At 43.8% G+C, this 925,508-nt stretch overlaps 1 protein-coding gene and 1 long non-coding RNA gene across 7 annotated transcripts; one reads left to right on the top strand and one right to left on the bottom strand.

The window, feature by feature from the left end:
• Positions 1 to 24,599: 24,599 nt before the first annotated feature.
• Positions 24,600 to 784,804, bottom strand: OPCML (opioid binding protein/cell adhesion molecule like). 5 transcript variants are annotated; one of them, XM_081843175.1, is made up of 10 exons: positions 784,789 to 784,804; positions 784,426 to 784,546; positions 380,672 to 380,756; positions 190,675 to 190,907; positions 120,140 to 120,268; positions 51,317 to 51,451; positions 39,943 to 40,063; positions 38,031 to 38,182; positions 37,024 to 37,050; positions 24,600 to 27,473 (listed from the first exon to the last, which is right to left on the bottom strand). In XM_081843175.1, the coding sequence occupies exons 2-10, from the start codon at positions 784,484 to 784,486 to the stop codon at positions 27,373 to 27,375; spliced, it is 1,044 nt and encodes a 347-aa protein (XP_081699301.1). In that variant the 5' UTR covers positions 784,487 to 784,546; positions 784,789 to 784,804; the 3' UTR covers positions 24,600 to 27,372. The 5 variants fall into 5 exon arrangements, with proteins under 5 accessions (XP_081699301.1, XP_081699300.1, XP_081699303.1 ...); XM_081843174.1 differs by having other exon boundaries at positions 784,782 to 784,797; XM_081843177.1 differs by lacking the exons at positions 37,024 to 37,050; positions 784,789 to 784,804 and having other exon boundaries at positions 784,426 to 784,712.
• On the top strand, positions 644,554 to 652,481 carry LOC309331920. Of its 2 annotated transcripts, none has more exons than XR_014152014.1 (3): positions 644,554 to 644,622; positions 649,082 to 649,203; positions 652,383 to 652,481. It is a non-coding gene; the product is annotated as an uncharacterized lncRNA (long non-coding RNA). The 2 variants fall into 2 exon arrangements; XR_014152015.1 differs by lacking the exon at positions 652,383 to 652,481 and adding an exon at positions 651,442 to 651,630.
• Positions 784,805 to 925,508: the final 140,704 nt, after the last annotated feature.

Raw genomic sequence — 925,508 nt, 5'->3', positions numbered from 1 at the left:
AACCCTGATCTCCCAGTTCCTAATCTGATGCTCTAACAACTACATTTGATAGCATGCATGTTGGGTCTGTCAGCAGTGTGTGGTCAGCAGGCCTCAATAATACATGCATGTTGCTGGACTTCATAGTACAGGCAAGGGATTACAGATTTGATTTGTCACTCCCCTGTTCAATAATTGTGTGCCTACACCTACAAAGTTAGCACAATGGCAGGGAGCAGACTGGCCTGGCTGATGCAGGTCAACCACCAAGCAGTGAGCTTTCAGGCCACATGGTACCACCCTCAAAGACAATCCTTTCCAAGACAGTATGCTTTTTCTTCCTGTTTTAGCATCATTGTGCCATTTACAGTTAGATGGCAGACAGATATTCACCAGGACTGCAGGTGGTTGTTGTTGTTTACATCATGTGGCAGCAGTTCTGGAAGGGAGGCATTTCAACCTGTCAAATTTCTGCCCATTGTGGGGCCTTTGAACATCGAGAGACTCCTACCAGAAAGACATTAGCAATCCTAATACAGCTAGTTTATACACACAGAGTGATATGACATGCTGGTGTGACTCAATTTTGAGTAGCCCCAATATGATGAAGGTTTGGCAACTCCACCCATTAAGCAGCATCAAACCTGGGCTTGCCTCTGCACTGACATTCAAGTGTGAACCGCAGACATCCCTCTTAGCTCTTTGGCATCTCCAAATGTGCACATGGTATATTTAGCTGTACGCTCAAGATTTTAAAATGTATACCTCCAGAAAATGTGATGTGTAGATTTGACCAAAGTGGTTTTCAGATAGCTGCAGGAAAGCACTCCTGGTGGTATACTTTTTAAGAGATGCCCAAACTTGACAAATGCAAAGAAATCAGTGAAGTGCCTGCTTGATCATTTTTGAGTAGCGTTTCTGGGCTTGTTGAGTCACATTGCTTCTGATGTAATAATCACCTTCTCCCCAGTAACCAGTACCTTGGAGAGGCAAAGTGGCAATTTCATGCTTTTTAAACAAAGTGGTCACCTATTAAAGAGAGAAAAGCAGCATGATTTTCTCCCTCTTTCAGAAAGAGAGAGAAACAGCCCCTACTTTCAGCTACTGTGATCTTTCTAGTTTATTGCCTGAGTAACTAATTTACCCAACCCCCCCCCCAACTTTCTGAGTTCAGGCCACACCTAGAGTCATTCCCCTCCCAGTAAGTCAACTTTGATAATACAGCTTTTCAGAGAGAATCTAAGCCATCCTCTTGCTTATTTTTTAAAAAGAGGGGATTCAGAAATGGTTGTAAACAGCCTTGGACACCCGATGACCTTTGCATGCACACCAATTCCTACAAGTCATGCAGGGTCACTGTACCAAACAGATAACATCTGCTCTTGATATCATTCTTGCCTTTTGGTCTACTTGTGACACTGTAAACAAGTGCAACCTGTAATACCAGGTGCTGGTGGTGGTACCACAAGTTAGGATAACATAGTGTTTGACTGTGCCAACCAAAGTCCACACTATTATTAATCCAGAGTTACTGGGCTAGTTCTTTGGTGTGGCAGAACCAGTTTTGTTAGGGGAAAATAAGACTGCAGGGTGCAAGTGGCAAGGGGTGTGTGTGTCTGTATAAGGATCAAATTTTCATTTGTTACTCCACCCACTTTTGCCCCTGGCCCACCCACTCATTGGCAGAGTAGCTAAATTGCAGCCAGGATGCCAAATTATGTGCAATACTATCTTAATTAAAGCAATGTCCAAACACTTGTTAAAATATTCAAAAAGCTTTTATTTGCAGAACATATAGCTAAAGAATAATATATGCAAAGTATTTACATTCACGTGCCTATCCAAGCATGGGCTTATTTTTTCTTAGTTGAAGATTACAGCTTCTTTCTTAAACGTTCAAATAAACTGTGTCTTTCTCTCTTTCCAATGCTGTACAGTGGTGCCTCGCAAGACGAAATTAATCCGTTCCGTGAGGCTCTTCGTATAGTGGTTTTTTCATCTTGCGAAGCAAGCCCATTGACAGTTTAGCGGATTAGCGCTATTAGCGGTTTAGCGGCTTTTAGCGGATCAACTGATAAGCGGCTTATCAGCGGATCAGCTGATAAGCGGCTTAGCGGCTTAGGAAAAGAGGGAAAGGGGGGGGGGAACCCGCAGGAACTCGCAAGACATTTCATCTTGCGAAGCAAGCCCATAGGGAAATTCGTTTTGCAAAGCGTCTCCAAAACGGAAAACCCTTTCGTCTAGCAGGTTTTCCGTCTTGCTAGGCGTTCGTCTTGCGGGGCACTACTGTACTTGCACTCAGCCTTCTTCGGTACCTTATCCAGCTAGGCTATGCAGTTTTTTCTGAGAGGTTTCCACATTCTCCTTCCAGCAGACTTCTCTTTACTACTTCTTTGGGAGAACATCAACTTCTGTACTTCTCTTTGTCACATACATTCGCACAAAAACATTAGCACTCGTGTCCTCTATTGCATCTAACACGGTCTCATCTTCAGTGTTTGTGGAGATGCAACCATTACAGTCAAGTCACTCACTCACACACAAAACTAAATGGAGAATGAAATGAGATACCTCCCACGTGCCCAGAGTTAACCAATCACACAAGAGTTACTGGGGAACATTCCAGAATTAAACATACAGTAATGCATTTAAGCATTCCCCATTTCAGTAAATTAAATCACTATACAATGGTACCTCGGGTTAAGTACTTAATTCGTTCTGGAGGACCATTCTTAACCTGAAACTGTTCTTAACCTGAAGCACCACTTTAGCTAATGGGGCCTCCCGCTGCCGGCGCGCCGCTGCAGCACGATTTCTGTTCTCATCCTGAAACAAAGTTCTTAACCTGAGGTACTATTTCTGGGTTAGTGGAGTCTGTAACCTGAAGCGTATGTAACCTGAAGCATATGTAACCCGAGATACCACTGTACTCAACAACCCATGGCATGTGGGCCTTGGGAGATAGCCCAGAACTGAATGCAAATGTGTCCTATGGTCAATTCCAAACATGAATTGGGGCAAAAGTTCAGTATCTGACACCCCCTTCTCTTCCCCGTCCCCCTATTTTGGGGTTCAAATTCTAACTTGCATTTGCCTTAATGTAAATGAAGCCATTGCAAGCACTATGTGCAAAAAGTCATGTGGTTTTTGAGTACCACAAGGCATTGCTGGCCCTGGTGTTTTGTGTGCTTATGTGCCTGTAATGGGGTTCCTGCAAAACTGAGGATCATAAATGTAACCATTTCCAGAGCTATATTTCATTGTGGGGTGGGGAGAGGACCTTTTCACATTTTTGTTGCATTGTGATTGCAATTCCCTTAAAGGAATGTAAGCGTCTGACTGCTTCCTTTTCTATAAAGAATGATATTTAAAAGTAGCTTAGGGACTCGCTTGGCTTCTCTTGAGGCAGGGACTACTGTACAGGATTTGCTTTGCAGGAAAATACTCCAGCGCTGAAGTCTAAACCGCTCCATGGTGTTAGCTCTTTAATAAAACCAAATCTTAAGTTAGCAGTGAAAGCCACAAGTTGCAGGCTCTTATGGACTGTGGGATCTACTTTGTGGATTTGCATAATATCAAAAAGAACTGGGATATAGGAATGTGTGTTAGTGCTTTTGTTTTCTGATGGAGGTAAGAGCTCTGCGGTACGATAGGGTCTTAGCTTCTGAAGCATGGAATATTACACAGAGATGTGCAAAGCCCGCAGGAGGAACCCTGAATACCAACTCAACTTTCTGCGTCAGAGCAGCAAGTGTACCACACACTGGGTCCCCACCCACACCTCCAAAATGTGCTTGCTCATGGTGTGACTCACACTTCATGCCACCACAGAGAACATATTCACATCCTTCCTTTAAAGTACTATGACGCCACTTTAAACAACAATGATTTCTAGCAAAATAATAATAATATTGGGAACTGTGGTTTGTTAAGTGTGCTGGGAAATGTTAGGAGACCCTCTCCCAGAGCTATAATTCACAGAGTTTCCTATGAAGAGGGATTGACTGTTAAGCCACTGAGGTTTGTAGTTCTGGCAGGGGAATCAGGAGATCCCAACACCTTTCAGCATTCTTAATGAAATACACTGCACATAATTTTTTTGGGGAAGCCATGGCTGTTTAAAGTGGCATGAGACCGCTTGAAGTTTATGGTGTGAATGTGGCCAGCAACAAATAGATATGTCTGGAGGAGTCACTGCATACTGAGCACCACACACAGAACTTGTATATTGCCACAGCTGGAATGTTTTTCAATCAGTCAATCAGTTTAGATGCCATTCACCTGGAAACCTGCTAGTTAAATGAGACCAAAACAAAAGCAACAAGCCCTTAATAGGTAGTCTGAGGATTACACAATGTTTTTAATCTCCACCCCACTACCAGTGGAATCCTCCAGCTTGCAGTTTCTGAAGTGGACCATGGATCACATCCAGGACATGATCTTTCAAGAAGGGATCAGGTGAGTCTTTTCGGAGTCTGTGTTTGGTGGATTCCTGCTCCATCCCTGCTACTGACCCAGAAGTTGATACTGGGAGCCTGGCTCTTAAGTGTCCTGTGGATGCATCCCTTTGCCCATTTTGACTCTGTGTATCAGAGAGATAGTGTGCAAGTGAGAGATTCTTGCCATTTTCTCTGGCTCCTCGATTATTATGGAGAGAAAATAAACTGGAGAAATTATGATCAATGGGGTTTACGGCATGGCTCTGTAGATAAGCCAGGATTGATGGCTGCAGACTCAAGCCTCTTGCTTCTGACTGTTCCCTTTGACAACACCAGAACGGAAAGCGATTTTGGAATTACATGTCAGCCACCTCCTCTTTAGTATAAATCTCCTTTGGCTGCAAAGAGATGCTCGCATTGCTGCAGCTAGGAATACATAAGAACCACCTTGCTGGATCAGGTAAAAGGCCCATTAAATCCTCTCTTCTCTTTCCAGCCATGATCAGTTGGTTGCTCCTCTGGTCACCCAGAAGGAAGAGGTTGTGGGTTTCAGCTTTTTACTCTCAGTTTCTGTCTTCAGAGGTTACTCTGGCTCCATATATAGAGGTTCTAATTAATTTAAAAAAGGCAACCACTTTCTCCTTTTCTCATCTTCTGCCATAGACTGTCTCCCCCTATCTTGGTGCTTGAATTAGGTGGGGTGCTCCCTGGTCCCCCTCTTCAAGTGAACCAAAAAGTTGGCTTGAAAATAGGAGTGGGCAAATTTGTGGAAAATGAGGCTATCAATGGGTACAAGCCAAAATGGCTATGCCCTATCTTCATAGTCAGAGGCAATAATACTTCTGAAAACCAGTTCTTGGGACCTTCAGGGAGTAGAGTGCTCTTGTGCTTGTGTCCTGCTTGCTGGTTTGCCACAGGTATCTGGGTGGTCAATATGAGAACAGGATACTGGACTAGATAGGCCACTAGCAGGCCATTGATTAAGTTCTTCTGTGTCCAGAATCGCTTGCAAATTTGTTTTGTTGGTTTCTCCTCCTCCCTAGCTCTTCTCATTTCAAAAGATCTGAGGTTAGCACAGACTCGAGCTTTGATGCTCCTGACCACACCGTTTAGTGGTGGTGATTGAATGCAGAGTTAATTAGACAGTGATTGTGTGCTAATGAAATCGCCATTGATTGGTGGAAGAGGAGCAATAGAACGGAACTGAAAGAAAGATAAACCCTTTGGCTAAAGTTGAGAAAGGAGATTACAGAGAGAGTGTGTTTGAAATCTCCCACCTTGTGCAATATTAAACAGGTAATGAAAATGCTCTGAACTGCCTCAAATAACCCCTCTCCAAAAGTTGGGGGGGGGGGATTAGAGGAGTGTGCCTGTCTGGGTGCAATCCTGGCAAATTGGGTGTGTGTGGCGGAGTCTCTTCTAATGCTTAGGATCATAGGATGCTGCCTTACACTGAATCAGTCCCTTGGTCCATCAAGCTTGGTATTCTGTACAGTGACTGGCAGCTGATTTCAGACAGGAGACACCTGGAGAATGTGAAAGATCAAACCTGGGACCTTCCGCATGCAAAGCAGATGCTCTACTCTTAACCTACAGCATTTAATTGTGTTAAATCCACTAAATAATTTTGGATTTAAGTAAGGGACATGTGCAGCTCTTGTGTAGCTTTGGCATAGCCACGACATAACATTTTGAAAAGTCACCCTTCAAATGTCATGGAATTGCCTTCCTTCTCTCTTCTTCAGTAACAAAGGCATGCAAGGTTTGGCAGGGGTATGGGGAAGTGGAGGTTGTTGGGTGTTTGCTGAGGAAAGGAAGTAATCTTTCCTTGCTCCATCTCCGTCCCCACACTCGTACTTAACTGTGTCATGGGAGTCTATTGGTTAGCACCCGTGGTATCACTGTCTTCTCCCCACTCTCAGTGACTGCACCATCTTGAATCTTTCCTTTGCTAGTTGGGTGGAGATGGATTTGGAGTGTGTATTTTGAAGTGAGTTGCTACAATTCTTCTCTTAGGAGCTCACTGTAGTTGACAGAGGCTCTGGTCTATCATCTGTTTCCAGTTACTTCTGAGTGCAGGTCATCTCTGGTGGGTTGAGGGAACTCAGATTCTGACTCCTGCAAGCCTCCAGGAGTGAGGGAGCAGCCTCGGAGGCTTGTAACTGTTCTGTTGCGTCTTCCCTGTAAGTAAGACTCAAGCTTTGGCAGATTAAAGCTGTCCCTCCGCTGAAGCTGGAGGGCAGGTGTGCTGGGCCAATGGACAGATATATTGACCTGTTATTATTTAAAGTTGTTTAACCAGGTTGAGATAAGCGAAAGCTTTCAGCCCCTGAACTATCACACAAATCACAATTAAGGTGGCACATGTGTTTGGAAGACGGGAAATCAATAGCACCAACTGGGTTTTTTTAGTCCCTATTTGGACTTCAGAAGAGAAGTAAATTTTCAAGACACTGTGCCTGGAGGAAGCTCTCCTAACTGCATTTCAGGAGGCCCCACATTGATGCCGCTGATTTCCCCCCACCTCTTTCTGCATTGGGTTTTATCAGATGTGTGGACTGGGTGGCCATGGTGCTGTTTGCAAGCAGAGTGTCTGAAATTTTCTTGCTTCTGGGCATAAATGCTGGGACTCACTTGACTCACAGATGAACTCTGGCATACTAGTAACACTCAAATGAGCATTGCCTATGTGCATCCCCCATATTGTAACCAAGCATGACTAAAGGAGGAACATGGAAAGCTGCCTGGTACTGAACCAGACCATTTATCCATCCAGTTGAGTATTGTCTGCATCAGTCTTTCTCAACCTTGGGTTACCAGATGTTCTTGAACTACCACTGGCCATGCTGGCTAGGAATGATGGGAGCTGTAGTCCAAATGCATCTAGGAACCCAAGGTTGAGAAATCTGGTCTACACTGACTGCCAGGATTTCAGGCAGGGGGTCTGTCCCACCCCTACCTGGTCATGTCAATGATTGAACCTGGGACCCTTTCCATGCAAAGAAGATGCACTACCACTGTGACTTTCCTCATATGTTGACTGATTTACTCACTTCCTGGTTTTGAAAACCAACAGGGGTTGGGCTCCTTCAATTTAAGGGAATACTTGGTGTCAGAGTTGCCTCCAGGTCCCAGCTCACAGAGGACCAACGCTAACCAGCAATAACGTATAAAAGTCTTTACTGAAGATTAGTTTCCATTTCCAAATCGCAGCGTGCAACTCTACGTCTTAGAGCTTAGACCGGCGAAGCTCCATCTGAGTCTCCGCCTCCTAGACACCAGTTTAAGACTCTAGCCTTACTCCACCTCTTCCGTTGTTCTTTCCTCCTCTGGGTCCTTCTGCCCCCTGGGGTTTCCTCCTTTCTGGACTCTTCTGACGCTGACCCCCCTGAGTCTTGCCCCTCCTTCCGGCGGGCTTTAGGACCTGGCTCCCTATCCGGGCTACCTGCTGTGCCGCTCGCCTGTACATTTGAACTTGGCGCGCGCGCCCAGCCGGTAACCTTCCTCTTGACCGTTTCCCCGCTCTCCGATGGAGGCGTGGTCAATCCTGACTCATCTCCTCTCGCTGGTGGTGAGAACACTGGTCCCGATTCCTGGGACTCCTCCCCCCCACTGCGCTCTGGTGGGGAAGCTGGTCCTGATTTCCAACTGCTGCTCTGGGAGTCCCCGCTGGCCCCTTCCTTCTGGGGTTTCCCCCTTGGCACCCCCCTTGGCACCCCCCTTGCCCTGGTCATCGGCGCTCCCTTCTGTGAATCTTCCGATTCGCTGGAGAGGCTCGTGGAATCCCTCTGACCACTGTCACCGCCTACGCTCCCCTCGGATTCCTCCCCCTCGCTCTCCATTTCCTCCCTCTCCTGTGCCTCTGCTCCTGAGCCCCTGACATCCATCCCCCCCTCGAAGCCCCCCTTCCCCCCTCCCCCTCTTCAGGTGCGGGTTCTGGGTGCTCCAGTGTTGTGGGGGTGAGCGCAGGATACAGTTCGTCCCCCGTGGCGTGCAGCCAGCTGGATAAGTCCGGGAAGTCCTCCATGGTCTCGTCGACGGCGATCTCCTCTGCGTCCATCTCCTGGGCGGTGTGGTCGAACCCGGGATCTTCCCCCAACTTGCCCATGACCCCCTCTTCCCCTGTCGCCTGGGGTGATGCTGCATGCAATGGCCCTCTCGGCAGTTCTCTGCGCCACCCCACTTCAGGTTGATCCTCCCACCAATAGGAGCCCCCTGTGCCAAACCCCGAGAGCGATCCCTCTGGAGAGCTAGTCTCTAGCGTCATGTCCTCAGCTGAAGAGAACCCCTGAAACGTGCTGGCTGAGAGTGTGGGTGTGAAAAGATATTCGTCGAAATAATCTGCCGGCATGGGCCTGTGTGGGAACAGTGCGTGGAACTCGTCTTTGAGGTAGTGCTCCTCCACCGCATAGTACGGTACCCAGCTGTTGGCGCTGGCCGGGGTACCTTCCCTGGCGAGGAGATATTCAACCCCCTCTTCCCCCCATCTCGAGTCCAAAATCTCCGTGACCTCGTTGAGCGGCTCCGCCCTCGGCGAGCCCCCCTTCGTGGGTGCGTCTCTGAGCGGGCTAGGAGCTGTCCCTGGCGCCTGGAACCTGTGAGGTGCCTTGTAGGGCGTGAGCACCAATCTATGAAAGACCGGGTGCATTCTGGATCCCTCCGGGAGTGTCAACCGGAAGGCCACTGGGTTGATCTGCGCCTCGACTTGGTACGGCCCTAGCTGCTTGTGTCCGAGCTTCTTCTTGGCCAACGATCTGGCCGGGACTGCCTGGGCTGCTAACCAGACCCAGTCTCCCACCCGGATGTCCTCCCCAACTCTCCTGTGTCTGTCCGCTTGCATTTTGTATGCGTGTTTAGCTAGCTCTAACTGCCTTCGGAGTTGCTCGTGGACCTCCTGTAACTCTGCTGCCAAGGCCTCTGCTCCCTGCGGCTCCCCCTCCCTCACTTTCTCTAAACCCGGGAAGGTTCTGGGATGCCGCCCATTGTTGGCGAAAAACGGTGTCACCCCCGTGGACACGTGTTTCGTGTTGTTGTAGGCAAACTCGGCCAGCGGTAGGTAGTCCACCCAGGTCGAGGGTTGCTGGTTCGCGTAGCATCTCAGGTACTGCTGTATGATGGCGTTGACCCTCTCCGCTTGTCCGTTGGTCTGTGGGTGTCTTGCCGACGCTAGGCTGACCTTGACGTTCAGGATGCCCATCAGCTTCTGCCAGAAGCTGGAGATGAACTGGCGCCCCCGGTCGGACAGGATAGACTGTGGTAGGCCGTGCACCTTGAATACGTGGTCTATGAACAGCTTGGCGGTCTGCTCCGCTGTGGCCACCTTCGCACAAGGAATGAAGTGGGCCATCTTGGTGAACAAGTCCACTACCACGAGTACTGCTGTTTTGCCCCTCGAGCTGGGCAGATCAGTGACAAAGTCCAGGGCCACCCTCTCCCACGGTTCGAGCGGTATCTGTAGCGGTTCCAACAGTCCCGCCGGCGGCCTGTGTACTGGCTTGGCCCTTTGGCAGGTGTCGCACCTATTGATGTAATCCGCGACTTCTCCCCGCATCTTGGGCCACCAAAAGTCTCTGGCTACTAATTCCACCGTCTTCTCTTTGCCGAAGTGCCCAGCGCTGGGCGCGTCGTGTAACTGTTGCAGTACTCTCGCGCGGAGGTCGTCTCCCGGCACGTAGAGGGCCCCTTTGCGGATGAGCAGTCCGTCACATATCTGGAACTCGTCGTCCTTCGCTGTGCCGCTGCGCACCTCCTCCATCTTGGCTCGTGCGAAGGAGTCCGTCTGCAGCGCGCGACGTACTGCGTCCAGGTCCACCGTAGCTGAGGCGCATGCCCACGCTTTCGGTGCGAAAATGTGCTTGGCCGCCGCCGGTGCCTCTTCCTCGAGATACTGCGGTTTCCTGGATAGCGCATCCGCCATGATGTTGTTGTCTCCCGGGATGTATTCTATCCTGAAGTCGAAATCTGCAAAGAACTCCGCCCAGCGGATGTGTCTCTGGTTTAGGAACCTCGCCGTGCGCCAGTACTCCAAGTTCTTATGGTCCGTGCGGACCTGCACTGTGTGTTTGGCTCCGATGAGGAAGTGCCGCCACGCCTTGAATGCTGCATGAATGGCCAGCAACTCTCTGTCCCAGATGGTGTAGTTCTGCTCCGACTTGCTGAGTTTCCTGGAGTAGAAAGCGCACGGCCTCCAGTCCCCTTGGTGGTCTCGCTGCAACAGGACCGCCCCACGGCTCTGTCTGAGGCGTCCGTCTCAACCCTCATGGGTTTGCTGGGGTTCACATGTAGTAGTTGTTCTTCGGACGCGAAGAGACGCTTGAGCTTCTGAAAGGACTGCTCCGCCTGCTCTGTCCAGATGAACTTCTTCTTCTTGGAGCTGAGGGTGTCGGTGATGGCCGCCGTCTTCATAGCGAAACCCTTGATAAACTTGCGGTAAAAGTTGGCAAAGCCGACAAACTTCTGGACCTCCTTCCGATTGCGCGGGCTCTTCCAGTCCAGCACCGAGCGGACCTTGGCGCTGTCCATGGCGAGTCCCTTGTCGGACAGCTTGTAGCCCAGGAAATCCACCTCCGTCACGTCGAACTGACACTTCTCCAGCTTGGCATAAAGCCTGTGCTCTCTCAGCCTCTGCAGGACTTCCTTGACATCTCTCTCGTGGGCCTCCTGCGACTCCGAGAAGATCAGGATGTCGTCCAGGAAGCAGACACACTTCTTGTAGAGGAGACCCGCTAAGACGTGGTGCATGAAGGCTTGAAAACAGTGGGAACCATTTTGTAATCCAAAAGGCATAACTCTATATTCATAGGTGCCTAGCGGCGTAAACATGGCTGTCTTCCACTCGTCGCCCTCCCGCACGCGTATGAGATTGTACGCTCCGCGTAGATCCAACTTGGTAAAGATGCGACCCTTCCTCACCGTCGCCAGCAGGTCATCGATCCTGGGCATGGGGAAGGCTGTGGGCTTGGTTTTCGAATTCAAATTTCTGTAATCAACTACAAGCCTCTTTTGGGGCATGTCCCGCTTCTTCACAAAAAACATGGGACTGCCCCCCACTGCTTTGGATTCTCAAATGAATCCCCGCTTCAAGTTGTGATCTATGAACTCCCTGAGTTCCTGCAATTCATCCTCAGACATGGAATACAGTTTCCCCGTCGGCAGCGTCGCCCCCGGCAGGAGGTCAATCTTGCAGTCGTATGGCCTGTGGGGAGGCAGCTTGTCCGCTTCCTTCTCGCAGAAGACCTCCAAAAACTCTTTGTACTTGTTGGGTACCGCTTGCAACATGCCTAAGTGTAGCTGTGGTCCATCCTCGTGCCCCTCATCTTCTTGGTTAGCGAGGATGCAGTGTTCTGCGCAGTAGGAGGAGCAGAAGGTCAGTTGACGCTGGTACCATGCTAATGCCGGGCTGTGCCTGTCCAGCCAACTCATGCCTAACACTATGGGCGTGTCCGACAGGTGGGTGACGTTGAAGCTGATGACTTTGCGGTGATTTCCAATTCGCATCACCATTGGCGGTGTTTGCTGCAGCACTTGTCCTCCCAGTAGCTCTCTGCCGTCTACCGTGACGACGTTCAGGGGCATCGTGGCCGGTAGGAGCGCTACGTTATGTTGCTTGAGAAAATCCACTCCTATAAAGTCTGCATTGCTGCCAGAGTCAATGGTAATAGGGACTTCCATGGTGAGCCCATTGGGAAGCTGGAGCGCTGCGGTGAGCTGCACCACTGGTTTGGGTGGGAGGGGGTCTGTGGGCTGTAAGATCCCTGGGGACTGCTTCACTGACTCATCTGGCTGGGCCCCAGTGGCTCCACTTCCAGCCAGACTTCGTCGTTTCCCTGCTGTGGTTCACTTTGCTGAACTACTTCTGTAACTGTTGCTGAGGCTGCAGTGTCCTTGTGAATCCTCTGGGGACACTCTTTTGCCATGTGCTGAGCACTGTCGCAGATGTAACACTTCCTGTTCCCTCTAGGAGGCTTCGGTTTGACTGCTCCCGGCGTTAGGGCTCTGGCTGCTGACTGAGCCTTGGCACCACCTATCTCCATCGGCTCCTCTCCCCCTCCCAGCGGAGGTGTGGATTGAGCGCGCGCTGTGTCCCTGGGAAAGAAAGGAGGTGCTCTTGCTGGTGTGCGTCCCCAACGCCCTTCGTCCTTGCTCCAGGAACGTTCCTCCAGCCTCACCCCAATCGTCAGCGCTCTCTGGATCACGTCTTTAGTGGTCTGGGGTCTCTCCCCCCTCGCAATTTCGTCTTTCACAGCCCCCTTCAACCCCTCCCAGAACAGGTCCCTCACGGCAGCTGAATCTTTCTCCCATCCCAGTGCATTGACCAATGCAAAAAAGCGGGAGTGATATTGCCTTACAGTGGCTCTGCTTTGTTTTAGTCCATGTACTTCTTTTCTGGCGATATCTACATCAATCTCTGATAAAAAGCACGCATCCATCGCCTTAAGGAAGGCTTTCACATTTTGGAGGGCTGGGTCTTTATCTCGGTACAGATTCCGCAGCCACACTTTAGCGTCTCCGTGGAGATGCGTTAGTATGAAGCCTACTTTCTCCTGCTCATCTCTAAAATCCTTCTCCAGCAATTCTAGGGCAAAAACCACGTCTGCTCTGAAGTTAGGATACTGCTGCAGATTCCCATCGAAATGCGACACAAAGCTGCCTCCTCTCTTTCCCAGCCCAATCCCCTCTGGTCTGGTTCCCGGCGCCCCCTGTTTAGCCAATATTTCCAACCTGATTTGCAGATCTTTGCAGGCAGCAGCGGATTCTTCTTCCCTCTTCCTGGATGCCCGTATTTCCGAATTAAGTCGTGCCACTGCGTTTTGCAGGTCTGTTATTTGCTGTTTGGTAGTCATCTTGTCCTGTCTTCGTGAGCTCGCGAAGCACCAACCTTTGCCCCCTCGCTGCGTCCACTCACGTTGCGAGGTTTTATTTTTTCAGAGATGGAGCTTACTGTCAGAGTTGCCTCCAGGTCCCACCTCACAGAGGACCAACGCTAACCAGCAATAACGTATAAAAGTCTTTATTGAAGATTAGTTTCCATTTCCAAATCGCAGCGTGCAACTCTACGTCTTAGAGCTCAGACCGGCGAAGCTCCATCTGAGTCTCCGCCTCCTAGACACCAGTTTAAGACTCTAGCCTTACTCCACCTCTTCCGTTGTTCTTTCCTCCTCTGGGTCCTTCTGCCCCCTGGGGTTTCCTCCTTTCTGGACTCTTCTGACGCTGACCCCCCTGAGTCTTGCCCCTCCTTCCGGCGGGCTTTAGGACCTGGCTCCCTATCCGGGCTACCTGCTGTGCCGCTCGCCTGTACATTTGAACTTGGCGCGCGCGCCCAGCCGGTAACCTTCCTCTTGACCGTTTCCCCGCTCTCCGATGGAGGCGTGGTCAATCCTGACTCAACTCCTCTCGCTGGTGGTGAGAACACTGGTCCTGATTCCTGGGACTCCTCCCCCCCACTGTGCTCTGGTGGGGAAGCTGGTCCTGATTTCCAACTGCTGCTCTGAGATTCCCCGCTGGCCCCTTCCTTCTGGGGTTTCCCCCTTGGCACCCCCCTTGCCCTGGTCATCGGCGCTCCCTTCTGTGAATCTTCCGATTCGCTGGAGAGGCTCGTGGAATCCCTATGACCACTGTCACCGCCTACGCTCCCCTCGGATTCCTCCCCCTCGCTCTCCATTTCCTCCCTCTCCTGTGCCTCTGCTCCTGAGCCCCTGACACTTGGCATCATAAAAATTTAGATGTTAAGGGGAAAAACCGGTTTCCTGTCCCCTTCACCTCCAACCTAGACTGGCCATGTATCCTGCTTAACAGAGGAGAGTCCTCTACTTTGAAGGGCTTTTGGAGTACAGTCATCTATTTGAAGGCATTCTCTATTGGTTGCCAAGCTTGCTTAGAGATAATGAGCCATAAACAGGGAAAATTTAAATGTTAGTTATTATTTCTAAATGTATGCCTATGCATACAAAGTACCACGTGCAAATGTTATGCAAATCCATGTCCTCTTTTTTAGTGATGCAAATCCTCTTTTTAAGCCATGCGTAACTGACCAGCCTACTCCACACACACCTTGTTCCACCTTGATCAGGATGCTACCTTTCACCCACAACAGAGAGTTTTTTTGGGGTGCATATGTGAAGGGGGGAAAGCAAACTTTGCTTTTGTTCATTTGTTTTAGGAGCCAAGCCACACTCTGGGTTTGTCCTTTCTTTTCTAGTTCAAAACAAGCTTTGCCATTCAAGATAGGCAAGGCACAGCCTCCAAACATTATAATATGTGCATTTAAGTTCATTCTTAGTAGGCATGAGATGTACTCCCCTCCCCAAGATCTAAGGAATGCCATCTTTGATTGGGAGCCAAAACTTGACAAATGGAAATGCCAGCAGCTTCACACTTCTTATTGAAGAGATGTTGCCAAAGTATCCCAAGTGGGATATTCCAAGGGAAGGTGAAACATCTTACTGGATTTGCAGTCACCGATCAGAGATCGGATGAGCAACATTTCTCAAACGTGTGCATTCCACATAGACCTGCTTTTTACATGCAACTGTATTTCTTAATTTAATGTTTTGGCTATCAGCAACAAGCTGGCCACAGTATCCTTTGCTTCACAGTTGTTGCATGTACACTTCTTCTTTTTTAAGTGAATTGTTTTCCATGTAAATGTTTCCTTAGAGCTCTACCACAGAAGTTACCGGTATGTTTGAGTTCTTAAGACTTTGGTCACAACCTAAGACCTGGGTAAGGGTGCCAATCTGAAAAAAAATATTGGAGGGGCCAAAGTAAGTCCCGCCCCACATAATTGATCACAGTGTGCACACCATTTGAATGGCAATGAGTATCAACTTTTTTTGAGGAGCAGTCCCTTCATTTTTTTTATTAAGGGGGGGTAAAGGAACCTCAGCCCTTAGAGTTGGCACCTATGGACCTGGCGGTCAAAGGTGGCCCTCCTGACCTTTAAGTCTGGCCCCTGGGACTCCCCATAGGCCACACCTCCTCAGCCACAATGCTTTCCTCCAATCCACATCCCTCATAAGCCCTAATGTATCACTGTGTGTAGTAAATGACCTTACTGTATATAGGTAGCATTTATGTATGTTACCCCACACACTTTTTCCTCTGGCCCTGCCCACCATTGCCATGTGGCCCTCAAAGTTGCCTGGAAGGGAATGCAGCCCCTAAGCTGAAAAAGATTCTCCACCAGTACCTCATATACAAACTTAGTCTGAGCATCACCTTGTAGCATTGCACAGTTGTGTCTCCTCCCCCCCCCCCCCCGCCACCGGGGTTGTGCTTCACAAGTATTCTTTTATTTGTTACAACATATTATTGCATTTTTAAAAGTGTTTTGCATTACACCAAACAAAACACATGTTTCCTTGAAGATGGGGCTCAAGGAAAATCTGGCCACCATTGCCAGGTTCAAGCAACATTCAGTGGTCAAGGGAGGGACTCTTGGCCCCGGTGGCTGATGGGTCATGTGTAGAAAGTTATTAGGCACAGCAACTGCTTATTGCCTGCAGCAAAGTAGGGGCTGTGCTAGGAACCTCACAGGTAAATGGCAGCGAATTACGCCTGGGCCCCCTCATTTCCCTTGTGATTCCCATGTCACCCTCTGATTAATGGCCTGAGCCCTTGCAATACAATAGTGAAAATGTCACAGTCCATCTGCTCGATTGCCATGACCAGGCTGCTCAGGAGGAGAACAGGTTCTTCCCTGCAGCTCAGAAAGTCACTACCATGAAATTGGGAAAGGGGAGGGGGAAGATGGGGACCAGAACTTGTGGTGGATGCCAAGCTGAGCTGAAATTTATCAGAAGGTGTGCTGCTGGGTTACTTTTCTCCTGGAGAAAGTTTCCGAATTACCCCCACCCTCTCAGCTCTTGAGAAAAAAGGCCACTTTGGATAATATCCTCCAAATATGAGCCACTGTATTCTTCACCAAATAATTACCTGGGACAACACTTCCTCCTCATCATTGTGATACTTGCAAGATGAGGGCTACGTTGCACACCAATTTACGGAAAAAAATGAATGAGGCTGTGCTAGTCCCACTTCTTGTCATGAGTCTAGCAGTGTATTCCTTTTTATTATTATTACTACTACTACTGTAAAGGCCATCCTATTCATCACATCGGCTCTCAGTCTAAAATTTGGCAGGATTTATTCAGAAGAGGTAGCTCTGCCAGTAAAACTCACCCAGTCCTGCCCCAACACTGAGGAGAGGGGAGTTATAGAAGTTTCCTTTTAAAAATCTAACTCTTAATGTTGACCAACACAAAAGCCTCTGGGCCTCTAATTTTGCAGGCGTTACCCGCTCTGGAGGGGCTGTTGTGCCTGCAAGTTTTATCTACTTCTATCAAAAATAAAGTGATTGCAATATGGTGCTATACCAGCTGCACTGGCTACCGGTGGGGTACAGGATCAGGTTTAAGGTGCTGGTTTTAACCTTTAAAGCCCTATACGGCCTAGGACCCTCGTACCTACGAGATCTCCTCTCCTGGTATGTCCCACAGAGGAACTTACGGTCTTCAAACAAAAACTTCCTGAAGGTCCCAGGCCACAGGGAGGTTAGGCTGGCCTCAACCAGAGCCAGGGCTTTTTCGGCTGTGGCTTCAATCTGGTGGAACGCTCTGTTACAAGAGACTAGGGACCTGCGGGACTTGACATCTTTCCACAGGGCCTGCAAGACAGAGCTGTTCCACCAGCCTGACTCCCTCCTTTGGCAATCTTCACAGAACTTTAGCCTAATGGTTGTCATCAATTTGATTTGAATTAATTTTATAATGAAATTATTTTAGAATGTTGTACTATTTTATTGTTGTTAGCCACCCTGAGCCCGGCTTCGGGTGGGGAGGGCGGGATATAAATAAAATTTATTATTATTATTATTATACTTAGATATATATTTCCCCAAGCTGAATCGGGTGACCTATGAATGTGTCTTAAACCATGGCAGGGTGTTTTCCAAAATGCGAAGTCATACTCCAAAGTAAATCATGTGGTCAGTGCATACTCCTAATGCATGCATACATGTGCACACACAAGCACACAGGCTATTGATATCCATTGCCCCATTTTCTTCTTATTTCTCATCGTGCCTGCATCCTTTCTCCATTTAGAATGGCTTTTTAAAAATACAGAGAAGCTGTAGATAGCAAAAGTCCTAATTATATATGTACACTAGGAAGCAATATTCAGTGAGTTACTGTGCCTCTGTGGCTCACTTCCAAAGGTCGGGACACACTCAGGTTACCAGCCTTTGTGCCATCTGTAGGAAGTACCCCGAGTCATAAGGGAAGGTTGTCTTACAGCCCTGGCTCCTGCTTAGAATCTCCTTTCCCTGCTGCACAATTCAAATCAAGGGTAAGGCAAATACCGTAATTGTAGCTGGTTTCGTAACAGCCCCAAAATATATCCTAATGGCCAAATTAGATAAGGCTAGTAGAAAGGAGTTGAGCACATGTTCCTCTTTGATCTCCTTTAATTTTCTCCCTGCCCCCAGCAGCTTGATTTTCCCCTCTGCCTTTGATACTTCTTATTAGAGACAGAAACATCTTTAATGGTTTTACATTTCTGGAAGCATTTCTGGTGTTTTTGTTTGGTTTTTTTACAGAGGTTCTTTTTTAAAAAAAAATGATAATAACATGTTGGACACAATACCTTTTCTTTATCAGCTCTGTTTAACTGGTGTATTTGTAGACTAGCTACATACAGCTTTCCCATGCCGGAGGAGAGATAAAAGGAAAGAGTTCATTACGCTGAAGCATTTTCATAAAAGTGGCATGAGCTGAGTCTAAATCACACTGGGTTTGGATTGTCAGAAGCGATGGAAGCCTATGATGGTGAGGATGGTTGTGTTTGGTAGAACGTATTGATGGATGTGTGAGTGGAGATGAATGGGAAAAGATGGAGAGCCTCTGTATGCGCACATGTGTGGCTTGTTGGTGTGCTGAGTGATAGGGAAATAGTGTTTTGTCAGTGATGAATGATGAGAAGAGTGAAATAAGGCTGTGGAAAATGGGATGATGAGCCATTCCTCTAGGGGTGAAGAGAGATGGGGGGGAAATTGTGTGTTTTCTGTGGTAAACAGGTCAATGGATATACCTACAAAGGCATTTAGAGGACAGTTGATCAGAGAGGAGGGTTCCCAGAATATGGGGATCCTAAATAAGTTTATTATACCACATATGCTCTTATTTTCTGGCTGATGTGCACTTCCCTTCCCTCCTTTTTCATGTGTGGAAATGTTCAGTTCTTGTTACTGTAGCAGAGACCACATGTGGTTTAAGGCTGCAGCTGCCACCTTGTGGTGTACTGGGACCTTGGAGACCAGGGTTCAAATCCCCATTCGGCTCACTGGGTGACCTCGGGCAAGTCACTGCCTGTCAGCATAAACCTACCTGGCAGGATTGTTTTGAGGATTAAACGAGGAGGGGGAAGAACCATGTATGCCACCTTGAGCTCTTTGGGGGGGGGGGTGGTCTATAAAGGCAATAAATAAATACTACAAATAATAATTAAGAAAAGAGCAGAAGTGGGGACATGTACCAAGAGCCCCTAAAGGGACAAATGGAGGCAGGAGGATTTCTGGGCAGGAATTGTCCATCACTTAAGAGGACTGCCTAGGTAAAGCACAACTGACAGATTTCTGGGCTTCATTCTCCCCACCCAGGACTTCAAAGGCAAGGGTTCTGTTCCCAAGGCTCTCCCCACCCTTTTCATTATGCCTTCCCCAACCTGGCCCTGTCCATATATTTATGTTAAATAAATGAAAATAAAATAATAATGGTGATACCCAACCAGGTCCTACTCAGAGTAGGACCCCTAAAAAAATTAAAAATCAATGGACTTCAGTTACTCAAGTCACGCTACTGGGTGTGATGAATGTTGAGTATCGCCTTATGTATTTTGGGGTGTGTGCAAGTATGGAATAAAATATAGCCTTGTATAAAATTTCCCCAAAGGTACAAATTTCGTCAAACTTTATTGATACACTGCACAATCACAACCATCTCTTATTCTTCCTGAATTAGAAAAGGTTACAACTACAATGTAACATGCACAAATTTCAGGTAGTATATTCACCCTTTTTAATACGATTATTGACAGGAAAAAGAGACTTGATCTTGTTTGCTTTAAGAGATCAAAAAAATAAATTTTAAAAGTTTTTTTCTAGAAGGCGGACAGAATAAAATAAAATAAAATTAATAAAAGCCTTTGAAAACTTCCATTTGATTTTTCTCTTTTTTTCTCATTAAAGCATTTTAACACTGATAATTGATTTACTACTTTGCTTATTTTTTTAGTTTTCTTTTTTTTTTAAAGGATAAAATTGTGTGAAAACATTGTTCACGCCCATAGCTTTGACACAGCTGGAAGAATTGCACCATTGATAAGTCACAGAAGAACGTGTAAGTCTAGCAAAGATAAGGACTCTGAAATCTGACAGGTTAACGGTTTCATACACCCAACATGTTTTCCTCACAATTGCACTTATACATTGCACAAGTAACTTGAATGATTCCCCCCCCCAAAAAAAATAAAAATCTCCCCAGTAGCTGCAAACAGAAGCAATTATTCAATTCTGGGTCTTATTTTTGTTTGCTTAATTTAGAAGAGTGAGTGGTGTGGCTTCATCGGGGCTAAGGGAGAGTCTCCATCATGAAACTGTGTGTGGTGGGGAGCCATAGTCAATGTCCTTGATGTAATGCAAAGGACCAGCCGTCAACATTGTTTGCTTTTGAGACAGGTCTGTTTAATTTTCCCTTTAGTTGTCTTGGCCTTAAATCTAGCAGGTTTTGTTTTGTTTTGTTTTGTTTTGTTTTGTTTTGTTTTGTTTTGTTTTGTTTTGTTTTGTTTTGTTTTGTTTTGTTTTGTTTTGTTTGTTTTGTTTTAAGCAGAACAAAATCTGACACACTTGTTTTGCTCAGTCATCTTTCCTAGGCATGGGAGCTCCTGAGCGCATGTAGGGCTTCCCCATTCATTTCACTGGAGGGAGCAGACCCAAAAGAATATTTCAGTGCACAGAATAAACCCTTATGAACTGAAAGGGGAACACCATATGTGCAGGAAAGCTCTGTGCATCTATGATTGCACAGGGATCTACAGTCAGGGTGAATGCAGATTTACGAAATATGCAAGTTTTAGGGAATATGACCAAGCCTTTATCCGGAAGCGTTGGCTACTTATATTCCAATCCGGTTTGCATGCAACAGCTCTGAGGATGTTCACAGAGCTCCACATGAGCTTTCATGGAGCCTCACATGCACACAGAAACCTCCATGAAGCTTTGGGTTGCAGCCTTAATGGATAATATACATAGATCAAATGTATTCTTCTATGCTTCTAAAACTGCAGAGAGCGTTTGTCCTCGAATGAATGTAGAGCGGACTTTGGCATTTATTTGTTTTTAAAAGGCTTGTTCTCAGATGCCATTAGGTATAATGCTTGCCATTTATAAAGGTTATTTGGAACTCCCCCTTTTGTTTGTGTGTGTGTGCATGGAGGGGAATTTGTACATAATTTTTCCTTTTAGTTCCCCAAATCTAGAAACACACAAATGGCTTAAACTTTTGCTGTTGGTGGTGGTAAAGCATATAGATCAGAAGCTGTCTCGGTGTGAAGTCTTTGGCTTTCCCTTTCTCCAAGCCTCTCCATGGTGAGAGGCAAAGACTGTTGTTTCGGCAGTAAGGAGCAGTTCTTCCACAAGGCTGTTGCACCACTTTCCTTGGCGCAGCAAGGAGCGTGTTCAATGTGCATCCACAGCTTTCTGAAATTGCTGCTCATGGATGCTCAAAAGATGCATTTGAGAAGATTCTTCTTCGGGAGGAGGATTGACCATTGCATCATCTTGATCAGGAACTCTAGCCATCAGGCATATATGTAGAATGCAGTCTTCTGCTCACATTGCCAGTTTTCATGAGGATTTTAAGAAAGACACCACAATTTTGCTGTACCAAACTTTGTTGCAAACTTCCTCTATTATTTTGTTGTTGTTGTTGTTGTTGTTGTTGTTGTTGTTGTTGCATTCCTTGTTAATAAGCACCAGGAAACCATTCCTTATTATTTTTATTGGCAGCAAAGAAAGGAAGTTGGCTGTTTTTGACCTACAATTTCTTGTCTCTCCATGTGTGTGTTTAAAAAATGTTGAGGTGTTAGTATTATTCGGTTGAAAATAATCTAAGTTGCATACATATTATTAAAATCATAGAACCATAGAACTGTAGAGTTGGAAAAGACCCCAAGGGCAATCTAGTCCAACCACCTGCAATGCAGGAATCACAGCTAAATAATCATTGACATAGCCAGCCAACCTCTGTTGAAAAACATCAAGTGAAGGAAAGTTCACCCCTTTCCAAGCTACTCTGTTCCACTGCCAAATAGGTTTTACCACAAGAAAGTTCCTCCTTGTTCCATGCAACAGCCCTTCAGATACTTGAAGATGGCTATTATTATCCCCCCCCACACACACATACAAAATGCCTTGTGGCACATTGACATTAAGCTTGATTCTAACACAGGTGTCTCTTGGAGATTTATATAGTATGGGTAGATCCACACCAGCCATTGAAAGAACATTCAATACACATGACTTCCTCCAAAGAATCACAGTAACTGAAGTTTCCCCTTGCAGAGCTATAATTTGCAGTTCCCACAGTCCCCAGGATTCTTTGGGGGAAAGGTGTATGCTTAAAATGTGTGTTAGATGTGCTTTCAATGAACAGTGTGGCTCTGCCCTATATTTCTGCTTTCTTGGGGAGGATAATTTTTGGAAGATGCCAAAGCATCTTCCTGAAGCAATTTGGCATGCTCTTCATACATAAGTGAGGTTCACACTGCCCTTCAACTTCTCACATGCTATCTGCATTATCAGTTTGGATAAGGATAAATGATTTGTATTGCAAACAAGCATTTTGGCCAATGCAGCCTTTGCATTCCCATTACAAATAGAGGCAATCAACTAACCTGTCCTGTCAGTGAAAGGATTTCCACTTGTGCAATGGGACTTTCGCCCCTCTCCTCCTCCCATGCACATCCCACAGGCTCCCCAAACCTGCTCTGGAAGTATGGGAGGACCCTTTGAACAGATTTTAAGAGTATGTGGGGGGAGGGGGAAGGGATCCTTGTGTTGATAGGATGTGCTGCACAGTTCAGTGGCAGATCCTATGCAAAGTAGTCCCAGGCTCTCTCTCAAACACATCTCTGGTTTGGGTCAGAAAAGGCTACATTTGCACCATGTATTTAAAGCACTATGATGCAACTTTAAACAGTCATGGCTTCCCACAAAAAATTCTGGGAGCTTTGATTTTTTGAGATTGCTGAGAGTTTTTAGGAGAGACCCCCTTAACACCCCCAAAAAAGAAAACTACAATTCCCCAAGTTCCTGTGATGTGGGATTGGTTGTTAAACCACTCTGGGAAGGGAACAAAGGGGGTCTCCTGTCACCTCACAGAACCCTTACAAACTAGCGCTCCCAGATATCACAACCATTTAAAGTGGTATCATAGTGCTTCAAGCAGTGAAGGCTGCCAAAGACTCCTGTCTGAAACTTTGGAGAACCACTCCTAATCACTGTGAAGGCAATACAAAACCTTTTTCTTGGTATAAGGCACCTTCCAATGTTTCACGGCAGAAGGGCCTCATTAAGCCTCAGACGTGAAGCCTCCTCCAACAAATGGAAGTTACTAGGATTCGTGCCGTTCACAGCTAACTTATCCTATTGATTTCAATGAGACTTAAGTGACTATGATTAGGATCAATGACTGCAATCCTGGGTCCAGCTACTCATACAAAGTCTCACTGAAGTGAATGGGCACAGGCAACTGCACTTGGGTTCATTCACAACCAACGGACGTGACTTTCCAAGTGCTGGTGCTGCACAATCTCCATTCATTTCAGTGAAGCCAGACTGGAAGCTTCCTGCGAGGCTTCGCTGGTATGAATGGAGGCCCATGTTTGCTGCCTCACTCCCAGTCACAGCTAAGCTTTGTATTATTATTTATTAAATTTGTATACCACCCTTAATCTGCAGATCTCAGGGTACCAGAGGGCCAGTGCATGGAGCTGTCCAGCCCTCAAAACACACCTCTTAAAGAACTTTGTTCTGAATGCATCTAGATAATATTTGCAAACACCATGCATCAGGCACTTAATTTTAACGGCTATCAGGCAAATTTAGTACATGGTGAATCACCAGTTCTTCAGTGCACATGGTTCTGGAAGAAATTATCCACTTTGCTTACAGAAAACTTCCAACAGAACTTCATCATTGTCATCATCATTTGAAGGTAGAGGTTCTCCTCAATCCTTCCACTTAGTTCCAGCCCTCCTCCATGGGGCTTGCAGGACATTCTAAGACAAGGTACCAGAGACTGGTGTGCAAAATCAACACAATGCTCGCAGAATAGAATTGCCTGGGATTAGCTTTCTAGAGCTGATTGCTCAGCGAAACTTCCCTATTTAAACCTTCAGGAGTTTCCCAGCAGGATTTTAAATATAATTTATTTCCCTAGCCTGTTTCTGAAAGTTACAATGTCTCTTCCACCCACAGCTCTGTTACAGTCAGTCATCTTTTTGGGACTAATGACACTCTGTGTCTCCAGGTTTACACCAATTCTGTCCAAGGAAGAAGAGGTCCTAGAATTCTAGTGACTTCCAGAGCCAGTTCAAGCACAAAAGTTCTTATGCTTAGGTCTACTTTGACATTGATCTAAGTCAACTAGGAACATAGCTGAAGAACCTGTGTGTGTGTGTTTGTGTGTGTGTGTGTACTTCATCCAGCAAAGCAATTCCTGCTGGAGCACAAAACTATTTTGCATTAAAAGACACTGCTGCAAATTTCTTGTAGAGATTCAATCAGCATCCCAATGGCTTGTGATTTTGCTCTCTTCATAGTAACATGCTTCTGCGCAGCCTTCCAGTTAAGGTGCTTTCCCTTCCTTAGAAGGTTTTGTGTGTGTGTTTGTGTGTTGAGCTACGCTGCCCCACCATTCCACTATTGGAAGGACAGCATATGCTAAAATTGATGGAACAACAAAAACATGTTCAGAAGCTGTATGCGCCAGTTCTCTCTCTTATCTCCCTCCTTTTCCCCCACCCCCCATAAGGGCCTGACTACTACATCTCCATTTCTTGATATGTGAAGGAAAGCTTGCTACTTTCAGCAGGAAAAAAATAAGCTATGGGAAGCAAAGGCTGTACATTCAATAATAATGCATTTATGGTGGATTTGTGTTCATCATTCATGTCAAAGCAAAGTCTGAGCCTTTCAACCTGTTTTGCTTAAAAAAATGAATATACCACCCAAATGTTTAGTCTTGTATAAGTAAATATCAGACTCTTTTAAATCATTCGTGTTTTACATGTATAGATATTCTAGACACCTTGAATCATCCAGGTAGACCCATTGGGAATCACCACCAGTCACTTGCCATCCACAAGGTCATTTTAGTGTTCCCAAGACATGGCTGTTAGCAGCTCAGTACAGCAGGCATCATACTTCCTTACTGCTTTTGGGACTTCCAGTCTTGACTTGACTTCCAGTCTTGACTTGTACAGGATGGTCTCGAGACCATCATTCTATGGGGAAAGTTGTCTAAGAGGAAAAAAAAAATGTAGCATGGGTAAACTGTTGTTACTAGTTTTTCCATCTCTTTCCCCACCTGTTTGCATAACAGAGGAAACAGCATAAATTCGACAGAGAGCTAATTGGTTCCCCCACACAGCTGGTCTTCATAAAATAGTGTGTAATTACTCTATTCATCCCCATTTGTCCTACTCAGTCCTGGGGCAAGATCTGAAATGGGCAATGTTTGATTTAAAGAGCGCTGACCTGTTGATAGTATATCTCTCCAAATCAACCTTGGTAGATGTCTGTCGTTGTCATGCTTTCAGTCCACAAAATAGATTCCAAAGACATCACGTCCCAGAAAATAGATTCCTGCACTCCTTGTTGGCACCAGAACTCCTTCTCTGCCACAACCTCTGTTGTTGTTGGGGCAGAAGTGGCTCTCTGTGGTAGGTCATGTCCTGCACCCGTCAGGCAAGGAGTGGGCAGTGCCAGAAATTTCAGAAACTGAGTCCTCAGAGTGAAATGAAACTTTTGACAATGTGATCCATTGCTTGGCTTTAGCAAACAGTGACCTGAATGATCTCCCGGCCTTTTTTTTAGGGCTCAGAGGAGAGCCTAAGAGATGCAGGAAATCATGATTTTCTTGATTTCTCCTTCACGTTTCCTTTCCCCTCCCCTTCAATGTTAATTAAATACTTGGAAAGAGTTGGTGCTCAATTCCCCCCTGCTCAAAAGGTTCTTAAACAAATGCCAGGCGAATGTCCCAATAAACTAGCAAAGGAATTGCTCCCCCACCCTCATTGGCAGCTAATGATGGGATGGACTTGTCAGTGGACAAAGGGGATGGCAGGGCAAATTTGGGCTGGAGAGATGATGTGCCAAATCTATTTCAAAGCCCATATGCTAAAGAATATTGGGAGCACTATATAATAATTGTAGAATACTCCCCCCCCCCCAAAAAAAATCACAATATCATCTTTAGTGAATTACTTTTAAGGCAATGCTTAGAACTGCAAAAATTTAGTTAGGGACAGGTTTATGCCATTTTAAGGCGAGGATATGAGGAGGCCTAAAAACCAATGATTTCCGCATAAGCGTATCTGGCAGAGTGCTACTGAATGCTATGCCTTTGTGGTCACAATTCTCTTTGATTTTATAATGTCCCCTATTTGCTTATCTGTGCCACTGGTTCTGGACCCTATGTGAATTGCCCCTCAATGTCCTCCTTTTACAGAAAAGGCACCCCCTCCCGAAAAGAGAGAGAGAGAGAGAGAGACGAGGCTCCCACAAAATTTCAAAATAATAATCGGTTAAATTATGAGGAATTTAAATGTTGACTAGATGAAGGTGCAACTCAATAAAGGTGATTATACTGATGGATGGGTGGAAGTGCAGATGGGGAACCGAGAAGGAGATATTCGGATTAAAAAGGGGGGGGGGCTCCAGATAATTACATTGATAGATTGATAAATATGGCAAATATATGGCTGGAAAGGCAGATGGATGGATAATTAGATGGATGGATAATTAGATGGATGGGTGAATGGGCAGGACAGTGGTATGATTATACTGATAAATGGGAGACGCATGACTTGCTGTTCTGTCAATTTATCGAGATTGAGGAGTCACTCTGAGTTTAAAAAGAGGGGAGAGGAAGCCGGGCACACCCCAGGCTTCCTTTTAATGTGCTCCCAACAGTGGAGGAAATCTCTGTCTGAATGTGTGAGTGGACCATCGTCCCTCCCAGCCCTCATGCTTCCATATACAATCCATATGCTAGGGTGGGAGGGAATGGGGCAAGAGGATGGCATTGGAGGCAGGTTTGAAACCCCATGAAAACATCCACCCAGACAGAAGCGAGTTGAAACCAGAGTGTAATCGGACACTTAGAAACATGAACAGGTATGTACAGTGTTACAAGTAGAAAGAACAATCCTTTTGCTCAAGAGACACAGAGATAATAGGACACTTTTTGACTTGCATCCCCCCCTCCCCAACTTCCTGTTGTGCATCACCTCTCAGGACCAAGAGGTCTCGTTCTCCTGGGGCAATTTTTGGGGTGGGCTCCACTGAGGATGGTAAAATGAGAGGTTGACATGTTTTCTTTTTCTTTTTAATATATAAATAGGGTATTTTAGAAGGGTGGTGGGGTCAAAGGGAAGGAAAATGAAAACTAATTCTGCTTTTGGGAAATGCCCATGATTGGCCGATCCTGAATGGGTGCTTGACCTGGAACCCAGCTGGTCCTCCCCCTCCCCATGCCCTTCCGGCAGTATGTTCAAGCTGTAGACGGCTGTTGCTGTTTCTTAACCCCCTCCCACCCCCCAGCAGTGTGGATGGTTAAAAGTCTGTGGTGTGGGAGAAGCCAGGCGTCATCTGCAAGGACCCTCGCTTTTCTTATCAAAACTTGAGGAGGAAATGAGCAAAGAGGGTGCCTGATAGCCAGAGGCAGGCCATCGCTCTGGAAGCTGCATTGTTGCCATCGTGGACTGCTCCTGGGCCTGGATCAAGTGAGACAAGAGAGAGAGAGAGAGGTAGAGAAGCTGGTTATTATTTCAAGGATAAGGGGGTGGAGGGTCATAGCTCAGTAGCAGAACATCTGCTCTGTAAGCAGAAGGTCCCAGATTCAATCCCCAGCATCTCCAGATTTTGGGAGACACTCTTGCCTTAACTCATTGAGAGCTACTGCCGGTTATGTGTAGACAGTTCTAGGCAACATGGACCATTGGTTTTGACTCAGTATAAGGCAGTGTTTCTATGTATTCAGGAGACAGAGAATTCAAGTATTTTTCAAAAGTGTTGGATGGAGTGTCTGGGATGGGCAGTGTTGGTTCCAGGTTTGGGGTGGGGGCCTTGGATAGAATGATTTCAGGGACACCTCCCTCCAATATCAAAGCAGTGCCTCCTCCTTTGTTGACACACTGAAATTCCTCGGCTGTATTGCTGTAATAGGAACTTGTGTGAGATTCATTTACAACTCATTCTCACATAGGACCTACTTCAGAAGTAACATTAGCCCATAGTTTAGCAGTATGAGAGCATGCTTCTGTGCTGCTGCTTCATCTCTCTTCCTCCAGCATGCCTGTGATAAGGAATTGTTTGATTCCTGGTTTAGCTAACCATGGTTTATGGTTACATGTGAAAGGGGTGAACTCTGGTTAGTTAATAAAGTTTAAACTCTACAAACTAAGGTATGTTGAAACATACCAGGATCAAACCATGATTTCTGATCCTGGCTTGTGCCAACAAACAGAGTTCCCCATTCAGACATAATGAAGAATGTCAGGAAGCAGATATTTTCATTCTCTTTCTTGGGGCCATACTAGAAGATAGGATATTCCATGAGTCCAAGGTTGCATTCAGACACTGGGAATACTGCATCAGTTGTCCTGATTATAATGCTGGCACTTCTGTCTCTTTTTCTAAGGTTCCATTTACACTGCAGTACCTGTTGTGCTATGGAACTGTGGCTATGCTAAATTCCATTCGCACCACTGGGTGTGGTATGAGCCAACTACAAATGTCACTGGATTGCATCATGACTCCCCCACCCTTTCTGCACATGCATTCTTCCATTGCCCCATGATTGCTCCATGAAAAGAGCAGAAAAGCACTTTATCCTGGTATACTGCTCCACATTTTGTCACTTTGCACTCACTATGTTGTGTATTAAGGGGGCTGCAAATGGATTTCCCCCACCTGGAATCAAATAACATGGAAATGAGCACTAAACATGCACTACATTCCACTACTTTTATGGAAGTGGCTTTTATGTTGTGCGAAAGCTCACATATAACATGAAAATTTGTAGTTAGGAAAACATTGGGGGAAACGGAATAAAATGCCACGTGAATGCAGCCAATGGCTCAGTGTTGCTAATTCATGTCAGATGAACCCAGCAGACAAAAAAAGTGGGATATAAAGCAAAATCTGCTAATATATCATACTTCTCAGAGTGGCCACACAGAATAAGATAGAAATAAAGATATGTACGGCAAAAGAACAAGCAATCCTACCATAAACAAATGAAACGGCAACAATTTAAAATATAATACAAAGAACTTGGCAGCAGCAAGACATTGAGGGCTTGTCAAAAGAGAGGTTTTAAGTTTAAAGGGGAAAGGGGGTGGGGGGAAAGAGAGGTTTTAAGAGGGAAGGTATTCCAGACCTATAGCACCACCACTAAAAAGGCCTTGCTTTTTGTGCTTGCTGACCAAACAGCCCAAGTTGATGGTATGGAAAGCATGACCTGCAGAGCTTATTTTAAGCACTGTGCCAGTCTCTATGTGGGAAGAGAACTGTCTCTTGATTTATTGCTCTCTCCAACCTCCTTCTTCCTTACTTTGACTGGGAAAGCAATAAATGGTAGTGCCTGTGCTGGGAAAGGAGGGGGCCACAAAGCATATTTCCCTTTTAAAGGTAAAGGGACCCCTGACCATTAGGTCCAGTCGTGGCTGACTCTGGGGTTGCGGTGCTCATCTTGTTTTATTGGCTGAGGGAGCCAGCGTACAGCTTCCGGATCATGTGGCCAGCATGACTAAGCCGCTTCTGGCGAACCAGAGCAGCGCACAGAAACACCATTTACCTTCCCGACAGAGCAGTATCTATTTATCTACTTGCACTTTGAGGTCCTTTTGAACTGCTAGGTTGGCAGGAGCAGGGACCGAACAATGGGAGCTCACCCAGTCGCAGGGATTCGAACCACCGACCTTCTGATCGGCAAGTCCTAGGCTCTGTGGTTTAACCCACAGCGCCATTGTAAATTGGGGATAGGGAACCTGTGGCCCTCAATATGTTGCTGCACTGCAAGTCCCACTGTCCCTCACCACTGAGCATGCTGGTTGGCACCAATGTGAGCTGAAATAAAATAAAAATCTGGAAGGGTACAGGAAGGCTGTTGAGAGATTTGCAAAGCTCACAAGAAACCCTCTCTTGCTAACTTAAGAGCTGCATTGCCCCCAAGCTACCCCCTCCCACTCCTCACCAATCCCCACTGCAACAATTAGCAACCAAAGAGGCTGGCAACCCTTTGTGCTGATTGATTCATTAATCTGTAATTTTATTGCAACACTGATTGACTCGGAGTCCTGGAATAGAACACATCTGTGCCGAGCTCCTCCCATCTGGAACTCTTTATGAAGTAACTGCTCTTAAATGTTTTACACTCTTGTAGTTTCATTCTCTAGTGAGTGCTTCCCCCTCCCCAGCCCCCATCCGTTCCTGTCCCTCCAGTCTCAGTACATGCAAAGCACTGCTTTCGGTTGTTGTTTAACTAGCTGAATGGCACTCGTCTAATTAAAAATTGATAATGACCACAGTGCACGGGTAGACTGCAAAAGGAGACCGCGGCAATACAGGCTTGGATAATGGGACTGCCATTCCTCTTTCCCCTCTTTTTTCTTTAATACCGGGGGATAGTTCCAGTAATGATGCATTGATTTTTATTGCTTCCCTTTTTAAAAAAATAAATGTATTTCTAGCACACACAGGTTACGAGCGGCTGACTCTTGCTTTTGGGTCTCTGGCTCTATAATGGGGCTATGATGGGGATTGCCAACCTGGTGCCCGTGGGCACACATCTACCTGCAGAGACCTTGTCAGTGTACCTACCTGACAGGTTCCCTCCCCCTGTAGACGTAGGTTTGTAAGAGACATTTTATTGTAGCCATTAAAATATGTTGTGGTGTATGTGGTGACTAGGCTCACATTCACACCATATGTTTAAAGGGCTATACCACTTTGAATAATCATGGCTTCCCCATGAGATTTCTGGAAGGTGCAGTTCATTAAGGGTGCTGAGAGTTATTCCCTACGCAGAATTACAATTCCCAGACTAACAACCAATCCTTCCTCACAGGGAACTCTGAGAATTGTAGTTCTGGGAGAGGGAATGAAGGTTCTCCTAACAACTCTCAGCACCATTAATGAACCACAGCTCCCAGGATTCTTTGGGAGAAGCCATGCCAGTTGAGAGTGTTATCATAGTGCTTTGAATTTATGATGAGAATGTGCCCCCCAAATGTTGGCAAGCCAAAGTTGTGACATTTGTGCATGGAAAGCAAACAAGTAGGAAATACACCGGTAGCCTGTATCTCTTTCTACATACATAGCATGTGCTTCTTGGAGGTGCCTCCCTGCGAAAAAATCCTGCATGGGAATTCAGTTATTCTGCACTCTCATATAAACTGTCTACGGGTTTCATCCACAATATTGCTAAGTAACGTGTTCTGCCAGCACAAGGATTTCTGCTTGTGCAACAGGATTTCCCTCTCCTTGCCCCATGTACCCCATATATCTGCTGTATGGGTTCCCACAACTCTCTGGAGCAGATTTGGGGAGGGGGGTTGCATGTGGGGGGAAAAGATGAGGGGGATCTCGATGCTCAAGCAAAAATCTTTTTGCTGATGATATGTGTTAGTTATGCACCTCTCAGACTAATGGACAGATCAAAGAGCTCTTGGTCACCAGATTTTGTGCTTTCCCAAAGCTCTGATGCAGTTCTTGCTTCCAAAATAATTACCAAAATGTATTTGAAAATAAGCAGTTTGGGAGATAATGCATTTAGAAATGCATATTTGGAGAGAGAATAGGTTTTAAAATGCATTGCTAAATGCCTACTTTGTGGGATTTTGTGCTGATATTGTTGTACCAGCTGAGCAAAGAGAATTTTCTTCCCCATTGAGGAACACGGCTCACTCCCTGGGAAATTTTCTCTTTCGGCTCCCCCCTTACACACACACTGCCACCCACAGAAAGGGCAAAGTTTCTGAGAGTCTGTTTCCCCCCTCAGCCCTCTTCTGTTCACATTTGTTTATATCTATATATCTATATATTCACATTCTTCTTCTGACTTTAGACATCAGTTTTCATGGTGGCTTACAAATGTAATGATGAGGCATAACAATACGAGACGACAATGTGATTCAAAGCAATGAGGAGCAACATTTAAAGGCAGCACACAGGCCATATAGCTTCATGCAAACCCAGGAAACCCAGGCGTGAGCCTCAAAGGGAAATTGAGTCAAGGAACAGCAAGGATGTCTACAGATCCAGTAAGTGGGGTGAGTGGATAACTGTGGGGCAGAGAAGAAACCAAAGCAAACAGGGGTTGCACAAAGTCTAATTAGCGAGGGGTGATTCTGCAATTTCAGTTTCTTATTTTTCCTGACGCGGGTGGCGCTATGGTCTAAACCACTGAGCCTATTGGGTTTGCTGATCAGATGGTCGGTGGTTCGAACCCACGCGACAGGGTGAGCTCCTGTTGCTCGGTCCTAGCTCCTGCCAACCTAGCAGTTTGAAAGCATGCCAAAAAGTGCAAGTAGATAAATAGGTACCACTCAGGCGAGAAAGTAAATGGCGTTTCCGTGCGCTACTCTGGTTTTGGTGTTCCATTGCGCCAGAAGCGGCTTAGTCATGCTGGCCACATGACCCGGAAAAACTGTCTGCGGACAAATGCTGGCTCCCTCGGCCTGTAAAGCGAGATGAGCACCACAAGCCCAGAATCGTCTGCAACTGGACTTAACTGTCAGGGGTTCTTTATCTTTACATTTAAGCTCAGTGATCCACATTTCCACATTGCTTTGCTTTGCTTTTTTTTTTTTTAGTTCTCATGAAAAATTATCAGCATTCTCATGCAAATTTTCTGTAGTTTTTACCTCATATGCACATTTGGCAGAGCATACTGGTATGCCAGATTCACTAATATATGCATTTTTGTGCATGTTATGAAATGAAGCAAGATAATTGGTTTGGAAGTGGGGGAGGAAATCACTAAGAGGTGACATTTCCCAGATATTTCCAACTGGTTTTCTTACTGAATGGTGCTAAATGTGGTAAAACCAATATTTATCTGCATTCAGATAAGCATTTATGTTGGGTGGGGGATTCACTAAAAGAAGCCCCCAAATTGTAGTAGCCATATGTAGAGGCAGAACTGAAGGGGGAATCCATAATTTTTGAGCTGCGCGATACAAATTTGACCCATGTTTTTTTAATGCTGGAGATCTAGCCTATTTATGATGCGCCTAACAATTCCCCTTCATCGCTCTTAAATAAATGCAATCAGCAAAAATCGCAGCAAAAATCAAGGGATTCTTTAAAGAAAAGAGATTCAGGGGAGAGAAAGGCAGGAAAAGAATCCTCGGTGCATAATTATACGCCAAGTTAAATTTCTAGATGCTCAGCCGCAACCTGAACTTTAAAAAGGAACAAGAAGTGAGCTTTCTAACCTCATTAATTTTAAGACAAGGGGATAACAACTATTGTAACGGCAAAAAATTAAAAATAATGGCAGGAGAGAATCTAATTAGCTCCTGTGTTCCTGAATAAGTGGAGAGTTACAAACCCATTTTCTGCAATGAAAAACCAGCTTAGCCAAATTGTTTCATCGCAAACAGAACTTTTATTTTGCTTAATTACAACAGAATGCAGCATTGTGTTCACGAGCATCTACCCAGACAATCTTTGTAGAGCAATTCAAATGAGTTTTGTTGTTAAGGGGAATTCAGCGTTCTCCTTTCCTTTTCCTTTTCCTTTTTTGTGTGTCTTTCTTTCCTTGGTACTTGGAAATCAAATATGGTTTGTGCTCATTCAACGCTGAGATTGGAAGTGTTTGTGAGTCTTTCTATAGAGGAGGGGGAGGCTAATTCAAGTCTGGAGCCAAAGGCAGCACCATTCTGCAAAAAAAGGGAAAGGTGGAGTGGGGGAACAGCAATGCTCTGTGTCTCTGCTGACATTAGCAAATGCTGAACTGACTGTGTCAGAACTAGGAATGCTACGACTAATAACCAGATGCCAATGATTCGGGAAGAAGGGGTTGGGGTAGAGAATACTCATCAGAAATAAAATGTGAAATGTCTGCATTTTTTTTCTAATGGGTTGACATTTTGCAGGTTGGGGAAAATGTAACAGAATCTATCAGTGCTGCTGTCAGCCAAAAGAAAGCCAGCCCTATGATTCAATCCCTCCTCCGTAACGAACTTTGAGATGGCAGTGGGGAAATCCTCATTTAAGGTGAAACGGAAAGGCCCTCTTTCTATCTGAAAACATGGAATAATGCCAGCTTCCCATAACTGAGCAGTTTTCATTACGTGGGCACTTCTGACTTGAATGGTTTCAGATCTCAGGGTTATTAGCAACCCGAGCCATTGTCAGATAGCATAATGCAAGCGTCAGGAAAAATTTTGCCCTCCAGATGTGGCTGAACTACACCTCCATCAGCCCTATCAAGCATGGTCAATGACTGGGGATGATGGGAGTTGTAGTTCAGCAACATTTGGAAGGCCAAAGGTTCCCCACACCTGATATGGAGGAAGACACAGTTGTGATTGTTTGGAAAAGAGTCGTAGTAACTTGCTCTTATCAATGTGGAAATGCATGATGGGAATTGTAGTCCAGCTACATCTGGGAGGCCACAGGCTTCCCACCTGTACTTTAAAAACTGGACTTGTTGAAAACATGTCCATTCAATTCCATTTTGAGGATTTGGGTGTGTTGAAAAATACAAAAAAATAATATTTTAATATGTTAAAATATACCCCCACCCCCCAAAAAAACCCCAAACCCCTCTGGCATTGCCATAGCTTATACAATTTGGCAGCTGTTCTAAAGTCAGCAAGGAATAACGCTGAGTCAGGTGGGTGATGCATCAAAACACTCAAGGTCTTTATTTCAGGCAGGCACTTGAGAAACAGATGTCACTGTGACCTTAGGCTTATGTATAGAAACAGAGAGAGACGTCAGTTCTATCAATACTCTCTATCTCTCTAGTCTGGCTCTGTGTTTTAATATTGAGTTCCCAGAAGGTTGGCTGAGATTTAGCAGAAGTTTAGCAGGAGTATCTCAAAGAGAAAGCACTGCTACAGACTCCTTACTCTCTGACTACTTTACATGCAAAGAACCATAACTGGGATTGCTTCTGTTATATTTTCATTTTTTGGAGGGATTGCTCTGTACCCCGACATGTTGTTGTTATTGTTTATATTATTGTTTTCCCCATTTTTATATATAATTCATTTGTAACTGAAAATCAAGAAAACACACACAAAGAGGCTATAATTTGGGTAGTAGGGATGGGTCGATCTGCCAATTTAGGGTCTCTCTGTTTCTCATTTTTCCAAAGATGTTCAAGGAAATTATATAGCATTTTGGTGTCGATTTCTCCAGATAAGCCCTTTTTTTCCTCATATGCACCTTTGACTAACATGCATAGTTTTCCAAGCAATTTCCCCTAATATGATGCATTTTGCATGTTATTTTCACCAATACATTTCCATGCACACTTTTAGATGCATTTTGTAAACATTGTTGGGGAACGTCACTGCAAAATCTGGTTAAATGCAAATTTCAAAGGATGGCTGTGTTTTGGTTCTGTTACTGTTTCAGAAAGCTGCTAAATTCGCTTTTAAATGTGAACTGAATCAGATGTCTCCCTTGTCCCTATCTCATAATCACGAGCATCAGCATTTGTGAAAGTGGGCTGCTATACGCAGAAAACATTCCTTGCATATATTAGTTCTCCCTTTGCCCTTCCAGTTCCTTCCCTCTCTTGCAGTGTCAATATTTAGCTTTTAAAAAGAGAGAAAATCTCAGTGCAGCACTTAGATTTAAGTGCTATACAAATAAACATCATTTGGAGCAGATGAAGTAGCAGGCAGGCAGCCTGTCCGCCGTTGTTGATCTTCTCTGTGCACTCTGAAGCCACAGGGGAGTGTTGAACTTCCTTGACAGTGGACAGCAGTAAGGCATTGTGCCCTAGAACGCATTCCAAAATTCTATGCAACAGGTAACATAAGAACAACCTGCTGGATCAGACCAATGGTCCATCCAGTACAGCATCTTGTTCTCAGTGGCCAAGCAGGTGCCATTCAAGCACAAGAGCCCTCTGCCCTCCTCTGGTTTCCAGTAACTGCTATTCAGAAGCATTGCTGCCTCCAACTGTGGAGGCAGAGGACAGCTATCCTGGCTAGTAGCCATCAATAGCCCTCTCTTCCATGAATTTGTCTAATCCTCTTTTAAAGCCACCATGGTTGAGGGCCATCACTGCATCATGTGGGAGTGATTTCCATAGTTAGGGTTTCCAATGGTAGCAAGCAAAACACTGTGGGAGGAGAGCAAAGGTTTATCTAGTCCAGAAATCTATACTGTTGGGATATTCCATTCCACATTAAGAACAGGCATGCTTGTTGTGTGTCACATGTCTGTTTACACTCCAGCACAGCTTGCTGTGAACTTCCGTTTGTGTATACCTTTTGCTTTAGCTGTCTTGCTTCGGACAAGAAGGAGATCAGACAGTTTCCTTTTGTCCTGATGTATGCTGAATAAACTGCTTGTAAATATGCTCCCACAACTTCTCCTGCTACTTCTATTGAATAGCGTTTACTCTGCTGTGTAGCATGCTCTAGCTACTGAAGCTTGGGTCGCAGATTCATGCCAAGGACTAATCGCCTGGCACACCGGCCAGTGGGCTGGAACCAGCTGGGGGACTGCCAATTGCCCCCATTTCCTTGGTTGCATGCCAACATATACTTTGTCCATAGGTAACCAGTTGCTTCTAGGAAGCCCACAAGGCAGTCCATGGAGGCAATAGCTGTTTTACTTGATTGCTCCCTTAAACCTAGTACTCACGAGGCATATTTCAAACTTAGAAGTGTGCATTTCAAAGATGGCTGCATTCCACACGGGCATATTATTTCAGAAATTGTCTTGACTTTAAAGGTGAATTGGTTCAAATTTCTCCCCCATCTTTAGCTGCAGTGATCTTTCTGGGAGGTAAGGACACAACCTGCAACATTTTGTTACAGCACTCAGTTATCATGACTGACAACCACTGATATAGGTGAGCTCTGTGAATAAGAGGATGCAGGAAGATGTTCCTGAAGCTAAAATGCCTCCCACAAACCCCACAGGCCTTAGTTCCTTCCTTCCAATGGCGCACCAGCCGGCTTCCCCACCCGTAACACCCATCTGAGAAGCAAGCCCTCTCTCCTTTACTGCAAAGCGGCGTTGGGTTTGCTGCAAGCAAATGAAGGAAGGAGCCATGCTTGTACCAACCTGCTAGTGGTGGAGATTCACTTATCTCTAAAACAGAAGACACAATGGACACACAGGAAGGGGGAAACAGGAAAAGGAAAGAAAAGGAAAGAAAATGTAGTTCATATTTTCAGACAGTTGAATGAATGAATGAATGAACAGATGGATTATTAGAAAGACGGCCCGTTTTATGTAAACAGAGATCACAGCAATGATAATAAGGATGTGACAGACATGACAACGTGTAACACTGCCACAGAGGGTGTATGGCAACCATCTAAGCACTGACAGCATCTACAAGAATCTCTGTGCATCTGTTTTGACAACCCAACATCAGAAAACGCCTTGGGTTTCCCAAGGTTTCCAGCTGGTGCATTCGCTCTGTGGTTTGGAAAGCCATGGGGAATGGGAAGTAAGCCTAGCCTGCTGGGGTTAAACCAAGTGTCTGCTCAGCCCCCAGATCCTTGCTTCAACTGCAGCCTAATAGGTGAGAGGATATAAGAACTGAAGGCGCTGCTGCTGGTCTGATGTGTTCCTTGAAGATCAACCCTTTTCCCTGCAGCTACTTTAATATACTTAAAGCTTCACGCATGAGAGGATGTTGCTGGGAGTATCCTGTTTAACTGCTGCTACCCTTAATGCCTTATGAAAACTCCCAGTTTCTCGTAAGATGAAAACACGAAACCGCAAACGTTCCAGTCCTTGTAAAGGAAAACCTTTAGGCTGTGATCCAGGGAGCAAATCTTGTTGAACTCAGTGAAACTTAACTTCTGAAGCAATAAGCTTAGGACTGCGCTGTTTCTTCCCCAACAAACTCTGCTAGGTAATATTTTTAAATCTGGCCTATCCTAGAGATTTCAGCCTAGGATAAACCCCGCTATGCAATGATGGGATGGCCACTGCAAAGGGGTTTCATGGTCAAGGGTCACCGGAGATGTGTTCCTGTCTTTGAAATCCCTTCTAGCAAGGCTCCACTGTTATCCCATCAGCACAGAATCTCCATGTATCCCAATGGAAGGGGTACCTACCATACAGGATTATACTGGCATTGGTGTTTCCCAGCTTGTTGATGGCCACACAGGTGTAGTTGCCATAATCCTTCTCTGATACATTGAAGAAGGTTAGTGTGGACATCCGGCCTTTGTTCTCAATTCTCACGCCATCCAGCCCATTGGCTAATCTGGAAGAAGACAACATCCTTACTTAATCAGTGTAAACTAGAAGTGGGATTTATTTCCCTCCCAGGATTATGAAAGGATGGGGTATAATGCAGAGATTGGTTTTATCCCAATGATGGGGTGCCTGTGACCCTCCAGTTTGTTCTGAACTACAATGCCCATCACCCCACTGGCTAGGACTGCTGGGAACTCTAGTCACCACAGGCTCTCAGGCTCTGCTTTTGCTCCACCATCTCAGATCAAAAGGTTCTCCAAAGGCCTGTGAAAGGGCACTTTCTAAGGGCCATAGCAGACGTTATATGATAAACTTTATTATTTTAAAGATATGGGTCATACAATTAACTCTAGTGGGTCTACTCTGAGTAGGATACAAGCCATAATTTGTAAAGCACCAATAATAAGCATCATTGTTAGCTGTTATATTTTTTACCATTCCTCTGAAGAGCTCAGAGTGTCACACCGGGTGTTCACTTCTTATCCTCACAACAACCCTAGGAGGTAGACCAGGGTGTGCAATGCTGTCTGGCCCATTGAGCATCATGGCTGTGTTTGGCTTTAGAGGCAGAGTCTCTCAAATCTGAGTTGGACACTCTAACCACTACACTAGACTGCCGAGTTCCATTTTGTGGCATGTTATAGAGTTTACATCATGGCAACACAGCATTCTACATTTCCTAGAATTCCTCTTTCCTTGCCAGTGGCACCAGTCAATGAAAAGAAGTGGGGTTTTGGGAAATACAGAAGGGCTATATCCAACAAAGTCCTACTCAGAGTAGGCACAATGAAACTGATGGGCCTAAGTTAGTCATGTTCATTAACCTCTAGGGTTCTACCAGCATTGGATGCAAACCAGAACGATCTGACATTGTAAGGCAACATCTACTAGACTTTGCCCAGGAGGGAAGTAGAAGTATGGTGCTTGTTTTTGGTGGTGGGCAATGAATTAAAGAAGCACTTTATTCCACTTTGGCTGGCTTTTCAAGGACTCAGGAGCAAACTTCAGGGCTGGAGAACCTGTGCCCCTCCAGATGTTGAACTACAGCCCCAGCCATTGTGTCCTGTTGGATGATGGAAGTTGTAGTCCAACAATGCCTGGAGGGCCACTCATTCACACACACCCTCCCCAACTGTCTACTGGGCAAAGTATACAAAGCAGGGTGAAAACCTGCAACAGCCAAGTGACAATACAGTCAAGCTGAAATTGCACAGAAAAGAATTGCTAAAATTATGTAGCATTTATTTTGCTTTTAGTTTCTATCATGCCCCATATCATATGCAACCTTCTGATGGGCCGCAAGAAACAAGGTAAGCAAATTAAACCAATGCAATCTCAATCCCTAAAACATTGCAATCCTTTAGTCTGTTGTTTTATTTTAATATGAAATATAGAGACTGAAGGATTGCTGTAAGGAAGATTGGGGAGAGGTATGGGACACGGGGAGGGATTGCTTTCTGATCACAAGTCCCCCTAGATGTGCAACATTTAATTTCAGAAGCAAGGCAAGCAAAGCCTGCCTGAAATCAGTGCCCTTTAATTTAGAACCCCTTCATGGCAGATATATTGGGGTGGGCTTGTATGCAACTACTCAGTTTCAAAGACCCTCTGCACATGCTCAAAGGCACTCTTGCAACTTCACACCCACTAGGATTGAGCCTGGGCATTCCATGAGGGCTGACACGTGTCTGATCTGACTGATGGAGCAATCTTGGCCTGGGGGAGTCACTCTTTGCCATGGATCCTTTGAACAGCTTGCTTGCGTACCTGGTTTCTTCTTTAAACCACTGAAATTCCGCTACAGGGACAGCTGAGGCTTCGCAGGACAGGGTCCCCCTCTGGCCAACTGAGACGCCTTTGTTCTTGGCACTGGAGATGGACGGAGGATCTGCAGAGGGAAAACAGGTCTGAGATTTTTTTTAAGCATCACTTCGGTCCTTTACCTCTGCCTAATTTCTACTACGCCTTGCTGGCTTTCATGGGATCAGCACACAAGGCTTTCACTCCCCTAGCAACTCTAGTGATGGAGTAGGCTGTGCAGTGTGGCTGCTTGTTTGCCTTCCCCAGTCTGGAGCAGCCAAACACCAGTGTCAATTCAGCCATACATTTCTGAATCTAGGGAGATGAAGAGTGTTATAGGAATTCTAATGTCTCATATATATAAATCATATGTTCATAAATGTACCAGACAAACACATACCTAAATATATAAAACACATGTCTGAAACAGTGTTTTAAAGCCATTTTGACGCTTTCAATGACCTCAAATATTCCTCTTCAGTTTGGATGGAAATGGGAAAAGCCTCCCCTTTGTCTCTGTGCTCACAAATCCTGCCTTAAGGGCACATTTGTGTATGAATAGGGTGAGCCTGTAGGAATTAAGTATTTATCATCACAAAAGAATGGCCAGGCTGTCCAGGTAACCCATTAACAGCCAGGTAAACCCATTAACTGGACGTGGGTGGCGCTGTGGTCTAAATCACAGAGCCTAGGGCTTGCCGATCAGAAGGTCGGCAGTTCAGATCCCCACGACGGGATGAGCTCCTGTTGTTCGGTCCCTGCTCCTGCCAACCTAGCAGTTCAAAAGCACATCAAAGTGCAAGTAGATAAATAGGTACCGCTTCGGCTGGAAGGAAAATGGCGTTTCTGTGTGCTGGCCACATGACCCAGAAGCTGTACGCCGGCTCCCTCGGCCCATAAAGCAAGATGAGCACTGCAACACCAGAGTCGTCCGTGGCTGGACCTAATGGTCAGGGGTCCCTTTACCTGTACCTTTACTGCCAGACAGAGTTCTGCTGTAGACTGCCCCTTCTGTGATAGACCGCCCCTTCTGATGATGTATTGGGGGGGGGTCTTGAGGTACAGGGTGGCAATTCCACGCCATTGTTGCTCTGTGTTCCTCCTCCCTCCTGTGTGTGTGTGTGGGGGTGAGCACCCTGTTGCAACAGTTTAATAAAGATCAGGCTTACTTACTGGTTTGCTTCTCAATATTCTCTGGTTGGCCTCTGTTATTTTCTCCTACCGATAGAGAGCCTACATAAAGACTCTATACGGGCTCTTGGGAACCCCATAAGGGAAAGGGAGCAGTTTTTCTTACAACAAAGAGCAATGCAAATAAAGCTATAGGTTATCCCTATTCCTCATTAGGCTTTTGATGGGCTTAGTCAGGGGCAGCAATGCTTCTCAATACCACTTGACAGAAACTGCAGGAGGAGAGCACTCTTGTGCTCATATACATGAAGGAGCATCTCCACCTCCTTTGTTCAGCTCCTGAGGTCCAGCTCTGAGGGCCTTCTCATGGTTCCCTCACTGCAAGAAGTGAGGTTACAGGGAACCAGGCAGAGGACCTTCTCGGTAGTAGCGCCCACCCTGTGGAATGCTCTCCCGTCAGATGTCAAGGAAATAAAGAACTATCTGACTTTCATTTTTTATATATATAAATATTTATTAAGGTTTTTTTTTTATAAAAGAAATGCACAAATAATAATATCATAACAAAATCTCATAACTTCTTTGGACTTCCTCACGTCTCCTGCTCCCACTTACATCGTTGAAAAATTTTTTCGAGCAAATTATCATCTTGTTTACAATCTTATTTCCACTCATTTAAATATAATCTAACAATTCTCCAAAAGGTTTATGTTTTCCTTAATCTCACTTATCATCAAATTCCAGTCTAATTTAGTGGTGGCCAATTATTTTATGATCAAGCATCCTTCTTAACATTCAACCAAATTACAATATTTTTGTAAATAAATCTTAAATTTCTTCCAATCTTCTTCAATCCTTTCTTCTCCCAGGTCTCGGATTCTGCCAGTCATCTCCGCCAATTGCATATAGTCCATCAGCTGCATCTGCCACTCTTCCAGTGTGGGTAGATCTTGAGTTTTCCAGTTCTTAGCGATGAGTATCCTTGCTGCCGTTGTTGCATACATAAAAAATGTTCGGTCCTTCTTTAACACCCTCTGGCCGACAATACCCAGGAGGAAGGCTTCTGGTTTCTTAGGGAAGGTATACTTAAATACCTTTTTCAACTCATTATATATCATTTCCCAGAAGGCCTTCACTTTAGGGCAGGTCCACCAGAGGTGAAAGAATGTTCCTTCATTTTCTTTACATTTCCAACATTTATTATCAGACAAATGGTATATTTTGGCAAGTTTAACTGGGGTCATGTACCATCTGTATATCATTTTCATTACATTTTCCTTCAAAGCATTACATGCAGTGAAGTTCAGCCCATTGGTCCACAACCTTTCCCAGTCCTCAAACATAATGTTATGCCCAATGTCCTGTGCCCACTTTATCATAGCCGATTTAACCATTTCGTCTTGTGTGTTCCATTTTAACAGCAAGTTATACATTCTTGATAATACCTTAGTCTTTGGTTCTAACAATTCTGTTTCCAACTTCGATTTCTCCACCTGGAACCCTAACTTTTTATCATTTTTAAAGACTTCTTTAATCTGAGCGTAATGTAACCAGTCTCGCACTTTATCCTTCATTTTCTCCAAACTCTGCAATTTCCAATTGTCTCCATCTTTTTCTAATATTTCCCAATATTTTGGCCATTTGGCCTCCATATTGGGTCTTTTTCGGGCCTTAGCTTCCAGAGGGGAAAGCCACCTCGGAGTTTTGTTTTCCAATAAGTCTTTGTATTTTGTCCAGACGTTGAATACTGCTTTCCTGACAATATGGTTTTTAAAGGCCTTATTGATCTTAACTTTGTCATACCATAGGTATGCGTGCCAACCAAAAGCATTGTTAAAACCTTCCAGATCCAATACATCAGTGTCTTCGAGAAGTAGCCAGTCTTTTAGCCAGCAGAAAGCTGCGGCTTCATAGTACAAATTTAAGTCTGGCAGGGCAAAGCCCCCTCTTTCTTTCGCATCAGTTAATATCTTAAACTTAATTCTGGGCTTTTTGCCCTGCCAGACAAATTTAGAAATATCTCTCTGCCACTTCCGGAAGCACTCCGTCTTGTCCACAATTTGCAATGTTTGAAACAAAAACAACATCTTTGGCAATACATTCATCTTAATAGCAGCAATTCGGCCTAACAAAGAAAGCTTCAATTTTGTCCAACTGTCCAAGTCTCTCTTAATTTCAGACCAACATTTTTCATAATTATCCTTAAATAGACTCAGATTTTTTGCTGTTATGTTTAGCCCTAGGTACTTTACTTTTTTTACCATAGTTAATTCTGTTTCTCTCTGAAACCGTTCTGACTCTATGTCTGTCAAATTTTTTCCCAGCACCTTAGTTTTCTGTTTATTTAGTTTAAATCCCGCCACCCGACCAAAGTCTTGAATCAATTGCAATACTCTTTTCGTACTAGGTTCTGGCTCCTGCAGAGTCAAAACTAGGTCATCTGCAAAAGCTTTAAGTTTATATTGTTTCGCTCCGACCTGAATCCCTTGCACCAACCAGTCCCCTCTAATCAAATTCAAGAGCACCTCCAGAACCGAAATAAATAACAGGGGGGAAATCGGGCAGCCTTGTCGTGTTCCTTTTTCAATTTTAAACTCTTCTGTAACCACATTGTTAACTATCAGTTTTGCCTTTTGTTCTGAATATATTGCATCAATTCCATTCTCAAAACCCCGTCCCACTCCCATTTCTTTTAGATTTCCCTTCATAAATTTCCACGAGATATTATCAAAGGCCTTCTCCGCGTCTATAAAAATTAACACTGCTTTTGTATTTATGTCTGTTTGCAAAAGTTCTAAAATGTCAATAATGTTCCTTGTGTTAGCAAACATGTGTCTACCTGGGAGAAAGCCTGCCTGATCTTTATGAATTACTTCATTTAAAACTCTTTTAAGTCTGCTTGCCAAAACGTCAGCAAATATTTTGTAATCCACATTTAAAAGGGAGATGGGACGATAGTTCTTGAGTTGTGTCTTTTCAGTTTCTGATTTTGGTATCAATGTGATAAAAGCTTCCTTCCACGATTCCGGCGCCTTCTTTCCCTCCATAATTTCATTACTGACCTCCATCAATGGTTGTATCAAATAGTCTCTTAATGTCTTATAATACTTGGAGGTCAGGCCATCTGGCCCTGGAGATTTGCCCAGTTTCATGTTCTGAATGGCTTGTTCGATCTCTTGTGTTATTTTACTGTTCAGGAGTGATCTATTTTCTTGTGACAGTTTTTTAAGTCCATTTTTTTCCAAAAATTGTTTAATCTCAACCTCATCCTGCGGCCCTTGGGTGTATAATTTTTTGAAATATTTCTGAAAACACTTTCCAATCTCCACGGGGTTCTGGATGTTTCTTCCTTCAATTTCCAGGTTTGTGACTATATTTAACTTTTGTCTCTTCTTCAACTGCCAAGCCAGCAGTTTCCCACATTTGTTTGCCGATTCAAAAGTTTTTTGTTTCATTAGTTTAATCTTCCACTCTATTTCCTGGTTTATCAGTTTAGAATATTGTGCCTGATGGAGTTTAATTTCTCTCAGAATCGGCTGTGACTTCGGATTTGATCTTAACTTCTTCTCTAACTCTTTAATTTTCTCCAAGATCTTATCTTTCCTCTCATTTTGTGTTCTTTTCTTTACAACATTCTGTTGTATCAAGAACCCCCTCATCACGGCTTTGCTTGCGTCCCAAATAATTCTTTTTTCCACCATGGTGTTCATGTTTATCTCAAAGTAGTCCTTCAAAACTTTTTGGGCCTTCTTAATGATCTCCTGATCTCTAAACAAATTGTCATTCATCTTCCATCTAAAGGAACCGGTTGGTAATAATGTCATGTCCATTTTCAGTGCATTATGGTCGGAGCAGGTCTTTGGGCAGATTTCCACTTTCCTGACCTTGGGTGCCAGACCTCTAGTTATCCATATTTGGTCGATTCTTGTCCAAGTCAGCTGGGCTTCAGAGAAAAATGTACCTTCTTTTCCCAAGGGGTTCTTCATTCTCCAGATGTCAATCCAGTCCATATTGTCTGTCATTTCAAAAAAGGTCTTTGGTAGTCTGCCATCTTTCGTGACATTTTGACTTTGTGACTTATCCATGTTAGTTGATACGACCCCATTCATATCTCCCATCACAATGATGTTGTCATAGTCCAGATACTCCAGCATAGTCTCATGCAACTTCTTATAAAATTCCGATTTCCCTTCATTTGGTGCATAAATTCCTAATAACAAAATCTTCTCTCCTTGGTGTTGTATTTCGATTGCCAAAGTTCTTCCATGTTCATCTTTGAATAAAAATTTAGGTGACAGGCTCTCTTTTGCATATATCACCACACCTCTCTTCTTTACTGTGTCTGAAGATATAAATTCCTGACCAAGTCTTTTGTTTATTAACACTTTTCTATGGAGCCTAGTCACATATGTTTCTTGTAAACAAATAATGTCCAATTGTTCCTTTTTTAATATATGAAAAAATTTCCTCCTTTTTTCCGGAATGTTACAGCCATTTATATTCCAGCTCAAAAGTTGCAGAGACATCCTGAATAAATCTGGTTATTTTTCTGGGGGTGGTACTTTATTCTCCGGGTCTTCAGGGTCCGAGGGTGCATGTACCCCTGGTGGTTCAGGCCCCGAGGGTAATTCAAGTCCTTTGTGAAGGTCCTCTCCGTATGCAGTCAGAAACTTATCTTTGTCTTCCGATGTTCTAATTTTAATCTTCTTCCCTCTAAAAGTGAAAGATAATCCTTGGGGAAAATACCACCTGAAGATGATTGAGTTGCTCCTCAACAATCTTGCTAGTTCCAAATACTCAGATCTAAGATCCAAAAGTTGTTTAGGAATGTCCTTGTAAATTTCAATTCTTTTGTCCAAGATGTCCAGTGACTTTCCGTAGTGCAGGCCCAAAATCTTGTCCCTTTCCTCCTTTGATCTCAATGTTATCAAACAGTCTCTGGGTTTGTCTTTCTTTATAAGTCTTCCAAGCCTGAAAGCTGATACGATTTTAAAGTCTTTTTTCTCTAGGTTCCAGGACTTGGAAAATATTTTGGTCAGAAACTCAGCTAAGTTGTCTTCTTCCACTTCTGGTACCGACCTTATCCTTAAGTTAGTCTCCCTGTTCCGCAATTCAATCATAGAAAGGTAGGTCTGGTGTTCACCTACTTGTTTACTGAGTGGTCTTACCTCTTTCTCTAACTTTCCAAGTCTTTGGCTGGTATCTTCAGCCAGTTTCCGATTTTCACCTGCAGCCTCCTTCAATTCTCCAATTGCTTGTGCATTCTGTGCCACTTGTCCAGTTAGTCTATTTAAGCATTCTGTGTTTTGGTCGATTTTAAATGTTTGCTCATCGGCTTTTTTATTCAAAGATTCCACTCTCTTGTCCAAAGATTCCAATTTTTCATAGATTTTCTCTAAAATAGAGGCAGTTGTTCCTGAGGCCATATCTTCCAATTGTAATTCCTCAGTTTCTCCTTCCCCTGCCCGTGGCAGCGAAGCAGCTTCTTCCTCAGAAAGCAAAATAGGCACAGACGATCTACGTGACTGTAAGGCTGAGGCTAGGGTTGTTTGTCTAGTTCTTACTCTAGGTTCCTTTTCTTTAGACTCCTTTTTTCTTGCACCACTCATTCCAAAGTTATCTAAAAGTCAAGGTCAAGCTGAGTTATTCCCATGAGAAAGAAACGGCCCAGATGGTGACAGTCAGGCAGGAGGCCGGGAAAGAGAAAGTAAAACAATGCCACTGCTGTAAATCCCAAAACCTCTAGGGGGAGCTTAAAATGTCTTTCGGGAAGAGATCAATTCCAGTAAAGTTCATAAAATCAAAATTAATGTCCAGAAACCTTCAAATAAAAAGTTTTAGCAGAGTTGGTATTCAAAGAACACAATGTCTCAAACAGTGCTTGCTGGTATTCCAAATGGTGCCTCACAGTAGCAAATCCAAACCCCCTCAGATTGTTTCCAAGTTTATATTCAAAATATCCAGATCTGCAGACTGACTGCTACAGTTACTCAGGCAGTTCCAGCACCTGGGTTTCTTACTTAAATTGTAATTCCAATAGAAGAGGATATCACAGTCCAAGTCAAAAACATAAAATCCAATGCTTACAGTCCTTATTCTACTTCAAAAGAAGTTCAGTGGGTGCTCAGATCCATTAGATTAAAAGTTCACTCTCTGCCTCCACTCCTCCTGCTCTTTGCTTTGAAGTTCAATAGCAGCGGAAGACGGACTTCCTTTTTTTTCGTCACTCCGCTTTCAGCCAAATTCAGTAACTTTTAAGTCTTTAGATTTTTTAAAAGTCCTTATTACTAACGGGTTGTTGCTTTCCGAAACAAAAATTTCAGGAAGAAAGGTCAGCGCTCACCGGCAACAGCTACGCGGCTTCGCTCCGTTGATTGCGGAACAACCCTCAGCGCCGCTACCCCCTCCGCGATCCGGGGCCCCTTACGGGGTTCCTTCAACGTTTTGGGGGCAGCTCCTGGCGCCCGCCGGGTCCCAAGACCGCAGGCTTCTGCCGCCTGCGGTTTTCCGATGTGGGTCTCCGCTTCGCCGTAGCGGACGACCCGTTTTCAGCGGAGCTTCCCTCTCCCGGTTAGAAGAGGGCAGCCATTACTGTTCGCGCCGCCTCCGGAAGTCGAACTATCTGACTTTCAGAAGACATTTGAAGACAGCCCTGTATTGGGAAATTTTTAATGTTTAATGTTTTACAATTTTTTAATGTGCTGTAAGCCACTCAGGGGACGCGGGTGGCACCGTGGGTTAAACCACAGAGCCTAGGACTTGCCGATCAGAAGGTCGGCGGTTCGAATCCCCATGACGGGGTGAGCTCCCGTTTCTCAGTCCCTGCTCCTGCCAACCTAGCAGTTCGAAAGCACATCAAAGTGCAAGTAGATAAATAGGTACCACTCCAGTGGGAAGGTAATCGGCGTTTCTGTGCGCTGCTCTGGTTCACCAGAAGTGGCTTAGTCATGCTGGCCACATGACCCGGAAGTTGTACGCCGGCTCCCTCGGCCAATAAAGCGAGATGAGCGCCGCAACCCCAGAGTCAGCCACGACTGGACCTATTGGTCAGGGGTCCCTTTACCTTTACCTTTTTAAGCCATCCAGAGTGTCTGGGGAAAACCAGCCAAATGGGCAGGGTATAAATAACAAATTAATAATAATAATAATAATAATAATAATAATAATAATAATAATAATAATTTCCCCCTTGCAGGCTTCCCACAGGCATCCAGGTGGCCGTTGTTGAGAACAGGATGCTGCAGCCAGTGGGCCATTGGCCTGATCCAGCGGGCAGCTTTCTATGTTCTTGTGGGCTTGAGTGTGCCTTTGTGGGAACTTCAAGATGTGGGGAAAGATTGCAAGCAACTGAGGGGTGGGCACCTATAGAGAAAGGGTCAGCATGATAGGAATGTGTAAAATTATGCATGGAATGGATTAAGTGGATAGAGAAAAGCTTTTCTCCACTCAGAACACTAGAACTTGTAGACATCCAGTGAAGCAGAATATTGGAAGACTCAGGACAGATACAAGAAAGGACTTCTTCACATAGCACACAGTTAAACTATGGAACTTGCTCCCACAGGAGGCAGTGATGGTCACCAAGATAGATGGTGTTAAAAGGAGATTGGACAAAATTCACGGAGGAGATGGCTGCCAATGGCTACTAGACATGATGACTATGCTTTGCCTTCACAGTTGGAGACAGCAATGCTTTTAAATACCAGCAACTGGAAACCACAGAAGAGGAAGGGTATGTTTATGCTCAAATTCTGCTTGCAGGTTTTCCTCAAGCATTTGGCATGCCACTGTGAGAATAGGATGCTGGATGAGCCCTCTTTGGCGTGACGCAGCACAGGCTCTGTTGCAATTGCTCTATAGGACTTCAGCTTCACAGGCCTGGTTTAAACAGAACATTCTGCCCAGCTGGCATTGTGAGGGTGAACACGGTCCTACATTTCCACATCCATCCCTAAGCCAACAACTTGCAGAGTCCTTTCTATGCAATTAATAGGACTGAATTCTCCTTTACAGATTTCTTTTAAACTGTTCAGAGACTCAGCAGAGCTGGAATCACCTCCGAAATGTCAAGAGGCTTCGGGGATGTGTCTGTTTTAAGAACTCAAAGCAGCCGGGCTCTGCATTGCTAGCCAAGCTCTTAAAAGAGCAAATTGTCCAGAGGGCCAAAAGGCTTGAAACATAATGAAATGTATATATATGATTTTCTTATATCAATTTAGCTGATATATATAAACTCCTGCGCTCTGCTTCTGAAAGGCGAGGATTTCTTAATGCATTGTGTGCAAGGTTAACCACCAAGATTCTCTCTTTCTCCTCCAACCCACCCCCTTTTAAAAAAAATAAAAATGAATTGCTCCTCAGGAAAGAAAGAAGAAAGCAATAGAGAGAGAGAAGGGGGTGGGGGAGCTATTACAATTATTTCCAGCTATAAATAGACTTTAAGAGGTTCTGGTGGAAATTGGCTGTTTTACTTTTGCGTGCATATATTTCCAGCTATTAAATCAGAATATGCGAATATACAACCTACTCATGTTTAGGATCCTTGGGGTGCAATTCTGGCCCAGCGTATCATGAAGATGAGCTGGTGGGATCTGCACATTCAGCTGAATGTGGAGGTGGGGTCATGAGTTGGTGCAGAAGTGAGTTCGATTAGAATCCCATTCTGCAATATGAGGATGAAAGCAATGGCAGGCCTCTCAGGATTGTTGTTAAGATCGGGGGACAATGTATGGAATAGGTTTTGAAAAGCACTCAGGGGCAAGGAATCCTTTTCAGACTGAGGGCAAAATTACTCTGTGGATTGGTCACATGCCAATGATATATAGGGCCAGGAGCAAAAATGGGTGTGGAAATGGATTTGCATATTGCCTATGGAAGTCTCTCCCACAGGAGACAGTGACTGCCACCAACTTGGGTGGCATTAAAAAGGATTAGACAAATTCATGGAGGAGGAGAGGGCTACCAGTGGCTACCAGCCATGATGGCTCTGCTATGTCTCTACAGTTGGAGGCAGTAATGCTTCTGAATACCAGCTGCTGGAAACTGCAAGAGAGGAGAGTGGTCTTGTGCTTGGGTCTTGCTTGTGAAGGTGAAGAAGAAGAAGAAGAAGAGGAGGAGGAGGAGGAGGAGGAGGAGGAGGAGGAGGAGGAGTTGTTGTTGTAGTTTGGATCTGATATCCCGCCTTTAAGGAGTCTCAAAGCGGCCAACATTCTCCTTTCCCTTCCTCCCCCACAACAAACACTCTGCAAGGTGAGTGGGGCTGAGAGACTTCAGAGAAGTGTGACTGGTCCAAGGTCACCCAGCAGCTGCATGTGGAGGAGCAGAGACGCGAACCTGGTTCCCCAGATTACGAGACTACTGCTCTTAACCACTACACCACACTGGCTCTGGTTGTCCCCTGTGAGAACAGGATGCTGGATTAGATGGGCCATTGGCCTGATCCAGCAGGCTCTTTGTTTGTTCTTAGTATGGCAAGCTCGCCACCCATAGGCTTCTGAAAATGTACATATAGACCCCTCTTCATCCAGTCCATTATGGTAATGGTTCAAGGGCAAATTCTAGACAAGCAGAAGCTTGCCTGGCTTGGTGAAGGGGCATAATAATAATAATAATAATAATAATAATAATAATAATAATAATTTATTATTTATACCCCGCCCATCTGGCTGGGCCTCCCCAGCCACTCTGGGCAGCTTCCATAAAAACCAAAAATACAGTAAGATATCACACGTTAAAAACTTCCCTGAACAGGGCTGCCTTAAGATGTCTTCTGAATGTCAGGTAGTTGTTTATCGCTTTGACATCTGCTGGAAGGGCGTTCCACAGGGCGGGCGCCACTACTGAGAAGGCCCTCTGCCTGGTTCCCTGTAGCTTTGCTTCTCGCAATGAGGGAACCGCCAGAAGGCCCTCGGCGCTGGACCTCAGCGTCCGGGCAGAATGATGGGGGTGGAGACGCTCCTTCAGGTATACTGGACCGAGGCCGTTTAGGGCTTTAAAGGTCAGCACCAACACTTTGAATTGTGCTCGGAAACGTACTGGGAGCCAATGTAGGTCTTTCAAGACCTAGGCATGACCTAGGCATGACCTAGGCAGAGTGCTGGTGGCCAAACAGAGAGGCTTGACAGGCCACATTTGTCCCCTGAGGCCTGTGGTTTCCAACCCCTGATGTAAGTGCAAGTCAATGTTATTCATAGGCATGTGGGATACTTACAGTTTACGGTGACTTTGACTCTTCGGATATCAGGTGCGGCGACATCATTAACAGCGCTGCATTCATACTCCCCAGATTGGTCCCTGGTGATCCCCGTGATCTCTAAGTACTCATCATCACTCATAAATCCCTGACCTGGAAGAGAAGAGAAGGAGCACAGAGGATAAAAGTTCTGGCAGCCTTCCAGACCACCTTTTTTGCTGCAGTTTAAATTGTGCACTTTGAAGCACTCCTCTCAACAGCACAGGTGGCCAGATCTGCAGGTGGGCCTCTCCACTGAACACCTGGAGCTTTCTAGTTGCTTTGACAAGCAATGCTGAGAATACTTTTTGTTGTTGTTGTTGTCCCCCAATGCAACTCCTAGGGCTGTCAACTGATTAAATCATTTTTGTTGATTAACCATCTGCCCTTGTAATTGGTTACTCAATTAAATTTGCGCAGATCTGCATTATTTCCAATGACTTGGTAGGTGCCTTTCTTTAAACATCAAAGGAAGCGTGAGATATACTTTACAACTTAATAAACAAATGCTCGTTGGTGGAAGGAAAAGTCAGTTTTCATATATATATATCCTCTGCTACAACAAAACACCAAACTCGGGAGCCTTAAAAATATAAATAGGCATGACCATAATTTTCTATGCAACCAATTAAAATTGCCCTGCCTGATTAAAATTGGTCTACTACTTAATCAGGTACATTTCTAGTTGATTGATCTGCTGATTGAATTGTTAAAACTCAAGAGTATCTCAGGGTGTTGCTAAAGATGTGACTATAGATGACATGATGTGTAACACTTGAAACAACTTTCCTTGGTTTGAATGACAATCGCTGGAAGCCTAGACATTTCACTGGAATAAACTGATGGACACATGTTTCATACTACCATAATGTCATGGACTGGTTTGACACGAAGGAGTGGTAGAAGGCACCATCTGGGGAACCCCCCAAAGGATGAAGGCTCAAATCCAGGGGATTGGTGGTGGGACAATGATTTGTGGCCAGAGGAGGGAGAAGACGGGGAGGAGGTGTCAGGAGCCAAAGAGGTAACAATGTTTAGCGAGCAGGGAGAGTCTGTGGCTGACAGAAGTCAAAAATCAGAACCCCCTTCTTAGACAAACTAATGATTTCAACTCTGCCTATGGAAATGGCTGAGGGATTGTTTTCAAGGTATTTTTATATTTATAGTTACTAAATTCTAAAAAGGACAACAGAATCAATTTAAGGGGCAGGTGTCCTCCCACAACTGGCAAGCCTTATGTCAGAGGAAGCCTCAGAAGGCAGACAATGGAAGCTCAAGCTTTCAGATCATGCCTTCCCTTCAGTTCCAAACACAGTATCACGTAAAACCCCCACAGGTTCTCACACTGGAGCAGCTTTGGTTAACAGCTGGTTTCCAGGTCTCAAACAGGAAGGAAAATAAAACACAGGCACAAGCATGAAAGCCTTGCCCATTCTTCTCCAGAAAAGACTCCCACGGTGAAACTGAAATGCCACCTGCTATTCCAGACATAATACAGGTGTTCCTGGTCCTGGCTACATAGCTGTATCTTGTGGCACAACTCCCCCTATCACCCATTGATTCACAAATCCACAAAGCTTTGTCAATAACACAAGGCTGCTGCTAACCACACTACTACCCCACCCCACCCCCGGCCATTGCCATAAATATGTTTTCACCCCAACCTAACAATCCTTCTATCTGAGTTGTGTTACCACTGATACTTCTGTTTGTCCGTCATTGATGAAAAATCAATGAACCGAGCACATATGGATATTTTAGTTGTTTGTTTGTAATTCAATCTATTTGAAATTTACAATTTTAATTCTGAATTGTTGTAGCCCACCCTGTGGCAACATTACCATAATCATCATATATGCAAATAAAATAAAATAAAATAAAAAGGAATTTAAAATTTCAAAGCCTGAGAAAATAAACAGTGAGGTGGCCAGACAGTGTGTATTTTCAGTGGTACACACAGACTAAATAATGCCTTCTCCAGAGAGGTATGCCTGGTGCCCACATTTTGACCTTTCTGGCACAAGGAGAATACTTCCTCCTCCTCCCATCTGCATTATGTGAGGTATCATAGGAGAACAAAGCTGCCTTGTCAGTGTGGGAATATTAAGGATAGTAGGAGAGGATATATTGATTAAATATTATCCTTCCTTCACTCACGCTAGTGAGTCATGTAGCAGAGCATATTCCACTCAATACATCAGGAAGCTAGTTTGCAGATTCGTTTGAATCTCTTTAGTTAAGCAATCCGGTCTGGTTTGCCCAGACTGGATTATTTCTGGTGTCCCCTTTGATCTCTCTTAAAAGAATAAAGACACTTTCCTTAAAAGTAACAAGATGTTTACTCACATTCAGTTCACAGTATGATCCCTGAAGGCAGGCTTTAGCTAGTAGTTACAGAACAAATTGTGAGTTCATCCCATTTGGGGATTGAGCCCATGTGCTGCTGGCTGAGAGCCAGCGGACAGCAAACTACATTAAGAGAAGAGCATCAAGGGAAGAAAATAGCATCAAGAGAGAAAATGGCATCAAGAGAAAGATGGCTGCGTGACTCAGCTCTCTTGTGGAGAGAGCCAGGATCACACCCATCTGCCTGGTCACAAGCAGGGGGAGGACACCTCAGACCAGTGGAATAGGAAGTTATATCAGCTGGAGTAACATCCATCTGCCTGCGTCCACTCTAGGGAAACAAGGAATGTTGTATGCTCCAATTGATTATATCCCACAGTCAGACGATTGGTCCATCTGCCTCAGTATTGTTGACACTGCCTGATAGTTCTCCAGAATTTAGGCAAGAATCTCTCCCAGCCCTCACTGGAGACACTTGGGACCTTCTATATGCAGGGCAGATGCCATTGCCTCGAGGCAAATTACACATACAATAATTAAAAATGCAAAAACAAAAAACCCCACACATTTAAAGCAAGACTAAAACCCTAATGAAGTAGACACTCGTGGTAAAAACCTATTGATCCAGCTGGAAAGTCTTTTAGAACAAAAATGTTTCCAGAAAGCGCAGGAAATGGGCGCCTGCCATATCTTGACAGGGATGCTGTTCCACAGAACAGGAGCAGTTACACTAAAAAAAACCCTGCTCTGAGTTACTGCAGGGCTTCTGAGATTTTGGGAACTTGCAGGAGAAACTCTCCCACAGACCACAGCAATCTACCAGATGTGCAAGGGTCAAAGCATCCTCTCAAGTCAGCTGGTCCTGAGTTGTATAGGGACTTATATGCAAGTACCAACCCCTTGAACTTGGTCTGGTAGCAATATATCACATCAGCTGTGGGCAAGTAAAGATACAGCTGGGCCAAATGCGGACCAGCTGATTGTCAGAACATTCAAATACTACCGTGCCCTTTGCAGTACAGTCATACCTTGGATCCCAAATGCCTCATGAGTTGAACGTTTTGGCTCCCAAACACTGCAAGCCCGGAAGTGAGTGTTCTGGTTTGAGAACATTGTTTGGAACCCGAAAGTCCGATGGGTTCTGTGGCTTCTCACTGGCTACAGGATTGTGTTCGACTTCCAAGGTATAACTGCATATTTTATGAGGAAATGTGTGCAAACTTGCATATTTTTGGGAAAGCTGCATCCAAAGAGGTGCACAATTAAGATGAGGAATTTTTTGCTTTTTTTGTTTTGTTTTTCACAGTCTGTAATAAATAAGACAGAACAGACTTATTCTTGAATGTGCACAAAACCGAAAAGGGACAGAAATAAGCTGATATGTCTATACCTCCTTGATATATGCAGCAGCAGAGAGATGATAAATACGGAGAATGTGAGGTGACAGGGAAAGGGAGCCTGCATATGAGACTGTAAAGATGGAGGGGGGGGAATAATAAGGAGAGGAGAAATATGAAGAGGAGAACGCCAGGCTCACTTTGCCAGAGACCCTTCCTTGTAATGATCCAATAATCCTGAGGTCATTACGGGCCTGCCCTATCCTCCAGTTGATCTCTATAAAAGATAATTGGAAGTGTAAGAAAATAGATTCGACGAGCTGGAGACAGAAATACATAAATAACGGAGGTGATTTCTTTTTGGTGCAGAAGGAGCCTCGGGAAGAGATAAGCCCGGCTTGCTACATTAGTGAGATAAGAATCTACAGGGATACAAATGGGGACTTTCAGAAGGAGGCGGCATGACAGACACAGCACCATCAATCATGGGAGGCTGGAATCACATCCAGAGCGTGGACCGCTCTGCGGAAGCAGGTCAAGCCAGCGTCACCCAAGTGGGCAGGCATGGCCCTGTGCCCCCATGCTATGCATCTCCTGCAGATAATCTTCCTTCCGGTAAACAGTATTTTCAAGGAAGACGCTTCTGCTCCTTCAGGCAGGGATGTGTGAAACTTTCAGAGATATCACCCGTCTTACTGGATCTCTTTTGGTCTCCCCTTAGAATTCTATGTGCCTTACCTTTCACGTTATTTGTTTTTAATTTTGATGGATTTACTTAGAGTGCTTGTACCCCACTCTACAGCCAAAATGATCCTGGAGTGACTTATATACAACAGGAGTCACATGCGGGGTAGGGGGGTGTCCCCATAGGAATTTGGGTGGCCACTGTGAGAATAGAATGCTGGACTAGATGGGCAATTCCCCTGATCCAGAAGGTTATTATGTTATTACTGTGCAGCACAGAGAACTCATTACCATCACGTGATGAAAGCCGGACCAGCTCAGAATCCAGTGGATTCTGCACCAGGCCTGCTCTGCCCACCTCCTCACTCCTGAAATGCCCCATTTTGGTGGGGTTTCTGTTGGCTACTGTCAAAGAACCAGCCTCTTGTGGAAGTTCATTGCAGAATTCCTTACAAAAGGAGCTTCTCTACTGGTGTGATTGGGCAAAGGGACACCTCTGCTTCACCCAGTTCCTCCCCCTGCCACACCCAGCAGATCCAAATGACACACTCTCTCGTGAACAGGCTTAGAGGTCCCTTTTATTGTGTGAAGAGAGGTGTAGACTGCCTCCTCCAACCCAGAAATATATATGTATTTATATGTTGAGAGAGAGAGAGAGAGAGAGAGAGAGAGAGAGAGAGAGATGAACACCAAATGAAATATTCCCCTTTGTCAAGAACTGCAGCTTGAGTTTCACAACACTGGAGTTAATGAAAAGTGTGATAACCCCAGCATCTCATTTTGCCATAATTAATGCAAGCAATTGGATTGTGCTGGAGTCATCCCGATTTGGAGAAAGCACCCCAGGGTCACTGTCTTACTGGCTCGCACTTCAATGAAACAGTTTGTTGTGTTTGATTTAGACTGTGGTTGAAAGCATGGTTGGCACAGCTCCCGCCTCCTCTTTACTGTCCAAGATGCAATCAAGGACATCAGTATATCTGCGCCTTTCCACATGTGGTGGTGTTCAAGGGTGTGCTCTACTTCTGCCCATTACAGCAGCTCAGGGCAGCCCCTCTCATGAGAAGAGTGGGTGGGAAACACTACTGGCAGCAAGGGATCCATCCCAGGAAGGAAATGCAGATTTCTATGAATTTTGCAATGCAGTTCTCCGGCCAATTAATGTGTACACAAAGGCTTACATTGGGGGCAAAGTGTGCATCTAAATCAATGAATTAGTGGAAATAACATCCAAAGGTGCACTATATATTAGGGGAAATGGCCTTGCAAAAGTATGTGTGTCAGGCAAAACTGCATACTAAACTGTTTAGTAAGAGAAACTGACACAAAAATGCTGGTGAATTTTCATGAGGATTTTTCTTAAAACAAAAGAAAAAACAACCACACACTGATGTGGAAACGTGAATAACTGGAAAACTGAGAAAAAATGAAATAGACAGATTCATCCATCCATAACTAGAAGCTAACCAAGGTCCTATTTCATGCTTAACCTATAACTATCTGCCTGTCTATCTTTCTATCCAGAGAGAAAGAGAGAGAAGAAAAATGCAAAGTAGGAAATTTATTTTAATAAAGAAACTGAACCCTATATAAATCCCATGAGTCCTTCACATGCCCCCACTTTGTCATTTCCCCATGTGTGGTATCTCAAGTTGCTGGCATTGTGGGTATATTTAAGACACAAGTGAGCTATATTTATAATGCAGGTGTTTTCACTAATATATGCATTTTCATGCACACTTTGCCCCAAGTCTATGCATTTTTGTGCACATAACTTGGCTGAATGTACTACAACATTCAAAGAAATGTGGATTTTGAACGACTGCTGTGTTTCATTTTTGCATATTGTTTTGGGAATTGCCAGTTAGGTTAGTTTGCCTTTAAATGCAAATCTAATCAAGCTTCTCCCCCACCCCAATGTGGAAGGAGCTGAACTGAGCTTGATAAGCTTTAAACCCCCCTTTTGCCTTTGTGGAGTACAAAGAACCTGCAGACTGGCTGTGTAATCCCCAGCAGTAGCTGCACTTCTGAAGAAGGAGCGCTACACTTAACTGCAACTTGCCCCTCTTTACAGATAGGTAGCCGTGTTGGTCTGCCATAGTCAAAACAAAACAAATTCCTTCCAGTAGCACCTTAAAGACCAACTAAGTCAGTTCTTGGTATGAGCTTTCGTGTGCATGCATGCACACGAAAGCTCATACCAAGAACTGACTTAGTTGGTCTTTAAGGTGCTACTGGAAGGAATTTGTTTTGTTTTGCCCCTCTTTGAATGGCTTTACTGGGAATTGCATGTGTGCAGGACGCAATCCACTGAATAGTTCTCCTGCACAAAGCTCACTGAATTTAAAGGCAGCTGTGTAAAACTACAGACACAGCTTCATTCATGTCAGTGAGGTTATGCACAGGCAGAGTAGGTTGCACAGGCAGAGTAGGTTGCATGCCTATGTGGCTACCCAGGTGAAATTGCACGGAGAGAGTGATGGAGAATAGAAACAGAGATTTCTAGATCATGAGTTGGGGAGGCCATAGGCCAATGCCCGTCTCCTGCTTTTATAACACATGAAGTCTTGTCCTCCAACCGGGGCAAAGATTGTGGCAAGGACAGTCCCTTTCCGGAAAGAACACTGCAACATGTCCGACAGTGCTGAGTGCACCAATCCCTTTCTGCCTAATCCTGCAGGTTCCACAGGAGAGCCTTTGACACAGCAGGATTATTTATCTGACTGCGCATTAGGCCTACCGACTCAGCAGTATAATAATGATGCTAATTAACAGTGTTCGTTAATATCTTTAAATTACCTGTGTTAGCTCCCAGGCAAAACAACCCAGTAGCGACAGTGGTGGCATGGGCCCATTTGCATCGGCGACTGACATTATGTTCATTTCACAGTTCATTAGAATGCTCTGGAGTGATACTGTCCCCAAATTGCAAGCTAATCTGAAAGAGTGAGGCCTGCTGTCTATTGGGTGCACGCAGAAGAGTTCATCCTCAACAAAGAGGTGAGCGTGGAGAAATTGGAAGGGCATCTTCCATTTGTTCTAGCTTTACGCTGTGGTCTCCAGGCAATTCTAAAGGGTGCCTTGTTCCCTCCTGGGTGAATCTGTCAGTATTGGTTTATCCCATCTTAAATTCAGTTCTCCACATTTCTGCATCACATCAATAAATGTGACATTAATAAATAATATGAGTAATCTAAGCTGGTGCCAAAGGTATTGCTCTGCTTTCCTTTGGAGCATATCAGTGTGGCCAAGAGGGAAGTCTTGTCATCTGGACAAGCCAGGACCTCCAAATACACTGTCCAGGCTTGTGCTCCAGGGAGGTCACTTTGGTGCTGTTAACGCAGTGTTTTGACTTCACCCCTGGAAGCGCAGTCCATTGTCTTTTGAGACAGACGGACGGATTGTTTGGTTGAAAAACTGCATTGCAAAATTCAGAGCCACTGGACATTACAAGGCCAGTCCTTTTACCCAGTTTGAGCCTCCACATATTTTCTTTTGTCCTTCTCGTAACACATAAAGAAAGCTAGAATGTACCTGTATGTATATGTACATACAGGTATTGCAGGCTGGTGGCTGGAATGGCTGCCATCAGGGCTCAGATGTAGATAGCAGACAGAGTGGGAATATGGAGTTCATTCAGAGCCAAGAGGCCAAGCCAGGAGCCAGAGTCAAAAGACCTGCTGGGATGCACCAGAAGGAGGAAGAGTGTTGTTGTTGTGCAAGCAATGTCCTGGCCCAACCAGAAGCCTCTCATAGCTCTTCTTATCTAGGAAAGGTCATTGGTGATGCCTGGATGGTCAGGGCCAGTCAAGTACTTGGTTCCAAACCACAGCTCTGGAAAATCAGCTTCACACAGAGCCAAGCACCCCCATCTCTAGCCCCAGCTGTCCCTCAAAGTGGTAGTGTCATTCTTATTGAACTGGAATGGCTCTAAAGATGGATTTGACAAATTCATGGAGGAGAGGGTTGTTGATGGGTGCTCCACAGTTGGAGGCAGCAGTTGCTGGAAACCACAGGAGAGGGAAAGGCTCATGTGCCTGAATCCTGCATGCTGATTTCCCACAACTGTTTGGCCACTGTGAGGACAGGATGCTGGACTAGATGGGCCATTTGCCTGATCCAGCAAGCTCTTCTTATATTCTTATGCTCTGATTGGAAGGTCAGAAATCATAGTTGCAATGTGATCTGAATGAGGAACTTGCTGGGTCATCGATACCATTCTACATATATATAGCTGAACTGTTCTCAAAGAATCTGAGTCTTTCACATAGGCACAAATTGCTAGCCCTCCTAGAAATCTTCCAGTTCCAAGACGAACTAGCAACATCATTAATCAACAAGGATTCATTGTGTGGCCCTCTCCTTCCAGAATCCCTTGTGGAAAGGCAAATAGTTCTCATGCCTCCCTCCCTCTGAGGATGAGATGAGACAGAAGGGCCCAGACCCCATGTGCTTAACAAATCAGAAGGCAATTCATCTCCCGGAGAAAACAAGTGATATTTACATTATTAAATCACAATTACAAAGCAAATCAGCTGCAGAAAGAAAGGAGCCCATTTTCATCAATTATTACTGAACTGAACGTAATTTTTCAATCACAGCCAGATTGTAAATGGATGCTTCTGTGCAGCCAGAACTCTTTCACCATCATATTTACTAATCAAGTATTAACTTCTTGGAATTACGAATGACATTGTGGAAAGAAAGTAGGCAAATGGGAGGGGGGAGCTGGGGGGCGCATAAGGAGAACGAGAAAAAGATGCACTTGTACTAATTACAAAAAAGTAAAATTAGGCATGACAAGCACTTCAGCGATAGGACAATGAGACATCTCTTGGGCCAGAATAAAAAGGGAGTGGGGCATTGAGCTTCTTGCTTCTGACTTGGGTGGAAAGTAGATGTTGCCAGCTCACTGAGACAGACAGAAAAAGCAGAGGCAAAGTGTTATTTTATTTATTCATTATTGTGTTCCTATCCCACCGTTTCTCCTGCGAAGAAGGTTAAGCTGAGAGGCAGTGATTGGTTCAAGGTCACCTGGTAAGCTTCATGGCCAAGTGGGAATTCGAAACCCGCCGTGGACTCCCAGGTCCTAGTCCGAAACACTAACCACTACACCATACTGGCTCAAATAATATATATTATATGTTTATTATTTTATTGCATTTAGATCCCACATTTTTCTTGAAGAAGCTCAATATAGCATACATGGTTTCCCCCCTCCTCATGCAATTCCCATGTCCTGGTCCAATACATTGGCACTCCAGTGTTGCAGAGTTCCAAGTTATCAGCCTGCTGATTATTACCTTGAATACACAGACTGCAGAACATCCCTGGAAAGAGTCACCAAAAGCCAAAGGCTTCTGGTTGTTAGCTGTGTGGTAAATCTACTGTACGGCTTGAAGAAAATACCTTAAGAGAAATAAGCCAATGTAGTTTTTTGCCACGAGGACTACAATTTGTGCTTCATAGCCAGCTACAGAGTTATATTTGACCCATCTCTTGCAAGGGCCCACTTTTCTGCAACATCACTCTTAGAATTATGGGTGAAATATTTCCTATATCAAACTTCCTAAGTTAGGGGTGGGGCACATGTGGCCCTTCAGATACATCTCCAACAGCACCTGGAAAGTCACAGGTTCCCCATTCCTGGGTTAAAAAGATGACAAATAATTTTCAAGTCAATCTAGGCAATGTTTCTCAGCAGGCATCCCTAGACATCTCTCAGTTATCAGCTGATTTTGTCTAAAGAAGCATTCTGATAACTTTCAAGGGAAACAAAAGCAAACAACCCCACCTAAAATGTTTCTATAAGATTAGTGACATTTATTGATGAAGCTTTACCCCTCAAATTTGACTTCTGCATTTCAGAATAGTGTTTTTGTGAAAGAGCTGCAGAAGTACTGCAAGTGAGCAGAAATCGACTCTGTTAAAATATACCGGATGAGCATTTTCAATATACATGGAAAGCTACCTGCTTTGCTCTGTAAGCATTATGTTACAAGCAACATGTTTTTCACTTAAATTGACATATAAAAATAAACAGTAGAAATACAACATGTGATGAGTCTTCTCAGAGCACATTATTATTCTTATTATTATTAGTCATTTTTGCCATGGCAACTCAAGGTGACTTACAATATTTTAAGCAAAAAACACATGCAAATATTAAAACCAGCATAAAAATCCAATATCTACAAGACAATTAAAGTATCCCACAACATAACCACAGCACACATACCGCAGTATTACTTCAATCATAATTACCTACCCAATATTGCAGAAAACAGCTCCCAAGTCAGCTAAAGAATGCCTTTCTTTTTATAGAAAGTGTTGACGTTCCTAACTTGGATGCATGCCATGTTTTACGGAGCCAATGGACATAACGTCTGTAAAATTTCCATTTAGCAGCAATCAGCATTTTTCTTTTCTTTCTCTGCCATGATCAACATTGTCTCTATAAATTGATAATTACACTTATTAACTGAATCTTTAATACAGCCAGTAGGAACATGTCTAATTTTAATGGAATTATATGCTTAAGAAAGCTGACAACGTCTGTATAGTAGCCCTCAGTTTTTGAACATCCCTACCAAAGATATGTAGCTGGGGAAACCTTGCCACAGCTCCAGAAATGTCAAAATACTTTTCAATGGTGTGAAGCTAATTTCAGCTTGAGTGCTAATATGAGCAATGGATTCCAGGAGTTCATTCTGCAGGCCGTTCCTGTCTCACTCTGAGAACATGAGCGTGAGTTTCAAGTCATTAGTCACTTAGTTTGGAAGTTCTTACAGGGAAGTTAAAACAGCCCATTGAAAGGCAAGCAGTGTCTCTCTCTGTTGAATGTCTCAGGGTGGCCTCATCTCTCATCACAATTCATCGAGCAAATCATTACCAGCAGCCAAGGCTGTCTGCCAAGCCAATGAGATGCACCAGTGATTCCTTGCTGAGCCACTAAGATTGATATCCCACCAGAAACACCTGAAGTGACTCTAAAGATGGATTAGTCATCAGCGACTTCAGCCCTATTGCCACGACAATGTGTATGGAGATGATAGAGAAGGGGCTTATATCATCATGATGATAGGTGATCGGAAGACCTCGGGGAGGAAAAAGGAATCTGAAGTGGGAAGCAGTGAAAATGCAAAAACAAACAAACGACCAGAAACCAACCTAGCAAGAGAAGTGAGGAACCATCCATCAGACTTCACCTAGATATCTCTCTATTCATTTTCTCTCTCCATTCCTCTTATCTCCCAATTCACTCTGCCTCACCTCCTTTGGCACTACTAGTTCCATTTCATTCATAAGGGAAACATTTAACCACACGAGCAGAATGAATTCATAGCCATACCCTGGGCCATTCCACACTGAATTTACCCACCCTCCCCCTCCATTCATGGACAACTACAAGCCATGATTCAATTCCCACCAGAATCCAAATATTACCATCTCCTTCACATCACACATAACTTTCCACACTTACTGATGCATCATTATTTTTTGCATAAATATACAAAGCAGCACAATAAACAAAGATGTATGGTTTGGTGAACTTCTTCCTGAAGCACAGATCATGATCTAGCTTGAGCATCCTCACTGCTGTGAGTATTAACATGAAACTGTTCAGCTCTTGGGAATCCAATATGGTGGATGATTGGCTTCAGGGTAGATGACAGCTCAGTGACAGAGCATGTGCTTTGCATGCAGAAGGTGCTGGTTTCAATACCAGGCATCTCTGGAAAAGACTCCTGCCTGAAATCCTGAACAGCTGCTGAGAATGTAGGCAATAATGGACTTGATAGATCGATGGTCTGACTAGATATAAGTGATTTCCCTATGTCCCTGTTCAAAATGGCAGTGAACTCTTTGTGCGTTGATGGTTTTAAAAATGCCAAAAAAATGAGATGTTTGTCATGGGTTTCTGTAGCAGCAAAATGGACTCACCTTTAAAAGATGACTTTCATAACTATGATAATTTTAAAATTTGCCACTACCATGCAAGCTCCATGCAATGCCAAAAGGTTTCAGGGGGAAAAGTTTGCCTCTGAATGGAAAATCTGTCATGTTTCAAAAGTCAATTGCAATCAGCCATGGCTTATATAAGATCACCCAATACTTGAAAAGTTATATTGAATAGCTATCAAAACTCAAACCTCCCCCACTGACTCTGAAGCACAAAAAACATGAGCGAGCACAATGGGAGCATGAGCTTACCACTCAGAAGCTGCTGCCTTCTGTAATTGCTCAAACAAACAAAGGTTGACTTGGGTACTTCTTCTCGTATAAGAGGGTCAGCGGTGCACATGAACTGTCATTTGCAAAGGGAAAGGATGGCCGAGCAGAGATGAACAACTGCAGAGAGCCCATTATAGAAACAAAAGCAACTCAGAACTAAGTGGCGCAGTGTCTCTCCTGGCACATAGTGATTATCAGTCATTATCATTTATTTGGGGCTGAATATGCTGCCTATTTTACTCTTTTATGAAGGATGCTGATAACTTCTATTGACAAACCAAATCAGCAAGTATTGTTATTGTTCTCTACAGGTATCCTAAACCCCAGCATCACTGAATACCCCAGAAAAGATGGGCCAGTCCATATGGAGCATCCTGCATTGTAGCTGCTAGCCCGAGGTTGGACTAGATGACCCCCAGTATCTCAGACAATTTATTATTCTATGAGAAGGGAAGAGAGGAGAGAGGCATGAAACATCTGTTTCAAGTGCACCCGTTATGTCTCTCTCACTATCTAGTTCTGGATTCAGAGATTAAAAAGCTGTATCCTTGGGAACTGGCAAAAAATAAAAAAAAATCACAGCAAGACTTCATTTACCATGCATCATAACCTCTCAGACAACCTCTCCACCCCTATGCTGCATGAGAACAATATATCTTAATTAGCTGGGCCCAACCCAGGCACCTAGGATGTAGTTAGTCAGCCACTGTGAAATGGCTCTTGCAACAGAAGGAACGGACTGCTCCGTTGTGGCTTGTTAATGAGGTGTTTACAGGAAGTGCCTTTGTAGGATCCCTGAGAACCAGATTTGGCCTTTGTAGGATCCCTGAGAACCAGAAGTTCCAAACAAAGGAGGAGTCGTGGATAGAGGAAAAAACAAGTACACCACCTTTGAGTTCCTTGGGGGAAAAGTTGGGATATAAATGCAGCGAACAAATTTGCTGTTGTTTAGTCGTTTAGTCATGTCCGACTCTTCGTGACCCCATGGACCAGAGCACGCCAGGCACTCCTGTCTTCCATTGCCTCCCGCAATTGGGTCAAACTCATGCTGGTAGCTTCGAGAACGCTGTCCAACCATCTCATCCTCTGTCATCCCCTTCTTCTTGTGCCCTCAATCTTTCCCAACATCAGGATCTTTTCCAGGGAGTCTTCTCTTCTCATGAGGTGGCCAAAGTATTGGAGCCTCAGCTTCAGGATCTGTCCTTCCAGTGAGCTCTCAGGGCTGATTTCCTTAAGAATGGATAGGTTTGATCTTCTTGCAGTCCATGGGACTCTCAAGAGTCTCCTCCAGCACCATAATTCAAAAGCATCAATTCTTCTGCAATCAGCCTTCTTTATGGTCCAGCTCTCACTTCCATACATCACTACTGGGAATACCATCACTTTTGGTATACTTTTGGTATTTCCGAAAGCTGTTACAGGAGTATCAAAACACACTCATAAATCAACCTGAAGCTCTGGGTGCACATTGGTGGCCTGAGAACGATGGTGATGGCCTGTCTTTGGAGGCTGCACAACATTTAGCACAGATGGGAAAGCATGAGAAACAGAGCACAAGCAAATCTGCCAAATACCAGTGAATATTCCCAATAATAACCATTTCCAGCTGAGTTGGAAAGTGGAGGGTTGGCATGTTGTACACCAGTGAATGAGTGCAGTGGAACGGGCCCCCAGTTAATACATCAAAGGCCAAAGCATTTTGTAAACCAGCCCAATGGTGCCATGGGGGGGGGGGGTGTGCTGAGTAACTCCCATTTCATGTCAAGATGCTCAGCCACTGTCCCACCAATACCTCCAGAGTATGGCAGCTGGTCAGTGGATGAGAGCTGTAGTCTAACAACATCTGGAAGACACCATGTTGGCACAAACTTTTCCTGTTGTGTGGCTCTTGCATATAGATACCAGTAGTTCCTATTCATACTCACTTAACCAGTTCCATCTCACTGGAGCACCCATCAAAGAGAGTCAGTGGTGGTGTAGTGGTTAAGGTGTTGGACTAGGACCTGGGAGACTAGGGTTCAAATCCACCACTCAGCTAAGCAGTTCACTGGGTGACATTGCACCAGTCACTGCCTCTCATCATAGCCAACCTCACAGCATTCTTGTGGGGCTTAAATGGAGATCAGAAGAACCAAGGAGCTCGAGCTTCTTGGGAAAAAGGGGTGGGATAGAAATGCAACAAATAGTAATAAATGTGTTCAGGTTACATTTTATGTAAGTTGAAGGGATATGAGCTGAGGTTTTGCTCGTGTGGGATGCTAGCCCATTGTTATCTCAAGGGGTTGCAACTGAAGGGATATTACAAAGGCTTATATATCTGCAAATGAAAAGCTCAGAACAAAAGGAATTGCCCGGGGTGGCTGCCTGCCTAAAGGAGATCTCAGAGCGCTGCAAATGCCGAAACAAAACTTCATCAAGCAAAGCTCCCCTGCAGCCCATGAAGAGAAATAACTTTTAAAATTAATGCTTGGAAAAAGCCACCCTAATGCATCTCAATTATCAGCAAAGAAACTGCTTGGGAAGTGAGTGTGGCGAGTTATTTATTTTCATAGCTCTTAACATAAATATTGTAAAAAAAGAAAAGAAAAGAACCCCAGAAATTCCAAGGTCTATAATTTGGAGAGCTGATGCTTTTTTTCTTCTCAAGAGCACAAACACACACGCCCCCTTTTTGATTCATCTAGATGAATCCCCAGGGATGTGTGAAAATCATCCTTCTATTTCTGCAAATACTATCCCAGCTTTCTGCATGCTGGCATGTTCATGAGACTTTATGGCAAAAGTGGGCCTTATGCAAAATGGGCCTCACCCTACATGCACCGCAAGAGGACAGACAGCAGTAGAGATCCAAATCATCACATGTGTGATTGTTTTAATCGCACACCATGTTCCCTGTTCAGAAGCACAGAAAGGCATAAAAATTAATGCAGATCTGAATTACCGTTGCAAGCTCAAAATGCCTTAATTGCACAGCCGCTTGCATAATTATAGCACCACTTTGTTTGCATATCCAACAAGAATATTCTGAAACCTCTCACCTGTTTGGGATGATCAACTGCAACAGAAAATACTAGCCAGGCCACTTTGCTCCTCTCTGCTTGCATGGTGAGGAAGCAAATCACAATCCCTGTTTTAGTCTTACATCCCAACCAGAGACTGTGGCTTGCTTTACTCCGAACAAACTATGATCTGTAGCTAAGGTTTCTTCTTGTATTCTTAACCATGGTTTGTTGGCATGAAACAAACCATGCTTCCTAGCATGGGTGTAACACTAAGCCAAGGATACCACACTAGCCAGAAGAAAAACAAACCAAAATGGTGTATTCATGGCAAAGAGATAGCTGTGGTCACAAGGCCACTGTTTCCTCTTCATAGGGGTGGACAAATCTATCAATTGTTTTTTCTCATTTCCCCAGTCTTAAATTCTGTTCCACACATTTATGCAGCAATTTCTGATTCTTTTTCTTAAAGAAAACATCCTCATGAAAAGTTAACAATTCAGTGTGAATTTCTCCCAATAAACACATTTTTGTTTGCAGTTTTGACTAACACACATTTTTTGCAAGGATTTCTCCATAATATAATGCATTTTTGTATATCATTTTCAGTAATATATGCAATTTCTGCAGTCACCCCTAATATATGCATCACTGTGCACATTGGTTTGTTGGAGAACTGCATTGCAAAATTTGGAGAAGTGCAAATTTTGAAGAATAGTTGTGTTTTGGTTTGCATGTTGGTTCAAGAAGTGTGAATTAGGGAGTTTCTCATTAAAATACAACAAACAAACAGAAGAAACAGGTTTCTCCTGTATTCCTACATCTTTAAGATTTGAAAATACTAATAGAGATCCCTAAATTTCCACTTCTCTGAATGTGTATGTGCAACTCTTATACCAAAACAGGGGCCCTGCACTCTTGACTAAATGTACCCAGAAAGTTCCACTACAGACAACACAGAGGATGCTTCCTGATGTGTTTATTGGCAGGCAAACACAAACTGATGAAGTACCGGTACTCTCAGGTCCTGAGTGAATTGGAACTGGTTAGTGGGAAAATATTGGTGTAAACTAAATATAAAAACTAAAATGGAACTAAATTTAAATTACAATTAAAAGAGGTTATTGAGCTTCTATTAGGGCTGAGTCAACAGCTCCTTGTGGTTTTAGGATTATACTTCTATTGATTTCAAAAACCACCTCTCCCTTCAATTGCTTTTCGGTAAATGCCTGTGGAAATGTTTGCCTGTTCACCTCTCTCTACTGTGCTCAACCAGATTTCCTTTTGTGCCACATTTCTATGCACAGATCTGGACTTTAAGGCTCCATGTCCAAGCACTTGTTGTTGTTGTTTGTCCTGGAGCTTTCCCTGCAGAAACTCATGTTTTACAACTGAATTGTGGCTCATAGTCATCGAATTTGTCAAATGCTTTTTCAAAGCCATCCAAGCGGGAGTGAGTACCATAGTTTAAGTATGCAGAAGTACTTTCTTTTATCTCTCCCATATCTTTCAGCATTCAGCTTGAACTGTTCTTATTTTATTTATTTTATTTTTTAAAAAAATCAAGAGAGTTCAACCAGTCAGGTGGTCTGCAGAGGAGATATATTCATTGAAAATGTCTAGTAAACCAGATTGGTAGATTGAAAATGTCTAGTAAACCAGATTGGTATTGAGGGTATTTGGTGAGCCAACATGACTCTGTTGAGGGATTGGTGACTGGAGTGATAGTTCTGTGGCATTATGGCAGTGGATAAAACCAAAGGGTAACTCTTGAATAAATGTGCTTCTTCTTCTTCTTCTTCTTCTTCTTCTTCTTCTTCTTCTTCTTCTTCTTCTTCTTCTTCTTCATTTGCAACACTTCCTAATTCTCCCCGATAGTATTTCACTTAAACACACATCAGGTTTGCAACAACAAGTAGTCATTTAATACTTGTGAAAGCACATCCAAAATGTCAAGTTTGCACCGTACATCCCTGACAAGGATTTGGGCACTCTAGTATAGGCTGTTTAAGGGTCACAGCCACCAATTCTTCTTCTATCTATGGTATGGCAGCATTGGGTTGGTGCAGCAACATTTCCAAACAAATACAGCCACAAACAAAAAAGCAAATGCTAATGGATGCTGCAGACTATAGTAGCACAAGTGTGTGCATGTGTACTTCATTTGTGTGTGTTTAGACACACACCCTCATTTGAATAAGCTGAATTTGGATTATAAATATAAAGAACAGACAAAAAGGATTTTTTAAAAAATAAATAAATAAATAAAAAGAGGGAGAGAAATGCCAATTAATGGCTTTTCTTTGCAGAAGAAGAAGGAGCAGAGGAGTCACAATAGGAGAAAGAGTGATAAGAATATTTCTCCCCTGCAATTGTAAAACTAAAGGATAATAAAAATTGAGCAGGCACACTTTAAAGGCTCTCCCATTAGCCAGCTTGAGATACCGTGCCTATTGTTGCTACAGGTGGGAGATTATTTCTCAGCCTGCCACAGGTTGATAACAATTCCATCCTCTGGCCGGAAGGCTTATTGATAAAGAGGCAGAAATAGCACTTGAGGAGCCAGTGTGCAAAAGCTTTCCTCTAGGAGAGGGCTTTAGCCACTTGGCTCCTGTAGAACACCAGTACACAGTTTTCGAGGCCACTTTGAGCCTCTTCGTGCAAGGCAAAGAATGGTCCTTTCCTGTTGGAGTGTTGTGATTCCTGCTCAGGATCTAGCTTCTGGCAGTCATGGGCATGAAGTTTCTGGGCAGCTATTTTAATGAGGCCAGGCCACAGTGAGGCAGGTCTTGCAGCAAACAACATGAGAGAAATGCCTTTGCTGCTCAGGGTGAGAAAACTTCTGTCCCTCCTGATGTTTCTGGACTACAACTGCCATCATCTCTTGCCATTGGGCATGCGGGATGGAGGTGATGTGTGTTTGGATTCCAACAGGGCCAAAAGAAAGTGCTTGTGCATGCAACACATAATTAAAGTATGGAACTCACTCCCAAAAGAAGCAGTGGTGGCCATCAGCTTGGATGGCTTTCAAGGAGGATGAGATAAATGCAAGGAGAATAAGGCTACCAACAGCCGGGATGGATGTGAACTGCTTCCACTGTCAGAAGTACCGTAATATGCTTCTGAATACTACTTGTTGTAAACTGCCCTCTGTCTGCTCCTCAGAGCTGGCACATCACATAGGGCTGGGCCTCAGTGGTGGCAGCCTCTCTTCCTTGCCCACTCCATAGCAGCCGCTACAAGCTGCCCAAGGGAGGAGGCCGGCAGCACTGGCCCTGGTGAGGCCACAGGATGCTCCCTCACAACCACCGCCACCATTGTTTGGTTCATCCTCCTTCCCATGCTTGGTGGTAGTGAATTAGTGGAGAAAATAGGGACATTTGGGGGGATATGTAGGCTGGCTAGATACTATGAGAACAGGATGCTGGACTAGATAGGCCCTTTGCCTGATCCAGTAGGGTTCTTTTTATAAGACGGATTCCACATTCCTGTATTACTCAGGATCTTTTCTAGGAAGAAAGGCCTACCCACCTGCCCTGCATTGGCCTATTCTGTGCAAGATGCTTCTTTGTTTTTTTCTGTATTTCCCTCTGTTTCAGGCCTGGGGAACCTAAGGTCCAGAGGCTAAATGTGTCTCTAGGCCTCCTTACCCAGCCCACGTGAATCTCCCCAGGTTACACCCTCCACATCCTCCATCCTTACAACACACACCCCCTCAGGTGCCTTAGTCTTTCTACAATGCTTGTCTGAACGGAGGACGGGCAGCATTGTGTGTTTGTAAAAATCATCAACTTTGTGCAGCTGGAGTGCAGCCTCCTGTACAAAGGAAAGAGCCAGGTCTGTTGCTTTTCCCTGCTCCTCTCCACCAGGAGTAGGAATCAAGGCTAATGAAAGAGGATTTCTGAATGAAGCACAATGTCTTCATATTGTGAAAATGGTCTCAGTTAGGGTGGGTGGAAGGAGGTGAGACACAATCACAGATTCAGAAGCTGTGCCAGCAAGCACTGTCCAGAGGGGTATTTGTGTTAGCCTGTTGCAGTCTTGTGAAAGTCTTGTGACGACTTAAAGACTGGCACCTTTTATTATGGCATAAGCTTTTGTGGGCTAGTCTTTGAGGTGCAATGGTGCAGATAAGTAAATACTGAGAATTCTTAATAGATCTAGTTTGAATGATACTTGGCTAAGCTGGGAAGCAGGAGAACTAATCATGCAGAAAAATTATAGAAGGACCAAAACCAATTTTTGGCTCTCATACACATAGATTTTGTTACTCCAGAAGCACTCCAGATTTGGAAGAGTTAAAAAGCTCACCGCTACTCAAGAGGCTTGTTCCCAGCATCTTCTATAAAGGACTTCCAAAGACTCGTTAAGAGGGACAACATTCGGTAATGCATCCCCCTTGGTAGTAATAATCACAACGTGTAGAAAATGAGCATCTCTTGGTGATATTTACGTATCCCAGCAACAAAAGACATCCTGTTCTGTAATTCAGCAAGAAAGAAAAAAGCAGCAAAAGGGGAAGCCAAACATATACAGGCTTTCCATGGAAACTAGGTCAAAGCATTCAGGATAACAACCCTGAATTCAGCAGACCCTGGCAACTTTGGACAATACCAGGCTTTCAGAACGCTGAAGGTTATTTGAGAAGGGAGAAGTGCTTGTTCGGAGCTCCAGGAAACCTGCTGACCTCATCATAAAGAAAGCAGAACATTTCCCAGAGACAGGATGCAGTAACTTTTCAACATGTCTGCAAAGGGACATGGAAATTTCCTTTGTACCAGGTGAGACCATTTGCTTACCTAGCTTGTTATCATGCACTCTGTCTGGCAGCAGCTCCCCTTTGCTTGGGATTGAGCCTGGGACCTTTTTGCATGCAAAGCCTGAGCTCTACCACTAACTTGTGATGTCCCCGTTTGGTTCTTGGGAAGCACACAGAGGCAGATTTCCTCATTCTTTAGGCTCCTCACCCATCAGCACTTGAGTTGGGAACAACTAACCCTGCACCATCTCTTCCAGGGGTGACAAACTTGTGGCCTTCAAGATGTTGCTGAAGCACAACTCCCATCATCTTAGATCATGGGCCATGCTGGCTGGGGCTGGTGGGAACTGGAGTCCAATAGCATCTGGAGGAGCTACACAGGTTACTGACTAACACTGTACATGCACAGACATCTAAACTGATTTGGGGTTCTACACAGAACTTTTGATCTGACCTAGGATGGTCCAGGGCTCATACCAATTTGAGGCCTTACACAGTCATGTGTTTGGGAGTGGACAAAATGAGATATGACTCTCCTTTCCCACACCTCCCAAATGTATGTTTCTTCAGGGTTTTAAACCCAGATAAACATATGGTTGTGGGAGAGAAAAGGACACATATAGGCCGCTGTCAGAGTCACCCGTGGTCCCAGCTCACAAGAGACCAAAGTCCACTCCAGCTTATGTACAAAAGCTTTTATTGAAGAACATTATTAGCTTTACATCCGAGCTCCGTGACTCTACGTCTGTTACGCTTAGACCGCTGAAGTACCCTCTGAGTCGGTCCCCCCTCTACACCAGTTTAAGAGGCTTGTACTGGTCCACCTCTTTCTCTCTTTCCTTTTCCGCAGGGTCTTTCTGCCCCCCTGTGTTCTCTCCCTTCGGGACTCTCCAGAGGCTGAGTCCTCTGCCGCCTCCTCCCCCCCTCCTTTGGGCTTTGGGACCAGGCTCCTCCCCAGGACTCTCTTCATTTCTGCGCGCCTCCCATTTTGAACTTGGCGCGCGTACGTTGCTCCTGACCTTGCCTTCGACAGTTACACTGCCCTCGATACTACTTTCCTCCCCTTCCGGCAGGACGTTTTGCCCTGATCTCCTTCCCCTCTCTGCTTCCTGTTCTGCTCCTTCTGACACACTGGTCACTCCTCCCCCCTCACTCCGTTCCAGCGGAGCAGCCGGTCTCGCTCTCCAACTCCCACTGGGGGTTCCCCCTTCGTTTCCCTGCTCCTGACTGCTTCCCCCTCTAGCTTCCCTTGGCTTGACCAGAGGGGCTCCCTTTTGGGAGTCCTCCGATTCACTGGACGGACTCATGGACAATCTTGGGTCATTGTCATCCTCTTCCTCGTCACTCTGGAATCCTTCCCCCTCACTCTCTGTCTCCTCCCTCATCTGCGCCTCTCTCCCTGAACCCCTGACAGCCGCTTTCATGTCATACCCACTCCAGCCAACCACCCCCTTTGACAGTCCTGAATCACTCCAAGTGGAACCAGCTAGCCCTAAGGTGATCTGGTGCTGCTTCAACATAATCTGGCTAAATCCTGAGTCAATGCAAATTGGCCTGTTTCTATGCAGAATCTGGCTGTATTTAGTGCACAGCCATATTCGCCACCCCTGATCTATTGCATCTTGCAAGTGGATCTCCCTCACAAGGCCTTAAATGTATTGTGGTAATGGCTGATCCAATTCAATGCTGCTGCCACTCTGTCCACACCAACCATCCTGCTGCCTTGTTCCTCCCCTCTTGGTAACCAGCAGCGACATGTTGTGTTTGGAATCTGGGTCACCAATGCAGCCCCGCCCACGTCATCATCCACTCCTAAATGCACTTGCTCATTTCTTCTTCTTTGCACTGTTGCTTCTTGACTTCGCATCATGTCTGTAAGAAATTTAACCTTTCTGGCAGAAACCTGCCTCTTTCACTCTCTGAATAGCACTTCGTTGAATTTTAAGCAATGATGATAATGATGGTAATGATGGAATCGCAATGGTGAGGCTGCTGGGAATGGTCCCAGCACCACTCTGCCTTATTATTTATTTCAAAATGCATCGATCCTACTCTCTCAACCATTCATCCGCTCATATGGGCTCCCAATAAAATATCAATAGAACAATCATCATAAACAAAAACTGATCTATAAAGCATACAATAGAACAGCAAAGAGGGTTGAAAAAGAGAGAGAAAATAAACAGAATGGGAATAATTGAATCAGAGGAGCTGAAGCATATGGTATCCCAAGCAACTGCTAAAATAACTCTGAAAGGCCTCCAAGTTGAAGCTTAGGCAGGCCACATGAGGCAGGAGATATTGGGTTGTCTCCAACTAAGTTCTTGTAAGAGTAGACTGAATGAAATAAATGAACCCAAGTCTTTTCTATTAATTTCAATAGCTCTACTCTAGTAGGACCAGCAGTGGATGCAACCCATGGAGCCAGGTGGAAAGAGCTAGCCCATGTCCTCATCAGGGTCACTGATGGCCATGGACAGACTCAAAAATTGCATGGTCCTTTCAGAAGCTGGAGTGAGGGTCTCATGTTTGAGCTACTGCAACCCAGTAGTTTTAATACATGCATTTTTGGAGCACTTTTCCTGGGGTGGCCAGCTCACCATGCCACACTCCCTGCCATCTCCACCATACCCCACTCTCTGCCTCTCATTAAACACAGCAATGTGGCTGACAAGAGGTCAAGTACACAACCTTCCTCATTGGCCAGCCCTGTCCTTTCCTCTAATACACACTTTTTTCTACACTTTTTTTGTTCTTGGTTGGAAAACTGCATTGCAAAATTGAGAAGAGTGGATTTTGAAAGATAGTCCTTCTCTGGTTCAGTAAAATACAAACCAAATGAATCCCTCTCCTCTCTTCCTAGGAATCCCTCCAGTATACAAGAGGTCTGCACCAACCTAACTTTGTGAACAGATGGAGCATGTTGCAAGTCCTTCCATGAAGACCTTGGCTGAGCATCGGAGGCAGGCACCTTCAGATCCAATCTCCAAAGGGAAGATGAAGGGGCTAGACTGTTGTGAAAAATATCCATCTCACCAAGGAATAGAAGAAACAGATGGGTCTTGAGTATGGAAGCCCTCCAGATTCCCTTTCCTGCAATGCCTCCTTGCCTTGGCACACTCCTTACTGCAATCATGTCTAGCACTTCTCTGCCTGTCGCAGAGTTTAAAAACAACCTGCTTTCATATTGTTACGCTCATTCGCAAGGATCCCACACAGGGGCCATGGCTGCCAAAGAAGAACAGCAACCAGCTCAGCATCTCTGCAGGGAGCAATATTTAGCAGTGCACAGCAATGCTGTGTTAACAGTTGGGGAAGGAAAATAATAGATTGCACTTCCCTAGGGGGGATTGGTGGGGTAGGAAGAACACATTTTCCCCATGTCCTGCTAGACCACTGAGACTGGCGATGAGAAATCACAATGAAATGTTTATCAGGATGTCACACAGTTGGCCTTTAGAGCAGCAGAAGTCTTTAACCTTCCAATGCAGTTTATGGGGAATGGATCCATGACTCAGTGTGGTTTATGGCTCATCCACACTTAAACTTGTCATGTGCCTAGAAAGCACAGGTCCTAGCAGTTTTGCATTTGTCCGCTACTTTCCCTTGGAAAACCTGCTCTTTAGTGTTAAATCAGTGCAAATGTCAATATGGGGGAAACTAAAGACTGCTGCAGTCTGAAACAGTGTGTTTATGAACTCCTTGATCCCACCTTCTGAGGTGAGGTGGGTGGTCACAGGAGAAAGAGCCTTCTCAGTGGTTGCACAAGTAGGACATGCAACAAAATGCTGCAGCGTGGAGTTCTCCTGTTCAGGGTTCCAGTCAGCCATGCCCTTTTCCCGGATGCTCTATTCCATTCTCCTCTCCTCCAGTTTTTCATGTTTGTGTATCCATTCCCCAACAGTCAGTTAGCATTCTGTGCTGACTCAGCATGCCGAATCCTCACTGAGCTTTTGAGGGGTGTGTGTGTTACTACTCTCTTAGGGCCCCCCCAACATGCCCCAAACTTGGATCTTGGCATTCATAGTCACCAAGCTACTCATGAACTCAAATGTACATATTTACTTTAGCTCTTGTGGGCTCTGTGAAATTAGCCAGTGATGCGGCTTAAGGATTTCTTTATTCAACGATGCATTCCTTTGAGTTGTCTGCCTTATTGTGTGATCACAGCAGGAGAATCTATTTACTAATAAGTGGGGTTTCCACTTCCCCCGTTAGTTTTCCAAGTCATCTGAATTCCTGTCATGTGTGCTTTGCTTTATTGATTGCTGGGTGAACTTTCAGTACTCCTTATCTCTGAACCAGTATCTAACAGGTGAAAGTATTTAAGCATGTTGATAGAAGACATGAAAGGACATAGGAGGGAGGGAGGGAGAGTTATACCATCCTGTGATCTGGCAGCCTGGTCTGCAATACAGTTTAGGAATATAGGAAGCTGCCTTGCACTGAGCCAGACCACTGGGTCCATTGGTCCATCTGGCCCAGGATGCTTTCCCAGAGCTAACTGGAGATGGCAGAGATTGAACCTGGGACCTTCTGCATGCAAAACAGATGAGTTACAGACCATTCCTAAATTACTGGGAGGTGGCAGGGAGACTGCCGCTGTGTGGACACACCATACAGTCCTTTAACATCTCATTATTTTTGTCCCACTGCTATGAGGAACAGGAAAGAAATGTGTTTCTCTAGCCTTAGTGGGAGGAATATATGGATGGGGAGTTCCTCTGAACTGCAGGAAATGTTATATTGATGGTGATCTTGAAAGAAGAGGAGTAAATGAGTATTGGAACGTTTGAAAATTTTAATAATGCTGTGTTATTTTGTTATTTTCATTGTACTATTCCCATTGTGTTCTCCTATACTAGCACTTCTATCAAACTCTTATATTGTGGATAATACAAATGTGTTTATTTGGTTTAATTGCCTCTGAGTCTGCTTCCACACCAGTCCTAGATTGAACCCTGAAAACCAATAATAAGAGATTACACATGTACAAGAATTTGTAGATCTAACATTGAACGATTGCTTGTCAAAACTAAAGTGGATAGAATCAGATGCAAGGGAAGTCTGGGATACTTGTCTGTACCAGTAAAGCTACAGTATTAGCATAAGAAATACAAACTGGTGTATGCAGCACTCTTAGGAACACTCTCTCCCCCTTCTCCCACTCCCTCTGTGTGTGTTTTCACTCAAAGGCTCTCCCCTTTCACAGGGCTGACCCATACTCCTTCAGGGAGCACCCTAATGGGGGATAGATGAAAGAATTAGCATTTGAGTGGCACAACAACACTCTTGGTCCTAGCATGGTAGGAGATTTGGGGGTTCAAATTCATAGAAAGTCTCAGATTCATTTTGCACATTAAATGTGACAATGGGAATCTCAACGGTCGTAACATCAGCCAAACAGGAAGGGAACAAAAAACTCTTATAGTCCATAACATTTTATTTTGTGGCTTGTTTGCTTGTTTGCTTGCTTGCTTGCTTGTTTGTTTGTGTGTTTGTTTGTTTAATATCCACCCTTCATCTGAAGACCTCAGGGCAGTTCACAAGATAAAAATACAGGATAAAAACACAAAATAAATAGTTTGAACAAAATAATAACCCCCCTTCCCACAAAAAAAAAACAACCACACATTTAAAAGGCCATAGAATATTAATACACCCATGGCTGAATAGAGGAAATCTGCTGTAAAGGATGTCAAGGGATGTTGGAAAGTAACCTCTTGCTGTTTTGTTTTTCGCTCGACTGAGGGAAAGCCAACAATTCCAAGGTCTTCACAACTGACCATGTTAGGACGTGACCCTGAGTAATCCCAATTAATTAGCACGAGTCTGCTTGCAACCTACCAGGTAGAGTTCAACTACAATTAGGCAGAATGTACTCCCGAACATGACACATTTTTCGACTTGCCAAAGTGCTCTGTCAAAGCCAAGATCTGAGGCTGAGCTCCAACCAAGTCAAGTCAAAGAGTCAGTAACACCTATGAAGATAGCCTACTGAGTGCTATCTGCTCACGGATATTTTAGTAGGGGGGATGTTCAGACACTGGCTGCTATTCAACTGAGTTTCTCTCAGAGTAGACATATTGAGATTCATGGCCCTAACTGAGTTATGTTCATTAATTTCAGATGATGAACATCCCCAAATGCCTCCCATAACAATATATACTACTATTGCATTCTTGGGTGAGGGTATTCGGGTGAGACAAATAAAGTACATTCGCTGGACTGTAGACCTTAATGCAGGCCCAATGTGTGCTGGGTCTCAAGTCATTAGAGATATGCATCCACCTCCTCCTCTTGTTGGGTCTCCTCTTGTCATTCTTGAGGGCCACATCTTTCAAAGATTGCATGCCAGACATGGGCACAGTAAGAGCTGATGATTGGCAAGGACAGAGGTGTGGGAAGAGCCGTGGCTGTTAAAGTGGCATAACAGTTTGGCATGGCTTTAAATGTTTGGTGTGGATGCGGTCATTGTTAATCCAACCCCTAACAACTCTCAGCCCCCCTAACAAGCTACAATTCCCAGGATTCTTCGGGGAACCTGTGACTGTTTAAAGTGGTATTTTACTGCTTAAATTGTTGTGTAAAAAGGTAAAGGTAAAGGGGCCCCTGAGCATTAGGTCCAGTCATGACCGACTCTGGGGTTGCAGCACTTATCTTGCTTTATTGGATGAGGGAGCCGGCGTACAGCTTCCGGGTCATGTGGGCAGCAGGACTAAGCCACTTCTGGCAAACCAGAGCAGCGCATGGAAATGCCATTTACCTTTCCGTAAGAGCGGTACCTATTTATCTACTTGCACTTTGACATGCTTTTGAACTGCTAGGTTGGCAGGAGCAGGGACCAAGCAACGGGAGCTCACCCCGTCATGGAGATTCGAACCACCAACCTTCTGATCAGCAAGTCCTAGGCTCTGTGGTTTAACCCACACCGCCACCCGCGTCCCTTAAATTGTTGTGTAGATACATCCTAATCCAGAATAAAGACCCTCATGCTTGATGGCTGTTTCAGACCCTAATGTGGAAATGTTTTTGATGAGATTACTTTCAAAGAAGTATAAAGAAGCACACACACACACACACATTACAAGAGACCAATGCAGCAACTGTTCTGGGAAGCAAGAGAAAGTTATTTCTTTCTGGCGTTCTCTCAGTCCCCTTCTCTCTCCCTCTCCCTCTCCCTCTCCACTTCTGTCACACACACTATAATATATTTGGCAGATTCCTGCCAATTTATTCTCAGACATCTGGGGAGGGGGGAGGCTACTCAGTTTCCCTAGCCATGCAACCCGAAACAAAGTTTTCCCCCCTCAAACATTTATTTTTAGTTTCCAAATGTTCTGAGAGCATATAGAAAGAGGGAGAAATACTTTTCAAAGGTCTCAGAAAAAAGTAATTAGGAAATGAACAGAAAGAAAGAAACACCGATGGAATGGAAGAATGGGGCAGCATCAAAGGCTGCATAAAATGGGGTTGGAAACCACATGCTGCCTACATGTGAAACAGAAACACACAGAGGCATGCACATAAACCTTCTTACAAAAAAAACATGCATGTCAGGAAAGGAGCCATTGCTTGGTGGTAGATGTTGTTCATGCAGAAGGTGTTAGTTTTTATCACTGGCACCTCCTATTACAGGTAGTAGGGAAGCTCTCAGGTAGCAGGTCCAAAGAAAGGCTTTGGAGAGTTGTTTTCACCAGAGATTCTTGAGCAAATTGATTTCTATAGACAACCCGGAAGTCCCACAGAAGCAATGTAGGGATTTGGGAAGGGCCATAGCTCAAGGGCAGAGCCTCTGCCTTGAATCCTGAAGGTCCTAAGTTCAAAGCAAGTAAATATACTAATTTAGCTTTCAGAGTACAGGAAGTAAATGCAAATATTTTCTTTCCTTATGCAGCTTTCATCAAGCACCTCCAAGTAAAAGGAAATGGCTCCCTCCTGCTCCTTGGACCCCATGGACAGCTGTGCAGGGAAACATTGCTAGCTGCTGCCTTAGCACACTCCCTTGTTTTCTTTGCAGCTGGGCTTTTGGAGTGGCAGAAGCCACTACATGAGCTTCCCAGCAAGTGTGCTGCTGTTGCTTACCCAGAGGAGGAAGGTGGCGGGAGGTCAGCATGGTGCACATGCACCAGTTAGACAGACTCTGCTGGTGTGTTTGCACCACACCGACCTCCCCACTCTCTTCCCCCTGTAAGTAAGCAACAGTGGCCCACCTGCTGGGAAGCTAGAATAGCAACTCTGCCCCACCCAGCTAGCTCCTGTGAAATGGAGATCCTTCTAGAAGAGAGAACTTGCAGTGACAGCCAGATGGGAGATCACTCTCCTTTCCCAGACTCTTATTACAACTATTGTGTGCAGAAGCTTTTTTCTTTTGCTTGTCCTGAACATGCTGCCTAATGCATAAACATCCTGTCTGAGGCTAGTGCTCCGAAAATTCTGCTATGACCTGACCTGACCACAATTCTTTCAGCTTCTTATGCCCCTCTGTATATGGGTTGTGTATTACTGAGAAGCGGCCTTTTGAGAACCTGAAGACTCCATCTGTAAGCTATGCAGCCTTCCTATTGCAGAATGGCTGCTATTAAACTAGATTCGTATTTATATACACACTCCCTCTATTGACCTCTGCACCGGGAGTTCATAAAAAAACACAGTAGCAGTCTTGTAAAAAAAGAAAATAAAAGAAAAGCACTTTCCTTCTCAATTGTGAAGGGAAACAGTCCCCTTTTTAAAAAAAGAAAAAGAAAAAAGGTTCAGTATTTGACCATGACTCTGCTCCTCCCAACCTCCAAATTGTTCAGGCCCATCTGCTTTTGACCCAGATTATATAAAATCTTCTTTATGAAGCAGACTGCATTGCTGTATTTTGGATTTCTCCTCTTGATACCAACTGATTCTCAGAACGCATCAGGGGGGGCTTTGTAGTCCTTATCCAGGAGGCAAGGGCAGGACAGGCACACACAGCAGGCTCTCAAAAAGCTGAAACACACAAAGTGATTCCAGCATATCTTCCTCCGTAGAAAGCGCACACTGCCTTGGTCTAGCACAGGCTGGCTAATGAGAGGGGGAAATGGAAAATAGGATTGAATAGATCAGGAATGAGTCTTAAGACTGAGCTGCAAAACAGTCATAGAGGCTTGGAGCTGAGCTACATGATCTCAAGGACTATGAAATGCAGTTCCTGATGGGGTGTACTGCTGAAAGTGAAAGACTGTATGTTAGAAAGGATCTCGCTGACAGCAATTCCCTGTATATTAGCTGCTCTTTTTCCTCAAGGTGTTGAATTTCCATATGCAAGGCACTGCTTTTTTTCGACACTGGTCATCAAACACCTGCTTGCTATCCAAATCCTCCAAGAGATTCATTGTGTGATTTTTGTTGATCATATGAGATATTTGCAAAACAGAATACAGAGTGATTTGCTTTTCAAAGTCCCTGCTTCTGCTGTAATGGGGCTTTCCCCTGGAACTTGTAGATGAGATAAGTGAAGAACTCCAGTGTTCCCAGGAGGCACCTTGCTTTGTACATGAAAGGAGAAAACAAGGGATATCTGAATCACTCCACAAAGGAGGTTTCAACTTTCCTGTATCCACAATTTGATGCAAAACAGGAGGTACAGAAAGCAAGGTCTGGGATATATATATATATATATATATATATGCTTTCGTAGATTTTCACGGGTACAGGAATGCAGGTTTTGGTGTCCTCGGGTGTCTTCCCGTGTAAAAGTTGGGGTGTCTAGGCGACGTTTCGACGAGGTCTCACTCGTCATCTTCAGGCTGGTGCTTTCGGCTTCTTGTTACTGGAACAGAGCAGGATCTCAGTGTTTGAGTTCCTATAAATACTGTAGAGGGGGTGTGGTGTATAGCCTCCAATGTTCTGGGCAGAGAGGAAGTTCCCAGGCTAGTGTGCCTTTTCTTCTTTTGTTCCTTAATTACTTGAGAGATATCTTGAGTGATTTCTTGAGTGATATCCTGAGTACCACTTAGGTGGGTCATTAGGTGTGGATTAGTTGTTAAAGTCTTTGTGTCTTGACCTCTTGAACTTTGTGAAGAGTTTTCCTGAGAAGATGGCTGTACTGTACTTAGTTGTGCTCTGGCTTGGCTTCGTGTATAGGGGCGAGCTGTGGTTTTGTGGCTTGTGTCAGCCAGATCTGTGTAGGGATTGCAGGGTGGTGCAGCATCCGGAGGTGCCACCATGGATTGGCTACTGGATGGTGTCTGTAATTCATCTGTGGAGAGGGTCTGGGTTTGGGTCTGGTGTGGTTGATTGGTGTTGGCGTTCTGTGTGCCTCTGGATCTGGTGTCAGTTTTTGTGGGGAGGGCTAATTTCCAGATGTCTGGCAAGCGGGATGTGTCGTCACGCTTGTTCATGTTGTGAGGGTGTTTCTCTATCTCGATGGCTTCCATGATTATTCTCTTGTGGTGATGTTCCGTGTTAAAGAGCAATTTGGAATCTGCAAAATTAATTTCGTGTCCTGTTTCTTTCATGTGTTGGAAAAGAGAGGAAGTTTTTTCTTCTTTTTTGACGGCATTCTTGTGTTCTGCGATACGTGCATTTATTCGTCTGTTTGTTTGTCCAATGTACGTGGCTGGGCAGACTTTGCAGGGTATTTCATAGATCCCTTGGTTTTCCAACTGGATTTTATCCTTGGGGTTTCTGAGGATATTGGCTATTTTTTGGTTGGTGCAAAAGGCTGTTTTGATATTGTGTTTATGGAGGATTTTGCTAATTTTATCTGTAGTGCCCTTGATATAAGGAAGGAGGGCCATGCCATTGTTTTCTTCTGTGTCTTGGTTTTTGGGGGGTGTTTCCTTTTGGATTAGCTTCGTTTCCAAAAAATAGCCAATATCCTCAGAAACCCCAAGGATAAAATCCAGTTGGAAAACCAAGGGATCTATGAAATACCCTGCAAAGTCTGCCCAGCCACGTACATTGGACAAACAAACAGACGAATAAATGCACGTATCGCAGAACACAAGAATGCCGTCAAAAAAGAAGAAAAAACTTCCTCTCTTTTCCAACACATGAAAGAAACAGGACACGAAATTAATTTTGCAGATTCCAAATTGCTCTTTAACACGGAACATCACCACAAGAGAATAATCATGGAAGCCATCGAGATAGAGAAACACCCTCACAACATGAACAAGCGTGACGACACATCCCGCTTGCCAGACATCTGGAAATTAGCCCTCCCCACAAAAACTGACACCAGATCCAGAGGCACACAGAACGCCAACACCAATCAACCACACCAGACCCAAACCCAGACCCTCTCCACAGATGAATTACAGACACCATCCAGTAGCCAATCCATGGTGGCACCTCCAGATGCTGCACCACCCTGCAATCCCTACACAGATCTGGCTGACACAAGCCACAAAACCACAGCTCGCCCCTATACACGAAGCCAAGCCAGAGCACAACTAAGTACAGTACAGCCATCTTCTCAGGAAAACTCTTCACAAAGTTCAAGAGGTCAAGACACAAAGACTTTAACAACTAATCCACACCTAATGACCCACCTAAGTGGTACTCAGGATATCACTCAAGAAATCACTCAAGATATCTCTCAAGTAATTAAGGAACAAAAGAAGAAAAGGCACACTAGCCTGGGAACTTCCTCTCTGCCCAGAACATTGGAGGCTATACACCACACCCCCTCTACAGTATTTATAGGAACTCAAACACTGAGATCCTGCTCTGTTCCAGTAACAAGAAGCCGAAAGCACCAGCCTGAAGATGACGAGTGAGACCTCGTCGAAACGTCGCCTAGACACCCCAACTTTTACACGGGAAGACACCCGAGGACACCAAAACCTGCATATATATATATATATATATATATATATATATATATATATATATATATATAAATATAAAAAGAACTGAATGATTAACAACACAGAATCTCATACACAGCACAACAGGAAAAAAGCTGACATTAAAATCTTCATCATAACAACTTATACAAGTTAACCTTACTAGTAATAAGGCTGAACACAGTCCAAAGGTCTGGTGGGGTGAATACTTTCACTTTGCTAAGGACGACATTTCAGGGGAATGGCAAACAATTTTCATTTTGGAATTCCATAATTATGTTCCATGTCCCACACAAACTGTGCTAGATACATGTGAATCCTACCGGCAGAACTCAATAATACCAATTGAAACATTCCTTTGCCACCTCTCTCTCTCTCTCTCTCTCTCTCTCTCTCTCTCTCTCTCACACACACACACACACACACACACACACCTCCCCATAATTTTGTATGTTCTGTCATCCCTTCAACATTGTCAATAGCTTGTGTCGTTTAAATACCCTAGGTGTTTATGAAAATGAATCATGTGTTCTGAATTCTTAAAAAAATGTTGTCATGATTCAGTTTACAAAGTCTAATATTTCACAAATGCATACCATCAAATGTGGGTCAGGGAATAGCTGTCAAGATTCTCAGATTAGAATTTAGAACTAATATAACAGTATTTGATGCAAATATTTTCTTTTAGAAAAGATGAAGCAAATATTGCAGTTTTAGGACTGGTAACGATACACAGTCTATGATTCCTCATCTGTTGTATGGAAATGGAAATCATAAATGATCATGGGGACAATGGCAGAACCAATGTGAAAATGTTGAGCTACTGCAACAATAGCAACATCACAATTGTACCAGTAACTGCAGCTTACTCTGCTACACACTGGACATGAGATGCACAACAAACTAAGAATGGGGGAGAAATTCAATTCAGTTCACATTTGAAGTTTGCATATTGCATATTTTATCATTGTAAACTGCTTTAGGTCCTAGATAGCAAAAACTGGTAGACAGATATACAGGCAGTGACCATTTTGTGTGTGTCCAATACACAACTTCCAACTCATGGGTCCTTTTGGACCAGGAAGAGGGCAGAATGGGGGCAGGGCATAACGGCTTATGCACACTCTGCCGACTTGTGCGAGGGCCAGGAATGGACCCCTATGCAAAATGGTTGCCACATCTATATGAATCTACCTAATCTGTCCATTGCAAAATCATACATGAACTGAAACACGGCCATCATGCAAAATTTATCCTTCTCTGAATTTTGCAATAGAGTCTTCTAGCCATGAGCAGAAACATGCTTACAGTAAGGTAAATTGCAGACAGAAATGCATATATTTGTAAAAGTAACATGCAAAAATGCATCGGAACTGATTTGCAAGAAATGTGTGTATTACACAAAACTGCATAGGAAAAATGAGTATTAGGTGAAATTCACACAAAGAGTGTGTCGGGGCAGTCCCTGGGGCAGTCCCCCGGGGCAGAGGAGGAATGGTGGAGACTGCCTCCCCAACCTGACCCTTCCAGGGATGAGGAAGAGGAAGACAGTATAGATTTACAACAGGGGTTTGGGCGAGGTCACAGCTCAGAGGCAGATGAGGGGAAATTTGGGGAATCATGGGAGAACCAGAACAGCTGGTTGACACGTTGTCATTAGAAAGCATTCCAGACCCACCATCTCCCAGAACCCTGTGGGCCTTAAAAGTAGGAGAGCAAAGAGCTCAAAGACAGAGGGCACATAGCAGCACCTGTAGATGAGGTGATGATGATGACGAATGAGGAAGTGGGAGAGACGGGGGGGGTGGAGATTCACTCAGGACAATGCCATTATCCAAAAGGCTGGGTTCTATAGCCTCTCTGTGTAAAGTTTGAAATAAAAAGGGACTGTAAGAAACTTTCCCTTGTCTTACACTTTCCTGGGCAACCAGCCGGGAGCTGCTGACAGCATCCTGACGGAAGGGAAAGCTAAAAAGCTGAGATAAACCAAAATTGACAGATTTGTCAATAGTTACAACCAACTAAGTTTGCACTGGTGCACACACCACTGGCAAACCATCTGAAAGGAAAGAGTTAAGGGCTACAGGAAACCATCAAGTTTGGGTAATGAATTTGAGGAAATGGGTGCATCACTGGTTCACCTCTCCCCTGCCCCTCCTCTTCCTTTTTTTCTGCCAAGAATTCCTTTCCTTTCCCTTCCCCTCCTTTCCTATCCTCTGGTCAAAGAAAGATGTGTATCACATCCCGCTGGGAGGAGACTGTAGACAAAGATCTGTCAATTTCTAAGGCTGTTTTCTAAAAGCTTTCTTCTCCCTTTTTTCCTTGCTTTGTTTTCCACCTGCCTGTACCAAATCTTTAAAAAAGAAAATGCTGCCATTAATAATACATGGCTTGGTTTGTTCGCTTTCAGTTTTCCCCGTGATCCAAATACAGGTTGGTATTCAAGTGAGTGAGGGGGAATTGTTTATCCCAAACTTTGCTTCTTACAGGTTGTTTGGTACTTTGCTCCCCTTTTGAACATCTTGCCCCCTCCTGTCGCTGATGATGCTTGCTTGGACTCATCCATGCCACTTGGCTTTTGATTGTAGCAACTCATCTTGGGTATTTTAGCCAGCAGCTGTTAACCTACTTTGTTGCCAGGCACAATTTATATACACACAAACCTTTGCAGATGCAACCCCAGAGCCTATTTATATTATTATTGTTGTTCAGCAAATGGTCTAGGTTACACATTATGCACTTAATCTGTATGACGTTTCTTTCTTTCTTTTTTCCCCAGAAATTGAAGTGTTTTCACAGCAAAATGGACCAACTTCTTGCAAATGGACAATTGTTGGTGTTCATTCACATTGAGGAAAGGCTGTATCCAAGCAATTAGGAAAGGTTTTTTGTTGTTGTTTTTTGTTTTTGAAAACTGGAATGAAGGCATGCCCTCTTTTAGTCAGTGAAGTGGGGCTTTTTTCTTTTTTTTTTTTAGGTATGCAAGCTTTGTTCTGTTTTTACCATAATATTGAAAGCAACTCACAACAATCAGAAAACACAACACTTTCAATAAAACCTTATACCTTAAAGTTCAAAACTAGGACAAAAATAGATGCAAAAGATGCACGGATGAATATCCACTCCCTTGCCTCAAAACCTGCCTGGCTTTTGCAAACATTATCATTGACTGTACACAAAACTTTGAGGACTTTCACCAGTATTCAGAGATAATGCTCCCTCTGAATCCAGAAATATAGTAACTATAGCATAGAGTTGGGGAGGGGTGTAAAACCCTTACCTTAACTTGCAAGAGTAGGATAACCAGCAAAAGAGGGGAACCTGTTTCACTAGAAGGGTTGGGAGAGAAATTCAATTCAGTTCACTTTTAAAGGTGAATCTATGGATTGCACACATTTTGAAATAACATGAGAACCAAAACACAGGTGTAATGGTTGTAAGGGGGTTACTTGTGCGTAAATTGCCTTCGGTTTAGTTGATTGCTTGCCCAACCATGCTTAGGCTCACAGCTCGCCCTCCGTGACCTGCTAGTCACTTGCAGAATCCGTCAGTGGGCGTTTCTTGAATCTTTTCCAGCATAAAAGCTGTTTGACACCAAGTCTCCGCCTATGTTCCCTGCGCGGAACTCGTCTGCGCAAGTAAGGGGAAGGCTGGGGCGTGCCAGCGCTCTTTCCACTAGCTTCTGGTGAAGGGTCTCGGAGCCCTGTGGCCAATTCCTCCATCTCCCTCTCTTCTCTACTGGTGTTACGCTGAATTCCTTCCCCCCTGCTGGTCCCCTCTTCGGCATCGCTCTGGAGCCCTGCCTCCGCCTCTCGCTCTGATGTCAGTTCCCTGACAACAGGCATCCTTCAAAATTCATACTTATCCAAATTTTTTACTACATTGCTCGAACCATCTATTTATTTTTTATTTGAAAAAAATGCATACACCGGTGGAAATTGTACATTAAAATGAATAGATCCATGACAATAAGATCCACAAATGGGTTATATTAGGAGAAATTGCTTGTAAAAATGTGTACATTAGTAGTAAACTTTTTTTAAGCATACAAAATGTGTTTATTAGAAATACTGACAAATTTTCATGACAATATTTTGTGAAACAAATTTGCAAATTGCTGCAGAAATGTGGAAAATTGATTTTAAGATTGGAAAAGTGAAAAACCGAGAGAATTGACATTGACAAACCTTTCCACCACTAGTTGCTAGGCTGTAAGATATCCACTCTGCCTTGCACAGCACTGGAACTAGAATTAACAATTCCAAGCAAGATCTGAAGAACTATCTCAGTTTGAAATAGTCACTAGCAAGAATTTGCATACACTGTTTTCCTGATTCCTGGCAATACTTTCTCCCTCTTTGCATTTGCAAGCTTTGCATTACTTTGCTTTGTTGCATGTGAAGAATCTCTGCATTTGTAACCCACTGTATGGAATGACTTAGATATGGTTTTGGACCAATGAGAAATGTCTTGTCATGCTTTTCTCTCTCTCTTCAGGGTGGGGCATCTCTCATGTTTTAGCTCCCCTTTTCAAAAACAGCTCCTTCCTCATTTATATTTGTGGACTAGCCAGACTAATTGATATATTAATTAATTTCATTTTATTTTTGCCTGTAACCTTTCATTGACTTATCTGCAAGCAGGACCAGTGCAGAGGATTTTTCTGGTGCAGCTGTTCAGAAAAAAATAATGTGTAAAGAGATGTGTTTCAAAAAGTGTACATAAAAATGCATTTATTAGCAAAAATGACATATAAAAATGCAGCATATTGGGGAAAATGCTTGCAACAATGTGTGTGTCAGGCACAATTGCAAAAGAAAAAAAGAAGTGTGGTGCAGGAGAACATTTCACTAAATGCTGGAACGAGGGCTTTAAAACACACACACAAATGGAAATGTGGAGAACTGAACACTGGGAAAAGGAGAAACTGAGAGAAACCAAAACTGACAGATCTGTCCATCTGGACTCTAAGACTAATTGTCTCAAATGATCATTATCTGCACAAACTGCAAATCTCCCAGGATTTATATAGTACCAATATAGAGCCCTTTAACTAGGCTTGCCACACTTTCAGAAAATTCTGTACATGCCTGGAAATTGGATGCCTAAATGGCATCTGGGTGGAATTTTTGAATTTTAAGAGATATCCAGAATTTCCAGAACATAGAAGAAGAAGAAAGAAGAAAGAAGAAAGAAGAAAGAAGAAAGAAGAAAGAAAGAAAGAAAGAAGGAGGAGGAGAAGAAGAAGAAGAAGAAGAAGAAGAAGAAGAAGAAGAAGAAGAAGAAGAAGAAGAAGAAGAAGAAGAGTAGTAGTAGTAGTAGTAGTAGTAGTAGTAGTTTGGATTTGATATCCCGCTTCATCACTATCCGAAGGAGTCTCAAGTGGCTAACATTCTCCTTTCCCTTCCTCCCCACAACAAACACTCTGTGAGGGCTGTGAGACTTGAAAGAAGTGTGACTAGCCCAAGGTCACCAAGCAGCTGCATGTGGAGGAGCGGAGATGCGAACCTGGTTCCCCAGATTACGAGTCTATCGCTCTTAACCACTACACCACACTGGCTCTCTTAGGGCAACTTAGGGCAACTTGTGTCTCTCTCCCCCCCCCTCCAGTTTTCTGCCCCCCCCATAACTTTTTCCAGAGGTGTTTTTTGATTTGTTTTGTTTTTTTTAAAGTGGGGGACTCCGTCACTTCCCTTAGCCGGAGAGGGGTGGAGAGGGAGCAAGGCGACACAGCAGTGGTGCAACTGGAGCTGCCGCTGCTGCGAACCTGGCCGTTTTCATTTTTTCCAGGGGGTTTTCACAGTTTTGTTTTTTCTTGTTTTTGCCTGGGCCTTCCCCTGCAACGATGGTGGCAGCTCTACTGCTGGGGTAGGCCCAGGCAGGATGGAGAGGTTGTGGAGCCGATGTAACAGCCACAGCCAGCAGCCGCTGCTCCATGGCCTTTCCGGTCCTGCCTGGGCCTTCCCCACCCAGCAGCTACGGCCCCAGCGACACCTCAAGCCATGTCAGAGGAGAAGTGGGATTTTCACTTTTGGGAATATGGCAACCCTACCTTGAACCTTTCTTGCTTGCTAACCAGGGTGAAAACTGTCACATAGAAGCCCCTGTGCCATGCCAACTCGGCAAGGCCTCCCAGCCAGCCGTCCCCTGTCACCTCCAGCCACGACAGCTTCCACCTTAGAGAGATGCCTCCCAACAGTGGCCTGTCAGCAACAACTACGACTCGGGCAGTGGAGGGAGCAACACCTTGCCACTGCCAATTAGGGCTTGAGCATCTCAGCTGCTATCTGGTTTTAGTCCTAATCAGCTGCCTGTCCTTATCAATAATTAGCCGGAGGCAGGGGAAGAAAAATGCCAGGTTACAAGCTAATATTTCCCACATACTGTACAGTCATGAATCATACTGCCTCCAAACCTGCCACTGCTAATAATAAATGTGGATGGAACAATTACCTCTGCTAAAATAGCTTGGTTCATGCTATTTAGGGAGAAGCTTGCATTTGTGGTGGTGTTATTTCACAGCCACTCTGTAGCTTGTTTTCAGCCTGGACAGAGGCCCAGGCCTCAGTTCCTCTGAATTACCTTGGTTGCTGTCAGTCAGGATTTAACTGTCAGTTGCTACCAATAACCCACCAGAGTCATCCAGGCTATGCCTTTCATCTGCCATCTTTTGCCCTAGCTCCAGCCAGCTTGCATGGTGGGGGGCAGTTTGTAAAATAATAGGGATTTATTAAAGGATGCCTCCTCCACTGCTTCTGTTGCTTTATTGTTCCTCAGTCCTGTGTTCCACTCCTTTAACTGACTTCCAATTAAACCAGAACTATCTCTGAAATTACTTCTGGAAATGGAGCATGCAGTTTGATGCTGCTTCTAGTTCTTTCATTTGTTCACACACACACACACACACACACACACACACACACACCGTACCCTGTTGCTGATGCGCATGTCTTCATAAAATGTCTGCAGACCCTCCAAGTGTCCCTATTTTCCAGGGACAGTCCCAAATTCATAGCAGCCATCCCAGTTTCTGATCTGAACCCTTAGGATGTCCCCATTTCCATTGGAGAAATGTTGGAGGGTATGGTAGGATGTCCCTATTTTCCTAAGAGACTCCTTGAAGGGTATGGAATAGGACCTCCTGGTTTTCATCAGAAAAATGTTGGAGGGTATCTGTCTGATGTCTTTATAAAGGACCTACAAAAAAAGTTGGGACTATATAATTGCATGAGAATTATTTTTGTGCAGTGTTTTACTGATGTAGCCAAATGCACATGCACATCAACAAAACACACTAATTAAAATTCAATAAAAAGTTGAGACACATACATACACATCACCCCAAGCAAATCTTGATGACTTATAGAGACCTATCAGGTACACACCATGACCACATATCAGGGATGCTGTAAACAGCAGATTGGCAGGAGATTGAATTAGATCTGGGGTAGTCATGTTGCCCTCCAGATGTTGTTGGACTACAGCGCTCATTAGCCCTTGCCCACCTAGCAAATGGCTGGACTTGACCGAGATCCTAGTCCAAGAACATCTGGACAGGACGTACCCTTTGAGGTTCCTCCCAGCTATTTGATTCTATAGTCAATATCACTTTCTTGCACGCTTTATTAATGTGAGCATGTATTTTAGCAGTGTGCGCAGGGAGGGTGGGCATGAAGGAACTGAAAGTTCCAGGAAACAAGCATGCATCCTGCTCTGTAAAAAGTTAATAATGAAAACAGGGCAATGGAAAATACTGAGAGTGTTGTCCTCCCCAGGAAACGACAACACAGAATCATAATTTGAGAGATTCTGGGAGCTGCTGGGATGAAGAGAATCTTGGAAATACTACCATTTAAAAAAAAAAAAAAAACAACCACCCAGAAAATATGAACCCTGTTAAGATCACATTCTCTTAGCCCTAGATGTGCTTTAGTCTGTGACAAAATTGTAAAGAGCTGCTACTGCTTGGTTTCAGTGGGAATTTGGAGTGTAAAAGAGTTTCAATAGCTAATTTAGGCAGGTGATTCCTGCTCAGAGTCAAGAAAGTTCGAGAACTGCACAACTCACTTCACTCAACCAAAATTGCCAAAAAATCAAAACAAATAAACTTACACTTTTACGACCTGTGATGGGAGCTGTTGACCCTGTACCTTGGTTTGGTTCCTCACTCCCATATGGTACAATATGTTAAGTGTGTGTGTGTGTGTGTGTGTGTGTGTGTGTGTGTGTAGAAAGATAGGCAAACAGACAGACAGAGAGACAGACAGACAGACAGACAGACAGACAGACAGATGTTACTCTATAGATTGTCACATGCACTCATGTTCCTATTAGAGGAAGAAGAAAGACAACTGAGCAACAGCTAATGGAGAGATGATGTGATGAGAACCCTCCATAGTCTGAGTGGTGGAAGTTTTCATATTTGTATTGGAGAGGGATTTCAGTTTCAAGCCGATCTTACACCTTAATAATTGTTGATATATACTATTGTTGTACTGTGTATTTTGGGTCTATGGACCACAATAAAGCTGTGTGTGTGTGTGTCTCCCTTGTTTCCTCATATTTCTAGCATTATGTTCAGTTTTCTTTACCAGTTTGCATTTTAAAAAATAAAAAAAAAAAATCTCATGGAAATTTCTCAGCATTTTGGTGGAAATTTATCCTACTATATCCTTTATGTGAAACCTTTCCATAATACACATTTTTGCAAAACAGTTTCCCCTAATTACTTTCACTAATATATGCATTTATAAGCACACTTTCATATATGCATTTTTGCACAGATCACTTGCCTGGAGAACTGCAATGTAAAATATGGACAGGTGTGGATGTCAAAAGATGGTTATGTTTTGGTTCGCATATTATTTTGGAAAGTGCAGATTAGATCAGTTTGCCCTTTTACATGTAGTTTCATCAGATTTGGCCCTCATACCTATCACTCATGGACCTTTGTCTCTGTAGGAGATCCATTTAAATCCTATCGATCTTGGTATACCCTCCCAGAGATCCTAAGATCCTACATCATATTTAGTTGTTATCATTGAGCACTACCAACAACAAGCAGCAGGGGAAACTGTGGTTGTTATCTCAGTCTGTGAAGTTACTGTGAAGTTACAAAAGGCTCTTGTGCCATTGTGAAGCCCTATAGTGGTTTTTGTGCCTGTGTAATGACAGACGCGGGTGGCGCTGTGGGTTAAACCCCAGAGCCTAGGACTTGCCGATCAGAACGTTGGCGGTTCAAATCCCCGCGACAGGGTGAGCTTCCATTGCTCGGTCCCTGCTCCTGCCAACCTAGCAGTTCGAAAGCATGTCAAAGTGCAAGTAGATAAATAGGTACCGCTCTGGTGGGAAGGTAAACGGCATTTCCGTGCGCTGCTCTGGTTCAACAGAAGTGGCTTAGTCATGCTGGCCACATGACCCGGAAGCTGTACGCCGGCTCCCTCAGCCAATAAAGCGAGATGAGCGCAGCAACCCCAGAGTCGGTCACGACTGGACCTAATGGTCAGGGGTCCCTTTACCTTTAATGACAGAAAGCCACACAATTCCTGCAAGGTTCATTTTCCCTAAAAGCGAAGGTCTAGGTATTGTGTTCTGCAGCTATCAAGAGGGTCAGCAGCTCTCTCAGCTACACGGCCTGAAGTTTTCCATTCTCCTCTCTGAAAAGCAGCTTCACAACACGTGGGATTGAAATTCACCGCTGGGGACTCTGCCATTCAGATAGGGAATCCTGCCCAGGAATGCCAAAAGCTGCTGTTTTTACGGATGCTGTTGTTTTGGAAAGCGCTTCCTATCCCGCTGAAGATGGAATATGCTGCATCTGTGGGGAGCTGAGGAAGGTTACCAAGACGCCAGAGTGAAGCTAAGTTGCTCCAAACTGTTCCTAGTATGGTGTCAAATCAGAGTTGTTAATTGGTGCGAGAGCAACTGTAGGCAACCCGTTGTTTGCAGACTAAACCACCACCGAGCTCATAGCAAGCTAATTCCCACCTCAGGAAAGGGTTCTTTGATTTTATTTCACTGTGTGCAGAGGAGATGTAAGCTGGAGCAAAGGGGTCAGATCTTATTGATGCATCTATTCACGTAACGTCCAGATTATGCTTGTATGAATCTCTGGATTGCAGACCCACAAAAATGTCAGAGTCAGCATACCATACCATGTCTGTAGTATCTACACCCATGGCTCCTTTGGAAAGTACCTGTGTTTTGCTGCTGATTTCGCCCAATCCAGGGACACCATATAGGGAGGGAAAATTGGTATTGCTCCTCTCCTACATTTCTGATTGTATAGTTGAGACTCATCTGTTAGGGTCAATGGGCCACTGCCACACTCACCTCAGCCAGACCCCCATGTGCCTGCCTTCTTCCTTTCACCCATTCCAGGGAGTGTCTCTGGCTATGAGGTACCTCCTCCTTAGACTATGTGCCAAACGACAGCTCTGCCTGCTCCTTGACTCTGGCTCCACCTAATGTCCACCACGCTGCGTTTTGCCCTGCCTGTCCCAATGGGTCCAACCATCACTCCTATCAGGAGCACCTGTATGTCTAACCAACTCACTGGTTTCCACTCATTAAGTGACAAATACACATACACACAGAGAGAAGAGAACAGGAATGCCAACTTGAATAAAATATTGGGGGGGGGGAGGTAAGCATAGTCAATCACATGGTGCAGCACATGCACACGATTTGAATGGCAATACCCACACACTTTTTTGGGGGGGCGGCCCCCTCAAATATTATTTTTTTGGGGGGGTGAAGGGACCTCATCCCCTAGGAGTTGGCTGCTATGCTCCCTATGCATGCTAATGGCACAAGTGATATTTACTTCTTATTTTCAGTATGGTTGGGTTGTGCTGATAGCACCACACAACACAATACCACATGGGGGTGGTGTCAACCTCCCACACCATTAGGTTACAAATTTGCAAATTTTGAGGATGGGTGACTCAGATCCTTGCCAGAGCAGAGTTAGTTATTTAAAACACACACAAAGAGAGAGAGAGCAAAATGGCAGCTAAACTGCTCTAAAGATACAGAAAATATGAGTTGTATGGGATCAAATGAGAGGTACTGTTGCTACAATGTGCAAAATTGTGTGAGAAATGCCTTTTGGCCTGATAAATGTGAGAAGTCTATATTATTGAGTGCTCAACACAGTGAGCTGGTTTCAACTAAGTTGTTGTGTGAGTAGCATAATCTGCTCACACAAGAGGACTCCCCTCCCTCTCCCAAAACAGGTTTAGGGTGTTTGTGTGGAAGGAGGAGCAGGGGAAGTCCCACTGAATAATAATAATAATAATAATAATAATAATAATAATAATAATAATAATAATTTATTTGTTCTCTGCCTATCTGACAGGGTTGTCCCAACCACTCTTGTCTGGCTTCCAACATATATAAAAACATAACCAAACCTTAAAACTTAAAAAGCTTCCCTATATACGGCTGCCTTCAGATGTTTTATAAAGATTATATGATTACCTTGTTCATCCCACTTGATAATACATTGAATTCTACCCAGTATTTCCACGATGACTATTATGCATAAGTGACATTAGACAGATTCTGGAGAGGCTAATCTCGTTATTATGAATGTGCAACAAAGCAACCATAACAAATTCTCTTCAAATGCACTTTTTTTTTTTTGTAATTTAAGGTTGAATTCACCCAAGAAAAGGATGTTTGAACCTTGCTCATAATCTCATGCTATTCCCCCCCACCAAAAAAAAAAAAAAAAAAATCTGAAATACTGAATAGTTTCAAACAGTCAAGGCCAAACTAAGATGTATAGAGGATAGAAAACAATTCAGCTTGGAGCTGTGGTCAAATTCAGATGAGATACTACATTGTCAGAGAAAGACCCCTTCGACATATGCCTTAATGGCAAATGCTCTGCATTCAGCACTGCTAAGTAAAAGCCTCTGACGACAATATGCATTTGATAAAGAAATGCTATCTATGCCCTTTATTGGCTTCAATACTTGCTGGGAATTTAATATTGATGGGATCTAGAGAAAAGCAGAGCATTTCAGGTTTATGGATGAAGTGGCAATACTAGACTAGAGTACTGAAAAAACACCTGCAAAGTGCCCATCACAATGACAGAGGGGGGACCTGCGTTTAGGCCAGCCTTTCCACAGCTGGCACTCTCTCCAGATGTTTTGAACTACAACTCCCATCATTTCTGACTATTGGACATGCTGTCTGGAGCTGATAGGGGTCATAGTCTGATGCTATCTGGAGACCACAGGTTACCCTACAAAGAGTTTCCTTCTGATGAAAGAAAAAGGAGAAGAAACACTAATTTTACGACAGTTCAGGTTATCAAGAGTTTAAGGGCTGCACCCAATGTTATTCCAGACCCACTGAAAACTTAGTTAGACTTGACTAACTTAGATAAATTAACTACCCTGGATCTACTCTGAGTATAATTAGTTAGCATGTGTGGTTTGGTTTTCTTCCCCAGTCCAAATCCACAAATGGATTTCAGGTGTTCCTTGCACTCCCAAACAATGCTTTTTTGCTGTGATGGTGGTGTAAAGAGAGAGAGAGAGAGAGAGAGAGAGAGAGAGAGAGAGAGAATTTCTCTCCTTGTAGCACATTGCAGTACTTCTATCCACTGTGCATTATCTCCACAAATGACTGGCTCTTTCCAGTCAGAGACAGGTGTCTTGAGCTGGAGGAACAGGGCGGAAAGAATAAAAAAAAATTAAATAAAACTTTAGGTGGACGGTTTTAATTAATTCCATATCCATTGTTCCAGGGAAGCTCTAACGAGGTGCAAAATACCTTGTTATTGTCAAGGCTCCTGAAGTTAACAAAACCGTTCCTGAGGATTCCCTTTGAAGTTGAAGCACTATAGCCTGCTACAGGGCACACCTGAGTACAAATAAACCCACCCAGGCAAGAGGAGCAGGTGCTTCAAACACAGAAGCATTAGGGGAGAGCATTTGACAAAAGAGTGGGGGAGGGCAGGCAAGGGAAGAAGTGCATGGTGGGTAATTGGGGTGCTTGTTGTGTGATGTACGCAGGCAGCTTATTTTTTTCTCTCTCTCTCCTTCCCTGTCGTTCTACTTCCCCTTCACTAGCAAAAGACGGTAATGAAGCTGTCTGTGAAATGGTACAGCCCTGGAAGGAATAACAGCACATTTCAGGTGCAGCAGCCCAGATGGCTAAAAGGAAGTTGGGCCTAAAAGAGTCCCTGTTTTAGGAGTAATTTATGTCCTAGCAAAACTGTGTCTTTATTTATGTATTAAAAAGCAAGCAAACAAACAAACCACATTTATGAACTGCTTAATATTTTACAAATCTCCAGTTGGTGCTCACTGTTAAACCAACTTTAAAGCAGAAAAGCAACACAAAACTGTGGTATGAAACAATACAGTGGTACCTTGGGTTAAGAACTTAATTCGTTCTGGAGGTCCGTTCTTAACCTGAAACTGTTCTTAACCTGAGGTACCACTTTAGCTAATGGGGCCTCCTGCTGCCGCCGCACCGCCACCACACGATTTCTGTTCTCATCCTGAAGCAAAGTTCTTAACCCGAGGTACTATTTCTGGGTTAGCGGTATCTGTAACCCGAGGTACCACTGTATTGAAACAGGAATTTCATAGAATTGTAGACTGGGAAGGGACCCCAAGGGTCATCTAGTCCAAACCCCTGAAATGCAGAAATCTGGGGGATTCAAACACATAAAACAGGGTCTAATTTTTTGGGATGAGGAAAACCTGGTGAAAAGTTTTTAAAAGACACCCAAATGAACTGGTGGTTTCTGCTCCATGTATGGCAGGAGGAAGGCCAATCTACAGCACAGGAGAAATGACAGAAGATGCCCTTACCCCATACATGCCGCCTCAACCACTTCAATCAGTGGACCTGGCACTGTTATAGGTGCCACATAACAGCCGTTTCATATTGGTAATAACTTGACCTTTTAGTGTGGCAGCCCCTATACTTTGGAACTCTTTGCCTGTTGATATCAGGCAGGCTCCTTCATTTTACTCTTTCTGATGCTTGCTAAAAACATTCCGGTTTAGACAAGCCTAGCTAGATGTTTAGAAAACATACTCAAGTTTTAATCTGTTTTTTTTTTTTTTTTTTTTTTTTTTTAGTTTATTGCTATTGAAAATGCTCAAGCGTCTTACATTATTTTTATTGTTAATTCTTCTTACTGATACGTTTATTGTTTTTATCATTTGTGTGAACCAACACTCTAACCACTACACCACAATGTGGGTACACCTCTTCACTGGAAGGAAGCACCCCAAAGAGGTGATAGTTAGAGGTACACAGTGGGGGACATTCATTCCGTTGTGCCTCTCTGAATGGGAAGCAAATGGATGATCCCAGAGAAGCAGCCAAGGTTACACATCCCATCCTCTTTTATGCAAGCTGGTTGGAGGGCGGGAAACCCAGAACAGTAACTCATGCAGAGATGTGATAGGTGACTCATGTAACTCATGCAGAGATGTGATAGATGCGATAGTCCCCTGAGGGGAAGATGGTGATTCTGCAAGGTTTCTAAACCAGAAGTGATGGAATACTCTAATTATATCTAACACAGGGACAAGCTGAATTGCCTGTCCACAGTGCCAGCTAATTGGAAGGAGCAAGGGGAAAGCAATCCATCATGCAGGGAGGCAGCAGGAACCTTCCCTCTGGGGGTGAGCACACAGGGCTCACGAGACCCTTTAATCTTCACTTCTCACAGCGCATTAGCAGGGGGCCCACAGTTTGGGATTGACACAGGTGCTTGCAGGATAAGGGGCTCTCTTCTTTATTCTAGAGCTGAGAAGGCACCGGGGAAATTCAGACTTGTCCACGTCCTCTCCCAATTCCACCTTTTCCTAGAGCACTGCTGCTCTACTGCCTGCCCGCTCTCCTGATCCCTGTGACAGAATGGGGACACCATCCCAGTAATGTCAGCCGTTTGTTTGGAGTGTGGGGTGTGGCAAGCAGGCATGAATGGGGGACAGAAGGAGGGGAGCAAAAAATAATAAAATATGCAGGCAGTTCTAATTACATCTAGGAGCTGGGTTAAGCAAGGCAAGAGCTTTCTTTAAATGGGGTGGGGGCCCTAGGAGAGGGTTCTTAAATGCATAACACAACCCCCTGCTCTATATGCAGGCAAGCAAGCTGTACTGGAGGGTCAATTACAGCATGCAAATGCAAGGGGGAAATTAGGGTGGTATGCTAACTGTCCCTCCCCTCCCCCCCCCCATAATGGGCAGCTAAGCAGGCGGCAGAATAGAAAGACAGAGAAACATCAGTAATGACATATGCAAGGGATCCATCTCATTTTTGTTCCTTGTCTTGTTGAATTCAGAGGAGATTTCTAGTTTATAAAGTAAAGGTAAAGGGACCCCTGACCATTAGGTCTAGTCGTGGCCGACTCTGGGGTTGCGGCGCTCATCTCGCTTTATTGGCCGAGGGAGCCGGCGTACAGCTTCCGGGTCATGTGGCCAGCATGACTAAGCCGCTTTTGGCGAACCAGAGCAGTGCACGGAGATGCCATTTACCTTCCCGCCGGAGCGGTACCTATTTATCTACTTGCACTTTGACATGCTTTCAAACTGCTAGGTTGGCAGGAGCAGGGACTGAGCAACGGGAGCTCACCCTGTCGCGGGGATTCAAACTGCCAACCTTCTGATCGGCAAGTCCTAGGCTCTGTGGTTTAACCCACAGCGCCACCCGTGTCCATTTCTAGTTTATACAGCAGGTGCAATTATCCATCCGCCACCCCCCTTTCAGGTGGGAAGCCACCCAACAGATAGCAAATATGCTTGCATGGTTAGATAACTGTTTGTCCCTTCAGAACAACACCCCCTTACATTTCTGACCATGCGGGTGGGAGGGTGGTTGGTAACACAGAATTCCCTGCAAGTAGTAAACTAGCAGAGCAGTCCACAGGCTGGCAGGGAGCTTTGCTTATTTATTTATTTTTCAAATTGGGGAGGATACAACAAAATGCACACACACCCCACTTGCAATCTGGTACAGTCCACTCAGGACTTCACCAGCTCATTCTGCTACATGAGTACACCAGGACAAAAAAAGCAATTTACCCTGTACAGAAGTGGATCAAAACAAACTGAAATAAGGTAAAAAAAATATGCATGTGTCCTTGTTTGGCTGGTGTTCTTGGTGTTCTCAGGGATGCTGGAAGATCATCCATCTCCTTCACTTGATGAAGTCACTATGCCGCTGGAGCTGCTGTTACTAACCAGGGCTTGAAAAATCCCATGCAGCAGGTTGCCTGGGAGCGTACAGGCACAATTCCCCCACTCCTGCGCTGCCATGGCAATCTGCTGCCTAAAAAAAACAAAGACCATTTCCCCCAGAGTTTACCAATATTGTTCAGGAAACATATCGGCAAATGGTACTTCCAGGCAGCTCAGTGGCAGTGTCCATTAACAAGCTGCTTTTATAACATGAATAGACAGCCGGCTTATTATATTTCTCCTTAACCTTTCCACCAAGCCATGCAGCGGTGGGGTAAGGGAAGGTCGATTTTACTGGTGGCTACAGACATCTGCCTGAGCCATGTTTTGCCCAGTGATAAACATGCACCCAGCTGTGTGTACAATGCCTGCTCAAGGGATGAAGAAAGGAGTCTTTGCTTTGTGGGAGCGGAAAAGGAGGGGGGGCGAGGCAGCAGAGAGGTGGAAGAGGGAGATGGATTAAGGAGATATTGGCTATTTCATTATCCAAACGCTTCACTTAAGAAGCAAAACAACCCAGAGATTCATTAAGAGAAACACTCAGCCGTCCAGGCCCTCCAGGAGGTCTGCTGCTCGCTAATAAGTCATGGCGGAGCTGGGCTGCTGCCACCTAAGAGCGCAAGAGGACCCTTAATAATCACTCTTCATTTGACTAATGACAACCCGTTGGCTAGCAAGGAGCAAATTGCAAGCACCAAGGAGGGACCTTGAGGCTGCTGCTGCCTGCACTGGATTCAGCAGAATAAATCTACCCATCCACCTGCCAACCTGCCTGCTCTTCCTTGTGTGAGGAAGATCCCATGGAGCCCCTTCGGCTGCAAAAGGCTGCAAGACACAAAACAACTCTCAAGGTTCTTCCGATTAATGGGGCTCTTCTTCCTCCACCTTTGTGTCCCACCCACACCCTAAGACAGCCTTGATCCCAGACTGGAGCATGCTCCTTAGAGTCTACAGTGCACAATTAGCCAATATGAATATTCTCTTCCAATTAAAATCCTTTCCACCAAGAGCTTTAAAAAAACAACAACCCACCCATCACTTCCTTTTCCTATATCCTTCTGGCTTCGCAGCTCAGCATGAGAAGGGAATTAGCTTGGTGTGACTGCATAGCTGCCATTGTGAAGTGGAAGAGCTTTGCAAAAGGAAGACCTCTTCCAAGTGGGTGAGGAATATCTGCCCGCCATGGGGAGATGGAAAAATCAAATGCCAGAAAAATCAATGCCAAATCAAAAATCTGCCTACCATTAGGCAGAGCGAGGAAGCTGCCTCAGGTGGCAGCTGCTGAAGGGAAGGGAATGGTGGCAATTGTCATGAGCCCATTGACTTCTGGCTTGGTTTGACAGCTTCATGTGGATGAGGATGCACAGGAAGGAGATGAAGCAGGGTTGAAGGCTGGCACCCCAGGATGGAGGATGGAGGTTCTCTCCTTTTCACCCCAAGCATCAGTGAGGGTGAAGCTGGTCTCTTGGCTCTCTCCACTGCTCCTCCTGCAAAGCGCAGAGCGTCATTGTGGAGGAGGGGTGACTTCGACCAGCTAAGGGAGGTGACAGCAATCTTGGAACCAAGAACCAGGCACCACCTTCATCGGTGAGATCAGATGCAACTGCTCACATGAAGTGTGCTTGCCTGTGTGGCATTCCTGTAAAGCAGGTGAGCTTGCCACACCTCATCTCCCAAAAGCTGGGCAGCAAGTGCATGGCAACTGTTGGGACATATTTGTTGCTTCTGTTTATTTCTGAATCTCTTCATTTGCTCTTATACTTTGGAATTTTTACTCTTAGAACCTGTGCTTGCTGCTGAACCTAGGCCACTACTACTCTGGATATAGATCTCTTTCTTACTCACAAGTAAGAGCCTCCATCGCCATGTTTTGGATGGGACAGGACAGCAAGGTATTGGAAGAGAATGCTGTGTTTGTCACATGTGGTCTGCCTTGCATACCCTAAGCTAGCCAGAAGTGTGGAAGAGGATGCTGTTCCATCACCAGAGTTGAAATAAGATTTATCCACCAGTCCAGCCAGATTATCGACATGGGACAGGGGGAAAGTCACCTCGTCCTTTGCCTCAGATGGCAACGTATCTCAGGCCAGCCCTACCAAAGGTCCACCTAGTCCAGCATCCTCTTCTCACAGCAACCAAACAATAGGAAGTGGTCTAGAAACAGGATGGCCAACTTGGCTGTGAAAAAGGGAAGATCTGAGGGTACGGAAGTGTTGCTGTTCATAGATTATCATCTCCAAAGACTATAACGGAAGGTAATTGCATCTGAGTTGTGCTGAAGGAGTATCTATTAGGGATGACAATATGTCCATTTGAGTTTTTCTCAGTTTATGTATTTTCCAGTCTTATTTCAATTTCCATATCAGTTTGTGATAAATAGTGTGTGAGAGAGAAGTCCTCATGAAATTCCATCAGCATTTTAGTGCAAATTTCTCCTAAACTGCACTTTTGCATGCACTTTTGCCGAATATACACATTTTTGCAAAGCGATTTTACTTAATATAATGTTCTTTTTGTATGTGGTAGTCATTAATATACACATTTGCATGCACACTTTACCCTAATATATGCATTTTTATGCACAGTACTTGGCTGAAGAATGGCAATGCAAAATTCAGAGATATGTGAAATTTGAACAACGGCTGGATTTCCAATCACACATTGTCTGGGAAAATGTTGATTAGGTAAGCTCACCTTTAAATGCAAACTGAATCAAATATCTGCCCCATCCCCAGTGTAAACTTAACCTGCTAACAAAATGTATTGTCATAGTATGTTTGTATTCATATCCCACTTTTTCTCCAAGGAGCTCAGTTCTCCCCCTTCCCAATGTTAACCTCAAAACAACTGTGGTGGATTCTACACACATATAAAAAAAGTTTGTTGTTTTTTTAAAGCGTCTTTTTAAAAAAATACATTGATTTTTCCATATGGCTCACCATCATCATCTAGTGTCACATTGGATATTTGCACTTAAAACACACTTAAAATGTTTTATTAGCAACTGTAAAGCTGAGTCCCCTGCGTGGTAGGTTAGGCTAAGGTTCAAGGTCAGCTAGAGAGCTTCATGGCAGGTGGATGAAACAGTCTCTTGAGATCAAATGGGCAGAACATTAATCTAACTGGTCTGATTTCTGCCTGATGTTGTGCTGGGACTCCTGAGATGGGAAAAGGACGAAATATTCAGAACTTAGACAGCAAAAGGCTATTACAGAGGTGCAAATGGGCTGTGCAACTCTGCAAGTGGCAGGAAATCTCCAAAGAAATGTGCTCTCAAGAGTTCAGAACTGAATCAAGCAGCCCCAAACGGAGCATAAATGAAATTAGTTTTAATATTGTTAAGCACGGCAAAATCCCCCCACGAAGACAGGCACGCATGCACACAAAAAGCCTGGCATATGCGCCTGCCAAAGCTGAAACGGATGCATGGAGAGAGGCAAAACATATGGGTGCCCATCTGGCAAAAAGCATACAGCTAGACCTTGCCTACATTTCACGTATCCAGGAAAGCAGCAGCGGTAGCAGCAGCCGTGTTGGTGAGCAGACATTTCTTTGCAAAAAAAAAAAAAAAACCCACACACAACAACCCTCCCACGAAACCTGCGAGGAACAGCTTGCTTGTCCACAACTGTTTTACAAAGCAAGAGATGAATAACCTTGATTTCTCATCTATGGCACTTCGCTCCTGCTCTCGGAGGATTTAATTAGCCCCTAAACAGGTTCTCAGACAAGAAACAGAGTCTGGTAGCTTTGGAGACAATATTTATATATATATATAAAGAAGAAGAGGCTGCGAGAAAAACCTAGCTGATGTGACAAGTGGCTGTACTGGGTGCCTCTTGTTAGTCACTTGGCTTGTTGCTGTTTCTTCTTGGCTTAGGTCATCCCTAAGACTGTGATTATGCATTAGAATGGGCAGGAAAAGAGCTTGTTGAATGGCACTGCAGCATCAACAAAAAGTCCCCGAATGAGGCAGGGAATGGTAGGAGTGGGGCAGACCTCTAAGCACACGGGCATTTTTCATTGTATACTTCCACACTCCAAAGGCTGGAGGGGAGGAGGGAGAAAGGAATGTAATATGGGGGGGGGGGAGAGGAGGAGGAGGACTATTGTGGAGCCTGATTCTGATTGGAAGGTACAGAGTTCCGGTTTAACCGTGCAGGGCTCTTGATGGCAGAAGTGCAGCCTGATATGGCACAGAGCTTTGGGGTCCTGCTCATCTAGATCCCCCATGCAAAGCACTGGCTGGTTTGCCATTTGCCAACAGACCATTGGTGCTGGATTGCAACCGTGATTGAGGGGGACTGATGTTGCGTGTCCTGCGTGATATTGAGGGGGCTCAGCCCCCTCCTTAAAAACTTTGGCCTCTGCCCCAGCAACAGACAATGGTGTTCACCATTTTCTGCCACACCTTCAGTTGTGACCTCCCACTATAAATTACTTGTTTAATTTCTTTAATTGATTTTTTTTTAATAGTTTGTTTGCAGGTCCACCATAATGGTCCACCACCTGTTGTCATATTTGGGAAACACTTATAAACAGCTCTGTGTGTTGCATCTCTAGAAGGAGCAGAGCAATCCAGAGCATAGGTTGGGAACCTGTGGCCCTTCAGTTATTGTTGGACTCCAGCTTCCATCAGCCATGGCGGCATGACCAGTAGCCAGGGATTATGGGAGTTGGAGTACAGCAATAGCTGGAAGATCCACCACTGATCCAGCGTGCTAATGATTAGGTACAGGGTGGAGAGGTGAGGAATGGGAATCAATGGAAGAGCTCAAACTTCATTTGTTTGGATAGATGTATTTAGCACAGAGTTTTCTTCCATTTTTTGCAGTGGTGGGTGTGAAGATTGGGCTACACAAAGATTGGTGGATGATCAAGGAAATTATAATTATTGTGTGCTTAAATGTGCTTCAGCATCCTGGTGATATTCTTGGGGCACAATGTCCATGGGAATTGTACTATTTCTTAATTTTTAAAAAAGTAGAAGGGTGGCTGAAGGACGGAAGGAGGGAAGGTGGGTCTACAGTCACCTCCAGCATCCAGACTGTCATTATGCTGTAGGAGGCGCTGCAAAATTAAAGTACAGTAGATTAAAGTGCTTCATAACCTCATATTGAAAGGTAGGATGATTTTTTTAAAAAAATAATTGTTCTCAATTTTTTAGGTGAGGGAGAGAAATGGGGGAGGTGTGTTTAGCCCAGTCTAAGACCTTGCCTGATTTTAATTAGTGTAGCCTAACTGCAAAAATAAATGAAACCCACCCTTAATTTTAAAAATCCCTGATCAGAAATAATGGAGGAGTGGTCCATTGGAAGAAACTGTTCCTAAACCTGAGTGATTCCACACACACACACACACACACACACACACACCCAAAGCACCACTGCTTTGAAGCAGGCACTCAGGGGCTGAAGAGCTTTCCTGGTGCATCTGCTACCTTTAGAAGCGGCTGCAAAAACTAATTGCTTCAATCCCGTCCCCCCTGCCTCCCCCTTAAGAATGAATGTGAGGAAAAAGAAGAAAAAATCTTTTTCAGAACATCTTAAATTCAGGGAGTGATGCAGCAGAGAATAAATCGGAGAAGGTGTGATGCAGCTGCACAACCCAAAATATCTGTTGGTAAAGGCTGATGAGTAAGATCTGGAAGAAGAAACAGGACACACACACACACACACACACACAGAGAGAGAGAGAGAGAGAGAGAGAGAGAGAGAGAGAGAGAGAGAGAGAACTTTCTATCCAATTAGGTTTAACTTGTGAAAGTTCTTCTTCAATTAAGCATAGCCAGTGGTTTACGTAAGGTTCATCAATTGGTGGACCCTGAGCCAAATTCAGTCCCTTGAGTAATGCACACCATACATTTAAAGCACTACGACACCACTTCAAAGAGTTTGCCTGAGAGTTGTCAAGGGATCCCCTATTCCTTTCACAGACTGGCAGAGTTCCCTAGCAAGAGGGAGTGATTGCTAAACCACTCTGGGAATTGTAGCTCTGGCTGGGGAATACAGTGGTACCTTGGTTCTCAAACTTAATCTGTTCCAGAAGTCTGTTCCAAAACCAAAGTGTTCCAGAACCAAGGCACGCTTTCCCATAGAAAGCAATGCAAAATGGATTAATCCATTCTAGACTTTTAAAACAACCCCTAAAACAGCAATTTAAAATGAATTTTACTATCTAACGAGACCATTGATCCATAAAATGAAAGCAATAATCAATGTACTGCACTATAAAATAAATAATACAGTATTGTAGATGATAAAAAATCAAAATTATTATTTTTTCTTACTAGCGTTAATGATAGCCATTGTTTGAATTGGGGGGGGGGCTTTTATCCATTTCCACAGTCACACAATCAATCAATCAATCAATCAGTAGCTGAACTGGGTTCCACACAGTCAAAAAAACAAATTAACCGGAAAAAGCCTCAAAAACAAAAATGCAAAATAAATAGCAAAAACAAAAGTGCCAAACTTAATCCATTCTGGAAGTCTCTTTGACTTTCGAAATGTTTGAAAATCGAGGTGCAGCTTCTGATTGGTGCAGGTGCCCCAGAAACAATAGCCAACAGCAGCATCGAACATTCGGTTTCTGAAAAAAACGTTCGAAAACCAGAACACTTATTTCCGGGTTTTCGGCATTTGAGAACCAAGGCGTTTGAGAACCAAGGTAGCACTGTATGGGTCCTCCAGCCTTCTGTATTGTATGAATGTAGACCTGGTCTTACAGCTACCTATGAAAGCAACATAGGGAGCTGTTTTCTACACTGTGTTGAAATCTACGCAGTGTTTAAGCTCCATTATAGCACTACAGTTTGCTCCGAGAGGAAAAAGAGAGTCCATGAATTAGAAGCATCTGTGGCCATGGCTAGTTGTGTTTTGTTAGAGATGAGGCACAGGACTTTGTCAGCCCTCCTGCTCCAACTCTTCCTTAAAGCACACACAAACATCAAATTCACTGCTAACTAGAGGCTTGATTCCAAAGTGCTAGGGCTCTTTTTAGCAATCTGTGTCAGGTTGTCAGCAGCCACAAGCCAGGGTAGTACAGTGGGGAAGGTGTTGGATCTAGACTGAAACCTGGGTTCAAATCCCAACTGGGCAGTGCTAATAGAGATGAGAGAGCAAACAAGTAAATTTGCATTCAAAGTCACATCTGACAAATCCATGCTTTCTGAAAGGATGTGAGAACAGCCATCCTCAAAACTCAACACTTCTCTAGTTTTCGAAACACACGTTGCTAACCAAGTAATGGGTACAAAAATGCATATATTGCAGTAAAGGATGCCTAGGGACGCACAAGTGAGTGAAGCAACATACAAAAATGTATTGTGATGGAGGAAGTAATTTTGCAGGAAAGAAAAAAAAAAGAGTATATTAGACAGCATTGTACACAAAAATGCACACATTAGGGAAATTTACATTAAATGTTGATGGATTTTCATGAGCACTTTTACAAAATACCCACAAACTGATGTGGAAATGTGGACTGGGCGGGAGGGGAGTTGAGAAACTGAGAGATTGACAAGCCATTGCCCGTCCATACATGAAACAATTTTCTCCCAGTCCATCCGACTGCAGAAGACTGTTGTTTGCATTAAGTGGGAGTGATCCTTGGAGCAAAAGATGTGGGGCTATCAAATGCCCCCCCCCCACACGAAGCCCTGCAACTTCATTTTAGATGTGTGTGTTAGAGAGAGAAGGCAGAGCGATTATATAAGGAGCTTTTGGATCCAGTCACCCTACCAGGAATTCCCATGCCTCAGCTCCCAAGCAGCTGCTTACTGTGCAGCTCTGAATTAGTCACTTCTCTCCACGGAGCCTTGTTTCTCCATCTGCTAAATGCAGACAATAATATTTTTCGATCTCCCTGGAGAGGCTGCAAACCTGAATTTGCTAATGTTTGTCAAGATGACTTGGGTTTATTAAGACTCAATAAAGTATCCTTTTAGAGAGGTTGTGCAATTTCCAGTCCCAGCAGGGAGCCTAAGTGGAAATGCAAAAAAATAAGAAAAGATAGAAAAGGGAGTGGGGTGAGGAAGGAAGGAAGGAAGGAAGGGAGACAGGAGGAAGAAGGGAGACAGGAGGAAGGAAGGAAGGAAGGAAGGAAGGAAGGAAGGAAGGAAGGAAGGAAGGAAGGAAGGAAGGAAAAGAAGCCAGAGCATAACTTTCTTCAAACCACATCAAAATGATTGTTACTGATCACAATTTATATCGCCCTTCCTCCAGAAAGCTTAGGATCGTGTACATAGTCCTGCTTCGGCATTTTATCCTCATAATGACCCTCAGAGTTAGGTTAGGCTAACACAGAGAAAGACAGACAGACAAATTGAGAGGGAGAGGGAGAGCGTGCATGTCATGTGTGTACCATGACCAGAATCAGCCTGCGAGACTAAGTGGGGATCTTGAACCCGGGTCTCTCTGCTTCTAACCCAGCACTCTAACTACTACAACCACACTGGCTTCAAAGATTCCTGCAGTGTGGTGGTAATTTCCCCCAAGGCGCATTTCAACCTCCTTTGTGGTACAATAGCTTTGGAATCAATTAAGATTAGATGGGGGGGGGGGGGTCAGTTTGATTACCAATCTCCCCCCCCCCAAAAAAATGAAAAAACCATGTATGAGAGATTAGCTGATTTCCCCATTTTCCCCATGGTTTCCCCATTTTCCTATGTTTTTCTGCCATGAAAATAACACAAGGTACGGAAGCAGTTGCTGTGGTTGGCCTGGGGTTATATTCATATATATATATTCCTTAAAACATTTACCAGAAGCCAAGATGCCTTTGAAAAAATCTTTAGGCTTATATAAATATGTATTTAGGATCAACTAAATACATACCAGGGATTTCTACTATCTGAAAGATGTATCGCTTCAGTGACTGCAGAGGTAAAAAAAGGAGACGGCTGTTATACATATTTCTGATGTATTATGCTTTCCGACTCATATTCTTCTAAGTGCTGAGCATGTGCTATGTGCTTTTACAGCGCAAGCGAAGGATGGCTTCAAGTGGCAGCCCGCATACAGATTCACTTTCTCAGATCAAATTTATTTGTCTTCTCAATGGCCCTACCAAATTTTAATCAGGGTGCGGGAAAATATTTGCCCAGAGAGGTGCACTAGCAAGGATTAAAAAAAAAAAAAATGTTTCAAGATGTTAGGAATGGGCATTATAATTTTATTTTTATAAATGTTTTGCGGCTGCTGAGTTCTGCTGATGATTTTGGCAAATGAATTGTAGCTTACAATTTTAATGCTGCTACAATAGTCAGCTTTTTTATCGGTAGTGTGTTGAATTACTAGGAGCTGTGTATTGCATTGATGTTTGCCATTGTTTGTTCTGTGAATGTCAGTTTTGACTATTTGTTCATTTCGGAAATGTACTTGATTGATATTGAATGCTGCTGCATTTATAGCAGTTGCGTTCAGTAGTTGCGAAACAAAACAAGTACAAAAACAAATCTGACTCCACTTGATATTCCACACTTCTCCCTTCCCTCACCCATTTTGGGTGTAATAAGTGTTTACATGTACAGATTTTTTAATGGAAACACTACTCATGTGCTTAGTCCTGTGAGATGGTGGCACCTTGACTTCAGAGTCCATCCACTCGTGAAGGAGTCCATTTGTAAGGCTGGATATACTGTTGGCTACAGGATTACTGCCAGCAGAACAGAGCAGCCCTCTAACATTCAGAAGTTGGCCATTCCCAGAGTACAATAATACAAATTGTATAATAAATTGTATAATAATATAAATTGTAGAACTAGAAAGGATCACAAGGGTCATCTAGTCCAACTTCCTGTAATGCAGAAATCTCAACTAAAGCATCCCTTACAGATAGCTATCCAACATCTTCTTACAAACCTCCACTGAAGGAGAGTCCACCACCTCCCAAGGGAGTCCATTTCATTACCAAACAGTTCTTACTGTCAAAAAGTTATTCCTGTTGTTTAGCTGAAATCCTCTTTCTTGTTATTTGAATCCATTGGCTTTGGTTCTAACCTCCAGAGAAGGAGTAACCAAGCTTGCTCCATCTTCCATGTAACAGTCCCTTTAAATACAGTGCTACCTGGGGTTACAGATGCTTCAGGTTACAGACGCTTCAGTTACAGATAGGTAGCCGTGTTGGTCTGCCATAGTCAAAACAAAATAAAAAAATTCCTACCAGTAGCACCTTAAAGACCAACTGAGTTAGTTCTTGGTATGAGCTTTCGTGTGCATGCACACTTCTTCAGATACACTGAAACAGAAGTCACCAGACCCTTCTATATAGTGAGAAGGTGGGGAGGGGTATTACTCAGAAGGGTGGTGGGATTGGGTGATTGGCAGATAGCTGTGATGAGCCTGTTGACGACTCCTAACGACTGCAATAGGTCTTACAGGAAAAAGCAAGGGGTGAGAAGGTGAAAAATGGCTTTGTCATGTATAATGAGATAAGAATCCAATGTCTTTGTTCAGACCAGGTCTCTCCATGGTTTTAAGTTTGGTAATAAGTTGCAATTCAGCAGCTTCTCTTTCCAGTCTATTTCTGAAATTCCTTTGTAATCGCTTCAGGTTACAGACTCCGCTAACCCAGAAATAGTACCTCGGGTTAAGAACTTTGCTTCAGAATGAGAACAGAAATTGTGTGGCGGGGGCACAGTGGCAGCAGGAGGCCCCATTAGCTAAAGTAGTACCTCAGGTTAAGAACAGTTTCAGGTTAAGAACGGACCTCCAGAATGAATTAAGTTCTTAACCCGAGGTACCACTATATTTGAAAATGACTATTATATTTAATCTCAGTCTCCTTTTCGCCATGCTAAACATTCCCAGTTCCCTCAACTGTTCCTCATAAGGCTTGGTTTCCAGATCCTTGAAAATCTTGGTTGCCCTTCTCTGCACATGTTCTAGCTTGTCAATAGCCTTCTTAAATGGTGGTGCCCATAAGTGGACACAGTATCCCAAGTGTGGCCTGACCAAGGCAAAATGAAGCAAAACTATTATGTCCCTTGAGCTGGACACTATACATCTGTTGATGCAGCCTAGAATAGCATTAACTTTTTTTTGCTGCTGCATCACACTGTTGACTCATGTTAAGCTTGTAATCTTTAAAAACCCCTAGAACCTTTCCACATGTACCAAGGGCAATCCAGGTACCCCCAATCTTGCATTGGTGCAGATGGTTATTCCTCCCTAAGTGCAGAACCTGAACATATGTCTCTATTGAAATTCATTTTGTTAGTTTGGGCCCAGTTCTCCAATCAGTTAAGGTCATCTTGATTCCTGATTCTGTCTTCTTTGGCATTAGTTACCCCTCCCAGTTTGGTGTCATTTGCATATCTGATGAGCTTCCTATCAATTCCTCTACCCAAGCCTTTTATGAAGGTGTTGAACAACGATGGTCCAAGAACAGGACCCTGGTGACTCCGGGTTAGAAGCTGAGCCACAATGTATCAGATTACTCTCCCTCCCCCAAATATTTATGCTATTTTTCTTTTCTTTTTCTCAAACCTCAAGAACAGGGTTGGGGAACCTCAGGTTGGGGGTCCAAATGTGGCTGTACAGTCCTGTCTCTCTGGCCCTCAGGACTCTCCCTAGGCCACCCCCTCTTATAAACCTTGCTTCACATCCTTCTTTGACTGGTTTTACCTGGCTAAAATGTGAGCTCTGAAGATTGCCCAGAAAGGAACAAGACCCTCAGGCTGAATGTGTAAGATGCAAGATGGTGACCAAACTGCCAACACAGTTTTTGCTGCTATCGCCACTTGCAGCAGCAGTGAAACAAGCACGTATCTGCAGAAGCAATATCTTTTTTTTTTTTAATAATAATTTTTATTAGGTTTTCACATTTTACACACAAAAATAATCAAAAACAAAACATGTATAATTTCATAACTTTCTTAACCCCCCTCCCTGACTCCCCCCCACCCTCCCTTCATACATCCCAATTCCAACAATTGACTCAGCAAATTCTTATCTCTCATCCTTAACATATTATTATTATTTTTACAGTTGGTTCTTATTACTTGGCCAAATTTTACTTATCCAATTTTCTTATGAATATTAAATTCTTTTCTAAGGTCGACCCAAATTCCCTTCCACGAATTCCCTTTCATATATTAAATGTAGGTCATAATAGACAAATATAGAAATCATAAAAATTTTAAAATTCTGTTTCCCCCCCCCCCTCCCTACCCCGGTTTCTGTCCCTTCCCAACTAAATGTCCACAAAAACAGTTCCTAGCCTGGATTCCTCACATCAGAGGCCTTCAAATCTCTGTCAGTCTCTCTCTGCCGGTTTTGTTGGTAGCAAATTTTGTTGATCCTCGGGTCTCGAAGGAGCTCAAACACAGTCTCATCAAATTTTCTCCCATCCAAGAAACTTGGTAACAACTGCTGCAAAAAGTCAACTGATCTCCCATGTACAAAGAGGAAGCCCCAATCATATTTCTTATTTCTTTTAAGTTCCAATATTCCAAGTGTTCCAGTGGCTTCCTCTTTCCTCTTTCGCATCTTTCGCAGGTTGGTAATCCCAAAGTCGTCTTCTTTATATTCTAACAATGTAGGCTTGAAGTTGGTACTCTCCTGTACTTTCTTAGCTCCTTCTTCCCTCTCCCCTAGTTCCAAAGATGTCTCTTCTTGTTCAGCTGCAGCTTCTGTTTCAGTCAAATCCTTTGTGCATTCAGCAGAGTTGCTTGTTTTAGAGTTCAAGGTCATAAGTTGTTTGTTCATAGCCGTGCTCTGCTCCTGCAGTATTCCCACGAAAAAGAACATTCTTTCTATCTCTGCCTGTAGTTTTCCATCTGTAGCCATTGCAATGTTTCAAAGTTTCCCCTAGGGGGATTCTGGTTACTTAATAGTCCAACAGTCAGATACTTTGTTGTTTATAACTTTTTTGTTCCCAAACACTTTAGTTCAAATGTAACAAATTTAGTTCAGAGAGATGTTAAACAATAAAAAATTTTAACTTTAACTGCCCGTTTGACAGCTCTTTTGACAGCTGTCAAACTCCTTGTTCCTTTTCCTCCAGCTCACACACAGGGCGCTCCCGGGTCTGGGGGGGGGGGGTTAAACAAAAGCTTCCAAAATTCGACTCTTACTCTCCAGCACAAATCTTCTTCTGTCAAATTCGTGGAATTAATGTCTTTTAACTCATACCAAAAAAGAGATCTCTCCACCTTAGTTCTCCTATCTTTGCTTTAAATCTTTTTGTAGATAGAGGGGGTGCGGACTTCCCTTTAGCACATCCCCCGGTCGTACCGAATTCAAAGGTGAAAATTTTTAAAGTCCAAATTCCCTTCTACTCACGGGTTGCTTCAAGTCCAAATTTCAGGGAAAAAAGTCAGCGCTCTCCGGCCATGGCTCGCGGCTTCGCTTCACTGCAGTAGCGGTCTACTCACAGCACCACGCCACTCTCCGTACCCTCTCCGTAGCCTTTAAAAAGGCTCTTCGTGGGTCGGGGGGGCGCTTGAGGTGCCCACCGAGTCACCAAGTCCGCAGGCTTCCGCGCCTGCGGTTTCTGAGGGTCCCCGCTTCGCCGTCGCGGTAAGACCCGTCTGCAGCAAAGCCGATTCCCTCCGGAGCTCGGGGGGAATCCGCTATTAGCCGATCGCGCTAACCCGGAAGTCTGCAGAAGCAATATCTTGTCTGCACTCGCTTAGCAGTTTTTTCTGTTTTCATGCCTTTTCCTAATAATTTTCATGTTATACTTGAGCTGTCACACAATACAAAATGTGGAACTATAGCAGAATACAGGGTAGTTTTATCAGGCATTTCCATATTATTTGCAATTTTTTTTCCCTGGAAGCAGAGAACCCACAGAAATGAGCACTAAATTTGCACTCTATTCTACTATAGTTCCAGAAGTGGCTTTTGTGTTGTGTGGAAGCTCAAATGTAAAGTTGAACTTAACAGGGGAAAGTCATGGAAACAGAATAAACTGCTCTGTGAGTTCAGCCTTTCTCTGCCCATCAATCAGGTGAATAACTCTGAGAGGCCACAGTGGGGTAAGTAGGCCAATGTCCTGACTTTGATCTCTGATTATTTTTTAAAACCCTTTAGTAAGTCTCAATATCCTGATTTGGGTAATTTAGATTCAAATCATTTTATCCCAATAACTTAAAATCCCAACAGTCATACTTTTGAAAAGGGTGTATTAAGAGATATCACTGAAGCAGAAAGGAATACAAAAGGGTTTATCACAATTGTACTTTGAAAGAAAGATTAGCATTGGAGCAGCAAGGTAATAATCCCAATATTTTGTTAAAGCCCGCTGACTGACGGGCAGCCATAGTGATTTTGAAAGCCTTTTCCACATTAGCCCTGCTCTCAGTGTTGAAACCATTTTCACCAAAGGGAGAGGTGAGATCATGTTCACACCATCAACAAAGTCTGAAAGTGCATATAAACATGTAAGTTTGGTCCAACATCACCAACAGAAATTCCACAGCCCTCATGTTCATGTTAAGTCAAGCATCTTCCCAATGTTATTGTTACAATGCCTATTAATTGCAGGTGGTAGTCTTGAATGATAACTATAAAATTGTATTAAGGCATTTGGACATGATGCAAAATTTGGTTTGGAAATCTTGTAATCAGTAAATATATTGATGTGTTAAGACTGAAAGCAAGGTTGGGTAATATGACGCTGTTGGACTACAGTCCCTACAGTCCTGACCACTGGCTGATGGGAGCTGGAATCCAACAACATTGAGAGGTCTGCAGGTTCTCCATCCTTGATTCAAAGGTGGATATATCTTTCTCTGGTTTTGGAAAAACCACAGCCTTGCCACAATTTTGTGTGTGGCTCTGGTTGGTGGACCTTGGGCTTTAAGTGAAGCAAACTTAGCTGTTGGTTTGCTACTGACCTAAGTTGAAGGGGCTAGTTTTCATGTAGAAAGCACTACACAGCTTGGGACAACATCTTTCATCGTCTGATATACCTAATTGGTACCTAATTATATACCTTATAGACACTGTGCTCTGCAGCTGTGGTCCTTCTGCAGATACCATCTTTGGCCAGGGTGCTGTCTGACCTATTTTCCTTTGTATAAGAACAAGCATGAAGGAGGCCTCCCAGCCTGTTCATAGGTCCTTATATGATCAGTGAAAACAGTTGGTCCTAGCAAGTATTAACCATTCTCAATCTTAACCTGATAACTGCCATTTGTGCAGATTTTAATTTGTCTGAATTAATTTTAAGATGTATTTTAATTAATTGAGGCCTGTTTTTATGTATACTGTGTTATTCATATGATGTTAGCTGCTCTGAGCCCAGCTCCAGCTGGGGAGGGCGGGGTTCAAATAAATTATTATTATTATTATTATTATTATTATTATTATTATTATTATTATTATTATTTCCATTCTGCCCTTTGAAGCTACTCTTCAGCAGGCACCATCTTTGTGGCACCTACTTAAGACCTTCCTTTTCCAACAAGCCTTTTTAGGAAAAAATCTTTACCAGTCTGCATCTGCAGTGGAATTGCTTTTAGATGTTTTATCAGTTGTGTGTAGATCCTGCAAGCCTGATGTCTGCCCAGGCCTGTTCTCTGGCTCCATATTGAATTCAAGAGGGTGCTGGGCAAGCCTGTTTGATCTCAGCACCATCCCATATGAAATAAGGGAGCATCCCACATCCTTTTCTGCAGCTGTGCATTGCAGAGAACGTGGTGGTGAGCAAAGAAACAGCCTTTTCAGGCAGCTTGTATGGCATTACTGATAGTTCCATGGGGGCAAGACATTGCTACTAGGGAAGGGAGAAATTCAATTTCAGTTTGTCTTTAAAAGCAAATATATCTCAGCCACAGTTTCTGATACAATACAAGAGTAGAAACGCATTTGCCATTCAAAAATTTGCTGTTCTCTGAATTTTGCAATACACTTCTCCAGCCAAGTAAAATGTGGGAAAGTGCGTGTACGGGGGGGGGGGGGGAAGTATGCATAAAAATGTATGAGTTGGTGCAAACAACACATCACATTAAGGAAAGTTCCTTTGCAAAAATGTGTATATTGGGCAGAATTGTATACAAACATGCGTATAGTTAAGAGAAGTGCGTGCCAGAATGCTGATGAATTTTCATGAGGACTTTTTAAAAAATATATCAAAAAATGATGTGGAAATGTGGAGAGGTTAGAAAAATTAGAAATGGCATGAAAACGAAATGGACAGATTTGCCTGCCTCCATTTGCTACCCAGAATGAGGATGGTGGCTAACCTCACAAGAAGGATCAGTCACGTGTCAGGAATGAAATATGCCTCTTCTGTTCCAATTACTGACAAAGGGTTAAATGTATCAAGTAGGATTATATACCAAGAAAAATTGAACCCAGTCAAAGATTTCGAAAACACTGCAGCACTGCACAGGGGTGGGTGGGGAGAGCAAGGGGGTGAGGCGGGGGTGCCTTTGACCCAATTTGCAGAAGGCTAAGAGTCTCTAATCTTCAGTGTCTCTCCACAGAGTGCCTTGGGACAGAAGGAGCCAGAGACACAGACATGATGCATTGTTGTTGTTATAAAAGCGAGCTCCTCGCTTTGAGCATGTTTCCAAAGATAATCCATTTCTTTCTCTGGCTATCGAAGAAACAAGGAGCTCTTTCCCGAAAGCAGGTTTTTTCCTCTTCAAGGTAGCTGTCGCTTTTGTTTACTTAAGCACTTTTTATGCAAAGACTTTGTAAAGCTCCTTTGCAATCGTGACACTGAACAATAACCCTCGGAAGCTGGGAAAGTGCTGGAGCGAACCGTGACTTTCCATGCCTAAACAACATGCACTTTTTTCTTTTTTTAAAAAAAGCAAGCTTCTGGCAAATAGCCAGAGCCATATCCACGGGTGTATGGATAGTGTAGTTATATAGTTTAGTCACTAGGTGGCACTGAACTTAACTGTATCGGGATGGAGCCAGGAGTTTTTTGTTTGTGTTCTAGACTTGTTTAAAAAAGACAATGGCTGCATCCACACCACAGTTTATTCCCCTTTTTTGCAGTGCTTCCCTAACTGTTAAACTCCACATTAAATTTGTGCTTTCAAATAACACAGTTTGCGAAATTCAGCAGAATATAGCAAAAGCTCAGTGCTAATTTCTGTGTTACTTGCTTCCAGAATACAGTGGTACCTTGGGATGCGAACAGGATCCATTCTGGAGCCCCGTTCGCATCCTGAGCAGAACGTAAGACGCGACAGCACGTCTGCGTGTGCACGGGTCGTGTTTCGCCACTTCCTCGCATGCGCGTGATGTCATTTTGACCGTCTGCGTATGCATGAGCGGCGAAACCCAGAAGTAACACGCTCCGTTACTTCCGGGTTGCCGTGGAGCGCAACCCGAAAATACTTATCCTGAAGCGTATTTATCTTGAGGTATGAGTGTAATAATAATAATAATAACAACAATATGTAAATAACATTGAAATTGAAACCAGAGACATGCTCATGTCACCAAAGGAAATTGCCAGTGGCTCTTGACTTTGAACATTCCACCTAATGCTTAACAGCTTAACCCTGGTTCCCTCTTTGTGACATACATGCCAAGGCACCCAAGGCACAAAGTTCCCAGGAGAAAAATAAACCACACAGAAACGGAATATTTGGTTTATGGGTTCAAATAAGCCACAACTTTATTGGTTACCAATGTGAGCGGTTCTGGCTTAGGCATTGGGGTGAATCCAGCCTATATCTTGACTCCTGCCTGTTTGCAGGGAGTCCCCGGAATGGTAAACTACCAATAGGGGGTTCCCTATAACTTACGTCAGATAGTGGCAGCCCAAGGGGTCCCCTTGGCCCTAGCCCACGTCCAGGCTTTAGACAGTATTCACACCATTTAACAGGATACCCTTACTGAGGAGGGGCAGGCAAGGCAACAACCTCCCCTCCAACCAGACAAAGGCTTACCCAATACCTAACCGTACAAAAGTTGTGACAATTTCTACTAGGTAGGCAAAAACCAAATGGCCGGTGCCAATTTGCCAAGTGGGAGAAAATCCTACCCAGCCCCAACAACATGGCAACCGACAACTGCCATAGCAAGGTCATATCAGAGAGAAGCATGAAAAGAGGGTGGGTGGGTAGGGTGATCTGACGAAGAAGCAAGGAAGAGGGAGCCGGCCGGCCAACCAGAAATTAAATGATCAGTGGCCACACCCACCCTGGTCACAGATTGGCTGGAGCTGTCCCTGGCACAGATGACATGACCGGCTGTGATGCGTGGGGAGGAGGGGTGATGCAGCGTACCTCTCCCTTACTAATCTGACACACAGCTGTGAGGCATTTGCGAGCTTTTTTGCGGAGAAGGTCCTGTTGCTCCGCCATGACCTCCCTGCCAATTTGGATACAATAAAGGAACTGGAGGCCCCTCGACTGTCCTCGGGTTCAGTATTGGACCATTTTGACCGGATATCTCCAGCCGATGTGGACAGACTCCTCCAAGCTGGAAAGCCCACCACCTGTCCTCTTGACCCGTGCCCGTCATGGCTGATTAGAGCGTGTCCGGACGAGGTGCGGGCCCCCCTGGGGGATATCATCAATTTGTCCCTTGGCACCGGGATATTCCCAGGGGAACTGAAGGAGGCAGTGGTGCGTCCGCTCTTAAAGAAAACATCATTAGATCCCTTAGATCTATCCAATTACCGCCCGGTTTCGAATCTTCCATTCCTGGGTAAGGTGATTGAGAGAGCGGTTGCTGAACAGCTTGGTAGGTTTCTGGATGAAACATCTGCTCTGGATCCATTCCAGTCCGGCTTCCGTGCTGGTCATGGGACCGAGACGGCTCTGGTCGCCCTAACAGATGATCTCCGTAGGCAGCTGGATTGAGGCGGGTCGGGGCTGCTGATTCTTCTAGATCTGTCAGCAGCCTTCGACATGGTCGATCACGAACTCCTGGACCACCGCCTTGCCGACGTGGGGATCCAGGGCACAGTCCTTCAATGGCTGCGCTCGTTTCTCTCTGGTCGGGGACAGAGGGTGGCGCTCGGGGGGGAATTGTCATCGCGCCACTCCTTGGTGTGTGGAGTGCCTCAGGGTGCGATTCTCTCCCCGATGCTTTTTAACATCTTTATGCGCCCCCTCGCCCAGCTTGTCCGGAGTTTTGGGCTGGGTTGCCATCAGTATGCCGATGACACCCAACTCTATCTGTTGATGGATGGCCATCCTGACTCGGCCCCCGATACACTGGCGAGATGTCTGGAAGCTGTGGCTGGATGGTTACGTGGGAGCCGGTTGAAGTTAAATCCTTCGAAGACAGAGGTCCTCTGGCTGGGGCGGGATGATATGGGATTGAGGGGGCAACTCCCATCTCTTGCGGGGGTGCAACTAGTGCCAGCACCGTCCGTTAAGAGTTTGGGTGTAATCTTCGATACCTCCCTCTCTATGGAGGCGCAGATTACAGCTATAACAAAGGCGGCATTTTTTCATCTCCGCCAAGCTAAGCAGTTGGCCCCTTATCTCTCTCGCCCTGACCTAGCCACTGTGATCCATGCGACGGTCACCTCCAGACTGGATTATTGTAACTCGCTCTACGTGGGGCTGCCCTTAAGACTGACCCAGAAACTCCAGCGGGTGCAGAATGCCGCGGCGAGACTCCTTATGGGGTCTTCGCTGCGAGATCACATTCAACCGGTACTATACCAGCTGCACTGGCTCCCGGTGGAGTACAGGATCAGGTTTAAGGTGCTGGTTTTAACCTTTAAAGCCCTATACGGCCTAGGACCCTCGTACCTACGGGACCGCCTCTCCTGGTATGCCCCACAGAGAAACCTACGGTCTGCAAATAATAACATCCTCAAGGTCCCAGGCCTCAGAGAGGTTAGGCTGGCCTCAACTAGAGCCAGGGCCTTCTCGGCTGCGGCTCCAATCTGGTGGAACGCTCTGTCACAAGAGACTAGGGCCCTGCGGGACCTGACATCCTTCCGCAGGGCCTGCAAGACAGAGTTGTTCCACCAGGCCTTTGGTCAGGGCGCAGCCTGACTCCCTCCTCTGGCAACCTGCTTAGAATCTTGCTTAATTAGTTGCCATTAATTTGATTTTAATTGATTTTATAATGTAATATTTTTAGAATGTGTGAATATTTGATTGTTTGATTGTTGATTGTTGTCAGCCGCCCTGAGCCCGGCTTCGGCTGGGGAGGGCGGGATATAAATAAAATTTATTATTATTATTATTATTATTACTCTGGAAAACTGTTGAGGCACGGCTGACTGGCTGCAACGCCGTACACCAGATAAAAGGAGGAAAGCACTCTATTCTAGAAAAAGGTCACCCACACACGGACCCAGGCTGTTCACACAAAAAAGCACTCATCAAGCCCTTTTGTTTTATTCTTGCCCACCAACCCCTCACAACTCAACAGTGGTCCCTTCCACCACGTTCTGTATTCAGCCCTGGTTTCTCAGCTTGGAATTCCCCATCTCCAAATTTGAGGAAGACCTTACCTTTGCTGCCAGACAGGTGCTTCCATGTGACTGTTGGTTCTGGTCTCCCAAAGGCCAAGCACAAAAGGGTGACACTGCTGCCTTCGTTGACGGTGATGTCTGAGGTGATGTTTATAATCTGTGGAGGAACTGCAAGAAGAAAGGTGGGAAGGAATGAATACCTGTTGTAAACGAATTCTGATGCTACTTATGGGCAAGCCCTTCCAATCCCAATTTGGGGAAATTAGACTATCTTGCCCAAATCGTGTTCTGCCAAGGGCAGCTGCTATTTTTTTTGGGGGGGGGGGGATTCAGGGGCAACAAGCACATTTATGGGTGAAGTCGACAGTCACAGCAAGAATTAGATGTAAAGCTACGAGATCATATTAATGCACAGCACGAATAAAGCATAACGCTACCAACGAATATCATTATTCGTTTGCAAATTTGATTTCTAAGAATTCATTCCTAGGCATGATAGCAGCAGGAACCTCTGGTAGCTGTAGTTGGTTGACACATTGCACCATCCTGGGACCTCTCTCTCCCCCCTGGGTCTCTTTATCTCCTCTGGGTTCCTCTCACAGTGCTTCCAGCTCTCATATTCATAGTCTGTATCCTGCTGAGGAAGATAATTGGTGCATTACTCGTTCCCTTGTGAACCACACTTCAGAGGTCCCCAAGGACCTCCCCTAAGGGTCAGAGGGATGAGTTATGAGACTGCAGGTGCAGCTGTAGTCTTGTGACCCTGCCTGTCAAAGTCAAAGCATTTGACTTAACCAACTGGGTTCAAGAAGACAACCACTTGTCAGTCATAGGTCAGGAGCTTTCTCTTTTGCATTCCTGCAATAGTGCTGACCCTAGCAGAATATGATTAAAGCTTTCAGGACTCCAGCTTACCACTTTACAATATTATGCCAGAATAGCAAATGCACAGTACAGGCCTGTGCCCGGGCACCTTTGAGGGCATCCCAAAGGGCAATAACACAAAACAATTAAAACTTCTGAGAACAGATTAAAAGCAATCATCTAAAAACTTCTTAAAAAGCCATCTCATAGCAAATAATTTCACAATTGCCAGGAACAATTCTTTGAGCTACCAGAAACCCAGTCAAACAGGAAGTCAAACAGGATTATGTTTGGATTCTCCCTAAAGATTAATAGCACGGGAGACAAACATGCTTCACTAGAAAGGGCATTCCACAGACGGGAGCCAATATGCAGGAGGCCCTGTCATAACACACCAGCAACCAAGTAACTCCACAGTGGAGAGTCTAACTGGACCTTTGGGTGGAAACAAACTCAAAGTGTCTTATATCCAACATTCCCTCTATATTTAAGATTCCAACCCTCCCTCTGTCTATTTGATGTTGGCAATGAACACCAGATGCCTGAAAATGTGCTGCAAAGAATCGGGAACACATGGATGTGTGATATTTTGGGGGCTTCTGCAATCCTCAGTCCATAGAACTGTGAACATTGCTTCTATCCACTCCAGGCTTACAGCTGGGGCTGAGCATCTGGGGGGAACAGATTATCCACCCCCAATCTAGACTCTATACAGATTCAGTGATACAGTTCTACAAAATAGCACAAAGCTGTCAATGTGAATGTCTTCTAAAAGTTGAGTTCCTTTTCACCCTTTCCTTCTTCTCTCCCACCCCAACCATACACCTTGCCTTTTGAGGGAAGGAATTAAGAGCATTTTAAAATATCTTGAAAGATTCGGGGGAGGGAAGGAAGGAAGGGGGAGAGAGACTTTAGCTTTCAATCTGTTAGTCTGCTCCTAGCAATATAGCGTGCAGCATATTTAAAGGACAGCTGATGTCTTGTGGAAAGCTGAAAAACAACCTATGGAGAGAAATGATTCAGCCCTTTTGAATCTACATTTTCCCTATATTTCTGTTCACTGGTTCTTTATTACAAAGGACACTGGCGCGAAAACATGTTCTTCAAGGATTCATCTGCGTCTCCGCTGTTTATTCCCCACCTGAATCATAATCTCTTGTTTGTGTCTTCACAGTTGGTTGCTATGGAAGTTATTATGTCCTTGGTATCTCACATTCACATCATGACGGCCGTAGAAAGGAATAAGAATCTTGTTGAAGGGGAAGGTGGGTTCCTCCTCCGGGCTGAAACCAAAGTCCATGGATAGAGCCGCATCGAGAACTCCGCACGACTGAACAAGTTTGAGGTGTATATTTAAATGAAGGAGATAATCCAGGATTACAAGTTCAGACATGGAAGATAAAGTCCAGCATCACCACAGGCAAGGTGAAGAGCAAGCCAGCTCTGATAGGGGACACAGACAAAAGCACTCGATAGCAGCCACCACCTGGCGCAGAAGATTAGGGAGGGGATCTCAGGTGTGACCCTTTTTTAAGAGATGCAAGTTATTGGATTTCACCTTCGTACAGGAGTATCACAACTCCGCAGAGCAAGGGTAGGCAACATGCTGCCCTCCAGATGCCACAGGACTGTAATTCCCATCATCTTGTGCTGGTTGAGGCCACAACATTTGGAGGGCACCACGTTAGGTACCCCGAGGGAAAGGGGAGAAATTCACTCAGTTCACAGTGAAACAACCTAATTCACATGTCCTGAGCCACGATGCAAACCAAAGGACAGCTCTCCTTCAAAATCCACAGCCTGACAAATTTTGTGATGCACTTCCCCTAGCAAATACGGCATGCCCCCCAATGCATACAGTGGTACCTCTGGTTATGAACGCTTCTGGTTACAAACGCTTTGGGTTACGAACTCTGCTAACCCAGACGTAGCTGCTCCTGGTTGCAAACTTTTGCCCCAGGAAATCACATGCCAGAGGTGCGCGAGCAGCGGGAGACCCCATTAGCGAAAGCGCGCCTCAGGATAAGAACGGTTCCAGCTTAAGAATGGACCTCCGGAACGAATTAAGTTTGTAACCAGAGGTACCACTGTACATTAGTGAAAATAGTATCTGTTTTCTAAAAAGAGAGAGAAAAGTAAACAACCTCTCAATCCTCATGCAGACCTAATGGTCTGATGCATGACTCAACAACTTTTTGCACTTAATTCTACTGCCTCTACTGAGAAGGGAGGAGAATAGACTCAGTGCACAATTCCAAATGAAGCCAGGATGCTAATTGGCTGTACACTGCATGCAAAGGTGGCTGTGTTGGTCCATAAAAACAAGAAAATATCAAAGTTCACAGTTAAGCAATGCATTTCTTGGAATCAGCCCAAATAGCACCAAAGTGTGGTCAGCTTTCAAATCCTCCAGACCTCTTTGCTAGGGGAGATATTACAGAAAACAGTTGGCAAGAGGGACAAGGAAATATATTAAACAAACACAGATGTGGGCACACAAACTAGGCTTGTGTTGTAGCCATGAGGTCTTTATGTAGAGTCAGGGCAACTGACTTTTGTGTTTGGTGGATGTGCGTCAGTAAACGAGGGGAATTAAGACTAAGAGAGCTGAGTGGGGGGTGCTTGTGTAATCTCACTGTATACAAGTTGTACAAGTGACAACAAAGTATTTCAATGTAGACAAAGTTCCAAGAAGGAGTTGTAGGCTGAGTTAGTCCCTCCCTGGTGCTATGTAAGCAGGGCTGGCCCAAGACATTTTGACACCTAAGATGGACCCCAAACTTGTGCTGCCCTCCCCACCAGGGAAGAAGGGGTGAGGGAAGATCTACATCGGGAACAAAGAGGGAAAGAAAGATTGGCATTGGGATCTACTACCCCAGTGAATCCTGCCAGCTGAGGCAGCAACCCCACCTTGCCTCATGGGTGGGCCGACCCTGTATGTAGGACTGTAGGGATCAGGACTATGGCACAGAGAGTAGAAACCATAGACACTACCTTATGCAGACTCAGAGCACTGATTCTGGAATAAAGACACAATTAATGCTCCCCATGTCTAAGGAATTCAAGTATGGACTTCAAGACAGATTTGTCCAAAACTTAAACAAAACACACAGGTTCCCGAGAGAACAGCAGAAGAGACACATGACAGCCTTTAGTTTAAAAGTCAGGGGTTGATTTTGGATGGTTTTCTAACTCAAAACAGTCAAGGGAAGCCAAATGTTTCCTGCTTGTTTCCTCCATTAATTAAATCATGTTTGTTGTCTGGGTCAGTAGTAGCAGACATGCTTCTCTCTTGATGTTGGGGATGATGGGTCTTGGTGCATAGCTGTCAAGTGTCCCTTATTTGAAGGGACAGTCCCTTATTCCAGTGCCATGTCCCGCTGCTGTCCCTTATTGATGGATGTCCCTTAAATGATGTCCCTTAAATTTCAAAGGAAGCAGCTCCTCTCCCTCCCTCCCTGCCGGCCAGGGAGGAGGGAGGCTCCAACTGTGTTGCTTGGCTGTGTTGCTCACTCAATAAGAAGTTTAAGAACGACTGGGGGGTGGAGCTTGCATGCCTTGTGTGTGGCTAGTTAATGCAAGCTGAGGGGTTTTTTGAATGCTGGATGCCATTTTGTTGCACGTGCTGCTGCAAACTTTGCAGTGCAAAGCCAGGCCGGGAAGCCATCTTAAGTTGAGGCTGCATAGGCCTTGTGGTGCATGTGATTCAGATTCTATTCAGTTGAACCTCTGGTTACAAAGTTGGTTGGACAGTGTTCTTGAAGCTACCAGCATGAGTTTGACCAGACTGCAGGAGGACAGGAAGACTGGAGTGCCTGGAACAGGTGAGGCTGGAGGTCCCTTATTTTAGCTGCTGGTCCCTTATTTTCAAGGCTGCTGGTCCCTTATTTTCAAATCTGTAAGTTGACAGCTATGTCTTGGAGTCAAAGCAAGAAGCTGGACAGATGTCTGCTGGGGGTGCTCTAAGTCTATGTTGCCTGCAGCAAAGAGGAAGCTAGACACGATGGTTCGCTAGGCCCCCAACAATTCTATGATGATGTATTGAATATTGCATCAGCCCCAGAATCAAAAGGGAAAGATAGTAGCTTAGATGTGTGCCCTTCTGTCACTATGATTTTTGTAGAAGATCTATGGATGGTATGCAGCTAAATAAACCTGCTAGTAGAAGGAATTTTGGCTGCAGATGAAACTCCTCTCCCACCCCCAAATCATTAGGTTACAGATAAAATTCAGCAATGGGAAACCTGACACTTGGGGCAGACTTCCTGGCTTCTACCTGGCTGTTGGGAGCCTCCCCAGACCACAACCCACACCAGCCTTGCTTTGCACCCGCCTTCTTCATACTGGCTAGAATGTGCTTTTGAACTCTGACAATGCTTCTCGCTTGCCTGGTGGACAAAGAGGGATGTGTAAGTGTTGAGTGCTTATCACAGGCACTCCCCAGCTTATCACAGGCACTCTGAAGATAACTTTAATATAGGCCTAAAGCAGATAGTGGGATGCGGGTGGCGCTGTGGGTTAAACCACAGAGCCTAGGACTTGCCGATCAGAAGGTCGGCAGTTTGAATCCCCACAACGTTGAGCTCCCATTGCTCGGTCCCTGCTCCTGCCAACCTAGCAGTTCAAAAGCACATCAAAGTGCAAGTAGATAAATAGGTACCACTCTGGCAGGAAGGTAAACGGCGTTTCCGTGCGCTGCTCTGGTTCACCAGAAGTGACTTAGTCATGCTGGCCACATGACCCGGAAGCTTTATGCCAGCTCCCTCGGCCAATAAAGCGAGATGAGCGCCGCAACCCCAGAGTCGGTCGCGACTCGACCTAATGGTCAGGGGTCCCTTTACCTTTACCTTTAAAGCACATAGTAAGATCCCCACCTACATTTGTTCTGGGTCCCCCCCCCCAAACCCTCCTGAGTGGATCTGGGGAAGGAGGGGGCAAGGGAGCACATGGAAAAAAGAGAGGCAGGGGAAGTTCTAATATGCAAGCAGAGAAACTTACCCTAGCATATCTGTTAAGCTGGGTAGCGCCCAAGATCTGGCTCTTTACAGTGAGCAAAATAATAACACGTAGAGACAAAGGCTCGGAAAAAATGCAAATCGCAGGCAACATCTTTGTATTGTGGCACATCAAGCTGTACCTGTGCTGATGGGCCGCAGCTCTTGAATTCCCCTTCTGAATGCCCCCACTTAGATAATACATTATATCATGTCATGTCAGATCAGATCCCATTCTATTTATGATTGCTTTTCTCCCCTATGTTGTATTTTGTGAAAGGAGATGATAGGGAATGAGAACAAATTATTGTGAATTGCAAGGATATAAATACACGCCATGATTCTAGTGACATCACAAACCACTCAAGCTGTGCTCCGGTGGTTTATAATGATTGTTTCCTGAGCATCTCTCAGCATGCGTATTCATAGCTTTGTTCGCAGCTTTCCCCATATTTAATGCACATGAGGTGCACGGGTTTCACACATGGTTGCTCACAAAACTCTCATCTGAATCTCTGGCCCAAATTTGGGGGTTCTTAATGGCCTGGATCTGTTTGCAGATCAGTTCCAAAGGGTTAACAAATAGCTCTTTTCTCTATTTTTATTTTATTTTATTTTAATTCCCTGTGTTCATACCACTACACATGTGCAATGTGGTACATCTTTTAAAAAAATAAATCATTGCTAGTTACAGATATGCATGAGTGCATATGCACATGGAATAAATCAAAGAACAAAATCATGGTGCAAACATGATCACATCAGTGCATGGTGTTTAAATCCATCTAATCATGATAACCTGCAGAGTGGAGTACAGGGAAGTGGGGTGGGGTGGGGAGACAAAACCACAATGTCTTCTCACATTAGTTCAAGGCCTGGGAGGCTTGGGTTCAAATCCCCACCCAGCCATGAAACTCACTGGGTGACCTTGGGCCGGTCTCTGCCTCTCAACCTAACCCACCTCACAGGGTTGTTGTGAGGATAAAACAGGGAGAACCATTCATGTCACCTTGAGCTCCTTGGAGGAAAAGCAGGACACAAATGTAATAAATAAAGAAAATAATTAAGTTGAGAAGGGAAGCAAAATATAGGCAGAGTTAACTTCACATTCCTACAGATACATTAAGATCTTAAATCAGTTTGTGTGGCTCCAGCAGGGGCCATCACCAAAGAGTCTTCCCTGCTGCTTACCCTATTTATTGCCTTTTGAGCACTAGGGGAAGAGAACTTTATACTTCATTAAGTTTTTTACATGCAGTTTTAATCTTCCTGACTGTTCTTTGCTGCTTTTATGTTAGCTTATCGTATTTACATGTTATTTTATTCATTGTGTGTGGGGGGGGGGTGGATTATAAACTGCCCTGGAAATCATAGAACTGTAGAGTTGAAAGGGACCACGAGGATCATCTAGTCCAACCCCCTGTGATGCAGGAATCTTTTGCCCAGCATGGGCCTCCAACCCACAACCAGGATTGAGCATCTCACGGTCCACCAACTGAGCTATCCCAGCTGTTGAACAAAACTGAAGGGTGAGCTAAAAATACTCTGAATAACAAACAGAGCCTTCAGCAGCGTGGAATAACAGGACGGAAGCTGAGATAATCACCACTGAAATAGTGCTGCTAGCAAGCATGGCCTCCTTACGTTTCTCTGTGCTATTCCTGTGCAACAAGTTGAACATGCCACTCTTCCCCTCCCTCTGCGAGAGTGTCAAAGCCCCCACCACGCCCCTCTGAATCTGGACATCCTGGTCCCATCCACGGTTCAGGCACAGTGATGATGACCTAGTGCTAGGGGAGGGAGGGAAGAAATTGATGAAAACATGTATGGGTTGTTGCCTGGCAACCACCCATGCACATCCTCTTCCTTCTCCCACATAGTCCTGCTCTTCCCTAGAACAGGCCTCCCGCTGATTAGGAGGTGAGGAGGGAGAGAGGCGAGGCAAAGCAAGGCAAGGTGCAGGCGAGCCCTGAGTACCATCTGAGCATCTCTGTGTGTCAGCAACCCTTGCTCAGTAGGAGTTTGGCCTGCTGGGTCAGGAGAGATGGGCTGGAGAAGGAGCATCTGTCACAATGACACCTCCACATTCCACTTTGCTTTTCTGACGTTGCATTTTTCGTTATATAATAATGGTTGATGGTTGGAACGGATCTTTGTTTAAAGGCCAGTTTCACTGAAAGCCCTATGATTCCACTTTAAACATGACTTCCTCCAAAGGATTCTGGGAGTTGTAGTTTGTTAAGTGTGCTGAGAGGGATTAGGATAAGGCAGGCATAGACAAAATCAGCCTTCCTGATGTTTTTGGGCTACAATTCCCATCATCTCTGACCACTGGTACTGTTAGCTAGGGATCATGAGAGTTGTAGTCCCAAAACTTCTGGAGGGCCAAGTTTGCCTATGCCTGGGATAAGGTTACCAGATGTTTTTCCAGTGAATCCGGGGACACTTTTCAACTTCAATGGATTTTGTATGGGGACTGATTTGTAAATCTGGGGGCTGTTCCCGGAAAACAGAGACATCTGGTAATCTTAGATTACGATACACACCCGCATAGCCCATTCCCTTTGCTGAACTACATTTCCCAAAGTTCCCTGTGAAGAGAGGTTGACAATTAAAGCACCCTGGGAACAACACTTCTGGAAGCGGATAAGTGTCTCCTAGCCCCTCTTAGCACCCTGAAGAAAACTACAGATCCCATAACTCTTTGGGGGAAAGCCATAACAATCTAAAGTGATAACACAGTGCTTTGAACATATGGTGCGAACATGATCAAAGTCTCAGATTCTTACTATGTGCTCTAGATCTGTACAAAAGGATGCCTGAGAAAAGCCAGACCACAAGTTGGGATGCTTGCTTTACACTGAGGGAGGTATTTTTCAGCTAGCGGGGCACATTCCATACTGAACAGTTTTATGAAGGCCACATACTACATTCACACTTCACTCTCTATCTAACACCCAGGCAATCAGAAAGCATTGCTAGAGTTCAAGAGTGCATTGTAGCCAAGCAAAAGCACTCAAGGAGGATGAAAAACAAAGCCTGAGTGGGGTGTTGCATGGGGGTGGGGGGCAGACCCAGGGGCCATACAGAGAGGCCTGGAAGCCCACATTCATCCCCAGTGTCTGAGGTCCCCTACCTCTGAATTATATATTTATCCCATCAAACAAACAACTCTTGGTTTTTAAATAAGTGGAGGATAGTCTATGAACACTGTGTAAAGCAAACAGACAAGAGTCTCCCACTATACACAGAGATGGAGTTGAGTGAGGCAAGGTCAATGGTAAGTAGCGGTGCTGCAGGAATATTATTTGCAAATTCCAGTTTGAACTGAGCTGGTTTGCACCTGCAGGACTAAAGCACAAAGCAGAAAGTAATTACCTTTTGTATTTTGTACTTCTCCAATTTCTGCAGTTCTTGGCTCAAAAGACACCCACACATTAAAAATGCATGTTTTGAGATTAAATGTGTTTTAAAGTGTGCATTTTGAGGGTGGGGGGACAAATTCACAAATGTGGATTTTTAGTGGGAAAACATGCCCACAACGTGTTTATATATGTATTTTGTTTTTGTAAAAATGCACACATAGAGTGTGTAAAAATGCACATTGAGAATAATGCAGTAACAGGATGGAAAGGACTTAGGAAGGATCATAGGCAACAGTGACACGGACTAGAGAAAAAGACTGCATTTTGTAAGTATGCCTCAGTTTTCTTCTGTGACATGCTGGAAGATATGCATTTGTTAATGCTACTGGTGTATGTGCGTGTATGCGCACGCAAGTATGTGTCAAAATCCTCCAATGCTCACAAGCCAGAACTTATGTCTTCCTTCGCTGATGAAGAATCAAGGTTATGGCTGGGTTGCTTTAGAAGGCCCTGCCCACATTCCCGTTGCTTTGTGCAAAATATAAAATAATATGGCCTAAAATCGCTGATAAAAACATGATAACTGAGTCTCATTACAGCCAAAGACAAGTCTCATATTTTAGCATTTTTATTAAAGCTTTTTAAATTACTGAGTGTCTGGTATATTCAATACAGGCCTAAGTGATTTATATTAGTCTATCTCCAGATCCTCCATCTAATAAATAACTTGGCAATCTCCGAACCCATAAATATCCCCGGCCCTGGCAAAAAGCAATTAAAGCAGGTTAAAAAAATATAAAAAAGCTGCTTCCCAACACTCATTGGTTGCTCCACTCAGATTATTTCACACTGCTTATTCTGGGATGGAATGAGGGAAAGGGAGGGAGGAGGGAAGCAGGTTCCAGCAACACCCCCTTATCTGAAAATTTATCTTCTGGTTCCAATTTAAAAAACAAGCCACATACAAAACAATTTTTTAAAAGTTAAACATGTCACAATGATGCAGAGATGTTACCAAGGAAAACGTTATTTCCAGCAACAAGTGTTCGTTGGCCGCCTGAGACAGCTTAGGCTGCTAAAATATTGTTAAAAAGCACTTCAGGAAGGAGCCTGAGCCAAAAAAACATGTTTAAAATGCTGTGGCGTTAAGCACTGAGACAGCAGACTAAAATGTTATTAAAGGCTCCCAGGTTGCCCGTCCAGAATATATTTCAGGTTAATAAGGTTCCCTTCCGTGCCGAGTAAAGGACAGTTTTATTTTATGGGTGGTGGGTGGGGGCAGGAGATGAAAATGGAGGGGTGGGTTGAAGTCCAGGGTCATAAAGCAGAAAAGCCTCCAGAAAATGATTTCCCTCTTAACTAGAAACATGATATATAATTTTTACCCATATAGCTGCAGTGGAGCTTCAAAGGAGAAGTGCACTGTTGAGTGCAGACCTTGGTCTTACATGCTTACGTTATACTGTATCTTGATTGGACTCCTATAGCATGATCTGAGTGGGGTTGCCCTTGAAGACCACTCAAAAACTTCCAGTTGGTGCAGAATGCTGGTGCTAAAGCTTCAGATGGTACATGGCTCCCTTGTTCTAGCTTTCGCCAACCTATCACTTTTCAGACATCCTGGGCTGCAACTACCATTAGCCCCACAGCCTGACTGTGCTGGCTGAGGCTCATGGGAGTTGTAGTCCAGAACACCTGGAGGATACCAGATTGGTGAAGGCTGCCTTATTGTATCATGTGCAGAGACTTCAAGTGCTTTTTTGAGTATGATTCATGGGCTGGCTATTGGAAGTCCTAAGCAGCCTGGGAAGAAGGCCATCTTATCAGCTCATCCTTTAAGGGGAGGCACTGGCTGTTGGCTTCCTCCTTCTTAACTTCATAAGAACATAAGGTGAGCCTGCTGGATCAAGCCCATCTAGTCCAGGATTCTGCCCTCACAGTAGCCAAGCATAGAGAACCTCAGGCCCCGCTGCCAGGCTTCTCTTTCTGGCCCTTGAAAGTTTCCTAAGGTCACACCCCTCACTAATCCCGCTTCTTGAAGGTAAAGGTAAAGGGACCCCTGACCATTAGGTCCAGTCATGGCCGACTCTGGGGTTGCAGCGCTCATCTCGCTTTATTGGCTGAGGGAGCCGGCATACAGATTCCAGGTCATGTGGCCAGCATGACTAAGCCTGGCAAACCAGAGCAGTGCACGGAAATGCCATTTACCTTCCCACTGGAGTGGTACCTGTTTATCTACTTGCATTTTGATGTGCTTTCAAAGTGCTAGGTTGGCAGGAGCAGGGACCGAGCAACGGGAGCTCACCCCGTCGGGGGATTCGAACCGCCGACCTTCTGATTGGCAAGCCCCAGGCTCCATGGGAAACCCACAAGCAGGATCCAAGCACAAGAGCTCTCTCCCCTCCTGTGGTTTCCAGCAACTGGTATTCAGAAACATCGTTGCCTCTGACTATGAAGGCAGACAGTAGCCATCATGGCTGCTAGCCACTGGTAGCTCTCTCCTCCTCCATGAATTTGTCTAATCCGTTTTAAAGCCACCCAAGTTGGTGGACCTCACTGCCTCCTGTGTGAAGAAGTAAATGATGTAATATAAATGATGTAATGAGGCATCTAATCATAAGCCTGCATTTTTATCAAAGCTTCTATATATTTCAATCAAGGCTTGTATTTAAAAATGAGCTTAAAAAAAAAAAGGATTTTCAAATGTTTCATGCCAGGCAAAAGACCAGCTGCCTAAAAGAACCTTGGCAAGATGTTTTTCCTCCTAAGACAAGAAGGGCCCCATTGATTTATAGTAGAAAAACAATTCTCAAAGTCATAAAAAGGGAGAATTACATATGCTGCCCCAAGGCTGAGAAAACACCATTAGGAATGGGGAAAGATAATACTAATGTGCCTCCCAGTAAAATGAGCCAGATCTTCTTTCTAAGGTTCAAAGGCCAGGAGCAAAAGGGAAAAACATTTAGCTGACAGAGAAAGAGAACATTTTTGGGGGAAGTCTTTTTCTAAAGCTGTTTCTTAAACTAAGAGAGTTAAAAAAGGTTAAAATGTGTTAAATGTTGGAAAGGCAACTGGCTTGGCAGAAGAAGCAGCTTCTTCCTATTTTATTTTGAGGCTGGAGAGGAGGGGGAAAGGGGAGGTGCAAACTGAAGAGGCTTCTTTTAAAAGCTGTGTTTTATTGAGTTCCTTCCTTTTCACTTTGAGAAGCTTTATTCTTTTAAGAGGCTACCTATGATAAATGTATGAAATATATTAGCTTAAATATATTGGCTTAAATGTAATTATGCAAAGGATTTAAGGAATGCTAGATTCTTATTTCATATGGTTGTAAGAGTTGTATTTATCCTGAAATTAAGTCAGCCACCAGCCCCCCACCCTGCCAGACAGAAGACGCCATCTAAGCAGTCTTGATATATAGTTGTCAGGCATTTTGTTTAGAAACATTAAATGAAGGAAATCTTTCAATGTTGATGTGAAACTCAAGATCCTTGACATCTGTTGAACATAAAAATGTAAGATTAAACATCTGTTTTAGAAGGCAATAGGGCAAGGAGGGCAAGAGGTGAGCTGGTAATTAAGATTCCATGTAAGATATATTATTACTTATATGTCATATATATAGCTCTTTGTCTCCCTTATAAGGGCAAGGAAGTGGGTGTATCTTTTGTGGGTGTATCTTTTGTGATTGGTTCTAGCAAACAGCCAATAGGAATTTCAACCAGGCTGATTGGACAGAGGCAGCCACAGGAGGAGCAAAGGGGGCTGGATTAAGGGAATATAAGTGCTGGCCAGAATGGCAGGAGGCCAGGCCAGAGCTTGGTAACCACGTACCACTGAGCCTCTTATTTATTTGTCTGACAAATAAATTACTATTTTAATTTCTCTATTGCTGCGTTGAATATTTCATTCCAGCTAAGCGTTAACCACAAGCAGGGTGCTACAGTAATGTAAAAATTAATTGGCTTTGCCTCTCATGGGCTCTGGCTCCACCTGTCAGTAGACTCCCTGCCTTCTGCCCACCATTCCCTAAAAGGAACAGCCACCACTGTCTCTAAATTATCCTAGGAGGGGAGGGGGGCAGGCCAAGATATCTAGCACTACAGCATCACTGACATACCCTTCCACATTTCTCTGATGAAAATAGGGACGTCCTATTTAATTACAACAACAACAACAACATTTATAGCCTGCCCATCTGAGTGGGTTGCCCCACTCACTTTGAGCAGTTTCCAACATATATAAAAACACAGTAAAACATTAAACATTTAAAAGCTTCCCTATACAGAGCTGCCTTCAGATGTATTCTAAAGATTGTATAGTTCAGGGGTAGGCAACCTAAGGCAACCTAAGGCCCATGTGGCCCACGGGGGTCATTTAACTGGCCCACAAATTGCCCCCCAAACTGAGCCGCCCGCTCGGCGAGTCCCCGCCTGCTCCTCTAAACCGGCACTTGCTTCCACGGTGTCGGAAACCGTGTCTGCACAGACTCAGATGCCAGAAATTGCGGGGGCGCGCAATCCGGCCCACGGAGGGATCTCTGCTGGAGTGAACTGGCCCAGGCGAGGTAAACCTTGACAACCCCTGGTATAGTTATTTATCTCCTTGGCTTGGGGGTAGCATAACTCCACACTCTCCAACATTTATGATTTGAAACCCCAGAGGGGGAAAAAGTCATAGATTACTGCTTCTCAGATGCCAAAGAGGGACCAATTTCCCATTCCCACTGTTCCAACTCAAACAGCTGTCTCCCACCCATCTAGCTCAGTTTATGGATTTCAGTCTCTTTCTCTCTCTTTTTAATTATAACAGTAGTTTCTCCTGGTGCCCAAGTCCTCTCAACAATCCAGACAATAATCCATAATTTTCTTCTGCTTAAAAAAAAAAGGGGGGGGGGAATCTTCTAAGGAAATTAATCCCTGTTGGCTTTATTCCAGACAATAGGTGAGAAATTTAGTCCATTGCCAGACAACAGCTTTTCAATACATCCCAGCAGACATTTAAAAATGTGCATTGGGGTGCATAAGACAGTCCTCGAGTCTCATGTAAAAAAGAGCCAGCAGCTCAGCGTGGAACTGCAGACAGCTTATTCACGATGAAAGCTAACCAAAACCTGCCAGGTCTGGAGGGACCAATCGACATTCTGAATGGAATGGAACTGGGTTCCAGCAGAACAAGAAAGGCCAGACTTTGCTGTGCTGCTGTGGTTGTCAAACTGTTGTTCAGAGGACCCAGAGGTACCTGTTAAAGGAAGCTATGGATGTGCTGGCTGGGGCTGATGGGAGTTGTTGTCCAGGACATCTAGAGGGCAACAGGTTGAAGAAGGCTGTATGTTATTAGTTCATGCTGTAATATATTGACTTGCCCAAGGTTTCAATTGACCCTTCCCATGCACACATCCAGGTACCTCATTTACTAGAGATGCCAAACTAGGCTCATAAAAGAACTTTGGAGACTTGCTAAAAGAGAGGCAAGAATTTCAACCCCTCTCTTCATCCCCCCCCCCTCCAGTTACATTGAAATCTGAGCTTGAGAAGAATCACTAATTTCACTCATGAAAGGTACCCTACTCCCACAGGTCCAAACTAATAAAAGAATTTTGCTTCATTAGCTTGCATGAGGGCAGAGCAAGGGTGAAATGGCAGGTTGAGAGAAGACATCCTGGTGCTGAACAGGGGTGGGCCATATCCTTCCTCCTTGCAGTTCTCCCCGTCTAAAGTAAAGGAACAACACTGTTCCATTAGCCTATATCATGCCATGCAGAAAGATATGGAGAGAAAGATATGGAGAAATAGGGAGGTGGATTTCCCAAAACCTCTATTGGGGGGGGAGGGGGGAAGATACCTGGAGGTACTTTTCAAGTGTGTGCAAGATGTGCTACTGAAAGCTCATTTATATTTTTTACTTAATTTATATCCCACCCTTTTCTCCAGTGCAGCACCCAATCAGGCTCACAGCATAAATTAAAACAGATAAAACTAAAAACACTATCCATCTACACATATACCCACAATTAAATCAGTAACCCTATTAAATATAGCACTGAAAATGTTTAAAAACCATTTCTCTCTCTCTCATTCTCTCTCTCTCTCTCTCTCTCTCTCACACACACACACACAGAGAGAGAGAGAGAGAGAGAGAGAGATAGAACACATCACTCACCCTGAGAAGACTATGACAGTCTTCCTGCCATGACAGTCAATTACTGTTGGAACAAACAGGTCTTCTTCACCTGCCAGCCACAGGAAAGCAGAGAAGGGGCCAGCTGAACATCCCATAGGAGGGAGTTCCACAATCTGGGAAAAGCCACCAATAAGGTCCTCTCATGACTCCTCACAAAACTTGCCTATAAAGGTGGTGAGGGCAAGAGAGAGGCTTCCCCAAAAGTTCTCAAAGTCTGAGCAGACTCATCTAGGGAGAGAATTGTCCTTCTGATAGCCTGAACCCAAGCTCTGTAGGTGTAAGGGACCGGGCTGAGGATGGCTGGACTGAGGAGGAATGGTGGGAGCCTCCCCCTCCCCCTGATCAGGATCCTGAATCTTCCCAGGAGCAGGAGGACAGTATAGATTTGGAACGGTGGCTTGCAGAGGGACATAGTTCAGAAGGCAGAAGCTGGGAAATACTGGGTGGGGAACAGTAGGAGAAGAAACACTGGGAGGGAAGGAGTTAACAGATTCATCTGCTCTCCCCAAGGTCAAGAAGGGCTGAGAAAGTGGCAGAACAGAAAGCACAGAGGTTATAAGCTCAGGTTACAAGATGTAGGAGTGACGTGGGTGACTATGGACAAAAGGGGGTGGAATTCTTCATTGGGAGCACTGCCATTCCTAGGAGATGGGTTCTTTGTTCTCTCGCTGTGAGTATTAAAGTTTCTAACTGGTAAGAAGACTCATTTTCCTTTGTTCTGCTAATCTATGACCAAGGCGGGGGGAAGTCAATTCCTTGAAGACTGACAGTAGGTCATAACCAACACTTTGAATTATGCCCAGAAACAAACCAGTAGCCAGTGCAACTGCTGTAAGGAGGAGTGCCCTACTTTAGATTTTATATACCTAAAACTCATCATACACATATCTACCATTCATAGAATCACAGAATTGTGGAGTTGGAATGGATACCAAGGGGCATGTAGTCCAAGCCCCTGCAAATCCCACTAGATCCTTGATCAAAGATCCTTGATCTTTGTTACTGATACATAAAGAGAGAGGTTCTGCAGATCAAACATATTCATCCACTTGGCAAGCAGAGAAGGGAAAATACCTGGTTGTGCTAATTCTGCTAGCTATGTGAATTATTCTGGTAATGGAAACAAATAACAGGCCTGGTGATTCCTGGTTCAAATTATAGCCCACTCTCCCCCATTTTGATTATGCAGTATATACCTAAAACCCAAGGCAGGAATATGTAAGGGTGAGAAACTGGAAGCCATACTTATCAACCGTCTCCATAGCAACAGTATGAAATCAACCCAACACCTCAAGGCTATTTTCACTACTTGAATATTTTATATTCAGTCAAGAAATTTCTGGGTTTTGAACAACATGTTGTGACATATGCAAATTTTACCAAGAAACAGGTGATACTGTTTTTAAATAAAAGAAACCATTATTGTTGTTGTTTAAGGAGTTGTGCATCTTTTAATGAAGGGCAGGGGGTATTATGGCAACCTTTGGGAAAACATTTAACCAGAGATGGCAAGAGTTTGGTCACTTTTGGCCTAGACAAAGAAAGATCAAGAGGTGCATGCGATACTGACTTCCAGATGCTTAGAAAGATGCTGTTAGGAAGATTGGGGGGAATTGTGCCATAAGGGACATTGACGAAAGAAAGAGAGAGAGAGAGAGAGAGAGAAGATTGTAGTAAGTGACATTTTCCACCAAATTATCAAAAATAATAATAAAAAGTCAAGTGGAACAGGAATGTAGGAAGTTGTCTTATATAGAGTCAGACAATTGGTCCACCTAGCTTAGTAATGTCAGCACTGACAGGCAGAAGCTCTCCAGGATTGGGGGCGGGGTTCTTTCTCAGTGCTACCCAGAAATGCTGCCAGGGAACAAACCAGGGACATTCTACAGGCAAAGCGGAACTAAGGTACAGGATATGGGTAGGATTCAACTAATGAAGTCTGCCAATGGAACCCTGTGCAAGGACTTCCACTAGTGTAACAGGGCTTTCCCTCTGTATCCTCACCCCTTGATGCACACACCCCCAAACTCGCTCTGAGGAGGTCAGGACATCCCATGCACAGTGCGAGGAAATGCTTGCGCTGGTGGAGCAAACTTCTTAATGCTATGTTGCATTCCTCCCTACGTTGGAATATATTGATCCAAGTGGAATATATTGGAGGGCAAGTGTGCTTGTGTGCTTGTTTGCATGCATTCGTGCAAAGCAGGGAAGGAGGAAGAGAGAAATGAGGCTTATCCCTTGGGTGGCAGTTTCTAAGCACATTCACATTGATGCATTTTGAAGCCACATTCAGAACTTCCTTCACTGACACAGTCACTGGGAGTGGCACATAGGCCCTGGCCTGCCCCACACACACACTACGCCCCATGAGCACACACACATCCCTTTAATGCTCAGATAGGTCTTTGGTGTCCAAGAAAGGAGGCTGTCAATCATAATTCTTGACTTCTCTGTAGTCCTCTTGTTCCCCTCTGCATGTGTCTTTTGTATATTTTGAGAACACAGATCCCTCCAGACAATGGCATTTGTTAAAAAAGAAAGTGAGAGAAGTCAGGAGGGTGGGCTAAAGTTTTCAGGGTCACAAGACACATTAGTGGGAAGCTTTTATAGTTGCATTTAAGAGCAAGTGAGTGGTCGCCATGGCGATAGGTAAAAAAAAAAAAAGCTAATCCATTATTTGTGACCTTTAGATTTCCAAAAGCACCCAGCTGGGTGGGCAACTGATGTTTCTTTTTTGTCTTACAGAGCTCACCTGAGAAATTAAAACAACAAATTAATAAATGGGGGGAGGGGGAATTTTTATTTATTTATTTTTTTTGCATCCGCCTGCCCATTTGTAAAATAGACTTATATAGAGGATAAGAAAGGTGGTTGAGAGAAGGAACTATTATCATTGCCATAATCATCCAAACAAATCCCTAGAGCCAGGATGCTCTAGGGACCTGGGAGCAAAGAAAGCTGCTTTAAGCTGGGTGATGTGTTGGGGTTGTATATTGTATTGTTTTATTTTTTCTTGTTCTTGTTCTTTTTTTCTTTTTTTTTCTTTTCTCTCTTTTTCCTTTTTAAAAAATAATAATATTTTTTTAAAAGAAAGCTGTTTTATACCAAGCCAGATAATTATTCTTTGTCTCAGTATTGTCTGAGTGGCAATGCCTCTCTAGGATTTCAGACTAGGGTCTCTCTGAGTCATACCTGGAGATGCCAGGGATAAAACCTGGGACCTTCTTCATACAAGGCAGATGCTCTGAGTTGAACAGTCAGATGGGTAGCTGGTATGATACTTCATGTATTCACAGCAGTAGTATGGAGGAGGGTGTCTGATCACATGTGATTTCTTTTGCCTCCTCCAAATGCAATTTTTTCAAAAAACATCAAAGCAAATATGAGCTTTGTAGGATGATTTTCAGCATAAACATTAGGAGTGTTATGTTCTGATTTATTAATATACCACTTTTCAGTCCAAAAAAAGCCCTAAGCAGTGAACTGCATATCACGTAATAATAATTAAAAATCAGTAAAGATACAATAAATACAATTAAGTCAAAACAATACAAAATCACCAAATACCCACCAAACACATTGGTGAGCTGCATTCATGTTCTCAGCACTTACATAGTTACCCGGTATTTCACCTCTCACATGGAAGCCACATTACAGTTTTACCTCAGGTTACATACGCTTCAGGTTACATATGCTTCGGGTTACAGACTCCGCTAACCCAGAAATAGTGCTTCAGGTTAAGAACTTTGCTTCAGGATGAGAACAGAAATCGTGCTCCAGAGGTGCGGCAGCAGCAGGAGGCCCCATTAGCTAAAGTGGTGCTTCAGGTTAAGAACAGTTTCAGGTTAAGAACAGACCTCCGGAATGAATTAAGAACTTAACCTGAGGTACCACTGTACCTCTATTTCTCTCTCTCTCTCTCTTACATACAAACCAGCTGCTTCAATCTCACCTAGGAGCATGGGGTGGGGCAGGGGAATGTCGACTCTTTTCATACATTGACAACCTGCTATCAATGGCAGCCTCCAAATAAATTGACTTCCCCTCTGTAAACCAGCCATAGAAAGTGTCAAAAGGTGGGGAAAGTGTTAGCCCTTCTTCCCCTTGCACCAACATCCTGATCTGTACAGTTGTGGCTGCTTCCCCCACCCCACCCCAAAGAGATGTGCCTGGTCCCAAGGACAGGACTGAAAGTCACCTCTAGGTTGACCCCAAGAATATTTTGCTGCAAATGCACTCCGTAGTCTACTTCTGTGCTTCTGATTAATCCAAGCCCTCTTCTACTGAAAACAGCAGCTACTTTATCTTAAACAGTATGCTTGGGAATTGACTGCCAGTCCTCTTCATCAGGCCCAGGTGTCCTCTAATGTATGTGACAGGCTCTCTTACACAGCACATTTCCCTAAGTGAACCACAGTGTAGGCATCATTTGGGCTCCTGGCCTTATTAGAGGAGCTTTCTTGCTACACCACTGTGCAGTGGAAACCCCAGAGCACCACACTTGTCTGTATTTTCTACTTGAATTTGCTGCTGTGCTGTCTTGTCATATTTTTTGGCTTTTCTGTGTTGCCTTAGATCTCAGTGCCTTTCAGATTTCATCTGCACACACTATTCTCATTCCAGTTACAGATAGGTAGCCGTGTTGGTCTGCCATGGTCAAAACAAAATAAAAAAATTCCTTCCAGTAGCACCTTAAAGACCAACTGAGTTAGTTCTAGGTATGAGCTTTCGTGTGCATGCATGTATCTGAAGAAGTGTGCATGCACACGAAAGCTCATACCTAGAACTAACTCAGTTGGTCTTTAAGGTGCTACTGGAAGGAATTTTTTTATTTTGTTTTATTCTCATTCCAGACACAGACAGTAGCATGGCCTCTGCTGCTGCAAGTAGCGCTCCTGGTTTTGCTCCTGATGCCATTAGACCATCACGGGTCAAACTGCAGGAATTCAAATAACACCAACATTTGGAGTCCAGCACCTTAGCTATCATTTACCCATGTGCAAGAAACACATGAGGGGTTGAGTGACAGAATGCACTACCAAAGATGACCACTAGCTTAGAAGTTTTAAAAGAAGGTGCTCTAGTAAAACTCATACAGTAGATGCAGGGAATCACTGGCCCTCCATATTGTTGCTGGAACACAATTCTCACCATCCTTAGTCCTTGATGGGAGCTGCATTTCAGCAGCATCTGGAGGGCCAAAAGCCCCACACACTTGTTACGGAGGATAGGTCTGCCACTTGCTGCTTTTCATGGTAACTAAAGAACATCCATGCAAAATGGTGATGCACTCCATAATATCAGATGCCAAGGACGAATGAGTGGCTGTTCACCTCTATCCTGTTGTGCTGAGACAGAGGGTTGTATCCAATGCTAGTCCGACTCATAGGCCCGCTGAAAGTAATAGCAATTGTGCAATTGTGCAATCTTTGTTGAGGTTCCTTTAATTCAGCCTTTCTCAACCTGTGGGTCCCCAGAAGTTGTTGAACTACAACTCCCATTACCCCTAGCTAGCAAGGCCAGAGCTAAGGGATGATGGGAGTTGTAGTCCAACAATACCTGGGGACCCACAGGTTGAGAACCACTGCTTTAATTGCTGTTAAGGAAAATCTGGTGCACCTTATCTTGCACCTGCAGGTCTTGTAATTTGAAGGTTACTGACCTGGCAACCCGCCAAGTAGGTCCCTGTGATCTGACAACCAGCCAAGGGTGTGGTTATTCTTGGGCAGGCATAGGCAAACTCGCCCTCCAGATGTTTTGGCACATCATCCCTGACCACTGGTCCTGTTAGCTAGGGATGATGGGAGTTGTACTCCCAAAACATCTGGAGGGCCGAGTTTGCCTATTCCTGTTCTTGGGTATATTAAGAGGGGGCTGTACATTGCCTCTTTGCTTCACTGCAAGGAAGCTCTGCCAGATTGTTACAGAACTCCGTACTGTATGTATTCTGTGAGTTGTACTTGTTTTGCATTTGAAGCCTGCACCTTCTACTAGGGATCTAGTGGAAGCCTGTATATGGTGCATATAGTGAAACTGCCTTAATGCTTTGAATCTGTCAGCAAAGGACTGAACTGACTTGAAGAGTTGGAGTCTGACTGAATTTCTCCCAGCACATAACTGCACTGCCACGAGCCTACACACTTGGTGAGCTGCACACATTTGGCACATGCCATATGCCAACTGTCTTAATGTCTCTTTTGAGTTGTATAGTGTTTGGAATTTTGCTTTATTAGAACAACAGCAAGAACAATAAAATCACTGACCACCTCAGAGCTATTAATGCTGATGCTTTCCACACTGTTTATTTTTTATATAAATAATCGTCATCTGCAACAAAAAATTGCCATCAGCCTCCTTGGAAATATGGAATTCTTTAAAACCTTATACCGGATAGTAATGATGCCATTAATCACTTTATTTGTAACCTAGATACACCTTGTCTAGATACAGCAAGCACTAATAATGGATTATGCCATCCACACATTTTGTGTTTCTTGTTAGAGGTCCATTAATTTCATTGGGTCTACTTGGAGCAGAAACTAGTTAGATATGACCTGGAATTTATCGGAACCTCACATCATTGAACTCTTGCATTAAAGCTGCACTTGGGGCTTCTGATAATGCATGACTTTGATCCTAAGCCCCAAAAGAAGGTAGGGACCAATGAGCTCAGTGGATGCATACCCGCATTTCAGTTTCAAAGCCACAACAGAGCCATTCCAGATTCTGATTATATCAACCTTGGCAGAAAAAGGTAACGCCAATGAATGAAGGGTGCTCTCCCCCAACAATCCCCATTATGAGTTCACAAAATAGAGCTGAACTGTAATCCCCCATCATTGTGAGAGCAGCTATTGAAGCCAGGCAGCACCAGCAGCACCCACTTGCAGGGTGAAGCAGCTCTTCTTCCTGCTCTCCAAGGAGAGAACAGAAGAGAAAAGGGAACGGAATAAAAAGAAAGACAGAAAAGCGAAGCTGGCAGAAGCAACAACCTTCCAGTCATCCCCAAGTTGTAATGGTAACTGATTCCACATTTACGGACCATTATAACAAAAACGGTATCCCCCCACCTTTTGTCCGTAACTTGTATTCATTTTAAGGTATGACAGTTTCAAAGGCTCCGCACTGAATAAGCCAGGCTTGCTGAATGTAATGTATTAAACAGTTCACTAGGTTTACAACAGTCCAAGAATGTTAAAAATAAAATTGAAGCAGCTGCATAGTGAGCGCACGAGGCAGGCATTTCTCGAACGAAGGGAACCATTTCCTCTGCTGGAACTCGCATTGCCACCAAACATTACCGGCAACAGCCTAATAGGCCAGCTGCCCCCAGGAGCCCTCATTAGGCCACATTATCATCACTCCACCGCCATTACCATGCACCAGACCTGGCACTGCACTCAACGCAGGGCCTTTACTCAGCCAAACGAGCCAACTCGAGCTTCAACTTAACCTGCCGAGTTTTAATGCAGTTCCTCAAGTGACCCACCAATCAGATGTCTCCACCAATCAGTGGCACAATCCTTGGCTTGAAAACAGAGGTGCTCATCTCCTCAGTGAGAAGATGCATTTCCATAAATACAAAGGGAGAAAACGTAGGCCCCCATCAGCATCAGCATCTAGCAGTCTTAAATGGCATTACTGCTTCTTAAAGTACAATTATAGCCTTGACAAAGCCTTGCTCAGTGCAGAGAATGCGGGCATTTAAACCAAGAGGAACACAAGATGCAGAATTAATGTCCCTTTCCAGCATAATTACTGTAGCTCAAGACTGGGCTGGTTGTTCCTAATCAATACATGGACATCAGCATTCTAGACCTTCTGACTCATGTGCATCCTGCCTCTCCATTAGTCTCTGCCAGAGCCAGAACAAGAGACATTCAGTTTTGTGTGAAGCTGTCCCATGTAGAGAGCTATCATTTCTGTACCACCTAGAACAGGGCAGCCCAACTTTTCATACCAAGAGTACTTGAACATAGAGTCTATAGGCTATGCACTGCCTTGTTGTCTGTGGGGACCAAGGCCAAAATGTGATGCCCCCAGCAGCCCTTGAGCTGCCTTCACAAAGCCAGCTAGGCAAAGAGTTGGACATTGGGAAAGAAGCACAGAGCTCTGGTAGGATCCTAGGGCCCTGCCACCTCCTTCCCAAAGCTGAAAAAGCATGAATTAGGCTTTAGGAAGGAGGTAGGAGGACTCTAGGACTCAGTCGGAGCCCTCATGCCTCCTTCCCAAAGCCCAGCGCCCCACTTACCTGGATTTGGGAAGGCAGCACAAAGGCTGAAGGTGGGCATCAAATGTTGCCAAGGTCCACCCACAAAGGCCTCAAGGACCACATGTGGCCCCTCAGGCCTTGCATTGGTAGAGCAGAAGGGACGGCCTGCTTGCATGCATGCAGAAGGTCCCATGTTTGATTCTTGATGTCTCTAGATAGGACTGGGAATGACCAGTCCTGTAGACTCCGGAGAGCCATTCAGTGTAGACAGCACTGAGCTAGATGGACCAAGGGTCTGACTCCATCTAAATCAGTTTTCTATGTCCCCATGTTCCCAGCAATTAAGTAGTTTTAAGCCCTGGATTGGCCCAGCCCACCTAACCCAGTCATGAAGCCCACCTAGACAGGAAGGGCTATTTAGAATTGGGACTGAGTCAACAATATGCACCCTTTTTTGTAAAATACACACTTTTCAATGCTTTTCAGCACATTCTACATTAAATACACATTTTTGTGCATACTCTATGCACACCAAAAATGCATCACATTTCAAAAACTGGAAAAAAGTGTGTAGTCCAACTGGGAGTTGTTTTCCAATCTGCAAGCAAGTTTGCAAGGGTCAGATCAGGTCAGCCTACTGTGAAAAGCAGACCCAACAAATTTCTCTCCCCTCATATGATCATAAGAAAAGCCTGCTGGATCAGGCCACTGGGTCATCTAGTCCAGCATTATGTTCCCACAGTAGCCAACAAGATGCCCATACGAAGTCCACAAGCAGGACCTGAGCGCAGCAGTACTTTGTCCAAGTGTAATTCCCTGAGACTAGTATTCAGAAGCATTACTGCCCCCAACAGTGGAAGAATGACATATCCATGAGGGTTAGGAGGCATGGTTCATGTTAACCTCCATGAATTTGTCTAATCTTCTTTTAAATCAGTTAAAGTTGGCGGGCATCTCTGCCTCTTGTGGGAACAAATTTATTCTCGTTCTACTTGAGTATTGCATGCAAGGGTCTTTCAGCTGTAATCTAAGGTGGTACATCCTTGCTAGTGAGTTAGAGGCTAAGGTGATAACTGAATTCAGGGCTTAGCTCACCCACCCTTAGTCTTCAAACTAAGTATGTCCCACTGAACTTGGTGGAACTTGCTTCTGAGCCAACATGTACAGGATGAAGCTGCAAGGCACTGTGGTGTACCAACTCTCTGCAAACCAGTTTATAGAACAACAGCATGATGACAGGTTTTCTTTTCAAAGTGGCTATAATTAAAGGAAAAACATGAGAGGGAGAGATGAACAACAAAAGAAAATTAGCAGAATACAGAGCAGGCAGCATGCGATGATAATGCAACCGAGCAAACACAAACCACATATTCTCTGTTGCAAAGAAGTAGCCCAAACAGGCAGCAGAGTTGAGAATCCTGGCACCAGTTCATTGACAACAAAACTGTGTGTAGATGGGCAAAACGATGTGTAATTAAGCCAACTTTGTATGCGGTGCACAACGACTCAGACCGGCATTACACCACTTTGATAAATGTCTGTGCTCTTGAATGAAGAACATGATATAAACGTAAGCCCATGGTAGGAAATAATATGCCTCAGATGTGCAAGAAGGATCCTCATTGCAAAAGCCATTGTGTCTGTTTTAATGAGTTAGCAGTGCAATGCCAGCATGCAAAGATGAAATAGCCATGGAGATACAAGGGTAATATGCATCCCTAATTAGGGTTTTGAAACAAGATGTGGCTTTGCTGGGATGAGGGGTGTCTGAAAGTTGTTCTATCCATGATACAGTGTGAGGCGTTAGAATTCTGGGCAGTACTAAATCAGGCTTCCAGTGGCATGGGTCTATTATGAATATTTCTCTATGTTTTGACAACAGAGTACTCCACATGTAGACAACTAACACATCACAGAGTGGATTAATCTAAGCCTTTCTTTCTGTCCTACTCATTTATAGCACGCCAGACTCCTGCGTGCATAATATAAGATGGGACATCCCTACCAATTCATTCTGCATAATAGATATAATGGCTGTAAGAGATGCTTTGCACTAAGGCTGGACTAATCGATTTCTGACCCATATCACTTCGTGCTCAATTGGTAAGTTGCATGGGTCTGCATGGAAATTCACATTTGAATTTGTATTTTAAATCATACTTTCTTTCAAAATGTGTTTCTTAAATGCATTTTTATTCCCTTTTTAAACAAGAACAACAATGAACTGCATTGGAGAATTTGGGAACTGCAAAAACAGAATATAACTAAATTCCTATTTGCACTCTATCTGGGATGTGCAAATCAGGCAGTAAAAATCAGGATTCCTAGAGACTGAAAAACATCCACTCTTCATATGTTATATGTCAAAGGCATTTCCCTCTAAGGATGAATTATAAACTGCCTGTGGATTTTAAAGAGTAACAGCAGTAAAAGACAGGCAGGCAGATTCTCTAAGGGCTCCTCTAGATAACCTGCCTATTGAGCATTCAAGCTTACATTGTGGTCAGGCTATGTTCAGTCTTTACTGTGTATTTGTACTGATTTGTATGGCAAATGAACATTCATCTTGATTTGCTTGTGGGGTGTTTATGGGTATTTCCATAATGTATCCATTCATCCCACACTTTTCACTACATTCTCCATCACTTTTCTAACTGCAAAAAGTCTGGTTGGTTGTTTTTAAGTGGATTTGTTATGCTATGGCAACACAGTACTTTTAATTGTGCAAACCTGAAGTTCCACTTGATTTTCACCCGCAAAACAGTGATACCCTGGATACACTTTTCAACTAGGTTTCAATGGGAGAACATCCTCCATTCAGGTACCTTTTTTTATTCCTAGGAACTCTTTGCATTCCTTTCATCAACTTTCTTCTTTGGTTGAGTAGCATATTTGGATACAGGCTGTTCCAGGAGAGATGATGAAGTTTCATTTGACTGAGATGCACTGGAAACTGAGCTGAATCTCAGCACTCTAATGGGCCCAGTGAGGCAGTAAATTTCACAGCAACTTGACACATTCATACAGAAGTACAGTCTGTTATATCGAAAGGAAATTGGTCCATAGTTATGGGCGAGGGGGAATCCCTAGCAATCCAAAAGCAAAGAGTATAGACTAGAAACTAATGGAAAATGCAGTTGATGGGAAATCTTGGAAGGACCATGTTTCACTGCCTAACTCCATTTCAAAACACCTTTGCCAGGGCTGGTGCATGCCTGCTAATGGCACTGGAACACACAGGCATTGCAGTTGAAAAGAATTCCCTTGTCCTGTTTCTTTGTCACCTCTCTAGAATACAGGATCATTGGAAACTGCCTTATACTGACTGGCAGTAGTGCGCCAAGGTTTCAGGCAGCAGTCACTCACTATCCTGCCCAGAGATGCTGGGGACTGAACACGAGACCTTCTGCATGCAAATCAGATGCTCCTTTGGATTCCTCTGCCCTGCTTCCCACTCATTCTAAATCCTAGGTTGTTGTTGTTGTTTAGTCGTTTAGTCGTGTCCGACTCTTCATGACCCCCTGGACCAGAGCACACCAGGCACTGCTGTCTTCCACTGCCTCCCGCAGTTTGGTCAGACTCATGCTGGTAGCTTCAAGAACACTGTCCAACCATCTCATCCTCTGTCATCCCCTTCTCCTTGTGCCCTCCATCTTTCCCAACATCAGGGTCTTTTCCAGGGAGTCTTCTCTTCTCATGAGGTGGCCAAAGTATTGGAGCCGCAGCTTCCGGATCTGTCCTTCCAGTGAGCACTCAGGGCTGATTTCCTTCAGAATGGAGAGGTTTGATCTTCTTGCAGTCCATAGAACTCTCAAGAGTCTCCTCCAGCACCATAATTCAAAAGCATCAATTATTTTGAATTATGATCAGCCTTCTTTATGGTCCAGCTCTCACTTCCACACATCACTACTGGGAAAACCATAGCTCTAACTATATGGACCTTTGCCGGAAAGGTGATGTCTCTGCTTTTTAAGATGCTGTCTAGGTTTGCCATCACTTTTATCCCAAGAAGGAAGGGTCTTTTAATTTCATGACTGCTGTCACTATCTGCATGGAGCCCAAGAAAATAAAATCTCTCGCTGCCTCCATTTCTTCCCCTTCTATTTGCCAGGAGGTGATGGGACCAGTGGTCATGATCTTAGTTTTTGTTTTTGTTTTTTGATGTTGAGCTCCAGACCATATTTTGTGCTCTCCTCTTTCACCCTCATTAAGAGGTTCTTTAATTCCTCCTCACTTTCTGCCATCAAGGTTGTGTCAATCCTAGGATAGGTAGGAACATTTCCAGTCCCCTCAGTTCATTAGCATCCTTCTCCTATGTTAATGATGCACAGAGGAGCAGTGACTGCAATACGTCTTGGATAGCCTCTCCCCATATGAACTGACCTGGATATCATCATCTGCAATCATCATCTGAGGCCCTTCTTTGTGTGCCCCCCCCTTTGTGGCAACACATGAAGAGGCCTTTTCTGCAGTGGCTCCTTATTTGGGGAATGCTCTCCCCAGGGAGGCTCATCTGGCACCTTCATTACATATCTTTATGTGCCAAGCAAAAATGTTTTTCTATAACTAGGCCTTTGGTTAATTAACATTCTATAGCCTTTTGAATGTGTTTGTGGGAGGGGAGTTATGTTTTGTTTTATTATGTGTTTTGTGTTCTCCTTTTGCATTTTTATGTTGTGAACTGCCTTTTCAGATGAAGAGCAGTATAAGTAAATAAATAATAATGATCATAATCATAATCATAAATTTCAAACTGCCAAAATAAGCAACATTAGTATTGCAGAGTTCATAAGATTCCTGTTTGTGTATTCTTTGTGTATTGTTCAGTGAAGTTAGATTCAGGCTAATTGAACTGAATTTCTCCCATGCTCCTAGATTCTCCACAATAAACATAAAATCAGACCTTCCTTTGGCTTTGTGGCAGAGGTTTTGTCTTTTATCTGTTGCTCCTCCTGCCTCATACTTGTTTGTTCTTACAAATGCTCAAAGACAGGTGTTCTTAAATACAAAGGGGGAGGTATCTTCTCTTCCCACCATCTCTTTCCCACCTGGGAAATCATACAATCTTTTATTTGCAATATCATAATCATTTCCACAGCAACCAATTGTGATACATCAAGGTGAACAATGAGACCATGGGGGACAGGCAGGGTCTGTGAGATGAGATGAAATTTCAGCTTCTCCAGCAAGTGTCCTTAATAATGAACAGAGAATGCGGGCTACGAGGAAAAGAGCAGATGGAATCAGTTGCAAAACTCATACAGATAGGATCCCTGCTTTTTCTTCTCCCCCCTCCCTCTCCGTCAGGTGTCCTTTCTACTGCTTCTTCTCTCTTTCAGACTAAGAGGCCATTGACAACACAAACAGCAGAGAGAAGGGCAGGACACCGCTCAGACATGACCTGCTTATTCAGAGCTTTAATAGATGCTCCCCGCCAAGTATAAATGAACATACTTGAGACGTTATGTAAGGGGAAAAAATTAAAGATGGTCATTGTTACAAAGGAAGACAAAGGCTATCTTTGAATGTCTCCTATTCTTTCTTCCAGTTCCCGTCCTCTTTCTTTCCTCTACTTCATCTTCCATGGCTTTCAGCATGCATTAAATAAATACCAACATGAGAGCAAACAGCCGTACACACCAAATGAGTTCTCAATAGCTTTGGAGTCTGAAAAAGGAATGCAATACTCTCAAAAGGCAGGACTAGGTGATAAACAGGGATATGAGGGAGGGGGGAGGCAGAACCCAGAAGGGTGGACCATGAGATGCCACCTTCTAATCAGAAGTAGCTGGCATGGTAGGGCAGTGCTGCAGAATTGCTCTCCTGCCAGTGGCATCACTGTTGTTTACCTGTAGAGGGCAGAGTGGCAGTGAGATAAGGACTGCACAAACACGCCAGCAGGAGCACCAGGTTCACTTCATTGGTACACCTGCACAGCTCTTTCCTCCCCTGTCCTCGTAACTTCCAGGTAAACATCATGATGCTGCTGTTGAGAGGGTAGTATCATCCTATCATGCTGGGCACTCCTGCCTACTGCCTGCTGTTGGGAGGGTAGCACCATCCTATCATGCTAGGCACTCCTGCCTACTATATCAACTCCAGGGATTTTGTACATCCTACCATGCATGCATGGCACCATTCAAGAGAAGTCCTACATACACATGGCAAATCCTGCAATCATTGTCACTAGTCAGGGCTAGTCTATACTTCTGTTTGTGCTGTGCCTAGGAAGCATAGGACGGAAAGGTTTTCTGCTTGTCCTGTGCTTTCTAATGGTTTTCCATTTGTCCCATGCTTTACCCAGGAAAACCCACTGTTTACCGCTGAAAAGGAACAAACATAAATCTGCTGAAAACATTATTGAGGATTCTTCCGATTCAGCAGTAGATGGCAGGTTTTCCCAGGGGAAAGTAGCAGGACAAGCAGGTGTGTGGACGAGTCTTCACAGCCTTACTTAGGTGTAAGCTCCATTGAAATAAGTGAGATCTACACATGCCCCGAGAATGATGGTGTACAAGATTGAAGCCAAAACAAAACAAATTCCTTCCAGTAGCACCTTAAAGACCAACTAAGTCAGTTCTTGGTATGAGCTTTCGTGTGCATGCACACTTCTTCAGATACCAAGTGTGCATGCACACGAAAGCTCATACCAAGAACTGACTTAGTTGGTCTTTAAGGTGCTACTGGAAGGAATTTGTTTTGTTTTGACTATGGCAGACCAACACGGCTACCTATCTGTAACAAGATTGAAGCCAGTGCCCTAAGTGCTCCAGGAGGTAAGAGACATGGTTGTTCCCTTCTGTAAAGTCACTCTCGGTTAGAGATGGGCAGAGCTTGCCAATTTCTGTTTCTCCCAGTTCCTCATTTTTCTTAAGTTTAGTTCTTCACATTTCTACATTTCTACATCCTCATGAAAATTCATCACCCATTTTCATGCTATTTTCTCTTAATACAGCCTTTTTGTATGCCATTTTGCCTTATATACAATTTCTTTTGCATAACATCTGCATAACATCTGCCCCAAATTTAATGCATAATAAATAAATAAATTCAATTCAAACATTTAATTCTAGGCATACTTTGCCCTTGTACATTTTCCCATGCATTGCTCAGTTGCAGAACTGCATTGCAAGATTCGGAGGAGAAAAAATTTCAAAGGCTGGCTGTGTTTTGCTTCCAGAAAGTGCCAATTTAAATGTGAACTGAATTTCTCTGCTGTCAGTGGGGATTGTGGGAACACAGCAGAGATAACAAAAGTGGGCAACCACAAGGTCTTGTTGGTTGTTAATGATTCCAAAAACACTTCAGAATATAAGAAACGTCTGCAGAGTTGGGTATCCGACTTCAGCATCCCTGTTCTCACAGTGACTGAGAAGATGCCTGTGGGAAGCCTGCAAGCCAAACATGGGTTGAACAGAGCTCTCCCCACCTAAAATTCCCAGCAACTGTCATTCAAAGGCATGATGCTAGGGGTGAAGCAGCAAATTAATTTGTTGTGAAGAAGCCAGGAACAAAACATACTAAAAACAACAGAACACAAGAAAAGCCTTCAGCTGAATCAGGCCAACGGTTCGTCTAGTCTAGCATCCTGATTTCACAGTGGCCAACCAGATGCTCGTGGGAAACCCACAAGCAGGACCTAAGCACAAGAGAACACACTCCTGCTGTGGTTTACAATAACTGGTATTCCGAAGCATTGCTGCCTCCAACTTTGGAGGCAGAGCAGAGTCATCATGGCTAATAGCCACCCAAATTCCTCTCTCCTCCATGAGATGCCCACCCCTCTGCAACTCTCGGGTTCTAGGATTCTGCCACTCCAAGTGCACTTATTGCCATTCATGCTCCATCTGAAAACTAAAAAGTGAAACAGAATAAAAGGTTTGGAGGGCTGGGAACAATAAAATCCATCAAATAAAATCAAGGAAATTGAAATCTCCTGGCACGTATTCCGTAAGCAGAAGAAAAGGCTAAATTAGCCTAGTAAATTATTCAGAGTGAATCATGCGTATAGCTCTAATATTTATATCACCTTTCATCTCAAAGTACTTTACAATGCTGGATATAAGTATGAAGTGCTTTGAGATCATTAACAACCAAGAAGGGGACCCACATTCTTTGTCGAGTTCTTATGATAGGGTAGTGCTCATATAAGGTATTCCATATCTTTAATAAATTCACAGTACAGTTTACCTACCCCCAACAAGAGGAGCCTTGACTCATGTACTCCTGATACCTAGATCTTCTGAAATGCTCTACCATCTCTCAGAAGTGTTAGCATGAGGTGCTGTTTTGAGTCAAAGTTCACTTTGATACATATATTTTAGGCTTGCAACATATAATCAGTTAAACTGGTTAGGTTACTCGATTAAAACAAACATACAAAAAACCCCCACCTTTTGAGTTTCCAAAAAGGTGTCTTGGTCAATCTCTTTCATATTTAAATCGATTGATTTAAAAATTGCAGGTGGAAAAATGCCATCTGAAAAGCAACAGCCTCCCCCCCCCCCTTTCAAACAGGAGGGAATGTTTCTTCTTCCATCATAATCACACCATACATGTGGCTTCCTTCTCTTCTCTTAAAAATGGTTTTTTGTTGGGGGGCGGGGATTGGATTTTCCTGGCACCTTCATTATACACTTTTAGGCACCAGACAAAAATGTTCCTTTTTAACCAGGCCTTTGGTTGATTTGATTGACATCCTATGCCCTTTTAAAATGTTTTTTTTTGGGGGGGGGTATTGGGTTGCTGTTTTTATTTTAATTATGTATTTTGTAATTTTATATTTTGATTTTATTCTGTGAACCGCCCTCAGACCTGGGGGTATAGGGTGATGTATAAATTCAACAAACAAACAAACCATCTCAAAGGGTTGTCATGAGGCTAAATTGGATGGGGGGAGACGAGGGTGTATGAAAGTGTGTGTTCTTATATACATATATACACACACACAAAAGGAGAGAGAGAGAGAAGTCCTTAAATTAAGTTATATAACTCCATATAATTCATAAATGGCTTGAGCTTGAGAATAACAGAAAATAAGAGACCAAAACAGTCTATGCAAAATGATACTAAATTGGGGCTGGAGGGGGCACACTCTACAGGAATAGATGCTGACCTGAAATGATATAAACAGATTGGAAAAATGGGCAGTAATAAATGACTTGAACTTTAATGAGCATGACTAGCATTTTGTACTTGGGTCAAAGCAGCCAAAACCACAATTACTTTTAGGGGGAATGTGTTTGTAGCATGCGGCAGTACACAGAAAAAGGTCTAGGAAATCATAGTTGATGGGAAGTGACACAACAGTTATGAATGCTGTGCTTCTGCAAAGAAAACAACACTGGTTTGGATTAATAGAGGGCTTAAAAGCAAAAGGCTGAATCACAGCATTTGTTTGCAACGGGGATGCCACTGAAAATAGCCTTCCTATGGCTAGTGAGCCCCACAACTGGCTGCATTGGAAAGGCCATAGCTCACTGGCAGAACAGTGCATGCAATGATCCCAGGTTCAGTTCTCACCATCTCCAGGCCAGGGAAGAGAGTGTGTGGCCTGGGGGGAATTCTGGGGGCCAGACAGAGAGGCCCAGAGGGCCACATTCTGCAGAGCTATTGGTTACTGTAGGGAAGGTTTATTGTTTTATTTATTTCATAAAATTTGTACACCATTGATGGTAAGAAAACTCAAAAGTGGTTTGCAAATGATAAAACAGCAGAACTATGGAAAATGATTCCTTGAAGAGCAGCAAATACCATGCATGCATTTGGCCCCTGGCCAAATTAATCTCCAGGGCTTTTCCTAAATAGGTGAGAAGGGCAATTGTGGATCAAGCATAGATTACTTAGTTTGCCTTGCAGGGACATCTTTGACATTTATTGCATCCTTTGCAAGGCACAGCAGCTTTAAATAAGAAACACTAGCACCTGTTGTTTGTACAGCTAGAGCTCTTCCAGAAAAGGGAGACCAGGATGGAGATGGATTGTTGACAGCTGCCTTCAAATACCTGAAGGGCCTGCTACACGGAAGATAAAGCCTTTGTTGCTCCAGAAGGCAGAACTAGTGCCATTAAGTGGAAATTGCATGGAAGAAAATTTCAGTTCAACATTATGAAAATCTTTGTAATGGTAAGTGCTAGTGGGATAGACTACCTTGGGAGAGGTGTGGCTTCTCCTTCACTGAAGCATTGAAGCAGAGGCCTGCATTGGATTCCTTTGTCATACAACATTTAAACCCACCCATCCGCTAATGCAAGTGCCCTCTGGATATAGCCCTCTGGTTCATAGGGTAGAGCAAGATGAGCTGCCTGACTTCAGCTTGTGGGTTACATGTTACGAACAATACCCAGCATATAAAAAGCTCCCCAAATGAAGAATTGCAGGGGGTGGGGAGGTTTTAAGAGGTTTTAAGGTTTGAGAGCCAGTGTGGTGTAGTGGTTAAGAGTGGTAGTCTTGTAATCTGGGGAACCAGGTTCGAGTCTCCGCTCCTCCACATGCAGCTACTGGGTGACCTTGGGCCAGTCACACTTCTTTGAAGTCTCTCAGCCCCACTCACCTCACAGAGTGTTTGTTGTGGGGGAGGAAGGGAAAGGAGATTGTTAGCTGCTTTGAGACTCCTGAAGGGGAGTGAAAGGCGGGATATCAAATCCAAACTCTTCTCCTTCTTCTACTCTTCTTTAAGCTGGTCATTTGCTTGGTGTGCTCGGGTTCTAAATGCACGAAATATTTTTCGACAGTGAAACTGGCCCCTCCCTCATTTGCAGCCTGAAACGATTCAGTCCAGAAATAAACGTACTGTGCAACTTTACGAAATGTGTGGACCAATTCTTGGCTCCCCATAACATCATTCTTGAAATAGTCATAATGTGTTAATTAGGTGGGAAAACTCTCTTGAATTAAAAGAGGAGCCATTATTTAGAACATCAGTTAACAGCAGCAATCTGGTATAAAATCTGATAGCCTGCTTTGTTTAACAAAAAGTAAGAGTGACAAGAAATTCCTGTATCTTTTGAACATTTCCTCCCCATGTGAATAGATTTTTTTAAAAAAGAACCCTTGATTGCTTTTATTCATGTCAAATCTGTGGGTGCCCCCCCCCCACTTTCCACAAGGACAAACAGCTTGGCAGTTTCCAAATTCCATCTATGAACTCTATTGGGAAGAGTGGATTCATGGAGACTTGTTAAAAAATGGATCAGAAAAGAAACAGATTTTGTGTATGTTTTTCACCCTAAAATGAGTGAGATGATTGCAGTGGTAAAAATAATCCTGAATTTATTATCTCCGAATGAGATGAAAGAGGTGCAACCACAACGCACATGGAACCCTAATCTTGGTGTGGAAGAATCTGGGGGCAAATTCTTTATAAACAGATGGTCCCACTAACACCTGCACTGCTACAGCCCTCCCTTCCCTATTTCTCTCTCTTTTCTTCTTGCTGAATCATATGGTTTCATTAATGAAACCATCTGACTACCTAAAGAAAAAAAAAAATGAACCTGAATTAGCAGCCTTCTCTCCCCCACCCTCCATTTTGGGAAGGCAAGGATGGAAACATATTGCCTGTTCAACAGCTGTGCCTCAGAGGCAATACCTGAAATGGTGTTCTTTCCTCCCCATTTTTGAGATGTGAGCCTTGCAAATGGAATGGAAATGATCTCCTGTGACATTTAGAGCCTCGGATGCAAGTGATTTCATAGGCTTATTAAGCAATATGAAGGTAGACTTGCCATATTGGTTGTAGGGCATGTGGGTGGGTAGGTGGGTGGGGGGTTAATGATCTAAAAGGGACCAGGATATGGAAAGAGCTTCAACAAAGATAGATGGCCTCACTTCTTCCACTAGGGAGCTTGGAGTGGGGAAATTCTTTAGGAAATCACACTCTTCCAATAAAATGTAAAGGTTTTAAAGACTAACAAAGTTGGAAGTGCAATGGCTTTGTTGCTGTGCAAACTGCATAAGAACATAAGAAAAAATCATGCTAGATCAGGTCAGAGACCAATCTAGTCATAGAATTGAAGTTGGAAGGAACCCAGGGGTCATCTTGTCTGACCCCCTGCAATGCAGGAATAGTCCAGCATTCTGTTCTCACAGTGACCAACCAGATGGGGAGCTTGCAAGCAAGATCAGAGCACAGCACAGCCCTCTGCTGCTACCTCAATGGAGTAAGTTGGTTCTTATGTGGTACTACCTTGGCAGTTGGAAGAAAGAGAGACCATATCACAAACAGTCCAGCTTACAGAACAAAAAGCTGTGTTTCTTATAGCCACCATTTTGCGTCTTTAAAAAAATGACAAAGCTTCAAAGGAGGGATTGAATTATCCTGGCAGGAGGGCTCATATAGGAGCATATGTTCTCCCACATTGTTCCACAGGGGTAGCCCATGTGATGTCTTCCAGATGTGGCAGGATTAGAACTCCTGCCAATCCTTACCATTGTCCACTCTGGCTGGGGCTGATGAGACTGGAGTCAGGCAACAATTGGAAGGAATCGTACTAGCTGTGTATGTCACAGCATCAGTCTCTTAAATCATGAGGACTGGAGCCGTGTGTGTGTGTGTGTCTGTGTGTGTCTGTGTGTGTAAAGAGAAAAAGATAGCCTGATGAAGACAGCTGAATATGCTACTCAATTATACCCATAAGTGTCAGCAATCAGGTTGGACTGCTTTAAAAAAAAAAAAAAATAGTTAAAGAAGGAGAAAGCAAAACAAAGGAAGAGTTCCAAAAACTCAGCAGGGGGAGATAAGATTCAATATTTATGGCATGCTATCTTCCATGCTAAATATAGAGCAGAAATAGTGATCACCGAGCACGTTTGTTAACGTTCAATAGCGAGGGGGAAGGGAGAGAACAGGAGTGTCACTTAAAGTGGGAAGGGGAACATATATAATACTACTACCTGCTTTTTTCACCCCATTGTGTTAACATCTCCTCCAAGGCATAATATGCTTTATAACAGCTTGCCACAGCCTCGTCAGTGCACGAGGTGCTTTTCCAAATGCACTTCACAACATGTCGAATAATACAATATTTAAGAAAACGGGGCCTGCGCCCCTTCATTGTTTCGCGGGAAATAAGGCATTAAGAGATGACAGTATCAAGGGATGCTCAGCTAAAAAAACACTGGAGTCAATCACAATGGAGGAATGAACGCAGGCTGTGGCAACAGAGGAACCGGAGCAGCTTTCCTCAACCTGTGCCCTCCATATGTGGCTGAACTGCAGCTCCCCTCATGGCCAGCCAGCATGGCCAATAATCATAAATGATTATTGCTACATTAGAGCCAGGAACAGTCACACATTCTCCCATATTTCCTCTCTTATTGGCCTCTTTATATTGACAATGTGGGGTTTGCCATAATGCAGGGCAATATCATACATTTGCCCCCATGCACTTGGTTGGGGATGTGCAAGACTGAACTAGAAATGGATGAATCTCTAAATGCTGGTTCCGCTCACTTTCTCATTTTTCCAATCTAAAGTTCAGTTCTTCACCATACCCATTTCGGATTGTGGATTGTTGTTGTTGTTGTTTTTTAAAAAACCAGCATCACAAAAGTGCTGCATTAGTGGTGGGGATGGGGAAAGAAGAGGGTCCCAACCCTGGCATCTCCAGTGAGCCCTATGAGGTACTGGGGTACCGGCTGCTGCCCAGGGATGCCAGGTGGTGATGCTTAAAAAGGTTGTTCACAATCATAGAATTGTTAGAGTTAGAAGGGACCATAAGAGTCATCCAGTCCAACCCTTGCAATGCATGAATATTGTTGCTCAGTGTGGGCTTGAATACACAACCCTGAGATTTAAGAGTGTTTTGCTTTTACCAGCTGAGCTATCCCAGGTGTGGAGTGCTCAGTGCTCAAATTACAGGAGGGGCGAAGGGGTCCTGGCTCCCTTCTCTTTTGTGGCAGCCCCTTTCCCTAGAACCTTCAGATGTTACTGAACTACAACACCTGGTCATTGACTACAGTTGCCGGGGATTATGTGAGTTGTAGTTCCACAACATCTGGAGAGCCAAAGATTCACCACACTTGCAGTAGTGCTTTTTAAAAACCACTGGGTGTATATCAGGCATCCCCAAACTCTACCCTCCAGCTGTTTTGGGACTATGATTCCCATCATCCATGACCACTGGTCCTGTTAGCTAGGGATGATGGGAGTTGTAGTCCCAAAACAGCTGGAGGGCCGAGTTTGGGGATGCCTGGTGTATATGATTCAATTAGAATCTGGAGGAGATAAGCTCGTGAGTTTCTTTAAGGGCTCCCCCACCCTCTTAATAATTTGATTAACAGTTATCTGGATTCACTTGCATTCAGGATCATTTGGGTTACTCATTCCCTCCCCCCACCCCAAATAAATTACAAGCTTCTTGGTTCCTCTTATACCCAAGTCCCCCCCTTTGTAAAATGGAACCCAATGCAAGCAAAACATCATCATAAGCAGCTTTTAGACTGATGGATGAAAAGCTTCCCCTATAAGAACTGAAGGATGATGACGACTATTTCAGCTTTATTTTTTCATGTTATTAATAGACTTGTTTCCATTTAAGGCACTTCTATTAAGACTAAATTGAATACAAATGGAAAAGGGGGGAGCAGCACAGGAAGCAAGTATCAACACATTCTGTTGGTTAACAATCTCATTTCAGCGCCAAGCAGCCCTCAGAGGATTCCATCAACCCAGTGCAATATTAATCAAGGGTAAGCTAATACAGGATGCTTGTTGGGACAAAAAAAATAACCTAAAATCACATTTGCACTGCAATTTCTTGCTTGCTCATAAAGCCACATGGAGAAATTGAATGTGAAAGTGATGCCACCAAATTCAATAACAATAAAGGGCAGATTTATCTTTTTCTTCTGCAGTTTTAAACTCAGTTCACCTTATGTTCTAATTAATACTTCTTCACACCTAAATTTTGGCAAGCACCAACCAAACTGCTTTCTCCAGTAATGAGGAAGGATGGGATTTTGCAATTTTTTATTTTTTAAAAAATGTCTGGTTGTGCTTGGAATAATGCGATGAACAAACTTCATAACAACAGCAACAATCATTATTTTCAAGTCACAAAATACTTGTGGGATGCCACAAGTTCAGAATTTCAAATGTTTGATGCTAAAGTTGCTTATACAAAGGTTTTAGCATTTAGGGTGTTGGACTAGGATCTGGAAGAGAGCAGGGTTCAAATCCCTGCTCAGCCATTAAGCTCACTGGGCGAGCTTGGGCTAGTCACGATCTTCCATCTTAATCTTCCTCACAACACTACTGTGAAACTATTATGGAGAGAAGGAGAGCCATGGACGTCATCTTGAACTAAAATAAGTAAATAAATAAAATCACCATCTTGTGCAGCCAGGTACCAGCCACAATGCAGTGTGGCAGGCGACCTGTTGTTTTTCTTGCTCGCACAGTGGTAACTTAATCCCAGCACTACTTTAGCAGACACCTATAATCTTGGTTCAGCAAAGTGTCCTTAGCACATAAGTCCAACACATGCTGTTCATGCACAAGGTCCCTGGCATTTTTAGGTGAGGACTGGGATTAACCTCTGGCCTGTGCTTGTTTGGAGGTTCTAGCAGGGGAGCGCAGCTATCGTATACCCTTGACCGAAGAACGGTACACTCCTTCTATCTGGGATGGTCGTCCTCTTCCACCGAGCATGCAGCTTCGGGAGGGACGCACATGAAGCGGTGAGGGAGGAAGGGGACACCCGCCTAGCCAGCCAGATCAGCCGAATCAACCCTGGCGATCAATGGGGTGACAGCTGTCGCAGCCAGATCGCCCTGGCTACATTATTTTCAAATAAGAGAGGCTTATAACCAGGATAAAAAAGTGGGTTTCCAGGTGGAAAAATCTAAGTTAGAGACAGAATTGTTAGAACCCAATGCTAAGATATTATCAAGAATGTATAATTTGCTGTTGAAATGGAACACTGAGGAAGAAACGGTAAAATCTGCTATGATAAAGTGGGCACAAGATATAGGATATAATATTATGTTTGCTGACTGGGAGAAGCTGTGGACCACCGGGATTAAATTTACGGCATGTAATGCCTTAAGAGAGAATATTATGAAAATGATGTATAGGTGGTACATGACCCCAGTTAAGCTTGCAAAAATATATCATTTGACCGATAACAAATGTTGGAAATGGAAGGAAACAGAAGGTACATTCTTTCACCTCTGGTGGACGTGCCCTAGGATTAAGGCCTTTTGGGAGACGATATATAATGAACTAAAAAAGGTACTCAAGTACACTTTCCCTAAGAAACCAGAGGCCTTTCTCCTGGGCATAGTCGGCCAATTGGTGTTAAAGAAGGATAGAACTTTTTAAATGTACGCAACAGCAGCAGCAAGAATACTTATCGCAAAGCATTGGAAGACACAAGACCTACCCACCCTGGAAGAATGGCAGATGCAAGTAATAGAATATATGGAGATGGCGGAAATGACTGGCAGAATCCGAGACCAGGGAGAAGAGTCGGTGGAAGAAGATTGGAAGAAATTTAAAATTTATTTACAGAAATATTGTAAAATTTTTGAAAGTTAATGGCATTGAAATGAACTGAAGGGGTACTAGCAACGAGGTTAAAAATAAGATTGGATGGATGATTAGACAAATAAATTGGATATGAATTTGCTGAATTAATTTTCAACAGGGATACAAAAAAGGGAGATGTGAGGAAGTCAAGGAAATAAGTGAATCAAAGATGAGAAGTAAAAGAGGGATTTTTGTGTTTCTTCTTTTTTCTTAAAATGTGTTTTTTCTTTTATTTTTTGAAACTATTTTTTCTTTTTACTTATGTATTTTGTATTTTTGTGTATCTGTTTTTTTCTTCTTCTTATGTTTGTTGTCTTTTCTGAAACTTAATAAATATTTATATATATATAAAAAATAACCTCTGGCCTGTAAGCCTGGGAAGCTGCTGCAAGTGAGTGTAGACCAGGGTTTCCCAAACTTGGGTTGCCAGCTGTTTTTGGATCACAGTTCTCATAATCCCTGGCCACTGGTCCTGCTAGCTAGGGATGATGGGAGTTGTAGTCCAAAAACAGCTGGGGACCAAAGTCTGGGAAACCACTGTAGAGAATACTGAGCTAGAGAGACCAATAGTCTGTCTCAGTGTAAAGCAGCTTAATGTCTTAATCATTGCTGACTCAAGCCCTGTCCTAACCTGTATGACAACAGGTGTAGGGGGTGTGGCTGTGGCTTTCCCATAGTGGCCTCATGGGCAAAGCTGGGAAATCTGGTGAGCCAAGATTGACCCATGTACCAGAGAACCTCTGTCCCTGATCTAGTGATACAAAAATTCACCCCAGGAGCTGTCTTGCCTCGGGGAACAACACAACCCTGCTGAAGGTTGAAGGCAGTCTTGAACAGAAAGTGTAAAGTGAGTGTTAAGATAATTTAAAATAAACACCACAGACATAGGGAATAATGTCCCTGGAATATTTGATTATGCTGAAATAAAGTGCAGAAGCAGCCACTGAAGGTGGCAGGTGTCAGCTGGCAATTTTGTTATTGTTGAGTTTGAGACTGGGAGATTGAAAAGAAAATCTGTTAGCCAGGTGATGATAAAATATGATATTAATCAGCATTAAAGAGAAAAAAAGGAGACATCTGTGACATTATAGATGCAATGACAAATATTGGGTTGAAAAGATACAAATTGTTCCCATAGCTAAATGTAAATTCCTGTGGGCATTGCAACTTCCCACATTGACTTGATGCTGACCAGCCACTTGTGAATGCATAGTGAACTGTCATGTGCACAGGGGCATGTTTGGGTGGTGTTTATTTATGGCTGTCCATCAGTGCATTTTCACATGTTAAATTGGTCACATTACATTGGCTCATTTGCCAGAAAATGTTTTCGACGCAGTTCCGAAAAACATTACCATAGGTTTGACCCTTGCCCATGAAACGTTAGCTTTATATATATATTGCCATAGACGGGGTGGGGGGGTGGGGCTGATTCATACTGTTAGAGAAAACATGTATCCAATTACAGATAAATTATTGAGGTTGCACAACTCTTTCACGGTTCACAGCTTTCAAAACCCAATAACAAAATAAAAAAGCATCTAAACTACCAGTGTCACACTTCTTGATAATTTTTGTAGGGAAGATCAAGGCAGTTAAGAAACAGATAGTTGAATGCTAATTAGCTTTAAATATTAGCTAAAACTCAAAATATGATATAAAGAACCTTACAAATGTTACATTGGTCATTACAGACTTTCTCTTATACATTCTCCTGCATAGCGACGTTCCACTGCTGCAAAATATTTCACCAGCAGATCAGATGCATTACTAAGTGACTTTAGCTTATTGCTATATTGGAAACATCCCAATGACGGTGTTTATGGTAATGTACATCGCACAGGACTGAAGTGAATCCATCCCCTGTATCAAAAGATATATATATATACACATAGCAGCAGGTGTAAGCACACTTTGCAAAGCGGTTGAGGATATCGGAAGCCCCAAGTCCCACTTGATGAAAATAAAACAGCCCCAGAACTATTACTATTGATGAGTTGTCTGTTGGAGGAATGTGCTGCACTTTGTGGAGTTCTGAGTCTGTCTTGCTCTGACAGACAGCTCTTTTCCTGGCTGTCACAAAAGCCTTTTGTGCGAGCGACAGCCCTTTAGTCATTACATCCCAATTATTTACCGAATGCAAAGCTGAAGCACATGAGCGACACGAAGGCTGACTCATCTCGCCATCATGGATTCATTGGGTTTGGGGTTTGTTTGCTTTTTGCAAAAAACCCCCCAAAAACTGGTGATGTGGTGGCAGTGGCGGCAGCATCTCACAGTGAACTAAATTTAGCAGAGCCCATTAACGCTGCATCCCAAAGAGCACAGAGGGGCTCGGTAAAGGCTGTAAAACACAGATCTATGCCTTTGCCTCCCTACAGGCAAGTTTCTGCTGTTGTCTTAAACTGCTTTCATATCATGCTTGTGTTTATGCCTCTCATAATGCAGGATGGTGGAGAGGTGCACAGGTATGGGTGATTAACCAAGCAGACGGTTGAACGAGGGGATGATAAATCGATGGATGGAGCTATCTGCTGCTTTCTTCTTAGCAAGCATTTTGATAACAACCCAGCACATTTACACCTGTTACTGACGATGCATTGTGGAACTTGACCAGCCAGCAGTGCCCATTCAATCTACCCAGGAAGGTAATTGCTTCTGTCATCAAAAAACCATAATCTATGTAAATGCATGGGCACATTAGGCATGCTTCTTGGATTCCTCCAGCTGAAAGCCTCCAGTGAGGAGTTTTGGTGCATCAGCTTTACAAGCTGACTAATATCAACGTTCCTTCCCTTCCCCCCCCCCCTCCACAGCTGTGGTAGGTCGGCCAAGGGGTTTGGGATTCATTATCTGATGAGGGCTATAGAAAAACCTTTTGCTTCGCTGACTGATGGCCACAGAATGTATAGCCCGAGGACAGAATGGATTTTATGGGCTTGGGGGACAAAAAATGTGCACTTTCTCCTGCCTTTCATTTCATTTTAATTTATTTAATTGTATGCATTGATTAATTTACATTTATATGCCACCTTTCCTCCAAGGAGCTCAATGTGGAGTACATGATTCCCCCACTCCTCATTTAATCCCCACAACTACCTTGTGAGGTGGGTTAGGCTGAAAGAGGCAGTGACTGGCCCAAGGTCGCCCAATAAGCTTCATGGCCAAGTGATCCGTGGTCTTCCAGGTCCTTGTGCAGCACTCTAACCCCTGCACAACACTGGCTGTTCTACTCATGACTGGGCCTGAGGGAGCTCAGTGCAATGGAAGATGGAATAGGTTTGCCCTGACCACATTGATGGCAACAGTTCCCCAGATACTGAATGGGGCTTCCATCTCTGAAGTTACCAAAATAATAATAATGCACCCTTCCAGAGCCAAAGATAGATAGATAGATGGCACATCCTTGGTGGGTGCCCAGAGAGTGTGTCCAAGGACACCCTAGTGCCCATGGGTGCCATATTGGGGACTTCAATTGGAGTCTCTATAAAGTTTATCTCAACAGATATTTGTTTTCCATTCACACTGTGTATATTTGAAAGCAAAGTCCCTGGAAGCTGGAGATACATATATGTCTACACATAGGGAAATCTCCGGGAGGCGAAAGGGGCTTACCTCCAGAAAAGTGCACATAGGACTGCAACCTAAGTATATTTTGATCCATGCACACTACTACACCTAAACTGCTCGCGGTCTGTACTGTGAACAGACACCAGGCATTGGGGGAATCATTATGGGCTGGGGTGCTGTCCTGTTCGGACTGTGCAAAAGATTCATGCTGTGAACTGAAGAGCTGTAATCTAGTTAACATATTTCAGTTAAATCACTCTCTTTGATGAAATGTAACTAAATGTGTGCAGTATCAGTACCTCTATATTAATGCCTCTTGAGATAGTGAAATAAACATAACACACCCACCCCCCCAGGCATAATTTTTTAAAATGAGGTATGCTGCACTGTCAGATGGGCAGGCTATTACTATCATATTCTCTTTTATTTAATATGGATACTCAGTAGAGTCCAAAGAAAAGGTTGTTTCTGCAACTACATAGGAAAGTGAAAATAACCACAAGAAGAAGGATGGAGTCTTAGTGCCAACCCATAATAACTGGAAACAGTGTTTATCACGAAAATTACTAATTATTGCATATTTAATTTCATTCCCTATTTTGATTTATCACATATGTGCCGCATTCCTCAGAGTGAAATACACAATGGGTCATCTTGCTTGATCTTCACATTGCTACAAGGTTGGTTAGGCTGTAGACAGGCAACTGGACCTCAGATTCAACCAATTAAGGATGTTCACAGAATCAGCCTCAACGGTATTCCACCCCAGATTTTGTGGTGTTATATTTTTGAAATGCTTTCCAGATCAGAACTTGGCAGGACAGAATAGGATTGGATTCTGGAACGGTATATTGGAATTATTTCAGGGAGAAACTGAAATGTTAGTTATTTTATTTCCATTTTTTTAAAAAAGAAATGGTACAGTTTTAACACTGTACAAGTCTGCAGAATAAGTCATCATGTAAAAAAGGGGTGGTAGAAATAAAAAAAGTCCTTTCAAAATTACTTGTATTTAGCACTTTATGAAAAAGTCAAAGACAACAAAGACTCCCCACTGCCCCTCCTCAAAATACAGCCCCACATGCCAGAGGGAAAGATATTTGCACAATTCCACCACTGTACAATTGCAAGACAGTCCCCCACACTTCCCCATCAATAACTAAATAAGAATACGAACCAATCTGGTCTGTGACCGTTTAATAAAATCTGATTCTGATTCTGAAGAATACATTATGGGATGACTGAGCAGAACTACTCAGATTTCAGAACCTAGACACCCCAACAACAAAAAAACCTGTATAGCTGACCAAGGACTCAAAGCCTGATTTTTCCTGTCCACAGTGAGCAATCTGCCCCCACAACCTCGTATAGGTTTTTGATTGCAGTAATACCTCAGACAGAAAACAGTTTTCAAATAGTTGCAGTTTCATAGCACAACTAATAAAAAACTGCTCCCTGATACAGACTATGTAGCTCAAGTTTTCATCGCTTATCATCAGAAGGTGGTGGATCTGGTGAACACATAGCAGTCCTCTTTTAAAGTGGGCTAGTATCTAGATCCAAGATGGGCTTGAAGATAAGGAAGGAAGCATCAGTTTCCATTCTGACCCATGGTTGTTGCATGCAGCACAGTTTCCATTCCGCTGCACTTCAGCTTCTAACAAAAACTACATCATTCATCTCGCTGTCCATTGTGACGTAATTAATTATGTTATTATTCTACTATTCCACACCATTCAATTCAATGCAAAAGAAACACACTGCATTTTATTGGGGGGGGGGAATCAATTTCATATCAATTGCAGACTAAAAGCAACCATAGTGAATTCCAATTGTATTCGCTGAATTGATTTCCATTCTGGACATGGGATGAATAAGCCAAAGTTGGTAATTTCTGTTCCTGTTACCATTAGAATTCTCCGACATCCTTATTTGCAGATTTCTTCAAAGTCTTACTGGAAACTCTCTGACTTTTCCTGCTCCCTCTCCCCCAGGCTGCCTCCTGCCCTTTCGCCACTCCTTCTTTTAGACTCCTCACATGTCTGATAAATAGATTGTCAGCGATTGTTCTTATAATTTGCTGCCTGAGATGTGCAGCCGTGCCCTTCATCTGGTCCCACTGCCACTGTCAGGAAACCTGACTGTAACCCCAACGAAGGTTGGGCACAGACCACCGCTATCGACTGCCCTTCTCCTACTTCCTTCACCTCTGCCTAAGAAAAGACAGACAGAGAGACGGGCAGAGGCAGACAGGCAGAGATAGAAAGGCAGATTTAGCCATTTATGTCGCTGTGCAGATCTCAAACCCCTTCTCCTTTTTGCTGGAGGTGGAACGATGGCGCTGTCAGAGATGTCACCATCCAGGAACTAATTAGAAGACTGCGCACAAAGTCAGCAAGACATACAGGAAATATATATATAAGCTGGAGTTAAACTCTGCAAGAAGAGGTGAAAGTTCCTAAATAAAGCACCAGCTGGGTGACAGAGCAGACTAGGGAGGGAACTAATCAGTCTTGATGTATTTATTTCCTTTGCAAATTTGGCAGTGGTGGAGGTGAGGGCAACGGAGACAGCAATCACAGACATAGACCTGCCATTTGATATCTCCCCCCTCCTTAAAATCCCTTTTAATTACTTGAATTCCACTCAAGCATCAAAGCCCTAGCTGAAGACAATAAGCCATAGTGCCAAGATCTGCTCATTGGCAGTATGATAGAGCTTACATCCTGAACATACACACACCAGCTTCATAAACAGGAAAGAGTAAAAGGAAGCATGGTAGATATATCATCCTAATCATCAGCACAACAAAACCATGCACAATGAAAGCCATTTCAGACAGTATTCAATAGCAAACCTGCATTAGACCCAGAAACCAACCAGCCAGGCTCTTCAATGACTTCCTGGTATTATGACACATCTGTTTGCAAATATGTATTTGCTACATCCACTATCAAGGGCTTTTAGATATACACTATACATCTAAATGTTAAATGTGAAGCAGACTGGGATAATTCTTGAGAAAGGGCTATAAAGGGGTCAGTGGGAATGGGCAGGCTTTGAATGCAGAAACTTCGTGGTCTCACCTGTGTAAGGATGACAATGACCTAGCAGTACCCTAGCATTAAACACCATGGCATTCCACTCATCCTTGGTACTCTAACACCTGATTATCTCACTCATTTCTTACACAGTTAAAATCAAGGCAATGTACAGGTGCTACTAAATCTAGTGTGTTTCATACCTGGACAAAACAGCTAATCTCACCCTACTCATGTGTTCTGGAGTAGTCAATATACTTAATTTATGTGCCAAACAGGCCAGGCCATTAGAGAAGATTTGGCTGGCAGGTACCATGGCCAGGAGACTTTTTTGGTGGTGGCCCCATATCTTCAGAACACCCTGCCCCATTTGTTGTTGTTGTTGTTGTTTAGTCATTTAGTCATGTCCGACTCTTCATGTCCCCATGGACCAGAGCACACCAGGCACTCTTGTCTTCCATTGCCTCCCACAGTTTGGTCAAACTTATGGTAGTAGCACCCTGCCCCATGAACTTCATCAAACTCACTCTTTGGTGATTATCATTATTTCATCAAATTTGTATCCTGCTCCCGTCTTCCAAAGAATCTGAGAACCTGAAGATGTTGTCATTCTATCAGGTTTTTCTTTAAACAAAACATGCTGGTTCACCTTGTTTTAACTGATATTTCTCCTCTATCTGCTTTATTTACTTTTACATATTAATGTTGATGCTTTAATTGCATGGTGGTTTTCATGTTGATTTGGTAAACCACCTTGGGAGGAAGTGTCGTAAAATGTGGGCTGTAATTACCTAAAATAAACAAAATGCATCATAGACCAAGATCACTTGTCGTGAACAAGCTGCTTTTTAGCAAAAACAACTCCCCCCTCCCCATTATTTAGCTTCCACACAGAAACCTCTGGTTAAACTTCCAGACCTCCCTTGAACATAGTTTGAAAACAAGTCTTCTGCACAGTTGCTACTTATGTCTTCACATGCATTATTTCATATGCGGCAACTTTAAAAGCAGAGGAGGCTGATCCACCTGAGCAAATAAAACAAATAAGGCTGATCCACCTGAGCAAATAAGAGTAAACCTGCTTCCTTGTGTTCTTGCTTACAACCACCCAGAGAGTGGCACTGCCTGACAGCTTTCTTCTCCCTAGTGTTAAGTGTCATCATTGCAGAGCTCAGCAGGAAGGAGGAGGATGGGAAGAAAACTAATATTATTTGACTCTGCTTGTCATTGACTCTGCTGCCACCTCCTGTTGTCCTCCCTGCCTTTCATCCCACCAGTCCCAATAAGCCCCTGACACCACTGTCTAGTAGCCTTCTCCAGGCGTTCCTCCTAGACATGAAAAGGCAAATATATGTACAGGGGCATAGGTTCATGCATCTGCCTTGCATCAATGTTCTTTGGTGCACCTCCTCAACTCCCATAGTTGATGTGCTTAGCGTGAAGGTATGAAGGGGGGCAGGATGTGCTTACAAGCCTTCTTGGTGCTGACCTTTAAAGCCCTAAATGGCCTTGGTCCTGTATACCTGAAGGAGCGTCTCCACCCCCATCCTTCAGCCCAGACACTGAGATCCAGCACTGAGGGCCTTCTGGCGGTTCCCTCATTGCGAGAAGTGAGGTTACAGGGAGCCAGACAGAGGGCCTTCTCGGTAGTGGCGCCCACCCTGTGGAACACCCTCCCTTCAGATGTGAAGGAAATAAGCAGCTATCCTATCTTTAAAAGACATCTGAAGGCAGCCCTGTTTAGGGAATTTTTTCATATTTAATGCTGTACTGTTTTTAACACTCGATTGGAAGCTGCCCAGAGTGGCTGGGGAAACTCAGCCAGATGGGCGGGGTATAAATAATAAATTATTATTATTATTATTATTATTATTATTATTATTATTATTATTTGGAACCTTGCCTCGTTAGTGTTCTTGATCATGAGAAGACTTGAAAGTGTGACCAGGCAAGGACAGACCTCCTTTGGATCATTGTTCTCAGCCCACAAAGCTTAGCAACAGAGCAGGCATAACCAGCATGCACAGAAACACTGAGGAAGGACTGGTTTATGTGCCCTCATGTATACACACTCTTGCCCTTGTGTGCCAACGCTGCATGCCTGACGGGGTTAGTATGAAACAATATAAACAAATATTCTGCCAGTGAGATCATTCATTTGTGTGATCCAATGGGGTGAGGTGGGGATGGCTGACAAAAGAACTGCTAAATATATATATATCAGAGAAACAGCTTCCATGAGCTACTGGAGGAGTCCATGCACCAACTGGCTGACACTGACATTTCTCTATATAACCCTGCACCTACAGTGATGTTTAGTAAATGTAATTTTGAGAAGAAACTGGGATAGTCTAATTGGGAGTCGAGGCACTTCAGCTCTGCAGTTATACTGACGTGGTCTTTATGGACCACCATATTTTCCTGATCGGCATCCTGCATTTATCCTTTGCAGTCGTAATCTGAACAATCTATGAACATACCTAGAAATATGACAGATAAGTTTAAGCACTCTCCATCCCTGCTAGGCAGGACAGGCTTCATGGCAACCTTGGTGTTTTACTGTTAACCCTTGAACACACAAACAATCTAGGCTTATTATGGTTTGTGTTTCTAGGGCAGGTGCTTGTACAGGAATTCCTTTAAACAGTACACTTGTGTGAACACCAGCAGGTCTAGGTGAAGCCAATAACTGGATCACCTCCAGAGTCCAACTGAGTACATTAATTTAAGGATAAAGGCCAAGAGAGAGGTTCAGAAATGGAAAATTGCTTTTCAAAGAAAACAAACACAGAGAATTAACTAGCTAACCTTTACATACCAGGAAATCTAAGAATATAATAACACATGTTTCAAAGCAGCTTATAATCAAGTGAGGCCAATCTGAGTTTTCTGTGATTACAGAGACTCCCTGCCCATAATATACAGAACACAGATAACTGGGCAATCACAGGTACTTATTGGGAGGGGACAACCCTGATGACGAGGGGAGATGCAAATCCTTTAGTCAGATTCTCTTAAGTTTGATTCTGTACCTTAATTAAAAAAAAAAAAATGATGCATCACTGATGTCTAAGAGAAGTCTGGGGCATGTCTTTACATGCTTCTTTAATCAGAAGGGGAGAACAATACACACAGCTGAGTTTCTTTGAAACTTGTTACAGCAAAAAAGAGGCAAGCCTCCATCGAGTTTAAATGATAACACTTTGCTGAAAAGCGGCTTGCCTCTTCAGCACATAGACATTTCAAGGAAACCCCTGCCTCTTCTGCATTTCCTGCTGCTATTTTCATGGCATTCCAAGCATCTAAATGTGCACTAGGAACCACTGGGAATCCCAGGACCACCACCCCTGTCCCTTTCTGTACCCTAAAAGGGTGCTAGAGCTCAAGGTTCATGGGAGCTCACCACATGTAGTGGAAAATGTGGAAGAAAAAAACTGAGGAAGTGTAAGTTTGGCTTTACGTAGCCAACCCTTCCTGTGAGTCCTTGCAGGAGCACTCCTGCCTTCAAGGGTGGCCAAATGGGGCCTGAGTGCCCTGGTTAGAAGCCTTAATTGCCACCAGTGGTGGCTGTGGAGATATCCAGCCCCACCTGGTTGAGGCAGCTACAAACAGCACAGGAGAATGTGGTCAGGAGGGAGAATATGATGGACCAAACACTGCTGAGGTTTCCCATGGCTGGTTCTGGTGTTGTATATGGGTGAAGGTCTGGTGGGGGGAATAGTTACTTTGAAATTGTTCCTTTGGGGTTATTTCTTGGTGGTAAAGGGTTTTGTATTACTATGTAAGAAGGTTTAAGGAGGTTTACTGTTTGAAGGGTTTTCTTTTTGTTACTGTTTAAGGGGGTTTTGCTATTCTGTTCAAATAAAAATATATTTCCCCTCCTATGTTGACTACCAAAGATCCTTTAAAGAACCTGTATAATTAATTGGCAAAACACTACCCTAAGTCCAAATCTTAAACCATAAGCTTCTCAGTTTAGTCCCAGAGTTCCTAACACATTACTCCATGCTTGTAAGAGATTTCTTCAGCTAAACATCTGCAAGCCACTTGTTTTGATACAACATGTTTTGGAGTCATTGTATTTCAACTGAAGGCTAAAATGAAGGGGCGACAAAGAGCATACTGTTAATTTACTCCCTACTATGCCCAATGCATCTGACTGGTATTTTTGTGCCCTGGCTCCACTGAATTTCTCATCAATAAAAACACAGCAGACACAAACAAAACCCAAAAGAAATGATACCTGCAGTAACTGTTGCTGGACCTTCACAGCCAGTATTCCATTAGGCTTTTCCATGGAGTTAAAAATAATAGCCCAGCAAGTGGGAAGATACATAGGAGATGGAGGGAAATTACTAATTGTCACTTGCAGCAACTGTGCTGGACTCTGGCACCCACAGAACACAGTCAAAAACTTTCTGCTTCCTTTCTTCTTCTTTTTTTAAAGAAGGAAGCGTTTGTCTTGGAGAGCTACTAAAACAACAGCATCATTATTTCTGGAAGAGGCTCCAGTCAGACATTCCATTTGAAAACTGTCATTTTGCAAATGCTTAATTACTTCTCAAATACAAAGGATGGTCACAGCCCTACCATTTGTCTTGTTAGGAACCATCAAAATCAAGCCGGTTGAGTCCACAAGAGTATTTGGATTGGGGGTGGGGAGGAGGAATAGTAATGGCTTTTATCATTACATATCCACTTGCTTACTTTGTATTGAGTTCGTTATCTCACTCACTATGGAGACACTCCTTATTAGGCACAGGGCAGCATGCTAGAAAAAGAAGCTGGATTCCGCAGCTCCTTTTATCTTCATTCAATAGTCTTTCAGATATCTTGAGGTGTCTGCTTGACTTCCCTGTTCTCTTGAAGGATTGCTCCCCCTTCCACATAAGCCTGAGTGCTGCTTTCAACAGGGAGAGAATGATGCTGGTTCCATCAATTCCTCAAGCTATTACTTGCTTTCTTGTTTTTTTTTGTTTTTTCCAAGGTTCAGGTGCAGTGTCGTCAAAGCTTTTTGTGAGGCTTCCAAAGCTACTGGTTGATCTAATTTGTTCTAAGATATTCACCCATCCCCACACAGAGCTAAATGCTTCCTGCCCCCCCCCTGTGAATTTCTTACTTATGGATTGGTATCTCATTAGAGCACAAGGAACAGAGGTTGTGGATAGATGGCCAGTTCTCACCATAGAAGGAACCAGCAGTGGCTGCCACTGCAGTTCAGGCAAGGCTGTTTTGTGGTTGGATCAAACCTTGGCATTGGGGTGCCAGGCATGCGGTGGTGGGGTGACTTTGCCCAATGGTGGGAGCCTGGCGAGCAGTGGAAAAGGTGCGCATGAATCTCTGTTGACTTCTTGTGTCTTGTGTGATTTTGGCAGGTGTTGCTGTCCTGTGCGATCTCATGAGAGGTATGGATGGTTCCAGTTTGTCAGTGTCCTTCTTGAACTGTGGTGCCCAGAACTGGACACAGTACTCCAGGTGAGGTCTGACCAGAGCAGAATACAGTGGCACTATTACTTCCCTTGATCTAGATGCTATACTCCTATTGATGCAGCCCAGAATTGCATTGGCTTTTTTAGCTGCCGCGTCACACTGTTGGCTCATGTCAAGTTTGTGGTCAACCAAGACTCCTAGATCCTTTCCACATGTACTGCTCTCAAGCCAGCTGTCACCCATCTTGTATTTGTGCCTCTCATTTTTTTTTTGCCCAAGTGCAATACTTTACATTTCTCCCTGTTAAAATTCATCTTGTTTGTTTTGGCCCAGTTCTCTAATCTGTCAAGGTCGTTTTGAAGTGTGATCCTGTCCTCTGGGGTGTTAGCCACCCCTCCCAGTTTGGTGTCATCTGCAAATTTGATCAGGATGCCCCTGAGTCCATCATCCAAGTCATTGATAAAGATGTTGAATAAGACCGGGCCCAAGACAGAACCCTGTGGCACCCCACTAGTCACTCTTCTCCAGGATGAAGAGGAACCATTGATGAGCACCCTTTGGGTTCAGTCAGTCAGCCAGTTACAAATCCACTGAGTGGTAGCATAGTCAAGACTGCATTTTACCAGCTTCTTTACAAGAATATCATGGGGCACCTTGTCAAATGCCTTGCTGAAATCAAGGTAGGCTACATCCACTGCATTCCCTTCATCTACCAGGCTTGTAATTCTGTCAAAAAACGAGATCAGGTTAGTCTGACATGACTTATTTTTCAGAAATCCATGCTGACTATTGGTGATCACAGCATTCCTTTCTAGGTGCTCACAGACTGTTTGCTTAATGATCTGCTCCAGAATCTTCCCTGGTATTGATGTCAGACTGACTGGGCGGTAATTATTTGGGTCCTCTCTTTTCCCCTTTTTGAAAATAGGGACAACATTTGCCCTCCTCCAGTCTGCCGGGACTTCGCCTGTTCTCCAGGAATTCTCAAAGATGACTGCCAGTGGTTCTGAGATCACATCTGCCAGTTCTTTTAATACTCTTGGATGCAGTTCATCTGGCGCTGGAGACTTGAATACATCTCAACTAGCCAAGTATTCTTGTACTATCTCCTTAGTTATTCTGGGCTGTGTTTCCTCTGCTGAATCATTTGCTCCAAATTCTTCAGGTCGGGCATTGTTTTCTTTATCAGAGAAGACTGAAGCAAAGAAGGCATTGAGGAGTTCAGCCCTTTCTGTGTCCCCTGTTTGCATTTCACTATCTTCTCCTCTGAGTGACCCCACTGTTTCTTTGTTCTTCCTTTTGCTACGAACATACCCATAAAAGCCTTTTTTGTTGCTTTTAACCTCTCTAGCAAGCCTGAGTTCATTCTGGGCTTTAGCTTTTCTGACTTTGTGTCTACACGTGCTGGCTATTTGTTTGAATTCCTCTTTGGTGGTTTCCCCCCTTTTCCATTTTTTGTTCACATCCTTTTTTAATCTTAACTCAGTTAAAAGTAGATAGCCACCCTGGATTCTTTAGGCACCTTCCATGTTTCCGTCTCATTGGTATTGCCTGAAGTTGTGCTTTTACTATCTCCCTCTTAACAAACTCCCAGCCATCATGAACTCCCTTTCCCTTTAGTATTACTGTCCATGGGATCTCACCCAGCGCTTCCCTAAGTTTTACGAAGTTGGCTTTCTTAAAGTCAAGAAATTGAGTCCTAGTATGCTTGGCTGCTCCTTTCCGCTGTATAGTAAACTTCAGAAGAGCATGATCACTCGCGCCTAATGATCCTTCCACTTCTACCCCACTAACCAGGTCATCAACATTGGTTAGGACCAGATCTAAAATGGCTGTTTCTCTTGTTGCTTCTCCCACTTTCTGGACAATGAAGTTGTCTGCAAGGCCAGTGAGGAATCTATTTGACCTTATGCTCTTGGCTGAGTTTGACATCCAACAAATACCTGGGTAATTGAAGTCCCCCATTACTACTATCTCCCTTCCTTTTGCATGCTTGGCCATCTGTTCCAGGAAGGCATCATCTATGTCCTCCGTTTGGCTTGGGGATCTATAGTAAACTCCCACAGTGAGGTCCCTGTTATTCTTCTCTCCCTTAATTTTGACCCAAATGCTCTCACTTTGGCTTTGAGGTTCTAAATCTTGCATCTCTTCACAGGTATACACATCCCTGACATATAACGCCACTCCTCCTCCTTTCTTGTCTGGTCTGTTTCTCTGAAATAGATTGTATCCCTCCATTATTACATTCCAATATAATTCAGCAGTATATAAATATTGTTATACATAAGTAAAATAAAAGATTGGCCGTGGCATGCCCTAAGCTCAGGCTCAGTGTCGGGAAATTTCCACTGAGGGGGGTTGGGCACTTCCCAATCCTCATGGAGGACCATTCCATCAAGGATTGGATGCTGGAAAGAAGGCAGCCAATGAAGAGGAGGACAAGTGTCATGTGTGCCTTTAAATATTGCACAAGAGGGCAAATTACAGCAGGTTCAGCTTTTCATGCAGAGATGAGAAAACTTGAATGTGCCGAAATTCCCTTGCATGCATAGCCGTTAATTAAAGGTACAAGAGACCCATTCTCTGTCATCCTGTCCCAGTAAACAATATTACATTACCCTGCCAAATGTTCAAACTGCCCAAAAAGTGTCCCCTTGAATTATGTGATTGGGATGCTCATATTTATTTCTGTGGGAAGAGGATCTAGACTGGGAGTGTGTTGGTGGTGGATACATTCCACCAGTTCCTCTGTAAACTGTCCCCTGATCCTGCTATCTTCCCAGTCCTGGGTCCACGCTTTGTATTTGAGAATATTACCTGGTTTAGGGACTTATTGGAAGGGTGAGATGGGGTTAAAAGGAAGGGAGAGAAGGAGAATCCAAGTTACAGGACTCAGACATGTTCCACATCTAATGCAGTTCTCTATATGTTTTAATGACCCCTTTGCCTATTGACACTAAAGGTTATCTTGTTTGATAAAATCAGTTTTGATGACAGCACAATCTATGAAGGCAGTCAGAGTTGATTTTATCAAGATAACAGATTAAGTGCTTCTGACAACTGCAGATTGGTCAACAAAATGATTTTTGTCAAATTTCTCAGGTACTCAAGAATAGAGCTAGTCCACCATCACTTCTAATGGTTATATTTAATTTTATTGGGGAGTGGGGGTGGGTGGGCAAGGGTCTGATCTTTTCTTCAGTCACACCTTGCACCTTTCCCTGAAAAGGAATGGATATAAATGTTGAGCTTATCTGCACAGAATCTCCCCCCCCCAAAAAATAATAATAATCCAGTCTTACTTTTGTCTCTTGGTGAGAAGCAAATTCCCCTCCCCCTGGTTCCACTAAAAACAATCACACTTCTGTGTTATTAGCCATATAATTTGCACACAAGTGCTCCAGCTTGCTTAAAATAATCAGCTTATAAACAGATGCATACATACCAGGTAGGGCTGGGAATGGTCTTTGCCTAAAACTCTGGAGAGCTGCTGCCAGTCTGTGTAGACAATACTGAGCTAGATGGAGCAAGGCCTTATTTCCTGCAGGGAAGCTTCCTATGTTGTTCTTAAGACATAGAGGCTGGTCCCAGTCATTCTGCTGTTGAAGTAAATAACTAGATGGTGCTCCATTCCCTCATACAAACACTGGCTTGACTGGATCTTATTTCAGCACTGGCATTTGGACAGCATCTTCCACTGCACCTGAGGGAGGGAGGCTGACTTAAGGTGTACATACTGGGTGAAACACGGAGCTAGAGATGGGAAAACCTCTGCCACTTGCAGTTTCTCTCACTTTCTCATTTTGCAATCAGTTCTCCACATTTCAAAATCAATTTGAGGGTGTGTGTTTGTGTGTGTGTGTGTGTGTTTAAGGCCCCATGGAAGTTCACAAGGATTTTAGGGTGAACTCCTCATATACACATGTGTGTAAGCTATTTTGCTAAAATACCATTTTTTACAAAGCAGTTTCCCCTAATATAATGCATCTTTATATGTTATTTGCACTGATATTACTGAATTTAATGTACATTTTTATACATGTCACTTGGCTAGAGAATTGCAGTGCAAAATTCAGAAAAAGTGCAAATTTCAAAGGTGGCTGTGTTTCAGCTTGTGTATTTCAGAAAGGATTAGGTAGGCTTGCCTTTAAATGTAAGCTGAGTTGAATTTCTTCCCTATTCTGACACACAGCTCATTGTGCCAAATGGCAGACCCAGCCCTAATGGAGCCTCCGTAACAGCATTTCCGCACTGTGTACCACCTTACATAACATATTATCTTTCAACCAAGGCTTCATGCATGAGGGACACAGAACAAAACTAATAAAGAGCTATTTCATTTTCCACAATGACTTTTGAATGTACTCCTGTATCATAATTACAAATGATATGTGTGAAAACACACACACACACACACACACACACACACACACAGACCTATCACAGACTCAGATTCATCAATGCATGTGAAATATAGGCTCAAAAGTTAATGTGCTCAGACATTAACTTAACCATTAACTAAGCATCTCACCTCACTAGAAACGAAGGCTTAAATATATACCATGTCTAAAGCACCTTGTTTAATCAGGAACTAGCCACTGTATTGCATTCTTAAGAGCATCCCCCATGTTACAAGCTTGAAGGCTTAGAATAGTCTTAAAATTAATTGCATATCAGAATCACTGAACTACCCTCAAATTAGGGATGACTGGATCGGTCTATTTCTGCATCAGTTTTGCATGTGTTCATTCAGAAGTTCACACCATTACTCTGATAGTATCAGTATAATTATTATTAAAGCACGAACATATTCAAATTAAAAATATACTTACACTTCTATTTTTGAATGGATTTTCTCACAAAGCACAAATATCTAAATGCACTTTCTCTCAGGAACACATGTTTCTCAGTGACTCAGTTCACACCTTACACCAAGCCAAACTATGGCTTAGCATGGAAGTGTGATACAGCAGGCTCCTAGAGAGTAGATGGTGGCTGCTCTGATTTTCTTCTGGTTCTCCTGCTGCTGTCCATGTACAACTGGAGGGCCACAGATTCCCCATCTCTGATTGAAGGGTATAGCTACAATCTAATACTGTAATATAATAACCCCCCCCCCAAAATTCTAGGGATTGTGGTTTGCTGAGATGCTCTCAGATTTCTGTGCTAGATTCCTTGCCCCCTTCACTGAACTACAATTCCCAGCACCCAGGGACAGAGTGACCATTAAATCAATTTGATAAGAAATCTCTGACTTTGGACACCCATCAAATCAGTGGATATAGATATGAGTTAAATGAACTGATTATGAACTGTGATGAAGACCAAATCTGCACCATACATTTATAGCACAGATACCACCACAGGCAGGACGTGGGTGGCACTGTGGTTCGAATCCCTGCGATGGGGTGAGCTCCCGTTGTTTGGTCCCAGCCCTTGCCCACCTAGCAGTTCGAAAGCACATCAAAGTACAAGTAGATAAATAGGTACTACTCCGGCAGGAAGGTAAACGCCATTTCCATGTGTGGCTCTGGTTCACCAGAAGCAGCTTAGTCATGCTGGCCACATGACCCAGAAGCTGGCTCCCTCGACCTATAGAGTGAGATGAGCGCGCAACCCCAGAGTCGTCTGCGACTGGACCTAATGGTCAGGGGTACCTTTACCTTTACCACCACAGGCATGGCTTCCCTAAAATGATTCTGGAAGCTGTAGTATGGTAAGTGTGCTGACAGTGAATAGGAGACCCTTATATTCCGCTCCCAGAGCTACAATCACCAATCCTCTGGGAATGGTAATAAGGGTCTCCTAACAACTCTTAGCAACCTTAACGAATTGCAGCTCACAGGATTCTCTGGAGAAAGCCATGACTGCTTTAAAGATATGGTGTGAATCTATACAGAACTGTATCCATCCTTCTTAGATATTTGGCAAGGTCTTTGGTTTGACAGTGTCTGGGTGGTCTCTTGTATCTAAAGCTCAGAGTCAAAGTGTTTGTTTTTCTTTAGTGATGTCACCGTAGAGCATCTGAGGGCAAGGATGGTTTCTGAAGAGCTAACTCGCCTCCTTGACCCAGCTTTCCTTCAGGTCACCGTGACATGCCATCCCAGAGACCCCCCTCTTGTGCCAGATTTTCTCGTTAAGTGAATGAATGCAATAAAAATGAAAATAATGGTGTTGCACCTACTGTGTAACCACCTGTCACTAAATTTATGAACAATTAAGGAAGTGAAAGTGCTTCCCAGGGAGTGATTTGCATGTGCTATAAAATACTCATTTTGTTTGAAAATATAATGGGAAAACAACTCTCTCATTCCAAACCCCCTTCTTCTTCTTTTATTTAATTTAGCCTTCATAGTAATTAATCAGGTATGTTGGGGTTCTCTCTCCTTTCTATTCTGCTGAATTTATGATGCCCTCCATGCACAGCAGACAAACAATATCCCATGGAGGCTGGTTGCTTTCCAAGAGGAGTGTGACTGACAGCATCCCAAAGCAAAATGCGACACAATGGCTGCCAGTGCTTCTCAGGTACAGCCAGGCCCTTCTGTTGCAGACCACGAGCCTCTGGCACTTGAGTTGAAGGATGAGCTTCATTACCGGTACAAGGACTCCTTTGTATCCTTGTGCGGCAGTCGGGAAAGGGGGGGAGGCAATAGCTCAGTGTTGCAGTGCATGCTTTGCATGTTGACGAGCCCAGACTCAGGCCCCAACATCACCCCACCAAGGAGGTGCAAAACCCAAAAGCGGCTTCCAAACAGAATATATCAGGGATACAGGATTGTAAGAAACGGCCTGGATCATATGGCAGAGGAAGCTCACATCCACACCTTACATTTAAAGCTCTCATGCCACTTTAAGAGTCAGGGCTTTCCCCTGGAGGACCCCGGAAACTGGAGCTTGCTATGGGTCTCCTAACAGCTCTCAACACCCTTTGCGAACTAAAGGTGCAAGGATTCTTTAGGTCAAAATTGGAGGCCAATGGCTGAGCAACCTGGCCTAGATGGACCTTTTGTAAGACTGAACCTCAAACGTATATTGCTGACATTGCACAAGCACAGGACCTGAAGTTTGAAAATGCTCTGCTTCCCCATTGAAATCCCAAGTTACAAATTTGGCATGGCGTGTCTCCTTCCATCCTACCTGAGCTTCTGCTTTGGTGTAAGGTTGGCAACCAAACATGGTTGGACATTGGACCCAATGCAGATATCAAGATAGAAGAAGATCTATTAAAAATAATAATTCTCACAATCTCAACTGGTCCATTATTTTTACACCACATAACTGATTTTATGTCCTTCCAATTAGAGGCTGTTTAAATAATTAACTTTACTAATCCTAGAGGCATTTGGGTGGTTGCTACTGAAAACAAAACGCTGAACTAGATGGAGCAGAGTATTATCCAGTAAAGCAATTCTTACATTCTGTAGAGACATTTCTCCATTATTACTTGTCTTACTTTTCCGGCTTGGTCTAGGCACTAACTCAGAGCTGGGATTCAGAATCAATCTTGTCGCCAGCCTCTCTCGCCTTCATAGGAGGTAATTTTCTGTAGAACTTTTCCTTTGAAAGGTCCCCATGCCGCTTCCCCGGGCTTCATTTTAATGGTGCCAACTTTAATTGATTTTTTTTCCTGTTTATTTTTAATTCTCCCCGCCCCTCCACTTTGCGCGCTGCACAGCAGTCAGAGTGCAGTTTAATAAAACATTCCGATGCTCCCCAAACCCATTTCCCTCCTGCTACCACTTGCACTAACATCTAAGGAGCAGACAACTTTAGAACATTAAAAAAAAAAAAGCAATTGGCATTGTGTGTTTGGTACTTTATTTAGAGCCACGGAGAGGGTTTTTGTTTTTTGCCTGTGTAAGCATTTTTTCCCCCCTTTTAAAAGCTTTTTTATTCCTCCTGCCCCCTTACTCTTGTCTTCCTTTACTAATCCAGATGGCAACCAGTCTTAGACTAAGCTAGGTATTCTCAAAGGGTGGTTTACTGGAGCAAGAATCACCAATGGATATAGTAAAATGCAAAGCTTAGCCAGAAGGTCATTCTCAGGTGAAACATCTGCAAGGGATTTCAAGGCAAGGTAACCTTCATTTAGTGAGCAAGATTTATCAGGGATAGGGGGACATGCTCGCGCCTCAGATTTCACTGCTTTTAAACAGATATGGTTCTGGTTTTTATAACTGAAGTACCCTCCAAAAAGTAAGCAGGGACAGCATCACCTGTCAATGACTCTTAAGAAGTTTTACTTCTTAAACCAGGGATGGGGAACTTGTTGCCCTCCAGTTCTCATCAGTCCTAGTCAGTGGTCAACTGTCAGAAATAGGGATGGAAGAGGAATTCAATTCAGTTCACTTTTCAAAGCAAACTTAACTAATTCACAATTCCCAAAACAATATGCAAACCGAAACAGAGACACCTCTCAAAATTTGCACTGCTCTGAGTTTTGCAATGAAGTTCTCCAGCCACTGGGAGATGGGGAATAAAGAGGAAAGGCCCCATAGGTGGGGTAAACTACAGCCACTTTGTTTAAAGTATAACCTAAGCCAGTGTTTCCCAACCTTGGGCCTCCAGCTGTTTTTGGACTACAATTCCCATCATCCCTTGCCACTGGTCTTGCTAGTTAGGGATGATGGGAGTTGTAGTTCAAAAACAGCTGGAGGCCAAAGGTTGGGAAACACTGACCTAAGCAATTACGAATTTCAACAGCTGCATAAGGGGGAACCAACTCTGTGCAAGAATATACAAAACTATCAGGCTCCTATACCTGCCAATTGGGTAATCTATACTACAGGGAGGAAGAGTTGGCATTAAACCCAACCCTGGCCATAGAGGAGGAAGGTCTTCCTGGTTCATGCCCTTTTGTGGCTGCACAACTCCAAGTGAGGGGCACAGGCTAACCATAAAAACGATCCACACCCTGCCCCATAGATCACACAGCCCAGTGTGCACATGTCTGGAATCACTAGTCACCTGAAAGGGCCTCACCATCTGAGTCCACCTCTTCACACACACACCTGCCACATTACAAAACCAAGGAAACCAATCTACTTATTTAGCTGACACCCATTCATGAAAAGATTCCCCAACACATGCCAATTGCAAAAGGAAACAAACTGTACTCGGTCCCAAATCTGGCAACCAGTTTAGACTCACATTGCCTACCGGGAGAGAGGGAGAGCTGGATGTCACAGTCTGAAGGGGGACAAGGAGGCAGGCAGAAAGACCTTGAAGACCCTCTGCCCACCCCTACCCTAAGCTGGCAAACCCAGCTCTGGGAAGGCCAATGTTCCATCTAGTCAAGGATCCTGTTCTCAGAGTAGCCTACCCAGTGGTGAAGGAACCCTCTCTGGCACCCAGGGCAGGACGCCGAGAGGCGGGGTAAACTGCCTGCATGTGCGGCAGCCCATACGGACACTTATACAGGTGGTGCGCATAGCGGCAGCCCGTACGGATGCCACGCAAGCAGTGCCCATACTAACTGCGCGTACGCCCTCAGCCACTCTACAGCTGGCAGTGGGCCATCTTGTCACCCCCCATTGGTGCCTGGGGTGGCCAGCCCCCTCTGCCCCCCTTTGTACACCCCTGAGCCTACCAGATGCCTGTGGGAAACCAGCGAGCAGGTCCTGAGTGCTCTCCCGTCCTACGGCTTCCAGGGACTGGTATTCAGAAGCATTGCTGCCTCTGAATTCCACCCATGGCTCTGCCACACGCCTTGCTAAATCAACACCCTGTGATAGGCAAAAGGGCCACTTCATTCTAATTGGACTGATTGTGAGATTACAGCTGCTTTGGAATCATTAGAGCTGCTGAAGGCACTCAGTGCCACGTCCGCACCTTTTCCAGCTCTGCAGAAGCTGTTCCAGTTTAATTTCTGCAGGGACTGGATGCTGAGATATGTGAGAAATGAGAGAAGTAGGGAGGTGGGAAGAGAGGCAAAATCCTAGGTCAACTAATCCTTTATAAAGAAAACTCCCCCCCCCCCATAAGAAGAGGATTAGGTGACTTATATTCTACTTTTATTAAATTAAATTATTGGGTTCCCCCCCCCATCCCTCTTTCTCATCTTCTCTCTTGTGCACACATCCACACACATACAGAAAAGGAGACCTGAAGCCATCAATCGTATCATGACAAAATAGCCGCTGGATTAAAAAAAGCAAAAAAAGAACAGCCTCCACCCTGGCACTCTGCCATCCTAGCTCTTATAAACCGTTGTTAACTGCTGTAATGAACCAATCCAGGAGACATATTAATAATGACATGAAGAGACACATTTATTGTTGATTGTTGAGTCCCTGGCAGATTTATCACAGGGTTTCTACCGGGGAAGGCTGGGCCCTGCAGTGGTGCAATTAAAAACAAATTGGATACAGGGACAAAGAATCAATAATCTAACCGGGCAACTTTTAAGTTTTGCAAAATACAAATATAAATTAATTGACATGAACACGGCTGCTAACAGGTCATTAATGCCTCGCTTGCCAGCCAGTCGGAGTGCAAAATGTGTCCCATTAGCTTCATTAGCCTAAGCTACCACTAAGCGTGGCTTTAAGTCATGTTTGTTGGTTTTTCCACCAAAAGCAATGCCTTCTGGAGTTATGCACATTGGGCAGCATTTTCCATCCTGGATATTTAACAGTGAAGGAGGTGGGGAGCGGAGGAACCACTCATTTTGACCAACATGATCTTCAGCATGTATTTATTTAAATGATCATAATCCCCAGCACAAGATGTACCTAACGCCGTAATTTGTAACTAAAGCTGAAGTGCGCCTGCCATTTCTTATCCATCTGGTTTTATTTATTTAAGTGCTTACTCGTTTTTCTATACGAAGCAGCCAACAAATTCCATCTATCCAGTGTAATACATGAAACTCATTAAAATATTAAAACCATTATCTTTCAGTAAAAGCCATCCAAAACAAATAACATCAAAAAGTAACAGGACCAAGAAGAGCAGCATCAGCAGATCAAAATGAATATACAGCAGTCAGTCCATGGAGGGAACAGTCATAGCTCAGTGGTAGAGCTCTTGCCTTGCATGCAGAAGGTCCCAGGTTCAATTCCCAGCCTCTCCAGTTAGGGCTGAAAGAGTATCATGTGGGAAACTCACTGACCGTCAGAGTAGACAATGCTGAGGTAGGTGGACCAAGATTATGGCAGAATAAAGCAGCTTCTTGTACCTTATTAGGAAGGTAACGATTCCTGCCTGAAACCCTAGGGAGTCAGTGCCATAAAGGACCTGGAACAATACCTCCATGAGAAAAGTTATTTAGTTCAGAAAAAAATAAAGAGGGAACATTTTCCTCTTCCTCTCAGAATAGTAAAACCCAATGGGCTCATCCAATAAAGCTGAACATGGAGGTGAGAGAGAGCATAAATAGCAAGTCTTGGCATGGTCAGAGTTTAACTACTTTCCTGTTTCATATCTGACGTGGAACCGTGGAGGGCCTTGGGGTCTCAAATTTCAGTGGTGCCTGTGTGACACCAAAATTTGAGCCCCCCTGACCTTCCATTCTACATAATGCAGTGGTACCTCGGGTTAAGACCTTAATTCGTTCCGGAGGTCCGTTCTTAAGATGAAACTGTTCTTAATCTGAGGTACCACTTTAGCTAATGGGGCCTCCCACTGCCCGCCATGCTGATGCTACGTGATTTCTGCTCTCATCCTGAAGCAAAGTTCTTAACCCGAGATACTATTTCTGGGTTAGTGGAGTCTGTAACCTGAAGCGTCTGTAACCCGAGGTACCACTGTAGTTGAGGAAACCTTTGTGGCACCCCCAAGGCTCCATGCTGAACCGGTCATGCACCCCTAAATCTGTCTCTGCATGGAAGTAGTTCTATCCAGGTTGAAACAGGAGAACAAGTCCTAAGTGATGCTACAAAGACCAGCATGATCCCATCTGAATATCTTTGGGCGGGGAAGAAGCCTTATCACCATCATGCCTAAAAAAATACTAGGTACTGTACAGAAGGAGTTAAAACCCAGCCTGCAAGTTGCTGAATGCTCCCGAGGAATCTTATTGCCTCCAGGTTTTTGCCAGGTAAGTTCTAATTGGGCAGAGCACTTAATAGAAATGCTAACTCAAAGGATTGGAAATGGACCCTTTTAAAGAGAAAAGATAATCACATCAAGTGTCTCCAAGCAGGTAGTTCACATGCAAGTGAAAACTCTCAAGAGAACCACTACTGTTGTCAGGAGATGGATTTCAAGCCCGGGTGGAAGAAATGCACATCAGCAAGGAAGAGGGCTGCCCCTGTGTTATTGTTCCTGCACTTCATGAAGCTTCAGGGTTGTAGCCAGGAGGATACTGGTCCCTTGAGGCCCAAAAGACTACAAGATCAGCATTCACTGTAATAAATAGATAAAGTCAAAGTGATTTATTGGCGGGAGTGCACCACAAACCCCAACTGTTATGTGATCTTCCACCACAGCCTTGTAATTCACAGAGAGTTGGATCAAAAGGGCACAAAAACAGCCTGTGCTGGATCAGTCCAAAGCCCCTTCAATTCCAGCTGCCTCTTCCCACAGTGGCCAACAGATGCCTAGCAGGAAATGGGTGCAGCTTCACTCTCCCCAGTCATGTTCCCAAAACAACTGGTAGTCAGACAATGCTGAGCTAGATGGACCAAAGGTCTGGCAGAATAAGGCAGCTTGCTGTGTCTTAATTTTGAGAACGGTCACAGTTTAGCATGCATACAATAAGTGCCTGAAACCCCTTTGAACTATTGCCAATCAGCTTTGGCATCACTGAACTATATGGACACTGAACTATATGGACCAATGGTCTGCCCTGAGCATAGGTGCCAACACCCTGGGGCCCTGGGTGCCCAAGCACCCACAAAATTCCCCATGAAGCCACAAATTTTGGTGCTAGGGCCATGCACACTGCATGGCACCCACAGTCCCGGACACCCATGGTCACGGGACCAAGCTGGCACTCCTGGCCCTGGGAAAAGACAGATTGTTAGGGCTCGTCCACACTTCAGCTTGTTCTGTGCCTAGATAGCATGGATCCGAGAGGTTTTCTGCTTGTCACATGTTTTCTATGCATGGCTTCAAATGGTTTTGCCTTTGCCCCACTGCTTTCCCCCAGAAAACCCTCTATTTACTGATAAATTGGAACAAATGTCAATCTGCAGAAAACCTGACTAGCATTTGCTCCAATTCAGTGCTAAACTGTGTGTTTCCCTGGGGGAAAGCAGCCCTTATCCTTATCTAAGCTGTAGCTCAGTGGCTGGGCACATGTCTCATGTGCAGAAGGTCCCCGGTTCAATCCTTGGCATCTCCAGACAGGGCTAGGAAATCTCCCCCCCCCCCCAGTCAGTGCAGAAAATACTGAGCCATAGAGAACAATAGACTGACTCAGCATTAGGCAGATGCCTATGTTCCAATGGTGGCTAAACTAAACTCCTCTGTATCATTCTTTTTTCTCAGTCTATGTGCAGTGTACCATTTTATTTTATTTTTATATTGTATAAAAGGCAGACTCCACTGATCACTGCACTCACAGTAACACTTTCTGGCTTTTGTAAGATGTCTGAGCATCTGATGTCTCTGTAAATTTCTCAGACTAGCTTCATGAGTCCAAAGCTGCGGGGGATTGTTAAGAGTCGCAATGGTGAGGATTTCATCTCACGATACTTAAACCAACCCATTCTCCATGGCTAGTGAGAAGGACAAGGTAGTGGTGTTGCCTGGCCTTGCTAAGGTGGTCAAAGAACTGGGAGCTCTTGCCTAACCTGTTTGGACTGTGGATCAACCAGAGTGGTGTCTTTGAATGAGCATATATGCAATAAACACAAAGCATATATACAAGAGGCAGTTTTCAAGCCTTCACAAAATCCTAAACATGCATTGGTAGTTGCCCATAGTCTCCTGCTAGCTCTACACTCAATTAACTAGATAAATGACCGTTATGGGTGGGGATATTTTTCTCCGATAACTATGGTAGATTACTGACCAAAAAAATAAAAATAAAAACTCCAGACAGACAATATATTTTTCTGCTTTCCCCTGAAATGAATGCAGATAAAGAGAAAACAAATTATTTTAATGTTTCTTTTTGACTCTCTCTGTGTGGTGGAATTTCCCCCCCCCTCTCTCTTCCTCTCTTTAAAAGGGGGAGAAAGAAAAGTTGAAGCACAGAATTTCTCCCCCCTTCAGATTTACTCATTGCAAAATCAATATCCATCAGCTGTTTGAAATTAAAGAAGAGGGTTAGGCCCCAGTTTTATACATGCGTTATTGTATTGCGAGAGCTTTCTACTCAGCCAGATAAATCTTCTTTAAGAGGATTAGGAAACTTTCATTATCTTTATCTAACCTGAACTAACACTAACTCTGAAAAATTAATCTATAGACTGGACAAAAGCCGATAGCTGTTGCTAAGAAGCCGGGGCCTCTGGAGTTACTTTCTAAATGAAGTGGGTGGAGGGACTTTAACGCCTAACTCTGCTTAGCAGTTGGAGACTGTGGGGGCTGGGAGTTGAGGGGGGGAGGGTGGGCAGGGGAAGGAGAAAGAGAAACAAGACCTCCTCATGAGCTGAGCAGGTCACATTATTCCTTGTGAATAATTTATCCATCGGCTTTGGGCATATTTTTTCTCTATGAATCATTTATTTGTGAGGGAGAAAAAAAGTTCACCCTCCGTTCCCCGGGTGCCAATTATTTATGCAACTCTAAGCATGGGGGAAGCACAGGTCTATCTACCCAATAGCAGGCTCCCAAAAGCAGCACTAACTCCCCCCCCCCACACACACAGCACCAGGAAACCATTTGGATACAAATAACTAAAGATATCCAAGCACAGCTTCACCCTTGTAAGGAGAAAACACGAGGTAAGGATTTCTCCAGTTCCATTTAGGGGCCTCTTAACAGAGAGATGCAATATGGGTAAAAACAGGTGCATGGGGAGGGGTGCTAAAGTGGCAGGCTCCGCCTCCAACCTATGCCCAGTGATTGAACTGCATGTGGACAGTGGGCATACATACTGCTAGGTTGCCAGACTGCCAGGGTTGACCTGAAATCTTTGCCTCCTTGTCCCCCATTTTCCTTCTCACCAGCATCCTTGAATCTCCCAGAGGGCAAGAACGCAGGTTAGAAAGAAATACTCCCCTTACTTCCGCTGGGAACTGCGAACACTGCCTTTAGCTTAGGTTACTAACTTAATTTCCAGCTACCGACCTCTTTGCTCACTTGTTATTGTTTTTATTTGAACGACATGCTTTTCAGCAAATCTGCTGTCATGCTTAATGACACCACTGGGGCCACCCCTAGGCCTCAGGTTCCGGCCCTGGAATATCAGGGTCTGGGATGCTTTTGACTTGACAACCCTATGCACACATGTGTGGATGGAGGTATGTTTGCAGACTTGGAAACCCTGCAAAGGAAAGGCAATAACATGGAGAGCTCCTGGTGCACACACAATTGTACACATATGTGAGGTCTCTCTTCAGATGTTTAAATAAATGCATGGAGGTCAGAGTGGAACCTGAAACCACAATGTCATTCTTTCCCTCCTCCAAAGTGTGTTTTTTTAATCTCTCTTGAACCCTTCCTGAAATTCAGAATAAAAGGCACTGTGAGAATGAGAGAAAAATATGCATACCTACTAAGTTCACATAATTTATGCAAGCAGCAGAATTCAATCTATGCAAGTTGCAGAATTTTCCTCAGCATGGAATTTAGACTGCCTGAACCCAGTTGTTGTTGTTGTTGTTGTTGTTTTTAAAAGGTGTGGAGTGTGAGCAGCTTCTTCTGTTTTGGGGGTTTAACTCAGAACTGTTGAACATATTCCATACCATTGCCGTCGTCATCCCATAGGCACAGCAGCAAAAGCCATTCTGAGCCTCCATTGTGGGATCAAACATTCTCTTTCAGTCAAACTTCCTCAAAAAACGGGGACATGCTCTGGGCTTCCTCCTCCTGTTGATGTGCCACTTGATGTAGAAGCTCCGAGATGCTTCTGTTGGGAAAGGCCTGGGTACTCCCTCTTTCTCTCCTCAACAGCTCACGTTACGCAAAGGCAGTTCACTCGCAGCAATTCCCCCTTGAAGTTCTCTGCCAAAAGCCCTTTATGGCCTGCAATGACTTTGACATACTTACACAATCTGTCTTCTCTCCTCCAGAAAGTGATAGCCTTGTTCTGTTTGAGTCTTCCTCTACAGTACCTGACAGTTCTTTTATTTTGGCACTGTATTTCCCCCAAAGAAGATAATTCCGCTGTCAAGGCCACTAAGGTGGCTCTGCGGCATCCCTCTCCATATTTAGAGACCTCTCTGTTCCTTTGGAACTTGAGCTCTTATACCAGGCAGGAAAGGAAGACTGTTTTTGTTTTTGTTTTTGTTTTATTTTTTATTTTTTAAAAAACACACATTTCCAGCACCCAAAGTATTTCCAAAATATGCACCAGCTAACCCCTACAGTCTCATTGCAACATGATTTTAAGAGATGTTTTCAGTATGATGGGAGGGGAGGAGAGAGAGAAATATGTATCTTAAACTAATTTGCTTAAGCACATGTGCTTGAGGTTTGCCTGTCACAGTACTGGCTCAGACAAAGACTCTAGGGAAGAAGGAAAAGGTGTCCTGGCAGATTTTTATTTTTTTAAAAGGATCTATCTACATCTCAGTCAGGAGAAAGGGAGAAAAGGTGTCTCTGTATTCACAACACAATAAAATATAGACAGACACTAGAAAAGACAGCTTGTGAAATGCAAGCATAGCTATATTCTTAGTTCCCAGTGGAGATATTGTCCCTTACATTTCAAGGGTTATTAAAGAAGTGGGGGTGCTACAGCATATCTCCTTATGTTGCTGGAGTGCTTCCTACAGTAAGAAAATCTTACTTTGCAATCCTAACCATGTCTACTCAGGAGTAAGCCCCGAGTTCAATAGTGCCTATTCCAAGGCAAGTGAGGCTAGGACCGCCGCCTTTTCAACAACATGTTTATTTTTACCCAGCTTCCCACAATTACTCGCCTAAAGAGGCAAGCAAGAATAAAAGAACAAAATATTATATTAGTGCTACCCAAAGCACACAGTAGACTTCATCTGTGTTTCAGAAACATGTTGGCATATTCCCTCTTCTCCCACCCCCACACAACTGTTATGCTACAACTTTTTTTTAATAAAAAAATTATTATATTATTCTGGAATACAGCAATGTGACTCGTATATTGACATGCCCAGTGACATCTGATGCCCATGGGGACTGCTAAGGTGTAAGGCAGGGAGGTCACCAGTAGGTGGCACCAGAGGCAATGACAGGCAGAGCCAATGGCAGAGTGAAGTCATTTTACATTCATCCCTATCTTTCTCCCTGCTGAATTCTACAGGGACACCCCTGAAACTAAGGTAATGAAAGCAGAGGCAGGTGAGCTTGGAAGAATCCAGACCAAAGTTGATGGGACAGTGCCCTGTTTGCCCTCATGGACCAGCCTCCACTGGGCAAGCCAATGCAAATATTTAGAGCTGGGCCACCAATGACACATCTGGGTTCTTTCAATGAAACTGTACAGACAGGAACATGCTAATAGTCTTCAACAGTAGTAGGAGGTTTGGAGAGTTGGGGCTGCTGCTCACTTGACCTCTGGTTAGTTGCACCACTGCTGCTTACCAGGAGGTAGAGGGGCAAGGCAGGGGCAATGTGGATGTGGTGTAAATGCACAGATAGAGCTGATCCAGCATGCTTGCTGGGGTGTTCGCACCACATCAGCTATGGCTATCAGGCTCCTTTGTTCACTCCTGGAATTCAATTCTTATTCATGGAAATTAATAGATCTAACCTAAGCTGCATTCAAATGGCAATTGATTCCAATCCTGACAAATATTGTTCACATTATATTTGGGCTTTCACATGATGCAACAGCCAATTCTGGAAAAGCAATGGAATATAATGCATGTTTAACACTCATTTCTGTATTGTTTGGAAAACCGTGAAGGTAAAGTGATGATATTTGGGGTGGTATACCAGCATACAGTTCTTTCCTGTCATTTTCATTGGGGAACAGAAGCATACGTGTGCAAAAAGGGTGGGGAAATAGAGACACTGTCCAATGACGTTTGTTATTGTGCAAAAACCTACAGTTGCACAACAGGTACTGCAGTGTGAAAGGAACATCAGAAAACAAGGCAGAAGCCCTAGCATTATGATGAGGAAAATTAATGCAATATTCCCCACATCTCAATGCACCCCAAGACAGCAGATATCACTCATTTCCAAATGACAAAGTACAAGATGAGATCCTCAGCTACTGAGCAACAAGACAATCAGAATGAGCTCTGAGTTTCCTAACTCCTCAAGCATTATCAGCATCCATTTGAAGCCTAGGAAACTGTCCACATAAAAATGTCTTTCTTCTTAGGCATCTTTGCCAAATCTTACCTTGCACAATAAGATGGACTCGTGATGTCTTTGGATGATTGTCTGTTTGTACAGAGCAAGTGTAAGGTCCTTCGTCATATATGTCCACGTTATGGATCTTGATACTGTACTGGGTTTTGGTGTTCGTGAGGATAACCACCCGATCATCTATTGACCACTTATCATTTCCAGCATAAAGGATAGTACTGCGGTTCAACCAAGCTACTCGTGTCACCCTGTCATCCACGGTACACCTGGAAAGGGAGGAAGAGGAAAAAGGAATGAGAAGGGCATTGCTATCACCAAGTTAAGAGCATCACTGAGAGTAGGGATGGGTGGATCTGTCCATTCCTATTTCTCTCATATATATTTTTCAGTCTGAGGTTTGGTTCACCCCATTTATGCAGAATTGTGATTTTGCTAAGCAACTTTGCATGAAATTTGTATACACTTCCATGTATATTTCTCCTAACATACAATTTTAAAATGAAAGTTTGCCTTGTATATGCAAGTTTGCATTTTTGTTATCTTTAAAGATATATGCATTTTTCATGCACTCTTTACTATTATATACATTTCTGTTCACATTCTATACATGGAAAACAGCATCACAAAATTCAGAGAAGTGTGAATGCTGAAGGAGATCAGGCTTTCAGTTTGTGTATTTGTTTTGGAAGTGTGGATTTCACGCTAAAATGGGACCTGAATTAATTTCGCCCACATTTTCCAAAGCCCTGAGCAATCAGGTGATGCCCAGGCCTTGTCTGACTTGGAGAGGGATGAGCTGAGCCTGGTGGAAGAGGATGGAGTTCCAACCACCTGGAAGGTCCATGGAAAGAGAAAATGCACTCAGGACTATTCTCATGAATCAGCAGCCAATGGTTACCTTTCCTGCACAGTTTACAATCTAGATCATGTTAAGGTTCTAAGTTGCATGCTAGCGGAGCAGGCTGTCCACCATATAAGTTACTGATCCAATATATATGAAATTATACATGGCATGGAGAAAGTGGATAAAAAATATTTTTTTCTCCCTCTCTCACAACACTAGAACTTGTGGACAACCAATGAAGTTGAGTGTTGGAAGATTCAGGACAGAGAAATAAAAATAATTCTTCACACAGCATATAGTTCAACTATGTAACTCATTCCAATAGGAGGCAGTGATGGCCATGAACTTGTCTGGCTTTAAAAGAGGACTGGGAAAATTCATGGAGAAGGCTATTGATCGCTAGTAGCCACAATGCTATGTTAGGGTTGCCATATTTTGAAGAGCAAAAAAAGGATATCCTGAGCCACTGCCAGCCTGAGTCAGGGAAAGAGGGCATGGGTGTGCAGGGCGGCCACAGCGCCCACATGCCTCTTTCCCCAGCTCGGGCTGGCAGCAGCTGCGGCATGCAAAGCAGCCTGAGCTGATACCCCCAAACCCGGACATTTCCTTAAAAATGTAAAAATTCACCCAGATGGGCATGTTGGCCCCCCCAAAAGAGGGCATGTCTGGGTTTTCCCGGACATAGGGCAACCCTAGACTATGTGCCACTTCAATTGTCAGAGGCTTTATGCCTCTGAATATCATCTGCTGGGAAACAAAGGTGGGCAGACCGCTGTTTTGCTCATGTCCAGCTTACAGGCTTTGCACAGGCATATGGCCAGCCACTGTGAGAACAGGGTGGCAAACTAAATGGGGTCATTATCTGATCCCTTATGTTCCAAATGTGTAGAGTGTGGTGGAGCTGAGTGATGGAAAATACAGAAGAGGGGCAGGTCAATGAGCATGTCTGCCATTCTCCACCTCATGTGATTCTAATCATGGGAGGGGGTGAACACTTGAACCAAGCCGCTGTGTCAAAGTATTGCACCACCAAACCATGCAGCAGCACCAATAAAAACACACTCCCAGGCTTTCATAACAGCAATGGCTAGACAGAAGGTGGATGCGTCTGACCATTAATCAGGTATTATCAGCTGCATATTGTGCAGCCCTTCATGTAGCTTCTTGGTCATCCATTGTAACCTCCATTCACTCACACTCTAAGCCCAGGATTACTTCCGCCAAGGAGAAATGGTGGTTTAAACACGGTTAAGGGGCTACAGACAATAACATTACTGTGTGATCAAAGTCACCTCCTTGTAATTGGAGACCGCATGGCTAGCCACTGTCTGAATCCATGTAGGGAAGAAGAAGTACGGGAGAGCAGGTGTTCGCTGCTCCACAAAAGACTTTGGACAACCATAGAGGACCATTTTGACTATTCATTGCCGTCATGCTCTCCACTTTGCTGCTCCCCCACCACTTAATATTGCAGAGCTTTAAGAAGTACATTTTCAGAGCGGTTAGTTACACTTGGCAAAGAACAAAGCCAAAAAAGGAGGGGGGAGGGAGAAAAAGACAAGAAAGGAAAGGAGAGGGTGAGGATTTGGAATGTTCCTCAAGCACACATACCGCTTTAATTCCATTTGATAGAAATGCCGGGTTTATTTACCCGTAAGCTTGGCAGCAGCACCCACAGAAAAAGAATGACGGCAACAGCCACAGCAAATTCCCTGTCCATTAGGTAGAATAAAAGGCACTTCAGTGGCCTGCTAGCATCTGCCAAGCGTTGTGTGCAGTGCAGCCTCCGCTACAAAGCTATGCTGAGATAGAGAAGCGGTGTGGAGAAGATGTAAAATAATATGCACTATTGCAATATTATATTGCAATGGTATAATTTTCCTGCACATAAAAGTGTACATCCCAATGTGCCAATACTGCATCATAACCCAACCCCCCCCCCCCAAGCTATGGGTAGTTCCCAGTATAGTGCCAGGTAACTCACTTCATTGGCACAAGGATTTATGATAGTGCAATGGAACTCTGCAGCATCCTCCAAGTCTGTTGTGGGGTTCCCACAACCCCCCAGTACAGATTTGGAGAGGGTGTGAGGCGTGCATAGGAGGGTGAGAGCGGGGGGAGTTTGTGCCACAAACAAAAAATACTTGCACTAACGGAATGAGTGCTCTGGATATAGCCTTATGGCTTCCAGGCCCAGTTATTCATGGATGTATTCAGTGATGCACTTCTTTTGCCCCACTACTGCCCCCCCCCCAAAAAACCCCCTCCACTTTCTTCTGGACAACTCTGTAAACAGTTACAGAGACAAATCTTTTTATTAGTAATTCTTCTGTTAACTGGAAAACTTCAAGCAACAGCTTCTGATGGGCTCGATCCAGTGCTGGATATGATGTAACACTACAGCAGTAATAGGAAACAGTTTTAAGCCTAAGGGCCAAAGACCTTCATGGTCAACTTTCTGAACTGTGGATGGGGCCAAAGCACAGGCTAATTTGGCCCTCCAGATGTTTTGGGACTACAACCCCCATCACCCCTAGCTAAGAGGACCAGTGGTCAGGGATGATGGGAATTGTAGTTCCAAAACATCTGGAGGGCTAATTTTGCCTATGCCTGCACAAGACGGATGTGGCCTTTGCACAATAGGCTATATTCCAGCCTTGTAAAAGTCAGAGGTTTCTGTAAACCCACATCTGCCCCCGCTCCATTCAGGAAAGCTAGAGACATAATCACAGCTGAAGAACGCATTTCAGCTAAGGAAAGTCAAATGAGGAAGATAGGGAGGGTGGCCTAGACAGAGTAGTATAGAGAAGCACCCTCAATGAGTTGTGGCATTTCCATGGCTGTACAACACAACATCAGATAAAGAGCACATTGAGATGGGTAAGTGGTGTAGTGGTGTGAAGGAAATATAAATATATGCATAGTATTATATAGCAGTGGAATAAATATCCTACACATAAAAGCAGATATCTTGGCTAAAACTGTGTTGGTGTTGTTTTAATAGACAGTTATATTTCAGTCTCAGCTGCACATTCAACTTAAACATTTTGCACGCACACACCAAAAGAAAACTTCTTTCAAGGCAACCTCACAAACAGTTCCAGACACAGTGAATAGGTTGCTACCATCCTTCGTATAAGCAAGTCCAAAACAGAGTAATGGCTTGCAACTGACTCAATCTTTTGCTAGCTATGATGTCATACCACAGCAACTAATCAACCCTTTCCTGTATCATCATCATCATCAATTTATTATCATTAATTTGTGAATCGCCTTCTAAACCTCAAGGCAATTCACATGTAAGATATTTAAAAGCACAAAAGCAGAAAACACAATTAAAACAAGACTAAAAACCTAACAAGTGGACTCCTGAGGTAAAGACCCATTTATCCACCTGGGAAAGCCTGTCAGAACAAAAACATCTAGAATTGTTTCCAGAAAGTAAAGATTGTGGGTGCCTGTTGTGTCTCTGCAGGGCTGCTAGCTATTCCACAGGACAGGAGCAGCTACACTAAAAGCCCTGCTCTGAATTCCTTCAGTTTGGGTTCCTGAGATCTTTGACATTCACACAGCAAACTCTGCTGAAGACCACAGCAATGGGTATATACATCTGTAATAAGTAAGTGGTTCAGTTGACAGGTGTGCTCAGTTCCTCTATGGGCCGGCATCACCATTCCTGTGGCCACAAGTGGCTCACCAGCTTCTTAGAGGTCTAAGAAGTTCTGAGTGACAGAGCTAGCTAAACTCAGGCCTGACCCTACAATGAGACAAGCATCTGCCTCAGGCGGCAGATGCCAAGGTGCAGGAAGTGGTCAGAGCTGTGGGTGCCCTGTACCCACTACACTAGCCTGCTGCCCCCTAGTGCAGTGGCAGACACTATTCTTTCATCAGTATAGCAGTAAGATTCAACTAGCAGTCCAATTGGCTTGGGGAAGGGACCATATTGTCCCTCAAGCAGCAAAATGCCTTGAGCCGGCCCTGGCTAAACCCCACAGCAACTCCCTGCACAGGAAACAGGACAGTCCATCATTGCTTCCCTCTCCCCATTGTAGGGCCAGCTCACTTTCCACTTGGCAATTTCTTCCTCTGTTCCACTGTGCAGAGTTTTCGGTACTGCTCGTTCCACTCTCCGGCAGCCCACTTCCTATCCATCTTCATCGTGACTTGCGACTGCAGCAGCCCTGCCGTTCTGACGCTGGAGCCCTCCCTTTATTCAAATTAACTGTGGGAGAGCTAAGCGCAGCCTAGTTAAGTTGGGCCCTAAGGGGATTGCAGTCTAGTGGACTATTACTCCTGTCTCAGTTCATTATAATGAATAATAAAGAGATACTTACACACGTTTTTGGTAAATTATTCATTGCATGGACTGGAAAAAATCAGGGCAGTAATATGTAAAACAGACAACTTGCATGTCTGTGTTCATATAAATATCTAGCATAAAGCCCTTCAAGGAACTCGGCGGTCTCCTCATTAAAGATGAAGTACAAGGATCACGGTTTGAAGAGACAATCAGGATGCCTTCATGCTGTCTTTGTGCAGTGGGTGGAAAGGAGGGAAAAAAGGAAACTCTGATGTGTAAATTCTGACTTTGTGCAAGGCCAAATGGTTTTCTCTTTCTTCCTTTCTCCCCTCATTCTGAGCCTTTACTTATTTATTTATTTGGTATTTATGTATAGATTCAACTGCTACAAACAGGGCTGTGTGCCCTTTCTCACAGAAGACAAAAAAAAAAAAAAATCCAATCCAAAATCTGCTGCCCTCCCTGCCGCCAGGGAGGGAATAATAATAAAAGAGTGAGATTATGTGACTTTTCTGCACAGAGAACATTTGTGTCATGCCCCCCCCCCGGCATAATTTATTCCACAGTGGTTATTCTTTATTTATTGACTGCATTTATATCCCACTCTTTTTATGCTTCAAAGTTATATGAAGATTCCGTCTTCCTTGAAGCAGCTTAGGGTGTTTCTCAGTTTGTGACTTATTTTGTTTGCCCAGGCAGGCAAATAATGTGACCCGTGAGAGCAGCAAATTAACCAGAGTGTACAACTGTGATGGAATAAAATTAGGACAAATCTTTATTGACAGCAGCAGGCAGGGCAAAGGTTGGCATGGCATTGGATCCCAGGATCAGTTCATCATTCCACAAGCACCATGTTGATGGAATGGATCTGCTGGGTTTGGATTGCTCCAAACCTGTATGACGGGAGTCTACCAGTGTTGAACCTTGCCATGGTGTAAGCCGAACAAGCAAGGTCTCCCTGAGGGAGCAGAGTGCAGATTCCAACCAGACCTATACTGAACCCACGCTTGGTTTTGCTGTGGTCAATCCTCCCCTCAGGCCCCTTATACCCCCCCCCCCCATAATATGTTGACCCTGCCCAATGCCATTTCTGCCCTCATACAAACAATGCTCTTCTGCCTAACAACAGAAAGTCATAATTTTACTGAGAGAAAGGCAGAAAAAAACCTAACCATGTGCCAATCAGGTTGAGAGAGGGGAAAAAAATCATTTCCGGCCCTGTCAACCAGCGACCCAAAATTGCTCAGTGAAGGCTCTAGGAAAGTGAGTGGGCGGGAAGCTCTCAAAGCCAAATTGTTGAGAATATCAGGGGAATCAGCCTTATACAGTGGAACTTCGGGTTATGTACCGTCCTTCTTACGAACGATTCGGGTAATGAGTTCCACTAACCTGGAAGTAGGTGTTACGGGTAGCAAACTTGCCCTGGGATGTGAGCGGAAGTTTCATGGTGGCGGCGGGAAGCCCCATTAGTGAAAGTGTGCCTCAGGTTAAGAAAGGTTTTGGGTTAAAAACGGACCTCTGAATTAAGTTCGTAAACGGAGGTACGACTGTATAGGCTTTTCCCTCTCCTCTTCAGCAAGTGGTCATGGGACAGATTTTTCCCATGAACCCATCACACAGAGATGATACTGAGCAAAACCTTGCCCAGTATTTTGCTGTAATCCATGGGCCACAGTGCCACTGGGCAAAGGTGTCCCATGCTTATTGGGCAAAGAACAGGGCTTTTACTTATTTATTGCATTTGCATCCAACCTTCCACCCCCCCTCCAAACAGATCCCCACAACAACCCTGTGAGGTAGGTAGGGCTGAGAGGCAGTGACAGGCCTTGAGTCACCCAGTGAGTTTCATGGCCGAGTAGGAATTTGAACCCTGGTTTCCCAAGTCTTGGTCTGACACTCTAACCGCTATGCCACACTGACTCCATTCTGCAGACACTATGGAGGTTATGATAGTCATAAGAGCAGCAAAGACACCATAGCCAGGCCTCACCTTCTACCACTGAAAATCTTATTCAGTAATTTCTCTGGCTTTTTTCCGATTTCAGCACGCATTGCCTATACTTTTTGTAAAGATGGGGGAGAAAAGTGATTGCTGAGGACTTTAAAATGAAGAAAGGAAATCACAAACTGATGTGGAAATACAGAGAAATAAACTAAATATTTTTTGGGGGGGTGAGAAAGCAAGAGAAACTGATATTGAGATGTTCACCAATCCCAAGCAGGGAACCAAATGTCATTATTTTGTATTTGAACCACAGTTTTGTGTGTTTTTTCACGAAGTGCAGGTGGGCGGATAGCAAGCTTAGTTTATTTGCATTCAAATGCATTCCTACTCTTAAACAAGTTTTTCTGTCCAAAGTGGAGGTATAAAAATAAAAAGCAGGTGCTGAATAACTCTACCAAGTGCCACTATAATTCTTGCTCAGAAACTACTGCCACTTAGCTTGCTTAAGCCTATAGTGTTTCCTCTTCATCCCTCTTTCTAACCTTTCCCCAATTGACCAGGATTATGACAAAGCCCCCACTCAATGAGGGCCTAAAGAGATACCTTCAAAGTCTTTAGATTCAACAGACAAGCTCCAACAAAGCTCGACACTGAATCAAGTCAGGAGGTTTCCCCTAGAAAGGATCCAATTAAAGCAAATGCAAACCTCACATTAACGTTCTCTTGGAGGTTTCCAGTCCATCTCCAAAATAATCATGCTACTGTAAAATACACAAAAAGAGAAGAGAAACCAAACTCCAGAGTTCCCAAGGGAATGGAAATTGCCCCGGTGCTGCTAGGTTTTGTTATTGTTGTTTACACGGCCTTCACCCTAAGGTCCCAGGGTGGGTAACAATGTTAAAATACAAGTTTATAAACTGTTTGAAGCATCTTAAAATCGCAAACATCATTTTAAAATATACGTTGCAAGGGTCGAAAGCAGGTCCTACTAGTGTCTCTATTTTCCAGGGACAGTCCCGGATTTACAGAAGCCGTCCCAGTTACTGATTTGATCCTGGAATGTCTTGTTCTTCTCAGGGCGTCCCTATTTTCACTGGAGAAATGTTGGGGGGGTATGCAAAAGCTAGGGTAAAGAGGCATGTCTTCAGCATTCTCTGGAAGCTGTATGATGAAGGTGCCAGACATTCCCTGTGGGGAGTTCCACGACTTAAGGGCTACCACAGAGAAGGCCCTGTCCTGGGCCCCACATGCACTTGAGCCTCTGACAGTGTAGGAAATAGCAAGAAGGTCTCCTCTGAGGAACGTAGCACTTAACAGGGTCTGGGCGGAAGGAGGCAGTTTCCCATCTATTTCAGGCCAAAGTCAGTAAGGTTGTTGGGGTCTAAGTCATTTATTCTATGCGGAGACTGAAATAACTTCCTTGACTGCAGGAGTAGTCAGTGAGGAGGAGAGGTTAGCACACCTGGCTTCTGGGAGTGAAGGGGAAGCAATGTGTCAGGGAGGTCAGTGCTGTGGGGAGCATTGGCAGGAGCACTGAGTTGGCTCCATTGGTGTGCCTGCACAGCACTGATCTCCTTGGCCGTTCTCCTCCATATGTTCTAGTAAGTGGTATCAGCTGTGTTGCCAGAAGGCCAGGTCAACAGTGGTGCAACCAACTCACCAGCTGCTTCTGCTTTATAAAACCTCTTCACTGCTTTAAACAGTTCACCGGGGGTTGGGGAGGGAGAGTTCTGCAGCAGTGGGTTGTTTTGCAATGCACTACTGGAACTCTTGACACCCACAAGACCTTGAAATGTCCACAGACATGGTTGGTGAAATATGATCTCAGTAACTCGTACCATTGAGCAACCAGATCAGTATAGATCACCGAGTTTGGCAGGGATGAAGAGCGACATAGCCTGATAAAGAACTCTAGGGAACTCAGAAACTTGCACTCTGTAGTTGGCACATTGCTGGACTAAATAAAGGTCTTGCCCTAATGTGGACTTTGGATTTCTTCCCTTAATGGGCAACACAACCACCTTTGTTTTTTTGTGTAACTTGAAGACAAAACTTAGACATTCAGCTGTGAGATCCTAAAGTGAAGGAAGAGGAATGTTTACTACCTGAAGATGGGACTTTATTCTCGGAAGGTGCATTTCCTTCAGCAGCCAGAGTGGAGTAACAATGGGTTGGAATGTGTCCACAAATTCTGATAACCCCTGTGTGGCGTGCATGTAGAAACCAGCCTACTCCACCAACAGGTGAAATTGGCATGTTTTGCTCTGACCCCTTTGCCTCTGGCTCTGCCTACCACTGGCATGTAGCCCCCAGAACGTTGCCTGGAAGGGAATGTGGCCCCCGCATTCTAGCCTGATGAGATCAAAAGCTTGCACAAAATTCTGTGGCATTTTAGATTACTTATTAAAGGTATTGCCATAATGTTATTTGTTTATTTACAATTAAACAGAATAGCTAACCCAGTTCTTTGCAGAGTTGGTTCTGAAATTGTCCACTTCCACAGCACGTTTCTTATATAAATAAATGACCAGCCCTCCATATTTTGCTGTCAAGATTTCCAGGAATCTTAGGACAAATCACTATGGGAGTGATTTGGGGTTTTTTTGGGGGGGGGGGGAGGAGAAGATTTTAATGACCCCCCCTCCATGCAAAGGGTTCATAACTGATGGATTGTTCCTTTCCATCTTGCAGCCCCTCTGGTCACAGAGTAGATGAGACCCAATGGCATTCCGTTCTTGGAGTGGGGGGCAGAGGGAGAAAGGGAAGATTTATTTGCCATCATCAGAAATAAACACAGTTCCTCAGAAGTAAACACAAAAGAATAGGACCTGGCTGGGTTCCCAACTCGTTAAAGATGCAAATTAGAAACAGGCCATCAAAACATGAGGTTGCGCTAATCCTTGCTCAACAACACAAATCGTCAAATTAGCCTCCAGTACAATGACATTTGTGGCATGTAGTGCCAGGTTTAATACAATAGGTCCTAGAGGGAAGGATGGGGCCTATCCAGCTTCCGCTTTGTCACCAGTGATATTTATTCATGGTAATGAGGACAGAAGGCTCTTAGCCTTAACTCTCAATCCCTTCTGCTGGCACAGTTGCTGCTAATGCAGCCACAGGTTTATCCTTCCATTTATTGGAAAACTTCCATTCAAGTTCCTTCTCCAAGTTTCTTGGCACTTTTCTTATCAGCCATGTGAAGGCTCAGAGTTTTCAGAGAGTAAGAAAGTCATTTATTCAAACCATGGGAAGTGCTGGAGGTGGGTCAGGCTCTTCTGGGTAGCTGCATAAGTGCACAAGAAGAGTCTGGGTGGATCAGGCCAAAGACCCATATAATCCAGCAATCTGTTCTCATAGTGGCCAACCAGATGCCTGTATGGGAAGCCTTACAAGAAGGACAAGCTGCCGGTTCATTTATGGGCCTGAGTTAAGATGCTCACTCTAGTGTTCAAAGCCCTAAGGAACGTAGGTCCCAGATATCTAAAAGATCCCTCTGTTCTTTCCCTACAGACTTTGTCAGGTATTAGGATCAAGAGGGGAGGCCCTAAAGGTCATTCCACCTGCCTCTGAGGTTCAGGAGAGGTCTTCTCCATGGAAAAACTGTAATTCATTTTCAGGGAAAAGATTAAAATATTACTAATTATATAGCTGATTTTGCTTCTGCAAAAGCAAAAGTGACGTCTCATAAATTCAGCCCAGAGCATGTATTTTTTGTTTTAATGTTAATAAATGGAATGGACGTTTTATGTCCACACATATACTGTCAAGTATTTACCATGACTTACAGTCTGTGCAATGAAGATCTTGACTTGCGCAGGATTTTGCTTAGGAACACACTTCCTTGGGGGTAAGCCCTGTTAAACATAGTGGGACTTATTTCTGAGTCGACACAAAGAAGATTGTGTTGTTCATCTCCTGATGCCAAAGGGATAATAAGCAAGCCTACCCAGCATGCTGTTCAATCTCCTAGCCCTTGGCAGTTGAGCAAAAAGGAAGCATTCGCTGGGCACAATTGCTGTGCGCAAGGTGCTCTGGGTAATGCCTGCTTCTCACTAAAGGTACCCATTTCCTGCTGTACAGAACAGAGAACACGACTGAACCTACTGAACCTCTTTTTGGTGCCAGGACACAATCTCAGAATACATGGGTTTAAATTTTAAAAATGAAAGTCATTTTGAGCACGTACAGAATGCCTTTTCTTCATCACCAATTAACCACGCCATCAACCATCACATGCTTCTACTGTCAAGGGATGGGATTGTCCAAGCAACCTGCATGTTGTGTTTAGGGACAGTTAACTAACTGTGCAACATTCTCTTAAGTGCAACCCAGTTTCCACATCACCCATCCATATCCATCTCTCTCCCTCCCTTTACCCTAAAACAAGCCCTGCTGCAGGACTGTGGGTTGAGCCCTGCCAAAGAGGGCCATTAACAAGCACAGCTTAAGATTTCCAAGGCAGGGCTGGGTCCTTGCACCTTGAATTTTACAACTTATGCACCAGCCAAAACAGTTAACCTGGGCATGTTGTGCTTGACTTAATATAATAATGAACAAACAGTGAAGGCTGGCTCCTTAAAGTGTACCCTATCCACCTCTGTCCACCCTAATCCAGCCTCTACCTGCCTGCTTTCTTACCTACAGCCAGGCCAGGGGGTGGGTGGTACTGCATGCCACCTTCTTCTTCCTCAACCTCAGGGTGGCCCTTGTAGACCCCAGCAAGAAAGAAGAGGATGGGGAGACAATTAGAATGAGTTGGCTCCACCTATCAAAGGTTCTGGCGCCATCTACTGCTGGCTTCCCCAACTTTCTTCCACTTTCTTCCAGTCCCAACAGGCTCCAGCCACTACTGTGGACACATGACAAAGTGTCTGCAGACTCTAGTCTGTTTTTTTTTTTTTTTTGGTTTGTTTTTTTGTTTTTTTGTTTTTTTTTTTTTAGTAACTATTGGTGAATGAGGGTGCACCAAGAATTTCTTTGCTTGGGAATTTGGCTTCCTCCTTTGAACTGGCCAAAAAGTAGCTGGCCAGTTCTAGCATGGTCTGAATTTCTATTCTGTGGCCCAGGGAAAGGAGCCGGGGAGGAAGCAAGTGAACGACACCCACAGACAGTATCGACAGAATCAAGGAGGCTGATTAAGGGACATGATCCAGCAAAATGCCCTCTTCATTGCAGCCCACTGTTTGTAGAGTCGTGTGCTTGCTGAACAGCAGCCTCAATCAGCTGCCTATGTAAGAATTCAATCAGTGCTAATCTAACACAATGCACCACCTGCTCCCCAGCTGATTTCTAGTGTTCTTCAATCAAAAGGAGGGGAGGGGGGAGGCAAGTAAAGAGTTTATTGCCAGCAGTGTTAGCAGACCTGAAATTCAAGAACCTAGAGCCCTCTAGTCTTTGTGTTGTTTTTTTATATATATAAATTGTCTTCAGTCTTTGAAGCGGGGAGGGAGTGGGAAGAAAGAAATAAGAAGATGGAGAGAGAAGATTCAGTGCTGTTGCAACTCGCTCTGTAATTAAGTGCCAGTAATTAACATGTGTTAATAGTAGGCTATGGCCACAATGAATCAGGCATCTCACCACAAAATGTGTTTTTCCTTCCCCTGTTAGACAGAAATGCTGGCTCAAACTCACCAAAGTGAGCACAGCCCATGGCACATGGGTGCTGGAGATGAACAACATTTTACCAGCGCCTTTATATTTCCGCAGAAAATCTTCCATTTCATCAGTTCATTAGTCACAATGAATGGATAGCCATTACAAATAAAGTATCAGGCAAGCTTGGGAGTTTTAAAGTTTTTAGCTTTCTTTGCTAACTGCAAGTAGAATAAACACGGTAATTTAGATCACACTCTAGGGCATCAGAGAAGTTTCCAATGCAAACTGAGGTCACAAAATACACTAATTTGTTCAGGAAATTGCTGCAAGTTATTTTCCAGTTCAAAATGTCCTAGGAAACACGGGTCACTGCAACATGCCCACATTCCACACACAGCACAGGTAGAGAATCTGTGGCCTAACGGGCTATGTGAAACTGCCCACTTCAATGTGGCCAAAGGAGGAAGAATGAATGGAGGAGAATGGATGGTGGATGAATGAAGGGGTTGGAGAGTTGGTGCTTGTGCATGCATATTTGCACATGTGTCTGTGAATGTATGTGTGTGAATAATAAGAGAAAGAGAAGGGGTGTCCTACCCACTTTTTGCTTTAGAGTCACCCATAGCCCCTGAGCACTTGCACCAAGGGAACACAGTCCTCAGCCCACCCCTGGCGTACAGATTCTTACTTGACTTTCAGTGTAAAGTGCAAATTATGCAGGCATGCATTAAAAGCTGAACCTCACTGAATTTATCCCCCATCCCTCAGTGGCAGCAGCGGCCAGGACAACAAGTGAGTAGGCTCCACTGAACAGAGTAGAATGTACTTTCAAATAATTGTGTATAAGATTGCACTGTTAGGGCCACTTCAAACTATTCTGATCCCTTTGCTACCATTCCTAGTCAACTGTGTTCCTTTGATCAATGTTTGAAGCTTGATGTATACATACACCTGTGATTGCCTTCAAGAGCTGAACTCGACTTGAGTAGAAGAGAGGGCCGAAATCTTTTTGATCGTAGGTAGAAGTTGCAAATGTTTACTCTTCCCTATACTTTCCCCCCATACACCACTGGAAGAGAATTCCTCTGAAGTTGAACAGCTTGATCCTGCCACAGTTAAGCACTCACCACTGATTTCATCTAGTTAATTGTTTTCTCTCTCACTGAAATAACTAGCACTTAATAATGTTCAGCTTTGGTCAGACAGTGCCCAATTGTTACAAAAGCATCATATTCTCATTTGTATTGAACAATGTGGAATTTTGTTTCAGTATGCAAACACCAACATGGAACTCTGTATGTGTGTCAATGGATTAGGGAAAGTGACTTGGTTGGGTGAATGGATGTGGGAAAACAATGTGTGGGGAAAGGGTTCAACACCTTCTTCTCTACTGCTTCTCTCCTGCAAATTCCCCTCCTCAAAGCTGCTTTCCCTACAAGATGTGGCTTCACATCACATTTATATGTACCACACAGTTTGGCTCTTAATAGGGTTCAGCTCATACTTCCCCTTCCTACCCATCTCCAATTATTGCCAAAGATGTATTTCATACAAGGATCCCAAGTTCCAATCTCTGCAACTCTTAAATGAAATGGAGAAGTTTCAGCCATCGGGGGAATGAGTCTCAGGGTCTTGGCAGCATGCCCAGAAGGATTATTATACAGCAGGTTGGGTTCTGTAGTAATTATCTCCCAAACAGCTGGACTAGTTGGATAAACTCTCTGTATCTTAATACATGATGCAAGAACAGCCATGGAGAATTAAACTGCAATTGTAGATTGTCTGGGCAGATAGGCAGAAGTAGAAGCGTAGATAGAAGTTTCCCTAAGCTTCAAACTTATGAGTAGCTGGGAGCATCCCACTTCTAGATCCATTGAAAACACCCTGAAACTCCATGCTGTACTCCCCCCCCTGCACTTTCTGCTTCTCCCTTTATTGTTCCATATGTTTATTTCCTGCCACAAATGAAGACCTTCACCATTCAAACATGTACATATCTTTGTTTCTGTCTTTTCGTGGTCTGAATCACAAGATGAGCCTGCTCTATCATGACAAAGGCCCATTGAGACAAGCAGCATGTTCTCATAGTGGCCAACATGATAGTGATGATCAATTCAATTTCTTACCTCCCAGCACTATACCATCAGGTCCCAGGGCAGGTTATAGCAATCTGAAATCCAGTATTTCAAATGCTTAAAACAAATTACAGTGACAGGAATATGGTAAGCCCTAAAGACATACCGTAGTTATCAGATGTCAAAGATGTCCATAGGATGCCCACCAGAAGGACCCAAGCACAACTGTTCTCTCCCCACCTGTAATCCTAGTAGCTATTTATTTATTTTTTCTTTGTGAGCTACAAAGCTCTATAATCCAAAGAGAAAGGGTCAATGGCTGAGCAGAAGAGAGCTAAAGAACTACATTTCCAAAGCATGTCTAAACTGGACTCATGAATTCAAAGTCTGAGCATTGCCATTTCTTACTACTATTACTTCACCAAGCCCAGCATTCCTACAATTTGTGTTCAGAGATGTGCAGTGTGATGCCAGCATGATGACAAAACAGCAGAAGGCAAATGTTTACTTGGTTTTCCCGCCTCCGCCTGGCTCATCTGTAAGATTTGCAGGTTTGCATAACACAAAGTTTGAGTTTTTAATTAAAGCCAGATAAACGGAAGCATTTTTAGAGCTGTTTGCCATGAGGCATATGGTTGTTGGTGGCCAAGAGAAGCCAGGATAAAGGGTATTCCGATTCACATTATTAATTGCATTTACATCTTACCTTCCTTCCATGATGGGAGTCAGGACAGAGAGCGGTTGCAGTCCAGTTTTATACCTCATGCATTGCATGCCAAAGGACAGAAGTTCCAGCCCTGTATCTCTAGACACATCTAGGAAAGGCTCCTTCCAGTCTGAACCCTGGAGAGCTACTATTAGTCAGACTAGACAACAGTGGACTAGATGGACCAGTGTTTTGACTCTGCACAAAGCAGCTTCCTACATATGTTCCCATTTATTTTATTTTTATTTATTGCATTTATAGCCTACCTTTTCCCTTCCTCATTAAATCTCCACAACCACCTTATGAGGTAGCTTAGGATGAGAGGTGGTGATTGGCTCAAGCTCACTCAGAGCTTCATGACTGAGAAGGGGATTTGAACCCTGGTCTCTCATGTCCTAGCCCAACTCTCTAACCACTACACTACACTGGCTCTCAATGCACTTGGGGTTCCCAGGCAGTCTCCTACTCAGGCACATCCTAGACCCTGTAGCTTTAGCAAGGATGTTGTGTTGTGTTATTTCATTCTTTGATAAGCAATACAGGAACCTGGGAGTTACTATTTTATCACTTCCCCAGATGTTGCATCACTCCAGGGCATTGTGGGAAACTAAAAAGGCAGACCCCAACCACCATATTGCTGACTGAAGAACCATGAAATCTGGGCCTTTGAGTAAGCATCAATGTTGGGTCCTGTTGGAGTTCTGGTGCCTCCTAGCAGCTGCCCATTGCTCCATCCCTGACAGCTGTTGTTGTTGTTGTCATAATATGTTTACAGTATATCCCATCTTTTCCCCTGATGGGATTTTAAGTGGCTTACAGATAAAAAGGACCACTTAAAACATTGGGGGGATGGACGGACAATTAAACATGGATAGAATCAAATCTCTCTCTCTCTCTTTCTCTCTCTCATATATCTGTTAAAACCATACCAACAATTACAATAAAAACAACACAGCCCCAGCGCTTACATTAAAAGCAGCCAGTTCCCAAAAGCCTGTTCCCAAAAGTCTTCACCTGCTAGCACAAAGGTGAAGAAGAAGGGAACCAGTCTAGTTTCTCTAGTAAGCGAATGCCAAAGGACCAAGATAAGAACAGGTAAGCCCAAAATTAAACCAGGTTGGATTCAGAGAGATATACTTGATTACTATAACATGCTCTGCGTGGGGCTACTCTTGTATCTGGTGTGGAAGATGCAGTTAGTGAAGTGTGAATTTCTTTTTAACAAGCAATATTTATCACTGTTTTTACAGATTATTATTTTTTATATAAAAATGTTCTGATTGTAATTTTGTACGATGTACTACACCTTGCTGTATTTCTATGAAAGTTCAGTTTATAAATAAATAAAATGCTCTCTGGAAATAAGAGTTTTCACCAACATATAAAACGTGCCTGCACACATCTTCCCCCTATTAATGTAGAGTAGATCCACCATTGGGAGTCACAGGGCAGAAGACAGGGAGATTCATAGTAGGTGGTGCCAGAGCACCATCTCCATCCCTGCTGAGCTTTACAAGGGCAACACTAAGGAAGCTGACAGGCAGTGCCAGCCCCATAGGTTTTAAGAAAGAAGGCAGGTAGGGAGGAAGGAGGGCAGGAGGGGCTAACTGATTGCAGAGTGATATTAATGTGGCCCTTTATAAAAGCCAGAACTTACAAAAGAGTGAAGGCAGTGTAAACTTGTAGCAGTTGAAGATTATCCATCCCTGCCTCCCAGGCACTCTGGTTGAAGATGGCTGGATTCTAGCCCTTGGTTGGATGCTCTCAATGTGTAAAATGCAGAGCCCCTCCCCCTTCCCCACTCTTGTGCTCTCCTTCCATGGTGCTGTAATTGATCATTGCAACACTTTGTAGACATCCTCTCTGGCTAAACAGATTTTTTTTTTTTTTTCTAGTTCCAGATTGGCACAAATTGACAGAATTCAATTTGAGTCCACCAGACCCATTCTGTAGTAATTGGTAGCTGCCTGATCCAAACTTGGTACAAATCTGCCTAATTCACTTTGAGATTTTGACAAATCAGTTGCACTGCCCTAGTTTGATTGCATGACACCAATGGCAGGGCTAGTGAGAATGGCTGCTGCTCCCCACTCTTGTGTTGATCGAACATGTGAGTAGTTTTCCTGAAGAGGGCTCAAGGGGGATGGAAGATTTGTTCTTAGCACTTCCTATTTTGGTTATGCAAGAGAAAATCAAAGAAAGTCCCTATGTTTATTGAAAACGGGGGTAAACACATCATTCCAATACACAGGGAAGAGGAAAGGCACTTGATTCAATTTTCTTAAGAAGGCAGAGCAATGGAATTACTATCCAAGCTTCCCGCAGGCAGAAGCAATAACCTATAAAGAAGAAGGGAACTCTGTCGCAGGATGATGAAGCCATATTTTATGGGAAGTGTTATGAAGCATCCCTGCCAAATGAGAAATCTGTAAATTACCTGGGTAAGCAATCAGCCCAAGATTATAATTGCCAATTTGCAAAAATTTCACCAACAATTAAGCAAAATAAAATAACCCACCAGAGGAAATTTAATGCCTGACATTTCGGCACCTCCCCCAACTCGCCTAGATTCAGCACACATATTTTATTTTTCCTGGTGCAATTAAAGACAAATTTTTCATTCACAAGACCGTAAAAGAAGTAGTGGCCACCTCAGCAGATTTCTGTTTGAAGGCGGCGGTGGGGTGGGGGGAGGGTGGGTGATGGCTCCACCGAGTATCACCCTGGCAGATCCCAATTGGAGTATATGCCTAAAACATTAAACCACTGGGAGTTGAAGAGGATACAGCCACTGTGCCCACTGCCCCATTCCTTCACTGACTCACTTGTCACCCACCTCAACCATTTGCTTAGTAAGCAAATCTTTAAGTGTTTGGGGTTCCTTGTTTATCCCAAACCTGGAAGAGAAGGAGAGTGAGTGAAGCAGCTCATAAATTGATGGGTGGGTTAGGAGATCCATTGGCTGAATCCTCTTCCACTGGCTAGGCAGTCCTAGACTCCCATTGACCCTCATCCACAGCAAAGAACTATAGGAAGAAGCAGAAGAAAACAACAACACATAGCCCAGTTAAATGATGATGATGTCACCTCCAGCTAACTTCTAAACGAAGTAGCCTATTGAAATCAATGGACCTAAGTTAGCAGTGTCTATTAATGTCAACAGGTCTACTCAGAGTACAGTGTACATCTAGCACTGGATACAATTCATTTATATATATTTCTGTGATGAATCACTTTCCATAAGATGCCACAAAGCAATTTACAATATCATATGTATATAAAAACCCTAGGGATGCAGGTGGCGCTGTGGTCTAAACCACTGAGCCTCTTGGGCTTGCTGATCAGAAGGTCGGCGGTTCGAATCCCCATAACGGGGTGAGCTCTCGTTGCTCGGTCCCAGCTCCTGCCAACCTAGCAGTTCAAAAGCACATCAAACTGCAAGTAGATAAATAGGTACCACTCCGGGGGAAGGTAAACAGCGTTTCCGTGTGCTGCTCTGGTTTCGCCAGAAGCAGCATAGTCATGCTGGCCACTTGACCCAGATGAACTGTCTGTGGACAAACGCAGGCTCCCTCAGCCAATAAAGAGAGATGAGCGCCACAACCCCAGAGTCGTTAATGACTGGACTTAACTGTCAGGGGTCCTTTACCTTTTATATATAAAAACAGTTAAAACCTTTGCATATTTAAAAACAATTCAAAAAACAATTAATTATTATTATCATTTTCAAAGAAACAATTTAAAGCAACATCAGAATATACATAAAATAAATTCAAACCCAAATTAAAGATAGCAGCTGGGATAAAGTTCTCAACTCAGAAGATTTGTTGAAAGAGGATGGCTTCAAATGCATCGAAAAGACAATAAAAAGGTGCATGGACACAGTGCCTGGCAGTATGTTCCATTTTCATGACACATGTTGAGTTCCACATTGTATTTGAGCTTTCACACAACCAAAAGCCACTTCTAGAACTATAAAGGAATATAGTGCAAGTATAGTGCTCATTTCCATGTTATTTGCTTCTAGAAACAATCTGTTTGCAAATAATATAGAAATGAGTACTACAATTGTACTAAATTCCACTTTGCTTCCAAAAGTGGCTTTTACACCATGTGAAAGCTCAAATATAATGTGGAAGTTAGCAGTTAGGGAAATGGAACAAAGTGAGATGTGAATGGTGCCACATAGAATCTTCCTAGATATTAGAAAAACCCTGGTCTGTTTTGGAATTTTTTTTAACAGCTTTATTTGATATTCTTTTATTTCTCCTGAAATTCTTCAGGTAAAATTTCTATGAATGAGGGACCTCCAAATTCACCCCATTATCTTCACTTCAGGCAAAAATCTGGTGGTACTGCTAGACCAAAGTCTTAGTTTTGCCCACTGTGAGGGAGTTTCATTACCAGCCCTAGATATCAAACAGGGCACTCACTGTGGGTGAGAGGAAAACCCAGGCAATGCAGTTCTGTGAAGCATTAAAGTTTTTGCTGGGTCTCTGGCTGAGGCGTTCACCACATAAATGTACAGTACATGATCACTTGCTCCTCTTACCGGGGTGAGGGTGGGGAAGAATGGTTCCCTCAAAAATCTCCCAGTGTTTTCTCTGGGAAGCTAACCTCCCAAATCATCTCAAAATATCAGTTTAGGAAACAACAACTCTGAACCAAAATGCAGATCCAGGACTGTGGTTCGGAAAGGGTCTTCCTATAATCTTCTATGCCTCTTTAGTGATGTCTATGCAACACTTTTGAGAACCACAGTTAAGGCAAAGGGGAAAGTCTTTGTGAGGTAGCTTTTATGCTTTCCCATTCTCTTCCGAAAACAACTATATTTCTCCCATTCTACTGAATTTAGTGCCTTATCGTTCCAGGATATACTGGAAGAATTATTCATTCAATTTGTAAAACCAAATCTGTGAATTTTCTGGGTATCTAGCAATGGGCAATCTGGATGTGTGTCCACATAAATGAACAAGTTCATCTAATTAGGGGGTTTATTTGTTTGAGTTGTACATGAATATACCAAATTACATTATCAGATCATAGTCCTGCTTCTGATTTATTCTTTCTTTGTTCTTCAAGACTTCGTACATCTAAGCAATTAACCTCTCAAAGAGCCAGAGAACACATAATTATCCTCATTTGTCTAAACGTCACTAAGATGGCCGCCTTTCAATTAACCTTCTGGGAATGGAAGAAAGTTGGAGTGATATAGTGATCATTTTGAACCTCACTGTATGCTTTTTATTTTATTTTTTTTAAAAAAAATCTAATTGAATTGAAATATTCACATGATAAAATATGGCCAGATAGCTATTTCCACAGGTAAAAGGAATTTGAGAAAGAAAGAGAAGTCAACTGAGCTACGGTAATGTCGTAATATCACTTGGCACTTCTGTCCGAGGATATAAAAAGCACTTTACACGAATTAATAAATTTAAGTACTGCCTTTCTGGCTGTCCCCCACCCCTCCCACAATCATCCGAACTCACAATTGTGGAGAAAAAGATATGACTGGCTGAAAATTCAAGAGCATTTTTAATCAATACATTTTACTCTTAACCAAAACCATTTTGTAATTTTCAGAGCATTTTTCTTTTTTTCAAAACACATTTATCAAACTGTTACCATAAGGAGTGTATTTCCTGGGTGTAATTAAAGATGACATGTTGATTATCAAGTCAGCTTTACAAATACAAGCAGTGGCCATTTTAGACGTGTCCAATACACACACATGTCACACTGAACTCGAAGGCTGAGTGTGTTTTGGTAGGCATGTTGCTTTGCAAAGTGACAATTAGGTATTGTTTTTTTCATAAAAATGCAAGCATCCCTGGACAGGTCTAAAAGGTGACTGGATGTATAGACTGGAAATCAGGGCATAATAATTACTTCACTAGAAAGCTTAAGAGACTGAACTTGCAAAACAGCAAGAAGGACTGGAGAGCCAAGCTATTTATTTTATGAATATCCCTCCCCGCAAAGCACTGTGGTTGCATCCAGATGACCAGTATATTAAGCATTCATTGCAACATCTGTGCACAAATTTGTGGGGAGGTTAGATGCTGCCAGCTATTTTTTTTAAAAGCATTGATTCTGATTTGTTTGTAGGGACATTATATGACATGGCATCATACAAATGTTATCCCAAAATATTACAACCTATGGGCAGAGCCACCATATATGCAGGTATGATTGTATTTCTAAAATAACGAATCAAACAGTGCTCTTCTAAGTCTAATCTCTCTTTTTACAGCTCCTGTTGCTCGGTCCCTGCTTCTGCCAACCTAGCAGTTCGAAAGCACATCAAAGTGCAAGTGGATCAACAGGTACCACTCCGGCGGGAAAGGTAAACGGCATTTCTGTGCGCTGCTCTGGTTTGCCAGAAGTGGCTTACTCATGCTAGTCACATGACCCGGAAGCTGTACGCCGGCTCCCTCAGCCAATAAAGCGAGAAGAGAGCCGCAACCCCAGAGTCGGCCATGACTGGACCTAATGGTCAGGGATCCCTTTACCTTTACCTTTAAGTTGCTCTATAAGGACATTATTTTCCTCTTAGTGGCAACTCAGACAACTAGAGCAGGGGGCTGAAAAACATTGTCTGATTTCTTGCTTACAAAACCTGATTTTGAGGTTTTTTCACAATAAAGCAGTATATATTTTTTATGAAATGAAATAACTTGGTATAGGTGTGTTGTGCACTTAGCTTTTATGGAAAGGCTAAAGGTCAAGCCAAATCTGATGTGTTTGCTACAGTGTGATCCCTGTTTTTAACCTTTTTATCATACTTAAGTACTCAACTTGGACAGGGGAAACACTCTTTTTCATATTTTGCTATCCTAACCACTTGTTACTATTTCTGAAATGTATTGGTGTACAATGACTAATGCAAGGTTGGGTTTGATTTGGGTTGGTTTGTTTCTTGATGTTCCCTTATCACCTTGTTTTGCATTAAATCAATAAAAGGGTTTTTTAAAAAAGTTATCACATTTTACTATGAATTTTCAGGTTAAGTTTGTTGTGTAAGAGCACCAAACAAAAATTAATTGTGCAACTTGGATTTGCTAATATAACTTTGAATCCCACCTGAAAGTAGCAACAATCTGGAAGTGCCTTGTGACTGGAGAACCCTGATAAAATCCTTCCCTTTGAGTACAAGCTAGATCTCTAAGTCACAAAGGCTGACATGTACCAGTTTGTGTGGGACTTGTGATCCTCATGATTGCACCTAGTGCTCTTGTTATAAAAGTTGTGGCCCTAGGATTTATTTTTAAGAATGGAATCCAGGGTCGAAGAGGTTTATCATCTCCCTTAGAAGGCAAAGGTCACACCTTAATAAAGTTAGCATTACAGAATCAGCAATAGAAAAAGTCTCTTTGCTTTGTTTATAACAACAAATCCTTCCTTTTGCTGAGACAGTGTTTCACGCACCAAGTGGGTTATTATCCCACTTCCCTCACCCCAGCTGTATAAATATGTATCATTTCACCAGAAAGAATGTGCCAAGTTGAACCTTCGCCTACTCAAGAACACAGTATTAAAAAGAAGATGAAGGAGCTGATGTTGGCTATTGCGTGTCAATAATAAAACTCACACACACACACCCCAGCGTACGCACATTTCTGAAGTTCATCACATTTCATTCCTGACAAGCGTGGCTTTCCAATTCATCTCTGAGATGCTGCTTCCCTCACAGCATGAAATCTGGATCGCCAAAAAGCAATTTCAACTCGGGCACCTCACAGTTCTTCCCAGTTTTGATGTGAAGCGAGAACCGGGAGGCCTGTCGACCGCGAGACACAGTGGGGGAAATAGCGTACAGCCCGTGAATCCTCACTCAGCCAAATCAGCGTCAACCACATCTGCTATTTATTATCACTGAATGAGATACTCATCTGCCCCTGACAGTGCGTAACATTTCAACAAAAGTTCAGATCGGCTGTACAGCACCTCATCCTCCCTGCCATCCCTTTCATGGGGGAAAAAAGTGAATTCAGAGGCTTTCATTCTCTTTCCTCTTTTTCTCAGCTTGCCCTCTGCCCTCTCCAAGAACCTGATCCTAGCAGTACCAGCACAAAGACCATCCATGACCCATGACTCTGACACATGGGTATTCTCAGGATATTGCACTGGTGCTCAAGGCATAATGGTCAATGTTAAAACATGACTCGAACCAGGGTGGGATTTAGGTCTCATGAGGCCCTAAGCTACTGAAGATAATGGGGCCCTTTATATATCCAGTTGTCCTTTGTCAACAAAAAAATGCTGCTGTTTTTTTGTGTTGAATATATGCTATATGGTAATTTATGGACCTAACAGGTATCTAAAGCCATTTGCCACTGTTGCTGTATGTAGGTTTTATTTTATTTGTTTTTTATCTTATATTTTGGAAATGTACATCCAGGGTGGGGCTTTCCCCTTTAACTTTTTATAGCCGTAAGCTATAACTTGTTTAGCTTATACGTAAATCTGGCACTGACTGGAACAGACTAAAAGGCCTATCTGGTCCAATATTCCGCTTGCCACAGTAGCCAACCCAACACTTATGTAAAGCCCATGGGTCATTTTTCTATTATTTTTTTTGTTGAATTTATATTTATCACATTCCTCCAAAGGAGTGCATGGCAGCAAACAAGTAGGTGCTAAAGCAATCTAAGGAATACTTAGAAAAAAACAAAAAACACAACCTTCAAAAAAAAAAAAAAAAAAAAAACACCAGCTAACTACTCTTGAAAGCAACCACATGTTCTCAAACCAGAAATGTCTGCGTAAAGAGGAAAGTTTTTAAACAAATTTCTTCTAGAAGATAATAACTTTTTGAATAGGGATTGAAAGCAACATTCCTTTCCGCAACTCACTGCTATTCAGAGAATATGCTGCCTCTGAACCTGGACACTCTATATAGCTACTATTACCAAAAGTCATAGAATTGCAGAGTTGGAAGGGACCCTAAGGATCATCTAGTCCAACTAAAGCATTTATGACAGATTGCCACCCAACCTCTGCTTATAAACCTCCAAGGAAAGGGAATCTACCACCTCCTGAAGGAGTCCATTCCATTGTTGAACAGTTCTTACCATCAGGATTTTCTTCCTGGTGTTCAGTTGGATTATTCTTTCTTGTACCTTGAACCCATTTGGGTCCAACCCCATAGAACAGGAGAAAAAAATAAGCTTGTTCCTTCTTCCATGTGACAGTCCTTTATATACAGTGGTACCTCGGGTTAAGAACTTAATTTGTTCTGGATGTCTGTTCTTAACCTGAAACTATTCTTTTTTTATTGTTAAAATAATTCAACATTAATACACATACATACAAACATACATTTCATACAACATACCTACATACATAAAACATACCTACAACATACCTACACTCAATCCCACAGATAATTCCCATCACCATCCACCACCCCTCACCCTTTGTGTTAGACTTCCAATCTACTCAATTGCAATTTCTTTCCACTTCTATTACTTTCTTTCACACACCTTTAACCTAATTCCATACTTCTTTTTCTATTACACATTGTTATCCATCTTATTTAGTATTCCAATATTTGAAATGAAACTTGTTTATTCTAATAGGAGTTCTGATTTTTCAATATAGTTTTGCAAGTATCTTTTAAACACCTTCCAGTCCCTGTCTGCCTTCTCTTTTGAGATCCTTCCAATTTCTCCCATTGTTTTGGATATATTGTAGTACTCCAATAATTTGGCAAGCCACTCTGTTGGTACAGTACCACTTTTCCAATTTTTTGCAATCAATAGCCTTGCGGCTACTGTTGCGTATAAATATAAGGTCTTGTCTTCCTCCTTTAGGCTTCCTGGTACTATTCCCAATAAAAAACCTTCTGGTGTTTTCCTAAATGAATATCTGAACATTTTTTTCATTTCGTTATATACTGTTTCCCAAAATTGTTTGATGTTTAAAGAATTCCACCATATATGTATCACAGTACCTTTTCCAGTGTTGCATCACCAGCAGACATTGCTACAATTTTTATTCATTTTTGCTATTCTTTCAGGTGTTAAATACCATCTGTGTTGCATTTTGAGATAATTTTCTTTCAATATATAACACATAGTGAGTTTCATATCTTCCTTCCACAATTTTCCCATTGTTCAAACATAATATTTTTCCCAATATCTTGCACCCATTTGATCATTGATGCTTTAACCAATTCATCCTTTGTTTCCCACTCTAAGATCAAATTATACAATTTAGATATATATTTTTTTAATTTTTCTTGTATTAAATATTTATTGAATTTTGATATTTCTTTTTCAAATCCTAACTTTTTGTCTTTCGCTAATCTGTACTTAATTTGAATATATTGAAACCAATCACTAATATGAGCTTTAATTTCTGTATAATCCTTTAATTCCAATTCTCCGTTTTCTTCCTTTAATACCATTTTATAGGTAGCCCAGTTTTCTTTCATATTTAATTTTTTCACTGCGACAATTTCTGCTGGCGATGCCCACCGAGGAGTTTTCGGTTCTAGAAGTCTTTTATATTTCTCCCATATTTTATATATAGACTTTCTAACTATATGCCCTAGGAAGCCTTTATGCACTTTGACTTTTTCATCTATTAGATAGGCATGCCATCCAAATCTCGTCTCTACTCCCTCTAAATCCAATACATCCGAGTCATCTAATTTGATCCATTCTTTTAGCCAGGTCAGATCCACCGCATCATGATATAACTCCATGTCAGGGAGGCCAAATCCTCCTCTCTCCTTCTTATCTATCATTATTTTGTGTTTTATTCTTGGTTTTTTCCCTGACCACATGAATTTAGCCAAATCTCTTTTCCAATTATTAAAACATTTATCTCCTCCTAGTATTGGGATACTTTGAAATAAAAACATCATCCTTGGTAATATGTTCATCTTTATTACCGATATTTTCCCTAGTAAGGAAAGATTTAATTTCCCCCATATTTGCAAATCATTTTTTATTTCATTCTATGTTTTCCCATAATTCTCTTTACTTAAATCTATAGTGTTTGATGTTAAATTTATTCCAAGATACCTTATTTTCTTTTTAATTTCCAATCCTGTAATTTCTTGTAATTTCACTTTATCTTTTTCTTCCATATTTTTCACTAGTATTTTGGTTTTCCCATAGTTTAATTTGAATCCTGCTAATCTGCCATATTCATTTATACATTCCAATATTCTAGGTGTGCATTGTAGGGGATTTTCTGTTGTGATCATAACGTCATCTGCAAAGGCTCTTAACTTGTATCTTTTTTCACCAACCTGATTAGGAAACCTGAAACTATTCTTAACCTGAGGTACCACTTTAGCTAATGGGGCCTCCCACTGCCACCACGCCACAAGTGCAAAATTTCTGTTCTCATCCTGAAGCAAAGTTCTTAACCTGAGGTACTATTTCTGGGATAGCGGAGTCTGTAACCTGAAGTGTCTGTAACCTGAGGTACCACTGTATTTGAAAATGACTATCATAATTGCTCTCAGTCTTATCTTATCCAGGCTAAACATACCCAACTCCTTCAATTATTCCTCATAAGGCTTGGTTTTCAGACTATATCATCTTGGTCACCCTCCTTTGCACATGTTGCAGCTGGTCAATATCCTTCTTAAACTATGGTGCTCAGAAATGGACACAGTATTCCAGGTGTGGTCTGGCCAAGGCAGAACAGAATGGTACTATTGCTTCCCTTGATCAGGACACTATACTTTTGTTGACACAGTGTAGAATAGCATTAGCTGCTTTTTCTTTGCTGCCGCAACACACTGTTGACTCATGTTAAACTTGTGATCTATGAAGACTCACAGAACCTTTTCATGTGTACTCCTGGCAAGCCAGATGTCCCTCATCTTATATTTGTGCAACTGGGTCTTCTTGCCTAATTGCATTTGTCCCTATTGAAATTCATTTTGTTAGTTTTGGCCCAGTTTTCCAATCACTTAAGGTCATCTTGAGTCCCGATTCTGTCTTCTGTGGCATTAGCTACTACTCCCAGCTTGGAGTCACCTGCAAATTTTATGAGCATCCCCTCAAGTCCTTCATGCAAGTCATTTATAAAGATGTTGAACAACAGTGGGCCCTTGTCTCTGTATCATGAAATCCAAAACCAACAGTGGTGCCTATTTGCACAAAATGTTCATGTAGCTAGTAGCACAGAACACAGAAGCCTGCACAATGGCATGGTCTTTTGAGCAACAATTCAGTACCATGGACAACAACAAGGCAGTTTTGGGCAGGGAATAAAGATATGCACCAGCATAACATCAAAGTGCTATTGCAAACTGGTTGGCACTTTGAATGTGGGCAGGGTGGCAAAGTGCAGCTATGCTGTCATTCCATGAAAAAAAGAAAAGAAAAAAAAAAACCCCTTGCCCTTGCAAAAATTATATATCTGGCTATTGCATGTCAGTTTCCTGAACAAGCAGTGCCACTCCTCAACAAGGCAGAAATATCCTGTCTGCAGAAATAGGATGAAAGATTTCACACATACGCTATCATCAATTCCCTGAGCTACTCTTTGAATCTAGGAAGCTGCCTTATCCTGGCACTGAGTCAGGCTGTCAGCCCTTCTGACGGTTGCCAGCTGGGTCTCCTCAGGGGTTCTGCTGTGGGTTCTTGCCCAGCCCTACTACTTGAGATTCTTTAGCAGCAGAAACCTGCAACAGAAGCTGGGATTTATGCATACAAAGCACATGTGATCTGCCACTGGGCTACAGCTGCCATACGTAAAAGGCAGCATAGTGTGGTGTAGTGGTCAGTGTTGGACTAGGGCTTGGGAGACCAGAGTTCAAATCGCCACTTGGCCATGAAACTCATCTTGGGCAAGTAGCTGCCTCTCAGCCTAACCTACTTCACAGGGTTGTTGTGGGCATTAAATAAGGGGAGAAAACCATGTATGCCACCTTGAGCTCCTTGGGGGAAAAGGTGGGGTATAAACCCAATAAATAAACATATAATAAAATAAACATATAACAATGAAACACAGAGTTCTGCTTTCACTCATGTTGTGGTATATTTATGAGCAACATTCAGTAGCTGTAGTTCTGTCTAGGGATGTACAGATCAGTCCATTTCTGTTCCCTCTCGATTATGAACGTGGTTCATTCATAAGTCAATTCCTTTTCCTTTAAAAAAAACACAAAAAACTCTACAAAATCTGAATTGAATCCAATGCTCATCCTGCTCAGAGCAGACCAATCAAAATCAATGGACAAGTTACTGGTGCCAACCGATTTCAGTAGATTTTGCTCGGAATAGGACTAGCATTGGGCACAACTTTCCATATTTAAATATTTATTTAAATAGCATCCCATCACAAATTACTTCTTTAAATAAATATTTTTATCTCAATGTATGCATCTTTAAACATATTATTTCCTTTTTTAAAAAATAACCATTTAAAATGCATTTTAGCATATTTCTTGAATTGAGATGGGGGATTCAGGGAAGCGCAAAATCCAATGAATAAAATCCAATCCAATCTAGAGCCCGGTGTCAATTAGGTTGGCCCACTTAAAAACTGCAGGCTGACCAAAATTACCTCCCATCCCCAATTCTTCCCTGCCCTGCACAGCTAAAATCCAGGAAGCAGGTGCATCTGAAGAAATAGCAGAGTGTGCCACAGAGGCTCTCCACTCAGCGCCAACTGCCCAGAAAATAAGCCAGGGAGGATGGAGTAAGGATAATAAACAGGTGCCACGTTTATTCCCATCACATCCAGACGGCAACATAATTAAAATGCAGGTTGGAGTCAGGGCACCTATCGATAAATCTTTGCCTTTGGTTCCAAGGCTTGACAGGAAGCCTATAGCTGGTGAGGGGAGTTCAGTCAGAGGAGGAGGCAGAGAGAAAGGACCTAGCTCATGGGCAGCCATTTTAATGTTTCCTTTGAGTAATGGGCCTTGCAAATTAGCACCCTGGTGGCCTGAAATACATAATTTTTTTTTGCAAAGGACGGGAGGACTCTCAAGCAGAAAGGTGATTTGGGGAAAGAGTCCCCAAGGGGAGTGTTGATTTCTGTGCCTCACTGCTATGGCCATATTTTTATTCTAGCTGGGATGGGAGCAGAGATACCAGGGAACTCTGGGGTGTTTTGAATTCTCTGGGTGGGGAGAATGGAGCAGGAAACAACCTGATGAGTGTGTGGGAGAGGAAGGGAGGGAAAGCAATAAATTATGGTGATGAGAAAGGAAGAAGCAGCTTGTGCCAGACAACAGAAAACCCAGGAGGAGGACCAGAGTTTGCAGAAGATTTAAGTAGTGCTTTTTTAAAAAAATGCAAAAAAAAAAAAATTGCCAGTACTCACCATGAAGTTTTTACAGTAAGTGACACACTTTTAACTTTTTGAGGGGCAGGGAAGCTGAGTACCCCCAGAAAATAACCCACTGGATTTAAGTATGATCTGCATCAGGAGATGGGAACATCTGCATTCTTTCTTTCAGTTGCTGCCAGAGGTTGGTATTTCATGAGCATCAATTCCGGAGGCAGGTATAAACCTGAACATCACCTTTCCACCTTATCTGCCTCCCTAACCAGCCAGCTCAATTTGCAATGGAGCAGGTGTCCCAGAGCTCATCGCCTACCCTACACAAGTTTCACAGCATGGAACTTGATTAATTGTCATGGCTCCCCACCATCAGGGCCTGGCAAATGATATTTATGCTATGGAGATGGGGGGTCTCTGGCAGAGCATTCCCAATTAACTCGCTTCCAGGGTTTCAGTTACTGGGGAACAACAACAGTGAGAACATGTGATTGCCCTCCTGTCCTGGTTGTGGGTTTCCCAGTAGTATCTGGTTGGCAACAGTGGGTTAGACTTAAAGAGCCTGTCATCTGATCCAGCAGGCCACTTCATACCTTCTTTGCTTGTCCAGTGTGGTGTACCACTTAGAGTGTCAAACTAAGACCTGGGAGACCAGAGTTCAAACCCCAGCTCACCCATTAATCTCACTGGGTGACCTTGAGCCGGTCACTGCCTCTCAGCCAGTGTTTTGTGTTTTGTTTTTTTTCACTGGAGCACAGTTCCAGCACCTCTCATGTGGGCAGAATTGCAGGCGGGTGCTCCACCCTTCCCACTTCTTGCCTTTTGAGAAGCCCAAAACAAATATTTCAAGTCAAAACAGAAGCTGGCCAGTATGTGTGAGTCTGCACTTTTTTTAGATCTATAGAATCATAGAATCATAGAGTTGGAAGAGACCACAAGGGTCATCGAGTCCAACCCCCTGCCAAGCCGGAAACACCATCAGAGCACTCCTGACATATGGTTGTCAAGCCTCTGCTTAAAGACCTCCAAAGAAGGAGACTCCACCACACTCCTTGGCAGCAAATTCCAATGTCGAACAGCTCTTACTGTCAGGAAGTTCTTCCTAATGTTTAGGTGGAATCTTTTTGCTTGTAGTTTGGAACCATTGCTCCGTGTCCGCTTCTCTGGAGCAGCAGAAAACAACCTTTCTCCCTCCTCTATGTGACATCCTTTTATATATTTGAACATGGCTATCATATCACCCCTTAACCTCCTCTTCTCCTCTTCTATGACTCGACCTAACTCCTAGCTGCTCCTATCCTCGACTGGTCAAGCTAGGGGGCAGGGCCAATTTGTATTTCCTTTTCTTCAGTCCATCTCACATGTAGTGGCAGCAGGCTTTAAGCTTTCCAGCTATGCCTCTACCATTGCTCACATGTGCATTTATGTGTGAGCCCTTCTGAGCTGCCCTAGTTAGTTGCCTGAATGTATGAGAATGAGGAAGGCAATGACACATTCATTTGACCTGAACCAGAACCAGGGGTGACCCCCAAACCAGCTAGGGAGGCAGCTTGCCATAGTTTTTGGTACCTCTGTGGGCGGTGAACACAGCTGTTGTCAAACCAGTATCTGTTCAGGGCTGCCCCAAGTCACTCAGTGACTTCATGGTGAGTTACAGCACTTTTTTGGGGGGGGGGGAGAAAAACCCACTGCTCTCAGTCTAGCCTACTTTACAGGGCTGGTGCAAGGATAAAATGGAGTGGAGGGGTCAAGTACCACCGTGAACTCCTTGGAGGAAAAGTGGGATACAAATGCAATACATAAAAAAAAAAATAAGTAGAATTCTGAACAGCATCTGTTCTTTAACTAGAAACGCAGGAATATGTCTTTTACCAAATAAGACCATTGGTCAATCTAGCTGTGGCTTGCAGCAGCCGCTCCAGGATTTTGGATGAGAGCCAGGGATTGAACCAGGAACCCTTGGCATGCAAAGCATATGCTCTGCTACTGAGCTGCAGACCTTCCGCGTGCAATGAGGTGAAGCAGATTGTTTTAGGCAGTGGAATTTAGACGGATTGATGAAGGCAGGCACTGATATCTGAGCAGCAGCGCAGCGAGGCTTTTTAAAGCACTGGTCCTAGCAGAGGCAGCATCAGCATCTAATGCATCACTTCAGGCAGCAAAACGAGCCAGAGATTTACGATGCACAAGATGGTGATGCCACACACTCCTTTCTCAACTTCTGCATCTTCTCCAGAGCCCACCAGGCCAGGTCACAGCATCTACTTTTTGAAATATGGCAACCCTAGTACAACAGTTCCTTTGATAAGTCCCACTGGCCTTTTCAAAACTTTGGTACCCTGTCGTTGTTGTTGGACTTCGGTTCCCATCACCCCCAGATCACATGGTCAGTAGGCAGGAATTTGGGGACGCCAGCTTCAGTTAGAGAGTCCCACTACAGTGTCCCAGTACAGTGAAATGTGCAAAACCTAGTCAGACTCCTACCAAAGATAGAATCAGATTTTTTTTAAATAGAATCAGATTTTATTAAACGGTCACAGACCAGATTGGTTCGTACAGCTAGTCAGCGAAACATACCAAAGATAATTGATCAGGCAGCGGCAGGGGACGACAACAGCACAACTCAATCAAAACCACCAAGGAGATATTGCACATCCTCTAAAGCACCAGTATATAAGACCCAGATGCTGAAATGGGAAAACCCTGCTTTGGCACTTCGGTCAAAACCCTCATGGGGACTGCACATAACTGCTTCTAAAATCTGTCCAACAGCAGGAGTGGTAGACACAGAACAATTTGTGCTCCAAACAAGTACATCAGTTTAAACTAGCTTAACACAGTTCAGTTACCATTATTTCAGATGAAGCTACTTCCTTCAGCCACAGTCAGGAGTCTATGCCCAACCTGTGCCCAACCTATGCCCTCTTCTGGGCTAAAATGGAATTGTGCCATTATGGGTTTACCCTGAGTATAAGTTGGTTAGGAGGCAAACCCATTTGCACTAAAATATCGACAAGTTCTTATGAAGTCTTAAAAAAACAAATCACAAATTCATACAGAAATGCTGAGAACTGAATTTAAGATTGTGGAGAATATGAGAGAAACTGAAATTGACAGATCCGTTCAGTCATTGATCCCACCCATACCATACATTTAAAGGACTCTGGTCCCACATTAACAGCCATAGTTCCCTCCAAAGAATAATGGGAACTGTAGTTTGCTAATGTTGTTGTGCTAAGAGATTCCTTGCAGAACTACAGTTCCCACTGCTCTTAATAGACTTCAGGTCTCAGGATTCTTTGGGTAGGAGGAAGCCATGACTGTTAAAGTGGTATAAAAGTGCTTTCAAAGTATCGTGTGGACGTGACTTTAGTTTCTTTCAGTATCTCTGTTGCAGAGAGTGGAGAAGACCTTTTGAAGAACAGATTTCTCCCGCGCTAAGCTATTAAATGCTCCTCTTCCTCCTTCCATCACGATGCAAGGCATACCTGAAATTTAAGGAAGAAGGAAGGCTTCAAAGCACAACAGCCCCTAGACCTGCAATAACTTTGAACACTGTTCAATTATGTTAAGCTCTGGGAAGCAAAGCCACACATAGAGGGCAGTTAATTTCCAGCATCGTCTTTAAGTACTTTGCGGGGAAACGTTGGGGAGAAGCTTCCAGGAACTGCTGTCTAGCCAGATTCCGTCTACTAGTAAATTCAGCAGCGAAGCTAGAGATGGAAAGCTAGGAGGGAAGGTCCCAATTAAAACCAAAATATAATTTTAAAAGGTGGGGGGGGGAGGAAAAGGAAGAAATCATTTTCTCCAGCAAAGCTGCCGACTCAAGGAAAAACATAAAATCCCTCAATGAAGGACTTGTCTATTTTATTATAACATCAGCTTTAATTTATGCACCTGCCTTTTTATAATTCGTCTCTATCCATGTACCTGCAGCTTATTTATAGAGGGATTGTTAGAGCAAGTCACAACCTATGATAAGCAGAGCCTTTGCTAAAAGGGGCTCTGGGATGTTATTTGTCAGGGCAGGGAGAGGCAGTGGTGTCTCTGTGCAAGAGACAGATTCTTCTGCAGGAACCAGGCAGGACAATGGGGGATGCAATCTGCATCGTTTAAGAAATGGCTTCCTGTAATGCTTTATGGCCCTTTCTCACAGACCAAGAAAAGGAAGGGATCAATGGATGCAATCTGGAGTCATCGTAAGAGGGGGAAAGAGCAAAATGTCGCTTCCGGGCTGACCACTGAAACAACAAGGTCAGCAAAGGTTCTTGAGCCCGGAGTGGAAGAGACACTGGAAAACAATAAACAGCTACTGAAGTGGAACTAAGAGGAATTACCGGGAATGATCACAGCAAGCTCTGGGAAGGAATTGCAATGGCAAAGGCCCATCTGCTCCAATGACCTTGCCGCTGGTGGGTGGGACCAGATGAAAAAGTGGGTGGAACAACAGGTATGCACACAGTCACTATTTCCTACCCATGCAGTTTAAGGTCATTATCGGAGTTGAAGGATAAATTCCACACAGGCAAAATCACTCAAGGAGGGTGTAGGGGTGTGGCTGATCTTCGGAAAGGGAAGATAAAAGCCCATTTTGTCCATTCCTAAGGGCAGGAGTGGGGAAAGCTCAGGCCCAGATGCAGCCAAATGCATCCCTCTGGGCTTCTCTATCTGGCCCTCGGCATTTTCCAGGGGCCACACCCACTCTCCCAAGGCCACACCCCTTCAATGGCTCTGCTTGAGTGTTTTTGCCCAGATGGAATGGTGTCCTTGAGCTCTGACAGCACCTCTTCTCTTGCCTGGATGCAGGCTAAGGAGGGGTGTGTGAGTGTATGTGTAGAAAGCAGCCTACTATGTTGTAGCCTACTATGTGCTGCCAGCCATGGCGGAGCTCAGTGGAGGGAGAAGCCAGCCAACCAGCCAAGTCTCAGGGGGGTACTTGCCTGGAGGCAGAGTCCGTATACAAGGTCCAATCCAGTCCTATGCTCAGGAGTATCTCAGTTTATGTAGTCAGACGATCCAGAGGTCAAGAAAGCCGAGGGTCCAAGGTCATGGGAAGCAAGAAGCAGCAAGTTCTGGTCAAGAACAACAAATGTTGTTTCCAGAAACTGACTGACACTGGAAACCCTGGACCCAGCTGGTTCTCATCAGGAGCAAGAAGGCTAATCAGCAGCAGGTGGAGTCACTTCACTTTCTGCTCCTTCAGGCTGCTGCTCAGCAGGTGAAACCGACTTCTGGCCTATACCAGGCATAGGCAAACTTGGCCCTCCAGATGTTTTGGGACTACAACTCCCATCATCCCTAAGGGGACCAGTGGTCAGGGATGATGGGAATTGTAGTCTCAAAACATCCGGAGGGCCGAGTTTGCCTATGCCTGTACTATATAAAGGCAGCATTTAAACCTGTCATACCACCCACATTTGCATCCGACCCCACCCACAACTGGCATGTTGTCCTTTGAATATTGCCTCAAAGAGAATGTATCCTTGGGCTAAAATAATGTTACCCACTTGTATTCAGCAGGGAAAGGGCCCTGTATTCTGATGCAGATATCAAAGTGTGAAGGGTATAGAAAATAAGGGAGTGTTGACCTTACAAGAGCTTGAACTTCAGGCTTCATCCATCCAGTAGCTCTAAGACTTTTTTTTTTTTTAATCTGCTCTTTTCCCTTAACAAATGCTCACTGCAGGAGGAATAGATGATGTTAAATTATTTTGGAATATGCTGAGAATGTCCTGCTTGAGCAACTGATGCCTCATAAATCATTCTTTTTCCTACGCCTGATTTCTCTTGTCAGCTCACTGGGGAGGTTGGTGCCCTGCACTTAGATGAACATACTTGAGGGTGTGCAGAATGGAGATGGGGGGGGGAGTGGGAAATGATGCAGAATGTGAGGGGAGGAAGGGGAAGAATCGTGGGAAAGGGGTTGGGCTAGGAAAAAGAGGACAGTTGCAGAGACAGGAATTACAAATTAACTTATTAAAGAGGCTCTGTAAGGAACTGACACGTAAATATACATAGCTTTCTGTTGCCTTAGGGCATGCTGGTCCAACCTCTCAGAATAAGCGGGCCGCAAGAGTACTTTGGCACAGAACCCACGGGCCACACACTGAATTAAATTTCCATATTGTATATTGTAGTTGATATTATTGAATATACACAATTAATATGTATACCAGGGTCAAGTTGTGTCTGTTCCCCCACTCAGAGGGCCAGGAAGTAAGTCCCGCTGAGTTCAAATGAATATACTTGTCACAGAGGGGTGGGATACAGAAGAACTGTGGGAGGAAGCAGCTGGGAAACCCCCAAGGGAAGTAGGCTCAGGGCCAGAGGATTGGTGGCAGGATGAGAATGAATGGTCAGAGGGAGAAGACTGGGAGGAGGTGTCTGAAGAGGTAACAGGGCTCAGTGGTCAGGGGGAGTCTGTGACAGAAAGTGGAGCAGGAGAGGAGGAAGATCAAGAGGTAGATATGATTCTGGCTGGTAAAGAGGCACAGGTGTTTCCCCATCCTGCTGTGACAAGCTCCCCTCACCGCTGCTCTCCCAGAATCAGGAGAGGCATGAAGAGGGCAGGGGAGAAGTTAGCTTCACACAGACACAGTCTCAGATTGCTTGAGGAAAGCCCTGAAGAGGAAGGGGCTTAGGCAGCTGTGGGGAGGTGGGAAGCTTCAGTCTTAGCAACTGCTTCATGGGGGCAGCAAGACCTGCTGGAGACAAGTTGCTGTGCGCATTAGGCCTGCCACTCCTGGACATATCCTTTTTTCTGATTAAAGAGTTAACTCCAACATGTTTGGTGCAATTTACTGCTGGCTCACTCCTGTCATTACTTCTACTTTCCTAGGAGTAACCCCATTGAATTCAGTAGGGCTTACTTGTGAGAAGACACACATTTGCTTGCACAGCTTACTGATAAACAAGGTGGTAGCCCTGATGGCAGATGTTGCAAGACTCCAGCTTCCATCATCCTTGGCCATTGGCCACACTGGCTGGGATTGATGGGAGCTGGAGTACAACAACATATGCAGAAATGGCAATGCTGTTGATTCCTTCCCCTTAAACAAAGTGATCTGGACGGCTAGGATGGCAGGCCCCTTCATTATCCTGCCAGAATTAAGAACATAGAAAGAGCCCTGCTGGATCGAGGCAGTAGTCCATCTGGCCCAGCATCCCTATTCTCACAGTGGCCTCTAGGAAACTCACAAGCAGGACCCAAGCACAACAATAATTCTTTCATTCTGTCCAACAACTGACATTCAGATGCATTGGTGCCTTCAATGCTGGAGGCAGAACATAGCCATCATGGCTAGTAATTATCAATAGCCATGAATTTGTATGTTCACGTTACTGTCATAAAATGCAGCAAGGTCACACATCATATGTGCCAACTCTATGGGGCTGAGGACTGCTCTCACACACACACTGAAGTATGTGGGGACGGGATTGAGTTCCCCCCAATCTTGAGGGACTAGGCCCCACCAAGTCACTCTGCAATGGTGGGGGACCTCACCAGGCCTCCCTGCAGTGGCAGCAGGCCCCATCACACCTACCTGTGGTAGCAGCAGGCCTCCCTGGGCCTCGCGGCCTCCTCCCAACACATGTGACATCACATGTGTGATGTCATGCGCTCGCAACAAGACCCCCCAATGTCATGCGAAACTCAGCACCCCTGTCACATATCCACACCACACACTGTGTTTGAAGCCTCAAGTTGCATGCAGTTATTCATATCAGAGGAGGCAGTCTCTACTGAAAACACATCACCATCTCGCTCCACCTCTGTAACCCTCCTGGAACTTCTATTCATTAAGCTGCCCTATGCGCTCGCACTCTCATCTGTGCCTGTGTGATCGCTGGCAGAGTATGTTCACACTACTGCTTATTCTGCATCCAGTTTTCTAACCAGGTTGAAGCAGCTTTGATGCAGGAGGAGCACATCAAAAAGCAGCATTTGTCATGAAACCACTACTGAAATTAATGGCATTTACGTCTGAGAGGATCCACGTAGTGCTGCATCATGTTTGTGCTTATGAACATTCTTTCAGCTTCTGCTGAAATTCCTACAGATGTGAGTGAGGGTCCTCCACATTCATGTTCAGTTCTGCTTTAGGCAGAATATGGCAGCAACTTCAGAGATGTGCAAAAAAAAAAAAAAAATCCCTGGGGACTTTTGCTGATCTTGTCAAAAAATTCCCAACGCTTCTTCGGAACTCCTAAACCATTCACACCCGCCTTGAATTTGGCCTAAGGCAAAATTCAATTGGGGGCAGACTCAATAGCACACACTGCAGCTTTCTGAAATGGACGCCCACACTGACACCCAGCCCAGCCGCCCCCGAGAGGCAGCCATATATGCTGACTGCCATCCCCAGGATTCATCCCCAGGATTTCCATGTGTATTAGAAAATCTAATCCTCACTCGGCCATGAAGCTCACTGTGTGACCTGTGCCTGTCACTTCCACTAGCTCTAACTTGTCTCTCAGGGTTGTTGCTTGTGCACCTTTATCTCCTAGAAGAAAAAAGGTGGGATATAAATGCAACAAATGAAAAGACAAACAAATAGAAATAATTCAAAGCATGTACAGTTTATAGGGACTAAACATCCCCACTGTAGTGCAAATGATTTTGGCAGGGTGTTTGTGTGGTGGGGATATTACATCAGAGACTTGGATTTACAGATTTGTGTATACAACGACCGATCTTCAAAGCTGGCCTTTTTCAACAGCTCACACACATCCACACAAAGAAAATGATTTATATAGAGAATGAAAAAAACAAAACCTGTGCAGCCCACATCCATCTGGGGGATAAAAGCAATTCAGTTTGATGCCCAGGAAGTCACCTTTTAATATTTTTTCATGCTGTTCCCTTCTTCCCGCGAGCCTGTCAGATCCTCAGCCTTGACACCTGAGATGTCATAACGGGGAGGGGGGTGCACAAGGAGTGAACATCTCAATGCCATCCTGACACTTGGGTTGATGGGCAGACAGCAGGCTCAGGAAACAGGTTATAAAAGGAAAAGGACTTTCTTTCTTTCTTTCTTTCCATCAGCAGTTGTAAGCAGAGTGCTTCCCTCCCACTAAGGCTGTGATTAAAAGAAGCAAAACAAAACAAATCTCTGAACAGTCAGAAATCACCAGAGGTACAACTCTGCAATTTTGCCCAGCTCCTCCTGCACCCAAATGAGCCTGTGGATGGGCACTGGCATGTGCAGTTCCAAGGGGTGAGGGATGAAAGACTGTTTGTTCCCCTTACCCAGTGACCAGGCCATCTCTAGTTGGCAGAACAGGAATAAGGGCAGAGGAGCTCTCTAAGAACCATCTGGATCAGGCAAATGGCCCATCTAGTCCAGAATCCTGTTGGAAACGAGCATGCAGTATTTGAGCACAAAGCCACTCTCCCATACACTCCAACATTTCTCCGATGAAAATAGGGATGTCCCATTCCATAATGATAATTTTGCTATTTATACCCCACTCATCTTACTGAGTTGCCCCAGCCACTCTCAGCAGCTTACACACACCCACACACCCACACACACAATAGCCGTCAACTTTTTCCCCTTTTTAAGGGAAATTCCCATATTCTGAATAGGATTCCTTGTAAGAAAAGGGAAAAGTTGACAGCTATCACACACAAACACATATTAAGCATTAAAAAAACCTTCCCTATACAGGATTGCTTTCAGATGACTTGTGTGTGTGTGTGTGGATAACTCCATATCCTCCAACATTTCTCCAGTGAAAATAGGGATGTCCTAAGGAGAAGCGGAACAATCTGGGATCAAATCTGAAACCAGGATGGCTTCTCTAAATCAGGGGTGTCCCTGGACAATAGGGACACTTGGAGGGTCTGCTCTCCCCTCCTGTGGTTTCCAGCAAATGGTATTCAGAAGCATTGCTGTCTCCAACTGCGGAGGCACAACATAGCCATTATGACTACTAACCATTGATAGCCCTCTTCTCCACAAATCTGACTAGTCTTCTTTTAAAGCCATCCAAGTTGGTGGCCATCATTATCTCCCATGGGAGTGAATTCCATAGTTGACCTATGCACTGTGTGAAGAAGTCCTTTCTTATTTTTCTGTCCTAAATATTCTGACATTTAGCTCCATGGAAGTCCATGAGTTCTAGAATCATTAGAGAAGGAGGAAAACTTTTGTCTACCCACTTTCTCCCTGCTGTGCATAATGTTTTAAACTTCTGTCATATTCTGTGCTGCCACCATAAAAGAGCTTTATTGGTACAAAAATGTTGTTTCAGGTCAGCTGTTTCTAAATATTGTTTACCTTGGAGTCAAGCAAGTATGAGGCTAGCTAGATAACTTTCATTTCAACTCAGTTTGCAGACTCAAGCTAATCTATTCTCTCTCTCTCTCTCTCTCTCTCTCTCTCTCTCTCTCACACACACACACACACACACACACACCACAGTGTAGCAAAACATTAACAACCCCTTCATAAATGATACTGTTTGTGGTTAGAGTAAGAATGCAACTCATGAACACATAACCTGTGTGGTTGGTGGATAGATCACAATTTTCCTTTTTGGTGTATATTCCTTTTGCAACAATATGCTTTTTGCCACTTTGGGCCAAAAAAAAAAAAAGGTATATAAGTAAAATGTAACATAAACAAGGGACGCGGGTGGCGCTGTGGGTTAAACCACAGAGCCTAGGACTTGCCGATCAGAAGGTCGGTGGTTCGAATCCCCACGGCGGGGTGAGCTCTCGGTCCCTGCTCCTGCCAACCTAGCAGTTCGAAAGCACGTCAAAGTGCAAGTAGATAAATAGGTACCACTCTGGTGGGAAGGTAAATGGCGTTTCCGTGCGCTGCTCTGGTTCGCCAGAAGCGGCTTAGTCATGCTGGCCACATGACCCGGAAGCTATATGCCAGCTCCCTCGGCCAATAAAGTGAGATGAGCGCCGCAACCCCAGAGTCAGTCATGACTGGACCTAATGGTCAGGGGTCCCTTTACCTTTACCTTTAACATAAACACAAGATCACTTGCTTTTGTTTGGCACCATCAGACAACATTAGAATTCATTGTTTGTGTGATGCGTTCAAGGACATGGAAAACAGATTTCCTTGTGTTTGGGGTGCTCTCCCAGATGTCCAGATGGTGCTCTTCCCTTTGTTTCCTGAATGGTATGTGAGCTTGGCAGGAGGAAGGCAGTACAGTCAAGCATGTCATCTTTTTAAGGAGATCAATGCACGCAAGCCGGGCATAGCAAAAGCAGCCCAACAGGCAATGGTCTGAGACAGTCTCCAACCTCCCCACTGCTTGATTTGCTATTAGTTTCTATTTTGGGGAACAATCTTCCTATCATAATAATAGACAGGGACAAGGAAATGAGAAGAAATAGACTCTTCACATCCCCCAGACGCCAGATTATGACACTGCATGTATTTATTGTTCTTGGGCTGGAAACACTCAATGCAATGGACAGGAGGGGAGGGGCTGGCTTCATACAGGCTTCTTGGTTATTCCACTTTTGGAGCTACCAAGTCTGAATTAAATAAGCAGTTGCTCCTTCTCTTTTATACACTCACTTGGCTTCTACTTGTGTAGTTTATTTTAATTTGCTAACTAGTTCGCTGGAGCTGGTGTTAATTTTTGCCCACAATGCAATGTTGAGGTGACTTGGAAGATCCCCTAAACAGCCAAAAATGTACTTATATAAGAAGACTTGCCCTCACTCACAAAACTAGTTTTGTTTGCCCTAGCAAAATCTGATTAACTAATGTGATGATGTCACTGTTGCTAGGAAGAAGGCTGATTTGAAAAAGAGAGAAAATGGAGGTGACTATACAGCAGGATGGCATTATGGCAAGGTTCACAATGGAAGTGTATGAACTGCTGACTGAATTTCAAGTTCTGGGAAGTGTGGACTGTGTAATGTGTGTAGATGACTCAGAAAACTATAACTAATCCAGAATGTGACAGATAGACAGTTATCCAGAATAACTGTTGACTAGGAGTGCTTGCTGGGACTATATAAGACCAGTCCTATTAGATCTACAAGATCAAAGTGTTGGTACTGACCTTTAAAGCCCTCAACAACCTTGGTCACCCATTGAGGTTCAGCTCTGAGGGCCTTCTGGCAGTTCCCTCAGTGTGAGAAGTGAAGTTACAGGGAACCAGGCAGAGAGCCTTCTCAGTAGTGGCGCACCTTGTGGAACACCTTCCCAATATATGTCAAGGACATAAACAACTATAAGACTTTTAGAAGACATATGAAGGCAGCCCTGTATAGGGAAGTTTTTAATGCTTGACGTTTTGCTGTGTTTTTATTACATTGGAAGCTGCCCAGAGTGGCTGGGGAAACCGGTCAGATGGGTGGGGGAGAAGAAGAAGAAGAAGAAGAAGAAGAAGAAGAAGAAGAAGAAGAAGAAGAAGAAGAAGAAGTGCTGAAGCTGCATCTTTTGTTCCAAATCAAGCCCAACAAGCGATTCTACATCTGTTGTCTTCCATTCTCTCCTCCCAATGCAGAACTGTGTGAAGTGGAGAAGAATCACTCTCTGACCTTCAGAAATTATTCTCCTCTTCACTCTACAGGTAATCTGTCAATTTCAGTTTCCTCACCATTTCCTATTTCTTTACAATCTTAAGTTCAGCTGTCCACATTTCTGTATCAGACTGCAATATTTATTTATTTATTAAAAAGCTCATGGAAATCCACCTACCTTTTCAGTGCAGGTTTTCATTTTTGCAAGCAAAAATAGCATTGTTGAGTGTTATTTGCAACAGATAAATGCATTTCTATGCCCACTTCCCTAATATCCATATTTCTATACACATTGCTTGGTTGAAGAGCTGCACCCCAAAATTCAGAGAAGTATGGGTTTCAAAGGATGGTTGAGTTTCAGTTCATATACTGTTTCAGAAAGTGCCAATTAGGTGAATTGAGCCAAACATCTGCCCCATCCATAATCTGGTCTCATGGGCCACAGTCACCAATAACTGATTTAGACTACCTTCATATCAATCCCTTAAGGCATGCAGATAAACAAATATTGCCAGTGAGTCACACTTAAAAATATTTGGGGAATTTGTCACTTCATTTTCCTGAGTGAAAGCTGTCAGAACACATTGGAGCTGGTAAATCTCACTCCCTGCTGTTCCTTTGGGCCCATTCCCCTGGTGTCGAGTCTGTTGACCTCCTTTCAGGTCATCCCTTCCATCCCTGCGGATAGCAATGAATTGGATATTTCCTTCTTAAACATCCCAATAGGGTCAGGAATAAGAGGTTGCATGTCATAAACTCAGGCACTTAAAATCCCCCTGATGGAGATGAATTAATTGACAAGGGATTAAGGGGGAATTAGCTGCCTTGGGTAGGCTCTTGGGAAGCCAGGAAGAAGCTGCATGAAAAATAGCTTGCCCGGACCTCCAGTGTCCTAAGCGCCTGTCAATTCTTGTTTGAAACAAGTGCCCTAGTCTCATCCAATATCCATCTAACCTTTCCACTCTCCATTGCTCTGTTTCCTTGGTAACCATGTAAAAGTCCTGGAAAAAGGCACAGCTGCCTCTTAAAAAAGAAAAAAAAAAAGAAAAGCAAAAGCAAGAGGGATAGAGAAGGAGAGAGAGACTGGCAATGTATTCTTTCAAGAGTCTCTCTCTTTATAGGTGTCTTTCCATCCCACAAGCTCCAGACCTTTAGTGCCTGTAAAATCTCACCTTGAGTGTGCAGCAAATTAAGAGGATAATTAGGTGGGAGTTGCCAAGAAGCAAGATAGCCAATCCACTGTTAAAGTTAAAGTTTGGAAGCCACTAAAGGGATGCCACGTGGTGCAGAATGTGTAGCACAGCTTGTCAGAGCAAGGTGCACAAGGGGTGATAAATTGGTGGTCCAACCACAGCATATGAGAACTCAGTTCAATCTTGTGCCAGAGAAGGTCCTAGGGTCTTTCTCTCTGAGTGTGTGTGCTTTCAATGACACACAGATTTTTAATTTCCTGGGAATATCATAAAACAACATAGGAAGTTGTTTTATATTGAGTCAGAATATTGGCCCATCTAACTCAGTACTGTCTACATTGACTTGGGTGAAGGAATTGAGGGGATGCTCAGCAAATTTGCAGATGACACCAAACTGGGTGGGGTAGCTAATGTCGTAAAAGACAGAATTGGGGCTCGTGGTGACCTTAACAGATTGGAGAACTGGGCCCAAATGAAATGAATTTCAAATGTAAGATTCTACACTTAGGTAGGAATAACCAGCTACAACAAAATAAGATGGGAGATAGACATGTGGCTTGCCAGCAGTACACGTGAAAAGGATCTAGGAGTCTTCATGGACCACAAGTTTCACATGAGTCAACAGTATGATGCAGCAGTAAAAAAGCTAATACTTTTCTAGGCTGCATCAACAAAAGTAGTGTCCCGCTCAAAATAAATAATAGTACTGCTCTATTCTGCCTTGGTCACACCTGGAATACTGTGTCCAGTTCTTAGGATATTGACAAGCTGGAACGTTTTACAGAGGATGGTGACCAAGATGAGTAACAGTCTGGAAACCTAGCCTTATGGGGAACAGTTGAAGGAGCTGGGTATGTTTAGTCCGGATAAGAGGAGATTGAGAGAATATATGATAGCCATCTTCAACAATTTAAAGGCCTGTCATATGAAGATGGAGCAAGCTTGTAAAGGGTAGGACCCAAACCAATGGATCCAACATGCAAGAAAAGAGATTCCGACTAAACACCAAGAACTTTCTGACATTAAGAGATGTTTGACAATGGAGCTGACTCAAGGCAGTATGGGGATCTGGTCCTCATTTTATATAGAAAGAACAATAAACACCTGTTAGATAGTATATCCTTCTAACAGTGAGTAGTGGCTTTTGTTTCCACGAGTCAGGAGCTTCAGGCCCAAGGGTTCAATGTAGCCCTCCAGCCCTCTCTATACCACCCATGGAACTCTCCCCAAGCCACACCCACTTCTCCCAGTTCACACCCATCACCAGCCCTTCTTCACACCCTAAATGGTCCTGCCCGCCTGGAATGTGCTTTTGAACTTTGATATGGTTGCTTGTCTGGATGGATGATAGAGAGGGGGTATATAGCCCTGTTTTAAAACTAATCTACTGTGCAAAAGTAATACTAACACTCATTGCTTCTTCACTTTTGCCTCAGGTCCCACACACCACTGGCATGTGGCCCTTGGAAGGTTGCTCAGAGAGGAAGGTGGCCCTCAGGCTGGAAGAGGTTCTCTATGCCTGAACTACAACGGTAGCCACCAGGCTACATTTTCCCAACTTCCTCCCCCCTCCATTATAGAAAACTGCATTTTTGCTCTGTGAGGATTTGGGACTCTTTCGTTTTCCAGCAGGAAGGGTGTTTGGAAGATGGGAAGCAGTGGACAACTTCAGGTCATGTGGGACAAGCTGAAAATGTTGGCCATTGCTGGACTCACTGATCCATCACTTCAAAGCAGGGGCAGAGGAAGGGGGTGGAGGGGCAGGCAACCCCGGGTGTCACCACGGAGTGGGGGGTGACAAAATGGTGGGCAGCACTCACTGTGGAGCCTGCAGCACGCCTGAGCCACGCATCTCTCCTGGGAGTGACATGTTGGCATGGGCTCTGCACTGTCCCAAATGGTCCGCCTGCCGCCTCTCCCTCAGCTGTAGGGTGGCTGAGTGGGAGGAGGCAAGCAGACTCCTTGGAGGCCCCGTGGAGCATCCTGCCCCAGCTGGCCCTGCCCTCATGGGCGGCTGGCCCCACCCCTGGGCACAGGGCACACGCGTCACCCCAGGCGCCTGATCGGTTTGCTCCGCTGCTGCTTCAAAGGCAGGCACTGAGTTTTTAATCACTGAACTGAGGTCAGTGTTTGTAACACTGACTGTCTGTGCCATGCAGCCACCCAGGATGCCAAATGCCAAGAGAGTTTTGTCAGCCTATCTCAGTGTTGATGACTTGGCACTTCCAACCTGCTGGCATTTCAGGTTTCAGTGTGTTAACAGACAAGAGGCCTGTTGTACAGCCTTTCTCGGAGTTGTGCGACTCTGTGAAACACAACATGCTAAGAACTTGGTATTTACAGTACTCCTTGTCACTCTACCAGCGGTTAACAAAGGTCAGAACTTGAGGCTGTCGTTAAACATCTTCACTGGCTCACAAAAGTGGAGCAATTCCCTCTCACTTTTCTCTGTTCTGACCCAGCCCTGTTGCTCATTCTACTTCTTGGTTGCCAAACATCTCCTGCCCATCCATAGGAGGTCTAATTCTAATTGGCCAAGTTGGTCATTTTTAGAATTTGGGTTCCTAGATAGAATAGGAATGAAGGAGCTGCCTTATTTACTTGCCTGTCTAGTCAGGAACACAGGAAGCTGCTTCATACTGAGTCGGGCAATTGTTCTAGCTGGCTTAGTATCATCAACACTGACTGGCAGTGGCTCTCTAGGGATTTAGGCAGGGAATATTCCCATCCCTACCTGGAGAACCTGGGTTTCTGGAGGCAAAGCTCTACCAGTGAGCTACAAGCTTCCCCAATAAATTAAGTTTCCATTCCTCGTGGTCTGACTAAAGGGGTCATTTAATTAGGAACACAGTAAGCTGCCTTACATTGAGTCAGGTCATTGGTTCATCTAACTCAGTACTGCTAGCATTGACTGACAGTGCCTCTCCAGGTGTTAGCTGAGTCTCTGCCAGCCCTACCTGGAGACTGAAGCTGGGAATTTTAGCATTGCAAAGCTGATGCTCTGCTACTGAGCTGTGGCCCAAGGCTGGTCCTATCATGAGACAGAGCAAGACAGATACCCCAGGTGGCAGATGCAGAGGTCTGGGAGTGCAGAATGCCTGCCATGCACCCCTCTGACATCCTGAGATGCAGTGGGTGAAGTGTCTAACTTAAAATTCAGCAGGCAATCTGGTCAGCTTTTGTGCATAAATTGAGGGAAAGCACAACATTGTCCATCCCAGGATAAGCAGGTAGGGAATGTACTGGCTCAGTCCTGTCTATAGGAGTATAGGAAGCTGCTCCTATAGTCAGACCATTGGTCCATCTAGCTCAGTACTGTCTGCACTGACTGCCAGTAGCTGTCCATGATATCAGGCACAGATCATCCTCATTTCTAACTAGAGATCTCGCGGTTGAAGCTGGAAATTTCTGTATGCAAAGCAGATGGCCACAGAGCCATGGCCCCTTCCCCTTAGCTAGGTGTTATTTACACTTACTCACCTGGGTCATCCTGCCAGGATTGAGCCTGGGACCTTCTGCATGAAACCCCTTTCCTTGATAAATTTAGTTTCACTCCTCTTGGTCTGAATAAAGGGATGGTTTAATCAGGAACACAGGAAGCTGCCTTATACTGAATCAGTATCTAGCTCAGGATTCTCAGTGCTGACTGGAAGCAGCTCTCTGGAGATTCAGACAGAGGTCTTTCCCAGACTTAACTGGATATGCCAGGGATTAAACCTGGGACCTTCTCTGTGCAAAGCAAGTGCTTCACCACCGCTGAGCTATGGCCCTTCCAAAAGGGCCACAAAAAGCAACAGGGCCAGCCCTACCATGAGGCAAAGTGAGACAGCTGCAGATACTGAAGGGTGGTGAATGGAAAGAGTTATGCATGCAAACACCATGCAGCATAGCCTGCACTCTCTAAGCAAAGCTCAGGTGCAGTGGAGGATATTGAAGTAAGACTCAACAGCCAGTTGGGTCAGCTTTTTGTACATGGAATGGAGAGAGGTGCCATCTTGTCCATGGTTTCAGGAAGCAAAATGTATTGGACCAGCCTTGGAAAGCAACCGAGAGCACTAGAGGTCTATCACATCTACTGCATACTGCTGCTTCATCCCATCTTGCTACTCCTCAGACAGTGGAAACAGAGCAGTGGGCGTCACTCATTGTCTATAACAATTGAACCATGGTTGGCAAAGTATTACTTCAGTCTTTCCACTTGAGTCACAGAGGAGAGAGTTATTGTCAGAAACAACTCATTTCTCCCACAGCAAAAAAGAAATAAATAAAAAATACCTTTCGGAACAAGAAGAATTAGAAAGGCTCAGGGACACTGGGTGAGGTAAGCCACTCTAGTCGCAATGGATTATTTGGGGAGGCAGATCAACAGACTGGAAAGGTCAGAGCTGAATGACTGGGTTTTGTCACAGCGATATCAAGTAACCCAGGTGCCCAACCATGTGAAAACTGCAAGATGGAAAACAAGGGGGGAATTCTGAGGAGGTATCTTGCTGCCTTTTCTGAAGCCCCAGGACATGGGTAGTTGCAACTGCTGGAATCCCCTCCTCACTTTCTTCTGGTCACCCTGAAGGAACTGGGTATGTTTGGTTTGGAGAAGAGAAGTATGAAGGGGTGAGATGCCACAGCCCTCTTCCCATTTCAAAAAGGCTATCAAAACAACAACAACAACAACAACATAAAGATGGAAAGGCTTGTTCTCTGGTTCTACAGCTGAAAAAACTAGGGACCCATCTGCACTATCATCCCACTTTAAAGAATCATGGCTTCCAAAAAAAAAAATCCCAGGAAATAGTTTTTTGGGGGTTTTTTAGGGTTCAGAGAGTTGTTAGGAAATTGCTGTTCCTTTCACAGGGCTGCAGTTCTCTTGGTAGTTCCCAGGTAAATCTGGGAATTGCAGCTCTGTGAGGGGCATGGGGTTATATTTCCCAATTTCTGTGGAGCTTCTAAGCACATCATGCAGGGTTCCTGATTGCTTGGGGGCCTTCTAGGCGTATTCAGCTGAATGCGCTTAGAAGCCTTCTTCAGCTCCCTGGTTGATGGAGGAAGGAAGGAGGGCATGCCTGCCTAATGGGGGCAAGGTTGTCATACACCCTCCTCCCCAGTTTGAACCCTCATGCATTCCTTTTGAATATCTGAAGGGGGCTCCCAATTATGTTAATGGTGTAATGGATTGTATCAATGCCATTTTACTTGCAGCCACTCGTAAATAAAGTACTCAAAAGAAAAAGAAAAATCAAAGTGTAACACAAGCAGAACAAGACTGACATCCACATCTAATCTAATACACAGTGGATACACAGCACCCAGAAGAGACAATCTGGATCCTTGGCTCTGAGAGCCACTTACTGGCTTTCATCAACACATTATAATATTAATCAAGACTCATAATGTGCAGTGATTTGCATGCCAACAAATATATTTACACTGTAAATTGTTTGTTGAAAAGCCTCAGAGAAATATGCAATTCATTGCTATTGAGCTTGGGTAGAAGAAGAAAAAATGTGTTTGTTTTATTAAGCAGCCTCCTTATAGAACTTTTTTATTTTGTTTTTGTCTTCTGGATTTGGCAAAGAAAATCATTAGCATTCATTTCCAATTATCCACACAGGCCTCAGCATTGAGGCACGTAACTAGATCACAATTGCTTTGGAATGCCAAATAACTTACAAAAGCATCATATTCATGGACCACCAAGGAGCTGGGTAGAAACTTGATCAGAAAAGGAGACAAGAAGAACATTTAATGTCAGTCAACAAGGAATCAGACAACCAGCTGTTTGCTTGCTTTTTCCCACCCAGTTTTTTGCTTGGCAGATAGCTAACATATTTTTGTGTTTTTTTAAAGAAAGAGCCATGTTTATGTTCCCTCTGTTTTTAAAATGCATATGTCTATGCTCAGTTACAGCATACATGTGCCCTAACTGGAGATGGACAAACATGTGAGTTTCAGTTTCTCTCTGTTTCTCATCTCATATTTGGTTCTCCACATTTCCATATCAGGTTGCAATTTTATTTTATTTTAAAGAAAAGTTATCATGGAAATCTATCAGAATTTTACTACAAATTTCTCCTGGTGCACACATTTTTGCAAAACATTTTCCCCTGATATGATGTCCACACTACCCTAGTACGTGCACTTTGTGCATATTACTTGCCTTGAGAATGGCATTGCAAAAATCAGAAATGTGTGAATTTTCAAGGAAGGCTTTATTTGGTTCAAGCTTCCCTGCTTGAGAACCCAGAAAGGTAGCTAGAGGGGCAAATATTCTGATCTGGAATCAGGCAACCCCCTTCACTCCCAACGATTCAGATCTGTATAGTTCTACTGTCATTTGTTTGGTGGGGGGGGGGCTGGATCATATATATGTGCAGAAAATAACGTGCAGTTAAGGAAATTTGGCTGGGAATTCGGGAATTCTGCATGCAATGCATGTGGATGACTCACAGGCACATCAAACTACTGTCTGTGTTTTCAAACAGAGAAGACAATAGTGTAAGCATATTGCAGATACTACTATTCATGCAATTACTTGTATATCTACATTTGTATGTAGTTGTATCCTAAATGTATGATTTCACTAAATGGGAAGGCCAAAATTTCTGCAAAAATAAACATAGTTCATACACAACATTAGTTACCATAGTTCCACGATCACTCAGAAATTTGGGGAAGCAAACATCTCTGAACAAAAGTAATGTCAATAGAGTTTTATCATACTGAACTGTTCTGTACACCCAAACACACACCTCATCCAAATAAGATCTCATCTAAGTTTAAAACACATTGAGAATCTTTTACCTACCAATATAGTAATGCATGGGACGCGGGTGGTGCTGTGGGTTAAACCACAGAGCCTAGGACTTGCCGATCAGAAGGTCGGCGGTTTGAATCCCCGCGACAGGGTCACAGTGCTGGTGCTCCATCAAGCCCTGCCTCTGCCAGAGAATAGGTTTGCAGCCTAAGTTCTGAGCCCTGGCATTAGTCTGGGAGTAAAGCACCGAGGCAATTCATAGTGGAATTTGCAGAGATTAGCATCCTTGAGCATTCCTGCTCTCCATGCAGTTGGAAGCACCATTCAGTAAGCTTCTGTGCAGTTGCTGGCAATCTGAAGGCAGTGTTATCCATTTTTCTTACTTTCCTTTATACCTTGGTCTTATCTGCCTCATAACTTGGAAGATTCTGAAGCCTTCAAGGACATTTCCATCACCCTCTCAGTCACCAACCTGCCTCTGCATTCTCTTACAAGACCTCAGAAGGACAAAACATGGAATCTGAGCTCATACCATTTTCTCCCCAGCTTGCTCTGCTCCTCACTCGTGGGCAGGGAGTGTTGATTAGCAGAGGTGTTAGAAAAGAATTAAAATGCAAAGGCTCCCTCAAGTTCAGCCACACTTGCTATTAGCAGGTGTATGGATCTCCTGGTCCGGACTCTAATTAACACTTTCAAGGGAACACTTTCTCCTCTAGAGCCAAAACTAGTAGATTAAGGGAAGCAGAAAGCAGGTTTCTCCAGTCTTTGTCTTTACACCATGGAAGGCCAGGGTTGGCACATAAAGTTGGGGTGCTTGTTGCCTGAACGAAAATAGGTAATTTGTGTGTGTGTGTGTGTGTGTGTGTGTGTGTGCACGCACGCTGTTATTTATTTATTTATTTATTTATTGTAAGCTACATTAGAAGGATGGCTTTAATGGCATTTCTTAAGGGAATGGGAGAGAATTTGCATTGTAGTAAGAAAATAAGAACAGTCTGCTGGATGAGGCCAATGGCTCATCAAGTCCAGCATCCTGTTCTCAGAGCAGTCACACAGATGCCTGTGAAATACCCTCAGCCAGGACCCAAGCACAAGAGCACTCTCCCCACCATTCCTGTAGTTTCAAAAGCATTAATGCCTCTGGCTGTGGAGGCAGAAAATAACCATTGTGGCTAGTAACTATTGATAGCCTTGCTCTCTATGAATTTGTCCAATCCTATTTTAAAGACATTCAGGTTGGTGGCTACCATTGCCTCCTTTGGGGAAAAATCCTGGGAAAGACATTGCCTGACACAATAGGCAATGCTGAGTGAGATGGACCAACGTTTTGACTTGCAATAAATCGGCATCCAAGCCCCTAATGCAATAAAGGTACTGAATGGAGGATGGCTGGTCATCCTTTCCTCACACTCCAAGATCCCTTACAGTTGCAGAGTTGATGCTGGGCTGCAATTCTCAAACAATATGTTGCCTGAAAAAATCTAAATGGGATGCTCTCAAGTATCTCCTGGAGCATCACAAGTGATTCTGAGGTACAACACTCAGACTTGGCAGTGCAATGGTGATTCTGACCTAAAGCGCCTCTCACCTACTCAGAACTGAAGCATAGGACAGAGATGGGGCTTTGCATGCAGAAGGTCCAAGTTTCAATCCAACACATCTGGGAAAAGACCCTGCCTAAAACTCTGCCGGTCAGTTTGTACAATGCAAAGCTAGACGGACCAGTATATGGTGCCCCTGTGTTCCTAAGACAGACTGGCTTGATAGCTCTGCAATTGAGTTGAATTAACTCAGAGATGTTAGGAGAGAAGTGTGAGGCAGGACAGTTAGTGAGGGGGCATTTCATTCCATCTGATGGAACAGTAAAGAGCTAGACATCCTGCAGTGAAAGAGTCTGCCAGACATAAATGTCAGGTTTATGAACAATTGAGCCACTCTGTTCCTGCTTGAAATTGCTCTTTAAGGTCAGAACTGTAAGTGTTCCCTCTGGCGACTGGACTCCTCAGGAAAGTGCAGCGTGGCAAGCCTAGAGAGGGAGCTGTTAGGCTTCCCTAACCTTTGTTTAGTGAGAAACTCCACTGTGAAGGGCACAGAGATCTCTTATACTCTCTGCTGTCTGTTGAACCTTGACTGTGGAATTCAGGCTCCACGCTGGTGTTGGTAATAAAAAATTTATTATTAGGGTTCTAAACTGCTTCCCGGCAGGGCTCTCAATGCATGCTTGCAGTAGGTTCTTTCCTAGGCCAAGAGAAGAAAGGGAGGGGTGGTCCAGGGGCGGGGGAATCTTATGAGGACAGTTCATGGTTAATTTGTTGTGTTGGAATGCAACATAATATATAAGATTAGGGAACACAGTACAACTAATAGACAACTCCACTAACATTTGCAATTAACTGTTTTCTGGAGGGAAACACAATTCCATCTTGCAGCTAAGTGTCCTAAACAGGTCACAGGTTTGAAACTATGACCATTGGATCTATGGAAAAGAAAGCAGGGCTGGATGCATAATTAAACCAGCTAAAGCATAAAAACACATGCAATACACAACTATGGCTATGAAACCACTCCTATTTACTCACCATCCAGTTTACTCTAGCTCAGTGGTTCTCAACCTTTGGGTCCCCAGATGTTGTTGGACTACAACTCCCATCATCCCTGAGCTCTGGCCTGGCTAGCTAGGGGTGATGGGAGTTGTAGTTCAACAACATCTGGGGACCCACAGGTTGATAAAGGCTGCTCTAGCTGATGATTGAGCAAATGGTATACACACAATGTTAGCTACCACCCACATCTATCATTAATCTATCCTGTTGTTTCTTATGAAATACAGTGGTACCTCAGTCTATGAACAGTCCTATTAACGAACACTTCGGACAACAAACTCCACAAAACCGGAAGTAGGTGTTCTAGTTAGCGAATGTTGCCTCGGAAGCCGAACATGCTCTGCTGCCGGAGGGCTCTGGCCGCGAGAGGCCTCACCACAGCCCGGAGCTTGGCCCCACCGCCTATGCAGCAGTGATTCAGCCTCCACTGCTGGGGGGAGGACAGATTGCGAATCTGGAAGAGGACGCCCCCCCCCCCCAGCCGAACAATGGCGATCATTAGTGCAGGTAAGAAAAAAATTACATTTTCATTTTTTAAAAAAAATCATCAATACCGTCTTATTTATTTTATAGTACAGTACATTGATTATTGCTTTCATTTTATGGATCAATGGTCTCATTAGATAGTAAAATTCATGTTAAATTGATGTTTTATGGGTTGTTTTTCATCGTCTGGAATGGATTATTCCATTTTCCATTACTTTCTATGGGAAAGCGTGCATTGGTTGAAGAACACTTTGGTTTAAGAATAGACTTCCAGAACGGATTAAGTTCGTAAACCGAGGTACTACTGTACTGAATTTTGATGTGGGTTTCTCCACCTGAATTGAGAAAAACATGACCTAGCTGCAATTCAAGCCAATAAAATGTACACAGCCTATAAATCAGATCTGCATGACCAAAGTTTCACATTTGCTTTAGCAAATAAGTATCTTGTGGATGTGAGTCCAGCAGCACTGGCCCTGCCATTTAGCAGGGTGAGTCCAATGCTTCAGGTTGCAGAAGCCCCCCCACCGGTGGCAAGCTCATGGGTGTCCCATCTTCCCTGCTGCCTCCACCAGTGGCAGAGAGCCATCACAGACACCAGCGCTGGTTTCAGGCAAGATCGGGTCTATTTTGGGCAAAATTTCAGCCAAAACCTTGTGAGAATTTGTGCATCATGCAAGATCTAACACAATTTGGTCAAGATCTCACCCCAAACCAGTGCGATCTTGCCTGAAATCAGTGCTGATGATGGTGGTGGTGCTTCTCCCCCAGGCATGCATGTGCACTGCAGTGTCAGAGGAGGTGGCGATGGCAGGAGCAGGTAAGTAGTGGTGGGAGTGGCAGCAGCAGGGCAAGGCAGAACTTCTTGTTTCTCCTCAAGTGGCGAAAAGGGATGTGCCGTCCCTGGATGCCAGTGTGCTAGAAAGCAGAAATACCCACTGGAAAGAAGCATCAGGTTTGAGACGTCTCAAACAATTATTAAAGGGAACTGGAGTCCTATCCTCCCTCACATCTGAGAGCCTTGGCAGTCAACAAATCGCTTCCGTAGATCCCCAAGGACCAGAGCCGAATTTCTCCATATGCTATTGAGATGAATAACTGTAAATCCAATATGTGAGCAAGATTTCAGAGCAATATCTGAACATGTCAGAGCTGAAACTTCCTCCAAACTATGTGAAATTGCGAGATGCACCAGTGAAATCTAGTGAGTCACTCATGCGAGACTTCCCTAGCTCAATGCCTCCTTCTGCACCTGGTATAAAATACAATGGGAGATAGGAGACTTGATAGCAAGTAGCATTTCTGGAGATTTCCTTCCATCACATCTCAGATTAATCAAAGGAAAGGAAAGCAGCAGCCAGCCATGAAACCTCAAATGACCTAGAGGCCTAAGAGCTGGACATTCCAGCAGAAAATAAAATGGACATGACCTATACAGATTGGGAAATACAATGGAAAAGGACAGATACATCAAAACGCTGAGTGAACAATACCAACCAGCAAGGATTTAAAATAAGAGGTGATGGTCAGGAGTTATAATTTCCCTTTGTCTCCTTCTGTTATTCCCACCATTGGTACCAGATCCTGATGATATAGAGTTATGCATTTGGGGTATGGGACTCAGTCTGGATAATGCCCCAAGCCCCTTCCAATTATTGGGGTGGCATGCAACAATATGTTTTTCATTTAATTTTTGTAGGTGGGGCAATTGGTATGGGTAAAGTGAGAGCCCATAGGAGCATTGTAGATTTAAGTACAATTGGGCACAGCAGCTCTGTGTCCTTTCAATTCCAGGGAAGATAGCTTGTAAGGAGGCATTTTCAACCCTCAGCGTAGTGAGACGAGAAGGTGTTTCTGTATGCTGATTCTCCATGTCCGAGACATAGTTCCCCATAGAGCCCAACTTTCACTGGATCCAGTTTATAGAAGCTTTTAAGTAGGAAATTGATGTAGTGATGGCAGAAACATCAAACATCAGCACTAATATTTTTAGGATACATAATTGCCTCAGGTGAGTGCAGTGTGGGTACAGAAATCTGGTGTGGATCTCTGTGCTGTGAGTCTGGCACACTTTTCCTTTACCTCCTGGCTGGCATGGGAGTCACACAGGTCCAAATAAGCTATCCCCACCCCACTCTCCAAGTCATAAAAGGGGGGCAGGGAGCAATGCCTCAAGGGGAGAAGGAAGATTGGGGGGGGGAGAGAGAAGAGCTATCTTCAGCAGGCTGCTTCTGGATGAAAATAATTTGGGCCCTGGAGCTGACATAACCACCATTGCTGAAGGCACAATCTGGTGGGGTGGAGGGGGAGTCCCTCCAGCTCTATCTCCTAACGTTTAGAAGAAATAGGTTACAGAACAATCTGGGAAGCCCTGCAATTTTTGCAAATTTCTTGGGGCTATTGCTACATGGACTCAGTAAGCCATATGTCCCTACCTTTGCCCTTTCTACTTTCTTATCCCCTTTCCACCAGCAGTGTTCTCCACCCTCATCTTGTTTTTTCTTGGCACTGGGAGATGCAGTACACAGGGATGTTTGACCTCAATAATGAAAAGCATCAGATGGAGACCATCTGGAAAGAGCATCCAACTTTAACCTTGAGGAGTATGGTATGTATACACACACACAAAGACACACAAATGTGTCACATATATATGTGTGTGTGTTTCTACTGGCAAAAGCTCACTTCCCAGGGAGATCCTATAGAAATCAGGAAGGAGACAAATTCTCTGCTGAAAACACCAGGGTCTCTTTGGGAGCAATCAGCCTCTGAAGGGAAAGATGTTTAGGCACTGATGCTTGGCATTTACAGCAGGGAAGTTCCATCTGCTTCCTGTCAATTTACCTGGACTTTCAACAGTGGGGAAGACGTAATGCAGAGCCAGGCAATTGGCAACTCTCATCCTGGGAAGGAGAGAGGAAAGGAGGCCAAACCTGCCATAAGTCAGCCTTCAGGATACTAGATCCTTCAGTGCCATAACTCTGATAATATCCTGCTAGGACTACAGAGAAATGAAGAGCCTAACTGATCAGCCCAAACATACATGGTTCCTGCATCATGCCAGGTGATGCAAAGTTACAATGTGTTTTGGGTCAAAGTGGACAGCGCCAAGTTCCTTCTCTTTTGCATATGCTGACAATTGCACATGTCCTGTCCCATTTATGGGCAGGGATTCTACCCCACTGCAGGGAAATCGTTTATTATTAGTACAGTGGATGCTCGGGTTGCAAACATGATCCATGTGGGATGCACGTTCGCAACCCGCAGCGTTCGCAACCCACACCGGCACATCTGCGCATGCACGAGTTGTGATTCAGTGCTTCTGTGCATGCACAAAGCACGATTTAGCGCTTCTGCACATGTGCGACCCCCCAAACCCAGAAGTAACCCATTCCGGCACTTCCGGGTTTCGGCGGGTCCGTAACCCAAAAAAACACACAACCTGAAGTGTCTGTAACCCGAGGTATGACTGTACATGTATATCTCAATTCTCCTCCAAATAGGATGCCATGCTAGCTGTGGCTGATGGGAGTCAAAAACATTTGAAGGGCACCAAGTTAGGGAATAAATGGGATAGGTGTAGAAGGAGGGATAGGAACACATAATCTCAGGGTTGTGGGTTCAAGCCCCATGCTGGGTGAAAGATTCCTGCTTTGCTGGGGGATGGACTAGATGATCTTCGTGGTTCCTTCCAACTCTACAGTTCTATGATTCTATGAATTTCCCCTGATAGAATACAGACAGCTACTTTACACAGAGTCAGAGCATTGGCCCATCTGTTGTCTACACCGATAGGTAGCTGTTCTCCAATGTTTGAGGCAGGTTTCTCTCTCAGCCCTACCTGGGGATTGAACATGGGACCTTCTGCATGCAAAGCAGAAGATGTTCTCAGTGGGCTCTACTCCAAATTAATAGAAGGGTAGGAGGGAAAAGCTACTGGCAGAAGCTTATATATTTTCAGATTTCACAGCTGATAGTTCTTCAGCAAAGTCCTGTTGCAAATGAGAGACACACAATGCACATTGAAGCAAACAGCAAATTGGCACATGTTTCCAATACAGAAAGGAGAAAGTCACAAAGGAACGGGAGAAAGTTTGCCTCTTAAGCCTGTAAAACTATCACCTATGTTTTGATCTCATTTTCAGAAGTATCTATTGTGAAAAACACCCATACATCACTCTGGACTGACACGAGTTAAACTGACAGTGGAAGCTAGCCAGAAATAATAGTGTGACAGAGACTCTGATTTGCAAAGGTCGACAGTCCATTCAGAACAGACAAGAGTTGCCAGATAAAATGTTCCTGCCCAGCAGCATCCTCTAAGAAAAGAAAGGAAATGTATAGAAAGAAAATGGGGATTAATCTATGCATCACAGGCCCTCTTTCAGTGTCCCTCCAAACTCCAGCCTTCCCACTGGAGAAGGAGTCTGCCTCTGATAAATGAACTGGCAGCCCAATGATTTAGCTGTCTCGTCCCTCCCCTCCAAATAAAAAATAAAAAATTCCTCTATTCATTTGATTTCTCTCAAGCCGAGATTCTGATTGCTTCTGACTACAGAGCTGGCAGCAGCGTGTTAACCTGCCAGCTCACAGCCAGGGATGTGGCCCTGCCAAGGTAGCTATCAAAGGGGCCAATTCCACACTCCCTCGATCTGGGTGGCTGAGACAAAAGGGCGGCTTGGGGTAGAGTGGGGGAGAATAGAGGCAAAGCACCGTGGTGGCATTTCTGTGCCTTGCAATTAACCTTCACCTTGGTAAACAAGCTGCGAGCTTTGCATGGGAAATGATCGTCTGCAAAATTGGGAAGGGCTCCTTAAAGGGGAAAATAAATTAGAGGGAAATAGCTCCCTTCCCCACTGCCTCCATATCTCTCTCTCTCTCTCTCTCTCTCTCTCTCTCTCTCTCTCTCACACACACACACACACACACACACACACACTACACATTCTCCTTTGTAGATGGTTACCCAAATGCCAACTACACAAGGAAAGCAGTTGAAACACAAATTTGCTGCCATGTGCACTGCACGTTTGATTCGCAAAATGACTTATGAGGCTGGTGTCAGCAGGCAGCACTAGTAGGCACCTGCCAGGCCCCCATTGCAGTTGGGGGGGCCACTGTGTAGCACCTCCTCCTTGCTCTTGTTGCTTGTTTGCATGACTTATCTGCTCTAGGGGGCAGTGAGAGGATTGAGCAGGAGAAGCAAAGACTTCCTGCATGGTTGAATCCTCCCTCTTTCTTTCTCTCTCCAGGTGGTGGTGCAGACTGTGTCCAAAGGCAGAGTCAAATGAATGGGCACTGCCAAGAGTTGTGGTTAGGCAGGAGAAGAGGTAGGCACGACCAGGGAAGGAGCCCACTGAGAACATCTTGCCCAGTGCCTCCACCCCTAAAAGAAATATGGAAAAGGTACTGCCATTTTATATTGTTTGCCCATTCCCGAGACAGTCATGAGCCACAGAATACTTTTATCATACTTTAGTTGCAAGCAGAGTCTCATTGGTTGATTTCAGACTGCATAAAGGTTTTTTTTTGGGGGGGGGGGGCTTGAAGCTAGAAGCGTTACTAAATTTCACCTAAAGCATAATGTTTACACAAATGTGTTTGCTCAAAACAACCAATGGTTTTGTTGTTTCTTGTTTTTTAGAGAAGCTATGAGTTTTGATGTGAGTAACACTGTTTCTCTTAGGTGGCCTTTGTGTGTGAGGGGTGTGTGTAGACCCCACACATCCCTGCTGTAGGTGAAGAAGAGCCCATATATCTACCAGATAGGGCAGCGTGACCAGGTCCACCACACTGGCTGCCAAGCCTAGTGGGCACTGCAGGGCGTCACAGCTATGATGTTGTGAATTGAGCAGAACAGAAGGCAAGAGGTGAGAAAGCACCAAATTTGGCCTTGCAGAGTGCACCACTGAAGCTTGAAAGACCAAAGTCCACCCTTGTATCCACCCTGCACTACAAACAGGAACTTGAATCTCCATCTTCAGGGTAAACCAAAGCCTTGGACTTCAACTGGTGGGTTGAGGTCTTATCTAAATTGGCTCACAACAGTTACCTCTTCCCTGATTCACAGCCTTCGCTTCTCTAATGGACATGAAGGGTAAATAGCTGATCCATCTCATAGGACTGTAGATTTAGTCCATATTCAGAGGTCAACATCATTCCCATTTTACAGAAATGCTGCTGAGCAGCAGTTGTTATTTGTGCAAAGTCTCTTTTTCACCACCTGCCACCTTGTCCCATAGTTTAGGAACCTCTGTTCTCATCAGCAGAAGCCATTACACATGGAGCTTCCATTGGAGACACAAATATAAGTATATCTTTCAAAGGCAGAAGCGTTTCAAGGGGAAAAGAAAGGGAGTTCAAGGGAGTGGAGGCAGGCCTTGGTCGAAAGAAACCTCAGAAAGGAGTTGAGATGAGATGCTTTCATCCTGCAAAGCAGGACTGCAGAGCACAGCTTTAACCGCACTGTTCTCCTGCTGATAAATACCACAGTGCTCAGGTGGAAGGATTTATTCCAGGCCATGCAGACCCTTTTCTCTTTCATCCAGGCTCTTTCACACAAATTGCATCCTTGCTAGATCTTAATGCAACCTTTTAACCACTGCCTTGTCCAGAGGCAAAGTGTAACTCTCTTTAAATCTTTCTAGAAATGTAGTTGACAGAGACAAATATATGTCTCAACTTCTCTCTTAGCCTCTCTACAAAATGATTCATCTCAGAAACAAAACTGTTAAGGCAAAAAAAAAAAAGGGGGGGGGTCTAATTTTCAAAATGTTCCTTCTAGTGTAAAAAATTTAGTTATGCATTATTACCGATGTAATGGAACCTGGTAATAATGAGGAAAATGAGCTATCAGATAAAGATAGCTCAGCAGCAAATAATATCCCCTGATCTCTCTCTCTCTCTCTCTCTCTCTCTCTCTCTCTCTCTCTGTGTGTGTGTGTGTGTGTGTGTGCAGTCTGTCCCCCATTCACTTATTACAAAGATACAAAGAATGACCTGGCCAAAAGATAAAACAGCCTAAATCCAGCTAGACTTAAGTACCATACCTAAAATGCGGGAGAATTTTGAGAATTTCCCAAGGCTGCTCTTTTTTGGAATCCGTAATTCCCACTTGAAACATCCTATCCATCTCCCTTCCACAGAGGCATATGCTGCCTTTATCTTCACAATAGCTCAGTGTTATAGTTTAGGCATAGAGGGTGGTGGTGGTGGTGGAATGAAGGCTGTACCAAGGCTTCATGGCTGGGTGAAGATTTGAATGCAGTTTCCCCCACCAGACCAGGGATTGGGAACCTTAGTCCCAGGAACCAGCACCCTGTTCTCGCAGTGGCCAACCAGATGTCCATCGGAAGCCCCCAGGCAGGACCTGAGTGGAACATAGCTCTCTTCGCTTGGGATTCCCAGCAAGTGGTATTGAAAGGCATGCTGCATCTGGTGGCAGTGTCAGGCACCTGAAAATCAACAGAAAGTGCACACACAGCAGCAGCATATGGGTGAGAGACAAATTTACAGTTCTCACACTCTCCATACAGTTACAGTTCAGATCTTGGATTGGGGGTGCCTGGGTTCGAATGTACACTTGGCCACAAATGTACTTACTTAATGATCTCAGTAAAAAAAAAAAAGAAAGGTCAAGGACCCCTGGTCAGTTAAGTCCAGTCAGAGGTGACTATGGGGTTGCAGCACTCATCTCGCTTTCAGGCTGAGGGAACTGGTGTTTGTTCACAGACAGCTTTCCGGGTCATGTGGCCAGCATGACTAAACCACTTCTGGCACAACTTGACACTGTGACAAGTGCCAGAGCGCACAGAAACACTGTTGACCTTCCCGCCACAGTGGTACCTATTTATCTACTTGCACTGGAGTGCTTTCAAACTGCTAGGCTGGCAGGAGCTGGGACAGAGCAACAGGAGCTCACCCCGTTGTGGGGATTCGAACCACCAACCTTCTGATTGGCAAGCCCAAGAGGCTCAGTGGTTTAGACCACAGCACCAACCCTTCTCAGTCCAGTTCCCATCTCTCAACTTAACCTACTTCAGAAGGATTTTGCAAGATGCACATCACCATCAAAATTTAACCCACCTCACAGGATTGTTTGTGAGATGCACCCCACCATCATTTCCTTGGAGGAAGCACATAGTATTGCATATAGCGGTGGTGAAAACCCTTCCTGCTAACTGTTAGACTTCTGCCTCGGTCAGAGGAATGTGCCAGTCTTCCAGGCACCGGCAGATATTCCTTGGCGACCTCCCCGCTGCGCCACTCTGCTGATAAGCAGGCGAGGTCTCGGCGATTTTTCTCAGGCTGTGAGAAAAACACACCGTTCCTTCGCTCTCCCCTTTGGTGTCCCCCAGGGAGGGGAAAGAAGCAGACAGAAAACTATTTACATCCTTTATTTCTGTCTCTCACATCAGTACAGAGAAACATGTCTGCACTCAACAGCAGTAAGAATAAGCTCCACCCATGTACTTCCAGTACAGGTCATATGACACACACACTGAGCTCACATCCGGTGCTCAATAAGATGAATGGACTGCCCCTTTGTTCCCATGGCAACAGTCACAAACATCCTGTTTGGCTTTCCAGCCACAAGCAGCAGACTGAGCTGCTAGAGCCTTTGCTTGCTGCTGCATTGCTGCTTTATGGTAACAGCGACAGAACTGTCATCACCAGAGCATTCCCAAGAACCCCTAATCCTAAAAATGTGGATCTGCCTTGAGAGCCTAGAAAGTCTTCTGAAGTTATGCATGAAGAATCAGAGCAAGTGCGCGATCGAGGGAAGAGGTTATACCCAGTGTGACATCTCCAGCGCCTTTGTAAAACTACGTCAGCCTCCAGCCTAAAAGATCACAAGACCTTTGATTTGGAGGGGAGGGAGGCATCCTTTATGGAAATGAGATCTCAGAACTGCCACTGCACTTATTCACCCTCAATACACTCTCAATGGACTAAGAAAACACCAGTGCATAATTGGCTTGGAAAGGGATGGCACATCTGATCAGTCTCCTCTGAGAGAAGAAATGAGCTCATTTAAATCAGGTGAAGTGCCCAGTGCAAGCCCTTCTAATTATCACCAGCCACATCAGGCAGGACAAGGCAGTGGCCCCCCCAATGAATTCTCTTGCTACATCCAGCAGGATCAGAACAGCGAAAGCAATGATTGGAGGCCACCATCAGAGGAGACTCTGTTTGAGAGAACCACTTGTTGACATTCTGCACCGACATTTGTTATTGGGCTTCATTATTTGCATTGCATGATTATAAGAGGTAGCATCTGCTGGATTGATTTGATATGTTGAGATCACAATGACACTTTTTTTGTTACCTGATGTGGTCCTTGTGAGCAATCATAGCAAGAAAAGGAGGTTGTTGCTTGGGGGGGGGGGAGCAGGCGAACAATGCTGCCCTCAGATAAATAATGTATCTCTGCATTTGCTGTTTGACAACAATCAACACCTCCACACCTATTCTGCGGCGAGAAATCAATGTTTCTTATTTGCCTCTTGAAAGTGTTGTGATACAAAGTTGTGTGCCATTGTTTTCCAGTGACATTATTCTCGATTTTCAGCGGTTGAGTGGAAAGGGGCATGCAAGGCGGACCAGTGTATTCTCTGCACTTCAATTTGGTACGGTTGTGGCAGTGTAAAAAGTTCTATTTATTTTGTTATCAGGCTGGGCTGGCATTCATTCCAGCCAAATGTTTAGCAGTAAAGAAACCTGAATGATATAACTTCACACTATATTATAAAAAAACCAACCAAAGAAAACACACAACCATGTTTTGTGATGACGAGATGTTTAGTTGGGGGGGGCATGCAATGGCTAGGGGAAGGAATCTGGTCAAATAGCAGTGGGTACTTTGGAGGGGGGCCATCTAGCCAATGCTTTCTGTCCACTAACTAAGACGAATTCTGTTACTCTAGTAGAAACTTGGAGCACAACAGATTGTGCAACCCACAAACGTACCAGCAACCTGCTTATTCATTCTGCTGGTGTAAAATATTTTGCCACTGGAATAAGTATACCGCAGGTGGCACTGTGGGTTAAACCACAGAGCCTAGGACTTGCTGATCAGAAGGTCGGTGGTTCGAATCCCCACAATGGGGTGAGTTCACGTTGCTCGGTCCCTGCTCCTGCCAACCTAGCAGTTCGAAAACATGTGAAAGTGCAAGTAGATAAATAGGTACTGCTTTGTTGCAAAGGTAAACAGCGTTTTCCTGTGCTGCTCTGGTTCACCAGAAGCGGCTTAGTCATGCTGGCCACATGACCCAGAAGCTATACGCCAGCTCCCTCGGCCAATAAAGCGAGATGAGCACCGCAACCCCAGAGTCGGTCATGACTGGACCTAATGGTCAGGGGTCCCTTTACCTTTTAAGTGACTTTATCTTTGGGTGACATTGGAAACATGTGGTAACTAATCTGTGATGTTTTGTTTTTCTCCAGTTCTCATTTTTTCCAGTCTGAAGTTCACTTTGCCACATTTCTACATCAGTCTGCAATTTTTAAAAAAGTCCTCATGAATATCCACCAGCATTTTAGGGCAAGTTTCTGCATATATACTCATTTGCACACAATTCATCACTCATATGTGATTTTTTAATGCATATTTTCCCTTAACAATATTCATTTTTGTACACTTTTTTTGGGTTGGATACCCACGTCACAAAATTCAGAGAAGCGCAAATTTCGAAGGATAGCTGCATTTCAGGCAGTACAAATTAGGAAGGTCCACATTAAAATGTAAACAAAACTGTTTTTATTCCTCATCCCTATGGGGCACACACAGAACAGTTGCATCTGAGCCCAAGGTGTCCATGAGTCCAAGAAACAAATGTTTCCCACTGTTGCTCATGCCACAGTTGCCTGAGCTTCAGGAACAGCTTGCACTTGGAGAATGAAACAACCTATCAGGCCTTCAGATCTTAAGGAGGAACCACAAGGCAGGCAAATGAGCTCAACACACAAGTGATTTAGCAAGCAATAAGAGTAGCCAAATTAGCAGAAGGAGAACTAAGGGGAAGAGAAATACATCAAGGTGTGAGAGAGAAAATAACCTCTTGGGATTGTTCATCACTTGACCTCTGCTAATCTAGTGGATGCAGCAGCAACCTCTGGCCATCTTCAGTGGTTGGCGCTGAAGAGCAGCCAGTAGACTCCTGCAGCTTCCTCCTCTAGCAACCAATGCCATGATAGAGTCTGGCCACCTGTATTCTGGGTCCTTAGACTCCCCCTTCATTCAGTGTGAATTGGGCAGGGGTCACGACCACTATTGCCAAGTGACAGCAGGTGCTTGAACGTTGGGAGGTGGAGGAATGGAGAGTGTGAGAACTTCTCAGCAGGCTATACTATCTTCATTATTTATAAAGTTACAACTGAATTTTACTATAGCAAAAAGATAAAGGAAAGACGGGAGGGAGGCATTTGTAGGGTCATCATTGATCAAGACATCTCTAGGAAATTTGACACAAATTAAATAAGCAATGACAAGATTAGCCAATTTTGTTGGAGGAGTACATTCACATTTCTAGCATTGAGTCTACACATTAAACAAAAGAACTTATGAGGAGTTTTACTGGGTCAGGTCAAATGTCAGTTCTTGGGAAGATGACTCAAACTTGGCCAAGCATCTTCTAGTTAGCAGCTAATTTCCACTAGAAGTTTGGAGGGGGAGGATCAGGGAAGCAGCTAGACATAACAATGAAAGGAGTGTGAAACCCAGTCAACACCTCCTTCTCTCTATCAACATGCTGCTGAGCAGAAGGCAAGTCGGATGCAACCTCCCCCTCCCCAGAAGAGAGCCCTTTGGTGTTCTTTGCAAGTACATCTGAGCTTCTTGCCATAAGAATAACAGAATGATGTGTCACTTGGCTGGCTCTTAGTTGCCACTGAGTATTGCCAGAAGTGAAATCCAGGGTGTCTTGGGAGGGACTGGTGCAGGACTTGTGACCCATTGTGCAGGACTTGTGCAGGACTTGTGACCCATCTAAGAGAAAGTGGATTGTTTGCTTGTTTTTTGTGGGGATGGGGGAGGAGTGAAGGCTGCACATCTTTGGCAATTAATAATGCATTGTTATAGTATATCTCTGATTTCTTTTTAACTGGGAGTTCCTAGAAATGAAAAATGGATTTCCCTTCCTGCTTTCCTAAAGGTAAAGGTAAAGGGACCCCTGAACATTAGGTCCAGTTGTAGCCGACTCTGGGGTTGTGGCGCTCACCTCACTTTATTGGCCGAGGGAGCCGACGTATAGCTTCCGGGTCATGTGGCCAGCATGACTAAGCCGCTTCTGGCAAACCAGAGCAGCGCACGGAAACGTGGTTTACCTTCCCACCAGAGTGGTACCTATTTATCTACTTGTATTTTGATGTACTTTCAAACTGCTGGTTGGCAGGAGCAGAGACTGAGAATGGGAGCTCACCCCGTCGCGGGGATTTGAACCACCTACCTTCTGATCGGCAAGTTCTAGGCTCTTTGGTTTAACCTACAGCGCCACCCACGTCCCTTCCTGCTTTCCTGCCTGCTTGGTATTCTAGGCTGTTTGGTGCGTTTGCTTGCTTTGGTGAAAGCTGCCAGAGAAGTATTGCAAAAGGTCAGTTTGTCCATTCACACATATTTTTATATGATGCATATTCTATGCTTGGGCCTATGCCAGAACCCAGTGATGATGCCTGCATGCCCCTCCTCTCCCCCTGGGCTCCCTAAGGAGTGCTAGGTGGCTGGGTCTAGCCACCATTTAAATTTCCCACAATACCATGGATGCATTGTTGCCCTGAGGCATTATGGGAAATGTAAATGGTGGCTAAGCCCAGCTACCCAGCAAGACTTGGAGTGCTAGTAGCCTCCACGTACAACCCACCAAGAGGGTGACCCACCACAGAATATTTTGCTCAGTGCCCCCTCAAACCTAGGAACATAGCAAGTTGCCTAATACCGAGTCCCACCACTGGCCCATCTAGCCCAGTATGGTCTACACTGGAGTAGCTCTCCAGGGCTTCAGATAGGGATTATTTCCCATCCCTACCTGGAGATACTGGGGATTGAAACCGGGACCTTCTGTTTGCAAGGATGATGCTCTATGACTGAGCTATGGCCCTTCCCCAACCTGGAGGGAGCCTTACTTATGCACTACCTAAAGTCACTGTCTTAAAATTATCACCACCACCATCAGAGTCAAATAGTCCTGCCTGGCCAAGCCTCAACAAGACAGTCATGGGGGGGGGGAGCCTAAATCATTGGAGAATAATTAAAAAAACCCACTAGGTTAATACGAGCTGAGAGTGTCATCATTTTGGACTTTTGCCTTGCAAACTGAACTAGACCAAGTTCTGCCATATTGTGTTATTATGAAGAGGAACCCACAGCATTAGCCCACATTAGCATTGTGTTCAGAGTGTAAGAATCTAGGTAAACAAGAAATCAGAGAGCCTAGTCTAGTCTTCTCCCTCTCACGCAAGTCATTTTATCTATCCTAATAATGAGGCAAGGAGCTAGACTGTAGCCAGGTTGAAGGCACCTCAGGTAAGCCAGGAAACACAGTATCTGATAGCACACAGCCACCCCAGGAGCAGGCAAGCTGTCCCGCTGTGTTATTAATACATGAACTTTGCCACCGCCCTCCCACGCTGCCTGCTGATTTTCATACCATGTTGCATAATTAATCTGTCAACATTCTGTGACGAGGTATAAATATTAATAACACGATCACACAGTTGGCTGTTCCTTTTAAAATGCAAACTTTTGCAAAGATAAATTGCACACTTAATCTTAACCAGCTTTGAGGAGTGTATTTTTCTTTCCCTACAAAACAAAAAAAGGAGGACACATTTGGCTTTTCAACGGGGGGAAAAAAAAGTAAGGGAGTGAATGTTGCCTACTTTTACCTGCATCGATTTCCCCTGCCCACTTCCTCTCCCTTTTAACTTTGGATATATATGTATATTCAAGGAGTTGTAGTTCCATTACTGCAAAGTGGGGGGGGGGAGCTCTGGGATAGTGAAACACAGTACAAGGGGTACATGGAGAAGAGCCATAGCTTGCATGCAGAAGGTCGTTAGTTCAATCCCTGGCACGTACAGGTAGGGCTGGAAAAAAATTCCTGTCTGAAACCCTGGAGGACCCCTGATATTCAGTGAAAATACTACCAAATCAAGGTACAGCCTGCAGTGTGGATCAGTTGTCCCCAAAGTAGGTGGTACGTGGAAGACAAGTGATATCCCAGCCAAAGAAGAACGACAACTTAAGTTGACAGTATATGCACAACTTGCAGACTTAACATATAGAATAAGAGAACCAGAAGAACATACATTTAAAGAAGATTTGAAAAGGTTTATTGAATATATGGGGAATAATTGTGTACAGCTGAAAATGCTGACAGCATTAAGATAAATTCAACAGTGTAAATAAGTTTTGATGATGCAAGAATGGAATGCTGAATGGTATACTTTTTGTAAAATGTGCAGGGATTTATGATAGGTAAAATGAACCATGGAAAGAGAAGAAGGGAAGTCATTGCTTGGATTACCTATGGGGTGCTAAGATGCAGGGGAGTGGCGGGGGCGCTAGAGGTATCTATGACTCTCAGACTTTGAACAGCTGGTATCACTGGATCAAGTTAATCAATTTAATTGAATGAATTCAACTATTTTTTTATTGGATTTTGAATGAACGTGCAATTAATTGTTACTGTATCCCCTCTCTTCCCCACTTTATCCTCTCAACAACCTCCTGAGGTAGGGTTAAGCCAAGAGACATGATGGGCCCAAGGTCACTTAGTGAGCTCCATGGTTGAGTGGAGAGTTGAACCTGGGACTCCCTGCACCACTCTAACCACTGCACCACAGCAGCTCTTGGTTGTTATTTTGCTTTTCAACACAACCAGGGCATTTCTCCACTCCAGTCTACATCAGCTGTTTGTGCGTTTTAGAAATATTAGTGTGTTTTAGTAATATACAGGCCAGCCACTGTGTCAGGGAAAGGGAAAAAAAGAAGTAAACAATTTAACCTCAGAAGTGGAAGGATTAGATTTCTATTGGTAAATATTGATTCCTCCTCCCCTTCCTCTTTCCTGGACTGAAGCAGACCAAGAAATAAATACATTTCTATCAGAGATAATCGAAAGTCTCTTACGACAAAAGTAATGAATATGGCTATAACGTAGCCCCATTTCTGTAAAAGGAGAAGAAGCAAGAGGAGGAAAACTGAGAGATGATGGGTGTTTCCTCGTATGGGACTAAAATCACATTTAGGTCACTCCTGTGACATTTGTGGATATAGAGAACCATTATTTTCAAAAGTAAATGAATATACCTTCCAGCACGGATAGACTTTCTCATTGCAGATACAAGAAAAGCAAAAAAAGAAAGGGAGTGTTTATTGCAGTGTCTGAAGACTCCTAGGGATTTCACCAGCTGGGGTCAGTACGATTTGTGGAAAGTGATATTTGTGGCTACTCCCTATAGTAGCAACTTGCAACAGAGTAACCTCTGCATTGCGTTCATCAGATGAACATTCAGATGAGAGAACTACGGACGCATGACCCTGTGGTTAATCTAGCTCCCTGGGACATTCCATCCCAGTTCACTTGTTACGTATTACTCTTGTTCACGTTACACTGAAACAAAGGTACAAGCTGTCTCTACCCATGTGCAAGTGTTCGTGACGGGGAGAACCATATATGCCACCTTGAGCTCCTTGGGGAAAAGATGGGGCATAAATGCAATGAACGACTGAAAAAAAATAAATGAATGAATGCAAAACTGCTAGTCAAAACACAGACTCCCTAGTGGAGCTGCTGCAACTGGATTCATATATCAGTATGAATCTCATTCAACTGAATGTGGACTCTTCTGCAAGTGGCGGTGACAAGGGCTCTATAGGAAACTCTGTATCCAACCTCAAACAATCAAAATCCAGTAGTTTAGGCCTTAGGAGACTGATGCCAGGACTATTTCCCAAGCTGAAACAAGAGCTTGGCAGATAGCAAGATGCACATCCCTGTGTTTCTGCTGTGCTTTGAAGCCGAAAGCTTAGTTTGAGCCTCCCTGCTGATTGGTGCTTCCTGCTGTCCTCAGTGGGGATTTGCCTACTGCTGCTGTTCCTCCCTGCTATAGGGCTCCCGCTGAGACAATAGCAGCTGCCCCCCATTTTCTCTTGCATCAGATAAAAGGGTATGGGAAACTCTCTTTCGGAAAATGTTGCTGGCGTTTCTACCAGATTTCCCCTAGCAGGGGAAATGGGTGTGGATTTGGAGGTTACATTCCAGGCTAAACATCTGAGAAATGTCAAGGGAAGAAAAGAGAAATTTGCACAATCCCAGTAATACCCTCCCCAACACAGACATGCAATTTCTATCCAGGATCACTTCATATAAATTCCAGCTCTTTAGTGGCATTCCCTCTTGGGATACTTGGAGATGTTGTCATTTCTTCAAGAAGTAACCTCATGCTACAGTGAACAACAAACCTTTCAGTATCAGGCTAATTGGCAAACCAGTAGGAATCTGGAAGTGTAGACGTGCTTGCCACAACAGAGATGGGGAACATGGAGCTCTCTGTATTTTCCATCTATGCCAGCCAGCATGCTCAATGGTCAAGGTTAATGAGAGTTGCAGTCCAGAGACATTGGGGTGGGTGGGTGTCCTAGATTCCCCACATCTGTTCCTAGAGTAGCAGGGGGATTCTGTCCAAAGTCTGCAATCCAAATCTCTGCAGTCCAACTCAAGCAAGGCAACAATAAAGTCTTCTATCAACACTCCAATTACTTTGTTTCACAAAGTATTGAAATGAAAGGGATACTTTAGATTAAAAGATTTGCTTAATGGCCTGATTAATGCATTGCAAATAGATAGAGCCTGATCTAAGAATCTGTTTTAGCTCTTAACCTTTCCCGCCTGGTGTGTTTTTCTCTCTCCCCTGTCTGTGAGCAAGGATGTGTTTTGATTTAATATTCCATTCCTGCTGCTTCGTATCTGGGGCGAATTGCGTCTTTCGCTTCTCTCTCTCTCTCCCCCTTCTCGGCTTTCTCCCCACTTTCCCCTTTATGCACAAAGTGTCTGAATGCTTAAAATAAACAAGGGGGAGACAGTAAGCAAAGGGAAGCAGGGAAGGAAGAGGAACTCACCTGCATGGCACGGGCAATTACCCCATTCACCCGGTTGAGTTCACAAAATTAATTAGCACCATACACCATTGGGCCAAATTATTTATGAGCTAACAAGCAGGAGCTGCCATTGTTCTGAAGGCTGTGGCGCAGACACAGCTAAGCTCAGCTCACTACAGTGTTGTCTGGTCTTGTCAGAAGCTTTCAATACCATCAACTATGGTATCCTTCTGGAGCAGCTGTCCGAGTTAGGGATGGGTGGCATTGCTTTGCAGTGGTTCCAGTCCTACTTGGATGGTTGTTCCCCAGAGGGTGTTGCTTGGGGAGTGTTTTTCAGCTCTGTGAAGCCTTCAATGTGGGGTTCCACAGGGTTCAGAAACATTAACAGCCAAGGTTCAGACTGGTGCTTAAAAGATGGTGGACAAGGTGATATGGAAGCACACAGAGGAGAGCTTCAGCATATTGCCTGGTTACAATCTCCTGGGTTCCCTGTGAACAGGGATTGGTTGTTAAACTGTTCTGGGAAGTGTAGCTCTGGGAGGGGAATAGGGGTGTCCTAAAAACTATCAGCACCCCTAACAAACTATGGTTCTCCAAGTTCTTTTTGAGAAGGCATTAACTGTTAAAATGATGCAACAGTGCTTTAAATGCATGGTGCACACAGGACTTCAGTTTTAATGTTCCTTGTAAGCCACCATGAAAGAATTTGCTTCCTGAAAGGCAGGGTATAAACAGTTATGATAAATAAATTGATGCATAGTTAACCACAAGAAAAGCACAAGAAAGAGCATTTCAAGAAGTGGCTGGAATCCTGAGCAAAAGCAATCCATGCTGCACCATTTTGTTGCAGGTCCCATTTGTCACTCAGGCTACCCAAAAGAGGAACTGTGTTGCAAGCACTCAGACCGTGAAAGCAACATGGCATCACTGATCAATGGGAATCACCTATGCTAATGAGCGGAACACTCAGCAATCCAACATTCATATATCTTGATTCCCAGCTGCACAGCCCAGACCTTGAAAAATGAAAACTCAGCAGGACAGGACAGTGATCATCAGCAGCAATGAAGCTCTCTAAGTTGTTATACCGGCAGGCCGATAAAGACTAAGAAGCATTTAATTTTCTCATGATGGTGTATCACTTACACGAGGCTGTGGCTTTGACTCTTGGTCTCTCTCCCCCTCCACCCTGGTCTCCATTACAGCAAGTGAAAAATATTGACAGCTAAGTTTAAAAGACTTGGTATGTTCATTCATGGCCTCCGCTTAAGACTAATCTCTCAGAGCCCCCCCCCTTAAGACAACAGTCCCCTGATGCTTTGCAAAGTATATATAAAGAGACAGCTCAGTGGCAAGATGCCATGACTAGATAATGATGATACATGCAATATTGCTATTTACATGAGGTCACTTGTATTGCAATTCATTTAGAGATCTAGTCCTCTTACGGAAAACTGGCAGGTAGGGGACAGCTCATGTTTCATCGTGAATGCTTCTGAAATTCCCCCTGTTCAAATGTCTTCATGGATGTTGATGTGAGCTGTGCAGAGTACAGAGGCCACTTCAGCTTATATTCCACAGTCTCAAGAAGGCAGATGGAAGATGAAGACCTTGATGAAAACACTACATACATGAACTCCAGGTAGCAAAAAACATTAATAGGTTTTTGCATTTCCTTTTGCCAATTTTTAACTGAATGTCATTTCTTCTTCTTCAAGTGCAATGTCTTTGGAGCCATGGCTCAAAACTCAACTGCCATCTTCCAGGTTTTTGCAATGTCAACATTTTACATACCAACTTCTCATTGCATCCCCTTCTGTACATTAAGTACCACTAATTGTAGAGTAAGAAGCACCATCTGACTTATAGCATTTTTATTTTAAAATATCAAATTCCAATATGCAGCTATTTGATGATCTACCATTCTTCCCGTTTTTGGTTGTTTTTGGTCAGGGGAAGACTTCATTCAGACTATTTCACATTCACGATTTATAGAGATTTTCAGTTCATGTCATCTACTTATCAAAATGCACAAACACATGAAAGAAATTAAAATACCATAAAAAAGAAATGGTTGCACAAGGTTCCAGTTTGTACACACACACACACACACACACACACACACACACACACAGACACACACCATTTTGCACTGTGCTTTAATAAATGAAGGGCAGGGTGTTGTTGATCTTTTAATAGAATTTTTTAACTACAATGGACTGTATCCAGCATCCTCTGTCCTCCAGCACAAAGGTTCTTCCACTAGTGGATGGGTGACTTTTAATGCTGCACCACAAAGGAATCTAACGCAGTGGTTACATAGCAGAAATTAGTTGCACAACAGATTGTACATTTTACAAAGTTACCAGCAAGCTGTTTATGCATTCTCTTGAGCAGCAACATTCCACTGGTGCAAAACATTTTGGCAGCAGAACAAGTATACAGCTAAGGGGCTTTAACTTAATGCTACACTGGATGCAGCCCATGACACAAAACCAGTAAGATTTTGATTGGTCAAGGGACAGAATTTCAATGTGCTGCATAGTCATAGCTGTCAACTTACAGATTTGAAAATAAGGGACCAGCAGCCTTGAAAATAAGGGACCAGCAGCCAAAATAAGGGACATGCAGCCTCACCAGTTCCAGGCACTCCAGTCTTCCTGTCCTCCTGCATTCTAGTCAAACTCATGCTGGGTAGCTTCGAGAACACTGTTCAACCAACTTTTTAACCAGAGGTTCAACTGAATAGAATCTGAATCACATGCACCACAAGGCCTATGCAGCCTCAACTTAAGATGGCTCCCTGGCCTGGGTTGCACTGCAAAGTTTGCAGCAGCACGTGCAACAAAATGGCGTCCAGCATTCAAAAAACCTCTCAGCTTGCATTAACTAGCCACACACAAGGCATGCAAGCTCCACCCCCCAGTCGTTCTTAGACTTCTTATTGGGTGAGCAACACAGCCAAGCAACACAATTGGAGCCTCCCTCCTCCCTGGCCAGCAGAGAGGGAGGGAGAGGAGCTGCTTCCTTTGAAATTTAAGGGACATCATTTAAGGGACATTTAAGGGACATCCATCAATAAGGGACAGCAGCGGGACATGGCCCGCTGGACTGTCCCTTTGAAGGGATGGACTGTCCCTTCAAATAAGGGACACTTGACAGCTATGTGCGTAGCTACCAACCCCTATGTATGACTCATACCTGGGGACTGATGTAATGCAGTAGGCTAAGAGACAGAGCTGGAAAGAAGGAAGTCTTCAGTTCAACTCTCACCTCTGTCATATATGAGCAATGAAGCAATTCATTGCATAAACTAAGTCCCGCAGGATTTCAAATGCACTGAGAATTCCTCACCAGAGAAGCATGGACCGTATAGGAAAGAAGAAGAAGAAGAGTTTGGATTTGATATCCCGCCTTTCACTCCCCCTCAGGAGTCTCAAAGCGGCTAACATTCTCCTTTCCCTTCCTCCCCCCCAACAAACACTCTGTGAGGTGAGTGGGGCTGAGAGACTTCACAGAAGTGTGACTGGCCCAAGGTCACCCAGCAGCTGCATGTGGAGGAGCTGAGACGCGAACCTGGTTCCCCAGATTAGGAGACTACCACTCTTAACCACTACACCACTAGAATTATTAAAACAAGTGGGACATGAATCCTAAAGCTGAAGTGTGTGTTCTTGTTCAGGATTTCAGCCAGACAACCTTTTCCAGTATCCCTATTCCAGTTCCCTCCTGTCCAGATTTCTATTCCCCCCAAAACAATCACACCATGTCCATGTCCACAGAGCTTGCTCTTCTTACTTAATGTGTAAGGTGATCTCTCACTGGTAATTTTCAAAGCAATTTTTTCCCATTTCCTTTAACGGTTGCTGATCTTTCCCCCTTGAACATGGATGGGGTCATTTTGGCTACGTAAGGATCAACACTTTTTTCTTTTGCTCCATCACAGTTCCTCAGCTGTTTCTCTCAATTGACAAAATTGCCTGAAAGTGTTGCTTGAGCACAATACGTTCTTCAAAGGCAGGGAAGTGCAAGGAGCCCCTCCCTCCCTTTGCACCGGATTTTATTTTATTTTTGAGTGGGATGGGGGTTGGGAGGAACCAACCACATACAAATGAGAAGTGAATCCTAAACTGAAAATTAAAATATGGTTGCAATGCTTGCTTGCTTACTAGTTAGCTCGATTAATAGGACTTGCTTCAGAGAAAATACATTTAGAATAGAAAATATGTTTAGAATTTTAACTCATTTTAATTATGTTATATGTAAATCACCTTGAGGGGGTGCTTTAGAAGGTGATTAATAAATTAATGTTAATAATATTAGTTATAGAATAAGAGCATGAATATAAAGTACGGTATTACTTCTTTTAGCATGTAGGATAAAAGCTTGTTCCTCCACAAATGCACTGTTCCCTTTATTTATTTATTTTTTAGTTGACTACTTCCCATGCCCACACACCTATCAATTTTATTTTTTTCCTGATTCCTTAAATGAAATCTGGTTGCAATGCTGTCCTTCAACTAAAAGGATCTCTCTTTAAGTCTGCCTGGAATACCTGATGTGCCCTCTCCTTTGCTCCCTCTCTACGACCCTCCAACGTCTCCTTCTCATTTTTGGATTCCCAGCAAGCCTTGCAAACTCCCACAATGTGGTTTCTTTCTGAGGAATGGAGGAAATTGTTATTAATGAAAGTAAATAACTTTCATTAACTGTACTAAAAGCTCCAAAGCCTGCATAATTAAAGTGATAACACAAAAGTTAGGCATGGGGGGAAAAACCCAGCTGTGGAATTAAAAGAAAGCCAGCCTGGAGAAAGAGAGAGACAGGGAGAGAAAATAAAGGTAACAATACCTGGAAATTTAAAGTGTTTTAGGCAACATTAATTACCCTGCAACTGCTCACTTGATAAATCACGGAGATCTGTGCACCTTGTTCTGCAGTACGGGTGGAAGAGAAATTCAATTCTGTTTGCATTTTAAGAGGAAGCTACCTGGTTTGCACTTCTCAAACCATTGCATAGACTGAAACTCAACCATCTTCCAAAAATTGCACTTCTCTGAATTTTTGCGGCCACAATCCTCCAACCAAATAATGTTTACAAAACTGCATATATATTGGGGGAAAGTGTTCAGGAAAGTGAATGTCTCAGTGAAACGATAATATAAAAATGTATAATGTATTTATACATTATATAATGTATAATGTATTCATATCAAAATGTATTTACAGTGGTACCTCGGGTTAAGTACTTAATTCGTTCCGGAGGTCTGTACTTAACCTGAAACTGTTCTTAACCTGAAGCACCACTTTAGCTAATGGAGCCTCCTGCTGCTGCCGCACCGCTGGAGAACAATTTCTGTTCTCATCCTGAAGCAAAGTTCTTAACCTGAGGCAATATTTCTGGATTAGCGGAGTCTGTAATCTGAAGCGTATGTAACCCGATGTACCACTGTATTAGGAGATAGTCATACTAAAATGTTGCAAATTTTAACGAGGTTTTTTTTTTAAAAAAACCCAACAAACCAAACTAACATCAAATTGCTGCTGAGTGCGAAGAAATGAATTTAAGATTGGGAAAATGAGAAACTGAGATCACCAACATTGACAGATCTGTCCATCCCTATATCACAAAACCTTCTCTCTTGGCCCCCATGAATAAATGAGTTACTTGCTTTGTATGGAAGTGTTTCTGTCTCATGCAAGCTGCCTGGGGAATCATCTGATGGAAAAGTGGGCTTTGAAACTTTAAAAATGGAGCAATAGTATTTGTCTGTGTTGATGATTTTATGGCAATACAGGGGTACCTCGAATTAAGAACTTAATTCGTTCTGGAGGTCCGTTCTTAACCTGAAACTGTTCTTAACCTGAGGTACCACTTTAGCTAATGGGGCCGCCCACTGCTGCCGCGCCGCCTCTGTGTGATTTCTGTTCTCATTCTGAAGCAAAGTTCTTAACCCGAGGTACCATTTCTGGGTTAGCGGAGTCTGTAACCTGAAGCGTCTGTAACCTGAAGCATCTGTAACCCGAGGTACCACTGTATTTACATTCTGCCTTTCAGTTTAACAAAACTTCTCAGGGTTTTTTTTGTTTTTGAGGGAAAAGTTATTACAAGGAACACAAAAGAAGAAAAATCCACAGAAAACTCAACAGCCACAGCACATTATAACCTGGTCCACAGCAGTATACAGACAAAAGTTGGCAGGTAGGCAGCACCCACCCACCCTTTAAAAAATCTGTTGAAGGGGGTGTATAATACCGCTTTTGCCAGGTGCCTCACAATCAGCAGGGAATACAATGTGCTACAACAATGCCCAATAAATACTATTACATGGATCTATATAACCAGTCAAATACCATGCAGCAAACTGGCTAAGGTGACATTGTGGTGCACAGCATGATGCCACTGAACTTCCATAAGCACAAATATTACGTGTCAACATATGGAATTGGATTAATGCACTTCTCTTCAACACAGCAACTTGCTTTAAGCATTAATGATGGAAAATTGAGACAGAAAATGCTTTAATAGAGAGAAGTTATAGCGATGACATGGAGCTGATGAGGAAACTGCTGCCAGCGGTGAAAACTACCTTCAGGTGGTGTATCTCCTTTTCTCAATAGTGCATTTTGCTGCCGTTAAAAAAAAGGTTCAGCCAAATGGATGTGCAGCAGGAGTTGCCAATGTGGTGCCCTCCAACTCCTATCTGCTCATTGGCTGTGCTGCCTGGGTGGATGGGAGTTGGCATCCAGCAACGGGTACCAGAATGGGTGCTCCTGTTGTAAAGATGCTGGATAACAAAATACCTGGTAACCATTCTACACATTGCTGGCTTTTCTTCACATTCCCTTGAATTTTTGTTTATTTACTTTTATAAGCTTACACATTTCAATGCTCTTTTCTCTTTCTCAGGTTCTATTTTTGTGTTATCAATATTATTTGGTTGTTTTTTATGTTGTATACTGAGCAGACATTTTTAAAATATTAAGCTGGTTTATAAATGCTTTTGAATAAACAAGATAAATAAACAATGCTTTAAAATGATAGGTTTTCTAAAAAAGTAAGACAGTATGCTTTTATTTTTTCTTTTTGCAAGAAAACATCATTAAAACATTTAGAGTTGTGTTCCAACTACATTCCACTGAAGAGTTGACCCACTGAAATTAATGAATCTAAGGGAGTAATGTCCATTATCTTCAATGGAACTAGAATTAGTCCATTAACTTCAATGGAATAGAATTAGCACTGGATTCAACCCTTATACTGGGGGGGGGGGGAAGTATTTTAGAAAATAAAAAAAATAAAATGCTTTGAGATGGAATGGCCACATAACTGAAACAGATGCCTTTTTTCCATTTTAATGTGGGGGGACGGGGACGGACTGTTGCAATTAGAAAGTGAGTCGATTTTCCAATCAACCCTACACAACCATCCATCACATGACCCCAAAGTGTCCTGACACTTTTCTGCGCATTTATCTGTGATTCTGTAAGCTCTCAATAAAGTCTATTAATATGGCTTCCATTTATAAGGCGATGAGAGCTGGCTCCAGATACTTGAGTGATGCCCTATCTCCAAGTGTTACTAAGTACATTTCCAAGACATAAAAAAAGCTCTTCAGAATCTTTGCTTCAAGAGGTGGTTATCTGAGGCACTGGCACCAATATCTTCCATGGAAGGAGATAATACGTATTATTTGCCAAAGTAAATTTGACATTAATTAGCAGGATTCACACTGGTAAAATCTCCCACTGTGAAGCAGATGCACCGTTGTCTCTCGGCTCCTTCTCTTCCTGCTGTGAAGGATCCAGGAAGAGCCGGATGTTCTGATGCACAGCAGCATTGCCATTGTGGCTGTGTGAAAACTGACAATCACTTTCATTGTCAGAAGTAGCTGGAAGCTTCTCATGCACACCATAAATGGGGCTTATTTCAAACAGTTCCTGCACCTTTTGGGGGAAACTTGGGGGGCCATGTAATGGACAGTTGTGGGCATGCCTTGCAACTCACTATGACAAGGTAAGAAGAGCCCATCTACTGGATCATGCCAAAGGCCCATCTAGTCCAGCATCTTGTTCTCATGGTGGCCAACTAGATGCCTGTTAGAAGCTCACAAACAGGGCCTGAGCACAACATCACTCTACCCACTTGTAGAACCTAAACAATGGCCACTAGCTACAGCTAATAAGCACTGATAACTTCATCCTCCATGATGTTTTCTCATTCTCTCTTTTTTAAGTCATCCAAGTAGATGGACACCACTACCTCTTGCAGGAGTGAACAGATAGAATTAGAATCCTGTCAACAGATGGCTCTAAGCTTTGAAGATTCAACCTGCAGCCAGTGTGGTGTAGTGGTTAAGAGCGGTAGACTCGTAATCTGGTGAACCGGGTTCATGTCTCCGCTCCTCCACATGCAACTGCTGGGTGACCTTGGATGGGGTTGGTCAAGGTTTTGGAAATGGTATAGGTACAATTTATTCAGAACAAAAAGCTAAATTAATTGTTAACAATGTGGTGACGGAGGAATTTAAGATAGAGAAAGGGACACGACAAGGTTGCCCAATTTCCCCATTGCTTTTTATTTTGGTCCTGGAGGTTCCCCTACATATGATAAGAAGGGACTAATTGGTTAAAGGTATACAAGTCGGAGCCAAACAGTACAAATTGAAAGCATTTGCAGATGATCTAGTATTGACATTACATGAGCCAGAATCTAGTACTAAAAGAGTACTTGAACTGATTCAATAATTTGGTCAGGTTGCAGGATTTAAGTTGAATAAGTTTAAAACCAAGGTTTTAGAGAAAAATCTAACCACGATTGAGAAAGAGAGGTTTCAGAAGGAGACAGGCTTAACGCTGGTTAAAAAAGTAAAATACCTGGGGGTTAACATGACTGCTAAGAATGTGAATTTATTCAAAGATAACTATGAAAAGTGCTGGTCAGAAGTGAAAAAGGATTTAGAAATATGGTCAAACTTGAAGCTTTCCTTGCTAGGCCGTATTGCTGCTATAAAGATGAATGTATTGCCAAGAATGTTGTTTTTGTTTCAATCATTGCAAATTTTGGACAAAATGGATTGTTTCAAGAAGTGGCAGAGAGATATTTCTAGATTTGTCTGGCAGGGCAAGAAGCCAAGAATAAAATTTAAAATACTAACTGATGCAAAGGAAAGAGGTGGATTTGCCCTGCCAGACCTTAAACTTTACTATGAATCAGCAGCATTTTGCTGGCTGAAAGAATGGCTGCTTCTTGAGAACACAGACATTTTGGATTTAGAAGGCTTTAATAATGTATTTGGGTGGCATGCATATTTGTGGTATGATAAGGTCAAAGCACACAAAGCATTTAAAAACCATATTGTCAGGAAAGCATTGTTTAATGTCTGGATAAGATATAAAGATCTACTTGAATGTAAAACCCCAAGGTGGTTGTCACCGATGGAAGCAAAGGCTCAGAAAAAGCTCAATATGGAGGCCAAATGGCTGAAATATTGGGAGATTTTGGAACAAGAAGGAGATAAATTGAAATTGCAGAGCCTTGAGAAATTAAAAGATAAAGTGCGAGATTGGCTTCATTATTATCAAATAAGGGAGGCTTATAATTTGGACAAGAAAATTGGCTTCCAGGTGGAAAAATCAAAATTAGAAACAGAATTGTTAGATTCCAATACTAAGACACTATCAAAAATGTATAACTTGCTGTTGAAATGGAATACTCAGAATGAAATGGTGAAATCTGCTATGATAAAATGGGCACAAGATGTTGGACACAACATTATGTTTGCTGACTGGGAACAGTTATGGACCACAGGTATGAAATTTACGGCTTGTAATGCCTTAAGAGAGAATATTATGAAAATGATATACAGGTGGTACATGACACCAGTCAAGCTTGCAAAAATCTATCATTTGCCTGATAATAAATGTTGGAAATGTAAAGAAAATGAAGGTACATTCTTTCACCTTTGGTGGACATGCCCAAGGATTAAGGCTTTCTGGGAGATGATTTATAACGAAATGAAAAAGATATTTAAATATACTTTCTTGAAAAAACCAGAGGCCTTTCTCCTGGGCATGGTCGGCCAATTGGTGCCAAAGAAGGACAGAACCTTCTTTATGTATGCAACAACAGCAGCAAGAATACTCATCGCGAAGTATTGGAAGACACAAGATCTACCCACCCGAGAAGAATGGCAGATGAAGGTGATGGAGTACATGGAACTGGCGGAAATGACTGGCAGAATCCGAGACCAGGGAGAAGAGTTGGTAGAAGAAGATTGGAAGAAATTTAAAGTCTATTTACAGAAACACTGTAAAATTAAGGAATGTTAGAGGGAGGTTGGAATGAAGTTAAGTGGTTTTAGCAATAATGTTGTTAAGGGGTACGTAAAAATGGATTGTTAACATGTAAAAATGAAAAATTATAATTTATTATGATAAAGTATCAAGATAAATGCAAAAAAGGTAAGGACTTGCTGAAACAACTATTGAACTAGAATACAAAAGAGGGAGGTGTGAGGAGGTCAGGGAAATAAGTAAATGAAAGACAAGACATGGAAAGATTGAAATGTTTTTAATTGCTTTTTTATTCTTTTTTGTACTTTGTATTTCTTTTTGTTTTCTTTTTCTCTTTTTCATTTTTGTAATCTTTTTGAAACTTTAATAAATATTATTATAAAAAAAGACCTTGGGCTAGTCACACTTCTTTGAAGTCTCTCAGCCCCACTCACCTCAAAGAGTGTTTGTTGTGGGGGAGGAAGGGAAAGGAGAATGTTAGCCGCTTTGAGACTCCTTTGGATAAAGCTGCATGTGGAGGAGCGGAGACGCGAACCCGGTTCACCAGATTACGTGTCTACCAATCTTAACCACTACACCACACTGTGGATATTGGCCATGTTGGCTGGGACTGATGGGAGTTGGGGTCCACTGAGAGACATCATGTTGGTTACCTCAATGCAGACAAAGGAGGAGCAGGCACCTTCACAGAGAGCTAATGTCCCCAATCACCCTTCATCTCTGCTCACAGTGAGCTGACTGCAAAGCAGAGGGCTGTTTAGGCTGTGTCAGGTGCCCCTTCTACCTAAGCGGGTCCTCTGTCTTTCATGTGCTGCTTGAGGGAGACTTAGCCTGGAGCATAAAGAGATGAGGAGCCAGTGTCAGAGGAAGATGCAAAGACAGCGAGAGAAAAATACAGCTAATGCGACATACGGAATGAAGTACAAAGCTTTCTGAAGCATCCACGCTTGTCACTTTAATGACAGTGAATGAATGGCAGCCATGGGGTGCTTCCTTGCCTGTCAATTGCGCTTGTCTCTTGCTCCCTGGAATTTTCATTATTCATTATTCGTATGGTGTGGACAGCAGCACCGGCAGAGGGTAGAGTCTAATCCCCCACCTGATAATGTGTTTCTGATAAGCATGATGGAGCCAGCCCTGGTGACAGGAGGCACATTTCCGGAGGATAAAGCACCATTTACACAAGGCAGGTGCTGTGAATTTAGATTGCTGAGATACAGGGAGGATTGTACACAGCTGCTCTGCACAAAAGGATCAATCTAGGATCCAGGAGCAGAGCAAACTTCAGCCATTTGGCCCACACACAGGTAGGGTCAGAACACTAGGGAAGCTACAGCAAGGAAACAAAGCCAGCCACGTTTTTTTTTCTGATCCAGTGAATAAATTGGCCTTTTGGCCTTTCATTATGATCACCAAACATTCCTGCAAATATCAACTGCAGCAATGAAGATTAATTGCTTGTAGCAATTAAGCAGCAAGGTGCATCAAGCAGGCATGTTTTATATTATCTCTTCCCCCCACCCCAAGCTGGGTAGCTCATTCAAGGAAGTAATAGAGGAATTTAGCTGAGCTGATCCGATGCCAATAAAGTGGCAAGATGGGCAATAAAATCAAAGGGAACTTAGAACTCGATCCTGGCATGAACCACTTTCATTCTAGATATTGGAATCAAGCTCAAAAAAGAGATGTGATGCAGTGTGCTATCAACAGCTTGCTCTCATTGATCTCAGAATATCAGGCAATTCACACTGGCCCCTGGCATTTGGGGATCCCCTTTCCTGTGGGGCAGTGCTGCTCAAAGTAGTGGTCTGTGAGCCGGTGCTGGTCAACAAGCCACAGGCTGCCAGGTCCCAGAGACTCCAACACAAGCCCAGCTTGGTTGGGATGCTTCAGGGACCAAATATGGTCCCAGTCCCTGGTACAATGGCAGTGGGTATTGCTGGTCCACCACATCAGATAGCTTGAGAAGCACTGCTTTGGAGCACTCCGGAAGTTAGTACTAACCTTTCTCCAAAAGAGAAATTCAGAGCAAACTTAAAGGTTCCTTTGGTCAAGGGAGACCAAAACAGTTATTATAAGACTAGCAGAACTTTTCAGAGGTGTCCACTTCACTCATATGTAGTCCTATCCATCATCAGAACATAAACAGAAAACCAAAGTAACCCCTGTGAACTTGATGGCCAAGTGAGGATTTGAACCCTGGTCTCCCAGGTCTTAGTCTGATACCCTAACCACTATGCAACACTGGCTCTCCGGCAAGGTGCTTTTACTGCAGGGAGAAAGGCAGAACTTAGGAATTCAACCTTCTCCTCAAAATAATCATAAGCCAACAGCAGAATCTATTTAATGGTTTCACTCACAAACAAACTGTGCTTGTTTTCATGCTTTGCAATAGCTTAATCCTGCATGTGATAACATATCCGACAACTGAGTGCATTAAACTGTGACAGCTTTTCACTGACCTAAGCAATTGCATTACGAAAACACCATTAGTGTCTTTCTCCTCCTCGTCTAGTTCTCCCAATCCACCCCCTACGTCTCTCTCCCCCACCTTCTTCTCTCCCCTGTTTGTAAAAAGGCTGGGCTCAATACCACTATTAAATTACTCTTAGAAATATGTCCCTCTAAGAAAATCAATGCACATGTGTTTCAGCACTTGTCACAAATAGATCAACTGGGCAATCTAACACAGATTGTTTTGCCCAGGGGTTTTGATAAATAAAAACGCACATCTTTGTGGTCATTATGGCACCTTGCATTCTCCCACATCCAGACAGCGTTAGCACAGGTAGATTCATGTGGGTCAGGCACTGAGCAGTGCCCCAAACTATCTATTTAGTTTTGGTTTCGTTTTTCACACCAGCTTCCTTCCGTTCAGTGCTTGGCTGTCAATGACTTGCAGGGGCAGAGGAGAAAAGGGAAAGGAAAGAGAGGAAATCAAAAAAGACTCTGGTTGCCTGAGCAATTTGCATACTGGCCAGAGGGTGGCCTATTACGCATTGCCAAAAGAGAGGATCTGCAAAACAGAAGAAAGGGGAAACAAATTTGCATATATTAATTTATATCTATAGACATGCATTTGGAAATAATTACTGTATGCTGTGATTTCAATAAAAATACAATGCACACCAGGGAAGACACCGGGTGACTTGTGTTTCCACTCAGTCTGTTGACTGCTGACCAGCTGCTGCTAATTGTTGATGGGCAATTTCTCCTCTCTCCTTTTATCTTTAAACCAGACTTAGACTGGGCAGCTCTCCAATAGGGGTCACATTTCAACTGGGGACTGTCCACTGACATCCCTTCGAAAATGAGGGCTGTCCTCTGTAAAGTAGGACACAAAGCCACCCCACCTAGCCAACAAAAGATTTGATGTCATTGCAAATTTCAATTTTTTAAGTGAAAAATTCACCCCCACCCTCTCTCACGCACAAATGTCAGCTCAGTTGTAAGAAGATGCAGAAAGCTTCCTGGGGCACAGGGATTTTTTCCCCTTTGGTCACCAGAAATATAAAAGTTTGGCTGATCTCTAGTGAGGTGCACAAAAAGCTTTCTGGACTCAACCACTCAGGGTTACCCCCAACGCTAGTCCTACTCAGAGCAGTCTCTTAGGTGAGTCCTAAGGGGTAGGTGGTTGAGTGAGGGAGTTGGATGGGCAGGGTGCGTGAGCAAAGTGAGCCATGGCAGGGCATGTAAACACACACACACCCCTTCAAATTTAAGCAGTCAAATTTTGAATGTGAAAATTCAAATTCAAATTTTGATTCTTAAAAACTCAAAAGCATTAGACTCGTTGGCTTCTCTTACTGGAAAGGAAGATGGTTTAAGTAACTCTTAATTGTTTTGATTTGGACAGGCATCCATGGGCAGTGTCAGAGGAAGGGCATGGTGGGGGCAAGAGCACCACCCTATAAGAAGCTCGCTCCCAGTTGCCTTTCCCCAATTGTTGGACTCCTGTCAAAAGATATAATTTCATTTTAATTTAATTCTAGAGATCTTAACAACTCACCCATCTAGAATACAACTCACCCACCTAGAAATATACTTTGCTCCTTCTGTACTCTTCTTCAGATCCCACCCCTGGTGCCTCTTATCCGTCAGGGCATAAGTTGTCGTATGCTACCCTCTATCAATCTTTGTCAAATATTACACATCATTGCATTTGAGCTATCAAATACTGGATTCATATGCTATTAGATATCAAATACAAATACTCCTTGAATATTCAGGAAATATTTGAATATTTGAGGCAGATACAGTAGGAGTTTGTCATCAAATGTCACAGGAGATAATTTTTGGAAGCAAATTAATTTTTGCTCCTGATGCAGATAGGGCACTAGGAGCATTCTTGGAGTGCCTCATATCATGAGAAAGTCCAAAAATACTTCTGAACACATTACAGGAAAGTTATATCCCTAATAACGAGGCAAAATACTTTGTACAATGTCAATTTTCTACCATTCGCTTCTGTTCCAACATCATTCTTCCTTCCACCTGCCTGTTTTGGGTAAAATCAGGACAGAGATGGATTTCTTGCTGGCTAATTAAATCCTCACATGTTAATGAACCCCCTGCACTTTGCTGCTCTGCAATGTCTGTGGCCTCCTAGAAATTAATAAGAACTTTAATCATTGAGAGACTTGAAAGGTCAGCACTGTCTATAGCTTCCCAAACAGAGAAGGCAATGGAATCATATCATATCAGGTTTTTAAGCTATCAAGCTAAGAAGCTACAGGGGATGTTTAATGAACGGGGAAACAAATTGAGAGACTTGGCTCCTGTTGTGCCAGGGAAAAAAATGGGGGGGGGGCAGAGTTGATTGTCATTAAATGTTCTGCCTTCATTGGTCTGTATAACCTTCTACAAGTTTGTTTGTTCTGACATTCCCCTCTGACCCTCCATCATAAGAAAACATACACAACATAATAACTGAATCAGGGCACATTCAAACATTTGAGACGCTGTTACAATACCACTGTCTTCCTCCACAGAATTCTGGGAGCTGTAGTTTGTTAAGGATGCTGGAAGCCTCTCCTAGAGTTACAATTCCCAGAATTCCCTGGGAAGAAGGGTTGATTGTTAACTCTAGGAACTGCAGCCCTGGGAGGGGAATAGGGGTTGCCCAATAACTCTGAGAACCCTTAATGAACCACAGCTCCCATGATTCCTTAGGGGAAGGGATGCCTGTTTACAGTAGCATCATAGTGCTTTAAATGTATGGTGTGAATGTGGCCTCAGTGGTGTTCTGGTGAAATAATGCCGTATTTGTGCTAGGTTTGCAGGATAAGCTCCTTATGCACTGGTGCAGGAAGAGGAGTTCAGGGGGAGTGCACCGCCCCCAGCAGCGTGATCTCGGTGGAGTGCCATCGTGGTCCCCCCCCCGCCCACACTGGGTGCCATGCCCCCACAGGAGGCATGCCATGCCCCCAGGACACACGTAATCCCCGCCTGCTCTCCGCCCCCCGGTGCCAGAGCAAGAAGCTCCGCCACTGTCCTTATGTAAGTGTCAACAGGATTGTGGCCCAAGAGTTACCTTCACATTGTGAAGGGATTGCAATATGGAATCCGAAATCAGTAAGAAGCACAGAATCATAGAGTTAGAAGGGGTCCTAGTGGTCATTCAGTCCAACCTCCTACTTGACACCAGGATCTGGAGCTACAATGTCCCCAACAGCTGGCTGTCAAGGCTCTGCTTCATAAGAGCAGGACCAAGCCCTGAGTCAGTCCCCATCTGGGGACAATGAGCCAGGATCCCACAATGACGCTGAGTTCAGCCTCTGACGTTGAGGTTGAACAGGTCCCAAGCCAAAGGGAAAGGCAGCAGCTGAAACCCAGCTAATCTGAAGAAATGCCCAACTGCAGACAAGGACTTGTTGGGAGAAAAGTTCTCATGGGGAGTAAGACCCTCAGGTGCTGCCTTTCCCTCTTCTCCCTTGTAGAAGGTGCCATTTTAAAAAATCACAATCCTTAAACTTTAGTTTGATTCACCAGTAAACACTTGGGATAGAATTTGGTCTTGCTATCAATGAGCATCTAGCATCGGCGGCAGCAGCTAGGAACATTCCTGCTCACCAAATCGTACTCTTCGAAGGAATCAGCCATCTGTTGTGTTTCAGAAACCTTCTCCCCACCCCACCCAGCTCCGCAAATATCTCCAGAGGCTCCTAGGAGATACAGGCGAGATGATCACCAAGGGCAATTGAGGGAAGAAATGCAGAACTTCTTCTCCAAGCTTAATGCTTAAACTCCCTTAATATTCAGAGTAAGGTTTTTGCCGAGAGCTCTTTTGGGGGACGTGTATCATAATCATCACTATAATAAATACAATTAAGGCCTCTCGGCAGCAGTAAAAGGGAAATCTAATAATTACACCTGCTGCAAATTCCACAGGCCCCTCAAGATGCAGTTTCTGCCCTCGCCCTTTGCCACTGCCAAATCCCTCTCCAGCAATCCTAGCAAAGGGGAGGCAGACGCACCCCGTTGACCTCCTGACTGACAAGGCATTTCGTCGCTTTGCCTTGAACCACTGGGCTGCTTGACAGTAATAGGTGCATGAAGAGGTGAGCCTGCCTCATTGCACTTCACCTCAGCCGAGAGCACAGGCTAGTTCCAGAACAGATGAAGCACACAGCTCACTTCGGGGACAGGGGTGGCAGGTGGGGAAGAGGGAAGGACAAGCACAGAAGAAGTCAGGCTTCTTTCCAAATTGCTGTTGGAGGTTTCGTGGGGGTGAACATTGCTTCTGCCTGCAAAGACATTAATGTCCAGGTGCAGGAGAAGGGACTGTAAGCATGCACCTTATGCATGGGACTGAGAGGGCATGAACTGGTTCATTTCTGTCCCATTTGCATTTTTTGCATTTATTACATTTATATGCCACCTATTTTCCTCCAAATTGGGACGCGGCTGGCGCTGTGGGTTAAACCACAGAGCCTAGGACTTGCTGATCGGAAGGTCGGTGGTTTGAATCCCCACGACGGGGTGAGCTCCCGTTGTTCGGTCCCAGCTCCTGCCAACCTAGCAGTTTGAAAGCATGTCAAAATGCAAGTAGATAAATAGGTACCACTCTGGCGGGAAGGTAAATGGCATTTCCGTGGGCTGCTCTGGTTCACCAGAAGCGGCTTAGTCATGCTGGCCACATGACCCAGAAGCTGTACTCCGGCTCCCTTAGCCAATAAAGCAAGATGAGTGCAGCAACCCCAGAGTCGGCCATGACTGGACCTAATGGTCAGGGGTCCCTTTACCTATTTTCCTCCAAGGAGATCAAAGTTGTGTTTGGAGTTCTTCCCGTCCTCATTTAATCCCCATAATAACCCTGTGAGGTACGTTAGGCTGAGAGGCAGTGACTGGCTTCCAAGAGCACCCACCGAGCTTCATGGTCTCCCAGGCCATAGTCTGATACTCTAAGTACTGGTACTCTACAACATTGTCCCTCTTCTGCACTTTTCTGCCACTTCTGCACATTAACACTCATAAATACATATTGTTTCCATTTCAATTTCTTTCTTTCTCTCTAATACATATTTTTGAGTGCATTTTTTTCTCAAAACTTGGATTTCTAAATGTGTGTAGGGGTCATTACAGGCAGGACAACTCTTAGATATTTAAGGTCAGTCACAATTAGGGTTGCTGGATTTATAGGTGTGGTGGGAAGTCTTTTTGCATCTCACAGACCAACCATTTGCCTGGACTAGATGGGACACAAGACCTACCCACTCTGGAAGAATGGCAGATGCAAGTAATGGACTATATGGAATTGGCTGAAATGACCGGCAGAATCCGAGACCAGGGAGAAGAGTCGGTGGAAGAAGATTGGAAGAAATTTAAAATCTATCCACAGAAACACTGTAAAATTATTGAATGTTAATGACGTTGGAATGAAACGAAGTGGTTCTAGTAATAAGGCAAAATAAGAATATGCAAAAATGGATTGGTAGTAGATGAAAATTTGAAGTTAAAATATGTGAGGATAAACAATTAAGGGTAAATTAAGAAGGTATGAATTTGCTGAACAAATTTTTAAATGGAATACAAAAAAGGGAGGTGTGAGGAAGTCATGAAAATAAGTAAATGAATGTAAGATATTATAAAAGAGGGATTTTTAGTTTTTATTTTTTTTTCTTCTTTGTATGTTGAATTTTGGTTTTTGTATTTTTGTATTTTTTCTGTTTGTGTTTTGTTGTTTTGTAACTCTTTTTTGTTAAAATTTAATAAATATTATTTTTAAAAAAGAAAAAGACTAGATGGGACCTTAGCAAAGTGAGTAGAGTAATGAGTGTAAATTTTACATTTGTACAGTAGGCCATTACAAAAAAATTACACATTTTAAAGATATTTTGATACTTGTTTTGGGTACCAAAATCTGCACTGCAATTTTTAAGGAAGCTTGAAATTCAGTAGAAACCTATGTTTTGGTGCACACAGTAGCCCAGTAGTGGGCTGGGTTGGTTTTTATCAGAATTGACAATGGCATTTCTAGGGATGAGCATGCAACCCAGCTCAATTATTAGAGCCCTTCTATATACAGTAGACGCTTGGGTTGTGAATGTGATCCGTGTGGTATGCACGTTAGCAACCCGCAGCATTTGTAACCCGTAGTGGCGCATCTGCACACATGCAGGCTGCAATTCAGCACTTCTGCGCATGCGCGACCCCCAAAACCTGGCTGTGGCCCATTCTGGTACTTCCGGGTTTCAGCGGGTCCATAACCTGAAAAAACACGTCTGTAATGCGAAGCATCTGTAACCCGAGGTATGACTGTAGTCAGATGTGTGAGTGAGGGGGTGGAAGCACATGAGAGTCCTCTGAAACCTATATTGTTTCAGAATAGATGTTTGGGTGGGTTGCAGGTTTGAATGTTTCCAATTCAAGAAAGAAAGAAAGAAAGAAAGAAAGAAAGAGAGAGAGAGAGAGAGAGAGAGAGAGAGAGAGAGAGAGAGAGAGAGACATGTTGGGGAGAAGGCAGGCTGAAACACCTTCCAGTAACAGGATAGCAAGCAAGGTGGGTTTTCCTTTTCATTTACATGAGGTAGGCTTCAATCTTCAGTTTCCACATCTGCATCCACATGCTATCCTGGGACAGCTGAACCCAGTGCTGTTTCTGAATGGGCATGCTAATCCATAGAATTTCTCCCACACCCTGTCTCCATAACAAAGTTAAATTACATTCAGTGTTCAGTCCCAGAATGATAACAAACAGAAAGTCGTTGAGCATGTGCAGAGTTCCCCCAATAAAAAAATTACCACCATGAATCCAAACACATCTGATCTCAAGGGGACATTACTTAAATATTTAGAGTTAGTCGCATTTAGAGGTGATCATGGTGTAGAGCTTTATTATTATTATTATTATTATTATTATTTTAAATTCTCACAAGGAGAGGAAAACAAGTGTTAGAATTCAAGAGATTTTTCAAACTGATGGCTCATCTAGCCCAGCATCCTGTTCTCACAGTGGCCTACTAGATGCCTGTGGGAAACCCACAAGCAAAACTCAAGCATAAGAGCAACTCTCCTCTCCTGTGGCTTCCAGAAACTGGTACTGAGAAGCATTACTGCCTCCAACAGTGCTGAGAGAACACAGCCATTGTGAACAGTAGCCACCGATAGCCTTAATCTCCTTCATGAATTTGTCTAATCCTCTTCTAAAGCCATTCAAGTTGGTGGCCGTCATTGCCTCCAGTGGGAGCAAGTTTCCCAATTTAACTCTGTGCTGTACAAAGAAGACGCCTTTCCTTTTATCTGTCCTGAATAATAGTTGCTCAGAAACATTTTTGGGGAGGCTCCATCCCTCAGTAGGAGAGTGCTATGGTTTGTATGTACACATTCCCAACTCTGCTCTCTGCCGTCTCCACTTAAGAGGATTGAAGCAGGACTGGTGGGAGGTGTGCATGGGGGGGGGGGGGGATTCTCTGCCTTCATATCTTGGAGGAGAACTGCCAATCAGAGGAGACAGTGCTGAACTAGATGGGCCAATGGTCTGAGACAGCTTCATATCATATATCCTGATGAGTTGTGAGTGTCTATAATCTTACAGGGTAGCTGTCTGCCATCGGAGCAGTCTGGCTTTGCAGACATAATGTGTGGCTCTGCAGAGGTAATGACCAATCACACAATCGTGGGGGGTGCAGGTGGCTGAAAAACTCCTGCAATCTGATAAGGATTATTATTTTTTAAATGCAAATCCTGAGATAGCTGTCTCTGGATCCCAGCTGAGGAAATCCACTTTGTAACTAAGCCCCCCACCCCCACCCCCAAAAAATTACTAGTCAGCAGGGTGCTGGATGGAGAGCTGCATATCTATGCTGAATGCAGCTGAATTTTCTACTCTCATAGGTCACAGTCTCTATGTTGGGTGGCAGCTTGCATGCTCAGCTGGAAGCAATTCTTGGTTGCAATACAGCCCTACCACTAGGCAGGAGGAGATGACTGCTTCAAGTGGCAGTTGGTGGGGGACTGCGGCAGCAGCATTCTGACTCTTCCTCCTGATTTCCCTAGTGGCAACCCTTCTGTTGGATGGCAGAGCTGTGTATCTCATGTGGCCACCCAAAAAACTAGTATGTTGCCGTCAGATGCAGTGGACGACACTAGCTCATTGCCACTACTGAAATAAGCTTCAGCCACCAGGAATGGAATGAAAGGAGTGATGGGATTGCAGGCATTGTCCTTTGCCTCAGGAAGCAAAATGAGGTCCAGAGAACTTTGCAGGGTGTGTAGAAAGCAGGCGGGAATCATCAAATGAAGCTGAAAGTTGGAAGATTTGGGGCAGACAAAAGAACTTCTTCATACATCCCTATACTATGGAATTCACTGCCACCACAAGGGGTGATAGCCACTGTCAGAGTCACCCGTGGTCCCAGCTCACAAGAGACCAAAGTCCACTCCAGCTTATGTACAAAAGCTTTTATTCAAGAACATCAGTAGCTTTAGATCCGAGGTCCGTGACCCTACGTCTCTTACCCTTAGACCGCTGAAGTCCCCTCTGACTCGCTCCCCCCTCGACACCAGTTTAAGAGGCTTGTACTGGTCCACCTCTTTCTCTCTTTCCTTTTCCGCAGGGTCTTTCTGCCCCCCTGTGTTCTCTCCCTTCGGGACTCTCCCGAGGCTGAATCCTCTGCCGCCTCCTCCCCCCTCCTTCGGGCTTTGGGACCAGGCTCCTCCCCAGGACTCTCTTCATTTCCGCGCGCCTCCCATTTTGAACTTGGCGCGCTTACGTTGCTCTTGACCTTCCTTTCGACAGTTACATTGCCCTCAATACTACTTTCCTCCCCTTCCGGCAGCACGTTTTGCCCTGATCTCCTTCCCCTCTCTGCTTCCTGTTCTGCTCCTTCTGACACACTGGTCACTCCTCCCCCCTCACTCCGTTCCAGCGGAGCAGCCGGTCTCGCTCTCCAACTCCCACTGGGGGTTCCCCCTTCCTTTCCCTGCTCCTGACTGCTTCCCCCTCTAGCTCCCCTTGGCTTGACCAGAGGGGCTCCCTTTTGGGAGTCCTCCGATTCACTGGACGGACTCATGGACAATCTTGGGTCATTGTCATCCTCTTCCTCGTCAGTCTGGAATCCTTCCCCCTCACTCTGCGTCTCTCTCCCTGAACCCCTGACATCCACTAAACGTGGATGGCATTAAAAGAAGATTCATTGAAATTCATGGAGGACAAGGTTATCATTAACTACTAGTCATGATGGCTATGTTCTTTTTCCACTAGTAAAGTCAATATACTCTTGCACTTGTGTGATGTTGGCCAGCTTCCCATGGGCATCTGCTTGGGCAATGTGAGGTTAGGATACTGGATGGGATGGGCCTTTGACCTGATCCAGCAGGACTTTCCTCATAGCTCTGCAATGCCTTGGGATGGCTATGCCATGTAAAGGTAAAGGTAAAGGGACCCCTGACCATTAGGTCCAGTCGTGACCGACTCTGGGGTTGTGGCGCTCATCTCGCTTTATTGGCCAAGGGAGCCAGCGTACAGCTTCCGGGTCATGTGGCCAGCATGGCTAAGCCGCTTCTGGCGAATCAGAGCAGTGCACGGAAACGCCATTTACCTTCCCGCTGGAGTAGTACCTATTTATCTACTTGCACTTTGATGTGCTTTCGAACTGCTAGGTTGGCAGGAGAAGGGACTGAGCAACAGGAGCTCACCCCGTCACGGGGATTTGATCTGCCGACCTTCTGATCAGCAAGTCCTAGGCTCTGTGGTTTAACCCACAGCGCCACCCATGTCCCTGGCTATGCCATGAGACAAAAGCAATTCCTAAAAGAAGAGGGCCTAAAGTAGTCCCAGGACATGAAGACATAGCAGCTAACTCCGAAGGGCTGAGGTCCCTTCAGCTCCCCAAAGTTAATAGGTATTTTTATTCAAATGGTGTGTGTGATCAATTATGTGGGGTGGGGCTTAACTGCCCCCATATTTATTCAAGTTGGCACCCCTGCATGAAGAAGTGGGATGGGGCTTGGGGCAAGTTCTGTCACCTGTGGCAGGGACTCTGGAGAGAGTGTGTGTGTGATGTTTGCCTCCCCCAACTCCTGAGATGCCCAACTCCACTTTCAAGCCCTGTCTCTCGGGGCCCAGAACATCTGCTGGTTTATAGGCGTCTGAGTTACAGAGGAACGACCCAAGAGCTCTAATGTCCTCCCCGTTTAAAAAGAGGGAAATTATCTGCAAGTCTAGGAATATCTTCATTAAAAATGCATTTAGCTCTGGAGCCCTACGAAAGAGAGACCTGTAATACATGAAAGATTAGCCCCAGATTGCTGATTGGACTATTTCACATCATTATGGTAATTAGGCTCGCAAGGCTGTTGTGCTGACACCGACACTTTCCGCGATACTTGCCTTTGTATTGGATTTAAGGTGGTCCCCCCCACCACAATTCCCTAGCTGCCTGCTCTCCACTGAAAGCCTAACCCGCCCCCGTCCTCAGCTCCCCCTTCCAACTCTCCACCTCTGTGCCAGCTTTTTGCTTCATGAATATGGATTGTGATCCATTCTGAATTCCTACATGCTCTCATCCCCCACAGTCACCTTCCCTCCATCCTCCCCGTTCCCTGGCTTCCTATGCCAACCTCAGCCCGACTGGTGCAAAAGGAGAGGGGAAGAAATTAATGGTAATTACAAGGTGCAAGTGGATATTACAGCTCTCAATCTGATTGCCAGTAAAAACCAAATAAAAATGGAACTTAATCAGCCAATTATAAAAGCAGAGAATAAACAAGGCGAGATACTTTGCTTGCCCTTGACACTTGTTTCTGCTGGGTTTTCTGCATGTGCCATCTCACCGATATCAGGAGCCAGCACGGTGGCACAGAGTGGCAGGAGACTGTCTGGGAGGAGCCTGTGTGGCACAGGCAGATGTCAACTGAGAGGTTCTGTCTATGCTTTTAAAGCAGGCCTGCACAATTTGTGATATATCCAGTCAAATGCAGCCATTTATACCTCTGGCAGACCCCCAATGCTCTCAATAGCAGTGCAAGTCGATGCATTTACTTGGGAATAAGGATGGGCTGCAACGGCCAATTACGGTTTCTCTCTGTTTCCCACTTTACCCTTCTTAAGTTCAGTTCTCCACATTTCTAGGGTTGCCATACATCCACTTTTTCAAGGACATGTCCTCTTTTTCAGGGGTAAAATTTCTGTCCAGGAGGATTTTTTTTAGTTGGGGGGACCCATACTTCAAGATCCAAAGGGGAATTCTGATCATCTTCTTGCTGCTGCGTTAATGTCCAAATCAGTCCAAACAGAGTTCATAATTCTATCCCTCTTATCTTGCTGTTTCCACTTCACATCTTGTTCATATATTTTCTCTTTTTTTTCTTTATGATCTCTTCTGATAGTCTCCTCAAGCCGATAAACACCAATAGTAATAATAATCCTGTGTGAATTTTCCGTTCCGTTCAACAATATTTAAAATTTGGCTTTGTAATTCGGAATTTATATGATGTGATTTAATTTGATGTGATTGGCCAGTTAATAAAAAATATTTTTTAAAAAAGGAGGATTTTTTTTAATTTGCCAAAACATCTGGAGGTGTTGGAGTGGGATACCTTTTATGTTGCATCAGTACTAGACAATCAACTGCAAAGCATATACATTCTGTACAAGTTTTTGCGTGGTGCAGGAAAGGACCAGGTCCTTGTTTCTGTATATTTTGAAGTGAATAATAATAATAATAATAATAATAATAATAATAATAATAATAATACAGTGGTACCTCGAGTTACATACGCTTCAGGTTACATATGCTTCAGATTACAGACTCCACTAACCCAGAAATAGTACCTCGGGTTAAGAACTTTGCTTCAGGATGAGAACAGAAATCATGCTCTGGCGGTGCGGCAGCAGCAGGAGGCCCCATTAGCTAAAGTGGTGCTTCAGGTTAAGAACAGTTTCAGGTTAAGTACAGACCTCCAGAATGAATTAACTACTTAACTTGAGGTACCACTGTAATAATATTTTATTTATACCTCACCCATCTGGCTGGGTTTCCCCAACCACTCTGGGTGGCTACCAAGTGAATATTAAAAACACAATACAGCATTAAACATTAAAAACTTCCCTAAACAGGGCTTCCTTCAGATGTCTTTTAAAGGTAAGATAGTTGCTTATTCTTGACATCTGGTGGGAGGGTGTTCCACAGGGCAGGCACCACTACCGAGAAGGCCCTCTCAGTGGCGTAGCGTGGGGGGTGCCAGGGGTGCCGGCCGCACCGGGCGCAACTTGGGCAGGGGCGCACTCGCACTAGCAGCTCTCTGCCCCTACTAAAATCCACTGGTTAGGGAGCCCGCGCTCGCTCGGCTTGGCGAGGAGGTCGCAGAAGGGGGAGAGCAAAGCCTTCTGCCGCTGGCAAAAAAAGGAGAGGAAGCCGGGCGGGCGGGCGGGCGGGCTGGCTCGCGGGGGTCTGGCTGCGCCTGCTGCTGCCGTTGCCGCTGCTGCCGGGCTTTGACAGCTTGGCGAAGCGGAGGGAGAGGTAATTGCATCTCTCTTTCCACTGGCCGCCTGGGTAGTGAGCCGAGCGGAGCAGGGAGTCTGGCGAGGGGGCGGGAAGAGACTTTCCCCCCTTTTTCCCACCTCGCCTGGTCAAAAAGGAGAGCGGAGTCTCCTCAGGGTGCCCTCAGGCAGGGCAGGGCAAGGCAAGCAGAGCGAGGAGGAGAGAGAGGGGAAGGGGGGGGAGCAGCCAGGAAACGATGCGGTGTGGAGGGGGAATCAATTAAGGAGAGAAGCCTCGCTGCTGCTGCTGCTTGGGAGAGTAAATTACTGTACTTGCCTTGCCCCGGGTTAGGGGGCGCAAATTATTTGCCTTGCCCCGGGTTGGGGGGCGCAAATTACTTGCCTTGCCCCGGGTGCTGATAACCCACGCTACGCCGCTGGGCCCTCTGCCTTGTTCCCTGTAACCTCACTTCTCACAGTGAGGGAACCACCAGAAGGCCCTCGGCGCTGGACCTCAGTGTCCGGGCAGAATGATTGGGGTGGAGGCCGTTCAGGTATACTGGGCCAAGGCCATTTAGGGCTTTAAAGGTCAGTACCAACACTTTGAATTGTGCTCGGAAATGTACTGGGAGCCGGTGCAGTGTTGTATGGTCTTGGTGGCCACTCCAAGTCACCAGTCTAGCTGCCGCATTCTGGATTACTTGCGCCCACTTCTGCACCCTCTCCCCTCACCAGGCACTGGCAAATGTGTCCTCTTTTTTGCACTTCAAAATATGGCAACCCTACACATTTCCACATCAGTTGGTGATTTTCAAACAAAAGTCCTTCTGAACATTCTTTGGTGTTTTAGTGTGACTTACTCCTAATGTACATAACTATGTATGCAATCTTGCAGAACATAAAGCCTGATGGCTGAATGTTAAAGTGAAAAACAGCTCCATATAAAGTACAAGGAGTATTCTTATATCATACAGTAAAAATGGGTTGAGTAAATTGGATATGGTTGGATGTGGTGAGGTGCTTGGGTGGTAGAAGGAGGTTGGGTAAAGGATGAACTGCTAAGGTGATGTATATTTTGCCTATATAGCAGGAAAAGCTCTTTCAGACTCTTTGAACTCATTCACATTGCTGAATGAAGTCTGACCAATTGGGAATTTTGTGTAAGCCTCTGTACTTGAACCCCCAGGGGGGATTTCCCCCACAGTGGCCACTGTGAGAACAGCATGCAGGATTAAATGCACCACTGGCAAATTTCTTCTTATTTCCTTGCATTCTCTTCTTATGCTCTTGTGAGAATGTTAGCAACTGGTTCTGGCATGTATTCCTATTGTTGCTGCTAAATATTAAATTAAATGCTGAAATTGACCTTTTGGTTGCATTTGGGCTTGGGTGTGTGTGTGTGTGGGGGGTGACATTTGCAAGACAGTTTGAACCAGTTACCAGCAATCAGCCTTTTACAACCCCAGTCCCTGACCTCTTCCCTCTTTTCTCACCAGGTCTTTACAAATTTCTCTCTCCCCCTTCCATTTCAGACGGTGGCACTGAAAGTCTGGAGGGTCTTCAGACATGCTCAGAGATTCCATTTTAAAATAACATTTACAATTCTATTTTCCATGCCACACTCCTCTCCGGATATGTATCAATGTAGTTCTTTCTCCTCCCCTCTATTCATCCATCTATCTATGTATCCACCTGACACGTTCCTTAATTACCTGCCCATTAGGTTCTCTCTCTCTCCCCAGCTGCACATTTTATCCTTTCTCTGATTACTGTGGAGAATTAGTGTTTTCTTCTTCTTTTTTTTACTCAGTAAAAGACCACAGAGAAAAAGCATACATGTAATTCTCCAAGCATCACTGAGGAGGATGAGCTGTTTCCTGGCACACTTAAGGGATCTTCTGCTAGTTCCCACTTGTGGGAGGAGAGACTTGATTAATGGAAAAAAGGACAACAACATCTAGGAACAGGGATGTAACCAGGTCAGCACCCTTTAGGGATCCAGCTGTGATGGAATGCTGCCTTATGTCTGTAGATCCATGAGAAAGAAAATGAGACTTAGTGCCAGCCTTAGTCATTTTATTTATGTCACACAGAGATCTATGTTGTAGGCACTGGAAATGTAACTGCTCTCTAGAATAGGTGTGGGGAACCTGTGGCCCTCCTGATGCTGTAGGACTCAAAATCCCATCAGCCCCAGTCACCAGGCCCAGAAATCAGTGATGGTGGGAGTTGTAGGCTAAGAGCTGAACTAGATGTTTTATTATATATCTATATCTGCATTTAATATGCACACACTCACACACAATGTAAATAGCATCGGCTAGGGATGGAAAAGTGCTGATGGTTATTAATTGTGATTGCAACAGGAATGGGGGGCGGGATTTCAACATTTTCCTCTTCTGCAGGGGTCCTAAGGAAAACACATCTTCTGAAACTGGTATTAACTTTGAGGAGGGAAATGCTCAGGACTCTCCAAACCCAACACTTAAAGCTGATGCACATGTTAAATGCAAAGATGCATCTACAGTGGTACCTCGGGTTAAGTACTTAATTCATTCTGGAGGTCCGTACTTAACCTGAAACTGTTCTTAACCTGAAGCACCACTTTAGCCTATGGGGCCTCCTGCTGCCACCACGCCACCGGAGCACGATTTCTGTTCTCATCCTGAAGCAAAGTTCTTAACCTGAAGCACTATTTCTGGGTTAGCGGAGTCTGTAACCTGAAGCGTATGTAACCTGAAGCATATGTAACCTGAAGCATATGTAACCCGAGGTACCACTGTAATGTTATGTCTAGTTTGGCCCTGAGATTGATTCTATCAAAGAACTGGACATGCACACATATAACCTGTGAAAGCCACTTGGGCATTGTTTCTATCTATGCTTCAGTTATGCATTCCAGATGCCAGGGCTATCTCCCACACTGAAGAACAGGTGATTCGGATGAAGGCTGTAGACCAGTGACAGAGCATCTGCTTTGCATACAGAAGGTCCCAAGTTCAATCCCTAGTGTCTTCAGGTTGGGTTGAGAAAGATGCCATCTGAAACCCTGGAGAGTTGCCGCCGGTTAGTGCTGACTTCGCAGAGCTACATGGATCAGTAGTCTGACTCGGCAAAAGGCAGCTTCCCGTGTTCTGATGATTCATTCAGCCATCCCACCCAAACTTCCGCTTCTGTATCCTCAGGGTTCGCAGCTACAAAGGCGCACAGCCACGATGTCAAAGCAAGACCCAACAACACAGTTGGGATCTGCTATTTATACACAGCTATGCTGGTGAGATCCAAATAAGCCTGGCTGAGACTGCTGAGAAACCCACAATATAATTCAGAACAGTGGGAGCCTGGCCTTGCCTGGGTTATTATTATACTTTTGCCTGATTGCGGTGGGGGCATCTGAAGTTCACAGAGCCCACCTGTGGTTGTTTTCCCCCATTTCCTTACTAAAGCTGCAGACGTCGTCTCGGATAATGAAACCTTAATTTTGCGCAGCGTTTCATGCATGTCTCCGGAGCCATAAAGCTGTCTGGGTACATGTATATGAGAGCAATTGGGCAAATAACTGCAATTATGCTTGGCATTGCTGGCTCCCCCCACCCCCACTTCTTTTTATCTTTTTTTTCCATTTCCATTCTTCGTCTTTGCAATGGGGGGGGGGGGAATGTGAGTGGGAAATTTAAAAAGCCAGAGGTTAATGGGCTTGGCTATCAACTGCAGCCAAAGAAACAATCCAGAGCAAAAAGCTCTTTCTTTTCCACCCTTTTTCTTCTTTCAGCAAGAGGAATTAAGCGTCTAAAGCACGTATGGGAATCCAGGTAGAAATGATCTGTAGTCAAAAGGGGAAGCATCTGCATTTTTAAACCCACAGGTGACAAGCTGCCCCTCTGCCGTGGTTTCAATCGCTGACAGACAAGCTCGGCTATTTTCAGTCGCGTTAACACAGCTGTGTCAGTCTTTCCCCGAATCTGCTCTGCTCCATCAGACTCATCAACAGACACCACAGTGCCATCCTCACTGGTGCTCAGATTTATTCTAATTGCATGCCATAAATAGCCATTACATCCCACTCAGCTTTCCCTGTCCTGAGAAAATCGGGGGGGGGGGGGTGTAAAGGAAGCGCTTTTCCGGAGCCACTTTGTCTGTCATTTATTTATAAGTCAGTGTTGTTACTGTTCTGCTGCAGTTCACCTTCTTATTTTCTGTAGGAAAAATATAGGAATTGGCCATAAGCTGAGTCCATCCATCTCATAATTGTTTACCTGATTTCCAGAAGCACTTCAGAATTTAAGACAAGGTGCTTTCCCTGCCCTCCACTCCAGCCCTATCAGAAGATGCCAAGGACTAGACCCAGGAACTTTTTCAAACAAGGCATATCCTTCCCAAAGCAGAGGCAGCTCTAGGGGAGTGTGAGCAGTGCAGCTGCACCAGGTATGGATTTTCTGGGTTGCTGGATCAGGCTCTGCCACTATTACTCCAGTGTAAAGTGAGAGATGGGGTTCAGATTTTGGCGCCACTAAAATTTGAGTCACCAAGGTCCACCACTGCCTTAAAGTTTCCTTTCCTTTCCTTTCCTTTCCTTTCCTTTCCTTTCCTTTCCTTTCCTTTCCTTTCCTTTCCTTTCCTTTCCTTTCCTTTCCTCTTTCCTTTCCTTTCCTTTCCTTTCCTTCCCTTCCCTTTCCTTTCCTCTTTCCTTTCCTTTCCTCTTTCCTTTCCTCTTTCCTTTCCTTTCCTTTCCTTTTTTTGGTACCTGTCCTTCCTCCAAGCCCAGAGGTTTCATAGGTGAAAGTGAACCTGGCATATTATTTGCACAATACATTAAAAAGCAAAAAAATGATGTAAGGCAGAGAATGATACCTTTCCTCTAATATGTCATCGATTGGCTGCTTCAGTGTTTTAGTGGCAGAATTCAAAGCAACAAACGGTTTATCACCTTGCTGGCTTTGCAAAAACGAATGTCACAGTTAGAGATCACTTTCCCAATTTTATTTGGCTCATAACTTGCTTTTCTCATCAAACGGAATAACAAACAGTAGTGAAAGTGGAGTGTCAGTTCCTGGTAGGACAAGCATCCAGGACTGTTTGGATGGGACCACTGACCACAACTGCATACCCTCAAATGTTCCTCAGATGAAAATAGGGACATTTATCACTTCCGCCCACAACTGACCCTCCTCAGCCCCCCTTTTTGGGTGTCACCCCAAAATTAAGACTCATTTCACTCCACTCCCCCTTTCTTCCCACCCAGGGCAGCCCTGTCCTCTGCCTGCCCCTCAGAGCCAGTGCATCACACAGGGCTGGGTCTCAGCGGCGGCAGCCTCTCTCATCCTCACCCACTCTCCAGCAGCTTCTATGAGCTGCCCAAGGGAGGAGGCCAGCAGTAGTGGCCATAGAGAGGCCATGGAGAGGCTGCAGGGAGCTCCCTTGCAACTGTAGCCACCACAGCCACCATCACTCAAGGCAAGCACCAGCTCATCTTCCTCCCTGAACTTGACAGCAGCCAGGGAAAATAGGGACATTCTGGGATCAACATCACCTTACCGACAAAGGTCCGTACAGTTAAAGCTATGGTTTCCCCAGTAGTGATGTATGGAAGTGAGAGCTGGACCATAAAGAAGGCTGATTGCTGAAGAATTGATGCTTTTGAATTATGGTGCTGGAGGAGACTCTAGAGAGTTCTGTGGACTGCAAGAAGATCAAGCCTATCCATTATTAAGGAAATCAGCCCTAAGTGCTCACTGGAAGGACAGATCCTGAAGCTGAGGCTCCAATACTTTGGCCAACTCATGAGAAGAGTCCCTGGAAAAGACCCTGATGTTGGGAAAGATGGAGGGCACAAGGAGAAGGGGACAACAGAGGACGAGATGGTTGGACAGTGTTCTCGAAACTACCAACATGAGTCTGACCAAACTACAGGAGGCAGTGGAAGACAGGAGTACCTGGCGTGCTCTGGTCCATGGGGTCACGAAGATTCAGAAATGACTAAATGACTAAACAACAACAACCATATATACTTGTATATCTGCACTATATTCCATACATGTGAATTATTGTTGTTGATGATGTTACATTGAGGATACTACCTTTGAAGGAAACTCAGCTATCTACAAACCTCAGTGAAACTTTACAGCCCTCCAGCAAAGTCGAAATATCTATTAGTATATGCATAGTGGCTGTATCACATAGCCATGCCTGCAGCCACCTACATTTTCCTTGGGATATCTATTTACCCAGAGAGATGTGAGCAACTAGGATACACACAAAAAACCTGGCTATTTTCCCAGCCAAAGAAAGTGCCGTTCAAGGGTAGAGCGGGCCATGTTTCACAGATCATATAATTTATAGACAGAGAGGCTCCATTAAGACCACGGAATGAATCCCCTTGCAAATGGAGGAGAGAGAATGCAGATATTAAAACTCATCCTCTTCTTGGTCTTAGCCAAAGTCTTAAATGGCTGCACATTAAGAGCGGTTTTTACAGGAGTACAATAAAGAGAAGGCACACAGTCAGGTGCCATCTTACAGTGGCTCAGCTCTGTTGCAAGTGAAGAGGTTGCCATATCTTTACTCCATATCTGGATTTGGCCCCACAGCAGAGGGCTTTTGTAGCAAAAACAAAACCGGGGGCAGAGGGAGCTTGTTCCCTGTAGACTAATAGAAGCAGCCTGCCATGTTTGCTTTAATAACTTTGCAATCAGGTTTAAATTGCCATTGCAAAGGGTTTATAAAAGTTTGTGTTGCCTGCTAATTAAATCCATGCAAACGCCGGCTTGGCATTAATTTACTGTAAAATTAGTGCAAGGCAATGGTGAGTTCGTTGCAAGGAACATGCCCCAGTTGATCTGCCAATGAGGAACATAAAAAAGGCCTTTGGAATCCTCTTTTCCCCACCCTAAAGAACGGGAGGCATGGTATCTTAGCCACTCCACAGCACACGCATAATGTTGCATTTCAATTATTCGGCAACTGATCCAATAGATGGGAGATGGCAGATAATTAAAATCTAATTGAAATAAAATCATTCCCAATCCCATCTCCTTTCATCACTTCTCAGAGTTAAGGAGCTCCTTGCATCCTTGCCACGCTAACTGCCACACTTCAATCACATTTGTTCTTCTATTTTGTAAACAGACTATGCAATAGCTTTCGCCTTCACTTGCTCCCATTGAGAGAAAAATGCCTAGGGGCATTTTGAATGATGTTGAGATGGATTCCGGACAAGGGAAATTTTGGGAGGTGGTGGGCAGAATTGGAGAATGAGAGACAGAAAGAACTGCTGATAACCCAAAGGGGAAGAAGGAGAGAGAGAGAGAGAGAGAGAGAGGAAAAAAGAAAGCAATGTTGCCTAGTCTGTTACAGTTTAATCACATATGTCTTCCAAGGAGCGCTTTCTCTCTCTCTCTCTCTCTCTCTCTCTCTCTCTCTTTCACACACACACCTCTTTAATCTGTGAAAAAGAGAATAGTAATTGGCTCAAGGTCATCCAGTAAGCTCTGTGGCTGAATGGGGCACAGGGGACATGGGCTATCTTAATACAATGGTACCATGTGTTACGGATAGGATCCGTTCCGGAGGCCCGTCTGTAACATGAAATGCCCACAACCCAAAGTGCCTGCACCTGCACAGGCGTGCAGCACAATTTGGTGCTTCTGCACATGCGCACAGTGCAATTTAGCACTTCTATGCATGCACGAGTGGCGAAACCTGGAAGTAACCCATTGCGGTACTTCCGGGTTGCCCCAGGATGTGACACGAAAAGACGCAACATGAAGCAGATGCAACACGAGGTATTACTATAGTGGAATGCTTTGAATACTAAGCAGTAGCACTATTCTTACTGCAAATTATACTTATAAGGGATGCATATGGAATAGGGAATTGGGAATAGGGCTGGGCGATACCTAGAATCATAGAATCATAGAGTTGGAAGAGACCACAAGGGCCATCGAGTCCAACTGATTTTTGACATCACAATATATCACCAGCTAAATATCATGGTATCTCTATATATCAGAATATATATCTACGCCAGTGGAGGGCCTTGCCAAGCCTCCCTGTGGTGGCATTGAATTTGGTAGGGCTTGCTTGTGAGTAGACACGCATTTGCTTGCATTGCTTACCGAAAAAGACCCTTCCCATCATTCTTGCATGGTACCCAATCTCCCAATTCAGTATAAGGCAGCCAGCTAAACCTTCTCCCCTCCATCCCCACCCACAGATGCCCTCTCCATGCCAAAAAAGCCCTTATCTCACCAATCTCTCCCTTTTTATCAAAGGGAAGGAGGACAAGCAAACAAAAAGATAGTCTTCTTTAAATAATAAAAAGCCTTCCCTTTTTATATGGAGGAAAGCTATTTAGGAGGAAGCAACAATATAAACACCACCGGAAAATAAAAACAAAAACTGTTCCCCCTCTTTTTCTAAAAGAAAAAAAGAAAGAAGTGTTTTCCAGTTCTCTGTTTACTTTATTTCTTGTTCAGTCATGGGAGGGGGGTGTTTCCTCCTAGATTGTTAGCAGGCTCTCTCTGCATAATTAGCTGAGCTCTTACATGGAAAGACAGGGATGTGGGTGGCACTGTGGGTTAAACCACAGAGCCTAGGACTTGCTGATCAGAAGGTCGGCGGTTCGAATCCCTGCGACAGGGTGAGCTCCCGTTGCTCGGTCCCTGCTCCCGCCAACCTAGCAGTTTGAAAGCATGTCAAAGTGCAAGTAGATAAATAGGTACCGCTCCGGCGGGAAGGTAAATGGCGTTTCCGTGCGCTGCTCTGATTCACCAGACGCGGCTTAGTCATGTGGCCACATGACCCAGAAACTGTACGCCGGCTCCCTAGGCCAATAAAGGAAGATGAGCGTCGCAACCCCAGAGTCATCCACGACTGGACCTAATGGTCAGGGGTCCCTTTACCTTACATGGAAAGATACCAGTGAAGCTGAAAGAGTTTGCTGGTTTGTGTGAGGGCTTATCTTCATTTCTTATTGGTTAGGAGGGAGTAGGGAGAGAGCAAACAAAGCTGCCTGCAAATTATCTGCAAAGTAACTAAAGTATGGGTTCAGCTGAGCTAGCCCCTGGGAAGCTGTTAAGTGTCCACCTTTTGTTCACCAGTATATTGCCTTGTTGAAACACTTATCACAATGTTATTTCAATACCTGTATTCAAAGGTATGGTGATTTATTGCACAGCCCTAATTGGGAGATGGGCACAGAAGAAATAGAAGGAAGAGGTCACAGGGAGCAGAAATGGGTAAATGGAGAAGAAGGTGAATGAATTACAGAGGGGAGAAGGGAGGGGACTGCAAATGACACAGTTAATGTCTCTCAGCTCTGAAGTGAAATAAATAACGTGATGATAAGATATGTATGCCAAGCAAGGAGGCAAGTGAAAGAGGTGCAGGCGCTCTATTAGACATCACTAAGATGCTCAAATACAAGCCCTTAAACCTCCCACTAAAAATGATGCCAATATGCTCATGAGAAGTCAGTTGGCCACACTAATGGTACATGGAAGACTATTTTGAACCAGACACAAGCTCCTGGCACACAGGGATGTGGCAGAGCCCCACCTATGCCAAGAAAGCTCAGATGTCTTTTAACACTTTTGGCTTTCCACAGAATTCATCAGATATTTCCCTCGAAGTGGATCATGTGAAGCTGCCTTATACCAAGTCATTCCATTGCTCCAGTGTTGTACCAAGTCATGCCACTGGTCCATCTGCAGTAGTTCAGGGTTGTCATATACCTATAAGAAAGTATCTCCCCTCCAACATCAATGCCATTGTCTTGCTCATTATTGTGGTTAGATCCAGGCAAACACCTTAGAAATGAGCACAACTGCACCTCTACTGGATTCAGTTTTCGGAGGCAAGAGACCTTCCATGGGCCCCCACTCACAGTGACTCTACCACCTCATTATAGCAGGTACAGGGGCTTTTGTCAGTGTGCCCATTTCTTGGAAGTGGTCCCAAAGCAGCTGCCCACCCGCAACAACACGTGACATGGGTTCTGTAAATATACATCTAGCATTGTCACATGTTTTGGGGAAGGCTTCACTTGTGACTCCTCAGAGGAAGAATCTCTATATTTTCTGGAGAAACCACCAACCAAATGACCAAGAAAAGGTCTTTGGCTGACACAGCAGGACTTGCCATGCAACACACACCTTATGTGATTCGGCAGCTGGAGCTGCAAGGTCCATGATGCATGTCTGAACCAGTCTGCAGAGCCAAATGAATACTCAAGGAGGAAGCGTCATATAATCAATAAACAAGCAGGTTGACAGGCTGAGAGAGGAGTTTTTTTTTTCCTCCCTGTGCTTCCAAAGCACATAAAAATAGTGAAAGGGGGAGGGAGGCAGATGAACCCACGTCACCCAAGAGTGGGGAATTAAAGAATAAGAAGCAGAAGAACTGGGGTAAAGAGATAACAGAAATGGCACCCATCTGTGCAAACCAAATCAAGGAATGGACACACTATATAAAAGCCAATTACTGCTATGAAAGTATCCCAGACACTTGTACTTGAGACTGCATTAACTCCAGCAGTTCTTGTAGATCTTGTCATGCCAATAGAGTTCTTGACATTGAATTTGGGAGGGGCCTAGAGAGAGAGAGAGAGTGTGTGTAAATATAACATAAAGAAGGACAGAAGGGAAATAAGCAACGGGAATAATCAGAAGAGGAAGACATTTCTCAATGGCAGGGCATCAGTTGTGGTAAGTTAAGGTCACTGAGCAGTAGGAATGGGGGAGATATTCAATTCAGTTCACATTTAAAGTTAAAATGACACAACTGACACTTTCTGAAACAATGCACAAATTAAAACACACTTCAAAATTTACATTTATTTGAATTATGCAAAGCAGTTGTCCAGCAAAGTTAAGTGTACAAAAATGCATACACTAGATGTGCGTAAAAATACATATTTTGGCGAAAATAACATATACAAATGCATTACATGCTAGGAAATCACAGGGCCAGAGCGTGTGGCTCAGAGGGCCACATTTGGCCTCTGGGCCCGAGGTAACCCACCCTTGTTGCAACAGACTAGGGGTTCAAAACTTTTTGGCTAGGCAAACATTGGAGGTCAGATAAATGGGAATGAACTTTCTCTCATCTGGCCTGAATTTCTCAAAAGTGTCTCCATGACAATGGTACAGCAGCACTGGGCTTCATTGTTCCTAGTTGGGCTTCTCATCTTTTGTTCAGAAAGCTTGGCTGCTCACTGGACATTGGCACAAATCCGTCTTTTATCTGCCAGTCACATCAAATTGTGTTGCCAAAAGGGAGCGGTCAGCTTTGGTTAGAAATTGGCAGTGATCATTTTAAGGACTGCTTCTTTGAACAGAGGCTTACAAATCAGAAGGAATACGGTTATATTTATTTATTTTATTTTCAAAAGGTTTACAAGAAGGTTGTCCGAAGTACATGTGAAAAGGATCTAGGGGGTCTTAGTAAACTACAAGCTTAACATGAGTCAACAGTGTGATGCAGCAATAAAAAAAGCTAATGCTATTCTAGCCTGTATCAACAGAAGTATAGAGTCCAGAACAAGGAAAGTAGTAGTACCACTCTATTCTGCCTTGGTCAAACCACACCTGGAGTACTGTGTCCAGTTCTGGGCACCACAATTTAAGAAGGATATTGACAAGCTGGAATGTGTGCAGAGGAGGGTGACCAACATGATCAAGGGTCTGGAAACCAAGCATTATGAGGAATGGTTGAAGGAGCTGGGTGTGTTTAGCTTGGATAAGAGGAGACTGAGAGGAGATATGAGAGCAATCTTCAACAATTTAAAGGTCTGTCACATGAAGATGGAGCAAGCTTGTTTTCACCTGTTCCAGAGAGTGGGACCTGAACCAATGGCTTCAAGTTAAAAGAAAGGCGATTCTGACTAAATATCAGGAAACAGCAGGAGCTGTTTGATGATGGAATGGACTCCCTTGGAAGAAGGTGAATTCTCCTTCTTTGGAGGTTTTAAGCAGAGTTTGGATGGCCACCAGTCATGAATGTTTTAGTTGAGATTCCTGCATTGCAGGGAGTTGGACTAGATGGCCCTTGATATCTCTTCCAACTCCACAATGATATGATTCTATAAATTTCTTGCATGAATAAAATATCAGAGCAGTGTAAAGAAAAGCAAAAGTAAGCTACATTAGAACACACTGTTGCCCTAAGGTTAATGACCAATGATATCAATCATGATGTAATGAAGGGAGAGGCACCAGTCAATGAACCTCCAGATGTTAATGGACACCCATCAGCACCAGCCATGATGGGAGTTGTAGTTTGGTAACATTTGCAGGATCATAAGTTTGTCAATCTGATTGTTAACACCTAGACACATAAGGAGTTATGCCTATGTGTTTGGCACTGATCATCAAGACACCACCACCCATGGGAATGGGACAGGTGACAGAGGAAAGAAGGGGAAAGTGGTGAAGGATGGATGGATGGGGAAAATAAATCATTTCCAAACCTACAGAGAAGTTGCTGGTAACCATCTGACCTCATTCCTATTATATTTACAACTCACTGGTCTCATTCCTGCTGCCTAATCAACCCCTGCCAGGGTTACACTTAAACTCATGATCTAACTGAGAAAGGGAAATTGATCTCGTTCACACATTAAATGCCATATCAGTGCTCACGATGTTGAATTAGTGCTGGTAGATTTCTCCGACTGGGACGCATTTGAAATTGCAGTTGGGTTTCAAAGAATCAATTAGGGCCCAGTGTGTGAGAGAGTTAAACAACAATTTGCAATATTGTAGGGACTCCATGCTAGGGCAAAGAAGGCCTTTTCTATATTTTCATTTAGATTCAAAGCCATTCAAGTGTGTGCAGCTCTTGTATAATTCAACCCAGAGAACAAAGGAGCAAAGTGTCTACAAGGCACAATTTACATTGTGCTCTCTTTTTTGAGAGCACAAGTAGCTAATGACCAGTTTCTCATCTGGTGTGAATCAACATAGTTACACACATGTTGGATTTAGGGTACATACATGTTGGATTCAGTTCATTGCAAGTATTTGACTGGGTCCATTACCCATAGCAATGATGCACCCTTCTTGGATAGCTCAGTTGGTTAGAGCGTGGTGCTGATAACACCAAGGTTGCAAGCTCAATCCTTATAATGAATAGCTGATTATTCCTGCATTGCAGGAGGTTGGACTAGATGACTCTCAGGGTCCCTTCCAACTCTACAATTCTATTATTCTATGAGTCTTTAAACTCCCCTCGTTCTTCTCTTTTGTGCCAAAGACTCCACAGATTTGACTTAATAGTCTGAATCTGTGGTCGAACCATTACCTTAGTAAGAATCAGGGCCTCTAGTTATTGGCCCCTCTGAGGCCAGGAGGAAGGCCCAAGATTCCAAGGAGGAAGAAGGCTGGATGCAAGAATCATCCTCAGACTGAACCCTGACAAAATACTGCTCTGCCTCTATGAGGGGACCCCAGTAACTAGTCCCTCAAATCAGAATCTGGGATGGCTTTGGTACATCTGGGACTGTCACTGGAAAACAGGGACACTAGGAGGATCTGTAAATGTCTAATATGGAGCTCTTGATAAGATACAGTAGTATCTGCAGGAGGACCCCACTAGAACCAGCTCCTTGAACTTAGTCCTGTAACTAATTGACAGCCTCTACAGTACAATCCTTTCAGCAGCAGAAGTGCTAATATTGTGATGATATTCTCAGCTTCTGCTACAATAGAATAACTTAGGAGTGTGGACAGGCTGTTACAAGGGATGTTGGGCCTGTTAAAAGTATCCTGGGTCTGAGCCATTCAGGGCACCAGAAGACAACTCTTTTAATAGTGACCCCAAAACTGGCTGCCTGCTGCAGACATTGCAAAATGGTTGAAATATGCTGCTGTGGGTGAGCACCCTTTGTTGCCGCATACCAGGGGGCCATGCAAAGTTTCCAGAGCCTCTTCAGAGGAAATGAGGATGCTCAGTTTAGTGCGGCATCACAGCATTCATAACTTCAGTTTATAGCCTTTTCATTCTCCATCCCGGCTAGGGAGCTGGTCACCTTCAAAAACCAGTAGAACAAATCCTCTCAGAAAGTCATTCTCGATAGACCCAGGATCTGGGAATGGGACTTGTGAAAGGTTAGTCGAGGGGTGGGAAGGCAAGGGAAAGCGCTCACTAATATGCTTTGCACCTCTATTGCTGCAATAAAAACAAGATTGAATTGCAGAAAGTTGCTGCAGGTCTTGTTTCTATATGTTCCGACGTTGTGCTCCACCAGGTCGGAATATTGTTAGCAATTCTGCCTGCAAAGGAGAACGTGGCTGAGCAGGGTAAAACATGTGGTAAATTTCTTCCTCACACTCATCTTTTAGATCGGGTGAAGGCGTTTGATTATAAAAGCATGAGAGTTATTTGCATTATGGGATTTCCAAATCCTCTCCCCCCTCCCCCCCTCACCCCTACACTAAAGAGCATTATGCAAATCATCTCACAGGGAGGCTTTGTGCAAAACGTTTCAGCTGAAGGAACAACTTTAATCTCAAACCTGGCTACTTTTCCAATTACCGCCTTGTGCCGTCTCTTGCCACCCAGTGCTTTGTAAGGGAAATCGAGCCCAGCACAGGCTCTTTAAGGGGTTCCTGAGTCATCATGTTAGATAGAACGGATAGAAATGACCCTATTCAATTTTCCACCTGCATGCGTAGGCTAATGCAGCCCTTTGAGAGTAGAGAAAAGGTTAAATAAAAACCTTTAATACACTGCATGCATTTCCAAAAGGCAGGGTCTAGCAGCAGTCATGCTTTGGAAGGATGTGTGGGAAATTTTCCAAGTAAGTCCTATTCATTGCTTCTTCTTTTTTTGTTACTATTATTCCTGTCATCATCATCATCATGATCAGCATCATCATATAACGTAGGCAATACTCATAGTCCTTTGGACTCAGCTGTATATAGACAGCGCTGTCTTGCCACAGAGTGAAACGATCTGCATCAGGAACATGAGACAAATGAAGGCATCTGATAATGGGGTCATTATGATGTGGTGAGACTTGTCAAATTCTTGGACCTATCAGGCATGAGTGAGACACCATTTGGGTACTGCTTCAGGCAGCCAACATGCTTTGCACCAGCGATGTGCACATCCATGGACTGAATTATAGAACAAATAAGTGCGGGCATATGGCCCATTTAGCAGGTGACATCAGTGCATAGCTACAGGCTCTGTGCATCTGTACTGCAAGACACATTTGGACCCAAAGTATCCAATACGTCCCTCAGTCCCACTGTGCCCATGCAGATCACAGTGCACATTTTCATCTGTGTTTCAATGAAGATGGTGGTGCAGTCATTGTCTCAAGCTGGATATTAGACTGCATCATCACGATAGACCCCAAAGTGAATGAGTGGGATTCACTGCCACAGGATGCAGCAATTGCCAGTACTAGCAATTAAAAAGAAGTAGACAGATTCATGGCTGACAGGTCTATCACTTACAGCAGCAGTGGAAAAGTCTTGGACCTCTCCACCGGGCCCTTGGAAGTCTCCCCAGGTCACACCACTCACTGGCCTTTCACTGCATCACATCATGAGTGTTTCTAACAGGCTCACATTTATTCTGGAATGCTGATATTGCCTTTTGCTTGTCTGGATGGAGGATATAGAAAAGTAAGTGTTCATTTCTTTTGTTTGTTGTGTGTGTTCCTCTGAATACAAGTTGCTGGGGAGTGACAAGAGGAAAGGGCTATTGGCTTCAAAGGTATCTGGGAGGCTGCTGCAGTTAGCAGGATGCTGGACTATGACTGCTGCTGTGCCTGGGCCATAGCTCAGTGGCAGAGCAGCATCTGCTTTGTGTGATGAAGGTCCTAGGTTCAATCCCTGGCATCTCCAGGTAGGGAGATCCTCCTTTCTGAAACCCCAGAGAGATGCTTCCAGTCAGTGCAGACAATACTGAACAAGAAAGATCAGTGGTCTGATTCGATCGGTATAAGGCAGCTTCTTATGTTCCAATTTTCCAGTGAGCTATCCAGGGTGCTATCTGCTTTGCTAGGACTCTGGTCTGAAAGGGTCCCTCCTATGTTTCTATGCCCAATGATTTACCAAGCTAAAGCAGCCTTCCTTCACCTGGTGCCCTCTGGCTGTACTGCAGTATGACTCCCATCAGTCCCATCCAACACAGCCTTGCTGGCTGAGGATGATGGAAGTCATAGTTCCAAAACAGCTGGAAGGCACTGGACTGGGGAGAGCTGCAACACACCATACAATGTCAAGTACAAAAGATGCAACAATGTTAGGGGGAAGCTAAGAGATAACTTCAGCAGAGATGAGGCTGAAGAGAATGTGGGGCAAGCTGTGTGTTGGCAAGGCAGTTACTTCTTCCGTGCTCATCCAACTCCTGAATTTGTTCTGCTGCAGACATGCCATTAGATAGTATCACCGTGTCTGAGTTGTTTCTGACAATCCTTAAATCAATACTTCCTGGCTGCTTACTGGAGATGTTGTATACTGGGAGCTAAAGAAGAAACAACAACTGCCCTGATTCAGTTAGTACCCTTGTAAGGTTGATGGCAAAGGAGGCAAAATAGCATTTCATAGAGTGTGATCTTAGTTTGTGATTCCACTGTTCACATCAAAGTTTAATAAGAGAAAGTGTGAGTCTCTCTACCTCTCTCTCTGTGTGTGTGTGCAATGGCTGAGAGCACACAAAAATCCAGTTTCAAATTCTTACCAAGCTACAAAACCAAGGATTGCTCAACACTTCACACAGAAATTATGTTTAGGACAGGATAAGGAAAACACCCCCTCACATTACTCTGTGACCAGTTGCAGAACAGTCCCCATGGATACGGAGGCAGAGCTAGCTGCTCCGGCACCCAGAGTGGCACACATGCTGTGCAGCTGGGGCGGTGCTAGCCATTCACAGGGGTGGGGCTAGCCACCCGCGGTGAGCGTCCCAGGGGGCCAGGGCAGTGATGTCACCCCCCCATGGATGACACCTGATGCACCTACCACACCCCCCTTTCTCTGCCAGTGCATGGACAGAAGAGCAGGAAGTTTCCATAGCACTTCTGTTGGCTAGCCCTGCTCTAGAATATGTAGAATAACTCATACCTAAGATGGCCAAGATGGTAAGATGGTGAGAGCTGGACCATAAAGAAGGCTGATTGCCGAAGAATTGATGCTTTTGAATTATGGTGTTGGAGGAGACTCTTGAGAGTCCCATGGACTGCAAGAAGATCAAGCCTATCCATTATTAAGGAAATCAGCCCTGAGTGCTCATTGGAAGGATAGATCCTGAAGCTGAGGCTCCAATACTTTGGCCCCCTCATGAGAAGAGAAGACTCCCTGGAAAAGACCCTGATGTTAGGAAAGACGGAGGGCACAAGAAGGGGACGACAGAGGACAAGATGGTTATACAGTGTTCTCGAAGCTACCAGCATGAGTTTGACCAAACTGCGGGAGGCAGTGGAAGACAGGAGTGCCTGGCGTGCTCTGGTCCATGGGGTCATGAAGAGTCAGACATGATTAAACGACTAAACAACAAACAAGATGGCCAAGGTATAACAGCTCCTCTATCCTAAATAGCAAATAGTTTTATGTGGGAGGAAATTGTCCTTCAGATGTTTGCCATAAGCAAAGACTGCACTGGTTACCAATTAGTTCCTGGGCCCAATTCAAAGTGCTGGTCTTGAGCTCCCCAGGGAGGCTCGCATGGCGCCATGTTTTTATATCTTTAGGCACCAGGTTAAATTCTATCCTCTGTAACCAGGCCTTTGGCCTCCAACCATCTGTGACCTTTTAGAACTGGGTGGGATGTTTTTAATGTATCCCCACCCTGGTTTTAATGTATTTATGATGGGGAGGTCGGTTGTGGGTTGTCAGTTGCTTTGGGTTGCCTTGCACAACACAAAGCGACAAACTTAATAAATAATAAATTTAATAAATAATAAAAGGTGGTTCTATCACAACCTCTCAAGCTGACCTACTTCATAGGTTTATTGTTGAGGTTAAAGGGCCATGCAAGGAAACAGCAGGTTACAAACTGGCATGTGCGTATCTGCATACACATGCGTGTGTGCACACACACAGTTTCCTTTGAGCACTAAGCTCACTGTTTTCCCTAGGATTTAGCTGAGCATCTCCTGGGGAGGCAAATCTCTCAGTGATAGGAGAGCTGCATTAAATGTAACTTCATACAAAATCCGATAAGGAGTAAATCACACATTTGTAAATATCAAACACAGTTTGTTTTGGAGAATGGTTCAGCATCTTGTTTCTGGTGGTTATTCCTTTTTTTCCATTTTTTTAAAGCTTTAAAGGTTTTTTTAAAACACCAAGTAGAGTTTGTGTGGTTTTTTTGCCCCCTCCTTCTGGAAACAGTATAAGAGAAATTGTTTGTTTTTCTTCTTTAAGAGAGATAACACCCCCCCCCCCCGATAAAACTTTGCATGTCCATAAGAATGATTTTAAAGGGTTGGGTAGACTCTGAGGGTGAATTGTTTTGAAGCCCAGGAAAGAAAAGGGTCTCTCTCTCCCTCTCCCCCCCCCCCGTCTCTGTTTCTCAGTCTTAGTTATTTATGCAAGCTTTTTTCAGTGTGATATTTTTAATTGTTTGCTGCCATTTCATTATTATTGTTGATGTTGGTGGTATTTTACACTCTTTACGGGCAGGCTACAGAAATTGAAATGCAATGTTAACAGTTTAAAACTGCTTCACTTAATTTTATTTTAACTACATTATTCTTGATATAAATTTTATATTTATCCTTGGAGTGAGTTCAAAAACCAAGGGAATTAAGTAGAGACCAGATCTTATCTAGCCATTCCTCCCTCCCTCTTTCCCTTCCTTCTTCCTCCTCAAACCTGGAACTGCTTCCCAGCAAAACTGTATCACATAATACCACCTGTCTTCCTTCCTCCCTTTCCATGAAGCTTCTTGCATGAAACCTTGGTCGTCGTTCCCCACTCTCTGCATGGAGAAGAGAGAGGGGTGATGTGAGTGTGTGTAGAAACTAGCCTACTCCTACTATGAAAAGGTAAAATTTGCAACCATTGCTCCACCGACTTTTTCCTCTAGCCCCACCCACAGCTGGCATGTGTGTCCTAGAACATGGTCTAGAAGCGGATGTGGCTGAAAAATATTCACCACCCCATCTAAAAAATGAGCTCTACCTTGTTGCATTTGGGTACTTTGATCATGCAATGGCGACTTTGGTAGCTGTTGATCAACTTATCCCATATCATCTTTGTCCAATAATGCTGTAGTTGGTGCTGTTAAATCATTTGCAACCTTAGCACCTGGGAATTCTCTGGGTTCCTGGCTGATCAAAAGAATGCTACCTACCTAAAGAATTGTTTGTGTTTAGAGTTTAAATGCATCGGCAGAAGCTTGACCTCAACACTGAATCACTGCTGGAGGTGCACACATGGAAACTCTGAGTTTGGGGAAAATAAGGAAGTGATATTTATTAAAGGAAATACATGCTTGATAGGAAAGATCCTAGTTCCTATCTAGCTCAGATACAAAGAGCCATGCCTGCTTTTTGTTCTCAGCAGCAGCCGCACAAAGATGTATCCACTCCCAAGTTTAGGATGAAGAAGAAGGGAGGAGATGAGTTCAGCAACCCTGCAAGTATCAGTCTAGCTCTGAAGGGAAGGTCAGCACAGGTTAACAGTCTAGGAAACTTGGTTGCTCCTCTCTCTGTGTGTCTCTTTTTCTCATACAGATTCATCAGCCTGCAGTGCAAGCTGAGTCACATCCCAGCACTTCCAATGGTATGCAGAGGTTGTTGAGAAAATAACAATATGGCTTGGTGGATAAATTATTGGACTGACTAGAGGCGTGATCTAAGTATTTCTTGCCCATGAAGTTCACTTCTGCAGGCTTGAGCAAGTCACCATCTCTCGCTGCAAACTACTTCATAGGTGTGTTGTAAAATGCGATGAACTTTGGAATGTTGTCCTTATCAGAAGGGTAAGGCAGAAAATATGACAGGGATATAAATAAAGCATTCTCCAATGTTAGAAGGTTTATTAGAAGAATGCAAATGTTCACAGTACCTGCTACCTCTTTATTCATTGTTGCATAATTAAAGTCACCTCCAGCTTTTCTTCTCCCTAAAGATGGAACTGTTATTTTTCACAGACCATTTTAAGAACCTGGCTAACAGACTGTCTAACTTGTTGACATTAAAAAAAAAGTCTGTTAAATTTCTTTTGAAGCTTCCTTTTCTTCAGAGGTTTCAAACACAACAATCCTAGACATTCATTACTGCAAGACCACATACACACACACACACAGTTGCAATGCTGGTGAAACAGGTGTCATAGTCAATGCATACTCTGCTTGGGACAGACACACCCAAAGCAATTCATGGAGGAGAGGGCTATCCATGGTGCCTAGCTATGATGACCATGCTCTGCCTCCACAGCTAGAGGCAGTAATGCTTCTGAGTAACAGTTGCCAGGAAGCACAGAAGGACAGAGAGGGCTCTTGTGCTGAAATCCTGCATGCAGGTTTCCTGGAAGAGGTATCTGGTTGGCCCCATGAGAACAGAATGCTGAGCTAGATGGCCCACTAACCCAATCCAGCAGGCTCTTCTTACGCTCTTACGCTCCCTGGAAACCCTCCAATGCCTACTAATCAGGGAGAGTGCTGGCCGTGGTGCCCACATGCCACCCACAAAGGGAGACAGTGGACTCTCAATGATGGGGAATTGACCCAAGCACACACAGTACATCACCACACATGCAACATACTCCTGGCCAGCATCCATGCTGGCTGAGGCCCTTGGGTGTCAAGTTCAAACCATGCCTGGAGAGCCACATGACCCCTATTCCTGAGGTAGAGGATGTGGTGCAGATAGAATCCACTCCCCTGGTCATCAACTTTGCCCCCATAAAACCACCCAGTTTCAGCCATTTCACCAACATATTTTCACTGCTGCAACAGCTCTGCCAGTTGAGTGCCCTGACAGTATATATTAGGTTTTACCCTGGTATATCTTCCTTTCTGCCCATGTAGTGGGGCTTCTTCCAAATTCTGTAAACGCCCCCCCACCGCCCCCGCCAACAGATCTTCCGCCTAGTATTGCACCCTAAAAGGTTTAATCTTTCCTCTTGCATTTTCTAAATCTTTATAGATTTTGCAAGAGCTGGTTTGTTTAGGTCTCAGTAATTTCTAAGCCTTTTATTTCTTCCAAGGGAGTCAATCTCTCTTTATTCCAAAGCTGCTTTGTTAATGAATAAACGAAAAGCCCTAATAAAAGGTTTTGCAGAATCGGAAGCACTGAGATTTGTCAGCACGGCTTGTTAAGTTCCCATTCTCGATAAATCCATTCCTCATATAGAAGTAAGGTGCACTTTTGTCCCCCACCCCCACCCCGGTTTTCTTTCTTTTAAACCCACCAGTTACTAAAATATATCACACATTCATATTCCCTACTTAATGGCTAATTGTGTGTGTGAATGAGTCACGGCAAAACAAATCCTAGATATAGAAGTTTCATGTAATCTCCCCTTGCCTTGGACATGCTTCTGAGCAGGGGTTTGGACTATATGACCTTTGGGGGGTGTCTTCCACCCTACAATTCTATTAATGCAATCAAATGAGAGCCATCAAGTGATGATGAGCAAACAAGTGGTGCACATGCCTTATAGAAACGGCTGTCAGTCAGTTTGAATGGCAACTTCACCTTTGGAAAGGGAGGGGCAGAGAAAGCTCCTACAAAACTGTTTGTGCTGGAGATGCCATCTGTCACCTGGCCAATCTGATGGTCTTTGTTGCCTCTTCCTGTATACCTGTTACCTTTGTGGGCTCCAAGTGGCAGGGCAAGATAGCAGGTGACGAAGCAATAGCACTGTCCTAGATGAAAATTTGATAGCAGGGATGTAATGGCAAGGAATGATGCAAATGGATGAGCCCACCTGGTTTGAAGAGGACAAAGAGAGAGATTTTCCCAGGCAAGCACTGACCTGCAAAGAGACTATAGGTGCTCTCCATCTTCCAGAGAAATCGCCTGTGTGATAGGGATATGCAGAAGCCCTGCTGAGAAATGGTATTGCTGAAAACCTCTTTTGGCTTCTTGCAGAATTATTCTAGAGGCAGGGAAGGGCCATAGCTCAGTGGCAGAGCACAGGCTTCACATGCAGAAGCTCCCAAATTCAATTTATTCAGTCTCCAGGAAGGGCTGTGATCAATCCTTGTCCAAAACTCTGGAAAGGATGCATTGAGCTAGATGGGCCAATGGACTGATATAAGGAAACTTTCTATGTTTGCCTGAAGAGGCAACTCCAAATTTGCCTTGAATTTGACTTCAGGCAAAATCAAGTGGCAACCTATGTATGCATAGCACCAATCATGACAATTTCCAGTAGTTTTATCCAAACTCTCTTGGCTACCCTTAAAATTCCTCAGGTGCTTTTTCTAATGGGAGGGGAGGGACCCTCAAATTTCCAAAAAGTTTTGCTGCAGGAAAAGCAAGGAAGACCTGAATGGAAATGTGGAGTGCACTTTCGAAAAGCCAACCAACTGCACCCTCTTCCAGGATACTCCACTCCACCCCTTTCCATGTTCTTCTCCTCAAGCCCTGTTTCTCCATCTCCTTTGCTCCAACAGTCAGCTAGCATTCAGTGGCCACTGGACACAGTCAGTTTACATTGGGCTGTTTGGATTCCCCTTCCTTCATTTTTTTTTTTTTTTTAAAGCTGAAATCTTTTCTTTGTATTATTTTACTTCTGAAAACGTCTCCCACTTCTGCTGGCATTTCCTTTCTGTGCATGGATGATGCTGGCTGGTTGGCTGCATGAGAATGCACACCCAGAGAATAAGAGCGGCGTACAAGCCTGATTAAAAGGAACTGGGAAGTTCCTGGCTATGGTGTTAACAACATCCATGGAAGATACTCCAAGTAGGGATGGAAGATGTATGTGCCAAGATGCAGTTTCTGTTTGGGCAGGGAAGAGCCGGACAGTGATGGGAAGGGTAGGCAGTGCTAATATAAAAAACCAGGAATGGGTAACCTCAGACCCAGGGCCTAAAGGTGGCCCACCAGTCCCCTCTATCTGGCCCTTGGGACTCTCCATAGTCCACACCCTCTGTTCCTAGAGCACGCCTCTCAGCAACCTGGTTTTCCATCAACCTTGGCTATTTTTGCCTAGATGGAATGTGCCCTTGAACTCTGATAACACTTTCTGTTAGCGGATGCAGGACAGAGAAGGGTGTGTGAGTGTATGTAGGAACCACTCTACAATACAAAGGCAGAATTCACACTTGTTGCCCCACCTACTTTTGCCTTGGTCCCTCCCACCACTGGCCAGGGTTCCTCCTTTCCTCTGATAAACAGATGTGGTACCACCAGAATCTTCTGTTCCTAAGAACTCTCCAGTCAGTAGCGATTAGGAGAACTTTTATTGTTAGCACAAAAGCTAAATATAATACTCTGCCTTTCCCGCTTCAGTGCCTTGGGACACAGCTGTTCATTTTTCAGACCGTCTGCCTCAGCTGGTTGAAAGCAGATTGCATTTTTCTGGGGCCGCCAGCTTCTGACCCAGAGAGGACTCCTGTACGTCTGGTAGCAGAGTATCCAGGAGAAGTCTAGAAAGTGCCACTTTTGTTTCTCCAACGCTGTAGCAACGAGAGAAGGTGTACCTGCTGAATTTCTGACTGCAGGCGAAGAGAAGCTTTGGTGTGCTTGCACACTGATGGACATCCAAACACACAGTACTTTGGAGTGATGCAAGCAATAGCAGTGTGTTGCTTCAACACGAGGGTAGCTGTAGACAATAGCAATACGATAAACCTTTGTAAGAAAGGAGAGAGTGAAAGCTATGAGCTGCCAGTTCCATATCTCACAGTGCCCTGGAGAAGCCAATGAAGACTTGGTTCTGGGACATTCTGAAAAATCTAGAATGGTTGTTCATATTTGCCAGCCTTCCAATGTAGGGAGAGAGAAAGGCAGACAGTATCAGCAGCAGCCTGTCTGGGCAATGAAGCTGCCTTCTGGTTTCAGCCCTGATGTAAGGATGTAAAAAGGCAACATTTCCTACTCTATCACATACAGCACTGTTTCCATTCCGCTGCACGGCAGGTTCAGCAAAACAGCAATGACATTGTTTGGCTTGCTCTTTGCTATAGCCAAATTTAATCATGTCATTAATTACTCTATTGTTAGGTGGTTCCATTTAAATGGGGAGAGGGGATGTCATCAATAATACATACTGAAGAAAATAATGAAAAAAAATTTGCAGACTGGGGAAAAATGAATATAGTGAATACTAATCATATACAGGACGCAGGTGGTGCTGTGGGTAAAAGCCTCAGTGCCTAGGGCTTGCCGATCGAAAGGTCGGTGGTTCGAATCCCTGCGGCGGGGTGCGCCCCCGTCGTTCGGTCCCAGCGCCTGCCAACCTAGCAGTTCGAAAGCACCCCCGGGTGCAAGTAGATAAATGGGGACCGCTTACTAGCGGGAAGGTAAACGGCGTTTCCGTGTGCGGCTCTGGCTCGCCAGAGCAGCGATGTCACGCTGGCCACGTGACCCGGAAGTGTCTCCGGACAGCGCTGGCCCCCGGCCTCTTGAGTGAGATGGGCGCACCAACCCCAGAGTCTGGCAAGACTGGCCCGTACGGGCAGGGGTACCTTTACCTTTACCTTTAATCATATATACTTGTGTCATTTCCGTTCCTGCTTGCAGCTGGACACTTAAACAGACACAATTTCCTGTACTGTTTCCCCCTTTCCCATATTTTTTTCAGCATCCATGACAGTAAAAGCAATAATAAGCTAAAATTGTTATCATAACATATGTGGGGCACTTTGAAAACTCAAGGGCTGTGTTATAATAAGAGTGAAAAGAAGGTGAGAGAACAGAGTTGCTCTGTTATTTTAGGGTTGTGGCAAACCTCTGAATGGTCATTATTTTGACTATTTGCACCCCATTATTTCAACCATTCAAAGAGGATGAAGTTGCTTTCAAAAAAAGATAAAAAGGAGTAAGAACTTTATTTATTTTAAAAAATCCATAGACTGAGAGACTAAGGTGTGCATGCTTACCTTAGGAACTGTATGAGGTGCCTGAGGGCGCCTTCTGTTTATCTGCAACACTTTAGGGGAGAAAAGCCCTGCAAGCACACAAAGAGGTGCATGGCCCTTTGCAGATAAGATTTTAGCTCAAGGGGGTTTACTGGAAAGATCACCTGAGTATGCAAGGTTCTGCAGTCCAATGAACTTCCCAGGAACCACAGCCCCATGCTGAGATCTTGTCTCCATTCATGCAAATCTGTCAGTTTTGGTTTCTTATTTTTCCACACTTAAATTCAGTTATCTACATTTCTGCAGCAGTTTGCATTTCAAACAAATAAACAAATAAATTCCTCATGAAAATTTAATGTGAATGCATGCATCTTTGCATGCTATTTTGCCAAACAAATACATTTCTTCAAAGCATTTTTCCTTACATGGTGCATTTTTGTATGCAATATTCACCAGAGTATGCATTTTTATGTACTCTTTCCCCTAGTAGTATATGCATTTTGAAGACATTGTGTGCCTGGAGAAGTGCATTGCAATGTTTGGTGAAGCGTGCATTTCGAAAGAAGACTGTTTTGGTTCTCACACATTTTGGGAGGTGCAAATTAGCTAGGGTCTCCTCTTGATGCAAACGGAATCATTTTATTTTTTCACCCATCCCTACATGGGACACTTCCTGGGTGTTTTGCCACTCTCTGAAATCTCTAAGGGGAGCAATCTCCCCTGCACCCTCCATTCTTCTCCCGCCACCATTCTAACACCTATTGAGAAAAGAAAGGAGGAAAATGTTGTTCGAAGGGAGAAAACAGCCCTGGTTGGGTTTTTTTTTTTTTTTTTTTTTGGGAAGCGTGGAGAGAGATGTGGCAATAAGAGCCCAATGCTCTAAATGTCTCATCCTAGGTCTCATGATTCACAGCACATTTAATTTAAGTTAAAGAGAGAGAAAAAACACATGAGCAAGATCTGCAGAGAAAAAGAAAACTGTGCACGTTGCTTGTTTAGATGTCAGGAAGCCCTTTGATACATGCCCCCCTCAAGGGAGGCTGCTTAGCCAAAGCAACAGCAAGCAGTGTCAATGGGCCAGTGGGGCACATTAACAAATATAACAATGCTCTTGTGGATCATTGCAATTAAAAATCAAGGGAGATAAATAGCCCCACAGCTAGAATATTCCCCCAGTCAAGGCTCCTGAGGACAACCAAGAGTTCACCCGGTTTAAAGGGAGGCCAAGCATTGCTGGGAATGAATCCATGGGAAGCTGATGCAGTATGATGATGCAGAGGCGAGGCTCACTGCAAGTGGGAAAGAGAGGGGAAAGGGAGGGGAAAGGGAAACCCAGTTGCTTATATTCAGCCACATTTTGCAAGTCACTGGAACACTTAATGCACCTTCTCAGCGGCGTAGCGTGGGTTGTCAGCACCCGGGGCAAGGCAAGTAATTTGCGCCCCCTAACCCGGGGCAAGGCAAGTAATTTGCACCCCCTAACCCGGGGCAAGGCAAGTAATTTGCGCCCCTAACCCCTAACCTGCCGCCGCTGCCAGCTTCTTCTTGCTGCTGTCTGGGCTGCTCGGGTGTGGTTCTCTCCCGCGCTCAGCGCTGCGCTGGGCGGCTGCTGCACTGTCCCTCCCCCAGATAGTCCCTCCCTCGCTCTCTCTCTGCTCCGCACTGCAACGCACGCCTGGCACCCTCCCCCTCCACAGTGGGCGGCGACCCGGCAGCTCGAATTGGATTCGCACAGCCAGCACTGCAGTGAGAGAGAGTGAGTGAGCCAGATAGGGGCAGAGAGCTGCGAGTGCGAGCGTGTGCCCCCCCCCCAAATGTTGCGCCCGGTGCGGCTGGCCCCCCCTGCATCCCCCACGCTACGCCACTGCACCTTCTATAAGATAGTGAGACAGATGCACCTTCTATGAGATAGTGAGACAGACAGGCTGATATAGAAAGAACCTTAGAGTCTTGTGGCACCCTAAAGAATTATGCACTGTATCATGGCACAAGCTAACAAGATTCTTTGCTGGGATTTTTGCAGCAGACTAATGTAGCTACCCTCTGGTGACAGATAAATAGAGACAGACATTTGCTTGCACACAATGATCTGCCCTGCTGGATCAGCAGAAATGCCCATCTAGCGCAGTAGTCACCAACATTTTCAGATCCAGGACCCACTGGTGACCTGAAGTTGCAAACTTGGACCCACTCTTAATTGTGCTGTTATCTATGTACATCTATCCATCTCTCTATCAATATATATCAGATACAGAGGTGCCAGCTTGCAAGGGTGATGTTGTGCACGTGAAGTCAGGACATTGGGAGGAACCAGGGGTGGAGCCAAACATGGTGGCAGTGCAGCTTCAATGGCCAGCAGCTCCTCCTCTGCCTCCTCCTGGTGCCACCACTGGCAGAAGACTGCTTTGATCCTCCTTCCCCTCTGCAGCAGCAGGAGGAGAATGAACTGATCAGTAAAGCTACACTGCACTCAGCTCTGCACTTTGCCTCTGTGACTTTTGGACATTGGGGAGCCCAGCACCCACCTCAAGAATATTGAGGGGGCCCAAAAGGCTTCAGCCCCCAAGAGCTGGCACCCCTAATCAGATCGGGCCTTCCAGGTGATTCATAAAGAATAGAGGGAGTTTGAGTAGGTGTAGTTGCTATGTCATGGTGTTCCTGTTGAAATCTCAGTTTCTATGCAGTTAAAGGTAATGGGACTCCATCTTCTCATGTCTTTGTCTCACTCTCATATTTGCTTGCCTTTGCTTTCCATATCTATTTCATTCTTCTTTTAATACAAACAACATCAAAAATGGTGCTCATAATTCAGGAAGGCTGGTGTGGCCCAGTTTAGCTGTTCAGTTTATGAGACCCACCCACTGAAGGCCAGTTGTCCTAACCTAGTGTCCTGCATACCTTTGCTACCAAGGGAAATAGCAGCTTCGGAAAATGACCTAGAAGCAGACATAGAATTTTATATGTCCTGCCGCAGATCTGATGTTGATCGTTTCATGCGTCTCCCTCATAATGTGTAGTCCACAGGCTTCTGGGAGTGGAGAACTGTTCTACAAAGCAAGATTAAAGGATAAAGGAAAAATATGTGTGTAACCCACGTGGGCCTGAGACAAGCAAGAAACTGCAGTGCGGTGCACGCTTAATTTTAAGTATGCTTTTAAGCTCCTTGAATTAAATAGGAATTCAATGTAGTAATGCAAAAAGTTATAGGCTGTGCTAAATCAAGGTCTATCGCGGCAAAGAGGTATGGTAAAACTGTAAGAGCTGATGACTGCATGGGGGTGGCGCTTGCATAAGCTCTACCGTTCACTGCTCAGAGAAGGGAAATGTTAAGAGGTGGCACTGACAGGGGTGCTTGATGGATTTGAGAATTCCAGGATGGGAACTGCACCCATCTGACCAATGTGCTGATCAGAACATAGTCATCCATTCAGATTTTGCACTTCTTCAAGTGTTGTGACACATCAGTTTAAACCAATTAAAATATACATTTTAATTAACTCATGACTGGAGAGAATATATATATCTAAACAAATATTGGGAGAATAAAATATGCACTCAAATATATGTGTTTTCGGATTATATTTAATGAGTTGGGGATTAATGCAGAAACGGGATTGTGGGTTAAAAATGAAGGGCAAGAGCAACACAGGACAGAGAAAGACAGGTTCATCCATCCCTAAGCATTGAAAGCCAGGTGAGAATCTTCCCGCACCAGAGTGCCAGGTGATCTAGGAGAGCCAATTTCATCAGATTTCCTGTTATGCAGCACCTAGTTTTAGTGTACTTCCTGAGCAATTGGTCATGAAGGCAATTTACTAGGTTGCTGCTCTTTCTTACCAAACTGTCCTCTCCCTGTTTGGCTCTTGCCTGTATCCCACATTCCCTACCATCCTATAGACCAGGATGGGAAACTTTAATTTTCAAGGGCCATATTCCTTTGGCTGTAATCATTTGGGTGTTCTGTGATATTGGTATGTGAGGTGGGTGGCCAGAACCAAAAGCAGGCAGGTTGTCTCTCTTTCTGTGTGTTTCTCACCCTTTCTCCTCCTTTCTCCCCATCTAGCAAGGGACCACAGAAGGGACAGATGACTTTTATCCAGCAGTGTCAACTTGAATAAAATATTTGGGAGCCACCCTACATAATCAATCACAAGATGTGGCGCGTGCACACACACACCCCATTTGAATGGCAATGCCCATCAACTTTGGAGAGGGGCATGTCTCCCACAAATATTTCATTGGTGGGGGGAGATGAAAGGACCTCGGCCCCTATCGAGTGCGAATGACTTGTTATTGGCTGCCTTCTTTACCATAGAAAAGAACAAACTACAGGTGAGAGGCTGCTGTTGATAGATTCTCCATCCCATGTGCACCAACTGTGGTAGCCAGAGGAGAAGAGGAGAAGTGGAAGGCATGTGTACATGCATAACAGGGGCTGACAGTGCCTGAAGGAAGGGGTGAGATGAAATCCTTGTGTACATATACTGCTGTAGACACGGATGAGAAATTTGGTTCACATTTAAATATGATTTGCACTTCTAGAAACAGTACCTGAAATGATGCACAGCTATCCTTCAAATTTTTCATTTCTCCTAATTTGGTGATGCACTTCACCAACCAAATAATGTGTACAAAAATCAGGGTAACATGTGCATTAAAATGCATACGTTAGTTATTGCTTGCGCATATATATATATATATATATATATATATATATATATATGCAAAAGTGTACAGGACAATGTGTATATTAGGATAAATTTGCACTTAAAAGCTGGTGAATTTTTATGAGGACTCTTTCTTTAAAAAGGAAATGCAGACTAATGCACAAATGTGAAGAACTGAAATCAAGGAAAATGAGAAATGGACAGAATAAGGAAATGGCAGATCCAGGCATTTCTACAGTGCCATCTCTTCTCTTGGAGTCACCTTCTTGCCTCCTTAGTCCTTTCTGTATAAACAACCAGCACCTAATATGGCTGATCATGTTTTAGATCTATTGCCACCACCAAAAGCCCATTAGAGTGGGTGTCTTCCTGCACATTTCAGTCACTGCATGCCAGAAGATGCACAGTGGAAAAGAAAAGAGAACTGATGCTATCTGGGTACCCTGATGCTGTAGCTTTTGCCTGATCTCCCTGCTGCCCTGCTCCTCTCTCCATTCCTCCTCTCTCAATCCATCATCTCTATTTCCCTTTCACCATCTTGAAAGGATACCAATGAAACCCTCTTTCCTCTTTAGGCTGCATTGATCTATTGGGCGGCTCAAGACCTCTCTGAAGTTCACAGATGGGGCCATTTTTATTTTTCTCCCCAACATTCTTTAGGCTTGATTTATGACAGAGTGTTAGAAACCCAACGCTCCTGTTCCTGGAAGAGCTGTGTTGGCTGGGAAGCCCTGCAGCTGGCAGATGCACAAGGCAATTAACCCCTGCATGCACAAAGTGAAGCGTAAAAAAATGATTGCATTCAAATCCAGCTTGCAGTTTCTCTCGGGAAGGGAAATGAGGCTGAGTTGGTACCTCACAGTCTCCTTACTGCTGCTATCCAGGATGCCTCAGGCTGATGCAATATAGCCCACCCCTTCAGCAACCACAGAAGACAATACTTGAGTGGAGTTGCCAAGAATATATATGTCTCTGTTTCCATGGAAAATAGCTTTGTGTATATGTGCAACTCTCACTGAGTATATGCCTATGGTAAGGGTGTGTGATTGCGTGTTGATCCCAAACCTGCTGGTACTAGAATATGGTCCCCAACCAGTTTCCACTAGGATAATGTATTTCTTGGCCCCAAACCATCATTGATGCCATTAGAATAAGAATTAGAGATATCGTCAAAGTATTTGCTTCCTTGGCTTGGAATGTGGACTTTGGTGGCTCCAAAGCTTGCCAAGATATGAGGCAAGCATTATGACTTGCAGAGGTGTCCTCTATCTTGCTAAAAAAAAAACATTAAAAATACTGAGACTGAGGTCATCTCCTTCCTACCCCATCATAAGCCACTGAAGTCTTCTTCCACTGATGTGTACAGGAACACTGGACAATTATAATTCCTAGGGCTACTAACACTTCAATCACTACTAGGGATGCACACTAGATTTGGCCAAATCCCAAACCAAAATGGGCTAATTCAGTGGGGATCCAGGCTTTGACTGGGTCAGGCCGAGACAGCACCAGATTGCCCCAGGTTGGGCTTCCAGGAACAAAGTGGGGCTATCAGTGGGTAGGGCATCAGGTTCGAAAGAGCAGCTTTGGCTGCACAGCCCTGTTTCCAGCAAGGGACTGAATCTTCTGCTCATTACCTGGAAAGTGACAGAGGCAATCTGTTGGCTACAGGGGTCTCTTTCACCAGCATATTAACCAGTGTATTCTACATAATGGTGAATGGAGGATTTAGTCCTGCAGGCTGCATGGTGGGTGTGGACCCATGATTGTTTAAAGTGGTATCATAGTGATTTAAATGTATGGTGTGAATGTGGCCTAAAACACAAACATACCAATTATATATATATATATATATATATATATATATACTTGACACTGAGATAATGCTTTTCTCTCAGGGTCCATGAGGCAGGGTTTCCATCCTCTGCTCTGCCACTATCAGCTCAGAGAAGCCAAAGACATCAATGAATTTCCTCAAGCGAGCCAGAAGGAGCAATAAATCAGCCCCAGCAACGGCTAACGAGACAGATTTGCTCCGTTGCAATTAATGTGTTCTCCTGCATGTGTTTGCTAGCAGAGGTGGAAGTGGGGCGGGGGGGGGGAGGTGCTGATTAAAATTCAGGCTGGGGAGGTGGCAGGAGGTGGCATGACAGTGTGAGCGAGAAGCAGTACCAAAGAGAGTGGCATGAAAGGAAAGAAGGAAAAGGAAAAGCAGGAGGCAAGAGAGAAAGGAAGAGATGGGGAAAAGAATATTGTGGACCTCAGTTCAGATATATGGCATACATCACACAAGGGTCTTAGCAATGTGTGGCGTTATTGCACAAAGGGAGGCACTGTATGTGTGAATGGGCACTTGCTTGTGGTTTGCCTTTATCTAGAATGAGAAGTCTTAGGTCCATGGCTGAATGCAATCCTCACCCTGGGAAGGGGGGGTCCCCTACCATAAAAACATATTATAAGCCTGCTGGATCAGACCAATGGCCAATCTAGTTCAGCATCCTGCTCTCACAGTGGCCTACCAGATGCTCTCCTGGGAAACCCACAAGCAGAATTAAAGCACAATATCATTCTCCTCTCCTGTGGCTTCTAGCAACTGGTACAGTGGTACCTCAATTCGTTCTGGAGGTCTGTTCTTAACCTGAAACTGTTCTTAACCTGAAGCACCACTATAGCTAATGGGGCCTCCTGCTGCCACCATGACGCCACTGCACGAATTCTGTTCTCACCCTGAAGCAAAGTTCTTAACCCAAGGTAATATTTCTGGGTTAGTGAAGTCTGTAACCTGAAGCATATGTAACCTGAAGCGTACGTAACCCGAGGTACCACTGTATTCAGAATCATTACTGCCTCCAGCCATGGAGGAGAGAATTGCCATCATGGCTAGTAGTCATTGATAGCCTTTGCTTCCATGAATTAGCTCTTTTAAAACCATTCAAGTTGGTGGCCATCACTTCAACCTATGGGAGCAAGTTCCATATCGAAACTATTTATGGTGTGAAGAAGTACTTTCTTATAGATGTCCCTCTCTGCTCCTCAAGCCACATCCCTCACCAACCCTGACCCCCTCCTCAAATGCTTTTGCATGGCTGAAATGTGTCCTTGGAACTGTGAGAAAGCATGCTGCTGGCCTGGATGAAGGCTGGGGAAGTTTATGTAGAAACATTTGACATTTGTGTGATCAGAATGTTTATATTTAGAATAGAATAGAATAGAATAGAATAGAATAGAATAGAATAGAATAGAATAGAATAGAATAGAATAGAAATAATGCCTAACCCCTTACTTTGTTGACACCCAAAAAACTCAATATTAGTACAATGGAAATGAGGATTATGTTCTACTGGAGACTTGCCAGAGGCCAGACTTATGTGTCTCCCAAATACTTTTTTAAAGATTTTTTTTTTCTGCCCAAGGATATGGGGGAGTGGGAAATAATTACAGTAAAAAGTAATACAGTAGTGTGTTGTTGTTATATGCCACAAAGCCCTCAGGGTGGAGCAGGCAGCACATCCAAGGGATTGTATAAATAAAAAGGAGTGCCACCACCATTATAGGAATGTGGACATTCCAATGCAGACCAATAGTGGCAGCTGGGTGTGATTCCATCCCACGTGCAAGCTCAGGGCTGGCCCTTTCCTCTTTTGAGACTCTTCTGTCTCTGGTATATCTAGGGAGGTCACTAAAACATCACCTTTTCCCTGCCACCACCAAAAGATAGATAGATAGATAGAGAGAGAGAGAGAGAGAGAAATACATCTTCATAAAAAGAGGGCACAGATTTGCATAGAATTTGCACATGCTAATGTAGATGTATAGAAGCAAATGTGGGGAATGATTACTATAATTTAAATAGCAATGCAATTCATCTCACTATTATGCTTTATTAAATAAACTTTATTTTATTGTGCTGCTGACTGCTTTGGATTGTGGTAATTGTATTTTATGCTGATCAGTTCGGGTTGTTGTTTTATGTTGTATTGCTGACACTGTTTTTTTGTTATTATTATTAGCCACGGTGAGCTGTGTTTTGAAGCACAGCAGGCTACAAGATGATGATACATATTATTATTATTATTATTATTATTATTATTATTATTATTATTTGTATTCAGCTGAGTTCTATGCAGATTCCTCCCACTGGAATTAATGAACCTAAGTTAGTCACATCCATTAACTTCAGCGGTACTACTCTGAGTAGGACTAGCACTGAATACAGCCCAATATTTATTTGAGTTCTTACCTGCCCTTCACCAAAAGGTCCCAGGGCATGTTACAGCAATTTAAAAGTGCAATATTGAAATCTACTTAAAGCAAGGCAGAAGGATAGGTTAGGCTTATATATATGTACAGAATATATAAAGAGAGAGAGTCAAAGGCCATGTAGCAGTTGTAGTAACAATAACAATTATTTTAAAATGGAGTACTTTTTTATTTAATTATTGTGGTTTTTCCCATACACAAATGTAAGCAGATTTTATCAATTAATCAATTAATTAATCAGCCCAAATTCATGTGATTAGTTCACCAGTGTTTCTTCCACTTGGGAAGCCAGACCCAACAGAGGGGTGGGGACAATAAAGAGAATGAGTTGAAGGAATTGAGGTGGGGAGTGAGAAGAGGAGGGGAAAAGAAAAAGAAAAACAGGAAAAGGGTGGAAGGAGGAAGGCAAGAGAGATAAAGAGTAGGAAGAAAGCCAGAAAGAGATAAAACTACCCCAGAAGAAATTTAACTGCAAAGCTTTAATCTTTCAGTTAAGAGGGAGGAGGGGGAAACCTCTGACTAAATAAAGAGAATTTATCTCCAGCAACTCCTGCAACATTTAAAGCCAGATAGTAAATAAATACATTGTCAGGCTGGATCAGGGCCTCTCATTCACACCAGCAGTGAGATACATTCTAAGTTATATTCCATTAAAAGTGGCACCCTGCCTCGCAGAGTGAACTCATCCCTCTCTCAAGGAGGCCTCTGTCTTCCTTGCTCACTGAAGAAGGCTCTGCCAATCATTGTTTGCTAGTTGCTATTATTATTGATGACAGACCACTACAGCTAAAACTCCTGGCATAGCAAAATCCCTGCCCTGTCACCGCCAGATTTCTGATAGCTGTAGCTTGACTGGAGGGAACGTGCTGTAGAATCCTAGTACTGTAGATACAAACTGAATTGCAGGAGAAGAATCCATATTCCCCGTCTTCTATGCATGGGAGGAAGTTGTTTTGGTTTGTTTGCATGGAAAGATCTAAATGTGTTCAAGCAAACTGAATCAGAAACTACAGTACTGAAATGTCTGCTGCTGCTGCTTAGTGTTTTTGAAGTGAATTCAAGAGAGATCCAGACCAACACATTAAGCCAATAGATAGTCATTCCTCTTACGTCAGTAGGATGGCCAGTTTTGCAATACTGAAAATGAGGACATCAATTCATGTATAAGAATTTGCATGCATAGATGCAGATTTAGAAATTATTTCTGTAATTTAAATATAAATGCAATACATCTCAGCATAGCGGGGGTGACTTGTGTCCCTGTGCAATTAACCATTTATGGGTTAACCATGTTGTTAACCATTGATGGGTCATTTCTCCTCTCTCCTTGTAGGGTTCTTTATCTCTAAACCAAACATGGACTGGACAGCCCTCAAACAAAGGCACCTTGCAGTGTTATTTATTTATTTATTTATTTATTTAACTAACTAACTAACTAACTAACTAACTAATAGAAATGGCTCAAAGACACAGACACAACAGAAATACTAAAACCGGTTATAATAAACACAATCAATAAAAATATTTCTTTTAAAAAACCCACATTTATAACATCTATAAAAATAAAGGAAGGTCCTTAAGGTCCTACCATACTAAAAGAGGCCACAAATACTTAAAAAAATTCTTCATATGAAGGGCCCACAGTCCAAAGAAACAGAAAAGTTTTACATGGTGCTTAAAAGCAGATAAAGATGGCACCAGGCAAGTCTCTCTAGGCACTTCATTCCACAAGTGAGGAGCCACTACCAAAAAAGTCCATTCTTGTATGCCACTCTCCAAAAATTCAGTGGAGCTGGCAAATGGAGAAAGATATATGACAATCACAAGATCTGGGTCAGTTCATGTGGGGAGAGGCAGTTCAACACTCTTAGCTGAGAACAAGAACTTGGGACTCAGCTACATTTGTAAAGATAAAGTGCTATATATGTGTTAGAACACTGTGACACCAGATGACGCTGTGGAGTCCCATCTTACGCCAATGGGATTTCCCTGTATGACGTTTACAACACGTTTAACTGAGTCACTTCTTTGATGCATCTAGATCCAGCCTTATTGTTAGCCACTGCAGTCATGCCAGATTTGGTGTCTGATAGAGGACTGTCCTTTGCAAAGTCTTCTGTATGGTAAGGCATATGGTCACCCTATTGGTCAGACGTCAGTAGAAAAATAAGTTCAAGGGTGGTTTGGGTGGTTGTTTAGAGACTTCTAAATAATTTTATGGTCTGATGAAACTAATGAAATTTCTCAGGCAGGGTTATATGTAGAGATGCAAGAAAAGGCACAAATTTCTGTCCTGACCCACTGTTTCCATTTTACTGCAGTTTGGCCTCTGATAAAAACTACATTATTCATCTGGCTGTCTGCTGTGATGGAATTTTATGTAATTGATCACATCATTAATGATGTAATTAATTATGTTATTGCCATGTTATTCCACTTCATTCATGTCAATCTGAAGGAAGCACAATGCAAATGGGGGAATACACAAATCATCAATTTTGCATTGCTTGCAGATAGCAAACAACAATAACAGTGAATATCAATCATATTCACTGGGTTGATTTCCATTTTGGACATGGGACAAATAAATAAGTGGATGTTGGCAATTTCCTCTCCTGTTTCCATCAAAATTCTCTGACATCCCATTCACTGTACACCCAACACTCTTCCCCACAACCATCTCTCTTTCACACACAGGATTTAATTATGTATGAATTTTCCTTTGATGACTTTGGATAGGGCCAGTGGGGCATGATGACATGAAGGGCAAGGCCAATGTTGATATTTCGGTTTCAAGACCCCTTCCCAACCTGATCAGCTTCCTCTGGGTGAGCTCCGGTTTGTCAATGCTCTTCTCAAAAAGTGGCACCCAAAACAAGATATAGTCAAGATACAACTTAGTGCAGTCACACACAACAAATCTAATGGGAATCACTGAGAGTCCTTTTGACAGCAACATTCTGTTTACCCACTTCTCATCTATTTGGGAGGAGGTCCTTTCTCCTGTGAACATTACTGGTACCCCCACCATGTCCCTTTCCCAATTTGAGAAACTGGGACATAAGGACTGGGAATGGGAGCCAGTTAACTCTGGGGTTCTGCAGTATATATACTTAGAATAACAGTTATTAAAAGTTATTTTCTGCCTGTGTATGTTCACACACATTCACACTTGTGTGTGTGTGTTTCGGTGTGTGTGAAGACAGTAGATCTTACGGAGGATGCCCATTAAATTCACACAGTAAAGTACAGTGCACTCTTCAATTGACGATACTAACAGACGGCAGGGTGTTATTTATGTCTGGAGCTCTGCTGCCTTTACCAGTGACATGTCTGGTGATTTCCTCCTTCTCCCTCCTCCCATTTTTTTTTAAAGCACAGCTGACATGAAGATTATAACCCTTATTGCTAGTGCAGCTGGTATGAAGGAACGCCTTTAGACCAAAAGAAGAGAACAGGACTCGGCCCACTGGCCTAAAGATGCTGCATTGCTCAGAAGCAAGTGGATAGAGAAAGAGAAAGACTGGGATGGGGGTGGGGAGAAAGACCTCTCAACTGGCTGAGCTAGGGAGCTGACATGAATATACTCTTACTTTAAAATTGTGCTATGGAATCTGGACCATCAAAAATAGCACCCCCTTTTTGTTATGCATTTAAATAGATTTGAAACAGGCTTGGCTGCCACAGTAACCCACAAATGCTGATATTACCAGAGCTCTTTCTGCAGCAGAGGCTGGGCTAGCCAGCCCTACCAGCAGGGAGAGGGGGGCATCAACCTCATGCAGTAAATGCTGTTGGCTGAAGTGTGGTGGACAGAGATCTATGTGCCTGCAGTGCACAACTACCACTACAACTACTTCGTAAAGGTAAAGGGACCCCTGACCATTAGGTCCAGTCATGGTCGACTCTGGGGTTGTGGCGCTCATCTTGCTTTATTGGCCGAGGGAGCCGGTGTACAACTTCTGGGTCATGTGGCCAGCATGATTAAGCCACTTCTGGTGAACCAGAGCAGCACACAGAAACACCAATTACCTTCCCGCCGGAGCAGTACCTATTTGTATACTTGCACTTTGACGTGCTTTCGAACTGCTAGGTTGGCAGGAGCAGGGACCGAGCAACGGGAGCTCACCCCGTCACAGGGATTCGAACTGTCGACCTTCTGATCGGCAAGTCCTAGGCTCTGTGGTTTAACCCACAGCACCACCCATGTCCCTCTGCAACTACTTACCTACTTTTTAATATCAAAGGAAAGGAAAAGACAGGATAAGACACTAAAGAGTGCTCATTAACCTATTGCACTTGACACTGGTGTAACCTGTCTCTACACACATACAAGTGTTTGTCTGAATGAAAGTACACTTTTTGTTTTATACACCTCAGCCATTGTGCACACAGGTACAGAGAATGTGCACTTGTTGAACATTATGTGTGAATAACTGTACAAGTGTACAGCTCAACTATTTGTGTGTGTACAGATAGACAGATTGTACACCCATTGAATGCAATGTGTGAACATTCCTAGATTCTCCATGTTGATCTGTCCAAATAGCTCACTCTGTTTGGGTCTCCAGACTCTCACAAGCCCATACCCAACTCCCCAGACTTGGGCAGCCCAACTTTTCATACCAAGTGGGCCACACACTGCCTTGACATGTGGAGAACAGGAGCAAAGACAAAATTTGATACCTCCCAGTCCTTGTAAGTGTAGTGCCAGGCTTTAGGAAGGAGGCACAAGGTCTTGGCAGGGTCCTAGACTCCTCTCATCTCCTTCCCAAAGCTGGGAAAGCACTTACTGGGCTTTGGGAAAGAGGCTAGAGGATCTGTCAGAGCCCTCACACCTCTTTCCCAAAGCCCAGTGGCTTGCTTACCCAACTTTGGGAATGCAGTGCAAGGGCTGGAGGGGGGGAATCAAATGTTGCCAAGGGCCATCAAAAAGGCCTTGAGGGAACACCTTGAGGGAACACCCTGCCCTAAACCCTACCCCTCACCTTCTCTTCTATTCAGACCCTTTCAGTGCTTTCACGTGGCTGGAATGTCCTTGAACTGCAATAATACATCTTGCTTGCCCAAACAGAGGAAGAAGAATTTTGTGTGTGTAAACCTGTGGCTCTGGCCCAACCCTCTCTTTTCCCCTCATACCCACCTACCATTGGCATATGGCCCCTGGGAGGCTGCTCAAGAAGAACACGGGCCTCAGACTGAAAGGATTTCCCCACCCCTACAGTTCATAGATCCCTTCTGTCTTTTGCTTTAACCCACATACAACTGCACTGAAGCAGAGTGTAACACTCTTGTGAGGCACAACAACAACTACTACTACTACCACCACTACTACTACTACTACTTAGAATACACTAAAAAAACAAACACCTTCCATTTAGAATTTGGAATTCAAGATGGCACTACTGGAAGGCATCTCTGATCACTACTGTCCAACATGTCACTGCTTTGGAGACAGAGGAAAGATATAGCACTTCCCTAGCAGAACAAATCAATAATTCCTGACAGGGACCCTCCTTCCACTACATCTGAAACTCTGACTTCCCCTTTGGGGGGAAACGTCTTACCAAACAGACAAATAAGGGCACACGTCTTGTCTTTCATGGCTTGACCTCAGAAGTATCTCTGCAACTTCATGAAGTTTTTATTACTATTATTCTTTTAAAGCCATTCAGAGTTCTAACTTCAGGGGCATCCAATCTGACTTTGAAAAAATAAAAAATAGTGGCAGTCCAGTCCTGCAGCATTGTTACTCAGCATTTCACCTTGTAAATAAATAGGTTTGAACTGCAGCCAGGAGCAATGGGATCTTTCAAAGGCATTATCTGGAAACAGTCAGTAGAAAGAACCTTAAGTCCCCATTAATCATTTCACCACTTACAGTATTTCTTAATGGCTTTTTATGGCTTATCCTTTCAATGCCAACCAAGAGTGTGATCTCTCCCAGCTTATTCTATTAAACAGAAATCAATATCGAATATCAACGTGCCAACATTGGGATTATTTGGAAAGAACTGAGAAAGATCCCTGCCTCTTTTTTTACACCTCTCATCTGGCATGAAGTGGTGGATCACTCAGACTTTTCATGGGACATAGTATTTGCTAACATTAATGAGACGTAAACAATCACCAGAGTGCTAATGAGGGGAGGATCGGAACATAGAAGGGCTTCGTTCAGCTAATGACAGCAAACAGATTTGTCCTTCATGAGCTTTTTCAAAGCCATCCATGCAAGGGGCAACCGCCAGCTTCCTTTGGCAATGCATTCCACTAACTATGAGTGGTGTGAAGAACCTCCTCCATCTGTCCATCATCAACAGTGTTTTTCATTCATATAACTGATATCCCGCTTTTCTGTTCTGACATCCATGGTGTCTGAGATTAAACAGAGGTTAAAACAATAACAATTAACTAAAAATGGAATAAAAGGGTAAGGAACTCAAACCCACAAAATAATAAATAGGATTACTCTTTCCTTTGTCAACAAACAGTCAAGTGAAAACTAGCCCCAAGCTCTTCTAAAGTGCTTGGTTTTAGCCACATTCCCAAATGTGGTCCAAGACTGAGTCAGACCTCCCGAGGTGGAACATTTCATTGTTGAAGTAAGACGCCTGCATCAGTGGGAACCTGGAGGCCAAATCTCAGATGGTAGAAGGACCAGAGCTGGCCCTACTATTAGGCAACCATCACAGGTAGAAAATGTTAAGGGCAACAGGGACAATTCATTGGTTGTTTCTTCTGAGCCATTCTCCTCCTTTAGATGACAGAGCTGTGCATGCACACAACCTGCTCTTGCCACTCTCACCCCCAATTTGCCAGCTGCCTCAGGTTCAGTGGAGGATACTAGATGTCAGGTTTCTCTATGCGGAATCTGGAGGGGCACCATCTTGTCCATTGCCTCAGGCATCAAATCTTGTCAGGGATCAATGCCAGTAAATAGTATCTGGCTTATCAAAACTCTTTTGGGCTGCCTCAAACATTTCTTGGATGTTTTCATGGGATGGAACGCCCTATATTTACTCTCCTGCTTTCAGCAAAATGCTGATGACTGCCTGCTACATTTTTAGGGCACCACTGGCAGAGAGAAGTTCCCTTCCTAGCCCATAAGTTAAGCCTATCTCCTAGCCCATCTCCGTAAGTCATTTGCATGAGTCTCCTTTGATTCATTCACATGAGCATTTCCCCCCCATTCCTCCAACCAGTGGTTCCTCTTCATCAATGGCAAAGTACATATGGCACAAGCACTTGAGTGAGAGGAGGAAATGAAGTTTGTTGCTACACCAAGGTGCTTGTTAGCTGTCACGTATTGAGAAATTGCAGTATTCAATAAAAAGAACCACACAATCAATGTCAATGATTGTTGGGCAAATATGGATTAGATGACCTTAAAGTGGGTATGCGTCTAGTTGTAAAACAGCACCAAAGGAGTAGCAGTTAATGAACCAAATGTTGGAGTCTAAGAAACAGTGTTGCATAAAATGTAGTCCTGGATATATTGCTGTAATGCTTTCTTTCAGGTGTATACAGAATATACGTATATCTTAACAGTCTCTGGAAGAGACAGAGCTTTACAAAAAATCTTGCCACTACCCTGCCCAAAGAGGTTTAGGGAAAGGGAAAACAATGGTAGGGCAGAGTTTAGGACTTCTCATAGGGAACAGGAGGTCACTGGAAGGCTTGGGAAGCATAAGGTTCACCCCCTATCATAGTTCAATATGATTGCTGAGAGCTCAATGAGATTTCAGAATTCACAGCTGGGCTCAGAATAAACTATTTTGGAACTAAAATAGTTATGTTTTTCAAAGCCAGTTCCAAATGGGAATTGAAGCTGAGAGTCCATCCATCACTACTCTTTCACACAGAGTAGAGCCCACCTCTGTGACATCAGCAGCCAAAAGGATAGTCCCCCACCCTTCTTCTTTCCATAACCTGTTGTCTTCCACATGCTTGGACTATGGCTCCCAACATAATGTCAACTTCTGCCATTTATATAGTACCTGAAGCTTTTAGACAACATTAAACTAGTCCGGCAATTTGAAAATCACCAATCTTCCACGCCTGCCTAGGACCCATGCCCACCTTCCTCTCATTGTTTAGATGCTGAACTCATAAATGTCTGTCATTAACATCATTTGGTGTGTTTTTTTAAGTGGGGAAATCTCACTCCAAGTGCAACTTACCAGTTAAGTGCTATCCTGAGCTCTTGCCACTTCCGCACTGAAAAGATACAGCGACGGGAAAGCAATTCAGTGGAGAGAAATCAAACCAGTTATGAGATTAGGAGCGGAAACCATCAAACCAGAGATGGTCCTCCAGGATGGTTGCAAGCCAATGGGCATATTCAATAAATGAAGACTGCATCAGCCCCACATGCTGGCATCTGCATGGTACCCCTGTGTGCCACATCAGAGCATAATTACACATAGTTGATTGGGATTGCTTCCGGTGCTTCTTGTATGAAAGCATCTCTTTGGGAAATAAGTCAACTAAACAGCTATAGAGAGGCTCCAGGCACTTAGCTATACTTAGCAACCTGCAGCCTACCAGGGAAAATTCACACACTCACATGCCCCGAGAATTTCTTTCTGAGATTTTAACTTCCATTGCTTAGCCATTCACAAATAAATGGGAAGCTTCCTGACACAGGGAGCACATTAGCAGCAGTTGCTCACTGTTGTCCGTCCAAAGGTCGCAATCTTACACCCACAAATAACATTGTGAGTGAAAAGGTTAATGCAAAATCGCAAGTTATAACATAACCTCATATCAGCAGATGATGCTCCTGTCTAAAAGTGTTCAATGCATCTTGGTTGTGCCAATGAGCTTGTTATGCCTACGGAGAAATTTCAAGGCACATTTAGGGTCCCCATTCTGCTGGAACAGGAGGGTCCCCCCCCCAGAGCAAAAAAAGAAGAAGCTTAGATAAGATGACTGAAACCTGTCATGAAATTTCCGGAAGATGTGCAGGGTTGAGCTTTTGATTTGGGGCTGCTGTTCTTGACTGAAGCATAAGATAGAAAATGTCATTTCTTTGGAAAGGCCACAAAAGGTCATTTGGGTTTCTTCTCCTCTGGGAAGAGCAACTCCAGTTTCAATAACGAAAGCTGTTGGTATTGTCCTTTTGCTTCCTTGCCTTTATTTATGCAATTGATTTCTTTTAACTCCCAGCATGCCAGCTGATAGATTAACCGGATGCCATATGGCAGCATTTAGGATCCATTTCCCAAGCTGGCACTGCCCTCCTCCCTGATGTTGCCACCACTGCCCTTCTCTGGCAGCCGAACAGGCCAAGCCAAACATCTCAAATGCCTCCTTTTCAAAAACCAAAGTGTATTTTAATAATTCAGTGCTGCCTGCTCCTTTCAGGCTCTCGATAAATAATTCATCAATTGTGCTGCACCGTGCAAATGTGCTTACACACACACACACACACACACAGAGAGAGAGAGAGAGAGAGAGAGAGAGAGAGAGAGAGAGAGAGAGAGAGGAGCACTGCCGTTAACAAGTTTTGTGATGTTGAATTATGTCTGAACAGATTTTTTAAAAGATGGCAGGGAAGAGGGAGGGCGAGGTGGGGAGGGAGGGAGCTCCCATGTTTAAGATCCTTACAAATCGCCACCTCCTTCATTTCCAGGGATGAAAGCTTGGCAAGAGTTTCATGGAGCATGCGACATCAGGAAACTGTTGGCTGATAAATGCCTTCATCACTCAAGCATGAAAGAGGGTGAGAGACACAGAGAGAAGATAGCTCTACTAATGCCTGGATATAGAGAGCAAAGGCAGGTGGCACACCCTGTGGAGTGTGCCGGGAGTGTAGAGATAGGGGATGCATTTGATTCAAGTTGCATTTAATGGTGAGTCTACAAATCTGCACTTTCCAAAACAATGCACAAAGCAAAGCAAAGCTTTCCTTTGGAATTCACAGTTATCCAACCAGTGTTTACAAAAATGCATACATTAGGGGGAAATGTGCTGAAAATAGCATGCAAAAAATGCATTGCATTAGGGGGAAATGCTTGCAAAAATCTGAACATCTGTTAAAACACCCAAAAAAAGTGTTTGCTAGAAGAAATTAACACTAAAACACTGGTGAATTTTCATAGGAATTCTCCCCCCCCCCCTTTTAAAGAAAAAATGCAAATTGATGCAACTATATTTAAGATTAGGGGAAAACAGAAACTGAGAGAATTGAAATTGAAATATATATCCCCCTATTTTTTATTTGTTTGAAAAGAACTTAAATCCAGTTTTGTTTGTTTGCTGCAATAATACCCCACCTTTTCCTCCAAGGAGCTCAAGGTGGCAAACATGGTTCTCTCCTTCCTCATTTAATCCCCAGGACAACCCTGTGAGGTCAGTTAGCCTGAGAGGTAGTGTCTGCTCCTGGTCACACCCAGTGACCTTCATGGCCAAGGACTCATCCACTAAACCACTAAATCCAAATATTCTACAACTTTGCTGAATGAGAATCCCGCCTTGTTTCTGATTCAAGCAGTCAGGTATTTGTTGTTGTTGTTGTCATTGTCACCAACTAAGATCTATGCAGAGTAGACTCATTGAAATCAATGGATCTAAGTTAGGAATGGCTGTTAATTTAAGTATGACTAGCTTTGGAAAGAATCCTTTGCTGTTATTTATTGATTTAATGGGGGGGGGGATAAACTATTCAAACTTGTTTCCACAGCAGGCTTTAATTGTGCTTTACATTCACCATTCAAGAGTGCAGACTGGCGTATAATGCAGATTGGAGATCCCTGAAAAGCATCTTGTTATAGTGGCTATATAAATAACAACAAATTGATGTTCATTGGATACACAGTTGGTTGAGCTGTATAACAGCTTGTGCATCCAGCCATTGCTCCCTCTCCTCTCCCCACATGGATCCGATGATCATATTCTCAAAGTCGCTGGCCATTTGGGAGACATCTCTTTGACAATGAATACACAATTCCTACTTGGGAAGAAAAGATTGTGGCTGTCTGTAATACCCCAGAAACAAAAGAGGTGCGAGGGAAGTCAATCAGTATCATGAGACTTTCCGCATGTGACTTGACAAAATGTGCGAAGTCAGACACACATGCTTGGATGCTGTGCTGCCGCTTGAGCACACAAGGGACCTGACCTTTCTAAGCGCTTGGGATGTTTGTTTCTTATAATCCTTTTGTGGGGATGAACTTTGCGGTCTCAACCGCAATGGGAGGACATGGGAGTTAACGAGAAAGGGAGAAAGGAGCCAAGTGAAATGGGTCTGTCCTTTGTGCCAGTGAATGTGCTTTAGAAAAATGGGAAGGAATGGAGACAATGAACACGAGGAGCAGCTAATCAATAGCAAGCTCATCCTTTTCGCCTTTAGCCCTTATCTTCTCTTTCCTGATCTCTCTCCTTTGTGCCCTCACTGTCTCAAGTCTTTTAGGAAAGGTAAATTATTAAATTCTTTCCAAAGCATGGCCACTTCAGGGTGGAAATGCTGATCTGCCCATTGAAGAAATTCAGCCACATCCAGACAACCCAATCATGGACTACCACTGGAGATTTACTGCTTTCCAGAACAATTTAAATCAATTGACATCCAAGGGAAGGGTTGCTGGGCTCCACCTCCCATCAGCCCCAGCCCAACAACATCTGGAGGGACTAAAGTCCTTCCAACCCAACCATAGCTATAAAAGTCTGCAGCAGAAAAACATCAACTTTTTTGTTGTTGCTTCTAGAGTGAAAAGTCATGGATAAGTGCTGAGTGTGTGAGTTTACATTCTTTAAATGTGTGTGTAGGCTATTTTGTGAGGATAATATTCAGTTACAGCTCTTGGAATCCATATAGCTCTGTGATCTTCCTTTTCCCCCTGTTGGTATGAGTTGCAACAAAGCATTGCAACAAATGGATCACATCATCAGCCTGCCAGCAAACTCTCAGTGACCTGGCAGGAACAGGCTTGGTGCCATCCCAGCTGAGTCCATGTTTGCATGTTCATTATGTGATGACAGCAGCTGCTTTCACTGTGTAGAAAAATTGTGATGCAGAGCTTCTATATCACCCGACATTACCTCAGACAAAATGCTTTCCAGTAGATGCCATTCCCACATTCTGTTGCAAGCAATCAAATGCAATCAGTTGTATGCAATCAAATGGCATATGGATTAGCTTGCTGGATCATACCAAGACCCGATTGGTTCAGATTTCTGCTCCCAACAATGATATTGATGAAGTCTGAGCAGGGAAGGGGAGACTGAAAAGCTTTGTATCTGTAGCTTCCCCAGCTCACAAAGAGACACCCTATTTTGAGTTGGATTAAGACCATGTTGAGGGCTGATCTAGTTCACAACAAGAATTTGATCCCCTACTCTGGTCACTAGCCAACCATGCAGCTTTCAGGACAAGATCATGGAATTCACAGCTTACTCTGTATAGCAGGTCATAGCACTCTCTAGAGGCACCATTTCTAATGGCAGGGGCAAACAGCCTGGTGAGTCCTCCAAGCTGCTGATTCCTCTCTTTCCCCCAAGTGTTTATCTGTTTTTATTTTGCTTGTGAATTTGGAAGGAGCTTACAGGGGCACAAGCATTCACCTGACTTTTAGCAAGCATCCTTACTAAATGCTGGGGGGACGGGACCCTTGAGGTTTCTCAAGTATTCAGTAGAAACGCTTCCAAACTCCAGATGGTTTTGAGCAGAAGTTCACACATCACTGGATTCTAACTGTGACCACTCAGATGCCTCTGAAAACTCACCAGGCATGAAGGTGATGGCAGCAGCTCCTTACCACCACACACAGTATTTTGTCTCTTGGGTGGGTGTATATTCCAGGGCCCTCTAGATTTATTTTGGATTTCAACTCCCAACAACCTCAACCATGGTAGCCAGCAGTCAGGGATGAGGGGAACTGCAGTCCAGCAACAACGGGAAGCCCTGCCCCAGAATCTGATCCTTAGGGTTCTATGGGAGTTGCAAGATTCAAGCAGGATCAAGCTACTACACAATCAGCTTTCTGCCTGCCTATATCCTGTGAGTTGCCATTTACTGGACTGCAACTCCCATCATGTCTGATGCTGGATAAGTCTGATGGGAGCCGGTGTGGTATTCAACTAAGATTTACTCAGATTAGATACATTGAAACCAATGGGCAAAATTTAGTCATGTTCATTAATTTCAGTGGGTCTGTTCTGAATAAAACTTAATTGAACGGCACCCCAGAACATCTGGAGATCCACAGCTTCCCCCTGTCCTGGTGGAGACAATACTGAGCTGAATGGAACTTGGTTTGAGAAAGCTTCATATGGACACCAAGGCAAATGTTTTCTCCTTGGTGGAAATGACACCTGTAGCACCAGTTTCGCAGTGGAAACTCTGGGACTTGTGAGCCTAGTCTCCAGTGGGAAAGGGCACATCATTTATACCCTGTAGCATGCATCTTCCCTGAGGGGGAGGCGACAGTGTGAACTCTGCATTCAAGCATTCTCAAGCATCCACATGGAATGCTTACAAAGCCCTTGAGATTGTGCAAGTGTTTCGCAGCTAGAACACTTGCAGGCGCTCATCGACTTTTGAGGTAAGCCACACAACATTAGTGCCTCCCTTCCAAACATAGAGGTTCTGTCATGGCTTACAGACCCACTTTCCACTGCTCCACCAGCACCATACATTTAAAGCACTATGATGGGACTTTAAACAATCATGGCTTCCCACAAAGAATTATGGGAACTGTAGTTTAAGGGGTGTTGAGAATTGTTATTTATTTCACCGAGTTACAATTCCCAGTATATCATGGGAAGGATAATTAATTGTTAAACCACTTTAGGAGTTGCAGCTCTGTAAGGAATTTCCTATAACTTTCAGTATCCTTTCAGTTCTCAGGATTCTTTGGGGAAAGTTATGGCTGTTAAAAGTTGTATCATACTGCTTAAAATGTATAGAGCAGATGGGACCCACTTCCAATCCCACCCTTTTTTTTCAAAGTTCATCTAAGAGAATGCAATGCTGCCCTGTCTCTGGGAGTTATTTGCCCCCAGCCTCCCTCCCAAACCAGCCAACTTCTTTCGGCCAGACACTGATCCACAAAATGCATATTTGCCTTGGCAAGATGTGAAGAAGGAGAGCGAGACATGATGAAGCGATACAGCTGCAGGCAGCAATAGCAGAGGGAACAGTATGTGTGTGAGAGAGAGAGAAAGGAGGGGGAATGCTCTAAAGAGTCAGAGGATAATTCAAGCACATCAGAGTGAAGACAACTGCCCAGGAGATTGTTGTGATGCTGCAGTAGCTCCTTAGCTGTGTGTGTGTGTGTTAAAAGATGCCTACTGCAAACACACAGAGAGACACACAACCGCCCATGCATACGTCACACCGAGGCAGGCAGTGGGAAGATCAATGAGACTGCTCCTATCACCTCTCAGAACAGAGGCAGCTCGCATTTCTGCAGTGCTTCCCAGTATCTGAACCCTGTGAAAACTTAAATATTTCATATACCTGCAAAATAAAAATAATAAAAATTGAAGGATTTGGGATTCGGTGATAAAGGGAATGTTGGTGCTTGCTCCCAAAATACATCCAAATGATGTCAGTAGCTGAGCAAAACATTTTGCAGCAATGGCCACTCAAAAAATATAGCAAGGATAAAACCCAGCCTGGAATCAACTTGTGACGGTGTGGAGTTGTGGGTTAGAGTGTCAAGTTGGCAGAGGGAACGCCGGGTTCAAAGTATACTGGGTGACCATGGGCCACTCATCATCTCTCAGCTTTGTAAGATGGGGTGGGGGAAGAGCTGTATCTCACCCTGAGCTCCTTGGAGGAAGGTCTGGGTTCAAACATGTAAGAAATTAGTTCATTTATGTAATACGTTTAAAATGCAGAAATCATTGCATGAGGTTTTTCACCCTATGCAGATAAGGTATGTAGATCATACCACTGTTGAAATTTGCAGTTTAGGTGGCCTGGAAAGTTGGCAACCCTATGGCATGTGACCTGATCAGAAGTCTTTCAATATGTTTTTGAATGAGACACAGCATCCAGGACTCAGGAAAACACATTAATATCCAAAAGCTCAATATATGATGCAAACAGCATGGGAATTTCTGTTAGCAGCTTTGCACAACACAACACAACACAACACATTCCTAGCTTTAGAAACAGAAAAGAAGAAAGAAAAGAAATGCAAGTTAATAAAGAAACAATCATGTTGAAGACCATTGGCTCTCATATCCACTTGATTCTTTCATAAGAATGTTATCCTGATAGCTCTCTTTTGCTCCCATTTCTTCAATAAATAATACGAAGAAGAAGAAGAAGAAGAAGAAGAAGAAGAAGAAGAAGAAGAAGAAGAAATGCAGTCTGAGGAACTAGCTGGTCTTTGTCTGATCACCAATCAGCTCCAGCCTGTTAGCATCTAGGCACCCAAGTCTGACTGATGTTCCTCATGGGTCAATACAATAGCCAGAGTTAAAATATAATTAATTAAAGGAGAAGATATCAGGAGCTGTTTGTCAAGAGCTAGAAGGCAACAGCAACATCAGTCAACGAATAGGAAAGTAAGAACAGGTTGGCTTCTGGGAATGACTGGCCAGCAGCAGGACTGGGTTGGAGCTGCAGGAGCCACAAAGTGTCCATCAAAGATTGTCTACTAGATCATTTAGGGTAACATGTCATATGCAGGGTTGCCTTTGACGATTGTTTACAAACTGCACCTAATCCAAAATACAATTGTGTAAGGCTTCTATAGAATCATAGGTAAAAAAGGTAAAAGGTAAAGGACCCCTGGACGGTTAAGTCCAGTCAAAGGCAGTTGCAGCGCTCATCTCCCTTTCAGGCCGAGGGAGCTGGCGTTTGTCCACAGCCAGCTTTCCGGGTCATGTGGCCAGCATGAAGAAACCACTTCTGGTGCAATGGAACACCATGACGGAAACCAGAGTGTACGGAAAGGTCTTTTACATTCCCGCCACAGCGGTACCTATTTATCTACTTGTACTGGCGTGCTTTTGAGCTGCTAGGTAGGCAGGAGCTGGGACAGATCAACAGGAGCTCACCCCGTTGTGTGGATTGGAACTGTACTGTTGGAAGGGGATCCAAGGCTCATCTAGTCCAACCCCTGCAATGGAGGAATCTCAGTTAAAGCTTACTTGACAAATGGCCATCCAACATCTGCTTAAAAGCCTCACAGGAAGGAGAATTTACCACCTCCCTAGGGAGTCTGTTCCACTGTTGAACAGCTCTTAACTTTCGGAATGCTATTCCTAGTGTTAAAGTAGATATAGGAGTTGCCAAAGTTATGGACTACAACTCTCATCATCCCTGACCACTGGCCATGCTAGCTAGGGCTGATGGGAATTATAATCCAACAGCATCTGGAGGGGACCACACTGGCCATCCCTGGAATCAGCAATACTGGACTGAACAGAAAAAAAAACACCATGACCTGCTTTAGGGAGTTTCCTATCTTTGTTCTGAATGCATTTCTGCATTATTTGTGGTTGAATGATCCAATCAGAGATGCAGCAGAATTTCCCATCCCTCATCACTGTCATGTTGGCTTGCCAAATGAGAACCCAACTACCAATCTGATTTACTAGACATTTCCAAGTGTAAGGGTGAAGCATTCCTCCAATTTTAATTCAGAAAAAAAAACCATTCCAAAAGTATAACCATTCCTTGCTCATCAAGACACACCCCAACTCTTTGTTCCCAGTTGCTTCTCTGGGACAATTTAGTGTGTCAATCCAGACAGACAGAGCCCCCCCACACACACACACACAGAGGGAGGGAGGGAGGGAGGGAGGGAGGGAGAGAGAGAGAGAGAGAGAGAGAGAGAGAGAGAGATCTTCCCATAAATGTCACCAGAACAGTATTTAGAGATTATAAATAACTAAGTCATGTCCCTCATAGATGAGTGTGGCGTCTGCGGGCTGACGGAAAGACCTAGACGAGAATGGTCTGGGCTGAATCTTTTATAATAATATCAATCAATATTAAAAATGTATGGACAGCCCCAGTTTTTAAACCCCTCTTCAATTAATCTTTTAAATATAACTATTATGCTTTAACCTGGAGGCTTGGGGAAGCTTCAGCACAGTGGCTGCTCTCTTGTGTTGACCAGAGAATTCATGCAGACTCAAGTGAGGCAACTGGAAAGAGAGTGGTAATAAATAAGTAAATGCCTATATGTTGGCAAGTTTCCTGGAAACTGGGAAAGATGAAACAGCAAAAAAGAGCCTTTTGTGAAAGGTCCTTTTTAAGTTAGCTTCACTTTCTGGTCCTGTTCATCTTTTCAGGGCTAGGGACCCCATGGAGTGTGGAAAGATTAGATTGCTGCCCCAGTTCAAACCAAAAACATTCTGCAAAGCCACAGATAAGGAGAGCAGAAACTATGCAAAACATGTAGGATTTTGAGCTCCAAACAGGGGATCCTTTGGCACAGGGATTTTGTCTTTAAGAAGAGTATAATTTTCTTTAGATTTGTAGTTCCTTTTTCTTTCACTTGTTCATTCCCCACCATGGAAACATCTGGCCTCAGGTCTCTGCAAGCTATTTTTCTTGCCTTGTTTCTAGTCCTGATGGTTCCAATTTAACAACTTTGATAGCATCAAAGATGTAGAATAATATGGCTTGCAGACTCTGTAGTTGTTTGGTTTTTGGTGTTTTGTTTGTATGATCTTTGTACTGTGTAGTGCTCTGTATATTTTCTCCTTAAAAAAACCCACAACACAATTTAAATAATGCCACTGGTTTGTCTCCAGTGATTATGCAGATGACAACAAGAGAGAATTAGGTTCAATTCTCAGTGTTTTGGCACTAAGGCTTCAGCTGGTAAGAGAGATGGGTCACCAGAGGCAGTGGGGAAATCTAGTTCCAATCCCACTGCTTTAGTACACAACTTTACTTTGTCTATGCAAGTTAGTAGTTTCTCTTCTTTCATACAATGGCACATAAAGTGGTCCACAAAGCAACACTGCTGAGAAGAGAAGACCTGTCCCTCAGTGTAGGACACAGAAGTAGAAAACCCTTGGCAACTCAGGGTCAAATGTGTTCCCCCCAGGCCTCTCTGCTCAACCCTGTTCAACCCTCTCATAGGTCATGCAACCTCCACAGTCCAGGCTCTCCTCAAGTATGTTTGCCTGGCTAAAAGGTATCTTTGGACTCAGATGACACCACTTGCTTGCCTGGAGGGAGGTGGTGTTTGGATGGGAAAACATCTGGTTCTTGCATAGCTGGGCATGACTGTAAACTCACATCCATCACACCACTTATTTTGCCTCTGGCCACACCCACCGCTGGCATGTAGCCTTCCCAGGAGAGAAGGTGGCCCTTGGGCCAATAAAGGTTCCCTACTTCTCGTATAACAGACTCAACTGAGATATGAGGCATCTTTCAGGGTCTTTCCTACAGACCCCTCCTGATACACCCAACTGCCTTTCCCACAGTCAAGGTTCATTCTAGAAGCTCAATGAAGTGGTTAAAGAGGACATGCAGACAGAGAGGCAGGTGTTTATACTGACATGTGAGTGCTGACGCAGATGCCATTCCCACTTGGGTCAAGAGGGCTTTCACCAAGGTAAGAATGGAGAGCACCACAATCAAAAAAGGTGCAAGCAGGCAGACCTGTTGGCATATATTGCTGTTCACATCTTATGCTTCAGGGGCTGACACTGCATTGCTTTGTTTTGTTTTCCAAATGAGATTTTCTCACAAGCGATTCTCTAGGGAAGAAATGACTTGCATCAGAATCAGAGAGAGAGAGAGAGAGAGAGAGAGAGATCTTCCTCAAAGATGTTGGGTAGGACGATACCTTACTATTAAATTAGCTTAACACGTTTCGTTTCAAGTGCCTTTTTCAAGAGCTTATTTGTTTCTTAACAAACTGCTCAGATATCCATTTCAAAGGGCTTGCCAGGCTTCTGTATCTTTGAAATATACCTCTCCTTTTTGTTCTCATCATTGGATGCTTCCAGTTTTGTATGTGTTTCTTTTCAGGTCAGAATCAGCTTTGTGAATTCATTGCTGGGGAGGTGTGGGGGTGGGGGGTTAACATGAGGTTGAATAACTTTTGTGCAAGTGTTTGGAGCAAACCTTCACACAGCTAATAATACGCCTGAAAACAACATCCTCTGCCCCTGCCCCACTTCATCCTCAGAAAAATTGCCTGTTTTACATTGGCCTTCAGCCTGATGGCTGCACCTAACTAATAATCCTGCAAGATATACACACAATGTGCATCCATGGTAGATAATCAGGTCAGCCCTTAAGCAGACTCTTGGCATGTTAAGGAATACTAAATCCAGATAAATCCCAGGAGCATCCCTGGGTCTTCTTCAATGCACTTCTTAAAGAGTCAGGATTGCCCCTGGGTTCTAGGAGGTAAACAAATTACAGGCCTGTGGCCTTCCTGTTGCCCATGGCTCAGTAACTGTGTCAAGAAACACTTTGGAAACCCAGCTGTTGTATAAAAAGCCTGTCTCCCCTTACATCAGGAATTTAGAGGTATGAGAGAATTCTGAACAAAAAAAGAAAGAAATGGGAGCAAATTTGTCCCGTATTCAGAATGGAAATCAAACCAACAGATATGAAAAATACCTATTTGCTCTTCTTGTCCACAAATGATATATAATTGATTACTACCTGCCTTTGCATTGCATTTCCTTTGCAATGAAATGAATGGGGAGAAATAATGCAATGGTGATGTAACTTCTGCAGCTAATTAGGTAAATTGTGTAATTGTCAGGGACTGGGCAGAGGAGGAATGGTGAAGACCACCTCCCCATCCTGACCCTCCCAGGGAGGAAGAAGAGGAAGACAGTATAGATTTGCAACAGTGGTTTGCAGGAGGTCACAACTCAGAAGCAGATGAGGGGGAAAGTTGGGAAATCATGGGAGAAGAAGAGCAGCAGTTGGCTGATATGGTGCCATTAGAAAGCATTCCAAACCTTCCATTTCCCAGAACCCAGGGAGCCTTAAAAGTAGGAGAGCAAAGAGCTCAAAGACAGAGGGCATATAGCACCACCCATAGAAGTGATGAATGAAGAAGTGGGAGAGACGGGGTCTGTGTGGTATGGTGGAGATTCACTTGGAACAACGCCATTATCCAAGAGACTGGGTTCTATAGCCTCTCTGTGTAAAGACTGAAATAAAAAAAGGATGGTAAGAAACTTTTCCTTGTCTTTATACTTTCCTGGGCAACCAGCTGGGAGCCGCTGACAGCATCCTGACAATAATTTTGCAACAGTGGCCCCTGAGACAAATAGCATAGGTTTTGGTGCACGTCAAATCAAATCAAATCAAAATGTTTATTCGGCTTTACGCCCATCATGAAACGCAACACAACAAAACAAATCAAATAAAACAGCGGACTCGTACAAGCCACAAATAGTATAACACAGTTCACAACTCACAAGGACAAATATTAGCCAATCATAAGAAAAGTTTAAGATTAAGATTAATTTTTTTTAAAAAAAAATTGCACTACACTAAAATCAATATCTGATGTCGTTATAGAAAATTCTTATAGCTATCAATAATCAGCTAACATTCCATTCCGTCTCTTGAACGAGAGGGCGGCTGTTAGGAATTTAGCAACCTGTAGGGTAATATAAGGATCCACATCTTGAAGAACCCAGGCAAGCTGTAGGTCTACTGGTTTGTCAGCCATAGGCTGGATTATGGAGTTTAGTATACTAGCACGGGCTGAACTGTACAAAGGGCAGATAAACATAACATGATGTAGAGATTCAGATGTTTTCATTTCACAAGCACACATTGAAGGGACTTGGCCCTTAGTGAATCTATGTCTCAGCACGTTTGTTGGAAAGACATTGAACCTAGCTCTAATGAAGGCGAGACGCGGCCATAAGCGATGTTAAGTAGGACGGAGCATGGTAGATAGGGGTTATGCCGAAATTTAATGGCGAGCAGGCTCCACCGCCAGCTACGAAATTTTGGTATAGCTCCGCATCATCCAGCCTTTGATTTATACACCTTTTTGCCGCATTTAGATCCAGTTTGAGCAACTCAGTGGGCGAGATCTCATAGGACAGCAATGTGGCATGGATTTTTCCTGACCACAAATTTGTGAAGTCATCTCGCCACATGCATTGAATGAGATAGTGGTTCGGGAGTTTATGCCATAGGGATATCCAATAAATCAAAACTCTCCTCCATATAACTAACTCCACTGAGGGGATCTTCATTTCTAAGGTTGGTGCAAGGTAAACTGTAGTAGATGCGGGTGGTGCTGTGGGTAAAACCTCAGTGCCTAGGACTTGCCGATCGTATGGTCGGCGGTTCGAATCCCCACGGCGGGGTGAGCTCGCGTCTTTAGGTCCCAGCTCCTGCCCACCTAGCAGTTCGAAAGCACCCCTAAGTGCAAGTAGATAAATAGGTACCACTTTATAGCAGGAAGGTAAACGGCATTTCCGTGTGCTGCGCTGGTGCTGGCTCGCCAGAGCAGCTTCGTCACGCTGGCTGCATATTTTTCAAATGCTATGTCCTGTGTTGATTCAATACGGGATGCAGAAGTTAGGGATCCTCTCCAAATGCCTATGACCAATCCCACAGGGAAGGCATTGCTGGCTTGGCTGGAGAAACCTCTCAATTATTTCCTTTCCCTTTTCCTTCTTGCTCCCTCTCTGCATCCTGTCCACAATGAGGAGTAAATCAGAGCAAGGCTGCAGCCTGGGAGTGCCAGGTCCCATCCCTCATAGGGCGACAGATTGTGAAGCTCTAGAAACAAGCAGTTTTGTATAGTCCAGAAGACCTAGTTCTGAATATGCACGGTATTTGAGAAGGGAGGTAGGAGAGAAATAGCTCCCCACAAGGCTCCCTCCCTAACATTTTCTCTCTCTTTCAGAAATTTAACATGTGGAATAAAACTCACCCCCCCCCATCAGAACATGCCTTCCTATTTATTTATTGCCCTGGCCTGCATGTAGAGCTGTACAGCATTGCATGTGTGTGAAAGGGTGTGTGAAAGGTCAGGTATTTAAGTTCTGGGTAGCAAAATACAGACAGATTTACAAATTTGTGTGTCTGTGCATGTGCATGTGTGTGTGCGTGTGCATGTGTGTGTGTGTGTGTGTGCATGCATGAACATGTGCACATGACAAATTTCAGAGTGGATATCCTGTTAGGCTGCAATTGAATGTAATGGATTGCTCTGAAGTCATTTCAGCATCAGGTGGGGGGAAAAATATGGCCCCAATGCTCACACCCACACACTGTCTGCTCACCCGCCCATCCTGCCCTGTATGTGGCCAGAACAAAGTTGGCAACCATATCCATAACCACCATAGAGGTCATTTGTATTTGACTGGGGTTTTTGTTTGTGATATCCACTTTCCAATGGAGAAGTGACATGGTGGTCATGTCTTCTGATGCATAACAAGGTCACCATAATATTAGAGCTTTTTTTTTTCAGCTGGAACTCACCGGAACTCAGTTCTGGCATCTCTCAGGTGGGCTCCACAGGGATTATAAGAGAACAAGGGAGGCATTCATGGTGAGTTCCAGCACCTCTTTTTCAACAAAAATATCACTACTACTACTACTACTAATAATAATAATAATAGGTAGGGCTGCTGTTCTGTCTTCATTTGCCTTCACACATGAACATATATAAAAAATGTTAAAGTCTCCAGCTCTCAGCTGATCTTCAGGGAGTGCCCAGGCTGTGCCCATGATGCCACTGCCCCTGTCAATGGTGACAGCTGTTCCCTCCTATGAGAACTCTGTGAGCATGAGAAAATGCCAGGCAAATGGCATTCGGCAGAACAAGGCGCTTCCTGTCGACACGCCGCTAATATATGCAGGGGAAATGGCATTTCGCTTCTGCCTCACTTGCCATTTCACGTTAAGAGGCTTGCTTCAGCGGCATGGCTTGCGGAATAAATGGCTCTCTGCACGGTAAACACACTCTGCTAAATTGTTCGGGATTATTGTGTTGTGCTATTGCCCCTATAAAATGACATTTCAAAAATAATAATAATTGTTTGGGAGCTAATTGATGTTTTCAAACCACCAGCACATGTGAAGTGCTTATTTGGTGGAAGCAGAAGTTTCCCTCCGGAGGTTTGCACAATCCAGCTGAGGTGCTGGGCGGCTGGGAAAGATGGCACGCTGAGTGGCATTCAGAATTAAGCTGGGGCTTGTGGGTGGAATTAAAGGGGAGGGCAGAGCTGGTTATTGGAGCTTGGTTTCCGGAGAGAAAACAGCTGGTTCCTCTTTGGGTGCTATACCCAAAAGCCAGCAGATAACCATTTTTCCTTTGCTTAGTTGATTCAGTACAAACAAGGGTGGACAAATCTGGCAATTTTGGTTTCTCATTCTTCCAATTTTCTGTTCACTACATTTTCACATCTCTGTGCATGGGAGACTACGGGGCACTTGCTATGCACACAGCATGGCAAGATTAAAGATCAGACACTCAGTGCCTCTCACCCGTACAGACCCTGCCCCAAATCAGTCATGACTTCACTGATTTCCCTCAAGTCAGTAGCCCCTTAATGGGCATGGGTTCAGTCAGTTGCCCAGTCTCTCTGGTCTCTTGCATTTGCCATGAAGTCAACAATCCTACTGCAGTTCTATATAACAGCAGCTCTGCCATGTAGGAGATATCCAACATCTAAGCAACCTTCCTCACACCCCGTCCTCTCTGTGATACAACAATATCTTTGCTATTTAAAATTCATACCTACGCGAGGGAAATTATTTAGCAAACTGTAATTACTTAACAAAAACAATGATGGCATTTTTAAATAAAGGAGCACTAATAAATACAATACCATAAATAAACTTCTCTCCACAGTTATGGGAATTAATTTGTATTTAATTACCAGAAATTGCTATCAGTTACTACACAACCCTTAGAAGAAATGCAAACTCTTGTAAGGCTGCTATAATAATTGCTTATTAGAAGCTCCCCCCCCCCATTCTATTTCCTTTCTTGGTTTCAATCGCTGCAGTACTAAGTTTTTATCAGCTCTCTGATAAAAGAACATCTTCACATTAGACATTGGTGGGGGGAGATAAGAAAAAAGCAAAGAATGGGAACTATTTGGCTAGAGTTAAACATTATTAAGTGGTGTGTGTGTTTGTGTGTGTGTGTGTGTGTGTGTGTGTGTGTGTGTGAGAGAGAGAGAGAGAGAGAGAGAGAGAGAGAGAGAGAGAGAGAGAGAGAGCTCTAAGTGTGCTTTAACCACTGGGTATTCAGAAAGGGACTTTACCTCTCTCTAGTAATGCCCAGAAAGACATCCCCATCTGTCCTCTCTCTCATTAGCTCTGTATTTTCATTATTCATGCAGCAACATTGGTGTACATTTCAAGCAAGAAGACAAGTCTCTGCACTGAGAATGTGAAAGAAGTCAGCACGTCACTCTCTGTAATGCGACAAGGGTGCGGGGGAGACAACGGAAGGAGGGAGAGAGGCAAGACTGACAAGGGATGGATTTGCTCAAAAAGCAGTTCATGTGCACTTCTGCTTCGTCTCAGCTGAGCTGAAGACTAAGATGGATAAGTTTAGAATAGTTTATTACATTTCTTAGAGGTGGCTTTTTCTAAAAGGAGATGCAAAGCATCTTGCACCAGTTAAAAATGTACAGATGTTCAAAGAAAATGTAGACAATGTTCATAATATAATAAAAACTATCCCACCCCAACAGAATTACAAAATATCACAGATAAGCAATCACCAAAAGGCTTATATATAACTCAGATCATCAGATCCTTTCAAATACCTGGGGGCAGAGGAATGTCTTAGCTTAGTGTCAAAAAGATGACAGCATCAGGTAGGCCCATATGGGGCAAGCAACTTCTCATGCTAAAGCCAAACAACAGATCCCAATGACTCAGTTTGGGACAGGCATAGGCAGACTTGAACCGCCAGATGCTTTGGGACTACAACTCCCATCATCCCTGCCTAACAGGACCAGTGATCAGGGTTGATGGGAGATGTAGTCCCAAAACATCTGGAGGGCCAAGTTTGCCTATGCCTGGTTTGGGTGGACAAATCTTAGCTTATCACTGAAGATTTCAGTGACTGGTGGCTCATAGTCACCCATTTCATGTGAACCAAGAAAACCAGAGCCATTAGAAGCAGAACAAACAAGAATCTAATGTCAGTTATGGATCCTAGTCCATTCCAATCCCAGAAACCAGTTACCAAGTCCAGATGCAATTAGAAACCATGAAGATGAATGGATGGGGCAGTCAGGGGCTGAAGCTATTGGGCACAATTCTGCTCCCATCTCCTCTGCTCACTATTCTGTAATGAACAGTTGCGGTAAAAGGTTTATTTAAATTGTGATAGACACAGAAGAGGCAGTGGAGATGCCAGCGGGCATGATATTAGATGGCTGGGAAAGGGGGGTAATTTTTTCACAGTGGAGTTTTAGATAGAGATGAAAGGACTGAAGTATGGCAAGCAGGTGAAAGAAAGGAGATGTTTACAGTAGCAGTCAATGCTGGAGGAAGAATGCCTTTTTGCAGGTCGATCCCAATCCTATGCTCCCTAATTTGGTTGTGGATTGGAACTCCCACTGAGATTGTGCACTTCTCCAGAACTTGCAAGGCTCTTTTAGTAGACTAAAAGTTTACACAAACACACCGTCTTTATGAAATGTGTGTGCTATATATAAGTACACTTTTGTGTGTTTATGTATATGGATATATTATTTAAAAGATGCATACAAATTGCATGTTTTATGGATGAATGCATTGAAAAAGGTGGGTGTTTTGCATTTTAAAAGTGCATCTGTTATTTAAAGCCTATGTGGAGAATGCATGCAAAATGCGTGCAACATAAATGCTGACTTTCCATGCACTCTTTCAAAACAAAAGTCTGCACAAAACGGGACAGGAGGAACACTAAGAAGACTGACACTAATGGAACCGAGAGGAAGGGAGAGATGTTTTTACAGTGTTTTAGGAAGAAAAGCAACTTGTTTTGCTGACAGACTAAATCTGGGGAGCAAGAGAGAGGGAAGGAATCAAACATAAAATTTCCAGGGCTTACACATACAGTGTGCTTTTTCAGCTGAGAGTAGCTAGGAAAGGGACATGTCTGTGCTTCCCCCATCCCTCGGATGCTTACACTAGCCTTTGAAATTGTTACCAGCCTAGAAAATTGTGGTTCTGAATTGCCTAGGAACCTTTAGACAATTCTTGGGAACTGCTGCTTGGATAGATAGATAGATAGATAGATAGATAGATAGATAGATAGATAGATAGATTCTTTATTGTCATTACACAAGTGCAACATTGCACAAGTGCAACGAAATTGGATGCCATCCCTTAAAAACAACAAAAGCAAAACAACAACAACAACCAAACAAACCACATTCCAGCCACACCCACACCCACACCCATCAAACTCCCAGGTCACACTATCGAGTTACTGCATTTAAGAAGGCCACAGCTCTTGGATAGAAACTATTTTTCAGTCTATTTGTCCTTGACTTGATGTTTCTGTATCTCCTGCCAGAAGGCAGTAGTACAAACAGACTGTGTCCCGGGTGAGATGCATCCTGCAGGATATTGTTTGCTTTCCTAAGACAACGGGAACCGTACAGTTCTTCCAAAGATGGGAGGGGATGACCAATAATCCTTTGGGCTGTGGTTATGACCTTCTGGAGCACCTTCCTCTTCCTAGCTGTACAGCTGGAGAACCAGGCACAAATACAGGATATAGGGATGTAGGGCTGAGATGTGCTTGATGTTGATTGTGTGAATGTACTAACATGCATGGTTTGTTGTTACACAAATGGCAGCTGTGATGACACCTGAGCAGCCCTGGAATCATAGGATAGGATGGAGAAGTTTAACCTTTCCCTCCCTGCTGCAGTTCTGACACAAATCTCCCCCCTTCAGGACTGCTATTAAAAAAGGTGTCAAAAGGAGCTTCCCTTGAAATGTAATTTCAAGGGGGAGTTATTTTAGGGACTGTGACAAGGATAGAAAGAGGGACATAGGGAGCTGCCTTATACTGAGCCAACCCACCTAGCAGTGGCTTTTCAGAGTTCCTGGCAAGACACTCCTAGCCCTAGCTGAAGATGACTGAACCTGGGACCTTCTGCAGGCATGCATAGCAGGTGTTCTAATCCCTGAGCTGCAGTCCTTCCTTCAAGACATAGGAATACAGAAAGCTGCTATCAGGCTATTGGTTCATGTAGGTCAACACTGTTTGCAGGGAGCTGGTTGCAGTTTCCCAGGGTTTCTGGCAGGGGTCCCTCCCAGCTCTCCCTGGAGATGCCAGGGATTCAACCTTGGGACCTTCTGCATGCAAAGCAGATGCTCTGCCACTGAGCTAAGACCCTGCCGGGGCTTTCCCTTGGCTGTTACATTTGCATAACAAAAATGTACATCTTAATTGCATTCACACAATTAGCTGTCATGTCTCATTTGGTCAATTTTGCGTCTACTTCATTTTCAATCCAGGCTTCAACCAGCGGCAGCTCCCCCAAGAATTAAGCAGCTGCTTTGTAAGGGGAGAAATTGCTTTCCTCCTCTTAAGTCCGTTCCCTGTGGAAAGGAGGGACTGCCTCCGCTGATCCTCTCACTTCCTGCTTACCTTTGTCTTCTCTTTTTCGTTGTTTTGCGTTAGACCTGATGCTCCTGGGTTATATAACAGGCAGCAGTTTTTGTTTTTTGTTTTTTTAAAAAAAACAGGTCACAGAAACAGCAGCTGGCATAAACACATCCATCAGCAAAACCACCACATGTCCTGCTCAGCAGCAAATAAGACAAAGCCCAATTCCCATCCCCTTAATAACACGGTCCAGAAGAGGAGATTCTGAGCAGCAGCTAATGCATCTCTGTCTTTGCTGCAGACACAACATTTGCATTGTCAGACCTGAGTGTGTGAGTGTGTGTATACTTTTCTTGAACAACGTCTCTCCAGCTCCGTGACCCTGACCCTCTCAACACTCTGTGTGTGTGTGTGTGTGTGTGAGAGAGAGAGAGAGAGAGAGAGAGTGAGTGAGTGTGTATGTACTCACTGACGTATTTGTGCAATGTGTGGCAAGCTGCTCTGTAGAGTTAACTGCCTCTCTCTCTCTCCCCTGCACTTTCTCCTTCAAAATCCCGCTGACTCATTTTCTGGCATTTTCTGCTTTAACATCCGTTAGGTGCAGTTATTAACATCCATTTGGACTGTGAAGGACAAGCTGATTCTCACACAGAGCCAGGGGGCATTGCGTCCAGATCCATCACTCATACTATACAATTGACACATTTCGCCTTTGCAAGATGCATCATCGGCCTCTCTCACTGGGCAGCTGATGTGGGGAGTGGTTTCTCATGAACAGGTACTGTGTCAATCTGCCTACTAGGGTCTGCCATGCAAATTATTATTATTATTACAATTACTATTATTATTATTATTCTGCTGGGGTTGGGGTTGGGTCTTTTTCTAAACTACAGTACAAAACTATGCATATTCTCTCAGAAGTCACCTTAGTCAATAGGGCTTACTCCCAGAAAAGTGTGCACAAGGTGGCAGCCTTCCAGTGCAAGCCTTTACATGTCTACTCAGTCCCACTGAGTTCAATGGGGCTTACTCCTAGGTAGGTGAGTACACAACTTCAGCCTTAAATCAGCCTTTTTCCCCCCTCTAGAAAAGGAATTAAATTATTTTCTAGTATTTTTACACTATAATCTGGTGGGCCCTGCTTCCCAAACACCTAAATTCCACAAGCTCTCCCTTGATAAGCCAACACACTGAGTGCTGCCCATGAAAATCTGGCTATGGTGATCCAGGTCTTAGTCACTACCCACCTTGATTGCTGTAACATGCTCCATTTGGGGTTGCCTTTGAATATTGTTTGGAAACCTCAATTGCTTCAAAAGGCTGCAAGGTGGCATATAAGACTTTCATGTTGACTGCACTAGCAGCCTATTCATTCCCAACTTGGGTGCAATTCAAAGTGCTGGTTTTAAACTATAATGACCTAAATGGTTTGGGACAACATTACCTGTTCACCCACCTATTACTCTTGCCCAGTCCATGCAAAGTCTGGAGCCAACACTAGTCCACTCACTAGTCAAAATACACCCTTGGTTAGGGATGGAGAAGGAATTTATTCAGTGGTGGTTTTGTTGTGTTGTGTTTTGTTGTTTTGTTTTTGTAGCAGACCAACCTGGCCCAGTCCTCCCAAACTTGCTTGCAGATCAGAAAACAAATCATCAGTTAGATGACTCACGTAGTTCAAGGTGTTGATACTAACATATAAGTCCCTACACAACTCAGGACCAGGTTAGCTGACAGACCAGTAGATTGTTGCAGTCTATGGGAGAGCTTCTCCTCCTTACAAATTCCACTGATCTCAGATGCCCATTGTTTGGTAACTCACAGGAGCAGGGCTTTTATTGCAGCTGCGCCTCCTTTTGGAAGAACATTATTTTCAGGATACAACTGGTGTCCACTATCTGCCCTTTACAGAACAATCAAAGACATTTTTGTTCCAACAGCTGGTTAAATGAGTCTTTACCACAAGGGTCCACTTGTTAGGGTCTTGGTCCTGTTTTAAATGTATTTGCTGTATTTGTGTCTTTAATTGTTTTTAAATACCATATATGCAACCTCCCTTGAGATGGGGGTTTAGAAGATGACTAATAAATCAATGGTGCTTATGATACTAACAATTTGAATTTTGGGACAGTTTCAGTATACAAAAGTGCACACAGGAAAAAAAATATTTAATGGGGAAGATGGGGGAGAAAGAGCATCTTTTATGGGGGAAATGCACTGAAAATGTGCATTTTATGTAAAAGGCGAATATTTCATGTAGAAACTACATACAACATGCATATAAATTAAATGTGGAAATTTTATGTGTCTTGTTTTTTAAAAAGTCCCCCAAAAGTCCCCCAAAAGTCCCCAGACTGAGTGCCAGAGAAACTGAAACAATATGGGTAAGGCTGCTTAATCCATTCCTATCACAGACTCCACCTACTGACCGTCTGTCCTTAAAATTGCTGGGGTGGTGGCAGGATGGATGTCCTTCACGTCAGGCAAAGGAAAGTGGCACACACGAATCCTGCTAACTGAAAACAGGCCTTCTGTGTCTAATCCATCATACACAGTACAGATGTCTTACCCCGAAATGTTGTCAATGAGAATATAATTTAGAGTTAATTAGACAAATATTGTACATTAAGCAGCCATTGATTGCTAAGGCACAGGGAAAAAGAGACATGCCTTTCTGCTCAGCAATATGCAATGGACATGCCATATTATATCAGGAATGAGGCTGGCAAATTTCTTTAGCTGTTTCTAATCATCAACTGGTAATTAGCATCCAATAACTTGCAACTTTGGTTTATCATTATAGATTTAGGAAGGCAGTAATTGTACTGTATGCTAATTAAATACCAATTGATTATTTAAGGCCTATAAAATGCTAACAACTGTGTAACAGATACACAGAGTTGTTAAACTATAATAATTGCCAAACAGTTTCTCTCGCCTCAACTCCCTGTATTACTCCTTCCATCAGTATTTAACACAAAACAATTCTGTCTTCTTCCAAAGATGTTTATTGGAAGGCATTTGAACGACTTTCTATTAGGGCTGTGTATGCAAGTGTCATTGCACACACAGGAAAATTGGAAGGGGGTGCGGGGGTGCAGACAGCCCCGGGTGCCACCCTGACGGGGGGTGACAAAATGGCAGGCAGCACTCACCACTGAGTCTGCAGCATGCACGAGCCACACATCTTGGCACCCGCAGGCTCCTCACTGTCCATCCGCTGCCTCCCCCCCCAGTTGTAGGCTGGCTGAGGCCCTGCGACATGCCTCGTCCCTAAGGGCATGGAGTGCCCCATCCTGTCCCGTTCCTATGGTGCCCATAGGGAAGACACGAGCCAAGTTATCCCTATGGGCGCTGCACCCCTATGGGCTGTTCGCCCTGCCCCTATGGGTGGTTCGCCCCAGGTGCCCAAGAGGCTTCCTCTGCCGCTGCTCTCTCTCTCCCTCTCCCTCTCCCTCTCCCTCTCCCTCTCCCTCTCCCTCTCCCTCTCCCTCTCCCTCCCCCTCACTCTCTTCCCCCAATCTGGTCCCAATTTAACACTTTAGGGCAGTCCTGACCCAGACTGATACAAGGCCAACCTGACCGATAATCTGGAGCCAACCCCAATGTTCACTGCTCTGCTCAGTTTTGCTTCTCTCCCCATTCATCACTGGCATGCGGCCCTCAGAAGGTTTCCCAGCATGGGATGTGGCCCTCAGACTGAGAAAGGTTCCCCCCAAGTGAAATAAGGTGAAATGAGGCACTGGAGTGTGCATCTCAAACCAGTTCCTAGGAGTGAAGCTTCCACAGTTTGCCACTCATGTGGTCAACTCTCTTGTCTCTATCCCAAACCTGGAAGACCACATTTTGTGCTTGGAGTGTGCCATCTTAGTTACTGTGCCAGGCTGCTGGAGTACTCAGTTAACTGTCTCCAAGCGCCTGGTCCTGTAAACCAGGGTTGGGATATATTTCCAGACCCCCCCCCCTCAAAAAAGGACGCATTCGCTTCTGGGGAAAACACACAGGTGGTGGTTGTGCCTAGATGCAAAGGTGGATAGAACAATAGTTGTGTCCCTTACCTTTGCATAGACTACATTACAGCCACGCAGAAGTCTGAGCTTTCTGCACCTACATATATCCCTCCATCAAAGCAAGCAAGAGGCAATATCACATTTCAAGGACCAATTTCAGGCAGGCATGTGAAGAGGGTGTGGAGCAGGATCAGTGAAGGGCATAACCTAAGGTGATATATTCACATGGAGAGAGTCCTGAGGGTCAGATAGAGAGGTGTTAGGCCCCTGAGACTGAGTTTCTTGAGACTTGCTATAGAATCATAGACTCAGACCTTGCTTCTCATTGACATCTCCTTCCTCCTCTGCTCTGGAACTCCACTTCCACCTGATATTGACTAAGCAGCCTTTTCTGCACTGGTTGAACTTCTGTCTTGAAGCTTGAATCCTACTTGCTTTGGACCATATATCGGCTTCTCATGCACTTGAAGGTTAACACCTAACTCTCACTCACCCTGGAACCCAATTCCAAGGAACCAAAGCAGGATACACAGGATACTTGCTTGTTATTAACAGACAACAAGTGCCACCCTTTAAGGACTCATGGTCCTCTTCTGAACCCTCCTACAGTATCAAATAGACCTCTTTAGGCTATTCAAGGGAATCCATGTATATGCTTCTAACTTAAAATGCAATGGTTTTCCCCCTTCTGTTTTCTACTTTTCCTCCAAGTCTGAATCCACTGGGCCAATACCAGCCAGGGCATTTGAACTTCTTCTTTTTTAAGACACTCAAGTTTTTAGTTACTGCTGAGAGCTCAGTCTTTCCTGCAGCTGCCTAAGAGGCTTGTGGGGCAGCTGCAGGACACCTTAACAGCTGCAGCCAAGTTGATCAGAAAAGGCATACATGAGCTCAAGTCTGAAGTGATTTACTGCTAAATAATAAACAAAAGGAATCAATAAATGCCAAATGATGTTAGGAGAGCCAACAGGGCCTTGTCAGCTTCGCACCAGCAAATGTGTTATTGGGTCGAGTTTTCCACTGCTGGCTTCCCTGCCTTTCTTTTTCTTTCAAGTACTCATTTATATTCAGTGGCATGTGGAATAAAATATCTCCTACCACAGGATATTTAGCAGATTGGCCCGGGGAAAACCTTCATGTGTTTCAATCCGGAAAAGATGCACATATTAGTACAGTTTGTACTATAAGCGTATCCAAACTGCATGCCAATAGAACAGTCCCACAATGATACACTAAGCATTCGCAGACTCAGCCCCCATAAGGGGGGGAAAATCCTCAATCAATATATGTTGCTTTTTTCTTTCTTTGAGGTCAATTGAAAAGCTTAGGGAGTATGTTTCTTTATAAAAGTGGTTTGTTTGTTTTTTGTCTAGGTTGAGAGACAGTGGTACGTTCTTTCACTTGTTTGGTGGTTTTAATCAAGCTGTCTTGTAATACTTTTAATCAAGCACTAGGTGACACTATTGTACTGCCTGCATAGCTAATCACATAGCATTCATTTTTATTTCATTTATTTATCGTATTTTCCTACAGCCCTTCAAAATACAATTACCAGGACACTTTATGAAAGTTAGCATATACCTCTAATATATTGGGAGAAGGGAAGGGATGAAGAGCAGATGATTTGGCATTTATAGCTAATTTTTTACACATTATCTAGTAATCCTCACTATAACCCTTTATCCTACCTTGTATATGGGTAGACTGAGACTGAAATATAATGGCTTGCCTAGGGACAACCAGTGAATCCATTATGTATTTCAACTGGGCTATGAGCTCACATTGCATTACACCAGTTCTCAGGCAACAATTACCCGCAGGTGAGTGCTGCAAAAAATATAATACGTGCACAAGCTTTTCAAAGCATTTACCTGCCTGCTGTAGCAGGAAACAAAGAGAAACATCAAGAGCAGCAAGCCAAGGGAGGTGTCATAACAGATAAAGGATTCTCCAGGTAGGAGACGAAACTTGCTCCAGAAACCTAGCAGAACTGCATTTATGGCCTCCCGAGGATATCAATTGGGAGTCTGTCACTTGGTGTCAGGATAACTTTTCAGACAGCTCCTGGGGCTTGTTAAGACTTTGGCGGCAGCACAGCCTGAAAAACAGGAACTGCTGAAATGAGAGATGAAAAAGAACCACCTGCATTCCCATCTCATTCCCTTCCCCCACTCCTTCTCTCCTTTTGGTCAATGCTGGATCATTGCCTCTGCTATCACCTTGGCTCTAGTCAATGTTCAGTTTAGTGGGGGGGGGGTTTGTTTAACTGTGAGAAGAGGATAAAGGGTGTATGAAGAACTAAATATATGCATGGCCTAGATAGAAGGACATGTTCCATAGGATGAGAGATACAGCCTGCTCCTTAGAGATTTGGCGCTCCCCCACCCCCCATAATTACCAGATTGGTGGTGGCATCATGGATGCCAGGGTTTTAAAAGGATGCATTACTAGAGGCACATTGCTCTAGATTCTTCCACCACACCATTGTGGCTGCAGGCTTTGGGCTAAATTACATGGAGTTCTGGATTAACTTCTTCACAACTCAAATCTCCACCACAACCTAACAAAAAGTCATTGGCGTTCAGAAGTGATGAAAGAGGAGGGAGGGAGGGAGGGAGTGTTTGATCATTTCCACCTATCTTTTTCCCAGTGGGTGGAGGGGGAGGCAGCTGGAGGGGGGCAACTTTGAAAGGGGGGGTAATGGCTAGCAGGAAAGGTGTTATGAACTGTAACCTTTCTTCCTGTGTTCCTAATTGTAGTCTCCTTACTTTTTATCTGAAACAAAGAATCCGAGAAGAGTTACTAAAACTGTTTATAACCTGTAGCTTGGCCCTAAGACCATGAACATGACCATCTAACAAACCTAGCAGTTTGAAAGCATGCTTGTGCAAGTAGATAAATAGGTACCATTGTGGTGGGATGGTAAACGGCATTTCTGTGCACTCTGGCACTTGTCACAGTGTCCCGTTGCACAGGAAGCAGTTTAGTTATGTTGGCCATATGACCCGGAAAGCTATCTGTGGACAAACTCCAGTTCCCTCAGCCTGTAAAGCAAGATGAGCGCCGTGCCCCATAGTCTCCTTTGACTGGACTTAACCGTCTAGGGGTCTTTTACCTTTACCTACCATCTAACCAAATAAAAGCAAAGAGGAGATACAGGTAGGTAAGCTCTTTTTAGCCACACTGACAAAAAGATGACACAGACTCGGCAGCTGGAAACGAAGTTGGAGTAGGTAGAAAATATACTGGAATGAGTGAATCAATGGAACAACTTACAAAGGGATACCATGATCCCTTCATCACTTGGAATCCCAAAATCAATACCCGATGTCTTCCTAAAAGATGGCACTCTTTCCATCACCAGATGGGAGAGTTTAATAGAGTGAAATTCTATTGATCATTAATACATATACAGGAGAGCATGCAAAGAGACTTTGCAAATCTCTCCTCATTCATCCACACAAAAACTCTGCAAGCTAGGCCATTATCAGTGCAGTGTTACAGACTAGACTAGAAACCAAGGCAAAAAGCCAGCAACTTACATGCAACTGAATAATGATTTCAAGTCTTGTCTACTTGATCGAGTCCAACACTGTAGCCACTACTCTAAATCCCTACATTGGGATCATGTGTGCTCCTGGACCCAGTTCAAGCTCCTTGTCTTAACCTCCCAAATGCTTCATTGTCTTGCCCCCAATACATCTGTGTCTATGAGCTCTTCCAGCTCCATCAAACTTTAGTTCTTGAATGTAGGAGTGTGTGCCAATCACATGTTTTTGCTTAGATACACCTTTGGTGTTTCTGCAAAGAACAAGATTCTGTGCAAAGCACTTCAGAGGTCATCAAATCAGTCGTCCACATCTTAAATCTTAGTCTTGCTTTGCAAAACACACCCACCCACCCACATCCCTAAAGCTTCATTCCACTCTCATTCAATATTTAATGGAGAGTGAAAAAACAGACACAGAATCATAGATTTGTACAGTTGGAATGTATCCAAAGGAATATCTGGTCCAACCCCCTGCAATGCAAGAATCTCTTTTTTATTATTGATTGAAAACTTTATAACAGAATTGTACAATAGATATTAAAGACAAAATGAAAAATACAAAATAAACAGTTCTTCATTAACTAATGCATGCTTTGTACATTCATTTGTGATTAGATTTTTCAAGACCTCAGATCTTCCCTTTGCATTCCCAAATTAAATTCCTAAAATACATGCTTAAACTTTACTTTCTCCATATTATTTGACTTACTATAAATTTTATTTTATACAATTATCCTATTTACACACCAAAGTTCAATCAAAACCTGCCAACGAATTGATCTTTTGACAATGTTCTTTTACATAAGCTTTGTATATATCCCACTCTCTGGAAAAAAACAAACAAAAAACCATATTTAATGTCTCTTAGCCTTGCTGATAATCTTGCCAGTTCGGCATACTCTCTTGTTTTAATTTGCCAGTCTGATTTAGATGGGCTATCCTCTTCCTTCCAACGTTTTGCAATTAGAATTCTGGCAGCGACTGTAACATACATAGAGACTCTCCTGTTTTTGTTGATGTTTGTTTGGATTTCATTTCCCATAATTCCTAGCAGGAAGGCTTCAGGTTTTTTAGGGAAGGAACATTTAAACATTTTCTTAAGCTCGCTGTAAATCATTTCCCAAAATTGTCTGATCGTTTTACAGTTCCACCACATGTGGAGCTATGTGCCTTCAGCCTCGCAATGCAAGAATCTCAACTAAACCATCCATGGCAGATGGCCACCCAACCTCTGCTTTAAAACCTTCAGTGAAGGAGAGTCCACCACCTCCAGAGGGAGATAGTTCCACCATCAAATAGCTCTTACTGGCAGAAGGTTTTTCCTGATGTTTAGTCAGAATCTCCTTCCTTGTAACTTGAATCCAATGGTTCAGGTCCTACCCTCCGGAGCAGGAGAAAACAAGCTTGCTCCATCTTCAAGGTGACCTTTAGATATTTGAAAATGACTATTATATCTCCTCTCAGTTTCCAACATAACTTTCCTTTTCAACAGAAATAGATGAAATTTACAGGCATAGTAGCCACTTCTGGATAATTTGTCTGCAAAATTATGAACAAATTGGTCACACACACACCCCCGGCACTTTTAAATTTTGATAGATCTATCTATTTCAGAAAGGAACTGTCCATATGTTTATTTTTTGCCTTTCAGCATAATCAGATGACATTTTCAGGTGTGGCAGTCCCTTCACAGGAGATTAAACCTATCAAATTTCTGAAGAATATCTGCTGCAATTCACTTGCAAGAGCAACTTTTATAGCTGGCAGTAGCTAAAAAAGAATTTGCTTAATCTCAGCTATTGTTCTGTGTGTAATTTATATGAAATGGCATACATGAGAGAGATACCTGTAGGTTGGAAATGTGCCAAATTACAGACAAATGGACCCAAGTGCTTTCTGTCCTTGCCAACTTTCAAGCTGATGGAAGGAGGGGGGCACTAAAATGTATTGTAAGCTACTTTGGCCAATAACCTCCCTTCTATCACTCTGTTAAACACTAGGCTAGTATTAATAAAATTATCATAACTACCTGCAATTTTAAACATAAGCTGTTCAGCTTAACTGGACTCCAGTTCCCATCAGCCACAAGCTGATGGCCAATGACCATAAATGATTGTAATTGTAGTTCAATGGCATCTAGAGAGCCACATTTGGTTTAAACAATTGCCCAGAAAAACAGCCTGACTGTTCACCATGCAGTAGAAACTTTTAAGAAACTTCTGGATCTTTAGCTTCAACATCATCTCGGGAAACACTCAGGATCAATGATGCATTACTTTATCATGGTTTAAGACCTTATGTTATAAGAACAGGTGATCAAAGTAGAAAATAAAATCTTTATCAGTCTTAAAACACCCATGTATATGCCAACAGTGATAATGTGCAAACGATCTATTTGGGACTTTTTAGTTTAAAGAAAAGGACAGTAAGAGGTGACATGACAGAAGTTCATAAAATTATGCATGCCATGAAGAAAGTGGATGTATTTTTTTCCCTCCCCCTCCCATAACACTAGAACTTGTGGACATCCAATTAAGCTGAATGTTGGAAGTTTCAGGACTGATAAAGCCCTTCATCATGCAGTACATAGTTTTGCAACTCGCTCCTATAGGAAGCAGTGATGGCCACCAACCTAGATGACTTTGAAAGAGGATTAAAACAATTCATGGAGGGAACGGCTATCAATGGCTACTAGCCACAATAGCTATGCTCTGCCTCCACAGTTGGAGGGACCAAGGCTTCTAAATACTGGAAACCACAGGAGGGGAGACTGCTCTGGTGCTTGAATCCTGCTTGTGAGTTTTCTGCAGGCATCTGGTTGGCCACTGTGAGAACAGGATGCTGGAATGAACAGGCCATTGTCCTGATCTGTTAGGGTTTTCTTAATCATGATGGGTCCAAACTCACACCCAGCCTGCAAAGGCCAAGGGAAGAACTTTCTACATTATGAATTCCCACCCCTTTTCTCTCCAATGAAGTCCTGAAGTCTTTCTGACAGGTGTGAGGAAAGCATAGAATATTTTTTTTCCCAGGCAGTAGCTGAACTCAGACAGTTGCAGGTAATCATTGTGCAGTTGCAGGTAATAATTAAAACAAACTACTAAAAAAAGAAATAAAGGTGGGAGAAACTTCTGAAAAAGGTGAACTAATCAATTTCATTTAATGGAATATATGTGAACGAGGAGGAGGTGGAAATCAAGGAGAAGCATGACTGTTTTCAAATGCAGATGTATCAAGCCTCAGGCCCAGCTGCTTTCAAGAAGAACTTTCAAGGCTCCTTCTGAAAGGCTCCCATTTTTCTCCTTCACCTGCTGTGACAGACAGAAAAGCAGTGATGGCACAATGGCTTTAAAGCCTCAGATTTTACAGCTTCCCTGATTGAATTAAATGTGACTACAACATAAAGGAGCCTCTTCATTTAAGGTGTTTAAAAAAAGCTGGCTTCCCTGTTCCCTTTACTAACAGCCTGCTTCCTAGTTTCCTACTTACAATATGATGACTTGATTACAGCCTATGTTGCTATCTCTCTCTCTCTCTCTCCCCACCAAGAAAAGATCCTTTCCTCTCCACTCCCCTTTATGCCACCGATAAAGTGGATTATAAACAGAGGAACGGTAATGAAGGCAGAGTGACTCATTTGGGGCAATGCGAGGGGAGAGGTGGAGGTTGTTAAGGGGGATGCATTTATCCTTGGTGGGCTCCCACCTTCCCACAATGCAGGACACTACATAAAGATTTTCAGACTGCAGGTCAGTGTTCAAAACTCCCATTGTTCTAGGCACATTTTGCAATAGGGAGTTGCATGAGCAGTTTCTGAGCTCTGGGTGCAGTACTGTGCCTAAGATTTCAGATTAGAACTGCAGAGTAGAAGGAAAGGAGAATCCTTTTTCTGCCTCCCCACTTCCAGCTACTTTCTGAAGACTGGAGAAGAGACCCTCTTAATAATATTAGGGGGGTGGGCAGGAGAAGGACTAGATCAGGGCATAGCTGTCAACGTTTCCCTTTTTTAAAGGGAAATTCCCTTATTCCAAATAGGATTCCTCACAAGGAAAGGGAAAAGTTGACAACTATGGACCAGGGGTCAGCAAACTTTTTCAGCAGGGGGCCGGTCCACTGTCCCTCAGACTTTGGCGGGGGACGACGACTATATTTTGAAAGAGGAAAAAAAATAGCTAATTCCTATGCCCCACAAATAACTCAGAGATGCATTTTAAATAAAAGGACACATTCTACTCATGTAAAAACACACTGATTCCCGGACCATCTGTGGGCCGGATCTGGCCCCCAGGCTCTAGTTTGCCTACCCATGTGAAAAAAGAACATAGTATTTTAGCTGCACTCCTTGTGGTGCTAAACTGTCTTGAAAGGCTAAATGGCCATTAAAATCCATAGAATGTTGACCTGTTGGCATGAGCTCATGGAAGCCCAGGTAGACTGTACAGCTTTAGGCATATTTTGAGAGTATATATTTTTAGAAATTGACCTTTTGAAGGGGGGAACACATTTGCAGTGCAACCCTATGCCTGTGTACTCAAATGCAAGCTCCACTGATTTTAATGGGACTTCTTCCCAGAAAAATGTGTGTAGGGTTACAGCATATTTTGACAGAAAATGCATTCAGATGACAAAAAAAACTGTGAATTTCCATACCAATTCACATCCTGTTTGGTCACAGGTTAGAGTGGGCTTATAGACATAGATCAGAAATAGACTGAGACTTTAATTCTATGCTCACTTACCTAGGAGGAAGCTTCATTGAATTTAATAGTTCTTACTTCTAGGTAGACATGAACAGATTCTGGTGTGTGATTCACCCATCCTTACTACTAAATCTGTTGGTATCTGTTTCTCCAAGTTTCTCATTTTTTCCCCAGTGTTAAATTCAGTTCTCCACATTTCCACACTGATTTTTCAGGGGGGGGGGGTGTTATTATTATTTAAAAAGCCGTGCAGTGCGAATTTTAGTGTGAATTTCTCCTAATATTCACATTTTTATGTGAATTTTGCTGAATATATGAATTTTTGAAAAAGCAAGCTCCCCAAACAAAATGCACTTTTGTATGATTTTCACTAATATCTGCATTTAAATGCACACTTTGCCCTCGTGTATGCATTTTTGTACATGCTACTAGTGTAGAAAACTGCTTTGCAGAATCTGGAGAAGTGTAAATTTCAAAGGAAGGCTATACCTTGGTTTGTATCTTGTTTCAGAATGCGAAAATTAGGTAGGTTCAACTTTAAATGTGAAACAAAATGAATTTCTCCCCTCCCCTCCATTGCTACCTATGACACCCATGGTTACCCTTTCTGGGTGAGCCTGTTCAGGGTGCTAGGAGGGTTTGAGTTCTGCTCTATTTTCCTTCATTCCTCCTTCTCCTCTTTTTCTTTTTTCTTTTTTAATTCCTTGGCCAGAACTGGCAAGAAAGTGCCAGGAGAATTACAGCTTGGCTTCAAGGCACAAGCTCGGCGATCGGTTCCCCTTTACGAGCCTTTATTGTTATTACCACCTCTTTCCTTTTATATTCCTGCCAAAATACTCACATTAATCTCCCTCACTCCCTGAAGGCAAAACACAGGTAATTGGATTTATATGGGTTAGAAATTTGCTAGATCCCCCCCTTTTTTTGATAATATATACAAAAATAAATAATTAGATGCATGGGTTGAGAAAGGGAGGAAAGAGTGGGAGAGTACCCTGCCATAACCCAGAGTTTAGAAAATAACTTGGACTGAAACCCCATAAATCTGGCTTCCATGCAGCAACCACATTCCTCCAGGCTTGTTTTGGTAGTTGATTACTTGGGTCTGATTTAAGAACTCTTCCTGCTTGGAACACTGAACTTTCCCCAAGCTTCTCATTTTGGACTCACTGAGTCTATGCTAAACCCTTTCCATTTCTCTCCACACTTTCTCTCCTTCCTCTGCTGATTTCCATCTTTCATTTATTTTATCTTCTTCGTATTTAACTTGATCTGCAAGACTTCCAGGAGTGAGGCTGGAGTGAGGTCTTGTCCTTGCAGAAAGGCCCAGATTCTTAGTTCAGGCCTTGTACATAGCAGGGAGACATTCGGCTAAACATACAGATGAAAACTCCCTCAGAACTACACAGACTATCAGGGCTCCTTCATGCTTCACAAGGATCCTGCCACTCTGCCTGGTTGCTCAGCAATACCTCCACCCATCTTCCTCTTTGGCTATTGATATTAATGGAACCAACCCTTAAGTTACAAACTGAATGATCCCTGCTGTTGCACTTCCCACAATGAGGTCCTTCTGTTCTCCTCTGATGGGCTCTTGACCCCCAGGGTTGCATATCCAGTGCATGATGTTTTTAATGTTTGATGTTTTACCATGTTTTTATATATGCTGTAAACCACCCAGAGTGGCTGGGGAAACCCAGTGAGATGGATGGGGACCCAACAACAACAACAACAACAATAACAACAACAACAACAACCTCTCTTGATGACATTTTCCCTTTTGCACCTATCAAGACTGCATAGAAAGCACATCTTTAATAATAATACTACTACTACTACTACTACTACTACTACTACTACTACTACTACAGTGGTACCTCAGTTTATGAACTTAATCCATTCCTGAAGTCCGTTCTTAAACCGAAGCCATTCTTAAATCAAGGTGCGCTTTCCCTAATGAGGCCTCCTGCCACCGGTGCCCTTCTACCATTCAGCTTCCGTTCACAGACCAATATAAATTTCACAAACCAGAACACTTCTTCCAGTTTTGTGGAGTTCGTAAACTGAATAGTTCGTAAACAGGACTGTTCTTAAACTGAGGTACCACTGTAAATCAGTGAACACTGTTTCTTTTAATACTTCTGAAAGCTATTGGTATACTGGCTGAAACCACAATGCTTACAGATAGATAAAATTATGATTCCACCACGGTAACAAGGCTTGTATCTCACAATGATACAAACTGGATGAATATTTGGAGAGAAGGGAACTCTTGGTTCATCCAAGCTCATCCAGCTCACATTCCACTGATAGAGATTTCACCTCCAAACAGGGCAGTCTTGCAAACGTTCAAACCTGCCCACTCCCATAGGGACTTTCTGGTTTTGACTGGCAGCACTTGCAGTAAATGTGATGTGGGGCTTTTATTTTCCACATACCTTGCTTTTGTGCTATTTATCTCATGTTAAACCTCACCTAGGTTCCTTCCTATAAGTCCCAATTCCTTCCTTTCCTTCCACTAGTGTGGGCTCAAAAACAAGCATAGCTAGTTAGCTGCTCTTTCTACCTTTTCGCATTAGCTATTTTTCAGGAGGTAACTGAAACAGTCTTAGCTTATTACAACAAATGAGATTCATGGGGGGCTATGTTTCCTTCTCCCATAAAAAAGCATAATTTTATCTGTGGAACTCTCTGCCACATGAACTTATGCATACTTAATGATTGGGGTTGTGGTGGAAATGACAAGCAGATATATTGCCATGCCATGGCAAGCATAATATAATCCAGATTTACAACCTTTGACCAGCAAACACTGCTTCTTTATTTTCAGCATTTCCCTCTGATATCTTGGAAATTAGACCTTATAGAAATTAAAATAAAATAAAGCCAAGATCTGCAATAGCTGCAATATTCACAATTGTATGGCTGTATTCAGAGAAGGGCGGTATCAACACAGGAAGGTAGATTTCTACATTCTCATGTGCTTCTTGGGTAATAGAGGGGCCCCTCAAGGGTTGCTGTGTCGGAGGTTAAGATATAGAGAACCCTGCTTGATAAGATTATCTTGAACTGGCTTGATGAAGAGAGGATTGCTCCTGAACTAGGCAATATCTCAACTATTGCAGCAAAATTAGCGGGCATGTAATTATAACTATCACGAGCAGGCAAGACAAGTTAAATACCATCTCCCTTGGGGAAAAAAATTATTATGCCAGCCAGGAAGATCCAAAATGCCAGTACCCGCGGCTGTAATTTCACTGACTGTCCAATTACACCTCCAACAGAGGGAAAGAAAGATGTACCTTGGGAACGGCAGGTATATATTTAACTGCTTTGTGACCCCCCCCCTTCTTCAGGGGGCTGAAACAGGGTGGTGTGAGGAGCAGGGCTCCAGTTAATGTGCCCTTTGCTAATCCCTACACTTTTAACATTCACATACAATAGGTAGTAGATTTGCCCCCCTCCCTCCCCTGTCCCCCCCATCCAAGTTATCAGCAAGGATTTAATGACAGAAAAAAAAATTGTTGCAGTAATAATATGTTAGCTCTCTGCTCTGCACTTTACAGTCAAAGAGCTCAGTGGGCAGGGTGATATTATTATCTTCCCTTTCCAGATTGGGACACTGAGGCCCTAAAGAGGAGGCACTGACTTGACTACAGTTATACATGTGCACATACACACACACACACACACACACACACACACATAGCTTCCAACATTTAAGAAAACAGGATTTTCAACTACCAGCACAGTTCTCTGTTTTCTAGGTACTGGTATCTGTCCAACCAGTGTGGTGTAGTGGTTAGAGTGTTGGACTAGGGCTTGGGTGAACAGAGTTCAAATCCCCAATAATCCAGGAAGCTCACTGGGCAATCTTTGGCAATTCATTGCTTCTCAGTTTAGCCTACTTCACAGGGTTGTTGTGCGGATAAAATCTCATGGAGGAGAACCATGTACACCACCTTGAGTTTATTTGAGGAACCCCAAACATGCCTATTTATTTATAACATTTGTATAGCACTCATGGGACATGGGTGGCACTGTGGGTTAAACCACAAAGCCTAGGACTTGCCGATCAGAAGGTCAGCGGTTCGAATCCCCGCGATGGGGTGAGCTCCCGTTGTTTGGTCCCTGCTCCTGCCAACCTAGCAGTTCGAAAGCACATCAAAGTGCAAGTAGATAAATAGATACCGCTCCGGCAGGAAGGTAAATGGCGTTTCTGTGTGCTGCTCTGGTTCGCCAGAAGCGGCTTAGTCATGCTGGCCACATGACCCGGAAGCTGTATGCCGGCTCCCTCGGTCAATAAAGCAAGATGAACACTGCAACCCCAGAGTCGGTCACGAATGGACCTAATGGTCAGGGGTCCCTTTACCTTTACCTATAGCACTCATACATAATTGACTTATCTGAGCTGTTTATACAAACCCAGTGGGGTTTTTTCGGGGGGGGGGGTCGCAGGGGTATGTATACCCCTAAACATTTTGTGAATATTTGTACTTTTGTCCATTTACTGTATTTATTTTTCCTGATTTGAACTAAAAATGGTGATTTTCTTGAGTCAAAATGAGAGTACCCCTAAACATATTTTTAAGGGGGGAAAGCACTGCAGAAACCTATTCCAAATGCAGTTGTAAATATACAAATATAATCCGAATCAAACACTGCAACCTATTAAAGCCAGTTGATTAAAACCACAGCTGCCAATAGCATTGGAAACCTGAATCATCATTAAAAACCTGAATAAGTAATGTTAAATCAGTATAAAACCATTAAGGGGAGAGTTTGCATGAATTTCATGATATGAGGAACATTAAGAAAAAGCGAAACAACCCTGCATAGAACATGCTGAAAGATACAAAATAAAAAGTGAGCTTCACTATAATTAAGCCAATAACTGCAAAAGACTCTGTGAGGGAATGACATTGTAACCATGCTGCTTCCTTCCTTCCTTCCTTCCTTCCTTCCTTCCTTCCTTCCTTCCTTCCTTCCTTGGCAAAATTCAGAGGTTGGAGAATTTGCTGTGTTGGGGCCATTTTGCTGCTTTGATTTCAGTTTGTTTAAGAATCCAAAAAACAAAACAAAAAACCCTTAGCAAACCAAGTTACGTTTGTCAGGCCAAGTTGTTGTTGTTGTTGATAAAGAGTCAGTGTCACTTGGATGCACTCCAAATGCAATGTGTGGGCTCAAGTTTAATTTTATTTGAACTTAAACTTGAGCCAACACATTGCATTTGGGGTGAATTCAAATGATACTGACTCCCCACCCCATCCTCTCTCACACACCCCTACCTAGCTATAATTGTGACCACATTGGCATCACCTGTGTTCTGTCCCTGAAGTCGGGGCTCATTGTGCAAAAATGTGAACCATATTTTAAAAATTGCAAACTTCCCCCGGGTTGGTTGGACAGAATGCTTGTCCAGTTCTTCTTCCCAGCTGTTCTCTGGCTCTCCTCTTCTATCAACACTCCCTTCTTGTGCATCACTAATGCTGCTCATTACACATTGCAACTTGTTGTTTCATTATCCCTATACCACTCTGGTTGTCTCTTAACATAATTCATCCTGTTTATTGAGACATACACCACTTTTGTTAGCATAGGTTCTTTTGTTTGGCCATTAGCACCAATCTGATGGGGGACAGCAAATTTGTGCTTCTTAAATCTACAACCAAGGGTCCTGGGGAGTTAGTGCAGAATCTTGCTGGGAAACTGCAATTAGCCACATTGCAGGGATGCTGAAGATGCATCCTGCATTGCAGATCCTGCTTGGAGCAGCAGGGATTGACTAGATGACTTCTAAGGTTCCTTTCGGCACCGTGATTCTAAAAGCTTTAATAGATTAAAGTCACTGCAGTCCAAAGCAGTTTATGCAATAGTAAATTTGCTGCTGCAGATGAACATAGATACGTTTCTGGAAGCTGCTACCAAAAGCTCAACATTTCTCACTTCATGGACTGCCTGGCTCAAAGCTGCCAGCAGAAAGAAAGCATGTAGCAAGCTAGTCTAACCTCTCTTGGGAGAGAGTTCCTCAATGTAGGAAGAGCCACAGAAAAGGCTCTGTTGCATTTCACCACCTACTGTGGCTCTGATGTTGATGGGACCAGGAGGAGGAGGAGGAGGAGGAGGAGGAGGAGGAGGAGGAGGAGAAGAAGAAGAAGAAGAAGAAGAAGAAGAAGAAGAAGAAGAAGAAGAAGAAGAAGAAGAAGAAACTTAAATAAACAAGCAAACAAACCTAACAAATTTCTACTCTTTCATGACACCCAAGATCAGTTCCCTGAGGTAGCTGCCTCAGACTACCTAACAGTTGGGCCGGGCCAGGCAATGTACCAATTGCACATGCATCTAAAGTGTGACTTGAGGAGAGCAGCATGGCCTGGAGTAAGCCCCAAGGGCTAGATATGGAGGACCTGTGGTTGTATTCAGCCCCCAGACCTGAGGTGCCCCACCTCTGATCCAAACATGCATGCCTAGCTATGTAACACATAACTTTGCCTTTCACATCCTGGTGCCGCTGATTTTGAACTGCAGATCACAGGACAATTATGCAACTCTGGCATATCTTTTCTCCCAAGGGCCACACACTTCCTTGTTGTTGCTCCTATGAAACAACGGAGGACAGTCTATCGCGTGCAGTAGAAGCAGATTCTTTATGTGTAATGGATGGGCTGAGGCAGTGACCCTTGGCACAAGAGTAGGCGTTTTACAAGCGTGTCCCTGGTTTCCTGCGAAATGTTGCAGGGTATGCGATTATAATTAAACCAATAACTGCAAAATTAGAAGAGAATGACATTATGACCTTTGAAAAAAGAAGGATCCTAATTGGATTTCCTCACATTGGCAGCATTCACTTGCTTGAGAATTCTTTGTCCAAGGAGACAAGCAGACTCGCGTGTGATCTTGCAACTGGCATATTGGCAGAGGCAGCAAGAGGTCCGATGCATTTTCCTGTCCACAGACATTTATGCTCAGGTGAAGAAACCCACTTTGAACCTCTTAGAAGTGATTATTTCTTAAACAAAGCCATAAATCTTTGACAGTCACAGCAGCTGTTGTTTTATATGCTTTTATGTACATGGGTGATAGTGAATGGCTGGTCTGCTGGCAGCATCACACATGGCCACATGGAACACAAATCACCCCCACCCCTTTTCACTTTTGATTTTGCTACAGCTCCACATACTTTAGAGCATTCATTCATGTTTTGGGGTTCCCCTCCTTGGTTCTGCTCTGATTTTGGCAGGGTTTTGGGGTTTTTTTGCAATAGAGCAGAGTGAACATACACACAGAGAGAAATTCATTTAGTTTTGCATTTCAGGTGAATCCATCAAATTTGCACTTTCTGAAGCAGCATGAGAATCAAAATTCAAGCGCCTTTGAAATTTGCTGTTCTCCAGATTTGGAACTGCAATTTGCCCACCTAACCATATTTGCAAAGCCACATACAGTAGCAGAAAGTGTGCCTAACAAAGGAATATATTAGTGAAAACAACATACACAAATACATTACATTAGTAGAAGTTGCTTTAAAAATATGTACATTAGTCAAAACAGCACACACATACACAAATTGTTTATTAAGAGAAATTCACACTAAAACACTGATGAGTTTTCATGAGTTTTTAAAAGTGAATTGTTGCAGTAATATCAATAACTTTATCTGAGAATGGGAAAACAAAACACCGAGAAATTCAAAACTTGCAGAACTTTCCATCCCTATACACAGAGAGACACAATGTAATGAAATGCATTCTGGCAAGATTCAAAAATTCTTTTAAAAAGCTCTCCAGGACAGCTCCAAAAGTGAAGTGAGAGAGGTGGCAAAATAAAATCCCTCTCTCTCATAACACTAGGACCTGGGATTATCTAATGGAGCAGAATGTTGGGAGGTTTAGGCAAGAGGATGTACATCTTTACACAGTGCACAGTTAAAATATGGAATTCACTGCTACAAGATGTGTGGAGAGTCACCAGTTTAGATAGCATTAAAAGAGGACCAGATAACATTTGTGGAAGATTAAACTGCCAATGGCTCTTAACCATGATGGCCAAAATAGCCTCAATTGTTGGAGGCAAAACACCTCTGAATGCCTGGGCATCACCTTCCAGAGACATCTGGTTGATAACTTCTGCAGAAATTCTAGATCCTCCCCCCCCCCTTTCAAGTGGGCATCTTCTGCATTGCAAGCACTTGGAAAACTTACTGCATGCTGCAAGGAGCTTTCCCTCATCAAGGAGTAAGTAATTCATAACAATATTAAAGTGTGGTAAATTAAGAAGGAAGGATCCCAATGAAGGAAGATTTCCAAAGGCAGAACCTTTTATACATCCAAGAAGCCTGAGGCCAAGATGCGTTTTCTGCCTGAGCCAAAGCAGCAAATGTTGCCTCTTCTCAAGTCAAGTTGAAAGATTGGCTTTGAATGAACATTTTACTTCAGCTCAGTAGGTAGGGACAATGCCAGCCACACAACTATAATGCCTGTCTTCTCTTGCCATGAGCCCCCAAACTCAAACAACTGAGGTGGAGCCACTGCTAGAGACAAGGAACTCATGGCTTATGCTTTGTTGCTTCCTCTCTCTCTATGTCAGTCTGCATTTATCCATGTGCAGCCTGAGCCTATCCATTGGGGAGGAGGGGGAAGGTTTCCTGGATAAATGAGTCCCTGCTGCTTATCAGAAGGAAGGGTGAGAAAAGTAAGGCACAGCAGAGATTGGTTTGGTGCAAACACACCAGCAGGAACAACAGATTGACTCTGCCACTGCATTTCCATCGCTGCCTCCTTCCCTCCCCATCTCCCTTCCAGGAAGAAGCAGCTACTCAGCTGTTAGGAGGTCAAGCAAGCTCCACCACCCCACCACATTGTCAGCTACTACATACAATGATCACAAGTCCATACTGGACACTGCTGCGTACAACATACTTAGAATCATAGAAAATTGGAAGGGACCCTGATTATCATCTAGTCCAACTGCCTTGCAATGCAGGAATATGCAGCTATTCTATACAGGGATCAAACTCAAAGGGATCTGTGCAGCAGCACGGCACAGTCTGTAACTTGCCACTGAATGCTGCAAGGATGCCAAGCCAGTTTCAGCCTACCTTCAGGAATGCCCTCTAGGCTCTTCTGCTCTACTGCATTATTTGCTGCAGCCTTGGTGTGCCTTATCCACACAGCCTAAAACATGGGTGTTTGGGCTATTAAGAATACAACAAGATGTCACAGCATCCAAGGAAACTGCAAAAGGCAGATAGCATAGATGTATGCATCTGGCCTGAGCTGCAAACAGCTGGTTTCTACAATGAGGAGTTATGGGCATACCTTCAGAAGCGCTGTCCTCCCAGCTGGCATCACCCTGACTGTGCAATGAAGCTCAGTTCCAGGGAGAAAAGAGAGCAGGCTGGTGTGCTAGCTCTAGTACTTAACATCACCACTGATTACTCTGCAGTGTAATTACAATTCCTGCAGATGAAGGAGATGCATTTCGCTGGCTGGGAAGAAGGAAAGCTAGACATTAGGAGGACAGAGGCGTGGAGAGGTAGACTGCCCTTAGCGCATAACTTCTCAGCGCCTTGTGCTGGCCTTTCTTCTATCTAAGAGGCAAGCAGGGGATGGACTGATTAATCAAAGTGCTGCAGGTACAAGGAGTTAGCACAACCAGCAGAGAGCTAAATAATCATTTTTGCAATGAGGATTGGCACCCAAGCAGCACCAATGGAAGATAATAGCCCAGGAGGTGGATTTGCCAGCCATTCAGCACTGTGGCAAGTAAGACTTTGTTCCCATCAAGAAACCAGACTTGTGGGTCTGAAAAACTGGTAGACTCCAGATCCACCCAGACTCTGTCCATAATCTGTCAGGTTGTGCTCTGGTTATAGCCCTGGTTCACAAGACTCTGTCCTGGTTCCTTCTTTTGCCATCCAGACTAAATCCCAGCTGCTCTCTTGACTTGCAATATCCTGTTCTGGCTTGGCCTATGCTATCACACCCCATCCCTGCTCAAGGAATGAGGCTTCCTGGAATCCAAAGACGCAAGCTCCACTATGAAGGGTGCTTTGCAAAGTGGTTTGATGAGGACAGGCTGTCAGAATTTGGCAGCAAGTTTTCATGGAAGGACATTAAGGGAGGTGGGCACAGAGATAGTGGCTGAGCACACAGTGAAAGCAATACGGTGGCTAGGAGGAGATGAAGAGGGGAGGGCAAAGAGAATGGTACAGAAGTGCTAGCTGGAAAAGATGAGACCAGAAAGGTTGTGTGTGCAGTGGAGGCTGGTCCATTTGAGCAAACAAGGCACTGCCCCACCAACCTCAGCCTGTCCTCAGTCAGCCCTCACTTGCCTGCCTCATTGCTTACAACCAGTCCAGGGAGTGGCGCTGGCTGCTGGCTTGGGTTCAGCATTGCCCTTGTGGAGCTCACAGCAGGGAGGAAGGAGGAGGCAAAGCTAGAATGCATTGGCTCTGCCTATCATTGACTCTGGCTCTACTTAGTTTTTATCTCTCTGCCATCCGCTCTACCAGTCCCAATGGGCACCAGCCATTACTGGCTGCATGCTGGCTGATAAAAGGAGAGAGAAACTACCAAAGTGGGGGAAGGAGGATGGGGGGGGGGAGGCAAGAATGCAGGAGCATAATTGACTGAGCCAGACAGAGAGGGATGGTTAGGAGAGAGGAGCAGGCACCTCACTACTCAAGAAGTACTTAAAGACGATCAAAAAGTGGCAAGGTCACAGAGTAATTCTGCCTGAGTGTACAGATGCTTCTTATGGGAATACTGCAAAAGCTGTGGGGGTGGGAGGAGAGAAACACTGTGTTGCTCCCTGTTTATGAGGAAAAGTACATCGTCAAGTCTGGCTGCTAAAGATTAGAGTTGAAGAGTGTGGAAAAGGGCAGTCTGCAAAAAAATATTAAAAATAAATAAAAATCAGAGTTGGCCATCTGCTGGCAAAAATCTGAGACTGCAACCCCAAGTGCAATCCAGGAGAGAAGGTAAGAGTCACTGCTGCTTTCAAGCTTCTGAAAGTGCAGGATTAAATCTGTAGGCCCTTTCCAGGCTATCTTGGTGGCCATAATGCATGGCTTGTCTGGATCCTGCACAACGAAGATGAAATCTTTCCCATGAGGTTGGGCATTTGTTTGCAGTGCCCGCCACAACCAGGTGGCTGTTGGATGTTTGGGAAGCACCATGCAAGGGGCTTTGACAGGTGGGTGGGACAGTCCACTCACCAGTGATCTGGTGTAATAATGATTGACAGGTGAGTTGTCTCCCCCATCCACCTGCCAAAATTGGCCCATGGGAGTGGGGGCATTTAGCAAGTAGGTGCTGAAATACACTTCTGCCCTGATGTTTTAAAAGCAGCAAATGGGTAGCCCTAGAGCAAGACTTCACTCAACACAGGCAGAGAGGCACACTCTCATGCGGGGTACCCATCTACTATGTACTGTGTGGAGGACAGATGCCCCCACACAACTATTTTAGTGTTATGTCCAAACACAGCCAGTGTAGGGAAGGGCCATCATTCATTGCTAGAACACCTCTTCTGCACGCAGAAGGTGAAGATCCCAGGTCTAGTTCCCAGAAACTCCATTTAAGATGGGCTGAAACCCTGCTGAGCCAGTGTAGCCAATACTAAGCTAGATATAATAATATAAGGCAGCTTCCTCTGTTCTAGTGGCTGATCAGAAGCAGAACAAATACAATAAAAAAATAAAAAAGACAACACTGGGAGATTTTTGTTGGTTGATGTCTTCTTTTTATCTCCTAGCTAGAAAGGCCTTCAGACTTTATCAAATGTGCCTATACAAATGCAATAAATTGTTTGAGGTAACACTTCCTTTGTATATGGCAGCTTGTGGCTGTGCTGGAGTTAGGAGAAGGTTGTTGTTGTGCATGGAACCCCACTGACAGCACACAAAATAAGCATACCCTTGAGTACTCCCCCTCCCAAAAAGCTCTGATTACTATTTACATTTATATCCCACCTTTCCTTCAATAAGCTCAATGAGGTGTACATGGTTCTCTTCCTCCACATTTTATCCTCACAACAATACTATGACAGTGAGTGACTGGCCCAGGGTCACCCAGTTCATGGCTGAGTGAGGTTTGAACTCTGGTCTCCCAGGTCCCAGTCCAGCACTCTAACCACTATACCATGCTGGTTCTATATTTAATAAATCAATCAATAATAAAGTGTTGTGGGGGTGCACTGGAGACTGGGATAACATTTGCTTGACATGGCTTTATACAAACTCTCTGCAAACAAATATGAATGAATGCTCAATAAACAGTCAGCGTTCCATAAACCTCCCTGCAAACTTTGTGCAAACAAATCAGGATAAATACTCAATAAAGAGATAATCTGGAAGCAGCCTTGGAAATCCTCCTCCCACCTCTTTCCAGAGAGGGAGACGTCATCCCTGCAAGGAAGAGACAAGTCTGGATGCTATGATTCTCTATAGTTAAAGAAAATGATTGGTGACTTAACGGTTTGTGTCTTCTTAAGATTGTATCTTCACAGTATGAGGCTAATGCATGTTCATTGCTTCGTTCAAATTATACGGGGATAATTCATATTATGGTTATTCTTCACATTACATACCACATTAGCCCTTTAAAACACACACACACACACACACACACACACACAGAGAGAGAGAATTCTTTTAAAAATTGCATCTGAAAGTGACCTTCAAGATTTTTTTCAGCAACCCAAGTCTGTAGCCAGCCTGTCGTTGGTACATATTCAGAGCTGGGAAGAGCCTCTGGTCACTTGCAAACTCTCAAAGTGGATCTATACTAGCAGTTGGTCCCATGATCTACAGCTATGGGTAGCTACTCAAGGAGATGCACTATTCCCCATGACCAGCTACTCTGTGCTCCCAACAGGTGCATCATTTCTGTTCTTTAATGCAAGAAAGCTTGAATCTCATTAAAATAGTACAAGCTTTGTTGCCATTGGTTGTGGTTGAAGCCTCCTATACAAGAGATGAGGAACCCAGAGCCTTTCAGTAGTTGTTGGGCTCCAACTTCCATCATTTCCAGTCAGCATTGCCAATGACTATGGATAATAGGAGATGAAGTCTAGCAACTCCAGAAGAGAGAAAAAAAGATTTCTAGAGCAGACTGTGTGCTTCCAAAGGACTTGAGACTTACCACATTTCCAATCTGAGGAGAAGAAAAACTGGCTAGGCTTGCTTTCGTGCCTTTGCTTGGCCTTCAGAAACCAACAAGTGAAGCTTCTCAGAGCGCAAAGATAAGCAATGTCTCTCACTGATGTATGCAAATCAAGTTGCTGTTTAAAGGTACTGTTTAAAGAGATTCTGCTTGCATGTCACCACTCAGCTGTAGTAAAAAGGGGGGAACTGCAGGGACACCAGCTGAGGAAGACACCATAGGATAGAAAAGGCAATGCTCCCTCACCCTTATATAACCTCCCAGGTCAGGAAATCTGTCCTTGCTGGTGGCTACAGACTGCCTACAGGGCAGGCCTGAAACCAGAAGCTGAGAATCCTGGGCACTCCCTTTCATTTGTTTAACTTTGGGATGTCTGGTTTTTTTAACAGAATTTGTAGCCCATTTTGAACTTTAATGTTGTATCAGGATGAAAGTATAATAGGGGATTACCTTCCATTGAAAATAGCAGCTTCAGAAGAGGGATTCTTCCTCAGGATCATGATATCTGAAGGACTATTGTATTTTAATATTTTGTTGGAAGCCACCCAGAGTGGCTGGGGAAACCCAGCCAGATGGGCGGGGTATAAATAATATGTTATTGTTATTGTTATTATTGGACTAAAGAGTTAAATGTGGTCTCCATGCCTACTCTGATGCTGTGAATTTGCAGTACCCACCACCACCACTACAACCACCATGGAAAGAGGATACAATTTGCATTTAAAACAAAACAAAACAAAACAACTGCATGTTAATGCCCATGACTTGTGGAAGCCAATTGGTAGTTCAACACACCTCAGCCTGTGTGGTGTAGAGCAGAGTAACAGATTATGCAGAGCCCTGGCTGAGTCTTGAGAGATTTTCTGCTCCCAGCAGCTAGCATCTTTCAGAGTCCTTAGTTAAGAGGAAACCTCCTCTCCCACACAGCTCAAAGTATCAAAGTGTTAATTGTTTCTAGACACAAGACAAAGCTAAACACTACTATCTACTATATAAAGTTCTTATACATGCGTACAGAGAGATCTGTTATTCCTATCGCCATGCTAGCTAACGCTGCTGTGTAAAACCCACAGCCTCTTCCCCTGAGTCTCACAGGATCAGAATCAGACCATGACAATAAACAGAATGTTGCAATTAAAGCTTGCCCTGTCTCATGGATATACCAAAAATTACATGAGTCAGTGAGTGGAGAAGGAGTCCTGTTGTATTTTATTTCTGTACAGAAAGGACCAGGAGGGATTTCTCCCAAATTTTCTGGCCTCATGCTAACATCTGGTATGCAGGCTGAGACCCTATTTGCCCACAGACTGTCTCGCCAGAGTGGTGCATGCTCTGGTTATCTCCTGCTTGGACTACTGCAATGCATTCCACATAGGGCTACCTTTGAAGGTGACCTGGAATCTGCAATTAATCCAGAATGCAGCAGCTAGACTGGTGACTGGGAATGGCTGCCAGGACCATATAACACCAGTCCTGAGAGATCGTCATTGGCTCCCAGGACATTTCCGAGCACAATTCAAAGTGTTGGTGCTGACCTTTAAACCCCTAAACGGCCTCGGTCCTGTATACCTGAAAGAGCATCTCTACCCCCATCATTCAGCCCGGACACTGAGATCCAGCGCTGAGGCCCTTCTGGCAGTTCCCTCACTGCGAGAAGTGAGGTTACAGGGAACCAAACAGAGGGCCTTCTCGGTAGTGGCGCCCGCCCTGTGGAACACCCTCCCATCAGATGTCAAGGAAATAAGCAGCTATCCTATTTTTAAAAGATACCTGAAGGCAGCCCTGTTTAGGGAAGTTTTTAATATTTAATGCTGTTTTGTTTTTAACATTTGATTGGGAGCCGCCCAGAGTGGCTGCGGAAACTCAGCCAGATGGGCGGGGTATAAATAATAAATTGTTGTTGTTGTTTTGTTGTTGTTGTTGTTGTTGTTACACATTCCATACCATTTTATACATCGATAAAGCACATTCCTCATATCCCATTAAGTTTAAATTTCCTCTCCAATCGAAGTACTCAGTTCCTCTTACCCCATTTCCTTATAAGGCACTTAACCCTGTGATAGCTCTAAAGTTACTACAGTGGGAAGCATGCGTACTGGATACCAGTTTAGACAAAAGCAGCTTCCTCATGGTCTGCTAGAATTTTATTGCAGGATTAGAATTCACCTCCAGTTACTGACCACATTCCTTCTGAGCATGCTCAGTAAATTGAAACCTTATATGGTACCATTATTTACAATTCTACTTCAAGGATAGCATCAGGACATGCAACAGGGCAAGATGTGGACTTAATGAATGCAATGCCCTAGAAACTATCATACACGTAGGCATATTCCCGGGACCAATAGGAGGGTGAATGATTCAGAAAGTCTCAACCTTGCTGGTGTTGTTTTAACAACCCTGTGCACCTGACACCCTTATCTCAGAACATCCAGACACTGGGGGTTACTTCTCAAGACATGAGACCACGTCCTGTGTAATTTAACCCATTGTTCACAATATACCAACAGTTAAATGCAAAGATGTATTTACCGTGACATCTAGTTTCGCTCTAATACAACACATTTGCATGCTAGGATCTGCAAATCAGCCTTTGTTCATGCCATGAGAACTGACTGTATGATATATATCTTTTCCAGCTGTTGAGAAGATAGTTGAGTGGTTTGGTACCCCAGGCAGTGCTGAGTATGGCAACTATCAGAGTCAGCATCTTCAGATACACAAAGAGCAAGCCAGCAGTTGCCATAGATATGCATTGAGAAGGAATCCCTTTAAACAGCTGCTGTGTGATCTGAGCTATGTGGCCAAGGGAGTCTTGCACATCCCAAAACATTGTTTCAAGAATGCAACTTGATTCTGTAGAAAATTGAAAGTGAGCGAAAAAAACAAGTAAACAACCCACGCAACATTGGGTAATATTGTGACCTTTTGCCATCCTTGAGATCTGGAAAGAGTAGCAGACCGAAGCCAGAGGAACTGAGTTAACTGCACATAGTATGATAAGCATCTGAGTAAAGCTGGAGACTATTTATAGTTATCAAGAAAGTGGTTTGAGAGAGGCTTTTCTCCCTATGTGGGCAGAGGAGGCTGATCACAAGAGCAATGTGGGGGGAAAGCCCCACCAGGAATTTTTTCTTCACCCCCAAATCCAAATTGGTGGCCCAGCAGGATTATCAACCCTTTCAGTTATATTAATTGCCTACCATTCAGAGACTCCCTAGAGCTCCCCCCCCCTTTCTCCTCTGCTAGTCAATCACAGCTGTAGGCAGCACAGCCAATCACAAGCATCACTATGGCCAGAAAATCCACCTTTCGTCTGTGTCTGGAGGGAGCTGGGACGGTAGGAGGAGGAGTCTTTTAGCCTAACCTACCTTACAGGGTTGAGTTCAGTTAGATGCCAAGCAGCTGTACTACTGCATTGTTTGAGCATCTTCAATATAGGTTCATCCACACTTCCTCTTGCCCTGCCACTCCCCCCCCCCCGCCCGCACTGAATCACAGCAAATATCAACTGGGATTCCTCTGGATTGATGTTTGCTATGATTTAGTGCTAAAGAGTGGGTTTTCTGGGGGAAAGTGGTAATGCAAAGGCAAAACCTCTCAGACCCATGCCTAGAAAGCATGAGACTAACAGAAAATGGCTCAGCCCCATGCTTTCTAGGCATGGACAAGTGTGGACAAGTCCTATATATGCAAGGGGAAAGGATGGGGAGAAAACCAAAACAAATCAGAGCTCCCTCCAGTGAGTCCGTTGACTGCCCCACCTGATCCAATGGTCACCACTCAAGCCCCTGGTATGTGGTTATCTACTGTATATATTTATCCCAGGATTTCCTTGGACCAAAATGAAAGCATTTTGCAATGTTTTGTTTTCCAAAACTGAAAGTGGGGGGAACGGGGGGGGGGTGTATGTAGTCATTACAGACAGTGTTCCTTCTTATTTATTTATTTACTTATTCCAAAAACCCTTTAGATTTCTCTCTGTCTTTCTCTGGGAGAGAGAGAAAAAACACACACCATATAATCCGTCTCCAGCCTAAGTGGGAAGCTTGTTAATGGCTGCTCGCTACACAACTGCAAAATCAATGAACAAAACTGTTATTTCAGAACCAGGAATCTGTGTTCCAGTGGCAGCTCTAAAATCCACATATACCCTCTTTATCTGGAGCGTGATGCACCTCTTTCTTTCTCTCTCTTTCTCCCTCTCTCTTCCAGATTCTCAGTTTAATTGCCTTCTTCCAAGCAGCAAAGAGCAGGGAATGCTTAGTACCGTACTTTTGGAAAGGTCAGAGGATACGATGGCTCCTACATGAATGGCTGTGTGTGATTTGTCTGCCTGCCCCAATGAGTCTCTCCTCTGTCCCAGCAAAATGGGGAGATAAATGACTACCAAGCAGCTGGGAGGGCCAACAAATGGCCCATTGAGAGTGCAGGAGGCCTCCGACGACACTCGTTCCTTCCCGAGGCAGAGCCCTGCTGTTCTTGGTTCTGCCCATTCACATCCATTCTCAGAACCTGAAATGGCCTTCTCCAAACTGCATGTCATCTGCAGCAGGAGAATTTCACTGGGAGCCTTCTGCACTGCCGACTTAGGGTACCTTCAGGCTGTCACTGTTTTGAAGAAGGAGTCCAAGCACATGCTGGAGATTCAGGTGTGCACAATTAAAATGGGTTAAAGGGCTCTGTTGTCCTAGCACAACAAATCTGCTCTTTTAAATGACTTTTTCTGATTAGGCAAATGATAAGGAAATGTACCGAAAAGTATGAACTAATTGTGCTCATTGCTGCACTGTGGACAAATGCTCAAGTAAAGACTGGATATAGTCTAACCTCCCTCCATGTAAGCTTTGTGCAAGAAAAAAGCATGCTGAATGATGAATAAACAGGTTCTCTGGAGAAGCCCTTCGATTGGCTTCATCCTACTTTTACCATCCTTGGCTGCTCTTAGAATCCTGGGAGCTGTAGTTTTCTAAAAGTGCCAAAGAGACATAGGGCACATGTATACTGTTGTTTCATGTGGGTCACAAGCTTCCTGAACCTCCATTAATTCTCCATTGTCCACAAGATGTTCTTCTTCTCCAAATCGCTGTCTTACCACACTTCTCCTTCCCTCAATCTAGCTTGGTTTTTTGTTTTTGTTTTCATAGCAGATATACTCTGAAAAAGAGAGGAGCATGAGAAAATATGGTTTGAAGGAGGAGAAAGTGTGGGAAGCTGGTGATCTGGAGGAGAATGGCTCTGGAAAATGAATGGAGGAAGCATGGATGAGCCAAGTGTCAGTCATTCTCAGCCCCTTTCTTTTAATGAATTACAGTTTGCAGGGTTCCTTACAGAAGAAAAAAAATGCTGCTGTTATTCCAGTTTAATTCAGCTGTGCAGAGATGCCCCTATGGATGCAGTCCCATATAAATGTACCTCGGAGCAAGGTCAATTGTACTCAATGGGTCTTAATCTTACTTCCAAGCAGACATACATAGGATTGTAACTACTGGCAGATCTTTTCTGTGAGTGACCCTATTAGCTCATTTAGCTCTGTGATGGGGAACCTGTAGCCCACTAGGTGCCATTGGGCTCCATCTCCCATCAACCCCAGCCACCATAGCTGTTGGTCAGGGGTGATGGGTTTTTTAGTCAAGCAATACTTTTGAGACCACATATTCCCTCCTCCCCCAGTGAGTTGATCATAGAATGATGCTCATGTGCTCTTCACAAGTCCAGTCAGATGCCCCAGGGTGATGTGGTCTGCACAAGTAAAATGCTGTTTCAACTCTATTTTCTGGCTTGTCTAAAACTTTCCTGAAATGTCATAATTCCAGCTTCAAGTACTTAATACTCTGGCAGATGGAGAGATTGATGGTGGAACTGCAAATGACCCTGCTGTCAAAACCAGGCCTGGAGTTCATGAAGTAATGGTAAAGGGTGCCACAGAGCATACTCAGAGTGCAAATCCCTCAATGTGCATATACAGCAAACAGAAACTATGTGTCCAAGATTAGCGTCGAGGGGCTTCCAGGTCCTCTTATACTCTGTAAAGCAGCCGACCCACTGATGATACCTGAGTGACTGATTCGTAGCAAGCAATAGGTTGGAGAGCTTGATAGTTATAAAGGTATGAATCACAGCAGCTATTGTTTTAGAAATTAAGCACCATCCTTAAAACACGTCCCTTTCTGTTACTTTCACAATTATAAACACAGCTTATTGCAAAAAAAAAAAAAAAACACATATGTGTACAGGCATATGCTTGTAGAATTCAAATAATGGGTTAGTAAAAACAGTTTCAGATGGCTGAAGCAAATTATTACTATTATTACAGACTAAACAGAGTATTTAAATCCTGGGGGAGACACACACATACACAGAATCTTCTGCTTGGCCCAGTTCTGCATTCCTGGGCGTGGTTTGCCTCACTGACCAATCAAGCTAGGTAGCATTTAAGCTATACAACCGAGATGGGTACTTCAAATGTCATGATGCTGATGATGTATCTCTGGACAACCCCCTCCTTTTGTTCAAAATTAAAAGGTGAGTCAAGTATATCCACCACTCGAGGCTGCCTGCTTTTCTCCACTATGCTTCAGACATCCAAAATCTCACCACCACCACCCTGCTTGCGCCTGTAAAACTCAGTCAGGAACTGAAAAGAGAGGGTTGGCAGAGAAGTGGGCCATCTGTATATAAACCACCTGCATTTCTCACAGGGCTAAGAAGTGCAAGGTAGAACAAAAAAACAAAACAAAAGCAGTCCATGTGAATTCATAGGAGGTGCCCCAGGGGTAAAAGATTGATTTGATATTAACAGATTCGTGCAGAGACTATAAAACGGTTGCACAGGGGGTGGGAGAGAGACATCAGGGCCCTGGAAACCAGCTAGATCTATAGGGAGGGGGGAGTGCCACGAAATGCAAACCTCCAATGTGCCCCACACCAGAACACATGCACAGCACATCTCCTCTTGCCACACCTGCTCCTTCTTGCACTAAACCACTTTCAAAACAAAACCAATGTCCCCGGGGCTGTGTAAAGCTCACTCTGTCTGACACTTCAACCTCACCAACTGTCTGGCACCTGCATTCTCCAACGAGCCCACACCCTGGCATCAGCCACAAAACACGACTAACAACTGCTTGGCATGCAAGTCCTTAAAAAAGAAGTGGGCATCTCTTTCTCATCTCCACCACCCTTCCCTGCCACATTCCACTGCTGATAATGAGCAGTCAAACGTGTCCACAACATTCTGCTGCAGATCCCGCCACAGCCAGCCAGCCAGCCATCCTCCGAATGGCTTTTTCACAACATCACCAGCATCCCTCCTCCACCTTTATCCCAGCAGCCTGAAATGCCCCCAAGCTCGGGGAAGCAGCAGGATTTCAGGGTTCTCGTGCACAGCGCCATTCCCAGACACCACATCATCACACAACAACCTTGCTTCAAGAAAGGGCCGGTGCCAGCCTGAAGCTACCCTTTCCCTCCCCACCAACACCGTCCAAGCTCTCCTCCCAGACACCAGGCACCTTCTCCAGCTCCATCATAAAAGAAGCAAAATGCCCTCGGGCAATAAATAAGAAGCCACGCCACACACACAAAAAGCTACCCAGCATCTGCTCCTACCTGAGGGTGGCGCTCTCTCCTTGCTTGACGGTCACGTTGTCCATCGCCTTGGGGAAGGTGGCATCTCCGCTGCGCACTGGCACTCCTGCGGGCACAAGGAAGAGGAGCCTGAGAGACAGGACGACCAGGCACCGCCAGGGCAGGACTAAGCACCCACCGACCCCCATCCTGGGCTTTCCTCAAGGCAAAGATAGGCAACGGTGGTAGTGGGAAAGAGATGAACTGAAGAGGCTCTTTGGGGGTGGAAGGCAGAGAAGAGAGACCGAGAAGGGGACGCCTGACGGACGGATTAGCAAAGTCCCCAGAGGCAATCCGAAACCGGAGATCCAAAGCTCCCAAACAGCATCTAGAAAGTGGTCCCCAGTGTTTCTTGGGTGCCGGGCGCAGGAGGTTGAGGGGAGCAGAAGAGGAGGAGGAGGAAGAGGAGGCGGCGGCTGGCACGGGGCTGAGCTCAGAGACGAGAGAGAGAGAGAGAGAGAGAGAGAGAGAGAGAGAGGGGGGGGGGGGGAGAAGGAAGGTCACGGTTCTTCTTCCCCGCCTGTTTTTCCTTCTTTTTTCCCTGATGCCACCTTAAGATTCCGTCGGGCAGGCGCTGCGCAGATCCGGCATCAAAAGTTTATAACCCAAGAAGGGAGGGCAATGCAACTCTCTCTCCCTCTCTCTTCCACCCGCTCTCTTGGGCAGGAAATAGGAAGGGAGGACCGAGAGAAGGGGGGGGGGGGGACCCAAGGATAGGGAGAGGGGCAAGTTGGGCGCTGCAAGAAAGCCTTCTCCAATGATCCTATATAAATTACAATCCGCACACACAGAATGTCACTCCAAACTTCCTTTGCGTCAAGACAGAGCTCTCCAAAGTCCAAGGAAGGTTCGCAAGGCTAGGGTTTGGGGGGACCCAGCCCGCTCCCACTGCCTGGCAGGCTCTGCAAAGGGCAAGCTTTCGCTCGCTTCTCTCCGTTTCCACCCGAGCGAGCTCCAGGTAGGGCGGCAGAGAGACAGATATTGAGAGAGGAACCCCTCGGACCAGGCTCGGCTGCCTCTCTCCAGCACTTTAAAGGACGCGGGCTGGCAGGAGTAGCGAGCGGGAACCGTTGGCAGCTGCTATTCCTCCTGCTCTCGCCGCCGCCGATTTTCTCTCCTCCTCCTCCTGCTTCTTCTTCTTCTTCGCCACCGCCGCCGCCAGTTTCAGCATCCCCGCTCCGCTCTCCCTCCTCGCCGGGAGCATCTCCTCTGAATCCCTCTCGCGCGCGCCCGCCGACATCCGAGGGTTGTCATGGCAGCGACTGACCAACACTCGGGGCTCCCCGGCACAGCCACACGCTGCACGGTGGGGCAGGAGCCGCGCATTAATCTCGGCGGCGGAGCGGAGGACAGCGGAGCGGCCGCGGGGCTGGCGGGGTTGGGCGGAGAGGAGGGGGGGGGGTAGAGAAAGCGAGGAGCTCGCCCCGCTTTTTTCTTAACCCTCCCGGAGCCAGAGCTCTGGGTCCGGCTGCGGAGGACGGGGAGTAGGCATAAGCCAGGCTTGGGCAAAGCGGGGTCCCCCCACCCCCACGGCTGTGCTGCTGCCATCGCGCTCAGTGCTGCAGCACCGGCAACATGCACCAAGCTGGGACATGCAGTAGCAGCAGCAATAGCAATACACACACACCGCTTCCAGGAGTCAGGAGGCTGGGAGGCAGAATGGGAAACCCAGAGACACTATTGGGATTGGCTAGCTTAAAACAAAAATGCAGAGAGGCAGTCATGGGGCCACACAAGACTCTGCTTCAGACTAAGAGAGGAGTAGGAAGTTATTTCTACTCAGCCAGACCCTTGGTCAACCTAGCTCAGCATTGCCTGCTCTGACTGGCAGGCGCCCCATTTGGATACAGAAGATATATAGGAAGCTGCCATTGGCCTGTCTTCCCTGACTGGCAGCAGTTCTCCAGGGCTGAAGCAGGGAACTTGCCCTGCACTACTAGGACGTGCCAGAGATTGATCCTGGGCCCTTCTGCATGCAAGGCTCTACCACAGAGATATGACTTGGCTGGTACTGCTGGTGGGATGGCAGGCAGGGTGCCCAAACAGAAGGTGGTGCAAGGGTGAAGGACGGGCAGAGCCAATGGAGGCTGGCTTGTTAAGGCAAATGATGCACTGCTTCATCAACCTCAGCCAGCTGCCACTACTCCTGACTGCCTGTTTTCTTACAATCAGGACTCGACCAAGACATTTTGGCACCAAAGGTACACCCCAAAATAGCACCCCCTTCTCCACCAACGAAGAAGTGGTCTGGGAAGATTTACATCAAGAATGTGAGGGAGAGAAAGATTAGCACTAGGATCTGCTGCCCTGGTAGACCCTGCCATCTGAGCAGGTTGTCTCACCTTGCCTTTTCAGAGGGCTAGCTTATCCTTCCTCTCAATCAGTGTAAAGGTAAAGGTAAAGGGACCCCTGACCATCAGGTCCAGTTGTGGACGACTCTGGGTTTGCGGCGCTCATCTTGCTTTATTGGCCAAGGGAGCCGGTGTACAGCTTCCAGGTAATGTGGCCAGCATGACTAAGCTGCTTCTGGTGAACCAGAGCAGCACATGGAAACACCATTTACCTTCCCACCGGAGTGGTACCTATTTATCTACTTGCACTTTGATGTGCTCTTGAACTGCTAGGTTGGCAGGAGCAGGGACCGAGCAACGGGAGCTCACCCCGTCGCGGGGATTTGAACCACCAACCTTCTGATCAGCAAGCCCTAGGCTCTGTGGTTTAACCCACAGCACCACCCACGTCCCTTGCGTCAGTCAGTGTAGCCCCTTGCAAAACTTAGCAGAGAGGAAAATGGGGACAAAAGCAGAGCAAAATTGGCTCTGGTGCCACCTACCATTGGTCTTCCTGTCTTCCACACTACTAGTCCCAATAGGTACAAGCTGCCATTACATGAAGACAACTAATTCTAGTTTCACCCCTCTTCTCTTCTCTGCTGGATTTTGCAAGGACAACACTGAGACTATGCAGGAGGATGAAGCTGACAAAGGCAGTGACACCCCTTGCACAGGTTGCAAATAAGGAGGAGGCAGGCTGGGGGCTGGCTGAGGGCAAACTGAGGTTGGTGGGGCAGTGTCCCATTTGCCCAAATGGAGCAGTGGCCACAGCCTAGGGTTTCAGATGCAGGACATTCTCAGCCCTAGCTGGAGATTCCTGCATTGAACCAGGGTCTTTTTGCATGCAATGCAGATGCTCTACTGCTGAGAACAGAACAGGATGCTGCATGTGTGTGGCTGGCATTGCACTAGAGGGTGGCTAACCGGTGGCCCTCCAGAAATTGCTCCCTTCATTCCCGATAATTGGCCATGCAGACTGGGGCTGATGGGACTTGTAGTTCAGCAGTATCTGGAGTGCCACAGGTGAGCCACCCCTGCCTTGCATCAGTTCAAACTGGCAGAACCAGAGCTGCCTGCTTAGGAGCAAATAGGAAGCATTTTGGGGAAGACCGAACTGGAACCCAGCTTTGTGGCAAGATGGCTGGCATCTTGATGCATGGAATCATGGAATTTGAAATGTTTTAGAATCATGGTATGATGAATTTTAAAATTCCACTGAAGTAATAAAAATTTAGTTGGGCGCTAGTCAACTAAGTTCTATTCAGAGTATAGACCCGCTGAAGTTAATGAACATGCCAAAGTTCAGTCCATTCCTTCAACAGGTCTACTCCACATAGGACTCACATTGGATACAACTTTACAGCTGAAAAGAACAACAGAGATCATCTCCTGCCCAGTGCAGGAGAATAATAAAATCAGGGAATATAATTTTAAAAGCAGAACTTTTAAAATAGAGCTCTGTCTTTCTTGTTCCTCCTCCCACCCATTTGTTTGATGCTCTCCAATTTAATGCAACCTGTTTACATCTCATTCTGGGAACTGAGCTATAGGTATCCATGTAGTGTGGGAGTAAACCAGTGTACGTACTTATTTATTACATCTCTCTTTCCCTTTCATGGAGTTCAGGGCAGTGCACATGGTTCTTCTCAACCCTTTTATGATCACAACAGCCCTGCAAGGTTCTGTTGTGGAGTGTCATTGGGGGGGGGGGGCTCTAAGGAAAGTTTAAAGAAGGCACATGAGTGGGTTATTCAACATTAAACTTCAAAACACACACAGAGAGCAGTGCATTTTTAAAGTATGTTGTTGAAAGGCCACATTGGAACTGGTGTATTAACTATGCATACCAATGGCTCCAAGAATAAGGTTCCTCTGCTCCTCATATCAGGTGGGGGGTACATTTCTCTGCTGTGCATCTGTTTTGTATGGCAAACCCTGAAACCATTACAAAGGAGGGCTTGCTGTGGCAGCATGCAATAAACAAATAAAAATAAGTGCAGCTACCACAACTTCCTGACACAGCTAGAGGCTTTGGAGCATTAAAAATGGAAGGGTCCTTGGAGACCCAATTTGTGAGAATGTGTGAAAGACAAAAAAAAGAGCAAAGCAGAGGAAGAGGAGAGGTAGCTAGGCTCCCTTGGCTACTATTTGTGACTTTGCCGCAAAGTCTCTTGATTCTAGAGAAACTTCTCTTAGCAATGGCCAGCTGCATGTTTCTGCCATAGCTCAAGATGAGAGCCCCTGCTCTTCATGCAGACAGTCCTAAATCCAATCCCTGGCATTTATTGGCTGAAAAACTCCAGGTTAAAATCCTGGAGAGATGTTGCCAGCAGGGGTAGATTTTGATCTTTCAAATGTCAGCGGCACCCTATACAAGGCCAACATTTGGTGACCCCCACCTCTCACCTTCCGCTCTGCTCAATTCACTATGACATAGTTTCAACGGCTTGCAGAGTCTCCTTCAGCTCAGCACCCAATGTAGAGGAACCGGTTGTGATGCCCTAAATCCACCTCTGCTGCTGCTCAGTGTAGACCAGTGTTTCCCAAACATGGGTCTCCAGCTGTTTTTGGACTACAGTTCCCATAACCCCTGACCACTGATCCTGCTAGCTAGGAATGATGGAAATTGTAGTATAAAAACAGCTGGAGATCCAAGATTGGGAAACAGTGATGTAAACAATACAGAGCAAGGCGGACCCGTGGTCTGACTCTGTATAAGGCAGCTCCTTATTAATTGAGCCTGTTTTTCGTTTGGGGGAAGGGGAGCCACAAAACCCTTGTAACTTGGTGGAAGAATATCAGGTTTGCATGCAGACGCCCCCAAATTCAATTCCCAGCAACTCCAGGTAGAACTGGACAATACCTCCCGTTTGAATAACTAGAGAGTCACTGCTGGTCTGTCTAGGCAAGTTTGCTCTTCCCCAAAACACTTTCCACTTGTACCTGAGAAAGCAGGGATGGTTGTGCCAACAAAACTCTCCTTCTTTATGCCGATGCAAGGGTGGCTAAGCTGTGGCTATCCAGATGTTAGTGAACTACAATTCCCATCAGCCACATTCTGTATGGCCAATGGTAAGACATGGCGAGAGTTGTAGCTCCCAGCTTAGCAACACTTAACACAACATTGGTCATACACACCATTCCATTTTGAGCCTTGGCTTGGTGTTAGAACATCTGCTTTGCATGCAGAAGGTCCTAGGTTCAACACTGATGTCTCCAGGTAGGGCTAGTAAGGCTTCCTGCCTGAAACCTTCAGCTAGATGGGCCATTTGTCTGGTTTTCTGTGGGAAGTTGGCTTTCTGTGGGAAGCTGGCTTTCTGTGGGAAGTTGGCTTTCTGTTACAGCTTTTCTCACCCCCTGCATGAAAAACAGCACCTGCCAGAATTTCCTCTTCTGCCTAGCAATTAAAGGAACAGTCCTCATTTGCAGCTGATCACTCCAGACATGGTGTAGCCTGGTGTTAAGCAAAAGTAAGTGTGATATTAGAATGACTTTATCTGTATACGGTCCTCATTATGATAAGGTAATATGGCATATAGGCACCTGGAAGGTTGCCCTCACAAGGGATTGCAACATTTGGGCTACAAGTGTCCTACACACTTGACATAATGGATGTGCTGGCCACAGCTAAAAGGTGTACTTTAATATAGGTTTATAGAATGTTAAAACTATCTTAATCTGTTCAGATCCCACTCCAAAAAGGAAAAAAAAGAAAGGCTGGGTTAATTAACCTTGAGCTCACTCTCAATCAACAGTACAGATTAGAATCATATTTTACATGCTCTTTGGGAAAGTAAATGCAGAAGTAGTCCATGCTCTCACCAATCTGATGTGTACAGTAGGAGCTAAGGAGCAAATAATTCCGATCTAGCAATCTTAATACAAATGCTCCCTGATGGATAAGGTGAACTTTCTAGTAGTCAATTTGATCAGGGGGTGAGGAGGGGAATTATCTGACCAATAAGATGAAGACAGTCTGGTGCTGCAGACATGGTTTTCGATGGAGACTTGTGCACGGCTTTTTGGAAGTTAGCCCTATTGAATTTTTTTTGCCATTTATTTCTTTGAAATGCATACTTTCCTTTAAAAGATGTTTCATCCTGGATGTTTTTTATTGCAACAATAATAATAAATATTAAAGTCTTAATGGGGCCTGAGTAAACATACCTAGGATATTGAACTACATGGCTATAAAACTTATGAACACTGGGAGTAAGATCTTCCGGACACAGTGAGGCTTACTTAAGGGTTACTTAAGGGTTGGACCTTAAGACTACAAAGAGCAAGATTTTGCTGATATATTTGCTCATACCCTGAATCTCACTTAGTGTCCTTGTGTCAAAGCACTTTCTTATCAGCCTGGGCTATCACATAAGGTGGTTGTGAGAACAAAACTGAATTGCATCCATGCATGCTACTTGGACCTGTTTGGAGGAAGCACTGGATACACATAGGAAAGGGGGAAAGCCTCACAATTCAGCTGACATGGCCAGACTCTGTCCATGAAGACACTCTGCTTCCCCACCTTCTTTCCCAGGAATAATCTCACTCAAGGCTACTAAAGGGGAGGGAGCAACATTCTTCATCAAATAAGGCATTCCTGGAGCTAAGGGGGGGGGGGGGAGAGACACACTAAGACATTGCAATTAGGTATTGCAGCAGACCCTACAAGTGTCCCTGTTTTCCAAGGACGTCCCTCATTTAGAGAAGCAGTCCCAGTTTCTGATTTGATCCTGGAATGCCCTGCTTTCCCTTAGGATGTCCCTATTTTCATTGGAGAAATGTTGGATGGTATGGAGTTATTCAACCCCCGAGCCACCTGAAGGCAATCCTTATAGGGAAGTGGGGTTTTTTAATGTTTAATGTTTTGTTATTATTTTTATATACATGTTGGAAGCCACCCAGAGTGGCTGGGGCAACCCAGTAAGACGTGTGGGGTATAAATAGTAAAATTTTCATTATGAAATGGGGCATCCCTACTTTCATCGGATAAATGTTGGAGGGTATGTTGCGGTTGAGTAGATTTTAAGGGAGGAAAAAGAAAACACAGAGGCAGAGAAAGATGAACATTTGTGATGAATACTTGAAATGGGGTCAGTGGTACCATCAGTGTACAACTTTGTGGCAGAAGCTCAGAGCCCCACCCTGCAAAATGAGCAAGAGGGGACCCCCAATACAGTAGAGCTGGCTTACCATGTTTTGAAATAAAGAAAGCAATGCACATTTAACCATTAAATCCAGAACCTAAGATTGCCTAGCTGCACTACTGAATGGGATCTATCTTGCAGACTGAGGTTCTTTACCAGCAGGGGTAGAAAGATTGAGGACTACTGTGCTATCCAACAGGCTGCAAGCCAGAATTACACAAAGAGACCAGCAACTCCACCCCCCCTCCCACCATATCCGTGCACAAGAAGTAGGCAGGCTTTCTCAGCTGCTGCTGCTGCAAGAGTTTTCTGGTCTGCTGGGTAAATTGGTGTTTACCCCTCGGGATAAGAAGCTGTTGACACATGGAGCCTGTTTCAGAAATACTGCTGAAATACCAGTGTGTAATGTATAAAAGTGAGATTTACACACAAGCAAACCCTGCCTGGGTGCATGTTTGATTTGGAAAGGAAGATGAACCAGCCTCCAGAGAGGAAAATATACAAAGCTCTGCATACTCAATGGTTGAGGATATACAGACACAGGAAGAGACAGATTGATTGACAGTCTGCAGAAGTCAAAATGGCAATGAGCAGTTGGGTATCTGGGTGGTCAGACCATCCCTGATCCACCAATCAGTTCTACTAGGGATTAAAATCAACTCTCCCTGCCCTCTCCATTAATTCTATGTACCACCCAGACTAATCAGCCTCCCTTTGGCGTTAGCAAAGTAATCATCATTGCATTCCTTTTTAAGCCACTGGCCCTGTTATTGCTGATTTTGTCAGCTGAATCCATACCACATTGGCACAATGTAAGGTTTTGCCATTAGATTCTGATGCATTAATAAGTTGTCTGCCCACAGTTTCCCCACATTCCTCATCGCCCCTTGCTTTCAAAATGTTGAGTTATATCTGTGAAGATGTTTTGGCCTTGCTCGCTGACTGGCATCTCTGAATATCAATTCTCCACGATGTGCAAGACAATATTATGCCTGTTTGCTAAGAAGTGAATCCCATTATGCTCAATGAGGTAAATATGCATAGGATTGCAGCCCTAGAGACCTGAACTTTGCTTCATGCATAATCCAAGTCACCCTGATATCTAGAAAATGCCAGACACAGAGGTTTGTGCTTCTTTCCCTCAAAAGTATGGCTCTGCGATTAAAGTTGATTTGTAGCTCCTGTGCAACAAACTTGCTTCCCCCTCCCCACAAAAACCCATACTTTTTGCTACAAGGAAGGTGATTGGAGAATGCACTGAAAAGTGTGTTTTTGCTTCATGCAACATCATTTTACCTTCCACAAATGAATATGACTGAATGATCCATGAATGACTATTGTAGATCTAACCCCCAAGCAAATTTTGTGCAAGCAAACCAGGATAGGTGCTCACTAAACAGGTCATCTGAATATGACCTCAGTGTACTTAAGGAAGTTCTAGATTTTCCAGAAAATCAACATGTGACACACAGGTAATCCAAGTCACCTTGATTGTTAAAGAGAAAATATAACTTCATGCAACTCTGCCTCAAAGTACTGTACCCCAAAATAACTGGACCAGTTCCAGATGATGATGTGCAATTTTGAAGCTATTGAGATGTGATTTCTAGATAAGTCAGGATAGTAATCATATATTCTGCGGTGTTTCAAGTCTTCTTCTGGGTCCGTTTAAAAACCTTGCCCTGAATTTGCTTTGGACACAGGTATGGCACACACACACACACACACACATGAACACAAAAGTAAGAGTCTTAGCATCTGCGAAGAAAGGAAACCAGCTCTGAACATGTGCCAAGTGCCTTTCATTCACCATTGAGTATCCACAGCCTTCCTCTGCTAGGGAGCTTCATGTCCACAGCCACAACCACACACACACACACACACACACACACACACACTCAACTGTGCATGCAAACACACACATACGTGCATGTGCGTGCACACACACACACTGTGTATACACACCTGCTATTATTACATGTTCAGGTAGCAACTGTGCAAAGGGGAGCTCGGGACTTTTAACCTGTTTTGTTACTTTATTATTTCTTTCTTTATGTCCCACCACCACCTTCTCCCGCACCTCCTCTCCATCTGCAATCTGTTTTTCTCCATTCCCCTTTTTTCTTCTCTCACATTTTCCTGGCTGCTAATTTTGAGCTTGGTGTGTGTGCATGTGCATGTGTGAATTAATTCCAACACTCTTCAGTCTTGCTGTTTGCTTGACTATTTATCCACTTGCCAATAACTATTCTTATTTCTCCCCCTCACCCCGGTCTTTCTGTCTCCCACCCCCACCAATGTGATGTGCCTCGCTGCTATTAAAAAGGGTTTCAGTAGATACTGGGCACTGGCAGCTGGATACTCTGGTGTCCAATTAATAGCATGTTCCCAAATGCCAGCCAGGACTATAATTAGAGTAATGAAGTCTTACACTACAGGGAAAGATGTAGATTGCAAAGGGTCAAGAAAGCATTCCATGCTTCTATTGGATTTCAGTCAAGAATCACAGTCCCAAACCCAACCAAGCCTTAATTTGAGTCAGGGACAGAAATGGAATCTAGCTACCAGGGCTGAACCTTACAACCTGGGAGAAAGGAAACCAACTCCGCTGAGCATGCAGAAAGGTGCCTGGGGTGTTTCCCAGTGTTCAGTTCCCTTGCTTCTTTTTTCTCCTTCTAGCTCACCAGAGAGTGCATGTGCTTTTCAATAAAACACTGCTAAAAAGCAGCCCTTTCGTGATTTCATATGCTGTTCTATGAGGATTATTTTTGTATGCTGCTTTCCTGAAGGTGATTTTCCTCTGCCATTCCAGGTTGGGCATCTGGAAAGCCGGTGAGCCTATTGTCACAGCCAGACAGAAACTGGCTGCAATTTTGCCACCCCAGGAGGCAGGGTCTACCTGGGGACCAAATAAACTGAGCCAGCTGCTCTATCCAGAGGTGGGGCTTGGGTGTGAACCAAAGGGAGAACTTCTGCCTTGTGGCCCACAAAAAGGCACAGTCCCAATCTGTGCATCAGTAAAAACACTGAATAAAAATAATATTGATGCAATTGCAATTATACATAAAGGGTATTGAGGTCAATGGAAAGAGCATGAGAGAGAAAAGGGAACTGAGAAATGTCAGGCAGAGTGTAGATATGTGACTATGCTCACAAGCTTCACTGGTAAATAATAATTAGGAAGTTTTCATTACTGAGTTGGAATGATCAGCCATACGGCGGTTTGTGGGCCTCCTGCATTTCTCAGTTGCAATTGCCATGGATATTTTTTATATATAGAAAGGCAAGATATACATCTTGATAATAAATAATAAAACCAAACCATATAGTTCCATTACAGAAATCTGAACTCTTTCAATTGCAAAAGTTAGGCTTTTGTCAGAATAACCTTCTGATGTCCCTAAGCATTTGCCCTGTCATTTCCATTGGGCAATCAGTCATAGCTGGTGCCCACTGGGACCAGTAGGGTTGAAGACAGGGAGCCCAACCGGAGGTGGCACCACAGCCAATGATAGGCACAGCCAATTACAGATAGGTAGCTGTGTTGGTCTGCCATAGTCAAAACAAAATAAAAAAATTCCTTCCAGTAGCACCTTAAAGACCAACTAAGTTAGTTCTTGGTATGAGCTTTCATGTGCATGCACACTTCTTCAGATACCAAAGATACTTATCTGAAGATACTTCAGATACTTATCTGAAGAAGTGTGCATGCACACGAAAGCTCATACCAAGAACTAACTTAGGCACAGCCAACTCATTCTAGTTTTGTCCCATTCTCCTCCTTCCTGCTGAAGCCTACAAGGACAAAACTGAGAATAAGAAGTGGGGAGAAGCCGACAGGCACTGCCATGCCCTGGACTAGTTGTATGAAATAATTCCAGCAGGTGGAAGATAGCTGATGGCAGAATGATGTAGGTGGGGCAATGCCCCATCTCCCCTCACACCACACAGTATGGAGCCATTGGTCATTGGGTCCATGCAAACCACAACCGACAGAAGAAGAAGAAGAAGAAGAAGAAGAAGAAGAAGAAGAAGAAGAAGAAGAGGAGGAGGAGGAGGAGGAGGAGGAGGAGGAGGAGGAGGAGGAGGAGGAGGAGGAGGAGGAGGAGGAATTTGGATTTGATATCCCGCTTTATCACAACCCTAAGGAGTCTCAAAGCGGCTAACATTTTCCTTTCCTTTCCTCCCCCACAACAAACACTCTGTGAGGTGAGTGGAGCTGAGAGAATTCAAAGAAGTGTGACTGGCCCAAGGTCACCCAGCAGCTGCATGTGGAGGAGCGGAGATGCAAACCGGGTTCCCCAGATTACGAGTCTATCACTCTTAACCACTACACCACACTGGCGTTGTGTCTTCTGTCTGTGGTGGATACAAGGATCTAGATTTTTATTACTGTACTTGCAACAGAGACTTTTTAAAGAAATCCCATGCATCACCACCATCATCCCCAAAGCACTTTGAGATCACTGGCTAGAAGAACCATCACCATGAATTTGCTAAATACCATCATAATAGCCTAAACATGGGGTGGAGTGCGAACTCCCTGCAAGATGACTCAAGTGAGTTGAGCTTGGTGGGAGGGAGAAAGAGCTTTGACTGCAATACCAAAAAACAAGCAAACAAACAAACAGTACCCTTTAAGATCTGCAAAGGGAGTGGGGTGGGGTGGGGGTTACTGGCCAAGTACATTTTCTCCCCGCCTAAACGTCCTTTTCAAGAAAAGTGGCTCTCTAAAGCTGCTTGCATTTAGTTGGATTTATTGTTGCCCACCATATTCCACATTAACGGCTCACTCTGTTTAGAAAGAAAAGAAATGCTCACCTCTAGTTTTTCCGCAGCCAGCTCTTCTGAAATCTAAGACCCTCATACAGATCCATCAAATGGACTTTTCCTTACTACTCCAATATTTTTCTAACACCTTCATCTTCTTTTATGTTCACAGTAAATCAAGAGCCAACAGCATCTAAAGCCTCTTTGTAGCTTCTCTATCTTGGCTTTTAATATATTTTACTATCTCACTACCATGGTTTTATTTTATATATATTGAAATATACTCAGAGTCGCAAAGTGATTTCATGCTCTTTATTCAGCTCATAGTGGTGAGGAGGAATGAATGAATGTCCCCTCAAAGTATCTGCTTTATATACATTATTTACACAATGGGCTGCACATGATTGGCTAATTCCAGGATTCTACTGTAGGCCAATCAGGTTGTGGATTCACTTCTATCTGGAGCATGATTGGGTGGTTCCTGCTAACCAATCATACTGCTGCATTGTTCTAGGACCAATCAGACTGCTGCATTCTGAATCCTATTGTTCTAGGACCAATCAGACTGCTGCCTTTTGGAGCCTATTGTTCTAGGACCAATCAGACTGCTGCAGTTTGGATCCTATTCAACTCAGTACATAACATATATATAATGCAATGTACATTGGACATCAATGATTTTGGAGGAAGGGGGAGAGAAAGAGTACTCAGCATGCATGAGCATCAAACCCCTGTGGGCACTGGGGTGGGAGATTCAGAACAGACAAAAGGGAGGATTTCTTTACACAGCATGGAGTTAAACCATGGAACTCACTACTATAAGATATAGGACTGGCCACCAATTTGGACAGCTTTAAAATTTGGACAAATGCATGGCTGCAGGCCATGATGACTACTGTCTCCAGGATCAAAGGCATTATGCCTCTCTGGATACCAGTTGCTGGGGATAATATGTGGAAGAATACTCTTGTGCTCATGTTCTGCATTTTGGGCTTCCCATAGGCCCCTGGTTAGCTGTTGTGGGAACAGGATCAGGACTAGTTGAGCCTTAGGTCAGATCCAGCTGGGCTTTTGCTTTGTTCTTTTGGAACAGCTTTAGGATGTGCCAGATGGTGAATTTGCTTTTTAATTGCTCAGCACTTAGCATAACATGGGTTGTATTCAACTAAGCCTTACTCAGAGTAGGCCCAATAAAATGAGTTAGCCATGTCCCTAATCATTATGATTATTGTTATTTCATTTATACACCACCCATCTGGCTGGGTTTCCCCAACCACTCTGGGCGGCTCCCAGCAGAATAGTAAAAGCACAATAAAGCATCAAACATTAAAAACTTCCCTAAACAGGGCTGCCTATCAGATGTCTTCAAAAAGTCAGATAGTTGTTTAATTCCTTGACATCTGAAGGGTGTTCCACAGCATTCCACAGGGAGGGTGCCACCACCGAGAAGGCCCTATGCCTGGCTCCCTCCCCTCAGCGAGGGAACCAGGAGAAGACCCTCAGAGGAGGACCTCAGTGTCCCGGCTGAATGATGGAGGTAGAGACCTTCCTTTAGGTATACTGGGCCGAGGCGTTTAGGGCTTTAAAGGTCAGCACCAACACTTTGAATTGTGCTCAGAAATGCACTTAACTTCAATGAGTGGCAATCATCACTAGTTCCATCAAAGTAGAGGAACCACTGAAGTCAATTGATATGGCTAAATTCAGTGGATCTACTCTGAGTAGGACTTAGCTGACTACCACCCAATGGGTCTACTGTGAGTAGGACTCATGTTGGGTACCACTTTGCCTCCAAGACTGGTCAGATACACGTCCTTTGAAGGAACACTTGCAGGATCACAAGCAGCCAGGGCCCCAATGCAAGGCCAGGCTAGATGCCAGGCTCCCTAACAGGCAGGAAGCTCAGAGTTTTGCCCCAGTGCTGATATGGAGCCTACTGAGGATCTAGTCCTGTTGTTCAAGGTGTGGGTGTATGAATTCTTGCCTTGTTTGGGAATGAAGGGCCACATGCTGTTATGCAGGACATGTGCTCCAGTGGACCTGAAAGGAAATCGCAGTTCCTTGGCCCACTACGCTAGAGAAGGAGGACTGCAAAGGGCTGAAAATGGGCTTAGGGAGGAGACACAAGTAGGGACCAGGGGGGAGGAGAAATTCACTAAGTTCACATTTTAATACGGACCTACCTAACATGCATTTCCCAAACCATTAATGGAACTGAAAGACAGCCATCCTCCTGAATTTGTACTTCTCTGAATTATGCGATGCAGTTTTCCAATCAAAAATGTGCATATTGGTGAAAAAGACATGCAAAGTTACATTGCCTTAAGGGGGGGGGGGGATGCTTGCAAAAATGTATAAACTGGGAGGAATATAACCCCTCCAAAACATACTTTTTAAAAGAAAAGTTTGCAAACTGAAATTGTAGAAATTACAAGCAGCACAGTATTTGAAATGGTTGCCTTCCTTACATTATGACAACTAAATCACTGCTCCTGGTATCTTAGACAGTCCCCTACTGAAGTGATGAGAACAGTCATTAAAGGACAGAATTTCAGACACCCTGTCTCAGAAGACTTCGCCCTCAACACCTCCCATTTTTTATGCTGCTTAGATATTTGTTCTAGCCCTATCCCCACCTTCCACTATTACTTTTGAGTTCCACTTCTCCATTTGCAGCCAGGCTTGGAAATAAACGCAGCAGCATTTCATCAGGGATGCTGTTTTTATAGCCCACTGACAAATCCCCAAGAGATTTCAAACTTCATTTTTGCAAAACTGGGGAATGCACAGAATTCAATCCATATCTGTAGCATCTGTGGGGCATGATTTGTCTGCAGACCATGCAGGAGGAGAGCCCTATGCCTTTGTGATCTAGCTTGAAAATTCTTTCCGGTGAATGTTTCCTAAATGACCAGTAATTACAGATGGGAGCTAATTAAAAATAATAATGGAAGGGGAGTGAAGGGAAGAGGAAATCGTGCTCTAGGGAGTCAGAAGTGTTCTCGGTTGCTCATTTGGCCAGATAATATTTACTGCAAAGGGGGATCGGGGGCAAGCTGGAGTTGTGTGTAGGAGGAGATGGAGGGGGTTTTGGGCTCTGTGTAAATCTTAAAGCATTGGATGAAAGGAACGATGAGTATAAGAAATGCAGGGCCACAGAAGCCAAGATGGAGATGGAGAGAACTGAAAGTAATAATCAAGAAATGGAACTGAGGGAATAAAAAAAGACATATTTTAGCAGCCTATTATTTCTTATACAAAAACATCTTTTGCTTCCATCACAACATGGAAGAAGGCAGCATTCACAATCTGCTCATGCTCTGTGGCAGATCTGGGGAGCCTTTCGCAGCCTGAGGGCTGCATTCCTTTCTACATTCAGCCATGGGCTGGCCAAGTCAGGACAATGAAGATGGAGGATTGGCCAAGGACCTAGGGAGGGCTCAAATAGGATATGGGGTCCTCTTCCAGGAGTGGGGGAATCTGTTGGTGAGAATCCCAAGGGAGCCTCCCTCAACCTGCTCTCTTCTCCCCGCTATCCCCATGACTTGAGCTGCAAGTTCCATCTCCCTCTCCAAGCTTGTCAGAGCTACTCTCTTACATGTCTGTCCCATAGGAGCTCTGAGAGGAGCTCTGTCTGTCCAGAAGGGGCTGTTTCACCAGACCCAGCCACCTCTCAGGAGACAGAGACACCTTCTCCATCACCTGGTTCTCAGAAGAGTGAAAAGAGAAGGGAGCAGAGAATCCCACCTACTAGGCACAGCAAGAGGTTGCAGAAACACTTTCAGGCTTAAGATGACCCCCCCCTCCCTATTCCTATATGTAAGAGAGCAGAGGGCTGTGACAGCATCAGATCAACAAAGCTTTGGCAGTTACAGCACCTGCCTTTGTTGTAGCTATATTTAGGACTGACCATGTGTGCTGACTGAAATGCCTTAATCTGTCAAATTCCTTATATACTGTAGTAATCTAAGCATCAAAGCCTTTGGAAAGAAACTCTTCATCAAGTATTTGTTCCCGAGTAACTGGGAGATAGGGGTGGGTGGGAGGAAAGACATGTCAGTGGTGGGTGGGGTCAGATACAAATGTGCAAAAAGCAATAACAAATGTTAATTGTACTCTTACAAACTAAGGCAAGGTAGGGAGGCTTGAAGGACTGCATTTGGCACCAGAACCTGGGCTTCTCCATCCCTGCTCAGTAGGTCTCCAAACCCACTATAGCTGGATATAAATGTTCATAAGGGCATTTTTTGGGGGAAAAAATGCAAAGTAGAAATGTGGAGAACTGAAGTTAAAGACATTGTTTTGTTTATTATTAGATTATGTATTTTGATTTTAGACTGTAAAATGACGTGCAATCCTCTGATACACACACACACTATATGCACACTTTACCCTAGTATACATGCATTTTTGTATCCATTACTTGGCTGGAGAACTGAATTGCAAAATTCAGAGAAGTGTGAATTTCAAAGAATGGATGTGTTTCAGTTCATGTGCTGTTTCGAAAAGTGTGAATTAGGTAAAGGTAAAGGGACCCCTGACCATTAGGTCCAGTCGTGACCGACTCTGGGGTTGTGGCGCTCATCTCGCTTTATTGGCCGAGAGAGCAGGCGTACAGCTTCTGGGTCATGTGGCAAGCATGACTAAGCCGCTTCTGGCAAACCAGAGCAGCGCACGGAAACGCCGTTTACCTTCCCACCGGAGCGGTACCTATTTATCCACTTGCACTTTGATGTGCTTTCAAACTGCTAGGTTGGCAGGAGCAGGGACAGAGCAATGGGAGCTCACCCCGTCGTGGGGATTCGAACCGCTAACCTTCTGATCGGCAAGTCCTAGGCTCTGTGGTTTAACCCACAGCGCCACCCACGTCCCTGAATTAGGTTCACCTTTAATGCAAACAGAGCAACATTTCTCCCTCATCGCTTCCCAGTGGCGTAGCGTGGGTTGTCAGCACCCGGGGCAAGGCAAGTAATTTGCGCCCCCTAACCCGTGGATTTGCGCCCCCTAACCCGTGGATTTGCGCCCCCTAACCCGTGGATTTGCCCTAACCCCAGATGTTGCGCCCGGTGCGGCCGGCCCCCCCTGCACCCCCCACGCTACGCCACTGTCGCTTCCTACAATACAACATAACCATTTTTTCCTGTAGCTTCCCATTTCCCCTCTTCCTCTTGCAATGGATGACTTTTTCTCCATTGCATATAGCTTTGCAAAGTGTGGATTAGGTGGGTTTGCCTTTATACAGAATCAAATTTCTCCCCCATCCTTATCCATGGGCTATATGTTGCTCACATGTGTTTTAAAGGTGCTGAAAATAAAAGCTGGCATCTGAACCAGAGAGCTACCTGGAGCACATCCTCAAGCTGAGGAAGACTTTAAGCTTTGCCTTTAGCCTCTCTCCCCCCCCCCCCAAGCTTCCATGTTTGGAGCAGAGAGGTTGCAAAGCATCTGGCAGAGCTGAGCAACAGCACATAGAGTCTTCCCATTAGAAGGAGTTTAGCAGAAAGTAGGTTATGGCACAGCCAGTTTGATGAGGTCTTGTAAACAGAATATGAGCATTCTGAAATCCCACTGCTTTGTGACTCCCAGGGGAAGGCAAGTCAGTTACGAAGTGCCTCACTCTCCTATAGGATGATCTTGCTGCAAGTGAAAAGGCACCATTATCCCAACTGGGTGCAAAGGGGGAGGAATAACCAGTTATTGCTGGGAAACAAGAAAAGATGACTTTTGCAGGTGGGCCAACTAACCTTTAGCAGCTCTGAACAGTGAGGACGGATCAGAACATTATCGCCACAGTGCTCTGAGCTGCTGTAGGGCCTTTTACACCATTTGTAATATCTCTCCTCCTTCTTCATTTTGAACTGGAATTCTAGTGTGTGCAGTTCTTACTAAGGAGGTGCACAGCAGAGGCCAGCTGCCTGAGGAATGTCTCTCAATTGATCAAAACTCCCTTTTTGCTTCCTTGAAAATCCCTGTGATGGTTTTTGCTCAAGCCAGAAAATGTTAAAAAAAATCACTTTAGGCAAAGCAAAGGGGAATCTGCAGCAAAAAAGTTGCAGTGTATGGTCTTCTGGATTTCAGCCATGCCCACCTCAATCTGGGTTTCCATTCCTCCACCTCCCCAGAAACTAGCATGCTCTGGCTCCAAGCTTGTTACTATCTTACTCTTCTGTGATGATGGTGCCATTTTGCTTACATATGCAATGTCATTCACAGTCTGAACACTGGGAAGAGAGGGAATTGTTTTGGCAGTTAACATGTGTACTCAGAATCAAAACCCACTGAATTCAGTAGGACTTACTTCCAGATAAATATGTGTAGGAATGCAACAAGGCTTACTTCTGAGTAAACCTATATAAGATTGTACAGTAGTTTCTTGCTTCTGGTGTTTCTGTAGTTTAATAAAACAGGTGCATCAGAGGAGGACAGAGACAAAGATTAGGTGGTGGGAGGCTTGCTTTCAGTATAACAAACCAGTTTATTGGACCAATATTATTATGTCTGAACAGGCCCATAGTGCAACACACTGAGAATCATCAGTGCTCCTATCACTTGCTCCATTCCCCAACAATTCCCTTTCCAGGTTGCAATCATAATGGCTTTAAGAATGGCCCGGAGAAGCCCATAATCAGAGCATGATAAAAATAACAACAACTAGAATGAAATAGCAATCTGGAAAAATAAAACATTGTTGTAGTTTTTCCTGCAACAGAAGTATAACCTCAGGGAAAGACATCTGGATCTCCTGCTACAACTAAGTAAACAAAATAAACAAAATACAATATTGCACAAAGATTGGGTGAAACATCAGCTAGGAAGGCTTTGAGCTTTCTGCTGTGATTGTCTCTTTGTCTGCATACTAACCTTCCCAGTTACTTCCTCCCTTCTCTGTTTTCTACAGTGGTGACAACACCGGCAAACAATGGAAGGTGGGGCCAAGCTATGTTGACATGGCCTGCTGCACCTGCATATTCATCAATACTCCACATGACAGGGATGAAATGCTCCAGTATAGCAGTGAGCAGCTTGCAAATGATCAAATTTTTCACTCAAGCTCTTTTCCTAAGGGTTTGCCAGTATCCCCCAGGTAGCAGTGGGCACAGCATCTTTTGTTCCTATTTAGTTAAGTTTCAGTATTGACATTCTCTGTTTCAGGCTTATCAGAAATGAATGCTCCTCTGCCTGGGGGAAGGGGGGGGGAGTGAGTTGTACTCAGCTAAGTCCAGCTTTGGTACAATTATGATATTGACTTGGAGAAGGGGGAAGATCAAGGTGCAAAGTTATTGAATTTGACAATTTGTTGTTGCTTCACTGCAATTGGACTTAAAGGGGGTGTGCGCGTGCGCACACACCCACGACTAATTCGTAAATTTTAAAAATTTGAACATTTGCCCCTTCAACTTTTGTTCTAAATTAAAAATTTGACTTCCTGAAACCAAAACATGTTGTGTGAATTAAGGTATGGTGCTGGAAGAAATAAGCATATTTCAAATTAAGAACTAAGCTACTTAGCTAGAGCTGCAGCTGCTGCCTAAGGCTCAGCCTGAGGCAGATAGCTGCCTAAGCAAGATCTAAGTTTTTTATGGAGTTCCCATTCTGTGCCCTACAGGGAGCTGCCCAGGAAGCTGTTGAGTCCTGAAACCCTTATCTCATCCTGGATCTTGTGTACCTCACCCCACTTTGCTCTGTTTGCCCAGCATAAGTACCCTTCGTCAGAAATCCCAATATGGCTGAGGCTGTCAAAAAAGAACACTACCAGTTCTTTTTAACTTGGGATGCCAAGGATTGAACCCAGGGACTTTCTGCATACAAAATATATGCTCTACCATTGAGTTAACATGAGTAAGTTCTGCTGTGTCATAGAATTGTAGAGTTAGAAAAGACCCCAAGAGTAACAAAGTTCAACCACCTACCCATTGGAGCTTAATCCTTAGTAAGTGTGACTAGGATTGTGCCCTAATCAAATGTGTGACTAATGGATCTGGCACTGAGAGCCACAGCTCTTATATGGTTAACTAGCTATGGAAAGTCCATGGCAGATTCTAGAATGATGTGATGGCCAGTGTCAAATATTACAGTCACACAGCCATTGAGGATGAGCCACAGTTCAGTAGTAGAGCATCTGCCTTGCAAACAGAAGATCCCAGGTTCAATCCCCAGGTAGGGATGGGAGAGACCCCTGCCTGATATCCTGGGAAGCTGCTTCCAGTTAGTGTAGACAATACTGAGATATACTGGACCAATGGTCTGACTCATTATAAAGCAACTGGAGGAAATCATTCCACAAGGGCATTTCCTAGTCATAATGTAAACTCTGATGTCAGACGATGCATCTGCCAAACATAAACACACATTTCTTTTGCAACTTTTAAAGCTGTTTCCTGAACAGGTGCTTAAGCACATAAGTGAAGGACAATAACAGTGAAAAGCTTCCTATTTTGCCAAAGGAAAACCTCCCCTCCCCCCACACCTTTTCTATATTTCAGATGCAATGGAGGGTTACATCCCATCCATTATTTAAGGACAGAAAGGATGAGTAAATAGAATTCCCCATCCTTGATCAGACCTCAGGTGGACTTGTATGCCACCCTCTGGCAGCTAAACCAAGAGGCAAGAGCTCTGCAAGAGAGAGAAGCAAAGGAAACAGTCAACATTTTACGTGCTAGCTAATTGCACAATGGCATACAACAGCAGAGAACACCTTCCCAGCCCCTGCAGGCAACTAGCTCATGTCCTCCAGCACTAGAATGGAAATGTGTTATTATGTGCTCAAATCAGTTAACATACACGTTTCATTCTGTTTTAAAACCTGGCATTGCCTTGGGGGAGAATGGACCCTTCAGCCTGTCACGGATTGGATGTCAGGTTGAATGTAAGTTTTTGCAACCCCCAGCATAAAGGCAAAAGGAGCTTCCAAATGGAAGAGATTCAGGTGCGTGAACTGATTTGGGGCTTGCCACAGAGTAACTTTAGCTGTTCTACTTCCATTCCTTTTTGTCAGGATGGGTCTTCAGTGGCCTTAGCTTAGAGCAGGGATGGGAAGGCTGCAGGTTCACCATTCCTGACCCAGAAGAGCAAGTTTCCCATCTTAAGATGGAGAAGGTAGAAGCAGAAGGCTCTTGTCCATTGATCAGCCAATGACAAAAGGCCAGGCTCCCAGTAGTTACATCTGGACAATCTAGAGGCCTTATTCTCCCTGCAAATCACAAAGACTGGTGTTGTACACATACACATAAGCCCTTGAGGGAATTTTCCACAAGGTATAGCTCAGTGGCAGAGCCTCTGCTTTGCATGCAGAAGGTCCCAGGCAGGGATGGAGGAAGGGGAGTGCAGTGGGAGTGGTTTGCTCCGGCTGTCACCACTGAGGGGGGGTGACAAAATGCTGGGAGGCACTCACTGTGGGGCCAGCAGTGTACCTGAGCTACAGGTCTCTCATGGGAGTGACACGGTGGCTTGGTGCCCGCAGACTCTGCGCTGCCCCAAATGGTCTGCCCTCCACCTCCCCCTCAGCTGTAGGGTGGCTGAGTGGGAGGAGGCAGGCAAACTCCTCGGAGGCCCTGCGGAGCATCCTGCCCCAGCTTGCCCCACCCCAGGTGCCCGATCAGCTTGCTTCGCCGCTGGTCCCAGGTTCAGTCCCCAGCATCTCTGGCATCTATGGCAGGGCTGGGATAGACCCCTGCCTGAAACCCTGGAGAACCACTTCCAGCTAGATGGACCCAAGCTGTGCCACAGTTTTAAGGCAGCTTCTATGCTCTCTCTATAGCTGAAGGAAATCTTGAACGATTTTAGTGAGGAGACTTTGACTGGGAGCCCCCCCCCCCTCACCTGACATCAATTTCTAGAATGTTTTTTTTTTCTTTTTAAAAAAGAGAAATTTAAAAATGTCTCCTCCAGAGAGCTGCTGATAGTTCCTGGCTATGTTGGGCTTCTGGTCTGGCTGAGTGGAATAGGGCAGTTTTCTGTCTACCCAGCCTGAATTCACTCCTCAGTTTGCTATCTCTGAAGAGCAGGAAAAAGCTGGTTCACACAGTGTTCTCCCCAGAACACTTTGAGGGGTTTGTGAGAGACACAAGCAAATGCTTTCACAGAGTCTGCAGCTATTCACTACTCGGTGAACATGTCACAAAACATGTCAGGTTGGAGAGCTCCATTATTCCTTTTACAGGCTCGCTCCATCTCCTCACACGCCGTTTTATTAAAGTCACCATTTGTCATGTTAAGCAGCTTTTGGCAACAAAGAGAAAACCATTGAGAAATATGACTTTCCAAAATGGAGACATTTGCCTTTGTCGTGCATGTCTCTGCCTGCATGCACATGGACTCATACGCACACGTGCGCACATACACATTTAAAAAATAATAGTCTCTCCCACATTTAAAATTATTTCTGTTGCAAGGCTGGGCACTGATGTGGCTTGTACAAAAGCATGGAAAAACCTGCCATTCAGCTATGGAATGAGAGCCCACCACATTCATTTTTTAGCACAGGTCCTTAAATTATTCTCTGCGCTTTTATCCAAGAGACAGCTTCAACTGAGAATCCAAATGCACAAATATTAGGAGTTCTGAGCTGCACAAGTTGCTGATTACTCAGAGCTCCTGTTCACCTATTGTCATGGCCAGATTTAGGTTTGATGAGGCCCTAAGCTACTGAAGCTAATGGGGCCCTTTATATGTCCAGCTGTCCTTTGTCAACAACAAATTGTCGCTGTTTTTTGTGTTGAATATATGCTATATGGTAATTTACGGACCTAATAGGTATCTAAAGCCATTTGCACATGCAGAATGTAGGCACCCTATATATAGAAATGAGCAAATCAGTGATATTTTAGGAAGACGACTAGCAGGTGGGGCTCATTACTTACATCATAGGAGCCTACAACCCCAAACACTGTTGCTGTATGTAGGTTTTATTTTATTTGTTTTTAATCTTATATTTTGGAAATGTACATCCAGGGTTTTTTTTCCTTTCAATTTTTGGGGGCCCCCAAGAGAGTGGGGCCCTAAGCTATAGCTTGTTTAGCTTATATGTAAATCCGACACTGCCTATTGTTATCCTTTGGTGGTGGTGGTGTTGAACCCACTATGCCCCAATATTTCTCAAGGAGCTGGAGCAAAAATGTTCAGTACTAGATGACTGGAAAAATCAGCTGAATGCTTACAAGTAGGGATAAAACATAGGGAGTTGCATAATGTCAAGTCAGACCACTGGTCCATCTAACTCAGCATTGCCCACCAAGAATGGGGAACCCATGACCCTCCATCAGCTTCAGCAAGCATGGCTAAGAGTCATGGAGTTGTACTGAATGCTGCTCACCCACGGAAACTAATAGGGATGGCCAATTTATGTCCATTAATTTCAATTGGTTACTCTGAGTAGAAGTCAGTTGGATACAACCCATGGTTCTGGAAGATGGGAGCTACAGTCCAACAACATCTGGAGCCTACAGGTTATTTATTCCCAGGCTGCCATTGGCTCGCCAGGCTTTCTGGATTCATCCCAGCCTTATGGTGGAGATGCTGGGGATCAAACATGGGAGCTGTTGCATGCAATGCTTGTGTTCCACCACAGAACTATAGGCTTTTTCTATGGGGGCAAGGTCAACATAGCCAGCTGAAACATCACAGGCATACATTTCATCCCACCCACCCACCCACCCACTCAAACAAACAAACAAACAAACAAACACATGTTCCCTGGAAGCTATTCACAGTTTCAGATGTGAATCCATCAGACACATGTCAACAGTCTTATGCATTGCACAAGACTGAGGAAAATATGGGATGGAGACACAGCAGCAGTCATGCGCTCTCTGTAGCATTTAATTTGGCTTTAAATCAAGTAGGGGGGAAAAAAACCTTATATTGGGAAAGATGCCATGCATTCCCCCCTGAGGTTTTCTTCCATTTATAGCTGTGCAGTAACAATGTTCACATGTGGCACACTGAAGAGTTGATGGCATTCTTAATGCCACTTGTGGGGGAAAGTCCTGAGAGAGTTGAAGAGCCCTTGATTATTCATATGAGTACCAAAAACTTAGATTTTGGGGTTAGAAAATCTGAGGTTTTATTACATAAACTCAAGAAACGCTGAACTGAACATAATTGTGAAGTGTTAAGACAACCAAGAAATAAACTCAGAATAAGCCTTCTTGTCCCCTGCAGGCATTCACTTTATGGCCTAGAGCATTGGTTATTTTGAGTACTTGACTCGTGTTAACATGCATATATCTTTCTCTTCTTCAATCCTAGAGTCACTTATAGGAGGAACAGGACCACAAACATGTCTGAATGGCTGTGTAAACAGAAGGCCTTGAGATTTGCTAGCATGTGCTTTCAGGGCAGGCAATCATTTCTTTATAAAGCCACAGAGTTCTTTTATTAATATTAATAAACCTGAAGCAAGCACTAATTTCCTCCATCATTTGACTAATTAGTTATATTGAATTGCAAGGATCATCTGCATGAATTATGACTCCTAGTCTGCTCTCTTCACTGTTGGGGCTCTTCCTCTGGAAAATAAGTTGAGGGAGAATTGGAAAACATGCATGCCTCCCCCCACCTTGCTCTTGTAAAGACTCTCCTCCCTGGAAGAGAGGGGAGTGGTTGTGGGCAGGAGCCCAAGCTCCACCTCCTGGCCAGGGGCCATAGCCCCCGCCCCTCTTCACCTGGCTGGTGCCCACGCCCACCGGAGGCAGCCAACCAGGTTTCTCCAGGGGGCGTGTTTAGCAGCTTAATGCTGCGGGGCCAGCTCCACCTCCTCCTCAGTCGTCGTCGTCCCGCAGCGAGTCACCCACCCTCCACTCCCATTTAGCTCAGGGTCTAGGTTTTTGGCCTTGCTATGGACCTTAGGTTGGTCGCCCCGGTTGTCTGGGGGGCCTGGTAGGAATTTTTCCATTTGGCATTAGGCTTTTTGGTTTTTTCGCCTACCTCGTAGCAATCGTCACAACTTTTGTGGTATTGGTGGGTAGGTTAGGCATTGGATTCATGTGTGTCAAGGGCTAGGTGTGGCCATCGCCTATGCTATCTACCGTGGGTTATTCCGTTAAAGGAATCTGGCGGTCATGTATTCCGTCCGATGCCTGCTTGGCGGGAGGCCATGGCACGACCCTCAGTGACATCAGGGGGTGAGCCTATAGTTGAATTAGCATCAACAGGCTCCACCTACTGTTGAATAAACCCCACCATCCAATGCCTAAGCCAATACCTTTTCACTGCTGTAATCAATAAAGTTGTGGCCTTTTCTTGCCCATTAACCTTATATCGTGTGTCCTTGTGTGTTTATTTCACATATTGGGGGTCGGGCCCTCGATCCACAATAGCATAAGATTACTGAGGTCAGATGGGAGGAGTAGACGCCAAGGCCACAGCTCAGTGGTTGAACACATACTTTGCTTCCACAAGGTTCCAGGTTCAATCCTCCAAATAAGATTGGAAGGGTCCTCTCTCAAACTCTAGAATGCAGCTGCCACTCACTGTCAATCCTACAGAGCCAGATGGATCAATGGTCTTATTTGGTATATTAAGGCAGAGTTGTTTTGATTTACTGTTTTTGCTATTGGACTAAAGCTCCCATCATCTTTATTGGCCATGTTGCCCAGGATGATGGCAGTTGTGATCCAACAATGTCTGGAATGAGCCACATTGCCTATATACGCTGTATCTTCTCTACTCCATTCACAACCTTTCTTTAACTTCCAAATTTTCTTTATTACAAGTAGGAGTCTTGCTCCCATTGTTCCAAGCCCACGGCTACCATACATTTACCATCAGCAGGAAATGCACTTTGTGACCTCCTGAGTTGCACTGAAGGAACTGTCATTATGCTATGAGCTTTAGATATATTAAAAGAAGCCTTGTGAATACAGCACAATGGATAGGTGCACCCACCACAATGAGAAAGTCCCAACCCCCCGACACTGTAGCTAGACTGCCTGAGCAAGTCCTTTCCATGGCCTTCTGAGTCCATCGGTTAAATCCAGCCCAGCATGCAGGCTCTAGGAAAGAGATGAAAGGCTTTGGAGGTAATTGCTGTGCCCCTTGTCACTTGGGAAAGTGTCATAAGAATGTAAAAGACTTCTAACAAGACTGGGAGCTAATCCACACACACACACACACACACACACACACACACGTATATGCAGTACTGCAAAGAGGGAACCTGACGTATAAGTAGAAACTGTCAAAACCTAGAGAAAAATGGGTTATGTGGAAAAGCATGGTCCCAGGGCCAGAGGGCGGAGGAAAGGACAATTCTCTATTTGTCATTATTCAGATCCCACCTACCATCTTGTGTTTATGAAGAATATTGACAAGCTGGAAGATGTGCAGAGGAGGGTGACCAAGATGATCCTAGGGGTTTTGGAAACCAAGCCTGATGATGAATGGTTGAAGGAGTTGGGTACATTTAGCCTGGAGAAAAGGAACTGAGAGGTGAAATGATGGCCATCTTCAAATATCTGAAGGGTTGCTATATGGAAGGTGCAGCAAGCATTTTTCTCCTGCTCCAGAGGGGAGGATCGGAACCAGTTCATTTAAATGACAAGAAATGAGATTCCAACCAAACATTGTGAAAAATTCTCCTTCACTGCAAATTCTTAAACAGAGGTTGGATGGCCATCTGCCAGGGATTCTTTAGCTGTGATTCCTGCATTACAGAAGGTTGGACTACATAACCCTTGCATGTATCTTTTAACTCTACCATTTTATGATTCTGTGATTCTCAAGGAAGAGGAAAAATAAGCAAGAGGTGTTGTTTCAGAGACTGATCAAAGAAACAAACAGGAGTCCATTGAAAAGGGTGGTTATATTTAATCCAGAAGAGACCTAAGTCATGGTGGCTTGTGCCCATTTGGGCTGATAGGGTGGAAGGCAGTTTCCTCAACAGCAGGTGCAGCCAGAGCCAAAGCCAAAGCCAAAGATAGGCTGAGAGCCAACTAATTTTAATTTTGGCCCCATCCTGCTGGTGACTTCTACAGGATCAAAACTGAGATGCGTAGTGGGAAGAAGCTGACAGCTGCTGTCACCCCATAGCTGGTTGTAAGTAAGAAGACAGGTAGGTGGGGGGCTGGCTGAGGGCAGGCTGGTGTTAGTGTAGCAGTGCCCAATTTGCCCCATTGAGCCAGCCTTCACTGGACTGAAGTGCTTAGAAAAAGGAATTTGGTCAGATGCATTGCTTATATATTACAAAACTTTAATGGCTATAGAGAAAAATTTCAGTGGCACAAACAATACTATATTCTTCATCAGATGTAAAAGTGTTGTGGAATTAGCGCTCTCTCTCTCTCTCTCTCTCTGAAGTTCATATTTGTATTCATTTTCCTGAACTCAATGCAGAAGTCACTAATAGAACACAATCTGCTAATTAAATTCTGCTCAATAAGGCGTTTTTCACCTTAGATTAGCCGCATGTCCTTGCACATTTCTGCCAGTAAAGTGCTAATAACATCTTATTTATCTTATAAAATGAAATTCTGTTAAGGCTTATCATTAAATTCAAGATATTAACAAGCAGAAATGAGTAGAGAAGCGGCAAGGGGAGGGCGCACAATTCCAAGGGGATGAAACCAGAGATCCATTTCCTTCCCTTTGTAGTGCTCTGCTGAGAGGCTTTGGATTGATGGCTCAAGGGACAGAAATCCTCCAAGCATTCACAGAAAGAGACGGAACGAGGGCAGCTTGTTTCCCTATGCATCAGTCATCATTTAGAGGGAACAACCTACAAGGTACAAGTTCAGCCAGTTTCATCTGCTTGTCCTTGATCTACATCTACCCAAGGAGCAGGAAGAAGGAGATTGTGGAGGTGAATCCAAATGCCCTTCTCTTCTAGATGAAATGGGCATGACAGCTATGGATGGTGGTGCAAGTGGGGGTTGTTCTGAATTGTAGAACCAAGCCTCCTGTATGTAGCTTCATCCCTGACAGTGATAGAGGTGTTCCCTACTCTCCCCTCAGTTACAAACCTCAGAATAAATACATCTTGGCTGTGGTCTAAAACCGTCCCCTAAAAGACTTTCAAATAGCTATTTAAACAAGAACACCAGCAAGAGAAGATCAGCCTGCTCATTTCTACCCATTAAAGGCCAGTCTATCCTGTTTCTCCTAGGGGATGTGGCTAAGTCCATCCTGTTCCATTTCCAGGTGGGCTTTGATTGTTTATTTCTCCGCTCTATTTCCGATTCCCCCTAGGAGTAATGGTACATCATCACATCTCATTGGTCCTGGAGGGACTTGCTCTGTATGCATAGAAATGTGTGGCAGCAAGAAACCGTACACACTGACTGCTCTGGCTGTGAGTGGCTGGAAACACTCTTTTTGAAGTTTGAATTTGGCAGGGGTGGAAGCAGTGTGTGGTTTGGACCATCATTTAATGGAATCCAAATAGACTCTGGATTCAGAAGTGAATCACTGATCCAAATCATGAACTGCCTAGATTGGATCAGGTGAATCCACTTTGGAATCCTAGTAGGTTGTAGATTTCTCTTCCACCCCTACTTATAGCTCATAATTTCATTATGGCCCCAAATACCTCATCCCCCTCCTCTACCCTTTTCCTCCTTTTCCTTGAATGCCTTTACAGGACTGAAGACAGTTCTCTCTCTCTCTCTCTCTCTCTCTCTCACACACACACACACACACACACACACATGGAGAGAGAGAGGGGGGGAGGGAGGAAGAGATGTGAACTGCTTTGGAAAACAGTAACTGTCTGAAAAGTGAGATAAAACTATGGTAAACAAATAGCCCAGTCTCATTTCCTCAGTTGAGGGAGTTGAATCAGTCTTGACTTCCTTGGGGTTAACAATGACAAAAATTGATTCACACGCACTCAGGCAGCAGTTTCTTGCTTAGTCTCACATACACAGTGCAAGGAGTTCTTGAGTTGCCATCCAAACGTTGCCTGAAATAAAATCTGAAATGGGTTTGGAGTCGTCTCCCAAGGTGAAGCATCTCAGGAGTTTTGAGAGAAGCTAAAAGAGTTTTGATGAGACCGGCAAGATTTCTCGAAGGGGGCCCATCATATCCAGTAGGTCAATGTGACACCAAAAGAGAAGATATTGAAGTGAATTCAGAGGTTCCTTCTCAGGCAAAATAATTAGAGGCATTTCTGAGGGAAAGTGAAAGGTCTGCAAAAATTGTCAAGCGGCTTCCATATCCCCCAAGGAAGTACCCAGATGGTGGGACATGGCAACCATTATTATTAGGCCAAACCATGACTGTGTGTTGTGAAATTACAGGACTATGTGTGGGAAGGGAGGTAGGTGAAAAAGTGAAGCTTCACAAGTTGTGGGTGGGAGTGCAACATCAGGTTTAATGTTTGGCAAAACAGGTTTCAGTTTCAGCTAGGGATGGGAGGATCTACCCATTTCTGTCCTCTCGGTTTCTCATTTTTCCAGTCTTAAATGCACTTCTCCACATTTATGCAGTAATTTTCAGTCTTGTGGATTGTTGTTGTTGTTTTTAAAATTCTGTGGCATTTTACTGTGAATTTCTCCTAATAAACACATTTCTGCATGCAGTTTTGACGAATGTACACATTTTTGCAAGCAATCTCTCTTTAATATACTGCATTTGTGTAAGTTATTTTCACAAATATATCCATTTCTATGCACACTTTTATCTAATATATGCATTTTTGTTTTTAAAATGTTTGCTTAGAGAACTGCATTGCAAAGTAAATCCGAATTGCAGAAGAGGGCTGTGTTTTGGTTCCCAGGTTGTTTTGGAATGTGCAAATTGTGAGATTCGCCTTAGCTCAGAGGTAAAGCATCTGCTCTGTAGGCAGAACGCCTACACTTCAATCCCCAGCAACATTAGGTAGAGGTTAAGAATGTCCCTTGCTTGAAGCACATGGAGAGCTCCTGTAGACAACACTGGGCTAAATGGGCCAATGATCTGTTTCGGAATGAGACCGTTTCATAAGTTTCTGATTTGACTAAGAGATGCCTCTTCAGGGAACTGGTGCTCAAAGACTGTATTTTCACATTTCCTCATTGCCCCTAAGCCACCAAACCTTTGATCCCCTTGCTACCATAAATGTATCTCCTTACTGCCTGCCATCCTCACTACCTTTTCTTGTCCATAAATTGAAAATATTGAACTTTTTTATATCTGAAATTTTGCAGCTCAAGTAAACCTGGAGAATGCTATTTATCTGCAAAAGGCAGTTAGATGTATGCATGGCCATTAGGATAATTTCTGCTGGGTAATATGGGTTGCATGTTTCTGGCCTTGGTATGGATTTCAGAGACTCTTCAAACATCACAATGGGATGATTTGAGGATGGATTCAGCCATCTATCTGAGACCCTGTAGATTTACTGACAATTGGTGTGAAAAAATACTGAGCTAGACAGGCCAATGATCTAATCAGTAAGTCCTATGTCCTATGTCCCTATGTTCCTATGTCCCTATGGAGGAGGAAATCAAAATGTTTGCTACCTTTTCAATAGGCCATTTGGTCTCAGGTGCCAGTTGTCTGCCTTGATCTCGTATCCCCCAACATATTCATTCCTGCCTCCTACATGCATTCAGCATAATTTCCAAAAGACCCTACACATGTACAAGCTGCAATCACATGCACTCTGCTGCAGTTGATTGAGAAGACTGAAAAAGGCATAAGAACATATAAAGGGCTCCTGCTGGATCAGATCCAAGTTTAATTTATTCTAGAAAACCAGTTCTGAGACTGCCACCTGTGGCACATGAAGGGGTATGGAGGAACATTGGTGCTGTCCCAGTGGCAGTGCTGCAGTCATTAGGGCGTATGAGGTAGGAGTGTACTGAATTTTGGCATTGCACAGGGTCCCCTTGCAATTTGAGACCCCAAGTTCTGTCACTGTGGGGAGGGATAATCTTGAATGATTGATGGCTGGGATCAAAATTTGGTTTTGGAGATGTATGATTTTTGCTGCTGGCTGGATTGTATTCTTGTATTTTTGTTATTTGGGATCTACCATGAATCTTCAGTGGGTTGATTGATTTTATTGTATATTTATTAATGTGCTATATATTGTTTATATGCTTATTTAAATTTTGATATGCCTTGTAAATCAAAGTGAATTGCAATACCCAAAACGTTTTGATGTTGTGAGACACTCTGAGCATGTTTCACCATGGGAAAATGGCACACAAATACACAGTGATGATGATGATGATTCAGTATACCACAGCTCAGATCCATAATGTTAAGAAGAAGAGGAAGAGGAAGAGGAAGAAGTAGACACTACCCTGGTTACGATGTGCTATTAACACAGAGAGAAGTTACAATCCTAACTATTAGTTGGCAACACAATTATGTTGGGATGTTTCCTCATCCACAAATGCTGTTTTCCAGTCTTTGAAAACCTAGGTGCAGCCTGTACTGTGTCAAATCACATTGCACTGAACTCAACAGATTTAAGATCTGCCTCTCCTCTTCCTGCAAAAGATAGAGCAACTGCCATCTGGAAGCCTCTTTCCTCTTGTATCTTCCCCACATAACGGAGCCCAAAGTAAGCTTCTGGATCACACAGCCTCTGCATCAGGCATGGCACTTCTTTCCACAGCTCATGGTATCTTAGTAACAAACTATATGGATTTCTTTCTTTCTTTTTCCTCCCATCCAAAGGCTACATGCACTTTTTAAAAACAAATACATTTGGCTGAAGCAACATTGACATCCAGTGGCCGACTAGATTAATCACAGGTGTTCACATAAATTTCCCTCCCTCCCTCTGGGGTTTACAGCAGAATATGCTGTCCTTCACCTTCACTCCCTCCCTCTGGGGTTTACAGCAGAATATGCTGTCCTTCACCTTTTAGACAGGGAGAGGGAGGAAAAACAGGTTAACTACCTGTTTTGTTATGTCAAGTATATTAGTTGCAGAAATGTTATTCACTAGCTTTCCAGTAATAAGGCCAGGCCTGGTTCTCTTATCTCAGGGAACACATGGACATAAGATCCCAACCAGATTGGGTCAGAAGCCCACCTAGTTCAGCATTCTGTTGGCCAACTGGATGTCACTGGGAAGCCCCCAAGCAGAACCTGAGCACAACAGCAGGTCTCCCCACCTGTAATCCCTAGCAACAGGTATTCAGAGACATACTGCCTCTGACACTGGAGGGAGAATACAGTCACCATGGCTGGTAACCATTGGTTATTATGTGGCCTGGACTGAGACAGTGCTATTTCTTATCCTTTCAGAAAGGCTTCTTAGGTTTCTTGATCCCCAGGAGGAAGCACTGGAAACAGTGGCTTCTCCCACCTTCTGCAAAAGGTAGTCCATTCTGGGAAAAGCTTGATTTGACTGGCCTTGGAATTCCAAAGGTCCACTTTATTCTCCCATTATAGAACTGAGTCCCACATAGAACTCTTGCTCATTATATACTGTTGTCATGGAGAATGCAGCATTTCCACATCCTTTATCACACTTTCATCAATTATAAAAAAAGAAACATTTGTGATAAAAAGACTGCTGACCCATTTTAGCCTCCAAGCCACATTCACTGAGCATGTGGGATCCAAACAGCTCATGTTCACCTCTCAACCTCCATATGGTCAGCAGTGGGCATAATATGAATATTGACTCTTCTGCATAATCGGTTTCCCTTCACAATTCAGGTTCCCAGTTGCACAAATAATTTTATGCATGTAGAGCCGAATTTGCACATCCTGTGGCACACATGGAGATTTTGCAGTGGTGTCACTGGCTATGGTCCTGTGCTCCTCTCCACATGTTCAAAGGTGAGAGCCTTGGTGCAGACAGGATAAGTGCACAGCATCAGATTTGCACCCCCTGGCCTCTTCCTCGCCCCTTATTCACATTCAGTGTAACTCAGGAAATGTACTATGTGGATACAAGCCACATGCACAGCAACTCTCTTTGCATGGTTCATACATGTTCTCAGCTCAAAAATTCCGGTGAGTGCTCAGTCGGAAGGTTAACTGCATTGCCACCCACATATTAATCGGGGGAGCATGGATGGGGGTGGTGCACTTAAAAATGCAGACCAAACTAAATTCTATGGCACCACTCATCATAACTTTGTCACTGGGCTAATTATTGTCAGTAGATAAGTTAAGATCCCTGAGTAGCACAGTCCCATCAGTGACTTAGGACACCTTCACACAGAAGTGATTTCTTTGATTGCAGTCATTTTTGTGCAGGAAGGTGGTGCAGACCTCACAACATCTACACCTAGTGCTATTTTTCTGTCTATCTATCTATCTATCTATCTATCTATCTATCTATCTATCATCTATCTATCAATCATCTATCTATCTATCTATCTATCTATCTATCTATCTATCTAATCTATCATCTATCTATCTATCATCTAAGAAGTGTCGGAACTCACAATGAACACCTCCCTTATTCTCTTATAATGGCAACAGCACCCACCTGAGAGGTGCCAGAATTGTGCTTTGCTGAATTCCAGATGAAAACAAAGGCCCTGTCTACACCATTGGCCCATAAGCTACCAGACCAGGTTCAAGGCTCTTGTGTTGATATAGAAAGCCCTGAACAACTTGGATCCAAGATACCATAATGATTTCCTGAGTCCTCCTATCCCCAGCCCAATCACAGAGACCATCTAGAGGAGAGCTGCTAGTTGTCCCACATATTACAGAAGCCCAACAGGACACAAATGGAAGTCAGGCATTCAGTGTCACTGGTCCCATGCCTTGAAACACTCTCCCAGCAGAGATTTGGCAGAGGCACCTTCACTTTTGGCTTTTAGGCATCTTTTGAAGACTTTTTTTTTTATGATGACAGCTGTGTGAAGCTTTTTTGGACTGGCTTGTCATTTTAAGGATTGTCTTGTAGTTTTTTCATGATGGCGCTTTATATTTTATTGCTGCCTACATTGCAGGATATACATGTCGGTATATAAATACTTTATATGTTTTTAAAGCAGGGTTCTCATTGTGGCCAAGAGGGAGATCCCTGGCCATGTCCTGCTTTAAATAAGACAGGCCACACCCCCAGAGCCAGCCGATTGGCTGGCCGGGAGGTGATGTGGCCAGGAATCCCCCCAGTCGCACAGGGGCTGCTGCTGTGAAGCCCGCAACCCCACCTCCTCCAAAGGGTGGAAGTGGCTTTCTCATTGCACGTACAGAGCTCACATGCCTACAAGGTTGTATCTCTGTGCTGATGTTGTGCCAAGCACACATAGGTAAAAAGCAAGATCGATGCAAGTTCAATCTGACACATCCCTATGTGCATTTGGGTCTACCCTCATGTGTGCAGTCATACCATCCACTCAGCAACAGTTCAGCCAACTTCTGTGGCTACTTATATCTCATTCCTTCCCAGGGCCACCTAAATTCAGCACTCGTTCAACCTCCGCTTCTCTCCCCCCACCAAAGATTCTCATTTCTGGATGTTAAAGGGACACTAATGACTTTAATATGCTGCACAATTAAATATTGATTGGAAATGCTCCCAAAGTAGATTTCCCCCCTCCATATCTCTGCCTCTAAGGGGAAACTTCAAGTCCCGTTTCCTAAGCTGTCCCCATCCAGTGATTACCTTCATTAGGGCACCAGCCTTGCTTAAACAACTTTCCTTGCTGCTACATGTTTAATTAGACAACTCTTCCTGAGAAATTATTTATAGTTGAGCTTAGAAGCTATTGTTAGCTGAAATGTAAATAAGATTCAGGGGAGAAATTCCCAGGATGCCCCTGTGGCTTGTGAGCTACTGCTTAGATTTTATTAACATTCATCCTAAATACCTACCTTGTGTACGCATGTGCTGTGGCAAGAAGAACGGCCGGGGGAGGAAGGATAATGTGGGGATTTTCTAAGCACATTTAAATGTAAGACCAACTGAAATAAATGGAAACTCCAGAAAAGTAGCTGCAATTGTAGATCTCCACAGCTTAGCCCTCTTCTTAAAAGGCATAAGTTTTTATCTTTGGCACAACCACTGGGAGAAATATTTTCCTATGGCTCCTTCCAAGACTAAAGAAGAGAGAGTTTTAATGGCAGGATGATGGGTGATTGGTAACGGGGATTAATGGCCGGCTAGCATTGCATATCTGGATTAGAAGAAAGCAGTAATTCACTTTTCATTTAAAGATTGTAAGGCACACTACAGTGATTTCCACAACCTGAAAGGATCAGTGTCCAGTTATCGGGCTGACAAGGTTGAGCCCTGCAAAGCTGGATGATGGGAATTCACAAGGAGTAGACTCTGATCCCAGAATTCACAAAGATCAAGGGCAGAGAGGGACAGAAATGGAATAGGCAGTGGCTGATCATTCCTTCCTTTGTGCAGACCACAAAACTGCCTGGAACACACACACACACACACACAGACTGAACCCCAGTTTTGTGTGTGGTGGGGCTTGCTTGATGGCAATATTCAGAGATACTCTTTATGGATTGCTACAGGGTGAGCAAAACTCAGTAGCAATCCATAAAGACTTCTCAACTGCTTTCAAATGACAGCCTGTAAAATTTCCCATGCATTCTTTGTATATGGCACTGTAGCCTGTTATTGCATCATCGGCAGTAGCAGAGGGTGCGAGCGGTGCTTACCTGACCTCCTACCAGTAGAGTTACTGCTGTTTACCAGTTCAGAAGGTGGAAGAGGCAAAGTTGTAGAGAGGTCATTGCTGTAGAAACACACCAGCAGAAGTGGCAGAACATAGCAGCAACCTCCTGCTGCCTCACCCCTCCCACTTCCACCCCAGTAACTAGCAGTGACTGCACTGCTGGGAAGTGAGGTAAGAGCCACTACCCCATTCCACGGTTTGATCATCGGGTCATTCTATTGTGATGGTGGGCATGTGTGTGTGGGGGGGGAAGATACACTGTCCCATCTTTTTTTGGAGTCAACCCTACTGAAGTGCCAGTGACACCTGCCCAAGTTTCCCTGTCCATACTCTGATTTCTCTTCAGATGATATAAATCTTAAGCTTCCCAGTCCAAGCTTCTGCTCTTTGCCCTGCCAAGTCATCCACCAATGAGCTAACCTCTGCAAGCAGATCATTGCTTAACAATAGCCATCTTTGCAGTGGGACACAAGATTTGGAGGAATGCCTGAAGCAAAAGCACACAAATGTTCTTCACTGTTGGCCAGTGGCGCTGTGGGTTAAACCACAGAGCCTAGGACTTGCTGATCAGAAGGTTGGCGGTTTGAATCCCCGCAACAGGGTGAGCTCCTGTTGCTTGGTCCCTGCTCCTGCCAACCTAGCAGTTCAAAAGCACTTCAAAGTGCAAGTAGATAAATAGGTACCGCTCCGGCGGGAAGGTAAACAGCATTTCCATGCGCTGCTCTGCTTTGCCAAAAGTGGCTTAGTTATGCTGGCCACATGACCCAGAAGCTGTATGCTGGCTCCCTCAGCCAATAAAGCGAGATGAGCGCCGCAACCCCAGAGTCGGTCACAACTGGACCTAATGGTCAGGGGTCCCTTTACCTTTACCTTTAATCATCACCTCTACAGCATTTTAAAGAAAATAGGGAGGCCTCAGACCACCCCTTAAGCGAGGTACAGGCAAACTGGGCCCGCCAGATGTTTTGGGACTACAACTCCCATCATCCATAGCTAACAGGACCAGTGGTCAGGGATGATGGGAGTTGTAGTCCCAAAACATCTAGAGGGCCCAGTTTGCCTATGCCTGTCTTAAGCAGTTATAAAAAAAATATTCCATGTGGGTTATAAAATAATTTTTCAACATTTTCTCCAAAAAAACCAAAAACAAAATCCTGCATGGAAATGTGATGGAATTGACCAATGTGGAAGGTGAGCAGAATGGGGTTTGACTTATGTGAACGTCCCTTGAGTATAATGCATGCACCTACATGGAGAGGCCATCTGTTGTAATTTCAAATACTGGTGCCTTCCCTTTCTGCTGCTCTGGATTCTTCTGCTCCCCAAAACCCAAGGAGATGATTGTTTCAATTGGGAAGGGTTCATTCACTGAGACTGCATGAGTGTGTGCAAGCAGGGCTGCCCAAGACATTTTGGCACCTGAGGCAACCATAAAAAAGGCATCTCCTGCCATCTGCCAGGAAAGAAGAGGTGAGTGAAGATGCACACCAGGAACAAGAGGGGAATAAAAATCTACACTGGAATCTGCTGTCCCTGTGGATCCTGCCACCTGAGGCATTCACCACACCTTGCCTAATGGGTGTAGGGTCCTGTGTGTAGGGGATGAATGGGTCAGCTGATTTCTAGCCTGCCTCCATTTCTCATGTGTTCATTCATAAATTGAGTCCATTCCATTTATGTATTAATCATAACAAGCACATGCACACTCATTTAAGTAAAATACATGTTTTATCACAGTGTATGAATTCCTAAACATATGGGGTGGTAGCCAGCTAACGCTTCCTACCAGGACAAGGATTTCTGTTTGTGCTTCATAATTCCCTCCTCTCCTCCCCGCTGCTCTGTGTGCCCTGCATCCTCTGAGAATCTGCTCCAGAGGTTTAGTAGAACCCCTACAGCAGATGGGGGGAAGGGCCATGGGGAAGGAAAGGTAGAAGTAGCATTGTGCAATCAGAAATCCTTGTGCTCACAGGACACATTACTGTACTTTGGATATGATTTGTTTTATCCCAAAATCACACTTTAGCCTGCTTCTGAGCTGAGAAGCACTTAATTCAGAGAAGTGCAAAATCCAATGGCAATTATGGTCTAATCCACTGATTAGTCTGCAGGAGTGAATTAGGTTGGTCCACTCTACATTGAACAAAATTCTGCTCCATCCCTGATGGGTTCAGGCAAGCCCAAGTGTAGTTCAAACTTCCCAATCTGCCACTCCACCCTGGGCTACTTCTTAGACTGCGCCACAACCTAATGGGCCACTGCTGCTCTAGGCTGCTAGGGCAGTTGATTCAGAAGCCGCAGGCAGCAAAAGCACCAAGAAAGTTACAAAGTATTGTGTTGGTGGTGGTTCTGAGAGTGTGCCCCTTCCCCATGCACATCTGTTTCTCACACATTACCCTAATAGACTTAATGGTAATTTGTAATAGGATGCCCTCTTCAGAGAAGATCCATTATTTTCTGCTAGAAACATCTGCAATCATTCCGTCTATGCATTTACTTGGTTCTTTTACCATAGAATCTAGGCATTTACAGCTTTAAGACAGGAGGAGGAGGAGGAGGAGGAGGAGGAGGAGGAGGAGGAGGAGGAAGAAGAAGAAGAAGAAGAAGAAGAAGAAGAAGAAGAAGAAGAAGAAGAAGAAGAAGAAGAAGAAGAAGGAGGCGGCGGCCCAGGAAGTTGGAGGGAGGACTATTTTTAGTCTCCATTTCCAACCAGGAGGAGATGTGAAGAGCGACTAATGGCTGGACTTCAGATTTAGAAAGTGCTCAGCTCCCCACTGGTTTTATTATCAGCAATTGGCATGGGCTGCCTACTTGGAGGGCCCCAATGCAGAGCCAGAGGTGGTCATTTCTTTCTAAAGCGACTCAATAATCTAAATCCAATTTTCCAAAGTAATGCAGTCACTTGGGAACTTGATTTTTCAAGGGCTTTGCTGTGTACTCTTCAGATGCAATCCACATTTGCCCCCCACTTTGTTCATTCACTTTAAGTTGGACTTTTAAAGGGTTGGAGTTATGTGGCAGATGGGGGGTGGGCAAATATGTCAATTTCAATTTATCCCAGTTTCTAATTCTTGCCATCTTAACTTGTTTGCCAGCATTTCTCCATTAATATGTGTGTGTGTGTGTGTGTGTGTGTGTGTGTGTGTGTGTGTTCATGTCTTCATGAAAAGTCATCGGCATTTCAGTGTGAATTTCTCCTAATAACCACATTTCTGTATGCAATTCTTCCTAAAGCACATATTTTTGCAGCATTTCCCCTCTGACACGATGCATATTTTTTTTTTTTTGCATGATTTTTTCACTAACAAATGCGTTTTTATACACACCATTTCCTAATAAATAAATTTGGCATACATACTTTTTTTAAAAAAATTGAGCATTAGATCTCAAAAATTCAGAAAAGTGTGAATTTCAAAGAAAAGGTTTGTTTGCACCTCATGGAGTTCTCTGTCACCCCCCCTTCCTTATAAGCAGTAGTGACCCACTTGGCAGGAACCTAGTGCAGTAGCTCTGCTCCACCCAACAAACTACTTCTACCTCTTTCCCTATAGTGAACTGACCATCCTCTGGGTTTCATGTGGGCTTCCTCCTCTTCACAGAGCAGTCCAGCTCCTTTCACTTGCAAACCTGATGATCACACTCAGAGCTCTAAGCCCCATTTTGATGCAAGCAAGTTATTTTTCTTCAAGGCAGCCAGTACAGTACTGATCAGAAGCCACCATGCTTCCGGATGGGTCCTGCCAGGGGAATGTCTATTATTTTAAAGGCATAATTGATTCTAATTCATCACTTATCACACTGTGACAGATTTTTATATAGTTTATTATCTTCACAGCAGCACCAGGACCCACTGGGGTTAGCTCCTATTGTTCGGCGTTTCCTGCTACTGCCTCAGCTATAGTATTTCCTGTTATCTCTTTGATTAAGTTAGGGATTCTGGTATTGCCAGGTCCCCAGGTAACTGCCAGAATTCATACCCCCCCCCCCCCCCGCAAGATGGAAGCAGCCTTTCTACACCTCCCCTCTTTGACCTACCTGTCACACATAGTCTCCTTGCTTAGCTGATTAATTGGAGACTTTAGACTCCCTGGGGTTCTGTTGAGATAGTTATCAGGCACAAAGGAGACAAATTCCTACACTAGGAAAAGGGGTTGCAGTGGTCAGCAAGGTTCTCAAGCAGCACAGCCCTAACTCAGAAATTGCACGGCCAGGAGAACAGAATTAAGGGTGAGATGCCTTTTCCCTTTGCTGCGGCAAGACTGGTTGACCTGCTAGCCCCAAAGGAAGGCCATCTGGCCTGCATAATTTGCAAACCATCAATTCTACATTGCAAAGGGGTTGGGCTATATGACCCTTTGGATCCCTTCCAATTCTACAATTCTATGATTCCAACACAAACCAAAGTCATCAGCTGCATCTGGTTGGACTTCCCAGCTCTGCTGCCTGCTGGGGATGTCTTCTTCTTTGGCAATCACTCGTAGCCGAGTAAGATTGTCTTCCATAAACACGGTTTTAATAATGAGTCCGTAAGTGACCCTGGAGGCCAATTCTGGATCCGCACGTCATTCCACAGTTGGGACATTGGTTTCTGGGCAGGAGTTGATCACGGTGTGGATTTGCCAAGTGTGCCTTCCTCTTAGAACGTTTCTCCCTTTCGTTCTGAGTTCAAGTGTCTTCAAAGACCATGACACCTTTGGTAAAAGCTGTTCTCCAATTGGAGCGCTCGCAGGCAAGTGTTTCCCAATTGTTGATGTTAATACTACTTTTTTAAAGATTTGCCTTGAGACAGTCTTTAAACCTGTTTTGTTGACCACCAGCATTAATCTTTCCATTTTTAAGTTCGGAATAGAGCAGTTGCTTTGGAAGACGATACTCAGGCATCAGCACAACATGACCAGTCCAATGAAGTTGATGTTGAAGAATCATTGCCTCAACACTGGTGATCTTTGCTTCTTCTAGTACATTGGTATTAGTTTGCCTGTCTTCCCAAGTGATGTGTACAATTTTTCGGAGACACCATTGATGGAATCTTTCGAGGAGTTGGAGATGGTGTTTATAAGTGGTCCATGTTGCACAAGCATACAGTAAGGTTGGTAGTACAACAGTAAGGTTGGTAGTACAGCCGGGGATGTATTACCAAATGGTCTAGCACAGAATAATAATGTGTGTAGAAAAAAAAACACAGGAAAATTTGGTTATCTGGGACGGATGGGTGAATTTGTCAATTTCTGGCTTCTCTTGGTTTCTCACTTTCCCAGTCTTTCTCCACATTTCTACCTGAGTTGGTGGTTTGTTTGTTTTTTAGGTCTTCAGCACAATTCATTAGCATTTAAGTATGAATTACTTCTGATATACACATTATTCTATACACTTTTGTTGCAGGTGCCATGTGATATATGTCCACCTTTGTAAGAAAACATGTTTGGTTATTTTTTTAATGTGGCAGCACCTATAATTTGGAACTCCCTGCCTCCTGATTTCAGGCAATTTAAATCTGTTATTTGTTATGGCCCATTTCAATTTTTAAAATGTATTCATTCCTCTTCAGTTTCTGGGAGACTTGGGGGGGGGGAGGGAAGCTGGTCGCAACAGGAGGGGAAGACTCCCTAGACTCTGCAGCAGCCTGCTTCATCTGTCTCTCCTGGCCCGCCTCCTCTCCTGCATCTGAGTCTGGACTGCTCTCTGCCACAGCCTCATCCTGCTCACTAAACCCTGTTAGCTCTTCAGCTTCCAGCACCTCCTCCTCCCAGTCTGCTCCCTCTTCTCCCTCTGACCACTCAGCGTCGTCCCACCACCAATCCTCTGACCTCCTTCCTCTGGGGGTTCCCTTGGGGGTTCCACAGCTGGTTCCTCCCATCCCTCCCAGTCCATGACAACAGATCCTTTTTAATGGGAGATGCTAGGGATTGAATCTGGGACCTTCTGTATGCTGGATCACTGAACAGTGGCACTCCATACTGCAACAGTTTGTGGCAGGCAATGCTCATGTACAGACTAATCCCTCTCATATAAGTGGGTGCAGTGGGTGCTAGAGTCTTAGGTGGATTCAGATTATAACAGACTGAGACAAGAGAGATTAGATTAGACTAGAAAACACACTTTAGGTAAGATAAAGTGCTATCCAATTAATCAGAGAAGAAAGGTATAATACCTTGCGGACCCCCTTGGGGACCCTCTTGGGTGGAGGTGGAGGAAGACAAGGAACAGAGAGAAGCAGTGATTGGATTCTAAAGTGCTGCACACAAACACATGCTGAAAATGTAGTTGTCTGTGGGAGCAAATGAACACCACTAGAGACTTAATAACGCCCCTTTTATTCCACAACCACATTAAATGATGGGATGGGGTCATATCAAAGGAAGCATAACTTGCTATTTTCCCATAAGCTTTGGAGATTCATATCTCATAAAATATAAAGGATTCTACTATACCAGGAGGGAGAAACTAGAGAGTTGTTGTTGCTGTTCTGGGGCAGGCAAGAGGGGAAGGGGAAGCAGAATTCTAGTCATATACCAGAACATAACTTTGGTGCTCAACTGCCCGGGCCAGGTTCAAGGTTATTGTATCAGTTTACAACAATTAACAATTTGAGTTCAGAGGTACCACAAGTATGCCTAATCCTTTATGTTCCTGCCAAAGCACTGAGGTTTTTGGAGGAGTCACTGTTGGTGGTTCCTTGTGGCTTGGATCCACCAGGAGATACGTGTTTAATATTGTGGGCCCAAGTTTTTTGAATCCTCTTCCAGTTGAGGACAGACATGCCCGCACCCTATTGAACTCCCAGCAACTACTAAAGACCTTTTTATATGAGAAGGCATTTTAACTGAAGTGTGGTTGTAACACTGCCCCCCGCCCCCACATCATATCCTTGTAAACTGCTGAAAGACAAGAGAGTATGCAATTTATGTTCCTCACTTCCTTGGGTAGCCAAAGTGAAAGATGGTGTGTGTGTGTGTGTGTGTGTGTGTGAGAGAGAGAGAGAGAGAGAGAGAGAGAGAGAGAGAGAGAGAGAGAGAGAGATCTGACAGGTCACTCACTACATGTGCTTTTTACAGCAGTATCTGTGCCAAAATCAACAGGTGATAATAGGAAAAATCAGAGGAGCTCCCTCAGGTTTTGAAAGCACATGGGAAGGTATTGCATTGCCAGTTCTGTCTTCCATTTCAATGCACCCACCAACACCCCCACCTCCGGCACCCATGCATTTGGCAAATGGAAAAAGGGACCCTATGTTCATACCATCATTTGCAAGTATGAAAGGGGAATGGATGGACGAGAAATTTGGTTCAGTTTACATTTTAATGTAAACGCATCCAATGCACCTTCCCTGAAACAATACACAAACTGAAGCACAACTATCCTTAGAAATTTGCATTGCTCTGAATTTTGCAATGCAAATTTTCAACTAACATATTACCGTATTTTTCGCCCTATAGGATGCACTTTTTCCCCTCCAAAAATGAAGGGGAAATGTGTGCACATCCTATGGGGTGAATGCAGGCTTTCGCTGAACCTGGAGGGCGAGAGGGGTCGGTGCGCACCAATCCTTCTCGCTCTCCAGGCTTCAGAAAGCTATCCGCAAGCCTTGGGAGCCGGCGGGAGTTCCCGCCGGGCTCCCAAGGCTTGCGGACAGCAGCCTGCAACCCGAAACCCGGGAAGCACAGCAGAGCGCACCACGGGCTTCGGGCAGCTCTCCGCAAGCCTTGGGAGCCCGGCGCAACTTTCCAGCCGGGCTCCCAAAGCTTGCGGACAGCAGCCTGCATCCCAAAGCCCGGGGCGCGCTGAGCAGTGCAGCCCGGGCTTCGGGCAGATATCCCCAAGCCTGGGGAGACCGACGGGAGTTCCCGCCGGGCTCCCTAGGCTTGCGGATAGCAGCCTGTTCTGGGGGGGGGGGAATATTTTTTTTTCTTTATTCCCCCCCCCAAAAAAAAACCAACTAGGTGTGCCCTATGGGCTGGTGCGCCTTATAGGACGAAAAATACGGTAGTACAAAAACATATATTCATGAAAAAAATAGCATACAATAATGCAAATCATTGGGGGGCATTGTTTGCAAAAGGAAATAAAGTGAATATGGGGCAAAATTGTATCCAAAAATGTGCATAGTATGAGAAATGTGTACTTAAACGCTGGTGTGTGTGTGTGTGTATGTGTGTGTGTTAGAATCCCAAACTGATGTAAAAATGTGATGAGTTTAACTTAAGAGTGGAAAAATCAGCAGAGAAAAACCAAAATTGGAAGATTTGTCATTGCCCATTCCTGAATGGCTCAGAATCTGATCTCAGATAGAGAATCTCTATCCTCATACACCATAGTGTATAAACTACTTTACTGTATGAAGGTGGTTTTTTTCATTTGTTGCTTTGCCCAATTTTGCATGTGGACCTACCAACCACTGGGATGTGCCCCACCCAAGCTGCCCAATGTGGCTCTCAACCTGAAAAAAGTTCCCCACGGAAGGGTCACAGCTCAGTGGTAGAGCAGCTGCCTTCCGTGCAAAGGTCCCAGGTTCAAACCCTGCCATCTCCAGGTAGGGCTGACAATGTCCCCTGCCTGAAACCCTGGCTAGCCGCTGCCAGTCAGTGTAGAGAATACTGAACTAGGTAGATCAATGGCAAAGGCAGACCTTTACAATTTGCAGGGGATCTTGATTTTGGTTCCTTCCCACCCCAACCAATAATCTCCTTGGTACACATCACCAGATAAGGCTACTGACAGCTACTGGCCACCATGGTTATGCTCCGCCACCACAATCAAGAGGCAGTAATGCTTCTGAATACCATGTGCTAGAAACTATAGAAGTAGAGAGTGCTCTTGTGCTCTGGGCCTGCTTGTGGGTTTCCCCAACTGGGTGTCTGGTTAGCCACTGTGAGAAGAGGGTCCTGGGTTACATAGTCCCTTGGCCTGATCCAAACTTATGTGCTTGTGTTCTAATCTAAAACAGTTCCCTTTCAACAGACATGGAGGCCTAAACTCTGGAAAACAAGCTAGTCTTTAACCTTGGGGAAAGACCTTCTTGAGTTTTGGCCTGCCTCCATGTTATTTCACAAAAGCAGGATGGAGGGGGAAGGGAGGAACGAGGGAAGGGAGGAACGAGCAAGTCTGGGACTTAGCTGTGAATTGTTAAGGAGGCTGAGGAGCATCATATTGCCCACCAGCGATTGCCTTTTGCGCCTGACATTTCACTCAGTGCGCCTTGTCGCTCAACTTCCACTGCCTCCCCTCCCATCTCCCCAAGGAATGACGCCGCTGCTATCTCCGCTGCATCTAAAGCACACACCGACTCAGTTTAGGGACAGTTAATTTCCAGTTCTTTCCAGATGGGTTGGAATAATATCCCCAGGTGGTAAATACATTATTAAGAAGGCAGTTTGGTGTGAAATTGGCTATTAAAATATAGATAAAGTTTAATATATTGAGCTCCTTGTCAGAAAAATCACTTTAGAGGGAGCTTATTATTTGTTTGATATTAAAGGAGTCACAGCTCCGCTCCAAGTGACAAATGGGGAGGGGGAGGGAAACGAGAAGGAATGCCACTGGTAATGAACAAAAGCTTTTTAACATTTAAATTTCGGCTGCTGTGTGATACCCCTCACTGATCTGAGCGGCTCCACACAATGCATCCCTCCACAGCTTCTAGGAGAGGGGGAATATTATCCTGTTGATGCTGAGGTTGGCTGTCAAGCAAATCCTCCACCAAGAACCTGGAGACTTACAGTGAAAATGAGTCTGGCCTTTAAAACTCCCCTGCACTGTGGGAAGTGTCTTTCCCCACGTCTCAGAGGAAGCTTATGGGATCTATATTGTAATGTTCAAAAGCAGCAATAGGGAACTGCCAGGCTGCAGGCATAATGAATGTCCCACCCAGGTTTCCCTATTTGAACTGGGAGGCTCTTTTGGCCAAACCACAGCTACCCACCTTACACCTGAAATCACAGAGGATAACACTGGTGCAGCTGTGTCGAAAGGGGTGGCAGATGCGGATGGAAGTGGTCAGGTGATCAGTGACAGCAGCAATGCCCTTGCAAAGCTCTCGCCTTACACAGAGGCAGGTGATTGACAGGTGCACAACCCAGCCCATCTGTCAAACTTGTATTGCTGGGATGGAGGATATGAGGATCCGGCCTGATGGCTGACCCAATTCCCCACCTCTGGTTAAAATGATTTTCTGATGGTGAAGCCTTCAGTGCAATGGCTTGGCTGATGTGTCACAGAGAAGCCATGCAAAAATATGGCCTCTAATTCCTATGGGCAGAAAGGACGGAACCATAAGGATACCCAAGGAGCAAACAGCACTACATATCAGAGGCGGAGAACTCGGCTGGTAGAGTATGAGACTCTTAATCTCAGGGTCATAGGTTTGAGTCCCACAATGGGCAAAAGATTCCTGCATTTCAGGATTTGGACTAAATTGCCCTATGGTCCCTTCCAATTCTACGATTCTATGATTCTATGACCTGTGGTCCTCCATGTTTTTGGATGACAATTCCCATCATCCCAAACCTTTGGCCATTCTGGCATGAATCAAGAGACTACAGAATCCTTATCCCTGCTGCATATATACAACATGGTTTGGCTAGATGGAGCAGTGGTCTGACTCAATATAAGACCATTTCCTATGCTCCTATTTTCCACCTACTTGGCCCTAAATAATGGAAGGAAAACCTGCACAAAATAAGCATCCAGTCAGTTTCCAAAAAGCTTTGGAAACCAATCTGGGAAAATTCTTGAAGACCTTTGGTGAACAAATAATAAAATATGTGGGGAGGGTGGGGAGAAAGAGAATAATCTCAAACCATATGGGATGAGAAATCCATCTTTTTTTTTTTGCATCTGAACAATATCCAGTGTGTACTAACAACTAATGATGGAAACCAGAACAGTAGCAAAAATAACAGAGGACTCAAAGAGTTCGTAGTACTGCACACCCATACTGCATACTCTTAAGTATCATCGGAACTGTCTTGCCAGAAAGGTCAGTTTATTGTCTTCATAACAGGGCTAGAGATTAAAATATTCGGCCTGCCTAAGCAACTTTCCAAGCAACATGGTCAAGGTAAGATTTGAACTGGTGGCTTTCTGGCTCACAGTTTCACATTCTTAGGCATTTCACTACAGCCTGATGTGAAAAACAGCACTACTTACCCTGGGGCACTGGAAGAAATGAACAGGCGATTCTGACCATGTTCCGATTGCATCTTGTCAAATAAGAAAATAAATTCCATCTCTTCCTGCGGCTCAGCAGAGGTCTTTATTTAGGTCTCATATTACTAAGACTTCATTAGTTTTACAAAATATACTACAGCACATTTACTAGCAGGCTATGAAGTGTCATAAATAATTAAAACTAAATTATACTTGTCAGGGAAATGAACGAAGTGCATTTTTTTCTTCAATATATTATCCTTGCTTTTGGGGGGTTTCTTTATTTTGTTTGATCACTGCAAAGTCGCAAAAGGCTTCCCTCTCTCCCTCCCCCCCCCCCTTCCCTGGCAATATAACACTTTCAGGTTGTTTTAGATTAACTTAATAGTCCCACGGGACCCATTTCCATCTCTCATGCGCTGATAGAAGTCAGGAGTACAGTCTATGCATAAGTGGTATGAAGTCAACAATGGAAGCCAAATGCACAGTGATTTGCTCAAAATAAGAGTGGCACACATTATATTTTCCACCTGACGGCTATATATTGTCATAATGCTGGTGCTAACGGAGTGCAAAGTGGCTTAATAAACATTAATCAATTAAACCTGGGGGAGGATCACCCCAAGAGGCTATCATTGAAAACTATTCTTTATTACTCTTCATCACAGGTAGGCAACATGGTGCCCTCCAGCTTCCCACTTCACTGGCAATTTCATTATACAGTTTTCATTGAATGCTAAAGATGCATCTCTTTATCTTTACTGCCTAAAATGTGTGTTTCAGGACCCACACTATTCCTGAAACTGTAATTTGGTTTTTAACTGTTTGTACTTCTGAATTTTAAAGAGTTGCAACCCACCCTGGGACCTACTGGTGAACAGCAGGTAATAACAACAATGGCAGCATCTGGAGAGCATTGCATTGGCTACCTCTGCTCAACAATATGTTCCTGCACACTTCTGAAATCTGCTTACACAGCCTCATGATCTAAACACACACACACACACACACACACACACACACACACACACACCAATCTCTCCTAGGATGTGAATGTCTTTTTTCCCCTCCTCATTTTCTTTCAGAACTGAAGGGAGTCGGAATATATAATCTCCTTTAATCTCCCAGTTCTATCTAATGCTTATGATGTTTTATTAATAGTCCTGTTCTCTTTTCAAGTTGGTCCCTGTCCTGCCTGTTACTTGGGATTGACAGCGTGGCAGCAGGAAAAGAACTGGGAAAGTGAAATGAAGAGGTTATTAACAGGTGGGCCAGAAAAAGTGAGAATGGAGAGCTGAATAGAGCTGCCACACTATGCTTCCAACTCTGCTGCTGACCTTGGGCAAACGTTCAAGGACAGAGCATCTCTGATGGCTTTATTTTTTCTCCAAGTTTCAGGTGTACTGATTCATTGCACCTGCCACCTGCAAGTCACATCGGTTCTATGCTGATCATGGCTGGCCCAAGTGGAGTCCAGGAAGATCAGCACCATTCAGAATAGCAGCTGGGGCACAAAGCTTCATGCTAGTTAGCTAGTATTCCTTCCTGCAGTCAGCTGCTAGCTGGATATATGGAAAAGAGGAGCAGAGTGGAATGAAGAATGTTGTACATGTCTGGACCGTCTAGAGGGGCTGGGAGCTGGGGGCACTGTTATACAGTGGTTTCGCTCCTTCCTCCTGGGCCGTGTTCAGAAAGTGGTGGTGGGGGATGAGTGTTCAGACCCCTGGGCCCTCACTTGTGGGGTGCCTCAGGGTTCCGTCCTCTCCCCCATGCTTTTTAACATCTATATGAAGCCGCTGGGAGAGATCATCAGGGGGTTTGGACTGGGTGTCCATCAATATGCAGATGATACCCAGCTCTACCTCTCTTTCAAATCAGAACCAGTGAAGGCGGTGAAGGTCCTGTGTGAGTGTCTGGAGGCGGTTGGAGGATGGATGGCGGCTAATGGAGTGAAGTTGAATCCTGACAAGACAGAAGTACTGTTTTTGGGGGACAGGGGGCGGGCTGGTGTGGAGGACTCCCTGGTCCTGAATAGGGTAACTGTGCCCCTGAAGGACCAGGTGCGCAGCCTGGGAGTAATTTTGGACTCACAGCTGTCCATGGAGGAGCAGGTCAATTCTGTATCCAGGGCAGCTGTCTACCAACTCCACCTGGTACGCAGGCTGAGACCCTACCTGCCCGCGGACTGTCTCGCCAGAGTGGTGCATGTTCTAGTTATCTCCCGCTTGGACTACTGCAATGCGCTCCACGTGGGGCTACCTTTGAAGGTGACTCGGAAACTACAACTAATCCAGAATGCGGCAGCTAGACTGGTGACTGGGGGCGGCCGAGACCACATAACACCGGTCTTGAAAGACCTACATTGGCTCCCAGTACGTTTCTGAGCACAATTCAAAGTGCTGGTGTTAACCTTTAAAGCCCTAAACCTGAAGGAGCGTCTCCACCCCCATCATTCTGCTCGGACGCTGAGGTCCAGCGCCGAGGGCCTTCTGGCGGTTCCCTCATTGTGAGAAGCAAAGCTACAGGGAACCAGGCAGAGGGCCTTCTCGGTAGTGGCGCCCGCCCTGTGGAACGCCCTCCCATCAGATGTCAAAGCGATAAATAACTACCTGACATTCAGAAGACATCTTAAGGCAGCCCTGTTCAGGGAAGTTATTAATCTGTGATATTTTACTGTATTTTTGGTTTCTATGGAAGCCGCCCAGAGTGGCTGGGGAAACCCAGCCAGATGGGCGGGGTACAAATAATAAATTATTATTATTATTATAACTGGGGTCCAGAGGTCCTGTGTATGGGCATCTGATTCCCAAAGTAAGTTGACTGTGGGTTAAGTATTTGCAGATTGCATCTGCTTCTTTCTAAATCATCCCTAGTTCCAAAGCCCCCTAGTACCATTTGGATAGGACTAGTATCCTCTGGTGGCAGTGCTCTCAAGGAAACTTCTTGGCTGTTGTTTGGCTGCAGTGTTGCCACCCTTATATTCTTAAATCCAATCTTTCTGGAAGCAGCTTATTTGACTATAGCCATTGGGATTTGGTCATATGACAATTAAGATTGTCCCAGGAGGAGAAGGTCAAGTTGAGAGGATGCAGGGGATGGAGCCACTATACTGTAGTAGTCAAGAGAAGGCTCCAAGTGACTGTATCAGCTATTGGTTCCAACAGCTGCCACAGCCACCTGCACAGAGCATCCTCCCAACACTCTCCCGACACCACTTTGGCTGCTCTCCTTGTTGCTAATTTGCTCTCCCTTTAGTGGTACCTTCCTAGAACTGCTGGCTGTAACTTCCTCCACTTCTCTAAATCCATAAAAAAATCCCACATACTCGCAGAGAGGGGATGAGCAGGTGAACAGACCGGTGGAGCTGAAAGAGGACTGGACTGGGGCTCTGGGCAGGTGTTTGAGCTGTGAGCTGCTACAGTCACTCTAAGACTTCCCATCACATTTTCATGGGTTCCAAATGGAGCCAGGGGTTATACAGCTATCCAACCACCAGTGTCTTCCTGAGCACTCATGACAGCCTCAAGCAAGCTAATACCAAGGAAAAAGGGGAAATGTGCAAGCTCAGAAGTGGGCTCAATGTTGCTGGCTCTCCATCTAAAGAGAATCTGGAGAGGTCAAATTGAACCTGATAGCACGCTTCCCCTGAACATCTCATTACTTTCACACACAATTTGAAAAGCCTGCTGACAGTGTCCTTCCTTTAACAAAGCAAATATTGTATCAATTAAACATGGAAGTGGGGGTAACTTCACAGAACCCTTTCCTGTGCCAATTCTTGTCCCTGTTTCCTGCCTCCCTATCCCTGAAGTGATATAATGTAGGAAAAATAGCTTTCTGGCCTAGTCAATGCCTGTGGGGTAGGAGTGTGGCACACTTCAGAATTCCAAAGAACTCTTCATGATACAGAATGGAAAGGTAGCATCTGATTCTCACGTAAGGAGGAAGCAAAGCTGCCTAAGAAAACAGATACTTTAATAACTTATCCTGCTCAATGTTTTGAGTGCATTTGAATAACTGCATTGTTTGCCATTGCTAAACCATCTGGATCAAGCTGGAATGCACAAGGAGGGTTGTCACCTTCCAACTAGGGATGTCTGCATTTTGATGCAGGCCAAACCAATTTTCACTCCCCATTCCACTGCATGGAATATGATACAACCATCAGTCAGATATCACACATCTACAGATTTTGTGATGTGGCTGTCAGCTTGAAATTGAACAATGGGGCATTAAAATATGTATAAGATGCAATTAAAATATGGTTTTAAAATACATATTTTTAGTTCCTTTTTAATGCAAATTTTCTGTGCAGTTTTTTTTTAAAAAAAATAATAAAATAAATTATTTTACACATAAGTGGAATAGAACAGACCAGTGGTAGGGAAATGTGAGAAACAGAATTAAATAGACTGGATCCATACCTTTAAATCTCCCAGTGTAGTAGCATCTTCCATCCCTTCCCCTCCTTGGCTGTGTCATCTGCCCCTCTCTTTTCCCCTGCTGTGCAGCACACCTGTTCACTACCTGAGCTGGCAGTCCTGATGTAGTTCAGAATAATCCTGCTCACAAATTGCAGACCCACCCTCTGCCCCCGGCATTTGCTGCCTCGAACAAATGTTTCGTGTTGCTTCACAGCAAGTCCAGCATTGTGGCAGAGCAGACCCCCCAGCTATGGATCCCTGTAACCATGGCAGCATTTCTCTCATACACATCCAACACCTGGATGGTGCAGCTTGAGATACCCTCTTAAGCTTTGCAACTAGAGAGATATTTTCTGGTTCTTCCCTCACACACTTCCTCCCACCTGTTTGCCCGTTCTTGCTTTGATCATGTTAAAAAAAATATATGTGGCCCTCTCTGCTCCCCATCTGCCCTCCCAAAGTGCCTCCCTCTGTGAAGGGCCCAGCCTGAGCAGCAGGATTGATTCAGCCTCTGTTATCTCCCCGATTAGGCCAGGCACAGTGTAGATACTTGGCTCTTATCAGCCTATTAGAGAGTCAAAGAATGCTGTTACCAGTTTTTTATCTACAAAATGCACACAAAGCCCTGCTGATTATTCTATTAATTTGTTAATGAACCTGTCTGCCAGACAGATTTGCTGCTCTTTTTGGAAGGCTGGGAGACAGAATTGAATCCTTCCACTGGCCCAAAACTCCTGGCTCACTGGGATTTCTGGATTAGACTTTTTGTTGAGCCAGACAGAAGCAGGGGAGGAAGGAGAAAAACCTAAAAGTAAGAATCGAGTGAATACACTTTTGCTGTATTTGAAGCAGTAGGGATGCTGTGAGCATGAGAGGTAGCAACCTGATGAAAAATTGGTTTCTCAACACTTTGATAACAGTTTCGGAGACATTCCAGAATACGTATGTTTTCAGAAGGAGAAACATGCACTTGAAACAAATAATTTGTTTCTAATGCAGTTTAAATTAATTTGTTGCAGGTGTCCAAAAATTCCAAAGCGCTCAGCTCATCTTTAATTCTCTTTTCCCCACCTCTAATCGAGCACAGTTCATGACATTTTCATGTCTGTTATTATTTTTCAGATGCTGATAGTTTATTTTAAAACTTATTGCATTGTCTTCAGCCACCACTAAATTAGAATTAATGTATTCTATGCCCCCAAAATGAATGGGGATTGGGGAACAGAAACAGCTGCTGATTTAAAGGATGCCAATATGGACGGTTCATATTCTTCCATTGGTGGAAAATTGATTTTTGTTCAAATAAAGAAGTGTGGGGGTGTGCGTTGTCTTTTTATTACAGTCAGAAATGCCAGCAATAGTTGCCCTTCTTCCATAGCCTGTTTCCACTATCTTCTAGTATCAAAAAGACTTACTAAAGCCAAAGTCACAAATTCTATAGGGTAAAAGAGATAACATACCAACATTCTAATTATGTTTCTTCTGCTGAAATGGCAGAAGAACTGCAATAGTTTTATGAAAGAAAGGGCTAGTGCAAAGGTCCTGCATTTTCTACTTGTGGTGAGAACATTTTATTCCTCATCTCTGTGGCTTCTTCAGTGCATCCAGTTTCCTAAAAATGATTCCTTTTTAATGCATGGGGGGGGCGGGGAATTAGTAGACTTTCCTAAGTATTTAAAAAGCTGTTGACTTCCCAACACATTAAATGCATAACCCCGGTGCACTTTTGAGGATGAATATATTATGAACAAAGGGAAGCTGTCATCACACCTATATGCGGCTTTGTTTAGTGTGTGCACCTACAAGCCCCTGCTGTCAGTGCAGTGTGTGCCACTGGACGGTGAGAGACAAGAGACACTGAATTTCCTGGCAGTCTCCATCAGATAAGTCTCATATGCCGTGCATACAAAAAAAGTCTGAAATCGCTTCAAAAGACCACATGCATACAGAGAGAGAGAGACACAGGGAGATGATGGATAAAGAGGCACGAAGGAAGGTGCCAAGCCAGAAGCAATGGATACAGATACAAGCATATCCAGGAATTCTCTATGGATAGGCTATAATTGCTGTGGAACATGGAGCATCATGCCCGTATCCAGAGATATTCACATGTTACTGTAGCACCAGCTGCAGAAAATAGCCCAGCAGAGCCGAACAAGCACTCAGGTGTGAGCTGCATATATTATGTTATCTTGGTCATCTCTGGAGTATTTAATTACTTGTTGGAGAAACAAAATATAACTTCAATGGGTTTTTTTTTTTTAAAGGACCACTGTTATTTCTACAGTACAAGACACTGTTGTTGTTGTTAGATTTCACCAGTTGCCTTGTTCCAAAATCAGCAGTTTGGAGTGCACTCTTTTCTTTTCATTGGCCCCAAAATTTCAGGTTCGAAAGTTCCAGAGAACCTTCAGTTCAGATTTAGTTTATTCATACATGATGGCTTCGTGTGGTTCTCCCTCCTCAGACATGGAAGATATATATAATTAATTGGAATGTGTTTCCAGTCTTTTACATCCATCAGCCAGCTTTGTTCAACCACTGTGTAATGTCTGTTGAAACTCAGCTAATGATTTACAGAGCAATCAGCACTGACTGAAAAGTAATTCCTATTGAATTCAATGGGGTTCACTTTGCAAGTAAGTGCAGGGCCGTCTTTAGCATATGTGCCACCAGGGTGCAAAGATCTGCCCAGCGTCCCCAAATTTAGATTGGCCACCCCAAAATTAACTTTTATTGAGCTTTTGGGGGGAGGGGGAAGCCAAAGCTGTAGAAGGGGATGACTCAAAGTTGTGTGGGAAATTGCTCACCTGTAACAACAATGCAGCGGGGAAAAATGCTTTTGTTTCCTGACTCACCAGGAATATTTGATGCTACAGAGTGACAGAGGAAGGGGGTGGGGAGTTCTGCTTCATTGATTTTCACTGCCGCCAATCGAGAGGGACTGGTATGCAGTAGGTATACATTTGGCACCCCCCAGAATTTGGTGCCCGGGTTCCCCACACCCCTTGCATCCACAGGTAAAGACAGCCCTGAGTAAGTGGAAGTAGGAGACCACTCATAGGCTCTTTACAGGTGTTGAGACAATTTGGTTGATCTGGGATTCAGCCAGATTGGGTTGAGGCAGTCCCAGATTGCCCTGCATTGGCTCTTGTTCACTTGGAATGATCTAAGCTCACAGGGTGTGTATGTGTCTGGCACCAAGGAGATGGTCATATAAAAATATTAGATGATACCAAAAAAACACCGACAACAAGCAAAAATATTAGATGATACACTGACAACAAGCAAACCCTGAACAGAATCACTGCATACTGCTGATTTTTGTCACAGGCTGCTTTTTATGGTGGACCAACCAAATTCAGCACTGCCAAGCTTGCATGTTGGATGGGAACACCAACTATCAATTATATGATGCACTTCTCTGGAATTCACAATGCAATTTCATTGCTAAAAGGTGTGTATGAGAGGATGCATTATATGCTTTTAAAATGCACAGGAAAAAACATTTTTTAAGGGGAAATGCTCTGAAAAGCATTGGAAGGGGGTATACAAAATGTGTACAATTTGCATAGAGATTTTTCATTCATTCTTTCATAAAGTCCTCAAGAAGCGGGGCAAAACAGACCTCTGACAGAGCCCCTGTGAACAGAACAAACTCAGACCACTCCATCCACCCCAGTCAGTATTACTTGGGATTCTAGTTAGTAAACAAACAAAGAACAGCAAGGGGGAGAAGGTGAATCGGGAGCCCAATGGCAACAAGGTTGGTCTGGTTACATTCCTACAGCTGGGAGGTGTCTGTGTGGAACATACCAGCGCTCACATGCTCTCCTCTGCTCTTTTGCTTTCTTATCCAGATGCAGTTTGATATTTGAGACTAAAGGTTAATTAATTGTAGCTGTGAGGAGAGGAAAAGGCTGCAGTTGCTAAGATGAATATTTATTGGCCAATTTAAGGACTAAACTGTATGTGATCCAAGATTGTGGTCTTCATCTGAGCTACAACCTGAAACTGGTCTCCACAACCCAACGAAGATCAAGAGCTCAGTGGCAGAGGGCATGGTTTGCATGCACACGGTCCCAGATTTGGTTCCTGGTGGGGGTGTCGGAGCATTCCAATGAAAATGGAAATGAAAACTGAAACTGCTGATGTTCGCTTGTTCACTCCATGTCCAGAATGAAAATCAATCCAATGAGTACAATCGGTATTCAGAGCTGTTGTTGCTTTCATTCTGCAAATGATTACATACATACACACCCTGTCCGTTTGTGTGGTTTTTCCTTTGCAATGAAACAAATGGGGTGGAATAATGTAATAACAATGTAATTACCTAATTTATTTTGATTGGTTAAATTACATAAGTTTGCCACAGCATGAAGAATTATGTGGCTTATCATGGAAAATAAACTGCAACAGAATTGCAGTGGCTACTCTGATGTCTTTAACCTAAGTTTAGGTGGCTATCTGTCAGGGATTCTTTAGCTGTGATTCCTGCGGGTTAGGCTAGATGACCCTTGGGGTCCCTTCCAACTCTACAATTCTGTGGTTCTATGAATACAGGTGGGAATGGAAAATGATGTTATCATACATCCCTCAGTTCTGGCATCTCTAGTTAAAATAGTTTTAGATAGTACAGCTGGAAAAAGACAATGCCTGAGACTTGGAGGGCCACTACCCATCAGAGAAGACTCTTCATCTTGTGTCAGGAATGAGTCAGCTACTAGTGAAGGTTTGCAGCCAACTGCAGAAAGCAGCAAAGAACAGAGAGACTTAGATCTTAGTCAGGCAGAGGAGAGCTGGCAGCTGCAGACTTTGGCTATTCCTGACCTTGAAGGGCAGGCTGATAAGGCAGTAGTTGAGAGCAGGCTAGAACACAGTCAAAGCTCTCAGGAAGCTCAAACAGGCATGAACAAACACACAGATAGCATGTCAGAACAGGAAAAGGTTGGAGCTAATCCAATAAGTCCGAAGAGTTGGCGAATGGGAGGGCTACTAGACAGGAAGCAAAACAAGAGACGTAAGAGCCATAAGTTCAATACCTTCTGTCGACAATGGAAGGGGTCTTCAGAAGGGTCATCTTGAGTGATGATGCTGGAGGCTTCGTTAGAGCAGTCTGGAGCTATCTGTTTGTTTTTGCAATAAATCCTCCTATTTAATTACCTATGCTTACTGTGTTATCAAGCTGGGAACCTGGCTCCTGTCATCTTGACAGAAATGGACACAATCCTTGGGGACATTCTGCCGCACAGCCCCCATTGAATGAACTGCAGTACTCATGTCAAATTCCATTCATTGCACTGGAGAGCCAGTGTGGTGTAGTGGTTAAGAGTGGTAGTCTCGTAATCTGGGGAACCAGGTTCGCGTCTCTGCTCCTCCACATGCAGCTGCTGGGTGACCTTGGGCTAGTCACACTTCTCTGAAGTCTCTCAGCCCCACTCACCTCACAGAGTGTTTGTTGCGGGGGAGGAAGGGAAAGGAGAATGTTAGCCACTTTGAGACTCCTTAGGGTAGTGATAAAGCGGGATATCAAATCCAAACTCTTCTTCTTCTGGAGCTCCTGCAGGAGAAGGTCCCAGAAGACTGTGCTTTACTATATCAGCATTATTCACACAGCGTATGAATAGTACATAAGCATCCCTTGGAAAAAAAATTAACCGTATTCATTCAAAATATATTTCTCGTTTCATGTAATTGTCTATGCAATAATAATAAATTTTAATTTCATGTAATTAAATATAATAATTACGTCTATGAATGCATGAAATGAGAAATATATTGCTTCTGTGAATGAATACCAGTTAAATTTTACAAAGACGTTTTTGGGAGAAACATTCACATAATTACCGATATTTATCTTGCGTGCATGTTATGTAGCTATATCCTTCCTAGATTGCAGCCCAATCAAGTGTGGAAATAAGAAGCATGAAGAGCTGTACAGTGTGGCTCTTGATAGCCAGCCGCTGAGTTCTCATTGGTAGCTGTGGCGGCTTATGGCTACTCTAAGCCCCTAGAACGTGTGGCATACCCAACCTCCATGAGCAGGGAGTAAGAGAAACATTGTGTGTGGTTCTGAATGTGGGTAGAAGAGAAAACGTTCAGAGCTTGCTGGAAAAGGTTGCTTGTAGGACACTGGGGAGTTGGCTGAATGTTGTTCAGGGACCAGGACTGCATGCATGCATGCCTAATTCCCATCTGCTCAGCCTGTGAAAGGTGCCACAAGTCTCCAACACACTCTCTTAACAAGGGAATTAGAGCCTAGTCTGTACAGGATGTAGAATGTGATGGTGGAGTTCTGGGGTGATAGAGCATGCTGCATCACTTCAAGTTGTAGAGACACTGTTATCAGATTTGCTTCTTCCCTCTACATAAAACACAGAAAGGGATGGACAAACCTGTCAACACTGATTTCTCCCAGTTCCTCATTACTACAGTCTTCAATTTGCCACATCAGCCTATGATCTTTTTTAAGTCCTCATGAAAATTCATCATTATTTTATCGTACATTTCCCTAAAATACAGATGTTTGGTACATGATTTTGCCCAATAGGCGCATTTTTCATACTTTTGTAAACTTTGTGTACTTCTATTTATTTTTAAATTTCAAATATAAATTTTCCAAAACTATAATCCAATACAATTAATCAAATAGTTTCCAATAAGCATTCCCTTAGTGATCGACTTCCCTTCTAGCCTCCCATGGTTTCCTCAAATTATCTATTTCTGCTGCATATTATGATTAATCTATTCCTTCTTTTTCTCCACCTTATTGTCCAAGTAGCTTTTACTGCTGACCTTACTGCAAACCAACTAGAATTTTAACATGTTTACAATAACTTTTCAGGTAATCTACAGTTTCCAGTCCTCCTTGTTTCATCTTGTTCTCTGATTTGACTACTTAAGCTTGCTAATTCGGCATAATCCATCTATTTCATCTGACACTCCTCTTTTATAAGTACTGCTTCCTCCCACCATTTTGGGGTATATAACACTCTCACTGCATTAGTCACATACAATAAAACAAAACAAAAACCACCATTGTGTACCTCTAATGCCTCTCCATTGTGGGTGGGTGGTACTATTTTGGCACCCTAAGCATCAATGCTGAACACTGGAAATAGAGAGAATGGTTTGGTACTTAGGGAGGAGGAGATTTTGATTTAAAGGAAACGGATGGTGAACAGCTCAGGTGGCGTTATTGTGTTTACAGGAAAAGAGTGGAGCTGCCCGGCTCTGTAATCATCACACTGCCTAGGACACCTTCCCCGCCTCTGGCTCACTTACATGGCGACATACCAAGGCCAGCATAATGGTGATGGTAACAATGCAGCCAAGAACAACCAGCCAGCCAAAATATTCCTAATAGCAAGCTGACAAATATTCCCAAAGCAGCTTGGAGGGAGGGCTTCCTGCCAAAGGGAGTCATCTCTGCCTCAAAGCCTCCTCCTGCTTGCCAGATCCAAACAGACTTTTAGCACAACTCAGAGGAGATGCTACAAAAGCTTATGCTGTCCAACCTTCTGCTCCACAGGCAAAAATATCCTACAACAGAGCTTTGTAGAGTTTCTTCCTCTTCTTAAATTAATAAAGTTGGGACAGGTACAAGTAGCATCATTAATGTAAGAAGAGCCTGCTGCATCAGTCCAAAGGCCCCCCTAGCTCAGCATCCTTTTCTCACAGTGGCTAACCAGATGCCTCTTTTGGGAAGCCCAAACACAAGATTTGAGAAGAAGAGCACCGGCTACCCCATAGTTTCTAGCAACTGATATTCAGAAGCATTAATGTCTCCAACGGTGGAAGCAGAGTGTAGCCATTGCGCCTAGTAGCTATTGATTGCTTTATCCTGTGTGTGATCCCAAGTGCTCCTGTTCAATATTCCAGCCAGTCACCCATGCCTTCTTTCAAGAAACAACATGTCCCATGTCCCTCCATGCCTCCATGCAATGGCATTCACCTGAGAGGTGCTGGAACCCACCTGAGAGGTGCAGGAACTGAGTTCTGGAAAGTTCCCCCTGAAAACCCCCCTGCCTTTGTTGTCTCTTAACCATTAGGTCCAGTCGTGACCAACTCTGGGGTTGCGGCACTCATCTTGTTTTATTGGCCGAGGACGCCAGTGTACAGCTTCCGGGTCCTGTGGCCAGCATAACAAAGCCACTTCTGGCGAACCAGAGCAGCACACAGAAACGCCATTTACCTTCCCACCGGAGCAGTACCAATTTATCTACTTGCACTTTGACATGCTTTCGAACTGCTAGGTTGCTAGGTTGACAGGAGCAGGGACTGAGCAACGGGAGCTCACCCCGTCACGGGGATTCGAACCGCCGACCTTCTGATCGGCAAGTCCTAGGCTCTGTGGTTTAACCCACAGTGCCACCTGTGTCCCTTGTTGTCTCTTACTGCTCTTGTATTCCTCATTGTCTGTTTACTAGCTACAGTGGTACTTTCATGCTGCAAGTGCCCTTGTTGGAAGTTCCTCTCAACCTGTCATGCCCCCTTTTAGGATATTCCAGTCACTCCCTCTCTTCTTGGGGAAGTCCATGTTCACTGAGCATGTTCAGTTCTCAATCAGCTGCTTTGGGTTCCCCCATTTAGGATTTTTCATCATCGTCGTCATCACCACCATCAATATTTCACACTTATGTCCCATCTTCCCTCCAAGGAGCTCAAGGTAGCATGCACGGTTCTCTTCCTCCCCATTTTATCCTCACAACAGCCCTGAGAAGTTGGCCAGACTGAGAGACAGTGTTTGCTAATGGACCCTTGTTTGCTAATGTGCCATGTTCACCTATTGGGTTTCATGGCTGAGCAGGGATTTTATACTCTGGTCTACTAGGTCCTAGTCCAGCACCCTAACCACTTCAGCATGCTACACCACCACCATTATTTTAGTACTCCCCACATGTATATCCTTCTTTTCCTCCAAGAATCCTTCTGAAATCTGTTCCAAGCTCTTTGCTACTTGCAAGGTTCTGAAGCAGAAAGCATATAAACAAGGTCCGGCTGGTGGGCTCCCTAACATAGCCTACAACACTTGGTGCAAGCAAACCTTCTCCTCTCTCTAATAATTAACTATTTAAAATTCCTGCAGCGCTAATCGCAGTGGCAGGAAGGCCTGTGTTCTCATTACCCAGAATCAATTCCTGTTGAATATTCACCTCCAGGGGTGGATGCAGACGGAATGAGCTGATGATTCTTCCCCTCACTCTGCCAAAGCTAATGAGTAGCTGAGGCTGCCACCGTGGCGAAGTCACTCTCCCATAATCAGTCAACATAACAAGAAGCAGCACCTTCCAGGGACACGGGGGGGGGGGGTTCTACATAAATATACATAGACAGTGAGTCAGGCCAATGGACACCCCATCTCAATGAGGCACACATGGCTGGGAGCAGATGGAAAAACCCAGGGCCCTGGAATTGGTTTAGGAGTCTGAGAGGTGCCTCCAGCTCACTCAAAGGAGTCCCGATGGAGACTCAAAAGGAATACTATGTGGTTAAGAAATGCTTTTCAAACTCACTTGCACAACCTAGCAGAGAATACTAAGTGGGCTCCTGTAGCAGAACATGCATGCACTTTCTTGAATCCTGGTGAAGTTCACAGAATCATAGAGTTGGAGGGGGCCCATTAAGTATTCACTGCAGAAAATCCAGAGCTAAAGTATCTCCACCAGATAACTGTCTGCAGGGGCAATGCTAGATATATGTGGAGGGATGTACATGTGTATATTTATTTTATCTATTTCTGCATATGTGTGTCCAGTACTGTGTCCAGTTCTAGGCATCACAGTTTAAGAAGGATATTGACAAGTTGGAACGTATGAAGAGGAGAACAAGCAAGATGCTCAAGGGAAAACCAAGCCTTAAGCAGAACGGTGGAGGCAGGTGGCTTTGTTTAGCCTGGAAAAGAGAAGACTGAAAGGTGATATGAGAGGCATCTTCAAATTTTATGGGACTGATCTGGCTTGCAGGTTATGGGTTCACCAGCTCTGGTGTCTGGAGTGATATCCTGATTCAGGAAGCCTTGATGTGAATGCTGTTTGCCTCAGTCATGAACTTTCCTGATAAGTCTCAGGTAAGACCCTGTATCTCAAGCTCAGTTTTCACCACCATCTGCAGTATAGGATTTGAATACTGTAGAAATGCTCTTCAGGGTCACTACAAAGATTACAAAACAATGTATATTGGATTGCAGCTCCTGGTATCCCTGACCATTGGCCATTCTGGCTAAGGCTGATGGGAACTGAATTCTAGCTACATGTGGAGGGCTCAGGTTCCTGCTCCCTAGTGCAAATGATGATCATTAGCTTTCAAGGGCTGGGTTCGAGTACACACAGACTTGGGAAAGAGCTCCCATTGAACTCAGTGGGGCTGACTTCTAAGTAGACATATACAAGACTGTGATGTGGACGTTAAATCCTTGCATGGTGGATGTATGTGGTGGATTTGTCTTGTACTCATGTGCAACTGTGAAAAGCTGAATGAGGAACCTATTTCCCCTAAACTTGTTTCTGCTCCAGTTAGAAGAGTAAATGGCAAATACTTTATAAAGCACACCAGTGTTTCAGGTTAATTGTGCCCTCAGAAAATGTCTGGAGCGATGTTCTCGTCTGCATGAGGAGATGCTCTAACCTTTGAGACAAAGGAAAATTCTTCCACTTCAGACTCTTTCTCTGAGCAGGCTTATTAGATAATGCAAAGCATTATCTATAAATGTTAAGTTACTAGAAGCCCTCTGCAGTAGCAGTTGCTGGCCTTTTGGGATGGTTGGGCTACAGTACTATCAGCAGCTGTCCAGCAGGCAGAAATCCAATAGGTGAAGTTTTCCCCATTCCCTTGCTGTTGTTTTTCTGCCAGACGTGCAGCTGTTTGAAGTATCCTGGCATCAACAAACTTTGTGCCTGTAAAAAAACATAATTTTAAACATTTTGCTAAAATAAAAAATAGCATCTTGATACCAGGATATCCCTGCAATTTCTGTGTTTCACTGAGTCTTATTTGAAATGCCACCATTGTGAAGACTGGACATGCAATAGTTGAGAGATTCAGGACAGCTGTCTGGTGCTTTAACAAAAAGAGATGAAGAAAACTTACATCAAACTTATACAAAATCTAAGTAGATCTTAAATGTGGCAGCCTACATTCTGTATGCAGAGGAATCAGCTGCTGGATCTTATGTGGTTTCTTCATGCACTTTTGCAAAATGCAGCCTTAGGTTTACAGAGGACAGTCCTCTATTTGAATGTCTCCTTTATTTCAAGGGCTGTCCAGTCCACTTTAAAGTGAAAGAACCATAAGAAGGGCAAGCAAAGCAGTGTAGTGTAGTGGTTAGAGTGTTGGACTAGGATGTGTAAGAATAGGGTTGTAATCCTCACCCAGCCAAGAAGCTCACTGGATGAGCTTGGGCCAGTCACTGTCTCTCATCTTAACCTACCTCACAGGATCATTGTGAGGATAAAAAGGGTGAAGGGAAGAACAATGAGCTCCTAGAGAAGGGACAGCCAACATGGTACCTAAGAGGTGGCCACATTGGCCCCTGCGAAGGATGCAGGCCCAGGCGGGCACAAAAATCATGCCTCTCCATTCTGGTTTGGGTGGCTAGGAGCCTGCCCATCTGTGCACTCCCTGGGCATTCCTCTGCTGCTCTGGGCAGCAGGGCAAGGTTCACCGACTCCTCTGCAAAGGGTGCAAGGGACACGCACACAGATGCATCTCCTTCCCAAGGACTCCAACTCCAGTTGGCATGGCCAATGGTCAGGGATGATGGGCACTGCAGTACAGCAATGTTTGGAGGACACCTAGCAGAAAGGTGAGATATAAATAACACACACATATATACATATGTTCCAAAATACTGTATTTTTCCCTCCCTTTAGCAAAAGTGGCAAGAATGCAGCAAAAGTGCAACCGATGTAAGTGGAGGAGAAGCCCTTTTGATCTTGACAAAGCACTGAGCATAAGTCAGAGATCTTTAGAGTGAAGTGATCCATGTTAAATTACATTGTTCAGAAGCCCATGGTATTGGCGATTGCTACGCCAGCAGCCATAAATACTCAAGCAGACAGTGATGGGCCTAACCAGGAGGTGGGGGGGGGCAAAGAAATGGAGATAAATTAGCATGCAAAATGCAGGCCCTCCCATGGCAGGTGGTAATTAAAGCCCTCCTTGTTGCCTGCCATGGAAAGAGAGGAAGAACTGACTTTAGCGAAGGTGCTTCGTACACCCCCTCCCCAATCTTTGCAGAAAGTCAAAGACTTGGTAGCTATGGAGCTGTGAGCATGTCACCTGGGTGACATTGTGAGATTAGTCAGTCCTGGCTAGACACAAGGGGTGCACTGTCCAGCAGTTGAGGGAGATAAGTGAATGTCATTTCCAATCAGGTCTCCCCTGGACAAGCCGCAGGACAGCAGGAAAATGAGAACTGGCAACCACCTTCTCCTGAGGCTGAAACAAACCCATTTCTTCTCCTTACCGGCAATTAGGCAAAGGAATTAGGCTGACATCTTTCTAGCAGCCAGCTGCCATCCAAGTTGTTGAAGGATGGGGTAGAAGGAGGAGAGAAAATACCCCCCCCCCCCCGACATTTAATATGGCCTTACGAAAGAAGGCATGGAGACCTGGCAGCGGTCATATAATTTTTCAGGACATGAAGACGTTGCCTACAACTTTAAGAAATCCCAGGTCCAATTCCCCAGGAGTTTGACAAAGTGGAACCTCAAATTTGCTGCCGATACTAGGTTCATTCCACCATTAATAGGATTTATTAATTTTTTGTAGACAATGCAAATTTCCTAACGGTTATTTAGAACACTTGATGTGTCGATTTGCAAGATTTGATTATGTTTAACAGCCTAGAAGCCAGACTCTTTTAAGGTCCAGGGAAGGGGAACCTTCAGCCCTGTAGTTGTGGCTGGACTCCAACTCACATCAGTCTCAGCCAGCAGGTCAAAAAGTAAGATGATGGGAGTTGTAGATCAACAACATATGAAGAACCATATGTTCCCCACTCTGGTTCATAGAACTATGGTACAGCAACTGGGCACTGCCTTCTAATGACATAAGATAGGGATAACCAACATGGTGCCCTCCAGATATGATTGGACTCCAGTTCCTATCAGCCCCAGCCAGCATGACCAATGGTCTGAGTGGAAGGGAGCTGGAGTCCGTCAACATCTAGAAGGTACCACAGTAGCTCCCCTTGATCTATGTCTGGTTGGGCTTCCACATTATACATTTAAAGCACATCCAACACATATTTAAAATGCACAAACATCATCAAAATAATCCAGTGCATTGTAGTCTGCTAAGGGGCTGCTCTATGAGAAGGAAACTACAGTCCCAGGATTCTCTTTTTTTGCGGGGGGGGGGGGTCATGTGCTTTAAATGTGCAATGGATGTGCTTTAAATGAGTAGTGTGAATCTGCCCTATGACACGGTTATAGATCTGTTCAAGCATCCATCTGACTTAGCACTCTGTCTCTAGCCATAGCCAACTAGATGGCTTTGGGAACCCAAAAGCCAAGCAAGAGAGCAACTCTCAGCCTCTGTTTCTTGCCCCAGCATCTGATACTCAGAAGAATATTGCATCTGAATTTGGAACTTGTATATCATTGTCATGGCTAATAACTACTGACAAAACCAAGATGTTACCTAATCATCTAAGTTAGAGGTAGGGATGAATTAATCTGTCAATTCTGGTTCCTCTCTGTTTCTTGTTTTTCACATCTGAACTCCAGATCACCACACTTCTGCATCAGTTTTGATGTCTCAGTAAGAAAACGTACTTGCATTTTAATGCAAATTTATCCTATGATACACATTTTTGTATGACATTTCCCCTAACCCTACTCATTTTTGTACATTGTTTGGTGTAATATGTGCAATTCTGTGCACAATTCTCCCATCTTTCTCTCTGTGTGTGGGTGGGTGAACATCTCTCTCTGTGTGTGAAGTCACATTTTGAGAAAATGCGTTTAAATGATTTGACATATAGCAATCTACCATGGATGCTTTAGCTGAGATTCTAGCATTGCAAGGGGGTTGGACTAAATGACCCCAGGGTACATTCCAACTCTACAATTATATGAATCTAAGTGTGTGTGTGTGTGTGTGTGTGTGTGTGTGTGTGTGTGTGTTTAAAGGATAGCTACACTTTGCTTCAAATCCTGCATTCGGAAGAGCAAACTGGGCAGGTTTGCATCAAAATGCAAGCCAAGCAAAAATATCCTCCATTCCTAGCTAGGGGGCATCACAATCTCTCATATATTGCATAGGTGACATGTGGGTAAACCCCCAAAACATTTCTGAAAAATGTCTTTTTTAAAAAAAAAGAAAAGAAAGAAGTAGTATATTTTGTATGACCTTGTGCATTTTACCTTTCTTTTAAATACTTCCTCGGCTGGGGAGGGCAAGAATATATATATTTTCTTCATTCCACAACAACCACATTTAAATGCCACCCCAAAATACATTAAATGTTATTGCTGTATTATACTCTCAGCTGTTATACTTAACAAAATACAGCTGTGTCCGTGGCATTCCTGTCCCCAGTGGCACTGCATGCATATCAATGCAAAGAAGCCTGAATAAAAATTCAAGGTGGGCAAACTCTCTTGGCCTTGCTCTAAATGCATTCCAAAATGAAAGGGTATTTGATTTCAATATGAAGTTATTGGGTGTGCACTTCAATAAAAACAGAGAAAGAGCAAAGATGAAGATGAAGAAGGAGACGAGGGTAAAGCATGTGTTTCCAGATCACGTGTGTGTGTGTGTGTGTGTGTGTGTGTGTGTGAGAGAGAGAGAGAGAGAGAGAGAGAGAGAGAGAGAGAAAGCACATCCAATACAGGCAATAATGGGAATTTTTTTTAAAAAAAAAAAAACCTGCTCAATCCCACAGCTTGTCTGTTCCCTGGAATTACTGTCCTTTTCATTATTTTTTAAAACACATGAGGCAAATTGCAATTATTTGTTCTATTACAGACATCAACCAATATTTCAAGAAACAGTAGTGTATCTGCAGTGCATGTGCATAGATAATCGTGCAGAATAAAGTTGAGGATGGCCCCGGAAAGCTTCACTTCCAGTTTGCAAAGAATGTCTCAAGAACAGATGAGTTAAAATGATTTGACATGTGCTGGAGCTTCAAAAACCAAAGAGACCCTGGGGCGTAGTTTCTGCAGTTCACCAGGACTGGTTTCCTTGGGCTCCCACTCAAAGAATCAGTTAGTGTAGCTCACTTGTCCCATAAATGATTTAGCCACCCACCCAGTCAGGGCAGGGACCTTTTCCTTGTTACTCAAACCAGGTGGAAGCTGCTTCTCTGTAAGCAACTCCTGCATGGCAGGGATGATGTTTAAATGGGACAGTCATAAGGACACATGCGGCAAATGTGTGCAGGTTCTGACTGCTAGCTGGTGAAATTTCCCCTTCCATCGGCTTAATGCATTGTACGATGGACCCCTTCTTTAATCTAAGCATTTCATATCCCTTGGGAAGGTTGCTAGACCCCACCATGTCGACACCTGTACAACATGCAGTTATTTCATCTTTCTCATTAACCAGGGGATTTTCTCTCAACTGTGCCCCACTTTCCCCCTGCCAATGGTTGCACATACAGTATGCACCATAATGCCACTCCTCCCCCAATTCTTCCACCCTCCCAACCCTTCAGAGCTGCTTCTGGCCCCACCTCCAGCCTGCTCCCACTCCTCTTCATTACCACAAAACCAATTGTTGTCTCCTTGTACATTTCCTGCCTTCCTTCTTTCAGACGATAGAAGATTTAGCTGCCAGCTACACACAGGTGATCAAAATAAGGTTACAAATGCCTCTGGGACATGCTGCCCTTCCAAGAAAATAAAAAAGATGTATCCCTCTATGAGGCCATGAGACATGGGAGCCAACTCCTAGGGCTGAGGTCCCTTCAGGGGCCCCAATAAAATATGTGAAGGGGGCAGCTCACCACCCAAACCTGATGGACATTGCCATTCAAATGGTGTGGGTGTGCTGTGCCTTGTGATCAATTATCTGGGGTGGGGCTTACCCACAAAAAATATTTTATTCAAGTTGATACCCCTGTCATGTAGACAGCAATCTTTCTTCCTCATGTAGTATTCCTGGGCCCATGGGGCTTATTTACAAACATCCCCCCCCCCGACACAAATAACATGGAAATGAGTGTTAAAATTGCAATACATGCTGCCATATTTCTGGAAGAGGCTTTTATATCATGTGAAAGCTCAAGTACAATGCAAAAATCAACAATTAGGGAAATGGAACAAACTGCCATGTGAACGCAGCCCTAAGCTTGTACTCGTAATGCTTTGAATTATGGATTAGCATTATGTCTGAATCAGCTCACTACTGATGAGTGAACTGGAAATCCAGCAGCCAACATTGCTCATCACCTTCCAATGGCTTGTCAGGATGGAGGGAGAAAAAGAAGAACCACTGACACCTGAAGGCGGTCTAGTTTCTGAAAATCAGAGTAGTGCTGGGGGGGAAATAAATGGATCTAGCACCCAATGGAACAGACCGCTCAAGCCCTTTCCATAATTCCAAGCAACCATCAATATTTACATTAAGTGTCTCAAATAAAGATTGAACTTGGATTTAGTGGGGACTATTACCGTGCTTTAATAAAACAGCAATTGATTATTAAACATATTTACTGAAGTTATGGAAAACAGGCTCAAAAGAGCAAAGAGAATTGGGTCCAGAGGCTAAGGCATTAACTACATAGAGTTACATTAGCGAAATTATCTGCATGTCATTAGAAATCATTTTAGAAAAGGCATTAGCGTGATTCAGAAGGTGAGAAGAGACATGAATATTCATGGTACTTGGGTAAAAGGTCGTATTTCACTTATATATTTCAGAACAGGCACAACTGCATGACGGGAATGCCTGCCAAGTGCTGGCCAAGGATAGGAACCAAGAAAGGACATCTACATGTGAGGTTTGCAGTATGGTTCTCTTCCTCACAATTCATGTGTGGTCCCTGAGACCTCCTCATCTGGCCCACAGCAAGTGGCCCCTCCTTTCTTGCCTTTCACAAGAACATATGAACATGAGAAGAGGCTGCCCAATGGCACACCTAGTCCAACAAGCTGTTCTCACAGTTGACAACTAGATGCCCCAATAAGAAGCCCTCAAGGAGGACCTGAGTGCAATAACTCTCTCCCAATAAGAAGCGCCTGCTAAATCAGGCCAATGACTCACCAAACCCAGCCCACTATCCTGTTCTCACAGTAGCCAACCAAATAACCATGACAAGCCCATAAGCAGGAACCAATCACAATGACATTCTCCTCTCATGTAGTTTCTATAAACTCTCATTCAGAATCATTACTGCCTCTGACCATGGAAACAAAGCAAAGTGATTGTGATTAGTAGTCATTGATGATGATGATGATGATGATGATAATTTTATTATTTATACCCCTGCCACCTGGTTGGGTTTCTCCAGCCACTCTGGGCAGCTTACAGCACATAAAAAAATTGTAAAACACAGGGCGGGCGCCACTATCAAGAAGGCTTTCTGCCTGGTTCTCTGTAACCTCACTTCTCACAGTGAGGGAATTGCCAGAAGGCCCTTGGAGCTGGACCTCAGTATCTGGGCAGAACGATGGGGGTGGAGGCCATTCAAGTATACTGGGCCAACCCATTTAGGGCTTTAAAGGTCAGCACCAACACTTTGAACAGTGCTCAAAAATGTACTGGGAGCCAATGTAGGTCTTTCAGGACTGGTGTTATATGGTCTCGGTGGCCACTCCCAGTCACCAGTATAGCTGCCTCATTCTGGATTAGTTGTAGTTTCCGAGAGAGCGCAATGCAGAAGTTTAAGTGGGAGATAACCAGAGCATGCACCACTCTGTCAAGACAGTCAGCAGGCAGGTAGGGTCTCAGCCTGTGTACCAGATGGAGCTGGCAGATAGCTGTTCTAGACTCAGAATTGACCTGCACCTCCATGGACAGCTGTGAGTCCAAAATGACTCCCAGGCTGCGCACCTGGTTCTTCAGAGGCACAGTTACCCAATTCAGGACCAGGCAGTACCCCACACCTGCCCAACCCCTATCCCCCCAAACCGGGCTTCTGTCTTGTCAGGATTCAACCTCAATCCATTAGCCACCATCCATCCTCCAGCTGCCTCCAGACACTCACACAGGACATTCACCACCTTCTCTGGTTCTGATTTAAAAGAAATGTAGAGCTGGGTATCACCTGCATACTGATGAACACCCAGTCCAAACCCCCTGATGATCTCTCCCAGCAGCTTCATATAGATGTTTAAAAGCATAGAGGAAAAGACAAAGCCCTGAGGCACCCTTCAAGTGAGAGCCCAGGGGTCTGAACAGTCATCCCCCAACACCACTTTCTGGACACGGCCCAGGAGAAAGGAGCGGAACCACTGTATGACAGTGCCCCCAGCTCCCAGCCCCTCAAGACGGTCCAGAAGGATGTCATATAAAAGGATCATGATATAAAAGGCAGCTGAGAGATCCAGCAGAACTAGGAAATAGCTTTCACCTTTGTCCCTAGCTGGCTGGAGATCATCGACCAGCGCGACCAACGAAGTTTCAGTTCCATGATGAGACATGGATCCAAATTGGAAAGGATCTGAATGGTCCACATCATCCAGGTATGCCTGGAGTTGTTCAGCAACCACCCACTCAATCACCTTTAATTGGCAATATTGGCCAGGTCCAAAGATGGTTTTTTAAGAATTGGTTTAAAAACTGCCTCTTTCAGCAGGTATAGTAAGGCTTCCTCACAGAGAGAAGTATTCACCATCCCATGGAGTCAATCAGCCAGCCCTTCCCGGCTCACTTTTATGAACCAGGGTGGGCAAGGACCAAGGAGACAGGTGGTCGGTTTCACTTGTCCAAGCAGCCTGTTGACATCCTCAGAGGTAACTCTTAAAAAATTCTCACTTGGTACCTAACACCTACATTCATGCCATTCTGACAATATATTTTCTTTCCCCAGGCCTCAAAATACAGTTGAGTTGTGTGCGCATGTGTGTGTTGAATGCTGCTATGATTTAACATTTTTTTTAGTGTTCTGCAGTTCTGTTCTTTATATGTGATTTTATTGTTTTATCTATTTTATCTGACACGTTAGCCTCCTTGGAGGCAGCAATGCTGAAGGGCAGGCTACAATTTTTTAAGATGAACAAAAGAGCAACAGACGTATTGGCAAAAGCTTTGGCAGGACTCAAACCAGATGCCCTGCCCTGTGGGTCAGACACTGTCCCCTGCATGACTGACCAAAGGATGGAACTTCGGGTCATTGCGGCAGAGATTGCCACAGCAGTTCTTAATTCCCCCCAAACTGGGAAGTCATTCTGTTATATGCATTCATGCATATAGTGCATATCAGCAGAGGGAAGTGATTCATTAGGTGGAATGGCCCTGCTGGTCTCAGTTTGCCCCAAACCAGCCCCCAGCTACTTGCCTTCTTATGTCCAACAAATCAAGTTGGTAGAGCTACATGTCAGCTTCCTCCTCCTTGGTCTTAGTATTGCCCTTATAAAACTCAGCAGGGATGAGAATGAACCTGTCATTGGCTCCATCTCTATCTAGTGTTAGTCTCCCTGCCTTCTACCCAAACATCTTTTTAGAACCCACCTTATCTTGTGATTGTAAGTTGTTTAGAATGGTTTTTAATGCTGTGTTTTAATGTTGTAAACCACCCTGGGACCTTACTATTTCTCATCATCATACCAGTCCCAATGACCAGCAGGAAGCACTGGCATTTTAGATTCCTGGACTCAGTTACTGAAGGCTTTGGTTTCAGTTAGATCAAGGAATGGACTCCCCCCCCTCCCAGTTGTTGCTAGAAAGCAGCTCCCATCATCCTTGATCACAAGCAGTGCTGGTTGGGACTGAGGGCCACACAGGTCCTCCCTCCCTGTCCAGCAGACAGAAGATACCACAGCTGTCCACCAGGGAGGATCATAAGGCTAAGCTTTCATTAGATCAGTGTTTCCCAACCGGTGTTCCGCGGCACACTAGTGTGCCGCGACACGTTGCCTCGTGTGCCGCTTGGGAAACACTGCTCTAAGCGAGAGGGGACTCTGCTCAGGCTGCATCCGCCGTGCGCGAGGGAGGCGCTTCCTCTCGTGAGGGAGGCGAGAAGAAGGGAGGCGGGGCCGAGCAGGCGGATTGGCCCGGCGGCGGCCGTGACGTCACCCTGCGCGCGGCGGCAGATTCGAAACTCCTCAGGCGCAGGCGCGGCTGGAGCAGGAAGGCCGCTCTGCTTGAGAGGAAAGAGAGGGAGCCGCCGCCGCCGGGATGAAGAACACCGTTCTGCGGAGCACCGTGAAGAAGCTGCTGAGCAAGCACAAGCCGCACTTGCCTCAGGGTCTTACTGCCCACCCGCCTCTGTTTCCTTGCTGTGCTTGCTCAAACGGAACAAAGAGCAGGGAAAGCCCCTCCCCTCCAGGCAAGCAGGCAGGAGGGAGAGAGAGAGAGAGAGAGAGAGAGCGCGTGCGAGCTGGCTGGCTTGGGTGAGTAGGTGAGGGAAAACTTTTGCCTTCCTTTCCTCCCTCCCCGTTATACCCCTCTCCTGCATTCTTAGCCAGCTGCTTCTCTGCACACCCCTCTCGTGCTCCTTGTCCGTTCTGTGTTTTTCCTTCCCTCCCCACTTAAAATGTGGTTTAAAAGCATGGATCCACATGGATCCTCAGGATCTTTGCATTGGGTCACCCCAAATTCACCAACAGATCACATAGCATGTCCATGGCTACAGCTTGCCCTCCAAAAATCACGCACCCACTGTTGCCTGGGGCTGCAGTGGTGCAAAAATGTGGTTACAAAACATGGATCCACATGGATCCTCAGGATCTTTGCATTGGGTCACCCCAAATTCACCATCAGATCACATAGCATGTCCATGGCTACAGCCTGCCCCCCCAAAATCACACACCCACTGTTGCCTGGGGCTGCAATGGTGCAAAAACGTGGTTACAAAACATGGATCCACAGGGATTCTCAGGATTTTTGCATTGGGTCACCCCAAATTCACCATCAGATCACATGTCTGTGGCCACAGCATGAAGCACAAAAATGATACATCATTAATATTCACTGCCCACGGCGGCAGCCAATCGGCTGCCGCAAAGGGCGGGCCCTCACAGGTTCACTGAATAAAGTATTTTATAATTTTTCATATTTCTGTTTACTTACTATTTCATAATAAAGTAATTATAAAATACTTTATTTGTGTTTATTTGATTCCCATTAAAGAGAGTTACTTTATATATAGTCAATATAGGCACAGAGTTAATTTTTTAAACATTTTCTAATGGTGGTGTGCCTCGAGATTTTTTTCATGAAACAAGTGTGCCTTTGCCCAAAAAAGGTTGGGAAACACTGCATTAGATCATTCTTAGCTACAGGTTTTGTATGGACTAACAATGCATCCAAATTTAATATAATTTCAACTCCATTGATTCCAGTGGTAGAGATCTCCCTTAGATCAATAGAGGTGGCATTCAACTAGGTTCTGAAGAAGAAGAAGAGTTTGGATTTGATATCCCACTTTATCACTACCTGAAGGAGTCTCAAAGCGGCTAACATTCTCCTTTCCCTTCCTCCCCCACAACAAACACTCTAGGAGGTGAGTGGGGCTGAGAGACTTCAAAGAAGTGTGACTGGCCCAAGGTCACCCAGCAGCTGCATGTGGAGGAGTGGAGACGCGAACCCGGTTCCCCAGATTACGAGTCTATCGCTCTTAACCACTACACCACACTGGCTCTCATTAATGCAGACCCATTAATGAGCATGACTAAGTTTGGTCCATTCATCTAAATGAATTGTGTGGATTGTGCTTTTCCCATGTTTCTTTCCAGTCCACTCAAGTAATCTTTCCCCCGGGGCTGCGTAACTTGAGAGCTGACTCTTATCCAGAACAAGTGGTTGGCTGTTAGCAACATGTGGGCTTGACCTTTACTCATTTCCTCCCACACCTACCAGAACAGGTGCATTCCGGAGACTCATGCACTTGTTTGCAGAAGATGACTTTTGGTGCTGCATGATGGAGTGAGAAACTTTCCCTAGCAAGAGACTGTTTTGTGTTCTGCCAGAGCTGCCAGAGGGAAGGTGACAGATAGGGTACCAGAGAGCTCTCCGTTTACCTCTGCTGCCTGGCTGACTGCAGCTGGGATGAAGATAATCTATGAGCGGGTCTTGAGCATCACCACTGCACTCTGCTCTGTATAAATCAAGAGGGCGAAAAGCTTAGTGAAAACAATGCTCTGGATGCTTTCCTTCTTCACACCTGCCGTGCTATCCATCTGGCTCTGAAGGTCATTCAAAGTAAGGGGATAATTGCCAAGGTGGGGATGGCTCCATCATTTTCAGAGCAAAAAGAAGCAAAGCACAGCTACACAGGAAAAGGCAGCAAGCAGCAGAACAGCTAGACCTAGTCAAAGTTAGCCTATTTGAGTCCTTTTGGGCAGGCTGTGCCTTCAGCCCTTCATTCTTGAGCTTGTTTGGAGGTTCTAGCAGGGGAGCGCAGCTATCGTATACCCTTGACCGAAGAACGGTACACTCCTTCTATCTGGGATGGTCGTCCTCTTCCACCGAGCGCGCAGCTTTGGGAGGGACGCACATGGAGCGGTGAGGGAGGAAGGGGACACCCGCCTAGCCATCCAGATCAGCCGAATCAACCCTGGCGATCAATGGGGTGACAGATGTCGCAGCCAGATCGCCCTCACATCCTCAGCCCTTCATTCTTGCCTTCCTAAGGGTGGCTCTCTGCAGTTACTGAGAGGTAAGAAGAAGGCACTTTGTACATGCTCAAAGAAAAATATTCCACTATGGTGAATTTCAAAAGCACTGTTGAGTTCATCACCTATGGACAACATAAGCTTTTGAGGTCTGGTGGTTGCAGACATGATGAAGCAAAGTTCAGCTTGGCAGAGTTTATAGCCTGGCTGTTGAAGTTGGCATGCTCATCTTATCACTGAATCTTCCTGATACCCATGCTTTGTATATATTTGCATCCACACAATAGTATTTCAGTAGTCTCTTGTGCACAAATACAGCTACATTTAGGCACAAACTATGCAGTTCGTCTGGGAAGTGACCATGGACTTGGGGACTAACAGGCCTTCAATACTCAGGCCCTGTGTAAATATTATGTTCAGCATTTAAATGCCTGGTGGGACTAGAATTAGTGAAACCACACACAGTAGGCCAAATCTTGCTCTACCCACATTGCATGAAGTGGACCTATACACGTATAAATCTTAGTTTCTTTATCCAGTGAAGAATTATTCCTCCCCCCCCCCAAAAAAAGAGCTGGTCTCAGGGCTCCCTATATTATTACTATTAATAATAATTTATTTATTTATATCCAGCCTTTTTCTTTGATGAGATTCATGGCCCCACTGCCTAACCCAGTTTACAATTCAGCCCTTCCCTTGACTTCAAACAAGACCTGCCACGAAAGCAACCTCTGAGGCTGAGTCTCTTCTTAGAAATATCCCTTGCTTCTTTTTTCTGAAAGGGCCATCCTTTGTTCTGGAACATCAAAGCCTCACAAAATGTATTTGGTGTTCTTTATTTCAGGCAACAGGGTTCCAAAATAGCCCTTTAGTGTTGAAATGCTTATTTGGCAACCCCCAAAGAAATATCCTTCACTAGGTAACAGGATAAAAGAGAACCAGACTTGTGGAACAGGTGGGAGTTGGAATGTGATGAGAACCCCTTTTGAGAAACATCACTATCCTTTTTAAATTTCTTTTTGTTTCTTCTCTTGAAATTTCTTGGAGGTTTTGCCTTGGCAAGGACCTCCAATTCAGCTGGAAATTTTTTACTTTGGCCAAAAATTTTCAGCAGCACTAGGTGGCGGTTCCTAGACCCCAAGGCAGTAGAAACATTAACACAGACACCCTAAAGAAGAAAAGGCAGAAGAAGAAGAGCCCGCCCAAAATAGGACTTACAATTATTATTTAAGAGCCGACACGACGTTCTTGACTAACCTAATGCTGTAGGATTGCTACTCCCATCAGCCCCAGCCAGCAGAGACCATAGTCAAGGGTGATGGGAGGTGGAGTCCAGCAATATCTGGAGGGTCAAATGTAACTACCTCTGCTTCTAAGTTCACTGTAAAGTGGAGTGCTCAGATGCAGAAGAGGATAGGCTCCTGTACATTTACTAATTGTGTAGACAATGAAATTCTTCCTTCTGCACAACAATTCCAAGGTGCATGAACCTATTTTCTTTTGCATCTGGCAGCCCTACCATAAAGACAATGCACCTTCCACCCCAAGTATGCTAAGCACTTGCATCACTCCACCATGGTTTGGTAAGCATGTCTTTCATTGTTCCCTGTCAAGAGTATAAAATCCTAAGATAAAAGCACAATCCATGGACTCCCAGGTGAGAAGAGAGCTGGGTTGCCTGCACAAAATATGTCAGAATACCCACAGTTATCAAAAGCATGCCCTCGACCATGTTAGGTGGAGCAGGAAACCACCCAGGAAACTGTAAACTGGAATGCCTCCAAAGAATGGAATCAGCCCCAGCCAAACAACAGGCAAAATGCATTTGGCGCTGGGCTTTTGCCACACTCCTCTCAGCATCCTCTGCATGCACACTGAGGAGCTAGATTCGAGGAGATGCTATTTATCAGCCTAGATGACACAATCGATAATCTCATCCTTCTTCCTGACACTGCCTTGATGGAATACCCAATCAGAGGGCATTTAACAAGCTGCAAGATGCGACTGACAGGAGGAAGAACCTATTCTGCAGCAGAGGTGGGAGAGCCTTGCAACTCCACAGCTGAAATGCCCATCAAATCACAAGCCCTTTCATCTTGCTCGATGCAACATCTTTCCTGCCTCCCTACCTAAAAAAAAAAAAAATCAAATCCCACTTAGATAGAGTCTTTGCCTGGTTTCCTCCCTTTCTGTTCTTTCCCTGGTTCCTTCCCTTGTGTCTTTTGCTCGCCCCCCTCCTTGGCAGATAAACTTTATAATGGTTGTAATTTATCTGCTGCACAACTTAATTAAAGTCAATGCCAAGGAAGAGCTGAGCGAGTAATTGAACCTGTTCCTAGGTAATTCGTGTTACTCCTCTCATGGAAAGGAGCAATCCAAAGTACCAGTTTTTGCCATATGCACAGTGTGCATATGATTCGTTGCTCAGTGCTGTGTGTGTTTGTGTGTGGAGGGAGGCAGTATGTAGAGTGAGGGGGAAACCCAGGCACATTGCACTTATTCCTCATATTTGAGACTGGATGCATTGTATAGCATTATACATTATTGCGAAGGGTTGTAGTTCAGTGGCAGAGCAATCATTTTGGGAAGACTGTTTTAAGATATTGGTGCTAGCGGTCATCTGAACTCTGTTTCAACTTACAAAATGCCTTAGTATAGCCGTTTGGGGAACAACCTGTTTTAGGGCATTGAAGGGGGGGGAGCTGGCGGTGGGGAGAAAGAGAGAGATGCTTGATTTTTCTAACTGTAGAAGGGCTCAGGTTCAATTCCTTGGATTTCCAAGTTTGGCTAAGAATATGCTCTGCCAAAACCCCTGGAGATCCACTGCCAGTCATTGTAGAAAATACTGAGCTAGCTGGACTAATGGTCTGACTCAGTTATAAGGCAGCTTCTTATGTCCTACTAAGATTCCCACAACCTAAATACAAAATGTGGCCTCTTGGCCTGCCCCAGTAATATTTGGCGAGGAGTAGGAGGTACTATGCATTTCATAAACCTTAGAGCTTCATATATGCATGGTGCAGAAGTTGCTGTGGATTCCCGGAGGCTGTTCTGAACCTATTTTTCATCTCCTGGAAACATCATTTAATGCCAGGTGCTGGAATCCTTCCTTTGAACATGCTCCCCCCTCACTGATCAGTAACCAGCCCTATGGCTAATGACTTCCCCCCAGCCCTGTGTGGAGCACATCATTCAGACAGCCAGGGCTGAGTCAGGAGCCTACTCATCCTCTCTCTGGACACTGACTAATCACCACCATTAGATGCAGAATTACAGACAAAGGGTGAAGGCACTGAGAGGAGGACTGACCCGATGTTTAATGCAACTGATGACCAAGTGTCCATCGCAGAGGCAATGCATGGAGAATTCAAATAACCTTTGCAACAAATCCACTTGCAAATCTCTTCCAGCCAGCTGAAGCAAAGGAAGGAAGCCAACTTGTCATACTGAAGATCCCAGTGGAAACATTTAAAGACCCAGCGGAGTCACTGAGTGCCTCAAAACTATGCCTGGAAGGGTGGGATTCAGTCACATATGGGCAAATTTTACCTGCAGCAATTGCATGTTGATTGCCCTCTTAAAAGACAAAGTCCAGCAACTGGAGGAACGTGTAGCTACGCTCCAAAGAATTAGAGAGCTGGAGCTCTTCTTGGAAGCAACAGAGCACACCGTCTCCACCAAGGAGGAGACAGGGGACTCCCCTGAGAAGGAGGCTAGTTCACCAACACAGGAGCCAGATATATGGAGAAACGTGACACAAAGAAGTAGGAAGCCCAGGGTTCGCTCTGATTGTTTAGAAATACACAATCGCTTTGAGGTCCTCTCCCCTAGCATGGAAGACGAAGAGCAGACTCCATTTGAGGATCTCTCCCTCATTACAGTCGATCAGGTATATGAAGACGAGCAGCAAAGTCAGTCCTCAGGGAATGTGCAGGCGACCTTGGAACGGACAGCTCACAGAAGAACCCCGACCAAACCTAAGAGGAGGCGTGTAGTGGTGATAGGTGATTCCCTACTGAGGGGAACAGAAGCAGTGATCTGTGGGCCTGACAAGATGTCTTGGGAAGTGTGCTGTCTCCCCGGGGCTAAGATCCAAGATGTAACTGAACAACTGCAAGGAATCATAAAACCCACTGACAAATACCCCTTCCTCTTGGTTCATGTGGGAACCAATGACACTGCAAGCAATAGCCTCCAGAAGATCAAAAGAGACTATGAGGCTCTGGGCAGGAAATTGAAGCAATTAAATGCACAAATTGTCATCTCATCTGTCCTCCCAGTTGAACGACGTGGCCCAGGGAGAGAGAGAAAAATAGTGGAAGTGAACAGCTGGCTTCGCAAATGGTGTAAACAGGAACGGTTTGGTTTCTTAGATCACGGACTGCAGTTTCTTGAAGATGGACTTCTGGCAAGCGATGGGCTGCACCTCACAACGGTTGGGAGGAATGTTTTTGCCAAAAATCTCAGAAACCTCATCAGGAGGGCTTTAAACTGACTAATGTGGGGGAGGGAGACAGTGCTCCTGAAGGTAGGAGTCTATCAATTGAAGATGATCATCCAAATTTCATAGACCAAATGGAGCAAACAGCACACAGACCTAGTGGTGGGAGGAAAAAATCCTTAAATAAGAGACACAGGGGAATGATTAATGGACTTCAATGTCTGTACACTAATGCGCAAAGCATGGGAAATAAACAAGATGAGCTTGAGCTCTTGGTAACAGCAAACTAAATATGACATAATAGGCATCACTGAAACCTGGTGGGATAAGTCCCATGACTGGAATGTAATAATGGAGGGATACAATCTATTTCAGAGAAACAGACCAGACAAGAAAGGAGGAGGAGTGGTGTTCTATGTCAGGGATGTGTATACCTGTGAAGAGATCCAAGATTTAGAACCTCAAAGCCAAAGTGAGAGCATTTGGGTCAAAATTAAGGGAGAGAAGAATAACAGGGACCTCATTGTGGGAGTTTACTATAGATCCCCAAGCCAAACGGAGGACATAGATGATGCCTTCCTGGAACAGATGGCCAAGCATGCAAAAGGAAGGGAGATAGTAGTAATGGGGGACTTCAATTACCCAGATATTTGCTGGATGTCAAACTCAGCCAAGAGCATAAGGTCAAACAGATTCCTCACTGGCCTTGCAGACAACTTCATTGTCCAGAAAGTGGGAGAAGCAACAAGAGGAACAGCCATTTTAGATCTGGTCCTAACCAATGTTGATGACCTGGTTAGTGGGGTAGAAGTGGAAGGATCATTAGGCGCGAGTGATCATGCTCTTCTGAAGTTTACTATACAGCGGAAAGGAGCAGCCAAGCATACTAGGACTCAATTTCTTGACTTTAAGAAAGCCGACTTCATAAAACTTAGGGAAGTGCTGGGTGAGATCCCATGGACAGTAATACTAAAGGGAAAGGGAGTTCATGATGGCTGGGAGTTTGTTAAGAGGGAGATAGTAAAAGCACAACTTCAGGCAATACCAATGAGACGGAAACATGGAAGGTGCCTAAAGAAGCCAGGGTGGCTATCTAAAGAACTTTTAACTGAGTTAAGATTAAAAAAGGATGTGTACAAAAAATGGAAAAGGGGGGAAACCACCAAAGAGGAATTCAAACAAATAGCCAGCACGTGTAGACACAAAGTCAGAAAAGCTAAAGCACAGAATGAACTCAGGCTTGCTAGAGAGGTTAAAAGCAACAAAAAAGGCTTTTATGGGTATGTTCGTAGCAAAAGGAAGAACAAAGAAACAGTGGGGTCACTCAGAGGAGAAGATGGTGAAATGCAAACAGGGGACACAGAAAGGGTTGAACTCCTCAATGCCTTCTTTGCCTCAGTCTTCTCCGATAAAGAAAACAATGCCCGACCTGAAGAATTTGGAGCAAATGATTCAGCAGAGGAAACACAGCCCAGAATAACTAAGGAGATAGTACAAGAATACTTGGCTAGTTTAGATGTATTCAAGTCTCCAGGGCCAGATGAACTGCATCCAAGAGTATTAAAAGAACTGGCAGATGTGATCTCAGAACCACTGGCAGTCATCTTTGAGAATTCCTGGAGAACAGGCGAAGTCCCGGCAGACTGGAGGAGGGCAAATGTTGTCCCTATTTTCAAAAAGGGGGGGAAAGAGGACCCAAATAATTACCGCCCAGTCAGTCTGACATCAATACCAGGGAAGATTCTGGAGCAGATCATTAAGCAAACAGTCTGTGAGCACCTAGAAAGGAATGCTGTGATCACCAATAGTCAGCATGGATTTCTGAAAAATAAGTCATGTCAGACTAACCTGATCTCGTTTTTTGACAGAATTACAAGCCTGGTAGATGAAGGGAACACAGTGGATGTAGCCTACCTTGATTTCAGCAAGGCATTTGACAAGGTGCCCCATGATATTCTTGTAAAGAAGCTGGTAAAATGTGGTCTTGACTATGCTACCACTCAGTGGATTTGTAACTGGCTGACTGACCGAACCCAAAGGTGCTCATCAATGGTTCCTCTTCATCCTGGAGAAGAGTGACTAGTGGGGTGCCACAGGGTTCTGTCTTGGGGCCGGTCTTATTCAACATCTTTATCAACGACTTGGATGATGGACTCAAGGGCATCCTGATCAAATTTGCAGATGACACCAAACTGGGAGGGGTGGCTAACACCCCAGAGGACAGGATCACACTTCAAAACGACCTTGACAGATTAGAGAACTGGGCCAAAACAAACAAGATGAATTTTAACAGGGAGAAATGTAAAGTATTGCACTTGGGCAAAAAAAATGAGAGGCACAAATACAAGATGGGTGACACCTGGCTTGAGAGCAGTACATGTGAAAAGGATCTAGGAGTCTTGGTTGACCACAAACTTGACATGAGCCAACAGTGTGACGCGGCAGCTAAAAAAGCCAATGCAATTCTGGGCTGCATCAATAGGAGTATAGCATCTAGATCAAGGGAAGTAATAGTGCCACTGTATTCTGCTCTGGTCAGACCTCACCTGGAGTACTGTGTCCAGTTCTGGGCACCACAGTTCAAGAAAGACACTGACAAACTGGAACGTGTCCAGAGGAGGGCAACCAAAATGGTCAAAGGCCTGGAAACGATGCCTTATGAGGAACGGCTAAGGGAGCTGGGCATGTTTAGCCTGGAGAAGAGGAGGTTAAGGGGTGATATGATAGCCATGTTCAAATATATAAAAGGATGTCACATAGAGGAGGGAGAAAGGTTGTTTTCTGCTGCTCCAGAGAAGCGGACACGGAGCAATGGTTCCAAACTACAAGAAAATAGTTTCCACCTAAACATTAGGAAGAACTTCCTGACAGTAAGAGCTGTTCGACAGTGGAATTTGCTGCCAAGGAGTGTGGTGGAGTCTCCTTCTTTGGAGGTCTTTAAGCAGAGGCTTGACAACCATATGTCAGGAGTGCTCTGATGGTGTTTCCTGCTTGGCAGGGGGTTGGACTCGATGGCCCTTGTGGTCTCTTCCAACTCTATGATTCTATGATTCTATGAAATTCAGATTGTGCAATTATAATAACAGGCAAGTAGGTCGATACCAGCACATCTGAAATTGTAGCTTGTGGGCTTACAGCTCCCAGGAATCTTTGGGGGAAGACTTGTCCTTTAAAACATGTGTTGGATGTTCTTTAAATGTCTAATGGGAATCTGCCCAGTTGACTGGGAGGTCTTCGCAACAGACCCACTTCCTCCTAAATGATCTCACTTTTTTGCAACAAGTAAGGTGATGGGAAAATGCACTGAAAGAATAGACAACTCTTGCATGACACAATGTCATCTAACCTCCGCATAAGCAAATCAGAATGAATGCTCAATGAGCAGATCATCTGGAAGTGTGGAAGTGACCCTTCTTTCTGGAAGGAAATTGGGAAGTAACCGGTGTATATCAGAAGATGGGTGTGAGAAACACTGGAAAGAAAACATTGTGGTGGAAAGGTGTCATTCCTGAATCACTAGAAGTTCCCAGTACCAGTTTCCTACATCTTCAAGTGGCACTATTCACATTTATGTTGATTGACACTATGTGGCCTAGAAGTATGCTTTTGAAAAAGCTGAGATTCTTGGGAATCTACAAAGGCTTCCAGTCCTCTATGAAAACATGGCACTCTGCTTTGCATCATGCAGTAGTGACTGTGTAAGCATCTTTCATTGGGCAGCTGTCAACTCATCACTAAGAGACAGTGGGGAAGCTGTTACAGTCAGTGCTTGGGATTTGGATGGGAGAAGCCTAGGTTCCAAACCCTGCTCAGCTACAAAGCTCACTGAAAAATATGCTTCCAGTCTAACTTGCTTCAGAGAAGCAGAGTGAGAATAAACTAAATAATGCTGCCGAGATCCTTGCAGGAACGATAAGAAGCAAAACAGGACACAATTTTCTGGAACCTCTAGCCCAAGACTTGACTCATCATCTCATTTCAATGTCCATTTATTGCAGCTGGATAAATGTTTTTGAGCTTTAAAATGCAGCAAACAGACTTCGAATTGTCATGGCATGAAGTAAACACGCATTACCACCAGGGGCGTTTTATAGCCAATTGCTTTTCTTTATTTCTTTTAGTTAAAGCAATGCTGTGGAAAACAGAGAAGGATTTGTTGCTCTTCTTGTTTTCCTCTTTCACACAACCTCTGGCCAAATCCTCTCCCAACTCCCCACACTTTCTAAAGCTGCCCAGTCTGACAAATTTCACTATTTGCTGTGCACAGTCAAAGCCTGAGATCACCCTTACTGGATTTCTCTCTTATTTAACAGTTGGTATATTGATCATCAGCTTTGCATCTAGGCTTGTGGTGTCTGTTTGCAAGTCTTTGTGCTTTGCTTTGAAGAACCCAGATCTCTCTCTCTCTCTCTCTCTCTCTCTCTCTCTCTCTCTCTCTCTCACACACACACACACACACACACACACACACACTCTCTTTCACTGGCAACATAATTGTGGCCAATCCATAGCTACAAACACTAAGCTGTGGGAGTTTCACTGCACCTCTAAAAGCTAAGTTGAAAGAAGCAAAAGATGGATTTTTTGCAGCTCTGAAGATCTAATAGCAGAAGATGCACAGGTGTTAATCTGTGAATGGTACACACCTTATACCTCAGTCTACATCAGAGTGAGAAACCTCCAGTCTTTGGGTCAGCTGGATCTCCCCCCACCAGGCCTTGCTATTCATTGCTCAGGACTCTTCTCAGGCCACACCTCCACCACCCAGGCCACGCCCTTCAGCATCACTGCACCACACCCTTGTGGCCTGCCTGAAATCATAGAATCATGGAAATGTAGAATGGGAGGGGGTCATCTATCCAACCCCTGCAATTCAAGAATCTTTCACCCAACGTAGAGCTCAAACCTATGACCCTGGGATTAAGAGTCTCATGCTCTGCCAACTGAGCTATCCAACTGTGACAATATATTTTGCTTTCCTGGATGGAGGATAGAGAAAGGTGTATGTGTGCTTGTAGAAGCCTTTAACTTTTGTGAGCAGCCTATTATACAAATATTATTATTAGTATATGAGTCACATCCTCTGCTCCAGGCAACCTCTTCCACTTCCCACATTTGCCTTAAGCATGAGGCCCTTGGAAGGTTATGATGAGGGAATATGACCCTTGGGTAGAAATATGGTTCCGCTACCTGGTAAGGAAAGAAGTCTCTTCCTTATTGGTGGAGGGGTTTTTTGGGGGGTGGGAGTGGGGGTTAAGTGCCATTGCCAAAGACACTGGAATTGGGGGCCAGAGACTCACAGTGACACTATTAATGACTTCTCCCTACACATATACATTTAAATATAGGAAGTTTTAAAGCTGCATTGAGGACAAACATCGAGAAAAGAAGCCATCTGAGAATCAAAAAATCTAAACAATTCAAACTGGCTATACAAATCCACACGCTCTGCTCAACATTCGGGTGTCCCCTCATCCCAAGTGTTCTTTCCACTAGAGCCCTTCATGTCACCCCCAAGTGCCTGAAATTTGTGTTGCAGACCAAGATTGAGTAGGCACGTCCACATTGTCGGGTTGCAGAAATGACTGATGGTTGGTTTCAAAGGCAATTAAGCTGCAAAAGCAGTATGATAGACCACACCGGAACCTCCTTTCTTATCGGCCATCCTTTATTTTGTGTGCTGCCTTGTACTCCCACCCTGGGCTTTTCTCCCTGAAAATTCATACTGAGTTGCCTTTTCTCCTCCCATCCCCAGAAAATGTTTGCTTCCCTGCAAAGTATGGTTCATGAACTTCCCTTCCTTTGCACCACCCAAGCAATTGCATGTTAGTGCCAAAACTAACATTGCAACATACCAGCATGCCTTGCATTGATGCAGAGCTTTGGTTCAAGTAGCTCAGTACTGTCTACCCTGACTGGGAGTGGCTCTCCCAAGATTTTAGACAGGGTTCTGCCCCAGTCCTCATAGGAGAGTGAAGCTGTCTTCTTCTGCATGCAATGTAGATGCTCTACTGCTGTGGTACTGCCCTTCTCACCACTGCTGTGGTACTGCCCACTTGTCTTCTCTGTTGGACTTCTAAGCGTTTGTTGTTGTTTAGTCATTTAGTCATGTCCAACTCTTCGTGACCCCATGGACCAGAGCACGCCAGGCACTTCTGTCTTCCACTGCCTCCCACAGTTTGGTCAAATTCATGCTGGTAGCTTCGAGAACACTATCCAACCATCTCGTCCTCTGTCGTCCCCTTCTCCTTGTGCCCTCCATCTTTCCCAACATCAGGGTCTTTTCCAGGGAGTCTTCTCTTCTCATGAGGTGGCCAAAGTATTGGAGCCTCAGCTTCAGGATCTGTCCTTCCAGTGAGCACTCAGGGCTGATTTCCTTAAGAATGGATAGGTTTGTTCTTCTTGCAGTCCATGGGACTCTCAAGAGTCTCCCCCAGCACCATAATTCTAATAATTCTAAGTGTTAGAAATTATAAAATAAAAACTATGATGGGTGTGAGGAGAAATATATGCTATTTTCTTTGTGCATATGGAAATTAATAACAGTTGGTATAATTTAAATAGAAATGCAAGACATCTCACTGTGGCAGGGAAGACTGTGTGCTTGCTTAGTCTGTGGTCCAGAAGAAGAGTTTGGATTTGATATCCCGCTTTATCACTACCCTAAGGAGTCTCAAAGTGGCTAACATTCTCCTTTCTCTTCCTCCCCCACAACAAACACTCTGTGAGGTGAGTGGGGCTGAGAGACTTCAAAGAAGTGTGACTAGCCCAAGGTCACCCAGCAGCTGCATGTGGAAGAGCGGAGACGCGAACCCGGTTCACCAGATTACGAGTCTACCACTCTTAACCACTACACCACACTGGCCCTCCAGGAGCTATCTGTGGAAGATCAGCTTCAAGGTCTCCTTTCTCAAGGTCCATTCTCTATAAACTGGGCTTGGGAGGGGCCACCCTTCAAACAGAGGAGAGTCCTCTATAAAACAGGACACATGGCGACCCATTCTGATCCAGCAATGATGCCCATGCACTGCTTGCCTGTTGACATTCATGTTAGCACACGGGCTCAAAATAACTGGCATTCATTGCCAAATTACAGAGCTTATTCTTCCGTTGATTGGCATCAGTATGTTGAACATGAATGGCAGAGACACAAAGCAATCAAGGTTAGAACATGAACCTTTAAGTTTATTAAATCTAAAGAGTTTACTGCACACTTCATTGCTTAATTACAGTGTATTGTTCAAATTAGAAATGCCAGCTGTTTCCTATTTTAAAGGGGCACCTAGAGCAGTTAGGCCAGCATTTCAAATGAGAATGGGATTTAAAATTGGCTCTTTTCTCTTAATTCTTTTGGGGTACGTTGGTTTCTAAAACAGGCATGGGTTGTTGTGGTTTCAATGGTTTCACTTAACTTTCTCAAATCTTAAACTTTTAAATGGTTTTGCTTCTTTTTAATTGTTCTTTTAGGCAATAAAGCAGCCTTTCCCAAGCTTGAGTCCCGAATCACCCAAGACAATATGGGGAGTAGGCAGAGATAATGGGAGTTCCACAAATTCTGGGGGCTCAAGCTTGGGAGAGGCTGCTTTAAAGTCTGAATAAAGGATGGGGGCGACCTTTCACCTCGACATCCAATTCAGAAATAGTTTAAATGATCAGAGATAGGCCACTCTCACACCATACATTTAAAGTACTGTGATACCACTTTGAACAGCTATGGCTTCTCCTGGGAAGTGCAGCTTGTTAATGGTGCTGACGGTTGTTAGGAGTCCCCAATCCCCCTTCCCAGAGCTACAATTCTCAGATGATGGGTTGATTGTTAAACCCACACTGGGAATTGTCATTTTGAGAGCAGAACACAGGTCTCCTAACAGCACCCTTAACAAACCACAGCTCCCATGATTCTTTTTAAGTGGCATCATAGTTCTCTCCAGTGCTTTTTTAAAATAAAATAAAATAATAATTAAAAAATGTTTAGGGGTACTCTCATGTTGACTCAAGAAAATCACCATTTTATAGTTCAAATCAGGAAAAATAAATACAGCAAATGGACAAAAGTACAAAGATTCACAAAATGTTTAGGGGTATGCGTACCCCTGCGTCCCCCCAGGAAAAAAGCACCGGTTCACTCAATGTATGGTGTGAATGTAGCCATGGTCTCAAGTGGAACTTCAGATGTAGTCGCAAATGCCTTTCTACACTCAGTGTTAAATAGTATTGTAGGGCTGGGGAACCTCCGACAAGGGATGGAGGGTGCAGATGCAGCCTTCAGGTCATTCTATCTGCCTTCTGGGACTCACCCATCAGGCCACACCCATTGCAGGTCATCTCAAATTTCAAATTAAAAGTTTGCTCTGGAGTTACGGAGTTGCAGCCAATGCTAGGTCTATGCAGAAGCCCTTGGAGTTAATGGGCATGGCTCAATTAGGGTCATTTATTTCAATGGGTCTACGTGGAGTAGAACTTAGCTAGATACAAGTATTATGGGAGGTGACTTATTATGAGAGCGTGGGAGCGTATGTGCTCTGTTCTGTGAGACTGCAGAGTTCTGCCCTAAAGGCCGTTCTCTTGAAATAAAGGATGCCTGTCAACCTCAGCTGGAATGCCACTAAGATGCAGTGATTGTTAAGAGTGTGCTATTGACTGGAGGCTTAAATGGAACAGAAACACATCCAATATAAGCAAACTGTGCCACTAAATCCATTACAGACTTGCAAATAAATCGTTAATGAATATCCTTTCATGAAAGCCCTTGTTTTTAATTATGTAAAGACTATCTTTTTAAAGGTGAAATTGATTGCCTGTTAGAAGAAAGTGTTGTTCCTTTTGCCACCTGAGCTGGGATGGGGCAAAGCAGCCAGAATCTCAGAATTAGGGTAGCTGTGTGTCCACAGGACAGTTTTGATGGTGTCCTCTATTCAAGGGCTGTCCAGTTAAAGTTGAGGGAAAGCAGGAGCCCTGAAGTTGCTCATCAACAGTTAGCAGCAACTGCTCAGCTGCCTGAACAGGTACAGATGTCACCTGGTGTCTTCCCCATTGTGGAGAGGTGCATTGTATTTTTATTTAAATCATTATAACTATTATAATATGCACATATTATGCAAATTGTTACCTTCCATTGTCCTCGTTCTTTTTGGCAATGCAAATCCGCTTTTTTTGGCAATGCAAAACTGGCCACCTTACCTAGAATTTCCATTCTGAATCATTATGGGTCTCATATAGCTATGACAGCATGGACAGTGCTTGAGGACACAGGATGGGCAATTCTTTATTCAGAGAGAGACTGAGAGAGCCACACACAGAGAGATGGAGAGAAAATCAAATAAGATGAAAATGGAATAAGTAAACTTACATCCAGGTTAGCCTGTCAGTCATCTTAGATTTACTGAGATCAAAGGGATTTCTAAAATGAGATGTGCCTAAGACTCTCAGGATGCTATACCATTTGGGTTAGAAGCCCTTAAACCTAGTTCCTGATATGGAAGGGCTATTTGCTCTAAAACATGCTCAGAGGCACTATCATCTTCCTAAGAACCACATATGACAATTAAAGAGAGGCTGGGTGACCTTCTATCTGGGATCCTGCAGATGGATCCAGCATTGCAGATTCCACACTGAGTCCCTTCCAATTATATGAGCTGTATCCAGTGTAGTATTAAGTTAAAGTCACTTAGTGGCATACACACATTGCTAGTAGTGAAATGTTTTGAGCCAGCAGAACACTGTTGAGCTGCACAATAGATTGTGTCATCTGTTGTGTAAGGAGTTTCTGCTAGTGCAACCACTGGTGCTTTTCTTCTAGAGTAAAAGACACTGGTACTGCTTATGTACCCTTGAGTACCCCCAGAAAAAAAGAACTGTATATATAGCTCATTCTTTTTAGTGGGTCTGCTCTGCAGAAAACGTGGTCGAACCCACCCATCATTATTCCCTCTCATACACAGACCCTTGCTCTTTCATGTGCCATGGACGCATCCAGCCTATGAGACAAGGGCAGGTTGGCTTAAGCAATTTTATTTTCCGCAGGAGACCAAGACAGATTGTGAGTTTGCTTTTGGCGTGTGCAACAATATTAAGAAAGGAAACGCTGAATCAATCTATTGAAGAAAAATTAATGTGCTCATTAAAAGACTTAATTATTAACATCATCCTCTAGTTATTTCCTTAGACATTAATTTCCGATGTTGGAGCCCTTGTTCCCGGCAAACTGACGAGGCTCTCCACAGGTGTTTGCTGTTTCAGGAATGTTTACAGCTTTCTAAACAGTGACTGCTGATCAAACAGGCTTGCTACATACCTAGCAGCTTTTTCACCCGTGCACACAGATGTGCTCTTCGGCATAACATTCTTGCCTCATGCGCTTGCACTCACTAATGCTGCTGAACACCCAATGGAGGGTGCTCTATTAGAGCAAATGGGGCACCTCAGCCTGCCCTCAAGCAGCCCCGACCTGTCGGCCTTCCTATTTGCAAGCAGTCCAAGGAGTGGCACTGCCTCTATCCGCTTCCTCCACCTCCTTAGTCTCAGATTTGGCCCCATAGAACTGAGTAGAGGGACGAGGCTAGAATCAGTTGCCTCTGCCTAACATTCGCTCTGGCTCCCCCTGCTGTTGGTCTCTCTGCCTGCTGCCTTACCAGTCCCAATGGGCACCACCCACCATTGCTCACACCAGATTTCAGAGCACAGTTCCACCGTCCCATATAAATGGGCTTGGCTTCCTAAAACAAATGTTGCCCTCTGCTTGAGTGGCCATCTAGAGCCCCGGAGCACAAGCCCATACACCCTACTGCCGTGTGGCCTCAGTCAGCTACTTCTGTACTCTCTGCTTTGGGAAACAGCAATCAATTCATGAAAAAAGAAAAAAGAAAACTGCAGACATGGCAGATGCCCCATGAATAGTGTTGGTTGACTGGTGCCTTCTGGTGGTGGTAGGGTGGATGGCAGGAAGGTAGATGGAGCCAGAGCCAATGACAGGCATCAAAGATCTCTCTCTCTCTCTCTCTCTCTCTCTCTCTCTCTCTCTCTCTCTCTCTGTGTCCACTTCAGCAACCCACTGAAGAAGCAACCCAGGAAGAAATAGGGCAGAGAACAGGCAAGATGTTGAGAAGGGGTGGCAATGGAGGAAAGAGAGAGAGAAGGTGTGCAGAAAGAATGAAAGAAAATGCAGGACTCAACCCACTTTTGACAAACAGCACCCAAAATTACCAACCAAGTGGGTCCAGTCCATTATGGGGGAAAGGGCTCCTTGCCCCTGCCATAAATGTTTCCTTAGAATCAACCCCTACTGTGTTTAAGAAGGAGTTTTACTCCCAAGTCACTGTACTATAGGAGGGATTTCAGCATAGGTAGGATACACTAAGTAAACAGTTACTAAGGCTAGAGTGCCATCGTGTGCTGGATGAAGTAGCTGCAAGGTCTGGGTTCAGTCCCAGGTTTCAGCTTGCTCCTTGCTGGAGCAAATTCAGAGCACAGCCTGAGCCCTGCTTTGTCTTGCATCCATCGAGACTGAAGCTGAAGAACATAAGAGCCTGCTGAATCAGGCCAGTCACCCATCTAGTTCAGCATCCTGTTTTCACAGTGGCCAACCAGATGCCCATGGGAAACCTGCATGCAGGACACAAGCAGTGGCAGATCTTGGGGTCTCAAATTTCAATGGGTCCCTGTGCAACACCAAAATCCAATGTTTCTCCACCTCTCACGCTCCATTCTAAATCACAGTTTCAGTGCCCTCAGCACAGGCTCCAGGTCCAGTGTGGCTAAACCAGTCACATTTCCCTAAATCCGCTTCTGACTCAAGGACAAGAACACCTTGCCCTCCTGTGGTTTCCAGCAACCAGTATTCAGAAGCATTACTGCCTCCAACTGTTGAGGCAGAGCATAGCCTTTGTGGCTAGTACCACTTTGCTTTGTCTTGCAGCCTGGTTGGGTGTTCTCTTGCAACATCACATAGGGGAAGATCCAAGGGCCACATTGAGAGGCCCGGAGAGCTGTGTTTAACCAGCCCTGGCTTCAGGCTGTAACTGGGTTCCTGGCGAAGGAGATATTTGAACTGAGGTTTTATTGATTTCCAGCTTAGTCCCTTAGACACAATGCTATACCATCTCCCATGTAAAAAAAAGAAAAATTAAATCGATATGAACAGTAACCAAGGAACTGTTGGCAGTCAAGTTCCATCTCATCCACCTTCCAGAAACTGGATGCTGCTATTAAAGTGGGTTGCTGTATCCTCCGCTCCCCCTCCCCAATCAATTTTGCCCTGTTATTAACGTGAGATGCTTCAATATCAACCTGCCCTGTGCTGCTAATCCTATAGGCACAAGTGGCTGTATGCACCAGAGATGGCCTGCAGCAAAGGAAAGGGGACGCTCATCTATTCCGTTGGCTAGGCTTATAATTTATAAACCCATCAGAGGCCATGCCAGGGCATTCAATAGCAAAATTGATCACCAAGTCACAAAGCTAGCTCATGGCACTTATACAAAAGAACAAACGAGGGAGTCGGACGGGGGTGGGCATGCATGCAGTGACTGGCACTGCTCTTAGGCAGGGGAAAGCAGATGCTGGGTTATTGGGCTGGGCAGTGGGAGTGCTCTGCCATTCCTTCTGAGACTGTTAGGTATTCCTCTCTGATGAATAATAATAATTATCCAAGTGAATTATTTTATTTATTAATTAGTAGTAGTAGTAGTAGTAGTACCCCACCCATCTGACTGGGTTGCCCAAGCCACTCTAGGCAGCTTCCAACATATATAAAAACATCAAAAAGCACTAAACATTAAACATTAAAAACTTCTCTATACAGGGCTGCCTTCAGATGTCTTCTAAGGATTGTGTAGTTACTTATCTCCTTGACATGTGATGGGATGGTGTTCCACAGGGAGGGTGCCACTACCAAGAAGGCCCTCTGCTTGGTTCCCTGTAACCTCATTTCTCACAGTGAGGGAACTGCCAAAAGGCCATCAGAGGTGGACCTCAGTATCTGGGCTGAATGATGGGGGTGGAGACGCTCCTTTAGTTATACAGGACCAAGGCCAACCAAGGCCATTTAGGGCTTGAAAGGTCAACATCAACACTTTGAATTGTGCTCGGAAATGTACTGGGAGCCAATGTAGGTCTTTCAGGGCCGGTGTAATACAGTACCAGCATGTGCCAAACCACTTGCCTTGTACCCCTTAAGCAAGCCTGGTGCCCTCAGGTGTGATGGAAGGCACTGTCTCATTGCTTGTGTTGATTTCCTTATCCAGTTTGTTTCTGAACATGGAATGGGGGCACCATTTTGTCCCTCACCTTAGAGCAAATTGTCTCAGGCCAGCCCTGCCTGTATGTCCTTGATCAGCAGGATAAAATGTGCTGCATACAGGCAGGGTGACTTAAGTGCTCACTGATCACTCCTCAGGAGTGGTTACAGGTAGGTAGCCGTGTTGGTCTGCCATAGTCAAAACTTCTGAAGAAGTGTGCATGCACACGAAAGCTCATACCAAGAACTAACTTAGTTGGTCTTTAAGGTGCTACTGGAAGGAATTTTTTTATTTCCTCAGGAGTGGACAGCCTTAGGATCAGAGGGTGAATGTGGTCCTCCATGTCTCTCTGTCTGGTCCTCAGAACTCTCCCCACACAACAAACACACCCTTAACTGGCCCTCTTCATACCCCAAATATTTTTGCCTGAATGTGTCTTTGAACTCTGATTATAACCTTTGCTCTCCTAGGTGGAGGGCTCAGAGGGTTGTGTGAAGAAATTAGTCTGCATTGCCTCTCCCACTTTTGCCCCTGACCCACTTTTGCCTCTGACCCATGTGGCCCTCAGAACATTGTCCAGATAGAAAAGCAGCCCTCAGGCTGAAAAACATCCTCCAACCCTGGTCCAGAATTACACACCATCTGATCTTCATCTCTCTTCACATCACTGGCTTTGTCATGAAGAACCAGTTGCAAGTTTGACTCATTTTAAGCCCAGAGGGTAGAATCTGGGATCAGCTGGTGAGGCATCAGCTCTCCATTCCATCATACAGAGATTTCTTTTTATAGTTAATTCCACACAGGCCCCCCTACCCCACCCGCCATCTCTCTCCCTCTCTTTCTCTCTTCCCTATGCAGAGTTGTTTGACATAAAGACAGATTCCTCAGCTGATGTAAATGCAATCTCATCTCATCAAGGCCAGCAGAGCGACGTCAACTTATGCCAGCTGAAGATCAGGCTCTGTGGTCTCTAAGAAACTGTGAACTTGTCTAAACCAGGCTATCCCTTCCCCCATTTCCAACCTTCAGAAGATTGCCGGGGGGGGGGAGGATGAATTATACACTAGAAATGTCAACTTCCAGGTAGAATGATGGCAGGGGCGGGGGCCAGAGGAGAAGAGGCAAGCATGAGTGTGTCTGCAGAAGCAAGTGTCTGTCACAGATGGAGGAAATATCCTTGCGGGACTAAATTGCATTCAACATAATAAACTATCATCTTGAAACGAGTGCGCCAATTGAGTTTTGATGTAAACACTAATATTTTCTCCACTCTGCTATTCTCTTCTGGGGAGATCTCATGTATATTTCACTATGTGTCCTACCTACGATTGCTCTCATATATCAAAAGGTTCGAGGACAAGGAGCCTGATTTTGAAAACATTATTCTTTTAAAGATTTATCCTCTCATCTGACCACCTCTGCAGTTGAGAGAGACAGAGAAACTTTCCATAAATTATTGTAATGTGCTACGTTAAAATATGTACATGGTACACAGAGTCTACTCACCCCTCAGCTTCTTCATAGCAAACATACAAATGAGAGGGGCAGCAAAACAGTTCCAAATCTTTGGAAACATCCCCACCATACTAAAAAGGATAGGGGAAAAACTCCTGTTCCCAGTGATTTTTTGTGGGGGGAGGGTTACTCCTTGCAAACTTATATTGCACTGAGCTGCTCTCATTCTCATTTGTCTGGACTTGCCCTTGGTGACTTCATCTTCATTGTGACATCATCCCACTCAGTGGCTGATCCGTTTTTGGATGGGATCCTCCACATGACGAGTCCTAGAAACAAGATTTTCATTCCCAACTATTTTAATTTGCCAAAAGCATTGCCATTGCACAATCAAATTTGATGAGCTCTGCTGGATCAACCTGCTTGCTTTGTGATCCGCAATTGGGCTGAAATCACTTTACTGATGATGAAGAGCAAAATAGTAGACTAGCCAATGATCTGTCTGTGGGATGGTTCACAGAGCTGGCCCAAAAAACATTTTGCTTCCTAAGCTGAAGAACAAGGTAACCGATTTCCCTGTGTCATACACTAACGCCAACCAGATGGTCAGTGGGATCTTATTTCAGCACTGGCAACAGGACAGCACCCTCCACCCCAACTAAAGACCACAAATGAACCTAGGGGGTGCAGAGCAGGCTGTTTGGCACACCCAGGTCTGCCTTGAAATACTTCTCCCCAACCCACTCTGCACCACCATCACCTGTTGCCTGGGATGGTTGGTTCACCTTGAACTCAACTGGATTTTCAGAAAGCTTGCATTTTGACTTCCAGCTAAACAAACAAAAACAAAAACCCTAGAAAATATTCAGGTGAGTCTTATGAGAGTCTTTCTTCACCTGGCATAGCTGCTATATCTTCCCCATCCTTTCCTCTACCTACACTCATGTCTCAGGCTGAAACTCTAGTCATTTTCCTCTCATATTCCCCCATGGATACACACACCCTTCCTTGGGGATTCATATACACTGGTGCTCTATCATTTATGGCTAGGGATTGAGAAGAATTTTAGAAATGGGTTGGGGCAGATGAGCTGGGAAATCACCAAAGCATTGGGGAAATGGCTGGCTAGCTGCATGAGACAGTATTCAAAGTGTAGGGGAACCATATGTGAATTAAGTGGCTGGATTGAGAGCCAGGGCAGGGTGGAGCTTCCAGCTCCAATATAAACTCTTAGTCTTGGTTGCTTCACTGTTGAAGCAACAACTCCTTTACAGCTCAGCTTTCCTGAGCCTAAGAAACAGGCAAATATATGCCACAGTGCTACAAGTAACTTGCACAGGATGTTGAACAATTAAATCCTCTTTATGATATGTTTGGCTCAGCCATCCACACAACCTATAAGCACCTCCTTTTTCTCTGCTGAAACAAGGTAAACTGTATAATCTATATAGCAGAAACAGAAGTTCTCAGCCATCTATAACACATTCCAATAAAAGACTATATTATAACCCTCTGTTATAGTTGTTCTTCAAATCTCTATCAGGCTTATACCAGCAATTAAATATTAACATCCTGTGAATGGGTACTGAAGATAAAATGCTAGCTCATTCATGTCACTGGCAAGGGAGAGAACTGGGGTAGCGGCGGTGGGGGGGGGAAAGAAAGGTGAAACTGTTTCATCCATAATTGCAGGCAATAGGGATATGCTTCAAATAGCCCTAATTTTCTGCTTTGGGAATTTTAAAAGCACAGAGAGTGTTTGTACTTTTGGCTGATGCTATACGAGAGAGACATAATTGGATATATTATTTGAGGAACGCAATTGACCTATAATACCCAATCACAGCCAATGGTTGAAAATGAACCTTTCCAGGTGCATGAAATGGCAAACAGTGTATGGCATGGTGCCTTCCATTACAACCCTATGCCTATCTACTTGGAAGTAAATCCCTCTTAATCCCATTAAAGGTAAAGGGTGTGTAGGACTACAAGCTTTAAAATCTGGCCACATATTTCCATGTTAGTTCTCTAGAGGCAAATTATCTCCATCAGTGATTTCACTCCAAGGAGCCCTATTCAGCCACTCCTTGCTCTCATGCTGGTCAACAGAGGAGCAGGGGATGTGAGCATGTCCATCAGTCCTGCACCCTGCTGTGATGTCTGTTGTGATGGAGTCTTTGCACATATAGCTGTATTCAGGAAGGCTTTCCTTGCATCCCGTAACTCTGATTGTGTAGGACCAATGTGGTGCCCTCTAGATGTTGTGGGCTACAACATCAACCCTCTCCACTGCCTATTTGGTAGGTGGGGCTGATAGGACTTCGAATCCAAAGCATCTAGAGGGCACCATATCGGTGTAGGATATGGGTGGGGAACTTCAGGCCTCCCTCCCAGGCCCCTCTGTCTGGCCCCTGGCACTCTCCCCATGCCACAGTCCTCTGTGCCCCCACTTTAAACCCTCATTTATGTTGTTGTCTGTCTGGAATGTTTTATTGAATTCTGATAATGCTTCTAGCTTGCCTGGGTGAAGGACAGAGAGGGATGCATGAGTGTGCATATAGATCTATTGCTGCATGCTCTCTGCAAAACAATAATAACGGGCTACTCAAGATGCCCCACTCCCATCACAGGAGAAGGAAGACCAAAATTGGGCTTGGGTGTTACGAAGGAGGTGTCTGAGATCTTGAGAATAGCACCTGGTTGTTAGTGTGTTTTTGGTGGTGGTTGGTACCCACTGGGGCAGGTGGGGTGGAAGACAGGAAGTAGATGGAGCCAAAGCCAATGACAAGCAGAGCCAATTTATTCTAGATTTGTTCCCTTCCTGCTGGGTTTTACAAGGGGCAAAACTGAGACTAAGGAGAAGGAAGGTGAAAGAAGAGGAGGAGGAGGAGGAGGAGGAGGAGGAGGAGGAGGAGGAGGAGTTTGGATTTGATATCCCACTTTATCACTATCCTAAGGAGTCTCAGGGACGCGGGTGGCACTGTGGTGTAAACCACTGAGCCTTCAGCTTGCCAATTGGAAGGTCAGCAGTTCAAATCCCCAACGGGATGAGCTTCCATTGTTTGGTCCCAGCTCCTGCCAACTTAGCAGTTCAAAAGCATGTCAAAGTGCAAGTAGATAAATAGGTACCGCTCTGTCAGGAAGGTAAATGGCATTTCCGTGGGTTGCTCTGGTTTCACCAGAAGTGGCTTAGTCATGCAGCCCACATGACCTGGAAAAATGGTCTGCAGACAAACGTCAACTCCCTTACCCAGTAAAGCGAGATGAGCGCAGCAACCCCAGAGTCGTTCACAACTGGACTTAACTGCCAGGGGTCCTTTACCTTATTTAAGGAGTCTCAAAGCAGCTAACAATCTCCTTTCCCTTCCTCCCCACAACAAACACTCTGTGAGGTGAGTGAGGCTGAGAGACTTCAGAGAAGTGTGACTGGCCCAAGGTCACCCGGCAGCTGCATGTGGAGGAGCGGGGAAGCAAACCTGGTTCACCAGATTACGAGTCCACCACTCTTAATCACTACACCACACTGGCTCTCCCCTTGGCTTGCTTGTAGGTAAGAACTTGCCCTCTTGTTTCCACCCAGCCCACCTGCTGTTGGACTCTCTGCCTTCTGCCCATCAGTCCCAATGGTACCAGTCACCACTTCCACTGCTGTGGGTGTGGAAGTCTTCTCTGACACAAAACATGAGCCAGTGTCATCCTGGGAGACCAATTTTCCACTTAATCATAGAGCCCACTGGGTGATGCTGAGCCTAATCTACCTCACAGGGTTGTTGTGGGGGTAAAATGGGGAAAGGGGGGATCATGGACACCAGCTTGAGCTGCCTGGAAGAAGAAAAAAAGAATTCAAATGTAAAAGCTAAATAAATTACAACCTGGGTACTAGGTGAGCCTCACTCAGGATGACATTCGTCAACAAGGTAATGAGAACTCCCCAGCCACCAAACAACCAAGAGAATGCAATGTAAATATTTCAATTACATATATTCATTGTGAGGTCAGAATTGAACAATCCTGCACAAGGGAGATGGTGTATCTCCTTCAGGGCAGGGTGGAATTGTCTCCCACACAGAGAGAAGCAAGCAGGGCTCAAACAACACTTGCACAGTGACATCAATTCAGAATAAACCTCTGAAACTAGACAGTGAAATATCTCAGATTGATTTGGAGGAGTCCAGTCATGGAGTTCTGACAGCACCACCTTGTGGAAAAGTGGCAGTATTGCATGCTTCCCTTCTCCAGGACTTGTTGCTCTGAATTTTCAGACAAGAAACAGGACCCCAATTCAATTTCTTGATTCAGTCTCCCATTCCTTATTTATCTGCAGCACAGTTTTCCTGACTCTACAAGCAAAAGACAGCTCTCTTGCTTTTTTAAAAAAGGCCACAATGAACTTTTGAAAATTATCTGCTGTGACCTTTTAAATGAGACAACCTCACATGAAACTTCATTACCTCAAAAGCGAACATACAGTCTACATTCTGGAGGCTGCTCTGCAATCAATGAGAGAGACCTCTTGGCACCTCTGGGCAGTCTTTTTATTGCACATTCACGATGATTTGTGCTCATGATGTTACTGGTGTGTTTATATCTGATCCTGCTTTCAGTACAGTTTGCTCCTGCAAAAGTTGTGGGGCATTTAGAAACACCACGAATTTGTCGTAGAACTGGTGAAGCACTGATAATATTTTAGCTGCTTTTGTGAGCCTGATTCACTTTTTTGTTTGGGGGAGGTGGGAGGAATCTAGAAAACCCACCCTGACAATTCTAGGGCATGTGTGGCAAACCATTTGCCCTACAGAAGTTGCTTAACAACAGCTCCCACCATCCCCAGTCATTGGCCATGCTTGTTGGGGCTGATGGGAGTTGCAGTTCAGCAAGCATCTGGAGGGCCAGTGGTTCCCCATGCCTGTTCTAGGATGAAAGGGACTGCAAAATGGGGCACTGAGCCAGTGTGGTGTAGTGGATAAGAGCGGTGGACTCGTAATCTGGGGAACCAGGTTCACGTCCCCGCTCCTCCACATGCAGCTGCTGGGTGACCTTGGGCTAGTCACACTTCTCTGAAGTCATTCAGCCTCACTCACCTCACAGAGTGTTTGTTGTCGGGGAGGAAGGGAAAGGAGATTGTTAGTCACTTTGAGACTCCTTAGGGTAGTGATAAAGCAGGATATCAAATCCAAACTCTTCTTCTTTCTCCTCCATGTTTTTATTTACTTTTTGCTTTGTATTGTGCTCTCTTGTCTACGCCATGCAAATGAAATCTTTCCATCCACTTTGAAAGAGAATAATGAGTTGGACCTGCATGGAATATTCTGCCTTGATCCTGGGGATATTTGAAGGCAGAAAAGAAAAGGACAGGGATTGTGTTGTTGTTGTTTCTCTAGCTGTCCTTCTGACTTGGAAACAGGTGCTATAATATGTGCAGAGGTGAAAGAGGCGATTAATTCTTTGGAGAGCTCAGTGACAATAATTATCATCAGCAGAAAGCTCTTCTTTCCAAAACCTAATTTGACTTTCCACTTAGAGGGATAGAGAAACAGAAGAAGCTTGAATAACCCTTGTGGTGTTTGAAAAACCACAGCACCAAGCGATTGCCAAGAGAATACAGGCCACCTTCTAATGCAACCTGAACCCAATGCCCCCTAAACAGCAATAGAGGGCCTAATGCAGAGCTGCTTAGCTAGCGTCCTCATTGTGTTATCAACAATAGATACATCCTGAAATAAATATGCAAAGCTGCAGCCAATTTGCATTGACATTTTAGGGGAGGGGAGAGAGGGAGAGAATGGCTGAGAATGAATAAAGTCCGTTATAGTGCAGAGTAATTTAGGATATTACCGCCAGCATCTGAATTACAAATCTACCTCTCATTACTGGCATGTTAACGGGGAAAGGCAGCTTCTCAGCAACATGCAAGGCAGAGTTTATTAGCATGAATTTGCATAATAATTATCTCTGCAGCAAGCAAAGGCTGTTGTGCCTTTCAGAAGCCAACTTTCAATGTCAAGTTGTGGCATCTTTCTGATTGTTCTCTTCCCCCTCCCCCCCAAAAATCCAGCATCTCTCCCATTTACTATTACAGTTAAAGCACTAAAAGGTCAAAGGTGCAGATCCAGTTGAAAAAGAATTCCAAGGTGCTGAGAAGTTTAGGTAGTTTTGTGCAATTGAAGTAAATTAAAGCACTACAAATCCATGTCAGGCCCCTGCAGACTAGTGTATTGTGGCTGTATTCTGCAATATGTTTCGGGCTGCATTCACACAACAGTTTATTCTATTGGATGTGGTGAGTGCTTTGTAAAGGTAAGGTAAAGGTAAAGGACCCCTGGATGGTTAAGCCTAGGCAAAAGCGACTAAGGGGTTGCAGCACTCATCTTGCTTTCAGGCAGAGGGAGCCAGCATTTGTCCACAGACAGCTTTCTGGGTCATGTGGCCAGCAAGACTAAACCGCTTCTGGTGCAATGGAATACCATGATGGAAGCCAGAGCACATGGAAATGCTGTTTACCTTCCCGCTACAGAGGTACCTATTTATCTACTTGCACTGGTGGGCTTTTGAACTGCTAGGTTGGCAAGAGCTGGGACAGAGCAATGGGAGCTCACCCCATTGTGGGGATTCGAACCACCAACCTTCCGATCGGCAAGCCCAAGAGGCTCAGTTGTTTAGACCACAGCGCCACCCGCGTCCCTGTGTAAAATCCAGGTGAGCCCAGTGCACCTGGAGGCAATCTTCCTTTCCAGCTCCCTTTGAGTCTCCAGGATGCAGCCAGGTAAGTCTGGAGCTTTGATTGCAGGCTGCTAACTTTTTAAACCATGAAAATCCAATAAAGTAAAAGTTATGTAAGGGATGTACAGACTTTTTCTGGGTTCAAACATGCCTCTGACCCATGGCTTAGTTCTTGGAGCAGCACCATCATTGTTAGGGCAGAATTGCATATGTCAGTCTTGCTTTCTCTCAGATTCCTCTTTTTCCAATCTGAAAATCAGTTCACCACATTGCTGCAGCAATTTCATTTTAAAAAAATCTCATGAAAATCCATCCACTTAAAGAACATATTTTTTGTATGCAGTTTTGACCAATATGCACATTTTTGCAAGCAATTCCCTCACATATAATCTATTTCTGTAAGTTATTTCCCTAACTTTCACAGAGGACTGCATCACAAAACTTAGAGAAGTTTAATTTTCAAAGGACAGCTGTCTTTCAGTATGCATATTGGATCAAGAAGTGCAAATTAGGCAGCTTCTCATTGAAATGCAAAAAAGAAAGGAATCCGGTATGATTCAACAACCTATCAAAATTTCTGCAAGGAGTGGTGGTGGATACAACGACAGGAAAAGGAGGCTGCTAATCTACAAGCATACTCAGCTAGGGTGTCATTCCAGAAAAACAGTATAAATTATAGCCAGAGTGTTTTTTCATCTCACATTGAGAGGCTGTTAGAGGCGAACTTGGGCCTGTTGGTGTGAAGTGTTGATTGTTACATGTGCAAACCCTGTTTGCTTGCTCAGCTTGTACACCAAGCAAAGCACATCACTCGGCTGGCAAAATGTGAAGCCCTGAAGTTGACCTGAAAAACAACAGAAAGCAACAGGAAGAGGGAAAGCAGAAACACAGAGAAACCCTCTCAGCCACAGACAGTTCCATTGCAAGGCCCTTGGCCTGGCTAGTTGGCTCCATGTCATTTCAGATTTCAATTGCTAAGTGCCAGGCTTTGATGTTGACTCGCATGCAGACAGGGTAGGAGTCAGCCCTGGGTTCTTTTGGAGGGTGGTCCCTTAGAGTGACAAGGATGTGGGTGGCACTGTGGGTTAAACCACAGAGCTGAGGACTTGCCGATCAGAAGGTCGGCGGTTCGAATCCCCACGATGGGATGAGCTCCCGTTTTTCGGTCCCTGCTCCTGCCAACCTAGCAGTTCGAAAGCAAGTCAAAGTGCAAGTAGATAAATAGGTACCGCTCCGACAGGAAGGTAAATGGCATTTCCGTGCATTGCTCTGGTTTGCCAGAAGCAGCTTTGTCATGCTGGCCACATGACCCGGAAGCTGTACGCTGGCTCCCTCGGCCAATAAAGCGAGATGAGTGCCACAACCCCAGAGTCGGTCACGAATGGACCTAATGGTCAGGGGTCCCTTTACCTTTACCTTTTACCCTTACAGTGAACAGGTTTCTGCCCCTTCGACCCAAGACTAACCTTAGCCTGCTTCCATGTGCTTGTCTTCTTACTTAGAATCAGTCCAGAGGATGGTACTGCTTGTCAGTGACCTCCTCCTTAGTCTCAGTGTTGTCCTTCTAGAATGCAATAGGCAGGAGGATGGAGGTAAATTAGAATTAGCTGGCTCTGCCTTTCATTGGCTCTGGTGCTGCAGCCGGCCCAGCCATTAGGCAGAGTGAGGCTGTTGCTTTAGGTGGCAGAAGCTTCCTAGGCAGCACATCCATGCGTGTTCCACCACCTGTGCCAGTAGTGAAGCGCTACCGCCATTGGTGCTGATTTTGGGGAAGACTGCATCCATTTTGCATGAGAACTTACCGAAAAATTGGCTCTGATGGTGGTACTGCTTCTCTACCAGCAGCAGATGTGGCAGGCCGTGTGCTGTCCACAAAGCAGGCCATGGTGGCAGGAGCTGGTAGGGAGTGGTGGGAGTGGCAGGAACAAGCAGCACTTCCTGTTTTGCTTCAAGTAGCAAAAGGGGATGTACTGCCCCTATCTGGTGCCGCCAAATGTTGGGTTCCTTGTCTTCTGTCCTACCAGTCCCAAAGGACAAAAGCGGCTGTGCTTCCATGCAAGAGTAAAATCAAAACATCCAACTCTAAGGTGTGCCAACAAGAGATGCTGAGAACTTGAACCTTGGGCATCTACTACCTATCAGACTAATCCTTATTCTTTCATGGAGGTGAAGTCATCAAAGGGCACGAGGGCTACATACTATCTCCATTGTCGGAAGCAACATGTCTCTGATTAGCAATTTCTAGGAATCACAAGTGGGGGGAAGCTAATTGCAGACCCTCCAAGTGTCCCTATTTTCCAGAGACATCCTTGGTTTAGAGAAGCCATCCTGGTTTCTGATTTGATCTCGGAATGTCTTGCTTTTCCTTAGGACGCACCTATTTCCATTGGAAAAATGTTGGAGGGTATGGAATTATCTGACCCCTGAGCCATCTGAAGGCAATCCCGTATAAGGAAGCTTTTAAAAGTTTAATGTTTTCTTACGTTTTTATATGTTGGAAACCACCCAGAGTGGCTGGGGCAACTCAGTAAGATGTGAAGGGTATAGATAGTAAAATTATCATTATTGAATGGGATGTCCCTATTTTCATTGGAGAAATGTTGGAGGGTATGTAATTGGCAGCCAGTACAGTTGGACTAGGATTGGTATAATATGCTCAAACCATCTTGCCCCATTGCGCAACCTGGCCACTGAATTCTGCACTAGCTGAAATTACCAAATTGTCTTCAGAAGCAGCCCTATGCATGTATGTGTATATATAGGTGCACATTTAGAAATAATGGATATCACTTCAAGAGAAATAAAATACAATGTTACCTGGTTTTCGAACAGCTTAGTTCACGAACAACTTGGAACCCGAACACTGCAAAAGTAGGTGTTCCGGTTTTCGAACTGTTTTCGGAAGCCAAACGTGCTCCGTTTTGAGTCCCCCTGTATTTCCTGTTGCGCTGCTAATTTGCATTTGATTGATTGTGTGATTGCAAAAATGGATAAAAGCCCCCCATCCAAACAATGACTATCATCAGTGCAGGTAAGAAAAAATAATAATTTTAATTTTTATCTAAAATACTGTTTTATTTATATTATAATACAGTACATTGTTTATTGCTTTCATTTTATGGATCAATGGTCTTGTAAGATAGTAAAATTCATGTTAAATTGCTGTTTTAGGGGTTGTTTTTAAAAGTCTGGAACGGATTAATCCATTTTGCTTTACTTTCTATGGGAAAGCATGCCTTGGTTTTGGAACGCTTTGGTTTTGAAACAGACTTCAGGAATGGATTAAGTTTGAGAACCAAGGTACCACTGTACATCTCAACACAGTAACTGATGTATCTTAAATTACAATGTTCCCTGTTCTACAAAAGACAAACAAGAAAGCTAAAAAAATGGACAGAAAAAAATATATATAAGGAAACAATAGGATGTGACTTTGCAGATGTAATGTGGTTCATAATTACGTCCTTTGAAAAGCTTTCTTTTTAGTACATAAGGCACAATGGGTTTCACCAGAGTACAGCCAAAGCACATACACCTATCACTGTCCATAATATCCCCAGAAAATGCAATTCAATTTATTTCAAAATAATGAAAATACATAATAAAATAACATCAAGATCAAGTTATGTTGCTATTGTCAAAAATTACTCAGATTCAAATCTTACCATCAATATAGTTTTGCAATGCATGCGCCACCCTAAAGAAACCACAAGGGGGCGATGTGTACCTTCCAAAGCTACACATTGCTCCATATTGCTCTGTCTTAAAAAAAAAAACCAGCCAAAAAACTGGTTCTCAACTAATTTTCTGAATCATATGAATAGAATAGACAAGAAGACCAATAAATCCAGCAAACTTGACGGCCACTATGATTAAACCACATGGCTTGTCACCAGCAGAGAAGAGAAGAGAACAAGGGTGGAGTTGCAATGAATCTCTGTGCTTTAATTTTATTCCCAAAGTGAAATGAAAATACTCATGGCTACAAATAAGTGTCCTGAATAAAGCATCAGGTTTTCAGCATTGTTGGAGATCAGGGATATGATGGGAGCAACAGCCAGACACCAAGTGGAGGCTGGTTTATTGGGGCAAACAGGGTACTGCCCCACCAACCACAGTCTGCTCTCTGCTAGTCCCACCTAACTTCCTTCTTATGTGCAAGCAACCAAGGTGGTTCTGACTGCTGTTAGCTCTGGCGCCACCTGCTGTTGGGCTCCTAACCTTCCAACCTACCAGTCCCAAACTGCACCAGCCACCACTGCTGACACCAATTGTAGGAGAAGAAGATGGCTGGCTCTCAGATGAGGAGCAAAGAAAAGAAAAATCAACAAAGAGCATGGTGATCAAGCTTCAAAAACTGAAAAGAGGAGGAATCCTCACTGCGTGTGGCCAGTAGTAAGGCCACCTCCACAGAACCATCTGCAGGTTTTAACACTGTCCTGAAATTACCACCCACCTGTTTACACACACAAATACATACACGACCCTTCAGCACTTTCAATTCAGCATTTGTTTAGAGGTTCTTTAAGTGGAGGCAAAATGTGTTTTTTGCACAAGGACCTTCTATCTGACAGTGGTACATTTTCAATCCCTAATCTGGGTTTGCTCTGCCTGTGGGAGACAGAACCAATCCAGTGAAAGGTGATGGTGGGTAGTTTTTAACTCAAGTCCCCTTGCCAGCTTTGGTAGGTTCACGAGCAACCACTGTTCCCTGGACAGGGATAGCATTGTCACATAGCAGTCCCTGTATTAATCACCTGGCGTTTATAGAACTGTCATGTGCTGTATTGGGTTCAGAAGTGAATCACGCTAGGATCGTCAGACAAAGGGTGGTATACAAATTTAATAAACAATAATATATATAAAAATAAGTGGCATATAGTGCAAAACACAGCTGGTAGGGTGCTCAGTGGAACACTGTGCTTTGTACACCTTACCCCAGTGTCAAAAAAATTGCACTGGCTTCCTATCACCTACTGAGCCAGGTTCAAGGTTTTACTGCTGACATCTAAAGCCCTAAACATACCCACACTGCATAGTTACACCGCAATTGTCCTACCTCAACCAAAGTAGAGATGGCCACCAACTTTGATGACTTTAAATGTTTATTAGACAAATTTATGGAGGATAAGGCTATCACTACCCAAGGTGGCAATGTTCCACCTCCACTGACAAAGGAAGTATGCTTCTTAATGCCTGTTGCTGACAATCATAAATGGGTAGCATTCTGTTTCACTCAGGTCCTGCTTTGGGGGCTTCCCATAAGGGCATCTGGTTGGACACTGTGAGAACAATATCCTGGACTAGATACGCCACTGGCCTGATCCAGCAGTTTCCTCTGATGTTCTTACATTCTTAACAATTAGGGACTAGGGTACCTAGCAGACTGCCTTCCCCAGTACAGACCAAGTTGAGTCTTAAGATCTTCCAAGGAACCCCTACTGGATTGCATTACATGGATTAGTGGATTACCACTTCTTGACAACACAGAAGGGGGACTCCTAGGTATAACACCTCTCTTTTGGATGGCTTCAGAGGCAGTAACCAGCTTTAAACACTTCTTAAAGACCTTTATATTCCTTTCCTGGACGCTGAGTCCTGTTTGTGAGCCTTTTTTTGTGTACTGTCCTCTTCTGTCTATGATATATACTTTTGCACTGTTTTCATTTAACTTTTTAAAAGAAGTTTTATTTGATCGTCGTTGCATTTTTATAGAAATGATATATTGGGTTGCATCCAATTGAGATCTGCTCGGAGTAGATCTACTGAAAGTAATGAACCAAAGTTAGTCATTGCTGTAAACTTCAATGGGTCTACTCTGAGTAGGACTAGAACTAAATACAACTCTTGGGATTTATTTTTATACAAAAGTGGTACATATATTTTATAAATGCATAAATCTGGTATAGCTTCAGATTTTGTGTTTTTAAAAATGTGCACTTAAGATTTTATAAAATAACACATAAGTAAAGTATATAAGTAAAGGACCTGTCTGCATCTGCAAACATGTAGCCCATAGAGGTGAGGCTCATCAGCACACCAGGATTAAGCGAGAGATCTGTGAGGAGCAGCAAATCTAGCCTTGGATGTGTGAAATGGCCTTAGATATGAATGCCAGCATTGATTGTCCTTGAGCCTTTGACCCTTTGCATAATCAAAGCAGAAGCCTGAACTGAAAGATTCCGCAAGTCATCACACCAATTATCACATCCCCAGCCGGGCGTGTCAGTGCAGGAGAGGCTGTCTTACACCTGCAGGATTTCTGTTGGTAACATGTTCTCCCCACAAAGCAATCAGTCAAACATTGAAAGCTATTTGCAAGCTGTGTCTGTAGCGAAGCAGCACCCAAGCTTCTGAAAGCATTTGTGTAGAGAGTTATTCCCCTTCTCCAGGTTTGGTAGAGGAAGGTGTGGGTGGGTGTGTTGTGAAAACTTGACCTAACAGTTATTTCATCCTTTGAAATTTTCTTAAAGTTTGCTGTGCAATAGAGTGCCTCAGGTGACTCCTGTCTGATGTAGCTGTCTTTGATGAAAGCCTGAGTAAGGATGCAGTGGTGTCCTTTCCTTTGGAGAAGGATAGCACAGTGATAGAGCATCTGCCTTGCAAGCAGAAGGTCCTACATTCAATCCCTGGGATATCCAGGTAGGGTTGGGAGAGACGCCTGCCTGAAATCATGGAGAGCTGCTGCCAATCACTGTCTAATGGTCTGTTTTAGAATCTTAGAATGGTCATCTGGTCCAACCCCCTGCAATGCAGGAATCTCAGCTAAGGTATCCCTGACAGATGGCGAACCTCTGCTGAAAAACATCCAGGGAATAAGAGTCCACCACCTTCCAGGGGAGTCCATTCCACTGTCAAACAGCTCTTAGTGTCAGAAAGTTTTTCCTGATGCTTAGTCAGAATCTCCTTTCTTGTAACTTAAAGCCATTGGTTCAGGCAGAACAGGAGAAGACAAACTTGCTCCATCTTCCCTCCAGCAACCTTTTTGATATTTGAAGATGGCTATCATATCTCCTTTTATCCAGGCTAAATATACCCATCTCCTTCAATCACTCCTCAGAAGGCTTGGTTTCCATACACTTGATCACCTTGGTTGTCCTCCTCTGCATGTGTTACAGCTTGTCAGTATCCTTCTTAAATTGAGGTGTGCAGAACTGGACACAGTAATCCAGTTGGGGTAAAGTTGTTTTCTCTCAATGTGCTCAATGTGGTGTGCATGGTTCTCCCCCATCTCATTTCATCCCAACAATCCCGTGAAGCAGATTAAGGCTGAGAGGCAGTGACTGGTCCAAGGTCAACAAGTGAACTTCATGGCCAAGTGGGGATTTGAACCCTGGTCTCCCAAGTCCCAGTCCAACACTCAGACCACTATGGCAAACTGGCTCCCATGTGCTAATGATCTGCCATTCACTCAAGGGCCCTAACAACTTAAGATTCAACATTAAACATAGTTTAAAACACATTGCAATCACAATAGGGTGGGTCCTAAAAATATGCAACTTGGGTGTCAAAGACGAGGGTAAAGTGGATCTTCCACATTCAACCAAAACTGTACAGTGAAGTATCTTAGAATCATAGATATGGAAGGGACCCAAGGGTTGTCTAGTCCAACTCCCTGCAATGCAGGAATCTCAGCTAAAGCATCCATGACACACAACTTAGGTAAGCTCATACCAATAACAAACTTAGTTGGTCTCTAAGGTGCTACTGGAAGAAATTTTTTTTAGTTTGTTTCAACTTAGGAGCCATCACACAAAATGCCCTGTCTCACACCACTACCACCCTTAAGGTTCTGATGGTGATGGAACTACCTGGAGGGACTCTAAAAGCTGATCTTAAAACTCAAAAGGGCAGGAAGCCATATTTCCAATATTTATGCAGTATAACATTATCCCGGTTGGTTTTATTGCATCTGTCTTATTTTGCACCCTGCCCTGAGATTTCTTAGCAAGGAAGGGCAAGATAGACATATTGACAATAAATTAACTATGTATTACAATATGAATTTTCATACTTTTTTTTTAAAAAAAAAAAAAAGATCAATGCACAAATTTGATAGAAGGGACTGACTAATGAACACACGTAACACTGAGATAGAAGAGAAACAGACCAATCTATTCTTTTCCTATCCAAAACTGCTTATTTTCAGTGATGTTACTACATCATGAGTTGTCAGAAGATGCCCTGAAACCATTTCAGATTAAGGAGCTAGTTTTTGAACTCAGGAATCCTGGGTACAAAACCGATGCTCCATTTGAAAGACTTTGCTTGCTCTCCACAGGTATAATACATGCACTGTTAGACTTGCATCCCTTCCACGGAGGAGTGCCAGGTAAGTAAGCAAACAGCTAAACTCCCTACTGCTTATTGTTGGCTGAACAAGGCTTTGATCGTCTACAATAATAAAAATCACAGTCATTTTGGTCCATTATACGTGACTTACCATCTCCCTCCCCCTCCCTCTGCATTCATAAAGTCCACATTCTGAAGACTAAACTTTGGTTGACAAAGTCTCTTTTCATATGGAAAAGGGTCTCGTTAAGGCAAAAAAAAAAAAAAGGAGAATAAAAAGCTGACTTACATTTGACAATTTGTCATGCTGTAAGAGATATTGTGTGCAGGGTTTTAGGGCAGAGGGTAGGGCAAGAAGGTGCATAAAAGTTTTTTGGGAGGGGGAGATAAAAATCACACATAGAGAGAGAAAATCTGTATGCGGAGGAAGAAAAGCCTTTTTTATTATTATTCAAACAAAGGAAGTCATTTTAGAGCAGGCAACGCTTTCTTTTCAAGGCGGCATTGCGAGCGTCGTGTTTCCTTTTCAAGATTACAGATGTTGTTGTGTTAAAAGTGAATTTCATTTCATCACAATCAATGGCTTTCCCCTGCTCATCACCACCTTTCAGCCGTCATCAGAATGCTTGGATCCGCTTCCGAGCAGGAATGGGATGTTCCCTTCAAATCAAAATGGGGGGAGGCTCGGAGCAGGAGAATGTCACCTACAGAAGGGTAATTTCTAATTTCTCTCCTCTCCTTCCACCCCCCCCCCCCCTTGCACTGTTAAATTACTTCCAGCTTATTTGTCTGGCTAGAGGTTAATGAAACACTAATGATGTTAATGAGCCATGCGCGGCCACAAGCCTTCTACCCCCCTTTTTTTCAAGAAAGAGATATAATAGCTGTTTTCCTTCCCTTTTAATCTTTTTTGTCATTTGGGAATTACAGGCCGAAGCAATTAACGGCGCACACAGCTCTCCTCTTCCCTTTCAGTCACAGCCCAGTGAGGCAAAGAGGAGAAGGCTATTAAGCTTGCTTTGAATGTTTACAGGTGAGAGCCGCTCACCAGCCAATGCAACATGTGGTTCTGGCCAGAAGGCACAAGCAATAGCTGGGGGTGGAAGGCGGTGGTGAAAGGAGCCATCTGCCGAGGAAGGCTGCTGGTGGCAACTTGGTGGGGAGGAGCTGACCAAGGTGCTGAAGAGTCACTCGCTGCTGAGAGGAGGAGATGGAAAGAGGCAAGGACAGACAGTGATAAGCAACCTTAAGTAGGCAAACCAAATGAGAGAGTGAGACAGGCAGCTACGTGGCTCTTGATGGCTGCCACAGCCAGAAGGTACAGAGGTAGACAGGGCATTTGGACACCTTAATTGGCAAGTTATGAATGCCATGCACACACGACACCAGATCCTGCAGGACCTTAACTATCTTAACCAGCCTTAAGCCTTGTTAAACCTTAATGAGGTTTCTACCATAGGTATGCCTCCAAGTAAAGATGTCACCAAATGTCAGGTGAAACATAACTATAGGCAAAAATGCAAGGTCTTGGAGAAGAAGCCACAACAGAAAAGAGACAGACCTAGAGGCGTGTGCGTGCGTGCGTGCGTGCGTGCGTACACACACACACACACACACACACAGGGTGGATGTCATGAAAATAGGGGTAGTATTGGGTGCATTTTTGAAAACACTGTTTTGGGGTACACTCATGTATCCCAGGTGGCTGGGAAATTGTTTATTCCCCCGCCTCCTTTTAAAAACTTTTGTTATCACTTACGGCAGAGGTGATTGAGATCTTCATCATGGCCAGTGAAATTATATCAAGAAGTTGAGGGTGGTGGTGAGGTTTTTTTAGTAAAATATTGAAGACTCCAATGGGTGGTCTTATCCACTTTGAATTCAGTTGATCAGTATCCAGGAAATGTGTTTCCTTCATATTTTTGGGACCACATCAGAATTTAAGCAGATATATTCTTGTAAAAGGATAACATGCAAGTCCTTGCTTCACAATTTCCATGACTTTTGTAGTATATTTCAAAAGATGCTTCCATCCAAATTCCAAATGCAGTCTTGAGCTCAGGAATGACTGTATATTAAGAGTTGGCAATTGATTTTCACCTGAAGCAACATTTTAAGTAAAACTGTGGGTTCTTCCTTCAGCGAAACAGCCAAAGGATTCTAAGACAAGCTAAAATAATTTCTTGGGGGATTTCTGCATATCCTAGGCTGTCACTTTGCTTTCTCCAAAAATGAACTCATAAGTGCAAAAATATGTAAGGAATTTGGGCAGAAGCCAAGTAAGCTCCAATAAGGCCGATATCTTTTGAGATTTTTTCCATAAATTGACACCAGATTTTCCCTAGAGCAAATTCAGAATAAATTTTGTAGTTTTTAAAGCCTGAGCGAAAAGTTCTATGAAATTTTAAGTCAAATCCAAACAAACAAACAAACAATATACTCCTGGTGACATTTCTTGGAGAAGGATGTGCCTGCGTACTTGAATGAACATGCATGCCCCAATTCCATGTAATGTGTACATATGTTAGAAGGAAACATTATTCATCAACCAGTACTCTATTTCATGGGTCTCAATTCCTACACAGTACAATAGTACTATGTATGGAATGTACGAGATGTTAGGGGAGCGATGGTAACTATGATGGGGGACACGCTGTGTTCCTTCTGGGGTAGTTTGTCCACATGTTGTCCTCACCCTGTACTCAGCTCTCACCTGTGGCTCCTAGAAGTTGTCAGTCTGAGACAGTGGCCACATCCCAGGAAACAGCTTCAACTGGTCAGCTAAACCAGGTGAGGGTAGCCCATGGATCTCAAACCCTCATTGAGTTATGGACTTCCCCCGCATGCGAAGACAGGCTCCAGTGGATTGAGCGGACAAGACCAACAGTAGGTCCAACGATCAATAAGGCAGTTTCTGCACGTGCTGTAGGGGGAAGTGAGGGGCAAGTGGGGCTTGTCAACCATCAGGGAAAGGAAAACTCTGATCCTAAACCTCCACTGCCTTGTGGGGTATCTTCAGGAGAAGGAAAAAAAGCTAAGGAGTAAACCCTACAGAAACCCCTAAGATGGTTGGATGATACCTTGTACATCTCCTTCTGGCAACTCCTGATGCCAAGCTGGTGCCAAATATATTGCTCAGATTTCCTTTGGACCACATAAAGGAAACTGAGAGGAGGTTCTGGGCAGCCCAGCACCCTCATACACACTGTCCAGGCTTGTGCCTTGGGGAGCTCACTTTGGTGCTGCTAATGCAGCAGTTTGACTTCACCCTTGGAGGTGCATTCCATTGTCTTCTGAGACAGACGGATGCCAACAACAATAGTAGTCAAACAATAGTCCCCCTCCAAGAATATGATAGTAACATAGGAAGCTGCCTTATACTGAGTTAGACCAATTGATCCATCCAGCTCAGTATCGTCTACACTGGCTGACAGCAGCTCTCTGAGGTTTCAGGCAAGGGACATTGCCAGCCCTACCTGGAAATGGCATTGGGAGTTGAACCTGGGACGTTCTGGATGCAAAGCAGATGCACTACCACTAAGTTTTGGCCCTCCCTCTAAAGCAGGCATGGCCAAACTTGGCCCTCCAGATGTTTTGGGATTACAATTCCCATCATCGCTGACCACTGGTCCTGTTAGCTAGGGATGATGGGAGTTGTAGTCCCAAAACATCTGAAGGGCCAAGTTTGGCCATGCCTGGTCTAAAGAAACTGTCTCACTTCTCAGACACAAATTGTCCTCTATTGTGTGTCATCTGAGAATCACCCATAAAATTTTGCAAAGGATCCCAGATGGATTTAAGAAAGAAACCCTTGGAATCTGAGGAAAGGGACACACATGCACATACTGCAGTCTTTCCTAAAACAACATTGACAACACACTGATAGATGTGTTGATGCCAGAGGGCGTGCAAGTAAATTATAAGCTGGCAGTTACAAAGGGTGGGGGGAGAGAGAGAGAGAGACTCCTGCTGTTGCTTCCATTAAAGGGTATCTGTCTGCGTTCAAAGCTGTGGTGCTGTGATAAGGGGAAGGCAATGCACTGGAGAGGCCTCAAAAATTGCCTGGACGAACTGGGAGATAAAACTTTTTAGACAGAACACACAAACACACACACAAAGAACCCTGCCCTGCCCTGATTTATAGAGCCTCCTATGTCCTTGACAATACTTCTGCCGCTCCTCAGCTTGGGCGTAGTACTGGAAGTCACCATCACAAAATATCTGTCCTGCCCCCAAATCTGTTTATCCAGACAACCTGCCAGCCAACTGCAGCCAGATCTTATGCTGACATGAACAAGGCAGCTGCACAATAGCATGGTGGTCTTTTTTTTATTATTGCTCTCGTCCAATCTCCCTTTTTAATAGTCATGGCGGTTTTGTCTAAACCACAATAAAGACCTCCGTTCCACATTTCCTTTGTTATCGCCCCTTTCAGCTGCTTGCATTTATTTATGACCACCACAAAGGGCTCTGGTGAAGAACAAGAAAAAGAAGAGGGAGATGCCATTAGAGTGGAATGACACGGCCCTGATACGGAAGATGAAAATCAAGCACAGACGCTCAAGCTGCAGCTCATTTGATGTTTGCCTGCTTGTCTTAATTCCCCTTTTATGATGGTTATTTTCATCACAAAATGCTAACCCAAGAGATTGAGAGAAAGAGAAAGAGAGAGAAAGAGGCAGGCAGGCAGGCAGGCAGGCAGGCAGGCAAACAGACAGACAGACAGACAGACGATATCAGCAAAAGATGCCCAGCACAAGCCACAGATGGTGAAGGTTGGCTTGGCTCATTTTTCTGTCTGCTTAATGCAGACATTGCTATAATGCACAAGCTCGTTGTGCCAGGTATTTTTTTAACACACTGAATGAGACCCGAAGCTGACCAGTGAATGCCCAGTGACAGACTGAGACTCTTGTTTATGGACAGGAGGCTTGTGCTTTGGAATGAGATGAGAACATCCATGAAGAGCGGGGTTGGAAGCATCAGGAATCCAAAACAGGCAGGTCCACATATATCTGGGTCAATGGACATGCAAGATGAGCCCGGATTGGCAGTTCTTTAGATGGAGCTGATGGAAAAGCTTGTGCTACTGCTGTTGTTGGATGTGGCTCCCATGCAGATGATGTCAGGGCAGGGGAGAGGCAGGCTGCAGCCAAAACAGCAATGGCAACAAATCCTGTTCTCATGCAGGGCAACCCTGGGCATGTTGTAGGTGGAAATCAAGGATCGGGCTCAGCAAAAAACATGCAAATTCACAAAATGCATAATTTGCACTTTGCAAATGTTTTGTTTTTAAACCAGAGACATTCTTTAACTCCTGGTGATATTTTCCAAAATGCTAACCAAGATTAGAAGATCACAGAAGAAGAAATGTGCTTCTCTATGTGAAATCTTTCATACAAAGCATTTGTTCCTAATGCCATTTCTCTGAACAAAGGGTGGCAAATTACAATGCAGCCTAACGACTTGCTCTCTGCTCCAAGAGCATGTGAGAGCAAGCTCATGTCCCTGTCCCTCAGTTACAAGACAGTGGAGTGTCCCTTTCCTGCCCCGCTTCCACAGGCTACAGGCTGCAGTGTGTGTGTGTGTGTGTGTGTGTGTGTGCATGTACCCCATTCTCCCAGTGCAAGATTTCTGGCAACCTTTTTGAACCATTAGTTAAGGTGTGTATTTCCAATACAACAGCTCTCAAATTAGTCCTGTTTGTTTCAACAGCTCACTGGTCCCTATGACTGTAATATTTAGCACCTTGGAGGGATTTTTGTTTTTTTGTTTTGTTTTGGCCACTTTATTACATCTTGTCTTCCCATCTAGGTTGCACTTGGATCTTATAGAGTACCATCTGCTCTGGAATAGGATAATCAGTGTAGCATAGAGGTTAGAATGTTGGATTAGGACCTGGGAACACAGTGTTCAAATCTACACTCAGCCATAAAGCTTGGCCAGTCACGGTCTCTCAGCCTAACCTACCTCACTGGGTAGTTGTGAGGATGAAACGGGGAGGTGGAAAAGTGTGTGCACCCCCTGGAGCTGCTTGGAGGAAAGGTGAGATATAAATGCAATAATAAATAAATGTTTGTATAACTTTCCAAAGTCTATGTAAGCACTGGTGTGGATGTTTGTGTTGGGTGTGCATGAGAATTCTCCCTCCTTCTCTTCTCTTCTCTTCCCCCCCCCGCCCCCTACTTTCTTCTTTCTGAAGTTTAAAGACTATCCAGAGTATACCCACTGAAATCAGTGGGCATGAGTAAGCCCATCAATGTCAATGGGTGTACTATTTGCAGGACTACCATTGGATATGAATCAATATCTGGACTGAAGCACAGTCTCCCAAGATGAATAAGCATCCTTACTGTGGTCCCCACCCTAATCAGCCATGGATCTCCAGGTATGAAAGTGAATGATTCAATAAGTCTTACTTTCAGATGGCACAGGAATAAATCCATGCAGAGGGCTAATATAAAATGTTGGTGTTGTTATTTAAAACCAATATATGTTTTTAAAAGCTGGATCTTGGATCCTGTCACACTACAGGGAAGAGGCACAAAACTACTGGTCTGCAAGTCAGAGGTGGCCAGTGAAACCTACCAATCTGCCCCATGGTCTCTGCTTGTCCCTACAGCCATCTTCCCTCTAGCACTTAGGATGCCAAGGGCAGGAACAGTGATGTCCTGAAATGAACCTCTGCATATTTGCTCAGATAAATGGATGGCTTCCATTCAGCCACAGAAGGAAAAGAACAATAACACTGAGTTTGATTGCATACATATCAGCAAAAAAAAGGGGGGGGGGATCTAGTGGCCAGGCCAACTGACCATCTTGTCCAATGTTTTGTGGCCAACCAAATCCCATGGAAAGTGCACAAACAGGACCCAAGCACCCTCACCGCATGTGAGTTTTACCAGCTGGTATTCAGAGATGTAGTGAAGGATGGGGGGGGGGGCATACCTGCACATTACCCTTGAGGCTAGTTGCCCTTCCATCTGCCAACAAGAATTCCCACTGGCAGGTGCAATATGTCCCAGTGCATGTATAACATTGAGGCACATAGCACCTCCATGGTCTCCTGAAATATGCAGATCATGTCTCCTCATACCTTCCATCCACCACAATGGACATTTTGCTTATACTACAATGAACTTCCCTTTTCTCGAGAGTCCACTATATTAATTGACAGACCGGAGGGGAAGGAGACTTAACCTTGTGGTTAGCCACAGACCAATCCATACAGAGAAAACTGATGAAGCGGCTGTTTGAGAGAAAATTGAATTGTCTCTTCTGTTTGTGAAAGTGAACTTCATTTCTGGATGTCCAACCTTTCTGTATAGAGCATGTTATATACTCAGAGATTCTGAGTATACGGCCTCGGCCCAGTATACCTGAAGGAGCGTCTCCACCCCCATCGTTCTGCCCGGACACTGAGATCCAGCGCCGAGGGCCTTCTGGCGGTTCCCTCATTGTGAGAAGCAAAGCTACAGGGAACCAGGCAGAGGGCCTTCTCGGTAGTGGCGCCCGCCCTGCGGAACACCCTCCCATCAGATGTCAAAGCGATAAATAACTACCTGACATTCAGAAGACATCTTAAGGCAGCCCTGTTCAGGGAAGTTTTTAATCTGCGATATTTTAGTGTATTTTTGGTTTCTATGGAAGCCGCCCAGGGGTATAAATAATAAATTATTATTATTATTATTATTATTATTATTATTATTATTATTATTATTTTAAAAGGGGTGGTGGTGGGAAACAGGCTTACTGTAGGGCCAAGGATAGTATGGCTGTCACCACCACCACAATGAGATTTTCAGGAAATTACACCCCTCTCTCACATCTGTTTGTTTCAGTGGAATGAGGGGCTGAATTTCAAAATGGTTCTCACCCATAGCTGGTGCTTACAATTCCCAGATTGAGAGTGGGAGCAATATGATAAAGCATTTGCCTTTTGCTTGGGAAACAGAGGTGGCCAGGGTGACCAGACGGGAGATGCTGGAAGAGGAAGAGGAGGAGCTGTTTTCTGCAAGTGTTGCTGGGAAGGAGAAGGAGGATATGGGCAGAACTGAAGGGTAGCAGCCATACTGGCTGGCTAGAGCCAACGCTGCACGGCTGGGAAGGACAAGCCCCTCTTGAAGTGTAATTACATAAAACCCAAGTGTAAATATGTGTGAACAAACCATATTTCTTAAATACACTACATTCTCCACTGTGCCTCATTCCAAAGAAACACAAACCCTGGTTAATTGCCAAGACCCCTGGAATCTTGCTACCACTTGGCAGAGATTGGAGTGGCTTGTAATAATATTCTCCAGTGCTCTGCTTCTCCCACCAGTGAGATACTTAGACGGCAAAAGGGGGACACATTTGCCAAATGGCCCTGGAAGATAGCACAGTGAGCACAGATATTCTCCATTCCCTTGGAAGGCACCCACAATTTAGCTGTGAGTGAGTCTATGATATGGTGCTACCAACAGGAAATGGCTCTGTGGTGGCCCATCAAAATTAAGAGCCCACTTTCCTACTCACATTGTTTCCAAAGTAGGCATTCAAGAAGCAGCTGCCACCTAGCTGTGCTGTGTGGAACATATATTCTGATTTTATTTTTTTTACCAATCTCCTTTAATTCATGAGAAATTGCATTCAAAAATTATGAAAACGAGATTTTTGTGTGTGAATTTATTAAGGATGGGATGCAGAGGTTTTGTTCTGCTTGCCTTACTTTTAAGGTGCCCAAGGGGTGTTTGGGAGTGTCTTTTCTTTCATTTTATGAATAATATAACCGGTGTTCTGCAACCTTCCTGTGTGCCCACATGTCCTGAAAACTCCAGGATGTCCTCACCTTCATGGAAAGGTACTCGACAAAGACCTTTGTAGTTCCAATAGCAGCTCAAGTAAGTTGGACTGTGCCTGTTTATTATGCTTTAAAATCCCTTGTTATTTTGACTGATAGTTTTATTGATTGTTGCACAAAGCACTTTGTGGCTATCTTAGGATGAAAATCCATCTATAAATATTGGCAATTTTGTTTGTGTGTGTGTCTGTGTGTGTGTGTGTGTGTGTGTGAGAGAGAGAGAGAGAGAGAGAGAGAGAGAAGGATTTTGTGGCCTTGAGGTTTACACACACTAGGGTTGGCATATTTCAATAAGTTGTTGAAATTTTTTTAGGAAACCCAAAAGAGCCTAAGATCCAGGCACCACATTTGGCAGCCCTAACACACACAAAAGTGCACCAATATGGTAACAACATTGGCTCAAAAATAATAATGAGGGAGGCGGGACATAAAGAGAAAAACTAATGTTGATAGGCCTAGTCAAAGGAGGCAGTTCAGCAAGCTGCCATTCAGTTACTCTCTCAAATACACCTGGAAACCAATAGCAAGGGTCACATTCCTTCACCCAGTTGCTACAGTCTGGGGATTCCATCCCACCATCACTGACATAAAAGTAAATGAATTATCCTCAAGGCTTTTGATAAGGCCATTCCCTTGAGGGCAAAACAGCATGCTCTGCTGGGGCAAAACAGCGGCACTATCTTTCACCAGAATCTGACCTCTTTCCCACCCTGAATGACATTTTGTCATGTTCACTTCTTTTCAGTGGCATCTATCTCAGGAGAAAAGAACAAAAAAGTGAAGCGCGGGAAGTGAAGACTTAACAATTTGTCACGCTCAATTCCTATGCCACACAACAATGCATTAAGGCAACCTTCCCCAATCCGGTGCCTTCAGGAGCTGCTGGACTGCAACTCCCATCAGCCCCTGCCAGCATGACCAGTAGTTGGTGATTCTGGGAGTCGCAGTCCAGAAACATCTGGAGAACACCATGTTGGGTATTCCACACTAGACACTTACACTACAAATTACATTGCCTTGCACTGAGTAAGGCCATTGCCTCTCAAGTTTCTAAGATCTTCCACCAGAGATTCTTTTGACTGGATATACCATGAATTGAACCTGGAACCTTTGGCTTGCAAAGCATGTCCTCTCCTGCTAGGCTATGACCCCATCTCCAGATGTGCACCTTCCCAAATGCATCTTGATATATCCCGCCAGGATTCTCCAGCAGAGGAATGAAAATATACAGTCTCCTCACATTTCCCCAGGAGAATTTATGGAGTATCACTGAGCTTTTAATACCCAGCTTCCCTTGAGCAAAACTGACATGTCAGGAGAATGGAAAAGGGAGCCAGTGAACCTGTTATCAAAACTGTCATGGTGTTAACAACCAGCATCCCAGAGTACCTCCACAACAACCTCACATGCTTCTGAGCTTCTTCTCATCTGTTTCTGTTTGGGGGGGATTTTGAAATCAAAGCAATTGTTCCCCTTGAAAAATGTGTTACAGTGAATGTACTGCCACTTTCCTCCTCCTCTTGTTCTCAACTCAGCACCATCACTCTGACCTCCCCATTCATCACCCCCAAGATACACAGTGGTACTAATGCATCACAAGTATTGTAACACACTAAGGTTGGCGCTGTGGTCTAAACCACAGAGCCTAGGGCTTGCCGATCAGAAGGTCAGCGGTTCAAATCCCCGCGACGGGGTGAGCTCCCGTTGCTCAGTCCCTGCTCCTGCCAACCTATCAGTTCGAAAGCACGTCAAAGTGCAAGTAGATAAATAGGTACCGCTCTGGTGGGAAGGTAAACAGCATTTTCGTGTGTTGCTCTGGTTCGCCAGAAGTAGCTTAGTCATGCTGGCCACATGACCCATGTATGCCAGCTCCCTCGGCCAATAAAGCAAGATGAGCGCCGCAACCCCAGAGTCATCCACGACTGGACCTAATGGTCAGGGGTACCTTTACCTTTACCTAAGGTTAGCCTAACTATCAAAGGAAGTGTAGGGAAGATATTGCTTTCCATTGGCTGAACAGATTAGACCAATAAAGTTTCTGATAGCAGTTGACTGAAGCTGCTTATGTCTGGAGATGGGCAGGCTAAACAGCTGGTCCAGGAAACATAAGAACATAAGAAAATCCTGCTGGATCAGGCCAGTAGCCTATCTAGTTAAACATCCTGTTCTCACAGTGGCCACCCAGATGACTGTGGGAAACCCACAAGCAGGACAAGAGCACAAGAGCACTCTCCCCTCCCACTGTTTCTAGCAACTGGTATTCAGAAGGATATCGCCTATAATGGTGGTGGTGGCGGAAGAGGAGACTAGAAGAAGCCAAAGGAAGTAAGGAGACTAGGACAGGAGGGTTGGGAGTGGTCGAGAGGAAGAGAGGAAGGGCTAGAGAGGAGGTGAATGAACTCAGATAAGGAAAAATGGGCAGAGGACACTTGTGTGCAGTTGGATATCATCATCAGCATTACCTAATGATTTCAAATATCTAGCCAAAACGTTTACTGTAAGTGAGCCTCTTCAATGTGGTGATGTGGAATATGGGGCCCTCCAAAATGGCTGATGCTCAGTGATGATGGCAGCTGGAGTCCTGCTGCTTTAAAATGACATGTTCCCCCCTCCATCATGCAGTGGCTTTCTCCCTTTTCCTCCTGTGCATCAACCAAGCTCCATGCAGGACTTAATTTGTCCTGTACCATGTGTACTCTCTTCACCCACCCCCCTCCAAAAAAAGAGAAATGTTTCACTCTGCCTGATGGCAGCAGGTAACATTTAAGGAAGAAGAAGAGGAAGTATATATTTAGCAGCCATTCCAGAGGGGACGAGGAACAAAATAAAAGACTTTTCAATCATTTCCTCTGTTAGAAAACTCTACTCTCTGACAAGGGCAAGCAAGCTACAGTCAGAGAGACCTCTTCAGTCACAAAGAGGGGGGTGGATGAAAGATGGTAGGAACTTGAGAAGCAAGGCAGGCTCCCCGGGGAGCCTTTTCATGGTCACCTCTCTTGCCAAGGTGCCTCCTTATCAGACTGTGGATTTTTCTGTTACCATATCAAAGACAGGAGCCTCATCCAAGCCCTACTTCAGAGTTTTCCACTGCGGTTCCTGGAAATTCCCTGGTGACATTTCAACAATTGGCTGCTCTTCACCTTTCTCCAAAGTGATCTCTATGGCAGGGGATGAAAAGCTATACAGCTATATTTAAGTTCCTTCTTTCGGACAAAACCCTTTCAATGCCATCCAGATGCTTGAAGGAGTCCTGCTGAGATAATGGCTGGTTTAAAAATAAATGTTTTGGTTTTTGGTTTTTTGGTTTTTAAGTTGCATGCTTGACAGTGATTAACATAGAGTTAGTCCCAGAAGCCAAAGGAAAGAAAGCTTTCAATGCACAACTGCAAACAATTATTCCTCTTCGATAATCACCGTTTTACAGGCCAACCACACATATAAATATTGCACAATGCCAAGGCTCCATGACTAATTGCTGCAATAAATTCCAAAGTAAGTCGCAACCTTACCAGCTAGGGCTGGCGGCTTGTCAGATCTCACAGCTAAAGCAGGGTTAGCCCTTGGATAAGGAATCATCAGAGATTGAAGGGGATAATGTGTGACAGATTAAAAGAGGAAGCCTTGTGTTGATGTACAACAAGTTCCTCATAGTGCAGGGATGTAAGCAGAGAGCAGCCAGCCATGCTTCAGTGGGAGAAAGGGGAAGAGGAGGTAGAGAAGTCACAGTCCTTTCCATCTCCTCTTCCCCATCTCCGAATAATGTTCACCATCAAAACTATGAAGTTTGCAGGGCCCCAGAAATCTGCAGCAGCACATTTGGAAGCTACCAGGCAAATTCAGCCTCCTGTTTTTATATTGAACCTTATGCCAGGACAGAATATAACGGATTACATCCACCCTGTTTGTGGCCAAACATTACATCTTTTACAAGATGTGAAAAGTAGTCCAACAATGTACATAGGCATAGAGTGGTTCACCGTGTATGAAACAGCTACATACTGCAGAATACAGAAGACAGATGCTTAACATACCAGATGGCATGGCTATACTGAATGCTATGGCCAGATGAATGTAAAAGTATTTTGGCTATAACATTCCTGTAGTTTAAAAGTTGACCACACCTTCCCTCTGCTCATTTTAAAAAAAAAAAACTAAAAGCAGAACTCTCATCTATCTGTCTGTCTGTCTGCTGACTAACTGACAGGCTCAAGCTACAAAAGCTGAGGTTGCTGAACAGCTCAGAGACCATTTCCCCTGCTATTCTTTTAAAACCTGCTTTTCAGGACACCTACAGACTCTTGATGTGGGATATTGTTTAGGATTTTTTGTAGTCAAGGTTTAATGTGGGATATATTAATCATGCTGTTATTGGTATTAAATTCTGCACATCAATTTTTAGATCTTATTATGACTTACATGGGGATAGTTTGATTTTGTTATGCTAAAGTCATTTTTGGCTGGTTGGCACCGGGATTTGTTTGTTTGAGGAAGACAGCATTAATCAGTACCCTGGAGGGCGAGCCGGCGAAAAGAGGGCGAGCCCCCTCCGTGCCGGCCCTAAATAGGGCAAGCCACGCCCCCCAGCCGACCAGCTGATTGGCTGGCTGGGGGGGGCAGGCCCGACGGGGATTCCACTGCTCTCGCGGGGGCTGGAACCAGCCCCCGCTCACGTGGGGTGGGCGTGAAGCCCGCAACCCCACCTCCTGGGGCAGGCCCAGAAGTGGCTATGTGTGAAACCCTTTCTTAGTTTTACTGGTAAAGCGTGGGACCCACTTGAACATGCAATCATGGCAGCCAGACTCCATAGGTGACCCAAAAACAGGACCAATGGTGGCACTGGATCATCAAGAAACATGCATCAACTGGGTAGATATCCAGCATCACCCAAAAAGCAGAAATGCATCATCCAATAAAAAGGCCAAAAAGCATAAATTCAGATATGCTAATTTATGTGTATAAATGTAAATAAGGAAACCATCACTGTAATGGAACTAGAAATGCATCTCATTATAAAGAGAAAGACACCAGGAGTTGTATCCAAACTGATGCCTTCTGTCAGCATAATGATTTCCGCTTGCACAATGGGATTCTTCCGTTCCCCGCTGTGCACCCCTTGCATCTGTTCTAGATTTTCCCCAACCCTCCATAACAGATTCAGAGAAGGTGTAGGTATGCACAGGGAGAAGTTGTACAAATGGAAATCTTTGTACTGACGGCACATGTTAATAGGCTACCACCCCAGGTGATTCATGTGCCTTCTCAGCCTATTGTCCTACCTTATGAAGAAGATGATCAATGACCATTGGCCATGATGGCTGTTTTGTGCCTCCACACACAGTCAGAGGCAGAAATGCTTTTGAACACCAGAGACTAAGCTGGAAATCAAGAAAACCCGAGTTCAAATCTCTCCTTTACTAGGAACCAACTTAGGGCCTTAGACCAGGGGTAGTTAAACTCACTTCCAGGGACCAAATGCAGCTCTCTAGGCCTCTTGGTCTGGCCCTTAGGACTAATAATAATAATAATAATAATAATAATAATAATAATAATAATTTATTTATACCCCACCCATCTGGCTGGGCCTCCCCAGCCACTCTGGGCAGACTCCAACAAAACACTAAAATACAATAACCTATTAAACATTAAAAGCTTCCCTAAACAGGGCTGCCTATGTGTTGGTTTGGCCCTAGCAGGGTGTATGACGAGGCCAAGTGGGGCTATCCATGATGGCTATGTTCTGCCTGCACTGCTGGAGGCAGCCATGTTTCTGAATACCAGCTGCAGGAAACCATGGGAGAAGCAAGTGTTGTTATGTTCAGGACCTGCTTGCTGGTTTCCCAGAGGCATTAGGTGAGCCTATATGAGAATGCTGGATGAGACAGGCCACCCTGGCCTGATTTAGCAGGGCTCTTCTTATGTTCTTAGTAATGGTCACTGGGGAGCTTCAAGGCTTCTCCTTCTCTCCTTCCCTTAGGGTCTTTATCTTTAAACAGTTCTGGGACCAATGAGCTCTCCAAAGAGAATATTGCCCACTGTGACGCAGGACACATAGCATTTCCCCATCCCAAAAAAATCCCGGAGGGGGGGGGACACTCCCCCCCCATATTGAAGAAACCAAGAAGGCAGGCAGAGTGACTCCTTGCCGTGTTTCGCAAGAAGGGAGGTTCTGTTTTCCTGCTTTTGTGCCCTTCTGTTGCCAGAGAAACAAGCTAGAATTTTATTTTTCTCACAGTTGCTACACGGCCAAGAATAAGCACACACAAATTGTAGCCCAGGGAGGGGGAAAGCGTAACAAGAGGAACACTTGAACGCACCGCGTGTAGAAACACAAGAACAGAGCATCACATGGGAAGCGTCACAGCGCAGAGTGGTTACGCCAGCCGCATGTTAACGCATTGTGATAATTTGTACAACTGAAAAGGAGGGCAGAGCAAAAAGAAGGGGGGGAGCATTCATTGCCATGTCTGAATCAGAGGCACACACCACCATCAGCAGCGGAAGACACACAGCATCCCTGTCGGCTTTTGAGTGGCATTTTTAATTTAATTCCACCGTAACCTCCCTCGGCCAAAGCTCTGAACTCTGCTTGCTCTGTCATAAGCACAAACAAAAAGGGGTGGATGATTTCTCAAGGCAAAGTCAATTTTCGCTCTACAAAAGAAAGGATTTGAATTCCCCCCACCATCTCGCCCCACTTTTATTTGCTGCCTTGCCTTTTTTATATATGTGTGTGTTCGCATGAAAGCATTTGCTGCACCTTTGGGCACTTGCAACACAGCCCTAATAAGCACCCTAGATAGTAATTGAAACAGAGGTTTCAGAAATGAATTAAGGGCAGATGACCCGGAGCGCAGGAGGGGTCCCCTTGGAGAGGATCAAGCTTGGTGAACAGGTGCAAAGCAAATCGGCTTTTTTATTTTTGGGGGGTTGTTAGTATGGGCATGTAAACACTCATCTGCCTGGTCACCTGTGGTTTCTAGTCAGACAAATCAGGAAGCTTTTAAAAAGTAGGTTCTCTTCGATGACACATGTCAATTGTGGTGAATATTACTAGAAAGGCTTACAGGTAAAATAGATTTACAAGATGATTTACAAAATGAGTTCAGATCTATAACTGAGCATTTTCAGCATAGCCATCAAGCTATAGTTTGTCTGGATACACTGGGAGAAAGCCATAGTCTACAGCCAAGGGAGCCAACATGGTGTCTTCCAGATACTTTTCAACCCCCAACATCCCTGACCATTGGCCATGCTTTCTGGGGCTGAGTCCAACAGAGTCCAAAATGTCTGGGGAGTACCACATTGGCTACTCCTGGTCTAAGGTGTGGGGAATGTGTAAACTTCCAGGTATTACTGAGCTACAACTCCCGTCATTCCTGACTATTGCCTATGTTGGTTTCAGTTGATGGGCACCGCAGTCAAAAATAATCTGGAGGGCCATAGGCTCCACATCTCTGGTGCTGTGTCAAAAGGGCAGTGAATTTAAAAGCCACAAACAATAGGTTTCTGATGTTTTTGCTTTAAAGGACTTTTCGCTGAAAGAAATTGCAACAGCTAAGAATGCAAAAGAAGATAAAGAACAATTAGTGATACTGGATTAAGCCATTCAACACCATTATGAAGCATGGATAAATGGCTCCTTATAAACAGCACCCCAGGGTCCCTCATGTTTCATTCACCATTCCTACCATTCTTGTTGGGTAAGAAGGAAACAGTATCCAGCAAATGGCCTTCATTGAACAGGTATCTCATAAACTAAAAATATTTAAAAGAGAAAGCTTGAGTGACCTCCCTCAGCCTATATAGCACGATTTTATTTCTTATACAGCAATTGAGGCATACATTCAACTGTATATGCAAATGTCTGGCTCATCTAAGACTTTATAGAGCTTTCATTCTCAATTATGGTAAAACTCAGAAGTGGAGAATACTTTCATTTTTACATATCTGTGTTATTTGTAACAAGAATACTTGTATGAGTTAGTACTTTATTATTCCTTTGTAGCTGGGCTTTTGTCCTTGTGATGCTTGATGGTTTACATTTTTTTTATTCCTCATTTACTTTCTTTTTTGTTATGTTTTCACTTCTTAACACAATCAATAAAAATATTAGAATAAATGGCTTCTTATAAAAATGCACCCTAGCCCCACCCCCAATGTTTCATTCACTATAGCAAACTTGATTTGGGATTTATGGTAAGTTGTTAATTCAACTAAAAAAAAGTGTTTCACACAGGTTTTGCACCATTCCACTGGCAGGGTGGATGAACTGAGAAACAAAGAGATATAGGTATTAGACATAAGAGTGACCATTTCCCAGTTTCACTCCACCTAATGGAAGACACAGAAGGAAGATACAGGAGAAAGGAAGGAAGAGAAGGAAGACACAGGAGAAAGGAAGGAAGACACATGTTGAGTTTGTGCATGTGTTTGTGAGTAACCCCCATTCAAAGACACCACTTCTGGAAAGAATTCTTTTCCCATAAGCACTATAGTCCTGGCTGCACCTGGCTTAGCAGTAGCCAAGTCAAGGAAAATGTATCTCTTGTCCTCACTTTCACCTCTAGAGAAGCTTCCTTCTCTCCTTCATCCAAATTTGTTTTATTGTGGGCCATCTGGCCAGCTTCATAAAATTCACACCACAGTGGAATTGCCCGTGTGGAAGGGTTCTTTTATCGTTCTTTGAAAAGACGCATCTGGGCACAGCTTTGCCATGGGCCAGAAGGGCCACCCAGTTTGGACAGCAACCAAGGCCCAGCCTCCCTCTTTGGCTTTTGAACCCACGTGGAGAAGGAACAAGTACTCAGTTGCTTCCCCCTTTTTTTTTCCAGGAGGGAAAACAGAGACAGCAGCAAATTCATGTTTTTTGGAGAATTTTAAACCGAGGGCAGAGAAGAACCTCACATCAGGGGGCCAAATGTGGCCCTCCAAACATCTCTATTTGCCCCTCAGGACTCTACCCAGGGCACACCCTCAATGGCTTGGCTTTGCCTGCCTGGAAAAATCAAGATGGAATTGGTGGTGTTTCCTGGTGGTGGAGTCCCCTTCATGTGTCATAGGAAACTGCCTAACTATGCTGATGGCTGGTACCGGCTGTGGTATACACACCTCCATCATATCATCTGAGAGTCTCAGCTAGGGGTGGGCACACATGACAGTTTCAGTTTGTTTCACTTTCCCAAATTTCCCCCAACCTTAAGTTCTCCCAATTTTTACTTGCAGCTTGCATTTTTTTATTTCAGAAATTCACAGGGGGGGGGAGATACCAATCCATTTGGGGGTGTATTTATCCTATGCATTTCTCTTTGCAGTTTTGCACAGAATAAGCGTTTTCCTCTAATGCAATGCATGCTAGTTTCTCTAACTGTGCACCTCTCAAAGAGGGGTGTGGATGTTGGAGAGAACGTCTGCTTAATGGTTCAGAAGATGCAAATTAGGTAGGCTCACACTGAAAGGAGAACTGAGCGAATCCCCACCACCGAAATCCCTTTACGTGGCAGAGCAGACCATGCAACATTAAGGGCTGCTCCTAATGAAGCTCCGTACACAGAGATATTATTATTATTATTATTATTATTATTATTATTATTATTATTATTATTATTAATTTATATACTGCCTTGTACCTGAAGATGACAGGGTGGTTCACAACACAAAAACACAATATGAGAACACAAAATACATAATAATAGAAACCAAATAACCAATAACCTCTCTTCCACAAACACATTTAAAAGGCTATAGAATGTTTAACTAGCTAAAAGGCTTGGTTATAGGAGACTGGTGGGTGGAATTCTTCCAGCCAGATACAAATGATGACAACATGATCTCTCTGAGAGACATATATGAAGATGTTCTCCTTGCTAATGATTCACCAGAGAGCCTACAAGATGATCCAGAACAAAGAATCTGACTAACCAGTTATGAAGAGTAATAAATACTGGCACAGGAGATTAATGCTAAATGCTTTCGATCTGCCCTTGCTGAAGGCAACAACCCACTGTGCAACAAAAACCTCATTTGAGTGTATCCATGCAAATTGTTGGTTGTGGTTTGAAATCCAGTAGGCCACTATAAAGTGGGAGGGGGGAGATACAACATTATCTTGCTTGTTTACCTGCTGGAGAGGATCCAAAAATCTATTCATTCACCTCTTTTAATGATCATATTATCATGTTTTGTTTCATTTTTCTCACTGTCTGGCAGGGCCATCTGTTGCAGGTCTTCTTGAAAGATTTGTTCCCTTACATTAAATTTGGCGCATAGAACCATAAGGGGCATCACTGGAAAAACAAATCATCCTCTACAATCAATACTATTAATGTTGGAGAGTGAGGAACAGCTGACCGAACCCAAAGAGTACTCATTAATGGTTCCTTGTCATCCTGGGGAAAAAGTGACAAGTGGTGTGCCGCAGGGTTCTGTCCTGGGCCTGTTGTTGTTCAACAGCTTTATAAATGATTTGGATGAAGGACTTGAGGGGATGCTCATCAAATTCTCAGATGACACCAAACTGGAAGGGGTAGCTAATGCCGCAGAAGACAGAATCAGTATTCAAAATGACCGCAACATATTGGAGAACTGGGCGCAAACTAACAAAATGAATTTAAATAGTGACAAATGTAAGGTTCTGCACTTAGGCAGGAATAATATAGGATGGGGGACACCTGGCTTATTAACAGTACATGTGAAAAGGATTTAGGGGTCTTGGTGGACTGCAACCTTAACATGAGTCAACAGTGTGATCCAGCAGCAAAAAAAACTAATACTGTTCTAGGCTGCATCAACAGAAGTATAGTGTCCAGATCAAAAGAAGTAATAGTACCACTCTGTTCTGTCTTGGTCAGACCACACCTGGAATACTGTGTCCAATTCTGGGCAGAGGTTGGATGGCCATCTGCCATGGATGCTTTAGCTGAGATTCCTGCATTGCAGGGGGTTGGACTAGATTGCCTTTGCGTCCCTTCCCACTCTATGATTCTTTGAAGGGGAAAGTGTCCTCCAGTTGTCCTCTCAGTCAGGGGGCTGCTGAAAGATCAAGGAGAATGAGCAGGGGCACATTCCCCCATCCCCAGCTCTCTTTCTACAAATGTCACGAGGTGGTTTCAGTGCCGTGACTGGGCCTGAAGCCAGACAGAAGCTGGACCGCCAACTCTACGAATTTAAACAAAATGCCCCAAACTAGCAGATCAGGGAGACAGGCTCTCTCCCAGGTATCTCTCTGCTAGGCTAGTTTTCTACTTGCAGGGAAATCACTGCACACAAGCATGCACATATAAGGAAGATTTCAAACTTTGATTCCCGAGTTGCAATATGAGTTGGTACAATCTATTCTACCACTTCTCCTGCTTTAGCTCCACTTTCTAGTGCTGTGTATGTAGATTAGGCTATTTAGCAGGGTAGGTAAAGGGCACAAACAATTCACACAACTGGTATTTGGAATAATAATGTCACATCCAATTCAGCCCAAACACAGTATTTTAGATGTCACATCACAGAAGCTCCATATTGCCATAATCCAGGTTTACAGCATTCTGCCTCAGATCAGCCCACCCACACCATTCATTTCCCTCCAACCTAATACTCTGTCCAACTGCAACTACAGAGTTAAATTCTTGTTATACAGCACCCTAGAGGTGGTCATGTTCAGTGCTGGGCCAAAGTGATTTAGATGGGTAATTTGCAAGTGATTTGGAATCCTCTGGGATGAAAGGCACCACATAATATTAATAACAGCTCCTATTAGCATGCAGAAAGGATGCCTAGAGCACCATGGATCTCCTCCTCCCCCCCTTCCCCTTTCCTATTGATCTCAGTTATTGCAGGTTCTGTTGCCTTCGTCTCATGTTTTATGCTTGTTTAATCCCCCCCCCCTCCTTAACAAAGAATTGAATAAACAATACAACATTCTAACAGCGGGCACTTGCAAGGAGGAACTGCTTCTCCTTCTCAACAGGAAGGAAGGAAGGAAGGAAGGAAGGAAGGAAGGTAGGAAGACCAGCCAGAATGTAATGAAGTTTACTTCAGGACAGCCACCAAAGAATAACTTGTCCATGTAGAGAAGAGGGAATTTAGGTAAGCAGAATGTAATTAACCAAGCTGGATTCCTGCCATGGATCACAGATGCACAAATATACCACAGGGGTGGTGGTGGTGGGGAAGAGTGATATGCACTGCAAGTTCTCATTATCCCATACAGAAACTCCACACACACACCACTGGTTAGCTTCAGCTGCAGCACTGAATGGCCATGCACCAAGCTAATGATGAGCAGCAGGAAGAAGTCCAGAGATGGTCAGGAGAGGACCAAAGGAAAATGGGGGTGAGGAGAAAGAAAGGATGACTGGCTTTGATCAACTCCCTAGCAGAACTGCATAAGGGAGTGGTGAAACCCAGAAGAGTTTCTTATAGTTTCTTATAGAATCTTATAAGAAGATTCTTATAGAAGACAGAAGACAGCTCCAGAGCTTAGGCCAGGGATGGGAAACCTGTGACCCTTCCAGATGTTGTTTTGATCTCAACTCCCATCATCTAGTGTGATCCACATTCGCTATACCTGTTGAGGCCCACTGCACTCCTAATATCATCACCGAAAGAGGCGAACTTCAGAATGAACAAAATTAAAAGGATTTGCTTTCTGATTTATTTATTTATTTATTTATTTACACATTTTTACTTAAGCTCATTCTGAACTAAGTCACAGCCTAAATTACGGAAGGAGGATCTCTTGCACACCACCAATCCATGCCAATCACCAAATACTGAATTTGACCACATTGGGAATATTGTGTACAGTTCTAGTCACCTCTACCCAATAAGGGTATTGTAGAGTTGGGAAAGGTTGAGAAAAGGGCAACCAAAATGATCAAGGGTGTGGAGCAGTTCCCCTATGAGGAAAGGTTACAGCATCTGGGACTTTTTTAGTTTAGAGAAAAGGCGAGTAAGAGTTGAGACAATAGTAGCTTATAGAATTCTGCATGGCTTGGACAAAGTGGATAGAAAAAAAGTTTGTTTCTCTCTCTCATAGCCCTAGAACTCAGGGACATTCAATGAAGCTAAATGTTAGATTCAGGATCGATAGTTATGCAGCGCATAAGCTATGGCACTTGCTCCTACAGGAGGCAGTGATGGCCACCAACTTGAATGGCTTTAAAAGAGGATTGGACAAATTCACAGAGAAGGCTATCAATGTCTACTAGCTATAATGGCTATGTTCTGCTCCCACGGTTGGAAGCAGTAATGCTTTTGTATGTCAGTTGCTGGAAAAGGCTGGAGGGAAGAGTGCTCTTATGCACAGATCCTGCTTGCAGGTTTCCCACAGACATTTGGTTGGCCAGTGTGAGAACAGTATTCTGGACTAGATGGTCCATTGGCCTCTCCTCATGTTCTTATGTTCTTAATTCAAATATCAACAGATGTCAAATACAGGTACCAAATATAGTGGTACCTCGGGTTACATACACTTCAGGTTACACACGCTTCAGGTTACAGACTCCTCTAACTCAGAAATATTACCTCGGGTTAAGAACTTTGCTTCAGGATGAGAACAGAAATTGTGCAGCGGCAGCAGGAGGCCCCATTAGCTAAAGTGGTGCTTCAGGTTAAGAACAGTTTCAGGTTAAAAACAGATCTCAAGAACGAATTAAGTTCTTAACCCGAGGTACCACTGTATAGAGTAGGAAAATTCCCAATATTTGACAATTCTGAGGAAATCTGATGAATATACAGGAGCAACATTTACAGAAGAGAATTCTGGAAAGCAAATTCATATCAGCTTTACAAATAAAGAAGTTAAGATGACATTGGACATAGCTGGACAATCCACTTTGGTCTTCTCCTAAGAGGCAGCGTGTCAGACCTCTTCCTTTTGTTTGAGTCTTTTGGATCAGCAGGAAAAGGAATGTGAGCAGTGTGAAAAGGCAAAGCCCATCAAATTTTAAAGGAATGAAATTCCTTCAGCTGCCAAAGAGGGCATGACAGCCAATCCCAGGAGGAGCCAGGGCATGGCCTTCTCTGATCAGTTCAGTTCCAAACAGCTTGTTAGAGGAAATGGTGCAGCTTCTGTGGTTTCTGGATTGACCCTTCCATGTACTTCCCACCTGCAACTGGCAGGATTCTGTGTTGCTCCCTTCATTTTGACTTACTTCAGCTGAGAGATTTCTTATTTTTCTTTCATGTTCAGGTTCTGTGGATTGTGTTTGTGTTTTTTGTGTGCATGGTGTAGCAAAGCCTAGTGAACTCACAGGAAGTCTTAGTGGCCCTGATGAGTGACATTTACATAGTGTGACCCTTCTCCTTCCTCTTGATCTCCCTGTGGCTTTTGGTATCATTGATCATCATGCCCTTTTGGACAAATTCTGTGAGATGGGCAGTGGAGGCACTGTTACTGCAGTAGTTGTGCTCCTATCTGAAGGTTCAGGCCAAGAAACTAGCCTTGGGAATGAGCTCATCCACCCCCTGACATTGGAGGTCGAACATAGCCATCATGGCTAGCCGTGACTGATTGCCTTATCCTCCATAAATAACCTTATCCTCTATAATCATGGTCTTCTTACGTATCAGCTAGGATTCTGAAAATTACCTTCCCAGAAAACCATGCCCATGTTCACGCTGTTTTATGACAAAGAAACAAGCAAAGTTGAGCTATTGCTACATTTCCCCCAGTGTTATCTTGTATCATTCTGTGTTGGTTTACACAAACACAAACACGCACATGGCTTCTATCGTGAATTACAATAAATCCTACCGTTTCTTCTTCTTTCTTCTTTTTTAAACGCCTAGTCTCTCAGTTTCCTTCATTCTAAATGTACATTGATGTAGGCCTAAAAGTTTTCCCTAAATCTAAAACAGTGCCTCCACCTTTCCCAACTCAATGGCAGAGCATATTGGGCTTACATGCCCCTCCCACCAACAGAGCTATGAAGAGGAGTTCCAAAGCTTTTGTTTCTATTTTTAATACCCAACAAACTGTGGTTAGCCTTAAGTACGGTGTGTTAAATTGATCAGTTTGTTGTGTTGTTGATACCCAGCAAACTGTGGTTCATCTTAAGTAGAGTATGTTGAATACTCAAGCTATGTTCAAATTTTAGTTTAATAAGTTAACTTATTTCCATAAACCACAGTTAAGATTAATCAGTTTCAGTGCACAATGCTAAATTGTAGTTACTCTAAGACAAGCAGAGGTGCCTAAAGCTCACTTTGGCTCATCCTTGGAATGCTAAACTATGGTTTACTGTCATGTGCAAAACCTCTCAATATAAGGCAGCTTCCTTTGTTCCTTACAAATCCTTCAGTGGAATCAATTGTCTTAAACTACATATTTCACTGTACAGTGGTGCCTCGCAAGACGAAATTAATCCGTTCCGTTAGGCTCTTCATATAGCAGTTTTTTCGTCTTGCGAAGCAAGCCCATTGACAGCTTAGCGTATTAGCGCTATTAGTGGTTTAGCGGCTTTTAGCGATCAGCTGTTAAGCGGCTTATCAGCGGAACAGCTGATAAGCGGCTTAGCGGCTTAGGAAAAGGGGGGGAAAGGGGGGAAACCCGCAGGAACTCGCAAGACATTTCGTCTTGCGAAGCAAGCCCATAGGGAAATTTGTTTTGCGAAGCGCCTCCAAAATGGAAAACCCTTTCGTCTAGCGGGTTTTCCGTCTTGCGAGGCGTTCGTCTTGCGGGGCACCACTGTACATTCCTGCAGTTACGAATAGGGGGCTGCAGTTGCAGAGTTATTGGTAGCATGAGATGAATAAAGTATATGTAAAACACTAGGTCTCTAAATTAATACAGAATAGCAACCAGTCCCTGGATGCATGTTTACAATTGCAAACAGGGCTTAAATTCTCTGCTCCATCTATAGGCATCTTTCACAGGGATGGGGAGGCTTCCAGCCTTAGGTGTTGTTGGACTTCAGCTCCCTTCCAAAGTGGTCAGTGGCCAGAGCTGATCATAGCTATAGTCCAGCAATATTTGGAGTGCCACAAAAGAGATTCATTCTTTGATTCATTAACTGCCCTGAGTGTATGACTTGGATTGTTAAAAGGTTTCCTGGAGTCAGCATTAAAAAAGTGCAACCTTAAAATGTGCGTGGAGGTAAAGCTGTTATTGTGAGCCTTTAAATCATAAGACATTAGCAGGTATGATTGAGCCAGGCTTGAAATAAATAGATAACGCTCTGCAAATTTACAAATCAACTGTTTGTTTCCCAGAACTACTCAAATTCAGGCCCTGTCTTCCCTTAGGGAATGTCAATGAACTTTTAAGTGGCTTTGAATAATTCACAGTTTATTCAGGAACTGCAAAGGTATGAATTAAGTTGCAATTGATACTTCTTAATTTGCAGTTTGGAAAATGGTTTAGCATTTGAGTCTGCAACCCTACTCAACAACTTATTTGGGAGTAAGTCCCCAATGAACTCAGTGAGGCTTACTTCTGACTGAGTAGGCATGGACAAGTTTGCACCCTTAGGGTACATACAGATGGGCATTTCATTGCACCTTAACTGCACATCTGCACCTGAGATGTACCAAAAATTCTCCATATATCTTGGCTGGATGACTTAGGCTGCATTCACATAACAGATTATTCCTTTCCCCTGACATTTCCCTAACTGTTTATTTCCACATTATATTTGAACTTTCACATGATGTAGAAGCCACCTCCAGAAAATTAATGGAATATAGTGTGCATTTAACACACATTTATGTGTTGTCTGATTCGGGGGGGGGGGCTGTTTGCAGACCCCTTTACCTGGAAAATTGCAAGAGTAAAGTGACAAAATTTCAGGTGCTATACCAGCATAGATCATTCCGGCCATTTTTATCATGAGAGGACAGAAGCAGGCTTGTGGGAAAAGGAGAGAGTAGCAGTGTTGTCCGACACCCACTGGTGTGAATCCTCAGACTAAGAACTTAATTCATTCTGGAGGTCCATTCTTGACCTGAAACTGTTCTTAACCTGAAGCACCACTTTAGCTAATGGGGCCTCCCGCTGCCGCTGCGCCGCCGGCACACAATTTCTGTTCTCATCCTGAAGCAAAGTTCTTAACCCGAGATACTACTTCTGGGTTAGTGGAGTCTGTAACCTGAAGCGTCTGTAACCCGAGGTACCACTGTAGTTCCGTAATACCACAGGTACTGCAGCATGAAAGTAACATTAGAAAACATGGCAAAGTGTTAGCATTATAATCAGAAAAACTAATACAATACTCCCCACATCTAAATTCACCCATAAACAACCAGGCTACTCCAGCACAAGCTCTCTGATGCTGCCCCCCCCAGCCCCCACGGGTAGTCCCTGGGTGGCAGTCTCTCCATGGTTGTGGTAGTTAATTTATGCATCACATTTCCTTTAAACTTCAAGGTTATTTACAACCATACACTAAAACAGTTAAAACACATTTAGAAGCAAATGCTAGTCATACTCAGAGCAAACCAGTGGGTCAGCTCTGAGTAGAGGTAAATCAGCTACAACCCACACCCAAAGCAAAGACCTAAACATTTATTTATTTTTTAAATGCATGGGGAAAAGCTTTCTGAAAGGCAAAAATGCCTTAAATTGTTTTCAGAAACTACAAATAGTGGGTGTCTGTCATATCTCAACAGTATTAGTATTTCAACAGCCTTAATATTTCATATGGTATTTATATTACTCTTGTCATTGCTAGGAGAATGCGTGGAAGCTATTGCATTAGAATCTGACGTGCAGGATTTATTTTAAAGTTATTTTCAGTCAACAGCAGACCGCCTGCTCCCACATGGGCGTGCCTGACTACAGAGATCTATCATCACTATGACCAAGGGTTGTGTTCTTCTCAGCCATAGACTCAGGCACTAGAACTTGGGTAAGGCAACTATCCTCTTCCCTCCTAACCAGGAGTGGGGAATACCTTCCAGCCTGAAGGCCATATTCCATCACAGACAACTTTTCAGCAGCCATATTCCAGTGATGGGGATAGAGGGAAAAGTGGGAGGAGAAAAGAGATTTGATTCTGACATGATGCTTCTCAGTCACAGACCCAGATACTAGAAATTGTGAGTTGCAACTTGGCTCTTGCCTCTTAACCAGGGATGGGAATAAAAAAATTTAGCCAGAGGTCCACAGTCCATCATGGACTGTGGGGAAATGGGTGGGGGAAAGATGGAAAAGTGGGAGGAACAAAAGATTGGATTCTTCTGGACTGAGCCTTCTCAGTCCCAGGATCAGATACTATGGCTTGAAAAGTGCATCTAGCCACTTCCCTCTTAACCTTTCAAAGATTCATAAACTGTCATTTAAGGGAGGGAGAGAGAGAGAGGAACCATTAATTTAAGTTACCGGTAATCTCTTCTCCCCAAACAGTTGGGTTCATCTAGCTTTCCTGCTGATTGTGTTTTAAAACTTCTTTTTATTATGTCCTCTGTTGTTTTATCTCACAATGATTGCTTTGGAGCCCTGTGGAACAAACATTAAATAAAGAAACTACGTGTATAGCTAAGTACATGTTAAAATTGACTTATTCCAGACTCAAATCATTGGTTCATCCAGCCCAGTACTGTCTAATGTAGGAGTGGCTAACCTATGGCCCTCTGGATGTTGTTGGAATGTGACTCTCATTAACTCTGACCATTGGCCATGCTGGCTTAGGGTCTGATGGGAGTTGAAACCCAACAATACCTGGAGGTTCTCTGTCCTTGGTCTCCTCTGTGATGGATTCACTTTGCCAATGATTCTGCTCCTTCCCCAAGCCTGAATGTTCCCTCTATTATATCTCTTGTCTATATGGATTGCTGTTGACTCTGTACATGGAAAGAGGTTAGCAGGTTCTAACTGCCTTTGGTAGTTTTTAATGCTTTGCGTCCTGTGCATTTGTGTGTGCATGCACACAGAGGTACAAAACACCCAACACATCTGGGGAAAGCAACTCTGATTTATTTGCTGTGATCCAACATTTTTTAAAAAAAAAATCAGCCATGGCTGCTTGCTGAATGCCACCAGCTATTAAATAAATTGCACCTTGCTTCAAGACGGGTGTTGCTGTCTGGTTCTTCTATTTCATTAAATCCCTCCATCTCTCTCCCTTGTGGATATGCACACAGACTCTGAGCAACTTGGCCTTCAGGGGTGACCTTTATGGCCATGTGTAACTCATCCCATCAACACGCTAATCCTCATTTCTGAAGAGCAGTCATTCAATTTGGGATTCTGGGCAACGCGGTCAGAGAAGGATTATCTGGGGAGATGAAGGCAGAGCTAACTGATATGAGTTAGGGATGGAAGGAGAAAGTGTGGGAGAACGGCTGCAGCGAGAGCAAGGCAGCCCAGAGGAATGGCTAGGGAAGCTCCCCAGGCCTGCTTGCTTGCTTGCATACATTGTCAAGTAAGGCTTGGTAGAGGCACTGCTGCAAAACCACTTGTGGGAAGCAAGCACAATTCTGTACATGCTTACCCATCATACATGCCAACTTACTAAGCAGATGGGTATGTGTGTTGCACGTTTGCATTGTGTGTGTGCTATATAACTCTCAGCCCTACAAATCTCTCACACATATACATTCAAAACCTCTAACTCTTGATTAATTCATTAAGGCTCCTCTTAGGTTGTAAGGCAGCCAGAGGTTAGGAAGCTGACTTATACTCAGTCATAGCATCGGTCCACCTAGTTGTTATTTTAAGCCTCTACTGTGTGGCATACAAATGTTGTTAAAAAAATAAATAAGTAGCTCAGCATTGTCTACACTGACTGGCAGCAACTCTCCAGAGTTTTAGGCAGGAATCTGTGCCAGCCCAACTTTGAATGAACTTGGAACCTTTTCCATCAAAGCATATGTTCTACCACCAAGCTATGGTCCTTCCACAATTTGGCAGATTTATCTCCCATCTCTGTCACATGTTGACAGATGAGACCTCACAGTGCTGACTTTAGCACTGCAATGCAGTCTGTTCAAGGCAAACGAGAGTCCTTTGCATTAGCATAGGATAATAAGAAGCTGCCTTTTAATGAGTCAAGTCATTGGTCTATTGAGCTCAGTACTGTCTACAATGACTGACAAGTGACTCTCCAGGGTTTCAGGCAATGAGTCTTTCCTAGCACTACGTGGAGGTGTTGGGGATTAAACCTGGAACTGTCTGCATGCAAAGCAGATGCTGTACCACTCACTGCGCTACAGCCCATTCGTGTTCTGGTCCTCTTCTCTACCAATTCATCATCCCCAAGGGAGATCATCTCAGAAGAAACAACTACTTCTTCTTTCTCTCCTCCTCCTCCTCCTCCATCCTCAGATGACTTCAAAGCTCAGAGCCTTAGCCTACTAGAGCTCCCCTGGGGTACTAAAAGCACCTCACCATGCCTTGGGCTTATCTGGTGCTAAGAAAGAAGATCATTCCTCAACTATCTCTGTGTGGCACTCATAAAGAGCAGATCCAAGTGTACCACATGGAGCTGCAATGCCCTTCATAAGGCAAGGCTGGATTCCCAAACAATACATTAGTCCAGTAAACATGCACATAATTTGGCTTTATGCCAAATATATGGTATAATACTGGCAACCTGGACTCTTTCCCAGGCATGGTGGCACAGCTTAACCAGAGGGCTTGCTAAATTCCCTTGCGAAGTGCGCACTGCCTCAGCTATTATCAGGAATTATTGCTGTAGTAGAATAATGAATCAGAGAATCATAAAATCAGAGTTGGAAGGGACCCTGAGGATCGTCTAATCCAACCTCCTGCAATGCAGGAATATGCACCATGCTCTAACCAAGTAATCTGTTTCGTAGCTGGGATGCAGAACTGGATGCAAAATACATATGTGTTGATTGAGAATGTCATACACTTATCAAACTGTTATTATTGAGGTGTGTGAGAGAGTACTTGCATGTGTGTTTTTTCCTTTCTCCGTGTTTATATTAAGAAAAGTGGTAACTTGATGCAGATATACCATTCACATCTCATAGGCATAAAAACAAGTATAGAGAGAAGGACCTGATACACACATGACCACAAAGATCACCCCTAATGTGCTCAGAGTCTACATGAATCCATGATGGAGGGGAAATATGGGATTTAATAAACTGGAAGAGTCAGACAGCAACACCTGTCTGGAAACAAGCTGCAATTCCTTGAACAGCTGGTGGCATTCAGAAGTTTGCTATGGTTGATTTAGAAATGTCAGATCCCGGAAAAAATATGTCAAGTGTTGTGTCCTCCAGATGTGGTGTGTGATTGGTCTGGGGTGTGTGTGTGCCCCCAAAGTATTGAAAAGTGATAAAGACAAGCAGTCAGTGCAGGGCAAAATAATGAAAAAGTTGTCATGAACTAAGAGATTGATGCACTTTGCTTGTCAGGCTTGGTATGGATTCTATACCATACAGACCCTCCAAGTGTCTCTATTTACCAGGGACAGTCCCAGATTTACAGAAGCCGTCCCTGTTTCTGAATTGATTCTGGAAAGTCCCGCTTTTCCTTAAGACATCTCTATTTTCACTAGAGAAATGTTGGAGGGTATGGATGCAATCCCCGAGCCAAGGAGACAAGCAACTATACAAGCTTTAGAAGACATCTGAAGGCAGTCCTGTATAGGGGAGTGTCTTTAATGTTTAATGTTCTATTATGTTTTTATGTATGTTGGAAGCCACCCAGAGTGGCTAGGGCAACCCAATTAGATGGGTGGGATATAATTATAATTAATTATAATTATTTGAATAGGATGTCCCTATTTTCATCAGAAAAATGTTGGAGGGTATGGCTTTATACATGGCAGGATATTAGGCCCACCATTTGTTAGGATCAGTGGATTGTACTGGTTTTGAAATGCTTTGATGTCCCAAGGTGTCCCAAGTTTGGGCTAAAACCAGGACTTTCCAATAGTTGCCCCAGTTTTAAGGAATACCCTCCCCAGTGCCCACAAGTACATAAGAATTTGGAAAGAACAGTAACCTGCTTTGGGAGAAAGGGAAAACTTTTAATGTGTGAACCAAAGTTTAATTAGGTTTTGGGGGGGCTGACTAATGATTCATTAGGGGGTTTTTTAAGTGAAAGTGACAGGAAAATTCTCTGGGAAATGTGGGATAATACTTGATGCAATGCTATATAATATCACTGGAAACAAATCAAGATGGATGCTCAATGAACTGGTAATTTGGACGAGTCCAAATAAAGAAAACTGTTCCATTCAAGCAAAAGCTGGTAGTATCCAGTTCAAAGAAAGAAGCCTGCATTGTGAGGGTCATTTCAACAATCAAGAAATGCCACCAAAGTGGATTGTTATTGCCCACTTCTCCCTATATCAAGTCTATAATATTGTCTCTATTGTTTAGGGAGTGTTAATGTGCTAAGACTAGAAAATTGTAATTAATTCCCCTTTAATTGATGTGTGAGAATATCCCGGCCCCTCGTTCGCTTGGCTTCATAAACGAATATATGATTTGACAGGTTAATTTGAAAGTGAAAAGTTTAGGTTCCTCTCAGCCATCCAAGAAATAGCCCTGGATTGAACTCTCCCCGTCTACTTGTGTGAAGCATAATAGAAAGAGGTCAAAGTTAGGTGAGATCCTCCCTTTTTGTTCCAATGTTGTTAATTTAATTTTTGTTCTTCAAGAGGTAATAATAAAAAAGCTACCTTCCACTATCCAGAAAGCTGTCTGACAGGCAAAGGTGAAACAGAGCCAAAGAAAGAGAGAGATGGAGAAAACTATTGCAATTCCTAGGCACCTGATGAGCTGACACAAAGCAAACACACAGGCTTTGGCTGCAGGAGTCCAGTACAGGAGAAACTAAAAAGGACAGCCGGCTACCATATCTTCAACTGTGGCTGCCTCCACACTGTACATTAAAGGGCCTTCTCTGTGGCAGCCCCTAAGTTGTGGAACTGCCTCCCCACAGAAGTGAATCTGGCACCTTCGTTGTTGTTGTTGTTGTTTAGTGGTTTAGTCGTGTCCAACTCTTCGTGACCCCATGGACCAGAGCATGCCAGGCACTCCTGTCTTCCACTGCTTCCCGCAGTTTGGTCAGACTCATGTTTGTAGCTTCGAGAACACCGTCCAACCATCTCGTCCTCTGTCGTCCCCTTCTCCTTGTGCCCTCAATCTTTCCCAACATCAGGGTCTTTTCCAGGGAGTCTTCTCTTCTCATGAGGTGGCCAAAGTATTGGAGTCTCAGCTTCACGATCTGTCCTTCCAGTGAGCACTCAGGGCTGATTTCCTGAAGAATGGATACGTTTGATCTTCTTGCAGTCCATGGGACTCTCAAGAGTCTCCTCCAGCACCATAATTCAAAAGCATCAATTCTTCGGCGATCAGCCTTCTTTATGGTCCATCTCTCACTTCCATACATCACTACTGGGAAAACCATGGCTTTAACTATACGGACCTTTGTTGGCAAGGTGTTGTCTCTGCTTTTTAAGATACTGTCTAGGTTTGCCATCGCCTTTCTCCCAAGGAGCAGGCGTCTTTTAATTTCATGACTGCTGTCACCATTTGCAGTGATCATGGAGCCCAAGAAAGTAAAATCTCTCACTGCCTCCATTTCTTCCCCTTCTATTTGCCAGGAGGTGATGGGCCTAGTGGTCATGATCTTCGTTTTTTTGATGTTGAGCTTCAGACCATATTTCAATAAATGTTGAAGATGCCTCTCTTTTCATGCTGGTTGTTGATGAGGTGTATACTTTTAGGACCTGCCTTGTTTCTGTGATTTACGGCTCACTTGTGAAAGTCCTCCAAATTCATCTTCCCAGTACAGTGGTACCTCGGGTTACTTACGCTTCAGGTTACATACGCTTCAGGTATGTAACCCAGAAATAGTGCTTCAGGTTAAGAACTTTGCTTCAGGGTGAGAACAGAAATCGTACTCTGGCGGCGCAGCTGCAGCAGGAGGCCCCATTAGCTAAAGTGGTGCTTCAGGTTAAGAACAGTTTCAGGTTCAGAACAGACCTCCAGAATGAATTAAGTACTTAACCCGAGGTACCACTGTACAGAGCAAATGTGACTGCCTGCCACCTAGACTGTGTGCTATGCTTTTAGCCAGGACCAGGGCCGTCTTAAGTATATCTGGCGCCGTGGTGCAAAGTTCCCTTCAGTGCCCCCCCCCATTTCCCAGAGTTTTTTAGGGAGGATAGCGCTGCCAGTGGGGCTGCAGGAGGCGGGCAGTGGCTGAAGGACAGCTCCTCTGGCGGGGAAGAGGCGGAGGCTGGATGCGGCGCCTCCCGGCTCAGCTGGCCGCTTTGTGCTGTGGTGGCCATGGCAGACGGAGGCTCCAGGTGCAGCGCTGCTTTGGCACGGCATGGCGGAGGTGGGCGAGGGTGGCGAGCTGATGCTGGGAGGTGCCACGTCCAGCCTCCGCCTCTTCCCTGGCGTCCTCCAGAACTTGGTGCTCTGGCACCCTGCGCCACTAGCCTCTATGGGTAAGACGCCTCTGGCCAGGACTAGGTCAGAAAAATGCATTGCTTACATCTCCATCAGCTTCTCTGTCCAGCTGCTTCCATGAAAAAATAGACGCTTTCTGCTGCTTGGCTTCAAAATCCCACTGAGAGCAGAAGTAAGGCTTAGGGGAAGGAGAGCGGAAGGACATGGTCATACCAAAGCATTCTCAGTGGACAGTTTACCCTACAGGGCAAATGGCTTAGAATGCTTCCCCTGCATTGTCTGACAGTCACATTCTAATCCATGGTATTCGACAGGAAGGCAAAATCTGGTAGGGTAGAGAAAGCACAGGGCACCATTGCTCTTCCAGATTTTGCAGCTGGGTTAGTAAGCACTTAGTTATAGGGATAGGCTGTGTGCAACATAGCATTTTATTCTAGAATCAATGAGGACGCAGCACTTGCTTTTTATATGTAGTCCACACACAACCTAGATTTTTTGCATCCCCACCCCCCATGAAAAGTGCTTTCTGTTAAACTGGTTTCAATCTGGGAAAGGGGGAGGAGAGGGGGGCCAGGACTCATTGCAGATTGATTCTGCATTACCCTGCAGTGTGTCTACAGTGGTACATTGGGTTACAGATGCCTCAGGTCACAGATGCTAACCCAGGGTTAAGAACTTTGCTTCAGGATGAGAACAGAAATTGTGTGTGGTGCGGGGACAGCAGGAGGCCCCATTAGCTAAAGTGGTGCTTCAGGTTAAGAACAGTTTCAGGTTAAGAACAGACATCCGGAATGAATTAAGTTCTTAACCTGAGGTACTACTGTATTTGAAAATATTAAAATAGATGTAGGTGGTCCCAGTAATGGGGGGCATGTCCACACCTACCCAGTGATGTTGTGTGTGGGCATACATATGCCAAGCTCACAACCACCACTTCCTTCTTCATGTGAGACATGTGCAGGAAAGAAAGGGCATGGATAACCTAATCAAGGGATGGGTTTCCAAACATGTATCAAGTAATCGCAGTCATCCTTGTGGAGAGCAGGTTCTAGAATCAATCTAGATTATTTATTCATTTAATAAAATGCATGCATTGCTAGAGTACCCACTGGGTACAGTCCTTCAATAGTCTGAGTCATAGTCTTCACTTTCGATAGAGACTTAACTTGATGGTCTTACCCTGTTCCTTGATTTATTTGTAAAGTTTGGACCATTTGCACAGCCAAAAGCAAAACTAATTCCTCCTCTTTGTGGTCAGCAGAGCAAACATGGGGTACATTTCTGAATTTTATACTGAGAAGATGGTCGTGAGGCCTCATTTCTCCTACACTGGATCCTTGTTTACCTGGAAAGTGATTCTGGCTTCTCAGTTACCTTGACAGGTGTTAATTGCCCACAAATCCCACCTACTTTATCACTGTATCCTAGTTAGGAATGGAGTGGGGACCAAATTAGTTCACATTTAAAGGCAAGCCTAAATAATTCACACCTTTCAAAACAATAAGCAAAGTGAAACACAGCCATGCTTCAAAATGTACATGTTTCTGAATTTTGCAGCACAATTCTCAAGCCAAGTAATGTGTACAAAAATACACAGACCTGGGTAAAGTGTGCATGTAAATGTATACATTAGTGAAAAAGACATGCAAAATGCATTATATTAGGGAAAATTGCTTTGCAAAAAATATTCACTATGAGAAATCAGCACTAAAATGCTGGTCTGGTTTCATGAGAACCTTTTATTATTAATATCAATGCAAACAGATGTGGAAAATGGAATCAAAGACTGGTCTGGTCAAATGAGAAACTGTGGGAGAAACCAAAATCAACAGATTCACCCATCCCTAATCCAGGTGTTTGGAAGGGTGTTAATGGCTTTTGGAGTCTAGCACAGATTAGGATAGCACCGAAGCCTTGTTCCCATTAAGACTCACATAAGAACTCAAAGTGTACAATGCAATATTGATAGTAATATAACTTGCTGGAGCCTTTCCTTAAAGCATTCTGAAACTGGAAGGGTGGAAAAAGTTGAGCTATACGAGTGTTATAATACAGGGAGTGCAACCCCCACCCCTGACCTCAAAAGCAGAAGAGAGCACGTCTGATTTGCTTTTGAAAGGAAACATCAAGCAGTTGTGAGCCCGGGTGAGTTAACACAGAAACCTTCCCCCCACCTCCCTTTTTGCTATGATAGGCACCTCTCCCATTCTCTTTCACCTCCCTGCCACTTCTCATAAAACAGAAAGATATCAGCTGCCAATTTTGAGGCGAAAAATGTTTTATATCTATTTTAGGTTATTTTTCCCCATTGCCAGCCGTTGCTGTAATATCTGCTTTGATTACCAAATTAATCACTGGGTTGCAAAGCCCATTACATATAATTGAGTCCGACAGTCTTCGGTACTCCACATGAATTCTCGCTTTGTCTCTCGCCTTCATTCGGCTGACAGAGAGAAATCTCCCAAGCCAGCCTGTCGGCTGCCAAAAAAAACGGGGAGGGGGTGAGCTCAAAACTTCCTTCCAGCCTTTCTTTCTTTCTTTCTTTCTTTCTTTCTTTCTTTCTTTCTTTCTTTCTTTCTTTCTTTCTTTCCCAATTTAGCAATACTGTTACCCAGTGGTGGCTGGTGCCCATTGATACTGAATAGGCCAAGCAGCACAGAGGCCAACAGTAAGGTGGTGTCAAAGCTAATGGCAGACAGAATCAACTAAACCAAGTCTTGACCCCATCTTTCTCCCTACTGAATTCTATGGGGACTAAAGAGAAGGAACTTGACAGCTAATGCCATCCCTTGGGCTAAGTTGTGAAATAAGAAGGCAATTGGGTGTGGGCTGCATTCAGTGGGGCAGCATCCAATTTGTCCTAAAGGACCAGCTAGTTACGAATGCAATAGAAAACATCTATAGCAGAGGAGTGCTGTGCAAATTCTGCAAGTAATTTAGTAATTCTTGCAGAAGAAGTGCGTGGAAGTGGCATGTTAAGAGGCACTGGCTAGGTGAGACATAATGCTAAACCACAGAGTTCAGCTTTCCTCCAGCTGACTTGCACATTCCCCTCCTCCAATCATGTTCTGGTGCAGCCATGAGGAGGAGTTCAGAAGCTTTTGCTTCTTTTGTTGATTAACTGCAGTTTGTCCTGACATCCAAAAGTAGATAAACTGTGGTTCATATTAACTACAGTTAATAATGGCTTATGAAATTGCCTTGTTTTCACTAACTACGTTAAGACGTAGTTAAGACCAGCTACAGTTTAGGGTTTGGGTGGCATAGCTCTTGGGCACAGAAAGCCACCACCTTGTTAAAGCTAAGCAGGCCTGGACGGCTAACTCATCAGGAACCACACATTCTCTGCCTTTGGTCCCAAGGTGGAGTTATGTGTAATTTTTTAAAAATAAAATAAAATGCTGAACTGCAATTAATCTAAAACGAAAGCAGAACCTTATCATCTCCATACAATCACACTGGAGTAGGGCAAGGAATGCGGAGTGTGTGAGCCCAGGGGATCTAAGTGCCTTCTCAGGATCAGCCTTCCCCAAACTGGTGCCCTCCAGATGTTTTTTAGACTACGGTTCCCATCCATCCATAACCACTAGCTATGGTGGCCAGGGCTGGTGGGAGTTGTAGTTCAGATATCTGGAGGACACCAAAGTGGGTGAGACTGCAATAAAATGGTTTGGCATTACATCGCGGTACAAAATCATTGTCAACTGAGGGAAGAAGGTTGGTGTATAGAAGAAATAGTGGTGACAAAAAGGAAGAACTGGGATCCAGATCAAAGGGAGCCCCCCTTCTATTATTGGTCTGATATTGAAAGAAAGATCCCTGGGACTGATATAAGATGCAGGGATAAGCCCTGGCCAAAATTACCGGTAAGTCCTGCCTCAGATGGAAAATTGAGGAAATACCATTACAGGAAGAATTCTATTAAATTTTTCACATGTATTTTTTTAAAAAATAAAAAAAATAAAAGACACTTTAATGTGTGAAATGAATTGGGGAAATCCACAAATGAGGACTAGACTAGGTGTCAACAACCCCCTAACCCTCCCTCCATTAAAAACAAAACAAAACCCTGCTGCCATTTTAAAATGTACCAGTGTTATAGGTGTGGGTGTGGGTGTGGTTGGGAGAAAATGGCCACATGGGCCAAATTTGGCCTGTGGGATGGAGGTTTTCCACCCCCTGTGTTAGCAGATGCTTAGGAAGACTTTACTACAGCCACAAAAAGCATACAAGCCATGATATGAAGCCTGAAGCCTGCCACGTTCACAAACAGCCGATAGAAAATCACCCAGAAAAGCGGTGCTGTTTGCAGATCTCAGTCGAGGGGGGGTGCATAGTTTTTCTGCTTGAACAAAACAAAATGTCCCCCCTCTCTCTTTTTATTTCTATTGTAAGTTGCATGAAAAGCTAGAAAATGCATTTAATTCGAAATCACTCTACCGTAAATGAACATCCTAATTGAGTTTCTCTGTTTGCAGATACTTTGAGGTTGGGGGACCACTGCCCTCTTGTGGCTCACCTGCCATTTGACAACTGTTTTGAGGTTTGTTTATTTTTCTTCACGGTATCTGACTCCACCCTGCTTCAAACAGGAACACGGGAAGCTGACTTGGCCCATTGGTACCTTCTAGCCAGTGGTTAGAGTGTTAAACTAGGGCCTGAAGTGGGAGACCTTGGGGTCTCAAATTCCAGCGATGCCAAAATTTGGGGTGCGCTCCCAACTTCTTACTTTCCATTCTACATCATAGTTGTGGCACCCCCTGCAACACCCCCAAGACTCTGCAGCCAGCGCAACCGAACCGTTTGCTGTTAGAATTTGCAATGTAATTTCATTGGAAATGTACTTCACAAAGAGTAAGTGGTGTTGGGGAAAGAAGGTGGCGACTGGTAATTGGCAGTGGGAGCTGGTTGGTTATTCTGATAGTTCTCTCTTGACTTTGAAGGTGAGAGGTGTGGAGACTTCATGCAGATGCTGTCTGGAGGAGTTTGCAAATCATACTTGTTGTTCAACCATTCAACTGGCAAGTAAAAGTTACCTTTAACCATTTGCGTAAGGCTTATATTTCTCAGTCACAAATAGCTAACAGTTGTGCTTCCCTAAATCCACTTCTGGACCCTAGGAAACCAGGTTCAAATCCACACTCAGCAATACTCATTAGGTCACCTTGGTCTTCCAGCAGAGCCTACATCTCAGGGTTATTGTGAGGGAGAAAAGTGGTTGGGGGGTGCAGAATCACCTTGGCTCATTGGGGGGGGGGGGGAGATGGGATAGAAATGTAATAACCCAAATTAAGAGCTCGCTCACTATTGCCAACACTGACTGCAGATTCCAGGGATTGAAAATTGGGTTTTTGATAATTTTATACATAAAAAGCATAACCATTTCAAACATTAAAATACAAGGTTCTTTTGAACCTGGGACTTTCTGAATGCAAAGCAGGTGATCTACAGCTGAGCTACATGTAGGGACTGCAGTCAAATAATGGATCAGCTAAGGTGGGAAATAAGAAATGGGGTTTTTTATATTCTATTTCTCCTGAAATAAAATAAAAATGAAAAACCAATTCATTATGGAACAAAGGTATTATATATATCTTCAAACTTTTCCCCCTCTACTTTTAAAAACAACAACATTAAGTTCTTAAATGAGTCCTGGAGCTTTTCAAATACAGAAATCCTACCTTGGGGGATATATCAGCATTTCAAAATCAGTCTGCAATTTGGCCCTGAGCAAAAATGTCATAAAGTGCCGTGAAACTAAGCATTCCTTTTCTGAAAATGTCAGACTGAAAGAACCACCATCACAACAAAAAGGGATCACTTTTAGATTGCAATAAAGCTCCAAACATGCCATTTCACTTGAGTTTCTTCAAACCAAACAAACAATAATAATAATAATAGTAATGTGGGGATGAAATGAATAGACAATATTGCTTCTAAATGTCAATCTAAAAGGATAAATTGTGTTTTGTAATTTCCCCAAGAAAATTGAATTTTTCTTTCTCTAGACTTTATGTTTTCCCCTGACAATAAGTTCATTGAACTTTTCTCCTGGAAAATTATGATTTACACTTCTTGGTTTCTGAGGAGGGCCTTCTACAGAGCAGCAAATACCACAAAATAGAATTCCTTTGTGTTTCCATGAATTTATCTCCAAACTACCCAGAAGGCCACAGGGTGGGGGGGGGAATGTCTACTGCACAGTTGCTGCAGTGTGTTGTCTCCCATCTCCACCCAAAGGAAGGAGGCTTCAAGTCCTGGCCCACAGCTGAAACATCACAAGATAGGCTGAAAGAAAAGATCCCAACACTATTGCAGCTGAATTCACCATTCCACTTAATAGGGCCTTATCAGTGGTGGCACCAGGATTATGGAATGCTTCCCCCAGTACCATTTGTTTGGTGATTTTTCACTTATCTTGTGGATGGCAAATTCAAATGCATTTATTTGCCTGGACTGCTATGGAGGCCAGGACAAGAACTTCTGCTATATTGCTACTGCCAGTTTTCTTTTTTTGTATTTATTGTCATTTGCTTTTTGTTTGTTCACAAGCCACAATGAGCCACTATTTGGTGGGATAGTGGTTATAGTGTTGAACTAGGAGTGCAAGACCCTGGTTGAAATCTCAAATTCAGCCATGAAGTCTACATCAAACCTCGCCCCAGCTTAGCCTATATCACAAGGTTATTTGAGGACAAAAGGGAAGAGAAATCAGAGAACGGTTTATATTACAGTGGTACCTCGGGTTACATACGCTTCAGGTTACAGACGCTTCAGGTTACAGACTCCGCTAACCCAGAAATAGTACCTCAGGTTAAGAACTTTGCTTCAGGATGAGAACAGAAATTGTGCTCCGGCGGTGCAGCGGCAGCAGCAGGAGACCCCATTAGCTAAAGTGGTGCTTCAGGTTAAGAACAGTTTCAGGTTAAGAACAGACCTCCAGAACGAATTAAGTTCTTAACCTGAGGTACCACTGTACTGTGAACTCCTAGAGGAAAGGGCTGGAGAATAATGTAATGAATAAACAAATTGAATGTTTTAAATAAATTAACAGACATTGCATTTCTGTTGCCTTTAAATCTTAGCTAATTTAGAAGCACTATATAGACATCAGGAATGGTGGGTCACTATGTGCACACTTCTTGTGCAACATCCTTCAATGGCTATTAGTCACAATGTGTATGTGACCAATGACTAGTCTACCTTCACTTCTGGAGGCAGGATGCCTCTGAATACCAGTTGTTGGAAACTGCAGGCAAGGAGAAAGTGATTGCACTCAGATGCTCCTTGCAGACTTCCCATGGGCATCTGGCTGGCCACTATGGGAACAGAGAGTTGGACTAGATTGGCTCTTGGTCTGATCCAGCAGGGCTCTTCTTATGATTATCATATCTTGGTGGAGACAACTGATGATGGGTAAGTGGACTGTCATTCCGGATCAATGAGGTTCTCAACATGTACTCTTTTCCACTTCATGAGTGAGTGAGCTGAGCATCAACTCACTCTGAATCTACCTGCTGTTTTGATTTTCCTGGCTATGTTTTGCATTGAAAGGGGAGGAAAAGAAACTTATTTGGCCTCTGCAGGCATCTGGGTTTTGCTCTGTCTGTCCAGGACACGCTTTCCTTTGAAAAGCTATCACTTGGAGGGATGGAGCTGTCACTTTTCGTAGTTTCAGACTCACAAACCTTGTATTTCATTCACCTGCCAGCTTTTGGAAAAGATGAGTGAAAGGCTGTGGTGAAGAGCAAAAGGGGAAAGAAATCAATACTCCACAGGAAGGTGGAATATCTCTTCCCATTATTTCCCTCTGGTGTCAGGTACCCAGAGATTTCCAATGAAGTAGAGAACTGGGCTGCTGCTTTTGTACTGCTGTCCTAAACTTTAGAACCGAAAGACAGGGTTTTCCAAAATATGATGAGACTTTCCTATCATGGATTAGATGAACCAGTTGAGTTACCATGGGGAAGATTGCTCAGGTAGAAGGACCTGGTGGAATGGCTACACACCCTTTCCCTACCAGACCCCCATGATGGCCGGAGCCCCCTCTGGATTTGATTTGCATTCAATGTGACAGAAATATTGCTCTTGCTCTGTATTGGTTACATTGAACTATAATGACATCACCACAAGGCCAAACTGGATTCCTTGTCAATGACAACCCTGAATGTCTAGGATGAGAAAGAAGGAGCACTGAGGATATGGTACCAAGATAGCAGTTGCAGTCCAGGCAGTGGAGGCTCATCCATTAGGGGCACTGTCCCTCCAGTCTCGGTCTACTATCAGCCAACCCTCACCTGCCTGCTTTCTTACTTGCAGCCAATCCAGGCAGTGGCCCTGCCTGCCAGCTTCCTCTTCTTTAAGTCTTGGCATTGCCCCTTGTAGAGCTCAGCAGGGAGAGTGATGGGAGCAAACCTAGAACTAGCTGGACCCTGCTGCCATTGACTCTGGTGCCAACTACTGCTGCCCCCTTTGCCTTTTGCCCAGCTAGTCCCAATGGACACTTGCTACCACAGAGTCCAAAAAATACTGACTGAGAACAGTGACAAAGAAAGGAAACGAATAAATGGGTCGTTCCTAGCCACCCCCCAACCATTTTCTCCTATTGAAAAGCCCATGCTCTGCGACTTAGAGCACAAACTTTTCAAGAGGATAGAATGGTCCTATTACCTTGTTATAGCTGTTCACCTGGTGAACAAGGTACAACAAGGGATAATGGAACAGGCTAGTAGAATAAGAACTTTTTGCCCTTGAAGATGATGACTTGTCAAAATCTCAACTAATCTTATAACTGAAGATCTTTTTCCCCCAAGTATTGGTACTGGCCTTTTATATATGTGTGGGGGGGGTGTAATGTTTATGCAATTTTTAAAATTGCATTTATATGTATAACTTTATGCCAGGAGCCAGTGTGGTGTAGTGGTTAAGAGCGGTAGTCTCGTAATCTGGGGAACCGAGTTCGTGTCTCCGCTCCTCCACATGCAGCTGCTGGGTGACCTTGGGCCAGTCACACTTCTCTGAAGTCTCTCAGCCCTACTCACCTCACAGAGTGTTTGTTGTGGGGGAGGAAGGGAAAGGAGAATGTTAGCCGCTTTGAGACTCCTGAAGGGGAGTGAAAGGCGGGATATCAAATCCAAACTACTACTACTACTACTACTCTCCTTCTTCTTCTTCTTCTTCTTCTTCTTCTTCTTCTTCTTCTTTTAACTTTATGCTTCATGAGGAGTGATTCATAAGTGAAATTATCATTAGCTTTGTTGTTAAACTGTGGAACTCACTCCCACAGGAGGCAGTGATGGCCACTAACACAGATGGCTTACAAAGAGGATTGGAAAAATTCATGGAGGAGTAGGATACCAGTGGCTTTTAGCCATGGTGGCTATGTTCTGATTCCACAGTTGGATGCTGTAATGGTTCAACATAGCTGTTGCTGGAAACCACAGGATGGCAGAGGACGCTTGCTCTCAGGTCCTGCTTTTCACAGTCATCTGGCTGGCCAGATCTGGTTGAGAACATAATGCTGGACTAGATGAGCCACTGGGCTGAGCCACGAGTTTCTTATGTTCTTATGTGCTATCATCTCATATATATATGAGAATGACATGTTCAGCTTTCTAAGAATTATTTATGAGATTTCACATGCATCTTTTCATGCATGCCTTTTGTTTCTTACACTATTCTGCCCATTCCTTGAAAAAGAGGCCTGGATTTCATGTGTGTGAGGTGTGTGTGCATGCAACACGGTTAAAACCCATAAGACTGATGGAACTCCATATGCAGAAGTCATCTATGTATATAAAATGCTGACATATGTAACTGAGGTTGCCTATTGCCTTTGTGTTGGACCATCCACCCAACATTCTACTTTATTAGTTTTTGTGCAATGTTACCACAGTATTGCCATTTGAAGGGGCAATGCAATAAAAGTGGCACAAAACACAGAGAAAGAACATTTGTGGTATAAAAAGTTACAGGGTTTCAGCAGTTAGTTTTGGGACATTCACCAGCTAGAAATGAAGCAATATTTCTGCCCTGAAGCTTTTGCAGGTACAAACTCAGTTGAAAGTGGGATTGCATATAACTGCCCAAATAACATCATGAGCAAAAGTAATCATATAAAATGAAAAGGACATCTGAGGGGCCCAAAGTTGCTACCTGACACAGGAGGGATCCAAGTCAGTGCCCCAAATAAATATGATAAACTAAAGTAAAGTCCCAAGAACAAAATGGGGAGGGAAGTGGGAAATGCAGAATTAGCTGAAATTGTGACCCCTATCCATCCATCCATCTAGATGCAGACCCTTTCACACAGCCTAAGCACATCAAATACTCTATAAATCAGAAAGAGAGGGATGAGTACAGGGCGGCAGCACCCCAGCAGCAAGTGCTGCAGTTATAAATCAGAGCCTAATTCAATCTTGTGAGATGCCTCGTTTGATTAATTTATGTTGCCTCTTTCAACTCCATCAGCACTCTCCCCTCTTCATCCCCCTTGTTCTGCGCATTGACTTCCCAGCCCAGGGTGACTTAACATTTTCATGGAAAGAGGATAATAGTTCCCCTCTTTGTTTGGTAAGTTGGTTGGTAAAGCTAAGTGCTGAGTGTGCAGGGTGGAAATGGGAATAAGCAGGCAATTTGAAGGAGGAGGCCACCGTTGTGTTACTGGCAAGTAAAATGTAACAAAAGTGAAAAGTCTGATGTGGTCTAGTGTGGTGTTTAGCACAAATGATGTGGAAATATGGAGAACGGAACTTAAGATAGGATTTTTTGAGGGCGGAAGGGAGGGAGGGAGAGAGATACTAAAATTGATAGATTTGCCCATCACTAATTGATACACAGGACACGGGTGGCACTGTGGGTTAAACCACAGAGCCTAGGACTTGCCGATCAGAAGGTCAGCGATTCGAATCCCCGCGACGGGGTGAGCTCCCGTTGCTCGGTCCCAGCTCCTGCCAACCTAGCAGATCGAAAGCATGTCAAAGTGCAAGTAGATAAATAGGTACCGCTCCAGCGGGAAGGTAAACGGCATTTCCGTGCACTGCTCTGGTTCGCCAGAAGTGGCTTAGTCATGCTGGACACATGACCCAGAAGCTGTACACCGGCTTCCTTGGCCACTAAAGTGAGATGAGCGCCGCAACTCCAGAGTCGGCCACGACTGGACCTAATGGTCGGGGGTCCCTTTACCTTTACCTTTAATTGATACACATTGGTGACAGACCCTAATATGAAGTGTGCAAGATCAGCACTTGGGCCACCTGGACTAACTTTTCACATGTTTGCCATTTCCTTGCTATGCTAAATGAGTTAAGGGCCCTTAGGAAGTGCCATCAAATGTTTAATTCAGTCCTCATTTCAGGAGCCATTTTTGGCTGGGCTTATGGGATGTTTTCTAAAACGAGACTTTAAATAAATCACCAGGGCAGAGTTTAAGAAACTAGAGAGGCAATGATGCATGTGCAAGGTCATGACTCCTGTCACGTAGTCTCTAAAAGGCCTGGAAATGAAATGCTCACTTTCAGCATGCAGGACTCACAAGTAAGGAATAATTTAGTTTTCCCCTGACAGGCAGCAAAATTCACAGTACAAATCAGAAGTGTGGCCCCCTGGTTTTTACTTTTTAAAATATGGCAACCCTGCCCTCTCAGCACCCTGTTTATTCAGCATCCATCCTGATTTGCTTGCAAAATATTTGCACAGAGGTTAGATTAAATCTGTTCTTTATTGAGCATTCATTCTGATTTGTTTGCACAGTGGTTATGCAACAAAGAACACTTATCTGACAGTCATTCTGACTTCCTTGGCCACGGGGTGTTTATACATCTTCCCACTTTACACTGTGAAATGCATCACTTTCAAAACTGCAAAAAGTCGAATTCTTCTTCTTCTTCACAATGGATTTGTTGCACTAGGGCAAACCTAAAGTTCTGGTTTGCACTTGAATCTCCCCACAAAATTGTGTGGAGGCAACCTTCATGATACAAGCCATTTCCTCTGGTTGGTTTTATACCAAGGCCACCTTGTACAGTGGTACCTCGGGTTACATACGCTTCAGGTTACAGACTCCGCTAACCCAGAAATATTACCTCGGGTTCAGAACTTTGCTTCAGGTTGAGAACAGAAATCGTGCTCTGGTGGCGCAGCGGCAGCAGGAGGCCCCATTAGCTAAACTGGTGCTCCAGGTTAAGAACAGTTTCAGGTTAAGAACGGACCTCCAGAACAAATTAAATACTTAACCCGAGTATATAACCACTGTATATGAATGCATCATCCAGCTTTTAGAAAGACTTTCTTGTCTTCTTAAAGGAGGCAAGTGATGGGGAGGGGGGATGACTGGTCTGTTTTGCCCCTCAGTTTGGTCCAGCCACTAAGACACAGAGACTGGACTGTGTTCATCCACCACCACATCCTGACCCAATATTTGTAGAAGTGAATTTAGAAATGCAAAGGCCTTCAATTTTAGCCTTGGTACTTGCCTTTTCCATTGCCACTTCTGTGGGAGCAGCACTTGGAGACAGCAGCATCGTCGAGGAGATAATGTGCTGAGGCCATAGTAGTCATCAGCATCAGAAGCACCAATTGCAGTGAAATCCAATTTGTGTGAAGCAACTTCCCATGCAATTGCAGCATTTTCAACTGTGCAATCATGTTTCCCTGGAAAGACTGTGCTCATATTATTATGGCTGATATTGCTCCATCCAAATGGGGAAACTATTCACCAATACACCTGGGCATGTACACTTGCAGAAATAAACAACCAAACCCCTAGCCAGAATAGACATATTAAGTAGTCCCTAATGCACAGAAGTGTTCCTTATTGTGCCCCTTTGTTTCCTCCCATATGAGTGAACAACTGCCTTTCAGTCCCAAGCAGCTATGTTCTGCCTCCACGGTCAGAGGCATTTGTCCCCTGAATAGCAGTTTTTGGAAACCACAAGTGGGGGGTGTGCCCTTGTGCTCAGATCCTGCTTCCAGGTATCCCATTTGGGCACCTGACTGACCACTGTGAGAATAGGATGCTGGACTAGGTGAGCCTTTACTCCATGGATAGGCTGGATCCGGCCCAATCACCTTCTAAATCTGGCCCGCGGACAGTAGAATGTGTCCTTTTATTTAAAATGGATCTCTGGGTTATTTGTGGGGCATAGGAATTTGTTCATTCCCCCCCCCTTCAGAATATAGTCTGCCCCCCCACAAGGTCTGAGGGACAGTGGACTGGCCGCCTGCTGAAAAAGTTTGCTGACCCCCTGCTTTACCCTGATCCAGCAGGGCTCTTCTTTTGCTCTTTAATGTATGACATTGCACTTGAGAATTATTGGTGTGGTGACAGAAAAACCTGCCCTGCACCAGAGAATTCTGCAAGGAAGGGTAACATACCCTCGTGTATAGAAGGCAAAGGTATGCATTGCACTGCCAGAGGCCCCTTTTTGTTATAATATCCAGCATTTCGCTATCATATTAGTATTAAGAAAGTTCTCCTAACTTAAGAACTATAAATAAGAACAAATTAATTTTGTGAGAATGGGCATGCTGTTGCCTATATTCTACTGCACACATTTGTATTTTCACCTTATAATCTGCACTAGTAGATGATTAATATTATTATTATTATTATTAATAATACACTTTATTAGCCACACGTAACCCTCAAGGTCCCAGGGCAGGCCTTGACAATTAAAATACAACATTAAAAAGAAACAGTTCAAAACAACTTTATATTAAAGAAATAAGGTGAGCAATAAAGAGGCTCCCCAAAAGGACAAAAACATGGGCAGCCGAGCTAGCTAATAAACTGCTAACAGCAATCGCCAAGCTAAGCCAGAAAGAGCACAGCCATGCTGGGTTCATGCTAGGCCATTTATACGAAAGTTCAGCTGGGTTGAGACAGGGCTCTTCATTTTAAATCAAGATTATACCTGCTTTAGGTTGCAAAAGTTTACAAACCGGCATCTCAGCCTGTGCATAAATCTGCTCAGCTGCACTGTCAAGATGACTTACAGAAAAGTCAGTGCTGCTCCGCCAATGTACACTAACTAAGGGACTGGATCTTTGGGACTGCATATCTACAGCCTCATTTTAAAATAAAAATAAAAATTACTGGAGCTGCCACCAAATTCGGGGTCACAATGTGTTTGTGTAATTAACTGATTTTTTTTTTTAAAGCCTTTCTCTCTTTTAATTAGATATCTGGGCAGTGTACAAGGTAATATAAGAGCTAAAATTGTCTTAGATACTCTCTCTCTCCTTTTCCCTACCCTTCCCCCCTTGTCTCTCTCTCTCTCTCATCAAAACAGCTTTAACTGGAAGTGAAGCACATTAGAAAAGACTTCAAAATGAAACAAAGAATACACCTGGCAAAACAAAAACGTTTTGACCTGTTGCTAAAAGGAAAAGAAAGAAAGTCATACTTCTGTGAGGTGGGTGTTCTAGAGTCAGGGCATCATAACATGAGACTAGTTCACACATTACACTGAACACAGATCTAAGCTGGCTCTACACATAAATAAGAGTTTGTGTGAAAGAGTGCATGCTTGCCAATTTGCACAGTTCAACTCTTCTGTGCACAGGTGCACAGACTGTACACTTGTTGAATGTGAATAACTGCATGAATGTACAGCTCAACTGTTTTTATATGCAGATTGTATATAGTTTCCACTATATCTGGAGTGGCCAACATGGAACTTTCCAGTTGTTGTTGTTGTACTACAACTCCCATCAACCCTAGCCATTGGGCATGCTGGCTGAGGCTGGTGGCAATCCTATAACATCTGGAGGGCACCAGGTTGGCTATTCCTGCGCCTTGGCTTGTGGATCATCTGCTCTAACATTGTTGCAAGTCTCAAGCTCATTGTTTGTGCATCCCATAATACAGCTTTCCACTATCTTCTTCATGCCTCTTTCAATAAAGAGATTTCGAAAAAGCTCCTCCTGTATGTTAATATCCCAGAATTTAGACCAGCATTTTTCAACTTTGGGTCCCCAGATTTTGTTGAACTACAATGCCCATAATCCTGACCATGTTTAGCCAATAGCCAAGGACAAAGGGAATTGCAGTCCAACAACATTTGGAGACCTAAAGTTGGATTTAGGCAGCTCAGACTGTCTGGGCCTGGCCCTGTATTCCCAGAAACACAAGAAGACCTGTTTTCCTTAAAGTTAAGCCACCAAACCCCATCAAAAAATTGGCCAACACAAACATTTGCAGTATATACTAGGCTCTGCTCTTTCCATGTTCACAGTCCTTCCCCTCCAGCCTTTACATGGGCAAAATTAACAGAATCTGTGTATAGACACCACTATCCAATGCTTCAGCTCATCCCAAAATCATCTCACAAAAGAAAAAGGCCAGGCTGGTCTGAGCTGTCTGAATTCTAGGATGTTAATGAATAGTAATCTACACACCACAAAGGCATGCAAGTGCCAATCTATCAATCAATGGATTAGCATATAAGTGTCTTAAGAAACGATGTACACACACACACACACACACATGCACGACACCCATAATCAGAGTTCATTCACCAATTGCATTAGGATAATCATAGTCCAGACATATGTGTTTGTAGAAAATTATTTGATTTCCTCCACCCTAAAGGGTCTTTCATTACCAACCAATGCTGCCATAATAGCGGCCAATGGAATGGAAAGAAAAGCCATCTGAATTAATATAGTGCAGAATGATTTCATTCTGCAGTGTTGGGGGGGGGATTGCGGAGCCCCTGTAGAACTTAGCCAATGGCAGGTGGGGGAATAAAGCCCTTGGTAATGGGGTTCACACCAGGAGAACTAAAATGTTCTCTCACCAAAGGGAAGAAAATGGAAGAAATTAGTGGCTCATGGGGGGGAGAGAGAGAGAGCAGAAATCATAGGAAGGGAATGAGAATAGTCTGCGCTTTCATTGCTTCTCTCCTGGAGCCAACCAAAAGGATGCTGTCTCAAGAAGCTGATGCACCAGCAAGACACACAGTGTGGGCTGTCTAGCTCTGCAGGATACTTAGGGAAGGCACTGAGGATATTGCCCCAGCAGAAAAGAATGCTCTACACAGTATTAATGTATGCACACATGTTGTATACCAGCATACCATGCTAGGTCCTCACCTGCATACATCTTAGCATGAGCCTGTCTCATATTCTTGGGGGCTTCTTTAGGAAAAAGAAGACATAGTTCTGCCATACTAGTGCATTTACCATCCATTTTAAAGGTTGTTTCAAGGCAGAGGATGAAGAGGAAGAAAATGGAAATACTTGGATTTGGTCTCCATAGAAGTGGCTTGTCAGGTGGAGTGGAGCCAGTTCACTTGCTTCCCAACAGATACGTCACTGTTGCTTTCCTGGAAGGAGAGCCAGTGTGGAGATCATTGCAGTGCAAGTGAATTGATGGGGCTAATCCAGCACTGCTGCCCATGCATTTGCATAGTACTGTCCAGATCCGTAGCTAATCGGCAGCCAGTGCAGATTCCTCAGCAGAGGTGTAAGGTCTGCACATCCAAGTGCACTACTCAGCAACCTGACTGCAGCAGGAATCTGCAACAGCTGCAGTTTCCAGACCTTTCTCAATGGAAGCCCCACGCCACAGTTCAAATGTTGTGCACATTTTATTTAAAGATCAAATCACTACTGAGAGCCTGCACAGCTTGTGGCCTGCTGTGCCCCACAAAGCCCATTAAAGGCTGAAAAACCTCTAGCGTTTGCTCCTTTCTTGGAACAGCGGAACTGAATGGGCTGGCAAACCTCAATACATGGCTAGTGAGAGGTATTGTATTTGGCATCAAAGCAGCCTGAAGAAGATGACATTGTCTCAGATGTCAAGACAAGACACGGTAAGAGTCACAATCTTAAAATATTAATCCTCCAAGAGGCTGAGACCTGCTGCAGTTTCCCATCATGTATTAATACACGTGGGCCATGTTTGTTAAAGATTTTGATCCCAGTGAGAATCTTAACACAGTGGCCGAACTGCTAAGTCTATATGAAGACAACAGAGTTTCTTATTGGAATGGGAAACTCTTAGATCTTTCCTTTTCTTCTTCTTTTAACTCACTAAACCAGACCAATACTACATTTTCGCACCACAGCAAGATTATCACTGGGACGCCAAAGATGTGGAACCTTATCAGTCAAAAGCAGGAGGAAAAAGAAGCCACAGAAGAACATTGCATTAAGCAGTAATTCTAGGGAGGGGTTCAAGCCAAAGCCAAGAAGGGCGATTTCTTGAAATTATACCAGTCTCCCAACCCCTTCAGCTCTTTCTGACTCTAAACTATTGGCTCCATGCAGGGATGAACTCTATCAAGTGGCTCTGCCCTCCCCCTTTTGTCCTCTTGATGATACAGCTGGAAAGTCCAAATAATCTCAGCCACGTGCATAGTGTCCCCCTCCCACCTCTCTTGCCTCTTCATCTTCCTGGAGGCTTTTGTCTTGGTGCTCCCAGCAAATGGAATGAGAAGCAGGAGAGTCAATATCACTCCCGTTCCTTCTGTACCTCTCCCCGGCTCCCTCCATTTATTGCATGAAGGCAAGTGCCTGCATCCTATCAGTGGGTATGAGCAGGCTGGAAAGCTTGTTGGGCTTGTCAGGCTAATGAAAAGCAGCTTTGGATTCCCTCAGGGGGGTTTCTGAAAGGATTAGTGAGGTTCTCCAAGGCAGACATGGCAAAGACATTGTGTTTATCTCAATACGCTGGGGAAAGCTCTGGAGCTCAAATTTGGCTTGGGTTAAGCGGAGCTGTTGCAATTCTGCAGGATGGCTTCTGATTTTTGAAAATGGAAGCGACTGTGGGGAATATGGAATTGGCCAGTGGACTCTTCTCTCCCTTTGGGGGCACCCAGGTAACTGAACACAGGCTAATAGCAAGCAAAAGTGGCCTCCGTCTGGGAGCTCCTTAGCAGGGCATGAAAACTACACACTTTTTTTTGTAAAATAGAGCTGCTTATTATTATTATTTGTTTATTATCAATAATGCAATCTGCTGAGCAGCTATTCTGTGTTAACCCAATTGAAATGAAAAGGAGCAACAAAGTATCTCTCAGTTTTTGTTTTTTCCTATATGTGAGAAATGAAGTTTCGAGACCTTATATATGTGAAGATATGTTCTAAAGTGTGTGCGGGCAATCTCTGCAGAGGGGCTCAGTTTTTCAGTGGTCAGGAGCTCTTTGGCATTTGCCATATGTAGCAGAAACTGAATGACTGTACATATGATGATGAAAACAAGTATTCCAGACCTGTGCAATTTAGTTCCATGTGTGAGTTTATTGTGGATGTAGTCAGTGACAGCTGGTGCCTTTTGGGATTGATAGGGCAGAAAGCAGGGAGACCAAAGACAGACCAAGTGAGAGCCAGTGATAAGTGGAGCCAACTAATTCTAGTTTTGTCCCCATTCTCCTCTCTACTGAATACTGCAAGAGCAAAACTGAGACTAAGGGGGAGGAAGCCGACAGGCACCCCTTGGACTGGTTGCAATTAAGAAGGCAAAGAGATGGGAACTGGCTGAGGTCAGACTGAGGTTAATGAAACAATGCCCCATTTTCCCTAATGCACCCCCTGCCCTGAACTGGAATCAGTGTTGCTCATGCATGCAGACTGTATTATGTGCACAATGTTGATCTCATCAAAATGCCACCCCTTATCCTTCCCATCCTTTCATCAGGATTTACTGTTTCTTTACAGGTTGGGTGGGGTTATTTATCAGATTTTCCACAGAAATCATAGATCCAGTTTCAAGGGTGGTGGAATGGGATAGCATTTTGATTTTGACAACTTATGGACACTGAAGGGGGGAAAAACAACCTTCTATGCAGAGGGAACTAACAAGTACTTGGTGTTGATAGACCTCTGACCACTCTTTTCTCATTGCCTAGATACAGTTGGTTCTGCTTATTGTCCCAGGTGGGCTCCCATAGTCTGGTTTGTATTTTAGTCTCTGACTAACAGGGGCAGGTGATTAGCTGCCACAATCATCCTTAAGAGAAGCTGCTGTTGCAAGGGGTAATTGAATGTTATCCTGGTAAAACAAAGGGGAACAAGATGTGATAGCCATATCATTTTGAAATAGGCTCTACACACAGGCTATTCATCCTCCCCCAAGGGCCTCAGCTTTGTTAGAACAAGATTATGAACTCCCCCTTCTGAAGAAGCTTCATCATTTTCCACATATTTCCCATTGGTCATGGGTAGGCAGGATCAATAAAGATATAATCCAAGAGACAGCTGCAAAGACAAAGGTTCCTAATGAATTCCAGCCCAGACAGTCAGTCCAAACATGCAACCTGTCAGCTGGGAATTTGCACAGAGCCATCACTCCAACACGCCTAGAATTTCCCCATGGAGGAGGAGGGGAAAGAGCTGGATGAGAGAAAGCATCAGATGGTTCATGTTCTGCCTTTTTTAGTACAGCATTATCCCCAGTTCACTTCCTACACTAGCCGGTGTCATCTTTGAAGGAAAGGAAAGCATGGCAAAGGAGGGGAATGGAGGACAACAAACAGACTGAGCAAGAAGGGAAATATTTGTACGAAGCACAATGGGAAAAGCTCTAGATTTGTGACTTTGATCAGCACCAGATGCTTATTGCTGAGGAGTGGAGGGGACAAAGAAATCAACCTCATGGGCTTTTGAACTTCACTGAAGGCAGAAATGTTTGCTGAAGCAACTTTAAAGGTACCTGTATTTCTCAGTGAGGCTCTATATGTCCCTACAGTGGTGCAGAGTTTCAATAAAAGTGAAATGTCAAGACAAATTTTGGAGGTCCCAAGGAGGGATGGGGGACAAATTTGCTTGGTGTCTATTTTAACATGGACTTACGTAAAACACATTTCCTGAAGTGATAAGCACACTAAAAGCTATCTTTCAAAACTCACACTTCTCCACATATTGTGATGCAGTTCCCCAACCAAAAAGTATGTACAAATAGTGCATATATTGGTGAAAATAACATATAAAGCTATGTTGCATTGGAGTACATTGTTTGCGAAAACATGTATAATAGGCATGATTGTATACAAAAATGCATAAGTTTAGAGAACTACATCCAAAAATGCAGGTAAATCGCCTGTGGACTTTTTAAAAGAAAAATCACACAATGCTGAGGAAATGAGTCAGACTGAAGAGAAGGTTGGAATAATGAGAAACAGAGAGAAAGTAAAATTGATAGCCACCCCATAAATGGAGAGAAAAGGCACCAACGTCAGCCGCCACCATGCTTACAGAGAAAAGCCCTTTGATCTCTCTGTTTGGAATCATATCCAGGTATCAAATCCTGGCATCCAATGAAATGTGGCCATCTTTTAGAAGGAATGTTCAATGTATGAGAGGCTGAGTCAATGAAAGAGGAAGCATCAACAGCTTCTTGTGCATTATGCGTAATTAGGTTTTTTTTAGGAGAGATTGTTTGAGCACCATGGGGGTATTAATGGACACACTGGCACCCATGGGTGCCATGTTGGCAACCCCTGATCTAGATTACCTCATCGTAATATGGAACTTATCTGTGTTTACTAAATTGCTTTGCCTTGTTTGAGTGTATTTGTATGCTTCACATCAGATCATTTTCAGTTGTATGCATTTTGATAATAAGTTAGTGATTGTTGTGGTCTGCTTTGGGCACAATTTGCTGTGGAAAAGAGACATATAAATAAACCTAAACTTCATTAAGGGAAGTGGGGAAGGCAGAGCCTGTATTGGGGGATAGTGATAGTTTAGTGGTAGGTCACATGTTTTGTGATGTGTAAAACACCTTTCAAAAATCCTAGCTAGTTGTTCCAATGATGAGCTAAATGGGCCAGTTGTATAACAATACATAACACAGCTTTTTACAATCCTAATTCCAAGATGAATCATGCAACACAAAGGGGAGCATGAAGCATCTTTCATGGCCTGGGGACCAAGGATTATTTTTCCATGGCCAGACCTTATCACTGTCATCTGTAGGAGATCTCTGTGTCCACTCTAGGTTATATTTTCCTATGAGATGGGCAACAAACTAATACCTCTATTATTTCTGCACTGGTGCTTTCTGAGATACAAGAAAATTTCAGTAAAGGTCCCAGTAATAAATGACTTCTCTAATAAGGAACTTTGTGCTCTCTCTCTCTCTCTCTCTCTGTGTGTGTGTGTGCGTGTTTAGTACTTCTGCAAATCAGATCTCCCGCTGCGGAGTTTACAAAGGATGTTACTTATGGTGATGGATAACAGGGATCAATAAATACACTGTTGCAGTTTGTATGGACCTAATGGAAGCCTTCAACTCTGAGAACCACAAGTCCAGCTATGCAAGCACTCTGGTCTGAGTGACTTCTGTGATCACTTGGTTAAATGAGGGGGCATTATGGTGGGGATGGGAAAGGAGAGGGAAGGGAAGAGTTGCATTGCAGAGCAAATAGCTTTTGTTTCATTCATAAACACACACATACACACACACATCTATAGCATGTCAACAGAAAAATTAGGCTGAAGTTGCACCCACTCTTTGAGACCTTTCCAGCCAAGTTCTGTAAAGAACACACCTGTATCTGTGATATTATCATGCTCTCAGTGAAAAAAACTGCACCTAGAGAGACCCACAAACTCTTGTCAGCTAACACACAACACAACTGCAATGAGCACATTGAAGGGGCCAGACTCTTCCCTGAGTAGCTCCGAAGCCCAGTCATTTGAAGTAAATCTCCAATTCAGTAGCATCTAGATACCTGACACGACCCTGCTGCAGCACAGAACATCTTGTTTGACATGTACCGACTGCAGCTGGTGCAGCCTTTAATGCCCCTTTGTCATCTCAACCGACGCCTAAGTGGCCCTAATAGGAAACAGGTTGCCCAGGGGCTTCTCCTTGCCGTCTCTGATTGCTGCAAAATAACATATTATACGGCAGCGGCAGCTGTCCTCTGCTGTCTGGAAATCCTGTATAAAATGCTTTACAAGGTTCATTTTCCTCACATGGTCATTACTCTCACTCCACGGTGGCTTCTGTAGAACAAGCTCAGTTGGCTGAACCCCTTTTCACACACCAGCACGGGCATTTATTTGCATTCATGTTTGAAAGAAACATGGACAAGTTCATAAAGCCAAGCCAGGGAGCTTTCTGTGCCAGCTCCCTGCTGCCAAATGGTGGCCTAGGAACCAGTAGGAATATACATATATTCACACATATACACACACACAACACACAAATACACACACATATCCACAATCAAAAGAAGGTTTGGAGATTTCTGCTTAAAATCTTGCACTCTCTTAGATCAGGCTATAACCAATAAAGGTAAAGCGACCCCTGACCGTTAGGTCCAGTCGTGGCCAACTCTGGGGTTGTGGTCTCATCTCGCTTTACTGGCTGAGGGAGCTGGCATACAGCTTCCAGGTCATGTGGCCAGCATGACTGAGCCGCTTCTGGCGAACCAGAGCTAAGCATGGAAACGCCGTTTACCTTCCCAATAGAACATGCATATACCAAATGTACGTGGCAAGCAACATCAACACCATCATCATTTCAAAAAGTGGAGCAGTTGAGATGAAGTAAAGGAAGTGAATGGAGGGCATACAGCCATTCCATCAGGCTATAGGAAAGCAAGAGAAATGGGATTCCACGTTCTCTCCACTGGTTCCACCGAAATACCAGCAACTTTTAGCTCATCCTCTGCTTGAACTCTTTCTATTCCACCTGGTTGTTCCAAGAACTCTGTAACTAAGAAATACTGCTTGGGATTTGTTTTCATCTCCTCCCTCCTAATCCTCTTTCCTTTTGTTTCCTTTTTTTAAAAAAAAAATATCCTGCTTTTCATCATGCCTGGATCTCAAAACAGCTTGTACCTGTTTTCCAGTGATTTCCCTTGAACCATCTCTCCTACAACTTGCTGCAACGGAACAAGCCCTTTTTTGCTTGAAATATTTAAGAAGCTTCACTGTCGGGACTGTGCTTGAAGAAGGGGGGCGGGTGCAGAATAACCTCAGCCTGGAAGTTAAGAATGTGAAGCAAATGAAACCGAGGGTGGTGGTTGGGTTTTTTTTGTTGGTTTTTTTTTTGGAATGGAAACGCTTGGGCGGCTTTAACTAGAGCTGTCACGGTTTGTAAATGAGCTGCTGCTCCAATTTTTATTAACAAATGGCTTCCATAATAAACATGATTTCTCTCAGGAGCTTGCAGATGAGGTACCACGGACCAAGATGAATTGCTGTAAATGCACAGCCTCCCAGGGGAAAAGCACCATGCCATATATAAAATATATGGATGTGTGCGCAGCCCTGCACATGCCGCCACACGAGATTATACACAAACGCGCACCTCTCCATAAATACTTCCAGACTTTTCTCTCCCTCTCTGTCTCTCTCTCTCTGCATTCACGCCACAGATGAAGCCACGGCTCATTTTGCCAAGCTGTCACTCACCGTTGTGTTCATTACGAGGAAATGAACTCCATTCCCAAGCATCCCAGAGACAGAGAGTAATTGGGTTCTCTGAAGCCTTTTCACTTAATTTACTCAAGTTGTATTTATTTCTTACAGAATTAGTTTTTTAGCAGCTGACGGACAGGGCATCAGAAAAAAAAATGAAACCAAATGGTGGGATAATAAACTCAGATGGGGGAAACCAACATTTCACTTTCTCTCTCTTTCTCTGGCTCTCCATTCCTTGCTTTTTTGGCTCCCATCTTGCTACCTTTCCCACCATGGATCCCTGATACAAAGAGGGGGACACTTTTGCCAAATGATGTTCATGAACAAGATGCAACAATTGCAAGGCAAATGCAACAGTCAGTTAATGCTGACCTTCTCCTAAGCCAGTCTTTGGTGTAGCACAGGGGTGGGGAACCTCAGGCCCAGAGACCTGACATGACCTTCCAAGCCTTGCCATCTGGCCCTCAGCACTCTCCCCAAAGAGTTTTGTGCTTCACACCCCTGAGTGTTTTTGCCTGGATGGAATGTGTCCTTGAACTCTGATGATGCCTTTTGCTGGTGTGGATAGGAGGACAGAGCGGCCGGTGAGTGTGTGTAGGAACTAGTAAGGTACTGTAAGGTAAAGGTAAAGGGACCCCTGGCCATTAGGTCCAGCTGTGACCGACTCTGGGGTTGCGGCGCTCATCTCGCTTTATTGGCCAAGGGAGCCGGCGTACAGCTTCTGCGTCATGTGGCCACCATGACTAAGCCGCTTCTGGCGAACCAGAGCAGCGCACGGAAACACCGTTTACCTTCCCGCTGGAGTGGTACCTATTTATCTACTTGCACTTTGACGTGCTTTCGATCTGCTAGGTTGGCAGGAGCAGGGACCGAGCAATGGGAGCTCACCCCGTCGTGGGGATTTGAATCACAGACCTTCTGATCAGCAAGTCCTAGGCTCTGTGGTTTAACCCATAGCGCCACCCGCATCCCTTATCCTAGTCAGTAACTTGATATTCATCTGTAGCTCCCCTTGAGCAATGTAACAGGGAACTGAAGCTTAATTTAACTAGGATCAGCTTACTGAGGAAGGGAGAAGGGGAGGAGCAAAGGAGCGGGAGCATGTAGCTCTGACACTCATTCCTGCCTTGCCAATTTATGGTTTAGCAAGCCAGGAATGTACACCTGAACAGGATAAACAACTTCTTAAGGCACTTCTGTGCTAGCAAGAATGCTGGACATCAGAATACTCATTGTTTAACCCTGGTTACTTAGGAAGTCTTAAAACTGCCTCTGCTGTTCTCTCTTAAACCATCCTCAGACAGAGGGAGAGAAGCTGTTGCATAGTAATAATAAATGCCACCCATCTGACTGGGTTGCCCGAGCCACTCTGGGAGCCTTCCAGCAAAATAAAAACCATAAAAGATCATTTTTTAAATATTTTTAACTTCCCTATACAGGGCTGCCTTCAGATGTCTTCTAAAAGTTATATAGTTGTTTATCTGTTTGACATCTGATGCGAGGGTGTTCCACAGAGTGGGTGTCGCTACCAAGTAGGCCCTCTGCCATGTCACTAAAAACTAGACAAGCCACGTTTCGGGATGGCCCCTTTTATGCACTTTAACAGTCCTCAGATTTCCAGTGGTAAAGCAAAACAAAAGCTCAAGGCAACAATGCAGCAGAAGGGGGAAATACCTACTTAGACAAAGGCCTGGCTAAAGAGGTGCATCTCAGCCAAATGTTGAATAGCACACAAGGATGCAGCGAGATGCACCCTGGAGGAGAATTCAACCCACAACCTGGGATCCTCTCATGTGCCACTGTTGCTCAGACCATGGAGGGTACCAGCACTGCCAATACCGTCTCCCTTGCTGATCTTAACACCCAGGAAGGTCACTGTAGGAAGTGGTTCTCTGCCTGATAAATAACTAAAATTTCCATATGCATTCAGGTGGTTGGATGGATCATGGAACCAACATGTTCCCCATACTTTCCGTCTCTTGGGAGAAAATGTGGGAAGTCTCCTGTGGAAGAAGGCTTCATGCCAGACCACAGCTCACAATATGCTTTCTGCCACATCAAATGGACTCAAGGAGGCTTACAATCATGTATGAGGATGAAACAAAGAAATACATTCAGCGGCGAAAAGGACACTAATCAGAGACATTATTACAGGATTCTAAACCAAGCTGTGTTTCAGGATGTCTTCATTCCCCCACTTCTTAAAAGAAAATAGAATCACAGAAGCCCTGTGCTCCACTGGAAAGTAGTGCAATGTAGCTTAATAAAGGTTTTCAAGCACGTTGGACTCCCTGGATGAAAGGGGTGATTGAAGTCCAGAAGACATCCAGCACAGGAGCAGGAACTAAATTCTGCTGCCAAAATGTCCCACCTTCTCCCAGCAGGAGGGAGGGCAATGCTTCCGGCGTTCTAATTAAAAACCCGTTATCTTTTCCCCAGCAGGCAGGGGCTGAATTTCATGGACACAATGCAAGCTCCCTACGTTTCCAATAGCATGCCAGTCAGGCCTTTGCAGTTGGGAAAACTGTGCCCTTGAATTTGACTCCCTGACACACACTAGCAAGGCAGGGGAAACAGCAATATGAGAAAGGCATTTATAGTTACAACCTGAAAGATCCAGTACCATATCGTGAAAGGATATTGTTAGAGAATTTCACACACAAAGTGGGAAGGAAGATTTATTTAGTGGAGTCGGTGAGATCCTAAGTAACATGATGAAAAAGCCATACCTAGGGAAAGATGACAACTCACTATGGGAAAAGTTAATTTGAGTAGACAATTTGCCACAATATCAGTGATTTAACAACCTGAGTAAAACATCCTCCATTCCTTCCTTCTCCCGCAATGGAAGGTGGGTAGCTAGGATGAGACAATAATGTGTATAGAACAGAGATATGGGAGAAACTTGAAAGTTTCCAATCACATTGAAAGGCAAGCCTACCAAATTCACACTTCATAGAACAATGTACAAACTGAAGCAAAATAAGTTGACATTTGTGCTGCTCCGTATTGTGTAATGTAGTTCTCCAGGCAAATAATGTGTACAAAACCTCATACACTTTGTAAAGTACCCATTAAAAAATGCATTCTGGTAGGGAAAATTGCATACAAAACTGTGTATATTAGGGAAAATTTTAAGTAAAATGTTAATGAATTGTCCCTATGACTTGAAAGAAAGAAAGAAAGAAAGAAAGAAAGAAAGAAAGAAAGAAAGAAAGAAAGAAAGAAATTGCAAACGGATGTGGAAATGGGTAGAACTGAACTTAAAGCTGGAGAAATGATATGCTGAAACTGGAATTGACAGATTCACCCATCATTAGTGCCTTTGAGGATCTATTTTGTAATGCTTCTTGTGTCATCCGATGCATAACTTCTGTCCAGCAGGCAAACAGCAATGCATGTGATATTCCATGCAATACATTTGTAGGTGACCACACCACTGCTGACTTTCTACCTACGTATCTGCTTTTGTAGCTTAGTGTGTTAGTTTTCTTGGGAGCTCAGTATTTCTTGATCGTTATTGGTTTTATTATCTGAGTGGACTGGAATCCGGTGCATATGGCACAAACAGACTCAGCACCCGTCCTTCCATCAATCACGGGCCCATTCAGTCCATTAGGTATCAATCAGTTCTAGCATATTGGCTCAGGGCAGACAAAGACCAGCCGCTGACCTGGGGTCAGGGGCTGGAGAAAATGCCTGCATGTTTGACTCAGCCCATGGCATTATAAATTATGTAGTGATTTTCATCCATTATTCAGCATAATTTATCTGCAGTATTTAGATCAGCAGTTTGTGAGCAGAATGAAAGCAACAACAATTTCCTAACCCTTTAAAGAGCATGATTGGAAAAAGTAAACTAAAATGTTGGGCAGAAATATTGGAATGAAGAAGTCTGCAATCCTAACTATGTCTACTCAGAAGTAAATCCCATTTAATTCAAAGGGTCTTATTCCCAAGTAAGTGGGGTTAGGATTTCAGCCTAAATCAGCATATTTATCAAACATGGGCTACAAAATAGCAGCTTATTAGGGAGTAGTTGCTGCCATCATTCAATTTTTAGGGCGATGTATTTATAAAGGGTTGTAGCCAATGTAGCAATAAGTTAAAGTCGCTTAGCAGTAAACTTGTTCCACTCATGAAATGTTTTGCACCAGTGGGAAGTTGTGCAAAAGACTGAATAAGAAGGTTGTTGATAACTTTGCTGAACAATAGATTGTGCAATCTGTTGTGCAATGAGTTTCTGCTACCACAACTTTGTTGCACAAGATGAAAACTCACTCATCTGCTGGTGGATAAAGAATGTTGGCTATAGCCCATAGTGTGTTGACTTCACTGAGGTTCCAATACCTTGGTGTTTGCATACACAAATCTTCAAAAGTAATGCACCGCTAAAGTTGAACTATCATAGAACTGAAGAGTTTGGAAGTGGCCACAAGGGTCATCTAGTCCAACCCTGTGCAATGCAGGAATCTTTTGCCAAATGTGGTGTTCAAAGCCACAGTCCTGAGACTTACAATTCCAGGCTCTACTGACTGAGCTATTTGAGCTATCTTAAGAGCAAAAACTCTGGGTCAGCCAGCAAATGGATAGAACCCCACCCTGAGCTCTGGGTTGTTACCAGAAGACAATGTCAGAGTTTTGAGGAGGGAGTTGCAGGATTGCAGCTGGCCAGGATGTAAGCTGCGCGGGGGGGGGGGGGTGGAATTGCAATTTGCAAGTGATGGGAAATTGGAGAGCACAATGTGGGCTGACATAATCCTAGGCAGAAGCAAGAATCTCAGGGAGTATAATGCTTCATTTTTAGAATGTTCTTTGCTTTGTTATTACTTTTCAGTTGTGCTTATGTTCGCCTCCCTGGGCTGCTTTGGGAGGAAGGGTGGGATACAAATTCAATTAATAACAATAATAAATAATTCAGCTCCCAATTGTCAAGTCCTTACCTTGCCCCACACCTGACATCACATACGACATCAGGTGTGGGCCAAGGGGGTATGGTTTGAAGGAAACAGCATTATGGAGTCATATGCAGGGTCTAATGAAGAATGGTACTGGGGAGCATAATATTCATTACACAGAGCCTTGGTTGGCAAGGCTTGCTGTTTGATATTCAAATATAGATCTGCTTTAGAAAAGGTTATGGGGCTGGGGAGGGGGTCAGCTCCAAAGAAAATTCCAGCCTGTTGTTTCCAGCCTTTCCTTCATCAATTCTCCTCTCTAAGATATGCAGAAAGTGAACTCATGCTGAGCTGTACTCCACAGGCCTCCTGCCGGTTTTGGTCCAGACAAGCTCCCTTTCATTCCTCCCATGAATCATACTACCTACCGACAAGAAAGGCAGCACGAGCTTGATTCTTAGAAGCAAATACAACGTGAGATGTGGCTGTCACTGTAATAATGGCCAGTGGAAGTGTTGCGGGGGGGAGAGGGAGAGAGGCACCCAGATGTTGCCAACTCCAGTGGCAGTACAGGAGTGTTGATGGCCATCTGCAAAAGAGTTGGTGATGGGGTCAGGAAAATAACAGGAAAGCTCCCAGGCTCACACCAGCAGATGACAACCTGACCTTTTCTCCAGTGCTGTATTACGAAGCCCAGTTTAGAAAACAAGTCTGAGGCAGGGAAGTGGCATATATTATGGAGACCAGTTTGGAAAACAAAGCATCCTACCAATGGGGTGGGAATTTCCCATTCATTTACAGAATCCAAAGCCCTGAAAGGACGCGGTCCTTTCTTCGGCCATCCTAAAAAGAAAGGCAGCAACAGCAGATGTTTGGCCAACCTTTATGTGAAAACCTCCCTAACCATCTATCTCAGCAACAAAAGGAGAGAGGCCGCTAAATAGCAGTTCCACAGCATCCCTTTCGTAGAGAATCTGGGGAAGGGGAGAGAATGAGCAAACCAGCCCTTTGGGGGCTGTGCAAACTGGCTCACCTCCCAGTTTTTGTGAGTTCCAAATAACCATTCATGAGAGGCCCAGTTCAGATGCTTGGCAGCCCTCCCCACATTGCTGCTGGGAAAGCATTGGGTTACAATGCGGGTGAAGGGCGATTGGGGAGGTTGCTGCACATTTGAAAGAGGCTAGAAGGGCTAAATCCACAATATACATTTAAAGCACAATGATACCACTTTAAGAGTCATGACTTCCCCCAAAGAATCCTGGGAAATGTAGTTGTTTAAGGATGCTGAGAGTTGTTAGGAGACACCCCCCAATCCCCTCAGAGAACTACAATTCACAGAGTTCCCTGTAAAGAAGGATTGAGCATTCCTAGAGCATTCTGAGCTCTAGGAAGGGGATAGTGGTCTCCTAGCAACTCTCACCACCCTTCACAAACTACAGCTTCCAGAATTCTTTGGGGGAAAGCCATGACTATTAAAGTGTTATCATGGTGCTTTAAATGCAGAGTGTGGATGCAACCAAAGACTATCATATTGCTGTATTATCTGCCCCTCTGATCTCAAAACCCCATGCTGTTATTAATTAGAATCTCCTTGTGAGGCAGGAAAAGAGTTCCCAATGAGTTTGACACAACAGCAGAACTGCATTCTGGGCTTTCGGAGATAGTAAGGGGGCAGGGGGATATGCAGTGCAGTGGGAACATTTTACAGAGGAAAACAGGGCTGTTATTATCCAGCAGAATCAATAAAAGTTCCGTTTCGTCTTCTTCAATTCTGCAGGGAATCGTTGGGACTGGTTATGAAGAACTAGTTTTGTCTTCGGCAGAAAAGATGTTTCTGTTGGCTGATTATTAAGACACCTGAGGCTCTCAGGAAAACATAACAGAGCACGCTGATATACACATGGTTTTTCTTCCTAATGTCTGCCATGCTGGAGAACACAGAAGGCAGAGAGTTGCATGCTAACCTATGCAATGTCAAGCCACTGAAACCAGCAATGGCCATCTTGCAAAGCTAAATAAACCAAACCTGAGTCCACTATTAACAGCCTTTGTGAGATGGCCAGACTTGGCCGACTCTCTGGGTAAAAAGAAAAAAGAAGCAGCTCATGTTATTGTCAGAGATAATTCGGTCCACAAACAACTCCTGTTTTTCATGCCATTAGCCCTGGAGTGGGAGAGAGTTGGAGAGAAGGCAGCAGGCAATTCCTTTGCAAAAATCCTTCTCCTCTTCTCCCTCAAAGCAGTGAAATTGAAAATGTGAAAGTCCAACTTTCGATAACCTTGCAGCTGCTCTGATTCTGCTGGCTGGAAGGTAGTGTCAGAGTCTCGGTCCAAGTAAGTAACAAAGTTGCACAGATCCCAATTTGAGCTCCACACACCCCGTACTACCACGCTAATGGGAATAATTCATCTGGACTTTACAGAAGCTAATACAATGATTGTGGAGGAGGAAGAGGAGGAAGAGGAGGAAAGGAAAGGAAAATGTGCTGGCTTACACAGTTCACACCATCACTACGACCCTTTGGGATGCTGCTGCTGCATATGGGATTGGCTGCAGACCACAATGTCCTGGAGCAACTCATTACACTGCCTGCCACAAAGGGCATTTGTTCTCTTGTTCAGCCATTTTTCAAGCTGTCACTGCTGACTCCATAATGGCTTACTGGAGGCCCCTGGACTTCAGATAATCCCAGAGGTGGAGGCGCCAAAGGAAATTTGCTGGACTTGAGCATTGCCAATAAACCGATACAAACAGCCTGCAGGGAGGGATACACTAAACTGAAATCAGGGATGGCCAACCAACAGATTGATGAGGCTTTGCTCCATGGGCTTCTCTCCCCCGCCCACTACCACCACATTGTTATAGCTTCATGCCCAGAAACCTATAGATGCTCCATTTCAAACTATTAGATTGTCTTCCACTCCAATCCAAACACTTGTGTCTTCTCACTTACTACAGCACTGGCTCTCTCCCAGCCCCTGCCAAATTCTGAAAAAAACAAAGCTGAGTCGTTGTTCTTGTTGGTGGTGGTTTTTTTGGTGTGTGTGTGTTTAATTGACTAGGAGGACCAGATGGTTCCATAAAATGTAAATAGATCCATAAAAATAAAAATGAAATACTCCAAATAATGAACTTTTGATTTATGTGGCCCAGGGAGGATTCAGCTGAGATGCATTTTTACCTGGGTGATTTGTCATCATGGCTATTTTGGTAAGGCTAAAATCCTCAGTGACTTCACACTGGGGGTTTTCATAAGCCTTATTTTTCCTAGTGACATTTAACCAGCTCGAGCACCCTTGTGGAACTGGAAAAGTATGTTTCTGGTAATTTTTGTGACAGTGTTTGTAATTCAAGAACCCCTTAAAAGTCTGCACCACGCACACAGGCACACAATGGTCAAGACGATTATGAATGCCTCTGGAGAAACTTTGTGGTTTCTTTATGTACTGGTTGTTGTCTGAGAAGAATTATGGTTCTTAATGACTTGCAAATCTACAGGATTCATTTGTTGTTTTATTTATTCATGGGATTTCTTATCTGTCCTTCACCATAAGGTCATCATAAGGCAGACTGCAACAATATAACAATACACTACTAAAAAAGTAAAAAAAATAAATTGACCATGTGCTATATAAATAGTTTGAACTAAGAATAAAAAGGCCTCTGTTTAAAAAAGGGGGGGGAGACCTCCGCCATGAACCCACCAAGTGGCCTGCAAATAACTCTTCTGTCTGCCACATGCACCTATCTGCAATATGGAGATAATAATACTGTCCAACATTATAGGGTTCTAAGGATTGCATGCCACGGTGTCAGCCACCTGTCGCCCTGTCTCTGTAGTAATAGGCAGACATAACACAATGCTCTGGGCTCAAACAAGGCCACAACTTTATTGATTACAGATGTCAGAGGTTTGGCATAGGCACTGAGTACAACCATTGACTTCCAGCCTGCCTACCAGAAGTCGATCTGACAGCAGGATAGGAACACCCACACGGGATGGCTGTCTTGAGGAGTGCCATGGCCCTAGACCTCACCTGGGCATCTGAACAGAAGCAACTTCTCACAGATCCCTTTGGTAAGATGCCCTTTTTCTTGGAAGGGCAGGCAGAGCTACAACCTCCCCTCCAGTCAAGACTTAAGCTTACCCAAAGCCTAAATCCCCAAAGATGTGATGAATGCCATGCGTTTGTCAAAACCACCAGACAGGTCCAGTGACCTGTGGAGAAATTCCAGCCTGGCCCTGAATATGGTGGTCAATGAAGTCCACAGCAAGGACAAGCAAAAATTAAAGCTTAAAAGAAGTTTAAAACAAAGGGCGGAACAGAGGGAAATTTGGCAAAGAGCACTGGACCTGGGTAGGTTGGTTTTTATACCCAGGGAGTGGCCCCAAGGGAAGCCTGCATGCTCCATTGGGCCCACCCCCAGAGAGCTGCTGCCTCCAGACCTGTCCACCATTGGCCAATCTGTGTGCAAGCCTGAATTTGATGCCCTGGCCAGCAAGACGAGCAGCTAGGTGTCCTCACTGGCTGGGAGGCCCAGCGCCTCTAGTCTGAAGTGGATTGTGACATTTGGTGCCAGCGCCAGGCCACAACACCACCACACCATGATGGTAAGTGGACCAATAATTTCATGTCAGTTCATAATGATGTGTAACACCAACTGAATCATACTGTGTGATTGTTTGTTCTTGTGAATTTTTTAACACTGTGACTCGTCCATGATCCACATGAAGGGCAAAGATGCTTCAAAGGAGCTTGCCCAGGAAGTGAAAATTGGCAACCTATTTTCTTCTGATAAAGACAATGGAAAGGTGTAATTGCACCATCATAAATATCAGTTTACTAAACTATTGTGTGCTCTGGGAGGAGAATGGCCAATCATAATAACATTGAAAAGCTAGATGATTTCAGAACATTTAACTTGGTTGCATGGAACCTACATGCCTGCATTTCTTAGTGCTAAAGCTTAAAAAAGGGAGCATGAATGGCGGGGATACAATAGGAGAGAGAGCATGTTTAAGCTTATATTTACTGTATCAAAAGGTAGCAGTATTTCCACTAGACAAACAGTTGTTGCTTTTTCCACGCAATATTAGAAAGTACAGTAGAATACCACATAAGCACAGCAATCAGCTGGATCTCTCTTGCCCTTGGATCAGAACAGTTGCTTCTTTTGCCACATTCCCAATTACTTGTTAGGATCCTTAGGATGCCATGTTCCCTGAGTTCATCTTTAGAACACTACTCACTTGAACAGAAACTTTAGAAATCCATCTACAACTCAGTATTTACAGATGATGCAATAATATTTGCTTAGATAAAAGAACCGAGGGGAAATTCAGAATAACTGAAATTTCAATGAGCAGACAAAATTCAGGGTCAGGTAAGTACAAGGTAAGGTGTGCACTAGGAGAAGCAGTTTCCTTTATTTGTATTGATGGGGTAAGTAAAATTTAACCGGCAAGTACCCAGAAATTATCATCTAGGTGTCACTGAGGTATGCAGCTCTCTGGAAAACTGTAAACAGCAGGACAATGATCAAAGAGGCAGTAGTTGTGCATTAGGGGAGTGAAAAAAAACAATGCTTACATTATATAACTATTATACAAATCAAGGGCAAACACACCTACACAGCTGAGTGTTCTGTTGACGGTGGGTCAGAAGCAGACAGAGCATTAAGTGGGACAAGGCATGTGTTGAGAACAATTGCATAATACAAACATTCCAGTCTCTTACAAAAAACAGAGTGAAGCTGCTATTGCTGTTTAGCTATTGTTAATTTGTCCATTGGTATTATGGTTATTTACAATGACTTTCTTGAAATGTCAGCATTCTGTTGCACTTTGGCCTTCCAGAGTGGTAGGGCAGTGGCACTCACCTGTCTTCTCAGTTGCTGAGTAGCTGATGATTATACCTGGAAGGAAAGGAGGAGTAGAGACAAGGCAGCGGGGAGGTTAGCATTGTGTAAGTACAACAGGCAGGAACACCTGACTGGTTCCTGCTGCTGTGTTTGCCGCATGCTGACCTCCCCACTGCCTTGCCCCCTCCCTCTCTCCTTGCCAGTAAGAATCATATAAATGAAGGGACCCTGAGGATCATCTAGTCCCATCCCCTGCAATGCAGAAATATGCAGTTGTCCCATACGGGAATTGAACCTGCAACCTTGGCATTAGCACCACACTCTAACCAACTGAGCTATCCAGCAGCAACTAAGCTGCTGGAAGGTCAGGTGTGTTTCCCACTGTTGGCTACTGGTCTGGAGAGCAATATTTGGCTCTTGTTCCTGAATTTCCTCACCTCTGGTTTATACAAAAATATATCCTGGGATGAGAGAAGTAATGCAAGGATAGTATAAGAGAACAGAAATGGGGGAATGCTCTCATTCCGAGACCGGGGTCAGACCCTGTTAGGCTTCCAGAGCCTGAAATACACCAATGAAGTCATCACATATGCTAATGACTAAGATGCTCGTATTCACCTAGTTCAAATTCTGGATTGATTTTCTGAGCATCTGGAAGATTTTCTGAGCATCTGGGAGATTGGCAGAAACCATTGTCTCTCCTCCTTTATGTTCTGCTTTAAATGTCCAAACAGGTTTTCAGCACTGGTGTCCTGCAATGTCTTATAAAATTTCACGGCTGCTGTTCTTGTATATTGAAGACGCAAGCAAACACAGCCACTAACTGGTGTGATTCTTCATGAAGTCCCTTGCAAATGACAATCTTAGTTAAGGAAAAGGAACAAGTAAGGGCATTAGAGAACTGATGTATATGGAGGCCTGTGATTCACAGCCACAGTCTGCCACCACTCATAAGTAAGGGCATATGGGAAGGGCAATCTCAGCACATTTGCAAACAGATTTAATAATAAGAGGCTGTCTGACTTGATGTGTTGGGCTGTCTGCAAGCAGCACAAAAGCATGCAACACACTGTGACACGGTGCAAAGAAACTCAAGGTGATGTACTTAGCTTCCCTCTGTTTCAAGGCAACACAGAAATTCTTCTCAGTCCTTGCCTTTCTGAATTTCATAAATGGCTGCCCAAGCACTGTTTTTTTGTGTGTGCTTCAGTAAAAAATACACAACCTATGTCATTCAGCTGGAGATTGGCATTCCCCACAGATGTGCCTTCTTGTCCACCACCTATTCCTCTTGCACTTAATTGTCATGGTGTCATGGGTAATTGTCATGGTGTTCTCTACATGCTGCACACTACAACTCATGTGAACTCCTGATTACTGTCCATGCTGTCTGGGGCTGATGAGAATTGTAGTCTCAAACATCTGGAGAGGACCATATTGGCTAATGGTCCCGACCTAAACAAAAGGGTTAGGGTGCATGATGCAGCAGATATGTGGTTGCTGGAGAAAATGGCCTCCCCATCCTAGAGGGCTATAGGATGCTTCCTTACAGCAAGTCAGATCATTGGTCCATCTAGCGCAATATTATGTCACCATGGTTTCAGGCAGGGAAAATTTTCAGCTGTACCTGGAGGTGCTAGGGATGGAGTCTGGGAACTTCTGTAACCATGTGGTTCTTCCTCAGCTAGTCATGGTTCCAAATTGGGGGCTCTTAATGGCAAATGCATGTGTGTGTGTGTGTGTGTGTGTGTGTGAGAGAGAGAGAGAGAGAGAGAGAGAGAGAGAGAGAGAGAGAGAGAGAGAGAGAGAGATTTATGAGCTGACTCTATCTTCAACAGAGCTTGACCCTCACTCATAACAACTTCACCAGGACCCAACTCCTTGCCTTTGCATGGGAAGGTATCGCTAAGGACCTCCCTGCCAGGGCTTACCCTACCATGAGGCAGCCACAAATGCTATGGGGCAGAGCTATAGGTGTATTGTGGCTTTCCCTATGCCCCTGAAGCTAGCCCGGGCACTGAGGTGGGTAGAGGGCACTCTCCCATTAGCAATGCTTAAGTAAGAATGAACTGCCTCCTTGGTCACCTTTTGTACATGGAATGACAGTGGATGCCATTCTCTCCCTTGCCTCAGGCAGCAAACTAACTTGGTCTCACACTTGACTCTATGAAGTCTCCATTACTCTCTTCACTTTTAGGGCACTGAATGTTGCCAAGGCAGAATCCCAGACAGAAGGGAAATGTAGTTCTCCAGGACTCACAAATCATTACTATGGGCACCAGGCATCCTTGAAACCATATTTCCCCTGGTTCCCCATGGCTTGCCCTGCTCAATTCCAAGTCGCACCTACAGGAGCTTGCCCATTACAGTGGTACCTCGGGTTACGTATGCTTCAGGTTACATACGCTTCAGGTTACATACTCCGCTAACCCAGAAATAGTGCTTCAGGTGAAGAACTTTGCTTCAGGATGAGAACAGAAATTGTGCTCCAGCGGCGCAATGGCGGCATTAGCTAAAGTGGTGCTTCAGGTTAAGAACAATTTCAGGTTAAGTACGGACCTCCGGAACGAATTAAGTACTTAACCCGAGGTACCACTGTACTATCTTTAATTGCAAATGAGAGGGATTGAACTTTGGGTATTGTACCTCAAGCGCCAGAGTGGTGTAGTGCTCAATTCAGAGATAGTCCATACAATCCTAAATAGGGATGAAGAGGCTCAGTTTTGTTTGCTTTTTAATGAGAAACTACCTAATTGACACTAGAATCAATATGTGAGCTGACACACAGCAATCTTTCAAAATTTGCATTTCTCTGAATTTTGCAATATTTACAAAAATGAATATTGGGGGGGATAGCATGCATAAAAATGTATATGTAAAATTACATACAAAACTGTTTTATTAGGGGGAATCATTTGCAAAATGTGTATATTACTCAAAACTACATAAAATGTTTTTATTAGGGAAAAAAATACCATAGATTAGGCGACTGGCCATATTAGACAACCCCCCAAATTGGCAGCTGCAGTTTGGGGGTTCGTCTTATAAGCCCAGTCACCTAATATGCTGGACAGCTCCGTGCCGGGAGAAAGACGCCCAGCGTGGAGCGGATCCTGCCGCCAGATGCTGCTGCTTCCGAAGCAGCAGTGGGTGGGCTCCGCTCCACGCCGCCCATACCCGGCGTATAAGACGACCCCCAACCTTTTAATCCCTTTTCCGGGGTTAAATAGTCATCTTATACGCCGGAATCTATGATAACTGAAATTCTGGCAACTTTTTATGAGGAGATTTTTTTTTTTTTTTTTTTAAGAAATTACAAATTACTGCAGAAATGGGGAGAAGTGAAGATTGGAAAAAATGAGAAACTAAGAGAAGCTCAGATCGGCAGATCCATACACCCCTCATTCTTAGGCACTTGTGAAGGGCAGCCAGCTACTTCAAATCAGCTTAAAGAGCAGATAGGGAGATATAGAGGAAACCATCACCCCCATTCATCCCCTTCTTAGCAGGCGTCAATCTTCTCCAACCCCCAGGGCCTTCTCCTGCAGCAAGAGTGTATGACCACTTTTCCATCACTGGCTACAAAATCAGATTGTCCCACCTTCACAGTTCTGCACAAAAATTGCTTGATGTTCATGTTAGAATTGTTGCCTTCTTGTTCAAGCAGGAAGAACATGGGTGGATTCTAGAGCAGTAGGCTTTGACTTCATCACCCTGTGACTGCACAGACTTGATCAAAGAATCATGGAAGGGGAATGGAATCGCACAATGCTTATGCACCCAGCAGTCATTTTTTTTTGGTCTGGCGCTTCATGTTATGGTGCAGGTAGGCAGCAAAGAAGGAGGTGGGCTTGATGCCCCTGGTAAATGTTAATGGCACATTGCTTAAAATGACAACTGCTGTCAACAGATACATGCAGCCGGGAAGAGGTTAAATGTCAAGAGAGAAATTGTATATTAACCTCCCCCACAAATAAAAACATTACTTACAAAATGACACTTTTTAAAAGAGAGATTGAATGATTCTGAGATCAACATTTGACATTTCAAAACATGTAAACATCTGGTAACAGCTGCCACTGGGGATAGCGAAATAACTCATCCAGTGCTGATTGCTACTATATCTCTGTCTCTAAGGAGAAAAAGTAAGGGAAATATTTATATCAAGTAATGGCCTGCTGAAAGTCTGCAATATTTGGAAGTGTAGGAGAGAAATCACGAACACTGTCAGATCGTCACAAACATGATTTTCCCTTCACTTCTCATAATTTGGGCACAGTTCAAAACAGTAGGGAATTCAGATTTCAAGTCTGTTCCCTGCAGTTCCATTCTGTGTTGGGTGCCAGAACCCCCCGGAATCTAGCCCGATCCAAAATGAGCTGGCCATTGTTCCAGTCCTTGCTGTGGGATTCCCAAAACCTCACATTACATTATGTACTCCTCTCTGTTTACCTAAATGCAGGCAGCAGGAAAGGAAGTGCAGAACCTGCTCACAGCCTTCCATGCACCATATCTGCATCCCTCTGGAAAGTCCGCAGTGATGCCACAGCAAGGAATGAACAAGGTTCCTATGTCCCCAGACAGAGAAATGATGTCATGCACACTTTACTGAATCTGCAGTATGGATCAAGCAGCAACAACAACAACAAATGTCTAGGAAATTAATCCAATTACTCTGGATGAACTCTGAAGAAGACTTGGGTTTTATCAGTGTGTGCTGGGAGTATAACTAGGTAGCCAGTGCATAAGTGCTTCAGTGTCTGTTCAGTTATAAACATTCCAGATGAAATTCATGATGTTGTTTCAAGGACTCAACACAACTGCACGATTATATATGGGTGCAAAACTCAGGGTTCATCCACACTAAGGTTTTGCCCCACAATTTCTAGGCACAAGTCTGGAATTTCCATGTCCATGTCCAAGTACTTTTTTACACACACACACCACTTTCCCCATGAAAACCTGTTCTTTACCACTGAATTGGAGTGAATGGCAACCTCCGGGGGGGGGGGGGACAAACTGCTGTTTGTTCTGATTCAGCGGTCAAGAATGAGTTTCCCTGGGGAAAGTGGCGGGGGAAAGCTCTTGGACACGGACTGGGAAATTGTGGACTTTTTGTCTAGAAAGCATGAGTAAGTGTGGATAAGCCCTCAGTGAGAACCTTATAAAATAAAATTCCTAGTCCTTCCTTAGGGATGTAAAATTGGGGTTGTGAGAATTGACCAAGCTCTGAAGCCAGCAGGATTTTCATCTTCCCTTGGTATGGAAAATGGGTTCTCTTTGCACCAGATTTAAATCCACCCCTTTGCATCCTTCGTGTATGAACAAAGGGATGATTAAAATGTTAACAAATCTAAGTTAAGTGATCTTGTGGATACTCTTAATAACAACCAAGTCTGCAAACGCTGGCTTTTTCTACTTTTTTTAAGTCAACAACCCAACCTGATCCTTCTCCAAATAGGCCCGGCTGCCGTCGAGTGAATAAAATTACCTCTTAATCAAATGCATCATTAAAACTACAGGCATTAGAGCTAGACACTGACAGCTTTATGAGTGAGACATTTAAAGTTAATTAGGATATAGTGCCTTTGTAGCTGGTGTAGCACCGAGGGGGTACTTCAACCAAAGCTAAACAATAGCAGTGTTCAGTTCTCTGTTGCCATCATTGCTGTCCGGGGCCATTTTTGGAGCACCCGGTGTGGTATTCATGCCTACATGAGCACACATTGAGCTAATCCTGCCAAATCCATCTTGGCACCTCTGTCTGCATTCCCTCTAATGCAACCAGCTGGCATCTTCAGCCCAGTGCATCTGGTGGAAATAGCAGGACATTCCCATGCTGCAACTTAGGGGAGTTCGAAAAACCCAGCGTGGACATGACACTCGTCCCTGCCCTTGTTTTTGAGGAGCGGAGTGAATTAATGGGGAACAAAGTAGTCTTAACAAGCAAAAGTCATTGATGCAACTCTCTTGAAGTACCTTTAATGGAACCCCTAGATTTGTGGTGCCTGCTGTTCTCTGCGGCAGCTGGCACTTAAGGGCTGTTTATATTGTCAAGGCAATGAATGACAAAATCCATTAGTGTCTGCAGGCAAGCAAGTCATGCTTTCTGGCTAGGGGATGATTTAAACCACTGAATAAGACTTTAAAAAGTGTGCCATGGCAAGAAGCATTGCATCTGTCCTGCTGGAGCATTTCAACAAGAATTGTATGATGCTGTTGGCTCCCCCGCACCCAAACAGTAGTGAAGCCAAAGTATGCACTGTTTCTCATATTCATCCCAAGTAATGACTGGTGCCCATCAAGAATGATGGGGCAGAATACAGGGAGCCCCAACAATAGGTGGATCTCAAGACTTTGACAGACAGAGCTGGCTGATCTAGCTTTGTCCCCAGCCTTTCCCCCTGCTGAGTTCTACAAGGGCAAGACTAAGACTGGAGAAGGAAGCTGACTGGTTCCTTACCACCACCACTCCCCAGACTGGTTGTAACTAAGGAGGCAGATAGGTAGAAACTGGGTGAAAGAAAATTGAGGTTGGTGGTCTAGTACCCCATTTGCACAAATTGATCAGTCTCTGCTGTTCATCTCTTGAATCTACATCCCTTCCTTCTCTCTGCTTTCCTTCCATTTTAAAATTCAGATTTGCAAGCTCCAGGAGATGCTTGCTTGATGCTGATGATCTTCTGGATTCTTGTCTCCTGCTGTCCCATTTCCTTTGGCCCATTGCTTACTAAACATCCATCCATGTGCCCCTTTTATTCCTCATTTATGATTATTTATGCTCTTGATACTGTTGGGGCTGTCACATGCAATCCCACTTTCCGTTCTGTTTGAGAGTGGTCATACCGTTTCACTTTCAATCAGTGCATATCCCATGAATGCCTGCTAAAATCTCATAACTTTTTATTATCACAAATGTTTTAGTTTTATTTTTGTTCTGTTTTTGTTGCACTAGAGCCCCTATGAACAGCTATAAAAGGAAAGCATAATGCAACAAACAAAAGCAGAATACATCTACCCCATATGAACTATTTTTATGTCAAGAGTATGTTGACATATGTTGAACATACCCGCAATAAAACACCAGTCTGGAGGGGCCCTAAGACCTCTGCATCTGTCATTCCTAGGCCCTTGCCTCCATGATCCATCCATCCTTTGGCCCACATGAATACACTGCCCCTCCCTATAATCTGAGCAGGTCAATCAGAGTCCCTTAGGATATTAGCAGCTTAGCCAATTACATCCCCTCCATCATTTTTGTTCTCAAAATTGAGATATCAGGAGGGGTGTGCCTTCTGGTCTCATGCTCTGGCATTCATCAGCAGGCAGGCATGAGAGCTCTGGCACACCCTTGCAGACTCAAGCCAGAGTGAGTGTTTTTTGGTCCAGCGCACTGATGCAAGGAATTGCTCCAAATTGCCAGACCAAAAAAATGTGACATTCCAAGATCCAAACAGAAGCCAGAATTGGCTTACGTGATCTGGGATGTTTCACTTAAAACAGGACTCTTGAGGGGTATTCAGTTACTACTGCAACTACTTGCTGCCCATGCATAACATTGGAACACTACTAGGAAATCATTGCTAAAGGCTATGCTACTGGCACCATCATGTTCACAACTGCAAGCTCTTGTACGGTAGGTAAAACCTGCAGCTATCCAATCAAGATAGTGGGAAATAGGCCTTTGATGCATGTGTAGATTATGTCCAATTTGAGAGTGAGATAGTATCAAATGATATCCAGACACCTGCAATGTTATATTCATGTTTGGTGTCAGCACATGGCATCCTCTGGTAGTCTCCCAGCTGTACACACTGCATTAAAGACCTTGTCCTTGCCCTCCTCGGGGTAGGATTGGGTTTATCAGCTGCTACTCAGCTGGTGGCCACCATTTTGTTTTTCCAGAACACTTCATTGTTCCATCGCATTATGTGGGGAGGGAATTTTTTGTATGGTGGGCACCATTTTCTCTCCCCACAATGCCCCAAGACTGACACAATGTCTGAGGCATTGTGAAGGGAACAAAATGGCAGGTGCTCAGGGGAGCTCTGCTACTTCTTACCATAACAACAACAACAACAACAACTATAAGGTAAACCCTTCTGTGGTGCTCATCTACATGCAATGGAGACACCATTCAAATTTTCCCACAATGCCACATGACTGACATACTTAAGTTTCATAATATCAAAGATCTGACACAAATGCCTTATTTTTCACACTTTAAAATTCATATACATATATTTTCACAGCAATTATCTGGTCGAAACTTTCAACAACAAATATAATCTGATTATGGCAAAGGAACAGGAGGAGGTAAAAGCAGGTTATTTGTCTCAGAGTACTAAAAAAGAAAAACTAGTTATGACATAATATTCATTTCCACATCCTGATACCATAAAGAGAAACAGAAAAGCTAATTTCATTGTAGACACCAAATGTGCCTATATTTTAGTCAATTCAGTTCACTGCTGTGACTGTCAAGGAGGTTAATCTGGGTGCTCATACACACCAAGATATGTCTTTTAGCAAAACTGTTCAAGTTTCAACTGCAAGACTTTGGCATATGATGTGGAATTTCTGAAAAAGTCCTTATCAGTGAGGTCAGTGTCATGTCCATAAAACTGGTCACAAAACTGGTAAGAATTAGTTAAGGGGGAACCTAACAGCTGAATGTTGGAGTGAAAAAGAACTCCATATAAGATACAAGGAAGGTTCTCATCGCTACAGTGAAAATGGGTTGAGTAAAGCTGTGTTTCAAGGACTGTGGTTGGATGAGAGATGGTGGGGTGGGCAATGGGGTGGTAGAAGGTAGGTGGGTAGAGGATGAAACCGCCAAGATGAGATATTTTTCCCATAGAGTTTGTGTCCTAATGGCAAGTTCCCACAGACTCTTTGAACTCTGTCCTGTAACGCATTGCTGAATAAAATCTTACTGATTAGGAATTTGGTGTGAGCCTCAATACTTGAATCCCCAAGGGGAATTTCTCCCACACATACCTCACAACAGCCAAATGCCACATGAGGAACAGAAACACATAGTGGGTGTTCTTTATCAGCCCGAAAGTCTACAAGCTGGAGACTGCGAGTGAACGCTTAGCAGTGCTGACTAAACTAAAGCAGAAGGTCGAGCTATACCCAGTAGCGGATGATGTGGTGGGTCTGTACAACTCACCTGACCAGTGGAGAGGTCAGTGTGGTGTAAACATACTAGCAGGAGCACAAAATAGGCTCCGCCTCCCCCCTTTTCTTTCCCAGTATGCGGCAAATGGAGGTGACTCAGTCAGAGAGAAATCAGGTGAGTGGCACAGCCCTAACATGCAATCCACTACAGCTTATTCCAGACTCAGTTTATCTTCTGCTGTCTGCCAGTCACAGGGATTATCCTTGTAATATCAATTTCCTTTTATTCCCGAACATGGGTTTGATGATTAAGCACATGCAGAATCCTAGTAGCTAGGTCCCAGATTCAGGCATTCCTGGTTCAAACCCTGAAGTTTCTAGTGTTCCTTGCCATTAGATGGCCTATCACATCAAGACTTGGGATTGTTTTCCCTCTCAACTGTTTCTGCTTCAAAACAAGTGTCACAGGCTGTGCCTTGTGGAACTCCCTGCCAATGGAAGTCTGGCAGGAGGCATTACTGCTTGTTTTTAGGCATCTTTTAAAGAATACTGTTCAGGCAGGCCTTTGGAACATCATTATTATGATTATTATGATTATTATGATGATGATTATTATTATTATCCAACTAGTTGTCATTGATATTCTTGTATTATGGGTTGTTTGTTGAGTAGTCCTGCATTAATGAATCTAAGGTACCCATGTCTATTGACTTCAATGGGTCTGCACTGAGTAGCTCCACCACTGGATATAACTGGATATACAGTGGTACCTCGGCTTAAGAACTTAATTCGTTCTGGAGGTCCGCTCTTAACCTGAAACTGTTCTTAACCTGTGGTACTACTTTAGCTAATGGGGCCTCCTGTTGCTGCCGTGCCGCCACCACGTGATTTCTGTTCTCACCCTGAAGCAAAGTTCTTAACCTGAGGTACTATTTCTGGGTTAGCAGAGTCTGTAACCTGAAGCATCTGTAACCTGAAGTGTCTGTAACCTGAGGTACCACTGTAATGTTTTCATGTTGAACACCACTTTGTTGCATTGTTGCAGTTTGTATATATTTAAACAAATAAACAGAAAAAACAAAATATGAGGAGGGCTGTCAAGGATCTCTTAAAACATGTATCTGGCTCTGATTATGATGGTGTAAAGAAGTGAAGACAACCTCTGATGTATGTGGGGATTTGCAATAATTCCTTTTGGTACAGTTGCTTTTTTATGGGCCTTCTGGGTAGGTACCCATTTAAATATATGGATGATGAGGATGGTGATGATGATGATGATTATATTGCACCATCTCGGCTTGGTGCTCTGGGCGGGGGAACTGTGTGTACCGCCCTAAATCTAGCACTGTTTATTGTGATGTTTTCTCACCATTGCTGAAAATGAAGAAGGCACAAATGACAAAGGAATCCCCCCAAGAGAAGCATACCTCACCATGGGAGTTCTAAGAGATGTTTCAGTTATGACAGCATGCAACACCTTCTGTTCATAACAAACTCAGAATTCCACTTACTTAAAAGGACACCTTTCCACATTGCACATTCTCTTCCTCTGCTGGGAAAGCGAGAGAGGACTACAAAGGGAGTCACCCGCGAGGTTCTAGCAACAAGGCAACACTGATGCCAGAGCAAAAAATCTCCCCCTCCCATCCTTGCTAATGAAAGCTGCTGGGAAAGCGGTTGGTGAGATTTTGTAGATGGATTCTTTGCCACTCCAGTGCATCATTGGAGTTTCTTACTCCCTGACAAGGAAAGACAAGAAATGACAAACTTTCTTGCTTATAGGGAATAAAACCTGTCACTCCCCATCTTGTAAGCATTAAATCACTGACTACCAAAATTGCTGAATTATGCAGTGTTGGGTAGAGGAGAGAGCAAGGGAATGGTGGAGAGGAGGGGGAGATGGTATACCTTCTCCTCAGAAATGCACATTTGCTATGTCATCAGTATGACAATGGCTGGATTAAAAGATGGGAGACTTGAGACTTTTCATTAGCAGACCTGCTGCCTTCCTCATCTCTCCAGGCTGACTGCTGTGCTGGATGTCTGAGCACTCTCTCACAAATTCAAAGCACAACACAATGCACCATCACAAATACGCCTGAAAAGGATTTGATACTGGCATGCTGGATCATGGTTTACACCAGGGTTGGGGAAGCTGCAGCCCTCCAGATGTTAAGAACATAAGAGAAGCCTGCTGCATCAGGCCAGTGGCTCAGCTAGTACAGCATCCTGTTCTCACAGTGATCAGCCAGATGCCGGTGGGAAGACTGAAAGCAGGATCTGAGCACAAGCACACTCTCCTCTCCTGTGGTTTCCAGCAACTGGTATTCAGAAGCCTTTAACTGTGGAGGCAGAGAGCATAGCCACCATGGCTAGTAGCCTTGCTAGAAAGCACGAGAACAAGCTAAGACACCACAAAAGGAAACAGCTCTCCTCCACTCCATGCATCCTGGGTTAAAGGAGAGACACTCACTCACTTGCCCTACACGAGAGCAGGACTAACAGCAAAAGATGGGGAAAGCCGCTCATTCCCCCACTTTTGGGAGTTTCCTTCAGTTCTTTAAACCCCAAAGGAGTACCAAGAAGGTAATCACACATTTACAACTAGGTTTCTTTGGATGTAAATACCTCTCCCTCAGCAAGAAGGGTCCTACTCTCATGTCAGTGCATGCAGGATCATATCCTTACTTGGAAGTAAACCTCACAATGGAGCTCACTTTCTAAATCAATGCATGCAGCAGGATCAGCCTGCAGGAACTCCCTGGCTCTGCTTCTCCTACACATTTGCAAGGACTGCTGCTTTGCTTCCCTGGCAGAGGCAGAGGGGGTGGTGGTGTGTGAGCTGGAGTGGAGAACTGGAGAAGAGGCATAAAGGGCAGCCCAAGAGGAATGCAGGGTGGGGGAGAAAGAGAGGCACCCCCAAGGGCTCTGGAGCAGTCAGAGAGAGGTTGGGGTGCCCTACTACCAGATGTCAAAGAGAACAACAACTACCAGACTTGTAGAAGACATCTGAAGGCAACCCTGTTTAGGGAAGCTTTTAATGTTTGATGCATTACTGTATTTTAATATTTTGTTGGAAGCCACCCAGAGTGGCTGGGGAAGCCCAGCCAGATGGGCAGGGTATAATTATTATTATTATTATTATTATTATTATTATTATTATTATTATTATGGTGCATGACAGCAGCTCTGTGCCATTTGCTGGGCAAGGAAGGAGGCAAAAGGAGGAATGGGAGGCAAAGGCAGCAGCTGAGGCAGAGGCAGAGGCAGAGGCAGAGGCAAAAGCAGCAGCTCAGCTGGCTTGGAGGAAGTCAGGTAGGGAAAAGGAGGGCACAGGAGGCATTGCATTTGTGTCTGTATTCGTATACTGCTGCTTAGCACTTCTGGGTCTCTTCACAGGGTTTTCTACTGCTGAGGTGTGGAAATTCAACAGAGAGCCACTTCTTGTGGGAAACCAGCAGTGGGCAATGGGCAAGGCAGGCAATTGCAGAAATGGGTGACGGAGGCAAGATGTGCCACCTTTCCGGATCCCACGCCTGAGGCAATGGCTTCAGTGTGACTCATTGCTGGGCTAGTGTGGGTGTGGATCCTGAAGCTTGCTTCCATGAACTTTTTCACTAAAAGGAACATCAGAAAAGCAAGCAATATTATTTTGGAGTCTTGAGCCCTTTGCTACTTTGCACCTCTATTTTTAACCTCACAAAGATCTTTTTGTTGGGGGGAAAACAGCTGCCAAATCATTTAATCTGAAAAGACAAGAGGCATAAAGGGGAAGGGGGAAAAAAACCTTTATGCATTTGGACATAATCAGACAATTTAAAGCCCCTGCAAGAAACTTCATAGCAAACATGTTGCAGCTCAGCAAAGGAGCAGAGGTGAAGCCAAGCTGAATGGACAAGGGACAGCTTGAATGTACCAGGCAGAGGGCAGATGTGAGGAAGACAGGGGAAGTAATTAGAAGCAATTATTGGCAGAAGCTGTCATGTGGAAATACTTGCATTGTTTAAATGCTGACCCACTGTGCAAATCCTTTCAACATTCAAATTGTTCTTGCCTTGTTCTTCTTCCTTTAAATAAATAAATAACCCAAACAAATCAGCTTTGAAATTTATCACCACAAGAGAGACTGGTTTTGACTCCAGCTATTAAAAAAAACCAGGAGGCCAAGCCCTGTTTAAATCATTGGTTCAGATGCCCCTGAGATTTCCATAAAGTTTTTCTGGATGCATTTAATCATGACATTAGCATGCATTTCATCCAAGTATGCCAGTGTGTATTATCACAAGAACCCTGTGTGGTAGTTTAGGCTGATAGATCATGACTGGCCCAGGGACATCCAAAGGAGTTTTATGGGAAAGTGGGGATCTGAATTCAGAACTCCTGGGTCCTAGTCTGAGGACCTCAGGGCCAGATGCAAGTCCTCTGGGGCTCTTTATTTGGCTGTTAGGACTTTTTGCTGACAATCTTTCTTCCACAGGCCCAGCTTCCACTGATCTCCCTATGCTCCATGAACATGCTTTTGGCTGACTGGGTTTTGTCCTTGGACCACGATAATGCCTATTAATTGCCTGGATGGAGCAATGTATGTGTACAGAAACCCCTGACTCTTGTGTGACTGATTTCTGCCATATCTGTTGCTACATCCACTTTTGTCTCTGGCTCCTAACACTGGTGGTACGTGGCCCTTGGGACGGTGGTCCCATCACTGCTCTATTTACTACACCACACTGGATCTCCACTCTTAAAGGTAAAGGTAAAGGACCCCTGGATGGTTAAGTCCAGTCGAAGGTGACTCTGGGGTTGCAGCACTCATCTCGCTTTCAGGCCAAGGGAGCCAGTGTTTGTCCACAGACAGCTTTCTGGGTTATGTGGCCAGCATGACTAAACCACTTCTGGTGCAACGGAACAACATAATGGAAACCAGAGCACACAGAAAGCTGTTTACCTTCCCACCACAGCGGTACCTCTTTATCTACTTGCACTGGTGTGCTTTCGAACTGCTAGGTTGGCAGGAACTGGGACAGAGTAACGGGAGCTCACTCCGTCTTGGGGATTCAAACCCCTGACCTTCTGATCGGCAAGCCCAAGAGGCTCAGTGGTTTAGACCACAGCACCACCCACGTCCACTCTTAGAACCCCTCTTTCAAAACTAACACTCCCCTCCTTCTATGGGAAGAACAGCTTGTTTAATAATGAGTTTCTGTATTGCTCACACATAGCACCACTGATCTGAATGGGAGTGAGGGTTTGGAGGAAACAGAAAGATGGTACATTCAGCTGAAAGTGGTTTAGGAACGAAAGCATCCATGTTAATTTCAGTGCCATAAAAAAAGAAAATGGATCAAAGTTTGCCAAACAGAAAAGGACAAAATCAACAGAAGATTAATTATTATCTTCAAGCTTGCAAGGGGGTAGGGGGGCATTACATCTCAGAATGCACACAAAAGGGAGTGGAAATAAAGGAAGCACTTGACAGTGTCGCTTTAATTAAAAGGGACTGAATACCATTAGCAATGGACCTTTGGAATTTATAACCATTTACAAGCTAGCTAAGCAAAGTAACAAAAGAGTGCATACTCCTTGAGTAGGGTATGCAGTATCTGTCAATACAGAGGACCATGTCAATTAGAAAGGACTACATTTACTGAGACAGCAAGGCGGACATGGTGGTGGTTGATAAACTGTAGTATGAGTTGGAAAGTGTGCGATGAATAGATACTTAAATGAAAGCAAGAGCTTGCTTACACACTCAGAGATAGCCAGGGTGGGCAGTTCATTCAGAAAGGTCAAGCAAAATGAACATGAAGATGGAGCAACCTTCTCTGAGGAAAGGTTGCAGCATTTGGAACTTTATAGTTTAGAGAAAAGGCAAGAAAGAGGTGACATGATAGAAGCTGATAAAATTATGCATGGAATGGAGGAAGTAGACAGAGAAAAGTTTTCCTCTTTCTCCTATTACACTAGAAGCCATGGACACCCCACAGAGGTGAATATGGGAAGATTACAGATAGATGAAAGAAAGTCCTTCACACATCACTATGGAGTTAAACTATGGAACTCACTCTCACAGAAAGCATTGATGGCCACCAACCTGGATAGCTTTAAAAGAGGAATGGACAAATTCCTGCAGAAGAAGACACCTCTTAGCCATTAAGGGTGTGCTCTGCCTCCCCAGTCAGAGGCAGAAATGTTTCTGAATACCAGTTTTTGGAAACCACCAGGGTGAGGGGCAGAGAGTGCAGTGAGACCTTAAATCAAACACATAAAGAACTACACAGCCAGCTATGGTATGTGATATATCAGTGAATATCACACGTCTCTGCATGATTGCTAAAGAACACATTCACTGCCATCCACCTCTTGACTAACCATTGAGTTACAAACAGCATGATATATGCTGTTTCACATCCAACATTGGTGGCACTGATTCAGGTGTCATGTTGAACGGGCAGTGTTGGGTGCACTGCTTTTGATTCAGGGGTGTTAACTGGTGCTCAGATTTATGTCTTTACCAGCATGCTGGGGTAAGGAAGAAACTGCCAGCACTTGTTTGCATATGCTAAGTTATGTAAATGTGCATGCATTTTTAAAATGCCTGTGGGCAAAATAGAAGGACAGCTGAATTTCAGGTGCATCTAGTGGAATGTTGGTTTATTGATACCAGGCAGCAATTAAGGTGCTTGCAGATTTAGCATCAGAGAGAATTCAGGGGGGAAAGAGTTCTTTCATATACTTCTTTGGCAGGATGTAGGAAGAGGCCTGGGAGATTGCAATAAATATATTGAAACATTTAAGGAGGCGAGTTTTGTAAGGTGGCTGCTCTGTTGAATGATTTACAAGGACAGGCAGGGATCAAAGGATTCCTGGGTATTATACCACTGATGAGACAGGGAACTTTGGGGTGAAGGACACGTAAGAGTGGAAAAGCGACCTTATATCACTAGTGGGGTTTGGGATACAATGAGAGACACCATTGTACAATGAGAGGGTGCAAAAGAAGGGAGAAAAGGGAGAGATGCAAGGGCTGCCTCCTGGTTGCTTGGGGATGGTTACTGCTAATAAAGATTAATTGCCCCTATATCCCAATGGAATAATTTTGTAGAATCGTAGAACTGTAGAGTTGGAAGGGACCCCAACAGTCATCTAGTCCAACTCCCTGCAATGCAGGAATCATAGCTAAATAATCCCTGACAGATGGCCACCCAACTTGTGTTTACAAACCTCCAATGAAGGAGAGTCCACCACCTTCAATATACTGTAGTCTATTCCGCTGTTTCACTGTCAAACAGCTTTTACTGTCAGAAAGTTCTTCCTACTGTTTATTTTTTAAAAAACCAGAATTGTTTAGTCAAAAAAAAATGGCAACATAAAATACCAGGCCCTTCAGCATCCTCTTCCTGAAGCCCATCTTTTCCCCTGCATGCTTTACAGCCTTAATAACAGTATTAGAACAGATTCCAGCATTTAAACTTTTCAGTTTTACCGTTTTAGCCAGGCATACCACCCATTAATCTTATTATAACAATGTGGTTCATTTTTAACTCAAAATACTATTTTTTAAAAATAAAAAATAAAAAATCAAGAATGTAATTAAAACTGAAAACACCCAAGGGTTTGGCAGCTAATGCTGGTGTATTGTTAAAGATATTTAATTCTAACATTTCCATTTGATTTGGCTGTTAACTAATTAGAGGCCAGCTGAGTGCCTCAAGGCACTAGATGCCATGGAGACAGCACATGCTTTCCCCTTTACTTTGCATGGAACATGGTGCCTGGGCTGGCACTGAATTCCTCCAGAATAAAGCCATTACCCAGAAGATGCTGTCAAAGGCTGATAACGAGTAGTGATGGGACAATGTGACAGAAGTGAGCCCGGAGCATCCTAAGGATGTCAGAAATATTGCAGGGGTGTTTATAGAGTTTATTCACTAGTACAGAATGCATGTCCAGGGGACAGTGTAATATTATAACCTGAGTTGTTGTATTTTAAAAGAGAAGCTCAAATAGAGGTACGTATGTGTAAATCTCCTGCCATGGGGGGAAAGCGAGGCAGGGAGAGGGAGACATCACATGTTTAGGACCACTGGTTTGCTAAAGTAAATAAGGGGTGGGGATTATGTGCTGGTTTAAATCTTGGCTGGTTTGCTATTATTGGCTGTGGGTGATTGTTAACACCTTGCTCACCTTGCTCTTACCCGGGGGGGGGGCATAATTCGCCTGTTGCGTGCATTTTGGCATAATTGGACACCGTGAGGGACAAGTTGCCCCTCTCCTTTACCACATGTAGAGAGGAAAAGGCTCAGGTGGGTGGAAGGAAGACCGAATAATGAGTAACTTGTAACCAATCAAAATAAGTATACTGTTCTAGCTAAAGGCCATGACAAACACACAGCAACAGTTCCCATAAAACAATAGAGGTAATCCATCCATAATATGAGCCAATATCCATGATGTAAGAGAGAGGCTGGCAAACAGAGTAATGTGAGTAGAAAATCAGGTGGTGGGGGTGGTTTTTCCTCAGATGAATTTTGTGTGTTTTTTGCCCCCAACGAAACCCCCCCCCCTGAAGTTTGGGGAAGGAACTGGGGAAAAAACATGTTAAGAAATGCACATATATATTCCTTTTGGACTGAGTAAAATGCTTTTAAAGCAAGATTTGACTCACTCAGAATGTGTAATGTGAAGACCTTTATGTAAGGCAATCTATGGCATGATGGAATAGTCATTCCTATGTATACTGTAGGCATAAACAGCACTCAAATTCAAGCTGCATTTCTGCATCTAGAGGGTGCTGCTGACTTCATGAGAAGAGAATCCATCGCCTTTTGTCTTCTTTCGAATGGCTTAGCTCACGTTCGTCTGGTGACCACTGATCTGGTTTGAAGCTACTGGAAGCATCTGCTATCCTCCTGCTTCTCCAAAACAAAGCCTTTTTTTTTTACTTAGGAGACTGCAATCCTATGTACTCTTACCCGCAGGGAAAGCTCCACTCAACAGAATGCATCTTATTTCTGAGTAACACAATTTCAGAAATATTCCCCCATCCTCAAAATGCAATTTTATATTATACAGCTTTCAAAGAAGCATTTTCTGTGCAGGCCATAAAGGTCTGTAGAAGGAGCAGTTAAGGATGAAAGGATGTGTTAGGAGTTTGGTCAGTCTGGATGTTTTCTCTGGTTCCCTTCCAGCCTGTGATCCTATATCCAGTGAGGGTTAGAACTGGTCAGATAAGTTAATTTGAAAGACAATGACCTGAACTGCCCACTTCAGTTTTCTCATCAGGCTCTCAAATAATGAGTAGATTGCAATAGCTACAACTAAGTGAAGGTTTTCCTCACTCAACTGACATGTCATCCCAGAATAGAGAGCAAAAGGCCAAAGGGGCAGGCTGGGTAGAAGAGATGTATGAGAAAGAATTGCATTCTGGAGAAAGAGACATTTATTGCTCTGTGCTGAGTCTAAGATGATCTAGGGGGCTTCTCTATAAATCTAATGGAGACAATATGTCAGGGTGCTAAAGCTGTGATCCCCTCCATCCTATACTCAAGTTGCATAGATGTATAAATGAAATCATACATCCTCAAGATACCACAATCTCCACTGGTCTACACGCCAAGGAAACTGAACCGTGGGGAGAGTGCATGGAACCCAGGGGATTTAGCACCACTCAGAGACTGTAGGAGCACAGAGTAGATCAGTCTATTCTGGGCCTCTGTCAGCTTCACAATTGTAAGCCTTGTTTATCCCACCTTCTGCTTTTTCTTTTTTTTAAGCAGGAACATACAAATTCACATCCTGCATGCATTTTCCTTTTTTTAAAAAAATCCCTAAAATACGCATTTTGTACAAACTTTGCACAAATTGTACAAACTGTTTTTCCCCCTTTTTTTTTTTTTTTTTTTTTGAGCTGAGAACTGTGTCACAAAATCTGTAGAGATGTGTGGAGTCTGAGATATTACTGCATCCCAATCAGTTTATGAGCTTGGTAAGCACCAATGAAATCAGTTTGCTTAATGCAGGCTAAGCTAGGTTATCCTCTGTCTCTATCTGCAGTTGGAATTACCTTTTTAAAAGGAAAAGGGAAAAAAAGTTCATATTCTGGTTTTTTGTGTTTTTTAAAACTGTTTTTAAGTTCCTTTTTATATTTTGTACATCACCTTTAGATATATAGGTGGAAGGCAACAAATAAACAACAGCAACAAGAAAAATAGAGGCCAGGAAAAGGTTTTAATGTTACACTACTATGGACCTTTAGGGAACAGCTACAGAATACAGTTCACCTAGACTCAAAGGCTCTGTCTTTGCTCTAAACTGTTGGAATAGCAATATTCACTACCCCACCCCAAGAAAAGTCAGGAGAAGTTAAACACAAAGGGATAGCAGCATACAATTATTTGGGAAAGAGGAGAGACAGGCAGAAAGACAAGCCTTGACAGCAAGCAGAATATTTCAAAGACCTTCAGCTGTTCAGCAGTCATCCGTCATCCATTACAAACACTGGGAACCACAAGGTGAAGAAGAGCAGGGAAGATTTTTAACATCTGTGTTTGTCTGCAGCATGGAGTTTCACATTCTGCTTAGACATGAAATATGAGCTGCTGGAGTTCTAAATGGATAAAGGAAGGCTTGGGGGAAGTTTAGGATTTAAGGGCTGGTTCATGCATGAATGTCAATGATCATCCCTTTAACTTGCATCACTTGATTGCTGAAATGCTCGGCTCTCACACCTGCATTTTCATCACCTTAAATTGCAACAGTAAATGCTATGCATCAGCAAGCTACTGGATTTAATACAGCATGCAGAGGCCAATGCTGTCTCGAGTGTGGCAAGAGGCCAATGCTGTCTCGAGTGTGGCATTTTCAGTAGAGTCCATTCACACATGCAGTGACAAGTCATCCATTCATAGTTAGTGTACTATAGCAGTTCAAAGCAGTCCAAAAGGCTTGTTTCACCATCTGCAAATTTCTCAACAAAAATACTACTACTGGCATGGGATCCATGCTATTGCAAGCCTAGTCCTGACTCCTTGACAGCAAAGTAAGGGGCCTCAAGGAAAGCCCCAAGACATTGCACTCCCGTTGATCATGTGCTCTAGAGCAGGGGTAGAGGAACTTATACTGCCTTCTGTGGGTTGCATGCCCATGACAAGTGGAGTCGGTGGCAGAAACAGGAAGAGCAACAAAGATAAAGTTTACATTTGTACAGCAGGCTAATTTCTGCACACATTCACACCCAACCCTCTATCACTCATGCAGGCAAGCAAGAGGCATTATCAGAGTTCAAGGACACATTCCAGCCAAGCAAAAACACTCAGTAGGACCAGCAAGGGGCACTGACTGGGGAGATAAGTGTGGGCTGGTGAATGTTCCAAGGGCCAGGAGGGCTGCATTCACCCTCAGGTAAGAAATGCTCCATCCCTGCTTTAGAGCAAGGACCACAGCTCAGTGGTAAAGCACAATCTTTGCATGCAGAAGGTCTCACGTTCAGTCCCAGGAATCTTCAGGAAGGTATGTGAAAGAATAGAGAGCTGTTGCCAATCATTGCAGATGATGCTGGACAACTCAGCATAAGGCACTTTCCCATGTTCCTGCAGAAAACAGTATCTGACTCTTATTTGGGGCTGCACTGAATGACGCTGAAATGTTCAGAGCTGAGCTGGCACAAAGCAGCAGTGCACAGACAAATCTCTATCGGCTGGCATGAGAAGGCACAATTTGACAATTTTCACACTAAGGTGTTTTATTGCTTGTAATCAATTTCTTTTAAAATGTCATGAAGTGTGCCTCATTTAAGACAGGAAAACAATGTCCCCCTTCTTTTGGCCAAACTGGCATGCACAGCAGGGCGAGAGAGAGAAAATGAATAATGTAGAAATTCTGAGTCTTGTAAAACATAAAAGGAGGAAACAAAGGATAATAGAATTGGTATTTGTTAACAATGCAGGCTGCTATATCCGTCTGAGGATGGGAGAGGAAAGCTTTTCAAAATCCCAGCATATCCTCCATCAGGCACAACAGGGCTCGATACATCAACCCCTCCTTTTCCCCCTGCACCAGTGGTTGGATTTGCACAGAGTTTAAAGTGGGATACAGGCCAGAATCTTCCTAATACAGTCATAGCCCCTGGATCTTGGTGCCAGTGTAGCCCAGAGAAGGTCTAAGATTCAGACAACTCACAGGTCACTCAATTCATGTGCACTGTCCATTCTTAAGATGCGGTTCTGCCATCATCCTCAGTGACTCCCTGAAGGGTGACTCCCTTGTAGCTTTCTCTGCTCCATAGTCATGCAAGAGCACATAACTGTAGACTCAGCTGTGGCCCCTTTATGGACCACAGACTCCTCTCCCCCAGGGAGGAGGAGCCACACTGGAATGGAAGGCTAGCCTTCTTAAACCTTCAGGTGGCTCTGGTCAATTGCTGAAGCAGCATCTTTCTGGCTTGCCAGATGAGGTTCTGATAATTGTGCCCACTTCTCCTGTGAGCCCCCAAACCCTAGAGGAACAGGATAGGTACTAGGGACCAGGTGATCTGGGACAACCAACCCCATACCACTGCATGCTATCAGGCTCCAACTTATGCCGCACTCCTTAGCCTATATACACTGTCATTGAGCTACCTGCATTTCAATGCAATTTGCTCCCTCTTTCTCTTTGCTAGGTATGTGTCTTCTCCTCAGCCATTGGGGATGGCCAGATCTTGCCAGCACTCAGCCCCAGGCACTTTGCAATTAGAAGTGAACTGAAATGCAGGCTGTCATTCAGCACTCCATCTCCACCCAAAGGCCCTGTAATGAAGCATCCCAGAAAGAGAAAGTCTCCGCTTTGGAGACTGCTGAAACAAATTCTTCCACTATTCCACAGCTACACTCTTTCTGAAAAGTTGAAAACAACAACAGTGACTATTTCTTTTTATTTTGTATGAACTACAGTGGTACCTTGGTTTACGAACTTAATCCATTCCAGAAGTCCGTTCTTAAATCGAAAATGTTCTTAAACTGAGGCACACTTTCCCTAATGAGGTCTCCCACCACCATTGCCCTTACACCGTTCGGATTCCGTTCTTAGACCAAGGTAAAGTTAGCAAACCGGGACACTACTTCCGGTTTTGCGGAGTTCATAAACCAAATAGTTTGTAAACAGGGCTGTTCTCAAACTGAGGTCCCACTGTAGTGGCAATAACAATATATCTTATCAACAGCAGTGGAGAACTGCAGCCCCATGAACCTTCCCCACACAACCATGGAAACCCACCTCACAGGGTTGTTGTGAGGATAAAATGTGGAACGGGGAACCATGTATGCCACTTTGAACTCCTTGGATCAAAGGGGTGATATAAATAACATTAAACAGCTGATCTCCAGAGTTCTATGAAGGTGGCCTGGCCAGATGCACAGGCCATGTGCACATGTGCGGCTTAAAATGCAGCAGGTTTGTACACACACCCCGGCCCCCTGCTGCATTTTAAGTTGCATTTGCAAATTGCTGTACGCACCAGAGAGGCTGCTGGCTGAGAGTTTTCAGGACCATGTAAATCGTGGGTGGGCAGGCAGGTGTGAGATTCAAGCAGTGGGTCCTTGGCGTGAGAGTAAAGGTGTTGCAAGCACACTCAGGTCTCTCTCTTTCCATCTGCCAAAATCTTGGAGGGCATGCATTTTGCTAAGTGTGCATAGTACCTTTAAGGATTTGACTGCAGCAGAATGGAAGGCCCTGGGGCAGGCAGCTGATGGATTCTCCCTCCTTGCAAACTGGATAATCTATCTGAAAGTCTGTAGGCAAACTCACAAGAGGCAGCAGGGAGAGAGTAATGAAAGAAGTGCAAATGTGTCTCCAGCCCTCAGAGGCAACAATTTTGCTTCCTGGGTTTGTGCCATTGAGGCCCAAGAGGTCCTTTCTGAACTAGTAATATGTTACAAAGGGCCAGGGAAGAGGTAGGCTGCTTGAGTAATTGCATCCAAATATACATTATGCTTGAAGGCGAAGGCTAGGAGAGCAGGTTTGAATGTAAATCTGGAGAGGGTTTCAAATCAAATTCCCGTTTCAGGCACCAGCGATGCATCCAAGCTGTACCATGCACAATGAATCAAACTCGCTTCCCTGAAATTCTCAACAGCTTGTGCCACTCTTCTCAGGCATACAGAAACATGACAGGTGCCCATCTCACCCTGCGAGAGGGCTGCACTCAGAAACTTACGCATGAATAAATACACCTGATTTTGCAGGTGTCAGGCTAGGACCTGGGAGACCAGGGTTCAAGTGCCACTTAGCCATGAAGCTCACTAGGTAACCTTGAGCCACTCACAACCTTTTAGCCTAACCTACCCCACAGAGTTCTAGAGAGGATGAAATTGAGAGGTAGAGAACCATGTGCGCCACTATGCATTCCTTGGGTGGGATATAAATGTTGTCATTGTCAACATATATATACAGTGGTACCTCAGGTTACAGACGCTTCAGGTTACAGACTCCACTAACCCAGAAATAGTACCTCGGGTTAAGAACTTTGCTTCAGTATGAGAACAGAAATCGTGCAGCGGCGGCGCAGCGGCAGTGGGAGGCCCCATTAGCTAAAGTGGTGCTTCAGGTTAAGAACAGTTTCAGGTTAAGAATGGACCTCCGGAACAAATTGAGTTCTTAACCTGAGGTACCTCTCTCTCTCTCTCTCTCTCTCTCTCTCTCTGTGTGTGTGTGTGTGTGTGTGTGTGTGTAATTTTGAGGCCACCACCCTTAAGGGGTGGGGGAACCTTGGGCAGTTTAATGTAGTAAGCATTTGTTGCAGGATGTGTGAGCATTGGACAGAAAAATCACACACACACACACATTACACTTTTTTATTATTTGGTATGTTGTAAGGCTATTTGGGAGGCATTTTTCAGGACAAGTAAGATACAAATAAACAGGAAGATATGGCAAGCAGCGTGAGGCATGAGGAAGGCTGTAGACCTGTGCTTCACAAACTTTTTTGGTTCCATAAACTAGGCCTAAGTGCTCCCTACCCTATATAAAAAAAAACACTATTTGGAATAGCAGTTTGCACAACCCACTCAGGAAGGTAATAACAGTTACAATTAATTACATTTATTCAAAATCCAATTATTCAAAACCGAAACTATTTAGTTTAATTAATTCAACAACATGGTTGAACTTGATCCAGTGATCCAGTTACAGATAGGTAGCCATGTTGGTCTGCCATAGTCAAAACAAAATAAAAAAATTCCTTCCAGTAGCACCTTAAAGACCAACTAAGTTAGTTCTTGGTATGAGCTTTTGTGTGCATGCACACTTCTTCAGATGCACACTGTATCTGAAGAAGTGTGCATGCACACGAAAGCTCATACCAAGAACTAACTTAGTTGGTCTTTAAGGTGCTACTGGAAGGAATTTTTTTTTATTTTGTTTTGATCCAGTGATATCAGCTTTCCAAAGGCTGACAAGTCATTTACACCTTCAGCGTCCCTGCCACCTCTTGACTTTACGCCCACCACCTGCCAGAGGGTGGTACCATTCACTTTGGGAACCACTGCTGTACACATATCTCCACCAGGACCATTGAAAACCAACAGTTGATCCTGCATGATTTCCTTTCAGGAGCCCAGGTTGCTCATTAAGTAGTGCACAAGACTCTTAATCTCAGGGCAGTAGGTTCGAACCCAATGTTGGGCAAAAGGATTCTTGAATTGCAGGGGGTTGGACTAGATGACCCTTGGGATCCCTTCTATGATTCTATGAACGGTATTCAGTGCCTTATTATGTCTTTGGTGGACCAAACAGGCTTTCTACCAGGCAGGCAATTGTCAGACAATGTGAGGAATATTATAGATATTCTAGAACTTTTGGAAACTGATATAAATAGAAAAGCTGTTTTGATTTTTGTGGATGCAGAGAAAGCCTTTGACAATATTTGTTGGAGCTTTATGAAGAGGAATCTCCAAGGAATGGGGGTAGGCAAGAACTTTGAAAATGGTATAAGTGCAATTTATTCTGAACAAAAGGCTAAACTTATTGTAAATGGTATGGTTATGGATGAAATTCCAATAGAGAAAGGGACACGACAGGGATGCCCAATTTCCCCTCTATTGTTTATATCGGTACTGGAGGTTTTCCTTAATATGATTAGAAGAGACCAGCTGGTTAAAGGTATACAGGTCGGAACTAAACATTATAAGCTAAGAGCATTTGCAGATGACTTAGTTTTGACATTACAACAGCCAGAAACTAGCACAAAAAGAGTTCTGGAACTTATTGAAATATTTGGTCAGGTAGCAGGTTTTAAATTGAATAAACACAAGACAAAGGTGTTGGAAAAAAATCTTACGGTGGAGGAAAAAGATAGTTTTCAAAGAGAAACTGGTTTGGAAATTACCAAAAAGGTAAAATATCTGGGGGTGAATTTAACATCTAAGAATGTGAACCTATTTAAAGATAACTATGAGAAATGCTGGGCTGAAGTGAAGAAAGATTTTGATATATGGTCAAGATTGAGACTTTCCTTGTTAGGCCGAATTGCTGTAATTAAGATGAATGTATTGCCGAGATTGTTGTTTTTGTTCCAGACATTGCAAATTTTAGATAAGATGGACTGTTTCAAGAAGTGGCAGAAAGATATATCTAAATTTGTCTGGCAGGGCAAAAAACCCAGAATTAAATTTAAGATTTTGACTGACGCAAAGGATAGAGGGGGCTTTGCCCTGCCGGACTTAAAACTTTACTATGAAGCAGCAGCTTTTTGCTGGCTGAAACCATGGCTACTTCTTGAGAATACAGACATTCTGGACTTGGAAGGTTATGATAATAGTTTTGGTTGGCATGCATATTTATGGTATGACAAGGTAAAGGTACATAGAAATTTTAAAAATCATATTATTAGGAAAGCATTGTATAATGTATGGAATCGATATAAAGATTTGTTTGAAAGTAAAACCCCCAGGTGGCTGTCACCAATGGAAGCTAAGGCGGTAAAAAGATTGAACATGGATACAGACTGGCCAAAATATTGTGAAATTATAGAATATGATGGTGAAAAGTTGAAACTACAGAGTTTTGAGAAATTGAAACCTAAAGTCCGAGATTGGTTACATTATTACCAGATTAATGAAACTTTTAAGCAGGACAGAAAACTAGGATTTCAGAAGGAGAGGTCAAAGTTAGAAACAGAATTGCTAGAACCCAATACTAAGAATTTGTCTAGAATGTATAATCTGCTGCTAAAATGGAACACACAAGATGAAACGGTTAAATCAGCCATGATTAAGTGGGCACAAGATATCGGCCATGATATTATGTTTGCTGACTGGGAGCAGTTATGGACCACAGGTATTAAATTTACGGCATGTAGTGCCCTGAAAGAGAACTTAATGAAAATGATCTATAGGTGGTACATGACCCCAGTCAAGCTTGCAAAGATATATCATTTGCCCAATAACAATTGCTGGAAGTGTAATGAATGTGAAGGAACCTTTTATCACCTTTGGTGGACCTGCCCAAAGATTAAGGCCTACTGGGAAATGATCTATAATGAAATTAAGAAAATCCTTAAGTGGACATTTGTAAAGAAACCGGAGGCTTTTCTCCTGGGCATGGTCGGCCAATTGGTACCAAAGAAAGATAGGACCTTTTTTATGTACGCAACAACAGCAGCAAGAATCCTTTTGGCGAAGTATTGGAAGACTAAAGAACTACCTACTCTGGAAGAATGGCAGACCAAGGTGACTGAATTTATGGGACTGGCAGAGATGACCGGCAGAATCCGTGACCAGAGGAAAGAGACAGTGGAGGAGGACTGGAAAAAATTTAAAATCTATCTTAAAAATTGTTGTAAAATTTCGGAATGTTAAGATGTCAGGGGATTGGACACAAAGAATTACAGCTATAAATCGAAATTTATAAAGCAGAAAATCTTTTTAAAGAGAATTAAATATAAAAATGGGATGAAGAATTGCTAAAAATTTTGAAATTTGGATGCAGTGAAGGGGAGGTTTGGGGAAGTCGCATTATGTTTGTTTGTTTTTTGTTTATGTTGTAAAATCAATAAAAATTATTATAAAAAAAAAAAAAAAAAATATTATGTCTTTGGTGGGATAGTAGAGAAAGCACTCTGTGTACTCTCTGTGTGTGTGTGCACTATATGGTGCACACTTAAATGCTGCTATACAGTAGTGCTATGTCAGCTTTCAAAGGTGGCTTCTAAGACAATGACCAGACCCAGGCTTTGGCTGGCTTGAGTTCAAAATCCATGCTCACCTGACTCTTTTCTCTCTTGCCTCCTTCCATTCTGATTTTCAGCACTGTACAGGTCTGGAGTTCAATGTACTTAAATCTACAAGCACTTGAAATGATTGTTCTGCCTCACATAAGAATTAGCTTGCTGAATGAAACTAATGACCTAATCTTATTCAGCAGCAGCTGTAGCCACTGGAAACTTGCTGTGGGCATGTATTCACTATTTCTAAAATAAATGGGGGGGGGGAAGACCCAAAATGAATTAATGACCATTTGGATGCCTAAAGGAGGAAGGGCAGAAATGTGGAGGACAATACTCAGGCCATGAACAGCTGCCTGTGAAAATATCTGCCTTTCCAGAATGGGTCACGAATGGGATAGCAAGCGAAATTCTCAAAAGATGCCTATGTGCTACTGATTCTACTTTAATGTGTAGAAGCAATGCTGGATTTAAAAGCACCCACAAGCCACGAAGCTGATCTTAGCAGCTTGTGGGTGCTTTTAAATCCAGCCTTGCCTGAAGGAGAATGCAATCCAGTCCAGGTTTAATACTCCCTCTGCAGACTGCTGAACCACCCACTCATGGCATCACGATCTTGTTTGGATTAAGCTTCAGTTTATTAGCTCCCACCCAGCCCATTACTGACTCTAAACACCTAATTAAGCTAGCTACTTTTGAAGATTCCTGCAAAAGACTCTTCCCAGCACACCAAGGATATACATCTATTAGAAGTACTTCTATTATAAATGCAAAATGAGTCTATGAAGCTGTTAAAGCCTCGTGTACGCTAAAGATAACCTATCTGTTCAGATCACAACTTATTAAAAGTTCACAATTAATTTAGATAACAACAGACAAGATATGAGTTGTTTTAAAATATGAAAAAAATGGGACATGAATGTCTGAAGATGAATCCGTAGAAATCCACAGGCATTAGGGACAATTGTATTCTCTCTTGTAAAGGATGTAAAATCAAGTCTTTTTATAATGATTCAATTATAGATTGATGGGGCCATCTCTGAAACATGGATTAATATTTTTTTCCTCCCTTTTTGCTGAAATGAAAACTCAGTGGGTAGAGGGGAAGGGCAGAAGGAAGAGAAAAGAAAGGGCATAATGGGAGGAATTACTATTCCCAAAATTATTATTAAGGTTTAGTAGGTTACATTCAAAACAGCATAATGAGGAATTTGAGGATTTCCCTACTACATTAACCAAGTATAAATGGAGATAAAGGAACTGGAGTGCTGCAGTAAAATACCTTCCTTAACTGTACCAGAAAGGGGAAAGAATTTTCCAAATGAATAAGAGCAATATCAAGGAAAAGGAGAAAATGAGATGATGTGGTCTGTGCCTCTCTCCACACAGGATATATGTTGCTAAGAAGCTTGGGCTGATCAGAACTGTGAAGGACTAGGGTCTCAGCTGATGATGACTGTACACTTTGACACAGCTCTGGCAATTTACATTAAAAAGACATCCATTCCAACAGTGGAGTTTTTTTGTGTGTTTTTTTTTTACCTCCTCTTCCTAACAGACTTTACAAAGCCTTTGATGAGCTGGGATTCAAAATGGATCTTCAGGAGTCCCCAGAGGTTGATTACCAATTCTTCCCTCTTCATTTGCATTTGAAGACAGTGGGGATGTTGAAAATTAACCTCCCCAAGGGGGAAGGGAGTCTCTAAGTTTGATCAAAACTCCTTGAGTTTCCCTTAAAATTCCAAAGACGCTTCACATCAAATCAGATCACTGGTCCATATTGGTGTTTTTGTTTTTGTTTTAAATAATATTTATTACTTTTAAACCTTACAAAAGAAAGAAGAAAAAGAAAAGAAAAAAAGAAAAAGAAAAAGAAAGAAAAAACAATACATTACAATATACACAACGCAACATTAACACATTAAACTAAACAAAACAGAACAAAAACAGTTTAAAAACATACATCATACCATTTCAATGTCTTATTCTTCATTCCCTTGTTTCCTCGACCTCCTCTCAACTCCCTTTTTGTATTCCAATTCTATTAATTGTTTCAGCAATTCCTTTCCATCTTTCTCTATTTTCTGTCTTATAATTATCTTGACTTATTTTAACCTTATTTTCCATTAATACTATAATACTTATTTATGCTTAACTCCTTATAACATTTCTACTAAAGCCATATAATTTCATTCCAACATTTTTCTAACACTCATTAATTTTACAATATTTCTATAAATAAACTTTAAACTTTTTCCAATCTTCTTCCACCGTCTCTTCTCCCTGGTCTCGGATTCTGCCAGTCATTTCCGTCAATTCCATATAGTCCATCAACCTGGTGATCTTCTGTCCGAGGCTCTTAACTCTTTTCCAAGTCCCTTCTACATGTCATCTTCATATTTATACATGCACTTTACTTTGTCTTCTGCTGATCTTGTTCTTAATTTCCTTCCTTTGATGCTGAAGAGTAGATCTCGGGGAAGCTCCAACGTAGCAATGTTTTTATTCCTTCTCGACAGGTCAGCCAAATCACTGTAGTTAAAACTAAAATCCGAAAGATATTTCAGGACGTGTTTCAAAATTCCTCCAAATCTGAAGGTCCCCACAACTCCAATCTCCTCCTGACCCAGGTCCAGGTCCCAAAGGTCAGTAAATCCCTGCATGAGGGGATCTATCCAACTTTCCTTCTCCAGTCCAAGTAGGGCTCCAATCCTCAAAATCTGACTTTCTCTGAATTCACTCATAGAAGGCAACAACTTATAATCATCAAATTGGCTCTGTAAAACTGGGGCTCTCTTCCTCTCCACTTGTATTACTTTAGGTTCCGCAACAACAACTTTCTCCCTCACATTCTCCACTGTTTGCCATATCAAAATAGATTCCTGTGTCGATTCCTGAATAGTTTCTGTATAAATATTCACTTTTTGTCCAAAATTAGTCACTTTTTGACTCAAATTGTCAATTTTAATAGTCATCACGTCCATCTTCTTGAGGAGCTGTTCCAATGAATCACTTATCTTACAAAATGCAGTCACTAAGGCTTCTTCTGTCGACATTCTTAAACAATCCAAGGTCAATCCCTGGTTCTCACAATTTTTTATCTTGCAGCTGGAAATCCCCCCAGATCAACTCCTATAACAGCTTCAAAGGCTCCCTCTAGAGGGAAATAATTTCTGTTTGTATCAATCCTTTTAGGCACAGTTCAAGCAATAAAATTTATTTCAATTTTCAGTTACTTTTACTCCTTTTTAAATGCAGAAGGAGACAATGGAAACAATGTATTTCTCTTATTTAACTAGCTGTCAACAACAATGAACTTTCCCAAAACATCGGTCTTGCTAGCAGCCCGTTTCCAGGTTCAGAGCGGTGGTAATTTGACTTTCTTCCCTCTCTCCTGCAGGCTTACACGATCCAAAATTTCCCCCCTCTTCTCCTGCTTCCAAGGGGGGTTTAATGATTTTAGCCGATGGAAGTTTAATCCTTTACAGAGGACTTTCCAAGACTTTAGCTTACAAGCTCTTTGCTTCAATCTATTTACAAAAGGGGAAGGCGGACTTCCTGTTTAGAGCCTCCCCGTTTCGGTGCCAAATTAAGACGTTTAAGAATCCAATTTTCCGTTCTACTCACGGGTAGTTGTTTAGAATCAAATTGTCCACAGGAAAAAGTCAGCACACTCTGGCAACAGCAATGCGGCTTCACTCTGTGAAAAAAGCAATCAATTCGAAGCACCGTGCCGCTCACCCCACGTCGCTCCGGATCCCCGAAACCGGGTCTCCCCGCGAGTAGGGGAGGCGCAAAAGGTGCCAGCCGAATCCCACGTTCACAGGCTTCTCCCGCCTGTGATTTTAGTGGGTCTCCGCCTTCGCCGTGGCAGCCAGACCCTAATTTCCACGGAGCGAATTCCTCCAGATCAGAGGAATTCCGCCATTGCTGGAGGCGCCAACCCGGAAGTCTTCCACTGGTCCATATTGTTTAGCACTGTATACTTTGGTCTGCAGCAGCTCCAGAATTCTCTGGTAAGAAGGCAGACCCCTCCCCCCAAAATAAATAAATAAATAAATAAATAAATGCTATGCAGAATAGCAAATTGTTCCCCTTTTTCTAAGCCAACTTGTAAACTACCCAAGGCAGACCAAGTTATTTATATACTTACTATGCATCATACTTTCAACCCACCTTCCATCAGTAAGAGCCAGACATAACACAAATTAAATAGGGGGGCGGAATTCTAGTGCACCAATTGTATAGCGCAGACTAACATCACACATATGCCTATGCAGACAGATAGACCTGGCACCAAAATGCTGGGGAGAGCATTCACCCGGTTGGTTATGGCATGGTGCTAATAATGCCAAGGTCACAGGTTTAATCCCTGGATGGGATAGCTGCATACAGTTGGACTAAATGATCATTGGAGTCCCTTCCAACTCTACAACTCTATGATCAGGGTGCCACCAAGGAGAAGACCCTGCCTTGTGTCACCACCCACTGAACCTCCCCTAGTGGTGAAGCAATGAAATGGGAGCTCTCCTTCCTGCCCCAAGATCTAAGGTGGGCTGATACAGGGGTAGCTGAGTCCCAAGCCAATTGCAACTTGCAGGTCAAAAGCAGCACTTTAAAGTCACCCAAGAATGAATAGGCAGCCAATGAAGATATTTCAGGATTGATGTTGCATGACCCCTGATAAGCTGCCACAGACAACAATATTGCTGCAGTGTTCTGGATTAGCTGTAATTCCCAGACCATCTTTAAAGGCAACTTCAGGTCATGCACCTTGAAATGCATCCAAACGGGAGATTATCAGGGCCTGAGTTAACATAGCCACACTATATCCTAGAACAACCACGGTTGGCAAAACAGCCAGAGCTGGGAAAAGTTACTCTGTGCCACAGAAGCCACCTGCAGAAGCTGGATTGAGGAGTACTCCCAGACTGTGTTGAAACCTGAAACAGAAATCCCCAGAAGTGCCTCTTCCTTGGAGTAAAAATATAATCATAAATAAAATAACAATTTGCTGCCGTTTGAGAGCACCCAAAATCATCTGCCTAATATGCACCCCTCACTCTCCCGAATGTTGTTGTTTTAGGATGAATTTTAATTCTGAGTAGAGCTGTATTTTTACAATTGCCTTTATTATTGTTATTTTGCTGTTGGCATTCATTTTTTAATAACCTGGATATTTATTCTTCGAATGAAAGGTGGCTGATTACATTTTTATAATTGTAATCAGTCACAGCTTGAGGGCCACGGGTTCCCCTTCCATGGAGCAGAGGACTATTATTGGCTACTAGCCATGATGGCTATGCTCTGCCTGCACAACTGCACAGCAATGTTTCTGAATACCAGTTGCTGGAAACCACAGAAGGAGGACAGGTCTCTTGTGCTCAGGTCCTACTTTTGAGCTCCTTGGGGGAATCTGATTGGCCACTGTGAGAACAGAATGCTGGACTAGATGGTCCATTGGCCTGATCCAGCAGGCTCTTCTTATGTTATGTTCCATATTGTAAAACTTGTTCTCCCTAGCAGAGAGTGCGTGTTGCGGTGGGGGATACAAGCCACCCCATTGTTGCTGGGCGGATTTGTAGAGGGACCCAGGCAGTGAATTGGTTAATCGGGTCACTGGGGAGAACTGCTTGTTGCCAATTTTGAAGGAGGGGTCAGAGGTTTTAAATACTGGTCGCCCAACTTTGAGCGTTCTCTTGGCTGCTTGCACCGGATCACCCGCCCGCCCTCCCTGTATTGGGGGGGGGGGGTTGTTCACTTGACCTTGCTATGCCTGTCATGGGGTCATCTGCTTTGAGGCAGGGGCCTGGTAGGAATTTGTCCATTTGGCTGATTGGCTGGTGCCATTTGGTTTTGCCTACTGTGTAGCAAATCGTCACAACTTGTAAGTTGGTGGTTAGGCATTGGTTCAAATTGGTTGGTGGAGGGGTAAGTGCCTATCCCTCCAATGGTGGTGCGGAAAGGGAATTCCGTTAAAGGAATCCAGGGGCTTGCCATTCTTTTCGTCCTTGTCCCTGGCATCGGACTTGGGCCGAGCAAGCCACCAGGATCATGAGGGTGAGAAGTGAAGGACTGAGGCCCAGCTTCATTTTCTCCCCAAAATTTGTTTCCCTGACTGGCTTCCACTGGAATCCGGAAGTCAGTCCTGTCCCCTGGGCAATGACAGATAGTCGGAACCAATGCCTAAGCAACTTGGATGTATTTAAATAAAGTTGTGGCCAAAATAGTGCCAAAAACCCAAACCAAAATTGATGTGTGAGTTATTGGGGGGTGGCTTGGGGACCTCGACATGCAACACATTATGTTGAAACTTTGGGCAAAGACCCAAAGAAATTAACAGGAACATTGCATGCTCCCTCACTTAACTGTTAGCATCACTACATCTAACGAGTTAATATGAAGCAACAGAATAATAGTTTATGCACCATGTATGATCCCCTACCAGTTGTGTGCATTATGTAGCAGTAGCAGCAACAAATCCACTGTGTTTAAAAAGGGGGGGGGGAGCAGAACGGCATTATTTACCTCTCTTTTTTGGTCTTGGAACAAAGAACTATCTAGGTCATTTGTTACTGAGAAGAGTGGTGTATGGAAAGCTGAGACGCACATACCTGTGGTGCCTTGCAGAGGAGGCTGCAATGGAATTGAAAGGAATAAATGAGAGAAGAATAGCTTCAAGGGAGGCAAGACTCTGTGTTAGCCTATTTGAAGAGGGCTGCAAAGAAAGATGTGGAAGAGGACTATAGGTAAAAGGGAGGGGGGAAGGGGAAAAAACAGGACTGACACAATGTACTTAGAACACTTGTATATTGACACCAGCTTACTTAATTCACACCTTCTGTTTGAGGGCCCATCTTCTTCGGAAGGATGGAGAACAACACCTGGAGTCCAGGGAGCTCTGGGGTACTTTACTGACCCTTCAGCAACTCAGATTTCAGGGTGGTGCCTGCAGCATGCAGGAAAACAGCAATTATAGCAGTGGTTCTCAAAACGTGAGGCATGCCACACTGGTGCAGCAGGAGAAGATGGCAAGTGTGGCGGGAATATTCAAGGACAATCAATATATTCTGGGAACGATTCATGTTCTTATGTAGCTGCATTGTTTCATATTTTCTGGGACACCCCATGATCTTATTACAAAGTAGCTGTGTTTTCTGTTATAAATATGATTTCTGTTATAAATATGTGATTTTAAATCTCTCTTGGGGTTCTCTCACAAAAGAGTACTAGTACCAAAGTCTCCCTTCTATATACCATTCCTGCCCCCTTCCTTTAACCAATGCTTTATACCTCTGGTGGAAAAGGTAAATGGAGGGGGTGACATGGTAGAAGTTTATAACATTATGCATGCAGAAAGTGGATAGAAAAAAGTTTTTCTCCCTATCTCAAAGCACTAGAATTCAGGATCATCCCAAGAAGCTGGACACTGGAAGATTCAGGATAGATAAAAGAAAGTACTTTTTTGCTCGTTCATCTGGTGAAGAAGCAGATTGCAATGGCAAATATAAGGAGCAGGTCCATGGGGCTCTTGTCAGTGGGCTCCCTGGTGAAGTATGAACCCTGGGCATGACCATATATACAAAATTATACACATGTGCAGTCCTTTCTTTGTTTAAATTTAGGTACTAGTACTCATGTATTGATCAAAGTGCTGTGGGTGTCAGCACAAAATGGCTGCCATGGGTGGAGGAAGGAAGGAAGGAAGGAAGGACGGAAGGACGGAAGGAAGGGCCCATTACTCCACACTGGTGAGTACTGTCACATAAATGACCACGCACATGAATATACAACCTAGAAGTAGGAATGACAAAGAGGGAGAGAGAGATGGTCAATCTTCACACTCAGCATTTCATGTTATCTTCACATTGAAGTGAGGGGAAAATGGATTCTAGGAGGTAATGGTGTTACCATTTTTAGAAAGAGAGAGAGAGAGAGAAAGAAAGAGAGAGAGAGAAATACAAAGGCCAAAGGAAGCTTTATCGCAACCTGGTTGGAAAGGCTAATGAGGTATTTTAAGCTTTTAATTAAGTTCAAACAAATACAGGGCTCAATCAGGTGGTTCTTTGAGTGAGCACCATTCACTTGGGTCTTTGATAGGATGGAAAGAATGAAGCAAAAGTGCAGTCTCTTATGTCCAAATCAGCTGCAAGGAGGATTAAAGGGGGATGCAAACAGAAGAAGGTATCGGAAAGGGCAGCAGGGCTTTTAAGGCAGAGTTGGAATGAGCAAAACCAATGCAGAATTCCTTTGTCGCACTGCACATGCTGGAGCCCACCATCCTGTCTTGGCTGAATGATGATGGTGATGGTTAAATTTATTACCTGCCCTTCACAAGCAAGTCCCAGGTTGCCATAATTTCAAATTCAGAATAAGCAACAGTTAAAAGCAAATCAGAGTCATGGGTCCTAAAAACACACATCTTGGGTGTCAAAAGGGTGTAGAAAGACATGTTTCCAGCTTTCACTGAAAGCTGTGTACTGATGGTGCCAGATACACCTCTGTAGGGAGGGAATGCCACAACTTAGGGGCTGGCAAAGAGAAGGTTGTCTCCCTGGCCACCCCCCCAAAAAACCCACACATTTTGTGGGTGGTGGAACTACCAGAAAGCCCCACACCTTTGCTGATCTTAACACCAGAGAAAGCCTCTAGGGGTCTCTCAGATATTTGGATCCTAAGCCATTTAGGCCTTTTAAAGACTATCATCAGCACCTCAGATTGAACTGAACAATGAACTGGCAGCCTCCAATGATTCTATGAAAGATTTCACAATAAATGCCACAGGGATGGTGAAAGCAGCCGGAGGACTTTATTGGTTCATTTCCTTGTTTGAAAACGAAGGGTCTTTGGTTAAGCCCAAGCGTCTCCCTCCTTTAATTAGACGAAAGCCAAGGCCACTCAAATGGCTGCTGAGACGAGGGCTCCTTGCTGGCTCAAGTGCTCAGAATTTAATCACAGGTAGCGCTTATTGGATTCAGTCCACACTGCCTCTCTGATGGGTACGGTCGGTAGAAGAGAAATCCACCCCTGCAGGCCTGAGCAGTCGCCTTGCTCCTTATGGTTACAGTAGCCATGTCTGTGCACCGCTCCACCAGAGCTTTTGCATCAGCAGGGTGAAGCACAGAAGAAGATGAAGAAGGAACATCAAAGCACCTGTGCCTCCCTTTGAGAGAAGCACAGCAGTTCAGAGACAGTCCATTAGTGAAAGAAGTATGTCCTGTGCATGGAGAGAGATTGCAAATCTGCATGAAAGGGAAGAAGCTGGTTATGACTGAACAGAGAGAAGAAAGCCAGTGCATTCCCCGCCCCCCAATATTTCTCTTGTGTTGCAGGTGGAGACTTTTAAAAAACAGGGCAGAAAAAAGACTAACTAAGATTTTGGACACGTTTTAGGTATCCCTAAAATGTGTCCTAAAACATGGGGAACCTCAGGCCTGGAGGCCAAATCCACCCACTCCAATCCTCTCTGTCTGGCCCTGGGGAATCTCCCCTGGCCACACACCTCAATAGCCCTGTTTCACATCCTCCTCATGTTCTGATCATGGTTCTTGCTTGCCTGGATGGGGTGTGTGCCTATAGAAATTACCCTACTGTACAATGGTAAAATTATACATCATTGAATACCAATAGGCCAAAAAGAGAAAAACTATATTGCAAAGATCTATCTAAACAATATAGTTTCCAAAAGACATTTGAAGAGGGAGAATGATGGTTCCTGCCAAACCTCTACTGACACAGGGTTGGGCCTACCACACTGGAGACTTTGGTCCCTAGTGAAGGCCAACCAAACCTCAGTGGGGAAGCACCAGAAGTGCCCTATCAGGAGATCTCCATGATCAAGGTAGAGCACAAGGAACAAGGTGGTCTTTAAGGTATTTTGGGGCCAATTATTTTAGGGCTTTGTGAATTAACACAAGTACCTCAGTATTGACAATGAACACATATCAGTGTACTCCTACTTTCCACTCCTTCATTTGTCTCTCAATGTGTCATACTTTTAGAATACATAACTCCTTGGGGCAAGGATTTGTCACCTGGGACTCTGTAAACTGCAATCTGCACAGGTTTTAAGAACTTCTCTGGAGGCCCTTCTGAGATTAAATTTCAGGGCTTTGGGGCAGAGTGAAGCCGATGCTGGCAGGTGGACAGTGGCAGTGAGATGCTGGAGGGGACATGGTTGTTTGTGCCACACAGCCTGCCCTGCACCCCCTAAACTAGCCTGCTGCTCTCAGATGTGGTAGAAGATGCTTCCCTATTGATGGTAAGACTCAACTCTCAATCTGGCTGCCTCCTGTACATGGAAGGCAGAGGGCAGGGGGCATCTTGTCCCTTGCCTCAGGAAGAAAAATGTATTGGGCCAGCCTTGGTAAGTGGGTAAGGGAGAGGAAATTTTCATCAGCAGTGCTCCACTTGAGGAAGTCTCACTCACCCACTTTGTCATATTTTAGGTCTCAGCTTATAAAATGCTTTTCTTGTCATAGGACTTTTAATGAATTCAGAATTCAGGATGACGCAACAGGCAGCCTAAAACACCAGAAAGGGATTTGTTCTATCTGACTCTGCTTGGGGTTCTTATATATAGATTGATTATGGTTATTTTTTGTACTGGTTGCTGAATGTATGTTTGATCTATTTAGTGTTTTGAAGTTTTATGAATTGTTCAAAACAGAGTTTATGAAGAGCAGGAAATAAATTCCCTAAGTAAATAAATAAAATTCCATGCATCCTGATGGTGCTACATTTGCATAAATGAAACTGCTTTCCCAAGTAGTCAGGCATTTTATCCCTAGCCTGCCTTCTCTGATTGACAGGAGATCTCCAAAACCTCAAGCAGCGGTATTTCCCATCATCTGCTACTCAAGATTCTGTAATGACCAATGGAACACATAGCATAATGACAACATTTTGCATCTTTTGGAAATCTTCATGGTTAAACTTGCTGAGAAGAAAGCAGGGCATACATGAATGAGCTGCTAAAAGAAGATGCAGCAAGCCTCATTACAGGCTAATCGCCAGCACAGTCACATTACAAAACAAGGACAGACATTTCTTAAAACTATTGTCAGGTGTTTGGGATGCAATCTAATGTGCAGTCATGAAGTTGCTAAAGAGACAACAATAACTGGATGAAACCTGCAAGCAAAGCATCAGTGGTCCTGCCAGGGTAGGATTTTAGGGCAGATGTCCAGAGCCCCACTCGGCAGGATGAGTGGGACTTTCACCCAAATGCAATAGGACTGACTGACCACATTTTGAAGTAAATTAAGTAATATCCATTGCCATCTGAAATAGGAGTGGGGAATACATAAGACTATTAAGTCCAAAGTCCAAGACTACCTAACTCCATCACAGAATAACACTCCGTAGGGAACTCTCAGAGCCCCTTTTTTCTTTTCAGCAAAACAAAATGGTATAATTCACTTTGTTATCAGCACCAGAAAGAAGTGCACTGAAATATCCATTTCCAGTAAGCTGCAAAGGAAAACAAGAATCCCTCACTGCAATGCAATGCAATTCTCCAAAGTACACATGCACCTCAGATGAGTAAATGTTTCCCAGTCACTAGCTGGGAGGATATGTCATTTACACAGCCCTGTCAATCTCAGCCAAGGAAGCAGTGTATAAACTCATGTTTAATGTCAGATTTATACACATTTCTAGTTGCTAGTAAATGGCTACATTACATATGTTGTGTCAATTGATTTCTGTAGTCTGCCTTTGCACACATTTGCATAAAGACTCTTCAGACATATGCAAGGAGACATTAAATCAATGCAAATTGCTAGCTTATACCACGTGCAAACTGCATCCAGCATTCAAGGGAGAGGGAAACCATGTCCCGTGGTGTCAAAGGCATTCCAAGAGCATGGACTTCAGAGCCTCTTTTTCTGGGCACGTCATGAAAGCCTGGAACTGTGGGAGGTGTGTGCCTAATGTACACATAACACTATTCAGTCGCCACTATGCTGCCTCAATCACTTTCCCTCTCAACATCTGGTTGCTTGCTTTCTGTTGAGAATCTGGAAGCTGGTGGGAAAGTCAGCCCTGGACCATTGGAATGAAACTCTATGCCCCTTCTCACTTTACCAACCATCTATTGCAACGCGTAATCCAGGAGTACTGGAAGGAATCTTCCAGAGGGGCAGCTGTGTTAGTCTCTTGCAGCAGAAAACAACCAAGGGTCTTGTGGCACCTTCAAGACAGAACCAATTTTGAGAACCAAAGACCAAGGTATTATCTAGAATGTATAACTTGCTGCTAAAGTGGAATACACAAGACGAAATGGTTAAATCGGCTATGATAAAATGGGCACAGGACATTGGGCATAACATTATGTTTGAGGACTGGGAAAGGTTGTGGACCACTGGGCTGAACTTCACCGCATGTAATGCTCTGAAGGAAAATGTTATGAAAATGATATATAGATGGTACATGACCCCAGTCAAACTTGCCAAAATATACCATTCGTCTGATAATAAATGTTGGAAATGTAAAGAAAATGAAGGAACATTCTTTCACCTCTGGTGGACATGCCCTAAGGTGAAGGTCTTCTGGGAAATGATATATAATGAGCTGAAAAAGGTATTTAAGTATACCTTCACAAAGAAACCAGAGGCCTTTCTTCTGGGCATTGTCGGCCAGAAGGTGTTAAAGAAGGATCGAACATTTTTCATGTATGCAACAACGGCAGCAAGGATTCTCATCGCAAAAAACTGGAAAACTCAAGATCTACCCACACTGGAAGAGTGGCAGATGCAGCTGATGGACTATATGCAACTGGCCGAGATGACCGGCAGAATCCGTGATCTGGGAGAAGAGAAGTTGGAGGAAGACTGGGAGAAATTCAAGATGTATTTACAAAAACATTGTAATTTGGTTGAATGTTAAGAAGGATGCTAGATTATAAAAAACTGGTCACCACTAAACTAGATTTAAATTTGATGATAAGTGAGACTAAAGAAAATATAAAACTTTTTGGAAGAAGCGCTAGATTATATGTGTGAGTGGACATGAGATTGTAAACAAGTTGATAATTTGTTTGGGAAAATTTTTTTAACGATGTAAATGGGAGCGGGAGACGTGAGGGAGCCCAAAGAAGTGATGAAATTGTTGTGAAAGAAGTAAGATTGTTTATTATGTTTTATATTTAAAAACCTTAATAAATATTTATATATTAAAAAAAGACAGAACCAATTTTGTAATGGCAGAAGCTTTTGTGGACCAGTGTTTGTGCATGCATTTTGGAAAGAAGGCATATATACTAGGAAGAGTTTGTCCTGTTCTTCACCAAGCAACAGATGACTACTAGCCATGAGAGCTGTGCTCTGCCTCCACAACTGGAAACAGCAGTGCTTCTGAATATCAGTTGCTGGAAACCACAGATTGGGGGGGGGGAGTGCTCTTGCGTTCATATTGTGGGAATGTTCAGGGAGGAAGGAGAGGATATATTGTTTAATGATATCCTTCCTAACTTGCGCTAGCAAGCTCTATGTCTTAGCAGAGTTTAAACATTCCCCTTTAAACTCACAGTGGTTTGCTTGTTGCAGGTTCATCTGAACCACTCTATACAGTCATACCCCGGGTTACAAATGCTTCAGGTTGCGCGTTTTCGGGTTGCGCACTGCGCCAAACCTGGAAGTACCAGAACGGGTTACTTCTGGGTTTTGGCGCTTGCACATGTGCAGAAGCGCCGAATCGTGACCCATGCATGTGCAGACACGGCGCTGCGGGTTGTAAATGTGCCTCTTGCATGGATCACATTCGCAACCCGAGTGTCCACTGTATAAGATTCCTGGTAAGATCCCTTCTTGTCTCTCTTAAAAAGAATATACACAACAATCTTATTAAAGTCAGTAAAAGAAAGTTTAATCACAGTATCATCAGTTCACAGTTAGATCCCTGAAGGCAGACTTGGGTTACAGAAGTATATATACATGTGGAACTATCCCATAAGGGAGTTAGTCCCAAGTGACTGTAGAAAGGTAGTTGCTTCTGCTCACACATAGAGAGAAAACAAAATGGAGAAGAGAGAGGAGCAAAAGAAGATGGTGTGCGCCTCTTCCCCAGATTAGGCCACACACACTCAAGTCACATGCAGAGGAAGTTTGTCCCAGCTCAGGAGGAAACAGGAAGTTTTCTCCTGGCTGGTACAAAGCATCTCCTAGCATGTCCATTATAGGAATGTTGTACTTCACTGTTTTGTGTTTCACATCCCACACATATGCTACTTGTGGGTTCATCTGGGTGGCCACTGTGAGAACAGGAGGCTGGAATAGATACACCATTGGGCCTAATCCAGCAGAGCTCATCTTATGTTCTTATCAGTGCTATTTTTCTAGAAAAAGAGGTGCCGAAACTCACCATGAACGGCTCCCTCATTCTTTTAGAATGGTAATGGCTTGCACACTGCATTAAACTAAACTGTGGCTTAATGTGAAGAGGCAGCATGCTGCTATGAAGTTCTTGCGGCACTCCCCGCTGCTCCTGCCATGCCACAGACAAAACAGTACAGTGCTTGGCTTGCCTGCCATCTGAACCTGGGCTCAAACGCCAGTTTGTTTCATCTGCAGTGCAGCTGGAGCAAGGGAGAAACACTGCAGGAACTTTTGAGCAGAGTGCAGAACACACTGCTCATTCACAATGAAGCACAGTGGTGGTGGTATTGTTGTTTTAATGTGACGTGTGAACCAGACTGTTTAGTGCAAAATTTCTGAAGCAATTGCCATTCTCAACCCGGCTTCCTCCAAACAACCAAGATTTTGTCTGCTTTTGCAAAGATGGCACCTGAGGTAACAGCACTAAGAGAAAGGGAAACTGCAGATCACCATGGCAATGAATTTCACAGCAGATCAAGGCCCACAAGGGGGCAAGATAAGGAGGAAGGTACTCAGAGGAGGTGACAAAGGTCAGACACTAACTGCAATTTATTGAAGTTTCAGCATTTACCTCAGTGGAGGTCACATTACTTATGGCAGCTCTTGGTGACCACCTTTCTTTGGCCTTTCTGTTTGAAATCATCCACCAAGTCTTCACAACAGCAAGCTGAACATTACCGCAACACGGGCCCAGCTAATTAGAGGCACATCAAAAAATGGGAAGCATCTGGGGGCCTTAATAAGGATTGAGCACATCCCATTTAGAACAGCAACACAGAACACTTCCCAAATGAAAGAAATGAATGCAGTTTCTATTTCTTATCCTTGATGGGGGCACAGTTGGATCCCGAGTTGATTGCTGCACAGTCTTTTATGGAGAGACACACAGAAAAACAGAGAAATAGAAAGACACCTCTGTAGCAAAAGAGTGACCTTGTCTGGATGTTCCTGGATAGCATAATGCAAAAAAAAGGGAGAAGTTCAAAGAGGTTCTCAGAATGAGTTGGTTTTTTAAGTGTCATAAGAGTGAGACAAAACACACACAAAACATGGCAATTTGGTTCTGGCTTATCTCTGAACCCATTGAAATCTTCTTAATGAGCCCAGATAATAGATGCTTTGTGAACTATTCCATTGCCAGGCCTTTTCACTGGTGGCATCAATGTTGTGAAATGTCCTCCCTGGTGAGAGTATTGGTATTCTGCTGGTTCTTGAAGACATGCCTGTTTAGACAAGCATTTCCCTGAGCTTGAGTCTTCTGCTTTAGATGCTGTTTTAACTGTTACAATGATTTAATGAACTTGTTTATTATGTATTTTAATTAAGGATGTTTTAAGGTAGTTGTTTTATTATGAATTTCAATTATGGGTAACTATATTTTTATAATTGGTTTTACTCTTGTTGTTTTCCTGCTGGCTTTTATTTGTTTGTGAACTGCCTTGGCATTTCTTTTTTAAATGAAACATAGCATTTAAATTATTTTATCATCATCATCAACAGCAGCAGCAGCAACAACAGGCTGTCAGCTACACTGCACACAATGAAGTAAAATTATGAGGATGTATCCCACTGAGAACTGGGGAGCAAACCTTTGATAATGGAATAGCTCCCACAATTGATACTTGCATGCAAGCTAGAATTTCCCTGCTTTGGTTCAGCATCTTCTGGTGACATCAAACTGCATAATCACCATGATCCTACATTGCAGTTTTTGATGGACTCTTACAGTTCAGACCACAAGCATGGGGAGAAATCATATAAAAAATTTCCAGTGCATAAAAAAAAAAAACTAGTGCATAAAAGAGCATAGTTTTAGCCAAGCCTTCTGCCTGACAGGATAGCTTTCTATGTGCAAGAGAAAGCTATGTGGGAAAGACATGCTTTGTAAGCAAAACATTTTAGGTTCAAAACTATCTTCAGGGAGGAGGGGAAGAAGAAGAGGAGGAGGAGGAGGAGGAGGAGGAGGAGGAGGAGGAGGAGAGAGTTTGGACTTGATATCCCACCTTTCACTCCCCTTAAGGAGTCTCAAAGTGACTAACAATCTCCTTTCCCTTCCTCCCCCACAACAAAGACTCTGTGAGGTGAGTAAGGCTGAGAGACTTCAGAGAAGTATGACTAGTCCATGATCACCCAGCAGCTGCATGTGGAGGAGTGGGGAAGCAAACCCGGTTCACCAGATTACGAATCCACCACTCTTAACCACTCCACCATGCTGGCTCTCAAAGATTCCTGCCTGAAATCCCAGAGAGCTGCTGCCAGTCAGTGTAGACAATACTGAATTAGATGGACCAATGGCCTGACTATATATAAGGCACCTTCCTATTTTATTTTATTTTATTGCTTATTGCCTGCTTCACCCTAGCACTGAAGGACATGTTCCTTCATCTGAAGTGGTACAGCAAAATTTGCTGGGAATCATAGGTTAACAGAGTTGTGTTGTACTCATGTCCTGCTAATGGTCTCCCCATAGGCCTCTGGTTGGCCAATGTGGGAACAGAGTGGGGCTGGATAGGCCATTGGTCTAATCCAGTAGGGTTCTTCATGTGTTCTTACACTCACCTGCCTGGGAGTAAGCCCTAGAGAAGTTAATCAGACTTGAATAGACATACATAGGATACAGAATTGGTCAGACAACATTGTCCTTGAAACATTGCACTTGAAACAATGTCTATTTGTCATGATGCAGAGAAATGTAGAGGGGGTCTGTATGTACAGTGAGACTCCACCCCCTTCCCACATTTCTAAAGCTTTCCAAGCTGCTTCTTAAAAGCCACATGCAAGCAGGTCATAGGTTATGAAATGAATTATCCCGCTTCAGGCTTCTGCTTCCAGTCTATCATAGTCCAGATGGCTGCCCTCCAGGAGAAGCAGCTCCAACTGGACTTGCAAGAAGGAAGGCTGTAAAATATTTTTCATTCTAACAGGCAGTTTTTACGAGAAAGTAGAATACCACAATTGCATTTGAGTGCATTTACGTTTGGATTTATGGGGTGTGTTAAACTCTTTTAATTGGAATATCGCTAGATTTATTGAATGTTATGATTGGGTATAATCATACATAACAAACAACAACAACACAACTTCATGTGGCTGTGCATGATTCCAGGATCTTGGGATTGCACTGTGCCAGTTAAGGAATGAGGGTTAGGAACAGAATACCACTCTCATTTGAAAATATAAGTTTCTAGACCTTAATACTAGGGAGATAAACTTAAGAAAGTGCATGGACATTGTGATGTGGTAAGGAGAAGAAATATAACTTATCCATACTTTGCATAACACGTTATCCCCCCCCCCAAACAATTACAAGGAGAAGAATAAATTATGCAAAGCAGGTATAGAAGCACACTTGATTTACACAAATCATTTAAGACCATGAGGAAAAGCTAAAGTGTCTGGGGCTTTCTAGTTTGGAAGAAAGATGACTAAATGGGAACATGAGAGAATATGATCAAATTATAGAGTTTGGAGAAAATGGATAGGGAGAAGCTTTCGTTTCTCTCTATCCGAGAAATTGGGGTCACCTATTTAATTTAATTGGCAATAGATTCAGGAGAGACAAAAAAAATTACTTCTTCATACATAGCAGAAATAATTTATGGAATTCACTGTTAGAAGATTTGGTGCAGTCCTGAGCTTTGGTGGCTTTCAAAGGGGATGATAGGTTTATTGATGGTTATTAGGCATGATAGATGGGATACCCAAATCCAGGGGCAGCATACCTTGGGATATCAGTTGGAGAGGGGCAACAGGGACATTTGAGAAAGGGCAGCAGCCACATTTCAAAACAGGACTCTTAACAATGCAGTTCTAACCTTGTCTATTCAGAAGTAAACCCTATTGAATTCAGTGAGGCTTGCTCTCAGGTAAGCAGGGTTAGGAAAAGTGCTCAAGAGAAACTTCAGTCTGCCCCAGCAGGGTCTCCATAAGATGATAAGAAGAGCTGTGCTGGATCAGAGCAAAAGTCTACCCAGTTCAGCTTTCTGCTTTCCAGCAACGGCTAATAATGTATCTATGGGAAAGCCACACACACACCATGAGCACAATAGCCTTCTCTTTTTTGGTTCTCCAGCAACAGCTACTCAGTATCTCTGAACCAGGATCTAGGACAAGATAATCATGACTAATAGCCATTGATAGACTTATACTCCATGAACTTGTTGAATCCCCTTTCAAGGCTGTATTCTTACATCAGCCTCATTGGCAATAGTCAAGAGATGGCAAATGGTAAAGGATGATCACTGGTGGCCGGTGTCCATTAGGACAAACAGGAAAGGTGGAGCCAGAACCAATGACAGGTTGAGCCACCTTCTGACTAGTTGTAATTCCCTGACTGGTTGTAAGAATTCATGGTCATCCCACAAAGCTGAATGTTGGAAGATTCTGGACAGATCAATGGAAGTACTTCTTCGTGTAGTTCAGAGTTAAACTATGGAATTCATTCCCACAGGAGGCAATAGTGGCCACCAACCCAGATGGCTTTAAAAGTGAATTGGACATTCAGCTCAGTTGGTAACTCAGTCAGTGAGAGTGTGGTACTGATAACACCAAGGTTGTGGGTTTGATCCCCATACAGGCCACCTGCATATTCCTGCAGGGGGTTGGACACGTAGTCCCTTCCAACTCTACAGTTCTATGAAATTCATTGAGATAAAGGCTATCAGTTGCTACTAGTTATGATGGCCATACTCCATCTCTAATGCCAAAGGTGTTGTGCCTTTGAATACCAGTTGTTGGGACCTGCAGTCGGGCAGAGAGCTGTTACACTCATATTCGGCTTGCAAGGTTCCCACAAGCATATGGTCGACCACTTTGAAAACATGATGCCTGGCTAGATGGGTCACTGGCCAGATCCAACAGCCTTATCTTATGTTCTTACATAAGAAGGCAGGCAGGTGGCAGCTGGCTAGGGTCAGACTAAGATTGTTGGGGCAGGGCCCCATTTGCCCTAATGGACCAGCAGCCATTAGGGCTGAAGAATACTATAGCATGGCCAGTGATGGGAATTGTAGTCCAGCAACATGGCTAATCATAGAATTGTAGAGTTGGAAGAGACACCAAGTGTCACCAACCCCCTGCAATGCAGGAATCGCAGCTAAAGCATTCATGACAGATAGCCATCCAACCTTTGCTTCAAAACCACCGAGGGAGATTGTTCTACTGTCAAACAGCTCTTACTGTCAGAAACTTATTTATGATGTTTAGTCGGAATCTCCTGGTGGTCAAGGAAGATGTGAATTGCAGTCCAATGACATTTGGAAGGCTATGGGTTCTAGACCCCTGCTATAGACGTTTCTTTTAAAAGATACATTGTCATATATGAATTGGTATGTTAAAAAATGCTAGGTTGAAAAGTTGACAGATTGTGGCTCAAACAAAGCATTTAATAAAGCCTTCCTAACTGCTCCTGGGAATGTATGGAGAAAATACTGAGTGGGATTCTGAGCACCACCAGGCAACAGGGCCTGTGTGCCTCTTAGTGTACTGAAGATTACCCATCCTGAGTGGCTGACCTCTTTCCACAGCAGAAGCCCACCCACTGTGGCAATGTAATTCCCCGCACAAACACTCAAGCTGGCACGCCGTAGCACAGGATACGGTGGCTGGCACAGCAGGGGCACGGTTCGATGGAGAGAGCTAACAATGTATTAATAACAAGCCTGAGGAAACAAACAGCAAAACATACCTGCCAATCGTCAGAAGAAAAAGTTGCCCTCGGAAACAGAAATGTTTTATTACACTCTCGGTGCGTGTAGCGTGGAAAATCCTGTTGCCACAGCAATGGGGGAGGAGAGGCAGCAATAAACACAGTTGTAAAGATGCACGGCTAGAAGAAGGCAGGCCTGATTGTGGACTGGTGACTGACAGAGGTGAACCAGCAGCTGTTGCTGTTGCATAAGCGTGAGACCAAGAGGTAGATGCCGAGAAGGAGGCTGTGTAGCTAAATCGGATTTATGCTGGAGGTGCCCAAAGTGGCTTTGGTGTGGGTTTTTTGTTTTTTAAAGAACAATGTATTTTTCACTACCTTTATCAGATGTTACTTCCCCCTCCCCAATCTGCAGGGAGGTGCAGGGAAGCATGCCATGCCCTCTCCACTCAGAGCAGATGCTGGCCCTGTCACATCCCTGCCTATTCAAATAATATGGTCTGCATTGAATCCTTAGGTCAAAACCATGTTTTTGGCAGGGAGTTGCACAGGAAGGGTCACCAATCCAACCCTCTGCTATGTAGGAATCACAGCTAAAGAATCCCTGACAAGTAGCCATCTAACCTCTGCTTAAAAACCTCCGGTGAAGGAGAGTCCACCATCTTCTGAGGTTTAGTACATTCCACTGTCAAACTCTTACTATCAGAAAGTTCTTCCTAATGTTCAGCTGGAACTTATTTGAATATTCTGTCTGTCTCTGTGTTCTCATGAAAGGCTGGTGGTTGCTAGGAAGATAGTTGCACTTTCACTTGCCTCCACATGAAAGGCCAGATCAGGGTGAAGATATTGTCAGATTTGGCTAGGAACAGATGGATGTCTACAGTTCGCAGCAGTCTGTGTCATTCTCACAAGTGTTCATGTACAAGTCCATTCTGTCCTATTTCCATATTAATCTGCAACTGTTTCAAAAAACTGTTCAGAAATCAATATTTAAATGTAAGGTCTATGACAAAATATGAATTTTAAATACATATTCTGTCTCAATCTACATCATTTAAAACATACTTTATCCTAAAATACACTTTTCAAAGACATTTTGCCAGGCAGTGCCCTTTTCTCAGGCAGTATGGCAAAATTTGGAGGACTGCTTTCTGCTTCCCCCCGTAGGACTTTCTTTATTAAAAAATTTCAACATAAAATACAATAAAAATCACACTAATCTAGAAAAAATAAATAGAAAAAAGCAAGAATAAGGAAAGGAAGGAAGGAAATAAAGAAGAGAAGAACAAAAGGAAATTGCAAAGTCCTCTATCAAAATTAAATCTTAACCCTTATTCCACACACAGAATAGTGAACTCTCCCTGGGAGCTTTCCCCCTCTTCCCCCCAGCCTCCCACCCTGGGAGATCACCCTGTAGGATTTCTTACAGGGCTGCTGGTAAATGGCCTGAGAAGAGCTGTCTGATAGCCTTAATTTCCCTTTTGAACTAGGAATCAACAGCCCTTTTATTCTAGTAGCCTTTTATTCTAGTAGTGTAGAATCTGTGGCCTTCTAGATGCTTGCAGGAATAAAACTCCCATCATCCTTGACCACGGACCACGCTGTCTCTTGCTGATGGGAGCTGGAGTTCAACAGCATCTGGTTCAATGTCCTCACCCTAAAGGATCTAGTCTGCTGCTGAAGAATCCTTTTATACCTCCCCTTCGATTGGATACCTAGTAAGAAGCAATCAGGCTCATCAGCCTCTATGGCATGAACTGCCTAACAAGTCAAAAAGGGAAGGAATTGGCCATCATTAGAAAGACAAACCAATCTTACTGCAAAGCATGTTCTTGCTATGAAAGGGATAACATGTCAGAAACTCAATAAAATCCACTGGAAACTCTAGTGTTCCTCTTTTAGCACACAGAAGGTGGTTGGATACTGCTGGGCCAGCTGTGAGTGCTGAATCAAGAATAGATTAGATATATGTGGATTTAATTAGGGATTAAGTCTCTGAGAAAGATGGATGCCTATCCTTGATTGAATGATTGATGGATGGATGGATGCAAGGAAATAAATGGGCAGAAACACAAGCAAGCGCAGTTCTGTAGCGCCATATAAAAGGTGCAGAATAAAGTTTCCTTAAAAAGACATATGCATCATTTTTTAAAAGTTTGCAGATCGCATGGTTGTGAAAGTGTGAGGAGAGTATCATAACAGAACTCTGAGGAGATGCTAACAAGATTTTTAGTGGTCAGAGTGTGGAGTGTCAATGTCCCAAAGAGCTTCTTGCTGCATCATCCACATGCATGCAGCATCCCATGAATGAAAGGACCGTCACAAATCTACTGCACATCACCTAAAACTGCAATCATTCAACTCTAGTCACCAACAACTGCTTCACACATCTTTGTTCACATCAGCTGATGACCATAACATCCAGTGTTGGCTTGCACATGTGTATTGGGTCATCACAGCTCTACCAAGAATGTACGGTCTTGCCTTGTGTCATCTCAAATACTGTACAATGCCTTTCACTGGAGCAAGTTCACACAAATAGATGCTAGTAGGTCCAGTCATAACATTATTATGCATTTGCGAAGGAAATTATGTATTATGTTTACGAAGGAAAACAAAAAGAAGAAGCTGTCTGGGAGGGCAAAAGAGATGCTCCTATAGGAGGCAGTGATGGCCACCAATGTGAATGGCTTTAAAAGCGGATTGGGCAAATTCATAGCAAACAAGGCTGCTAGTCAGAGTGATTCTGTTCTTCCTTCCCTGTCAGAGGCATCAGGCCTCTGAAAACCAGTTGCTGGGAATCACACATGGGCAGGGTACTGTTGCACTCATGCCCAGCTTGCAGGCTTCCTACAGGCATCTGGTTAACCACTGTGAGAAAAAGGATGCTGAACTAGATATGCATTTGGTCTGCTAAGGCAGGCTTGTGTTTCATTCTTAGGTTCTTATATAAGCCACATATCTCAGTGTGACAATTCATTTTAAAAAGAGAACCGTGGCTATTAAAACCGTGTCCTTTTCAAATCTGGATCAGGCCAATGGCCTATCAGTAGCCCTCTCCTCCATGTATTTGCCTAATCCTCTCTTAAAGCCATTCAGCTTGGTGGCCACCACTGGCCATATAAAGCAAGCTATAAAGTTGGCACGTTCACAAGCCACACACAGAGAAACTCCTTCCCTCCCCCAATTCCAGTGGTCACTTGTTAAAAACAAATAGCAAGAAATGCCAATGGATCCCAGGAAAGTGAGCAGAACCAGGGTGTGTATTTTATTACACCAAGTTTTGCAGGCGACAGAGAGATGCTCGAGTCTGTCATGGGGAGCCTGCAAAGCAAACCCACCTTCAGCTCCAGCAATTCAAGCAGCGTTGGCTGTCAAGAGTGAGAGTGAAGCTGCGCTAATGAAACACTAAGCGCAATCATCTCATTCTCTCACATTCTGCAAGCTGTTCACAAACAGCCTCTTGAAATTCTCCACTTTATGGAGATAAATTGGGGAGACCATGTCACAGGATTTATCCAGGAAGGAAGAAGGAAGAGGAGTCATTCCCCAGCAGTTCCCTGTGGGTGTGACACACCATTAGCAGTAGCAAAGTTTCCTCCGCCTCCCCCGTACCTTTTTGTTTTCTGGCAACCTGGACAATATTTTGCACCCCATCCTCTCTGCAATGCCCCAAATCTAGCGCCATTCTGAGGAATTAGCAGGAGCCACAATAAGTGATGGATAGCATTCTGGGGGGAGGGGGCGCGAGGGAATCTACAAAGTGGTCTTATTTTCAGGAATATGGTAGAAGTGAGAGAAGTAAATAAATAAAAAAATTCTCAGAAAAATGCCTCTGAAGTGAAAGCCCAAGACAGGTGTTGATCATGCAAGCTAGGCAAATACTTTTTTGGGCTGTGACCTTTACACATCTTCCGTCCCGAAATCGTGGGGTGGTACAAAGTTATTTTGACACCTGTTCCACAGCGTCATTTTCCCCTTGCACAGTGTATGACGTAGGAGACAAAAGGTCTCAGGGAAAAACTTACAGACAGGACACCGCTGACTCTGAGACCGCAAAAGGTCAGACATAGGGGACGATGTTCTAGACAGCCATGACTTGTCTGAGGGGGAGTTTTCCCTGCACCCCAGGGTCATGCATGCAGGCAGATTGTGGCTGCCTGCTGGTGGGAAAGTGAGCTCCCTCCAGACCCCACTCCCCACTCCGCGATATCCCTACATGCCTCTGTGAAATTTTGGCTCAGATTTATATAAAAACAGGACTTTCAATGAAAAAGCTTAGCTTCAGGGAGGGGGGAATACTTCTTTCCCCTATTATCTGTGCCCCTTATGTCTACAAAGCATCAAAGTTACAGAATCAGTGATTTGCAGGATGCTCAGATACTGCTGGGAGAATGAACCTACAGTTTTATAAACTATTTATTAGCCCCATCCCAGTGAGCTACATCAATACGACCATCGGTGAAGCAAAGCAGAGGCAATAAAAATTCCATCTATCCAAAAGCAAGCTGCATAAAAAGCAAATGGAGCCTCAGTGAAGCCTGGGATGGGGATTTCGCCTTGACAGCTTAAAGGGTCTCTCAATCTTTAAGATAACACTATTAAATACCCATGTGGTTTTTGTTTTGCTTTTTGGTTTATAGATGCACAAAGAAAAACACAGGGGAAGGGTTGCATCTCTTTCCAAAGTCATGACAACTCTGAGAAGACTGCCACAATACAGCACTATAATCATTGTTCCCTTGACACCTGGAGCTATTTATAGGCCATCCTAAGTATTTCAACTCTAAATTGTCTGAGACATCCAGTAGCCTTGAGGTGGTGTTGCAGGGACTTCTTAGAGCCTTCCCCAAGGCTCTGAGATGAACTCCCAAAGGAAACATATCTCCTTCATAACTTTCCAAAAGCAATGGAAAACCCACTCTTTGGGAGAGTCATTCAGAAATGAATGTTGGTTGGTTATGGGGTGTCTGCAGACAATGATGGGATATATCAATACATATATTTTTGCTTTAGCATGATTCATTGCTGATCTCATTGTTAATTGGATTTTACATTGTCATTTTTGGCCCTTCAAATGCATCACCTTAATCCATGCCAAACATATTCTGCTCCCTTATATGACTCCACCTCACTCTTGTAGCCTCTTATGCCTCCAAAAGAAGCCACATCTTACATTCAAAGCACTATGATACCACTTTAATAGTCCTGGATTCCCCCCAAGGAATATTGGGAAGGGTAGTATGTCAAGGCTTCTTAGAGTTGTTAGGATACACCCTATTCCTCTCACCCTATTCTATTCCCAGAGTGGTTTATCAATCCATCTGCATAGGGAAGATATTAGATACTGTAGATAACAATAGGCTATACCAATGGGGTTTTCTAATTGGTGCGAGCAATTAGAATTGGTGCTAACATGCCAACGTCTCTTGCCAATTTGGGAGAAGGGCAACTGCTAGTGACAGAACACCTGCTTTTCATGTAGAAGGCCTCTGGTTCAATCCCCAGCATCTCCAGGTGGGGATGGAAATGTTCCCTGCCTGAAACCCTTCCTTTGTTCACTTTCTGGGGGTGTACTCCCATAGCACATTTTCTTGCTTTATGTCAGGAGTGGGGTACATTCAGGGCGGGTGCTACCATTAGGCCAGCAAGGCATCTGACTAGGATGCAGTACTGACCTTTGAGGGGCATGGTTTTATAAAAGTTAGCTTTTTTTGTTTCTTATAAATTTCTGATAATATTTTACTTTTATATTATATTTCGAATAGTTTTATCATTTCTACAAAAAAAATAAATGAAAATTTAAAGTTAGCCAATTTGGTGTGTTTGTGTGAAGGAATAACCAGCTACAAAAATATATAACATGGGGGACACCTGGCTTGCCAACTGTACATGAGAAAAGGATCTAGGGGACTTAGTAGACCCCAAACACAACATGAGTCAGCACTGTGATGCAAAGGCAAAACAAACAAAAAACAACAACCCCCTAACGCTATTCTAGACTGCCTCAACAAAAGTATAGTGTCTTATTATGTATTTTTATGTTGTGAACTGCCCTGTGATTTTCAGATGGAGGATGGTACATACATTAAATAAATAAATAAGGAAGTAAATAAATTAATAGCTTTGCCTGGGGTGCAAAGTAGCCTGGCACTGGCACAGGGTACACCTGGTCCTCTAGATAGTGCTGAACTCCCATCAGTCTCAGCCCACATGGACAATGACCAGGATGAAAGGGACTTTAGCTACTGACTGCCCACCCCTGTTCTTCATTTTATATATTACGGTAAATCCACCTTGAGAATGAGACACAATATCTCTTAAAGCAGTGTGTCACCCTCTCCCATTCCCCATGTTAAGCAGAAGGCAGGTCAATACTGTACATTGTTGGTTACGTTGATTAACGTTTCCAGACAGTGCTTCCTTTTAGCTGTCTCTAAAACTCATCTCAATGAATGGCATCACAAATCGCCCTGCCTTTCTACCTCACTGCACCTATCTGGTGAAATAATATGCAAACTGGAGAAAGAAGCGACAGACTGTGAAAGAGCAGTGGAGAGTTATATAACGACACTAAATCTTGCCCAGTGGCCATCTGGCCCACCGTTTCTTCATGTTGCTATCGCAGCAAGTGATATACACTGGAGCAAAGGGACACAGTAGAAAGTATTCTGAGATGTGGGACAAAACCCCAACAAGGTGGACTGTTCATCCTCAGGGTTAGATAGCCATTCACGATGAAACAGCTTAGAATCTGAAGCACAGCTTGCAATGGGGGGCGGGGGCAGGTAGTTCCTTAGAACAGGGGCAGGGAAACTTTTTTCAGCCTGAGAGCTGCATTCCCTCATGGGAAATCTTCCAAAGGTCACATGCTGGTGGTGAGCAGGCCCAGAAGCAATGAATGTAAATGTTACCTTTGTACAATAGCCTAGTTTCTAAACACATACATACAGCTCTCTATACTCCATCCAGCAAGCAAGAGACACAAATCAGAGTTCAAGAACACACCCCAGACAGGCAAAAAACCAAACCAAAACACTCAAGCAGGGTGCAGATTAAGGCCAGTGAGTGAGTGACCATGCGACTCATAAGGGTGTGTGGCTCGGAGAGGGCCAGACAGAGAGGCTTGGAGGGTGAGGGCAGAAAACAACTGATGTGAACCTGTGACTGGGGGAGCCATCAGAATTGTGTGCTGTGGTCAGAGGCGCCATATTCTCCAGAGGATTTATGGGGCAGATGTGGCATCCTAACATCGCATGCATGATGTCGCGTGGGGAGCCCTCTGAACATTCAGGGGGTGGCCCCCTCAAAAAAAAAAAAATCAGGGAGCCCACAGTGCCTTGTACCCCAGGAGCTGGTGCTGGGACTGGAAGCAAAACGCATCAAATGCAGAAAGAAGGAAGAACTGAAAAGGGGCTGTGTTGGAGCAATGAAAGGCCATTAGAATCCAGTCCAAGGATAAGAGGAGGCCTTTCCTTTGTTAAGGCGGGTGGATGTCAAAGGAGGTCCAAAAGGTCCTATAGACTTATCTTCTCCCTTTAAACCTAGGTGCTTTCCTGAGCAATTTGTACCCCGCCTCCTTTTTTGCTGCACAGTCGTACAGTCATACCTCGGCTTACAGACGCTTCAGGTTGCGTGTCTCTGGGTTGTGCACCGCGCCGAACTCAGAAGTAACGGAACAGGTTACTTCTGAGTTTCACCGCTCATGCATGCACAGAAATGCTAAATTGTGCTCTGTGCATGTGCAGAAGCACTATATTGCAAGCTGCGCGTGTGCAGACGCGGTGCTGCGGGCTGCAAATGCTACAGGTTGCGAACGTGCCTCCCGCATGGATCACGTTTGCAATCCAAGTGTCCGCTATACCTTGGAAGTCCAGCGGAATCCATTCCTGAAGTCTGTTTGATTTCCAAAATGTTTGAAAACCAAAGCGTGGTTTCTGATTGCTCCTGCAGCCGATCAGAAGCTGCGGAAGCCCCACTGGATGTTCGGCTTCCAAAAATAGTTCACAAACTGGAACAGTCACTTCCAGGTTTGTGACATTCGGGAGCCAAAACGTTCGGGAACTAAGCTGTTCGACTTCCAAGGAAAGGCTGTACTTCCCTCACAGTGTATCCTTTCCATTGTTCCCCTTTGCTTGTATCCTTCTCCACTGGAAACTATGCTGGACAGGTAAAGCTGTACTGTCATTGGGCTCCACAGCAAGGAGTGGCAGGGGAATGATTGAATGACCAGTTTATAAAGAGCTTCCCTCTTTCAGTTCACAAAGTGGGAAATGGTTCTGAGCAGTGCTTTTTTTCTGCGGGGACGCAGGAGTATGCATACCCCTAAACATTTTGTGAATCTTTGTACTTTTGTCCATTTACTATATTTATTTTTCCTGATTTGAACTATAAAATGGTGATTTTCTTGAGTCAAAATGAGAGTACCCCTAAACATTTTTTTAAAGCACTGGTTCTGAGGAAATGTGGAATCCAGTGCACTGTTTGGGTTTATGTTGGACTTGCAGATGGATACAAATATGGTCAGTATAGCCTTGCTGCTGGGATGATCTGCTTTTGTGGAGATCACACCCACATCCAATGTCATTCAGTAACACTCAAAACGGGTAAAGATTTTGTCACATCAACTACCCAAGCAATTTACAAAGAATAATGCATTAACCTTTGGGGTCATTGAAACAACAAGAGATTGTGAAGAGCTCCAAAAGGACCTCTCCAAACTGTAAGCTTGTGTGGTAAAATGGCAGATGCAATTCAATGTAAATAAATGTAAAGTGATGTTGGCACAATAGACACTCGTGTGGGTTGAACTGATGGTGACTGAGCAGGAATAAGACCTTGGGGTCATAGTAGATAGCTCTATGAAGGCATCAGCCCAGTGTTTGGCAGCTTGAAAAAGGCAAATTCCATGCTAGGGCTCTTTAGGAAAGGAATTGGTAATAAAACTGTTTATATAATGTCATTATACAAATCTATTGTGCAATCACACAATACTATTGTGGAATACTGTGTACAATTCTGGTCGCATCGCCTTAAAAAGGATATTGTAGAATTGGAAAAGGTTCAGGAAAGGGCAACCAAAATGATCAAGAGAATGGAGCAGCCCCCTCTGAGGAAAGGTTGCAGCATTTGGGATTTTTTAGTTTAGCGAAAAAGTGAGCAAGAGGTGACATGATAGAAGCTGATAAAATTATGCATGGCATGGAGAAAGGGGATAGAGAAAAGTTTTTCTCCATCTCTCATAACAGTACAAATCATGGACATCCAGTGAAGCTGAGTGTTGGAAGATTAAGGACAGATAAAAGAAAGCACTTCTTCCCCATAGTGCATAGTTAAACTATGAAACTCACTCCCACAGGAGGCAGTAATGGCCACCAACCTAGATGGCTTTAAAAGAGGATTTGAGAAATTCATGGAGGAGAAGGCTATTAATGGCTACTAGCCATGTTGGCTATGCTGTCCCTCCCTGACAGAGGTAGCAAGGCTTCTGAATACCATTTGCTGAAGGACAGTGAATGGGGCAATGCCACTGTGCTTGGATCCTGCTTTCCCACAGATATCTGCTTGGACATTGTGAGAGCGCAGGATTAGATGGGCCACTGGTCTGATCCAGTAGGCCAGGCATGGCCAAACTCAGCCCTCCAGATGTTTTGAGGCTACAATTCCCATCATCCCTGACCACTGGTCCTGTTATCTAGGGATGATGGGAGTTGTAGGCCAACAACATCTGGAGGGCCAAGTTTGGCCATGCCTGCAGTAGGCTCTTCTTATATTTTTAACTGACAGCCGATAATGTCTTTTTTTTATTGGAGCAGGTGGATCAGGATAGAAGCTACTTTGCTGAAGCTAAGCAGATATGGACCTGATTGTTGGCTTGGGATAGCCTTGAGAAGGTCATTGTCATTAAGTCGTTTGTGGAAACAAAATGGGGTGGACAACAGATAAACTCTACAGTTGTGGTGTGTGTTGCTATAGCTTATCAACTCTATTAAGATGCTTGGACAGAAGAAACTGGTATGGACCAAACTTCTAGAAAGAAACCAAGCTCAATTCTCAATAAGGTTCAAAGATATATTTGATTGCAAAATAAAATAAATAAAAATCCATACATGTTGTGGTTACTTTCATATACTACAGAATATACCAATGTTATTAGTGCAGATCAAAATATTTCCTTTTTAGGTTTTGAAGTAAAGGGATTATTTTTTTGACTCTGAGATGCAAAGCTAACACAGAGACCCACAAAAAAAGAGCAGCCCATTGTCTAGAACCAGACTGTGGAATGAAAATATAGACACCCCAGAGGAGTAATCACATACAATCAGAAACACAGGGCAGGGGATGCTCCTAAGCAGCACTCTTGGGATCATCCAGTTGCTCCAGCATTATCAAAGACATGCAAACACAGGATGAGCTTATATTAACTAGAGCACTAGAAACAAAAAGGAGCCAAGGAATCCAACACCATACCAGGTGTAAACAGTGTGGAAAAAGGCATTGGGATGGACACAATTCAGAGAAAGTAAAGTCTACTGGCAGTGCATTTCTATACGTGTCTACTCAAAAGCAAATCCCATGAGTTCAAGAGGATGCACTCCCAGGTAAGTGGGCCTAACATTTCAGACTGAAAGTCAATTACAAAGTCTATTACAATTGATAAGATCTGAGCACTTAATTGTATGCTTACGTCTCATGCATTTATAAAGCACAGCCTCCCCTCATATTTTCCCAGCAGCTATACCACCAGTCAGATTTATTTTTAAAAGTATATGCTATGAAGCCAGACAGTTAGTTTGGCTGCCTTTGGATACTTTTTGTGTTCCCCGCCCCCCCGCCCAACAGTAAAAACAGAAACATATGAAACTGAGGGAATAAGGTACATCCCTATACTGATTATTGAAGCTAAGACAAGAGCATTTGCCTTTACACCAGGACTTTCAGTTTGCATTCAGACATATATATATATATATATAACCCCAAGATTGGCACAAAAACTCACTATTTTTATTAAGCCATTAACAGTGCAATCCTACACATGCCTACTCAAAAGTACATCCTTTTGAGTTCAGTGTGGCTTACTCTCTAGTAAACTGGTGTAGGACTGCAGCCTACAGAATTCAGCAGTTTCAAATGTTCCCTTGGCCTGAAAGTGGAGATGAGTGCTGCACCCCACAGTTGAATTTAACTGGACTTAATCATCCAGGGGTCCTTTACCTTATTTCAGGAGAAGCTGAAGTGGTGCTCACCAGATATTATTGGACTACAACTCCCTTCATCTCTGATCACGCTGGCATGGGCTGATGGGAGTGGGAGTCCAACAAAACATATGGAGGGCAGAATGTTGGCTACCCTTGGTACAGTATATCCTAAAGCAAGTGGTGGCCAAATTCTTGAGAGCACCCTTTTTTTCTCCAGATATGCGGTGGGAGAGGACATCTTCAAAAAGTCACCTAGCAGTAAAAACTTCAGTTATTGATCTTTTGCACATGGGTGCAGTCCACTATGCACACAAAAATGCATGCATACATAAAGCATTCAAAAATGAGGTGCATCTTTAAAATACACTGAGCTGTTCTTCTTTGGTAGGGGAAACCACAAAATAGCTTCAGTGTCTGCCCAGCAGGCTGGCAGTCATGTGTTTGCTCTGAAAACAGCTATTCTAACAACAGAGTCCTATGCAAGTCTACTCAGAAGTAAGTCCCATTTAGCACTGTACTATAAGATATTTTCCCCTTATTATCATTGCACAAAGCATGTTGTTCCCCCCACCCTCCATTCCACAACCTCAAGATATTGTCAATCTTTTGGCATGTGATTGCACAACAGCAGAGAACTTGGAGGGGAAAATTTGCCACATGCACTTCAAGCAGCTGTCTACAATACAACCCATATCCACAAACTGCAATTCCAAGGTCCTGAACCTCTCCAAATCCCAAAGAGCTACGCTCAGCCCAAAACACAGATGAGAGACAGCTCTGCCAATCCAGAATGCAAGTCTAGCCCTCAAGCCAGCGAACTGTGAATGAAGCCCTTTGCAGCCTACTTGCTTTTGCTCTCCCTCCCTCTCTCCACAAACCGGCAGGGGTGGGGGACAGGCAGAAGCAAATGAAAGAAAGTAGTTTTACCCAGAAACAAAAAGGAAACCGAAATTCAGCTTTACCTGCCAAGGAACTGCCAACAGGGTTGAAGCAGAGGATGTTTTACATCCTTACATCTGGACTTTTCATGAAGTTCAACAATAAGCAAATGCCACTTACCTGTAAGAAAGGGAAGAAAGGAGGGGAAGAAAGAAAGAAAAAAGGGTGAAAAATTAAAAGCAAAAGTTCACTGAGTTTTTATACACCAGCATGAAGCACATTTTTTAAAGCAACGGGGACTTTAATGCAGTTCCAGGTTTGAGGAGTCACAAAGAGGCAATGGAGTTTTAAATATACATTGGTAAAGGTCAGTGTGAATGGCATATATTCTTGCAAAGGCCATCTTGTGTGTGGTTTGTTTTCTTGTTTATTTCAAAGAGGCTCATTTAGCTGAATCCCTCCTCCCCTTCCTGAAGTTGGCTCAGAGGCAGAACTGTAGGCTGCTGTTCTTGTCTGCATTTCTCTGATTCAAACTAGAAGTTGTCCCAAACATCAGAAAAGAGAGGAAGAGGAAGAGGAAGAGGAAGAGGAAGAGGAAGAGGAAGAAGAAGAAGAAGAAGAAGAAGAAGAAGAAGAAGAAGAAGAAGAAGAAGAAAGGAACCTTAAGGCACTTATGTCCCCTCCCTGCTTATGTGTAAGGGGACCTATCCACGTTCTGATGACATTATTTCTTTCCACAGACCCACTCCCAGTGATGTAGGGGGTCAAAGACCCATTACTATTTCTGCAGGAGGGTCCCTACTGGGTCCCTGTCTCTAGCATCCTAGAGCTGACCAATCAGCATGAAAGGAGACCTTCTGAGCCACTGCATGCTGCAAAGCCAAGTATTTAGAAATGCAGAAAACAAGAAGGTGCTTGAGTTTCAAGAGAATGGTGTGCAAGTTCTGAAACATACAGTAGTACTTAATGGGAAACACAAAATAATTTCCCTATATACGTGCACAGTAGATCTAGCTGAAAGGCAACACATGGATACCCATACTAATTACAGTACTGCAATGCATCTATGATTATGGAGATAAAAGAATCATGATTATTATATTACTGTGTAATCTTGGAAGGTTGTATAATCTTAGAAAGGGTGTGGCTGTGACTATTGTGAAAGGACTTCTGAATTTGCCACTGCACTACTGCCCATTTCACATCATTGGCAGCTGCCAAGGCAGGAATGCACGGATATGTAGAATACCATGATATCAACTAGGGACAGGGAGGAAATTCAACTTTGCATGTATTTTGCTGAGAAACCACCTACTTCTCCAACCAATACAGGGACCAACACAGGTATCCTTCAAAAGTTGAACTTATCCAAACTTTGCAATGTAGTTCTCTAACAAAGGTTTAGAAAAATGCATGTATTGTGGAGAAGTGTACACAGAACTGAATATCTTATTGAAAATAACATACAGAAATGTATTGTATTTGGGGAAATTGCTTGCAGAAATGGGTACATTAGACAAATCTGTGAGACAAAAAAAATATGTGTATGTTAGGAGAAATTGCCACCAAAATGCTGGTGAATTTTGATGAGGATCTAAAGCATGCACACATGTGAGCACATGCATGCACATGCACACACACTGCTGCGAAAGCATGGAGAAGTGAAATTTATAATGGGAAATTTGCCAAGTAAGAGAACTAAAATTGACAGATAGGATCTAGTCAGTACAAACATAAGCTCTACTCAGTTTTATTGAGAGCGTGAGATGTGAGGGAGCTGTATGCAACCCTGCATTTGGCACAGTGTCCAGTTTGACCCTTTTCATTCTCTATTTATTTGCTCGTTCCAAAGGCACAGGGTCTGCAGCAACACACATTTTAGTAAATGAAGAATCCTAAGATCTTGCAGCTCAGCCCCCTTAAAGTGCTCACAATCTGATTGATCCATAGAATCCTGCGCTCCAGTATAAAGAAACTGAACTATTCTATATGATGGTTAAAATTTTGTTTGTTAGAGAGAAAGGAAAGTGTCTCCCATGTTTATTCTGAAGTTTCAGGGAATTCAATAACACTTATTCCCAAGGAAGTATGCACAGGCACTTACATACTGAAGCAAGTCTCATTGTACTCTGCGCGATTTGCCTTAGAACTAACATATATATGCAAAATAATAGGCTGCAGAGGCATTTCTTAAGTGACGTTAAAAGCATCTTTTCAAAGCTTCTCACATACTTTGTGAATGATGGTGGGTTTAGATGCATAGGGAGCTAGCGCCTGAATAAATGGAGGGATGTGCATTAATGCAGATTTCCATAGACACTGTAATCTACAAATAGGTTTTTTGTGCCACCTGCATGGGGGTACACACCTAGCTCATGACAAATTTACAGTGCGATGACACCTAGCCACAGGTGAATCCTTGGCAACTTCTGTGAATCATGGGAAATTCCACCCAAGGGCTCATGAACAATTCAAAAGACCACTCTTCTGTTCCAACACAATGCTGTATGTTTTAAATTATACAAAGGCTGCTAAGATTGATAGGAACAATGCGGTTGTTAAAAATACATTTAAACCAACAACAACAACAACAACAACAACAACAACAACAAAAAGAGAAAGGGGTGTATGCAAGGAAGCAGCAGAGGGATGGCAACAGGAGGAAAGATGCTAAGGATTAAAAGCTCAGTGTGGAATATCCTCAGTCTCTTCAGATATCCGGCACTATGCATTTCAGATGCCGAACAGACCGAAATGACTAAAATGAAAAATAGCACACAAAGGTGGTGGTGGGGAACAGTCTGATGAATCTATGCAATATCTATATTTTACTATTATGAATGTATGCCATTTAAAATGGTTCCTGAGACTCTTTGAATTGAATTAAAGTCATTTTAGGGCTTTTGTGATGTCAAATATATTTTTGTGTTTGCTTGATGATCCTGTTTGAGCCATTCCAAAGCTGTTTAACATGTGTGGTGCACCAAATGTTTCCTAGACATCTGGGGAGCAATTGCTGATACCTCCAAATGCCTCTTATTAACTGCATGGAACTCTTCATTTTATAATTAATATGTGCTCAGACGTTTCCATTTTCAGTCAGCATGGAACCATGTATCACCTATAAAATGTCCAGATTGTTAAAAAAAAAAAAAAAAAGGTTGGGAGCCCAGCTCATGTCAGCTGTGAATACCAGGTGGTACAGATGCCCTCCAGGCAGAAGATGAAACTTGGATGGGTTAACTTGAGGAAGGGAAAGCAGGTGGGGAAGAAGAAAGCTTCAGATCAGATAGGTTCAATCAGCTAAGATCGATTCACTCCCTAAGCCAGTGTTGGCCAAACTTGGGTCTCCAGCTGTTTTTGGACTACAACTCCCATCATCTCTTGCTTGTAGGACCAGGAGTCAGGGATAATGGAAGCTGTAGTCCAAAAACAGCTGAAGACCCAAGTTTGGCCAACACTGCCCTAAGCTGAAGATGCAAAGGGTTTTACAGGGTGATACTCTAACTTGCAACCATTCACTGCAGCACAACTGGGTGACCTCTCATTGGGCCTGTTACCTTCTCAACAGAGAACCTGCATGGCAGTAGACAGACATAGGTAGTTGATAGCCTGATACAGCTGGCATCAAACCCTGCACCTGAAAGCTTATAAGCATCCAACTGAGATTCACCAGCCAGCAACCTCCTCAGATAGATCCTCTGAGAATCCACCTCGGGAGGGAGTGGTTATGGCATTTCCAGGATGGGTTTCCCTATCTCGAATCCAGGGAGGGTCTACAGCAGTGTTACCCAAACTTGGGTCTCCACTCGCCTTTTGGACTACAATTCCCATCAACCCTGACCACTAGTCCTGCTAGCTAGGGATGATGGGAGTTGTAGTCCAAAAATAGCTGGAGACTGGTCTAAAAATAGCTGGTCTACAGCGTGGGTCATAGCAGCAGCGTGCTGCACTCAGCCAGACCTGTTGGTTTGTGTTGCCTGTGCAGTTTATGTAAAACGTTCTCTTGGTGTGGTGATGTAGTCAAAAGGCCCCTGGGTCCCATGGGAGTGCAGTGAAGGGTGAAGGAATGAGGGTCCTATATATTAAAAGACCCTACAGTGAAAGATCAGAATAAGAAGAGTCCTGCTGGATCATGTTATGGGTCCATCTGATCCAGCACTTCATTCTCACAGTGTTCATCCAGCTGCCCCACAGGTAGAAATGAAGCCTGCACTTAGACTGCACTCTTAAGGAAGCTAAGGATAAATTTCTAGGGCATTCACGAGCCTCAAGAACCCTGTGTATCATTTCAGGCTACCCTGAACAAGATGCACTGTATAGCAAAGCTGGAGAATCTGTGGCCCTCCAGATGTTGTGGAACTACAATCTCAATCTTTTCTAACCACTGGCCTGCTGGCTTGGGCTGATGGGAATTGGAACCCAACAACGTAAGGGGGACCACAGGCTCCCCATCCCTGCAATAAAGTGTGTTATCTTCACAACCACTGGCACTGCAGGTTACAATGTAATGCCAACATACTGTAAAAGTATGTTTGTAATCATTTAATTCAATTTTCCATTCGCCTTTATATTAAAAGAATTAGCAGCATTAGAATCCTGTTGACTTGGTTTTGCAAAGTCAGTTTTCATCTATTCCATTTAATGTTTACATCAAAAGTATCTGCATATGTTTTATCTAAACATTATTTCAGAATTGAAATCATTGTCTCCACTAACAATCCCATATATTGAAGGTGGGGAACCCATGGGCGTCCAGATATTGTTGAAGTACAACTCCCATCATCCCTGACCACTGGCCATACTTCCTGGAGTTGGAAACCAGCAACATCTGGAGGGTCACAGGTTATCCACCCTGGTCACATACAATACCAACTCCTTGTCCTTGGAGATGCATATACACTCTAGGCTGCAGTCCTGTAACAGTGAACTCAAGATATACTTTTGAGTTTGTCGGAGGCAGTAATGCTTCTGAATACCAATTGCCAGAAAACACAGGAGGGGCAACCCACAGGGAACTAAATGGGTCACTAGCTCGATCCACCAGGATCTTCTTATCTTCTTATGGTGTTTATGCATGATTAGATTGCAGTGTTGGACAAGCTTGGGGAATTCCTCACAGATAAATTTCAAGACTTCTGGAATGATGAGCTAGATGGAGAGGAAGATGAATTTATGATAACCTCAGCCTTTCGGATTGGCAGGAAGCAAGGGAAGAAGCCAAGAGATTGTTTAATTACCTTAGGATCAAAGGAACAAAGAGACAAAATATTGAACCTACACTTCCAGAAGGCCTTGGTCATTAAAAATTCTCAGATTCAAATCTTCAAGGATATTCCTAAATATTTTTTGGAGGTTAGATCTCAATTTAAAGAACTAGTTGATCTACTTAAGAAGAATAATATCCCATTCAGGTGGGAATTTCCACAAGGGCTGTCCTTTAGCTACAAAGGGAAGAAAATTAAAATAAAAACAAACCAGGATAAAGAGTTCTTTTTGGAAAGAAATCAAGAGGATCTTCAGAAAGGAACTGTCAGTGAGGAGGAAGTACCGGACATCTCAAATCTATCTTTTGGACTGAACCGAGCACCGACCGAGGAGGAACAACAACTTGGTGCAGTCGGTGGAAGATCTACCCAGTAACCAAAATGTCTCTGCAACTCTTCAGTTGGAACTGCAATGGTTTGAACCACCCTCGAAAAAGGGGCCAAGTATTTCATTTATTAAAGAAGGAACATCTAGATGTAATCTGTTTACAAGAAACCCACATTGCCAGGATACATAGAAAACTTTTAACAAATAAGAGATTAGGACAAGAATTTATATCATCAGATAGAGTCAAGAAAAGAGGAGTTGTGATTTATGTCAAGGAAAAATTTGAACCAAAATTGATCTTTAAGGATGATCAAGGAAGATACCTGGCAGTGGAAATCCAAATTCATGGAGAAAAAATATTGATTGTTGGAGTTTATGCACCAAATGAGGGGAAGGCTGAATTCTTCAAGAAGTTGCATGAGACTTTAATGGACTTTTTGGACTTTAAAATTATAATGATGGGTGACATGAATGGAGTCGTCTCTACAAATATGGATAAGGCCCAAAGACAAACAATATCTAATGATGGAAGACTACCAAAGACTTTTTTTGACCTGACTGACACTATGGATCTGATTGATATTTGGAGAACTAGGAACCCTCTGGAAAGGGAGGGGACCTTCTTCTCTGAAGCAAAAATGACATGGACTAGAATTGATCAAATATGGATTTCTAGTAATCTGGCATCAAAGGTTAAAAAAACAGAAATCTGCCCAAAGACCTGCTCTGACCACAATGCTGTCAAGATGGAAATGAAACTGACAACAGCTGGAACCTTTAGATGGAGAATGAATGACACCCTCTTTGGAGATGAGGAAATTTGCAAAAAGGCCCAAAAAACACTTAAAGACTACTTCGAGATCAATTTGAGATCAGACACAGAAAAAAGAATCATTTGGGACGCAAGTAAAGCCGTGATGCGTGGCTTCCTAATACAACAGAATTCAATAAAGAGGAAAAAACAGAATGAGAAGAAAGAGAAAATTTGGAATCTAATAAAAGAAGGGGAGAAGAAACTGAGATCTAAGCCTAAATCCCAGGAGATATTAAGAGAAATAAAATTTTATCAAACACAATATATGGAATTGATGAACCAGGAAATAGAATGGAAAATTAAACAAATGAGACAAAAGACTTTTGAGTCTGCAGATAAATGTGGGAAGCTACTGTCTTGGCAACTGAAAAAGAGACAAAAACTGAATACAGTGACATCACTCGAAGTAGATGGGAAGTCTATTAATAAACCAAATGAGATAAGTAATTGTTTTCAAAGTTTCTTTAAGAAATTATACAAACAAGGGCCAAAAAATGAACAGGAGATAGAAGAATTTATTGGAAAATACGGACTATCAAAAATCTCTGAAAACAACAGAAGGAGTTTAAATGAGAAAATTACAGATCAAGAAATAGAGAGTGCCATCCAGGATATGAAGCTGGGAAAATCACCAGGACCAGATGGACTAACTGCGAGATATTATAAAGTATTGAAGGATTGGTTAATACAACCACTGAAAGAAGTCTGCAATCAAATTTTGGAGGGGAAAAAGGCTCCCGAATCGTGGAAGGAAGCATTCATCTCACTTATACCAAAGACAGAAACTGAGAAACATCAAGTTAAGAATTACCGCCCTATATCACTTTTGAATGTGGATTATAAAATTTTTGCAGACATTCTAGCAAAAAGATTCAAAAAAGTTTTGTTAGAGGAGATTCACAGGGACCAAACAGGCTTTCTACCAGGCAGGCAATTGTCAGACAATGTGAGGAATATTATAGATATTCTAGAACTTTTGGAAACTGATATAAATAGAAAAGCTGTTTTGATTTTTGTGGATGCAGAGAAAGCCTTTGACAATATTTGTTGGAGCTTTATGAAGAGGAATCTCCAAGGAATGGGGGTAGGCAAGAACTTTGAAAATGGTATAAGTGCAATTTATTCTGAGCAAAAGGCTAAACTTATTGTAAATGGTATGGTTATGGATGAAATTCCAATAGAGAAAGGGACACGACAGGGATGCCCAATTTCCCCTCTATTGTTTATATCGGTACTGGAGGTTTTCCTTAATATGATTAGAAGAGACCAGCTGGTTAAAGGTATACAGGTCGGAACTAAACATTATAAGCTAAGAGCATTTGCAGATGACTTAGTTTTGACATTACAACAGCCAGAAACTAGCACAAAAAGAGTTCTGGAACTTATTGAAATATTTGGTCAGGTAGCAGGTTTTAAATTGAATAAACACAAGACAAAGGTGTTGGAAAAAAATCTCACGGTGGGGGAAAAAGATAGTTTTCAAAGAGAAACTGGTTTGGAAATTACTAAAAAGGTAAAATATCTGGGGGTGAATTTAACATCTAAGAATGTGAACCTATTTAAAGATAACTATGAGAAATGCTGGGCTGAAGTGAAGAAAGATTTCGATATATGGTCAAGATTGAGACTTTCCTTGTTAGGCCGAATTGCTGTAATTAAGATGAATGTATTGCCGAGATTGTTGTTTTTGTTCCAGACATTGCAAATTTTAGATAAGATGGACTGTTTCAAGAAGTGGCAGAAAGATATATCTAAATTTGTCTGGCAGGGCAAAAAACCCAGAATTAAATTTAAGATTTTGACTGACGCAAAGGATAGAGGGGGCTTTGCCCTGCCGGACTTAAAACTTTATTATGAAGCAGCAGCTTTTTGCTGGCTGAAACCATGGCTACTTCTTGAGAATACAGACATTCTGGACTTGGAAGGTTATGATAATAGTTTTGGTTGGCATGCATATTTATGGTATGACAAGGTAAAGGTACATAGAAATTTTAAAAATCATATTATTAGGAAAGCATTGTATAATGTATGGAATCGATATAAAGATTTGTTTGAAAGTAAAACCCCCAGGTGGCTGTCACCAATGGAAGCTAAGGCGGTAAAAAGATTGAACATGGATACAGACTGGCCAAAATATTGTGAAATTATAGAATATGATGGTGAAAAGTTGAAACTACAGAGTTTTGAGAAATTGAAACCTAAAGTCCGAGATTGGTTACATTACTACCAGATTAATGAAACTTTTAAGCAGGACAGAAAACTAGGATTTCAGAAGGAGAGGTCAAAGTTAGAAACAGAATTGCTAGAACCCAGTACTAAGAATTTGTCTAGAATGTATAATCTGCTGCTAAAATGGAACACACAAGATGAAACGGTTAAATCAGCCATGATTAAGTGGGCACAAGATATCGGCCATGATATTATGTTTGCTGACTGGGAGCAGTTATGGACCACAGGTATTAAATTTACGGCATGTAGTGCCCTGAAAGAGAACTTAATGAAAATGATCTATAGGTGGTACATGACCCCAGTCAAGCTTGCAAAGATATATCATTTGCCCAATAACAATTGCTGGAAGTGTAATGAATGTGAAGGAACCTTTTATCACCTTTGGTGGACCTGCCCAAAGATTAAGGCCTACTGGGAAATGATCTATAATGAAATTAAGAAAATCCTTAAGTGGACATTTGTAAAGAAACCGGAGGCTTTTCTCCTGGGCATGGTCGGCCAATTGGTACCAAAGAAAGATAGGACCTTTTTTATGTACGCAACAACAGCAGCAAGAATCCTTTTGGCGAAGTATTGGAAGACTAAAGAGTTACCTACTCTGGAAGAATGGCAGACCAAGGTGACTGAATTTATGGGACTGGCAGAGATGACCGGCAGAATCCGTGACCAGAGGAAAGAGACAGTGGAGGAGGACTGGAAAAAATTTAAAATCTATCTTAAAAATGGTTGTAAAATTTCGGAATGTTAAGATGTCAGGGGATTGGACACAAAGAATTACAGCTATAAATCGAAATTTATAAAGCAGAAACTCTTTTTAAAGAGAATTAAATATAAAAATGGGATGAAGAATTGCTAAAAATTTTGAAATTTGGATGCAGTGAAGGGGAGGTTTGGGGAAGTCGCATTATGTTTGTTTGTTTTTTGTTTATGTTGTAAAATCAATAAAAATTATTATAAAAAAAAAAAATAGATTGCAGTGTTGGAATGCATGAGGATATAATCGCCAATTATTTATAATAAAGTGTCCTTTTTCTTGCATAATGCTTCTCTTTTATTTGCTTCCAATATTGCTTTTGTCAATGCTCAGGATATAATTCCTGTTTATGTGGCTTAATATGTATGCAATAACTGACCAGTTAAATATCAGAAATACAATTTACATTTAAAGGAAAGCACCATTGCAGTCTACATGGTGTTTACCCTAATAATGCTCTTCACAGAGGTATTTGCAAGACAAATGGTTTCTTTGCAGGAAACAGCAGCCTTTCCTTCACTGTATAATGAGGATCCAAGAAACAAAACTGAGCTATGAATGCTTTTGCAGGTTTCTTTGCCAGCTGTTGCAAGTCCCAAGGTTTATAAATACCAAGGGAAGGACTTGCATTAAACTTTGACCAAAAGAATATGAAGAGGGGAAAAATAAAATCCCCACCAGCTTCCTCATAATCCTCTAAGAAACCACAATTAGGAAATATTTGAAGCAAGGAAAGCTCATTTGGCAGAAAGAGCAAGAGAGAGAAAATTATTCTCTATGCAGAAATAGTAGCTGATTCTCCTCAATAGCATGTTGATGTTATTGGCTGAAAACGCAGACAACTCTTTGGTTCCCTTTGTCCTTGCTGGTGGGGTGGGGTACAGGAAGAGCATTAGCTGGTGGGTTTTTAATCCCCCTGGCCTTGTTAAATGTTTGATTCCTGGCCTCCCCTCCTTGATATTTGTGTACAATGCAAGATGTGCTTTCACACTCGGTAGTAAGCCAAGTGCTTCTAATGACATCTTGGCTTTTTTCCCAGTCAATTCTGAGACTGTGAACCCCGGGCTCCTTTTTTTCCAACACTTTATTTGCTGGGAGTTTGGATGTTTGATTGATCTATACAAAGCTGTTTTATCCTTCTTTAAAGGAAATCTGGAAGTTGATGTCTCCAGGGGAACTGAGAAAGCCCTGAAATCTAACAGCGTAGAGATGAGCAAGCTTTGGGACACACCCCGAGGTTCTGCTGCGTTCCTACCCCTTATACATGTTTGCTCTGGGGCAGAGGTAGTGGACCTTTCCAAGCCAGAGGGACCTGTTCCCTTCTGGGCAACCTCCCAAATGCCAGTGGTGGATGGGACCAGAGGGAAAAGTGGGTGGAGCAACAAGTCTAAAGATTTTCTTTAGTCGCTAGGCTAGTTCCCCCACACACTCACATACACCTCTTTATCTGCCACTTAGACAAGCCAGAGACATTATCCAAGTTCAAGGACATAGTCTAGCCATGCAAAAACATCCAAAAAGGCCAGAGAGGGGTGTGCATGTAAGCCCACCAGCGGAGGAAGGGACCCCCATAAGACACTTTGATTAGAACCCTCTCAAACCTGGAGGTGCACCTGGGATCACATGCCTCTGATTTGGCTAAGAAAATTTCTGACTGACTCTTCATTAGATCATCATCATCATCATCATCATCATCATCATCATCATCATCATCCCAGAGCTGGGTACCATGTAATAAACATAATAAAATGTAAGTTATATAAAACTGGGAAGGGCTGCAGCTCAGTGGTACAGCATCTGCTTTCAATACCTGGCATCTTCAGGGGAAAAGACCGCTATCTGCAACTCTGGAAAGCCACTGCCAGTCAGTGCAGACAATACTGAGATAGATGGGCCAATGGTCTGACTCCATGTAAGATAGCTTCCTATGTCTCTAACTAGGAAACCTTTAACACATCAACAGGAGCAACACAGATTTAGTACAGTGGTACCTCTGATTACGTACTTAATTCGTTCCGGAGGTCTGTTCTTAACCTGAAACTGTTCTTAACCTGAAGCACCACTTTAGCTAACGGGGCCTCCCACTGCTGCTGCGCCACTGCCGCCGCGCAATTTCTGTTCTCATCCTAAAGCAAAGTTCTTAACCCGAGGTACTATTTCTGGGTTAGCGGAGTCTGTAACCTGAAGCGTATGTAACCCGAGGTACCACTGTATGTCATTCTCTACCAATAATGAGTTAGCCAAAGGCCTGGGTGCAAAAATGTTATTTCAACTGTCGCTGAAATGCATTTTTAACTAGCACCATCTTTTTACAAACTATGCCTTAGGAAGCTTCATAATACTAATTTGTTTATTGCATTTGCTAGTGGCCCAATAACCTAGATTATGTGGGCAATGTACATTTATTTTTTAAAATTTTTTGTCTCCAATGATTTTCTCCAACGAGCTGAAGATAGTGTGCATAGTTCTTCCCCCACTTTCTCTCCACAACAGCCTTGGGAGGAAGGCTCATAGCTGAGTGGGGATTTGAACCTGTATCCTTCCAATCTCAATTGATTTACACCATACTAGATCTTAGCAAATTAAAACCATCTAAAAATTAAATCCAATTACCGCATTTTTCGCCCTATAGGGTGCACCGGCCCCCATAGGACACACCTCATTTTTTTTGGGGGGGGGAATGAATAAAAAAAATATTCCCCCCCCCCAGCCCCCAGAACAGGCTGCTATCCGCAAGCCTTGCAAGCCCGCGGCAACTCCCGCCAGGCTCGCAAGGCTTGTGGACACCTGCGCGAAGCACGGGGCGCCCTCCGGAGGGTGCCCCCTGCTTCAGCCTGCAGGCTGCTGCCCGCAAGCCTTGCGAGTCCACGGTAACTCCCGCCGGGCTTACAAGGCTTGAGGATAGCTTCCTGAAGCCTGGAGAGCGAGAGGAGTCAGTGCGCACCGACCCCTCTCACTCTCCAGGCTTCAGCGAAAGCCTGCATTCGCCCCATAGGACGCACACACATTTCCCCTTCATTTTTGGAGGGGAAAAAGTGCGTCCTATAGGACGAAAAATACGGTACAATACACACTAGAATCCAATGAAACACAAAGCAGGATCAGAACAGAGACAAAGCAAATACAAACCACAATAATGGGATCTACTATCAGAGAATTAAAAATAATCCTGTGAGGGCAGAGAATAGTCTTTTCCATTTTGTGTGTGGAATATGCCATTTCCCCCCAACAATGCATCAGAAGAACATTGGGCTGGGGTCGTGGTGGGGGATTCAAAATGGTTGCTAGGGTGCCAACAGGCTGGGGGGGTGGGGAGGAAGAAACAGTGTTGCTGCAGCTGGGGAGCCTTGCCGCTAAGAGACCATTAGGGAATTTATCCACCACCATCCTCCTGTGAGGGAATTAAGAGACGTGATATTCACTCTCTGTAAAGAGGTTGGATTTCTGGGGAGCAATTTTGCTCAAATTTCTGTTCTGTATCTGCTGATCCATTTGACTGTGATAGTTGCATTTTTATTCTTTTATAAACCACATTTGGGGAAAAAACATTCTGATAGAGGGCAGTATGAATAAAGAATTACTATTATTTTGCTAGGATAATAAAAACTGGGAAACATCATTCACAGCTCATGTACAGTACAACAACATGAGCTGGTGAGTTTGCTGATCTTCCCTTAAGACATCCCCCCTGACAATGACACATGCTTGTAAAATGGTTGTATGCATGTTCCAAACAAGAGCATGGCAAACATCATTGCACTGTTCAACTCCTTGTTGGGCTCTGCCTCTGTTCTCAGTGTTTGTTTGAAGGTCAAGGTTGGCTATAGTGCTTCAAATAATAATTTCAGAGCTATAGAAACAAATGCCTTGTTAAGCCTTCTCTCTCTCTCTCTCTCTCTCTCTCTCTCTCTCTCTCTCTCTCCCATAGCAGAGAGGGACCTATGGGCCTCAAACAAAATAATCCTACATCCATCATGCTTCACTCACTGTGCCATTGAGGCAACTTAATTGACAAGGAAACCACAGGTATCAGTTTTCTGCTTTACAGAGCCCAGCAGTGACCAAGGAACTTGGTTGGAGACTATAGTATCAGTGGCTGAGAAGCTGGGCCAGGTTTCTGGCCTCGGGCCTTCTGATGGTCTTTAAAGGTCGACTGAACTCAAGGAGCCCACTAAACCAAATCACACAGCACCAGAGCTCATACAGCCAGAGCCATGATCATGATGGGTGTCTTTACCCAGATCCAAGTGCCTCTGCTATTACCTCACTAGTCCATAGTGCAGGGACTGCATGAGTCAGGAGCCTACAGAGCACAGAAGATCCCAGATTCAGGCTAGAGGGTTGGCCCTTTAAGGGCCTGTAGATCCCCACAAAGGTAGATCACAGGAGAGGTGGACTGGAGGCAGAGGCTCAAAAGACTTCAGTTCTTAGCCAATCCTTGATCATTATAAGCCCTCCCAAGTGCTGAATCATGCACCTGTCTTGTTTGGTAGGCTCCTCCATGGGACAAGAAGAGGACACTCTGCTGTTGAACATCACTTAGATATCTGGCCAGAAGGAATAACAGAAGGAAGACACAGAAAAACTATTTATTTTCTTCCAAGCTCAAGTGATAAGCCCTTCTGACTGAGTAGTCTCTCAGTGACTCTGTGATGTTTCACTTTGCACTATACAACGTTCACCCTCCTCCAAAAAAAAAACCCCACCCACCTTGCCACCGCATTAATAGGTTGCAAAGTTGGAGGAAGGGCATTTCAGTGATGAATTGTCTGTCTTACTTAGAGCTCATCCATACTTCTGTTTACTCCACTGCCTTCCCCCAGAAAAACCCATGGCTTAGCACTGAATTGGAACAAACGGCAATTGGGTTTTCTGCAGATTGTTGTTTGTTCCAATATAGCACTAAAGAATGGGTTTTCCAAGAGAAAGCAGTGGGACAAAGACAAAGCCACTTGAACCCATGTCTAGGAAGCACAGAACAAGTGGAAAACCACTCTGACCCATGCTTTCTAGGCATGGGATGAACGAAAGTGTAGACAAGACTTTGCTAGCCATGGCAATCATGCTCATTGCTGCTGCTGGTTGATACTTTCTCCAAAGTTCCTGCCACTCCTACACAGGGATGAATAAAGTATTGCTTTCTGCTTCTGCCCTCACTCTTATGACATCATCCTAAAGCCAAATCAGAGTGAAGGTAGGAGCAGGAAGCAACATTTCCTTTCCTTATTATGGCATCTTATGTTAGGAAGATACTTTGAATAAATGTCCTAACACGGCTGCTGCAAAGATCACACTGATGAAAAAAGTGAGTGGGCATTATGCCTGAATTCAAGCAAAAGAGAGAGGGAGAGAGAAGCTCTACTATAATTCTCAGAGCCTGCTTCTGCTCTTTATTTCCTCGGGTTAACTGGGGAGATTTCTGATGATGATGATGATGATGATAATGATAATAATACAAACACTTAAAAAAAAAAAACCTGCAGGTGGCAAGGGACATTTGAAAATAGTAATGCTGTTTGTGAGTGTGTGGAAGGAGAGAAAATGTCAGTTCTAAGATGTCTAAAAATAAAGGAAACTTGATTCATTTTCTGCCTCTAGATCCAGGATGTGGAACCTGTGGCTTTCAGATGTGATTTTACTCCAACTCCCATCAGCCTCAAAGAGAATAGCCAGTGTTGAGGGAAGATGGGAGTTGTAGTCCAGAAACATCTGGAGGTTCACAGGTTCCATATTCCAGCTTTAGTATGTCTGGGTGGCTTCATATGCAAAGATATTCAGTAGATCAATTAATTAATTGTGAATTCACTAAATTGCACAATTAAGAAAATTAAGAAAATATTTATATGAATAGCCTTACTATAAACACTCCCAGATCAGGGCTGGATCTTGGACAGAGCAAGATGTTTATTTATTCCATTTTTAAAACAGCAACATGCCCTTCTTGCAGAAGGAAGCTCAGAGTGGCACAATTTGATATATTTATGAACTAGTGGTAGATAGATATATTTATAAATTAATGAATGAAAAATACATGGCCCTCCACACTCTGATTTTATCCTCACAGGTGGATAAGGCTGAAATATAACAACTGGCTCAATGTCCAGCCTCTCCCCAGGTGGATGCCTTATCACAGTAAACTCTGGCTTACAACTATCATATTGATACTCATTTAGATCATCCCCAGGATTCCACTTAACTCTGATATGACTCACTTATGGTCCAGCACTGGCAGTCAAGACAGACAACAACAAACAAATTAAACTGTATTGCAATCAAGAGATGCCCAGGGAAGTAAACAAGTGTTCACAAGCAAGAGCTGAACAGGAAGGGCTGCTTTTTAAAACATAAACACACACGATTACATTAAATGTTAACGTTCCATTGAGCATCACCCTGTGCCTATTGTTGCCTAAATATAATGACCTAAGTTGCTTCCATGATGGTCCCAAACTTTGACATCATCCATACTGCATCTTGCTTTTCAACATCTTCAAGCCCTTTACAAGTGCAGTAATTAATGGAATCCTGCGGTATCCTTCCACGATAGGGAGCCACTATAACCATCTTTCAGAATAATTTGATGCCCCAGCTGGGGATTTCTCTCTCAGATAACAGAGAAGCTAAATTGTAGAGAGCTTCCAAAATTACCAAGGAAAACAGTGTGCTATTATTTCAGGAACAGAGAAAACAAGTGTTTTGATTTTCTTTTTTCTTTTTTAAGTCTTCTCATTGGGATTTCAAATGCCGAACAAAATACAAATGGGCAGCAAAGCTAGGGTATTTGTTGTCATCTTAAACAAAATCTTATTGTTGCATTTAAATCTAGAAATAGTGAGATTTGCCAACCCACAGAAATAAGTGATATGGGTAGATGGTGGGTCCATATGACTCCACTTCCATGGTCATCAAACACTCATTTTGCATGTGCACAATGAGGAAATGACTTTAGATACCAAAGAACATTTATTTATTTCAAATATTTCTTTTTCTCCTTTCTTTCAGTAGAGCGTTTTCAAAGCAGCTTGCAGTTATCTACAACAAGTGCTTACATGTCTGAGTGTCACACACACACCCTCCCCTTTCATCTACTCTTTTACCAACTTTGCACAACTGGGCATCTGGGCTCAAGTGTAATAGCCGGCTGTATATAAAAAAGCGTGCTTTTTAAGTTTTATAAATAATCTCTTGATTTATAACACAGAAGAAGCTGAAGAAAATAAAAGATGGTTTCATAGAGAAGCCCTGCTGATCGGCTGCTGATACATGAAAAGATGGATGAGAGACACAATCAGCCCCAAAGACATCAGAACATTATGCCAGGCAGGGGAAATGCGCGCCATCCCAAACCTGAATGGCAGACAAGATAAAGCTCTGTTCACACTCTGATGTGTTGAATTGCACAGAAGGTTCTAATAAGATGGGGAGAGATGAGAAGGCATTCCACTGTGCCCTAGCAAGGTCCTTTACAAAGTGTTAATAAAAGAGCCTTGTGGACATATCACTTAGCAATATTGCGTTATCCGCCCTTCTGCATGCAGCTGCTTGGGTGGCAAAAACAATATTGGAAATGTGCTGATCCTGCCCCCCTCCCTCACTTTTTGCTGCAACTTTTAAGGAGCCAGACAGCAGAAGTCCAGCAAAGAAATAGGCACTCCCCTCTCTCCAGAATTTAACACCACTCATCTCGTATCCCTGCAAATGAAGAGGTGCTGACAGAAGGAAGATGGGCCTGCACAACCTGTGGGCCACTAAGCTACAACCAGCCCAGCCACAATATATGGGGGATCGCGGGGGGGGGGGAGGGTCTTCAAAAAGTTCCAATGGTTTGCTTCCTGCCCAGGACTGCAAAAAATGAAGACATTATAAAGCGCCTAGAAGGCTCTGATGTATGGTAGCAGGATGTATCTAGCTTAAAGGTAAAGGTAAAGGTACCCCTGACCATTAGGTCCAGTCGTGACCGACTCTGGGGTTGCGGCACTCACCTCGCTTTACTGGCCAAGGGAGCCAGCGTACAGCTTCTGGATCATGTGGCCAGCATGACTAAGCCACTTCTGGCGTACCAGAGCAGTGCACGGAAATGCCGTTTACCTTCCTGCTGGAGCGGTACCTATTTATCTACTTGCACTTTGATGTGCTTTCGAACTGCTAGGTTGGCAGGAGCAGGGACCGAGCAACAGGAGCTCACCCCGTCACGGGGATTCGAACCACTGACCTTCTGATTGGCAAGTCCTAGGCTCTCTGGTTTGACCCACAGCGCCACCCGCGTCCCTTTTGCATCTAGCTTGGTGGATCGTAAATTATACTGGCCTATGCTAGCAATAGACTAACAGTTTTACTCTCATTGTGGCTTCAGTTTCTGAAGTGCCTCTTTGCGGACATATTGTGTAGAATTTGTAACTTTGCCTTGATCTTAGATATTGGTTGACAGAATCAGTTGTGTAAATGCTTACATAGACAATGAATTCCCATATAGTAACCTCAGTGTCTAAAGGGCAACACCAAGATCAGAAGAAAGCTATTACAGAATCTGTGCTGGGCTATGTAATTCAGCTGCTTTGTGCTGCATATGTATTGATTTGAAATATACAGATACACTACACCCCACTCCTTACAAGCTAGATTCTGGACATAAATTTTCAGCACAAATGTAAAGGTGCCACAGCACTTCTGTAAGAATCTCTGACTAGGGCCTTAGCAAGTCACCTGCAGATGGGAGCTTATCCCAATGAATTCCAGGTTAGGAATAATTGGGAAACAGACTGGAAATAGAACTGGCAAGATCATAATGCCACTATAGAAATCAATGTTGGGACTACACTTGGAATACTGTGTACAATTCTGGTCACTGCATCACAAAAAAAGGTATTTTAGAGAGGGCAAATGGTGTAGAAAAGGGCAACCGAAGTTATCAATAAAGGTAAAGGGACCCCTGACCATTAGGTCCAGTAGTGGCCGACTCTGGGGTTGCAGCGCTCATCTCGCTTTATTGGCCAAGGGAGCCGGCGTACAGCTTCCAGGTCATGTGGCCAGCATGACTAAACCGCTTCTGGCAAACCAGAGCAGCGCACGGAAACACCGTTTACCTTCCCGCTGGAGCAGTACCTATTTATCTACTTGCACTTTGACGTGCCTTCGAACTGCTAGGTTGGCAGGAGCAGGGACCAAGCAACGGGAGCTCATCCCGTCACAGGGATTCGAACCACCGACGTTCTGATTGGCAAGTCCTAGGCTCTCTGGTTTAACCCACAGCACCACCTGCATCCCTGAAGTTATCAATAAGGTAAAGGTAAAGGTACCCCTGCCCGTACGGGCCAGTCGTGTCCGACTCTAGGGTTGTGCGCTCATCTCATTTAAGAGGCCGGAAGCCAGCGCTGCCCAGAGACACTTCCGGGTCACGTGGCCAGCATGACGAAGCTGCTCTGGCGAGCCAGCACCAGCGCAGCACACGGAAACGCCGTTTGCCTTCCCGCTATAAAGCAATACCTATTTATCTACTTGCACTTAGGGGTGCTTTCGAACTGCTAGTTAGGCAGGAGCTGGGACTGAAAGACGGGAGCTCACCCCGCCGCAGGGATTCGAACCGCCGACCATGCGATCGGCAAGTCCTAGGCACTGAGGTTTTACCCACAGCGCCACCCGCGTCCCCATTGAAGTTATCAATAGGATGCAATAATTCCAATACGTGAAAAGATCACAGCATTTTGAGGGGCAGGAGAGGCTAGTAAGGAGATTAAAGAGGACATGATACAGATGTATAAAACTATGCAATGTAGAGCAAGTGGATGTTGCAAGATTCAGAACAGACAAAAGAAAGTACCTTTCCATATGAAGCGTAGTTATGGCCACCAACTTGGACAGCTTTAAAATGAATTTTAAAATTCCTTGTAGATAAGGCTATCAGCAGCTATGTTTAACTTTCACTGTCAGAGGTAGTATGCCTCTGAATGTCAATGCCTGGGAATCAGAAGTGGGTCAAGTGCTATTGCACTCAGATCCTTCTCATGAGCATACCATAGTCACTTGGTTGGCTGCTCTGAGAACAGGACTATGATAGGCCTTTGGTCTGATCCAGTGGTGCTCTTGTAACATTCCAGAACTGTATTTCAGCCATTAAAAATCTCTTGCTACCTTAACTTAATAAATAGCTACTTAGCATTCATTTACATGGTGCTTTTTTAGCACTTAGAGCACTTCATAAACATTATGGCAACAACCTTGAAAGATAGATAAACATTAAAGGCACGGGCAATGGATGAGGGATAATTGCAGTCCTAAGGCGACCTGGTGAGGGAGGCAAGATTCAAACCAGCGAGTCGTGGTTTGCAGCTAAGACTTTTCACCATCTTACTGTACAAGCTCCCCCTAAAGTTGGTGCATGGTAATCTGGAGATCTGAGAGATTGCAAAGAAGCCTAGGGGAGAAGGGAATCTGTTAGATGTTCAGAGCATGCTCCAGACTAGAGCTAGTTGGGAACATAATTACCTCGTCCCCTGTTTTCAGGTGGGGAAAAGAAACTCACAGAGAGAAACAAGCCTGGTACCTCACAGAACTCCAAGCCCCCACAGGAGTCCAGTTCTGAAGCATGCAGCCAACACTCTCCGAAGTGCCAGTTCAATAGCTTTTCTATAATACCCTCTGCATGATGCAGCGCCTATCGGTGTCACTTCCCCTTTCTCTCTCTGCCTGTGTTTTCCCAGCTGTAAAGCACATAGCATGCCAGCTACCTAACAGGGCTATTGAGAAGCTTAATGATTGACTGATGCTTTTAAAAGTATTTTGGATGAAAGGTGTTGTGTAGGTACAATGAATTATTGTTTGGCATGAACAGCTCTCACGTGCATGGTGCTGGGAATCCAAGCTGTCTGTCCCTCAACACAACTGTCAGCTCTGGACTGATTGCAGAATCTTTATTATTAGTAACGAGGTAAGAAGCCAAGTGAATGCAGCTTGATTTCAGAGCCCTGGCTGCTGGTGAGAAAGAAGCTAACATCTTTTTAAACCAGTAATCAGAGCAAATTTTCTGTGGAAATCACTGAGCACAAATGAGTAAGAGAAGCCATGGGATCAGCCATTAGAATAAAAGCCTGGCTTTAAAGTCTGTTCCTCTCACATATATACTGATACTAATACAGTGGTACCTCAGGTTAAGAACTTAATTCGTTCCAGAGGTCCGTTCTTAACCTGAAACTGTTCTTAACCTGAGGTACCACTTTAGCTAATGGGACCTACCGCTGCCGCCACACCACCGCCACGTGATTTCTGTTCTCATCCTGAAGCAAAGTTCTTAACCCGAGGTACTATTTCTGGGTTAGCAGAGTCTGTAACCTGAAGCATCTGTAACCTGAAGCATCTGTAACCTGAGGTATCACTGTACTGATTTGTATCACCTTCTTCCTATCTCGTCATAAACACTTCCCAGTTCTGCACACATTACCCCTCTCATACCATGCACATCCACCAGAGATTTAGCTGCACACTTAATCAATTCTTCACTTTAAAAAGTGTTTGACAGTGGATCCTTTTCCATGGTTGTAAGTGGAATAACTCTGGAATGATAGTAGCAAGAGCCAAGGTCTGATGACAGGTTACGTTGGAGTCACTTTTTACTGAGTCATAGAATCATGGAATTGCAGAGTTGTAAGGGACCAGATCATTTAGTCCAACCCACCACAATGCAGGGATAGTCTCATGTGTATGTGTGAATTACATGTATGGTAGGGAGGGGGTCAAAGAATCCACTGGTTATTTGGCTTGGCTCAATATGCCTTCCTTGGTTAACTCCAGTGAAGATGGTTGCATGTGCTGTTTGATTATACTGCTTTTCTAGGAGCAACAGAATGTATTTCTTTTCCCATTCTGAAGATGTGGCAGAGAGTAGCACTTCAAAGCATTGGGTGCTGGTCCATTCGGGAAAATGGGGAACTGTCCTACCAGCCTCAGCCTGCCCACTGCCAGTCCTCACCAAGAAAGTGTTTTTGCTTTCTTATACTTAAAAATCAGGTGAGCAGGTGGCACTTGCTAACAGTTTTTTCCTCCTCCCTAGTCCACAGGGTTGACCCTGTAGAATTGTAGAAGGACGGGGACAAAACTAGAATTAGCTAACTCTGCCTGCTGTTCTCCCTGCCTTCTGCCCTATGAATCCCAATGGGCACCAGCTGCTTCAGATTTGAATACCACCTGGGGTACAATCCACCAAGAGTGTCTATGGTGCATACCCCATTGAAATGAATTGAAATGCCACAAAAGCACAGCTGTGCTTACATAGCCCTTCCTCTCTTGAGTGGGGCATGCACAAGAGAGGTTTCCAAGCTCATAAGCTGCTAGTACAACATGTGTTCTGTAATAGCTACTGGTATTTATTGGCAGGTGATGACGTGGGGATGTGAAAACATGAAGTAGCTGTCCATAGTGCTGAAAACAATCATACTGATTCCAAACACAGGCTACCTTGCTTATACAACTCCATGTGGAGTCTTTGGTACACATCTATTCATCCCCAAATCATAGTAAGGGTGGCTCCAATTTGGTTTGCTTTATTTATTTATTTGCTGTATGTTGGGGTTGGGTTGGTGCTTGAGTTGGATGTGTTCCCGAAAAGAGAGTTTTGTTGCTGTGTTGGAAGGAATAAAAGGAGGGGGGGCACAGAAGGGACGGGAAAGAAGAGGAGGAAGATGTTGGACTCCCATCAGCACCAGCTGGCCAGGAATGATGGGAGTGGTAGTTCAATAACTTCTGGAGGACCACAAATTCCATACGCCTGGGCTACAATAATAAAGGGTCTGTCATTGTGGACCCCAAATCAGAAGGATAACTAAGTGTTAAGTGCTTATCACACAGTTTAGTCTTACAACCTAAAAGATCAGGGCCATTTACTGCAGCCCTATGAAAAGTTCTGCAGAGGAAGGTGTAAGGTGTTTTTAAAATTAGTATACTTAAAAATAAATTGGGTATGTTTGGCAAATTTATTACATTTACTGCTGGAAAACAACCCCCACCCTCCAGATGACTCCCCAACTACAGAGACAGCTTGGATGCTGATTACTTCTTAACTCCCATGGATCAGAAATCCAGATTATTGTGGACTAAAGAGTGTTCCACTAAAATGTCACTCATTAAGTTATGGAAATTCTAAGAGAGGCTGAGGAATATTAGCATAACACATTAATTACCAGTGACAAGCTACCCAAGAGACACCAGAAATATTTGTGCAATCCATGGGATACTCATTTCATTTGCTGGGCAAAACATTTTCCCTTGATATGATGGGAGGGTCAATAACATGGAGACCTGTCAAGAGTTCTGGGCCATTCCCAAGTGGAACAAGATGGGGGAGTGGTTTTAGTCTTCCTTGAGGTCCAAGTTTCTTTCAGTCCTTTGTGGCTTGGTGCCATCAGGCTGCATTTAACTAGCTGGTTTGGGTTCTTAACTGTGCTGGTCCAGGGGGGAGGTTACCGTGGGGCGAGGTCCAGGACCTGAGTTGAGGGTCGGCAGACAGTCCTCCACGGAACTCTGGGGGAACAGGACTGGATGCTGGCAGAAACAGCTCTTCAAAGACGTTGCTCCCGCAACCTGGGACCGGGCTGACTGGCCTTTATCTTCTCTGAGGCCAGGGGCGGCCCCGGCCCCCAGGAGACCTGCCTCTCCTGGCCTTAAGGTGAGCACTCCTCCTGGGAGAAACCAGTCCCCTTCGCCTCTCTGGCCTGAGCCTCTGCAGTTCAGGAGAGGCTGAAGGGTTACTGGACCCAGGGGGAGACTCACCTGTAGGCACTGAGTCCTCAACCACCTCCGGAGCCAGAGTGGATTCACCTGGTGCCTGCTCCTGAGGATCCGGCACAGGTGCAGGCGCTTCAGAATCAAGGCCCTGCCCCAGCTCAGCCAGCCCTGGAGGCGGGGACTCCTGTGCAGGCTGGGATTCCTCCGGTTCAGCCTCTGAATCGGATTCCCAGGCCATCACACAAACACTCTGATTCAGTTTTGATCTGGACTTCCATGCTCCAGCCTACACCCCGTTTCCTCAAAGGAGCGATTTCTTGGTTGTCACAGGTTGGCTAGCTTACCTTAGGATATGCTTGTACAGTACCGCAATTCTGAACATTCAGGACACATCCACCTTGAAAAGTTATGCAGCAACTTCAGCCTTTACTATCCTGGTATCCTTCTTCATCTAATCAAACTGAACATTTAAGTCAGGGGTGGGGAACATCAGGCCTAGGGGCTAAATGCAGCCTTCCAGACCTCTCCTATCTGGCCCCTAGGACTCTCCCCAAGCCACATCCCTTTTCAGGCAATACTCATCACCAATCCTTCAAAGTGTGTGTGTATGTGTGTGTGTGTGTGTACAAGCATGTGCACACAAACAAACAAACAAACAAACAAACAAACAAACGCATACAGCAAGGAGGGCATATGCTCTGCCCATTTAGAATCAGATATTTGCAATAGACTCAGCCATGACAGTGAACAAGCCTCCATGTACCAGGGCAGTATACCTCTAAAAGTCAGAGGGTGGGGAAAAACTGTATATAATGTTGGCCCACTTACAATAAGAGACGCATCAGAAATCTTGGTTTACTGTTTACATAAATTCAGTTGATTAAATAATTTACTTAATAAAACCCAGTTGATTAAGATTTTTTTAGCTGGGTGACAACCCTAATTCTCTTATCCATCTTTATTAAGCAGCCTGCTCAGAAGATAAGCAGCCACTTTATTAAAACACACACACACACACACACACAGCACAGCACAGCACATCTTGGTCTCTTGAGTGGCTTCTGCATCAAACAGTTGTCACTGTATTTTAAGACCTGACATTACGCAGCAGGCAGTGAAAACTGGATACTCATTAACTTTGCCAAAGAAACAGGAGCAGCCACTATAAAAAGGTAGTGAAACAAATCTAACATTGGGTATGTGTCATTTAGGGAGCTGCAAAGTTTTGATGATTTCTCCTCGCTGTTTGGTCCCCCCCTTCCTCCTCCACCTCCTCCTCTCCCCCTACTTTTGCTTCAGTTTTATTTTTACATCATGGAGATGGGAAGAAGAAGCCACTCTTGAAAGGCCTGTTTCATAAAATTCAATTGATAATCCTCATTCTTTCTTGCGTCTCTGTCACTTAATAGAAAGCACACAGAAGTTGAATATTTGATCTCAATCCATCCTGAGTTTTCCCTTTGATCATCCTCTCAGACTCTCTGCTGTTCTTCCAATGGAGACACTTCTTAAATAAGCAAGTCAGATGAGAGAGAGAGAGAATGAGAGAGAGAGAGAGAAATATATATATATATTTATGAGAAATATATATATATATCATATATATATATATGATAGAGTTAAGGGACTGGGTGTTTGGATCCAGGCCCAAATGAAGACAAGATTTTACAAACCAACAACTGGGGGAGAATTGTTCCCACTTCACAGAAATTCTGAGACCTACAAAGCAGACTTCGCATTAACTGCATTGGAGGAGAGTGTTCTGTGACTGTTTCAAAGGAAGTCTAACAAATTGGCACCTCTCAACTTAGAATTGCGTGTGGGGGAGGGAGAATCCCAGAGTCTGGGGGCAACCAATGTCCTCACACATGTACATAGGAGCAATAGAAGCTGCCCAATATCAAATCAGACCAATGGACCATCTTGCTCAGAACTGTTTACTCAGTGACTGGCAGTAGCTCTCCAAGGTTTCAGATATGAAATCTTTCCAACCCTGCTTGGAGATGCTTCAACCTGGGAGCTTCTGCATATAAGGCAGGTGATCTATCACCAAGCCACATCCCTTCCCCTAGCTATGTCCCTTCTCACAAGGCCCCCGATGAGCACTCAAAGACATACCCTAGATGCAGTGATGCTTTCCCAACTTACTTCTCATTGCCAGAAAGCTTCAAGGCACAAAGGGAGGGGAGCATTACTTTGGCTCCGGAGGCTTCTTCCTTCTGAATACTAGCTCATGGGGAAGAGGGGCATAGCCAGGACATTCCTTGGCTTGCATTTCGAGTAAGGTTGCCGATGTTTTTCAGTGAATCTGGGGACACTTTTCAACTCCCTACTAAATAGATGGATTTTGTCAGGGGACTGATTTGTAAATCTGGGGACTGTCCCTGGGAAATGGGGACTTCTGGTAACCTTACTTTAGAGTGGGCTGGCCACTGAAAGGCTTGGATCACTGAGATCCCCCTCCCCCTTTTCAGCATGACCTGGTCTACTGTTATCAACTGTTTTCAGTGCTTCAGTTGCGCCAATGACATTACAGTGGACCCTCGGGTTATGTTACCTTTGGGTAATGTAACTTTCAGGTTGCGAAAACAGCAAACCCGGAAGTATACATGCGCAGAAGCGCTCTACACACCACATATGTGCGCAGAAGTGTTCTATCATGCCACGCATGTGTGCAAAAGCAGTGCCTGATGTTGCAGACTTTTCAGGGTACGTAAGGACCCCGGGAACGAATTAAGTTTGTATCTGGAGGGTCCACTGTACTGGTTTAACTTTCCTTAACGTCTTCTTCTTAGGTCACCACAGAATGGTTTGAGATATAGTAGAATAAAAGAAGGACTAAATAAGGGCTGTGGAAGCTGTGAGTTTTCATCCCTCATAGTTGAGCCTCTCCTTTGCTACAAGTTTCAGCCAGACACCAATATCTGGTATTTACATGGAACAGTGCCACATACTATGGGTTGCGTTACTGTTGCCTAAACAACATTCACTGTAAACAGCCATTCCTAGAAAAAATAATTCCCCTATCCCTTTCTTGGTGTTATACAGTTTTTTTCTCTCTCCAACAAGCAATGGAGTTTATTATTACCTCCACCGCGGAACCATCAGCGGCAGCTGGCTGCAATGCTAATGTGCCGTGATTCCACAGCTTGGCGTAATGGACATTGCAGCTTGAAAATTAACACTGCATCTGCTTCTCGCTGCAGACGCCGGAGCGAGTGGGCTGTAATTTCATCTCCAATCCCCCAAATAATGTTTGTTGTCATGCTGTAATCTTGGCAATCAGGGTAACAGCTGAACAGATCGTTTCGTCTGAAATATTTGCTAAACACATGAAGACCTTGAAACCACACCTCAGCGTGTGTGCATTGTGAAACAGCGGCATTACAGGCTGTAGCAAATGAGAATGAGATTCCACCATAAACAAGGGGAGGGTTGCTCCCACCAAGTTATTAAAGACAGTAACCCACCCCCATGCTTCTATGCTTCCTACCAGCAGGGAAAAGTTCGGGCCCCTTTGGAGGTTTGATTAGCACAAATGCTGCATCACCGTGAAAGCAATATCCTTTTTCCTGGAAATTAACTAAAATGCATATGTACGAGTATTATTATTTTTTAAACAGAACTTTAATAGCTGCAGGAGTCAATTGGCCAAATCGTGTCCAGATTGATTAACTGGTGAATCCCCTGCTAACCAGCCTATCACTTCCGCTCATCTAGCTGTAAATAGCCTGAACCACAACAAAAATAAATTGGAATTGCAGCTGCTACCCGAGGTGAAATCAAATTGAGGGTGGGGAGGAAAGCGTTTAGTTTATGAAAAAGTATAAGCCACAGAGCCGAAACTCAGTTTCCAATTCTGCCATAGATATACACTATACCCCTTAGCTAATAATTGTTGCCAAAGGTCTCAGACAAATCACTGATCTGGGTGTCATACTTTTGCACACTTGCCAACTTGTGAAGATTCCCAAAAGAGAAATTTAGGCTAACTTGTCTGACATTGATATCTTCACTGGAGGCTGTGCTTTGGGTGCCCCAGCTTTCTAAGGCGTATGTGGAGGCTTCAAGTGACAGGGCCTTTTCTGTGGTGATGCCCCAACTATGAGACACCCTCCCGACATGTATTATTTTATTTTCGAAAATGAGAGTCCTTTATCCTCTTGCTTATTTTGTAAAATGATAAATTGATTTACTTCCATCTTCCCTATGTAACTCTTCTCTCTTTCTCAGGGGTAGTTGGTCGGGCCTCTATAGCACTTAGATCTTCACTCAACACTCATCCACTCCAGTTTTAGAAGGACATTTGTGGTAGAGGGTAAATGAGACTGGTTTCTTCTTTAGTGCTTTCATGAACCTGACTGCTGTTTTGCAGAAGCAATACCCCACCCAAGAGAATTTCATTGGAAGTTTCACTCCTCTTTGAACATTCTCAAATGCAGGGCTTTTTTCCCCCAACTGGAACTCAGTTCTGGCACCTCTCAGGTGGGTACCATTGCCATTATAAGAGAACAAGGGAGGCGTTCATGGTGAGTTCCAGCACCTACATTTTCTAGAAAAACAGCACTTCTCAAATGCAATTTCTTTTCTCATTGATTGATGGAGAATTGTTTGAGTGGGGGATTCAGGATAAATTTTGGGAACAGAACTGTTCTGTACATGTAGATTGGCTCTAAAGAATGTCCAGATGGCAGCTTCCTTTAGTCTGAGCTAAGCAATGAAAAACTCTGTCCTACTGTCACAAAGAAAAATATCGCCCACTGGGTACCATTGCACACACTTGAGATCTAAGTGTAACTAAGCCTGATGAAGAAATTCAATTCAGTTCATATTCAAATGCAAATTGACCTAACTTGTGCTTTTCAAAGCAATATGTGGACCAAATCACACCCATCCTTTAAAAATTGCACTTCTCTGAATTTTGCAATGCAGTTCTCCAGCCAAGAGTTATACACCCCAAAAAAGCATATGGCAGAGTAAAGTGTGCATAGAAACACATGCATCAATGAAAACAACATACAAAATGCATTATATCAGGGGGAATTTGTTTGCAAATATGTGTATATGAGTCAAAACTGCATACAGAAATATTTTTGTTAGGATAAATTTATAGTAAAATGCTGATAAATTTTCCTGAGGAGTTAACAAAAATTACAAACAACCCACAAATTAATAGATTTGTCCATTTCTTCAAGCAACAAAATATTAGGGCAGGGGACCAGCAGAGCCTGACTTACATCACAGGAGACACAAGCAATATTATAAACAAAAACTTGACAGGAGCGTGTGGTATTTCACAAAAAACCCCGAAGAGGGTTAATGCTTTCCTACTAAGTTTTTTTTATTATTATTTGCTGGAACTCCTCTCTCACCAGCAACCCTTTTTTGTCCTTCCATGTAGTTTTGTGTTGGTAAACATACAATTCTGCATAGGGAGCTTGCTGTGTGGGGGACTAATATAAGGAGGAGAATTAAGTACACATACACTGTCACTTCTCCATGTAAACATGCCTGTCAAGAGGGAGAAAGAAAATTCCAGCCCATTAGAGCACTGTGTAGATTTGTCTGCAATGTGTAAGCACTGTAGGCCGATAGAAGAAATGAATCATATCCAGGAGGAGCCAATGTGTATGTGTTTAATCCTCTCTTGAATATTAGAATAAGACTTCACAGTCACAGGACAGCTTCTCCATCACATATGGAATCCACTGTCACAAGGTGCTACCATGGCCAGTAGCTCAAATTACTTTAAGAAGAAGGATTAAGTGGGCTAACAGAGTGCACATTTGTCTATCAGCTGCTGCCAGACACGGAAGCTAAGTGGAATCTTCCAGCTCAGAGACTGTGCACTGGGGAGCAGGAACGGGTGAGGGGGCTGTTGCATTAGGGATTTCAGAAAGGCATCTATCTGGTTGGCCACTGTGTGAAACGTGATGTTGGACTAGACGGACCTTTGATCTGATCTCCAGCATTTTTATGCTGAAGAAAGTTTACAGTTGTTGGTGGGGAAAACTCTAGCTACAACTCTAGTGGGTGCTATAGCAATAATGTTCACGTTTAAAATAAAACAAAAAGCCTGCTTCAATTAGGTATTTTCACCCAACTTGCTAATTAGTCATCAGATGCTGGGTACTGGGGAAACTGAGCAGACTTCAGCTCAAATCAAACAGTCCATAAGTGGTGCATTTTCTAGTGGAAATCAGCTTCAAAGTCTTCCCTTCCACTTAGATTTTAAGCAGCTCTACAAAAGAGCATTGATTTTGGGGGTTAAATTGACTGATTTTATTCATAGCTTGCTCATGTGGCCTGCTCAAAATGACAAATTGTTGAAGATTGCAAGCTGTGGATTGGCTCAGATAAAGCAAAATCCCGTTCTTCTTCCTCTTTGGTTTTGTTGTTCCTTTCTCCTTCTCTCTCTCTCTTACTCTCTTTTTTGTTCTAAATATTTTTGCACTCATAATTTGCTATTATTTGGTCCCTGCCTGGCCAGGAAAGGTATTTTCACAGCATGGGATCTTCTCTTTTCAGGGCAGGCACTGTATTTTCATACCAATTACACCAGAAGCAGAAATCTAAAATTTCTGTGTCTCCTTTGGGCTCCTGCATAGTAAATAGTCGTGTTTTTTCTTTGCACATTGTATGTTTATGCAGATTGCCTATTGACTCCAATTTAGCTGACAGATATAATAAACATATGCATCAAGTGCTAAGTACTCGTGTTAAGGATCAGGTTAGAGTCCTCAGGTGCACTGTGGTGGCAGCTGTTACGAAAAGTACTGTATGAATGCACTTTAAATATATCTCATGCCAGGAATGTTTAAATCTATTATGCAATGTCTCCTTGTCTTGGCTTCCCATGCAATGAAGCACTTGGGCACCAGCTGTGCTGTTAAGTGCCTTTGCCTGTGAACAAAGAATGGCTCCTCTCCCCTTTGCTCTTTCCATCTTACCCCTTGTAGTAGGCAAAATTGCAACAACAGCAAAAGGGGATAGTTAGATTCTGTTCCCAGCCCCACTGCCTCTTCTGTGGGGCTTCAGTAACACATTTCCTTGTGAATCAGGAAATCTATAAATGTCCACTTATTTAGATATGCTGCTGCTCATAGGGTTAGGATATCTTCAGCATGTTACTCTGAAGTTGAAAGAATTCCATTGGCTTCCATTGAAACTACTGGGTGAAGCTCAAAGTGTTGGTTTTTCTGTATGAAGCCCTATAATACAGCTTGGGACCACAGTATCTGAAATGTTGTCTCACCCTCTATATACCCATGTGATCCCTGTGCTCTCCCTATGAGGGCCTCCTGAAGACATCACTTTATCATAAAATAATAGAGCTGTAGAGTTGGAAGGGACCCCAAGGATCATCTCATCCAACCCCCTGCAATGCAGGAATCTCAGTTAAAGCATCCATGACAGATGGCCATCCAACCTCTGTTTAAAAACCTCCAAGGCAGGAGAGTCCGTCACCTCTCATGGGAATCTGTTCCACTGCTAAAAAGCTCTTACTGTCGGAAAGTTTTTTTCTGAATGTTTAGTCTTGTACCTGAAGCCATTGGTTTGAGTCCTACCCTCCAGAGCAGGAGAAAACAAGCTTGCTCCCTCCTCCATGTGACAGCTCTTAAGCTATTTGAAGATGGCTATCATATCTCCTCTTTTCCAGGCTAAACATACTCAGCTCCGCTTAGTTTCCAGACCCTTGATCATCTTGGCTGCCCCCCTCTGCACATGTTCCAGCTTGTAAACATCCTTCTTAAATTGTGTTGCCCAGAAGTATTTTCTGCACAATATAGGAACTGGGTCTTTAGTGTTGTGTCTACTTCTCTTTGGAATACTCTCCCCTCGAATATTAGACAGGCACAGTCTCTTGTCTTTTGAGCACCTACTGAAGACCCTCTGCTTTCAACATGTTTTGTTAAAAATAATGTATGGCTGCTTTAATGTGATTTTTATGGGATCTGTCAGCCACACTCCCTCAGAAAGCGGTGGACTCTCTTCCGTTGAAGGTTTTCAAGCAGAGGTTGGATGGCCACCTGTCACTGTTACTTTAAGTCAGTTGAAGTGGTTGCTGTTGAAGGCAGTTCTGGGAGCGTCGGTGTAGCAATGAAGGAAAATTCCATTTCGTCTGTATTTTTTTAAAAAAGCAAACTGACCTAATTTACACCTTCTGGGCTGATATATGGATTAGAGCATAAATATCCTTCAGATTTCACACTTCCCTGAACTTTGCCATTTGGTTCTCAGGCAAAATAAATTTAGAAATGCATACGTTGTGTTAAAAGTACAGATTTAAAGAAAGTTTTTTTTTAGAATGAAATTTGTATTTTGACATTTGCTGTGGCTCAGTGATTAGAGCACCCTGAGAAATGGGTGGAAGTGACTTATGAACAAACACATGAGAAATTGACACAACTTGGACTTCCGGGTTAGCGCGAACGGCTAATGGCGGATTCCCTCCGAGCTCCGGAGGGAATCGGCTCTGCTGAGGACGGGTCTTGCCGTGCCGGCGACACGGGGACCCTCAGAAACCGCAGGCGCGGAAGCCTGCGGACTTGGTGACTCGGTGGGCACCTTAAGCGCCCTCCCCGACCCACGAAGAGCCTTTTTAAAGGCTGCGGAGAGGGTACGGAGAGTGGCGTGGTGCTGAGAGTAGACCGCTACCTCAGTAGAGCGAAGCCGCAAGCCATGGCCGGAGAGCGCTGACTTTCTTCCCAAAATTTGGACTGGATAACAAAGGACCCGTGAGTAGTGGAATTTGGACTTTAAAAATTTTATCCTGTGAATTCGGCACGATCGGGGGATGTGTTAAAGGGAAGTCCGCACCCCCTCTACTTATAGACGTTTCAAAGCAAGGAACGGAGAATTAAGGCGGAATGAATACTGTTTTGAAGATTTAAAAGTTTCTCACAAATTTGATAGAACAAGATTTTTGTGCTGGAGAGAAAGGGAATTTGGAACTTTGTGTGTATCCCCCCCAAAAAACCCGGGAGTGTCCTATTTGGGTCCCGGAGGAAGAAGTGAAAGGAGTTTGACAGCTGTCAAAGAAGCTGTCAAACGGGCGGACAAAGTAAAGAATTTTGCTATTTAATAACTCTTGGAATTAAAGCTGATACATTTGGACTGAGGCGATTGGAAACAAAGTATTGATAATAACAAAGTAACAGATTATTGGAAAAGGACTACTAAATAACTGAAAGCCCCCTAGGGGGAATTAGTGACATTACAATGGCTGCAGAGGGAAAATTACTGGCGGAGATAGAAAAAATGTTCTTTCTCGTGGGAATCCTGCAGGAGCAGAGTATGGCTCTGAGTAAAGTTTTTATGACCTTGAATCCTGAAACAAACAACTCTGCTGAATGCACAAAGGAGATGTATGATAAAAATTCTGCAGCTGAGCAGGAAGAGATGCCTTTGGAATTGACAGAGAAAAAAGAAGGAGTTCAGACACTACAAGTGGAAAATATCAACCAGGAATCTGCAGCGTTAGAGTATGAGCAAGAAGACCTTTGGATTACAGACCTGCGAAAGATGAGAAAGAAGAAGAGAGAAGCCCCTGGAGTACTTGGAATATTAAAACTAGAAAGAACAAAGCAATATGATTGGGACTTTTCTCTTGAGTATGGAAAACTAGATGGCCTTTCGCAGCAAACACTCTTCAACATTCTGAATGAAAGAAAATATGATCTGACTCTGACTGAACTCCTTCGGGGTCTTAGGACCATCAAAGAGGACTACCAATATAGCTGGCAGAGAGGGACTGACAGAGAATCAGACGCCTCGGACGTGAGGAATCCGGGCTAGAAATATTTTTTGTTTGTTTTCTGGACATTTGTCTAGGAAGGGACAGAAACCGGGGCAGGGGGGGGAGAGAATAGAATTATAAAATGTTATGTTTTGTTTTACTTGGTCAATGTGACCTATAATTAATATAATAAAGGGAAAATTTGTGAAGGGGAAGTTAGATCGACCTTAAAAAAAAGAAATTAATGATTATAAGAGAATTGGATAGTTGAATATAGATAAACAAAAGAATTTAATTTTTAAAAGCAATGTGAATATCTTTAAGAGGTTAGGTAAGAACTTGCTGAATTAATTTTGGAATTGGGATGTAAGAGGAGGGGGTGGGGGGAAGTCAATGAAAGTGGGTAAAGAAACTTAGGGTATGTAATTGTATTTGTGTGTTTGTTTGTCTTTGTCTTTGTGTGTGTGTCTGTTGTTATAAAATGTAAAAACCCAATAAAAATTATTTTTTTAAAAAAAAAGAGAAATTGACACAACTTATGGGAAATTAGCAGAGAGAAGAAATGGACTAATTTCCCCATTCCTAGTCAGGAGCCAAGTAGCTGTTGGGCCTGGTTGCACCAATGGAGATGCTGGAGGAGTTGCTGTCTCATCTTTGACTCTGGAGGAAACACAGAATGAACATGAATAGGATTTACCTGCTCCCTTGGTAAATCATTTATATTATTTTGGCACAGAATGCGCTCGGTCGCAGAACCACTCAGTCACATGACTTCTTCCTATGAACCATTTACCTGCTTGGGATTTAAAACTGAACCCAATGTGAACAGCCACAGATCCATCATACCACTTTGCTGGGGACTGCATGGCCTCTATCATGCCCAAAGAAATCAGGCGTGTTGTCTCTAATTTCAGCGGCTCTGGTGATATTAATTGGTACACATTCCCTATTTTCATTTACCCAGTGGCAGGCCTAAGCGTTGATAATTGATAGATTGGCAGAATGATGGCTTTGATGATTTGCAAATTAAAGCCTTATCCTGCCCAGGCCTGAGAACCTTCCCATAAGATGCAAGGAGTTCTGCTAGCCCATGTTTTACTGTGCAGACTAGAAGTGCTCAGTGCCTTTTAGGATTGGACCTTAGCACGCACAAACACATGCTCTCACTCTCTCATCCCCGTGGCTATGCCAATCTGTTTCTATTAATATGGGTTTAATTGTGTTGGTTTTTCTTTTTTGCATTTCATTTGCAAGTAACAAAAATATAATTACAACCAACAAATTGCTGCCCCTCGGGGAGTTTCGTTGATTTCATCCACCCCCACAGGGTTTGCAATGTGCACTTCAAAAACATGGAAGAACAAAAAAGAAAGAAAGAAAGTAAACAGGCAGTATAAAAAGGGAGGGGAACTGCAGCCTCCACAAACGAGACATAAGAGACTGCTGGAAAATGGCCAGTGTCCATTCTACTATAACAAAGTCTTATCACAGGCAATAGGTGATATGGGGTGGCCAGGTTCACACATAACCACAGACTTTGGTTTAATGTGACACAAGCAGCATGCTGGTGTTTGGAGGAAACCAACTATGAACCTGGGTTTGGATGACCTGACAAGCTGAACTCCTGGTGGTTTTGTCTGTGGTGCAGCAGCAGCAAGTATGAGGGAGGAATGTCATCAGTACTTTTTCAGCAATTCACTGGTTCACATTAAACCATGGTTTGTTTTAAACCAAGGATGGGGAACCTATGGCCTTCCAGATATTGCTGGAGTACAACTCTCATCAACCCTGTCTGGTGGCCAGAGAGTTGGAGTCCAGCAACATCTGGAGGCTACAGGTCTAATTAACCGAGGTTGTAAGAAATTAAAGAATGAAAGCCATATATGTACAGTACTGTGAACTATCCTTAAGCAGTAATGAGATCACTGCTTTAGCAATTCAAACTGGATAACAAGGTCAATAATCAGAACCCAGGTTCAAATCAAACATTTTTTTTTTCAAATTGGCATGTTAAAAATGTAGGCTAAATTACTGCATGTAGAGCCAAGTGTATACAGTGGTATGTCGGGTTACATACGCTTCAGGTTACATACGCTTCAGGTTACATACACTTCAGGTTACAGACTCTGCTAACCCAGAAATAGTACCTCAGGTTAAGAACTTTGCTTCAGGATGAGAACAGAAATCGCATGGCAGTGGTGTGGCAGCAGCAGGAGGCCCCATTAGCTAAAGTGGTGCTTCAGGTTAAGAACAGTTTCAGGTTAAGAATGGACCTCCGGAATGAATTAAGTACTTAACCCAAGGTGGGTTAAGAACGGACCTCCGGAATGAATTAAGTACTTAACCCAAGGAGGGTTAAGAACTTAATTCGTTCTGGAGGTCCGTTCTTAACCTGAAACTGTTCTTAACCTGAGGTACCACTTTAGCTAATGGGGCCTCCCGCTGCTGCCGCGCCGCCAGAGCACAATTTCTGTTCTCGTCATGAAGCAAAGTTCTTAACCCGAGGTACTATTTCTGGGTTAGCAGAGTCTGTAACCTGAAGCGTCTGTAACCCAAGGGACCACTGTATAGAAGTCATCATGCAAGTGTCTACTTCACAATATTCAATCTATGTATCATTTGCAACCCACATGTTTAACATGCTGATCTGGTAAATAAACGAGCACACCTTTAGGTTCCCATTGGGTGGAATCAAAACCTTTGGTTTTCACCCCAAAAGAAGTCACACTAGATGTTTCAGCCAAGAGAAATGTATTCTGTTAAAGGATTATTCCCAATGGTGTTTCTACAGGATCTCATCCCTATTGTGATTACTAGTAGTGCAGGAAGGTTGGGGCAAGTGACCCAGTTACAAATCTGGAAAGGAATGCAAAATGGGTGCCAAATGTCATGCTCTGCATTAAGAGGAACAAAAATAATATCAAATTATTTTATTTTTCTTCCCAGGTTGGACTAATGGATTAGAACATGTTTTTGAAGTGTGGAAGCTGGACATAGTAGCATAGTGCAGCTTTTTGTTGACCTTGAGTCTGCAGCCTAACACAGCAAAGCACAATCAGCAACTGAATACTGCTACTGGGGAAGGGGGCAATCAGAAACAGGGACTCCCCCTAGACTATTGAAAACCAGAAAAACACACGATAACAATTCCAATTTAAAATGGAGCCATAAATTCAGTAATCGGAGCTGTTCTCAATGAGAGGTATCACTGAGGCCTGTGTGAATAAACAAGTTTTCAGAAGATTCCAAAAACTGAACAAGTTGAAGATCACCAGGCTTCCAAGAGATGATGGTTCCATGTACCAAGTGCCTTTTTACTAGTAGTTGCTGCCAGATGTATTTCTTCAAGCTGCAATAAAACCTTATCAGCCACTCTCTAAAGTTGTCAGTCCAGAATCAACTTATCCTCTGGTGGGGCAGTGGGGAGAGTACTTAGAATTGGCAGCCTGTGCTTAGGTATAAACAAGTGTAACCAGTGACCCATCTGTTCTCAAAATGGCCTGAGTGCAACGGTGTGTCCCCCACGTGCAATTCCCAGCAACTGGTATCAGAGACATAGTGCATCTGACAGTGGAGAGATAATGCAGCCACCATGGCTAGTAGCCATTGATAACCTTATCCTCTGTATTATGGCACCAGTGAGAATATTCAGCACAGAGACCCCTAGTCAACAGTGCTGGGCATCCCCAGTACACAAATATTTGAGACTGCATCACTTCCCACAGTTGCAGAGAGCAAAAAGAGAGGCATTAGCAAACACATTAGCTTAGGGACCGCACAACCCATTTAGCACATGGAACTGTAAGTACAGCTACACTCTATTTGCTCCTCTTGTCTTCCCTCTGTAGGAGCTCCCAAGTGAGTGTTTTTATTTTTATATTTTTCAGCCACAGAGTCATGCTGGAAGTAATTAAATACAAGGAGCCTCCCATTGTCATCTTAGCAGCTCTGCTTTGCCAGCCTGGTTTCAGCAGACCATGAAAAGAAAGCGGTTCTCTCTCTCTCTCTCTCTCTCTCTCTCTCTCTCTCTCTCTCTCTCTCTCTATCATACAGATTTCTGGATTTATTTATTTTTCCTCAAAAAAAGCTGAAATAAAAACCTGCTTGGTCCCTTCTTGGCTCTTTACTCCCACATTATCTTCCCAGTTTGCTCTCCCCCCCACCGCCCCCAGCAGTTGGCCTCTGCTTGTTTCTCCAAGCCATGGTTTCGTTTCTCTAGAAAAAGTCCTGAATCTCTGAGGATCCAGATCCACCTCCTCTCCTTCATCTACTGAACTGAGACCGAAAGGCAGCTGTGTGCCGAAGAACCCCTTTGGCTTGCAATAGCTCTCCTGCCATGCCCACTCCTGCAATGTCAACTCAACACGCACACTGTAATTAAAACAGACTTTTGCAAAGATACCTTAAGCCTCCAGGGACAGTAAAATAGGATTCAGAAACTGGCTGTAATCAACCCTTTAAGGGGTGATGCCTTCTCCCTTTCAATTGCCAATCTAGAAATGAAAGAAATGTGCAGCGAAGTGGTGAAGGCTGGCCCATTAGGGTGAAAGAAGCCCCCACCCATCTGGCTTCTTACTTAACAACCAGAGCAGTGGGTGGCATGGCCTGTCAGCTTCCTCCTCCTTAGTCTTGGCCCTTGTAGAACTCAGAAAGGATGAAGAAGGTGGGGACAAAGCTAGAATTCATTGGTGCTGTCTCTTTGGCTCTGGCATCACCCGGACTCCCTGCCTTCCACCCCACCAATCCCAATGGGCACCAGCAACCACTGGCGGTTGTACATATTAAATAATATTAACTATATTGTGAACGTTTTAGTTTATTGCAGGGAAACTTAATTTTAGCGTGTGGCCCATGCATTCTGTGTCAAATTATTAGTGTGGCCCACTTGGTCTGAGAGGCTGGACTAGATAAAAGGCTAAGAAACAGCCTTTATTAGTCAGTTTCACAACATACATCATATCTCAATAGGCATTCATCTAAATCTAAATTTCTACTGAATTAGGACATGTGATGAAATGGTCTAAAATAACAAAAGAGGGCAAATGAGTAACGTTTTTCAGAAAATGGAGCATGTTCTGGAACAATAGGATAATGTGAGGTTTTAAGAACAATTTGAACAAATTTGGTGCTTAGTTATGTCTTAAGCAGAATAGGCGAGACCTATTGCTCTACAATATATGCTGTTCATATATATCTGTTCATATATATGCTGTGCTTAATTTGTTGTAAATGATGTATTTGTGCTAGGAAATAACGATGGTGGTGATGATAATCATAAATATTTCAAAGAAATCTACGTAAGTAAACATTTGCCAAAGGTAAGGGGGCCAAGCCCCAACTGGTATCCTACAATTTGAGCACGGAACCCACTTCCCATTTCAGGGAAGCTGACCAGGGCTGTAAAGTCCTGTCCTGAACTTCCCACTGGAATGGAGCTGGAGGGGAAGTAATGGCATATTGGCTGCCAAATCCATCCTAAAGCACTCCAAGCCATCACCCACCTCCCTTACTTGGCCCACCTGTTCCCTGCTTCTCTCAAGACTCCTGTTGTTTACTTGTAGATTGCAAACCAGCAAATCGTCACTTATGTGTCTCTGGCTCCAGCTTCCTTTGCATAAATATGATTTTTGGGTGGTTGTTTTTTTTAAAAAAAAAAAAAAAAAAAAACACCTACTTAATGTTATATTCATAAAGAATAGGCATGCTGCCGCACTGCTTGTGGGGGTGGGGGGATTAAGCTTGCATGGTTTAGCAAATGATGAGCACCACGTGGCCAGGGAAAGCAGAGCTTTGCCTGACATTTTGTAGCCGATGGAAGTTGTTCTGAGCAGCCAAGATCAGGGCTGGGGTTGGGGAGGGCTATACAATGTTTTTTTTTCCCTTCCCCCAAACAGTCTGTTTGTGGGAGATTGCCACATTGATGCTCTGCTGCCAAAAAAGAAGAAGAAGCACAGACAAATGATCAGAAGGAACCAGAAGAAGAAACAAAGTGAAAGCATTCGCCAATAGTTCCTTGCCATCTGTGTGACTGAGCCAAGCAGAAAGTAGCAGGAGGCTGGTGCTCCAGTCAGTGCCAGCTCATGGGTCACTGAAGTGAATGTGTGTGTGGGCTTTTATGGGGGGGAGGCCTCTATAAATCACATAGCCTAGACTCCATCTCCATAAACTCATTCCCTCCTAGATATCAGAGAGACTTTCCATAATTCTCCATTCTTTGGTAGGCATGTTCTCAGTCATCCCATAAGTGATTTTAAGGTGCACCCACACTGTCAGTATTCTGTGGAAGTGATTGAATCACATACCATAAATTTAGGCGTGTGCAATTAAAGCACTCTGGCACAACAAGGAGTCTTTTTGTGGTTTGGAAAGAGATGGGGGAATGCAATAAAAAGTATGAGCCAATGATCCATGGATAGAAAGACATAAACTCCAAACAAACAGATCAGGATGAAGGCTTCCATGTAACCTTTGTGGAAGCATATTAGGATAGATGTGCAATAAACAGGTCATTTGGAGAAGTCTTTGTTTTGGATCTCTCTCCCCTTTTTTCAGATCTTTTTTCAATGCATGTGGAGGGGAGATAGTACGGCAATGACAACAACGACAATTTCTTACCTACTCTTCGCCCTACAGTGTGTTACAACAATTAAAACACAACATTAACACAACAGCACAATATTATACGATATTAAAAACAGTTTAAAACAACTTTAAAATACGCTTCTCAACAGCCAGATGCCACGAACTGGTTGGACACAGAGGAATGGTGGGAGGAATCAGGTGGGGAAGAAAACTCAGAGCCAGGGGATTGGTGACGGGAGAAGAGGGAGAAGACTGGGAGGAGGTGTTGGAATCTGAAGAGGTAACATGGATTAGTGAGTGGGGGAGTCTGTGGCAGGGAGAAGTCCAGAATCAGCGGCAGAAACTAAAGCAGGAGAGGAGAGAGGCCAAGAGGCAGAGGTGAGTCTGGCTGGTGATAAGGCACAAGTGTCTTCTTGTCCTGCTGCAGCAAGTTCCCCTCCCCCCCCCCCCCCCGTCTCCCAGAACTAGGAGAGGTGTGAAGAGGGCATAGGAGATGTTAGTTTCACACAGGCACAGTCTCAACAAGACTGGATTAACCATTAAGCAAAATAAGCAGGTGCTTAGGGCATCAAGGGAAGTGGGGAACCACAGATATTTTCCATTGTGAGTTTTTTTTCCCATTAATGGTCAAAAATTGCTCAGCTGAGCATTCATTTTCTTAGCTGAAGTATATTAAAAAATCTCAACAGAACAACTATGCAAGAAGACAGGCTGGATGCCTTTACTAAGTTTAGAAGCAGGTATGTTACGTAAGATCACTTTTGAGGATCTGATCAAAGACTTTGCAATTAGAAAATGTAGGAGAAAATTTGTCATATATAAAATGGAAGTATACAAAAATAAACATTTTCCATCTTACTGTAGGATTTGTTTCATTTCAAAAAATAAAATTTTGTTTTATTTTATGGTTTATTATTATTATTGTGTGAGTGTGTGTGGTGTTTAGGGCCTCTAAAGGTCTTAATCCAGTCCTGAGTTTCAGATTACTTGGGGGAAACCCTGGAGAGGAGGGGATTTAGGCAGTTGTGGGGATGCAGAGACCTTCAGTCTCAGCAACCGCTTCATGGGGGCAAGATCTGCTGGAGATGAGTTGCTGTGCTCATTAGGCCTGACACTCGTATGCAGATCCTGTTTTTGCTAATAAAGAGTTAATTCCATTTTGCTAAGTGTATTTTACTGTTGGCTTGCTCCAGGGTGATTTCCATAACAGTATCAACTATCTGTTATACACCTGGAATGGCAGGGGAGACATAAGCTATGTGTACATAGATCTTCTCAGGCTCCATGCACTTTTTCTGATCTCCATTGCTGGGCCTTTAACCACAAGGTTACATCCCCCCCCCCAAAAAAAAAAACACACCCTGATTTTCCTCTCTTAGATGCCATTTTCATAAAACTCTTTATCAAAAGATTCCTCTACTCTATATCCACCACCTTTTCCCTCCCTTCTTCCAACCCATCACGGGGTGTAAAATTAATCCTCTCAGGCACAATAGCATGTCAGGTTCATCCCCATTTCATACACACTCTCTTGCCCACCCCGCCAACTGTTTTCTTACTTAATGGAGAATTTTGCTTCATTAAAATTAAGCCTCATTTCATACTCATCTCCTCTCTCTCTCTCTCTCTCTCTCTCTCTCTCTCTCTCTCTCTCTCCCTCCTCTTAGAATTGAATGTGATCTCCATCATCCCTAGGCTTCTTTAAATTAAAAAAGGGAAGGAAAAAAAGTTCCTCTCCCTTGCTGCTTTTATAATCAAGTCTGTATCTCGCCATGAAAAAATAAGATAAAAATCTGCTTTCTCTCTTACCTTTCTTTGCTACCTAGCTAGACTTAAGTCACTCTGCTCAAAGCAAAAGCGCTCTGGTGACCCTGCCTCATTTATTGTCCTCTTCTTAATCGAAGGAGTATTTCATTCCAAATAAAGAAAGACCTTTTCCTGCCACTAATTTCCTCAGAACCTTTTTTTTTTTTTTTTGCACATCCAGCTCAACAGGCCCTTTCTTCTTCCACTTATCAGAGTTGGGTTAGTGGGGAGGGGGAGGGGGAGGGGATCCATTTACAGGGGACTTTAGGGGAGCTGCTAAGGAACTTGAGGCTGTGAGCAAGACTTCATTATTCACAATGGAAGAAAAAGGCAGAGGGAATCATTAAGTGGGCTATTCCTTCAGTGATGCCAATAGTTCAATGGCAGCAGCAAATACTCAACGAAGCATCAAATAAAATTCTCTAGCCCAGACTTTTTCAATCTCAAATCCCAGATGCTGCTGGACTCCAAGTCCCACCAGCCCCAGCCACCATGGCCAATGACCATTAATGAAGGAAACTGTCCATCAGTCATCCAACAACATCTGGGGAACCAAGTCTGGGAAAGGCTGCCAATTATATGCATTGGGCCCAGGCTACCTTAAGGATTGCATCTGGCTAATGAACCTATCCAGGTGCTAAGATCTTTGGGTGGCCACCTTCTGTTGGTCCAATCAACATCATGCATATGGTTGATGGTGGCATGATAGAGATACTTTTTCTGTGGCTGCTCCCATACTGTGGAATTCCCTTCCAAGAGAGATTAGTCTGGTTCCCGCCTTGTTATCCTTTCTCCAGCAAGCTAAGACCTTCCTGTCCAGACAGGCCTTTGAAAACAAAGGTGCAGACAACGTTGATCTCTGGGCTGCTGTCATGGCAAACCACATTTTAATTGCAGGTTCTAAATGTGTTCTGATACATTTATAAACATTGTAAGCCATCTTGATTCCCAGCTTGGGAGAAAGGCCAGATATAAATATTAAATAATAACAATAGCAATCCAAAGGCCAGCTTCATTGGTAATGAGCTGGTGACCCAACATGATTACCCGAGGAGAATGAGAAGACACTGCAGGGCTTCAAGAGGTTGGGCCTCTCTAAGTATGACTAGCATTGAATGCAACCTCCTGCTCTACAGCATTCTATCCTAGCTTCCAAACCAGTCACAAAGGCAGCCTCACACTGAGTGTGCTACAGTAATTACCACAATGGAGAATCTACCCTGCCCTACAAGTAGACACCTCTCTTGTATCAACCAAAGGTGTTGATGAGCATTCCTGCAGTAGAGGCCACCTGGGCTTCAAGTGACAACAGTGGATCTAGGAATGCTCCCAGACAGTGTACTTGCTCCATCAGAGGAAACATAAAAGGAATGATTTTTCTCCTTCCCTTGACTCCTGTTGTTTTTAATTGCTGTATTTTGAAATAATACACGATGTCTGCTTCTTCTTTGTAAGCTGCCTAGAGAATTTTATTGACGATGGGTGGCTCTTCTTATTATTTGTTAAATTGATATTATCTAGCAATGCATATGCCTTCATGTTTCCTTGTCTGGCCCATTCAGTGAAATCAGCTTATTTTTAATCTTCTGTAAAGAGGCTTCTTCAAGGGTTAACAAACTTTGGTTGTATTGGCTGAAGTCAGATTAAAGACAAAAGTTACAATTCCTACAGCTTCTGCATTTCCTTCACAGCTCAAAAAAAGAAGAAGAATCAAGCATTGAGCTTTTACTCTCTCCCCCCCACACCACCCTCCCCCAAAACACCCCAAAGCACAGCTGGGAGCTGTGAATGACCCAGAACTGGGTTTGATCTGTATTCCATCCCACCCTAGCACTTAGCCTGCCTTGTGGATTCTGCAGGTGCAAAAGATAGCTATCTCACAGCAGGGTTCACCTAGTCTGAGGCTGCTGATTTCACTGGGCTTTTATCTCTCCCTCTCTCACCCCCTCGCACCTCTGTCATCACTCACTCCTCTTTCAGCTACCTGGGGATTCTCTCCACCTGAGGGGTACTTAACATTCTGCAGTACTCAAGGCCAGGCCGCTTGTTAGCTCAAATGCATCTGGATCTAGAGCGCAAGACAAATTGCTACTTCATTATGGGAGCTGAGTCTCTAATCCATTTCATTTATTCTCTCCCTTGCCCCCACCCAACTCTGCTTGCAAAAACAGAATATGTGCAGGCAGGAGACGGGCCTCAAAGGGGACACCTTAAAGATTCATTTATCCAACGAAAAACAACCCAAACCTACAATGCTAAGCAAGCCTTTGATACGATGGCAATTGTCCTTCATGTTCCTTTGCCACCTCCCACATGTGTGAATTCACAGTACCTCGGCATTAAAACTGAGCACATAAGAATCATCTTTAGGGATGGAGGCACCTGTCAATTTCACTTTCTCTCACTTTCTCTCTTTTTTTTCTTCCATTCCGTTCCTATTGTTGCCCATCTAATTTAATAATCTAGATTATTATTTTTGGTGTGGGGAGCAGTGTTTTCTCAGCCCTGAAAGCTAATTGGTTGGAGATACTGGGATTAGAACCTTGGACCTCCTAAACACATCAAGTTTTCAAAAAAGAGATGGAAACAGTGTTTAAAACTTATTTTGGCGGATTGGAAGTCAGTGTTAGCTGGAAACTGGGGCAAGTCATTTTGTCACGGTCTCAGATGTTTGAAATGTCTCAGATGTTTCAACCGAGTTCCAAATTTGCTCCAAGGTAAAAAATAAATAAATAAAATACTGTGCTAAACCACACATTTTGTGTAGTTTTGTGATTGCATGAGTTTGTTTGCTTTTCAAATGCCCTTGGGGAAAACAATAACAGAATTACACATAATGTGTAGTTTGGGCTGCAACAGAATATTTGAATTATGTGGCTGGTGAGAAACACAGTTTGCTTGTTGTTCGGACACCAGCAGTTAAGCTGCTATCTTAACAGCAACAAAAGCCTGCCTGCTTGTGACCTGGAAGAGTTTGTTTTCTCCCACTGAATGCAACTGTCTAGATGACAGTCTGCAAATGCTGCAATTTCACAGGTCTTCGAGCACTTAATTTGTCTCAGAGGTGATACTTAAACACCAAGATTGGCATATCACCAGTGACAGGCTGTCTCTGTCTGAAAGAGTGTCTCTGTGCCAACCACCCAGGGCACCGGCAGCTATGCCAGCTGGCCTGTGCCCCCAGCAAGGAAGGGGGGGGGGAGGTGAAAAGTTCATGTTTATTAGCTGTGCCTACCACCAGCCATGCTAATGTGACAAAGTGGTTCCCTTCATCAAGGACGGCACATTAAACTTTTAAAAAAATTGGATGCTGGGAGGCTGTAATGTTCCTTCCTACAGCGTATGGAGAGGCGATTGCATAAAAAGTGTTCTCATTAGTATAGATCCAACAGTTACTGTAGCCCAGTAAGCTTTTCCCGAGAGTGCTTGCCAAAACATTTAGCATCTAGTTGGGTTCTTCGGTGCAAGCCTAAATGCTAGTTAGTTGATTAATTTTCTGTTTTAGTTGATTAAATTTGCATATATGTTAAAGCCATTTGCTTGAAGCAGGAAGTAAGTTTCCATTTTGCTTTTTCAGAGATGATACATGAATGTGCCATAGAAGCAACCATTTAAGGAGGAATTTCTTTCAGTAAGGTGGAAGTGGAAAACCTTTGGCCCTCCAGGTGCTGCTGAACTAAAGTGTGGATGAGCCCTAAGAGTTGCCTAAGAGAGAGCTTCCACCAGTCAGAAGTGGCACTAAATGAGCCAATGGCCTGAACTTTGTACAAGGCAGCCTTATACATTCAGAGCTCCCAATGCTTGTTCTGTAAACCAGCTTAATTTTCCCAGAGGTATTTCACATGCATATCATTATCGAGATTCCACTTTGGTCACCAGCAATGACAGTCCAGAAAGAAAGAAAGAAAGAAAGAAAGAAAGAAAGAAAGAAAGAAAGAAAGAAAGAGGGAGGAAGGGAAGAACCAAAGCTCAGTAGCAGATTACATGCTTTGTATGCAAGAGCACAATCCCTGGATAACTATATAGACGTCTCCCCATTTATTCAGGGGTTACACTCTGGGGCCCTACACACATAAGTGAAATCATGTAAATTAGGGACCAATCTCTACAAAGCCTCTAAATGCCTATTTCCCCCTGCTTTCCAGTTCTCTCTCCTGCTCTCTCTCAACTCAACTCTCTCCAACCAGAGTTGAAGCTCTGGGGCTGACTGGAGGATGCACAGAAAAGTGATGGCTGCTGCTGCGCTACCACACATGTCAACTGCTAGGTGGAGAAGCTGCTCAGCCTAAACAAACCCCTGCTGTGCCTCTAGTCTCTTTGGAGCTTCCTCCACCCTCAATGATGTCCTCTTCGGACTCTGGGAAAGGTCTTCTCACAAACCACAAGAACGCTCCAACTTTCTCCTGCCATTTCCTGGTATGATTCTATTTATTTTCTGGTGCCCCACATATACATGGTCATTCACAAGTAGAACACACATAAATGGGGGAAATGCCTGTAGTTCAGATCGACCCACCCACTCAAAGTCTACAGTTCAAAGGACCAGGTAGTGGGTGATTGGTGAGAGACCCTGCAGAGCCACCAAGAGGTCAGCATGGACAATAACTGGACAGATGGACAAATGGTCTGAGCTAGCAGGAGGCAGCTTCCTGTGTTCCTTTGCAGGCTATGTCTTTGGGCATCATTTCTTCGGGCACATTCTCAGTTCACAGGGAGTGACTAAGAAGCCCAACAGGCTTGGCCAGTGAACTGTGTAATGCAGCATGTCCCAAGATACTGTACAATACACAAGTATCCCTTGGAATGTGCCCTGGGGTTCTCTGGAAGAAAACACGTGGAATAATGTAGTTCCCTACAGGTTGAAAGTCAGAAAGGTCCTCATGATCCAGTCTGAGTCAAAGCAACTGCCTCCTGCTCACTGGAGCTTACCACAGGACCCAGCACACATGGCTGCGCACAGGCCAGCGGCTGCAGATAAAGAAAGGCGATCTCTCGTTTTAATTAACTGAGCTTTCATTTAAGAACAAACAAAGGCCATGTTTGTGTGCTGACAGCTGGCCTCCCTTCTGGGTCAGATAAGGCAGCAAGTCATTGCCTCAAAGCTGCAAGACAGGCCAGGAGACAATCCAAGAAGCAGGGATGTGGGGAAAGGCAGGCTCAGCTTAGGCGTCAGCTGTCATGGCTTGTTTTTCTGTGCAGCATTAAAGAGCAGCAACAGAACTAGTTCCCCAGTCGTACTGCAGGGCTGAGAGATCAATGGGGAGAGATGCTTTTGGCTAGGATTTTTCTGTGGCAAATATCAGTGTTCAAAGCAAGCAGTTACAGATAGGTAGCCGTGTTGGTCTGCCATAGTCAAAACAAAACAAATTCCTTCCAGTAGCACCTTAAAGACCAACTAAGTCAGTTCTTGGTATGAGCTTTTGTGTGCATGCACACTTCTTCAGATACACACTTCTTCAGATGTATCTGAAGAAGTGTGCATGCACACAAAAGCTCATACCAAGAACTGACTTAGTTGGTCTTTAAGGTGCTACTGGAAGGAATTTGTTTTGTCAAAGCAAGCAGGTCAGCAATGCCTCAGGGGTCCAGAGAGAAGAAAGAAGAGAGAGAAGCCTCTTACACAAGCATCTTAACTTACATCATGTTGCACTTCAAGCCATCGCCTTTTCCCAGTTCCACAAGATTAGGTTGTCTCAAACAAGGGGTGCTTGCTTGCTTGCTTTGCAGAAGCTCTCAGTGCATACCCTCCTTCCACTATAAAGAAGCAGATCTATTTTCTCTTGGCTCAACAGTCAGGCCAGGGAAACTGAAGCCTGAAGGCCATTCTTGGCCCATCAGAGGATCCACACCTACCCACCCATCAGCGTATGTCAATCATGGTGCTATCTGATGGGAGCAAGGGCAGGATTAAATCCTGTGTTGGCTGTGCATGTCTGTTCCCAGCAGAGAACAGTTATGCACAGCCAAACTGAGCAGGAGCTAAATCCCACTTGGTTGGGCAGGAATCCAGAAGGGGTATGCATCAGAATCAATTGCTAAAGGGGAGGGGTTTTACCACTGTTTAATATAAGGTTTCCATGAAAACCCACCTAAATCAATGGGCTGGCAGGAACCTTCACTTTTAACAGGCAGTTCTGATTCACAGTCTCCCTGAATCAGAAAGTAGTTTGTCCCATAATCTCTTGTTAGAATGAAGGGAGTCTCTTACCATCTTTTTAGCAGGGGATTCCATGCAAGAATCAACAGGGTGCATTGGCCATTCACCGATAAGCCATTGGATCAAGAGTATTCAATGCAGTTTCCTCCGTATGTTGATGGACAACAGCTCCCACCATCCTTTATCCAAGTAGCATGATCCTTGTTCATGGTGGCTGGAGCTGATGTGAGTTTGGAGCCCATCAACATCTAGAGGGCATATGAAGGGCACTGTGCTAGCTACCCCTGCACTAGTTGACATCCATTTGTCTTGAGTGACAATGGAGTGCACCTCCAGGAATGAAGTAAAACCACTGCAATAGCAGCACCTAAGTGGCCTCTGTGGGGTGCAAGCCTGGGTAGTGTGTATGGAGCTCCTAGATGGCTTTTTGAAACTCTAAACATTAGGGTTAGGAAGAAATCTGCTCAGCTTGCATTTTAATCTGAGTCTACCTAATTTGCACTTTCTCTCACAGTTAGCAAACTGAAATGCAGCTATCAGAATTTTCTGATGCATTTCTTCATCTAAAAATGTCTTTAAAATGCATTTATTAGTGGAAACATGCATATAAACATGCATATATTGGTGAAAATAACATAGAAAATATATTAGGGGAAGTTGTTTGAATAATTTGTACTATAGAATGAGAGTTACACATAAAAATGTGTGCCAATTTTTATGAGGATTTTTTTTAAAAAAAAAAAGTTTGCAAACTGATGCACAAGTTTGGTGAACTGAATTTAAGACTGAAAAATATGAGGGAAACTAAAATTGACAGCTTTCTGCTAGATAATGGGGCTATACAATGAGGGGAAACTATTTCTGTGGGCTTCTCAGAGGCATTTGGGTAACCACTGTTTGAATGAGAATGCTGGAAGAGAGGAGGCCCTCTCTCCTGTACAAAACGAAAAGCTAAAATGTATTCCTTCATAAAATTATGTATACCAGCTCTCACTTTATTTGCCCGTTACAGCCAGAAGAAAGTCTATAATAATACTTAGCATTTATATAGTGTATTTTGAGAGTCCAAAGTGCTTTACATACATTATCCCAGTAATCCTTACAGCAGCTCTGTGAAGGAGCCCAACTTCTGTGATCCCCACATTGTGGATGGTGTCAAGGTTCAGTATGAATGGACTCTGGCTAAAGGCCAACACCCAATACCAGATTAAACCCCCTAGGCAGTCAAATCTCTCCCTCCCCCCCCCCACCTCACAAATTATTTCCTAATGCTTGCAAATTTACTACTATGATCTGGAGTCGACAGAAACTCACAACACACTAAAAAAGAGAAAGCTTTGCATCTGGAGGCATGTGCCCTAGTGGGAAAACATTGAAGTCAGAAAGCTTGATTGTAATTTTCTTTCAGGATCAAGTCATGGGTCCCCTAAAAGGTGTGGCTACTCTGCCTATTTGGTAATCTGGCACTGCCAACACCCCACAAGGGCTCCCTGAACCAAGTGGCGTAGTGTGGGTTGTAAGCACCCGGGGCAAGGCAAGTAATTTGTGCCCCCTAACCCGTGGATTTGCGCCCCCTAACCCTACCCCTAACCCTAACCCCCAGATGTTGTGCCCGGTGCGGCCGGCCCCCCTGCACCCCCCACGCTACGCCACTGCCTGAACCTACTCCTCCTCTTCAATGTGCAACCTGCTTCCTCACCTGCTTCCTGCTTTGCCCCAGAAGCGAGGAGCAACAAAGAACTGCAGTGATGAGGCGGATGGAGAGTAGCGGCCAGTGCCTATTTCCTCATTGGCTCCATCTGCCAAGCAAGTGGGTGGCAGCAATGATGGGGGAAAGGAGCAGCAAGAACAATAAGAACAGCATAACTTCCCACTGGTGTTCAAGATCAATGGCAGAGCTATGGCAAGCAAAGGGCGAGTACTTTGGCAGAAAGAGGCAACTAACAAAAGCCAGCACAATGCTTCCCCCTAAATGTCATATTCATTTGACTCTGGCAAGTCATTTTCATGCTACACAACAGCTTGATAGAAGCTGCCTATTCTGCATGCTGCAAAATTGAATGTGATTGACTTCAGTAGCAGAGAAAAACACATCCAGCTCATTCAGAGCCTTCGACTGTGGAGAGATTGATCATGCCGATGAGAAGTGACTCGCTCACTTACTTACAGGGTCATGTATTCCTACACACACACACACACAGAGAGAGAGATAGAGATAGAGATAGAGAGAGAGAGAGAGAGAGAGAGAGAGAGAGAGAGAGAGAGAGAGAGAGAGATTCTCAGCAAAGACACACAAATAAGGCCCAAAGCAACATATGTTTTATCTAAGCTGGAGACTTTCAGAGTGTGTCATTTGCTGGTATAAGGCTCATCTGTAGTCATCATCTCCCAGTCCCTGCAGAATTACTGGCTTACAGTTCTTGAAGGAGCAAACAATATCCTACAATGTCCTTGTGGGCATAGTGTTGTTAGCAGGGGCGGGGGGTCAGATACCTTGAATATATCTTAATGGTATAACAGAATTTAGGAAGCTGCTCTATTAACTAAAATTGCACATTGCAAACCTCTGAAACTTTTTTTTTTTTAAAAAAAATGGCCTTCCTATATAGTTTTTGGAATGTGCAGGTTCAAGACATTATCAAATCACATTCTCTCATTCTCTATTTTCATTAACAGATGCTGTCTTCTTTTCAAGGTTAAATAAAGTTTTAGCCAATGACAGTCCTACTCGGAGTAAGGCAATTTACATGAATGGGCATGATCACCTAATCAATTTCAATGGGAGCTAGCACGGGGCATAGTCCAGCATTTGTCGACTATTTTAACAGTTTTGTTATATCTCTTATTTACTGGATCAATATATATGTAAGTCTCTAATTGTATATAGATATATACACACAACTTCTGCATTGCAGTTACCTATTTTCAGTTTTCTAAATGTAAAAATAGAAGCAAATTTGGGGAGTTGCAGAGGAGCAATGGGGGAGGGTATAGCCTATTCCCTCCTCACACAGCTTCCACTCTAAATTTCTTTCCCCACAGGCTACTTCCCCCACCACAAGACACCAAATTTAGACACCCTTTCATACATGTGTCTGGTACCCTTAGGAGAAGGGAAAGTGGCATGAGGCAGGAAGCAATTTACAGTGGGGAAAGAACAGGTGGAAACATGTTAGGCACCCTTTCTCTGTAGTTTCTCAGCTCAAGATTGCAGTTTTAAGGGAAGGGGAAATGATCACCATAACACTGCATATGCATATATTTGGGTGAAATGCTTAGCTGACTCAAAATCCACACCCACTCACTGTCAGACATGGACTCACCCAAGTTCACTACGAGGCTATATATGGCTCTCTGGACCCTGGTTGTTCTAGAGGTCACTGTTCTGCCCTCTGCATTGGCTTTTCTGAATGTTCAAAGAAGACCAAAAGTGGTTTGAGATATTTGCTCCCATTGCCAGCTCCTCATACCATATTGCTCCACAGTGGAGGTGGAATGTGTAGGCTTCCAAAAGTTGCTGGATACAATCCTCACCATCCCTGACCATTGACCATGGAGCTGATGGGAATTGGAGTCCAACAACATCTGGAGTGCTATAGGTTCCCCATCCCTGCTCTATACTGTCCAAAGGAACTGTGTCCTTAACACAGCACAGAAAGGGGGGTCAGGCAGATTTTGGATTGCCTTTCCCTACCTCCCCTTCCACCACCACATTTTCTTTTCCCTTTTTATCTAGTCCCAGCACTTGTCACTTTGCCATTTAAACATGTCACACCAAAGCTCTCTCTCATTAGGTGAAAATTGGATTTTGTTAATGAAGGAAAAGGAAATCAATTAACCTTATCAGTGTACGGGGGACTTATTTGAAACAGCAAGGATAGAAATTCTCTCGCCTCTCCTTTGCTGATAGGTGAGTTTTATGCACACATGCGCACTCACGTGCACGCAAACACACAGCAGGTGCAGGTGTCATGTAGGGTGTTAGAGCACTACAGGGAGACTTGGAAAAAAACAACAGAACTCCGGGAATTTCCCTGCGAAGTATATACTGCGTATATGCGTGCCACCACAAAATAATTAAATAATTTGATTCATACCCAGAAATGGCAGGAGAGAGCTGGAGAGAGCTTGTGACTCATGAGCAGACCCTATTCAGAGCCCAAATAGGACGTCAATGAGGACAGAGGAAACCCCAAAGAGACTGGAGGTGCTGTACTTTGTTTACATAACTCAGTCTCCCCACTGAACAGCGGATGTGTGGGGTAGCACAGTAGCAGCAGCCACTATCCCTGCATGTCCTCCACCCTCCTGTTGGCTCCAGAGCTTCAATTCTAGTTGTATATATTTTGGAATACAGAATTTTTGGTATGGATTGAAGAGAGAGAGGCAGAGAGGGCATTTAAAGGGTGTTTAGAGGGTGTTCCCCACTTTATGCGATTCCACTTACTGTTTGTGCACAGGGGTCTGGAATGTAACCCCCACGTAATTAGGGAGGAACCTGTATACAGTTTCCCAAAGCAACCATCACTGAAAATAGAGGCAAGCAGCTGAAGAGTCTTCTCCCCAAAGAAACTTTGCACAAAGAATTAAAATGGCTTGTAACAAAAAAAGGCAACCCTTTTAAAGGTTTTAAAAAGTACAGTACAGTGTGTATTCTTCTTTTACTTCTTCACTCTGTCTTCCCCCTCCTTTTCCATATGCTTCATCATTGCAAAAGACAACTTGGAAATTTATCTGGCTTTATAAATAGCTCCATGTAATTCAAATGCACTTTATTTTAAGAGAGAAAGGGATCTCACACAACTGCACTACTGATGACTGTTCAGATAAGTCCTTGGGGCTCCGTTGTCTTATCCCACCCACACTGTGTGGCCGACTGTGATGATCCCTCATCCAGAGAAAGAGGTACACCAAGGGATACAGGCACATTGACAGCTCTCCAACGCTATCAGGCCAATGGGCAAAGCATGCTTATGGGGAGATGGGCACTATATGTTCAGTTGCAACTAGGTATGCCATTTTCCATGCATCTGTTTAACTTCCTCCCTAGGTGTTCTATTCATAGTGGCATGATGAAAGAAGTAAAAGTGTTGCCTTTGGAGAAGGAAGGTGTGGACATTTAAATTCCAACACTGCTATACATTCATTAGCTAGACAGAGATATAGGCTTCAGATATATAAAAAAAGCCCACAGCTACCATACCCTCCAACATTTCTCTGATGAAAATTGGGACAATTAGAGGGTCTGAGCTACACACAGGGTGAGGAATCAGGAACTATTTACACACCTATTCCATTTTAACGCTCATGGTTTTCCCCCCAAGAATACCAGGTCCTCTTTGAACCTACTAAAATAAGGGAGGGAACAAGGCAGGTACTGGTTCCTGTCTTCAAAGCCGATATATTTGTGGAAGCACAGCAAGAGCGTTGCACTGCCTCTCCAGCTCTTCGATCTGACCCTCTTCCTGAACCTGCCTTACACAGCCTCTCACTCCAGGTATTGAACAGTTGCTTAGGTTTCACAGCAAGACACCAGCAGCAGGCCAGGGGAGATCCCTGGAGGATGCCCGAACCAAGAGGTGACTGCTGAAACCTTTCAATTATTTACATCTTTTTTCTTTTTTGCAGTGCCTTCTTCTCCAGCCTCTGTTCCCCTGGCTCATTCTCCCCCCACTCTACCCCACCTCTGGTTGCACTAAATAAGACATTTATGGATTGTGCATGGATTGCCTGCTTGACACATTCAGTGAAGTAGCCCAAAATGTACCCGGAGACTGTCAAATCACAAGTGGTGTTCTCTCTCTTTCTCTGTTTCTTTTCCTGGGCAAGACTTCCCGGCAATTTTGACAGCAAGGTCTGAAAACCTTGAATAGTTTGCTGCAAACGTTTTGGCAGCAGGATTTTCAGCTGCCACTCTAAGGGGTGGGAGTGGGGGCAGGAGATGGTCTATACTCTCCCATATTTCACACATGAAACATTGGCACATTCTTGAGGAATTGTAACACCCAGAGTCTCACATCACTGTTCCCTCTGCCTAAGTTCCCTCCCTGCCTCTCTCGTTGCTGTATTGCTGAATGATGTTCACTCACTCTACAATGCCCCACCCTCCACTGGCTTCAGAAGAAGGATGTTTAGTACACTAAATAAAATGTTTTACGCCCTTCCTCCAAACTTAGGGGGTTTAATGATCAGTTCCACAATGGATCTGATTGTCCTTACAGAATAAATGCAACTCGGGCACATTCAACAATGCTTATTACCTAGGCAAGGCTGGTATGTTGCCTGCTGAATCTTGATTACTCATTCAGGATGCACGCAGGTGCTGGTAACATAACAGGGCTATATACAGCTCCCAGGTAGGACTCTAAGTGCAGGCCTGGAGCAGGGTCTTTCTCCTTAGGGACCAGAGATAGCCTTTTCTGAACACTGAGAAGTTTCTGTCAGTATAGATAGTATTGAGCTGGAGGGACTCAATGGTCTGACTCAGTATAAGGCAGCTCCTTTGTCTAATGGAAGTGCCATAGCTCATGGGTAAAGCTCTAGGTACAGCTATAGGGTGTCAGGATCCTCCTCAATAGTCTCAGTGTTCATAGAATTGTAGAGTTACAATGGACGCTCAGTGGCCATCTAGTCCAACCCCATCCAACAGAGAATCACAACTAAAGTAGCCATGACAGATGGCTATCCAACCAACCTCTGCTTTAAAAATCTCAAATGGAGGTTTAAAAACCTCCACCAGCAGCTGTCAAACAGCTCTGTCTGAAAGTTCTTCCTAATGTTTAGTCAGAATCTCCTCCTTGCAACTTGAAGCCATTGGTCCAGGTCTTACCATCTGGAGCACGAGGGGGAAAAACTTGCTCCATCTTCCCACTGACAGCCCTTTAGATATCTGAAGATGGCTACCATGTCCCCTCTCCACCTCCTCTATTCCAGGGTAAACATACCTAACTTACCAAACAGTTCCTCGCAAGTCTTAGTTTACAGAGAAACCAAGATAGTTTTGGCCTTGTAAATCTCAGTAGAGATGTCTGGTCATTGACTCTGGCTCCCCCTACTGTTTGGCTCCCTGACACCAGCCCTACCACTCCCAGTGACCACCAGCCACTACTGAACTACTGTTAAAAGCAGAGCTGAAGGTACAAAATAACAGGGACTCTGCCTAGTAAATTGGACTTCCCACTTCCAAACCCAATGTTGCTCATGGCACCTCAGTGGCTCCCCAGTATGCGGGTGGCTTCCACCTCCCATGATAAAAGTGGCTCATTATTCAGGGTGTCTCTTTGCCTCTTTTCTTCATTACTTCCCTGGCTTTATCTACATTTGAGTAATACACAGCAAATAAATTATTCATTGTGTTTGTCAATCAGCGGATAGATTATTCACAGATTATATCCCACTCGTTCCACCTCTCCTGCCCATTATCTGACTGCAAAAAGGCTGAGGGAACAGCTTTTCTTAATCAGAAAAAAAGAGACAGAGAGAAAGAGGCAAGGATTAAATGGAACGCAAGGTCATGGGAGGCAGGGAAGAGGCTAACCACCAGGAGCAGAGTACGCTTTCCACCCACAGACGGACATGCGCTTCGACAATGCCAGCCGTGTCGGCAGGAAAGTCTCCCCCACACAGACTGTCAAAATGCCTCACTCCTGACAAGTGATCACTTACAATGCAAGAGTTTCCATCACTGCACATGCATACAAGGCTGCAGGAAACTTTTTTTTTTAATGTAGTGTTCCCCTGCTTTCAGCAGCAGCTCAGAAATGAGACATAGGATATGGGGATGAAGTCTAGCTTGGATGGCTATAATGGGGGTGGGAAAAATGTTGGAAGAAGAAATGGCTATCAGTGACTATTTGAAATGTGACCTGAATGCCCCCCCCCCCAACTAAACATGAGGAAGAGCTGTTCAACAATGCAATGGATTCCCACAGAAGGTGGTGGACTCTCCTTCATTGGAGGCTTTTAAATGGAGGTTGGATGGCCATCTCTCATGGATCTTTAGCTGAGATTCCTGCATTGCAGAGGGTTGGAATAGATGACCCCTGGGGTCCCTTCTAACCCTACAATTCTATCTAACTATCTATCTATCAACTATCTATCTATCTATCTATCTATCTATCTATCTATCTATCTATCTATATCTATCATCTATCTATATCTATCATCTATCTATATCTATCTATATCTATCTATCATCTATCTATCTATCTATCTATCTATCTATCTATCTATCTATCATCTATCTATCTATCTATCTATCTATCTATCTATCATCTATCTATCTATCATCTATCTATCCACAGTGGTACCTCTGGTTACGTACTTAATTCATTCCAGAGGTCTGTTCTTAACCTGAAACTGTTCTTAACCTGAAGCACCACTTTAGCTAATGGGGCCTCCTGCTGCTGCCGTGCCGCCGCCGCACAATTTCTTTTCTCACCCTGAAGCAAAGTTCTTAACCCGAGGTACTATTTCTGGGTTAGTGGAGTCTGTAACCTGAAGCGTATGTAACCTGAAGCGTATGTAACCCGAGGTACCACTGTATATATATAAAATATGAAGCAGCAATCTTAGCTCAGCTTAAAAACATCTGACAGACACCAGCACCACCATAAAAATAGGTGACCAATATATAGATGGGCAGTTTTCCATTCTTTGGTTTAGTGCTCCACATTTCCACATCAGCTTCAGATTTTCCCCAAAAGCTACATAGAAATTCATAGGCATCTTAGTGTGAATTTCTCATATAATTGCATATAATTTTGCAGAGCAATTTCCCTTAATATAATGCTTTTCTGCACACTATTTTTACTAATATGTGCATTCTTATGTACACATCACATGGCTGGGGGAATAATTGCAAAACTCAGACAAGTGTGGATTTTTAAGGACAGCTGTTTTTCAAAACAAAATAAAAAAATTCCTTCCAGTAGCACCTTAAAGACCAACTGAGTTAGTTCTAGGTATGAGCTTTCGTGTGCATGCACACTTCTTCAGATACACAGTGTATCTGAAGAAGTGTGCATGCACACGAAAGCTCATACCTAGAACTAACTCAGTTGGTCTTTAAGGTGCTACTGGAAGGATTTTTTTTACAGTATTTTGTTTTGACCATGGCAGACCAACACGGCTACCTATCTGTAGCTGTTTTTCAGATCATGTACTCTTATGGAAATTGAGTATTAGGTAGTTTCACCTTTAAACTGAACTGAATTTATCTTCCCCCCCCTCGCCACACACACACACCACCACCACATAGGTGGCAACTTTAGCTCAAGCTTATAGAATGTATGGAAAGGATGCAACAAATGAACTTCATCTGTATGGAGATCAGCAACTTCAGCTGCCAGGGCAAGAAAATGCATGAGCCTATCTACTCTCAGCAGCACCAAAGGAATGAAGGGGGGGGGGGCGTGATGCAGCATTAGTGGATGTATGTGAATGCATTTGAATTCAGCACAATAGAAATGTGACTTTAAAGGAGGGGGAAGCTAGCCTAACAAAATAAATAGTGCACTTAGGGAAAAGGGGGAGGGAAAGAACCACAAGGAGGCTTAATGACAGCCTATTAAACATAAATCAACACAAAGGGAAACCGCCAGGAAGAGGAGATATACGCCAGTTTGGGGATTAGAGCACAAAAGGAGTAATATTTACTCAGTAGATTAAGGCACTTATAGGAAATGAGTTATAAGTATTTCCCAAGCATTACCCAGAAGGATCAGACGTGGCACTATAATGTATAGGCTGCAGGCTGCGTGGAGACACACCCACTTGGTGGTGCCGTAAATTAAATGTGCGAGAGGCCCCTCCCTCCACAAGAGGCACAGGAATTGCTTGCGGAAATGTACACAGAAATAAGTGGCACTCGGCAGAGCCTGACAGGGCATTCCCAGGTGCAGCGCATCCCAGCCAGGCTTGACATTTGGGACCCAATTTGAAAGGTGCTGGATGTTAATCTCACTTACCAAGAGAAAAAAACTGTGACATACTTTAAAGCTTCCAATAGCCATATTCTTACCACACTGGGCTTCAGCCTTTATTTATTTAATTTGTATCTCATCTTTCCTCCAGGGAGTTCAAGGTGGTACACATACCGTTATTCTCTTCCTCCTCATTTTATCCTCACAACAACCTTGTGAGGTAGGTTAAGCTGAGAGGCAGGGATTGGCACAAGGTCACTTAGTGAGCTCCACAGCCAACTGGGGATTTGAACCTGGGTCTTTTAGGTCCTAACCACTGCACCACACTGGCTCTCTGATGCCAGCTATGGGACAGGTGGGCCTGGCTTGGGGAAAACAGCCTCCCAGGCCAAGTTAAGAACACTGCTAAGCCTCAGCTGTCCAGCTGGCTGTTTGTTCCCAATGCATGATATATGCATTTCTAAACATATCTTATCTTAAAATACACATTTGCAAACATAACTTTGTCTTCAAATGTAGATTTTGTAAAGTATTTTGGTACACTTCTTTGAGCACAGAACTATACAACACATTTCAAAGAAGTGTGAAATTCAAAGGATAATTATGTCCTATTAGTATAGGAGGTGAGGATCGGGTCAGTTTCTATTAAAATCCACAGAATTGCAAGCCTCCCTGTCTCCAAATACCAGATGCTAAGGACATATAATGTGGGGGATGTGAGCAGAGGAGGGCAACCAAGATGATCATGGGTCTCAAAAACAAGCCTTATGAGGAATGGTTGAGGGAGTTGAGTGTGCTTTGTCTAGAAAAGAGAAGACTTAGAGATACTATGATAGCCATCTTCAAAGTGCTGTCACAAGGAAGATGGAGCAAACTTGTTTTCTCCTGCTCTAGAGGCTAGGACCCGAACCAATGAATTCAAGTTACAAGAAAGCAGATTCCAATTAAACAACTGGAAGAACTTTCTAATGGTAAGAGCTGTTCAACAGTAGAATGGATTCCCTCGGGATGTTGTGGACTCTCCTTCCTTGGAGGCTTTTAAGCAAAGGTTGGATGAACATCTGTCATGGATGCTATAACTGAGATTCCTGCATTGTAGGGGCCTGGACTAGATGGTCCTTGGGGTACCTTCCAACTATACAGTTCTATGATTGCTTGGGGGATTGGCTGAGGGAGGTGCCATCAAAAAACAAAACAGGTAATGCCAGAGTCATTACCCTGACCAAAGGCAAACCAACAGGACAAGTGGGGTGGAGTCTCCCAGAGCTCAGCAACAGTGGCACTGGTGGGGGGAAACAGGGACATTCTGGGATCAAATCAGAAGCCGAGGCGACTTTGTAATTCCATGACTATCCCTGGAAAATCAGGACACTTGGAGGGTATGCTTTTCCTGTGGGTTTTCAGAGGAAAAATGTTCCCCATCACTTTCCCTAAATGTTTTGCCATCTACTTGAATGGTCAACCACACATCCTGAGGCAGAATGTTCCATTTACTGCATTGCGTGAAATAGAATTTTGTGCAATACACAAGCAATGCACAGTGGTAGAAAACTGCATCAATTTGTACGGCGGGTTGCTTTATTTTGCGGTGGCGCTGGTGACATTGGTTTTGTGGAATGCACTTCCAGCTGAAATACAAGAGGCCTCATCTGCACTGTCATTCCTGTTTACTCTTGAAGATGCACCTATTTACACATGCACTCTGTTTGTCTCTTGACCCAAGTCTCCTGTTTTAAATGCTGTGTTGGTTTAATGAGGATTGTTATATTGCATATTTTAACCATGACCATTTATAATTTTTTATGTTATCATGGCACTGTATGATGGTGTATTTTAGTTGCTGTGCATTTTTAATTTTGGTGTATATTTTAATAAAGCTATGCAATTGTTTTTTGGGTGTGTGTGTTTTTTGTAAACCATTTAGAAGCCACCTGGGTATACTAATTAATTAATGAATTAATTATGCTTTTGAGTGTGAGTCACACCTGCGAAACTAAGCTTGCAATTCACAAGAGCAGCTCTGCTCTCTGCTGCTAATGTCTTATAAAAACAAAGAGAGTAGCATGAGCCCAATTGTAGGCAATGCAATATGTATATATGAGGTGCAGCAACAACCCTCATCCAATTTATGAGATTCTCCTTTGCAGATCAACGTCTCAGACATGAGGTGCCAGCATATGAGAAGGTTTAAATATTGGTGGGGTGGAGGGGAGATATGTTTCACACATTCCTCAGATAAACATGGCTCTACAATCTACTCCATTTAATAATTTCCTAGAATACATAATCCTGCTGGGGTTTTTTTTTTGGGGGGGGGGGGTTGTGTGTGTTTTTTGTTCACTTGCATTGTTTTTTGTCCACAGACATGCCATTGTACTTGAGGCAGCGGCCTCCTCAACTCTGCCAAGTGAAATTGCTTTCCAATTCTGTTCCACTGAACTAAATGTCTTTGCAAATCAAAGAGCAAAATATAATTTAAGTGCCATTTGAGTCTTCCCACAGTTTCTCAGCTGTTCACTCCATAACTGCACCCCAGAAAGCTGCCTGTAAACAGAGCTATGGTATAAAAGCGGGGAAGCGCACAGCCAGAATATTACAATGCCGATCCCGTGCATAATGCTCTGCGGTCATGGTTCAAAACAATTAGAATGCCACAATGAAAATATGGTGGGAGGAGGCAGCAGACAAGCCAACACATTTGGGGCGGGGAAAATGGCTGGCTGTGACAGAGGGGTATTATGAGTGCAAGGTGACTGGCAGAGAACTTTGTTTCAAAGAGGCCCAGAAGTTCCTTGAATCGCTAGCTTCGGCTGGTTTTTGACATGTTGCAAAACTCAGTAAAGATATCAAAATAAGAAAGCTTAGCATAGAATATAGGGAGAATGTAATCTTTTCAACCACTTATCTGAGCTTCTATTGATTGTTACATGCGGAGTGAAAAACTGAATGAATAATGGAGTAGGGGGGTGGCTTTCATTTACTTTGAGAGTGAGAACAAAAAATGGAACAATTTGTTCTGTTTCTGTTAAGTGTTTGGTAGGAGCAAAGAGCTAGACTGAAGTCCTACCTCAGCTACCGCAGGCTGCTCTCTCTCTCTCTCTCTCTCTCTCTCTCTCTCTCTCTCTCTCTGTGTGTGTGTGTGTCCCTACTTTCACACCAGAGATATTCCTTTCTTTATTTCTTTTTGAACAATGGTTTATTTAATAAAAGTCAAGTTGGCACACACAGAGCTTTTATATGTAGATTCTATCAGTAAAGGTAACTCAACACCAACTCTTATTTTGCATAGCTTGCACCTTCCAGGCATGTCCAAAGTCCGTTTTGGGGGGCTAATCCCTGTGGCAGTTTATTTATTGGGTAAAATCATTAAAAAAAAGCTCAACAACTTTGGGGTGAAATCATAAAAAAAGGTTGGCCCTCACGCACGTTCACTTCATCATATTTGGCCCTCTTTGAAAAAGTTTGGGCAGCTTAAACCCAATAAAAAGGAGGAAAATAAGAAAGAAAAAAAAGAAATGGAGGATGAGAAAGAAGGGGAGGCAACTATACATCTATTTAACCAGGGTTGCCATATTTCAAAAAGTAAAGACCAATACACCCCAAAGGTTGTTTGTTTTTGTTTGTTTTTAAGGAAGACCCCAAATTTCTTGAGCTTTTTTTTTTTTTTAGGAAACCACCAAAATTGTTGAACAACAAAATTGTTGTTAAAAGTTTTTTTTTTTTTTAAGACGACAACCCCCCCCCAATAAGATTTTTCGATTGACGCCTAAGATTCAGGACAAACCACTGGAAATTCCCTCAGGATGTCAGTTCCTCCTGTGAAATCCCGGTAATCCTGGCAGCCCTAATTTAACCTTCCCCTTCTGCACATATCATTTTGCTTACTGGAAAGAGTGAACTCACATAAAGATTAAGATTTACAGCCAGGCAAGAGAAAAAGAATAAATGATAAAAATTGTCTGGACCCAGTCAAACTGAAAGATTCTTGAAAAGATTGATATTGATATCGTCAATGCTTTGAGACTGTGATTACAAAGTAGTAGTGGTGGTAAAGATAATACTAATGGGAACAGTAGGAACTCTGAACTAAATGGTCTTGTTTTCAAAGCAGAATTGGTTCATTAAGAATCCTTGACTACTCAATATTTTATTTATTTATTTCTTGTTCAGTGCATCTGCTGGTTATAACAGGCTGCAATTAATTCATGTTGTTTTGTCCTCATTAAATTACTGATGTATTGAGAAAAGAAAAGAAAACCTAGTGCAAAAAAGCAACGCTGCTGTGACCGTTGACATGCAATTGCATTAAGATGCTTTTTGTGTGGTACGTTTCTAATATGCAGAGGTCACATGTGCACATCAGTCAAAGACTGCACAAAATGAATATTCATGTAATCATATGTATGGGCTCATCAAGATTGCATCATTCCACAGTTGCATCAATTTGTGCATGAGCCCTGGTAAAGCACAGAAGGGGAAAGAGAAGGCAGAATTATCTGAAAATTGTAGCAGACTGTGCAGGATCTGATTCCAGAATTACTTTTATAACTTCTCCTAGTTCATTAAACTGGAGTTGCAGGATAGCAAAGACATGGAACAGTAAAGGAAGCAAATGGCTGAATCTGTTCATCCCTACTGACAACATTTTTCCACTGGCATTATGATAAGAACTTTGCTCTTAAAAAAATTAAATAAACACTCCAGGTGTTTAATTCCATGCTCAGAATCAAATCAGGTTCGTACGAGCTTTTTCTTGCACTTCCACAGGATTTCATAAACTTTCAATCATATACAGCCCTAAGGAAATGAACCCCCCTGCAAGTGCCCTGGGGTTTTAGGGAGGTCATATTGGAGAGAGAATGAAAAGAGGCAAAGCATGCCTAGAGGTGGAATATGACCAGGGCTGCATAATTGCTGCAAAATTGCCTGTCTGAGTGGCCAAAGCCACAGGTTGAGGACTCATTTTTCAGAAAGGTCATTACGAATAGCACAGTCTTTCCTGTCTCCAAGCTGCTGCACTCAATTGACACTTTTTTAAAACAGATCATCCATGGTGTATCATCTGCCCTGCTTCTCATAATAAATATCCTTTGGCAATTTTTCCATTCAAGTGGTGAGCAGGGCTGACCCTGCTTAGCACACAAGTTTTGCCGAAATTGCTGCCTGAAGTGTCGTGTCAGTCCACTGTAGCTCTATCCCTTGAAAGTAGCAATATGAGCACTCTCCAGTCCCCACTGTGGGCTGAGGATGCATGACATGTGCTTGGAGAACAAAAAGTACTTCCTGGGGAATAGATAACTGAGTGAAATACCCTAGCAACCCAAATGGCATTTTTGTGTATGCAATAAGATGACAGATAGCTGGCACTCTCTAAAAAACCTGCTGCTACTGAAGAAGCAGTGAAGGACACACACTTCTTCTAGAGCTGAAAGAGAAACTTGCTTTCTCTGTTGGTGCTTTCAAGAAAAATGATATGAGAAGGAGGGGAGGGGAATAAAAATGGGCTGCAAAGTCTTTGGATCCCTTTGAAGAGTCCTTGGCCATCTTCTAATCCTAGCACCACAGGGCTGTACACCAAGAAAGCTGGGTATATGGTCCCAAACTCTTTAGAGTTTGAAGGTTAATACCAGTCAGTGGAGGCTGGTGCAACAGGGCAAATGGGGCAGGGGATGACCAACCTCAGCCTGCCTTCAGCTAGCCCCCCAATTTCCTGCCTTCTTTCTTGCATCCTTACATTCTCACTATTTTATTTTATTTTATTTTATTTTATTTTACTGTATTTTATCCATACTAGTGCTTGTTGTATTTGTTGAATTAAATAGGGCACACTGATTTTTAATGGTATAATAAACTGTACTATACTATACATCTTACATCCAGTCCAGGGGTAGTACTGACCGCTGGCTTCTTCCTCCTTAGTGTCAGCATTGCCCCACATGGAACTCAAAAGGGAGGGGGAGAAAACCAGGATTAGTTAGTGCTGCCTGTCATTGGCTTTATCTCCCCCTATTGTTGGCCCTCCAGCCTACTGCCCTACCAGTCCTTGTGGAAAACCAGTCACCTCTGAAACCATCACCTTAAACTGACCCTGTAGAGAAATGACACAGAATTGATAATATGATCCAAACATCTAAGTCCCACAACCATTCTAGCTGCCACAATCTGCACCCGTTGAAATTCCCAGACTTTCTTTAAGGGCAGACCCACCTAGTGCACACTGCTGTCACCTATCTTTGACATAAGCAAAGTATTTGTTACTGAGGGCAGTACCGGATTTCTCTTCATAAATCCGAAATTTATAAGAAGTAGTGCTGGCCACAGAGCCCACTTGAGCCTCCTTACATAGACCATGCTGAGTCCCGGAAGACTCACCAAAACAGTGGGCCTATACAGTGTCCAGGGTGAAAGCAAGGTAGGCCAACAGCAGCATGTGCTCATGCGCTTTTAGAAGTGGAAAATCAATTGTACCCATTCAGGTACAGATTACAGAAGAGTGTGTATCATTGAACATGTTGCAGTCCTTCCTTTCCCTAATCCAGGCCAGTTTTAATAGACGACTATATTTGAAACCCTAACATTCAAATTAGGGCTGTAATTCTTAATTGTTAGATCAACCAACTCATGCAGAGTTTCCCAAACTCTGTTTTTGGAATACAATTCTCACCATCCCTGACCACTGGTGCTGCTAGCTAAGGATGATGGAAGTTGTAGTGCAACAACAGCTGGGGAGTCAAGTTTGGGAAACCCTGAACTAATACTTTAGTTGGTTCATTCCTGGGGCGATGTTAAGCAGTGAGGAGAAACATTCATTGGTGGGGCTGAAATCTAAGGGCACCTTCCCGTGAGGTGGCAATTTACTGTAACAGGAAATTTAAAAAAAAGAAGAAAAAGATTTTGCTTTCTAGTTGAGTCCGGGCGATAAAATGTTAGCACTTTTCAATTACAGGATTCAGAGGAGAATCAGATGTAATCATATGACCAGCACCCAAAAGTTCACTTCACATCCTGATTTTAGTCTGGCATCTCCAATACCAAAGGAAACCATTAATGCAGCAGGTCAAATGGCAAACCTTTTAAGCCTCTATAATGCAAATCATCTCCGATGCCTGGACTTCTGTGACACTTCATCGATACCAAGATCTAGCGATCTTCAGCTCATAGGATCAGGAGACTAATGGGGATTAGCTGTGGAATACAAGGCCCAGAAGGTTTTGGTGTGTGGTAGTGTTTCTTCTTCCTATTTTTTAAAAAAAATCTGGGTGCTCCCCTAGGATTCTAGACCAGAAAATGTTCTAAATTCCAGTCCCATGAAATGAGATTATGGTATAGTTCAGGCTTCCTCAACCTTGGCCCTCCAGATGTTTTGAGACTACAATTACCATCATCCCTAACCACTGGTCCTGCTAGCTAGGGATCATTGGAGTTGTAGGCCAATAATCTCTGGAGGGCTGAGGTTAAGGAAGCCTGGTATAGTTCTATTGAAGGGGCACCGGACACAGCCACAAATGTTGGTGAGAGAAGTGAAACAATACCAATAAATCCAGGTGGCTTTGTGATATTTGGATTTCTATGCCTTGCACTATTAAGCAGTTCACGGTTCCCAGAATTAATGTTTAATTGAACAGGCCCCTTGTAAAACTCATGGTGGAACCTTTTTCAGGTTCTTTTACATGCAGTATATAAATTTTATGAAATGAATAAATAAAATGATTTTTAAAAAGTAACTGAGAAGATTGACCTTACTGGAGGGAGTAGAGAGGAGGTGACTCGCCATGCTATGTGAACCAGGCCATTATGTTATTAAAGTAGTAAAATAGCTTTTTGAAAGTATTGTCCATATTTCAGTTTTCCCCCAGCACTTATTCTTTTCCCCTTCCTGGTTTCAGAAATTTTGCATATCCAGAAGTACCATAAAATGCAAGGAAGAATCTTCTAGCAGCACCTTCTTTAACAAAAACAATGGCTGTGTTTGTACTGAACTTTGCAGGGCTGCCTCTGTCATTTGGTGACACTCGCTGTCGCTAAATAAACTTATAAATTAAACTTGAGCTGGGAAGAGGAAACCGTCTCTCATTATTTGATTCCTGCTCACAGTCAGGGTTTCCCGAGCACAGCTGGAATCCTCCCCTGGCAGCTCAGTTTCTTTGCTTCCCTTCCTCCCCTCAGATGACTCAGGGGTGTTTGCCAAGCAGCTAATTGCTATGCTCCCTCACACTGCTGTTTGCAACTAGCCCCACACCCTGCTTTTAGAAGGGGGGGGGGGAGGAAATAGCCCCTGAGCAAATTAACTCAATGCTGCCAATAACTCAGAAGTCAGATCTTTCAAGGAAGTCACATCTTTAGACTGAGACCTTTAAAAAAGAAGAAGTCCCAGTCATCTCAACACACCTTTAATTGGCAGGATATGGCAGGATCTGAATAAGGTGTATTTGATTTGCTGTTATACTTACTCTAAATAAAAGTGCAATGCTGAGTGAAGGAATCCAGGATCCTTCCAATGCCCCCCATGTGTGCAAATTGCTTCATGGCTACTGTGACCATCTCAGCAGACTCTGTGCAGCCATCTAGCCATGCCACACCTGAAACTCCACACCTGTTCTTTGCCTGCCAGTTTCACTACTGCCTGCAAGGAGGGAGGGCAAGAGTGAGAATCAATCCTGGGATTCAGGATGTTGGTAAGAAAGGCAGAGCACAGCTATCAGAACTTCGGGAAACACTGCCATCCGAAATGGAGCAGACTCCAGGCAGCCTCTTGCTCTGGCAGATGGCTTGCTGCAAGGGTGTGAATGGAGACAGATCTCTGTGCAGTTATGTAAAGGTTGCCTCCTCCTCCTTGTCTGCTCTAGTCTCTCTCTGCGCTTCCACCTCCAGCTGTCTCACTGATGCCATGAAATTGCTATGTTTTTTTAAAAAACCAAAACCCTACACCTGTACAATTTCCCCTTTTTTCCATCCCCATTCAAAATAACTACCTTTTTTAAATAAATAAATGCAGACTTCATCTTTAAAAATGCCCTTGCTGTTTTTGCATCAAATGGTGAATGTTGTGTGTGTGCTCCAAGAAAAGTCAAAGCCACAGGGAAATTGCTCCTTCTCTGAAAATTAAAGCTGTGTGGGCATCGGAAAGAAAGAAACCAGCTGGGTGCCAACTTTCTGAGTCAGCCTTGGGTGACATGTAGCAAACAAATAGCATAAGACGAGCCCTGCCTGAGCAGGCAGAAAGCCCATCTAGTCCAGCATCCTGTTCTCATACTGGCCAAATAAATCTTTGTGAGAAGCCTGCAAGCAGGACCTGAGTGGAACTGTACTCTCCTTACTTGCAACTCCCAGCAACTGGGTTTCAGATGCAATACACAACCATCATCGCTGGTAGCCATAGATAACCTTATGTAAGAAATATTGATAGTCTTATATAAGCTGGCCAGGGCAGCCCTACTGGCTTCTTGTTAACATAAAAAACAGCCAACTGGATCAGGCCAATGGCCCATCGGTTCTAGCATCCTGTTGTCACTGTGGCCAACCAGATGTCCCAAGCAGGGTATTAACAGAAGAGTTTTCCCCCCCTTTTGTGGTTTCCAGCAATTGGTATTCAGTCTCTGGCCATGAAAGCAGAGAATAGCCATCCTGGCTAATAGCCACTGCCTGCCTTATCCTCCATGAATATGTCCATGAATTCATGCAGACTTCTGGCAAGTTCACACACATGCACACTTATTTAGCCATCACAGGCAAATTGCTACAGAATGGCTGTCTCAGAACATTCTTTGTTATCTACCACTCTACCTGGTGGCATCTGCAAGGCAGGAGAAGCAATGAGATCTCCTCTGCTAGGTTGGGTGGATCAGTTGCCATTTGGTTCCACTCCCAGAAGGGGACATGGGTGGCGCTGTGGGTTAAACCACAGAGCCTAGGACTTGCCAATCAGAAGGTCGGTGGTTCGAATCCCCACGACGGGGTGAGCTCCTGTTGCTCGGTCCCTGCTCCTGCCAACCTAGCAGTTCGAAAGCACATCAAAGTGCAAGTAGATGCTGCTCCGGCGGGAAGGCAAACAGTGTTTCCATGCGCTGCTCTAGTTCGCCAGAAGTGGCTTAGTCATGCTGACCACATGACCCAGAAGCTGTCCGCCGGCTCCCTCGGCCAATAAAGCGAGATGAGCGCTGCAACCCCAGAGTCGGCCACGACTGGACCTAATGGTCAGGGGTCCCTTTACCTTTTACCACTCCCAGAATCACATCCATCAATAGCAGCCACACCTGATCATTACATAACTTTGTTGCAAAACAGTTTGAAATAATTGGAATCTTAATATGGACATTTTCCTCTTCTTTTCCTGGCCTCCTTTCTTTTGTGTTAGGCAACATGGGGTGCTTCCAGACTGCTGCTATTTTGGGGGCAGGACAGAATCACATACAGCTTGCAGAATTAGAGTTGATCTGGAGCAGCCGTAGGCAAACTCGGCCCCCCAGATATTTTGGGACTACAACTCCCACCATCCCTGACCACTGGTCCTGTTAGCTAGGGATGGTGGGAGTTGTAGTCCCAAAACATTTGGTGGGCCAAATTTGCCTATGCCTGATCTGGAGGTCTTGCAAAACAAACCTGCCTCCCCAAAAGACCAGACTTTTTCCAATAATAAAAGTGACTGGAAATGCAGTGGAAACCATAGCAGTTGCTGTGACGCAGCACTGCCTAACCTGCCCACAAACTAGTCAGGAGGAATGATCCCTAAATAAGCTGGTGACATCTAGCCTTCCTGCAAACAAATCTGGATGAATGCTCAATAAACATCCGGAAGTGGCCATAGCATTATTATAAAATGCAAACCACCTTGGATGCTTTGTAAGAAAGATACCATATAAATGAAGTGAATGAAAAATGCAATCCCTTTCAGAACTCTTTGAATGCATTGTGCCAAGCATGAGGGAACCTCTGGGCTGCAGCCTAAATTATATGACCACAGGTGTGAGATGCAAAAGAACAAGGTAGAGCTTTAAGGACAGCTCTACTTAGGAGCTCCACAAACCAGGCCGAACTTTGGTTGAAGAGCAGTACAGGAGATTCAGCAGAACGGGTTGTTCCAGATCCCATATGCAGGGATATGGGAGAGAGATTCAGTTTGTGTTTCAAGGACAGCTTACTTGATTTGTGCTTTTCAGGACAATATGCACAATGAAACACAACATTCTTCAACATTGAGACTTCTACAATTTTCCAATGCGGTTCTCCAGCCAACTAATGTATAAAAAAAGTCTATATTAGAAGACAGGATGGGGAACATTATTGGCCTCACAGGCCAAATTTGGCAGGTAGATGGGTGGAGTGCGCCCACCTGTTGTCATGACATCACATGGTTTGACAGGAGGGCAGGGCCACCCCCTGTCAAAATCTCTTGAGCTCCCTGCTCCTCCTACAGCACCTTTTGTGCTACACAGTCCTAATGGAAGCGTTTTCCCAGCATCACTGAATAAATGCAGCAGCAAGTAGAGCGGATGCCAGATTAAGTGAAAGAAGGGTCAGGCTGGGCACATTCCAATTTAGTCATCTGAACAGGTGCCTAGAGCCAGGGGGAAACAAATCTTCTACTCACATCAACTTTGTTACATTTACACAGCAGGTCTAAAAAATTCATAAATCGTTCCCAACCTATCCTGCTGAAGCTGTGGTGTAATAATAGGGAAACCAAATGCAATTACTTAAACTGGACACTGGCCAGGACCTAGAAAATGTATCTCTTTGTGGGTTAAGTTAGATTCTCTGGGCCTGTTTCTCAATCAATTTTACTGCAGGGCTTCCCAAAATAGCTGAACCTTCTGAGCCGAAGGAGCAGAAGCACAAGGAAGGCACTGAAGCAGAGTGCCATGACGGCAGGCTTCTGAGTTACACAGAACACTTAGCCATGAGGAATGTCGGCAACAACTCTGTACCCATCCAGATCTTGTCAGTCTTGGTTTCGATAGTTTCTTTTTTTCCATGCTAATGCATCTGCTGTAAGGAAGCTAGGAAAAAATGCAAGACAGACAGCCCCTCCTCTGAAGGGCCTGCTGCTACTTGACCTACTTTCCCCCTGTTTGATTCAATGCAGAGAGTTCCTACTTTTAAAAAGGCAGCCTTTCCAGGAAGGAAACGTTTTCCTAGATGGCACAAAAAGGGAAGGGAATTATCCATTCGGAAAAACGGAGCCTCATCAAGATGACGGGCATGCAACGACGGCAGACTTCCTCCGAGAGCGGCAGAGCCACAGCAGGCGGGAGCTACAGAGTCCCGCAAAATATCATTTGGATATATAAAATACTTGTCACAAAGTGCCTCATTTCTCATGGCTTTGAATTCAAATAGGAGAGAGTTTGCAGGTCTGGGGAAGAAGATGAAAGCAGAGATTGGCCTGAGTTGCAACATTTAGATATTAAAAGCAAATGAGAAAGGGAAACTACTTGGGTGTTATCCAGTCCCTTGTCAGAAGCAGTGGACACTGAGTTGCAAGAGCTCTATTGAACAAATGGACACTCTGCTTTAGCAGATACATGTTTCCACCAGTGGCTAGCTTCAATATATTAGTCAAAATACCATGCAAAATGCATGATATTGGTGGATGTTGCTTTGCAAAAATAAGTATATGTGGCAAAATGGCATGCAAATGTACCTTTCAGAAATCCACTGATTAATTTCCATTTTACGCACACTTTCCCTTTGTATGTACATTTTTGTACGATTTACTTGGCTGAGGATTGCATTGCATTGCATTGCAAAATTGTGTATTTTGAAGGAGGGCTATTTTTCAGTTTTGCATATTGTTTCAGTAAATGTGAAGCAGGCAGACTCACTTTGAAATGTAAACTGAATCACATTTCTCCCACAACACTAGCTTTTACATCCTAGGTATTGCATGTGAGTAAAGCTCTGGACAACTCCATTGGGAGCTGAGGAAAAGCCATAGCTCAGTGCTACAGCATCTGCGTTGCATGCAAAAGGTCCAAGGTTCAATCCCTGGCATCTCCAGTTGGGCTGGAAGAGACCACTGGGTGAAATCCTAGAAAGCCACTGTAGACAATCCTAAACTAGATGGACCGGTGGTTGTTTCTGCAACATACATAACGACAGCATAATTCTGGTTCTGATGGCATCACCCTACCTCCACCACCTCCCAGTAACCCAGTAAATTAAAGTTTGTGATGTATTATTTTCCTCACACCTTTGAAAGTGAGGGCTTCAAGCTTCACTAGGTTGCATCACTCGCTTCCTGGCAAGCTCATCTTTCAGCACTAGGAGTCACACTGGAATTGTATCATGAGTTGGAGGGGGAAACGGCTGATTTGCATAACATATTTATATACAGCCCACACAATTTGCATGACATTTGCATGGGCCTAGTGTGTGCCAGGCCGTGGCTGGTGGACGTACTGCCATGCTTCTGAGATGCCATCTGTGCCGTTTCCACTGTGCTGCTCAAAGAAGTATTTCCTAGGATGCTTCAGAGACAGCTGGCAGGCAATTGGGGGCCTGAATCACACTTATTAAAAGTTAAGCAGAGAAAATGATTTGATTGTAAGTCAATCAGCAGAAATTCAGCTTTGGAAAACAAGCCTGTTATACTGTGGAACATAGCAGGCTGAGGCCCTGCTGCCCATGGTTGATAACACTGGCTTTAAAAATGGGAAGTGGTCATAACTTATAGCTAGCTAGCTAGAGCCAGCTAAGAATACTGTGAGCCTGCCAGAATCTGATGGTTATGGACAGATTCCTGGCAGACCTTGGGTGGTTTATAACTTACCGTAATACATGTGACTAAGTGAGGTTCAAACATCGCTTCTGTCAGAAGCCAAACTGCAATAGAGCACTTGCATGCAACAAATATGCAGCAGAACAGAAATCGACCCCTTCTTACATCTCTAGGCAATGCCAGCCCAAAATATTCCACTGTCTGAATTACAAGCCTAATGGCTCTATAATCACACACCTCCTGCCAGTAGGGCCAACAGCTTAGACAATTTGGGTGCACCATTCAGACACCAATTTCTGCCTTCATCTATTCCATTCTTCTCCCCATGATGCCACCCAGACAAGGTTGCTCCACCCATTGCATGGTAGGGCTAGTTCTACTTATGGAAAACAGTGAATCTCTTCTTTTGGAAGTCTGTGACATTTAAGGTTAGAGAGTGCCTCTTTTCAGCAGAAGTAAGACTACAGTTTTTTTAATAGTACACATGGCTTGTCCTCTGCTGGCTTATATCAGAGTGTGGTGTAAAGTCAGCAATTAAGATCTTAGAGTACAACAAATATACATTATGTTCAACTTTTAGGAATTATTTAACTGCAGTTAAATGTCTGATTTTGAACAACAAGGTGCTGGACAGTTTGTGTAGATCTACAGAAAGGGAGAAGGATGGGCAGGGGGAAGGGAAGGGAAGGGAAGGGAAGGGAAGGGAAGGGAAGGGAAGGGAAGGGAAGGGAAGGGAAGGGAAGGGAAGGGAAGGGAAGGGAAGGGAAGGGAGGGAGGGAGGGAGGAAGGAAGGAAGGAAGGAAGGAAGGAAGGAAGGAAGGAAGGAAGGAAGCCTTATAACACCAGATGTTGCACTACTATGCATTTTTCGGAGAATGGAAAAAGTGTGTGCAATAGTTTCATTGGCTAAGTGATGTGAAATTTCAAGTGTGCTAGACGGGGGCCTAGAATGATAATAACCCAACATCCTATGCAACAATGAACTAGCAAAGCAGTGGGAAAGTCAGGGCAGTGCAACCACACTGGGAGGAGTGCCAGATTGGCACCACTGGTGTATTTATACTGTTCTGTCCTCCCAGCAGATTCACCCACTTCCCTCTCTTTTTCCAGGTAAGCAATAGTGATCCACCTGCCAGGAAGCTTGCCTAGCATCTCCACCCCACAAAGTGAACCACTTCTACCTGTATGGAAGTCGTATTCAAAGCGCCAGAAAAAGAAAAGGGAGAAGAGGGCCCAGACATAGAATTGCATATTCCCCCTTATCATGAGTATTTCAGAGAAGCTCTCCTTTTATGCAAATAGCTTGGAGAAGAGAGGGATGAAACAGAAAGCAAAGATTTTAACCAGTGTGAACCACACTGACTAGCCATTTTGTTGTTGCTTCTGTTAGAAAATTTACAGGAGAGTAAATTTTGTAAGTAATCTTAAACAGTTCCAGCATCCCAGGAACCTCTTGCCCTCACCCATTTCAGGAAACCAGTTCCTTTGCCAGATGAGATGCACCCCAGCATTTCAATTTCTGAACACTTCTCCCTATCTGCTTGTAAGAGGATCCTTCAGTAAAGGCTCAACAGAGCACTTAGTTGAACAATACGCCCTCCAGAATATTTCTACTGTGTTTCAGGAAGGCTGGAAGAATAGAGGTGTGGTGAGCTATCTCACTCAAGTTGAGCATAAAGGATGGTTCAAAGTACACAAGACCCCTGGGTTGCTTTGAGGACAACATAGGGTCTCTTCTGAAGTTTCCTTGCCAGTGTAGGAGATAATGTGGGGGGCATCACTCCCATACTGCCCCAGAATCATAAGTTCCGGAAGACACAGCGACTCAAAAGTTTCCCATGCCAGTGTTAACTATCCTGGATGTGTCATGTAATTTCTGTAAAACTCATTATGAGTGAGGCCAGTATCGTGTAAACAATAATGTGACCTGACCATGAGACTAGTAAGAGCCTGTTTAGAAGGAATCTAATAGGTAATAACTGTTACAGTGAAAAACAAACTCTAGATAAGGTACAAGGAGGATTCTCATATTTACAGTAAAAATAAATAAATGGGTTGAATGGTTTCAATGACTGTGGTTAGATGAGAGATGGTGGGGTGCTGGGGTGATTGGGAAAAGGATTAACAGCTAATTTGACATATATTTGTTCATATTGTGCACCTTAATGTTGTTATAACAACAACAACTGTAACTACTACACAGATATATGAGGCCCAATGCTGAAACCTGTAAGAATTTGTTTCTGATCCAAAGAAGGAAAATCTCAAATTCATTGCCATCATTTTAGGGGTTGGGGGGAAAAAAACACCCTTCCTAATGGAATGCTGCACTTATTCACATTATTAAAGTAAAAAACACTCTTGCCTCATTATTCTGGATTAGGTGTCATTAGTATGCATTAACCCAGCTTTCCAACAGTTTTGTAAAACTCCCTTATTCCTTCTTATAACAGTTTTCTTTTCTTTCTTTCTTTTATAAAAAAAATATTATTGTGAAAGTTACCAACAAACATTCCACATTATAAACACATATTCACTTAGAAGTTCAAGTTATTTGCCATTGCTCTCCTGCGTTCTCTCTCTCTCTCTCTCTCTCTCTCTCTCTCTCTCTCTCTCTCACACACACACACACACACAATATAAATAAATAAAAATGGCAGTGTGGCCAAGAAGCCAGAAGGAAGCAATAAACACTGTTCTACTTTAACACAGAAGTTGAAGAACAATTTGTCTTTAAAATAAAGCAGCAGCACAAATTTCTCATTCCATTAGGCAAGTATCTTTGGAGTCACCTCCACTAAAAAAAAAATTAGAGATAGTTATTTTTTTGTCTTTGGCAAACTGCCTACATACACACACACACACACACACACACACACACACACACAGCCATAGGAAAGTAGGAAGCTGCATGTGTATGTATGTGTGAGAGAGAGACTATTGGGTAGCAGTAGCTTTCCTGGATTTAAGAGAAGCATATTTCCCAGCCTACCTGCAAACTACTGAGTTGTGCTCTGCCCTCATAGCCTTTCTGTGACTTTGGGTTCTTAGGAAGGTGGATATGCTTAATTGCACAACAGCAGAGAGCCCTGAATCCTCTGAGAAGGCCTACACATGACAAGTGTTTGGAATTAGGGCCCTAAAAATTAGGGACTTCAAAAAAATGAAATTACTGAATCATAAAACAAAACAAAAAAAAAAAGGGAAGAGCGAAGGCCCTGGAACCTTTTGTTTTTTCATCATTTGTTTGAGGGGTCATGAACATGGTTGTTTAATTAATTAACAACCCTGAGTGCAAGGAACATAGACTCTTTTCACAAAGTCAAATTAAACCTACTTGCCAGTTCCAGGATAAGTCAATTACAATTTTGCCATTTTAAGAAGCCCTTGAAGTTGCAAGATTCCGGATGAAAGAGAGAGTCGTGGATACCCTACCGTGATGGCTAACTGTGGTGGCAAATCTGTGATGTGCATAATTAATTCCTCTCTGCAGTGGGATAAGCTGGTCCACCAAAGACAACGTGGGGCATTTCTCAGGAGGGACCTTAGGCAGGTGGTATTGACCTGTGAGATGTCGGGAAGGAAAGCAGCAGCTGTTGCCAGCTTTCTAATACTAAAGGCAGGGCACAGAACAATCAGAAATGCTTAGCTTACCTATCTATTTAACAGCTAGTTCCCAAGATTGCATCGTAGTAGAGAAGAGTAAATAAATAAATAAATAAAAATGGAACAGAACTTAGTTGAAGAAGTAAAATTAGGCAGGCACAATGAATCAAGTGTGTGCTATCCAACCTTCAGACTCCCTTTCTTCTCTTAGATTAGGAGAAATCCTGCTGCAGGCCTGTGCTTAGAGCCCTGCAAGGCAGCTGAATCTGTTAAGTAACCAACACTTGTGAAATCCTTAGTTAAGGTTCCAGTTGACAAAGGGCTCATCCACACTTCCACTGGTCCCATGCCTAGAAAGCACAAGTCTAAGTGGTTTTGCCTTTGCCCCACTGATTTCCCCTAGAAAACCCACTCTTTAGCAATAAACAAATGGCAATCCGCAGAAAAACCCCATTGTCATTTGGTCTAATTCAGCACCAAACCACGAGTTTTTCCTGGGGGAAAGGGGCGGGACAAACAGAAGTGTAGATAAGCTTACAGTGTACTTGGACTTTCAAAAAGCATTCAGCAAAGAACTTCCCCAAACTCATGAGTAAGCTTAGCAGTTGTGGAATAAGATGTGAGGTCCTACTGAGGATGGGGAAGAGTAAGAGGAAGTAGAGAGTGGGAATAAATAATCAGTTCTTTCAATGAAGGGATATTGAAAGTGGAGTCCTCCAAAGTCTTTTTAACTTGGTTATAAATGATCTAGAGTTAGTTAGGGTTGAGCCATGACCTGCCCAAGGTTCCTGATGATACTAAACTGTTCAGCCCCACTAAAACAAAAAGAGATGGCAATTAGCTCCTCTCCATAATGAGTGAATAGGGTAAATGGCAAATGCAATTCAACGTAAAGTGTAAAGTGATGCATTCTTGGGCAAAATTTCTTAATTTCACATATACATTCATGGGCTGAGAATCTGGCAGTGACTGATCAGGAATGAGATCTTGGGGTCCTATGGATCGCTCAATGAAAATGCAGACCCAGTGTGCAGCAGCTGCGAAAAAGGCAAAGTCCATGCTAGGGATCATTAGCGAAGAATTTGAAAATAAAATTGCCAATACCATAATGTCATTGTGCAAGTCTATGGCATGGTTGTATTTTTGAATACTGTGTATAGTTTGGGTGCCTCACCTCAAAAAGAACATTGCACACTTTATATATATTCATCAAGTAGTTTTACATGAATCCCCTATACAAGACTTCCCCAACATGGGGCTTTTCAGATATTTTGGACAATGATCCCCATCATCCCTAATCATTAGCCATTTTGGCTATGCTGATGTGATCTGCATTTCAGCAATATGCAGAGAATTCTAGGCTAGGAAAGTTCCCGCCCCCCACCAAGATAAATAAACACACGAGACACCATAATTAAGGTTAATTGGGCGAATTAGGCCACAACTTTATTGAATTCAGGAATGAGAGGCATTGGCTTAGGCATTGGTCCTATCGACTATCCGGCTCCAGCCCATTTGCTGGAGACACGGGGAAGGGTTAACACTAATCGGGGGAGTCTCCCGCCGAGGCACGTCGACTAGAAGCTCCCCCGGGTCACCGCTCTGGGGCGTGCCTTTGGCCCACACCTCCATAGGCTTCGGACAGGGCCACGCCCCCCGGAGTCCTTTAACGGACCACCCTTCGTTCACTGGGGGGAGGTGATGGCGTTCCTCCCCCCCCACATCCTCTTAACCCCTTCTTACCAATGCCTACCGCCAATGCCGAAGAGTTGTGACGAGTTGCTACGAGGTAGGCAAAAAACCAAAGGCTGTAAACTGCCAATTGGGAAAAATTCCTACCATGCCCCTTGCGGCGACAGACCGAAGTCCATAGCAAAGTCAGACCTACCTAAAGCCCAACTAAAGGGAGGGAGGGTGGGAAAACGTGGGGGCTAGCCGGAGAAGAGAGGGCGAGCCCCCTCCGCTCCGGCCCTAAATAGGGCAAGCCACGCCCCCCCAGCCAGCCGATTGGCTGGCTGGGAGGCGTGGACGGACGGGATTCCCCTGTTCTCGCGGGGGCTGAAACCAGCCCCCGCTCACGTGGGAAGGGCGTGATGCCCGCAACCCCACCTCCTGGGTCAGGCCCGGAAGTGGCTTTTCAGCAATATGCAGAGGATTCTAGGCTAGGAAAGTCTGTGATAAGGGAAGGGGATGGGATGGGAAGGGAAGAAAGAAATCAGTATTATTATTCCTCTGTTACAAGGAGGTGATAATGGCAGTGAGAGAATAGTGCTTTGCCTAAAGCCACATGGCCAAGAGGGCATTTGGCTGAGGGCATTTCCCAGCTCATGCTCTATCATTTCACCCCACAGAATCTCAGCTAGATAAAAGTGAGAAATTAGATTTGGTTATCAGTTAAAAGCAAACCTACCTAGAAGCAAAACACAGCCATCCCTCAAAAATTGCACTTCTCCAAATTTTTAAATGCAGTCCTCCAGCCAAGTAATGTGTTTAAATGCATATACTCAGGCATATATTGTCTATAACAATGTGAGAGTTTGTGTTTGTAAATAACACACACAAATTATTTTAGGGGAAATAACTTTGCAAAAATTGTGTATATTAAAACAAAATTGTACATAAAAGTGTGCACCAGGAGGGGATTCACACTCAGCTCCTAGTGATTTTTCATGAGAATTTAAGAAAAAATCACTACATGATGCAGAAATGTGGAGGGCTGAATTTAAGATTGGAAAAATGAGAAATGGAGAGAAGCTGAAATTAACAGATCTGCACAGCCATATTTAGCCTTGAAAACAAACCTGAGATAAATTGACATTTCCCAGTGTCAAAACAACCAAGAGATTCTATGAAGTGAAAAAGCACCGTGTTATTCGGTTTTGCTTTTTAAAAAGATAACAATTCAAATTCTGAGCCTGAAATCTGTACAGCCAAGTTAGAATAGTTATTGATTTTTTGTGAGCATTTACATTTGCTCTAAGTTGCAAGGGAACACAAAACTATTTGCACTGGGAACAGTTTCAAGAGGGGAAGCCATGCTGCTCTGTTTCAGCAAAAACAAGAAAGTGTCCTGTGGCACCTTAAAGACTAACACATTTCTGTGTTGCTTTTACTGGTTTCTCCCTTTCATATCTATACATAGAGAGAGCGAGAAAGTTAAATAGAGTTACTTGAGAGACATACTGAGAGAGAGAGAGAGAGAGAGAGAGAGAGAGAGAGAGAGAGAGATAAATTCCCAACAGAAATTAACAAGAAAAGCAGATACTCTGAAGACCTGAAAACCAGGTTGGCAGTAAAAAAATTTCCCCACAAAAAAAGAAACCTATGGACTAAAAAGTCACCAAGAAAAATAAAACACTGATGGGTTTACAGGAAAAGGCAGAATTGGAAGGCGATGGGAAGAAGTCTGGCTGTAAAACACACTGGGGTTCTAACTCGGCTCAGCCTTTTATAAACACGGTCTTGTCCCTTGACCCAGCATTAGCATAATACTCATTAATCAAGTCATCTTCCCCAATTAATAGCCAGATGTGGGTGCTTTGTTCCTCTTAGCTGCTTTAATGAAGGAAAGGCCAAAGGATCAGGCAGAGTCATACTCATTCCAGTATCTCGGTCCCAGTAGGGTATTTGACAGCATGTAGTGCAGGTACTGGGTAGAGACAGAGAAATCCTACTCCCTCATTGCACACCAGGAAAACATGAACCCAGCTTAGACATGATGTTCGCCTGTGGCTTGTCACAGCTTAGGTAATCTTGCCAAGGGTGGGTATTCCTGGAAAGAAAGCTCTGCTTTATGAAACTTGGCAGGGATTGACTCAGATATTTCAAAGCCCAGCCTGAACGGAGAAATATATGTTCCGCTTCCCCACCAACACATCAATAAACGCCTTTCAACTTTCAGCCCAGTTTGTTGTAGTCTTTTAAAGAGATACATTGATTCACCCAGCCATGAGCCATTTCCCTGCCATTTATCTTGGGGGGGATCGATGGTTTGTTGCCACCTTCTAACCAAAGTCACAAAGGGGATGATTCCCAAAAGAGGTTGTAAGGCATCACTTCTTGTTTATTACACTTGATATTATTATTTTCTCCCTAGCACCACTAAGTCTTTTAAAAAGCGGCGGGGGGGGGGGGAGAGGTTGGGGGGGGGAGAGAGGATTTCCAATGATTTAAAGTGGAAAGTAGCCAATGGCACATGCACTGCGGTGCTATTCTGGGTAACATCTCCATAGGAACAGTAAATACTAGGGAGATACTTAGGGGTTATGTTGCTAAGTCAAGTAACAGTGAGGTTTAAATGGCTGGTTTAAATTAATTGATTTAAAATCCTCTCTATTACAGAACAGCAATGTACAGAGTTACAGAACGGCCTTTGCTGCTGTCGTCATTTCCCACCCTAGGCTTATACTTGAGTCAATAAGTTTTCCCAGTTTTTTGTGGTAAAATTAGGTGCCTCGGTTTATATTCAGGTCAGCTTGTACTCAAGTATTTACGGTATGTACCCTCCATGTTAAGGGGAGCCGCTAGTAAATCTACATCAAGGTAATCCAAATTTAGTGCTATACAAAGCTGGATTCTAAAACTCATGTAAATATGCAAATCATGTAAATATACATATGCATATTTGCATTGTTCTGCAAGGCTGAGAGTGGGGTTTTGTTGTCTGGGCAGCCCAGCACCTCCATACTCACTGCCCAGGCTTGCACCCTAGGGAGGTTACTTTGGTGCTGCTAACACAGCATTTTGAATTCACCCCCGGAGGCACACTCCATTGTCTTTTGAGACATATGGACACCACCAGCACCAAAAACAACTTGCTTATTTCACATCATTTGTTTTGCTTCTGTTGGGGAAGAGCAAGACAGCTATGTCAGGCAATCAACTTCCCCTCACCATGATCCAGGTTTCACCCATCCCTACCAACTTCTGAGGTTCCATCTGGAATCATTCTCTTGCTTTTCAAGTGTGTATTTGCAACTTTGAGGGCTAGAGACTCAGTTTAACAAAGGGGGGGGGGAGAGAAAGACAAGCTTCTCAGGATGCTGAGAGCAGCACGCTATGATTCTCTGGCCTGCTCTGTTCCTGTGCTTGCATGGTATGATCAAAGCATTTGCACACCCCTACATAAGTCATCACTGGCACAGTAAATGCACAATGTTGTTAGTCTGCAACTCCTACCACCCCTGGCTCTTGGCCATGCTGGCTGGAGCTGATAGTTGGAGTCCAGCAACATCTACAGGGCCACAGGTTTCCCATCCCAGCATTAAAGTCTTCCTTTGTTTAGAAACACACATAGCCTACCAAAAAGTGTGTTGCATTCAGGCACAGTAAATTAACTGTGCACTGTTCTCCGTATCACAATATACTCTCCAGACCCCCACTTCTTTCCCCTTGTCCTATGACCTGGAGGGAAACTTGTGGTCCTCCATGTGTTGTTGGACTATAACTCCCATCAGCCACAGCCAGGGGTCAGGACTGAAAAGAGGCATAATCCAACTACATCTGGAGAGACTTAAGTTTCCCATTCCTGGCTTGGGAGAAATCCTGCTGCAGGCTTACACTAATGCCACTACCAGGGAGATGTATAAAACCCTGCTAGTAAAATAGCTGCATTGTAGATAGGATATAGGGGATAGGGGATTTCGCAAGGTCACCTAATGAGCTCATAAAACACACAAGATTTGGACCTGGGACCTCCGACTCACAGCTTAATCTCTGCATTACACCTGCTATTAAAATGGGTTTGCTTGTTGCTGCTTTTCAGAAACATGGCGCCTATTTGCTCCTTGCTGGTTGTTCTATTTCAGTCCAGTAATGCTAACATGCCCTGTAGTGTATTCATTCTGGTCAGAAATTGCTGCTCAAATCAACTTTGCTTTGGAGAAATACATTGATGTCTGAGGATGTTCATGCACTCTTAAATTACATTCCTGAGCTGTGGCGACTAACAGATGGACGTCAAAAGCAGGTTCTGTGAGCCAATCTTAGGTGTCTAAAACACTTGTGCTGCAGGACTGGGAGGACAAACATCCACCAACTTTCACATGGTGGTTTGCAGATCTCACTGCTCTTTCTAGGTTTGAATGCATGACATACAATCGCCAGTTTCATTTAGAAACCTATTTGGACTACCAATATTAAATTAAATATTTTAATCAGGATTGATGGGCTGTTCTTATTGACAGTGTCAGCTGGCAATGGTGATGTTATTGTTTAATTGTTGCCAGTGCTTAAAAAAAAAAGTGCTGGAACTAACCACAAACACCTCCCTCGTTCTCTTAGAATGGCAATGACGCCTACCTGAGAGGTGCCGGAACAGAGTTCCTGTGAGTTAACCCTTAGAAAAAGCCCTGATTGTTGCTATTATTCATTTTTTTAGAATTTTCATTTTGCTTTTCTCTTCCTGTTATATTGGCAAATAAAAATAAAATAAAATAAAGTGTGGGGGGGGGGAGATAGAATAGCACTCTTCCAGTTCCATCTCTGTATACAAACCATATTCTGAAACCCCAAGCCCATTCCCTCACCTAGACACTTTGGGTTTTTCCTACTGCGTCCTTCCCAGAACCTCTGGTGGCAAAGTCCAACCAACCTGCCAGCTAGCCAACGGAAATGCCAGACACCTCCAACTGTGTGATTGAATTAGCTGTAATGTATTCAATTTCCAGGAAGACGTTTGACAGAATTTTTCCGACAGCCGCAGAGATTAATGCATCAGCCGATGGCAATTTTGTTACTGCAGCCAACTAGTCAGTCCTGATGTGATTTCTCTCCCTTTTTCTTCTTCTTCCCCGCTTCTCCCCCAAATATCTTAATATTCTGCAATAGCCACTTCACTTCCCCCAAATAACAGATCAGGTAGTTAGCAGAAGGCTCATCACAGTTGAAGTGGTGTCGGCAGAGTTGGGGGGGGGGGGGCTGTCAGCATTGAGTTTTCTATTCCTTAATGCCTTCTGGAAGCTGGGATTTAAAGATGCCTTTGCTAAATGGTTAAAAAAGAACAGAGTGGGAGAAGGCAGATGAAAACTGCAAGTTAATTAACTCTGGGTTGGGTATGCTTCCCATTTTTACACCACCCCACCCCACCCACTACACAGTTTTCACTGGCATCAAGAAACAAATTGAAATGCAGGTAAAATAATTTCATTTTCAGAAGCTATCAGTTCCTATCAAATCTACCTAATCCAGAACCTCTCTCCATAAAATCCCTTAAGCAGGGAGGATGCTGGCTTGCACACAGCTGGGTGAAAGCAGAGCCAGTAGAAATACCAGGCGTGGGTGGTACCGGGAGATCCAGGAAAGTGCTGCCTGGAACCAGCTTAATGTCTTCTTGCCATATGGGAGGGAAAACACACCTGGCATTTAAGGCCAATTCTGGGCAAGAGTGAAGTGTGAATGCTGATGAGTTATTGGGAGAGACTTTGGGAGTAAGCAAAGGTAATACTCATGCAGAAATGCTGTATATATGCCTGTTGATGTGTGTGAAAGACCTCCATGGCAGAGTCAGAGGACGGATACTGCTAACGATGATGCAAGCCTATGCAGCAGTAGATTTTGGTGGCAAATTCTGACGGGGGGGGGGGGAGGAAAAGACTATTGCTTTAAGATTCTAATAGGCAGGTCTTTGATTGAGTAAATTCAGCCTGATTGGTCTGGGTGACAGCAGACTCTCTGGCTGGAGGTTCTAGTCTATTGGGCCGGAGGATCCTCAAATGAAGCAGGGCTGGTTTAGCATCTTTTGAATTAAATGAACTAACATATGTGGCCATCTTAATTACAGGTGGTTAACCCTCAAGATTAATGGGATGTGGGTGGTGTTGTGATCTAAACCACTGAGCCCCTTGGGCTTGCTGATCAGAAGGTTGGTGGTTTAAATCCCTGCGACAGGGTGAGCTCCCGTTGCTCGGTCCCAGCTCCCGCCAACCTAGCAGTTCGAAAGCATGTCAAAGTGCAAGTAGATAAATAGGTACCACTCTGGTGGGAAGGTAAACAGCGTTTCTGTGCGCTGCTCTGGTTTTGGTGTTCCGTTGTGCCAGAAGAGGCTTAGTCATGCTGGCCACATGACCTGGAAAAACTGTCTGTGGATAAACGCTGGCTCCCTGGGGCTATAAAGCAAGATGAGCACCGCAACCCCAGAGTCGTCTGTGACTGTACTTAACTGTCAGGGGTCCTTTACCTTTTTAACCCTCAAAAGGTTGAACTATAGTTAGCATCATCCCTGACAACTGGACATGCTGGCTGTGACTGATGGTACTACTACCATCAACAGCATCTGGAGGGCCACAGGTTCCTCACCCCTAATCCAAGGGGGGGGCAAGTCCACTTAAGTCTAGAAGTGGTGACTACTTGTGTTGTGTTTCACATTCCTGATATGCCCAAAGGGAAATAAGACCAAGCTTTCAGAGGCTCTGTTCCCTAAATTGGCCAGGCTTATGCCAACCTTGCAGTATCTATTTATGGATTAATATACAAGTAGAGCAGAGAACCGGTAGGTACCACACATCGTCATCATCATGGAGAAGAGCTCCATGGACAGTATATGCTCCACATGCAAAAAGTCCTGGGTTCAATCCCTGATATCTTCAGTGAGGCTAGAAAATTCTTCCAGTCCGATCTGAAGCTCCAGAGAGCAGCAACCAGTCAATGGAGAGCAGGAGTGGGGAACTTGGACTTCAGCTCTACCACCATCCCTGACCATTGGTCCTGCTGAGTGGAGCTGCAGTCCAACAACATCTGGAGGGATGTAGGTTCTCCATCCCTAGTATAGACTAATGCTGAATTAGATGCACCCCTCATCCTTACTCAGTAGAAGGTAGTTTCATATCCACTGATGTGGTGCACAGTCAGTGGGATGACCTGCCTAAGAAGCAGTCTCATGTTCTCACTACCTAGTCCTACTCAGAGCAGACTCACTCAAATTAACAGACATGGTTGAGCAGGTCCACTCATTTTAATGAATCTACCCTGAGTCAAAGTTACAACCCAGTGTCTTTTCAGCAGGCATGTTTTAGTTATCACTGCTCTTTCAAAGCTTCTGTATTGTTTTAATTATATAGTGTTTTTATTGTTATTCCACTGTGTTTGTTTGCTTGCTTTTTGCCTGCTTCAGAGAAAAAGGTGGGATATCAATCAGTAAGCACCTATTTACTGGTATTTGTATGTCCTTTTCTCATGGTAAATGGAGCCCAAAGTTGCTCACGACAACATCAGAATTAACTGGGAAGGGTTGTAGCTCAGGGGCTGAGCATGCAAAAGGTCCCAGGTTCAATCCCTAGCATCCCCAAGTAGGATTGAGAGAGGTGACTGCCTGAAATCCCAGAGAGCTGCTGCCAGTCAGTGTCAATAATACTGAGCTAGATGCACCGACAGCGTCTGCTGCAGTATAAAGCTGTTTCCTGTGTTCATAACAATACCAAATCAGTTGCATGAAACAAAATATAAGGTCAGCATCTATAAATAATTCATTTCAATTCATTTCAAAGATGTATCAATCAATCAATAAAACATAAAGTCAACAGCGCTGCCCTTTACAGCAAGATCAGTTTTTCCCAAAAGCAATGTAACTTTTGAGTTCCCTGCAAGACTCACATTTGCCAGCAAGCTGCAGAAACCCAGGTTTATACCTCTTTCAATGGCTATATTAAAAAAGATCCAAACTGGTCCCTATGTTGCCCCTCAAAGGGCTAGCAACACTCACTAAGCAAGAATCCTCAGCAACAGGTAGTCTAAAGAAAGCAAATATTTTCACCTGACTCAATGCAATACCATTCCCCAAAATTGTGTGACTACAGGGTCTGTGTCCCTTAATCCAGACAGCAGGTGAATGCATTCACAGAGCTGCATGATACAGACGTGTACGTGAAGAGCAAAAAGTTTTCAGTCGAGTCAACTGAATAAATGAAAATTGGGTTTTTAGGTGGTTGCCTCCCTACTGGGACAAAACAATGGACAATGTAATAATCACAAAATGATTTCTTTCCCACTGCCAGCCTTTCAGAAATTCATTAATGTCTCCTTACAGCTTGTGAAATAAAGGAACAGAAACTCAAGAAATGCAAAACAAGAAAAGTGCTTGTGTTGGCCTCACAGGAGGACTTTTCCAATTACCACACTGATGGCCAAGAAGAAGATATTTGCTCTTTCGCTGTCTTGTCCCCCCCTGCAGCCATGTCCCAGTGTCACTCCAAGGAGGACTCTGATTCAGATGGCTCCCAAGTCACCCCACCGATGGGGGAGCCCTCAGCATCCGCTTCTACATTGTGTTGCCCTGAGGACATGGCTCTCTCTTCCTCTTCTTACTCTGGGGGTGGCCACCAACCTCAGTCAGCTCTCAGCTAGCTGCCACCTTCCTGCCTTCTTATGTACATTCTGTGCAGGTGGTGACAGCAGCTGTCAACTTCTTCCTCTTCAGTCTCAGTGGTACCCTTGCAAAACTCAGTGAGGAGGAGGATGGGGGCAAAACAAAAAATGGTTGTGTCTGCCTTGTCATTGGCTCTAGCTCCACCTACTGTTGGCCTCCCTGCTTTCTGCCCTACTAGTCCTTATGGGGCACCAGCCACTGTGGATCCAAAAGCAAGATACAGGCTGAAATGCCCCCAAGGAGCCTCCACTGAAATTTCACTTATACAGTGGTACCTTGGTTTACAAACTTAATCCATTCTGGAAGTCCATTCTTAAACCAAAGCATTCTTAAACCAAGGCGTGCTTTTCCATAGCAACGAGGGACTCAATTTACAAATGGAACACACTCAACAGGAAGCGGAACATGTTCTTATTCCAAGGCAAAGTTCACAAACCAAAACACCTACTTCCGGGTTTGCAGCGTTCTTAATCCAAATTGTTCATAAACTAAGCTGTTCGTCAACCAAGGTTGTAGTGACATTCAGAGTGAACTCCCAGGTCCTAGTCTGACACTCTAACCACTATACCACTCTGGTTCTCATTCCCCCCCCCCCAAGTATATGGAGATAAAGTTTGTTGTTCTTATTTCCATCTTTAAAGTTTCTACACATGAGTTATAAACTGGAAAGATGGAATTTGAGGTTCAGGGGGAGGGTTTTATCCTGGGAGGTGAAAAGTTCTTCCTTGCTAGAGGGATCTCTGTGTCGTTCTTAGCAGGTATTTTGCAGCACAATACAACGCTGCAGGAGGAAAAGGTGGTATGGGAGGAAGCTGAGGAAGAGGAGGCAGTTCAATTATTTGGAAGCGCTACATGGCATTTATTTATCCAGGCTGTACAAACAACAATAATAATCATGATACCCAGGTCTGGCGATTTAATGCGGTGCTGATGAGTGAGCTCCCACAGCAACCAGAAGCCAAGGAGTTGTTGGCTTCATCTGAGAATCTTAATTGGCTTCTTTTTCTCCCCATGCCCCCCCCCCCATAAAAAAGGGAGGGGAGTGAAGATAAATATGTAAATAAAAAAAAGACCCCCTGACTAGCTTCCACACAGTTAAATCTCTTCTCCAAAGGCATCGATTTGCAGCTGAGGTTCTCTTTGCACCCGGACAAATCTGCTATCAAAAGGCAGAGATAGAATAGAAAATGAACTTGCTCTGCAGGGGTGGATTGAGTCAGCATCCCTGGGGAGCAGCCCCTGCCGTCAAGGAGAGTCCAAGTGGAGCAGGCAGGAGCGGAAAGGGAGAGGAAAAGCTGCCTTAAGAAAGGGCTTCAGTTTAGCAGATTTAGGGAGAAACATGATTTGCATGTCAAAGGCTCCAAGTTCAATCTTCTGCCTGGCCTTTCTGTTTAAAAGGGTTTCAGGCAAAAGACCTCCCTGGCTGGGAACTTGGTGAGCTCCTGCCAGGCCAGAGTAGGGTAGCAGACTAAGGGACACAGGTCTAGGGCTGTGTATCATGCAGGGGACCATGTGCAGAGGCAGAGCAAGGCAGGTGCAGAGGGTATAGCATGCTCCGGGTGCCATCCTGGCAGGGTTGACATTCTGCCCCCCACCTGCAACTCCCAAGCCTACAGCAAGCAAAAAGCAAGTGGTGCGCAAGGCAAACCTACCCACTAGCCATCGGCTGCATGTGGCTTTGCAGCTCCAGCTCTCTCAGAGCTGCAGCCGCAAGCAGAGGATCCCGCCACCGTCCGTACAGCACTCGAGTGGTGCCATCGGCAAACCACCCATCTGTGCATGCAGGGCACGTAGCAGCAGTGTGCATGCGCCGCCGGGTGGTTTGCCCCGACGCCTCACACCGGGTGCCTGTTAGCCTTCCTTCACCCCTGACCACATGAAGCTTTTGTGCCCCCAAGTGACTTCAGGTTTATCTGAAATAAGGATGATCAGTCTCCGCCCAACTCCTCACCCATCTCCCCCTCTTGCTTAATTTAAAATTGTGTCTGAAATTCAATTTTAAATCATCTGAAATTTTGAAATTCGGTTTTAAATCACTTCTAATACGATTTTCTAGCCATGGCAGAAAACCAGTGGTGGCAGAGGGCAGGGGCGCCAGCTGGAATGAAATATTGGAGGGTGGGGAAGGTAAGCCTTGACCCGCATAATCAGTCCCATGACGTGGTGCATACACAACAATGCTCATCAACTTAGTGGAGGCTGGTCCCCAGAGGGACCTCAGCCCCTAGGGGTTGGATTCTACAGTACAGGGGATCTCTTAGGCCACTTCACCCAGCATACCCTGCTCTAAGCACGGACACCCCATCCCAAGAGAGTAGCAGCGCTGCTGCCACATTAGCTGTGGCAAAAGCAATTTTAATAAAGTGAGAGCAGGGTCAGGAGACAAGGAGTGTGGGTGGTGGGTGACAGAGCAACCACCATTCATCCCAAGGTAAAAGCGGGGGTGGGTGGGTGTCCATTGAGAGGGCAAAGTGTCCAGGGTGGCTGGAAAGCATCTAGGCTGGGGACCCCTCAAATCTGGCAATGTCTTTAGACAGTAATGATGTTTCAGTGCATTCGGACATAGGAAAATGCAACAAAGAAATCTGCCATATACCAAGTTGGTATAACATGCAAGGTTATAATCATGCTTAACTAAACTTGAATGATGGGGGGGGGGAGAGAGAAGCAGATAAAGGTAAAAACGTATACAGTAAATAAAATACATCTTTTTTATTGCAACAGCTCAGTCAGTAAAGCATGAGACTCTTAATCTCGGGGTTGTTGGTTCGAGCCCCACATTGGGCCCAAAGATTCCTGCATGGCAGGGGGTTGGACTAGATGACCCTTGTGGTCCCTTCCAACTCTGCAATTCTATGATTCTATGTTAAAATAGAACCCTAATGAGTAGCAAAGGGGAGAGGTAAAATGTGTAAAGAAAACACATGTTTTATTGCAATTAAATGGCCATCTCTTATTTATGCACCATAATGTACATAACCACACTATTATAAACTCTTAATAGGCCATATGATTAAATGAATATCTCATACGAATGTGCATAAACATGCTGTTATAAATCCTTCATAGGCCAAATGTGTTTTGACAAAGTCTTCCTCAGTAGACTTATTATAAAAACATAACATTACAATTTGATAGGCTTTGACTTCTGATTTACGGTCACTTAAAGGAGAAGAACAAAACACTTCACTTTAATATGCACAGGTCTCCACTTTATAGTACCACAAGGTGACGAACAATGTTAAATCATATTTCCAGTATCCTTTCTTTGAATGTCAAATGACTCCTGTGAGCGTAGATATAACTTATTTTTCCACTGGTCAGCTGAGCTCTACCCCCTGCCTGGCACAGTAGAGTGGCAAACATATATTTCCTATTCAGTTTAAAATAGCTAACAATATTCATATGAAAGCAATAAAATCACAAATCTTTTTTTTTAAAAATTGCCTAATAAAACAAGGACCCCCCCCCCAAAAAAAATGATGGAGACGTACTGTAAGTAGGCATCTTTTTCTTTTCAATTCTGCTTTGTGTGCTCAGTTCACACTGCTTTGTTCACACAGTTCAGGACTCATTATCACCTTACTTTTCCAAAATGGCAATCTTGTTATATCAGTTTGATGACACAAATAGATCCACAGTCAAATAGCTTCCTCTTATGAACTTACTTACATATCATGAATACATTTTAACCATCATTTAGGAACAAGTGGAAAGATTAATTTGGGCATATTTGTAGTATGCTTAGAGGTGATAATACGATAAATCCACGATTCAGGTTTATCTGGGAGAGGGGTGGGGGGTTGAGGTTGGAGAGAAACTGCTTTTTCCTCTTGCCCCCAATTTTGGAAACTTATGGTGCAGCTGTCTGCATTCAGAAGCAACCCTCAGTAAATTTAGTAAGGCTGCAGTCTTCTAACATACCGTTTATGCGGAGGTTAAATATGTGTTAGAAGATTGCAGCCTTATTCAACAAGCCGCAACTTTAGCAAATGTATATCTGGATCAGGACCCCCAATCTTAAGGTTCAAATCTGCTGAATCTGTGGAGGGAGCCTCTCTTTTTAAAAATGGTTCTTTGCCAAGATTGATGTTAGAGTCCTCAATGCCATTAAATGTGATTTTTAATAAATAAATTTTCCAGTCACAAGATAGCCATGTATTTTGAGGAACGACACATAAACATACCTGAACATAGCAGATATTTTCTGAATAACCACCCCGAGGTCTAATCAGGACTCACTCTGATCACATGAAATCAGCTCACAGACACTTCTAAATAACATTCTAGATTGTTCATCTATTCTGGATGAAGCCAGCCAAACCATTCCTCAGGGTAAAGAACAGAAGTGGATACTGTGGAGGGTGGGGTGATTAAAATAAAAATCATCCTGTCAGACTGGGAATGTCCCCTCACTCTGGTGGGCAGAGGCAAAGGCCAAGTTTAGGGCTTAAACTTTGGGTGATATAGGCTGGGGAGAGGTCCTTGGAGTTGGTTAGCAGCAAGAAAGAGAAGGAGGGTAGAACTTCATGTGAGTTGGGAATGACAGGCACAGAGGATGGCTTTTTCCTGTCCTAGGAATCCAATACTGCCCTGAAGGGGTAAGCCAGACCATCATAGGATGTGAATGCTCTGCAATTGCCCCATCTAGGTGCAGGTTGTTTAAATGTGTAAATGAAACCATATATCATAAAGACACCACAGTCTGTACTGTGCCTAATTTCTGAAGGAAACATGAACCCTGGATCTCCTAGACTCTCACACCACTGAGATTAGAAAAGATTTCTAAACTCAGGAATTTTTTATGAGTACTAGAACTTAAGAACGTAAGAAGAGCCTGCTGGATCAGCCCAATGGCCCATCTAGTACAGCATTCCATTCTCACAGGTGCCTGCGGGAAACCTGCAAGCAGGATTCAAGCACAAGAGCAGTCTCTCCTCCTGTGGTTTCCAGCAACTAGTATTCAGAAGTATCGCTGGCTCCAACTGTGGAGCGAGAGCATAGCCACCATCAATAGCCCTCCACGAGCTGAGCCAACAGCCTTTCCATACAAAAAAATCCACTCCTGGGGGAATCTTTATTTATTTATTTGTTTATTGCTACCACCTTAAAAGCAATGGAAATCCTTGCCAATGTACAGTATTTCAAAACCCTAGGAGAGCTATCAGTAGATCCTGATCTACCTTTTGCCCAAGCTGGCCTAGACTATGCTTGAGGCAGGCTGATTTTCTTTGTCAAACCCCTAGTTAGCATTAATGAGAATTCTTCCAGACTGCTGCTATTTCTGGGAAAGATTCTGTCACATACCAACAAATTCAGGTTGCACAATTAAGGTTGATTCGGGGCTTTTAGCAAGAAGGAACCTTCCCCCACAAACAAATGAAAACAAATGCTCAGTAAATGGCTGGTGCTTGTTGTTTGTTCAAAAAATCAGGGTGGATGCTCCATAAACAGGTTGCCTAGAAGCAGAACTGAGAGGGTCGTTGCAAGGAAGTTTGAGGCGGTGGATTCCCTACAGTCTTGAGGAGGCTCTGGCTGTTGTTTTGAAACTCCTGATCACACACTGCCTCATTAAAAGGAAACAAAAAAGTCAAGCATTTAAAACAAAACAAAAAAAGAAGCAGCAGGGAGAAATAGAGTAATTAGAAGGCGCAATGTGAACTTCTCCGAGTCGGTTTGACCAGGAGACTCGTTTGCAGAGCTGATGCTCAGAAGTTGGCTGCTTCAGCATGAAGAGAGGAAAAAGAGAGAGTTGAGCTGAAAAGCACTGTGTGTGGTCCATCTGAGGGGAGCGTGAGGAGAAGCAGTTTAAGGATCACACTCCCATTTCATCTGAAACCATCACAAGACAAGATGCCCATTAGAGAGAAGCAGGATGTGGAGTGTGTTAATGAGCCGAAGTGTGATAAGGGAGGGGGGCAAGGGGGATGAATAAAAGGCAGCCCCACCAAATACGGCATGTGCAGCAAATGAAATAATTACTCCACTCACAATTGTAACGACGGCGCAATAAATTTAATGTAATTCCTAAAGGCCAACTGCTTTCCTTTCTTGCTGGCTTCTTCCTTTTCTGCGTTTTTTTTTTCTTTTGTAATAAAAAAAAATCCCTTTTTTATAGTTTTAGAATTATGCTTTAATTAGCATAACATTTAAATTAGCGAATGGAATCTTAATTAGCTGAGGAAATAGACTTTTGTTGGAGTAGCTTGCTAAAACAAATAAATTCTCTTCCTCTTTCAAGAGCCATTTGCTTATGGCACATTAAATAGCCTAGTGTACCATAAACAATTTGAGACAAGGATAAGTAATTAAATTAGAAAACATGCTGGCAAAACTACCCGCTCCTGGCCTGTGCGGAGCTGAGAAAAGGAAATGCAGGAGCTCGTTTCCACTTGTCAAAGGAACAGGAACCCTTTCTGCTACCACTACTAAGCACTCCTTCAGATCAGGCCTGCATGATCTGCCGCCCATCAAACCAAACACAACCCACCAGCTACACGCCTGGCAACCTCCGTGGTTTTGCAGCCCCATTGAAAGCAATCAATCAAGACAAGTGGGAACGTGGGAAGCTGTCTTGTTCTGCAACACACCAACAGTCAACGTTATCTAAAATTGACTGGCAGCAGCTCTCTCAAGGTATCAGGCAGGGGTTTCTCCCAGACTTACCTGGACATGCCGGGGATTGAACCTGCAGCCATCTCTCTGCAAAGCAGATGCTCTGCCACTGAGCTACATCCCTTCTCAGTGATTTCAAAGAGTCTAGTTGCAATTTCTGGATTGTGTTTATGGGCGAGGTGGAGCATGCAAAGCATGTGATCCACCGAGCCAAATACACTCCACTGGCCATGTATTATTCTCTAGCTACTCCTGCCATTATTTTAGGCCTCCTAAAATAGTCTGCTACTCTCTATTCTGGTGGAAGATGTCTCTACCAGTCAGTACAATGGTACCTCGGGTTAAGTACTTAATTCGTTCTGGAGGTCCGTACTTAACCTGAAACTGTTCTTAACCTGAGGTACCACTTTAGTGAATGGGGCCTCCCACTGCCGCTGTGCTGCCGCGCGATTTCTGCTCTCATCCTGAAGCAAAGTTCTTAACCCGAGGTACTATTTCTGGGTTAGTGGAGTCTGTAACCTGAAGCGTATGTAACCTGAATTGTATGTAACCCAAGGTACCACTGTATAATGAATAGGGTTATGCCATCTTTTCCTTCAGCTCAGCCAGTAAAATACCTTGGACTGGCCCTGGGTTCTAGCCAAGGGACACCCACCTCTTTATTTTTGCAGACCCTGGAAATTTATTGATTTCCAAGGACAAGCATTCATTAAGTGGCTCACAGGTTGTGTTTGGCTCAACAGGTCAGTCTTACACATGCCTCATTTTGAGCCAGCTTTCTCAGAGGCTGGAATTGCTGCCCAGATTACAATACCAAGGAATGTAAACTGAAACATTGGGATGATAAGCAAACTTTGTGTGAATGGGGCAGCTAGTGGTTATTTGGGAGCTCAACACAATCACACTGCATCAAAGTTACGAATTCATCCCCAGCTCATGTTCTTGATCCCTATTTACCTACAATAGTCCTTATTTTCCAGTAGCAGTTCCCTAGTAAATCGCTGCCTCAATTTCCCCTCCCCATTTGGGGAATGCTGTGTTGAAATGTTACTAAGTATCATTACTTATCAAGTAATTAATAATAATTTAGTAATTGTTATTAATAATAAGTATGTTGCCTTTTCTGAACATCTAACACCACGGAGTAATAAGAGGCAGATCAAAATGTGATAAATTTGACAAAATCTGGTTTCTCCTTGTAAACTTCTTAGAAAGGCTGTATGACTTGGACCCAGGTTACCAGAAAGATCATATCTCCCTGCCCAGGTGCCAAGATGCTTGGATGAGGAACTTCTCCTGGTCCCATTAACATCAGAAGCACAGTTGATGGTGACACAAAAGTAAGACTATATAAGCGTCCAGTTGTGAATATTGCATTAAGACTGAATGTGGCTTCAAATGCTCTAGTTTGCAGAGAGGAGCTCACACCCATGTTCTCCTCCCCTGTATTTATAGGCCAGTATACAACAGTTTAGCTTAGCATGTCCTCTGAACCAGGAATCATTATCAAGGGCTTTCCTCTTTCACCAACAAACCATGACTATAGATTGTGGTTAGGGAGTAGAGACTTTAACCAAGATATTGGGTTTGGGCAGCGGCAGAGCAAGCCGATTGGGCACCTGGGGTGGTGCATACGGGGCCTCCAAGGAGCCTGCCTGCCTCCTCCCACTCAGCCGCCTTCAGCTGGGGGAGGGGAGGCAGCAGGCGGACCGTTTGGGCAGCACAAAGCCTGCGTGCACCCAAGCCACTGCATCTCTCCCAGGAGAGACGTGTGGCTTGGACACGCTGCAGGCCCCGCAGTGAGTGCCACCCAGCATTTTGTCACACCCCCCAGTGGTGACATCTGGGGCAGACCGCCCCACCGCATCCCCCTTCCTCCACCCCTTGGGTTTTTGTGACATGCTAAGCCAAACAATGGCTTAGCTGCCATGATGGCTGACCTAAAATGCTCAGGGAGGAGGTGCAAACTCCTTTTTCAGAATGACCCTATCTGCATATTCACACTAAGCTATTTCTTTGACTTGGTTGGCTGCGTGAATGTAACCATTGCCTGTTACATTGAGCAGCCCCTGTATGTCGAGAAGGACTGCAGCTCTGTGGTGCAGCATCTGCCTTGCACAAGAAGGTCCCAGGTTCAATCCCTGGTGTCTCCAGGTAGGGCTGGCAAAAGATGCTGGCTGAAATCCTGGAGAGCTGTTGTGAGTCAGTGCAGACAATACTGAGTTAAATGGATCAATGATCTGACTCAGTATAAGGCAGTTTTCTATGTTCCTGTGTGTACCTGTGTGGAAGGCCTAGTTCAAGCGAGGAGAAATGGATGAGAAATTCAATTTGATTGTCATTTGCATTATATTTGCAGTATGTAAACTGAAACGCAGCTACCTTTCAAAATTCATTTGTAAACAAATGTTTACCCCCCAAAAAATGTTTTTGGGGGAAATGTGAATAAAAATGCACATTTTAATGAAAATAACATTAAATGTGTACTATACATGGGGGAAAGGCTTGCAAAAGTGCCTCCATTAGTCAAAACTGCATACAATAACATCTTTACTCAGAGAAACTTGCACTAAAATGCTTGTGAATTTTCACAGTAATTTCTTTCCAAGCATAAATTGCTGCAAAATACGGAGAACTGAATTCAAGACTGGGGGGGGGGGAGAGGAACCAAGGGAACCAAAACTGACAGATCCTTCCAGACTTACAAACAACAGGTGAGGGGGTCAAACTGTTCCTCGGCTGCACCACTGGACTGCAAGGAAAAATCACTCCATCCATAGTCCCCCCCCCCCGACCCCATGAATGATCCATCATAGTTGTTGTGGCTCTTTGACACAAGATTTGCATCCAGTGGGTCACACCAACTTTATCAAAGACACCCAAGAAAGGTTTGGATGCTAAGCTTTTCCTCGCCCTTCTTCTGTGTGTCAGACAGTGGGACTGAGATCTCTAGAACCTATGGTACATGAAATTTATTATGGTCAGAGACCAGCTGGTGAAACACAAATGAAACTACAATCCCAAAAGCAAAACAAACATTTAAAACAATATACAATAATGGATTTTAAGTTTAAAAATGCGGTAGGCATATAAACACACAAAAACTTTAAGATAGAGTACCATAGAGAAATGACCCAGAGTCTCCTGTGGATCCGAGTTTGGGAATTTTCTTAATAAACTATATTGAATCGGGGGATGGTCTGCGCCTACAGATCTGTGCACAGAATCTGGTGACCATCCGGGTCGTCTTGTGATCTTTGAGCCTATGGTATACAGCATAGGAAAACGGAACCTTAGGATTGGGATTCAGCAGTCATAAACTGTTCAAGGAGGAAGAACAGCACTCATAGTGGCCATCTCCTCTATTCTGCTCCAGCCAGGGAGCCATGGAGAGTAATAAAACTTTAATGGCTCCCAGCGGGTCGATTCAGAAAGAATGAAGATGCTATAAATCCAGCACAGTGCTTACGTGGAGCTAAAAAACAAACTGTTCCAATCACACTTAGCAAAGCTATCAGCCTCTTTTCCAAGACTGAGGGTGGGGGCAGATGCCTTGGGGAGGGGGACTTTGTATCCTCACCAAAGGAGACAGCTGGGGAGGAAAATCAATTAGTTGTGTTAGGGGTTATTGATGAAGTGCCATCTCTTAGGCTAGGGTGCAAATGAACTGACCATGAAAAAAGCAGCAGAAAAGGAAGGATTAAAACAGGACATAAGAAAGGAATAAAGTTCCATCTAGCTTGTATAAATTTTGAGGAGCTGGTTCTTTGGAAAGACAGCTTGGATTAGGCTTTGACCCAGCAGCAGGTCCCAATTTACCAACTGGCGACCAATGTACCACCAGAGGACACAGCTGGGGATGTGGAGGACTTTGAATGCTGACCCTGACTTGAATGGGGTTCAATTTCTAATCATAGTCATTCTGTTCATTTGAGGCGTTCTGCTCCAAATCCCCAAACGAAGGGTGACAGGCACAAGTTATTTTTATTGTATTTTATTTCGCAGAATGTATATAAAGCTTTGTAGAGGCAGCCCCCATTTATGTGGGGTTACGTTCCAAGGCATCGTGCGTGCCAATGAAATTGTGTATAACTGAAACTCATTGAAGAAGCCTGCAAACAGTCCATTCCGCTCTTTCAGTGGTGTTTCAGTGACGTTTCTGGGTCACTTCCAGGTTTGTCGCAATGCCCATATACATGGTTGCACATATATTGAACGCATATAAACGGGGGGGCTGCCTGTATTAAAACCTCAAGGTTTACAAAAAGAATAATGAAAAAGCAGATCAAAGAACCCAGCAATATACTACATATCTGGATAGACTTCCAGGAGCCAAAACAAGGGCAGTGAAAGTGCCTGCCCAACATCAACAGGCAGGGAGTTCCAAAGGTGGATGCTGCCACACTGAAAGGTAAGTTTTTACAAGTGCAGAATGAGTACTATGTGTTACCTGTAGGAGTGCTGGATCCACAGATCAAAGCAGTTGAGTGGGCATATATGGGCTAAAGCAATCTCACAACTAAACAGACCCCAAGCCATTACCGGGATGCCTCTGAAGATACAGCTAGGTGAGAAAGAGTATTCAAGGCAACATTTCTCATTTCATACTACCTTGAGGTGCTCGAAAGGGAATACTAGCTGTATTACTGGACTTCAGAAGATGTCCTTAAACCAGGCATAGGTAAACTCGGCCCTCCAGATGTTTTGGGACTACAACTTCCATCAGCCCTAGCTAACAGGACCAGTGGTCAGGCATGATGGGAATTGTAGTCACAAAACATCTGGAGGGCAGAGTTTGCCTATGCCTGCCTTAAACCTTTCCTTCACTAAGAGAGCAAGGGAGAGAGAGTGCAAGCATTCACACCAATATCCCAGCCGCAGAGCTGAAATCTTGGCAACTGCTGGCACAGGGCAATGCAAACAAAACAAAACAAAACCCTCCACCTTTCCCACCAGAGAGTTTGTGGAGCAAAAGAAGAACCTGTGCGCCAAAGCAGAAAAAGTGGGGGGGGGGGGAGAACAGTGTCCATGTCTTGCTGACAGCTAATAATCTTTGAGACATTGCTTGATAGCAGGGGAGAGAAGCTGGGGTTTGTCAATTGCACTATCTGAACAGCCCACACACAGCCTGCTGCCCTAACAATGAGAATAAGCCATGGAATTTTGTCCCTCCTTTGGCCCACTCCTATCTTGTGGCGTTCACAGACTGCATGTGTGGAACAAATTAAATGCCAACAAAACTGTCTTGCTCTCCCTTGGCATCCCATCAGCAAGTGAGACAAACTCACTCCATCTTCCTCTCTCCTTTGCCTGCTCTCATTTCCACTTTTTTTTCTTTTCCATTTCTCAGCTTCATGTTCCTCCTCCTCATGGCTTCTCAGAGACAACCCTTCTCTGCAGGAAAGTGTGAAGCCTGTTTCTTTATTTCAGTGGATATTTCCACTGCAAGGAAATATGCTTCGGACATTTAACCACCTAAGCAGATATGCAATTCAAACCCAATGGTTGCAAGTAATGGTAGGATAATTATGACCTGTGCATTATTATCTGTAATTATGTGTTATGTTCCCCATTCAGACAAAGGCAGCATTATAGGTCTGAACCACCTGTGCACACTGCAGTTGGCTTAATTGTGCATCACTGTCTCCATTTTCAAAGACATTAAACACCAAATACAGATTGTGATGCCTCTGAGTAATAGTTGTGCATTGCAAGTGCAATTGCCACTGCTTGCTTTACTTTCTGTTGGCAGAACCAACAACAAAATCCTGCTTCAAGAAACTTCTCTGCAACAGAGAATACAGTTTCCACTTCAGAAGAAGGGTATAACAGACATTGGTGGGATTTTTTTGGCCTCTTCCCTTTGTCAATTTTGTTTCACTCCCTCCCTTCTCCTCTCCCTCCCGTCCATTCATGCCTATTGAATCTCATTTCTTCCTTCTTTTCAGCATCATTGCACTCCACGCAGAGGGAGAAAGTGCTCTTTGACTTAACGATTCCCTGCTGCACTCAGTTGGGATCCTCTGAAGCATTGGATATTAAACAGATCTTTGCAGATATTTGCTTGGTTATTAACAGATCACTGCAGGGTATGTGTGTTTCCTTAGTAGCATCCATGCACCATGCAGAAGGGAAGAGAAGCTAAGGACCAGTTGCTTTGGCCCAGGAAGCTAAGGAAGCAAGCAAGCTGGTCTAATAAAAAAAAGGAAGAACGGAAGGGGGGAGTTACAGAAAAAGAAAGGTTATGTTGTGGGGGTCACCACAGTACATATTTAAAGGTGAATTTAATTTGTGCATTCCGAAATATGACACAAACCAAAACACAGCCACCTTTCTCTGAATTGTGCAGTGCAGTTCTCCAGCCAAGTAATGTGTACCCCAAAAAATGCCAATATAGATTGGTAAAGTGTGTTTTGAATGCATATATTAGTGAAAATAGCTTGCCAAAAAAATGCATTATGTTCGAGAAAACTATAGCTTTTTAAAATGCTGGTGAATTTTCATTAGGACTTTTTCACAAACCGATGGGGAAATGTGCAGAGCAGAAGCTCATGAGAAACTAAAATTGGGAAACTAAAATTGGGAGATTCTAGATTTGTTTTTTGTTAAAAAAAAAGAATAGCACTAACTGAAACTTCAACAGGTGCAGAGTACAAATGGCAGACAACTTGAGCGCCACAAGAAAAACAAATGCATATATTGCATACAGGCAAAACAAGCAACTTATACTGGAAGGTTAGTGTCAGGGAACTGCTATCGGCTCAGGGGCAAGAGGGGAAAGGCCGGGTGGATCACAGAGAGCCCCCAAAGATCGTGGGAAGCAGCACTTCCTCAGAGGAGGAAGGCAGCTATGCCTCTAGTGGAGAGGAGAGGGAGGGGGCGGAGGAGGCAAGGTGGTGCCAGGACACCTTGCCGGAGCAAAGCGGGGAGGAGGGAGGTCCCCCATTACCCAAGCCTTCCTTGCGCAGAAAACTTCCGCGCAGAGAGGGGAGGTGCAGACTGGGCGTTTGCTGTGGAAGGTTTAAGGACCACCCACTCTCAGATTCTGCCAGTGAATGAGCAAGACACGGAATACAAGCGCTCTGCATTCTAAAAGTTTTATCACTAATAAGAAAGCCTTAGAACATGCTTTGGAGGCATATTGCCTGATTGCTCTCAAGCAACCAACAAACCGATACCTCTAACAGCTAGGCAGGAAAGGAATGCAATCCTGGATGCAGCAAGGTGAAAGTCAAGCTAGCTACGGGAGAAAGGGGCTATGCTTTTCCTCAGAAGATTGGAATTCTGGCCACGGCAGAGTGAGCCTTATTCACTACAATTAGCTAAGACTTCTGGTACAGTATACACAAAAGAGATGAGAAATAGAAATTGGGGGCAGTGGGAAGAGAAGAAAATAGCTTTTAAAGGGAAATATAATCACACACTATTACCACAGAACTGCATGTGGAATAACTCGACACAGCAGGAGTTCTCTGCTCTGCAGAGCACAAGCCTAAGTTTTTTAATGCAGGCTGCAAAGCACTTCCAACTCTGTCTGCCACTTCCTGACCAGCTCACCTCCAAGGAGCCAAATAAAGCAGATGTAAATAAAGGTGCAGAACTCCCAAGAGACAACAGCTTTAGGTGAGAATCATAGGGAATACATTTGTTGCTTTCTGTGTTCCGCACAGAAACACTCACTGACCACCACCACCCTGCCATACAAACACACACATTTTAGCATTTAATTCTCCCTGTAGAGCATCATCCTCTTCTCTAGAAGAACCACACTGTGGCCATAAGGACTAGTGCCTGTATGATAGAAACAGAATGGCATTCCCCAATGTTGTTTCACGAGATGGATCAGAAGACTGTAGCAAAAAGAATATGGTTTTGTGAATAACCTCAAACTGATTTTCTCTTTAGGTACCTTTCAAATAGCAGGTTTTCTCAAAGTGCTGCATATGTCTATGAAAACATGAAGCCTGGCCTCAGATGCGCACCCATGGGTAAATAAGCCTCCTTGGAAACAGAACCAGAGCCAGCACCCAAAAGGCTCTGCTATTCCTTGCCACAGATACTACCCTTTAGATTTTGAAGACTCTTAGCAAGGCCTGCTTAGCTGACCTGAGTTGTGGGTCCCTGTGAAGCCACTGGGGTCAAAGCTTTCTGAAAAGCCATATTGACAGTAAGTGTGTTTGTGTGTGTGTGTGTTTTCCTTTCCTCCTCCCCCCCAACTTTGTTATATGTGAGTAGAACATGAGCATCTGAAAATTATTTCCCAAGGAAGAGCAGAACGTTAAGGGCGAGAAGTTTACGGCACAGGAATATAGTTTTGAAAGAGTTTGTTCAACAACAGCAAAGTCCACACCAAGACTGACCAATGGAGCTGTGTGAGTGATGATAAGGAAAATAGTTAGGGAAATTTAGTTATGTTGGATTATGGGAGACTGAATCTCCCTGGATCCTCCCTGGAAGAAGTACAGTCTGGAACTATGCTGCAAGCTGTTCCAATGAGAGGTAATAATTGAATTTGTTTTCATTTAATTTGGAGGGCCTTTAATTAAAAGCCAGCCCTGTGTGTGCAGAGAGATAAAGCCGAGCACACGGAGGCTGGGGGTAATTTGGGTGCCAAATGCAATAATTAATTGTAAATGTGGAGGTCAGGAGACAGGCTGTATCTCCCAGCAAATCAGCATGCAGCGCCGGCCATCCAAATGGAATGGGCTCATGAGCAGCGGAAATGCTTAAGTGATTTTTGAAGCCTTAATAGTAATTATACAGCAGTGTGGAGGTTAATTTGCAGAGTTCATTAATCAGGGAAATAAACACGTCAGTGATCGCCAAGTAAAAAGGGGAGCCTGACAAACTGAGTGACTGGGTGGGGAAGGAGGAAGGAGGGGGGTGGTCCCAGGATGGCCACTAAATGGAAAGAGAGCTGATGGAATTGATTAGCAATCCTTAACGCCTGCATTGCTCTGACCGTATTTCAAGGTCTCGTTGCCTATGCTTGCTAATCCTTTACTAAGAGCAAGGGTGTGGGACATGTGACTCTCCAATTATTGTTGATCTCCAGCTCCCATCAGCCTCAGCCAGCGGGATGAATGGTGGGGAATGATGGGAGATGGAATCCAGCAATATCTGGAGGTTCACAGGTTAACCAATCCTGACTTAGGAAGCACAGGGTCTTAAGAGTTTGGAGGGATATGAGAGCAGTATTGGGTGGCAAAGCCAGCACAGTATACAGCGTTGAATGTTAAGAGCAGGGAGGTTTGTGCTCAAATCCTGAATCAGAATAAGGGAACCATCCAAGAGGTTGGTTTTTCATTTAGGAAAGGAATGGCTTAAGGTGTTCTAAGCATTTGCAGCTTAAAAAATAATAATCTATATTAGGCCAGCAATATGTCACAAAATAAGGTTCAAACTTTTTGTTTGGAACCCTTCAAAAGGCTGAAATGTAAAATGTGGGAGGGGAGGGAATTTGGTGCAACTGGAAACCTGCATAGCACCTAACAGAGCTTTCTTTGAATATCTGCTATATACTCCCACATTTCATCTTGGACTCCAACAGCTGTAACTTCACCATCAGCAGTTTTCTTCCCTCCACACACCCCTCTCCCACCCACTTGTTGGCCTTCCCGGCCTGATGAAGGGGTCTGGATAACTCAAAAGGTAGCACCCTAATTAGCGACATATTGCTGGGACTAATAAAGGTATTGTCTTAACATAAATTTTGGCATTTTGCTCATGGGCCAGCACAGCCACTTATGCGTGCACAAGACAGGGAACTGAATGCTGGTGGCACCTGCCACCAGCGGTGTTTTCAAAGTACTTAAAAAAAAATAAGACACAAAAAGTCTGCTGCCTGATTAATCAGGGAAAACTTTTTAACCAATCAGAAGTTTTTTTTAATCAATTCACTTAACTGATTAGTCATCTAATCATTGCAAAAGGAAAACATTTTTTCCCCATTTAGAAAGAGCTGGAAGAAGAAAACACCCTCGAAAAATAGCTTGTAGAACTTGGAAAATGTGAGGGTGCTTGGAAGAAGAAGTCTTCCACAGCACTTCTGGATGCACGTGTATCCATGTTCTTATTTTTTTATAAATAACTGCAGTGGATTGGTGCAGTTCTCTTACTGAGGGACTCAAAATTTCTAGTCAAGATGTTTAGCCCCAGGCGTTGCCCTCCAGTTCCCATCCCATCTTTGGCTATTGCTTATGCTGGCTGGGGCTGGTGACAATTGGAGTCCAACAACATTTACAGGGTGGGGTTTCTGGTTTAGCATCTCTGCTTTACGTCAACCAGTCTCTGGCTCATAGAATAAACTGAAGGTGTTACATCTGAATACCCCACCTCCAGGTTCCTTAGAGAAAGATGGGATAAAGATATAACAAATAAAAATATAGAAGCTGTGAGAGATCCCTTGTATCTTATTAGGGAAGAGATAGATATCAATGATGGTCCTTATAGTTAATTCAGGTAATGGATTTTAAGTTGCCCAGAGTTTGCCACTATTTGTATGGCTCACCCCCATGCAGTGTTTCTGTCCACTGGCAAGGGCTTAAGGGAGCTGTAGTCAAGAGGGCACCAGGCTGGCAAAGGTTGATTTAAGATATTTATGAATTGTCCTTCCTCTAAGGCAGCTCAGGGTAATGCACAACAAACATGTAATATTCATTAACACAAACTATAAAAACACAATCCTAAAAATAAATATGGGGAACTCATTAAAACACTGGTTCAAGGACTGCTGCAGAGGAGCACAGTACAAGGGGCCTTAGCAAAAATTTAGTGAAATGACTTCCCTCTCCCCACATACACAAAAAAATGAGCACAGGTCTAAAGTGGGCACAGCCAAGCTAGATTTGGGAGCAGGCCATAATAATTTTGCTACAAGACCAAAAAGGCACAGAGCCCATCCAAACGACTCGTTCCACTGAGAAGTGAAGAGGAAATATCTGTGAAGCAAAACAGGGAAATAGTTGGTTAGGAGGAGATTTGTTTACTCAGAAACAATTTGAGAGATGAAGCAGCCCAGCCACTTTTCCTTGACTAATTGCTCCCTAGAGAAGGACCCCATTGCAAAAGCGTGGATGATCTTCCCCACTCTTTTTTACATCTATTTTGGGAACCATTTGATTTCACCCCCCTTTGTTTTTTATGAATATGAAGCCATGTAGCAAACATGCTTGCAAAGGAGCTGTGAGATTCCATAGGCGCTTTGATGTTGCTGGGAGACAAAACGGAGGGCAGAACAAGCATCACTCCAAACAAGAGAAATCAGGAGGGGGGTGTTAAATAAGAAGGAAATATGACAAAAATGCTTTACATTGCAGACAGCATTTCAACTCCCTCAGTCCTGCCGGGGGGCGGGGGGGCAGCTACAAGCTCAAGATGACTTTGGACTGCCCAGTCAGTCCTACAGGCTGCTTTGCACAACCAAATAAAATGATCCTTACACAATTCTGTAAGGCAGGTCAGCATTCCTCATTCTTCATCCAAGGCCCTCTTCTGGATGCCACCTCTAGGGAAAGGTTCAGAGGACATAAGACAGGACATTTTTTAGTTGTGGCTGCTTGCTTATGGACTGCTCTCCTCAGTGAGGTCCACCTGACATCATCATTAACAACCTAAGAGTGCCAGTGGAAAGCATTTGCCATATTTTGGAAAAATATGTGATTGTTTATTGCTAACTGCTTTCTGCTGCTAAAATTTTGCTGGATCTGTTTATGTGACTTGCATTGTAATGTATTAGTTTTGGTTTTTATGCTATGCCTTTTGCTCACTTAGATACTTTTTGTAATGAACAATTAATGAATCAAATTAATAATAATAATAATCCACATAATATAAGGACATTGAGGTTAAATCAAGGAGACAGGCTTTCCTTACAGCCACCTAGTCCACTTACCACTGAATTCTGAATCAAGGACTTTGCAGCTCATTGCCTTAAGCCTGGTACACTATGATGCTTTGCATGCCTACCTGATTCCCAGAACTACTTCAGTATATCTTTCAAAGTAGAAAAAAAACCACTTCCTCTACATCTAGGTACTGACGGGTCTCCAGCCTTAAACTTTTCTGCCTACTCAAACTGTGCTTAATTAAACACTGTAATTAAAGCTTACAAGAATGATTGCACCTGTCAGCCTATAAAGGGAAGGCTAATAGGAGTCCCATTTATCCACTGCAGTGAGCAATCCTAGGATATGCAGCTGGATAGTGGCAAAACATTGCTTTAGAAGGCAGCAGGATGGTGGTGGAAGCAGTAGATGGGGTACCTGAGCACCTACAGAGAACTTCAAGTTCCGGTAAAAAGTTAATGGACAGATCTTGACTGTGATACTGAGCTCACATTAATTAGTGGGGGATATATACATACTGAAGCATGCCAAATTTGCATGCATAGACACTATAGAAAGAGGATGTAATATATGCACAAACTGGGGAAATCAGCTTTTACTATACAAGCATGATTCAATAGACCAAGGACAGTATCCTACTAACATGTTGCATCTGGTCATCTGTTTTGAGGTCAGATGACTAGCTTATGTGGGGATGACGGATGCAGCCTGGGGGCACACCCCCACCTCAGCATAAGACACGCCACAGCGTGTCTAGCTGCCATGCCCATTCTCTGAACTTTCCTCCCTCGCAGAAAGCTTTGCTTGATATTTCACTTGGCTAGAGCATGACGAATGAAACAGACTTTCGAGTATCAGGGGAACATTTGGGGGAAGCACCTGGTCTGACGCATGTATCACTCATGCCAGAAATGTGCCTTGCTGGAAATTTGTTAAGTTCAGGGTGGTTTCACTACTGTTTCTAATTGTTGACTTCTGCTAATAAAAAGAGCCTCTGCAAAGCTAGCCGGCAGCTTGCTAGCTTGCTCCTGTACAGCTCACATGCATTCAACTCCCGTGTTGTCCGCTCTTATTTCTACAGCTTAGCCAAGGCATACCTTTACCACTTGACCAACAGTTGACTGCAGGACCAGCATTCATACTCAGGCATCCTTGGACAGATACCACGGCCCCTGAAGTCTGGAAGGACCCCACTGCTGATTATCTGCCGTAGCCCTTAAAAAACCCAAAAACAAACAAACAAACAAAACCCAGTGCAGTACCTAATACAGGAGTTCCAGATGAGTCTTTCTACCATTTTAATTTCCCACAATGCCCAAGAGTGATGCTAAAGCAGGGGCACTGGGAGAAATTGAAAAGGCACTTTGGCCTACCCAGCTACCTAGAACCACTTGGAGAACTGCTGCTGCTGCCCACTGCCAACAGGTAAGACCACCGAGGTGCAGTGCTGAAGGAGGGGGACCCCCTTCAAACCTGGACCTGGACCTGGTTATCTGTTCTCTACCAGCATTAACTTTCACAGCCACACTAGCCACACACATACCAAGCAAACCCCTCTAAAGCTAGGAAAAGTGCATTAATTCTCCCTGTTTGCATAAGATAGGGTTCATCTAGACGTCATTTTGTGCTTCACTTTTCAGGAACAGGTCTGCACTACAAAACTCTGTGTCCAAGTGTTTTTCTGTTTTCCTTCCTCCTCCCAGTGCTTTCCCCAGGAAAACCTGCATTTTACCACTGAATCAGATCAAATGGCAATCCACACAAAACCCAATTGCCATTTGCTCAGATTTAATGGTAAAATACAGGTTGGCCTGGGGAAAGTGCCGGGGGAGGGGGACGGGACCACCACTCAGAAACATAGCTTTAAAGGCTGGATCTGTGCCTAGAAACACAGCAGAAAAGACAGTCCGAATGAGCCCTCGGTTTCACTCAAGCACTGTAGAGTTTGGGTAAAGGTAAAGGGACCCCTGACCATTAGGTCCAGTCATGGCCGACTCTGGGGTTGCGGCGTTCATCTCGCTTTATTGGCCAAGGGAGCTGGTGTACAGCTTCCAGGTCATGTGGCCAGCATCACCAAGCCGCTTCTGGCAAACCAGAGCAGCGCACAGAAACGCCGTTTACCTTCCCGCTGAAGCGGTACCCATTTATCTACTTGCACTTTGATGTGCTTTCGAACTGCTAGGTTGGCAGGAGCAGGGACTGAGCAACAAGAGCTCACCCCATCACAGAGATTCGAACCGCCGACCTTCTGATCGGCAAGTCCTAGGCTCTGTGGTCCAACCCACAGCACCACCCGCCTCCCAGAGTTTGGGTGCTTTGCAGCTGAACAAAGCTTTTCAGCATTTTACACCAATTCCAAGTGAAACCACATCACAAATTTTCTTCCCCCCGTGAAACCCTTCAAGAACAAAGTATTGGCTGTTGATAGAGTAAAATATTTATCAAACACATTTTTTAAAAATAAATAAATAGATAAATAAATAAACATACATACATCTGAGCCTGAGTAAGCACAGAGGAGATATTTAGATTTATTTTTTGATCAGAGCCTGAAATTCTGTCAGTGAGAAAACACATTCAATATTTATTAAAAATTAAATTACAATTTATTTATTTATTTTAATTCAAAAGGGTGGGGGTTTGGGGTTTGGTTTTTTTTTGTTTTTTTACTATTGGCAAACTTTTTTTTTTAAGTACTTCAGGAATGAACAGCTGATAGTTGTTCAATGTAGTCTCTTTAATGGGCTCTTTTAAAGCAGGTGTGAGGAGTCTTAAGCCCAGAGAACATATGTTATCTTCCAGGCATCTTTATTTCAGCTTTAGGACTTTTCGTGGGCCACACCCCTCAATGGCCGTGTTCTGCACCATCCTCAAGTGCTCTGGATGGAATGTGCCTTTGAACTGTGACAATATCTTGGTTGCCTGGATGGGGAGATGCAAGAGTGAGTGTGCAGAGACTTCTGACTTCCCGCATGGCTTAAAATATAACCGACCTTACAGACACGAGAGTCACATTCAATGCTTCACATTGTCTCTGAGCTTACTAACCAGAGGCATGTGGCCCTCAGAATGCTGCCCATGAAGGAATGTGGCCCTCAGATTGAAAAAGGTGCTCTGCCCCTGTATTAAAATTCCATGCATGAGTACATGTAAGTGGTCTGGAGAAAGAGAGGAGCTTTTCTTTCTACACATTATGCTATATATTATTAAAGGCCTCTCTAGTCCAGCATTCTGTTCCCAAAGTGGCCAACGAGATGCAAATTGGAAGCTCAAAGCAGGACATGAGGACAATCGCCCTTTCCTGCTCATGTTCCCACCAGCAACTGGTATTCAGTGCAGGTGCACCAACTCTAGGGGGCTGAGGTGTCTTCAGCCCCCTCCATATTTGTTTGAAGGGGGCCCAGTCCCCTCAATGTTGAGGGGCCCCGGTGCATGGCACACAAACATTATGTGACTCACAATGCACCTGCTCCAACACCCTGCTGAGCCTCCTCCGGAGGATGTGAAGTCATGCCAGGGCCCCTCAATCTTGGAGGCAACCAGGTGCCTCTGATTCAGTGGCACACTTCCTCTGATGATGGAAGTGATCCGCCTTGATGCATAAACTAGCACATTTGCTTTGAGCAGGGCTGGGAATCCTGTGGCCCTCTGGATATCGTAGAACTACAATTCCAGTCATCCACAGCCAGCATGATGATGGGAGCTGCAATTCAGAAACATCTGATTCTCCCACCCTGGCTTACGACTTCCCCCTTCGGTGTGCTAATTTTGCCCCTGTAGAGAATATTTCATATGAAGGCAGCTTTAAGCTTTTCAACCACCTCATGCAGTAGCACAGGCAAGTTCCCATGCCGCTGGTGCTCATTGGGATTGGTGGGACAGAAGACAAGGTGACCCAGCTGTAAGTGGCACCAAGGACAATGACAGGCAGAGTGGCCAACACATTCTAGTTTGGCCCCACCCTCCACCCTGCTGCAAAGACAACATTGAAGTCGATGAGGAAGTTGAAAGCCCATGCCGCCTCTTAGACTGTTTGTAAGAAGAAAGAGCAGGCAGGAGGTAGCCAACAGCAGGCTGAGGATGAGGTAGTGCCCAGTCCACCCTCTACAGTTTGCATGCATGCCCATGTGCTTGAGGGTAGGTACAGACTCCATTCACATACTGCCCTTCTCCTAAGGGGACCATGCAGATGAAAATCCTCCCCTGCCAGTAGGGAACCATGAGCATGGGAGAGGATGCGTCCTTTCAAACAGCAGCCACAGTTGTTGACAGGGGGCTTCAGGGACTGGCATACTATTGCTGCCTTGGTCGAAAACTGCAGAGAGAACAAAGCAATTTTATCCATGCTGCAAAAGCTGGCATGCATCAAGCAGCTCCAAGTTTTTGCTTTGCTGCTGAGAACCACCCTAACCCCTTATTATGAGGCACTTTCCAGGAGCTGAAAAGCTAGATTCATCTGCAGATGTATGTGCACTGGAAATTCAATGGAACAGGAACTAACGCCTGTGGAACAAAGACCCTTCCTTGTGTATATCAGACTGCACCCACCTCTCTCTTGCTTCAGTCCTTCCATGCAAGTTCTACTTCTCTATTATCCTAAATAAAGCAGCCTTACAAAATTGTTTGAGACCTTTTGGATCTCACTTCAAAAAAATAAATTCTAATACACACACGGTCTCTCTTTCCAAAACTGTGGTTGTAATATATATATTTTAACAACACTGAGCAGAATATTTTTCTTCTTCTTCCACTGAGCTGAAAAATATTGTTTTCTCAAAGGAGAAGGAAAGAGAGGGGGAAATAAACTATTGATTTTGTTTAGGGTCAGAATAGAATATCACTGGAGTAGGTGTTTGAAATCCCCGGCCACAGATTATTTCCAGAGTGACAGGCTTGGGTAAGGAACCTGCATTTTTGCCCTCAGTGAAAGAAAAATGAAATGTGGTGGTTGGTTCTCTTCTGATTTCTCCACATGCTTTCTGAATTTTATAGTCTATCTCTATACTGGATTTAGCCAAATTCTGACAGAGCATCCTATTTCACACACACCCTCCCTCAACACCATTTTCAGTGTCACCCTAGGGTCAACTTTTCCTAACATTCACACCACTATTTTTAGACAACTCAAAAAGCTGCAGACAAATGCATTTTTAATAACCACATTTAATTTATATTGTAAAGTACTATACATTTTTAGGAAGTTGTTTGTTTTCTTTGCATTTGGACACCTATTAAGGTATTGTCACCGAATTTTGCATGATGATTCCTGGGCTCAAAGAGCAGGTTTTCATCTGTGTTTGGGTACAAGTGGATGCCACTGTGAATCAATCAAAACTGCACCAATTTTAACCACCAATTTCAAAACTGTGGTGTTTTTTCGTTCCTTAGAATTCCCAGGCAATGCCAGGTATGAAGCTGCTAGTGTTAAATAATGTGTCTTCCCTAAGCAAGGATATTTCAATTCTGGGGATGTGTGATATCTTTCTTTCCCTGATAGGAATTTAACCAGTTCTATCCAAACTCCCTGAGCTTTCCACAAAATTCCTCTGATGTTTTGCCAACCTCCACACTTCCTTTGACATTAGCTCCGAGTTGAAATCCCACAAAGCTAAGCATTTTGATTGTACATTCCTAAGCATATTTACCCAGTTTGGTGCAGACTTACGCCAAACTACATAGAATTAACAGCTAAATTTTATTGGATGTTGATTATGGAGTTTGCCCCTGTGCACCATTGTCTTTCAGAAATAGCCAGCAAAGGGTGCTCTATCCCAAACAAGACCCTGTTGTATGTTGGGTGCATGAGTAGGGGGACTTACCCAATTGCTCCCTGTTGGGGTTCCAGTCTGTACTGGTCCACACCTTCAATGTGCATGGGGTAAGGCTTCCACTGCAGCAAACTGGAGCTTCACTTCTCCCCATGCAACACAGTAGAGGGCAAAGGACTAAAGTCCCCCTGCCCATATTTGGGTCTCGACAGGTCATGGCTATGCCTACAATGGCTACTTCTGAAAAAAATATAATGCACTCAGTGTCAAATGACATGATTAATGTCGCACCACGAAATTAACATGACACATACCTTGGACTTTCACAGTACAGAAAGCTGCCTTATACTGAGTCATTGCTTTATGCAGCTCAACAGCTGGTACAGCCTCTCCAGGATTCCAGACTGAAACCTTTCCCATCCTTACCTGGACATGCCAGGGACTAATCTTGGGACCCCTTTGCCTATAAAGCTTGAACTCTACCAGTGAGTTAGGATTGCAAAGTTAGACCCATTAATTTCAACGGAGGAGCTAACTGCCATTGAATGCTGGGACTTCACAGTACTGGGGCATGCTCGGTGTTATTAAGTAATTCCCTTTCAAAGCTTCATTGAACTTGCAGATGTGTCAGAGCAAGTTTGTGTGCATACATTAATTTAAAACCCAGACAGACCGAAACATGTGGAACTGGATGCATGTAGGGCTTTCTCCGTGCAGGGAGAGTTAGATGAGTGTAGGCTCTATGGAGACTTTCAGATCAATGTGTAGGTGTTAGGAGCAGGGCTTAGGGTGTGTGACTCTGTTCCACTAACCACCCCAGTGCATTCATTGATGGTCTGAAAGGGGCTATCTGAACAGCTAGTTTCAAGAGGCTTAAGACTCTTTCTCCTTGGGAGCAGCATATGCTGCACCCACGCCACCCCACTCTGGCTACTGCGCCTTGCCATATCACAAACAGCTTTTGAAACATCCTCAGTTTCCTCAAGCATTTGCCCAAGGGTGAAGCAAGTCCAAAATCCAAGAAACACAAGTTGCATGGAGCCAGCTGTTTGGTTCTTTGGATCCTGGCCGTGGGGCAAGAGGAAAGCAAGAGGGGAGGTTGTGCAAACCCAAGCACCTTCAAGCAAACATCTGCTACACATGAGCCTGATGCTCCCTAACACACTGCCGGTTGGCATCACAAGACAAGCTAGGCACATTGATAAAGGCACATGCCAACAGTTTAGGAAGGTGCCATGGAACTCTCTGCTCCTAGAACTTTTCAATCTCCTGTTACATTTCCAGAGAGTCAGGAAATTAATTGCTTTTCAAATGCATAAACAGTTTCCTTCCAACTGCTTCTGTCTGTGTATCTTTGTCTCTCACGATGCTTAAGCTGGCGAGCAAAAATAATATTTGCTTTAAACACAAATCATCTCTTTATAAATACAGAACAGGCAATACTCCCCCCGCCCCCGAAATGGGAAGCCAGATGGCTCTTCTACCCCTGAAGGGGTTTCACTCCACAGTGTTATGTTTTGCGAGTGAAACATGACACATTTGGACTCCAGCCACTCTAGGTACATGCCTCTCCTTATTTTTATATCCATTTGTTTAGCTTAATGTCTATATTTAAGCAGTGGCAGCACAAACAGCCTCAGCATCATTCGTACCATTTAAGCACAATGCAGTAAATGCCACCATCAGTCCAACTGTACCATTTCATGAAGCCCACCTCTGGGGAGGCGAGCTGGCTTCTTCTGCAACAGATCTTTCTTCGTTATTTCACTTTATTTTGAAGCAAGGAAAAGAGCTTGAAAGAACTCTGCAGCAAAAAGGTTAAGATCAAAACCTCATCAGGCATCAAAACTTTAATTTAGGGGGTGGCTTGGTAGTATAGCTCATGGAGAAGAGTTCGGGTTTAATCCCAATAATGGAAGGTCTCAATACATGCACAATGTCCCAGGTTCAATCCCTGCCATCTTCAAGTAGTGCTAGGGAAAAACTCTTATCTGAAAATCTGGAATGCTGTTGCAGACAAGTGTTTGCTAGACTAGGTGGACCAGTGGACTTAGGATAAGTCACTCAATGTTTCCTCTGTAAAATCACACTGGATGAAGTGTCTGCTGGACTAGGAAACCTTGCAGAACAGCTGACGTTGACCCAGTAAAAGGTAAAGGCTAAATGGCTCTTGTTAAAATCCATACCCCAATGAAATCAATGACAGAATTATCATTTCATTTAAACTGTTGAGAACTGAACCTGCCATTTCTCGTGCATATTTATTCCATATTCCTTGGAACCAGCTCAGCAACATTACCTTGATCAAGTTCACTCTCTTAGCAATATTTTTTAAGTTTCCCATTTTATGCATTATACCAGGCCCAGGGATGCCAGGACCCTCCAATTGTTTCTGGACTCCCATTAGTTCCATCCAGCATTGATGATGGCCAGGGATGGTGGCAGAGGCAGTCCAACAATATATGGAGGGCCACAGGTTCCCCAGGCCTGCCTTATAGAAAGTCATCACTCTGAGTGGCAATTACTTTCCAAGGTCTTAGGCAGAGGACTTGCCCAGTCCTGATACCAGAGAACTCAAACTGAAGATACCCACAGATGGAACATCAGACCTTTTGCATACAATGCTCTACTACTGGAATACAGTGCATTGCTGTTTCAAATACCTTTCAGCATGAGGCACTCTCCGAATCAAAGCAAACATAGTGAGAGGCCCTTTGAACTATCCTCATGCCCACGTGGAAGCATTCACTGGAACATTTGCAGGGTGATTTGCCCATTTTGCCATATGGGCAACAGGCTACCTGGAAACAGCCAGCACCAACACACTCAAACACCAAAGAACCATACTAAGGCTTACTCCACACCAGCTGTTTTAATATCATTAGTGCCTCCATTATACAGTACCTGCAACTGTGATTATGTGGCATCTGAATATAGACTGCATTTTTAATCAAGACTTATATTGGCTTATATCTTGATCAGGTTCCTAAATTAAATGGGCTTAGATTTTCAAATGTTTCATGCCAGGCAGAGAAAACCTTGGCCATTCTCCTAAGACAAGGGGGCCTCATTGATTTATAGTAGAAAAACAATTCTCAAAGTCATAAAAAGGGGAAATTACATACACTGCCCTTGCAGGCTGAGAAAACACAATTAGGAATGGGTAAATAGTAAAATGATATCATGGAGCCTCACGTTAAAACCTTGAGCTAAATTTTCTAAGGCCAGAGGCAAATGGGAGAAGCATCTAGCTGGCTGGGAAAGGAGGGGGAAAGGGGGAGGTGTAAACTGAAGAGGCTTCTTTTAAAAGCTGTGTTTTACTGAGTTTCTTCCTTTTTACTTTGAAAAGCTTTATTCTTTTAAGAGGCTACCTATGATAAATGTATGAAATATATTAGCTTAAATATATTGGCTTAAATGTAATTATGCAAAGGATTTAAGAAATGCTAGATTCTTATTTCATAGAGTCATATTGCAATAGGAGACCAGAGGGGCAAATGAGCTTAGCCCCCCTGCCAGACAGAAGACGCCATCCAAGCAGTCTTGATATATAGTTGTCAGGCATTTGTTTAGAAACCTTAAATGAAGGAAATCTTTCAATGTTGATGTGAAACTCAAGATCCTTGACATCTGTTGAACATAAAAATGTAAGATTAACCATTTGTTTTAGAAGGCAATAGGGCAAGGAGGGCAAGAGGTGAGCTGGTAATTAAGATTCCATGTAAGATATATTATTACTTATATGTCATATATATAGCTCTTTGTCTCCCTTATAAGGGCAAGGAAGTGGGTGTATCTTTTGTGGGTGTATCTTTTGTGATTGGTTCTACCAAACAGCCAATAGGAATTTCAACCAGGCTGATTGGACAGAGGCAGCCACAGGAGGAGCAAAGGGGGCTGGATTAAGGGAATATAAGTGCTGGCCAGAATGGCAGGAGGCCAGGCCAGAGCTTGGTAACCATGTACCACTGTGCCTCTTATTTATTTGTCTGACAAATAAATTACTATTTTAATTTCTCTATTGCTGCGTTGAATATTTCATTCCAGCTAAGCGTTAACCACAAGCAGGGTGCTACAATTACTGCATGAAGAAAGCAACCATAAACACCTGCAAATCACAGAACTGTGTGTCCTGCTGCATGGCTCTATGGACATACTTGCATAACTGCAGGAATCCCTAGGATGGCCAAATTGACAAGTGTGATTGGAGAGAAGTATATGGAAAACCATATCCAATTCATACAATTGCAAAAACCTGTACCTTTTCAAGTAAAATAACCCTAACTATAAACTTAACTAGGGCTAACAAGGTTAAGCTTGTAATTTACTAAGATCCTTAGATCATTTTCACACATACGGATGTCAAGCCAGCTGTCCCCCATCCTGATTATTCCTGCCTAAGTGCAGAACCTTACAACTGTCCCTACTGAAATTCATGGTGTTAGCTTTTGCCCAGTTCTCCAGTCTGTTAAGATCATAATGAGTTACTCTCTTTCAGAGTAGCCTACTGTACAAGATTGTTGTGAGGACCAAATGGAGTACCACCCCCCTCCCAACCCATAAAGCCTCGAGTTGCAGATGTTGATAATAATAAAAAAAGAAAGTGTGTGTATTCTGTTTAGACAATTAGTGGGACATCAGTAGAATAAGGTGCCTCCTTTGGGGATCTACAGAACAGCAATGCAAAGAGCAAGGGGTAGGCTGTGGGACACAGGATCTGTCTTCCCCACCTGATTTCCATATTTTGTTTTTCTTTCTGCATTAAAGAAGAAAGCCCAGTGCTTGCTTTGAATCCTTAATGTGACTGAATCCTTCTTGCTACTTGCTTTGTTTTGTCATGCACTACATACAATTACACATCCCTAATCCTCAAATCCTCCCCTGACACCAGAACATGTGCCAAACCTGAGTTGTCTGCTGCTGTTATATTAAAAGTCTTCAGAGAATAGCATACATCATGCAACATTGCACCTTCTTGCTCATTAAAAATGTGTACACACACACACACACTATTACTAGTATTTGGTGCCCCTTTGAGCATTTGTTGTAGTGGGCTGACCTCCCCATATTAGATGACAATTCAGTGGGGAGGGATGGGGGGGGGGAATTTGACCCAGTTGACATTTAATGCTGAATCTCTTTCGGATTCACATTTCCCTAAACAAATTTTGAAAGACACAGCTGTCTTCCAAAATTTGCACTTATACAGATTTTGGGATGCAGTTCTCCAGCCAAACAATATTTACAAACATGCATTTATATGAGGGGATAGTGTGCATAAAAAAATGAATATATTAGTGAAAATAACATATAAAATACATCATATCGGGGGAAATTGCTTGCAAAATGTGTGCAGTGGTCAAAATGGCATACAAAAATGTGCTTATAAGGAGACATATGTGCTAAAATGCTGATTAATGTTCTGGGTGATTTATTTTTATTTTATTTCCAAATCATTTTTTATTTTATTCCCAAATTTCGAAATATACCCCCATGTTTGCAAGAGATGAATAGGCCTACAAAATTGAGGGGGGGGGGGTATTTACCACAAATTTCACAGACAGCCACATGTTATATTCCGTATTTTTTGCTCTATAAGATGCACCTTTCCCCTCCTAAAAAGTAAGGAGAAATGTGTGTGCATCTTATGGAGCGAATGCAGGCGGGAGGCTCTGCTCAGCGCTCCCTTTAAAGAGCCACGTGGAGCATGTGTGCGGCTCTTAGGGGCTTTTCCCTGAGGTGGGAGAAGGGCTGCCCTTCTCCCTCCTCGGGGAAAAGCCCATAAGAGCCGCACACACACTCCACACGCTCTTTAAAGGGAGTGCAGCTCTTGGAGGAGCCTTAGCTGTGAGCAGCCTCTCCCGGGCAGGGGGATGAAGGCTCCCCTTGCCCGGGAGAGGCTGCGTGCGGCTATCCCATAAGCCAGGACAGCCTGTGGGATCGCTGCACTGCAACCCCGCTGGCTGTCCTGGCTTATGGGATTCAGAATATTTTTTTTCTTGTTTTCCTTTTCCAAAAACTAGGTGCGTCTTATGGTCTGGTGCGTCTTATAGAGCGAAAAATACTGTATCCTGCAAGTCTGAAGGCTGCCTTGTGGGAAATGCTATACAGTATCCTATCAGATACACTGGGCATCTCCTGCACTGATGAGAGGGAGGGAGACACATACACACAAAAAGAAATTGCAAGGCTTTGCAACAAAGCAAATGCAGCGATTGAAAGAGGAAGAAGTTGGATAGACTGCAAAGGCAACAACAAAATGGACACTACTACTTTGAAGGCCAGGCTTTAAACAAGACCATCTCTGCAAATCACAATTCCTCAGCAGCAGCAACCACAAAGTCTCAAACCAATCTAAGGTGAAACAGAGAGTGCTCAGAGGACATGGAAGGTTCTCTGGTAGGTGTCGACATTTTTAAAGGATAGGAATGGGATCAAGCCCAGTAACTCAGGGCAGAGCAGTCCAAGAAAAAAGTCAATTCAAGGAGAGCACCCAAAACAAAAGGTGCCTCTGAGGGTGATTAGGGACAAGCAGGAAGCAGAAGAGGGAAGGTTAAAAGAAGGAAGGTGTGCAGAGGAAACCAAGGATGGCCAGGCCCAAACATGTCACTGGGATATAGGAAGCTTGCAGATACTGCAACAGACTACTGGTCCATCTAGCTCAGTACTGTCTACACTGGCTTGCAGCAGATCTCCAGTGTTTCATGCAGGTTTTCCTCCCAGTGCTACCTGAAGATGTCAGGGACTGAACCTGAGACCTCCTTCATGCAAAGCAGATGCTCTACCACTGAGCTAAAGGTCTTCCCCCAGTGGTTTTTCAATGCTGAGAAACCCAGCTATGGGCACTGTAACTGGGAAGGCACCTGGCAGATACCCATGAGGCTCCACTTGCAGAGGACATCAGAAAACAAATAGCCTAGAGACTAAGAGGGCAGAAGAATTGGGAGCCTTAGACAAAAGCAAAGGCCTCTCTGGGTTAAGTAACACTACATTGACTCTAATACTGAGCAATGAGCAGTATGGGCTATTTCCAGGGATGACCCGGTGATCTTCTGTGAGATAGCAAGGAAGTTTATGATGCAGAGTTACCCCTTGCAAGTCTCAAAGGCACAAGCCTTAAGATTTTCCTTAAAGTTATAAACAAGAGGTAATAGGATGCTAATGGTATATATATATATCTCCGAAGCATACATATAAACATAACAAACATACACTATAGAAACCTAACAGTCTTGATTGTTAAAATTTTAACAGCAGTGGTTGCCTCTTACTTTGTTTCATTTCTTTTGCTTCACACATACTCACAAACAGTATGACTCATTGATCTGGTATCTTAGCAGACAGATCATGCAAATGCTCCGTACTTATTGATATTCACATCATATTGTTGGTTCATAAAATAAGTCCATGCTATCCAAAGTTGTTCAAATGATAGGGTGGTTGTTGTTCTTTTGGCTACTTTCATGAAAGCCACAGATAGGGAACCTGTGTGACACACCCCAGGGTCAATCCCTAGCATCTCCAGATAGGGCAGGGAATGTTCCATGTCTGAAACCCTGGAGTTTTTCTGCCAGTCATTGTATAGACAATACAGAGCTAGATGGACCAACAGTCTAATGTGAAATAAGGCATCTTCCTGTATGTACAGTGGTACCTCGGGTTACATATGCTTCAGGTTACATACGCTTCAGGTTACAGACTCCGCTAACCCACAAATATTACCTCGGGTTAAGAACTTTGCTTCTGGATGAGAACAGAAATCGTGCACAGTGGCAGCAGGAGGCCCCATTAGCTAAAGTGATGCTTCAGGTTAAGAACAGTTTCAGGTTAAGAACCAACCTCCAGAACGAATTAAGTTCTTAACCCAAGGTACCACTCTAACTAGATAGCCTCCATTTAGTAGCTTATCACTATTTCTGTTACTTTTACACAGCTTCCTAGAAGCTGCCTTCTTTTAAGCTCCTTACAGATACTTTAAAAAAATTGATTATACTTTTTTTACTTTTAGTTTTAGTAAAGGGACCCCGACCATTAGATCCAGTCGTGACCGACTCTGGAGTTGCGGCGCTCATCTCGCTTTATTGGCCGAGGGAGCCGGCGTGCAGCTTCCGGGTCATGTGTCCAGCATGACTAAGCCGCTTCTGGTGAACCAGAGCAGTGCACAGAAACGTCATTTAACTTCCCACTGGAGTGGTACCTATTTATCTACTTGCACTTTGACATGCTTTCGAACTGCTAGGTTGGCAGGAGCAGGGACCGAGCAACAGGAGCTAGCCCCGTCACGGGGATTCGAACCGCTGACCTTCTGATCAGCAAGTCCTAGGCTCTAAAAATTGAATACTTCAAGGTAAATTTGTCTAAAACTTTTTTTTTTTATCGGTGACTATAAATCATATTACCTAAATGGAGCATCTAGGTTCAAACCCCAGATAGAGTACATAAGAAAAGCCTGCTGGATCAGACCAAAGTCTGGATCAGACCAAAGTCCAATCGAGACCAGCATTCCCTTCTCAAAGCGAACAACCATATGCCTTTGGGAAGCACAAAAACAGATCAGTGTGTACACTGAGGATTCCCAACATCTGACTCCAACAGTGGAAGGAGAACATAGCCATTTTGGCTAGTAGCCACTGATAGATAGTTAAAGGTCAAAGGCCAGGCTACAGAAGAAAACTTTTGCCTGGCGCCTAAAGATATACAATGAAGGTGCCAGGTGAGCCTCGCTGAGGAGAGCATTCCACAAACAAGGAGTTACCACAGAAAAGGCCCATTCTCTGTTTGCCACCTTCTAGATTTCTTGTGGAGGAGGCAAAGGAAGAATGGCCTCAGATGATTATTGCAAGGTCTGGGTTGGTTCGTATGGGGAGAAGCAGTCACTGAGAAGCAGCCTTATCCTTGTCTAATCCCCTTTCAAGGCCACTGAAGTTGGTGTTCATCATTTCATCTTGTGGGAGCAAATTTCATAGTATAACTGAATATTAATTATAGAACAGCATCCCCAGAGCATTAAAATGGTGAGTACCAAATGAAAACCAAAAGGCAGTGGTGGGATACACTACAGCAGGTTCATAGACAACTCCCTTTGTGACTTTCCAGAAGTGTACACCTGGCTGCTGTTGTGAACAGAATTTTGGATGAGATGGCCATTGGTCTGAGCTAGGAAGTCAATTCTTTTGCTAGTAGTAAATTCAGAGCAATGCTTGGTATAGAGAAGGAACCAGTGGTGCTAGCAGCTGCCTCTTGTTCCCCGCAAAGTAGGGCAAAGCTTTAAAATCTGACTGGATTTCCCTCATGGTCAACCAAGCTTGAAAAGTGGCATATTCATCCTTGGTGTTGTCAACAGCAGAGCCAAACTCTAAATGGAATACAAGGCAGGAGTCCCTGGAGACAAGAAAGCATACAAATTGCCGCTTTGCCTACTGAATCATCTCTTTCTAGTGGCCAAAGGAGTGCCCTACAGAATGTTCTGCTCTTGAGAGATTTTCAGAAGTCATCACACACCATGACTCAAAAGGGGAAAATCAACTGGTGATGTGTCAGATCCAAGTTAGGCCACATTCATCTTATATATTAAAGGCACTATGGTGCCACTTTAAATAGGCATAAAGGTAAAGGTAAAAGGACCCCTGTCCGTTAAGTCCAGTCACGGATGACTCTGGGGTTGCGGCGCTTATCTTGCTTTACAGGCCGAGGGAGCCGACGTTTGTCCGCAGACAGCTTCCGGGTCATGTGGCCAGCATGACTAAGCCGCTTCTGGCGAACCAGAGCAGCACACGGAAACACCGTTTACCTTCCTGCCGGAGCGCTACCTATTTATCTACTTGCACTTTGACGTGCATTCGAACTGCTAGGTTGGCAGGAGCAGGGACTGAACAACGGGAGCTCACCCCATTGCAAGGATTTGAACTGCCGACTTTCTGAGCAGCAAGCCCTAGGCATGGCTTCCCCCAAAGATTTATGGGAGCTGTAGCTTGTTAAGGGTGCTGAGAGTTGTTAGGAGACCCCTGTTCCTCTTACAGAGCTGCAATTCCCAGAGTTCCCAGGGAAGAGGGATTGATTGTTAAACCCTTCTGGGGTCTACAAACAGCACTAAAACGCTGAGAATTTTTCACGAGGATTAAAAAGAAAAGAAGAGAATCCTTCACAAATTGCTGTACAAATGTGGGGAACTGAACTTAAGAGTGGGAAACTAAGAAAAACCATAATTGTGGGATTCATCCATCTTTGTGCATGGTAAGAACATCAGAAGAGACTTCTGGATCAGGCCAATGACCCATGTAGTCCAGCATTCACTTCTTGCCTGTTGGAAACCTGCAAGCAGGATTTGAGCACAAGAGCCCTTTCCCCTCCTGCAGTTTCCACTAACTGGTATTCAGAAGCATACTGCGGCCTCCAAACTCTGGAGGCAGAGCATAGCCATTGTGGCTAACAATCACTGTGCTCTTGTCTTATGCACAGAAGCACTCAGTTCCTAGTACACTGTCAGATTTGCTTATGGAAAAGCAGCCAGCAGCAGAGAGAGGGACAGGGATGCTTGGAAGACTGACCTGGCATCAGCAGCTGACATACTGGGGCATCTACCTGCCTTAGCATGACCCACTATGGCTGACACCTTGCTTGCTTCCAAACAGTGGCATTGCTGCAGCCACCCTCTCAAAAGTGAGCAGGTTTAACCGGCAGTGACTCTGTAACAGGCTGGGAGCCAAACTACTGCTCAGCTCCAATTGTCACCTGCTGGCTGCCATATTTTATCTCCTGCAGTGCCGTTGGAAGTAAAATATGGTTGGCCACCAGGCATCATTTGGAGACAGGCAGCCGCACAGCTATCGACCCATGAAACCACCACAGCTGAAAGGGGGGATATATCTAATTAACCATGGGTGGGGAATCTGTTTCAGACCAAGGGCCACATTCTCTCCTGGATAACCTTCTGGGTAGGAAGGTTCAGAGGTAGGAAGGTTCAGAGACACAAGTGGATGGAGCGACAACCTTAAATTCTACCTTTTAATGTAGGCTAGTTTCTACACACACACACACAATATCCACAAGATCCTGTGGTGATCTCTCCTCCTCCTCACCTACTCTCCAGCAGCTGCTACAAGCTGCCCAAGGGAGGAGGCCAACAGCGGTGGCAATGGAGAGGCAACGCGATGCTCCCTCGCAGCCATCCCACCGCTGCCATTGTTGTCACTCAGGACAAGTGCTGGCTCATCCTCCTACCTGACCTTGGTGTCATCGGTGCTGGCGGGGAAAAGGGAGACATTCTGGGATCCAATCAGAAGCCAGGATGGCTTTCTTAATTCTGGGACTGTCCCTGGAAAATTGTAGCACACAGAGGGGTATGGAGTCCCCTCTGTGTGCTCCGCTGTTAAGGCAGGAGTCCCCTCTGCCTCCTCCCACCAGAAGGATCAAATCACATAATTGAAAGAAATAAAAAGGGAGGGGGGAGTAAGCAAGCACAGTAAAGGCCAGAAGACGGATAGAATTCACCAGCAGAATCATTCAGCATCCTGAGTTTTGGATGTTGTGCCCGTAGGAGAGACATTATTTTATCTCTCTCTTATCTCTCTTTTCTCCTGTTTCCCCTTCCCTGCAGACGTCCCTAGCTCATTCATTCTTTCCTTCTATATCAAGCAGTGCACAAATCCGCATCTACAGCAGCTCCAACTGTCAGGGGGGCTACTAATGTCACTAATCATCAGCAGGCGACTGGGCTATCTCCACAGCCCAGCAGGGGATGGGAAGAGATATGAGCAGGGGCTTTTCACTGGGCCGGATCCTCCCCTCTGGGGTGGACCAGCTCCAGGAAGGCAAGCAGCAATGCTGATGATAGCATGCCAGGCCTCTCTCTTTCTCTTTTTTCCCCTCCTCACCCATCTCTGCTTGGTTAAGAAAATAAAAGAGACATCAATTTCCAGAGCTCAGCGCCAAAATCCGGCCTTAACCTTTGAAAATATAATTTATTCAAGCCTTCTATTATTGCGGTGCGGGTACAGATAGAGAGTGGGGGTGGATTATGAAGAGGTCACAGCTTGAGCAATAACAATAATAAAAAAAATAATAGGAAGGGCAGAGCAGTATCTCATGAAAACGCCATCCATCAGGGTGGTTTTCTCTAACCAAGGTGTTCTGACGAAGAGAGAAGGTGGGAGGCATAGATAAGTGAAAGGAGCAAGGGAGTGAATGTTCGCCGACACAATGGCAGGCTAGAAGGCATTTCCTGAGATTTCAATTTTGCAAAGTATTTTTTATATATAAAGGCTTGTTATCAGAGCTGTCGGGAGGCCCAAGCAAGCTCTTAATTGCTGTGCTCCTTCTGGATAGCCTTCTTGAGGCTCGTTTACACAATCGGTTATTCAGAAGCAGCCTCCATTTAATATTTGGGGAGTGGTTTTTCTGTTACAGATGTTTACTGATAAAAGAATGAAAAGGGAGTGGGAATCAGAGGCACAGAATGGAAGCCAGAGGAATAATGAGAAGCCACTGTACGGGTGGGTGGACTGGGAGGATGGAGAGAGAGTAAGTTCAGAGAAAGCATCCACTTGCTAATTCATAGCACTTGACCTGAAGCCCATCATATACAAAGCAATTGAAAGGACTATAAAAGCTAAAGATAAAAAAATAAAAAAGAGGCAGTTCAAAAGAGAAAGCAAATGAGTCTTCTTAAACAGTTAAATCCAAGGCTGTAAAATATGATTATTGCTCTGTTTTTTGAAAATAGAATAGGAAGAATAGGTATATGTGAGGATTTCACCTCCAATGGAACACAGACACTAACTGCAACATCTGTTCTGGGCCGGTCCAAGAGGAAGCAAAATGTGACAGGCCCCTTGGAGAACCTCACCAAAATGCTGGAGAGGATGCACCTCCAGAGGCACATACCTCCACATGTGGTGGGAATGTCCTAAAATCCAACTCTTCTGAACATCAATCATACAAGAAATATGCAAAATAACTAAGCATGTATTAGAAGTCACCCCAGAACTGGCCCTACTAAACATCTTACAAGACAATAATGCCCACTCACAACAGAAAGAGCTCATAACCCGCCTACTCTCAGCAGCAAGAAACATCAGAGCCAGACACTGGAGAGACCTGTCAGGTGTAAGCATAGACCAATAGTATCAAATAGTATGGGAAACAGCCTTATTAGAAAAACTAACCAAGAAACTGAAACTGACATGGGGACAAATAGAAGAAGACACCTTCACCCCGATACGGTTACCCTTTATCACATACACAGCCCAAAAAGTCAACAACAAGAACCCGCCAATAGCATTCGAATCAATCTGGCTAACCTGATCCAAAAACACACGCACACCCCACTCACACATGAAAACAAAGTTTACTACAGCCAATCAAAGACAACTGACCACACCCTAGGCCAGCCCCAACCTCTCTCACACCAAAGGAATACAAGTAAATAATAAAGAGAAGCCACACAAATGACACTGGCACAAAACACCACACAGACACTAAGTAGAGTAGAAGCATTGCCACCTGACCCCACCCCACTCACCATGCCCCCCACCACCTCTTTCCCCCTTTTCTTCCTACTGTAACACTAATGTCTCAACAAATGAAACTGATCTGTAGAAAATGGTACTTTAAAAAAGAAACATTGTGCATACTTTTGTAAAACACGAAATCTTTAATAAAGCCCTCCTCCGACACAAAAAGCTACCCTGCTGCTCTCAGTAGCAATGGAAGATGCTGTTCTTTCACCAGTGTTGAAGTATCATAGTGAGTCCTGGTCCTGGAAGACTTGCTCCCTGCCTTGCAAGCTTTTCCCACCTGGGCTGGGAGGAGATGGCCCTGACAGAATCCAGTTACAAAAGCTGAGGCTACTGAGCAGACTCTTGGGCAGGAGGATTGTTTGGGGGGGGGAGTTTTGGGAGGGAGGCTGTTGCTTTTATTAACTTTCTGAACCTTTATTTTAGATCTTACTATGATTTATGTGGAAATTGTTAAGTTTTGTTGTTTATTTGTTGATGTTTTAGTTATTGTTTATGACTGCTTCTGTTATGTTGTAAGATGCCTTGAGCATGGTTTGAACTATGGAAAGGAGGCATACAAATAAAATGAATGGATGGATGGATGGATGTATTCAACTGCCAGACTGTTTTGCTTATGCACTAGGGTTGCCACCCTTGGTCGGACAAAATACACGACAGGTCAGGGAGAGAAATAACGGGCTAAAATTACTTTACTTGGTGCAGAAATGACTTCTAGTACAGAAATGGCTTCTCCCGCACTGGACAACTGTGACCGCCCCCTTTTTGTTTCAGAGAGGCCCAACACCACAGCCTGCCTCTGTCTGATGTAAAATGCAGCTAGCACAGGTGGGGAGCTAAGCTGGACCTCTTGCATCTGACGATATGAGACATGGTCTACACAATTGGAAAATTAAGATGGTAGACTAGCAGCACAGTGCTAAGCATGCTTCTTCAGAAGTAAGTCTCACTGAATTCAGTGGGACGTAGAATCAAAATCATAGAATTGGAAGAGACGCCAAGGGTCATCAAGTCCAACATTACAATGCAAGAATCACAGCTAAAGAATCACTGACAGATGGTTATCCAGCCTCTGCTTAAAAACCTCCAAGGAAGGAGAGTCTGCCATCTTCTGAGAGAGTCTGGTGAACAGCTCTTGCCATCAAAAAAATTTTTCCTAAGTAACTAGGTATCAGTTGCAACCTCAGGTGGTTGAATTCTAGACAAAACCACTTCAGAATGCAGAAAGCAGGCAGCCATTATTGGAACTCTCAGAAAACAAAGACGCTTTTGCACAAGTGAGCTGTTAATGTATGGCATCTTTTAACTCTATTGCTGTTTGTTTTGCTTTTTTAAAACTTGTAACATCTTTTTGCCTCACTGATGGTGATAATGATGTGTGTGTGTGTTTAATGCTGCTTACATTAGATGTCTTAACAATCTGTATAATGATATTGCATTGTATAGTGTATACCCTTATATTGTCAAGTTGGTCTGGAAAGCTGCATAGAAATAAGTAAACAAATATATAAATATTACTATTACCATATAGTAATGACTATATAACATATAACAAGTTCCCTGAAATTAACACAAAGTTAACACACACAGCTAGAACAACAGGCAAGAAATATCTAACCTAGCACAACAATCATCTCCCTGCTGTGCTATTCCCGCCATTTATTATTATTATTATTATTAATAATAATATATATATATATATATATATATATATATATATATATATGCTTTCGTAGATTTTCACGGGTACAGGAATGCAGGTTTTGGTGTCCTCGGGTGTCTTCCCGTGTAAAAGTTGGGGTGTCTAGGCGACGTTTCGACGAGGTCTCACTCGTCATCTTCAGGCTGGTGCTTTCGGCTTCTTGTTACTGGAACAGAGCAGGATCTCAGTGTTTGAGTTCCTATAAATACTGTAGAGGGGGTGTGGTGTATAGCCTCCAATGTTCTGGGCAGAGAGGAAGTTCCCAGGCTAGTGTGCCTTTTCTTCTTTTGTTCCTTAATTACTTGAGAGATATCTTGAGTGATTTCTTGAGTGATATCCTGAGTACCACTTAGGTGGGTCATTAGGTGTGGATTAGTTGCTAAAGTCTTTGTGTCTTGATCTCTTGAACTTTGTGAAGAGTTTTCATGAGAAGATGGCTGTACTGTACTTAGTTGTGCTCTGGCTTGGCTTCGTGTATAGAAGTTCAAGAGGTCAAGACACAAAGACTTTAGCAACTAATCCACACCTAATGACCCACCTAAGTGGTACTCAGGATATCACTCAAGAAATCACTCAAGATATCTCTCAAGTAATTAAGGAACAAAAGAAGAAAAGGCACACTAGCCTGGGAACTTCCTCTCTGCCCAGAACATTGGAGGCTATACACCACACCCCCTCTACAGTATTTATAGGAACTCAAACACTGAGATCCTGCTCTGTTCCAGTAACAAGAAGCCGAAAGCACCAGCCTGAAGATGACGAGTGAGACCTCGTCGAAACGTCGCCTAGACACCCCAACTTTTACACGGGAAGACACCCGAGGACACCAAAACCTGCATATATATATATGCAGCAACCCATGAAACAAACAGTACATAACATATCAGACAGGATTCTCACCACAACTGAAACCAAAGTACTCTCCAAAGGTTTCAACTTTGCAGTCGCCCCGAGACGCATCCCCACGGAAAACATCATATGCGGAGTCGAAGCTAGCCTAACCAAAATCAACCCAGATGAAGCCAATAAAATCAGACTTGAAGTCACCAACATCCTCTGCTCCAGCAAACCACCCAGAAGCAATTTACACAAAGAAGAACAGAAAGCACTCACCAACCTGAGGAACGACAACAACATAATCATTCTCCCAGCAGACAAAGGTAATGCCACAGTGGTGATGAACACATCGGACTACCAAGCAAAACTATCAAATCTACTCCAAGATCCTGCCTACAAACCTATAAAAACAGATCCCACCACCTACCTGGAAAAAACCACCAAATCCAAAATAAAAGCCTCTCCTATCAGTGAAGAAATCCAGCTAAGAATCATCCCCAGAGAAAAATCATCCAGATGCCCCAAACTCTACGGCCTCCCCAAGATACACAAAGAAGGAACACCACTCAGACCAATAGTCAGCTCCATAGGCTCACCTCTACAAAATCTCGCTAAATTTCTCGCCAAGCAACTTCAGCCCTATGCAGAATCCATCTCTTCACACGTACCAAACTCCTTCCAGTTCATAGAAACAATAAAGAAGCAAAACCTACATCCTAATGACCTACTTGTGAGCTTCGATGTTGTATCTCTCTTCACACAAGTGCCCATTAATGAAGCCTTGACAGCTATTCAAAACAAATACAATCCCCCCGAATACATCTTGGACCTGACCAACCACTGCCTAACCAACACGTACTTCATCCACAATGGACAAAGATACAAACAGATAGAAGGAGCACCTATGGGATCACCCCTCTCACCGGTCATCGCAAACCTGTACATGGAACACTTTGAAACCAATGCTTTAGACAAGTCAGAACACAAACCAAAACTTTGGCTCAGATATGTTGACGACACCTTTGTAATTTGGCCACACGGGAAAGAAAAACTGGATAGCTTCCTCACACATCTCAACAACTTACACCCCAAAATACAATTCACTATGGAAATAGAAGCCAACAACCAACTTCCCTTCCTTGACGTCCTAATCTACAAAAAACCTGATGGCTCCCTAGGACACACTATCTACCGGAAAAAAACACACACCAACCGCTACTTACATGCACAATCACACCACCACCCTGCACAAATAAACTCCGTAGCCAAGACTCTCATCTCCAGAACCAAACGCCTGGCTGACAAAGACCACTTGACAACTGAGTTACAGAATCTCTCAAACGTGTTAATTGCCAATGGATACCAGCAAAACAGGATTACGAAGCTAATCCAAAAGGAAACACCCCCCAAAAACCAAGACACAGAAGAAAACAATGGCATGGCCCTCCTTCCTTATATCAAGGGCACTACAGATAAAATTAGCAAAATCCTCCATAAACACAATATCAAAACAGCCTTTTGCACCAACCAAAAAATAGCCAATATCCTCAGAAACCCCAAGGATAAAATCCAGTTGGAAAACCAAGGGATCTATGAAATACCCTGCAAAGTCTGCCCAGCCACGTACATTGGACAAACAAACAGACGAATAAATGCACGTATCGCAGAACACAAGAATGCCGTCAAAAAAGAAGAAAAAACTTCCTCTCTTTTCCAACACATGAAAGAAACAGGACACGAAATTAATTTTGCAGATTCCAAATTGCTCTTTAACACGGAACATCACCACAAGAGAATAATCATGGAAGCCATCGAGATAGAGAAACACCCTCACAACATGAACAAGCGTGACGACACATCCCGCTTGCCAGACATCTGGAAATTAGCCCTCCCCACAAAAACTGACACCAGATCCAGAGGCACACAGAACGCCAACACCAATCAACCACACCAGACCCAAACCCAGACCCTCTCCACAGATGAATTACAGACACCATCCAGTAGCCAATCCATGGTGGCACCTCCGGATGCTGCACCCCCCTGCAATCCCTACACAGATCTGGCTGACACAAGCCACAAAACCACAGCTCGCCCCTATACACGAAGCCAAGCCAGAGCACAACTAAGTACAGTACAGCCATCTTCTCAGGAAAACTCTTCACAAAGTTCAAGAGGTCAAGACACAAAGACTTTAACAACTAATCCACACCTAATGACCCACCTAAGTGGTACTCAGGATATCACTCAAGAAATCACTCAAGATATCTCTCAAGTAATTAAGGAACAAAAGAAGAAAAGGCACACCAGCCTGGGAACTTCCTCTCTGCCCAGAACATTGGAGGCTATACACCACACCCCCTCTACAGTATTTATAGGAACTCAAACACTGAGATCCTGCTCTGTTCCAGTAACAAGAAGCCGAAAGCACCAGCCTGAAGATGACGAGTGAGACCTCGTCGAAACGTCGCCTAGACACCCCAACTTTTACACGGGAAGACACCCGAGGACACCAAAACCTGCATTCCTGTACCCGTGAAAATCTACGAAAGCATATATATATATATATATATATATATCCCAGCTTCAGTCCGTGGAACAGAGCCACATCCACCCCATGCATTTAAAGAACTACAATACCACTTTAAACAGTCATGGCTTCCCACAGAAGAATTTGGGAGCTGTAGTTTGTTAAGGGCACTGATTGTTAGGAAACCCCCTATTTCATTCCATTGGAACTACAATTCTCAGAGTTCCCTGGGAAGAGGGATTGATGGTTAAATCACTTTGGGAATTCTGACTCTGCAGCAGGGGAAAATAAGGGTCTCTTAAGAATGATCATTATCCTTTACAAACTTCAGGTCCCAGAATCCTTTGGAGGATAAGGGTCTCCCAACCACTCCCAACATCCTTGACAAACTACACTTCCCAGAATTCATTGGGGGAGGGGAGCCACAGCTGTTTAAAGTGGTATAGTAGTGCTTTAAAACTATGGTGTGCATGTGGGCCATAGAGAAAGAGCCCCAGTGCTGTTAGAGGTAAATGAGAATGGGGCCTAACAGGTCAAGTAATGTTGGGCACTAGGGTTTTCTAGTTGCAGGACAGAGGCCCAAACTGCATATACCAAGCATTAGCCCTTTTAATACATCAGCAATGGGCAGAGCGAGATTTCCTGCTCCCTTCCTGCTCCCTTCCTGCTACTCCCATCCACCACTACCATTTCCAGCAGAATCCCCCACCCTCACCCCCTTTGTGGGAGTTCTGCGAGGGGAAAACTGTACTGTATTTAAATTATAGCCATTGTCTCTAAATGTGCATCTATGCATATAAATTCACACATGTGTGCATCTCCATCACCTTTGTCTTCCCTTTCAGTGATGTTTTCTCTTCTCTTTTTTGGAGATACATAATTTGCAACTCCGTAAACATTAGGCATTGGGCTTAATATACTCATGGACTGCATTCCTTTATTTCCTTCCCTACTGTAAAGGTAAAGGTAAAGGGACCCTTGACCATTAGGTCCAATCATGACTGACTCTGGGGCTGCGGCGCTCATCTTACTTTACTGGCCAAGGGAACCGGCGTACAGCTTCCAGGTCATGTGGCCAGCATGATTAAGTCACTTCTGGAGAACCAGAACAGCGCACGGAAACGCCGTTTAACTTCCCACCATAGTGGTACCTATTTAACTACTTGCACTTTGACGTGCTTTCGAACTGCTAGGTTGGCAGGAGCAGGGACTGAACAACAGGAGCTCACCCCATCGCGGGGATTCGAACTGCCGACCTTCTGACCAGCATGTCCTAGGCTCTGTGGTTCAACCCACAGTGCCACCCGTGTCCCTTTCCCTACTGTAGGAAGTCCCAATAAGAGTGAATTGTCAGCTGCAGCCTAGCAGCCTAAGCAGATGTTCCTCTTTTGCTCCCTCATCCCTCACATCACAGCGCAAGAGAAAGGCAGGGAGGTGGAGGAAAATGTAAAGAACTTTTCAAGAGGTGATGGGGAAAGAGGGGGCTCTTCAGCTGCTAGTGTTGTGAACCCAATTAAGCATATTTTGAGGGAAAGGGGTGTGTAGTATATTAGGTCTTAATTAAGTAGTGTTAATTATAATCTATGTGATGTGCTTACTGCTTATTTGATAATTATGAGAAAGCCAATTTGGCTGGTGGCTTGTGACTAATTAAGTGGAATTAGTAATGATAATTATAGATTTAATTTTTGTTTGCCTTTATTAGTGAAGAGGGTAAACCTACTTAACTGGATGGGGTGGGGCAGGAATGAGGACGTGGAAAAGGGGACAAGGAAATGATCGCATTGACAAGCTAGAGGACAGCCAGATAGAACTGAGACGGAAACAAAATTATGGGTTGTATCCGATTTTAGCCTTACTCAGAATAGATCCGCTGAAATTGATGGGTGTGATTAACTTTTACTTTATGTGACTAATTTATGCCCATTAATTTATTATTGTCATTGATTTTACAATAACAACATTCATAAAACAAATATAACATAGCACGTACATCATTTCAGGTACATTGGGAGGTTTGGACTGTAGGTGGTTTTGAGCAATATAGGCATATGTTTTTTTCTATTATTCCTTTCAGGTGTGACCAGTTGTGTGCTTGCCAATCCAAGTCTAAGGTTTGTAAGCAATTAATAATTCCACATGCCTGCCAGATTCTGCACAGAGTGTGTGTGGGTCTATGTTGAGGGTAATGTTTGCCGAATCTATGAGGACTTAAGAGCAGCCTTGTTCAAAGATTTAAATCTCTCAGCTGGTAGATTGATTGGTTACTTGACTAACTGTTTATTGGGGGACAGGTTGCCTTGCATTTATGAATAAGTGGCCTGTTTTGCCTTTATAGCAGCAATTTTAAAGAGAAATATTTGTGGGGGTGGTAAGCTATATTCTCCAGTGGAGCAAATTTCTACTTGACAGTATGTCAGGTTTCAATCATTATTTCAATTGTGTAATGCATTATATTTTCTTTTTATGTATCTTCCTTTGTAATGGCTTTGGCTACAAAAATAATAACAATAATCCCCTATGAGAGTATATTGGGATGGTGGCTCTCTATCATTGTCTGTTTTATTGACAGAGGCAATAAAATCATACCAGACCAATGCGAACCTGTCAGATTAAGTTTGTCCTTTGACACTCCTAAAGTTATACATTAGTTTCTCAAGCCGTGCAATGTTCCAGATCTTCCTGTGCCAATAATCCCTTCTGAATGTCCATGAATTTCAATAGACCTGTGGTACCCAGGCTCCTGTTGGGTATTCCCCTTTCGCTCAAAGCAGAATATAACTTTTGTACATATTTCAGATTTGTTCATATTAAATTAAAAACATCCCTTTAAAAGCTCATGTTTTGCAAGAGGGGTGGGCAGGGGACAGTGTCCACAATGGATATGAATATGTCTGCTTGGACAGAAAGAAAAATACTTTTTTTCCCAATAGCTACTGAAACAAAACTAAGATACTTTTGAATAAGAAAATTGCCTCTTCAGTTTTGAAATAGTAGAGTTGTTGTGCACCTGTGTTCCAAAGTTCAGAATTTAAAAGAACGTTGGAGATTTTATTATTATTATTATTATTATTTTGCGCAGAAGGGATGCAGAAATGGCAGCAGAAAAGAACATGATCGAAGGAGGTGATGGACAGGAAAGGAGAGGCAACTTGTGCTATGGGACAACATCTATGAGGAAGAGATGAGGCTCTATAGGACTGGACCTATCATTAAGCAAAATGAGGCATCAGCCATTCCCATTGGCTGGAGGGCAAAGCTGTGTATGTGTATGCCCTGCACCCCCTAAGCTAGGCTACTGTACTCAGGTTTTTGGAAGGTGGTTCTCCTTTTGCCCATGTTTAAGTAAGATTCAACTGACACTCTGGTCAGCTTCTATCTATGGCTTGAGTGGAGTTCCATCTTGCCTATTGTCTAAGGCTACAAAATGCCATAAGCCAGCCCTGAGATGTTAAGGGGCACTGAAGTCCATCTATACAAACTGAATACCTATTCATTTTGATGGCTGATGCTGCAGACTGATCCAAGGTTCATAGGCCGTCATTTTGTTGCATGAGGTGCTCGCAGTTTAAAGGGTCGTGCACACTTATAAATCTCCAGCACTCCAAAGGCCACTAAACAATATGATCATCATCCCTTTGATATCTGAAACTTCACAGGCTATTGACAGTACGCTTCTTCAATATCTGCAAGGACTAGTGGCATTTGCAAAACTGTATCTGAGATGGGCGGGGTAGAAATCATAATTTAAATTACTATTATTTATCCCACATTAAGTACCAGTTTTCCATAAGTGTTGAGCAGGCTGAGAGTCAAACACAAAAAGCTGCCTAATACCTGCTCAGACTATATGACCATCTAACTGCTGGTTTTAAAAGTGTTTTGATATTGTTTTAATTATTGGTTTTAACTAATTACTTTTTATTATTTTGTATTTTATAATGTTGTTCTTAAATGCTGTAAGCTGCCTTGAACCCCAGCTTGGGAGAAAGGGAAGGTATAAATATATGGAAAGGAAGGAAGGAAGGATAATCAGTTCTGTCTACCCCAAGGATCTCTGGCAGATGTCATGATACTTTTGACTAGAGATTTTGAGGATTGAGCATGGGACCTTCTGCATGCAAAACATGGGCTTGAGCAGCCCTCCCCCCACATAGAACTACACTCCTTATGTGCAAAATAAATATAAAAAATGCACCGCACTAGAAAAATGAGAGAGCTCCCTTCTCTCTCCACATTACACAGCACTTTTCACACATAATCAAGCCATAATCTTAATTGCTTTCAGAGTTAAATAATACATGGCACTATATGGTCTAAATTACAGACAACACTGCGGGTTGGAAAAAGCATGCAGTGAGCACATTAAATCACCCAGTTCCATAGTTCCCTTTATAGCACAACAAAATGTCCATGATCTTACTATAAAAGACTTATGGCCAATGCAACCAAGGGTGCTATCCATTAACAATAACAAGAAAAATACAAGGACTGTGTGCAGAGCAATGAGGGCCTTGTTCAGATCTGTGTGATCTTTGCAACAACCGCATATGCATGTTGTAGGAGGGTGGTCTGACATCAGAAGATGATGTAACTTCTTCTCAATCCTCACTATTACCCTGTAGTCAGAATGAATATATATATCCACCAGCTATCTGCTTAGTACTGAATCTCTTTTTGATTTCAGTCTCTCTTAGGATGCACAACCAATTTGCAGTTCCCAGAGGTCCTGCTGCTATCTGTTTAAAATCAATAGCAAGCTTAGCAGCTGTTCTAACATAAGTGCTTTACATTCCTTGCAGACACCTCACAGCACCCAACCCCATCATGCACTTCCCTATATAGTCCAAAGGAAACAATAGAATAAAACTCTGATGCAGACAGGCTGATTTTGTAACATTTTGGATGGAAATAATAGAACAAAACTCAGCTATAAGAGAGAAGAGTAAAACAACAACATCAACAGGAAAGTAGAACAGTTAATGGAGTTTACCTTGCAAAAATCCAGGTTAGGTCTTGACACCGTGGGCGGATTTCATCTTAGTGTGTTGTTGGAGCAGGGATGGGAAGCTGTGGCCATTCCTTTGACTCCAGCCAGAACAGCCAATGGCCAGAGACAGGGATGAGGGATAAATTTGATTCAATTCATATTTAAAGGTGCACCTACCAGATTTGCCCTTTACTGAATAATATGCAGTGCTTTTTTTTCTATATATAAAAAAATGCTTCGGGGTACTCTCATTTCCCTACGCATATTGAAATACTGCCCCTCAATGAGGCCAAACTTAAGGCTCACAAAATCTTTAGGGGTATGCATCCCCCCGCGTTCCCCCAGGAAATAATGCAAACAGATATAATGCAAACCAAAACACAACCGCCATTCAGAATTCACATTTCTTCAAATTTTGCAATGCAGTTGTCCAGCCAGGTAATTGTACAAAAGGGCATATACTAGGGTAAAATGTGCAGACAAATGCATGTCCTAGTGAAAATAACATACAAAAATGCATTTTATTATGGAAAATAAAAATGCATTATTTCAGGGGGGAATCACCTTGCAAAAATGTGCATGTTAGGCACAACTGAATATAGAAATGGGTATATTAGGAGAAATTTGCAGTACGATGCTCATAAATTTTCATGAGGACTTAAAAAAGCAATTTCCTAAATGATGTGGAAATGTGGAGAACCGAAGACGGGGGGAAATGAGTAACTGAGAGAAACCAAAACTGACAGACCTGTCCACCCCTAGTCAGGGTTAATAAGTGCTATATTCTAACAACAGCTGGAAGGCTGCAGATTCCCTATTCCTGTGTAAGAGGTGCAGCCAGATATTGCCTTTTACAGCATCTTCACAATATGGCTATTTTCTTCCTAAAATAGCTGGAAAACAGTCCCTTTTCAATGTGGGACAACATTATTTCCAGTTTCCAAGTCATTGTTTAGAAAAGAGGGGTATTTTTAAAGAGATGCAAACGAAGATGGTTTGTTTTCTTTTTCTGAAACATTCTCAAGAATCCCCCCACCCCGGAAATTCAGTGTGAACTCGAAATTGTAGATACAGTGACTTCTCTTCTTTCTCCACAACTCTACTGGTGGTGCCATTTTCACTTGTAGAACTAAAGCATGTTTTGGCTGCATTATTTAGGAGGACAGATGAACAGGACTAAGGCACATTTGCTGAATCATACATTCGCAACACTGAATTTGGTGCAAAAATGCTGCAGTGTGATTGCTGATAGGAGTGAGACCCTGTCAGCATTTTTCACCTGTGTTGAAAGATAGGCACTGACTCCCCATTTGTTACAAGGGAACATTCAAGATGTTAGTGCTAGTATGTAAAGCTCTCAACAGGCTGGGACCAGTTAACTTGAAGGGTAATCTTAATTTATATATGCCCACAGCCACTTTTCTCTGAGTTTATAAGTGCCACCCAAGGTTCATTCCACACTTGTGGAGAGTCAATATTTGAATATGCCAGGAGCTACTCTCTGGACCCACTGCTTAATATTAGAGCAGAACTTTTGTTGTATTATTTTCAATGCTTGCTAAAAACATCTGTCTATGGATCCCTACCAAGGCATCTAATTTTATTATGCATATTGTTTTTAAAACGGTTGCTTTTAATCTAAGTTTATTATGTCTACTTGTTTTTAAAGTCTGTTCATTTTCTTGGTTTTTATAGGCATTTTCTTCTGATTTCTTATTATGTTTTAGATAAGCTGCTTAGAGGTGATTTTGTGTGTGTGTGTTAAGTATTCAAATCTTCTTAAATGAAAATAAACATCATTCTCCTCCGCAGCCTCTGCATATAATTCATTCATTTCCTGCCCCAGAGCATTCTGGGGATTAAAGGCACTCATGGGTCATCTGATTCTGAGCAGGAGTCAGTTTTATAAAGAGAAATGAAGCTAGGCAAGATAAGGCCTGGCGTCAGGCTTTCTCCTGCTTGTAAGGAAAAGGTTCAGTGTGGTGAGAGCCAGTGTGGTGTAGTGGTTAAGAGTGGTAGATTCGTAATCTGGGGAACCGGGTTCGATTCCTCGCTCCTCCACATGCAGCTGCAGGGTGACCTTGGGCCAGTCACACTTCTCTGAAGTCTCTCAGCCCCACTCACCTCACAGAGTGTTTGTTGTGAGGGAGGAAGGGAAAGGAGAATGTTAACCGCTTTGAGACTCCTTCGGGTAGTGATAAAGCGGGATATCAAATCCAAACTCCTTCCTTCCTTCCTTCCTTCAGCCAACTGGGACCCTGCCCCTCCCAATGCATGCAAACCTGGTTACCCTACTTCAGCAAACTTGTTTCCAAAGTAACAACAGATATGATACATACTGTGTAAATGCAGGCTTCCTAGGGTGTTTGATCTCAGTCATGTTGGACACACTGGTTGTAAACACATTTAACCACTTCACTGTAAGATTAAAAATCTAGTAAACTCTATGCACCATCTTTATCTTCAAGGCCATAATACGGTACATCTGAATAGTGTGGTGGAGATTATGCGTTGAAATATTTTAGTTGATATTTTAGATTGTAAAATGCTATTTTTATCTATTGATTTGTTTTACCTTGTGGGCTTATAGCCGAATAAAGTATTATCTATCTATCTATCACTGTAAGATCCCATTCTACCATTGTAAGCTCATCTAATAAAAGTCATCCATGGCCAGATTGACACAGGACAGTGAGAGCCATTTCCACATTTTTAAAGATACCTCAATGTGTATTTTCTGGTACCTTGTTTCATGCATTTCTGTTTGGAGGAAAGGGGTGGCTATTTTGGGAACTGCATCAGGGCTCCCAACTAGCCTAATTTAGCCTTAGGATTCTGCCTTTCACCCACGTGCTTTCTCATTAGCATCCTGCATTTCCATCAAGACAGAAGCTTCTTGCTACGGAGCTGTGGAGTGGTAGGTTAGAGATAGCAAGTGGGCCAAGGGCATGCAACAAGCCTCATGGATAAGCTGAGCAAAGTTTTTGAATGCGGGCCTTCGAGATCGAAAAGCAGTTCCCTTGTTGACTATATCAAACAAGCAATGTTTGAATTCATTTCCTTGCTAAAATTGAGCACAGGGCCGGGGGCCAAATGTGGCCCTACAAACCTCTATCTGGTCCCCATCACTCTCCCCAGGCCACACCCCTCCCTCACTAGTCTTGCTTCACACCCTCCTTGAGTGTTTTTGCCCGGCTGTAATGTCTCCTTGAGCTCCCACAATGAGTCTTGCTTCACTGGATAGAGAGGGGTTTGTGAGCATGTGAATAAATCAGCATGGTGTACAGAAGGTAAACTTTGCATTCATCACTCAGCCTCCTTTTGCTCCACCCATCACTTGCATGTGGCCCTCAGAAAGTTGGCCAGAAGTCAAATGTGGCCCTTGAGCTGAAAAAGTCTCCCCCTCTCTGATCTAGGGCCTAGATAAAATAAAAGGCATTTTTAGAATAGCCAATAGTTTTGGTAAGACTAATATGTTTTCTCAGAGGAAACTGCATATCTTCACAAACAATATTGCACTATGCGTGCAAAAAATAAATACAGTGGTACCATGGGTTACAGACACCTCGGGTTACAAACATTTCAGGTTACAGACTCCACTAGCCCAGAAGTAGTACCTCAGGTTAAGAACTTTGCCCCAGGATGAGAACAGAAATCACTCGGCGACAGCGGGAGGCCCCATTAGCTAAAGTGGCACCTCAGGTTAAGAACGGTTTCAGGTTAAGAATGGACCTCCGGAACGAATTAAGTTCATAACCAGAGGTACCACTGTACTCCAGAAATGAAATGTTTTTTAAAAAAACTGGGAAAGTGTGTGCTGAAATCACCTGCCGGACAAGGCCTGGTGGTGGTGGGGAGACACCATTTGGGGAGGGGGGAGGCATAGTTTATCATTTAGTTCCTTTATTCGGTAAAAAAGCATATTGAGAGAGAGAATAAATTCCACCCAGCCAACAAAAAAGAACCCCCAAAGACAACTAGCTGATTGCCTGAAACATTTTTTTTCTGGCAGAAAAAGTGACACTTCCTATTGGCGTTGGCAATATGGAACATCTCTAGAGACTTCAGGGTCACTGGTGTGAGGAAGCGGGGGAGTAGGAGAGCCTACAAGGGAGTCAGAGCTCACTAAGTGCTAAGGATATGAAGAGAGCACAAGGCACGGAGAGAAGGAATAGCAAGCACAGCAAATGTGTGCATCCTCCTACGCTTACGTTATAAATTTTGACAGTCTCATGGAGACACATTGTTTGGCTGTCATTAGCCCTTAGAATACCTATACTCTGAAGCATGAACTTAGCAACACACCTCGGTTGGGCCACATGTTCCCATATAGCCATACAAGCCAGTTCTCTGCTCATGTGCTAAAGTGTTGAGGTCATGCACATTTAAAGTGTTGTCCATTGCCTCTTGTTGATGCTGAAATAAAAAGGAAATCACCACTTCTCTCTACATTCATGGAAGGGAGCAGGATTCATGCAGGAACTGTAGAGTTGTAAGGGACCCCAAGGCTCATCCAGTCCAACCCCGTGCAATGCAGGAATCAAAGCCTTACATAGACAAACTCCAGCTTTCAGTTATGGGAAGAGGACAAGTACAGTACTCAGATGGCTGGAAGCATGAACTCTGCAGCTTCGCTGTTTGATATTGCAAGGCAATTCTCATCATGGTAAGTCTTCCCTTAGCTCTATTAACCTGAACTATTGTGATCAATTTATCAATGCACATCAGTTTTTCCAGTACATCATGGTTACTGTAAGCAAAAACAAGAACAGGACAGATCCCTGGTCCCTTAAGGAGCTTACTATATAGATTTCAGCAAGGGAAGATAATGAAGAGGGGAAGGGCAAGGATAACCAACAAGTGACCAGCAGGTAACAAATCTGCCATATTTGCAAATGTACTAAATTTGTTAGTTGTTTCTCAGTTACAAATAGTAATGGTAAAAAAAAACCTGTTACTATTTGGTATTATCAGTGCTTTTTTCTAAAAAATAATAATAATATTTTGGGGTACTCTCATTTACTCATATTGAAATACTGCCCCTCAATGAGGCCCAACTTAGATTCACAAAATGTTTAGGGGTATGCATCCCCCCCAAAAAAGCACTGGATATTATTTTTGCTGCTGCTGCAATACTGCCACCAGTACTACTACCACGACATTGGGTGCCTATTCAGAGCAGCTCTAGGCTATCTTAGCATTGCTCAGTGTTCAAAATCCGCTAAAGTATCATATGCTTCACACTGGTTTTGTAGGTCCCATGATCTTTCAGTTGTGTGCAAATTAAGAGAGCAACATTTTGGGTGACCAGTTGCATGAAAAAAAGGATGAACGTAGCTCAGAAAGTGCCTCTTGAAACTCTGGTTCTGTGATCTGTTTGATCCAGGGTGTGGTCTGAAAGCATGTGATGCCACCATCTTGCTAAAGTTAAACAGGTCCAGATCAGGTCGTTGCCTGAATGAGTGACTCCCTGGGAACCACATTTACATGGCCTTCAGTTCCATGATGGAAGAAGGGTGGGTTGTAAGTATAAGAAATACAATTAAATAGAGGGGTTTTTAATAATAATAATAATAATAATAATAATAATAATAATAATCCAGAAAGCTTTGGCTTTTTGAATTCAGCAGCTCTATATTTTAATGGGATCAATTCACTGTGTATTTTAAATATGAATATTAGTATTTTAACACCTGTTTAATGGTTTTTTAGAAACCTTAGAATCTGTTTTGAGACTAAAGATTTCATTTTGTGCTTGTTATGGTTTGAAGGAATTCTATAAAGATAGTCTATTGTGTGGTCATTGTGTTGCCTAGACATTGCTGACGTTCTCTTTGCAGCACAGGGGTTTGATTGGTTACTTAGAATCTGTTTTGGCATTAAACCTCACAGAAGTTTTACACACACGATGCTGATCTATTAGAACTTCAGCCTGAAACTTATTTGTAGTTGTGAAATACCGCCAGGATTCAGGTCCCATCCCACCCAAGCTGGCTATATGACCCTCCTTGCCTTAAGCTCCATTAACAGGTTCCTCTTTGGGCTGGGACCTTGACACAGCAAGGTGCTCACCTCTGCTGAGACTCCTAGCCTTGATTCCTGGCTCACCCCTGATAGCTGCTTAATACCTACACTGTGTTTCTTGGTCTGTTTCACAGAGGATCACAAAAGTATAGTACCTAAACCAGAAATATATAGTAACAAGCATTGGTTGTTGTTTTTTTTTAACCTTTTGAAAATATAGCCTGGACCATTAAAATCTCATATGATATCTTTGTTGTGTTTGTGGTAGAGGATCCATTTAAATAACATATCAGCCATGCATAAAACTCTTGTACAATAACTTGCAAGATTCATTCTTCTTTTCCATATGACATCCACTACTTGTTATGTTCCAGTTACAGATAGGTAGCCGTGTTGGTCTGCCATAGTCAAAACAAAAAAAAATCCTTCCAGTAGCACCTTAAAGACCAACTAAGTCAGGTATACAGGTATCTGAAGAATACAGGTATCTGAAGAAGTGTGCATGCACACGAAAGCTCATACCAAGAACTGACTTAGTTGGTCTTTAAGGTGCTACTGGAAGGAATTTTTTTTGTTTTTACTTGTTATGTTGTTTATGTTGTTGTAGTACATGGAACACTTCTCAATAAATTACAATTAAAAAAATAAAATTTTCCAGGTAAGAAACCCACACCACACACAGGCACCAAAATTTCAAACTGCCTCAGTAGAAACTTGGAAGACACATAAATTTTCTGTCTCTGCGTACCCATGGTGAATATGCCAAGGAAGATATGCAAATCATATCTATTTGAATCGCTTAGTTAAGTAAGCTACAAGAAATTATTCCCATGAAAAAAGAAGTGTGCATCTTTAAGAGAACAGTCTAAGCCTTTGAACAGGCTGAGCTGATGCCTGCCTTACTGTCTTGGAAGGAGAAGGCTATCAGCTCAAAACAGCCGAGACCTTTAGCTCAAATCCATTAATCCTCTTTATTAAACCCAGGTCACCTCTGAGTCCTGGCAAATTAACCAGCATCTCTCCACTGCAAGTACATCAAGAAGAAACACCCTGTACAGTGCCTGTAATTTTCATGGACCAGGGCTCTGGGGTCAGAGGGCTTCCTAGACTCTATTCTCTGCCTTTGTCAATTTAAAAGGGAACATCAGCTTCCACTTGTATAAATTACGAGAGAGGCTGTGCAGGGACCTGGAGCTGTTGCAGCATCTCAGAACCATGCAGGAGGGCATGGCGCTTGGCAGACTGTGGCAGCTTGTTACAGCTTTGGCAGATGCCGGAGTTTGTGGCCGAAGATCAGGAGGCCAAGAGGTCGGGGAATGAGGAGCAGCAACTTGCGCTTGGGCAGGCCATTTGTCGGTCTGTCCCCTGCACAGATTTGGAGGCATCAGCAGGAAGCATATATCCATTTCCTTCCACAGCCCCTTCCACAGAGGCTGCCAGCTGTTTGGTTATTCAGCAACAGCACTTAAGCCACACTACTGAGGGCTCATTGCCAGGAGCATCACAGGTGTTACTAATGAGTTGCAAATACATTGCAGTGTTCCCTGATTGAGAGGAAGGGGAGGAGAGGAGACTTGCTGGCCAGGACTCAGCACTAGCGATCAGCAACTGCATTTGATCAGCTCTGTCCTCAACCAGCAAGTCATAACAAAGGTTGATATGCAAAACCACACATCAATCACGACCAGCACTTGGCTGGCCTCCAACCCCAGTGGGAGATTATTTACTTTGGGGGGCTCTATTGAAATAAACCTCTAGTGGCACAGGAGCCATTCCCTGTGGTGTAAACCCATGCCATTGTGGTATGTGTGTGAGCTCCACTTAACTCCTCCTCACCCACATCTATCATCTACTAGCAGCCATTCCTCTTGGTCACAGGACAGAGACTGACTGACTGACAGACAGGAAGGAATCATAGTGGCAGAGCTGCATCTGCTTTGCATACAGAAGATCCCAGGTATCTTCTCATCTCCCTCAGTTGTTTGAGGTCAGTTGTAATAACAAGCTTATAAGAAGAACTTTGTAAAGTTAAGTTGGCCAGTTTTGAATTTGCTTGTGTGTGTTTTTTCTCTTCTCACCCCATCTCTCTTTCCTTTTGTGCTATATTTTTTAAATTGTAAGTCTGCAGGCAGGGACTTTCATTTTTTCCTTGGAAAACACAACACAAATGCTTACAGCAGATAAAAAAAGCAAACACTGTAACCATGTGATGGCAGCTGCATTTGATTCTAATTCCATAGGTATAGCACTTCTGTTTTCCCCCTGACCATCAGGTTTGGTTGAAGAGAGCAAGGCAATGTGAAGGAGGGCAATTTTTGGTTCTGGCAAGGTAAGGAAAACAAGGTTAGGACAATGAGAGTAAGGTGAGGTGAAGCAGGGCAAGGTCTAGAATGAGGCAAAGCAAGCATTTCATGATTCAACTGCACCCTGCACAGCTCCATTCAGGGCTTAGGCTGGATACTCCATAACAGCATAACTCAAAAGTTGTTTCAGCACCAGCCAATGTCAGATAGGGCCTTAGATAGGAATGCATGACTACAAGACTAGTTATGTATCTCTGCCTTCTCTTGGAAGAGCCTTTTCATATCATCTTACTTTGACAGTTGTTGGTTGAGATGGAGCAAGAGAAATTGTGGTTCCACTAGGGCTTTTGGGATGGCATCCTCAGAGGAGAACAACATTACCTCCTTGGACCAAATAGATACTGGTGCAATAGACTTTTCTTGTGGAAATGCACTAGTAGCAGCATCAGGAGCTGGCTCTTATGGCAATTAACTCTCTCCCACTCTGCATCCCTAGCCCCATCCCCCCAAATGGGAAATGTCCAACTATGACATAAATCATAAAATGTACATGCTAAGATACATTTTGGGATTGACTTTTGCATACTACAGGCCCATTTTTTAATAATGAATCCATTTACAGCACCAGCAAGAAAACGGTAGCTACAAGGCTTTTTTCCACAGAAGCAGTGTGGTTCATGCTAGAAGCAAAATATAAAGAGCAGAAATGGTATCCAGGAGCCTTCTGCCTACTGAGGAGATATAAGGAGGCCAGAATGCCATTCTGAAGCCATCCATGGCAACTGATCTTTTTGGTTCCTTGCTTGTGGTGCATATAGCTTTTATTTGACTGCATGCTGTAACCTTGAAATTTTGGCTTCTTTCATATAGGGTACTTTTGGCAAAATCAGTTTGAGGTACCGGGAAAGAAAATTAAGAATGCCCAGCGATCCAATCTCTATGAATTCTGATGCAAACCAAACTGATCTGCACTTCTTGGACTAATGTGCAGATCAGAACTTAATTCTCCACCATATTTTGCAATTCCCAAATGTTTACAATTTGCAGTTCTCAAATATTCCAATGCACTTATTGGATGAAATAATACCAAAATACGTTTGAAAATGGATTGTCTGTCAGAAAATGTTTTTAAAAGATGTGGTTTTAAATGTCCTTTTTCAGTGCTGATTTTCTGTTTTTGTTTTTTAAAAGACACACGCACAAATTAACATGGGGAAAGGATGGAACAGATTTATGGGTGGACACAAGTGGAAATAGACAAATTCATCCATCCCTAAGGAAGACTTTAAAGCTTCCTTTTCAACCCTGCAATAAATACATAGAAATATCCCAGTGCCTGGCATTTGCTTAAGTGCTGAATACGGACCCCGATGCTGATCTCACTTACGCCAAGATAAACCTGGAGTCAATTTGACTCCAGGTCTGTATAGCTATCCCAGAGTAAGAACAAAGTGGATAAGGAAGTCTAAGCCCCTTCTCTCTCCTCTCGCTTTCTGCAAAATTGACATAGGCTTAACGGAGAAGAATTTGAATTGAGGCATTTTAAATCCACATGCCAACACTTTGGCTTTTGCAGCAGAGTCCAAAAGGATTTCATTTTACCACATGGACTACGGCTGAGGTGGCCTCATCATCCGACTCGTTAAATCTCCCCTGTTTGTGTCAGCTTGTCTCACAGCTTCACTCTTATTAAAAGTATCATTTCCTCATGCTGTCTGAGCACCACAAGGTCACTCCAGTGACAGCTGCTCGAGGCCCAGCCGAGACACCATGGTCTCCATCTCCCACCCCGCTGACCAGATAAAAGGACCAGCCACTGGGCTTCATTTCCTCATTTCCAATTGAAAAGGTGTCTCCTCAATGGGGAGATTAAGGTGTGGATGGACCAATGGCAGACCTCCGCCAGCGAGGCTGGGATGCCACAGCCATCTCTGCTTATCAGGACCCCGGTGGAGAGAGAATGAGTAGCAGCCTGCATGGCCCTCTGCCTGCCTCGAACCAATTTCAACTCTTTTTAATTCAATTCATCTCCACCTGACCACAGCAGGTTGGCGTTTGAGAGTTTCTCTTAACAGATAGCACCAATTATAGAGGTGTGAAAATGGAAGGCTTCCAATTCAGAGGACATATCCAGAAACTGGAACTTTTATTGAATCTCCTTTCAAAGAGAACCTCCTTTCAAAAGGAAGTACTATGTTCCAACAATGCATCGCTGGTAGCCTGTGGAATTCACCGCTGCAGGGTATGGCAATGGATACTAGCTTAGATAGCTTTGACAAAGGAGTCAGGCAAAACCATAAAGGCTATTCGTCATGACAGCTAAACAGATCCTTCATGTTCACATGTCTCCTGCTGAAAACCTATTTATTGGGCATTCATCTTGCTTTGCCTGCACAAAGTTTATGCAGGGGTTAGATTATATCTGGTCTTTACTGAGCATTCATCCTTCTTTTTTTTTGCTGGGAGGTTATACAGCTATGAGCACCCATATTGATTGGTTTACAGGGTATTTATACTTTCCCCCCAGTTAACCATTAATTCATTTCACACTTTTCAATGCATTTCCCCATTACTTTCCTAACAGCAGTAAGTCAAATTATTTTTTTTAAGTGGGTTTCTTCAGTTAGGGCAACAGAGTTATTCAATCCACTTTAATTGTGCAAGGCTAAATTCTTTGCTATGAATCACTCCTACAAAATACTGACAATCTGAAGGCACCCAGAGGCAGCATAGCTCAGAATAACAGATGGTGGTGGCAAATAAGGGGGAAGACTGTTCTCTTGATACTATGATTGTAAGCTTCTGGGAGTCATCTGGATGGGCCACTGGTGAAAACAGGACATTCCAACAGTCTTGGAATGAACCATAAGGGCCCTTGTGCTTTGACTAAAGGAATTGGGGGGGAAAGAGGGGAGAATGGAAGAGATACTGGCAGAAAAAGTGTTACTGAAAAGAGATGTTTTTGAGTTCCTTCAAGGTACCTTTCTTAGCACTGGCTTCGGGTTTGGGAGGGGTCTTGGGCAAGATATCCTCCACGTCCACCCACACTCTTTGTCAATAAGTCAACCTCCTCATTGCCCTTATCACTAGCTGCCATTATCCCCCTTTTCCATATCATTGCTACAACTTTGTGTGCTTCCAGGCAGAGCACCAATGAGCAAGCCAACTGTGGCAACTATTGGTCCTTCTCAGCACTGCCATTGTCTGGGCCCAGAGCAAGAGGCACATGAATAAACACATTGTGATGGTGAAGAGGAGGGAACATTTGGAAGAAGGCTCAAGTCAATGCCTCCCCCAGCCGCCCAAAATTGGGCATCAGACTTGACAGGTGCCCAACCATTCATATTACTGATGCTGATCCTAATCTTTTGCATCAAAGTCCAGGCATATATTCTTTTCAAACAAGAAAACCTATTCACAAGACAACTCCATCCCTGGGAAGTTCCAATAAAGCCCCTTTCTGTGTTTCACAGTACTTGTGAAAGTATTTTCAATGTGTTTTCATTTAGCAAGGCTCTCTGTGGGAAGTTTTTCTTTAGGTATGCTGGTTCATCTTTTAAAATATTTTAGACATGCTCTTCTATAATCTGTGTTGTTCTTGTTTTATTGCTGTTGTTACAGTTTTAGTCTCTGAACAAGCTCAGGGTCCTTAGACTTGTGAAGAGAGCTTATGTGTGTTAAGAAAATAAGATACGCCCTGCTTGATCAGTCAGTGACCCATCTAGTTGAGCACTTTGTGGTTTACCAGACACCTATGGGAAGCCCAAAAACAAGACTTGAGTTCAACAGCACCTTCTCCACCTCTGATTCCCAGCAGCTGGTATTCAAAGGCATGCTGCCTCCAACAGTGGAGGTGGAACATAGCCACCATGACTAGCAGTCATTGGCAGCCTCCCTAAGTGTTAATAATAATATAATAATAATAATAATAATAATTTAATATTTATACCCCGCCCATCTGGCTGGGCCTCCCCAGCCACTCTCGGCAGCTTCCATAGAAACAAAAAATACAGTAAAATATCATACGTTAAAAACTTCCCTGAACAGGGCTGCCTTAAGATGTCTTCTGAATGTCAGGTAGTTGTTTATCGCTTTGACATCTGCTGGAAGGGCGTTCCACAGGGCGGGCGCCACTACCAAGAAGGCCCTCTGCCTGGTTCCCTGTAGCTTTGCTTCTTGCAATGAGGGAACCGCCAGAAGGCCCTCAGCGCTGGACCTCAGCGTCCGGGCAGAATGATGGGGGTGGAGACGCTCCTTCAGGTATACTGGACCGAGGCTGTTTAGGGCTTTAAAGGTCAACACCAACACTTTGAATTGTGCTCGGAAACGTACTGGGAGCCAATGTAGGTCTTTCAAGACTGGTGTTATATGGTCTCGGCGGCCGCCCCCAGTCACCAGTTAAGCTGTGTTCAGAGCTTCAGCAGCATAAGTGGACTTGAGAGACAATGATGATGAAGACAATAAGAATACCTGCATGCCAGCCATTTCCCACTGCTGTTCTGTCCTCACACTTTTGTCTTTCTTATCCCTTACTATATATGGCAGCTTGTTCCAGTTTCCTCTCCTTTCTTTTTATCAGGGTGAAAGAGGAGAATGGGTGTGTTATTGCAGAACCTCCAAGTGTCCCTATTCTCCAGGGACAGTCCTGGATTTACAGAAGCTGTCCCAGTTTCTGATTTGATCCTGCAACCTCTCCCTTTTCCTTTAGGACATCCCTTTTTTCACCGGAGAAGTATTGGAGGGTATGTAATATTGGGTTATTTCTAATGTTGTTTGACTGCTTAGGTTTCCGTTATTGAAACTGGTGAAATATTAAGAAAGAATACAGGGACTTCTGCCCTGTGTGACAGGTTTGGCACTGCACAGCAAGGAAAGTTTGCAATGGAAACTGAGAGGTTGGAAATCTTCTCCCTTTCCGTAGGCAACTTAAAGAGGTCTGTGTTTCTAATGCTGATTGCAGCACCTCCCCTCTCTCCAGCCAAGTTGCAGCCACTGCTCCCTCTGCCCATAAATCCTCTAACTCAGTAAACAGTCAAATTATGGCTCCTCTCCATTGCTTAGACGCCTTTGACACTAATTGCTCTGTGGAGTGTGTGCACGACTGGCAACACCTTATTAAAAGTGAAATATATTATGCTGTCCACTTATTGCTACTTTATAAAGATGAAGTATCCCAACTAGAGGGAAAGGCTGGCAAAGGAATTGAGCAAGCGAGCCTCTAAGCAGCCAGCGGACACGGCGTCTCACAAAGAGGAACGCGGCAGGCATTAGGAGGACAAATGTGCTCACTTCGTTAAATTGGAAAGCACGTTCTCCTCATGAGCCTGGGGGGCCGAATGGAGATGGCATTTTAAGAATTCCTCCTCCGTACATACCCCTTCTTCTTTTTTAACTAAAGGAAGATGAGCCACAGGTCTTCCGGGATTCTGACTCAGGCCACAGGTAAGGAAAGCCAATGAAGGGGAAAGGCTTATGTAAATATTCCTGACCGTTAGCAGGAGTGCTGTCCTAGCAGTTAACATTTCAGACCAAAGCTACAGTTGTGGATGTTGTTTTTTACAAATGTTTTCTTGTATTAAAAACAGCAACACCATGCCTGTATATAGAAAATTGGTGCATGTAAACATACAAGCCTGTTCAGAGTGGTTGGTCTTGTTTTGCAGGTATATTACGCAACACATCATTGATACAATAATAATACATTAGTGGTGGATTTAAACTAGACCACCCACTTACTATTCTGCTTTATTGGTTGTTCTGTGATACTTCCCTGATGTTATCACACTAAGTACAAAGGACCAGTGTAGAGTAGTGGTTAGAGTGTTGGACTAGGACCTGGAAGATCAAGGTCCAAATACCCCCTTTACCATGAATCTCACTGGGTAACCTTAAGACCGTCACTGTCTCTTGGCCGAAGCTACCTCACAGGGTTGTTGTAGGGAATAAATGAGGAAGGGGAAAACCATGTCTGCCACCTTGAGCTCCCAGGAGAAGAAGGTGGAATATAAATTGATTAAATGCATAAATAAATTGCCATCTGGATGGGCACTCTTGCACTATAGCACAAGAAAAAGCTGGACAAAATATCCCCGGAGCATTTGTGCTATGAAAGGTTACAGGATTTTAGCAGGAAAACTGTGAGACATGCACTGAATGGAAATGAAGCATTATGCCCATCTCCAAACATTTGAAGGTGCAAACATTGTTAAAAGTTTGATCACATGTAACACCCCTGATACCATAATGTGAACAAATAATCATAAAAGCACAATAAAAGGGATGCCCAGTGGTGCCATATGACTGCCTTTGATGAATAAGGCGAAGATATAATCTCATCCAGCACTCTGTCCCCAGCAGCAGCCAAATAGAAGTCTCAAGGAAATTTACAGATTCTAGCAGGAACCACATATCTCATTAGGTATCAGAGCACCACCTCAGAACCTATTTTTGTTGACATTGTTAACCTCTGGATTATGTAAGTGTGTGAGTGCTAGAGAAGGAATCAACCTTACTCAGATTGCAAACTGGATTCACCTCATCTGATCTAGGCAGATCATGACCTGGAGCACATCAATGGTCCATTTCAGAATCTGCAGCCTAGGGGATTCCATTACAACGTGGTCAGAAGGTTGAACACTGCCTCTGTTCTCCCAACCCCAATTTTTACTTTTAATTTCCCAGACAGTGTGCCTCTATTTCACCAACAAAGTAGATACAGTTAGTAGGCAAGTTCCAGAATTTGTGGTGTATTTATCATAACCCAGCCACATCTCTACACCAAGACACAAAATAGGTTCACCATTGATCCACATACAGATAAATTAGGAGAAGATCTTCAAACACAGCAGTGTTTTTAATGTGGTTTTCCCAACAGCAGCTTTCTAAAACTCAGCCTAAGAATGACATAAGCATCAGGGTGCAAGCTGAAGCTCATGCATTCATATTAGTGGACTCCTTGGATCAAGGCCTGAATTTACAGTCTCAACATGAGAAGGCTGCTTGCTGGAGTTTTAACTACGGTTTAATCTGATGCGGAGTTGTAGATTGCCTGCTGTGAATCTGTTGCTTTGTTTTATTTTTTTTGTCATACTTTAATTATTTAGATTCCATTTTTCATTTTATTGTTGTGTGTAACCTGTCCCGGGATTATGAAATTGATGAGATATAAGTGCAATCAATCAGTCCACAAAATATCTTCTGAATATAGATGAGCAAAATACATCTGGGGAGATGATGCTACTCTTTGCCAACCCCTTTTAACTCTCCTCAAAATTCTTCAAATGTTTTACTCAAGTGGGAAGCTGTAGATTCATCTCATAGTTTCATTTTATATGAAATTTGGTAGCACAACTAGTTCCTAGGGCTTGCTTTCATTAAAAAGGCTACTGACTGATTAAACAGAGTCTAGATCATTAAGAGTCACACATTATTTCCTCCCCTAAACCAAATTTGTATGCTCTCTTGATGAGCATCTGTCACCTTTCCAGTCTACTAACTTTTCAGCTACGATGAAGAATGATGTAGATACTGGAACAAGTGTTGGCCCAATACCATATTTCCTATTTGCTATGTCTTCTCTCTCTCTCTCTCTCTCTCTCTCTCTCTCTCTCTCTCTCTCTGTGTGTGTGCGCGTGCGTGCGTGAGAGAGAGAGAGAGAGAGAGAGAGCGCAAGAGAGAGAGCACAAGTGCATAATCATTTCAGAAAAAGCTGATAGAATTGTGTTCAGATATTGGACTGGAAGGTCTCCTATACATGTGTGATGCTGGCCCTATGCTGATAGGATGCAGAAAATCTAGGTGGATGGATGGACTAAGACAGATAGAAAAATGCCACAAGGAGAAGAACTATGCATCTGACAGCTTTTCCTGCCTATCAAAGCTTTCTTTGCTTCAAGGTTCTGACATCTGATTAATTATGTCAAGTTTGCTCATTCAAAAGGTTCTAGCCCTGACAGCCCTTGCCTTTTATCCTCATAATGTTTTATTGGTGAGCTAAGTCCCTGCTTCCCCTCAAAGAAGGAGGGGCACAATTTGCCAGACTGCATTACCTGGCCCTGCAAGCCACAATATAACAGGGGACATGGACTGCCAACCACAGGGGTTCGTTGACTCAGGTGGCTTTTGTGGTAATACTAAATTTGCTGTGGTCTCATTGCTTTGACATTTCTTCAACCAAATCCAAATGTACCACCATGGAGGCAAAATGCCATCAGCCCCACCAGAAGCCATTGCACTGAAGTATATATTAAACACTGAGGTTTTTTCTACAATCAAGCGGTATATTAGTTTTGTGAAATAAATAAGTAATAAATAAACATGGAAGATCAAGTGGAAATTAGACAATGCAGGTAAATGAGCAGGATTTTGGAAATGGCATTCTATTTGCCACTCTCACATACACTCAACCCCACTTCGGATTGCACTGTAAGGTTACATAATCAGTTCTTGGCAGATGAAAGCATTGCAAAAGGGACTTCCTGCTTCACGGTTTAGTCTCTCAACTCCGACATTACCTCTCATAAAAGCAAAGTTTTTGATATGGCAGTAAACAAGCCAAATGAGCCATTGATAAATAAAAGGGTTATCACAATCCTTGGATGGCTGAGATACCCATTAACAGATGAAGGCTTGAGGCTTCAAAATGGCAAGTTCTCCAGAGCCATGGATGGATGTGACTGCAGTGGAATTTTTGAACCTAGACTAGCCAACACAAGATCCTTGAGATTTATTTTGAAGACTTCACCTTGACAGTGCCCTGTAACTTCTAGGCACCATAGCTCATCAACTGAAGATAAAACAAGTGATGCTGAAGGTGAAAAAAAAGTTAACTCTCTTTAGCTGAAGGCAAAGCAATAAAACAGAGAGGAAGGGAAGAATTGGACCATGATGCCTTTGCCACAGCTATAAATGATGTGGCTTCAGGGTGCCACCTACTGATCAATAATGTCACCTTCTTAGCCTGCTGTAATGCTCCTAATGGGTCAGACTCAAATGCTTATTGCCAACTGTAACAATTTGGTGGTCAAAAAAAGAAAACTATTATATGCTGGTGGTGAGACACAAGCACCAAACTTCATGGCATCCAAATACCACAATAAATTGTTTAGCTCTGACATCGATGATATAGCTACAAATAAGAATTTGAATCAGGTTGAAATGCATTTTCCATGTGCTGCTTTTCAACTATCATAGCTTCTACAGCTGCACCAGAGATCCCTACAACCCATTAGAAAAGGGATCCTCATTTGAGAACCACAACACTTAAACAGGTCTGACACCTCTTTGAAACTTGTAGTGTAGACAGGTCAGAAGCATAGGACAACGTTCACTTGCTATCTTTCTAAGAGCACCCTCTCTGGGCAAAATGGGGAGTTCTGTTTTAATAAACTGACCCAACAAACCAAAGAATTAGCATACACGTTGCACAAGGACATCAGAACAAGGTGTGATAACAAACCGGTGAACCTCATGCAGCGCTTCTTTAGAAGAAAATCGTTGACTTTAATACTCAGACATGATTTGCATGGAGGGAGAAAGTCATCCTTCGAAGACCCTTTACAAGATCTTTCTTATGACAAAGCAGATCTGAAAGCGTGAAGAGTTCTCTGCCCCCCCTTCTCTCCTGTCAAATATTATAATCATCACCTTCCAGCCTGCTGAACAATCAAAGCCTGGCCTATATTCACAGGAGTTCCTACTATACGCTGCATGCATAGCAACAAGTAAGAGAAACAAAAGGCAGAAGTAAACAGCCAAGAGAGAAGACAGAACCGGCTGGCAGGTGGACAGCAGGAGAACGTTTCATGGAAGCCACAGAGGGAGGGATACCCCAGTGTCTAGGGATGGAAGGGTCTGTCCACTTTGGTTCTCTCAGTTTCTCTTTTTCAAGTCTTAAATTTGGCTCCCCACTTTTTGCAGCAATTTGACACAGCATTTTAATATGTATGTCTCCCAACATACACATTTTTGTGATTAACCCCCCCAATGCATTTTTTTATGTTGCTTTCACTAATCTATTCATTTTTATGCACATTTGCTCCTATGCTCTGTAAACATTGTTTGGCTGGAGAACTGCATTGCAAAATTTAGAGGAGTGTGGATTTCTAAGGATAGCTGTGTTTTGGTTCATGTGTTGTTTCTGAAAGTGTTGATTTGATAGCTCCACCTTTGAATGCAAATGGAATCAAATTCCTCTCCCCCCCACCATTCCTACCAGGGTCCCATTTTCCCTCCTCACTATGTCAGCTTCCACTCAGATCTCATTATCAAATACCCAACACAAAAGGCTCATTTTATTTCCCTCTGCAAAAATAAACAGATACTCCAGCAATTTTGGGGGGTGAAAATGTCAGTGGTTCTCTCTCTGCCTGTCTTCTGCAGCCACTGAGGCCAAAAGCAGCAACAACCCCGACTTTCTTGCTAGGTAGAAAATATATCCACCACCAGCCCTGCTCTGCTACACAGAATTTGCTCTCAAAGAACCAGTGCTTTTTTCGGGGGGGGGCACATGGGGACGCATACCGCTAATCATTTTGTGAATCTAAGTTTGGCTTCATTGAGGGGCAGTATTTCAATATGAGCAGGAAAATGAGAGTGCCCCTAAACATTATTTTTAAAGAATAAAAGCACTGCAAAGAACCATCTGGGCTTACGTCAACTCTTGCTCACCATAGTTTATTTTGGTCGTCTACAGCAGCAACTTGTGCACTGCCATGGCATGGATCTATGAGCCAGGTGAGCGTGTCGAATAAAATAAGGGAATATGCAGTTAAATATTTTGTTACAATTATAAGATATGGGATGTGTGATAGGAAAAACAGTGACATACCCCCTCCACCGTATAGTACCAATTAGTGTTGACAAACTGCCACATCTGTCAATGGAACTTGGTTGGGATTAACTTTTTTTTTTTTCCGGGGACTTCCGGGTTGGTGCCCCTGGCAATGGCGGAGCTCCTCCGATCGGGAGGAACTTGCTCCGTGGAAAGTTGGGTCTGAACCGCCACGGCGAAGGCGGAGACCCACTGAAATCACAGGCGGAAGAAGCTTGTGAACCTGGGATTCGGCTGGCACCTTTTGCGCCTCCCCTACTCGCGGGGAAACCCTGTTTTGGGGATCTGGAGTGACGTGGGGTGAGCGGCGCGGTGCTTTGAATCGACCGCTTCTTTCACGGAGTGAAGCCGCATTGCTGTTGCCGGAGAATGCTGACTTTTCCTGTGGACAATTGGACTTTAAACAACAACCCGTGAGTAAAACGGAAAATTGGATCTTTAAATATCTTAATTTGACATCGAACGGGGCAGGTTCAAAACAGGAATTCCACCTTCCCCTTTTGTAAATAGACTGAAGCAAAGAGCTTACAAGTTAAGGTCTTGGAAAATCTTATGTAAAGGATTAAACTTCCATCGATTGAAATTATTAGACCCCCCTTGGAAACAGGAAAAGAGGGGGGGAATTTTGGACTGTGTATCCTGCAGGAGAGAGTGATTAAAATTAAATTACCACTGCTCTGAACCTGGGAACGGGCTCCCAGTGATTGACGTTTCGGGAGAGTTCATTGACAGCGAAGAGAACGGATGTTGACAGTCAGTTAAATAAGAGAAATATATTGTTTCCATTGTCCGCTTCTGTGTTTAAAAGGGAGGAAAAGTAACTGAAATTTGAAACTATCTTTACTTTTTGATCTGTGTTGGAAAAGATTGATACAAGTGGAGACTGTTCCCTTCTAGATGGAGCTTTTGAAACTGTTACAAGAGTGGAGCTGGGAAATATCCAGCTGCTTGATAAGAACTGTGAGAACTAGAGACTGACCTTGGATATTCAAGAATGTTGACAGGAGAAGCCTTATTGACTGCATTTTGTAAGATAAGCCATTTGTTGGAACAGCTTCATAAAAAGATGGATGCTACGACTACTAAAATTGACATTTTGGAACCAAAAGTGAGCACCAATACAGAAATTATTCAGGATTCGGCACAGGAATCTATTTTAACAGGACAAATTGCTGAAAAGGAGAAGGAAAAAGTTGCTGTTGTCAAACCTAAAGTAATACAAGGGGGAGCCTTAGCCTTACAGAGACAAATTGAGGACTACAAGTTGAGGCCCTTTATGATTGAGACTAGAAAAAGTCAGATTTTGAAGATTGGAGCCTGGTCTGGACTAGAAAAGGAAAGTTGGAAAGATCCTTCTATGCAGGGATTAACTGACTTTTGGAACATGGACTTGGGGCAGGAGGAGATTGGTGTTCTGGGGGCCTTTGGATTTGGAGGAATTTTGAAACATGCCCTGAAATACTTTATGGATCCTAGCTTTAACTATGGAAATTTGGCTGACCTGTCGAGAAGGAATAAAAGTATCGTTGGATTGGAGTTTCCCCGAGATCTGCTCTTTGGCATCAAAGAATATGAAGAAGACTGGCAGAAGGGACGTGGAAAAGAGTTAAGAGCCTCGGACATAAGATCTCCAGGTTGATGGACTGTATGGAGTTGACGGAAGTGGCTGGCAGAGTCCGAGACTGGGGAGAGGAGATGGTGGAAGAAGATTGGAAATTTAAAGTCTATATATAGAAATATTGTAAAATTAATGAGTGATAGAAAAAGGTTGGAATGAAATTTTAGGGCTTTAGTTGAAATGCTATAAGGAGTTAAGCTTAAATAAGTATACTAATGTTAATGGAAATAAGATTTAAAATATGTTAAGACATTTATATGATAGAAAATAGAGAAAGATGGAAAGGAATTGCTGAAACAATTAATGGAAGAGGAATACAAAGAGGGAGGTGAGAAGAGGTCGATGATACAAGGGAATGAAAGATAGAATATGGAAAAGGTATGATGTATGTTTTTAAATTGTTTTTGTTTCATTTGGTTTAGTTTATTGTGTTAGTTTAATGTGTTAAGGTTGTGTTTTGTATTGTTTATATATTGTATTGTATTGTTTTTTCTCTTTTTTGTTCTTTTTGTTCTTTTGTCTTTTTTCTTCTTTTTCTTTTTTGTAAGTTTTAAAAGTAATATTTTTTTTCCCCAAATTTATTTGCTGTATTTTTGTCCTGCTTGTCAGACAATGGTTGTCTCCCAAAGCAGCTCACATCAGTTAAAAGGACAGGCAGGGAGGGAGCCCTTTGCTATCAAGATTATGGATGAAGAAGACCAGACACTTAAGGGAAAGGCAGTGGAGAGAAAAGGTTAGAGGAGGGAGACAAGTTCTTGCAAAATTCCCACAATCTTCCAAGTCAAGGAGGCAGCAAATGATTATTTCTGGAATCATGGCACGTGGAGATAATTCATGAAATATGGAGCAATAGGGGGCCACTAGGGGGCACATCGGAAGATGGCTGACAATAACATCTCTCCGACCCACACGAGGTAATTTGGAGGCTATGATGGGAGTAATTAGCCGCCCTACCCCCCCCCCAGGATGGTGGGGGGGACTGCCTTGCCTGCTGTGCACTATACCACCCCCGAATTTGTGGGGATGGGGGCACTAGGCACAAAGCCCTCCTGTGGGATTCCGGTGCTCCTGGACACCGTTCCTGATCTGCGCCACTAGCTGCAAGAACTTCAAAAGAAACAATTTGGATGAAGGAATGCACATATTTCGAGGAAGGAGGGGGAGGAAAGACTGCTAACAGAAGAGATCTCTGATAAAACAAGATGAGTCGGAGGAACAAGAGAAATCATGAGAAGATATGCCAAAACTCGGTATGGCAAATGACTGATGGGGTAGGGGGGGAACTTTCCTTTCTTTCCTTATGTGATTAAACAAGAATCCCCTCCCCTCACGAGTCAGAAATGTCGTTTTAATGTCTTAAGCTGTGGATTTAAGGCTGTGTGGAGATAAACCTTCGAACCAAAGCATGTTTTAAGAAGAGCGTGGAATGTATAAGAGCTTTGGAATGACGCAGTTAAAAATGCCGTCGCCATATTGGGAAGTTCTGTCAGAGGACTTAAGTCTGAGAGGAGAAATAGAGAAATAGAGCTATTTTTATATTGTGAGTGAAACTCCTCAGTGGGACTTAAGAGCGACAGTTTTGCGAGATTAATGATGGAAAGAGTGATGTTATCTATGAAGGCAATGATATATGGAAACCATCTCGATTTGAGGATTGGAAAAATGGAAAAATTCAAACAGGATTATTATTGGTGTTTATCGGCTTAAGGAGACTATCAGAAGAGATCATAAAGAAAAAAGAGAAAATAAATGAACAAGATGTGATGTGGAAACAGCAAGATAAGACTGGATAGAATTATGAACTCTGTTTGGACTGATTTGGACATTAACGCAGTAGCAAGAAGATGATCAGAATCCCCCTTCGGATCTTGAAATATGGGTCCCCCCAACAAAATTTAAAATTTGGCTTTGTAATTCGGAATTTATGTGGTGATTTAATTTGATTTGATTTTTTTGGCCGGTTAATAAAAATTATTTTAAAAAAAAAGAAACATGGAGCAATAAACGTGCACTATATTCCATTAGTTTTCTGAAAGTAGCTTTTATGCTGTGTGGAAGCTCAAATACAATGTGCAAATTTACAAGGGAAATGGAATAGATGGCCACGTGAATGCAGCCATAAACACACCTGTGTTCAGAAAATATGAGTCACCTGGTCTGCAGAAACCCACAGTTACAGCATCTTTTCTCAACAAAGTTTGTCTCTCCTAAGCCACTTTTCTGCTGTTCCACTTAGAATATCTCCAAATGTAGAGGTTTCAGGCATGGTGAATCAGCATGTTTAGCACTCAACATTGAGACAATATGAAGGAACCAAATCTTCCCTCTTCTAGTCCTTCTGGGGACAGAAGGGACTTTTCAGATGCAAGAGTGCAAGCAAAAGAGAAACCTGAAATTAACCCTCTATTTTCTTGTGATTTCTGTATCCATATTAGCAGGGTTTTGCCATGAGCTGACAGACTTTGTTCCTCCCACATTTCAGAATAAGACACTGTAGAATAAATGCATAAATATATAAGGTAAGAAATTCAGCATGAACCTGACATCCACCATGTTCTTGAACATGAAATGCTAATTATATTAGTCACCTAACTATTCAAATTAGCTGCAATATTCCAGCTCACAAAGTGTTTTTCTGGAAGTTGCTCACTCACCTGTCCTTGCACTCTCTCTAAAACCACTCCAAAGAATGGCAAAGAAAGTTTAGTGCATTGAATAGGGGAGTCAAGTCATGGAGCAACCAATTCATTCTTAATGATTGACTTCCAGCTTCCAGCAGTCAGACATTTGTGGGTACTCCAAGTATCTTGAGCTTGGAAATCTTTATGCTTCTTTATTTCTTGCTCAGCTCTCAAATGGAGAATAAACAGAGCCAGGAGTGGCTTCATTCTGCTCTGCGAAGAGCAAGTTGTGGTCCTGGAGCTGCACAATGAATTCTGCAATCCACTCTGGATATTCGCAAGGAGGGCAAGTGAGGCTTGCACCACCACATCAATTCATTCAACAGGAGCAATTGTTTGCTGTAATTAAAGGCCCCAGGTCTTTTTGTGTAAATGCGCTTCACTCTTGTTCATATTAAATCTTGTTTTATTGTTTGGCTTGTTTCAAGGCTAAACCCTATTATTTTTTACTCTTTTTTTTTTGCATACCATTGCATGCATCATGACATCCACAAAAGTACAAGAGTGGTCTTCTTGGGGCAGAAAGAAAAGACTAAAATATTGCAAAGGTCCAAGTTTACTGAGAATGCTGGGAAATCACTTAGGTAAGCATGATTTGCAAGCAGATCCCTTGAAAGCCTCAAAGGTTTCAAAATGGTCACTGTGAAATAATCTTGCTGTGGTGATAAATAGGAGTGCATCAAAAATTCCTGTTGTGCTGTTGCCTGCATGCACTCCTGCACTTCGGTAACAGGTGGGTGGTGCAAGTTATCCAAAGGAGAGGAAAGCTATGGCAAACTCAACAAGGGCTACATTTCTAACATCTTCTTGGTAAAGCAGCAAACAAATAATCCACACATCCTGAAATGAAGATCTAAGTCGTGCATGGATTTAATGAAGGCCCACAGTTTCATCGAAACATACAAGGACCCACAGTAAGAGAGACTTCCTGAAATGCAGTAAACTATCTCATAGTGAAGAAATCTTAATGTTTAAGGTGAGACCTAGGGGGACATTATCCTGCTGTCTACCTTAAAATGGTCTCAGTTTCCAAGTACTAGATCTGCCCTGTATCTGATCTGTGCTTTTCTTTATTTATTCACTCAGAGATGTGCTAAGACAGCACCAGATGGCTTTCCATCATTACATGTGGCAGATGCAGATGAGGTGAAGCCAACAAGCATAAAGAAAGCTGCCTTCCTATAGTTCCTCTCTGCAAAAGGTTGTGAGAAGTAGTTGGGTAAGCAACCTTTTTAGTCAAGCTTCCTTAGGGTACTAGCCACCCAAGGGTGCCTCAAGAGACACTGCACTGTGCTTCCAGGGATGAAGTCAAACAATTGTATTTGCAACACCAAAGTGACTTCCTGGGATGCAAGCCTGGGCAGTGTGTATGGTGGTCTTTGGTTGTCCACATGACTAAACCCCCTTCTTGGCCTCGCTGATGTGGTCCAAAGGAAAATACATTTGGCACCAACTTGACAGTAGGAGTTGCCAGAAGGACATGTACAAGGTGACATCCAACCACCTCAGGGACTCTACTGCAGATTTGTGCAGGGTTTACTCCTTAACCTTTTCTTCTCCCAAAGATATCCCACAAGGCAGTGGATGTTTAGCACCAGAGCTTTTCTTCTCCTAGATGTTCTGCCTTCCCAGGTTGACAAGTCCCATCTGCCCTTCAATTCCCTCTGCAGAATATGCATAAACTGCCTTCTTGACTATTGGATCGACTATTGGTCTCATCCACTCAATCCACCGAAGCCTGTCTTTACATGCAGGGTAAGTCCCTAACTCACTGAGGGTTTGAGACCCATCGGCTATCCTCATACCCATCAATAAAGACAAAGAATCACATCCAAGTCACCAGGCAGGGAAGCTTTATAAAGATAGTTCTCTTAGGTCAGGGCTGAGACAGTAATAGAATCTGGCTGGTGGGCCAGATTCTTACCCCCAACACTACAGGCCAAGTTTGATAGGTAGGTGGGGATGCCCACCTGCCAAACACCCAATGTTACAATGGATGTCAGGTGACCTGCTTTTGCACACTTTCCTAGCCCCAATCATCAGCTGACCACCAGACCTTGCAAAGAGCAATATAAACCCAAATGATCAACTTAAACCACCAACATGCCACAGATGACTCACACATGTATGCAAGGGCAGCTGGACTCATAACATTTATTGTTGGCTAATACCTTTTACTGGCTGAGCTGCAAGCTGTAATAGAAGAGTTGCCAGTCTGTTGTCTCAACATCAAGAGTTGCCAAGATATGTTTGTTTTGCAGTTTCTGACAGATGGAGGATTGATGCCCACCGTATCTGATGAACTGCTTTCCTTAGACTTTTAAGAGAGCATGGAAAATCCCTTTAAGACCCTCTTGCCTGTCCTGAAATCACACTAAAGTGGAACAAATGTGCTCCGGGTACTTCTCTATGGGCTTATGCCTAATCAGTGGCAACTTCCTGTCACTCTAGTGCCCAGCAGTGGATAAGAGATGATAGCTCTGTGGAGTGTGGACCCGGATTAATATCACTTTGCCATATTAATTAACTAGCAAGGATGGCATAACTGAAAAGGTTTGACATAGCTGAAAGCTATGGTCTTCTGCAAAATGAGTCCCAATGATTTAGCAAAATTGGCTGTAACAGAAAGCTCTGCTGAGTATTTCTCAAGAGACGACATTTTCAGTTAATGGTGCATTGCTCCCATATCTGGAATGAAGATACAAGGCAACAATATGGGTTGAACGAGGGTCACAGCTTTATTAAATACAAAGGCTGCTCTGCTGCTTACTTAGCCATTTAACTGTCAACTTCCCATCCAGACCTCAGTGTTGATGTTGTATGTGGGAGCTAGCTGCTCGCTACAGCATCCAGCAAGGTCCTAGGTTCAACCCCTGGCATCTTCAGATAAAAGGGGCGGGAAACATTTCTTCCTGAGACCCTAGAGAGCCAGTGCTGGTGATATTAGACTACACTAGCTAGATGGACAAATACCTAATCATTCAAAGCAGCTTCCAGTGTTTATTTGTTGCAAACAAAGATGTGTATGCATGCAAGAGGCATCAGAGGCGTACCTAGCCATCTTTGCATCCTTGGCAAGGAGATGTATTGGCATTCCTCAGCACCACCAGACCATGAACCAGAAACTCAACAAGTTTGCTTTTCATCGCCTTTCATTCTCTGCCACTGACTTCCTACATGACCCAGAGCATGGCCTCCTGGGGAGAAGGCAAGCAGGCTCTTAGCCACTCCAAGCCACAGTGGAGTGGTGCGATTTTTGTGGGGGGTGGGGTGGCCTGTACCCTTGGCAGGAGCCAACCTGGCCAACCTCTAAGTATGCCCCTTGTGAGTCATCACATATCAATCATTTTTGCATCATCCAGTGTCAACTCCAAAATGCATTGCTTTTAAATGATATAGCATTTCTAATAGATGACCCTAGACTTAGCAAGCGACTGCCAATGATAGCACAGGTGTACATGCACATGTGAACCAGCGTGAAGACAAGTGGCCAGGGTCACTTCCAGGTGACCTGCTTAATATCGAGCAATCATTCTGATTATTTTGCACACACTTTGTTGGGAGGGTTAGATGACTACAGCTGTGGACAGAGCATTCATTCCTATTTGTTGGCAGGGATGTTGTACAATGTTGCCTCAAACAATTGTTATTTTCAAGATTTTGGTGCACTTTCCTTATTGCAAAAAAAAAAGTCCTAGCTTTGAGGAGAGGAGCAGATTTGTTGGGCAAGAGCACAAAAACAATTTTAATTGTGCAACCTGAATTTGTTGGTATGTGACTGAATCCCACCTGAAAACAGTAACCATCAGGATGCACCATGTACCCATTAAACTACAAATTAACAATAAGCCCACCCAATGTTAGATGTCAGTAAGGGATATCTGTGCCCCCTTGCTTTGCTTCAATTGTGAGTTGTGGCATGAGTCTGGTTCATCATGTGAGGTCCCCGGGATGTCCTTTCATCCATGCTTGCCACTGGGGAGTTGCCAAACTCCCAACCCAACTTGGCCAGTCGTCACATGCTGAAAGCAAGGTGGAAGAGAGCAAAATGTCCTGGAGGAACTGACATTTGATCTCAGATCCCCACACATAGCGTACTTGTCTGTGAGCACAGAACAAAGTCTTTCGTGGTGAGAGAGCCTACCCAGGGCTTTAAGTGGTGTCATGCTGAATGACCCTGATTAGGCTAGGAGCACAGCTGGGGGAACCAACGGCAGTGCAAAGTTGCATAATCTACATGCTCCAGCCTCTGCATTCTGGATGGCACAGAAGCATCACTATGGAGCTCTGACATATGCAGCTGGCAGAAATGGGAAAGAAATCCTGCAATGGAGCCTGTTCCTCTGCCCTCAAAAAATGCCCTCCATGTGGCAGCCAATGTGGAGTTAGCAAGCATGAAGGAAGAGAGTGGCGTACACTTGGATGCACTTCCTCATGGCACAAACTAAGCAAACAAACAGGGAGCATGACACCTATCTGCATGCAGACACTTATGCATATCCTTGAAGATACTTCGGGGTGGGGAAGGAGCTGGCATCTTAGCAGAGGAGGAGGTGACAAGCGAGGAAACTCAGGGGACCTGCCCTACTCAGAAGAATTATTCAAAAATCAGGAGACAGAAATCAGAGTTGAAGATCAGCCTTAGCACTTTGCATCTTCAAAGAGTCTCGCAAACAACTAATTAATCCCACCGAGGCAGGTGAGCATTGTAGCAAATCCATAGGCTATGGTTGTCACTGCACCAACCAAGAATACTGCCACAGTGACAGCTGGGGGCATTCCCTTCTGTTTGTTCCAGGAGCACACATGCCCCTAGACACTGAAGACGAAGCAGAAATCCTCTTGAAAGGCACAGGCTGGATTCTCACAGGATTCAAGGCTGGCTTTGACCTACAAAGTGCTGAACCCTTTTGGTTCCTCCACATCTACTTTAGGGACTGCCTCCATCTCCCTTTAGGGACTGTGCTCCATCAAAACCATTTAACAATTGCCTAAAGACCACTTTATGCAATCAACCGAAGTTTCTCCTGGGCTGCGCCCATTTCAGGTTACACAGATGGAAAGGTGTGCTTGTTTGAATGTCATCACAAATTAAAGGTGCACCCCCTTCCTCTCCTGTGGCAGAACCAGAGGGAGGAGGATACCAGTGATTTATTCTCAGGCTTGTGTTGTGCAGAGGAAGCTGTCTTGTACCCAGTAAGTCAATCAATTAATTTAGTTCAGTATTGTCTACACTGACAGGCAGCAGTTATCCAGGGTTTCAGATAGGAATACTCGCAGCCCTACCTGGAGGTGCCAGGGATTCATTCATTTATATCCCTTTGTACAAGTATGTCTACAATGCCATATCAAAATTTCAAGGTGGTGTACAGCAGTGTGTGTGTACACACACACAATTAAATTCAAAAACAATTCAATTTAAAATTCAATTTAAAAACAATTCAAATGTGCATCACAGTGACTGGCTAATTAAACAGCTTCAAAGGCCCATTGGCATAAAATTGAACCGGGGACATTTGCATGCAAAACAAATGCTCTCCCTCTGAGCCACAGGCCTTCCGCTGTGAGGCTTGGGCCTAAAATTGCCCACACCCTGGTCAAGTGATGGGGACAGGACCCTTTGCGAGTCCTGCTCCTGCCTAACAATCAGGAGGCAAGTAATTCCTCCTGTTCCCCACCACTAGAGTGGCTGTGCTTCCTGCTTTACAGAGTACAGTCCTCTATTTTGAATAACTGCCAGAATACAGACCTCTGTTTGAAGGTGTCCTCTGTTCCAGAGCTGCCCAACAGGTTTAAAGGTAAGAGAGAGCTGGTACTGGCAACTGGTCAGCAGACTGAATGGGAATGATAGTCATCTGGTGCCTCCCCCACTAAGCTGAGATGTATTTCTATTTAAATTATACTCATTATTTCTAAATTTGCACTTATGCGTATCAGGTACCATTTGTAAATTTTATGCTGATTTCTCTCCTTTTAATCATCTTTCTCGGTGGTACAAATCCTCTTTCTTGACAATGCCAAACTGGCCATCCTACCTACTGCTATTGGGCTTCAGCTGATCACTCTTCCTAAGAGCCGATCAAATGACTTTCAAGATTACAAGCCACAGGTGTGTAGGGGTGTGTGTGTGTGTGTGTGTGTGTGTGTGTGTGTGTGTGTGTGTATACACTGTGTGTGTATACAGGCACACAGAGAGAGATCTCACATATAGGCTCAGTTTGCGTAGTTTAAAGTAACCATAGTTAAACCATACCATGGTTAAAATGTGAATGTACAGTGTGCTAGTGTAAACTGCTGAAATTGTGAGACCTTCTCTCTTATCTCGCTCTTGCACACTGCAAGGAACCATGCCATGGTCTGGCTTAGTGTTATGTCCCAATTCAAGACTCAGCTAGATTGGTAAAGAAAAAGCATTTTATATGTGTTCTGTATGTGATATAACACTGTGACACTAGATAACGCTGTGGAGTCGTGTATTTCCCTACCAGATTTCCCTGTATGAGTTTACAACACATTTAACTGTGCCGCCTAGATCCATGCTCAGACTCATGGTTGGTTTCCACACAAAACAAAGCATCGGCGGTAACCACAAAATGTGGTTAATGCTTGTTTGTAGAGAAGCCAAGTAGAAGCCCAGGTTTAGGTGTAATAGACCATGGCTTATTTCCCAAGCAGGTTAGTAGAAGCAAGAGGAGGAGCCAAGTCATTTCATCCGCATGCTGGAATGCACTGTGCTAACATTTAAACCACAATTTAGTTTTATTTTGGTTTAAAGAGATGTGCAAATCAGGTCTCGCTCTCTTTCTTTCTCTCTCTTTCTCTCTCTCTCTCTCTCTCTCTCTCTCTCACACACACACACACACACACAAGCCTTCTATCTTCTTTAGTCTTCTGCCTCTACCACTTGATTCTCTTGACAATATTTCAAGTGACACCAAGTATCCTTTCTTGAGTATCCTATCCATGCACAACTGCTTGTACTAGGATCTGGGAGTAGCACGCAATGAATTCCTTGCCATCACACCAGAAAGAAGACTCAATACAAACTATAATATGGGTGAACAGATTACATTTATTGAAATAAAACAAGGAGAGAATCTGCAAATCAATGAAATTGAACTAATTAACCCAATTAAACACATTTGGGCAGGTGGGTTGCAATAAATGGGAGGATATAATCACTCCCATTTCCTGAGCAAACTTCCAGCTGCATGTTGTGGTCACACAGCGAGGGTTTGGTTTTAAAAGAAAATTGTCCTCCACCTTGGGTGTAAGAACCTGACATCCTTACTGAGGCCACATTGGCTAACATTCACCTCGATGCCCCTGCTAGGCCAAGCCCTCAATAATTTCTTATGTCCTCTCACCTGCCGTGGCGAAATTCCACTTAGCCAGATTCTCCAGTCACATGGGCAACATCTAACAGTGCAAAATAGGCAAAAAAGAGAAGACCCCCAAACTCAGCAATGTCTCCCCTCAAATTCCTACTCAGTACCCCCAAAAAGGGTGACTAGCAGAGCCCACATTGCCAAGGCCAAGAGTGTGGGCATTACCAGAAGAAGAATGAAGAATGAGGGATGGAGCCAGTTTAAATAGCTGGGCTGTCATTCCCCCCCCCCCATATGACCAACATGAAGATCCACATACCTCCCTTTGCAAGAAACTATATCTCCTCTTATTCCAGGGGGAAGAGGGTGTGGCAAAAATGCCCTCCCCATTTAGAGGAGGGGACAGAATTGCTGGGGGGGGGGGAGAGACAGAGAAGTGGGGGAAAGAAGACAAGAAAAAGATATCATTTAGAGGCCAATGCAAAACTTGTGGAGCAAGACAAAAAACTAATGAATACTTTTGGGGCCCAAAAAAGACGGAATCACTAAGGCAGCAGAACTCTACTCAAGTTCTCAGAAAAGGGACAGGTTAAACCCTTTTTGGAACAAAGGTTTGGGCATGGAGAAGCTAGCAACACATGCACAGAAATAGCAGATCCGTTTCTGGTGTCATATCTTAGCAACAGAAGATACAATCAACATGGATGAGCTCTTTCCCTCTTGGTTCCTTTAAGCCTTTGGAATACAGGTTCAAATACAGTTCTGCAAACAAGGCAATCTTCACAGCTTATAGACTTTCAGATCTATAGACTTGTTTCTGACCAACATCCTTGCACTGAGCCAAGTTTAACAGGGAACACACTCACCTGCCTAGAGGCCAAGGCATATTATTTTTCTAGACAGTCTTCCAGTAGGTTCAGGGAGGCATATTTGGCAATGAGAAGCAATGCCATTGGCTTTAGAAGAAAACGGTTACATTCTACATTGCAGGGGGCTGGACTAGATGACCTTTGGGGTCTCTTCCAACTCTACAATTCTGTGATTATATGGGCTGATCTTCATGTCCTCACATTTTTCTTCTTGCTACCTTGCTATCTTCACTCATTTCCCTCCTTTTGACATTTGGATTGAATGCACCTTGAAGCAGAGACCTATCAAATTTGTTGCTGTTTCATTTTGTGCTGCTGCTGCTGCTTGCATTTATATCTCACCTTTTTCTTCAGGGAACTCAAGGTGGTACACAGGATTCTCCAGATGGCTCTCCAGATCGTTCTCTTGTGGCTCTCCAGATGTTGCTGAACTACAATTCTTATCATGTTGGACTCCAAACAACTGTAAGGCTACAGGTTCTTTGTCTCTGCCTTAACTGGAGACTACGTGAACTGAACCTTCCCAATTCTATTGCTGCTCTTTAACTCAGATTTAAAAAACATCCACAGCCCTTCTCATCATCACAGAGATTCTGTCTGGAAAACCATTGGCTGCATGCAGTCCTCTTTCTCCGAAAGTCTCTCCAGGGAGGAAAGCATTAGCTTCAAATTATTCCAAGATGGAAACCTCTCTGCCTTCACAAAGCTGTGGAGGAAGAGTCTTCCTGTGACCAGACAAGGTCAGGGTTTCATTATTACATTAACCTTTCAGGTCTTCAGACTCGGCAAAAAGTAAATTGGCAGGGAGAAAATATATGGGGTCCTATTGGGAAGTAAGAGGACTAAAAGCGCCATCCAAACTGAAAAGGAAGATAATTAAAAACCAAGGAATCAGAGGGAGGGACCACAGTGAAGCCATTAAGGCTAATAATGACTTGGCAATTGTATTTTCCACATGAACCTTCCAGTTTCCCTTCACCCCAATCAACATCTTAAAAGCCTCTTTTTTCATTGTTTCATTCATCTCAAACAAACATCTAGGTATGATTAAGAGGATATCTAAATAACTTGTTCATCCTCATTTGTTTGCAGAAAACTTACACAACATCCCTTTTTTTCATTCTGGTTTGTTTACATGGATGTTATACAATGTATGCTGTTTAGTGAGCATTGAATTTATTAAGTATTCATGCCGATTTCTCAACAAGTGGAGGTTTCATGGCACCTCTTCCATCGTTTCTTTTTTACCCCACATTTTGCAGTGCATTTTCCCTATTGCTTTCCTTACCACAAAAAGGCTGGTTTTGTTGTTGTACAAGGGTGCCAGAGTCTTAAGTTTGCTAGTATGCAACTGAATCCCTCCTACAAAACAGTTCAGTCTCTAAGGCCCCCCCCCCAAAAAAAAATATGGTGGGGAGTGGGCAGGAACTGATCTCCAGAAGGACCCACCTCTGAGCATCTAGTGGGAATATCACATGCAAAACGAGTTAGGATCATAGAAGCACGAGAAGCTGCCTGAGTCAGACCATTGGTCCATCTCACTCAGCATAGTTTACACTGATTGGCAGTTGCTCTCCAGGGTTTTAGGCAGGGACTTTTCCAAGGCTCACTTGGAGATGCCAGGAATTGAAACTGGGACCTCCCACGTGCAAAGCAGATGGTCTACCACTGAGCCATGGCCCTTCCCCACAGTTGTGTCAGCTGTGGGGACAGTGAATACGCTTGCTCAACAATTCATATCCTACTTTTTTTTTTTTTTTTTTTTAGTGATGCATAGAAAGAGCCTACAAAATGATAATCCAGATATTCTAAGATTCAGCTCCCCTGCTAATGAAGAGACCTGTGGATAAATCTAAATTCACAAGTTTACACTCACCAGCTAAGATCACAACAACACTTCACTTGAAATACTAGCTTGAAAGTATCCAAAGAGCTTCACGTCTGTTAATGTAGAGTAATGTAATCCGTGGAGAAGGGAGGGCTGAGGTATCACAGCTTGCCTAAGGCCAACTAGTGAATTCATGGCAATTTGACCCAATCACTTTCCAGTTTCATAGCTCATGCTTATATCAGCTTTTACACTACATCAGCTCTTTCTCATGGTCTCCCAGGTACTGCACTGAATCAACCCTGGATAGTAAACATTGGTCAACATGCAGCTTAGGAGAGTTGTTGAATCTCAAGTGCTGAGGTGCAAATTGGTCAGTGTACGAATGTCATGCAGGAAATGCTGTTTCAGAGGTAGCTAGAGCTCCATTAATCTCACATCCCCTTCAAGGAGTCTGAAACCAGAAGACTTCAGTTCTGCACTCAAGGCTAATAAAGCCCTCTCCCTCCCCATATCACATCTGAAGCTGTTAAAATAAAAAGACATTTTTTTTAAAAAAAAAAAAAAACAACTTCTCAACTGTCCTAAAACTGAATTTCTCAAGAAGAAATGTGTGCTCTCATTAAAAAATATATATTCCCCATTCACCTTTCATACTCTGACATTACCCAGATATGGTGTCCTCAGTGTGACTTTTTTGGAAATAGCATTCTTTGATTAGGTGGTTGTTCATTATCAAGAAGTCAGAGAAGAATGTAGTTTATCACAAAACTGAAACCAAATCGCAACCTCATGATGAATTATGCACACCGGTTAGAATTCAAGAGCCACTTCTGTATACCATGGCCAAACTGAAAAGTAGAAGGTGGCCTTTGCACTGGAAGGTGGAGAGCTCTGTGCCTTTTGTCCCTCTGTCCACCCAAACATCCCACCCACCCCTCTGTAATTTAAGTGCAAATGCATTTCCTCAAACCATTGGCATGAGAATGCATTATACAGAATACAACACACATGCCTGTCCCTGTGCTCTTCGCCTGCACACCTACATCCAAAGCTTGTGGGGTCTTGGAATGTGGATAAAGTTTTTACACAAACCAGCGTCTGATGGAAACTGTGATGCACATGGATAGTAAATCCATGCAAGCCTAGCTGTGGCTCACATCCGCCTCCCACCACAGTGAAAACTACCGTCAGGCTTGTGCTAAAAAGTCTGGTTGCAAAAATACTGATATGGTATAGATTTTGTGCCTATGCTCTTGTAACACCCAGTGCAACACACACTCCTGCTGTGCATTTCAAATATGTGTATATTTCAGAGTAACAGACTGCTGAAGCTGTTTCCGAGGGCATTGCATGTTCAGAACTCTGCCAATCCCAACAGCTCAGCAACACATATAAGGCACAACTCCTTCTCTATCGGTCCCCATCCCTCCCACCCTGCTCTTCTATTTTATATTGGGACAGATGTTCAGATGCGTATTCAGCTCCCCACACTAAGTGCCTGTCTGCGGAGCTCCTGCCCAGAGCCAGTTAGAGCTTGAATTACAATAAACCTATTCAGACCGGGGTTTGCAGCAAGAGGCAGCCGAGGGATCCTAAAGTCTTCAGTAAACGCTGTGATGGTGGCAGGCGACAATGATGCCTTCTGGATAAGAAAACTCGAAGAACACCTGGTCTGGCTTCCAACACTGCAGCATCTGTAGCTGATGCCCAAACAAGTAGCAGCTGGTGTGTGTGTGTGTCTGTGTCTGTGTGCATGCGTGTGCATTGGTCAGTTTGGGGGATGCAAAAGAAACCTCACTCCTACCACCATCACTGTATAAAAGCCAGTGGGCTTTGCTATCTGAAAACAAGAGAAGGGCAGTGGACTTCTTTACGTGGAAATGAGGTACGGGTGCTGAACCTGGGAGGGAAAGCACTCCCAAACCATCTCCATCATCACCATCCACCCCCCCCCCACACACACTCAATTTGCTAAGAAAGATGCCCAGAGGAGATGGAGAGGAAAGAGGAGGAGGAGAAGATTGGGGTTGGGAGTAAAAGACTTCTCCAAAAAGCCATTGCACGCAAGCACAAGCACAAGCACACACACAAACATTGTGAGCAGATAATGCAAATCCCAGGGAAAGTACCATCTCCTATTCACAACGCAGGAGCAGCTGCTGTCCGATGCCGGCACAGCATCCCTCTGGGAGGAAACAGTGGCAGGATCCCTGAAGGACTAAGCGCCAGTTCTGAGCCCAATCACCTCCTCTACATGCACACCCCAAAACGTGGCACATTAGTGCTGTGACCGGGGGGGGGGGACACCCCTAACTAATCATAATCATAATGTGCACATCTGGGCGAAATCATCAGGTCTGTATCGCTGTGGCATGCAAAACGCGTCCCCCACCCCACCCCACCTCTTCAACCATCCTCGTCTGGTCCATCTTCTTGCCTATTGATATACGGGAGCGAGAGGGATTCCCCTGCCACCGTCCCTCCTTGTGGCATACCTGGGATGAAGAACAGGGCAGTTGTGGCCGTGAAGACGATCCAGCAGGCGGGATGATACATCTTGGGGGAGCTGCAATAGTCTGGAGCGGCTTGGCTGGCTGCTTTCCTCCGTGCTGAATTCTGAGTAGGTTTAAATCCAATGTTTGCAGAGGGAGGGAGCGCGAGTTGGAGAGAGAGAGAGAAAGAGAGATGGGGACAGGCAGTCAGTGTCTCTGATTTTCCCCCCCACTCCCCTCCCTCCCTCTCTCTCTCCCCCTCTCTTTTTCCACCCTGCACATAACACGCTAGCAGAAGAAGCCCCAGAACCAGCACTACCAGTCTGTACGGGGGTGGGGGGGGGAGAGAGAGAACAGACCTCCTACCAGGCATTCATTGGTTCTGGTCTCATGAGTGACATTCTCTGGCTCTTCTGCAGCTTTTTGACACTGTGGGGAGTTAAACGGCACTGCCAACTGCTCCCTTTGGTGCCCCTTACTGTGCCCTCCCCTACTTCCAGATCTACCCCAGTGCAGGGCACGGGGAAAGAGAGGGAAGTGTGTCGGGGGACACAGAGCCTTTGGCCAGGCTGAGGTCTTGGGTCAGCGGCTTTGAAAGGGAGAAAGGAAGCAGACTCTTGTCAGTGCCATGGATTGGATGCTTGTTTATTTCTCCCTGTAGCTCTGAGCTCCTTCCTGCCACCCACCCTCCTTCCCTCTCACTCTCTCTCACACACAGGCAGGCAGGCAGGCAGGCAGGCAGAGGGGTTTGGGGATGCTCCTTGCAGTTAGATGCCACAGAGGGAAATGCAACTTGTTGATGCTGATGCTGCCGCTGACAATCTGCCAGGCATGTTAGGATGCAGACTGTGTGCCAGTTACCCACTATTTGACCAGCTTTCCATCTTGCCACCAGCAACTCAGTCAAATATACAATTGAATGGAGTGTTTTGCAAGCATCAGCGTTGGGAGTGCATAAATCCCACGGAGGAGAAAGGAGAAATCCAGGGAGCTGTACCCAAGTGGTGAACAAGCATATATCAGATGGCTGGAGAAACATACAGTACGTATAACCAGCAGATATTTTAAGGGTAGCAAAGGACTGTTAATAGCTGCCTACAGACGGTCTCCGTCTCTTTTACATTTTCTGTAGGCAGAAGCAGCCCCTTTTAGATGATTTGTTTTGCTCAACACTGAACTGTATTAGCTACTCCATAGGCTACTTCACATGTTACACTGAACAAAAGCACGAGCCATCTCTACACATGTACAAGGGTTTGTGTGAAAGAGTATACACCTGCTGATTTGTACAGCCTAAATATTGTGTACACAGAAACATATTATGTACTCATTGAACATAGCAGCTGAACACCCTGGGTATCAGAAAGGCCCTAGCATGCTGAGCAAGACACTTTGCTGTTAAACCACAGTTTCTGGTGACATCCATACTGGGAAACTATCACTTGTGGAGAAGTCCTAATAATAAACTGAAATTCAGTCAGTAGTCAAAGGAAATATTTTTTAACATAGCATGTTCCTTGAAGGTGGTCATTTCCTCCTTCAAGAATATAATGAATATCTAGAATATAATGCAGTGTTGAAAAATTATCCTGTAATGTATCCACAGAGTGACCAAACAATATATATTAATACAAAATCAATTGCTTTTAAAAGTGCAGTAAACAAGTCTATTTGTTTTCTAGTTTGCATAGATTCCCCTATGCCCGATGAAGACATTACATGTGGTTTTCAAGCTTGCAAACTATTTCAGCATAATTCAATTTTATACAGTCACAGATATCATCGCTCCCTACTCGATGCTCCTGATTGAGTTAGGCTAATTAGTAGAAACCATTTTAAAATTGCAAAGAGTGCCTGGATCAAGGCTCAGCATGGGTTGCAGGACCCAAATTTAAATGCATGATTGGATGGAGGAGAGAGAGAGAGAGAGAGAAGCTATAGCAACATCTTTAAATGCACGCCCTGCCTTGCTTGAGTAAACATTCAAATTCCTAGGCACCTGCACCAAATTTATAGACCACCCCCAATCCCAATAGATGATGCTTGCCTAATTCACCTGGAGAAATATGTTCTGCAGACACCTCTCTGTGCATTATTTGCATATGACACATTGTGGTACAGAGGAGAAAGACCATCAGTGAGGAAATGGTGTAGTTGTCTCCCATTCCAACCGCAAACTCTCTTCATTACCATCAGAAATCTCCATAACTCTATGTATACTTTATAACTTCTTAGACTTCTGACTACAGCTGTAAATGAACATACTAGGGCAGGCCTGTGGAACCTGTGGCCCTCCAGCAATTGTTGAGGTACCACTCCCATCATCTCTCATCCCTCTGCTGGCTGGAGCTGATAAGTGGTGGGATTCCAACATGCTCGGAGGGGGGTCACAGGGGTCACAGGTCCCTATACTAAGGGATGGCCCAGATAGCTTAAAATTTGCATTTCATATTGTTCCCTTTTCTTTGTATTATTTTAAAATGGTAATCAATATAACTACAAGTATATACATTTTTAATTATTTTTCTTTGTAAGTGACTATGAAAACTTTTACAATCAAGCAGCGTATAAACTTTAATTAAATAAACAAATGCAGTAGCTAATCAATTAAATAGTAGAACGTATGTTTCGTGCACAAAAAGTTCCATTTTTTTAAAAAAGAGATCAATTAGCAGGTAGATTAGTAGTCTGACAAGGTTACAAAAAATCAGATTCTCATATTCCTTTTTTTGGGGGGGGGGGAGGATGCAACAGCTTTAATGAAACAAAGTGCAATGAGGTTTACTTGGGTGGTTGTAAGTAGCAAGTTTAAATGCCACCCCTTAAACGCAGAACCAGGTGCAAGGATGAATTCCTTCTGGATGCTGTAGTCAGACAGAGTGCGCCCGTCTTCCAGCTGCTTGCTAGCAAAGATCAGCCTCTGCTATTCCTTAGGGGGAGGTTAACTCCACTTTGAACATACTTTGAACATGCTTACAACTATGCTAAGCATTAACTGGATTCAGCACATGAAGAGTAGAGAGTTAAAAGACAGAGTTACACACCAACCTCTTTAGGCTCATGGGCATGTTTGGATTTTTGAGTGAGTTCCATGGACAGCAACCTGTCTAGTCACTTCTCTCTCCCAGATGAACACACACACACCAAGTGCCAAAGCTGACATGTGTGCACAACATGCACACATTTCAGTTTTCCAAGGTATCTGGGTAAAAGTCAGATTGAATAGAATTAATCTGAGCCTTGAAAAACCCAGAGATGTGAAAGAGGAAGTGGGAAAGAGCAACGCTTTTCCAACTTTCTCATTCAGCTGTAGGGACACAGGTGGCACTGTGGGTTAAACCACAGATCCTGGGACTTGCCGATCAGAAGGTCAGTGGTTTGAATCCCCGCAACGGGGTGAGCTCCCGTTGCTCGGTCCCTACTCCTGCATACCTAGGAGTTCAAAAGCAAGTCAAAGTGCAAGTAGATAAATAGGTACTGCTCTGGCCGGAAGGTAAACGGCGTTTCCATGTGCTGCTCTGGTTCACCAGAAGCGGCTTAGTCATGCTGGCCACATAATAATAATAATAATAATAATAATAATAATAATAATAATAAATTATATAAATTTTATTTATATTCCACCCTCTCCAGCCGAAGCCGGGCTCAGGGCAGCTAACAACAATAAAACAGTACAAAAGTTCAACACAACACAACACATGACCCAGAAGCTATACACCGGCTCCCTCGACCACTAAAATGAGATGAGCGCCACAACCCCCGAGTCGGCCATGACTGGACCTAATGGTCAGGGGTCACTTTACCTTTACCATTCAGCTGCATGTAGTGCTCAAGAGAGAAAAGGTTAACCACTCTCACCACCTTATGACCAAGGAGGCAGTGAGGAGGGACCTCAGAGGCTTCATGGTCACCTAGGTGTGATTACATCCACAGGTGCCACATTGGGAACACCCACACTCAGGGAGAGTACCGCCCTCCAGAAGTTTAGGGGGAGGCAGGATAACACATTATGAAGGACATGGCCTTCTGTGGTGGCCCCACAACTATGAGGCTCTCTCTCTTGATATATACAAGTGGGGTTCTACTTTCTTATTTCTTAGCTGGTCTTTTAATTTTGTTGTTGTTATCGTCCAGGATTACTCGTGGTGAGGGGTCTTGGTGACATGGTTAGCTATGATATTGTAAAAGGAATTAATGATAGAGAACTGTAATATTTCACTTCTGTTATTATGACTGTAACTATGTTGTTTTATATGTGACTATGGCTATGTTATATCAGGTCCTTGAAAGCTAAAAAATCTTGTGAAGAGCTCCAAAAGGACCTCTCTAAATTGAGTGAATGGGCAGTAAAATGGCAAATGCAATTCAATGTATGCTAGTGTACAGTGATGACCTCCCCAAAAATATATATATCTGAATTTCACATAGGGTCTGAACTGTGTCCAGGAACGAGATCTTGAGGTTATAGTAGATAGCTCAATGAAGATGCTAACCCAGCGGCAGCTGTCAAAAAGGCAAACCCCATGCTAGGGATCATTAGGAAAATAATTGAAAATAAAACTGGCTGTATCTTAATGCCGTTATGCAAGTCTATGCTACAAGCACATTCAGAATAGTGTATACAGTTCTGGTTGCCTCACCTCAGAAAGGCTACTGTAGAGTTGGAAAAGGTTCAGATAGAACAACTAAAAGAATCAAGGGGGTGGAGCAACTCTGCTAGGAGGAAAGGTTGCAGCATGTGGAAGAAAAGGTGAGTAAGAGATGACACGATGACATGAAGAAAGTGGATAGAGAAAAGTGTATCTCCTGTCACAACACTAGAACTTGTGGACATCCAATGAAGCTGAATGTTGGAAGACAGGCCAAAGAGAGCACTTCTTCACGCAGAAGTATAACGCTTCTGAATACCAGTTGATGGAAACTGCAGAAGGGGAGAGTGCTCTTCTGCTTGAGTCCTGATTGCAGGTTTCACTTTGAAGCATCTGGTGGGCCACTGTGAGAATTGCATGTTGGCTGCATGGGTTATTGGCCTGATCCAGCAGGCTTTTCTAATGTTCTTGCATGATTTTAAATGGTTTCCATGTCATAAGCCACCAGAGTCAAGAGGTCCCCAGAGTGGTTTACTTCAATAAAAATATAAAACAATACAATACAATACAAATAATGTATAATGAGAACAGTTGCATAATTCCATAATTCCAACAGAGATAAGGAATGGGCGAAGCAGTATGACCCTATTAATCAGTTGTATAAAACTCTGATTGTAATAAACTAACAATCCTTCCACCCAGCCCTCCTGCTGAATCTTGACCTCTTTCTAAAAGAGTATAACTAAGAGACAGGTGGAAATAAATGAATTCTTTTGAACCTCTACATTGCATGTAAACCCCTCCCCTCCCACAGTCAGATTTATTAGTAACATCCCTGAAACTATTGTGGTGCAAGTGGTTGCTGACAAAAGAATAAAATATATATATATATTTTTTAAAAAATGTTTATTAAGGTTTTCCAATACAAATGCAAAAATAATAAACAATATAACATATATCATAACATAGTTTCAAGGCTTCTTTGGACTCCCTCGCGTCTCCCGCTCCCACTTACATCGTTATAAATTTTTACCAGCAATTTATCATCTTGTTTACATTCTTGTGTCCCGCTCATTTAAATATAATCCAATAATTCTCCAAAAAGTTTATATTTCCCTCGATCTCATTTATCATCCTGATTCCATCTAATTTAATGGTGCACAGTTGTTTATGATCTAGCATCCTCCTTAACATTCAACCAAATTACAATATTTTTGTAAGTAAATCTTACATTTCTTCCAATCTTCTTCAACCCTCTCCTCTCCCAGGTCTCGGATTCTGCCAGTCATCTCAGCTAGTTCCATATAGTCTATCAGTTGCATCTGCCATTCTTCCAGTGTGGGTAGATCTTGAGTTTTCCAATGCTTAGCGATGAGTATCCTTGCTGCCGTTGTTGCATACAGGAAAAAAGTTCTGTCCTTCTTTATCACCCTCTGGCCGACAATACCCAGAAGGAAGGCCTCTGGTTTCTTAGAGAAGGTATACTTAAATACCTTTTTCAGCTCATTATATATCATTTCCCAAAAGGCCTTCACTTTAGGACAGGTCCACCAGAGGTGAAAGAATGTTCCTTCGTTTCCTTTACATTTCCAGCATTTGTTATCGGACAAATGGTATATTTTGGCAAGTTTAACTGGGGTCATGTACCATCTATATATCATTTTCATTACATTTTCCTTCAAAGCATTACATGCAGTGAAGTTCAACCCAGTGGTCCACAACCTTTCCCAGTCCTCAAACATGATATTATAACCAATGTCCTGTGCCCACTTTATCATAGCCGATTTAACCATTTCATCTTGTGTATTCCATTTTAACAGCAAGTTATACATTCTTGAAAGTAATTTAGTCTTAGGTTCTAACAGTTCAGTTTCCAATTTCGATTTCTCCACCTGGAACCCTAACTTTTTGTCATTTTTAAAAACTTCTTTAATCTGAGCGTAGTGTAACCAGTCTCGCACTTTATCTTTCATTTTCTCCAAACTCTGCAATTTCCAATTGTCTCCATCTTTTTCTAATATTTCCCAATACTTTGGCCATTTGGTCTCCATATTGGGTCTTTTTTGGGCCTTAGCTTCCAGAGGTGATAGCCACCTTGGAGTTTTGTTTTCCAATAAGTCTTTATATTTTGTCCAGACATTAAACACTGCTTTTCTGACAATATGGTTCTTAAAGGCCTTATTGATCTTAACCTTGTCATACCATAAGTATGCATGCCAACCAAAAGCATTGTTAAAACCTTCCAGATCCAGTACGTCAGTGTCTTTGAGAAGTAGCCAGTCTTTTAGCCAGCAGAAAGCTGCGGCCTCATAGTACAACTTTAGGTCTGGCAGGGCAAAGCCCCCTCTTTCTTTCGCATCAGTTAATATCTTAAACTTAATTCTGGGCTTTTTGCCCTGCCAGACGAATTTAGAGATGTCTCTCTGCCACTTCCGGAAGCACTCCGTCTTGTCCACAATCTGTAGTGTTTGGAACAAAAACAACATTTTTGGCAATACAGTCATCTTAATAGCAGCAATTCGGCCTAACAAAGAAAGTTTCAATTTTGTCCAACTGTCTAAGTCTCTCTTAATTTCTGACCAACATTTTTCATAGTTGTCCTTAAATAGACTCAGATTTTTTGCTGTTATGTTTAGCCCTAGGTACTTTACTTTTTTAACCACATTTAATTCTGTCTCTCTCTGAAACCGTTCTGACTCTGTATCTGTCAAATTTTTTTCCAATACCTTGGTTTTCTGTTTGTTTAATTTAAATCCCGCCACCCGACCAAAGTCTTGAATCAGTTGTACTACTCTTTTCGTACTAGATTCTGGCTCCTGCAGGGTCAAAACTAGGTCATCTGCAAAAGCTTTAAGTTTATATTGTTTCGCTCCGACCTGAATTCCTTCCACCAACCGGTCCCCTCTAATCATATTCAAGAGCACCTCCAGAACCGAAATAAATAGCAAAGGGGAAATAGGGCAGCCTTGTCGTGTTCCTTTTTCGATTTTAAACTCTTCTGTAACCACATTGTTAACAATCAGTTTAGCCTTTTGTTCTGAATATATTGCGTCAATCCCATTCTCAAAACCCTGTCCCACTCCCATTTCTTTTAAATTTCCCTTCTTAAATTTCCAGGAGATATTGTCAAAGGCCTTCTCTGCATCTATAAAAATTAACACTGCTTTTGTATTTATATCTGTTTGCAGAAGTTCCAAGATGTCAATAATGTTCCTTGTATTAGCAAACAAGTGTCTACCTGGGAAAAAGCCTGCCTGGTCCTTGTGAATTACTTCATTTAAAACTTTTTTAAGTCTACTTGCCAAAATGTCTGCAAATATTTTGTAATCCACATTTAAAAGAGAGATGGGACGATAGTTCTTAAGTTGTGTCTTTTCAGCTTCCGATTTTGGTATCAATGTGATAAAAGCTTCCTTCCACGTTTCCGGCACCCTCTTCCCCTCCATAATTTCATTGCTAACCTCCATCAGTGGTTGTATCAAATAGTCTTTTAATGTCTTATAATACTTGGAGGTCAGCCCATCTGGCCCTGGAGATTTGCCCAATTGCATGTTCTGAATGGCTTGTTCAATCTCTTGTCGTGTTATTTTACAATTCAGGATTGATCTATTTTCTTGTGACAATTTTGGTAGTCCATTTTTTTCCAAAAATTGTTTAATCTCAACCTCATCTTGCGGCCCTTGAGTATATAATTTTTTGAAGTATCTCTGGAAACACTTTCTAATATCCACAGGGTTCTGAATATTTCTTCCTCCAATCTCTAAATTTGTAACTGTATTTAATTTTTGTCTCCTCTTCAGCTGCCAAGCTAGCAGTTTTCCACATTTATTTGCTGATTCAAAAGTTTTTTGTTTCATTAATTTAATCCTCCACTCTATTTCCTGGTTTATCAATTTAGAGTATTGTGCTTGATAAAGTTTAATTTCTCTCAGAGTCGGCTGTGACTTCGGGTTTAATCTTAACTTCTTCTCTAATTCTTTAATTTTCTCCAAGATCTTATCTTTCCTCTCATTTTGTGTCCTTTTCTTTACAGCATTCTGTTGTATCAAAAACCCCCTCATCACAGCCTTGCTTGCGTCCCAGATGATTCTTTTTTCCACCGTAGTGTTCATATTTATCTCAAAGTAGTCTTTCAAAGCTTTTTGGGCCTTCTTACTAGTCTCCTGATCTCTAAACAAATTGTCATTCATCTTCCATCTAAAGGAGCCGGTTGGTAGTAGTGTCATGTCCATCTTTACTGCATTATGGTCGGAGCAGGTCTTTGGGCAGATTTCAACCTTTCTGACCTTGGGTGCCAGACCTCTAGATATCCATATTTGGTCGATTCTTGTCCAAGTCAGCTGGGCTTCAGAGAAAAATGTTCCCTCTCTTCCCAAGGGGTTCTTTGTTCTCCAAATGTCAATCAAGTCCATATTGTCTGTCATTTCAAAAAAGGTCTTTGGTAGTCTGCCGTCTTTTGTAACATTTTGGCTTTGTGACTTATCCATGTTAGTTGATACGACCCCATTCATATCTCCCATCATAATGATGTTGTTGTAATCCAGATAGTCCAGCATAGTCTCATGCAGCTTCTTATAGAATTCCGATTTCCCCTCGTTTGGTACATAGATTCCTAATATCAAAAGCTTCTCTCCTTGATGCTGTATCTCAATTGCCAAAATTCTTCCATGTTCATCTTTAAATAAAAATTTAGGTGACAGGCTCTCTTTTGCATATATCACCACACCTCTCTTCTTTACTCTGTCCGAAGATATAAATTCCTGGCCAAGTCTTTTATTTATTAGCACTTTTCTATGGAGCCTAGTCACATGTGTTTCTTGTAAGCAAATAATGTCCAATTGTTCTTTTTTTAATATATGAAATATTTTCCTCCTTTTTTCTGGGATGTTACAGCCATTTATATTCCAGCTCAAGAGTTGCAGAGACATCCTGAATAAATCTGGTTATTTTCCTGGGGGTGGTATCTTGTTCGCTGGGTCTTCAGGTTCCAAGGGTGCAGGTACCGCCGGTGCTCCAGGCCCAGAGGGTAAATCAATTCCTTTTTGAAGGTCCTCTCCGTATGCAGTCAGAAATTTATCTCTATCTTCCAATGTTCTAATTTTAACCTTCTTCCCTCTGAAGGTAAAGGATAGTCCTTGGGGAAATTCCCACCTAAAGATGATTGAGTTGCTCCTCAGCAATCTGACCAATTCAAAATAGGCAGATCTAAGGTCCAACAGTTGTTTAGGAATGTCCTTGTAAATTTCAATTCTTCTGTCCAGAATGTCCAGTGACTTATCGTAGTGTAGGCCCAAAATCTTATCCCTTTCCTCCTTTGATCTCAATGTTATCAAACAGTCTCTGGGCTTCTCTTTCTTTGCAAGTCTTCCAAGCCTGAAAGCTGATACAATTTTAAAGTCCTTTTCCTCTAAGTTCCAAAACTTGGAAAATCCTTTAGGCAAAAACTCAGCTAAGTTGCCTTCTTCCGCTTCTGGTATCGACCTTATCCTTAGGTTACTCTCCCTGTTCCGCAGTTCTATCATAGAAAGATAGGTCTGGTGTTCACCTACTTGTTTGCAGAGTGGTCTTACCTCTTGTTCTAAATTTCCAAGTCTTTGGCTAGCATCCTCAGCCAATTTCCGATTTTCTACTGTGGCCTCCGTCAGTTGTCCAATTGCTTGCACGTTCTGTGATACTTGTCCAGTTAATCTATTTAGACATTCTGTGTTTTGATCAATTTTAGCTGTTTGCTCATCAGCTTTCTTATCCAGAGATTCCACTCTCTTATCCAAAGATTCCAATTTTTCATAAATTTTCTCTAAAATAGAAGCAGTTGCTCCTGAGGCCATATCTTCCAATTGTGATTGCTCAGTTTCTCCCTCCCCTGCGTGTGGCAGAGAATCAGCTTCTTCCTCTGAAGGCAAAGTAGGTACAGATGATCTGCATGTCTGTGAGGCTGAGGTTAAAGTTGTTAAGGTTGTTTGTCTAGTTCTTCCCCTCTTTCTTGCGCCACTCATTCCAAAGTTATCTAAAAGTCAAGGTCAAGCTGAGTTGTTCCCATGAGAAAGCAGCAGCCCAGATGGTAACAGTCAAACAGGAGGCCAGGAAAAGGAAAGGAAAATAATGTCACTGCTGTAAATCCCAAATCCTCTAGGGGGAGTTTAAAATGTCTTTAGGGAAGAAATCAATTCTGGTAAAATTGTTAAAATCAAGTTTAATGTCCAGGAACCTTCAATAACAGGTTTTAAGCAGAGTTAGTGTTAGTGTTAGCAGCCACATTGTTTCATACAGTGCATACTGGTGTTTCAAATGATGCTTCAAAGTAGCAAGTCCAAACTCCCTCAGACTGTTGCAAATTTTAATTCACAGTAGCCAAATCTGCAAACTGACTGCTCAGTTACTCAGGCAGCTCCAGCCCCTGGGTTTCTTACTCAGATTGTAGTTCCAACAGAAGAAAGGTATCACAATGCAAATAGGAAGCAAGAAATCAAGTGCTTAAAGTCCTTATTTTACTTAAAAGAAAGTTCAGTGGGTGCTCAGATCAGTTAAGTTAAAAATTCTTTCTTTGCCTCCACTCCTCCAGCTCTTTGCTTTGAAATTCAGTGACAGCGGAAGACGGACTTCCTGTATTACGTCGCTCCGCTTTCAGCCAAATTTCCTAATTTTAGTCTCAAATTTTATAAAGTCCTTCTTTACTCACGGGTTGTTGCTTTTCCGAATCAAAAGTTTCCAGGAAGAGAGGTCAGCGCTCACCACCAGCAGCAGCGCGGCTTCACTCCGCGGATTGCGAAACGACTCACAGCGCCACTACCCCCTCCACGTTCCGGAGCCCCTTACGGAGTTCCTTCAGCGCTTTGGGGGTCGCTTCTGGCGCCCACCGAGTCTCAAGACCACAGGCTCTTGCTGCCTGTGGGTTTCCAAAGTGGGTCTCCGCTTCGCCGTAGCGGACGACCCTTTTCCGCGGAGCTTCCTCCTCACTAGTGGAAGAGGACCGCCATTACCGTTCGCGCCGCCTCCGGAAGTCTCGACAAAAGAATAAAATATAAAGTAAAGTAAGTCTAAAAAAAAAAAAAAAACTTCCTGGTTTGGCTAAACCATAGTTTCCTGTTGCATCCAAACCATCAAAGTATGGTTTGCACAAGCCAGCCAAACTAGGATTGAAAACCAGAATCAATTGTGGTTTGCAAAGCCTGGTTTCAAGGGCATGTGTGCTATAAACCATGCATTTCTATTTCAAAAGAAGCAAATCATGGCAGTATGAGGAGAGGTTTATCAGAAATGAGAGATCACCTGAGGCAGCTGTCCACCCTTTTAGAGAAATCTGAGGTACCTGTGTATCCAGAGAGAAAAGAACCATAGCAGATTCTTTTGCTTTGGAGACATTTTAGAAGCCGCTGAAAGCAGCAACTTCCAGGCAGACAGGCATAGTTCTTTGCCAACTTTCACTATCAATTTGTTGACTTGGTTTTTGGGCAGGAGGTTGTTGTTTTTTTGTTTGGGTTTTTAAATTTTCTTTTGTTTAGATCCAGCTAGTTTCTTTTAAAGTAAAATGTCAAGCTGACCTCAACAGTTACTGCTTGGGCAGGGACTGTCAACAGCAGGCATAGGCAACCTCGGCCCACCAGATGTTTGGGGACAATTCCCATCATTTACTACTAGTCCTGTTAGCTAGGGATCATGGGAATTGTAGTCCCAAAATATCTGGTGGGCTAAGGTTGCCTATGCCTGGTCAGCAGCATGAACTGTTTCATGTTGCTGGACTCCAACTCCCATCAGTCCCTGCAAACATAGCCCATGATCAGGGATGTTGGGGGTTGCAGTCCAACCACATGTGTAGGGCACACATTGTTAAACCCTGCCTTAGAGTAAAACATCTGGGAGAAATACAGAAAGAAACAACTTAAAGAACAAAATGAGTTTTCTTAAAAAGAAAAAAAAGACCTCTCTGAGGAAACACTAATAAAACTGAAGCTACAGAAAAAGGGAGAAGAAAAAAGAGAAGATCCAAGGTGATCATTGTGCCTGGTGTGTAGACAGGAGCTCAGACAAAGGGCAATAAAGTGAGGCCTAGCCTATGTGAGGTGGTCATCTTCATATTTAGGTGGTGGGTGGTACATGTTTTTCCTCAGAGGGTAGAGTCTGCAACTGGCTGTGAGAGAAGGTGGCAGCACCAAGCTTTGTGCTTCTGCCCACCATGAAAATCTAACAGAGGACTGGGAAACTTTTATCAGCCCAAGGGCCACATTCCCTTCTGTACAACCTTCCAGGGGCCATATTCCAGTGCTGGGCAAAGTAGGCGGGGCAATGAAGGTAAATATTACATTTGTGCAGCAGGCTAGTTTCTACACACATTCACCCCTACACAAACACGCTCCATCCAGGCAAGCAAGAGCTCAGTGGCATTTCAGCCCAATGGAAAGCCTTCAAATCAGGGCTGGGAAGGGGTGCAGTCTGTGGAAGGTCTCAAGGGTGAGACAGAGAGGACTGGGGCTAAATTTCACCTGCTACAGCTGAATTTCCCCACCTCTGCTATAATGCCTCACAGAAAAACCTCTCCAGAGGGACCCAGACCTACTACCATTTCTTCCTCTCACCTGATAACTCTGCAATTTGTTGTAGTCTGAAGGTGCAGCGCCTCAGAAAAAAAACGTCCATATACCAAGAGTTCGGTAGTCTTCCCCTGTTGTGTGCTGTCTTTTTTAGAGTCTCTGGCCCATCATTCATCACCTCTTTTCAACCATTCAGTCCTGTGCACATTTCTTCTTCTAGAAGATAGCATTTCTTCTGATGGTTTTCTAGCTTCCTAGTCAGGTTGCTTTTGTGAGTGGGTGAGGCATTATTTCTTGGTCTACCTCAAATAGTGAACAGGGTCAGCCCTGGAACCAAACCCATCTCAGCCTATATTTTATTTAATGCCTGCTTGGTCAAAGCAGTATGTGTAGGATCAGTCATACCACTCCTCATTCCCTCATGGCTGCTCCTTGAGCATTAACCAAGCATAATATGGAGGTGGGAATTATACCAGGTGTGGCTCTTCTCCTCGTTCTAATGCAGTGATGAGAAAAGCTGCACTTGTGGGAAGCTCTCTTCCCCTCTCCTTCCCTGAGTGTCTTTCAAAGCAGGGGAGGGGAACCTCAAGCCTGAGGGCCAAATGCAACCCCCCAGGCTTCTCTAGATAGTCATTGGGTGTCATCCCCCAGCCAGACTCCATTCCTCACCTGCTTCATACCTTGAGCTTTTTTGACTGGCTGGAATGTGTCCTTGATCTGTGATAATGACCCTTGCTGAGTGCATGGAGGACAGAAAAACTGTGCATTGCAGGGAGACAGCGTGGCATAGTGGTTAGGGTGTCAAACTGGGACTTGGAAAACCAAGGTTCAAATCCCCATGCAGCCATGAAGTTTGCCTCGAGGCAAGTCCATGACTCTCAGCCTAACCTACCTCAACAGGTGGTTGTTGTGGGGAATAAATGAGGAAGGGAAGAGAGTCCTGTACACCACCTTCTTCAGCTTCTTGAAGAAAAAAATGCAACAACATGGATAAATAAATGCTGTACACAGGTGAAATTTTGTATTTGTTGCTCCGCCCACTTTTGCCTGTAATTGGTGGAGGTTTTCACAGCATCAAGGCACAGCCTTTGGGGGAAGCAGCACATGTTAAAATTCTGTCAGACATCAAGGACAGAGTGGGGTGGGGACACACTCTTTTGCATACCCCATAGTTAGCTTACAGAACTCACTGCCACATGATATAGTTCGACATGGAAGATAGCTATATCAATTAGCCATGATAAGTAAATACAGCCTCCACATTCAGAGGCAGCATACTTTTATTTAATGTGCTTGCTTATTGCTTACATGTATAAGTTGCCTAAACCTAGTGCTTGAGTTCACACAGGCAGCACAGATCAAATACAATAACATATCAAAGCAGATGAAATAGCATCAGCAGCAAATAGGCAGCCTGGCAGACATAAAAAGGGATGCAATGAAAATGTTGTGGTAAAGATGAAAACACTGTCAAAGTTAGAGACTAAACTCTGTTCTGTATCAGCTGTAAGATGTTAAATATCATAAATGATGGCAAAAGGCCTGGGTGAACAAAAACAGTATGTGCCTTATACTGAAAAGATGATAATGTAGGCCTGTCTCAGAAGAGTGCTTTACAACCGTGGGGCCACCACTGAAAAGATCATCTCTCCTATTATAACTCTCCATACTTAGAAATGCCCTAAGTTGATTATCTTAAGGTATGCAGAGGGACATATGAGATGACACGTTCCTTTAGGTTAGGGTTATGAAATCTGTGGCCTTCCAGATTGATTTATTTCCTTTATAACAGAATTTCTATACTTGCATATAATGAAATATTGGGGTGGTTTACAACAATAAACTATAAAACGCATTTAAAACACAATACAGATGATCGGAGAATACTGAGAGGTGGTATGATAAGCATCTTCAAATATCTGAAGCATTGTCACATTGAAGATGGAGCAAGCTTGTTTTCTGCTGCTCCAGGGGGTAGGGCCAAAACCAGTAGATTCAAAATACAGGAAAGGAGATTCCAACTAAACACCAGGAAGAACTTTCTGATGCTTGGAGCTGTTCAACAGCAGAAAGCACTACCTTGCAAAGTGGTGGGCTGTCCTTTGTTGGAGGTCTTTAAACAGAGACTGGATGACCATCTGCCAGGGATTCTTTAGCTGTGGTTCCTGCATTGTAGGGGATTGGACTGGATGACCCTTAAGCTTCTTTCCAAGTCCATAGTTCTATGGCCATTGAAGTGACTGGCTAATCTTAAAACAACAACAACAACCAACCCACAATAATAAAACATCTGAAAAGGCCTGTCAACATAAAAAAAAGGTCTTTAAGACACTAAACCTTCCAAATCTCTACTGGGAGAGTGTTTAGCAGCATGTGACTGGCAACACTAAATGCCCAATTTGTAGCAGAGACTGGTCAGGACTCTGTAACACGGGGCAATTAACCGCACTCCTCTGGATGATCTCAGTGCCCAAGCTGGGTTACAGTTCCCATCATCTATGACAGGGGTCAGCAAACTTTTTGAGCAGGAGGCTGGTCCACTGTCCCTCAGACCTTGTGGGGGGCAGAACTATATTTTTTTTGGGGGGGATGAACGAATTCCTATGCCCCACAAATAACCCAGAGATGCATTTTAAATAAAAGCACACATTCTACTCATGTAAAAACATGCTGATTCCCAGACCGTCCGCAGGCTGGATTTAGAAAGTGATTGGGCCGGATCTGGCCCCTGGGCCTTAGTTTGCCAACCCATAATCTATGACCATTGGCCATGCTGGCTGGCAGCAGGTAGAGTCCAACCACATCTGGAGGGCTGTAGGTTTCCCATACCTTCTTTAGGTACTGGATTCACAAGCTGTGTGAGTTTTTATAGATCAGAACAAGCACCTTGAATCCTTAGTGCTGGGGGACATGTAATAGCCAAGGAATGCTGCAAAGAGGGGAGGGTGCTCTTGTGCTCCAGTCCTGCTTGTGGGTCTCCCATGGACATCAGGTTGGCCACTGTGAAAACAGGTTGCTGGACTAGATTGGCCACTGCAGGCTCTTTTTATGTTCTTATGGTGAAATCAGGCCCAGACCCATTGACTTCAGACAGTGGAGACTGGTCCATAAAGGCAAATGGGGTCTGCCCCACCACCCTCAGCCAGCCCCCATTTGCCCTTGCTTTCTTACTTAGAACTAGTCCAAAAAGGTAGCACTGGAGGTGAGGGTTATTGATGGCTATTAGCCATGCTGGCTATATTTTGCATCCATGGTCAGAGTCAGTAATGCTTCTGAATATCAGCTGCTGGAATCCACAGGAGGGGAGAGTCCTCTTATGCTTGGGTCCTCCTTGTGGACATCCCAAAGTGGGCACCTGGTTGGCCACTGTGGGAACAGGATACTGGACTAGATGGGCCATTAGCCTTACAGAACAGGGCTCGTCTTACATTATTTTGCCCCACTGTTCCCATGCCCTGCTTCCAAGCTTCCAAGAGGCATGCTATTAGCCACTGCTGTCCACCCGCAGGCCCCTTATCCCCACTCCCACCCTAAAGTATTCATAGCTTCTTTAAGTATGGCAATAAAGGCATTTATGTAGGTAACACACTCAACAGTAAAGTGATGGCCTCAAAGAAACCATTTTATGTTTCTAAAAGATGGAATGAGGAGAGCTGTAGGGGTACATAATAATATGTATTTCAATGATGGAGCTTCTCGGGACAACGGCAGCAGGGGATATTTGTTTTTGTATAGCAGGAAAAGCTTCTAAAATGCATATTTAAATTGATAGGCAGTGCCATCTCCAAGTGGAGACATTATGGTCTGCTGAGTGCATTTTAACACAAGAGGGTTTTTCCTCCTTTTTTGGTGCTTTTTTTTTTTTTTACTGTCACATTATTATTCTTTTTTAAAGCTTCCTCAATGCCTAGTTACCTGTGGAACCCTTTTAGCGTCTGGGGAAAATAATACACAGCCTTAAATCTTCCTTGAAAGAAAAAGATACCTTCGCTTTCATGTTGCTTTCCCACCCCCAGCCCCATCCACCCCCACATCTGCTTTGTTTTAAAGGCACAACAATGCATCCAGAAGCCCACAGGAAGCAATGATGGGGCGGGGCCGGGGGGAGCCATCCCGATTCTTTGAAGAGAAGGTTTGAAAGACATTGATGGAATGCCAGCAAAACTCTCTAAGTTGGAGTAGAGTTCAGATGCCAAAGTTTCACCTGTGAATTTATTGGAGCCCCCCCCCCCAATTTGTTGTGTTTGCAGGAGATTCACTGGCTTCTCAGAACTGTATTCCCAACATTGTAGGACTTAATTCCTTCTGTGAACTTCTTGGAAACCAGCAGGTTTCTTGGGATTCAATAAGCTTTACAGGGTTCTCCTAAAACTGTAGGTCCAAATTCTCTCTGTGAACTTACTGGAACCCAGCAGGTTCCTTGGGGTTCCAACTTTTTTCCAAACCTTTCCCATATGCAAGTCCCATATGCAGAAGTTGGTTGTGCTGCCCTGTGATATGATGGTGTGCTTAGCACCACACTTGGGCAGAAGAGGATTATGTGAACCATAGTCTACAACAGAGGCAGGGAACCTCTGGCCTGTGGGCCTAATAGGGCCTGCCAGACCTCCCTGTTTGGCCTGTGGTGCTATTTTTGACCAAGCCATACCCACCTACCATATACTTGACATCATACATAGCCTCAGGTGTGGGGCAGGTAAAGATGTAGCTGGACCAGAAGTGGGTGTGCAGGTATGGCCAATGCCTGCACATGGAAAGGCCTCTCCCAAGACCTTGGAAAGCTGCTCCAGTTAGAGGACATTATGCTGGTCTAGATAGATAAACTATTTTGTTGGTGATCTGAGATGAGATACCCACACAGAAGCAGAGAAAGGTTCAGATAGTTTACTGTTGCAGAAGATAAGGCTCAGTAAAGCAGGTCTGGATGTAGATATATACAGTTAAATACAAGCAAAAGTAGCTCCATCACTCTAAATTATGTCAGCAATTCTAGATGTAGCACTGGACAACTAACATTGTAGTACTGAGCTGACATGCATCAATCATGTATATAGTTGTGGCACTGAGCTGGGGTTGTTACTTTGGGGTGGGTGGGAGTTGGGGGCACTCGTATGCAGTGCTTCTGCTCCTTCCTTCTGGGCCGTGTCCAGAAAGTAGTGTTGGGGGCGAGTGTTCGGACCCCTGGGCTATGTCTTCTCCCCCATGCTATTTAACATCTATATGAAGCCACTGGGTGAGATCAATAGGGGGGTTAGGCTGGGTGTTCATCAGTATGCAGATGATACCCAGCTCTACCTCTCATTTAAATCAGAACCAGTGAATGCAGTGAATGTCCTGTGTAAGTGTCTGGAGGTGGGTGGTGGATAGATGGTGGCTAACAGATTGAGGTTGAATCTTGAAAAGACAGAAGTACTGTTTCTGGGGGATAGGGGTTGGGCAGGTGTGGGGAACTCCCTGGTCCTGAATGGAGTAATTGTGCTCACAAACTAATCCAGAATGTGGTAGCTAGATGGTGACTGGGAATGGCAGCTGGGACCATATAACACCAGTCCTGAAAGACCTACATTGGCTCCCAACACAATTCTGAGCACAGTTCATGCAGCTGAGATCATCAGTGCCTGGGATTCATACACTCTTCATTCCTCTCTCTTTCTGGCTTTGTTTCCCTGCCTGTCTGTGAGGTTGTGTCTGTCTGTCTGACTCTCTTTCTCTTCCCATGAATGGCTACCCATTTCTCCTTGAAATCTTGTTAGAATATAAATGCAACATCTATTGATTTGCAATTCATACAATCCAAAGATGTTATTTTTTTAAAAAAGGAATGTTCTCTGAATTCACATAACCACCAGAGTAATAAACAGAACATGCTGGTGAATGGGCACACTAACCACCTACCTGTCAGTCAGCAGGCCTCTTAAGGGATCTGGTCACATCCGAAGTTGCAACCTATGACCATTTGCCAAGAGGTCTGCTTTGCCTAGAGGATGAGCTTTTGCATGGAAAATATGGCTGTAACAGAACTTGAGAAGTTCAGAAGGGAAACCAGATTTGCACCTTTTTGCTGCAATCACATATGCCTACAGATCAAACCTTTCTTCGTGGAAGCAAAAACATTCACCCAGTAGATGAGCTTGCCTGGAACTTGTAATTGATGATCAGCATCATAAGCAGGTACTGTGATGTTCCAACATGCACAGGAAGGTGTTCCCAATGGTAGAGTCTGGTCATAGATGGTAGTAGCTGATGGAGGACAGAGGAAGCTGGTTGAAAGGCCACCTGCCGTAGCAGGCTCATGCTCACGAACAAGAAGCCAAAGGCAGCATGAGTGTGGAAGGAGGAGAGAGAAAGAAAGCACAACGCAGGCTCTTAAAACGCAAGGGAAATGAGGAGCTCCGCAGAGCGGAGCAATATGGCTCCAGCAAACCGAGAACAATCAGGCTGAGCCGTATGAATGGATTAAGTAGTATTTAGCGGCTGAGGAGGATAAAGAAGAAGTGGGCTGGAGTGCGGGAGAAGATACACCACACTATATTGCTCATGTCTCAAAGTGCCAGGCTATTGAAAGCCTTTAAGAGCATTATATCCTGGTTATAGTCTTTATTTTCTTCTTTCCCAACCTGCTCATATTAATAGGCATACATCCCGCCCCTTACTTTGTGCATTTGAAATCCCACAGCTACACAATAGCTTACTGTACCAGTGGTGGCAAATGTCTCTGTGTGTGTAAATCACCCAAGCGCACTGGCTTGCTTTGTAGCAAAAGTATGCTGCATTTTCCAATGACACACTCTTCCTCAGTCTGGGGAACTCTGGATATTGTGGGACTCCGACTCAGATTCAGCCAACATTGCCCAATGGTCAGGGCTTTTGGGAGTTGGAGTCCAACAGCATCCGGGGGCCACATCTTCCCAATACCCTGAAAAAGCCTTTGTCTGATCAGGCAAGGCAGTTAAATCATTTGTAAGGGATTAAAAACATACAAACAAATAGTCAAACAGGGTTTACACAAAACATGTTACACTCTATATTCCAATATTAACTAAAACAGAGTAGCATCCAGAGATGGGCAAACATGTGAATTTCTCATTTTTCCAGTCTTAAATTCAGTTCTCCTCTTTTCCACATTATTATTATTACTATTATTACTGCTATTATTATTATTATTATTATTATTATTATTATTATTATTCTCCACCAGTCTGGCTAACCACTCTGGATGACTTACAATATATCTAAAAACATAATAAAAGCATCAATCCTTAAAAACTTCCCTATACAGGGCTGCCTTCAGATGCCTTCTAAAAGTCAAATAGTTGTTTATTTCCTTGACATCTGAAGGGAGGGTGTTCCGCAGGGAAGGCACCACTACCAAGAAGGCCTTCTGCCTGGTTCCCTGTAACTTCACTTCTTGCAGTGAGTTTATGATTACTTTTTAAAAATTCTAATGGAAATTCATCAGTATTTCAACATGATTTTCTCCTAATATATTCATTTTTTGTACATATTTTGGCCTAGTGTGCACATTTTTGTCCAATTTTGTCCAATGTTCCCTAATATACTGCATTTTTAAATGCTATTTTCAATAATACATGAATTTATATTCAAATTTTACCCTAGTATGTACATTTTTTTGGACATGTTACTTGGCTGGAGAACTGCACTGAAAAATTCAGAGAAGTGCAAATTTCAAGAGATGGCGTATTTCTGTTCTCATATCTTTTAGAAAGTGTGACTTGGGTAGATTCACCTTTAAATGTCAATCAAATCTATCCCTCACCCCTCACTTTTAGGTGATTCTGCATTAAAATTGCAAGTATTGCTTTCATATAATATAATATTCTCTTTTAAAAATCACACTACATTACATATTATTTAAATTTCTATACTATAAATTAATATATGCATTGCTAATTAACCATAACCATTGCAGTAAAAGGGAAGGAGGGAGGAAGATACCTTCCAAATATGTCCTATTGCTTCTCCTCTTGAAATGTAGGGGAAAGACAGAAAGAGCACAGGAAATTGGAAGTGTGAAGGCCTAAACAAATAAGCAGAACCGGAAAGAGTTCTGCTATTGATTCTGCATTGGGAGGAGACCACATCTGGAAAAAAATGGAATCAGCATACTGCTAAGTGCACTTAGTAACTTTTGTTCAATGCAAAAGCAGAACAAAGTGAATGGGGCGGTAGTTCCAATCAGGGACTAATTACTACATCAGTTTGAAATTAGAGATGTCAGAAATTATCTTACATCACCTCAAAGCTCTAGAGTGGGTACTGTGAATATACTCGCTCTTGGTTTACTGGGGAGAAGCTGGATACAGGTGTAAGATTTCAAGTGGGGTTAGTTTAACTGCAAAGTTTGATGGCTTAGCCTTGAAATATACTCAAGCAATGTGTTTTGAGAGTATTTGTTGTGATTACTCAAGAGGCTTAGAGCCACTTTTGGCCTCTGCCCTTGGACCTAAAAGCCTCAATCCATGAACAAGCAACTACAACTGCATTTAAAAATGCTCTTGAAGAATCATCACACATAGTGTGTGTATCATCTGTTGAAGCTTTGCTCCAGAATCCAAGCTCCTAACATATGCTATTAACTAAACTGCTGGAAATTTTTCGTCCTAAGGTTCTGCACAGCTTTCTAGCAGGGATCTTAATGCAGGCCTACAGCAGTGCTTCTCCTAGACCAGGGTTTCCCAAACTTGGGTCTCTGGCTGATGCTGGACTACAACTCCCATCATCCCTAGCTAGCATGACCAGTGGTCAGGGATGATGGAAATTGTAGTCCAAAACCAGTTGGACACCCAAATTTGCAAAAGACTGTCCTAGACCATCCTCATTATGTTCAACTATGGCTTAGTATTATATGTGACTGCAGCCATTCCAACCTCCTACTTATACTGTGCTGCAGGAGCAGAGGGAAGTGTGTGAGTGAGCTTGAAGCTCACTGTGACTTGTTCCCATCACTATAAAATGTCCAAATGATGTCAAAAAAGGTCCATTGTGCCAGGGTGCTGATCCACCTATCTAGTCTAACACTGCCTCTTGGCCTGCCAAGCATCTCTAGTAGAGGTCCTTCCCATCACATGCTTCTAGATTCTTTTAAACTGGAGGTGCTGAGGATTGAAACTGGGATCGTATGCCTGCAAAGCATTCTGTGCTTTACAGGTGTGAGTTGTGACTCTGAAAGGGAGCATTTACACCTTGCATGGTGAAGAGCAGGGGTCAGCAAACTTTTTCAGCAGGGAGCCGGTCCACTGTCCCTCAGATCTTGTGGGGGACTGGACTATATTTTGAAAAAAAAAAAAGAATGAATTCCTATGCCCCACAAATAACCCAGAGATGCATTTTATTTTTTATTTTTTAAAAAAGATTTTTATTAAGAGTTTTGTTAATACAATAAAAAAGAAGGAAAACAGAATAGACAAAGAACAGACAAAGAGAAACAAACACAAAATTTAACATCTTGTAATAACCATCTTTTCTTCATTTTTGGACTTCCTCACATCTCCCGCTCCTGCATTCCACATTAATAAAACTTTAGCCAGCAATTTATCACCTTATTTCCATTCTTATTATACACATTTTCAATATTTTGTCCCTAACTTTGAATATTTTATCTAGATCTTAAATACCTAATTTTAACATAATATTTATTCAAAAATTATTATTCTCATACAATTCACTCATTCTCATAATCTCTTCAACTAGCTTTATAATGCCCTGTTGTTTTCGAATCTCTCATCCTTCTTAACACTCATATAGTTTACAGTGTTTTTGTAAATAATCCTTGAATTTCTTCCAATCCTCCTCCACTGCTTCTTCTCCCAGGTCTCAGATTCTGCCAGTCATTTCTGCTAGCTCCATGTAGTCCATCAGTTGCATCTGCCATTCTTCCAGCGTGGGCAAATCTTGAGTTTTCCAATATTTGGCGACAAGTATCCTTGCTGCTGTCGTTGCATACATAAAAAATGTTCGGTCATTCTTTAACACCCTCTGGCCAACAATGCCCAAAAGGAGGGCCTCTGGTTTCTTAGGGAAGGTATACTTAAATACCTTTTTCAGCTCATTATATATCATTTCCCAGAAGGCCTTAACCCTGGGGCAAGTCCACCAGAGGTGAAAGAACGTTCCTTCAGTTTCCTTACATTTCCAACACTTATTATCTGACAGAAGATATATTTTTGCTAGCTTGACTGGGGTCATGTACCACCTATATATCATTTTCATAATGTTTTCTTTCAAGGCATTACATGCCGTGAACTTCATACCGGTGGTCCATAACTTTTCCCAGTCAGCAAACATAATGTTGTACCCAATATCCTGTGCCCACTTTATCATAGCTGATTTAACCGTTTCATCCTGTGTATTCCACCTCAGCAGCAAGTTATACATTCTTGAAAGTAGTTTAGTCTTAGGTTCTAACAATTCTGTTTCCAGTTTCGATTTTTCCACCTGGAATCCTAACTTTTTATCCAATTTAAAAGCCTCTTTAATCTGAGCATAATGTAACCAATCTCGCACTTTATCTTTTAGTTTCTCCAAACTCTGCAATCTCCAATTGTCTCCATCTCTTTCTAAAATTTCCCAATATTTAGGCCATTCGACCTCCATATTGGGTCTTTTCACAGCTTTAGCTTCCATAGGTGATAACCACCTTGGGGTCTTGTTTTCTAATAAGTCTTTATATTCTGTCCAGACATTAAACACTGCTTTCCTTACAATATGGTTCTTGAAGTTCTTGTGAATCTTAACCTTGTCATACCACAGATATGCATGCCATCCAAAAGCATTGTTAAATCCTTCCAAATCTAAAACATCAGTGTTTTCAAGAAGCAGCCAATCTTTCAGCCAGCAAAAAGCTGCTGATTCATAGTACAACCTTAAGTCCGGCAGGGCAAACTCCCCTCTTTCTTTAGCATCAGTTAATATTTTAAACTTAATTCTGGGCTTTTTGCCCTGCCAGACAAATTTAGAGATATCTCTTTGCCACCTCCCGAAACACTCCACTTTATCCACAATCTGTAAAGTCTGAAATAGGAACAGCATCCTTGGCAATACATTCATTTTTATAGCAGCAATTCGGCCCAACAAGGAAAGTTTCAGTCTTGACCAACTTTCTAAATCTCTCTTAATTTCTGACCAGCACTTTTCATAATTGTCCTTAAATAGATTCAAATTTTTTGCTGTTATGTTCACCCCTAGGTATTTTACTTTTTTAACCACGTTTAACTCTGTCTCTTTCTGAAACCTTTCTGACTCTGAAGCTGTCAAGTTTTTTTCCAATACCTTAGTTTTTTGTTTGTTTAATTTAAAACCCGCCACCCGACCAAAGTCTTGAATCAATTGTAATGCCCTTTTCGTACTAGATTCTGGCTCCTGTAGGGTCAAAACTAGGTCATCTGCGAAAGCCTTAAGTTTGTACTGTTTCGCTCCGACCTGAATTCCTTCCACCAACCGGTCCCCTCTAATCATATTCAAGAGCACCTCCAGGAACGAAATAAATAACAGAGGGGAAATAGGGCAACCTTGTCGTGTTCCTTTTTCAATTTTAAACTCTTCTGTCACCACATTATTAACTATCAATTTAGCCTTTTGTTCTGAATAGATTGCATCTATCCCATTTTCAAATCCCCGTCCCACTCCCATCCCTTCCAGGTTTTTCTTCATAAACTTCCAAGAAATATTGTCAAAGGCCTTCTCCGCATCTATAAATATTAACACTGCTCTTGTATTAATATTTGTTTGCAGAAGTTCCAAAATGTCAATAATATTCCTTGTATTAGCAAACAAATGTCTTCCTGGGAGAAAGCCTGCCTGATCTTTATGAATCACTTCGCTTAAAACTTTTTTAAGTCTGTTTGCTAAAATGTCTGCAAAAATTTTGTAATCCACATTTAGAAGGGAAATGGGGCAGTAGTTCCTAAGTTGTGTCTTTTCCAATTCTGATTTAGGTATCAATGTGATGAAGGCTTCTTTCCACGTTTCTGGTGCTTTCTTCCCCTCCATAATCTCATTGCAAACCTCCATTAGTGGATGTATCAAGTAATCTTTCAGTGTCTTGTAATATTTGGAGGTAAGCCCGTCTGGCCCTGGGGATTTGCCCAATTGCATATTCTGAATGGCAGCTTCAATCTCTTGTCGTGTTATTTTGCAATTCAGGATTGATCTATTTTCTTGAGACAACCTTGGTAATCCATTCTTTGTCAAAAATTGTTCTATCTCCACCTCGTTTTGCGGCCCTTGAGTATATAGTTGTTTAAAATATCTCTGGAAACACTTCCTAATCTCCACAGGGTTCTGAATATTTCTTCCTTCAGTCTCTAGGTTAGTGATCGTATTTAATTTTTGTCTCTTTTTCAACTGCCATGCTAGCAGTTTTCCACATTTATTTGCCGAATCAAATGATCTTTGTTTCATTAACTTAACTTTCCACTCCACTTCTTGATTTATCAATTTGGAGTATTGTGCTTGATGAAATTTAACTTCTTTCAAAATCTCCTTTGACTTCGGTTTCGATCTTAACTTCTTCTCACATTCTTTAATTTTCTCCAAAATCTTATCCTTTTTCTCATTTTGTGCTCTTTTCTTTAGAGTGTTCTGTTGTATCAGAAACCCCCTCATAACCGCCTTACTTGCATCCCAGATGATTCTTTTTTCCACCATGGTGTTCAAGTTTATCTCAAAATAGTCCTTCAGAGCTTTTTGGGCCTTTTTGGTAATCTCCTGATCTCTAAACAAGTTGTCATTCATCTTCCATCTAAAGGAGCCGGTTGGAATTAATCTCATGTCCATCTTTACAGCGTTATGGTCGGAGCAGGTCTTTGGGCAGATTTCTACCTTTCTCGTCTTAGGTGCCAAACCTCTAGTTATCCATATTTGGTCGATTCTTGTCCATGTCAGTTGGGCTTCAGAAAATAATGTTCCCTCTCTTCCCAGGGGGTTCTTTGTCCTCCAGATGTCAATCAAGTCCATATTGTCAGTCAGTTCAAAAAAAGTTTTAGGTAGTCTGCCATTTTTTGTCACATTTTGGCTTTGCGACTTATCCATGTTGGTTGATGCCACCCCATTCATATCTCCCATCATAATGATGTTATCATAGTCCAGATAGTCCAGCATTATCTCATGCAGCTTCTTAAAAAATTCCGATTTCCCCTCGTTTGGTGCATAAATTCCTAATATCAGAAACTTTTCTCCCTGGTTTTGTATCTCAATTGCCAAAATTCTTCCTTGCTCATCTTTAAATAAGAATTTTGGTGACAGGCTCTCCTTTGCATATATCACCACTCCTCTTTTCTTGACTCGGTCCGAAGAGATAAATTCTTGGCCTAATCTTTTATTTATTAACACTTTTCTATGGAGCCTAGTCACATGTGTTTCTTGTAAACAGATAATGTCCAATTGTTCTTTTTTCAAAATATGAAATATTCTTCTCCTCTTTTCCGGGGAATTACAGCCATTAATATTCCAGCTCAGAAGTTGCAGAGACATCCTGAACAAATCTGTTATTCCTCTGGTGGTGGTATCTTTTTCTCCAAGTCTTCAGGTCCCAAAAAGCAGGTGGAAGTGATGGTCCAGACCCTGAAGGTCTTTCAATCCCTTTCTGAAGGTCCTCTCCGTAAACACTCAAAAATTTATCTTTGTCCTCGGCTGTTTTGATTTTTACCTTCTTCCCTCTGAATGTGAAAGATAATCCTTGGGGAAATTCCCACCTAAAAACAATTGAGTTGCTCCGCAATAAGTTCACTAACTCAGTATAGGTGGATCTAAGGTCCAAAAGTTGTTTCGGGATGTCCTTATAAATTTCAACTCTTTTGTCCGAAATATCCAGTGACTTTCCGTAATGTAGGCCTAATATTTTGTCTCTTTCCTCCTTGGATCTCAAAGTGATCAGACAGTCTCTGGGCCTATCTTTCCTTGTTAATTTTCCAAGTCTAAAAGCAGTCACAATCTTAAAGTCCTTTTCTTCCTCCAAAGGCCAAAACTTGGAAAATTCTTTTGTCAGGAACTCAATTAAATTCCCTTGTTCAAGTTCTGGTATAAACCTCAATCTCAGATTATTCTCCCGATTCCGCAGTTCAATCATAGACAAATACGCCTGCTGTTCACCAATCTGTTTATGCAATGGTTTTACTTCTTGTTCTAATTCTTCAACTTTTTGGCTGGCTTCCTCAGCCAATTTGCGATTTTCTGCAGTGGCCTCGAATAACTTTCCAATCGATTGTGTATTCAGAGCAACTTGTTCAGTTAATTTGTTAACACTGGCTGTATTTTGGTCAAGCTTGGCCGTCTGTTCATCCGCTTTCTTATCCAAAGCTTCCAGTTTTTCAAAAATTTTCTCTAGTACTGAACCAGATCCTCCTGCAGCCATATCTTCCAACAGTGGTTGCTCAGTTTCTTCTTCCTCTGCCAGCAAAACAGTAGGAACAGATGATCTACGTGGCTGTGAAGTCAAAGTTAAAGTTGTTTGTCTAGCTTTCGCTTTAGCCGATCTTGTTTTCCCAGTGCCACTCATTCCAGTTTTGTCTACTAGTCAAGGTCAGACTAAATTGTTCCCATGGGAATCCAGCAGCCCAGAGTGTAAGCAAACAAATAGGAGAAAAGGAAAGAAAAAGTAAAGTCACATACAACTGTAAATCCAAAATCCTCTAGAGGGCGTTCGAATATGTCTTGAGGGAGAGGACCAAATTGTTAAAATCCAGTTACTTTCCAAAGGACCTTCAATTTTTCTAAGTTAGCAGAGTTGGTTTAAAAAGCATTACAATGTCTCTAGCAGGTGCCAGAAAGAATGTTTCAGTGTAGCAAATGCACAAAGATTCAGATTGTTGCAAACCCAAATCACAAAGTGTCAAATTCTGCACTCTGACAGTTCTGTTAATCAGGCAGTCCAACTACCTGGGCTTCTCAGTAGAATGGTAGTTCCAGAAGAAGGGGTAAGACACAGTCCAAATAAGAAGTAAGTCACTTAAAAGAAGTTAAATCCTGATTTTGCACAGAAGCAGCTTCAGTAGATGCACAGATTAGTTGATTTAAACGCCTCTTCAAAGGCTCCAAACATCAAAGACTTTTGCTTTAGATCCTAAGCAGAAGCGGAAGGCGGACTTCCTGTTTGCGTCTCCCGCTTTTAGCCAAATTTATAACAATTTGAATTCCAATTCTTACTGTCTTTTCTTACTCACGGGTTGTTGCTTATCAAAATTGAATGTTTCCAGGAAGAAAGGTCAGCGCTCACCGACAGCAGCTATGCGGCTTCACTCCACAGGAATAGCGATCGACTCACAGCGCCGCGATACCCCCTCCACGTTCAGAGACCCCTTACGGGGTCCCTTCACCGTTTCGGGGGACGCTTCTGGCGCCCGCCGAGTCCCACGGCCACAGGCTCTTGCTGCCTGTGGTTTTTCGGTGCGGGTCTCCGCTTCGCCGTAGCGGACAACCCGTTTCCGCGGAGCTCCCCCTTCACAAGAAGAAGAGGGCAGCCATTGCCGTTCGCGCCGCCTCCAGAAGTCCCCCAGAGATGCATTTTAAATAAAAGGATACATTCTACTCATGTAAAAACACGCTGATGCCCAGACCGTCCACAGGTTGGATTTAGAAGGCGATTGGGCTGGATCTGGCCCCCAGGCCTTAGTTTGTCTACCCATGGTCAAGAGCAATGCTGTGATTGACTGGTTCCACAAAGCTGGCAAGAACTATTCAGATGTCTATGTGTGTGGCATGGTGGGGGTGGGGAGTCACACCAACAGCAGTTTTGTTCCTCATCAGCTGACAGCAGGATCACACCCCCCTCGAGCAGAAGATGGAGTGTCTGATACCCTCATGGAAATCTTTGATCACAGTAATTATCCTCGACTGAAGTGTACAAAACACTTCATCTGCAGGCTGAAATCAACCTCTCTCCTCTCACACACTTTCAGCCACTGGTCCCCCAATACCTCCCATGGCTCTGCTCTGCCCATCTGATCCAGTGTAAACACTCTATCACTGTCACCTGTGGCAAAATTTCCATTTACCTTTGACGGCACTGATGGGATGCGGAAAGCAAGCCTTTTCGTAGTAGCTTTGATCAAAATGACTGGGTGATGCTATGGAGAGGGTGCTAAAAAGGAGAGAGAGAAGGAGGGAGGGAGAACAGCATGCACCATAAGTTGCCAATCTATAGGAGGAGACAGGTTCAATGATAATTCAAACCTCATTTAGCAATAGAGGGTTTCTCCTAAAACATAAAATAATATAAAAGAGAGTGTTGGAAGAAGAGGAGACTGGAAAAAATACCCCCCCAAGTTTACTCTCTCCTTTTATGCTTTCCTTGTATTCCTATGTGCCCCCCCCTGCATTTTTTTTCTGCACACACACAATTGCTGACTATCAAGCTCTTCCATGCTGTGTGTCTCACCAAAGGACAGACAATGATAGATTAAAAGAGGGGAAGAATACAAGCAAAGAAAACACTGCAGTGAAGAGAAAACAGAGCAGTGCAACAGGAGAGGGAAGTTGTTGTCACTCAGCCTGCCAAAGAATCATAGTCACAAACCAGTTTTAATATTCCATTGCTTACATTAAAAGCCTGGAACAACTCTGGACCAGGTTACCTGAAATATCGCCTTCTTTTCCAATGCCCGCATCAAGATCAAGAAATTTTGCCATGACCTTATCAGCTTGTAGTAACATGGAGGCAATCTTTTTGCTAGTGGTGCCCATATTGTGGAATTGCCTTCCTGCTGAAATGTGCGGAGGTCCCATCAGCAATGGCATTCCACCGGCTCTTGAAGACACCTGCTTAGGCAAGCATTTCCTTGATCACCTGACTTGAAGTTCCTGCTTTGTTGTTTCAGCTGTTTAATTATGCTATTCGATGGGTTTCTTTATTATCATTGTATGTTTTAATTATGGATGCTTTAAGGTAGTTGTTTCACTATACAGTGGTACCTTGGGTTACAGATGCTTCAGGTTACATATGCTTCAGGTTGCAGATTCCACTAACCCAGAAATAGTACCTCGGGTTAAGAACTATGTTTCAGGATGAGAACAGAAATCAGGAGGCGACGGCTCGGCGGCAGCGGGAAGCTCCATTTGCTATAGGGGTGCTTCAGGTTAAGAACAGTTTCAGGTTAAGAACAGACCTCCAGAATGAATTAAGTTCTTAACCCGAGGTACCACTGTATATATTATTTACAAATAACTGTATTTTTAAAATTGGTTTTATTTTTGTTAACAGATGCAAGTCTGTTTAAGTTCAATCGGGGTAACTTCTAAAGAAGTGGGCATTGTAATTCAGTATCATTCAGTAAAACTTTTCTCCATTACTTGATCTTCATGATTTCCCTCTTCCGAAATCAGGCTTCTGCTCAAAGCACAGAAATTGAGTCAGTTTGGGGGTGGGGGAAGCTGGCATCTCAAAACAGCTGAAAACTGATGAAAACTTCTCTAACTACATGCATAGTTCTTGGTTTCATCTCCCAGTGCTTCCAAAAAAGAAGGAAGATGGAACACATGGAGTATATCCAATAAAGTGGAAAGTGGCAAGCCTGAACTGGAGGAAGAAAGTAAATATTGCTGTGATATTGTGAGACAAAGAACAGACCTATAACCGAGAATCATGTTGAGATGGAGAGAGAGGTGGGGGGGGTGGAGACATGAGCAGGTGCCTTAGGGAGGTTTTGGCCCCCCTCCCCTCTCCTAATCTCTGCAGAGCAAGTGTTTTCCATATGCTGAGCGGTTGGTTAATACATCGCTTAAAATGGTATTGCATAGATATTTCAGACGCACTGTGCTGTGTGCCATCTGCTCTTATGTTATATGTTTCACACATTCTGGCCAATTTGGAGATCCTGTAATTTTCCCTCTCCTTCCATTTCATATGCAATGTAAGTAGTTGGTGAGGCAGGAATGGGAACCTGTAAGGTTGGGAAAGCAGAGGGGTGGGTGGGTGTTTATTTAGAAAAGAAGTTTGAAATGCATTTTCAACTATCTGCAAAACAAAGTTTTCTAAGAGAACAAAACTGCCTGAAGCTGTTGGTTCATTATCTCTAAAAATGCAGGAGGGAGAGGCAATGGCATAGCGAAGTGAGGGGAGGTCCTGGGCCAAATTGAAGCCACCGTATGAGTGATCTTATTTGTTTGTGGTCCAGTCATAAATTGGTAGTAAATCTAAACTCCTGCTAGGGCAAACACCAGCAGGGAAGTGGGGACAAAGCACAACACTAACTTTAACACTAACATTGTAATAATGTGGCTTTAGAGCTCAGAGGTCAACAATAAACATAATTTTCTCACTGCGTCAGCTTCGGGAGAAATGCCAAGAGCAGAGACACGCCTTGTACATTACCTTCATAGACCTGATGAAGGCCTTTGATATCAACATCCGAAAAGGACTCTTCACACTGCTCAAAAAGATAGGATGCCCACATCCTAAGCTCCACAAGATGACCATTTCCTTCCACAAGAACATGTGTGGCACTGTTTAGTATGACGGCTCATCCTCAGACGCTTTCCCTATAAAGAGCCATGAGAAACAGGGCTGTGTTCTTGCCCCAACTCTCTTTGGCATATTCTTCTCCCCGTTTTTCTCATACGCCTTCAGCTTGACCGACGACAGTGTATACATCCATTAAAGGAGTGATGGGGGTCTGTTCAACCTGGCACACCTCCATGCCAAGACAAAAGTGTGGTGAATCTTTATCTGAGAGATGTTGTTTGCAAATGACTCAGCCTACTTGACAACGTACTCCAAGGAAGCTCTACAGAGTCTCATCAACCACTTTGCCCAAGCCTGCATGGAGTTCAGCTGGCAGGGACTGGCAGGGCTCTAAAGAGTGGTGTGGTGGAGGCAGGGAACCAGGCGAGTGACCCAGCAGAGGAACCAGTGATTTATGGGTTGGGATGCCACCAGCAAGGTTGGGATGAGTCAGTAGGTTCCCCACTGTCTCTTAGAATAAGGAAGGACTTGAAAAAGGAAGCGTAGTGACCACTTCTGTGCAGGAGAAGCCTCAGGTTGTGGGCATGCTACCCGTCAGAAGAGGGTGTATAAGCTGGAGGAGTAGAGGGCCCCCACTGTTGCTGCAACTGTTCCGTAGGGCCCAGATCTGTGGACATCTACCTAGAGGCTAGAAGCATGTGAGCATGTGTATCTGGAGCACCATGGAAGCTGCTGTGAGTGTCTCTCTTCCTGCACATTTTCAGGACTATCTTTACAGCCATAAGGACTAGATACTTGCCTGAAGGCTGAGATTATATGAAAACTGGATTCTGCATTTCTCTGCATTTTCTATGCTACTGAGACACCCCTGGTTCTAAGTGCCAGATCTATGCAGTGTAGTAGAAAGAGAATCAGGGATGGACCAGGATTGGGAGATTGGGCGAACCAGGGCCAAACCTGATTCCCAAGGTTGTTGTGAAGAGATGTGGAATACTACTGTGATAGTTAAAAAAAGAACCCAACCCTGCCATTTCCTATAATTCTGTTTTTATGTCACGATTTTTATTTGCTACTATGCAGAGCAAAGAAGGCTAAGTCTATCTGAATGCATGATCAGCCCAAGGTGTTCTTGTGGCTCTCCTGTGACTCTTTGCATCCGAACAAACCAGGATCACTTCCATAGCAAATGATTCATCCTGGTATTTCAGAGGCACAAAGACGAAAATGCTGGATTTTTAAATGTCATACCTGGCTGTGTAGCTCATAATGCAAATGCTGCAAAGAAGATTCCTTAAGCGAGGAGGAATTTGCCCTCCACCACCCCTTCCACTGCTCAAAATCAACCTATCTGGTAGGTGTTCATTTGTTAACAAAAATATCTCCTAGAGCTTCGTTACCTGTGCTATTCACATGTAAAATGGAGTGCATCACCTGGCCTAGAAGCCTCAGCATGGGTGCAACAGTAAAAGGAAAAAGGCTGGAATATAAAGGTCTGGTTTGTTAAGCTGGAAACACTGTGAAACACTGAAAATTTCACCCCTTCCAGAGCAAGAAATCCAAATTTCTGAATGGAGGAACAGTCATTAACCTTTACATTTAAGGGATCCTTTAGCGCAGCAGTGGGGACCTTGTGGCCTTCCAGACATTGCTGGATTGCAACTCCCATCAGTCATTGCCCCACCTGGCTAGGGCTGATGGGAGTTGGAGTCCAAGGACACCAGGAATCCCACAAGTTCCTTTTCCAACTGTAATGGGAACTTAGCAAAGATCTGCTGTTAGTTCTAAAGCTCTCAGAATCAAAATACCCTTGCTTCCCATGCCATATGATCAGCAGACTATTAAGAACATAAGAAAATATGAAGAAATTGTTGGATCAGGCCATTGGCCCTTGTAGTCCAGCATCTTATTGTCACAGTGGCCAACTCTGTGAAGCCGCCAAGCAGGATGTGAGCACAGGAGCCCTCTCCCCTCCTGTGGTTTTCCACAACTGGTGTTCAGAAGCACTGCTGCCTCCAACCATGGAGGCAGAGCATAGACATTGTGGCTGGTAGCCATCAACAGCCATTGCCTCCGTGAGTTTCTCCAGTTCTCTTTTAAAGCCATTCAAGTTGCTGGGCATCTCTTCTTCCTGTAGGAATGAGTTCCATATTTTAACTAGGTGCTGCATGAAGAAGTACTTTCTTTGATCTGTCTGGAATCTTCCAACATTTCGCTTCTTTCATTGGATGTTCATAAGTAAACAGAGGGAGAAAAACTTTTATCTGCCCACTTTCTTCATGCCTTTTCTCTATGGCATTGAACCAGGCCTGTGGTGACAGTGCCTAATCTGACCTGATGCTACACAGTAACAAAGGTCCTGATTTTACTATGGAAGACTTGCAGTGCACAAAGACAGACATGGGCATTTCACTCATGGCTGCTTTGCCCATTAAGTCCCCGGTCAGCTGGGAGGCATGGGGTGTTCTTGGCATGACAAGGTAACTTTGGCAAGCCCCTGATGCTTTCCACCTCCTGTTGGCCAGCTTAGCCCTCTGAGGCCTGGGGCAAATGTACCCAGCTGCCTCACACTCTGCACAGACTGTATTGCACTACCTCACAACCCATACTTTAGTACCTTTTGTCTCAGAGCAGAGGCTGGTGCTCAGCTGTCCTAAGATGCCAAGTATTCGTTCACTGATGGCGAAGGGAGCCTTAACCTACGTAGGTTGCAATCAACTCTTGTAGAAATGACATGTGTGGAGAAGAGATGAAAGGACAGCTGAAAAAGAGAAGTCACGGGCCCCCGGAGTTTGCTTGTGAGGAAGGTTTAATTTAGATCAGCTCAATTAAAAAGTATGTGAGCCGAACAGAGTGAGTTTGCAATTGCTATTGATTTTATGCTGGAGGTGGTGCTCTGAAGAGTAAGCTAATGGGCTACAGCATAAAACCAATAGGCAGATGGACAGAGGGGAATAGATACTCTGCTCAACAATTTACGATGACAGGATATCAAGGGGTGGAAAATGAACTTCTTTTGGTAGGATTTTGGATGTCACATATAAGGGTGTCTAATTCAAAGCTTATGTACAGAAACTCATTCGGGAAATTTCACTACAAAGTATTGGTTAAATAGATCACTTAAAAATGCTGTATATTTACAGAATGGTTATTTCATTTCTTTTCATTTCATGTTTGGTTTGATGGTGTTGTTAATTGTTTACTGTCTATATATTATATTATTGTTTTATCATGTTGCAACCTGCCCTGGGACCTTCGGTGAAGGGCAGTTAATAAATAAGTTAAATAAATACATTTTTCTTAAAAACTAGGTTTTCAGGAGGGAAAGTTTTTTCTAAAATTTGGGAGTTTAAATAAAATGTTGATACAAATGAATATAACTTCTCAATTTTTGCAACATTTCTTTTGACTACAACTTATTTCTCATGTATGGCATAAATAATAATAATAATAATAATAATAATAATAATAATAATAATAATAATTTTCACTAGATTTTTCCATCTCCCACTCATCCCCCCCCCCTTGAATTCCATTAGGAATTCTGCTCAAGAAGAAATATCCAAAAGAGCACAGCAATCTATGCTGCCAGGGGATCTTTGCTTATAATGGGAGGTTCTGTGAACAGGCTAGAATGAGGGCAAATTAAACAATTCTTAGCTCATTTAACGGTTTCAGACTTAAAAAAAATTAATTTTCCCTGGAGTTTACTTTCCAGTACTTTTTAATATTTTTTTTACTCTCTCCTCAAAGATTAAAAGGTGAGCCCAGTTTGAAACATTTCTATTTTATTTTGTAGGCATTGATCATGAAACAAGCAACAATAAATCAATAACCTGAATAAACATTTTTCCAAAATTCATCAAAACAATTACAACCGCATAATTGATCAAAGGGAAAATAGGCCAGGTATATAAAGGATTTTTCTCCCCTTCGTTGCCTAACGATCAAAGAACAGGGTGTTGTTGTTGCTTAAAAAAAATAATACAGTACCCTCCCGAAGGAATTAGCATGCCAGATGAGATCCCTATCAAGTTCAGTCTGCGATACATCAATCAGTTCCAGAACAGTCGAAATAGAAGATATCCAAATAATTATGTATGTCCCCAAGGTTCTCAAAAGGGGAAAAAAATGCTTAATTGCTATGAGGATTTGTTTGTTTATTTATTTTATTTACATGCCATTTACAACTTTAGAACACTAGAACAAAATTCTTTATACAACATTTTGAGCGAAAGAGCCCTCTCAGGCCAACAGGGAGCCAACAGTGTTAGTGTTCCCTGACCTCCCTCCCTCATTCCTGCTTACTAAACTAAAGGCAATGTGGTCTAAATTGTTGCAATGTCATGCCTGAGATCCACCAAGCATTTGTGCAGGTTGAAGACTACAAAATCCATGATGCATTGTGGCCGCATGGAAAATATGCAGGAGAAGAAACAACTCAATAGTCTTAAGAATGCATATTATCAGAGCTGTATGAATCCAGACACAAGCAAATATTGGGTCTTTAAACGGACCAAAAGGTAAGAGATAACAAGAAATGCAAACAGAATCAAATTATTCTTGCCTTGGGCTAGACACTCTCTCGCCACTCTATCTTTCAGCCTAAGCTACCACAGAGGGTTGTTTTGGGGATTAAACGAGAAGAGGGAGAGCTATGCTTGCCAACTTGAGCTTCTTGAAGGAACAGGTGGGTAATAAATCAGTGGCGTGCGGTCAATGGACTATGGTGACTAGGCTCTTCCCGTAAATGGTACCCTGGCACCTCCTCCCCAAAGCACAGGAAGCTTCTGCCTGTTTGAGGGAGGGAGGGGCGAGGCTCTTACAAGTCCAAGAGCCCTCCCTCCACCTTCTCAAATCCAACACGGCTTTGGGAAAGAGGAAGGAGGGCTCCAGGATCCTGCAAGAGGGTTAGCTCCTCCTTCCCAAAGCCCAGGAAGCTTCTGCCCAGCTTAGGGGGCGGGAGGCGTGATGCTCAACTGAGCAACATCTTGTGGGCAACAATTCCCCCCCCCACACACAATTGCCCTCACAAGCTGGCACTTCTGGTCTTATCTGTTCCGCTATGAAATAATTCACCAAATGCCACTGATATTAGTGCAATTTTTAAAAGGCCATCTAATAGTTTTCTGGCGGTGGAGAGATTTGGACCCAAATCCTTTCCTGCAGGTTGCAGGATCCAGCCGGCTCTTGGCACATGGTCCCAGCTGTCTTGAGATACAGCAAAGGAAAAGGCAAGAGAAAAGTGCAACAAGAAGCTCCATTTCTTCCTGGAAAAGCCTCATTGTGAAGTGGGGATAAATAGGCCATTCCACATGTTGGATAACAACAAGCATTGAACAGTTAAAGCAGGAAATCTACACCTCCCAAATTCTTTCATCCTTCTTTATTTCCCTCTCCAATCTTTACACTATTTCTCATCTGTTCCTGGTGCATCTGCTCTACCCAGCCTCTTTACAATTTCTCTGCATAATTGGCCAGGTTTCAAAGTTGTATGGAAGCTCTGGAATTGCATGGCTGTGGCAGAGTTTCACTTTTGTTCTTCAGCCGATCTTATCAAGGCACCAGATGTTACCCAACTGCTTGAACATTACCATTCCCTTTGTGGCAGTCACCTTGATTTCCTCCATCACATGCCAATGCCGACTGCACAAATAGGCAATAAAAATGCCCCCCCTTTCCCCCCCAAAAAACACACGTTGGCATTTCCTCCCTTTGGTTTTCCAAAGCAAAGGTGATCCCTGGGAATGCTCTTCCTGCCTATAATGGGTCACGGGGAGTCATAGCCTTCCTGGGACACAATGTGGATTAATATTTATTTTATTAGATTTATTACCTGCTCTTCACCACGCAATAATAGGGTGAGTTACAATAATTAAATACACAATTGCAAAACAAATAAACAGCTCCAGCTGTAAAACAAGGATAGAAACAATAACACATCAAAAGGCCTTTGGGAACAGCAGCCAAATTTCAACTGGATCCATGGTGGAAATGCTTCCAGGTTCCACCTATTAAGGGGTGATTTGGCAACATGTGGCAGGAATCTCAGTCTCTGGGGCTGAATGTGGCCCTCCAGGCCTCCCCATCTGGCCCTCGGGGCTTTCTCCAGGCCACACCCCTTTCTGTCCCTACTTTGCATCTTCCTTGAGTGTTTCTGGTGGCTGGAATTTGTCCTTGAACTCTGATCATGCTTGTGTGGATAGAGGACAGAGGTGTGTGCATGTAGAAACAACCCAACTGTACTGCACAAAGGCAAGATTAACATTTGGTGTTAACCTTTAAAGCCCAATACGACCTAGGACCCTCGTACCTACGGGACCGCCTCTCCTGGTATGTCCCACAGAGGAACTTACGGTCTTCAAACAAAAACATCTTGAAGGTTCCAGGTTACAGAGAGGTTAGGTTGGCCTCAACTAGAGTGAGGGCTTTTTCGGCTGTGGCTCCGATCTGGTGGAACGCTCTGTCACAAGAGACTAGGGCCCTGCGGGACTTGACATCTTTCCACAGGGCCTGCAGGACAGAGCTGTTCCACCAGGCCTTTGGCCAGGGCACAGCCTGACTCCCTCCTTTGGCAATCTTCACAGAACTCTAGCCCAATGGTTGCCATCAATTTGATTTGAATTAATTTTATAATGAAATGATTTTAGAATGTTGTATTATTTTATTGTTGTTAGCCGCCCTGAGCCCGGCTTCGGCTGGAGAGGGCGGGATATAAATAAAATGTATTATTATTATTATTATTATTATTATTATTATTATTATTATTATTATTATTATTTGTTGCTCCTCCCAGTCTTGCTTCTGACCCCACCCACCACTAGCATGCAGTGCCAGAAAGTTGCCCACAAGGGAATATGACCCTGTGGCTGGAAGAGTTTCCTCACCTATGCTGCACATGAACCAAAGCCTCTGTACTTTCCTACAGAGGCAAAAACAAAACAACAACAACAACAACAACCCTACCCACCCAACTAGATAGTTCCTTATCTTAAATAATAATAGACTTGAGCATATCTACTCAAATAGTAATCCAAAGAGAATCATTCTCCATAATTGTTTCTCAAGTTCACGTACAGCTGGAGGAATAATGGCTCCACGATTCCCATAAAAATCTGATCACAATCTTTAAGTTACAGAGCAAACCCTCGGAGATAATTGGTGCAGACTCAAAATGATAAACATGTCAAGATTATGATTTCTTTTCCCTTAAAAAAAAAAACACGAAATGAAGATGTGATTGGAAAGGCCGTGCTTTGAGAGCACCAGTCGTATTCCCATGATCCATCATCTAAATTGGTTTATAATTTGAATGTGTTCATATTTATAGGAGCTGTTTGGAGTCAGGCAAGCTGAAACAGCCTCAGATATCACACACATTGTTCCTCCCATCCAAGGATCTCGGGATATTTTACAGATAGGTAGGGTGGGGATTTTTGCTTGATGAAACTTGAATGATAAGTGTGGGGAACTTGTGGGCTTTTACATAATTATTCCTGTAATAGGACTGCTGGCATTAAAAAGAAGAAGAAAAAATATGCCCCTATTCTGATGCTTTGCACAGCAGTCAGAGATATATAATGGGCTGGCTTTTCTCTGCTTTATATTTATGCCAGTATAAGTTCACCTTCCTTTATTTCTGCATACCCGTCTGCTTTTTAAGGTACACGAGTGGAGCTACTTGGCCATTCCAGGGCTCTGTTATATAGTGCATATGGATGAACATGCAATTGCTGAAACAATTGCTTTTGGAGCAATCTGTGGGTACATCATAAGGGGTGCCATGTTGCCCTTCCTCTGCTGCTTGCCAGGGAAGGAGTTGTAGCCATTGCCAACTGGTGTTTCTGCAGTAATTGACATGATGATGATCTCTAATTGTTCTTAATGTGTGTGGTTTTTTGGTTGTTGTTGGTTGTTGTTGTTTTTTAATGTTATTATTGTTCATTTGGTATGCAAATAAACTGATGAGGCCTTTTAAGCAGAGCAGCCTCTCTTTCTTCAGGACAACCTTCTGCAACCTGACACCCTCATCTGTTTTGGACCACAACACCCATCACCCCTGACTATTAGTCACACAGACTGAGGAAGGCTGCTATGGGATGTATTCCAGTTGCTAGAGATGCAAATAATTCTGAGCCTGGAGTAACAGGCACTGTTGTCATTGAGGCACTGATATCCCCCTAAAGCAGTGCTATCATTCAATGTAGTTGGTTCCTAGGAGAAATGGCTTGTGTGTGGGGTTCTTCCAGATGAAATGTTGTGGATTTTCTAAACACAGTACATGAACATCTCCTTCATCTCAACTTTCAGGCATTACTTTTCCCTGTATGCAACATGGAAGAGGTAGATTATTTTTGTGATTGTGTTGTTTAAAACTGTTTTCACTATTGCTCTTTAATTGTTGTAACTCGCCTTGGGACCTTGGGGTGAAAGGCGGGCAATAAATTATGATGATGATGATGACTTCTCATCACCAATTCAGTGCCAACCACCCATTTGGATAGATATCCTTGCGTTCACCCCCTTGCCATGTGAGAGAACTGGTGGATTTGCTAAGATCATTCCAACAGGCAACAGGGAAAATATCTACCCCTAAAAGAACAAACACGTTAAAAAGCACAACAAAGTATTTTTTTTATAATTTGGTGGGTTTCCAGTGTGTTATTTTACTGCCTCCCCACCCTGCATCCCCCACCTTCAGCCTGTAAAAAATTCCCCCCTGTGATTTCCAGGTGGAAGCCAGATTTGCTGAACCATGGCAAGAAATAAGGAGCCTCTTTGTCTCTGACTGCTCTTGTCACAAGTCAGATAGTTCCCTGGGGAAATCCCAAGGAACATGAAAGAAAAAGGGTGCAGATACAGGGAGGGAGGAATTCACCTTGTAAAGGGATCCTCCTGAACCCATGGCTCTCTCCATAATGAGAGCCACCTCAGCATATCGAGTGTGAGGGTCATGTTTGCTGCCACAAATATCATGCATGGAGGGGCTTGGTGAATGGCTAGTGTTTCTCATTACTCTGAAGTGTACACTCTCTTTCTGTACCAAAAGGACAAACTGCTTCTTTTTGGGGGGAAACAGGGGCTGGTCTTTCTGTTCTGGAAGCAAGTCCTTTCGAGCCCTAATTGCTATGTGCACCAGCTCCTGGAAAATCATGATTTTGTTGGTCAACTGTGGTAGAGGGGCAGATAAGAGAGGGAGGGGGACTTAGTTGCTTGAGATATAGTGGTTGAGGGAATTGAAACCCTTTATAAAAGTCATGAGCATCAGTAGCTGATTTATAATGGGTCAGGCTGCTGATCAATCTAGCCTAGTACTTTCTGCTCTGATTGGCAGCAGCTACCTGCAGGATGTGGCCTGGGACCTTCTGCAAACAGAGGATGTGCTCTGCCACTAAACTATGGGTCACAGTAGAAGTAGGTCCAGAATGAGTTGTTGCCAATGCTATACCTACTCAGAGAAGACCCACTGAAGTCAATATGTTAATTAATTTCAATGGATCCACTCAAAGTAGAACTTACTTGGGTGCTACTCAACACGGCTGGCCTAAACACGTTTTCTGCAGTTCTTAAAAAAGGGTGTGCACGACTGGAGTCATTCTGCTAGTGTCACTCTCTTTCACCTTTTTCACAATCCTCCAACCTCAAACTTTTCATTGGATTAAGCAACCCTGAGTGGCCATAACATACATCTCAAAACCTGAAATATTGCATGGATCAGAGCAGCTGATCTAATAGGAAACCACGTTCTCCCTTTTCTGAAGATCCCAGGCACTGTGCTTTGGATAACAGTTGAGACTGGGATCTTGTGTGTGCCAAGAAGTGGTCTTTCTCTGTTCCAAAGCAACAATTTTCAGACAGAAAAGCACATTCCCCTATGGAGGCACAGTGTTGCATAGTTCATTTTTTCCTCAAGTTAAGTGCAGACATTGGTTCTGGAGGTATCATGGCTTAGCCTCCCCATTTTAGGCAGAATTTTCTTATCCAGAGTCTCTAAGTGGAGGAGGCTTTTGAATTTATATTTTCCCTCTTGTCTGCATGTCTCTCAAAGCAATTTACTTATATCCTGTAATTTCCCTTCCTGTTCTCCTTTCATGCTTAACATGCTCTCTATGAACACACCCAAACTGCCAGTTTCTTTCATCCCTCCCTCCATCCCTGCGCTTTTTACAGTTGCTTCTTATGACAGCTTCCCTCTCTCACCTCTTTTCTCTCTATTCCCAGTTTATTACTATTACTTTTAGATAGGGAAAATATGGATCTGCCTAATTTGCACTTTCTGAAGCAATATGAGAACAAAACAAAGCCGTTCTTTGAAATTCACACTTCTCTGAACTTTTCAGTACAGGCTTTCAGTCAAGCAATATGTACAACAAATGCATATATGCAGGTGCAGTGTGCATAAAATGCACATATTAGTGAAAAGTGATATGCAAAAATGCATTATATATGGGGAGTTTGCTTTGCAAAAAATGTGTATGTTAGGCAAAATTGCATGCAGGCGTGTGTATTATCATAAACTTTTGCAAATGCCACACAGTGTCTGTTCCATGATTGTAAGGATTCATTTACTGTGGGAGCACCTGTACTTTAGAATTCCCTGCCTATTGACATCAAGCAGCCACTATCACCATTATATTTTAGACACCTGCTGAAAATTTATGCCTAAGTGGGCCTGTCCAGACACATGGTTTGGTTAAACTTCTTTTGGATGTTTTACTGTTTTTAACTGTTTTCATTTATATGTGTGTGTGTTAAATATGATTTTTATTTCATTTTCAATTCTTTTTTAATCACAAAAGTGTTTGATGCCTTGGTTTCCTTTCAGAGAAGCTTGGCATATAAATTTAAGAAATACACAAAGAAATAGAATTTTGCACTAAAATGCTGGTGAATTTTTGTGAGGATTAAAATAATAATAATCACAAACTGACATGGTAATCTGGAGAAGTGTACTTAAGTTTGGGGGTGAAAACAGCAAGAAATGAAAATTGAAAGATTTGCTCATCCCTCTTTATGGGTTGGGATTCTTCTGTGTTTTGTTTTGTTTTAATCCAAACCTGCCTGCTTTCCAAACTTGATACAGAGCTTAAAGGAAACTCTTTGGAGTGGCTGGTGGTAGCTATTCACCGACACTGGGGGGTTATGCTTGCTGCAATGTTGAAGTCCACAGTTTGAGAAATATGCTGTTCTATAATAACCCTCAGCCTTCTATTCTCACTGGTGACAGAGAGCACTTCCTCCTTTTGCCCTGCATCTCTGTTTGTGAGCGGTGAGCACGTGCCAGCAAGCCTGTAAGCACCACATACATGGGGGCCCCAGCATGTCAAGGCAACAGAGAGAGGACTGCAGACTCTTGTCTGTCTAGGATTCAGCATCGCAGGTCCTTTGGTTCCATGGACAGAGGGCTCCTTTGTGCAGGGGAATCACAGCAGAGTTTTATGCTGGCTGAAGCAAATGCCTGGAAACAATTCAGCCTCCTGTTCAGGGGGCCTGTGAAAGGCAAGGTCTTATGAGGTCAGAGAAAGGCAGGGGCACACAAAGAGAGAGAGAGAGTAGATTGGCAGAGCTCTGCAGCTACTAAATATTTTTGAACGGCCACAGTTAGACCCAATGGAAAGCAATAGAGTGGAGAGATGGGGCCATAGTTCAGTGGTAGAGCATCTGCCTTGCAAGAAGAAGGTTCCAGGTTCAATCCCTGGCATCTCCAGGTAGAGACTCCTGCCTGAGATCCTGGAGATCCTGCCAGTCAGTGCAGACAATACTGAGTTAGATGTGTCAGTATAAGGTAGATTCCTGCTTTCCTGTGTTCATAGAAGTCTTCCTGAGGCCAGATGCTAAAACAAGCAGACTTTGGGCTAAGATCAGACATAGAATAGTGCAAGTGGAACAAAGAGTTCCCAAGGAAAAATGTATATAACATATTTTCCCTTTTGACAGGAGTGGATGAAATTTGTGGGCACAGTATCTCCCTTCAGGGAGGGTTAATCCTGCATAGAGGGTTAATTACAGACAAATAGGTCCAGGGGCTTGAGATCTCTAATAAAAAACATATTTTAAGCCCAAAATTGACCTTTTATTTTTGGATGAAAATTTCTGGCAAGGTTGCCCTTTCTGCAATCATGAATCCTGCGAAATCTCAGAAGGCTATTTGGAGTGGTTTTACTCCAAGGGCAAAAATTACAGTTTGGGGGTATGTGGAAAAGGTATCAGTTATTCCCCATGTTTCATTCAACAAAAATCCACACCATAGTTACTTGTAAAGCAACTAGAGGATATCCTTAAATGCAAGGAACTCTGAATGCATGCAATATCTCCAAAGATTTTTCAGCTTGCTTGACTCTGAGCAGCTCTGGTAAGTATGCACACATTCTCAAATTATAAACCCATTTAGGTGATAGATTATGGGAATGCAAGTATGTGACTGGCACTCCCCAAACTCAGCCTTTCCAATCACATCTTCATTTCAGTGTTTTTACAAAATGGTGCTCCCACCACAGTTCCCACACATCAAACTTCTGAAGCAAGACCTGAAGAACCACACTGGCTCAGAAGCATTTTCACATGCACCCCGCGTTTTGTTATTTTAATGCTTCCCAAACCCTTGAACTCCAGCCTAAGGAGCAAAAAATATGATGGTTCCCCAAGAGACTGAAGGAGAACAGCTTTATCCATGCCCATACTCTATCCCTGAGAGTCAAGGCAGAGCACCAGCGGGTCTATTATCTGATATTTCTGGGAGCATAAAGATATTATTTTAGTGGAGTGGAGGCCCTGGGTTCAAGTCCCTGCTCAGACATAAAGCAGGAGACCAACCTAGCCCTATCCATTGTTCACAGGAGGAGTTACTACCAGGGTAGTGGGCTTTCTTCCTCTGCTGCAATAGTGTGCCAAGCAGACAAATAATCTGATCTAGTAGAAAGCACCTTTTTATGTTACTCTTTCTGACCAGCTCCACATTCTGAACCACCCCGCTGTCTACTCCAAAAATTCTGCCTCCTCTTCCACGATGGGCCATGGCTTAGTGGTAGAGCATTTGCCTGGTTTCAATCCCCAGCATCTCCAAATAATTTGGGGAGAGAATCCTATCTGAAATCTTGGGAAGCCACTGCCAATCAGTGTAGACATTACTGAGCTAGATGGGCCGATGGTCTGACTTGACCATTAAGGCAGCTTCATGGCTTCCAGGAAGCAGTATGTCTAGCTGATCTAGACAACCATATTCCTGGAAGGTATTGTCATGTCTGCAGCTGGAAAATACAAGGAGGGGGACACATCCCTCGGGGCCATCTGTCCAACGTGTGCAGCAAGTGACACTTCCTTTAGAAAGGACTCTGGCTCCGAAGCTGTCTGCTCAAGTGTCTAACGGCTTCTTAGCAGCAGTGTCTGCTCTGGAAATGAAACCCATGTTTTACATCTCATCGCAGGCAAGCTTGGCTGCTGATAAACCTGTCAGGAGTAATCGTGGCCCTCTGCAGAGCGACTGTCAGCTCCCTGTCTGCTCAGCCTTTTAACCATTTTTGGCTACTTCTATGCCTGAGAAGAATCAGGTGTGCGCAGGGGTGGGTTTGTGCTTCAGGGCTCTGCCAACTGTGGGGGTTTCCCCCCCAAAATAAAATAAAATATGGCTGTCAAAGTGGGCCTGCTTGGACAGGTGCTTCAATGGCTTTGGTAAAACACCACACACACACACACACACACACACACACACACACTGCAGCAATATCAGCAATATCAAGATCACTTCTTATTTTGCAGCGTTTCATCAACGTGTTCATATGCATCATTGATGGAGAAGGGAAGATAATATACAGACAAACTGATGGAAATGAAAGCTCTGTCCAATTGTGAATGCACCCTGTTAAATCCAATAATCTGTTCTCATTTGGAAGCAAGACTGGATAATCCCTAACTCCAAAACCAAGAAAGAAACATGAGAATTTGGGACACTTCCATAGATGTTCAAGGAGACTGTTTTGGGAGGATCCCAAATATTTCACACATCCCATCAAAACATTTTTGCTTGTTTCAACATTCTTTGGTCATTTCCTCCACATCTTAAACTTTTGCTGTGAATGAAATGTGGTGACAAGTCTTATCTTTCCAGCTTTGTTCACTGTTTGAAGGTGCCCCATATTTGTTCATCAAGCCCAACCTTCCCACACCTGGTGGCATCTAGATGTTTTGAACAACAATTCCCATCAGCGCCAAGACAGCGCCACCAATGGTGAGGGGTGAGGGGTCTGGTGGTCCAAAATATCTGTAGGCACTAGGTTGGAGAAGCTGATCTAGTCCAATATTGTCTGCCCTATTTGGTAACAGTTCTTTCAAGTACAGGTCTTTCCTATCACCTGCTATGTGAAAACCCGTGGTTGGAGATTTGGGAGGGCTGAACCTGGGACCTTTATGCAGAATGTCTAGTTTACTATCTGGTCTACCAATGAGTTAAGGTCACTTCTCCTCTTAAGGTAAAGGTAAAGGGATCCCTGACCATTAGGTCCAGTCGTGGCCGACTCTGGGGTTGTGGCACTCATCTCGCTTTATTGGCCAAGGGAGCCGGCGTACAGCTTCCAGGTCATGTGGCCAGCATGACTAAGCCGCTTCTGGTGAACCAGAGCAGCACACGGAAACACCGTTTACCTTCCTGCTGGAGTGGTACCTATTTATCTACTTGCACTTTGACGTGCTTTCAAACTGCTAGGTTGGCAGGAGCAGGGACCAAGCAACAGGAGCTCACCCCCGTCACGGGGATTTGAACCACTGACCTTCTGATCGGCAAGCCCAAGGCTCAGTGGTTTAGACCACAGCGCCACCTGTGTCCCATCACTTTTCCTCTAGTGAGAGTCAAATGGCAATGACACCCGCAACATGTCTTGACAATCAAGTATTGGGCCCCCAATAGAGATATGTGAAAGAAAAGGAAAAGAGAAACACCTCAAGAAACTTTGATAGCCCCACCAAAATATTTTCAGCTTCTGACAAAACCCCTTGGTCTTACTCTTGAGCAGGGGCCTCCAAACTGATCTTGCAAATTCACCTGGAATTAAGCAAACTTTGGTGGCAGCTCTAAGAATCTCAGAGCTTGAAATGTTATGTGGACAGCGGCTGATCCAATATGCAACTCCACTTCCCCCTCTCCTGCGGTATGTGCCCACCATGCTCTGCTCTACGCAACCTTACTTTAAACCCCAAAATCTCACATAGGACACGGAAATCTATCCAGGCACCAGTTTTTAGCGGGTCCTTTCTTTTGCAGTTCAGAAACAGGATCAGTTGGCATTAGCAAAACTGTATCTTGGCAAAGCCGACTAAAGCCTGCGGGCTCCTGGAGATTTAGCGGCAAATGTCTAGCACCTAACCCTCAGCATGCCAATAAATCCACCTTTTAAGAGAAAGTTCATTAACATACAATTAGAGTGAAGGCTATCAACAGATGCCCCTCAGGCTTTAAGTCATCTGCTCCTTTCTAACCTCCGCACCCTGCCTCCCATTCAACCTGCCAATGGTGTCACTTTTATAGGGACCTGCAGGCGCAGGCAATTTGGTCAGCCTCCTGTTTGCACATGCAGACAGACAAAGATTTGCATATGGTATGGGCGCTGTGAAGCAAAGATGGAGCTGAGCAGATTAATAATGCTCTGAGAAGCAGCAAAGGAGGAGGAGGAGGAGGAGGAGGAGGAGGAGAGAGGGAGCAGGGAGGATTCGTAGCAGGCAGCATAGAGGATTCAACCAGGGGCGTGAAGATATACTGGCTCTGGTTTATCAGGCAGGGAAAGGTAGCATCTTTTTGCTGCAATGATGAGCAAACCCTTTGGTGGTACACAGCAGAACTATACATTAGGAGCAAATCCCTTCTGTGTCAAGTCCTTCCCACATAAAGTGCAGCAAGACACCCACCTGTGTCATGACACTGGTGATTCATGCTTTGGCAGCCTCAAGACTCAGCCATTGCAATGCACTCTATGGAGTCCTGGTTCAGAAGCTCCAGATGGTGCAGAACCCTGCAGCTGGTGGGGACAGACTACCACTGACACCCAAATCTGGGGCTGAAATGCTTCCACAAGCCCAGGCTGAGCTTAAGTTTCTTGTATTAATTTACATGGTCCTTAACAACTTGGGTCCAGGATACCTTAAGCACAGCCTAGTTCCTTATATCTCTGCCTGGCCACTGAGGCCTTTGAGGGAGCAACTGTGAGTTGTCCCCCAGGACTCCGTCGAACAGTTCATATTCACCAGGAGCTGTAGATTCAATTCTGTGGAAGTTCCTCCCAGCTGAGATTAGACAGGCCTCCTCCCTACTGAACTTCCAGAGCTTGCTGAAAAGTTGTTGTTGCTGTTGTTGTTGTTGTTTCAAGAAGCATTTTAAGCAAGCCTTTCTGAGTCTGTTGGGAGGGTCCCTGAGTATCATCTAGTTTAACCCTCTGCAATGCAGGAATATGCAGCTGTTCCATACAGGGATTGGTGTTATCAGCACCATGTTCTAACCAACTGAGCTATCTTTGGTTAACTTTAACTGATTTTACATTCTGTCCCTCTTACATCTCTTTTCGAATCATAGATTTGGGATGCAATGGAGGAATCAGAACTAATGTGCAATTCCTATTGTACACTGCTTAGAAACTGTGCTCTTAAGCAGCCTATACATTATTTTGAATACAGTGGTACCTCGGGTTACATACACTTCAGGTTACAGATGCTTCAGGTTACAGACTCCGCTAACCCAGAAATAGTACCTCGGGTTAAGAACTTTGCTTCAGGATGAGAACAGAAATCGTGCTCTGGCGGTGCGGCAGCAGCAGGAGGCCCCATTAGCTAAAGTGGTGCTTCAGGTTAAGAACAGTTTCAGGTTAAGAATGGACCTCCGGAACGAATTAAGTACTTAACACGAGGTACCACTGTAAATAGATCATCACATCATTCACTTCCCCTCACCTCATTGTGGGAGGCAACTACTGGCAGATGTATATCTATTTTTAAAATATTTGTTTATATATTGCCCGCTCTTTTCTATAACGTCACAGGGTGGGTTACGGCATTAAAAACAACATTAGAAACTATTTTAAAATTTTCTAATGTCATCACAACCCAGGTAATTGTGGCTCAGGGTGGCAGCAGGACTCAAAACATTTTGAGATGCTTCCTCTGGTTGTCCAGAATGTGTGGCTTCAGCTACCGACTTCCTCATAGGATTCCACCAAATATCACCTAAGGTGAGTTTTTAAGATACATCAGAAGTTTCCTGCTTGGGAGAAATGTCCAAGGAATTTCAAGCAACGTGTGCTGACTGTCCTGTGCTGATGCAGCAGACCACTCACCAATAGCGAGGGAACCAGTCATCAATAAAGGGCACTAGCAAGAACTGGTTTTGATGAAAAGGACAGTCCAGTATAATGTGTGCAAGCAGAAACAAAAAGCCAATGTAGGTCAGGAGAAGAAAGAGGGTCATATGTAAGGCTTGCAGGACCATGGACAGGTCAATGGATGCATGGCAATTGCTCCAGTGGAGTCCCAGCGCTGAATGGTACCGTATACTGGAGGTGGGAGTTCTGTCAAGGGCCACTTTCTCTTGAGTGAATATGTCAGGGGCCACATGCTATAGTGGAAAGGGCAAGATCTGGGAGTGGGCAGGAACAACTATTTCTTTCTCTCTCTCTCTCCCCTCTCCACTCTCCTCTCTCCAAATCAAATGCCCTGCTACTGCCAGATCATTTCCCACCCAGAGCTAAAGCCCAAAGTGGAGAACAAGTGATCTGGAAGGGTGAGCCTCATTACATGACTGTCTGTGGTTGCTTCAGGGTTTAAAGGCTCCCCAGCAGTCAGTGGGATACTTCTTTCTATGTGATTCCACATTGAGAGGTGAATGTATGAGGTTCTAGAAAATTCAAGTTAATTTGTGATATTTATCTAGTTAAATGATCTTATTGTGTTTTATGTAAACTGCTTAGGGATTTTGGAGTATATAAATGTAATAAATAAATTCAAAAATCTATGCTACAGATTTTTGTTTTTTAAAAAATGCACATTTGGTCATATCAATGGGAACTCCATGATATTTACAAAATTCCAGCTCCTATAATTGTAGTTTCTCACCTTCTGGTCTCTCATCTTTCTCAAAGAACAAAAACACTGCAGCTTTGCAGAAGGAAAGGGCCAGAAAGGGGAAATTGACAAGGAACTCAAAATTGAAGGAATTATTGACTGCAGATAAGTAATTCCAGGAATGTCAGAGACTCTTGGTCAAATTGTTTTGGGAGTGCTGTTCTGCGGTTTCGATTTCTTTCCCAATCAATCATCAAATCAAGTTCATTCTGAATGCACAGGGAGGAAAAACTTGAGTGAGAAAAGCAAGTCAGTCTACATTGCCTGAAAGAGGTACTTGGTGCTGGGGGGCTGCTCCAGTGTGTCACACTTGATACAAATAGTTTAATAAGACCATTTGCAACTGTGTGCCAGGCATAGTGGCCTGGAGGCAGGCAAAATGCCAAGGAATTAACCTGTACTGAGAAGCCAGGTCAGAGCCTGCAGTTTTACTGAGAGTCATGACAATGGAGAGCTCCCTCTGCACCGAACTTCACCTTTAAGACTTCTGCCAGGCCCTGGAAATGTTGCTCCTATAGTGATCTGAAGATGTGTATGGATTATAATATTCAGGAGCCAGCAGAGAAGTTAAAAGGAGTTGCATTCTATCACTCAAGCAAGGTTTCTGCTGGAAATGCAACCCAGCACAGCAGTAGAAGAGAACTCTATTGGTCTGCCAGTAATTTCTGGAAGGAATAATTTGTGTTTGATAAGGGAGACAGAGCTATGTCCTCTGGATTCAAGGGTGGAGGTCTCACTGTCTGCAGGGGCTCTTTCTCTGTGGAAGCTTCTACCCTTTGGAAGCTGCCTCCATCATCAATGTCTTTGGAGCTCTCCTCGATGGTGGATGGTCAGGGTTTCAGGCCAAAATAGATGGCTCTTCAAGTCACCTGATTCTCTTTGGATAGAAAGCTGCAGTTCTCCCTCCAACCCATCAACAGTCCTCTAGATATTGTCATAAAGAAGTGGAGGGGGACTTCCAGTCCATGGGCATAATAAGGTCCACCAGGCCTCCACATTAAGCCTATGAAACAATTTCAGCCAAACCATGGCCATCTATCCTGTACCTGACATAATATATGGCATCAGGTGTGTGGCAGGTAGACTGAAAGGGGAGATTGGTTTCAAACTGTGCAGGCAAAAAAGGGCCACCTGACATTGTTGTGACTTCAGCAAATTGACAGGTGAGTATTCCAGCTTGGCCCATGGTGGGTGGGAGAGATAAGCTGAACAGGTGAGTTCCTTTCTCCTGTTATAATGTTCCGGGATGCTATTTCTATCTGCTAATAAGCTGCTCTGGTGGTGAAGAGAGTAATGTCCCTGGCCCTCACTGCCTGAGTCTCTGGTTCAAGACCCCAGTTCTGTACTGATATACTTAGATTTTGATATATATTATTGGAAGTGTGGTTTGGCCTTCAAACAGAAAAGCAGTCTGATGTAATCCAGTGGTACCTCGGGTTACATACACTTCAGGTTACATAGGCTTCAGGTTACAGACTCCGCCAACCCAGAAATAGTACCTCGGATTAAGAACTTTGCTTCAGGATGAGAACAGAAATCATGCTCCGGCGGCACAGCAGCAGCAGGAGGCCCCATTAGCTAAAGTGGTGCTTCAGGTTAAGAAGAGTTTCAGGTTAAGAACGGACCTCCGGAACGAATTAAATACCTAATCCGAGGTACCACTGTATTGCATAAGCAACTTGAAATATTTACTACTCCACATTCATGCAACATGATATAACTGGATACCATCGACACTTCAGAAATATGGAAGAATGAACAGCAAAGAGCTGTTTTAATGAGATATAAGCTATCTCAGGTGTATCAGTGTCAACTGCTTGCCTTGTCTCAAAAACTGACAGAGTTAGAGCCTTTAAAACATCATTAGTGGAGCGGGAAGGAGAAAGCAATGGAAAACTAATGGAACTGGAGGGAAATGCTCAGAAATCTCAGAGGTCTCAATGGAACTTAAAACAAAATGTGAACAAGGCAGAGGAGACAAAGCTTTCATTAAAATCATGTCTAAAGGGTTCAGATAAGATATATTTTTTTAAAAAAAACCTTGTTACAATAAAGGAAGAGAGGAGCTGAACAAAAGTGGAAAGTTTGCCCACAGGCAAAAGTAAAGAATACATACAACCTGTCACAGAAAAATGAACTACTTAAACAAGATGGATGGATGGATGGATGGATGGATGGATGGATGGATGGACGGACAGGCAGACACACACTGGGAGATCAAGAGAGCAGGGTGTGGTGCCCTCCAGATGCTGCTGAACTACAATTCCCATCCAGGCTAGTGGTCAAGTGTATTGGGAATTGCAGTTCTGCAACATATGGAAGGCACCACATTGGCTACCCCTGACATATACATAGGGGAGAATTCCCTCAGTACAAACCCCAGAAGACCACTGCCCACCAGAAACCCCTGGATCAGAACACCATAACTCAGTGCTGCCCCCATTACCACAGCTCGTATCAGAGCCAAGGCCACTACAACATTCCAAGAGACAATGCATTAGGAATAAGTCTTTATCAGGTCTCAAAGAGCTCAAAATTCCTTCTGAAATAACATCTCTGCTTGGCTCCCCCGACTCTCCATGATGGCCTTAGAGATTCTGCCTTTGCATGAATCCTTTCCCTTCTCCTCCAGCCCTGCCTATGTACTCAGTCTGAAACAGAAAATGAAGACACCAGGTCCAAGGCATTGGTGCCATGGACAAAGTTGGCCATCAGCAAATGGAAAAACAGGATCTCACCTTTATTTCTGAACAAATCTTGGCAATGGCTATGGATGTAGTTATAGTGCTTGCAAAAGTAATCGGGGGCAGTTAGGAGAACTTCAAAATCTTCATCCCTAACTTTGTGGATTTACTTATTAAAAGACTGGAAAATTCATGTCCAGAAAATGGGAAAGCAGTCACCTCTTAAACATTAGGAAGAAATTTCTGGTGGTAAGAACTGTTTGGCAGCAAAATGGCTCTCCTTCATTGGAGGTTGTTAAACAGAGGTTGGATGGTCATCTGTCAAGGATTTGTTGACTGTGACTCCTGTGTTGCAAGTTGCACTAGATGATCCTTAGGTCCCTTCCAACCATACTTTTTTTTTAATGAACCATTCAAAGGTGAGTGTTCCAGGATTAAAAGAAAAAAGAAAAAACTCTTGGAGGAGCAACAGCTACTGCCTTCATAGGTGGAGGCAGTGATACTTTTGAATAGGAGTGGAGAGTGTCCTTGAGCTAAAATACTGCCTATGGGCTTCTATCGGACATCTGGTTGGCCACTGTGGCAGCAGCATGTCAGAGTAGATGAGCCTTTGGCCTAATCCAGCAGGCTCTTCCAGTGTTGCTACCATCAACATTTGGTAACTAGGAACAACCTTGAGGAGAAAGAAAAGTGTATTAAACTTTCAAAAATCTATCTGGAAACCTTGTTGGTCTCTTACTTTTCAGCAACCTCTCATTTTATTTACAAACATTCATTTTATGGTGTAATCTGTTCATTTAGAAGCACAATAAATTATTGCATACTGTACTTTTAGTTGGTTCGATTTATGACTCAGAGGGAGGCGGGAACAACTTGTTCACTGGATAATAGATATACAATCTGAACCTAAAAAGGGAAACTCAGTGACGCCCACTGGGTTCTTGCCTCAGCAGGGTGTAGACAAACATATCTTAAAGGGCAAGGTGGTTTATTTGAAAGACGTTTCTCTCCTGCTCTCTATAAATGTTTCCTTTCCTGACCCAGGAAAAGATCTGGAAATCCACATCTTTGGATTTTCAGCATGGACAGGAAGCTCCCCCAGATGTCCATTTTATTGTGATGATCTGTACTCATGTTGGTAATGGAGTGGCTATCTGTGATCCTGCTTCCAATACCATTTATGCCTGCAAAAGTTTTGGGGTGGACATATTGCTGCCTTCCTAATTGGTGCGTGTCCCACAGCCTCCTGCTGAAATCCAGCAACATTTTATGCCGCAAATGTTCTCCTATTTGAATGCAATAAATAAAATAAAATGAATAAAGACTAACAGTTTCAAAGCCTTCCTTCTAGTTGAGAGGGAGGGAGGGAGGGAGAGAGAAGTAATGGAGAAGCAGAAAGCTAATGTATCATACCACACTAATGAGGAAGCAAACTCATAATCCATGGTGGAGGGTGGAGGAGTGAACCAGAAGGCATTGATAAGATATGGACTTTCCTTTGTTTTATATTATCCCACTGCAACCCATTACTGAGTCGTTAGCAGGGAAGTCATATTTTTGTTACTAATATTTGGACTAATAAACCTGCTTAACAAAATGAAAAAGCATCAGCAAGGATCATTCGGAAGGTATCGTCCGCACAGATCTGGCAGCTTGTTTGGATAATAAACACTAGGACTGTGATGTGTGTGTCTGTGTGTGTTTCCCCCCCTACTTAGAGCATCATTTCTTTTAAATGAGAGTTTACCCGCTGTACTTAAGCACCTGCAGTCTTCTTTCTTCTGTTGACATCTGCTGTGCTGCGATACAGAATATCCCAAGTCTTAAGATGCAAAGAACCTCAAGGGACAGGATGTCTGAAGTCATCAAGAACCCAAGTTTTTCCTCTCCCAAGTGATGCCTCCCTGGACTCAGCTGCAGTGATCACTCCTATTTCTGCAGGGTGTGGTAGGAACCCCTCTAAGACTTTGTGCTGCTTTTTTCAAAACCTGCACAGCTGCTCAGCATGCCAAGAGGCTATAAGGGAAGGGTATTGTTCAGGAATTTTTGCTGGTATCAAGATGTAACTTCCTTTTTGCTCTTATTGGTCTTATACTTGTGTGGCCTTATATTCTTAGACCTTATTATGTGGCACTGGTTTGATTTTATTGTTTGGCATGTTTTCATTTGTTTATGACTACTTAAGTTTGGTTAAGGGGACCAAGTTTGGGACTACTTAAGTTTGGGACAACTTAAGTTTGGGACGCGGGTGGTGCTGTGGGTTAAACCACAGAGCCTAGGACTTGCCGATCAGAAGGTCAGCAGTTTGAATCCCCATGACAGGGTGAGCTCCTGTTGTTCGGTCCCTGCTCCTGCCAACCTAGCAGTTTGAAAGCACGTCAAAGTGCAAGTAGATAAATAGGTACCACTCCAGTGGGAAGGTAAACAGCGTTTCCGTGTGCTGCTCTGGTTCGCCAGAAGCAGCTTAGTCATGCTGGCCACATGACCCGGAAGCTGTCTGCGGTCAAACGCTGGCTCCCTCGGCCTATAGAGCGAGATGAGCGTGCAACCCCAGAGTCGGTCATGGGGTCCCTTTACCTTTACCTTTAAGTGTGGTTATACTTTGCAAATGTTGGGCTGAATTGTGTACTTTTTTGATGTTCTAAGCCTTTTTGAACATGGTTTGAAAGGCGTATAAATAAATGATGGTGATGGGGGCGAGGAGAACATCCCACTGCACAATCATAAATGTTCAAGTTGCACTACTTTGGGGACAAGCCATGGTAAGGAAACCAAGAAAATACCAGGTAACTCACACAAACAAGCCAAGCCATATTGAAAACCCTTTTAAAAATCCCTTCCAGTCATTAGTGGCATCACTAAAGAGCAGCTTTTCCACCCACCGTTCCAAAGGCTAAAATGCTAATGACCCAGTGCTAAAAGGAAAGGGGAAGTCACATGATGGTTTTGTTTGAAAAATTTATCTAGCTTCCATATATGTCCTTGGTGGGCTGCCTACCAGCCCCAGGCTCTGAACCTCAGGCCTGCTTTGCTGCTTTGTAGAATCAGCCATATAGGGATGGGAGGGAGCACACCTCAATTCATTGTACTAGTCTTTTCATTTCATTGTTTTGCCCATGCAGCTTCTCCAAAAATTAATGACAGGCCATTTCCCCCCAATTAGAGAATGCTCTTAAAAGCCCCACCCACCCACCAAAACTTCTGAAATTTCCTTGGAATTGCCATTCCTGCCCTCCAATTATTCCCCAAAGCTTCTTCTTCTTTGGCAATCACTTGTAACCGAGTAAGATTGTCTTCCATAAACACGGTTTTAACAATGAGTCTGTAAGTGACTACGGAGGCCAATTCTGGATCCACACATCCTTCCACCATGGGGACATAGGTTTCCGGGCGGGAGTTGATCACGGTGTGGATTTGCCAAGTGTGCCTTCCTCCTAGCATGTTTCTCCTTTGCATCCTGATCCCCAAAGCACCGTTAACTGACTATTGATGCAGCTCCTGCAGCAGGCAGTTCATTCTTCTGACATCATCTTCTTCTTCTTCTTCTTCTTCTTCTTCTTCTTCTTCTTCTTCTCTCTCTCTCTCTCTCTCTCTCTCTCTGCTACTCTACTCCCTGGCATCTGGAAAACTGTTCTGGATCTCATGGACTCTTGGAAAGATCACTTTGAACCTAGAACCTTCTGCATGCAACTCATGTGCTCAGGGTCAGCCCCAAACATTTTGGCATCTGAGGTGTCGGGAACACTGTCTGGGTGGAAATCGCCAACATTTTGCAAAAAAAAAAAGCTCAACTGATTTTGTATCACTTTTTGAAATATGGGAAGCCTAGCTATAGCTCTTCCCCAATATGGCCTCTTTTTGGGACATAACCTTTATTAAAATCAGCCAAATAACAAACCAGGATCTCTTACCTAACCCAACACTGTCTTTACTCAACATCTGAGACAATCAAATTAAGGATGGCATCTATAAAATAATAGTGTGTTGTTGTTGTTGTTGTTGTTGTTGTTGTTGTTGTTATCATTATTATCATCATCATCAACAACAACAACATGGATGTTGATTACTAGACATTAGAATCATTTGAAGGGTGAGTGATATGGCAAAATCTGGTTTTTAGCTGTCTTGGGAAAACTGTGTAAGGCACATTTATTCAAGAGGCAAATTGAAAAATTATCACTACTTGGCATGCCTTTATTGAGTTAGTTGCAAAATCAACAGCTCCCAAGAGGATTCCTGCATGCTGGGCTCTTGTGTGGAATCAATAGGCCAGTCAGCCAGTTTCTCCAGGCTCCAGACATTTTTGAAATGGGACTTTGAGCTTAATTATCTTGAATGCTCCTGTGAAGCAATAGATGGTGTTAAAAGGTGTTTATTTTCTGTATTTTACATGCATTTTTTTTTAAAAAAAAATCATTTTGAATTTATTTCCCAAATGCTGTGTACACAAACCACTGTTCTCCAGCACAGGTAAGCCATGCAATGGGAATACAGAGGTAAATGATACAACCATGAAAACCAAGCACTTATAAGCAGGAAAAAAAGCAACATCTCCCCTCCTAAAGATCACCTGAACAGATTGGGAGGCTGGAAAGCACCCAGCCTATCATCAGACTTGAGAACACTCAGTTAGAATCCCTTTCTGGAATCTTTTACAGGTAAATGTTAGTCACAGTCCCATAGTTTAAGAAATACAGCTGTCTTTATACATAGATATGGTTTGGATGGCTGTAAAAAGAAGAAGAAGCTGTAATTCAGTTGTTAAAAACTGAAAATCAAAAAGAGAGAGAGATTGAGAGAACAAGTATACCAAGGTGGGGATGGTTCAGACTGGCCAACAAAAGTGCAAAACACCCACATGATATTTCCAGATCAGCACAGCAGAAAGAGCAATTCACACATGAGCGATAAGGGGAAAGTTTTGCTTATACAGTGATTCCCCTGGCTCAGTTCCAGAGATGCAAGTCCTTCTTTATATTCAGGTAACTTTACGCCTCCTCGGCACACACATAGATTATATCTTGTTCTTACCGGTATGGGACATTGACTTTGAGAATATCAAAACCACCTCTAAGCCTGCGGCGCTTCTTCTTCTTAAACAAAAAGGACAAAGATCGAGTGAAGTATGACAGAAAAGGAAGATATTTTCCTTCAACAAGACAGGGGAATTAGCTCCCTTAATAAACAGGCCAGCCAAGGAGAATATATAATAAGATACTTTTATATACTTTCTTGAAAGAGCTGGATAGCTCCCAGGGAATGTGGCAGGGTACTTTGAGGAGACATGGAGGGGAAGAGGTGGGGAAAGACAAAAGAGGCTGGATCCTGCAGCGACCAGCGGGGAGGATGGAAGGCATTATTCAAGCACATTTAGGGCCAAACTGGTGGCAAGATTAGCAAGGCCAGATGGGAGAATCAGGTTGCTGGCTGATCAATGCTCAAATTGTAGGGGCAGGAGATAAGGGGTCCTTTCTGAAATCCTCAAGCCTCAAGCTCTGACTCCCCCTGACCTTAGCACATACACACACCCAGCTTTCTTAAGACAATAAGGGGGCCAGGCATTTTCTGATAGGGATGAGAGAATCTGATGATTTTGGTTTATTTGCATTTCTCATTTTCCCAGTCAGTTTATGTTTTAATAGTCTCGTGAAAATCCAGCAACACATTTTAGGGTGAATTTCTCTTAATATTCACATTTTCGTATGGAATTTTTACTAACATAAACATTACAGCAAAGCAGTTTCCGCAAATATGATTCCTTTTTGTTTGTATGTTATTTTCACTAATGCATGAATTTATATGCACACTTTACCCCAGTTTATGTATTTTTGTACAAATTACTTGTCTGGAGAAGCATTCATTTTGAAGGATGTCTTTCGTTTCATGTATTGTTCCAAAAATTGTGCATTATGTATGTTTGCCTATAAATGTATACTGAATTGGATTTCTCCCCCATCCCTATCCAAAGAGTAATAGTATTAAACCGAGAATAGAGAAAGAAGATAAGAGAGGGAAGCTGTCATAGCGGGAAGAAGTGAATGTAAAAAGCACAGGGAATGAAGGACCAAAAAACCTGGGAGTCTGAGCTGGATTCATGGGGTGGGTAGGAGTGATTTGACTGGTGTTCCAGCCATTTCTGCCCTCACTTAATTGCACACAAACCAATACAATACCTTAATTCAACTCCTAGCAGAAAAGGAAATAAAAGATCCAGACTTTGGCAGCACCGGATGGAAGGATCACACACAAATTTATGGTAGGATAAGGCTATTGTTGTGCATGATGGCCAAGTCCTTTGTAATTCTTGGGATCTTGGCTCTAGCAAGGGTTACAGTCTAGTGGAACATTTAGTCGTTGAAGTAGCCAGAATAGCTTCTTGGTGAGTTAGTGGGCCTAAGCATTGCTATTAGTATAACAAAGGAAGTGGCTTTGTGTCAGAGAATATATGGGTGGGCTCCCCTCCCTTACCTGGCTGGTAGTAAGAGGGACAAGAGCCAGAGTTGAGTGTGTGAGAGCTGGGTTAGAAGTCAGCAGAAGTGAGAGAATGAGAGCCATGCCTGATTTCTGCTGGAATCCAAGGTTGGAATCCAAGTATGGAAGCAATACCTTCCGGGGTGTTGATGTTGTGAGCCTCTCCATCATAGGCTCAGGTTGCATATATGTGTAAATAAACCATACATCATAACGACATCATGTCCTTCATTCCAAGGAAACCAAACCCTGGGTAAATGCCTGAAACCATTGGAATCTTGCACCACTACTCAAGATGGCTGTGTGCTATCTCCAATGGGAGAGGCTTCCCATTATGGCATCTGGTTGACCAGTGTGAGAACAGGATGCTGGACTAGATGGGCTTTCTCTTGATCTAGTAGGCTCTTCTTAAAATTCTAAAGTTATTTTCTTTTCTTAAAAAGAGAAGAAGAAGAAGAAGAAGAAGAAGAAGAAGAAGAAGAAGAAGAAGAAGAAGAAGAAGCACCCCAAAGTGGTATGGACCCATCTACAACTTCAAGATCCTACACACTTTATTCTTCCCCATGGGTAGAGCAGGTCTAAGGATTTGGCTCTAAGAATCATTTTGCTTCCTCATTCATCCCTTCCCCTCCTTCCTAACCATTTAATCTCATCTAGGCATACATCACTGGTCTTGACATGCCTAATGTCTCAATAAAGAAAAACATGAACTGCTGATGCTCCTATAAAGCTCTGCGATGACTGACAGCCTAATGGCCTCTTATTTCCACCACCACCACCCTTCATCGTTCAGCTGCAGTTTGGAAAATGAAATAAATTTAGCTCCTTAAGCATCCCTGCTGCTCTGTTACGTATCATGTCTGTTTCTCCAAGGCTGCCAACCAAGAGCTTTAGGCAGAAGACAAGGGGTACAGTTCAACGGAAGCTAACTATTCCCATTAAAAGTAATAGAATGGGGCTTAAGTTGCAATTTCATTAAGTCCTCCTGATTTTCATGAGACTTTTGCTGGAATGCGCCTAAAGGAAGAAATGGAACAGCTAAAACTGGCCTGCCTAGACTGCAGTCAAAGAATGAGGAATTTGTGGACTTCCAGATTGTTTTGAGCTCCAACTCCCAGATTTGTTTGAACTCCAACTCCAGCATGGCGGTTCATCAAGGATGGAGGGTTTTGTGGTCTGCAGGTATGGCTGCAAGTTTCCTATCCCTGCTATAGTCCATTAAACCAATCACAGGCCAGTAGTCAAGTGGGAGGATCTGACTGGTACTTGACCATCCTCCCCCTTTTTGTGGACCCAGAAGGTTTACAGATGGACTGGCCAGGAGCCATAGCTTCTTGCTTTCAGCTTAGTGGGACACAGGTTTTCCAAGATGTAGCTAGAACTGTTGGCTTTTTCTCCAAGATTCAACTATGGCCATGTTGATATTTCCTAGCACATCTTTAGGGTGTCTGGAGGACACAATGAAACTTCCTAGGCAGCTACCGCTTAGTCATTTATGTTGTCAAACTGAGGGACTAATAGCCATGGTCTACTAATGATTAATGGCTGTTGGTCTACAACCCCCATCATCTCACCATTCATCATCCTGGCTGGAGCTGATAGAGCTAGAGCCCAACATCTGGAGAACCACTGGTTCCTCATCCCTGATTTAAGGTGCTATTGATTTTAATTACTAACAACCTTACAACTCTTAAGCTTGGTGGGACATAAGTTTCCAAGAGTCAGCTGGAACCATTGATGCTTCCTAACACATTTTCCTAAGACTCAGCTAGAGCCACATTGAGGTTTCCTAGCACACCTTTAGGGTAGCTCATGAGTAGGCAAACTAAGGCCCGGGGGCCGGATCCGGCCCAATCGCCTTCTAAATCCAGCTTGCGGACAGTCCAGGTATCAGCGTGTTTTTACATGAATAGAATGTGCCCTTTTACTTAAAATGCATGTTTGGGTTATTTGTGGGGCATAGGAATTCATTCATTCCCCCCCCCAAAAAAAATAGTCCAGCCCCCCACAAGGTCTGAGGGACAGTGGACCACCCCCCTGCTGAAAAAGTTTGCTGCCCCTGGGGGCAGAACAAAAACCTCCTGGGTAACTACTATGTAATCATCTATATTGCAAAACTGCATTGTTATTGTTGTTGCTGTTTAAATTTTTTAGTCTTTTTATATAAGTGTCACATGAAGATAAGATACAAGCAGATAACATGAATTAAAAACCCAAACATTTTAACCCCCTGCACTGCAAAAGGCTGGGCTAGATGACTCTTGGGATCTCTTCCAACTCTACAGTTCTTTGATTCTATGATTCTAAAGCAAAGGACAATGCAAAATTCCTAAAATGCTTGTGCAGCAGCACAGTAAGAAGGATAATTCCTACTCATCCTGGTATAGCCATCCTGGGAATGGATCACTTTTCGAAATGCATTGAGGAGTTGTGTCATCATCATCACCTTTATACTTTCCCTGTTGTGCTAATTGAACCACATCCAAACCCCACCTGCATTCCGGAGTGATGTTCTCCCTAGAGGACTGTACCACATACTTTTACCCCCCCCCCCAAATGTTAATGCTGTATCCTAGGAGAGCTCTCACCTGACAATCCTTAATGAAGATCCATCTTCTCTTCTACAGTCTGCCTAGTAGTCCCTACTACTCTGTATAAATGGTGGTATGGGAAGCTCTCCTAGGGATATCAAACCTGTGAGTTAAAACATTGCGAGAGCAAAGCAATTGCAAGCAGATCGTTTATTTGGTGCAGGAAGAGGGATGGCTCAGCAAGGCGCAAGCTCTCACCTTGGGGCCTCCAGGTGCTGTCAGCATGCCAGGGAGTGATCTGAGGCTTTGCACTGTGACACCTCCCTTCTCAGTTTTAATTTGGGTGTCAAGGCGAGAATCACAGGAACAGGAAACTATTTTTTTAAAAAAAACAAAACCATGGGGGATGAACAGGTCAGAAGAGAGAGAGAGAGAGAGAGAGAGAGAGAGAGAGAGAGAGAGAGAGAGAGAAGGAATGAAGTCAGTCACTTGCGTCATCCTCCCTCCTCAATTTCATGCTTCTGATGCTCTGTTCTGATTTCTCCCTCTTTCTTTCCTTCCCATCTTCACTTTCATGCATTTTTTCTTCACTGGAATCAAGTAATGACCACACACGCATAGATTTCCTCAGCAAATGTACCTGTGCAGGGAAGATAGGATAGGCTACAACTCCCTAGAGTGTGCTGCACACATCCAAAGCAAACCACACACCTGTGCTATCATCATACATGCCAAGCTACATATGGGTTGTAGGCTATTTTTACAAAGAGGCACCTTCTGTTTGAGAACTTTATAATGTGTAGGATACCCTTAAGGGACATTGCTCCAAGCTATTGGGGTTGTAATAATCTGTGTATTTTCCCCGCCCCCCTGAACTGTGTTCAATTGCCTCTCTAAATTTTCCATCCTGCAGCCAGACCTGAAATAGTCAAATATTGGAAGTCTGCATCGGATTCGTCTAGGGATGGCTGGTTTGAGAGGATGTGGGACACTGGCTTGTCTGTGTATTTAACCCATCAAAGGGGGCTTCTAAGAGGGGTTACAAAACAAGACCATGTATGGGCACCACCATTTGTATGCTTTATCAATTAAAATAGCAAACTGCATAGCTCCCTAATATAACATGCTTCTTTATGGTGGAGCTATCCTATGGCTATGAGGCTTCCCTTTGCAGAATCTATTTTATTATGGTGTCTGTAAAAGCGTAATGAACCTTCTGGGCTTTTTAAAATTCTGATATGAAGTTCTCCACATAGTAGTTGTCTCATTTCTTAATTGTTTGTCTTTTTTGTATGTTGTTGTTTTCAAAAACTCAACATAGAAAAAAAAACCTATGAGCAAAGAACTTGGGATGGGGGGGAGAGAATTTAACTGAATTTCTCCAGAGGGAGGATCAATTACCCAACAGTTTCCCACCATTAACAGTGAGAGTAGTCCAGCCTCTCTGTTTTTGCTTAACTGTGTGTGTGTGTTTATACTGCTAACAGCAACAGCAAGCATCTTTCCAACTGGGCCACCCTTTAACATCCTCCATGATGGCCCAGAGCTAGAATCTTCTCAGGAATTCCTTCACCATTTCTTTCTTGTGTGGAGAGGAATGGTGGCCATCAGAAATACTAGCCAATATTCAGAGACTGAAATGAGATGAGCGCCACACCCCATTGTTTTATTTGACTGGACTTAACTGTGCAGGGGTCCTTTACCTTTTTTTTTACCATAGGCTCTCTTCCTCTCTGTGGAAGACAGGAGTGCCTGGCGTGCTCTGGTCCATGGAGTCACGAAGAGTCGGACACGACTAAACGACTAAACAACAACTCTGCCATTCTTGTTTAGCTTCAATGGATGTTCCCATGTCTTGCGACATACTACACATACAGACATATGCAGGGCTACTTTCTATTCAAAGTACAATTAAACAATTATACTTAACATACCTTTCTCTCTGTGTAGATAGATATAGATTTTTCCTTATTATCTATTTCCTGTATTTGCATATCTCTTTTCACCATAGATGGTCACAAAAGAATCAGTACAACAACTCATCAGCATATATCACAAACAAAAACAATAGATAAGAACATAGGGTTGTTTTCAGTGCTAGTCCTGCTCAGAGTAGACCCACTGAAATTCATGATCATGTCTAATGGCTTTGGTTCATTAATTTCAATAGGTCTACTTTGAGTGGAGATTAGTTGGCTACATCCCATAAGTTCTGTTAAAAGGCATAAAACAACTTACTTAAATGCCTACTGGAACAGAAATGTATTCATTAAGTACCTGAATTTCATATGGAAACTGAAAACTAGATAACGAAAATGGATTCTAGGAGCCCTAACTATGGCCAAAGACTGGTATTCATGAACTGGAAGAATAGGGTCCCCTTTAATCAATGGATCGATGGCTTGACAACACTTGCAACATATGAACAGATTGCTTATAGATTCAGACTTTGTTTGGATAAATATATTGATATTTGGAATGACTTTTTTTTTTTTTTTACAGAATATAGTAGTTTATTAATAATCATGTATGTATTAAGGTAGGGATGCAGGTGGCACTGTGGATTAAACCACAGAGCCTAGGACTTGCCGATCAGAAGGTCGGCGATTCGAATCCCTGTGACGGGGTGAGCTCCCGTTGCTCGGTCCCAGCTCCTGCCAACCTAGCAGTTCGAAAGCACGTCAAAGTGTAAGTAGATAAATAGGTACCGCTCCAGCGGGAAGGTAAACGGTGTTTCTGTGCGCTACTCTGGTTCGCCAGAAGTGGCTTAGTCATGCTGACCACATGACCCGGAAGCTGTACGCCGGCTCCCTCGGCCAATAAGGCGAGATGAGCGCCGCAACCCCAGAGTCGGTCACTACTGGACCTAATGGTCAGGGGTCCCTTTACGTTTACCTTTATGTATTAAGGTAAAGTATTAAGGTAAAGGTATAGGTAAATGACCCCTGAATGGCATGACTAAACCACTTCTGGTGCAATGGAGCACCGTCACAGAAACCAGAGTGCACAAAAATATCCTTTACCTTCCCGCCGCAGCGGTACCTATTTATCTGCTAGCACTGGTGTGCTTTCAAACTGCTTGGTTGTCAGGAGCTGGGACAGAGCAACGGAAGCTCATGCTGTCACGGGAATTCGAACTGCTGATCTTCTGATCAGCAAGCCCAAGGGGCTCAGTGCTTTAGATCACAGAACCACCCATATCCCTAACAGATTAAGGATCTGTTAGAGAACCTAACAGTTAATGATTAAGTGAGACTGTATCTCTGCTGGCTCTGTCACAAGATGTTACATTAGATCACATGGAAAGGGATACAATTGTAGGCCTATGCATATGTTAATCTGTAGGTCTCCATTGTGGGTGTCTTTGTCTTTGTTCTGGAGCCAATGAAGATAATTCTCTTAGCCTCAGGCTAATGGAAGTTCTTTGGGAGAGAGACAGAGCTTTGTCTTTTGCTCTAGATGGAAGATATTCATAATTCTAATATATTTTACCTGTGCTGGAATCAGCATATGATATTATGCACCTATCTGAATGTAACTTCATTTAGTTTGTTTTGGGGTTAAGTTCTGAAGTAAAACTTCTGAACCAAATTTTTGGACCGGACAATTTTTATTTCAAGAAGAGTCAGTTTTTATTAATCCTACTGCTTCCATATGCACAATATTAATAACCTCAATAAGCTCAACCACCAATGCTGAGTCGTAACTCTGGCTATGTTCTTTTTTTTATAATATTTTTATTAAGTTTATGAAATACAGAAAAAAGAGATAAAGACAGATATAGAAAATAAAGTAGAGAAATTACAAATTTCCATAATCCTTTTTTCCAACACATCTATTGGACTTCCCCACATCCTCCAAACCCTGCGTTCTCTGTAATACAAAACATCAGCAATTTGTTAGTAACTCTGGCTATGTTCTAAACCTTTCTGGACTTCCCTTCCATCACAAATTAAGAAATGAGTAGGAAATGAATCCTAGTGTATTTTTGTGACAAATTAGAGCTATATGCAGATAACATCTCAGAATTCTTTACCCTATTTGTGGGGGGGGGGGGAGAGAATTTGGGATGGTGACATTCCATTGACTTTTATTGGAGAAATTCTCTGTTAGTTATCTGGGGCTGCGAATCACCACTAGCAGAAGCAGTAGCATAGCATTTTGTTTCTTTCTCCGCTAAGGCAGTGATGGCCAAACTTGGCCCTCCAGCTGATTTGGGACTACAGCTTCCGTCATACCTAGCTAACAGGGCCAGTGGTCAGGGATGATGGGAATTGTAGTCCCAAAACAGCTGGAGGGCCAAGTTTGGCTATCACTGCCCTAAGGTCTGGGGGGGGGGGGGACTTCCACTACAAGTTGAAGCAGAAGAAGCTTTTTCCAGGGGTGGGGGTGAGAAAAAGAAAAAGAAAATCTCAGGAAAATTTTCGGGGGGGGGGCAGAATTCTTTTGAGAAATGTCAGGTTTGTTCTGCTGAAAACTCAGGCCTAGAACTCTAAAACTGCTAAAGTGTTTTTTGTTTTGTTTTTAAGATGCCCTTTCCAACCAGCAAATAAGTTTGGAAGGGCTGGATTTCATGTTTTGGATTCCTGCTAACCTCACATCTGTCTGTTACTCTGAAAATTAACCGCAGGGGCTTCTGGCTTTCATTCTCGGCAAGCGTTACCACATCAGCATTTCAAAAATATGGGACTTGTGGTGTCTGGATGAAAAGCATCCACTGTGGTCCATGGGATCATGATTTTGTGGAATATGGGCCAACCTTTTTTGAGGGAAGAGGACTAATGAAGGAATCTGGCAACCATGCTGTTGGCTCACAGAGATGCATCTGGCAAGAGTCCATTAAGTAGATTCTACAGAGAGTTCCTCCCTACAAGTATTAATAATTACATTGGCAAGCTACACCCGCACAGCACACACCCCTGCAGATGCTTAGAATGGTTTTGCTGCTCTGGGAGGGGGATCCTTCTGAGGCTCCTCCAATGAGAGGATGCATGAAGAATGGGAAAAGATTGTGAATGGCAGGGGAGGGCAGTTAAGGTGCCCATCAGAAGTGCTTCTGGCAGACTCAAGCTCATCAGCATGTAAACAAACTCATTCCTTATCTAGGCTGCCAGGATAGAAGCATACACCTGAACTGGACAGCTGACTGCTGAAGCAATTGCTAAGGACACAATGAGTACTTTTCGTGGAGGACAAGGTTATTAATAGCTACTAGCCATGATGGCTAGATTCTCCTACCATCAGAGACTGTATTGCCAGATATTGGGAATCACAAAAGAAGGAGAGTGTTGTTGCTACTCTATGATAATTTGTATTTGTCTGCAACTTTTGGACTAAGTTGTATCCATTCTTTACAAGGTTGGCATCTCTCTCTGACAGTATGGATTCTCTTACGGATTTGAACACCTTTTTAGTGATATATCGGATTGTGGTTTCTTTCTATGTTAAATTGTAACTAGATTTGAACACTGCACTGACTCTCATAAGATCATAGGAACATAAGTTGGGAAGCCAAGGGTCCATCCAGTCCATCATCCTGTTCTTAGAGTGGCCATCCAGATGCAACAGCACTCTTCCGACTTGTGTTTCCCTGCGACTGGGATTCTGAGCCATACGGCCCCTGCCAGTGGACAGCGAACTGCAGCTCTGCAAATGCCGCAGTAGCATGAATCTTCATTTTCCTTTTCTACACATTGTACTTTAAAGCAGTTCAGCTGGAGAAGCTATGTACTGTATTAGTATTGATGTGCATTTTACAACTAGAACGGACCTGTCTGGGTTGAAACGCATCAGCTTTTTATAAGCATATGTTTCATTGTTCATACTGTTAGGCGTATTATCTTTATATCCTGCCTGTAGACCAATGCTAGGCACTTCAAGAGCAGTTTGTACATTTGCTATATCTATCTTAGATATAACTTTGTGGTTTACAATTTGTTTTCTTAATTTCCGTCTTGCATTTCAGTTAAAGTTATTTCCCTTTGCGTAACGGCATCCAGCCTTGTATCAAGTCTGTGCAAACCCCAAGGTAGCTACCCAGAACAGGCTTTACTTGGTTTTGCCAAGCAAAATTACACCACTTCACAGAGGATAAGTGATAGTTAATAACACTCTCAACTATAAAAGGGCCCCCTAGATACACACAATGTATCCTCGTAACTGGCATCTGGTTATGTTCACGTCATTCACACAGCAGAGAGAAAGAAAGAGTAGGGAGGGAGAATGATATTTCGTTCTGTATAATGTTCAACAAAACCTTACTGGATAGCTGGCATAGTGCATCAAAGGGATATATTACCAGGCTAGTAAATGAGTCACACCAGCCCTATCCAATGCCTGTGTGATGCCATCAGAGATCAACACACACCCCTAGCCCAAATAATTGATAAAACAAATTAAGGAAGCAAAATAAAACAACAACAATGGCTCAGATTCTTCCACCTGCCTCTCTAAAATCTGTGTGGTTGGATACGATTCCAAAGCATTATTTGCTGCTGTTTTGAAACCATAGACGCCAAGACAAAAACAGTACACAAAGCTATTGGTTTTTATTGTGAATATGTAACTTAATTTCCTACTCACTTGTTTTCATTGCAACAAGACAATTTTGGGGCAGACACCGACAAAAGAGTTATTCCTCTTTAAACTGGAATCGTCAGAAAGCAATTTTAATGGATGATTCCTTCCAGCAGAAGACGGCCTTCTAATGGTACTTTAAACAGAGGACTGCCCATTGCAAAGTAGGACACATGGCCACCCTGTTCCTTATGAATGGCTTTAGAGGTTCATTACTTTAAAAAAATTAAAGGTTTTATTAATGCAAAATCAATATTATAAACAAATGGGAGAGACATAATCAAAGTTACAGCTTTGGATTCAGCACAGAGCAATTATGCCTCTCTGTGTCCAGCTTCCAGTCTGTTTCCAGCTCAGTCCACCCATTCAGGCTATTGATCTGCTACTTAGCAGCTATGTAAGAGGGGTGGGGAAAAGACCCAACAGATACAGGACCCTCAAAACTAGTAGAGAGTCGGGGCATCACCCAGACCTTCCCTCAATCTGGTAACAATATGTTGACAGCTCCCCTAATCCATAAGGAGGCTGAGGCAGCCACATTCTGCACTAGCTTTAGAGCCACCTCACCTCTAAAATGCCCCTCCCTTTACCCTAGCCCTGCTTAATTGCCAGATAATTGCCTAGCAGCTAACATGTTGAGACCCTATGAAGTTTTTCCAATCATTCTGGCTTCATCTTTGCTCAGTGCCTCCACCTCCCTGAAGGAATTAAATGTGGTCAGACGCTCAGAAAAGAAAGAAAAAAGTCAATATGTGGGATGACTTGACTTTGTGGGTAGTGCTCAGGAATCTGAGATGGAAGGAGGAAAAGGCCGGGGGAAGAAGCTATCTAAGGCCAGCCAAATTCAAACGATGTCACCATGGTTGAGAAAGGAAGTGAGAGACTCTCAAAGGAGAAGGGTTATGCTGATAATCATTGAAGCTTTTAAAATCAGGACACAGAATGGCACTGTGGGGAGAAGAAGGAGGAACAATGAGGGGAGCAGGAACAGAGTCAAAGAGAAGGATGCTCTTGGGTACCACTTGCCAAGAAGCTATGATTTAATTAAGAGGGAAATTTAATTAAGAGGGAAATTAAGAGTTGCAGATTACTTTTTCTTACCTTGCTTCAAGGTCCAGAATCAGGTATTGGTCATACTGATAATAATGCCACTTGTAGGATTTATATAACGCTTTTGAATGTTCTAAGTGCTGCAACATATGCATTATTTAAGCAACCATCTTGGCTTCTGTGGCTGCACTTACTAATGTCTCCCCTACTGTTGCTGTGATGAAAGTAGCAGGAGCAAGAGAAAGCTCCCTTGTTTCTTCCTTCCTTCTCCCTGTTTCCTTCTTTGGCAAGTGAGTCCCTGCTACAGTGGAGACCCTGGAGCCAGGCACCATGGGAATTTGGCTTTCCCAAGGCACCTTTTGAAAATCAAGGGCTCTGGGAAAATTACATGTGTGGATGTTGGAGCTCTCCAGAGAGCTTTGGTGGTGGTGGAGCGGTGGCCACAATCCCTCCCTCAGATTAGAACAAGCACTATGTATTAAAAAAAAAAAAAAAAAAAAACAGATTAGAACAAGCACTATGAATCACCAAGATTTGCATTCTGAACCAGGGAGCTATTATCTCTGGTGGCATTGCTGTCAAGTGGAAATAAGCTAATGGTTTGGCTAGTACAATTTGTGGACTTATTTTCAGCACCAGAGGAAGTCATCCATGCAGGTCAGGTTCTGGAATGCACAGGCCAGTGGGGGTCTCAGATTGCGTATAAATAATTCAGCCACTGTGTTTATTCATCTACACAATTGCAGAAAAAACTTTGGATCCTGCCAATATGCTTGAACTGAACACTCACTCCTGAAGTGCTTTTCTTTTTTGCAGAAGCTGCCAAAAAATGTATTGCTGGTTTTGTTTACTTTGAGAAGTTTGAGGAAGGCCAGGCTTTGATGGTGAACTCTGGACCCCATCAATCTTGAAAAATCACACCCACTATTCCAAATCCTTAGAAAACTATTAGCAAATTATGTTTGTTTTGCCATTTGAAAGGAGAAATGTGAAGGGATAAAGTCCTATTAACAGAGGGGGTGGTTCCAGAGCACCTGCTTATTGTTCATTCCTCCAGATTTTCTTTGCAGGGAGATCAGAGGATGTTGGCTACTGAATGAACATTCATTCCAATTTGTTTGTGGGGAGGTTAGATGATGGTGCATCAAAGGAAGCGTTATCTTATACTTTCCACTGTATCTCCCCATCATGACCAAAGTCTCATATTTTGGGGAAACAGGTTTGTTGCAAAGCCCTCCCAATCATCTGTGTTTGCAAGACCTGAATTGGGTGGCATGTGATTTAATCCCACCCCAAAATAGTGATCGTCTGGAAGCACTCAAATTCTGTCCTCGTTATAATGATTTTGTGTGGCTCAAGACAGATGTGTGAATAAGTGGTGGCTGAGGTTGCATTAAAGTATCAGCTTGAAACAGATGTGCTCCGTGTGCTCCTGCTGCCAGTCTGGAAGATCTAAGTCCACCAACCAGACCTCTCAGGATCAGCGCTGAATTTTTGGGGAAGATAATGAAATCAAAACTGGATCAATTGTGGGTGACTGGTACTGCCAGCTGGTCATTTAACCCAGATCATGATGAATTAGGAGTGGCATGGAGACATGGATAGAGCAGTGGCGTAGCGTGAGGGGTGCAGTTGGGCTGGCCGCACCGGGCGCAACATCTGGGGGGGGCGCTCGCCGCCTCCGGAGTCGCCGAAGAGCCTCGGGCGCAGGCTGTAGCAGAGCCCCATGTCTCACAGAACTGACGAGCTGTGCGGGCGTCCGGGCTGAAGGCGTCCGGCAGGCAGCGGCTCTCAGCACTCGCCGCGGTCCCCGCGCATCAGGGCCGCGGAGGGCGAGCCAGGCAGCCCCTCCTCACAGCCCCGCCGCCGCCACCGCTGCTGCAGCTGCTGGGCCATGTTGCATTTTCCTCGCCTCTCTGCCCTCCTCCTCCGGGCAAGTGGCGTCGTTTGGGCGCCAGCGCCAGCAGCAACTCGCCTCAGATCACCTGACACGGACCCGCCGCTGCTGCTGTGGCTACCTTACCGTAAATACCCCAGCCCAGGCAGCAGCAAGAAGAAGCTGGCAGTGGCGGCAGGTTAGGGGTTAGGGGTGCAAATTACTTACCTTGCCCCGGGTTAGGGGGCGCAAATTACTTGCCTTGCCCCAGGTGCTGACAACCCACGCTACACCGCTGGGATAGAGAAAGGTTTTTCTGCCTCTCTCATAAGACTGGAACTTGTGGACAACCAATGAAGCTGAATGTTGGAAGATGGAGGTCAGAGAAAAGAAAGGACCTCTTCATGTAGCGCATAGTTAAACTATGAAACTTGCTCCACAGGAGGCAGTGATGGCCACTAAACTAAATGGCTTTCAAAGAGAATTAGACAAATTCATGGAGGAGAGAGCTGTTGGTCATTATGGCTATGCGCAGCCTCCACAGTTGGTGGAAACCACACAAGGGGAGAGTTCTCTTGCACTCAAACTCTGCTTGTGAGTTTCCTACAGGCCTTTGAGTAGCCACTTTGAGAGCAGGATGCTGGCCTAGATGGGCCATTGGTCTGATCCAGCAGGCTCTCCTTAAGTCCTTATGTTCTTGGAGCGGGATGTCAATTGTAGCCCACAAGCACACTTTTCTGGAAATAATTGGAATATTAGAGGTTGGGATCATATTTGATTTTCAGAAATGAGCACTTCTGTAATAATGTTCTACATCCCTTTTCCTATTAAAAATAGGGATTATTAGAAGAGAAAGACAAATAATTAATATGCCACTCCATCCCAAGGGGTCAGAATAGTGTGTAGTAGTTCTTTCTAAATGTTACTAGATCTCTCCCCAAGGAGTTGGTAATCTAAGGGGATCAAACATTTTAGGGGATAAAAGAGGCCAAATGAGACATAGATGACATTGTAAACATAAAAAGTATTTTAAAATGTACAAAGCAAAGACTATTAACAGTTATACCACACCGTAACCAACCAAAACACATTGCTTTCTGCAGGCAGAAATCTGTTAAGCTGCTAATCGTTTTAGAGAGGGGCTGCAGAGTGGAGTCAGCTAGGTGGAGAACACAGCTCAATTTTACATTTGTTTCCAATGATGTCTCTAGAGCTGTCATGCCCAGAAGCCATATGCAGCCCCGAAACTAATTATTATTATTATTATTATTATTATTATTATTATTATTATTATTTATACCCCGCCCATCTAGCTGGGCTTCCCCAGCCACCCTGGGCAGCTTCCAACAAAATATTAAAATGCTGTAATACATCAAACATTAAAAGCTTTCCTAAACAGGGCTGTCTTCAGATGCCTATCTCGCCCTCAACCCAGGCCACTCCCCTCACTGGCCATGTTTTGCACCCCATTGGTTTTTCCTCTGGCTTGAATGTCTCTTTGAACTCTGACAATGCATCTTACTTGTCTGGATGGAGGATAGAGAGGGGATGTGATTGTATATGGAAACTAGGCTACTGTGCAATGGTGAAATTTGCATCAATTGCTATGTCCACTTTTCTCTCTGTCACTGGCCTTTGCAATGGTGCCCAGAAGTGCCTGATGTCACTGGTTAAATTTTTTCCCTCCCACTCTGAACTGACCCTCATTTTGAGCGGCTGTCACCTTTCTCTCTGTGAAAGCTTGGGAAAGGGCCCCCCCTTAGGGGTCTGGGGGGGGGGAGATTGGATCAAGGCACCCCCTAAGCTTGGGTAGGGCCCCTGCATTGCTGGAATCTCTATCCCCAGTTGCCCATTGAGACCCTGAACACACTGCTTGCACCATGCCAGGGTTCAACACTGGACAATTCCCATGGTGGTGGTAGGGTGGAGATTGGGCACTTCATAACCCCAAGCAAAGGGCCATGGAATTGGCAAGGCCTGAATGGGAGAAAGAATCAGTCATCACCCAATTGCCATGTTAACCCAGCCTGCCTTCTTTTCAACCAACAAAGTTGTGACCTGATTTCACCCAACACTGGCTTCCAGTTTGAATTATTTCCACCACATTCACACGCCACAGACATACACCTGCCTGGGCAACTATTGGTATACCAGAATGACCTGTGAAAAAACAGAAAAGGGCAAGATTTGGAGGTGGGAATAGAATTACAGAATCTGTCCACCATGGGCCAGAAGAGAAGGTTATGTTTGTGTAAAAGGAGCACAGCCAAAATCAATGTCTTGGATCTCCAGCACTACAGAGTTGTGCTCATGGACCATGGGTTTCTTTCCTCCTCCCTTCTCACTGCGGTTCCTCACAGACTCCTGAATGGTGTCATATGTCAGCAGATATCAGGGACCTCCAGGCATTGTGCAAGCTGGTGCTGGGACTCCAGTGTACCTGAGTCAAGGTGTTCTCAGAAAAGTGTACGTCTTAGAATATTAAATAAGTTGGTGTTTCCATTTCCCTTTACTATGAAGAAATATTAAATTCTCTGTGAACATCTTGTGAAGTTTCTTTGGATTTTGACCCAAGTTAGCTGGATGCTCTATATTTTGCAATTGTGTCTTGTTTGGAATTGTTATTATTGTTTCAAAAACCATGCCATCTGTACAAATTTAGAAACTGCCTGCAGTTCCTATAGTTTCCATGATCCATATTACAATATTTCCCCCCTCTTTTATGGCAGCATTTAATAGGAGTAGGTCACCTGCTTTCGACAAGTCTCCACTGTCTGGTGGAGAAGAACAGTTCCGCTTTGTCCCCAAAAGTTCTGGGAAGATGAAGCTATAACGGGGAATAGATGTTTGGCTTCTTAATATTCTTGCACTCTGATAAATCAATGGTGCTAAATGCAAGTGTGAAGAGGTGAACACCAGATTGACAGGACAAATGAAGCTCAGCCTAGTGGAGAGATTTCTCAAATGGTTTATTCCATTTGAGCTAACAGAGAACTCATCAACAAGCAATCAGCAACTGCCGATATTGTACTTAGAGCGGGGAAGCTCTCTCTGCCTGAATCCATCCAAGTTTATGCCTACTTTAAAGTGGCTCTTTTATTACAAAGTGTCATAGAATTGTACAGCTGGAAGGAACCCCTAGGGTCATCTAGTCCAACATCCTGCAAGGCATCCTGTGCAGGCATCACAGCTAAATAATCCTTGACAGATGGCCATCCAAACTCTATTTAAATCCCTACAATGGAGGAGAGTCCACCACCTTCCAAGCTAGTCTGTTCCACTGTGGAACTGCTCTTAACATGTGAAGGCAGTCCTGTGTAGGGAAACTTTTTAAGGTTTAATAATAATAATAATAATAATAATAATAATAATAATAATTTATTATTTGTACCCCGCCCATCTGGCTGGGTTTCCCCAGCCACTCTGGGCGGCTTCCATAAAAACCAGAAATACACTAAAATATCACAGATTAAAAACTTCCCTGAATGCTTTTATATATGCTGGAAGCCGCCCAGAGTGGCTGGGGCAACCCAGTCAGATGGACAGGATACAAATAAATTGCTGTTGTTGTTGTTCTTGTTGCTGCAGCGGTAAATTGAATCCATTGGTTTGGGTCTGCAGAGCACCAGAAAACAAGCTTGCTCCATTTTCTATGTGACACCCCTTCAGATTTTTGAAGATGGCTATCTTATCACCTCTACGTTTTCCCCTCTCCATTCTAAACATACTCAGCTCCCTCAACTGTTCCTCATAAGGCTTGGTTTCCACACACGTGATCCTACTGGTCACCCTCCTCTGCATACATTCCAGGTTTTCTATATCCTTCTTAAACTCTGGTGCCCAGAACTGGACACAGTACTGGAGGTGGGGTCTGACCAAGGCATAATAGAGTGGTACTATTACCTTCCTTCATCTGGACACTATACTTCTGTTGATGGCGTCTAGAATAACATTAGCACTTTTTGTTGTTGCTGCTGCTTCACACTCTTGTGTTTGTCACACTTAAGAGATCAGTCACAGCCATATGCACTCTGGAGAGAAATGATGATGCTAAATAATTAGGGATGATTTGGTGGGCAATTGTAAAGCATATTTTATTTTTCTTCAAAAAAGAAATCCAAAATCATTTAATTGTTTATTTTATTTTATTTACTTAGCAAATTATGGATGCTGGATTTTTTGTAAAAAAAACAACAACAAAAAACAGTTGGGTTTGCTGAGTTGACATGAGAGGCAGGACTTTTTCAGTGGTGACCCCCTACTTGATTTTAAATAAACTATTTAAAAAACCCTTATTCCAAGCTGTTTACAAAAAGATGTAGTGTTCTGTATTTGTGTATTTTATTGATTTTGCTTTTCTGTGTTTCATTGTTCTAATGCAGTGATGGTGAACCTTTCAGAGACCGAGTGCCCAAACTGCAACCCAAAACCCACTTAATTATCACAAAGTGCCAGCATGGCAATTTAACCTGTATATCTCATATTTTTTCTCTGTGTTACACGTTTCTTCTTTATGACTGCTATTGTAATAAATAATCCTTCATAAAAGTTATTGCATTACATTTCTTCATTAAATTATCTTTCCATTGATATATAATTTAATGGTGTAACACAGTACTTTTTTTCTTAAAAAATGTTTAGGGGTACTCTCATTTTGGCTCAAAAAAATCACTACCGGGGGAAAATAAATACAGTTCAAATCTGAATGAATTTCTCTTGTTGGCTTCCATGGGAAAGCCCAGTGAACATGTAAACCCAGCAACCCCTTCTTAAGTTGCCGTCTTTATATGCTTACTGACCTGGGAGTTAAGCCCTGCTGAACTCAAGGCAGCTTACTCCCAAGTAGGAAAAACAGACTGGTGGGAGGCCCTGGCTCATCAAAAGTCAAAAGTCAGTGCGTGCTCGACACACAAACTACGTGTCAAGGACAACTGTGACTTTAAAGAGGAATGGGAACCTTTTACAAAGTAGTTTAAAAAGCAACAAAATGCGTTGGACTCCTTGGCAGGCTTTGAATAAACATGCACATTTTATTTGTTAACATAATGGATGGAAAACGTAGAGATTTTTACATTTTTGTAACATGCAGAGAACAATATATGCAAATAAATCAGAAAGAGGAACTGAGGGAAGTTGTTGGGGGGAGGGGGTATGTGGGGGTGGGAGGGGGGAAATGGGGGGGAAATACAATTGTTGAAATAATTGGTTATGTGGAATTAACCGGAAAAAACTTTTTTAAAAAAAGTCAATGCCTGCTCAGCCCCTCGGTTGCTTACCAGGCCCTGGTGCCACAGGGCTTGGACGGTGTGCACAATCCCTCCTCTCCTCCCCTCCCCCCCCCCAGCATGGAAGCTATGGCACTGCTGTGGTGACGGTGCGCATGCCCACAGAGAAGGCTCTGAGTGTCCTCTCTGGCACGAGTGCCATAGATTCGCCACCACTGTTCTAATGCATGAACCATCAACCTATTTAAGCCTGTGGACTCATGGGGAGCCACGATGTCCATCCATCCCCCCATCTAACCTGGTTTAACAACTTCTCCCCTGGGCAACAGAAAGAAAGCATGACTCATTTCTGCTACTGGAACGGGGAGAAAACAGCTCAAATTGATGGAGCAAAGTAAAACAGGATATTGAACCAAGTCCTGTGCAGAACAGTTGAAAGAGCCTGGTATGTTTAGAGAAGGTTAAAGGGAGACATGACTGCAAGTCTGCAAATATCGGAAGGGCTGTCATTGAGACAATAGAGGAGGCTTTCTCTCTGCTGCTCTTGAGCAGGGGTAGAGAACCTCTGTTCTGCAGGCCAATGCTGACCTGTCAAAGGGTGCAAGGTGGTCCATGGGGCAACTTTCCCTGAACCGCACTGACCCATTCATCAGCTATGCCACTGTTGTGACACTCTCTGATAGGCAGGAGGGTCGGGTCCAATACTGTGGTGGCTGCATGTGCCTGTTCCCAGGAGGGAACAGGGGCATGGAGACAAAGGGACAGGATTTAACTCCCTGCTCAGCGGCTCAGCGGCGTAGCGTGGGTTGTCAGCACCCGGGGCAAGTCAAGTAATTTGCACCCCCTAACCCGGGGCAAGGCAAGTAATTTGCGCCCCCTAACCCCTAACCTGCCGCCGCTGCCAGCTTCTTCTTGCTGCTGCCTGGGCTGGTCGGGTGCGGTTCTCTCCCGCGCTCAGTGCTGCACTGGGCGGCCACTGCACTGTCCCTCCCCCAGATAGTCCCTCCCTTGCTCTCTCTCCGCTCCGCACAGCAACACACGCCTGGCACGCTCCCCCTCCACAGTGGGCGGCGACCCGGCAGCTCGGATCGGATTCGCACAGCCAGCACTGCAGTGAGAGAGAGTGAGTGAGCCAGGTAGGGGCAGAGAGCTGCGAGTGCGAGCGCACCCCCCCCCCAAATGTTGCGCCCGGTGCGGCTGGCCCACCCCTGCACCCCCCACGCTACGCCACTGCATCGGCTGAAATCCTGCTCAGTTTGGAAGGATTCCATTCAAAACCCTTCCTGAATCAATAAAAATGCTTTTATAATGAAAGCAGCAACAACAAAAACGAATCCCCACTTCTGGATTCAGGAACGGTTTAGCATGGAAACTCTTGCTAAAACAAAAGAGGGGGAACTTCCATTTTAGCAGCACATTGTTCTTTGTGTCATTTATTCATTTGTAAAAATGTGTATATTCCTCTATTTCATAGGAAAAAATATCAAAGTGGTTTACAACAGTACATAAAAACATACAATAAAAACTTTATACTAAATATTAAAACCGGACCTCAACTAACTATTGTGGAAAGATGTATTCTTAATTGCCTGCATAGACCTGACGGAATAGAAAAGTTTTCAGCAAATGTTTAAAAGTCAGCACAGAAGGTGCCTGCTCAGTCACTGTAATGGGGTTTGGGGTTGCTTGTGCGTAAGGCGCAAACTGCTCCAAGCTGAGTAGTTTGGTTAAAACTTTCCCCTGGCTGGACAGTCAGTACTCCGTGACTGTCTCAATCACTGGCAGAATCCGTCAGTGGGCGTTTCCTGAATTTCCTCCAACATAAAAGTTCTTTGACACCAAGTCGTCGCCTAGCTTCCCTGCACGGAAGCTTTCTGCGCAGAGTGGGCGTCCCAAGGGGAGGTCCTGTGCTCTCCCCGCTGGTCTCCTCTTTCTCCCTGGCGTCACGTCTATTTCCTTCCCCAGTGGAAGCTCTCCCTCTCTCCTTGCTGGTTCCCTCTCCAGCGTCATTGGGGAGCCTTACCACCACCCTTGGCTCCGATGGCAGTTCCCTGACATCCACCTCCCCCTCAGGGCCCTCCCCACCCCCCGCCCATTCCCTGGGCGGTGAAGCGGGGAACCCCTGGAATGAGCTATCTCCTTCCTCAGACGATTCCACCTGCTGCTGTCTCTTTCCGCTGCCCAATCTCCCCAATCTGAGCCCTCTTCCTCTGATTCCTCCCCTCCCTCTTCCTCTGAGGGAGGATACCCCATGAACTCTTCTTCATCGTCCGTGGTTCCAAATTGCTCCTCCCAGAATCTCTCCAACGGTTTAGGCTTCCTTGGGAACCTGCAGTGAAACTCCTCCCGCAGACATTCATCCCTGATTTCTCCTTCAGGGACCCACATGTTTTCTGACTCTGGCTCCCCCTCCCAACCTACCTAATATTCCACCTGCCTCCCCTTCCACCTTGAATCAAGAATTTCCGCTGCCTGACCGCTCAGTTCCCTCTCCTCCACCTCTGGATGAGTGGGGATCTCTCTCTCACACCCCAGAAACTCCCTCCCTTCCCGGTATGGTGAAAGTAAAGACCGGTAGAACACCGGATGCAACTTCATGTTGGTTGGCAAGTTGAGCCTAAAGGCCACAGGATTCACCTGCTGTGTTACCTCAAAAGGTCCCAGTCTCCTTGGTCGTAGTTTTTTACAACCTCCCTTGAACGGTAGTCCTTTGGTTGACAACCACACCCGGTCCCCAACCCTTATGGTCTCCCCTTCTCTGCGGTGCTTGTCTGCCTGCCTCTTGTACGCTTCCTTCGCCCTCTCCAAGTTCATCTTAAGCTGCTGGTGTAAGGCCTCCATTTCTTCTACAAATTGCTCTGCCGCAGGCACACTCCACCTCTCCTCCCCCTCCCCTGGGAAGGCCCTGGGGTGACACCTGTAATTGGCCATGAAAGGACTTATCCCCATGGACACATGCTCCGCGTTATTGTAAGCAAATTCGGCCAACGCTAGCCTTTCCACCCAGTCGTTCTCTCTCTCGCTGACGTAGCAGCGTAGGTACTGTTGGAGTATGCTATTAGCCCTTTCTGCTTGTCCGTTGGTTTCTGGGTGACGGGCCGTTGAGAAACTCACCTCAACTTGGAGCAAGCTCATGAGCTTCCTCCAGAACCTGGAAGTGAATTGCCTTCCTCTGTCGGACAAAACACTCAAGGGGGCGCCATGCAATCGAAAAACGTGATCTACAAACAGCCTAGCTGTTTCTTCTGCCGTGACTGCATGTGAGCAAGCAATGAAATGGCACATCTTGGTCAACAGGTCAACTACCACCATGAGAGCTGTTTTCCCCCTGGATTTAGGCAAATCGGTCATAAAATCTATGGATACCACCTCCCATGGTTTCCCCGGAATGGGCAAGGGTTCTAGTAACCCCGCGGGCGCTGCTTTCTCCCCCTTAGCTCGCTGACATCGGTCGCACCCCCGTACGTATTCCCGCACGTCTTCCCTTACTCTCGGCCACCAGAACTGCCTGGTGACAAGCAACATGGTCTTGTGTTGACCAAAATGCCCCACCGTGGGGTTGTCATGTAGTTGTTTGAGTACCCTCCTCCTCAAATCCCCCTCTGGTATGTACAATGCTCCCCTGTAATACAATGCTCCTTCCTTTTCCTCAAAACCTCCTTGATTTTCTCCCGCTTCCTGGAGCTCTCTGATCTTAGTTTGGGCGTACTCGTCATCCCTCGTCAACCCTGCTAGTTCTTATTTCCCAACCAATAATCCCCCACACACCCATCGGTCCTCAGGTATCACATGTCGTACTTCTGGCGCTCCCTCTCCTTCCAAGTACTCAGGTTTCCAGGATAGGGCATCTGCTCAGACGTTTTCCTCAGATGTACCGAATCTCAAATGAAAACTTGGAAAACTCCTGCGCCCACCGCATCTGTCTCTGGTTGAGAACCTGTGCAGTCCTCCAGTATTCCAGGTTCTTATGGTCCGTGCACACCTGGATCTTGTGTTGAGCCCCTATCAACAAATGTCTCCATCGTCGGAACGCTTCGTAATTGCAAGCAGTTCCCGGTCATACACTGTGTAGTTTTGTTCTGACTTGCTCAGCTTCCTCGAGAAAAAAGCGCACGGTCTCCAGTCGGATTGCTTTCCCGGCTGGAGCAGTACGGTGCCAACCGCTCTGTCTGACGCGTCCGTTTCCAGCCTAATTGGCTTCAGCAGATCCACGTGCAAGAGCTGCTCTTCCAAAGCGAACGCTCCTTTTAATTTTTCAAAGGTTTGCTGTGCCTCTGCCGTCCACACGAACTTCTTCTTGCTACTGAGGCAATCGGTGATGGGTGCAGTCAAGTGAGCGAAGTTTTTGATGAACTTCCTATAGAAATTCGCAAACCCCAGGAACCTCTGCACGTCCTTCCGGTTCTTGGGGGGCTTCCATTCTAGCACCGCCTGCACCTTGCTTGGGTCCATGGCTAAACCCTAGTCCGACAACCTGTAACCCAGGAACTCGACCTCTCGGGCATGGAATTGGCACTTCTCCAGTTTCCCCCACAACTGGTGCTCCTGCAACCTCTTCAGCACTTCTCTGACATCCTTAACATGCTGTTCCTCGTTCTCCGAGTAAATCAGCACGTCACCTAGAAAGGCCACACAATTCTTGTACAGCAGGGACCCCAACACGTGGTGCATGAACGATTGAAAACAGGCAGAGCCCGCTTGTAATCCGAAGGGCATAACTAAGTACTCAAAAGCCCCCAGGGGAGTGAACATGGTGGTCTTCCATTCATCCCCTTCCCTTATCCTAATCAAATTGTATGCCCCTCAAAGATCCAACTTGGTAAAAATCTTTCCCTTCCTTACCCTGGTCAAAATGTCATCAATTCTGGGCATCGGGAAGGTCACCGGCTCTGTTATCAAGTTTAACGCCCGGTAATCACAAATTAGTCTGAGCTCTTTGGAGTCTCTCTTGTCCACAAAGAATGCTGGACTGCCCCCCACCGCCCTCGATTCTCTTATAAAACCCCTCTTCAGGTTCTTGTCAATAAACTTCCGCAACTCCTGCACTTCTCTGTCCGACATGGCGTACAGCTTACCCACTGGCAGCTGAGCCCCTGGGATTAGGTTGATTTGACAGTCAAAGGACCTATGAGGGGGCAGTTTATCTGCCTCCTTCTCACTGAAGACTTCTTCCAAATCCGCGTATTGCGGCGGCACCCTCGTCTTTTCCTCTGCTTCCATCCCTGCCACCCTGGCTACGGCCATCCTCGGGGTTTCCCCCCCATGGCAGTGTTCTAAGCAGTGAGCTGACCCAAAGGCTACTGTCCGCTGGTGCCATGCCACTACCGGATCATGCAGCGCCAGCCAGCTCATTCCCAGTATGATTGGCAGCCCGGCTAGTGTGGCCACATGAAAGGCAATTGTCTCAGTGTGCCTGGAGACCCTCATCTTCATGGGAGGAGTCTGGTGGGTCACTTCTCCCTCCAGGAGTTCTCTCCCATCAATGGTCATTACTTGCAAGGGGTGCTCTAAAGGCAGCAGCTGTAGCTGGTGCTCTAGTGCAAAGTCCTTGCTAAAGAAATTGCAAGAACTGCCTGAATCCAGCAGTGCCTTCACCTTAATTGGATGTCCGTTGGGAAGCTCTAGCACCACCTCTATGGCTATGGCTGCCCGGGGGGGATCTGGTTTGGGCACTCTTACTGGTTGTTTGCCTGGCTGCAGTGCCCACTGATCGGCAGCCAAGCGCTATTGTTTCCCTGCTCCTCACTGCCAGCAGCCCCCACCATCCCTTGCCATGCCTTTCTCTGAGGGCAGACCCTGGCAAAATGTCCCGGCTGTTGGCAGAGGAAACACTTCCTGGTTGTTTTCCCCTCCTTTTTGCGCACCTCGCCAGTGTTTGAAACCCCACGCACGCGTGCGCCTCCGATCTCCATTGGCTCCGCTGGCTGGGAAGGTTGCTCCGGCATTTCAGGAATGCGGTTGTCATGCCAACGCTCTGCTCTCCCTTCCCACCTCTCTAGAGCACGTGCCTCTTGGCGTACTCCAACCGACAGCACCATTTTAGTCAGCTGATCCATCGATTGTGGGTGGGGCGAGCGGGAAAGTTCATCCTTAAACCAAGGGGCTAAGCCTTCCTCAAACAGCATCTGAATTGGTTCTGAACCCAGTTCCCATCCAAGTTTGTGGATTAGCATCGAAAACCGCGACCAGTACTCTCTAACTGATCGGCTCCCTTGTTTGCACGCTATCAGTTCTCTGCGCGTCACGCTCTGCTCCACTTCACTCGAAAACATGTGATCCATGGCGCTAAAAAACTTCCTCAGGTCTTTTAAAGCAGCATTTTCCGATGCCATTAAGGGTCTGACCCAATCCCTGGCGCCGTCTTGGAGATGCCCTATCACAAAGGCCACCCTTGCCCCATTGTCTACAAAGTCATCATACTGCAGGTCCAGCGCGTACTGCACCTCCATCTTAAAAGCATTATAGTCTCTCGGATTGCCCCCAAACTTATGCACCAGTCCTGGTACCTTCCTTGCAATGGGGATGGGTTTCCCCTGGGCATCCTGAGTCCTCCTTTCATCTAGCCACGCCGCAAGTATAGCCAGCTGCTGCTCCAAATCTCTGTTTCTCTCCTCCAGAGTTGGTCCTCCCTTGGCTCCCTCTATGGTGCCTGCTCCTCCGGTCTGACTCATGATGCCTCCTCTGCACAAGCAACGTCAAGGACTGACGGATTGCTGTAATGGGGTTTGGGGTTGCTTGTGCGTAAGGCGCAAACTGCTCCAAGCTGAGTAGTTTGGTTAAAACTTTCCCCTGGCTGGACAGTCAGTACTCCGTGACTGTCTCAATCACTGGCAGAATCCGTCAGTGGGCGTTTCCTGAATTTCCTCCAACATAAAAGTTCTTTGACACCAAGTTGCTGCCTAGCTTCTCTGCGCGGAAGCTTTCTGCGCAGAGTGGGCGTCCCAAGGGGAGGTCCTGTGCTCTCCCCGCTGGTCTCGCTGGAACCGTCTCGGAGCCTTCCCTCCGAAGTTCCCTCAGCCTCCTCTTTCTCCCTGGCGTCACGTCTATTTCCTTCCCCAGCGGAAGCTCTCCCTCTCTCCTTGCTGGTTCCCTCTCCAGCGTCATTGGGGAGCCTTACCACCACCCTTGGCTCCGATGGCAGTTCCCTGACAGTCACTATTGGCAGAGTATTCCACAGGATTGGGCACATGACACTAAAGGTTGAGTTTCTTGCTATATGTTGTATATTCATTTAACTGATGTGGTGGGGTGATATTCACCCCCAATCTCTGCAATGCTCCTTTTCATCAAAAGTTGTTGTTGTTGTTAAATTTATTTGTAGCTTGTCTTTCCTCCTGGAACTAGGAATTAAGGTGGCTTACAAAAATTAAAACAACATGGTTAAAACACAGAAGGCTAAAAACATGTAAAAGAAAATAGTTTAAAAGTAGTTAAACGATAATAGAATTAAAACAATACAAAGACAAATCTGTTAAAATACAGATAGTAAAAACTAACAGACCCCCTTTCATTTTATATGGATTGTTGCCCTGTTACATTCAGTTTGAGTCCACAAAGCTGCAGGGTTAGGACGAGGCCATATTCAAGAGTATCTCAAGGCCAGGACAGGACCTGAGGTCTTGCGCAAATTCCAGTTTCTGCAGAGTCTCTTCTCGATCAATTGCACAGACTGGCTATTTTTTTATTCCCTTTGTCAGCTTTGTCAATACAGCTATTATTAATGGATGTTTCTAAAGTAATACAGTGGTGGTTATGTCTTTTGCTTATGTTTTTCATTTTAAAAATCAATACAATTGTAAGCAAATGAATAAATAAAGGATGGAACCTTGCCAATACAGCCTGTTTTCACATGAACCCATTTAACCTCACTGGGCTCTTTCAAAATGTTTCAGTGTAGATACGGATAATACCAATTAGAACCCAATGTTTGCCAAGAACTCCACAAACATTAACTAATTGCTCATTGCATTGAACTGGCGGCATTTGGGTGGATTAACAGAAGGCTTGGCTCATGCTTCAAGGAGGTGGATAAATTCCTGTGCAAGTATTAAGAATTATCACTTGTGATCCCTCAGCCTTTCAGTTTACAATGGAATTATCACTGAGTTTCGACCCTTGGAACCTTTCACCAGAACAGCTGAGATACATAAAAACCAGGGAGAAGTATCTGTTATGGTCATCAGTGCATGACTCTTATTAACTGCCATGGGAAGCTTCCCTAGTATTTTGAATTCTAGAGAGGTTGCCAGGTTAGTTTGTTACAACACAAGGATGCACACACACTACACATTTAAAGAACATTTAATGCAAATGGCTTCCCCCAAATAATTATGGGAACTGTATTTTTTTTTTAAAAAAATGGCTTCCTGTTAATTTTAATTATCTTTTAAATGCTTTTAATAACTTGTTCTTAATTTTACTTCCTCCCAAATGCCTAAGAGTTGAATCTAAATTACAATGGAGCTAGTCAATGTTCAGCACTTTAGAAGTTCCGCTGACTCTGGGTGGGAGAGTTGGTTTAATTTAATTTAAAATCATTTTAGGCCTCTTAATATTTAAACATATCTTAAGCACTATGCAGAAATACAATATAAGAATTTTTTTAAAAAACCAGTATAATAAAGACAGGAATTCACAAGTAATGGGGTCCAGTCTTATGGTCAGAAAAAGCCTGAACAATAATGTATATCTTTGCAAGATGTCTGAAGTGAATGGTGAATAGTGCTTCACATGTGGCAGAGAGGACATCGCTCAATGCAGGGGCAATGGTGAAAATGCCCATTTTCATGTTACCACCCTCTGTGACATGCATTGCCATGAATAAACATTTCTCAAAAGATCCATTAAACATGAGAATGTGTCCTAAATAGGGTTGAGAACCCGGGAACCCACCCTGAATCATCATGTTGACTTGAAACTCTGCCATTTATTTATTTGTTTGTTTGTATCTCCTATGTCTCTCTTGTGTTGTGTTGTGGTGCTGTTGCTAGCAGCAGGAGCAAGGCTGGGGTGCTTAACAGCTCTCTTAATGAAGTTTTGCCGGCTCTAACAAAGAGCTAGACAGAATATTGGCTTAGATGGATCACTGGACTGATCCACAATGGCAGATCTCTCTGTGCGATATATGCTACAATTCCTTCTGACTCTACAGGGTATCTATTTTCTAAAGGGAGACTCTCATCCTGTCAAGCACATCCTCAAGGACAATGAGTGGGATTGCTAAGTTTGACAAAAAGCAGAGTGCCATGTTGTATTTTGTATAAGAGTGCTTGCCTGCCTCTCTCTCCCTAGATGTATCAATAGGACAGGCCCCTGCAGGAAGAGAGGAGGTGTTTTAGGTGAATCATTGTATTCTGAGAAACAATGCTTCAACGTCTTTCAGTGCTCAAGGCTCCAGTCACTGCTCTCTGCTAGAGCCGTCAGGCCTTTAACTTACGTCCCCATTGCTCTATCTTCTCCTCACTTCTCCTATAAAGATGCCTGATTGACAGGTCTGGAAAATGAAGTCCACTATGCAGTCAGCAGACATGTATCAGCAATCAAGTGCAGCATTGTGCAAACATTCAGGGCCAGCCCATCCACTGAAGAATGGCTCTATTTTTCTCCAAAATGCCTACAATGGAAAGGAGAGAGGATATAATTCATCAGAGAAGATGTGGCTTTCATGAGAATTATACAGGGTCATAGGCAAACCTTTTTTAAAAAAAATGCAAACCCTTTTCTCTCTGTTTTTACTGGATTTGGGGAAAGTGTCCTGGCAGGTCCATTTGGGAAGAGATCCCAGACAGTCTGGAAGCTAGACGGGTCTGAAACAAAGAGAAATGTGTATGTACATAGAGGCTTTCATGCCCCAACATGTAGGAATGATGCCTGATCTACATCTAATGCAGAGTTTGAACTAACTCCAGAGTATCCAGAAAATTTGCTTCAGTTTAATTTGTGGCAATAAGAGAAACCACATTTCGACAATTAATTTGAAATAGCATTAAGGGAATAAATGCTTATTGCCAGCACACCTAAGAAGACTTGAGACAAGATAGTTGGGCCAACTGGTTATATTTATTAAAATATAACAACCATAGGATCTGCAAATCAATATAATTGAACCACATTAACCGAACCAATGAGGTCTGAGCAGGTGAGGTGTATTAATGAAAGGATCGTAAACTCCCATCTCCTGAGTCAGCTACTATGACCACACAGTGATTCCCAAGGAAAATCCTGTCCCCCTTCATAGCATGCACCTTGGCCCATTGGCCAGTGTTCACCACACTGTGGCCCATTGGCCAATGTTCACCCCAATGTGTCTGCCAGGCCTAAACCCCACTCTGACTCAGATATTAATCAGATGTATTACAAAAGCTACTCACCCACCCAGGCAAAATACTAATCAACCAAAGGGGGGGGTGGACACCACTCCAATCAATCAGACAGAACCCAGCAGTGAGAAGTAGGTGAAAAAGAGGTGACACAAGCCAATTACTGTCACCCAAAATATTCCTTCTCAGGCCACCGAAAAGGGTGACTAGCTCACACTGCAAAAGGATGGGTGTCTCAAAGAGAAGAGGGGAGAATGCAGGGTAGAGCATGGGCTGTACCATTCTCCTCCCTGCGGGGAGACAATCTCTCCTCTTCTAGAGGGGAGCAGCATGTGGCAAAGGTGCCTGCCCAATACAAGGGTGAACTGGAACTCTATCATAGTGCATATAAGAACACAAGAGGAGCCCTCAGACCAAAAGCCTACCTACTCCAGTATCGCTTTTCCCACAGTGGCCAAGCAGATGCCCCACAAAGAGGGCAATAGATTCTACTACAGTGGTACCTCGGGTTAAGTACTTAATTCATTCCGGAGGTCTGTTCTTAACCTGAAGCACCACTTTAGCTAATGGGGCCTCCTGCTGCTGCTGCCGCGCCGCCATGGCGCGATATCTGTTCTCATCCTGAAGCAAAGTTCTTAACCTGAAGCACTTTTTCTGGGTTAGCGGAGTCTGTAACCTGAAGCGTATGTAACCTGAAGCATATGTAACCTGAGGTACCACCGTACAGCTGTTCCCCAGCATTCAGAGGCACGCAGTGTCCATTTCTGGAAATAGCATATTGCCATCGTGACTAGTAGTCATTGATAGTCTTATTTGTCGTAAATCTGTCTAATTCCACTTTAAAGTTCAAGTCTCTTGATACCTGAAGATTGGGGTGGAACATAATAGCAATTATCTCCCTGGCTGCTTCCAGATTTCTTCTCATCTGAATTTCTACCTGGATTTTCACATTCCAAGCTATCTATCTTGCTTCCAAAATGGAACTGCTGCATTAGGAGTACTTTGTCATTTCCCTTTTTTTTATTTCCAAATTTTCTACATAGTGTTGCAAATGTGGAGTTTTCAGCAGTTTTCATCTCCTTCTGTTTATTTATGCTCTCCCCACCATCACATTCTTGAAGTGCACATTCACATGGCTGAAACTTTCAAGGCAGCTTGGGTTGATTTGTATGTGGGGTTTCATCGCAATTACTTTTGCATGATGTTTTACCAGCAAGCAGGAGCACAAGGGTGCATCAGTAAAACACAGCACAAAAGCAATCTTGATGAAATCTCAAGTACAAGCAAATCAAGCCTGCCTTTTTGCATGACTTAATCAATGCATAAATGCCTATCAGCAACATAGAGGGGAGGGGGGAGATGCAAATGAACTATAGAAACAGAAACCAAAGGTAAACTTCTCATGCTCCAATTCCAGAGTTAATTATAGATACTTCCTTACTTAAAATTGGGATTAAAGAGCAGTGCATGGCAAGGCAAACAGAATACATGGATCAGGAAAACAGGATAAATCCACTCATCAGTAATTGTCTCACAATGCTTTTCAATGAAGTTCACATCTCTGAATGCACAGAATCAATTGCATTAAGCAGTGGCATAGTGTGGATTGCCAGTGCCCGGGGCTGTGCAGAGGGAGATGGGAGGAAGGGAAATGTATGGAATATGCATGCACATTCAACTGCCTAAGTGCATCCATGTCATCCATGAGATCACAGTTGCAAAGAAAAGAAAAGAAGTCATTCCATTTTCTGGAGAAGTTTCTTCCTGGTTCACATGGAGAAGCAATTTTCAGTGGCACCCAGTGATGGAAGTGCACAGTTGTATTTAAGCAGCACCAGCTGCTGAAACTTTGCACCCCTAAAAATTTTGTGCCTTGGGCAACTATCCCTGTGCCCCCCATGCCACGCACCTGGCATTAAGTGATGTACTGTACATCCATGTGACAACCAACTCGACATCTGTACTTGCAACTGTGATATTTTCTAGTCTCACTTTTTATGCTTAATATCTCTTGACAAAGAAGTGTGCATCCCTGGATGGTATTCTGACCCTCATGCTTCATTCTCTGATAACATAATGTCATGAGCTACTGTATCAGTGTGTGGCTGTCCTGTGTGGCAAACCCCTTAACTGCAGGTGGAAGCCTTTCAGCAAAAAGTACCTTCCTCCCTGGACTAACACCACCCACTCTGGCTAATTATGAGGGTTTGTTATTTATTTATTTGTCCAATTTAGACCCCCCTCCCTTCCTCCCAAGAGGGAGCCCAAGATGCTTTACAACTTTTTAAAAATGCAAAACAAAAACTAAATCTTAGAATATTTCATATCTGCATCGCAGCCAACTCATATAACTACAGCAGATAATGTGTACAGTCCAATCCATCAACAATAAATGCAAGCATCAAATAGATAACCAAGCAACAGATTTAAAAAAGGGTTTAGAACATCTCCCTGCCATATTTCTATACAGATATAGCGGAGCAGCCACTGTTGAGAACGCAAGAAGAGCCTGCTGGATCAGGCCAAAGGCCCATCTAGTCCAGTATCCTGTCCTCTCAGTGACCAACCAGGATCTGTGTGCAACAGAAGTCTCCCCCGCTGCAGTATCCCGCAACTGGATTTCAGAAGCATACTGCCTATGACTAAGATAGAGCTTGGCCATCTGCAGGAGTAGCCACTGATAGCTTGCTCCTCCATTATTTTAGCTAATCCTCTTCTAAAGTCATCCAAGTTGGCTGCAGGGGCTTAAGATGCAAACTTATATGCACTTCCAAGAGCTTAACAATAGCCTGTGCATGCAGTATCAGAAGCCCACCTTCTCTGATAGCTCCAGGGGTTCTCTGGATGGTCCTAACCCAGAGGACCCTTCAAAACGATCCTCAGCATTGGTTTCAGGGCACCCTGCCTGCTGCTGAAGTGCTCAACCTGTGAGGTGTCTGGTTCATCCATGGATGTGCCTGTTACCAGGTCAGGTCTACACATGGCACTCTTTGGTCCTGACTCCTGGCTCATCCCATAGTTTCTGAATCCTTGCTCCCCTTAAGACTGCTGTCCATGGCCCAGCCCTGGCAGCATTTTAAGAAAACACAGAATTTAGTGCTGGCATGAAACTTCATGTTGACATCGTGGTTTTGTTTAAGCAGAACTATTTCCATTTATGGTGGGCTATCAATCTCTCTGGAGAAGACATGGCATGCTCTGCCTGACATGCTGTCTTTCAGCCAGGGGGTAACTTATAAGCCCTGTTGGGGGCAGTGGCTAACTGATGAACCCATCTGGCCATGGAAGCAAGAAAGGTGATTGATTCACTCTCCATTCTGATACTTAGATTTTTCGCCCTGCACAGAGCCACAAATTCTCATCCATCTCATTCATCTCTCAGCCAAGTAAATATCATTAAATTGGCAAAGTGCAGGGTAGGATCATTTCCCCTCCTCTCTGTGTTATTTTTTAAAAAGGCTTGCTCTCCATCCTCATTCCTTCATGCTGAAAAATCACATCTAAACACACTTGATGGGGATCTCGCGGGAGAGGGAGATGCATTGGTTGTGCCCAACAAGACATCAGAATAAGATGGAACTTCTGCTTCCTGTCTCTTAAGAGCCACCCAAAGAGACTGGATGAATCTATCTCATAAATAAGGCAGAGACACTGTTCGTCATCAGCTATAGTGTGTCCATTATTTACAGACTAATCACAAACTTGAAGTTTTGCCTTTGATGGTTGCATGTTGCCCTCTGGAAATCAATGTTGGGGCTAATCAATCTGCTGCTGGCTGGCACGGAATTCACAGTCAGGAGATGGCCAAGGGTGTAGAGATAACACAGATAAGGGGCCCTGTTCCCTGCCCAGAATGAACAACCATTACTTCACCTTCTTTGGTAATGCTAGGAAATGTTCACAGATGTTTGAGAGATTAAATAAATTTGTGAGCCCACTGTTTCAATGTCTGCATTTGCTTCCTTGCATCTCTCAACAGTGGTTCATGGTGAAGGCTTCACTTACAAAGTCAAAAGTCTTGCGGCTCCATCCAGGTGAAGTCTGTATGAGAGAGGATGTGGTGGTATCTTTAATAAACCCTCTCCAGTGGGAACTCTGGGGCTTGTCCCTCCACAAAGGAAATAGTGGTCTCCTAATAATTCACAGCATCCTGAAGAAACTACAGTTCTTTGGGGAAAGCCACACCTGTTTAACTCAGCATCATAGTGCTTTAGAGCAGTGCTTCCCAACCTTGGGCCTCCAGCTGTTTTTGGACTACAACTCCCATCATCCCTAGCTAGCAAGACCAGTGGTCAGGGATGATGGGAATTGTAGTTCAAAAACAGCTGGAGGCCCAAGGTTGGGAAACACTGCTTTAGAGGAATGATGTGATTGTGACGTAAGGAAAATGATGCCTCACCAAAAAAACCAAAAGACTTTTACTTCATTCTTACTGCGGTGAGTTCCACAAATTAACAATGCATTGCTTGAAAAAGTTCTCTTTAAAAATGTGTTTCTTCAGCCTACTGCCAATCAACTTCACAAGGTGATTCCCAGTGTCTAGTACTATGGGAGGGAGAGGGAGAGAAAAATAATAATATTTTCTATCCACTTCCTCCCCACCAGGTGTAATGTGTTAGATCTCTATTGTTCTCACTCTCAGTTTCTTTTCTTTTCATCCTCCCTAAACTGAAAAGCCTCCAACACTTTAGCTTTCCTTTGTCTTAAGCTTTAAAGAAAGTTTTATTCATGAGCACGGAACATTGTGTGGGAAAGAGCCGTAGAAGGGAGGAAGCTGAACGAAAGGGGCTTTTGCCAACATCTCGGAGACAGATGACGGGGAGAAATTGCTTTGTTAGCCCTAATTGCCACTTGAATGCCGAAGCCACATTGCCACGCAAGCCTTCCCTCTTGTAAGAAGTTGTAAGTTCGGGTCCTGAATGGACAAGGTTTGTTATCAGCAAGCCGTTTACAGCCCCTGGGCTGTGCATTAATTAAATGGCTTTTGTGTGCCGGCTCACTCATTAGCACGCCTTGCCTTTAATCACTGACTCTTCAGCCACCAAGACAATCTATAAATCTCCTCAAATATGAAATAATGAAGTGGAATGGTTCAATTTATTACAATGCAATAAGTCAGGATGATGTGGGGGTGGACAGGGTGGTGCTGAAGCTGTTTCCCTGCCTGGAACTTTCACTTCTCATTACCCATGGCAACCAGAAGGGTAGGAGAGGATCCAGGTTAGAGACTGCTCCATGATCCTCACTTCCCTGGGAAGTGGCTGGTCCAGGGGCAGCTCATTTCAGGTTTGGCTCCTTTGGATGAGAGGTCACTAGATAGGATAGGACCATAGTTCAGGGGTGGAGAATCTGTTTTGCATGTACAAGGTCCCAGGTTCAATTCCCAGCATTTCCAGGTAGGGCTGGGGAAGATGCTCTATCTGAAGTAATTGAGAGCTGCTGTTGGCCAGTGCAGCGGATACTGAGCTAGATGACTCAATGGTCCGACTGAGAATAAGACAGCTTCCTATGTTCCTACACATGGCGGCATAAGTCAAGGATGGGGAATGTTTGGCCCCCCGGTTATTGTTGGATTCCAACTCATAGCAGCTCCAGCCAATGTGGCGAAGGGACAAGGATGGTGTTGGTTGCTGTCCAACAACATCAGGAGAGCTACAGATTCCTCAGCCCTGGCATAAGTAAAGTCAAACAACAAGCATCCTCAGAGAGAGAGAGACCTTTCACTCTTTGTGCTTAAGCAAGCTAACACTGCACGCTCTCTCCCTCTCTCTCTCTCTCCCTCTCCCCAATTATGGCCACGTTTGCATATCATGATAAGCCAGGGTGCTGGATCATCATGGTTTACTATTCATGATCAGAGTGCATCCTACCAGATCAAATTCTGCTTCACTTCCTTGCCTTCTTGGCATGAGATAGTTGCTGCTTCACATATGGCAGAGGTAAGGGGCAACAGCTGAAAATGTCCTTTTTTAGGTCACTGTCCTATGATACTCTGTAGGGTATGGTACCACAAGTAGAATTTCCTCAGATGATCTAGGTCTATGCAGGGCACAGGAAATTCTACATTTAGAATTACTAAGCCCAGAAACTCCAAACTCTCTTCATTTCAGTAGTATAATTTAGAGTGGTTAGGGGAGTCATTTTACTGCTGCTCCTAGCAATTAGGAATAAGAAAACTCTTGCCAATCTACTGCAAAGCACCCAGAGATACACCAGTAGATCCAGCATTACTTGGTACCCACCAACATTATACAATTATTGCCTGGGTGATCGTAGACAACAATTTTATTTTATGTTTACGCTACAGTAAAATTCCCCTCATCACCAGCAGGATGATAGGAATGGCCAAGCTAGACCAGACTGAAAGCTCTTATTTGGGGTAGCTTGGTTGTCTGTATGGGCTCTCTGTATCTTCTGGCCAAATAAAGGGGGGGGGCAGCAGGCTATCATGCAGCAAGTTCAGACAAATGTGTGACTAGTTGTTCTGGGTGAGCTCTAATCCAAAAGAAGTCTGGGCATCTTGTTCATTGCATTTCAAGAACATCTTTCCTGCAAGAAGACCAGAGCAACATGCATAGTTCTCCTTCCACCACAACACACCCCCTTTTTATCTTTACAACAGGGGTTAAGGTAGGTCAGGTGGAGTGAAAGTGACCAGCCCTGAAGTGACCAGGTGAGCTTTGTGGCTCTGAACCTGGAGCTTCCCTGGTCTTAGCCTGATGTTCTGAACCAGGGGTGACCAACTTTTATGAGTTGCATTAGGAGTCAGCCACCCCTCCAAGGGCTGCGTGTCTCTAGTGGGCATTGTTAAAGTGGGCATGGCCAATGCTCACTTACTCGTGCCCATTCACTAGGCTTGCCATACATCAGGAAAATTCCTGGCATGTCCTGGTTTTCAGGTGTAAAAATGGCGTCAGGGGGAATTTAGTGTCAGGGGAAATGCTGACAATGCAATGGAAAAAGCTTTAAATCACTATTTTGGGGGGAGGCTTTTCCAATTTTGGTGGTTTCCTAAAAAAAAAAAAAGCTCAACAATTTTGGGTTCTCCCTTCTTTGTGCAGGAAGGCAGCTCTCTCACACACTGTCAAAGATACATACATGCTGGAATACACATGCACTCACTCAGAGATAGGAAGGCCCATCTCTCTCTCTCTCTCTCTTTCAGTGTCTTGGACAGCACACAATGACCCTCCATCTATAGTCACCAAATCAAGAAGTCAAAAGAATTTCACAAATGCCAGCTGCAGGTGTGTGGTGATTTGTCACCATTCTGCATCCATGCATTGGGGGGCAAAAGAATGGATCTGAGCTTCAGGCTAAAGCAAACGTTTTCTTAAAGCAAAGTTGGAGTGAGTCAGAAATTACAATGAATGACAATGTAGTGGGAGGGGATAGCATGGAAATTCATTATGTGCAGGAGGGGGGGTGCAATAAGCTGGGGGTTCAACTTTAATTTGTTAAGAGACCTGCGCCCTCAAGGGGTTACCGCCAGAACACTCGTGTAAACGACATCACCATGGGCACCAACCAGAGAGTGAGCTCACAAACCTATTAACTGGTAAACACCAATCTTCCATAATTCCTGCTATTAAAAAGAGCTTAAAGGGAAATCCGATCTCATTTTGCAGGGAGCACCAGGGTCTCTCTGTCTATCTTAAAACCTTCCTTCCTTCCTTGTATTTATGTGACTTCAGGGCCTTGGATTCAAAATATGAAGCTTCAGGGAGAACAGGTTTGTTAAAGTTATAATCAGGAAGAAAACATCTCAATTTTATGTTTTTGTTTAGCAGAAGTTCCCATGTGGGGTGGGGAAGGAATGAAAGGAGCACTCCAGCAGCAGCATTCAGCATTCCCAGAATGACATTTGGGAAAACATGAGCTCCAGATTTACAAACCCCATGGGATTTCTTCCTCCAAGTGAAGCAAATGCATTTATTTATTGCAACTGGAATGGGAAAAGGTTGGGACATTTTCTAGTAAATGTAGTGAGAAGTTCTGGACTGATATCTACCTGCCAGGAGAGAGAGGTAAACTGTAAAACAAGGCTTCCAGGGATTGGCCAGTGAGTTGGAGTACAATTGAGAGGAAGGAATAGATGGGAGGAGGGCAAGTTGAAGGCACCTCTGTGGAAACAAGCAAGTTCTTCATCCTGTTTTCTCCATGTTTCTGGGGAAACTATGTTTCAGCTCATAGTTTCATACCCAAAATATACCTTCCCTGTTCCCTTGGACCTGTGGGTGGTCTCCAATTTCAGCTGTGTTTGAATAGGGTGAGACTCCACCAAGCTGCAAAGTACAATATTGGCAATTGTGACTCAAAGAAAGGCCAGTTTAAGAGAAGCAAACCTCCTCCCCCTACTTCTGGCATCCAACTGTAGCAGGGATGAAGAGCTTCCTGTCACCCCCCATATATAGTTGGACCCCCAACTTTCATCACCCTTAACTAATGGCAATGCTGGACAACAACAGCAAAAAAAAATGCTTTAAATACATTAGTATCAGGAAACTGGCTAGTTGGACCTTTGGAAGACAAGGGAGTCAAAATTGTGCCAAAGGAGGAAAAGGAGATTGCAGAGTAGTAGAATGAATTATTTGTATCTGATTTCACAGTGGAAGACATAAGACAGGTCCCTGTGCTTAAACTAACTTTTGCAAGGCAGGTGTCTGAAGAACTGGCACAAATAGCGGTGATGAGTGATTAAGTTCTAGGGCTTAATGGCAAATTTAAAAATGAGTGGATCTGACTTACCTTGTTAGTCTTGAGTGAATCCATCTGTAGCTGTGGTGTGATATGCTCCACAAAGAATAGAAAGTAGAAGTGAAATTTTCCTCGCAGATATAAGCTGCTGCTTCTTAAATAGTGGGATAGGCCGGGTGGAGGAAGGGGGTACAGTGGGGGCGGTTTGCCCCAGGTGTTACCACTGAGGGGGATGACAAAATGCCCAGCGGCACTCAACATGGGGCCTGCAGCACGCCTGAGCCACAGGTCTCTCATGCGAGTGACACGGTGGCTTGAGTGCCCACAGGCTCCACGCTGCCCAGTCTGCCCACTGCCTCCACCTCAGCTGTAGGGCGGCTGAGTGGGAGGAGGCAGACAGACTCCTTGGAGGCCCAGCAAAGTGTCCTGCCCTGGCTGGCCCAGCCCCATGGGCGCCACCCCAGGCGCCCAATCAGCTTGCTCTGCCACTGGGATGGGCAAGAAGGGGAAAATATATATACCACTAACTAGGAGATCTTTTGGTAGGTTGGTGTTATGCTTTAAATTCAACTCAGGTTGATGGGTGCTGCTCTCAGAAATAGACTTTGGGAGTTTTTACTCAGAAGGTGCCTGGTTGTCTCAGGACAGATCCAAACCATACATTTAAAGCATATCCAATGCACATTTAAAGCACATTGCTTCTGTCAAAGGCTCCTGTGAACAGTAGTTTGTTATGGGTGCTGGGAATCATAGTTCTGTGAAGGGGAAAACCACAGTGCCCAAGATTCATGTGCTGGGTGTGTTTTAGATGCATGGTGTAAATGTGACCTTAGTGAAGCTTGCAAGAGCCAAGCTCAGTGACCTGAGTTCCACCCCAATTCTGAACAAGCTGGGGGAAGGTCACCAGGCCAGGCATTTCAATTGGTGGTCACTGGCCCAAGTTGTTCAAGGGTCAGCCAGAGCCAATCAGATCATGGAAAGACACATGAGTGAGACTTCAGGGTTTAATGCCAAAGCGACAGCGAGTTATATGGGGATGGATGGGGTCCTCTGTTCTGGGTAATAGGATTTAACGGTGTTAATTATAGACCAACGTTATATTCTCTTTTTGATGTCCATGTGGGACGGCCATTAATCCTGACGAGAGTTATTGCAAGCCAAGCATGGGGGAGGTTGTATATCACATTACAAAGTTGTCTGCTGAGTATTGACTTAGCCTAGGCATATTAAGGTTTTTGGTTCCCCCTCTTTTAATCTACATAAAGTAAAGTTATTGGGTTTGTTGTTTCTTCTTAACCATTATTGTTTGCAAAATTCTGCAATTTATACGGTGTGTGTGTGTGTGTGTGTGTTGGTAATCACTTGAAAAATTTCAATTAAATGGAAAAAAAACACCCAGAAACAAGTAAATCTATTCTCTCTGTTGACTGCTCTATTGATTAAAATGAATGTCTGAACTGAGGCCAGCGAACCATGAAAAGCAATCTGTCTTAGATAGGTAACAGATCGTTAGGAAGCCCTTGTGTTGAAGCAAGAATAACTCCCTCTCTGTGTATATATATTAGGGCTACACCAATTTTTTGCCTGTGATAATTTTCAGGATGAAGGGGGAAGAAGGCTAGCAAGGCAAAAAGTTTCCAAACTCTTACCCTCTTACTGTTTAATGCCTGTGAATGCCAACTCGCCCCCCCCCCCAAAAAATCTGAAGATATAGTACCATAAAACAAAAATGCAGGTTAGGGATGAATGATGAATTGATCTCTGTAAACTCTGATGTTAACTAGTTGGTTCTGTACCTCCCAGACTAATGTGTTAAAGATATATTAAACTGCAATCCCAAAATATCTGTTTTGATTGAAAATACATTTAGAAATGCAAATTCTGAGAGAAATTTTATATTGACATTTTGTATTGAAATGCTATTTCAATATGTATTAAAATGCAATTTTTGTATATTTTTACAGTTCAAATTCATTTGGAAACTGGACAGTACAGATTTACGAATGAACACATGAAAGTTACATAAACTAGAAATAGAATAATTCATGCATATCTAAATCAAGAGTATCTTCAATGTTAGTCAACAGGGATCATGTTGCTAAAATACATCATGTCATCAATCATGTGAACATCATAAATTCAAATCAGAGTAAAGGAAGGAAGTACTGCTTTCACTTCAAATAGCTATGCAGCATCATCTAGAAACCTAATCAGATTTGGGTACTTGATAATTTCACAAAGCCAAATCAGAGTAAGGGCAATACTTCCTACCACTACTCTGAATAAGCAAATATTTTCACTACTTTTTTCAGCCTCATTCCAAATTGACAAAACCGGAGGCATTTTTTGTGTGATTCTGCCTAACACCCACCCATTTACACACAGTAGCTCTTTCCATTTTATCTCATTTACAGCGTATATATTGTCAGTTTGCATTTTTTGGTGCAGAAGGTATGGACCTGATGTGTAGAGATCTTTCCCATTCTATTTATTCAAGAGGGTTTTGGAAGCTTCTCTGTGTGATACAAGCTAGTGCAAGTTTCTAACTAACCAGCAAGCTTCTATTCTGCCTAGAAACAAGCAGAAGGTTCCCGATGTTTTGGTTATTCCTTCAGAGAAGCTGAACAGCTGGTTTAAACTGGTTCTGTTACATCTTTCTGTCAAGGTCATGCTGACTATAATTATAGGCCAGAGGGAGCCTGAGTTTCACTTTCTGTCTCTCTTTCCTTCTGGTGTGGTGCTCTGTACACAATATGCTTAGTGTTGAGGTTTTAGTCTTATTGTAAGTTTAAGTCTGCTTCAACTGGATTTCATATGGACTGTGCCAATCCTGAAGATGTATGGATTTGAGCTGTAAAGCTCATTTGCCTTCAGTAGTAAAACTCTGCTGGATGAAGCTACGGTAATTGCCTCTGGTCTATTTTTGGGGAATCCTGCAATGTGTTTATGCTTTTTCTTTTGCTAACTATATGTTGGGATCTGCTCTGGGTCAATATGAGTAGAATTCATGACATATATATCATACTCATTCCTTGCAAGGATGAGGCACTCCTACTCTATGTGTGTGTCATACTGGTTCCTTGCAATTAACATACAACAGGGGGAAGGTGAGAAAATTGTTTGCCCATGTATAAAGACCAATGTGAGGCTGATCTGCCATTTAGAAGATTCTTATCCCATGTGTTGTATTGGTACACCAGCTGATAATACATCACTGCTGAAGCACAGCAGACCAAAAGTGCACCGTTTTGGAATATGAGTCCTAAATTGGTCCAAAGCCCAGAAGGAAATGCTGTGGTAGATATTGAAGGTCAGGAGACCTAGACAGGTAGCCTGTGAATCTGAGGAATAGACAGGAAAGCAGGCAGCAGACATTTAGAAAAGGCCAGAATCTGGCTGTTTCTCAAGTAAAGATAAATGAAAATGTATTCATGGCCAGACCAAGCACTGGGGAACCAATTGGTCACCAGAGGTTTGATGGAACCCTGAATGAAGATATGCCCATTCATAGCCTTCTCTCTTTTCAAGTTAGGGGTGGCGGATACTTTCCATTCAGTTTGCATTTAAAGGCAAATAATTCCTAATTCACACATTCTGAAACATATGCAAACCGAAACACAACCATCCTTCAAAATTCACATTTCTCTAAATTTTGCAGTTTTCCAGCCAGGTAATGTGTACAAAAATGCATATTGCTGGGGGAAAGTGTGCATTAAAATGCCTATGTTCATGAAAATAGCCTGAAAAAAATGTGTTCTGTTTAATAAATAGCCCGGGGGTGTGTGGCAATGTGTATATTACATAAAATTACATTTAAAAGTATGTATATTAGAATTTTCATGAGGACTTTAAAAGATTCAAATGCTGAGAAGAACTGAAATTGACCAATTGACCATCCCAGTCAGGGACACATAAACCTTCTAGCCCAGAGCTTTCCAAACTGTGTGTTGCAACATGTTAGTGTGTTGGCTGCAGTGTGCAGGTGTGTCTCACGAAGGCTCGCTATGCTCCTCCCAGGACTGGAAATGGGTTCGTTTAACCTCCAGTTTGCTAATAAAACTGAATGACTGTGTTGCAAATTTATGCATGTCTAAAAAGTGTGTCACCAGCATGAAAGGTCTGGAAAGCTCTGTTCTAAGCCCCCTTTGCTCCGGACACTAGGACCAGGCAGAATTCCTGCTGATGTTCACGGGAAGAGGCCAGGACATGCCCTAAAGAGCTCTTTAAATGAGATTCTTGGCAGCATGGATCACTGTTCTTCACATGCCTCATGTCTTGTTAAATTGCCCTTGTGCCTATGCAAAGTTCCAGGAATAAAAGAACACAGAGAACTTGAAATCTAATCAATGCTTTCAAAATTGAATTATAACTTTGATTCAAGCGCTGTTCTCCTTAAATCTCCCTGTGGATTCCCCACCCACCTCTTCCCTAAGTTCTCCCGCTCACACACACATTCATTCCTCCCCTAAAGCTGTGCAAAGACTCATCTGATCAAGAGTGGAAATTGAGTTTTCACAGAGATGGAGGGCAAGGCAAATGGTAATGTTGCACATAGAAGCTGCTGCTTCCTCCATCTCTGTAAGGACTTTTCCTGGATGAGTCTTTGCACAGCACTGGGAGAAGAAAGGGGGCTTTGCAAGTAAGGAATTGACTTGGACTATCAAATAGGGATTTATAATAAGCCACATGCGACCTAGTTGGGGAGGAATCAGTCATGTACATACTGTACACCTGTAACATCACCAGATGCCACCATGCCCACTAAGGGCGGGAAATCATCACCATCACATCAGCAGCAGCACCCTGTGCAGGGTGAGAGACCACTGAGTCTAGTTCGCAGCCTCCTGTTCCTGCGTGCAGCAATTAGTCTTCTACTCAGTTTCCTATTACAGCCAATGGAATTCTACTTTCACGCTTAGAGCCATGGAGGGGACTTTGGGGGAAAGTGGGACACAGTTCAGGAGGGAAGGGTTAAGGTGTGCTGCTACACAGAGACACAATGTCATACTTAGGTCCTAGAGGGAGGGGTGATAGTGCTATCATACACACAGCCTTCCCTATTCTGCCAAAACCAAGGCATCTGATGCCACGGACTATTCTCCACAAAAGCACTTAATAAAGAATAATAGAAGCATGGAACTGTAGAGTTGGAAGGGACCCCAAGGGTCATCTAGTCCAGTTCCCTGCAATGCAGAAATCTCAGCTAAAGCATCCATGACAGATAGCCATCCGACCTCTGCTTTAAAACATCCAAGGAAGGAGAGTCCACCACCTCCTGAGGTAATCTGTTCCAGTGTTGAACAGCTCTCACTGTTCATCAGAATCTCCTTTCTTGTAATTTGAAGCCATTGGTTTTGAGTCCTACCCTCCAGAGCAAGAGAAAACAAGGTTGTTCCCTCTTCCATGTGACAGCCCTTTTAGATATTTGAAGATGGCTATCATATCTCCCCTCAATCTCCTCTTTTCCAGGCCGAACATACCCAGCTCCTTCAACTGTTCTCATTAGGCTTCATTTCCAGACCCTTGATAATCTTGGCTGCCCTCCTCTGCACACATTCCAGCCATCATAAATGTGTTAGCCTTTAAGGTGCCCCAACACTTTTGGTTGTTTTGTGATATAAAATGGAGCCTTAGGGGTGGATAAATATGTCAATTTCAGTTTCTCCCTTTTTCCGATCTCAAAGTTTTAAGTTGTGTTGGGCTAGATTACCCTTGATGTTCCTTCCAATTCTACAATCATTTGATTTTAGACAGCACCGGAGATGTCTGTGGAGTCTTCTCATTGGGGCCTTAAAGCAGCTGAGAGGCCCACAGAGCCTTCTCTCTTCCTTCTTTGGTATGTTCTTGCTCCCATTGTTGCACAGAAATAGAGGAAAGCAGATCAGATTTCCAGAATGGGGGAAAGGCGGTGGATGAGGAAGAGAGCCCCCTTTCCAGCAACGGACTGGAGCAAAAAGATAAAGAAAAAGCCTATGAAGCAAGTGCCCTTTCTTCCCCTGGTCCTCTGCTTCTTTCCACTCTGTCTACTGAGCCATCATATGCTGTGATTTACTGCGCTGTGATGTAGCATAGAACGACCGGCTTGGGTGTAGTATTTCTTTCTAATTGTACCTTCCTTTGAAGCATCTGCTGCCTGGAACTGTCAAATAGCAAGAAGACAGACTGAGCACAGAGGGCCCAACTACGTGTTGCGTGGTGTTCCACATAAACTTCCATCCCAGTAACGTAGCTACAGTGAACTCATTTTTCGTGTGCCATTTCTTATTTCTTATTTTACTGCATTTAGACCGCATCTTTCCTCCAAGGAGCTCAAGGAGGAGTGTCTGGTCTACCTCCTGCCTGTGTGCATCGTCGCAAGAACCCTGCCATGTAGGCTAAGCTCAGAGACAGTGGCTGGCCCAAGGTCACCCAGTGATTTTCTTGGTTGAGTTGAAATTGGTACACTGTTCTCCCAGGTCCTGGTTCTCATTTAATCCTCACAACAATGCTGTGAGGTAGGTTAGACTCAGAGACAATGAGCTTCCTGGTTGAGTTGGGATTTGAACCCTTGTCTCCCAGGTCCTATTCCACCATTAAAACCACTAAACCACACTGGCACATGTTTTTGTGCTCCCAAGACCTGCACAGCTTCTGGTAAATGACCGCAGACTACTGCTTCAATGAGCAGCGCTGGAAAAGTGCCCTGGCACAACGAAGTTTGTTTTCCCTTCTTTCCTTTTATTTGTTTTTGAGATTTATTATCAGTAGCTTATGAAATAAACTGCAGCTGCCAATTAATATTTCCCACTCATAGCCAGAACAGCAGGAGCTGACAAAACTGCATATTGCTACACTTGCTGTAAAGTTATCATTATTCAGTCAACTGTAGCTTATTACTCACAGTAACTGGAGTTTGTTGCTGTTATTGCTGGAGGTTTTTCTGCTGCTGTTGTTTTCCACTGCACTGTCTGCATTACAGAATATTGCTTGGTACTGACCATTAAATAATGCTGCGTGCATATATATATATATATATATATATATATATATATATATATTTCTGAGTTAGTATAGGTCCTTGTGGAATCAGCCCAAGGCTATGGAGTGATTTGTCTTACGTGTAATCATGAAACAACTAATCCTGAGACAATGTGCCATGAATTATGCAAATTAGAAATTATTTATAGCCAAAAGAATACATACACAGCCCTGCCATTAAAAAAAAATCTTTTAAAAGCACAATGGTAGCAGTGATATGTTTAGGACTATGGAAAATGAAATATAAAGTCTGAATCACATGCTACTTTCCTGTTGGAGGAAGTGCATCTGAGTCCTCTTAAGAACAGGCAATGTTGAGTTAGACCATTGTTCCACCTCGATCTACATTCATGGGGTTTCACAAACAATCTTTTCCCACCCAACCTGGAAATACTGTCACTGGTTGTACTGCTTCTGAATAACAATTGCTGGGAGCCACAGGACAGGAAGATGCTCTTGTGCTCTGGTCTTGCTTGCAGGCTTCCCACAGGCATCTGGTTGGCCACTGTGGGATCAGGATGCTGGACTAGATGGGCCACTGGCCTGATCCAGCAGGCTCTTCTTATGTCGGGGACTGGACATGGGACCTTTAACTACTAAATACATGCTCTGCCACAACCCTTCCCTTCAAAACAATAATTTTACAACATTGAGACCTTCCTTGTTGTTGTTGTTGTTTAGTCGTGTCCGACTCTTCATGACCCCATGGACCAGAGCACGCCAGGCACTTCTGTCTTCCACTGCCTCCCACAGTTTGGTCAATCTCATGCTGGTAGCTTCAAGAACACTATCCAACCATCTCGTCCTCTGTCATCCCCTTCTCCTTGTGCCCTCCATCTTTCCCAACATCAGGGTCTTTTCCAGGGACTCTTCTCTTCTCATGAGGTGGCCAAAGTCTTGGAGCCTCAGCTTCAGGATCTGTCCTCCCAGTGAGCACTCAGGGCTGATTTCCTTAAGAATGGAGAGGTTTGATCTTCTTGCAGTCCATGGGACTCTCAAGAGTCTCCTCCAGCACCATAATTCAAAAGCATCAATTCTTCGGTGATCAGCCTTCTTTATGGACCAGCTCTCACTTCCATACATCACTACTGGGAAAACCATAGCTTTAACTATACGGACCTTTGTTGGCAAGGTGATGTCTCTACTTTTTAATATGCTGTCTAGGTTTGTCATTTCTTTTCTCCCAAGAAGCAGGCATCTTTTAATTTCGTGGCTGCTGTCACCATCTGCAGTGATCATGGAGCCCAAGAGACCTTCCTTACATTGTGGTAAGGAATTGGCCCATCTAAACCAGTGTTGTCTAAACCAGGAATTGGGCAGAGAATGTCAGTTGAAGGACACATTCCCATCACCTACTGCCTGATGAGATGCCAAGGATTGAACCTGAGACTTTCTGTATGCAAGGTAGACTTATACTTAGTCAGACCAATGGTCCATCCAGCTCAATATTATTTACTGTGACTGGTTTTAGACAAAGAGCATTCCTAGTCCTACCTGGAGATGATGGAGATTCTTCCAGCATACAAGGCAGATGCTCTGCCACTAAGATACAACACTTCCTTTTTAAAATAAAAAATGCCTTTCCACTATCTACGGTCCATCACCTTTGTTTTCTTGTGGGTGAGAATTATTGTTGCAATTGTGAGATCCTTAGGCTCATCAATAGTGTCTATCCTATGGCCGCAGGGGCTGCAATCCAATGCACATTTACCTGAGAGTAGGTCCCACTGAATAAAATGGCATATACTTCTGAGCAAGCAGTGCAGGTTTGCACGATGAGGCTGCAGTCCTTATCCACAATTACCTGAGAGTAAACCCTACTAATCACTATGGGGCTTCCATTAGAGTAAACAGGCATATAGCAGCACTGTTACTGAGGCCATGCCTGGCGAGATTTGATGAAGAGACTTCCTGGCTGCAGCTGCCTCTTCTCTCCCCTGTGCTATATACCAGCTCCTTTTTAATCTATAGTATTTCACCGAGCTTACACTTTTGTTTTCCCTTCTGCACATATTTTTTTAAAAAACATGAATAGGTTTGCAGTCTTTATTTCTGTGGCTTATTGGCAGGTATGCTCACAGGTGGTCCGCAGCTGTGATGTCATATTAATATTCAGGATAACGCATGTCATTCTGCCTCACCAACTGGAGAGATCTGTGCCTCTTCTCGGCTTCAAAGGGTGTGCATGCATGTGTGCAATGCATGTCTGAGTGCACATGAAACTGGCTAAGTTGTTTACTGTGTAATCCCTGTTCCGTTTCAAATATAGTTTTGCCACAGGAGCTCCCGGCTGTGCTTTGAGAAGAGCATCTAACGTTTGCAATGCCTGGAAAAACTGAGGCACAGATTCTAGCCCTGACACTGACCTGTTAGAAGACTGAGCTCTGTCGCAGTCTCTCTGCTCCCTTCCTCCATGATTCCTTTCTCCTTTAAAGCACAGGAAGATACCTAGTCAAACCATCAGACCATGACTGATAGGAAGCTTCCCAGGGTTTCATACAGGGCTGTCTCCCAGTGTTACCTGGAACCGGTGGGGATTGAACCTGGGACCTTCTGCATGCAGAGCAGATGCTCTGCCACTGAACTATGGCCTCTTCATCCCTTTAGGACTGTGATACGGGGTCAAAGCATGCTTTAGAATCTGGAGGGCATAGACTTGGGGAAAGGACAGAACATGAGCTATGCATGTGCAAGGTCCCAGGTTCAATCCCCAGCATCTCCAGGTATGGCAGAAAGACCCTTGTCTGAAAACCCTTGAGAGCCACTGCCAATCAGTGTAGACAATACTGAACTAAATGAACCAATGTTCTGACTTGGTAGAAATCAGCTTCCTTTGGGCAACATACAACACTCTCTGTCTGCCAGGGCAAGGGCTTTTGCACTAGCAAGTGGATGAGTTTTAATGTTGCACAATGGAAGAATCCAACATTAAACTAGAGAATGTTAAACTATGGAACTCATTCCCACAGGAGGCCATGATGGTCATCAATCTAGAAGGCTTTAAAAAAGGATTATGCATGGAGGAGAGGTCTAGTAACGGCTGCTAGCCATGCTGGCTATGCTCTACCTCCACAGCTGGAGGCAGTAATGCTTCTGAAAACCACTTGCTGGGAACCACAGGATGAGAGAGTGCTCTTGTGCCTGAATCCTGTTTGTGAGTTTCCCCTCAGATATCTGGTTGGCCACTGTGAGAACAGGATGCTGGACTAGATGGGCCACTGTCCTGATCCAGCAGTCTCTTTTTATGTTCTTAAGAGCTTTTTATGCTCTTAAGAAACTCATTGGGCAATGTATTGTTCAACAAAGTTACCATCAACCTGCTCATGTGTCTTCTTGTGCAACAACCTTCCACTAGTGCCAAACATTTTGAAAGCAGAACAAGTATACCACTAAGTCATTTCTATTTAGTGCTACATTGAATACAATTCCCACCCCTGCTTTAAGTCAATCTCCCTTAGTAGTGATGTGGTTTCTTCACCTGTCTGTCCCACGTTAATAGATTTTACATACAGCAGCGTAGCTAGCCGCTCAGGTACCCGGTGCAGCGCACACGTCCTGCAGCCAGGGGCAGAGTGAGCTGCCCATGGGGGTATCAGTATTTCATTCTCTCATTGCTGGATCATGTGATCCACTGTTTACATTCCTTACTGTTGTTTCTGTGGAAATGGAAGATCTCTGTTACCATGTCAAGGTTGTTTCTGAAGGATTTTAAGAGAAACTCAAAAGTTTTGTTAAGAAGGCCTATGAAATTCCTCAAAGGAAAAAGCATGCAGATCTCTCAAGCTATACTGCTTACCAGTTGCAGAAAAATGGATTCACAGGCAAGAACTGCTGGCTATGAAAACGAAAGCACCATATTCCTGCTGGCTTGGAAGAAAGGATCTGTGAAGCAGCTGTTCTGGCATTATAATTACTTGGACTAGTAGGAGGGGAATGATCAGATGCCGGCAATGAACAAACAAGCAGAGCAAGCTGTCATTTAAGAAAGAGAGAGACATCCCCCTCCCCTTTTGCTTCCCACTCACCACTGGAATTTATTAATGGAAGGACTAGAGAGCGAAATGAATCAGATGGAAATCTGCTGCTCTGTTTACATTTTCATCTGGCACATTTAAAAACAAGTGAGTTTGCAGTAAGTCACATGTGAGAAGACACCCACACTGCCAGCCAGCAGATGACAAGGCCCTCTCCAGAGAAGCCGAAGGAGAGAGCCAGGAGCCTATATTTCAAAACACCCTCCAGATAAGGATCTCAAAATACAAAAGGCACAACTATTGCTCAAGGCAAGCAGCACCTCTTCTGAGTGCTTATCCATATGCTATCCAAGAGGTGCTGTCTGAAACCCTGAGCCACCCAGCTGGGCACAGCCTTGTTCTGTGAATTGACAACCTTCCTTTTTTCAATTCCAGGTTCACAGTTTATGCCTACCAGTTCTAGGTGAACAAAATTACTCCACCAGCTATAAAACGTGGATGGGTAGACCTGGAGCAGGTTGCAACCTTGGAGCTGAGTAGAGTTGTCATTCAGAGAGTAAATGACAAAAGAACTGTAAAGATTATTTCTGCGTTGGGGGATGAGACACTGCAGAAATGATAAATATGACAATGGTATAATCAAATGGCCATTTTGGATTGTGCTATATTGTGGATAGGGTTGGTGACACAGTGTTGAAGATTGGCCTAGTGATCTATCCACGGCTCACTTCTGCTGTAGTGAGAGGCCCTAGAATGGGAAGCAGCTTACAGTACACGACCATCTTCCTCCCTAAGTCTAGCACAAGCCAGGGCTTGGAAGTAGGGGTTGTGCTCAGTGGTGGACCACTTGTGCTGCATTCAAAAGAGTTCATCCCTGGCATCTCCAGGTAGAGCTGGGAAAGACTCATGTCTGATGTTGCTGATCAGTGTAGAGTAGATAATATGAGCTATTTGGACCAAGGCTCTGATTTGGTATAAGGCAACTTCCCATATTTATATTTCATAATATAAGAAGAATCCTCTTGGATCAAGCCATCAAGTCCTGTATCCTGTTTTCTCCTACAAATGCTTCCATGAAGACCACAAGATGGGCATTATTCCTTGCACATCCAGGAGTTGAGTCCAGCAGTTTCTTGCTGGCCTAGCACAGGAGTCCAGTGCAAAAGTTGCCTATTCACCCACAGTGTGCAACTAAAAACAGTATCAGCTGAGTGCAGGCAATGTGTCCATCCACGGTTTTTCAACACTCAATGAGAAACAGTAGCGTAGTGTCAAATTCAGAGGTGCAGGGCCTCTTCATAATAGCCAGAACCACACACCCCTCACAGCCACACCTTTCAACCTTCTAAGATTATACAATATAACAACAACAACAACAACAACAACACATTGCAATGCCTTTCAGCTAGAGCTATTATTTTCTGTGCACATACATAGGCAAATGATTTGGAGTGCTCTAATTGCTTCCTTTGGAGTGACTTTAGTTGTGTTTTCCACCAAGTTCCATTGTACACAACAGAACTTGCACCACCATTCTCTTGAAACAGAAGCACCTTGTGCTTTCAGTGTTCCTAAATTCTTGGTTTGGGGGCATTCAGTGGATTAAAAGCTTCCCTTTCATGCTGACTGGGTGGCTCTATGATGTTGGAGACATGGGTGCAGCTGCAGAAATGGGTGTTTTATCTTCCATGACCCATGGCACCTAAGCCACTGTTTCTGAAAGCAAGAAAACAGGACAGTTGTGGGGGGGGGGGGTCCTGTTCTGTTCAGGCATCTGTATCACATCTGTAAGTTAGCTGGCAGTCTCACATGAGATTTTTGTGGATCAGCTCATTAGCTATTACGTCACACCATGCTCTGTCTGATAGGTCAGAAACCTACAGGGCTGCAGCACACAATGGATTTAAGAATAGTTTACTGCTACACTGATTTCCACATTTCCTGAACCTCTATATTTTCCCTCAGGGGAAATGTGCCAGCAATTAAACTACAAAAACAACATTCTGATTCAGTTCAGTCTCTTCAAGCTCACCCCAGAGTAGGCAATCTTGTTCAACAATCAAACAACAGCATCAGAGGCCAGTACCAGATACCATCTGAGAATCACCACCTCTGCAAGTGGGGGCACTGCCAGAGGCTCCTGACTCTGTTTCTCCTTGCTGTGCTATCACTGCCTGCTCCTCTCTAAGCATGGAAGCATCATCAAGAGTGAAGCAGAGCAGTGATCTTCACTTGACTCATGCTCTCTATCTGGGCCAGGAATGAGGAACTTTAGGCCTGGATGCCAAAGGCAGGCCTCCAGGCCTCTCTATAGGTCCTCAGGACTCTCCCCAGAACACACCCTTCAGCAGACCTCCTCTACAACCTTTCTCAAGCCTGGCTTGCTTGGAGATTGGAGAAATGTGGTCTGTGTATTTGTGTAAACCTTTGAATTTTGCATGAGTGGAATGTCACCTAATGTACCAAGGTAAGGTTTGTATCTGGTGCTTTGTCCATTTTTTTTCCTCTGGCCCCACCCACCATGGGCATGTGGCCTCCAGGAGTTTATTCGTGAGGGAATGCAGCCCTTGAGTTAAACACACACACACACACACACACACACACCACTCCTGCTCTGGGTGGTTGGACAGATTGGGAGCAGAGGGAGGGAGGAGGCAAGTGATTGTATAGTGGGGATATGGGTGAGGAGGATGTGTGCCCACTCAGGGTATCTTGTTTGAGGGCCTTCTGAAACCTGGAGGGAATCTAAAACACTATCCAAGCTGCTGATCCTATAGGAAGGGCGCTCTGCAAGCCCAGCTTTTCAAGGGAGTCGTGGAATCAAAGCAAGGCCACTTCTCATGTTGTAATTTACAGACCCTCCAAGTGTCCCTATATTCCAGGGACAGTCCTGGATTTACAGAAGCCGTCCCAGTTTCTGATTTGAACCCGGAATGTCTTGCTTTTCCTTAGAATGTCCCCATTTTCATTGGAGAAATGTTGGAGAGTACGAATTTGTATTCGAGTAGAACTACTTAGAAAGGCCACGAGTTGGGTCTGCAGGCTTGGGATGCAGTCACTGTGTTTCATAAACCCATCAGTGCTCCCTTGAGTTCAGTGGATAAAGAACAAGACATAAATAAATAAAAAGGCATCCATATTACATAGACATACTGTACTTGTTGCAAAGGAAACTGTTACTTAGAAGCAAAAGGCCTAATCCTTTTCTCTAAACACGTAGACACAAAATCTGCTCTGGCAATTGGAATGTCTGACCATTGTGGTTTCCAAAATGAACTGACCTGACCTGCAGATCCTGCACATGCTGGAACTTAAGTTTTCCACTATATTTGACCGGGCATTGCTCTAAAACATATTGCTATGTTTTAGGGAGGGGGTTAGGCTGAATGCCTGGGGCCCCTTCTAATTCTTGGAATAGCCAGACTAGCTTCCTGGTGAGATGATAGCCTAGGTCATGGGCTCTGTGTGAGATGGCAAATAGGGAGGGCTCCCTTGCTCAACTGGCTGGTAGTTAGAAAGACACAAGGTCAGAGTTGAGTGATGTAAGCTAGAAGCTAGAAGTGGAAAAGCAACAGACTGGAAAGTCAGAGAGACAGAATGATGTTTGATTTCTGCTGGAATCCAAGACTGTGGCAATAGGGGAAGTAAGGCCCCCTTTGGATGTCAATGCTGTGAAACCCTCCACCGTAGGCTCAGGTTGCATATATGTGTAAATAAACCATATACCATAAAGACACCACAGTCTCCACTGTGCCTCATTTTCAATGGAAACACCTGGAACCCCTGGGAACTCACACCAGATGAAGATAGGGGTGGCATGCAACAATATCAAAATGAATACTGAAATGTTTGTTTTGGATAAAATACAGTTAAGTTGGTATTTAAAAATGCCTTTTACGGGACAGGGGTACTCTGGGTGGACTTCAGGAGGGGTTGGCAGTCGGCCAAGTCCTCACGTTTCTCCCCATTGATTCCACTTCTTGAGAAATGAACATTTCAGAACAAACTCACTTTCTAACTTTATGTCAACTTCAATAAGAAACAAGCTTTTTGAACTGCCCTTTCATGTTATGCCGGCTGCCGCACTGGACAGACGTTATAAAAAGTCAACAATGGAACAAAGATTACATATTTATGGATGGCCTGGTTCTTTATATTTTAATTTGCCCTCTGTGCATGGATCCCAGGGAGAGTTTTTGAACTCTTTTGTTGGCTAGAGAGAGAATGAGTGCTCTTGTTGGATCTGTTGGTTTTCTCCTGAGCTATGCTAATATGGATGCAGCACACCAAGTGCCTTTTTTTGCCTTGGAAGCAAGAAACATCAGAAAAGGAGAGCTAGATAAATTTGCTGTCAATTGCTGTAGAGATATGGAGCTGGTGGTGAGTGGGGCAGAGCCTAAAGTGGGTGGCATTTGCAGAATTATAACCCCAGAGTCTTCTGCGATTCAACATAACTGTCAGGGGTCCTTTACCTTTACCTTTTGTAGGGACGCGGGTGGCGCTGTGGTCTAAACCACTGAGCCTCTTGGGCTTGCCGATCAGAAGGTCAGTGGTTTGAATCCCTGCAATGCTCCCGTTGCTCCCAGCTCCTGCCCACCTAGCAGTTCAAAAGCATGCCCAAAAGTGCAAGTAGATAAATAGGTACCACTCTGGCAGGGAGGTAAATGGTGTTTCCATGCGCTGCTCTGGTTTTGGTGTTCCATTGCACCAGAAGTGGCTTAGTCATGCTGGCCACATGACCCGGAAAAACTGTCTGCGGCAAATGCCGGCTCCCTTGGCCTGTAAAGTGAGATGAGCGCCCCAACCCCAGAGTCATCTGCAACTGGACTTAACTGTCAGGGGTCCTTTACCTTTACCTTTTTATAGAGTGTGCTCCATTTCTCTCTCTCTCTCTCTCTCTCTCTCTCTCTCTCTCTCTCTCTCTGTGTGTGTGTGTAGGAGTGCAAATATCCAGAGTGTGGGGTCAGGTGGGATTACTATGAGGAATTATAAAATATGCATCTAGCCATTGTGTCCACGATGAATGCATTGTGTTGGCTGAGTTTGATACATTGACAATAATTTCTGATCAAATCCCACAACCCTCTGCATCTCTGGCCATTTCTTCTACTGCCCATTTCTCTTGCTTGACAAGTCACGTACACAGCCCAGTTGCTTTGCCAGGCAGGCATCCTGGGTCATCAAAGACAGTGGGCAGTTTCTTTGATGTAGCTTTTCTGATATGTTAATCTTAGGATGTTAATCTTAGGGCCAGGAAATAGATCTCACCTGAAGGTGATAATGATCGCTGTCTTCCTGGCCATCCTTCTTATCATGTATATTGCTTGTTTATGACCTCAGGGGTTGCCAAATGAACTCCTTTGTAGTTCTGTTTTGTTTACCTCAGAAATATGTGTGCTTAATTAGTTTTTGGTAGTTTAACTTTTTCCCCACGTGGGGTTTGTTGAAATGCTCAGAATAAATCTGATTGGTTCTTACGAACACTCTGTAAAAAGCTCTTTTGTGAATAAAATGACCTGGGCCAGGGGCTGGAGGCAGAGATTATTATACGCACCCTTCCCAGAGTCTTGCTGGTTCAAGCCTCTGTGCGTATTCTTATTAATCAGAGTTCAATCCTTCCTTTACTTTGGCAACGCCTCATGTGTGTATGTGTGTGTAAAACTCCATCTCTGCAGGCCACATTAAATTAAGGTGAGGACTACAGCTTTCTCCACTGCAGTATACAAGCCAGTTTCTTTATACCCCAGCAATGCAACTTTTGGAATTTTAACTCTGCAATATTGGTTGCTGTGCATATTTGTCATTGTGACCTTTGGCTTCAACAATTAAAAAAAAAATAACATTGCGTATTTAAATGCTAATTTTCATATGGATTTTAAAAAAGACAACAACCCTAGAACCCCAAACCTCAGATTAAATCAGAAAAAGAATGGAATGCAAAAGCAGCAAGGATGTGGAATAAAGCTATTTGTCCATCTCCAACTCAGTCATCGACTATGTATGTGTATATAAATATTTCCCAATCTTACACCTACACATCTTTTTCTGTCTGTATTTTCTTGCAAGATTTTCTGTCTGGGGGAAAAAAGCTCTCTTTGCTTTACTGTATTACTTCACTGGTGTTCAAATCACAGTCGGGAGAGTCTCCTCAATACCTCTTGACTATCAGCTTCTTTGGTGATTATTCAATATTTAATTTTTTACAATTGCATTATTTAACTGCAGCTCTGCAAAGTGTTTTGGGATGTAGCTAGCATAAAATATTCTCTTTTAGGAAAGTGAAATGATTGGATAATTTTCCTGTTTTGCCAGAATTAGGAGGATGCATTTAACACCCATCAAAAATTAAACAACAAGCAGAACTACCCAGGCACTTTAAAAACCTGCAGCAGTGGAAGTAAATCACCAAACAAAACTTGGATGTCTGTAATTTTATGGCACAGGGGGAGAAAAATTGATTTGTGCTCAATCAAAACCTCTGTCCTCTCTAAGAAATAATGGGTGCTTGACATTTTAACATAATTATTTGCTCAACATTTTTTAACACTGCTTTCTCTGGGTGTTAACCAGAAAATTCTGAGGAAGCAAAATACAAAAGAACTTTTCTTTCCAATGCCAAAAACTTAAAAAAAAATATCGATCAATCTCATACCCTTCTCTTTCTCTTTTGTTTTTGTAACAATGCAATTTAAACAGCCTACGAGGACAAATCAACAGGGAAAAATATCAATACGCATTAGTTTAATCAGGCAATGTGTCTTTGCTTCTCTGTCTGAAAACCCAAATTTCATTTTCATAGCAATGTCTTCAGTGGGGTGGGGAGCACACTGACCACATGGCTGATTGGAAGATTGGTCTTGTAACATCGGGTTGTATCCAACAAAGATCTATCTGGAGCACACTCATTGTGAAGAATGAACATAAGTTCGTCATAACCATTAGCTTCAATGGGCCTACTCTGAGTAGGGCCAGCCAGGGAAACAACCCATTTTCATAGGCTGCACTGATGACAAGAGGGGTCTGTAATAAAACGCTGCAATGTACTTCCACATGTAATGTGCTTCCATTTCCACTCAGGGCTCCAGCAAACCAGCCATGCCCACAAGGCCATTTCATCCTCATCCCTTGGTTTTCAGTTTTTCATCTTCCAGTGACACTGAACATTCCATGGCTACAGAGCATGTACAAACCTCATGGGGTTGTGAAGAGGGTCCCCCCCTCCCATTTTAGTTCTGCAGACCATGGGACTCCCCCAAACATTACGATACTTCACTTGTGTTTCTCATAGGAATGGGAGATAAATTTGATTCTGTGAAGGCAAGCCTACCTAATTCCTACTTCCCAAAACTCCGCTATCCTTCAAAATCCGCACTTGTATGGATTTTGCAATTTTCCAGCCAAGCAATATACACAAAAATGCATATACCAGAGTAAAGTGTGCATAAAAATGCATATATCAATGAAAGTAAGACACAAAAAAATGCATCAAAGTAGGGAATTTTTGTTTGCACAAATGTATATATTGGGTAAAATTGCATTGAAACGGAGAGAGTTTTACATTTAAGCACTGCTGAAATTTCATGACGGAAAACAATTTTGCAAATTGATGTGAATATGAGAAGAAGAGAACTTAAGATGGGGGAGGGCAGGAGATTAGAGAAAAATGGACACTGACAAATTCCTCCATCTATAGTGTCTCCATGGCCCAGTTTGGGCTACAATCATGTTGTCACATGTCACCTGAGTTGGTTGTTAGAAGGGGAGACGTAGCACATTTAGTCTATCAGGTTGGATTCAAAGGTGCCCTTTCATACACAATCTTCAGGTTGTGCCTCATTTTGCAACAAACCTTAATCTAAACATAAATAGATCTGTATGTTTTTAATGGAAGGAGGGAAATATATAAAACTGTTAAACCTGAGTTTACCAGCTGCTTTTGTATGCTGTATAATATAATACTTGGAGAGAAGAAAATAATTAGGAAGGGAAAGTTAAAGGGATAAAAGCAACATACTAATATGAATAAATCTGATTTAGCTGACCTTTCAAATGAATGAACATTTCTGAGGACTGATTTAGCCTTACTCCCCCACCCCCACCTAATAATTCAAACAGACACCTGATAATCCTCTTAAGAAACCAGGTTTTGATTGTGTTTCAAGAGAAAAGCAGATATCTGCTTGGGTGGTCTGATGTAGCTAAGAAAAACCATCAAAACATTGGCTCCTTTGATGCCAGTTACATGGGGGGGGGGCATTTAAGCACTGTAGGTGTTGGGTGTTTTTCTGAAAATGCAGAGCTGAAATTCTGTACCCAGGGAATTCTGCAACCTATTGAATTGTTGCAAATCTGCAAAATACACATTGCAGGGGAAAGAAAGAGGCTGAATGTGAGAGATTGCCACACTTGCCATTACAGCGCAATGCAAATCAGGGCTTTGGCTGATGATGTCAGGGCAGAGAGACGGTCACATGGGAGAAAGTGCCATCCTCTTGAACGCTCGGCCCCAGCAATTATTTGCAAGGCAAAGATTAAGCTGATCAGCAAATGCAAAGCAAACAGATGAACGCTTCCCCCTCCAACCAACAATCACCGCATCACGTTGAAATCTGCATGTAAAATGTATTCCCGGACAGTGCGTTGCCTTGTTTGCAATCTCCAGCCTGGTGGGAGGGAGGCAATTAACACAAACCGCCAGCCGGGGAAGCTGATGAGCTGCTGGCTACGGGAAGGTGCCACGAAGAGCTCTCCCAACCGTCCTGCCTGCCTGCCTGCCTGCCTCCCTCCCCTCCTCGCTGCCGCCATAAAAGTTTTACCATCAATGCAAATCTGATCTGCGCACATCAGACAAGTGGAAAATTGGCCATTCTGCTCTGCTCGGTGGCAGGAAGAGCAGGCAGCTGGGGGCGTTGTATTGTTTATTACCAGAGAGGTGCTAAAAATTTCCACACCTGATTAATCAAGCATGCTCCGTAATCACTTTTCCGCATGTGGCAATGGAAAGAGTCAGGTTGTTGGGGTTTGCACCCCTCCCCTTCATTTATGTTTCTTCTCCTTCTCCTTTTTTTCTTCTTTCTTTCTTAAAGATGCACTTTTAATGAGCTCTTGTTTCCAGCCTGACATTTGGAAATTTAATCAGGAGAAGGCCTCCGATGGCGGGCAAGCACCTTTCAGATGGCATTGTTTATCGGCAGAGCCTTCCTTGGGCTTCAGTTAACAAAGGAGGGTCAGCCACCTCATTCAAATCAGCGGATATTAATGAGCTAGCAATGACAGTGCAATTCCAAAGAACACTGCGCAACTGATCCTGTCCAGGCCAGGGATGAGGGTGATGGGGGGGGGCGTTGTGTGCGAGGGGAAGCGGAGCTAATGATGATTAATGCGATGGCATTGAAGGGCTACAGCTAAAGAAAATAATCTGCCACTTCTGTGCAAAGTGTCATCCAGAGGTCTAATTGGACAAAGGAATGGGCCATCGCTGCTAGATCAGGATGTCTCTGTTGCGATGTCCGCAGCGGGGTGCCGAGAGCCTGAATGCACCGTAGCAAAAGAGCAAACTCACAGAGACGCGGAATGGTTTTGCAGGGCAAAGAGAGATAGAGGAGGGTCAGCCGGTTTAGAACGGGCTTTAGACGTGCAGATCATTTATTCCGACGAATGGTTGGAATGGGGACAGATAACAAGTAGTGCAGTAAATGAAAGTTCTGGTTCATGCATGTATCCTGCTGGTGGAACATTTAATGTAGCAAAGGAGTGGAGGAAGCTGCTTGATGCTCAGTCAAACCGTTGATTGACCAAGCATTGGTCTCTCAAGATTCCCTTTCCCCATACATGCCCACTTGAGTGCTTTGATCTGTGGAACTGGCAATGTTAAAGCGGCCACATAGTGCAAGATTTGCATCTGCAAGCAAGCAATATTTTAGTGTGGCAGTACTGCACACTTTGGATCTCCCTGCCTATTGACATAAGGCAGGTACCTTCACTGTACTTTTTTGGGTGCCTGCTAAAACCATTTTTCTTTAGGCAAATCTACCCAGACATGCAGAACACTGACATGCTTTTTAGCTTTTAGTTAGTTTTTTAATGTTTTAAATGCAGCATTGTTTACTTCTTTCTTAAATTTCTAAACCACCCTTCATCTAAGGATCACAGTGTAGTTTGCAATACAAAAACACATAAATACATATCATAGTAAAAGAACAGAACAAAACAGAACAGAACAAAAAATACCCCCGCCACAGTTGTTCGGTAACTGCTTTTTACAAATAATTGGATTGTTCCTTTCTCTCTTTGCAAACTGTTTTGCAGTTTTGTTTACGTTTATAAACAAGCAGCATATAAGTTTTATGAAATTAATTAATTGATTAAATACCTTCATAATGTTTACACTGACTGGCAGCAGCTCCCCCGGGATATCAGGCAGGCTGCTAAACATGCCATGGATTGAACCTGGGACGTCCTGCTTGCAAAGCAGATAGGAGCATAGGCAGCTGCCTTATGCTGAATCAGACTATTGGTCTATCCAACTTAGTATTGTCCACACTAACTGGTAGCAGCTCTCCAGGATGTCAGAGAAGGTTCTGAAGATGCCAGAGGTTCAACCTGAGACCTTCTGCATGCAGTGCAGATGCTTCACCAATGAGCATCTTCATTGCCCCACCAGCCTTTCCTTCTTCACTTCATCATGTATCTCAAGTCATGCTCGATATCTGCCCTTTACACAATGGGCCCACCTTGTTTGAGGGAAGGGAGGACAAAAATCATGGGACATGGAGATTGAGCCTGGAGCCTCCTGAATGCGAAGCAGATAAACTTCCCTCAGCCTGGAGACGCTTCTCATTCTCCATCCGCTTTGTGAAAACAGCTAAGTGACTGGTAGCATTTTTACATCGGGGGAAAACTCTGGGAATTTGCAGCTCAGTATATCCACACTGAGTTTTGTCCTTTCTGTGATCTCTCCACCCTCCATTCCCTTCCACCTGTCAATGTAATACAGCAGCCTGGAAAACCCAACCACTTCTCACCAATCTTGCAGTCAAGTAAATCAATCAACTGCACCAAACAACAATTTTTTCCTCATCAATAATAAACAAAACGGGGGGGACTTCCTGATGGAGATCGCCGCCGGGTATTGCTCGTGCCTCTGAGGGATTTGCAACTACAAGGCACACTGCATATCTGGTGGTTTCATACCCTCTGGCTAGCCTCCTTTCCTGCATTCCTCTGAGTCTCCCCTGCATGTAATATTAATTGATTAATATTTGTTTAGAACATTCCTGCCACTTTGCCACTTGAGTCTGGCTGCAGTTTTCTGAGTCACTCTGCTGGAGGAAGGAAAATGAATGCTCCAATTGCTAAGGAGGTTGGAAAGAGAGAAAGAGAGCTCTGATTGCTTATGACACAATGCTCATAAAAAGCCCCAGATCCCAGGAAGATTGTGCTGATACCTCTAAGGGCAAAATCAGTCAAAAGAATCATAGAATTGGAAGGGACCCTGAGGATCATCTAGTCCTACCCTCTGCTATGCAGGAATATGCAGCTGGTCCATACGGGAATCAAACCTGCAACCTTGGCATTATCAGCCTCATACTCCAACCAACTGAGCTACCCAATGGACTTCTTCTTTGGTGATCACTCATAGCCAAGTAAGATTGTCTATCATGAGCATGGTCTTAACAGTATGTCCGTAAGTGACTGTGGAGGCCAATTCTGGATTCCACAGTGTGACATAGGTTTCCAGGTGGGAGCCGATCATGGTGAGGATTTACCAAACATGCCTTCCTCAGTTCATTTCTCCTTTTTTCTTTTTTGTCCCGAGTTCATGCTTCTTCAAAGACCTTGACGCCTTTGGTAGAAGCTACTATGGTCTGCCTCCACAGTTGCTTCTGAATACCAGTTGCTCGAAACCACAGGAGGGGAGAGATGCTCTTGTGTGGGTTTTCCACAGGCATCCAATTCTCCACTGTGAGAAAAGGATGCTGGACTAGATGGGCCATTGGCGTGATCTAGCAGGAGTCTTCTTATGTTCTTAAGGGAAAGGGAACAGCTTGCTGCAACATTTCCAAATGGCATCGTCGGTATAATGAGGTGGCAGCCAGAGAGGAGGGAGAAACTGGATTCAGTTCACATTTAAATGTGAATTTGCCCATTATGAAGTTTCTGAAACAATATGCCAGCCGAAAGAGTCGTCCTTCAGAAATCTCACTTCTCTGAATTCTTCAGTGCAGCCCTCCAGTCATGTAATGCTACGCATGCCCTAAGGCAAGCTCAGACACCTTGAATTTGTCCAATCCCCCTTTCAAGCCATCCAAGTTGGTGCCATCACTGCCCCCTGTGGGAATGAGGTTTATCCTGTGGATTTGTCATTCGGTACTGACATCTGGTTTGTCCAATCTTTTCTGCTTCCAAGCTCCTGGTTCATGTGAAACTGCTGCCCACAGGGGTGGGTTTGGGCCTTTCAAATTTCAACAGCACCTTGTTCAAGGCCAAAATTTGGTGCTTCCACCATGTCTCGCCTTCCATTCTGCCCAGTTCACTATGTCATAGTTGTGACACCCTGCAGCACCCTCTAGGATTGACACCCAGTGCGGTGGAACTGGTTGTGCTAAATGTACCTCTGCTTCCCACATCTCTTGACATTCATGCAACTAAACCAGGGTTGACTGAATATCAGCCTTCTGAAATACGTACCGGGGTGTTTTCAGCCTTCATGCCAATCTTGCATCTATCTTTGGAAGAAAGCAGGAGGGGTTGTTGTTGTTTTTTGGGGGGGAATCCCATTTGAGTCACTGATTTGGTTCCAACTCCAGGAACTTAATAACATACTTCTCCCCTAGGCTGTCTGCAGGTTGCTGTCCTCTAAAGTCACCCATTCTTTCAGCCATGGCTTAATGCTTCTAATCCCTGCACCATCGCCAGAGAAATCAGCTCATCATTGGGGTGCAGAGATGCAGTAAAGGATTTTCAGTGAGCAGATGCCTCTGTGAGAGAGAATGGTGACTCCACACTCAAGTGTTTGTTGACTTGCAGGGAATTCCCTGCCCTTCTTTCCTCCTCCTCCTCTCCTCCATGCCACCAGCCACTCAAACCTCCCGCAGTGCCTCATGCATCTTATAAACTAAACTCATTGTAACCAAACCATGAAATTGCAAATTTAACTTTGTCAACAAACAAAGACTTCAAGGAAGCCAATGCTGCTTGATTCTCATCTGCTGCTTAATTTACAGAATCAGCTCCGGAGAGACGTGCAGAAGGGGATGGGGTGGGTAAGCTGGAACAGATGCAAAGAAAGTACACTGTGGCTGTTGCTCAATACATTTCCTTTTGGAGAACCCTTCTCAAAAACACATGGGGCTAAGTGACTTGCCTAAGAACTCAGAAGAAAGCAGTAGCAGAGCAGCAACTCAAAAAGAATCCACCACCCCATTCTTTCCCTCCTGCACACTTGCAATCCTCTCTCATGCTTGGTTAAATCAATTATTCTAAAACAGCTTAGGACCTAGCACCTCAAAGAGTGCATCTCTCAATATCAACCATCTTAGGCCCTATAACTGGCAGATAAGGTCCTGTTGTGGGACGTGGGTGGCGCTGTGGGTTAAACCACAGAGCCTAGGACTTGTTGATCAGAAGGTCAGAGGTTCAAATCCCTGCGACGGGGTGAGCTCCCATTGCTCGGTCCCTGCTCCTGCCAACCTAGCAGTTCGAAAGCACATCAAAGTGCAAGTAGATAAATAGGTACCGCTCCAGTGGAAAGGTAAATGGCGTTTCCGGGCTCTGCTCTGGTTCACCAGAAGCAGCTTAGTCATGCTGGCCACATGACCCGGAAGCTGTACGCCGGCTTCCTTGGCCAATAAAGTGAGATGAGTGCCGCAACCCCAGAGTCGGTCACGACTGGACCTAATGGTCAGGGGTCCCTTTACCTTTACCTTAAGGTCCTGTTGTTAGTGCAACCGTTGGCTGCTGCCCAGTTGGTGCTGAACCATGAGGGGGCCTTTTTGGTGGTGGTTCCCAGTTTGTGGAATGCCTTCCCTGGTGAGGCGTGTCTGCCTCTCTCCTAAGTAATGTTCAGGAGGCTCTTCAAAACATTCCTGTTGCCACATGCTCCTCTCTGCTGACTTCTACAATGGCAGCACTAAAACTAAGGAGGAGGAAGCTCACAGCCAGGGACTGGACTTAAGTAAGAAAGCAGGCAAGTAGGACTGGCTGGGGCTGTCTGAAGTTGATGGGGCAATGCTCCATTGGCTTGAATGGGCCAGCAACCATTGTTTCTAGCCTAGAACCAAGAGTGACCTTGAGGTCTTGAAAGCCACTGGGTGATCCATTAGAGACAGTTAAGGGCAAATGTGTTGCGACTCATACCACTGGTGACAGTCCCAGCATAATAAGAGGAACTTCATCAAGAAATCTGTAGATCAATGCCCACATTTCTTCCCTGGACAGGCCATCATGGCTTGGGCAGTGATCCACTGCTGCATCAAAGCCCACCTCCGCCACTGCCCAGCCCAGCCCTCCACCTGCTTGCAGAATGTCAAACATCCTGTCGAGGGACGCTGGGAGAGCCCTCATTAAGCTAATGGAGTGCTAATTTGTTTGCAGGCGAGAGGGAGGGATCGGTAGGGCTGCCTCATTTGCTCTGCGGAAGAGGGTCATTAAAAAGAAGGGTGGCAGGCTCAGGAAGATGGAGTGGGCGGACGGGGCTGCCAGCTGCTTGAGGGATGGGCTGGGGAAGAATCCCAGGCAAGGGTTTTGGTTCTATCTGAGCAGTGCAGGAGGACTGTCACCCAGACCAGCCTTTTGCAGGGGGAGGAGAAGGAGTTTAATTACACACACACACACACACACACACACACACACACACACACACACCCTTTGCACTTAGCAAGCAAATTATCCAAGCTCTAGTGCTTTGCTTGCAAAGAGTTTGAAGTTATATATTTACTGCCTTTTAAACTTAAGCAGCAAAAGTGTGGAGGTTGATTGGTTTGGGGTTTTAGGCTCTCTCAGCACAAACAATTAGACAATTAGACAGCCTTTAATCTCTGCCTTTTCCTCTCCAATTCATGGAGGTGAAAACTATCAATGGCTTCTAGCTATGATGGCTATGATGAACCTCCACAGTTGGAGGGAATAATGCTTCTGAATACCAGCTGCTGGAAATCACAGGATGGGAGAGGGCTCTTGTGCCTGGGTCCTCCTTGCAGGTTTATGGTTTGCCACCATAAAAGCAGGAGGCTGGACCGATCCACCAGGCAAGGTTCTCATGTACCCACTTGTTCCCGTCATGGTTCTTGATACAAGAGCAAAGCCATTGATTATCACCCAGACAGGACACAGAGCAGCCTTCCCTAACCCGGAGCTATCTAGTTGCCTTGGACTCCACCTTCCATGAACCCTAAACCAGCACCTCTTCTGGAGGATACCAGGTTGGGGAAAGCTGGCATGGAAATACAGCTCAATCAACCAGTTCCTTGCACAGACCTTAGCTCAAGAGAAGAGCACCCAATTTGCATGCCTCAAAGCTGGCCCTACCATTGGGCAAAGTGAGATGGCCACCTCAGTTGGCAGATTCTGGGTGGGGAGCAGCAGCGAGATAATGGAGCTTTCTATGTGCTGCATGGCTTCTTCTGAACCCACGTCCCTATCCTGTGACCGTCAAGTGGTAGTTGTGGGAGATGTTTTCCCATCCCTAGTATTGATATAAGAGCCAGTTGCCACTCCAAGCTACAGCTTTTATGCATGGAAGGCGAAGGTTCTTTTTTCTTTTTTCTTTCCTCTAGCAGGGAGATGTCTTCAGTAGGCCATGGCATGCATCCTCCGTCCAATCTCTGGCATTTCCCATAGGAACAGATAACAGGGGATGGGACACATCCTTCTGTACCTGATACCCTGCTGCCATTCATGATGGGTAATACTGGGCAAATAGTCTATCCTGGTAGAAGGCAACAGCATTGACTAGCACCTATTGAGACTGGTGAGATGGAAGACATGGAGACCAACAACAGATGTAGCCAGAGCCAATGGCAGGCAAAGTCAACAAATTCTAGGTTTTTTTCCAATCTCCTCCGTGCTGAGTTCAAGAATGTCAACACTGAGATTAGAGAGGAGGAATCTTCCAGCCAGGGCCACACTCTGGACTGGTTGTAAGTAAGAATGCAGGCAGGTGGGGGTTGGCTGAGGGAAGGTTAAGATTGGTGGGGCACTGCCCCACTTTCCTTACATGGACCAGACTTCACTGGAAGGCAGCTTCCTATGATCATAACCTTGTGACCCCTTCCCAAACTTTTGCTTTGCACCTGAGAAATGAACTACCAAGCAGTGCTTCACATGAGGCTGCTGCAGAAAAGCAACACGCTTGTGTTGAGTTAACCTTCCTTCTCCTCCTCCCCACTCATGATATATTTGTGTTCAGATGATGAACAGACACAAACTGGATGGATGGATGGATGACTCTGTGAGGAAGATTGCAGAGAAATGTGTGTGAGCCCTGCCCCCACTGGCTACAATCCCATGTCATACAGGTGCTTGGCCAATGTGTGTGAAGGGGGTGTACCTATGTAGAGGTCTGGCATGTCAAGGGTGGACCCCAATTAGGCTAGAGCCTAATGGAGATTCTCTAGAACCCATTCACATGCCAGATAAATGTCTGGACCATGGGATGTGTATGGCAGCAGCTGGTCGGAGGCAAGGCTAGACTCAATTTGGAGCTGTCACTATGTCACAGAAGCCTTGTGGTTCTTAGAACTAGCCATTCCTACCTTCTGGTATCTGGGGAAATGAGGATTTTCTTTTCGTTTCCATTCAACATTTCTCGCTCCCTTAAATCTGCTTGTCCAAGAGGGATGAAAGCCCACTTAAAAACAAATAAATGCAAGCAAAACAACATTTCCTCTTGTCTCCAGTGAGCTGAAAACATGGATTCCTCCTGCATTCCTTCCTTCCTTCCTTCCTCTTGCCCCCCCCACCTTAAGATCTCTTCTCCAAGCAGAATCAGGTTTGAAAGATTAGCTGTCAAACGAATGGTTCAATACCACATTATTAGTTTCTATTTTTGACGAGAGCTTCCCTTCTTCCCTTTTACTCTTTGAGGAAAAAATGGAAAAAGGAAAAAATAGAAAGAAAGAGGGAAACGTCACTTTAAAGTCTTTCTCTGGGTTGAATGTGCATTGTGCAAGAAACTCCACCCCCCCCACCCCCGCAAGGCAAACTATTTAAATGCCTTCTTCACACAAGCTCTGCTTCCTGGCCCCCTGAAGATTCCAGCTTACCTAAGAATGCACTTATTCCTCCTTCCTTCGAAAAATAGACTTAGGTTGCAAGCCCATGCATATTTACCTGGAAGTACATCTCATTAAACTTAATGAGGTTTATTTTTGAGTCGACACTGGATTGCGGTGTAAGGTTTCAGTTTTAGACACACTTATCTGAGAGCAACTCCCATTAAACTCAATGGGATTTAACTTTTGACTAGACATGTAGTGGATTGCAATGTTAACATGTTACGGGGGGATGGGACCTGCAAAATGTTGCTGGACTGAAACTCCCATCAGCTGCAACCACCATGGCCAATGGTCAAGGAAGATGGAAACTGTAGTCCAGCAACATCCAGAGGGTCACAGGCTACCCACCCACCCACTATATTTCCAGAACTTAGGTGTTTCACACACACAAGCAGTTTTCAATGGATGCTAGTCCATTAGGAGACATGTGGCTCTCTCCCACCAACCTCAGTCTTCAAGACTCTTGATTCTTTCAAGCCCACCTGCCTTCTGATTTATGGGTGTTCTTGGTTGTCAGCTTCCTCCTCCTTAATCTCAGGTTTGCCCATGTAGAACTCAGCATAGGGGTGGGGATGTAGAATTAGGCCACATTCACACCATCTCAAGCACTGTGATAACACTTTAAGCAGTTGTGGCTTTCCTCCAAAGAATCCTGGGAAGTGTAGTTTGTTAAGGCTGCTGAAAGTTCTTAGGCAGGCACAGGCAAACTTGGCCCTCCAGATGTTTTGGGACTACAACTCCCATCATCCCTGACCACTGGTCCTGTTAGCTAGGGATGATGGGAGTTGTAGTCCCAAAATATCTGGAGGGCCAAGTTTGCCTATGCCTGTTCTTAGGGAGCAATGGCAGAGCTTCGTGTTCTGGCACCGGGGAGCAGAGAGCAGGCAGAGGTGGGGCTGGCGCGTGTCCTGGGGGCAGGGCGCACCGCCTGCGGGGGCGGGGGCCCAATGCAGGCGGGGGGCAGCCACAATGGCACCCTGCCGGGATCGTGCTGCCTGGGGCAATGCGCTCCCCCCGCACTCCTCTTCCTCCGTCCGTGCTTAGGCAACCTCTTTTCCCCTCCCAGAGCTACAATTCTCAGAGTGGTTTAACAACCAGTTCTTCTTCTCAGGATACTTTGGGAACTGTAGATCTGGAAGGGGAATAGGAGCCTCTAACAACGCTTAGCAGCCTTAACAAACTGCAACTCCCAGAATTCTTTGTGGGGAAGCCATGGCTGTTTAAAGTGACATCCTGGTGCTTTAAATGTATGGTGTGACCATGGCTTCAGTTGGCTCCGTCTTCACTTGGCTCTTTCTCAACCTACTGTTAGCCTTCCTGCCTTCTGCCCTGTCAATTCCACCAGCTACCAATGCTATTTCTCTTCCTGGAGCCACAGCTGATTCATCAGCTCAAAACAGTCTGGCATAGCCAACTATTTAAATCAATCCTGTAGAAACTCAACATTAACAGACTCAGGTTTCTCTGTCTTTTATTACTGGGAATGGCAATGGTGTTTAAGATCTTGCATCCTGCCTGTACCTTCCCACCAGTAAGGAACGAATCGAGCGTAGTGTCAGCAGGCTCTGACTGCTGCCCTTGCTGGATCAACAGTCAGATCTGCAAGTGGAGGAGTGCTGACATTTCCCCTCCTAAATATTGTCAGCTCTGTTCGGCTGGCAGCAGCAGGAAAGGAAAGCAGCCAAAATGATAGGAAACAGGAATCAGTGACCAAACTTAACACACATGCACAGCTCAGACGAGCGAAGCTTTTTGAAACAGAAGCAAACAATGAAGTGACTGCTTTCATGCTTTAAAGCATGGATGGGGACCTTGCAGCCTTCCAGTCGTTGCTTGTTGCTGGACTACAACTCCCATCATCCCTGGAGAACTGCACTGCAAATTTCAGAGGTGTGAATTTCAAAGGGTAACTGTGTTTCAGTTCACATGTTGGTTTGAGAAGCATGGATTCGTCAATTTCTCATTGATTATTCAAATTTCTCTGCCATCCTTAGCTGACAGTTGCATCACAGTCAATAATTCTTCTGGCCTAAAATCCTAGTCAGGTTCCCCCCTAAAGCCAATCTCATGCCACTGTCTGATGGACAAAGCTCCTAAATTCTGCTACTTTTCTCAATCTAGGCTGAAGGTCTCCAGACTATCTGTACTGCCAGACCTAATGGTTGGGCCTGCCTGCTTAACATCTCAAGGTACTTGCTTGACACTTGGTTCTAAGCATCTTCTTGTTGTATTCCCACATCATATCTGACATGTGAGAAAGAGAAAAATGAGATTCCTTGGTGCAAATATAACAGCTGTAGAAATGAGTAACCCCACCCCCTCCATTGCACTATCTATAATTAATCTGAAACAGAATAAATCTGTGGGCCCCCCCCCCAGCTGTTGTTGGGCTCCAACTCCCATCAGCCCGAGCTAGGAGTGCCATGTGTGTTGGTCAAGGATGATGGGAGTTGTAGTCCAGCAATGACTGGCAGGCCCCAAGTTCCCCACCCCAGACCCTCCAAGTGTCCCTATTTTCCAGGGACGTCCCAGATTTAGAGAAGCCATCCCAGTTTCTGATTTAATCCTGGAATGTCCCACTTTCCCTTAGAGTGTTCCCATTTACATTGGTTGGAGGGTATGGGGTTATGGCCCCGAGCCATCTGAAGGCAGTTCTGTATGTATAGGGAACTTTTCTTTTAAAAAGTTTAATGTTTTATTATGTTTTTAATATATGTAGAGACTGTTCTTTTAATGTAAATGAGCCTAAATACTGTAAGCAGATTCCTCCCCTCCAGTGCACCTCTCTTCTCTCTTCTGAATATTTGTGAATCTTGTCCAGCAGGTTAGATGTTTCAGCACACCTGCTTCTGGGCCTTCTATATGGGACATGAGGTTTAAAAATATGAAGTAAATTATTAATCTTTTTTAAAAATAAAATCTATCTCCACTGAGCAACAGCACAATCATCTACAGCCAAAACCAAAATAGGCATTCTTATAGTGGCTGCTAAATAAAGTGATGTCAAGGTGAGAAAGACTGAAGGATGTGGGGAGAGAGGGGGGGGGGAGAAGATCTTGGATCATCCCCAAACCATGAAATAACACTTAGATGCTTATCTTGGTCTTCTTTTCTCTTATTAATTCTTAATGGTGCTAGAAATCCTCAGCTTTCCTCCACTACCCCCAGAGTACTGAATGTGAGTGAAATACAAGTATATCAGGCTAGAAGCCAGAGTCAAGGATTGGAAGGGAAGCAAGCCTGCAGCCATCATGTCCAAGGCATCAAACCAGGCACCTTACAGGAGTAGATGTCTCAAAAAAGAGAGCATGCAGAAACCCCAGGGACATTTCACTAATCTGATGGAAATTGCTTGCTACCCTTAATAATCTTCAGGTTATTCTCTCTCCCCTCCCCCCCAAGCCCCAAGCCCTGAGCCAGAACCTCTACATTCACCTCAAAAGTTCATTTCAGGTGCCATATGGGGGCACCTCTACCAGAGGGAAGACTCGTATCAAATGTACCCACTATATAACATTTCTTCTTCAGCATTTTGAGACTCTCAGCAGCTGGTGAGAGGTAAATGGCAAAACCAGAGCACTGCTGGACAAACACCTTTTCTATTGGTCCTGGCCCCATCATATTAAAATTCATCAGGTGTTTCAGTTAAGCTGGAGCCTCAAAATGTTCCTCCAAATTTTGCTTTTGGAGAAATTCACTAGCAAACCATAGGACTCCCCAGGTGAAAAAACTTGACACATGTATATATTCATTTAAATATGCATATATCCTATGACTTTGGATCAGTCACCAGCCTCTCAGACTAACCTACCTCACAGCGTTGTTGTGAGGATAAAATGAGGAGCAGAAGAACCACATACCTTGAGCTCATAGGGAGTAGAGTGGAATATAAGTGAAATGAGTATGTAATGATCATCACCATTACTACTACTACTACTACTACTAGAGTAATAATTCAATAACTTGATGTTTCTCATAGTAAATGACTAATAATCAATCTAAATTAATGAAAAACAAAACTGCATATTTGGGTTCACTGATCTACAACAGAAGCACTCAATAAAACATTCCCAGTTGTCAATAAATTTATTCCAACTCTGTTTTCCTTCCTTTGCTGTGATGTTAATTTTGCTGAAAGAGCACAGTTCCATAACTTATTAAACCAGTCCTTCATGGAGGGTATTTTACACAACCTCCATTTTTCTCTCCACAATATTCTTAATCAGCTCCCAGGAACTTTTTTTTGTCTTTGTACATTGCCACTAAATATGATAAAAACCACCTACGTCTGTGGCATTTCCATTCATTCTTTGAATAATACTTGTTTATTTTATTTGTTATAACCAGGGTAATATAGCCCCCAGACATAATCTTAAAGCAATTCTTTCTGTGTTTAATGAAAAATTATGTTCCATTCCAGAGACTTTCACAAACATTAAATGAGATATTTCCACCATATATACTGAGTCCAACTTATTCATATACATGTGCATACGCACACACACATATGTGTTTTATACTTTAATAATAATTTTTATATATTGATAATAAATATTATCCTTTCAAATTCTGTCAAGTCTCATATTTGGGTTTTTGCTCCAAGTTGATCAATTATAACCACTCTAATTCAAATGGATTCAAACCATGGAGGAGTTATGTAGCTAGCATTTCAGATTCATGGCCAGGTTAGTGATGGGTCCTCCTTGGGGCTCAGGCCATCATCAGCTGCCCAGCTGTGCCAAGACTGATTCCAGGCCTACTTTCACAATGGCCACTAGACCTGCAATGTTGCCAATAAGTTCAGCCACACTGTCGTCTTAAGTATGCCCCTGGAACCTTGACTCTGAAAATCCCCATGTTGCCTACAAGTCATATGTCAAGCTGAAGCCTGAGGCATCAAGGGCAAGAAGGCTGGATTTGCTGATCTCGGTTTCTACTGATGAGTGAGACGCTCTTGCTCACTATGCACAGTGGTGTGAGAACTAAAAAAATGTAAATGCCTTTCTTTCCTGTCTGAACTCTTACCTAATCAAGTCATGCCGGGCATATCCTGATTTGACTTACGAGCTCTGATAGCAAAAGCTTCGTGCCTGAGATGCTGTTCACCAGCAATAGTAACATTAGCACTCATTGCTATGACTTAATTGTTAGAATCTTCCAGCAGACATTTGCACTTGGAACTCCTTTTGCATACCCTTGTATTAACACTCAGCACCTGTGGCATGGAACCTATATCCTAATGGTATATACAATCCTAGATCTCCCCCTTTAGTGCTAAATTCTTCTCCCACTTTGTCTAGTTAAACTCCACCCTTAGGCTACGAAACCTCTAGAAGTTCTTTGCTGCAAAACCTGGGTATGCAGCCTTTGCAGGAATTCTACTAACCATTATAGCTCAATTCTTCCCCACCTCTTTTCCTCTTGTGTTCCTTACCTCCCTTATGTCTTTGTGATATTTATACTTGGTTTAGCTAGGACTTCAGGAGATGAGCAAAACATGAATTTCACCCTTCATCACAGTGGTAACTCAAGGAACTCAGCCAAGGCTGAGCCCGCCCTAGCGCTTTTCTGTAGGTGTTTGTTAACAAGAGGCATCTTGTTATCCAAGAGCCATGGTGACTGATACACACCACTTCCAAGAATTAATAAGGAAACACTTCTCCCCAATGTGAGAAGAAGTAGAAAGCTGCTTTATACAGAATCAGTACATTGGTCCTTCTATGACTGGCAGTGACTCTCCAGGATTTCAGACAGAAATTTGAAGATACCAAGGATTGAAATTTGAACTTTCTGCGTGCAACATAATTAACCTATGAACATAAGAAGAGCCTGCAGGATCAGACCAGTGGCCCATCTAGTCCAGCATCCTGTTCTCACAGTAGCCAACCAGATGCCTGTGGAAACCAGCAAGCAGGGCCCTCTCTCCTCCTGTGGTTTCCAGAAATTCAGAAATTTAGGGGAGCATGACCAGTTCACCCGCCCTGGGTGCCAAGCCGAGAGGGCACTGCAGGGAGTGCTGCAACACTGATGAACAATGGAAAGCAAGAGGTGGGGAGGGCACTGAATATTGGCATTGCATGGGGCATTGTTGAAATTTTAAAGCCCAAAGTCCGCCACTGCAGAAATTGGTAAGGTAAAGGTAAAGAGACACCTGACCATTAGGTCCAGTAGTGGCTGATTCTGGGGTTGTGGCACTCATCTCACTTTATTAGCCGAGGGAGCCGGCGGACAGCTTCTGCGTCATGTGGTCAGCATGACTAAGCCACTTTTCACAAACCAGAGCATGGCATGGAAACACTGTTTACCTTCCCACCGGAGCGGTACCTATTTATCTACTTGCACTTCAATGTGCTTTCGAACTGCTAGGTTGGCAGGAGCAGGGACCGAGCAATGGGAGCTCACCATGTCGCGGGGATTCGAACTGCTGACCTTCTGATCGGCAAATCTAGGCTCTGTGGTTTAACCCACAGTGCCACCTGCGTTCAGAAGTATTTCTGCCTCTGACTGTGGAGGCAGAGCAGAGCCATTATGGCTAGTAGCCATTGATAGCTTAATGGATAGCTCATAAACTGAACGAGCAATAAGCTGAACTAGCCCACCAAGCACTGTAGCAGCCCGATTTAGCTTTGTCGCTGCTACTGTTAAACAGTTGGGAGTCAAAATCTGCAAGCTACCTGGAGAACCGCTCTGAGATGCAGCCCTATCTTTTGGCCACCTCTACCCTGTTGTCATCTACCATCTGCCTGTCCCTGAAGTAGAGAAATAAGAGCAGCCTATGGTTCCTACTCAGGGCCTGAATGTCAGCCACATATTACAGATGCGAATTTTGCAACAGCATCTATTTTGTGATCCTGCAATTAGTTGGAGGACAAAGAGTGACATTTACCCAACCGCCTGATTGCCATTCTGAGCCAAGGTTAGGAGGCCTAAATACCATCATTTGCTCCCACAGGTAATTGTGGCCTGAAACACAGGCTTGGATGGAGACACTTTTAGAATTGGAGCCCTCAATAGAGACGTCACTTCTCTTTTGAGAAAATCAAAACATTTGGTTTTCTCAGAAAATTCCACCCTCCTGAAGCCTGTCATTTCAAGCCAACATCTTGCCCCTCATTTCCAGGTTGGAAAATAAAATAAAATAATGGAGTGTGTGCAGAGAGGGGGAAAGAAAGAAAAAAGAAAATCCCAGCCTATATTTATGCATACAAAAGAAACTAAGCAGGACAAAGTGTATGTATAAATGAATGGGTAGATGAGATTTCATTAAAACTGCCGCATTTAAAATAGCCACTGAAGAAAGGGAAGGTTAAAAACTTAATTGACTAAATCAGCCGTGAGGTTGAAGACTGATTATATCGTTGTGATAAATGTAGTATTGGTCATCAAAATTCTTCATAATATGTTATTTTGCATCAAAAACTATTATTTGAAAAGAGAGCACAAATAGTGTTTTCCTCAAATCCCTGACAGATTTAAAAATAAAGAAATGATTGGTCTTCACTCCCCCTGCCACCAGCACCTGGATAATTTCATATGACTGATCAAGAGGCTCATTGAATCAGGGGGAAAACAGTATCTGAAAACACAGAGACCAAACCCAAACCAGATGGTGTGTCACTTATCCCCACAACACTTAGAGAAGCCTTGGTCAACATGGCACCCTCCAGGTGTTTTGGACTACAACTCCCATCAACCCCATCCAGCAGGATTGTTCTGCCCGGGGTTGGTGGGAGTTGTAGTCCAAAGCAGCTGGGAGGCCTCAAGTTAACAAAAGCTGATCTGTATCACAGCCTAGCATCCATCAACGCTTCTATTGGACTTCTCATCTGTTCTGCCCCTCATTAGAGAGGAACAAACTTTACAACATATGGTCTGAACAAAAGACAAAGTGTACGTCTATGTTTCAAACTTGTATTGGTTTTATACAATCAAATTTTCGTAGTTTCCTCAGTGTACCTTGGGAATGGTAATCTGGTGAGGGAGGCTGAGACCTCCTAGAATCTGCCGCCTGAGGCAGTCAACACACTTTGCCAAATGGTAGGGACAGCCTTGCATTGAGACTTGGCTTAATGCTGCTGAAGGGGTTTCTTTCTTTTTCTTCTTGCTGCTCTTCTGTTTTATTTTTATTTTTGTACTGTCTTCATATTTGCTTATTGCTACTGGGGGCCATCATGAAAATGCATGCTGGACAGTGCTCTACCTCCAGTGTTGGAGGCAATATGCCTCTGAAAAAACCAGTTGTTTTGGCGCAGAAGTGAGGAAGTGCTGGTGTGCTCCTGTTTCTGGGTTTCCTATAGACATCTGGCCTGATCCAGCAGGGCTTTTCTCATGTCATTTTTGGGTTAAGAGAACAGTGACTGAACTGTCAGAATCAGAATTGTCCTGTCCTTGCTGCCATCACAGTAAGGTGAAGAAATAATAGACACTACCTCTGCCACAATTACTTAAGGTAGAACCCCTATGTTTGGTGCATCCCTTCCCTAAAAAAAAAGCAAATTCTGTCACCTACCCCCATAATGGAAAGTGTGGTTTGTTAAGGTTGCTGGGAATTATAGCTCTGTGAGGGGTAAACTATAGTTCCCATGGTTCTTTGGGGGAAGCCATGATGGTTAAAGAGAAATGTGTTTTAAATATATGGTATGGATAGGACCACACAAAGAGATTTCTCCAGGGCTAAGACCCAAGCTATCTTTGTCCCTGATCTAGTGTGGCTGTTCTATTGTCCTTTGAATGCTCTATGGTGGCCCTAGAGGAGAATGGCCAATCAGCCAAGGGCAAGGGGAGTGACCAATAGCAACACAGGACCAATATTAAAATGACCAATAGGAAAGGAAAACAGGATTCTGGAAGGAAGGAAGGAAGGGAGGGAGGGGTAAGACATTCTAAAAGCCATCTGATGAAGTGACCTTGACTCCACAAAAAGGTAATGCCACAACAAACCAGCAGAATTTAAAGTGCCACCAGTGTATTTGCTGTTTTTGCTGCAAAAGGTAAACACCCGCTACCCCTCTAAAATTATATGCATCAGGTTTCAGAAGTCGTTTGCTACTCTAGAGAACAAGGGGTTAATGCTCAAGCTGTGATTATAATGGTTAGTTGCACAGTAAACTCCATTTTGATATAAATTTGTTCACACTGTTATTTCCGATATCTGTTCCTCCCACTCCAGCAAACCTCTGGCACCCCCTGCCCTCTGCTACAAGGTACAGAGGAAACCCACAAAGAGAGCAGTGATTAAATTGAATTTATCTCCAGCCAGCAGCAACAGTTGCTAGAAGATACACAAATAGGGACATGGGAAGGGTGGTGAGAGAGAAAGAGAGAGACCCATAACAAACAAAGATTCGACAAAATGTTAAAAATATGCAGATGAGCCCTAACAAAAGGGCCTTGGGCTCTCAATTACGCCAATTACATTCTAATTACAGGCAGTGCCATCAAGCGCTTTTCAAAGCCCACATCTCTTCTTAAAAGTATCTGTCAGACGAGCTTCTTTGGAATGAGAAGATTACATTAGTATGCAAGATTGAATTATCTCTAACTCCCCACAATGGAGGAGCTTGATGAGATTTGGTCTCCGAAAAAGGCAGCGGAGGAGCCGTACTGGACAAAAGGAAGTACATATTCACACAGTGCATAGCAAAACAATGGCATTTGTTTCCCACCCCCTCTTGATGTAGTAATGGCCATCAACTAGGATGACTTTAAAAGAAGATTAGACAATTTATTGGCGTTTAAGGCTATGTACTACATCCGCAGTCGAAGGCAGTATGCCTCTGAACACCAGTTGCTTGAAGCCACAGAAGGAGAGTGCATTCTTGTGCTCAGGTCCTGCTTGTGAGTTTCTCTCATCCTGTGAAAACAGGATGTTAGTTTACACAGACTTTTGGCCTGATCCATCAGCGCTCATCTTATGGTCTTATGCACTCTGGCATACCTTCCAAGCGTCCCAGTTTTCTAGGGACAGTCCCAGAATTCCAACAGCCACCCCAGCTTCTGATTTGATCCCGGAATGTCCCTATTTCCCCCGCTAGTGCCAGCAATGCCAAGCTTGGGGAGGAGGAGGAGGAGAAGCTGGTGCTTGTCCCTTGTGGTGGCTGCAGCTGCGGTTGCGAGGGAGCATCCTGTTGCCTCTCCATGGCCACTGCTGCTGGTTTCCTCCCTTGGACAGCTTATAGTGGCTGCTGGAGAGAAGACGAGGATGAGGAGAGGCTGCTAACACCGTGGCCCAGCCCTGCATGATGCACTGGCTCTGAGGGACAGGGCTGCCTTAGGCAGAAAGAAAGGGGGAGTGGAACAGAATGGAGTGCAAGGAGTCCTGATTTAAAATAGTAATAATACTTTGTGCATCTGTGTCTAATCTTGCCCCTTTCTAAAATTTATTTGTGTGTGTGTGTGTGTGTGTGTGTGTGTGTGTTGTGTAATTTGTAAATCTGCCAAAGAATAAAATAAACTCTGGATTAAGGGGTTTTCTCAGGATGGTGGAGGGCATGTGTGCTGTGTCCCATTTGTAGCGTAGTGGTGGCACTCACCCTTCTTCTGATAGGAAATGCTCTGTGTAGGGGCTTGGAAGGGACAGGAAAATTAGGGTCAGTTGTAGGGGAGTTATAATTCCTGGCAGCAGAAATACAGGTGCCAAAGGTGTCCCTATTTTCAACTGAGGAATGTTGGAGGGCATGCTCTGGTGCATCACAAACCACACCTACAACACGTCTTTGCCTAGCCCTAACACCTGGAATCAGGCCACCATAAGTTCTCTAACCCACCAGCCTGGTGCAGCTGCAACAGTTGCTTCTGCTAACTTCAGAGCTGATGCCAGCAGGAGAGTATAATGTGCAGTGAAGCAACTCTACTTAATATTGCACTGCTCTTAGTTATATCAACAGAGGCTGCTACATCTTGCACAGAATTCCCCTGAACAACTTCCCAAATGCTTCAGCTCCTGTTTTCATTTGCTATCATCAGGGCTGGCCCGCCCATCAGGCAGCAACACCAGCTCCTTCTTTCTCCTCTTGAGCCCCTAGTTATTCCACTTTGTCCAGGGCCCGCTGATCTGGCCTGCTGCCTCAGGTATGGAAGACACTATCCCATCATCAGGATTGAAGTCTGACTTAACTGGCAGCCTAGTCAGCCTCTCTGTATGGAAAGCGGAAGGGACACCATCTATGTCTCAAGCAGCAAAATGCCTTGGGGTATCATTAAACCAGCAGTGGTCATCTGCCAGATAATGTGATAAATCTTCAGCTTTTACAGCTTGCCTGGGAAGACAAGCAAAGAAGGTTATCAATCACAAGCCAGCCCCAATATAAGACTGGTGGAGAGCTTTTTCAGCTGCCCATGCTTTCTCCTGAATGAGTCACACCTATAACACAGCAGCTATTAAGGAGGAGCAGGTCTCAGGTTCAATCTCCAGCATCTCCAGTTAAGGTGGTCAGGTAGGAGGTGATGGGAAACACACCTTCCTGAGACTCGAGAAAGCTACTGCCAGTCAGGGTTGACAGCTCTGGGCCAGTAGTCTGACTCAGCATAAAGCAGATTCATCTGATACACAGTGTGCCTTAGAATAAGAATATAATGGAGTAAAATGCTGATGCCTTGAAGATGGAACTCGTGCAGGAGCTATTCCTGCAAAACTATAGGAGGATAGGAAGCTGAGTTAGACCATCAGTCCATATTGCTCAGTATTGTCTACACTCACTGGCAGTGGCTCTCGAGAGTTTCAGACAGGGTATCTTCCAGCCTAGCCCTCCCTGGAGATGCTAAGAACTGCACCTGGGACCTTCTGCATGCAAAGCAAATGCTCTACCATTGAGCTACAGCCATCCCTCTTACAGTCTCAGAGAAATGCAGTGGGATGAAATGGCACAGTGTAGTGGTTAAGTGAATGAGCAGTGAACTGGGATGCTTTGGTTCAAATCTCATCTCATCCACAAATTCATAAGGTAGCCTCAGGCAAGCCTCAGCCTCTGATTAGTAATATGGGGTAGATAATACTGAATTACATTACAGGACTCGTTTAAAGATAATGGAGATAATGTATTTGGCACATGAAATTCATACTATAAATGTTAAGTATTATTATTGCATTCATAAAAGAGGCTTATTTTGCTGGGTTTCGCGGGTGTGGGTGTTTTAGCTTATCTACACTTGTGATTCTCCATTAAATGTTATAGCTTAAAAGATAAGAAGTTTGCTTTTCAAGCTGAAATCTATTGGAACAAAATGCATTGGGTTTCAGGCAGGGGTCTTTACTAGCCTTGCCTGGAGATGCTGGGAATTGAACCAAGGTCCTTTTGCAGATGCTCCAACCACTAAGCAATGTCCCTACAAGTCCTTGACCAGGTTTCTTCCATGCAAATCCAATGTATACCTGAACCACTTCCATGTACAGATCTCATAGCATAGGTGTGCAGAGCCTGCATGAGAAATATTGTGAGTTTTATCAAAATTGTTTGCAGGTTCAAGAAGGACACGGACAAGAAGGACACGGTTCAAGAAGGACACGGACAAACTGGAACGTGTCCAGAGGAGGGCAACCAAAATGGTCAAAGGCCTGGAAACGATGCCTTATGAAGAACGGCTAAGGGAGCTGGGCATGTTTAGCCTGGAGAAGAGGAGGTTAAGGGGTGATATGATAGTCATGTTCAAATATATAAAAGGATGTCACATAGAGGAGGGAGAAAGGTTGTTTTCTGCTGCTCCAGAGAAGCGGACACGGAGCAATGGTTCCAAACTACAAGAAAAAAGATTCCACCTAAACATTAGGAAGAACTTCCTGACAGTAAGAGCTGTTCGACAGTGGAATTTGCTGCCAAGGAGTGTGGTGGAGTCTCCTTCTTTGGAGGTCTTTAAGCAGAGGCTTGACAACCATATGTGAGGAGTGCTCTGATGGTGTTTCCTGCTTGGCAGGGGGTTGGACTCGATGGCCCTTGTGGTCTCTTCCAACTCTATGATTCTATGATTCTATGATTCTATGATTCTAGGTGTGTGGGGGAGGGGAGGAGGTTCCCTTCATGGTGATGAAGACCACAAAAGTGTCTTCTGAATAGTGCCCTGCATCACATTGCATAGTGATCCAAGACAAGGGTGGGGCATCTTTTTCAGCCCTCCTCCATCCCAGTTACAGAAAAGTCTACATGCACAACACTCCATTCTCCATCCAGGCATTATCACAAGTCCAGGAAGCACTTTAGTCAGACAAAAGGAGTAAAGAAGTGCATACACCATGGCCAGTGATGAGGCATGGCCTGGGGAGAGTCCCAAGGATGAGGCAGAGAAGATTGGAGAATTGCATTTGGTCCTCAGGCTTGAAGTTCCTAACTACTAGCCGAAGAGGTCTCCAAGATCACAAATCCAGATTCATTTCAAACTAACACCAGCCTTCAGGTGCTCTTGACTTTGACCCAGAATGAAGGCTTAATGGGCACAGTGGAAAACACTGCAAGGAGAGTGAGAAACTCTGACTTTAGTTGAGTTTGCCAACATCTTTAAAACTGAAAAGCAATCTGCTTAAAACTACCTCACAGGCATCATGAGTAGACATCATGGTTGCCTTGCCTTAAATATTGGCTAGGATCAACCTGGCAACACCAAATCTATAACCGCCTTATCTACTCTCTTTATTGCATCCAGATCCACTCAACCATCTGCAAGGCCTTTGGACCTGAGAGGCCATTAATAAGATTCTTGGCATGGGTTGAGATGGAAGGCTCTCAGAACCTTGCTCAAGAGCAGATGTTTCTCCTGCCAGCTCCAGTCTATCTGTTACTTTGTTTTGGCTTATTAAAAGCAACAGAAACTCGGTGGGTGTTCCATCGGTTCTTCCCCTCTCCAAGACAAGGCTCGGCTCTTTATGAGCTTTGGGTTACATACAAAGTAAGTCATACTCAGAGGGCAACTGCTGAAATTAATGAAGGCAGCTGATTTAGGTCCATTCAGCTGAATGAGTTTTAGATCTGTTTTACACTGGTTTCAGTGTATGTGTTATTTACTTCTTGTCGTTAAGTTGCTTTGAGTTACTTTTCTAATAATAATTATAATAATAAAACCTAGTAAGTTAAGTAAATTATTATTATTATTAATAATAATAATAATAATAATAATAATACTCCCTTCCTTACCTGCCTATGCTGGTGAAGTGGTACGAGAGGACATAAGCAACAGGTGAGCTGACTTCCCCCACAAATTATAGAGTTTTTTTCTGTAATGTCACCGTTGGACATGATGCTCTGAAAAGCAGCATAGGCACACGCATTTTGCTGTCTAAAACATTGGATAGATATCTAAACTACCTATTTTATTACCTAAAATTTACTATCTTAATTTTAAGCAGTGAGTGTGACTAGAGGAAAGGGTCATAGAAAATAATAAGACCCTTTCCTCTACTCACAAAGAGTGGGAAATGGTTGAATCTAATTCCCATCCTTGAGCTGGTTCTGTGTTTTGTGCTGGGTGGAGTGTGCCTGCAAGTTACTTCCAGTGGGTGTGTCTATTTCTAAGTCAGAACCTGGGGAGGGAAGAGACAGAAGCTACAGCCTTCAGTTTTCATTCTTTTATGCAGTTCTGCAGCCATCTCCTACAGAGTGGGACCATCTGTGTGCAAGGCATCTCACCCTTAATTAATCAACTCTTCTCCAAGCTCCAGTGAAAGAGGCCCAGAGTTTCCAGATAAAATATTGCCACAAAGAGAGACAGAGGGAAGATGACGCATGTAAGAAATCAGAGGTCTTCATCTGGAGGGGCACAATTATTTCACTGCCATGCTAGGCCTCTATTCCCTGAGCTGGCTGGCGAGTTTCGTCTCCATCCTGCCTATTTGATCTGGAGTCATCTTTTTGCTGTCCTTTCTTTTCCAATACCCTTCTTCTCCATGGGTGACTATTTAATTTGTTTCATTCCATGCAATGCTTTCATGAGCTAACTTGGGCGCACACTTTTCTTATTTTTTATTTTAGATCATCCTTCCCAAACATTTCCAGTTATAAAACCGAGAGGGGAGGGTTGGGGAAAGAGGGGACCCTATGGCATTGAAAAAGGTTCTTTTTGCATGTGTTGCAAGAAAGGGCAAAGTGTGTTTATTTTAAGAAGGGAAAATGAGTCCTGTGTTGCTCGCTCTCTCCCTACATGGTGTGAACGAGATGAGGAACCTCCACCTATCTTAGCCAGGGGCTTCTGGGCAGAGAGAGTGAGAATGCAGGCAGAAGCATTATCAAAGGCATCTGCGCCACGGAAGGCAAAACCCAAATGGGCAGCAATATTTGACAAGTGTTCCTCTCATGTTCTGCTTCGCCTACTCAGTAGCTGCAGCTGATTCCTCTTCCTCCCATTCAACCAGTACAATTCGCCGTCATCTTGCACAAACAACTACTACAAACGTAGGAAGCTGCGTTATACTGAGCTAGACCACTGGTCCATTTAGCTCAGCACTGTCTGTCTGCACTGCATGGCGGCAGCCAGAACCTCAGTTGCCCCAAAATGGAAAAACTTAAAGGACTTGCAACTTTCACTTTGGTATAAAGATAGGTGGCATTTAGCATTAGCTGGAAAAACAACACACTCATAAATGTGCTGCCAAAGGTTTGGAGGACCCTGAAAGATTAAATGTTGTTTGGTGGGATTTTATCTTATATACAACAGATACAGACACACAAGACTGGAGTGGGAGTAGCTCAGTTGGCAGAGCATGCGACTCTTAATCTCAGGGTTACGGAATTTGAGCAAAATATTCCTCAATTGCAGGGAATTGAAGCTGTGGGTTAAACCACAGAGCCTAGGACTTGCTGATCAGAAGGTCGGCGGTTCGAATCCCCGCGATGGGGTGAGCTCCCGTTGCTTGGTCCCAGCTCCTGCCAACCTAGCAGTTCAAAAGCACGTCAAAGTGCAAGTAGATAAATAGGTACCGCTCCGGCGGGAAGGTAAACAGCATTTCCGTGTGCTGCTCTGGTTCGCCAGAAGTGGCTTAGTCATGCTGGCCACATGACCTGAAAGCCGTATGCCGGCTCCCTCGGCCAATAAAGCGAGATGAGCACCGCAACCCCAAAGTCAGTCACGACTGGACCTAATGGTCAGGGGTCCCTTTACCTTATTCCTCAGTTGCAGGGAATTGAACTAGATGACCCTCATGGTCCCTTCTAACTCTACAATTCTGTGATTCTTTAAGATTCACTCTCCACAGTAGTACAATGGGCTGTACTCTACCAACCTAATACTAAGTTTCTTCTATTATTTTTATTGTATCCATTTGTTTGATTTACTTCAATGATATCTGGGAGTGGAGGAAGTATGGTCTGCACTGATTGGCTGTGGTCCTCAGGATTTCAAACAGGGGTCTTTCTAAGTCCTACCTGGAGATGTGGAGGACCTACCTGAGACCTTCTGCATGCAGGGCAAATGCTCTATCATTGCCCTACCTCTCCGATTTCATTGCTACTAAAAAGGAGCAACAAAATAAACTGGTTGAAGCCCAGGTGGATGAGCCAATTCAGATAGGTATCTGTCTAACAGTGCTTGAGGCAGGATGCCCCCTCCACTAAGCACCATTATTATCCTTGTTGAGATACATGTGAATTGCCCCAAGGTGGTTGTCACCTTTGGAAGCTAAGGCTCTGAAAAGACTCAATATGGAGGCCAAGTGGCCGAAATATTGGGAAATATTAGAACAAGAAGGAGATATATCGAAATTGCACAGTTTTGAGAAATTAAAAGATAAAGTGTGAGATTGGTTGCATTATTATCAAATTAGAGAGGCCTATAAATTGGATAAAAAATAGGCTTCCAGGTGGAAAAATCAAAATTGGAAACAGAACTGTTAGAACCAAAAACTAAGATACTGTCAAGAATGTATAACTTGCTGTTAAAATGGAATACACAGGATGAAACGGTCAAATCAGCTATGATTAAATGGGCGCAGGACATTGGTCATAACATTATGTTTGCTGACTGGGAACAGTTGTGGACCACTGGTATGAAACTTACGGCATGTAATGCCCTAAGAGAGAATATTATGAAAATGATTTATAGGTGGTACATGACCCCGGTCAAGCTTGCAAAAATTTATCATTCGCCTGATAATAAATGTTGGAAATGTAAAGAAACTGAGGGAACATTCTTTCACCTTTGGTGGACGTGCCCAAAGGTTAAGTCTTTCTGGGAAATGATCTATAATGAACTGAAAAAGGTATTTAAATATACCTTCCTTAAGAAACCAGAGGCCTTTCTCCTGGGCATTGTTGGCCAACTGGTGCCAAAGAAAGACAGAACATTCTTTATGTATGCAACAACTGCAGCAAGAATACTCATTGCAAAATATTGGAAGACACAAGATTTGCCCACCCTGGAAGAATGGCAGATGCAAGTGATAGACTACATGGAGATGGCAGAAATGACTGGCAGAATCCGAGACCTGGGAGAAGAGTCGGTGGAAGAGGACTGGAAGAAGTTTAAAGACTATTTGCACAAATATTGTAAAATGTTTGAATGTTAAAAAGATGTTGGATATAAAGACAATATGGCATTAGTGACATAGTCAAAAGGAGTATGCAAAAAAGTGTGAAAAAGAAAGGGGGATAAGACCAGAGTAATGTTATGTCAAATATATATTAAGTGGTATAAGGGATTAAGTTATAAAGATTAGGTAAAAAATGATGTGGAAAGAGAAGGAAAACTGGAGACATAATAGGTTGAAACATATAATTATAAACGAGGTTTGAAAGAGGGTCAGAATTTGCTGAACTTGATTGTGTAAAGGGGAACACAAAAAAGGGAGA

This window comes from Podarcis erhardii, assembly GCF_964252035.2.
Source record: "Podarcis erhardii genome assembly, chromosome: 16".
NCBI lineage: Eukaryota > Metazoa > Chordata > Lepidosauria > Squamata > Lacertidae > Podarcis > Podarcis erhardii.
Note: the sequence above shows the minus strand (reverse complement) of the source record. Positions and strands in the feature narration are given on the sequence as shown.

Bases quoted from the DNA above. Each gene is read 5' to 3' on its own strand.
- OPCML (XM_081843173.1), bottom strand. From the start codon at position 380,838: ATGGGGGTCGGTGGGTGCTTAGTCCTGCCCTGGCGGTGCCTGGTCGTC. The intron at 38,183-39,942 runs GTACGCAAGCAA...GTCTTCTTCCAG, and splicing joins TGGTTTAAAGAAGAAACCAG to ATTAGCCAATGGGCTGGATG. The intron at 37,051-38,030 runs GTAGGTACCCCT...CTTCTGTTTTAG, and splicing joins TGCCAGTATAATCCTGTATG to AGATAAGTGAATCTCCACCA.